We start from the raw sequence: 1030618 nt of genomic DNA, 5'->3' as shown, positions 1-1030618 counted from the left end.
ATACATAGTGATGGCAGCGGGAACTATCAAAGCTGTGACTTGTCTTTACCAGCGGATTACTCGGGACTTGCGCCAACCCCTGACAGCATTACGACTCAAATGGGAAGCAGACTTGGGGGACCCCATTGAGGAGAAGCCTTGGGGGGAGGTTGTCGAGAGAGCATGGAAGAGCTCTCGGAATGCGTGCTTTTAGCTGATTCAATTCTATAATTTACATAGGGCGTACCTAACTCCCGGCAAAATCAACGACTATTTTGGGGTATCGTCCGCTTGTCCCCGTTGTACTTTGGAAGGGGTGGGGTTTCTTCACATGTTCTGGGACTGCCCACAATTAGAGGACTACTGGCGAGGGGTGATGACTACCTTGGCAACTGTGACGGAGAGGGAGATAGCCATGGCACCAGGGTTTTGTTTGTTGCACTGGTTCCCGCACACTACTAAGACCAAAATCACCAGCAAGTTCATTGATTTGGGGTTGGTCCTAGCAAAAAGGGAACTTACTACCCATTGGAAGGCGCAAAAGGGGCCTACTCTTATGCGCTGGCGCAGGGAGTTCGTGAAATGGGCAGAGAGTGAAGGCAGCTGCAGACTACGCCTGGCTACGTGTAATGGGAGCGAGAACTCCATGGAAATGGCTCGGGCGTGGGTTGCGCTCGTGGAACTGGTTAAGCACCCGATTAAAGATGAGGAGGGAGTGCCTTGTGAGATGGAAGGCGTACAGGCATGATTGAAGCAGCTAGCACTTGATAGAGGTAGAACAGGATGGGTCCTGAGAGGGCCTGGCAAGGAATCTCCCCCAGTGTTTCCGGGCCTCTCTAGGTTGGGATCTCTGAGGTGGGGATTCTGCAAGTGTTTTCGGCGACTGCCTGAGTATTTTACTGGACCAACGGCATGCCTGGATGGGGTGGGGGACCTCTGTTGGGGTGTTTGAAGATTGAGTTTCCTACTTGAGTTTTTCTATTGGACTGTAATATATGTAGAGAAGAGCCGACCTGTATGCTGAATTGCCTACGGGGGGGGAGGAGTGGGGTCCAACAGACTGCTACTGGGGGCTCCTTGATGGGAATCCTTGATTGCAGCCGGCTCTGAGAGGTCCTCAGGAATGCTAATGTCTGTAATTTTATTGCATGTTACCTTCTCAACTGCTTCTCTGTACTGTCCATAGGGCTCTTCATATGGCTTCTTTCGAAAATCAATAAAAATGTGTTTTAAAAAAATCAAAAATGTTACATTCATAGCAAATCAGAAAATAATCTCCTAAAACATCACAGGATATTGCGGCATAAATTGGCAAATTTAGCAGCACAATAACGAGAATTTAACGGCATAAAAATCTAAATTTAGTGGCATTTTAGCTTTAATTTATTTGCTACAGTTATTTCAAGTATCGTACTGTTAACACCAAATGCAGGCAACATAATGTCGTATGGTCAACCAAAACATTAAAGTCTGTGCCAGACATAATTTAAAGTATTTGTGCAGCCAGGTCTTCATCTTGGTGGTTTTAATCAAGTTCTTCAACACAGTGAGCAGCAGGCCCCAATTCATTTAAAAAAAAATATCTTACCTTCCCTAAGTCCTGACACATATACCATGTGCAGCAGACCTGAACTCTACTCCTCTGGTCTCTACCCATCACCCCGCGGTACTTCCTCTCACCCCTCTTCCCCCCAAATCCACAGGGAAACAGGGAAACTCCACCACTTTGCAGCTGGGACAAAATGTACCTGCTCTTTGGTGTCCCAGTCTGAGCAGCATCAGTTTTCTCTTTTCCTTCTTTTTTCTTCTTCTTTCTTCCCTTCTGAATTCTCACTTCTCTACTGTCTTCCTCTCTGTCAGGCCGGCAGCAACAGCAGAGCAGCCAAGGAGCTCCAGGAGGATGCCACGCAACAGCAGGCAGGTGAGTTAATAAACAAACCCCTCACCTGCCTGCTGACCCTCCTTTTATCTTGCTCAGTAGTCAACGCTAGGCCAATAAAAGGAGGGATCGCATTCTTTCAATTTCACTGGCACAAAAAAGTGCGGGCTTTTTACAAAACTGCTAATCTGGTGATTTTTTTGTAAATCGCTAAATTGCCAAATCCTGTAGGGTCTAAGTAGAAGTAGTACCCATGGCCAGTGGAATTATCTGACAGGAGAGGACCAAAGTTTGTGGCACAGTTGACTAAATTACACAGCAAGAAATGGTAAACTGTGCAGTATACTATGGCACATTTGTGTGCCGTAATATACTGACATGTTAACAGGGTTCGATTGGGATTAAAAATCGGCCAGGGCACGCAAAAAAAAGTGGCCCATATTTGCATATTGCCTTTCCGCAAAACACTACTTTGGTAAAGTTTCAAAAAAAGAAGGGGGGGGGGTCTCTGACAGAGGCATATTTTCTTAACTTTACTTAGATAAAAAATAAATGCACAGATTAGTTCATACTGGTGAAACACACCTGAAAACAAGTGAGGCCACTTTTGCTCAGGCCCTCTGCCCGCGCTCAATATGCATATGGGCCGGCCCAGGGAGAGAAAGGGAGTGACATCTCAGCACGTTGATAAAAGGGAGGTAATGGACGCCTATCTGCCTCCAGAAAGGCCACTTAGGCACCCACTGGGCCGCTGGCGGTATCCGAACAACATAGACAATGCCCAAACCAGCCCTCAGGCTGCCCAAAAAAGCAGCCCACAACTGCAACTGGGATACCGCCCCTCGGCCATTGCCCGAATGCCCGCCTTACCAATCTGACCTTGCATGTTAACCCTGTCTAGGCAAAATGTTTCACCTCATTAGCATCAGTTTAACTCCTAAATACAGCAATCTCCATCAGAAAGGTGACCTGCCCCTTTTACAGCAAAGGACCTGTCACTGCCCAGCAACGTGTGTCCTTGTTTTAGTAGCTTTCGATCCATTCAAGCTAGAAATAATGTTTTACTAAAAACTGCAATTTATGGAGAAGAAGGATTATGTGTCAAATGTGGCAAAACTATATGCAGAGAACACTGAGTAGCAGAAATCCAGTGGCCCTGGAACTACCTATTAACTTCCGGTGCCAGGTCAGGTTGGCCTACCGGGCAATCAGGCAGTGTCTGTTGGAATGTTCTGACAGATCAGTGTGTTGGTCGGCTTTGTAACAATTTGTGAGCCGGTTTTATGGTCAGATGGTCCGGGTTTTTTTTTCTTCCAAAACATAATTTTATTGTCAACATCCAATATAGCACAAGCGCCTCAGCGGGCACCCAATGGAAATACACATGGGAACAGATATAGGGGTCAACATTTCCAGTATTAATATAGGATTGATTCCACAAAAGATACATTGCAAGATAAACTAAAAATACTGAAGAAAAAAAGAAAGAAGAAAAAAATCAACTGCGCCACATTTCTTCCCTTCAACAAATATATGAACCCTGAATGAAGAGAAAGATGCTGCCATCCATAATCAGATCGATTACAAGTACTACATATATGCCAATGAACCAAGATCATTATATAAGTTTGCCAACATCAGGTGGGGACGAGGCTCTAGATATAGTCCCCTATAGTGATGGTCCGGGTTTTACTGTTGATTTCACTCATATTACTACAAACAAAATGCATGCAGTCTCACATACTTTCCAAAATACCCTTGGAGCATGTTGTTACAAGTTCAAAACTGACCTGATTTGCCGAGGTGGGTCTCTTTTTGTAGCTATCTGGTTTGCTAATAGGGGCTACTATTATTTTAGTGCCTTCTGCCTATTTTCTTGTCCCAGCATGACCCTAAGTGGCGCTTTGAAGCTGCAAGATCGACCCACTAAACACTACACACAAAAAAAGATAATGTCACGATTTTTGTCATCTTCTGTGGGACAACAAACGGCTGTTGCAAGATAGTGAAGAGGGCAACTTTTTTTTAATTAGAAAAAGACATCTACACATATAAATAACCTTTACTGTTTTGAAATGCTTTTACGAGTGCTACTGGGAGAGCTCTCTTTTCGAAAACGTTTTTCAATTTCCATTTTAAAGAATTTGAAGTTGAGCTCAGACTGACTACCTGAAAACAGGTATTTCAATTCAAAGACAGTTGACGGTTGAGCAAAATCCAAAAGTGGCAATTGTACAAGTGTTGAGGTGTCAGTCACATCAGTATGATATGTCCTGTGGTGACACTTTGCCATTGTTTACTGTATAAGACTGACCTTTTCGCCCTTTTTATCGATGAATTATCTGTCCTGCACATATTTCTGGCGCCTATTCATTAGGGTCGAGCTGTGCATCACAAGTAACCATGATAAAAGAAGCCTGAGATGAGACCAAGCAGGTGCCACACTTAACTTTCTACAACTCTCTGTTCCCTGCTCTGCCTTCAGCGGCCCGTATATTCAAGGAAAGTGGTATTTTTTAAGCCTTGGGGGAGTTCACGGAACCCTGCGAAGTGCAAAAAAAACTCCTCCACGCTACATGGAGCTCTGCAAGCGGCGGAGTGTGTTAGTTAAATGCCGTTCGCAGTGATTTTTAGCACGAGGTGTTTGTCCACACGGTGCAATCATCGCGAATGGCACCATGCACAGCGCAAGCTCGAGTAGATTTTTCACTCAAGCGGCAGCTTTCTCAACGCGAACGGACAGTTTCTCAACGCGAGCAGTCGCTAGCATACACGACCACTCACAATAAGAAATCAGACCTCCTGCTTTGAGAAATGTCGCCACGAGGTTGATTTTCCACGCTCGCGCTCACCAACTTGACGTTTACGATCGAGGAAAAATCACGCCGGGAGGTGGATTTTCCTCACTTGCGCTCGCCAACTTGACATTGATGACCACGAGCGAGGAAAAAACTCTGCTCCACTATGTTTTTTCGGAGCACCGCGAGCTCCACGTAACACGGAGTGCAGAAAACGCCGCAAACTCAGACAGTGGAGAGGAGTTCAATACCTAGGGTTAGTATTTTTGTGCAGTCTGCCCATCACAAATCGACAAAGTGCTAGAGTGACTCACTACAATTTCGACATATGTTTAACCGCCCTACCAAATCTCCACCAAGAATTATGTTGTATCTTCTGAGAAACAGTGTAACCCCGCCCCAGGATGACAATACAACACATTGTCCAAGCGGTTGAACGTGATGCTAGACTTTTAAAAAATATATATTTATTGTCTTTAAAAATCCGCAATCTGAGCTGCCCTCACAGTGTGAGAACATGGTGTGTGGAAACTGTCTTCTCTGCCTTGAACCTGGGAAGCTGCTAGAAGCAACTGACTGCCTCCAATGGAAATTCGATGCAGCAACAGGTAGGTGATAAAATAAATACCTCACCTGCCTGATTACCCTTCTTTAATTTTACTCAGTGGTCAACCCTGGGCCAATAAAAGGAGGGCTCACATTATGTGGATTTCGCTGGCACTTTTGTAAAAAGCACATGCTTTTTACAAAACTGCCAATTTAGTGTTTGTTTTTGCAAATCACTAAATCCTGGAGGGTCTGCATATTTATTGCCTTAGCACCAAAACCCTATCCCACTACATGAATAAGTATTCTGCCCTATGTTATGTCTCTATGCTAATGTCATCCGGAGATGGTTGAAGAAAAAAGGCACATGAACAACACCATGTTACATGAGTTAATAGGGCACAGTGAAGTAATAGTTTTCGGACTGAGATGTGGAAGGTTCATTGGGAACAGCATGACAACGACAATGGAAATGGAATGACAAGATAGTAACAATGGAAATAAACAAATGATATAGCATGACAATGGAATGGACTGACAATACAATGACAATGAAAATAAATAATATCCTGTTTGACTATGCGCTGCAGAAATGATAAACAGTGACATGTGCAAGAGAAAGACAGGAGGAAGACAAAGATGACATCCATTTTGGAAAATATGGCTGCTACGCCCAAATTGAGGCCTAGCTGACAAGAGTCAGGAAAACAAACTTCTACACAACATAGTAGATTTGTTCCGAAGACAATAGTACTAGCATATGTCAGTGTATACACGTGTGATCAAGTGTAAAACCAGCTTGTGCACATTGTTAATATTGCACAAAAACATAAAGGAAGACAAATCGTTAATAACATCCCCTTCTGATTATTCTATAATCACTAAAAACACAAACAAATTAGTCAGAAATTATGACACACCAGCATCACTTTCTGCTTCTTTTGACTCAATTATTCCATCAATTCAAGCTGACTGTAAAGAAGATTCTTGCCATTCTCTATCTCAAATTATTCTCTCTTTCTCTTTAATGATGTTTCTTTGTCCTCACACCCACATTTTAGAAACAAATTTGAACAAGAGAAGAGGCACAAATCAATACAATTATTACAGGTGTTAGGATTAGCCTAAACATACTTCCCTGGCAAACTGTCAAACCATTCACCAACCTTGCTAAACTCCTGTCCTATTTAACTGACCCAGGAACCTACTGCCATGCTCTTCGAAAGCATTGAGTTCACGTGAAATGTTAATTAAGTTATTTACATATGTATGAATAACCCTACCATTATCAGGTATGCAGGTGCAGACAGCATTCCCTAACCTACAATAGCCTGAATAGCTTACCCTCCTTCAGCAGAATGATATCTAGCTCAAGGCAGTTTTGCATTATCATTGCATGTATAACAATTAACTCACAATTCATTTGCTTTAATGTGCCAGCAGTGTTAGAAGCTAGGCGGTCCACAATCGTAGACAAATTTCTAATATTGACATCATTCATGGCCACACCTATTGATGGAATCATAGCTCCTAATATATCTAATACTATCTGTCCAAACACAACTTTCACTCTCTCCACTCCACTCATGTAGTGCTAGGAAACACTAAAACAAGATAACACAAACTCCCCCAAATAAGTAGTCTTACCACATACACAATAAATCCTTCTCAAAATTGGTTCTTCACCAATCAGGAAATCACTATTTACAACATAACTTCTTTTCACGCTCACTCTCACCCACATGTTCAATTGACCTAACACTTGTAGATCATACATAATTCTATCTTTCTCTCATGTTTTTTCGATGTAGGATGCAAATTTGAAAATCTGAATTCCTCTTCAGCCTTAGTCTGCTCTTGCATTCCCTTTTGATCTTGCCATACTTTCTTATTACACTCTTCTCTCACTATATTCTCACACAGTCACTCAACAGTTTAGTACAAATATTTTCATGAAATTCACTAAGTAAACTTTACCTATTTGTCCATGTATTTGATTTAGTATCATGTTGTACTGCAGTTAAATCAACTTCTGTGGAGGCATATCCCAACAAAGAAAGAAGGCGCAGCAGTATATCAACTATGATTGCTATTGTCACAGTCAAGGAGAGGCAAATCATTTTGCAACAGTTTTTATATGCCATTTTCTAAAACAACAAGGAACGTGGAACTTAAAAATCCACAGAAAATATATTTAACACAATAGACTTTTTATTCTTTTCTTTGAAAGCAATATTCAAAAATAGAAATCAAAATAGACTTCAAATGTTCTTTTTTTAGTTCTTCTGGTTTAGTTCATAGAATTAAATTTTGATTTTCTTAAACTTGTTTCTTGATCTTGTGTCTTTTCAAAGTTTGAGCATTCAAGGTGGTTCATCTTCCAGTTTACATTCAGAAAAGAATTGGCAGCAGGTTATTGGACTGTAGATCTCTGTATCTGACTCTTCTTTTTCAGACACTGATGCTAGAGATGTCCATTCAGGTGAAGCATCCCTTCTTCTTGGAGTTCTATTTCTTGCTGTTCTTTTAGCAACTGGAGACTAACTTTCACTGAACTCTAAGTCAATTTCAAATACTTCGGGTTCTTCATTTATTGGCTTTAGTCTTTCATTCTTTCATTCTGCCAGTGTTTTCTTTTACAGGTTCTCTTTAGTGTCTTTGTTGTTTTTACTCTTGCATCTTCATTTGTGGCTACTGTTGAATCTTCTACACTTACTGATGGACTTAAATATTGATCAGGCGGCGTCCGGAGACTCTACGAAACGCGGTGTTCCGAGAAGACATTCGGGAGGCCATTGCAGGATTTTTTTTACAATAATTGATCATCCACTGCCAGTAAGGGAGCGGAGTGGGACACGCTAAAGTTGGTGACCCGATGAGCATGTTTGTCTAAAGTTGGGGGTACAAGATGACGTCTGGAACGGGAGCTTACCGAGGCAGAGGACATGTTAGCCAGGCTGCAGCATGGGGGACAAGAGCCGGAGCCGCACAATGAATCCCTTCTGTGGGTACAATGTCGAGTTGAGGAGGTGTGGGACAGGCTAGACTGCTTCACTAGGCAAGAATACCGCCAGCTATTGCGTAGGGAAGTTGACAAATTGGGGAGACTGTTGGCGTGGCTGCTGAGGCGGGAACGGCCTCCCCGGCTCATACTGATGCTTAGGCATTCGGGTGGACCACTGCCATTACACAGGCCGGAGTTAGCTCCTTGTTGCGAGACCATCTGGTTGCTAAGTGGGGAGATCCAAAGCATCCCCCGTGCTCGTGTCACCAGTAAAATATGACTGCCTTTTGGCGGTTAACATGTAAGCCCGATGCTGACCCTAAAGAAGCTAATATGTCCAGAGGTGCAGGTACTGCTTCCTCCGGTTGGCAAATGTAGAACAGCGCACCATCTGTATTCAATGAAATGACATGGGTGCGACCATCAATGGTGATACCCCACTAGACCATGTAATAAAAACAAGTTAAAAAAAAAAAACATTGACTAGGAGCTCGATTCACTGAGAATTTTTTCTTCCTCTGGGGGTTCTTGTAGCTTGAATTTCCAACTGGAGTTTTCCACTGGCCGGATCAGAGACTACTTCTTCTTGCTGGCACTTATGACTTTGTAACAGCGTTTCACTCTGACCCTGAACTTGAAACTGGCCAATGCTACTGGTACCTTCACCAGGATCTTCATTCTTGTCAGCAGCAACTTCTATAACTTCATCTTTATATGTTTCATTTTCAGATTTTACACCCCATTCTGGATTCACACTGCAAATTTGAGCTTGATTCTGTGAATCAGTGGTTGTTGTCATCACTTCTTCATCCACCTCCTTCGCTCTTCTCGTTTGAGGAGCGTGGATCCACTGTGGAACTCCAGGACTCTTAACAGCAGTCTTAGTCAGGAGAATAACTTAAAACGGGCCTCTGCAATGTTCCTCCAGGCAATTTATGCAGATGTGTTTCTTGATGACCACCCAATCTCAAGGATTCATTGAGTGACAATGAGTTTCTTTGGTTGGTCCCATTGTCAAATTCACCTCATTGGAAACTGATGTCTCCATATAAGCTAGGCATCTGCAGTAATCTAAAATGATTTTGTCAGTTATTGAAACAAATGTAACTGAAGGAGCATAGGTGAATCTTATTGCTCTGTCCATTAACACTTCATCGGTGAGAGACCAGTCTTTTTAGCTGCTGTATTTCTAATACTCATCACAGCAAGAGGAAGGGCATCAGGCTATTTCAATGTAGTGGATGCAAGTACTTTGACAAGCTTGTTGATGGTTCCATTCATCATCTCAACTATTCTAGAAGATTTGGAAAAATGGTTGCAATGGACCCTTTGATCAATTTGGAGAGCAGTGCAAATCAATTTCAAAATAAATGTTTCAAAATGGAAGCCATGTTCTGTCTCAATAAAGGTTGGCAGGCCAAAATGGGATATTTATTCCATTAACAAAAGCTTAGCAACTGTGAGTGCTATCCAATCGCCGGGTGGAGTAGGTCTCAACTCATTTAGAATATAAATAGACAATCACAAGAATGTACTTAAGGGCGTGGTAAGCTGGCATCTCAAAGAAATTGGCTTGAAGTCTTGTAAATGGGCCCTCTGATTTGCCAATATGATTCATGAGTGCATCAGTCCTCTTCCCTTGAATATTTCTCAGAAAAATTAAGCATCAATGGTAAAAATCTTCTGCAACACTTCTGAATTTAGAACATGGCCAGTATTTATTAAATTAATTTCTTCCTACATATGACTAGTTAAGACAACACCTATCCATACAATTCAACATTGTGCCAGTTAATACAAATGTATAATCAGGAATTATGTAAATATCTTGACAATTGTTTTTGTAATCCATCATTTCCTATTTCCTTTCCTCATCCTGTAAGGTTTTTCTACTGGAGGTCCCTCAATTCCCTTAAAGAAGTCTGAAATGGATTCAATAAGAATTGTTTTTGCACTTTTTGCTTTTATCACAAATGTTTTATTTGATCCATTTTGTTTTGTCCTTCGAATTCTAATCTGTTCATTTGATCTTACCATTTCATTCTGAGTTGCACAATAGCTGGCTACCTGGTCTGCTTATTTATTTCTAAGGGTGACCAGATCTTTTCCAGTCTAATGGGTAGCGCACTTTACCACTGCTAGTTCTTTTGGTTGCTGTATTGCTTTCAAATATATCAAGCATGTAGGAATTGTTCCTGTTGGGATTTCTAGAGGATGTCTTAAAACCCCCTTTATGGCCATAATTGTCGAAAGTCATGGACCACTCGAAAACTATATTGGATATCTGTATATATTGTCACAAACAAACTTTCTGACAGGTAACATGCTTCAGGCAATGCGATCATCTCTGACAAGTGTGCTGAAGTTACATTGGGCAGGTATGATACTGCAAGAATTTTAGAAAAGGAACATACTACATAAGTAACCTGCAGTGCTCCATGATGGTCTCTTAAACAAGAACAATCAATATACACAATCAGATCTGCAATTTCAAGAGTAATTTCTTTACCGTCTGGTCTTGGCTTGGTAAGTAACTTTCTGACACTGATGCAATCGTGTGCTGGCTTGTCGTGATCATCGTCATCACTCCTATTTTAGTGCTAATTATTGTTTGGAACAGGAAGCAGTATTGCAGGATATAGGAAATTACACCTTTTAATAGATATATTTTCAGCTGAAAGTATGACTTGTTCACATCTGGTCATGAAAAGTGTACATGTACAGGTAAGCAAAATGGAACAAACACAATTAATGTATGTCCCATTACAATTCCTTCCCTTTGTTCAATTGCAATGCAAATAACTGCAACCACTTTCAGACTACCAGGAAGATTTACAGATATTGGATGCAAAACAGCTGATAGGTAAGCTTTAAGCCTCACAGTCCCACCATTTATATGGGTCAAAACTTACAAAGCACGCCGGCATCTTTTGTGACAAAAAAGATAAAGTTCTTTGCTATAATCAGGCATTCAAAGGGCAGTTGCTGGAGATAGGTTCTCCCTCAGTTCTAAGATTTGGATTTGGGTTCACATTTATCCTGACAGGCTTTGCACTTTTTATTAATCCTATCTCTTTTCCTGTGAAATCTCATACCTCTTCTTTAACATTATATCTTAAATCTAGAGGCAAATAGTGTTGGTAAGGACTGGAAAAGAATTTACTCTTGAATCATGTGATTCTATTTTACACTGTAAATCTTCATCTTGGATTTTAAATGTAACATCATTGAGTGTGCAATAAATCACGCAGTTCATCTTGCAATGACAGTCTCTGCCTAATAAATTAACAGGACTAGAATATGACATAATATGAACTGATGATTACTCTCCAATGATCCTATTTTAACAAGAACGTCTGCTGAAACCTGCTTTAACCATCTGTATATGACGCCAACAACTTGGACTTCTCTTCACAAGAGTGGTATGTTTGAAACGTCTACAGAATCTAGCACAGGTAGCTCCCGTATCTCCCAAGAAAACGGAAGGCCATTGACTTTAGCATCAATGTATTTGCCACTATGGTATACCTCCATGACTGTTCCAAGTAAGCAGTCCCCCTCTCCCCTCAGGCATAATCATTTGTGAATTATTTTCTGGGGAAAACTGTGGAAAATCATTAATAGAAATCAAGGGATTCTGTTGGTACCCTGGATTACATGGAATTTTGTTTTCCACACTTTCATGCAAAACTGTCCCCAATTTTGCATATTCTACACAGCAGCTATTTAGTCTGGGGCTAATTACTGTATCCGCATCTGATGCACATTCTGTTGCATCTGGGGAGCAAATTCACTCTGGATTCATTCTGGATTCTGTCTGCATTCCCGCTTCAAGTGGCTGATTTTATAGCAGAAATGACAAGCAGTGTTTTTCAATAACAGGTCAATATTTGCATTTATTCTGGAATTATTCACAACCCTCTTCCACGCCCTTACATCTGCACCATCTCATTTCCCATTCTCTTGAATTGATGACATTACATTAATTGCAGTATTTTCACACAACACAAAACCCAAATAAGAACTCATCATTTGACTCATGCAATTTCTCTGGAACTGATTTGCCTAGGCAACCATCAATTTCTCCTTGATCTTCTTCTGCCTTACATCAAACCAATCAGTACCATACTTGGCATACTTTAGGATCTGATCTATACCGTTGGACCTGGCCCTTTTTTTTAGGGTTTTCCCCAGATTTATTTTTGCCTTGTGTTGCTGAACCCATTTTTGTTGGCATTAGGACTTTGTACACATTTTCTCTGCTAACCAGTGGCAAAGTGCTTGTGCTCTCGCCCTAAAATATGGTACAAATGGCAACTACCAGAATGGTACATTTAATTTACAAATAAATCCCTAGTAAATGTTACTGCATGTACCCTAGACATGTAAATGAAATGCTAATAGTAGGACAGCAGCACTCATCGCACCCCCCACTAAAGTAGCCTTTTAAAACATGTCTCATTCCTGCCATTAGTGCAGTTTTAAACTGCCATTCAAACCTGGCATAATAAAGCTTTTTTATTTAAAAATTAGGACCTGTATACCTACGTTTTACATGTCTTGGCAGTGAACAACTCCTAATGTTGTTTTTCACTACTGTGAAGCCTATTTCTCCCATAGGTTAACAGTGGGTTACCGTATTTGACTTAATAAGAGCTAACTTTATAGTGGGTGCAGATAGATATTCTGTTTACACTCAAATGAATTGTAATTTAAACTTTCCAGAACCAAATGTGGGAGTAGGACAGGGAGTCCCCACACAGAAAGGCTGGCACCAGGTATAAATATTGAGCTTTCGAAAGCCACTCTTCAGAACACTCCTGGACCTGTGGAAGTTACAAAAGAAGGACTGCCCTTCTTCCAGAGGATTGTCCTGCTGCTTGAGGGACTGCTTTGCTGTCCGAGAAGAAAGACTTGACCTCCTTGTCTTCATGTCGGTGCTAACCTTGGTGACTCCAAGACTCAGTTTGCTCACCTCCACAACAAGCTTCAGAGGCCTCACTGCAACTGACCTTCCTGGACCTGCAACTGGACCTTCCTGAGCCCTGCTGGCCTATGCTGGAGTGAGTCCCTGATCCCCAAGAGGTGCCTCTCCAGGTCCCGGACCCTTGGTAGGCATCAGAGTGTACTCTTATTACAGAAAAGGTTGAAATCATAAAGTTTAGGCTCCTTATGCCCACGACTGGGCTCGATTGCACCAAGACTCTGCACCACGCGATGACCACCAATTCAAAGCTCTGGTGAGACCTGCTTTTCACATCGACAGCGATCACCAGCAACGACCAGCAATGCAGCATCTGCACCTCATGCTACAGCATCGACAGCCTGCCACGACCGGCAATACAAAGCTACATTAACAACCATACGCAAATCTCAGCCTGCTCCTCACGGCCTCCTGCAACGGAACTCTTCAGGCTGAACTTTGAAGGTAACTCTTTTTTTGGGGGGGGAGGGGGATGTGTTTATTTGCATTTTCTTATTTGCATTACAGAAACAGGTCAGACCTTCAAAGCATATTATTTCTTCCACCATTACATTCAGAGCAGATTTCAGCGATATTGACACATAAGTAGCCAATAATAGAAAAATAATTCTTATCAACAAGACCCCCTCTCCCTCCCATCCCCCCCACATACCCCCCTCTACTACCAATTCACTGTGAGTCTGTGAGCGTGAGACCATAATATGCCAACCATGGCTTCCATATTTTCCAGAACTTTTTTGGACACCCCCTTGCTTTGTAAGTCGTTTTCTCCCCTAGCATGTACATGTCCATTCCCCTTCGCCATTCGGCCAGTGTTGGATTGGATGCAACCTCCCACGCCCTTGTCAAGTCTCTTTTGGCTTCTACCAATCCCAATTGTAGCAACGTTCATTTTGTTCTAGGGAAGTCAATCTCCGTAGGTATGCCGAGCAAAATGAACATGGGGTTCGGGGGTATCGACAACTTCAAAATGAGCTCTAGCTCCTTCAGCAGCATTCCCCAGTATATCTGTATCCGCGGACACCCCCAAATCGTGTGGAGAAATGTCCTTTCCATGGTTTTACATTTCAAGCCGTTGGGTGACTCTGCTCTACTTATCCGATGCAGTCAGGCTCTATCATAGTATATTCTGTGTAGATACTTAAATTGAATCAGTCGAAGTCGTGACCTAATAGCGACTTACCTGGGATGCATCAGCGCCATTTCCCAATCCAGGTCTTCTATCTTCCCCAGATCTGCCTCCCACCTTAACCTGAGCTTCCGTAAGGGGTCTGGTGCATTGTTTATGATTGTCCTATACGTCCAGGATACTGCCTTTTCCTCTATTTCATCCATCAGTAACCGTCCTTCAAATGGGGCATACTCAGGGAGACCCTCTATGTCGATATGCTGTGCCCGCCATGCATGCGACAGCTGCAGATATTTAAAGTATTGCGTTTGATTCATGTCATATTCTTTCTGGAGGTATGAAAACGTCACTAGCTCTTTACGATATACTATGGGCCCGATTCACAGAACTAACTTAAGACAAAATCCTAAACTTACTACCATTTTGGTATTCACAGAAGGCACTTACTCATTTCGGTATTCACAGAAGTTAGGAGTCCTAACTTTAGGACTCCTAAATGCCTTCTGTGAAAACCGAAAGTCTTAAAATTAGGATTTTTCTCAGTTTAGTAGTAGTATAGTTAGGACTCCTAACTTTAGGACTCCTAAATGCCTTCTGTGAATACCGAACGTCTTAAAATTAGGATTTTTCTCAATTTAGTAGTCCTAAATTTAGGACTCCTAACTTTAGGACTCCTAAATGCCTTCTGTGAATACCGAAAGTCTTAAAATTAGGATTTTTCTCAGTTTAGTAGTAGTATAGTTAGGACTCCTAACTTTAGGACTCCTAAATGCCTTCTGTGAATGCCGAAAGTCTTAAAATTAGGTTTTTTCTCAATTTAGTAGTCCTAAATTGAGAAAAATCCTAATTTTAAGACTTTCGGTATTCACAGAAGGCATTTAGGAGTCCTAAAGTTAGGAGTCCTAACTATACTACTACTGAACTGAGAAAAATCCTAATTTTAAGACTTTCGGTATTCACAGAAGGCATTTAGGAGTCCTAAAGTTAGGACTCCTAACTTCTGTGAATACCGAAATGAGTAAGTGCCTTCTGTGAATACCAAAATGAGTAAGTGCCTTCTGTGAATACCAAAATGGTAGTAAGTTTAGGATTTTGTCTTAAGTTAGTTCTGTGAATCGGGCCCTATATCTTTAAGTTGAGAAATGCCCACCAAATCCCACTTCCGAAAGCCTGTCAGCTTAGCAAATTCTTTAAGTGGTGTTCCCACCCAAAGCGGGGTTTCCCTAGTCACCCGGCCATCCCATTTAATGCATCTCTCTGCCCTCTCGAGCAGCGTCAGTGGCAGGGATGCCCATCTCTTCGCATCTGAGCGAAATTTCCCAAGCACTTTATAAAGGTTACGCTCCAGCGCCAGTGTCTTATCTATTGTAACGTATATTCCTAAATACTTTATTCTGCTGGGCGCGACCTGTAACTGGCTTGGGTAGACAGTATGCTCGGCATTCCGCCTCTCTGGATAAATACATGACTTTTCCCAATTGATTTTGTATCCCGCGTGTGCGCCATGTTTCTCGCAGCTTGTCATAATATTAGGGAGTGTCGTTTCGGGGTTTGTGACATACAATAGTATGTCATTGGCATACAGGGAAATACGTTCGTCGAGTTCGTCATTGTCACCTACCCGAAAATCAGTTATGAATGAGTGCGCTCAGATGACACAGGCAAGGGGCTCTAAAACCATAGCGGAAAGCAGAGGGGACGGGGCACCCCTGTCGAGTGCCCCTTTCTATTGAGAATTCCCGAGATGTCACCCCGTTGACCCTAACCCTTGCCAATGGTCCCTCGTACAGGGTAGCTATCCACCTCCTTAAAGCGGGGCCAAATCCAAGTCTTTCCAGGACAGCCATGAGAAACGGCCAGTGAACTGTGTTGAATGCTTTTTCAGCATCCAAGGACAATATGAAATGTGGGTCAGTTCTATGCTTTACAATCTCCAGCCAGTACATACTCTTCTGAGGTTAAGTCTCATCGACCTCTTTGGCATGAAGCCTGACTGGTCCCAGTGAACAAGCTGGTAATGGCCTTGGTAAGACTATTGGCCAGAGTTCTGGCTAATATTTTGGTCTCTATGTTTATAAGAGAAATGGGTAGATACGAACCACATCTCTGTAACGGTCGACCTTCCTTGGGTATCACCACAATGGTGCTGTCCGCAGGTCCCCAGGGAGATTGTCCAAATCCTGCGCCTCTAGGAACAACTGAAGGAGATGTGGGCTAAAAAGTGCCCCCTTTGTTTGAAAAATTCCAGGGGAGCCCATTGGGACCCGAGACCTTCCCTGTTTTCATCTGGCCTTCAGCGTTGTATATGCTCTGCGGCCCAGAAAGCCACATCTCGTGCCTTTTAGGTGTGTTTCTTGTAGAAGAATCACATCAGGCTTCAACCTTCTACAATACGCCGCCACCAGCCCTCGTTTGACCATATTCCCCATCCCGTTTACATTCCACGATAAAACTGAATATGGGGCCTGATTAAACGTCATCCTTACTGTGTCTTGTCAAGCTTTTCCCTCCGCTCTGGCCCGTCCCCATCCTCGCTTTCTCTGTGTTTTTGTAACAAATACATTCCTACCATTTTGCCAAGTAACTGCAGTAACACCCCGTTCCCATCCCTCCGAAACCCACCCCCCACGCTCACCCGTCCTCCAATCGACTCTCCCTTGGGTCAACATGACCAACTTTGTCATATATGGATCAGGAGAGGTCTGTCGCCCACCCCCCCAACTGTTAGACACTCAAACTCCTCCACCTACCCCTATCCCCCCCGCTAGGAACTATATGTCTACCTCACACCAGGCCAGAGTCCCAGACTGCTGGCGTCTCAGACTGTCTTTGAGGCAAGGAGGTTCTCCGCCAAATAAACCAATGCGAAAGAAAAGTCAAGCAAAAAAGAAAAAAGACAACCAACAAAGGAAAGAAGGGAAGTGGGGGTGGGGAAGAAGGGGGGAGGGGGAAAAATACGTAGGGGGAGCGTGACTAAATACTCTCAAACACACCAAAGAAAAGGACTACACACGTGGGGTGGCATACAAGCTTCTCATTTTGCTTACTGCCGTTTCCGATCTCCATGCCCAGCACTGTTCAGCATTCAGTAATGTCCTCCTGTCGGGTCTGCGTGTCTGCACCATTTACAGTGGCCGTCTCTCCCGTGTTCTCTAGGAGATTAATGTTCTGCAGAAGGGGAGGATCTTCTTACGAATCCGTAGTAATGTCCTGGTCCGTACAGTCTGCCGATTTCTGCAGTGCCGCTTCATCCCTCCTGGGTTGGCCGCTAGGACGATCCCTCTGGTGAATGCTTTCTGAGTCCGAGGCCCTGGGTGTCCGCCCCGCCGCCCCGCCGCCCCTCTGCCACGATATGGTGTCGCCCTGTTGTGCCCACTCTGCGTTGTCTCACCGTTCCTCCAGTTAAACCGTTGTGTTCTGGGTCTATTGCTGCGTCTGATCGGTGCTTTTCCACTGACGGGCCGCTGGGTGTCCGTGGCCCGAGCAGAGGGCGTTCCTCTTTCCAGTGCCAGGCCTCCTCTGGTGTGTTAGAGAACATGGTCTTGGCTTGATATGTCACCTTAAGCTTAGCTGGGAAGTGGAGCATATAGGTGAGCTGCATCTGCCTCAATTTGTCTTTTACAAAGTCAAACTTTTTGCGTTGCTTCTGCACCTCACATGAGTAATCTGGGAATACCATAATTTTAGTGTTGTTCATCCGAATTTTCCCCTTCTGTCGAATTCCATGGAGGACAAGATCTCGGTCCTGATATTTGAGGAGCTTCGCTATCAGCGGACGGGGTGTCGCCCCCACCGGAGGCCGAGCCCCCGGTATGCGGTGTGCCCTTTCAATGATAAAGCACGGCGAGAAGCGTACCTCTGGGAGTGAATCCAGCAGCCACTGTCGCAGGTAAGCACCAGCATCTGTTCCCTCAATGGCCTCCGGAAAGCCGAGAAAGAGGAGGTTATTTCTGCGTGTCCGATTTTCAGCATCATCAACTCTCCATAGCACGTCTTTCTTGGCCACCGTCAACTCAGTGACCTACCCCGGAGTGTATGCGTGGTGTCTTCCACCTCTGATAAACGTTGCTCTGCCTGCGTGACTTTTTTGGAGACATTCCGCAGGTCTTGACGGAGCAAGTTAATGTCTATTTTAATTCCGTCAATTATACCCTCAAGTGCCTCTTTGGAGGACTGAATTGCTTGAAGGAGGACGTTATTGTCCGGCACATCCATGGAGGCCGACGTGGGGGGGTCCACCCCTTGCAGGGGGTTGGTGAATTTGTCTAGCTTCCCCTGTCACTGCGGTTTAGGGTCTTTGTCTCGCGCCATCTGTGCCCTCCCCTCTGAGTGCCTCCGGTGTGTTGAGGGCACCACAGGCTAAGCGTTGCATACTCTTCCACCAGTCTGGCCACAATAGGGATCGCGACTCCGGCCGAGGGTTCAGGGGCCTGTCCCTCCTTGTGGCACTGCTCCCCACCTTGCTGTGCTCCTCCACAAGACCGGCCAACTTAAACTTCTGATCCTACCTCCGCTCTCAACCCAGGGGGCGCCCCCCTTTGAAGGTAACTCTTCAGCTGGATTAACTTTGCCCCTGTATCTGACCCGCGCTCCAATGCAGTCAGCCTGAACTTGTTTCTTTCCCTCGGTCTAGCGCAACCAGATGACCGCAAGTGGCTCTTTGTGTTCTTAGGTGCTTTTTTTGCAAAGACCTTTAAAATTAAATGTATACAGCTCTACTGATTGGATAGTTGTCATTATGGTATCATTTTATTTATTAAAATTTACTATGTTTTTACTATATTACTGTGGGTGTGCTGCATAAATACTTTACACATTGTCCCTAAGTTAAACTTGACTGCTTTTGTGCTAAGCTACTAGAGAGATAAACTCAGGTTAATTTAGGGACTTTTTGAGACAATCCACAGTGGGAGGACCAGTGAATCAAGGGTTAACCGCTCTGAGATAGCAGAGCACCCCAAGACTGACCCTGGTGAGGCCCTTTCTAACCTGTAGGGGCTGCTGGTCCTGCACAGATTCCTGTACGAGGCAAAACTCTGCATGGCACAGACGGAGTGTGTCACCATTGGTGGGGGGGGGGGTCCCATCAGAAGACTTGGCTTGCCAGGCACCTGTTCAGCCTCAGGGTACACACTCTGGACCGAGATGCCAGCCTCAGGCTACCACCCTTGGACTGGTGAGAAGGAGAGTGGACGTAGGTAGGATGCCTTACACCAGCGCTGTTTCCCCCCACACTGTGTAAGCACAAAGGTCTGGGAAACCTCAGGCACATGTAGGGAACTCCTTGCGGATCCCAAGGCTAGATGTGAGGCCTACCCAAGGCACTGCTTGGAGCCTCCACCTGGCAGTGGGTGGTCTGTGCTTAGATCTTGATCCTGGCAGCTGTGGGTGGCCTCTGTTGGTTGTTATCTTTATGGATAGAGTTTTCCCTGGGTCAGGGACAAGAAGTGGAACGGGCCACATCATTTCTTAGCCAGAGTGATACTGTCTGCCTAATGGGATGCATCTGTGAGCAGGAGCTTCACAGATGGAGTCCACAGATGAGGAGAAGGGTTCCCCATGGGCTAGTGTAGGGACCCCAGAGGGCAATGCCAGGTGGATACAGTTTGGTATGGATGGGCATAGAACTAACAAGTGCCACTGCAAAAGAGGGCCACTGTCCATGTCCTATTCCCTAAACAGGAAAGTCCATCAAGGTATTGATTAGTCTACTCTAGCTTTTGGCCACTTTCTTACATATACCCTTAGTTTCCCAGCACATCACAGTCTGTTGTATATGTAAACTGAGATTAGGATGCAAACCCAGATAAGAAACCATCATTCTCTGGATCTTGAACTCCACTGTGCTTCTTAAAAATCTGCATAAGCCTTTCATAATAGGCATGCATTGACTTTTTCAGCTCTTCCGTAGATCTGGACTTTCTGACCAGTTAATTATGGTTTATTTTTCAAATGTTCTATCACTTCTCTGTCCTTATCAACAATCACTTCAGTTGGAGCATTATTAGGTGCAACTGCAGCTGGTCCCTTAGTCGGCCAGGCAATAGCAACCTTGCACTCGGACCACAGGTCACTAGGAACAACAATCTCAAACAGTACATTCAATCAATCCAATACATTTTAAAAATCATTGTCAGTCTCTGAACCTCTTTGTAACACTTCCCTGGTTGCTCTCGTAATGTGGGAACATTTGCCTTGAAAGCATAAAGATCACGTCTCTCCCAAGGCACATGCAGATAGTTCCCTGAAACTGGTTCTAACTGAATCCCTTAAAGACCACTTAACTTTCTTTCCCACTTCTGATGCTTTTGTTTTATTGGTAACCCTCATCTTCCACCTTACCTTTGTCTTTTTTCTACTAAATCCTAATGTGGGCTTGCAAAGTTATTAAACCCAATTCTTTCATTTCATTGTTAGTCAAATCCGTTTTGTAATTTCTCTGCACATTACTCATCAGCCAATTCCTCAAGCTTATCATGTGCGTCATTTGCACGCCTTGTTGCTTCTTTGATCAGGTATCTCATTTCATCCACATTGTATGACGATATCCTGTCTGTGTCAATGGTTCCTTGCAAAATTCCACCACATTCACTTTTTAAAAGTGCAAAATCTGTATCCCTCTCCTTTGTAGATTAAGTAGTAACAATAGCAACAGGCATGTCATTTAAAGCTGAAGAGACAACAATAGTATCTCTACTGTTACTCTGCAAAGCTGTCAATGTATTATGGTAGGGCACTCGCTGGTTCACTCAGAAGTGTAAGCGCGGACAATCTCTGGGATTGTACATCTGTACGATCTCCCGTTGCACCCATATCAGGCCCAGTGGAACCATGCTCCTGTCTCTGAGTTTCATCAGTATACAGATGCAGCCTGAAATTCGAAAGACCATTTAAAAAGTTATCCTCCTCATCCAAGTCTCTCGGTTCTGTTTCTCCCGGTCTACCCCATCTATTTTCTTTTTATCTGTCATCTCTTTGACTATTGTGGGGAAAACTCTCACTCCTTCCATCATATCCTCCCTCCAGCATTTCTCACCGATCCCACTTGCATTTTGATACTGGGCCCAACCTGGGTATGTCCCTCTAGCAGAGTCCACTTTGATAATAACTTCAAGTCAATAGTGTTCCAGCAATACTGCACTAATTTAACAGCAAGCTCTCCGGGGATATAAAAGCCGAAAATCAGTCTTACCTGCACAGGTAGGTGTGAAGCATTCGGAATTCTTGAGTGGTTCCTGTCTGCAATCGCTTGCAGCCGCTACAGCTGAGTTCAGGTGAGTGGGCCACACACAGCCCAGGTGGCTGCACTCAGTGGGTGCAAAGTCTCTCACTCATGGGCTTGCTCCTTTAGCAAACTAAGGCTCTCTGCTGCTACTCCCATGGGGTAAGTGTTCAGTTTGTCTCCCGGTGAGCCTTTTCCAAAGGGGCCCCTTCTGGCATATGGGGTAGCAACCTCGGCACTAAGCACGGACTCTGGCTTGATCAGCGCAGCACTATACACATCTCAAGTCACAGCAGCCCTCTTCTGGCATACGGGGTCACTGACTGTGTGCTGCACAAGGGCAACAACCCAATTGGTGCAGCATCTATTTCCTCACCTTACACAGGGAGTCCATGCCACAGGGCTCCCCCTCTAGTCTGGAACTCTTATTGCCAACGCTATCCTCATCTTGGAAAGCAGGCAGGCGCTTGTGCCCTAGGCTTTCGGGGTGGTGGTCTATAATTCCTTGGGTGATGTCACCTCACCCAGCAGGGAGACTAGCAGTCCTTGCTCCCCAGTCCTGGTCACAGGCAGAAGTCTTGAGGAGTTTCCCTTCTCATAGAGCCTGTCCAGCTCTTTGACAGATGACACTCTTTGGAGTCTCAAACTCCCCTGCTTATAGTCCATTTCCATAATAACAGAAAGGTGAAAGCTTGAATGACTCATCTAGAACCTAGGCATTTACCGATATTGCAAAAAAAGGGTTCTCTGTAGGGATAGATCAAACATTTAATTTGTCAACAATAATCATATTGTATTACTGGACTGTTCTATTTTTTTAGCCACAAGTATAATCAATCTGTTTCAAGTGCATACACCCTTACACTACCAGGACACAGTGACACTCAAAACAATTCATACGGTAGTTCTGTAGTATTAATAAATCAATTTATCATATAAACATTTAATTACCTATGAGTCCAATAGCACTTTATCCTTGTTTTTCGATAACTGAATGTACGGGCGTCCACATAATAGCTTTCCAGTATGGTACACCCTTATTGGTAGCACGAATATCAGTCCTGAAGGACTCCCATCAGTCCTGAAGGACTCCCAATGTCCATAAAAAAGGGAAAAAACTGTCTCCTCCAGGTGCATATCCTTGTGCTGTTTTTTAGTAATGTTCATGCTCCTATTGGTATGTGTTGAAGCATTTTGGCCTATGTGTAATGGCCTCCTCTGGCCCAACAGTCACTAAGTACAGGTAAATATAAAAAAGTTAAAACACTACCTATGTACAAATCTACAATGAATCCCAAAACTACCAACTATGTCTTCTGTGTGCTCTGTAACCAAAATGCCATGTTGCATCCCGTCAACACCCAAAATGCAAGTAGAAACAAATATCACACTGTATTGAAAAGAGAACACACAACAAAAACTATGCATGCGCTAAGACCTACATTGTTATACACCGGGCTGAATGGATGCAAGCATGCCGGTGAAAATTGACTGACACATGCTCACAAGTGATTATCTTAATATCGAGCAAGTCCCCGGGTTTGAAAAGGACAAGACCGTCTCATTTGAGACTGACACATGACTATAGCAAATGAAACATGTATGGTCACCAAATACCCACCACAGGAAAAGGGCATGTAGGTGCATAATAAAGTAAGTTACTTAGACTATTTCCAGACACCAAATGTGATTTAGGGTCTGAGAATTTTGTTTTATGTTGGGCTTCTGTTTTTTAAGTGTCCGCTCCTCTGCCCTCTCATCCTCTTTTTGTTGAAAAGCCGTTTGTCTCAGCAGGAGTGTCTCCAAAGGTGATGGTCCCACTACACAATTCATGGGAGTGACTAGTGTTCACACGTGGATGTCAGCTACAGTGATAGGTGTATCAGAAGGTTAGTCCAGTGCCCCCAGCCCTACTCTTTATGATTCTCTTATTAGCCCCATCTCTTTCTGGAGATGTGAACAGGCCCCTTCCTTTAGACCTCTCACTGAATCAAAGAGCACCCTTTGAAGTGCACAGGATAAGCCTTGCTCTCCCCTCCCCAGGATGTGTCCCAGCCAGCTTACAGGAATGCAGCAATAAACAAATCTGTCAAGGGGGATTTCTCTACCTTCTCTCCATGTTTCACCATGCATTCCTGGGTCTCCCAAAATGGAACCCAAAGCCCTCCGTGTATTGTACCATCCACAGGCAAACATACAGCCAGTATATATATTCAGCATACACACATTGCACAATACTGTATCCTTCCCATACTGTACCACTGACAGACACACATACATCCAACACTTGCATTAACATGCATGCACTGCCCAGCACCGTATCCTTCATATACTGTACCACTCATAGGCACACATCCATCCAGCATATGCATTTAATGAGCATAAACTGCATTCTTTTTTTTTTTTAACAACACTTTTTATTGATCAAGAAGGCAAGGGCTGCAGGCCCCTGTAAACCCAGGGGATCTGCCACATAGTAAATAGCAACAACTCTTGACATTTTTACCATATAGAGGAACAATGGAGAGCTATTCATACAACATCTATCAAGAAAACCCCCCCTCCCCCCCCAACGCCCACCCCCCTCCTCCAGACCACACCACCAGAACCATCTTTATACAATTAGAGCTCAGCACTACGCTTGACATTCAAATAGGCCCCAAGTCTCCATCCGCAGGAACCGGTGCAAGGAAAATGCCCCTGTAATCAGCCCACCGCTTCCAGATCTTGAAGTGTTTCCGAGGACACCCACGCGCCCTAAAGATAAACTGCATTCTTCATGTGTTCTACCACTCACATGTACACATATACCCAGCACATGCATTCCCCATGTACACACTGCTCGGTACTGCATTATATCTGTACTGTACCCTTCCCAGGCACACATACAAACCAATGCAGATGCACCACCTCTGCGCTGCGTAGCTTTTCACTCCAACCCAATTTAAGCCAAGGTTGAGTTAAGCACACAGCAGTGAAACCTTAAAAAGGAGTGATCCTATAGGGCTCACTCCAATGACACAGGTTAGAGAGGACCTGTTCAATCCTACTGATCATTTCATGGTATGCTGCCACCATCGCGCTTGTGCTGCTTAACTCGTGGTGAAGGCAGTAGCCTTCGACCACTATGAGGGTAGCGCTTTGGTCACCCCTCCCAGTCCAACAAGACCACAATCCATGATAAATACCTATGTCATGACGCACACACATGACCTATGTTTGTCAATGACAACAAAAACAGTATTAGGGATCCAGACATCAGTACAGTTGGGAACTCTGGGCAGGGGTGCAAATCCATTACCATGCAGGGGACTGTTCAGTCCTAACACCTTCCAAACATTGTTTAGATGAACCCTTCACCTGCTTCTTCATTTTCTTCCTCTCCTTTTTTGCACCCAACCAATCCCATTTGTTCAATGCCTCAAAATGCTAGGTAACAGCTTTCTATCATTCATAGCTTGTCTCAAGAAATCTAACTTTCTAATGTTGAAAGGATCCTCTAAAGGAAACTGCTAGTCCTTGTCACAAGACGTGTATTCAAACAGGATTTCAATCAAATAGGATTTATAAAGCGTGGCTAATCACCGGTGAGGGTATCCAGGCGCAGAGGTTCTTGCCGCTTTGCATGTTCAGTTGAACAGCCAGGTCTTGAGTCCTTTACGGATTTCTAGAAGGGAGGAGGTAGTCTGGAGGGAAAGAGGGAGGTTGTTCCAGGATTTTGCCGCGAGTTAGGAGAAGGAGCTTTGGTGTACACAGGGGGGGTGTGAGAGGGAGAGGGAGGTGTAGTGCAGAAGTCTGTAGGGTTAGAGGAAGTTTAGGTGGTGGTTGATGTCGGCTGTTCCCTAGTTGTGTAGCTGTGGATAAGGATCTTGAATTTGCACCTCTTTTGTATGTGGAACAATGGAGTTTGTTGAGGTGAGGGGTTATGTGGGTTGGTTTGGGGGGGCCAAGGCTGAGGCAGGCCACTGAGTTCTGTATGGTCCGCAGTCTCTTGAGGGGGTGAATGTTGATTCTGACGTTTGGCTGATGACTACCGCTTAAGTGACGGTTCAGAAATCTAAGTACACATATAAAAACTAACGTCTGCCATCATTTGATATGGAGGCATACTTTCTGTAGGTAATTTCTCTCCCTGAATAGCAGGTACATTAAGAGCTTCAGACTTTTTCAATACAACACCCAATATTTTCACTTAATATAATACAAAAACACACAAAACAAGCTAACAAGCAATAACCAGTCAGAATGCTGCTAAGCCAAAGGTCAACCTATCACAGTGTGGCTTTGAAAACAATCAACCAATTACAGCGTGACTCTGTAGTGATTTCTCACCAATCCCAGCGCAACTCCTTGGCTGCTTAACCAATTGAAGCACAATCTCTTTGTGAGCGAGGAAATAATTGCACAGCCGTTTTCAATGAACACACACTAAATAAATCAAACTAATGCTTGTCTGCTCAATCTAAATAGGAGAAAACTAACAGGTTAGAATAAGACACATCTAGCAAACAACAGAAACAAGACTAACACCTTCACACCACTGGTCAATCTCAATTCACACTAAGCAGACTCCCATCCAGCAGCTAATGTATTTACTCTAGTGCATTGAGTAGCAAAAGAACACCATCCTCGATTAGGCATTCAAACTAGGCAGGAAAATTTGTTAATTCAGAATACCCTATGTGTGTACATGCTGCGCCTCGCAAAACACACTAACTTTTTGAAGACAAGTTAACAATATCTCGAGATATTCGATTTAGAAGATTCTGATAACCAAATCAATCAATAATAAAAAAAAAATCTTTTTGAGCAAATCACTAATAAGAATAGCACATTAAAATCACAGTAATCAAACCACCAATTAAACCTAGAATCAACATTACGTAACCAAAAGCCTTAGACACAGAATAACAATCCTTCACGCATCACAAGACTCAACACCTCAATAACACACCAAAAGCACTCTGAAGCACCGGATTTATCTTGCCCTATTTATATTTAACAATCTAAATCTTTCCGAAACAAGAACAGCACTGCAAGTTGGAAACTCACCTGAATCCACCAGGAAAATCCACACTGAAAACACAGTGAAACTAGAGATATGTAGACTGGAACAAAATAGTATAAAATCTTCAAAACAGGAAGGAGGTGCTCTTCAACTCACAACCATCCTCTACTATCACTAACTTGTGAGCGCTAGAACCCCACAAGTTTTGACTCCCCAAAAATGTACATTTATGGAATATCCACTATTTGATGAATCAGAGACTGCGTTAAACCCCAATTTCATGAGAGACTATGTCCCTGAGTTAAGGCATCTCCAAACATATAAAAATATCAGAAATACAGTCAATTAAGTTAAACGGCCCACTCAATAAGTGAGTTCTAGATCAGTGGAATAGTTTAAAGGTGTATTACAAAATTAAAAATAAGGTGGTACAGAGTCAATAACATAACGGCTCCCAGCTAATAGATCAGTATATTATTTTCACATATGAAATTAACAGAACTGCGTATTAATTGTGGTATGAAAAATTTACATTCATAGCAAAACAGAGCAGTCTCCTAAAATGTCACACTGCCTTAGCACCTAAGCACTATCCCCCCACATGAATATTGAATCTGCCCCCTCTATGCTAATGTTATCTGGAGATGGTGAAAAAACTAGATACATGACCAACAGTGTGCTATTTGAATGAATACATTGAGTACACGATATTGGTTCCATCGGTTATTTCACTGTGATTATTTGTGTGACACAGCGTCCTAGTTTTGGTTTTTCACGAGCACGTTCGCCCTGCCGGACATTAAGGGTTGGTTCACAGAGACTATGTATGTTGTATAATATGTGATTTAAACATGGTATCCCCACCCACTTTTGTCCTACATACAGGTCAACAACCAGAGAACTGGGTATGTAGATTCCACTTACCTTTTTAGTTTAGATAGTGTTCCTTTGATCCTGAGGAAGTGTCCGGATCGTAATGACATCAGAGACACGAAACATGCCGATCACCTGAGGGCAGGGCATACACCACTAGACACATCGCGACTAGTTTTTTGCCCCTCTCTATTTTTTATATTAGGCAAGTTACCTTCAGAATAAAATGTTGGTTAGGACTAACTGACCTATTTTAATTCACATATTGTCCTACATCTATACACACTAAGGCACCTCACCCCCACTGCACCCACTGGCAGGAACAAAAGATCCCCGATAAAGAGCCCCGGTTATGGGTGCCCGTCAGGTATTGCAGCGCCGACCTGATGAGGGGCAGGCTCAAATGATGAAGCATGACACCTAGCTTGCTGGGTGTGTGAGAGCCCTAGTTCCAACAAGGATAATTCCCTCTCCTACACATACACAATAGTGGTCCCCTGTGATTCACTTGTCTCTACCAGCTCCAACCCTCCTTACCGACTTCCACAGAGGAACTCCGTACTCTCTTTGTACACAGCCTTATTGGGGCATGTACGCTGGACCTCGGTAAACTAGCCCCTAGTCCCTCCTTTGTTTGATATTTGAATGAATAGGGCACATTGAACTAGCGGAAAAGACTTGAAGTAATAGTTGCAGTTTTGTGAATGAGCCGGGAAGGCTCACTGTGAATAGCAATAACAATGACAGTGGAAATAAACAAATAATATTCTGATTGACTATGTGCTGCAGAAATGACGAACAGTGAGATGTGCAGGGGGAAGTCAATGCTGAAATCCATTTTGAAAAATATGATTGGCCGGCATAAATTCAGGCCGAACCGACAAGAGTCAGGAAAACACACTCCCACACAATATAGGATAAGTACTTCAAAGTCAATAGCACTATACCAGTGTATATACAAGTGTAAGAGAGTGTAAAATCAGATTTTGCACATTGTTAATATTGCATGAAAATGTAAATGCAGAATATAGTTCAGATTAATCTCCAAAGTAGCTTTGTTATGTTTTGCGGAAAGGTTTATTATTAACGCATCTTTGCCAATCTCTTCCTCACAAATGATATCGTCTCCTGTTCCTTACTGTTGTGTTGAACTTGAGTTAAACATGTCATCTATTCTAGAACAGATGAAATGTTGACTATTCCACACGAGAACCTGTCATCCTGGAATGCTGAGTATAAGGGATTCCAGGATGACAGTTGAAGCTGGGAGCTGAAGGTGTTGACTGCTGCTCTGGATTGGTGCTGATTGGATCAATGAACTACAGAAAGCACTTCTTCAATGGACAACTTAACACTAGCAAAAATGGAGCCTGGAAGGAGAAGGGCATCTTTGATCACACCAAGCCCTCTTGAACTCACGTAGTGGACAACCGGAGTAGCACGTGAGGTTAGCCACCCCTTTGAGGTACATCCTAAGCAAAGAGCTGCCATTTGTAGGGTCGAGCTCCGTTCTGAAGTCTGACACCGAGTGAACTGCGGCATTGTGGAGCGCTTGTGCACGCCGCGCTGTGTAATGACGGGCGGACACAGGGATCGTTTGGTGGCAGCTGTGGCTGTATGTGAACTAACTGTCACGTCCGGCCGGATGACTTTTTATTAATTAACATCATGTGGGCCATGCGGACCACCCTCCATGAAGCACAAGGAGGGGGTGAGCACACCCACTAACTTTCCCTGGTTCGGGAAGCCAACAGGGTCACACAAGTCACCTCCGTTACATCACAGGGGCGACATTACATTCCTCCCTGAAACAGATCGCAAAACCCACAAGATAGTAACAGATAACAAGAACGTGCAGGCTATCGGATGGACTCACCATCTCAGGGGCCAGGGCAATTCAGTCCCAGCAGCAGTACACACAATATGGACATAGCCAGACAACAACAAGGAAAAGTCTTACATGAAATGGTCCCTCAGTCTGCAGGACAGCTCAGGATTCGGATGGAGCCCATATCTGGTACAGGAACGGCGCCCCACCACAGGTCGGGAAGGTCCTTCTGCAGAGTCTCCCTCCGCTGTAGTAGGGGCCTCCGGGATCTCTGGTTCAAGGAGAGGCATCGCTGGAGAAACACATACAGAGCAGTCTCCCTCTCCAGGATCCAGACGGCCATTCAACACAGGTCGACCGATGCCCCCATCCGGGGACGGCTCCCTTGGAGGTTGAAACTTCTTGAAGGACACAATCCAGGTGACAGTCGATTGAACTCACTGAACAGTGAGTCTTATACCTTTTTGATGAGTGATGATCCACGACTCTAGTTCAAACGGCAGGTGGAACTTGCTGCTCGCATGACGATTCTGCATCAATACTGCGTCACCCACTTGGAGACTGGAGAGTCGCGCTCCGCGACGGTGACTGGCCTGATCATTTTGGTGCAAACGACGAGCATGAACTCTGCTTTCATCCACCCCATCTGGTTGCCATAGCGGGTGATGAGGGATAGAATCCACGACTACGCGACCAATGAATAGGTGTCCGGTTGTGGAGTGGAGAGTCTGGCAATATGTTCTGAGGAAGGAGAATGTAGCCAGTTCTAGTGAGTGCTGGCGAGCATGTGCAATGGGAATGACTTTGTTTAAGGTGCGGATAAACCTCTCAGCCTCACCATTGGCTTGAGGCCATCGGGTGTGTTTTTTTTGTAAGTGGTGTTGAGGGAAGACAAATAGGTAGCAAGTTCCTAACTTTGGAAGGGGGGCCCATTGTCCGTTCTTATTTTCTCTATCAGTCTGTGGGTGGCCATTACTTTCTCCAGCTTTGGGATTATTTCCCCAGCACACAGTGACGGGATGATCTCTACTTCCCGATATTTTGAGTGGCCATCTATTAATACAAATATGTATTTTCCGTCAGGGAGGCTCCCAAAGTCAAGGCTGGTGCACGCCCATGGGCGGCGCGGTGGGGGTTCCCTTATCACTGGTGCTGGTGGGCTGATCTCCCCGGTGGCTTGGCACCACTCGCATGACCTCCCCACTTCATCAACTTTCTCATCCATGAGAGGAAACCACACCTTGGTCCTCAAGTGGCTCTTGGTCTTCATCATCCCCTGGTGTCCCATGTGGGCAAGTTGAATTACTCGGGATGTTAAAGCAGTGGGAATGAACAGGTGATGGCCTTTAAGGAGACATCCTGTGGCATCCCCATTCAACTCTTGTCTAATGTGATATAAGCCTTCCATTGTCCTCCACGCCCCCGGCGTGAGGTTGTTCCATCCTTTCCTGACCATTTGCCATTGGTTGTGTCTCATCTGGGTCACGGCCTGCTGGAGACATTCGTCTTGTTTCGTTTCTTCTCGCAAGATATCCAGGGACAGTGGAAGAGGACATGATCGAGCCATTACATAGCGGACATAGGGTTCAGTGTCTTTCGCATCCTCTTTTTCCTCTGGTGTGGCTGCGCGGTGATGCCGTGATAAGTAACCCGCTGGATTTTGCGACCCAGGATAATACTCCACCTGACAGTTGTACTCTTGCAACTGGAGCATCCATTTTTCAATCCTCAGGCGGTTTACTGGTGGTTGCGGCAAACAGTGGGAGAAGGGGCTTGTGGTCAGTTGCTACGACAAAAGGATGTCTATACACATACAGATGGTAATGTCTGCAACCCCAATGGATAGCAATGGCCTCTTTTTCAATCTGTGTGTACCTCTGCTCGGTATCCGTTAGAGAGCGACTAGCAAATAACACTGGGGTCCAGTCGGCCTCTCCTTCTCCTTTCTGCATTAAGACAGCACCTAATTAATCCCTTTGGTCCAGCATCTACGGCAATCATGGTGGTTTTCAGGGGGTCAAAATGAGCCAATGTGGTGTTGGAGGATAGGGCGTCTTTGATCGCCTAAAAAGCTGCTTCTTGTTCGGGGCCCCAGGACCAAGGGACTGACCCCTTGGTGAGCTCTTGTGGGGGCTGGGTGAGGGTGGTGAGGTCACGGATAAATCGGCCACAGTAGTTGACCATTCCTAAGAAACTTCGAACTTCGGTCACCGTGGTGGGAGTAGGCACTTCTTTAATATCTTGCATTTTTTCAGGGTCAGGGGTTACCCCTGATACCGAGAAGACATATCTAAAAAACTGGAGCCTCTGTTTGAGGAATTTGCATTTGTTTCGGTGTAGGGCGAGTCCCGCCTCTTGAATACACTGGAGCACCTTGGTCAGTCGTGAATTATGCTCAGCAATGTTATTCGCATGAATGAATATGTTGTCACTGACGTTGACCACTCCTGGCAGGTCTGTCAGCAGTTCCTGAATGGTGTTTTGGAACACCTCGGCAGCACTCGATACCCCGAAGCTGAGACAGGTGTATCTTTGCAGACCCACATGGATGGGAAAGGCTGTGATGTATCTCGACCAAAGGTCGAGTTTCGAGATCCAGCACGCTCCGCTCAGCTCCCCTATAAGATCGTCTATCGTGGGCATTATGTGTCTTTCCCTCTTTATGGCAGCGTTGGGCAGCTGCATATCGACACAGATTCTCACCTCTCCGGGTTGCTTCGGTTTTCGGGTGACGACGATGGGGGAAACCCACGGTGTTGGTCCTGTCACCTTCTCGATTATCCCTGCGGCCTCCAGGTTGGCCAGTTCCTTCTCCACTAAATACCTCAGATGGAAGGCGATTAACCAGTGTTGTAAGGCGACTGGTTGCACTGTGGGGTCAATGTGCAGGTGTATTTCCTTTCCTCTCAGCTTTCCGATGCCCTCAAAGACCGTGGGGAATTCAGCCCGGATGTGCTGCACCATTTCTTGGTGTATTCCGAAGGAGAAGGTTATGATCCTGAGATCCTCCGCCACTCGACAACCCAACAGCATGACATGACATAGATCTGTGACTTTATGGAGTTGGAACCAAACGAGATGTGTTTTTTAAACTTCCCTCTCATGGCTAACGGCTGATTTTTGTCGTATGCAAATACATTGATGGTTGCGGCGTTCGGGGGGAGCCGGCTTCAAGTTCTCATAGGTTTTTGCTGACATAATGTTCATAGTTGCTCCAGTGCCCACGACAGCCGTGGTATCTTGTTCCCCCATGCGCACCTGGCATTGCTGAAGGTGACGATCTGATCGGGCAGCTGTGCCTATGGTGAAGGCCGAATGGACCGTGTGCTGTTCTGCTTCATCATCTTCCATGTCGCTGTTTCCGCTCCTGACTTCGGGGATCATGTTGACTGTGGGCCGGGAGCCCCGATTTCTCCTGGATCTGCATACCTGCACAAAGTGGTTTATCTTGCTACATCCTGTGCACTTCTCACCTCGCGCTGGGCATTCTGCTGGGCCATGAGGGCTTCCTCCACATCACCCACACATCCCGGTGTTCCTGTTGTCGTTCCTGTGGGTCTTGGTCCCTGACTTTGTGGTAACAGCATTGACCGGCTTCCATGTGGGCTGCCCGAGCCCTCGATAACTCCTTTGTGCAACCCAGCGTCAGGATGTTTGCAAGGGGCTTCACTGACTCTTCTAGAATTCTCTCCCGGAACTTGGCAGAGGCGCACCCTTGTATAATCTGTCCCCGTATCACCTCGTTTTCATCATGAAACCCACAGCTGCTCGCGCGGTCCTTGAGGCGACCATGGAACGCATCTATTGACTCCTTCGCTTGTTGGCGTGCTTGGTGAAATATGAAGCGTTCGTAGTCTTGGTTCGCCATGGGCTCAAAGTAGGCGGAGAGCGTGGCGATTAAGGTAAAATGGGTCTTGGGGGCTGCTTCCGTGACAGATTTCAAAATCTTATAGCTGTCTTTCCCTCCTAGGTGTAGGAGCATTGCTCTCTTCTGATCATTGGCTACTTTGGTGGCTTCGAACAACAGAATGAGCCTTTCCACCCATTCCTTCTATCTGGGCACTTGCGATGCGGGGGGCTCCTTCCACTATAACTGGCTCAATGGGAGGTATGGTGGCCATGTTTTACCTTCAGTGCACCTCGAGTGCCCTTGGTGTCCGACAGTGCTGTCCTCCAGGTGTTAGGTCTCAGCTGTAAGCTTGTTTTATGGTGGTGTTTTGCTGGTCCCCCTCTTGTGTCCCCCGGTGGCTGCTACAGGCTGTAGGCGTCTCCCTTTGGTGCAGCAGTGGGCCTTATGGGGCAGGTGTTTCTCTCCAGGATATGAGAAGTGGTGAGGCGCAGCACGTGCAGAGCTGGCACTCGCCTCTTCTTCCTACAGTGCTGTGCTCCCTGACGTGTCCTGGAGATGGCCCACCTGCAGCATCTGCTGGGCGGGGTGGTGTCCCGTCACGTGGGAGCGTGGGTGCTCTCATAGGCCCCATGGCACGAGCACTGCATGCAGGAAACACGCACCTGCGGCGGCCACGGAGCTGACGTGATGACTTCATGCGCCGCCTCTCATTGACAATGTACTGTCGGGCTCCGCTCCTGAATCTGACACCTAGTGAACTGCTGCCTTGCGGAGCACTCGTGCATGCCGCGCTGTGTAATGACGGGCGGACACAGGGATCGTTTGGTGGCAGCGTTTACTAACTGTCCCATCCGGCCGGATGCCTTTTTATTAATTAACATCACCTGGGTCATGCAGACCACCCTCCATACTACTCAAGGAGGGGGTGAGCACGCCCACTAACTTTCCCTGCAACGGGAAGCCAACAGGGTCACACACATCGCTCCTGTTACGCCAAGGGGCGATATTACCCCATTATTGAGGGATTAAAGCGCCTATATTATCAAGGGATTTGTGACTTTTGGAAATCTGGGTGTTTTGGCATGGGCAAGTCTTGCATTTTGTGATTTTGGCCCAACTGTGTACTTTGGCATGGGCATGTCACACACGCAGCATACCCCAGAATTTAACTCAATAGCTTTATACGCAATCAGAGATGCACGCAATGACGCATGCATAACATGCACAAGGAAGGGCCAATTTTTAATTGTGGTTTTTGTCGATCCAAATAAGCAGTAATTTTGGCGATCCAAAGCAACAGTGTAGACACGTTGACTCGTCGTGTCAGGAAGATTTCGACAGAATGGCTATTTTGCATTGGGAAGATTGGCGATCTATGATCTGAAGCACTGAAGGAGCACTGTGTTTCAGAACACCAGCCAGTAAGCATTGATTCACCATAATTGTCACAACAAAGCAGCAATTTTATTGAAACAAAAGCAAAGCATTATTAAAGGAGCAGAGTGTTATTATTTGCCTGGTTCCTTGTACAACATTACAGTAATCATTTAGAAGTGGGGATGGTAATTGTTTTGAATTTTGAAAACTTTTTCACTTTCTTACACTGAAAGATAGCATCTCTATTTAAAATATTTGGAAGTGATTTTCTCACGACATTCATATAATGTGGTTTCCTGATTGTTTATTTATATTTCAAGTAATAATGTTATTATATTGTCATACCCTGTTTCCCACTGTTACATCACTTCATAATGGCTACAGCTAGCATGCCTTCTCCTCCGAAGGTGAGCTACTGATACCGTAGGAGAGGTGGAAGAAGATTTTTGATTCATACCTTGTGACCGTAGGAGATGTTACACAATTTAGCGGTGCAAGGTCTCAACATTAATGACCATCTTGAAATCATCCCTCGTGGAAATTCAGGAGAACCGAGAGATGCCTATGAAATGTTTGCGTTAAAGCTATAGACATATTTTGAAACACAAATTAATGTGGTGCCACAAATTGTTCTCAAGAATGCAAGGAAAATATGAGAGTGTAGGGAAGTATGTAGCCTGCTTACGAACTTTGGCACGCACTTGTAAATTTGATCTTTTGACTGATTTGCTTATTAGGGATCAGTTGGTGCAGTGCATTAACAATATCAGGGTTCAGGAGAAGTTGTTAGCAAAGAACTCAGATCTGATCTCAGATAGGCTATCATCATTGTGGAAAGTATAAAAAGCACCAAGCACTTGGGTGCGTGTAATGTGACTCACGCCTCCTTCGCAGAATGACTTCAATAATGTAGGTGTAAAGGAAACTACTGGAGATGTTATTAAAAAGATCACAATAGAAGGGAAACAAAGTGGTAACAACAAGGAATCAAAGAATGGTAAAATTAAATGTCATTGCTGTGGTATTCCTGGTCACTGTGCAAATAGCATTCAGTGCTATGCCAGGAAATGTGGGAAGAAGGGTCATTATGCTGGGGTCTGTAAGTGTAATAAAGGTACATCTGTCAATACAGTGTGTGAAGATCTAACCAGTATGGTTTTGACCATTAAACCCAGTCCAAGTGAAGTTGATGTAGGTCCTCCAATAATGCGTGAGTCATGCATCAAACTTGATGATAAGGAACTTGTTGTCTTGGCTGATTCGTGTGTGCCTTATACCCTGTTGGGTGGAAAAAAATGGGACTGGGAATTTGAACACATTCCTCTTTGTTCACCTGGTATAAATCCTCTGAGCTATGAAGGCTCCAAGATTGATGTCTTGGGGTAGTCTGTTATGTGAATTACATTCATGAACATAAAAACTGTAGAAAAAGTGTATGTGGCTAAGAAGGGAGATAAATTGCTGGGATGGCACCACCAACATGATATGGGTATTATGTTGAATCCAAATGCAATAAAACCTGTTATGTCTGTGTCTGCAGAACAAGAACATAGAGACTTAGTTTCACAGTTTTCTAGGTGGTTTTAGGGGGTTCAGTGGAAAGTTGGGCCTTCTTAAGGGTTCAGAACATAGGATAATCTTGAAGAAAAATGCTATTTCTTGGGTTCACAAGGTCAGAAAAGCGCCCAATCTTATGATGGAACCTTTGAAAAGAGAAAGCTGCAGATTGATCAAAGATGGCATAATTGAGGAGATTGAATCCTCAGAGTGGATTGCCCTAATAGTGTTTGCACCTAAAGAGGGGGGTAAACAGACCAGATGTGTGTTGTTGACCTTAGAGGTTTATGCAAGCACATTTGGGTTGATCGCCAGCCTCTTCGCAACATCTCTGAGGCTTTGACCACGCTAAGAGGTGCCAAAGTGTTCAGTGTCGTAGATCTCTCATCTGCATATCATCAGGTTAAGTTACATGATGAGTCCAAGCCTTTGAAATTGTTTGTCACACCTTTGGGTGCTTACTGCTTCGTTAGAATGCCCTTTGGATTGGCATCTGCAGGGATGTAGGCATTCTAGCTGGGATCCCCAAGACTCACATTGCCCCCGTGAAAACCTCACTTCATGCCTCTATTCGCCTAGCCTTAGGTGCAAACCAATCTGTCCGCATTAAAGTAAACTACCTGACCATTGAAGGGAGATCCATGTTTTACATTGCCTGTTTAATCCACAAGATCATACATTCTGAATAATTGCATTACCTTGCCAAGAAATGTACATGCTTTGGTAGCTTGTGCCTGTTGAGATGCACAGACTCCCTTCTACTCTAAATTTTACCTTCAGGAAAAAATGGACCTTGAATTAGTTATTTTCTGGACATGTTCCCAGAATTTGGAATGTGATTCCCCCTGAAATTCAGACTCCATCTTTCTTAACAGTGTTCAAAAAACAACTGAATGTCTTTCTTCTCAATAAGCTTCTACCAAACCACTCCTCTGACAGAACTGGCCTGAGGGTCTAACATACTGGGTATGTAGGTTTATCCATGTGCTCTTCCCTCTCCACACCTCAGAATGCAGGCAGACATCAAATAAGACAGCAACTATTGGACCATGGCTACCCTGGGAATCTAGGATGGGTTGGAGGGCCGTCTCCTTCTCGTTTCCCAAGTGCTAATCTGCTGGTAAATAACTTGCTGTGCCATTGTCGACTATGCCGTCTTGATATATCTGAGAATGCACACATCTTAATACATAGGCTTTCACGATATGCTCACAGGTCTTAAGTTTCCCCTTCCTAGACCCTCCATGTGCTTTATTCTGGATACCATTGCTCTCACTCTACACCTTTCCCTTTGACTGCAGTTTCTTGCATATGTTGTGTTGCTGTTTTATGTAAAGTGCTAGGACCTAGTAAAGGTGGGTGAGCCAACAAATTAACAGGAAGCGCCAAGCCAGAGCCTAGCCAAGGACTCTGGCTCTAAGAACTTATGCGTGAGCCGAGCGGAGCCTAGTATTTGTCATGTAAATCATGCAACAAAGATCATGTTAGAATACGATAATTTATCATCAGCATTTTAAAAAAAAACCTTCTAACATCTGATTATTAGAGAAATATTTATTAAAAGTGAGAATTTTTAAAAATGAACTGGGACACATTCCTGCCCCGATGACCAAGCTGTTAGTGTACTCAGCAGCAACTCATTGGTTATGTATACCCTATAAATGACCGAGGGCCAGATGTACAACCATTTTTAGTAGCCGCAAATAGGGTTGTAGCATGCACCAAACCTATTTTGTGAGTCGGTAATCCGTTACCGACTCGCCTAATTCTTTCTGTATGACGCTATGAGGAAGGGGCGTGCAAAGGGCGTACCTACCTAATAGCAAATCGCAGGGAGATGTAAGATCGTAAACAATCACATTTACCACCAATTTCAAAATGGAGATAAGCTAGTCGCAAATGGGAAGGGGTCCCTAATGGCAGCGAAAATATTTTTTAAGAGCAGGCAGTGGTCTGACGGACTACTGCCTGCCATAAAAAATGAAACTGAAACATTTCATTTTTATTTTTTAAATGCATCCTGCTTTCCTTTAAAGAAAACGGGCTGCAGCTCAAAAACATAAAACCTGCTCTATTGAAAAAGCAGTCAGACATGGTGGTCTGCTGACCCCAGCAGGCCACCATCCCTGTGAGTGCCAGCCATTCCCAATAGGTCGCAAAATACGGCCTGTCTCATGAATATTAATGAGGCAGGTCCTTTATGATCCATTTGGGCATCGCAAACAGTGTCTCAGACACTGCTGTACATCAGTGTTTGCGACTCACCATTTGCGACTCACAAAACAAAATGCAAAGGATTGCAAAGAACAAAATGCAAAGGATTGATCCCAGATTTTTCAGTTTTACAATATGCATTTCAACCACTAGGGGCCAGATGTACAACCTGTTTTTGCATGCCTCATGTCTGAGACCCATTTGAGCACACAAAAACCCTACAGGGCCATGTACAAACGCTATTTATTGAGTCGTAATTTATTTGCGACTCGCTAAATAGCGTTTGCTACTCGCAATTAGGAAGGGGCGTTTCAAGGGCGTCCCTTCCTAATTGCGACTCTGAGCCCTATGTATGACTGTTTGCGACCGTAATTGCGTTTGCAAAACTGTCGCTATTTACCCCCTACTTCAAGTAGGTGGTAATGCAGTTGCAAATGCATGTGAAAATATGTTTTAAGGGCAGGCATTGGTCCCAGGGAACACTGCCTGCCCTTAAAAAATGAAACGAAAACGTTTACATTTTTTTCTTCAAATTCATCCCGTTTTCCGTTAAAGAAAACGGGCTGCATTTAAGAAAAAAAAGCTGCTTTATTTAAAAGCAGTCCCAGACATGGTGGTCTGCTGAGCCCAGCAGGCCACCATCCCTGGGAGGGGCAGCCATTCTCAATGGGGTCGCAAAATGTGAGTGCCTCATGAATATTGATGAGCCTCGCATTTTGCGACCCCATTGGGAATCGCTAACAGTGTCTCTGACACTGTTGTACATTTGGAATTGCGACTCGCTATTTTTCGCAATTTGCGAGTCGCAATTCCAAATGGTCGTACATCTGGCCCTAGATACATTCCTCTTTTTGACATCAAAGGTTAATATTTTGCCCTTAATTCTTAAATGATGAGATGAGGGTGTGGGTGAAAGGCAAAATCCACATTTTATTTTTGGTAGTTTTAAGTAGGCGAACTTTGCCCATGGATATAGGAACACTTTACATCAGAGACAAACAATACGTTTTTTATTTAAGATTTGCCAGCATTCACAGGATGATGAGCAAGCCCCGGATTTGAACCAGGTTCTCCACGTTGTATGGTTGTCACTGGGCCACATGGTCTCCCATGAAAGATCGGCTTGTTTTGGGCTTGGGGTTCAAAGAAGACCTCAAGCTGAGCAAGAGCCAGGTGTCAGGCTCGAGCCTGGCTCGTGCTTTCAGTAGCTCACTCACCTAGTAAGTGCTATATAAAAATATATAAATAAAAAGTATATTAATTGTGGAAAGAGTGGAGTCGATTTACTTCACAGACTATGAAATAATGCTAGCTAAACTATAGTTTAAACCAGTGGGATCTAATAGGGAATAGGGATGGTGGGGTGGAGTGGGGGGGGGGTAGTTTGAATATATTTTTTTAAACGCACTTAGCTGTTCCACCTTCCGCATCTCTCCTCCACTTCTTTGCTCTTCCTGATTCCAGTCTGGAAGAAGCTGCAGGAAGCACCCGGGCACATAGGCTCCCCAGAGCCAATCACAATGCTGCAATGCAGCACTGTGATCGGTCTGAGCACCATGGATTGGACTCAGATCAGGACAGTGAGCCTGTGCATATTCCCTAACAGGCTATCCATTACAGCCTGGAGGGCAATATGCAAAGTGCGCATGACTCATTGGCTGGAGGAGCCGCCACTGGATTAAACCAACACGAAACAGTTTTGTAGCTTTATACCAGGCATAACTACATTTAACATCACTAAAACTTCTTTGGAGAAAATGGAGACTGTTCAGCCTAATTGTACAAATTAAATGGAAAAAATATATACTTCTCAATTTATCCTCCCTTGGTGTGTATCACAAGCTTTTCAACTATATTTGCTAAAAACCAACGTTCCTCTATAGACATCAATACAACTTTTCAAACCTGCATCATCGCCAGTAAATGTTTTTCTGTCACTTTAGTAGGATCACAGTCAGAGCTCGAAGTAGGCGGTATCTGTGGGGAATGACATACACACACTTTTTTAATATCACGAAAACAGTTTCCGAACTTTTTGTTAATAAATAACTGCCATGGAATGTTAATCAAGACGGCTGAGATGCCTCGGCGAAAGGGAGGGAGTCCCCTGTGTAAAGGGCCATGCCTGGCCCTTTATAGGCTCGAGTAGGCCTCCTAAATGCACACTCACTGACAGGACATACGGACAATAGGCTCTCTGTGTCACCAAAGAACCACAAGCAATTCTCGGATGTTTATTTTTACCCGGGGGACGAGCCTGGCCCTCTGGGTGAGTGAGGGATACAATATATAGTAGAGGCTGGGTGGCACTCTACATCCCTTCCAACCTTTAATTGTGAAAAACAAAAAAAAATACAAACAAGAAATTAACATAACAACACCCATGGCAGACACCAGATATGGGTCTCTTCTCATTTCTTCATGACACTGCTTGCATAGTCTCTGAGTCGTTGACTTGGAGCAGGGTTGGGACGAAGGTGATACCTTTCACTGCCATGTTCACTGCCATGACTAGGTGAGTCATTCTCCGAATCGCCTTCACGCCCGAGTTGTGAGGGTCCCGGGCTAGCAAATCCACCAGGGCTCTGGACATTCGAACTCACCAGCATCCTCCTGCTGGCAACCTCTTCGGGGTATTGGCTTGGCCTCTGATCAGTTGGCTGGGATCTGACCTTCTTGAACCATGAGAATTTCCTTGACACAGTCACTTCCCCTCTCTTTACTGTCACCATGGTTCATTGTACCGCCATCACCTTCCACACCTCCCTTTCAAAGGGAGTCCTGTACTTCTATATAGGATGGCGATCATGCATGAAGACCCTGTCGCCTACCTGTGTTTCTGGGACCTCAGTTACAAAGTCTTTACTTGCCCTGTCGTTGGTGGTTTTCTGTTTACGCTGGGTGGCGTGCATGTTGATTAATGCCAGCGTCCACTTGGGGCACACCGGGTCATGCTGTGGGGGGGTCTGCCGGTACGCCCCGGGAAATTGGTACAGGCAGAACCAAAGGTCATCGCTCTGATCCACTCCAATCTGAAGAGCTTGATTCAAAGTCCTCATGAAGCACTTCACTTCGCCATTGGCCTGTGGCCACTGTGGAGTTATCTTGCAGTGTTTTACACTGAGTCAGTGAAAACAGTCCTGAAACTATTGACCCTCGAAGGTAGGACCATTGTCTGTTTTGATCTAATCTGGGATGCGAAATGTCACAAAAATCTTTTCTAGTGCTTGTCTGATGTTTACAAATGTTGTGGACTTGACTAACTCCCCAGCAAGGTATTTTGAATGACTGTCCATGACGACTACCGTCAGTCCTTCATTCTGGAAACTCCCAAAATCCATGCTGACAGATGACCATGGGTGCACTGATGCTTCTTCCGTGATTACTGGTTCTACTGGGGATCCCCTCCGGTAATGGCGCTGGAGTGACAATTTCTTACTCTTTCATCAACCAGATGATCCATGCCACGGAACCATACATTACTCCTGAGGCGGGCCTTGGTTTTGCCTATCCCTTGATGGCCCTGGTGTGCAAGGTCCACTGTCTGTCTCATAACTTCTGGGGGACCACTGTCTGTTGACCTCTCAGCAATGGACCTTCGGTGCTCACACATAGCTCGTCACGCACCCTCCACATCTGTGCTCGGGCGACTGTTCTTCAGTGGTCATCGTCCTAGAGCCTTCCAGCAAGTTCTTCCATTGTCGATTTTTGAGTGCTTCATTTGCCCTCTGTAAATACCCATCTTCAGCCGTTGCTTCCAGGATCTCCGTTAAAAAGAGCGCGCAGGGGCACGCCTCAGCCACAATCATCTTGCTGAAGGTCTCCACCTCTTCACTGTCTGCTTCAGACTTAGCAACATCCGATCCCCGTTTATTTATTTATAAAGTTTTATATAGCTCGAACAAGATCCTGAGGGATATCAGAGCGCTTTACAATAAGATGGAAGGAAGGACATAAATGCAATATCGACATCACATAAGAATAGGAAACAAGAATGATCGCATAATTACAGGACAATTGAGTTGAGGAGAGTAATACAATAACAAGGTATATGACGGGCTACAAAGGGGAGTATGCGGTAAAGAAGAGCAGTATCAAATGATGGTACAATGGTTGTAGGATAAAGGACTTCGAGCAGGTGAACCTAGCCCAATTAAGGTAAGAATGTATTCATTAGGAATCGTTTGGCTTCCAGTTTGAAAGCAGTCATTGAGGAGATTCTGCATACTTCCAGTGGAAGAGAGTTCCATATCTTTGGGGCAGCGCCGAAGAAGGCTCGGTGACAAGTTCTCTTTTTGCTAAGGATAATTCAAGCTTTTGCGCTAGGTACCTGGGAGTTTTGAAATGAAGGGCTTTGTGCGCCAGAACAGCAATTTTTAACTGAATTAGAGATTCGTAGGGCAACCTGTGCTCATCTCGTTTGGTGCCTGTAACCAGTCTGGCAGCAGCATTCAGTGATGCCCTTAGTGGAGCCAGGGTGTATTAGGGAAGGCCACAGAGCGTAGCGTTGCCGTAGTCAAGCCTCGGCAAGACAAGCACTTGGACCACCTGCTTGAAGTCAGTTTGTGGAAGGAATGGTTTGATGTTTCTAAGTGTCCTCATCAAGGGGTTAGCTCCCTTACACACATTGCTGATATGATTTGTTTCATATTCAGGTGCTTGTCCAGGGTGATTCCGAGAGATTTGGCTGAGTCTATGATGAGAGGGGTGCAGTTGAAAGCAGTGAGGTGTTCCGCCAAAGGTCTAGCTTGGGGATGTGGTTCGGAGGAGAGATGAGCAGGAATTCAGTTTTGGAGGTGTTGAGCAGGAGATGGTTCTCAGTTAACCAATTTTGAGTAGACGTTAGGGTAGTGTTGAGTGAGATGATCCGGGGATGAGATTTTCAAATAGAGTTGCGTATCGTCCGCATACATATAGAAGAGAATGCTCGAGGAATTTAGTGAATAAGCTAATGGTTCCAAGAAAAGGTTGAAGAGGATAAGAGATAGGGCGGACCCTTGGGGGACACCCATGAGGACTGGAGAGGGCTGGGAGAGAAAGTGGTTTGCCTTGACTCTTTGTGATCTGTGGTGGAGGAAGGACGAGAACCATTGTAACACCTGACCAGAGAAACCCATCCTGTTCTTCAGAATGGATAGGAGGTTGTCGTGGTTAACCGCGTCGAAGGCGGAGGAGAGGTCCAGGAGGATCAGTAGGCAGGATTCATTTTGGTGAAGCATGTTTAAAATGTCATCGTGAGTGAGAGACGATTCGGTGCTGTGCTCCTTCCGAAAGCCGGATTGATGCTGGTCTAGGAGTTGGAAATTCTCTTTGTGAGCACAAAGTTGGGATTGTACGCATTTTTCTAGAAGTTTGGCTAGGGTGGGGATGTTGGAGATAGGGCAGATGTTATTGAGGTCAGCTTTGTCTGCGTTAGTTTTTTTTAGTATTGCTATTAGGCAGTCAGGGATCGTGCCTTGTGATAGAGAAGCCTTTACAATCCTAGTCCAGGTGGAGATGAGTACATTCTTGATTTCTTTGAAGATGGCCGGGGGCAACGGGTCGCTGAAGTGGTTAGATAGGTTGATATTCTGAAGAATCTTGTTGATGTCTTTTCCACTGAGTGGGGTAAACGTGCCCCAAGACGCATTGTTCTTGGTGTTCAGGCTGAGAGGATTGCGCTTTTCTAAGAGGTTAAGGGGTGCTGCAGACCCGGAGAATGGCAGGAGAGCCTTCATAGAGGCAAGGTCAATGGTGATGAGTCTTGATTTGTCAATGAAGAAAGCAGCAAGTTTGTTGCATGAGGATGCGCTGCCTCCAGAGTCAGGGTGGTTCGGACCTAATACTGATTGCTGTTTGACCAATTCGAAGAGTTTTGTGGGGCGGTTAGCAGCTTGATCAAGTTAGTGTCTGACGTAGTCTGCTTTAGCGCTCTTGATTTGTTTGTTGTAGAGGCTCCTAACAGCTCTAAGGAGTTTTAGTTGGTCTGAGGAGGGATTGGATCTCCAGGAACGTTCAACTGCCCTAAGGTTGCGGCGTTCCGTGTTTAAACTGTCATTGTACCATGGTTTAGATCGTTTTTTTGAGGCATTGGTTTTGTTGGAGTGGTGCAATGTCATCCATGATGTGGGAGATGGTCGAGTTGTAGGAGTCGGTGAGTGACTGAACCTCAACCAAGTCAGCGTGGGAGGAGAGGGCATATTTACAGTGGGTAGCTAGTTCATCTGAGTTTATTGATCTGAGGTCCCTTTTCCAGATCTTCGTTAGTTGAACCTTCCTCATTGACACTTCCCTGTTAATATAAAGGAGGATGCAGTGGTGGTCGGACCCATCGCAAGGGGTAATGGTATCCAATGTGATGGTCTGCCCTTTCGAGATAATGAGGTCTAGAGTTTCTCCTTTATTATGAGTTGGTTGGTCACAGTGCTGAATCAGTTCTTGATCATTTAAGAATGATTTAAGTCAAGAAATGATTTCCATTAGTTGCTCGATGAAGTGGAGATTGTCTCCCTGGGGGTGATAGAAAGTGTGAAGTTTGCATCGGCAGGTTATTACTTGAGACACTGAGACAAAGATACAGGGGCGGTGGGTGAGATTTTAAAGTGGTGGGGCGCAAACGAATTAGCATACAGCACCGTAGCGAGCGAGCGCAGCGAGCGAGCCCGAACCCCAAAAGGGGGGTTTGGGGGGGTTACCCCCCCCTAGAAAATATTGAAAAAAAAGAAGAAAAATCAGGCATTTTCAAGCAAATTTGAGAAAGCAGGAAGGTTAATAAAGCAATTGTGAAAGTGCAGTTATTACATTAATAGATGGCATAACATAGGTAGCTGCTTATTCAGTATTACCACAGAGCTTCATACATTCTGTCCTATTATGCTCAGGTGCTGAATTCAGACTATAAGACTCATGGAAATCTCAGCTCTAAGAGTAGAAGAAGTTGCACAGCAGTGTAATTGGAGTAAGTGGGGTAGATTGGAGTAAGTGGGGTAGATTGGAGTAAGTGGGGTAGATTGGAGTAAGTGGGGTAGATTGGGGCGGAGTGGGGTAGATTGGGGCGGAGTGGGGTAGATTGTAGTAGACTGGAGTAGATTGGGGTACATGGGTGTGAAGTGGGCTAGAGTGGGGTGGGGTAGACTGGAGTTGAGCGGGGTAGACTGGTGTATTGGAAAGGGGTAGATTGGAGCGGGGCAGAAAGGGGTGGGGTACATTGGAGTGGAGTTGGGGTAGTCTTGAGAAGAGCGAGTGGAGTTGGGGTGAAGTGGAGTTGGGGTAGACTTGAGAAGACCAGAGCGGGGAAGGCATGGGGTGGGGTAGTTTGCTGTGGAGTAGACTGGAGTGCAAGATTGTGGGAGAGTGGAGTGGGGTAGATTGTAGTAGAGTGGAAAACATTGAGAGGATTGCAGTGAGGTAGATTGCAGTAGGGTAGATAGGCAGACTGGACTGGTGTAGATTGTGGTTGAGTGGATTGGAGTAGATTGTAGTGATGTAGATTGTAGTGGAATGAGGCAGGTTGGGGTGGATTGGCCAGGAGTGGAGAGGGGTAAAGTTGGGTAGACCCTAGTGGGGTAGACTGTAGTGAAGTGAGATAGAGTTGACTGAAATAGATTAGTAAAGAGTGGGGTGGGTAGAGTTAAGAGGGTCAAATGGTGTTGAGTGGCTTAGATTGGAGTGGCATAGAGTGGCATGTCAAAGTCGAGGGGCATGTCTCTGAATCAAAGGGCATAGACTGAAGGAGAGTGTTGCAGAGTGGAGCGGCGTAATGTGGAGTATCCATCGTGTGGTAGCACACTGCCTTTACAGACAACACATTTCCAATTGAAATGACCATAACATTGGTACAGACATGCAGATTTTTAGCGCATAAATGATAATGTGTGGAAATAGCATTGGCTAGTGTATTGTGTTTTCATTGTATTCAAATATTTGTTTCCAGACTCCAATACAAAAATTAACTTCATTATCTATTTATAATTCTAATATAGTGTGAAATATCAGCACTTTTCATATTTGTTGTGTGCTAGAAAAAACCCTTTCCATTTCATAGCAAGATTTCACATAACTCTCTCACTTCGAAGTCAGAGAAAGAAAAGTAAACACCAGGCTCCCAGAATGAAAGCGGCTGACATTTGACCTTTGTATTTCAATAACCAGCAAACGTGACAAGAAAACAAGTGCAAAAGGGTAATAGCTCAGTTCATCACCCAATGAGACAACTGCAAAGCAGAAGCTAAGGCAAACACAGGCAATCACAGATATTGAAGTGCAGTGTCTCACAGTATGCATAATATATCAGAAGCCCACTAGGAAAGGTGCAATAAAGCACACAATACTAGAGATTCATTGTCGACAATCCTAGAGTCACGGAGTAAGTCATTTTGATTACGCTGCCATCAGATTGACCCTAATCATAAAGTGTACATTTTGAATGAATCCCATTCAGCAGAGATTTAGAATATAACATATTTAACACATACCTAATCCAGTATAAAATATTCTCTCATTCGCAAATCTAAGAAAGGTACCTTAAGACATGGAAATACATAAATGCATGATATATGTATTGTATCACAACTAAAGCATTACCCTAAAGTGCTTAAGTGCAATCATGATTATGCGGTGTCAAAGTGTATTCTTCGCTTCTAGCCACACCTTCGCATGACTGCTCTCAGTTCACCAGTCTGTGTGTTTTAATTACTACAGGCCCCCCTGCTGTCCCTGCTCTTGTTAAGGACCCTTGATGCCACAGTGGAAGAATACATTTCAGGAACAATACAGAGCTAGGCAAGCAGAACATTAAAAGAGTGCCGAGCCAGAGTCCAGGCAGTGCTCTGTGTGGTGTATAATTTGCCATGTAAACCTATGCTAAAGGCTCAAATTTTAAAAAGGTAGATTTGTTTAACTTGGATGCGTTTTAGTTCAGAGACCTAGAATTAATTTCTGCATGGACTGGAATTTATGAGAAGTTATTGGTTCTAAATGTCAACTTTGAAACATTCATGCCTGCGAGGACGATGCTTTTAGTGAACCAAGAGGCAAGTCAGCCGTCATGTGAACACTGCATAGGTTTTTATAACATAGGGGGTATTATTAAAGTCTTTTAAACAAATGAGGTTGTTGATGACACATCCTTAATTGAGTTTTAAGGTAGGATGATAACAGAAAAGAAGGCACAGTGAAATAAGTTAATGGGCCAGGGAAACACACATTTTGCCAAGCAGATATACCATTTGAAACCAGGTTTCTTGGTTTTACGTTGCAACATTTAGCCTCTCGATGAGGCGGCGTAGTGACAAACATAAGTGTGTGGGTGACAGAAACCACAAGAAGACTTGGCGTGAAGTTCCAAGAACACTTCTTTCAGAGCCAGAGCTCAACATCTGGCTCTGGCCTTCAAAGGCTCACCTACCTCTACAAAAGTAACTTTGAAATATCCAAAATACTGACATTTTGTTGCAGGATCAGCTTCACAATCATTATAATTATAGTTCCAATTACACCTAAACTGTCAATGACGGTTTCTTCCTGTCGAGGGATGAATCCTCCTGCATGGACACAGCTCCACGAATGACCCTACACTCACACTGGTTCACGATTCCCCCAGCACTCGCACTGGTACTTCGGTTACGCATTTCTCACACAGCTCATCTTTCACGCTTCCCGTCCTGAGACAAGACCACACTGGTCACCCAGTTCTCACATGGGCACCCTATTCACCCTGCACTCACTACTCACCCTGTACTTCCACAGGCATACCTTTCACCCTGCACTCACACTGCTCACTCCGTGTCACCCAGCACTTACACAGGCACACCTAACACAGCATACATTTAATTACCCAACTCTCGTGAAAGTGTACATACTTTGAATATCTGTTCTTCCTGCATTAGTGCATGCCTACTCTCCGTAACTAAAATACCAGTGCAAGAGGGGAAGAGTGCGCTGAGGAATAGCACAGGAAAGAAGACTGAGTGGGAACCAGAGGTGGCTGAGTGGGAGGTGGGATTAGTCTTAGGCCCTGAGGAATCAGCCAAAAGGGAGTAGATAAAGCAGGCAAAGGCTGCTGGAGGGCAGCAGCACAACAGATGAGGTTCAAGCACTGCAACTGTGGCTGTGAGCTTGTGTGGGAATCGAGCAGGGACTGATCGCTAAGGGTATAGCGCAGGTGGGGTGGAAGAAATCCCATGCCCAACACTGAGCCCCAATGGATTTCATAACGACCACTATGAAGGAAGGAATAGGTCACCTACAGCCACAAGTGCTGTTTTGCAGCTTTTGAAGAAATGATGTAGACCGGCATCTAGGCTGGTTTTCATTCTTTTCCTTTAATGCCTTTAGTGCGGCATTTCTACCTGCACACACTGTGCCCTTGACTTCCAATGAAATGTAGAATTCAGTGAATAGTGATTAACGGACTATATAGACTTGGGTGGCACAACGAGTAAAGTTGGTCACTCTGAATACATAACCTTTCTGGTTGAAGGCATGTGCCAGACCCAGTTTAGGGGCTGAGCCACGGCCATAGGGCAGGGGTGGTTCACCTCAGATCTCCTGTAATCTGTCCTACTATGGCTTCGCAAACTAGGCCAAGTACAACCCCTTCAACACGAATTTCAGTGGTACCGCTGGTGAACAGCCACAGGCTTCTCAGGAAAGTAGGGCAGGGGTGTACAAACTGAACGCTCCGCAGCACAAAATTGTAGGTCCAACTCACTGCTTTAATTTGATACGAAAAGGACTTTAATAAACACTTAAAACGGTATATGACAGCAGTTACAAATCAGCCGGCCCAGCATTTCCCCATGTTTCCCCAACCGATCCTACCTGTGTGTCCTCAGTCCTCAGCCACCGTCCAGTCCACGAGTCACGACGACCACGAGGCTCAGGCGACGCGCACGAAGTGAACCCGACCGTTACCGGATCCAAGCAGCACGCTTACCTTACGTCAAGCTCGGCATCCAATCAGGATTGCCCCTGCTCATGCTGCGCGGTGACCGGCCAATCCTGGCGCAGTGGCGCTGCATGCAGCGCCAGGATTGGCTTGGAGGGCATAGTGACTGCTCGCCCTGTCGCCCTTTTGCTGCCAGCGCTGCCGCCAGCAGGTCCTGCACCCCCCCCCCCCCTACTAGCTAATGGGGCCGGCCTGGGTGCGCATGCTCGGGCAAGTTGCTGCCCGAAGTATACATGCGGGGAAAGGGGAAAAAAAAAGTTTTTAGACCTGTCAATCATCCGGCTTCAAATCAATGACCACACCAGCCAGCCCGCCCCCCTGCACACTCCCGATAAAGTCGGGTGCTGCCCGGCGCCGCCGGAATAATGTGCGCAGTAAATGGTAATTTGGACATTATATTTTAATTATTTAACGCGGGTATTATTTAACGCGGGTCCAATCAGCAGGGCTGGTGGGGCTACGCCCCTACGCCCCAATGGACGCACCGCGGCTGCAAAGATATTCACAGAAGGAAGGCATAGAGGACTCCAAGTGAGAAATCGAGATCGTGTTCCTATGAATACAGGCTAGGCCACCCCCCCCCCCGCCTTCCGAGCTCTGTCTAGTCTAATAATGTCATGAGAAGGAGGTACAAGGAGGTCTAAGATAGGAGTGGAGGCGGGATTTAGCCAAGTTTCAGTGAGGATGATAATGTCTAAATCATTGTGCTGGATGAGGTTGAAGATATCGGAGGCGTGTTTACTGGCTGACCTGCAATTGAGTAGTACACATTTAAGTCGTAACGGATTAAGGGGAGAAGGAGTCTGGATGACGTTCACTCTAGTGAGGTTGTCTTTATTGATGATTCTAGGATTGCGAGGAGGTTCTCTGTTCGGGTTAGAATGGATGGTTTGTATTTGTCTCGGTGGGATCGTGTTGGAGTTGGACCTAGTAGAGAAAGAGTTGCGAAGGTCATTGAGATCATTGGATGCCAGGTCGGTCTCAAATCTTCTGGGGCGGGAGGGAGCGTTAGGTAGGGGTATGGTTTTCGAGATGGAGGGGGCTAAATGCTTTCCCATGCGATCTATAACCCTAGGGGAGGCTCTGGGCAAATTCGCAGAGGTGAGGAAAGAGCTGATCACGGGGAAAATATCATTTTAGAGGGCTTTTAGGTCATGTAGTTCAGTAGTGGGAAGGTGCAACTGGAGAGATATGTCATCCAGGCGCGCAACCAGGTGTGAGTGTTGGGAGAGGGGTGAAGGGTGTATTGGGAAAGCGAGCGGGGAAGGGGGGCCTCGATGTAAGCTCGTGGGGTCCACGTGATTGTGAGTAGTTCCTGGGGAAGGAGTTGATCATTTGGGACTAGCGGAGTTCCATGATCTTTGCATATCGAACTTGGAACATTAGCGAGGGTGGTGTGATCATTGAGCTGAGGGTTAGGTACGGTCCAAACCGGAATGAGTGGGTTTGACCAATCAGGGTCGGTGGCGGGCATTTGCCCGGATTCCAGCATAATATGAGGCGTCGGGAGAGAGATGAGGGCAGAGGGATCGTTAGTTGAGGGCAATGATAGTAGGTCACACAGGGGTCTCTCCGATCGAGGAACGGATAGAATAGGACTGGCTAGCTGTGCGCCGAGTGAACCCGAAAAGACTCTCACCTTCTGAGTCGGGGTCTAGAGGGCTGGGGCACGTCGTCGGTGGAGGGCATTTGCCCGGCCTCCAGCATAGTATGAGGCGTGGGGAGAAGGATGAGGGAAGAGGGATCATTCGTTGAAGGCAATGACAGTAGGTCACACGGGATCTGTCCGATCTAGGAACGGATAGAATCGGACTGGCTAGCTGTGAGCCAAGTGAAACCGAAATGTCTGTCACCTTCTAAATCGGGGGTCGAGGGTTGGGGCATGATAACAGGGGACAGGGCCGCTCTGTGATCATCTAAGGGCGAAGAGTGATATAGAAAGAGTGAGGGCCTCCCCGAAGTGGTGAGGGGAGGACTGGTAATGTCCTGAATGATGGTAGGGTGAGTGTAGGCGTCAGTGGGTTTCGCCAAAACCGCGTTTTTGAGTAACGGGAAGATAGTGGCTATCTTAACTAGATTAACATCGTAAGCTTGTATTAGGATGATACCATTGTTATAGAGGGTGATGGTGGTATTGGCATTGAGCGTGGACGATGGTGCTGTTAGTTTGGGACCATGAGGTGTTGTTCTGGTACCTGATATTCGGAGCATAGACTTGAGGACTTTTCGCCAGCATGCTCTTTTCCTGGTGTAGAAAATAAGGTAATTAACTCTACACCTTTGTTTGTGCAAAAGTAGATGTCAGAGATTAAAATTTCGGGCTTAGCCCTGAGTATGTGATGCTTGTGTTTCTTTGCGGCATTTTTCGATAGGTTAGGTGGGTAGTTGATAACTAATGCGTTGGATCCTGGGGGAATCAAGACTTAACTCCATTTTGAAAGTGTGTCTATTGCCCGTTGGTAATGTCTTCTCAGTGGAGCATGGATGGTGTTAAAGGGAGAATTCCTGAACCTGGTGTCTGGGATGATGTCAACATGCCCATTTCAAGATGGCCCCTAAAAGCAGAGGGTGGAACCATCCCTTTTCTCTTTCGATGCCCAGCCCAGGTGTGTGGGATAATTTCAACATGCCCACTCCAAGATGGCCACCAGAAGCAGCGGGTGGAACCAGCCTATTTCTCTTTCTATGCCCAGCTGAGCATAGAGACCGGGGAGGGGGTCTTAATGCTAGGGAAAGCCACACCAACCAAGCACCAAAAGATCTATTATGCAATATTTGGCTTTGTAATGTTTTTTTCTTTTTATTTAGTTATTTTATTTTTTGCAATTACTGTTTCACTGCAGGGTCCTTGAGCATACTTCAGCTTTCCGATCCCACGACCCGTGCCATTTTAGGGTCAGGCAAAGGGGAAACTGGTGATGGAACGCAGGTAATTGCTGCCCTGCCCCGCATAAGGTTCCCAAAAACTCATCTGTTTCCAACAAGAAAACCAAGCAGGTACAGGACTACCAGGATCAGGATTACTTGGACCCTTACGCAACCCGCACCAGCGCCATTTTCAGGTCAGGCATATGGAGAATGGCATATCATCGCAGTCCTGCCGTGCACACCAACCTCGCAATCCAAGCCGGGTGAAGTCCAGCCGCAACGATGAGCAAGCCCTGGGTCCGGCCCCAATACCCAACAACACCCATGTCCCAGTGGAGCGCTCAGAGCAAGCAGCTACGAGGGTATGGCCCTGACTCGACCGTAGGAGGAATAGAAGAGGGCAACAAGCGCGAGTCCAGCCTGCTATCGCTGTGGGTACTGGGACAGGTATTTAGCTGGGTTGTTGGTACCCGGTTTGTATACTACCTCACATGAGTACAGCTGGAGTTGTACTCCCCACCGATCAATTCATGGGGGTTCAATCCGGGCAGTCCCATCAATAAGGGGAACTAACGGTTTGAGGACTGTAACCATCACAATTTTTTGTCCGCACACGTACAGGTGGAAATGTCTGCACACCCACCTGATGGCCAGAGCCTCCGGTTTTATCTGGGCATATCACATCCCCACTTCAGTGAGTGCCTGACTGTCATAGGCAATAGGCACCCATTGTACTGTGCTCTTTTCTTGTAGAAGGACAGCTCCAAGACCCACTGGGCTCACATCTACGACCAGTTCAGTCTTCTTCTGCAGGCTGAAATAGGCCATAGTAGCTTCATGTAGAAGTGCCTCCTTGACTGCTTTGAAGGCCTGTGCTGCTTTCACTGTCCATTTCCATTGGCGATCGTGCTTGGTCAGAGCCCTCAGTAGTTCAGACAAAGTCGATAACTTTGGGATGAATCGTCCACATTAATTTGCCATCCCCAGAAAACTGTGGACTTTCGAGACAATTCTAGGTGTGGTTGCAGACCTCATCGCTTCCACTTTTTGGGGATCAACCCGAAGACATTCGCCAGAGAATTGGTATCCGAAGAATTCTATGAAGTTGGTATAGAACTTGCACTTCTGGCGGTGCAGCGTCAAACCACTCTCTCCAAGCATTGGAGGGCGGCCCTCAGTTTTACATGGTGCTCTTCCAGAGTCCTCAAAAATATGAGAATGTCATCACTGATATTAATCACACAAACTAGGCATGAGAGGGTTTCCCAGATTGCCTTCTGGAAGACTTCTGCAGTGAAGGAGATACCAAAGCTAAGGCCTTGATATCACTGTAACCCTACGTGAGTTGAAAATGTCAGGATGTAGCGACTCTCTTTGTCAAGGAGTACCTGATGATATCCTGCATTCAGAACTATTTTTGAGAACCATTGGGCTCCATATGAGTCAGATCTGATTTCATCTATCGTGGGTGTGATATGACTTTCAAGTCAAATTGCTTTATTGGGTAGTCTCATGTCCACACATAGTCTTATGGCCCCAGGTTGTTTTGGATTAGGGGCAATCACAAGCAGAGATACCCATGGAGTGGGTCCTGATACCTTTTCAATCACTCACAATTGAGTTCCATCTTTACGAGTGGACGTAGGTGGAACGGCACCCTTCTGTGTTGCAGTGCCACAGGGCGAGCAGCCTTGTCAATGTGTAGTTTGACATTAACACCTTTTAAACATCCGAGGCCCTTGAACAGTTCAGGGAACTCCTCCAAGATGCTGTCGGCATGTGACTGATGCACCTGGTGAGCAAAAAACACCAGGCCCAAATCTTCGGCCGTGTGGCACCCTAGCAGCATTCCAGTCTCTCCTTTTGTCACTTAAAATTTAGTCAGAGCCATCATGTTTTCACTTTCCACAAGTACTTCGATCACCTCTCTTAGAGGAAGGGGGTAATTCCCACCATATGTGTAGACCTTCGCCTTGGTAGGCGCCAAAGTTGGGCAGGGAGATAGCTTGCGAAATTGGACATCATCCATTACGTTTAAAGATGCCCCTGTATCAGTCAAGGCGGTGATCTGGATACCCTCGACGGTAATGTGGCACATGAGAGGGGTGTCATTTCCGCTAGTTGTCTCGTCCAGCAAATTATATCATGAAGATTTCTTCATCTTCATCCTCTCCTGCCTCACTCCATGCCAGGATGTTGCACTCCGAATGCACCTCATCATCATTGCCCACAGACAAGCACCTGAGGGTGGGCCTGCCGCGCCCATGGGTCTTGGACCAGAACACTTAACTCGTACTGCGGCATGCTCTGGCAAAATGGCTCAGCCTGCCACACTTGTGACAGGGTTTCTCGTGTGCAGGGCACGTACTTGGTGCATGATGGACAGACCCCCAGTTTCCACACGCCTTCTCTCCCTACTTCAGGTTCCCGCTCTGCCTCGCAGGTGTCGGTTTGCACTGAATAGCCTCCGCTTTTTCCTCTTTGACCAACACCACTTTTGGATTCGGTGTCTTCCATGTCTTCCGCACGACTGTCCGCTAGTTAATGGGATCTGGACAGAATTAGTATCTCATCAAGTGAGATTCCGGGTTGTCTTAGAATCAGCTTTCTGAAGCTTGAGGATCTACACACCTGAATGATCTGGGCACGGATCTCAATTGCCCGGTCAATGGTGGTGCAGGTGCTGGCAAGCTGGTGAAGGCGCGCATACAAGACATCCACAGATTCGCCCTTATTCTGCTGGACCTGCCTTAGCTTAAACCTCTCATAGTCTGGGGTTCAGCTGAGGGGCAAAGTAGCAGTTGAGGGCAGTGACGGCCGCGTCAAAATCCATGGGGTCACCAGTGTTGGGGCGGTCTTGAAATAAGTCATATAGCTGAGCGCTTCCCATGTGAAGCATCATTGAGTGCTTGACTGCTCTGTCCTTTTCTCGGGTGGCGCAGAAATAATTATCCAGATGCCCTATTCACTGTCAGCACTGAGGTGCACCTGTTGCTGGGTCAGCTAGCTGGCTAAAAGGTGGGTGAACTGCTACAAGCTCATGCGCATCTTGTCGGGTGGTGCATCTTGTAGGTGCAACAAACTTGCGCCATCACTTGATGATGTGGACCTATTGACCTCCACTCAATGATGTATCTTCCTTCCCACAGCGATTGTTTGATTTGCAGGCACACCACCAGTTCTACAGGGTGAGTTTTTTGTCTGGCCTTGTGTCATCTCCCCAGCACAACCAGCCTTTCCTTCAGACACACAGGTGCCCTGCCCTTCTCAGTATACCCACAGCAGCATTAGCAGGTACCTGGCCGACATCACTGATAACCTCACGTGGAACTCTGTCTCTCTCCGCCAGCCCACTCACACACATGGCGGCCAGGGTAGGCCACGTCCACCGGAGCACATTGCTGTTGGTAGCCGGTGCTCAGCCACTTCTTCTGTGCCGCCTCTGGGAAAACCCATCTCACCGTCGCGCACTGCAATGGGCATCCCAGATGTCACACGGTGCTGCCTCTCCAACACAGCAGCCTCCTGAAGTCCAGAAGGACGGATGTGGCCTGGGCGCTCGAGTAGCGAGGTGGCACAGCAAGCCCTGCTGCAGTTGATCAGCACGTGGGGTCAAGGCTTCACACATGGCATCTTCCAGCAGCGCGGTGGAGTGCGAGTATACAGTGCTCTCACTCCGGCCAGCACAACAGAGCCAGCGGATCTCTTAAGATGGCTGGGAGGACTAGCGAGTCCACTTCCCTGCACCTCCCAGCTCACCTCCACAGACTAGGGTACCGCTCCCTGTGGCATCAGGACACAGTGATAAAACTATAACAGTGCGCTGCACCAAACTGTGTACAGCACAGACTAGAGGTGGGCACTCTCGCACGCAAAGGGAACTCCAGCCTCCTCGCCTGTTTGAAGGGCCGTGCGTGACCCTCTATAGGCCCGAGTAGGCCTCACTCAGCACACTCACTGACAAGACATACGGACACTTGGCTCTCTGTGTCGCCGAAGAACCACAAACGATTTTCGTCCTTTTATTTATACGAGGGGGACGATCCCAGCCCTATGGGTGAGTGGGGGATACAATGTATAGTAGACGTAGGATGGTACTCTACACCCTGTGTGCGGCTCCAAGAGTGGAAGCGAGAGCAAAAGAAGAAACAAGCATATTCAATGGGATGCCTCCTATCTGAAAGAAACGTAAATGTGTGCAACTGGTTAATCAGCAAATGTAAACGCTGCTTAGGAGCTTGTATAGTCTTTAAATTGAAGGGGGTCACTTGAAGCTTAGTGATGACAAAGAGTTATTCTTTTTGAGAGGTGTTACAAGCATTTGCATCTTAAACTAAAACACATTTGCACCTTTAGCCACAGCCTATGTTATACTGGGTGTAATGTAATTTTAAAATAATAGCTTACATATTCACTTTGCTTTCAGGCACAGGCTGGGACCTCGTAGGTTTAAAAAATGCACAAGTCACTATTATTTACTGCATCCACCAGGATTCAATTGTGTGGATCTCTGGTTACCCCTCAGACATCTGAACCATTCACATTTACCAAACGAGGTTTCATAACGTAAAATATTTAATTTCCCACTGATTAGTTGAGCTTGTATTTATTTTTCATCTTAGATGCCCTTTACTATATATGCAGTTAACTGAAAGTGAAAAACCAACTAACGACATAAATGTGTTCTTTTTAACCACGTCTTCGTCCTCGCTCCCAATGACCCTGTCTCGCTTAACTGCGGATCACAGTTCTCATACTTTTTGTATGTACTTAGACAGATGATCACAGTATACGTGCCGTGCACATGTATATTATATGCAATGCAATTGCATTGTCTTTCTGTATATATCCCTTTTCCCTTTTCATTGTGCTTCCAGTACTCTGAAGCAATTTGCACAAGTGTTCAAAAAAGTGTTTACGTGTGCCGTAAAGGATTTGGTAAATTGTAAAGTTGTGTTTTGATACTCCACACAGAATATACGCTGTCTCACGCAGAGCAGTGCTTAGGAGCCCCTCGTGCCCATGCTGTCAACAGCATATTCGCCACCTCCTAAAACTCTGCATTGTACACGTGTAGCGTGAGCGTCCATTTGAGCTCTCGCTGCAGATGCTGAGCACGTGCTCCGCATTGCTGTGCCTAACGAACGCGTACACACGCTCCGTACGCGCCCCATGCCGCTTCTGCCTCCAGTGTTTTGCGAGAGCAGTGTAGTGAGTGCGCAACACGCTTACGAGGTACTTGTCTCCGAGGCCGCACGCCGCCGCTTGCTCCTGTGGGCTCCGCTCCTGACTGAGCAGGATCCGCTCCGGGCTCTGGCTCCGCCCGGCGAAGGCTGAGCGTCTCCGGGAGCGGGAGAGCCAGAGCGTGTCAGCAGCAGCAACGGGGCTGGCCGAGCCGGGCGCAGAGCTTGTTTACAGACACGCTGCTTCCGAGCGGGACTCAGGCGACCACCGCAGCACCCGCGGCCTGTGCCTGGCAGCCCGAAGTAAGAAAGACGCCACCACCGAGAGAGCCAGTCGGGGAGGAGCAGTGACCTTCAGAGGCAGGTCTGCCTTTAAGAGGCGATGGGAACGAGAGGCAGGACGGGAGGGGGACCGGAGAGCAGAGACAAGGAAGGAAGAAACGGAGACAGCCTGAGGCAGCGGAGGGAGTAGGAGGAGACAGCCTGAGACAGAGGGGTGGTGGGCAGGGAAACACAGCAGGAAGAGGGATCTGTCAGCAGAGAAAGGCGGTAGTTAGAGGGGGTTTGTCAGTGGCAGTTGAAGCTGGGTCGACAGAATAGAGGTCCTGGGCTCTTAGCGGGGACAGCAAGAGTAGATCGAGACAGCAGTGGGCGGGCCACAGCCAGGGGAAGCAGGTAGATTGGTCAGTCTGAGAAAAGAGGGAGGAGGCAGGCAGGGACAGCTGGGAGGTGGGGCAGTCAAAGAGGGGACAGCAAGGGGCAGACAGTGAGAAAGACAACCAGAATCAAAAAGAGGTATTGGCCAGTTAGAGCCTGGAAGTAAAAGGCAATACAGAACTTTTAATAATTGGAGGGTTGGTCAGAGACAACAAGGGCATAGACGAGATGAGATAAGAGCTATAACTCCAGAGGCAGCTGGATAGAGAGAGAAGATGGGCAGGAGAGGTCAGAGATGCTTCAAGATAGGAATGCTTCAACCAGAGTAGTGGATTGGAGGGAAACTAAAGAGTATGGTGAGGGAAATGTCTCCCTTTGCTGGAAGGGGTTTCCAGAAGAGATATCCGGAGACCGCCAGGTGGAAAAAGGGATGCCAGAAAGCCAGGTATTGTGTTGACGGCAGCCAACTAGAGAGAGAGGGGCAGAGGAGGAGTTCTGCATGTTGATCGCGAGTGGGGAAAACTCAGTCTTAGTTATTACAGACACCGTCTCCATTCCTGAACTTTTTACCTACAAATCATTGATGTCAGTTGTGTTAGTCTAATTGGGTCAATGATGGAAAAACAAGACTACAACAACCATAATATGCATTACACTATCACACAAAAATCCATGACTGGAAATTGTCCTTGATGGCTTCGAGGGTGTTGGTTGTAGTAGGGAAAGCAGATGCAATCTACGAGCAATAACAGAGGTCCAGGGTGAAGTGAGATTTTCCTAGTCTTGGTGTCTGAAAGACTAGATTTTATTAAAGACACGTAGGTGAGTATTATGCTTAATACAGCAGCCAAATTAAAAATTTCATAACCCAGAAACCCTTGGAAAGAACAACTGCATTACATCACAATAGAGTCGCCAATTGGACGTCCAGTACAACAATAACTATCTTGACAGAGAGCAACAAGCCCTCTTTTCTTGCAAGAGACAATCAAGGTGAGATTCAGAAAACATATCCGTGAACATAAAGTTAAAGTCACAGTCATTAAATCCTTAAGGATGTCCATGAGATAAAGACCAGCCACGTCTGAAAATTCAGCAGTAGACAGGGAAATCCACCAGGAGGAGTCCAGAAGATACTTTAGTCTCATTAATTGGAATTATCCAAACCGCTTGAAAGCACTGGAAATGCAGACAAAAGAGACCAGGGAGGGTTAATCAAACTGTGGTGAGATAATTCTTGCCTCTGTGTTTTTAATAAATTCTAGCCTTTCATACATGAAGGCTAGGAAAATCTTTTTTATTACAAGACCGGTGGCTCATATTATGCTTGTTGAAAGAAGTGATATAATAGAGTCAGACGGATAAACAATTGGTTTAGAGTAAAAAATTCTAAACATATTAATGTTCGACCAATCTGCAGATCTGAGAATATCATGTGAATTTGCCCCTGCCCAGAAATCTCTAGAGGCCATAGCCCCTATGGCGAAATGGGTGCCAAAGGAAACAGTAGAAATGCCAGCCAAGGGCATGACCCATCCAACCCAACGGTACAAAGTTGAGGCAGATACTGTTTTATGGGGTTTTTGAAAGGATATTGAGTTGAGAAGAGGACCTTCTGAGATCTGTAGTTCGTGAAACGTATGTTTTTAAACAATCTCTAACACATAATTTCGGTTGAGAGTGGAAAAAAGGATAAGGAACTGACGATAAATTAGTTTTGGTACATCTTTTAATTTATAAATAAACTCCTAAGGAAGGATAATGGAAAGAGGATACATCCAGAGCTCTAACATATGCGACATGTTTGATAGACACCAAACACAGAAGCATAGTCACCTTTGCAGATAGATGTTTGAGAGATAAATCAGCATTGTCTGGCCATGAAATAAACTAATAAAATACCTAATTAACATCCCACATGAAGTTATATTTGGGCACAGGTGGTTTAGCAAAACGTACTCCCTTTAACAGGTGACAAACAAGCATAGCTCTTCCATCCACTCTGACATGCTCTGCAGAGATTGCCGATCTGCAAGTGCTAATGGTGCAATAGGCTTTCGCTTGGGAGGCCAAAGAGGCTAAGAAATTAATCACTAAGGTCCCATTTGCTGAAAGGGGATTGGCATCTCTGTCCATTCACCAGCAACACTAGACCAACTAAGCTGATTTGTATACTTTAGCTGTGCCTGGAGCCCAGGATTGTTTAATGAACTGGACAGCTTCCTCCAAAATTCCAGGGGTTCTCCGGGAAGACCCGAAATCTTCCACGGTAAGAGGTAAAGGAAGCCCTTTAGAATGAGATTGTGCCGAAGACCCTAATGGTTGAGAAGTAAATCAGAAAAAGGGGATCCACACAGGCAGGTTCAACAATAGTTCTAGCAGCATTGGATACCAAGCTCGAGACTGCCAATCAGGGGTGATCAGAACCGGGGACTACTGCTGTCTGCGTGCTCGAGGAAGGACTTGGGCAATGAAAAAGAATAGAGGGAAGGCATAAAGGAGGAACTGGGGACATGACTGCAGAAACACGTTCCTAGCCAGAGCTAGTGGATCTGGTCTCCAACTGAAAAAGGAAGGCAGATGAGAATTGAGACTGAAAGCAAAGAGGTCTACGAACATGTTGCCGAGGATCAAAGAAAAGATGATTGAACACTGAAGTATGAAGTCTCCAATCGCTCGATGTCTGGAAAACCAATCTGTTACCATGTTCAATTTTCCTGGAAGATACTCTGCTTTGAAACAAAATGTTCCTTTGAAGGCAAAATTCCGAAAGACTCTTGGCCAGAGCTGCCTGAGGTTTGGACCTTGTACCTCCAAGACGATTTATGTACCTGACCGCAGACAGGTTGTCCTTTTGCAGAAGAACTGTTCATTTTGCTATGTCTTTTATAAAGGACTGGATGGCAAAGGAACCTGCAAGCATCTCTAAACAATTGATGTGCTACATTAAACTTTATCAATACATAGATAAAATGTGCAGTGGTTACTCTTGAAGAGACCATGAAGCTCCAGTCGAGAGTTGACTACGTCTTGCTTCCCATCCTGTCTGACTTGCATCTGACTCTAAAACAAGATCTGGGGTTCTCACATTCTAGACGTCTAACTGCCCCAGCCAATAGAGTTTTTCCCTAGACTCTGAATCTAGAGTAATCGGATTTGAGTTAGCTAACCGTTTGCGTAGATTATTCTTTAGTCTTTAAAGAGCCCTGTAATGCAGCGGGTCTGGAAAAATGGCTTGAATGGAAGAAGCCAGAAGACCTACCAGATGAGCTAGCGATGTGAGAGAACAAAGAGAAAAAGACAAAGCATGGTGTAACCCCCTTCTTTAATAAATCTACTTTCTGTTGAGGGAGTTGAAGCATTGACTGGGCAGTGTCTATGACAAAACCCAGAAATTCCAGACGTTGTGACAGAACCAGAGAGGACTTCTGAATATTTATTAGGAACCATAGCCTTGATAAATATCTTGACAGAGCAGCAGTGGAGCAAGAAAACAAAACTTGGCTTGAGCCATGATTAAGAAATTGTCTAGATAGAGGATGAGCCTCACACCTTGACCCCTGAGGAAGGCTATTACTCTTCGTCAAACACGTAGGGGCTGAAGAGAGACTGAAACGTAGAGTCTTGAAGCAGAAAAATAATTGTCCCCATTGAAACTGAAGGAACTTCCTGTAGGATGGATCAACCAGAACCATCAAATAAGCATCTTGGCGATCTAGACGCATCAACCAATCGTCTTGAAGAAGTAGATCTCTGAGATGAAGGATGATCTCCCTCTTGAAGCGATGGCATACTACGAAATTGTTGAGTAGGACCAGAAAAATGGTTGTGAGGAAATATGATGAAAGCAGTCTCTTCTGTCGCCTGTTTTGAGAGAAGGGATTGCACCTCCTCCTGAATAAGGAGAAATTGATCCTGTGAAAAGCGAAGGGGCTGGGGTAGACAACACTGCTTTAGAACTTGATAAAGATCTATGCAATAACCCTGTACGGTCTGAATGATCCAAGGATCTGAAGTTAGAGACAACCAAGTATCTAGACAAAACACCAATCTGCCTCCTACGGTAGGAAGGCTAAAATTGAAGGTTCTTACCTGAGAATTGTTCTCCTTTGGTTCTGTATCCCCTGTTCTGGTATCCACTGGAATGGCGGGGTAAAGGAGCCTCTGTGGGGGGATTGACGCCTGGTGGAATAACGGCTAGCAAAGCGACTCCTACCTTTGTCAGCCCTGCCAAAAACCTGAGACGAAAAGATCATCTCCATAGAAAACTGGGCCTTGTCTATGATAGTAAAAGCAGACCAGTATTTTCCCATTTTCTTTGAGGTAATCCCCAAACAAAAGGCTATTGGCCTGAGGCCCTTCCTCTTTGGTTGCCAGGCTACTCAGCTTTGGGTCTATCTTCAGTAAAAAGGCTCTTACTTCTCTGTAAGCGTTTGTATTGCCCAACATACATATGGCGTGCTGAGCCCAGTTGCAAAGGGTGTCAGGATCTACCTGTTTCTCCTCCATCTTAGTCTCCTCGGCCAAATCCAGAATCCTTGTCAGTGGACCCACCAGGTCCAAAATGTAGTCCTACCAATTAGACCAGGCCCAATTGACCCCTTTCTTAGGATCTTTCCCGAATTTTGTAAAAACATAATATTTTCGGGTCAATGGAAAGGGTATCAGCCACTTTATTGGGAAGGGATGGGAGAGGACATTCAGATTTTAATTTGTTTTTGGAGGACTTGTCCCAGAAGTGCCTTAAATGAAAAGAAACATAATCTGACACTTGGTCAGAAGGAAGCCACTCTTTGGAATTTGGGTGGTGTATCAGGACAGGGTCGAACATAGAGTTTCCTAAATGATCTGTGAGGTTATTGGACAATAGGTGGGATGTGCCCTCAGAAGGAGAAATCTTGCGCCTTTTCTCCGAAGGCCCATTGTCAGAAAAGTCATCAATGACATTAAAACCGGCCCTGTTGTAATCTAAGACGCCATTATAATCTTACCAGGGTCTGTAAGTTAGTAATGTTAAGTAGAGAGGAAGGTAGCCCCGAAAAAGCAACCTCTTGGGTGGGAGGACCAATCTTAATAGAAATGCCTTTTGAAAAAATCCTCTGAGGTGCGACACGTTTCTTTCCTTTTTGAGAAGGAATTTCATTAGAGCCATGCAACATTATAGAAATGGATGCCTCCAAATTTTTTGACACATTTAACATTGAAACAGAGACGGACAGTCACGATAGCTATGGCCAGCATAAACAAAGAAATATAAACTTTTGCAAGCAGAATACTTATCTTGACTGTAAACAGCAAGAAAAGAGGGCTTGTTGCTCTCAGTCAAGATATTGTTGTACCTGACGTCCTATTGGCTACACTATTGTGATATAATGCAGTTGTTCTTTCCCAGGGTTTCTGGGTAGTTACATTTTTCTTTTGGCTGCTGTATTAATTGGAGCAAGAAAAGAAAGCATAATGTGAGCCTCCGGTCTTGTTATAAAATTGGCCATATTAGCACATCATCCCAGTGGGCTGTAGACCATGTGGGGTTGCTTTCAGACAGGATATGCTGCCATACCGCGACCATGAAAGGTGCCATGTTCACATTTTCGTTGTGACTTGGTCTATGGGTCTGGTTTGAACACTTTTGCCAGGGCTGATTTTGGTTTCCAGTCTGCCCCTCGTTGAGCCTCATGAAATAGACTTGAGAGAGGGACAACAGAGGTAGGGGAAGTTATGGACGTTCATGTGGAGAGAATCAGTAGATGGCAACAGATGAAGGATATTCATATAGCAGAATAACCAGACTTCAAATGGAAATACATGAGCAATAGCAGATTCTCAATGTTACAGAGAATATCATGAGACTCTCAGTGGGATAGATGTACAGAGTGACAGCAGAAGAGACAAGTACTGTAGGGGAAGAAATAAAGTGGCACACTGAGGGCCAGTGGCCTGAAGATAATGAGAGCAGCATGTGGGTCAGTAAGGAGAAGCCATCAGAGTGAGGTAGAACATGGTCAAAGCAACCAACAACAAAGGAGCGGCTGACTCGTAGCAGCTGCAGAGAGGGATACTGAAAGCAATGGGGGGATTCTGAGGTAACAGTGAGTACAGTGGTGAACAAGAAAAGAAGTGATATGAGAGCAGGGAATAGGGCTAGTAGACTAAGGAAATACTGAAAGCAGCAATTGATGGATATATGTTTAACATGTAGGCTACCAGGAATGCAGAAGGTGGAGATAGAGTGGATATATCAAGTGTAGGGTAGTGGATAGAGAAATAGTGAACAGTGTTGAATCTGTCAGTAGAGAGATAGTCTTGTGCAGAGTTGGCTCTAGGAAGTAGAGGAACATAGTACAGAACTACTTCCAGTGGCAGGAAGCGACAAGACTGTAAGAGTGCAGCAATATAGATAATTGCAACTAAAGGAGGAGTACTGATCGCAGAGCTAGAGCCAGTGGCAGACAGGGTATGAGTGCATTGTCTGCCGAGCTCTGGCCTGGCAGCAAGAGAGGGATATAGTGAGTGCAGGTTGGGATTTGTGGCAGGCTGCTGAGGGGTGTACTGAGTGCAGAGTTGGGTCCAATGGTGGATAGTGCAGGGTTATAGTGAATGGAGTTAATACCAGTGGCTGGCATTGGAGAGATGTACTGAATGCATAGTTGGAGACAATGGCAGATAATAGGGATATAGGGAGTCCAGAGTTTGGGCTCTTGGGAGGCAGCTGAAGGACAGTGTGTGTGCAGAGATGGAGCAAGTGCTAATCAAGAGAGCGATGTACAGAGTTTGGGTTACTGAAAGGCCCTAAAGAGGGGTATCCTGAGAGCAGAGATGGCGCCTGAGTCTGGCAGTGGAGTGATTTTCTACTTGTAGAGCTTGTTCCATTGGTATGCCGCAGACAGATATGAGTGTAAAGTTAGGACTAGCAGCAGGCAGCTGTGGGGTATGTGTGGAGAGTCACATTGAATGAACGGCTCCAGCAGAAATATGTGCAATGGTGGAACTTGTGGCAGCCGCTGATGGACATAGTGAGTGCAGAGTTGGAGACAGTGGCTGGTGGTGTAGGGATAAAACGAGTGCACAGCTGACACCAGTGAGACATGGACAGGCAGCAGAGATGTATACTGAATGCAGAGTTGTGACCCGTTACAGGCAGCAGAGATGTATACCGAATGGCGAGTTGTAACCAGTCACAGGGGGCACAACTGTATAACAAATGCATAGTTATCATCAGTCACAGACGGCACAGCTGTATACTGAATGCAGAGTAGTGATCAGTGACAGGCAGCAGAGCTCTATACTGAATGCATAATTGGAGACAGTGACAGGCAGCAGATGTGCATACTGAATGCAGAGCTGGGACCAGTGACAGACAGTAGAGCTGTATATTTAATGCAGAGCAGGGACCAGTGACAGACAGCAGAGCTGTGTACTAAATGCAGAGTTGCAATCTTTGACGGGCAGAAGAGTGGATACTGAATGCAAAATTGGAGCCAGTGACAGCAGAGGTGTATATAGAATGTATAGTTGGGGCCAGTGACAGGCGGCAGGGCTGTATACTGAAGTCAGAGTTTGGGACAGTGACTGCAGCAGAGATATATACTGAATGCCGATATGGAGCCAGTGAAGGGCAGCAGAGCTGTATACTGAATGCAGAGTTGGGAACTGTGACAGGACGCGGAGCTACATGCAGAGTTGTGATCAGTCACAGGCTGCAGAGCTGTATATGGAATGTAGAGTTGGGAACAGTGACAGGCAGCAGAGCTATGTACTAAATGCAGAGTTGGGGCCAGTGACTGGCAGCAGAGATGTATACTGAATTCAGAGTTGGAACCACTGACAGGCAGCAGAGCTGTATACTGAATGCAGAGTTGGGGACAGTAACAGCGGAGGTGTATACAGAGTTGGGGCCAAGGAAAAGTAGCAGAGGTTTCTACTGACTGCAGGGTTGGGTCCAGTTAAAGGCAGCAGAGCTCTATACTGAATGCATAATTGGAGACAGTGACAGGCAGCAGATGTGCATACTGAATGCAGAGCTGGGACCAGTGACAGGCAGTAGAGCTGTATATTTAATGCAGAGCAGGGACCAGTGACAGACAGCAGAGCTGTGTACTAAATGCAGAGTTGCAATCTTTGACGGGCAGAAGAGTGGATACTGAATGCAAAATTGGAGCCAGTGACAGCAGAGGTGTATATAGAATGTTTAGTTGGGGCCAGTGACAGGCGGCAGGGCTGTATACTGAAGTCAGAGTTTGGGACAGTGACTGCAGCAGAGATATATACTGAATGCCGATATGGAGCCAGTGAAGGGCAGCAGAGCTGTATACTGAATGCAGAGTTGGGAACTGTGACAGGACGCGGAGCTACATGCAGAGTTGTGATCAGTCACAGGCTGCAGAGCTGTATATGGAATGTAGAGTTGGGAACAGTGACAGGCAGCAGAGCTATGTACTAAATGCAGAGTTGGGGCCAGTGACTGGCAGCAGAGATGTATACTGAATTCAGAGTTGGAACCACTGACAGGCAGCAGAGCTGTATACTGAATGCAGAGTTGGGGACAGTAACAGCGGAGGTGTATACAGAGTTGGGGCCAAGGAAAAGTAGCAGAGGTTTCTACTGACTGCAGGGTTGGGTCCAGTTAAAGGCAGCAGGCCTATATACTGAAGTTATAATTTGGGACAGTGACAGGTAGCAGTGATGTATACTGAATACAAAGTAGTGACCAGTCATAGGCAGCAGAGATGTATACTTAATGCAGAGTTGGGGGCCAGCGTCAGGCAGCAGAATGAGTTGGGGCCACTAACACACAGCAGAGGTTTATACTGAATATAGAGTTGTGACCAGTGACAGGCAGCAGAGGTGTATACTGAATGCAGAGTTGGGGCCAGTGACAAGTAGCAGCGGTTTGTACTGAGTGCAGAATTGTGGCCAGTTTAAGTCAGCAGGCCTGTATACTGAAGTCATAATTTGGGACAGGGTCAGGCAGCAGAGAGGTGTATACTGAATGCAGAGTTGGAGCCAGTGACAGGCAGCAGAGCTGCTATATACTGAATGCAGGGTTGAGGTCAGTGACAAGTAGCAGAGGGCTGCACTGCATGCAGAGTTGGGGCCAGTGACGGGCAGCAGGGCTGTATAATAAAGTCATACTTTGGGATAGTGACAGGCAGCAGAGATCTATGCTAAATGCAAAGTAGTGACCAGTCATAGACAGCAGAGATGTATACTTAATGCAGAGTTGGGGCCAGTGATAGACAGCAGAGGTGTATAATGCATACAGAGTTGGGGCAAGTGACAGACAGCAGAAGTTTATACTGAATATAGAGTTGTGACCAGTGACAGGCAGCAGAGAGGTGTATACTGAATGCAGAGTTGGAGCCAGTGACAGGCAGCAGAGCTGCTGTATACTGAATGCAGGGTTGAGGTCAGTGACAAGTAGCAGAGGGCTGCACTACATGCAGAGTTGGGGCCAGTGACGGGCAGCAGGGCTGTATAATAAAGTCATACTTTGGGATAGTGACAGGCAGCAGAGATCTATGCTAAATACAAAGTAGTGACCAGTCATAGACAGCAGAGATGTACACTTAATGCAGAGTTGGGGCCAGTGATAGACAGCAGAGGTGTATAATGCATACAGAGTTGGGGCAAATGGCAGACAGCAGAGGTTTATACTGAATATAGAGTTGTGACCAGTGACAGGCAGCAGAGAGGTGTATACTGAATGCAGCGTTGGAGCCAGTGACAGGCAGCAGAGCTGCTGTATACTGAATGCAGAGCTGGGACCATTGATAGACAGCAGAGGTTTATACTGAATGCAGAGTTGGAGCCAGTCATGGGGGTACAACTGTATACCGAAAGCTTAGTTGTGACCAGTCACAGATGGCACAGCTGTATACTGAATGCAGATCTGGAGACAGTGATAGGCAGCAGGGCTGTATACTGAAGTAAATGTTTGGGACAGTGACAGGTGGCAGTGCTGTATACTGAATATAGAGTACTGTCCTGTCACAGACAGCGGAGCTGTATACTGAATGCAGAGTTGGGGCAAGTGACAGGCAGCAGAGCTGTATACTGAATGCAGAGTTTGGGCCAGTGACAGGCAGCAGAGGTGTATACTGAATGCAGAGTTGGGGCCAGTGACCGTCAGCAGAGCTGTATACTGAATGCAGAGTTGGGGCCAGTGACAGGTAACAGAGCAATATACTGAATGCAGAGTTGGGGCCAGTGACAAGTAGCATAGGGTTGCACTGAATGCAGAGTTGAGGCCCGGGACAGGCAGCAGGGTTGAATATTGAAGTCATAATTTGGGACAGTGACAGGCAGCAGAGACGTAAACTGAATACAGAATAGTGATCAGTGACAGGCAGCAGAGATGTTTACCGAATGCAGAGCTGGGACCAGCGACAGGCAGCAGAGCTGTATACTGAATGCCGAGTTGTGACCAGTGACAAGCAGCAGAGCTGTATACCGAATGCAGAGTTGTGATCAGTCACAGGGGGCACAGCTGTATAGTGAATGCCTAGTTCTGACCAGTGACAAGCAGCAGAGGTGTATACCGAATGCAGCGCTAGGACCAGTGACAAGCAGCAGAGCTGTATACTGAATGCCGAGTTGTGACTAGTCACAGGGGGCACAGCTGTATAGTGAATGCAGAGTTAGGGGCAGTGACAGGCTGTAGATCTGTACACTGAACGCATAGTTCGGGACCATGACAGGTGGTGGAGCTATAAACTAAATGTGGAGTTCGGGACAGTGACAGGCTGCAGAGCTGTATACTAAATGCAAAGTTGTGAATAGTCACAGCCTGCAGAGGTGTATACTGCATGCAGTGTTGGGGACAGTGGCAGGCTGCAGAACTATGTACTGAATGTACAGTTGGGGTTAGTGACAGGTTGCCGAGCTATGTACTGAATGTACAGTTGGGGACTGTGACAGGCTGCTGAGCTGTATACTGAATGCAGGGTTGAGGTCAGTGACAAGTAGCAGAGGGCTGCACTGCAGGCAGAGTGGTGGCCAGTGACGGGCAGCAGGGCTGTATAATAGACATAATTTGGGACAGTGGCAGGCAGCAGAGATCTTTACTGATTACAAAGTAGTGACCAGTCATAGGCAGCAGAGATGTATACTTAACGCAGAGTTAGGGCCCAGTGGCAGGCAGCAGAGGAGTATACTGAATGCAGAGTTGGGGCCAGTGACAGGCTGCAAAGTTATGTACTGAATGCAGAGTTGGGGCCAGTGACAGACAGCAGAGGTGTATACTGAATGAGGAGTAGGGGCCAGTGACAGTCAGCATAGCTGTATACTGAATGCAGAGTTGGGGCCAGTGACAGGTAACAGAGCAGTATACTGAATGCAGAGTTTGGGCCAGTGAAAAGTAGCATAGGGTTGCACTGAATGCAGAGTTGGGGCCAGTGACAAGCAGCAGAGAGGTGTATACTGAATGCAGAGTTGGAGCCAGTGACCGGCAGCAGAGCTTTATAATAAAGTCATAATTTGGGAGAGTGACTGGCAGCAGAGATGTTTACTAAATACAAAGTAATGACCAGTCATACACAGCAGAGATGTATACTTAATGCAGAGTTGGGGCCAGTGACGGGTAGCAGAGGAGTATACTGAATGCAGAGTTTGGGCAAATAAAGCAAAAACCAAAGGAAATGATGGACGGAGTGTTGAACATTGCAAGCACTCACCCCCAGTCAACTGATCTGGGTTTAATCCATCACCGTTCTTTAGCCCACTCTGCCACCCCAGTTCAGACATGGCCATATGCAAATCAGTCTGACCCTGTGCCTCATGGGAACAGTCCAGCCCGAACTGCCAAGCCATGTCTTCCCTGGACTGGAAACTAGCTTCCTAGGACCGGTTTCTGGCATTTCAGCCGTCTTCAGCCAGGCTTGCTTGAATCCAGTGGCAAAGTGAGCAAGGGACTCGCGTCTGAGCATACCCTGCCAACTTATGGCAAACAAAGCAAAAACCAAAGGAAATGATGGACGGAGTGTTGAACATTGCAAGCACTCACCCCCAGTCAACTGATCTGGGTTTAATCCATCACCGTTCTTTAGCCCACTCTGCCACCCCAGTTCAGACATGGCCATACGCAAATCAGTCTGACCCTGTGCCTCATGGGAACAGTCCAGCCCGAACTGCCAAGCCATGTCTTCCCTGGACCGGAAACAAGCTTCCTAGGACCGGTTACTGGCAAGTGACAGACAGCAGAGGTTTATACTGAATATAGAGTTGTGACCAGTGACAGGCAGCAGGGGTGTATACTGAACACATAGTTGGGGACAGTGAAAAGTAGCAGAAGTTTGTACTGAGTGCAGAGTTGTGGCCAGTTTAAGGCAGAAGGCCTGTATACTGAAGTCATAATTTGGGACAGGGACAGTCAGCAGAGAGGTGTATACTGAGTGCAGAGTTGAAGCCAGTGACAGGCAGCAGAGCTGCTGTGCACAGAATGCAGGGTTGAGGTCCGTGACAAGTAGAATAGAGCTTCACTGCATGCAGAGTTGGGGCCAGTGACAGGCAGCAGTGATGTATAATAAATGCAGAGTTGGGGCCAGTGACAAGTAGCAGAGGCTTGTACTGAGTGCAGAGTTGTGGCCAGTTTAAGGCAGCAGGCCTGTATACTGAAGTCATAATTTGGGACCGGGACAGGCAGCCAAGAGGTGTATACTGAATGCAGAGTTGGAGCCAGTGACAGGTAGCAGAGCTGCTGTATACAGAATGCAGGGTTGAGGTCAGTGACAAGTAGCAGAGGGCTGCACTACATGCAGAGTTGGGGCCAGTGACGGGCAGCAGAGCTGTACAATACAGCCATAATTTGGGACAGTGACAGGCAGCAGAGATCTATGCTAAATGCAAAGTAGTGACCAGTCATAGACAGCAGAGATGTACACTTAATGCAGAGTTGAGGCCAGTGATAGACAGCAGAGGTGTATAATGCATACAGAGTTGGGGCAAATGACAGACAGCAGAGGTTTATACTGAATATAGAGTTGTGACCAGTGACAGGCAGCAGAGAGGTGTATACTGAATGCAGAGTTGGAGCCAGTGACAGGCAGCAGAGCTGCTGTATACTGAATGCAGAGCTGGGACCATTGATAGACAGCAGAGGTTTATACTGAATGCAGAGTTGGAGCCACTGACAGGCAGCAGAAGAGAATACTGAATGCAGAGCTGGGACCAGTGACAGACAACAGAGGTTTATAATGAATATAGAGTTGTGACCAGTGACAGGCAGCAGAGGTATAGACTGAATACAGAGTTGTGACCAATTACGGGTAGCAAAGATGTATATTGAATGCAGAGTTGTGACCAGTCATGGGGGCACAACTGTATACTGTCGGCATATCTGGAGCTAGTGACAGACAGCAGAGCTGCATAGTGAATGGAGAGTACTGTCTAGTCATAGGCAGCAGAGCTGTATACTGAATGCAGAGTTGGGGCCAGTGGCAGGCAGCAGATGAGTGTAATGAATGCAGAGTTGGAGCCAGTGACAGGATACAGAGCGGTATACTGAATGCAGAGTTTGGGCCAGTGACCGGCAGCAGAGATGTATACTGAATGCAGAGTTGGAGCCAGCGACAGGTAACAGAGCGGTATACTGAATGCAGAGTTGAGGCCATTGACAAGTGGCATAGGGTTGCACTGAATGCAAAGTAGAGTCCGGAGACAGACAGCAGGGCTGAATACTGAAGTCTTAATTTGGGACAGTGACGGGCAGCAGAGATGTATACTGAATACAGAATAGTGACCGGTGAGAAGCAGCAGAGATGTATACTGAATAAAGAGCTTAAACCAGTGGCAGGCAGCAGGGCTGTCTACTGAATGCCGAGTTGTGATCAGCCACAGGCTGTATAGCTGTATACTGAATGCAGAGTTGGGGCCAGTGACAGTCAGCTGGGCACATACCGACGTCACAATTTGGGTCAGTGGCAGGCAGCAGAGGTGTAGACTGAATGCAGGGGTGGGATCCGTGACAGGCAGCAGAGCTGCTGTATACTGAATGAGGGTTGTGGCCAGTGACAGGCAACAGAGGGCTGCACTCCAATGACAGGCAGCATGACTGTATACTGAAGTCATAATTTGGGACAGTGACAGGCAGCAGAGATTTATACTGAATACAGAGTAGTGACCAGTGACAGGCAGCAGAGCTGCTGGATACTGAATGCAGAGTTGGAACAAGTGACAGGCAGCAGAGGGCTGCATTGAATGCAGTGTTGCGGCCAGTGACAAGCAGTTGGACTGTGTACTGAAGTCTTAATTTGGGACGGTGACAGGCAGCAGAGATGTATATTGAATGCAGGGTTAGGATCAGTGACAGACAGCAGAGCTAATGTATACTGAATGAGAGTTGGGGCCAGACTGAGAGTTGGGGGCAGTATCAGAGGGCTGCACTGCATGCAGAGTTGGGGCAAGTGACAGGCAGCTGAGGTGTATACTGAATGCAGAGCTGGGACCAGTGACAGGCAGCAGAGATGTACACTGAATGCATAATTGTCACCAGTCACAGGGGGCACAGCTGTATATTGAATGCAGAACGGGTGCCACTGACAGGTAGAGCTGTGTACTGAATGCATAGTTCAGGACTGTGACAGCTGGCGGATCTATACACTAAATGTGGAGTTGGGGACAGTGACAGGCTGCAGAGTATATACTAAATGCAAAGTTGTGAATAGTCACAGCTTGCAGAGGTGTATCCTGAATGCAGTGTTGGGGACAGTGGCAGGCTGCTGAATTATGTACTGAATGTACAGTTGGGGACAGTGACAGGCTGCAGAGCTATGTACTGAATGTAGAGTTGGGGACAGTGACAGGCTGCAGAGCTATGTACTGAATGTAGAGTTGGGGACAGTGACAGGCTGCTGAGCTGTATACTGAATGCAGAGTTGGGGGAAAGTGACAGGCTGCAGAGCTGTATACTGAATGCAGAGTTGGGGCCAGTGGCAAGTAGCAGAGCTGTATACTGAATGCAAAGCTGGAGGCAGTGACAGGCAGCAGAGCTGTATCTGAATGGAGAGTTGGGGCAATGACAGCCAACAGGGCTGTACACTGAAGTCAGAGTTTGGGCCAGTGGCAGATAGCAGAGCTGGAGATAGTGACAGGCAGCAGAGCTGTATACTGAATGGAGATATGGAGCCGGAGACAGGCAGCGAAGCTGTGTACTGAATGCAGCGTTCGGACCCATGACAGGCAGCACGCCTATAAGCTGAATGTGGAATTGAGGCCAGTGACAGGCTGTAGAGCTGTATACCGAATGTAGAGTTCGGGACAGGGACAGGTGGCAGGGGTATGTACTAAATGCAGAGTTGGAGCCAGCTGTAACTGAACGTGGAGTTGGGGAGGGTGATAGGCAGCATGTCTGTATACTGAATGCCGAGTTGTGACCAGTGACAAGCAGCAGAGGTGTATATCGAATGCAGAGTTGTGACCTGTCACAGACGGCACAGCTATATACTGAATGCAGAGTTGGGACCAGTGACAGGCAGAAGAGCTCTATACTGAATGCAGAGTTGGGGCCAGTGTCTGGTGGTGTAGGGATAAAAACGAGTGCACAGCTGGCACCAGTGAGACAGGCAGCAGATATGTATACTGAATGCAGAGTTGGAGCCACTGACATGCAGCAGAGCTGTATACTGAATGCAGAGTTGGGGCCACTGGCAGACAGCAGAGGTTTATACTGAATATTTAGTTGTGACCAGTGACAAGCAGCAGAGGTGTATTCTGAATATAGAGTTGTGACCAGTTACAGGCAGCAGAGATGTATACCAAATGCAGATTGTGACCAGTCACAGACGGCACAGCTGTATACTGAATGCAGAGTTGTGACCAGTTACAGACGGCACAGCTGTATAGTGAATGCAGAATCGGGACCAGTGACAGAGAGCAGAGCTGTATATTGAATGTCTAGTTGGGGCCAGTGACCGACAGCAGAGTTGTATGATGAATGCAGAGTTTGGTACTGTGACATGTGATAGAGCTATACACTAAATGTCGAGTTTGGGACAGTGACAGGCTACAAAGGTGTATACTGAATGTAGATTTGGGGGCAGCGACAGCGTGCCGAGCTCTGTACTAAAAACAGAGTTGGTGTATAGTGACAGGCAGCAAAGGTGTGTAATGAATGCAGAGTAGTGACCAGTGACAGGCATTAGTGGTGCATACCGAATGCAGAGTTGGGGCTAGTGAGAGGCAGCAGAGCTGTAAACTGAATGCAGAGTTGTGGCAAGTGACAGGCAGCAGAGGGCTGCACTGCTTGCAGCGTTGGGGCCAGTGACTGGCAGCAGAGCTGATATATACTGATGAGAGTTGGGGCCAGAATGAGAGTTGGGGGCATTGAGCAGTAGTAGAGGGCTGCACTGCATGCAGAGTTGGGGCCAGTGACAGGCAGCTGAGGTTATACTGAATGCCGAGTTGTGACAAGCAGCACAAATGTACACCGAATGCAGAGTTGTGACCAGTGATGGGGGTACAACTGTATACCGAATGCATACTTTTGACCAGTTACAGACGGCACAGCAGTATGCTGAATGCAGATCTGGTGCCAGTGACAGGCTGCAGAGCTGTATAGTGAATGCCTAGTTAGGGCAAGTGACAGGCAGCAGAGGTGTATACTGAATGCAGAGTTGGAACCAGCAACAGGCAGCAGAGCTGTATACTGAATGCAGAGTTGGGACCAGCGACAGGCAGCAGAGCTGTAAACTGAATGCAGAGTTGGGGCCAGTGACAAGCAGCAGAGCTGCATACTGAATGTAGAGTTCGGGCCAGTGACAGGCGCGGAGCTATGCTCTGAATGAGGGGTTTGGGCCAGTGACAGGCTGCAGAACTGTATACTGAATGTAGAGTTATGATCAAGTCGCAGGCTGCAGAGGTGTATGTGGAATGCAGAGTTAGGGCCAGTTTAAGACAGCAGAGCTGTAGTCTGACGTCATAATTTGGGACAGTGACAGGCAGCAGAGCTATATACTAAATGCAGAGTTGAAGCAAGTGGCAGGTAGGAGAGCTGTATACTGAATGCAGATCTAGGGCCAGTGGCAGATAGCAGAGCTGTATAGTGAATGGAAAGCTGGAGCCGGTGATGGGCAGCAGGGCTGTATACTGAAGTCAGTGTTTGGGACAGTGACAGAGCTGTATGCTGGATACAGAATACTGTCCAGTCACAGGCAGCAGAGCTGCATATTTAATGCAGAGATGTGACCAGTGACAGACAGCCAGAGCAGTATACTGAATGCCGAGTTGGGGACAGAGGCAGGCAGCAGAGGGATGCGCAGAGCTGGAACCAGTGGCAGGTAGCGGAGGGATGCACTGGATGCAGAGCTGGAACCAGCAGGTAGCGGAGGGATGCACTGGATGCAGAGCTGGAACCAGTGGCAGGTAGCGGAGGGATGCACTGGATGCAGAGCTGGAACCAGCAGGTAGCGGAGGGATGCACTGGATGCAGAGCTGGAACCAGTGGCAGGTAGCGAAAGGATGCACTGGATGCAGAGCTGGAACCAGTGGCAGGTAGCGAAAGGATGCACTGGATGCAGAGCTGGAACCAGTGGCAGGTAGCGGAGAGATGCACTGGATGCAGAGCTGGAACCAGTGGCAGACCGCGGGAGGTTTATCCATGGGGAAGCAGTGCTAGCAAGTGGCTGCAGAACAGATACACTGAGTGCGGAGTAAGGGCAGGCCACGGCTGTGAACCGCCCCCATTTCCTCCCTCGCCCCGCCTCTTGCACAGAGCCTGGCAGGCCGTGGCGCTGAGAGGGAGGGAAGCGGCGGCGCACACAGCGACTTCCATTCATTCCTACACCCCGGGGCGGGAACCCCCTTCCGGCGGCACCCTTCCGGACCTGTGATAGAACCCCACTGCGGAGTACCCTGCCCTCACCTTTACCCCTTCCGGTGGAGCTCGACGTTATCGGTCCAGTCACCCTGCTGCTCGTGCCCCCACCCCCTCGATAAAGCCTTCTGGAATCTGTGTTTACATGCCCCCACCCTCCAGCAGAACCCGCTGGGATCCGCGAAACCCAGTCCCCTGGGATTTGTAAACACCCACGACGGCCCGCTACCCAGACTGTCTGGAAATGGAGACGGAGGATGCGGACTCCGGGGCCCGATTCCTTCGCAGTGCATCGTGTGTCTGGTAGAGCTCAAGAGCAGCACCCTTCACTGCGGCCCCTTCATTGCCCAGGGGACCCCTCTGTGTGTCTGGCGAGGCCGAGCAGCAGCCACCAGGGCTCGAGGGGCCTCTTTGAGGGGAGCAGCGGCAGCCCCCTGCACGCCTGTGTTACTGCTTCGTGGACTCTGTCCATTCGAGTGCAGAGAAGCAGCGAGCGCCATGCACTACTGACTGGTCGTGCTTCACTTCTGTAAGGGGGACCCGAGCCGCGTCCTCAGCTGCCCTCTTGCTTTAGGGAGGGGGCTCCGTGTCCTATACAGTGCCGGGAAGCATCCCACAAATCCCTGACCTCTGCCCCATGGATTGCTTCCCGTGTGTAAATGGGGGCTCGTCTTAGCTGTTCTGAGTTTAGCTAATTCTTAGACACATTTTGGTGGAACACGTTGCCATATCATTTTTTTTCTTCCTTTTTTGCTTCTGGTAATTGTTTTGTCTGGACAAGAGGAATGACGCCTGGAGCTGGAAGGAGGTCTCGGACCTTACGATGTGGTTTCACGCTTCTCGTCTGCATCGTCCACCTCTGGCCGGCCAATGGAGAAAGTGAGTATTGCCTCTTTGTTATGATTGTACCTGCCGGGGGGGGGGGGGGGGGTCAGACCGCGCTGTTGGAATTAGTTCTTCCTTGGATGTATTCTATCTAAACTAGCGCCTAAGCACATTTGCAGTTTTTGCCGTCCTTGTTACTGTGCTGCTCTGTTTGGGGGTCTTGTTTACAGATATAGTTGCATACATATATGCTTCAATTTTCTTTATTGGTCAGACTGTAAATGCCTAGAAACATGCTTTCTTACACCAAATGCTGTACAGAAAAGTGGATATTTGCATATATTAACATTGTATCCGCAGCGCTGTTGTTCTTAATTGTGCCTGGTCCTCCCAGACCCCTTCATAGAATTTGTGAGAGAGGTTAGTTACGTCCTGCAAAAATATATTTGTTCCTGGGAAAGGAGCACGTGTGGACTAATGCACCGTGCAGTGTGTCGTGTTTTGAATATATCCGTAGGATGTGCATTCCTCGGTGGTGGTTCTTGTTGCCATTCACCACTGCGAGAGGTTACAGTCCAATACAACATTTCTTTGGAGGTGGGCTCGTGTTGTCGCCGTATACACAATATTTTTGGGTGGGGAGTGGTATGCGCGCGCCTGTGTGTGTACGCAGTTCGCCTGGATGCGTCTGTTTTTGGGGGTGTGAACGTTGTTGTAGTGGACGTGTTTGTCGCGCATGCTTTTTGGCCTCCTGCACCGCACCCTGTTGACCACCTATTGAGACACGTCTTCCTGATTTGTTTATTTATATTTCCATATGTACGTTAAAACCGTTCACGCGCCTTGGCCACAAATGTGCCAATTTAGAAGGCTGTTTTCACAGCACGTTATAAGAATAACCAGAACTTACTCGATGTATTTCCTGCCGGTAGTCTGAGGCACACTCCCGCTGGCAGGCATTATCTTCAGGGAAACAGGGACGCGGATAGCGCCTTGTTCACGCACCCTGATTGGATCTGTTAGACGCTATACGATCCCTTAATATAGAAGTACACCGTGGGTGCACATTCCTGCCCCTGGGGGTGAGTTAGTTTATTTAAAGAAATAGTATCTTTTTGACTTCCCATATGTTCTCCCCATTGGTGCTTATGGGGTGCTGATAAGGCCTACCGAGTCTTATTGCCAGCGTTGTTTATTATAATGTACAATCTAAAGTTTTTCGGACCATGCTTTCGCGAGTAGCAATCGGATTTCGTGGTCCTGCGCGAATTGTATGTATGTGTGTAGATATATATATATATATCCCCCCCCACATGGGCGCCCTGGCTCAGAAATTGGGAAACCACGCGGTGAAAATTCATTAATTGGGAATCAGCTTGAAAATCGTGTGCTCTCTGCCGAGGCGTGTTTTTCTGTTCTCGAAGGTAGTTTCCTGTCAGGAGGAGGCGACGGCTTCCCTTGCTTTGTCGCGTTCATTGCAGGTGAATCATGGCTCTGTTTTGATAAGTCTACCATCAGCGGCGAGGAAGAGAGGCGAGCGAGCTCGTCTCGACATCTTGGTGTTTACATCGCGGAGTGCCATTCGCTGCGCAGCCTCCATGCTCTCCCCTTACGTTTTCCATGGCAGGAGCCCCCTCCTTCCCCCTCCCACACTTTGTTTTGAACGGAAGAGTAAGGAAGGTTGTGTGCACGCCCCCTTTAATGCCTGGTGGGTGGGGGTGGCCGAGGGAAGCCGTGGCGCCGCTGCTGTCGACATAAAACAAAAGCCCCTTTCCTTAGCCCCTTCAAAACACCGTTCCGCCATGCATGGATAAGGGAACTTATTGTAAAAGCTGGCCATTAATTCTAGCGACCTATTAGAATTGTTTACGCCACATCATAACTGTCTTTAGAGGGAACATCTAACGTGCTACCTGCAAAACTGTTCACATCTCCTTGGAACCAGCACTGTGTTGTCACCGTTGTCCTTCGTGTAGTACATGATTTTGGATTGCTTTTCTTCTGTTTGTTTATAAATGTGCTTTGTAGTAACTGGGCCGACGTGGGTTGCTGTTTAGGAGTATCATGTACAATGATTTCGACTTTTTGTCACAGACATTTAAATTGAAATGTAAAATCTCCATTTTGGTACAATATTGGACTTTGTAACATGAGTCGATGGCTCTCTCTACAGTTGTCTGGGGGGGGGGGGGGTGTTGATTTCCTTCCGCAGGGCCAGTAGTATCGGCTTTGTTTATACTTGGGGGGGCCAGTGCAGCATTTCGCCATCCAAGGGGTGTTCTTGTCTGCTGTACTACTACGAAACTGCCCTATCTCCGCAGAGGTAAAACCGTAAATGTGATACCGCGAGGCCTAGTAGTCTAGGACAACCTCCCACCTTACCAGAAGAGACAGAGGCAGTTTTAAGGTTTTTGTTGCTGTTAAGTGTGAAGGACCTCTTTTCTTTTATATTTCTTCTCCTTCCTTCAGAGCCGTTGTCACTCCAATACGTCCAGAGCGCGCGTATTTTCTTTGTCATCAGCCCTTCCATACCACTCTTGTCATTTTTGTATCAGACAAGTAAATGTAGGCCTCTTTGTGCCCACCTGCTTTACTGACCGGTTCCGGGGGTAATTTCCCTGCCATCTTTTGTGCCCACTAACAAAGGAACCTGGAGAAAGCTTGAAGCAGTCGAAGATACGTTTTTTCCAACTTATGAATGTTTAAGTCGTTGGTTTTGTGGCTATGCCCCTTTTCAGCTGTTAGTCATTTATAAGTCAGGAAATAAAATTTTTAATCCTTTGAAGTCAGTCATGCTAACGTCGGCCAGAGTGTACAGAAATGTTTCGTCAAGCCTCTCACGTTGCAGTGTGTCACTCTGCTTTGCACCCACAAAGAAAGAAATGGAACCCAGCCTGCGACTCCCCCAGCGCTCCCCCAGCCCCAAATGTATGAGTCAGTGCAGGAAATGAATTTGTTTTAAATGCATATGCTGCTACGTCTAGATGCACAGTACTTTTGTGTTAAGTGAATTGGGTTGATGGAGAAACGAAAGCCTGCAATCTTTAGGTTTGTCATTCGTGGGGCTGTTTTCAGATTATTATTATTTTATTTTTTTGCATTTAAATGTCTTTCACTTCCTCTACAGCTCACTTATTTCTATTGAACACGTGACTTCTGTAAATTAAATTACCGTTGTTTCTCATCTTTTTTTTGTCTGTAACAGTTTGATATCAGAACTGACACGTGAAACAGGTGAACAAATACAGTTTAAAAAAAAATTGGAAATAAATTGCATTCTTTGAGCTGGGTAATGTGTTTTTTTTAATCCTAATACATTGCAGCGTTTGTTTTTTAAACGGTCATCAATACAGCACGATTACTAAAGTAAAAAGGTCTAGCAAGTTTGAATGTTTAATTTTCGTTGATTTGAATATTGAGTGTTAGGGCTCTTGAAAGGTGCGACGTGTGAATGTATATATATAGCCTATACACACATGATATGTTGAGAGTTGAAATAGCTGCTGGTATGCAGAATGCCCATTGGGCATGGGTTAGTGACTAGCACGATAGTTTCTGGTCGCTGGGCACCCTTGAACAAGAAAGATGAGTATACGCGATAACCTCCCTCCCCCCCCCCCCCCCCCTTCACCCCTTCATTAACAGGAAGGAGAGGGTGGCACGTGAGGAAGGTTGTATATTCTATCAGTTACATCAGTTTTTTTAATTTATTTTTTATAACTGAAGCAGTTAAGCTGATAAATTAAACCTTTAAAGCGACATCGAGAGTTGTCACTAAACCAACTATTCGTTGTTTAACTAATCACTGGCCCAAAATGTAGTTTTGACAGATTTAGTTTCAAGAGTGGATAGAATGTTCTTGTCACATTTTTGTAGGTGAGAACTGCCTGTCTATTTTCAGGTCTCTTACCTCTGGTGATTTGTCAAGGTGTCGTTTTTGTTGTTGTTGCTAGAAACCTACAGTTGTATTAATTATCATTGAACTTAAAGAAAGGAAGATATGATGTATGGCTGATTTAAAACCTTTTTAGAGTATTCGATCAAATTGATATAGATAAGTATAACCTTTTGTTTTCAGCTGTTAAGTTACTTGTAAACCAGGCTGAGCTTGTTTTCAAGCAGATTTTGTGCGGTCAAATGTTACATCTATATCTGGAGAGCTGTGAGAAATATGGATTAGAAATATTAAAGATGCATGACATTTTGAAATTTCTATTTTCTGAGTGTTTTTCCCTTTTCGTTCACTTCACTTAATTGTTGTTGTCCCTGGTGAACATTAGGGATTTTTACACTTGTCTAGCCAACATAAGGTATTTCAGTATTTCACTTTACCTATTAACATTATTTTGTACTTAATGTTTCATTTTTTCTTTAAGTGCGTTAGGGTTTCTTGAATTTGTCAGCACGAGTTCAGTGACTTTTCTGCATGTTCAGATTCTTTTGGTTGAATTTATTTAACTGGTTTGGTGAGCAGCCACTAATGCAAATAATACGTAGTGAACCACAGTGTACATCCACCGACTATAGTAAAAACACACAGTGATAATAGAAATTAAGGTGATGCTTAGAAGCAGCTTTCTAGTTGAAATGTTGCAAATATCAGTGGAACATTTCACAAGCTAACCGAGTTTCTAGCTGATCAAATGCAAAGACCTTGATGTTTTTTTCCCCTCGAAAGTGTTCCTAATTGCTGAATGGATGCAGTTTGTTTTACAAACTGAAATGTGCTTTAGTTTGCAGTATGTGTGTGTGGTCGTAAAGTATTTGGTAGGGCAAAGTATGAGTTCTTTGTGCCATAGGTACAAATTCCAATTTAAGTTCCTGCAGCTAGTGATGAAATATCTAGCACGATTATTTTGTAACTGTTGAAATATTTGAGCTGCATAGTTAATCTACCGTTGCTGCCATGATACGGAAATATAGCATCTTATTATACAAACTAGTCAAGTTTTTCTCCTTTTTCCTTGTTACTGGACTTCAGAAAACTCGTTATATTTTCAAACATCATTTTAAATATGTAGGCACACAGATATAGATGTGTGCTTTTCTAGTATTTTTGTGTAGTACCATGTTATTGACAATATACTTAATATGGAAGGTAAATGGCGTTGGTATTTGTGCTTAAAGGAACATTTAAGAAACAGTCATGTGCTAATTATCCCTCTTTTGAAACCAGGTCAGGAAGGGTGCATGAGAAACCCATTACATTTTCAACTGCAGTACACATCCATGTTCTTTTCGTTTGATTAGCACAGCTATAGAAGCTACTGCCCTCGAAATGTAACCATTTAACTTTATTTTCTGCTTTCAGAGATGACACATACCTTGCAGTTTGATCCATTCTTAACATTCCCATGGTATCTTCATTGTACTTTTGATAATTGTGTTAATGTCACTGATGTGAAATGTAAGCACTTTGAAGGGCTATTGATGGATGTTTGAGGCAGGGTTATTTTATACCCAAAATGTGTACCTCGAGGATAAATTTCAGCTCAGAAGAATAACGATGTGTATGTAATTAGTGCAGGTTTGAGAAACTCTACACATCCACAATTATCTTTCCCCCCGAATTATTCACCTAAATGTGAAATATGTTATAATTACCTATACCGAAATACAGTTCAGAACCCTAAACTAATCACAGATGTTGCACTATGAGTACTTGCATGGCTGAGAAAGCACTAGTGTGCCTTTTGCATTGAACATGGGCCACCAAAACTGCTAGGTTAAAAAAACCATGCTTTGCTAAATCCTAGTTTTCCAGTTTTGTGAATCATAAATCCCTTATATTGTCAGCCGAGGTACATTCAGCCATAAATGTCCTATTTGGATTGCAGACCATCCTTCTACCCTATATTTATATGATTTGTTTAATCATAGATCACATCAGTAAAAGCGACAATTTGTGACAAATAAGAATCCAATAACTATATTCTCATCCTTTTTGTGATGTTTCTGCCATCATAAAAGCTACACATGTCGCTGATAAAAATAAACCATGGGCTACATAAGAACCAGTTGGGTGGTTTAGTCCTCCAATAGTGCACGCAAGGGCAGTAGCACACTCCTGTCAAGATACTTTGTGGATTCCCGCATGATGCTACAGAATCCACAAACAAATGCTGTATAGTTGTGCATAATTTGGGTATGTGTCCATGGTTGCTCTTTTCAGGATGCATTTTCCAGCGTTGTGCCACTGCGTCATCACACTATAAATTGATGCTTCAGTGCCATTAGTGGACTTTACTAAGAGTATGAACGGAATATTTCTCGAATACTCATAATTTCCATACCTGCTTTTGTGCCCGTAAACCCGGAAAATCATGAAATTGATGGTCATTTATTGTAGAACATTTCAAACTCACTATTCAACACTCTTCCAGAACACTCTTGAAATCTCGTCAGAGCCCCTCTTTTCATTTCTGGTAAAACGTGTTTGTGACCACTTTTGTTTTCCATCTGTCCCTCTTGGAATGATTGTTCTTATAATGCACTGTCTATAAAAATAGTATGACTAGAAGAAGACAGAAGATCCTTCTGGTGCCATTGGTCTTCAGGTTGCCAACATTTCTGTGATTTGCCAGTGGGTGATCTAAATGTACATGCAGGTCTTGCCAGTGTTGTTTCCATGGATAAATATAACCCTCCCCCCCCCCCCCCCGATACCTTGCATAGGAGCTATCCCTGCGTTACAAGGAAACAGTTTAAATACCAACCAATGCATGACTAAAAGTCAGTCAACATCAACTTACATTGATATAGGTTGGTATTGCCACTATATTGAGACGTTATTCCATCGATTCAGTGTAAGAAAACATGTTTTATTTGCTGGGGATTGTACTTCTTATTTAGTGAATGGACTCAGTCTATGTGCCTACTCAACAGGACAGTAAAGACTGACTGTTAACTGTCTACTAGAATATTTCTTACGTAATTTGTATTGCTAAGGACATACTTATGGCAATAGATTTATCGACGCAGATCTGGTTTGATTTTCAATGCATGTTTGAAAGAACAGCTAAAGATAACAAATTGTAATGGGAATTTGGTTTTGCAATATCGGGGATCGTGGCATTGTAGAAAATAATTCTACCTAACATAAGAATACACGAGATGGACATGTTTCCTGTTTGTGTTGGTTTCCTGCCTTGGTGTTCATTCGTAAGGTATACATTGGCATGGGACTGTCGTTTTCGGAAGAACAGTGTGTGGGAATGCCTACAGCAATGAAAGAATGAATTGTGTTTTTGTGTCTTTATTTTACTGCCAAGTGTAAAGGTGGGGGCGAACAGTGGGGAATAAAAATGCAACGTTTTTATACTTTCTGTGGTACTTTTGAGCCTGTTCCGCCCTATGAGTAGCATTTTTTGTGCCCCTAAGATCAACTTAGTTGCAAAAACTCCTCTGCTGCTGCAAATCGTAGACCCTGCTTGACAGAATCTGGATCTACAGATGGTTACTTCCTCAGCATGGAACTTGTTGCGATGGTGCATTATCTACAGTTTAAGGGACCAGCAATGTTCACACTGGAGGGGCAGGGCATGGACACTGAAAGTTAGTGACCAAACAAAAAGTAATAATTTACAGGTCAGGTTTTCGTAAATCTTTAGTGTCCTTTTTCTCCACCCCCATTTTCCATAGGTACACTTGTTCTTCAAGTATGGCATAAGTATTTTCTCCGAATTCGTACTGCATGTTTGTGCTATTTGTATTGTGCAAACAAGATGTGCATAAAAAGTTTGATGTATTAATCGATATTTATTTTCAAGCCTCTGTGTACCTGTGCCAACTTTTAGGTTGCGAAAAGAAAGTAAAAGAACCCGTTGGTTCAACTGCTCTCTCTTTCAGGGGGTATACATATTGGACAGACACAAATCTTTACTGCAGCAAGACAATATGACTATTGTGCCTCGTTCCACCTAGAGATCTGTTGGATGTGACTGCTGCTCTCCAATGCCCTTAAGCACCCAATGTTAATGCTGACCTCAAAATTGTATGATGCTTTTTGCATAAGTTTTCTTACTTGAATGAATATATAAGTTTTGGTCTTGCAATGTATTTCCTCTGGTAGGATGCTGCATTTTCACCAGGTCAGTGGATTGTCAGTATAGATGATGGCCTACGGGAGCAAGTTTGGGCAGCAGCCATAGTGCTTATAACTCTACAGATTCCACAGATGTACTCTCAGATCTCATGAAAATCTTTGGGAACTGCAGAAAAGGAGAAATCTAGTATAGCTGTAGTAGCAAACCTACTGCTAATGCCTGTCCGGGGATTAAAATACTCTTTCTGAATTACTCATATTTGAAACGAGAACCTCGACCCATCCATTTCTATTTTTCAATTAAGCTACATTATGAAACAAAACAGACCTGAACAGAGTGTATGACCATGCAGTGTCGGGGAGCATATGAAATGTAGTGTCCAAGACTTTTCAATAAAACGTTTTGTCCATTCCTGTCGCCAGGAGGGCTGGGTTCAAGCCAAAGTTACTGGTTGTTGTCTGAGTAACAATGTGTAGTGGGCTGGCCCCACATGTTCAGGTGATGAAGTACACGTAGCCGAGATGATTTTATGTAATTTATTAAGTCCATAAGTAGAAGTTACAGCAAGCTAGAACAAGCCCAGAACAGGCCCCACCAGGAGCAGCCTCCTAGCTGCTCAGCCTATCTTCCCAACTGTCTCACACACACACACAGGCACCCAAGCATTCCACTCACACTAACATTCTACGCAGAACACTCACACTGGCTGAGCAGCTTGGTACAGAATGAAAGGGAACATATTAACATGACCTGAGGATACTACACCATGTATTATGTATTTTTTTAAATGTGAATTCCTTGAAACCCGGGATTGGATCTGGCCCACCTGATCCTATGTTGAACACCCCATATTTAGTTTAGAAGGTTGGCTCTAGTGCCACTGTCTTGTGCATGCAGATTTGAAAGGATAAGGTAGCCATGTTTCACCTTGTCAGTAGGCACGACATATTTTGGTCATCGGATTACTTGTAAACGCCAAATGCATTATATTTATTTATTTAAGAAGTTTTATATAGCGCTGGCCTGACCTGAGGGTATCGGAGCGCTTTACAACAGATACATTGCAGAGAATCACATAAAACCTTAACAGTGTGCAGGGCTGGTTCACATCAGTTGACAAAATGCCTAGATTGCATGTAATTTGTGGTTTGAAAACTGAATTCTAATTTGGTGTCTCCAATGACGTGGGGGTACTTGGGAATCCTAGGAAATGGGTACATAGTTGACCCTTTTGTTGCAGCGTTCGTTTAGCACTTCATATCCCTCTCGTGGTCGCAAAATGCTTTTATAGTGCCCGGGAAGCCCTTTCGATCGAGGGGCATGGTTGGAGGGGAGAGTTTGTCGGGTGACCCTTTGTGGGACGCTTTGGCTATGGTGCGTGAGGTTCAAAAACATGCTGCAAACACCGCTTACCCACAAAGTGGCATACTGGCCTCATCACAGGAAATATCGTCACGCAATATGTGGCATGACGGTGACCATGCGTACAAAGCCAACTTGATCCACATCACAGCAATTGACTTCTGACATAGATGACATCACGAAGTACAAATGACAGGACATAAAAGATGGAGTGCTGTTTACTGTAGCTGGTTATTAACTCCAGCAGCTGCGGCAAAGCTTGCCATCCCAAAACCGCTACCCAGGCTTCACGGGGTTGTTGTTCATTAATACATGCTAACACACCCGATTTCGGCGAGGAGACTCGAATTTTAAAGACAAAAGTGAATTTATTGTAGTTGCCTTCTGTCTGAATTTGCATTCACTTAGTGGAAGTTAGTGGGGAAAACGAAATACTTCGATTTCTTTTTTTAACTGCTCACCCCCCCCCCCCCAGTCGTCGGCAAGCATGTCCTCCTGCTCAGGAAGGTGTATGACGGCAGATGGCGCTGACGAAAAAACCGTGGAGTTGTTAACCTCTCAAACCTGCAGGGTGGCAAGTACACCTCTATTGATCGACAGGACTATCCTGGACCTGCCCCCTTCATCCTCGCCACGACTCCGCTGTCCTCTGCCACTGCTTTTAAAGACCCCCGCCGCCTGTGTGCTTTACTGCTCGCCTCCGTCCCCTCTACAGAGGGTCTTGAATATGTTACCACTCCCGCTGTTTTTTTTGTGTTAAACATCGTCCTGTCCCCGTCTTTACAACTCCATGGATAGCTCGGTTTAAAGGAGTGCCTTTTGGCGGTAGCACAGAGCTGTTGTCGCCCCCTTGGCTCGGCAGCTCTCTGTGAGAGCCGGGCGGGCGGGCGGCGAGCAGTGTGGTAGCGCCCGGCCCTCGCGTCTGCCTGACTCGCCGTATGGCGCCTTTACTACTGCGCTCGCAGTCCCCCCCCCCCCCCCCCCCTCGTCGGGGCACTTGTTTGTGAATGAATCTGTTTGAACCGCGTGACCTCATCGCACACATGACTCCGGCAGAGGCATGTGTTTTTTGTTTTCTTTCTCTTAAGCGAAGCCGTTCTCTCGCCAAGAAGGAAGAGGTTATCGTGTGTAAACCTGTTCTCGGTGCACTTGTGCGCTGTAGAGATAGTTGTGTTTACCTTAAAGCGCGGGCGCGCACTGGTGTTCTGGAACTGCATCGAGCCTAACTTGGCGGCTCTCAAAGGGGGCCTGCTGGAAACAACCGTGTCTCCGAAATAGCCTCTGAAGGGGGAGGGGGCGCCTACGTAATGGTGCGTATTGAGAGTCGCTTTAGGTCTTCGCTGAGGAAAAGAGTTTTTTTTCCCTCCGCATCTCAGCTAATAATGCCTTTAAAAACTGCTCAGTCGCATCAGTGTTTGACGTGAATGAAAACTCAATTATGTTGAGTTCAGTGTAGGCCCCAGCGGTGTGTGGGACGCAGAACTGCGACCAAGTATTTTTTATTTATGTATTTATTTCTTTAATGCGATTTTATATAGCGCGAACATTACCTCGGAGCGCTTTACAAAAGAACCAGTTACGTTACATGAGGACTTTGGATTACATAAGATACATAAGAGATACAAACAGAAAACATTTTTGCAAATGTACAAGGTGTAAAGTCACTCAATGAAGAGATATAAACAGGAAAAAATTGCACGTGTACAAGTTGTAAAGTCACTCAAGGAAGAGATACAAACGGATAAACTAAAGTCACAGGAATGGTAGTAATTACAAAGGTCTACTACATATACTAGTGGTTAGAGTAGTAAATTCATACATGATTACATTTTAACAGCTATGAGGCTAATCGCTGTTAAAATGTAATCATGTATGAATTTACTATAAGAACTCTAACCACTAGTATATGTAGTAGACCTTTGTAATTACTACCATTCCTGTGACTTTAGTTTATCCGTTTGTATCTCTTCCTTGAGTGACTTTACACCTTGTACATTTGCAAAAAAATTTTCTGTTTGTATCTCTTATGTATCTTATGTAATCCAAAGTCCTCATGTAACGTAATAACGTATATATATTTTAAGGTAGTCCAGCAAAAAAAGAAAAACGATCGACGGTCTTCAGGAGGAGTCCGGAGGGAAGAAGGAACGGAACAAAGGTCAAGCAAAATGGCAGGTTCGGGTCGTGGGTATAGATGGAGACCATCTCCAAAAATGGCGGGATGCATAAAAGTCACCAAAGTCAAGAATCCAGAAGAGGAACCCAGAGAGTAGGGTTTCATTGAGTAGCGACGCAGCCACAAAACCAAAGGTGAATGGAAGGCTGTAAGACGCGTGCAAAGGCTCTGGCCGGGGGATGATCAGGAGGGGTGAGCCTGGGGAAGTCTGCCTGGGTGCCAGGGGCAGCGGTCCTGGACTGAAGGAGGCAGAAACACAGTCCAGGAGGGTGCACCCCCCAGACTCAATCTCCCCGCAACTGCACCCCCATACCTGGCAACAAGACTCCTGAGTCCCGGTCGTCCCATGGGAGGCAAAGCAAGAGGGCAGGCCGTGGGGGAAGCGGCAGAAGTTGAACCCGGAAGGCATCGGGCGGAGAGAACTCATCTCAAGGCCTCAACAGCCAGCCAGAGAAACGCCACCAGGCACCAGCACCGCCGAGAAGCCTCGGCAGGCAGGGGGAGGAAAAGCACCGGCAGTGGAGAAGACGCAGAGCAACCATGCCTGATGCCCAGCTGAGTAGGTGACAGCCAGGGCGGTCAACCAGACATCGGCCACGCTGCTCGGGCTCCGTCGGTCCGGGAAATGCTCCATATTCAATCCGAAGAGCTCAAATCCAAAGGAGGAGACCGGAGAGATGAAGACATCAGTATAAAGTTTAAATAGCATTGCAAATAAACAAAGAGTGGAAAACACATAAAAGTCGGCTCTGTCTAATGTTGAAGTCTGAGCGTGAACAGTGAGCAGCGAGGTGAAGTAAACAAGCAAGAAATCTACTGATATTACACGAAATCTCAATCAAGCAATTCAGTTAAATTTGTCTCAGTTACAAACTCGCAGTTTGGCTTATCGTTGCAATGTGAGTGCACCTGCTTTCACACGTGGCCTGGGCAGTGTATTTTCACACGCAGGTAACATAACCTCTTGAAAAGAAATGGAATTTGTAGTCCGTCAATGAGTCACCCTCACAGGGCAAAGAGGAGCAATTTAGTCGCAAACTGACTCCAGATCCATTGTTATGTTGCTGCGGACGCTCAGGGGCACAGTATTGTCATCGGTATTTTGGATGTTGTAAAGCGAAGAGTATCATCCGTTATGTATTGGACCTACAAGTGTCACTGGTCCTACAACCCAATGCATCTTTTAAGGACTAGTTTTTTTTTTTTTTAACTAACAGCCCCATAAAGCCACTTCACATTGTCTCCATGGTGTCACTTGAATCGTCTGGTACCCTCCCAAAATGCCACCAAAAGCCCAGTTTTCTGTGTAGGTGAACGGTGTGGGGCCAGGGACACATTCCCACGAGAGTGAACTTCAGTTTGGGGTCTTCTAAATACAAATGCCCCGACGTAGAGTATGGTCAGTGCACAAGAGCTGCAGGCAAGGGTGGCTGTGGTGATTTGTGGGGACTGAGCTCATGCTTGGCCTTTAAGGTGACTTGTGTATAAACCAGTGCTTTTCACCACTGCTTGTGCTGCAGTTAGTACTATCTGGTAAGGGTGTTTTGATCTTATTCTGGGCCCTGGCTAACGTGTAATGTGGAGCTGGAATTAAAATAAGTTCAGCCGAATTGAAGTATGGAGAGTAATAAGTGTTAGAATCCACCTTCTAGGTCGAAGTGAGCGTTGTGCATCATGTTTGTGTACTGGTAGGAAATGTTCTCTGCCGCGTGGTAATCCGAACAGTCCAGGTGACACCCAAAGGATCCTAAATGGCCCTGTTTGTATGCAGGTTACCTGCATGAGACAAGCGGCATGTTCAGAGAAGGATGAACTTCATGCTGATGGTCCTCTGTGAGCACAAATGATCAGGCACGGAGTCTGGCCAGTTGACACGTTCTGCAAACGGCCTTTAATGGTGCTGGGCCAATTATGAGGACTGTACTTATCTTCGGCTGGAGTTAAGCGCTTACAGAATATATTTTCCTGAGCCAACTTTCTCCCTATTAAGCAGAAGCCAGGGCCACTTAAGAGGGCCCTTTGTGACCTCAGAGTGTACATATTGTACCTCAGTTTAGGGTCCAATATATATACTTCTCACTGTGGTACACAAAGTCAACACAGATCGATTCTTGCCTGCCTTTCGCACGTGGTTTCGTGCTGCATAGCTGCTGATACCTACTTTATCCGAACCCCAGCATCTCACAGTGCACAAGGCCTCCCTGTCCTCTCCTAACTGTAATTATGTCTATTTCTTTTTAATGCCGCTGCCGAACTTTGTATGGAAATAGTTGGATCACTGTATGCTCTGTAATGTACGTATAATTGACTGACCATTCTGAACCCATAGCAGTTTCACTCAACTGGAAGTGATTCTATGTACAGTACTTCTTTATAAAGTTGGTGCGTGGTTCCGCTCTTTTTTTCCTTCAATCTGGCCAAATATGACAAAGTTATTGGTCTTTTGTTTGATGGTAATAATCACTTTGATACAGAATGTCCTAGATTGACATTCTATAAAAGTGGAACTTGGTTTAAACATAAGTGGTGTTTCTTAAATAGTTTGCATGCATCTTCCATGTGGACACCATTGTATAACAGTGCTGCAGTAGTACAACCACAAGCAATGCTCTATTAACTCAGTGTAAAGCCCTAGCTGTTACAGAACATAACATAGAACAATGAACAATGAACTTCTTTTCAACTACCAGGCCTCCACTTGAGTAACAGCATCCTGTTCACACTGTTGTGCTCCTCGGTACTTTCAGGATACGAGTCAAGCCAAGTCAGTATCCCAACAGAAGACGACCTAAATATCCTGTCAGCAGTTCAAAAACTTTGTCTGTCTTGATGGGGCTGGTGACTCCAGGCGTTACTATGGCTGAAGTCAGTGTCACCCAAGTCCTAGGTCAAATTTCCGGCTTCTTCCATCTCCTAACCCAAAATCCAGTACACCTGGGTCTTTGTGATGATTGGATAAGAACTTTATATAGATTCCTTGAAGTACTCTAATTCTCAAACTTTATACATTCCCTCATTCCATCCACAATGAAGAGGCACATTTAACACTAAATATTCAAGACACCGCTTCTCAGATCCACATTTAACAGGGCTTTTTGCAAACTCATTAGTCATTTACACTGCCTGTACCATTGCAGCATACTTCCTTGTATTACTGCTAAGATCATAGAACACTGATAGCTATCTGAACAAATGTTTGATAATGTCTTAAATTCTGCAGTTGATCTTATCCAGATGGATACCTGTTATGGACATCAAGATTTGCTGTATGGACTGCAAAATTGATTTGTGCTTGCGGACAGCGATTTCAGCTCCGATGGAATTCCTGAATCCTGACTTTGCTGTGACTTAGCATGGGAGCTGTTAAGCATTGGATAAGCTTGATCTTCAACCTAATCACTTGTCACTATGTAGTGGCCTCAGAGGCCTGGCTTTATGTCCTCGCATGTCCATGCACATTCATAAGCCATAGTCTGAGAGAGAGCGCTGCTTATTTACCTTGTCTCTGAGAGACCTGAAAGTGGAAGCTCAGTCCACTGACAAACTGATCCGCTCAACCCATTTCTCGTCTGTCTGATGGAACCTTGCTGGGAACATTAACTAGATGGCCCTTTTCTGTTCACTCATTGCTTGTATCTCAGTCAGACTTGGTTTGAAAGGTGTCACTGTCATTTCTCTAGGCTCATGTACCAGAGGACACCTTCTCGGCTGCTAATTTGGCCAGGGAAGAACTTTTTGGTGACCGCAGACTGCTATACAGTTTCCAGCTCAAGCAAGGGGACATGAACCTATCGTTTTTGCTAGTTGAACAAAGACATTTATGAGCAAGGACCTAACCACATATTATTCACTGTGACTGTGTGTTTTGGTGACAGTTTGAAGATGTTACCAATGCGAAAATTGAATAGCAATGTTTTATCCTTGTGCTCTATTTCAATGATAAGTCTGGAGATTTGGAGTGCGGGCTAGCAAACGATCTTGAATGAAGTAAGCATTATTATCTATTGTAAAACTAGGATTATTGTAAGTAAGCTCCACATTTGTGTTTAATGCAAAAGCATGTAAAATATGTCAGAATTAGACCCAGTCTATGTGCAGCAGTTGAACATTAGCAGTGAGGGAGACCTTAACTGAGACTTGTTTCCATGGTCCTTCTACAATGGTCCATGCTTTGGTCCTGGGTTATGCAGCAGGTTCCATAGGGAGCTAATCCCAAGCTTCTTCGTCACAGCTCCCGCTATTATTATTAACCTTTAATTAGTTGCGCTCTGAACCGCTTGGGAACACAGAGTACCTTCTCGGAGAAACCATCCAGAACAATCTTCCAAGAATCAGACTGGAGACATTGTGATCACATCATTTCTCACAGTGCAAGAATAAATTGCTGTTCCCTCAGTAATCTGGTCACGTTTTCAGCCGACACCTTTAAAGTGCACCACCACATGCCTAAGAACATTTCACGCTATCAAGTACCTCGCCAGGTGGTGCATACCTTAAAATGTTGTTCAACTTGTGGTCGTGCTTAATAGGGTTCAGCAGGAGACTTGGAAGATTGAGTTCAAATTGTGGATTTTTTTCATGTTGCACTGTGCAAAGTATGTCCGGCGACCTTATGCGTGCCGTTCCGGGAGCCACATTGCTTGCTATACGCAAGATTAGCAAACATGTTTTTTCCTTTGTTAATAAACAATTAAACGAGCACACCTTTGCTCGGCAGTATAATTGAAATGATTCTAAAGGATCAGTGCAACACAAAAAAATCACTTAAAGCTACACAGTGGACAACTGCACATCCAGCCGAATGAAACACACTGCAATCCCCTCTGTTACGCACAGCCATGTACATAATGGGCCACGTAGAACCAGAAAAGGATCAAGACCGCCACTATTCAATGTATATTATCGCTAAACAATGCATAATCTTTTCCAACCTTCCCAAATATAACTCGGACTTAAATAATAGAAAGCAACCAAATAAATTGTCAGACCAACCTGACAAATCAACGAGAATCCCAGAACCAAGAAGGGTTCCCGGATTCAGGAACACTTCGGCCTTTCTAAATAATAGGAAGGTGCTATCCAGTTGCCCCTAGCAGACAATAACAAGCATTTGCAATGCAATAGGTCTCGCATTAGTTAAATGCAGAGGTATTGGCTATTGGCGACCGTTTACCTTTTCAGGGGGAGCACTAGGCTGGATACTCTATGTGCAGTGCATTAACATGTAGGTCAGTGCGAGTAAAACCTATGTTTACGCAAGTCTACATCTTTAAATACCTGGAATGCTGAAAAGACTTGTAGGTTACGGAAACATCACCAGATTTAATGCTATACACGCCATTTTTTGTACGGGAGCCATTTAAAGGGACTAAAACACGAGGAAGACACTATGCAAAGTGCAGACTGTAAACAGAAACAAAAATCAAACCTTATGATCGGGTCCCAGAAAGCACAGCTCGCTGCATGGCGGTAAAGCGGGTAGAGAGTGTCTTTAGAAGACAAAACTTATACAGATGCCGGATGTGGGGAGGGGAGAGAGCCCTGCTCACTTTGTCACATATGAAGGAGCCGACGCTACTGCCATTGTTAACTCTGATTCGTGTCGCGCTGATTTTAAAAACAATTGTTTGGTGCACGGATCCACGCATTCCTAATTGCCCTTAGAGACGGCTGATACTAGAAACTTTAAAGTGAAAATCAGCCTAATGAGCAGCACGCTGGCAGAGGAAATCACGTCAGAACAGTTTGCAGATGTCTGACACGCGGGCGCCTTTGTAAAAGTTAAAGTGCAAACAGGATGTTTTCTCTGCGGTCTTGCCAGCATTGGTGAAAGTGACCTGTTCTGTGGCCACTGGCCATTAGTAAATGCTGTGCTTTATTCCGTGGAAGAATCAATGCAACAATGCAATACATTTTTATGAATGGGACCTTAAACTCTGATTAATTGTGGCCTCTGTTGCAGGAAAAACCTAAATTAACTATCACTTACTGTACTATGTATTTAAACAAAAAAGATGTGTAGAATCCTGACACAGCATGTAAATTAATTTGGGAAAAAGAAACCGGTCCCTGGAAGCTTGTTTCCTTCCCAGTATAAGAATTGGCTTGGTAGTTTGGTTTGCCCTGTTCCCATCATGCACTGGGACAGGTACAGACTAATTTGCATGTAGCCAGGTTCTGAGCTGGGATGGTGCAGTGAGCTAAAAAACGGTGATGGATTAAAACCATGATCTCTTGACTTGGTAAGAGTATTCTGCATCATTCAGAAACTCTGTCCATCACCACCCCCTTTTTCCCAAATCGATTTTATCCACACTCAGTGTGGGAGGGTATGCTCAGACGTGAGTCCCTTGCTCATTGCACCATCAGGATTCAGGCAAGCCGGGCTGACGAAGGCTGTGATGCCAGAAACCGGTCCCTGGAAGCTTGTTTCCTTCCCAGTATAAGAATTGGCTTGGTAGTTTGGTTTGCCCTGTTCCCATCATGCACTGGGACAGGTACAGACTAATTTACATGTAGCCAGATTCTGAGCTGGGATGGTGCAGTGAGCTAAAAAACGGTGATGGATTAAAACCATGATCTCTTGACTTGGTAAGAGTATTCTGCATCATTCAGAAACTCTGTCCATCACCACCCCCTTTTTCCCAAACAGCATGTAAATTATACATCAAGATATTCCTGCAATTACTTGAATTGTCTCTGTTGAGGCCCTATCATTTTTTGTTTTGTTTAGCAGTTTCATATAGCAGGAACTCGACCCGAGGGTATCTGAGCGCTTTACGTGTGCACCGGATGCATTAGAGACGGACACATTCTTTTTTTTAGGCATGGGGAGATTAAGTGATTTGCCCCGATGCTTGATGAGCCTGCCTCCAGACTATAACCTGGTTCCATGCGTCAAAGTCGGCCCCCTCGTTCAAGAATTCCGTTGTCGGCATCCATTAACTACACTGGCATACACAAAAAATAGAAAAAATAACAGTTAAATCGGGGTATTTTGTATAGATTCTGTCCAATAGATTGTAAACGTTAGAACTTGTACGCTATTCAGAATGATTCAAAACGAGTAGTTTTTGGACTGAACAACTATCATCTCAACATGTACTGGTGAGCAAATTTATTTTTCTGTAATATGATGCTGATAACAGCAGTGTCCTGTGTACATAAATTGCACCCAGGAGCTTGTTTACAGCAGAAGAAACACCTTTGCAGCAGTTTTAAATCCGCTCGTAAATTTTGAAAGATGCAGTTAACAGTTTTATATAGCATGAACTCGACCCGAGGGTATTGGAACGCTTTACGTGTGCACCAGATGCATTAGAGACGGACACATTCTATTTTTTAGGCACGTGGAAATTAAGTGATTTGCCCAGATGCTTGAGCCTCCTGCCAGACTCGAACCTGGTTCCATGCGTCAAAGTCGGCTGCTCTGGCCGTTAAGCCACACCTCCCCCTCGTTCAAGAATTCCATTATCAGCATCCATTAACTACACTGGCATACACAAACAAGCAATTAACTTAGAGCCACAATAATAACAAACAACAGGGGGAGCGATCGCGAAAGTGAAAGCGATCGCTATGGGAAAACAAACACGCCCGCGAGTGGTGCGCGCGCCACAGCGAGCCATGTGGTTTCAATTATCGCGCCCGTGTCTGTGCACGATATTTGAAACCACATGGCCGGCGGTGCGTGTAATAGACACCAATAGGCCATGGGCAGAGCAATGCGCCCGCCTTTGGCCAATTGCGTGCTGTCTTTAATAAAAAAGATGCAGGCAAAGGCCAATTGATTCCTAGGGCGATTTTGAAGCCCCGTACAAGAGGTCTCTCGCTGCGCGAGCAACGCTGCGCACTGCAACGCTAGGCGCGAGACCTAAAAACGAGAAAAATATACAAAAGGATATAAAGAATATACTATTGTCCTGTTTGTTGTGAATAGATGTGCTTAGCATTATCCTGAGTTAATGTTGCTGGGATGACTTTTATTATGTACAGAGGTTTAGACCGGATGTCCGCAGACACAATTGATTTCAGTTACTTTTAAAACTTAAGTTCAGCTTGCGTATTTCTCAAAGGCATTAGGAACATCATGCTCATGGAGTTAGTACTACAATGCAGGCCAGATGTTTCGGATGAAGGAGTCAAGCGGGGTCACAATGATCCTAGTGAAGTTCTCACAATATCACATAATCTGGCTTTCCCGGTGCCGTAGATCCTTCTGGAAGCGGGCCTCCACAGCCCTAGCAATAGTGGGTAAAATACCTTAGATTTACTTTTACGGAAAAACATTTTGGGGCAACTGTGCAGAACAACAGGGAGACAGATGTTCTGACATTTGATCATCAGTTTGGGATAGCCATAATTCCTAGCAAAAAATATGGTTGAAAAATCGATGGTTTTGCATTCTTTGCATCAATGCTATCCATCAGTCAATAATTTGTTACAAATTAGGTGTACTTGACTATGTTTTCAGATTCTGAGCACAGTCAATCAAAATCGACAAATAACCTTGAAGGCTGGCAATGCAGACAAAACATGCAGTCAAACCTTTTATAGCCATGAGGAAACATAAGCTCTTGTTGAAGGCTAAAGATGCGGGGACATTCGTAATAAGAAGCTCTAGTACATTGTAAGCAATGCCCTGCTCTGCTGATGGACCAGCGACATCCCAACCCCGATCTCTTTCGCTACTAAAGATCTCCTTTTCTTGTCACACATGTGAAGTCGTGGGAAGACACTTCGCTCGTACTGTCTCTCACCTGTTTTCGTCTTCAATTCTTCTGGTGTGTCTTTCACTCTCTTTGTGCAGTGCTTCAGCGCCATGATGCCCATTTATCGGTATGAGGGTGCTTTGAGTTTCATACCATGTTCTTTGGCACCACGCTGACAAAACTGTACTTCTTTTTTGTACCGGACATCATTCTCTGATCTCTTGGAGGGGGGTGTAGTAGCATCTCGATCCTCTTCAAACCCTCAGTCACACACTAGACTAAGATGGCAAGTGATGTAGTGTCCAAAATGTGTAGAGCGTTGTGTCGCTTTAACGGGCACACATACATAAGAAGTAAAAGGCCTCAACCCCCAGGGTTGGACCCAGTAGCTTCTGCTTGCCCCGTGGCACTCTGAAAGGGGTTCTGATAGTAGGACTTTCGTTGAATCCTTGATCTAAGAAACAAGACCCCCTTTTACATTGATATTGGAGAAATAAAGAAATTGTGAAAATAATATGCATTCACTTGCATGTTTGTCCTTATCTAACCTGAAGACAGAGTAAAGAATTAATATATTTCAGTAACTAACGCTGTTTGTCACTTTACCCTGTAAAAAAGAAGTTTGTTCACCTATATTTCTCACTAGATAGTATCTGCTTTTAGGCCTTTGCCTCTAGCCCTGCACCCTCTGATGTCTTTCACATACCCCAGACACTTTATCCAAAATAAAACTGATACCATTAAGTACTTGCATAGGTCGGAGAGGTATCAGTTAAGTCGCCAAGTTCTTTCGTCAAGTTCGTTCTTAATAGTCCAAAGAGTCTCAGAACAAAGCTCCTGATGCTTCATTCTAAATAAATTAGTTCTTTATTTTCATAATCGATTCTTGAACAAAACGTCAAAACAACTGTCGGTCAAAGAAAACTTTAAAGCAACTGTTGTTTTAACATTGTGTTCAAGAATCCAATATGAAAACATTTACATAAATTGAAGCACCAGGTGCTTTGTTTTGAGTCTCTTTGGATTATTACGAAAGAACTTGACAAAATAAATTTGTGAGTGTTAATTGCTGCCTTCCCGTACTATATAATTTCTGATTTTTGTGCTGAGGAAAACCAGCACTTAGGGGTGGGTACTACAACGATCAATTACAGAGGGAATATTTTGGATAGTGTAGTAGATAGGGCTGTAGTTGTCCATCCCTGTCTGCTTACCATTGCGTACGTCGATTGCAGAGGAGTAGGGCCCATTCTTTTCTTTTGCCCTGGTTTTCCCTTAAGGGAGACAACCGTCTCCACAGGCATAATGATAGTTTGTGGCTCTATTTGTCACTCGAGAATGGCACTTCCTATTTTATTGTTTATTTTATAATGGAGGGTGAAACGTGATCCCAGATTATCTGCGTTTGTATGCATGACTGATATAACCATTCCCACTCTCATCATCACTCATTATATTCTCCTGGAAATATGGACCTAGAAAATCAGCGTATTGACCCTGCTTGATAATAAAGAATCACAGTCATAGGCCTGGGCGATGCACTCAGATCTTTATTTGTAATTGTATGGGATTTCCTGAGGGTTCATGAGGTCTTTCGCGCACTGCTAGGAAAATGTGATCGAACTTAAATGCATTTCCCACACGGCTATTCCGGATTGTGAATTGTCTCTCATCCATGCCCTTATGGCTTTCTCAGACTTTGCAATAGCTTACTTGTGTCTCTGTTGCCTTTTTATGGATTGGGGAAACATGTACCCTTCATAATGGTACCCAAGCAGCATCTCTCACTTTCGCTGGGGCAGGAACAGTAAGCAGTGCTCTACAGAAATTGGGCACATGAGCTGATACAAGAGTCTTTCCCGCCTGAATCCAATGAAAGTCTGGTGTCTCTAGAATCCTTGGTAGGTAAGCCGAAGAAAATGGCTAAACATACCCAGTCTCATTCATCAGAGTTGGTGTGCCTAAAGTGTCAAGTGTGGCATGTTGTGCACTTACTGTCATTTACAGTCGTTGGGATCTGGGTTCCCTCCAACTCTTGTTAGTCACTTGAATATCTATTCATCTAGGGGAATGGGCTGGAGACCAGGTTTGTCCTAAGGAATAGTCCTGGCTGTGGTTTGATGCTAGCCTAGTACTAGCCCATCCAGCTGATGGGATGCCGGAGTCTTTTCTGTCCTATAGGTGAAACCATCTCCCCACCTTCCCCGAAGGAGCGCTAACTGTCCATTCCCCTCATGATTACGACAATAAGGCTGTAGATTCCCAACGCTTCTTTGCTGGCCCCACACCTGCAGTCTCACCCTCTGACTTAGCTGATTTAATAATCCAGAACATTTTGCGCCTCTCTCATGCTCAGACGCTCTCCCAAAGGCCTTGGAAAAACATGTCTGCAGGTAGAATCACTTACTCAGCCATAACTTTGGTGTCCTCTTCCTTCCTCCACGACAAGTAAGATACACCCCTCACCCACCCCCCAAGCAGTGCTGGCTTTAGTGATGTTGGCGCCTGGTGCGACACACATTTTTGGCGTCTCCACCATGACCTCTTCCTAGGATTTCCTCATGATCACCAGGCAAAAGTGCCCCTCATCTCTCCATAGACACTCTCTCACATACATTTAATTTGTTTTTAAGCACTGGTAAAGCCTGACTTTACTATTAAGAATATATATCTAGCCAAACAAACCCTTTTCAGCAATATTAGGACTAGATAATAAAAGACTGTGGGGAAAAACATAATGTCCTAACCTATTTTAGGCAGTTTGCATGCAGCTCTTTGATTACCGTTTGTAACAGTCACTGTTCTAATCAGGGTTGTATCTTATGAACTGCGGTGACAAAAAGATCTCTGTGACAAAAGCAGTAATCCACTAAGCCTAAAAAAATACAAATCTGTGATCTGCATGATAAGAGTTCTTTGCAGCAGGCAACCCTCCGCGCTACTTTATTGCAAATGAAAAGTGCCACTAGACAAAACTAGGTAGCTAGCTAGCTAGCAGGAACATTGATCACTAGTTATCTTGACATTTTTATTGCTGCCTGGAAGCTGGACGCACAAGTAACTCTGCAGCAGGTGTTTTTAAATCACAAGTTATTGCTAAACACAGTGCTTCCCCTGAGGTTAGCACCCCCTCCCCAGGTCAGCTCAGCTCCCAGTGCATCTGCACCAGTCGTACTGCCCTAAGCCCAGCCCACCCCCTAGGTTTGTAGTCACCCTCGCGGTAGTAGGCATGAAGAAATCTGCAGAATCAGTACACAAACACCCCCAATCATGAACTCTAGTCACCATGCCTGCTTCATACTTACTGTTTCCTACTGTAGATAAGAGGTCCCTGCAGTAGTTTATCCAGTGGTGTCTACAGCTAGAATGTGTGCAGGCGTCAGCCTTGCCTTTGGAGAGAGAGGAAACCTCTGCTTTACTCGATGGCCCTATCTCCGCATCACTTTAAAGCATCCCCTGGTCTGCTTAAAGTATAGCTAGAACCCTACCTGTCACATGGCGAAATGCAGCTTGATGTAAGCGGTATTGCATGTAATTCCTCATCTAATTTGCAGTTGCAGAATGTTTACTCATTCATACTTGATGATGAGCTTAGTTGAAGGCATGGTTGAGGAGCTGCATAGAAGGCAGTTCGTCCACCTGGCTTGCTCTACTTTGTACCTATATTATTTTTAAGGGAAAAACACTTTTCCAGCACATGCACCGTATTATGTCGTGTTCTTGAAAATGGCCCAGTGGTGAATCCTGCTTGGAGGCTCCTGCTAAGATGCTTGAAGCTCATCTCAATTTCCATCTATCCACCTTTCTTGACTCCTCTGAGTTTCTTGATAGTTCTCAGCATGGATTCAGGAAATTCCACAGCACTGAATCTGCTCTGACGATGGTGGTAAATAACATTCGCTGCAAGGTTGATGGGGGTCAGACAACTAATTTAGTTCTTTTGGACCTTACCGCAGCGTTTGATACCCTGTCTCCCTCTATCTTAACCTCTCGGTTAAGGGAGGCAGGGGTGGCTGGGTCGGCTCTAGGTCTCCTTGACTCTTTTTTACATCTTAGAGAGCAAAGAGTCATGCTTGGAGACTTCCTCTCCCCTGTTAAATCTTTGCAATGTGGGGTGCCTCAAGGGTCTGCTTTAAGCCCAACTTTATTCAACTTCTACGTTGCCCCCCTTGCTAGGTTAGTAAGATCTCAGGGGATGGAGGTAGTCTCGTATGCCGACGACACACAAATCATGGTGTCCCTAGCCCACCCTGTCAGTGTCTCGGCGTCCAGTTTTAGGTCCTGTATGCAGTTGGTTGCGGACTGGATGGTATTAAACTCCTTAAAACTGAATGCCGACAAAACTGAGGTCCTTGTCTTCGGTAAAGACCAGGATATTTGGTATAGTGATTGGTGGCCTACATCCTTAGGAACTTGCCCTTCCCCTGTCAAGTCTGCTAGGAACCTTGGAGTCATCTTTGACACTTCATTGACTATGAATCTCCAGGTCAGCAGGACGGTATCCACATGTTGGGGAGTCATTATGACCCTAAAAAAAATTCTTCATTATCTCTCACCACTGGCACGCAAGCAAACTGTGACTGCTCTTGTTGGCTCGAGGTTGGATTACTGTAATGCACTTTATGCGGAGACCAATAAATATCTCATCCAGCGCCTTCAGGTGGTGCAGAATGCTGCTGCTAAATTCGTTCTGGCTCTCCCAAAAGACTCCTCCGCAACAGCTGCTAGGAAGCACCTACATTGGCTCCCCATCCATTTCAGGATTTCTTTTAAACTTCTTTGTCTCACATACAGAGCCCTCTCTGCTGGCCCTTCGGATGCTCTGGGGTCTCTTCTGACACGTTATATTCCCAGTAGATGTCTCCGCTCTTCAGAGGCTAATCAATTGGTAGTCCCCCGAAGCAAGAAGGTGAGATGGGGTAGCAGAGCGTTTTCCATCGTTGCTCCGCGACTTTGGAATTCTCTCCCTTTAGAGATTAAGTCCCAACCCTCCTTGGTCCTTTTCAGGAAAGCACTTAAGACCTGGTATTTTATGAAGGCTTACCAGTAAGTTCCGCTTATTTGCGAGTCAGTACTGTGTGGTTAGGCGCCTTGACGCCCATTGGGCTTAGCTGCGCTATACAAATCCGCTTCATTCATTCATTCACACATGTCATTGCACATGGAACACATTTACTGAACAGGGAAACTCTCTGACAGCTCTTCCAGAAAATTGTGTTACTGCTTATTTTGTATACCCTTCTGCTCTCCACTGCGCACTATTGCGTACTGTGCTCATATGCTCAGTGCTAAAAAATGGGCGCTATTAAGTGCTCAGCACAAAATAGTGTCAAGTTCCAAACCAGATTCTTCTCATGAGTTTCCGACTAACAAGTGCTGACGTTGAACGCTGTACTTAGGTTGGAACCCTGTAATCATCAGCAATATTCCTTTTTTATTATTGATTTGTTTTATAGAATACACATTCTGGCGTTAATCCATTATAATTAAAATTGAAGATTATCAATTAATAATTTTTATACTTTGGCTGTATGTAATATTCGCTAGGTCGTGGTTTTATTTTTTAAATTTGTTTCTAGTTTGCCGACATTTTTTTCTCGAACCGATCGCGAAGCTCGGTTAATCTGTTTCAGTGAAGTTAATTGGTTGCTGTCAAAACAGAAGGAGAAAAAACATAATACCGTCCATCCCACAAAATAGTCTACCCCCATCCAGCAAACTGCTCACTGTCTCACTCTTCATGATTGTATTTTGGAATTTCACAGAAGGAATATTGAGTGGCCACAGTATCTAGGCCAAAATTTAAAAAAACAAAATATCCAAGCGTTAAGTGCAGTGAGGGAGGTATACTTTGCTAGTCTTAAATCCACATCTATTTACACACACACTGACTCACTCACTCACACTCACTCTCTCTCTCAAAAAGACAAAGGTTACTGGGACCTTAGTTAGGAAATGGAGTGAAAAAACCTTAGAAAGTCGCTAAAAAAACAAAGTTTATGGGGTCGTTGCAGTTGGGTTAAGATTTTACACACACTAAACTATAGAAATTCAGCATTTATAGTTGTCTCAGTAAAGTGTAACACGCGTCCTAAGGTAACTATAACCCGCGCTCCTGCCATGCACAGTTTTCTTAACAGTAATTTTATTGCAAATGTTGCACTATCAGTGATGTCTTAGAAAATGTCATGAATTATGTCATATTTGAGGTAATTAGCAGTGCTTGGTGAGGGCATGGGCTATAGTTTCTGGAGCTAACTAGAACTGCTGAGTTTCTATGGTTTTATATGTGTAAAATCTGAACTAAACTATAACATCCCAGTAACCTTTGTTTTTTTTAGTGAATTTCAATTTTTTTAATGTAAAGTATTATTTAATTAGCATACGCTAATCTAACAGCCACTGCCCATGAGGAGTGGGGGATTGTCTGCAGTCCCTGCGCCCTCCGCATGCAGCCAACCCCATGCTGAGCTTAGCATTTGGGTTTGCCCCTGTGAGCATAGTCGAATGTGCTAATCTAGTTATGAGTTTTCATACCATCCCACTAATATTGCTGAAGCTATTTCAGATTACTGGTATATTCATTGCCAAGTATAAAATAATTCATCCCCCGAATTAAATTTACATTGAAATAAGCTCAAGTGAGCCTACTCTGGGGTCTTCTCTACATGTACCTTCTTTCTATGTGTCTTGACATTCTTTAGTTTGCATGTGACATCTTTCCCCACTGATACTGCATGCTGAGTTACAACTTGGTTGATTAGGGTATTATATACTGAATTAAATAGAATCAAAACAGCTGCAGCCTATCATGCTTGAAATTATAAGAATGTATACAATTCTTCCTCAAGATTCAGGCCAATAGGTTATTTTGAATCCAAATTAATTCTGGATCTGATCTCTTTGTATCTGAGCAAACCCTCCCGGTCACCACCCCATATCAGCCTAGAAATTACGTCAATAACAATAGTTTAAAGGCATTTTGTGTCACTGTTGTGGGAATTACTAAAATGCCTAGCAACCAATAGTGCCTAAATAGATTTATAACAACTTACAAAAGGTACTGTTTCTGGTACAAGATCTAGCTTTCTGCCAAATTTGGTGTAATTTCTGTTCAGTGGGTCGGGCTGTAGTAGTGTCCTACATCCCCCTGAGAAATTGCACGGGGAAAATGTGTTTTGGGACCCGCCTTTTTTCTTGGCCCACGCTTGACGAATCTCCCCAAAACTTTCCATACACACTCTAAAGTGACTGGGCCACTAGCTTTGACAATTTTGTGAAGATTCCTCAAATGACGCCAAAGTTATTAGCAAAACAAAATATGCTTTTCTTATGGAATCTAGGTCCTAACTAGAACTACCTACTGGGGACCGCTAGTAGGTACATTTCCCTTTCATGCGTAGCGTACCACATCAATTGTGCAAAAACTGAAGTAAGGAACCATGGGTAGTTCCCAAGTTTTAGGTTTAGTTTTAATGTGGAAAGCTCTCAAACACAACCAACACTCTTAAATCTCCATTTTTAAGTCTCGGCTCGAAGGCTGCGCTTGCGCAGTCTCGGTCCGAGATTTAATGACTTGGAGAAGAGGGGCTTGAACCCGCCCCTCTTCTCCCCTGTTCTCCATTGGCTGGCCTCTTGAACGCTGGCCAGCCATTGGAGAAGAGGTCCGTCACTCCGAACAGGCCCCGTCCTTTTCGGATTCGGGGGCGTGTTTTTTCCAACTTTTCTAATTATCTCCTCCAGCCAATGGCAAGAGGAGAACACGCCCCCGAATCCGAAATCGCCGCTGCCTTTCTCCGAGGCATTTCTGCTTCGCCTCGGAGAAAGGCGGTGGTTAAACTGAGTCAGTTTCCCAAATTAAATAACAGGATCAATACGTGCAGCCAGGAAATGCAGAGGGCGGTTCCGTTTCGCTTGTAGGGTAATTGTATCTGGCCCACACAAATTATATAACCATTTGCTATGCGTTTTCTGCTTCCGGTAGACGGTTAAGGTGGCTGTACTTCGACTGTACACCAATGTTCCCGCGATACCAATTCCCGGTATGTCCCTGTTCCGGATTTTTTTGCTCGCTCGTCACTCGTTACTGTCAGCCACGTACCGAGAATCACACCACAAGCTCTGTCAGCTGAGCCTACGCGTTCCGTTAAAAACAAGTAGAGGCCGCCTCCCGTCGACGAAGAAAGGGGACTACCAATGTATTCCGTCCCCAGCGATACATGTGTATTTTTGAGTTTTTCCAAACACCTAGAAAGTTGTTACTGTGAACACATCTCAAAGCATGAACCCGCTCTTTTTATATAAATAACTGCGCTTTTGCTGCACACGAGCGTCAGATGTCGTTCTTTCTCTCATATTACTGTCATTGAAAGGTGAATTTTACCATGACAGTCGCGTTACTTTACACCACACAGCGTTTTCTTTCAGAGGCATCAAAAATCGATTGATAATAAAGTAGTTGACACGCCCATGAATTACGCTGGACGGGTCTCAAGTGCAGCAAATACAAGCTGTGAGCCCAGGGACAGAAACGAGTACAGCCAACAAACTCATAAAGTCTGTAGCGCCACAACCAGAACTGTCCACTCTGGGACTGGGGAGCTGGGTTCAAGCCTCTTCTCAATATCCTGGGGGTTGGGGCAATTCACTTAATATACTAGTGCCTGTAAAAATGAACTGTCCTTGTGTAATGTAACTTGTGCGCAGATAAAGCGTTCCAATATCTTCGGGTCGAGTGAGCACTGTATAGAACTGCACTAAAAAATAAATGCCGAGTCGACAACGAACCCTCAAGTCATACTAAGATGGCTGCCACTTTTACCGTATGGGGCAGTAGACAGGCTTTTGTGAAAACACTAACGACGGCCAGCGAATTCAACCATTCCTAGTGACCGAAAGTCTATGTTGTGTTGGGAGGCGACTTGGTGTTGTGTGTGACCACACTGGTCACTGGGGTTCTTTAGACTTGTCTCGGGTCTAGCCAGTCAGTCAGTCAAAGCACTTTATTTCGATTAATTAAAATCATAAAAGCAATGGGCATCACACAAAATTACAAACAGACAAATACAATTAATTAAAGTGTGTATGAGACTTTTGTTAAAACAAGTGTAATAAAAACAATGATAAAAGGAATAATAAAAAGTAAGAAGACATTCTATGTGCAAAGAGCAAGTTCATACGGAGCCACAGAATACAGTTGGGAGAAACTCTAAGACCCCAATTGTGCAAATTAGCAATCAAGCTCCCCAGAGAGAGGCAGTTTTTTATTCTTGAGCCTCATAGCTGCCACCAAAAAGCTCGCCACTTAAAAGATGTCACGAGTACTACTCAGCATCTGTAAATGTATTAGGGCTGGTCTGACTTGAATGAAACCTTTCTCTTTTAAAAGTGGGAGCAAAACTGTTTTCCTCATTTCAGAGTAAAACCTACAAAACATGATAAAATGCAGGGTATCTTGGGTTGAGAAATTGTCGCACCTGCAGGGCGTACTACATTCAGGTTTGGCCCACACAGGGTAACTCCCCAGAGAGTAGTGGATTAGGTTAAATCTAAACCTGGTCAGTAAGAATCTATGAAAAGGTTTGGTTACAAGCTGTAAGTATGGCTCCAGGGAGGGCGAGGTGACTAGAACATAGTTCTGTCTCACAACTGGTTTTTTAAGCTCCAACTCCTCCCGGGTCAGCCTTGCCTCTTCTAAAAAAGTAGCCCTGATCCAATGGACGTCCTTCTTAACAATATTTTCCGGGGAGGTAAAGAGCTCTGGGCGTCCTAGGTCAGCAAAAGCCTTTCTCACATACTCAACCCAGGGGATCCTTATAGCATTTTCCATGGCAATAATATCTGTGAGAATGGCATGGTTCAACGTGATTTCCTTATTTAACCATGTTTTTGCCCAACAAACCAGGGGGGCCACCCTCAACTTGTCCGTAACATATCCAATCCCCACCTCTGTGTGAGTACTAAATGTGGGGGTGGATTGAGGGACAGACAGGAGGGATCTCAGAAACCTATTTTCAACTCTTTGAATTTGGACTTGGGCTATATGGCCCCACAACGGGGCACCATACAAGACAATGGACATACATGTAGCGTTGTATACTTTTTTATCATTGCCTCCATGGGTCTCGCCCCCAACCTTTTTGAGAAGCCCAAAAGAGCACTGGTGGACCTTGCCATCGAAATGCTTTTTAGCTTAATTTGTGGGCCCCAAGAACCCTTATAATCGAAAAGGACGCCTAGGTATGGGAAGGTACGTACCCTTGACACCTCCGCCCCCTTATTTTAGAAAGTTTTTAGTTTACAGCTGCGGCTACTTCTGCCCACGACCATGGCATGAGATTTATTAATGTTCACCTTCAAATCAAGCTGGTCCATAAAAGAGGCAAAAGAATCCAGCATCCTTTGCAGGCCAACCCCCGTACGAGCCAGTAAGACAGCGTCATCCGCGTATAGGAGAACAGGGATTGCTAAAGCTCCTACACGCGGAAGGTCTGCCCTAGTGGTGCCTAGAGAGCTATCCAAGGCGTCAAGCGTGGGCCAAGAAAAAAGGCGGGTCCCAAAACACATTTTCCCCGTGCAATTTCTCAGGGGGATGTAGGACACTACTACAGCCCGACCCACTGAACAGAAATTACACCAAATTTGGCAGAAAGCTAGATCTTGTACCAGAAACAGTACCTTTTGTAAGTTGTTATAAATCTATTTAGGCACTATTGGTGGTTAGTAAAAAGGAGGGGGGCCAAAATACAACCTTGTCTAACCCCCCTCTCTGAACTAAAGTGTCGAGTGCATCTTCCCTCTTGATTTACCCTAATGGTGGCAAAAAGCTTTTCATGTAGGGCCGCTAAAAAATTAATCAGTGGAGGACTGGGGAGCTGGGTTCAAGCCTCTTCTCAATATCCTGGGGGTTGGGGCAATTCACTTAATATACCCGTGCCTGTAAAAATGAACTGTCCTTGTTTAATGTAACTTGTGCGCAGATAAAGCGTTCCAATATCTTCGGGTCGAGTGAGCACTGTATAAAACTGCACTAAAAAATAAATGCCGAGTCGACAACGAACCCTCAGGTCATACTAAGATGGCTGCCACTTTTACCGTATGGGGCAGTAGACAGGCTTTTGTGAAAACACTAACGACGGCCAGCGAATTCAACCATTCCTAGTGACCGAAAGTCTATGTTGTGTTGGGAGGCGACATGGTGTCGTGTGTGACCACACTGGTCACTGGGGTTCTTTAGACTTGTCTCGGGTCTAGCGTTTTAGCTGGCTGCTACGGGTCACTCTGCGGGTCGCGTGTAGGGGTTTTGGTGGTTACAGAAAACTTTCAATCCAACTTCTAATAACTTTTTATTCCACGGCGAAGGTTACGGAGTTTTGCAACAAAGCAGTCACAGTCCAACAGCCGCAGTTCATGGGTGTGCTGGCACTAAAACATACATGCCATTGCCAACCCTCCCGATTCAGGCGGGAGACTACCGATTTCAAGGCTAGTCTCCCGCCTCCCGACTCCTGCAAGCAAAAACCCGATTCCTCGGGGGTTTCAGCTGATAGGGCTTGGTATTGTGTAACGTGCAATTCTTCCAGCAATAGTCAGAGTGGCGATGCAGGGACTCCAGAAGGGGTGAAAAACCAACAAAGCCTCTTTAACAAGCGAATGGGCTTTTAAAGACCTGAAGTACTCGGGGACGGCTGTGTGTGTACCGGGAAGCTGTTTCAGCCCCGGCTGCCACAGGGGAAAGGATGGGGGGGGGGAGGGCACAACACTTGCATCGCCCTCTCGCTGCCTGCTATTGCGCTCCATGCTTCTGAAAGGTATGACAACAAGCATTTACAATGCAACGGTCTCGGCATTGTTAATGGTAGAGCTATTGGCATTGCTCATGACAATGCCGTTTCTTTAAATGTTTTAAAAACAAAAACATAAACAAAAATAATGTCATGAGCATTGCCAATAGCTCTAACTTTACCAATGCCGAGACCATTGCATTGTAAATGCTTGTTATTAAGTGGTATCATTTTGAGGCCTCTGGACTTATTACTCAAACAAATTGACCAATCACACCTTTAACACAGCAAGATCAGAAAACGGTATAGCATAACTTCTTATTGTACTGTAAAGATTGCTCATTGGAAAGGCTTCTCAGCAATACATTGTCTCAAATAAAAGTTAAGACATTAATTTATTTATTTTTTGCTTCCAAACATTGGAACTGATATCAGGACAAAATATATTGTTTAAAATTTTGGGAGCAGTTCTGCTGTTGGAGCAGCTGCTCGGTATTCTCAGATCAATTAAAAAAAAAATGGGCCAAAGAGAATAGTTTTATTGTCTTGGGTACCAAATAAATCCCAGTGGAGGTTGATGCATCCTGCACCAGAGGGGCGAAGTGCGAAACATGGGTCGGTCTGACGCAGAAGGAAAGAATGTTTACAAGGCACGTGGCTGTATTATTTTGCGAGCCAGCATTAAATCGGTAGTAACTTTTTAAAGGTGCTGCTAGTGGCTCATTTGATACCCATACCTTTTATTCCTTCCGTATTCGTTCTCTTGCTCCTTTTTTCCCCCCTCACATTCCACTGTTTTTCTTTTGCCTTTTCGGTAATGGCAGATAAATCTATGTCTATGTATTCATGGAAGGTAGATAACAATTCCTATTTGTTACCTTCCTTTAAAAGCAATGAATCAAGTGTCACAATTTTTTTTTTAATGGCCACTTGCGTATTTTTTTTGCTCTATAATAAGCCACGCCTACAAGCTAGAGTAGCATGTGAGTGGTGCCCTATTGAAATAATTCTGTTGCATCAGAGGCAGTATGCGCTATCTCTCCAGCTACCTGTCCGCAATATCATGGAGATTTTCTTGTCGGGGCTAGGGATAGTTTAGTTTCCCAGCCTTTTGTAATGAAAACAATAGAAATTACAAAAACAATGTGTGTGAATACATGGACCGCCTAACTTTACAAAACTCATAGTTCTCACTATCCCTCACTGAATTACTCTTTCATTGTTTCATTATAGGTGTCCCCCATTTCAAGGTCCTAATGAGACCTCCTATTGTTTAACGGGTTGAAACATTGTCGACCCACACTATAACAAACCATATCTGACCTTTCTAATTCGAAAGGAAGCTGTTGTAGTACATTGTTCATTTAAAAACGGTCGCTTATATGTATTAAGAAACCCTGCTTTATGTTGTCATTTGTCAAACCTGTCATGTTGGTTCTTTTTCACATATAACACCGAGCACAGTCTGCACATTTCCAATACAGACAATCATTTTTTTGCAAAACAGTATTTGGTCTCTTTATTGTTTTCTGTATAAAGATTCTCCTTTGGAATCCTATTTCAGTTTTATTTTGCCATTGTGCTTACATACTAGTGAGTATTCTTACATTGTCCACGAGAATCATGGTTTTCTGAAACATACATTGCAGCTGTCTTCAGCCATTGGTCTATTGAGCTGTCATTTAGATTTTGCGTCTCCTAATCACAGCATACAGCAAGAGGCAATGGGGTCAGCCTTTGACTCTCTTTAGGGTCTATGTATTTTTCCTGAGAACATTTTCATGCCAGAATTTAAAAAAGAAAAAAAAAAAAAGGAGGGGGCTACCTAAGTGCCAGGGCTTATGGGTTAGTACTTTACTTTGAAGATGCTTTTCTTCTTCCCATGCTTTACATTTTGATACATTCTTGTTTAAAACTGTCTTCAAGTTACAGGAATTCAAGCCCAGCCTTACCCTTTCTTTGCACCAATAATAATAAGAATCATATTTTTCTGTGGTGTGCATTAAATTGTAAAGCGTTCTTTCTATACTTGTTCCAAATATACCCGACTTTGGAAAAATCCCTGCATGTTTTTAAAAAAAATGTGTGGCATATGCCTGCAATTAGCAATTGTTAACATTGTAACAATGTATCATGTTGTCAAGACCGGCCATGTTTGTTTTTCGATCTTTTGTTTTACCATTGAGTTTCCGTAGATGTTGGTAGTGGCAGATCTTTAGACACACAATTCAGTCTCTATTAGCGCTGCTGTCACCTGCAAGAAGTACATAATAAAGTTGAGGTCTCAAAATTGTCGATTCCATGCTGTATATAGCAGAATGCAAGGTAAAAATCAGACCTGGGCTGAATGACTCCGCATGGAATCTGGAAACTTGAGAACTGTGGAACCAGCTCTCACATGTAGTCATGACATATATCTGGCCTGACATCACTTGTAGCCTGGCGTGTACAATTTTAGCAGATAATTACTAGTGAATTGTATTTGTAGAGACATGCTTTTATGAACAGGTCGTTTCCTTTTGCTTGGGCAAAGGGCCAGATTTATTTTTACACTAAAATGGTCATGGTTTACTTCAGTTACAATAATTTTTGTTATTTCACCGGAATCTAAATTCCTTGACTAGCTCTAGTGTTTAGGCGCTTTGTGTGCACACCCTCGTTGGCAAGGCTATTCCAAGCCCTATAAAATTAAACCCTATAAAATTAAATAAACATATGCCTTGACCTTAGATAGAGGCTCATTGTTTTCAATTATTGGCCTGTTGTGAATTATTTGTTCTGCTACTCCAGGGTGCGGTGCAGTCTTGAATGAGGAGCAGCCCAGTTAACACCCCGAGTCAGTAATTCACCCTGAGTCATAGATAGATGTTGTGGGACGTTCTTACTGTGATATATTTTTTTCAAGCCAGGTAGAAACACCTGTTGAGGTGAGATTTGGATTATGATCTAGAATTGTTGCTTAGGAGAACCATAGATTGCTCCTGTGATTCTGTAGTCTTCCGTACTCCAACACAATGGATGCACAATCACATGCAGTGTATTTCACTTCCTTTGCGAGATGGAGGTGGTTACTTGATGCTCATTAGTCTATGCGGTTGCCACCTTTGGTGTTGGAACCTCATGATGATTGAAGGGTAGAACATTATACTCAGAGTTGCGTTCAAATAAAGCTTTATAAAATGCTTGTCATTCAAATAAAATCTATTTTTACAAATACAGAGATCTAGTAGAACATGAAATGTAGTTTGAATGCGTTTCTCCTGACAGTTTGCTAGCACATTCCTGAGGGGGGGATATTGCCATGTTGAAGTTGAGAATTAAAGACCACTCTGCCATCTTGTGTTGGTCTTCATGGTGTGTCTAATTTTAAGCCTGCTGTTTTATGAATAGCAGCCCATTCTAAAGATCATTGCCATAGTTTACCAATGATGAGGCTGAGTATTTATGACCATCCTTCTAGCTTTGATTTTTTTTATTGAATAGAACTTATGTGATTCACTGACTTTTAAGTAAACCTGATGAAAGGGGCACGCTTTTGATTGGCGTCTAAGAACCGAGATTTAGTGACTAATTATTCTGTGATCTGAATAGCAGTTTCAAGGAGTAAGACTTCTTTCATTTGTTAAAATTTTTTTTTTTTTTTTTTTTTTTTTAAAAACCTTTATTTGTGCATAGTAAAAGAACAAATACGGGCCTACAACCATCAGGCCGGCCACAATACGGTTGAGCACAGAGACAAACAATACATCCCCTGTGCGTCAAGGTCAAGATTAGCAACGATTCAGGATTCATACACTGGAGGGAGCCTTGACACCGGGGGAAGGAGAAGTGAAGGTTAATTTTAAGGTTTTCAAAAAAAAATTTTATCGGGAAAAAAGTCAGTAAAGGATAGAAACAAGGAGATTCGAGTCCGCAAGTCGGCTTCATACACTGGAGAGCAGCAGCATCATTAAAACAGCCATAGAAAATCTCATACAGTAAGGCGATGCAATTAGATAACAGGATCATCACAGTAGTAAATACGCACCCCCTAAAAGCCGCCCCCACTCAATCCACCCCACACCCGGACCCCGAATCGAAACAAGTATAGCGCAGAGACATGAAAGAAAGAGGCCCATAGAACTAAAAAAGAAACAGTAAATTACCCCCCCACCCTACACCAATGCGGAGGCTATGGCCTACCCCCCCCCAGCATAGTGCCTGTCGCCCAATGAACCCGAAATATAGACGAGAGAGAAAGTAGGAATAGAGTAAAGAAACTAAGAGAAGAAAGAAGAAAGGAGGCGGGGAGGAGCCCACGTATCCTCAGGAGCGTCCGACACCACCGGCCAACCAAGCCTCCACACACTGAAACCCCACTACACCCAAAGGCGGTCGTGGGAAGATAGCATGTAACACCACGGAAATGAAGGCAGACAGATCGCGACGAGTGCGCACAACATAAGTAGACAATTCCAGTCCCAGTCCAGCCCGGCCGTGAAGCCATGATGATAGAAAGTAATCTAGCCCTGGCCCGATCGCGGGCGTACGATTAGACCCGCCCCCTCGTGAATGCCCCGCATCCCGAACAGACAAAGACAATATGGCCACTTGGGAGAAGATGGAGAAGTAGAGTCACAAAATGGCCGCCGATCATCTATTGAGGTCCCCTTGCACACCATATAAAATCCAGACCTGGCTTGTAAAGTACATGAGTTCCACATAAAAGGAGTCGTAGGCCACCGTGAACAGTTCCTCGAGGTCGCCAGGTGTAGTTCAGCTGGAAACTCCTGCGGGCACGGTGAGGCAGGCAACAACAAAGCAGGCGGCAATGACCGGGGAAACAAAGTATCTGCCATTGAGCAGGAGAGCGATTGATCCTGAGCGCCGGGAAAGCCAAATGCAGACACCAGTGTAGCACCGTTATACCCAGTCGTTGCTTCCCCGCAGGAGGACCACAGCACTGGCAGACTCACGTCTTGTTGATCACAAACGGGGCGCTCACGGCCCGCAGCAGACAGTGTAGAGTCGAACCGCTCACTCAGCGTTTGCAAGCCGACACACAATTGCAGACGAAAGTCCCGCAGGGCAGCCAGAACGGAGCCGTATGTCAGCGGAAGCTGCGTCCCCCCAACGGCAGCAATCCGGGACGGCACTGGGGAGCTGGAGTCTGGTAGAGGGAGGGCGAAGCGGGCAGCGGGCGAGACCGGAGCATCACCCCCCCGCAGCGAGCAGGCAATCAGCGCCATGTTTTACCGTTGAACGGTACCGTGGCCAGGGGGGGGATCGTGACAAGGAGGCAATTCCCAACAGGTCTGCGCCGCAACAGGTGAAAGCCAGCAGTCTCTTCCCCTCCCTCAGGCTCTCTTTGCAGCCGACTAGACCATAGAAGAAGGGGGTCTGCAGCCTTCTACAGCGTGGTCCACAGAGCGGGGTAGGAGACCCGCCACACCGGGGCTTACCCTCTGGCTCCAGCCCATCAGATGCAGGGTACAGGAGGTGTCCGGGCGTCTCTCTCCCGGCTCTTCTGGCGACCGTGCGTGGCGTGAGGCGGGATCGGGACCTCGGGCTCAGATTTGCACCAGCGGGTCCGGTGACTGCAACGATTCCAGGGGGTCGGCCGAGGCCACAGTAGAGCAAGGGTCCAGGGCGGGGAACAAAGGCACCAAAAACTCCGGCATCCGGGCGGGCTAAGACTTCGGGAAAGCGGCGGCGCAGTCAGCGCGTCGTCGCACGCGTTGCACCTCGAAAATCGGCAAGGATAGGAATCAGGATGATAGTCCGAGGCCAAGGGCCGACGGAGCCGGGCGCTCAAGCGACTGCTCCGGTCGCCATCTTGGCTCCTCCACTCATTTGTTAAAATTATGTTGCTACCTTTCGAAGGCAAAACTTCTGTGGAATGTAAAAGAAGATAATTGATTGTGTTTTGTGAAAAAATAAAGTGAATGGAGTTGACAGGGTATTAGACATATTTCCCTGTATCTAGTGTCATGGTGAAGCAAGCTAGACATGTGTATCTGAGGAATGCCATGATTGTTGAAATGCTTACCAGGGGCAGACTTGGAGCTGGTTGAAACATGGTGACTATCATGAAGAAGTCATCTTTTCAACTATCTCCTTTCAGTTTCCTCTGAGCCCAAAGTAAACCGGTCGAGAATATTGCTATATTTGTCATTGACAGTAGTTTATTTTAATAGTCCTGGGATGCCAACAAGTTTTGTCATTGGCTATATTCCATGTATGTCTAAGATGTTGTCCACACAGTTGATTCCTGCCAGGGCACCTGCAAGATGAGGAAAGTGAAGTTTGGCAGGTCAATCATTTGCTGAGTCCAGCTACTGTTGGTACTGGTAGAGCATGGAAAATTTGAAGAATGAAGCTGGTGGTGAGTTAAATCCTAAACTTTATGCTTCAAACTGGATTATTAAGTTGGGAGGGATGCCTTAAATTCAAGCCAATGCAGAGGCACTAATAGCAGGACTTGTGGTGGTGTAACCTTTACACCGCACTGCATTTACATGACCAGTAGAGCAATCTTTTGCCACAGGTTGTACAAAAATATCAACACATGCAGCCCTGGAGAAGGAAATGTGTTAATTCGCGAATTCGTGTATCCATTCTCAAATGATTTCCCAGCAGCATTTTGAGAAAGGGTCTTGCAAATCGGTGCCCAAATGCCATGGGAGCATAAGCGTTAAATCCGATTTTGCTGTCAACACATCTTTTACTTTAAGATACATGAAAAACCCCTCAATAAGTCCAGATTCCTTTACTGATGTAAGAAATTTAATTAAGACACCGTGGGGAGAGTAGATGGCTTGATAAACATGAATAGACTTGAAAGTACCATAAGAAGAAGATGTCCTTGAAAGTGGAAATCCCTTGTGTAACCCCTTGTTGAAAAACAAAATCTCTCCCGCAAGCACTAGAACCACTGAGCAGTCAATAACCAATGTAGGTAACTGCTGATAACCTTAGTGTCAAATTTTGGCTATTCTAAGTTGTTGTCTCTGGTTATCAAATAAGCAGTTTTCATAAAGGACAACACTACCAGTCAAGACACAGGCATGGTAGATGGCTGTAAGACCCGAATCACTGCTACCCTTTGCCGAGCACTCTGCAGAAATAACACACTACCTGATCCTCACTGGTTCGATTGGATGGTTGCAAGACCCTATGAAATACTCCCTTATGGAAACCCGTCTCAATAAGCATCTTCTCTCAGATTTACTCAGGCAGAGAATTTAAAGTGAGTGCCAAGAGGTCAAGGAATTGGACATGCTTGTTTCTAAACCATAATTCTCGAGGGTATTGCATTTTGCTATTAGAAGTGGTAATACCAGAAGCGTTGGAATTACAACATTTGCACGGAGTTTAGTATTCTGTGGTAAGTGGCCATCCAGTAAAAAAAACTTTTCCTAATACCAAACCATCAGGAATTAGCAACAATAATGGTTCTGCATTTTATTTCTATTTGAGTTGTAAAACGCCATTTACCACAAGTCCCCTTTTAAGTTTTTACCGTATTTTGATTCTTAAAGAACCTAGTGTAATTTAGAGGTATGACGAGCGAACCATTTTTTTCTGTTTTTTAACTTGGATAAGACTATTACCGTTTTTTCGATTGTTTGGCTAGTAACTTCATCTGCTACTCCACGTATATTCAATCTGGTTTATTTAGTATGCAAAAGGCTGCCTTTTAAAGTGTATTCATGTAGTGTAACCGTAACCTGCAGCTCTGTTAGGTTAATTTCTACAAGACAACTGCTGTAGATTTGCTACTGATGGAGTATTTTTGGTGTGTACATTGTGTAAGTTGGTGTCACAAACTTATGTTTTAAACCTTAGCTGCACATTATTCGTGCGCCACTGTAATGATCAGGTACCCATCCAGCTGTTGGCATCTCCCTTTGCCTATACATTAAATCCTTCATCTCTGTCGATGGCCTTGCTAGGAAGATTCAGGGTCTTTAAGTAGACCTGTCTGCATTTCAGGAACTGTTGATGGGTCTTAACTACACAGAAGTTTTTTCTTTAGTACTGAAGAATTTTTAATTTTTTTTATAAACGCATAAAGTTTGTAGCCCTAACTTTTTAATTGTGAAAGCAGCTTACTTTAGGCTTGGATATTGAATTTTATAAGTTTTTAGCAAACACTCAACCTGTCCTCCATTCAGAGTCGTTTGGTCTAGGCTGACTCCCCTGATATCTGTCTCTTCTTTCTACAAATCTTGGACCAAAGAAAAAAATTCTCTGTATCATAAAAAGCTAATTTATGGAACTCTGTCCAAGAGCAAATCACAACCAGGCCACTGAAACCGTCCATTGCCAAGCCTATAACTACCATCTTATAATTAACACCAAATGGGTAGGTATCCACTTGCACAGATGTCTGTTCTCCGATTTTTTTCCTCAACAAATCATACTTAAGTGCTGTGATGCTGATGCAGTTTGTTTAAAACATGTCACCAAACCTCATGCATCCTACATAACGCTTCCACTTATAGGTTAGCCTACAACCAGATTAGCCAAGACCTACTGATTTCATCAAAATGATAGATGTAATGAAGTTATTTATATTGGCTATCAGCCAGTGCTCTTCATTCATTAGTCTGTTCATCCTTTGGTCTGTTGTATTATCTACATTTTTCTTCTGCCCACCACAGTATACAGTAGAACCGCCTACTTCAGGTAATAGCTAACTTCACTGTGCGTGACAGCATTCTGCCCTATCACAATGAGCACATCGACACAAAAAGTAATTCTGTTCAGTGTGAGGGACTACTATTGGCAATGTGTGCTTTTTAAGACCAAAACTATATATTCTTGCTTTTAGATAACGTTTTTTAATTTTGTATTGGAAAGAGGGCCTGACAGGTCTCCCAGCAACTAAGTTTTTTAAAAAACACGAGAAGACAAAGCAACCATTGACAAAGTCAAACGATAGACCGTTTGACTTTGCCAGTGCTTGTTTTTAATTGTCTGTTTACGATTGTTCATTTTTATTTACTTTTTTTTCAAAGTTCTAAACGCCACCTTTTGACATATCTACATTTTTACTTCTTACTTTTTAACTTCTAATTGCTATTAAATATGTTTGCAAATAAAAAATAATTATCGCAGGCTTGCCAAGGCTAGACCTGTTGGCCTTGCTAATGCTTCTTTAAACTTGTTTAGAACGTAATGTTTACGACGTCATTGATCGGTTTGGCAGTTCCTGAGGCATATGGGAGCACTTTGTGACCCTGTCCGGAGTCAGCGAAGATGAAGATACTGCAGTGCAGTATGGGTTTTAGTCTGTTTTTTTGCTGCTATTTTTGCCACCCCGTGATCTTAAGCTTCCTGATTGGAAAAGTGTTATATCAACATGGAGGTGGAAACATTAACAGAAACATGTTTTTAATGTCTCCATTCTCCGCTATGAGTCTTGCGATGTTTTTAAAACATGCGAAAAATGAGACGTCCGCTCCGCCGTTTATAGCATGCCTGTATAACCAACCCGGACATTGTCGATGAGACCTAAAGCAGTTTAGTTGGGGAAATTCGGAATGTAGACGTGATTTTCTTTTTTTAGCTTTGTGCGTAAAAAATGTGCGTATAACAGAACGGAACTACCCGGACAGAGTTTCCTCTAGAATGTGACATACTAGTCAGCATTTACTGTAAGTTTAAGTATGTAAATACAGCCGCATACGCCATTCACGACTATAACTCCAGGCGGTTAAGGTGAGTTTGTCTGCCCAAAAATATGTGATGCGCCTCCCCCCGTTTCCCAAGCCAGTGTGTTGAAGAGTCTTGAGTTACATGTAGGCAGCCTGCCCCCCTTCCCCCCCCCCCCCCCCCCCCCCCCCCCCCCCCCCCGTTTGATAGCCTGCAGCAAAAGGCAGTGTGCCTCCCCCACCCCTTTCGCATTTGCCCAATTCTCGCTTTTAGAGTATCACATTCCTGGAGTGACTGACATTCCTGGGGGCGGGTGAAGGCCGTGGATAATAGAGCGGGCTTCCAAGCTGACCCTTCTTTTCGGGTAAGCCCCCACCTCTGCCTTTCGAAAATACTCCACTTCCTGGAGTTTACACGGGTCGAACGTCAATTGGTATTTTTATTTGAAAGCATCCATTGAAAGACAGGAATATACATTTCCTGCGCTCCCCCCTCGCGCTCCTCCCCCAACTGGACCACCAGGGGCACAGTTTAAAGCTGAGCTTTTTGGCAAATGTGGGTAAAATCTGAAGAGGAAGTGATCCCTCGGTGGGCTTCGGCACGTGTTGCATTTGTGTCTGTGCGCCAGAGGAGTTGTCGATTACCTCTAAGAACGCACTACAAAAGTCTCAGCAGGAGAGGCTGCGTTTGCAAGTTTTATAAAGACGAACTATACATTTGTCCGTGGACCATTAGTGACTCGTCATGTTAGGCTGATGACTGATTTGAGGAGCTGGGTATATTTCGTATTTTTGAATTTAAAACCCTGAAAGTAAGTAATTATTGTATTTTGTGACTTTGATGTCGTGAGTGATGCAGCATAAAAGCTTTTTACACAACACACAAACCAATCTAGACGATGAAAAGCACAAATGTGCACTCTGCGCAGCTCTGGAAAAGCAACACCGAAATTGAGAAAAGTTGAAATACCAGCACCATAAAATAGTTCTGAATAGGTAAAACTATTAGGATTAGTAAAATAATGAATTTAACATGTTTATTAATTGGCTAATTTATAATCTTATGGAAATCAGCATGAAAAATGAATAATGAAAATTAGCATTTCTATTAACTTCATCGTACAGCGCCATAACAAATTAGAAATTGGTTCAATTAATGTGTGCAATGTGCTATATGACTGAAATTTTCAGTATAAGTGCCTAACATTATAAAGATCTTATATCCATAGAAACAATTTTATTTTAATGATTTTCAGAAATAGTTTACATCTAGATACTTTCTGAAATTTTTGGTAGAATGCCATATTTGGAGTTGAACATTTCTGTATAATAATCATTGACAACACTACAAATACGCTCAGATATAATACGTTTGATTAATTTTTTTATGCTTGAACTTAATTAGCAGTTTATTTTACTAAATAAGAAATGCTAACTTAAAAATGCATTAATTGCCTTTTCTCCTTGGGTTGCATTATTTCACAGCCTGGTGTAATTGATCTTTGTTATGTTTCCTCAACTGTTGCTTTATTTGTTCTGTTCACGCGACATTCTTTTAGCAACAATACTTTTTTTAAATTATTTTTTATTTTTTAGTATTTCTTTATGTGGGAATTGATAGGAACATGACCTTTGGACTATATCTGTGGAGAGCAACAAAGTAAATATGCTCTTTGTCCATTCCATCCTTACAGGTTAGTTGATAGTCATTTCGCATTGCCAGCATGGGATAGTATGCGGGAGTATCCCTTGGTACCTGGAAAAAGGAAGAATGGTCACATGATGATAAGATCATCCTATGGTGTCTACTGACGTCATAACGAACAATTTGGAGTATTAAAAGTGACTCTCCTAGAAAAAGGGAGCGATCTTGAGCGATTTGTGCGAATCAGAGTTGCCCCTTTACTTCCCTGGTCTCCAGCCTGCCTGATAGACTTATCTTTACATGCTCCTTGCCTTTTTCCCCTTGCTAATGAACTTGCATGCTGGACAATTTGGATCTGTCTGGTGAGAGACCAGACTTGAATTTTCCTGAGTAATGCTCCATTCCCCTGCCCCATGGACTTTTCCCTAGTGGACTCTAACTTAATCCCTTTACCCAGGCAAAGAGAAGCATTTGAACCATCTTCCTGCCTTTGTTGGTGGTAGGAATCCCTAACGATTGGAACCATCCTCTTATGGATGCCGTTATACAGAAATAGATTTAATGTGGCTACATGTGTGATTTTATATTTTGCGCTGTTAAACTCATGACAGAGTTTCTTAAAATGTCACTTATATGCATTGATTTTGGATCTTTAATATAATAACCAAATTATCTAAATGTGTCTTGTCTTTTATTGTCGCATAATGTTGTTTCTACAGAAACAGTGCCTACAATTATCTGATTTCTAAATGTATGATCGAGAAAGACACAGATTATTTTATTTTATTTTTAGAATCTCCTGTTCTTTTGCTCTTGTTCTGTGTAGCCACAACAGAGCTATTGGTTTGTATGATTGTCTGACTAAATTTTTTAGTAGGTTGCGTCTTCCAGTTGTAGTATTCTATTTGCATAGTTTGGTTTTGAGAGTAATATATTAGAACTGATTTCCAATTTGGGAATTGGCGGCCAATTATGGGTCCTCATTGGGTGGCCGACAGCTTGAAATACTGATTTCTCACCCCTCACTACGACGAAAAAAGGTCCATCTGAGGACCATTGCCTCTGAGGGTGAAGTATAAAATAAGAGCAAAAAGTTACTCGTATGGGTCCAGCAGTATAAAAAGCCAGAGTTAGCTTTGGCTGCAACATGAGTAACGGATTTGCTACCCACATTTAGGTAGTTTGCGTTCTATTGTTGGTAAGGGCTTGTTGTTTCTTCAGGAAGCAACTTTAGAACTGCTGTTCAAGCCTTCCTCTTGTTGCATCTGTTTGGTGTAATGCTCGACTCCATATAGACACCTGCTAGCGGCATCCTACATGTTGCAACACGTCGCATTTCAAGGTCTGAAAAAAATAGCATCGCATCACCCTCATCCTGATGGATCTTTCAAACCAGCTGCATTATTTACAAAGCCATCACAAACGCGACATTCTTTTAGCAACAATACTTTTTTGAAATTATTTTTTATTTTTTAGTATTTCTTTATGTGGGAATTGATAGGAACATGACCTTTGGACTATATCTGTGGAGAGCAACAAAGTAAATATGCTCTTTGTCCATTCCATCCTTACAGGTTAGTTGATAGTCATTTCGCATTGCCAGCATGGGATAGTATGCAGGAGTTTCCCTTGGTACCTGGAAAAAGGAAGAATGGTCACATGATGATAAGATCATCCTATGGTGTCTACTGACGTCATAACGAACAATTTGGAGTATTAAAAGTGACTCTCCTAGAAAAAGGGAGCGATCTTGAGCGATTTGTGCGAATCAGAGTTGCCCCTTTACTTCCCTGGTCTCCAGCCTGCCCGATAGACTTATCTTTACATGCTCCTTGCCTTTTTCCCCTTGCTAATGAACTTGCCTGCTGGACAATTTGGATCTGTCTGGTGAGAGACCAGACTTGAATTTTCCTGAGTAATGCTCCATTCCCCTGCCCCATGGACTTTTCCCTAGTGGACTCTAACTTAATCCCTTTACCCAGGCAAAGAGAAGCATTTGAACCATCTTCCTGCCTTTGTTGGTGGTAGGAATCCCTAACGATTGGAACCATCCTCTTATGGATGCCGTTATACAGAAATAGATTTAATGTGGCTACATGTGTGATTTTATATTTTGCGCTGTTAAACTCATGACAGAGTTTCTTAAAATGTCACTTATATGCATTGATTTTGGATCTTTAATATAATAACCAAATTATCTAAATGTGTCTTGTCTTTTATTGTCGCATAATGTTGTTTCTACAGAAACAGTGCCTACAATTATCTGATTTCTAAATGTATGATCGAGAAAGACATGTTTTTATTGGCATTTGTAATGTACAAAAACATGGAGTGTTAGGATACATTTGAATTACTTGCGTTCTTTGCATTTTATAGCATTATACATTGGTAATTACACAATAAATGGACATGTACTCTGCCATTATTAAGGTCTAGCATCAAACAATTTCTACGGAGAATTGGGATGCGGAACTGGGGGGGGGGGGGGTGTTCATGGAATCCTGGGAACTAATGTTAAGTGGGGTATCGGGGCGATATGTGTTTCGCTAGGTAGTGTGTCTGTATGTCTCCGGGAGTGGGGGGGAGATCAGGTCGGCCGTGCTCCCGTGTCTGGCCTTCGAGTGTCATGTGGTGCGTGTTAAGAATCGCGAGCGACGTTACGTGTGTGCTGCAGGAGGAGATCTAGTGCACATGTTTGCGATTTAGGCTTGTGGTTGTGTGTCCGTTGTGTGGGTGGTCATCTGGGTCGTCGTGAGTAGGTGGCTGTTTGAATTGGTGTAACAGCATGGCCCACTCCATAGAAATGGGGTGTTTGCGTGTCCCCTTCAACTCCTCCTCCCTTAATATTTCTTCCTCTGCCGTTGCCCATTTGCATGCTTCTCCCACTCATGCCATGATCGGTGGGCCTGTGGGGGATCGCCAGTGCATGACTATACTCCTTTTGGCTAACAAAATTGCTACCCAGCGCACAGGCCTCCCACGTGTTCAGATGTGTAAGCCCTGTAAGATCTCCGAGTGATTTATGAATATTGTGCCAATATGGTTGCAATGTAGGGCAGCTCCAAAACATCTGATGAAAATCTGCTACCTGTGAGTGACATCTAGGACAAAGGAACTGGGTGTCGGGGTAAAATCTTTGGAGACGTGCTGGTGTTAGGTATGCCCTGTGTAGGATACAGAATTTGTATATTTTTAAAACGTGCATTTCTAGACACCTTCTTGGGGTATTCAAGGACAATCTCCCATTCTTTCTCATGCAGTGGGCGCCCTAATTTGTCCTCCCAGGTGGCTCGTGGGGATCTGTTTGTACGTTCTCGAATGGCTTAATAGAGCCACGTGGTCGGTCAAGTGTCGTAGTTAGTGAATGTTAATGATGCAAGATTGGGTAAGTGGGCCATTTTTTCTTCTTTTCAGAGAATGGTTCCTTTGAACAAGAATTCGGAAAGTCAATAGGTCTCGCCTTTATAATGCAAGTGTCGAGCTGTTGGCTTTGCCAATATTTGAAATGTATTGTTTAAAAAGTAAAAGAAAAAAACATTTCAAAATACGGCAGACAAAAAAGAACAAACTTCTCTTATGGTATCTCAAAACTACATTAAATTCAATGTTTTCAATCTTTATAAATGGCTGGGTTGTTTTTCAAATACTTTTTTTTTCAGGAGACACCGAACAGAATTAAAAAAAGTGTAAGTTAGTGTCATGAATGTACAACACACTAATTTAGTTTCCACATAATTCAGCCATTTGCTCCTCTGTGGTAGCTCAGAAAGCAGATTTATGAGCCTCTGGGAGATGTCTCATGCTAAGTACATCTTTTGACTCGTACACCATAACGGCTTTTGTGTGTCGGAGCTTGTGCTTTCTTGCAAGATGTGGTATGCAGGAGATAAAACAAAAACAACCCTAAAAGTTTGCACTTCGGCCTTACTCCAGCAAGAATATCTATGTTGCTGTTCTTTCTGAGATAAACTGGCGAAGGTGGGGAGCAACGCACTGTGGGGGGGGGGGGGGGGGGTTGTAGCGCTAAAGAACAAATGCAGTCTTATTGAGTGCTGGATGAAAAATGAAATGTAGTTCTTAAATGTAAGCAGTGAAATGGGTATAAGCCAGCTAATGAAAAGAATTGTAAAGAGGCTAGAGACTCAGGGGAGAGACAGACACAAGAAGAGTGTATCTTCATGTTGCGTAGCTAATGATATTACAGAGAGCGAAGTCTTTCAGTGTTGTGCTCTGTATCGGTCTTTTCAGCTTGTTTCCAGTTCTCCTTTTCACTGGTGCCAGTAGTTCTGAACAGCAGATTCCTTTTGATGAGAAGGAATGGTATTTAACTATCCTTTTTAGGTCAAGCCTAGCGCAGCGCGCATGCGCTCCTCTATGGGGAGGCTTCTTATAAGCACTCCAAACTTCCCACAGACTTCTCCCCGGGTTTTAGTTAACTCCCACAGATGCAAACAAAGGTTCCGTGCACACGTCAGGTAAACTGGTTCGAAGTAATGTGAATCAACAATAAATATTTTGTGTTAAAGCAAAATTGAAGACAGGGTCGAAAAACAATAGTTGATTTGTACGTTTTATATAAAGTGAATCTCCTTGAAGAGGAAAACACCAAGAAGAAACCAGCCGACACGTGTTTCGTCAAACGGGTAGTCACCCGTGACTCTTCAGGGCAGAAAAGTGTCAAAATATGCGGGATCGGTGAACCAGTGTTAATTCTAACCCGGTTCGAAAACGGGTAACTGGCGTAGGAGAGCGGCCAGTAATGGCATATAAGCAGAATGTCGAGACTCCCATAAATATCAGGAGCAGTCAAAGACGGGCGGATACAGCCGTCTGAAAGGAAAACTGCAGAAGCAGTACGAGGGAATGTTCCTTCGGTCGTTACGGATGCGGAACGACCTTTGTTTGTATTGAATAGGATGAGGCCCTCGCCCACTCTTTTTCAAGGGTTTTGGGTTCCCCCTGACCTGCTAGCACCGTTTCATTTTGTACCGATTCCCTATTTCACCGCTACCTGTAAAGTGCGCCATTCTTCCTATATACTGAAAACCCCACGCAGAAACCTTAACTCCCACAGATTTCATTGGCCATAGCATGTCTTTAAAAAAAGAAAGCATGCAAATGGCCGAAGGCGTGTGTTTGTCCCACCTTTTTGTTGAAATGTTTCCTCCTATGGGTCTCGGGAGCGAGCAGCTGCGCGCATTGTCGCAGCTGAATTCCTTACATTCTTTGTAGTGCGCGCGCACCGCTCGCGGTCTTCTAATGCCGGGCGGTGCTTTTCTCCTGGCTGCTGTTGCAAGTATCTGCTGTTGCAGGCAGAAATATTTGTTTACCAGCACCGCATATGCTTGCCATTCTCCCCTACTCATTCCTTGTTTGCTCTGTGCACCCATCTTCAGCCCCCCTCAAGTGAAGCATCCAAAGGGCCCGGCTCCTGCCGCCTGTTCTCTGTTCTCCAGGAGGGGGCGCTGCGCCGATCAGTCTTTAATTATACATTCAGATGCCCCCGCTAAGCAGCACCGGGCGCTCCCCCTGACATTCAGACCACTTTTGGAAGCTGTCTGTTTCTTGTTGCCACAACATGTATAGCGCTCTTTACCTTGAGTATGATGACATCGTAGCGCTTTCTTCATCTGAGCGTTCTGTTGGTACGCTTCTGGGGTGTCTGCAGACAGCTGTGTATGGTTGCTGGGTTCGTTAGTAGAGATTTCTTAAGTCTCTGGAGACTTCTGGGGATTGCTGGGGGGTGTAGAGGGAGGAAAGATGTGTGGCGCGGAGTGTAGGGGCGCCTCCCTACACCCCTTCATCCTCATCTTGGCCTTCATTTGCATTTCCAGGTTTGTGTCCCTCCCCCGCAGAGACAATCTGTGGCAGCCGCTGCCCGCCTCCCTCTGACGTCATCCTTTGCAGTGCCTTCTGAATCCCCTTTCTCAAGCGCGTGCATTCCCAAGGTGCAGACACGCCCTCCTGTCCTGGCCCATTGACTACAGCAGTGCACTACAAGGGTTCAACAAGCACAGCCTTTGACATCGACTCAGGCAGGCCCTGCAGTGATGGGAGTGACTTCCCAGTCTAGGTTCACCATGTAATGGTGGTAATGGTGGCAGTGCACCGATTGAGTATGGCTGACCATGCAGTGTTGGGGCACACACTCATTGCTTAAGAGTCACTGCAGTATTAGAAGCACACTCATTGGCTAACATGAACCGTTCAGTACTGCAGTGGCCACTGCAACAGCCAAATTCCCGGCAATACCCACCAGTTAGTTGTTCACCCCCTTCTGCCAATAAAATAATTGTCAATGAGTTATTAGAAGCACTTAATATCAAGCGCACAAAGCAAGCTGTATTCCTGGCATGCGTTGTATTAATGTTGGGTTTTACTGAAGCAAATCACCGCCAAGGTGGCTCTGGGCGATAGGAACAGAGATACGCAGCATTTCTCTGTTAGTGTTATCAACCGCCTATATTCTGGGTTGGGCCTGTTTGGTCTGGATCACCCTTCTAGGGAGTTCTATCCTCCCTGCTGCTGGCTGGAATAAGCTTCTGTTGCCTGCACCCATTTAAATAGTTGGTTGTATTCCATTGACCCCCACTTCATTTCCCCCCCTCCTCGTTTGCCCATCTTTTCCACCTCCTCCCCTCTCCCCGCTTTACCACCCCAATTGTTTGTCCCCACCCCCTCCTCCGCTGCTCTTTGGCTCCTGTTTGAGAAGTTATTCCTCCTGCCCTGCTCCACCGTACGTGCCAATCCCTGCAAATAAACGTGTGCCTCTCTCTTCACTTCTTGTAACGTGCTGCATGTCTAAATATTTACAAGGTCCCAAAGGCGAGACCTATTGGCTATGCCAATGCTTTTTTATAGATTTGTAGGCGGTGCAGTGTCTGACCGCATTCTGACCTGTAATACAAAATCTAACCTCATGAGAACTCTTTATAGAAAGCAATATTTGACTTGGTCAGCCATTTTTATGGAGCTCAAGAAGAAATCCAATAATTAAATCTCTGCGCTTTATGAATTAAAGGGTTTCTTTTGATGAGAACTATTATCTGACTACTTTCTCTTTCATTAAGCCCCTAGGCTTGATTGATCATATAGTGACTACTTTGCCAATACTCTCTAGTTCTCCTTTGGTAGCGGGCACCCTCTCAACTTGTGTGTTCAGGAAATAGCTCCACTATAAATGCCATGCTCCCAACCTGCATGTTGGTTCCCAACCTGGGCATTATTGCTATAGTCTCGTTCAGCGTCAACATTTTGTATTGCGCAGGAGATGGAGAGGGGCCTTGGACTTTGGCAAACCCATAGGTATCTTTACTCAGTGAATTTTAGAAAATGTATCCCTGAGTATGTCTGTCTCAATATGCATTAGTGAAGATGTTCTCTGAATGTAAGACCAGCACCTTTGCTAGAATACCAGCATTTATTTGATGAAAGGAAGATTTTGTATGTAGATCAGACTGTAGTGTTTCGTGCACTTCCTGGATTATAAATATTTGTGCTTGCATTTTAGCTGGAGACAGGTTTTTGTGTTTTTTTTATACTGTGACACACAGGCTTTTTGTTTTTTTGAGCCTAAAACGTTTCTCTATTATAGTAAAGTACTGTGTAGCTGTCCTCCACAGACACCTTACCAGCTGCATGAATTTAATAGATTTTGAGGATCCCGTGCAATTCTATATATAACGAGGCGTGTAAGATTTTTTTGTTGGGTTGAGTCAACTATATCCTCAAGTCATTTAAAAAATCACTAACCATTCTGTCCTGGATCTAAACTAGTTTGAAAGCAGTTCATTGTACTCTGTCCTACTCATAATAGCAGAGATATTCCAGGTGTGAGGATTGTTTATTTGGTATGACTGCGGCATTACCATGGAATACACTCTCAAAAACTGTCTTGGGTCCAGTCAGGCTCGTTTGCACAACCTTAAGCTCAACCCTGGGTCGCTATGACTTCGAGCAACAAGGCTTGAACAAAGGAACTAGTGTAAAGCATTGAACAGCCAAAAACAATGAAACGAGAAAGCCACGCAATACAAAAGAAATACAACACCGTTTATAAAAACAGATTATATTTTATGAATTTTTGGAGTCCAAGATGAGCAAAACCCCACTGAGATGCAGATTTTTAAAGAAATCTTAATATTTAATTCAACTTCAAACAAGCATCTGCAGCCATAAAGTTTATAAACTTAAAAAATGTTTGTAAGAGTTAGTTTAGCTATTCCTGCCCGGCTTGTATGGCCAAATCCGACCGGGGGAAGGTCTGGGTGGGCAAGGGGGTAGGCCTGGACAGTTACCTGGCCACCAGAGCATTTTCCTGTCCAGTTCCAAACTTAACAGCACGACCGCCATAGCCTTCAATGGAGTGGTCCTGATGCTGCGGATGCAGGAGATGAAGATGCTGAAGAATGCTCTGGGTGTTGTGCAGTCGACTGGGGTTATTCCTCGGTTCACAAGTCAGGTGGGGTGACTTTCACCTCAGAGGTAGGGCTTTCTCAAAGTCCTCTTTGAGACCGTAGAAGGCCAACAGCAGCTGGGCTACCGGTCTTGGTCCACAGCTGTCCCAGCAATATACCTTGGTGGGGGCTGGTGTCCCTCTTGGGTGACTAATCTGAACTCATATATAGCACTCCTGGATCCTGCTGACTTGGGCACAACTTTTGGCCAGCCAGGATCGGTTTCTTGAGATGCCCAGCGGCAGCAGGTAGTGAATCTTCCTTAGTGATTGTCAACATGCTGATGTGGGCTACTTCATTTGTTCTGACCCTGGTGCTGGTTCCAAAGGCTCAGTCCACTGTTCTTTTGAGTCACTCCTTTGTCTGGTCCTGGGGAACAACTTTTCCCCAAGCCAAGAGCCACAGGTGCAGCAGCAGATGGTGTAGCCTATCTTTGTGCAGTCCAGGGGGCAGCAGGGCAGTCTTTCTTTGGTCATTATTCTAGTTACGATGTGATCTGAGAGCAACAGTGCCATATTTATTCCCATAAAGTGCCTTAGGGGGATGATGCGGTCTGTAGCCAATGGGCTACCAGGTCTCCTCCCTCCTGGTGACGACTTTCTGGCTATGTTTGGCATCTAGCAATCCCAGAGTGCACTATTCAATCCCCTCTTAAGATGTCTGGCCCATCCTTGCATGCCAGGAGCTTGGCATCCCACCCAGAGGTATGGCTACCTGCTACCTACACGTCCGCTGGAAAACTAATTTGGGCACTTGTTTCCCAGTCTGTGTCCAGGTCTAGCTGAACAAAGGACAACCCCTCAGGAGCTTGAACGCCATTGGCCCAATAAAGATGGCTTTGCTTTTGAAGCCCTCCTTTTGGACTAACACCCTGAGTGGCTTCCTGCAAAGGGGAGGTAACACCTTGTCGCGAATCAGGCTGCTATTGTTCCTACGCTGAGCCATTCACATTACTCCCCAGGAGGATGGAAGAATGCTGCCTGTTTGCTGGTGACCATGTGAGGCCACTGGACAGACTGTCACAGAGTGCGATCTTTCTAAAAGTTGGGTTTAAATTTGATACCTTACAGTACAGTACTCCGCTAATTAGTCCCATTCAGAAGTTAGCTGGGCTAAGGGGTCAGCCAGTAAACCTGTGTTAATGGGGCTACTAGCCCTTCCGCAGCAAATCGACAATTTAGAAGTGTTGCTGTTAAGACATGTATAAAAATACATGTCCTACTTATTAATATACAGCTCTCTGCCTTAGGGCTTTATAGACTTTCCTTAGGGGAGACTTACTAATATTGCTAAGGGAGGTGCGGTCTTTGCCATTAGTTTGAATGGCAAAGTCATCTAGCAGAGTTACCACTGCGTTTCCAGTCTGCAGTGACAGGCTTGGAGCTATTTTGTACATTATCTCAGGGTTGCACGCGCAGTGCTGTATCCCTGGGTGGACACTCTGCCCTACATGTCCTGTGTACCGTATGTTAGGGACTTGTAAATGTAAGTCAATCCTTGCAAATTGGAGATAACCAATATGACATACATTTTGTAATGGGTTAGAACACTAGCATTGAAGTTTGATTAGTAGGCCTCAATGCACTCTCAGAGTCAAAAAATAAGCAGTTCGTTGTCCAAATAGAGGCAATTGGATTGGGTGGGAGTGGGTCTACAAAAGCCTGTTTCCTTACACCAGGGAGTGTTTTGTATGGCCTATATTCTTTTAAAATCTTTTTATTAACAGAGACAATATCATGAGAACATTAGTTGTCCGATACAGAAAATCATGGCCAACGCGTTCTCGGGTGGAGCCGGCCTACGGCCTATATTCTTCGTGGTATTTTGTTAATTATCGTATATTTACAGAGTTAGGCATGGACAGGTAAACGTACAAGCCCCAAAATGTATGTAAAGGAAGAACATTGATTCCACTCTACCTACTTAGAAACCACTCAATTAACACTGCAAGAGTCTTTGTCAGAGATACAATTAGGGTTTCGTTAAAAAAAGGGTTATCCTTGGGGAAAGTGTTTAAGCTCATATGATGGGTAGACTTTGACCTTGAGGAATGGGGTTAACTTTATGGCAAGGTTTAATGTTAATCCTCTGGTTGGAGTTGGGGTTAGGATTAGTGGCTGAGGTATGAATTAGTGAAGGATATTGTATGAAGTGGGGGTTAGAGTATGGGTTAGTTTATAACCAAGGGTGCTTTTGTGTTGTGGCTAAGGATATATACATTTATAGTAATTGTATTGGTACACCTCTGAAGTGGCATTTTAGGTGGAACCATAAAGCAATGCTCACACCGTGCAAGGGACGGATTGAGAACCTTGTAAAGAATTTAGCTGGAGAATTAATTTTCTTTTTCAGAAGTCAGAAATTAAGTATCAAAAATTAAAAATAAATAAAGAGAGGAGCCTAGCGCGCAACCAAGATGGCCGCGTAGGTGCGAGGCTCCCGAGGACCTCCGCGACCTCCTGAATAAATCCTGGAAATATCCTGTCCTTGTTAAGGGGACTGTGTCGGGGAACCCGAGCTGAGGCACTACCCGTTTTTTGGGCTCGAATCGGACCCCGAACACCGGTGGGAACATCGACTGAAGGTTGCGGCCTTCTCCTCGCCGGCCCCCCGGATTGGAGTAGTGGCGCGATCCGGGGACAAGGTGAATAACAGCGGCGAGCGGGGCTGGGCGACTCGCGCACCCCGCACTTTCACTTTCGCTTTTGCGCCCTCCTTGCTCTCTGGCGAGGTTGGGCTGCGGAGCGAGGTGCGGTGGTGTGGCCTTGTCCAGGTACCCAGCTGGCCCGCCGGCGGTGGGTCGACCCGCGGCTCTGTGGTCGCCCCCTTGACACCCGTGATCTGGTGTGACGGCCCGTTTGGAGATCTTGGCGCGACGGTGGAAGGGCCAGCATGGCCACCAAACAAGATGGCGACCGGGCGAAGGTGAAGACGACCCGCCGTGGCACGGCGCACCAGGCCAATAGTATGGACCGCTACACGCTCCAAAAGGGTTCTCCGGAGACAACGCGGTCATCCCCGGTGGGACCGACGGAGACACCTGCCCATCCAGTGGATCTAACCCTCCGGGACGTCATGGGCGCCATCGCTGAACTGAAGGCCTCAGTGGACCAGCGTTTTGATACCTTGTCGCAAAAAATTGACTCGGTCCTGGTGGATGTGGGCCTTGTGAGGGCGGACTTGTCAAAGACGAACGACCGAGTCGATTCCCTGACCCACACCACAACGAGCCTCACGACTGACGTGGTGGCCCTCCAGAAGGAGGTGCGCCGGCTTGGCCAGGCGAGCGCCCTGATGGACCGGCGACTGGAGGATTCCGAGGGACGCGCCCGGAGGAATAATATCCGCATTATTGGTGTGCCGGAGGGACGTGAGGCGGAGGCGGCGGATCTCTTCGTGGAAGACTTGATCCTGACCCATCTCCAGCCCCGGGGGCTGAGTAGGTTTTTTGCGGTGGAACGTGCCCACCGGGTCCCCGGGGGCCGCCCTAAGACCGGTGCCCCGCCGCGGCCCCTTATTGCCCGAATCTTTAATTTTCGGGACCGAGATGCCATCCTCCAGACCTCCAGGCAACAGGGACCGGTCAGGTTGGACAACATGGACGTAAACTTCTACCCAGACTTTACCCCGGCAGTCCAGAAGCAGCGGCAGAGCTTTATTGGCATCAAACGTCGTTTAAGGGACCTAAATCTTAAGTACTCAATGCTCTTCCCGGCTAAGCTGCGGGTGGAGGTGGATGGTCGCACGCACTTCTTCGACCGGCCCGAGGCGGCTGGGGACTGGTTGGACACCTTGCCTGGGGATCGGGGCCGGGGGGGTGGGGGGAGCGCAGCTGGCGAGGAGGGCCCGCTGGATCAGAATTGAGGGGTGACTGTATTGCCTTACTCGGGACATTGTTCCTTCACCACATACTGCTTCTGTAGGTTCCCCTCCCATGGAGGTCATGTGGGGTCTGCTGGGGGCTTCCCTCCTCCTCTGGGGGACTAGTTAGTATTTAGCTATGGGGCGACAGGCACACTGCACTTTGGGGGGGCTGTCTGGGCTCATGCAGGGGTGCAGGGAGGGGGGAGTTTTGTTGGGACCGGGGGGTGGGGGGGGTGTGTTGTTTGTTCGTACCGCAAGGCAATCCTGCAACTGTTTTGTTGTCTTTAGACTGCTCGGTGGGGGACGACCGATTGTTTCGACGTATGATGGGGGGTAGGGACTTGACTGTGTTGTCATGGAATGTTAACGGCCTGGGGGATAGGATTAAGCGTGGTGTGGTCCTGCAGTATTTAAAACGTATTTCCCCAGATGTTGTCTTTCTGCAAGAGACGCACCTTATAGGTAACACCTTTCATGCAATGAATCGGAGGGGATACCGTTTGGCGGCCCACTCTGGCTTCACCTCAGGCTCGCGGGGGGTGGGTATTATGGTTAGGAACTCGCTCCCGTTGGAGATTGATGAGGTGCACCACGATGAGAGGGGACGTTACACTGCTCTGGCGGGACGTATGGAGGGTAGAGTGTTCAGTTTTGTGTCGGTGTACGTCCCGCCTGGGCTACAGGCCACTACATTTGCGGACCTGGGGCGCCTCCTTCTGGAACTTCCGAGTGGCCTATTGGTGGTTGGAGGGGACTTTAATGCGGTTGTTTCTGGATCTATGGATCGCCATCCCCCTAGGGACCTCCCCCGGGCACAGGCGTGGCTGCCTGGCCTTTTAGACACACTGGGCCTGGTGGATTGTTGGCGCTTAAAGCATCCCGTATTGCAACAATACACCTTCCACTCGGGGGCCCATGGTAGTCTTTCGCGGCTTGATTACATCCTTGTCCCAGCGGCCCATGCGGGGAGGGTGGGAGAGGTGCGCCATCTGGCACGGGGTATTTCAGACCACTCCCCATTGTTGTTGCATTTCGATGTCTTCCCGAGGGGGGATGGCAGGGTGGCCCCGATTAACGCCTGGTATCTGCGCGACCCCACCATTCGTGCCGACTTGATCACATCCTTGCAGCGCTATTTTGAGGAGAATGTGGGGTCGGTCCCATCTGCCATCTCCCTATGGGAGGCTTTCAAAGTGGTTCTTAGAGGGGAGGCCCTCTCCTTTATTGCCAGTGCCCGGCGGCGTGAGCGGGAGGAGGTGACCCGGGTGGAGGCCGAGATTGCGGAATTAGAGGGTGACCTGGGGAACGGGGTAACAGACGCCAGGTTACATGTTCTGCAGTTAAAGCAGGCGGCCTACCGGGCCCTCGTCACGGAGGCGGCCAGGGGCCTTGGTAGAGAGCAGCAGGGGCGCTTGTATGATGTGGGTGATAAGGCCGGTAAATTGATTGCGTGGTTGGATAAGAGAGAGAGAGCGAGCCGAGTGGTGCCTTTGATTGAGAGTGTGGATGGTGCGTGTGCCACGGAGCCGGAAGCCATTGTCTCCTGTTTCGCGGATTATTTCCGCGGAGTCTACTCCCCTGCTTCTCCCTGTTCGGAGGCGGACTCCCGTGCCCTGCTTCGGGATATTGCACTCCCCTCCCTTACGGCGGAAGACAGAGATTCGCTGGACGTCCCTCCCACCTCGGACGAAATTGCCTCGGCTATTCGCTCGATTTCATCCGGCAAGGCCATGGGCCCGAATGGCATTCCCATTGAGCTATATAAGTTACGCCCGGATGTGCTGGCACCCCACCTGCGAGCGATGTTCCTCGCGGCCCACTCGCAGGGCTCCCTCCCGCCGGACCAGCGTCTGGCCACAATTGTGGTAATCCACAAGGAGGGGAAGCCCCGTGAACGGGTCACATCCTATCGGCCGATTTCGCTTTTGAACGCGGAGCCCAAAATCCTCGCCAAGGTGTTGGCTAACCGGTTGGTTGGCGTGGTGGGCGATTTGGTCCATCAAGACCAATCGGGCTTTATCCCACACCGCAATACGGCTCTTAATCTACGGCGCTTGCACGGCGTGCTCGCGCGTGTCCCATTTGTGCGGGAGCCAGCCATCTTGGCGTCCTTGGACGCCACCATGGCGTTTGATACGCTCGAATGGCCATATCTCTGGGCGATGCTCGCGAAGTTTGGGTTTGGCCCGGGTTTCATCAGCTGGGTCAAACTACTATATTCGGGCCCGATGGCGCAGGTGGTGGTGAACGGGCGTGTGTCGACCCCGTTCGCGCTGGGGCGGGGCACGCGACAGGGTTGTCCCCTGTCGCCTCTTCTGTTCGCCCTGGCCCTGGAGCCCCTGGCGGAGTGGCTGCGGTGGCACCCTTCCATCCGTGGTCTCCGCTGGACCCCCGAGCACGAGGACCGCGTGTCCCTCTACGCGGACGATATCCTTTTGTATCTCGCCTCCCCGCGCAAGTCCCTGATCGTCCTAGTTGATGTTTTGCGCTCCTTCGGTCGCAACTCAGGCCTAGTCATTAACTGGGCGAAATCCTGCGTCTACGTGCTTTCCGGGGAGGCTCCGGTCCTGCCGCGGGACTGCCCGATCCAGATTGCCTCCCAGGGTTTCCGGTACTTGGGTATATATATTACTCTTGACCCGGAGGCCCGCTATGAGCGGAATCTGCTGCCCCCTCTCCAGCGTTTGAAGGAGGATGTGGTGCGCTGGCGGCGTCTCCCGCTCTCGCCGCTCGGTCGAGCGGCCTTGTTTAAAATGATGTCCCTGCCGCGCTTCCTCTACGCCCTCCAGAACACTATGGATATGGTCCCGGCACGCTACTTTCGTGAGGTGGAGGGCCTTCAGCGGCGCCTGTTCTGGGACGGGAGGCCGCGTATTGCTCTGGCTAAACTGACGCTCCCGTGGTACGATGGAGGGGTCGCCCTCCCGGACATTAAACGGTATTACTGGGCCTCCCAGCTAGCTGCAATTAATCATGGCCTTTACGGACCCGCCCTGAACCCGGCATTCGAGATGGACAAGATGCTCCTGCCCGGTGGCGATTACAATCGAGCGCTGTACTCTGGCGCGCCTGACTCCCGTCTGACGGGACCGACGCGTGTAATGGTGCGGGTTTGGCACGCGGCTAATGCAGCTATGGGGTGGAAGGACCGTTTGACCCGGGCGTCTCCACTGTATGCCTCTGAGAGACTGGGCTCCCTGTGGACATCGAAGGGCTTCGCGAAGTGGGACACGATCGGAATCAGCACAGTGGGGGATCTCTGGACGAGGGGGGGATTCAAAACTTTTGAGACGCTGCAGGCGGAGTTCCAGCTGCAGGGCAGTGAGTACTTTCGGTACCTGCAGGTCCGCCATGCGCTGGGCTCCGTCTTCCCGGATGTTGCATCCATTCCGGAGTCTTCCCCCCTGGAGGACAGAGTGCTGGATGGCCATGTCCCGGACAGCACGATCTCCCTCATATACAAGAAGCTGATTAATGATAGATCGTGCCTGTTAACTAGTCTACGCGAGGCTTGGGTGGCCGACGGGCTGGAGCTGGACGACGAGGATTGGATGTCCGCGGTGGCCTCTCCGAAAGAGGTGGCCATCCCGGCTCGCCTTCGTTTCGTCCAGCTCAAGATTCTTCACCGGGTCTACGTGACGGGGCCGAGGCTTCTACGTATGGGTTTTTCCATGGACGGACTGTGTAAGCGTGGCTGTGGTGCGTTGGCGACTTTTATGCATATACTGTGGGAGTGCCCGAAGGTGGAGCGATTCTGGCGTGGTGTGCATGAGGTCCTGCATGTGGTCACGCGTGTAGCGCTGCTGCCCGAAGCGAGGAGGTGCTTGTTGAATGTATGGGAACCGAATGACTACTCGGTTCCGCAGACGCGGTGGGTGACTCTGGGATACATGATAGCGAAACGTGATATTGCTCAATTGTGGGGATCCCAGAGGCCCCCTGCGGTGTCGGCCTGGAAAGAGCACATGGATTGGTGTATGTTCCGTGAAAGGGTGGTGTATGTGGCGAGGGGCAAGCCTGGGGCGTGGGTGAAAATCTGGGGCCCCTGGAACGCCTACCGTGGGGGCATTTGTGAGCCACCACAGCTGCCGGCTGCCTCGCCTGCTCCGTCTCCCTAGCTGGACCCTCTTGCTCGGCCGCGGGCACGCGGCCCCCCAGTCCTTGATCTCCTCCCATCCCCCTCTTCAGATCTTTCCTGCCAGTCTGGATCCCCCACTATGGAGCAAGTGTTGTCATCTTGAATCTCGGGTTGCCTTGCGGTTGTGGTTTTTTGTTGATGTTGTTAGTCCTTAAAATGAAACCGTACTCTGTGGCAGGACGCCGTGAGGCCTGCACCGTTGATTACTCCTGTGTTTCTACTGTACACCGCTGAGAGACCTTTACTGTCTGTATGTACTATATTTGTGATGCTTTAGCGGCCGGCCGTGCGGTTGTAGGCCCATACCTGTAACCTTTTTATGGATGCAATAAACGGTTTCAAAAAAAAAAAAAAAAAAAAAAAAAAAAAATAAATAAAGAGTTCAGTGATGATCTCTTGTTCTCTTGTTTTTAGGAAGACACCATGACTTTAGTTTCACCTTGCAGGAAATTTGATAGGACCATTGAAAATAAGTGGATATCTTTCTTCAGTGAGAAAGTTTGAAGCTTTGTTCAACTGAAAATGACTGCTTGTTTTTATGACATTTTATGGCATTTGCTACAGACATCCTTTTTCATCTTGAAAACACTAATTCCACATATTCATCTAGTAGCTGCAAATTCAATCTGATTCTTTATTTTGTCCTGTTATATTATGTTATTGTCTTCTGTATGGCACACGATCTGCCTCTACTATGGCGTTGCAGCCCTTTAGGTAGTCTGAAGGTTACTTTATCCCAGGCCAGAGTCTGATTCTGCAAATGAAAATGTGCTTTCAATAGTATAAATGATTATATTCTTATAATTAATGAATGTGTTTCCTTCATTGAGTGGGGGATGAATATTTGTGGTGTTTGATGGATGACACCAAGGACTTTGCCAAATAATTTAAACATGTAAAATAGAAAAGTTGGCATGGCCATTACCTGGTAAAATTACTCGCCTGCAAGGTGGACAACAATAAGCTGACATGTTGGGCTGGATTGGATGCATGTTTGGGACACTTTCTTAGGCCCTTATCGTGAGTATGGCAATATTATGAGTGCGGTGGTTGGACCTCAACCAGCCTGCGACGACACCACCGGCACTGCCAGGATCCTGGAACTCGCAGTGCTGATGGTGTTCAGAGTGGGGAGGAATGGAGGTGGTGCTGAGCTTGGCACAGCCGTCCATAGTACAACTTACCCTTCCCCGAGCCTTATTGCCATGAAAACGCTGGCAGAAAGGCAAGGAGGGGGCTCCAAACAAGGCCCCAAGGTGTCGTATGCCATTTAGTAAAGTGACTGGGGGCAAAATGATGCATGCCAACAGTGCGTGCACAACAGTACAGGCGCTGCTGAGCTACTGCATTGGCTTCAGGCTCACTCAGCAACACTGCAGTCGGCACACCGCCAGCACAGAGGTCTTGCAGCATACGTGGCTTTGACGGTCGGACACCGAAATTGTAATAAGACCCTTAATGTGCTCGGATATATGATGATGCCTGGTGTGTTCTGATGGAGATTTGTGTCCTGATTGAGATTGCTGCTGAGAACACCTGTTTACTGACATTGCTGGGTCCAGGAACAGAAGAGTATTGAGTTTTGCTTGGAAAGACTTTGCCTTGAAGTTCTACCAGAGTCTAGAAAAATTAGTTGCAATGGAATTTGTGAGTGATTTTTTTCTTCAGGAGAGCATCAAAGTATAGCCTGGCTAATAGTTCGTCCTAGGGACTATTTGATGAAGTTAGAGTGCTTCAGGGTGATTGAGGTAGCAGTAGATCTGGCATTGTGCTGATTGGTATGATGAAGTGTTGAGATTTGCCAAGATTCAGCGTTTTGGACTGTAATGCTGGATATTAAGGTCAAAAAATCGTACGGGGAAGCTTGGATGCATCAGGAAGATCAATCGATCAATAGATGATTTGATAAATGACATAGGAAGGTGGGGATGGTGGGTAGCAAACAATTCAAGATTGACATTTCAAGAGGGGGTATCTCTTTGTGGTGAAGGTTGGTGAAGTGATTTTGTGTGCCATTACTAGCTTACCACTGCTATTATTTAAATGGTGTCTGAATAGAGGTAGCAAATCCATCAATGACTGCCTCGTGTAGTATAGATGCAGTATCCTTTTCTAGCCAGGTTTCAGTGGCGAAGAATAGTTCCTGGTTAAGATCAGGCAAGAGGTAATAAATATGTATCTTTTTTTAGCTAAGTTATTTGGCATTTGTTAGCATGCCAGGCAAGTGTCCACTGTAATGCTGGGTAGAAGCATGATCTCTGGTTTGTTATGTACAGTGATTATTTGAGCCAGTATTTCTAGGTCGATTCCACCGGCACTCATTTTTGGGTACTAGCACTTATTTTTCCTTTTAAGATTTTGACCTAGAGCAACATAGAGAATAATAGGAAAAGGAGACAGAAGGAACAAGAGAAAAACAGTTACAAATAAAGAAAGCAGGGCGAAAGAAGATCCTGCAACAGTGAGACACCAGGGTTAAGGAGTATATGGTGGTGAAATCAAGACAACACAGTCTTGGTATTCGGAAACGTGTTGTTTTTTTTTAACTTTATCATTTTGCAGCATACATTATCAAAAAACATGATTGCTCACTGTCACAGTTATGTCGGCATGAAAGTAATCCAATTCGGAAACAAAATATGATCAAAACCATTGCCCAGCATGTACAGTCATCTCCGATGTATACCAAACTCTATCTGGTATTTGGAAACTTAGACATTTGACAGTACTGACTGTAAGCTGCTGAGAAATCGTTATATGCTGGTTTTTATTATTCTACAAATTAAGGCCGGATAATGTAATAAGGATCGTTATTGTAGCTGGTATAACGAACGATTTAGATTACATACTGTTTGATGATGTACATTTGGCGGGTCAGTTGAGATGTGGTAAAAATTAGGACCTTTTGGTAATTAATAACATATACCTGCATTTTTATTATTAATTTTACTGGTTTTAGGAAGATAAGCTTTGAGTTTAGTCCTTACAGAATGTAATTCATAATGAATTGGGAAGCATTCCCTAAAATGAATTGAGTACGTTGTAATCGGCCTTCATACAGTTAGATTCTGGGCAAGGACAGCTTGACGTTTTTTTCTTTTGTTCTATTTTATGTGTATAAGTATGTTGATAATTTGAGTCTATTTGGATCTATTTAATACAGTCCTCGACAAACTATTAAACAAGTTCCCTAAGCTACTTTCTCCCAACCTGTGTCTATTGCAAAATCCTTCTACAAATTAGCACTTCATTTTTGTGATGCCTTTGCTTGATGTAAAGCTGAGGAATGTTGTTTTTTCTTAATGGCATTAATAATAATGGGGTATCCCAGTATCTCACAGAACTTTGGGAATTATGACAGCATATGCTAACAGTGGGTTCAGCCGAGAAGTGTGTATGTTGTGTAACAGTCCTGTGTCTTCAAGATAATACGTTCATGTATTATTTCGCACGACATATGAATACTAATGTATTGTGCACAGTTTAATACTTAGTGTCAGTCTCATTATTATTGTCTCCGTGGGTGTAATTGTTGGTTATGCACCATTTATTCGTTTTCTGAGGTTCCCAGGATAAATGTAAACTCTGTGCAAAAATTTAACACTTCTCAGCAGAACCCTCTGTTAGTATATACTTTTCTTGATGTCAATTATACTAAATTGATTCGGAAGTCTGTGGATGCTGTACTTTCGCCTGCAACCTGGACCACTTAAAGGTAAAATGATGCAAGTTTGCACAGCCTAAAAAAACAGGCATAAAGATGTTCTTTAAAAAAACCTCTTAGTAGTAGATCAATCAAATCAGATTTTATCACTAGATATTAAACACATTGCAAATTTAAAATGTTAGACAAGAACTTTTTGCATGCCTGCTAGTCTTCTACATATCTAAGGCATTTTAGATTGTGAGCTGGGTAGACTCTGTAAGAAAAATCTGTACACCCTAAAATGATTTAGTCCAAAACCCTAACACAAGTGGATAGTAAAAATTAAATAAAAAAAACTAGTGTAAAGTAGTCTGTAAACCCATTTCTTTTTGTCATATATACATGCTATTGAAGAGTGTTTAAATCTGAGTTTTTCTTCTTTCTGCAGAATACTTTTTCAATAGTTTGGTTCTTTTTAGGTCTTGCTTAGGCAGCACTTACGCTGTCTTTTCGAGACCTGCTGTATTCAGGTATGGACTTAAGGTTCGCCCATTTTCTACTCATCTTTGCAATTAGCTCCTGTTACTGTCCTTTCTAAATGGTTGCTTTGATTCGTGAATAGGCTTAGTAGTCCCTCCTTAGTTCCGCCTTTTCTCCTTTTGTAACCTCCCATGAGGACTTATGTTTTATTTACAGTTAGTGAGCACTATTTTCTTAAACGATTTTCTCCTATTGCTGGCACAACATGCTTTCCTGCAACGTGCAACGGCGCCGCTTTTCCGCTCTCTGCTCCTCATTGCTGCCCCCCTCCCCCCGGCCGCCACTCTAAATGTTCAGCATTAACCTCAACAAGGGTGCCACGCTTAATATTTTAGCGGACGCACTCTTTTATAATAGTTTTTTGTCAGTTGCTACAATTTTTTTTTTTTTATAACCGTTTCGCAAACCTGTATGTAATTACGGCTGACCAGGAAACTAAGCAAACCATGACGGCCGCACAACACGCTCAACTCTATTTCAACATCTCAGCTTTTATATTAACACGGGTGCCACGCTTTAGGTTGCAGCACGCGGACATCCAGTCTGCTGTGTTTTTCATCTGTAGGTGCAGGGAGATTCCACTTGTGCTGTAGTGAAGTCTGCACCAATGGCTTACGCTCTGAGCCTTACCATACCGCCAGGTGTGCCCCAGGGCCACTCCTGGGCTCTTCCTGCAGTGGAGTTTGCCAACGTAGGCCTCCGCAGGCTGCAGTAGCAATTCCCCGCCAGTCTCCCGGCCTGCCTTTCAACCGGCCACGGAGTGCAGGGTCCATGCCACCTCTGCAGCACCGTCTTCTACCCCCCACACTGCGGGCCCACGGCCTCCGACCCCCAGCAGCATGCTTGTCCCAGCCCACAGCCCCTCCTTTGGAGCACGGTGTTACCTGCAGCAGCACCAGTGGTGAGTGGAGGGGGGTGTAAGCTTATTCACTCAAGAGAATTTAAAAAGTGGGACAATAGATTCAGAAATGTTGCCATTTGTTTTTAGTGTGTATTTGGTTGACTGCTAGTGCACAGATTTTTTTGGGACTGTTTTTTTCCCTCCCATTCCCCTCTTTCTTTCCTTCGATTTCTAATTTTTCTTATTAGTGATTTTACATTTTTCGTGTTCTTCCTATTTTCTCTTTCATACCCCTTTTATTGTAAAATGTATGGCTTTCTCCTTCCAGTTGTCTGGTTTCCTAATGCTCGAATGTGTGAATGTATCTTCTCATACAATGGGAGTTTGGAGTCCTCTTTTCTTGCCACTATATTTTGAAAGTTGTATTCTGAAATTTAGAAAACTCTTAAATCGTTTTTATTTCTGAGTAGGACTGTTTGCTTTCTTCCACTTTGGGCTCAGAGCTGGGATGCACTCTACCTGGCTAATGGTGTGCTTTGTATATCACTATCATATTATATTGTGATTTAAAGCTTATTATGTATCTTATTATAATTTTTACAACTTTATTCAAGACCGTTTGTTAATAGCTATTCATACATGAAATCCAATGCCTCCGTGCATCCGACTACTGAGGCCTTATTTGGCGATGCAATATGTTGCCTCACTAGTCATGTCATTGTTGATAGCACAGTGAACAAAACCAGCCTTGACAAAACCACTAGAACTCGCCTTTGAGACCCATTAGCAAACCTAGTTTTGCTAAAGTGCTTAAATAAACAAGTATTTGCAATGCAATATGTCTCGCATTACTGAAAGTTTGAGCTATTGGCGTTGCATTATTATTTGCAATGCCAATAGGTCAAACTTTTCATTTTTTTTTCCAGCCACCATATTACCCTTGTTTCTCCTCCTTCATAACGTATTTCCCATGTTCTGGTTCTCCAGCATCACGAGGTCATACAAATGGAAATAGTGCTATGCAAATATCATCATGCCACTGCATACAAAAAACTAAAGTAAAGAACATTGTCCTTTTCAACACCAAGAGGTATAGCTTTCACAGAAGGAGATACCTATTGCATTGCAAATGCTTGTTGTCTGCAGCTGTCAAAACTAATGTTTTCCTGCTGTTGGCTCTTTGTACCGATAACATAAGTGTGCCCAGTATAAGAATGCTGTACAAGTGCTGCTCGAGTCCCCATTTTTTTTTCCAGCCACCATATTACCCTTGTTTCTCCTCCTTCAAAACGTATTTCCCATGTTCTGGTTCTCCAGCATCACGAGGTCATACAAATGGAAATAGTGCTATGCAAATATCATCATTCCACTGCATACAAAAAACAAAAGTAAAGAACACTGTCCTTTTCAACACCAAGAGGTATAGCTTTCACAGAAGGAGATACCTATTGCATTGCAAATGCTTGTTGTCTGCAGCTGTCAAAACTAATGTTTTCCTGCTGTTGGCTCTTTGTACCGATCACATAAGTGTGCCCAGTATAAGAATGCTGTACAAGTGCTGCTCGAGTCCCCTTTCGTACCCAAAGGACCAACATTTTCATGAACTTGTTTCTCAGTAAATCTATCCATGTCAGAAGTTTCTGAAAAAAGAAAAATGATAAAATAATGATGTTTTATGGGCTAGAGGACTTCGTACTCTGGAAAACAATGTAAACCCTCTTCTTGTTTTTAAGTTGGTGTAATGTGAGTTATGGCTACTCTGCGCGTGTATAAACCTTGTCCCATTATGTGCTGCCTCCAGTGAACCTGAGACATCCATCTTTCCAAACACGTGCTGGACTTAGCACCTTCGCTAACTTAAAAACGAAACACTATTTAGCATTACCATTCCCTCCCTGTACTTTAATTAATATCATGACTTGCGCTCTTCATCTGTAAATGTGCACGTGGAAACAATTATCTTTGGACAACTTTTGGGATATTGCGGTCTTTTGAACTAGTGAACTTCAATGTAGAAAAATGTTCTGATATATTGAGGTCACTAAATGTTTGGGTATATTGAGGTCCCAAAAAATCATTTTACTTTTTCTAAGTGGCGTGTTGGTAATTTGGACCCTAGGATATTCTAAAGTGGCTGGAGGTGTACATGAGAGTAGTTAACTTCAGATGTTTGCTTTGGGTTTTCTAATGAGCTTGCACATGCTTACATGTCCTTGCTAATGCTGAAATGCTTCTTTGTGGCAGCCTTTTATCTTCTAGAAAGCTGCGAACACAGCAGATCAATCGGTGTTTTGCTGTTGGAAGGTGCTATCCCCTCTCCTTGTCTTTGGTTTGGTAGGTGTCTGAGTATTCCTGTTGCTCTGAAGTCTGCCATCTCTCTACTCATACAATGTTAGAGTCGTTGGTATTTCAAGTTAATGCCTAAAGCAGGATCATATGAGGGTTATATACATGCTTGCACTACCTCTTCAGACACGCAGATAATGGATGGAATGCAGAGCAAATAAGACATTTACCCTCAGTCAAAAGATCTGGGTTAAATCCATTGTTCTTTTCCTCACCACTCCACCCCAGTTTAGACCCAACCATATGCAAATCAGTCTTGACCGTGTGCCTCATGGAAACAGTCCAGCCCGAACAAGCCAGGTCCTCTCTGGACCGGAAACGAGCATCCTGGGACTGGGTTTAGGGTTTCATCCCACTCCAATCAAATCCACCCCACTCCAAGGTACCTCAATCCACCCCACTCCAGTCCACCCCACCCACTCTATCCAATCCATTCAGCCCACCACACTCTTAACCCACCCCACTTCAGTACAATCCACCTCAGCCCAACCCGCTCCCCTCCCGTCCGATCCACACTCCCTTCACTCCACTCTAATTCACCCCACTCCAGACCACCCTACTCTAATCCAATCTACCTCACACCAGTCCAATCCACTCCACTCAATCCAACCCTAGTCTAATCCACCTCAGTCCAATACAACCCACCCCACCCTATTTCACCCCACCTTGCCACTCAACGCCACTCCACTCAACAACACTACATGCTACGACACAGCACTCTACAACACTCTGCCACTGAACTCTACTCCCCTCTACAACACTACTCCCGCCTACTCCACTCTACGATACTCTACTGCAACAAATCTAGAGTACGAGGCTCCCCCCCCACTAAAATCTAGGGCACTCCACGCCACAAACATTTAGACATGCTGAACAGCAGCCACACTTATGTACAACAAGGCAAAAACACATTGCCAATGACTCTTGTGTAGGCGAGACCGATTGGCTTTGCCAATGCTTGTTTGGGATGCTCTCATTATTAGAGGGTGTAGAAGAAGGAATCCAGGAGATCCAAAGAAGTTTGAAGAAGGAGTTTATTAAAAGATTACTCCACCCAGCGTATGGAGCATCCCTTCAGTGGAAGGCATGAACGGTGACTGAGCAGCATCGTTCGCACCTCCACCAAACGGATCCACCATGCGTGAGCCACATATTTAAAACACAACAAGATACATTGCGTGTTGCGCGTGAACAATTGAAATACAATAAAACATCGCACGCTACTCGCGCGATGCACTCTTAACACTACACCACCTTCTCCTTTACAATAAAAAATAGAGAAAAATGTGATACATGTTGCTTAATATCTGACAAAACCATCAAATCTTTTTGGGGTCTTAATTGTACGACCTCGAGAAGAACATGCATAAACATTCTGAGAATTTGAACAAGTAGAGGAAGAAAATGAAGGTAGAGAGGACTGAGATGGAATTTCATCCTTTCTTGACGAATCTAACCAGTAACTCCAATCAAGATTCTCTTCAACTCTCCCTCGCCTATTTCGCATAATCTCCACCTGTCGGGGAGACACTTTTACCAGATGTCTCTTGTTCCACCACCCTTTCCTATCAATAAAAGCAGCCCCCTTGCTAACTTTAAGGACTTGGACTGGATCAAAAAATGTCGATTCTCCTTTTCTAACTTTGTTTGGTTTTTTAATTAAAACCCAGTCACCTACCAGAACATCCTCATTGGAGGAACTGCTTTTTTTAAATCAAAATTAACTTTCATTTGAGCTCGTTTCTCATTCACTCTCTTACATACTTCCTTCAAGTTAATCTTCTTCTCTCCAGCAATATCCTGCAACCATGTTGGAAACAAAACAGAATTTGCCTCCCTGCCTCTTAATAAATTAAAAGGTGAGATACCAGTGGTGCAGTGAGGCGCGGTGTTGTAACTCCAAACTTTCTGTTTAATGAAATCTTCAACGTTAAGGTTGGAGGACAAAGTTGTTTGTACCCCTTCTTTGATCACTTTATTTCCTCTCTCCACCAAACCGTTTGATGAGGGAGAATACAAAGCGACTTTAAGTTGTTTAATATCTAATTCCTTCAAAAATTTGCACGTCTTTTCGGACACAAAATGGGTAATGTTATCAGTAACGATGACTTTGGGGGAACCTTCTAAAAGGAAAACCTTACTTAAAAATGAAATTGTTGAGTCAGTATCAGGAGCTTTTACAAAATCATGGTACATCCACTTTGAGAAATAGTCAACCATTAAAATAACATATTTCTTCTCTTGATTTAAAATGGAATAATGGCCAGAAAGACCAACCTTTTCCCAAGACGTGCGTGAAAATTCAGTGGGGTGCAAAGGAACTTTTAGAGTCTGCCAGTTTTTATCTGATAAAAGGCATTCAGGGCAATCATCAATCAATCAATCAATGTACTTGTAAAGCGCACTACTTACCCGTGAGGGTCTTAAGGCGGGGGGGGGGGGTGGGGGTGGGGGGGGGGGGTGCCGCTACTGCTCGAAGAGCCAGGTCTTGAGGAGTCTTCTGAAGGCGAGTAGGTCTTGGGTCTGTCGTAGGTGGGTTGGGAGGGTGTTCCAGGTTTTGGTGGCGAGGTAAGAGAAGGATCTGCCGCCGGCGGTCATACGTTGGATGCGGGGGACATCTGCGAGGCTGGCGGAGCGGAGCTGGCGGGTGGGGGTGTAGAAGCTGAGTCTGCTGTTCAGGTAGGCTGGTCCGGCGTTGTGGAGTGCTTTGTGTGCGTGGGTGAGGAGCTTGAAGGTGATCCTCTTGTTGATGGGGAGCCAGTGCAGGTCTCTCAGGAGGGGGGGGATGTGGCTGCGGCGGGGGGTGTTGACGATCAGTCGGGCGGAGGCGTTTTGGATGCGTTGTAGCCGCTGTTGGTGTTTGGCTGGGATTCCTGCGTAGAGTGCGTTGCCGTAGTCCAGTCTGCTGCTGACGAGGGCCTGTGTCACTGTTCTTGTTTTGGTCGGGATCCATTTGTAGATCCGGCGGAGCAAGCGTAGGGTGTTGTAGCAGGAGGAGGAGACGGCGTTGACTTGCTTGGACATAGAGAGGGAGGAGTCGAGGATGAATCCTAAGTTGCGTGCGTGGTCGGTTGGTGTTGGTGCTGTCCCTAGAGCGGTCGGCCACCAGGAGTCGTCCCAGGCTGAGGGGGTGGGTCCGAGGATGAGGACCTCCGTCTTGTCCGAGTTCAGTTTCAGACGGCTGCTCCTCATCCAGTCGGCGATGGCCTTCATGCCCTCGTAAATGTTGGTTTTGGCGGTGTGGGGGTCCTTGGTGAAGGAGAGGATGAGCTGGGTGTCGTCGGCGTAGGAGATGATGTTGAGGTTGTGGTGGCGGGCCACTTGTGCGAGGGGGGGCCATGTAGATGTTGAACAGCGTCGGGCTGAGGGATGAGCCCTGGGGGATGCCGCAGATGATGTCAGTGGCTTCTGACCGGAAAGGTGGGAGGCGGACACTCTGGGTTCTGCCGGAGAGGAAGGACGTGGTCCAGTCAAGGGCCTTCTCTTGGATTCCGGCTTCTTGGAGGCGTGTCTTTAGGGTGCGGTGGCAGACCGTGACGAATGCGGCTGACAGGTCCAGGAGGATGAGGTCTGATGTTTCGCCGTTGTCCAGTTGGTGTCTGATGTCGTCTGTGGCGGCGATGAGGACTGTCTTGGTGCTGTTGTTTCGTCTGAATCCGGATTGGGACGGGTCCAGGATGTTGTTGTCTTCGAGGTGGCGGGTCAGTTGAATGTTGACGATTTTCTCAATGACCTTTGCCGGGAACGGGAGCAGGGAGATGGGTCGGAAGTTCTTGAGGTCCTTGGGGTCCGCCTTAGGCTTTTTGAGGAGGGCGTTGATTTCGGCGTGCTTCCAGCTTTCCGGAAATGCCGCTTTTTCGAAGGAGATGTTGATGACCTTCCGTATTTGGGGTGCGATGGCCGCGTCTGCTTTGTTGAATACGTGGTGTTGGCATGGGTTCGACGGAGATCCTGAGTGGATGGAGTTCATGATCTTGCATGTCTCGTTGTTGTTGGTGTTGGCCCAGGAGGTCAGGCGGTTGGCGCTGCTGGTGATTGCGAGGGGGGGGGGTGGAGTCGTGCATCGTTTGAGCGGTCGTGGAGTTGAAGCTGTCGTGATGTCAGCGATCTTGCGGTGGAAGAAGATGGCCAGTGAGTCGCACAGTTCTTGTGAGGGCGGGATGTCGTTGGCGCTGGCGTCGGGATTGGAGAGTTCTTTCACGATGCGGAAGAGCTCTTTGCTGTTGTGTGTGTTGTTCTCCAGGCGGTCTTTGAAGGAGGATCTCTTGGCTAGTCTGATGAGGTGGTGATGTCTGCGGGTGGCGTCCTTGTGGGCTGCGTGGACAATCATCAATTGTCTTTCTCACCTGAGTAGCTAAGGAAGGCCACCAGTAATGTTGTTTTATTTTCATAATGGTTTTAGTGACCCCTAAATGTCCCTGGTGAGCCTTGTTCACAATTAAAGGACGTAAATTAGACGGAGGAACAAACTTGTCTCCCCTTCGAACAATACCGTTCTATACTGAAAGTTCTTCAGAAACTTGGGCTAATACACGTAAATCACCTTCTAAACACCTAGACTCAGGCCAACAATGAGTGGAATAATCAATGACTTTCTGGAGAACTACATCTTTCTCACAAGCCGAATTCCAACCTTTTTCTGACAAAACTGAATCATATTCACAAATTACATCCACTACCGCAACACACTCGATGTCCTCAGTAGAGATATCCTCATCGTCATCTTTGAGCATTGACAATCTTGAAAGGCAGTCCGCTCGGAAATTCTTTCCGCCCTGGATATGTTTAATATTTGAAATGAAACTCTTGTAATCTGGACACTAACTTCATCAACCTGACTGACATACAAATTTCCGACCCCAAATGTACATCTTAAATTTCTGCACTGCCCACACGCATGCCAATGCTTCCCTTTCGATAGTATTGTACTGTTGTTCAAATGACTTGAGTGATCTTGATGCGAAAGCTACAGTTTGCTTGTGACCTTTTACTCTTTGTGTAAGCACTGCCCCAAGACCTGAAATACTAGCATCTACAGTTATGATAGATGTACAATCGTCCCTGAAAACAGGTAAGGCTTGTGCAGACACAATCAATTTCTTAACATCACTGAAAACTTTTTCTAGGTCAGTCGACCAGCTAAAACTTTTACCCTTCCTCAGAAGCATGCATAAAGGCTCAACTACCTGAGCGTATGAGGGAACAAACCTGACGTAATACTCTGCTATCCTAAGAAAGATCGTAAAGAGTCTTTATCAGTGGGGTGTTTGGCATCCTCAATGGCCCTAATGACTGAAAGCTTAGGTTTGATCCCTTGTTTGGAAACTGTGTGACCTAAATACTCCAGTTCCTGGACTGCGAACTTACACTTATCAGTACGTACAGTCATGTTTTTTTACATCAAAATTGAAAGAACTTGTTTTAAAATCGTATTATGTTCCTCAATTGATTTTGCATAAATCAAAATATCATCTAAATAAGCCTGTACGCCACTGATTTCACGAAACAGAGTATTTATGAGTTTCTGAAAAACGCTCCCAGCCGACGCTAGGCCAAATGGAAGTCGTAAAAATGTGTATGCCCCGAAGGGGCTACCGAAAGTTGTCAACTCTTGAGATTCTTTTGATAAAGAAACTTGATGGTAAGCCTATCTCAAGTCGATAAGAGAAAACCATTTAGCACCCCCCAGATTTGCTAAGAACTCATGGATTTTAGGTAGAGGGTGACAGTCTACGATAATATTTTTGTTTAAAGCGCGCAAGTCTGCACAAAGCCAAATTTCACCAGACTTTTTGCGCACGACTACGATGGGTGCAACCCATTGTGAGGAATCGGTAGGTTCTAGAACACCTTGATCACACAAATTCTTTAAAGTTTCTTTCAATTCATTCCTCACACTTGAAGGGACAGAGCGTACTTTATGCGAGATAGGTTGAGCCCCAGGAATTAATCTAATGCGGTGCTCAAAGCCCTTAACAGTACCCACTGTGTCGCTAAACGCTGGTTTGAACTCCAAAATAATCTCTTTTAGTAGTTTAGAATCTGTATCTGACATGCTACATTCGAAGTTACATACCGGAAGTTCTCCAACCTTGATTGGGTTCTCATCACCAGGATCCAAATATAAGCCCATGCGAGCAAGATCTTTCCATCCGATGATATTCTTACCTTTCTCTGCAACATACATTTTTGTCATAGTTTCTCTACCAAGGCATTGTACCAAACCAGAGAAATACCCAAACATATTTGTCTTTTTTCCCCAAATGCTTTTGGGTTTACATCAGAGGGAAGGAGATCTACCTTCCTGTTCCATAAATCATAAAAAGTAGTATCTCTCAGGATCGTAATAGGCGACCCTGAGTCAGCTATCACCTGTAAAGGAACATTGTCAATTATAGCAGAACATAAAGGGCCTTTTATGGAAATCTTTTCACCATCACAGTCTAACGTTACGATTACGTTTTTAAGCGAATTACTACAAGCTTCAACATCTGAATCAACACAGCTTACGTTAAATGACCGTCTAACGTTTCTACATACCCCCTGAAAGTGTCCCTTTTTTTTTTTACAAATAACACATCGTTTGTTGATGGCGGGGCAATTTGGGGAATTGCCAATGTGGTTTTGGATCCGCATCTGTAGCAAAACAATGAATGTTTCTTTTGAACAAATTTAACAGTCTTGTTTTTAACATTTACTGCACATAACCAATTGTCTTGGTCAGTTTCTGATGATGAAATGAGATTAACTCCGCTTTTAGAGTTATTTATTACTTTACTGGAGAGAGTGGAACTTTCAATCCTTAAAGCTAGGTCAATTACCTCGAATAGAAAAGGGTTTTTGCATCCTAAAATGTTCTCTTTAATTTTACGTGAAGCGCAATTAAAAACGAACTGATCCCTGATATAATTATCAGACAGTGGTCCGAAATCACATGTGGTTGACAAAACTCTGAGTGCAGATATATACTCTTCCACTTTCTCTTCCCCTCTTTGCTTTCTGCTATAAAAATTATGTTGTTCTAGCATGATGTTTGGTTCTTCTGAAATTTGTTTAAGGCGTGCAACTGCTTCCAGATAGAAATTCCACTGTCCATCACCTGCATGAGATGCTGGTGGTGGGATAGGTACAATACCATCAAAAATCCTTTGTGCAGCTTGACCAAGACATCCAAATAGCAATGCAAACTTACGAGCAGGAGAATAACCAACAGCGTCAATAGCAACTAAATGGTTTTCAAAGAGCCTAAACCATTCTGACCAAATGATTTCAGGGCTACCAGGTTTGCTGAGGAATGAAGGGGGTTGGGTAATTTGTTGAACATTAGCCATCACAGTTCCAATAATAAAAAAAAATTACAAATGAAACGTGAAAGAAAAACATTGAATTATGTAAAATGAAGGCAAAGCAATTCAGATGTTCAATTAAAAGAAGCGCGCGTGTCGCTGTTGAAGATTTTGACACACGGCAGTTAAAGTGTGTGGATCGCTGAAAGTATATGTATGCTTGTTACTGAAGACATTTCTGATAAATTGCTCATAAAGCGTGCGCGTCGCTGTTGAAGTTCCTGACGCGCTGTAAATTGTGTAAATTCTAATGATTATTAAGTGAAGTGTGCGCGTCGCTGTTAAAATTATTGATGCGCTGAAAATGCTTCTTTAAACGAGAAAGAACAATTAAGCGTGCACGTCGCTGAAAGTAAATCCAACGCGCTGTCAAAATTCCTGACTTGAAATGATACAATGTATTGAGTATGGACTAAGAACGGCAAGGTGGTGCAGTTGAACGTCGGCGCATGCAGCGTTCTTCAAAAGATAACATGCCGTGATTAGCCACTTATGCGCTTAAATAAATGCGCCCTATCCAGTCACAGCGGTAACGCAGAGGCGTAAATACTTGTCTGACGGTCCACTGGCCAATTAGGAAGTGTCTCTCATAAGATGCGTAACCGCTTACAGTCTATGCACTTGCTATATCCGAATTTATCCGAATTATGGAAAAAGAGTGTGGGCCAATGGGAGCTCCGTAAAGTCAAATTTTCACGTACCTTTTCCGGGTCAAACCCTTTGACGGACAGCAATACCAGAATCCCACCGGGAGACGTCGAGAAACAGGACGTCGAGGGCAACCGGACTTAAGGAGACAGTAAGTGGATAAAGGTTGACGAAGGTGGTGAAAATAAGTAAATCCTCTGCATGGGTGTGGGTGGAGTCACTCCTCGATCATCGCCAAATGTAGAAGAAGGAATCCAGGAGATCCAAAGAAGTTTGAAGAAGAAGTTTATTAAAAGATTACTCCACCCAGTGTACGGAGCATCCCTTCAGTGGAAAGCACGAACGGTGACTGAGAAGCATTGTTTGATCCTCCACCAAACGGACCCACCATGCATGAGCCAGATATTCAAAACACAACAAGATACATCGCAATACATCGCGTGTTGCCCGCGAACAATTGAAATACAATAAAACACTGCGCGCTACTCACACAATGCACGCTTACCACTACAGAGGGGGTTCTTTATGTTCTTTTTTTACTTAGTGTTGGTGCAAGCGGTGGGGGTATGTTTTCCATATTCTTGGGGCATAGATGGAGAAGTCTTAATCTTTGTCTTTCATTATCCTTCTTCCTTTATCTCTGCTCTTCCTGTCTTTTTTGGACTGTGCAAGAGAACACAGACCGGGAACCCTAACAAAGTGAAGCTTTTCTAATTCCTGTAGTTCCCATCTGCTTGTTATTTTTGCTCGTCTGACCCTTGCTGTGATTCTTTGAACTGCCGAGGCTCATTTAATCTGCTGTTGGGACTCTGCCTTCTTTTAATATCAGTAGTTCTTTTAATGAAGTCATTTTCTCTATTTCAGTATATTGCTGATCTGTAAATACCTCCTTCACTCAACACCACTTTTACAGGTGTCTTTGTCTTCTGCTATTCGATTACAGGACACGCAAGGCAAACTATCCTTGGCGAAAGCAAAAAATTGCTTGCCAGGCCTGACCCTGCTTCAACTCAAATCATGCTGTCCACTCGGCAATGTCAAAATGTAATCTCATCTGCACATTCTTTAACTTCACTATATCACATTGTTGTTTCCCATATGGACGAGTCATGTCGATTTACTGCAAAGATCCTACCTTGATTAGAAATGTGGAACATAATGATCCATGTTGCAGATTATAAAAAGTTAATAAAAATCGTTTAAAAAAACATTCTGACTTTCACTTTCAGCCGGCATACTCTAGAAACCATTGTTGGAGACCACACGTTACACGGCCTGAGCTCTGCCCTAGACAGGATCGCCAAATGCAAATCGGTTATAAAGATTGTGTTTTGACCATACACCTAAGTCTGGAATAGTTTCTGACCTGGGTGGGCTCCTTGGAGCCACCACTCCACTTCTTGAAAAGCTCTCCTGCCCAATATCTTACATTAGCAGTCTTTGAAGACCCGAAGACCCTTCTCCCACTGATGGATGTTCCCTCTTTTTGGTAATCCAGATTCATGAAATTGATAAAGCTGAAAACTTTTACGCAAATTCCACTACCCAATAATATAGAATTGTGCTAATTATTAGACTTGAAAATAAATAATAAGTTAAACGTTAGGAAATTATGCCTTTATTTAGCATACAAACGTGGAAATGTTTGTCTGTAGAAAGCTTTTATTTCTATCGTTCTACACTTGCTAGGCCGCACTGCTCATTTATTCAGCACTGTCTCTTTAAGAAAAACCATGCTTCTCAATACACTAGTGACTCAATGTTAGAAATGAACTCTAGGGGCTTGACTTTTTGTGTCACTAGAAAATGTAATCTTTCTTTACTCACAGCATATGACTTCATAGTTCTAAGATTTTCTTTGTCATATATGCATAACGAACAAGTAATAATGAAAGTAAATGCTTGCTGCAGCTTACATTTCGTGATCTAACTACGACATAGCAGAATTTAAATGTTTCATTTCATTAAACAGCTCATTGTTGAAAGGTGGGAAACCAGACAGCTAACATAGTAGGCTTGCTAAAGGTTCTCATGAGAACCTTCGTAGATCTAACTTCTTGTAATATGTTATAGCCATTTGTACTTCAGGCTGGGCATGAACATTTTTCGTGGGAATTGAGGGTGAAGACGACAGAACATCGGAAGCCTTTTAACATCTGATGACGACACTGATAAATGCTCTTGTTTTTAGGTCTCGCCTGACCCAGCGCATGCGCTGGTCTGGCCATACTTATTGAGAGGGCTCCAAAAAGTGCTACCAGGCCAGCCTAGAGCTACAAGGCATGTGCGCGCGCGCCGCGTTTTACCGCGATTAACATCACTTTCGCGGCCGTAAGGCCGCTTTGATGTTTGATCGCAATCGCGATCACTTTTACTTTCGCGGCCGCAAGGCCGCTTGGCATAGCCAATAGGTCTCGCTTTTGGGACCTTATAAGTATTTAGTTATGCAACTGTTGCATGGCCTAAACACTTATAAGGTCCCAAAGGCGAGACCTATTGGCTATGCCAATGCTTGTTACAATATGTTCTATATAGTACGTGTTCCTAGCTAGAGAGCTCAAGACTCTTTCCATGTATCCCTATCTTGCCATGCCCCTTTGCTGTGCTTGCCCGACTTGCCTTGAGCTACAGCTTACAGTGATTCCTTTGTTTTTATTACACATTGTAAGAAGAATTTGATTTATGCTGATCATAGCTACTGTTGTGATGTCTTCCTTCTCCTTCCCTTTATAGACAGTTGCTACTGCAATTGTTAGGAGAACTCAGCTGAGTCTTCAGAGCAGCCCTTTATGGGGAGTTTGTTCTTCCATTTATGTTTTTGATTCTGCACCAAAATCTGCCTGCTCTTTTCCAGAAAGAACTGTTTATGGATTCTTGTGAGGCTAGAATAGGTCCTTTAGTTTAGAATAGGGACAATACTCTGAATGGAACACACTGTTTTATTTTTCTATGCTTGTTCTAATCAATGTTATCTCTTATTGTTTCTGTAATCCGTTTGTCACTAATTTGAATAAAAGAACAAACATATCGACTAATCTTAATGATAGAATAAACGTTTAAAACTTCATCAAAACTCTCTTTATTGACTGAACATCAAATGTAATTATTGATGTATTTTGATATGTAATGCACTGTTTGAAAACGGTGGCAAAGATCCATTGGACAATGAAGGTTCTCTAAGTAAGTTTAAGGAAACCTCATTAGGATTCAGAATAGGGCCTTGGACTGGATCTCTTTGTTCCTCTTAGAACAAGTCTAGTCCTTTGCTCTTCACTTTACCCATGCTTTGTTTTCTGGGGGTACATATGGCCTCAATATAGCCTTTTTACTGTTTAAATGTATATGCCCCTCCCTCCAAAGCAACGTCATCAAGACCTTTGGCCTTTTGTGTTTCAACTATTCATCTTCAAATGGGAGCAGTCACTTGACTGCGCCTCCTTAGAAGAACCCTTCCGATCAATAACTAGCTGATCTAGAAGCATCTAAAATAAAGGCCACCATGACTGAACTCTTGATTAGTGGCAGCTACTTCCATTGCCAGCTGACCCTCCATCTGCAGCATAGCTGGATACTCCACCTAATCCTTCCAGCACTGTGAGGGAGCTCTAGTCACATTTGTTGCAGTCATCAACTCACGCCTAAAGTTCAGCTCAATCAAGTTTTCCTTCCATCTCCTTAGACTTTTTAGGCAGATTTTTCATTTTCTGAGATTGCGAATTTATTAACCATCTACCATAAACTTGTACATTCCCGCCTGGACTACTCTAACAGACTTTTGTGCACCATACTGGTTTACTATCGTTTAGATCCCTCTCATGGCACACCAAGCTCTTAAAAGAATCAATCCAACATTCCTGCAACGAAAGATGCATTGTCATCAGCCTAGATAATACTTTCACTCAACATCCTAGATCCAGATTGAGACTCTGAATTCCACAAATTGTGCTTGGGAGGCATCCGTCTAATTTTCGGTCCAAAGTAGAAAGCTGTGGAATTCCTTACCAGTTCACATCCTGAATATATGGCCACCTCTGGAGAGCCTTAAAAGCCTGGTTGTTGATTTTCCCCACTACAGCATCTGATAGGACAGTGTTTTTCTGTATACTTGTAATCACATAATAAGGCACAGTAATGTTTTAATGAAATGCAACACCTACATGCTGCCTTACACACCACCTTCTCTAGCAGCAGCGTCATCCACTGCTATTCGATTGGACAATATGACTATCCCTCATCTAGGCAACCAACTCTCGCCACATAGGACATCCTCAAACCTTGAACCTTCTGGCACCACTTAAATGTTCCAGTTGACAAGGCAATAGTTTGACGAGGCCACACTTAGTGGTATTTATCTTATGTACAAATATCAACTCACAGTAACATGCCACCCATAGCACAGTAACAATTTAGAACCAAGCCTATCATTGAGCCACAATGCAAGCTGTTCCCCATTGGTTGTTCTTGATTCATGAAGGTTATTGGGAATTGGCCATCTATACTTATTTCTGTCATAATGGTCTATTAGGTAGAGCTAACACATGTTATTCTGCCTTTGCCCCTGACTTTGTAGAAATAATGTCTTTCTGTGTGTGCCTACAACATCCTCTTTGAGTTTTATGATGGGGGGTTTGCAGTTTTGATTTCTACTATACTGGCTACCCACTCATAACCAAACCCCGTACTGTTCGTTCAGCTTGCATAATTTTTGCAGCTGGCATCATATGGCAGTTACCTTAATTGTTACTGGCTCTTAATGCATTGCACCGGCCCAACATGCCTATTGCGCAGCTGTGTGTGGATCTTTCCAGTTACTTTTCGGAACCCTGGCATGTGACACATTCTTGTGAGGTTGCATAAGACAAGTATTATTGAGTTCGCTATAAGTAAAGTTTAATTCTTAAAGTAATGTGAAGTTTTCAGCTTTAACGAGTGATACATGGAAATTCTGTTACGTGTAGGTACTATTTTTTTCCGGTGAATAGAACTTTGTGTTGTTGCATATCTTCATCATTGTTTAGTTTCAACATATTGCCTCTCCTATACTCACCAAAACCTTAACTACTTGTGCAAGCTACCCGAACCAAGATCCATTCTGAGTCCTGTAATAAGATTTTAAGTATGATCATCAATAATGTATTCCATATTTGGGTATATGTTATCCAATTAAAAAAATCCATCTTGAGTTGAATTCTAATTTGGCGTGAAGCAGAGTCTATGCTTGCCTCTGAGGCTGATAACTGGCATTAATCCTTGATGACTTGGCATCCCAGCCATGGAGAACCTGCGTGGAGAGGTGAGAATGAATGTTGGCTCCAGCACACATTCAGATCCAAAAATTGAAATTGTTGAGTTTCCTAATCTACTGTTTCTCATGCTCTTTAACTTATTGCTCCGCTGATCATTGTTTTTTGTGTGAAACCTAACCCTTTAAAATAAAATATTGTATTGGTAGCCATGTAAATGCCTTGTTGGGGCTGCAGTAGGTGTGAAATGCTGCTTTTCATCGAACAGGAAAGACACCTTGCTTTGCACGTGGTCTTTCTGCTTGCTTCTTGTTTGGGAGATCATTCGGCATAAATTTAACGAGGACCTTGATACTTGGAGTCTATGGCCTTAATACATTTTGGGTTGTTTGAGCCTGCTGGAGACCTGTTCAAACTGTTCAAAAGAGGCCTACAGGATGGCCCTGTGGGGATAGGTGACAAGATATTCTTATGCTGCATGGCTTCTGCCATGATGATTTTAGAAATATAAATTCTTGGTCTGTAATTAAACAGAATGGGTCTTCTGCAGAGTATTTTGGCATCACATCATGCAGAATGGAAGTAGAGAGGGACTGAGCTGCCTTTAATGCCAGCCAGAGCCTATAGTTGTGACACTAGGTCTTCTGTTCAGCATAATGCTCGGAGAGGGTTAATTTGTAACTGGTCCACTATGTCTCTTTTCCCTTCTTCTCTCTCATGAGGGAGAATCGCTGCTTTTGCAGGCGTGATCAGGCATACTAGCTGGGAGAGCCAAGCAGGATGTAAAAGGGCTTACTGGCTCTTGGCATCCTTCTGTGAAATTTAGTAGATGATGCCTGGATGAGAATGTAATGAGATCAGTGATGAAATACACCTTAAGTTATAACCTACTATACGCGGCCTAGACGTTAAGGTAGTCTGTCTACTTTTAAAAGGATGGTGCCTCTTAGCGTAACAGAAATGGGTAGCAGTCATCTTAGAACTGTCAAAAATGTATCTTTAGCCTGGGCTGACACAAATGAACTCCATGTTATCGTGTACTGGAGAGCTGCAATACATGACTTCTCTAGAAACATAGCTTCCTTCAGGGGCAGTTTATCATCTACTTAGGCAGACCAAAAGTTCTAAAAGCAATCAAATGACAAAAAAGAGGGCACTGATATCTGCCCACCGCACCGGGATCTAAGAGTTTTTACCAGTGCACAATTTCCAGCGCTTAGTGCCATCAAACCCAACCATTTTCTTGATAGTTTTAGACATCAAGGGATCGTAAACATCAGAAATGAGTGGGGATTTCACTACTGTATTATTTCATATGTTTTTACATATAAAATCAATTTGATGTAATTGATGCATGTGAACGTACAGAGCTTTCACGCCATTTATTTAGGTCATGGGTGTGTCCAAATCTATTCAGGGCAATGGTGTGACCTCCACTTGCAGTCGGCGAGACAAGGCTTGTGTCCTCCTCAGGTAGCTGATGACCCACAGGGATTAAGAGAGCAAGCAATTATTTCTCCCAATTTCTTCCCCTCTTGCAGATACAGTGAGTTTCCTCGGTGAGCAAGTTTATGGGGCCATTTTGGAAACAGGCAAGAATGTGTTGTCATGCTTGACTCATTGAGGACGCCCAGACAGTGAAAGTACGTTGTGTTAGTTAACACACTTTGGCAAGCTTTCATTGTGGTAGTGTTTTACCGGGTTTTATTGGTAAAATCCAGAAACCGTAATCTGAAAGACGATTAAAGCTATGGTATTTATTTTATAAATGTAATCTGTGTGTTTGTAACTCACTTTTGCACCTTATTACGAGGTCTCTCTGTTGAAACTTAACTCCCATTATCCCACTCAATTCTTCTTATTGTCTTAGCTGCTGCTTGATTTGGCTTTTCACCTCATCTTCTGTTATCAAAACGTTCTGTTTTTAGGACGTGCGGTCTAAGCAGGCACCATAGCATAATAGATATTATACTTATTTGTATTTCTGTACCTGCCCACCTTTGTTAAAAGAAAGTTGCTACTGATTTTTTAGGTCTCGCCTGAGCCAGCGCATGCGTTACTCTGGCGAGACTTTTTAGTAAGGGCTTCAGAAAATGCTACCACTGTGGCTTAGAGCTTGCGTTTACGCGCACGGGCGCACGCTTACGAGCAGAGGCGCCATATGGCTTTCCTTTCGCGTCATGGGTCATCAGCTTTCAAGATACGAGAGCTTTCTTTCACATTCCTGAAGTCGATAGCTTCCTTGTCATTTGCTTTACTAAGCAATCCTGGGCGGAGCCAACTGTTAAATTAAATGAATCCGGTTATTCGTGTTTACAAGCATCTCCTGAGAAACGCGGCAAAACATCACAGCGTTTCTCAGGAGATGCTTGTAATCAGCTTTCAAGATAGGAGAGCTTTCTTTCACATTCCTGAAGTGGATAGCTTCCTTTTCATTTGCCTATATATCCCTACCTCTCTTCTACCCGTCTACCTCTACTCTACCTCTCTTCTACCGCTCTACCCCTCTACTCCACTCTCACAGACACTCTCTCACACTCTCACAGACACTCTCTCACACTCTCACAGACACTGACACTCTGACTCTCACAGTCACTCTCACACTCACAGACACTCTCTCACAGACTCACACAGACTCACTCTCACAGACACTCTCAGACACTCACACTCTCAAACTCTCACACTCTCTCACAATCACTCACAGACACTCTCACAGACACTCTCACCGACACTCTCACCGACACTCTCACACACTCTCACAGACACTCACAGACACTCACATTCTCTCACAATCACTCACAGACCCTCTCTCACAGACCCTCTCTCACAGACCCTCTCTCACAGACCCTCTCTCACATACCCTCTCTCACATACCCTCTCTCACAGACCCTCTCTCACAGACCCTCTCTCACAGACCCTCTCTCACAGACCCTCTCTCACAGACCCTCTCTCACAGACCCTCTCTCACAGACCCTCTCTCACAGACCCTCTCTCACATTCTCTCACATTCTCTCAGACACTCTCTCACAGACACTCTCTCACAGACACTCTCTCACAGACACTCTCTCACAGACACTCTCTCACAGACACTCTCTCACAGACACTCTCTCACAGACACTCTCTCACAGACACTCTCTCACAGACACTCTCTCACAGACACTCACTCACACACAGACACACTCTCACAGACCCTCTCACAGACACACTCACACTCTCTCTCACAGACTCTCTCTCACAGACTCTCTCACAGACTCTCTCTCACAGACTCTCTCTCACAGACACTCTCACAGACACTCTCACAGACACTCTCACAGACACTCTCACAGACACTCTCACAGACACTCTCACAGACACTCTCACAGACACTCTCACAGACACTCTCACAGACACTCTCACAGACACTCTCTCACAGACACTCTCTCACAGACACTCTCTCACAGACACTCTCTCACAGACACTCTCTCACAGACTCTCACAGACTCTCAGACACTCTCTCACAGACTCTCAGACACTCTCAGACACTCTCTCAAAGACTCACAGACACTCTCTCACAGACACTCTCTCACAGACACTCTCTCACAGACTCTCACAGACTCTCTCAGACTCTCAGACACTCTCTCACAGACTCTCAGACACTCTCAGACACTCTCTCAAAGACTCACAGACACTCTCTCACAGACTCAGACTCTCACAGACTCAGACTCTCACAGACTCAGACTCTCACAGACTCAGATTCTCACAGACTCAGACTCTCTCTCACAGACTCTCTCTCTCAGACACTCACACTCTCTGACACTCACACTCTCTGACACTCACAGACTCACATTCTCTCACACTCTCTCACACTCTCTCACACTCTCTCACACTCTCTCACAGACACTCTCTCACAGACACTCTCTCACAGACACTCTCTCACAGACACTCTCTCACAGACACTCTCTCACAGACACTCTCTCACAGACACTCTCTCACAGACACTCTCTCACAGACACTCTCTCACAGACACTCACTCACACACAGACACACTCTCACAGACCCTCTCACAGACACACTCACACTCTCTCTCACAGACTCTCTCTCACAGACTCTCTCTCACAGACTCTCTCTCACAGACTCTCTCTCACAGACTCTCTCACAGACTCTCTCTCACAGACTCTCTCACAGACACTCTCACAGACACTCTCACAGACACTCTCACAGACACTCTCACAGACACTCTCACAGACACTCTCACAGACACTCTCACAGACACTCTCACAGACACTCTCACAGACACTCTCACAGACACTCTCACAGACACTCTCTCACAGACACTCTCTCACAGACACTCTCTCACAGACACTCTCTCACAGACACTCTCTCACATACTCTCACAGACTCTCTCAGACTCTCAGACACTCTCTCAAAGACTCACAGACACTCTCTCACAGACTCAGACTCTCACAGACTCAGACTCTCACAGACTCAGACTCTCACAGACTCAGATTCTCACAGACTCAGACTCTCTCTCACAGACTCTCTCTCTCAGACACTCACACTCTCTGACACTCACACTCTCTGACACTCACACTCTCTGACACTCACAGACTCACATTCTCTCACACTCACAGACTCACATTCTCTCACAGACACTCTCTCACAGACACTCTCTCACAGACACTCTCTCACAGACACTCTCACAGACACTCTCTCACAGACACTCTCTCACAGACACTCTCTCACAGACACTCTCTCACAGACACTCTCTCACAGACACTCTCACACTCCCTCACAGACACTCGCAGACACTCAGACACTCGCAGACACTCAGACACTCGCAGACACTCACAGACTCTCACAGACTCTCGCAGACACTCTCACAGACTCTCGCAGACACTCTCACAGACTCTCGCAGACACTCTCACAGACTCTCGCAGACACTCTCACAGACTCTCGCAGACACTCTCACAGACTCTCGCAGACACTCTCACAGACTCTCGCAGACACTCTCACAGACTCTCGCAGACACTCTCACAGACTCTCGCAGACACTCTCACAGACTCTCGCAGACACTCTCACAGACTCTCGCAGACACTCTCACAGACTCTCGCAGACACTCTCACAGACTCTCGCAGACACTCTCACAGACTCTCGCAGACACTCTCACAGACACACTCACACTCTCTCTCACAGACTCTCTCTCACAGACTCTCTCACAGACTCTCTCTCACAGACACTCTCACAGACACTCTCACAGACACTCTCTCACATACTCTCACAGACTCTCACAGACTCTCACAGACTCTCTCAGACTCTCAGACACTCTCTCACAGACTCTCAGACACTCTCTCAAAGACTCACAGACACTCTCTCACAGACTCAGACTCTCACAGACTCAGACTCTCACAGACTCAGATTCTCACAGACTCAGACTCTCTCTCACAGACTCTCTCTCTCAGACACTCACACTCTCTGACACTCACACTCTCTGACACTCACAGACTCACATTCTCTCACACTCTCTCACACTCTCTCACAGACACTCTCTCACAGACACTCTCTCACAGACACTCTCTCACAGACACTCTCTCACAGACACTCTCTCACAGACACTCTCTCACAGACACTCACTCACAGACACTCACTCACACACAGACACACTCTCACAGACCCTCTCACAGACCCTCTCACAGACACACTCACACTCTCTCACAGACTCTCTCTCACAGACTCTCTCACAGACTCTCTCTCACAGACTCTCTCTCACAGACTCTCTCTCACAGACTCTCTCTCACAGACTCTCTCAGACTCTCTCACAGACACTCTCACAGACACTCTCACAGACACTCTCACAGACACTCTCACAGACACTCACAGACACTCTCACAGACTCTCTCACAGACACTCTCACAGACTCTCTCACAGACTCTCTCACAGACTCTCTCACAGACACTCTCTCACAGACACTCTCTCACAGACACTCTCTCACAGACACTCTCTCACATACTCTCACAGACTCTCTCAGACTCTCAGACACTCTCTCAAAGACTCACAGACACTCTCACAGACTCAGACTCTCACAGACTCAGATTCTCACAGACTCAGACTCTCTCTCACAGACTCTCTCTCTCAGACACTCACACTCTCTGACACTCACACTCTCTGACACTCACACTCTCTGACACTCACACTCTCTGACACTCACAGACTCACATTCTCTCACACTCACAGACTCACATTCTCTCACATTCTCTCACACTCTCTCACAGACACTCTCTCACAGACACTCTCACAGACACTCTCACAGACACTCTCACAGACACTCTCTCACAGACACTCTCACAGACACTCTCTCACAGACACTCTCTCACAGACACTCTCTCACAGACACTCTCTCACAGACACTCTCTCACAGACACTCTCTCACAGACACTCTCTCACAGACACTCTCTCACAGACACTCTCTCACAGACACTCTCTCACAGACACTCTCTCACAGACACTCTCTCACAGACACTCTCTCACAGACACTCTCTCACAGACACTCTCTCACAGACACTCTCTCACAGACACTCTCTCACAGACACTCTCTCACAGACACTCACTCACACACAGACACACTCTCACAGACCCTCTCACAGACCCTCTCACAGACACACTCACACTCTCTCTCACAGACTCTCTCTCACAGACTCTCTCTCACAGACTCTCTCTCACAGACTCTCTCACAGACACTCTCTCACAGACACTCTCTCACAGACACTCTCTCACAGACACTCTCTCACAGACACTCTCACAGACACTCTCTCAGACACTCTCTCAGACACTCTCACAGACACTCTCACAGACACTCTCACAGACACTCTCACAGACACTCTCACAGACACTCTCACAGACACTCTCACAGACACTCTCACAGACACTCTCACAGACACTCTCACAGACACTCTCACAGACACTCTCACACACTCTCACAGACACTCTCACAGACACTCTCACATACTCTCTCACAGACACTCTCTCACAGACACTCTCTCACAGACACTCTCTCACAGACACTCTCTCACAGACACTCTCTCACAGACACTCTCTCACAGACACTCTCTCACACACAGACACACTCTCACAGACCCTCTCACAGACCCTCTCACAGACACACTCACACTCTCTCTCACAGACTCTCTCTCACAGACTCTCTCTCACAGACTCTCTCACAGACTCTCTCACAGACATTCTCACAGACACACTCACACTCTCTCTCAGACTCTCTCTCACAGACTCTCTCTCACAGACTCTCTCTCACAGACTCTCTCACAGACACTCTCACAGACACTCTCACAGACACTCTCACAGACACTCACTCACACACAGACACACTCTCACAGACCCTCTCACAGACCCTCTCACAGACACACTCACACTCTCTCTCAGACTCTCTCTCACAGACTCTCTCTCACAGACTCTCTCACAGACACTCTCACAGACACTCTCACAGACACTCTCACAGACACTCTCACAGACACTCTCACAGACACTCTCACAGACACTCTCACAGACACTCTCACAGACACTCTCACAGACACTCTCACAGACACTCTCACAGACACTCTCACAGACACTCTCACATACTCTCACAGACACTCTCTCACAGACACTCTCTCACAGACACTCTCTCACAGACACTCTCTCACAGACACTCTCTCACAGACACTCTCTCACAGACACTCTCTCACAGACACTCTCTCACAGACTCTCACAGACTCTCACAGACTCTCAGACACTCTCTCACAGACTCTCAGACACTCTCAGACACTCTCTCAAAGACTCACAGACACTCTCTCACAGACTCAGACTCTCACAGACTCAGACTCTCACAGACTCAGACTCTCACAGACTCAGACTCAGACTCTCACAGACTCAGACTCTCACAGACTCAGACTCTCACAGACTCAGATTCTCACAGACTCAGACTCTCTCTCACAGACTCTCTCTCTCAGACACTCTCTCTCAGACACTCACACTCTCTGACACTCACACTCTCTGACACTCACAGACTCACACTCTCTGACACTCACAGACTCACATTCTCTCACACTCACAGACTCACATTCTCTCACATTCTCTCACATTCTCTCACACTCTCTCACAGACACTCTCTCACAGACACTCTCTCACAGACACTCTCTCACAGACACTCTCTCACAGACACTCTCTCACAGACACTCTCTCACAGACACTCTCTCACAGACACTCTCTCACAGACACTCTCACAGACACTCTCTCACAGACACTCTCTCACAGACACTCTCTCACAGACACTCTCTCACAGACACTCTCTCACAGACACTCTCTCACAGACACTCTCTCACAGACACTCTCTCACAGACACTCTCACAGACACTCTCTCACAGACACTCTCACACTCCCTCACAGACACTCGCAGACACTCAGACACTCGCAGACACTCAGACACTCGCAGACACTCAGACACTCGCAGACACTCTCACAGACTCTCGCAGACACTCTCACAGACTCTCGCAGACACTCACAGACTCTCGCAGACACTCTCACAGACTCTCGCAGACACTCTCACAGACTCTCGCAGACACTCTCACAGACTCTCGCAGACACTCTCACAGACTCTCGCAGACACTCTCACAGACTCTCGCAGACACTCTCACAGACTCTCGCAGACACTCTCACAGACTCTCGCAGACACTCTCACAGACTCTCGCAGACACTCTCACAGACTCTCGCAGACACTCTCACAGACTCTCGCAGACACTCTCACAGACTCTCGCAGACACTCTCACAGACTCGCAGACACTTTCACAGACTCTCGCAGACACTCTCACAGACTCTCGCAGACACTCTCACAGACTCTCGCAGACACTCACAGACTCTCGCAGACACTCTCGCAGACTCTCGCAGACACTCTCGCAGACTCTCGCAGACACTCTCGCAGACTCTCGCAGACACTCTCGCAGACTCTCTCACAGACACTCTCACAGACTCTCGCAGACACTCTCACAGACTCTCGCAGACACTCTCACAGACTCTCGCAGACACTCTCACAGACTCTCGCAGACACTCTCACAGACGCTCGCAGACGCTCGCAGACACTCTCACAGACTCTCGCAGACACTCTCACAGACTCTCGCAGACACTCTCACAGACACTCGCAGACACTCTCACAGACTCTCGCAGACACTCTCACAGACTCTCGCAGACACTCTCACAGACTCTCGCAGACACTCTCACAGACTCTCGCAGACACTCTCACAGATTCTCGCAGACACTCTCACAGACTCTCGCAGACACTCTCACAGACTCTCGCAGACACTCTCACAGACTCTCGCAGACACTCTCACAGACTCTCGCAGACACTCTCGCAGACTCTCGCAGACACTCTCGCAGACACTCTCACAGACTCTCGCAGACACTCTCACAGACTCTCGCAGACACTCTCACAGACTCTCGCAGACACTCTCACAGACTCTCGCAGACACTCTCACAGACTCTCGCAGACACTCTCACAGACTCTCGCAGACACTCTCACAGACTCTCGCAGACACTCTCACAGACTCTCGCAGACACTCTCACAGACTCTCGCAGACACTCTCACAGACTCTCGCAGACACTCTCACAGACTCTCGCAGACACTCTCACAGACTCTCGCAGACACTCTCACAGACTCTCGCAGACACTCTCACAGACTCTCGCAGACACTCTCACAGACTCTCGCAGACACTCTCACAGACTCTCGCAGACACTCTCACAGACTCTCGCAGACACTCTCACAGACTCTCGCAGACACTCTCACAGACTCTCGCAGACACTCTCACAGACTCTCGCAGACACTCTCACAGACTCTCGCAGACACTCTGTAGGAGAGTAAGATCTGCACTTACGTTGCCCCCACTTTTTTTCTGATGTATACACTGGTTTCTGGCTATAGTTTGGGTGGGTCCTTGCTAATCAGGGCCCCAGTCTCTCTGTTCTCTCTAAACGACTTGGTGTGCATATTAGATGCACTAGCGATTGGATACTGTGGTACCTTATGAGCCCCTAGTATATGGTATGGTACCTTAGGTACCTAGGGCATAGGTACTTCACAGGCCTACCAGGGGCTGAAGCATGTTTTATGCCACCCCTGGGAAGCAGACTGAATCTGACACCACAGACCTGCTACAGCAGCCTGTGTGAGGTAGTGTTAGCACTCCTCACTGAGGTATAGGTTTCTATATCTTACCATACACACACATATAAACCTATCAGCCACCCCTATGGCAGGCCCTATCAATCCTGAGGGCAGGGTGCTTGGTTTACAATGTGAGGGGGTGCCTCTGCATGAGCAGGGCCCCTCTGCAGCTGGCAGAGTCTGTTCTCTGTGGCTGTTTGTGGATGCGGTTAAACCATATACTCTGAAGTGCATTATAACCTCGCGGTAAATGCTAACTTTGGAATGACTGCATCAAAACATGTCGTGTTTGGTGTCAAACAACTTGGAATCATACCCCCACATCTGTCCATGATGTGGGAGCATGACCCTACCCTTCTAGAGGGGACGACATGTGCCCACTGTGGTAACACGGTAGAAATCTGAAAGAGCCTTGGCATCACAAAATGGATGCCACCAGCACAGACACTGGGCTGCCCTCCTGCTGCCGACTGAAACTCGCAGTGGAGGAAGCCCAACAATAGGCATCCTGTCACAGGGAGGTGTCACCACCTTCCAGACAGGATTTAGTGTATTGGAGCTGGGTGGGTGCACTTCTAGGGTGCTTTGAAGTCCTGCACTGGGGGAGCAGTAGGCTCCTCTGTGCATATGCCAGCTCAAATCGGTTCAGGGGCTACCTGTCCCAGCTCTGGCACGAAACTGGACAAAGGGAAGTGGGTGTAACCACCCTCTACCCTGACCCTCCCAGAGGAGTGGTCATAGAGCTAGTCCCTCCCCTATCTTCAGTATAAGATAGCAAACTTTGCCATTGCAAAACAGATAACCCTGGACGACGTTCTACAAAGAAGAATCCTGGTCCTTCGATGTTCCACTACCTTTGGAAGACAGAAGAATCTCCCTTGGAGTCAATGAGTGACTCCCCTGCTTGGCAGGCACCAGAAACTCTAATCAACGGTCACAAACTTTCCTGCTCCCGCCGGAGTTCGAAGTCCCTGCAGCCCCGGAAGTGAATTTCCTGACTTCTCGACGGCCATTGTGAGTCCCCAGCAAAGCTGAGGCGAGTGGACCACACGAGTGACGAGGAACTGCAATACCCGAGTACTGTGCACTATTGTCAAGTGCAACCCCTTCACGACGTTCTACGAACTTGTGCATTGGACCATTTGTGGCCCAAGCCTCCAGCAGGTTTTGCAGCGAAAATCAGAGGCCTACCCCGTCCCAAGTGACAGTGGGCTCCTGTGAAGCATTTCCTCAAGAGGCGACTTCGCTATCCCTTGCCCGTTGGCTTGTGGGTCCCTCGAAGACTTTCTTATCGACTCAAAGGGCTCCCCTGGTTGCTCCAGGCCTGCCCTCACTCACCCTCGCTGGGTGAGTCCCTCAGACCTTGCTGGTCTGCAACGCTGACCTTCTTCGATTTCCACGAGACTTGCTGTTGCCAAGGCTTGTTGGCTCCAATCCGTTTGCCGACACCGCAGTCAGTTGCAGACGTCATGGGACACTCCCAATCCAGCTGCTGGTCATCGTCGATCCTTCCTGGACCTCGTGAGAGAAGAGTCAAAACACCCTTGATCACCTGAAATCACCCGACTACCGTGGGCAACCAGCTCCCTGGCCCCCGGTCACTGGCAAGTGACTGTGAACACTGTCCCTTCAATTTTCAGGTCCTCTGCATCTCGAATCCACCTTTTGGATTCCACCAGACACTTCTTCAGTCGACGCAAGCAGCAAGTGTTCTTTGTTCTCCATAGAAAACAGCAACGCGACACCAAAAGACACCTATGCACCCGGCTTCCCTGGGTGAGGTAACTCGTGCACTCCGGTGCCCTAGTGTGTGTAGGCCCTCGAATTACTTACCTTGTAAGTGGCTTGCTTGTAGACTTCCTCGAAGTGCCCTAAAACTTTAAAAATCAAACCGCGACTTGCTCCATTATAATCAATAGGGAACCCGCGGCTGTGTTCACACACTGCATGCGTCTCCCGTGGGTCTGTTACTTACCTGCTTTCACTGCAGTAGTGAAGCCCCAGCGATTCTACAGGCCCTAGGCCTTGTCATTTTGCAAGTCGACTTTCCTAACCCTCTTCTTTAGTATATGGTCTGGTACGCCCCTAGGGCCCCAGCCATATTTGTGCTTAACTTATTGTGAAACATTGATATTTGAATGTGTTCCTGACTTCTAATCTCATAAAGAGATTAGTAGAGTGTGTCTAGAAATAAATACATATATACTTGATATATAATACCTGTGTGGTGTCCTTTCATTTGGTAATTCAAGAGATTATAAGGTAAAACAAGCTGCTTTACATTCCTCTGAGACTTAGCCTGAAGGCTGCTCTCCACAGCTATCACTAGGATAGCTTTCTTTAAAAGGTTGTCTTAAACCTATCTACCATAAGAGTCGAATTAGACTGGTGCAAGGTGGCCATTATAACTAGTGACCAGCATATGCCAGGCCAACTTCTCACACACTCTCTCACAGACTCTCGCAGACACTCTCTCAGACTCTCACAGACACTCTCTCAGACTTTCGCAGACACTCTCTCACAGACACTCTCTTACAGACTCTCACAGACTCTCACTCTCAACTCTCTGACTGTCACACACACACACACACACACACACACTCTCTCTCTCACACTCTCTCACAGACACTCTCACGCCCTTTCACAGACTCCCTCTCACTCCCACAGACTCCCTCTCACAGACTCCCTCTCCCTCACTGACTGACTCACCCTCTCTCACTGACTGACTCACCCTCTCTCACTGACTGACTCACCCTCTCTCACTGACTGACTCACCCTCTCTCACTGACTGACTCACCCTCTCTCACTGACTGACTCACTCTCTCACTGACTGACTCTCTCTCACTGACTGACTCACTCTCTCTCACTGACTGACTGACTCACTCTCTCTCACTGACTGACTGACACTCTCTCTCTCACTGACTGACTGACACTCTCTCTCTCACTGACTGACTGACACTCTCTCTCTCACTGACTGACACTCTCTCTCTCACTGACTGACACTCTCTCTCTCTCTCTCACTGACTGACTCTCTCTCTCTCACGGACTGACTCTCTCTCTCTCACGGACTGACTCTCTCTCCCGGACTGACTCTCTCTCACTGACTCAGCGCCACCACAGTATCACTCAGCAACACCACAGTATCACTCAGCAACACCACAGCATCACTCAGCAACACCACAGCATCACTCAGCAACACCACAGCATCACTCAGCAACACCACAGCATCACTCAGCAACACCACAGCATCACTACAGCATCACTCACGGCAGCATCACTCACGGCCAACACAGCATCACTCACGGCCAACACAGCATCACTCACGGCCAACACAGCATCACGCAACACCAACACAGCATCACTCAGCACCACATCAGTATCACTCAGCATCGCCTTTGCAATAGTACACCACCACCTCATCATCACTCAGCAAGACCTAAGTATCATTCAGCATAGTCTCAGCACCAGTCACCACCACCACCACCGCCTCCACCACAACCACATCAACATCACTCAACACCACCTCAGCCTGCTCTAGGAATCTATCTGTTGATTCTGCCCTAGCGTCTGGCCGCTCCTAGTGTTATAATACAGGTACTAGTTCACAACCTTCAACCTCCAATTGTTTATGTCCCCTCAAAAAAAACTTTAACAAGCATTGCAAGAACAAAAGAAAAATGAGGAATGTTTTTATTGTGCATACATTTTTTAATATGGTCGTTATGTTAGACATAATGCCTTCTTGGTCATATATAAGGTAACAAAAAGCCCCCAAAGGCGAGACCTATTGTCTATGCCAATGCTTGTCCATGTTTGCTTGCAGTTTTAGTACAGGAAGGCTCGTTTACCCAAACAATCGTATTCATTATTATCATAAGGATTTAATGGATAATATGATTATCTGCAAATTACATGTCCTTCTGTACTCTATGTAGCCATTCGTCTTGCTGAAACATTACTGTCCATGTAAAATTATTAATTGAAAAGCACGGTCACTGAATGATTGGCTTTTTGTTTTCAATATGCAACATGAATCGCTTTGAAGTACGATGGGTCGAGTTGTTACTATATAAGACAGTTCATAAATGAACTTTGCAGCGGTCTGTGTGCTGAAATGCTACTTTGCTGACTAGAAGTGGAATAGATTCCACAAGCACAGTTTTGCTCACTGGCCATGTTGTGCCAGTAATTATATTACCATCAAATAATAATTGTACTAGTAATAAATTCCTGTCAGCATCAGGAACAGGCTGCCAATCCCTAACCTTTTATCCTGTAAACTATGTTTTAAATTACTAAAGATAGCGTAGCGACTTGTTTCAGTCTATATTTTTGCATGCATCCATGATGACCTCTGGATACATAATTTAATATGGTCTTTTCTCCATCCTTGTATGTAGAGTACAGGGAGTGTGCTTCAAAGTCTAGCGAAAGTGGGAAGCGAGTGATTCCCCCAGCCAGAGAGGTTATGTTTAACGAAAAGTGTTTCCTATCATAGACCGAGACACGAAAATTGTGTACAAAACAGCTTGTAATTTTGTACGAGCGAGTCTCCACTTTGCATCAGCAGGCAACAAAGACACCAACATCCAGACAGCAGATTTTAAACATTATTATCACAGCTAGAAAAGTGTTCCACTGTCATCTTTACTGATCACAACATGCCATCTTTTTGTGCCGTTAAGGCGTTTTTTGCTTTCTTTTTGTGTTCGAGACTGGTAGAGTGATTCTGTGGGATAGAGTGGAGGTAAACTGTTTTAACTCGCATTACTCTAATCGTATCGTTTTTTAAAGTAAGATAATAATTGAAGATGATGCCACCCAGTTTCTTTGCCTCTTCTATTTTTCGTCGCATTTAGAACGGGAATGTGTATTCCAAAGTTTGCCACATGTAAGCAGTCCACAATTGCAGGATAGCACAATGGGCTAGAAGAGCACGCACCACTCAGAAATTCTGTTTCTGGGAGGTCACGAGTTTAAATCTTGGCACAGGGGAGTCATCCTTCAATCCGTCAGAGGTGAGCCCATTGAAAAGCGAAAGTTTGGTTGTAGTAATTTCTGTTATTTTCAGCACTTAGTGACAGCAGTATTGTGGTGTATAGCGACTTGTAGTACCCGAGTTAACAGTAGCATAAGATGGGCGAGGTGGCCTAGCTGTAAGAACGTCAGGCTGCGACATGTGAAAATCACAATAGCTTTATTTTCGTTTCTACTGGGCGTCTACACTCATACACAGGCTTACTAGCGTGTTTATATTTGTTGTTGCATTTTGTGCTTTCGCCATCTGTGTGAACTCTAAAGTGCTGTTGGGTGTGTCCTTTGTTATGGTTCTGTGGTTTCTTGTTGACGGTAGCTAGACTATTACATGCAAACATGACTCTCTTTGAAGATGTGTTTAGTGCTGCCTCCTTTGTGTTTAAGGAATAGTCCTGCCAAGTGTGAATGGTTTCAAAATGTGTGTTTGAATAAAACTTTGCGCGTCTAAACACCTTGAGATTTACCTCCCATGAGGATGAACAGTTGTCCTTAGCCAACTGGTTGCCGCAGAGTGATCTGGCCTACTTCTTAAAGTTGGCAGTGTGGACATATTTGTGTTTGAACTGCAGCATCCTGTTGATGTGTGCAGGAAGCCTGAATGCCACATGGGACAAACTCTTCCACTGCTATGCAAACCCAACTCCTAGTCAGGCAAACAGTTTTTCTCGAAGACAACCTCGAGTACCCCATAGTAGGGCAGGACCGAGACAGAAGGTAACTTCAGGGAATGTTTGTTACAGGCTAACGTTACTAGCACAACACTTGTATCAAGACACCTTTTGGAAAAACTCTCAGAGCAATTTAGTTAAATCAAAACGTATTTTAAAGATTAAAATAAGGATAAAACCACAAAAGTTAGGTCAGTCTTTGGAAAGTTATAGCTTCCTATCGTGATAGTTCCATTCCGCCTGGCTTCTCCATTCTGCTTAAAAGTTCATGCGCAGTACTCACAAGCAGGACTATTAATCCCGTCATTTGCACAGCCTTAACTCCCAACTCCAGGTTGTCACTAGCGTTGTCAGGCTGCAGGGGCTGGGCCAAAGTCACCTTTTTGAGGCAGGCACACTTAACAGATTCCAGACGTGACCGAGCTCCTGTGTGAGCCTTTCTGTTTTGTGTCTCCCTGGCAGACGGAGCCTTTTTGATTTTTCAGAGTCTGACATGATAGGTAGCAGTAGTATACCTGTTTGCAATCCAATTCTTCTCTGTGATACCCAAAGATATAGCACTTAGCAGACATTGGTTGGGAGAATCCCTTATTGTAATCCGTCCACATCCACAATGTGCAACAGCTTTTCCTTTATGGCAAGCAGACCGCTAAATTGGTGACTAGTTCAAGCTTTTTAAAGGGTTAGATTAATAAAGTTCAAAACCGGGTTCCCCTTGACATTGTTTCCCTCCCATTGAATACCAAGGCTGGACTCTCCGCTACTGGTTTGGTAACCCTCATTTTAGGCTGCAGCAATGGAATACCAGCTGAAAATATATATTTCCCCGTTCTCACACCCTATTAAGGTTTTGATGGTTCACTAGACTAGGGGGTAGCTCCCCATACATTCCTCTCTTATCTTTTCTCTGGGCTATGATACCCCTCCCCTCTTCGTCCTTAGCACTTCAAGAACAATCCGCCCTCCAGCAACTCTATCCTGCAAAGAGCAGACGTGCGACTGAAGCACCAAACATAATACCTATACATCCATTAATAGCCACTCCTTCAATGAGCTTTACAATTTCTATTCATATTTTAAAGGTGAAGAACCCGAGCAACATTCTGCGACGCCATCTCCAACCTAATCGTTCTCTAGCAATCAACTCACCACTATGTTCTACTCTGTGACCTCAAATTCCACATCAACGACGTCAACTCCATCGCCCTCCTGGAGGACTTGAAAAACATCAGCTTCACCCAAATAATCACCAACCCACGCACAAAGCCAGACACACTCGACTCCATTTTCACCAATAGAAAATTCAGCATCACAACAAAACACACTTAGACTGACCATACCATAACTGATGCCCAGCACACCATCAGGCGTCGGGTGTCCTCACACCACAACTGGAGCAAGGACACCGAAACACAGTGGTCACAAGCCCTCACCACCTCCCAAACCGAGGCCTCAACAGACGTCGGCCAGGCTGTCCAGAACTTCGCCGCCTGGATCATCAACCGTGCCAACAGTCACCCCACTGAAACTTACAAAATCCAACAAGACCTCCAAACATGCCAGCTTGTACACCCCAGAACTCAGGACCACCATGCGCCTTTGCCACCAACTGGAAAAACTTTGTCAAGTCCCCAAGAATCCAGTCGACAGAGCAGCTCACAAAACAGCCCTCAGCAACCATCACCGGCACATCAAAGAAGCCAAGAAAGCACCCATCAACACCAGCATCAACTCCACGGCCAACCACACAAAGGAACTCTTCAAAATAGTCAAAGAATTCTCCCACCCGTCAGCCATAGAGAACACCATCCACCCCTCCCAAGAACTCTTAGACACCCTCTCGGACTACTTCCACAGCAAGATTCCCAACATCTACAACAATTTCAACCTGCTACTCAACCCCAACGACCTCAACAAACCAGTGAACACCAGCCAAACCATTACCAACCTGGTCTCCGCTCACCACAGTCAGCACATAACTCATCGGCATCCTCAACACCTCAATCTCCACAGCAACCTTCCCAGAAAGATGGAAACACGCCTCTCCAGACCTCTCCTAGAGAAAGCCTCTGCCGACCCCAACGATCTCAAAAATAATTGTCCTGATCTCCCTGCTCCCCTACCCTGCCAAAGTACTAAAAACAAACCACCCATCAACCAGCACCTCACTAAATTCCTGGAACAAAATGACCTACTGGACGCCTCACATTTAGGTTTCTTTGCCACAGCACTGAGGCTGCACTGATTGCAGCCACAGACCACATCAGAACACTCCGTGACCGTGGAGAAACTATGAACCTGATCCTCCTCGACATCTCTGCGGTGTTCGACACAGTTTCTCACTACACCCTCCTCAACAGACTCTACAACATAGGCATACAGCATGACACCCTCAAGTGGATCGCCTCCTTCCTTACAGGATGCACACAAAGCATCCGACTGTCTCCCTTCACCTCCGCACCCAAAGATGACATATGCCGCATTCTACAAGGATCATCCCTCGGCCCCACCCTGTCCAACATCTTCATAACCCTCCTTGCAGACGTTGTCTGATCCCACGGACTCAACATAATCTCCTACGATGATATCACTCAACTGATCCTCTTGCTGACCGAGGACCCATCCAATGCCAAAACCAACTTCTGCAACTCCATGGCCAGGGTAGCCAAATGGATGTGAGACAATTGCTTCAGGATCAACTTAGACAAAACTGAAGTACTGATCTTCTGGGAGAACACCTCTGCATGGGTTTACAGATGGTGGCCTGCAGAACTTGGACCCACACCGACCGACCATGCACACAACCTCAGTATCCTCCTCAACAGCCAACTGACCATGAAATGACAAATCAACGCAGTCACCTCCTCCCTTTCCCACACATTTCGCATGCTCCCCAGAATCTTCAGATGGATCCCAACCAACACCAGAAAGACTGTCACTCAGGCCCTCGTGACCAGCCGCCTCGACTAAGGCAGCACCCTCTACGCCAACATCTCCACCCAGCTCCTCAGAAGACTCCAGACCATACAGAACGTGGCAGCCAGACTCATCCTGGACCTTAGCAAACATACCCACTTCGCCACCCACCTGAGAGACCGCCACAGAAGAGATGCCAGTTGAAGATCCTCACACACACCTACAAAGCCCTCAAAGACCTAGGACTGGCCTACCTCAGCAATCGACTGAACTTCAACCAACCGTTCAGACACCTGTGCTCCTCTTCACTTGTCCTCGCACACACCCCCACATCCATTGCAGCCGCAGCAGTGGCCGCTCCTCCTCCTACATCGATGCCAAGACCTGGACGACCTTCCCCATCTGCTCTGTACAGCCCCATTGTTGGCAGACTTCTGAAAGAGATTAAAGACCTGGCCCTTTGACTGAGACACAGCGCCCTGATACCCAAGGGTTTACATCGCTTTACAACTGCGATTTGATTTTGATAGAGCTTTCCAGGCCCTCACATGCACAGCCATTTCACTAAAGCCATTTAATTGGAAAAGCACTGCCAAACCAACAGTACATCCCACTTCTCATACAACCATCACTCACAAAACCAGCAGCAAAACAGAACCAAGTCCGAGAACCGGGAAATGAATGTTTCTCAATTGTACCACAAGCTCCTCACACATGCATACAAGATCTATAACAGCAGTTCACATTAGGAAGCCCACCTTCATGTGCCCAACACCGCGCTGAAACTATGGAATGGACAAAGGGCTGCAAACCTTACAGTATAACCTCAAGTATACCAACATGTGAAACAGAAGAGCACATTGGACAGTTCACTCCCCTCCCCCCATGCAGCCAACATGACAATGGCTATTAAGTTGTTGCAGCAATGCAAATACGTTTTAATTCTCACGTAGTTCCTGCCCTTTTTCTCAGCTGGACACTGCTAGCATTTTAATTCTGGGCAATGGGAAACCAGTAAAAGTTTTCAGTGCACGAGTTACCTTTCAAATCAAATCAACATTTTTGGTTGTTGATTGGGGTATACACATATGCACCTTGACTGCAGAATCACAAGAGGTTTAACAGGTTGATGTTATGTTGGATGCTGCAATCATCTAATCTTTTGAAATTAAATATATCTAAGAACATAGTAACCATGAAAGTACTGATGTATGTGTTATGTTATGTTAGATTATATTTGTAGAGCGCCAATCACCAAAGGTCTGTAGGCGCTTGCAGCATGGACCAGGAGCCAGGAAATCCCTTAATCCCGAGGATACTCAGCATAGAGGAAGGTGTGTTTATCCAAATGCCTCAGTAAACCGGATGGTCTTGAGTTTCCTCCTAAACGGAAGTAGAGTGGTTTCCCTGCGCAGGCTATCCGGGAGCTTGTTCCAGATCTGGGGAATCACAAATGAGAAAGCACACCCCCTAATGTTGCTCTGGTAAAGCGCGGGCAGGCCAGCAAGCTAGCCTCAGATGACCGGAGATAACGTCCAGGCACGTAGGGCTTCAGGCGATCCTTGATGTATTTGGGTGCTACTCCATACTGTGCTATATGTGCAATGCACAGACCCTTGAACCTGACCCTCTGCTTGATAGCCAGTGTAACGGTTGTAGCAGGGGTTGGCATGTGCCCTTCTTAGCAGTGTAAAGATCAGCCTTGCCGCATCATTTAAAACCACCTGAAGTTTCCTCAGGAGTTTGTCAGGAAGCCCTGTGTATACTGCGTTACCGTAATCCAGCCGTGACAGGATTAGGGCTGTCACAACGGTACGCATGGTGGAAAATGACAGCAGGGCCCTGAGCTTCCGAAGTTGCCGAATCAGGCCTGTGCAGCTCTCCACTACAGCAGACACCTGATTGTTTAACATTAGCTTGGTGTCCAGCTTGATACCCAGACTCTTCACGGCTGGCACTGGTGTCAGGTGGTGCTAAACTCTTGGGGCCAGAAGAGGCTGGACCAGGGTGAGGCCCCTGTAGTGAGAGCAAGCACCTCTGTCTTATCCGGGTTTACCTTGAGTGTATTAGAGGTCATCCAGTTCATAGTGAGCCGGAGGATATTCTGGACATTGAGCTGTGCCTGGGGAAAATGATCAACTTGAATAATTAACTGGGTGTCATCAGCGTAGTTGAACACCTGACAATCTAATTTTGCTATTGCTTCTACCAACGGCTGGAGGTAGATATTGAATAGCAGGGGGGACAATGCAGAGTCCTGTGGAACCCCCCAACACAAAACACCCTGCCTGGACCTACATTCTCCTAGTTGGACCTTTTGAGACCTATTCTCCAGGAAGGAGGTAATCCATTGGAGGACCGTCCTGGTGACTCCCAGCCGTCGGACACGGGCTAACAGCTGTGCGTGGTTCTCCGTGTCAAACGTGGCTGAGGAATGTGCTGTTGAAGTGGCATAGTCTTGTCGCAGGAAGGTGCAATGTTGTGCCCATGAGAGTACTGGAAGGTGTGGATAATGTATCTTATTATGGATTTGAATTAAGTATAGAGGTCCTGTCTATTGGAGAGTATGTGGGTCATTATCTATCTGTAACTTAATGTTCCACCCTCTGTGCTAGAACACACCCACAAGCTTGCTTACACATGACTTGAGTACGACTCTGAACCTCAAGAACAACATCCAAACCTTTTCCATATTTGCCACTGTTGTGCTTGAGCGTGAGATATATATAAAATAGTATTTAATGCTTTAAGGTGTATGCTTGTTGGTACTGTGCTGGCCTTTTTTATAGGATTGTTCAAATTGGTGAAGTCTTGGCAGTAGACCTCCCAAGTCTATGGCCCCAAACAATTCCAGGCAAGTGGCATTGTACTTGCCAAGGAAATAAATGTATTCCATTTGGTGTAATACAAGCTGAGGAGAGGACTTACAACAGAGCCTGGGGTAACATCAATAGGTAGTGAAGTGGAAGTTGATTTGATGAATTGGCAATCAACTGAGCGGACAAGCGAGAGACATAGGAGGAAAACACCCCAATGATTCTTAGGATTCAAGGAGTATGATGCTTTTATGAGAGTGCTGAGTGTAGGCGGTGAAGCTAGCTACTTCTGTGAGGGCTGTTTCACAGAAACCTGATTGGAAGAAGTTCTGTCGAGCTCATATCCAGCCTGTATTAATGTATTCCAGGAAATGGGCAATTGAAAGACTGATACACTCTGCCCATCTCTGGTTAACCACGGTTTTGTACATATTGGACAGGCATTTTTGAAAATGATAAGATTTATGTTACAAGGGTTAGATTATTTTCCTTTTGATGCACTGCAAGAACACTATTTTTCACTGATCGCCACTGGAGCACCTATTTGTTGAACTTAATTGTTTCACTTGTCTGATTGTTTGATACTTCACATTGAGATCCATTCTGTACTCATTAAATTCATTTTAATTTTAATGTTTGTATTGTTCACACCTCCATGTTTTTCCTCATCCCGAAGGAGAAACTGAGTTGTGAATTTGAATTTGGTACAAACGGAAAAATTCATTCTTTACCTAGCTGACAGAACCAATTGTGTTTGTAGTGCACTCCCCAAACCCGCCACAGAGATGTGGGACTTGCTGCATTACCACAACTTCTCACGGAAACCTGGCTGAATCCTGTGTCAGCACCTGTTAGCGCCATAGCCCCACTCCCGCGACTACAAGATTGTCGCTGTACACCTCATCGACTCTATTTTCACCAACATCTGCAGCATCCTATTTGGCAAGCCCATACCAGTCCGGTGCAGAAACCACACCCTCGTCTAATTTAGCATCTCAGTCCCAGTCCAATGCACATGCACCCCCACTGGACCAGCGACTCAAAACTGGAACAGCGTTAATGACAAGGACTGGAAACCCGATCTCAACACCCACCGACCCAACACAACAGCAGCCTCCCCAAAGCCATTAAGAATTTCAACAGTTGGATCACCTCCTTCATCAACTCCCTGGCCCCACTCAAACACAGCAATACAATAAGATCCAGACCCCAGGCTAGTTGATACACTGAAGAACTTGGACTGATGAAACTTCAGTGCAAGCAATTGGAGCACAAACCGAGAATGAGCCAGGACAATGGAGACAGGTGCATGTTCAAATCTGCCCTAAGATGCTGCCACCAAATGATCCGAGCCACCAAATGCTCCGCTCTGGGGGACTTCATTGATGCTAGCACCAACAGAAACGAAAACAGCTTAACCATTGAAAAAGATATCACCTCCCTATCAGCCGCCTCCAACCTTAGCAACCCCTAACAGGACCTCTGCAACAATCTCACAATTCTTCAGCAACAAAATAGCCACAATTTACAGTAACTTCATCCTGATACCAGATCTGACAGACCTCGTCAAATACTTCCCGATCTTATAATGAACCAACCATATGAGCCGTCATCACCACAGAAGAAACTGTCGCCACCATGAAGTACATCTGCTCATGGGCAACATCTGCCCCCTGCCTCCACCACTCATACTCCAGAGGACAGCAACCCATCAGCACCATGCTCATACCCATTCTGAATGCCTCCATCTCTTCTGCGACCTTCCCAGATTCTGGGAAACACGTAACTGTCTTTGCATTGCTGAAGAAACTTTATGCGGACCCTTCAATGCTTGCCACCTAGAGATCGCTCTTCCCCGCTACTATTCCCAACCTAGGTGTTGGAGAAAATCATTAATAGACACTTCACCAAATATCTCAACAACCACCCACTCCTCAACACCACTCATACTCAACCACAGCCTGAAACTGTCCTCATTGCTGCCACAAAGGATATTTGCATGACTGGACAGAGGAGACACCGCGACCCTCATCCTCCTGGTCCTCTCAGCAGCATATAACAGAGTCTCCCACCCCATCCTTTTCCAGCTCCTACATGATATCGGAATTTGAAGATATACCCTCCAAAGGATCTGCTCTTTCCTGACCGGTATGACCCAGTCAGTCAGCCTGGTACTGTACACCTTGGATGCCTGCTGCACCATCTGCAGAGTTCCGCAAGGATCCTCATTGAGCCCGTTCCTCTTCAATGTCCTCTCCTACACAGATGACACATAACTCATTCTCTCCCTCATGGACAAAATACCCAGTACGCGGGTCTAGTTCAATGTTATGAGAAATTGCCCGCTAGATGACGACAAACGGTCTAAAGCCAAACACAGACTAGACTGAAATCGTAGTCCTCTGGAAGTACACATCACGCACCATGGGACTCCATCTGGTGACAAACAGAACTAGGACCCACATACACCCCCACCGGCCATGCCAAGAACCTCTGAAACATCATTGACAGCAAACTTGACATGACCACCCAAGCCAATACCGTTGCTGCTCATGCTTCCATACTCTGAAGATGCTGAGGAAGATTTTCAAATGGCTCCCGATCAGCATCTGGAAAACCATCATGTATACCCTGGTCACAAGTAAGCTCGACTACAGGCACACCTCTATGCTAGGATCAACAAAAAACAGCTGCACACCATTCAGAACTCGGCTGCTAGAGTCACTCTCAACCTCCTGCTCCTCAATCGCATCACACCACACCCGAAGGAGCTCCACCAGTTCCCCGTTCACTAATGAGTACAATTCAAACACCTCACCTTCACTTTCAAGGCACTACATAACTCTGGTACAGCGTACCTCAACAATCTCATCTGCTTTCCTAAACCTTCCAGACACCTCTGCTCGTCAGGAGGAGTCCTTGCACAGATCCCACGCATTCGAAAAACCAGATCTGGCGTATGAGCCTTCTCCTACATTGCTCCTAAAGCATGGAATGACCTGCTGCTTCATATTAGAGCCTTCTCCTCACTTCTTGAATTCCACAAGAAGCTGAAGAACTAACTTTTTGAGTAGTCCCACTAGGCGCGCTTAGGCTCACACCTGCTCAGCTCCAAAATAGTGCGCTCTACAAATCTGCATAACATAACAACATACACGAGGGGACAGGGTCTGCTGTTTTAAAAAAAAACTATGAGTAGAATCTGTTCAGTCTCTATAACTGATAATAAACTCAAGTCACACAACAGAGCTTGTACATTCCATTAGCACTGCACACTTGTCAACTTTGTACATGGATTGTGCTTTACAAATTGGCATATCATAGTTCACGTATGTCTGCATTTCGCTTGTGATCAGCTGGGTAACATCCATCCGATTTTCAGGGCCATTGATGAATTTTAGAGTAGCATTTGTGACTTCATCTGTCCTTTTTTTGTTGAATGGCCATGTGTATGAATTGTGTGGCTACATTTGGAGTATCTGTAAATGAGGAGGGTGGCTTAAATTGAGGTCTTAGTTGAGCCTGAATGCCTAGGCATAGGGGTCCTTTGATCATCAATGGAGATTTTTTTCCCTCTATTATTGGCGTTTACTTTAGTTGTTTACAGTTGAATAGTTAGAATGTGGTAAGTTTCATGTATTTGCAGTTTTAACGAGGCACTCCTCTATTATTTACTGCAGCTCCTTTGGGTTAACTGTTTTGCTTATCTTCTGCCCATTGTGGAAAATACCAATTAGGTTGGCTTGCACAGTAAGATTCTTGAAGCTTTGGGACATCTTAAGGATTAGGTGGTTTGAGAAATGCATTTGATGCTGTATCTTGATGGTTGATTAATGAATGTGTTTCCTATGGATCTAGTCTTGGAGTTTACTCCTATGTTGTGGTATTGGGATTTTATTATGGTAGTCATAAATGATTTGTGATTATGTTTCTTGTGGTCTTAAGTCTATAAAGTTTGGTTGGAGTCTTGCATTATGTGTGCTGTGTGAATGCCGAGGTTTTATTAGGTCTCGCGCCTAGCGTTGCAGTGCGTAGCATTGCTCGCGCAGCGAGAGACCTCTTGTACGTGGTTTCAAAATCGCCCTAGGAATCGCACACGCTTGTGCGTGTGCTTTTCCTTTTGGGCCACTCTATTGGCCTTTGCCTGCGTCTTTTTATTAAAGACAGCACGCAATTGGCCAAAGGCGGGCGCATTGCTCCGCCCATGGCCTATTGGTGTCTATTACACGCACCGCCGGCCATGTGGTTTCAATTATCGTGCCCAGACATGGGCGCGATAATTTAAACCACATGTTTCGCTGTGGCGCGCGCGTTATCACCACTCGCGGGATTGTTCTTTTTTTGGATCCATTTCACAGGGAAGCAACTAAAGGAAAGAACCGCTGACGTCTTGATGCTCCTTGTAATGCAGTGAAATGTTCCTCAAAGCACTCAGTACACGTCTAAAAGCTTGACAATCTGTGTCCGCCACACTTTCTGAATGCCCCGGCTCTGTTACAGTGCTCATTGTTTTTCTTGGAAATGTGTGGTTTATATTGATGAGCTAACAGTTTGCATTCGCGCACACACTTCATAAACGCGACTTTGAAATCGTTGAATAGCAACTCTGGGTCAAGTCACGTGAAACGAAATCTTAAAATAACTAAGTTGCAGGCTGCCTGACAGTGCCAGCGGGCGCGCTGTGCAGGAAGTTGTCGGTGCCGGAATGTGGGGCTGGCCCTTTAAGCAGGAAGTAAGTGTGTTTGTGCTGCTTCAGCTGTACTAGAGTGTACTCTGAGTAATAGACAGGCTGTCATGTGCTGAGCACGGAACTCTGCGACACCTGAGGCTGACAGAATCCTTCTAGGAGGTGGGGACACTCCAGGCACACAAAAATCCTTCCTCCTAAAAGATCCCGTGAAAGAACAACTGCGGCTGGCACAGAGCACCCCTGGGTCATTGGGACACTTGAAGCTGGCGAAACCCTCTCCCTCCAAACAGAGAAGGTGAGCACACCTGACGGAACTGATGCCTGAGCATGGGTAAGAGCGAAACCCTGTTCTCTATCCTCTTTCTTTGGGACTTGCTCAAAGCTATAGAGAGGATTCATTGCGTGACAGTTATCATTCTGGGAATTGTAGGCATGTGCGTATACTAGGCAAGTGAGGCTATAAGTCTCAGCATGCCTCATTATTTAATGAAAACTATCACTAGACTGTCAAAAAATCACCCCAGTTAAATGCAGCCGTCGGTCGTTATGCCGGAGTGTTGTTCTCCCAAGTATTTGTCTTTTATTGTGTCGCACCGCTCACCCAGTTCATTCTCCCAGGAGGGAGACTAGAGGGTGACTCCCCAGAAGTGAAGGATGCCGAATCATGTTGTGTAAAATGCAAGAGGCTTGTGGCAGTCTAATGAAGATTTTGGTTTTTAGACAAGTGAAATGGTTCCATGGAAGGTGAGCTGTGATTTTTTTAAATCTGCTGCAAAGCACTAGCTTCCACGTTTTGTAGTGAGCACAGAAGAGTGAGGTAACCGTGTCTTCGGGGTGTGTTCCTCACATCAGACTTGCATTGGAAGTGAGGGTGCGGCAGGTGCAGCATCCAAGGGCGTAGAAGGGACTACATTTGTTGGGGGACACTGACAGCCGTGAAGAGAGCTGAACCTGGGTCTGGCCTGGCTCTAAGAGACCGATCACGACCCAAGCCATAAAATATGCAACTCAGGCGACAAATGTCATTAAAATGATAGACTGTAAAATGGAAAAACATGGATTTTTCATCTTATTAAAGTGTTTCTATGACGTGTATACAATTATTTCACTGAACTGTGACGTTTATTGAAAGTGATATTTTTTTGAACATGAAACATTCGAGAATACCGCCATGGGCTTCCAATTTTGCCATAAATTATCCAAAACGTGTCGGCTTTCCATGTTCTCTATTCAGGGTTGACTTTAGCGCTGGTGGCGTATGGTGCGACAATCTTTTTTTGCCCCCTCCAACCAATTCTCTCATGACCTCCTCGTATTCCCTCACCACCAGGAAAAAAAGTGCCCCTCTTCTCTTCATAGCCCCTCTCTCACATACATTTCATTTGTTTTAAGGCGCTGGTTTAAGCTGGCTTTACTAATCCACTCAGCTATCCACAGAAAATACAGACCTATTCTTTGCAGCAGGCATATGAACCCTCTGTGCTACTTTATGTCGAGTCAAAACTGCCACTAGGTAAAACTTTGAACTCTCTCTCTCTCATACATGTTTTTATAAAAATGTGGTCAAATAAATATTACTAATATATTACAACCCATACATCCATTAAGTGATCTTACCAGATTACCATTACTTAGAAAAACATTTACTGCCTAGGGGCAACAGGACAATACACATACATGATCATCCACATCATGATAAACATCATAGCATTGCCACACCAGACCATAACCCAGCTGGTGAATGGCATTTATTTTAAATTTGTTTTCACTTGAGATTGCAGTATACATATTGGTATAAAGTGGTTGAACCTATTAATGTACGGATAATGCCAGAATAGTTGTGGTTTGTAAATGAAAGTGTGACAATTTTGGTATTTCATAAAATGGAGTACACATTGAATCTGTGGTGCTGGGTCCAAAGACTTTATTCCTGTCAGATTTACATTCACATAACAATATTCTATTTACTTTATATGGAACATCCGACATATTATTTGCCACCAGGCACTGTTAAACGTGGACTTGGATAGAGTAGTTTCATATCTGCCCCGATAGGTAAAGTTAAAGTCTATTCTGTTAGTATGTTGCCTCAACCACTAGTACTTGTGCAACAGCGGAAAGAGACTGTCCTCTGGTCTGGCAGAACGTCTTATTATGGGGACGTGAAGCCTGTCAGTGTATTTGGGTTTGTGAGCTGCGGTAGGCTACATAAAGGCAATGTCACATCAGCTGTCAGGGCACAGCTCTAAGGGGAATCATCATCATTGTTGTGGTGTGACGGCATATCCAGATCTCTGGGCCTTTCAAGGACCTGAAACTGTTTCCTTGAGAACTTACAAAGATATCTAGAACAGGTACTGAAATAAATAAACTATCGACCAACCTAACATACCAAGCTTTAAGACCTAAGATTAGGGCTTCCACCCTTCACTCCTGACTAATTGGTCATGAAGTACCAATTCTCTCTACGTAGCCACAGCGAGGAGAAGCTCTGTCTATGACAATGTTGAAGGGCCGAAACAGTCGCTGGATGAGTATGCGCCATGTATAGCACAGCACAGCCTTACCCTCTACCCAGTAAGGCTACAACAGCTTCAAGAGATTATTTGAGCAGCTACAGCATAAGTTACTTGAAAGCCATGATTGTTTTCTTTCAAGGAGTGTTGCAGGGTTTGATTCCGCTGAGGAAGTACACCGATGCTGCCCTGCTACTAACTTTATGCACAGGCTCATTAAAGTGTCCTTGTGTAACGTAACTAGTGCTCATGTAAAGCACACAAACTTTACAGTATTGAACACAACCGCTACATTGCTCTACAACATACCTTAAAAACATTGGCAATAGCTCTGGCTAAACACTAGTCCTAGTCCCCGTTTATGTATATTACAACATGAAGGCAACGTGAACAAGCATTTGCAATGCAACAGGTCTCGCATTACTAAAAGTTTAAGCTATTGGTGTTGCATGATTTTGCAACGCCAATAGCTCAAACTTTCAGTAATGCGAGACCTATTGCACTGCAAATGCTTGTGTATTTTGCAGGAGAAATGCTTATTGAAGTCAGAAATATGTGTGGCACAGTAGTCGCCTAAAGGTGTGCTTTATTGACAGGGGGTTGAAGGAGAAAATGTTCTGAGATTGAATTCAGGAGATGGCTTCGATAGTAAATGAACATTTTGGTTGGTAAGGATTTAAAGAAATCCCTCATACAAGTGAATAGTGTTTAGTTGAGCTACAACACTTCTTTAGGAATACACAGGGATGCACTGTAGGTGGCCTGAAGGCGACCTACAAATTCAAGTTTCTTTCTCTGCTAAATATGATGGTGAATGTCTATCTGAAATAATCCTGCAGGAATAAATAAAAGCGTATGGAGATAAAATGATTTATGCAATGTTCGAACCCTAGTCTGCAGGATCAATTAAGCAGTAGCCTGGTCATGTGTGTGTGTCTCTTCTCACCAGTGCCTGACATAGGGAAATCTGTCTGAAATATATTTTGTAAGGGGAGGCATACTGCGGAACCAAACCTGTGAATTATTTTGGACACATTATACATATGTGTCATTATCTTCTTTGAAGTGCCAGGAGTTTTTTTTTATTTTTACAACTGGCAATAGGAAGCTATACATAAAACCCAAAGGTTCTCTCTGATATGTGCACTTTGTAGTGGGTAAATAATGCTGATGTAAAGATTTTGTTAGTGGATGCCCAGGTTTTTTTTTACCTCATTAGTAAATTCGAAGGACTTGCCATCTTGCCAGAGTAACTTCTATTTCTTTACATGGCCTGTCCTAGATCAGTCTTGTTTACTTTGAATGGATGTAACGCAGAAGTCAACCTTTAAGCCCAAGTTTTAACTAGTTTATAATTTTTGGATCGCGCAGGTGAACATTTAATTTTCTTCATTTTTTGTTAATTCTTAAATAATCAGATTCCAGGATTTTTTCTTTCCTATCTATATCAATTTAAAATGTGCTACAGTGTTGACATGACTTCTAGAGTTGAGAGCTTCAAGCAAGCAGTTACCAAAAGTTTGCCATGTAGGAAAAGCAGCATTTTTACATCTATTTTGAATCGCCAATGCCCCCCTTTCCCTATATCCAGGTTTGATTGGTGTCAGATTGGTGTCTATTTAATCCTCCGATTGTATTAAAGCTTTTCCAGGAATTGTTGAATATTGTGTTCCCCTAAACACCCAGAGATGTGCTTGCTCAATAAATCACACAAAGGGCCTGATTATGATAAGTGTGGTCCGACTGCTGTCCACTGTTGTGGCGGTCAGGAGATCGCCCAACTAGCAGATCCGACGGCGCGATTACGATATGACCACCGTAGTGGCGGTCGGAAAGTGTTCCTTTACGCTGCGGCTTATGCTGCGGGCCAGGAAAAGGGCTGCAGCACTAGCTGCCATGTTAAGAAGCACTTGGTGCATTGCACACGGTACATGGATGTGCACTGACAGGTGCATGGATGTGAGAGGCGGCACTACATGTGCCCCTAGGGCCACCTTGCAGTGGCCCACAAAGGACGGGTGCCCTGTTGGGGCCCTCAAAGTCCATTTCCGACACCCTTTTCATGGCGGTCCGACCGTCATGAAAAGGCTGTCAGAATGGGACATTGTAATCCTGATGGCGGTGCTTGCCTAGCACTGCCGCCGTTCAAGGGATATAATTCCGATCGCCGCCCTGTTGGGATTGTATATCATATCGGAGGTGGTGGGCTCCCTCTAAACACCCCCAATGATTTTGGTCCGACCGCCTGCATTATAATACGGTGGTTGGACCGAAGGGCTGTCTGTTGGTGGGACCGCCACCGACGGCCTGTCAGGGTGGTCCCACTGACATCGTAACGAGACCCTTAGTTCAAACAGTACAACATGATTGTTTTCTCTTTTCAGCAACCCCAGCAACTATGAACCAGTACCAACCCTACTCACCATCCATGATTCTTACTTAAGAACCGATTATCTTTAGCAGCACACAGCCTCTTCTCTTCTCTCTAGTGTTTTTCATTCCATATGAATGCACATGTTCTTCAACCATAGGTTTTGACTATCTTTCCACCAACTGAATGAAGAGCAAAGTATCATCTAATTCACCATTGCTGCAAGTAGCATCTTCTTCACTTTCTCTACGACTCCTGCCCTAATATTCTAGATCTTTATTGGCATGGTGACTGTCAAGAACAGACTGAGCTCACGACCAAGAGGGGCTATATTCCATGCTGCTCTTGGTCGCATGCACTTTGAGAGTGGAGACGATGTAAACGGTCATTAAAAGCCAAAGAGTGGCTCCGTAATTCTGCTATTTAAGTAAGGAAGGTTGCGTTTTGAGTGCTTCTTTCAATTTTTCATCTGGTCTTGGCCTGTTTTGCTGTGAGGCAAGCATCATTCACATCACTAGTATCCTTGCCAATGGGAGAGTTTTGGCAGACAGACGGTAGTCCGATCAGCAGCGCTAACTGCACCTGCAAGAGTGATTTAGCCACTGACATGTATTATTTGTTTTTAGGACGTGACTTGTGAAAGACCGCTTGTGGACAATACCAAAACTTTCAGTTAACTTTGTGCCTGCTCTTTGCTTACCATTTATGGGCTTTCCTGAACCTCTCATTTGCTTGCTTCTCAATTAATGGCTTCTCTTCCTCTTATTCTGTTTGCCCCTCCTGTGGAGCATGGATTCATTTCCATCCTTTTAGCTGGATGACTTGTATCTTTCCTCTGCTCACATTCAGGAAAAACGTTTTTTCTTTTTCTATTGCATTCCGTGTTGAGCGCATGTGTTTTTTCTCTCTGCACTGTCTCTTCTTTTTGGTTAAGGATAAATCTAATAATGAGGCACAAAACTTGGTCAACTCCTGTGCAGCAGTAGTCATGGAACTACTTCCCACTGACTCCACTCACTCAGTGGGATGAATGAATGAAACAGGATTTGTAAAGCACTCAGCTACTCCTAGTAGTGTCCTGGCGCTCAACTAATAGGTAGAACAACAACACTTGACAAGACCTCTAATCTTGTACAAACAGAAATGTATTCAGACTTTTAACATGGTAATTGATTCCAAAGAGCGGAGCTCAAGAGGGAGCTAAACTTGATCTTTGGTCCTCAAATCTTAGTTTAAAAGTAAGGTACCTCTTATCTGCTCAGACAACACACTAATCTTACTCCATATCTGTCTCAAGAACAAAATCTCCTATAGTAAATCCCAATTCCCAGTGCAGTGTCGCTTCTGGGCCAAACTGAATACAGAATCCTGGTGTTAGGTCGTAACCCTACCCAATTTCAGTCTCCGACTTGCTATCTCAGATCCTGAAGCTAATTCTGACAGGGTTAAAAACGGTATTGGTTTCTCTGGATACCATTATCTCTATTAAACCCATTAACTCTGCACACCATGGGCCACAGGCATATTCCATCTAGAGATATCAAAATTAGTGAAGAGAGTAGGCAAAGAACTATAGCAATATTCTTACATTCTTTCCCTCTTGCTCCAAGAAACATCTGATTTAAGCTTTATTTCCAGCAAAGATTACTGTAATTCTTTGCGAATGAGTCTCCAAAAATACCTATTATGAAGATTACAATTTATACAAAATACAGCAGTTCGGACAGCTGTGGGTACTCAAGAGAAATAAGTCCATTTCGGGACATTTCCATCAACTTCATTGGCTCTCTATCATGAAATGAAGCCCCTAAGCTATCTATAAGATTTATCCAGACACATATGTGTTCTTTTTGTTTCCCTGGTACTCCTCTTTGTGCATTGTGCTCACTACCGCTCAATATCTGACAGTTCCAGAATATTTTAAAAGCGGGGATCTTTGTCAGTTTTGGGCAACTAAAGCAAGAAATATCATGCCCCACGTGATGATTTATATGCGCCATCCCCAATCGAATCACTGTTATAAGAAACAAATCTCTACCTGTTCAACGTCATAATCTAAAGGGTGTTTTAGAGCGGTTTCATCTGGTTTGCCAATAATTGCCAGCACTTATTTTTGAGGTATCAATGCACTTTTTAATCATTCACTCATTCACGAATAGCCTCCTCAAATGCACGCCACTCCACCCCACACACACTGTGCAGCTTCCTCCTCCCTGTACCCCGACCATTGGCTCCCACACCTGACTTATTTTTTTGTCTTCTTCATCCTCAAGCTAGTCTGTTGCTCCCCTGCCCACTCCCTTCTTGTTTCCTCCAAACCCACAAGCTCCTCCGCATCTTACCCTCTCCTTGCAGTCCTTAAAAAACATATTCATTTCTTTTTTTTTAATGTTTATTGAAGGCTTGGCAGCTGCCATTTTCTGTCTAGCTGCTCGGTTTAAATAAAAAAACTTAAAGTATTGTGTTTACTGCTCCCAATTACGGCTTCATCATGAAACAACAGTAAATAAAATAAATATATACAATGGTGCCAGCATAATTCTGCAGGGGCATGCATGTGGTGATGTATGCGCCTGTGTATGTTGTCATATGTACACGTACCTGTGGAATGACTCTGCCACTAGCAGTATCATGATGTGTATACACATGTTCATGTCATCACACTTTTTTTTGTAAATGCAATACAGCATTGATAAAAATATATATATAACGGTTTTTTTTGCCAAAGCTGCATGGACAATGGGTCAAAAACGCGAGATGTGTTGACGCTGCAAGTACTTTGTTTTATAGGTGATATTTACTAGCAGTGGGTGTAAACTTTGTTTTCTTTCCATAATGGTCTTCACTTAAAAACTTCACACTGGCGTCAAGTTTAATATTTAATTTACACAAACATTTCTATTTCTGTCCATTTATGTCAAAAACTGCCATTATTAAATATATCACTTTATCCCATGGGTCTCCTATGGAAGAGTGCACAAAAGAGCATTAAACAAGGGTCACGATTTTACTTAGTCAAAGTACCTTTGCTCTGCAACTACTAGCTCTGTGCACTGGTCTGTACGATAACAAAGTACATGAACTTTGTACGTTCCTGTCCTTTGAAGCTGTTTAACATTTTCCATCATTAAATACATGAGAAAAACATCAGCAGTTTTGAATTAGCTTTTTATTGCTTCTTACTCCTAGGGTGTTTTTCCTTTACAATTGGTGGGATAACTTTGTCCTTGCAAAGTGCCATCTTTCCCACAGCTACTTGATTGCTTCAAGTGATTGTCATGGGCTACTTAACATTCGTTGCTGAATCCGAGCATTTCACTGTTTTCCATCAGGGCTTGATGCTGGTGTAAATTGTCCCGTTTTCATTTTTGTGGCTGTAGGCACCCATGAGGCGAGGATTTTGAATTCTGATCCACTAGTGACTGTTGAAAGAATATATGCTGCTGTTTCTATGCAGATGACTTGGTGTGTAGTCGTAAAGGCCGTCCTACAACCAAGATTGGTACCCCTGACATTTTCTGCAGGTTGGTTAGCTTAAAGAAAGTGTGTGCAAGAGCTTTAGGCCGCCAGGGGTGCTGTTGTATTCTATTGTTAGAATAGAAATGTTGCAGATATTTATGTATTAAAGATGTTAGTCATAGTCTTTGTGGCCAGACAACATCGTGTCTCAGTAGCCATGTTTTCTTAGAGTGAAGATTAGTGTGTAGGCAACAATGCAGTTTTGAGCCCCTCCTAGAGACAGAGACCCTAGTAGTCACATGCCACGTACCACAAGTCTGCAGACATAGAAATGTAGCCACTGGTAGCTGCACGTACCCCTAAGTGGAATATGTGCCACAGAGCAGGGCGTCGTTCCTAGTGCTTGCAGGATAGCACTCAGAGTAGAAGTGTAACCTATGATGACCCAGTAAGACAGGTACGTGCAGTGTATGTCTCCAACACCCCCCACCCCACAGCATGCTTTCATAATATGGGAATGTATTACTAATGCTGTACAGAGCCTAAGCCACTCTTGATTCTGTTCATAAAAGCACTTTAAAAAATCTTTACTTCATGACCTTAAAGCTAAAGGACATAGGAAATGGATTTTCGAAAAGGAGCAAAATAACATTAATTTACTGAGGTATTACTATGAACATTGGCGATGGCCTGCCATTCGGAGCCGTAGATAACTTTTCATACTGGCAAACCATTGTGCCACAGTCAAAAAATAAAACGGTGACTGTAAATGGCTGGTGTTATCTCACCCCCCCCCCCCCCCACATCCCCACCGTTACTAATTGAATTCATTCACATGCAAACTATACCTTACAAGTGTTTAGACAGCCCCTCTGTGCCTGTTCAAGTGCATTTCTCAGAGGTTATAGGCTTACGGCCCCTCCTTATCAAGATTGCTTGCACAATATTCTCTTTTCTCTGACCTCCTTCCGTCTTCTCCAATCACACCAACATCAAAAACATCTCAACCCAATCATCATCCAAACTGCCCCATGAGAGTTTCACCTGCACGTTTCCAAGGAGCACATTATACAGAGCAACCCTACTAGATGCAGAGTACTACCTTAACTTTCCTGCAGTCAAATAACATGGAATCTCCATTCATTTAGCTACTTAGAGACCCATCAAAATGCGTACAGATTGGCCTCCTTAATCGTGGAATATCCACACATTTTTGTAGGTGAAAGGTGTCCTACACTGGCCTTGTGTTAGCCCCATCTTTCAGATCAATAGAGGCCAGCCACACCTTTCCGAATTTCCTCATCCTCAAGTAACTCTACTCCACGTGATATTGTAGCTTAATTTGCCATTTGTACATGTGTGTTCGTCCTTTTGGGCCCCAAACATCTTGATAAGATTGCACTTTCAACACAACTGTCCATCCATTTTCAACTGCTCGTTATTCCCTATCACACTTATACTACACCTGCAGTAGGAAAAGAGATTAATCTGTGTTTAATTCTCATATTTGATCCTAACTACATTCTTTCCTAGCTCAGCTGTACCGTGTTATTACATACGAGGGACCTTCTCACAGCTGAACATTTCAACTAAAAATGTTAATGATTCTGTTTTGTTCTCTGACTTTGAACAACAAGCATTGTGTGCCAGGTGCTGAATAATTCATTAACACAGTCACAAGTTTGTAACTGCTGTTTCCTACTTGAACAGGCCTCATGACATCTATAGCAACTTATTCCTGAGACTTACGTGGACAATCAGAAAGAACCATCAGAGGACTGAGCATACCCAAGGATATGTCTGCGTTTTCTCTAAAAACTAATTCTCACAACATCCAGAATCCATTCGACACACTCTTAGTTTTGCATATGTCCAAATGGACATCATGGAGCAATGGAATCACTTTTCCCTTTAGATTTGCGAGGCGTTATGGTCGTATCCTTTCTCGCCAGTAATGTTGCGCCATCACAGAGTTTATTCACCACTTCCCACAAAAGCATTTCTTCGCTACAAGGCTAGAATTGTTAGCTCACTGACCTGCATTGACCTCCTTCATTGTTCTTCATAGATCAACCTCCAGGTATCATGTTTTCCACACTTCTTTCTTGATGTTCTTCTCTTGCTGACTTGTAGCCACAAAACAATTGTCTTATTCATCATGTACCACATCCATTCTTCGAGGCATTTGTGAATGGAAAACTAAAATCATGATCCTTGCATCAGGCATGTATGAATCTCTAATAATGTCTTCTTGTAGCTCTTATGAAAGCCTAGCTTTGTGTGCTGAATGAAGCCTTTAGTGTTCCCCTGTAATGAGTAAGGTGGTAAATGTTGTACCATTGCTCCTAAGACTAACCTTACGCTGCACGAAAATGAATCTGAAAGCCTCAACTCTTCTTTTTATGATGACATACAGCCTCTCGTTTGCTAGCTTTGAAGACCATGAACAAAAGAAATGTTCTCTTTTTTTTAAAGAAAGGGAGGCGCCGGATCACTGCTATTATGCAAATATTTTTTTGCTATTCAAAATCCTCTTAGCACTCTTTGTCCAACTTAAATTTAAACAGAAGTTGTACTAAGTATGTTCTTTCCTGGTAGAATTTAGAACTGTTATGTACAATATAGAGTTGTAGAACCTTTACACATTAGTTCCATGTTCTCTGTATTTTACTGCGTGAATAGAATATCTTGGATCAGAAGTTGTGCTCTCTCTGAGAGTTATGCCGCTGTCCTGCGGGTTGACATTAAAGAAGAAGCTACCACTAAGTATGCTGTTCGAGTGATTATTGGCTCACTGATGCTACAATGAGTCTTCAGCTTTCACTCTCATCCTGCCTACCTGCTGCTGTTCCACTACTGACATACCAGTAGTGCATCTGTATTTTGAATGTTTGACTATCATACCTTTAAACTACAGAATATTTAGAACCCTAGTTTATGAAAGTGCACCTCTTTCTTTGGACCCAATATCACAATAATGTCCTGAAATGTAGCATGCCTTTAACACCATTCAGCAGCTCATACTCCCCATCCATTGCATAGACTACTTGGTTTGTGAAGAACCCCATGTCCGAATCCAGTCCGTGTTAGCGTGGCTGACATTTACTTGTGTATTCTCCTACGACTCCATCTAGGTTGGTGTGCGAGGTATGAATTGCAAACCTAACCATAACTGGCATATTTCAGTGGTTTTCGGTTGGAGTACGATAATTGTACTTAAATATTTTTAAGTGGCATCCATAGTTTTTATGAGCATGTTAAGCTGTTCCAACCTATCCTATTCATAGCTTCTCTATAACTGCAGCTTTATCTGTGATTTAAAAAAAAATTGTATTACATCCAATTGCTATGAAATGTTTCTCTTACTTGCTGAGCACAGCCCAAGCAGTGGTTGAGAGCAGGGCTTCAAGCCTTCAGCTTGACCCTGCAACCGATCTGCCTTGATTCAGCCAGCCAATCTGTAGGGCATGTTCACCACCAGTGGCAGGCCGAATGGAGGATGACTAAAGAGCTCTCAAATAGTAGAGCTATTGGTGCTCTTCTCGGGTTTCACAAGTGCACACAACCTGTTACATCAGATGAAGAGAATGGTTCTGAAATCTTACTGTAGTTCCCTGCTTGGCCAGAGCAGAAAACAGCAGTCACTTCAAATCACAGTTCTTGGGTCTCCTGCTCTTCACAAAATGGTGGATGTGAACTTTCAGCCAGTGAAAACTCCGAATGCACTTTAACGTGTCAAATAGACTGCAGACTGGATCGTAAATTTGCCCATGTTTATATGCATGTAGAGTAAGTGGTCTTGATATCCAATCTGCAGCCTTGGATTGGTTTTTAAAACCTTCATTTCAGAATGAATGACCTCCCAGAAATTTAGTCTAATGGCAGTCCCAACCTAATAGGACAGTTTTATAGTGACACGAGTTAGATTTAGCATCTTAAATGTCTTCTAAATTTGTGGATATTCCACAACTGACAAGAAGGGACTAAAAGCAGCAATGGGAAAGATGTAGAAGAAGTTAATAATGAAGCTAATTCTACAGGAACCTTAGGAAGGTTGTAGTTCCTTCTCTGCGATTGGCATCCAACTGCAAGAGTTAATGGCTGTAAGGATAGCGCTCCCCTAATGAGAGATGATATGACCAAAGTGACAATGTTTCAGGATCACTTCAAGGCAGCCATGCCTAAGTGGGTGTGGAATCTTTTTGCTCTGGGTACGAAATCTCTGTCTAGCAAAATGTAGCTGTAGGCTCTCTGAGTAAAAAAAACATCCTTGTAGAGGAAGTAGCTACTGCATAATACTGAAGAGCCAGAAGTTCCTTTGAGCAAAGGTTTCTCTAGTATGTGTACACTAAAGATTGGAGTTGACATGCTATCATTTTTCTAGAGCTCTAAAGACTCGAACAAATCTGTAACCGCTGCAGTCTTGGTATACCAATGGCTGTCGAGTTCAGAGGGATGTAAGAGTGTTCAGAGACACAAACCCATGATGGGAAGAGTTTGCAAGTCCATATCTTTTGGAAGAAAGCACATTTATAGACTGTTAAGAAAGGGTGGGCTAATTTTCTCCCGTTTCCTCCACTTATGAAAAACATATGGGAGGAAGGGGTGGAGATTGCCTACATTGCTGTCTCTTGTTAGGTGACAGGATTTTTATTGGAGTTTTAAACTTGTAATTCCATTCTAAAGTCACAGGTTCTGAGTTGGAGGGTCTTCTAGCTTGGTAGCCATCATATAAGAGATCATTCTTCTCTAAGTCTTGTGACACCTTCCACCACAGCTTTTGTACTCTGCCATTGGGAAGCACCCAATTTACTATTCGTTTTCTATGTGAAATCTTTTTCTTGGTTGTCTTTTTTTTTCTCCTCTTGAATATGTTCTGAAGTCCTTTTATGAGGTAAGATCTTGTCGTACAATGAGAGATGATTATACTCATTACTTGACCTCTTACTATTTTTCCATGCAGCTCCAGTAGTGGATTTTTTGACAGGAAGTGTGGGATCTTGCGTAGGAGGAATGTCGATTCTCAGATGTATACTGTATAGAGAATCGTGATTTTATTAGACTAGGAGGCTAGCATTATGCATAACCTCTTATTAACCACTACTGGGCAGCATCCTAAAGGCAACCAAGAACAACATGAAGTCATAATAAACCAGAACTCCAAACACAACATAACCCTTCAACATTCCAGGCTCATACTCTTTTGTTTCTGTTTCCTCTTTGATGTCTTCTTTCTTTTCCTTCCACTCCTACTGTCCTCCTTTTAAACTCGCTGTCCATCTAAATTAAAAAATAAGATTATCAGAGAACACTATACAAGCAATGCCAAACCTTTAAATAATTACAATCCATCTGTAGCAAACTAAAACATTAGAATAAATATTAACCCTTCCTCCACTTAACGGGTTGGAGGTAGGGATAATGCTAGCCTCCTCGTCTTTAATAAAATCACGATTCTCTATACAGTATACCTTTGAAAATCGACATTTTATGGCAAGACAGGAGGCTAGCATTATGCATGTTTAAAGTTCTTCAAAACTCCTTGTGAAACATGCTCTACTGGTAGACAAGGGGGATATAGAAGATATGAAAGAGGGAGTAACACATAAATTGCTTGGAGTTAAAAGCAGGAGAGTTGGGGGTTCGAAGTTTTCAGACAACAAATAAAGGGAAGTTCGCTATTGCTGAAAATGGACCATAGGACTGCGGTAATATACATAAACAAGCTAGGAGGAAGCAGATCGAAGAAGTTATCAGAGTTGGCAAAGGATTTCTGGAGGTTTTGCATGGAATTGAAGGTAAATATGACAGCGCAATATTTACCAGGGAAGTAGAATTTGGTAGCGGACTGAAATTCAAGGTACTTAAAAGATTTCAGCAATTAGAAGCTGGACCTGAGGGTCTTTCAGATGATAGAAAAGGAATTGGGTCCATTGGAGGAAGATTTATTTACATACCTCTACCTGTTCTAACCTTTTTTCTTTTTTTTTTTCCTCCTCTTGAGTTTCCTGTTCCAAACTTCCATTTTCACTCATCTTTCTCTTTTAAAATAATATTTCCTTGTAAATTAATTCTTTTAACTCTTCTCTGCATCAGCCAGTAATCAACTGTCACCGTCTGCCGCATCTACCGCGCGTTGCTAAGCAACCTTCTATGCCTGCAATGTGCTTTGCCACACGTCCGAGCTACAAGATCAATCTCCTTCCGAGAGCAACGCGTCTGAATCACGTTTCCTTGAGAAAACTGAGCTTGCTTCAGGCTGCCCGGTGGACCGCGAGATGGTCACGCGTTCTCAATTCTTCTCAAGACGCATGCTGACACTGCGCAACAGATAAGACACAGCGAGCAGGATTCCTGCTTGCGCACTTACAGCAAAAGTGTATGTTCGAAGCCTATGAGCTGCAGATTACACACTGTGCATAGATCGCCATCTGGTGTTGGGCCCGGATGTTTGCAGTTGTTTTTCCTCTTGGAAAGTCTTTGGAAGTCACGAGGTCTGTGACTCCTCCTTTGGATCGTATTGCGCATGGGCTTCGGCTCCATCCTCAGATAGTTTTTTTTCTGCCATCGGGCTCGGATGTGATCTTCGCGCTCCGGTTCTGAACAGTTTCCAGTTCTTCAATCGACGCGCAATCCTCCCCCATTTTCGCGGTATTGTTTGCGATCGCGATCTCCACACTCATCGATCCAGATCTTCGATTCCGGTCATTGACAACGGCCTTCGGGCCTACCCAAGCTCTGGTCCTGGCTAATGGAAAGGACTCCATTCAAAAAGTACCCTCGATGTGGGTCCAAATTCCCCCACACCGATCTCCACGAGGTATGCAACCTTTGCGTCTCCCCTGAACACGAGGCTCGAGACTGTCCGGCGTGTAAATCCTTCCGGTCCAAGGAATCCATTCGAGACCGAAGGAAGAGAAGAACCAAGGCACACTCGTCGACAGCGATCCCAGACGACATCTTCGGAGAAGGCGTCGACGCTCCAGAAGGACAGCACACCGAAGAGGGCCTCGTCAGCGCCTCCGAGGCCGACAACTCAGATGTTGAGGACATCACTCCGGCACAGAGGGTAGTGAGTACCAACATCCACCCCCACCCTCGACGGCATTCAAAAAGGGTTCGGTCACGCCTTAGCCCCCGGGCCCAGGCATGATCAAGGACATTGCTTCCCACACCGCGCCTTCGGGACCGGTAAAGAAGCCTATCAAGCCTTCAGGTGGCTCGGGCTCGAGCCAGCCCACCGTCGGTGCCGAGAAACACTCCTACGCACCGACGCCGAAAAAGAAAATGCCCTCCTCCTCGGCACCGAGCTCCACACAGAAGCACTCGCGCCGAAAACCAGCACCCGCTCCTCGGTGCCGACACTGTCCTCGGAGCCGAGCAAAAAACACAAAGCCATCGACACCCACACCTCAAAGCCGAAAGGCATCTCGGAACCGAGTGACCAACCAGCCCTTCCAAAGCCGCACAGTTCAAAACAACGAACTGGTGCAGACTCCAAAGCAAAAAAACCTACGGCCCCGATGCCTTCGGCACCGACGGAGCGGGTACTCTCTGAAGAACTATTTAGGCCTGATCCATTACAAAAAACACTGGTGAAGGACCCTAAGACTGGACATTTGATGCTCAGCATCAAAAAGACAGCTGGACAAGCCTGCCTCGCCTCCACCTCCAAAGAGGAAAGACTTTGCTACCTCCCCTTTGAGAATACCTTCACCCCCTCCTCCTCCTCCTCCTCCTCCTCCTTCTCCACCCCATCATTCCCCCACACCCTCTCCGGATGATGATGATGCCTATGATGACACAGGGGACGAGCCCCATGACCAACCTACAGGGGACCCCACTCCTACAGGCTCCCCAGACCCATGGGACGACTATAGCATTCCAGACATCCCTAACGTCCCACAGGATGACCCCTACCCTTCAAGACCATCCCCAACAGAAGACTCAATGGGGTTCAACCAACTACTCCAAAGGGCTGCACATAACCACGGATTGGATCTCCATACTGACCCCGTGGAGGAGGACTTCCTCCTTGATACCTTTGATACAACACACAGGGCCACTTCCATTCTGCCCATGCTCAAAGGCGTTATCAAACATGCGCCGGAGGTCTTTAAAGACCTGGTCAGAGCCAGGGTCATCAACCCTCGCATCGACAAAAAATATAAGGCCGCTCCTACAAATCCCACCTACTTCAGAGGGCCAGCACCAATAGATTCCCTAGTAGTGTCTACTGCAAGAAAGCGGGCAAACTCGCAGGCATCAGGCGAGGCACCACCACCTGACAGAGTCCAAACTCTTGGACGCATCGGGCAAGCGCACTGCATCCCAGGCTGCCAACATATGGCGCATCGCCAACACACAAGCGCTTCTGGCAAGATATGACCGGGCACATTATGACGAACTAGAAGCCATAATGCAACACCTCCCTGACAAATATAAAAATAGAGCCAATGAGCTAATCCAGGAGGGAAAAACCATCACCAACTCCTCCATCCGCTGTGCCCTAGATGCAGCTGACACCGCCTCTAGGGCAATTAACACCAGCGTCCTCCTCCGTCGCCATGCCTGGCAACGGATTTCAGGTTTCAATCCGGAGGTCCAAGCTTCCATTCTGAACCACCCCTTTGACCAGGAACATCTGTTCGGCCCAAAAGTGGATGAGGCCCTAGAAAAAATGAAGTAAGACACAGATACGGCTAAGTCTATGGGGGCCTTACAATCGCATCCTCCCAGACGCTCCTTTCGCCGCTCTTCCTTTCGAAGCACATCCAGAGGCTACTCCTCCGACACCGCTTCCACTTCCTATAAAGCCCCTACTCAATCCACCTTTACAAGGGGTTACCAAAGAGGCGGCTACAGGGGCTACAATAACAAAGGTAGAGGCAAGACAAACACCTCCCGCTCTGCCTCCACCCCTACCCAATGACTTCCCTCCACTCTCCCCAGACCATCCCACTCCGGTCGGGGGCAGACTCCACAATTTCCTTCCTGTCTGGACTACAATCACCTCAGACAAATGGGTAATCCAAATAATTCGGTCAGGATACTGCCTCGAACTAACATCTACCCCCAAATATTTCCACCCAAACAACGCCCGATGTCACGGGAACATTTAACATTACTAAAGCAGGAGGTAAACTCCCTCCTACAAAAGGGTGCGATAGAACCAGTGCCTACCAATCAACAAAATATGGGAGTTTACTCCCTATATTTTCTCATACCAAAAAGGGACGACACTCTAAGGCCCATCCTAGACCTCAGACCTCTAAATCAATATATACACTCAGACCATTTCCACATGGTCACACTCCAGCAGGTACTTCCACTGCTCTCACAAAACAACTTCCTGGCCACTTTACACCTCAAAGACGCCTACTTCCACATTCCTGTTCACAACGCTCACTGAAAGTTTCTCAGATTTGTGGTGGACGGCCAACACTATCAATTCAAAGTGCTCCCCTTCGGAGTCACCACAGCACCACGGGTGTTTACCAAGTGCCTAGCAGTAGTGGCAGCACACCTGCGACGGCAACACATTCATGTCTTCCCATACCTAGACGACTGGCTCATAAAAGCCAGCTCATACAACCAATGTGTACAACACACCCACACCACTATCCAATTACTTCACGACCTGGGCTTCACAATAAATCACATGAAGTCCCATCTGCAACCATCCCACGTAAAGCTATACCTCGGTGCCACCATAGACACCGCAAAAGTGCTAGCCTACCCTAGTCCGGCCAGGATAGCAAGCATTCAGGCTCTCCGTGCAAAATTTCAGCCAGAACACTCTCTTCCAGCTCGAGTGTTCATGCAACTAATAGGAATGATGGCCTCTTGCATATTCATAGTACCCCACGCAAGACTCCAGATGCGTCTTCTCCAAGAGTGCTTAGCGTGCCAATGGAACCAGGCCCAGAGTCAATTGACAGATCTGGTGTTGGAAGACGGTCGGGCCCATCTCTCTCTGCAGTGGTGGACCACCACAAACCTTTCCAAAGGGCAACCGTTCCTGGACGCGGTTCCTTAGATAGTACTGACAGCAGATGCATCGCTCTCCGGCTGGGGAGCTCACCTATTACATCACACCATGCAGGGCAGGTGGACACCTCAACAAAAGTTACTCCACATCAACTATCTGGAGTTACTAGCCATATTCTTAGCACTAAAAGCTTTTCAAACTCATGTCTCAGGCAAGGCCGTCTTAGTCCGCACCGACAACATGACAGCCATGTACTATATACAGAAACAAGGCAGCACACACTCTCCGCAGCTCTTTCAGCTAGCACAGAGCATATGGAGATGGGCCATACCCCCAAAAATCTTTCTCCTAGCCCAACATGTCCCAGGAGTCCAAAACACTTTGGCAGATCTGCTGAGCAGACAAACACAACAAATTCACGAGTGGGAACTCCATCCACAAGTTCTTCACCCATACTTTCAAATGTGGGGGCATCCACATATAGACCTCTTCGCCACCCACGAAAACACCAAATGTCCAAGCTTCGCTGCCAGATATCCACACCCATTGTCCAAAGGCAATGCGATATGGATGAATTGGTCAGGCAGATTTGCGTACGCTTTTCCGCCTCTCTCACTCATTCCATTAGTGGTGCGCAAACTACAACAGCACTCCCTCACTCTCATACTAGTAGTTCCAACTTAGGCCAGACAACCATGGTACACCACACTGCTGGAACTATCTGTAGTACCGCACCAAAAGCCACACCTCTCTCCACGCCTCTTAACCCAGAACCATGGAGAGATCAGGCACCCGGACCCAGCTCAGCTCAACCTTGCGATCTGGCTCCTGAAATCCTAGAACTCGGTTATCTAAATCTTCCCCCTGACTGCATGAACGTCATTAGAGAAGCTAGGTGACCCACCACTAGAGCTTGCTACGCAGCCAAGTGGAAACGTTTTGTGGTCTATTGTCACAACAATAACTTCAATCCCCTACATGTGTCCATTCAACACATCATAGGCTATTTACTACACCTACAAAGATGCAATCTAGCCTACACGTCTATTAGACTGCACCTTGCAGCCATAGCAGCTTATCTACAAAACAGGCAACATCTATCACTCTTTAGAGTACCTGCCATAAAAGCCTTCATGGAAGGCCTCAAAAGAATAATTGCCACCAGAGTGCCACCCTCACCTGTGAGGAACCTAAACATCGTTCTCACCAGACTAATGGGGCCTCCCTATGAACCTCTACACAAATGTGAACTTCAATTCCTAAAATGGAAAACTGCCTTTCTTGTAGCCATCACTTCCCTCAGAAGGGTCCGTGAGATACAAGCACTTACCCTTCAAGAACCTTATCTCCAAATGCACCATAACAAGGTTGTTCTCCGTACTAATCCAAAATTCCTCCCTAAAGTCATTTCTCCTTTTCACCTAAACCAATCTGTGGAACTCCCAGTATTCTTCTCGCAACCACAAACCATTGCAGAAAGAGCTCTCTACACATTAGATGTCAAACGAGCCTTACTCTACTACATCGAGAGAACACAACCCTTTTGTAAGACCAAACAACTGTTTGTGTCTTTCTCACCACCACACAAAGGCAACCCCATCTCCAAGTCGGGGATAGTTAGGTGAATTGTCAAATGCATTCAGATTTGCTACCACAAAGCAAAACAAACACTATCTGTTCCCCCTAAAGCCCACTCTACACGCAAGATAGGGGCTTCCATGGCATTTTTATCGAACATTCCCTTAGATGATATCTGCAGAGCAGCTACATGGTCAATACCGCACACTTTCACTAAACACTATTGTGTAGATGTGCAAACTAAGCAACAGGCTAGTGTGGGCCAGTCTGTACTCAAGACATTGTTTCAAACCACTGCAACAGATACTAGTGGTCGTCGCTAAGGATGGGTACTGCTGTATAATCTATGCACAGTGTGTAATCTGCAGCTCATATGCCTCGAACGGCAAATGCTACTTACCAGTATGCATCTGTTCTTGGCATGTAGAGCTGTAGATCTACACACGCCCACCCGCCTCCCCGGCTACCTTAATCTTATTTAGACACAACACACATGGGCATCTTCACTGTTATAATACTCCTATTCCTAACTCACTTGAACTTCTAATCACGTAAATTCACTTCCGTACAACATAAACAAACATTCCAATACACCCGTAAATTGGGTTTAATCTAACAAACATAAAAAGCCATCACTCTTGCAACATAATTATATACATTTTTTCATTATTTTTAAAAATAAAATAACTTTAAGCTAAAGACTGTTAAAAACATTAATAAGTCAACTGGATACTTATCTGCTCAGAAGCAGCAAACAAAAGAGGATGAGCCTGAAAGGTTGAAGGATTATATGGTGTTTGGAGTTCTGGTTTATTGTGACTTCATGTTGTTCTTGGAAGCTTTTAAGATGCTGCTCAGAAGTGATTAATAAAAGTTTTTTTTTTTACTTGTTTTTGTTAAAACCGCTTACAAGGGACATGCATATACAATTTAGGATCTTATGAGCAATATACAGTCTGTGGTGTCCACATATCCTATCCTGTTCACATACAATCTTACCATTACGGTTAATAAAAGGTTATGCATAATGCTAACCTCCTTCTTGCCATAATATCTATAGACCATTCTTGAGAGGGCTGTAGTTGTTGCTATGCATCCTCTTCATAGTTACCAGCTCCCTGCTGTTCAGCCAGTTTGACTATGATACAATTGAATGGAATGTTGATGAAGGCCTGGTTGGTATGAATGTCAATTGGAGAGAGTGGGCTGAGGAGCAAGGATGCTGCTCCTGGTGGGGCGTTTACTTTTAACCTGTATCTAAGATTTACTTCTACAATAAATCTACATCCTTAATCTACAAGACTTGGCTACCTGACTGATATCTAAAAATAAGCTTTCTTTTATTGATTACAACACTGATAATGACTGGAGAACTAATCCATGTGAAAAGGAGATTAATGATAAAGTTTACTCCTGAAGGAAACATTGAACTTTTAATTGATAAAAAGGGATGCCCAAAAACCCCACCAATGTCTTTCTCACCAGACAGCCTGCATTAGAAATCGTGGGTGTTTAACTTGTTTAAGTGTTTAAGATACAGTGATTTGTAAGCCAACAAGTTGAAGTTGGTATATAAGGAATTTCTTCACATGGCCAAGACATATTGGTGGGAGTGAACCGGCAGTGCTGATTAACATGGAATTCAGCATTTGTGATGTGAAGAGTACAGGCAGTGAGTTGAATCTGCCACTTGAAGCACTGAAGTGCAAGTTTAAGGTACACTGTGAGTAACAGCAACATTTGGGAGCGCGAGCTTGTAGTTGTCAGTGGCTTGCTAGCATCAGGATTTTAGAACCAACCGGGCTGAGACTGTTTAATCTAGCGCTTAAAGTGCTGTGCTGTAACTGAGCACGTGGCTAAAATGGAACGGCCGCAAGACTGAAGTGCCTTATGCAGTGGGAGTGTGCAAAACACCTCAGCATTGCCTTGGGAAGGTGTCACACGCACACACAAAGATGGAGCAGCCAGTGCGTAAATTCATGCCAGATGTGTGTGTGTTTTCAGTGCAAGTCCAAGTCATTGTGATGGATCAAATGACGTTCGGGGCTGACGCTTGCCTGCCCTCGCGGCCAAAGGTTGAAATGACAGCGTGTGAGAAATGCTGTGCATGCTCACACCATGACAGCCAGGCATGTGGGTGTTGTCATGTTCGTAACCAGTCAGTCTGGCCTGGCTTGCCAAAGTTGTTGTGATAACGGTACTGGGTGAAAAATCTTTGTGTGCCCATGAACGGTATCGTAACAGCAGGACAGTGAAGGAGGCACCGCACCCGTGCACTGTTATGCCGGAACTAGTCTGAAGGAACGTGCAGAGCTGCTGCGTTCAAGACGCTCAAGTCTGTCAGAGCAAGTGACATCTTTGTGGCCACCTTGCAATATAAACTTACCGTTTCCCAACATGCAGCCCTCGCACCACCAGTGACTCGCGCTGATATCTCCCGGCCCTGGCAACCATTACGAGACTCCGATGACATCTCTTTTCTGCTCAGCGCATGCTCCCCAAGGCACGTCACGTGAATTGCCTGCCTAGCAACAAATGACGTGACGCTGCCAGGCAACGGAGGACGCTTTCAAGCCTCTCCCTCCAGTGCGCGTTGTCGAGCAACCAAGGATGCAGCGACAAGCCTATTTCTTCAGAGCGTGTTGCCGAGCAACCTAGGACGCCGCAACTCGGTTTTTTTCCCCCTACTCAGCCCGCTTACATTGACGGACTCAGCGCTTCTTCGCATTGCCAACGACTCCTTCGCCTTGCCTGTCTCCTGTTGTTTCTTGTTGGCAGGCACAGCTTGGCATACCGCCTACTTGCTCTTTCGCTGGTAGGCACAGCTGTTTGTTGCTGCGCATACTACTTCAAAGCTCTGCATTTGTTAAAATCAGCCCGCTTACGCTGACAGGCACAGCACTTCCTCGCATTGCCAGCCTCCTGTTGTTTCTCGTTGGCAGGCACAGCTTGGCATACTGCCTACTTGCTCTTTCGCTGGTAGGCACAGCTGTTTGTTGCTGCACATACTACTTCAAAGCTCTGCATTTGTTAAAATCAGCCCGCTGACGTGCACAGCACTTCCTCGCATTGCCAACAACTCCTTCGCCTCGCCTGCTTCCTGTTGTTTCTCGCTGGCAGGCACAGCTTGGCATACCACCTACTTGCTCTTTCGCTGGTAGGCACAGCTGTTTATTACTGCGCATACTAGTTCAAAGCCCTGCATTTGTTCAAATCAGCCCGCTTACGGGCACAGCACTTCTTCGTTTTGCTAATGTCTTCGTCACCTCGCCTGCCTCCTGTTGTTTCTCGCTGGAAGACACAGCTTGCCATATTGCCTGCTTGCTGTTTCACTGGTAGGCACAGCTGTTGTGTGTTCCTATTCATTTTCTACTTTGTCTCCCTCTGACGTATTTCCTGACAAGCACTTCTGGTCAATCTGCCTGCTCTGCCTTCGCTGTCAGGCACAGCTATTATTTGTTATACTTTTTGACCACTACTTCCTGCTTTGCTGACAGGCACACTTCTTTGTGCTTTCACTACTTTCTTCGGTGACAGGCACACCTCAAAATGCAAAACGTCACCCTGCCACCCTTCTTTTTATCGAATCCAGGCGAGCCCTCCATCCTCTGGTCGAAATGGAAGAAGGTTTTTCTCCATTACGCTAGGGTGTGCGGAGTGTCACGGAGCGCGGAGAGGAAGTCGGCCTTACTCTTACACTGTCTAGGCTCTGAAGGGCAAGAAGTTTTTGAACACCTACCAGACCTCAACGACACTGAAACGGACAGCCTCAACGAATTCGAAATCTGCTTAAAAAAACTGGATAAACACTACCTTCCCAAAGTCAGCACCATCTTAGAACGTTACCACTTTGGGAAGCGTGTACAACAACCTAAAGAGTCCGTTGAGATGTATGTGACCCACTTACGCAAACTGTCCTCCACTTGCAAATTTGAAGGCGCACTTGAGGAACGTATACGTAACCAATTTATGCTAGGTTGCTCCATAGAGAAGGTGAAGGACGAACTGTGGCAAAAAGACGACCCCAAGATTGATTAAGTTATCTTGATTGCCAAACGTATTGAACACTCCCTCGCTTGTGTAGAAGTGATTGAAAAAGAAAACGGCACTCTTAACACAACTAATGACAAAGTACAAGTTGTATTTAAGACTAAGCCGTTTTCGCAAATCGAACCTCCGTCTTCAAACTCTAAAAAAAACTACCTCCGGAAGATGCTACCGCTGTGACATGGTTGGTCACATGGCCAATGACAAGTCCTATCCTGCTCTAGATGCAAAAAGCCTCAATTGTGGGAAAGTTGGCCAAGTAGCGAAAGCCTGCAGAGTTTCAAAATTAAAAAATTAAAAAACAAGTGAGTGAAGGAAGTTTGGGTTCGAAATGAATCCGACTCTGATCCTGACGAGCTGCATTGTGGTGAAGTCTTGACTCAATTCTGTCAGAGCAAGTGCACAAATCCCATTGACCAAGTCCGAATAAATGATCATCCAGTCAAGATGCTCTTTGACTCCAGGGCGAAAATCACTTAAGTTCCAAAGAGTTATGTTCGAGGCATATGAGCTGCAGATCTACACACTTTTGCATACATCGCCATCTGGTGTTGGGCCCGGATGTTTGCAGTTGGTTTTTCCTCTTGGAAAGTCTTTGGAAGTCACGAGGTCGGTGACTCCTCCCTTGGTTCGTATTGCGCATGGGCTTCGGCTCCATCCTCAGATTGCTTTTTTCCGCCATCGGGCTCGGATGTAATACTTCACGCTCCGGTTCCGAACATTCCAGTTCGACGATCGAAGCGGAATCCTCGCTCTCCGCGGTATTGTTTAGATACTGATCTCCTCAATCACCTTCTTCTTCGACGCACCTTCGATTCCAGTCATCGACGGCGGCCTTCGGGCCTATCCAGGCTCCGGTCCCGGCTGATGGAAAGAACTCCATTCAAGAAGTGCCCTCGATGTGGGTCCAAATTCCCCCACACCGATCTTCATGAGGTGTGCAACCTCTGCCTCTCCCCTGAACAGGAGGCTCGAGACTGTCCCGCCTACAAGTCTTTTAGATCCAAAAAGACTATTCGAAACCGAAGGGCCAGACGGAAAATGGCGCACTCCTCGACCTCCGTTCCAGTCGACATCTTCGGGGACGACGTCGAAGCTCCGGGACACCAGCATACCGAAGAGGACCTCATCAGTGCTTCCGAAGCCGACGACTCGGATGTGGAGGACATCACCCCGGCGCAGAGGGTCGTGAGTAAAATACCCTCTCCCACACCCGCGCCGACACCCAAAAAGGCTTCGGTCACGCCTTCGCCTTCGGGCCTAGGCAAGACCAAAGACACTGCTTAGAACACCCCACCTTCGGGCCCGGTGACGAAGCCAAGTAAGCCTTCCGGCGGCTCGGGCTCGAGCCAGCCTGCCAGCGGTGCCGAAAAACACCCTGCGGCACCGAAGAAAAGGTCGGCCTCTACCTCGACACCGAGCTCCACACCAAAGCCCTCGGTGTCGAAACCCAGCCTCTCGGTGCCGACCAAACATCATAAGGCCCTCGGCACCGACACTCCCGCGCCGAAGCCTGTATCGGCACCGAACAAAAAATCGGAGGTTCCCAAAAAGCACGGCACAGACAAGCCTAAGAAGCCGTCGGCCCCGAAAACGTCTGCGCCGACCGAACAACCAGTGTTGCAAGAACTTTTTACACCGGATCCTTTGCAAAAGACACTTACCAAGGATACAAAAACTGGACATTTGGCACTGTCTTCTAAAAAGAGACAATTAGACAAACCAGCTCCACCTCCAAAGAGGAAGGACTGTGCTACCTCCCCTTTCAGAGTGCCTCCTCCACCTCTTCCACCCTCTCCACCCCTGCCTCATCGCTCTCCGACCCAGTCTCCAGACCATGATGATCAGGGGGACCCATACTACGACCCAGCAGATGTGCCACAAGACCCCACCCCTACAGGATCCCCAGACCCCTGGGATGATTATAATAATCCAGACATTCCAGATGTCCCACAAGATGACCTATATCCATCCAGGCCATCGCCACCAGAAGACTCACTAGGTTTTCACCACCTACTTCAGAGGGCGGCACATTATCACGGGGTAGAGCTACACACTGACCCAGTAGAGGAAGATTTCCTCCTAGATACCTTTGATACAGCACATAGGTCTACTGCTATACTACCTATGCTCAAAGGGGTAATAAAACATGCGCCAGAGATTTTTAAAGACCCAGTCAGGGCTAGGGTCCTAAACCCACGCATAGAAAAGAAGTATAAAGCTGCCCCTACAGATCCTGCCTACATCAAAGGGCCAGCGCCACTGGATTCCCTAGTGGTATCCACCGCAAGAAAAAGATCAAATTCCCAGGCGTCGGGCGAAGCACCACCACCTGACAACGAATCAAAGCTCCTGGACGCATCAGGAAAACGCACTACGTCACAGGCAGCTAATATATGGCGTATCGCCAACACTCAAGCGCTATTGGCCAGATACGACAGAGCGCATTATGATGAACTAGAAACCATCATGCACCATCTCCCAGAAAAATATAAAAATAGGGCCAATGAATTAATCCAAGAGGGTAAGACCATAACCAATACCTCTATACGCTGTGCCTTAGACACAGCAGACACAGCTTCCAGGGCCATTAACACCAGTGTCCTACTCCGTCGACACGCTTGGCTGAGAGTTTCAGGCTTTAAACCCGAGGTACAAGCCTCCATATTAAACCATCCGTTCGATCAGGAACATTTATTCGGTCCAAAGATAGATGAGGCCCTCGAGAAAATGAAAAAAGACACAGATACGGCAAAATCTATGGGAGCCCTACAGTCACACCCTCCTAGACGCTCCTTTCGCCGCTCTTCCTTTCGGGGCACGGGCAGAGGCTACTCTTCAGATAGCGCGTCCACGTCCTACAAATCCCCTCCTCAGTCCACCTTCACAAAAGGTTATCAAAGAGGCGGAAATAGAGGCAACAACAATAAGGGCAGAGGCAAAACAAATACCGCCCGCTCTGCCACACCGCCTACCCAATGACTTCCCCCTGCTCCCCCCAGACCATCCCACTCCGGTCGGGGGCAGACTAAAAAATGTCCTTCACGTCTGGGAGTCCATCACATCAGACAAGTGGGTGACCCAAATTATTCGTTCAGGGTACTGCCTGGAACTCACATCTACCCCCCCCCCCCAACATTCCACCCAGGCAACGCCCAATGTCACAAGAACATTCTGCGTTACTAAAACAGGAGGTGATCTCCCTCCTACAAAAACACGCAATAGAACAGGTCCCCCACAATCAGCAAAATGTAGGGGTCTACTCCCTATATTTTCTGATACCAAAAAGAGATGTGACTCTACGACCTATCTTAGATCTCCGGCCTCTAAACACATACATACATTCGGACCATTTTCACATGGTAACACTTCAGCAGGTACTTCCGCTCCTCTCCCAGAACGACTTTCTCACCACACTGGACTTGAAAGACGCGTACTTTCACATTCCGGTACACCATGCCCACAGAAAGTACCTCAGATTTGTAGTGGACGGGCAACACTACCAGTTCAAGGTGCTCCCATTTGGGGTCACAACAGCACCACGGGTATTTACCAAGTGCCTAGCGGTAGTGGCGGCACACCTCAGAAGACAGCACATTCACGTCTTCCCGTATCTGGACGACTGCCTCATAAAAGCCGCGTCCTACAACCAATGTGTACACCACACCGCCACTACAATCCAGCTACTTCACCAACTAGGCTTCACGGTGAACCACCAAAAGTCCCGACTAACCCCATCCCACATAAAGCAATATCTCGGTGCCACCATAGACACCTCAAAAGCCATCGCCTACCCCAATCCGGCAAGGATCGCAAGCATTCAGGCTTTGCATCAAAAATTCATACTTCAACACTCCCTCCCAGCAAGAGTGTTTATGCAACTGATATGGATGATGGCCTCTTGCATTTTATAGTGCCTCATGCAAGACTCCAGATGCGTCCACTCCAGGAGTGCTTAGCGCGCCAATGGAACCAGGCCCAGGGACAACTGACAGATCTGGTGTTGGTAGACGGTCGCACCCATCGCTCTCTGCAGTGGTGGAACACCACAAATCTTTCCAGAGGTCGACCGTTCCTGGACCCGGTTCCACAAATAATCCTGACAACAGACTCATCGCTCTCCGGCTGGGGAGCTCATCTACTACACCTCACAGTGCAGGGCACATGGACGCCGCAACAAAAGTTACTCCACATCAATCATCTGGAGCTACTGGCAATCTTTCTAGCCCTAAAATCCTTTCACACACAGATTTTAGGCAAGGCAGTCCTTATCCGCACGGACAACATGACCGCCATGTACTACATCCAAAAACAAGGTGGCACACACTCTCCACAGCTCTCTCAACTAGCACAGAGCATTTGGAGATGGGCAATTCCACACAAAATCTTTCTCCTAGCCCAACATGTCCCAGGAGTCCAGAACACCATGGCAGATCTGCTCAGCAGACAGACGCAGCAGATCCACGAGTGGGAACTTCACCCGCAAGTTCTTCACCCGTTCTTTCAAATGTGGGGGCATCCACAAATAGACCTATTCGCCACCCACGAAAACAAAAAATGCTCAAACTTCGCCGCCAGATACCCACACCCATTGTCCAAAGGCAATGCGATATGGATGAACTGGTCAGGCAAATTTGCATACGCCTTTCCACCTCTCCCACTAATTCCATTAGTGGTGCGAAAGCTACAACAGCACTCCCTCACACTCATTCTAGAAGCTCCAACATGGGCCAGACAACCATGGTACACCACGTTGCTGGAACTCTCAGTAGTGCCACACCAAAAATTACACCTCTCACCATGCCTCCTAACCCAGAACCATGGAGAGATCAGACACCCGGACCCAGCTCAGCTCAACCTTGCGATCTGGCTCCTGAAATCCTAGAGTTCGGATACCTTAACCTTCCCCCCGACTGTATGAATGTTATCAGAGAAGCTAGACGTGCTACCACTAGAGCCTGCTATGCTGCCAAGTGGAAATTATTTGTTGTTTATTGCCATAACAACACAATCAACCCTCTAGATGCAACCATACAGCACATCATATGCTACTTACTACACCTACAAAGATGTAACCTAGCATATATATCCATTCGGCTACACCTCGCAGCAATTGTAGCTTACTTACAAAACAGACAGCACCTATCACTTTTCAGAGTGCCTGCCATTAAAGCCTTCATGGAAGGCCTAAAACGAATAATTCCCCCCAGGGTGCCACCCTTACCTGTGTGGAACTTAAATATAGTGCTCACAAAGCTAATGGGACCGCCTTTTGAACCCTTGCATAAATGCGAACTGCAATTCCTCACATGGAAAACAGCTTTCCTGGTAGCCATCACCTCCCTTAGAAGGGTCAGTGAAATACAAGCACTTACTATACAAGAACCTTTTCTCCAAATGCACCCGAACAAGGTTGTCCTCTGTACCAACCCAAAATTCCTACCCAAAGTCATCTCACCCTTTCATCTAAACCAATCGGTAGAATTACCGTTTTTTTTCTCGCAACCTAAAACTGTTGCAGAAAGGGCTCTACACACACTGGATGTTAAAAGGGCCTTGCTTTACTATATCCAGAGAACACAACCTTTAAGAAAGACAAAGCAACTGTTTGTCTCTTTCTCTCCACCTCATAAAGGCAACCCCATCTCTAAATCAGGGATAGCTAGGTGGATTGTAAAATGCATACAGATTTGCTACCACAAAGCAAAACGCACGCTATCTGTTCCCCCTAAAGCCCACTCTATAAGAAAGATAGGGGCTTCTATGGCTTTTCTAGGGAACATCCCATTAGATGATATCTGCAAGGCAGCTACATGGTCAACACCGCACACTTTCACTAAACATTACTGTGTAGATGTGCAAACCAAGCAACAAGCTAGTGTGGGCCAGGCTGTACTGAAAACACTATTTCAAACCACTGCAGCAGATACCGGTGGTCGCCGCTAAGGTTGGGAACTGCTATATAGTCTATGCAAAAGTGTGTAATCTGCAGCTCATATGCCTCGAACGGAATATGCTACTTACCACTATGCATCTGTTCTTGGCATGTAGAGCTGCAGATCTACACACGCCCACCCGCCTCCCTGGCTACCTGTATCTGTTCCAGTCTATCTTATTTAGATACAACACACATGGGTTTCTTCACTGTTATTACTACGCTCCATCTTTCCCTGTTGGCGAAAAACAATCTGAGGATGGAGCCGAAGCCCATGCGCAATACGAACCAAGGGAGGAGTCACCGACCTCGTGACTTCCAAAGACTTTCCAAGAGGAAAAACAAACTGCAAACATCCGGGCCCAACACCAGATGGCGATCTATGCAAAAGTGTGTAGATCTGCAGCTCTACATGCCAAGAACAGATGCATACTAGTAAGTAGCATATTCTCTATGACACATCTTTATTGGGTAAGGTGAAGGTGTTCAAGCCTGACATCAGGCCTCTTGCTTATGGTGGCCAACCCATCAAGTTGTTCGGCTATTTTGAGGGTGACAAAGAGTACAAGAATAATCTACATCTCCTCCAAGGGTGACAGTATAATAAGTTGGATTCATCAGGCCGATCTCCGAGTCATGCTAATTCATGGTGGGGATCTATGTATAGTCTTGAAGGAGGACCTACCTCTATCACCTCCTGATCCTGCTGGTGCACCCAAGCCTGCCAAGGTCGATCAAGTAGACTATCTACGCATTGAATTCGAGCAAGTCGTCAGTGAAAAATTGGGTTGTTTGTCTGATTATACGCATACAATTATTCTAAAGCCAGATGCCGTCCTGGTCACATGCAAGATGCGTAGTGTACCGTTAGCCCTGAGGGAGTCCATGCAGAAAGAACTACAGAAGCTGCTAAAAGAAGGAATTATTGTTGAAACTGAGGCGAGTGATTGGCTAGCCCCCGTAGTGCTCGCCCGCAAAGCCTCTGGCGAGGTGAGGCTATGCGTGGACTTGCGCGCGCTCAATCGTGCGGTCACAGCCGACAAGTATCCTCTTCCCAATATTGCAGAGATGCTGACACAATTAGGTGGGGCTGAGGTCTTCTCCACATTAGACCTCAGGGCCGCGTACCACCAGATTAAGATTGACCCTGACTCCATGGACCTCACGTCGTTTATTACACGTTTGGCATATATAAATTTACGAGGCTTCCTCTCGGACTGAATTCTGCAGCCTCTGTCTTCCAGAGAGCTATGGAAGATGTTATGCATGGGTTACCTGGTGTCAAGATTTACCAGGATGATGTACTGGTACATGGTCCTTCGCAGAAGTTACATGATGAGGGACTCTGGACGGTTCTGAAACGATTCAAGTCGCGTGGTTTGACTCTAGGCGAGAACAAATGTAAACTTAACCTCACTGAGATTGACTATTTGGGGCATAATTTGTCTAAGGAGGGTGGCAAACCTAAAGATCATTTAAGTGAAGATCATAGAGAACCTTCCCGTGCCTCAATCCAGGGACGAGTTTAGTCACTTTTCTCTGCATGGCTGAATATTACAGTAAGTTTGTCCCACAATTTGCTTCTCATACTTTTACCCTTAGGGCCCTTCTCAAGAAGGGTGTGAGATTTTTCTGGTCACCACAGTGCCAAGCAGAATTCGATGACATAAAAGCGGTTTTGAGTAAGGCGCCCTCTCTCCAGAGTTTTGACACTTCTGCACATTCCAACTTCATCACCGATGCCAGCTCCAAAGGTCTCGGTGCTGTTCTTAAACAGGTGAAGGAAGGGCAGGTATCTACAGAGGTAACGTCCTACCCACACAGCGCCAGCAGGAACGACCAGTGGGAGTTCTAATCATACTCAAACACAATGAAGGCTCTAGAATGGAGAAACCCATTCTGAGTGTGGTACACAGAACATGATGACACACAGGTCATTACTCTGAGAGTGGAGTACAGAACGTAATGACACGCAGGTCATTACAGTTGTGCTGTAGCATGTATGAGGAAACACGCACAGCTCGGTCCCCGAGTGTACTTTGGAGCATTAATCAGTAGCACAACTTCCAGTGCCTGAGGAACGCAGGGACCAATTTATAGTGAATTCATCAGTGCATGGCACTGTGAAGCGCTGATTGGAAAAGGAAAACAGGTGATTCCTTACTGAGTGGTGTGCTCTCTTGGAGAGGAGTGTAGATCTTGCCTACTACCTGGGAGGAACTGCAGGAATAGTTGAGATGAAGAAGAGTGGCTGTATACAGAAAGAGAGGCGGATAATTTGGCGGCCATGATGAATTGGGGAGCCTTCTGAATAGAGACAGGACTTGTACATTGAGTTCATGCTGGAGTTTTGACAATGTGTTTGGTTGAAAGGTCACTCACTGTGGACTCCAAGTGTTATTGGATATTTTTCAATACATTGCTGTAACTGTAAATCGTGATGGGTATGACGGGCAGAATTTTCAATGCCATGCTGAAGTTTAGAATTTTTTTTTTTTTTTTTTTTTTAAACCTTTATTACAAATTTCAATAGATATACAAGTATGGGCCTACAACCTTCAGGCCGGCCGCTAGTAGACAATAAGACCGTAAAACATATTTATAAACACAAGCGGCAAGCAGTAAAAGTCCCACAGATCAGAAATATCATTTGCGGCTACAATGCCTGAACATCCCAAATGGCGGTTTCATATTAAATGAAAAACGAGAAACAAACCCACAAGGCGGCAAAAGTCTAGACAACATTATGTGCTCCCCTCGGGAGGGCCCTACCAACCCACAAGAATAGGAGGGGGGGAAGGGCAGGGGGCAGAGACAAAGTAATCACGATAACACAGAATCAAGAGAATGCGCAGACTAGGGAGACAGGGCTGCAGCCAAGTCGCGCGTCAGTGGCGGGGTACAAATCCCGCCGCGATAGGAGTTCCAGGGGCCCCACACCTTTACCCATTTACCAGGCCTACCTCTCGCCACATACACAACCTTTTCTCGGAACATACACCAATCCATATTTTCCTTCCATGCCGAAATCGTGGGTGACCTCTGGGAGCCCCACAATTGTGCTATGTCACGCTTGGCCACCATATATCCCAATGTCACCCACCACGTTTGCGTCACCGTGTAATCAGTCGGCTCCCAAACATTCAACAAACACCTCCTCTCCTCGGGGAACAACGCAACATGCGTGACCGCTTGCAACACCGCATGCACACCGCGCCAGAATCGAGTCACCTCCGGACATTCCCACAAAATATGGAAGAAGGTCCCTAACATACCACACCCACGCTTACACATCCCATCCACCGCAAATCCCATACGCATCAGGCCCGGTCCCGTAACATAGACCCTGTGGAGTATCTTGAGCTAGACGAAACGAAGGCGGGCCGGTATGGCCACCTCTTTCGGGGAGGCCACCGCAGACACCCAATCCTCGTCGTCCAGCTCCAATCCATCAGCGACCCATGCCCCACGAAGGGCGGCCAGCAGTCCCGATCGATCGTTGATGAGCTTTTTATAGATCAATGAGATAGTGCCATCCGGTACATACCCGTCTAGCACTCTATCTTCCAATGGGGAGCACTCCGGGATGGACGCGACCTCCGGGAATACGGAACACAACGCGTGACGGACCTGCACATACCGGAAGTACTCCCTGTCATGCAACTGGTATTCCGCTTTCAGCACATCAAACGTTTTAAATCCCCCTTTCGTCCAAAGATCCCCCACCCTGCTGATGCCAATCGTGTCCCACTTCTCAAAGCCTTTCGTCGTCCACAAACAACCCAGTCGCTCAGAAGCATACAATGGCGTTGCCCGGGTCAACCGATCCTTCCACCCCATCGCCGAGTTTGCCGCATGCCACACCCGTACCGCAACCCGTGTCGGACCCGTCAATAGAAATGTTTTTATGAGGTTGTATGCTAGAGTCTTGTGTGCTGAGTTTGGTGGAGAGTGGATTTTCATGATAGCCTTTACCCCCGGTCCTATTGTTTATTTAGCAGGGGGGTGGGTGGCTATGTACCCCTGGTCCTGCTAGGAGTGTGCGGTAATGAAGTAGGCCTTGTAGCCTGTTGTTAATGCCTTGGAGCCTGCATATTTTATGCAGTATAAAGTAGATGTATGTATTTTGCACGCTGACAGTAGGGGGTGATGTATCCCTGGTCCTGTTAGGTTTACGGCATGTGTGGCGCAATATATGTTGAGTGTGTGGGCTGCACCCTAGTGTTTTAGGGGGGTATGCCTTGTAGCCTTAATTTGTTAATGCCTTTTTCCTGCATCTGTGGTGAAGTATAAGGTGTGTATTTTGCCACGCTGACAAGGGGGGTCATGTGTTTATGTAGCCCTGGTCCTGTGAGGTGTGTGACATGTGTGATGCAGTAAAGGGTGAGGGTGTGGGTTGCACCCTAGTGCTGCAGAGTGTCCTACCTAAGGGGATGAGGAGAAGTGTAGAGGAGAATTGTAGAGTTTCTGTGTTGTGCCCTATTGTTACTAGTGTCTTTCCTAAAGGATTAAGGCTAATTATAGGGGTTGTGTATTCTCGTATTACAAAGTGTCCTTCCTAAGAGGTTAAGGAGAAATTGCAGGGGAATGTGGGTTGCAACCTAATGTGGCTAGTGTTGCAGTATAGGGTGAGTGTGTGTGTTGCACCCTAATGTGTTACTGTGTTGCAGTATAGGGTGAAAGTGGGTGTTGCAACCTAGTTGTGCTGCAAGTGTCCTTCCTAAGGGGTTAAGGATTAACTGTGTGTAGTAGGGAGGCGTTATTAGTTCCCTAAGTCCTTCCATTTACCTGTTTCGATTATTTACGAGTCTCATGTTTATAGGACTGAGTGTTCATTTACTTCCATCTTTTTTCCTTTTGTAATTGATGATTTACGAGTGCAAATATTGAGGCCTCTGATTCATTGTTTATTTCCATCTTACATCTGTTATTTTCAATTGGTTCTCTGAGGGGATGAGATGTGTTGTAACTTGTGGTTGTTGCTATGCATCCTCTCCATAGTTCCCACTTCCCTGCTGCTCAGCCAGTGTGAGTGTAATGGAATGGAATGTTGATAAATGCCTGGTTGGTATTAATGCCAGTTGGAGAGTGAGCTGAGCAGCAAGGATGCTGCTCCTGGTGGGTCGTTTACTCTTAACCTGTAACTAAGATATTACTTCTACAAAACATCTACATTGTTAACCTACAAAAGACTTGGTTACCTGACTGATACCTACAGAAGAGCTTTCTTTCATTTATTAATTGCAACACATGATATGGAGTTGGTTTGAATTTTTCCTGCAGTTGAGTTCTTTAGAGAGATGGATCTTTCAGACAACCATCCACACCCATGTGGGCTTTGTCTGTTAGAGATGTTTTTAGGTCTCGCCTGGCGTTAGTAGCGCGCATGCGCTGCTCTCGCCATGCAAGGGCTTCTTGGAATCAATACGGATTCCAAAGCTTTCAGAGGCAAACTTGAAGTCCCGCCCATCTTTTTCATTCGCTGGCGTCATCCTCCATGCTAAACGCTGGCTCACGATTGAGAAGGAGGCTTCCTAGTCCCTCCCTGTTACTGCCCTGTACAATTTTGGCCCCACCCACCGGGATTGGAACTCTCACTTGCGGCGTTACACACACTCCTTCATTAGCTTCTACGCACTATATTTTTTGCACAACACCGACAGAATGCGCCTCGGCGTGCTCCTGTTGCCACCTCCCTCGGGCCAAGCCTCGTCATTCAGTGCGCTTTTTGTTTGACAGTGGCGGCCCGGCGGCGCCGCATCCCTCTGGCCAAGCCTCGTTATTCAGTACAACCATTGAGTACAGACCTCTCGAAAGCAGCACAACATGAAAATACAGTGGCAGGGGTCGAACAATGAAGCCAATCAACAGCCAACCAGTGCTGTGCCTGACAGGTTTCTGTTCACAGGCTCTGCCGGCGGTGGCCGTGCAGTCACAACTCACCACCTGGCTGCAACACCCGCACTACATTTCACACTCCGTAAAATGAAGGTCACTGACAATCCCAGTGTATGTCCTGTGATTATCCGATTTTAGAGGTCCCAATTTCTGCTGTGGATTGGGGTTGGCGCTTTGTTACCCAAAACGTGCAATCGTTTTAACTATGATATGTGTATATTATTGACATAGTAGTGAACTAAAGTTCAGTGGTCGCACAATTTCTAGATGCGCCTCGTGATTTTCGGAACTGCTCTGCGCGTGACTTAACCACTGCCATCCGTGCAAAGTTGTGCTTTTTCACTATGCTTCGGTTGTGCAAACACCCTGCAGCCTGTTGCAACATCCTCAAAACAGGAAAAGAAAAAAAATGACACAGGTTTATGAGCTTAAAGCGAATGCACAAGTATGTTTCCTCATAAGTGTGTCACGGGGGTGGGGGAAGAGCACTTCTTTGTTCCACTGTAACACACCGCTTGGATTCTTTTTTTTTTTTGCTAAACAACTTTAGTCTGCTCTCCCCCACGTTTTTAAGAGAAGCAGCCAACCGTCAATGGGAAAACATGTGGGGACGGTGGGGGAGAGAGAGAGAGCTCTATTTTCTTTTCTTTTTTTTTTTTTTTAGTACCTGGGTCAAATATATATATATTTTTTTTTCCCTGTTCAGAAAGTAGCCAAAAAAACAAGTGGGAATGGTTGTCCAGAGTAGACGTAATGCAGCGGTCTGATGCTTTATTTTCACTTAGACCTTTCTGCAGTGGCATTCCCCGTCTCCTAACCCCGTTCCGCTCTCCCTCCCTCCAGATAGCGGTGGGGGCTTAACCCCTCCCCCGTTGCACACTTGTTACTTTTTGATGCAAATTAAGGCGATCCAGGGGATTTGTATTCAAACCAAACAACAGACCCACTGGCACGTTTCCACTCCATGTGTCCCAGGGAGTCGTTACCCTAGCTTCAAATCCCACCAAAAAGAGGAAAGGGGGGACAGAGCGAGCATGTATCAAAAAAAAGAAAAATCTTAATAGGTTTACAGAAAAAAGACATCTGCTGCAATCTTGGGCGGAGGCTGTAAGAGAGTGCCACAAGTTGTACAGAAACAAGTTAAGGGTTTCTTTACTTTTTTTTTTTTAAATGTAAATTAATGGGGGGGGGCGTATAGGGTTGCAACAAGGAGTGAAAATAATATAAAAAGATTAGGGAAGGAGATGTACATGGCCTTTGCTGAAAACAGGAAAGTAGGAGACCAGCTCTAAAAGTGTGCACCCCACGCAAGGAAATAACAAGCATTAAAAATGCAACAGGTCTCGCCTTTCATTAAGTTAAAGCCATTTGCTTTGCTATACAATACCATTAGCCAAGCAAAGGGCTTTAACTTAATCAAAGGCGAGACCTATTACATTATCAATGCTTGTTTTCACTTTGCAGTGGAAGTGCTGATCATCTGCCAATCTGAGGTATCTGTGGAGACGTATTCCTTTGTTTGGGTGCAAATTTGCCCCCTAGTACCATGTCTGAAAGGAGCTCAGTTTTACCACATTTTGCATGTTTCATCCATGGAAAGCTTCCTTAGTTGATATCCTACTTGTAGTTGTGCTTTGATTTTTTTTTTTTTTAAAGGAGCCTTCACTGTACAAAACTACTTGCCTGCCTGCTGTTTTTCCTGCTGTGTTGATACTTCTTAGTTAAGAAAAGAACGCAAGCATGGTGTTGAAAGAACATGTTATTCACTATGACATATGCTCCATTATACATGACAAGGTGAGACGGCGCCCAACCAGCATGAGGCGCACGTCTCACCCTGTTACCTTTACCACTTTCCTTCGAGTCAGGAAAAGCGAAAGATTGGGTATTTTGGAAATGTATTTTTCTTGAGTGTTCTCCCTCTCTGCCTGTTACTGATATGATTATGTGCAAGGTATTCAGAGTTATGGAGCGTTTGCCAGCAGGATAAACACAGATGGCACACTTCTGCACACAATGAGATTCTTTGGTTTACAAGCAAACTTGAAGACCCTATCGCCTTCACTGGCTTTCCTGTAACCTTTTGTTTTAGTGTAAGCCTAAGAATTTTGTGTTCATTTTTGGATTATGCTGCAAGCATTGACAAAATAATTGTACATACCTTTTAAGGGTCAGCTCAATTTGAGCAGGCGGTGGACATAGCCTTTCAAAAGATTGAAGAGCGAGTACTGAGAGCATAACTTCGGGTGGGGAGGAGAAGCGAAGGCAAAGAGAGCGGTAATTAATGTCAGGGGAACACATATAATTGTTATATATGTTAGAGGGGTGGATTGAAGATAGGGTTGTGATTGATTGAAGAGAGGTCGGGTGGGTGTGTTTCAGGAGAGCATTTTTTTCAGTTGAGTGGTAGGGATGACTAAATGCAGAAGGTGGTGTTAGGGTACCAGCTGCTTTTTTTTGGCAGGGTAATGCTCAAGGTGGTGTGGTGGGAGTGTGGCAAGATGCAGGATAACCGTTTTTAAAATTTGGGTCAGTGGAGTGGAGAAATGGTCAGAGGATGCTAAGGGTGAGTGGCATCACAGATTTCTTCACGCTGTACCTGTTTAAACCACAGTGAAAACTTAATTAAGGTCACCTGACACAGACCACAACACTGTGCCAGATTACAGAAAATGTGCAGTGATCAGTGCAGGCCTGAGCACAAGTCTTCACTGTCAATAGCATGTTCGTGAAAGCTGTATCAACTTTTACAAGTTGATGGTCTGCAGTGGGTGGACCCAGTTTCATGTTTAGGAGTTGGCGGGTGTTAGAACCCCCACCCACGTGACTGCTCCTACCTCGGTATATCTGGGGGTGTTGCTGGGACCCTCCTTACCGAAGCTCTGCGCCACCATGTGTATGGTTCACAATCTGAGTACCTCATGGTAGTGCAATACCAAAAATGGGAGACCACAGTTCTGGAAGCAAGGAAACAAAAGATTTATTTAGTACAAAGATTTGACAATCTCTAGAGATGGGAGAGTGTCCGAGACCCACTGTTTGCGTAGGTGTCAGGAGACTGTTCGACGTGTCATTGGCATGCCGCATCTCTTATAAGATGTGGACACTCCCCTTGTGTGCAGGGGGACGACAGAAAGTCCATTGGTATGCAGGAATTCAAGTGTTTGGAGCAGAAATTCAGGTGTTGGAGGCAGCTGAAAGTCCGGGGTATGCAGAAGTTCAGGAGGGCGCTGGACATATTCCTGTTTGGAGGCAGCTTTCATGCCCTGCGGGTAAGAAGGGTTTCGTGATTTGACCAGGTGTTAGGCCGTTGGCAGAGACAGACCAGTTAGGGACAGACCTGTTCTGCTGTCCATACAGGTTCCTGAGACAATGCGTGGGTGCAGTAGAAACCGGCCCAGGGCACCGACACGGGGTAATGTAGAAGACAATTTTGTGAGAGGTCAAGAAAGGGTTTTGTGAGCAAGATGGAGTTTATACACGGCAACATTTAGAAGTTCAGTTATTACAGTCCCTCCTCTTGCCGTGTGCAACATCATTAGTGAATGTCAATATTACAGAGGTCTTCAAATGCCTGATGATATAGTACTTTGCTGTTTTCAGCCTGATGTGTCATAGGGGTGGATCTGCAAGTGGAAGCACACAGAGAACAAAGTGCTGGGCCACAATGAATGCACAGGCAGCAAAAGAAGACGGTACCCAAGGGGATCGTGAAGAACACCAGTATCTTCCATCCCCAAGTGATCAGAATGTTCCAAAAACCAGTTGTCCAGGTCCAAGGGGTCCCATTGTCTGGGCGTATTTCAGTGGCAATCCGGTGTAGTTTAGAAATTGCTTAATAGACAGAGGGTGATGAATCAGGAATATACACACAGCAACTGGCCCCGATGATGCGACAGGCTCCCCCCCGATCTGCCAGGATGACGTCGAGCCCCATGCGATTCTGAAGGGAAACCATTCGTGTAGCATCTATCTCGGCTGTGTGTTGGGTCAGAATTCCTGCAGTGATATTGGCAGTAGCTTCCAGGACCCTGGTGAGTCGTCTGGTGTTGAGACTGTTGGACATGGGACCCTAAAAAGGTAGACGGCCCTTCAGGGCATCGCTGAATTGCTGGTGTCGGTCTGGTCTATATCTGGTACTAGTCTCCTCTGTCTGTGGTACAAGTTGTTTCTGTTAAATGTAGGTGGCAGCAGGAATGCAATATAGCATGTGCCACTCCAATCAGAAGGCAGCCAGGTGTAAGCTTTGTTTCCACATACAAAGTGCAGTCCTGATGGAAGGCTGTGGTATGGGGTGAAGTTATTGTAAGTTATGGTAGTATTGCATAGACTGGTTCCTATAGGTATTTTCCCTTGACCTTGCAGGCACAGTATACCAGGACGTGGTGTAATTGAAATGGCGACTTTTTTTTCTTGGGTAGGAAAGAAAGTGTAACCCCAGGTGTCCTGCATAGGGGTGAAGTTAATAGCACGCATTTGTGGCGGGTCAGAGGCATTACAGATAGTGTTATTTTTTTCATGGAGAGTCCAAAGAAAGGGTTGGAATGTGGTAAGGTTGCCTTTGTCATAACGTGATGGAAAAACGTTCGTCAAGTTGTACATCAGAGCACAAGTGTAGGCTGGAGTAGCGGGAAACACTAAGAATGAGATGGTGTGCTGAACTGCGTGAGGTAGGAGACAACAAACATAACAGTCTGTTGCATTGGAAACCTGATTGAACTGGTGCAACATTTGAATAAAAGTATTATTATGAAACTCCAGGTGTCTGTCGAAGTGTGTGTCTGGAAAAAGGTACGTGAGAATGTTCAGGTGGCGTTGGTGGAACTGTTGCTTGTGGTAATACAGTATGTTTGGCGGGGGCTGTTTCTTCGAGGATCCAAAATGATATACCAGCAATTATTGCAAGTATGGTCAGAATGAACAGTATTATGGTATGGGTACTGTAAACTCTCATTCTAGCTTTCTTCAGCGTTAGGGTAGTATCACAGGTGCATGTGACCTCTGGATTCATACCGTTTCCGTGTCGTTGATGGTTTTCTTCATTGGGGGGAACATTGGCAGACCTGGATGATGGCCCTTGTTGGCAATCATTGTTCAAGGGGGTGCGTAGTCTTTGGCACTCATGAATAGGACGGATCGCGACATATCCAGGTTTTGGGGAGATTGGTCCCACATTATCGTGACCTCCAGCCATAATAGCTCTACAAGTATTCCGAGAGTACTGCAATGTCCCTAATAGCTGCCGATAGTTGCTGGTGGCTTCACTGGCCAATATCTGCCCCGGTAAACCACTATTAGGGGTACCTAGGACCCTCGGCCAGATTTTACTACCGCCCTGCAGCAACGGACAATGGAGTACTAACGGCCCTTGGAACTGGGCTTGTTCTTCAGCTTAGCCTTGGATCGGAGGTAGTATCAGTCTGTTCCCTCGTCACAGAGTTCCAACTCAGTGTCTGACTCAAGGTGTGGCGATGCAGGCTTTTCGTGCCCTAGGGCTTCCTTTTGGGCTTGTAGCTGTTCCTTGGTGACAGGGTCCACTTTCCTGCAGTGGGAAGCATGCACCCACGATTTTCTCCCTTCCACTCTGACGGCTGTCCTTGTGGCCAGGAGCACCTGCAGAGGGCCCTTCCAGCGTGGTTGTAGGGATTGGGTGCGGGCGAAGTTTTTCACCAGGACAACGTCGCCAGGGAGGATATGATGGCCTGGACCCTGGGATCTGTCCTCAGTAGTGGCCCGCACCTGTTCATGGATTAAAGACATGGTTTCTGTAAGTTCATACAAATAGTCAGTCAAAACTTCCTGCAGTAGGTGAGAAATGGACTTTGGAGAGGGTGCATTCCAAATGTTCATGGGTCGGCCAAAGACTACCTCGTATGGGGTGAGGTGGGATTTAGAATGTGGGACTGATCTAATAGATAGTAGTGCCAATGGAAGAGCATTGACCCAATTCAGTCCGGTTTCGGTTGCTATCTTAGCCAGTTTTTCTTTAAGGATCCCATTGTACCTCTCCACCAGCCCTGCTGCCTCGGGGTGAAAAGCTGCATTAAACTTTTGCTTCACCCCAAGCCCTCCCAAGATGTTCTTAACTGTTTGTCCAATAAAATGGGACCCTCTGTCACTTTGCATTAATCTACAAAGGCCATATCTAGGGAAAAATTCTTTCAATAACACCTTAGCTGTAGTGATGGCCGTGTTATCCTTTGTGGGGTATGCCTCCACCCATTTGCTAAAGGCACAGACTACCACTAATGCATATTTGTAGTTATTGACTCTGTTTAACTGTATATAGTCCATCTGAAGGACTTCAAACGGTGCAGTAGGCAGAGCGAACCCTGCCATTGGAACTTTAGTTACCTTACCTATGTTGTGTCGGAGACATGTGAGGCACTGCTTGACAAACCACTCTGCTGACGGGCGGAGCCGGTGGTAGTCCCATACTTCCTTGAGCATGGTACACATGGCCTGGGAACCAATATGTGCGGGTAAGTGAGTCATAGTGAGTAATGGAATTACATAAGCCTGTGGTAATTTCCATTTTAGCATATCTTGGGACCTCCAGCACCCCTCTTCATCTATCTTTCCATCTGTTTCCCACTGGGCCTTTTCTTCAGGAGTGGCTGAACGCTGTATGTCAATTATCTGCTGTCTAGCGTCATGCCATTTCTCAGTGTGTGACTTAAGGACGTATACTCGAGCTGGTACTTTCCCCAATGCTGTTTGTCTCGCTATCTTATCTGCTATGGCATTTCCTTGCCCTACTTCATCTGTCACCCTTTTGTGAGCTGCACATTTGATTACTGTCAATTTGGTTGGTAAAGTGATCGCTTCCAAAACGGCATTGATAAGGTCACCATGTTGAATAGGGGTGCCATGGGAAGTAAGAAAACCTTGTTCTTTCCATAGCAGGGCAAAATTATGTACCACGCCAAAAGCATATTGGCTGTCGGTATATATATTTACTGTCATATTGGTACTAAGGATGCATGCTCGTGTAAGGGCTGTTATTTCCGCTGCCTGGGCTGATTTCTGAAGAATTCTAGCTGTTTCTGTAAGGGCTGTAGTGACTGCATAGGCAGCGGAAGTAGTACCGTCCGGTATTTTTAGACAAGACCCATCCACCCATAAGTGGCCTTCTGCCTCTGGGAAAGCTGTATCTTTCAGATCCACCCGACTTTTTGTTTCAGCTTCAGTATGGAATACGCAGTCATGGTGGAGTGGCTGTGTGTGTGAGGGGATCAGTAGTTGGTAGGGTTAAGAGTGTGGCTGGGTTAAAGTTGGTACAACGTTGTATTGTGATATGGGGGTTAAGAAGGGTGAGTTCATATCCATGTAATCGGGCACTGGTGAGATGTTGTGTCTTGGTTTTGTTGAGCAATATGTCCACCGATTGGGGGACAAGAACCGTCAAGGGGGATCCCAAAACAATGCCCTCCGTCTGTCGCACTGCCACTGCCGTGGCCGCTACAGCACGTAGACAGGTGGGCAAAGCAGAAGCAACAGGATCCAAGACTGCAGAAAAGTACGCACATGGTCGCTTGTGGGTGCCATGTGTCTGACAGAGGAGTGAAAGGCTGCATCCAGATCGATCGTGTGCAAAAAGGAAAAATTGTTTTTGATAGTCAGGAGTACCTAGCACAGGAGCAGAGCACAGGGCCTGGCGTAGTGTCATGAATGCTTCTGTGTGCTGGGTGGTCCAGGGGATGGGGTCAGATACATCTCTGGTGACTAGAGAAAGAAGTGGTTTAATGATGAGGGAGAAATTAGGGACCCATTGTCTACAAAAGGAGGTCAGTCCTATGAGTGCTCTGACATCTCGTTGGGTGACAGGAGTTGGAAAATTTAGAATAGTTTGAATCCTATCTGGTGTAAGAGTGCGTCCCTCCTCAGACAATAAGTGACCCAAATAGGTCACTTGTTGTTTACAATACTGTAGTTTGTCTTTAGAAACCTTGTGTCCCTTAGCAGCAAGAAACTGGAGGTTGAGCATGGATGCTTTGCGGGCAAGTTGTGTTGTGTCTGCTGCTAAAAGAATGTCGTCTACGTATTGAATTAACGCCACTCCCTGCGGAAGCTGAATCTGATCCAGTTGTGTTTTTAAAGCCTGGCCATAGATGCTGGGACTTTCAGTGTAGCCTTGAGGAGCTCTACATGAGACATTCAATAATGTAAATCCAAAAAGAAAACGGGAGTCCTTGTGTATAGGAATAGAGAAGAATGCGTTTTTAAGGTCTATAACTGTAAATACTCTAGCTGTTGGTGGGATCATGGTGAGAATGGTGGTAATGTCAGAAACTACAGGGAATTGAGGCTGCACTATTTTGTTAATAGCTCGCAAATCAATCACAAATCTATATATCTTTTGTCCTGTAGAGGAATGTTTAAGAACTGGGAGAATAGGGCTGTTACAGACATTTCCTGGTACCTGTTCCACTACACCACCGAGTATGAGGTCCTGAACAATGGTTTGGAGGTTAACCTCTCCCTCTTTAGATATTTTATACTGTGGGATCCTTGGTAGAGTTACTCCTGGTTTTACGGTGATCTGCACTGGAGGCATTTGGATGGACCCAACGTCCGTGTCGGAGGTTGCCCATAGACAGGGGGAAATAGTCGCCAAATCATCTTGCATGTGTGATAACTGTAAAAGCTGGGCAGAAGGTGCAATGTTATCGTACAATATTAGCCTAACGTTGTTCGGTGAACACCGAATGGTAGCTCTGTAGTGTTTCAACAGATCCAATCCTAGCAGGTTCTCTGGGCATTGGGAAGACAGTAAAAAGGTAGCTGATGTTTGTTCACCCTGCATTGAGAATGGTGTTGGGTAGGACAAGGAATTGACAGAGGGCTGACCATCGAATCCAGTCGATGTAATGAGTTTGCCGGATGGAGGAGCACTCTGGATCAGTGGTGTGGTTAGAGTGCTACGGGATGCTCCTGTGTCTATTAGAAAAGGTCCCGCTGACCCTGCAACTGACGCTGCAGGGTCCCTTTTGATCTACAGGTACTTCCACTGGTTCCTTCCCCCATCCTAGACTGTCCTATGCTGCCCAATACAGGGATGACATTTCAATATTATCCTCAGTATAGTCCTGAACAGTAGCTTGAAGTTCCTGCTGTCTTGGGCCCTTATCGAATCTATTCTCCCTGTAAAGTGGTGTAGTTTGTGTCGGGGTATTATGTTTTCTGGGTTGAGTTTTCCCTGAAGCGATGTTGGCTGCTAGAATCCTACAATCACCTTTCCAGTGCCCTGGTCTTTTACAATAAGCGCAGATGTCAGTAGGTTGAGGGCCTAGTGTGGGTAGTTGATGTGGGGTACCTGAGGTATGTTGTTTAGGTTGGGGGTATGAGACCGTTGGTCTGGACATGTTGCTGTTGGTGCGACACGTATCTAATTGACTAAGTAACACTTGTTCTTTTAATTTCTTCTTTTTGTTCTCTTTCTCATCTTCCGCTGTCTTATTCTGTGTCTCGTAATATTGAGCCATAGTCAGAGTAGTGGCCGGAGTGGCCGCTGGCCAACTACTTTCACTAGATGTTAGTCTGTTCCCCACTGAAGGTAGCAGACCCTTTACAAAAGTTTGAATTAAGAGATGTCTGCCAGTTTCAGTGGTCACATTCTGACCACTGAAGTCAGCGTATGCATTTCCCAGCCTTGTGAAATAGTCAGAGACTGACTCATCCTGGTTCTGTTTACAGGCAGCAAGTAATGTCCTGTCTATTTTCCTCTCAGGTGCCATTGTTTTCAATTTTGTCAACAATCTTTGGGGCAATTTTAAAATATTATCGTGTGGCTTTTCGCCTGGTTTCCTATTCGTATCTTTGAGTGCCAACTCTTCCCATGTATCCCCAAGGGCTACCTGATCATCTGTAAACCGTAGGGGTTTCCACAGTTCGGCTGGAAGTATAAGTCCGAAAAACTGTATTACGTCTGTTAAAGTCAGTGTATATGAGCTTAGAATCTGTTGGACGCTTTCATAGAATCCTGTGGGATTCTTTCGGATATCAGGGATGTCCTTCCGCAGCTGCAACATTTCTGCTTTGGTCCAGGGGGTGTGTACAAAATTGAACAACCATCTAGAACACGCATTGGGATCATTAGGGTTAGTAACATTAGACCCATCGCCCGAGGTGGGACAAAAACGGGTGCTGCTTCTTTAACAGGCATTTGTTGTATCTTTTCAATAGGTTCTACCTCGTTGGAATGGCTTTCTCTATGTAAAGCGGTTTTAATCATTGTCAATAAAGTATCTCTTTCATCTTTTGTTGACCCACCACTTTCTACCGCACGATAGAGTTTGCGAAACGCCGTAGGTGTATCTATATCTGTATCATCATGTTTAGCCATTAGGTGATAAGCCATTCTCTCTAGTAGGTAGCTTTTCCCTACCACATGTATCTGCTCATCGGTTGCACTGTGTATGTCTGTTGGGGTGGCACCTTTGTATATTAGCTGCTGGGCTCTGTGATTTATTCTTTTCCTGTCGTGGCTTCTTAATCGTGGGGGATGGTTTTGTCTATATTCACTAGTATCGGAATCATGACCTAGTACCAGAGATTCCGACTCGAAGAGTCTGAATCTTTAGCAGACGGGGGTCGCTTCTTTTGTTTTTTTACTTTTAATTTTACCACTGGTTCAGCAACAGTGAGAGGCACGTATCTGATTCGCTAACCGGAGGAATCGGGGCAGTGGCTTCAAATGGCTGAACAGGTTGATTTTTTGCATTTGGGAGTACATTAGAAATGACGGGTGGGAGCTGTAGCGGTTGTATTAACGATTGTGGTTAATAAGCGGGGGGTCTAGAATACAATAGTGCATCCTCTTCGTCTTGTTTAGTACCGGATATTGACCTGTTATATTTAACCTATATTCTCTGTCATGTCTCTCTTTATTGAGCTCTATTTCCTTCCTCCTAAGGGCTGCTATGTCTGATTGGGGTGTTCTCTTTTTCTGGTTATTCTCTTTAGCCTGGGATTTCCTAATTCTCTCGTGTATTTCTTTCCTCCAAAGCCCAAAAGAATCAAACATACTTGCTCTAACCTTACGCCGGTGAAGTTGTTCTTCTAGGTACGTTATTTGCGGAATTTCAAATGACCCAAACTCTGGCCATTGTAAATCTACATTTGATTTTGTGTATTTCCGCCACGATTTTGTGTAAATAATGCCGGAATTAAAATACTTTATGTACATTTCCTTATTAGGGGTTCCTTCCGGAGGAGCCGGCTGACTGTCTTCGAGAGTATCTTGGCCACAGCAACATAATTTCCTTCATCTGTTAGAGACAGGCATGTCTATGATATAGGTATCGACAAGGATATTATTTTATGACTGCAGTTTGTTCAAAATTGAGAACACATTACCTGTCCTTCGGTGTTTGCAAAGACCGAATAATTAATCCGAAATCAGAATAGTCAAAGGCATGCTCAATATGACTTTTAGAACAGAAAAAGCATGTCGCTCAAGGCGACCCTACCAGAATACTGACGTGTCCTGCTCCCAGCGGGTTCTCCTCTTTTTCCAAAACAAATCAGGTGGACCAAAAAAGGATCCCAGTCAGGACCGGGGCTACTGTTGCAGAGGAAACCGTTGAGGTAAGGAGATACTGGCGACGTCGGCTACGGGGACTTGAATCTGCTTTTCCGTAGGTGCACTCCTTAGTTACCGATATTCGCCTCCTCTCCGGGTCCTCAAGCCTAGACCACCGGATCTCTGATGGGTCCCACGTTGATGCGCCAATTTGCAATACCAAAAATGGGAGACCACAGTTCTGGAACCAAGGAAACAAAAGATTTATTTAGTACAAAGATTTGACAATCTCTAGAGATGGAAGAGTGTCCGAGACCCACTATTTGCGTAGGTGTCAGGAGACTGTTCGACGTGTCATTGGCATGCCGCATCTCTTATAGGATGTGGACACTCCCCTCGTGTGCAGGGGGACGACAGAAAGTCCGTTGGTATGCAGGAATTCAGGTGTTTGGAGCAGAAATTCAGGTGTTGGAGGCAACGGAAAGTCCGGGGTATGCAGAAGTTCAGGAGGGCGCTGGACATATTCCTGTTTGGAGGCAGCTTTCATGCCCTGCGGGTAAAAAGGGTTTCGTGATCTGACCAGGTGTTAGGCCGTTGGCAGAGACAGACCGGTTAGGGACAGACCTGTTCTGCTGTCCATACAGGTTCCTGAGACAATGCGTGGGTGCAGTAGAAACCGGCCCAGGGCACCGACACGGGGTAATGTAGAAGACAATTTTGTGAGAGGTCAAGAAAGGATTTTTTGAGCAAGATGGAGTTTATACACGGCAACATTTAGAAGTTCAGTTATTACAGTAGCTTTCTTGCTCCGGCTCCTGTTATACGGTGAGGGTGCAAAGATTACTCTGATTTGCATGGGCCACACCACTTGCAAGTGAGGGGAAGAGCCCGTTATCACGCTGGCATATTTTACGCCAGCGTGATCGTATATAAAATGTGGTTGCAGTTGCTTGTTTCCACTTCTGTAAAGCGAACGTGCTCCAGGGGTTCAAAAAGTGGAAACAAACTCCTGTTGCGTCTCACAGCACTTCATATAATAGGACCCCAGGTTTATTAAGATGCAGATGATGCACAGGTGTAGCCATCTATGTATGGCTCCTCCATGACTCCTCTGTTCTTGCACTATTGATGAAAACAGTGGGAGATCAAATTGATCAGCCATACATAAGATAAAATTAAAGAGGTTTTTTGTCACCTTGTGGCTCTAAGTGCCGACATGACAACTTGAGCTTTGTTCTCAGTTATCTATTTGATGTCACTCAGAATCCCATGATAAAAAAAAAAATCCCCTTATTCACAGTTGTTGCTTGAGCATAAAATACCTTAAAAAAAACAAGAGACGTTTGGCAAAATAGGAACAGTTTTTAATTAAGCAATGCGGCCGGGGGCACAGGCATAGGGTCTGAGGACTGACTCGATTTGCAATCGGTCTTACATAGACTTTTATACAGTTCATTGAATGTAATAAAATGTTTCTGCTGATGCTCTTTTAATAAGGAATGCCTTAAAAGCCATAAATTAAGGTATTGGATGAGGAATACAGGTGGGCCTCAACCTTGTGTGAACACAATGGAGCAAGTGGGTAACATGTCCAGATGTCCTCCTTGGGGTGCAGGTGATCACAGCATGTACTGTGTGTGCTGTCTCCTGATTGGCTAAATGTTCCTAACTTCATGTGACATCTGACTTTACGGTGTTTTGGGAACACGCTCACCCCTCCGGCCATGTGTGCTTTATTGGGGCCGATCTCCCTGGATGATTGTGGTGTTGCTGCACCTATCTGTGGGATCAATCTGGAATTTCCTGTTTGCACATTTGTCTTCTGGCTATGTGCCACCCCACCAGGGATCTTTCAATCAGTGACCTTGTGTCTGGGTCTCGGGACCTGCCTAACGACGTATTTGAGTCGGAGTTGATGTGGAGTTCACCACGGGCAAATTTGTCAATAGAGATACGATTTTTGTATAGTTATTCATATTGACAATATTAACACAGTTGCCCATCTATAACTTTTCTGTACATCAAATGGTCCCCTTTCAAGATCGACACTGATAACAGCTTTACAGCTGTAGAAGACCCCCACTTGTCAGGGTCATCTTCAGCTAAATGATGGTGTTCAAATAGACCTCAAGCAGAAACAAAAGGTTTGATACCCAGTATTTCCTTTACTGGCATGGACGAATCAGAAGTAAGATAAAACAAAGCCACAAATGTATTTTTATATGCAAGATTATGTTTTTTATGACATTTATATAGTGGCTGCCAAATATCTCTGTGCTGTTTTGCCACCACTTCAGTGGAAAATAGTATTGCCTCTGTCTGCTCTGGAAGTTAGTTGCTTGGGGCTATTAAACCTATGTGCGTCGAACCTGATACTAAGTTGATACGGACGCTTCTTTTACATAACATGCTACTTGAGGTTTTATGAATGTGAGGAGCCTTGATGATCCAAAAAGAAAAAATATTATACCTTGACCAAATTCCCTAATATTCATGCGAGTAAGAATGACTATTGTGTGCTTTTCATGTTTAGAGTAGTAGAGCAGAGGCCAGATGCACTAAGAATAAAAGTGGTCATAATGTGTGTGCTGACTTTAGGTCGCTTCACAAAAAACGGAATCATCGTAGGTTGCAATTCGACATACGTAATTATTATTAGTGAAGAAGGCCACAAGATGGGCCACAATACAATTCATTGCCAACACATGGATGGTGGCCTGCTAGGGTCAGCAGACCCCCTTGTCTGTGATTGCTTTTAAATAAAGCAATCATTTTGTTTTAAATGCAGCTATTTTTCCTTGAAGGAAAACTGGATGCGTTGGAAATAGAATAATACATTTTGCACTTTATGAGTAAGCTTTGGTCCTAGGGATCAGTGCATACTCCTAAAAAAGTTTTTTTTCAACATTCATAAATGGATCCTTTTCTGTTAGCGAATGGGTTACCCCCTCCTTTCAGGTTGCGGTAAAATATTCATGTTTTGAAAGCGATTTACGGTTGCAAAACATTAATACATATCTTAAGGAATCGGTCTTTGAAAAGGGTACCCTCAATACCCCTTCTAAATACCAATTCAGTGTACTTTTCAGAATTGGCAAATGTGCTTAATACATTTGGAAAAGGGTTTTAGCGTTCGCAACCCCTCTGCTCTACCAAACCACAGGGTTTAGGAGCGCTAAAAAACTTTGTACATCTGACTGATAGTCCTCTATAAAGGCAGCATTCACAAGGATTGAAATTGTGCTCATTGGCAAATTTTCTCACGAGATAATCCAGCAAACTATAGACCTGTCCCCTTGACTGATCAAATGTCGATGTTCTTCAGAACACTGTTTCTAGACCATGTACAACATTTACCCCTCTGAGAATTTTTATTTATTGACGATTCAGGCTGGGTTCTGTTCCTTGGGTGGAGCTTTCAAACAGAGCTTACACTTGTTAGTTGCAATTATGATATTTGTAAATTTTCTTCATTCTGTGAGTTAAGATGCAGATTAGATACAGCTCCAAAGTGTTCAAGCAAGAATCGCCGTTTTCCGTACAGCAAGAATTGTGGTTACCAAAGTATTAAGCGAGTGTGTGCCTCTGTTTCAGTTATATTAAATTAGTTTTGCAGCGTGAATCTTTCTGGATTCACTATGCTGTGCATTATTCCGCGATCTTGTGGTTGGGTCCGGATTCGTAGTCTTTTCTTTGTTTTTTTTTTTTTTTTTTTTTTTGTAGCCCAGGTGGGCGTCGACGTCCACCATTTGGTGCACCTCCCGTGACGTCGTCGTGCTTCCTGCGGAAGTCCCACCTTTGGGGCGCCATCTTCAGATTCTTTTTTCCGCCGTTGGGTCTGGATCGACATCGGGAAGCTCCAGAAATTCACTCGGAGGAAGAAGGAAGAAAAGCGAGTTTCATCGATAGAATCAAGAGAAGACATCAGGAATAGAACAGATTTCATCAGGAGCGCGAAGAAAGAGGACCAGCAAGCTTTTTCTTCGACAGCCTTGGAGAATGCACGCTCAGAGACCCTGAGCGAAATGGACAAGACGCCATTCAAGTTCTGCCCAAACTGCCACCACAAGTTCGCGCAGAAAGACCAGCATCCGGTCTGCAACCTCTGCCTACCGGTGGATCACCAGAGTATCGACTGCAACGCCTGCTCAGCCTTCGCGCCGAAGACACTCAGGGTGAGAGAGAGGCAGAGAAGAGCCAACGCCAACATGGATGGCAAAGGGAAACCCCCGACACTCTACGAGCTGGGCCTCGACACGGACGACGAGGACAACGTCGCCGAGACAGCCGAAAACTTCACGGTCGTAGAGACCGACAAGAAAAAAGAAGACGAGGTAAGAGAATCGTCGAGCGCAAGTCAAAAAACACCTCGAAAACACGAGGGGGACTCGAAGAAAACCGAGTCAAGGTCCACGAAGGGAGCCCCGGCGCCGAAAACTTCGACGTCCAAAGGGGGAACTTCGGACAAAAGGCCCAGCGGATCCTTACAAAAGGACTCCCTGGTGCAGAAAGACGCCGAAAGGCAAGGGTCGTCGAAATCATCCCATGAAACGGGCCGATCGACGCAGAAAGAACGTTCGACGTCGACGCAAGTTTCATCGAAAAGACCCGCGGTCGACGCCGAAAGCATCTCCGAAATGGAGAAAAAGAAGAGGCGGCTCGAGGCCGAAATGGAGAACATCCTTCAAAGGAAGAAGGAGTTCGACGCCAGGATGAAGGAATTCAAGATTCCAACGGTTTCATCGGCGGACGTCGTCGAGGTCGAAGAGGAGTTCGACGCCGAAGGGCTGACAAGGGATCTCGAAGAAGAAGAGGAGCCCTATTATGAGGAAGAAGCCGAGGAAGAAGACCAACAGTCGTTCTTCGAATCGGCGGCATCTACCAGCAACGACGTCGAATGGCACGATCTCGACACCGAAAACCCGGAGGAGCCCGTGGACACGTACCCCTCGAGGCCTTCGCCACCCGACGACATCGGGGTATACAATATGGTGGTGAAGAGCGCAGCACTGGCCTTCGGCGTCAAACTCGACGAGGAGAGGCCGAAAGCCGATTTTCTCGTCGAAACACTGCTCCCCATCCAGACTAGGAGTCAGTTCCTCCCCATGCTACAAAGCGTGATGAACCAGGGGAGAGAAGCCTTCAAGGAGCCTGCCACCTGCCGGTCGATCACACCCAGGACAGAGAAGAAATATAAGCACTCCTCCCTGGACCCACCTTACATCAAGGGTAGCGTCACCGCAGACTCCATCATAGCCTCCACGGCCAGGAGAAGGGCCAACGTTCCAGCAACTTCGGGCCCACCTCCGGATAAAGAGAGCAGGAGGATCGACCTCACAGGCAGAAAGGTCGAGAGGAACGCCGCAATGCACTGGCGCATGGCGAATTCGAATGCACTCCTCAATAGACACCAATACCAACACTGGGATGAGATGGGGGAGCTAGTAAAGCACCTCCCCGAAGAATACCGCCAGAGAGCCTCTCACCTGGTGGATGAAGGAAAGAACATCGCCAACTCCTGTATAAAGACGGCGTTGGATGGGGCAGAGACTTCAGCAAGACTCATGGCCATAGGGGTCACAGAGAGGAGGCATGCATGGCTAAGAATCTCGGGATTCAAACCGGAAGTGCAGAACAACATCCTTGGCACCCCCTTCAACGGAGAGACACTGTTCGGAGCAACGGTGGACGAAAAGCTCACCCAGCTCAAGAAGGAAAACGAGACAGCAAGGTCCATGGGGGCCCTACAGCTGAGGGGAATGAGACGAGGTAATCCCTCGAGGAGACCCTACGGTAGGGGTGCAAGCCAACAAGGGACATCGCACCAGGCGTTCCAACAAGGACAGCAGGGCGAAGGTCACGGTCAAGGCCAGCAGAAGCAAAGCTGGCAATATCAACCTCGGGGCCAGTCCTTTCGCGGGAGAGGGAACGGACGGGGCCAAAGGAGGAGAGGGGGCGATCAGCCCTCCTCGAAGTGACTCAGCACGCAAGAAGACGCCTACCCTCGTCAGGTCCCCAAGGGTGAGGCGCAAAAAAGTGTCATCAGGGGGAAGAGAAGATTCAAGAGCCTACGAGCATACGTCACCAGTAGGCGGAAGGCTGAGGTTCTACCTTCAGGAGTGGCGGCGTATAACCACAGACAAGTGGATACGGAACATCGTGCAGTACGGATACTGCGTAGACTTGGAGAAAAGACCTCCAAACAGGAAACCGAAGGGAAGACAGAGATCTGCCCAAGAACTGGCAATACTCAGAGAAGAAACGCGGAAACTCCTACAAAAGGGAGCCATAGAGGCAGTGCCGTTCGGGGAACGCAACAAAGGGGTCTACTCAAACTACTTCGTGGTTCCGAAGGTAGACGGAGACCTCAGGCCCATACTGGACCTCCGTTACCTAAACAAGTTCATAAGAACGCAAAGGTTCAAAATGACTTCACTGCAGGAGGTACTGCCACAGATAAGAGAAGGGGACTTCATGGTCACCGTGGACCTCAAGGATGCCTACCTTCACATCCCAATAAACAGAAGGCACAAGGGCCTTCTAAGATTCAACATCGAACAGGAACACTACCAGTTCACAACCCTGGCCTTCGGATTAAAATCAGCGCCAAGGGTCTTTACAAAATGCCTGTCGGCGGTAGCGGCACACCTACGAAAGCAGGGCATACACGTATACCCATACTTGGACGACTGGCTGGTCAAGGCAAACTCACGCGAGAAGTGCGAGAGGCACGCAAAACGCGTAACAGACACCCTCACAAATCTGGGATTTTCCATCCACTGGGGAAAATCATCGCTGGAACCGGAACAGGTAAAGATTTTCCTGGGGGCAAAGATCAACTCCCTCAACAGTACAGTAGTGCCCAGCGACAGGAGGACAGATGCCCTACTGAAGGAGACGCAGCTCTACCAGAAGGGGCGAGCTCTGACAGTGAGGGCGGTGAGCAAGATGATGGGGATGATGGCGTCCTGTATCCAGCTGGTGCCGAATGTACGCCTGCACATGAGACCATTCCAGGAATGGCTGCAACAGCAATGGTCACAAGCAAACGGAAGTTGGGAGGATCTAGTGGTTGTTACGCACGCAGTGCAGGAGGAGATAACTTGGTGGAACAGAGACAACATGACAACAGGGAGAAGCCTGACACCACCAAGCCCAACAGTGACCATTACCACGGACGCATCGCAGTTGGGATGGGGAGCGCACATGGACAACCTCAGAGTGAGGGGTCTATGGGCTCCGGCAGACGCAGTCCGCCACATCAACTACCTCGAGTTGAAAACGATACTGCTAGCCCTGAAGGCATTCCAGAGACACCTGTGCGGCCAGAGGGTGTTGGTACAGACAGACAACACCACGGCGATGTTCTACATCAACAAACAAGGGGGGACACAGTCGTTTCCCCTCTCATCCCTAGCTCAGGAGATTTGGAGATGGGCCATACCTCTCAAGATAGATCTACTGGCAATTCACCTACCAGGGAAGGACAATGTGGAGGCAGACTGGCTGAGCAGGCAGACGTCAGCATCGCACGAGTGGGAGCTCAATGGCCAGGAAACGGAGAAAATCTTCCGGAGATGGGGGACTCCCACAATAGACCTATTTGCAACACGCCACAATGCAAAATGCCAAAGCTTCGCGTCCAGGCAACCAGATCAGCAATCCAAAGGAAATGCCCTATGGATAAGCTGGTGGAGGACATTTGCCTACGCCTTTCCACCGATACCCCTGTTGCACAGAGTGCTCGACAAGTGCAGAACCAGCAACATGACTCTGATCCTGGTGGCCCCACAGTGGGCGAGGCAGACATGGTTCTCACAGATTCAAGAAATGGCGCAAGGCAATCCGTACAAGTTCGAGAGGAGAAAAGACCTGCTCTCAATGCAAAACGGGGAGGTCCTGCACCCAGAGCCAGAGACCCTCAACCTAGCAGCATGGCTCCTGAAGACCTAGAGTTCGCACACCTAAGGTTACCTCAGAGCACTATGCGAGTGCTACGGGAGGCAAGGAAACCTACTACAAGAAAGTGCTACAGCGCAAAGTGGAAGAGATTCACGGTGTGGTGCAGGAAGAAGGGCCTGCACAACAGAATGACAAGAGACTCAACTGTGCTGAGGTACCTCACACACCTTCTAAAGAGTAACCTCTGCTCGAGCTCCCTAAGGGTGCACCTAGCAGCGATCGTTGCCTACACCAGAGGTGAGAAGGGTGGAAGTTTCTTCAGCTCGCAGGTGGTGAAGAGATTCATGGAGGGAGCCAAAAGAATGGCACCCCCGAAAAGGTTGCCGCCGCCGGCATGGAATTTAAACGTGGTTCTGACGGAGCTCATGAAGGCGCCGTTTGAACCCATTCACAAGGCCAATCTACAAATGTTGACGATGAAAACTGCCTTTCTAGTGGCCATAACCTCACTACGCAGGGTGAGCGAGCTTCAAGCACTAACGCTACAGGAGCCCTACATTCAAATTCACAAGGACAGGGTAGTCCTGAGGACGGACCCACACTTCATGCCCAAGGTAGTGTCGGCGTTCCACATGAATCAGAGTATCCAGATACCGAGTTTCTTCCAAAACCCGACTACAAACGCAGAAAAGGCCCTGCACACCCTCGATGCCAGAAGAGCGGTGATGCACTACATTGAAAGAACCAAGGAACTCAGGAAGTCGAAGCAGCTGTTTGTGTCCTTTGCTACTAGCTTCATGGGTAGACCAGTGACCAAGGGCACCATCGCTAGGTGGATTGCCCTCACTATTCAATTCTGTCACAAACAGGCTGGACAGGAGCTAACGGAGGGGCCTCAAGCTCACTCCACAAGGAAGAAGGGGGCCACAGTTGCCTTCCTGGCAAACACGCCCATCCAAGACATTTGTCTCGCAGCAACTTGGGCATCTGTGCACACGTTCACAAAGCACTACTGCGTGGACATTCAAATGAATAAGGAAGCACAGGTCGGACAGAAGGTGCTACAACACATTTTCAACGACCAGCGATCATCTTCCACCCAGCCACCACAAAAATAGGAAAACCGCTACAAAGTCTATGCACAGCATAGTGAATCCAGAAAGATTCATGCTGCAAAACGAAAAGTTTCTTACCTGTCGGTGTAGTTTTGCAGCTTGAAGATCTTTCTGGATTCACTAGCGAACCCACCCACCTCCGCCAGGAAGATGAGGCTGGAGGAAGAGGGGGTGAAATGGATAGGATCAAATAGGTGGAGACGTACAGAAATATGGACAAAAAGATTAATCAATCGCCTAGGGTTAAAAAAAAAAAAAAAAAAAAGAACAGGGAAAAAAGAACCCGAAGATGGCGCCCCAAAGGTGGGACTTCCGCAGGAAGCACGACGACGTCACGGGAGGTGCACCAAATGGTGGACGTCGACGCCCACCTGGGCTACAAAAAAAACAACAAAAAAAAACAAAGAAAAGACTACGAATCCGGACCCAACCACAAGATCGCGGAATAATGCACAGCATAGTGAATCCAGAAAGATCTTCAAGCTGCAAAACTACACCGACAGGTAAGAAACTTTTCGTTATTCATGATCAATACCTATGCATGTAGCAAGTATTTAATTGTGCTCATCCTCTCATTTGCAGCCAGTTTGTGTTATTTAAGCAGACCGAAAAAAGTCTTTTGAGTTTGTTCATCACTTAGTCACACTGCGAGTTCAACATAATAGTTAATAAAACTGTGAAAGTCCACTTCAACAAGATAGGCAGCAGCTGATCTTTTAAAATATATCCCCTTCTTGTGAATAACATTGTGCCTCAGGAGAGTCCATGTGAAAAAAAAGGATTGTCAGCGTGGTTCCTCTGCCAGTCTTTCTTGAATTAAATTTCTTTTGGGTGGTTACTTAGTTGTCGCGTCATTGGATGTTTAGAAGGCCAAAGTGCCACGTGCTGCCCTTCGCAATGCTGAACGTTGTGTTTCGTGAGTTCTTTTGGTACCCCGTAAAATGAGTATTTGAGATCACTGTTAGACTAGTCCAGCCTTACAGCTACCATTACATTGAGTTTCAAATTGAACATGCAGGGAATTTATCATATTGTTACATTAAATCCACTCATTTTCTGAGCAAGGATCGTTATACTTGCCAAATGCTACACAATTTTGAGATACTATTAGAGACTCGGTTTGATCTTGGTTTAACCATGATCTATGAGCCCGACCTCCCCAGCCCATTCCCAAACTAGAATTACTTTTCACTTGTAGAATTTCTTAAAACGTGGTTCAGGATATGTAGGCTCATTTGAAGGTCTATTTATGGTGATCAACATATGATAAAACTCATTGCTAAAAAATGTAAGTGCCAGATTCCTGTGGAATATAAGAACCTGAATGGTAGGTCCCAACCTCAAATTTAGAGTATCTATTCCTTTTTGAATTCATGTAGGTTTCTGGAAGAGAGAAATAAAGCCGTCTAGTGTACTCTGTCCCCAAGACATTTCAGAAAGAACCACGATTCATTCTTGTACTTCTCTACCTAGGTAGCTTCCTGTAATTCATTGTATATTGATACACTAGCAGTAATTTGGTTGTGCAGTCTACTTATTTCAGTAGAACTGGAAAACAAAGGAATACATTCAATTTATCTACTTTTTACAAGCATAGACAATTGCCAGCTTGCAGAAGGCAGTTCTTGTCCTTATATATCTATTCTCATGTAAGTTTTAATACTTTCATTTTGAATTTATCAAACATTTTATATCGTTCTTATGGTAATGGCAAATAGCCAAAAAGTAACTGTTATCATTATTGCCAATGCCCTGGCCTAGAGGTAGACGCCTTTGTATTCGAAAAAGAATTGCGCTGAGTTGTAATAAAATCAGAATTCAAAAGTATGATAGCTCCAAGGATATGGTAACGGCCAACCACCATATACCAGAGGGTCTAGACAAGCTCTACACCCTTCAAACAAAAGAAAGAAGGTATATCCTGAGCATATTCCACTTTAATCATTTAGAGTCCTTAATGAATCAACAGCAAAGGGTCTTCTTTTATTTCTTGATTCTCCAAGAGCAGTCCTCGCCACCAACACATGTTTCGTCTCTTTGTGGTGTATACCACAGACTTCCTCAGGGCTAGAATTTATAACAGTCAAGAAACCTGTATTACAATTCTATGTTCTTTCAATTTTCGTATTTACAACAAGCACAACACAAAATTATAAAGCCCTTAACTAGAAAATGAAGAAAAGAGGCAAAGGCTTTAGTCACTGAAACGTGAGTGATACAAGCAATCAATTGATAATATATATCATATATCAACCATGAATTCGTACTGTGAAACACCAAGATGACCATAGATCAAAGTTCCAGAGTGTAGACATAACAGACCATTCAGGACATAGTCTGATTGGTAATAGAAAAAGCGTGAAGCCAAAAAACACAACACCAAGGGAGAAAAAAGGGGGGCGGGGGGGGGAGAGGAGAAAACAACCGAAGAATGGAACTCTTAGGTCACAATAAGTGAAAACATGTACTAGCTATCAAACGCCCGGACACAAGAATTCAGTAACACCAGCATGCACCAAAATTAATTGATGGTACATCTGAACAAACTGGGAATCACTCTTTTTTAAAGGAGGTGCAGAGGATACGAATGGGGAATATGAGACAGAGAGATCAGAGTGGATTTAGCAGGAAGACCAAGAGAGGAAAAAGGGGTGGATGGAAATGTAGGCGAAAGGGAGCTGTACCATACACGCTCATGGAAAGCCAATCAGTAGAGATAGATCCCAATAATGATATCCAAATTATTAATCTATCTAGTAGGGGTTTGACTAATGAATGTTCTTACGAAAGGAATGAATTTTTGCCCTACTATGAATTGTGATATTAATAATGTGAGGATCGATGTCTATAAATTTGTAAGACAACTAAAGATTAAAAAGTTTTTTGCCATGAATAATGTCAATAAAGACCGGATTCAGGATACAGTGTGTGGTGATCTAACGATACAAGACATATATGATACCAAAATGTTACTCTCTATTACAGAGAGTGAAAGTGATCCTATAACGTTGCACCAGGTGTTGCAAGATTTAGACTGCTGCACGGACAAAAGTGAAAGTAGTGGACTCAAGGATAATTCCGAATGGACACCTCTGTTATCTTGTGGCAACAATATAGATGCCTTTTACAAGAGTGTAAATAGAGAGTTGGATATCTTGGAAGATAAGTTGAAGGGAACCAAGCCATCACATTACAAGAACAACTTGATCTATAAAGAAAGGATTGCACTTAAGACTCTGGGGGAAGATAACACCCTTATCATTAAAGAGGCTGATAAGGGTGGGAATGTTGTTTTAATGAATAAAGTCAAGTATGATGCTGAAATCTTGGGTCAATTGAGCAATACGGTTTGGTATACAGAACTGTCATTTAATCCAATTTTTGAAATCTCGAACAATATTAATCGACATCTTAAAAAATGGCATGTATAAAGTATCATTAGTGATGATGAATACAAAATTTGACAGTGGACAGGCCTCGTTTTCCTTGCCTTTATACCTTACCAAAGGTTGATAAGGATGCCACATCACCCCCTGGTAGACCTATTGTATCGGGGATAGGGGGTCTCACAGAGAAACTGGCAGAATTTGTAGATGTATTTCTACAGCCATATGTCATGAATCTACCTTCAAGTATAAAGGACACTAAACATGTTCTTAATATTCTAAATGATTTAATCTGGGAACCTGAAATGATGTTAGTAACAATGGACGTTGTGTCATTGTATACAAACATTAGCCATGAGCATGGGTTGAATGCCTTACGACACTTCCTTTACAAAAGACCAGTTGAACTCCTGGGGCACACGGAGATGTTGCTCACTATGTCTAAGCTGATTCTAGAGCATAATGTTTTTTCATTCAACGGTCACTGGTACAGACAGACATGCGGGACTGCCATGGGTTCCAGATTTGCGCCGTCTTTTGCCTGCCTCTTTATGGGGCGGTTTGAAGCAGTGCAGATCTGGGGCCCTGGCGGGGCACAATGGCATGAATATATTTGCTATTATGGAAGATACATTGATGATCTCTTGTTCAGTTGAACAGGTGGGGAGGCTGAATTGTTAAAGTAATTTGCTCATCTGAACAATAAGGCCTTTAATATGTCCTTTACGATCACCTACAGTCAAGAAAGCATTGTATTCCTGGACTTGGTATTGTCAAGGGAGACTGTTGCAAATTATACAGGAAAGGGACATCTTGTAATTCCGTTTTACACTCAAATAGTGCCCATCCAAGACCACAAGTAAATGCAGTTCCGTTTGGAGAGCTTTATAGGGCACACCGTAACTGCAGTGAGGAGTATGATTTTGTTCCATGTGTGAAAGACCTTGAGAACAGATTCTTAACAAGAGGTTATGCAAGAGAAGTTGTTACTAGAGCTAGGGAGAGAGTGTTTAAACTGGCGAGGAAGGATACTCTACAATCGAGGAATAGGACTTTTCAGGAACCAAAAAACCCTGTAAGAATGATTACTGCTGATCACCCTTGGTCCTCAAAGATATACCAAATTTTGAAAAAATATTGGTTTATGCTTACTGCTGATTCTACGTTACAACCATATGTAGAAAAACATCCTTCGATTACATATCGTAGGGTAAAACAATAAGAAACATGGTTAGCCCTAGTTACCCTAGGTCGCAGACACAAAATCTTACGTGGCTACACAGGCTCAACACTGGATTTTTCAGATGTGGTATTTGTGGCCTGTGTAGGTTGACAAAACATGGGATACAGAATTTCAGTTATAATGGCTGCAAGACATTTCAGATAACTACTCATATAGATTGTAATACAACTTATGTAATTTATGCTGTTATCTGTAAATGCAATAAAATATACATTGGGAGTACGATCAGGAAACTCAAGGAACGTATCTCTGAACACTTCAGGGCTCTGAAGAATAGAAATACTAGATATCCCATTGCGACACATGCAATAGAATGCACTGCACAAGGGGAACGTCTGTCCTTTACTTTCCATGGTATTAAAGCTATTTTGCTGGAAACAAGAGGTGGCAACCATGAATTGAAACTGAGGCAGAAGGAAGCACGTTGGATCATGCAATTACGTGCAGTTGATAAAGGTTTGAATATCGATAACGGGCTTCAGTACTTCCTAGGGAGCTAGTTAATCAGTAATTTTGTCTCAGTTATTGTGTTTTCATAACTTATATACTGGTGATCCTCACTGTGTACGAGTTGTGATGCTGTATTTGCTTACTAAATACATTTATTTAGAGAGATATTATGAACTAGGTATTATATTCGTTCAATGTTGCAAGGACAAAGTCTTGAATAGCACTAGGTGCTGGAAAACACTTATCTTGTAATTTCTTGATATGTGGGCTATAGATGAAGACATGTTAACAACTATTTTTGTCCTTTTGATTTTACAATGTCAATGCTCTTACTGCTCAACAATCAATTATTTTCTATGTTCACTCAACATGATGGATGTGTTATTGTATATAGCAAAAATGTTGAACTATTTACTAAGCTAAAAAAAGCCAAAAAGATATAGAGATACAGATATAGAGGCTTGCTGATATTGTACCAATGTTGCTTATTTATTATGCCCACATTTGACCTGATATTGTTGAATTATGTAGTGAATAATTAGTACTGCTGTAATCTGCTCGAGTGGTTTAGATGGTATACGTTCTGTTTAAACCCTTCCTTGCTCAATAGCCAATTATGTCTCATGGTTAATAGACATGATTGTCTTGCAGTTCTAATTGAGATAATGTCAAGTTACCTATATCTCTCAAAGCTTGGATGTTTTAGAATTAGGGTGGAAAGATATAAACAATGTTTATGTGTCAGGCTGATATGAGACTTAGTATAGTTAAGTTGCTAATATTTTGTTACTCTGAATAATGTTGATAGATGTTGGAATTGTACGAGTTAGGTTGCAGTACCAGCAGATATGCCCTAGAGCAAGCTTATTCAAGATGGTTGTGAATAACTAACTCTGTACTAATCTGTCTCTATTTTAAACTCAATTTTTCTTGTATTTTTTTTCTGCACTGGTTGCTATTTACTGTAGAGGCACTCCTTTTTAGGTCTCGCCTGACCCAGCGCATGCGCTGGGCTGGCGAGACTTATTGAGAGGGCTCCAAAAAGTGCTACCAGGCCAGCCTAGAGCTACAGTGCATGTGCGCGGGCGCGCGCCGCGTTGCCGCGATTACTTTCACTTTGATGTTTGATCGCGATCACTTTCACGGCCCGCTTAGCATAGCCAATAGGTCTCGCTTTTGGGAACTTATAAGTATTTAGTTATGCAACTGTTGCATAGCTAAACACTTATAAGGTCCCAAAGGTGAGACCTATTGGCTATGCCAATGCTTGTTTATGATTGATCGTTAGCCTATGGACACTAATATGTTTAAAGAGTCTGGAGACATGTCAGCTTTTATTCGGTTTACTGTATTTTTTAGCTTGTTTTGTTTTATTTATGTACGTTGCCCGTCGGCTTGTCGTTTTCAGATCGGCGTAGTTTAACGCTTTAAGATGGCGGCCGATCTCGTTACGTCTACAGCACTAATAGCGGAGTCCGTTTTCACTTATGCAGGACTCTCGGACTATTTATAGTTGAAGTCAAAATGGCGCCGATGCTAGACGCCGTGCTCCAGAACTTTACGGTGAGGTGTGCTGATTTTTAGTGGTTTTATGACCTTTGTAATTCGTTTTCTGCAAGACTGTAGTCATGTCGCTCTATATAAATATTCAATGCTACCATTAGCAAGTTTTCCCTTTTCTTAGCCCCAGTTTTTTCATGTTCCTCTGTTTAGAACGCTTGCTTATTTTTGCTATCCTCGGTTCGCAATTATGTTTTTGTTGAGCTAATCTTAATAACATATATATTGTAATCTTAGCACATATTATCCATGCTGCTTAACAACCGATATTGGTTGAGTGCACACATTATGATTACCGAATATCTAATGTTGCTATTTGTTTTTATCAAGAGTGCATTTTAAACGAACTTTTAGAATCATTTGAGATAGGAGTAATTAAGTATAAGTAGACCAAAAACAGTTGTGGTTACACGCTGTATCACTTATTTTATATTAGGGTACCTGATGGTTTCTTGATACACAAGGGAAACTGGAGAGACTAAATTTTTTGTCTCATGGATCGGGACTCTGATAAGTGAGTACCATTGATTAACGTGTGTTGTATCATTCGGATACCTCCATATAGATATATAATTGGCCTCGGGTTTTCCTGTTCATTTTCAGAACCTTGGAAATATGATATATATATTTGTTGATAATTTGGAATTTGCTGTTTACTTTGGAACATTGTGAAATATTAGGTGAGTTGCTAGAATGAATATAATTTCTGATATACACTTAACTTTTTTCAATTCATTTTGGTGCATGCTGGTGTTACTGACTTCTTGTGTCCGGGCGTGTTCATTCTTCGGTTGTATTCTCCTTTTTTTTTCTCCCCTTTTTTTTTCCCCCTTTTTAGGTCGAGGCGTACCGGTCTGCCGAAGGCAGAACCGGAAGTCGGAGATTTAATGTTTAATGTTCTAGAGTGGCTATTTAGCCCGCCTCTCTTTTAGCTTCTCCTCCATTGGCTGGCTTCCTAAACGGAGGCCAGCCGTTGGAGGAGAGAGCCGTCCCTCCAAATAGGCTCCGTCTTTTTCAGATTCGGGGGCGTGTTCCTTGCTGTTCTTTCCACTTTTTAGCCACGCCCCCGAATCTGAAACCGCTGCTGCGTTTCTCCGAGGCATTTCTGCTTCGCCTGGGAGAAAGGCAGTGGTGTGCTAGGCAGTGGTGTGCTTGTTTAATGATTCAATCTCAGGGTAAAATGCAGACGCGAAGAGTTGACTTTTACTAGGCACTGTAACTTCTCTTGGTCGTAAACCCGGCTGCTCGATTGCTGCTGAAATATAGCATATAGGAAAAGCTTTGATTCCGCACTGCCGGAGGGTTTTGCTAATAGCACGCGTCAGCAATTTCCTACTGAAACAGAAAAAAATTTACACCTCGTATTCAATTTCTTATCCAGCTGTGAAGGTTTGCTCTTAGGTTTGCTCTTAAGAGCCCCCGGCCTCTTTCACGAGGGTGGAGGTCTCCTCCTTCTGCCCAGCCCAGCCCCCATCCACTCTCTTGTTTGCCCAGAGCGGAAGAAGCGGTGTGTGGTGCTTACTGGCCCGACCCCCGCCGGATCTCGACTCCTCTCCCCTCAGCAGATCGGAGGCGCCGGCGGGAGATGTCTGCTCGGGGTTCGGATGAGGTAGGGTCACGTTCGTCACCTGTTTTTGTTTTCCCCGGGCACTGGAGGCAAGATAAACATGCGAAATGCGCTTCTATATTAAATGCGGGGATACATTGCTGGGCCGGGAGCCTCCAGTCCCCTGAAGTTGTTGTATCTGAGAGCAGACTTTCCTTAGCAAAACCTAATTTTTCAACTCTATCAAAACTGCACCGATGGTGTCATATAAACATGCTGGTCATGGTTGTGCTCCGGTTTATACTTTGAAACGGCCTGGGCCAGTTATATGTTTGTTTTGACATGGGTAGAAAATGTCCAGTTTTACGGTAGAAAACCTGGCTAAAACGAGAAAGAAACGTGAGTTTTTGCACGCGGTGGCTCGGTGTCCTTTGTTTTGCATGGAGGAAGCTGCTGATTTTGCAAATGACCCGAGGCGCCCGGGCCCTCGGCATTGTCTAGTCCGCCCATGTTGCAGCCGATGGTAGCCTTCCTCAGTCACCACACCCCTTTCTGTCCTTTAGGTGTTTGTGCTCTGCGGGCTGCGGCCCCTGCCCACAAGTAACACCTGCAGGGCCATATATCTTTGCAGGCGGGAAGCTGCTACCAATTAGGATCCTGCAAAACCAGCAGCGACTTCCCGACCTGCCCCCAAGAGTGTGCTGACCTGCCCTGGGGTTTCTGTGACCCAATCGTGGGTCAGATTATTTATTAGGTTCTGTGGTGGGCGCGTGACGCGTCAGGTACAGTACTGCCCCGCCCCATACCTTTGCCCTTTATCGTTGGGATCCCCCACCCCCTCCTTTTCCACTTCCGAGCTGAGCCTGCGACTACGAGGGAGAGTGACCAGTACCACTGACCGACCATCTTGATTACGACGGCGAGGCCTCTGCGTGGCTCCTCGTCTTCGGCCTTCGATTTGAAGCAGCCTCAGCCTGCCCTGCAGTCAGCTGTTCCTCCCGGCTCCAGCCCCTCCTCTCCTGTGAACTCTGCAGATTGCACCGGCGGCCGTCCCCAGCAAGTTTAAAGGTGAGGCAGGTGTGTAATTTGAAATGCATGCGTGCCAGTGGTCGAAGTGGGCGGGATCAGGGCCGGCTTTAGGGCGGTGCGACCGGTGCCACCACACCGGGTGCTGGCTTCATGGCGGCGCCGTGTTTGCAAGTTTATTAAACTTTTGAAGCACCTGCTGCAGCGTTTCTTTCCGCCGGCATTTACCAGGCCTCACATAAATGTCGAAAAAACTCGTGTGATTAATTATCTTCTGGGAGAGTGAGCAGCATTTTGTATAGTTGAGGTTTTGACTCATATGAAGTTAGTGCAGAGGGTTAATAGAACGTGTACTAAGTAGATTACAGGGTGCATATGATGTAAACAGATTACTGCTTTCAAAAGAGACATCCTTCTGTTACTTACCATTTATAACTTAAAGTCCTAATATAGAATGGTGAGCTATTAACTTTCATCCCAGAACTGCATATACACTGCAAAGTATACATTATTAGAACATTGATTAATGTTGCAAAAAGGGTTAATTTGGCTAGAAATCAATTCGTATTATTAAAGAGAACTCCCAACTATGCTGTTTCTTTTTCGACTCTGAGTTTGTGCTTCTCCACACCAAGCACTCCTAAACTATACTGCCTACCAGTATGGATGACATGTGACTCCTACACTTTCAGTCCTTTGGCTTAAGTAACATTTCCTATACACTGATTTACACACGTATGATTGATTGTCTCTGTATAATGTGTGTGTGATGCAAAGTGCTCGGACACCCTACACTGGTATGAGTGGCGCTATATAACTAATTCAATGCATCTGAGAGTGTGGTTATGGTGACTCGGTGACTGTTAAAGGGTGCTAGTGAGGGAATCCGTGGCAGAGGTGGTCATTGGGGGGCGTCAACAAACATTGTCGCACAGGGCACCACCACTCTCTCACTACCTCACTCTCTCTCTGCTAATGCAATAGGTATCACATATGCAAAAAAAAAAGCTAATGCCAATAGAAATGACAATGCCATTTATTTAGGGATACAATAATGATAAAAAAAATTATGAGCAATACCAATAGCTCTACCTATAATATTGCCGAGACCATTGCATTGTAAATGCTTGTTTTCCCTTGGTGTTGTGTTTTTTGGCTTCACGCTTTTTCTATTACCAATCAGACTGTATGGCCTGAATGGTCTGTTAGGTCTACACTCTGGAACTTTGATCTATGGCCATCTTGGTGTTTCACAGTACGAATTCGTGGTTGATATATGATATATATTATCAATTGATTGCTTGTATTACTCACTTTTCGGTGACTAAAGCTTTTGCCTCTTCTTCACTTTCTTGTTAAGGGCTTTATAATTGTGTGTTGTGCTTGTTGTAAATACGAAAATTGAAAGAACACAGTAATACAGGTTTCTTGTGTGTTATAAATTCTAGCCCTGAGGAAGTCTGTGGTATACACCACAAAGAGATGAAACATGTGTTGGCGGCTAGGACTGCTCTTGGAGAATAAAGAAATAAAAGAAGACTGAGAAGAACCTTTGTTGTTGATTCATTAAGGACTCTAAATGATTAATGTGGAATATGCTCAGGATAGATCTTCTTTCTTTTGCCTTTGTATTCGAGTCATGCCTCTTGGGTGGGGGGGGACGGTTGTCGCAGATATCTGTTAGAGTTGTTGAGTTCCTAGGTTTTAGTGACTTTTTTCCCAGTAGTCTTGTTTTCCTTCCTTCCTTTTCACATTTTAAGATGTTTAGTTGAGATGGTGCCCTAGAGTACTACATGATTCATTGAGTCCAAAAAGCTGTTTCACAGTTCCTATTTATTTTATATTGCCACAGCAACTACAGACAGACTGTGGAAATGTAACTTGTGATTCTGAAACACCTTCACACTTTATCAACCCTGATATTTCAATTGCATTTTAACTTTAATACACTTTGGAGAGGTTTAAGTGCTTTTCAGGGACTGTTGTTGAAATACTAACTTGGGAACGACCACAAAGGTCGGTTGCTGTTTCACTGAAGCTTGTGTTTCAGTGAGTCTTTCAGCTCCAAAAATACTGTGAGCATTTCTATTGGCTGTGAGGTTTGAGATGTCTATGCATATGTAACTCGAATGTGTGTGCTTAAAACAAGCATTTGCAAAGCTAATAGTTCTTGCTATGTGACCCTAGTGGCTGATGTTCAGCATGGCTAAAGGTTAGTGGTATGTGGTTGTGGTGTACAGTAGAGTGTCAAAGTGGAGCGGGGTAGAGTGCAGTGACGTAGAGTAGTACAGTTATGGGTGTACGTAACTAAAGGCTCAATAGAGATGGCAGATAGGGTGATTGGAACATAATTAAGAGGTTGTATTCCTGTGATAAAAGTAGAAAAGCACATTCCATATCATGTCCAATATTAATAATGACACGCTTATAAAATAAAAAAAATAGTATGTTGCAAAAAGATGATGAAAAACATGTACTCGGGCTGTGCTCCAGGGAGGAGCTAGCACAAGAAAGAAAAGAAAGCATACGAGAGCTAAGCAATCAAAACATTGCAAAAAAGAGTGACAATGTAATCAACTAATGGTATGCTATGGCGGGTTGTAAACCTACTGAATATAGTAAGCAATACGTCTCGTAGCACAGGGCATGTGCTATATAGGTGAGACCTAAAAGGTTTCAAGCTGTACTAATGGCTACCTACAAAGTTCTTCAGTGGATATTCAGTGAAATGTCATGTCTGGGCCTGCTGCTGGCAGGTGTAAGACATGCCATTGTGATTTAACTCTTGCAGGCCCACAGTTTCACTCAGTGTCTTTGTCCTTGACAGGATTATTCGAGCCATGCTGAGGGTACTGGATACTAAGAACACGGTTGCAGGCCTGAATGAAGGCGTAAGCCTGTACATGCTATAGCCTGCAACTTACACTTTGCTTAGAGTTGATGCGTGTTGGTTGTGTGTTTTTTAGTTGTGGTCAAAAATGTCTTTGATTTGGAGGGGTGTGTTTTTTTTAAAGGCACAATCTCCAAAATTGTCTTCCCTTGTTTCTGTGGGCTCAGAAAGACAGAGGTATAGGTTTAGGAATTTTCTTCAGTCTGTAATTTGGAGATCCCACATGGCATTATCAGTCATCACGTACTGATATTGTTCTAAGATGAGCACATGGAGACATACCAGTTGAGTATGTTTACAATATCCTTTTATTTATTACCATCTGCACCTCCTTGATTGAGTACAGGAAATTGAATTTCAGTACTTGAAACTTTGAGATTTCTTTACACGGAGAGTGCATGACTCATTGCAAGTTTTTCCACTACCTTTAATTTTATTTTTTGGGGGGAATTAGACTTCCACAGAGATGTTTTTAGGTCTCGCCTAGCGACGCAGCGCAAAGTGCTGCTTGCTATCTGCGAGATCTGTTATTGCCGACTTGAAGTCAGAAGTGGGACAGGACCTGTGAACGCGCGTATTGCAAGACATGAGCTGTGCACGCGTACGGCTCGCGGCGTTATTACAACTCCTGCTGGCACCATACGCATGCACATCTCCTGTCTGTGCGCGCCGCACTTACGTGAACATGTGTGGCCAGCGTGTAATTAAATCTACAATCCCCAGCTGTCCTTGCACCCCCTCCAGTGTCAGCCAGCCATGCGCCATCTGCCAACCCCCACCATATTCCTCCACGACTACACACTGACGCCCTCTCCATACAGCTACTCTCTCCCCGCATTCCTTACCATCGTTCCGCCATGCTTCAGCACGATGCCCTGCAGTGTGCCCTCAGAGCTCACAGGGTGCTCGGTGTACCTCTCAGCCCATGCGGCCGCCGTCATGCTGGCCCTGCTGCGAGCGTGCCAGGCTCAAGGACCGTTCAGCTTCCGATTCAGACTCGGAGCCTCAGCGCAGATAAACAGCATGTCTTCTCCGGCGATCCTCAGCTTACGCCGAGACAGCCGATGTGCACGCTCACGGCGTCTCGTGCGCTCCTGACAGCTCCGTGGGCTGAATATTTTACAGTCCCAGGAGGGAAGGGCTGCGAAAGTAGGCACCAGCGGATCCATACGTAGATGTACATTAGCCAAGCAGTGTTAAGGTTTGATCCCTGGGTTTCCTTTTGTTAACTTTACTCTAAGCGCCCTTTCTGTTGCTGTCCTGTTCTCGCCCCCCTCCCATGTCCGCGTTTCTTTTCTATTGAGCGCAAGCAGTATTAGGGTTTGATCCTTCTGGGTTTTTTTTTTTTTTTGCTTTATAACTTTAATCTAAGCGCCGCACCGCTTGCTGCCGAGGGACACTGAAGGACAGGTGCTGTTGAGGCGGCTTTATAAATATCTGGGAATCAGTGGCATAACGAGCTCCGGGGGTCCCCACTGGCACTGTGCACAGGTGGCACGCCGAGAATTCGTATCTGGGTCTGGAGGGTGCGGGCCCCCTCCATGGCCTTTGCAGGGTGGGCCTCCAAGTTTTGGAATGCGACTGATTGATATTGTGCTGCCGCGCCCCAGCCCCGACAGCGGAGGTACCTTTAGTTCGTCCTGTGAAATGATGCTTCTGAATAACCTCCCACTGGCCTCTTTCCGCAATGCAGAATACATTTTGGGGGACCGACTGTTGTACATATGCAATCTTTTGCATTGCCAAAGTTTGTTCATTAGTTTGACTCCAGTGTCCAATTAGTTAAGTCCACATTATGATGAATTAACATCATGGAATCTGTGTTTGTATTTACATGATGTAATGGAATGTAGATTTATTATTCATATGCACTTCTGTCAGGACCAGCACGACTGGCTTTCACCCGCCGGTGGGCCTTCTGGTATTTATTACTTGAAATACATATCTTTGTTTCTACAGCTTCCTGTCTTAATAATTTGGCTACGATCTTAGTAAGGAAGGCCCAACGCAGTATTACGACCCTACCTAAAGACAATTTTGCATAGACGTCAAAACTTCTAAAAGGATTCAAGAATATTTTCACAACACAACGGATTCACATAAAACGCCAGTACTGTCTGCAACTGGTTACGAGATCGGAAATACTTAAATTAGCTTACGCGTTATCAAAAAAAGCTTTGAAATAGGACTGTTAACTTTGTTTCTCCGCATATTTTCTCGTGGCATGTTCGGAGATGGGCTCTTAATAGACTTCAGCCCAGGAGCCCTTCAACTCGTGGGAATCGGCACAGTAAACCAGGATTCCACGTATTTTCCGCAAAACCTTCTAATACCTAATAATTCTTCATTTGTTGAGTTAGCGGCACACTCAGAAATAGTAAATCTGTGGGAGGGACACTACTGGCAGCATTTCACACCAAAGAGGGCCCTAGGGTCGTAATCTGCAGGGCTACAAGATTCAGTGGCGTAATGCACTAGTTGGCTACCAAGACGCATAAAAAAATGTTAATTTGAAACTAGGTTGCTTATACTGCAGTTTGTAGTGGACTTTACTTTAGTTTCGACTTTAGATTCTCCCCTTTCTATATTTTCAGTGGCCTTCGCTGTAGACATGTTCTCTTTCTGTGGTCAACCTGATGATGCCACTTCCACTTGACTTGACTGTAAACAACTGCCTGATTTTTCTCTCACTTGCTGAGGCTACACGCCCTAAGTTGCAGATCTTTGTGTTTTTTAAATTCAAAAGACCTTTTTTTTAAAATTAGAATTTACCATGTTTCGCAGTCTAATACACAGGGGCATTACTTAATTGGTGAGAATCAAAGGGGTGTGAATCTCGAAGCTTCCTTTGAAGAACCGGTGGAACTTGAGCAGAGATGGAAATTCATGTAAGAATTTCTGGATCGTGCAGTCTGGCCCGATCATTCTAGTGGCGGGGACATAGATAGCCTTGCGGTTGCGCCCCCTCGTGGACCACTTTCAAAGTGCTGGCTTGCACGGCCGGAGGTTCTAGCCATATGTTAAGAAAATAGTCTGCTTCAACTATGAGATTAACTGCCTTCTATTAGTAAAAACAAGCCTTGGCATAACCACTTGATCTGGCTTTACTGTGGTGAACACGGTGCATGTAATCACGGTGATGTTCAATCTGGACTGCTTATGTCTTGTGTCTGTGCAGTCTCCCTGTTTTGCTGACTGCTATGTCTGTGCCCGTTTTTTATTCCCCCAAGCTTTCACTGCTGCACAGTACCAGTTCTGTAGGGGCAAGTCTTTAACAAAGATGGAGCCTCGGGGCATGACCATTTGTGCTCGAGAGAGAATGTACTATAGTACAAATGAAATGCAATAGATTTCACAATTACAACAAAGTGAGCTATAGCCATTTTGCATTGCACCATTTGATGAATGCTTCACGAAGGGGAAAAAAACCCAATAACATTTACAATGCCAATAGCTCGAAACAATGTCATTGCGAGACCTATTCCATTGTAAATGCTTATTTTTTACCCTCACTGTAATAAAAGACGAAATAATCCAGATCTATTTTTTCGATATTTATAGGATGACTTACGCCTCACCTGGTACAGGTGAATACTTACTAGAGTAGAAGCAGCCTCTTCAAGAAAGTTCTCCTCGCATGCAGATTTGCATAAACATTTCACCGAGGAAAGTCATTTTACGTATCACTCACTACTACTGGAAATGCCATTTGATAGATTAAAAAGTGTAGCGGATTTAATTTGGGGGAAATGAATGTGTGACTGTGAGTTGAGTGTGTATGAAAGGAGGGCAAAGCAAACTCACTAGCCAGTTTCCTATGAATGCCAGTTTCTGCAACTTTCTTCCAATCTTGGACCTATATCTGTCTTCTTCATTTTTTTAAATTCAATTTACTTGAGTACATTTCCAAAAAGTTTGCTTTAAAATTAAAAGTAGTGTTAATGTTATGCATGCATCCCCCATATGCACATTTCCTATCAGTCTTTTTACGTTTAATATGAGCACTGTGTACAGTTTTCAGGAGGAATGTGTTGGGGTGAAATGCTTATGTGGCCCACTTTTGGATACTATGTGGCTGTAACATACACCATTTGTCCGAAATATCTTTGCGGTATGTGACCATATTGTATTCTTCTGTGGTACATATGCCCATGCTGTTATCCATTAGACAGAGCTGGCCAAGTATCTACATATGTTACTGCCCCATCGCATGTGTGTTGGTTTTGGAACAGTTAGATTTGAGTAATCCTTTATACAGTAGTTAAACACAAGGTTTCATTTTCTGGTGCCAAGGATCTAAACGGGCTTTCTCAATGTAATTGATTTAGCCATTTTAATGGTGTATGAATGATTTTACTAATTGTTTTGTATACTTCTGCGCCATTTTGCCATTGCTCTATGAGGAAGTGATGCATGTCAGTTCTGCTCTTTAAACAGTGTTGCTTTGAGAAAGAGAATGAATATGTCAATATTTTAGTCTTTCCAAGTTTCATCACTGAAGCCTTCTCTCAGTGGCCGTTCGTTCACCGTGGTTGGTACTTTACAAGGCGGGTAGATTTTCATCAGTCTGTCTTACTGTGAAAGTACGTTGTAATGTAGCACTTAATAGACCGCTTCTGTTTTGGTTTTTATGGGAATTATGGCATGAGATGAAGTGCACAGGACAACAGTTTGGTCAAGTGTGAAAGCTTGATCTAACAACTCTTCTGATTCACAACTAGCAACTTATTTTGCCAAAAGTAACTGGCATTTCCAGACTACCTCATTTTCCTAAGGAATATGCTTTAATTATAGAAGAACACGGGGTAGCTCAGCGTTATAGTTCGGGATGGGCTGTACACGTTTCTTACACCTGATCCATGACGAGTTTTGCTTGTTCTAAACTGCACTTTTATTTTCGGAAGCATCAGATAATATGGCAGGCGTACTATATACACATAAAAAGACATACACCTAAAAACGTTCTCCCATTTTCATCCCACTATTGCTCACAAAGCTGGCATAGTTTCACTTAAGTAATGAACAGTCCACATTCTTGTAGTTTAAGTGAAATTAGTGCCGAAGATTCGTCTTCTTACCTGACGTTCTTCCTTACGCTTACGGTTTCAGAAGTTGTGGTTTCATCTGGTGAGTCTTCGAAAGGAGTGCCTTACGATCTTCATGGTGAGCTGATTAGGCTGTGGATTCATTAGGCACTATTGTTTTAGGTGTATCATTTCCTCCTACGCAATAAGGCTGATAGGTTTGGGTATAGCCGACAGAAGGTTCCTAGTAGCTAAGCAATTCTCTTTCGGTTGAAGCCTATGCTGTCTGGTTTGCAAAGATTTCTTGGGGACATTCTGAAAGCTTCCCTGGGAATGCATTCTGCCCATTGCTTACCATTGGCTTTGTGTTTTGAAACTCAGTTGCTTGCTTTCTATTTGCTGGCTTTATTTGTTTTAGGCTGTCTAGTATGCCTTTGTCCCTCCTGTGGATCATAGCCTGTTTACTTTATTCTTCACAAGTGCTCGCTTTCTGTAAACACATCTTTAAATGTTATTATCTTCCCACATTGCTGTGCATTCAAAGACAGAGATCAAATGTCATGATCTGTCTTCTGAGAGAGCTTGGTGTCTACTTTTCTTTCTCTGACTTCAAAGTGAGAGGATTTCTGACACTCTTGCTGAGGTTGTGGAAGGAAAGGCTTTTTTCTAGCACACAACAACATTTAGATGTCTGTAAATGAACTGTGCTGATATTTGAGAATATATCAATTAGGAAAGCACAAGAGAAGCCCTTTTTTTATAATTTTGAAATGTTGAAACAAATATTTTAATATGATCATAACAAATCTGTACACTAGGTGATGCCATTTCCAACACGTTATCGTTTATACGCTGTATGGTTTAATCAGTAAAACTGTATGTCTGTACAAATCTAATATTCATTTCAGTTAAAAATGTGTTGTCTGTCATGTCAGTGCACTACCACACCATGCATATTCCACACTACGCCACTTCACTCTACATCACTCAACTTTACAGCACTCTACTCCACCCTATGCCATTCTGCACCCCTCTAATCTATGCCACACCATGCCCTGCCAGGCCACATCCCTCCACTCTACCACACGCCCCTCCTCTCTTCCACACACCCCTCCACTCTACAGCATGCCCCTCTAGGCCACACCTTGCCCTTTTGGCCATGCAACACCCCTTTAGACCAGCCCACCCCTCTACAACACACCCCTCTAGGCCACACCCACCCCTCTACAACACACCCCTCCACGCTTCTTCACTCTACGACATGCCGCTCCACTCTGACATGCCCCTGCACTCTACCACGCCACTCCACTATACCACACTACTCCATTCTACTCTACCACGGCAATCTTCTCTGACACAGCACTCCACTCTGACACTTCACTACACTTGGTGCCACTCCCCTCCACCCCACAACACTCTAGATCACAACACTTTAGCAAACTCCCTCTACATCACTCCACCACACTGTCCTGCACTCCACTCTACCACACACTACTCTACTCCACTATGACAACCTACTCCACTCTGCCACTCCACTCTATGCCAATCTAGTCTACTCTGTCACTCCACTCTACGACATTCTGCTCCCCTCTGTGCCACTCCATTCTGACACTCTATTCCACTTCACTCTGATGATCTACTCTGTTATCTGCCCGCCACCCTGTGCCATTCCACTCTACGACAACCTACTCTGCTACACTCTATGCTACTCCACTATACGACTATCCACTCCACTCTGTGCCACTCCACGCCGCTCCATTCTTTGGCAATCTACTCCGCTCTATGACCATCTACTCCACTGCACGACACTCTACTCCACTCTATACCACTCTACTCTATGACAATCTCCTCCACTCTATGGCACGCCACTGTATGCCACTCTACTCCATTGTATGCTACTCCACAACATTACTCCACTCTATGCCACTCTACTTTTTACACTCTACACAATTCTCTCTATGCCAATCCACTCTGACAATCGACACTCCTCCACTCCATGACACTCTGCTCCCTCCACGACACTGTACTCTACGACAGTCTACTCTTCTCCAGGACACTGCACTCTACGACACTCTACTCTACTCCAGGACACTCTACTCTATGACATTCTACTGTACACCATGACACTTCATTCTACGACATTCTACTCCCCTCTATGCCACTCCACTTTACATTAATCTACTCCGCTCTGCCACTCTACAGCACTCCGCACAACTTCATGCCACTTTACTCCACTCTGTGACTCTCTACTCCAGTCTACGCCCCACCACTGTACTCCACGCCACTCCATTATGACATTTTACTACACTATACTCCCTCCACGACACTCAACACCACTCCACTGTACGATATGCCACTCCATTCTGCACCACTCTATTCCACTCTGCGACACTCTATACCCCTCCACTCCATACCACTCCACTCTACAACATTCTTCTCCACTCTGTGCCACTCTACAACACTCTATGCAACTCCCTCTGCAACACTCCATGCCACTTTGCTCCACTCTGACATACTACTCAAATATACGCCGTACCACTGCACACCACACCACTCTGACACTCTACACCATTCCACAACACTCTACACCATTCCACAAAACTCTATACCATTCCACAACACACTATACCACACCACTCTATGCAACTCCACTCTATGCCACAATATGATACGCTTGTCCACTCCTCGCCACTCTACAACAATATAACACTCTACAACATTCTGCTCCACTCTGAAAATCTACACACTCTATGGCACTCTACTCTAGAACACTCCACGCACCTCCATTTGCGAGTTACTTATGTTTTAGCATTCTTTGAAAGATGTGGATAACGTGTATTTTAAAGGCTTGGTAGTAAGTTTTGAGAAAAGAGACTTATTCCGAATTTAAAGAGGTGACGGCTTCGAGTTGCCTATTCCGAGTAATCCCTGTTAATTAGCCAGTTCAGTGTAGTAGCATTTCTGCTCCACTGAAGGAAAGAATTCTGTACTTTAAGTACTGGCTGTAATGACAATGAAGTGGAATAGCGATTTCCCCATCGTAGTCCTCAGCTCTGTTCTGCTGCTTCTTGTATCATCTAATTGTTTTGAGTTGGTATTGAAAAGGATTGTTTTTTTTGTTCATAGAATGTTTTGTATCACATTTAGGCTTTAATAACCGAAATGCTTATTCTTCTTTGCAGTGCTGCAATATTACTGTCTTTTTAAAATACGTTTTGTTGTCCTCGTATAATATTTAGCATCTTTTTACTTCCTTCTGCAGTTTGTTGGCCAGGCTATGACATCCGCAACAGTGTTGATGAGCTGAAGCGTTTGGAGAACTGCACTGTGATCGAGGGGTATCTACAAATCCTGCTCATCTCCAATGCGAAACCAGACGATTTCCGCAACATCCGCTTCCCCAAACTCACCGTCATCACAGACTACCTACTTCTTTTTCGCGTCTCCGGCCTGGAGAGTCTCAGCGACCTCTTCCCGAACCTCACAGTCATTCGTGGGCGGAACCTCTTCTACAACTATGCCCTGGTGATCTTTGAGATGACGAATCTCAAGGAGATAGGACTGCATAGTCTTCAGAGCATCCCCCGTGGAGGTCTCCGGATAGAGAAGAACTCCGATCTCTGTTACCTTTCCACAGTGGACTGGACTTTGATTTTGGATGCTGTCTACAACAACTACATAGTTGGGAATAAGCCACCAAAAGAATGCGGGGACCTGTGTCCTGGGGCAATGGAAGACAAGCCTCTGTGTGAGAAAACCTCCATTAACTATGAGTACAGCAGGCGCTGCTGGTCTGCCAACCACTGCCAGAAAGGTAAGTGTGATTGAAAATGTACAGAATATCGAGCGTCTGCTCTGTCACTTTTCGTTCACCTATATTCTTTTGCGAATTGTCTGGTCTTCCTTGTTTGTGGACTTTCCCGCACAATGTCCTAGTTTGGTACCATAAAGCCAATCAATATGAACCTGTGTGTTATTCCATGTATTCTGTAGTTAGAACATGGTGATATTGTTGAAGTATTAACTAGCCACACTATACAGCTGTGCATGCATTGGTCTCTCCTGTTTGTATCTATACTTATTTCTGAGAAAGCCTGGGTAACAGTGAGACTTTTCATAAACTGTTCAGAGTTGGTGTAGCATAGGAAACCAAAGGTTCAAATCTCATAGCCGTCTTAAAAGGTTGCTTAGGCCTTTAATGCATCAGAGAAGATGGCTGATACTTACCAATTATGTTTTTGTTTGTCGATATGGATTTTCCTTATAAGCAAATGTGTATTCCGCTAGATCTCATGAAATTATTGACCAATGTTACATGAGATGCTTGGAAGTGGATTATGCATTAATTGGTTGCGCTTGTAAACCGGCATCTTTCATCTTTTGCTATTACACTGCCTGTGAACTATAAATGCTACTCCGCTCTAGGAAGTGCATGTGTTTCAGACACTAAACCGAATCTTTGAGGCTAGTGTATTGGTCCTTCCTATGTGTCGTGTCTACAGCTCTGCGTTGTGCTGTGTAGGCCAACACAGATAAAACTCAGTGACATGTGTTGGGGCTTATCCACTGTTAGTTGGAGTTTTAATTGGTCGTTTGGAAATGAAGATTACAAAATGTTTGTGTCTCTCCGGTGCTAGTGTTTCAGAAGTATTATGGTAAATGCAGTAACGTTCTACTGCCTCGATGCTCCTCTCCAAGCTGGTACACCCCATCCCACAAGTTTCCCCAACAAGCACAACTGCATCTTGCCTAACTGGCTGTGCCTAATGGTAACTTTACAGGTAGATAGTGGTTTGCTTTGGTGATGGAAATGTGCATACTGTTGGAAGGAGTGCAGTGTCCTAGATGAAGAATGGATAATAATATATATCGCATACAATAGATGATAGGCTTTGTGAAACTGGATTTCTGGGACTCCCAGTCCTGTGGCAGTTTTCTTGCTTCATTTCTTTCTTATGTGCTTGTTCCTCAGCGAATGCCTCTTGATCGGTCTGTCCTTGTCCAGACCTTCATCTGAAGGACATCCAGTTTGATGGGAAAGTGTTGTGTGGGCCTTGTGTTTGTCAGTGTGCGCCAGTCTATTTTTGTTTTCCCTTCTTGATTATGGACAGAGGAGGAGCCTGTGCTGCCGTAAATTTAACAAGGGAAACAATGCGCGTTGTTGTGCGTGGAAAGGGAACGGCAGAAGGTCGATCCCACACTTTGCGAATGGAATAAAGAGACTTGTGGTGGCCCTTCACACTGCAATGAAGTGTTTAGCCCTACTTTTGTGCCTGCTACATGGTTTACAGCTGCATTGTTGCAGAACAAGAAGCTTTTCTACTGTAGGTTAGCGCATGGAACAATCAAAAACATTGATTGTCCTTTTGTTGTTCTCTGTTTTTTTATTTCTTGTGTCCCAGGCACGAAATACACATTAAAAAATATCTGCTAGTGTTCAGTCAATTTCTACCCGAAGTCTCATTTGCGTCAGACAGTTCATTTGTTTTTATTATTATTACACTGTGTTGTTTACTGACCCCTAGAGGGAAACCCCACAAGTAGAAGCTTGTTTCTGCTGTAAGGAAGCAAATGGGGAGGTGGAGGCTAGGCTATTTTGATATTTTTTTTTTTAGCACATCAATCAGAAAGACTGCCACATTACAGCGAACTGCATGGTCGCAGTCCAACCTCGCCATCACAAGAGGGCGATGGAGGCAAATACTTCTGGTCGCTAAGAAGGTCTTGAATTTCTTAAAAACAGCATTTTGTTTATTTTACGGCACCAAATCATACTAACGTAGTTCAAGCGTGTCGTTTTCATTTAGGTTTTTGAAGCTTGGTGTCACTGAAGCTTTGTATTGAGATCTTCTAATTGACACTGAATGTGCTTTCAGCATCATAGTAGCTGCCAAAAAGGTTGCATAAGGGTATTTGAGCCAGCCACGCTATTGAGGAGGGCAATTAAAGTCTACTCTGGTTTGAAATACGTTTTGAGGTGTTTTTGAGCAGTGAGGAGCAGGCCTTGTTTTTTGTTAAGGATGGGGCTTAACAAGGAACAATCGCCAATTAGATTTCCTCAGAATTGGTAATCTTCTGAAACAGAGTCTAGACAGATTGTAGTGCACAGCTTGGAATATAACACTAAAATGTATTTATCAAGTCTTATGGTCGATCTCCCAAGACTTGCTGGGCCGTGCAGTGATGTCATCAGTGAGACTCCGTCTACTGTTGAGTCTTTGGCCTAGGACATACATGGGCTCTATCTATCATGTCAAAGAAGCTGCATTTAGAAATGCTGCTTGTGTTTCAAAGAGGATGGCGGCCTGAGGTAGAGACTATTCCTTTAGCCTAGACGATACAAGATCACTGCGTTGGCAGATAGACTGAAGTCTTTCTTTGGGAGTACTCCTAGCATGGATGAGTCTCTTTTTTTCGAATCTGGCAGTTAATGGGAACCTTACATAATCACCAGAGACACAGGCAGGGTGGGCACAGAAGGTGGGAGACTGGAGATTAGAGACCGATCGGGGGCCAAAAATTAACACAATATTCCTAAATGAAGGTCACTACTGACTTGCTACCTATGAGCTTTGGTCTAAGAAGAGGTCTGCTTTGTATAATGTCTGAATGGCATAGTCCTAGCTTGGCAGTACTGTAAACATTGTTTCAAGATTGGACTATACTTTTTGCTGATGCAATGTCTGCTCCTCCCTGGAGTACTTAGTGCTAGGTACGAGTATTGAAAGTGCAAGGTTTCCAGTTTCATTATTTGCATGTATACGACGAGCGTATGCATTTAATGTGTAAACTCAGTCAAAGGACAGTAGGGAAAATACAGGGTGCATGCCTCCCACTGCTCTGAACTGTACCCAAGTCCATATTCAGCAGGCCCCTCTTGGAAGAAATAGGACAATTCAGATCTTTAGATGCATGCTGCCCTTAGCCTCCCAATTAAGATTGTAGATTAAGCACCAGTGAACATTGAAATGCAGTGGTTGACTTTGTGCTAAGGGTGGTCAAACGCTGTGAATGACCCAAGAGCTTTCAAAAGAGAGAAACTTTTGGTCATCATTGACTTCAGCCATTCACAAACCAAATTTGTACAGGTAAGAAAAAGCTCTCTGGACTCATGCCAGACATTTATATCAATCCAGTCATTTGACCTTACAAACTCAGTAAGCAAGCTGCCATTTGAACATAAATCCAAAGTATGTCATTGAATGAAACAACACAGAGGTGAATCTGCGAGTTAACAGCCCACAGCAGGTCTGCAGCGATGGATAATCTATATGTGAGGCAGTGGGCTTATTTTTCCCCCAGAGCTAACTTATATCTGCCCAGAGCCAACGTGGAAAGAGCTATCGAAAATCCAGCTCGGAGCCAGTCAGTACACTCTCTACGTTTTGGTTAACATTTGTTTGCTGATTAAATCACGCAGAGCGTTGAATGATTTTTTGTCATCTCTTGCTCCTACAAAAACAAGCCGCTCTGCGTTGCTAAAGGTTTTCCCAAAATTCTATGGTTTTATTGTGGTAATGGTAAACAATTGAGTTAGCAGGTAAGATTAGCTGCAGAGCCACCAAGAAGCTCATTATTCCATCAGGGAGTGTATAGACTTAGAAAACTGGCCAAATGAAATTGTCTGATCACTTTTGCTTCTTCTCAACATCGCTTATGCCCTAAATTGTAAACTCTTGCACAATTTTTGTTAAATATATTATTCCTGCTCAATTTTTACTATGGATAGGCGGAGTTTGCTTAGTTGTACTAGGTGGAATTATGTGGAGTTCCGCTCCGTCCTACTCTGGACTCGAGAATGAATACTATGCTATAAGAATCATAGGCAGCGCTCAATAAAAAGTATCTGAAAGTTGTTCCTGGTTCATTAAAAGTTTTAGACTGTCAGATGTGTGAATTACGCCTATTCTGAAATGCAATGTGTTGGAAAGAGGAACAGTGGACGCACCCATTTCAGCTTTTCATGACACTCATAAATCGTGTGGGTGACAGTCTGGATTCGTGCAAATACTTCTGCAACAGTATTGTGCTCTGTTGCCTGTCTACCGCCGTCCATAACTACCAGCCTAATCAGGACAACCCTACTCTGTCGGCATTGCAAAGACCTCCCTCAACCCACCTACATGTTCTTGCGTCGTTTACTTCTATCCGTGCTTTCCGGTGTGAGCCAGTGGTAGCACAGGTCCAGCGGCGTGGTTCTTTCCCAGGGCATTCAAGCATAGTCTCAGCAGTAAGCAAACAGCATGCAGTGATTCCAGTGGACCTTTTACCATGTGTCTGCAGCAGCTTTGCAAATCAGAGGCCCGTCTGACACAGGGCCTGCTGCCTAGTAGTATACTGGTCCAATCGGAATTGAGGAAAGCAGAGTGAGGCTCTTACTTGGCAGTGGTCACATGACCTGACAATAGCCAGTTACAGGAATGTGGGAGGGCAGTCGCTTGTGGGAGCTGCTTGCAAAAACACAGGTTTCGGTATGTGGAAAAATAAAGGGGACAATGTGCATGTCTTCATAATATCCAGGCGATTGAATTAACCGTTAGGACACAGCGACGCAGCCCGCATAATTCGTTTTTATTTATTTATTTTTTAATTAGTGTTCACGATTCCGACCGCCTCAACTAGTACTGGGGTATTGTTTGAGGAGTTTCTGAAAGGGGTAGCATCAGCTTTGATGCACGTTAGCTTTTGCTTGTTGATTGTAGGGGTGGGCGGCGGGGGCAAACTCCGCCATGCGGCAGAATCTGAGTTTTTTGCTGAACTCTGTGCTCAAGTTGGCAAAACTCAGCAAAACTACGCCCACCCTTAATTTTTACCCATTTGTCAAACTGTGTTTAACTTTAACTAAATGAAGCCACGTGCTACATTTCAATTTGAGAACTAGTTCAAATTATTTTCGCTCAAAATCGGTTTTATTGCAAAATTGGAATGTGGTTTCCAAACATATTGTAGTAAAATGAGAAAAATAAAATCACATTTGATCCATGTAGTGAGGCAAGGAGTGTCAGTAGATTTGTGAGTGTTTCACCCCTTGTTGCGCACTGGAAAAAAAGCAGGTAGGTCTTTCGTAAAATAATCAGAAAAATGGCTGTAACTGGTCAGGGCCACCCAGTGACGGTGGGTTTGCTTTCAGATCTTCCGACAGTATAAACTATTCCCAAAGACCTCCTGTGGACAGTCTAAAATTGACCTGTCTTACCCATTAGCCACGTAATGTGGCAAATTCTACCAATTTCCATTAACCTTTTAGTTTTTGAGAATAAAGCCATGATATTAGTGGTGTTTTTTTTTAATACTCCCTAATTCTTAGATCCTTACACAGGGTACGGTTTTGGATGGAGCCAATCTGGCGTAAAAAATGACATCTTTGCCCTGTGCCATTGTGGGGTTCTGGACGAAGTCATCATGCTTTACGTGTACTTCTTCTGTCTTACTAGAAGTCACTGTTAAAATGTTATATGCAACAACAGTATTAAAATAGACAGTGTTTGTAGCTCATCACCTTAGCATTGAGCTAAGTGAGACTGAGCGACTTGGGATGTAATGTTTTGTGGAGTGCGTCCCTCTGAATTTCTGCCTCAGGTAGGGTGATGTGAATTGTGTTATTTACATTTTTTAAAACTACTTCTTACAACTTTGGATGAGGGGATTGTGTTAACCTTTCTCTCAGGATTTTATCACTCCGATGTGAAACTGTTCTGGTTTGTATCATTGTGTGCGTAGTTGAGCCAGGAAAACTAGTTTTAGTATTAGTGTCACTGTTGGTGAAGAAACTCTTTTCAGTCGGATATCATATGAGGTCTCATATTTTTAAGAATGCTTCAGTCAGTCAAACCACCATTCTTTATTCAGCTCCCTGGCATGAGTTGGTTTAGTCACTTGGGGGCATATTATCAAGCACGGCGTTAAAATTATCGCCGCTTTAGCGGCAGAAAACTGCCTCTAAAGCGGCGATAATGGGCTTGACAATATGTCGCAGAGAATTCCAACAGAAGCCCATGTTGACACCAGAACATGGGCTACTATGGAAAATCTCCAGGGCATATTATCAAGCCCATTATCGCCGCTTTAGCGGCAGTTTTCTGCCGCTAAAGCGGCGATAATTGTAACGCCGTTTCTTGATAATATGCCCCATAGTAATTTAAATCTGAATGGTACTCCTCTCGGATAAGTGCACTCCTACTTTAAAGTATGCAATATCTTGGATGCGGCCATCTTAGTGGTATGTGTCCTATATATAAATATAATAAAATATATCCGTGGCTTTCTAAAAGTGTCCTTTCCTAGGAACTGTGTACGGCAGGCTGTTGGTTTCCACCTGCATTCTGTAAACATTCGTCTTTGGAGGCCAGAATCCGAGCTCATGCTCAGCATGCAACTTTGACACAACCCTTGCGTTCTTTTTCGCTCTCTAAAAAACATTCTCACTTGTTGGTAATGGCCATAAACTAGCACCAGAGTCTCAAGTGGGAAATCTTCATTATTATTTAAAAAAAAAATGGTGTGCATTCTCGTATACAATGTCGCCAAATGATTCTACACACAAATACACGTGTGTACGCGCTCAACGTCTGGGTAGCCTTATAGGAGAGGGAGGGGGGCGGCGGCCTCCCTGCAATCAAACCCGCTCATTGACAGCTCCTGTGTTAATTTTACCCGGCAGTGAATATGCTCCGGCTGGGAGGTGTAAATGGGATTTTCCTTGCCTTTCCCTAAAAGCGTGTTGTGTGTGCAGTGAAAGAGAACACAGTGTGATGTAGGGCCGCGTCCCAGCGGGCCCGGGCGCTCCGCAGCAGGAACTTCCCGATCAATGCCCTGTCTGTGCTCCATTATGTTGCCTCTGCTACAGGACACGTTTTTGTCACAATTGCAGCACAAATGTTTACTTTTCTAACAGGCAACACATAGAAGAATTATAAGGAATGCAGGGGAGACCCACACATGCTGTTTTTAAAATATTGTTTAAAGGTCTTGTTTCTGAAACCTCATCTTCCCTGGTATTTCCTATTAGTTCAAATAAGTTATCAGAACCCCTCTTTTATTCATGAGGGGGTCCAATCTGGAATTCAAGATTTTGTTTGAGCTTGACCTGTGTGATCCAAACCTGTTAATAAATTGGATCTTTGACAGGGTGACATTCTAGGCATTCATGTAAAATCTTTTCTGCAGGCTGTGGGGTCTGACCATGAGCAGCTTTGCACGTACTTTATCGTTTGTTTTAGATTTTTGGCCGCCACTTTGTCCAACTCCTAAGCATACCCGATGTGATGTTCCTTGCCACAGAAGGTGGTTTTGGGGGTAAGTTAAAGGGCTGGTGGGGCTGTAGAGAGAACGTCAATTTTAGACAAATGTACCCTTTCAGTAGGGGGTGTTTCCTTGGGTGCGTTTGTTAGTTTTACTGCTTTAAGGCGTCTTTTGTTCCTGTTTTGCCTAACACGTATTTTGATGCCCCTCTGCCTAGTAATACAACAATCCAGGTGAAGGGCGGCTTTACTTGCTTTTTGATCATCTGTACTACATTCTTATTTCTGAAATAGTTTGAAGATGAACTGGGGTGCTTGCAGCAACCTTGTGTTCTTTGCCATTCACGGAGTCTGGTGGTTGTAGCGCATGGGCAGCAGCTGCTTCTGTTACCAGAGTATAGGACATTAATGGAGGTTAGCTATTGATGGAAGATGATGCGGTTTTAATAGAAGTCTGCTGCTTATGTTGTATGTATTGCATTATTTCATTTTAATTTGTTGGTTGAATGTTGGATGTCAATTAATATATTTCGCACATACAATGAAACATTTGAATATCATTTGAAGTTGTGAGTATTGCACATTATAGACGTTTCTTTTAATTTTGTGGTGAATTTGTTAAAAACAGATAGAACAAAGAGTGTCCTTGGGATTTAAGAAGAAAATGTCATTAAAATGTCAGTTGTAAAACCAGTTGAGGGGCTTGTTTTTTTAACCGCTGCAGGACAAACACTGCTGAGACTGACATCTGAGTCTTCCATGATTAAATTATGTCTGTGGTACCCATTCCTTAAAAAAAAAAAAGTTGAAAATAACGAGCTTGATGAAAGGCTTGATCTTGCACGTGTGTCCTTTCTCGTATTTGCTTATGATTAGTTGTCACATGAATCTCATAAAATGTTACTTCAGAACGATTACAAGTAAACCAACCTACTCTGGCCTAGATGTGACTACTGCTTTTTTACTACAATATCTTTCAGTCTTGAATGTTGGAGAACGGAGTAGTGAGTTAAAAAACAAGTTTATTCTTAAGCTAGTAGCATTCTGAAAAATGGGATGGGAGTTTATTAGAGAGCTAGGGTGGGAATCGCTAAGTCCCAGATTATGTTTCGATATGGAGTGTTTGGACTGCGCTAGTTCACTGATCAACCCTCTTGGTTTGACCTCCTTAGGACGAACTATGCATAACCAACATTTGGTCTTATTATTTCACAGCTAGAATGGAAATAACATTTCAATAAACCTTCTGAAGCAGGTGTGTTTCTCAAGTGCGCTGCATTGCTTTTATAGACAACTCTTGAGGGACGTGGCAAGGAGTGAAAGGGTGCCACCACCCTTTTGTTTCTTAAACATTCTAGATATAAACATGTGAAGTGTTGTTGCAGATCACCAAGATTCTGATGGGGAAAATTACAGCTTGTTCATATCACAGTTCTGTGCACGGTGTGTATGAGGCTTTGAATGGGCTGGCATCGGCAGAACATTATTTAATCTTCTTCGAAAATTAGATGGGCTGTGACTTTATCAAGAGAGGCATGTCTGGTGTGGGTTTCTAAACGAGTAGGACAAATCCAGATGTTAAGGAGGGCTTCAAAGAAGTTAAAAGGAGTAGTGACCATTTCAGGTGGACTGAAGGCCGTTTGTAATAACTCGTACTCCACAAGTGACGCACTCCTTAAGATTGGCTGCTATTTTCAGTTCCAAAAGAAGTGCCTCTATGGCTTTTTCCAAAGGCTGATTGCACGGAGTGGAGGGTGGAGAAACCAGCATGACCCCTGATGTACACTCGTTGTATTGGCAGTGCCTTACTTTCAAAACCACCAGAGGAGTCTGTGGAGCCCAAGAAAAATGCTATATCCATATGAATTATTGCTGTTTCCTTTTTGAAAATACTGAGTCCTGAAAGGGATGTGTACACGGTGTGGGTTTTTTATTTACAAAAGTGTTTCTGGCTTCATGCAGGAATAACGGACGTGTTTTCAAGGCCTGGACATCTTATATAAAATTTAGACCATGTTTTTACCTTAAGATATTGTTGATATTGAGCATTGTATCTCCTCAAAATTACATAGTCTCACAATCTAAGCTTTCCTCAGATTTCTCTTTTTTTGTTATTTTGGCAATTGTCAACTCTCCTGTTTGCATTTTTTTCTTTGCTTTTAATCTTACCTTCAGGATACCTAGAATATATGATTCGTTTCTTCCTGCATGAACTTGTTTTTATTTCGGTGCCCCATTTGAATGTTTTTTTTTAAATTTACTCCTTGTGCTTGTGTTGCTCCAGGAAGACTACTTCACCCATGTATTTTTGTAAGACACTTTGACTCTTTACTGCAGTTAGTCTTTGAGCACATTTGCTGATCTGTTTTAGGATCGTTTACATACAGCGATGAGTACATTGACATTATTACCCTTTTTAACCCTAAAAATAAACAATTATGTACTTTGCATTTCTATCGAAAGTTATGCGTATGTTTTGATTTTCAAACAGAATTGTTTCATCTGCACGTGATTCACCAGTACACTTTGCATTTTAGTTAAAATGTACCAGTAGTGTGTCACACACTGGGGTTCACTTATGTTTGTTTTGTAGCCACATTTTCTTGATTCCACCTACCCTCCACTTCTATCAAACACACATAACTCTTTTGTATGGCGATTTATAGACTTCCACATTTCGTATTGTATTTATTTTAATATATGCCCATATCACATTTTGGATAACATCAATCCTAGCTTTCCTCCCTAGACATGTTTCTTATGGGGTCAACAACGCAATGTGTGTATGTGATATGAGGATTTATGTTGAATTGGTCTTTGCCATTCATTGTAGAAAGTACAAGTTGGGAAACATCCCTAGTTCCTCATTTCCAGTTGGCTTCTGTCTTGTTGCTCATTGGCACAGCTTGCAGGCAACCGCCCTCCCTGATGAGATAATACTAGCTGCACATGAGCAATGGACATTTCTGTGGTCTCTTGGACAAATAATCCTTTTCCTGATTATCTCCAGAGCAGCTACTTGGTACACAGCTTAACGTGCTGTAAATGCACACTCGATGGCATATACACATTGAACTCTTCGTTATTTATATACTTGTTGCCAAATTTTGCTTGAGCCTTCACTTTCCTCTTAAAAGTATTCTATTTCTAATATTTCTGAAGTGAAGGACACCAGTGGTCATTTCTGCTCAATTGCTCCGTAAACTTAAACCTGTTTATAACACTGGCTATTTAAATGTCACATGTTCAGGTTTTGAGGATGTCATGCTTCAAGATGAAGATGCAACTTGCATCCATGACCGCGCGGTGTTCTTATTTGTGTAGATATAACTTTGCGCACTGCCGTAAGCCGAACCACTGATCTCTAAAATTACTAAAGAGGGGGAAACACATGGACTATATATAGCTCTGGAATTAGTGTAGCTGGCTAGATTGTTTTGGGGGGTTATCTCACCTTAGACCTGTACTTTTTGCATTAACGTATTCCTTCTACCATGTTTCAGCATGGTGGTTGCCATAGTCGTAAACTATACCTGCAACAAATGAATGCTGGAGTGCTCATGCAAACAGTTATTTGGACAAAACAAATGGGTTGCATTATTATAGAAGCGGTATCTCCATAATTCCAGATTTACAACTACAAAGATTTTAGTTATTAGGCGAAAAACATGGGTTTGAAAATTGACTTTTTAAGATTTCTGCCAAAGTGTTTGGTTTTCCAGCGCCATCTTTAAGGCAGGCTTAACTGATTTTATTTATAGTTTTGCAACAGGTACTTTTACACCATTTTAATCCTTTTTCATCTATTCTTTTTTTTTTCTATTTTATAAAACTTATGTACAGCAAACATAGGATTCTCTTATGAAGTAGTCCATGCCAGAAGGGTAATGTGTGTGTGACGTGGTAGAACTGTAACCCACACAAACACCCCTCACACAAACCTTCTCTTCTTGTTGCTCTTGTGAGTGTGCCACACTCTGAAACTTTTTTGTAAAGTGCTCAGAATCCCAGGAAAGGTGCTGAAGTAACACCTCCTGAGGAATGCAGAGGCACTCAGTTTTGTTTTGCCAATCCACCAAACTATGAGTAATGGAGCAGACTTTTTAAAAACTCTTTTATTGACATTTTCAAAGTTTTATCGTTTGCATCAACTTGCATAACAATTACAGATTTCTACTCGCATTTCACAAGGAAACCTAAAGATTCACATCTTAACTCAGGGCTAATAAGGTCTACCCGTGAAGCATTGTACGACAAATAAGTTGTCTTTACATCGGCCATAGTGCATTTTGTAACAGTACCCCTTTCAAAACAATAAACCCACCGAGAACGGAAGCTCTTGCATCCTGGTGAGTACTCATTATGCATGGTATCGAAAATATTTTGTACTTGTAGATTGTGAAGTAGTTGAGTTTGTACCAGTGTATCGTTTCCTAATATGTTGTTCGAGCAAGCCATTCACTAGCTTCTGTCCTCTGACATGTCCATGAATGATTGGATTTGTAAAATCTATAGACTGTGTGGTTTCTTTCGGTTTCCTTCCCGTAACGAATTTAGGAAAATGTTTCATATTTTGGCCAGTACTTTGCCGAAAGTTCTGTACTAAATATAAGCACATTTTAAAATATTTGTCTGGCTTGGTCGTTAAGTGCACATGAACAGCTTTCATTGACTTATTTTATAGGTTATTATTAAACAGTCCAGCTGAAGCGTAATGCATATTCTGCTCTTAATGTCCTAAGTTATTCTGCTTATATCGATGCTCCTGTGTCAGTATTATGCTATGCAGTGCAGAGCACAGGCAGTAGTTTATTAGCACTCTACCAGCTGTACTATACTTCTGCACTACACTGTGATGATTATGAAACGGTAAATATACATCCAAAATAGCAAATGTACAGCCAGGGTGCCAAAACCTTGGTCTCTGTATACATTTATCATGCTTATGAATGGTGCCTAGACGGGTGCAAGGCAGTTCTTGAAAATAGGGCAATTGCTGGTACCAGTGGCTGTTGCCAAAGGCTGAAATGGAGCAGTTCTAAAATGGATAGAAAGGCATGCGTTCTAAAAATTGTCTGTTTTTGAGACTGAAGCATCCTAACCATTTCCAAGTCTCACAGGTCTGGAGTGCTTTCCTTCATTTTCTTTCTCATTAATTTCTCCCGGGGGTTTGTCAATTTTGCACAGTGCCCATAGTAAGTCAACTCTGATATACTTTGGTTTATTAAAAGAATGGCATCTTGTCTGCCGACTGATACTCGCTGCAGAGAGCAAAAACGGATATTAGAACATTGGAATGTTGAGAGATCCATTGAAAACACTGGGGTGCTCCAGTCTTCTAATGGGGGCCTTTAATGGCCGGTAGAGCTCGCTTTGGCGGGCTCTAAGGCTATATTAAAAAACCCTGAACCAGAATATGTCTTGGGCTGATAATGAGGACGAGGGCCATTAACACCCTTTTTAGGTCTCGTCTGAGCCAGCATATGCGCTGTTCTGCGAGACATTTAGTAAGTGTGCTTTTCAAAGTGCTGCCAGAGGCTTTTGCTGGCCTTAAGCTTGCGTTCACGCGAGTGTGCACGCTCGCAGCCGCCAACTGCTCATCATGACTCATTAACTCTCAACACACAGCCTGTCCGGGAGGTCCAATATTGCTTTAACCGTTTTTTTACCAGGGTTCCGCTGTTTATCTAGTGTGTTGAGTTGTTCCCAGGTATGACCAAGCAGTTCGGTATGGTCTATTTTCCTAATCTGTTTCCACACATCTGCTGGCAAACATAACCCGAAGAACAAGTCTATGTCGGCAAGTGTCATTATTGTTGATCCCAGAGCGGTACCTAGCTCGGTGTAAAAGGCGGTGTTTTTTTCCCCGTAAATCTGGTAAAGATTTACGGAACGTCAAAATGTCCTGTCTGTCCCATGGCTGATACACCCAATGGTAGACCACCCTTCCTCTAGCGTCTTGATGGTTCATATCGTCATGAGTCCCTTGTCCTCTAGGAGGTACCCAATAAGGGGCAGCCTCTTTTATCGGCATCATGCTATCTGGTTTTTCCACCGGGGGTCCTGCTATCTTAGATGTCCTGTCCTTATCTATCCGTCCTTGTTCCACGAGGTGACGGCATACTTCCAGTGTGGATGAAAAGAGTTCTGTAACATCGTTGTCACCTTCATCTCCGGTGTCTACTTTCCTATAGAGTGCCACTAGTCGCTCAGGCTCTACATCTTGGTACTTCTCTTCATATGCAGTAAGAGTGTGGTAACAGAGACGTACTATAAAGTATTGTTTGTGATTTTCAACATAGGAGTTGCATATGTCAGTTACATGCTCTTCTGTCTCCTTCCTATCTATGAGGGATTTAACTATTTTATCAATGCCTGCTCGCTCATTTGTACTTAATCGCTGGACCCTGGGCGCTCCTTTTTCTTTTGATCCTAACTCTACGAGTCATTTGGTGTGTGTGACTCGGTGGGAGCAGAGGCGGTGGAGACTGAGGCGATCGTGTCACCGGCTATACTTTGTGGGTCCTGGCGTTGTACTGCGTGATGAGTAGGGGCGTAAGGGGGTGGTATGTATATGATTGGGGGACATAACAATAAATCATCATTTACCCTTTGTTTTGCTGGTAACTCGGGGTAAAGAGTCTAGGGTGTTCTAACAGGGTATTGACCTGATATTTTAAATTCCTGTTCCTTTTTATCGATTTCCTTTTCTTTTAGTTTTTCTTCTAACCTTTTGCAGGCTTGGTTAGCTGATTTTCGCGTTTCTTTATCTTGTCTAGCTTCGTCTCTTTTCTTTCTTTGGGCTGCCTCTTTTCGCCATCAACCAAAACTGTCAAACATGGCTGGTCTAGTTTTCTTTTTGTGGAGAGCTAATTCTAAAGTTTATAATTTAGCTGGATCAAAAGATCCTGTCAGTGGCCACTGATTTACCCGGTCCTTCCTAGTGTAATTATGCCATTGTTTGCTATAAGCTACGGAGGCTAATCCATACTTTACGTACATGTCCTTGTTAGGGGTGCCTTCTGGCGGTGCCGGCTGACTGACCTCTAACAAACGGTCCGGTCCAAAACAATTGCAATCAAACAATCTAGAGAAAACAGGCATGACGTATTTATCGGTCAAAATTAATATCTCAATCAATCAATTTAGACAAAAAGTCTGCACTAACTGTCCTTCGCTGTCTGCAAAGATAGAGAATATTCCTATTCTTCGTTGTTTGCAAGCAGGGAATGTCTCAAATAACTCAATAAAAAAGGAATACTAGTATTTCAATCAAACTATTCAATCAATCAATTTAAGTCATTTTTTCACGACCATACCCGGACCGTGTGGACAGTTCTTCGTCTTCCCCTTCCAGCGCCTGGTTGTCCTCTCACTCCAACAATCAATGCGGCGTTCCTCTAAGGTCCCAGTCAGGACCGCAGGTCACTCGAGAGAGGTCAGTTCGGAACCGGTGCAGTTCAGTCGATCGGCAGCCAGACAAGGGTCTTCTCAGGCAGGTATACCCCAATCGTTTAGTCGTTCACTCCGTCGTTAGGACCTCTCTACCGGACCCACGTGTCGCTGATGGGCCCTCACGTTGGAGCGCCAATTGTGAAAGACAGCGAGTCTTCTAAGAGCCTCAATGCTGCCTGGTGCAGGGTTCCACCTCTAATTCACTTTGGGTTCGCTATCAAAATAATGAGGCAAGCGCTGGAAACTGGAAGACAAGAAAAAGGTTTATTTCTCATGAGGAGATCACATCAACTACAGACACCGGGATGTCTGAGGGATGTTTTCTGCTGATAACTCCTTTGGCTCTTCCTTTTATACAGGTTTGACACAATGCATTTGTTTCATCAACGTGGTTACACAAGCTTGGAGTCCCCGCCCCGGGCAGATTGTCACACAAGCCCAACAGTATTTCTCTTCCCACCCAGGTCAAACAGTCAATCTTATCTTACAGCTGGACCTTGCTTCAGGGTCTAAAACATGCGAGACCGGCCAGATCTAAGAGTCCATTCTGTTGATAAAAACAGGTCCCATTGTTGGTAAAACAAGTCTTGCTGTTTGCAGTGCAATAAATCATGTTGCAAGAGTCTTTTTGGTGTTTGGAACCTGTTTGTGTAACTAGGTGTAGTGAGGGGTAGAGTGTCCAAAGGTTTGCCTGTAAACAGAGATGAGAGGAAAAACGAATTTGTGGCAGCAAGTGGCGCTGAGGTTTGTTGCGGCAATAGAGTTTATAGCCCCCAGCACACATACCAGGTCGGTCAGAGGGTCAGAGGGATGCTAGTAAGGGCAGGGTGAAACAAAGGTGGCCAACAGAGTACAAAATGGCTGTGATAGATTAAAATGACTGTAGCTTATGTGCACATAGAAATTTCCACCAGACAAGATGGCGCAGGCAATGTTCACGATTGTCGTTTTGCTTTTAACAAGGGGCTAAAGAAACACTGTGGATCAATCGGACATGAGGGGGGCTGCCCCTCTGCAGCCAGCTGCTGCCAAAACTACTCAAAGGTTCTATCAGCAAAATCAAATGCACAGCCCTTGCCTTGCAGGTACACACTTACTTACCTTCTCGCAGGCACTGTCAACCACACCAGGTTCTGTCCAGGCACATCACAAACGCCTCCTTTCATTCAAGCAGGATAGTGCCAATAGATCACACTAATTGTGACAACTCCTATAGTACTTGCCTAGGCACTGCCATACCACAACACACACACAAGCAATACCCGATGTTCAGACTCACTTCTGTAGGAAAATGCCGCTATGCTTAGCTAATAAATGTTTTGTTCTGTTTAACGTGAAAGCTAGATTTCAAATGGTTCAATAGAAAATACTAGCTGTGTTGTTCTTGTGCATTGCAAACTAGCTAAACTGTGTTTAAAATAAGTCATTTTTTAGCGGTGCGAGCCAGGAATCAACTTGATTTTCACTTGTTGACAGAGTGTTGAGTGGTCAAGGATCTGAAGGTAAATATCTTCCTTCTTAGGTCGAGCCTGGGCAGCACATTCGCTGCTCTGCAAGGCATGCTGTTTTCGATAATGGAATTGAAGCTCCGCCTACTCTACACCCATATTTTTCATTTGCTTGTTTCTTTGTCCTTTTGTAAATGTTGGCTTCTGATTGGTTAGTATGCATGTTAGTCCCTCCTTAGTACTGCCTTTTCTTCATTTGTAACCTCCTGTGAGGACTGGCCCTTTTACTTCATTTGTTACACAGTACGTCTGTAAGCACTATTTTCTTTAATGAGTTTCTCCCATTGCAGACAGGACATGCTTTCCTGCAACATTCAGCGCGCCATGCGTGCTCTCACTTTCCAAGCGGCGTGGGACAATGGCGGCCGCTTCTTTGAAGTGAAATAGGTCTCGCATTTACAAGAGTCTGAGCTATTAGCATTGTAAATGACAATGCCTTTCATTTATGAGTTAATTATAAGTATCAAAACAGATAAATAAAAGGCATTGTTATTTACAATGGCAATAGCTTCAACTCTCAAAAATTCGAGACCTATTGCGTTGCAAATGCTTGTTAGTAATATGGGCTTTGGAAAGGACTTGGCAGTGAATCCGAGTATACTACTTTTGAGAAGTTTGATGATAGATTATCAGTATTGAAGACCTGAAAGGCTATAGTGCATTCAAACTGTGGCTAGATGAGATGGTGAATTTCCTGGTCTGATGACACCGAAGGGTTATTTCAGAATTGTCATCCAAATCTCCTCCAGACTCCGCAGGGCAAGCCGATATTCCATTACATAGCAGTTCATCGACCAACATCACACAAACATGAAATAATACTCAGTGCTATGCATAGTGTACAGCACCTGACATCTATCAAAAGTTTCCAGTAGCTACATTACTAAGCCCTTAAACTGACTGATAATGGTATAACTCTTTGAGGAAAAACGTGTATTTACATCTTGAAACAAATACCTTTCACCTAGTTGCTTTGACCACAAGCATCGAAGCCACCGGTACTTTTGGATTTATTTAGATTCATAGCGCTGACATTTGAGCTTAAATGCAAGGCGCGGTGTTGGAGAGCAAGCAGAGGACAGGCCTGTAATCTGTTTTTATTAATATGTTCATGTTTTGCCATGTTCTGCACCCGGGCGGGCGCCTAAGGATAGGTTTGCGGCGTGGGCGGGGGCCTGGGGCAGTGCAGCACTCAAAGGGTGGGCCTTTTCTCTTTCTTTCAGTGGGTTTGTAATTGGCTAGGAATTTTTGTCCGCTTAGTCACTGTACTGCAGAGCGGAAGAGAGGGGGGAAAGAGGAGCGAAGCCCACAGGGCCCAACCGTCACCGGGACCCGTGGATAAGCTCCGTCATCCGAAAGGAATGCATGTGAACGAGCCACTGTGCGGTGCAACCAACCGCTTGGGCAGCAGTGCGTTTTTACAGCAGGGTCACGTGCCGCAGCAGATGGGTTGTGTCGGCAAAATGGAAGTTTTGTATTACGCGACGCCCGTGATTGAGACCCCCAGTGTCGCGCTCAGAGGCTACAGGTGCTAGAGGAGAGAGGGACGTCGAATACCAGCACGCGCTTTTTTTCTTCCAGTAGCTTTAAGTTTAAATCCAAATGCCTTTGTTGGAAAGTACTCAAAAATGTTTTGTAACTGTCGACAAGACAGCAGAATCCTGATTATGAATTAGTGATGGGTTGTAGCAACTCTTATAATGAGTTATGGTGCGTGTGTGTGTGTGAGAGAGTTGTGGCATATTTTATCAAGCACCGGCAAATCCAATTGTGCTGCCCTTGCTTGACGTGCATTTTGCATTTTTTTCTTGGCAATCATTAACCGTAGCCAATAGGCCTGATATTGCTTGATAATCGTGCTACATCATTTTATTTTTTGCTCTCATGCAATGTGCCAAAATGAAGTCAAAAATATGAAAGGAGTGGAACCAGCAGACTGGACCCTTCATGCCCAACACGGAAGCGAACCCGTTTTCAGGGGGCTATTCACATGTAATGAGAGAGAGAGAGAGAGACAGAGAGAGAGAGATAGATATATATATATATATATATATATATATATATATATATATATATATAATATATTCATTCATTCAAGCCCAGGTCCAAAATACTAATGTTGTTTATTTTCCGAGTATATATATATTTTTAGCCTACCAGCTAAAACTTCAAGCCCAGGTCCAAAATACTAATGTTGTTTATTTTCCGAGCCTATTTCTTTAATTTATCAAAGCTACAGATGGCAGTTTGGGATGGTGAAACCTTGCATAGGCAGGTCTCAGTTTGTATCTGCCTGTCCTGTAAGCAGAATATTTGTGGCCATTAAAATCTATAGGAGGCATTTATAAATGAATGCTCAGAGATGTCAGACTTCAATCTACAAATTGAGGAGATGAGTCAACGTTTCTTACAACGTGGTTACCCCCTGGAAGTGATTCAAACAGCAGTAAATAGAGTCCAGAACAAAAATAGAGCAGAATTACTCCAAGTGGGTCGGCACAAAGATGATACTGCTAATATCACGAGACTCATTATTGATTTTAACAATCAAAGCAATGCACTACAAAAAATGATCTCTAAACATTGGGGAGTATTACTGCTTGATGAAACCTTAAAGAAAATCTTGCCTCCCACACCCAGAATTACCTATCGGAAGACAGCCTCTTTGGGAGATATACTAACACAAAGCCACTTTGAAGTTAAATTACCAATCACCAAGTCCTGGTTAACCACACCTGGATTTTGGAAATGCCCAAAATGCAAGGCATGTGAACATGGCAAGAACATCACTTCTTATCAACTACAGAATGGCCATTATGAAATGATCAAAGACCATATCACTTGTGAATCAAAATACGTAGTCTACCGACTGGAATGCCCTTGCCAGAAATATTATATAGGTAGCACGATCAATAAACTCAAACTTCGCATCCTACAGCATCTGCGTGCGATCAAGAATAAGGACTTTACATACCCTATGGCAAAACATTTCTATGACTTCCACTCGGGTGATAACAGTCAGCTTAAATATTCTGGCATCAAAATTGTCAAGTTGAAGGAAAGGGGTGGAAATCGCATGCTTGCCTTGAGAAGAGCAGAGTCAAGAATGATACTACTAATGGGTACTGAAAACCCATTGGGACATAACTTGGATGCTGAGTTATATGTGCACCTTTAATGGCTCTCAAACTGAAAATTCATGTGGGGCATTTTTCAGTCTCTCCTTGGTCTTTTTTGCCCTTTTGCACTTGTACATATTTCCACGCTTGATCAATAATTGTCAGTTGTCCATTATTCTGATTGCATCTCTTCCAAAACCATCTACTTTTTGTTGGCATATGAAACTTACCTTAAATTAATTCAGCATAATCTCTTCTTGATTCAAGATTGGGAACGTAATGAACTTTGACAACAATGCGTACTTTATTCATGAATTTACATACTCGATGTAAATGTCTACCTCCAATGGTACTTTACCTTGATTGTCATTCATCAATTTACAACTCCCTGAGATTAATTGTAATGAATTTTGTAAAACTTTATTCATTTCAACAAATAACCACCATGGTGGCTTGAACTACTGTGATTCTAAATTGATTTATAATTTTATTTACTTGTAATTTATATATTTTGATTGACTTTGCGATGCATGTCTAGTATGTCTTCAGTTTTTACTACTTAATTTGAAAATGTTGCTTTAAAAGAGACATTCTGGACATTAGGACTCTATGGTCCAGTTGAAGGCTGAGTGCCGAAACGCGTCGACCGTCCTTTTTTGCGTGTCCTTGAAGATTTTGATTGAATAAATACTTAAGGTGAACTCTCTGTGGTGCCGTGCTTTCCTTTGCTGCGACGAACCCTGGGACTCGGGGTGAAGCCTGAGAGAAGTTTCTGTTCCATATATATATATATATATATATATATATATATATATATATATATTACCTACTGGCGGTCGCCAGTAGGTAGTTATAGTTAGGACCCCTTTTCCATAGGAAATCCGCAACATTCTATTTTGAATAACTTTGGCGCCGGTCGATGAATCCTCGCGAATTTCTCAAAATAGGTGGGGCGCTACGCTCCGCTCCTACCCTGAAAGTCTCGGGCGGATTCGTCAAGCGGGGGCTGAGATAAAAGGGGGGTCCCAAAACGCGTTTTTCCCATGCATTTTTCCATAGGACCTTTAGAACGAGCTACAGCCCGAACGGCTGAACAGAATTACTAGAAATTTGGCAGAGAGGTAGCCATAAGGTCAAGGAAGTGCCTTTTGCAGGTCTGGTGTAAATCTGTTCAGTATTTCCTGAGTAAATAGCATTTAAAAGCATATATATATGTGGGCGGAGCCTAACCACACATCTCATCCTGAGATCTGATTGGCTGTCAGCACTTCATCCAAGAAGTGTTGGCAGCCATCTTGGGACAAATATACATGATAGCACCTCATTAAAAAGCATTGCAGTTAATAGAAGGTTTTAAGACTTTAGTTACATTATAAATCATTTGTTGATGGTACCATACTCATTTTAGGAATTGTGGTATGTTCTAAGGTGATTTCACCATGTGAAAAAGCCTTCTGCTGGGATATCATGATTGAGAGAAAAATATTTTCTCATGCTTTTACCACAGAGGTTTGGAAGGTGATCTATAGGCTAAACTGAGAGCTTATTTTCTGTAAATTCACATTATCTTTCTCAGTCATGTGAGAATGAAGTCTGATATTCTCAGTAAAACATGTACATCCAACAAGGGCAGAGACTGTCAGTTGATTCCTTTGTGTTCTACTGCAGCTTCCCAGAGTGTTCCAAAGAACTACTAGAGCGCTAACAGTCCTACTTATGATAAACGTATGGCACACCTGAAGCCATCTTGCTTGGATTAAAGTGGTAACTCTTAAAACATTTAATTTAAAAAGGAACAAAATGAGGGGGTTCATTTTTCCATAAAAAGTATGATTAGTGCTGCAGAAAGAAAAATTAGGGCACATTTTGAGTGACTTCTCAAATCCTCTTCTATTTCATTAAAAAATTCTGACATGCAGACTGAAACATGCCCTTTCAATACCAGCAGCAGTTTCCCTGGTGAGCAGTAGCTTTACTACAGTGATCTAATGAGCAAAAAGAGTGCTAACATTCTGAATTTATGGCAAATGTGTGACACATCTGAATGCCTTCTTGATGGAATCAAAGTAAAAAACTGAAAGTATTTCCTACTGAGGGGACTGCAGTAAATGAGGAAATTAGGAAACTTCATAACAAATAACTCTCCCAAGATGGCCACCAGAGACAAAAGAGCCCAAATGTAGCCCAAATATCACCCAGATGTAGCCCAAGTATAGCCCAATGACAGAATGTCCCAGAATGTTCTTAAAAACAACTAGAGCGCTTACTGTCTTCATTATGACAAAAGTATGGCACACCTGAAGCCATCTTGATTGGAATAAACTGGTAACACTTAAAACATTTAATTTAAAAAGGAACACAATGAGGAGGTTCATTTTGCCATAGAAATTATGATTAATAATGAAGAAAGAAAATGAGGGCACATTTTGAGTGACTTCTCAAATCCTCTTCTATTTCATTAAAAAATTCTGACATGCAGACTGAAACATGCACTTTTAATACCAGGAGCAGACTTCCATGGTGGAGTAGTTTTACTACAGTGATCTAATGAGCAACTAGAGTGCTAACATTCAGAATTTATGGCAAATGTGTGACATATCTGAATACCTTCATGATGGAATCAAAGTAAAAAACTGAAAGCATTTCCTACTGAGGAGACTGCAGTACATGAGGAAATTAGGAAACTTCATAACAAATAAATCTCCCAAGATGGCCACCGGAGACAAAAGAGCCCAAATGTAGCCCAAAATCAACCAGATGTAGCCCAAATATAGCCCAATGACAGAAGTGTGCAAAACACTTATTATTTTGTGTTTTTGCAGTGTTATATAGTGCAGACTTGTCAGGTATTGGAGTGCTTTACATGAGCATTGGTTACATCACACAAGAACAAATTCATTTTGGTTGTAGACATGGGGAGACTAAGTGATTTGACCAGAATCACAGAATGTCGAGCTGAAGCAGAAACTTCAACCTGGTTCCCCAGTTGCAAAGTCTGCAGTTCTGGAAGTAACACCACATCCTCTCCCCTAAGTGCAACATTTAATCAAGTGGTCAACTGGATAAAAAAACATAAAGATAACAAATAATTTAAAAGTGCTTTGTCGCTATTTGAAAACTCAGAAAATATGTCCTTATTTTAGTCTTTTAGAGCACTAACCATAATTTTGATGCCAATAAGACCCTCTCATATATGTAATTTCTAAAGGAAATGCTCTAGGTATTACAGTTTTGATTACATCAAGATGATGTCAGGCGTTCCACACTTTTGTAATAAATATAGAATGTTAGCAATCTAGTTGTTCATTAGGATACTGTTGAGAGGCAGAGGCCAGGGGCACGGACTCTGAAAATTGAAGGCAGGTAGGAGGGTGCAAAGGCAACAATTTAACCACACTGAGCAGGCAGGAAGGGCCGTGGAAGCACAACAGACTATGGAGGGCAGTGGAAAGGGGGGCAGGGGCAACAAACCAACAATACAGGATTTGCAAGAGAGGCTGTTGGAGGGAAGATCTATTACGGGTCAAGGAAGCTAGGGGCGGTCCCCAGATCCCCGGGAGCCACCACAGAACTGAGCAGGAGAGTGAGTCAGGGACAAAAGGGGCACCTTAATTTGAGCCGGGGTGCCTAGGAACGCTTGCTCCAAAAATGAAGAAAACAGACATATGAGACATGGAATTGGAGGCAGAATACAATGGCAGTTTAATGAGAAGATGCAACTTCAAAGAAACCGCAGAATAGAGACATAAAGTACAAAAAACAGAATCCAGATAATCATACAGCTGTCATAATATTCTCTGTATCTCAATTAATGTACTGACAGAGAGAGAGAGAAAACACATCTATAAATGCATCATGAGAAACAAGTTACACCAAGGAAAATGTTACCTAGGAACACTCACGTTTACTCTTAGAGCAAGCATTCCTGCAATTACAATACAAAATCTTTTAAATGCAAAAGTAAAGAGAACAATGGTTAAACATAACATGACATTTCATATAGGTAAAATAGAATAAGATACTTCAAGCAAAGCAGAGCAAGGCATTTTAAGCAAAGGAAGACAAGAGCTCCCAGCTCTTGGGGAAAACCTGCACTGCCTGTTAACCTACATACAGACGGCGAGGTAGTCCGTCGATATCTGTGGGTGCTCCCTTTTTATATCATTTTGTGGGCTCCTTTGCACGCTACATCTACCTACGTATGCTACCCAAAAGCTTCGACTGCAGATTTTACCAGACATTTCGTCATTTACCCACTTAATGCTGACAATGGACTGGGTGAAAAGGTCAGTCTCTCAGGCCAATCGCTTATCGTAAGTTCCATAGAGCAAGCAGAAAATAATGGGTATTGTACGGGAATTCAATATATTCATGTATAAAATCTCCTCAGTTCTCCTAACTTGACGCTCTGCGGTTGCCACTTCCTTAAAAGCGGGAAACCTGCCCAGGAAGCAAGTACCAGTCCAGGATGCAGCCTACTGTATGTCGACAGCTTCAGGGGGATGTTGAACTTTGATACCGAGCACGGAGCACTCGGGTAGGGTGGGGGCTACTAGTTTGGATCAGAAGGCCTCGCAGACCTGCCTTCAGACTGCTATACACTAAAATTGCAGAGCTATGGTCAATTTAACAAAGAGGCCTACATATTGAACAGAAGGGCCTACACAGGGGTTTTATGCTGGCTGAGTGGTAAGGATGTCTCAGGATAATTATATAGCAATACAGGACCCGCTGGTCAATTTAATACGGCCTACAAATGCAGCTGGCAGGGCAAGGACAAGGGTCTCATACTTCAGGTGTGGACAGAACGGGCCAGGGGCCCCCTGTGATACAAAATCTACCCTCCTTCAAGGCTGTGGCAATGTAATAGACCATTGTGGGCAGAAGGAAGAGGCAATGGTAGTACAACCATACATGCCAACAGACCCGATTCAGCCAGGAAACGTCCAATGTTTTTAAGCTCAAATGGGCTTTATTTGATCTGTCTCCTGTCTACAATATCCTCTTTTTCAATGTAACTCAAAGGGGAAAATCAATACCCCAGTTTTTTTTCAAAATCTCCCTCTTACCAAGTTCAAAATGTTCGCAAGTATGGTACATTGGATCATGGAAGGAAATGGGATAGGGACATGGACTTGGATAACAGAGGACAGGAGGGACATGGAGAGGTGCACCAAACTGACCCTGCAGGGCAGGCATCAGGGTTTGCAGCAGCACAATACACCACACAGGGCATGCAGGACGGGAGTGCAGCACAACAATCCATAGAAAGCAAGAGGGAGGGGACAGGACCATGCACATGGACAACAGAGAACAGAGGGGCAAGAGGCAATGGTAGCTAGCTGACCATAATGGACAGACAGGAGAGAAAGCTGCAGCATAACAGACCATAAAGGGCAGGAGGGACGGATCAGGGGCATTACAATGGAACAGACAAGCCAGGAGGGAGGGAGTAGGGCTGGGGGCAAGGGGGCAGGGCAGGAGCAGCAAGATAGTCATGGAGGTCAGGCAGGATGGGCACTAGAAGCGAGACACACCATGAAGAGCAACAGTGAGACTGTGATGGCATACACACAGACCATGGAGGGAAGGTGGGAGGGGGTCAGGGGCAGCTAACTGACCACACAGGGAAGGTGGGAGGGGCCATGGCAGCACAGAAGACCATGCATGGCAAGTGGGAGGGTTAGTGGCAGCACAATGGCTATGATGGGCAAGAAGGAGGGTGGAGGGGCATGCACAAAGGACAATGGAGGATAGAAGGGAGGGTCAGGACCTGTGCACAGACAAGAAAGTTCAGGGGAAGGGACCTCACAACAGACCACACGGGGCAGGCAGGAGGAGCAGTTGCAGCACAACAGACCAGGGAGGGCAGAAGGGTGTGGCAGTACAATGGACCATGTAGGACAGGAGGAAGAGGATAGGGGCATGGCATGTGGACAGGCAGGGTGGAGGTGGCAGGGACAGGTTACAGTCATCTGACAATGCTAGGCAGGTGGGAGGGGAGTGGCAGCTCAACAGAACACTCAGAGTAGATAGGAGTGGCAGGTCCATGGGACATGGTGGGCAAAAAGGATGGAGCAGGGGCATGCACAAAGACATCGGAGGGCAGGGGGAAGGAGAATAGGGGCAGCAAGCTAAGCACAGAGTTTAAGCAGGAGGTCAATGATGGGGCATAGAATTGGGCAATGGAGGGCAGGAGGACTGGACTGGTACATCATACTAAATTGAGGGCAGTGGCAGCACATCAGACCATGCATGGCAGGAGGGAGGAGGCTAGTCCATGGATTCACACAACAGAGGATAGGGAGGAAGGGGATGGGGCAGCAAGCTAACTGTTCAGAGAAGGCGGGTATTAGGAACTTTATTGTTTTTAAAACATTGTGTCTGTGCGAACTACTTAAAATATGAACAAGTATGCAGCATAATCTCACTTTTATTCAGGAAGAAGAGGACGTTTGTGACTGTGACTCCGGGCTCACTTGGCAGAAACACCCCCTGACCCTCCACCCCCTATCGCAAAATGTAATGCCCGTGAAAAGGGTAGGTGAACACAGTGTTATATAGAACATAGTCCTGAGAGCACGATTGAAAATGAAAACTAGATATAGTGTATGGTATAAACTATGCACCAAAAAGTGTGATATAAGATGAACCGGGCGTGAAATATAATTTGCAATACATTGTGCGCAATGACAGATTCATTGGAGAGCGCGAGATAGCACAGGCACTAGCGCGTGCTATGCGATAAGCGCCTTGGAGTGTAATATGCACAGGGCAGTGTTGTGTAACCTAACTAGTCTCTAAAGTTGTAATATAAAATATGTGCTGGGGAGTGTAACGTTGCATATGCACTGTGACAAATATATGGATCCCAGATTGTAATATGTATGGCATAGCACTGTGCGTTATAACATAGGCATCGAGAAAGGCACGTTAGATGGGGCAATATAACCCGTGCGAAGACAAGTGTGGCATGACATATTCACGGGGTGGTGTTACAGTGCACATGGGCTAGAGAGTGTCATAGCATATGCAATAGCTAGTGGAATACAACACAGAGGTGTGTGGCACTCGGCAGGCAATGGTGGGTGTAACACAGCATTGGGCTCTGTCAGGAGCACGCTGTGACTCTCAAGTGATGTTCGTCCCCTTTCCAGAGAGTAAAATAAAAAGTATTACACATCCGGCAGTGGATGTGTGTTTTATTAACCGTGAGGGGGGTTTCTTGCATAGTTTTGGTCGAATTTTTGTCGAATCCCCTTTCAATGGCTTGGTGTGCATGTGTATTAAATGTGCCCGTCAATAGCTACCCATGTTTGTATAAATAAACGACAAGGGTGTCTACCAGGATTAGGCACGGTAGGGCATCAGACATGTCAGAGCTTCACTAGTGGTGTAAATACATTCCACGTGGATTCATTGCATGCATAGTCGCCTTTTAATGAATATCACGCAAATCGTCATGGTGATAGGTACGTACGGTTTGTCCAGCATGTCCTAGGTGTGTCTATAAATATATATTTTTTAAAAATAATAAAAAACAGTGGCCGGCCCTGGGGATTGGGGTCAAAAAAATATAATTAGGAGACTGGCCCTGGGGGATGGGGTCATCAGGGCCAATAAATTAGAATAAGAAGGGGAACCAAACAGCCCCCCTTCTTAAAAAACTAAAATAAATAAAAGACTGGCATCGTGCCGGAGGCCATGCCCCCTCCGTGCAGCACTCTGCAAACGCGCCCCCAACAGGCATCTCCAGTATGCGCCAGGGAGCTGCGCTGCAGCCAGGTGTTCTGAGGCCAAGCCCCTTTTTACACCTCTCTGCAACGCAGCTCTGTGGCGCTTACTGGAGGTACCTAGTGGTCTAGTTTGACCCTAGGGACCCTTAGGATTCAGGGGGACTCTCAACTTAGAACAGCCACAGGGCGCGTTTACACAGTGGTGAAGGGAGGGGACGGGGCCTGAGGTGACGTGTGCAAACACGCACTATGGCATGTTTTAAATTGGGGATATAATTTCCCTTCAATACTGAGGGCCCCTGGGGGCTAACTAGCCCACCAAGTGCTTCCAGTAAGCGCCACTGAGCTGCATTGCAGAGAGGTGGTCCAGGCCGTGCCACTTTTTACACCTCTCTGCAACGCAGCTCTGTGGCACTTACTGGAGGTACCTAGTGGGCTAGTTGGACCCTAGGGACCCTCAGGATTCAAATGAACTTAATCTCCCAACTAAAAATGGACACAGGGCGTGTTTACACAGTGGTGAAGGGAGGGGACGGGGCCTGAGTTAATGTGTGCAAAAACGCCCTGTGGCCTGTTTTAAGAGGTAGTTTTAATCCCCATGCCCTATTATACACTAGGGGCTTACAGAGGAGGTCATGCTAATCACAGGGGGACCCCAACGCATAATGTTCCCTAGTGTATGTAGGTGTTTTCACTGTATTCTAAGTGTCTTTTAACATAGCACTGGCTCTAGGACTGGTTAGTCAGACTCAGTTACCACCAGTATCCGTCTGAAAAAGTTGAGGGTACAGGATGATTTTGCAACAAGGCTTCTTTCTGCTCTTCTTTTTGTTCTTTCTGCACGTTATCCTTCTTCCTGCACTTATCTTCGTATTTGAGGACTTCTGTTGCTTCTTTCTGCACTTCTTTTGTTTCTTTCTGTGCATTTTTTCTTCTTTCTTCACATGTCCTATCTCTGTAGGCATAGTTAGAAATTAGCATTTAAAAAACCTTTGAAATTCACTGAAAAAACCATGGGTTTCACACACGTTATAGTTAGGAATTAGCATTTAAAAAACCTTAGAAATTCAATGAAAAAACCAAAGGTTTCACACATGTTATAGTTAGCTGGACATTTCACTCGTAAAAAACCATTGAAATTCCCCCGTTATAGTTAGTTCAGCTAACTATAACTCGCGCGCCCGCAATGCACTACTGATGACGTCACATATTACATCACTCATGACATGGTCACTGACATCACTCATGACATCACTGATGACATCTCAAATGACATCACTGATGACATCACTGATGACATCATCCAGTGATTGTGTGTTTTTATGAAAATTATATATTTTTTATATTTATGTATATCTCAAGGTCAAAGGAAGAATAAATGGGTATATAAGTGTCTAAATGGATACTTTTTTTTGGAATTTTTTTTGTGTAACTGACTGTTTAAGTGTATCATAGTGAATACATGGCTTACTGAGTAATCTTTAAATATTTAAATATCTGTATCAGTTTCTTACTTTGTGTATAAGTGGCTGCATGGGTTGGTGAGTAGCTACATGAGTGTCTATATAGGTTATTAGTTGGTTTTTTATCACTATGAGTGTCTGAGTTTCTGTATGGTTCGGTGGGGGGTATTACTTAGTGCATAGGTGCATGAATGAGTGACTCACTGTTTGTATGTGTTGAATACAGCATGTGTGCAGGACTGTATGGGTGGATGAGTGTGTGCATGGGTGTGTTAGTGAGTGAATGACTGTCTCAATAGTGTCTTTATGAGTAACTACATATGTTTTAAACTAGTATATGTGACTATTGGTGTATATAAGTGAGTATATGTGAGAGTGAGAGATTGGAAGAGTTCCTGTATGAATAAGTATGTGTTTCTATAAGTGATTGTTTAAAAGAGTAAGTATATGTAAGTTTCTGTAGAAGTAAGTGTGGTGGTGTGTGTATAACTGTATATGCAAGTAAATGGATGATTGATTCTTTATTAGCATGAGTGACTATGTGTGTGAGTTACTCTATGGATGAGTGGCATTGTGTAACGGGATGTACAGGTGTATGAGTACATATGATGAGTGAGTACATGTATGAGTGACTGTAGAGGGCTGTTGGTGAATTACTGTATGTGTATGTGGTTCTTAGAATTACTGAATAGGTTGTTGTAACTGATATTGATATGTTCATTATTTTGAACATTTTAGTTTCTATTTTTGAATGTGTGTTTCAATGGTTATATTAGGGGGAGAGGAGGTCTGCCACTCTATCACAAGGATGATGTCATCAGTGATGTCATTTGAGATGTCATCATAAGATAAAACAGCCTTTACACCAACGCTTTTTATGCATTCAGTATTTCTGATATGAATGACGAAACAGTTTAAATGATGCAAATCTTTGGCAAGCGTTTCCAGTGATTTACAGATCTTACTTTCCTTCTGCAGTGATTTAATTGGTACGCACTTTTCTCCTTCACATGAGAGTAAAATTATTTCAGAATAAGTTAGTGAGCTGCATACGTGAACCATGGCAAGGTAGACTCCCCATTGCCAAAAAGTGAATGCAAGACATTCAGAAGGCTTCCCTGTAGGTAGTGTGCGAGGGCCAGATGGATCTAATAGTGGATAAATGAACATTTTAAAAAATCTGGCTCATAATATCTTGCAAGCCCCACTAGCAGAGTGCAGCTCCATGTGTGCATCAGTTCTTACTGGATCTTTGTTGCTCAGGCACACGCTTAATTCTACAACCGTGCTAAAGAATACATGAAAATGTCCAGATTGAGACCAGTCTTTGTTCCTAAGAGTTGCCCTGGGTGCCTCAATGCCTAACATCCACAGACCGCCTGATGCTTCTGAAATAAGTTGCCCAGTGATCGAAAGCACTTCAATAGGTAACTTGCTTTCTTTTTTAACGTTCCTTTTATTACTGGAGCTATACAACATCACACTGAGTTTGTCCAGTACCTATAATCCAGGCCCTGGAATTATGTGGCAGGAGAGGGCCAAATCATGCAGCAGGGTTAAGTGAATTATGCCACGAGAAAAGGCAAATTATGTGGCACAATGCGGCACATTCTGTAGTAGTATTACTTCACTATTTCCTCCTTTTTGTAACTTAGCAACACTGTCTGGGCATTGGTTGCACCTCATTAATACCAATGTAATACCCAAATGTATCAATAAGCAACAGAAAGGTGACCAGTCCAGATTTTCAGAGGGGCTTACACTGCACTGCAACACGTGTTGCTGCATTTTCAGAAACATTTGAACCGTTTGAGCTAGAAAGAAATGTATTTTTTTTTTTTAATCTACATATTATGCGGCAGATGATGGATTATGTGGCAAATCTGGTAAATCTATAATTATATGAAAATCGCAGCAGCCACACAATCACATAATTCCAGTGGTCCTGCCTGTGAGTAAGAAGACATTGTTATTTTGTTCACCATGTCGTCCTCCGTTTCAATCCAGCCATTTGCAAATCAGTCTTGATCCTGCTCCATTGGGAACAACCCAGGCAGAACTGCAAGGCCAGTTCCTCCCCGAACCAGAACACAAGCAACCCAATACCGATTTTGCCATTATTAGGGCTCATCAGTCGACTATAGCTTGGTACCGGTGGCACAGTGCTAACTAAGGTGACATGGTGTGCGAAATAGGGATGGATTGGGATGCAGCTCGAGTCATTACCAGTGGCTGAGATTAATTCAATCATTCCATCCCTCATTGTTTTGTATACTAATTTTGTTGTCCTAAGTGGGGCGGTACACCTAGACGTGGCTCCCGGCACACTGTGTCAGTGCAAAAAGCTGTGCCCGTCTGATGAGCCAATAACTAGGACGAAACCGGTCCTGGGTTGCTTGTTTTCCAGTTCAGGGAGGACCTGGCTTGGCCGTTCAAGCTTGATGGTTCCCACTGGGGCAGGCTCAAGACTGATTTGCATATAGGTGGGTCCAAACTGAGGTGACATTGTGTGCAAAATAACGATGGATTGGGATGTAACCCGAGTGATTACTAGTGGTTGAGATGAATTCAAACATTCCATCCTTCACTGTTTTGTATACTAGAATTGGTTACAGCACATAAACATATGTTAAAAAAGAATGACACAAAACAGTTAAAGTGCACTTTAGGTTGCCTGTTACTGCAAAAAAAAAAAAGACATTTGCAAGCTAAGGCCAGCTACTCAATCCTTAATGCACCAAAAAGCCATGCAAACCATAACCCAGGCACCATGTGTAATCCTTATGACCTCACCGTAAGTATACAGTAAGAGCATCTCAAAGCAAAATTCAATTAAATAGCAACACTTACTCAAACCACTAAATAATACATTCTTAAGCATCTCTTTCATAGTGCTTATGTTGATATGACTGGTTGTCATCTGTAAGATTATTTATCACATTTCGAATTACACTGGTCAAATTAAGGGTGATGTAATGCCCATTGTATGGGTGTGCGAGTTATGCATTGTGTAGCTATTCATAACTTAAGGATTCCGTAGCTCTCCATAACTTGCAGATTTCAGTAGTTTTTCAGTTTTAATTAGTAAACATAGCTGTACTTTTACACAGGCGGCAATAGCACTTACGGTTAAGCCAGAGTTTGCTATTAAAAAGGGGGGATTAAACCTGGCAGATTTTAAAACCTTCCAAACGGCCTTTTTGGCAAAACAAGGTAGCTACTGGATTCTACCCGACCAGGAGTACACACCAGCTTGGCTGAGACTAGAGAGCTATACTAAACAACGTGGAACCATTAGCCCTACTAACAGCCAATAAACATAATCTGATAGTAAATCCAATACTTAAAAATACCAGAAGCGCACTACTGAAGGTAGATCAAAACATGGAACAAAGCATAAAAAACTCGAAATGAGAATCACTATGGGCTAATAACAAGATAAAATATAAAGGCAAACCGCTCTCTATGAATATGTGGAGTAGAACAGGGATCTCCCACCCTGTTCAACTCGAAGAGGGAGGGAATCCCACCACTTTCAGGATACTAAAAACCAAGCACAACTTACCAGACATAGAACTATATAATTTCCTAAAAATCAAAACAGCACTGTCTAAAGCGAGGCTTCACACATCTATAGACTCCTACGGCCCAGCACATCCAAACTTAAAGAAAAGTCAAGTAAATACTGGGAGGCGCAGTTAGGAGATACACTGAGCGAGGAAGAAATCCAGGTACTATGGTCCTCCCCCACACAAAGTAAGATAACCCCGGTACTAGCTCAGACAAAGTTCTGAACGCTACATAAACTACACTGGACCCAGCGCGCCTGACGAACCTAAGTTTGAACACCAATGACCAGTGCTAGAATTGTAATAACAGAAGGGGTGATCTGGCCCATCTCTTATATCACTGTCCCAAAGTCAAATCATACTGGGAGAAGATCTTTGCCTTTTTAAACGACATGTTAGGATGTACACTTAAAACGGAGTTTGCCACCCTGGTGACGGCCTCTGTTAGAACAGAGGCAGTCTCACAACAAGATAGCGACTTACTTGATCTCCTACTAACAGCAGGTGTAACAAGCATTGGCATAGCCAATAGGTCTCGCCTTTGGGACCTTATAAGTGTTTAGCCATGCAACAGTTGCATAACTAAATACTTATAAGGTCCCATAAGCGAGACCTATTGGCTATGCCAAGTGGCCGTGTGGCCGCGAAAGTGAAAGTGATCGCGATCAAACATCAGTGCGGCCGCACAAGTGAAAGTAATTGCGGTCAAACGCGGCGCGCGCGCGCCCGCGCACATGCACTGTAGCTCTAGGCTGGCCTGGTAGCACTTTTTGGAGCCCTCTCAATAAGTCTCGCCAGACCAGCGCATGCGCTGGGTCAGGCGAGACCTAAAAATGGTTCTCAATAAATGAAAGGCACCTCCAAGGCATCGTTTAAGGGATGGCTCAATTGGGTGACGTACCTTAGAGGTGCAGATACGTTGACATTACGAGACTCACCGTGGAGACAGCCCACCAGAAAAATGTGGGAATCCCTGGACAAGTATTTAGACCCCTACGACCCACCTTGAAGGTGCATAGCACAACGACCCGGACTCCAACCCTTTTTAGACAATGGCGAGCAGAACTCTTGCTCCGCTCTGGTCCCTTCTTCCCTGTCCCTATCTGTGCTTTCTGTGACCCTTACGAGAACAGAGGGTGGGGGGGCAGCCAAAAAGGAAACAAAATATGTACCTCAATCAGCACAGCCAACGTGGGCTGCCCTGTAACATCATGCGAGACTAACTGCTTGTTTTTGTTTTATGTTATATGTATCTGTTTTTATGTTTTTTATGTTTTTTACGTTATATGGCTTTTGTATATGTCAAATATCAATAAAATAAACAAAAAAAAGAAATTTCTTGTTTTATAAATAACTTCACCGCCATTCTGGGAATCTGCATGAAACTTTCCATCCTTATGGCAAATTTTGTGCAGATCTGTCAAGTAGTCTAAAAATTGGGGCGTAGGACCCCGAAAGTGACATTTCTTATTTTAGCTGCTATAGAATTCTTTGCTCCTTGATGGAGGAAAAACGGCCTAACAGAATTACATCAAACCTGGCAGTAATTAGCACATTACCGAATAATGTGTCTTTGCTTGGTTTGGTGTAAATCTGTTCAGTAGTTAGAGAAATTAGTATTTTAAAAAAATGTTCCGTTCTGGATATCAAGAGGTTTAAACTTAAGGTTATCTGGACTGTTAATTCAGGATCTTTTGTGGAGTCACAAAAGTATTTAAAAAAAATAGTCGCTCCATTGGCCAAGAGTGCGTTTATTCCCATCATGCGTTGCTGCAAATGTATATTTATATTGCAAGATTGTAAATGCAATGCTGAATTAATTTATGGCCCATTGTATTCATGGATCCTGATTGTACAGGAACCCTGCATAGGATTCATAAATTCTGTATAAAAAAATATTCAATGCACTACTGCTTCACTTTACTAAAGGCCACATGTAAGCAGGGCCGGACTGGGAACCAAAACCGGCCCTGGCAAAGTGCTCGGCCGCCCCCCCCCACGGGGGGTCGGTGGTGCCGCCGAGCTCTGTGCCAGTGCCGGTTTTAGGCCGATTTTCTTACAGTGCCGATTTTGCAGCTATACTGCAAAAACGGCCGTGTAACAAAACCGGCACCCAACCGTGTGGTGCACCAGGAAATTGCCCGGTGCCCGCAACGGCCAGTCCGGCCCTGCATGTAAGGATTGGCACCACACAACAGGTTAGGAGCAGGGCCGGATCGTTGTCCAGTCCCAGTGCCGTAACCAAAGTTTAAGGGGCCCCCCTGCAATGTACTGGGAGGGACCCGTGCTCCGGATTTTATCCAGAGCGCTCAGACCTGATTACAGTCCTGAGGGACCCCCTGCAGCTGGTGGGCCCTCCCCCCCCGCACCGTGGGGGATGCGGGGGGTCTGTTACGCCCCTGTCCAGTCCTATGCTGCCCAACCCCTGCTACATACAGCTGAAGGCTGTTCTTAGCTGGGGCTGCCTGCCTGTGGTGTAACAGGGTCCAGTGGGTAATCCCTACTGCACAAACCCAAAGGCCTTGCCTGAAAAAACAAAGTTCTGGTTAGCTTTAGTTATAAGCCACTACCATATGTTTAAAAAATGTGGAAATGTACTTAAAAGCCACAGTTAAAGTGCAGTTGTGGTTACGATTTAAAACAAAAAAACTACGGAAATTCTCAATTTAGGACAATCCATAACTGCACAACAGCCATACAAACCATAATCTGCACATCCAGAGCAATGCTTATGTACTCACAATATTTATACCTAGAAATAAATACACCTAAAAGCAAAATGTAATTAAACCACAACTTCTGCCCAAACCAATAAAAGATGGTACCCTCATAGTTGTTTTTATCAAAGTGGTAAGGGTAATATGATATGTAATCTCAACATCTGTGATTTACAACATTTGTGATTGAATATCTTTTATTAAGGGTGAGATTATGATCACTACATGTTGTGTGCACTTTATATGTGCTTTTTAAAGTATGTGTGTGTGCACATATATATATGTATGTACATAGATCATCAACTTATGTGCTCGTTTTCGCTTTCATTGGTGTTCACATGAATGAGCTGGAGCTTTTTTGAACCACAAGGAATGTTTGCTGTCTCCCGGTGTGTGCCGCTGAAAAGCTACTGAGAGGAAGAAGACTAATAGCGGTGGAGGGATGGAGAGACAGACATACACACACACATTCTCTCTCTCATATCATCCAGCTAAATAAAGCAATCATATGATACACTAATTGGGCTAGTAAATGCATTTACTGTCAAGCTCCCACAATTTTAATTCTTTGTTACTGTTTGTGAATGCAACTGTTATCTTCATTCCCCCCGCCCCTGTCATTTATGTTGAAGGTGTGCCAGCCCGAAAGGCGCAGTTTAATGTTAGTTTCAGATCACACTAGGAAAAATTGAGCAACGAGGCATTAAACATTTTATACACGCTGAATCCTAAGAAAATGAAATCATCTAGGTCTGCGGCATGGTGTGAGTTTTTATGTTCACTATTAAAGCCCATTGATGAAAAGGTATGCACAGCATACATTGGAACGTAATGTGATGTGCAGGAATAAAAGTGAGGCACTTTTGGCTCTCCTCTTAAAGTCTAGTGGTCTTGAGCAGAGTTGTCTACATGCCATGATCTCCTTTAGACAGCCACATGCTGGTTATAGATATGAAGCCATATAAAGTCTGGTGTAGAATTAATCATATGCAAGTTTAACCTTTGAGAAATCCAAATGAATTGGGCAGGGCAGGTCATATACCTTGTAGTATGATATTTATCAATCGGAATTGTTAGGTGTGCGAAAAGGCAAGAATTTATAGAAAGCAAAACCATGAGTGGATCATGATGGCTTCCAAAATCTTAAAAGCACTTTTCAGTGTCCCCAGTTTACAGGTACGAAATTGCAGTGTCCCTGTTAGCACAAATTAGTAAACCCAATAGGGCTGGCTTTTATTATGAGTCCTGACTAAAGGATCGTAGAAATAAAGATTAATATGAAGTAAAACATTTAATGTGACACGATTCTGTGTGTTGTAAAACATTGCAAAGTAGGGACTCCATAGGTGGCGCGAGGGATGTATCAAACAGCTATCAGAATGAGGTGAGGTGTTCCCTTTAGGTGGAGCCAATGCCCATGCTATTTGTATTTTGAAAGAATTGGTAACAATGGATCTGGCTGACAGCTACTCTTTCCAACCTGACCTAAAGAACAGACTTACTTTTCTGAATGCTGAAATGCAGTCTTAAGTGTGATGTTGCTTTATGTTTGTTCTCCTTGTTAACCATGCACTCATGCAAAACTTCTGCAGTGACTGGCTTAATTTCGAGAATTTTGCATACTTGTAACACAGTGAAATTATGTAAGATTACGCAAGTGTAAGAGAACTTTTGCCTTGGTATAGACCTAACGTCCGTTAACAGCTGAGGAAAAGGAGGGATAACAAGATCTGAGCGAGAAGGGAGGGCTTTCGTCAATCATTCTTGTTACGGTCACTGAGCTAGAACTGCTCTTCGGGGAGTCTAGGATGACGGTCTTCGGCCTCTCACACGAAGTGAATAGAGGGTAAAGGAGAGCAGCCTGATAGTGATGGAAGGCCAGGGTGTTTGTGCATCCAAATATACAACATGGACTTCTGTGCAGGGCAGGCGAGGACTCTCCTCTTCATCTTGCTCATCTCCTGCTACTTTTACATCAAGAAGGCAACGTCTGGCTCCTAATTGCATGGCGCTAGTCTCACTGTGCCCAACTAGCAAAGGAAATTCCACACCAAAGATATATTTATGTTCATTTGCATTCATCTGAGGTGTGTATCCTGCACGGTGCATGCATCCGCTTATTGCCTCCCGGAACTCACAAAGAAGGCGACGCATATGATAAGGTAACCCAACCACAGGCGGTGGTGGAGCGCCTAGTGATTGAGGATGTCTGACCGGACGTGTGTAGCAACTCAAGCCGCATTAATTATACCGCCCTGGCGATGGTGGAAACAAAATCCCTGTTTGTTTAGCCGGAAACGTAAAGGCGTTTCATAAACCGTGTTGTTGACTTGCAGGTGAACAGTGGAAAGTATCAGCTCTGCCCTCGGGGGAAACAAATGTAATTTCAGATTTTGGTAGCCAGCCTCCAGTCTTTATCTTTGCGTGAATTTCTTTCTGTGTGCAACTCATCTGAATGTATATCCACAATCCCTGCAAAGAGATGTGAAGATGGGCACCTTTTCTCGTTCATCCACCATACTACTTCAAACAAATGGTGTCTGCATTTGCTTGCCGGTTGTTTGCAGTATGATCACACAGCAGCAGCTTCCCCAAGCCAATTGTTTTTTTAGCATTATGTAGCGTTTACGTAATAATGGGATTTGGCCCGATGAAGTGAGCTTATTCTGAAACATGAAAATGGCTTTTTTTATTCGTGGATTTTAGAAAATTAAGGTGTTGGTCACTGTTTTAGAAAAAGAGGCACAGAGCATTGAAGAATGTAATAAATCTAGCCATTCTTGGGTCTGGCGTGACAACGAATCTGTCTGCATGACTGAATGTTACTAATGTTTTAAAATATACATAGAGTGGGCTGTGGCTCAGCCCAGAGGAGTATTTCTATCTAATTTCATGCTGTTGGCTGTTTTGTGTATCGTTTTTTCTTCTACGGAGTTGCTGTATTGCAGTGCACAAAAATGTTTACTTCTCTCAAGTACACGTAATCATCACATACATTCTTTACTTAATAGATGGACCTAAAACAGAAAGCAAACTTTTTTGTTTTATTGTTATCTGCGCAGCACTTTTTAAAACCAATATTTTAGTCCGGTCCCAAAATAAAAACCAGATCTATCGGTTTTGCGAAGGCTTTTTTTAAATTGGAAACTACCCTCCCCTGCACCAGGAGAATACAGAGTATTTTAGAGACCGTGGTGTTACTGGTGTAGGATACTGCCATCTGAAAACATAAGATCGCTGTGGTCAAGTCCATGTGGAACCATTAGGGATACTAGTCTGACCATTACACTCAGTTTTTTTAAAAACATTATATGTTCATGATAGGAGTTGCAATTTTTACTTGGACAGTAGGCCAATCCAGTGTGTTCCTGAACTCTTATGGTTAGAACAGGTTGTTAGGAGCAACCTACGCTTGCTTGAGCTGCACTGTGGGTGATGTCTACAGGCGTAGATGTGTAGACCTGCAAGGGCTTTTTTCAGTGAATATGCCTACATGTAACAGCATTTCAAGTCTCCACATATTTTGCCAGAGCCTCACTGAGGAAGGCTTCCCATTTGTTTTCTTGTAGTGAAATCTGTAGCACTTATTTCACTCGCTCCTAGTGTGAGCTTGTTCATGCCATGCATCTGGAGCCTATCAGTAGAGTAGTATCTGCAACTTGGATATGTGTAAAGTTGCACTTACTTCCCTGTACTCTCCCTCTCCTCATTGCAGAATGAACCCCTTTCAGAGCTTGAAGTTAATTGCAAGACTTTGATGGATCGAACATGTGGTAACTAGTGCATCATCCTTAATGGAAGCATTCAGCTGTACATGTTCATGAATTTCGTGCAACAGTCTGCTGTCAGTAGCTGGCCCTTGCAATTCTTTGCTGAAATGTATAATAAATTACTGGACTTAACCTTATTTTCAGGTTTCAGATGTATCGGAAATAACAGCGAGTCACTGAACAGATGGTGGGGCTGAGTCTTCTACACAATTCAGAATCTAAGGAGATGAGAGCTATTGTGTTTGCTTTCAGCCACAGCCTGAAACTCTGGTATCCAACTTTCCCACATATGTGACTCACGAAAATCAGTCAATTGTCTGGAAACTTTCAGCTCAAGCTTGCTTGGCAGCCTTCGGTTTTGTGCATTATTTTTGATTTTGTGTGATTAAAAAAAAAAAGATCGAGGGACGTCTAGTTAAATCTCGTAGTCCTTTTGAGAGTGTCTGTAGCTTGAGTTAATAAGTGACCCGGTTTGTGAAGTGAATGATCAAAATTTGACCTGGTATTCTTAAGCTTTTCGACCCAGGAAATCAGAGTGAGGAGGAGTAAGATTGACACATTCAAGCTTCTCCTGATGAGGACAATATCACATCGTAGCCTAACGTAATGCTTTCATCAGTCCTCTGCTGCATAACTAGAAATGTTGATGACCATTTCTAATTCCTGTGCCTTTGTATCCAGTAGTTAGGTTTACAAGAATTGGGAACCAAAGATTAACGTCAGTCTTCACTATCAGTATTACTAGCCCTGTGATCAAGAGAGCTTTGACTATATTCTTCACCTGATGTTGCATTGAGTGAAGCATTAATAAAGCACAGGAGTTCGGTGGGTGCACTGCAAACTAGGCCCATGCCATATTTGTAGGATATCCACATAAAATAGCTAACAGACTGGAAGACTGAAGGGAAAATATTTACATTATCAGCGGTTACTGTGAAAATCTTGAATGAATGCGGACCTCTGGATTCACCTTGTTTAGATCGCCAGTTGCTTTGCTTTTTCATAGAGCGATGCATTGGGTATATGAATATTCATTAGGTTGTTGAGATGCTGCTGTTTTGCTGCAGAGCTAATGTGAAGAATATATTGAGTTCTCGGAATTCCAGGTTCTCAATGAACCTTGTCCAGAATATGGAGCACCTTTTCTGAGGGCTTTCCTGGCTGCTGCTGTTTAAATTTACTCACAGAAACTATTTTAATTGATAAAGCCTTCAGGTTGTGTCATCTTGCTGCTTGTAAGATAACAACACCAGACCCCTTCTTGCATTGAAGAAGAGAAAGAACACAATGACACATTGCGTAACCTGAGTCGGAGTGTTGTGGAGCAAAAACAGCAAATATGACTTCAGAGAAAAATCTGTGTTTTCATTGTCCTCACACGAGCATGCTGAACTTAATTGCTTCAAAGGGAAGAGAGAAACAAGCAAAATAAATAGAGGCAGCAACAGTTTTTATGGTCTTTCTGTATAGGTCTCAGCACTTTTTTCAGGGTAAAGTAAGATGGCATACTGCAGATTGCAGGTTCATGGCTAAATGTATCAATGTCTGTGCAGCTGCAAGATGAGTCCCATTGAGGTGGGTACTATCCCTTTTCATTTACTCACTACAAGGTGACAGTTTGTGTTGAGTGCTATATAAGTAGTATTGTTTATCGTTTGCGATATTATTGGTGTTCAGTGTGGCTTTAATTACAGTGGATTAAAAGTGTGTGCCCATAGTGGAGATTATATGTACCACATATTGCTGGGCAGACAATGGTCTGTCATAAAAGTGCTGACCGTGGCCAAGTCCATATGTATAAACATTTGTGAGGCAAAGAACATTCTGCTTATTTATGTTAAGAAAGGAATAGCAATCAGGAGACCAACGTTATTGGGTACATTTGGTTCTGTTACCGCGAGCAATTTCATTACTAATACATTTACCTTGCTTAAGTGCTTTGGCAAAATCCGATGGTCCTATGCTTTTAGCCTATGCTTGAAGATGTCACGAGCAACCACATATAGAAACAAATAGCGTAACTTGTATGTTTCCTTGACACATATATATCATCCAAGTCTCATGCACTTACCCAGTTGCACCACCAGACTCTAGTCGCTTTTGAAATTTGTTTTTATAACACTGCCTCTTTAAGCAGCAGAGATCAAGCATTCTCGACACTTAACCTCAACTCTGTAGCCAAAAAACTGGATTTCCTCCTCCAAAAATGTAGTTGCTTGCAACAACCTTGCTTCATTGATAGCAACTTTAATTGACACCTGCTGTCCTGCTCTCCTCTTCTAATCCCTCGATGCATGAGTAATAGAGAACACGCATGCTATGCAATGATATCCATAAAAAGATTTTAATTTACAAACCGAGTTGGATTAGGAAAGCAACCAAAAGCCTTTTCTAATATTTCAGTCATCACAAACATCTCAAGACCTGAATCTCGACCTAGAAATAAAATTATTTTCCCCAGAAGCCCCACAGATATTCAGATTAGCTCCATTGGTACTACTACAAACACCATTCAGATGCTTGCTTAACAACTCCAGGTCAGCAGCCGAACACCAAGTTGAAATGGCAGAAATGATCTGGACTAATACTCTAGCCCTGTTTTTCTTGACAGACACTTGGCTAACTGTTGCCTCCCAGCTCTCTTTATTCCACCAGGATTCTCAATCAATTGATTGGATGGAGCGATATTGCTATTATTATCAGTCTAAGTCTGTTGGTTGAACCGAAAATTTTATAAATAAAACCTACAACATTCCCTTTCAAATATCATCCTCTGGATAATTAATCATTATTCAAACAATTTATAGAACTCGTGGTAGCAAAATCTGGTCCTCCCCAAATAACCTCTAACAAACGTACTTCGGCCTTCTCTGTGACAACACTAGTATTATTGCAGTATCTCAGTTGACCATCGTTTGGCTTAACAACCAACCATTTTGCTCTTAATCCAAGTGAATGGTTCAGGCCTTGACGTTCTGGACACCAACAAAGACAATGTGAAGATCAAACCACCCAAACCATTCCACTGGTTGAACCACCCTCCTGAACCTTTCTCTGATATAAATCTCTGTCTCTCTCTTAGTCTGCAAAACGTCTCCTGGAACACACAAAATACCTAAGTTGTGGGTTAGATACTACAAGGATATCAGTCTTATTTGAAAATGACAATCTCATCCCATGTATGGATGCCTTGGCTGAGTAAACATTAAGTACGCTCATATTTCAGTCATGGCTGAGATTACTGATAAACCTGCCCCATTAAATCTTGAACTTGCTGTAGAGGGGTTGGAGCTCCCTGCTACAGAAGTTGGAATTTCTTATGTAAGAAGATATATATATATATATATATTTATCTACTGGCGGTCGCCAGTAGATAGTTATAGTTAGGACCATGTTTCCATAGGAAATCCGCAACATTCTATTTGGAATAACTTTGGCGCCGGTCGACGAATCCTCGCGAAATTTTCAAAATAGGTGGGGCGCTATGCTCCGCTCCTACCCTGAAAGTCTCGGTGGGGTTCGTCAAGCGGGGGCTGAGAAAAAAGAGGGGTCCCAAAACGCGTTTTTCCCATGCATTTTTCCATAGGACCTTTAGACACAGCTACAGACCGAACGGCTGAACAGAGTTACTTGAAATTTGGCAGAGAGGTAGTCTACAGGTCAAGGAAGTGCCTTTTGTAGGTTTGGTGTAAATCTGTTCAGTAGATCCTGAGAAAATAGCCTTTAAATCAATATATATATCTGAGCCAGCTTACGGTGCGCTTACGGTAAGCTTACCGTACGCGTACGGTGACGTGCGCGAGCGCGATTCTGATTGGCTGTTGCGCGCACGAGATGAACTGCGTTAAGTGGGTTTCACACACGTTATAGTTAGGAATTAGCATTTAAAAAACCTTGCAAATTCACTGAAAAAACCATAGGTTTCACACATGTTATAGTTAGCTGGACATTTTACTGATAAAAAACCAATGAAATTCCCCCGTTATAGTTAGTGCAGGCAACTATAACTCACGCGACCGCAATCCTCTGCTGATGACATATGTGTCTTTATGAAAATTTTTTTTGTAATATATGTATAGCTAAAATTTAATGGAAGAAGACATGGGCAAATAAGTGTCTAAATACAGTATTAGCATCAGCAGAGGATTGCGGTCGCGTGAGTTATAGTTGCCTGCACTAACTATAACGGGGGAATTTCATTGGTTTTTTATCAGTAAAATGTCCAGCTAACTATAACATGTGTGAAACCTATGGTTTTTTCAGTGAATATATATATATATATATATATATATATATATATATATATATATATATAATTTTTTTTAAATATTATCTACTGGCGGTCGCCAGTAGATAGTTATAGTTAGGACCGTGTTTCCTAACTTTGGCGCCGGTTGACGAATCCTCGCGAAATTTTCAAAACTAATGGGGCGCTCCGCTCGGCTCCTACCCTGAAAGTCTCGGGGTGATTCGTCAAGCGGGGGCCGAGAAAAATGGGGGGGTCCCAAAACGCATTTTCCCCATGCATTTTCCCATAGGATCTTTAGTCGAAGGTACAGCCCGAACGGCTGAACAGAATTACTTGAAATTTGGCAGAGAGGTAGTCCTCAGGTCATGGATGTGCCTTTTGCATATATGGTGTCAATCTGTTCAGTAGTTCCTGAGAAAATTGCAGTTAAAGCACATAAATATCTATAGCCGCGCACCCTAACGTGCGCGAGGGTAATTCTGATTGGTGGTTACATGTCAGTCAACGTTCGAATCGGTCGAAATCAGGAAGTGTCGGCCGCCATTTTGTTTGTTTTGGGTGCGAGAGTGAAAAAGAGAGGTGGTGAACGTGAAAAGGGGGCAGGGTAGAGAGTTCCTGACCCCCTAGCCTTTGTCAGGGGGTCCCTAAAGGACCCCGAATGGTGAAAAAAAAAATGTATTTTTATTTTTTTTTAAACGCGGGGTGCGCGCACGCACGGTGAAAAACCTTTAAAAAAATAAATAAAAATAATACATACATAACTTAGCATTTAAAAAACCGTACAAATTCACATAAAAAACCGTAGGTTTCACAAACGTTATAGTTAGGAATTAGCATTTAAAAAACCTTGCAAATTCACTTAAAAAACCATAGGTTTCACACATGTTATAGTTAGGTGGACATTTCACTCGTAAAAAACCAATGAAGTTCCCCCGTTATAGTTAGTTCACATAACTATAACTCGCACGACCGCCACTCTATCATAAGGATGATGTCATCAGTGATGTCATGAGTGATGCCACTGACCATGTCATGAGTGATGTAATATGTGACGTCATGAGCAGTGGATTGCGGGCGCGCAAGTTATAGTTATGTGAACTAACTATAACGGGGGAATTTCATTGGTTTTTTACGAGTGAAATGTCCACCTAACTATAACGTGTGAAACCTATGGTTTTTTTAAGTGAATTGGCAAGGTTTTTTAAATGCTAATTCCTAACCATAATGTTTGTGAAACCTATGGTTTTTTATGTATATATATATATATATATATATATATATATACACACACACACAAACATATCTTTAGAAGAGATAATTCAAATTGAAAATACACACCTTGGTGCTTCCCTTAATACTTCTTTAACAAAAAACAAACGTGAGCAGCACCTCCCTGGCACAAAAACAGTCCTCGGCATGCTTAAAAATAGAGCAGATTTAATAACAACAAGAGCACCCAAAGAAAGGTCAACCAGGGACTCTGGTAATTATGTATTTGCGAACAACAATAGTCCCTAGAAAAGGAAGGAGTAAAGGTATCGATAAATAAGGACCCAATCCGTACTTATTTTTTTGAGACTTGTCCAGCCGGACAGAGGTCAAGAATTTTACTAGTATATTGATAATGTGAAAATCTCAAAAATTCAAAAAGTGGGACACAAGCCTGTGCCCAGTACATACAACAAAACAAGGAAACAGTAAACAAGAGGTTCAGGCATGAAGCAAGGTTTGTTACAAGTAGCATAAAAAATGGGAAAACAAACAATTCATTCAACACCCTTATGTATCACAGTTAGTGTATTACAGCATATAGGGTGTTTGTAAGTGTCGACGGCGTTTCGATCCTATTAAAGAAATGCAAGGATCATCATCAGGACAACAACAATAATGCCTGTAAAGTATAACCTGAATAACATTGAAGGAAAAGGGGAAGGAAGAGGGAGAAGGTATTATAGTTAGGACAATAGAGACTTAAGCGAGTCAAGAGTTAAAAAAGGTTCTGACAACTAAAAACCTATACGTTACATTATGTACAATGAGCTAATAGCAATATCAAATAAAAGAAGGAGGCCAGTGCAGAAAGATAAAACATCTGTGAAGCTGTCAACCTACGGCATGTGCAAAATTATAGGCATATCGATTATGAATTATTTAACATAGAGGAGTAATAATTGGTTGCACAAAGTTTTTTATAAACCATGGATTAAGCTCTAAACACTATGTCATTTGATAAAAAGTAGCTATTTGCAACGGAGGGTGTGTCAATCTCAAGCATACGGCCGTTGTAATCAATGTAAACCTTGAGGTGTGCTAGGGAGCACATGTCATTCTATGAGGAGGTGCCTATACATAGCGTGTGACAATTAGTGACTAATATCAACCAAGGAGTGTGCTAGTGGACACATGCTGGTCATCGAAGAAGAGGTTTAATATATCGAGTGATATGACTATACCGAGTGAGTGACAGCCTTGAATTGGATGCTGAAAAGGAGGAGAACAACGTGAAAATTGAAAACGGGAAAAGCGGGTGAAACAATGTGCTTACCGCGGCAGCGATTGGATCAACGACGTTATCTGGAAGTGAACCGAGGAGACGAAGATTAAGTTTTAACCAAGGCGTGTTATGCGTTAATGGAACTTGAGCGTGAAGGGGAATTAGTGAAGCTTACCGTTATTTGGAAACGAGTTCCGTTACAGGTGGGCGAAGGCGTGTTGTGCCTCGTCTTAAGTCCTTGACAGTTAGGTAGGCAGAGGTCGATTGGGGCTCATGAGATAATCTATAGAAATGCGGGGATAGGTGATTAAGTAACAAGCGGCGTATGAGTAGTTAGCGCGACGGTGAACGAAAGTGGACAGAAACTCACCAATGTTGTTTGGGTATTGTGGAAATCCGGCAATGCGGGGAGCAGTATTCCGTCAGTGTGGCAGCTAACGAGAAAAGGGTGCAAAAGTGTCTTAAGAAGTAGGAAGGCGCCTGGGTGGGCCGAACGCGGGCTGGTTCATGAAAAGAGTAGAAGGACATTGATACAACCTGGTGGCCATCTTGGAACGGTGAATTATGCATTACATTAATGAAGTAACAGCAAAACTTGTACAATAATGGATATATACGGACAGCTAGATGAATAAGAGCAGTAACAGAGATAATTGAAGCAGAAGTAAATTTCAATAAAAGTAGTGGACAGTTGTATGTGCGTATGTACAATAATGGAAACAAAAGGACAGCCAATTGAATAAGAGAAGTGACGGAGATAGAGGAACCAGAAGCAGTACTCAATAAAAGTGGTAGACAGAAAAGATAATTAGGATGGGATATCCAACTTGAATTAATGACAAAAAAATGTGTATTAACCCAATGAGACTATTGAACCCAGAGGCGTACAGGAATTAATAGACAGAAAGACGTCATAAGTTGAGTTAGGACCAATTGGAATAGCAATTAACTCTAGAATTAGGGTGAATGAGGAAAGGATAGGATAGAAGAAAATCATATGAGGGAGGTGAGGTTCACAATATGGAACAGGAGGAAATAAGGACAATAAGGGATACATTAGAGTAGATTCAGCAGAAAATAAGGAGTTAAAAATTACATTAGCATACGATTGTACAAAACGGTAGGCAAGGTGGAATCACGCATAACAAGGAGCGATTGGAGAAGGAAATATTAATTTAAGAATCAGATAGTGGTAGTCCAATCCTCAAGTCGATTCAGTCCCGTGTTAAGGCTATCAGTTTTCAAAATCCATTTGAGCTCTTCTTTGTTTAGAATTTTCGTGATGTCACCGCCCCTAGGTGGTAGCTTTACGACAGAGATCACAGTCCAGCGGATTTGATCCTCAGTGTGTTTCTTTTCTACAAAATGTTCAACAAGGTGGGCTGTGAGAATTTTGCATCTAATTCTGCTCCGGTGTTGAGAAATTCGCAGGCGGATCTTTTGTGTAGTCTGACCGATGTAGATTTTATTACATGGGCAAAAGATCGCATAGATGACATTTGTAGAATTGCAATTAGTAAACATTTTTAATTCGTGTCTGATATTACCAAAAACAAAAGTTTTACATTCAATAGTCAATGCACAAATAACACAGTTACCACATTTCGCATGACCTGTTAATGGTGGAAGTGCCCAAATATCATTCAGAGTGTTAATAGTGTTCTTTTTAGCAGTTATAGGTAGAGCTGCACGAACCAGGTGGTCCTTAATGTTTTTGTTTTTCTTGCATGCAAACAGAGGACGTTCTAGACAAAGGGTACCTGCATTCAAAATTGGCCAATTATTTAGAATACTTTTCCGTATAGCATTGGATACTGTGGAGAATGTTGTGACACAGACCAAACGATTGGAATCAGGTTTGGATTTGGGTTCTAAGAGAGTTTCACGGGGACAATACCATGCACGTTTCATAGAATTACGTACTAGTCTACGTGGATAGCCCCTTTTAGACAGTTTTTGGCAGAGTATTTTAGCTTCATGAAAGTAGTCTGCCTTTAAGTAGCAGTTTCTACGAATTCTCAAAAATTGTGAGAAAGGAAGGGAATCTCTTAAAGCACGAGGGTGGCTGCTGTTGTAGCTAAGTAAAGTATTCCGTTCAGTAGGCTCATGAAAAAGACTAGTTATCAAGTAGCCATCCATGTGCTTAATTGTGAGATCAAGGTAGGGAATTGATTCCTTATCATGTGTCATGGTAAATTTAAGACCACCGCAGTTATTATTTAACCAGTGGAGAAAGGGGACAAGTAGATTTTCATTGGCCTGCCATATCATGAATATATCGTCAATGTATCTCTTCCACTTAAAGATACACGACGAAAAAGGGTTGTCAGTAGTAAGAATGTGCCCCATTTCCAGTGCGTCCATGTAAAGAATTGCCAGAATAGGTGCAAAAATTGCACCCATGGACGTGCCTTTGACCTGTTGGTAAAACTGATCTTTGAAGATGAAAAAGTTCCTAGTAAGGCATACTTCCAGTAGTTACAATATAAAATTGGTCGGAACTGTATGGGGGCGAGGTCTCTGGTTAAGGATGGTTTCAATCACGAGTAGGGAATCCCTTTGGGGTATATTAGTATAAAGGGATTCGACATCCAAGGTGCACAGAATGTTAGATTCAGGGTCAAATGGATGGTTCTCAATCATGTTTATCATAGACATGCTGTCACGGATATAGCCGTTGGTGTTCGGAACAAAATCTTTAATGAAATGGTTAACATAGTGACCATGGGGCTCTAAGATAGAACCACATCCAGAAACAATAGGACGTCCAGGAGGTTTCTCAAGGCTCTTGTGGATCTTAGGGAGCGTATAAATTACTGGCAACCTGGGGTTTTTTGTGTTCAGGAATTGGTATTCAGACTTACTAAGAAAGCCCTGGTGTAGGCCTTCATCAGTGATCTGTCTAATCAGGGTTTGGAGTTCCTTCGTAGGATTAGTACAGAGTTTACAATAGTGGTCTGTATTAGCCAATTGGCGATTTACTTCAGCTTTATAACCATTTATCTCTTGTAGTACTATCCCACCACCCTTATCAGCCGGTTTAATTACTAAACTAGTATTGTCACGAAGAGATAGTATGGCTGCCTTTTCTTCCCTGGTAATGTTGTAGGGAATATAGTGGTGTGCTGCAGAGATGTTCGTTACCTCTTTAAGTACCAATTTCTCAAATGTAATGATCTCACTGGGGATCATATTAGAGTGTGGTGAGAATGTAGATGGGGGTCTTAGTGGAGTGTTTGATAGTTTGGGGATCAAAGGGTTCTCTAGGAAATAGCGGTGAAGTCTTATTTTCCGAAAAAACCGAGGAGTTCCGTTTGTAGATCCAGGAAATTGGGGTAAGTCGTTGGAACAAACGAGAGCCCTTTGCTGAGTAGTGAGATGTCATGTCTAGAGAGTACATGTGCAGAGAGATTAAAAAGAGGAATTGTTAAACTTTCGTCAGTCATGTTGGTTACCAGTGTAGAATTTACCAGCGGTAGAACTTCTGTCGTGTTTGACGTTCTCCTGGAGGGTTGTACCAGCGAGAACGTTGTCTCCCCCTTCCTCTCCTTGGAAGGTCTTGCTGGTCCCGACCTAAAAAAAGGGGATTGGGGGTTTGTGTAGAGTTACTTGTGCCCTCTCCTGGGTCTGAGCTATCAGAAGACTCTGCAGAGGTATCCGAGAACCCTACTAAATTGTGGCGTTCATTAAAGCGACCCCAAGTTCTGGAATTCTGAGGGTTATTGTAAGAACGATTAGCATAGAAATCTTTATTCAGATAAGGATATGCCCGTTCTGGGGCAAATGATTTTATATCCCTTTTGACCTTATTGGATTTTTTATTTTGTTCTATCCGATGGAACTCCTCTGATGTTTTTTCAACCTTTTCCAGAAGTTTTTTGGCGTCAGGAACTGTATTATTATCTTTAATATTTTTCTCTATATCATTGATAATTTGAGTTAATTCCTTGAGTTCTTCAGAGGCACTATCTATTCCGAGTACCAGCCAATGCCTGGAGCATGTGGTACCAATATAACTAAAGTTATTTATGTATTTTGGATTGTCTGTGAAGACACCAGGGATATTCCTCACTATTAGGCCTTGTGGGATCGTATTGGATTTCAGATACTCGGTTAGCATGCGTATCATTAATTGCAAACTGATAAATTTCTTCTTTTGTTTTTCTAGTTCTTCGGAGTAGTCAGTCGTATTGCTGCTAACACCAGGCGTCTCATCTAGGTTGGAAAAGAGCGAGGGACCTTCTAAAACCTTTTTGATATAGTCATCCGAGTATAGCGGTGTATTGTCAGACATAACACTGGAGTTACAAGTGTAGAATAAGGTAGGGAAAGGGTAAAAAAGGGGGAGTATAGAAAAGTGACTAGAAGGATAACAAGGACAAAAGGAAGGACCCACTTTGGAAAAGGGGTAAAATGGAACAAGCCCTTGCAATCAAGCGATTGCGCTAAACATATTTAATAACAACAAGAGCACCCAAAGAAAGGTCAACCAGGGACCCTGGGAATTATGGATTTGCGAACAACAATAGTCCCTAGAAAGGAAGGAGTAAAGGTATCGATAAATAAGGACCCAATCAGTACTTTTTTTTTTTTAGACTTGTCCAGCCCATCAGAGGTCAAGAATTTTACTAGTATATTGATAATGTGAAAATCTCAAAAATTCAAAAAGTGGGACACAAGCCTGTGTCCAGTACATACAACAAAACAAGGAAACAGAAAACAAGAGGTTCAGGCATGAAGCAAGGTTTGTTACAAGTAGCATAAAAAATGGGAAAACAAACAATTCATTCAACACCCTTATGTATCACAGTTAGTGTATTACAGCATATAGGGTGTTTGTAAGTGTCGACGGCGTTTCGATCCTATTAAAGAAATGCAAGGATCATCATCAGGACAACAACAATAATGCCTGTAAAGTATAACCTGAATAACCTTGAAGGAAAAGGGGAAGGAAGAGGGAGAAGGTATTATAGTTAGGACAATAGAGACTTAAGCGAGTCAAGAGTTAAAAAAGGTTCTGACAACTAAAAACCTATACGTTACATTATGTACAATGAGCTAATAGCAATATCAAATAAACGAAGGAGGCCAGTGCAGAAAGATAAAACATCTGTGAAGCTGTCAAAAATAGAGCAGGTCACACATTTAGTGAACAATCCGAGTATATTGGTTTGTGAAGCAGCAAAAACTATTTATCTGAGAGACTAATCTCCACAGTAAATGTGTATCGCTCTTCAAGTCTGGATGCAGCACCCAGAATGTTGTTTTAGAAATGGTGGGGGCTGTGTATTTTATATACATGTGAATCCTGCCTACTTTTGGTGCGCAGTGCCTCTTCAAAGAATTCTGGTAGGAGGGCTCGGGATCACTGGCAGCTTTCTGGATTTATCTCTTAAGTTTCCGATTGAAAACGTGTTTTTAGCTAGTCATTGTCAAGCTATACTTCCCCGTTGAATATTACACTTCCTTACCTATACCGCCTTCGTTCACTAACATAGGTTGTAAAAGTTTACATGTACGAGATATTTTGCCTACATCAAAGCATGTGCAAATGCTGAATTTTCAGACCACTTTCTTCTCCTTACACTTTCTCAGAATCCTCCGCCTCTGCGCCACCAATAACTAGATAAAGGCGGGATTCTCCGGTTCAGAATGTTGACCTGACAGCAGCTCTTGGCGAGAACAGTCTCTTCTCTTGTAAAGTATTAGATCTCTTAGAAGTTCAGCAGTCTGCTGTTGGAATGTAGCCCACAGGAATCGGAAGTGCAACTGGACCAATATACTGTACGCTCCATTAAGAGTGCCTTCTGATTACATCAATCCATATCCTGCTTCTGCACATTGCCTCTATCATTGCTGCACAACTAACCTAATGCAAACTAATTACATTTCTTCTGGGAAGGCAGACTTTTTAATGCATCATCGCAGCTATAAAGGTTAATATTATCAATTTAACAGCATGAATGAAACATGGTATATATTGAACTATAACGGTCCTAAAAGGCTGATAATAAAAATAAAAGTACAGTAGCCTCTGGCTTTATACAACTCATTCTTGGAACATTGATGGGCCAGACGATTTTAGTGTGCAGCCTAAAGCGTGAGTGTGGGGATGACAGCTGGGGGTGGAGGGGTGCAACTCAGGGTGGCCTGAGGTGAGGCTGAGCAGAGGCAATCGTGGAATATTCTTGGGTCTCTAAATTGTCAGACTCAGAACGTCCTGTATTAGGCTAAGAAAACGTACTCTTCCATGTTGTGTTAGTAAAGCACACATGGTTTCATTAGCTGATGGTCCGTTTCTAAGATGGGGCAGTAACATAAGGCAGTTCAAGTGAATCTTGATCACATTGATTCAGGAGTGTCCATCGCTGGTCCAAGAGGGCCTAATTCATTTCAGGCTTTCAGACCTCTGGCATTTAGTTCCAATTAATTTAAACGTATGTAAATCTAACTTGTGTGGCTATCCAGAAAATCTGGCATAGATCTAGCCTTCCAGGACTTGTGCCTCTGGCCTGAATCATGTATCTGCTCCTTGTGTTTGCAATATCTACATTTTTTCTCTTCTATGCTGGTCTTTTGGGATGCCTTATGCCTCCTATTAACCTCTCATTTTCATTCAAACACAATCTTTTTTACTTAGAAATGTCATGGTATTATTACTGAACGTTGCTCTTCTATTTTCCTGTTTGTGCTGAGTTCCTCTAGGCCTCCAGACCTACTAGATAGTAAAGTCCTGTTGTTATTCCGAGATAGTCGCATTGATTATTACGCAAATGTATACAATCTGGCTGTCATTGCAATTTTTTGTTGATTTTACAATTCTGACTAGATGTTCGTATTGAGTATCTTGCCAGCCCACTCTTTTTTGGGGGGGATTATTTAATACTTACGTAAATTGTATTTTAATGTTGCCTCTAAGTCATGTTTAAATGTCACACGTGAAGACACAGGCTCCAGGGACATGGAACTCTTTTGATATGGCTTGATAGTGTAGCTTGTTTACATTAAGTATTTTTACCAGTTCTTGACAATATACGTAGAGTATGCTGTGCTTTCCAAGAGGACTATTAGCCTCTCACCACATGCTGTTGGCTATTTGGTGTATCATTCAGCCTTCCTGGTAATGCTTCTACTGGAATGCACAGGGACTGTTTTACCTCTGGAAATTACATTGGATCCTTCTGCTGTTTGTTACGTTCAAGTTTTTAGCGCTTACCACATATATGCCTTTGATACAGAAAGTAGTCCTTTTGTGCTACTGTTTTCTAGTGTTGGCAAAGCCAAATTGGGATAACTTTAACGTGATTAACATCTGTTGTGCATGCAATATCTATAAACAGCATTTGTGAATGCTTGTGTTTAAACCCATTAAAAAAAGACACTTTGGCTATGCCAATGCCAATCAGCTCAAGGCACTTTGGAATACTCTTTCTGACCCAAATGGAGGTATTAGAGGTGTGGCAAGGAAACCTTGTAAATGAATGTTCGTTTTGCCTCTGAGCAGTTTCTGATATACATTTTGCGGCATCACAGGTGATTAAGACGATGGAATGAATGTTTTGTTGTATGCTGAGCTTATCAGAATTTTCACCAGAGTTTATAGTTTGGCCTAAACGGTTCAGTGTATCATTGATTACCCACCCTTGGCCTTGTCTAGTCAACTTGCGTTCCCTTGATGGTCTGCTTAACAAGCATTGGCAAAGCCTATAGGCCTTAGCTTTAAAAATGGTCACGCAATTACCTTTGCCAGTGCTTGTCTGCATTGGCATACAAACATATGGGCCAAGACTCTTGCACACAGATGGCCAACAGACTTGATATTAAAGAAAGCCCATTTCAAGATGGCTGCAATGCATAAAACTGCATGCCATTTTTTTAGATTGAGCCTGGGCAGCGTATGCGTTGTTCTGTGAGCCATGCTGTATTGGAGTATGTACTTGAAGCCCCACCCACTCTCCGCCCATATTGGTCATTGGCGTGGGTCATTGTCCTTTGTAAATGCTGGCTTCCGATTCGTTTTTAGGCTTGTTAGTCCCTCCATAGTACTGCCTTGTCTTAGTTTGTAACCTCCCATGAGGACTGGCTCTCTCCCTTAGATTGTTACACAGTACATGTTCTTTTGCCTGTAAGCACTATTTTCTTTAATGAGCTTCTCTTACTGCAGGAGGACAGGAGGGTCTTCATGCGCAGTTGTGACCACTGGCTTGTGTTTCTTTTAGCTAGCGTTGCAGCTTGCCCCTCATTGCCGCCCCGGGTGCACACTACACTTTCAGCATTGGCAACAACACGGGCCCCATGCTTAATATTTCAGCAGGTGCCCGCTTAACTTGCGGACCTTGCCAATCCTTGTTTCACATTTCATGCGTACACTTCGCTCAGGCATGGCCACGGCGTTGGTCAAGTAACGTTCATTTTCCAAATTTCAAGTTTTTTTCCAGCCCTGCATCCATTTCACGGTCTCCGCGCTGTTCAGTTAGTTTTTTCCCACTCTTTTCAGGCGTGTATTTCTGCAGCGCATCACCCAGCTAATGGTCGCTGCGCTGCTCAGCTGAAGCTGAGTTTTAATGTAGCTTCTGGTTTTTCCCTGCCGCAGCAGCACACCATTGAGACGCCTTCAGGACAATTGTGTGCGACTCAATTGTAGTTGCATTTACTTTCTTTATCATTAAATGTGTGTTGTCACCCAGGTGGAATTGTATCAACAAACATATAATGTAACGTTTTTCTTGACTCCTGTCATTGACACAGCACGCATCCAATGACGGGAATAAGTTGCTACTTTGGGTATTAGGTGCTGTGAGGTCTGTGGTTTAAATAGTACACATGTATAAATATTTCCACACCATGCAAACACAACACACACAAACCTCTTGTCCTCACGCAATTCTCCTCATAGCACACACACCAAATCACTCTCCAGCCCAACTACCCACAAGCAACCTCTGTCCACGCATGTATAGGCCACTCCACAGAGACAATACCACAAAAACAGAAGGAAGACCTTAACAGAGTGCTCTGCTTCTCTCCCACTTCTGAGGAGTGCAGTAAAATAGCTCACACTACATGTGTAAGAGATGGGAGCTTTATATTTTTCCACACAACCACATTCATGAGAGGGGGTGTGTGTTTGTTTTTTTCAGGCGCGTTCGTTCAGAGTTCTGGCAGGAGCTCAGTTGAGCCCCCAGGTTATTGCCTCCTTTTCTAATTGTCTGAAAAAAGGAAGCCTCAACATGGATGCATGTATGAGTGGGTATGACTGTGTGCGTTAATTCATGTGTGTGTGTGTACATGTACTCATCAGTGTCTCTCTATTAGTGGGTATGTCTGTGATGGGTTTCCTGTGGAATAATGGTAGCTTTTTGTTATTCCTGGTGGCATTATGATGGCCACCACAGACAGAGTGATGTTCCTTGCATATTATACAAAAATCAAAAGGGGGGGAGAATGGACCACTTGTCCTGTGTCACCAGGGTCTTAGTTAACGTGTGATACCATCGTTGTAAAAAACCCTCATATACGTACACAGGCGATGGTCGGTATATGTTGATTCTCCGCCTCAGTGTACCGTAACAGCATGATCATTGGGTCTTTTCCTTTGTCAGTATGCTGACTTCCACATGGAGGTAGACCAACTGGGTTGACAGTAGTGGCCAGGAATAAAAAACAAGGGTGTGTCCGTGCTCAAAAAATGTGAAATAAAATTCCTTAGATCAAATCTCGTGTAGTTTTATTCCTTAGATCTGCGATGTGGGAAACTAAAAACAATATCGTGCGTAGATAGACCCAGTTACTGGTCTATCGCACTGGTGTTGGTGGTCAACATGTTTCAGCCTCGTGGGACCTCTAGAGACTTTCGTCAGGACCAATAGGTTAAGAGCACATTTGTGGCTCTTAATATAAAGGGAAGGTGTTTACTCACCACCCTAGTAATCAAGGTCAGATCTGTAGTATCTGTACCTGAAAGGAAAATAATTAAATTAAAAAGCATGTAAATAATGTCACTAGTTTTGTAACATGATTTAAGTAGTATTCTGCTGTGACGGTTAAGTTTATTCGCTGTCCCTGAGTGTCCATATTGGGATCCGGAGCGAAAAGGAGTGGACGTATCTTAACGCATTTGCTTTGCCTCGTATTAGATATGAATACAGAGGAGAATGGAAGGCAGAATCTTCACATACGTGTTAATTAGTGTAGTGAGGAAGAGGTAGACTCTGCACAAATGTATCAAGAAAATAAGCTGGTAAAGTTGCCAAGGTATAGTTTACAATTCGGTAAGAGTTAAATATATTTCTTGGTAGTAGGGATAGTGGTGCTATGATGATATGCATCGTTATGGAATTAGAAGTTAGTCGAAGTTACAAAGAAACTTTGAGACAACAGGCTTTTGAAAGTGCTCCAAGAACGGGGCGTGCGTTTTTATAGTATTGTCTAATGTTTGGCGATTACTGTCACATAGTAGGCCACCCGTTATTGCCGTAAATGAGTTCGAAGGTAGAAAAGGCCTCAAGTGCGGCAGTTAATGAAGACAGCGGTTCATCAGAAGGTGTTTTTCCGTGCTAATTGCCTGCCTAAACGGCTGGTCTCTGCCAGTACCGTTGTTTATTTAAACGAACATGTTAATAGAGATCGATTACTGCAGCATTTCTAATCTTATCACAAAGAAAGTGCCCACAACAACTTTGAGTACATGAAAATTTGAGTACATTAAGATTTTAAAATTATATACATAGTTTATTACCTCCGACCTCCCCGGATATTGCTTCCTCGGAATACCAGCGAGCCGGGAATACCTATTGCTGTTTGGAAAAAGGGATCGGGTTAGTTACCGTCTACTCACGGTTGGTTGAATAGAGTTTGAATAGAGTTTACCTCCGCGAGGCTTACCGGTTCCCCATAGGCAACACTTGTGCTGGCTCTGAAAGTGATTATCCGGATGACGCGGGCCCTTCGTGGTTCGCTTTTTACATCGTCTGAGTTAGTGGAAATAGACAGAGGATTGTAGTCTGCTCGTGGTTGGCAGACTTGGTTGGCATACAGGTCCATGTTGTAAAAAAGAAGAAAAAGGAAAAAAGACTATGCTGCGGCTTGTAGAGGAAATTATTGCGTGTTCGGTTGTTATTATATGTATTACCACACGAGAAGTGTTGGTATTATTGTGTTTATTGATTAGGCTCTGTAATTAGAAATTGTGGTGCTCATCTGGAAAAGTCCTCAGTCTGGGGCAGAGGCGGGCAATATGAGGCTACATTGTGTATGTCATCAAATGTGTGGTACCTATAATAGGGTTGGTCTTAAGGAAGAGACCGTGTATGTATCTTCGTTTAAATTGTTAGACAGCCTGCTTATGACCAAGGTGTCGGGACAGAGTTGGTATTATGTGTCTAGGCTAGTGAGTACCAGGGGATATTATCATTCAGCCCTTCCTGGTCAGTCTTGAGGCAACGAACCCATCGTTGTTCTTTCTCATACAGAATTCTTTCAGCGTTGTTGTTTTTTGTCAATAGGGTTTCTAGTACCACCCAATCAATGTCTTCTGGAAGATGGCTTGTCTCAATAAAGTGTCTGCTCATTTTTGTGGTTGCTTTCCTGCATGTGATATTACTCCTATGTTCAATAATGCGTTGCTTGATCTTTCGGCAAGTCATTCCTATATATTTTAGGCCGCAGGGGCAGACAATGATATACACTACATGTGTGGTGTTACAGTTCGCATGATTACGTAATTCCCATTTCAGATGAGAGAGGAGTTGCAGGTTCTTTGTCTAAATTCCATATTGAGGTTATTGTATCTCTTTTTGTCGTCATGCTTGGTCATGTGTGTACCAAGATGTCTTTTATGTTCCTAGTCCTCTTGTTGGCAAACCTCGGTCTTGGCCATTTTAAAGTGTTTGAAGTGAGGATTCTCCAATTCTTATTAATGATCTTTTTTACTGTATTTGATGATGTATTGTACATGGTGACGCAAGTCAGTAGATCTTCATGTTCATCACGTTGCGTAGTCTGTAACAGGTTTTCTCTTGGTTGATTGCGAGCTCTTTTCTGGCACTTCTTTATTGTCCTGACTGGATAGTCTCTTTTTACAAGTTTGTTTTTTTGTAATCTTCCAAATTGCTGTAGTTTAGTTTCAAACGCAAAAACTGGCTATAAGGTAGATTGTCTCTCAGGGTGCGAGGGTGAAAGCTACTATATGAAAGTAAACTATTCCTTGCTGTTGGTTTGTAGTACGTTTTGGATTGTAGTGTGTCATTACCTGTGAAAATTGTGATATCTAGGAAATCAAGTTGTTTCTTGTCTGCAATATACGTAAACTTAAGACATTCGTCTCTCGTGTTTATCCAGGATACGAACTCTTTAAGTACCTCCAGTGTGTCCTCCCAAATCATAATCACGTCATCTATGTAACGTCACCAGAGTTTAATGCCTCTCTGGAAAGGGTTGTTTGAAGTCTGTATATAGTCCTGTTCAAAGGTACTTACATACAGCCCTGCCACACTTTGGGCGAATGTACTGCCCATAGAGGTACCGTGGCATTTTCCAAAAAGGGTACCATCGTATTCAAGCTAGTCTGCAACATTCCAACACAAAGTGTCGTGGTGTCTTGTAGTTCCAAACTTCTGCAAACAGAATGTCTTACAAAGTGTCTAAGGTCTTCTGTTGGGGGAGACTCGTATAGAGGCTTTCTACGTCCAAACCTACTAGGAGCATGTTGGTTTCATCATAGGGTTGACCATCTAGTAGGATCAGAAGGTCACGTGTGTCCTTGAGATATGTAGGCAGAACATACGGCCCAGTCCTGTAAGGGAATGCTGGCCATACTCGTGAGATTTGCATGGAGTAATCGGGATAAAGCATTGGTAATAATCAAGGAATTGGAGGATGACTTACTAAAAGAACCAGATCAAATAAAGGTGGAAGAGAAAAGAGAATCGATGAAAAAACGATAAAAAATGTATAAACAAAAAATTTAAAAACCTAAAGAAGAGAAATTTGAACGTGATGAGCGTGATTACAATCTTGGACTAGTATTGACCTTTGCCCAAAAATATGATAATTCAAGAAAGGAGCTAAAGAAGAAACCGACAGTTACCAACAGACTCGTGATACTACTGAATCAGACATCACAGGAGGTGAGACATCAAGCGAAGACATTGAGAGAGGCCATGATGTTGAGGCCACCCCTTTTCACGAAGAGCTCAAATTGATCCGCAAACAACAACAAAAGAGGGGCAAGGGCAAACCACCGGAATCCTCGGCAAGAGGAAGATGGAAGACGAGGCGGGGGGGCAGGGGCTGTAAGAAACGATCACTCACCGCCGGTAACCCGCAGCAAGAAGAGCTTCAACAAGTGGAGGTAGATGAAAATAATCTAACAATCATCAATTTGACACCCAAGATCTTAACAGAAACTGAAAAATCGGTTTTGAAACTAGGCCTTTCTTTTTGCCCCCAACGTAAAATGGAATTCGCACAAACTAGAATTGACTTGTATAAGTCTATTCGCAAGTTGAAACTACACAAATATTTCAAGTTATAACCAGTTGCGAATAACAGTAAATCCATAGTCATTGGTGGAATAGAGAATCCTGTTGGAGATTTAACAGGCATGGACCTTGGGATACTACGAACTATGGACCGCATGCTAGAAGTTAATGTGGAGGCTGGTGAAACAACCATTAGCCAAACGCAACTATTGGCTGATCTTGATATCCCACAGATAGGTGGACATAGTCCATTCAAACCCACGTCTGTTTTTCTTCCACAAATGCCCACGGATGCGGTGGATATATTTTCAGATCTGGTTATGAAGGACTTGATACGCCTTCAGAGCGAAGGAGAATATCGTAGGGGTAACAACAATTTCTCTAAAAAACAACAATTGGCATTAGAAAAACTGTGCAAGGATGGTACGTTGATTTGTAAACCCTCGGACAAAGGAGGGAACATTGTTCTACTTACCCAAGAGCAATATCATCATTAAGTCTGTCGTCAACTAACTGACATTTCCTATTATGAAAAAACTAATGTGAAACTTTACGATCAGGGTGTCACTGATTACCATCTTATGATATCTACATGGACGTGGAAGAACATTTATTTTTGGATGTTTGAATCCAACGATTCTGACGTTTTATTATTTACCAAAGGTTCACAAGGACATAACAAACCCTCCTGTAAGGCCCATTGTGGCATCAATGGGCAGTTTAACTGATGAACATTAGTCTATATACATAGATCACTTTTTATTCCAACAGGTGGTACAATTGAAATCGTATCTGATCGATACAAAATATTTTCTTGTGCACATAGAAAAAGTGAAATGGGAAGAAGGATTTTGTCTGATGGTACTGGATATTGCCAGTCTTTATACTTGCATAGCTCACACTGATGGGTTGAAAGCAGTAAATTTTTTCCTAGCCAATCGCCCATTATGTTTTATTGATCATAATGCCATGCTTATCGAGTTCATTGATTTTTGCTTGACTCATAATACATTTATCTATCAGAAACAGCTATACAGACAGGTCTCTGGGACTGCGATGGGCACCTGCTTCGCCCCCAGCTACGCAAATCTTTTCGTGGGCTGGTGGGAGGAGCAGGTGGCCTGGGCCGAACCCAATAAGATTTGGACAGACAGAATAGTGGTTTGGCATCGATATATCGATTAACTCTTTGTCATTTTCAAGGGCTCTCCTGAACAAGCATTCAAGTATATAGAAGTTCTGAATGCCAATAATGTTAACTTGAAATTCACAGGGGAAGTCAGTACAGAAACAGTGCATTATCTAGATCTCAGTGTATTTATAGTAGATGGCAAACTGCATACTAAATTGTATCGTAAACCTACAGCAGGTAATGCCATCTTACACTCTTCAAGTAGTCATCCCAAAAAATTGATTGATAGTATCCCCTATGGTGAACTATTACGCATAAGGAGAAATAATACCAGAGATCTTGATTTTGAACTATCAGCTCATGAAAGTATGCATTGTTTCAGACAGAGAGGTTACAGTGAGGAAGTACTGATTAAAGCTATGAATAAGGTCAAATGTATGAACAGAAGAGACCTCTTGAGTGATCACAGTAAGCCCAAGGAAGAGGACAATAAAGGAAAATTTAGGATGATTACCACATTCTCTAAAGATACGGGTCATCTTAAACGTATTCTGAAAAAGAACTGGTCGACTCTCCTATCAGATACCGTTTTAGGAAGAGATTTACCTCCTAACCCTTTGGTCACATTTAAGAAAGCAAGATCTCTTCGGGATACCTTGGTCCACAGTTACCAAAACATTGTAGATTTAAAATCACCTTTTGGGGGTACCCAATGGATTTTATCCTTGTGGTAAATGCAAGGCATGTAAGAGAAGTAAACGGGTCTTGTCATATAGCATCCCAGGCCTTACAGTACCTAAGAAAATAACGAAGTTTCTCACCTGCACCACTCCATATACGGTATACTGTCTGACATGTCCGTGTGGGCTCCGATATATTGGGAGTACCATACATCCCGCTAATATTCGGATTCTCGAACATTTGCTGGCAATTTCAAATGTAGATTAGTCTTATCCTGTTGCGCGACATTTTAATCAATGTCATAAACGTGACAGAGATTTATTGACATACTTCTGTTTAGATCATGTACCCATTAACCCAAGGTGGGGGGGGGGGGGGTAGAATTCAAAGACTTAGACGTCTTGAGTCATGCTATATTATTGATCTAAAGAGTAAGAATCCTCAAGGTCTAAACAGCAGAAGGAATTGGCTGTACATCTGGGGGATTAATGAGTCAATTATGCATATACATTTTACGTCCTTGTATATACATTATTTGAAGTCTGTATCAGGAGAATGATTCTTTTATGTACTCATCTATTGAATTACCATGAATACTCTGCACTAATTTGAATGTTGCGTTATATATGATTATACATCAAGTGGCTGCTGCCTATCGCCATAAGAATTTTTGAATGATTTAACATTGCGCTATGCTTATTTTTGCAATTGAAGTTATGCCCATTCAGGGCTCAATTATGGGTTACAACAATTATGAATTGTAATGATGAAAGCATTTCCTTTCAAATAACGTTGTTGTCAGGATTTTATACATGATATATGTAATTTTTCACAGTGATTCGATATTCTTTGGATATTCAAAGATGGCGGAATTCTGGCACTCAGATTGTGGGGATCTGCCGGATTAGTCCTTTCACTGTGTTAGTTGCACTTTGCTAGCGCTGAGAATAAATTTAAAGTAATGGCGATACCGGTGTTTCGTGCTAAAACATCGAGAAAGGCGACCTGCCGAAATGCGTCTGTTGTGCGCCCAGAGTTCGCGAAATAAATATACTATCGGAACTCTCCCCCGTGAGTGCTGTCTTCTGTGAAAATAGGGTACGATTACCGATTGACAGTTTGGAGTGGAGCTGATATTGAAGGCGGGAGCACCCCCGCCGAGACAAGCACCGTTCATGTGTGCGCTGGGTTGGTGCAACTAAGGAGCGAGAAATATATATACATACATACATGTGTATATATACATATCCTCCAAAAGCGCTCTGCATTCAGGAAGCACTCCAACAATTGGTGATTTTTCCAAACCTTTTATTTAAAGGAAACAGAACTTCCATTCCGATCATTAAAATCCTTCTGCCTTACGCGTTTCAGAGATTCTTTCTCCTTTGTCAGAGGCAGTTTGAAACACACACACATATTAAGGCTCCCACAGTTCCCTGCGCAATACTTCAATTTATAGGCCTCCGTTGTTTCCTTTAAATATATGGTTTGGAAAAATCACCAGCTGTTGGAGTGCGTCCTGAATGCAGAGCGCTTTTGGAGGATATATATATATATATATATCTCCTACTGGCGGTCGCCAGTAGGTAGTTATAGTTAGGACCACGTTTCCATAGGAAATCCGCAACATTCTATTTTGAATAACTTTGGCGCCGGTTGATGAATTCTCGCGAATTTTTCAAAATAGGTGGGGCGCTACGCTCCGCTCCTACCCTGAAAGTCTCGGGGGGATTCGTCAAGCGGGGGCTGAGATAAAAGGGGGGTCCCAAAACGCGTTTTTCCCATGCATTTTTCCATAGGACCTTTAGACACAGCTACAGCCCGAACGGCTGAACAGAATTACTTGAAATTTGGCAGAGAGGTAGTCCTCAGGTCAAGGAAGTGCCTTTTGTAGGTTTGGTGTAAATCTGTTCAGTAGATTCTGAGAAAATAGCCTTTAAATCAATATATATATCTGAGCCAGCTTACGGTGCGCTTACCGTACGCGTACGGTGGCGTGCGCGAGCGCGATTCTGATTGGCCCTTAGATCTTAGTAAACATTCGAATCGGTCGAAACCAGGAAGCGGCGGCCGCCATTTTCTCTCTCGCACTCTGACAGGGGGTTGAAAAACAAAGTGCAAATCATGTAAAGGGGCTGTTTACACAGCTCCCAAGCACCTAGCCATGTCGAGGGAGTCCCCAACGATCCCCCAAGTGAAAAAAGGCAATTTTAATTTTTTCGAAAATTTCGCCGATTATGCTTACCGTACGCGTACGGTAAGAAATAATAATAATAAAAAAAAAAAATCCACATTCTCCCCACCCCGTGTGCAAAAGGTGCCGGAAGGGCACCTTTTGTGCATGGCTTATCAGAGATAAACAAAACCTATATTTTACCTGTCACAACGATGCTCATCATATGACCTCCATGTGCGCACGGTGCGCGAAGCGCATCGTGCGTTCATGGCCCATCTAGCGTAACGTGGGCACGCGGTGCGCGAAGCGCACCGCGTGCTCACTGTGCGCGCATGGAACGAACTGCGTTAAGTGGGCGCGCACGCCACAAATGGCGTAAAGTAACTTAGCATTTTAAAAACCGTACAAATTCACTGAAAAAACCATAGGTTTCACACACGTTATAGTTAGGAATTAGCATTTAAAAAACCTTGCAAATTCACTGAAAAAACCATAGGTTTCACACATGTTATAGTTAGCTGGACATTTTACTGATAAAAAACCAATGAAATTCCCCCGTTATAGTTACTGTAGGCAACTATAACTCACGCGACCGTGATCCACTGCTGATGACATATGTGTCTTTATGAAAAAAAAATATTTGTAATATATGTATAGCTAAAATTTAATGGAAGAAGACATGGGCAAATAAGTGTCTAAATACAGTATTCGCATCAGCAGAGGATTACGGTCGCGTGAGTTATAGTTGCCTACAGTAACTATAACGGGGGAATTTCATTGGTTTTTTATCAGTAAAATGTCCAGCTAACTATAACATGTGTGAAACCTATGGTTTTTTCAGTGAATATATATATATATATATATATATACACATTCACTCACACACTCACTAACTTTTGCACCGTTTGACAAATCTTCGCAAAATAAACAAAGGATGTCAAGCTGACGCCGAAACTCGAACCTTGTTCCCCAGTTGCAAAGTCTGCAACTCTAGCTTTAACACCACTGTTCTGCTTGGGTTTTTGGATCGGGTGGAACCCGCCCTACAGAGCCCTTCTGACCCAAAACAGAACGTTACCCCCTCCCTAGGGTCTTTTTACACCCAAATAACCACATATATACGTACCACCTAAGGACAGGGAATTCCTATTATATACCTCACAGCCTCGCAATCTCAGCAACCACAGTCTCGCGGCCTTAGGCAGACCCAGAATCTCCTACCCATTCGGCAGCGACACACACACACGATCTCGCGACCTCAGTCAGGTCCAGAATCTCCTACCCATTCGGCAGCGACACACAAAGTCTCGCGGTCTCAGTCAGACCCAGAATCTCCTACCCATTCGGCAGCGACACACACACACGATCTCGCGACCTCAGTCAGGTCCAGAATCTCCTACCCATTCGGCAGCGACACACAAAGTCTCGCGGTCTCAGTCAGACCCAGAATCTCCTACCCATTCGGCAGCGACACACAAAGTCTCGCGGTCTCAGTCAGACCCAGAATCTCCTACCCATTCGGCAGCGACACATACACACGATCTCGCGACCTCAGTCAGGTCCAGAATCTCCTACCCATTCGGCAGCGACACACAAAGTCTCGCGGTCTCAGTCAGACCCAGAATCTCCTACCCATTCGGCAGCGACACACAAAGTCTCGCGGTCTCAGTCAGACCCAGAATCTCCTACCCATTCGGCAGCGACACACAAAGTCTCGCGGTCTCAGTCAGACCCAGAATCTCCTACCCATTCGGCAGCGACACATACACACGATCTCGCGACCTCAGTCAGGTCCAGAATCTCCTACCCATTCGGCAGCGACACACAAAGTCTCGCGGTCTCAGTCAGACCCAGAATCTCCTACCTACACGGCAGCCTTAGCACGAGCTCATCCTATTGTTACTGCGGTACACAACAGGGGAATCGGGGTTACCATATATCAGATCACACAAAGACTATTAGTTGAGCACAACCTGTTCTCTAGTTCGAGGGGCTTGTTTTCCCCCTCATCCAGTTACCACTTACCTGACCAGGATTAACCTCTGTTCATTTTAAGGAAACTCTGACTAAAGAATAGGCTATCATCCTATACAAAAGTACACAACACATGCTAACGTACAATAAGCTAAATACTTTATTTAAATGCCACATGCACATTTACGGAACACATCATACATATATAACCTGCAAGGAAAGTAAAAGATTAAGTTATACACTTCAAAGAAAAAGGGATCGACTTCACCTTGAGGGTACGTCGCCTGTACTCAATGGTCATCTAGGTTCCCTTCTCGTCTATGCCTCGGCTTAGCCTGGAAGTCACCCCTCTGCAGTTGTGGGTCTGCTCCCTTCTCCCTCTCCGAGTCACTGGAACCTCGTCCTTATCGGCTACCCTCTCCTCTTTGGATTCAAGTTCATCATCAGTCTTCCCTGGAATAAGTAATAGCTCTTCTGCTAACGGCCAGATGCCGCCTATGGTCTAGAAGCAAGTGCTCTTATCTCACTCAGACTTTCACTAATATAGAAGTGCATTCCCTCATGGAAATTTCCAGCTCGAAACCTGCCGCCCACCAAATTCCTGTACCTCCCCGTACCAAGGACACTTTCCCAGCCGGCCGGCCTGATGTAGTGTCTTCGGCATGAAGAAAAATACAATCCTTCGATAAGGGCCGGCCTGAACCGGTTCTCTCCAAGCGAATAACACCTCATAACTAAAACATCCCCCTCCCTCTGGAAAGGTCCCGGGCTGCCGGAGCAGAAAGAAAGATGGAGTCTCTCCCGTTTGAGGCCTACCAGGCCTGAATTCAACACAGCTCCATGAAACAACCTCACTATAGGGCAAATTATCCTCAAGGCTAACAAATCTATTCCCTAGGCTATGTATATAGGCCCTGAGCTAAGGGTAGGAGCACGGGATGGTGTCACAAGTGTCTAATAGATAGGCCCTACTCACTACTCCAGTCCTTAGACTCGGATGGAAAGAGACTGAAGTCATATGGATTGCTCTGCAACACCGGAAGGCCGGGAAAATCGAGCAGTACACACCACATGGTGGAATCTGATTGACTACCAACACTTCAACCAGGATGTGCTAGCAACCATTATGGGACCAATATGCATGAAAGTACCCAATGAAATGCATTGTAGTGACTGATAGGTTTTGAGTGTCTCAAAAAGGAGTGTATAAAGGCTGATAACAGTTTTTAGTTATAATATAAATCATTTGTTTATGGTTCCATACTCATTTTAGTCATTGTGGTGTGCTGTAAAGTTATTTTACCCTGTAAAAAATCTTTCTGATGGGATTTAATTAATCACGTTTGAGAGAAAGCGGTTTTCTCATGATTTTCCCATAGAGGTTATGGAAGGTGCTTCAGAAGCTAACATAAGAGCATATTATCTGTAAATTTACACTATCTTTCTCAACCATATGAAAATGAAGTCTGACATTCTCATTAAAAGGATACATTTAAAGTGAGTCCTCAAATATCTTTCCTCTTCTATTAAATTAAAACATTCTGACATGCAGGCTGAAACGTGAACTTTCAACACTAGCAGCAGACTGCCAGTTAACTTTCTGGTGATCAGCAGCTTTACGACCGTGCTCTAATGAGCAACTAGAGTGCTAACATTCTGAATGTATGGCAAAAGTGTGGCACATCGAATTCCATCTTGATAGAATCGAATTGGAAAACTGAAGGTATTTTCTATTGAGGATACTGCAGTAAATGAGGAATTAGGGAGCTTCATAACAAATAAGTCTCCCAAGATATCCACCAAAGGAAAAAGAGCACAAATATAGCACAAATATCACCTAAGTATAGCCCAATGGCAGACGTTTGCAAGACACTTAATTATTTTGTAGTTTCATATAGCGTAGACTTGATCTTCACATGAGCATCAGTTACAGTACACAAGGACACATTCATTTTGGTTATTGGCATGGGGGAGATTAAGTGATTTGTCCAGAATGTCAAGCTGACTCCAAAACTCGAACCTTGTTCCCCAGTTGCAAAGTCTGCAACTCTATCTTTAACGCCACATCCTCTCCCTTAAGTGTAACATATAATCAAGTGATCAACTGGATAAAAAAAATAAAGATAACAAATTATTTAAAAGTGCATTGTCACTATGTGAGAACTCAGAAAATATGTCCTCATTTTAGTTGTTTAGAGCATAGAGCACTAACCATAATTTCTATGGGAATAACACCTTCTCATGGAGGAGGATGCAGAGGCAACAAGGTGATTACGCTGGGCAGGCGGGAGAGGCAGTGGCAGCACAAGGGACCATGGAGAGCAGGGAAAAGGGGGGCAAGGGCAACAAAACAACCATAGAGTACAGGCAAGCCTGTGGCAATATCAAAGACCACTGAGAGCAGAAGGAAGAGGCAGTGGCAGTACAACCATACATGCCAATGCACCAGATTCAGGCAGGGCTTTATTTTATCTGGTCCTGCCTAAAATCTCCTATTTTTCAATGCAAGTCAATGGGGAAAATCAATTTCCCAGGATTTCTTTTTTCAAAATCTCCCTCTTACCAAGTTCAAAATGTTGGCAAGTAAGGTACATTGGATCACGGAGGGCAGGAGGAATGGAGTAGGGACATGGACTCTGATGACAGAGGACAGGACGAAGATGGGCAGGGGCGCCTAACTGATCTTACATGGCATGCATCAGGGGTTGCAGCAGCACAATGCACCACACAGGGAAAGCGGGACGGCAGTGCAGCCCAATGGACCATGGAGAGCAATAGGGAAGGGATAGGGCCATCAGAGAGCAGAAGAGAAATAGGCAAGGGCAGCAAGCCAACCATACCGAACAGGCAGGAGGGACAGTTGCAGCATAAGGGATCATGAAGGTTGGAGGCATGGGGCAGAGGCACGACAATAGACCAGACAATGCAGAAGGGAGGGGATGAGCGTCTGCACATGGAAAACGGGGCAAGGGGGCAGTGCAGGAGCAGCAAGCTGACCATGGAGTGCAGGTGGAATGGTCACAGGAATCCGAACACACCAAGGAGGACTTCAGTGAGATCATAATGGCATACACACAGACAGTGGAGGGAAGGGAGGAGGGGGTCAGGGGCAGCAAGCTGACAACACAGTTCAGGTGGGAGGGGCTGTGGCAGCATAGAAGACCATGCATGGCAAGCAGGATGGTTAGTAGCAGCACATCGGCCATGGTGGGCAAGAGGGAGGGGGCAGAGGCATGCACAAAGGACCCTGTGGACGGAGGGGAGGGGTACGGGCTAGATGCAGAAAAAATAAGTCAGGGGAAGGGGCTTCACAACTGACCACACAGAGCAGGCAGGAGGACCAGTTGCAGTACAACAGAGCATGGAGGGCAGAAGGGAGTGGCAGTAAAATTGCCCATGGAGGACATGAGGGAGAGGATCAGGGCATTGAACTTTGACAGGCAGGGTGGAGGTGTTGGGGGCAGGTGGCAGCCATCTGACCATGTAGGCAGGTGGGAGAGACATTAGCAGCTCAACAGAACACTCAGACTAGATAGGAGGGTGTCAGGTCCATGGAAAATGGTGGGAAAAAAGTAGGGTGCAGTGGCATGTATACAGACATCGGAAGGCAGGGGGAAGAAGAGTAGGGGCAGCAAGCTAAGCACAGAATAGAATAGAATAGACTAACAGAGGCTAGGAGGAGTGGTCAGGGACAGGAGGAAAAATAGATGGCAGTGGCAGCACATACGACAGTGTAGAAGTGAGGAGGCTGGTGCATTGACTCGGACAACAGAGGTAGGGAGGAGGTGGATAGAGCAGCCGTCAGCAAGCTAACTGTTAAGGGTAGGCAGGAAGGGCAGTGGCAGTGGCAGAACAACGGCCACACATTGCTGTAATGAGGGAGTAGGGTTGGACAGTGGATGCAAAGGAGGGGAGACAGGAGCAGCCAGCTTGGATGGGAACAGCACAATGCCAGGCTGGGCCCTGCATTCAAACATCCCCACCCCCTACTGTGCATTGGGATGGGCATCTTACTTAACATTAAAAAAAACCATAGAAATTAACTGGAAAAAAAATAAAAAAGTTACAGGGATGTTCTAGTTGGGCTCAGATTTCACTCGTACAAAACCAGTGAAATTCACCAGTTCTAGTTACCTGAGCTAACTTTAACTTACGCCACCGCAATGCAATGCTTATGACCTCACATATTACATTACTCATGACATGGTCAGTAAAATCACTCATGACATCACTGATTACATCATCCAGTGATTTTGTTTTCTCAAAGTTTGTGTTAAACATATATATACTATGGGACCATAAAAGTTAAATTACTCTGCTTTGTGTACTACTAATGACTATTTCTAACATATGTTATGTGAGTGGATGCGTGACAGTGTGTATCCATGAGTGAGTGGATGTCTGAATGGCTGTATAGGTGTGTGAGTGGCTGTATGGGTCAATAAGTGGTTGTGTGAGTAACTGTATGGTGTGGAAGTGGCTGTGACTGGCTTCCTTTGTGAGTGAGTGGGTGTGTGAGTGGTTGTGTTAGTAGTACAGGAACAAGATTATGCTCTTGAGTTCGTTGACGCATACCCAGTTCATGTGTCTCTGCACTTGTAATTACGATTATGCTCTTTGAACTGGAACTTTTTTCGCGATTGGCGAATCACAAGTGTAACGAGCTGAGCTTTCTGAACTGGAGGTCCTAGTTAACAGTATCTATTAAATGTTTTTTTTAAAATGTGACTCACCTATCTCCTGGATGTAGATAACTAATCAAAAGACCTGGCAGAGTTCTGGAGAAAGTCACAGTACTTTCTTCCAGACTCACTAGCATAGCAATTGAAGTGTTCATCGCGTCGTGCTTGGTTGGTAAGTTGGAGGCAAGCCAGTGGCAATTCAATACAGGATAATGTATTTCTAGGAAATATATACCAGTTTAGTTTATCATCTGTGCTATTCAGTTCACTTGTCGTGATCCGTTTTGTTAGGATTTTGTATGCAAAGTGGTTGTCTGGTTTGAGGAAACAAGTAGTTTTGGTCTCAGATAATAGTCATTTGCTTGGTTTCTGATTTCATTCTCTAAACACAGTTGTTAACAATTAGAGTTTAAAACTGGTAGCTCTTCATAAAGGGGTGGTTCTTATAAACTTCTTCTAAACACAGTTGTTAACAATTAGAATTAGAAACTGGTAGCTGTTAATAAAGGGGTTTTTCTTCACTCTGGGGTTCAAATGATGATATGGACATGAGCAAAGCCCGTGTTATCCTTCATGCCATTCAGAAGACTTGTGCAGAAATCTTCTTGTCATTCACATCTGCCATATGTCATTTTTTGTATAAGCAGAGGGAAGACATGAGTGATTGGGCAGTCATGTTAACATAGCTGCCTTTGCAAAGTTGTTCGTCCCCCAAACTACCCTTCTTTAAAAACACCTGTCACAATTCTCAGTATCCTCCCTAAAACAAAGGGCAAGGAGGTTCCTCCGGCCACCCTCTCCCACTGGTCTGACCTCCGTCCTTACATTTGTTTTAAATTATACACTTTAACACCTGCCCATGCCTACTAACCACCAGTGTCATATAAAAAGAAAAACATACCTGGTGTCCTATCCCCTCCTTCTTCACTTTCATTAATACTCTTTCACCCCCCCCCTAGTTTTTGAGGCAAAACCCCTTTGTGTCCTGCCACTATCATACTGCATTTCGTGACCTTCTTCGCCCACCCAGTCCTAATATTGAGTATGCTTCTGCCCCCAACCACCACCTCTGAACCTTCCCTCCCAATGCGGTGCTCTGCGCTTAGTGCTTGCAGGATTAGCTGGAATTAGGTGTTAGAGATGCTACCTACAGGGATTGAGTGGTGTGCAGGGACCCCTTGCTGAAACAGGAGATTGTGATTTGTAGTACCGAAGCCCCACCCACATTCTTTTGTCTCCTTTTGGTCTGTGTGGAGTAAGGCACTTGGAGATAACGGACCATCATCTACTGCTCAATTGCTTTCACTGAGTCTCTGGAGAGCCCGAGAAGGGGGCAGACCAGCATCTACCCAAATAGTGAATTCAAACCAAGTTTTCTCAGCTCAGCCTTAGAAAAGTGAAAAACGAAAACGTTTTTTGCTCTGGTTTTGTCATATCAGGGAACAACGCTTTGTTAAGCCCAGGTCTCGTGATGATAGCTTTTGTGCATGCCATAAAAATGTTAATGTTTATAGGCAATTGAAAATGAATTTAGGGAGAAAAAAGCAGGCCTGATTGTTGATCGTCCACGTAAGTGATTTTGTTTATGAAAGGAGATTCATTCATGCGTCTCTGCTTTATTGGCTGTTGCTCTTTAAAATCAAACTTAATTTTCACATTTTTTTTCTCGCATGCCAGACCTCCGCTTCTGATCTCTTTTGGAAGAGAACAGCGGTTGTTGCGTACAATCTTATTGTATGTGAAAAGTCGTGGATAAGTGATATTGCAGGGTTTACAAACTCACTTAAAAGATACAACGGCGCACGCTTTCTTGATGATGTGTCTCACTGGTCTGCTGTGGGGAGAGTGTGAACCGAGAGCGAAAGCTGTTTCCTTAGTGATCATTCTGTCATGGCCTAACTACTGACTCGCTTTACAAGTTTACTTTTTGATTAACATCTTTGTTAAAAGTACTTTGAAAATGTTGTCTGTGGGATGCTTCTGCTGTTAAGCTCATTTAAAAAGCCCCTATCACTCGTTGGAAGCATTGCTAGTATTAACAGGTTTAACGAAAGGAGGAAACGGCAAAAATGTAGCTTGCACCAGAAAGCACACTTACATGTTTTGCCTGTTAGGATTGGGGAAATTGCAATTCAAAGGTTTTTTTTCTTTCTTTAAATGGCACTAGGACACTTATTTTTTGAGAGTCCTGCAAGCTTACCTACCTAGTGTGAATTGAGAATTGTATTCTTTTGTTGTTGCTTGGATATCAATTTTGAAAATGGTGGTTAATTTGTAGTATTCTATGACTTTTACGTGGAAATAAGCCATGAATTAAAGTGAATTTAAAACGCAGAAAAAAGTCATTCTAAAATATTTCCTATTTGAAATGTATGCAATCAATATGTTTATAAATATAATTTATCTGTATGTAACAGGAAGTCTTCTTGCAGCAATGCGTGTGCAACACAAAGCAAGGCCTTTCATTAGTTATCCAAGGTCTAATCAACTACTTTGATTTTCATGGTATAAGAAAGTGCATTTTTTTACATTTTTCACTGAATAAAATGTAAACGATAAACTAGAACAGTCATACGTAAACAGCAGTCATAGTCATAAAACTTTATTCAATCAAATACAAAATGATCATAAAAGTACAAGATAAAATTATGAAATATAATGGAGCCTATTTACAATATTCATTTTACTTTTAGGCAAGAATAGAATTCATTTCATCTATAGTTAAAAAATTAAAAACAATCAAGGCTTTAAATAATATAAACTCCGTTATTGCACTATCAGACCCCAAAAAGTTTCAAACAATTTTGAAGCTGCAAACCCATTGATTGTTAAGATCTCCCTCTTTTTTCTTTTTTTCATACAGGCCATAGAAACGAAGCTAATGAGAAACATGTCAAGGGATCAAATAGGCCTTTTAAGAAATATAATGACACCCGGCATTGATTGAAATTCATTTTCATTAGTAACGGCTTTAGGTAGTCATTCCTTTCCTTCTTGTAAAGACTGCAGAATAAGACTAGGTGCAAATCAGTTTGTCTAGACCATTTCAAAATTAAATCTGCGTGATTATAAGTTTTATCAGGGTAACCTAACATGAGCGGAATCGTGTTCAGTCGGAACCTCAACAATATAAATCTATGTTGTGGGTTGGTAACGTCTGCCAAATAAAAAAAACCTCTCTTAGTCACTGGGGGGTTTGAACTAAAGGTTACGACTGCCTGATTCTTTCTGTAGTACTCCATTCTCTCATGCTCCATCATTTTCTGAAACATTCTTTTAATCTTTTGCTTTGAGACTTTATTATATGAAGATGGATCCTTAAACAGTTGGGAAAGGCCAATTTTCTTCAAGCGTGTTTCCACATAACCCAATCATCTCGACATCCTAGAGTTATCCATGTTTAAACAATTCTTTATTATAGTTTGTGTCAGCGACACTGTATCCCTTCTCCATATTGAGTGTCACAAAAGAATATGGGCCAGTTGTAATGTATCTGAAATGTGAGGGAGGCCCAATTCTATGTATAAAATATAATTGGAAGCGGAGACAGGGAGGTCCACTAAAGATTTAAAAAACTTATTTTCAATAGTTTGGAGTGCGCTCGTGTTTACAATACCCCACACCCCATCCCCATATGTTACTACTGCCTTAACTTTAGCCTGATAAATATTTCTCATCGGTAAGAGTGGTCTAGCCCCTAGTTTTTTGGCAAATGATTTTACAGCAGAAAGGCTTCTTTCCATTACCCCCTTTCTTCCTTCCACTAACCTTGACCACGATGAGTCCTTATCAAAGAGTACCCCCAAATAGGGGAAGGAGTCAACCACCTCTATTCTCTCCTTCTCCACATGTAAATAGGGAGTTCTATCTCTTTTTCTTGCTCCCACTATTACTGCAAAGGACTTAGTGTGGTTTACACTTAGGTCTATTGAATCCATGAAGGATACATATGAGGATATCAGGTGTTGTAGACCGCGGCCTGTCCTGGCGATCAACACCGCATCATCTGCATATGCCAGGATTGGTAGGAGTTGTGAATTAAACATGGGAACGTGTCTTGTAGCCTTGATGAGAGCATTTTCTACTCCGTTTTTGTAAATGGAGAAGAGGAATGGAGCAAGGACGCATTCCTGCCTTACTCCTCTAGAAATTCTAAATAAGCGTGTGCAGTCCCCATTTTTAGTATATCGGACCGAGGCCGTCGCATTGGAGTACAGTTGTCTGATAAAATTTAATATGGCTGGGTCAACCCACATTTCCCTCATTATAGTCCATAGCTTTTCATGGACCACGCAGTCGAACGCTGCCGACAGGTCCATGAAAGCCATATATATTTCCCCCTCCTTCATTCTGGTATATTTTTCTGTTATAAGTGCCAGATTTAAGCACTGGTCTGTGGTGCCCCTTCCCTGCTGGAATCCGTTTGGGCCTGGATTAAGATGTTATTTTCCTTGGCCCAGCCCTCTAACTTAGAAAGGAGGAGTCGGCCCACAAGTTTTGCTGTCGTGTCCAGCAGAGATTGGCCTATAGTTTTTTGGATCAGCCCTGTCTCCTTTTTTATATATTGGGACGATGACACCTACTGACCAGGACTGTGGGGGACCTAATCGGGCTATACTATTCATAACATTAGTTAATAGGGGTGCCCATAGCTCTGGTACTCCTTGAAAAAAATCTATTGGGACACCATTCGGTCCTGGGGCCTTACCTGCACTGCATGACATTAAGCTTTCTTTTACTTCCATGAGTGAGACTGAGAGGGCAGCTTCATTGCTTGTTTCCGTTTTAACAGATGGTATTTGGGGATCTGTAATTACAGCAAAAATGTTCTCAAAATAGGCAACCCATGCTTCCTCATCTACGTTATCTAGTGTAGGGTCTGCAGGATTTGTTTTTTAAATGCGGTGAGTTTACAATCCTCCAGAAGTCACGGCTTTTACCCATTGTTGCTGCTGTAGTAAGATCCTCCCACATTTCTTCTTTTATAGCCTTTGCTCTCTTTTTTCTACTAAGTTTATATGTAATCCACAGTTTCCTGATTTCGTCCGAGATCCTGGGTTTTCTTTTCCGGGCATTCAGCAAAGCTCTCCTTGCTTTTGTGCAGGGGGAGTCAAACCAGCCCCTATCAGGTCTCTTGTTCGTTTTTTTGTACATGTAAGAGCCCTTTTTACTTTCTCTAGGAGATCACCAAAGGCCTTCACAGTTTCTCCTGCTTCCGCCTCTGAGTCTAGGCAAATTTCTATCTTGCTCAGTGTAGTTGATATAATTTCTGCAGTTAGTTTCGGTTGGTCAACACAAGCCCATTTTAATTGTATGCCATTCCTCCTTGCCACTACTGGGGTATCAACATTTAGAATATGTACAGACTGCCCTATGGATACTTTTATCCGTAGTGATAAAATAGCATGATCGCTAAAAGTTGTAAATTGATTTGGCACTCTACTGGCTATAGAGCTAATAGGGGTAGTAACCAGCATATAATCAAGGATTGACTCTAGGCCGTTTCTTTGGAAGGTTCCTGCCTTATTACCTGATGCTAGCGCTAAATTGCCCGTCATTACCCTACTTCGCGCTGTTAGCATCTTATTTAAACAGTTACCATATTCATTGTGTGCAAAGTGGTTTTTGTTGTTGCCCCCCAAATCCTCTAATCCACATATAGGGGCTGTATTGTATTTACACGGATGTATATTAAAGTGTCCCAACCAAACGACATTAAAATCATAATTCCTCTTATTACCTACAGAGTGGTCTAGAACCTTGTCAACTTCACCAACAATAGCATGTCTATTTGGATCAAACTCGCTGTTATAGGTATTAATTGGAAGCCATCTGCCTTCTTGGTGTATTTCCAGCGTAAGAATGTGAAATTTTGCGTTTGGGGATTCAAATTTTATTACCTTCCCTGAGAAGTAATTTGAATTCAGAGTTAAAATTCCCCCCTTAGCCCTTCCTGAAGATGAAGGTTTAGCTGGGTTTTGGTAAGTGCAGTATCCATTTACAAAAATTGGGTCAATAGACCATGTCTCCTGAAAGCATGCAAAGTCATGGCCTTGCCATGATTTCAACCAATTTTCATCACTTAGTTTTTGAGAAATACCAGCCACATTCCATGAGGCTATCGTAAAGACCGTTTTGGTTTCCCCCCTTTGAGGATCGAGTGAGTAAGAAGTCACTTCAGTTCGACAACCGAAATAAGTCTGGTTTTCACAATTACCTTGAGGATTTGGGGGGGATGGGTGCAGTCAATCGCATGCTTCCAGTTCAGTCAGTGGGGCGAAACGATACTCAAGAGTGAAGCTTTGCATCCAGGAGTCACCCCCTGGGGTCTTCCAAACCTGATTCCCCTTCTCTGGGAAATAATTCTTTTGAGGTAACAAGGAATTTGGTTTATAAAAATAACCTAACGGTAATACCACAATTTCAGAATTGTTTAAAATACTATCCAAAATATACCTGACTATGAATTCATTATTATAATTTAGTACCACACAGTCTCCCACCATTCCTTTCCTCACTGGGCCCACCCATGCTGCTCTTCTGGCCATAATCAACTGGTTTGAGAGATTTCTGGCTCCCCTCCCCCCCCCCCACACTCAGTTTTTCTGTCAACCAGTGTAATTTTATACATCAATTGTCTTGTAGACTCTGATTGGCCCTCCCACATCAAAGGTGTATTCCCTAATACCAGTACCAATGGTGCAGCTGCCGCGGGGAGATGTAATGTCTGTGTTCCAGTCAATAATGGACGGAGTTTCGCCCTTTCCTCCATTGGAAGATTTAATTGATTATCAGGCATCATTCCTCCTCAAGCGTTCGTAACTATGTTCAAGGGTGGGGTTGGGTGATTTGTTGCAGCATCCATGCCATTTAACTAATGCCGATAAGATTGGGTATTGCTAGGTTTGTTCAGGTCAGCTCACCCATACCGCTTTGGAATCCCTGCTGGGCCATTACTGGGGTTATTAGGTGGGGGCTCAGTGTTTCGAATAATCCCCCTCTCCTCTGTGCCATTAAAAGAGCTTTGGGTTTGGGTCTCTTGTTCCGACCTTTTCCTTCTACTTAATTCAGTCCCAAGTGGCCCTAAATTCGGTGCGAGAACTAATGTCCCTAGTGCCTGTCCGTTTCTTTCCATCTGTGACTCCAGGGCCACTAGCTTTCCTTCCATTCGAGTCAATGTAGCAATAATGGGGTTCAACATTGTGGCTACTACGATCTCCAGTCTCTGCCACATATCCTCATTGGTCAAGGGACTGACAGTTACTTTAGGGTTTGCCAAAATACTCTCTTCTTCTTGATTATCTTGCGCAGGCTCCCCCTCCTCACAGTTCCCACTTGCTTTGGCTTGTCTGGGTGCCTTTGCCAGTTTTTGTTTTTGTGGGCCACCCCCTCTTTTTCTTTTCCCAAGTTGTTTCCAGTGGCCCTTTTACCCCCTACACCTCTGGCAGATGTTCCAGGTTTTATTGTTAATGCAGGTTGATTAGGCAATGCTCTCCTTTCTGACTTGAGTTTGGAATGAGGGTTGATTTATAGTAGGGAGAAGTGTCTCAGCCGTCAAAGCAGAAGTAGTTTGAAGGACCGGTTCCAGGGATAGTTGGTGTTCTGTGACTTCGATTTCGTGGGCTAAAACCGATGTTGCTCTGGTTAGGAACGAATCGAGTGATCCCACGATCCCCTCTCCCAGATGGTCATTGCAACCCCTACGCTTATTTATCATAACACTAACAATTGTTAACTGGCTGTACACTTTAGTCTTTTAAACACCAATGATATGGCAGTAGCAGTAATCCTAAAGAAAAAACGATGGATATCGCTGGTACCTTATATGTTTGCCGCTTCTCAGAGGGTGGGCCCAGCCCAGCCTCCGACGAGCGTGGATGGGGCCCGCCCTTGGCCCGTGCTTCGCCCGTGTGCGTCACGCGGGACTGCGTTGGCGCTTTATGCACGTTGAAAGACCCAGGGGCGGCTGGGAGTTGGAGTCCTCTATCCTGCCGTGTCGCTCCCTGTTGGCTGCTCCTCCGAGGGGGGACTGCGTTGGCACTTTATGCGCGTTGAAGACCCAGGGGCGGCTGGGAGTTGGAGTCCTCTCTCCTGCCGTGTCGCTCCCTGTTGTCTGCTCCTCCGAGGGGGGTCGTGTGCAGCAGTCATTATTCTATAAAATGGGAGGCCTCAATGTTTCTCATCCTATTTCCATACTTTCTCTTCCCATCAAAATTCTAGAAAAAGAAGGTACTCTCCACCTTTATTCATTTATTGAATAAAACTCCATCCTTGACCCTGTTCACTCTGCATTCCATCCATTCTGTAGAACAGTGACCACCTTAATTTCAGATAGACCAAGGCCCTGATCTTGCTAAATATTTGGAGGCCTTTGACACAGTACCGTACAACATTCTAATGGCCCTTTTACGTCTGATCGGTGTCCGTACAAAGGCATCGACTTAGATTTCTTCTGTATATATACGAGATTGTACCCATGCACTTTATCTTTCTCTTTTTCAGTCTATGTTCCAGAGATTTACCCAAGACGAATGTCTAGGTTCATTATGGAGTCCTACCTTTTTTTAAAAGTTAGTTTACCCTTTTGCACAGCTTATTCAGTCTTTTGGCCTTTTAAAAAAAAGATGTCTCAGTGATGCTTCTCCTAGCATCTGTTCAAACTTCTAGAAGTGCCTCATTGAGGTTGTATCTTAGATAAACAAGAACACTCTCAAAATCAATGATGAAACAAAAGTTGCAGTAGTTGGAAAACAGCCCTCACTTTAGTCAACAAGTGGATTGATTGCCTTGGGAATTCAGTGGCACTCCCCCATCAATTCCAGAAGTTCGGAATCTGTGGTTTTGATTTGACCAAAAGATCTATTCTTCTTGCTTCTGTCAGCTTCCCCTTTTGTGAACCATTTTACTTTTTCTCTCTTTTACTTCCTAACGAGTAGCGGTGCTATCTGTGATTTTGTCCAGTGGTAACTACTACAAATCACTGTATTTGGGACTTTCTATCTTCCTGCTCTCCCAAATTCTGAGAGTTGAAAAAGCAGCTGTGCGTCTCATTTTTAATCTCTCACGTCAGACACATGTAAATGTATCTTCCTTATGGCCACCTTCCTTGGCCTCCTACTCTGAAAATTGGATTCTGTTCAGAACTCTTCCTTTTCATCATTCATAAAGCCTTTTGCAAAAATGGCCATTTCTACTTTTGCTCCAAATTTGGTAACTGCGTCCCACTCATGCTCTGAGATCCTCCTCCAGTTTATCTCCCTCTCTAAAGTTCAGTAATGTAGGACAGGAGACCGTTCCTTCTCTTTCTTGGTTTTCAAACACTGCAGTAGAAAACACTTCAGCAAAGTCATCAAACAAGGGTTTTCTCCTCTTAAACGTATTCATAGTGACTCTTCCCATCCCAACGGAAATTATCTAGCACAAGGATACCTTTATGGGTGACTGACGATTCATGCTCTACAAATTCTTAGCATAGAATTTTCTGTCTCACAGTTTCTGGGCTCCTAAAGTACTGTCTTCCTGTTATGACCAGTTTCTTTCCCGGCTATGTGGGTGATTTGTTTCTGAACCCCTTGTAGGACTGATTTTGACCCTGATATGGCCTTACGGGGAAGAAAGTTAATTTTAGTGTCTAGTTGTTGTGGTCAAATTCCTTAACCCCTTCAGCGCTGCGCGGATTCCCCCGCGGTGCTGAAGGGTTCGAGCGCGGGCGGGGCCATGACGGAACGGTTCCGTCATGAGCACAGCTCAACCGATGCTCATGACGGAACCGTTCCGTCATGAGCATGGAAGGGGTTAAAGCACCTGATGAGACCAACGTAAGATGCCTCTTAGTGATGCCAGTGTGGAGTTTGGTAGGCCTTTCAGTAGAATGTTGTCTCCATCTAGGTGGGATACTACCCTTTAAATCGACACTACTGAGTTGCATTCTGTACATCAGTTAGTCTTACTCGTCCTACAGGTGCATATTCCTTTAGCTAGATGTTGTTACATTTACTTGTTACTGTGTGTGTACAAATGTGTAACTAATTCTACAGACACTACCCACAAGGTTATGGCCAAGAGAAGTACTCTGAAGAATGCAGTGCAGGACTGAACTTTAACTTGTCAAAAGTAGGCCTTCCACAGATATCAACGATAACCACATTTGTATTTCTGGAATACATTATTTAAAAAGCTTCCAGACACAAATAACAAATCCACTGTAGTAGTGCAGGACAGAGTGCAGTAAGTAACAGAGGAGGGCGCACTGGGACCTCCTCTGTAGATTCATGTGTTGGAAACCTCTACTACAGCTTACAGTGTCCTGGAACCTAAATTCAAACCGCAGCGAGTTGTGAAATAATGATTGAAGCTGTGATTAAATTACGACTTTAAAAGATTTTCCTGAAATTCTATGTCTGACTTGAGTCCCTATGTCACGTCGTTCAGTTTAATTAAGTACAATATGGTAATAGAGCAAAAACAGTTATTGACAGGCTCTCTTCAAGCCTTCAAGTCACAGGTAGTTGCCCTGAGGCTTCGAGTTTCTCTTTCGATTGGTAAAACAGCAGTCCGAGGCACTCGTGTAACGCAAAGATTGCAGCCTGAACCCCGGGATTGCAGCCTGTACTCCGTTCTCAACAAAGGAAAACCGAGAATGACCGGTTATCCTGAAAATCCATAACCACACCAAGAAAGAACGACTCTAAACATCAGCTTATCTGTGCGAAAGGATGTAATTGCATGTTTACTGGTAAAGAGCATGTATTTCACAGACCCTCGGGGCAGGCTGTTTTCCAAAAGCAGAACATGAGGGAACAAGAGTAGGCCAAGTTAAGTACACAACATGTCAAAACGATTCTTTGAGAACACGGGAGCAGCAGTTCTCCTCTCGGCATTCCTGAGATCTCAGGCACATTCTAAGGTACTAAAATGTTCAACAGGCACTGGTTCCTGTTTGGCACTGACTACCATTTAGAATCTCTTCTAGCTTTATAGAAGTGAACTTCTATAAGACTGTCACCTGGGTGCTATTGGAAGATGTGTGGCTTGCTCACTCTGCATCTTGGGTGTCTTTTCTTTCTGAAAAGTCATGTCTTGCTGTAGAATTGGTGCCATTTCCTCTCTAAATGACCGTATGTGTGAATACTGGATTCATTTATTCAGTGGTACCCGTATGAATTCGTCAAAATATCGCAGCATGTAAAGAGCTTGTGAGGACATTGGTTACATCTGTGTTTACTGGAAATCGGAAAATTGTTAGTTTCTAAAACTTGCAGTGACTTAGTCATCTACACATCTCGATAGAGGCACAAATAGAGAATAATAGGGTGGTTTCTATTATGAAATAAGAGTGCCAGTACGCCGTCAAAAAGAACAGATGATGGACGGAATGCTGAACAATGCAAACTTTCACCTCCAGTTACAGATCTGGGTTTAGTCCATCGTTTTTTTGCTCACCACCCCAGTTTGGACACATCCATATTCAAATCAGTCTTCACTCTGCACCGCATGGGAATAACCCAGCCCAAACTGGAGAGCCAGGTCCTCCTTGGACCAGAAACAAGCATCCTGGGAACGGTTTCAGGGCATCACCCCTCAACATCCAGGCAAGCTTGAATCCAGTGGCACTGTGAGCACGGGACCCACGTCAGGGCATACCCTTCCCACATAGGGCGACTAAAGCAAAAAGAGCAGATGATGGACGAAATGCTGAACAATGCAAACATTCACCCCTGTCACAGATCAGGGTTTAGTCCATATTTTTTTTGTCCACCACGCCAGCCCAGTTTGGACCCAGCATATGCAAATAAGTCTTGACTGTACTGCTCATGGGAACAGCCCAGCCCGAACTGGCAATCCAGGTCCTCCCAGCCAGACTAGCTTGAATCCAGTGGCACTGTAAGCATGGGTCCCACGTCTGGGCATACCCACGTGGGGCGACTTCCCACTTAGGACGACTAAAGCAAAAAGAGCAGATGGACAGAATGCTGAACAATGAAAACATTTACCCCCCCAGTCCCATATCCGAGTATGCCATTTCTGTGTTTTTTTGGTTGTCTATTTACCGGAGTTTCTGGCCCGGGTCAGATCAGTTCAGCCTGACTGAAAGGAATTGGCTACAGTGCAGGGCTGAAGGTAGAAATCAGTCTGGAAATAATCATAGCTTTTGCTAGTGGAACACATTACCTGCTTCAAGCCACGGAAAACATTATAATTTCAAAGATTTGTTATTCTCAGGAATACTGTTAGGAATAGTTAGTCAATGAACTTATTTTTCTATGCACTCCATGAACCCGTTCTTCTGGACTACTTGAAAGCAGTGTAAATCAGGGGTTGTGAAGGGCTGATTAATAATGACGAAGCATACGCCTCCCTTTAGATGCCAAGCCAAATGCTTCCGCTCTGAAAATTCCAGGAGCTAAATGGTTCAAACCTATAGCTTCATTTTGAACAGGCGTATCCTGTTCACCTGCCTCTCACTGGTTCAACATTTGCCGAGTGTGTCTACCTTCCTCCCCAACAGGCCTACTTTCTGTGAACCCTCCCTTTGACCTAATGGGAAAAGAATCCTTTTGCTTTAAAGAACTCTCACCCACCAGGTGGCATGTTTCATCATAGAGTTCCTTCCCATTCCGTTGCGAAATGGGGTGTGATACAACCTTTTAGATGCACAGGAACACTTTGCTGAAAAATGAATGACATAGTGAGTGGGGGTAGGGTTGCTCCTTAAAAATACCTGCCCCCGGACTTACTAACTTTTCCCATTTTTAATCATACTGGCTGCCGTCCATATTAAAACATTATGGCTACCAGGCAGTTATTTTTAAAGAGTAACCCTACCCCCACTCACTATCCTATTCTTTCCTACAAAGTGCTCTTGTGCATCTCACAGCTTGTAGCATGCTCTGTTCCGCAGTGTAACGGGAAGGTTGTTGAGAGTTCTTTAAGGGAAGGTTCATAGATTGATCCAATGGAGTTGGGCTCTATAGTTAGTGTTAAGTTCTGTGTCAGAGGAGGGTTAGCCCATGCTCTACTGCACTTCTGCGCTCCCCTTAATTTGTTTATGGGCACCCTCTTCTTAACCCATCTGACCACTCTTTTCAGCTAAGGAGGCCCTCTGTATATCTCTCCTTCCTCCCCACGTGCCCACTATCCTTCTAACCTGGACTTACTTTCCTCAAATCCTTTCTTCACCCTGTCGTCCAGGTTCTTCCTCCCTCTTACGTGTCCGCTCACACTTCACCACTTGTCCACCCTCACTTCACCTCTTCACTTGCTTGCTTGCTCTGCCTCTCGTTCATGCACGTCTCACTGTGCCCACTCTCACTTTCCGCATACTGCAAATCATCCCTTGTACATTGCACTTCTATAAAGCCTGCCCCTGGGAAAGAGATTCCGGAAATGAAGTGTGCCCTGTGCTTGAGCTGTGGGGTATCTTTGCTGGGTGACGAAACCTGGTCAGGTAGGCAGAGGAGCACGGTGCCAAGCTTGTCAAGGATGCTTGGAGTTGCACGGTGGAATTACAACTCCCGTTCTCCGGCATGCGTTTTAAAGCCAAGAGTAGTTCAAAGGCTTCCAACATATATATATTTTTTCAATTCAGACTCTATTTTCGTTAATTTAAATCCAAAATGTAGGGTGCTTTTGTCTATGTGAATGGAAGATTCTGTCTGAAAACCCTGCGTTTCAGGACAGAGTGGCTCTTTGCAGACAGTGAAATATGACTACAGGGCACTCTAGCTTTGTTTGTTTGCATCTTAGTTTTCCTTCACAGCCTGTACTTGCCCTCTTTCATTGCCATCTTGTTATTGTACTTCGCTATGTTACAGGGTTTCCACCTCGTCATTAATGAAAGCCTGTTTCTCGAGAAGAAGAGGGTGCAGGGCATTATGAAGTTATTTATTCTTTAGTTTGACGTCATCGGCTTCACCAAGTACGTGGGGACTAGCAAACGTAATTCATTTTAACTGTATTTGCTTTTCACATTTTTCACGTGTAAGTTGTTGTCCGCTTTATTTGCTCCTCCTAAAAGGTTTATTTTCCCGCAAGTAGCAAAACAAAGCAGGCACATCTCTTTAAATTTCAAGTCAAGCAGCATGCATTTGTTTGGCAGCATCTGTTCCTAGGGGCAGGCATGAACCACTTCTGTTTTGAAAGTATCATCCTTCCGCCATGCTTGACGATCTTCACCGTAACAGTACTGAAAGCGCAAGGACATAAGGGGAACGGATGTCTGGTTGCTGTGCAGGTCTAGAGAAAAAGCAACCGGCGAATTACCAGACAAGAATACGATGGCAGGAAACTCTATGTGAAATCTGAGCACGATTAAATGCATCTTAATTTTGACTGATAATGAAACACTGAACATGTGAGATTCTGGAAACCTGGGAGTTTGTTTTACTATCTTTAAATAAAGGTCTTAATGACCATAATTCCCAAATTTAACACTTGCTCCTCAGTAGCTGCACGTGCTCCTCAGTAGCTCCCCAGTATCATTCTCGATAGAGAGGTTGGTCAAGGTCTTGGTGTCTGTATGTTTATAGTCATATTAGATTTTCCATTGAGAGCACATTTTTAGGTAGAGTCTACCGGAGAGCGCAAGCTGTCTGGTTGCAAAAGAACTATTCTGGGTTTACCAATTAATTAAAGCGCTTACATCCCTCCCTTTGCTTACCATTGGTTGGCTTTATTATCACTCTAATTTGCTTACTCCTTACACAATTCCTTTCCTTGTTTACTTCATGTTTGTCAGTCCCCTGGAGCATAGCCTCTTTACCATTCTGTTGACTGACTGTCTTGTGCCCTTCCACTGCTCACTTTTCGGGTGCTACTGCCTTCTTTTTGGTTAACCCTCCATCAGAGTAAATGTGTTTTCCAGCCTCTGTGTGTTTCTCTCCTTCTTCCCTGCCAAATACCCAATGCCCTGTTTTTGCTCTTCTCTATGGCTACTCACTGACTGACTATAATTCTACCCCTACCCCAGAGGTCTGTGTTGAACTCCTTCTTATGCTTTGCTTGGTTTGATGTGAATCCATCTAATCGTTTTCAAGAAATTAGTGTTTAAAAAGTGTTTGGTCCGGAAAGAAAGAAGTTCAATTTTAGAGTTCTCTAGAACGTTAATTCATGGATCCTCAATGGATTTGTTAATCTGTAGGGTTTTTGTGAGTCAGATGAAAAAAAGCCTAAAGGCGCACTATTGGACTTTGGGTGTTTTATTCCCATCATCCATTGAGGACCTTATCAGGGTTTTCAATGTTTGTGAATCCGACAAAAGATTAGCGAATTCTGGGGGGGAAATGGTGCATTACAGTTGCACTCATGCCTGCGATGTTGGCAGGATGGAACTGTTGGGTGTTAGGGTGTTAGCCACTTCATGGAATAGGTCTTCAATAGTCGGTTGATTGCAGGGCTTGTCTAAAGACCAGGCGCTGCAGCCAACCCCCTCTGCCCACAGCTGAAGTCCATGTGCTGTGGGGGCTGTCTGTCTGTGACTGAGAGTGCACTATCCCTGCTGCCAGCCTCGGCTGTACATGGCTGATGGTTGTGCACTCTGGAGGTTGACCACCCGCTAGGTGCTGGCTTTAAGGACTGTGGGCATCAGCTAGCCGGCGGGGAGGGTGCCTGTGGCAGATTGAGTGCCGAACTTGGTGATAGGCAAAGTCCATATGCCAATCCTCCGAAGCTCATGTGCAGAAGGAGTTGGGCACAGGGTTTAGCCAAAGGCTAGACCATTCGGCCAAAATCCTCTGCTCAAAGTTGAAGGCTGTACTTTCACAAAGATTGGCTGTAAATAGTGGTTAGGTGCAAGGTATAGTTGAATCTGGTAAAAATTCAAAAACCTGAGAAATTCACTGACAAAAACAAAGATAAATATGAAGATATGGTTATCTTCGGGTTACAAGACCTGGACATGTGTTTGAAAAAAAACTCAGAAATTCACTGCAAAAAAACAGTTGAAGTGCAGCTTTGGTTACAAAACAAGATCTAAAAACAGCTAAAATTCACCAGTTATGGTTCGGTAAACTAAACATTATTTGTGCCTCCATCATACACTGCGTTAGACATCACTTATGACGGTTTACATTTCTTTATTAATGGATTCACTTTAATTTATATTAGTTCTGCTGAAAATGGAATGTGAATCATAAAGAACAAGCATTGGCATAGCCAATAGGTCTTGCCTTTGGGACCTTATAAGTGTTTAGTCATGCAACAGTTAATGTTGTTGCACAAAGGATATTGTGCTGCATAACTAAATACTTACAAGGTCCCAAAAGCGAGACCCACTGGCTATGCTAATGCTTTTTTTTTAAGGCACGGAAGATTAAGTGAATTGCCCAGAACCACTGGCTGTTTTGCCTAGCGAAGACTCGAACCTCATTCCTCCAGTTCCAAAGTCGACAGCTCTGCCAATAGTGCCACATCACCTGCTGTGATCTAGGGCGGCACAAGTAAGATACAGGGGTATATAAAGGGAATGAAGGGCGGCACAAGTAAGATACATGGGTATATAGTGGGAATGAAGGGCGGCACAAGTAAAATACGGGCATATAATGGGAATAAAGGGTGACGAGATGGGCATATAGTGGGAATGAAGGGTGGCACAAGTAAGATACAGGGGTATATAGTGGGAATAAAGGGTGGCACAAGTAAGATACAGGGGTATATGGTGGGAATGAAGGGCGGCACAAGTAAAAGACAGGCATATAATGGGAAGGAAGGGTGGCACAAGAGACGGGCATATAGTGGGAATGAAAGGTGGCACAAGAGAAGGGCATATAGTGGGAATGAACGGTGGCACAAGTAAGAGACTGGGGTTCATAAAGGGAATGAAGTCTTGAACAAGCACTATGGGGTGGAGTTACTGCGAGGAGGGTGGTAAAGAGAATATAAATGGCACAGACTGGAAGGAGGCTGGTGGTACTGGAGTGAGGGTGGCAGCGTGAAATGGGCACGGAGGTGGTATCGACCATCAGGAGGGTGCTACAGGAAGCTGGCCATGTACAGGGAGTGAAGCCGGAGGGGTGATGGTGTAGCCAGGAAGGTGAACAGCACAGAGAGATGATAGATGCAGAGGGACACAGAAGCAGGGTGATATGGAAAGGGAGGGCCGTATAGACAGAGTGAGGGTGGTACAAAGACAGCACCGTAGATAGGAGGACACGAAGCAATGCGGTTTGTGGGGATCGGACAGGCAAGAAGGGGCAGTGATCCGGGAAGAAAAGCGAAGGGAAAGGTGGAGCAGAGCAGAAAGTCAAGAGGAAAAAAGTTGGAGAGGCCAAATGGAGAGTAAGGGACAATGCAGGATGGTGCTGGGTGGTGGGTAGTTTGTAGTACAGAATTGCTAACTGTAGTATGGTTAGTAGTGAGTAGTACAAAAGCGCTGGCTCTGGGAGGGTTGGTAGTGAGTCGTGCCAGAGCGCTGGCTGTGAAGTCCCGCATGGGATTGTGAAGGATTGCAGACAGAGTAGAAGCTTGCTTCGCAGTGAGTCTCACTTCCGATTGCAGTGATATCAGGGTGCTGAAGGAAGGTTGGTTTTTGGGTTGGTGGGCCCAGCACTTGAGCATGACATTGTACATAGCTGTGGAGCAGTCCTTCGTGTGCTGAAGTAAACAGCATGGAGATTCCATGTTTTGCAGCTGCTGGTGATGCTCTAAGAGGAAGGTAGGGGGGAGGGAGTGTGTCGGTGCTGCAGACACAGCCACCGGTGTTGCGAATGCACACATTGACAGCAGTGTATGTTCCGAGCATTACCATTACAATTACCGCCTGCTGCGGTGCGAAAGAGCAATGTGTATCCCCTGTCTCAGCAGACCAGGCTGTGGTGGCCAGACCATGTGTCTCCTTGTTTCCTTCGTTATATATACAAGTTCAATGCCTTTTACTTCCAGGCGACTCAGGCGACGATGTGCAGCGTTACAGTAATCAGGGCAGATAAGGCGCTATGTGACATGCATGTTACTCCTATGAAGTCAAAAAGTTTGCTGGCCAAAGTTTAGAAGTAAGTTTTCTGGGCCTTATTCAGAAAGTTATTTTTCTGCAACCCCCTGCGACTGATGTACGGGAGTACAGTGAAGAACAGACCGGCGGCCGGTGTAAACAGTGTGGTGTAAACACTTGTCCCTAATCGCACAAAGCGAGCGAGCCTAAGTTGCCCACGAAGGGCTCCAGCTGGTTCCACAGACGAGAACATATTTAAGGACAGCACGTAATCTCCGGGGCATGTGGACAAGTTCCGCACCAAGAAGTCGTTCGCCAAATGCAGGTTTAAATGCTGGACACCTACACAAGTCTTACTTTAATTGGTTGGGACAAAACATTTTTATGGAGACACAAATAAACTCCTATTTTCTCCCAGTCCTGCTGTTTTTGCAATTCTGTCACTATATATTTGCAAATCAGAAGAACAATAATTTCAAATGGAGATTTTTTTATTTTTATTTGAGATTGTTCTCTTTTTTTTAATTCGCACATTTTTGAATGTTGTATTTTATCATTCCCAAGCGCTCGTGGGAGAAATTGATCAACTACAACAAAAGAAATGGTTTAACCGTTAAAATTAGAGGCGCTACATGCTGTTGTGAAGGCGCTACGGCTAGATATAGTGATTATATTATTAGTAATAATAATATTGGTGTAAGTATTATTGCTAGAGTGTGACTGAGATGCGGTGAGACATGCTGGGCTTTGCACCAGATTGCACAGCTGTTCCTTCCCTTTGCAGCCAGATTTTCTTTTTGAAAGGTCTGGAATGTCCTTTTCGTATCCTCTGCATTGTATTGGCCGCTTCATCTCATACACCATACCCCTATCAAACCTGCATCACGTATTGCTTTATTGCAGGCGGGTGCGTAGCGCTAAATAGCTGCACCGTCTCCCAAAAATGCGCTTTGTTGTTTGAAGCGCTTGCGACCTGCAGTGTGCCCCGACTGTCACGTGAAGGAAGGGTTGGGGGCACAATCTGCCCCCGCTCAGGCGCGCGCCTCCGGACCTATTGCATTGCAAATGCTTGTTGATAGTCATTAGTCACCTGTGTTACAAGTAGGGCTTCTCACTATTGGCTGATGTATGCTTCCGTGACATCAACTGCCACTGCCTTCGGATTTTCAAGCACATTTGACAATTGTCCACTAACTGAATTTTTGTTAATGAAGTTTATGTAGTAATTACATTCAGTGACGTCCACATGCTTTTGCGATGGGAAGAGAGAGAAATTGCACAAAATTATGCAAAATATCTGTTGCTGGTATTTCGTGTGGAAATCTCATGTGATGGGATACCTCACATAAAACAATTCATGTGAGATACTGGCACGCCAATGGTTCAAGAAGACTATATCCCTTGAGGAAGACATATCCTTAGTGAACCAGTCTTCTGTGGCTTTTAATTGCACAACATTGTGTAAGCGCAAAGTGTGAGAACATTTCACAGATTTGATGTAACAACAAATTTCATGTACTTTGTTAAAATTTACGCAGATGAAACTACTCACAAGGGAGTCCTCACTTTTGGGAAATGTAAACAGAATTACACGACTTGTAATGGGGTGAATGGAGTTGTATATCCAACTATCAGAGTGGTCCCACTTTAAAAAAAAAAAAAAGAGCGCACGTTGAAAGTTAAACAAGCACTGCAGGCTTTAAACAGCGAGTACGTCATGGAACTGCAATAAATAAAGGTGCCCACGAGAGAGGCGCTTAATTACCCATGACAACAAAGGAAAGGCAGATAGCGGCTGCGCGCGTGCAGGCGCACGCGCACTCAAGCTTGAGGTCAGCAAAAGCCTGGGTAGCACTTTGAAAATCCACTAACTAAATGTCTCGCCAGAGCAGCGCATACGCTGACTCTAGCGAGACCTAAAAAAGGGCCGGAGATTACTGTCTGAGTAATGGATGGAGGGCCAGGCCTACGGCCAAACCTATTTGCACGCCCTTGCTGCACATGACCGAAGCCATAAGCATTGTGGGGTGGTTGCCTGCAAAGAGTTGGATGTAGTCCTCATCATAGGCCAAGCCCTGTTTCTAATTTCTAGCTTGTAGGGCTGAGGTCTGTGCGCAGAGGGGAGTGATTGCTCACAAATAATTTGGATGCAGGTTCTGGCCAGGGGCCAGATTCCTCCTCCACTACACATCGGTGTAGGTTGTGCGCAGCTGTGATTAGCCACCAATGGAGAGTTGGGCACAGGCTCTGCAGCTAACCCTTATTGTTCTTGGCTAAAGGGCATGTGTAGTAGTGGTTGACCAGCCATGAATGGCTACAAATCATGCCCTGCATCCAGCCCCTGTTGTGCACAGTGGAAGGCCATGAACAGCACTGTTTCGCCGCATGTGGAGGGTTGTTCGTAGGGCCTGACTGATAGTAACACTTTGCCCAGCTGAATACCAATGTCAGTGAGGGTTGGTTGCTTGGAGACGCGTGGGCACAGGGTCTGGTCCTGCAGGCCAAATATAGATAATTGATTCCTCTGGATGCTGTCATCAGTGATGTCCTCAATGATGTCATTGAGACCTAATTAGTACTGTCATTAGTGGTGTCATTTAACATGTCAAGAGTGATTTCATATGTTAACGTCCTAAGCAGTAAATGACGCAGGTGGGAGTTCTGTTTAATTTACTAAATCATAACTTGCATTTTTAGGTGCTGTTTATAAGTGCTTTAACTGTTTGCTTAGTGTATGTGTATAGATAAATGGACTGATAGATATCAGTTCTTTTATAAATGCATGGAACTCCGAGGTGACTTGCAATATTCTTTAAATGCGTGGTGGGGGTACTTTATTCCTTATAATACATGGCCACACACTCACCCTTCCCAAAAAAAAACTTACACCTGTGGTATGATGCTCTTTCCTGGAAAAAAAGTAAAAATATATTTTTAAACATGAAGAATAAAATTTGATTTTCTAGTGCACAATTGAAAGCACCAAAAAAGTTAGACATTTATTGCAAAAAGATATTAGAATCAGTTTAATATAAGTGAGAATGCTTTAGCTCAGAATGAGAAAAGGCATGAAGAGTGATTGTAACTTTCCTATACGTATCTACCTAAGTGGTTGAAAACATGTTGCCATAAATATATCCTTTCTGCTTATCACTGTTTAGCCAGAAAAAAACACGTATGTATTCATTTTAAAAACTGCAGCTTATAATATCCGGTATGACCTGCCTTTCCCATGGCTGCTGGTCCTTGCAGCAGGCATTGTGACACCAGAATTCAACTGAAATAAGTTATTACAGTTGAGCATTTCATTATTACGGGCAAGTAGGTGCGTCACAAGTTGCCTGTAATAAGGAAATTAGTGGTGTGCTTCTATACAGGGATTACAGGCTACAATGTAATGCATGTGTATTTGAGCTGGAGGTGCCATTGTTCTAAGTGATAATAACCTGCAACTTTCACATTTAAGAACAACTTAATAACCAGTGGCATTTCATAATCAAAATACATGTAAGTAAGGTACAGACAACTGTAGTTTCTTACAACACTACTATCCGTTCCTTAGATAAGGAAAACCTGATCCCACCGCCCTCATCCTTCTAAATCAGTGCAGGAAATGAGGGGGACCCAGGTGGATCCCGGTCTGCCACCTATTATTGAGCCAGATCTGGGATCCAGGCTGAACCCAGTCAAATGTGCTGAATTTGTCCAGGTGTAATTTTCCGACACATTCATCAGGGTCATACCTTGTCCACTTTCTCTACTGAGAAGCAACCTGCGGACAATGAGAGGGCTTTCTTCTTTTCAATTCCAGCTTGGCCCAAAACAAAAGCTGAATTAACTGGCCATCAGCCCTCCTTTTGTTCAAGTATCCTGACTGGGAGATATTGGAGCCTATCCCCTAAATGCCAGTGCAGTGGAAGCGAAACAAAGTTACACAGCTTGTTATCATTTCACAGGTACTTAAGAGAAACTGCGATTTGGAGACCGGTTTCAACCCTGTGTACAGAGATACGCATGCACTAGCAGAATGTCGGATGTATCGGTCTGTATGAGTAGCTATACAAGTGACAATATAAGTAGAACTTTCTAATTATTTTTTTTATTTAATTCTTTTATAGCACTATGCATCCCAATATGGGGTCTCGGAGCTCTGAACTGGCATCAAGGAGCTGCATGCGAACTGCAAAATATGGGTTTCGAACCTTTTTGCTCTTATTCAATCTGTTACAAGCTGTTAAAAGAGTTTTTTTTGGATCATAATAAAGTCATATTAGTACAGACCACTTCAAGCACTGTTACGTTTTAAATCCTGACTGTGTTCCTCCCGACCCTGCACTCTTAAAATATAATGCCTGCTAGAAAGGATGATATGTGACTCCTCCACATTTTAATCATTATTGGCATGTGTAACACAGCCTATACAATGATTTACACACATGTATGAATTATTGTCAATGTAGAATGTGTGCATATGATGTAAATAGCCCACTTTGCTATATTAGGGATGTGGTTTATGAACTGCAAATAACAAAGGGATCTCTCTATCTAAAGCAGTAACCCACTTCCCTATCAACATAAAATTAAAATTTGTATGGTATGGGTAAGCTACTTAAGGAGTCAAAATGGTGTCTAGCTGAAACACAACACAGATCTTTCCAGCAAGTCCATTAACTACCTGAGTTATCTTGCCATTATTATTGTCCCCTGAGATTTGCTGGACACACCAAGATCTCTGCAGCAGGTGCCTTAACCCTAGAAGATATTGTAAAATACATACTTTGAGACCAATAGAACAAACTTACTGTACTAATTATTTTCCGCAGAGTTAAAAGGAATCTATAGGTTAACGGTCAGACTCTACTTTTAATGACTACGCTCAGTGCGGCGACTCGATTTTTCTGTTGCCACACCTTGATCCCCATTTTATGGGTTCCCAGGAGTAATTTCCAATAACAGCACTGCCTTAAATCTTGGTCACAATCGTCCGATTGGTCCACATCAGCAGAACATCTACCATCCCGCTGCATTTGACTTTTGATTATGTTTTTGTTATATATTTTAATGGTGGGGAATTGTTTCCATTCTACTGTGTGTACAATTTTCTTGAACGTTAAATAGCAACAGTTCCATGCCCTCCCCTGAGAAGCGTGTGTGTTTCTTGATCCCAGTGGGCCGTGCATGAATGTTTAATGTGCTTCCGAGGACCCATCAATTAAGGTGCTTTTAAATCCAGCATTTTTTCCCCTCCAGAACACCGTCTCCTATATGGCTTTGTTGTTTACGTGTTTCGCATTCCCGGCCTCTCCCAGTCAACTGACTGAGTGGTTAATCCCCTATTAATCGCTGCGCTGCGCATGCACTGGAGTCAAGGGTTTTAACGGGAGCTTTGAAATTTCAACACGTCCTGGGGCGTCTTTACTTGCAGTTTTATGTCTTTAAACCTGCAGATGTGGATAGATTTTCACAACGGATTCCTGCTCTTTTATGACCTCTGGTTGATTGAAGATTGGGTTTGTTGAGTGAAGTTGGACTCTTTTTCGCGCCATAAACATGCCGACGTTTTTTGAGAGCGTGTACGGTACATAAAACAGTAAACCAAAGCTGAAATTCCAAGTTTTCTATTGGAGCTAGTAGTTTAAAAGAGGTAGTTTTTCCTCATAACGTAAACTTTTAATTTTGCTGTATGAGTAGCAACATTCAAAATCTACATAAAAATGTGAACAGAAGGAGAATATTTCTCAAATGTCTGTGGAGATATTTTGTAACAGCTGCCTGGAAACCTGAAAATCTGTAAAAGTTGAGGCGAGAATGTACATTCATATTTATCATGTTTCTATAAATAACCTAGCAACGTTAAACTGCACTCTTGGTATGTCATATGTATTTTGTCTCAACGCCTTTAGGTAAATCTCCCTGCAGCCTTTCTACGTGTGGCGTTACGTGGGGCTTCTGTCTTCCTCATACACACCTTATTTGAGTCTGTGTCCTGACCCGATAATCTGTCTACTTTTGCACATCTTCTCATCATTCTCTTGTATATGTGTGTGATTATCTGTGTTTACATGTGAACCATAATGTCAAGTGATTGCCAGTTGGTGCTCTTTTTAGCTTTACTGGGTAGGAAAGCAGCTTAGCTGGGTCACCAGTTGATTTAGAGTGGTCAGATTCCCGCAACCACTCGCTGTGCAGATGCCTTTTTTTCTCTGTCCAGCCTACGGGTGTTTGTCCAAGCCAGCAATGTGCCTAGCATATGAGGATGACAGTTGCTGTTTCTCCTAGTCATTGGTTAGTCACTCCTTCATTTTTTTTTAAGCCTTTGCCATTGTATATTTCTCTGCTAGTATGGGTAGACATTGAATGTAAATACCATGGGCACTTGGAGAATAATTTCAGGTAAGTTCCACTATTTTCTGTTGGCATAATTGCATAAACATAAATAGGATGTAAAAGGTCTATAAAAAGTCTCAAAATACATATATAGTTGAAAACCCGTGTTTGGAAAAGCTTAGTGATAATGAGGGCAGCTAATCACTGAAGCGATATCAGCCACAAGGGGAAGGTCGATTTATGTGTTAGATAGGAAAACAATGCCTGAGTGAGAGTTCACAGGTAGTCGGAGTTCCAGACAGCATGGCTCCGTCAAACTAAAAAATATCGCACTTTTCTTTTTTTGGGTCTTGCCTACAGACTGTTAAAAGCTAATAATGCTTGGTGTTGAAAGACCTCCTGTAGACCATACAAACATATACATTGCTTACCATTGGTTGCCTTTTTTGTCACTCATTTGCTTGCTTCTTGATCAATGTCTTTGCTTTCACTTCTTGAGTTTCTCCCTCTCCTGGAGCATAGCTTCTTTACGGTCTTTTTGACTGAATGGCCTGTATTCTTCCATTGCTTGCATTCAGGGAACTACAGGTTTCTTTTTCTTTAAGCACTCTGTCCCGCTTGTGTGCTGCTCCCTCTCAAATACCTTTCATGCGTGCTCTGTTGCTCCTACTCACTCTGCTCCAGCTACTCTACTCAATTCTCCAGTTGCTCTTGAGTTCTTCTTACCCACAGCCCAAATACTCCATGTTGCTCCCTCCCCCCCCCCCCCTCGTCCACTGCTTCCCCACCCTGGATTTTTATTTAATTTCTATGTTCCTTCCTCTGCATTTATGGTCCTTACATTTTTTTTTTTAATTAAAAATGTTTTTTGGGGGGTTGGCTTTGCTGCTGAGCCACTCCACTTTCAACAATACCTCTTTCGCTCAAGAAAACTTTCAAGTGGTGTCTGCGGTCTTAGAACAGTAATTAAAAAATTAAATAACGCCATCACGCATGTAAATGCATACAGAATGTTATGGCTGTGTCATGGCACCTTTTCCTTTTTAAACAGGTGATGCACAGCATTGGCAAAAAGTATTGCCAACGCTAGTTGTCAACAAGGCACGACCTGTTGGATTTGCCAATCCTTGTTGTATAGTGAGTGTTTACTACGGTTCTTTTGAGAGTGCTTGCGTTTCCCTATTTAACCCCTTCGCTGCGGCGGGAATTCCGCCGCAGCGCTGGGGGGTGCGGGGGGCAGCGCGGTGGCGCTGTGCTCATGACGGAGCCACTCCGTCATGAGCCACGGTTGAGCTGTGCTCATGACGGAGCGGTTCCGTCATGACTCCGCCCAGTTGCGTTGTCCCCCCGCACAGGCGGGGAAACAGCGCCGCGTGGGCGGAGCGGCCGCCAACGGTCGTGGCATGACGGAACCGCTCCGTCATGAGCACACAGCAACCGTGGCTCATGACGGAGCGGTTCCGTCATGAGCGGGGAAGGGGTTAAAGGAATATATTGATCCAGTGGCCCTAAACATCACCATTGACTGGTTAACATTTGTACTGCTTTGGATTCAAAATGAAACCTCGAGATGTGCAGATCGAAATTCACAAAATGGCAGTGAATTTCAATATCTCGAAAAAAAAAAAGCAAATAATGCTTATTGAATACTGTAGAATGTGCTCTGTCCATTGGGACTTCTGGTACCAAACACAACTGAGCATTGTCATGGATAAATATGACCCCGTCACATTTTGCTTGCAGTGTGACCAGGCTCCCTCTCTTCCTGTTATGCAGGATTTTCAACCTTTTTTTGTCTTTCACTTTATTCCTCTATAAACAAAAAGTATTTTGGCCTTGCTTTCAACCTCCTGTGTGCACGTTTCAGGTTGGTCAGATATCTAGAGATCTCCCAGTGTTTGCCATTTTGATCTTGTACCCTGCTTGCAGTTGTTGCTGAGACGAGAGGTCTTGAATGCCTAAGGCCATTTAGGAATGCTCACGCATCCTTTACGGAATGTATTTGTGTGGTATATGTGCTTTCTATGACCTCAACACTATTAAAGTGACATTTGAGTTACTCCAGAATGCCAGAAGCATTGTAGGAGACTAAGAAAATGTGAGGCTAGCCTTGACGTTGCAGTCTTGGGAGCCACCGCAGGTTAAATCCTTCGAGCCGGGAATCGGGTTTCCTGAAGCTAAGCACTTGATGGATTTAGCATTCCCGCTCAGAAGCTGTAATCCTAGATCCCGGCGCCATGGGGGTTAAACGCTGTACAATTTGTCTGTTGTACAACTCCGGGAGTAAGACCTAACGTCAGTGTCTGTGCTGGACCCCGATTCCGCATTCCCTCAGCTGTCACATGATAGTTCCCTTTAAAACCCGGGCCCAAAATAATCCAAAATGTGAAGGCCATGGTTTTGCTGCGATTTTTTTTTGGGGGGGGGGGGGGGGGGGGGGGGTAATTTTTGTTGCCTCTTAAATGCATAAACCACAATGCCGCAAAATGCAAGTAGTTTGAGTGGATTTGTGGTTTTTCAACATATCCGAGTTGTTTTGTCATATGCTGTTAAAGGTTCAGCTCAAAACAGACTCCAGTATGCAGCGTCGTTTTCATATTTTGGGTGAGCTGCTGAGACATAGTGTGTCTGTAATTTTGTTTTTTCCTTAGGGAGGAGTCAGTCATGGGGGGCCTGGTAAAAGTTGGGTGCAGAGGAAGTCTGAAGGTGAATTAATATGTTGGGGGTAGAGGGAGTATTGAAGCCATCAAGTGGTGAGCTGAGATGTGGGGCTGATACTCTAGGTCTATGGACACTTGAAATGTATGCACAATGATACTCGATTTTAATGCCAGTTGTGCCGTGCTGCTCTTAATTAAGAATTGCAGTGGGGTAGGCCCCGTCAACATTTCTGGTAATGGACGGTTACCCTGAGGCTCATTCGCTAAGCAGGAATATCAATTCATTTGTCTGATGACCTTTTGTGTCAAGAAATGTTCAGACAGCAAGTCTCGTGTGCATATGATCAACATTAGTCAGAGTTGCAGTAATACGGTCATTAAACAGTGCCCTTAATGTTAGTGGAATCAGGTTATTTACCTGCAACAGTAGTTGTGGAGGTTAAGGGTATTCTATAGTCATATGCTGTGCATTATTTCTCCACCTAGCGGTATGCTTAGAAAATGTAAGTAAAAGTCTTTTAAGAAACCACTTAAGACGTTTCAGCCAAAGAGATTTTCTGCCAGAGAAGCAGGCGGAGTGTTATCTTACAAAATGCAAGTTTTAGCTTGAGTTGGGCAGACACTGATTTGGATGCTCTGAAGAAAAAGTGCTCTCTGGAGGCTTAGAATTAGTCAATGCCTATGACAGCACATGAAGGCGCTGTGAACAGGTCGGTGTCGTAGGTGTGCCTCCCTGAAGAGACCGTAGGCTTGACATAGGTCTAAGCACTTCACTTTGGATCCGTTCCTTATACGTACATTAGTTCAGGTGCATAGTGGCTTCAACGATTAACTTTTATTCTGCTGGTTTTTGTTGAGCTGTTGTGTCCCCGCGGTGCTATGTTTTTTTTTCTTTATTCTGTTAAACGGTCTCCGGATTTGGTTCTGGGAGGGACACACGGGCAAAGCCGCCTTCTTGGAAAAAAATTGGGAAATGTCAAACTTGACGGAACGCTTTAAAGATTCGTAAGGGGAGCGGGCCTTCTGCCCTCCTTTGTGTTCTGGCGCGGATGGACCCTTTACTGATGCGATGCCCGAGTCTTCCAGGAACCTGTTACTGTGCCCTTTTCTGCGAGCTCGCCTTGTACCTGGCAAAATAGAACATTAAACACAGCGGGCGTAACACGCATGCTCTCCCTCCTCGCGGGGTGCTGAGAGGGGAGGCTCGTGGGGCTCGAATCGTTCCTTTAGTGCCACAAATCATTGGTTAAGGAGGGTGAGCCCTGTTCAGTTAGAAACAAACAACTCCGGCACCTGGGAGAGGAGAAGTGAAAGAACCTCTTAAAGCTTGTTTACGTTTTCTTTTGCCCCGTGAAAGTGCTCCAGTGACAAGTGGGCTCGTGGAGAAACTCCGGGGGGACTTTTTAACGTTGCGCCATATCGTCCATCATCTAGGTACACTACATTCGTGGTCTTACAAAGGTTTCACTTGCCGTGATAGAAGTAAGTCAAATGAGGCCCCGCCCCCCGCTGGATAGTTAAAGACAGCCGTAATTGGGGCGTGTCGAGCCTCTTACACTCAGCTATCACTGCAGCTGCTGCCCCAATGACAACTATGCCCCTGCATTACACAGTTCATTTTCCCGGCAAAAATTTACTTTTTAGTCTGTCATCTGGTTAAAAAATGACGTACCCAATTGTTTAACTGAAAATAATAGATGCTCGAAATCGTGCACAATTTGAAACGACATGCCTAGTGCATACATAGTGATAAACAAAAGCATATCCTGCAGTTATGGCCAGGTTTGGATTGGGTCTGCAAATAGTCCCTGCAGTCCCAAAAATGTGGGCTGCATTCGCGGGTCGTGCCCTTTCAGAAAACATCATTTGATTGAAGACTCATTTTTAGAGAAATGTTTGGTAACCAAAGCATTTTAAAGCCTATAGAATTAGTAAGATTGGTGAAAACTAGAAGCACTGCATTTTGGCCAGGTGGACGAGGTGAAATAATTGTCCCAATCGCTGATCTGGCTAAGGTTGCCTGGCTGTTTTTTTTTAACAACATGACCTGCATTCTAATATCATGGCCAGTGCCAAATATGAAAAATGCATAAGTATCTATTGTATTCCTCTGATCAGTATGTAAACGGTCAACCTAAGTTGAAAGTACTTTAAAATATGTTCTCAAGCTGCTTTACTCAAGCTTGACTAATAGTTAAACTAAAAAGAGTCAGAAAAGCCATGCTCATGTTAAAAACTATTATGGATATTTTCATATAAAGAGTGATCTCTAATTGTCCTGCTCTGTCCCTTGCTGAATCTTATAACTTAAATAAATTTCCGTTTTATTTTCTTATTGCTTTTTTATAGTTGTACATAAGGTGAACTCAGCGCTAGGGCATCGGAGCCGTTTACATGAGCAACAGTTACACTACACAAGATCAATTTTTTTTTTACTTTATGGGCGATTAAGTGATTTGCCGAGAATCACAGGGTGTTTAGCTGACGCTGGGACTGGAACCTGCTCGCAGACTACCAAAGTAGGCAGCTTTTGCCACAACGCCACATTCTCTCAAGTTAAATAAATGCACACACTCTCCAGGACCGCTTCTCCCTCCCTAGCCCTCCGTAGCCTCTGATTTTGCAGGGGAGGGATCAAGAAAAAGTACACAGCTACTGCTGCTCCAGTGGGGCTGGAGGTGTAGATGGCCTATATCCCAAAATCCTGCTTCCCCAGTGAGACCCCTCCATACTCTCACCCGCCCCCACCCACCATTGCCTGAATGTGATGGCCTGGTAGGGGAGGGGTCAGGGGCATGACACTGCTCTGCAGCCCCACTGGGGGCCTGAGGTAAGAATGACTCAATAAATAGAGCAACACCTGGCCACCATTAAGGCAGATTGTCACACTTAAAACTTTTGTTTGCCCACCATAGCCTGAAGTGTGATGGCCTGGGAGGGTGAAGCAGAGGCCTTTTGAAAACTGGCCCACATGTCACCCTTAGGCACTGGCCCATCGGCCAATGCCCGACTGCCTGCCTTCCCAATCCAAACCTAGTTATGGCCAGTGCTCAATGCATTTATTTAACTACTTCCGTCGTGGAGTGAGCTAGACCATCAATGCCATCACAGGTGTTTTTCTGCTGCTGTGTGAACCTCGTGTTTTTAGGTCTCGCTGAGCCAGCACACATGCGCTGCTCTCAAGACTTTTAGTAAGCGGGCTTCAGAAAATGCTGCCATGAGCCTAGAGCCTAAGTGCATGTGCGCAAGCGCGTGCACGCTTTACAGCGCCATCTGGCTTTCAACCCTTACACGCGCAGCAGCTTTCACTTTTGCTGTCGCACGTGCGCGCGCACACCACTCGTGCTTCTACCCCTCCCCCACCACATATCGCGGCCAATGCTTGTTCTGTCACAACTCACGCTGTGCAACAATGGCAAGGAAATAACACGTTTCTAAAAACAACTTCAAATCATCCACATCCAACTTAGGCCCCACTAGATCCCAGCGGTCGGTAACCGATACAATGAGAGGATCCTCCCCCTTTAAATGGACTTGGCAAAAAATAAACTGTAGAATCGGCCGAGTTTCCAAGTATAAGACCTCTCCATCAGACTCGCTCTGATGCAGGTCTCTCACAGACCGCACTCAGCTAGGGACGTTTCCTGACAGTCGGGAAACTATAGTGGAGACAAGCCGGTTACCTTTACTGAGCACGGCCGATGAAGAAAAAGTAGGAAAAAAAAAGCAAAGGTGTCTGTAGTTTAACTTCACCACACAGTTCGAAAGTCACAGATAAATTACTTCACATCTTTAGTAGTCCACAACCACATTTGAATCGACCTTATAGCTTTACAGCAGCACATCAACAATAACACTACAGCTTTACAACAGCACCGCTAAAACATTAGTGGTACATCTACAACAACACAACAAACGAATAACTCTTTAACTACAACTCTGCTACCCCATCACAACTACACTGGCACACCCCACTGGTATTTCACAGCCGTCTCTCCTGTCTCCTTGTCATCCTGTCGCAGCTTTCACCAGAGGCTATCTGTTTCTCACCCGTCACTCATTTCATCGCAATCTTTCAGTCTCTCCTTGTGGCACACCCTACCGGTCCTTCAGGGCTGTCTCTCCTGCCTCCTTTTCACCATTGCTCCTTTCATCAGTCTTTCTTATCCGATCACTCATTTAATCTGTCATTCATGCTGTCCTTGTGGCACTCCCCAACAGTACTTCATGGCTGTCTCTCCACTCTCTTGGTCATCCTGCCCCTTCCTTCACCGGATTCTCTGCTTCTTGCCGGACTCCTCCTTTCACCTCAGCCTTTCAGTCTCTCCTAATGGCACTCCCCACGGGCTGTCTCTCCACCTCTGTGTCATTCTGTCCCTCCTTTCACTACAGGTTCTCTGTTTTTCACCTGGTCCATCTTTTCATTCTAGCCTTTTCACTCTCCATCTCATCCATTCTGTTTCTTCATTGCTCTCCCATCGGTACTTCCCTGCTGTTCCTCCTTTCACCTTGTCGCGCTGTTCCTCCTTTCACCTTGTTCCTCCTTTCTCCAGAGGCTCTCTGCTTCTTAGTGGACTCCTCCTTTCACCTCAGCCTGTCGCTGTCTTCTAATCTTCTAATAGCACTTCTTTCCGATATTTCACAGGCTATCTCTCCCCTCATTCTGTCCCTCCTTTCGCCAGAGGTTCTCCATTTCTCACCCAGTCACCTATTTCATCACAATCGTTCAGTCTCTCATTGTGGCACTCCCCACCGGCACTTCACAGGCTCTACCATTTTATCCTACCCCTTCCTTCACCACAGTCTCGGCTTCATACCAGATTCCACCTTTCACCTCAGCTTTTCATCTCTCATAATGGCACACCCAACTCTCCCCTCTCCATGTCATTCTGTCCCTCCTTTCACCAGAGGCTCTTTGTTTTTCAGCTGGTCCTTTTCATCCTAGCCTTTTAGTCTCTCCTTCATCTCATCCATTTTGTCTCTCTTTACGGCTCTCCCATCAGTACTTCATGGCTGTCTCTCCGCTCTCCTTGTCATACTGTCCCTCATTTCACCTTGTTTTATTTTTGCAGGGAACCAAGTAGTTCAGACCCTGAGCCACTGGTCTTGTGAGCTGGCGATAGGGCTCTGCGACCCCGCCATATCTGCCTCTCCAAGTGTTTTCACCCCTCGGCTTTCCTTTTACAAAACATAGGCCAGGTGTGGTAATCCGGTTGGCTCTGTTTAAGCAGAGGTGTCCAACTTGGGTCTAGAGGGCTGGGTCCATGCCAGATTTTAAGTATAATTACCTACTAAAAATAGGTTTCATCTCGGTTTGTTGTATTGACATGAATCTCATGAGGCTATCTTGGAAACCTGGCATGAGTCCAGCCCTCCTGGTCTTTTTTTGGACACCTTGAGTCAAATCAAACCACTCCCTGTTTAGAGCCTACTGTGTCCCATATTAAGTGTGAGTCACACATGCACATCCTCTCATGTTTTCCTTGAATTCTGACACTTGTATGTAGTCTTGCATTTTTAAAGATGAAAGGAAACAGTCCATGTCCCCTCCGCACCCACCACAGATCGGTTGTTAATGCTCTTGCTTAATCCTGCGCAGAGGGTATGCAGGGCGGAACTATTCGGTTCCTGCCATTGTTACATAATTTGTGATCGGCTGCTCTGTCTACTTTCTGATGTTTGTAAACTCGCAGCTTGTGTGCTGCATGGCTAAACAATTATAAGGTCCCAAAGGCGAGACCTATTGGCTATGCCAATGCTTGTTTGTTAAGTCTTAGGTGTGTGGACAGAAAGGTTCCTTGGTGTAGTCTGTAGCCCTGGTACGGAGGGTCCTCTCATCCACTGACTGGAAGGAATCTCGCTCGGTGTCTTATTTTCTGGTGCTTTTGACCTGAGCAAGTGCTGGAAGAGGGTTTGAAAGTGGCTAGGGTTTGAAAGTGGCTAGGGTCGTCTTTAAAATAGGCTTTTAACAAAGCATCGTATTGAAGCCAGCGTGTGTTCAACCAGCGGTTACTGATGGCTTCCATGGTTTGTGTGGCATAGGTGTCTTTTACGACTTGACATATCGACACGGTCTCATAGCTGGAGGGGGTATCACCTGTTGTTTACAATGCTAGGCAAGCACAGGAACATGCTCGTTAGCACTCGCTCTATAATACATGGATGGCTGCAATCCCTATATAAAACCTGTGAATTCTTGCATTAGAGTTCGGAGGGCACCCTTACCAGCAGGTACCATCAATTCCACTAATTAATTTAAAATTCATATTTTGCTTATTCCACTTTATTGGTGTAGTTGGATATTTTGAATGTTAGGGGAAGGTGGCAGGACATCAAGGTGTGCAATGGGGCTGTCAGGTCCCCTATGAATCATAACAAAGTGCCTTAACACCATCTATAGACAGAATATGTCAATTTGCCTTCAAGAGTGAGCGCACTGCGCTTATTATGGCCCTTTGGCACACCTCAGTGGCTTGCAATGTCCCCAGCTGTCTGGGTGCAAGCACCTTGCCCTATTTAAATATGTATAGCAAGCATTGGCAAAAACAGTATGTCTGAGTTTAATTTGCTAAACCATGCAGCATATTAGAGCAAGACACACAGAAGGGAGCTAGCAGTAGCAGACAGTGAGGGCGATAGTTGTAAAGTAGTCCCGTCATGCAGTGCAAGTCCTGGAGTGTATGGAGAAGTGTACACCCTAAATGCTAGTAGAATGAAGTGAGAGATAATTATTTCACTGGGCTGAGCCAAGTCTTGATTGACACATTTTTAAGCCAATAACTGATGGAGGCGGGATGAAGAAAGCTGGTGGTTGGAAAGGGGTGGACCCTACATCCATTTTATGTATATTGTAGGCAGAAGGTGTTCTTGAGATTGTGAAGTGTAAACCCACACCAAAAAAAAAAAATCATTGTCTCAGTGGTGTGTTCATGAAGAGTATATAGGGCTCGATTCATCAAGTATTTTCCCATGAGCTGGTATATGTTGTGCCTGAACATTCAGGATTAAGTCACAATTTAGTGGCTGTTATTCACAGAAAGATCTTTTTGACATCCACTTAAAAGCTTCACTGTCCCCTCTAAACAAAAAAATAATTGTTTCTCCTTTTCTGACTAACGCCCTCTACCCTCCTTTTTTCAACACATAGCATCCCCTCGTACTCTAAGTTTTTCTGCTTTCCTCATTCTCTGCTATTTTTTTCCTCTAGCCTACCTCCTCACTCCCCCTGCTTGTTGTTTTTGATGCTTTCAAAAGTTACATGCTGGCTTATTTTACTTCTAGTATTTTTTTTTAGAATACTAACTGTTTGTCAAGTGCTCTACGTCCTTTGGGGGTAGAGAAGAACTATATTATTTTAAAAAAATATACCTTTGCGAATTGGGACCTCCTTTCTGGATGTCATCATCATTTTTTTGTTGGTGGGCCAGCTCTAAATGTGGTTTGCAACACTGGTGTGACTCTCTGGGTATTGGAACAGGCTCTGTAATGTTTCTGCATCTTAATGAGGCAATGGGTAAAGTTTACAGAGTGTTAAACATAATAGTTGTTGCAGTGCTGGCTCTGTGTCGGATCAGCCAGAAAACTGACATTATTTCATGTGGCTTTTTCTTTAAGGCTTTGAAATGTGTTTCTCCGAAGTGCTGCGAACGGTGTAACTGTATCTGTGATAAATAATGCACCTTGTTTTTGCCCCCATCGACGGCTTGTGTGCACACAAACGGAACGCGATAACTTCATCTGCGGCCACCCGAGAGCCATTTCTCGTATCGTGGGAATGTTGTAGCCGAAGATGTGGAGATGTGAAGACGTGGAAATATGTCAGTGGTTAATCTGCTGTAACATGATTTAAATAGGACAATGTTTAGAACGTACACATCACTGGGAACATGAGCGTGCCTATCCGCTGGCGTCATGTTGCATTTACTTTGTAAACAAAGTGTTTTAAAATGTGGAAACAAGGGCACTTATTTATTTGCGTAGCTTGTTTTGTTGCTAATTTATTGAAGATGCAGATTCTACAGATCAAAGTTATGTGGCTATGAAGATGTAGATTTTGGGGCGGGAGTGTCATGTTTGCGTATATCAGCAAAACTGAGGATTCAGGCACACAACGTTGGTCGGAATAGTTCAGGTCTATAATTTGGAATACATCAATCTGTTCTTTGATCTCTTTGAGAGGCCTTTGTCTTGCACCTCTAAAAGGTTAGGGTGTTCGTGAGGGATAACATTTATTTCCCATGCTGAGACGGCAGCTAAATGCGTGGAGGAATCTTCAATCTGGACAGACTTGGATCCACTTGCCGACGCATCTTATTAAGGATATTGGGCGGTAAACTTTCGACCTCTATTATGGGGCATCTTCCCGAACGGCGACGTGCGAAAAACAGATATATTCTCGTACCTGTGACTCCAGGAGTTTGGATGGATTTTTGTCGACCTTTTTGAGAGATCTTTTACTTTGAGCTACTGTATGTGAGCACAGATATGCTACTCTTCTCGGTACAATTTAAGCCCTGATGAAGTTCCTTCAGAACAACGAAATGCGTTGGCTGATGTCCACCTTTTATGATCCACAATAATAAAGAACATTTTGGGATTAACTTGCAGGAAATTGACTCTACTCTTGGTGCACCATCCCTCTCCTACAAGAGGGTCGTAAGCATGATGGCAATGAAGAGTGTTGTGTTGAAGTTTGACCAAAGAGGTTCTAGCCCTGTTTTCCGTTTGTGGCGGTTATACTTTTGGGGTCTACATCGATTTGGAGCATTTTGAAAGGAGCTTCGATTTTGAGGTTTTTGTAGTGTTCAAGCTACAAATTGTATAGGCCGATGTTCTCCCGTCTGCTCTTTCTAAGGAATCTATCATTAAGAGTTAAAACAGATGCAGTGTCCCAAGTGTGGTAACCCTGCTACACTGGGTGTGAATTGTGAATTCTGTTCTTTTTACCGTTATATTGAACATGTGGTCTTATATTGTGATTTCCATTTATGTATGCAATAAAAAGATAACTTGTAACGTATAAACAGCAAGTAAATGAAGGAAACGGAGCGAGGTGCGTAATTCTGGCTCATGAAAACATTCACCGAAAGACACCAAGCCTCCACGAGATTACATTATTTTTATTGTTTAATAGGGAGCTTAATCTGAATGCATCTCAGAGCTTTACAATGTAAATATACTTTTGGGCACTATGATATGTTTGTAATAGATCTCACAACTGTAATTTGTGAAAAGCTGAACTTGTTTGGTGAAGACGCATGTATAATTTTCATTGACCATGCCCGTTTCATTGAACTTCTATTGTTCTCAATCGGATGCCAAAGACCATGCGTCATCCATTTTTTCTAATCTCAAAAGTGTTGCATCACAATAAAGATATTGACTCCAACGCTTACATGCACCCAGGTTTTCTGCCAAGCTACTGCCCCAAAAAAGGTTATTTCATATCTGGTCTTCCTTTGTACATTACTGAGCCCTTTAGATATCTCATTGCTGTGTCAATTAGTAACTGATCACAAAGAGTGTCAAAAATGTATCATACTAGGCAAGGCCTATGTTCCAGGAAACATCAGATTTCTCCTTGTTCCCAATACATGGTGAAAATAATAATCCCATCTGCTTGCGTTGCACCACGTGGCATGGAATGGAACATAACTCTTTCTGGAAAGAAAAGGTTTGTGGGATGGGCTGGTTGAAATAGCATGCATGGATCATAATGGAAATTAGATGAACGGTTGCCATACTGTAATATTAGCATACTGTATGCACGCAGCATGTGGATCGAGCCTTGCACATGCTAACGTGATTTCTTTCATTGTGGCTGAGTAAACTGCTTTCTGTAGATCCAGGCTTCCGGCCTACTGGAAGAGGTGCTGGGTTTGAAACTATAGGAGACTTGTGGGTTGGCAATGCTTGTGTTTAGATCACTGGAATGCACAGAGTAGCTGCTGTGCGAGCATAGTGTTCACAGTGGCATTATGATTCAAGGAGAGGGCGCACATACGGCGGATTAATACTGATTGCATTGGCACATGGGCAGTAAAATGTCAGCCATTTCTTAATTCGATTTTATTCCACCATTGCTGGGAATGCGCTGTTACTGTTCCTCGAGATGGAAAGGATTGTTTCCAGTCGCGAGCATCAGAACATCCCCATATTGAAAATGTGCTTGTGCCGTGTTGTACAGCATGTCCCTTTTTTAGTTATCTTGAATGCACTTTGTTTAGGCCCTGTTTATGCAGGTGAGATCCCGTGCCCATCGCCATACACCTAACCCCCCTCCCTCTTACACTTTTAGCAAGTCCTTTGCTGGTCAGAAAGCACTTATAACGCATTGAGTAAACCACATAATTTTAATTGTGTGTAAAAGGAACCTCTTCGAAACCTCTCAATTCTACAAGTCTTTCAGTCCTGTACGTTTTATATCGCTCAGCCTGCTAACCCTTCCCCAGTCCTCGCTTTGTTTTCCGCCTCGACTCAGTACAGTGTACACCTTTATATACGTATAACGCTGGTCCTGCGCCTAAGGCAATTTTAATGTTGTGGGTGATTCAGATGAACGTACGAGGGCACGTCCAATGGAAGACATCCTTGTTCTGTGGTGTTTGAGGGACCTTGCAGCCCTACACCTCCTACCTCCTCTAGTTTCCTTTTGTTTGCTGTGTGAGTCACGCACTTCTTTACTAACATTTGCCTTCATGTGGCTTTAAGCATTCCTTTTCCCAGAAGGGCCCTCGGGCCACCTCGCCCACCTGCAGCTTTTATTATAGTTCAGGCCTCCTACCTGAGGCTCTGTTCCCATGCGCAACGGATTTACATCCTCTGCTGCGGAGCGAGCCCAGGCTCGGCAGCCATTTTGTCGGCCTGTTTGGAAGGCACCGGATTAGGCTGCCTTTCTGCTTAGATTGTTTACATGTTACTTACCTTTAAATGCAGGTCGCTCGCTCATCTGCTGTATCATAGCAAGCCCGTAATTTCTTTTTAGGTAATCATTGTTACAAAAGCACAGAGAAGAGAATCTTTGAGAAACACGCAGCACATTATAACAAGGGCTAAAAACAAGTTTTTTTAAATTATGGTGGGGGGAATGTTTGCTTTAGTGACTGCTAATTTTGTGCCACTTAGCATCTCCCTCCTCTCTCTTCATACAAGGTCTTATATTTAATGTATTGTCCTAGTCGGGACACAAACCGAGCCGAGCGTACACGTGGGTAGACGGCGTCTACCCTGCGAAAAGAGGTTGGGCCCCACAGAAATATGCAAAACTTGTATCCAGGACACATTCAGCAGCGCCTGCACGTTGTCTGCTTTCCTGTTGTTTTGGTTTTTAAAACAAATAAAAGGCATTGTTATTTGCAATGCAATAGGTCTCGCATTTGCGAGAGTTTAAGCTACTAGCATTGCAAATAGCAATGCCTTTTATTTGTTTTAAAAACCCAAAACATAAACAAAAGACATTATAATTTACAATGCGAATAGCTCGAACTCGCGTAAATGCGAGACCTGTTGCATTGCAAATGCTTGTTTTTCCTTGGGATCAGCTTGTGCCTCAGGGATGACGGTGGCCTCCATGCCTGCGACACTACCGATCCTTGAGAGAGATTATGTATGCGGGTTTTGCGTACATTATCTGCACCTTTGCAAGGAAGAGCGAACAGAGTGAATACCAGGCACAGTAACTTAATAACAGTTGAGCCTCTTAAAGATACCAAGTACGGTAACATTGCGTCAAGCATCTATGTAAATGTTAGTGCTGTGTTGTGTAATACTGAGACAGTATATGTACTGTGACTTAGCCATAGGTTAGGCCACCTGTTGTGATGTTGGGCATTTTCCCCTCATTGTTTGGCAATTGATTGTCGTTGGTTTGCATGCCACTGTTTAGGCTGTTTGGTTCAATCTCTTCTTTTTGATCATTTGCTTTCCAGCATGTCTTTTAGGGCCAAGTACCATTTGCATTTCACTAGCCCAGTACCCAAAATTGAGCTGTCTATGACGACTGTCCATGCGATGCCTGTCAGAGCTTGCGGAAAACTCAGAAGTGCAAATCAGATCCTAAATCTGGTCTCCCCAAAATGCTCTTAGCCTGCCCAGCAGGGGACATAAAAGGGCCAGGATATTATCTCGCCACCCCCCTCCAGGCTCCAGTAGGGTATGCAGATTCATCCCCAAGTGTTGCAAGGATCCGCCCCGTCCTCCAATCTCCTCCTGGTACAGGGAACCCGCCCACACCCTTCAGGCACTCAAATTTGAGGAAATAAGATGTTTAGGCCCCTGAACCTTCTTCTCTGTTCCAGAGATGCAGTCCTCGTTGTGATTAACTGACTGAGGCGTGGCTACCAAAAAGTGGACGGCTACCCGACACACTTGATTAACTGGAGGAAATTAAATATGGTCTATGTGTGATTGTGACAGTTGAAATATGGCGACTGGCCACCTGGTGTGTTGAACTCCCTGAGATTCAGCTATCAGCAGTGGACAGCCACTCGGTATTCCTAATTAACAGCACAGTATGGTTAGGGATGAATTTTCACTGGGTGTGAAAACAATATAAAAACTGTCACATTGAATGTAGAGCACGCAGTAAAATATGAAGGCTCACTTGTAGGTAAAAGCAGCCCATCAACTGCCGTCTTTACTCTTCCAAACTGAAAAGTGTGGTCTCAATTACTGGGATTTGGGATAAGACCAGATAGGGGTGGCACCAATATGCGCCTGGCTTAAATGCCCGTCGAGTCTGCCAAGTTACCTGAAGGATGTTGTGTCAGAGAAGCGAAGGAGTGGACTACCATGCATGCAAGTGTCTCGCTCAGCATTCCAGATCTGCCAGGCATTCCTAAAAGTCTTAAGGAATGAATGTCAAGATTGATGTCAGTCTCGTTGGTGTGGTCCAGGTCAAAAGGGAAGATGCAGGAATTTCATTGAAGTCTTGGCTGATGAGAGACGCTGCGAGGAGAAGGCTGTTGTGTTAATTGTTTGCCCTGGCAGCCAAAAAGTCAGTTCATCTCCACTCTTCAAATTGAACATTTAAACAATAAGTCACGTAGACTCTAAATCATTGTAATAAGGAGGAAAGGCAGGCTTGGCCTGCAGAGAGGACTTATGATTTCACTGTCCATGAAAGCTGTACAGGAACACTGGACGTTTAAAACAACTTTGCCTTTTTTTCTAAGTTATAAAGATGAAAATGTTTTTGGAATGCATACTCTGCCTAATGGTAAATAAATAAATAAATGCAATACAGTGTTTCAAGGGGACAAGGTCTCTTACCTCCAGAGTTGCACTTCAAGAGGTGGAATGATTTCAAGAAGTTAAGCTGATAGAATTAATATTAACTTATTTTTCACGTAGTAGTGCATAACCCACTAATTCTCTTTATAAGCGCTGTAAATGACAAGTGTTCTTGTTACGGTTTTAAATGGGGTAAAAATATATACTTTGCTGGGTTTTGATGCCGTGGCCTACAGATTTCAGCCGGGCAGCTTTAACTCACTGAGGATTCTTGATGGCCTAACTGTTTTGGGAATTCGATTACAGAACTTTAACAATTTTATTCAACTCCATAGTGGCCAAAATTATTTAACTTCTTGTTTCTTATTCAGTGACCTGTTCAAATACATTTTTTCATCCCAGATCCCTGTGGACTGGGTATTAGAGTAGCGTGCAAACAATTTTATAGATCGACTATGTGCAGCAAATAGCCAGTGCGCAACAACCGCATCCTATCTGCCCCTAAAAAAACCGCCCAAAACATTCTGTACAGTACACATTACTATACACATAATACATGTTTAATGAATAAAACTGTGGAAAAAAAATGATAAAAACAGTTAAGAGTTAGAGACTGAGTAGAAGTAAAAAACATAGGATTGATGACAAAAGAAGTGTAAATTTTAACTGAGTTGGACCTCCAATCCAGGGCGAAAACAAGATGTTACAGACGCAGAAACCAACTGTAAATTATCAGACGGGGAGCAGTTCCTCAGACTGGAGGAAAATCCTAGCAAAATAGTCGGGGTCTGGTCTGAAGGATCCCGGGGAAGGTGGGATCTGAATTATCAGATCAAAGTGCCCTCACACACCCGTTGATTGTGATAACTCATGCTACATTGTTAATTATTATTTATTTTGTTCCTTGGTAAATCTGGAAGCTGGCTACCCTGGTTTTCTCAAGGTTGAACATCCAGTACTTCGCTTTGAGCATAATGGCACAAGGCATGTATCCAGTGCATGCCAGTGAGTTGTTTCTCTGCTTTAAAAAAATAACTTTATCAAGCATTTAACATGGCTGGCTGTGAGCAGTGCTTTCCAATGGAACTCCCCTGCAGCTCCTCAATGTACTCTGTACAGCATTTGCCCTGACTGCTTGTATCCAGGTCATCCCTGTGGGTTGCTCCTCTACTACTCAATTCCACCCCAGAAGCAGAATCTATTTCCTCAATAGTATGGTAAGCAAGACCACATATGCATCTATCTCTCACTGTACTTCATTCTACCCTAGACATAAGCGCAGCTACAAGATTGCAGTGACAAGTGTAGTGCATTCCACCACACTTGGCATATGACACCAAAACACTTACTACATATGCCAAACTCATAACCTACAGCCTTCCAAACAGACTCCAAAGTGCATTAATTGTATTCCTTACTCCTTTTTAGGTCTCGCCTGCGTTGCAGCGCATGCGGTGCTTCGCCTTGGCGAGAACTATTGCTTCTGTGTCCGGCTTCTCTGGAAGTGGGGTTGGTGTCAGCCCTGTTGCCCTTAGGCCCAGCCCACACGGACTGGATATTTGGTTCTCGCACGCTCGCGCACAGCGTTTCTTCCGACACACGTGTTTATTTAAGCGGCTGTCACGAGGAGCCCGGCCTTAGAGGGGGTGATGGCCTACCTATACTAACTGTCCGTGTGAATCCCCTCCTCTCCCCTCTTTGTCCCCAGCAACCCGAAGTACGAGCCAGAGAGGACAGCTCGCTGCATGCGAGCAGACCAGAGGACGCGTGTTTCTTTAATTGGGCTGAGCTGGACACGCACCCCGCCCACACGGATGACGAGGTTAAAAGGAGGAGTCCTGAACCAGGAAGAGGTCAGCAACCGGGAGTGGAGAGAGCGGACGGAGCAGACGAAGAGTGGAGAGCGTACGTAGAGGAAAGAAGAGACCGAGAAGAAGACGAGAGAACAGAGACCGGGACGACGGAGCCTGGAGGCCAACGACCCCACGACTCGCCCCGCCACGTTTCCGGAGAAGCGTGGCACCTACAGGTACGGGATCGTATCTATGGTTGGGCGGGACGACGGAGACTAAAGAAACCTTAGTAATCGCACTTCCCAGTTCCCCTACCCTCACCTCACCGCCACCTGAGGGACCTAAAGAGCACTGTGTGTATTCCTCACTCCCGACCCTTCACCGTAGTTGTTCCCCAGCACACCTGCCTGACATCGGTGTTTCTTGTTTTCTTTTGGGGACGCCGACAACGGGGAGCGGAGAAAGCCGCACCGGCCCGAAGAAGCCGACATCCTGGACGGGAGCCGATACAGAGCGAAGAGTCCACATCAGCGACCAACCCTTAAGCAGGAAGCCGAAGTCCCCCTTCCCTATTATAGGCCCAGGACTCACAGGAAAAAGGTGTTACGACCAATAAACCCTACCGTAACTGCACCCTCTGACTCCGTGTCTCCTTTGCACCCGCGACAGCGGCAGACACGCGCGATGATGTGCACGCACACGGCGTCTGTTGTGCACGGCGCCTCGTCATCTGGCCATTTTGAACGCACTCCTCCCTCACCACCCGCCTCCAAAGCAACAGGATACTAAGCAGCCCGTCCCCTTTTATCATCCCAGAGAAATAACGATCCTAATGGGAGGCGCCCAAAACGCCACTCAACTGCAAATGGACTGACAAGCCCTACTTGAAGAACGGACGTTATGAAACCAAACCAACACAGTGGCCACGTTTGACTCTGAGCTAAAGCCCCGGGCTGTTGAATGCTGCAGGATGAAACTAATCTCCAGGCCTGGCTTCTTTGCGCCGCACCCGTCTGTTGAGAGTTGGTCTGCGCCCAAAGGTGCTGCTCCCTGTCATAAATCACAGTCCATGCCGCCCGGAGCCTGTCCCCATAAGCGACCGGCCTGATCTAAATTTTCCAATTTCAATGTTGTCCTGGGCATGTCCGTACTCAACTGCTCGAGTCCTCTGGCGCCTGTCACTGGCAGCTGCAAGCAGGCTTCGGGTGGAGCTCTCTTGGATTGCCCCAAGCATGCAATTGCAGTGCTTAAGTTGCCTTGGTCTTGTCGTTGCACAGACCCACAGAGCCGGAAATTCGCATCTTGAAAGCAGAGTCACCAAAGCGTACTGGGCAATGAAAGTTACATCATGCACACTTTGTCCCCACAGGTTGCATGATTGCATCAAATGGTAATGGTTGACCTCTTGTGTCCCTCGAACATTAACAGGCTCATATTAGCTTGGTGGAAACTGCAGAATGTAAACGGGGGTCCTTTCACTCCATTTAATTATTCTTGGTGCCGATTTTTGAACTCTATCAACTATGGGTAGCCAGGGCAATATCAATAGTCGTAAGGAGTTTAGTAAGCGTTCGCTCTTGCTGCCCCGTCTACCTCTAATTAAACGGGCATTCTTGCCTGCCAGTTAGTGACTGTGATCAACAAACGCCATGGATGTATAGGCAAAAAGTGCTACTGTGATCAATATTTTAGGTGACCTCAATACTTTCAAAAGTACCGTCCCTTCTGTAAAGGAGTCTCAACTGTGTTTACCAACTTACCAACTGCTAAGTGCTGTGTATGCACAACGACTTCTGGCACTGTTTCTCACTGATGCACATCATATCCACCCATTTCGGCCTGTACAAAGGGAGCCTACAATAAACCACTATTTCCTGGAGTCACCATTGACCAAGAGGTACCGTTGATACCAGGAAGATATGAACCTAAAATAACAGATATTGAGTGTATGAAACAGTAGCTCCTGCTTTTCGTACACGACGACTTCTGGCACTGTTTCTTACTGATGCACATCATATCCACCCATTTCGACCTGTACAAAGAGAGCCTAAAAATAAACCACTATTTTCTGGAGTCACCATTGACCAAGAGGTACTGTTGATACCAGGAAGATATGAACCTAAAATAACAGATATTGAGTGTATGAAACAATAGCTCCTGCTTTTCGTACATCACAAATTACCTTGAACCAGGAGGCATTATTCCGCTGTGCGGCTAGCATGAGTTCACCTGTTGAGACCAGTATTTGCAATGCAATAGGTCTCGCATTTACGCAAGTTTAAGCTATTGGCATTGTAAATGACAATGCCTTTTATTTATGTTTTAAAAACAAAAATAAAAGGCCTATTTATTTATAATGTCAATAGCTCAAACTCGCATAAATGCGAGACCTATTGCATTGCAAATGCTTGTTTGATCACTAGATGAATTGATGCAGCGACCCATGTCAGCATAAGAGCACCACTGTAGCCGAAGAGACACCACCACCAAAACATTTACTGCATAAGCCACACTGTGACTCAATGCTCGTCCAAGCAACCACACCACGTAGTAATACTCTACCGGTCTGCCACTGTGTTTTGGCACCTTGTCAGAGGCGTAACGTGCTACATGAATGCAACTCCATAATAATACAGTGCAATGGATTCTCAGTAAATATGGTGTGCCAGCCAGTAGAAAAAAAGGGCACATAATTGTCAAATATATAATTGATAGGGACGCTGTTGCAATTCTTGCTCATGGCTTAATATTCAGCATTTAATGTAGCATGCATCTTGAGGGGAGTTTTTTCATCCATAAAACATACATGCCCTGTCTCCTTCAGAGTGCTAAGGAAACTAAAGAACACCCCTCTCCCACATTAGATGTTGAGGCATTCGAATGTTGTGTTCACTCTTTTTTTGTTTTCTCTACTAATATTAGCCTGAATCTGCTGTGTGACTGACACTAAATGATCATATTTGGAGCTGTTTTTGATAAGACTGCGAACATTATCAAGTTCGAATTGCCAGGATGAAATACCACAAAATGAATAATCATTACCTCATGTCTGTTATGTATAGCTATATAATGGCACACTGTTGTGATGCATAACTTGCAAACTGTATTGCCTGTGTAATGTCATTTGCAGGACAGGTGTGTGGTTACAGATGGTGAAAATGTGTATTGACAATGGATTATTCGCAGTGATTTGTGTGGCGTTTTGTTCCAGGCATAGATCACTTTACAATAACCACGTTTGTGGAATACAACCTGCTTAGGTGGCAAGAAGGTGCTACTGTTAGAATTTTGCACTAGAAGCCTCTTTATGACTGATTGACAGATTGTGTTTTGAAAGAGTGCTTTCTATTATTAGTATTAGCTTTACGTCTGAACCGTTTTAACTACTGACGTGTAACCACGGTCTAAACCTTTTTGGATTATCTTCGTAGCTTTAAATGTTGAGTCTTGCTGCACTGTAAACTTACTATTAATATGTAGAAATACATAATATGACACACTACTCTCCTGATTTCTATAATAGAAACTGCATGTGATGCAGGATGTCTAATATGTATGCTTACTGTATAAAGTATGTGGAGGTCCGCTTACCTCAGTTTTAAGTACAGAAATTCCATTGTTGTAATATTTATCAAAAAGTTAACTTTATAGTTCCGAGATTATTAGGGTTGTCCTCATATACAATATGTCAGCAGGGCGGGCGCGTGCAATTAATAAATTATTAATCGAGCAGACACTGAGCATTGCATATAAATGTAAAGATTTCAGCTCGCTACTGCACGAGGTTGTTTTGCGTGCGATCGCTCACTGCACGGACTGGGTATTCATTACAGAGTGGTGGGCCAATGATGCCTCAGGTCCTGAGTTAGTTGACGCTATCCTTTCAGGGTATTCAATCTTCAGATTAGAAAGGGTAGGCAGACCGTGAGGAGGACTGGCTATTGTATACGAAGTACAGTATCATTGTCATTTGGAGCCGAATCAATGTAGTAGCTCTTGCGAGGTGCCATATTTCAATATCAAAATATCACCTACTATCTCTTTTGCTGGAATGCTATTCTGTAGGCCCCCAGGACGTTGTTTCCGACTGAAATGGCAAACCTTCTAGAACTCCACTTATGGAAAAGTAACTTCACTTCAATTTTCATTTGGAGGACACCGCAAATAGAGACTCCACAGTATTTGGAGACTCTGGCCTGCCTCAGGCTCCCACGGTTGGTCATGGCAACTACCCATGTAACAGGACAGACTGTCGGGGTGGGTTAGGGGGGGGTAAAAATGTTAAAATGATCAGGTCGGAGGGGAAGGTATTTTGTTATTATAATTTTTTTCTGCAACATTATACGAAAAATCAAAAATGGGCAAAGGGTCTAAACATGTCGATATGACGCACAGAATTAGATGTCTGGCTTGGAATGTTGCGGGACTTAATGCCAGGAATAAAAGACGGCTTGTTTCTGAAGAGCTCAATCTTTATAAGCCCCAGATAGCCTTGCTCACCGAAACACATATCACCTATAAAGACCGTAAACTTCTTGGGCAGTTCGGATACGATGTGACAGTGCGTTCAGAATGCAGTATCCCAACTAGAGGTGTTGCTATTTTAACACAGAAAAGATTAAATATAGCATTAATCAAAACTAAGGTGGATAAAGCCGGCCGTTGGGCTATTGCTCAAATACTTTGGCATGATAATATTTTTACTTTCTGTGTATTTTATGGGTCGAATATTGACGATCCTTTCATTATAGACAGGCTAAATATAGAACTCTTGGACAGCAGCGGAGAACTTATCATAATGGAGGATTTTAACCTCATTATGGATTATAATATTGACACTACGAGACATGGAGCATTTCAGAGGATGCGGCGTTCCCGAGCCGCTCTTATTGAACTCGGTCGTATTCATAACCTAAAAGATGTCTGGCGAACAATATACCCCTCTATTCCTGGTTTCACATATTATTCTGCACCCCACCAACTCTGCTCAAGAATTGATATGGCTTGGGCCTCAGATAATATCATAAAGAACAGCTTCATGGAGCTATGCCCAAGAGTGGCTTCGGAACATAATCCAATTATATTAACATTCAGTATGCCACAGATTAGTCGGAAACCTAGGACATTTACATTTCCCAGACACTTATTGTCCAATAAGGACTATATCTCACAATTGAAAGCACACTTAGGCGAATTTATTGCAATAAATATAAATTCAGCTTCACCCAGCATAGTTTGGGATACGGTTAAAGCTAGCATACGCGGGTTTACACAGCAGTTCGTTCTAAAACAGAACTCTCTATATAAACGTGGCTGGGCTGCTTTGAGTAACACTATAACTATGCTTGAAAAACAGCTGTCACAGGCTCTGACACAGGGTCTATCAAATGTATCTGATATTTGCCAAAAACTAGCTCGCTCTAAGCTCAACATCAAAACCAGACTCTTGGAGAAAAATATGAATAGTTTACATAAATTTAACTTATCTCACTATGAGAGTGGTGACAAGATTAGTAAAATTTTAGCATACAAAATCGCCGGTGATAAGTCTAGAACATCTATAAAAGAAATTAAGGGTCCAAATAACATGGTTTATACCCAACCTGAGCAGATTCTCCAGCAATTCGTAGCTTTCTATAGTGCACTATATACCCCAGACGAGCAGCCTGCTTTGAACAAGATTCAAGAATATTTGGATACCTATTTAATTAAGGGTAAACAGACTGGAAACATGGCGCTGCTCTCTGAAAATATCACTGAGCTAGAGATTAGAAAAGCGATAGCTACATTACCCTCAGGCAAAGCCGCTGGAGAGGATACTATCCCATTAGATATCTACAAAATATGCTCTGAGGAAATGATGCCATTATTTACTGATGTGATCAGTAATGTTGGGATCACTGGGAAGGCTCCTAAATCCTGGAACACCACCAGGATTGGTTTTTTTCTAAAAAAGGGTAAACCTGGGGACCAATGTGGGTCATACAGACCCATTTCACTTATCGACATAGATGCTAAAATTTTTGCCAAGGTACTTGCTATTCGATTAGCTCCACTTATCCCTCATCTGGTATCTCCTCATCAACACGGCTTTGTCATGGGAAGAGATACTACTGCCCATATTAATATGGCTATCACCGCATTCGACGTAGCCAGGGTTGGACCCACCCCACTCGGTATGATTCTCTTGGATGCCGAAAAGGCCTTTGATCGAGTGGGATGGGAATATCTCTGGTCAACGTTGACTACTATGGGCTTTCACGGCAAATTTCTTAAATGGCTACAGGCTCTCTACGACTACCCCACGGCTAGGCTCTGTTATGCTGGGCTAACTTATATTAGCTTTTCAATCTTTCGCGGCACCCGGCAAGGGTGTCCATTATCACCCTTGTTATTTGCGTTGTCGCTGGAACCTTTTCTTGTCGCCTTACAAGCCAATTCCAATATTACTCCCTTCACACACGGTCAGAAATCGCTAAAAATTACGGCATACGCCGATGACATTGCGGTCTATTCAACCAATATACCGACAGCTATACTGGGAATCACTGAGGAGTCTAACAAATTCGGTTCAGTTTCCGGCTACAAACTTAACTCACATAAAACACAAGTCATTGTGAATCATAAACCCCCGACTCAGATAGTAGGTACCTGTAGAACTGCCACTTATCTTGGCATTAAAATCTCTTCTGATATTAGCGAGATAATTAAACTTAACTATGAGACTCTCCTTAAAGAAACTGCTACAACTCTTAAAAAGTGGCATAAGGTCCCCCTCAGTATGGTCGGTAGGATCAATTTAATTAAAATGAATATATTACCTAAATTTCTATATTTATTTAGGTCCATACCTCTCCTCGTCAACAATACATATTTCAAACGGCTGGATGGGATCTTTAGCAGCTTTATATGTTACAAGAAGGCTCGTAGGTCAATCAATCTTCTCAAATTAACTTTTAATCAAGGGGGTCTGACCTTTCCCGACTTCAGATTATATTTTTTCTCTGCTTTCCTCAGTCGTCTTCGCTGCCTGCTCATCCGTGACAAGCAAGCGCCTTTTTGCTATCAATTTGCTTTAGGCGAGGATTCTAATATGTTTTTAGCCAAAGCTAATGACCCAAATTATTTCAAACGGGTAAAATTCAAGACTATCAGAGACACTGTCAAAATTTGGCAACTTATCCTGGTCAAATGTAATACGTCTCTGTTTCATTTTCAATTATCTCTATGGGCCAATCCTGGCCTTCCAGGGATATTTCATGATAGGATATTTTATATGTGGACATTCGCTGGAATAGAAACACTCGGGGACCTCTATGGCAACGACGGTCTTCTGGCCTTCGAGACACTAAGAACAATCTATAAACTACCTCTAACTGCACAGTTTAAATATATTCAAATACACGACTATCTAATACGTAAAATAAAGTTATTAAATATCTTAGATTCAGATATTTGGAACTGTTTCTACTCTAACCAGGTTAGATCACTTATTAGTCTTGGCTATAAAGCTTTAACCTCGTTTAAACCGGACTGTGGGAATATTGCGGCAAAATGGAGCTCTCGCTTGGGCTTGAATATTTCTGCTAATCAGATATCATCTTCACTAAGCAGTTTCAACCGTTCGGTCCAGTCTTCAAGTCTGAGATTACAACAATATAAAACGATATTCCAGCTATACCATACTCCAGAAAAAATTTCAAAATGGTCCAGCAATCGCTCCAACAGCGAACGGACAAGGTGTCCCAAATGTGACCTATCAGCTGCCAATCTTGAACATATGATGTTTACGTGTCCTCGACTTACTGAATTCTGGTCTAAAATCAGTCAGGGTATGGCTCAGATTCTGTCACAACCAATCGCACTAAGTCTGGCTAATGTACTGCTAGGCATTCCTCTGTTAAATTTCTCAACTGTAGCCTCACAAACTGACCGTATCAATATTCTGATTGGCTGTGCCAGACTGACCATTGCTAGGACATGGATCTCAAGAAACCCACCACACGTGATGGAGTGGTGGCTTCTTGTCAAAGAAATTCATACTATGGAAACTTCTCTAGCTAAGATTAGAGGTCACAAATCTCTCCAAAAAATAGGTAGAATTTGGGGCTCCTCAACTTTATGTTTAGATTGATGTACCTAAATTTGTTTGTAATTTGGTCGACTTGGACAATGCTGGCAGGAATACCAATATGTATCTTTATGCCCTTTTTGATTTGTCTGTATGATTTGTTTGATTTGTTTGATTGTCTGATACTTTAAATCTTTATATTTTTTTTTTTGTTTTTTTTTTTTGTTCCGATCTCCTGTCCTGATCTCAATAAAAATTTAAAAAAAAAAAAAAAAAAAAAAACAGGACAGACCCTAGGTGGAATTTGTTCCAATTAGCCCCAACTGTCAGTTCATGATGTGCTTCCCTCACACATGGACGCAGTTTCCTTCTTACTTACCCTACCACCTTTCCAAAATAAGGATACTCTCCCTAATTTCAAGACCTCCTGAAGGGGTTTCAGCAGAATCTTTTGCTAGGCGTATAAGCAAGCCTCATACTGAGCGTGAGGACGTGCACAGAGGGGCAGAGAATTTCTCAGCCTGTTTGCCTCGACGGCTGATAATGTAGCACTCTTACGGGAAGTCGATCTTATGAGAAAATTGCCTATGGCTCTCTGGTTCACAGAACAATTAAGGTTCCTCAGACCGGCTTGTCACCAGGAATGGGCCTGGTTGAAACACTCTGAGGTGCAGCAGAGGTCCTCTTATAAGATAGCGATTAGAGACTACAAACTAGCTATCAGAGAAGAAAAACCTATCTACTGTATTAACAAAATTGAGTCGACTAATTCCGCAAAAGAACTTTTCAATATCATTCAATAGTTATATACGTCTCCAGCCCACCCACAGCAGAGAGCTCACGAGATCTGCAATAAGTTAGCAGATTTCTTCCACCTGAAAATTTCAAATGTCTATAAAGAGTGCGAGGCCCTTAATGCAGAGGTCAACGCTGTGTCGTGTCCTCGCACACCTCAGAATCCATAGAGGATAAGGAAGAATCTGTGAGGAGGCTCACTGGTTTCCCTCCTCTTGCATCTGAACTTGTTTAGTCACATCTCCTAAACATTAAATCAGGGTCCCCTCTTGAACCATGTGCCCTGAAAATTCTACAAATGGTAGCTTGACCGCTATAATCTATTATAAACAAAGCTATACTTTTAGGGTGCTACCCTCGTCTGTGGAAGGAGGCAGTAGTAAAGTCCTATTTCTCTGCTTCTGATCTCAGCTAATATCCTGGAGAAACACCTTGATGGCTTATATGGAGGAACAGAGTCTGTTGGATACATTGCAGTTCATGATTTTAGACGAAATCATGGAACAGAAACAGCATTGGTATCTGTTGCGTATAGTAACAGATGCTTAGTTAATGCAGGGCAGACCACAGCCTTGATTCTTTTAGATCTCTCTGCAGCCTGTGATACTATTTAATCAAACCTGCTGACCGAATGCCTATAGGAATTGGGAATTAAAGACTGGACTCTGAAACTGCTGACCTCATTTCTTGCTGATAGATTCCAGAGGGTATCCATGAATCAGTTTCATTTTGATCCATTCTCCCTGCCATGTGGGGAGGCGCAGGGGTCATTTTTGAGCCCCACACAGTTTAATCTTTACGTCTCCCCACTTGCTAAACTTATACACTAATTCGGCTACAAGTTGTGTCGGATGCCGACGACACTCAAATAATTGTGTCGAATCCAAAAGATACGTATACCACTGCAGCCATTTAAAATGATTGCATGACGGCAGTGGCCAGGTGGATGGGCAAAAACTATTTGAAGCTAAACGGTGAAAAGACTGAGGTGGTGCTCTTTGGAAGCCAATCCACCATTTGGAACAATAATTAGTGGCCCAATACGTTGGGTACCATACCTACTTCAACAGACACGGCGAAGAATCTAGGTGTCATCCTGGATAGAGAGCAGCCATTGGACTGACAGGGCAATCTTACTGTGACATCATTAGAATGCTGAGGAAAATCTTTCAGCTTATTTCTTTCCTGCCACATAAACAAGTAGCCCTTGCACTTGTCTTATCCAGGATTAACTACTGCAAAATGCTTTACCTGTAGACCAACAAGATGATTCAAGCAAAGGTGCAGCTGGTGCAGAAAACGGTGGCAAGGCTTACGTTGGATAGCCCTAAACGTCAGTCGGTGTCTAAAAGACTACATGAACTACACTTGCCTCTGGTAAAAAAAGCACATTCTGTTCACGGCCCTTTGTATTGTGCTTTAGACCTGTACCACGTCAGTCCATATGAAATCAAAGTATGTTTCATTGGTATACTCCTACGAGAAATCTCCACTCAGCACAACATAACTCGGTAACTGTACCCAGAGTTCGAAAGAAGTGATGGGCATGCAGAGCATTTTTGGTCCGCAAGCAAGGCTCTGGAGTGCGCTTCCTCGTCATCTCAGGTGTATGAAGCTGCATGATCCCTTCAAGAAAGCCTTGAATATCTGGCTCTTCACCTTGTAGAGAGAACAAGTTCCTTTAGCATCTTTTGGAACCAGCATATGCCGAGCGGGATAGCTGGACTTTAGCGCCTTGACGTCTATGTGGGCAACTGTTGCGCTCCTATAAATCTTGCTCACATCATATCATTGCACCAACTTGCATGAAAGCATGAGATCTGAAAAGTAAGTGCATGCCAGAGCTTTCTGTGCCATTTTCAATCGTGGTCATTCCAGAAAAGGAAAAAATTAATGTTTAGGCTGAACCATGCCCCCAAATTTACATCTTTGTTTCGTTTTTCCTTATATTTGAAAACATGTTTAACGTTGTTTAAGGACGCTGGGAAACAAAAGAATCTTCCTATAAATAATAAAAAAAAATTCAATAGCTGAAAGTCGATGTTAAGTGGATTTTCTTTTCCTCTGACATTACAGTCTACTTGTAAAGTGCTTTTCTCTTTCCTATTCAGCTTAATGCCTTTACTAGTGTAGTACTCTACAGACAAAGACTGTTGTCTGTCTCCAAGTGTGCTGCTTGTGTTAGCATTGCTACTATCAGTTTTTTTTGCTCAATCACATTTGTATCTCTTTGTTCATTAATTTTTCCCTGCAGTATCCATTCTTTGAAGGCCACTTTGAAACAGTTATGTGAATTGTAAAAGGGAAGTAGGGAAGGGTCATCTGACTTAGTTCATGGTCTCTGCATTTTAAGGAGATTGGCACCACTGGGTTAGATATCCCTAGGCGAGTTGTAGACTGAGACAGTTGCAATGAAAATGTGCCCCAGGACTTCTAAAATATTGATGAGTTTCAATAGAGCTGGGAGCGGATAGTGCTTAGGGTACCCTGCGTTTCAAAGCTTCAGCTGTCAGTGTATTTAAAGCAGCAGTATTACCCATAAGAGTGAAGAAAACAAGCATTGGCAAAGCCAATAGATCTGATGTTGTCTGTCACACTTAGGCTTTCTTAATGCTTGGTTGTTTATTCATGCTTTTTCAAAACTTTATTGTTGAATAAGCTTGTGGGCCATTCTCAATCTAAAAATAAAAATTAACTGAAGGCAAAACTGTTTTGCATCTCAAAAAGCATACATGCGATGGTAGTCCGTGGCACTGATGGGAACTATGTTTGGTGTAGAAACGCAACTTGTAAATGGGCTGATTGACGTCACTCACAGTGAAGTTATTCAGTATCTGAAGTGGGCTTTCCTATTGCCCCATTCTGTATGCTGAATTGGGCGTAAGAAAATGTGAATGCCACTGTAACAGAAAGATGGATGACTTGCTGAAAGCTACTGTAAGAATATTTTACATTTAATTTCAGAAAAAATAAAAGGCCTTGACTAATGCCAGACCGCAAAACACTGCTTATTTCTTGCTATATTTGGGTTTTTAAAAAAAATTGGTGCGCTCTTATGTGTGGGTATTGCTATAGTGCAAACTTAGCAAAGAAGCATTGGAGCGTTGTACAGGATCTGTTTGAAAATTCAATTTCTACCGTCTCCACATATTCAGGGACAGGTTAGCCTTAAATACCATGGTGCCTACAGTTCATGGAAATTTCCAGAATAACACTGAAAACAAGATGTGAGACTTAAATAAAAAGTGCAGATATGAAGAAGAAGAGGATTGAGGGAAATGGTGAGCAAAGAGAACACGTTTTAGTTATCTTTAAAAACAGATAAAGAGGTAGCGGATTTGGAGAAAGGTATGTTTTGTGTTTAAGAGAAAGTTTTCAAGAAGGAGTGGCCGGGCTGCGAAGTTGGTCATCGCCTCCTAAAATTGTTCCACTCTGGGCCACGTAGTGGGCGTGATCAGAGTGTGAAAGTTCATGCACAAGGCAACCATGTTTGTGAGTAAATCTATCATCAACATATAGACTTTCTCAGGGTTTTTTTTCCACCTCAGATTTTGCCATCTGTATTTTGTGGATCTATTTGCTGCTTGATGGGACAAAATAACTGAGTAAGCACATATATTCATTTATTTATTTTGTGCTGCCTTGAGTAGGGCAGTTTAAGTGTTGCATTTTGGCCTGTATTGTTAGTTTAGAGAGCGCTTGTAGTCGGACCCATTGCCATAAGTATGGTTCTTTCAAACAGTGCCCTTTAACATAAACATATGTTGCTCAGGCAGGATAGTTCATAAATGTATGTACATTTTTTATAAAACAAAATTTGCAAGTTTAACAACTCCTGATTTTATTTTGTGACATATTGTGAGCGGAAGGAAAGGGCATAAGTTTTGATCCTTCAAAAAATATATATATATTCGGTTCAGCCACGCGTTTATCTAATCCAATAGAATAGACAAGTGGAATATAAGCTAGCAGAATCTAACTTGTAGCTTTCTGTACAATTTTGACCTACAAAAAGTCTGCTCTTGCATTAGTATAATTTTAAAATGCTATTCTTTTCAGGGGAATTACAAAATTTGCTCCACCGGGCTGGTGTCTCAGTGTTCTGGTAGATTGACCTTCCCTGCCACTGTGTTCAATGCATCGCCTATGAGGCCTTTTTCGGATAACATTATGTGCTCAGCGTGATGCTTGTGTTTGGGGAGTCTGGGGTGTGATGTGTGCTGTTCTGTACAGGCCAGGTCTGTGTTGAGCTTGGAGCGGATTTATGTGCCCCTGCTCGGACCCACCCTCTGGTGGGCCTGGAAGCTTGTCAGTTTTAGGGAAGGTGCTGCGCTCTGAGTCATGTGCATTAATGGGGCAGAGAAAGCATTCCATTGACTAGCATGGCACAAACTCTGCCCACAAACAAACCGTAGGCGCATGTTTTCCAGCCTTGCTTGTCTGACTTTGCCAGATGTATCTGCATGCAATTATTTTTTAAGTGTGTTTGTTGAACGGGGGCCGGGGCGGGTGGGCAAATGAGATTTCTCGGTGCTGCGCACCATGCGGTCTTTGTTTCTGAGTAGCGACCCAAGGCCCTCCGGCACACAAGCCAAAGATGGGCTGGGGCAGCAACGTGCTGCTTTCGGACGAACAAAATGTACAACTTCAGCTGAGCAGGAGCAAGTGTTCCTGCGTCTCCGAACCGGAATGGCCCATGTTGTTTGTGGCCGGTTGTGTTTTCAAGTGAGCGCACGCGCCTCATAGGGAACAAGCTATGTTTCATGAATGTGCGGCTTTTTGCCTTTTTTCATAGTTGAAGTAAATTGTACAATTGGTAAATTGGTACGTTATTGTTGCTTGAGATTTGTGTAGGCACAATTGGCCATAAGTATGGCTTTGGAGCGCTTTAGGACTCCGAGTTCCGCGGCTGCCTTCGCAGACTAGAATATGAATAGGTTCGTGGTGTTATGGACATGTGCTGTTTTAGGCATAGGCGTCGAAGGGTGATAACGAGGTCCTCGTGTATTTGCCCATTAAATGTGCCATGTGCTGCTCCGCCCCCTCCTTAGTTCTGTTTATGGGAAGTGTGGGGTGCGCGGTTAGAGTTTTGTCTTTGTGTTCTGTTTAGGACGTGCGTGCGGCGGGCATGGCCTTGGGTGGACCACAATACTGCCCTCTCTGGTATGCCTGTACTTTGGTGGATGTCTGTGTGGTGTTAGTTGAATGTGCACTGTGACAAGATATCCTCGTAGGTGTTTGATCATACACATGAGGCAAACCGCATCTTTGCTTCCCTTCTGGTGGAATTGAAAGATTGTGGGTGCGAGTATCGCGGTTCTTGGGCCTTGAGGAGAATGGAGGATGCAGGGTGTTTGAAGAGGTAGGTCAGAGATGGACTCCAAGGGCACTGGGTCCGGGAAAGCTCAGAGATCGAGCTCAAAGGGGCTTCGTAAGCTGAAGCCTCTCCGGCTGTGGGCTTCTCTGCGGTGCTCTGAGGGCATGAAGGCGCACCTGTAAAAATCTGCTTGGCTATGAGATTTGCGCTCCGATATCTGGAGACGTTTTGTTCCCAGACATGAGGAAGTGTAGCTCCTCATTGTGGATTATAAACTTTACCTAAAAAACAGGGACACGGCTGCGTCAGCACCTCCGCCTGGCCCGCAGTGTTTGTTGGGAAAACATAACATGTCAAAATTATATCTTGTGTGTTAGGACCTTTACGCCCTGGAAGAAATGAGAAGATCCTTGATCCCTAGAGTATTGAAAGTAACACATCTTTTTGTTTCGTGGTAAACAAAGTTTCCTTTTTTCTCATCCGTTTCTTTTACAAAAACAAGGAAAACACTTAAATCTGACTAACTGTGCATCTCATAAATCCAGTCAGCCCCCTGTGCAGCTGCTTTGAACTGCTGCATGAGTTTATTTTATAGGGGACTGTTATAAAGCACTTCTCCTTAACAGCAGTATGAAGTTAACTTTTACATGAGAACTCTACCCAAAGCAAACATATTTTTACAATAAGGGAATTACCTTCTATTGTGTAAAGACGGGTTTGTGAATCATGTTCTGTGTCACCGTGCATCCAAACTAAGGATGAATCCTTTTTTGTCATTCAGGGTGGCTGCTTCATCTTGCTGCTCAGACAGAATTTCTCAACAAAACTCCGCTTGGATAGTGACAACTGCCGAGTCAGGAAAAGCTACATACTGCCTACGATGATACTACAACTCATTGATGCACACCTCCAGCTCAGGTTACCCTAATTCTGATACGGCAATAGTGATTAAATTGTGCTATCACCTGAGCCCATATCCCTTACAATGGATTTGCCTGCCTTCAGTAAAGAAGTTGGGTCAGCCTGCATAGGTACTGTATTCCTCAATGCAGCTAAATTAAATTCTATTCAGATGTTTTTATATAGTGCGAAGTTACCCGACCCTGCCTCCAAGCACTTTTTGAAACATCACCATCTGGTACCTGCATGACCTTAGACTAGAGGTTGAGCTTCAGAAGAGATGGGTTTTAAGCAGTTCTCTGAAGCAGATTTCGACAGTTGAAATCTGAGGGCAGCTGGAAGGGCGTTCCAGAGTTTAGGAGCCAGATACGCAAAAGATTGGCCGCTGCTTCTTGCTCTGTTCACATTGCGTACCATCAAAAGCCTTTGCTTACTGTATCTTAGGGGCCTACCTGGTGCATAGAGAGTAAGTAGCTTCTGCATAATGAATGGGACTTTCCAATGGACGGCCTGATGAGCAATGCATAGCGCCTTAAACTGAATTCTTTTTTGAACTGTAGCCAATGCAGGGACTGGCTGATTGATGCGTAGGCCTATTGTGGAGAATCTATCTGCCACGTTCTGGACCTCATGAAGTCTTTTATCACGTATTTTGGACTCCCTAGATATAGGGAGTTTCCATAATCTAAGCCCTGCACTACCACCTTCCTTGCGGATGGTTGTAACATATATAAGAATTTTCTGAGGGCTCTCGAAATGCAAAACAGGATCCACCTAATTTCTGAGCCTGCTTTATCGTAGTGAGTTTATCATCTATTCAGAAACCAAGGCTTTTTACTGCCTGTGCGAGATTGGGTATTTCTCCTAGTTGTTCTACCCATGACGATTCCACCCATCTGGACCTAAAGAACTGCAGTTATCTTATGCATCTTGGCCTCATGCCCCCCTGCTTTCACTGCATATTTGACTTGCTCTTCTCGGCCTCTCCTGTGAGCTTGCCCTGCTCCTCCAGAGATGACCTTCATATGACTTGGCATCTCATTTATTTAGCTCAGCTCACCCTTGCTTCCCCGTTCTGTCATTCTTTTCATGCTGGCACTGCCCCTCATGACATCATGCGTGGGCCTGCCCGCATGCTGGCATCATTCTTTCTGCAATATGCTTTATTGCCCTACCTGTCCAGTCGTCCTTGATGTTTTGATGTTTACCACTCAATCAATGGCATAATTTGTAACCACTGGGGTCTTTGTATTGCCTGCATGCCGTACCCACGTTTCCGTTCTTAATCTCTATGCCGGCCCCATAATTCCCCAGCTGTTCTGGGAGCTGTCCTTCTGTCCCTGATAATCCCTCTGGAACATTCAAGCAGTGAGGTTGGGAAGAACCTGAGCCTGAGATAGAGAAGGTTCATGGCCTGTACCAGTGGTAGAACTATAGAATGATCTGTGCCAAATGTAGGATTTGAGAATGTAGTAAGTACCTATTTATGGTTCTAGAAGGCTACCTGTATATAGGAGCATATTAAAGGATGACCTCCATGTAGGTTTCTAGTTGGTGTTATGCTTACAATTACTGAGCTTGAGTGTTTTGGAGACCCCTCTGCCCATTTACGGACCTTCATCCCATTTGGAAGTGTGTTGACCCCTGGCAATATTTTTTGTGATTGCTTTACAGAATCTTCTTCATACCCATCCAGATGCTTGTCATCCATCTATTCATGCATTTTCGTAATGCTTTTTGTACAACTAAATGATTTTGGGACACAGAATAGTGTACCTGGGAATTAAAGTTAGCATAAGTAACATTTTGATTACAGTTTATCCAGTGAAATCCTATTTTGTGTGATAAAGCGGTGTGTAGAACCAGAGGGATGTTGAGGTGCATAGTGAGAGAAATAATCAGCAACAACTAGGAGGTGCGGTGATACTGCTTCATAAATCAATCATTAGGACTTGCCTGTTGTTAGTTGTGCCAACATTGTTGTAACTAAAGGGAAAGTGGAAACAAGCATTGGCATAGCCAATAGGTCTCGCCTTATAAGTGTTTAGCCATACAACAGTTGCATAACTAAATACTTATAAGGTCCCAAAAGCGAGACCTATTGGCTATGCAAAGCGACCGTGCGGCCGCGAAAGTGAAAGTGGTCGCGATCAAACATCAACGTGGCCGTGCGGCCGCGAAAGTAATCGCGGTAAAGCGCGGCGCCCGCGCACATGCACTGTAGCTCTAGGCTGGCCTGGTAGCACTTTTTGGAGCCCTCTCCATAAGTCTCGCCAGACCAGCGCGTGCGCAGCGAGATCTAAAAATGGGAGGACTTCACAGTTCTTATTTCACATCAGTTTCTTTCAGTTGTATATCCCAACACTACCCCATGTAATAAAATATAAAAGCAAATGAAAGGAGAGAAAGGCAATAAAGTGGCAGCACCATGTTAACTTAAACTTGGCATTAATACACTGGGATACAAGCCGGGATGCCACTCCTCACCAAACTCCAGTAGCCAAGGCATACAAAACTCAGAAATATTATGTCTTCCAAAACGTTTAGAATAAAGTGTGCGTTAGTGTGATGGCAATCCTCCTATCAGTTGCTTAGAGTCTCATTTAGACACTGGCGATGATTTTATAGCAGTGGCAAAATATTTCTGCATTATCACTGCTTGCAGCTTGAGTGTTAAATATTGTTGCTGGACATGTGCCCTCACGTTTACCACGGGCTGGTGGGAAGCCTTAGCACAGGACTAACAAAAACAGGCAAAAACTATGCTTGTACCTATTTCCATGTTTTTGTGTGAAAGGCTTTATCGGATGGCAAAACCACCTTACTTTCAGTTTCATGCTGAAGAAGCCCTTCTCATGTTAGGTCCCATTTCAGGTACTCACTTTTTGCCACTTAAGTTAGATTATGCCTTTCCCGCCCATACTGAAGCGATTGTGCTTAATTGCAGAACACCAACTGATCCCATTCAGGCTCGTTTCGCGAAATTAAGAGATAAATGCTGAATTCAGCACCTGCGCATTTAAAGGAAACGCATATGGTTCTTGCTCACCTAATATTGAGGAGAGCCTGCATGCCCCACCTGCCTTTCGGTAGCCTCTAATGTCCTAAACTTAACCCCTTCAGTGCCCCGCCCTTTCCCCCTCCTGTGCCGGGCATTGTATTAGCGGGCGGGGTCCATGACGAGATAGTCTCGTCATGGGCACAGCGCAACCGCGCTCCATGACGAGACTATCTCGTCATGGGCATAGAAGAGGTTAATGCAACTGGGAAGGCATCTCACCTGCCTTGTAGCGCTGTTTCCATTATAGTCAGAGCCACTACAGGTTTATGCCCAGTTCAGTATATTGTGGTAGTGACAAGAGCGGGTTGGTGGTCCTCAAGGCTGTCAATACTAACTTTTGTAAAATTTCCAATAAACCACTGGTTGAGTTACCTGATGGTGTTCTTTGAGGGCGAGCCTGAGTCGACTTACCACATCAGAATACAGGCTTATCACTTGTAACTCAAACAGGTTTGGCCTAGAGCTTGTATGCACTGTTGATGTTGTTAATATGCAACCTAAATGAACAGACAACAGGCAAGTGGGCCACAACATGTATACCGAATATGTTCAGTTCAGGACCAAGAGTTGTGTTTGTGAGTTGGGAAGCAATAGAACAAATAAGAGAGCCTTCAGATTTGGCAAGGCTTGTAGAGCTGTGCAAACCTTCCCCGACCTCACGCCGCATTTTTCTCTCCATTGCGAGAACTTTTTCACCACGCCGTGAGAAAATTTTTCTTGAATCGAACTCAGCCAAGCTACAAAATGTATGCAAGCCTTTTCTGTACAAGGCTCTTTTGTAGTGTCTTGATATGCCCAACGGCAATTGTTTGGAGAGTTTCTCTGCGAGATAACCTCTTGCAGAGCGTTTTCGTGCTCAGTGACCTTGAGCAGAAGAGCACTACTTTCTGTGAAATATATCTTATGCAGAACCATTTTGCTGGCGTTAGATGATGTCTGAAAGATTGCCGCAAAATACACGACTTTTATTCAAATGTGGCACAGCGAAAAGCTCTACAAATTGAGGAAAGGTGCATATCTTTACACTCCCCTAGAGAGGTCTAGCAGTAGCTCTCGCCTCGACGATCACCTTGAATTTTAGTTGATGGGAAACTCTTTCTTAATTCCTTCTATGAAATTACTCACGAGTGAAAGAAAGGTCGGCCTGTTAAAATGTTCTATTTCCTTTCCTGGAGACGTAGTTATTTTAAAGTTTAATTCTCAAAAAGAAATCAATGACCCAGACTTGCAGCAGGCCCATTGATACAGAGTGTTGACAATATCCCCCACGGCCTTGGTCCCTAAGCACAGGAAACAGGAGCTCCCTTCACACTTGGAGGTAACCAAAAACACTCGCTCTCCTGGCTTCTCGTGTTTAAAAAAAAAAAAAAAAAAATTAATGCACCGGTTGTGGGCTGGTGGGTGGGTGTTGCTTTGGCCCACTGTCTAGACTGTTGTCAGCTGCGACAATGCCTTTGTAAGGATTTATTGGTAAGTAATGGGACTTGACCTCCTCCTTCCCCTGAAACTAAACTTCCAAATGCTCATTTCTTTATTGTTCTGCACATCAACGCCGGTGCAGTTAAAAACCATGAAATAAAGTACAGCAGGTCACTCACAGCACGCAGATATATTTCATCAACCTTCCCGGCTTTATTTGGTCAAGTGACACTTTTTCTTCCAGTTTAGAAAGCAGATACTATTTCTGAGTTTTCTTTTGTATGTATCAAACGTAATAGACTCGCTGTTGTATCAATAAATGCTTCGGATGTGGGCATTGCTGCTGTCAGAGTGTTTTAAACATATAGAATTATAGATGGGTAAGAGAGAATTCTGCAGATGTTTTTATTCGAGGGATTGTGAGTGACATCAGATAGACAACAAAGGTCAATCAGTATAACCCCTCGCTGAAAAACATTCCCTTAATTCACTTCTTACCCATAATTACTTTCACATTTCACTATACTAATTCACCACTAATCCTTTATGGGTTCCAGAGTAGCGTGCTACTCGTCAAAAGAAAAGCGCTTCGTAGTAAGCGCTATATAAATGCAATTACAATACAATACAAAACAATATAATGTTATGTTATGTATGGCTCCCAAAATCATCTGCCTTTACTTGCATCTGCTACACAATGGCATTGGAGTAATGGGGAGCCATACATAACATACACACTGTTATGTATCCTTGTCCCACAGGTTACATTTTTAGGTCGAGCCTGTGCAGCGCCTGCGCTGCTCTACAAGGCATGTTGTATTAGAGTATGGACATGAAGCCCCACTCACTCTCCGCCCATATTTTTCATTGGCTTGTGTCATTGTCCTTAGTAAAAGCTGGCTTATGATTCGTTATTAGGCTTGTTAGTCCCTCTTAAGTACCGTCTTGTCTTTGTAACCTTCCATGATGACACCCCCTTTTACATGTGTTGTTGCTCTGTAGGTTTTAATTATAGCTTTCAAGCACTATTTCGTTTAATGGTTTTCTCCTGCCTGCAGCATGCAGGAAGCTCCCACGCAACACTTTTTTTTTTACATAGCATGACACGCCACACTGATTGTGGCAACCGTGCCTTTGCTTTCCGTCCTGCACCAAGTGCGGCCTTATGGTTTTTTTTTACTATTCTTGCTTTTAATTGCCCCATGCCGCACTTACACTTTAATGTCGGCTGCGCCCCTTTCCTTAGATGAGCTGTGTCTAATGAAAGGGGCGTGGCCGCCATTAAAGTGCAAGCGCGGTATATGGGGCGCTTTTACAAAATTTTTTTGTCAACTTAGCAAACAAATGCTTTTTTTGTGAAAACGTCCATACCGCGCTTTCACTTTAATGGCGGCCATGCCCCTTCAGCTAAAGAAAGGGGCGCGGCCGGCATTAAAGTTAAAGTGCCACATGGGCATTTTTACAAACTAGCATTTGTAATGGAATAGGTGTTGCCTTTACAAAACTCTAGTAAATGCAGGACCTATTGCATTGCAAATGCTTGTTTTTACCTGCCATCCTTGGCTAACCTCCCCACCACCACCTTCGTGCCTTCCTTCCCCCACTCCTGCAGCTGTGCTTTCAGCTTTCAAAGCAGACAAGCAGCACTGTACTTAAAGGCTCCCAAGGAGTCCCATCAGCCTGGCCTGGAAGGCCTTTACGACTTCACAACAGTGGGTAACCAGATTTGTTATCAACTCTGGCTATGTCACAGCAGTGGGTTATGAGATTCAGAAACTGAAAAAAATGACAGAGGCTCCCTATAAGAGCCATACATCACAGCAATCTTCATATTGCCTCCAAAACAGCGCAAGACAGTTCGACTCCACTCGCTCTCATATCTTAATCTGAGAAATCTCTCTTGTGGCCTTTTTCATGGACAGGATTATATCTATGTTAAGTGATCTGCCCCGCTGTCCACTCGCTAAATATTCCGATTTTCTGGCATGTGCAACTCTCAGAAACATGCTGTTCTTTGTCTGAAAGGTGCTGCTGAAACACTCAATAGTGATTGAGTTTAGGTGGGTGAGGCACTGAAAGCTCAAGCCAGATAGATGGCTGGCTGTGGCTCAGCTCAAAGTCCTCTTGGAACCTGGCGCCCAAGGCAAGCTGAGTTTTTACAGGAAAGATGTCGCTTAATGTCTGCTACAGCTGTGGACCATGGAACATGGGGAACCAAGTTTGAATCCCAGCCTCTGCTCAGTAATCCAGGCAGATCTCCCTGTGCCAAAAAATACATGCAAGCTAGTCTGTCTGTTATTTCGTAGGGGAAGACTGTGTAAAACGTTCAAAATAAGATGTGGCTTCTGCCTGTCACACTCTGATGTCATCCCCCAGGGATTAAGGACAAAGCATGAATATTTGTCGTCAAAAAGAGATGCCCATCTAGTGCCAGAATTGCTGCATTTCCAAATTGTGTGACCCTAGGCAAATGCTTTATTTCATCCAGCCTTCTTTTTGTGAATTATCCACATATAAGAACACCTTTAAATATGTGAATAAGGGCTCTAGGTATTCTCCATCACTGTCTCTGGAGCCGAAGTCCCGCAGCATAGCGTCCTCCCGAATCCTAGGTTTGCTGCACCTTTGGGATCAGACCCCACCCAGGTTCAAATGGCAGTATTTATTGAGAATAGGGACATGGGTAGGTAGTTCAGAGATAAAAAATAAAAACCTACGTCAACTAATATACGGGGTATATTTTCAGGATATTTTCTCAGGCTTCACAAAGGAAGGGAAGGTCAGACACTAGCTGGTCCAGTAAATGAGGATTCCTGGGGTGTCAGTGCAGACTCCCTAATCGAGTGTCTCCGATTTATAGACAATACTTAGCAGATCACAAACGGCCAATATCCTACATGGCCACACAATGTTGATTAGGTTCCAACAATTTAGATCCTTTGAGTGGGTGGGAAAGAGGGTCAAGTAGGGTGAACATATTGGTGGGCAGATGTGATAAGCGTCAGGCGAGTAGGGAGGGGCTGATTGGATTTTACCTGGAAGGGAAAGGAGACTCCTGTCTCAGTGGTACTGGTAAAAAACACATGTGCCCTTCAATAGGATAGCATTTGACTCGGACTGTATCCCCAGAACCAGGTCGGGGGCAGTAGCGTCCTTGTACAATGGGTGTGTCTCTCTCACTCGTCCAGAAATCCTGGTGTTTTCCTGATGCAGCACGTGGAGTGGGCTTTGAGATGTTGAGTCCACTTGTATAAAAAGCATGATCAGCCTGAGAGCTGAGCAAAAAGATGGGATGGAAAAGCTGTTGGCACAATACGAAGACAAAATCCTGTATAATATGTCATTTTGGTCTGCTATTTTGTTTACAGGGCTTTAATTTGGTGGCATCAAGCAAGATGTTGTTGATATATTTTAATTGAAGTCCTTGGGTTGAGCCGATGATGTTCCCTTAAAGATTTTTTTTACATCACCTTAGTTGTCTTAAGAGGTTACAAATGACAAACCACCCAGCACACATTGTACTTCCTTATTCGTAAGAGAGCCCCATTCCAATCCTCCTGCCCAGATTTCCTGCTGCTTCCATAAACACAAGTTTGAGCGATGGCCCTGCTTGCTCTTCGCAGCTGCTGCAATCTGAGATGCCTTTCATGGAAGGCCCTAAATGTAGGTGGCGGAGGGTCCCCTAGCCCAGCAGGTCGAGTCGCCCTGTGCTTTCTTTATGAAAGCGATGGCCTCTGTGTGCTGACAGGCGTGATTTAAGAGCTGTGAAACCCGAAACAAAGCAGTCTATAGTGAAAGCGAGGTGGAGTGGAAGCGGCTCACTTTGAAGGTAGGTTCATCCCCTAATATGCATGCTTCAGTGTATCGTACATGCCTTGGAACCTTCTAACCACATGTGCTCAGCCTAGTGTTCCCTCCCCTCTCCTCTATGACCCCTGGCTTCTTTCCCCATCAGTTTAATTGTTTGATTCCCCCTTAAACCTATGGGCGTCTCTTAAGCCCTTTTTCATGTCACCCACAGGAACACCATTCTTTTGACAATTTTTATTATAGCACCTTTCTTTACTCTGTGTGTGGACCTTTTCTGGAATGGCCTGGCCTTGCCTCATCTGCCCAGCATTAAAGAAGGTACAGTGGCTCCCTCTGATTGTTGAATACCTGGTGGCATCTTCTCAAGTCTCGTCATTCAGCAAGCAGCTTAGATTGCACTGGAATTACTGGGTGGTTAATTTGGATTAAAGCGGATACCGAAATAAGGACTACTCCTTGAGGTGACAGACTTTCTCCCCGGTTGCCATAGACCTAGCTTGTCAATAAGAAAGATGCTACCAAGCAACGAAATGCAGATGGTGTTGGAAAAGGACATCATCTCTACTTCTGTCTTTCTCACAGCTTTTAAGGGAAGCCTTTTTGACCTGGGCAAAGTACGTTTTTTTTACTTCTTCTCCCCAATAACATCTTCTCCTGTCCAAAGTGCTATTCTTAGTACCACATACCACCTTCTGCTATAGCAATATTTAGAAGTCTCCGGCAATGTAAAAAGGCGCTCACACAGCATGGCACGATAATCCTCTGGTTGATCAAATTTCAGCAATTTATGAGACCGAAAAGAACCCTGTACCAAGGCACACTCTTTTGTGTGTTCTTAACTGTGATGAAAGTATTGAACTCTTCTCACTTCCAGTTTATGCATTACAACTTCCTGTGCCGTCACATAAGACTATCCTGGATGTGTGTCTCTACGTTTACCCGGCCATTGTGAATTGGATTATTTAATAGATTTTTCAACAATGGCATCTCTCTGACTGCCTTTGTATCAATGGACATTATAATATTGTATTTTGCTCCTTATTGTGTGTAGGCAAATGTCTGGGGAATAGGGGCAGTCCAAGGGCACATGTCGCTTTAGCCAGAAGTGGGGACGGGGGAAATATATCATAAACAAAAATGGTGTTCTCCTCACCTCATACCTTACATAAAATAAAATGTTACAAGATTTTTTTACTTTTGATTTCACCTTTTTGCTATATTCCTGACATGATGCAAATTGTACATCGCGTAGGTGCTTGTATTCTGTATTTATTTCTTCATTGAACCTCTACCAACAGTTCTTAATGGAGACCTTGCTTAGAGATAGCTGGTTGCAAGACATGCCCCTCCAGGTTCCTGAAAATTCCATCCTCTTAAAAGTAATTCAGAGGTGAATGAACCTCAGCTGTGCCCCCAAACCCCTCCACTACACCACCCCCCCCCTCCCAGTACCGCCTCAGAAACACTCCCCGATGCCATGTTGCCCATGGGTGTTTAAGGTGGGCATGCTGTCCAGTTGACGCTGCTCCTTATTTTCTTGTCATTGATGTTCAAAATCTTGCTTAACTACATCAATATTCCAGACATCACCACCAAAAGGCTCAAAAGTCCATAATATTTTAATGCTGTGGGACCATACACGTCAAAGGGAAGCTCTATGTGAATCTTCCTAACATAACAAAGTGGCTGATTTCACTAACCTCATAGAGGCCTGTGAGTGCTCGCAATTTCGAACGCTTTTCGAAAAATGTATAGTTATGCCTACCAGTGTTATGGATTGGTAAATGGTTATGTCCAGTGTTGTAAAAATGTACAGTACATTGTATTTGTAGTATGAAACTTCAGATTTAATGTTCCAACAGCAGGTTCTTCACAAGGATGTCAAAACTTCCATTCCTCATCTCCAACTGTCATCATCAATGCTCCAACATTCTAAACAGGAGCATTCCATAGTTCATATACAGAGGGTGGGGAAATCCGCTGGAACCATTAAGGGTAAACAGAAAAACAATTCATAACAACTGGTATTTTCAATCAACCAATCAGCATTTGTAGAGTGCAGCCCTCTTACCCCTGGGAGTATCTGGGTGCCGGGGTGCGAAGTCTGTCGAATAGCCAAGTCTTAAGGAAACTGCAGAAAGAGTGAAGAAACGAGCAGAAAATACAAAACAGAATGTAAGAAAGGCAAAACGGCAGAAAAACAAGCAGAAAAGGCAAAATAGAGGGTAGAAAAAAGAACAGAAAAGGCAAAACAGAGCAGAAATGGGTAGAAAACAGAGTAAAAATGGCCAAACGGGGCAGAAAAACCAGCAGAAAAGTCAAAACAGGGTAGAAAAGGCCAAGCGGGCTACAAAAACAAACCGAAAAGGCTAAATAGAGGTCAGAACAATGAGCAGGAAGGACAAAACATGGGGCAGAAAAATGAGCCGAAATGGCAAAACAGATGTCCGAAAACAAGCAGAAAAGCAAAAAAGAACAGAAGAGGGAAAAACAGGGGGCAGAAAAACTAGCAGCACAGGCAAAACGGGGCAGAAAAAAACAAACAGAAAAGGCAAAACAGAGCAATAAACGAGCAGAGGAGGCACAAACAGAGGGCAGTAGGTAGACAAGCAGTGGAGGGCTGCAGGCAAACTGGACAGGACAACTGTCCCAGGGGAAACTGGCACGAGGACCTGCTGACTGGTTTTGTAATGTAAAGCTCACCACTGACAACTGTGGTTGGTGATCTACGTGTGCAGTAGCTGAGTCCTAGCAAGTGATGCTCTACCTTACACACTTATGGGTTCGATAAACTGAGTATTAATAAATTGGATAACCACAATAGCTCTTTCCTCACAGCACACACACACAGCAGAATTGTGATGTAAGAAAAACATCAAGTTGTGATTATTCCTCTTATCATATGAGTGTCATCTGCCTGGGATTGTAAATTGCTTTGTTTTTTTATGTTGTGCTATAAGTGCTTTTATCCGTTAGTAATGGCGAGGAGTTTAGCATTGGCGGATGTGAAAGAATGCGGACTTTGAATAGGATGTTTACTACGCTTTGAGGACTATCGCCTCTTCTTTTAATCTTTAAAGCTCTTTGCAGATAGCACTCAAGGTTGGATGATTGAAGGATTCTCACTGCCTCGGCAGGCATGAAGTCCTTCTGGTGTCTGCTATCTGGGATCTACTATTTCTGATTTGTGATTGGACCCTTTTCTCCTTGTTTTGATTCGGTGCTGAGGACAGGTGTTTTTTTTTATCACAATGTTGAAATGTTCTAATTTGTTTAGTGCGGAAATCAAGCAGTTGGTACCCTGAGGGATTGGAGCTAGTTCCAAACACAGGTAATCAAGGAAAGTGTGTTCTTATTTATTAAAATCTGCTGTTTTTTTTCGTTGGCCACTGTCCAACTTTGTGCCTGTTTACAGAGTGCCCAGGGTAAGCAAGAGCCTTGGGAGCGCCCCGTTGGCCTCCCAACTCTTCTCACAATGAACGCTTTACCTCTTGCGTAAATTAATGAGCTAAACAGAAGCTGTGTATAGTAAAGGAGAATTCAAAATTGTGTAAAAGGTGTGGTGCAAAGCTTAGAAATTTAAAACAGCTGATAACCAACAGTCCTTGAGATACCCATTTCAAACCCTGTGCGGCTGCAGTCATTTGTGGCCCTCTAACACGCAGTGGACAGAAGATACTCCTTTAAATGAAGGCCTTAGTTTGGAATCTTGCACCAAAAGTGGATGTTCTTGTGCCTTACCACGCTGTATGTTTGGTACATTACATGCTTTTTGTCTCACTCACATCTCAGCTGGGATGCCCATAGTTTGTCCCGCCGTTCCCCATATGGTATGCCGCTGTTTACCACGATCATGATAGATATTGGTATATGCATATACACAGAATCACAAAATAAGGTCTCATGGGATAACTAGTTTGAGTCACGAGTCTTGAGAAGTTGACTTTTGAAATGGGGATGTTACTGGTCTACAAAGTACCTGTCCAACCGAGGACCGCCAGCTGGTCTGTGTTGCTGAGACGTATCTACGAGTGGGTTACAAATGATGAGGGATTTGTTTAACTCAGCCTTCCATTCTTTTGAAGCCGCAAAGACTCTACGTGTAATAGGGTTAATAGTAGGGCCACTGGAATTATGCAGCAGGGGAGGACCTAATACTGCAACAGGTATGACTAAATTATGTTGCAATAAAAAAAGACAAATTATGTGGCATTATGCAGCAATTTTGTAATAGTTTTACTTCATAATTTTAACTTTTTTTTTACACATGTAAATATTGTCTGGGTAAAGCTTTTACCTCAATAGTACCAGTGTAATCCGGCAATAAGCAACATAAAAGTGACCAGTAAACATTTGCGAAGGATCTTCTTCTGCTTATAAACGCATGTCGCTGTATTTTGAGCAATTGTTTAGTTAAAAACAAAATATTTTTTTGTTAACATCTGCAGATTATGGATTATGTAGTAACGGTGGCAGATCGATAATTATGCAGAAATCGCGTGATTCCAGTGGCCCTTGTTAATATAAACACCTGTTATTGAGAGTACTTAGAGACAGCATAACATTTACAGGCATCCAGACATTAAAAAAAAAAAAAAAAAAACAAGTTCTTGAGTTTGTTTTGACTTGATTGTACTGAAGGAAAATACAGGTGCATTGGTCAATAGTTCAAACTTTTCACATGCAACATATCTAATTTTGAACTTATTTTAAGTTTATTTATTTTTCAATTCCTCCCCACCTCCAAGCTTTACCATCTAGATTTGTTGGAAGGTGTGACTATTTTACCATACGTTTACATCATATGTTATTTTTTAATATCCTTCAGCCAAGTAACACTGTCTCCTGATTGGTTGTTTTATGCTCTTAAAACATTCTCCATTGTGATTTATTAATGTTTTCAACTAAAAAATGTAGTTGTTTGTGGTTGTCTTATCACTTTTTCATGTAATAAATATATTTTACCTTTTGCTCAGCACACGGAATGCTTGTGCACATCATATGAGTGATAAACAAAATGATTATCTAGGAAATTGTGCTATTATATTGTATTCAAAGCAACAGGACTATTTTAGCCTTACTTTGTCAATAAGTGTCATTGGTTGTCATATGTATTGTTGGTAGTGTGACTCTGTTCCTAATTGTGAGAAAGTCAGCAGCTCTTTCAAAAGCAATCACCCTTTGTAGATGAAATTCTGGCCACAAGCTCCCAATGAGACGGGCCAGCGGGTCGTTTCCTATTTCTATAGTGCCCATATTTATGCACGTTCTTAATGGAACATAATACATATAGAGTTATAGAGCTGATAATCCCAGAATTTGGCACATTTGTATTTTTAAAGAAGAAATCCTGGGGGAAAATCTGAATAATTTGTATTTTTCCCCATTATGAAATCCTGTAAAATTGTGGGATTATTGGGGAGCATCACAAACAATTCTGTTCACAAACTTGGAATCTCACCCTGTCCTTTTGGTTGCCATCACAGGCTACACTGGCGCATCCTTCTCCAAGACCTCTTACCTTTGGAAAGTAAAGACCTTCATCTGTTCTCAGGACTACAAGGATCTGTCCCCTTTAAGAGATTTCCTGGACTATATTATGGTATAGGAGTTTTACTGCAATTTATAACCCTTATTCCATTGTAGAAAAGCAAGTACACATCTTTAGAAATAGTAATAATGTGGAACTGCCCATCACAGGAAAGTGTGGCTGTCTTCCGAATTAATCACTTTATTCAAAATGTGTAGTAGAACGAGATGGGCCAAGGAGGACTTTCAAACTAGTCACATTTTTATTTGTAACATCTAATAAACGGACTACTTACAGAAACAACTCTGACGTTAGACACACTCTATGGCAGCCCTAATAATTCACCATCTGGACATGATGCTATTTAAACACTTATTATTTTTGTATTTTTGAAAACAGTTTGGCAGTTGAAAGGCACCTCCCCACCTGTCTGTACCTCTCACTTAGGTTTTTTTTTGGAGCCCCTAACCTTTATCTCCACAAGTCAAGATTGATGGGGTTTTATCTGTTTAATTGATTAACTATAGGAACCACCGCTTACGAAGAGTAGATATGCGGACTCCCTGGTAATAGAAAAATGTGCTCTGATGTATTTTTTAAACCCGATACAAAAACACAATGGACAGAGTTCAGGCGTTGATGCAGGTTGGATTGTAATTTGCAGCAATGGACTAAGAAACTTGCATTATTCATTCTCAAGATGGCCGACTCCATTACCCTTGCCGAGAACCTAAATCACAGGTATCTTCAAAGTCTGTGAAATAAACGGCAACTGAGTTTGAAGGCATAGAACATTATTACGTTGAATGTTTATAACGGTGTTAACCATGTGGTATGTGGGAGTGTCATTGACTGCAGTACATTGAATTCACCCCCGTGGCACCTCTTTCTTTGTTCCATTTGGACTCGTAAATATCTCGGTAGAGCGAGCGCGCTGCAGTGATCTGTGAGTAACTTGCAGGGCACAAGTTCAGATCTCAGCGGAGCCCACTCTGAGCCTTTGATTCTTCCGGTCTATCAAACTGCGGCATCATTCCGTCGCTTGATGTGTGTCGGCGCGCAAATAAACTCTTCAGCTTCTGGTGACGTTATCCGCCAAACCGTTGTTCCCTCAATACTTAGAGATTTTCACGTCAACGTGGCGAGCACGCTGCATGTTTTCTGCAGGCCCCCTTCTTTTGTACGAGGGAGAAGTTACATTGGTAGTTCAGTGCCTCTGTTGACATCACTTTTGATGGCTTAAAGTTGAAATGCAGTTGGCAGAAAAGCCCCAATTTGTCACCCAATGCTCAATGCTCTAGATACATTGACATTTCTTTTCAATGGGGGCAATGTGTGCTTGCACTGTCTACTTGCATTTATACAGATGTTTAGCGGTTAAGATACAATTTCAACTTTGCCAGACGTGTTTGGCTCCGATATCATTCCTTCACAGTGCCAGTCATTAATTTGTAAATGTGCTGCAGGTAGGAGGTAAACCGCCATACCCAATAGACAGTGCCACACACCTTTGACTTTGCATGTCAAGATCTTGTAGAGGACTTGAGCAGCTGTTGACCCCTTGACCTATATTTCGATTCATAAATGAGTGCTCACAAGTTGTTTGCCCTACTCTAGAGCGGTGCACTGTTCCTACTATTTTCTGTCCCTAAGAAGGCCTAAACACGCCTTCAAGTTTAGTGAGTAAGCAGCTACTCAGCTGGTTATTGTTGGTAGTGTGTGTGGGTTTTGTAGTGTGGTTTATTCAGGAAGGTATCGTATGTAAGGTTCAGAAGTGTGTCCCAAGTAAGAGTGTTTCGAGAATTGGAAAAGTCTGGGAGAGATTGATGCGTTTGTCTATAGCTAGCATCCTTACAATCATATCATTATTTCTTCGTGGTTTTTCTGGGAGCTGTATACGTGATTGTGCTTAGTAAGTAATTGTCGGTGTGTAACGTTGTTAACATCCTTTCCAAAACAAAAAACATGAAAATGAAAAATTCTGCTGCCTCAGCCTGCCTCTGGATACTGTGATGCTGCTGACATGCTATTCATGAAATAGCCAAGGTGTGAGAGGAGTGATGAACAATGCATCTATTGGGGAGAATGCATAACCCCCCTCTGCTTCAAAATTCATCCAATAATCTTATTTAAAAAGGTGAAAGCTTAAATGGTTCAACGTTACTTATTTCCCTTACAATCGTCACCCCTCTATCACTTTGCGTTCTGTTTTACCATTAATAAAAAAAAACAGATATACAGACTATGTTGGACAGACTGCCTTGGGAGAGTGTTTGCAAACCCTCTAAATTAAAAACCATAACAGTGCCGACGGTTTAGACAATTTTTGGGCAAAATATTGAAAGCTCAACATAAAATGCTGTCTCCAAGGCATGTGTACTTTCTTAAAAAAATAAACACTCATTCACACATTTATCACTACAGTACAAAGATCAAATTAGATTTTTTATTTTGTAGAACAATACAGCAACAATGACGTTAGGAAAACGAGCTCATAGATTGCATATTACAATTACTTTACACAGGGAAATAACCCTCCAAATGATCAGTTTCTTCAGAGTGATTTTACTATATTGCACAAATCTAACTCCTTGCATCCTGCTTTTGGTTCAGTTTCCTTTGTCCAAAACGTGCACATGAAAAAAATATCACTACATAAACCGTACATGCAGATGGGTGGAGAATAATATGCTATTTCTTACCATTGTTGATGGAGTGGAGGGGCATCACCCACTCAAGGCATTGCCTCTTGTGAGTCATGACTCCTACACTTAACAGTGGTAAAGCACAGCATATGAGAGAAGAGAGAAAGAGAGACTGAGACTGAGACTGAGACTCCTCCAGTAAAGAAAAGTATGAGGCCACTCAGGGGAGTCCAAGGAAAGCCTTTATTGGACAATTCGGGCATAATGCATTTCGGCTGTACAACCTTCGTCAGATGCCGCTGTACAACAGGATGCTGCTCCACCTGCTCCTTTGTAAGACCTGCTCCACTCCTATTTGTCGGAGTGCACCTTGCCCCAGATCACATGACCGTGTACTGACTGCAGAGCGGTAAGAACTACAGTTCCCAGAAGACATCTTTTTCAGGTGAGTACTGCGTGTGGGGAAGCAAGCAAAATCCAGCCCAAATGGCTAGTGATGTTAAAATCAAGTGGCCGGTTGGAAGCGCCTGGGATGAATTGCAGTCCGAAGGCTTCCTTGGGCCCCCTATGACGTTCAAACCCCCCATGCAGGTGTCCATCGGACTGCGAGCCACTGTACAATGAGAGTGGTTCCACGTGAAGTCACGAGCTGCGCCTGGCAGCAGGCACTGGAGGCGGGCCGGAGTTTTCCGATCCCTCGGAGCAAACAAATGCTGAAAACAGCTGATACCAGTGGACTCCAGCCGCTTGAAGAACGGGGCCTCATTAGCGCCTCTGGCTAGCGCTAAAAATATATATAAATATATATATATATATATATATATACATACACTTAAAAAACCATAGGTTTCACACATGTTATAGTTAGCTGGACATTTCACTCGTAAAAAACCAATGAAATTCCCCCGTTATAGTTAGTGCAGGCAACTATAACTCACGCGACCGCAATCCTCTGCTGATGACGTAAGATATTACATCACTGTATTTAGACACTTATTTACCCATGTCTTCTTCCATTAATCTTTAGCTATACATATATTACAAATATTTATTTTTCATAAAGACACATATGTCATCAGTGATGTAATATCTGACGTCATCAGCAGAGGATTGCGGTCGCGTGAGTTATAGTTGCCTGCACTAACTATAACGGGGGAATTTCATTGGTTTTTTACGAGTGAAATGTCCAGCTAACTATAACATGTGTGAAACCTATGGTTTTTTAAGTTAATTTGCAAGGTTTTTTAAATGCTAATTCGTAACTATAACGTGTGTGAAACCTATGGTTTTTTCAGTGAATTTGTACGGTTTTTTAAATGCTAAGTTATTTATTTATTAATTTTCCCCCCCAGGTTTTTCACCATGCGCGCACCTCGCGTTTAAAAAAAAAACAAATTGTTTTTTTTCTCCCTTGGGGGTCCTTCTGTGACCCCCTGACCAAGGCTAGGGGGTCAGGAACTGTCCACTCTGCCCCTTTTTCACGTTCTCCACCTTTTTTTTTCACCCCCTCAGACTGCGAGAGACAAAATGGCGGCCGACACTTCCTGGTTTCGACCGATTCGAATGTTTACCGACATCTAACAACCAATCAGAATTGCGCTCGCGCACGGCAGGGTGCGCGCACTGTGCGCGCACATAGATATTGGTATGCTTTTAAATGCTATTTTCTCAGGAAATACTGAACAGATTTACACCAGACCTGCAAAAGGCACTTCCTTCACCTTATGGCTACCTCTCTGCCAAATTTCACGTAATTCTGTTCAGCCGTTCGGGCTGTAGCTGCGACTAAAGGTCCTATGGAAAAATGCATGGGGAAAACGCGTTTTGGGACCTCCCCTTTTTCTCGGCCCCCGCTTGACGAATCACCCCGAGACTTTCAGGGTAGGAGCTGAGCGGAGCGCCCCATTAGTTTTGAAAATTTCGCGAGGATTCGTCAACCGGCGCCAAAGGTTTTCAAAATAGAATTTTGAGATTTCCTATGGAAACTAGGTTGTAACTATAACTATCTACTGGCGACCGCCAGTAGATAATATAAATATATAAATATATATATATATATATATATATATTACCTACTGGCGGTCGCCAGTAGGTAGTTATAGTTAGGACCCCTTTTCCATAGGAAATCCGCAACATTCTATTTTGAATAACTTTGGCGCCGGTCGACGAATCCTCGCGAATGTTTCAAAATAGGTGGGGCGCTACGCTCCGCTCCCACCCTAAAAGTCTCGGGGGGATTCGTCAAGCGGGGGCTGAGATAAAAGGGGGGTCCCAAAACGCGTTTTTCCCATGCATTTTTCCATAGGACCTTTAGACAGGGCTACAGCCCGAACGGCTGAACAGATTTACTTGAAATTTGGCAGCGAGGTAGTCCTCAGGTCAAGGAAGTGCCTTTTGTAGGTTTGGTGTAAATCTGTTCAGTATTTCCTGAGAAAATAGCATTTAAAAGCATATATATATGTGGGCGGAGCCTAACCACACATCTCATCCTGAGATCTGATTGGCTGTCAGCACTTCATCCAAGAAGTGTTGGCAGCCATCTTGGGACCAATATACATGATAGCACCTCATTAAAAAGCATTGCAGTTAATCGAAGGTTTTAAGACTTTAGTTACATTATAAATCATTTGTTGATGGTACCATACTCATTTTAGGAATTGTGGTATGTTCTAAGGTGATTTCACCATGTGAAAAAGCCTTCTGCTGGGATATCATGATTGAGAGAAAAATATTTTCTCATGCTTTTACCACAGAGGTTTGGAAGGTGATCTATAAGCTAAACTGAGAGCTTATTTTCTGTAAATTCACATTATCTTTCTCAGTCATGTGAGAATGAAGTCTGACATTCTCAGTAAAACATGTACATCCAACAAGGGCAGAGACTGTCAGTTGATTCCTTTGTGTTCTACTGCAGCTTCCCAGAGTGTTCCAAAGAACTACTAGAGCGCTAACAGTCCTACCTATGATAAACGTATGGCACACCTGAAGCCATCTTGCTTGGAATAAAGTGGTAACTCTTAAAACATTTAATTTCAAAAGGAACAAAATGAGGGGGTTCATTTTTCCATAAAAAGTATGATTAGTGCTGCAGAAATAAAAATTAGGGCACATTTTGAGTGACTTCTCAAATCCTCTTCTATTTCATTAAAAAATTCTGACATGCAGACTGAAACATGAACTTTCAATACCAGCAGCAGTTTTCCCTGGTGAGCAGTAGCTTTACTACAGTGATCTAATGAGCAAAAAGAGTGCTAACATTCTGAATTTATGGCAAATGTGTGACACATCTGAATGCCTTCTTGATGGAATCAAAGTAAAAAACTGAAAGTATTTCCTACTGAGGAGACTGCAGTAAATGAGGAAATTAGGAAACTTCATAACAAATAAGTCTCCCAAGATGGCCACCAGAGACAAAAGAGCCCAAATGTAGCCCAAATATCACCCAGATGTAGCCCAAGTATAGCCCAATGACAGAATGTCCCAGAATGTTCTTAAAAACAACTAGAGCGCTTACTGTCTTCATTATGACAAAAGTATGGCACACCTGAAGCCATCTTGATTGGAATAAACTGGTAACACTTAAAACATTTAATTTAAAAAGGAACACAATGAGGGGGTTCATTTTGCCATAGAAATTATCATTAATGCTGAAGAAAGAAAATGAGGGCACATTTTGAGTGACTTCTCAAATCCTCTTCTATTTCATTAAAAAATTCTGACATGCAGACTGAAACATGCACTTTTAATACCAGTAGCAGACTTCCATGGTGAACAGTAGTTTTACTACAGTGATCTAATGAGCAACTAGAGTGCTAACATTCAGAATTTATGGCAAATGTGTGACATATCTGAATACCTTCATGATGGAATCAACGTAAAAAACTGAAAGCATTTCCTACTGAGGAGACTGCAGTACATGAGGAAATTAGGAAACTTCATAACAAATAAATCTCCCAAGATGGCCACCGGAGCTAAAAGAGCCCAAATGTAGCCCAAAATCACCCAGATGTAGCCCAAATATAGCCCAATGACAGAAGTGTGCAAAACACTTATTATTTAGTGTTTTTGCAGTGTTATATAGTGCAGACTTGTCAGGTATTGGAGTGCTTTACATGAGCATTGGTTACATCACACAAGCACATATTCATTTTGGTTGTAGACATGGGGAGACTAAGTGATTTGACCAGAATCACAGAATGTCGAGCTGAAGCAGAAACTTCAACCTGGTTCCCCAGTTGCAAAGTCTGCAGTTCTGGAAGTAACACCACATCCTCTCCCCTAAGTGCAACATTTAATCAAGTGGTCAACTGGATAAAAAAACATAAAGGTAACAAATTATTTAAAAGTGCTTTGTCGCTATTTGAAAACTCAGACAAAATGTCCTTATTTTAGTCTTTTAGAGCACTAACCATAATTTTGATGCCAATAAGACCCTCTCATATATGTAATTTCTAAAGGAAATGCTCTAGGTATTACAGTTTTGATTACATCAAGATGATGTCAGGCGTTCCACACTTTTGTAATAAATATAGAATGTTAGCAATCTAGTTGTTCATTGGGATACTGTTGAGAGGCAAAGGCCAGGGGCACGGACTCTGAAAATTGAAGGCAGGTAGGAGAGTGCAAAGGCAACAATTTAACCACAATGAGCAGGCAGGAAGGGCCGTGGAAGCACAACAGACTATGGAGGGCAGTGGAAAGGGGGGCAGGGGCAACAAACCAACAATACAGGACTTGCAAGAGAGGCTGTTGGAGGGAAGATCTATTACGGGTCAAGGAAGCTAGAGGCGGTCCCCAGAGCCCCGGGAGCCACCACAGAACTGAGCAGGAGAGTGAGTCAGGGACAAAAGGGGCACCTTAATTTGAGCCGGGGTGCCTAGGAACGCTTGCTCCAAAAATGAAGAAAACAGACATATGAGACATGGAATTGGTGGCAGAATACAATGGCAGTTTAATGAGAAGATACAACTTCAAAGAAACCGCAGAATAGAGACATAAAGTACAAAATACAGAATCCAGATAATCATACAGCTGTCATGATATTCTCTGTATCTCAATTAATGTACTGACAGAGAGAGAGAGAAAACACATCTATAAATGCATCATGAGAAACAAGTTACACCAAGGAAAATGTTACCTAGGAACACTCACGTTTACTCTTAGAGCAAGCATTCCTGCAATTACAATACAAAATCTTTTAAATGCAAAAGTAAAGAGAACAATGGTTAAACATAACATGACATTTCATATAGGTAAAATAGAATAAGATACTTCAAGCAAAGCAGAGCAAGACATTTTAAGCAAAGGAAGACAAGAGCTCCCAGCTCTTGGGGAAAACCTGCACAGCCTGTTAACCTACATACAGACGGCGAGGTAGTCCGTCGATACCTGTGGGTGCTCCCTTTTTATATCATTTTGTGGGCTCCTTTGCACGCTACATCTACCTACGTATGCTACCCAAAAGCTTCGTCTGCAGATTTTACCAGACATTTCGTCATTTACCCACTTAATGCTGACAATGGACTGGGTGAAAAGGTCAGTCTCTCAGGCCAATCGCTTATCGTAAGTTCCATAGAGCAAGCAGAAAATAATGGGTATTGTACGGGAATTCAATATATTCATGTACAAAATCTCCTCAGTTCTCCTAACTTGACGCTCTGCGGTTGCCACTTCCTTAAAAGCGGGAAACCTGCCCAGGAAGCAAGTACCAGTCCAGGATGCAGCCTACTGTATGTCGACAGCTTCAGTGGGATGTTGAACTTTGATACCGAGCACGGAGCACTCAGGTAGGGTGGGGGCTACTAGTTTGGAGCAGAAGGCCTCGCAGACCTGCCTTCAGACTGCTATACACTAAAATTGCAGAGCTATGGTCAATTTAACAAAGAGGCCTACATATTGAACAGAAGGGCCTACACAGGGGTTTTATGCTGGCTGAGTGGTAAGGATGTCTCAGGATAATTATATAGCAACACAGGACCCGCTGGTCAATTTAATACGGCCTACAAATGCGGCTGGCAGGGCAAGGACAAGGGTCTCATACTTCAGGTGTGGACAGAACGGGCCAGGGGCCCCCTGTGATACAAAATCTACCCTCCTTCAAGGCTGTGGCAATGTAATAGACCATTGTGGGCAGAAGGAAGAGGCAATGGTAGTACAACCATACATGCCAACAGACCCGATTCAGCCAGGAAACGTCCAATGTTTTTAAGCTCAAATGGGCTTTATTTGATCTGTCTCCTGTCTACAATATCCTCTTTTTCAATGTAACTCAAAGGGGAAAATCAATACCCCAGTTTTTTTTCAAAATCTCCCTCTTACCAAGTTCAAAATGTTCGCAAGTATGGTACATTGGATCATGGAAGGAAATGGGATAGGGACATGGACTTGGATAACAGAGGACAAGAGGGACATGGAGAGGTGCACCAAACTGACCCTGCAGGGCAGGCATCAGGGTTTGCAGCAGCACAATACACCACACAGGGCATGCAGGACGGGAGTGCAGCACAACAATCCATAGAAAGCAAGAGGGAGGGGACAGGACCATGCACATGGACAACAGAGAACAGAGGGGCAAGAGGCAATGGTAGCTAGCTGACCATAATGGACAGACAGGAGAGAAAGCTGCAGCAGTACAGACCATAAAGGGCAGTAGGGACGGATCAGGGGCATTACAATGGAACAGACAAGCCAGGAGGGAGGGAGTAGGGGTCTTCACATGTAAACAGAGGGCCGGGGGCAAGGGGGCAGGGCAGGAGCAGCAAGATAGCCATGGAGGTCAGGCAGGATGGGCACTAGAAGCAAGACACACCATGAAGAGCAACAGTGAGACTGTGATGGCATACACACAGACCACACAGGGAAGGTGGGAGGGGCCATGGCAGCACAGAAGACCAATGGCTATGATGGGCAAGAAGGAGGGTGCAGGGGCATGCACAAAGGACGATGGAGGATAGAAGGGAGGGTCAGGACCTGTGCACAGACAAGAAAGTTCAGGGGAAGGGACCTCACAACAGACCACACGGGGCAGGCAGGAGGAGCAGTTGCAGCACAACAGACCAGGGAGGGCAGAAGGGTGTGGCAGTACAATGGAACATGTAGGACAGGAGGAAGAGGATAGGGGCATGGCATGTGGACAGGCAGGGTGGAGGTGGCAGGGACAGGTTACAGTCATCTGACAATGCTAGGCAGGTGGGAGGGGAGTGGCAGCTCAACAGAACACTCAGAGTAGATAGGAGTGGCAGGTCCATGGGACATGGTGGGCAAAAAGGATGGAGCAGGGGCATGCACAAAGACATCGGAGGGCAGGGGGAAGGAGAATAGGGGCAGCAAGCTAAGCACAGAGTTTAAGCAGGAGGTCAATGATGGGGCATAGAATTGGGCAATGGAGGGCAGGAGGAGTGGACTGGTACATCATACTAAATTGAGGGCAGTGGCAGCACATCAGACCATGCATGGCAGGAGGGAGGAGGCTATTCCATGGATTCACACAACAGAGGATAGGGAGGAGGGGGATGGGGCAGCAAGCTAACTGTTCAGAGAAGGCGGGTATTAGGAACTTTATTGTTTTTAAAACATTGAGTCTGTGCGAACTACTTAAAATATGAACAAGTATGCAGCATAATCTCACTTTTATTCAGGAAGAAGAGGACGTTTGTGACTGTGACTCCGGGCTCACTTTGCAGAAACACCCTCTGACCCTCCACCCCCTATCGCAAAATGTAATGCCCGTGAAAAGGGTAGGTGAACACAGTGTTATATAGAACATAGTCCTGAGAGCACGATTGAAAATGAAAACTAGATATAGTGTATGGTATAAACTATGCACCAAAAAGTGTGATATAAGATGAACCGGGCGTGAAATATAATATGCAATACATTGTGCGCAATGACAGATTCATTGGAGAGCGCGAGATAGCACAGGCACTAGCGCGTGCTATGCGATATGCGCCTTGGAGTGTAATATGCACAGGGCAGTGTTGTGTAACCTAACTAGTCTCTAAAGTTGTAATATAAAATATGTGCTGGGGAGTGTAACGTTGCATATGCACTGTGACACAGATATGGATCGCAGATTGTAATATGTATGGCATAGCACTGTGCGTTATAACATAGGCATCGAGGAAGGCACGTTAGATGGGGCAATATAACCCATGCGAAGACAAGTGTGGCATGACATATTCACGGGGTGGTGTTACAGTGCACATGGGCTAGAGAGTGTCATAGCATATGCACTAGCTAGTGGAATACAACACAGAGGTGTGTGGCACTCGGCAGGCAATGGTGGGTGTAACACAGCATTGGGCTCTGTCAGGAGCACGCTGTGACTCTCAAGTGATGTTCGTCCCCTTTCCAGAGAGTAAAATAAAAAGTATTACACATCCGGCAGTGGATGTGTGTTTTATTAACCGTGAGGGGGGTTTCTTGCATAGTTTTGGTCGAATTTTTGTCGAATCCCCTTTGAATGGCTTGGTGTGCATGTGTATTAAATGTGCCCGTCAATAGCTACCCATGTTTGTATAAATAAACGACAAGGGTGTCTACCGGGATTAGGCACGGTAGGGCATCAGACATGTCAGAGCTTCACTAGTAGTGTAAATACATTCCACGTGGATTCATTGCATGCATAGTCGCCTTTTAATGAATATCCCGCAAATCGTCATGGTGATAGGTACGTACGGTTTGTCCAGCATGTCCTAGGTGTGTCTATAAATAAATATTTTTTTAAAATAATAAAAAACAGTGGCCGGCCCTAGGGATTGGGGTCAAAAAATATAATTAGGAGACAGGCCCTGGGGGATGGGGTCATCAGGGCCAATAAATTAGAATAAGAAGGGGAACCACACAGCCCCCCTTCTTAAAAAATTAAAATAAATAAAAGACTGGCATCGTGCCGGAGGCCATGCCCCCTCCGTGCAGCACTCTGCAAACGCGCCCCCAACAGGCATCTCCAGTATGCGCCAGGGAGCTGCGCTGCAGACAGGTGTTCTGAGGCCAAGCCCCTTTTTACACCTCTCTGCAACGCAGCTTTGTGGCGCTTACTGGAGGTACCTAGTGGTCTAGTTTGACCCTAGGGACCCTTAGGATTCAAGGGGACTTAATCTCTCAACTTAGAACAGCCACAGGGCGCGTTTACACAGTGGTGAAGGGAGGGGACGGGGCCTGAGGTGACGTGTGCAAACACGCACTATGGCACGTTTTAAATTGGGGATATAATTTCTCTTCAATACTGAGGGCCCCTGGGGGCTAACTAGCCCACCAAGTGCTTCCAGTAAGCGCCACTGAGCTGCATTGCAAGGAGGTGGTCCAGGCCGTGCCGCTTTTTACACCTCTCTGCAACACAGCTCTGTGGCATTTACTGGAGGTACCTAGTGGGCTAGTTGGACCCTAGGGACCCTCAGGATTCAAATGAACTTAATCTCCCAACTAAAAATGGACACAGGGCGTGTTTACACAGTGGTGAAGGGAGGGGACGGGGCCTGAGTTAACGTGTGCAAAAACGCCCTGTGGCCTGTTTTAAGAGGTAGTTTTAATCCCCATGCCCTATTATGTACTAGGGGCTTACAGAGGAGGTCATGCTAATCACAGGGGGACCCCAACGCATAATGTTCCCTAGTGTATGTAGGTGTTTTCACTGTATTCTAAGTGTCTTTTAACATAGCACTGGCTCTAGGACTGGCTAGTCAGACTCAGTTACCACCAGTATCTGTCTGAAAAAGTTGAGGGTACAGGATGATTTTGCAACAAGGCTTCTTTCTGCTCTTCTTTTTGTTCTTTCTGCACGTTATCCTTCTTCCTGCACTTATCTTCGTATTTGAGGACTTCTGTTGGTCCTTTCTGCACTTCTTTTGTTTCTTTCTGTGCATTTTTTCTTCTTTCTTCACATGTCCTATCTCTGTAGGCATAGTTAGAAATTAGCATTTAAAAAACCTTTGAAATTCACAGAAAAAACCATAGGTTTCAGGGGTGTTATAGTTAGCTGGACTTTTCACTTGTACAAAACCATTGAAATTCCCCCGTTATAGTTAGTTCAGCTAACTATAACTCGCGCGCCCGCAATGCACTGCTGATGACGTCACATATTACATCACTCATGACATGGTCAGTGACATCACTCATGACATCACTGATGACATCTCAAATGACATCACTGATGACATCACTGATGACATCATCCTTGTGATAGAGTGGCAGACCTCCTCTCACCCTAATATAACCTTTGATACACACATTCAAAAATAGAGACTAAAATTTTCAAAACAATGGACATACCAATACCAGTTACAACAACCTCTTCAGTAATTCTAAGATCCACATACACATCCACTCATTCACCAACAGTCCTATACAGTCACTCATACATGTACTCACTCATCATATGTACTCATGCACCTATACATCCTGTTACACAATGCCACTCATCCATAGAGTTACTCACACACATAGTCACTCATGCTAATAAAGAATCAAACATACATTTACTTGCATATACAGTTATACACACACCACCACACTTACTTCTACGGAAACTTACACATACTTAGTCTTTTAAACAATCACTTATAGAAACACATACTTATTCATACAGGAACTCTTTCAATCTCTCACTCTCACATATACTCACATATATACACCAATAGTCACATATACTAGTTTAAAACATATGTAGTTACTCATAAAGACACTATTGAGACAGTCATTCACTCACTAACACACCCATACACACACTCATCCACCCATACAGTCCTGCACACATGCTGTGTTCAACACATACAAACAGTGAGTCACTCATTCATGCACCTATGCACTACGTAATACCCCCCACCGAACCATGCAGACACTCAGACTGATACTCAAAAAACCAACTAATAACCTATATAGACACCCATGTAGCTACTCACCAACCCATGCAGCCACTTATACACAAAGTGAGAGACTGATACAGATATTTACATATTTAAACATTACTCACTAAGCCATGTATTCACTATGATACACTTAATCAGTCAGTTACACAATCAATTTTTCAAAAACAAATCATCCATTTAGACACTTATATACCCATTTATTCTTCCATCGACCTTGAGATATACATATATAAAACATATTTAATTTTCAGAAAAACACACATTCACTGGATGATGTCATCAGTGATGTCATCAGTGATGTCATTTGAGATGTCATCAGTGATGTCATGAGTGATGTCACTGACCATGTCATGAGTGATGTAATATGTGACGTCATCAGCAGTGCATTGCGGGCGCGCGAGTTATAGTTAGCTGAACTAACTATAACGGGGGAATTTCAATGGTTTTGTACAAGTGAAAAGTCCAGCTAACTATAACACCCCTGAAACCTATGGTTTTTTCTGTGAATATATATATATATATATATATATATATATATATATATATATATATATATATATATATATATATATATATATATATACATACATACACATATTTGACCAACAAAAGGATACTCGCACTCCAGGAGACATATAATCCAGGCTATTTTATTTCATTGATGCCATCACCATAAACCACCAACTAGTTTCGACCTCAACCGTCTTTATCACGGTTAGTTTAGTCCCTCTACAGTTTCACTTTATATACAATTACCCACCTGGCCCATATTGAGGCATTGTGGGATATGCAGGCCAAATGTTTGTTCATATACTAGGTTGTAAAATACATCTTAGTATTTACTTGTTTAGTAACAATAGTATATCAGACCAATGTAAATTGAAGAAGTGTCAAAATAAATGCTTTAGTGGGTCTCAGTTCGAACTGGTTTGGCTCTTCCAACCCTGGTTGTTTATGGTGATGGCATTAATGGAATAACCTGGATTATATGTCTCCTGGAGTGCAAGTATCCTTTGTTGGTAAATTCATTGCGAAATTGATTCAGTTTTGCTACTTGCATCAGTCGAGCTGCGCGCTGCCAAAGGAATCAATTGTTGGCAACAAAATATATATATATATATATATATATATATATATATATATATATATATATATATATATATATATATATATATAATCTTGTGGTGTGTAAGAAAGTTCAAAATGATATACGTAGTTGTGACAAAAAAATAATTTGATGCAGTGTTTGTGAGAAATTAAAAAAACCTGTATAAGTAAGCTTGAGTTTCAGTCTAACAGAGGAACGCCTATACATTTAAATATGTATATAATGAAATAGTAAAAAGGTCACTACATCAGAAACCGAATCCTTCACTGGCATGTAATCTAGATCGTTAAAAGACTAATTTATGCACTGTTCTAAGGTCAGCAAAGAAGACTTTGTGTGCTTTCTGTCTGTTTTTCTTGTAAAGTTATGATCAGAGTGGGTAACTGTGTGCCTCTTTAACTCCCAGCTTATCCCATAACTCCTGACTTGTCTCATACATAAGGCCCTTTTGTCACTGCCACGTGTTTGAGAGAGCAAAGCATTAAGAGACGCATGGGGGTGTATTTCCCAATTCCACTTCAGGGTTAGGCAGTGGGCAGTATCAGGAGGAGATGGAAGGCAGACACACGACCTCAAGACACTCTGCCTAGGTCTCGCCTGAGTACTGGTGTTACGGTGTGAGATGGAAATAAATACTAACCATTGAGTTGGCAATTCTGTACTGGTTGTGAGTCTGTAATTGTCTCCCAGAGGAGATTAGCACCACTTCTAGCTATGAATGTATTCATGACCTGGTAAATTTCCCTGTAGAGCTGTGTGCTAAAAATAGCTATAGTGAGGAAAACACTCCCTTATTAGCAGAATTTTTCTGATGGAACATTATGTACATGGGGAATTAGGCTTTGTTGGTGTGCTCCGCGGTTTAATCCTGTCTCCTCTTAGGTACTGAGACTTTGGTCACCTAATTGCAGGGATGCAAACTGAGTCTTTATCTTTGGAAAAGATTGAGGTGGACCAAGCATTTCTGCTACCTCACTGCCAACTACCTCCAATGTACCTGTTGGAGACCACTCAAATGTAGTACCTCTACAACGCTCTTCAGGTCAGACATTTTTTTCTGTGCTTTATTCAGTGCACCCTTTTTCTCGCAACATCCTCATAGTCTTTGCCACTCAAGTTGAGCATCAGCGACTGCAGAGTTTGTTGGAGTCAACTGTCTTAACATGATGCCCAATCTCGTATCTTGGACCTAGACCTTTAATTATCCCCTTCCACTTCCTTTCTCCAGTAGTTGGATGCCCTCTTTTGAGTTTTCTCCATTGCAGAAGACCCTTCTGTATTCTCTGTTTCTGGTGAATGGCAACAGTACACAAAGAGAGGGTATGTATAATTAGTGTACTGTACCTGGGGTTGACAAAGCTAACGTCAAATACATTTAAAAGCGTGATGGTCCATCTTTTGACTGTTTCAAGAAAGAAATGCTTTGACTTCCAGTTCCGAAAGCAAAATGTAGAAACTGTGTAGTAAGAACTATAATTTGCAGCCATGTCCTCTGTTATCCAAATCTTCGGAGCACTCCATGCCACTGACTACCGCAAACATTTGTGAGAAAGGGTCATGAAATTATAACCTTTTCTGAACAATCCAACTAATATGATATATGATGTATTTATATGGAAGTTGCTTCTACTTAATGACATCTTTGGTAAATGACTACTCTGGGCCAAAACCCTTGCCTGCTGTGACTATCTCGCCAGCCCTCTTTGTCCTATCCATACTGACAGGGCCCTCATGGCCCACGAAATAAGTAATCGATTTTTCGTCTCCCTTTGTAAAATACACGCATCTCTCAGGTGCCCTCTTGGGCTTGGTGCATGCAAACATAAGCAAATAATATTGTGTGCCTAAAAGCCCTCGTCTTCTGACACCAATTACCTCAGTGTGTTGAGGGCTGAGTGGAAGAAAATGTTCCTCTTGTTTGAAATAGCTTTAAGTTGAACTGGGGCTGCACCTCTCCAGTATTTATGTGGTACTCTCTTACATTCTTGACTGTTCGTGTCCCCCTGCCAGAGGTCTGAGGACCTTGCTGTGGTTTCCTGAGAAATAGACTGTCTTTGGGCCAACTGTATTTTTAAAGCAATGTTCAAAGCTGTCTTGCAAAATAAATCTGAGTCCCTCTCTCTGCTCTTGCCTTGTTTGAACCAGGACTGGGAGAAATTTTTCTGAACTGAAATGAACTTCAGAGTCGATTGATGTAAACCGGGGCTCTGAATTTTAGATGGGCGTGTAAAAGATATAAAGATAGGTTATATTAATGCTCATGGCTCAGTCAAAGGAATTAAGCACCTGTTATGGCACATTCATAATATACCTCTGAAAAGTCTACTTTTTTGGGCACAATTCCACAACACTCCAACCCCTTCCAAAAAAACAATTCTGGGTATATAACGAATGGAACAAAATCCAGTTCCTGTGCACGCAGTTAGTTTATTTTTTAAAGGGGGGTAGGGTTGCACACATTTGCTGACATAGTGGACCAATGATGAATGTAGATCAAACTCCAAAAACCGTACTAAAGTCCTCTGGCCATGTTAATAAACATCCCATTTCAAAATCCAGTCCCTGAATGTCCCAAGGTTTCAGATGGCACAGCCTTACTGATGAGTATCAGTCAGCTTTTCCCACATCAAACATAGAAATCGACATTCTGTAGAAATGGTACTCCCAGCTTCATCTTAGCTACCTTACTTAATGTTCCCTCTGTGCTCTCTGCATAACCGAGCTTGTGTAAATTGCCCATTGTGATATTTGGTGGTTGTTTCTTTTGTACCTTTGGTAATGTGGGAGAATAGCCTATTTTTGCGTGTCCCTTTATAATTAGCAGGTGGATACTGCGTGAGATCTTGGTCTCATCACCAGCTAGTAATACTGTGAGGGCTCGAGCGCAGTATAGCAACTTTTATGTATTCGACTTAATATAGCCACGTTTTTGTGGGTTCCTTTGAAAAGCCTTCTGTAGAATGCTATCAGATTGATACTTGTTTATTGTTCAGTGTTTAAAAGCCTCTGTCACTTCATGCATTGTTTGTTTTTTCATTCTCTGGTAATATATTAGAATTTGGTTGTTTCTCTTCAAAAAAACTCTTGAGTCCTATTGCATGTGTGCCTCTTCCATCACTGTACAACTCATACTTAAGGGAGCCCACAATATATAGATTGAAACCAGGACACCACCCTCTGGTGCCCAAGTGGGGGGTATTGCATTGTTATCTTGTTTTTGTACCATTGTTCTAGAACAATACCTGTTGCTTCTCATTAAAACCTTGTATGATGATGTATTTCATGCCTGGTGGCCGCCATTGGATGTAACCAGTGGGCCTCTGAATCTCTCTGCGTTGATTGCATGGCCTCTATGGGAGTGGGACCGAGTTTCCCAGCCAGATGTGGCTCTGTAAACAGATGTGGCTTTGTGCTCCACATGTGCAGCAAGGCCTTTTCATCCTTTCGCCCTCTCTGCTTTCTGGAACAGCCCCCCCCCCCCCCTCCTCACTCTGCTTCGGACCTGGATTTAATTCTCCCACCCACACGTATACAAACTGCAGGCCGCTTGCCGCAGGCTTCCGGAAACACGCAGACTGCACGGCTACTTGTAAAATCCGGAGTTGGTTGGGTCCTAGATTACGGACTATGCCAAGCTACGCTGAGGGGGGAGTTTTTATATATTTATTTATTTTTACTTTTAACCCACGGCACCTGAACTAATTATCCACATATAATTGGCCATTTGATGTCCCCCTGGTTGACTGGTGCAGAGTTCTTTTGCCGAACATAACACAGTAATACAAATCAATAACATTTGGAAAAGCATTCTGGTTTTTGTTTTCTCCATTCCTCATTGCTTTTCTTGCTGTTAAAAATATACATTTTATGCTTGAGAAAGCTCATTATCATATTCTCCCTTGCATGAAGAACATTTACCATACCAATCTATAATGCCTACATTGCTGTGCACTGGACCATTGCAGACCACACTTGGATATCAGCTTTGTGGCTGGTCCTCCAACCGCTAAGATCACCTTGTGCCTTGTTCCACTGCCTTTGTTTCTCACACCAGTTGCCTTACTGGGAGGCTTCTCCGTTACTTGCCTAACCATCTGTCTGAGAAATAATTCTGTTTCTTCTTGCACTGCACCATTCGTGGTCAACGAAGGCCAGTGATGGTCATCTCACAGCACCACTCTTTGTTTGGTGAGGACCACGCCAGGCTTGAGAGATGGCTTGAAAACCCAGTCGTCATTTCACTAGTGTTTTTTGGGCCATACCTATGCAACACGTTTGCCAAATGTTCCATTTACATTTGTCCCTTCAGCATTTCTTGACAGTTTCTCTTTTACACAGGAAATGTTCGTTTCTTGCACTTTCATAGATGGTTTCCATCCTGTGACACATGGGGTGCATTTGAAAGGTTGCATCTTGCAGCACATGCATTTAGTTGATAGTTTTCAAACTTCTGCTTAAGTGCATATCTTCATGGTAGAAATGTACTCCAGAGTTAGGTCTTATGGAACAACGTGCGTGTGTTCTCCGCATCCACTGAGAGCATTGTAAAGCAGCATCCACTGAAGGCATTGCTGTCACGCTGAGGGGTAAAAGCCGAGCTATCCTGCCCAGGGCGTAGGCGCCTCCACATCATGCTGCCGTGGACTGGCTCTGACATTCACCGAGGGCTTTCAGGCAGACAGCCACTATCTTGTCATTCGGAATCACAGCTTGATCTTATCCCCGTTTTGGGTAGTAGGCCAATATGTTAAAACGCTTGCTCCTTGTAAAGCGCCTTCAAGAAAATAAAACTGCTCAGAGCAACAGCTGGCTTCCCCTGACTGGCAAGAGCCAAAAGTCAGCTTCAGCTGTCGTAGATCCAACTAGCGCTTGTGTCCATTTGTGAATCATGATGGAATTTGTGAAACAATCGCCCAACTACAAAATAATGATCGTGCCTCGGTTCCTTGATGACATGGATCTGTTTGGCAGCTGTTCCACTGGAAGTCTTTTTAATACTTCGGTGATGACCTGAAATGGCCACGTTGTGCTTTGATCTGTTGAAATATTAGTTAAACTACAGCTGCGTCTCTATTGGGTTATATTAGTCTTTTCATCTTTCACTGCAGTGTTTTCGTCTCTCATTCAAGCAGGTGGTGATCTCTGTTGTGCCTCCCCTGCGCTATTCGCAGCCCCATGTTGTATTGTGTGCACAGGAAATATGCAGGTCTCTCCCTAAAATAACGACTGCTTCTCTTCTCGCTCTTGGAGTTTCGTTAAGATTGTGCTGCTGTACAGCCCAGGTGTGTGTTTAGCTCATGCAGAGGATTGATCTCCCTCCAGAAAGCACTGGTTTACAAAAACTTTTCAAACTATACTGTTATTTCCTCATGATCTACCTGTCTGATTATGCATCCTGGTTTTTGGTACTACCATTAAGACCGTTTCTTTTGGACGTATTGCAGGTCTTGATTTTGTCCATATATTCATGGCTCTTGTAATCACTTTTTTCAATTATTATTATTCCAGAACTTGTAGGGCGTACAGCTACCCTAAGGGGTTTCCCGGCGCTGGATGTGCGTAGGGAGAGAAAGAGGGAAAACAAGAATAGCTTAATTAAAACAATCCGATATTTAAACCCTTACGGAAAACGAGAAGAGGTCTCATCTCTCAAGGAAGCTGGGAGGAAATTCCATAAAGTCAGCCCAGACCGGCCTCTCATACGGACCTGTCTGATTTTAGAAGCCACAAACAGGATCTGTTGAGTGGAACGCAAGGGGCGGGATGGGTGGTATAGCTGGACCAGATCCTTCAAGTATTTAGGGGTCGATCTGGTTTTGATTTTAAACATATAACACAGAGCTTTGAAGCTGACCCGATTCAACACTGTCAACCATTGTAAGTCTCGTAGAATCCCTGAGAGAGAGGCAGACTTAGGTATGCGATTAAGAAGCCTTGCTGCTGCGTTTTACACCATCTACAGCAGAGGTCTTCAAACTTTTGTAGGTTGAGCCCCCCCAGCTGAATTTTTTTAGATGTTGGGCCCCCCCACCACGTGACAGAAATTTCTGGAATCTGGTACACTACTTAATCGACCGCCACCCGCATATCCCGGGCCATATCCGGCAAATAATGTTCAACACAATAAGAGTGTTTAGTAAACTGTAGGTTTGTGAGTGGGTGTGGTTAAATGACATAGGCTTTCTACACAGCTCAAAAACAATAAAGATAAAATGGGCGCAAATTGTTTTACTAGGATGCTTTACTTTGCACAAGTCATAGATTGATAATAACACCACCAACATTAATGTGACAGGTGTGCCTATTTTTCGCCACAGAGACTGTCAATCTGTGGTTGGATTTTTGCTACTGCCATCCTCAGGCTGTGCTCCACATCCACTAATTTTACAGCATATAATATCTGTGAAATGCTCTAAATTTCTCATATGTGAGGGCCCGTTTTGATCTAAAAAAACTTCATGGTTGTTGCATGAAACAAACGCATTTCTCTGCAAATAGTAATAGTCTCTCCCACATCAATCACATTCAAAAGAAATGAAAAAAAATGGTATTCACAAGAAACTGTTTAGGAATTATTCCAGGCCATCAGGGCAAAAACAGAGCTGTCTCTATCAAGGGGCCCCCTGAAAGGCTGGATTACAGTGCATGTAAATGTGTACTTTTGTACTTCAGGACGAAAACGTGATGGGGCACGACATGCCCATACTTGTTTACAGGGGGCGCAACTAGACCCGAACTTCGGGGGGAGGGGTCTAGTTGCGCCCCAAGTGCGCAAGGGCTGGCCATAGCACTGGTCGCACACAGTGCAACAGTATTTTTGGCACCCCCTCCCCCATTTCATCCTTCTCCATGAATTCCCTCACTACCACTCACCTACAGTGCTACTCATTATCTATAGCACCTTTCTGACAAACATTTCATTTTTTTATAGCACTACTCATAGTTTACAGACTCAGTTCTTTGATCTGCATGGTACACATTCTTTGTAGCAGGCACATTATCCCTCTGCGCTGTGTGGGTAGCTGGAGTGCCCATGTGAGTGCACAGTGAGCGATGCATCAGTGTGAGAGTGAGGTGAGAGGAGTGACAAGGTGAGTGAGGTGACCATATGAATTTGAGTGCGGATGTAAGTGCAGAGTGGGGCGGATGAATGTATGGCTAGTGATGGGCTTATTTGAGTGAGATTGCAGATTGAGCCGTGAGGGGGACAGGTGAGCGAAGTGTCACATGAGTGCAGGGTGAGTAGTGTGCTCGTGGGAATGCAGGGTGAGGTACAGGGCGAACAGCGCAAGTGCATTGTGAGTGCAGAGCGATCACTATGAGTGAAGGTTGAGCAGGTGAATGCTGAGTGCATGGGGATCAGTGTGAGGGCATTGTGATCGCTGTGAGTGCAGGGTGAGCATGAAAGTGAAGGGTGACAATGAGGAGAGTTGTCTGAATGCAGGGTGGATTCCCAGACACTTGAGGTAACTCAGCATGTTATTGATAGCGGCGTAGGGTTTCAGATATGTTAAACTACTGCTATTATGGCATTAACCAGGTTTTGAGGGTGGAGGAAATTAATGTGCTGATTTTGCAACAAACTTCCAGTTTTATGATTAGGGTTGCCAGCTCATTATTTTGATGTCCCATGCGGTACACAAATAAGCAGTCACCTAAAGCTGTATTCTCAGTACTTATCTGTGCGTACTTTGAACAGCAAATTTTGTTCTAGGGCTGCCTGAATGATCCTTGACTGATAACTAAAGGGAACAACGACAGAAAAGTCACATTACAAATTAATACAAACTTCTTTATTTATAACCTGTATTTAGTGTCAAGACAAGCAACTTGCAGGCTCTTTAAACCACACATGGCATTTTCTTTTGGCAACTTGAAGCCATTGTAGCCATGTGGACGTTGAGCGCCTGCCTGTGTAATTTTTAAAGAAACGTGGTCTCCTTTCTGGGAAGAGGAGGGGGTTCAATTCCTAGGGCTGAAATGATTCCGCTGCAGTGGGAGGCAAGGAGTCTCCTCTGCTCTGAAACCAAATGCAAAGGAACAGACAGTCCACAGTGGACTGTCTGTTTGTTCGCTTTTGGTTTTAGCAGAGGAGACTCCTTGCCTCCCACTGCCGCTAAAGCATTTCCACTGTAGGAATTAGCCAGCTGATTTGAAAAGAGATTTTTAGGGCAGTTTGAGCAAGGGCTCTGTTCTGGAAGTTCATTTCTCCTTCTGTGACTTTGATAGTTTTATCAGAATCAAGGTTTGCTGTGCTTAGAGAACAACAGAGGCACCTCCTGCGATTGTCTTTTTTTATGAATTTGTCAAATGCTTCCTGCATGCTATCGACAAATTGTTCTGCTGTGCTCAGCCAGTGATAAGTTGTTGCTGTTTTTATATGTTCTTCAGTAAAAAACATCTCTAAAGCTTGTGTCTCATTGCAGATTACTATGCAGAGGCAATATACCGGACTGTATATCATTTACACATATCTGGTGTTTGAAATTACTTATGGGTGTACATTCAGTGCCATGATTGCTTTTGTTGTGCCCCTATGTTTTGAAGTTTTACAACGTTACTTTGCTAGTCTGAGTGATAAAATCTGAAAGATGATTAGACTGCTCTAGGACAGTTAGCTCGTGAAATTAAAAAGATTGAGCACGTCGTGCCCCATCGATTTCCCCTCCCTCCCCCTCCCCTTCCCTCCAACCCTCTGTTTCTGCCGAACACCAATTCCTCCCCAACCCGCCCCCTGCCCCCTTCGAAAAAGCTCTTACCTTTTGTAAATTTCATTTCACCAAAGTCCTTCATAACCAGGCGACGGGAAAACCCAGGAAACAAAGAAGAAAAGGCAGCAAGCGGTGGAATGCAGGAACTTTATCCACGCAAATTTCGCGGCACTTCCTGCAATCTCTGCCGCTGTCCCATTATTGATGGAACGTCAGTGATGACTATTGATGGAACGTCAGTGATGACGTTCCTACCTGCTGATTAGCTGCTGCTCCGGAGTTCTCCTATCAAAAATCCCCATTTGAAGTGGGTGACAACTTGCGATCGTAGCACAGTACAGGTTAAACAAAGAAAAGATTTAGCAGTGCGCGCCCCCCCTGGGAAGGTGTCGCGCCCCCCCCAGGGGGGCGCGCCCCACAGATTGAAGAACTCTGATCTACAGCCTCTGCAGGGTCGATTCATCAGCTCCCAGATACAGGGCGTTACCATAATCCAGTTTTGAGATTACAAGAGCCTGGATCACAGTTCTTTGTGCTGGGAGGGGCATCACCCATGGATTCTTCTTTAACCTTTTTAGGACTGCAAAGCAGGTGGATGACACCCTGGCTACTTGTCGTTTCATAGACAGAAATTCATCCACAATGAATCCCATATTCTTAACACTATTCTCAGGTGCAGGTAGAGATCCCAATTCGGGGGACCAGTGCTGAGGCCCCCCAAGATCATGTCTTTGGCCTAAGATCATAACTTCGGTCTTATCTCCATTTAATTTGAGCAGGTTGTTGTGCATCCAAAGGGCAACTTTGCTTAGTCCCAAGTTTAGGTCTGAGAGCTTGTGTTCTTGTGGCGAAGAGAGGGAAAACACAATCTGTGTGTCTTCAGCATAGGAGAAGAGAGACATTCCCGCACTTTCAACCACCTCCGCTAGACGGTGCCGGCGGACATATATTTTGAATAACAGCGGACTCAGCAACGAGCCCTGTGGGACTCCATAGGGGAAGCGATGGGAGTTGGAACTAGTCATAGCGGAAGAGACCTGAAAAGTCCGGTTCTTGAGAAAGGAGCAAAACCGTTCTAAGGCCATTCCGTCCAGGCCCCGTGTCTGTAGAGCTCTCAGCAGGATATGATGGGACACGTATCAAAAGCGGCGCTGAGATCCAACAGGATGTGTGCTGTAGTTTCGCCTTCATCTAAACGGTGTCTTAGTATTTCTGTAACCCCAAAAGGGTGGATTCAGTAAAGAAACCAACTCTGAAACCTGATTGAGAGGTATGAAGAAAGCTCTGGGTTTCAACAAGGGAGGCCAGCTGTCCATTAACGTGTTTCTCCAGAATTTTGGGAAAAAATGGGGAGCAGCAAGATAGGGAGGAAGTTGGACGGAATGGAGGGATCGGAATTTGCTTTCTTTAAGATGGGGAGGACCATGTTGTAGACTTGTAAAGCGCACAGCTGCCCCAGCAACGGGGCGTCCCGGCGCAGTAGACCACTGGGGAACCCGTCCTGGCTATCCCTGTGAGATGGTCCCTTTCTGGGTATCTCCAAGGTGAAACCAGGCATCCCCGGCGTCTGTTGGGGGCCGTTGTAGAGATGAGGCAAGCTTAATGCCCAGAGTTGCCGAGTGTGTTCCTGGTTAGAGTAGGTACCGAGGCGAGAATTATCAAGTCCGTTTTGACCCTGGTCCATGACCCTGCCGCGTCGGGAATTGAACCCTGGTCTCTGGCCGATTCTCTGCTTACGGATCTGCCACCTCTAACCAGTGAGCCACACCTCTCCACACCTCTCTGGCATGTGTCCATCTTTGGGGAACTAGACCCTCCGTCAGAGAGGCATTTAAAAGCTCCATTACCATTGATAGTGTCGGAGGATCCAGCTGCCCCAACACATGTGGAGGTAGGGGATTAGGGGGCAACCTGATTTGATGTTGTGGAGAATGCGATTGAAGGAGGTAAAGTCCAGGGGGGGGCCAGGTGTCCAGTTTAAGAGAGTCTCATCCTAACTATGGGGTTGGTTACATAGGGATTCCATCTAATGTTTGAGTCCACTACCTCTAGCAAGGCATCCTGTGAGTTTTTGCTTAGCAACAGGAATTGTATGTGTTCGACTTTGTCAATAAAGAAAAGAGCGAATTTTTCACATTGACTGTGGGAGAGGGCAGGAGAAGTCATCGATTTCCTTGTCCCCGTTAGTTCCTTTACTACTTTGAAGAGAGTTTTGACACAATTTTGAGCCTGTAAGATCTTTTGGGAGTACAACCCTCCGTGCGGGTGGCTTTACAAAGACTATAGTATTTACTTAAGGTTTTTTTTAATGCACATTTAGTTTCTTCAGAGTAGTGTTTCCTCAGGCGCCTTTATAAAGTTTTGCACTTAGTTTTCAATGTTTTTTTTTTCTTTTTGGGAGTTTTATACAACGAGAACTTGACCTGAAGTATCAGAGCTTTACATGAGCGCCAGTTGCGTTACAGAAAGACACATTCATTTTGTAAGGCATGGGGAGATTAAGTGATTTGCCCAGACTCACAGGATATTGAGCGTCCGTTCCGAGACTCGAACCCGGTTCCCCAGCTTGGAGGTCGACCACACTAACCGTTAAGCCACATCAGCGTTGCAGTTGTTTAGTTAGCCCTTTGAAAAATGCAATCAAATATATGATTACCAGCATGCTATAGGCAGCCTGGTTTCCCTAAAGTGTACAGGTGTCCACGGTGATCCTTTATCAAAAATTGATTTGGGGGGGGGAGGGGTCCCACTGAGATCCCTACTCTGTCAGTGTGTTAAAAACAGCTAGGTAATAGTGCCACACAATTTTCCACATAATCTACCTCTCATAGAGAACGCAAAAAGAGGAACCCTCTTACCATCTACAACGTAAAATCTGTAATATGCACTCTTTCGGCAGTAGAAGAACAAATTATGACCGAAGATTGACTAAGTTATAAAGTATAGGAATGGCAACTTGTGCAGCATGTTGTGCAATGATAGGTGGATCGTGTCACACTATTATTACCTAGCAATTTTTAAAACACTGACAGAGTACGTATCTCAATAATATGGCCCACAATGACATCAAGTAACGGAGGGGGACAAAAATCACTCAAAGTCCCTAACCCCCAAATTTCTGATAAAGGATCACTCGGTGGACACTGGTACAATTTAGGGAGACCAGGCTGCCTATAGCATGCTAACAATCATGTATTTGATTGCATTTTTCAAAGGGCTATCTGAACATAACTGCAATGCGTTAACTTTTAAATTTATTTAGAATTGTGAATTTTATAGAATAACTGTGAAAAAAATGTTTGTTGTTCTGGAGGCCCTGGTGGAATTTTTTTTACTCAAGAGTGGTGTGGCATTAAACAGGTTTAAAGCCACTGGACTACAGGGCCTGGAGAGAGGAGGTTCACATCTTTCACTGGCAGCTCAGCAGAAAAGTACGGTGAGTGCAGTTCTCACTTCTAGTGTACCTGTCTGACTAAGATCTAATGTAAAGTGTTCAGGCTTCTTCCGAAGTCGGGATGGACTCCTGATAAAATTGCTGCTGTAAAATGCGTCTGTGATATAAACATGAATTTCTATGAATGGTTAATGTAGATTTTGTTGATGGCTGCAGACAAAAATCAACATCACTTAATGCGCAATTACAGCAACCAGCAGCTGAAAGGCGACTCTCGAGTCAGCCTCTGGAAAGTGCTATGTGCTGTCTTGCACGGTTCACTTTACTCAGTGTTGTTTTTTAGATCTCGCCTATGCAGCGCGCATGCGCTGCATAGGAGGACCTTTAGCCGTCATTCTGCTCTTTTAAGAAGCACATACTCGTGCTTATGGTGGCATACACCTTGCGGGAGCGAGCAAAGGTGCGCCACAAGCACGAGTATGTGCTTAGAAAAAGAGCAGACTGTGCGTGCACGCACCGCTCCCGGGCCCGCAAACACATGATTGCAGCTCTTCCGGCCTTCAATTTACGTCCGCGCTTTCACTTTTGCTTTTGTCACAGACTGCCCCGCTCTCACTCACTTCCTTACACGGCAGCCTCGGATCCCGGCCCGGTTCTTCCGGTCTTCTCCGTCTCCAATTTAAATCCGCTGCACTGTCGTGGGCTCTGACGTGAAGACTGCTCTCGCTTTCACTTTTTTTTCACACCATCCGTAGGACGCGGGTCACAGGCTGCCCCGCTCTCACTCACTTCCTTACGCGGCAGCCTTGCATCCCGGCCCGGCTCTTCCAGCCTCATCCGGCTCCAATTTGGGTGGGCTCTGACGCCGTAGCTCTCTTCCCTGATGCCAGCTCAGTGCTTTATTGTGCGCCGACCCCCTTCTGTTCACGGAGTTCTCCAGCTGCCTTGATAATCGCCAAACTAGCTGCGTTCCGCTCCTGAGGTCGGACTCTGCTGGCTGCACACTCAGCGTTGCTCCCTGTGACTCGATGCCCCCGAATTACAGGATATATCCCGGATATTTTGGGGCATGGACAGGAGCTGTTTTACTTAGCGGCCATCTTGGTCCTCGACCAAGACACCACCCCTCCCCATCTCTGATTATTTAACTCAATATCAGTACTCCAAGGGCTTGTGCACTCTGTGCTGCAGGCCAATCTTATTACAGCTGAATTTTAACTCGGGTGCTTCAGGAGACCACCCCTATCCCCAGAGTATGAGCACAGTGTACTGCAGATGAATATCCTACCCTCATGGCATAAACACCAGGTGCTACAGTTGAATGTCCCAACAGACTATGTGCGTAAGATGCTGCAGGTCAGTATTGGCATCCACACAAAGAGCATGACCACAGAATGCTGCTTGTGAATACACCCATCGTTGCAGCACAAATGCTAGGTGCGACAAGCCAGTCTAATTACCCCAAAAGACTGAACACATTTTCTACAGATGAATACAGCAGCCACGCTGCTCTTGAACATAGCTTACAGACATTGCCAAAGCCAATAGCTCTGGCAAACAACTTACAAACAACTTACAACGTCCCAAAGGCGAGACCTATTGGCTATGCCAATAGGTCTCGCTTTTGGGACCTTATAAGTGTTTAGTTATCCAGCACAATATCCTTGGTGCAACAACATCAACTGTTGCATGGCTAAACACTTATAAGGTCCCAAAGGCGAGACCTATTGGCTATGCCAATACTTGGTTACTTTGCAATTATTAGCCACAGATAATCGAGGAAAATATCGTTATTTGTGCAGTGAACGAAACGTACTAAACAAAATTGTACATAGCAAACATAGTACATTTCGAGAAAATGAATATGTGAAGCTTACGAAGTTTGATCAAAAGAGTTAAAATAAAATGTAACATTCAGCGAACGAAGGCTGCCAGAAAAGTCTGGGTGTTTAAATCACGGGGAGCCAACCGTACACAATACATTAATGTTGCTGCGTTGTGTATGTTGCCTTTTTGTATTGAATGTGTTGCCCGACCGTTATGCATGCGTGATTTTATTTTAGTTCCGCTTATGATTGATATTATAAGAAATCGTGTTGCTGAATACAAGAAAATCACATCTATCAAATGATCCTACCCAGTAAATGAGAAAAAAATAAGACTTTCCGTGTGTCCTCTGTTACTTCTCGGGATTCGGTTGCGCTTTGTGTAGGAATGTCTCCTGCCTGGAGACGAGAGCTCTGCAGTTGGCGTTTACGAGAAGGCCGACATGAATGCTTTATGGCACCTGGGTGTAGCATAGCTCGTGGGCACCGTTATCCCCGAGGCATCCGGTGCGAGCGGCTGCGCTGGCGTTTATTAAAAGGCACAATTAACCCCACGCCTAGGAATGCGAGCTTTGCCATCTGGGTTGGCTTGGGTGAGGCCTGCACCCCACCTGATGTAGGACAGAGCTCCCCTATCCTAACCACTTACCCTCTTATCAAGGGTGCATGAAGCACGGGTTCGCCCCCAAAGCGCTTCGAAGGCCCAGCAAGACTGTCACTACTCGCTTTATAAAACACCAAAATAGATGATGCCGGACAAAGCAAAGCGATGCTTTTGTTTTCAATGCGAGGGTAAAGAAAAGCATTTGACGTCTGGCAAGGGAACCTGACTTTAAGCGCCATTGCTAGGGTGTTGTGTGCGATTCCGAGCATTCTTTTTTCCTGGAAATATTTCTAATTATTAACTTGCTCGATTGTTTCTGTTGGAAATGCTCGGAGCACGACCGATTCTGTGTCTTCTGCGAATGGTTCTTTCGAGTTTTAAGTCATTGGAAGGTTGCTTGTCCATTACCTCTGTTCTGAAAAGTCGATGGCAGTCAAACAAAATATTCAATTACGCTTTTTTTTCTCCAGACGTTTTCTGACTTTCACTTTGTAGACAGCAAATCTGGCAAAGATTAGTATATTTTCCGGAACCGAAGAATACACAGACACTACTGTTTAGATAAATATATGGGCGTATTTATTAATTATGTAGCCTGACCAAGTAATTACTGTAATCTACAATTAAGGTCCAAGTTTGCATTGTATAGGGCCTATGGTACAGACATCACACTTTTATGGTTAGCATTGACATATTTTTTACTCAGGATTGCATATCATTTAAGGTGCAAGACCAAAGCGCCTGATTTCATTGAAGACAACTGCATCCAAAGCATTTGTGCTCAAGTTTTAACATCCTGCGCCTTCCCACCCACTCAGTTCTAACCCGGAAGCAGATGCTGCTGACGGAAGTGAACAATCAACCAGCATCTGCCTGTATTACCAAACAAACAGTGGCCCCTTGCTGGGTCGCTGCTTAACTATTTGGTGGGCGTGTTCCCTATTGCATCCGATAAACATTCCCAGGTACTTTCACGAGGAACTCGGCTCCCGTGCTCCCTACCGCCGCCCTTCTACCCAGCAAGGATGTGCACCTGCCTACACTAGCTTCCTGATAACATTTGGGATAATCCCCACACACTCTGGACTACTAAATCTCCGAAGTGCCCTCATACTTGATGCTCGTCTTTTACCTACTAAGGTCGTGATTGCAAGTTCAAACAACATTGAAGTACTCTTTGGCTATACAAAGATTGTCGCCACAAGTTTTGAGGGATTCACCACTTGAATATCAGTTGAAACCTTTTTTTGCCCTGACGAAGTTCCCAAGGCACAAGGGAACAAAACGCGTTGGCTGTGTGCCTTTCTTGTACCAATCACCTTCGAATAAAAAGAAAACAGAAAAAGACTTTGTGAAATACAACATTTTTTGCAGCCTACGACTATTGATAGAGTGCACCTTCCTTTTCTCTTTTTATCAGGCCTAGGTTAACTTGGCAGAAGCAGCGATGGGCTCATGTAGTTTCCCAATGATTGGTTGAAATGTGCGCTAAATGAGATTCCACAGATAGCCACTATTTACGTTAATTTAGAGAAATGCAGCAATACCGCTGACATTATGGAAATACTGTGGATGTTTCGAACACCAAAAGGCTGACAGAAAAAAATTGTAAATCGGTATTGTATGTTGCTCAGAAAATTACGTCTTTTATAGTGCATATTTTAGCACTTGGGTATGGCGTTAGCCAAGACCTTTTTGTGTGTGTGAGTCTGTCTGTCTTCTGTAAGCCCTCTTCATCCATTGGTCTGGTGTTGTGACATTCATATTTTTCCATCCACTACAGCATGGGGCAAAGGGTCAGCCATCGAGTAAGTTTACTGTGAGTGACAGTACTCTTTCAAAAGGAGCGCTTCCACACACACAGTAGTTCTCAGTGCACAAAACTACTACAATGCATGCGTTGTGAAACCCCCCAAAATTGCTTTTAGTTAACGTTTTCATATTTTTTATAGTGGTGAAGGGCCCAGCAAGTCCCCGAACAACAAAACAAGCATTAACTAAGCCAAAAGGCTGGCACAAAGTTCAGACCTTTTAGTTGTGTCAATATTTGTATCTGAACTCTAAAACTAAGGGTAGTACCTTTGCTCCATATTGCATATTGTTATCATACTGGGGGGGGGATTTAAAGGAGTTAAACACCCACCGGTCGATAAGCACCTAAAGTTTGCACCCAAGTAGGCCTGTAAAAGTAAATTAAAGAGATTAACGCCAGCCACAGCTCGACTTATGCCTTCATCTCACCTAGGTGTTTTACTCCAACACTGGGATTTGTTTCTGTCTCAGAAAGCTTATGAAGCCTGTACTCGGATTAAAGGCTTTCAGTGTGGCATAGTTCGCCTCTACTCTGGTGGCCAGATATTTTCACTTTCTTATTCTTTTTTTAAAACTGCAATATCAATCAAAGCAGATAAACTTTGATTTGTGCCAGTTCTGCAGTATACCCACTTGCAGCACCTTTCATTTAAAAGAAGTATGCAAGTGTTTTCTTTCTCTACCAAACTACATTGGAAACTTTGCAAAAGGTTATGTTCCCTGGTTGTGCTTGTGTGAACCTTTTTCTGACTCGATTACTAGATACCTTTTCACTGTAGTTGCGAAAGACCATAACAAAAACATATAGTGAACTTAGACCCCACTCTTTGCTTACCATTAGTTGGCTTTATTGGCCCTCTCATTTTCTTGCTTCTTATTTGATGACTTGCCATCCTAGTCTTGTTTGTCCCTCTCCTGGAGCATAGCCACTTTAACATCCTTTTGATTGGATGGCCGGTATACTTTCACTAGTTACTTTTTTTGTTTTCTTTACGCGCTCGGAGTGGGCATGTGTTTTCTAGCTCGTTCTTTCATGTGCTGCTTCTCTCTTCAAAGCCCCCCTGAAGACTTTGTTGCTTTCCAACCTTCCCAGTTTGCATGGTAAAGTACAAGAAGTTTATTTTTTCCAGGGTATGACTTAAAAGCAGATGTTAATGAATTTTTTGTTTTATCTCCTCCATTTCAATTATTGCATGTGAGCAAAGTCTTGGCACACAAGTGCTTTTTGGTGCTGGGGGATGGGCTGACTGCTGCACTCACTCAATTGGAGTTTCAAGCAGAAGGTGTACTTAGCATGATTGAATAAAGGATACCCATGAATGTAAATTAGGCCTTAGCAAGCTTTTTACTTTAAATTCAGACATTTCCGTAATATTTTTAACTCTGTTCAGTTTCCCCAAGTGAAAGGCATTTGAAATCAATGTATAAAGATTGAAAATATTGAATTGATAAATGTTCTTGCTTTTCCTCAAGTATTTTGTAAATATTTTGTATCTTTTCCCTTGTTAAAACCATGCTTTACAAACAAGCATTGGCAAATCCGTAAGTTGGCACTCATTAATAAGACGAGATCTATTGGCTTTGCCAATGCTAATTTCAAAGTAGGCCTAGTGTGTAAATATTTGACTTGGACCTTCCTTGGCTCACCCACCTGTACTTATGTAGCTGCTTTAATGTTTGTCAGTATATGTGTTCACTTTCAGTTTCCGGAAACCTCAATGCACTGTACAGTTTAGCACTTGGGAGCTGTATTGTGCAGTGTTTTTACAATGAAGCCCCTACGATGGAAACTGGTGGAAATTGATGGCAACTGATCTGCATTCCATTTTTCTGAAGGCAGTTGCATGCACCGTCCATCCTCTGCCTTATTTGGCACTTCATCACAGCTACTGAAAAGCAGTGCATGTGCACCCCCAAATGACAGGATGCTCTTCTCCGAAGAATGGCAAGTACTACTGTTGGACGATTTTCTGCAGAACAGTTGTAATATGAGTAAAGTAAACTAGTGGAACTGCAACTAACATAATGTTTTGCAGGAAATTTAGGAGGATTAGACCAAAATGTTCAGTGGTGCGCCCCACACTTTTGAAATATTAAAGCCCAGCATCTCCCATTGTGTAGATTGGACAAGCCAAACAGTGCAGGAGAATGAACCCTTTTTTTGTTTGTGCCTCTCCAGTGGTGCCTTGGCGTTTACTGGTCTGGCTGTAGTTTTGAAGTATGCATCCATCAGCCTAGGGAGGCAGGGAAGCAATCTACTAACAGTTCTGTCGGATAAAACACTTGCTTTGAACCTGTGCAGTATTGATCATGCAGAAAATGAGTCTAAAACATTTTTTTATAGACTTCCAAATGGAACACGCATAGATGAAATTACATTTTTGATATAAAACCAGTTTTTTACACTTTGAGTCATGTAAGGCTGTCAAATTCAATGGTCATCAAATGGCATCAGTGACATAGAAATAAAGTGCAACAAGGTGACATAAGTGAACAGGTGAAATTATGCATGTGTGATAAGAGACATACAAGAATGCACACAATATACAAAAACAACTGAGGGGGGGTCTGTCCTATTCAATTTAACACATGGTATCTGATGTCCCCTATAGAACTTTTTAATTCTTGGGGCCAAGAGACCCTGTGGACATAGACTAAAGTGAACGTCGACGTTTAGACCCTGGAGTATGCGCAAATGGGTAAACGTCACAGCGGGTCTTCCTCAGGATGAGCAGAAAACAAAGAAGGACAGCAGATTCAGAATGAAGTTAAACACTCCCACAAAGGGGTGAGTGTTAGAGTATAGATATGAATTAAAAGCATGGAACAATAACCAAGAAATCTCCAATGATGAGATTTAAACAGGAGACACATTTATTGTGACGCTTACCCATTTGCGCATTCTCCAGGGTCGAAACTTTAGTCTGTCCACTGGGTCTCCTGGCCCCAAGTTTTGAAAAGTTCTGTTCGGGTCATCAGATGCCATGTGTTAAATTGAATTGGACAGATCCCCTCTGATCTGTTTTTGTATATTGGTTTCTTATTTGTATGTCTCTTATCATGTGCATAATTTCACTTAGTCACTTATGTCACCTTGTTGCACTTTATTTCTATGTAACTGACGCCATTTGATGATCACTGAATTTAACAGCCTTACATGACTCAGAGTAAAAAACGGTTTTTATATCAAAAATTTAATTTCATCGATGCGTGTTCAATTCGGAAGTCTATAAAGAAATGTTTTAGACTCATCATTTTTTTGCATGATCAATACGGCACGGTTTCAAAGCAAGTGTTTTACCCGACAGAACCGTTTGTAGTTTGCTTTATGACTGCCCAGGTTCTGAGGGACACAGGGTAACCCCATTGACTTTACTAGTAGGAAGGCAGGGAAGTCACCTGGAGCAATCAATGGATTTATATTATAGGAAGTCTTCATTTAGAATAGTATACAATTCAAATACTTGTTTGATTGTTTACTCTTCAGAACTACGTAAAAGCCTCTCATCACCCAGGCTAGAAAAATATTGGTATGTGTATTCCTGGCCTCTCCATGAAAACCAGTACCAAGACGCATTTGTCTTGGTGTGCACAAATTCCCTCAATTCAGCCTCCCTCGTCTAATGAGCTCTTGTCCAACTTGCAAGTATGGTTCCTGAATCTGAAAAGGAGACTGTGTCCATTGATGAACTCTTGAGTTTGTTGACCTGAAGTACATACCTGACACTCGTCCCTGAACCGCATCATATATCTGAGAACTGTAGGTCATCCCATGGGTAGTCAAGAGTGTGGATTGTTTCCTTATTGAACCACTTAGCGGATGCTAGTACTGAAGAGTAGGAAAGTGGACTTGGTGGAGACAGCAAATTCTGTTTCATCTACTGCAAGAAAGGCACATTTAGAAACAAATCCACTTGTTCTAGCTAATCATAGGCTTAATGAAGATACTGTATTCCTCAGCTGCCAGGAATGCCACTATTGTTCTCACTGCCCCAGTCAATACAGCATTACACTCTGCTATGTGTTCCAAGTAAGAAGATGTTTATTAACAGATGATGCAAAAATGCCAATTTCTTCAAAGAAAGAGGCCTCTCTTAATCTTCTACTCTGGCCTTCTTTTGCCACTGGATATTTCTGTCCCTTTGCCTTCGTGGAATTCAAATCCAGGCTCCCCTCAAAATGAATAAAAGATACATATTTGTGACTTATTGTCATAAAAAGGGCATATCTAACAAAAATCTCTTTATCTTCACCTTTTGTGATCACCTTGAGGAACTCTGACTGATGTTGGGATTTCTAAGAGAATCACCCCATGCTTCACGTTCTTCCCTAAACCCCTGCCCTGAAGTAAGCAGAACTGTTCAACACCAGTCCCCACTACAGATGTTCCCTTTTGTGACTCATACAACTCACTCCATAACATGTAATATTTAAATGAAGTCACGTGTTTTGGAGATTGACCCACTTGCCCCAAGTGACTGATGTCAGGTCACTGTCTATCCTACGGACTGTTTCAAAAGGCGATACTGTGGCTACCTTCTGAAGTTGCTATTCAGGGTCTTTTCTCTCGACTGCCTTGTTCCCTAGGCTCAACTCAACTCTGGCTTCTGCCTCACCTAGGACCCCTTATGTAATTGTCAGAGATAGGCTTCCTTGAGCTTCCACACCCAGGTGGTCTGGGTCTCTCCTCACTGGCATGCCATCACTGCTCTGTTATTGCTTCTGTGATCTTACATCAATCGCCTGCAACATGCTGCTATTTCACCCACTTCGCCCTAGGTCTCTTTGTTGTTACTTTTTTATTATTAACTTTCTGGATAGGTTTCCTAAAGGTTTGGATTCAGATATGTCCAGACCCCCCTCCTTACCTTAGGAAGATGCATCCTGCTCGAGAAGAATAATCAGGATGTGGAAAAGTGTACATTTTAAGGGGTTGAACTGCATCTTTATCCTTTGGCTTCCCAGCTTTGATTATTTGGTCCGATGAGATTTAGGGTACATAGATCCTGCTCTCTTTGCCTTTCGTGATTCCTTTGTTGACCTTAGAAACTGAATCAGGAAAATCTGGAAGGTGAATGGCCTCTTTAAATATCTTCTTTTTGCAAGCAATTTCCCATGGGAACTAGCCTATTTGTCACTAATTACCATATACCCCTAGTTTAAGTGCTGCTTCGTGTACACCTAGGCTCCTATAACAAAGATGTGCATGCCCCTCCAGTGTCTCCGCAGTCCTTTAAGCAACTGGTGCACACACACCCTTCCACCATCCCACTCTATTCTCCATAGCCTGCAACAGTTGTGTGCCAGCCTAATATCAACACCTGTTACTCCATATGCATACCTGCCATTTGAATATTACCAAAAACGATTCAGATTGACTGCACCCCTTTCTTCCTGCAATTACAGTTTTCGTCCCATCAGGTAGGCCCTGACACCATACACCTCGGGACTGGCTATGATGTGCCCACGTTAGGACTTGGTCCTAGATGTATGGTGATGTAGAGGAAAGTCCATAGTGCCCCCTTTCTAAACATGGGAGTCAGCCAGTCTCCTGTGTCAAGGAGAAGCTTTTGAGATGAATGAATCATGCCATAGCTGGAGTATTTATGTGCAGGCCAGCCAGGTGGTAGGTGCTTGATTTGGATATTTTATTGCAGCAGTAGGGGATTGTGTGTCTTGGACGCGCCTCCATCCCCCCCATCTCATTGGTAAACACTAGGAGGGGCAGGTACCCTTTGAGCGTTGCTCATTTTAGAGCATTTTTGCAGTGCGGACTATGATCATTTTCTGAATGTGGAAGCAACGCCCCACGCAACAGTATCTTTGCTTCCTGAAAATGTAAGGATGGAGACCTATCTGAGACTTGAACTTCCAAGCGCAGTGTAAGGCCTGGTGGGTTAATTTTTTTAAGTCAGACTATATAAATTAAAAAAGGAAGGAACAAACCTTGTGAACTAGCTCGTGACTACTGTTTATTATAATTAAGTGTCAATTAATTTTATAAAACCAGCACCTCGCTGTCAAATTAAATGAAAGTAAATGCAACGTAGCATTGAAGGAACCGAGAAAAGAAATCAATATAGACACGGTGGTGTTTTACATATATTGAGAGCCTAGTGGAGTAATGCGTTTTTTGCAGACACGTCTATGTAGCCAGCTAGCTCTTGATTTGAACCACGTTATGTCTCGCTCAGAATTTCGTCCCTCTTTGGCGATAAAATTGAAGACTGGCCGCGAGCGCTATTTGCAAAAAGGTGGTCATTCGTTTGGAAAATTTGAGAAGTGTGGGAAGCATGGAGGAGAGTGAGATTAATGAAAATGTTTGCTTGTGCCGTTCCTATGTGTCGAGTGAATAATGTAGGGGGGACGTTCTGATTTAATTACATATGCCCGTGTGTATTGATTATATTTGTATACCAATTCAAAATTTACAATTTTAAACTTTTAATAAACCTTTGAAATTAACAAATAACTTTAAAAGAACGTAAGGTCCAAGCGAAGTTCAAAGCTGATTAAAACGAGGCAAGTCACGCTCCATGGAAAAATTCGTAGAAAGAAGTCGTAAAAGTTTGAAAAATAAGAAAAAAATACCCAAAAAGGGTTTTGAATATCTATATTCTCATAAATCTCGTAGAATATACATTCCATATGAAATACCTCACGCTGTGCATGTCCGCAGGCTTTGTCAGTTGATTTTACTAAAGAACGGGACTACATGCAAGCAGGAGCTGCTTTACTAACGTTCTTACAGGGAAGCGCCCGCTATCTGTGCCGCACCGTTTCGAAGGAAGAGTTGTCATAATCTATTGAAAGGTTCCGGTTAGAGTCAAGCGTGACTCTGGCATCCGCAGGCATCCCTTCGAAGTGTACGCCGATCCCAGGCGAAGTCTTCCATGTTTAGGGCTCTTTGGGAAGTAGACGGAATGGGCGATTTCCGTTCTGCCTTAAACATACTGATTTGTAGAATTGCTCCCCATAGACTAGGTAAAGAAACGCCGCCGAGCCGCTCTGTGCGTCTGCTCTAATGTAAGCAAGAGACGCAGAGTGTTGCGTGACGCACGCCGCGGGGCAAGAGCTATCAGACTTTCTCGTTGCCTTTTGGTAAACACACGCGAGTGACTGCTCTCCTAATCGAAATACTAAGCTGGTTAACGTAGGGGAGGAGCCTGTGGAAGGCGGGGCCAACCGTGTGGTGGGATAGCAGGTCAGGGGATAAAAGAACAGAGTGAAAAATTAGCCTCGTCGGGTATGGCTGCTTGCAAGTCGCCCCCACCCCTCCTCTCAAAAAGACAAGCATTGTGTGCCTGGCTCCCTGGCTGTGGCTGCTGGGCGGACATTTTATGAATGGGGCCCAGTTGAGGAGAAGGGGGGCGGAGGGCTCAGGGCGCGAGCGCGCCTGTGCCAATTTCGCACCGTGCTAAAAGTCTAATTGGTGTTATCTTTTCAAAAACTAAGCGCCTAATATCCAAAATCAGCATTTTCTGCCCCTTTTTTTGCTGCGTAAAAAGTATTTTTGGGTCCTCGGGGAAGCAAATGTTTTTTACACAGTACCGTTGTTGACGGTTGACTGCCTTTCGCTATCATCCAGACTTGGTTTCCTGCAGAGCTGTTGACAGTTGGATTCCCGGCGCACACGATGCTTTTATCATTTCAGAGAGTTGTTTTTGGATAGATGTGTAGCTTTTAAAACTAAGATTTAGTTCTCATCTGTGTAGTGTCCTGCTGGACACGTTCTAGTGTTCTATATCTGTTTGCACACTACCCTGCATATCCACCCATCACAGACGTCACTGGTCAGGTGACACTGCTAATAAAAGGGGCCAGGCTCACGTGGCTAGTTACTAGTACTCCAACTATGTGTCTGTGTTGTTAATTTAGCTGCATGTGAGCCTAAGGCCCAAGACACCACAATCTGCTGAGCTCTAGGTTCGTAGGCCCAACCAATTTATTGCACGAATAGCTCATCTAATCCATATTTTCCCTTTCTTCATTCTGGAATTTGTAGTCTTGGTTTTATAATGAGGTAAACCAAACTGGACATACAATAATGGACTACATCAGCTGCTTGGTTAACTGTGAGCCGTGCAGCTGTTGAAGTGTAAACGGAAATAATATTCCTGCTGTAGAGGAAGGGCTGTATACAGCCCGGAGCCCACAGATTACAAACGCGTGTGATCCACCTTTCATCCAAAGGTAAGACTGTTTTGTTCATCAGAGATTAGAGTCTTCTGATGCATACAACCAATAGGATCTGGCACCCTAAATATTTGGTGGGGCAACCACTGATCAGCATTGCCTAGTCAATGCCAAAGCTGTCAGTCATGGCTCCTTATAAACGGAGTTTATAATGAACCACGACTGAGAACTCTGTCATTGAGGCTGAAGGCAGAGCGAGCCTTACAGTGCATCAGTGTGTTGAGAATAATAAAATAAAAATGTACTCACTCAGTGTATGCAATGTCTTGCCTCCTGTCCTCCTGCTTCAGTCACTCAGCGCTGGTCTGGGCTGCAGCTGTTCTCCACACCAATCCAAAAGCTGCTCTCATGCTGCGGATAATGTTAGCAGAATGAGAGCAGTGGTAGAATTGTTTGGAGCGGGCTACCTAGACGCTCCCACAAGCACTGGGGGACCTGTGCCTGCTCTCCACCTTGCTTTCTTAGACAGCTGGGTGGAGAGGTTTACACTACACATGTCAGGCTGGCCGTCGCAAGACAGTCGGCCAAAATAAAATGCACACTATAAACTGGTGGAGTGAGTACCACTCCACTGCCGCCAATTAGGAGCAGTGGTCCGCCCACAAACACGGCTCATGCCGAAGAAAGGGTAAAATAAAATGGTGGTAAATTCATTTTATTACTATTTATTTTTCACCTTTTGCGGTGCTGGAAGCAAGGGGGTGACGCTCCTCTGTCCTAATGGTGTGCCACCGCTGCATACAACACCAGGAAGCATTTTGTGTGAACATAAAGTAGGAGGAGGTGTGTACTGTTGATCAGTAGCACAATTTATTTACAACTCTTAGCATTAAGAATAGCAACTAAAGTTACATTTATACATGTAGGAAATCCACCTTTTCTACATTTTTTGCCTTTTGTTGGACCCTATATTTTTGCTAGCTTTAGATCTCTGAGGACTTCACTACTGCTAACCAGTAGTAAATTGTCTGTGCCCTCCCTTTAACCATGGTTGAATTAGCATATTCCTAATTGGTTAATTTAAGTGTCCTACAAGTCCATAGTATATGGAGCAAGATATACACAGTGCCTGGAAATCGAATGCCACTAGTGGACTGCAGCACCTATTTGCCATCCACTACAGTGGCAGTGCAAACAAGGCTTTGTGCCCACCATTGTAGCCTGACTAATATTGTAAAAGCTGTAATTCGACCTGTTGAAATAAACCCTTTGCCAAGTCAAACCTCCCATTTAAATATTAAGTCACCCGTAGTAGCCTTTATAGTCCACAAGGCAGGCTGTATGGCATTTAAAAGTAGGACATGTAGAAATGTAATGTTAGAATGTTCTTGCAACGACTAGCACCCAAAAGTTATTTTTCACTGCAGCAGGTCTAGCAGTCCTAGGTAGAAAACCAGAGTACACATTAAAATCCTAATACTCTGTCTAGAATGGGGCAAGCTTTAAAAAAAAAAAATATATATATATATTTCCACTCACCCACCCACCACCAAATGCCACTAATCTACCAAAAAACGTCATGGGTGGGTGCGTCCAAAAATGACTGTGGTCGTCATTGAACTATTTACCAACAAAAGACTCCCACTAGGGAGTCACTGGAGCACTCTCGGTTTTTTGTTCTCCGATTTAAAACAACAGATGCATTTCGGCGATTCCGCCTTTTTCAATGCTTTTATGGATAGCAGGAAGTTTGCCCCATTTTTAAAACACTCCTGCCCTCTTGCCATTGGACAGAAAAAGTGCAGTGATATACGAGCCTACATGAATACTCACTTATAGATTGATCAGAGTGCAGGATGTGACGGCGGATCTGAAGACAAATATCGGACTGTCCAGCTAGTAGTCCGCTTTCCCTCACAGCACTTTTTCTGTCCAATGGCAAGAGGGCAGGAGTGTTTTAAATATAGAACCTGGTTGGTGTTTCTGACCCACCCTCCATCGCAGTCAGGCTCCAATTGTTCCTGGGTCCAAGTCAACCGGGATCGACTATCATTGGCACTTCGTAATTCTTGGCACTATTGCTTCCTAACGCTTTAAAAAATCATATCTCTGGTTGCCCTTATTGGATTTTTGTTCCATTGTGTTATTTTGTTTATTCAATTTTACTGTATTTTTTCCAATTTGGTTTGGGATTTTTATTGTTTTGCATTTTTACTTTATTACAGTTTTGGTACTGCATAAATAAGGTACGCATTGTCCTAAGTTAAGCCTGTCTGTGTTGTGCCATTGTTACCAGATAGTTGAGCTGAGGTTAGTTTTGTGAATTTGAAGGTTCACCATGACAAGGGTTATGATAGTTCCTTGAGGCGGGTAGTCTCACACCCTAATTAATCATTTAATTTCTTACAGTACATAAAGCTATAAATTGTGCCTGCCGCTTGGAGTACATTCTCCTCCCCAGGATAGATGTAGGACCATTTGATTTTGCAAGTCGCAAATTGCTATGTTTTGCGACTCGCAAAATAGAATGTAAAACTGTGTCTGAGACACTGTTTGCCATTCCCAAATGGGTCGCAAATGACCTGCCTCATTAATATTCATGAGGCAGATCGCAATTTGCGACCCATTGGGAATGGCCAGCACTCAGAGTGATGGTGGCCTGCTGGGGACAGTGGAACACCATGTCTGTAACTGCTTTTTAAATAAAGCAGTTTTATGTATTTTTTAAATGCAGTCCGTTTTCTAATGGAAAGAAAAATCAAACTTTTCTGTTTCAATTTTTAAGAGCAGGCAGTAGTCCGTGGGACCACTGCCTGCTCTTAAATATTTTTGCTGCCCAATACAATCTTTGCAGCTGGCTCATCACCTGCTTGAAGTATGTGGTAACTGTGATTGTTTTGCAACCGCATTTGCAGTCAAAAACAATCGTACACACTAGTGCGACTCGCTATTAGGAAAGGATGCACATGACACTCATGCCCTTTCCTAAAAGCGAGTCGCAAACCCTATTTTGCGAGTCGGTAATAGATTACAGACTCGCATTTCTTAATCAACCATCAATGCTTATCGTAATATTGAAACATCTATTCATCAATTGCTATTGAACAATGTTAACAATTATGTTGTCATACAACGTTTTGTGCCACAATGAGCCAAAGCGTTGCACTGGCATTTCAGCTGAGGTGGGACCTGTGAGCAGCAGGTAATGCACCAGTTTCTGCAGCAGGTGAATTCATCTACTGAGCTGTTTAGCCGCCAACTAATAGAATTGTGAATCCACCGAAGAGTCGATCTTTATATAGCCCAAAAAAGGCCCCTTGGCACTAAGAGTGCTAGCTCAGGTTGAGTCTCTGGCACGGAAATGCACAGGTGTGGCCTTCATCTCTGGCGTGACTTCCACTTTGATTGCTGGTGGTACGCCATTACTGACACTTCGGAACACTTTTGTCATTGACACTGAACTAGAGGCCGATGACAGCGTCTTCTTCTCGCTTCCTATTCACAGCACAATGAAGAGACTCGCCATTGTCCCGGGCATAAATGAGCCTCTGTCGAAACCTGGATACAAAGCGACTCGCGTCCTGCCTACAGCTGCTTGTGTGATCTGGGGCAGCAGCAGCAGCTGCTGCAGTCCAGGAACATAATTACCTACTCTCGCCGTTTTATCTCCCGCCCAGCATTTGTTCATCAGCGAAGAATCAACAGTTTACCGTTTGCTATGTTCATTGTTTTGTTGCTGTTTGTGTACTCCGAATATTAACGAATACCACCATTTTTTTGTATCACCCTGATGAGTCAGCCTGATACTCCTGCCGTCGAGTGTCATCACTGCCTGGGCGTAGCCTCTTCATCCAATAAATAGCATCACAGCCTTAAATAATAGTTACCGCCATTCAAGTCCCTTTGGCATTCCTCCGAGTCGGTGGAGGACGAAGAAACTCAGAATTCCAGCCAGGTGTCAATGTACACCGAGGGAACTTGCGCATTAAAGTATTATGGACATGTCACCGAGGAAACTTTAAAGACAACATTCCGCGAATTAGCAGGCTAATCCTTTATGTAGCACCGTATTGCAGAAGATGCATAGTGTATTATCAAAAACCTAGCAATGGGAGAACTAACATACGTACATTTTCTGTTTGTATTACTTAATTTGGACTATACTTAAATGTTCTGTTTGTATTTCGGACGTTTCCTGATTATAATTACTTATTTTACTACGTATCCACGTTGCCTATAGTGTTTGTGCTTTATATAGCAGTGTTTTATGTCACTCTATTTTGTAGCGTAGTGTTGCAAAAAGTACATTGCATAAGCATGCACACAACTGAGATTAGGAAGCTGTTACGTTTACAACGTTCACTTAACGCAACATAGAATTATGCAAGTTACATTTCATAAAGTGTACTTCTAAAAGGTGTATTGATTTAGTTATTTTGTAGAGCGTTGGCCGGTTGTCTTCTAGTCACTTTGTAGCATTGGACACAGGTATTTCTTCCAGTTTAATGACAGGTTCTACTTGCATATGCTGCTCTTTCTGCACTATTTAATATTCCTAAACCATTCCAAACTGTGTGACTCGGGAGCTTTTCCATCTGTGTTTAGTATTACTTTTTGCAACCACAAGGCCAATATTCAGAAATAATGTCTGATATCTTGAGAGGTCTTTATCACCCCATGTACCCAAGAGTTTCATTATCAGCTCTACCTACAGTGGCATCTCTCAGTCCCTGCTTCACTCTGACCCAAAATTGTTGGTTCTTTCCGCATTGGGACTGTGTGTGGTGTTACTTGGTATCCTCAACCCCTGAGGCAGGTGCCACTCTTTGTTCTTCCAAATATCGTTTTAACTGATTGGATGCATAGACGATGGTCTGGTACTGAATGTTTGATGTAGTCATATACTCCAGTATACATATACAATTTTGACAAAGGGGAAGTACTACCATTATCATGAGTAACCAGATGCATAATTACCTATGTAATCTATTTTGTTTTGCTAAGCAAGAGACATTAGAACATTGGAATGTGGAGCACTCCATTGTAGACAATGGAGTGCTCCATGCTTCTACGGGCCGGTAAAGGTCCGCAGAGCAACATTCCAATGTTTTACAAAAGCCTCTCAAAGCTCGAGGGGCTTTAAATCTCCTTGAGCTTCGAGAAGCCTTTGTTTAATTTGTTAGAACATTCTGCCCTCTAGTGGCAGAATGTTCTAATAGCCTTATAGCCCTTCGTAGCAGGGCTATACCGCTATTAAAGTCCCGCTGCTTTTGTTAAAGTCCCTCGCCTTCGGCTCGGGCCTTTAACGCTGCAGCGGGCCTTTAATAGCCGGTATTGCCCGCTACGGCGGGCTATAAGGCTATATTAGAACATTGGAATGTTGGGAGCTCCTCTGAACACAATGAGTGGCTCCGGGCTTATAATGGCTGGTATAAGCCCACATTCCAATGTTTGTCTTCCTGTTTCTCCCTTTTTAATGCAGTACATTCTACATTCTGTGGGTGAAATATTCTAATAGCCTTACAGTCTTTGTGCCTTAGACTGTACAGGTTGTTTAAGGCCCTCACCCTTGTTATAGGCGTGAGCTGCAAACTCAGGTTCAGGGCCTTTAACAACCGGTATAGCCTTCTGCAGCGGGCTATAAGGGTGGATTACATTTTCAATCTGTTTATATTTATGGCAAATAAACTAAATAATTTCTGTTCGTATTATTTTTCTAATGTATGCTCTGCATTGGAGCTAATGGCAGTTTCGTGGGTCAAACTCTTAAGAACCCCACCAACATTTTATCTTGTAGAGTCAGATGTTGACTTGGATTTGAACTAGACTGTGAAAAAAGAGGAGGAAAAATAGAAACTTGAGATACGTATAACAAAGTAGCCTGTGAATTGCTTGTTTCCTGGTTCAGAAAGGACCTGGGTTGGCAGTTCGGGCTGGACTGTTCCTATTGGAGCAAAATCAATGCTGATTTGCATTTTGCTGGGTCCAATCTGAGGTGGCATCGTGGGTAACAGAACAATGGTTTGGAATGCTACCCGCGTGATTGCCAGTTGTTAGTCTTGTTGCACGCATCTTCCCATCACATATTGTCTGTTTAACAAAGTTTTCCTCGATGAACAATCTGTGTGGGTTATGAAAACTATTACAATTTGGGAATCAAGAAAAGAACATTAAGCCTTGAGAAAGCGATTTCCATGAAACACGCCTTGGCTGATGATATTAGAAGAATACGGCTGATCAGATGTTAATTAATCATTTTGAATCTTGGAGATCTGGGCTGTTGTCAGGAGGGGATCAAAATAAATAAGTCAGAAGAAAAAAAAACAAAGTGTCACTTATAGAAATGCATTCATTTATATGACATAAATTTGAACTGATTAGAGTTGTAACATCTCTTGCATGGCAAACAAAATTGAGAGGAGGTGCTTCCCAAGGGCAAAAAAATATTAATGTTATGTAGGTTAGTTTGTTTTATATTAGGCATTGGAATTTGTGCAGAGTCTGTGCTGAAAATGGTCTGATAGCACTGTTGGCTGTCAAGGAATGATTCCTTGACACACACATCTGGTGTTTCCATTGCAGACCGGAGTTTGAGTCGTCCTTTGGTGATTGATGTGTTTTAGATTTTGCGTTCAGGCCCATCCTAAATGGGGTAGGAATATTGATGTCACTGAGATGTGGATGTCTGATCTTCTTGTGGTTGGTTGGAGAACTGACAACAATTATTTAATGTTATTTATTATTTTATTACACATAGCTATACGAATGAAATAAAACTAGGTTAATATGACTGAGTAAAAAGGAGAGTTTTCGGGGTCGTGACAAAACAGGCAAAGAGACTGGAACAGAGAGGCTGGAAGTTTGAGCCATTCTCTTGCAGCAGCTTTTGATCTCTTTGTCACCAGACCTTACTGTGCTGGTTTTATGGGTACATAACAGAAACTGGCTGGTAGATCATATGCAACGCTAAAGGGGATGCAGATGGGTTTGAGGGGTACATAACAGAAACTGGCTGGTAGATCATATGCAACGCTAAAGGGGATGCAGATGGGTTTGAGGGGTACATAACAGAAACTGGCTGGTTGATCATATGCAACGCTAAAGGTGATGCAGATGGGTTTGAGGGGTGCATAACAGAAACTGGCTGGTAGATCATATGCAACGCTAAAGGTGATGCAGAAGGGTTTTAGGGGTACATAACAGAAACTGGCTGGTAGATCATATGCAACGCTAAAGGTGATGCAGATGGGTTTTAGGGGTACATAACAGAAACTGGCTGGTTGATCATATGCAACGCTAAAGGTGATGCAGATGGGTTTACGGGTTACATAACAGAAACTGGCTGGTTGATCATATGCAACGCTAAAGGTGATGCAGATGGGTTTGAGGGGTACATAACAGAAACTGGCTGGTAGATCATATGCAACGCTAAAGGTGATGCAGATGGGTTTGAGGGGTACATAACAGAAACTGGCTGGTAGATCATATGCAACGCTAAAGGTGATGCAGATGGGTTTTAGGGGTACATAACAGAAACTGGCTGGTAGATCATATGCAACGCTAAAGGTGATGCAGATGGGTTTTAGGGGTACATAACAAACTGGCTGGTTGATCATATGCAACGCTAAAGGTGATGCAGATGGGTTTGAGGGGTACATAACAGAAACTGGCTGGTTGATCATATGCAACGCTAAAGGTGATGCAGATGGGTTTGAGGGGTACATAACAGAAACTGGCTGGTTGCAACGCTAAAGGTGATGCAGATGGGTTTTAGGGTACATAACAGAAACTGGCTGGTTGATTATATGCAACGCTAAAGGGGATGCAGATGGGTTTTAGGGGTACATAACAGAAACTGGCCGGTAGATCATATGCAACGCTAAAGGGGAGGCAGATGGATTTTAACAGGCACAAAGTAGGGTAATTATCATTAGTAACCAGATGCATGATTACCAAAGCTTTAAAAATCACTCTTTTCTTAATTCTCAGTGTGAGAATAGATGAGAGATGGTAGCGACAGGGAGTACCAGTGGTGAGCTGTGCTGCTGTAGGCTGGTAACATGCAATTTTCCCGGCTGTTAGAAATGGTCAAGGCCTGATGTTGCGGGCGATGTGCAATCCCCGAACTATCTGGATGTTAAAGAGATGTACTGTCTTCTGTTGGATGTGGGAGGTGTAACCTGCTTACCAGAACCGATGTGAGCAAGCGCATATCTGTCCGTTGTTGATTTTATTCGGGCTGTTAATTACTGTTGGATGTTTGTGTGTGCCATTTTATTGAGGGAGGTTGTTTGTATTTAATGCTCGCTTAGAGAGATCTACATAGTGAGCAGCCTAGCTAGAGGGGCAATGGAGTGCTGTGCATGTTAACTGCAAAAGAGTTTAATCAAAGTAGGGCCAGTATGTCAGCAGTAGGGTGTAGGGCCCCCCTTTCTGGTCATCTGCTGCAGCGACGGGACACTCGTAAGTGCCGCTTGCCAAACCTTCATTCATTTGTTTCGAAAGTGATTAGTCGTTTCGTAGTGCATTATTGAGAAGGTTTCAGTGGACATGTATACTGAGCACAGTATTGTGGATATTGGGGTAAAAATAACGTCATAGTCCAGAACTGCTTACTGTACATAGAGCACAGTTGAAGGTCAGTTGTCTCTTGGTATGTGCTTGTCGCTAGCTCACTGGTCTGTCTTTGCCGGGGAGTGGTTCTGCTTATCTGGATGAGGACCCCGTGTCTTTCGATGGGCGTCCCCTAAGGAGGCATGAACCAGGTGGCCTATTCTCTTTAGTATGATACAGAGTAGGCTACCTTGAGCTTATTGACGTAACACTGCGGTGATGGCTAGAACATGCCCATATTTGTTGTGCACAGTTACTGTGCAGCTTTAAGAAGGCATTAGAAGTGTGCCTAGGTCACACTTGAGTGCATTCGACATGGTACTTTGGAAAGTACATTAAATGTGCTTAGAAGAAAGGTGTTCTTGGATTACTATTTTAGGCGATACATTAAGTGTACCAGGAGTGGCAGCAAGAGAATTTGGGTGAGCCAGCTAGCAGAGTGTTTAGTAAAGACACGGGTGTTACTGTGTTTTGCACAATGTTGAGAAAGCACACCTGGTGCGTTTAACGTAACGTGTAACACGAGGCGTTGTTGCTGCTGTCCCAGTAATGCCGACGACACCCCGAACGTCAGCACAAGGTATGGAGTTTTTTTGGCAGATGCAGCTGAAAGTATGCACCGTATTTTGAAAGTCGACGTGAATGTACTTGGACCGGAACAGATGGAATTGGAAGGGTGTGAGCACCTGCTTTCATCCACCTCATACTTTAAAGAACAAGACCATGTTATGCGCATTTAGGGTCAGGTCTTCTCGTGCCTAGCCGCAGAGGCCCGCTGGGTCTGTACACCGACAGGGGAAGGAGGCCCCCTCTGGGCCCGGTGGGGGCACGACGGACTGCCAGCAGCTTGTAGGCCCCATAGTCCCTACCACGGCTTGCACGCGCCGTTCGTGGGTGGATGTAAAAACAAGCACGAGAAAGGATTGAGTTGCAGCCAGTGCAACACAAGAGGCCTTTGGCGGCGGTCGCCATGAAAACTGATGTCTCGACTTGAGTTATTCTACATTCTGAATGTAGCCCGTCATTGGCCCGCTTTTAGCCGTGGGCACAGCACAGAGAAGCATTGGTGCCAGGGCTCTGCCGCGTGACCCGAATGGGACACGAGTGGAGAGGTACACCCAGGGCCTCCCACACCGGCCTTTGATGTCTGCCGTTTTATCGACTGAGCTGTGATACAAGACGACACCAAAGCAAATTACGGAACCTTTCGTAATGTGCAGTGTGCCGTACATAACATAATTAAATGCTTTAGATTTCACAGGAGTGTCTCCATCAGCCGGCCAATTAATCAATGTACTGGTACACTGCTTCTTCCCAGTGGCGATAGATGCAAAGTGGAAGCGTGCATGGGATTTATTGAGGCTTAACAGCAGGGCAAGGTATAACTCGGACCGACCGTCTAGAGGGAGCAGGGAGTCTGGAAGCACATGCTTCAGAATAGGAGCATAAACTGTGTGATCCTGAGAGCTGAGAATATTACTATCTGCCCCTCCCGCCCTCCCCCACCCGCAAACAACAATCTTATTGCACTTTACAGTCTGTGCGTCCTTTGAGTGGGCAGTCTAAATGAAAATGTTCTTGAAATGTTGATTTCTAAAATACATGCATGTTTTTTGTGTGTGCTGTGATGCTGATAGGGCTTCAGACTGCTCTTAAACACACATTACATTTGTGAATCAAATTACGTCTTGTCTCAGTATCAGTAAGGCAAGAGATATTTTTATGTGCACTTCCTGGTGACATGAATTGTGTTTCCGAGCACTATGTCCGCCATGTCCCACTCCTCGAAATTAAACCCACTTGATGCACTGGACGCCCTGCTCTTGAAACCACAACTGTCCGCCTTTACTCACACACTGGCCAAAATCTTTCACGTCAAACTGTCCCCAGGTCTGAGCAGAGATGTACAGTAACAAACTCACCAGTCCTGCGACCACTTAAAAACGTTGAAGAGCTCATGTACGGCTTTTAGTTTTCATTCGACAATATGTACTTGTGAATTTGCTTTGTAGACAGCACAGAAGAGTAAAGTTTATATATATATATATATATATGCTTCTTACAGCCGTTCAAAACAAGACAATGTACATGAAAAAGATTCACATTTCATGAAGGATAGGAATTCAATACATAGCTGTGCAAAACCAAATCTTAAAATGTGACGTCTTATTTATGAAAAGGTGCAGGAGGAAAGGCAAACACTTACCAAAATCGACAAACCATCACTCGGTTTAAACATACCAGTCGCTAAAGTTATTTTAGCAAACTTATTTTTGACTTACGAGGCCACAGGGAGGAGTAAAACAATTGGTTGTTAACTGTTTCTGAATCTGTTGTTTGTCATGTGCACGTGCTGAGGTCTTTCAGCACTGAGTCGGCGTCCGAGTCTTTCCTAATAAATGACGTTTAACACCACGTTCCCTATTGCACCCGAGATTTCACACTCGTGCAGATATGGACTTTTTCGCAAAAATGCATCATCTTTTTTTGTAATTAAATCGGTCCGATCAGAAGTTCATAATGTCTTGACCTGAAGCAGATCTTTCTCCTGTTTTGTGTAGTTGAATGAATATGCAGGGGACCGGTCGAGCACTACTCTTCAGCAGAACAAGCCAGCCTGAGTCCCTACCGACTAAAGAAACGAACCTCGGGCCGTATTTATTATCAAATCACTTTTTAACACACGGGTACTACAACAATTAATTTAAAAGTACAAAGAGTTCAGAATTAGTCAAAAATTATTTATGAATTGAAATCATAAAGAGTATGCTATGTGGAAAATCCCTTACCATCCAACCTTCCCTATGCAGAGTTAATGTGAGCTCATGGTCTCTATTCGTCTGCAGGCTCTCCCTGCATTTTAGAAATGATTCAGATACTCCACCTGGTAGTGTGCGAGGACACTGGAAGAGGGCAGTTATAATTTTCCATTGATAAAGCAAAACATGTTATTCAATCAAATTCACGTTGCCCAGAATGGAATTTTTTTTGTACTCTTGTGTATTAAATTTGTGATAAGGTGGTAGTTAGTTCCCCATTGTGTTAAACCTCAGAATGATAATGCCTTCCAGTGCTTAATTTGAGCCAGTGGTTTTCGGTGCTCAACACCAGCACTTAATTGTCAACACCACACTTATGACAGTTTGCCTCATAGTGGCGCTGCTCGTCTAATTTAGAAAGGAGCAGAACAACGGTTGTTTATGAATACAATATACATAAAAAATTACTAATACCTGCCTCCACAGCCATTCCTTTAGCTTTGGGGACCTGGAATATTATTAACTGTGACACTTGCAGGTGAGAGAGATGGTTAGCAGTTATTTTGGTACCGCCATCGGCAGCGATGTCAGGGGCAATGGGTGGTGCAAGCTGCCGTGATCTCCTGGTCAGGGCCCTGCCACTTAATATTTTACAAACCAAGCACTGCCTTCCATGCTTCCATGTAAAAAACCTTGTTCATCTTACCAAAAGTGGCCTAAGTAGTTTCTGTCTGTTTGTTAGAACTCATTTGGTATGCACCTAATAGTAAGAAGTAAGTGGCATTGAATCACTACATTGTATTTAAACGTGCTAGTTTAATCCGATTTCATAACCTCAACTTAGCTGGTTTAACTTGCTCTCTCATTGCAGAACGTGTATGCTTGAAGAAGGGCCACCTGCGAACAACCTACCATTGCAGTATCATAGGTATTAATTGCACACAAACAGAAGCAAAACAACTGGTTACAGGAGGAGGGTGAATAGGAAAACCTTGAGAGTATGTATGTGTACATACACACATCAACACGAGTTTTAGTCAATAGTAAAAGTAAGTTAGGGTGCTATACCAAATAGATGTAATTAGGGAGAGATTCTTAAGCGACGTCCACTATGACAGTGTGTGAGGGTCATCACAGTGAACTCGCAGCCATGGTCCAGATTCATAGAGTAGCATGCTGCCTGTCCGCCTAGTGTCCGCCTAGTGTCTCGTCTGGGGTATGAGGTATTTCACAAGGGTAGTACAATACAATGTAGTTTGTGGTTGAGATGTAGTTGCCGAAAAGGGTTCTTGGAGGGTGAAAGGGGGTAGAGAAAGTTGAGGGATCTGTGAAGTAGCGTATACTGACAGAGAGACTGGCGTAAAGAGTTAAGAGAAGATAAAAAAAGAGCAGCCTATGGGGTTTACAGAGGCAGTTTGGGGGGGGTGAGGGGGGTAGACTAGAGAAGTGAGGAGAATCACCGATGAGAGATAAAGGATATATAACGGGAATTAGAGTGAAACTGGTAGGAAGTGGCGATTGAAAAAATGAGTTCAAAATCTTTCCTCAATGCCAGTAAAAAATGTGGGTTCAGAGCTCAATGTTACACTCCTTATCACATACGGGATGGTGGAAGCCATGTCACTCATTCCAAAAGCGCGTCTGATTTTGTAAACACTTGTTACGTGATACCGGTTATGCCTTCCCCGCGTATCATTCTGTTTTACTGTAGCAAACCTTTCAAGACCCTGTGTAGATCTTTGCACCCAGCATACTCCTATAATCTTATTACACTTGTAAACATGCTATCTACAGTATTGAACGCTTATGTAGGCCGGCCCCTTCAATACTGCCTTTCATCTATGTTGTTGATAGTGTGCTTTCATTTGGTGCAATACTTCACACTGCTGGTCAACCTTGAGCACGTATACCAAACACAAGTACAAATAGAGGTGATGGAAGGGCAGAAGACTGTCGAGGAGAACCTTGGGGCCTCCTCTGTAGCAAAACCGGAAGCTGTGCATTTATAGAGCGCTGCTTCTGCTGAACAGTGGTCATGCCAAACCGGCACATGCGAAGTGGCTAACCAGCACAGGCCAGTCGAGATGAGCACAGAGGATCTCCCAAATCTGCTTCTGCTCTCGCGATCTTCCTCTCAAGAGTATTAAACTCATCATCTCGTTTCCGTTCGAAAATAGCAAAGGCCGCCCCCGAAGGGGGCTCGAGGGCCGGCGCCATAATGGCCGCCAGAGCCCAACAAGGAACGGAGCTGGTTCTTGCCAGCGAGAAGCGCCGCAGGGCGAAACGCCCTGAGGCCCCGCCCCCCCCCCCTTCCAGGAACAACAGGAAAAGAGGAAGGGGGGATACAAGACGTCGCTCCCCCTGGTGCAGCCCACTGGCACATCAGGGGAGCTGGGGGAGCGGCGCCATTCAGAGTCGCTATACGCGGCGTCAGGTAGCAAGCATTAATATGGTTTTGGGTACCCGCCCAAGTCATATAAAGGCGGAAGGAGGAATGAGGACCACTCAGTGGAACCATCTTTATCTTATGTGACAATTCTTTCACAACGATTACAGTCAGATAATCCATGGTCTCTGAATGATGCATGTGCATAGAGGAGGGCCCTGGCAATCCACAGTGTTATAAGTAGCACAACAAATCAGACTAAATACTTGGAAGAGTGACTCCTCAGAGCGTCGAAATGCTGGGATCCCCCTAGCTATGGGAAAAGTAGCGGTACATTCATATCGATTTGTCATGCATTGCACACCCACTTCTTTCTCTAAGCTTCAAGCGGCTAAAGGGCAAAAAATGGGTCAACGCTGGAAGGGGAAACAGGTGTATGTTTGGCGGGAAGCTCATACATCCTGTGCCCCCAGACAAATCACTTAATCCAATTTGCCCGCCTGGAATGCAACTGGTGCTCATGTAAAGGGGCTGACACCGCAGTTTGATATGCCAGTTTGTCATTCTGGGAATGTCGCAAAAGGGGTCAATTGGTGTCAAAGTAGTGCTGATTCAAAGAGCACCTCAATCCATTGCATGACATTGTAAATTCAGAGTTTGTGCTGGTCCAGAACAAGTACGCTTCAACTAAACTGCCTACCTGTAAGGTGCAGCAGATTGTGGGATGACAGAGCTCTCAAAAGGGGGAAGGTTCCAAATAAGCGATAGTTAAACACAGTCTGGCAACATCAGAATAATACAAGCTCCTGAGCATGACTGACCAGTAAGAAGACAGAGGTCATCTCACCTGCCATATTAGGACAGTAATCTAACTGGTAGTCCGAAAATAGCAGTACCATGTATGCGGGTAACAGTAAACATCGGTTATTCATCACCAAGTTTCTCTTGGGTGCAAGGTGCCTGCATAAGATGGCGGCTCTGAGGGATTTAAAAAAAAAAAAAAAGGGTCAAGGGCCCACAAGGGGTGCCCATTCAGAGGGCAGGAACAAATCCATCATCGTTACATATACACGGGCATGTGCCCTGCGCTCCCGACAGCGCTAACTTGGGTTTTCACTCCCCAGAGTATGAAATAAATACCGTGGAGTGGGTAGTACAGCCTGGCGGATACTAATCAGGGTTACTGGTTGCACGGCGGTACTTACCGGGGGGAGCCTTCCAGGGGCATTGGCGAAGTAGAGGATGTTATTTAATTAATGTGTGCTGTATCACGCCTCCACAAGAGGTATCTGACTGTCTCTCAATTTTGATTTCATGTATGACCCATGGCGAGAGGAGACAGTACTGTAAGACACCGAAGAAGGACACAGGTGTGCCAGGGCATAAGGGCAAAGATGGAGCAGAGCACATCATTGCGTTTGTGGGAAGATTGCCGTCAGAGCTGACCAGATGTGGGGGGAGCCGCAGGAAGACGTAGGCCTCCCTGGCGGCGTGGCGGAAACAACAAGTGTATTGGTTTTGTATGGGAGCACACCGACAGGGCGGTGTGTAGAAGGAGGGCCACTCACTTTGGAATGCCGCACGGCAGGGTGAGTACACCTGACAAAATCGGGGTAGCAAACGGAGACGGCGCTCGCAGCCCAGCCCCCGCCAGAAGGTGGGGCACAAAAGAGACTAACAAGGTAGCGAGTTGGGGCCTAACTCCAGGGAAAGGCTACCCCCCACAGGGAAAGGCTACCCCCCACACGCAAAGGGGCGTGGTAAACAACAAAGAACAATCTACGAGCTGTCAGGGTGATTTACGACCCTAGGAGTTGCAAATGAGCAAAACGACAAACCAGTGATTTATGGCCAGCCAATGATTTATGGCTGATGATTTATGATGCTCATGCAGAATGATTTATGACAGCGGAATGATGACAGATTGTGACAGAATGATTTATGACATACCGATGATTTATGATCCCATGATTTGTGGCTAATGATTTATGATGCTCATGTAGAAGGATTTATGACAACGAAATTATGATAGCTTGTGACAGCATGATTTATGACATACCGATGATTTATGACCCATGATTTATGGCTGCTGATTTATGGTGATCAGGCAGAGGGATTTATGGCAACAAAGTAAGGACCAATTGTGGCAGAATGATTTATGACGCACAATGATTTATGACCCATGATTTATGATGTCCAGCTGACAATGCGTGACATCCAATTTGTAATAATGTGTGACAATGATTTATGACCCCGGCCCCCAATTGGGTGTCCAGGGCAGTTGTACAAGTGTGACTATGTAATAAGTAATAAAAACTGCGGCCAACAATGACCACCAAATACGACGACTGTTGGCTGTGTTTAGTAGTGCAGATGCACAAGTATGGTACCGTTCCTGGAATGGGCGCAGTGTGGCCGTTACAGCAAAGGCTGCCCCCGAAGGGGGCTCGAGGGCCGGCGCCATAATGGCCGCCAGAGCCCAACAAGGAACGGAACTGGTTCTCGCAAGCGAGAAGCGCCGCAGGGCGAAACGCCCTGAGGCCCCGCACCCTCCTTCCAGGAACAACAGGGAAAGAGGAAGGGGGGATATAAGACGTCGCTCCCCCTGGGGCAGCCCACTGGCACATCAGGGGAGCTGGGGGAGCGGCGCCAACGAGTTTCAAATCCCACCCACCCACACCTAGGGAGCAGCAGCGTCGCAGTGCTGACGAAGACCAAAGGAACTACGGGGACAAGGGTTGGATATGGAGACACACCGACGGACGGTCTGTGGGAGTAGGGCCACTCACTTTGGGATGCCGCACGGCAGGTTGAGTTGCCCAAAAAAGGGGGTAGGTAACGGAGACGGCGCTCGCAGCCCAGCCCCCGCCAGTCGGCAGGGCACAAAACAGTCTTAACAAGGTAGCGAGTTGAGGCCTAACTCCGGGTGGAAACTGCCCCCGCGCAACGAGAGCGCACAGAGAGTGCAAATCCAACGGCGGAAACAACAAGTGTATTGGTTTTGTATGGGAGCACACCGACAGGGCGGTGTGTAAAAGGAGGGCCACTCACTTTGGGATGCCGCACGGCAGGGTGAGTATGCCTGACAAAATCGGGGTAGAAAACGGAGACGGCGCTCGCAGCCCAGCCCCAGCCAGAAGGTGGGGCACAAAAGAGACTAACAAGGTAGCGAGTTGGGGCCTAACTCCAGGGAAAGGCTACCCCCACACGCAAAGGGGCGTGGTAAACAACAAAGAACAATCTACGAGCTGTCAGGGTGATTTACGACCCTAGGAGTTGCAAATGAGCAAAAAGACAAACCAGTGATTTATGGCCAGCCAATGATTTATGGCTGATGATTTATGATGCTCATGCAGAATGATTTATGACAGCCGAATGATGACAGATTGTGACAGAATGATTTATGACATACCGATGATTTATGACCCATGATTTATGGCTGATGATTTATGATGCTCATGCAGAAGGATTTATGACAACAAAATTATGATAGCTTGTGACAGCATGATTTATGACATACCAATGATTTATGACCCATGATTTATGGCTGCTGATTTATGGTGATCAGGCAGAGTGATTTATGGCAACAAAGTAAGGACCAATTGTGGCAGAATGATTTATGACGCACAATGATTTATGACCCATGATTTATGATGTCCTGCTGACAATGCGTGACATCCAATTTGTAATAATGTGTGACAACGATTTATGACCCCGGCCCCCAAGGGGGTGTCCAGGGCAGTTGTACAAGTGTGACTATGTAATAAGTAATAAAAACTGCAGCCAGCAATGACCACCAAATACGACGACTGTTGGCTGTGTTTAGTAGTGCAGATGCACAAGTATGGTACGGTTCCTGGAATGGGCGCAGTGCGGCCGTTATATTTTCTCAGGGATGGGACAGGTTTGCGAGTTTTCCCACACCTGTATGATATGAGGAGCAGGGCAGAGGGTGCATCATGCTTCTTTTCCTTGTTTTTAGTTCTGGCGTTAGCCAATACCATTTGATTTAAAAAAAAAAAAATGATATGCCCAATATACTTATACGAAGGGCTGCTGGAATTTTGTTATTGTGCGGCCGCTGCAGTTTTTGCATGATTATGGATTTGCCCATTTGCCACGTAATCATCTGTTGCATAATCTGCAGATATTAACAAAAATATTTTGTTTCTACCTCAAATTGTTCAAAAGTTACTACAAATGCATCGATATGTGTTACTGCGTTGTGTAAGGCCGTTTGCAATGGTTGACTGGTCACCTTTATGCTGCTTATTGCTATTCGTGGGTGCTAAATTGGTACTAATGAGGTGCCCAGACAGTGTTAACAAGCATCAAAAGTGAGAAAATAACGAAGTTATACCAACACAGAATGTGCAGCAAAACGCTGCATAATTTGTTTTTTCTTGCTGCTTCATTTATTTAACCCTTCTGCATAATTTGGCCTTCCCCTTCCATATAATTACAGGGACTCTACTGATAAGTTCTCGTTGTTCATGGGTCTGTTTTTGTGTCATTCACTTTTTTTCGACCCTCTACAGCATGGAGCATGGGACAGCAGTGCATTGGCTAACTTCACTGTGAGTGATGGCGTTTTGCTCTTTCACAAGGAGCACATTCTCACACAAATTAGCTCCCTTCAGTGCAAGAGTGCAAGAGCAATTGGTGCTTTTTGAGACCAAAAAGAATTTTAATTTTTTTGGCCAATTTAAAAAGAAATTTGTTGACAAGGATCCAGCAACCCAAAAAAACAAGCATTGGCATAGTCAATAGGTCTCGCCTTTGGGACCTTATAAGTGTTTAGCCATGCAACAGTTGCATAACTAAATACTTATAAGGTCCCAAAAGCGAGACCTACTGGCTATGCAAAGCGGCCGCTAAAGTGAAAGTAATCGCGGTAAAGCACGGCGCCCGCGCACATGCACTGTAGCTCTAGGCTGGCCTGGTAGCACTTTTTGGAGCCCTCTCAATAAGTCTTGCCAGACCAGCGCATGCGCTGGGTCAGCTGAGACCTAAAACAATATACAAGTTTACAAAAAAGGACAGCATTGACAAAGGAAAACATCTGGCAGACATTACTTGTATCCACGTTATAGTAGTATTTTTTCTTATTCGCCACAACGCCCCCCAACTTTGCTTTTATGCATGGGCTTCAGTTTTATGTTTCACTTATTGCAAGTCACCCAATGCAGAACATATTGATCTTGCCCTCCCAACCCGTTGCATGGTTGATATGCCATGGGGGCCACTGAACTCTTAACACGAAAGCGGACACGCTACAGCTGAGCATTGTGACCTAGAAAGTACACGTTTGCATAGTGATGTAATAACCCCCGGAACTAATAGTTGTGAGTTGAACAGTAAATGAGCCATCACCTGGAAAGTATAAATGTTTGAAAGTTAGAGGAAGTGCGTTGTCCCCAGAAAGATAGGAATGTTGTTTAGTGGTTAACAGAAGCAAACAATCGAAAACTATTTGCTTTTCTCAGAGCTAAATGATTGCGGGCTGTTTACTGTCTGTATCAAGGTAAAGTTTGCATTGTTTGCACTATTTTTTATTGTTCCCGTTGGAGATTCCAAAATCCATCAGATGACTTTAGACTTATTTAGATCACATTACATGCATCTAGTTCAACACATAATAGATATGCATCATTTTTGCTTTATTTATAGTTACTATAAATTATTTTACTTTTTTCTTTTTTTAACTGGTTCGTTTTTTACAATAACTCAATGAATCGGTCACAGAAGTCTGTCTCACATACCTCATTAAAGTAGTCCCATCTTTTCTAAATCAGACCTTCATTTGATATGGAAACATCTGAACCGCTGGAGAAGTCTTCCGGATAGCCCATGGTGGCTCCGGAAGGTCGCAACGCCACATTGTTTCACATACTGATGTCTAAAACAAGATAAAGAAGTGGGGATGCCACTGATTTGAATTCCAGGGGATGTCTTAAAGTAATATGGTAAGAGGTAGGTGGCCATGGCGCCTGTGAGCGTGCCCGCCTGTCTGTCTGGCGTGCCACAGGAAGACAAATTACCCTTTGCAGTGAGGCGCTTTAGAGTTCAGGCCATGTATTGCTCCTGACACACGCCCACCCATCTAGTGAGTACTCTCATCGTTTTGGTCCCTAGTGGTAACAGTGGTGCGGTTGTCTTTCAGTTTTTCCTAAAATGGCTGCCGTGGGGGGATGAACTGTTTTGCAACGTGTTTTTTTGTTTGGCGAGTCGTTCCGCCATTGCCTTTAATGTTCCAGTTCCTGTCCTCAGGGAAATAGTTACGTTTTTTCCGACCCTGTAGCTGTATTTAAGTTTTGATTGTGCTTAGTGAGGAGAGAAGCACATTAGTCACTTTCGGCCCTTAAAAAGCTTTAGGGAGCTGAACAACTGTTGCCCTTCAAGGGACCTGGAGCGCAGGGCTGTTAAGTGGTCAGCCTTCACATGTCGCTGCCTGTCACCGAGCTCCGCGTCCAGGGGAAGTGCTTGCGGGAGACCTTACAGCTGTTTGTGTTTTCAATGGGATGAGCATTCCAGGAAATAATCAAGTGCCGGAGAGAGGCGGCAGTACTTAAACAGGGGAGGGCAGGAAGGCGGTGGGCATGAAAGGGGCCCACAGATGTTGCAGATGGTGCAGCACGTGACTTTGATCCTGAGTGCTCGAAGCGAGAGACCTGTACCAGTGAACTGTGCGAAGGGCGGGAACTGTAGTGTCTCTGCGGACAGTTAGAAGACGGTGAATTACCTGAAATAAACCGCACCATGCCCGTGTTGGAAGTGAAGGTGTTACTGTTTGAGTTAACATTGAGTTGTTCCAGGCCCTCTCGCGGATGGCCCCGCCAGTGATGATGCTGAGAGGGAATAGCGCCTGGAGGTGGGCGAGCCAACAAATTAACAGAGCTGAAGCAAGTCTGTCTCGGCTTTTAAGAGCCTGTGCACGAGGCCAACCCTGAAAATATATTTGCAGTGAACGGCCTGCAAAACTGATATTTACACACGCACTTTAAGAAGTTGTTGATCCCGTGGTGTGTGAAACTTAATTAGGCATTTAATAAAAACCACCCAAAACGATAAAAGCGCTTCAAATGTAGAATAAAAAATAGCATTGGGGGGTATTTATTGCAAATGATAGTTTTAATCAAGAACTTGGAAGCGCTTTCCTGTTTTAAATTGGAGATACATGTTTTGTCTTCCATTCTTGGTGCAGCACATTACACCGTGGGTGGTAGGCAGAAGCCACATCAAGGCTCAGCTTGTTTAGGGTTGGGGGGGTCCAAGTGGACCTCGAACTCATCCAGAGCTAAGCATCTGGCTCGAGCTTTCATTGGCTCGCCAACTGCTAATAGTGACTTATTCCATACACAACCCTGACTCGAGTTCCACCCTGCCATTCATATTCAGAGGGTGGGTGAGTCACTGGGACCTGAGCAGCAGTCTTTAATGTCAGTGGCCATCTTGCTTCTGTTACCACACCCTGCGCCGTCCTCTAGATCCAGCTTGTCAGACCCAGTTCACTTCTGTGCTGTAATGTTATGATAGAATTACTATTAACCCACATCCTCAGGGTACCGCACGATTAACAGACACTAGTGGACCAGTGTGAAAAGACCACCTCCACTACACTTCTCCTGAGCAGGGTTTGCGATAAACACTTCCTACTCGCTGCGTAAGTACGTTTGTTGTGTTTGTGTAGTGATGATGTCTAACTACCACCACATAAACCCTACTACACACCGATGAACTACCATTCATGTAAACTCTACAGATTTGCAACGATACGTGGCAAATTAATGATTGCAAATCTTAGAGCACGTTTATGAACACGTTTCTGGCGTATCTTTTACAAATACAGGGACCACAAAGATATGCAAGTGCAAATTTGATGTGTATAAAACACGGATTGCAGATAGGAGTGCACTCCTATCTGCAATCCGATAACTCCCACCCACGATTTTGAAATCCCTGGAGATGTGCACTGGACATTTCTATCCCTTGACAAATCAGTTCATGGTATGTGTGTAATGGTAACTAACATAACATTAGCTACTTGTGGATAGGTCCAGACAATTTTTTTTTATGTGAATGAAATCTTGCGTAAGACTAGATTATTTTATTTTGCGTTGTTTTTTGTTTTGTCTCCCAGTTATGTTCTTTTGTGTAATTTTTTAACATAGGCAAAAAATGTCTTGCAGAAACTTTGCTACTGGATGTTTGCCACGTCGTCAAGCCCTGCACTAAACGTGTTCACTGAACAGGTATCTCGAAAAAAATTACGACGCTAGGGCATACTTGGTGTATAATTTCAGGCATATAACTCTTCCAAGATATTTTGTTTAATTTTGATAATTTTCACAAAAGTCATAATTGTTACGCATAGAAAAATACTAGTGTCATCCACACCTAATCTCGGCTTCCAAAAGACTGGAAGAACTTCCAACATACCGCTAGTAAACATCACGACATCTTTAGGAAACATCTTCAGTACCCCTTCACAGAACCTCACACGGCTCTCAACAGACTATTAAAGGCACCTTCCACAGACTCTTGAACTATCTGTACCCTACCCACCCTGAATGAACCGTGTGCCCATGTTTAGGCGTAACCTTCCCACCATAACCTTGCAATAGTCTGTCCCACTTTGCTTCAAATTACAAAGGGTCACTTTAACAACAGTCTTTGGGCAGCATAGGCACTAAGCAAACCTCATATGAAATAACATATGACAATGGGATAAGGCACACCCTTATTTGTGCCTCTACGTAAGCTTTACATTTTTGTATTGCTCTGTGATAGTTTGGGAAGATCATCTAATTGCTGTGATGCTGCAGACAAATATTTTATTTATTCACATTTTCATATCATTGTCCAGTTTGATTGGTGAACTCCTTTGGCTACCACACAACCTTTGTCGACCAAAATTTCCAAGTGTATCTTCAATGCCTAGCAGAAATATCAGCGATGCAGTTAATACATTAAAGTTATGTATACTACAGATTCTCAGGTGAAACAACCCTTTTGCTATGCGATTTTTCTTTTTTCTGAGGGGTGGTCTCAAACCATAAGAAATTCAAGAACCTACTATGATGCATCCATGGATAAACTAAAACATTTAAAACCCCTCTTAACCTCAAATTGTATATCTGTGCAAAGCCCCCTGTTATTTTATGGATTGGAAGGTAGGAAGTCTCCTCTTCTCGGTGCTCATTATTAATTTACTCCTCCTTGTGCTACAACACCCTCTTGTCTTCCTGATAAACCTAGTTTTTCGAGTGGCTTTGAGGTCTCAAGGTTATTCCGTTTCTGCTGTAATTGGTTCAGTGGGATTCACTGGAGACCATTTTCCTAACTACCTTGTCAGGATTTTAGTTTCCCTCTGTTTGTCTTAGTGTCAGTTGTAACTTTGTCTCTTTTTATTTTAGTGTGTTTTTTTTTTAACTCCAACCCAACACATTCCTTTTTATTATGAAACCCTTTTATTGAAAAGCGAGCAGTATTTGTAACAAGTTACAACATCGAATTGATTGCAAAGTTAGCTACATAGCATTTGTCAACAAACATTAGCAACACTAATAGTTCTGGCCTTCTCTGGTTTAATAGCATTTTTTAAAATACAGGCATATGCCACAAAATAAAATGGCAAAAATACACACTGATACCTAAATGTGGCTGCCTTTATGCTCACTATAGAAAAAAATCACAGAGGGGAGATTTTTTTAAATATCAAGCCTAAAAGTTGTGCTACTCACGTTCTCATTTGTGAAGGAGACCAAAATAAATCGCCACCACACCAGGCAGTAAAGGTGCACGCAGTTACAATGTCACTTAAACCCTTTATCACACCAATTTTAAAATGGAGACAGAAAATGGACCGCCATCTAAATGGGCGTCCAGAGTGTAGACAAAATAAAAAGACAGTATTTAAGGTTAAGTAAAAAAAGAAATTAAATAAAACACACTTTAAACGAACTATGTCACTAAAGAGACTACTTGGCTTCTGCAGCTGCCATACCTATACTTAAAATAACATTACAAATTCACTCATAATGGCCTAACACTCATTGGAACTTTGAGATATTGCAAAAATGTTCATACAAAAACTATTATAATAATTGGTAAACACAGTTGCTCCATTTGATTAGATTAAGAACATCCAGGTAGTGAAGTACAAAGCTGCACACGTATCACACCAAACACATCATTGCTGTAATAAAATGTCTCTAAAGAAAAAGGCCTTGGTTTTTCCCAAAGACCGTGGACCCTGCATGTGTGCACAGATCCAAATTATTCTGAGAATACATTTTGTACATTCAGACAGCAGACCCAGTTAGGAATACTTTTTGAGGGGATGAGGTTGACTAAACATATTCGGACAATGGTTAGTGTCAATATGCTTGAGGTGTGTGGTAGTCGAATTAGCAGATTTCTGTCTAGGGAAGCTCTAACCCTGGTTATCTCAGCCTTGGTTATCTCCCGATTGGACTATGCCAATTCGCTGTACTATGGCATCCCCGCTTATCAACTGAGACGTCTTCAGTTGGTTCAGAACCAAGCTGCCAGACTCCTCTTTCACCAACCTAAGTGGCAGCATGTGACACCTATTATAAAAAAACTACACTGGCTCCCTGTGGCCAAGAGGTGTGTGTTCAAGCTGGGTTGCACCATCTTTAAAGCACGTCACGGCAACAGGCCCTGCTTTTATTTCTTCTAGGGTTCAACATTATTTTCCCTACCGGGACTTGTGCGCCTCCTCCTCAAATTTATTAGTCATTCCTTCTTTTAAACGTAAGAAGCATGGAGGCTCTAGATTTACTGTTTTGGCCCCACAATTCTGGAACTCTCTCCCTGTGGAGATGAGATTGGTTACGTCCTATGCACAGTTCAGAAAATCGCTTAAGACTCGATTGTTTGCCCAATCATACGACATCTAACCTCAGTTTCCCGCCAGCACCTCTCTGCCCTGTCAGCACCATGGCACCGTTTGGTGTACATGCGCTGTATAAAAGTTTTTAACGTAACCGTATCATACCCACACTAATTTGAGGAAACCTTCACAGTCTCACTCAGCCCTAATGGCTGCAACATGCTTGAGGTGTGCGGTAGTTGGAGTAGTTTCTCGAGGCAAATAATTAAATCATGCCACTCTGCCCTTGCTAGGGGATCCTGATGAGTTCTTACTCCCTTTAGCCCTGCAGTGTCCCCTAAATGGGCCAACGGAAGCATATGGTAATAATAACAATATACATCTTCATACTCCAAAGTACACTTTTTCGAAGCGTTGCTGATATTAAAAGGTATTTCACAGCATAATAATTTTGAATTTGCCACCCTCAGAAAGGTGGAAGGGCTATAGTTAGTCAAGGTTCCAACTCATTACCAGAAGGTCACTGAAGAAGTTAACGCTGAGGGATTCACTGGCTTGCCACCTTGACGAATGAAACCAGTGCACCCCCTGATGATGGCGTTTATGCCAGTCACCGCGTCACTGTAGTCACTCGCTCAGGATGGAGGCACCACAGTGCTTGTTGTTATTGCACTTGAACACTTTACCAGAATTGGCATATGCACATATCTTTATATGCATTGTTGAACCCAGATATTAGTCTTTTTGAATTATTCCTGCTTTTAAAACTGAGAACACAGGAGCTGAGCTTTTTAATTTAGTTGTGAAAAACATGAGCAGTTTTCAGTATCCTGAGGCACGAATCTTCCTGTAGCTTTTCATGATATTTTAGGCTTATAAAACACAAACCCCTTTCACATAGTACTTCTTTGGATTCTTTTTTAGTTGTGAAATAGTTTGTTAGTTTTACAAGAGTTGGCTCTGGGAGATACTAAAACGTTCATTTCAATCGCTCATTTAAAGAGTGTATCATGTGACCGACTAAAACACGCTGGTCCTCATATATGCTGATTGAATCTTGACTCCCTGCTATTGATTAGTTTTCTACTGTAAAATATAACCTCTTTACATCCAACAGCAGTGTTCGAGTACGCATTGCAGCATTTAAAAAAATGAAGTGTTATAAAATCCAATAGTTTTTTAATTTTTTACACAGAGTAGCAATGATTACTGTCAACTACAGTAAACAGGAATGTTGCAAATATTAGAATTAAACATATCTGCATCCATAGAATTGCACAGAGTATTACATGTGAGCTTTCAGCCTAGGCCTTTTGTGGGATGTTGTTAAGCCTGCTCCATGTACACTTAATCAGGGTAGCCCCAGGCCTGTGGGCTGGCTTTTAACAAAAATTAACCACACTTCTTGGGAGTAGTCCTAGCCCTTCCTTTATTCTCACTGTGATCCCTAAAATTAGACAAAGGACTGCTAATGTGCTTAATTGACAATTCTAGTGCTTTGGCAGCCTTCTTTCATAGTGCCACTTGCCACTGCGAAAATGGGTCTTTTTATTTGAACTATTTTAGCAATTCCCAACAGTGTTGTAAATGTGCTCTTTAAATCATTATATTCCCTTACCTGTGAGTAGTTTATTTTATTTCTTCAGTGCTGCTTAAGGGAGATGGCTTGAGCCATCTTACATGCTGTGCCTGCTACAGGACATTGGAGGCTCATGTGCTGTCTGATCCCTGAATGTAATTCTGTAAGGCGTGAGGCGTTTGTCTTTCTAGCTAAAAATTGTGTGATTAAGAATGTCAATGAATTATCTAGGACAGCATTGAAGGCTTTGTGATATGATCCTCAAAGGAGTCCCTCACTGAAGCCGTTGCTTTCATCTACTTATGGTAAAATTCATTTAAACTCTTTAAGTTCAGCTACCTGGCTAAATTCAAACCAGGACACAACTCATCTAACAGACTAAAATATGTTCTCTGTGCAGTCTAGTGACTGCACAGAGTGAGTGTGAATTCACCCTCTAGATTCAACCTAGAAGCCTGAGCATTAATAGCCTAGGAATCCATATAATCGGTCCCTGCCCATCTCCTTGTCTCAACCTGAAGGGGTTCTTGAAAGCTTGCATTTACCTCCTGACAGCACTCCCTAGACCATGGTCCTTGTGGGAGTTCCACTTCTATCCAAATGCACATATGTGAACTGTCAAAGTCTTACGACAAAAGCTGTACATTGATGCTCGAGGAATATGGACTGCCACCCTGCAGTGTCACTGACAAATTAATTATGGTCCTACAGCGAAATCTCTAGAGGGGGATTGTGTAGTCCTAACTTGTAAAGACCGTGAGTGTGTCCATTTTCTATTAACACGCCTGGGTATGGTGAGCTCAAGTTTTTATAAAATGAAGGCACTCCGGTTAGTCTATTTTTATCTTCCTCCAAAAGGTAACCCTCCCTAGTGCTTTTCATAGTCGAGCACAGAGATCCTTTCAAAAAGTGCCATCCCCAGCATCATTTACTCACACCATCCGATTTGAAGTGTTGTCAGGGCTCACAGAAAACGATTGATGCCTGGAGCCACACCCACAGATGATGGGACCGGCCAATTAATGCAGGCAAAACTATTACTAGCCTTGCCTTTCCTGCTCAGCCATCACATAATTTAAATGAGGATAATACCAATGTCGATCTTGGGCAGGGTATGCAGTTCCTTTCCTGGAACATTGCGCGGGCCTGGGACCAACTGAATAATCAAGATTGGCTGGCTTATTCCACAAAGTTTGACATATGCTGTCAGAAAACCTGGGCCATTAATTCTATTGCATTAACTCGTTTTAAATCGTATTGCTCTAACGTAATACCATCATCTACAGGGAGACAAAAGGGGTGTTTGGCTAGCTTTGTGTCTTGTACTATTGGTAATTTGAAGGTGAAGGTTGTAGCATCTACCCCATGATACCAACTCCCATATCTACGACTAACTAAGGTGTTAAATGTGGTTTTAAAAATTGTTCACGAATTGGTGAAGACACTCCTAGACTTTGAGAATAGACAGGGGAATAAAAACACCTCAGTTTTATGGGCAGGTGATTTTAATATCACCAAATGCATTCGTAGTGGGGATTGTATTTGTGGGCTTACAAACATACAGGGGGCTACCATCAGTCACTTCATACACTCAACTTATGGAGAAGTATTAAATCCCTTAATATTAACATATGATTTTACCTTTTCATCGGATTCCTAAGTGCAGGGCAATCCGAATCCTCCTACATTTATAGGAAGGGGAGCACAGTAGACTTCGTGCTCTTGGCAACTGATCTTGTAGGGAATCTCATGCACTATTAGGTGTGTCCTCTCCCCTACAGTGATCATAACCCCATCCTTTTCTCCCTTGCGATTAATCTACACCCAGAGATATCAGATGCTATTAAGTTATCCGTCAGTTTGACAGGGGGGGGGGGTAGAGAGGGAGGCAGGGGATGGGGTTAGGGTAGTAAAAGTTGAAGAATGGTTTCTCCTGATATGTGCATTGCCGATTGGGCATCATACACGATGTTACTGTGTGTACCTGTGAATTATTGATGAGACGGTTGGAAAAATCAATAAAATACTTTAACAAAAAAAAAATAAGTTATCCGTCAATTATTCCGTAAACAAAGGGGTCTGAATTAACTGGAGTAATGTTGAACCAAAGACGTTTTTTAGTAATTGATTACTGAAGTTTATTCATGGCTTCACTTGCGGTTTTTCACTGCATATGGGCCAAGAGAATGTTCTGGAGAGTTTTAATAAAATTAGCCGGACTATGGTAAGTAATTTATATACTACTAAACCAGCAAAAGAACTTCCTGCTAAGACATGGTTTAGTCCTGAATGTAAAGCTATGCTTAAGGCGCTAAAAAATGGCCACAAATAAGACTCCACATAACCTAGAGGATATTAGGGCAGCTAGAAATACCTAAAAGTATGCTCGCGAGCACAGGAGGCAAGGAACTAGAAGTAAGGTCTAGGAGGACTTAAAAAAAGCTGCCCAACTCCGAGACAACAGCCATTAAAAAAAATAGTACACCAGCCTTTCTTCGTGGGCAACCGAGTTACTGGCATTGAGTGCCACATTCCTGAACAAGATTGTATCGACCATTCTTTCCTCATCTTTAACTAGGACCAGTAGGGGGAAAGTCGAGGACATGGCCCTGTCCCTATGCCAGGTCATCCTGTAGCCAAAGTGGATTTTTTAGTAGTCCTCATAGATTTAGCAGCTTTTACTAAAGCAATCTAGTGTACAGCTAGTGGCAATTTAAAGATGGTCTGGTATATTTGCAATGTCTAGCTTTTCTGAAAGTCAGTTTTTCTGTACTTAGTTAGATTATTGCTGCTATAAAGTTGAGAAAAATTAAGAGTCTTAATTTTACAATTGTATTGTCCTAAAAGGCTGCATTTGTCACGCGTTTTTTGTTTGTTTTACTGATGGTTTTATTCCTTCTGTGAATGTGAAGATTGCGTTTATTTTTGTACTTGTATGGCCTTTAATTAGGCTGAATAAAGATCTTTTCTTTGCTAGTTTGTTTGAATTCGCCCTCATTAAAAATGTGTGGGACTTTTGAAATGAGTGTTTTTCATTTTCAGCTTCTTATATCAAGACTCTACAGAGGGAGACTCTTTTCTAGAGCGAGTCAGTTGCCATTCTCTACACTTTTGTCTGTCCCTGACAGTGTAGCTGGTGAAGAAGAATTTGACCTATGATACTAGCCTGGGCAGGAAAGATTTGAGTTCCCCTTTGTTAACTAATATCTTGTGTGAAACCTGACCTCTCCTCCCAGAGGTTCTACCATGTCCTACATGACAGCCTATTATTTGGACCTTTCAGTTTTCCTCCAAGGTTCATAAAAATAAAAAAAATCCTAGTTTTCTAAGGACAATAACTCACATGCTTTGAGCCAGGCTTTCTTATATGGTTTCGCCGAACTACTGCAAGAAAGAACAGGTGGTACGTTTATTTTTTAGTATGAGTGGTTGACCTGCTGCACTTAGGTCAGCTAAAACCTGCTTCTTATATAAAGTCAATGACGAGTCACACAACCTATTATTTATTTACTCTCTTCTGTAGGGACTCAAACATCAGGTTAGTGGCATGTGTTAATTATGTAAATTAATATGTTTTTGGTATAGTGACCTCATCTTGACCTCAGCCAAGAGCAGTGCCTTTTCAAAGTTTCTACTTGGCATTTAATTTTTAGCAGCAGTGCTAGGAAAAACATTTTTTGACAGCTTTTTAAAAATAATTTTGTTTATGATGAACTGGACATGGGAAGTATAACTCCTTTTATTCAGGATCAGACAGGAGAGCCAAGAGCAATGTCGTGTTGGTTAAACAGTAGGGTATTGTTGTCTGAGACTTTGTTGGCATACAGCAGAAGTTGGGAGCTATTGACAGCTGCAAAGTAGCTCTTTAGCGATACTGGGGTGAGGGCCTTAGAACGATCTTTAGTAACTTCTGTGGAGATTGATTGTTGGATGTGGGCATGTCTCATCTCCACCAGAATTGGCCAGGGAAATTGTAGTAGGCTATCTATCTACCAAAGAACAGCGCATCAGAATTTCGATTAATTTGTGGTTAGTCATCAAAACTTTAGGTAGGCATATTTTTCTATTGCTTTGTTGTTAAGCGTATATCAGATTTGACCAAAGCTAACCATGAACACTTCCTGTGGATACTACAACTTTCTTATGCTTTGGTTACTACAAAAAAACGACTTTGCAAGTGACTTTGAAAAATTTCACATGCAAAGCAAAAACATGTTTTTTTCCCTTTTGAACCCTAAACTTGTGATCACCTTCACTTTATGATTGCCTTATCGGACTTTTGATGTAGAAAGTGATAAAGGATCATTTAGTCTTAAACTGTACAGTGGCTATCATATGCCCATCCATGCTTCAAACTGTAGCTGTGCTCATTCCTACACAAAAAGGCAAGTGCCGAGGTATCTCTATGTAGCCTAGTATAGATACATAAAAATTAGTTTTAGCAACATGGACTGCATCAGCCCACGTCTCATTTACACCTAGTACTTTCCTCCTTTAAAATTAATGTAATAGACCTGTACAGAAACCTTCTTTACCAACGTTTTGCAGCAAATACATGTATATAGCTCCTCAAAATACACAGTAACTCTAACTAGTTTATACTCATCACACATTCTTGTAAAACATTTGGCTGGTTGCAAGCCTGTCTGTCCATTAGATTTCATTTAAACAGTAAATGTACAAGGTTTTGACATACAGTAAATAGCAATTGTCATAAGAACCATCCTCGACCAAGGAGAAACCGGGACCTTGATCCTCCTCCACCACAGCTGCATTTGACACTGTGTCCGACTACACCCTCCTCAAGAGAATCCACCATATCAGGATCCAGTGAGAGGCCCTCAAATGAATTGCATCTTTCCTCACAGGATGGACTCGGAGAATCCGCCTTCCAACCCTTCACCTCGTAACTCGGGAGTCTCAACTGTGGCGTCCTTCAAAGTTCATCCTTCAGCCCCACCCTGTTCAACACATACATGACACCCACGGCATCAACATCGTATCCTAGGTAGACAACACCCAGCTCATCCTCTCGCTCTCAAAAGACCCCTCTTCTACCAGGACCAACTTCCACAACTGCATGACTGGTGTTGAACACTGGATGAAGACCAACTGCTGAGGCTCAACACGGACGAGACTGTGGTCTCGATTTTTAGAAACAGCACCTCCCCATGGAACGACACCTGGTGGCCTACTGATGAGACTCAAATCCTACACCAACAGAATGCGCACGCAACCATGGCATCATCCTGGACAGGCCATATCAAGGCTGTCTCCTCAGCCTGCTTGTAGATCCTCTGTATACATAGAAAGATCTTCAGATGGCTCCCTGTCAACATCAGGAAAACAGTCACTCAAGCCCTAGTCACCAGTCAGCTGGACTATGGCAAGGCACTCTATGCAGGAATAACCACCCAACTCTGGAAGAGGCTCCAGGCGATACAGTACTAAAGTGCCAGATTCATACTCAACCTCCCCAAATGGACCCAAATCACCGCTTAGCTCAGGAACCTCCACTGGCTCCCCATCCAAGAAAGATGCGCACATGCCTACAAAGCCCTCACATGACGAAGGAGTATCGTACATCAACTACTGCCTGAACTTCCACCAACCCTCCAGACACCTGCGCTTCGCCTCTCTCGCACACACGCCTCACATCCGCCGAAGCTACAGTGGAGGACGCTCACATTCTCCTACCTCTGCCATGTATTGGAATTACCTTCCCCTCTACCTTTAAGCATCATCCTCGCTCCCAGAATTCAGAACGGGAACTCAAGACCTGGATCTCAACCGATCCCAGCAAGAACCTAGTGCCTGGGTACTCTTGTGGGTGATTAGCTGCACTATACAATCCCGATTATTGATTGATTACCTGTTCTGAGTTTTAAATATAACCGTGTAATGTTGCGCACACGAAAATAATATCTTTTTAACCTTCCTCTGTTTTTAAATGCAACACACTTTTGTCTGTGCTCATTATGCAGAAACAATTCAGCCTGAGGCTGTCAAGTTAGGCAGTTATGTATATTACGCCAGTTTAAGAGATCCATCTTTGACTAGCTTATTTATATTCCTTGTGTTAGCATAAGCACTGACTGTCATGGCTAACTCCTCTTTCTTCAACTTGCAGTGACGACTCGCTTTAATAATGACAGCTATTTAGACATGTCTTTTCTACTGCCCTTAGTTTAAATATTTTCTTTATTCACAAAAGTGAAAAATCTTCATGAAACCAAACTGAAGCACATCAAACCAGACCTATTGTCTTTGCCAGGACTTGTTTGAATATGATTTTGAGGGGATGGGGCGGCATTGAAAACCTCAGCTTTATGATGTTCCCTTGTTAGAAGCAGTTAGCCGATATTTTAGTTTCATTATTTTGGCTTAAGATTTGTAAATAGTCTAGAAATAAAAAACATATAGACGGCAGGTGAGATATATAGTATGCATGTATGGACCCAGAGCGAGGTTGACCGTGTTTATATAGCTTGGGGACACAAGGACTATCTTGAGTACAGTGACCTCACAAGGGTTCATAGACGTATACTTAACAGATCCCTGTCACCATCCCTGTGCTGGCAACATTTGTGGCGAAAAGAGCTAAATTTGCGGCCCAAAAGCTCCTAAATTTGTGGTATTTTTGAAGTAAGCAGAAGATATGCCTGTCAAAAAAGTAGTGCTTGGCTGGTGGGCTGCCACTGTTGGGGACTCTGCCAAGTGACTAACTGTGACCTGACACACTCCCCAGCAGCACCACGCCGTATAATAGGAGGATGTCTGTTACCAGAGAGTGCAGATTTTAGTTTGGAAGCTCTGCTGTCTCCATCACCAAACAATCCAGCATTACCACGCCTTGGAATAGGAGGATGTCTGTTGCCAGAGAGTGCAGATTTTAGTTTGGAACCTCTGCTCTCTCCATCACCAAACAACCTGGATTCCAGTGGTGCACAAGTGAATCAGAGAGTGTGGGTGACACAGGAGATACAGGGTGAGGGGGCCAGAAGAGTCTAAGTGGGGCCGGTAGATGATTGATTGGAGGAGGGCGGCATAGTAGACCGAATAGGGGAATAGTAAAATCACAGAGCAGCAGAAGGGTGCCAGGAGACATCGTAGATGGACACGGGAGATATAGGGCAGCAGAGAGGGGAGCGGGCACAGGAGGAGAGGGGCAAGCAGAGGTGTTACGGGCAAATAGGATAAAGGACACATAGAAGAGTAGGGTCACAGGAGACAAAGGGCAATGGGAGTGGCGCAAGGGCAGCCATGGAAATATCAAGGGGAGGTTCAGAAGTGGGTCAGAGTTGACACTGTGTAGGTGGGGGAGGTGTGACGGGAGGCTGCTTCAAGAGTACGGGAAACAATTGATAGGTCAAGAGACACCCGATTGTGCACATACCTGCAGGTCTCAGTCTCTGGGTGATATTTCCTCTCATAAAGATTGAGGGTGACCTGGGCATTTTATAGTTAGATCACAGGGAAGTTAACTGCTCTGCTGCCTTCTCGTTGTTGCTCACCATCCTTTTATTAGCTCAGGAGTAGCACACATCTATAAAAGGAAGCAGCCTTATTACCTTTTTTAAATTACACAATTTTTGCTGGAACTTTTGTGATGATACAAAATCACATCGATTTCAATTGTTTTGTTTTTGTGATTCCCCACCTCTACCCCCACCCCACTCCCACCCAACTGAATCGCAAAATTAGGAAATATTGGTGTCCTCGGTGAGGGTGGGTAGAGACGAAAAGGCCTGTATATTCCACAAACATATTTCTGTATTTCTTATCTGAAACCACAAAATGTATAGCCTTTATAAGTGAGAATTTAAATTTCTTAATGGTAGTTGGCATTAATTAAATATATTTGATTATATTGTATGCCACTTATGAACTGAGTCATAAAAGGTATATTACGTGATATAACTTTGAAAAAAGGGAAAAAGTATAAGGTTTGAGAATTAATTTTTACATTGGTTACAATATGCATTGATTTAAAAGAAAGAAAAGCAATTTTGCTTTTCTGGAGGTCCTAGTTTGTTTTACAATTTTGAAAGTCGAAACACTGGTGTAGGGAAGGCCTACTTCTTTCCAAAACTAGAGGCAGGAAACTGAGTAGAAAGAAATCCACATGTGAGCGCTAATTTGTTTACAATTATTTTCTTGCATTAGTTAAGAAGGGACTGTGGTGCATTGAAACACTCCTGAGTTTTCTTGAACACCTGTGACTTCTTTCAGGCCAAGTCCATGAGAGGCCATAGGTAAGTTATCAAATATAGGTTACTTCAGAGTCTAACTCTGAAAAGGTTTCTACCCAGGTTACCACAGAACATCATGTGGCTCCTAGCCTCTGCGCCTTCTCGATCACACCTGCACTCCCATCTCAGTCACACCTGCCCTTTCATCGCAAAAAGAACAATTGATGGACCCCTCATGATCCAGGCGAGCCCGACTCCAGTGGCATAGTGAGCACGGGACCCACATCAGGGCATACCCGTCCCAATCGGGGTCCAAATGCAAAAAGAACAATTGATGAACGGAATGCGGACAATGTCAAGCATTCACCCAGAGTACACAGATCTGGGCCGAAATCCATTGTTTTCTTGCTCACCATACCATTCAATTTTGGACCCAGCCATATACATCTTAGTCTTGAGCCTGCTCCCCATGGGAACAGTCCAGCCCAAACTGCCATGCCAGATCGTCTCTGGACTGGAAACAAGCATCTTAGGACTGGTTTCGGGGTATCACCCCTCGTCAGCCAGGCTAGCCTAGCCTGACTCCAGTGGCACGGTTTTCTGGCGGCTCCACGCGTGGGTGGTGAACCGGCGCACGTCCTAAGTGGACAGGACACCACGACTTTGGTGTCTGAAGCCCCCATTAATACCGAATGGAGTGAGTAGTTTCCTATAGCTAGGTTACCACTGGGATAGACGGGATTTCGCGCTCGCATCCAAGGAGTTTGGGTAGGTAGGAGCCTCAATGCCCACCACCACCACGTGTAGATAGTATGAATACACTAGGTCCTGAAGAAATGCGATGGATCAGTATTCACCGCTACGCATGAAACATGTTGACCATATCACATGAGATGAGCTAAGCTCAACTGGGCAATGGAGCCAGAGAGCAGCCACTCACTTTATTTTTAAGAAGGTGGATTACCAGCCTAATAAAGAGTTTATATGGAGGATCCAACCTTTTTTAACATCACTCACTTGCACCACATCTACACTGATTTTTATGGCCCTCACACCCACGCATCATATGGCAGGAACAAAAGATCTCCGCTAAAGAGCCCATTTTAGGGTATTGCAGTGCCGACCCGACGAGGAGCAAGTTCATATGATGAAGCATGACACCTAGCTTGCTGGGTGTGTGAGGACTTTAGTTCCGACAAGGAGGCCTTCCCTCCTTTTACCCTTTGTCTTGTTGTCCGCCTTTGGGAACAGCATACCTTTCTTGTTTAGTACTGTTTGGGCACGTATGCTGGACCCCGTACCAAGCCCTTGAGTCCCCCCTTTTTGTTAGAGGTGAGCACGGGACCCACGTCTAGGCATACCTGTCCCACTTGGGGTGACAAGTGCAAAAAGAACAAATGATGGACGGACGACGATCTTCCTGCTATCTCCCTACTATCCCACTCTTCAACTAACTTCTCACCAATAAGCATCAACAGTCTATAGATTACATCAAGGAGCTCAGAAGTTGTTGACTTGAGCATCTTTTGCACAGTGTCATAAAACAAATAAATCAATTGAGTTACAGGGAAAATCCTGAGAGTGGGAACCTCCCGCCCACACTTAGCAAACAGAATTGCATTTCAGAAAATGGTATAGATGTAAATAATACTAGTATATTGTATGAACTAGCATTAACCCTCCTAATTCAGTCTACACATATCTACATGTAAAAGGGCATCAGGTAGTCAATTATAACCATCTGGGTATCGCCTGACCAATTGAATGCATTATTAATTTAAATGAAAAGTATGCAGGAGCTACGCTATTCTTCTGTGGCACAGAAGAGAAGGCTTGCTTGAGTTTTGAAGCGGGCGAATCTGTTTGGATAGTCCATTTTATACGTGTCCAATGTGTGTGTTCCCAGAGGATGAACAGGCTCCCCATCCGGTAACTGGCCTTTCAGTTGCTGGTTTATTGACAGACTGACTATTGCAATGTGTTGAGATAAGGCAGGTCAATAAACATTGCTGTCCTAGTGCCCTTTGCCTCCATTTTCTGATCGGTATCTAGAAGAAATGTTAGCCTGCCAGGCAACATGCTAGATTCTCATGCACAGGAATGATCGCTGCTACTTACAGGAACAGAAAAACGAATACAAGCAGGATCACTGCTACTTACAGGAATAACAAGCATTGGCATAGCCAATAGGTCTCGCCATTTGGACCTTATAAGTGTTTAGCCAGACATATTGACTTTGCCTATGTCTTTAAGCTGTGCTGTACAAAAGTCTGCTGCATGCTGACAAGTTATAATAAAGAAGTGTCAGAAGCATTTTTGTTATCTTATATATGACCAAGGAAGCATTATGTACAACTGAACGAATATATTAAAGTATTAACAATAAATGTCTTGAGTTTTTTTGTCCTTTCAATGCTGGCAACTTTTATCTGCCTGAGAAAGGATGTGAAACGCCTTAGGAAGGGAACGATGGAAATGTAAGAGGGAAACAGTATAGACGAAAAGTAGTGTGAGGGGAAGGCGAGAAATGTTTTGGGGTTTGGAGAGAAGGCGTGCAAGGGTGTCAGGGGAACTGAATCAGGGAAAAGGTGGGAAGTGCAGGAGGACAAAGGTAGATAAGAGAATAGGGGGCACGTGAATGAAAAGGGAGGCTGAAGCTGCAAAGGGAAATGAGGGTAAGTGAGTGAGAAAAAAGAACGAGGAACATGACACTGCACTAAGGAGCATGGCACTGCACGGAACCCTGCACTGCTGCATCTGGGGGCTGCTGGCCCTGCTGCACGGCTGCTCTGGCGGAACGGAAGTTGAATGTGAGCCGGAGGGGGTGCATGTCAGTTCAGCCAAGTACTTTGATTTGCAGGGGAGGGATGTGTAGGAGGAGGGAGAGGGGCCAGAAGGGTGAAAGGGAGGGATGGGGAAGAGGAGTGTTAGGCAGAAAGTGTGTGTGGGCCAGGGAATGTGGGAGAGTAATTTTTACAAGTCAAAGGATGAGTATTGGGGCAGAAAAACAAAAGGGAAATGAAGCGGGAGTGAAGTGTGAGTGAAAATGAGAAGGCTAATCGTGCAAGAAGTGCGCTGCTAGGGCTTGTATGAGAAGCAGGAGGTGTGAGAAAAGTTGTGAGGGGGAAAGTGAATGCCTGGGCTCCGCGAAGGCTTTGTGTGAAAGGGAACTGTTGACATAAATCACAGGAGGATTTACCAGTGCCTGCTTGGGGAGTGAGTGAGTGATCTGGTAAGTGGACAGTGTGAATGAATGTGAAGGATCTGGTATGAACATGAGGGTGAAGTAAGTCTCTAATGATGGGACACTGAATGATGGTACAGTGAGTGATCTGGTACAGCGGCAGTAGGAATCTGGTAACCGGACTGTGAGGGTAAATGTGAGGTTCCCAGTGAGAGGAAAGCGAGTTTGAGTGTTTTTTTATGAACGGGTGGAGAGAGTGAGTCATGGTGACGAGACAGGGAGCGAGTGAGGAATCTGGCGATTGGCTGGGAAGATGTGAGGGATCTGGTAAGAGGACAACGAGAGCTACTGCAAGGGTTCTGTTTTAGGGGCAGTAAATCCGAGTGATCTTCTATCTTGACATTGAAAGTTCGAGTTCGGGTGAGTGGGCACGAGTGCTTATTGTGATGTAAAAAATACAGTGAAAATGAGGGATCTCAGAGTACACTGAGTGAGAGATGTGGGAGTTGTGACGCAAGAACATTGAGCTATTTGGCAAACACAGTGACAGTGCTGAATTTAAACAAGCCCCGCTAAGGGCGCTCAGCATCCTGTGGTTCTGGGCAAATAACTTCATCTGCCCGCATCTAACAAATATGAATGTGCTTGTGTAAAGCGCTATAAAACCTTCGGGTCGAGCTCGCGCTGTATAAATCTGCACCAACACAGAAAAAGTGTGGGCGACTTACATGAAAAATACAATAAAAATGAGGGATCTCAAGAGTACACTGAGTGAGAGATGTGGTAGTTGTGACGCGAGAACATTGAGCTATTTAGCAAACACAGTGACAGTGCTGAATTTAAATAAGCCCCGCTATGGGCGCTCAGCATCCCGTGGTTCTGGGAAAATCAAGATACCGACATGCGAGCTGCGTGGTGCGCGCGAACTCGTGTGACAAGCTGTTTTCAAGCACACTCGTGCTTGTGGCACCATCCGCCTTACGGGAGCGAGCAACAGCCAATTAGCATGCGCGCCGCTGCTCGTTCCTGCAAGATGGATGCCGCCACAAGCACGAGTATGTGCTTCAAAAAAGAGCAGAGCGACGGCTAAAGGTCCTCCAAATCAGCGCATGCGCGACCTAAAAATATCTAACAAGCAGTATCACTACTACCTACAGGAACAAAAACAGTAATAAAAACATCGAACAAGCAGGATTACTACTACTTACAGGAACAACAAGCTTTACAAGCAGGATCACTGCTACTTACAGTAACAGAAAGCATCTACAAGCAGGGCCACTGCTATTTACAGGAACAAAAACCTCTACAATCAGGATCACTGCTACTTGCAGTAACAAAAACTTCTACAAGCAGGATCACTGCTACTTGCAGGAACAAAAAATATCCACAAAGCGGGCCACTGCTATTTACAGGAACAAAAACTTCTACAAGCAGGATCACTGCTATTTACTGGAACAAAATAAACGTATACAAGCAGGATCACCTCTACTTACAGGAATACAAACATCTAACAAGCAGGATCACTGCTACTTCCGGGAACAAAAAACTTCCACAAGTTGGGTCACTGTTATGTACAGGAACAGAATTCATCCATAAGCTAAATCACTGCTACTTACAAAAACAGAAAACATCCACAAGCAGGATCTCTGCTACTTACAAGAACAGAAAGCATCCACATGCAGGATCACCTCTCCTTACAGGAACATAAAACATCCACAAGCAGGATCACTGCTACTTCCGGGAACAAAAAACTTCCACAAGCAAAATCGCTGCTATTTACAGGAACAAAAAACATCCACAAGTTGGGTCACTGTTATGTACAGGAACAGAATTCATCCATAAGCTAAATCACTGCTACTTACAAAAACAGAAAACATCCACAAGCAGGATCTCTGCTACTTACAAGAACAGAAAGCATCCACATGCAGGATCACCTCTCCTTACAGGAACATAAAACATCCACAAGCAGGATCACTGCTACTTATAGGAACAGGAAACATCCATAAGCAGGATCACTGCTATTTAGAGGAACAAAATACACCCAGAAGCAAGGTCACTGCTATTTACAGGAACAAAAAACACCCAGAAGCAGGGTCACTGCTATGTACAGAAACAAAAAACACCAACATGCAGGACCACTGCTAGTTACAGTAGCAGAAAACACCCACAAGCAGGATCACTGCTATTTACAGGAACAAAAAAACATCCACAAGCAGGATCGCTGCTACTTACAGGAACAGAAAACATCCACAAGCAGGGTCAATGCTATTAACAGGAACAGAAAACATCGAACAAGTAGGATCGCTGCTACTTACATGAGAAGAAAACATCCACAAGCAGGATCACTGCTACTTACAGGAGCAGAAAACAGCTGCAAGCAGCATCACTGCTACTTACAGGAACAGAAAACATGTGCAGGCATGAACAATGTTACTTACAGGAACAGACCATATCCCATGTAAGGGCTCTGTTACTTTAAGAAACTGAAAACATCCCTGCGCCAGATTCATAGACCGTGCGAACACTGCTGCTTTTAGGACCCGAAAGCACTTGAAAGTAAATGTAGCTAATTCTAAAAACAGAAAACAGTCCGAGCAAGAGTTCCAGCCCACAGTCACTGATGTCTACAGGGTCAGAAATGCAGTTCTTACCATAATGATAATTAGCTACTGAAATGATAATTGATGGAACAAAAACGGCACAATTCAAAGAGAAGTTGTGTGACCAGGGCACAAGTCCTAAACATCAGAAGTGGGGGGACTAACCTAGTTAAGCAGAATGCAAGTGGCATCGCGGTGCGTGACATCACAGCACTTGACATCACAGGAAGTGGCATCATGAGAAATGACATCAGATCTTAAGCCCCTACATATGTGTTTAACATGTCCATCATGAGTACATTGGAGCATATTTCGAGTAGGGAAACCCTCCTGATTTGGGCAGAAGATGCTCACTTTTGTGAGCTACACATAAAACAGTGTTGCCTTTTGTCAGCGTAAAGCTTCCTCTACCCATAGTGCTTTAAAAAGAAAAAATAGTGGTACTTAAATTATTTCAACGCCTCCTTAGGGGTAGTAAGCACTAAATAAATTGCATTTATTTTGTGTAAATACAGGGAAAGACCAACACATCTGACATTCTTCCAGTGAATGCATATCTCCTAAACAGAGCCTGAACAAAAAGCTGCCTCTCTTAATTATGTGTGAAGTGCTAACAAGGTGTGAGCCTTTGTTTCCCATCTGCCGCATTTGCTTCAAGGTATTATTTATTTATTTATAACATGTTATATAGCGCTAGCTAGACCCATGGGTATCAGAGCGCTTTACATACACAAAGGGAAAGAAAAATTGCACTACATCGCAGGACATGAGGATACATAAAGATATAAGCAAAGACTTCATACTTATGTATACAGTGAAGAGGAGAAGACGGAGGTGGTTGAAAGAGTCAGATAACCACCATCCTTGCAGAACAGAGTGAGAGGGGAGTCCATTGGTTTATTGATGCCTATGTTGGTTGACTTGGTCAGTAAAGTGTTGATCAAGGAACAGGAGTTTCAGGTCCGCTTTGAAGCAAGAGAAGGAGGGGTTGCATCTGAGGTCAATAGTGAGTGCGTTCCACATTTTGAGAACGTTACCAGAGAAGGATCGGCATTGGATCGTTTTCCTTTTCAGTTTCGGGGGGATGGGAAGAAGTGAGTTAGTGCTTCTCAGAGTTCTGGATTTTTCTGCTTTTACCAGTTTGCTGTTTAGGTAGTTGGAGGATTGGGATTGACGGGCCTTGTGTGTGATGCAGGCCAGTTTGTAAATGCATCTACCTTCCATGGGAAGCCAGTTGAGTGAGTTGAGGGTAGGTGTGATGTGTTCAAATCTTTTTACACCAGTTAGGAGTCGAGCTGCCATGTTAAGGACTGACCTTAGTGGGGCTAGGTGGCCCTCCTGTAATCCAGTTTAGAAAGGACTAGGGATTGTACAATTATCTTGAGATCATCCTGGGGAATGAAAGGTTTAATTTTCTTGAGGTGTTTTACAGAGTAAAGTGCACCATTTGCAGAGTTCTTGATGTGGTCTTTCATTGACAGGTACTTATCCAGGGTAATGCCTAGTGACTATACCGAGTCGGATAGTACGAGGGAGCAGTTTAGAGCATCAAGATTCTTGAGCCAGGCTTGAATAGGTCGGTGGTTACTTTTCGGAGAGAACAGTATTCATTCCGTTTTGTCCGGGTTCAGCTTTAAGTGGTGTGCGTTAAATCAGGTTTGGATCTTGGTTAGCGTGACATTGAGGTGTTGGACGTTACTGGGTGATTTGATTTTGTAGTATATTTGTGTGTCATCTGCATAAAGGTGGTATTGAACCCCTGCTTGTTTCAGAATAATTGCAAGGGGTTCCATGAAGATATTGAAGAGGGATGGTGAGAGGATCGATCCTTGCGGGACTCCAAGTTTGACTCGTGTTGGTACCGAGAGGCAGGAGTTAATTTTAATTTGTTGCGAACGGTGCTGAAGGAAGGAAGTGAACCATTCTAGTACTGTACCATTAATGCCAGAGCGCCTCTTTAGAGTCTCAAGTAGAGCTGGGTGCTTTATTGTGTCAAATGCCGCTGATAAGTCAATAAGGATGAGGAGACAGGCCTCACCTTCATCTAAGGCTCTGTGGATATCATCTGAAATATTGAGCATCGCTGTTTATAGTGCTACAACCTTTCCTGAAACCCAATTGAAAGGTGTCAAGGAGGTTGAAGTCATCAATATGTTTGTTGAGTTGTTGGAGAAAGCAATTCTCTAATGTTTTAGCTAGGAACGGAAGGTTGGAGATAGGTCTGGGGTTGCGGAGCTCGTTTGGGTCGGCTCCTGGTTTCTTGAGTATAGGGGTGATTTGTCCTAGTTGTAGGGAGTCTGGGACACAACCTGATGTGAGAGAGGCGTTGATGATTTTTGTTCAGAAAGGGGCAATGATGTGGTTGAGTTTTTGTTTACTATTGTGGATGGGAGGGGGCCCATAGTGTGGGAAGTAGGCTTTAAGCTGGCAGTTATATTGAAGACTTCGATTTCTGACATGAGTTTGAAGCTCGACCAATAAGCGCCATTTTTCAGTTGGAAGCGGGCCTGGTTGTCCGTGGTATGATTTCGATCTGTTTGGTCAGGAGTGGTTAAAGTGGGGCAGGTTGCGAGGGAGGGGGGATTTGAGGTTTAGATGAAGGATTGCTCAATTTATGTGACTTTATCTGTGAAGAAGTTGGCAATTTCTTCGCATCGATCCTTGGTGGCTAATATTTCTTGTGGGGGTGTGCCGTTTGTTTGACTTTTAACAATGTTGAAGAGTTCTCTAGGTCTATTCTTCGCATGGTCTAGTTGGCTGCGGAAGAACGTGGCCTTTTCTCTAAAAATTTGTTTTTTATATGCCAGCCGGGTTGACCGAAGTTGCGCTAGATGGAGAGTCGAAAGGTTTAGTCTCCAAGTCCTTTCCGATTGTCTGAGTTGTCGTCTTTCGTTATTAAGATCTACGTTGAACCATGATTTAGATTTGGTAAACCTCAAATTTTTGAGTTTGAGTGGCGCTACTTGATCTAACACCTCTGTCATTGTGGAATTAAAGTGGGCTGTGAGGTAATCGGCCATCATATTGGAATGCTGGGGTTGTAGGTGGGCGTGAATCCTGGATTTTAGTTTGGTTATAGGGACTCCTTTGATGTTCCTGGTCCAGTGCTTTGGTTTGTCAGATTGTATTGGTTGGTTTCTGCCATGTGAGTCAATATTAAACAGTATGAGGTGATGGTCAGACCAGTCAATGGGAGAAATCGATCTCAGAGAGACCAGCTCATTTTTGGTGATGATCGTATCCAGTGTTGCTCCTTTGATGTGTGTTGGTTCATTGCAGAGTTGTTAGAGGTTGGTAATTAAAAGCAGGTTGGAGAGGTTCTGGGCTGTGGTGTCTCCTGGATTGTTCCAGTGGATATTGAAGTCACCCAGGAACACGTCTTCCGTGTCTGTTAGGGAGAAGTGAGTTATTAGGTCGGTTAGTTCTTCCGTGAAGATGGTACATTCACCAGGAGGATGGTAAATGCTGTGAAATTTGAAGGGCATGGTGCCTTTTTTTAAATTCAACGCCTAGGTACTCAAGAGTCCAGTATTCTGTGGATTTTAATCTGGTAAGCTGGATTCCTTCTTTGTGGATGATCGCTAGGCCGCCACCTGTTTTGATCGGTCTGTCGTGTCCGATGATGTAGCCTGGAGGGGTGTGAAGGTCTAGGATGGGGGTAGAATGGTCATTGATCCAGGATTCTGTGAGGAATGCTATGTCTATTTCTTCCGTGAGTATAACTTCAGCAATATCTGTGGAGTGTTGTACTGCTAATCTATAGTTGAGGAGCATGCACGATAGAGGACAGGGGGCCTCAGTGTTGCTATGTGCTGTATGTATAGAAGTGTATAGAGCAGGGGGTCTAGGTGAGAGGGCAGGTCAAGGGATTCTATTTGTGCTCACTATAACAGGGATTGCAAAGGTGGCGGTGTTCTGGTTTATTGCAAGGTATGTTGATCTCCTCTGCTTCTCCTTCTGAGATGGGGCAGAGAGTTCGGCTAGGTCGATGAGCCTGATTCCTCATAGGGTTGGTGGGCCATGTTGTACCAAGTGGGGGTATGGAAGAGGCTGTATGGGGGGGTGTGGGGGAAGGTGTGTAGCTACCCGGGGTATGTGAGAAAGGTGGCTTAATCCGGTTGGGGAGGTCTTGTTGTAGGTGTAGGATATCTGCCGCTAGGGAGTCTATTTTCTGCTCCATTCGGGTCAGTAGCTGGGTAAGAGCGCTGAAAGGGTGTAATGCCTTCATCTGGGGCAGTGTATGACTAGGGTAGGTGGAAGGAGAGAGTATTAGGTTGTGAGATTGAGTGGCATCATTGGGATTAGGAGTGGGGATAGATTGGACGTGAGGAGTCGGGTCGTTGTTGCTTCTGGTCAAGAGGTTGGGAGGAGGTGTTGTGGGTCTTGGATCCAGGGGAGGGGGAGGGGATCGAGCAATGGTTAGGAGGAAGTCCATGTCCAGGGGATTGGTGGTGGGATTGGAAGAGGGGGCTGTTTGGGCATGTGGCGGTGGGTCGGGGGAGGGCGAGTGTGTCGCGGTTTGAGGGGAGTCGGTGTCCAAGGGCTGGTGACGATGGATATGGAGATGGTTTGGGCAGGTGGAGTAGTGGAGTTGAGGATAGTTTGCGAGGGTAGAGACGGGTCTCCTGAAGTCAAAGGGGGGGGGGTGTCTGTAGTGAGTTCAATAACAGAAAGGTTGTCTTTTGAGTCTGATCTGCCTAGCTCAGGATCCACCTTGTGGTGTTTCTTAACTGTGAGTTTGCAGGACCTGGTGGTATCGGTTGGAGCCATTGTAGTGGGTGTTTGACTGCGGAGTGTGATGATAGGGGTAGTGGGATTATAATTAGTGATGGTGGATGTCCATGAGTTGTAGCGTGGGTCGTCCGGGGAGGGAGATTGGGTCGGTTCAGGGTTTGTTGTCAGTGTGCGGGGGGTAGGGGAGATTGGGTTTGATGGTCCTGAAGAGTTAGAGAGGATAGTAATGTTGGGAAGTGCCGATCAAAAGTGGTGAGGTGTGGGTCCGTGGCCTGTATGAGAATGTTTCCTGTTCTGAAGATGGAAATTGTGAGTTCCCATTTAAAGAAAGGGGTGGCGGTTGTGGAGATGTTTTCACCATAGGGAATATTTGGTGACTTGAAAGTGAAGATGGAAAGGGTTTTTCCACTTAGTTGGGCGATTTGTGTAAAAGATTGTTAGTTTTCGTCTTGCCATTAGTCGCGGTGTGGTAGTTGTCTACTATAAGTGTTTCTGGGTGCGGTTTGAAGGTTCTGTGCTTTAGGTTCTTTTTACCATTGCTGGTCAGGTTTTCTGCGTAATTTATGGACCATGAGTTGGGTCCGTAGCGTGCGAATTTAGAGTTCCGGGTGGGGTTTGGCGGAGGCATAGTTAATGACTGAAGGTTCTGGCTCTGTACAAATCGGTGGGAGGAGATTTAGTTGCGCATATGCGTCTTGTTGCGGTGTATGGTTGGTCTAAATAATGAGGGAAAAGCCAATTACTGATTTAGGCTCTTTTCTAGTAGCGCTGCTGGTTACAAAAGGCAATGCTACTAAAATTAATCAGTTAAGCCAGTTACATCAGTAGGTTGGGTGTTGTTCTAAAGTGGCTGCCACTTTGTAAGATCAAGCCTGTGTAGTTTTATTTGTTCTGGGTGGAAAGACCTCTTTACAAATCCTACAGAAGAAATTGATAGAGATTCTTAAGAGGAATCTTAAGGAATGCTTTACTTAATTGTCAGTTGGACCAAGTACAGTAGTAGGATGGGTGTTGTTACAAGATGGCTGCCACTTTGTAGGCAGCAGCAGAGGGCGCCGTGTTGGCTTTTCGATTCATAGATGAGTAGTCCTCTTTTAGTTTTTAAGGTCTCTGCCATTTTGGACTCTGGGCATCTCGATGTGGAATGAGCAAGGGGAAATGACCATCAGAGATCCTTTCCCCTGATGCAAGACAAAACTGCAATCCCCTTCTGCCAGGTGGCCGCAGCAGCAACGCCAGTCTCAATATACCAAGGTACGAGTCTCCTGACTGCTCCCAGCCAGGAGACTCGAACAAAAGGAGGCCTGATGACTCCTCAGAATCGGCCTCTCTAATGGGCCCAGCAGGAGTCTGAACTAAGAAAGCTCCTTGCCCGCCTGCACATTGTTGCATATCGAAAGCAGACAACAACGTGCAGGCGCTGCTGAAAGTGTCCCAGTGTTTTCAAATTACACCGGGAGGAATTCAGCATATTTGTCAGTGGGGCCCAACTTCTTGACAGGGTGGACGGTGTCCATCCTGTGAAAATAGTGGGTGGATGCCGTCCACCTGCGTGTACCCCCGACTCGTGCCCTGGTTGTGACCTTACGGCCAGAGCTGCCAACTTTGGAGCTGGGGAACCAGGTTCGAGCCTCGGCATCGGCACAGCTTCCTGTGATTCTGGGCAAATCACTTAATCTCCCCATGCCTACCAAAAAATGAATGTGTCCTTGTGTAATGTAACTGGTGCTCATGTAAAAGCGCTCCAATACCTTCGGGTCGAGTTCGCGCTATATAAATATGCAACAAAAAAAATAAGACCCTAGTATCCCAACACTTCGCTGGGACATTAGTCCTTAGCCCCTCTGGCGTTAACTTGAAAAGGGCCAGCACTTTTATACTTGACTATAGTACTTTAAGAGGGACAAAGTGGTTTTGAAGATGCCGCATGAGCACTTCTCAAAACAACCCAGCTACTGTCTTTGCACCAGTTCCTTTCCATTTCAAAGAAGGCCTTTTGAATAAATAATGTTGTTTACATGTTTTGTTTAAAAGGTGATCATGTGATGCTGCCTGTCTTTAAAAAATTGCAGCCGAATCAAAACTTGGAGTCCAAAGTCTGAATGAAATAAGAAACCTTGTAAAAGATCATTTGTAAAAAAGGCTTTGGGGGCTAGGACGCTCTAACAAGCTTGGCTGTGAACACAATATACAAAATAGAATGTTAGGGTGGGCTACAATTATTTCCGACCGAGAAATAGAAGCTGATGGCTGCGGAGGGGTCAGGTAAGGATAGTGGAGTTAGTGCTGCACAAATGAAACATTTACTAACACAGACAGAATGAGAGGATGTGGCCTAACGGGCTGGGGTGGGTGATCTCAAATCTAGGGAACCCGGTTCGAGTCTTTGGCAATGACACTCAACATCCTTTGATTCAGGGCAAATCACTTAATCTCTCCGTGCCTAACAAAAATTAACGTGTCCTTGTGTAACATAACTGGTGCTCATGTAAAGCACTCTGATTAAGTTCGTGCTATAAAAAACTCCGGGAAAAAAGAAAAACTACCCATAACGGGTAGGTTTGGGTATGGTACCACCCACGTGCTGCAAGAGTACGGGCTCTGGAATCCATGATTTGCCACCACTTTCTGTTGGCACTTATGATGCTATGCAGGGTTGTGCTCAGTTAGTTATTACTTTTTGTTGTGATACTGCCAATATTTGTCTGACATCATTGCAACACAGGCAGGCCTTAGTAACCAGCCATCCACAGCTCCACTGGTTAGTTTGTGGTGTTACAGCAGCACCATACTAGGTTTCTTGGCTGGTGTAAAACGTGGCCGTGCAGCTGGAGGAAATTAGGCATTTGAAATATTTCTTGCTCTTTGGAATAATGTGTATATTTTTTGAACCAACAAAGCCGCTCTTAGGACATCAAGCATTATTGATAAGGAGTTGAACACTTTTGATAGTTTTTATTATAGTATAGCATTTGCGTGGTAGAATGCTTCATAAATTTCTTAATGCACCAGTAGAGGGGTTATAGTCCAGGGCAGTTCTGCAAGCCATCTGTCCCAAACACTACAAAAAGTAGAAATGTTATGCAAAAGGCTGCAATTCCTTAACGTGCAAATACTATCTGGATGCACATGTTCTTACGGTGTCAGCTAGGTAGTGGCAGTGGCAGTTTATAGCTATGTTAAAAGCTATTGCACTAAAGGAGTTGCTAACAAAGGATGCCAGGTTTTGATTTTCACTTTCCTTCTCCGAGTCCAACATTTCCATTGACGTTGGTTAGCAGGAGTCGTGCTTGGAAATTGCTTGTGATCCAGTGCCTATGGCTAGAGTCAAGGAAAACGTGATTCCCATCAGTTTTGGATCAGGAGGCAGTAATCCTTGTGCTTCCTTGGGGTCTGTCCCCCTTTTAAGTAAAAAGACCCATCTCTTCGATGTTGGAAGTGTGTGAAAGGAATGCACTAAAGGAGCAAAGAAACTGAGTTAGCCGTCATTGCTTGAAGTATACTGGGCACAATTTACAGATATCTTAAGGGAGTGGTGAGCATCTGGTAGTTCATTGTTTTGTTGTAAAGGATACCCCTTTGTAAACTGACACGCATGGTAGATACACATGTTGCTCATTGCTAAGGGGTATGTGTGCCTCTGGTAGTAGTGGAGAATGGTCGTAGTGGGGAGGGAGGCTGATTACAAATACAGTTTCTTTGTGATTCAGCATCCTGAGCTGTGGATGCTGAAGATGGAAGACTGCAGTACTTCAACTGTGCCTATTATCAGAAGGTACTGTGACTGGACAAACAGCTGTCCCCGAGTTATTACTTCAAGTTATTGAAAGGGGATGAACTACTGTAATTTACTGAACTTGCTAATGTTAACCAAAGTGAGGGGCTTTGGTGGGGGTTGCCTTCAGTGATTTTCGTCATGCACGTACTACCTGTTGTGCCCCTTTGATGAGGGAGTGACTTTCTTCATACAGGGACTGCAGTGGTGCCCCTCCTGCAAGCAGGGGAGGGATGTTAAGCTTTGGAGGAGCTTCTTTGGTGGGCTTCATTGAGTGAGGGAATTTGTTGTTGCACGCGGGTTCTTCAGTATTGGACTCGGTGGGATGAGACAGGGGTTTTAGGAATTTAGGTGCTTCAGTAGTGGTGCCCTGTGTGAATAAGTGATTTTATGTGTGATGGCAGTCTCCTTTGAATGTGGTGGTGGATGACTACCTATAAGGTAGAGCGTAGTGGTTCATCTTGAATGAGGTGTTGTGCTACATGAAGGATCTGTGTAGGTTTTCCTTAAGTGAAGTGTTGATCTGAACTAGCTGGAGTGATGGTGTGCTTTGAGGGACAACGTTAGCTGTTTCTCAAAGGTGCTTGGGTGTTGGCCCCCCAGAAATATCTTGGGGGTGCTGCTAGATGGCGCAGAGCCATTTTGTATGATGTACAGTATACAGGTGCTGATTGAGTGAGCCAGCATTCTAATTAACAAACTCTTGGTCACCCATTTTATTTTTCTTCAGTGCTGGCATTTTTAATACAGAGCCATGCATGTAATAGCTCCTCTCTTTTGAGCTCTAAGCCTTAGATGGGGACAGGGCCGGGGAGTTCGGTCGGTATTGTGGAGTGTAACCAACACCTCACTCTGTTCAATGGAGTAAGGAAAAATACGTCTCCCATATTCATTGACCTTGGGCAAACGGTGCCCCCTCACGCCTCACCCAAGGGTTGAGGTGCCACTGAAGGGTCAGGTCAGCCCCCCCCTCGCCAAAGGGCTTTGCATTCTCTCCCCTTTCGGGGGGATGTTGGTGGTGTTGAGTCCCACACACCTGCCTCTCTCGTGTCTCATTGACTGTTGTGGCGAGGCAGGTAGGAAGTGAGTGATGAAAAGTTCTGGGAGGGTCTTGGCCTGATGCTTTTTGTTCAGTAAGGACAGGCTTTAAACTCCATGCTCATGCTCTGAAAGCAACCCTTTGTGTCCCCAGGCTTGTGCCTTTGGTTGAAATATAGCACAATTAGCCCATTGTTACTTCGGCTGGAGACCCAGCTTCCTATTACAATTATTTATGCAATAAAGTATTTTATGTATTTTTTCTAGTTGGGGTGGAAAGGGACATCGAAGGAACAGCGCGTGTGCTGTGGAATGTTAACGTCCTGTTCTCGTTGTTCTTGCTACAATCCTTTTGGAAGTTATGCAGCTGTTTTTTTCTCAATGACAACCAGTGTGATTGGACATTTATATATATATTTGTTTTCATCATTCATCTGAGAGTGTGAACAAGCTTTGAATGCAGGTTGGTTGTGCGAGGAAGCAGATAACAGAGCAATGTTCCTGTGAAAGTGTGACTGCATCATGAGGCAGTCTCCTCTCCTCCCTCCTCCTGGCTCCCAGCACGTTCTTCTCAAGAGACAAGGGCATGTGTGGTGGTGTGGGGGTGGGGGGAGGGGTGTCCTTAAAGGTGTCGGCGTTCGTAATTTGATGAGGTGCTCCTTTTACTATATTATTCTATATATTATAGCTCGGCAAGGATGGCTCTAGCTAATCCTGTGTTTATAAGACTGCTACAAAAATGAACATTTGATGTGAGCAGATTGAGAGTGTCGCTGGTATTGTAGGGTGCTCTATACAGGGGGGCTGCTCTCCACCTAAACATGGGAACTACATAGAGTTCATTTGCTGCTTTTTTTTCTATTTTTTTTTACATAAAAAGAAAGGTTACAGAGACGTTATAGTTGGGCTCAAATTTCACTTGTACAAACCATAGAAATTCTGCATTTCTAGTTACCTGAGCTAACTATAACTTAGGCCCCTGCAGTGCACTGCTTATGACTGCATGTTACATCACGCATGACATGGTCAGTGTTATCACTGATAACATCTCAAACGACTTCCTTATGACATCATCCACAGAACCACCCACACCCCCTACAACGTCTCAAATGCCTATGCCTACACCCATCAATACCCTCACATACCCATTCACAGACCCATACCAGTGCTCACACAACCCATTCACAGACCCATACCAGTACTCACACAACCAATCACTCATCCACTCACACACCTACAAACTCACCCATGCAGCCATTCATGCACCCACCCACTTGTTCACCAGTACAGCCACTCATACATTAGTCATACCGACATTTAAACACCCACTCATACACCCTTACAGCCACTCACACACCCTTACAGCCACTCACACACCCACTCATACACCCTTAAAGCCACTCACACACCCACTCAATCATCAGTACAGAAACACACCACCACTCACGCGTACAGGTACTCACTCACACAGCCACTCACACTGCCCCTCTGTCCAGTGCAGCTGCTCACACACCCACTTACCCATAGCGACACTGACACAGCCACTCACTCGTACAACCACTCACATACCTACAGAACCACTTACATACCAATTCACATATCCATACAATCACTCACACCGACTCACCGATACACACACTCAAACAGCTGCTCACTCACCAATGCAGTCACTCACACACCCATTCAGCTACTCACATACTCACAACACACCCACTCACGCACCCACTCACAAACCCTCTCACAAACCCATAGAGCCACTCAGGCATCCACTCACGCACTGATACAGACAGTTGCACAGCCACTCTGATGAGATATGTTAGAAATAGTATGACTAATTACTAATACAGAAAGAATAGTATTTTAACTTATGCTGTAGCTTAGTATATATCTTTAAGGTCCAAATGTTTACGAAACACACTTGCGGGAGGATGTCATCAGTGATGTCACTTACCATGTCATGAGTAATGTAATATGTCAGATCATAAGCAGTGCATTGCGGGGGCGTACGTTAAAGTTAGCTCAGATTACTATAACTGCTGAATTTCTATGGTTTTGTGTGACTAAAATTTAAACCTAGTATTCACTGAAAAAACCAAAGGTCACGGACATTATAGTAAGTTAGATATTACACACACAAAACCATAGAAATTCTGCAGTTATAATTATCTCAAGTAACAATAATTTGTGCCCTAAGGTAACTGTAACTCAGGCCCCTGCCATGCGGGCACCAGCGGGGCCCAGCAAGGTGCGGTCTCGAACCCTGCCTGGGTGGGACCCTCGGTCAGAGACCAGCTCTTCCCCAGTAGTTCCACCTTGCTGTACTCTCCCTACGGTCCCACCCAGGCAGGGTTCGAGACCGTACCTTGCTGGCTCCCGCTGGAACCTGCTGCCCCGCCTCGCTGCCTATGCCGGTATTGTCATTTTTCCCAACATCCCCCTACTGTAGCCAGTTAACGCTGTTCCCCCTTTTTATTTTTATTTTGTATTCCTCAGTTGTGTGAGAGCATTCCGCTGTTCCCCCTTTTATTGTATTACTGTTTGTATTGTATTGTATTACTGTGTGCTCCATTTTTTTATCGCTGTATTCCCTGCTGCTGCTCTATTTCCTCCACTGTTAATTTTCCCGCCGCAACCCGCCCCGCCTCCCAGCTGCATGTCCCTCCCCTACTTAATGGCGACCACTGCGCGGTCGTGCAGCGGACACGTGCAGCGGGAGGCAAGCCCATCTGCGCCTGTCCGCTACCCGACCAGCACCAGGAACCCTGGATCTCTGAGGCCCTGCTTATACGACTCCGCCGCCCTCAACCCCGGAAGACACACCGACTGCCAAAGATCCGCACCTACCACCACCCACGACCTATTCTCCTGCAGACACTGCCAATGAACCTTCACCATCAACGGCGTCCCCACGACCGCCAAAGGCTCACTACCACCGAAGGCCGGACCTGCATCCTCCTCAACGTGCGTTCCCTACAGACATGCCGTCGAGATCTGGGACCTGATCAACACCCTCTCGCCCAACGTCGCCTTCTTCGCGGAAACCTGGACCAACGCCACCTCCGGCACCGACATCGCCACCGCCATCCCCGACGGTTACAAGATCCAGAGAAAGGACGGCCCCCACTGCCTAGGAGGTGGACTAGCCATTGCACACAAGACCTCCCTCTGACTCTCCACCTCCAACACGAGCGACCCCCACTCCAACAAAAAACACCTCCACTTCCAGATCAGCCCCAGGACCACGCTGCGCGGCACCCTCGCCTGCAGACCCCCGAGACCTCGCACCCAGTCCGCCACAACCATCGCCGACCTCGTCTCACCCCACGCCATCACCTCCACGGACTACATCCTACTCGGAAACTTGAATTTCCACCTCCACAATCGCTGCGACCCCGACTCTACCACCCTCCTTGACAACCTCTCCAACCTTGGACTGAAGCAGCTAGTCACCACCCCCATTCACAGAGCAGGACACACCATCAACCCCATCTTTGCAGGAGGAACAAACATCCGCTTCAGCCACACCACGCAGCCCGTCTGGATGGACCACCACTGCGTACACTTCACCTTCAACACCACCACCGCACCCAAACCACCCCACGCCGGCCACAAAGGAACTGGGGCAAGATCACAGAGGAACACCTCAACACCACCCTCCTAGACCCCCCAGCGCCATGACCGATGTCAACTCCACAGCCAAAGAACTCCACCGATGGGTCTCCAGCTGCCCTGATAAGCTCGCACCCCTCCACCACACTGCCACACAACGCCCCCTGAAGGCCGCCTGGTTCACCACCGAACTCCAAGAAGCCAGGCGTTCCTGCAGACGCCTCTAGAAAACCTGGCGAAACCGTAAACCACAGAAGACCTGAACAAACCAAAAGAACGCCCTGAAGGAATACCACCGGCAAATAAGGGACACCAAGAGGACTTTCATCAAGAACAAGATCCACACCAACACAACCAACACCAAAGAACTTTTCAACGTCATACAGCAATTCGCCACAGATGTCACTGTATCCCAGGAACTCTGCAACAAGCTCAGCTCCTACTTCCATCTGAAAATCAAGGCCCTCTATGACAATTTCAGCAGAAAGATGCCGGGCACCTCCCCACTCCCCACCACCGACAACAAGCCGACCCTCACTACCTGTCATCCCGCCACTGGTGAACACATCTCCGCGACCATGAACAACACCCACTCTGGAGCCCTCACGGACCCCTTCCTCGGCACATCTACTACAGGACCGCCGCCATCGCACCCGAATGGACCATCAACGCCTCCCTCAAATCCGGCGTCTTCCCAGATGACTGGATCGGCGGAAGTCAAGCCCCTCTTCAAGAAACACACGGCGACCCGACAGACCTGAAAAACTACCGGCCCATCTCCCTGCTCCCCTTCGCTGCCAAAGTCACTGAGAGGCTCGTAAATGCACAGCTGACCGCCTTAATCGAAGAGCACTCCATCCTAGACTCCTCCCAGTCCAGATTCCGCAGCAACCACAGCACCGAAACCGCCCTCCTCGCCGCCACTGATGATATCCGCATGCTACTCGACCACAGACACACTGCGGCCCTCATCCTACTAGACCTCTCCGCAGCCTTCGACACCATCTCACATCGCACTCTTGCAGCCAGACTTCACAAAGCTGGTATACGAGGATCCGCCCTCAACTGGATCCGATCCATCCTCTCCGGCAGAACCCAGAGGATCAGACTCCCTCCCTTCCTCTCCGAACCCATAGATATCAACTGCGGAGTACCCCAAGGATCATCACTCAGCCCCATGCTCTTCAACATCTACATGGCCCCTCTCGCTGCCATCGTCAGACAGCATGGGCTCAGCATAATCTCATACGCCGACGACATCCAGCTCATCCTCTCCCTCACGAAGAACCCCGAAGACACCAGACTCTGCTTCCGGGAAGGAAGGAAGGACATTGCGTCCTGGATGAAAGATAGCTGCCTGAAGCTCAACTCCGAGAAGGCCGAGGTCCTCATCCTAGGACCCTCCTACTCCGCCTGGGACAACACCTGGTGGCCCTCTTCCCTCTGGAGTCTATGCACCCATGAAGAACACGCAAGGAACCTCGGCATCATCCTGGACTCCTACCTGACCATGACCCGCCAGATCAACTCCGTTGCCTCCACCAGCTTTAACTGTCTTCGCATCCTCCGAAAGACCTTCAAATGGATGCCCCCCGACTGCAGAAAGACAGTCACCCATGCACTCATAGCCAGCAGATTGGACTACAGCAACCCCCTCTACGCCGGAATCAACAGAACTCTGCTACACAAGCTCCAAACCATCCAGAACACCGCAGCCAGACTCATCCTCAGACACCACAACACAAAACACATGACCCAACACCTACAAGATCTCCACTGGCTCTCCGTTGAGAGTAACCTCAAACTTATCACCCATGCCTACAAATCCCTCCACAACATCGGACCCAAATACCTCAACAAGAGACTCTCCTTCCACGTACCCAAAAGGAACCTCTGCTCCGCCGACCTCGCCCTGGCAGAGACCCACCGCATCCGCAGAAACAGAGCTGGCAGACGTGCCTTCTCCTACATCGCAGCCAAGACCTGGAATGAGCTCCCACCAAACATCAGACGCTCCCCGAACCTGCACACCGTCAGGAAGAACCTCAAGACCTGGCTCTTCGACTGAACCGGAGCTTTCATATACATCAACCTCAACTAGGGTGGAGACCACCTTTATGCCACCATACACCTGGCCAAGATCTAGGTTACTTAAGACTTTATTCAGCATTCTAAACGAACCCAGGAGCTGAAAGTCGCCTGGTACTAGTTCATGGATTTCTGCTGTACTTCACCATCTCTCTCCCAGCAGAAGTATGATAGTTTCCTAAACCTCACTTTCGCCCATTTTTGGACAATTTCTGGAGCAATATTAACGCTGGATTCTGTGACTAGTTCAGACAGGGCTGTTGCCCTATTGATATAGTGAATGGAATTTCTCCTATCTAGGTCTCTACGCCTCCGAAGAAACCACTTCAGACTCCTGTATCTGACTTTTTCAGGTGACTTTACAGACTTTATCCCATCCCATATATGGTACTCTTATGGAGCTTTGTATTAAACCTGGTCATATGCTATGCAAAATAGTAATCCTTTAAATTAGGAAGTGCCAACCTTCCAACCCCCCCCTCCCCCCCCATTCATATATAGTGCTTAATGCTATTCTGGCAATCTTTTTTTGCCACATAAACGATGTAAACATAGACTCTACTGTTTTAAAAAAGAAGGCAGTTAAAACACATGAAATAGTAGAGTATAAATAATTGAACAATGGAACAATCGACATTTTGACCAGGGCAACTCTACCTAAAATAATCAACGGGCGAGGATTCCACCGTGGAAATAAATCTTGTACTTTTCAAAGAAGAGGGGAAAAGTTGAGAACATATAGATCCTCAATCCGTGATAAAAATCTGACACCATGCCATTGCCAAGTTTTGTCACACGTCTAGGCTGTGAAGTAGATGGTTGCAGGGCAGCAAGTGTTTTATCCTTTTCATTACAGGTAGTTCTATCCTTAACTATTTCTCTAGTGTCAGAAGTGGGCTCAAACTCACTTCAGTAAGATGTGGACCAGTAGATATAATAAGTTAACAGATTTTCCATTAAGGTGGCCTTGCAGTGCTTAGTAGGGCCATAGAGTAAGTGACCTAGTTATAGTGTCACACATTGTCAAGTGTGCCTTTAACATGCAAGTGATAGTTTCCAATACTGTACTCTTTCTGAGGTTGGTGGTATTATCTGTGCTACCAGTCTGGTGTATTACACTTTTGAGCCCCAGACAGAGCTTAGCATATCTCTGATACATAATTTTTTTATAAAACGTGCTTATATGCTTTTGTTTATTTTCTTATTTGAAACGATACCTCTTTTAGATTAACTTGGCCATCCGTGTTTATCAGAAACCTCTGAAGCTAGAGAATGCCTGAGCTTCAGTTTAAATGTACATATCCCCAAATTCCATGGTTGGTCGATAGAAAAACAAATCCTAAATGGAGAGCACTTAGAATTACGCTTAAACTAGCAGCATTTTGATTAGCAACTAATAAACATTTTATGCGGTATACTCAACCAGAATTCGAGATTTAAAAGTGAAAATAACCGGTATGGAAGTCATTCCAAGTCTGTGTGTGTTCTCTTTCTTTTTCTGTAAAGAATTGAACTTGTATACAGTTATTGGTGTTTAAAAAGTCCCATTATAATCCATTTTATTTTAGAGTCAACTCATTGACTCAGTTATTTAGATATTTTTAATATCAATATAGAATGTCTGCATTTGCCTTGATAAGTGTTTGAATTCCTGAAAGGTTTCTGGTGTGTACCTGTGTAGATTGTTACAAGGAACCAGTATTTTCTACTGTTCGTGTGTTTTGGAAGCACTCATGTAAAGCAGCAATTCTCTATGAAAATTGGTAGTTTTTGCAATTTATTAATCATGGTTTAATCCAACTTTTAACCATATGAAAGATTTTTTTTATTTTTATTTAACCACGGAATCTGCCTGTTTGGCGCCTTTTGTTCAGCCATCCCTCTCCTCCCACTGTCTTTTTAGGTCTCACCTGAGCCAGCGCTCATGCGTTGCTCTGCGAGACATCAAGTAAGGGCTTTTGAGCGCTGAACACATGCCCATGCGTGTGCTTTTTTAAAATTAACCCGCGATTGGCCTTAGCGTGCGTCTTTCTAAGAAAGACAGCACGCAATTGGCTCAAGGCGGGTGCATGGTCCCGCCTTCTCTGGTCCTTGGCCTAGGGTCCTCGGGAGCGCGCGCGACCACTGTCTGTTTCCAATTATCTTAATTGGAAACTGACGGGGGTCGCGCTGGCCCTGGTGCGAATTCCTTTACTTATTAACCCAGCACGATCAGTTTCACTTTCGCGACCGCGCTTGTTCTTTAACAGGTTCGCATTTTGCAGTAATCAAGTCCTAAGATAAAAATCTTAGACGTGCAAGCAGGGACCTTTTCATATGCATTTTGGATGGAATGAATAAATGGTGGTGCACGTTGTTAAAAAATGAATAGAAATAGGCGAAGCCCTGAACTTCAGGGTAAGTGTAAATGAAAGCATAATGTTGCTCCCTCAGTAGCACTCCGTGCACATTTTCCTGTCGTTCACTTTTCTCTGGCTTTTGTTATATTTTTATCAATCTTTTGGGACACAGTGAAACTGCAGAATGTAAGGACCATGTTGACTTAATTGACGTCTAATACTTAATAGGCCGAGCTCAGTTCGAATAGTTATCTTGCTGTTTTGAACCCCCTCTCCCCCCAAATTCCGCACCACCTTCCAAACGACCTGCAGACCCAGGCTGCAGCAAACCTCGCCAGCCCCCCCTTTCCTGTCCAAGGACTGCCACCCCACCCGGTTTTATTTTTCTCTCCTTCTCCTGCCTTCACTGCCCGCCCCCCGCCCGTAGGACAGCGTTCACTCAGAGCGGCTGCAACGGCACTCGCCACCCCATGAAATTGAAATACTCCCATTCAACCATTCCCAAACCTTGGCGGCTCTTTCCCTGTCTTAACCTGACCTACGATGCCCGGGTAGAGAGGTGAACTCAATTCCCTCCCGGCCCAGACTTCACTACTCCGCATGTCCCCCCTGCTGGTAGTGTCCCAGACCGCGCCCGACCCCGCCTGTGTGCCCAAATCCCACCGGCCTCAGAAGGATAAAAGGCCGAGGGCATGACGACCGAGCCCCAAACACCCACCCATGACTCGAGCAGCTTCCTACATCCTCTCCCTAAGCATGAGGGCTACACCAAAACCGGCAATCCTGGAGGGCAGAGGACTGACGACTACCCCACCCCCACCCTCCCATCGTTCCACCGGCCTGACCCACCGTGATCCGGGCTGCCCCTATCCTAAGTGCGCACCTTCCCTCAACTCCAGGACACGTCTGACTGCTCCCAGAAGCCTGCCTCGGGCGAGCACAGTGTATCCACCGCAAGGAGGCCGTGGCAGCCTCAAAGTGCCTCCCTTCCAGGTGAGTGCAATGGGTTAGCGCCTAGAAGCCACAAGGCTTTGCAAGCGCTGCTCCATCGGGGCGATGACCGAGCAAACACAGTGCTATTGTTTCTGGTTAATGAACCCAGGACCGGAGGCTATCAGAGTGCTATTCGTGGTGTCAACCGAGACCCTCCCCAGAGAGAGCCTCTATGTGCTGCCCCTTCAGGTGAGGGCCGGGGAGCACCACCAACACGCCGCGGTGCCTGTTGGAGCAACCCCTCCCCCACACAGACCAGATTGAGGAACTGGCCCACTCGCTGATAGCCAGCCCCCGTGTCCTCCTTATCTACAAATTCCTTCTCCTGGCCGGCCACGCCCCCTCCCCGTCTCACCCCCCAACTTGTAACTAAACCTCAATGCTGCCCCTTCACCCGCTGTGGCGCTCTTACGTCTCCCTCTAACCCTCGCCACCCGCACCCTTCCCCGTGAGCCTCCAGCCGTCCGAGAAACCGTCTCCCTTCACAATCGGCGGGAGGGTGCTACTTCTACCCGACATAAGCACTGATGAGGGGTGAAAAAACACAACAAAGCCCCGGTCAGTGGTAATGGGTCTTTTAGAGGTCTGTTGAGTACTCAGTTTCCGCTGCCTTAAGACGGTTGCCCACACATGATTGTCTTAGCCCGGGCCCTCACATTCGGGGGGCAATGACGGTCTATACCACTACAATGCCAGTCACTGCCTGAATTTTTAACACCGCCCCCACCCTAAATCAGCCATTAAGCCGCTCCAGCTGACCTCTACAGACCTTCGTCCCTTGGTGGCTTTATCACCAATGCACCCATCGGTACAAATGCGCGTCGAGGAGAAACTTGATTTAGAGTCAGGTGGTGATGAATACACCTTGAAGTTGAAGAATTCCTTTCCAATGGTTTTTAAAGATGAATTAGGTTGTTTGAACGATTATGTTCATAAGATAAAACTAAAGTCTGGAGCGGTTTCTTTTGCCAGCAAGGTACGGGGTGTCCCTTTGTCTGTTAGAAAGGAGATGAAAGATCAATTGGAGAAACTCAAATTAGAAGGAATAATTGAGGAAGTAGAAGGAACTCAATGGTTGGCTCCGGTGGTAGCTGCCCGAAAATCGGACAGAAGTCTTGGTCTGTGCATTGATCTCAGAGAACTTAACAAACAAGTGGTGGTTGACAAATATCCCCTCCCAAAAATTGCAGACATGCTCATGTTTCTTAAAGGAGCAAAAGTATTTTCCACGGTTGACCACAAATCAGCTTACCACCATATCAAATTAGAAGAGGGATCTAAGGACTACACTGCGTTCATTGCACCTTTTGGTACATTTAGATTCAAGCGTCTACCATTTGGGCTTGTTTCTGCAGCCTCGGTCTTTCAGATGGCCCTTGAGAGTTTTAAAAGGTCAGAAGGGCGTTAAGATTTACCAAGATGATGTCTTGATTTATGGAGAAAATGAGTCCGAGCATGATTTAAGAGTTAAAGAAGTTTTGGAGAGGTTCAGTTTACTCAATCTAACGGTCAGGATTGATAAATGCAAGTTTAGGAAAACTTCTATTGATTACTTAGGACACACAATATCTGGTAAGGGAATTGAACCAAAAAGTGACTTAGTTAAATCAATAGAAAATTTGGCGTCACCCAAGACTAAAGAAGACCTAATGAAAATGTTTGGGCATGGCTGAATATTACAGCAAATTTGTTAAAGGTTTTGCTGAAAAATGTGTTCACATGCGCACTCTTCTTTGCAAAGGTGTAGAGTTTAAATGGAGCAAGGAATGTCAAGCAGAATTTGTCAAGATAAAGGAATATCTAAAAGAGACACCCAGATTAGGGAGCTTTGATCCTGATGCTAAGTCGGTGTTAGTTTCTGATGCGAACATGAAAGGATTGAGTGCTGTTTTACAACAGGAGAGTAAAGGAAAAACTGATGTCATTCTTTTCCTTTCTAGGAGTCTTAGGGGAGCTGAATCTCTTTACTCAGTGATAGAAAAGGAGGCGTTAGCCGTCCATTGGGCTACGAAGAAGTTAAAAAATGTATTGTGGGGTACCAAATTCGTGGTTCGAACTGATCACAAACCATTACTTGAAGTTTTTAATAGGAAAGGCACTGATGCCATTTCGAGCAGAACATCAAGATGGGTGGTTGACCTACAAGGTTATGATTTCCATGTAGAATACTTACCTGGTGTACGTAATTATACAGCTGATGCTTTGTCCAGATTGGTCACACAAGATGATGGTTGCTTTGACCAAGATGAAGAGGAGGAGCTTGAATGGGTCTGTGCTATTGAGTGTGGTGGCATTAAGGAGGAGAGATGGAGAGAAGAGTGTAAAAATGATGAAGAATTGGTAGAGTTATCTTCTCTTCTCAATAATGGATGGGTTAAGAAAAGGGAAGGTGTTTCTGAAAAATATTGGAATGTGAGGGGTGAGTTATCCGTGTCTGATGGTTTGATGTTTCGTGGTACCAGATTAAACCCTCCTAGATGTCTTCGTGAAGAGTTGATCACCTTAGCGCATCCAGGCATTTCCAAAACCAAAGAAAGCGATAGACTTAACTATTGGTGGGCTGGAATGGATTTAGACATTGAAAGATTGGTCCGTGAGTGTATTCCCTGCACGCTAAGCGAGAAATGCTTTAAACCAAGAGTCCAACCTATGGTCATTAGAGACAGACCGAATACACCTTGGGAGGAATTAGCTCTTGATATTTTAGGCCCTGTCAAATGCAAGGATGGTCAGTTATTTCTGTTTGTTCTTATAGATCTGTACTCAAGGTGGCCCGAAATTAAGATCATAAAATGTATTGACTCTAAACATGTTATTTCATTCCTTATGGAAGTTTTCACTAGAGAAGGCTTCCCTGGATATCTGCTTACAGATAATGGTTTACAATTTGTTTCTAAAGAAATGGAGGACTTTTTAGAAAGGTGCTCTATTAAACATAAACGTTGTGCTTTATACCATCCGGAAAGTAATGGCATGGTAGAAAGGTTTGTCAGAGTTCTTAAAGAATCAATTTCACTTTCCAAACAAAATAATCTGGATTGGAAGGAGGGTCTTAATAAGACCGTGGAAATGTATAAAGTCACCCCACACACAACCACTGGGTGTACACCTTTTCTGCTTCTCAAAAACAGACATCCCAATACTTTTGTCACCCCTTTCTGGGTTAATCAAAAAGTGGTTAAGAAAGATACTGGTAAATCTTTCCTTGGGTCATGGAGGGAAAGAGAGGCAGATAAGGTTGTTGATCGCAAAATGAGATTTGACAAAAAGAAAGCTGTAAAAAAAACACTTGTGAATGTAGGAGATTTAGTTATGATTAGGGCTCCACCTGGAAGGAAGTCTTGAGAGTTATTCAAAATGATTCATAAAGTAAAAAAGGTTTTTACTAATGCAATAAAAACTGAAGATTCTGGGATTTGGAATCTTAACAGGGTGGTTGTTGTTAATAAATCATTGCCAAACAGTGAATTGTATGAAACTACTGTCAAGTCTGGTAACAATGGTACTTCAAGTTCGGTGAGAGAGAGAAGTAAAAGAATTACAAAACTTCCAGCAAAATTCAATGACTATGTTAGAGAAAAATCCTGTTAATATTTTGCATCTTTTCTCCCAATCTTTTTCTTTCTTTATATGGGAGGAAGATGTGTAGCAATGTGCATGTTATTCTTATCTATCTTGTACATAGTAGTAGTTCACCTTTAAGAGTTAGTTATTAGGGAGTTTGCTATTTATTGAAGCAGCTCCAAGGTGATGGAATACTGTGATGTTGAGTTGAGTCAGTTGCACCTGACAGATTGAATATGATGGATGGGATCTTATTTCCTCTTCAATAAACTTCCAATATCTTCATCTCAACCTGTACCAGTTCCCTTCCTTTTGGATGATTTTACACTACTCTTGAGTGGGGACCTCTGCTAGATGAGCCACTGTGCCCCCTTGGTGAAACATCCGTTACCCGAATATCCCTAAATATAAAAATTTCCCTTCACCCTTTATTACTGCCCATAACCTTCTTGCCGTTTTTTTAACCATTTCCGTTATACTCTTAACCCCGCCGGCTGACCCACACCTCTCTCATACCCTCTCCCCTGTGGTTAGAAGCCCCTGATTGATGGTTCATGGAGCATTGGGTGCCTAGCATGGATATAGCCCTCCAGGCGTTGCTATGTCTTCTGTTCTACAGGATTCCCGTATAACGTATGATTAACAAGGCTAGATGAGCCCCAAAACTCATGGACGACCTTCCTCATTGGGGCTCCCAGGTCTTGCATCTCTGCACGAGGAGGCTTTTCTCTCCACCTTGTAACCTCCTATCAGAAGTCTTCTCTTGGACCTGCATCCTTGCTGTGCTTTCCCCCAACTTTTTGCCTCCCCATTTCCTGTTTTTGGTGATATTATTTTTGCTGGCTTTAGGACTCTGCGCACTTTATCTCTGCTAGCTAGTAAAAAAGTGCTTGTGCTCTCTCCTTTAAATATGGTAACCTTGGCTGTCACCCAATTGGCACAGTTAATTTACTTGTATGTCTCGAGTAACGTGAGTAACACTCCACATAATACCACTCAGTACCACATAATTACACGTCACATATTTACACTCTATTCAATGCAACATAAATACACTCCACATAATAACACTGTGCCACATAAATACATGCCACATAATTACACTGTACTCAATGCAACATAAATGCACTCCAATTAATACCACTCAGTATGACCTAGTTAAACGCCACATAATTACACTCATCTCAATGCAACATAAATACACGCCACATACAACTCAGTACCACATAATTACACTCTACTCAATGCAACTTAAATACACTCCACATATTACCACTCAGTGCCACATAATTACACGCCACATATTTACTCTCCTCAATGCAACATAAATACACAACATAATACCACTCAGTGCCACATAATTACACGTCACATAATTACGTTCTATTCAATGCACTCCACATAAAACCACTATGGCACATAATTAGACACCACATAATTACAATATACTCAATGCAACATAAATACAATACACAAAATACCACTCAGTGCGACAAAGTTACATGCTACATAATTACACTCTACTCAATGCAACATAAATATACTCCACATTCCACTCAGTACCACATAATTACAAGTACAAAAAAACTAGAAGACATTTATGTTAAAATCTTTTTTTTTTATCAGGTTTTTCAGTTATATATAATGTCATCCTCGTTCGTATAAAGGTAACAAAAATGCTTAACACTTTTTATTATAACTTCTCAACATAATGCACAGCATCCACAATGTTCTACGACATATCCAAAAGTTCTGGCTAAACAAATAAGGTTCCAAAGGCGAGACCTATTGGCTATGCCAATGCTTGTTCTAGATGTTGCCGATATATTCATACAACTGACGTGATGAGATGGCGTAGTAATATTTCACACTGAGAAAGGATGTATTTGAAGTAGATTATGAAGAGTGATGAGCAAAGTGTTTGGATGCTTAAAATGCCTGATCCTCGTTAGAAATTATTTAGCAATTATGAATATCAGTGTTGCTACAGCAGTGAAGAAATGTGTTAGTTGATATTCTGTCTGAGTTGAACATGGCTTGGTTTTTTGGTCTATTCTAGACAGTTCATGCACTCCACTGCCTGGAAGACATGCTATACTCAGTATGTGGGCTTTTTTTCTGCCCCTCGCTGCTGATTGGTTAAGGAGATCTTCATTCGCAAAAGCTTGCATCTCAATGGTGTTTTTGCCTTCTATGGCCCACCTTCTTGTGTCTTGCTCCTTCCCTGGAGTATTAGCATATTAATGGTATCCTTTAACAAAAGGGGTTTTCCCTTTTTGTTTGAGCACTCTTTGTGGCACAGTGCGTTGATTTTCCTGGGTCAACACGGCACCCTCTTAATGGACATATCCTTTGCTCGGTTGCTTGTTGCCACTGTGTTTGCTGCTCTCATCCCTTCCGTCCGTTGCATTTTGCCCGTCTATCCTTTACGCCCCCATTCCTAGTCTTAGTGAGCACTGCACACAAGGGCTGGAGTTACCACCGCATTGCTACTTGCGGTATCCGTCATCCCCCGTGCTCTCGTCATTGTCTTGTTCATAGTTTAGCAGTTCTAAGCAACGTTTGAGTCCACTTCCACGAGCAACCCCATATTAATTACCAGCAAGGGCACGCATATCACGTTTTGTAATGTGAGTCGTCTTTGTATTTTGTTTTGGTTGCTTATCTGCTCTGGTGTGCTGCTCAGTAAGAGTGCATGCATGCTGAGCACCTGTCCCTCCTCCTTTCCCTTTTTTGAGCGCGTGAACGCAGCCATTTTATATAGGCGCAACTCTGGGTGCAAATGGTGCTTTATAAAAGTCCACCCCACTCGCACCATAACTGCGGGGGACCGCTATTCTGAATATATAGAGGCCGCAGAGGGCATTACGAATTTCTGAGGCGCAGGTAAGGCCCCGACTCCCCTGTCTGCAAAGTTATAATGGGTGATTGTTGTACTCTAGTATCACCATCATTTGAATTAGATGTTCATAAGGATTTTGAGAAAACTCTTGATAAGGTGAAAGACAGTTTAGATGAGGCTGCATCTAAAAATAAGGTTCATCATGATGAAATACACAGGACCAAGTACAAGGACGTTAGTGTTGGTGATTGGGTACGCATAATTAATTCTGGTCTGCCACGCAAAGGTTTGTCTAGATTTTCTGCTCCTGTGCAAGTAATTAAAGTCTCTGAAACTGCTGTTCTTTTACACGAAAGAGGGTGGTGGAATAAGAGTTCTATAATTCTTCTTAAACCTGGGCAAGAAAAGTTGTTTAATGCACCTGACGCAGATGAGTCTTTTTGGGATGTAGGATCTTCCAATGATAAAGGTGCATGTGATCCTAATCTTACATACTCTGTTGATAGTACACATGTAGCTAGTACTTCTTCTGATAATATTTCCAAGTCATGTTTTGATGTGTCTGTTTCTGATTCTGATGCTCACAATATCTCTTCTTCTGAGGAGTTGATTCCCGAGGGGGCTTCTTTTGAGGTTCCTGTAAAAAGGATTGTGAAATTACCTAAAAAATTCGAAGATTTTGTTTTAAAATGATTTGTTTTTTTTTTGTTTTGTTTATTTGTTTTATTGGGATTTATTTGTAAAAAAAAAAAAGAGGGGACATGTTGTGTGGTGTCCTTTTAATTAGAAGTTAGTTTATTGGAATGCCCTGATGTCAGTAGCATGATGTAGGTCTGTTCCAGGTTGCTTAGTTACTGTGAAGAATGTTTGTACTTCACTTCGTGTTCTGTGCTGACCGGTGCTGGAGGGTCTCTGTTATCCGCACTGGTGGGTTTATTTATCTGCAACTTAAGAATAAAACTACTTTATTCAACCACGGTCTGGGACCCATCTTTACAGTGATGCTCTCCTATCAAGCATATGCTGTTATCTCTTTGAGGCTCTCACTGGGAAAGGGGTGTGTGGGTAAACACAAACCACAGCCTAGCCATTTACAATGCCAATAGCTCTAACTCAAAAAAATTTGAGAACTATTGCATGTTCAATACTTGTTCTTCCAGTTGTCAGGACTGATGCACTAATTATGATGGGCAGTGTTACATTTTATGATAGATTGCACCAGAAATGTGTTGTTATACTTCACTCATGTTCAACGATAAACGTAAACTTTAATTCAGGGTCCGGCTCCCACGTGTTTCTTTTCTAGTGTTGGTAATTTGTGCCTTTCTTGACTCAAGAGGTAGTTTCAAAGTTGTTGAAACAGGACGACAGCTCTCTCCTCTGACCCCCTCCCTGAAATACTTTGTGGTGTTTACTCTGCACTATGATGCCAACTCTTACCCATGGTACAGGTTCCTGCCTTTAAAAGGTGGGTATTAGCAATACAGACTTTCTTTAAAACAATATATTTATCCAGCGCACTGAAATCCCTTGATGTCCCCTTGCTCGTCAATGATCGTATGGTTATTCACAAAACATCTGCAGGGTGCATCCCTTGGGCTTTCCATCTCAGTGTGGCACAGTGTAGGCCTCAGGAGGCCACATACCTTACTTCAGCTCTCACCATAGGCTAGTTTCCACTGACAGAACATTTTGCACAGAGAGACAGTGTGTGACCATAACAAGTAGAAGCTGCTTGTGTAACCTGGTGTCACCCTGCGTGACCGACTGCCTGCAGAATGCAAGAAAGTGTTGAAGACAGCAGAAACGGCAGTCCCCTTGGCAGCCATTCCATGTTCCATATTAAATATTTTAAAAAGAAATGCAAGACGCCGAGGTGGCTCGACTGGAGTGGACAGAGGTGATGACAACGCAGGATAGTTTGGAACCAGTAAACACATCGCTCCACTGCCTTTCACAGCTCTTAAGGCTTGTTAAGTTACTGCTGCTCCCTCCATCTTCTGGTTAGCGATGTACCTTATGAATGAGAGCCCATCACAGCTCAGGTGGCTGTTTATGAGTCCAGCCTTGCTCGGACTGAGGAAAGCTGTGCTTCAGGAACAAGAGCCTGGTCTGGTCCAATAGAATAATCTCTGCAGGTGGTCCTATTGATGGATTGGTAAAGTGCCTATCTGCTCATGCAGTACCTTGTTCAGCGATCGCTGAGAAAGTCTCTTGTGCTGTGTAAATGGACACCTGGCGTTTGAGCCTTTTCCTGTTGGTGCTGTCTGGTGACCCAGTATCATGTCCAACTCCAGCTGACCTTTCATAGTCATTGATCAGATCATCGACTTTGCCTTCAGAATGCTTGAAACAGCGATCCTGTCACCATGCACTTTGTCATTGCTCTGTTTGGTGGCACTATCATTAACGTTGTTGTTGTTTGCATGTGCTTGTAGCAGTTAGGGTAATAACTGCTGAATCAAGCATACTTGTGCTATTGTCTGACCAGCACTAGTGCAATCATCTTCATAACCAACATTCTGTTAGGTGAGGTGCACTATTCCTGGGCCCTGCCAGACTCTGTAATATTACCACCCATCTCCTGTGTCAGCCAGAATCAGTTCTTTCTTTGCCCCGGATGAGCCAGACACTAAACTGCATTTTCTAGTACTGATCTGTGACAGCACGTTCTGTTTCTGGCATTTAGAGCAGGAGTTGGACCATACATCTTTGAAAGAGTCTGGTGCCGCTATAGGGAGGAGGAGTTGTGGAACAGAGTCTCTCCATTCAAAACCCGGCCCCTCTCCTCCAAGCACGCTGAAATGACCTCACAGTGGCCTAAAGAGCGATACAATAAGAAAGATAATACAAAAGAAAGGTGTGGTGGTGTTGGGCGGTGGGTCCCGTGCTCACTACGCCACTGGAGTCAAGCTATCCTGGCTGAAGAGGGGTGAAACCCCGAAACCGGTCCTAGGATGCTTGATTCCGGTCCAGGGAAGACATGGCTTGGCAGTTCGGGCTGGACTGTTCCCATGAGGCACAGGGTCAAGACTGATTTGCATATGGCCATGTCCGAACTGGGGTGGCGTGGTGAGCAAAATAACGATGGATTAAACCCAGGTCTGTGACTGGGGGTGAATGTTTTGCCAATGTGCAACATTCCGTCCATCATGTTGTGTGTTTTGCTGTTCGACCTATGTGGAAAGGGTATGCCCAGACGTGGGTCCCGTGCTCACTACGCCACTGGAGTCCAGCTATCCTGGCTGAAGAGGGGTGAAACCCCGAAACCGGTCCTAGGATGCTTGATTCTGGTCCAGGGAAGACATGGCTTGGCAGTTCAGGCTGGACTGTTCCCATGAGGCACAGGGTCAAGACTGATTTGCATATGGCCATGTCTGAACTGGGTTGGCATGGTGAGCAAAATAATGATGGATTAAACCCAGATCTGTGACTGGGGGTGAATGTTTTGCCAATGTGCAACATTCCGTCCATCATCTTGTGTGTTTTGTTGAGTGTTGTAACGGCATGTTTTAAATGCGACCATCCGTTTCACTTCTATTTCGACACCTCTTACTCGGGGTAGAGTTCTCTCCCAAATAGCCACTCAACACTCACAATGGATTCTGGCAGCAACACCATCAGAGGCGACAAAGAAGATGATGACAAGCAGGTTATCCTAGTGGCATCCAAGTCCTATATTTGGAGTCGGAGGTGAGTACCGTGCCCCCCACCAACACCTTTAGTCACTGGAGTTATTCTAGTGCCTGTTTACATTTATGTGCAGATTGAGACTCGTACCCTTGTGTGCCTCATAGGGACACTGCGGTGCCAAATGGGCTGTAGGTGGTACTCAACATAGCCATCTCTCGCCTGCTTGAAGAGAGGCTCTCCATATCCTTGTGGTTCAAGGGCGCTGATTCCAAGGACATAAGCGTGGTCCCTGCGAACCTCCCTTTGTGCGCTTTTCCAGTATCACTTCATACTTGTAGTTAGACTGCCACTCGTCACTTTGGTGGGCTACCCCGCTACATGGTGCACGGCAGGCCCCCATGTGTTTGTCTTGTCTTCCTTGCGAGGAACAAAATGCTTGTTAAAATACTGCACCTGGCTTCTGTTGCTGAAGGGAAAGTTTGCTTTAAAATATTTTGTATTGGCAAGTTAAGAAAGGATACAGTCCTAAAGACTGTCCTGTTAGTGCTTCACCATGCAGTGACCCGCACATGAGCAGTACCTGGGCCCAGCAACGCATAGAATGTGCGCCACCGTCTCAAATCCAGGGTCACAACTGGGACAGGACATTGTACTGTATTGTTATTGCATTTACATAGCGCTTACTACTCCATACGAGGTATCAAAGCGTTTTTTTCGACCAGTAGCACGATACTACGGAACCCATAAAGGATTAGTGGTGAATTAGTGTAGTGAAATATGAAAGTAATCTGAGTGGTAGATATGTTAGTCAGTTATTTGGATTGGGAAGGATAGTGAAGGAATAGAAGGGGGAAAAAGATTTGCATTTATATAGCGATTGTTACCCCTGAAGGGGGTGTTGAAGCGCTTTTTTGGCGAGTAGCATGCTACTCCGGAACCCATAAAGAATTAGTGGCGAATTAGTATAGTGAAATATGAGAAGAATAGCTGGAAATAGAAAACCAGGGGAAGCCACATCTTTTAAACAGGTCATCCTTTGCACCAGAACTCCAGAGATTTTATAGAATACATGTAATTTACAAAAGTTAAGAAAATGTTGATAAGCTTGAATAGCACAAAAAGCAGTGCGTAAAATGATTTCTTCGAACTCATTCCTTCTCTATCCCTTTGTGTTCACCTCTTCCATGCTTGTGTCGGCCGGGAGCCGTCACGCGTCGTGGTGGGCGTGTGCGCACGACGGCTCCCAGCCGTACGAATCCCTGCCCACTAATGGAAACGCCCACATAGCGCGGAAATTCCGCGCGCATGGAGGGGGTTATGTGCCTCCGAGTAAAATAGGATGGGTACAGTGACGTAACGAAACTTGAGGGGGTCCCCCTGCAAGGTTTGTGGAGGGGCCCCCGAGGGGCTCAATCAGGAGCTCCCCGACCAGAGCATTGTGCTGAGGGGGCCCCCTGGAGCTGTGGGCCCCCCCGCACCGCGGGGGATGCAGGGGCCTGTGTTACGCCCCTGGATGGGTAGGAGCTGTAGCTTCATGGGCAAGAGTTTCTATCTACCCACATTTGCGTGCCTCTTAAGCCTGCATCTCCTGCCTCCATCAGCTTCTCTACCCTAGTTTGCCTCATCCCATGATATATTTTTTAAGCTTTATGTCTTACTTTGTGCTTCATAGTTTTCATTTAATCTACTTCTGATTTGTATGCCAAAGGACCACGTGTATCATTTTCGAGCATACACTTTAAATAGTTGTAAGATAATTCACATTTCTGTGGGTGCTGTAGTAAGATCAGCGAGCTGGGTCTGTGCTAAATGCCATGTGACTTAAGTGATAAGCACTTCTTGACCAGAGAGCCGACAAGCGAAGGGGTCTCTTGGCCCTCGGGATGGTGCAGCTGAGGAGGTGTCTTAAGGAAGTGGCTCAGCTGATCAAGTAAAGCTTCTGCATTCCTCCTGATGGAATTATGATGAGAAGGTTTGGAAAATAAAAGTATTCAGACCAACGCAAATAAACCCGGGGAGGGGTGTTGTTTGCAGAATCAAGTATGCTTCTTGGTACTGTAAGAAGTGGAGTAGCTTTAAATATTGATATTTCCTTTTTAAAGTCAAATGTACCTGAAGAAAATGTGGTCAGTAGAGCCAACTAAGAAATCTGAAGACCTGAATTATAATCCAAGCCCCAAATTTAACCAGTTTGTGTTAATCTGAGAAAAGCCTTTTGCCCTCCCCAGTTATTCTATCTGTCACAATTGGGCGCACTCCGAAGCAGATACAAGAGCTGATACCAATCATTACCTGTAAAAAAGAAAATAAAGTCCTGCTGATGCAGTAAGAGTATGCTGGGCGAAGCTATTCAGGAAGAATGAAACACCACAAAGGGTACTTCTGAAACCCGATATAGTGGCTGCTTCCAACTCAACAAGATAACCGAGGTTTATATGTTTTGGTATTATGATTCACAGACATTAGTTGTGGATCTAAAAATCGCACACTGATCATTTCATAAGACGTACGTGCCCCCAGATGCAATACCTCCAGGGATGAGTCAGCTGCAGAGCTGGTTACCTGGTGATGTAACAAACAGCCCATGTGGTACAGCACAGACTATTTAAATGAGGTATTTGCTCGGAGAATCAGTGGTAACTATCCCTAACCATGTGTACACAAGAATCTAAGGGAGTTAATGTTCTCATTCTCCTGGTGTTAATATACTTATAAGAAACGAATGCTCTTTTTTCTCACATGAATGAAATACTTCATGGTGGCCCTTTTCTTTGGGTCAGTAACACCTAAGCAAAAATAAATATTTGAACTTCAGTGCGCTTCAACATTGAATATTTCTTATTGTTCACAGTAAGAACACATTACATGCCGAATTGTTTAATCCATATACATTGTTTACTTCTTCGGGGCTGAGATATGATACATACTATACAAAAATAATAATTAGAATTATAGACAATTAGAAAAGTTAGTGCAAGATTTTAAAGTACAATCTATTAATGAACAACCCAAAGGAACAACCAAGTTCTCGAACCATAATGTTTTCATCCATGAAGAGTGTAGTCCATATGGCATATTGATCACTAATATTAGTTTAAAAGGCAGTCATCACATCATCAGGAAGGCATTTGCTGATTTCACGCTTTTATCTCGCTACTTCAGTGGGTGTATTTAATACTATAATAAGGTGACCTGAAAAAATACCCTATGGGCTCCTGACAATTTGCCAGAGTGCCTAAATATACCATGAACACCCTGCTTGGCAAGGCTCTTTGCTTCCTAACAAGCCCACAGGGCATCAATGAGCCACCCGTCCATCAGCTGGGAGAACCCCAGCACTTTATGAAGCCACTTTGGGCGAGTGCACATATGCAACAAAAAAACCCATATATACCGCAGAGTCGACCCGAAGGTATCAGAACGCTTTACTTGAGCACCAGTTATATTACATACGGACATATATATATATATTTTTGGCACTGAGAGATTGTGATTTGCCCAGAATCACAGGGTGCTTGAGCCTCTCGCCCGACTCGAACCTGGTTACTCAGCTTCAAAGTTGGCCGCTCTGGCCATTAAGCCACATCATAGGAAGACTACATATCCCATAAGCATCCTGAAAAGCGTGGCTCACCCTCCAACATTCCCACAGAGCACCAGGTCTTCTGCCTATTCGCGACTTAGTGGAGCTCCTAAAATAGAAAGCTGCCGCTCTCGCCACCTGTACCAGACGTCTGGAGTGGTTACACGTAGGTGACCCAGAGCGATGCACATTTTGGCAAAGTAAGTGGGGCAAGAACCTTTCCCAACTCCACCCGTACAGGCGCTGTTTTCACCGCCTAGGGCAGTTTACATGTCTCTGTGTATCTGCACAGACAGTCAAATGGTGAACTGCCGCATATCAGGTGACATGTTTGCAAGTGTGTCCTAGCTTGGATTAACACGATGTGGGTTTTCATGCTGTGATGTGTGTTTGAAAGTGGCATTGAATCACTCAGGAGCATAGTATTACACTATACAGTACATCAGCACATCTGCGTACTACTTAACGTGACTATGAACAGAGGTTTTTGCATATCTTTGGCGTGTGAATTCTTATTACCTAATTTGACGGGGGTTACGGTATTCTATCCATGGCCCACTATTTATGTGCATTAAATGTGAAGCATGTATTGACGGGGATTCAAGAGTTGATCATGAGGACCACTCTGTGCTCCCCTCCCCCCCCCCCTCCTCCGGCCTGCTGCTTAGCGCACCTCTCATGTGGCCCAGCTGCACCCCACTTGGCAGCTGCTGTCCCCTCCAATTCTAACGCAGAATGATCTCCTCCTCCCCCCTCCCCCCTTACCCTTTCCCCCACCCGAGTTTACGACCCTAATCCTGAACCCCCCCATAGCACTACACACACCGGGAGCAGTCTGGTTGTTGGTTACGCTCCCTAACCGAACCCCTATCTAACCAAAGAAAACAACTGTTGGAAGTGTTATCCGGCGCCCCCGAGGCGTGGCCCTACCTAGCGTGCCCTGAAGAGTACTGATGAGGCAGCAATGACGCATACTACGCGCAGGAGGCGGTTACGCCCGGAAAACACGGAACGATCCCACTCGAAGCGCATAGCGTTGCATACCAGACATACTCAGGCACTCGACGGCTTGGGGAACACACCGCTGGGGGGACGATAGCGCGCTGAGTACCGCGCTTATAGAGCTGAACTGCGAAGCTACACACTGGGCTCGTCGGATATAAACGCTGACATATATGTCTTTGTGAGCTATACTGCGACCTCCTTGTCGCGCTCCAGCCAACACCACAAACAGGACACCAGTGCTCCGCTGCCCTGGAGACCTTGGCATTTGGGGGCAAACTCGATGCCTTGCGCGACTCCCCCTACGGGCCTGGGTGCCAACCGCAGACGCCGCATTGTGGACTGGAACACAGCACCATCTTCCATTGCAGGTACTGCGCTTCAGATGCACCACAACAAAACACAGAAAAGCACCATAGATCCACTTTTACACAATGTACGCGCCTGATTTCTATACAAATGATCACCTGTGTATCGCCGCCGGACCTCCGGGTTGCCGGCTGAATGGCTGTGTCTTACCACCCGGACATGTGTATCTTTGTCTAGCTGACCCGACACTTTGATTAGTGAACGTACATTGTAAAAATGATGCAACTGCGGTTAATAAAGGTTTTAAAAAAAAATAAAAAATGAGGACCACTCTGTGGACTGTAACTCATGGCAGCAGTTGAGCAGCCTAATGATTACTATTGTAATACATTTGCTTAGACACTTTTTAACAAATGAATGCGGTGAGCACTTCCCAGAAGATGAATTGTGGTACCACAAGATATGAATCAGTGCAGGGGGGACATATATACCACATTCATTCATTGAATGAACATGTGTGTGTGTGTGTGTTGTGGGCTTTTGTTCCCCCAGCATAGTATGAATCATAGGTAGACTCAGGCCCCTGAAGTTGTGTTAGGGGAGCTAGTAGCTCCCCTCCATATATAGTGAACTAGTGCCCCACTAACCTTTCTTTACTCTATCATTTGTTTGTGACTACAAAATACATTACTCCCTTCTGGACAAGGAAGCCGGTATCCCCTAAAGTCTAGGGTAAGGATGAGTTTAGTTATTTGACTGCTTTAATTTTCGCAAAAAAATATTGTTAGTACCATATGTCAATGCTGCATGTGTGCCTATGAGGCTTTCACGCTCTCCCACTCATCGCATGTGGGAATTTGCAGTGACAGTGCTCTTGCAAGTGTATGGTATTGTAACCTTCTCTGTTTTTCCAAAATTTTAAATGTGATATATCTCTTGTCAATCCCTTCTGAATAGGTGATGTACTTGCATAGATCAGGTAGGATTCACCTGGGATATTGGTAGCCTAGACATAATACCAGTAATTGTCTATGTGGCTATTAGAGCCACTCAAGCCAGGTGTGGGATCCTTATGTCCCGAAGAATGCCCCAACATGTTCGGCTATAATTCTTGAGCAGAAACATGTTGGCAGATCACAGATGGGTCTGAGCCATTGTCTTCTTTGTACCCGCTCGTCTTTGTTTTTAGATATACTTGGGGTCCTCACAAATAAAGGTGAAATACAGTGGAACACCAACTTATTTTGTTAGTCAGGATCCCGCCTTGTCCAGTAGTTTTTATCTAAGAACCCCCTCCTTTCATAAAATCTTCAAGGAGTTTGAGTTTACCCTGGTGGCACTGACCTACCAGGGTGGGGAGAGGATGCCGATGATGAAGAATGACACTATTATGCGTGTGAGGTTTCCTTTTCCATAAAGGATGACTTTCCTCATAAGCTTGGCAGAAGTCCTGTGATGACCAAACTTTGGACTCTATTGTTCTGTAAGATTGGAAATAATCTATCTCTCTTTTGTCAACCTTGTGCTGCTGTACTCATTTTTGTGATTACATTGTTATTTTGGGGGGACGTACGGTGGTCTACCTCTCTGCTTAGTTGTTAAAGGGTATATTTGATTTATGTCTTGATTTTATTTTCAAGTTTAAGCAAGGGCGCTGAGCTACCAAAAACTACCCTGTAAGGCCAGAAGAAATGTCCTTTGGACTAAAGTCAAGACGGACACCTCTTATAAAAATATAGCACCAAAGATTTCAAAACCACAGAATGTTCCAAAACATCTACGGAAAACGAGTTCATATGAGTCTCTCCGTCCCATAGCCATCTGAAGCCCAATCTACCTATGATCTGCCTTCCGCATTAGGGAAATCGCCTAACACTTATCAGACTTGTCGGCGGGTGATAATTTGTTAGATTGTCTGCCACTTTGATACTGAATTATTCATTGCATGGTTACCATCTCAAAACATCTCCGGTTGAAGAAATAAATGGTGAGCTTTCTGTAGTGAAACCCTTATTTATTTATTTATTTTTATAACACTTTTTAACTGTTACTTTTGGCCTAGGCTTGCCCCAGCCCTGATTTCTTGCGAGGCCGTCTTCATAGTACTGTGCAGGGATTCAGTGTTCCTGTGCTAGGCAGCTAGAGGTCTTGATTGGGAACAGGGCACAGATATCCCATTTCTTACTCATGGCTCTTGGACCCCTTCCTTGCCACTTCTGCCTTATTTCATCTGCTCCTATCTTTGTGTGTAAAGTAGAACAATGGTTCGCTCAGACAGGCTAAGTTACATCAATTTCCAAATTAATGGAGATTTGGCAATGACTTGTACTTAACAATCAGAAATGTAATGTTGAGGTAATAGAAATGCATAAACAAATAGGTGCTCCATAAGCGGGCATATTGCTTAGTGACAAATGTGAAAAAGGTACACATTGGTGAGATAGATGTCAAGTTGTCTTGTAACGCAATTGATTACTTAGTATAAATCATTGTCAGACATCCATTAATTCTTTTAATGAATTTATCTAGGGCTATCTGGGGGAACTCCTTTTTGACTTTACTTTAGTTGCTTAGATTTCTAGGAGTACCAGGTTTCCCGATATATATTTGTCCCATCTTTGTGTGTAGCAGGCAAGACTCCCAAGGTTGGCTTCTCCATTAGTTGCTTGGTATGCACGTTTAGGATAGCTATTCATATTTACAAGGCTCCACTCTTTTCATTTCCCTTTCCCTCCCTCCCTTAGCAAATTCCCCTCCCCCTCTTTAATCTGACCTTTCCCTTCTCTTACTTTGCTCTCCCCGATTCTTTATTTTCTCTCCCCCTCACAGCACTTTCAGCCAGCCTCAGGGCTACATGAGGTTCTGTACAAGGAACAATCATTAACATGGTATACTTTCAAAAACAGCCAGAAATTGACATTTATGAAATGTAGTTAACGCTGTAGAGGTAGATGTACGTGAGACAGCTGTGCATCCGTTGACATGACTACCCGGGAAGTGACAAAGCACTAAAGTGAAAGGAATGTGTGTTTTTTAAGAAATAGCTATCACCACCACATTTGTTGACCTTGGAAGTGTGAAGACCACGCAGTTGATGTGCCCTTATTCCTCCTAACAAGGACACGTGCACAGATGGATGTTAGCTCTGTGTATTGCCAGTTCAATTATGCACGTACGCACATTATGCATTGCGCTGCTGCAAGATTTAGGGCATGTAGCCTGTTAGGAAAGCAACAGCAAACAGCGTAAGATTTTAAATAATAAAGCTCAAATTGTATATTTTTTTGAAAACCCGTACAAACGCATTTCACTTGACCTGATTTTTGGGTGAAACTCCAGGCAAACAGTTAAGGCGATTTGGATGAGTTTCTCCTCCAGTTCTCAACTATAATTTAAATTCCTCCCACGCTGTCCTGGAAGGAAACAACAAGTTGATCTCCCCTGAGAAGAAGTGTGCAGAGTTAAATAGGTTAATTATTATTCAGTTTCCCTTAAATGAACTCTGCTCGTTTTGCCCCATTTTGTGACATGCAGTAATTGCATTTTATTACCACAGAGTGGACTAGCAGAACACCACTTCCCTTTCCAAGCGACACCACACCATACCTGTCAACTGCTAAAAGATATCTCATTATCTGCCAGGGATGCTTTGCTATGAGTGTCCTGCATACCAGTTAAGGACAGCTTTTTATATACGTTAACATTTTCAAAGAGATGAAACACTTTATCAATGATCACACAATGTAATGTTTGGACCCTGTGATCTGACCTGTGGTCTAGTGTTCTCCACATCTAGTAAACCTAGATTTGGTCATCCACTTTGTTTTATCTCTGTGGATCTTCTGAATAGTTTTCACCATCAGAATTCCTTTTATATATATATGGTCAAGCCAGGGGCCTTCTGGCCATCCAACAGGCAGCAGCAGTAGAGCTATGCTGCTTACAGAAGTACCTTCATTCTCTAAAAGGAAAGCAACCCTTACCTACTGCAAGCCCTCCACCTTGGAAGAAACAACAGCGGAGGGGAAGGACGTGGTTGTATCCTTAATGTCATTGTTGTGAATCTCTATACTGCTTTAATCGATGTGTTATTTATTTCAATTTTGGACTTTAAAATGTGTGCAGTATAGTTGTAAAGCAGTGTATTGTTGGGAATTTTTGACCAACTGTATTCTCTTGATCCAGGCTATCAAATTCGGCAAGGCGGGCTGGATCCATGCCAGATTTTCAGGATATGCACATAGAATTGATTTTCAGAGAATTCATCTAAGTGTGTTTCATATACTCTGTTAGTAGTGATCCTTAAAATATCTGGCATTGAAGTGGCCCTCCCGGACCTATGCAGCCATATCGGTCTCAAATTGATGAAGCAATTTCCTCTGTATTTAAGAGTTTTAAAAGTCCCGCCCCTCTTTTTAATTTTATTTCACAGGTAGTTAGCTAGGTCTGACAGACCAATATACACAGCTGCCTACAACCTGTAAACGTAATTTGTTAAATGCAGAAAGCATTTTTTAATAAGGGTAAAGGAATGGGCATATATGTACCAGTCCACAAAAGAATCTCATGGTGAGTGCCCAAAACATGATTTACACACTGCTTACCGTGAGGGTAATTTATTTAGCCCTGCAGTCAAGTTCTTCAGAGAACAAAAAGGCAGCTGGGAAGCTCTATTCAAACCTTACTAAGACCTAGAAAGATATATGTTCAAATCTGAGTAGTCCGTTTAAGCCATTCCCTAAACTTTCCATTTTAGGTTCACTCCCACCCTAAGCAATTAAAAGCAGTCGTTTGCTTCATCTTCATCACCTCTCAACCTCGCGCTTCTTCTTTCTCTGCACCTGTTGCATCTGATTTTCTTTATAATGGTCCTACGCCGACTATTGAAAGTCTGTATCAGGGTTTGCTGTTTCTGTGGAGAGTAAAATTACGTGACATAGGAACCTGCTACTACCAGCTGCAAAGTAGGCTTTTAAGTCTGGATAAAGAACCTTACAAGGAGGCACCTTCGCTGTAATATATATTTAGCCTTTTGGAGCATTATGGAATAGCAGGTTTTTGGAGAGATGGGATATTGTGCTGTGAGTGCATCCTCTAAGAAGTCTTCCCTATTTAATGCACATTTTATCTCTCATCCCCTACCACTGTTCCCCACTCTCACAGAACCACAACAGCACCGTGCTACTACCCCCACAACCGGACTACCATCAGATTACTATCCCAGCCCAAACTATTGCTAACTCAAACCTCATTTCCTCGACAGCATCACATTATAGCACCATCACTCCACTGCCAACCCCCAGCACCACATTACCAGTTGAGAGCACTGCACCACACCATTTGCATGACTACCACCTCTTAACCCTCCTTTTAATCCCACAGCATTGCATTACGACTTTCCGGTGTCATACTTCAGGGCCCAATACTTCATTGTCACATCCTCTACCGAATAACCGCCACATGTCCACTGGATTATCAACTTCATTACAACCCCTACCGTTACACTTCTAAACCTGATCAGTGCACTTCCGCCTCTAGGCTGCCACATTGAACTCTGGCATTCACACCATCTTACTACACTGCCACTGTGTCACACCACCACTAGGCCACCAGCATTGCAGTTATGCTTACATATCAATGGCCTATGCTTCCACACCTGTACACACAACACACATTCATACTCGCCACACAAAGTTTTACCCTCTATGAACTTTTTTCTTTACCTATTTCAAACGACCCACGACGAGGATTATGAAATTAGGCCACACCATTGTTCACTGTATTTTAACAAAAGGGGAAAAATAGTGCTTTGGAATAAAACATTTCACTAGACTGTCCCTTGAAGGACATTTACATCAAGATGTTCGACCTAGCAGCAAATATTTTCTAGGTGCTTCTTGCCATCATTCAGCAGTCTGAATCCCAAATGTAGGTTTTAATACCATGTTGTACCCAGGTCAAATGGATAAGATGGGTAGAAATAGAGGAATCTCTGATATTTACAAGCACTTGAAAATTCAATAGGTGTCGCTTTAATGTGCCAATGCTTGTAAAAACAGGCATGCACAAATGCTCTTTACATAATTTCATGCACAAGTGCTGTTTATCACATTATAGTATCTATCTATCTATCTATCTATCTATCTATCTATCTATCTATCTATCTATATATCACATTCCTTATGTTTCACAACAATAAGTTAAAGACGCACTCAGGATTTACTTTAGAGAAAAAAGTTTATTTGACTGATGCGTTTCAACCTCACGGTCTTTGTCAAAGTCACTCCTTGACCCGGAAGTGGCTGTACTTAAATGTTTTCAAAATCAATGTATAAACATAAAGGAAATACACACATGTTGGAATCTTGTCCCAGAGTGAAGACAGACTCTGCTCACGTTTTAAATAAATAAAAATGCATCACAGTTGATATAAAGACATAATATTCATATATATATACACAACGTGAAACAACAAAAGTAAGACATTTTGTTTGTTAAGCGTGGGGATTTACTAGGTCTATATGTGCCGCCTCACCAGAGTAAATGAATATATATGCCGGCATGGTGTTATGGACTCTGAGGCATTATAATGCGCACACGCATCTCTCCTATTTCAGACCTTGTGGCGCTGTGTCATAGCATGGGCCGACTGTTCCACACGCAATAGCTGTTCTATCTCATTGCAGCTAACAGTGAAAAGTTGCATTTTAAACTATAGTCCATAACTGTGTATTCACAGGATGTGTGCCTGAAAATGGGAGAAGCAGTTGGGGTGTTTTGTATATCCCCAGTAATTGCCAAGTGGCAGTCTGGATCCAAAATAAAGAGGAAAATACTACTAATAAATTAGGTAAATAAACAAACACCCAAACGTAATGCCAAGTGGCATAATTTGCCGTCGTAGCAGATTACCATAATAAACCAAGTGATTCTGGCTGGCAAAGATGAAAAACTCTGAGACCCCACTGCTAATAAAGAAACAAATAACAAACGAAATTATAAAACACACAAACAATACCCCACCCTAGGTGCTATTTATCAAGTGCGAGGAACATGGTCACTAGTAGTCCCTGCAGCCGCTTAGAATGGATGACAGTCCTCTTATAATAATAGAGATGCAGAATAGAAAGAAAGGAGGATAGTGGTCAAAGGGGTTATAGAGGAGATGTTTCAGACCGAGAGAGAGAGAGAGACACTATCCTAGATGGACATAAAGGTCTTCCTCACGATTGAGACCTCCAGGAATCTTGCTCTGAAGTTGGATAATATAGTCAGATTCCAAACGTCGCATAAGCCACAAAAGCAAATCAGGACATAGACAACATATTCAGTGTTGCAATTGATAAATGGACGTATTTTTTCACTTCTACCTGTTGGCAATTTGTAGCTTTTCACATTGCAACTATTGCTACAGGCCTTACACCAGCCACACTTCTGAAACCCGGGGAGTTCCCTCAACCATGTTCCTTGTGTTCTGCTGTTTTGTGTCAGGTGACTATGTACCAGTGTGTCCTGTAAAGACTGGCATTTCTGGTATGTGATGTGAGGTTTTGGACTAACCAGCCTACCTATAATCATGTCCTGCCTTACTAGGCGCCAGTGTTTACATACAATCCTGTGGAAAGCCTGCGAGGCATTTGTAAAGGTAGTAATTAGTCTCACTTCTTGCTTGTTCTTACTCTGCATCTTGGGGATCAAGAGACTATCCCTATCCCTCGTGGAGGCCTTTTCTACTGCTATTCTGATGGTTTTTCCTGAGTAGCCTCGTGCCTTGAAGCGGCCCACCATGTTCTCTTGTTCCCTGGTGAAAGCCACTATTGAACTTCAATTTCGTTTGGCCCTGAGGAGTTCTCCGAAAGGGGTACTCCTCTTCAGTCCATCTGGGTGGTGGCTTCGGGCATGTAACAGGCTGTTCCCGGCAGTGGCCTTTCTGAACAGACTAGTATGTAAACTGTCATTCCGAACCTCAACCAGGATATCCAGGAATTCGATTGTGGTGGCATGAATCTTGTTGGTAAATCTTAGATTTAAATCGTTATAACCCCGCTATGAAATTGCGAAGTGCATCCTGTGGACCATCCCAAATCAGAAAAATATCATCAATGTTGTGGGTCCACAGGATAAGGTTATCCATGTAGCAGTCATTACCTTGGTGCCAAAGGTGCTCCGCCTCCCACCACCCCATAAACATACAGGCGTAGCTGGGAGCGAATCAACTTCCCATCGCAGTCCCTGTGTATTGTTTGTACCATGTGTCTTCAAAGAGGAAACAGTTATTATATAAACAGAATTGCAGCATGTCTAGTAGTAACATGGTATGGTCATACAAAGAGAGCGGCCTGTCTCGGAAAAAGTATTTGCATGCCTCCAAAACCTAAGTCGTGTTTGATGCAGGTGTACAGAGACACCACATGAACTGTAGCAAAAACATACGAGTCTTTCCATGGAATACCCTGTATTTTGGAAAGAAAATCCATGGTGTCTCTGCAGTAAGAAGGCAAGTTAAATACATATTCACACAGGAAGTAGTCTAGATAGATGGAAGAGTTTTCCAACAGGCTTTAGTTGGCAGCAATGATCGGTCTGCCTGGTGGTTCAGTGGCGTTCTTGTGCACCTTGGGGAGCATGTAGAACACAGAGATAACCGGTTTCTTCACCATCAGAAACAGGAACTCGTTACGTCTTAGTGTACCCTGCCCATGCCATGTCTCATGGAGTGTGTGATATCCTTGGATGGTCTTGTTATACTCTGCTTGGTTAGACCTCAGATAACTCCCTGAGTACTCCAACTGACGTCTGGCTTCTGCCCTGTATTTATTAATATCCCACAAGACAACGTTGCCCCCTTTGTCCTAGGTCTTTATGACAAACATGTCGGCCTTTTGGAGAGACTGTAATCCCACCCTCTGTGCAGGTGTCAAGTTGCTGGCAAATTGATTGTTTTGTTTCTTCCACAGTTCCATCAACTCAAAGTACTGTCTCATGATACGTGTCTATGCCATCATGTAAAGTCACAGGATTAAACCTGGAGATATATATATATATATATATATATATATATATAAATATCATAGTGGCATTCACTTCTAGGTAATTATAGTTAGGTCTGCTTTTCCATAGATGGAGCGTTTTTTAGTTTGCTAATAACTTTGGCCACCGTTTGACAAAACGTACCCCCCAAAAAAGTTCATCCATTGCAGCTACTTCCTGGTATGTTTCTGGATGATCCATGAAGCGGGGGTCGTGAAAAAAGGGAGGTCCCAAATCACTAAATCCCGATGCATTTCCATAAACGACTTTAAACATGGCTGCAGCCAAAACTGCTGAACGGAATTGCACCAAATCCAGCAGAAAGCTAGATCTTAGTCCACAGATTGTGGTTTTTGTGATTTTTTTTTTGTAAATCTGTTGAATAGTTTTTGAGATATTAAGGGTAAAAAATATATAGATATTTGGACAGTTGCACTAGGCAGTTTAAAAATAGAGCATTCTGACAGGCCAAGGGAGCTTAATTTCCTTTAGACCTTCTCTTTCCTGCAATAGTCAGACTCCAGCAAGAGCAAATACTCTGATTAGCTGCCAGTGACATAAGAAAAATGTAGCTGGCTTCCATTACAGGACTTAGGGGTCGATTATGTTGGCGGGCGGATCGCCAACATTCACCACCCGCCTCCCATTACCCCCCGCCACATTACGATGGCGGGGGGACCCCAGCGGACGGAAAGACCATCCGCCGGTCGACTCGTCGACCGGGCGGAAAAAGTGTTTAATATGGAGGCGGTAGGTCTGCAAAACACCGCCATCCATATTAAGATGACTGCGGAAATCAGCCTTTCCATGGCAGCAACGCCACCATGGAAAGGCATGCGGATCCTGCATTTGGGGGCCCGTTGCGGGCCCCCAGGGTGTTGGGGGAGTGGGGGTGCACATGGTAGGTATTTATGGTACCCCCCAACATTTGCATGCACAAGGTGGCAGGCACCACGCGGTGCCTGTCACGTTGTGCATTCAAATGCACAACATGCATTTTTTACCTTGCGGCGGGTGCTGCTTGCAGCACCACCCGCCGCAATGTAAAAAATACGGGCACTGGCGTGAGCATCCTAATGCCAACGGCGGGACCGCCGCACCTATGACGGCGGTCCCTTTAGCTGTTGCGGTGGCAATAGACCCCTTAGTCCCCTGTCCTGAAGTTGTTAAAAAAAAAAATTAAAAAGAGTCAATGGGGGCAGAGTAGGCATACTCAGGCGCCCTAGATCCCATGTGGAATATAAGGCAAAAAATGCTGCGATCCCAGGGCAAAAAACTGAAAAACTACAAAAAATGGCAGCCGAGCCACAATTATTCTATATAACCCCCGGGGAGCCTACCCCTGGGGCTGTGTTTATAACGATGAGGGGGCTGTGTGGTCCCCCTCCCCGAGCCTTAAGAGGCCTAGGGGAGCCCACCCCCGGGACTGAAAATTCACAAAAAGGGGAGGGAGCCATGCCTCTTTATTTAAATGTGTTTCCAGAGGATGGGATTCCCCGGTGCTGATAAAGGCTTGGGGAGGAGCCCGCGCTCCCCACTCCCCTTTAAAAAAATAAAAAAATGTGCCCTGCGGGATGGTGTCCCCAGGGCTAGGCCCTATGGCCAACGTGTGCGCAGCGTGCAGTTGGCTGTATGGAAAGTGTTTGCTGCAGTGCCTGGCCACAAGCCAATGGGCGTGCGCTGCAGGGGGTTGCATCTACATATGGCAATTAAGTATTGCTTTATATTTTTTAAAAAGACTAGGAGCCCACTGAGAAAAAAAAATATTACAGAGATTCACCATTCAAAATTAGCTACGCTAGCTGTATCTTGCGCCCATGCCATGCACTGCTTATGACCTCACTCATGACATGTTCTGTGTCATAATTTATGACATCACTGGTGACATCATCCAAGCTTTGTTTTCCTGCATATTGCTGTATAAATTACTATGGCATTAGGGGTCTGACAGTAAGTATAAAATAGCTCAGAAGAAGATCAAGCATTATTACCAACACCGAAACAACTCCCTTGGGTGTTTTAAAGCAAGCATTACCCTATAGCATGCACTTTACAGGTAGCATAGTTTATATTAACAATCAACCACAGATGTATGAGAAAACCTCATTGTGTACGTTGCTCAGTCAATATACCGCTGTTCACAGAAAGCCAAATAGTAAATACTAAATCCAAAACAATTGCCCTTCTATGGGCAGCTTTTAACCTCTTCAGTGCCCAGCCCTTTCCCCGCCCTGTGCCGGGCGTTGAATTAGCGGGCGGGGTTCATGACGAGATAGTCTCGTCATGGGCACAGCGCAACCGTGCTCCATGACGAGACTATCTCGTCATGGGCACTGAAGGGGTTAACTATATCAATCCCCTGATACACGCTGAACCTATATTAAGAAATGAAGCTGATATCAGTAGAGAACTGAGTACTATAAACAGGGTTCACTCTGTGGAGAAAGTTCATTCTATTCCACACTTATTTGCAAACACTGAAATTCTCATGAGAAATACACCACAGAGTATTCGAAAGAATCTACTAATAACAGTATACATTTTATGCAACTGTTGTCAAAAAACACTGTAAATAACCATGATCTAAAGGTGCGAAAGTTAATACTACCTGCACCCTTCATACTGTGGTTAAGATTTTACATATAGCCATTTTCTGAAGCAAAGCAAGCACACATACATAGGTTAGGACCTGGTGCACACACTCTTCGATGTTAAGTATAAATTATCTTGCTGACACGATTCTCTCTAATAACTCAAGGCTGCTTACAGATGTTAGGATCTACTACATAGAATGTTTCTCCTGCTGGAAACGTTTTCTGCAGAACCAAAAAGTTGGGTGGAGCATAATGAATACAAGTCAACTGTCACTTGCACACTCATTGAATGAAGTCATCAGTGATGTCATAAACGATATCCTAGAACATCATGAGTGATGTCATATGTGAGATCATAAGCAGTGCATGGCAGAGGGTGCAAGTTATAGTTTCTGTGTTTCTCTAAGTTCAAAACGGTAATAATGTCACTGACAAATTCACCTACCTATAACGTCCCTGTAACCTATGTACACTTTTTACCCACACAAAACCATTGAATTTCAGCAGTTGTAGGTATACTTATAATTACACTTATGAGAAGAAACTGAAACTAGTGGCCTAAAATTATTTAATGGCATGAGTTGTTTCTTCAAATAAGCATACCTATAACTGCTGAATTTCTATGGTTTTGTGTATGCAAAATGTGAACCTAACTATGATGTCCGTGTAACTTTTGGTTTTTGTTGTGACTTTCTAAGGGGTTTTTAACATAATATATATTTATTGTACGTTAATACAACCACCATCCTGCGTGGCCTTTAGCCATGTGCGGCGCGGTTGGTCTGCGGCCAACTCCCCTGCTTACACCCAACCCCACAATGCGTACGTCCTTTGGCCATGCGGTGTGTGGTTATGGTGTGTGTGTGAGGTCGTTTTGTTTTTTCATTGGGCTATGGATTCGCACCCCAAGATATACAAATTATTTCTTTAATGATGCCAAAACAATCAAACAGACTTGCATCAAATTACACAAAAAGGACACTTTCTGGACCAAGATCTAGGTTTCTGCTAAGTTTGGTGTTATTACGTTCAGCAGTTCGGGCTGTAGCCTTGTTCAAAAACTGCAAAATCCCCATAGACATTGCATAGGGAAAAAACGATTTGGGACCCCTCTTTTTCTTGGCCCCCGCGTGACAAATCACCTTGAAACTTTTCCACAGAGCACTTAAAGTAAGTGACAAACTATTTTTCTAAATTCTGTAAAGATTTGTCAAAGGGCGCCAAAGTTGATAACAAAACAAAAAAATGTTTGTCGATAGGAAAAGATGGTTCTAACTATGACAACTTACTGGCTATCGTTAGTAGGTAGTGTTTGTGTGTGTATATATATGTGTATATATTATCTACTGGCGGCCGCCAGTAGATAGTTATAGTTAGGACCGAGTTCCCATAGGAAATCTGAAAATTCTATTTTGAATAACTTTGGCGCCGGTTGACTAATCTTCGTGAAATTTTCAAAACTAATGGGGCGCTCTGCTCCGCTCCTGCCCTGAAAGTCTCGGGGTGATTCGTCAAGCGGGGGCTGAGAAAATATGGGGGTCCCAAAACGCGTTTTCCCCATGCATTTTCACATAGGACCTTTAGTCGAAGGTACAGCCTGAACGGCTGAACAGAATTACTTGCAATTTGGCAAAGAGGTAGTCCTCAGGTCAGGGATGTGCCTTTTGCATACATGGTGTCAATCTGTTCAGTAGTTCCTGAGAAAATTGCAGTTAAAAGTACATAAATATCTATATGCGCGCACGGTGCCGTGCGCAAGCGTAATTCTGATTGGTGGTTAGATGTCAGTCAACATTCGAATCGGTCGAAATCAGGAAGTGTCAGACGCCATTTTGTGTGTGGCAGTGAAAAACAAAGGTGGAGAACGTGAAAAGGGGGCAGGGTAGAGAGTTCCTGACCCCCTAGCCTTTGTCAGGGGGTCCCTGAAGGACCCCGAAGGGTGAAAAAAACATTTATTTTTTTTCCAAAAAATCGCGGGGTGCGCGCACGGTGAAAAACCCCTAAAAAAAAAAAACACATTTTAAACGAGCCATTCCATATTACAGGATACAGTCAATCTATAACTATATACATAGGTAGTTTATTGTAAAATAAATATATAAAAAATATAATACATACATAAATTAGCATTTAAAAAACCTTACAAATTCACTAAAAAAACCATAGGTTTCACACACGTTATAGTTAGAAATTAGCATTTAAAAAACCTTGCAAATTCACTTAAAAAACCATAGGTTTCACACACGTTATAGTTCGGAATTAGCATTTTAAAAACCTTGCAAATTCACTGAAAAAACCATAGGTTTCACACACGTTATAGTTAGAAATTAGCATTTAAAAAACCTTGCAAATTCACTTAAAAAACCATAGGTTTCACACACGTTATAGTTCGGAATTAGCATTTTAAAAACCTTGCAAATTCACTGAAAAAACCATAGGTTTCACATATGTTATAGTTAGCTGGACATTTCACTCGTAAAAAACCATTGAAATTCCCCCGTTCTAGTTAGTTCAGCTAAATATAACTCGCGCGACCGCAATCCACTGCTGATAATGTCACATATTACATCACTGTATTCACTAAGATACTGTTAATAAGTCAGTTATGTAGTATAGTAATGCAAGGAGAGGGACAAGGCAGATGGGCTTCTTTAATGAGGTCCAGTGTACAAGCCCCAGTAATCAAGAACAAAAAAGGGTACAAAGTTCCTCTGGTACATAGAAGAGTTGGTTCAGAAAGACAATGCCATCAGAAACGGCCTAGTGATAACTTGGGGAATTCCCTTAGTTTGAACTAGAGCTCTCACACACCCAGCAAGCTGGGTGTCATGCTTCATCATATGAGCTCTGCCCCTCGTCAAGGCGGCGCTGCAATCCTTGACGGGCACCCGAACCGGGGCTCTTTATCGGGGATCTTCTGTTCCTGCCGGTTGGTGCATGGGGGTAAGGGGGCCTGAAATGTGTAGATGTGTGAGATAGTGAGGTTAAAAAGGGTCAGTTAGTCCTTGTCAATAATTTATTCGGAAGGTAAACTACCCGGTTAAAAAAGGTGTAGAGTGGCTGGTGTATTAGAAAAAGTGTCTAATCATGAAGCTCTACTCTATAGATCGACATGTTTCGTGCCTCGTGTGTCAGGAGGATCTTGGCACTTCTTCAGGATCATGAGCGACTATCTACACTACGTGGAGATGTGTGTGCTACCTACCACGTCTTCAGGTGCATTGCCTAGTAGGCTGCTAGAATATGCTAGCAACAGTCCTGGCGGTGACTAGAGGACACCGATTGGGTCCCGCGTCGAATCACGCTATGCTGTGGACCTACCCAAACCGCCAGGAACCCCCTCAGGCCCCCTTACCCCCATGCACCAACCGGCAGGAACAGAAGATCCCCGATAAAGAGCCCCGGTTCGGGTGCCCGTCAAGGATTGCAGCGCCGCCTTGACGAGGGGCAGAGCTCATATGATGAAGCATGACACCCAGCTTGCTGGGTGTGTGAGAGCTCTAGTTCAAACTAAGGGAATTCCCCAAGTTATCACTAGGCCGTTTCTGATGGCATTGTCTTTCTGAACCAACTCTTCTATGTACCAGAGGAACTTTGTACCCTTTTTTGTTCTTGAATAAGTCAGTTATACAATTAATTTTACAAAAAAAAACATCCATTTAGACACTTATTTACCCATTTATTCTTCCATTAACCTTTAGATATACATATATAAAAAATATTTATTTTTCAGAAAAACACATATTCACTGGATGATGTCATCAGTGATGTCACTGACCATGTCATGAGTGATGTAATATGTGACGTCATCAGCAGTGGTTTGCGGTCGCGCGAGTTATATTTAGCTGAACTAACTATAACGGGGGAATTTCAATGGTTTTTTACGAGTGAAATGTCCAGCTAACTATAACATGTGTGAAACCTATGGTTTTTTCAGTTAATTTGCAAGGTTTTTAAAATGCTAATTCCTAACTATAACGTGTGTGAAACCTATGGTTTTTTAAGTGAATATATATATATATGTGTATATATATATGTATACTCGAAAAATTGTCTTCCTCCATCAAAGTAGACAAGGGGGCACGGCGGGGTATAAAAGGGTCATTTATTTAAAGGTTTGCATGACACGTTTCGGCTTTCACCTTCATCCGATGCTGCTCCTTTTCAAATGCCACTGACGAGATATATATATATATATATATATATATATATATATATATATATATATATTCACTTAAAAAACCATAGGTTTCACACATGTTATAGTTAGCTGGACATTTCACTCGTGAAAAACCATTGAAATTCCCCCGTTATAGTTAGTGCAGGCAACTATAACTCACGCGACCGCAATGTATGTATGTATGTATGTGCGGTCTTGTATAGCGCACAAATTACCCTTGGGCATCTCGGCGCTTGCATTGGGAACCCGTCCTGGCTTTTCCCTGTGAGATAACCCGTACTGGGCATCCCCAAGGTGAAAGCCAGGCATCCCGCAGCGGGGGGCCGTTGTGGAGATTAAGCAAGCTTGTTGCCCAGAGCTGCATAGTGTGAACTCGTGCTTAGAGTAGGCACCGAAGCGAGAATTATCGAGTCCGTAGACAATTGGGCTCCAGACCCTGCCGCGTCGGGAATCGAACCCTGGTCCCGGGTCTGACCTCTGCTTCAGGGTATGACTCCTCTAACCAGTGAGCTACACTTCTCCTCTGCTGATGACGTCAGATATTACATCACTGTATTTAGACACTTATTTACCCATGTCTTCTTCCATTAATTTTTAGCTATACATATATTACAAATATTTTTATTTCAGAAAGACACATATGTCATCAGTGATGTAATATCTGACGTCATCAGCAGAGGATTGCGGTCGCGTGAGTTATAGTTGCCTGCACTAACTATAACGGGGGAATTTCAATGGTTTTTCACGAGTGAAATGTCCAGCTAACTATAACATGTGTGAAACCTATGGTTTTTTAAGTGAATTTGCAAAGTTTTTTAAATGCTAATTCCTAACTATAACGTGTGTGAAACGTATGGTTTTTTCAGTGAATTTGTACGTTTTTTTAAATGCTAAGTTATGTATTTTTTTTTTTTTGAAGCTTTTTCACCGTGCGCGTACCGTACGCGCACCATGCGCGCGCTTTGGGCGCACGGTGCGCTTTGCGCACCGCGCGCCCACATTACGCAGTTCGCGGAATGTTCCCGTTTTCTACCGTACGCGCACGCTACGCCTACTCCGCGATTTTTCGCAAAAAAATTAAAGGAAATTTTGGCCCTTAGGGGTCCTTCTGGGACCCCCTGACAAAGGCTAGGGGGTCAGGAACTGTCCACCCTGCCCCCTTTTCACGTTCTCCACCTTTGTTTTTCACCCCCTCAGACTGCGAGAGACAAAATGGCGGCCGATACTTCCTGGTTTCGACCGATTCGAATGTTTACTAAGATCTAACAACCAATCAGAATCGCGCTCGCGCACGGCAGCGTGCGCGTACGGTAAGTTTTACCGTACGCGCACGGTGCGCGCTTATAGATATATATATTGATTTAAATGCTATTTTCTCAGGAACTACCGAACATATTTACACCAGACCTGCAAAAGGCACATCCCTGACCTGAGGACTTCCTCTCTGCCAAATTTCAAGTAATTTTGTTCAGCCGTTCGGGCTGTAGCTTGGACTAAAGGTCCTATGGAAAAATGCATGGGGAAAACGCGTTTTGGGACCCCCCTTTTTCTCAGCCCCCGCTTGACGAATCCCCCGAGACTTTCAGGGTAGGAGCGGAGCGGAGCGCCCCACCTATTTTGAAAATTTCGTGAGGATTCGTCAATCGGCGCCAAAGTTATTCCAAATAGAATGTTGCGGATTTCCTATGGAAACAGGATCCTAACTATAACTATCTACAGGCGACCGCCAGTAGATAATATATATATATCTCCCACCTCCAATCCCCCACTAATGACAGAAAATATTCCTGTTTGTTTTAAAGGACTCTCACCCACATATTTCTATGTGGCAAGGTTCATCTGTTTCCATTTTCTCACAAAGTTCACATCATCAATAGCTTTGTTTCATTATGTCTTGATAATTGTAATTTGATCTACCCTAGACACCCAGATCATTTAATTCACAAACAGCAACTCCTTTAAAATAATGAGTTATATGAGGGTGGAAGCAAAATGAGGGGCTGAGTGGGGGGCACAGGGGTAAAAAGGTGAAAGATGGCATAATGAAGGTGGCAGCGAAAAAGTGTATACAGTGAGAAGGCAATACTTGACAGTGGTGGAGAAGCACACAGAGGAGCACACAGGGGTGACTTGAAAACACGTACTCTCGTACAGTATTTTAAAAAAGTAGCGCCTGAAAAAACTAGGAGGAAGGAAAGCCCATATAGCTAATGAATAAGAAGCAAGCAAATGAGAGTGACTATGAAGGCAGCAAATAGTTAGCACTGGGCAGGCTATGAGCCCACTGTTAGATAACAATGGGCTACATGCATCAAAATTGTAAATTGTGAATACCTAATTGCAAATTCCTGAGAATCTTAATTAGGTAATCGCAATTTACAATGCATGAAACTCAGAGTTTCTCATTGGAATTCTTAGCGGGTCGCAGATCGCTCTACCTCATTAATATTAATGAGGTACATCGCAATTTGCGACCCGCTAAATCGCAAAAATCATGGGGATGGCGGCCGGCTGAGGTCAGCAGACCACCATGTCCGTGATTATTTTTAAATAAAGCAATCTTTTATTGGGGGAAAGCAGCCTATTTTCATTAAAGGAAAACGAGATGCTTTACCAAAAGTACATTGAAAAGGTTTCTTTTCATTTTTTAAGACCACTGCCTGCTCTTAAAAATGCTTTTATAACCATTCACAAAGCGAAAGGGGTCCCTTTGGGGCCCCTTCCCATTTGCGAATGGGTTACCACGTACTTTAAGTAGGTGGTAGTATGCGAATGTTTTGCGACCGCATTCACGGTCACAAAACATTCATTCATACCGTTAGTATTCAGTTTTTGGAAGGGACGCCCAAAACACGCCCCTTCCAAATAGCGAATCACAAACCAAATTTAGCGATTCGGTAACAGGTTACGAATTGCAAATTGGGGTTTGCTGCATCTGAAAAGCATTTTTTGCGTTCGCAAACAGGCCGAATCAGCCCGTTTGCGAAGGCAAAAATGGTTGATGCATGTGCCCCAGTATGTCTTGGGACAGACATCACATTATGCCTTATGCGAGACCTGAAAGACTTGCTTTAAATATCTCAGTTAGACCTTTCAGGCTTTTTCTTTTGTACCCTTTGTACTGCGAACGGATCCAGTCCATTCCTTGCTGAAGTATGTCCTCTTGTTCGAGTGGGGATATCTTCTTAATCAATATTTGATGAATTCAGAAAAATGAATGAAAAGGCTGTGGCTCTGATATTTGATATTCCCGCTACACCATCTCTGGAATGTATTTCCAAAACAACAGCATTTCATTCACGCCTCTGGCAGCTTGTCGTTTGGAGGGCGTTAACAGAATAAGGGCCTTATTTTACTCATGGCAGACGAGGACATTTGAGGGCAGGCATTTTACCAACCGTCCTTCATGGCACTTCTCTTTCCCCTCGCAGTCACCCGAAGGTAGTCTCCGGCTGGCAGTACAGTCCCCCAACAAAAGAGTACATAAACTGCAGTTAGAAGAGACTGGGGCTGTGACCAGTAAGTAATTCATTTGGCACACTAAATGCGCGTTTTGAACATGTACGTTATGCTGTCGAGATTTCTATAGCATTATTTTCCTCTTAGTATAGCCATAACATGCGGCAGGGGAGGGCCAAATTACACAGCAGGGTTCACTAAAACGTGGTACAAGGAAAAGGCAAATAAATGCTGCATAGCGCGGTACATTTTGTGGCAGTTTTACTTCAATATTTTGTCTTTTTTCACACTTCATAACACTGCCTAGACAAAGGTGAATCCGAATTTTGAGGACCTTGTCCCATTTACGATTACTAATGAAGTTATTTATTGTTGTAAAGCGCTCTGATACCTTCGGGTCTAGTTAGTGCTATATAAAACTCTCAAATAAATAAATAAAGGTTCCGCCTCACTAGTTAAGCTCACTATCTAAACACAGCAGTCAGAAACCGAAAGGTGACCAGATGACCTTTACAAAGAGCCTGCCACGGCGCCGCAACACACGTGGCAGCATTTAAGTATATTGACCAGTGTGCAATAGAAAACATTTTTTTTTTAATCCATGGATTGTGATCAGCAGGGCTAAAACACAAATATGCGTAAACCACCATGGCCGCAGAATCAATCACATAGTTTCAGTGGCCTTGAGTACGTTTGGTCACTGATTCAGCTGCCTTCTTCTCTTAGTTAGCAGGATTCCATCACACCGTGAAATCTGTTTGAGTAGGACCGTCATTAGTGTGTTCGTGGTTATTGTTTCATTAGCTGTTTGTGTGTTACAATGGCTAGTTTGTTCTTTGTTGCTAACTGCTGTACAAATTCAGGTATGCGCCATCCGAAAGACAGATTTTGTATTGTAAGGATTGTGGAATGTGAGAAAATCTTAATTGCATCTTGTATCCTTTGCAAAATCTCTATAAATCACGCATATGTATCCACCCCTTCCCCACTCATAGATAAACATTCGTCGTAACCTTTCCACGATAAAATGAAACAGCCTTGCCCATTATTTTTGTGCCTATGTTGATGTGCATGGGTGAGGTTTGTACGGGTCAGGCACTACTTTGCTCGCGACAGCTGCCCCTCCACTGCCATCCTTGTACATCTAGCCCTCCGAATGCGATTTCTTTCGGGGTATTGCCTAAATGTTACACAAAAAGTTCCGAGGTCAGTCTACCGCCTGGCTTCGACACTGCGCATGCTTAGCCAGCGGTTCATCCCTCCCCCTCCAAACAGAGGGACAGGTGGAACCTCTTATGACAGGAAGTGCCCGGATGTTGTTTATGAACTACCTCTTTGGGAAATGCCACACATGCCTGTCTGCATACCTCCGCTCGGATCTCCACGCCCGAGGGAGGCAATTTAGGGGAAAACAACACAGGACTTCTTCATGCAGAGGGCGTGCTGAATGGCCTTCCTAAATAAATTGTTTGTATCATTGTTTAACAAGGCCGTGAGAGCGGGAATAGGCGAGGGTGGGATTGTTGCTAATCTCCAATTCGTTTTTTTTCTTTTTTCGTCCAAAGTGTGAAAACGTTCGACTCCGCGCTGTGGCCTCTTAAAACTCTAATCTTAAAATATGCTTTTCCTGCACACAAAACCTTTCTGTCAGAATATTCAAAAGATGAGCCATTCCTCTTCGGTTATGCACTCTGCTTTTGATTAACAAGCATTGACATAGCCAATAGGTCTCGCCTTTGGGACCTTATAAGTGTTTTGCCTGAGCTGTTGTCTTTGTTAATGTGTTTAAGCTATGTTGAGTATGAGTTACGTTGATGTTAAAGCAATAAATTGCCAATGCAAACCACTGAACGAATATACTGGCATAGTTAATTATAAATAAATAATCAGTAGTGGTTTGGCATAGTCATGAGGGAAGACATTTTATTCTCATTTTCCAAAAACCCGAGGGAGAAACAGGTTTGTAAATAATAGGCAAAAACAGCTGGCAACAAAAACTTTATGCAATTCCCAAGACGTATTTTCTTTACTGCATAGACCTGCTACTCAACTGACAAGCACAGATATACATTGGTCAGCAAAACAAATATTTACAAAGTTCTTGAGTGAGATGTATGCAGTGGCAAGCCCTGAAAAAATCATTGTCATGTAAGGCGTGAATAAGTTGCCTGTACGATGGAGTGGCCCAGACAGGCAGGCAAGGATGGGGAAGTGGGGTTTGGTATTGGCAAGCAACAAGGGCTGGGATGAGTGGGGACAGGGTGAAGCAACTTGGAGAAGTAGTGGGTGGGTGAGGAAAGAAGCACCACGCACAAAGAGGGAGGGAGAAGAAATAGTATCTTAATCACAGCGCCACTGGCAGATAGGCACTAATTAAGCTGAATCACTCTGTGCTTGGTCCATGCACCACAGAAAGGAAAGTAAGTGACGCTTGGCATATTCTGTCCTATTAGGAGGCAGCAAATAAAGTGGTAATGAAGCCAACAATCAATAAGCAGTGGGTTGGCTACAATCCCTTTTTGTAAACAAGCATGCGGGGTTGCAGGCTCGACCTAAAAAGGTGGTGAGGATGTCAGAAGTAGATGAAATGTGATCCGCAGGATAGGAGGGATCAGGAATACAGCGATGCATGGAGGCAACAGAGACCAAAGACATAGCTTACCCCAGGAGGTATTGGTACATCGCAAAAGGAATTTCGAATTGCACAATGGTAACTTTTGTGTTTAGGACCATCTTCTGACGTCCATCTTGTGCCTTAAGCTTACCCTTCAAGGTTGGCAAAATCTATCAATGCAATTCCACGTATACACTTCCATCGAGCCCTTAAAAGGTACTCAGGAAATTCGTTTGAGGCATTCTAATAAAACCTTCTAATATAGCCATCAAATTAACGGTGATTTATAACCTGTGAAAAAAACTGTTTGAGGCTTTTCTGATTTTTGGTGCACTTTTTAAATAAATAACTTGATTTAGAAATGTGTTAAATGCAGATTTGTTTTGCACTAATTGCACAGACGATCAAGCAACCCTCCTGGTACCACAGATATGTTTTTAGCTGTCTCTAAATGAAGCGGTCTGAAAGACGAGAGCCTGAGGTGCACATTAATAGACTTTTCAAAGCATGCCAACAAACTCTAAGGACGTAGGTGTAGTGTCAAACAAAATAATTTACCTTAATCTGCCCCGCTGAAAACGGAGTTTTTCTGACCTGACCCTTCAGATGACCTTCACTCATCACGTTTCAGTGGGTCTTAGGCTCTGAAAAGCATAGGCATGTTGGAGAGCTAATTCCACCCCTCACGTGTAGCAACAGCTTCATATAGTCGTCTTCAAACTTTGTCAGGGCTTAGGAACCAAATGTTGTACTGAGTTCAATTTCAGACATTTACTTCTCCAATTAAAAAGAGCGTTTGAAGGCAGTGAAAATGTATCCTCAAACTTCACTGATGCATAGCTGCCAAGGTTTCTTATTGCCATGTGTGACATTTTCATAATTTCAGTCTTATTATGAGTGACATTTCAACAAGTATGAGTGACACACTTTCTCGCGAGCTAAATAAAGCAACAAAGACAAGGGAAATATATAATTATCACAAATTAAAACCATTTGCGGAAGAAACTCTACTACAACTTAATGCAGACACAGGGTAGAAAGGCACAGGGAACTCACACTAAAAGGTAGGGACACATAAATGGGGCATAAAGGTATAGGTGAATTGGCACTGACCATTACAAACGTGGGACAGAAAGACTGAAACCTGGAGAGAAGGAAAACGGGGTAAATAGCTTAAAAAATGAATGTATTGTGCTCGTGTAGAATTACCCCGTCAATGCATTGTTGATGTCACTGCCCACCTAATCGCACGCTGCCGTTTCACTCGTGGTGGCAGCACATTGCTGGCTCAGGGGTCCACATGTGGTGGGTGCGATGCCCCCCAGCTGAGCTCTCTGCAAACGCCAACCACGCCGGTACTTGCCAAAGCTGTGCCAGTCACTCCTCTCTGATTGTCAGCGAGCAGCAATTGATGGTAAAGGAAGATAAAGGACGGCCCAGCCGCGACGTGCAGTGGTAGTAAGGCCCAAGTGGAGAGTACTCGAGTAAATTGCACGGCTGCATTCTCACTTGGCTGCACTCTATAATTGCAGGGCTGCCAGGTTGCTGAGGTACCTGGCACCACTCCACAGCGGCAGCGGGCCCCATTGACGTCACATAGTGGTGCGCAGTAGAGAAGGAGACTCCTGGTGCGCGTGTAGACGCAATTACCGCCACACTTGGAATGGCAGATATGCAGATCTTTGTCAGGTGGCACCGTGGTGTGCTCGGTGAAGTGACCCCCACTTAGTAGGGTCAGGGGCAGGTGAACGACAGTCCAGACAGTCTCCGAATAATTACACCGCCGGGCCGGCCTTAGTCACTCGGCACAACGCGCTGCAAACTACAGCGGCGGACTCCCGCCTGCGACAGCTCAAGCAGGCTCACTCTATACTTAAACGTATTGCGCCCGCCCGATTGTGTCCCTATGGGCTGTTGTGATTGGCTGCAGGCCTGCCAAGTTTTTACCACGCATCATTATTGGGTGGCAACTATCATCATCTTCCAAGACTCTCGTGAGCAACCGGTGTTGAGTGAAACACTGTAGCCAGCCTAGCCCAGAGCGAGCTCAGCCAGCCCCCAAACTTAGCTTACTGGCTGCAAAGCAGCGCAGACGTGCGTTCTCATCGTAAGGCTAGGAGCTTTGCTTATACTTCGGTGTTAATTACCAGCGCTCCGGCGCTTGATGAAGAGGCGCTATAAATGCGTGACCATGCATTTCAGTGCGGTGATGCGGACCACCACACTGAAATGCGTTGGTCTAATGCCTGATGCGTGATACTTGACAGGCCTGCTGATGCAGCCTATGCACAAGGTCTGCTCGCAGAGAACAGGTTCCGCTGTGTGGGCAGCAGCAGAGCGAGTGTCTGGCACCCAGAACGCAAGGACCGTGCCGGCAGCAGAATGGCGCTGCTCTCTTGCACCTGCAGGCTGCTCTAACACAGACACAAAGGTGCTTTTAAAGGACATGCCATAGGCTGAGATGGAGGGTGGGTGGTGGGTAGGAGGTGCTGGTGATGGTGGTGCAGTGAAATGGGTTATTGGTATAGTGGGTAATGTACATGCTAGTGGGGGGCTTGAATACGTATTAGGCAGTGTAGAATGTACAAGTGTGAGGTACTTAGGCGGTGTAGATTGACTGGGTGGGGTAAATCAACGAGGGGGAAGATGGGATGCGCTGCCACTAGCTTCCGTTGCTATACGGGATGCAAGCTGCTTGAGGGGTGGGAAAAAACTATATGTGCTTGGGGTGTAGGTTATGGTGTAGGTGAGGTAGCCCAGCATATATCGCAGTATAAATGTGGTGTAAGATGTTTCAGTGCATGTGTTTGGGTACAGTGGGTGTAGGGATGAGTGGGATTGTTGATGTAGCACACAGGTGTTGGTATAGGCAGTAAAAAGTGTAGGGCATATTTTAAGTTATGCTATCACTGTTTTTATAGCGCACTAATCACCCGTGAGGGTATCCTGGCGCTCTGTAGCCTGTGAATTGGTCAGCGCTGGAGCGCTTGATCGAAGAGCCACATCTTGCTGAAGTCAAAAAGAGATGAGGGGGCATTGATGGGTTGTGGGAGGACGTGCTAGGCTTTAGGGATCACGTATGACAAGGCACGATCCCCTACTTTTCTTTTATGTATGCATCAGGTCTGAGCGATCGGCAGAGAGGAGGTGTCTGGAAAGTTAGTGGAAGTGAATGCGACTGTTCAGGTAGGCAGGGCTAGTGTTGCGAAAAGCTTTGTAGGTGTAGGTGAGGAGTTCGAAGTTTGTGCGCTTGTGTATCGAAATTCCCTAAGTTGTGGTGTGATGTGTGAGGTTGAGGACTAGTCTGGCTGCTGCGCCTTCGATGGTTTGCAGTCTTCTTGTGAACTTTTTGGTTATCCCTGCATACTGGGTGTTCAGGTAATCTAGTCTACGGGTGATGGGGAGCTTGCATGATTGTTTTCTTAGCATGGTTTGGTAGCCATAATGTAAGCCCTTTAAACTTAAGGTGGTGGAGGTGGTGCTGCTAAAGGGTGTGGGTGAAAATGTGTGTGCGCACACACAGGCAAGACCCTCCCCACATATCAGCCTGGATGCTCCTATAAATAAATGCATGTTCCATTTGCCAAGATTCCATCAGTGTGCACAGTGCCAATCAAAGAATGCATCTGTTGCAGAGGCATGGAGAGTTGGACATCCTGTAACTTCTTGCCTCGTGCACCACTAGCATCAGTGCAGTAGTTCACCTTAGAGCCATATAGAGTAGATGTTTGTAGAACATGAAGGTCACAGGGTTGAATCCAAGGGCGTCCACTCTGGACTAGTTTAAGAATATGAGGTGCCTGGAGCTGGGTGACAATAACACCTATTAATGCCATCTGGGGCAGTTCTCTACGTACAACGTGCTGTTCAGTCATTAAGTATTAAGTAATGTTCCCTTGTTCAGTGGGTCAGTGCCCTGTAGCTGAGTTTTGTATGCAGCCCTTTAGTTATATCTTCGAAGCCTTTCACTCTCCTGAGGTCATGAAATGACCGCGACAACAAAAGTTGTTCCTTATAGGGCGTAGCAGCTGCAACTCTGTGTCAGTAAACACTATACAAACCATGCTGTTATTTCAGAAGTATCTCTGTTTTAAAAATTAAGGAAAAGCGCCAGAAATTACTTCATTTAAAAGATGATTTGGCTTGAACATTATCATGTGCTCTTGATAAAGAGTGAAATATTCACCAGATGTGGAGGGAGCCAAGTCAATGTTGTTGTGGTGGTTGTTAGTGACAGTGCTATCTTGTGGTGGTTGTTAGTGACAGTGCTATCTTGTGATGGTTGTTACTGACAGTGTTATGTTGTGGTGGTTGTTAGTGGCAGTGTTATGTTGTGATGGTTGTTAGTGACAGCGCTTTGTTATGATGGTTGTTAGTGACAGTGCTATCTTGTGATGGTTGTTAGAGACAGTGCTATCTTGTGATGGTTGTTGCTAACAGTGTTATGTTGTGATGGTTGTTACTGACAGTGTTATGTTGTGGTGGTTGTTAGTGGCAGTGGTATGTTGTGATGGTTGTTAGTGGCCGTGCTTTGTTGTGGTGGTTGTTAGTGACAGTGCTATCTTGTGATGGTTGTTGCTAACAGTGTTATGTTATGGTGGTTGTTAGTGGCAGTGGTATGTTGTGATGGTTGTTCATGACAGTGCTATGTTGTGATGGTGGTTAGTGGCAGTGTTGTGTTGTGGTGGTTGGTCATGACAGTATTATGTTGTGATGGTTGTTAGTGGCAGTGTGTTATGCTCTGATGGTTGTTAGTGACATGCACGGTCCAGATTGTATTGTGCCCAGGAGTGTCTCTGAAAGGGCAAGTGTGAGGGCTGAGAATGAAAGCAGAACCCTGAAGCCGATCAATATTCATTCATCTATGAGCTCATTCAGTCATCTTGAACGTATGAGGGGTGGGCGCCGTGCGCGTCACTCATTGATCCGGCTCGGCTACTGCCCACTCATCGCTGCCCTCTAGTTTATTCTGTGTTGGCGGGAGGGACCGGCTCTTCTCATTACTAAACATTAAATCTGTCCTGTAAGGCTGCTGAGTGCCTCATTAGCAGCCAAGTGACATCATGGGCGCAAGATCTACGCTCAATGGAGCCCTGTAAATAAATGGCAGGCTTCAGTGTAAAGGAGACCTTCGTAAACATCAGTCAATAAGCAGGCCAGTGCAGATAGAACTACCATGATTCTTTATTGAGGCAACTCTGTGAAGCAAAAGTGAAAAACAGAAGTGCTGCTTGTGTCATAGCATGGCACTGCAGACCAGTACACTGGTGGGCACAGGTACTCAGACGTACATCATCGCAAACATAGTACAAAACTTCATCCCCATATTACAAGCATTGGCCGCGCAACACAATATGTGGTGGGCGGTGGAGTTGTGTGTGGGCGTGCACGCGCTAACTCCGGCTCACATACAATTTTTTTTAAAAAACAAGCCCGGGAGTTGTGTGCGCACGCACGCGCTACAAGGCAAAAGTGAAAGCAGGCTGGCAAATGGTGTGCGATGTGCGCGCACCATGACGAGAGAGGAAAGCCAGATGGCGCCTCTGCTCGTCATTGTGCACGTAACCGCACACTCGATGCCAGCCTAAAAGCTGTGGTAGCGCTTTTAAAAGCCCACAGACAAAATGTCTCGCCAGCGCAGCGCATGCGCTGGCTCAGGCGAGACCTAAAAAGGACAACTAGATTGAGAAATAACGCCATTAGAGACTTTGTCATTCACTTAAAAGAACATAACTAAATCATAGCTGTAGTAACACACAAAGTGTGGAAATTCATTCATTACCTTGCTACGAGGCACGGCACAGTTCCAGGGATGAATAGTGGCATATCCGAAGAGACACAGTTTGTGGCAGCTCCTCCGTTAAGGCAGAGGAGAGTCGCCCCACTGCTCTTGCAGAAGTGAAAACATAAAAAATTAAATTATAATAACACAGGTTATCATAATTTTTATTTTTCCCCGCTTACTTCAGCTGAGCCGAGGGCGGGGTAATCCATTCTGACAACGTCAACACCAGGCAGCTGCAAGGAGGAGGAGAAGTGGTGTCACTACTGCAAGTGCGCATGAATGTTTAGCCGGCCGTCTTAGTGTGACCAAACCAGCATGTTCACTTAGATCTCTCAACCCGAGCTGTGCTGTACAGTCGGCTGGAGAACAGGCTCGGGGTCATAGTCCCTTAGTGAGCACCGAACCAGGGTGCTTAGACCAATCCCACTCTGCTCTCATGATGGGTAACCGCCAAATCAACACAGTATCCTCATCCTGTTTCCACATGTCAGGTCTGGTCAAGATAATTCCTGTAGCGCCCCTAAGGTAGGCCTGTTGGGTGAAGTTGTGCTCAGGAGCTGCCTTGTTAAACCTCAGAGGGTTATGTCTTTGCGAGAGGTGTCCTGTTGGCTTTGTAGTTTATTTAATTCCCTTCGGCGGGAATTCAAGATGGCCGCCTGCAACACCAGCCAGGATTCTACAAGCTGCCGGTCTAGTTGGTTAACTGTGGTTCCTGCTCAGCTGTGCTCGCGCGCACTCGCGCTGAGCTCTACGCACTTCAACGGTGATTTTAGAGGAAAACGGTTACAACTGTTTTTCATCCGACAGAAGAAGACTTCACGAGTAACTTCGTAGTATCCAGTTTCAAAGGGTCACAGTAGGTACACTGTGACAGAAGGTGAGTCTTGTCGCGGGTTTCTCCCGTGGTAGGATTCCTTCATTTTTTTGGTCATTGAGAAGTCTTCAGTCATTCAGAGGAATAAGGAAACTATCTTCAGGAGTTTGGCATAGAACTAGTATTCCTATTATGCCTATTTTATTTTGATTCAGAAACAGCCATATTCTTATAAAGTGAGTTCTTGTTCATAGACTCCAGTGGTGCACATTTAAGTTTGGAGACATTTGCTTTGGACAATAGAAGTAAAGAGTAGTTAGAAGACCGTATGTGTCAACTGAGTTCAGCCTGAGAATATCGAATAAGGAAAATACTTTGGTAGCTAATATCTGCATGGAAACAGTTGCAGTGAGAAACCCGCAGTAGATATGGTTTTATATATATATATATATATATATATATATATATATATATATATATATATATATATATATATATATATATATACCTACTAACCTCGGAAGTTCAGCACAGTCATTCCTGCAAAAAGAACAAGAGACAATAAGGGTATTACATCTAAATTTCTACAGAGGCAAATACAGGTAACAGAGTAGAGTAAATAAGAAATTGTTCAGTAAATCAATTCACCAGAGAGTTACATTGTATTTCTCTTCCACAGAATTCTATTGAGTGGACCAATACTAAATAGGAACTTGTAGAATTCTAGCCTTAAATTCAATCCTTTGAAGAGAGCAGCAAGCCAATTAAAAAGGACAGGTATTCATGATGGTTACAGTGTAGGAGTGGGAAGTATAGGTTAAGATTGATGTGACCTTCTTTGTTTCAGGAGACCATCGTTACCAAGCAAGAGTCCCAGTCCTGCAGAAGAGAAGTAGTGGCAGTCTCTCTTTCTAATCCCAATCCCCTTTCCCCCTCTTTGCTAGTTGTGAACTTAGTTTGCGGTAGCAGAGTAGGGGACTGAGGAACATTCGTTTGCAGCTGCGGAAACCCACAGTTCTGGTAAAGGTACTTGACACTACACACTCCGCCTGCTTCGAAAGGTATTCAGATGACTCCCCACAGAATCCAGAAAGGAGGTCACCCACACACTCATCACAGTAGCCTTGACTATGGCAACGCACTCTACGCCAACATCACCCAGAAGCAGCTCAGGAAACTGCAGAACGTCTAAAACTCCACAGCCGGACCATTCCTCGATTTCCCCTGCCGCAGCTACATGACGGAACACCTCCGACAGCTCCACTAGCTCCCTATCAACAAGAGAATCCCCATCAAACTTCTCACACATGCCTACCAGGCCCTCCGCGATGCAGGATCAGAATAACTGAACCACCTCCTCGCTTTACATACTACTCTACTCCGCTCAACTTTCCCTGGATTCCATCCCACGGATCCACAAGACCAGAACTGGAGGAAGATCCTTCGCTTACCTCACCGGCAAGACCTGGAACACCCTACCCCTCCACCTTAGGCAATCCATGTCAATGACCCAGTTGGAAGGACCTCAAGAACTGGCTCTTCGACTGAACCGCCTCACCCAGACAGATCAGCACCCCCCTATCGAGCCTTGAGACCCTCATGGGTGAGTAGCCATACTTTACAATCCTCTTATTGATTGATTGGTAATACCAGCATGGGAGCAGCATCTGGGTAGGAGTAGGGGAGCCTGTGGAATGCCGGGAGTAGAGGAGCAGAGGCGGAGAATAACACAGAGGCTGCAGACAGCAGGTAAGAACAATTAAAAAAAAATTCGCCCCCGCACTGCCTCACCACTTTAATGGCATAGCAGCCTCCACTGTTGGAACCACAAGATTGGTTTTCTGACGATGTATGAATACACTTTACTTGGTGAAAGTAAGGGAGCTTATTACGTCAGTGCATTTAGACTGCACAGTGAACAGCTTTATTTATACCTGTTACTTTGTGTACCTATTGAGCAGCAACTAGAAGGCGCTCAACTTTTGTCATCCTTTTTGCATTTCTATGTTTAAGGAAATCTCTTACCAATTGACCAATGGTTGTTGAACAACGGATTAATGATGCCCTTATGCCCTTTTTAAGATGTACCATGAACACCGGTAACATCTAACTCAGCTGGATTGCTTGTGTGGAGCTATATGTCATAAATGGTAGAATTGATGCTTACTTTTAATGAGCCCCGATAATGTGTGATTTAGATTAAGCATCATTGACCTACCTAAAGAGGACTTGCCTGTCCAACAGGCGTGGTTGCTTCATACTTAATCTGTAGTTGCTACACAATGCCAATCAAGGATGTGTAGAGCGTAGCTTATCAACCATGAGGGTATCCAGGCCCTGTCGATGGGGTGGGGGGAGCTGCTGTTGGGAGTGGTCAGTCGAACATCCAGGTTTTTAGGCCATCTTCAAACTTCTGTAGGGTGGATGCAGTCCAGAGGTGGGGTGGGAGGGCATTCCAGGTCTTGGTGGTCAGGTAGGAGAAGGTGCGGCTGACCCTTCTTCTTTTGTGGAAGAAGGGCGTGTGGGTGAGGGAGGCAGAGCGTAGTTGTCTGCCAGGTTGGTGGAAGTTCATTCTGTGGTTGAGGTAGGCTGTTCCTTTGTTTTACAGGGCCTTATAGGTGTGGGTCAGTAGCTTGAACTGGCATGTGGACGGGGAGACACTGGAGTGCTCTGAGGTGGAGGTGAAGTGGGCTCTTCTCGAGAGGTAGAGAATGAGCCTGGCTGTAGCGTTTTGGATGGTTTGCGGTCTGCTCAGCAGTTTTGAGGTGATGTCCACGTAGAGGGAGTTTTCGTAGTCCAGGCAGCTGGTTATGAGGGCTTGGGTGAGGGTGCATCTGGTATTGATGCGGAGCCATTTGAATATTTTCCAGGAGCATGCAGACCGTGAGGAACCAGGCCGAGACTGCACTAATCTGCTTCTTCATGGTGAGCTTATTGTCAAGTATGATGCAGAGGTTTCTGGTCTGAGGGAGTGGCCACCAGTAGTTGTCCCATGGGCAGGTGTTTTGCTCCCGAAGATGACTACCTCTGTTTTGTCGGTGTCGAGTTTGAGGCATTTGTTTTGCATCCAGCTTGCTATACTGCTTATGCATCTGTGGAAATTGATTTGGATGTTAGTGGGGATTGAAGATAGGGAGAGGATGAGAGGAGTGTAGTCAGCATATAATATGATGTTCATACCATAAAACTTGACCTGCGTTGCCAGGGGGGCCATTTATGTTTTGAACAGGCTTGGACTCTGACGATCCTTGGGGAGCATCGCAGATGATGATGATTGGGCCTGAGGTGTAAGGCGGGAGGCGGACACTCTGGGTTTTACCGGTAAGGAAGGAAGCAAATATCCTAGTGCTGTTGTTTTGTCGAGAGTAGTTTATATGTTTGTCCCCCCTGGTATTCAAAAATGTTTTGGTGGCTCTGGAAGTATGTTGCCAGTGAGTGCGAGGTTGGGCCCACATACTTAAGCTTGCCCATGTATATGTCATTACAATTCAGTGTGAAAATCTTTCATCTATGGTTTTGTTTAGTTTAATCTAGTTTTTAGGTTTGTAGAAAAAAAAGTGAACCCCAATGCAGCATGATTATAAAAATCACAAACCACGGCATATGTGCGAACTAAAGGACGAAAAGTTGAAAGTACACATTGTGCAGGTTAGACACTGACACATGAGAATGAGACAAGTGCAGTAAGAGTAATGTTTCAAGTATCTCAGTTGGCATTACCTGATTTCAATCATATGATGATCTTTCGATGGTAGTATGATGCCGCTTCACTGGGACCATCTTAAAAACTCTATAAAAGAAGAAACCCTGAAAAAGAAGCAACTATCGCCTTTCTGATTTTTCTACTTGAGACCCGGATGCTATGCTCAAAGATTTTGAACTTTCTTTTACTTCTGAACTGCCTTGCTGATGCCACAATCTGTTGCTGAGGGACTGAACCTTCTTTGTCTAATCATTTCCTTATTTTCCTTATTTTATTTCTTTGTTCATGCTAATGGACTCGCCTTTAAAGGACTATAATTTTGAATCCTTCCCCCCCCATCCTCATAGGATTTAAGCTGTTAGACAACTAACATTCTTTCCACCTTAATGGTGGTTGGACTCTGTAACTCTGTGATACTGATTTTAAATAATAACCATCCAATAGAGCCTGCTTAAAAGTTTGGAATTTTTATACAATTTTTATACAAGTGCTGATATCTGTTCTGACTCTTATTAAGAAACCCTCTCTGGATCCACTTAATACCAGCAGCTACTATCCCATATCACCTACCCCTGCCAGCTAAGGTAATAGAGAAAGCGATGAATGAACAACTGAAGTCTCATGTACATGCCAATAACCTCTTAGATATGTACACTTGGTGCAAAATTTGCGTTTATGTTAATATTTTGAATGATTAAACTTCGTTTCGATAGTTCATACACTTTGAAGTGAAACTACATTTCAGATATGAATTAGTTGGATGAGTTTTGCCTTGTTGCATGGGTGAGCTAGGGGCTGTTGATGGGTAAATTCATCTCTGGTGGGGTGAGCTGGATTGTTTTGGATTCGGTCTGCTTGGCAATGTTGGTTGGGATGAGCTAGGCTGTGTTGACTGACTCATCTCAGTTATGTTGGTGGGGCAGCTCTGCTGTATCACTTGACCAGATCAACTGTTGTTTGGGTCTTTTGGTTGAGTTGGCTTCGCTCTGTTGGGTCGTTAGGTCCGGTTTGTCAGGATTTGAAAGGAGTACCTTAATCCCCTTGCTCTGATCATTACCACACTGACCAGCCGCTCCTTTTTGGCAAGTGCAGTGCAGACATAAAGATGAAATGGATTATATATTTTTTGGGGAGAACTTTGATGGAATTGTGGACTCCAGTACATTCATCCCTGTTGATAGCAATATCCTTATTGGATAGCTTGCATTAAAACACCCAAGGTGGCACCGACCACCATTGCTTGGTTTTGTTCCTTTCTCATTGATACCACATAAAAAGTCAAACATTTTTGCCAGCTCCTAATAACTATCTGGCTGCTCAATTTAAGATCTTGGGGGGAATTGCAGGTGTGTTATAAGTAAGACTCCCTGTTTTCAGTTTTTACTGATTTTTACAGATAAATACAGACCGAAAACCATTTATTTTGTTACCTGTATATATTTTTTAACGTGGATAAAAACAGAAATTGGGTGCTTTTTGAGTGATTCTAATTACACTTTGCCATGGCTGCCAGGCCAATAACTGTGTGGATTGATAGGTACGGGGGTTAAAAAAAGGAATTTTAGTAAAGAGACTTAAACAGCAGTAGATGTGCACAAGGCTGATACTGAAATGTGCATATTTTCATATAAGTGCCTTGGTTTATTTTCTGTAGGTGTTCATATCCCTGAAACCTGGCAGGCATTCAAGCATAAGTTCATATTTATAGGTAAAATAAATGTGGAAATATACCAGTTTCAGCTTTATTTTTTCCACAAAACCCTTAATAAATATGGATAAATATAGAAAAGTTTGGCAAAAAATAAATATGGATAAATACAGACTGAAATGTCAAAAAACATAAATACCATAATACCGGGAGCCCTAGTTATATTGCCTTTTCAATTTCCATGAACCCGACACACATCTACTGTTGCTGACTCGCATGCCTCTGTAAATTAGTATGTTCTTTAAATATTTTAAGTGTATACCCTGATGCTTGTCACACCACACTTACCTGCCATCAATTATCAATTCTCTAACCATTCTCTAAACATACTCTTTATGTCCACAATCATATCTGTCTGTAATGCATGTTTGGCAGCAACCTCCCTACTGTCAAAAAAACATATATCAGTTTATATATATATGAGCAAGGGATCCTGTCGTGTCGTAGTCTAGCCTTCCAACCACCACAAGAGGCAGCGCAATGCCTCATGGGATTGGCACGCGCCAGTGTGTACGGGGCAACTGAGAGTTGCGTTTGCCCCACGCTTTCCCTCCAAGAAATAAAGGATCCTACAACCTGCTACACGTGTCTGCAGTTCATTTATGTGGCGGAAGACACCTCTACAAATTGGCGACGAGGTGAAAGAACCTCGACTGCATGCCGCCTACGCTCCAGAACCGGGTCCTGAGCACAGCGTCTACGCCGACCACAGACATTCCTTCAGGTCAGTCGGAGGGGGAGTGCAGTGCATGGCAACCTGCTGCAGGGGACGACTCTTCCTTCCCTCCTGCTTGCGCCTACCGGCCCCACAGTCGGCAACATTCAGCCCTCACTTTGCAATTCTTTGCACAATTTTAAATTTTGATAATCTCGATTGTTTTTACCCGCATTTGGTCTCAGTTCCTGAGCCTTCTTTTTAATTAACCCAGGTTTTAGCCACAGCGCCCACTTTTATATTTGCTCTGACCTTGTATTTTGCACATTTGTTCAGTGTTCATTTACTGTGTTTCTACCTGCATTGTTAGTCTCCGCTTCCCCGGTCCAACGCCGGCATCTCCCCATTTGATTGGAGGGAGGCGGACACACCCCCACTCCGGCCCGGCTTGAACTTTGGATTTTGACTTCGGGGGAGGTGGGCGGAGCTTAGAACTTTTATGCGCCCGGCCAGCTACTTAATCTCATGCTGGGTCGGATGCCTAAGGCAAGCCCATCCGCACCAAGGCCGGGACAAGGGCTGGAAATGCTGCCCAAATTCTCACAAAAATAGCGTACACAGCTGAGGCACTCAAGCACCTCAATAGCAGGGGACACTGTAAGTGTTTAATACCTCCAGACAAAATAAGGGGGGCCTGCTCCTGCTACTATTGCAGGACCAACCTTCCCATCGATTTTTTCCACCCCGGATAACAAACCCGGCTCAACCATTCCTACTTGCAATGCTCAACTTAAAGGATGCCTAAGTAATGCCAGATCAATGAGCAAGCATGGTCAAGATGTTAGGGACCTAATTATAGATCAACAGCTAGACTTGTTATTTGTCACGAGACATGGCTGAAAGATTGGTGTAGCCCAGACGTTGCCGTCGACCTCCCACCCGGTTATACGATCTATAGGAAAGATAGAAGGGTTGGCAGAGGAGGGGGTCTGGCCATTATCCTACGGGACACGATTCATTTTACTTATTTCGATCTAGATACAATCAAAGGAGCAGAAAGCCTTGGCTTGGCTTGTCGATGGATTAAACCCAGATCAGTTGACTGGGGTGAGTGTTTGATTTGCTCAAACGCTCCGTCCATCATCCCCTTTGGTATCACAGCTGTAGCAGGGACATGCTTTAGCCTTATTAAATCGCAAAAAAATGTTTTTGATTTCATCCCGCTTGCCGCAAGGAAATCAGTGGCAGTGGCCCTGATTCTCTCGTGTTTAGATTATTGCAACAGCTTTCTGGCTGGAGCCAACAAAGCAATACTAAAGAAGCTACAAGTGGTTCAACACGCTGTGGCACGTCTTGTGCTCAAACTCCCACGAAGATCCTCAGCCTCTGCAGCACTAAAAAGTCTTCACTGGCTTCCGTTGCACAAGAGGATTCTTTTAAAAATCCTCTTAATCACCTATAGAGCCAGGCTTAACTTGGGTCCTAAGTACCTCGCGGCACGGTGCACTCCATACAGCACAACTAGGTCTCTCAGGTCATCATCTACTAATCTTCTCAAACCCCCCACTTTCAGATATAAAACGAAAGGAGGAAAGACAGTGGCCGTTCTTGGGACCAAAGCCTGGAACCTACTGCCACCTCATCTAAGGCTACTGAAATCAGAAATTCAATTCAGGAAGGCTTTGAAGACTTGGGTATTTATTGCCCCAGACGAATTATGCCTCTTGCTTATTTAGTATCTTTAAGGCCCACTCTCGCCTCCAATCAACCAGCGCCAGGATGCTCCTCGCGGAGTGGCAGTTGCGCTTTACAAATACCAAATTACATTACATTATATTCGGCAAAGGTTTTGCGCTCCAGTGCGGGAGCGTGCTCATCTTCCTGGCACCACGTGGCAGCGGCCTGAATTGAAATGCTGGCGGTGCATCCAGACTGAGGCGATACTCAAGTGCCCTAACCACCATCCTAATGGACGCATCGCATGCCCGTGCTACCCCGCCTTGCTTCTTCCAGCTGCAACTCTCTATACTGGCTCATTGCAGTGTGGCTGGTATCCCTCCCTGTTAAACACACACTCCCTGCATTTACAAGGCCCTCCAGACCAGATGCCCAGCTTGTTCTGTGTGGGACTCGTGGGCACACAACTGTTTCTCCTGGCAACACCACGCCTGGGGGTAGAGTGAGACGTTGCTCCTGCACATAGGGCCACTCCTGCCCACGGGGGGCAATTGGCTCTGCTCCTCCTCCTCCTTTCAGGTGTTTCCCACTTCTACTTCCACCTGTCAGCCACGATGTGTGCCCAGACCTTCTCGCTTACAAACGCCGTCCCTTTCCTGCTAAAGCCAGGCGAGCCAGCCATGAAATGGGCTGATTGGAAGGGATATTTCCTCAATTAGCTGTCTGCCCTGGAGGATGATGGGGAAGAGGCCTTCTCAAGTAAGCGCAGGAAAAAAGAAAAAAAATATTTTGCACAATCTAGGGCCAGAAGGCTTAAGGGTATACGAGAACATGGTAAAAAAAAGCCTAGGGGTCCTAATGATACAGATGTGTTCCGGCACGCGTTGGAAGACTTGGACAGTCCTTACCAACCAGTCGTCTGCACGGCCATAGACCGATACAATTTTTTTCAGAGAAAGCAAAATGACACAGAGTCAATGGAAGACTATGTGGCTGCGCTAAAAAGACTGGCAAAATTAAATTGAAGTAGATTGCAAATTTGGCCACCTTCATGACGTTCTAGTACGAGATCACATCATAATGCACACCGTTAAAACCAATGTACAGGAGAAGTTGTGGGTGAGCGTGGATGCACCCCTGAATGAAATCATCGCTATGGTGAAGAAAGCAGAACTGTCCAAACGCTGTGCAGTGGCTGCCAAGAGAGACAGCGAGAGCAAACCTATAGTGTGCAAAGGGAGTGACGTGAAAGCGCAAGTGACAAACCCCCTCCCAGCGCTGGCACCAGAAAAAGTAGGAAGCCGGCGAAGAAATTTACAGGTCCCAACAAACCCCCTGGTGACCAGAGAGGTAGTTGCTACAGATGTGGGAGTCAAGCTCACATGGCAAATGACGGTGTCCTGCTTTCCAAGTTAAATGTTCATTTTGTGGGGTGATGGGACACTTTGGAAAAGTCTGCAGATGGAAACCCAGCACTGCCACAGTCAAATGTGTTCTGTATGAGTCAGAAACTGAGGGGGTGGAGGTTGATGGTGATGATGACTGTATTTTATGGATTGACGACCAAGTCATGGGTATTGATTGCAATACCAATAGAAAGCCCTCCTGTATGTTGACCATTGGGGATGTCCATGGTACCGGACTCAGGGTCCTATACACCATAATTCAATGCAATGTCTGGGAAAGAGACTTTGTTTACATTATAGGGAGTCATTTACACCCCACTGATGTACACCCAGTCACCTTCACGGGAGAGAAAATTCCCATGGTAGGCTTCCGCCAACTTAGATTTAACTTCAAAGGGAGGGACTCCTTAGGCAAGCTGTACGTTGCGGACAAGGGGCCTTCTGTCCTGGGGTGGGCCGACCAAGGGGCGTTGGGCATCCAGCTCATTCCCAGCGGAGAGACACTAGTTCTTATTACTGATAACCCACCCGCATCTGAAGAGGTCAAACTGAAAGAAGAATTCCCATCTGTATTTGGCAGGACCATTAGGAAGCTTTCCAAATTCACACACAGAATAATACTGAAAGACGGAGGTGTACCAGTCTGCCATAAAGTCCAGAATATTCCGTTCTACTGCAGAGAAGCAGTACAGATGGAACTGAAGTGCCTTGAGGACAACGGCATAATCGAAAGCGCAGAATAGCTGGCGCCCTAGGTCATTGCACGAAAACCAAGTGGGAAGGTGTGTCTCTGCATAGACCTCAGGGAACTGAACAAAAACATCATCGTGGATACATTTTCGTTACCAAGAATCAACTAAATGCTAGCTCAGACCAAAAGGGCTCACTGTTTCTCCACGATAGACCTCACAGCGGCGTACCACCAAATCTCGCTCCACCCTTTCTGCAGGAAGTTAACATCATTCATTACTTCATTTGGATGCTACAGATTTCGGCGAATGCCATTTGGCCTGGCGTGGTCTTTCAAAAGTTAATGCACAAATTGTTCAATGACATTAGTGGAGTCCTATATTTCCAAGACGACCTCCTCATCATGGGGAAAACCAAACCGGAGCACGACTAAAAACTGACAGCGGTACTACGGACCCTGGTGACCAACGGCCTCACAGCGGAACTGGAGAAGTGCAGATTTGGTCTACGCTCCGTCACATATTTGGGGCACGAAATAAGTGACAGAGGAATATCTCTGAAGAAAGCCAACATAGAGGCCATCCGGTCTGCACCCATTCCTTGTAACAAGGACGAGGTCCACTCATTCCTTGTGTTGGCAGAGTTCTACAGCAAATACGTCTGTAACTTTGCCACTAAAATGCACCACTTGCGTCAAATCTTGAAGGAGAAGAATGCTTTCAGCTGGACGTCCGAATCCAGTGAAGAATTCGAGAATGTCAAGAGGGACATTTGCGATGCCATTCCCCTGGCATCGCTCACAGCGTATTGACCACGGACGCCAGTGAGAAGGGCTTAGGGGCTGTCCTGTCCCAGATGTCCCCAGATGGCACAGAAACCACTATAAGTTTCGCCTCTCGTTCCCTCGCCCCCAACGTGGAAAAGTTCAGCGTCATAGAGAAGGAGATGCTAGCATCAATTTGGTCCATGAAGAAATTTCACCAGTATCTATGGGGCTCCTGGTTCACCTTCAGAACGGATCACAAACCGTTGGTTGAAGTCCTCACGTCCAGCGGCCATGCCAGTGCTACTCCGCGCATCGCCAAGATGACCCTCAGACTGTTAGATTTTGTCTACGATGTTGAGTACCTACCTGGGAAGAACAACAAATTGTTAGATTACCTCAGCAGGTTAGCTGACATGGAAGGGGCACCGACGCCCACGGAATGGGACGAGTACACAATAGCATTCACGACGGACCAGGAAAACGTCATCAGTGCACAGGATTGGGAGACAGCCTACAAAAATGATCCAGAACTCATGTGCGTGAAACAGCTGGTTGCACAAGGATGGCCCGAGAAGAGGCATGTGAGCGACGACCTCAGGAAGATTTAGGAGGTGCAAGATGAGCTATCCATCAGTGATGATGCTCTATTTTTGCTTCGTGGAGACAGTCATTCCCCCGAAACTGCTACTAGATCGCCTCCTCCACATCATGCACGAAGGTCACTTGGGAATTGTGAAGTCGAAAAGGAGAATTAAACAATCGTACTGGTGACCCGCCATTGAAAACCAGGCGGAGAAGAACGTGCCATCATGCGAGCATTGCAGCAATGCGGACAAGTCCATGACCCTACTAAGACCGCCTCTAGGAAAGTTCGCCACACCCAATAATCCCTGGGAAGAATTGTCGATCGACATTTTGGGCCCTATTCTAGACTCGTGGGGTATACCCAAATACGCCATTGCCCTGGTCGACAGATACTCCAAGTGGCCGGAGGTAGAAGTGTGCGAGAAAGTGGACACGGATGCTGTCATTGCCTTTCTCACTAATGCATTCTTGAGAGAAGGGACTCCTAAAGTCATCACGTGTGACAATGGTCCCCAATTTACTTCGGAGAAGTGGAATGCCTTTATCAGGAGAAACTGAGTCACGACCAAACACACTCCAGTATACCACCCAGCAGGTAACGGCATAGCAGAACGTTCAACAGGGTGCTCATAGGTTCCGTTCAAGCAGCCATCAGTGCGGTTAAGAACTGGGAGACGGAATTCAGAAACACGGTATGGGCATACCGTATCATGCCCACTATGACTGGCTACAGCCCATTCAAGATCCTACGAGGACGTGAACTGTTCACACGGGACAACACTGTTTGGAAGAACCTCAAGCTACAGAGCAAATGGTCCCCAGCAGTAGTCAGAAGCAACTTGGAGAAGGCACAGAAAATTTACACGGACCACTATAACAAGAAGCACGGAGTGCGAGAGATCTCCTTAGCAACGGGGGATTGGGTCAGGGTGCGACTTGGCACCTAGGCAAGAAAGGAGACAGCAAGTTCAGCAGGCCTTTACAAGTCAGAGAAACTTACTCGCGTTCCGCCTTGCTGAGTGACGGCAAGATATGGTCACAAAGTAGAATGTGAACCAGAATTGGTATGCAGTTCCTACGATGTGGCAGGTAATGGTAAGTAAACAGGTGGTGCCAGGGTGTGGGTAAAGGGGAAAGCAGGAGAAAGAATTCCTCCTTATGGAAAGGAGACCATCACACACCCAACAAGCGGGTGTCTTGCTTCATCATCGGGTCTAGCTCCTTAGCGGGTCGGCGGTGCAATACCCGATCAGGCGCCCGGAAGGGGCCTTCTTTGCGGAGATCTTTTTTCCAATGCCGATGGGTGTAGTGCGTGTGAGGGCCCTATAGTAACTAGTGTAGGTGACAGTGATGTGTGGGATAAGTGAGATATAAAACAGGAGATAGTGATCCACTCAGAACAATTTTAATGAGTTGTGGTCACTACCCTGATTAAAACCATAGTGAAACGCACATTCTCACTCTAAGGTTTGTGAGGGTATGTGCTGAAACGTTCAACATGTTTCTTGCCTGTTATCTATTGATTGGCAATTCTTCAGGACCAGGATAAATACTACCTACACTTTGTTTGGTGGTGATCACGACCTCATGGAGGTGTTAGAGTTGACCACACGTACATCACCCTAAAAAAATGTGTGGTACCAGTTGATTTACACCACAACCTGCAAAATATAATAATGTGAAAATATTAAAACAACATATCAAGGACAATGCGAAGTACATGGAGTTCCTTCAACAGTCATAGTATATCAATTGCGTGCTCGACATAGGTGAGCCGTGACATGCATCAACTGTGTGTAGTATCAATGAAGCGCACGCAAATACATAAAACCAGCAGTGAAAAATACACAGATGAACATATTACAGGGAAATGTCACACTTAGTGGCAACACAAAGTAACTCACCCTCATTGGGTTAGTGGTGAGTGGCATCGGATACCAGTAGAGGAGAGCACTATAATATAGTGTCCTAGTAAATGAGAATAAAATAAAATAAACATTGTAGAGCAAGGTCCAACAGCCGCTAGATCACCAGGCAGCGTAACGCCAAGGGGCCAGCGTGTAGCGGTCCTCAATGGTGTTGAGTTAAGGATGAGTGCGCGGGCAATTAGTGAGGACCGAGATGTCAAAGTTGTGGGAGATGCCTCCGTGCTGTAGTCGTTGAAGGCATCAGCCCACTGAATGAGGTCAATGCCGGCAAGCGTAACATGAGGTTGTCCCGCAAACCAAAAACACCTCTCTGCCCTAGCTAGACCGGTTTCTAAAGTCACACACTTTATTGATCTCCGAAATGTCAATACGTGAAAAGCCAAATGAAGCTTGCCAAAGATCAAACATACTGACAGGGGCGCCCGTGGTTTTAGATTCGGGCATGCCCTAAACGACAATAACCATGGACTTGACGGAAGCGCTGCAGTGTGGAATCGATCCTAGAAACCAACAAGCGCGCCTCACGCCAAGCATCGGCACAGACTACCAAGGAGGCATCAAGTGCTGCATTCAGTACTCACGGTTCTGTAATGAGGAACCATCCGTATTCCTACCCCCTCTCTCTACCGGACCGGGCTGCTTCCGTGAACACTCGCATCGTCGGCCGGCAGAGTGCGGGAGGCGGGACCAACAAACAGTGTTTACAAAGGCTGCACTGCTAACCTCCTGGTGAGGAAGCGCACACTCTGCTTATTAGCGGAAGCGACCGTAACGATGCAGACAACTAGAAGGCACAGATCCCAATGTTTCTTTAATAGCATTGATCAGAGAGTCAGAATTAATCCAGAAAAGGGGGGGATTAAAGAGTGTGAAGTGAACCTGTGTGAGATATTCTACTCCCTACATGAAAACGTGTGTATTATGCAACACTTCATAATTATGTACACAAGGATGTAAAGTAAATGGACCACGGTGAGGAGTAGGGTCATATCTCCTGCGGTGAAACTGGGGAGAGAAAGAAACCTCGTGTAGAGATCAAGTGAGGAGACTCCATGGTATATCCTCCTTGAGACCATTTTTATCAGTAGTTAGCCGCAGGACCCAGCGTGTTTCTAGGCGAAATAGCGCCTGTTTTGACTTGCCAGGGTGTGATTCTAGAACAGCCCATTGGAAGGAGTCGGGGGCATGTCGTTCTACGTGGTAATGTGTTGTCATCTTGGTGTTTGTTTTGTCACATCTGAAGTTACTTTTGTGCTCCAAAATCCGTGTCTTCACTAGTCTAGTGGTCATTCCTATGTAGAGGAGTCCACAGGGACAGGTCATCATGTAGATACAATTAGATGAGTTACAATTAGTGTGTTTTGAGATTTTCCAGGTTGTCCCATTGTGGAATGTCAGTTCTTTTTTTACTTTAGTTTGGGGGCACACGGAGCAAGAACCGCAGGGGTAATGGCCCTTCACAGGTGGAAGATCCCATAACACCCTTTGTGGTCTGTTGTGTTGTCTCTTTGGTCTAGTGTGTATGAGTAAATCCTTGAGATTGCTTGTTCGTTTGAACGCAAACCTAGGTGTTGGTAGATTCAGATCCCCAGTGTTGAGGATGTTCCAATTTTTGCGAATGATATTCCTGATTCGGTTAGAATCAGGGGTGAACGTGGTGACGCAAGTGATGGACTGTTCAGGTTCTTTAGTTATATTCTCCAGTAGGCTGTCCCTGTTATTGTGTCTTGCTCGTTTGCGGGCAAGGGAGACCACTTGTCTGGGATATTCTCGTTTGATCAAGTCATTCATAAGAGTGGAAGACTCTCTCTGATATTCTGCCAGTGAGCTGCAGTTCCTTCTAATGCGTAAAAATTGTCCAAAGGGCAAGTTTTGTCTTAATGCCTTTAGATGATGACTGCTAAAAAGCAAAAGGCTGTTCCTGTCTTTCGGATTGCGATATAGACTGGTGGTGGATACGGTCTCCATCTAGACGAATGAGGAGATCTAGAAAAGGGACTTCTTTCTCAGAGATTGTGTGGGTGAATTTCAAAAAAGGATTCAAAGTGTTAATCCATGTGCAGAATTCAACACATCTCATGCGGTCTCCTTTCCATAGGATCAGTATATCATCAATGAACCTCCTCCAGAGCAGCACGTTTGCTTGGTATGGATTGATTGGATTATTGATTTCTCTAGCCTCAAAGGCTGACGTACATACATGCTAGACTCGGTGCGAACGTGCTGCCCATCGAAGTACCCTGCGTTCGGTGGTATAGTTGTGTGTCATATTCAAAGAAGTTCTCGGTTAGTGCCAAACTAGCGCACTCCATTATGAAGGGTACTGGGGTGTTGGAGGTCCACTCGCTATTGCCGAGTGCATCCTCGATCACTTCAAGTGTCGCTCCCTATGGTATGTTGGTGTAGAGGGCCTCAACATCCAAAGTGACCAATAGATCTACTTCTTCTGGATGTTGGGCCCCCTCCAAAAGGCGGAGAATGTCAGTCGTGTCCTTCACAAAGGAGTGCGTGGTTTTGACCAAGGGTTGGATGATATGATCGACAAATTGTGAAAGCGGTTCCAAGATGGACACGATCCCTGACACTATGGGGCGTCCAGGCACCGGGTTGGTCCCTTTGTGAATCTTCGGTAAGCAGTAAAAGTAGGGAATTTTTGGTTCTTTTGCTATTAGGAAGTTGGCTTCTTTCTTGGTAATCCAGCCTTCTACTTCAGCAGAAAAGACCATTGAACAAATTATCCAGTTCAATCTAGAAGTGGGATCTTCCTTGATGGGTGTATAGTATCTCCTGTCACTCAACTGTCTACTGCATTCAGTATCGTAATCTGTTGAGGACATGATCACTGTTGCGCCGCCCTTATCTGCTTGTTTGATGACGATGTTGTCATCATTAGTCAGGTCTCTAATGCCTACTGACTCACTGGTTGATAAGTTATGGTATGGGGCTGGAGTTGTCTCGATATCTAGTTCTTTGAGTACTGCCTGTTCAAATGTAAGTACTTCATGGGGGACCATACTGCTATTTGGAGTAAACGCAGAAGGTCTGTGTAAACCGGAGTCATCCACAATTGGTGATGGACGATCCTGAAAAAAGGCCTGTAGTCTAATCTTGCGGAAAAAACTCTGGACCTCGCACATGGCCAAGTGCAACAAAGTCATCAGATGGAACAAGGACGATTCGGCTACAATCACCGGATATACGGGATGGGAGCCCGACAATGATATAGATGGGTGGGCCACAAACACACCGAGAAATGGCACGATGAGGGAGACTGGGGGTGATGCTGGTACCACAGGGGAGGAGAATGACTCTGGGACCACATACCACACTACACCCCAAGATCGAAATGACATTTGCAACCCAGTCACCACGCAGGGACTGCCACTGTACACGGCAGGGACGCAGAGGGGAGTACCGGGGAGGTCAGTCCCCACACAAGAGAAGTACACGAGTCACAGGTACCCCTCACACGCACTCGCATTAGTTATTGTTTGTGCGCAGCTCTTGCTGAGGCGCCACTTACATCGTGTAAGTGTATACGCATTGCTGAGTTACGTTTTTTGGGTGTTGTTAAGGGGGAAGATATGTGGTGTCGCGGTCTAGCCTTCCAACCACCACGTGAGGCAGCGCAATGCCTCATGGGACAGGCGCGCACCAGTGTGTAAGGGGCCACTAAGAGTTGCGTTTGCCCGAGAAATAAAGGATCCTACAACCTGCTGCACGTGTCTGCAGTTCATTTATGTGGCGGAAGACACCTTTACAGATCCCTCATTCTGTTGCTGGTACCATCTCCTGAGGTTCATAAATCTGTTAAAGTTCTGTCTGCTTTTTAATACTTTATTTTCTACGGCATGTTTAATGGTTTACAATATGTAGCACACCCCCGCTGTTATCTCGTGGAGTGCTTGCTTTCACATCTCTGCTACTGCTAATATTCATATGAATGCACTCCCATGGCGCCCTGAAGCCACTGGACGTTGTTTCGTAGTGTGTTTTTTTCAACCCCCTAATGAATCGGTAAATAAATATTTCATAGTCTGGCCCCTATGTGTGATACTTGGGCAGTCCATACCTCTGTTAGATAAGGTTCAGGGCGTGTTGTCAAGGGCTTTGCTGTGTTGGTTTGATCCGTGATAGACTGCTTCGGCGCTCTTGTTAATAATATTAAAGTGCTTTCTATTTCCTTATTACTAGTTATACAGGGTGAAGAAACGCCATTTTCTTTAATGCTGCCTTAGATTTTCGAAAATAGAAGGGCAGGCTGTGTTGTCTGCTAAATTCACCCTCCCCTCCTTTTTAACCTAGATTATCATTTGGTAACAATGGCGTTTGTTGCACGAGGATTCCAGTGTGCAGGCAAAAGAAGGGATAGAAAAGGTAAAAATAAGAACTTTGCTTTTAGAAAAAATGACTTGTTTACCTGTTACTGCACAGTATGCAATGCGAGTTCATCCGGAAGAACAATGAATTGCAGTGTTAGCACCGAGAAAAAGATAACATGCGCATTGAAGGGCGGTTTGAGGGAGAGAGGGCATGGGTTGTTGGTGTTTGGTTTCGGACAAGTAGTTGTTTTTTTGCAGTTGCTCCACCAGGTGCATCTCACAAGTTGATAGTGCACTTTGTCGGTAATTATTTACCTTATCTATATCGAGCTTTTTTTTAGTCTCCCCTCCATAACTTAGTATACTTGAAAAAAATGAAAAAAACATCACTACATTTAGTCTCAGAGTTATTTTGGAACTACAGAGAGGCAGGCAGTCTAAAATAGCTATAAAATCTGTCCAGACTTGGCTTTCGAAATAACTTTCGATCAATTAAAGCAATAGTTGGAGAATGTCTCCTGTTTTATTTTAGACATGGAGGTTAGCACATTGTGGGTCATCTGTTTTTAGGTCAAGGCTGGGCAGCGCATGCGCTGCTCTGTGAGGCATGTTGTATTCAAGTAGGGACTTGAAGCTGCGCCCACTCTCCGCCCATATTTTTCATTGGCTTATGTCATTGTCCACTGTAAACTGTGGCTGTTCATTGGTCAAAGGGCTTCGTTGGCCCTCGTCTCATTTTGTAACCTCCCATGGTGACACCCCCTGTTTCATGTGTTGTTACTCGGTAGGCTTTAATTACAGCCTCTGAACACGATTTTCTCAATTAGCATTGTCCTGCCTGCTGTTGGAGGCAGGACACGCTCCCTTCTAACGCTTTGAAAAAAAATTATAGCACGGGCGCCAATCGCATTTGCAATGCAATAGGTCTCTTATTTGCGAGAGTTTAAGCTGTTGGCATTGTAAATGACAATGCCTTTTATTTAATTGTTTTAAAAGCAGCTCATAAATAAAAGGCATTGTCATTTGCAATGCCAATAGCTCAAACTCTTGTAAATGTGAGACCTATTGCATTGCAAATGTTTGTTTTCCTTGTAGACTTGGTCTGAATAGTGGCCTTAAGACCAAAACTATAGTAATAGTAGGGCCATGTTGTGCATCAGTGATTGAAAACTCTTGCCAGTACAACATTAATTTCCTTTAATATGTTGTTATTGCGTGCCTTCTCACATGTGCTTTTGTTTTCTTAATAAATGCTGGAGGTGGCATTGGTGTCTCCTATGTTTTCCTCTGTGTTTCCTTGGCTTCAGGGTTGGCATGGCCCATAAGCTGCTAGGTATGTAGAGTCAGACCCAGAAGTGCATCTGTGTCATTCGTCTTGACTAGTTATCATGTTGGGGAGAGTATAGGCAGAAGAGTTTGTTTTGTAGTTTACGTTTTTATTGAGGGATTACAAATAACATTAAAAGTGCATCAGCAATACAGATCATTCCAGGGTACTGGTTGGTATACAACTTACGACTGACAAATAATGAAGATTAGGGCTCTTCTACTAAATAGACCTGTCCAGAGAGGCTAAAAACCATGAAACAGTATGACAGATTGCTCCATCGCCTCCAGTATAGCCTTAAAAAAATATTTTTTTTAAAGAGCATGAAAGATAAAGTGACCGACAGTGCAAGGATGAAACTGGTGTGGACTACGGTGGGATACAACTAATGCGATACAACGCATTCCATTACAACGTGGTCATTACAGTGACCGCGTTGTTACATCGCAAACCATTACAACGCAAGTCGTTACAATGACTTGCTGTAGGGGTCGTTACAACGACTTGCTGTAGGGGGCAGAAGGTGTTAGATTTAAAATCCAACACCTTCCCTACTATTGCACACACTGGAGTTGGAATAGTAAATTATACTATTCTAACATCAAGCGCACCCTACAGCAAGTCTTTGTAATGGTATGCGATGAAACAACGCGTTGTATCGCTTTTGTTGTAACGTCGCAAATTCACTACAGTGGGTGCCAGTAGATGCTAGTCCACATTCGTGAAGGCACAGGTTCAAGGCCACTGTAAAAAGAGAAAACATCTCCTATTTTCTACCTAGTAGTGGGGTAAAAATTAAACAGAGGCAAAATATAACCAACTTGAGGTTGATGAAACTGTCCAAAAGATTACATAGAATCTTTCCCATGACAGGTTGTCATCTGGATCGAAATTCCTTCTGTTCTGACAGCACATTAAGATAGAATTCTTTCCCAAAGACCGTAGTCTGTCTTGTGTGGACGCTTTGGTGTAATTCAGTAGTCCACGAGGATGAGCTATAAGGTGAATTAGCAAGTTAAATTTTTTCTAACTTTTATCAAGAGTTTTGACGTCACTCAACTTCATAGTCTGTGTAGAGAGTATGCAGCAGGTCTGCACCTACATTGTCTCACATTTTTCTTTGTAATTCATGTACCACTGGGCACCCCCAAGTGATTTTTGGTCTTAATACCTTTTTGAGTCGCACGTGGGGCTGCTCTTCCATGGGTTCATTAAAAAGCCTTTAGGTAGAATTATAATTGGAAGATAACGTTTTTGTGATCATGCAGACCTCCAAGCTCAAGCCCATAGACAGTGTGTGTTTAGCACCTGTAAACCAATCTTACGCCAATGAAGGCATTAATGACTGGTACTTGCCTCCATTCCGTTGCTGCAAATGCTCTTGGGAGTTCTTACGTGGTAGTGTCACTTTAGACCTGGTTATGTAGCTTCGAGTAATCTCATACAAAGTATTTTGACCTTCCTGTTTTATCTCTTGCCTGGGTGGAGGTGGGACTTTCATAGACATTAGTAAGTAGGCTACTTTCATCGACTGCGCATGAAAAGTTAATTTATTTCATGAAATGGACAAAATTGCAAACTAGGGCTGAAACATTAAGGTTATGACTTGGGGTAGACAAGGTTAACATTGAATTTTCTGCTTTGAAAGCATATTATGTAGCCCAATAAGCAAGTGCTTTGCTGCACGTAATTCTTTGTCGATCAGACACCTCACCTGTACTGCTATGTTTAATAGCGCTCGCATTGAGTTCCTGGGACTTCTGTTATAAGATACTGCGGCCTGAAACCAGCAGTTGACGGAAGCAGCAATGGAATAGTTGAGTGTTGAGTCAACACTGTGGGATTGTTGTAGTAGGAAGGCGCCTGGTTATCAGCATGGAAAAGCCAACAGCGACCACATTCCCACAAACTGTTTCCCGCAGTTTTAATCTTTGGCAGATGGCTCTGTTTGGTCATGATTAAACATTAATGAGGAATCAATCTAAGGCTGAGTAAATGACTCTGGATAGTGCTCTTTCAAACCATGGTAAAGCGCGGTGTGTCTCAAACGCGAACAAACAGACGCCTTGCCTGGTGATTAATGAACGAAAGAGCGTGTACCTCTCTGTTGAGTTAATCAGGTTGTTTACTCACCTCTTATGGCACAGAGGGAGTACAGAGAGACTCGAAGCTAGATGCTGTTCAGAGTACAACTACTTAGTTTGTTGTTATTCTAGTATAACCCATGGAAGAATGCCGTGGTAGACATACCAAAGGTGGGGCCCTAATCAATAGCCCTTTATTTCCACCGCTGCCTTTCAGTCAGGAAAAGGAAAGACTGTCCGCCTTTTAGGAGCCAGCCCTGTCTGTAGAATGAGGTGCCTTTATTTCGAGTGACCCGGTCAAAGGTGTGCATCTGTGGCCTGGGCACATAAATGGCCGTGGTATTGGTTAAGTCAACAGAGAATGATTTTCACAAACGGTATCTAAGCCACTTCATCCATTCAGCACCCCAAGGGACTTATCCATATTTATTTTTTGCATTGACCCTAAATATGAATTCGCTTAATTTAACAGTACTGCTTTGCCTGTAGAAGTGCCTGCAACGGTAATTACTCAAAATGGGGTTCGAAAACATTCCTGGGTTGTTTATATGATATAGGACAGATTCACGCCATTAAAATATTGCAGGCCTTTTCTGCAATGCCTCTTACCTGGCTGTAGCCAAAAGAAACAAACCTGGTTGTCGGTTACATTTATTTGACTTTATTTTAGGAAAGTGTGTTTTTAATTAAGGTATTAAATAGATTTCATAATGAGTCTTCATAAATTTCTTATAGAACGTGTTCTCCTTTATTAGTGTTCAATAAACTTCTAAAGAAGAAAGGTGGCCCTTTACCAATTTTCCTTTTTTAAGATCAGTACAATGTACTATCTCAAGCAAAGTTATTGTGGTGAATAAAGAAAAAATATATATATAAAAAAAAGCTGGCTTCCACATATTGGCTGAGAATTCATGGACATGAAAAGGGGGCATTCATTAGGCCCAGCTCCTGCATGTGCCTTTATTACATTGATGCAAAAAGGAGCATCCAGCGGTTCAGGTTTCTTCCAGGTTTTTAGGTATTTCCCGAAGAGACGAAAAGTTAGCAATCTGGTTTTATTACATCAGCCCTTCCCATATCAACCATAGTGAATACAATAAAAAACAAGTACCTTAAGCTCGTAAACATAATGAAATCATCTTGCATCATAGCCGTTCACAACATCTCATATTTGTCATGGAAATGTTAATACCCTACAGATAAATCTGCTGCTGCTCAAAGTATGAATGAAGATTGTTTTAGTGTACTGTGTTATGTTTTTTGGCTCGTTTTGGCTACAGAGTAGAGGGAGGAAATTCCAGATGCTCGACTGGCATCCTCAAAGATATTTCCAAGTCCCTTCTACTTCTATGGGGGAGATGACCTTTCTGCATGGATACTGCTAAGGCAACAAGATGTAGGAGTAGCCATGGTGCTGCTAGTGAATGGTTGTGGCTTTTGCTGTAGCATTGCGTGTTGTATTTTGGCTTCAGAAATTGCTTCACTGTGCATAGCAGCCCACTCCACTATTAGGAGTAGTTCATTCGGGGAAGCCCAGTAGTAATGAGTTATGTGGTGCTAGTGGTTCCAGGGCTTCCTCTGGAACAGATTGGTAATGAAATCGAGGTAAAGGGCTTTAAATTACAACAGATTATTGCTGATGTATAATTTGCAAAGGTCACAATATTGAGAATGGCTAGACTCCATTAACATGTTTCACACATGTGTTTAGTCTGGATCTTCGGAATCGTTCTCTTTATGTAATTGACCTGTTTTCTGAAGATCCAGGGACTGCTATAACCTAGTGTCCAAGGGAGAGACTTCCTAGAGGACTTCTCCCTATTGGATTCCAAAAGGAAGTCATTGCTTCTCCTTCTGGTCTTCGAAGAGTTGTTAGAAAGACGAGGCAGAGCAGTGGTGATTGATCTTCAATTTCGAGATTTTGGCAGAAGTCAAGATGAGACCGCAATATCAAGAGCAAGCTGTGGTTTTATTAGCAAATGCTCTTAGTTAAGTTCAGATAGTTTTCGGTTATTTTTGCCAGCATTCCCGTCTGCCATGTATTTCACTGCCTCCTCCTAACAAGCATATGATTTTTTTTATCAAGCCATTTGTAGGCCTCTCCTATCATTGTTTTAATGTGAGAACCCCAAGTACACTCCTCTGTGAATGAAAAGATGCATAGATTTTTCAGTTACTCTGAGGTCACGTTGTCAATTGCACTTGGTGTGTGATTGCATTGGAAACCTACACTGGAAAACATTGCACTACCACGCGTCTTACAGGCAGCTTTCATGATTTTACAGGTGGAGAAAAGTCGTCGTCCTCAACATCACGGGCCTCATGTAGGTAGCCAAATACCGGTTGGTAACGGCCGATTTTCGGTAATTATACCGTTACTGACCGGTATTTTGGCTTTTGAGATGTAGGGGGAGAATTTCTGTATTCGGAATTTACCGAATCGATAAAATTACCGATTCGGTAATTTTACCTATTCGGTAAATTCCGAATACAGAAATGAGATGTAGGGGGACTGTGTGGTGTGTGTGGGGATTCGTTATTTACCACCAACTAATAGTTGGTGGTAAATGACGAATATGTGTGTAAATGCAATATTTTGCCCGTAGATATGTGCAATGTGGCAGACACACATGCCCTCAGGGCATGTATGTGTGCCACATGTGCACACATGGCCGAATCAGGGGTGCAACAGGGTGTCAATGTGACACCCTGCCACCCTTGCATGTGCTCCCCCATTACCGAATCGGTATTTACCGATTCGGTAATGAGGCATACCTTCCCATCAATGGGAAGGTATGCCTCATTACCGAATCGGTAAATACCGAATTTTTCCGAATCGGTAATATTTACCGACCAATTACCTACATAGCATTTACCACTTCATAAATACCGAATCGGTATGATTCGGTATTTATGAAGTGGTAAATGCCAGCCCACCTACATAAGGCCCCACATGCGAGGGGCTCCAGATGATTTTATGTGATGAGACAACAAATAGAAAGCTGTTGCCACGCTCATTCAAGGACAACAGGCATGCAGTTTTCAGAGATGTGGACGCCCAGGACATATATTGTTTGGGGTCAAGGGCAACAAGTTTTCATGTGCCTTTTGTCCTTGGAACAAGTAGGCCCCATCCCCTGCAGCACAAACCCTTTGGCTGCCAGTTTGCACTACCACATTATGGACCAGGGAAGGGCACGGTCTGCAGTTAAGGTAATATTTTTGTTCATATGTTAATGCTGTTCAAACTTGTATTTATGGTTCATTAATTGACAGCCTTATTATTAGGGTGAGCGCCCTAAGTAAATGTTGTAAGCTCTGACTGCACTACTGACAGTGGTTCCAGTATAAAAATGTGTACACACGTTTTCAAAGTTTAGCAATATGAGGCTTTGTATAATGCTCCCTGAATGCTCTCTGATTTTATGCAAATATTTTCAGAAGCTTGAAAGCAAAATTGATGATTCTTTGCTTTCAAAATAAAATGTTCATATAAAATGAAAGCAAGAAAAAAACATTTAGCTAAACTACTGTCAAATTTCAGGTACCATTTCTTTGCAGCATCATTTAGTAACATGTGTTGATGCATGCTAGTATTTCCCAAAAATATTGATAATGGAAAATCAGTGGAACCAGTTTCTATAAGGTTATAGGAAACAAAACTAAACAAGCATTGGAAATGCCAGTAGGTCTGAAATTGATGGTCAACTTTAAGTTTTGTCAATGTGTGACTTGTTTTGGCATCGTGTTTGTAAAACCTTATTGGTGTGGGAGTTGCGGGGCCTTCAACATTATAACAAACATTGGCAAAATCAAAAATTGTTTTTGGTCTCTAAAAACACACACTGCCACAGTAGTTACTGGCACTGAACAAAACTACTTTGTGTGCCGATATGCTTCTTGAGAAAGAGCAGAATGCTGTCACTCACAGTGAAGCCAGCCAATACAGAGAGCGAGAGACAGAATTTTAATAAACAAAAAGGTCACGATCAACACCAAACCAAATTAGAGGTCCAATTAAAAAAGAAAGTCTCAAAAGTGCACTCATGATATATATCCTTGCATTAAGTGCAGCTATACAGCTTTCATGAATTCAGAAACATGTACAGAAGTAGGACAAGAAATAGCACTCTTAAAAAATATTTGTGAACTGCATTTTAGCATGAGCAAATTTGCATGTGTAGATTTGCTCATGTGAAAATCTGAGTGCTTGCAAGTTCACTTTCCCGCCAATCACTTTTTCCCCAACTCTGGAAGAAGGTTTACGTCTGCCATTGTCAGGAGTAAATTTCCAAAATTTCTCAGTATGAGAAAAGATAAGAGAAGAGTTGTTGAAAACCCTTAAAGCATGCAAGTTATTGGGTTTGCACAGACTCAAACGGACATCCTAACCCTGAAACTATTGCTTACCACTACCTTCAGCCCCGGTATGTAGTCCTGCGGAAACATGGTAACATAAAGGGATTGCAAGTATTCAAACACTGCTATGGTATGAGCCCTGGTATACAGAGAGGCTATATCAGAGCTCTTATATAGTGAGAATGCTGCCATTATTTGTCCCTGCACTACATGGTACCAAAGGGACAAGTGGATTTTGTTTCAGGACAAGTAGATTTATGAAGCAACCTGCCCCGTGGCCAATTCAATATTTTATTCAATTCCACACCCCTGAGTTTTATTCAATCAGGCATCGTGACCATCGTAGCATAACTACATTGTTTCTTCAACACCTCATGTGCCCTTATCATAATTGTGCGTCTCACCAAGGCCTTAAATGGCCGTTTTAGCCTTTGGGGGTGTCTCGCCAACACCTCACTCTCACTTGGCCATTTTCTCATAAATGAGTGTCACACCAACATTCTCAACAAATAAATAAGTAAATTGAATAAATAGAGTAAAGGGCGTGCCAAGAAAGGGGCTTCAAAGCAAGTGATTTGGTTTGAATAAATTTGCTAAACTTTCACTTTCCTTTCTTGGCTCAGAATTAACAATAAATGCTGTAGGTAGAAACGGAATCTCTGCACACATCAGTCACACTAATATTGCTAATGAAATCCTTAGACACCCTACAGTGTTTTGGAACCTGGTAAAACTCACTTATGCAACTGAGCGATGCATTTAAGTATGCTAACGTATTTTCAAGAAAAAAAATGCTTGAAATATCGGGCAAATTAGCTAGCTTGGCTTAAGGCAGTAAAAGTTGTTCACCTAACATGATGCACATTGTAATATTTAAATCTACTGATACACAAAATACATTTTTAGATTGTGTATTTCAGTTTAGGTATGTATAAGTTAAACTTTCATTCTTATATAGATAATATATATTGGTTAAAATGCAAACTCCAGTCCACCCCACCTTGTTGACTATTGGCTTGAGCTCACCTGCTATATGACCGCACCCCACCCCTTGCCTTTTTTCCTTCTCCTAGTCAAGCAGATATAGTTGTGAAAAAACACTAATGACCTTGGGTGGGATTACCTCTGACATTAAAGACCTATTGTGCCATAAAATCTTTTGCTTACGTCCAACCTTACTTATGGGATGGAATTAGGCTGGGGCTGACTGGGACTGCCTCATGGGAGGAAGTCCCACCATAATAAGCGTGGCAGTTACCAATGGTATTTCCTGGGGCTGGGGCACAAAGGGCATACAGTATGCGATGCAGCTAGTACACATAATGTCATCAGACACGTTTTCAGATTCAGGTGCATGTCCAAACAACCAAAGGCCCTTTCTTAGGTCTCACCTGAGCCAGCGCGCATGTACTGCTCTGCGAGGCTTTTAGTAAGGGCTTTTAAACTCTAAACACACTCTTGTGCGTGTGCCTTTTGTTTTATCACCCGCAATTGGCCTTTGCATGCGTCTTTCTAAGAAAGACAGCATGCAATTGGTCCAAGGCGTGTGCATGTCCCGCCTTCTCTGTCCCCTGTCGTAGGGTGCCCAGGGGGCGAGCATCAATGCCATCTGTTTCCAATTATCGCGTTTAAGTTAATTGGAAACAGATGGCGCTCAAATTTTTTCTTGTTCTTTAAAGTGCACAATGCCACGCTTTCACTTTGAGAATGTCTGCTGCACTTTATTTGTATCACTAACCCAGACTTGTTTAACCTGCTGCAATCGCCTCGCATCCTTGCCGGGCTGCTGCTCGCCCCGGGGGGGAGGGGGGGTAGGGGGGGGATGCTTTGCTCCCTCGCCCCCCTGCTGCTGTCCTATATTGTTCCACTGCTGCCGGCCCAATCCCTCCTGCCTTTTGGTGGCCGCACCCTGTATTATGCACTGAGATGGTGCAGCAGGAGAGCTCAAAGGGCTTCAGGCAGGTGAAGCCACAAATCGGGTAATACATGAAATAGCTCGTTCCTCCGCTTGCTGTATGTGAGAAACATCGGAAGAGGGAGGGACACTGCCTTGAAGGAGTTGCTCTACTCACGCACAACCTCCCTATCTTCAGAGCGTTTGCACTATGGTAGTGACGCGGCTCCCACCCTTATGCTGGGGGGCAACCCTCATGCCCCTAGTATCAGCAGCCTCCAGGGCTCCTGTATGTACGAAACCCTGTGCCCTGCACTTTGTGTGGGTATGCCAGAGCCCCCGTGTGCCTTTAATTTGCCGATGCCTGAGATGTGTGGGCGCGAGCACCCCCCACGTCATTGGATTCAGTAGTTCCGCTCCCCACCTGTCTTTGGAGCACATCTTTGGGATACGTCTCCAGGTCAGAGTCAGCCCTATGGGTCTTCAACTGCACTCCTTTACAGCAGGCTACACAGCCAAGTGCTCGCAATAGCCAGTTCGTTTCGAAATACCACCCTTTTAATCTCAGTACTCCCACTTCATCTGGGGGCAGTCAGTGGGTCACTTCTCGAGCCCTAGCTTTCCCAAGAACCATGGGACAGACAGGCCATCGTGCGGCTGCTGCCTCGAGTGGACGCCATGGAGTCCGACACTATTACCAGAGCACAAGGGGGTCTGGAGATTCCCAACACCAACGCCAGATAGTGTATCTACGCAGTGACACACTGAGCACCCCCTGTGCCGAGATGAGCGCCATGGCACGCGCAGAGGTCGGAAACGACGCCTTTGTGGAAGATCCAACTGTAAATGGTGAGGGTCCTCGGCAGCCATACATGATTCTCCACACACTTGCTTTGCTACAACTACATTTTAATGCACGGATTGGTTAAATCAGTATTCTGAATGTATTTGTTCTCATTTCATTATAAAACTGTTCTCAATATGGGAAAGCAGTCTTCAGAGTAGAGGCCCCCAAAGAATTGCTCAAATTCCTCCTTAATGATTGTTTCATCCAAGGTTTTTGTAGGGGGGTTCCCTGCTACGAGCTCTTTGATTTTGTTTCTAGCTTGGTCCGATTTTATTTTCCATGCGAGTATCTTACCACAACCTTCACCATATTCGTGATGGGCAAGCTTACTTGTCTCCCATTTTTCTTTTACCCTTGCCTCCAAAGAATCTCTTAAAGAAGTTTCTTTATCTTTCCTCTCCTGACTAAGAGATCTGGTTGTTAAATCTGAATTGGACCTTTGGAGCTGTATATCGATCAGTCTTATTTCTTCTTCTAATCTGTTTAGCAGTTGTCTCTCAGTTTTCTTTTTAAAAACAGCAAAGCTCTTGACAATACCCCTCACCACTGCTTTGTATGTATCCCAGACTAGCTGACTGCTCATTCCTTCACAATTCTGCTAAAAAAACTGGGTAGTTTCTACCTTTAGGTGGTTTATGAAGGATTGATCTAAGAAGAGGGATTTGTCGACCGTCCATCTCCTATGGATGGGAGACTGTTCTAATTTCAAGACTATTTTGACTGCTGAATGATCCGAAAGATGTGCCGGGAGATGCTCCACTTTTTCTACCCTTGCCACTAAGGTACTATCTAGTAGGAAGAAGTCGATTCTAGAAGAATGGCCCAATCTTTTATTCTGAAAAGTGAACCTTAATGATTGGTCTCCTTTAAGACTCCACACATCCCTAAGTCCTAGATCTTTCATTGCAATTCTGAGCCATTCCCTCATTTTTGGGAGGGAAATGCCCTTTTTAACTGGAAATCTATCAGTTTTTGGATCAATGGTAATATTAAAGTCCCCCCCCCCAGATTATGGGAGATGAGAAATCGAGTAAATGAGTATATAGGCTCTGGAGGGGCTCCGGATCATCTAAGTTGGGGCCATAATATCCCACTATAGTGAGCTGTTTTTGGTGTAGAATTACCTCTACTATAGCCCATCTTCCCTTGTTATCTATCCTGGAGGAAATTACTCTGAGATTCAAGGATTTTTTAAAAATAATTGCTACGCCTTTTATATTGCATGTCTGGTTTGTGCAAACTGAAGTATCTATCCATCTTAGATTTTTAGTGAAATCTTCCCATTCTTGTTTTAACAGATGAGTCTCTTGTAGAATTAAGATTTCACATGCCGAATTTTTTAGATACTCGAATATGGTTTTTCTCCGCTTTTGTGTTCTTAAACCGTTAACATTCCACGTTAAGATACTAGACTTTACATAATTATCCATTTTGGGTTTTTTCGACCTTGGCTGTTAGAACAGTCTGAATGCAATACTGGTTCTCTCCACTTCTCCTAATTACTGCAACTTGAGGACATTTTTTTTGTAGTTTTTTCCCTAAAAGCACAGATAGATAGGTATTTACAGAACATGAATCTCCCGAGCATCTCTTCGGCCCAGAGCATAGAACTAAATGATGAAATCTCTGTAGAAGAAGTTACTCAGGTATTAAAAGAACTTAAAAAAGCAAAAGCGGCAGGCCCAGATTCCATCCCAAATGAATTATATATAGCTCTTCAGGAAACCTTATCACCTTACTTAACATCCCTCTTTAATGATATTTTTCTGGAAAAAAAGGGACAACCAACCTCATGGAATGAAGCAACAATAACACTAATCTTAAAACCAGAAAAAAATCCAGCCAAATGTGAATCTTACAGACCTATATCACTTTTAAATTGTGATTATAAAATCTATACACAGATTCTCACAAAGAGGCTGAGTAAATGTGTAGAGAATATCATCCATGAAGATCAAAAAGGCTTCATAAAGGGCAGGCAGCTACAAGACCTCACTCATCAACTCATAGGAGCAATAGACATTTCAGTCCATCAAAAGGCGCCCCTTTCTGTCATAACATTAGACGCGGCCAAAGCTTTCGACAGAGTCAACTGGGTCTTCTTACATGCCGTCTTAGAGAAATTCAAGTTAGGGGTCAATTTCTTGGAGGCCATAAGAAACATCTATAGCTTCCCTTCAGCTAAAATCTTAGTGAATGATAACCTGTCGGAAAAAATAGCTATTAAAAGAGGCACCAGACAAGGCTGTCCGCTCTCTCCCCTACTTTTTAACCTATATATAGAACCCCTTGCTCATTCTATCAGAAATAATCCAAGGATAAAACCATTCTGCCACAAAAACTGGATCAAAAAGGTTGCTTTATACGCCGACGATCTAATGATCTTCACTAACAACTCCGCTGAATCAATCCCTGAAATTGAGCTAATGATACAAGACTTTGGTAACATCTCAGGTTACCAGATAAATCAATCAAAATCAGAAATCCTGGAGTGGAACACTACAAGCAATCTGCAGCTAGTGAAATCAAAGATTAGATACCTTGGGTTGGACATAGTCAAGGATATTGATGTGTTACCACAAATAAACTTTAACAGAGTCCTAACGGAAGTAAGGAAACTTTTGAAAACCTGGAGTGGGCTCCCCTTAACTTTCTTAGGCAGATCTAACATCATCAAGATGGCCATTCTCCCAAAATTCACCTTTATTTTTAGCGCAATTCCCCTGGAATTTAATAAGGCTTCTATACTTAAACTACAGGGAGAACTAAACGGTTTTATATGGAACTCTAAATGTCCGAGAATAGCCTGGAAAAAACTAAGAAGAACAAAGATCCAAGGTGGTATAGCAAGTCCAGACATACTAGAGTATTGTAAGGCCTTTCAATTTAAACACACTAGGATACTCTTGCAAAACTATGAGGTATATCCACCACACCTACAAGCGATGGTAGACACAGGAGGCCATTTCCTATTTAAATTTGGTCATCAAAAATTCTTTAAAAAGATTAAACTGAAAGTTCTTCTGTCGGCAGCTAAGCTATGGTTGCAAATCAGGAAAACTCTAAAGATCCCCTATTATAGTAAATACTCTCCAGTCTGGGATTCCCCCGGAACTCCGGACTGCCTTAAAGATCAACTGGCCTTACCGTTAAGGAGAGCTGGATTCCTGAACTGGGGGGAACTTATTCCAAATAACACATTGATTGGTTGGGATCTGTTAACATCTGCCACAGAAGATCGCCTATCAAAGTTTAAATATTACCAACTTTTGAGCTGGATAAACTCAATAACAGAACCATTTAAGGGCAACCAGCAACTGGAACTCAAGATGCTTGGAGTCGGTCTCCAGAAAAAAGAAGTATCATTGTGGTACTGGTCTCTAATAACAGCCAGAGAAGATCACTTTACGATTCCTGACTCAACCTGGGGGATCTCGCTGCCTACTACAGATCTTCAAGACATATGGCAAGTATCAATGGGGAAATGCTGGGGTATCATTCAGTCTGCCGCACTAAGGAGAAATCACATCTTCACTATTCACAGAGCCTACTGGACCCCAAAAAAACTTTCAAAGTTCCAAAGCCATCAACAAGTGAATAAATGTCCAAAATGCGGTGAAGATAAGGCAGATGATTTACATATGTTCTGGCAGTGCCCCCATCTCGAAGAATTCTGGCTAAAAGTTGGTAAGACGCTGACGGACCTTCTTGGTCAACAAATAATTGTAAGTATGGAATTGGTAATCTTTGGGATCTTCAAATCATTTGTAAATACAAATAATTTAGGTTTAAGACAGGAGAACCTACTTTTTGTATTAATTCTTTTAGCACGCAGAGAAATATGTATTAACTGGGTTTGCACCACACCACCTAAACACTTGGATTGGTGGAAATCTATTGGTAGAGTGAACAGATTAGATAGAAGCGGAAAGCCCAGGAAAAAATACAACTTCTGGGGAATTTGGGAGCATTTCTCTAATCCTTGTGACTAAAGTCCAATGATTTAACCCAGGCAATACACTAAATAATTAAGGGTGGATGGCCCCTTCCGTTGTGTCTAGGTGATAATTGGCTTCCAGCTGCAAGGAAAATCTTTCCTTTGAAGGTTTTCGGAGTTGCCAAGGACAGTTGAAATAGCAGCTCTGGTCCCCAAACATCAAAACCTGCACAAGTATTGCAAAATGAGGACTAATAAAAAAAAATAAAAAAAAACTGTTCTCAATAGAAAGACTGAAAATTAAGCCCATAGTAAAATTAAAGTGCTGGCTAGGAGAAGTACGCTGAGCAGTGTGGTGCCCCCCTCTGGGGACTTTTCTCTGTGTCAGTGAGGTTGTCGTGGATACTGTAGTGGGCAGGGCTCATGGTTAGAGCGTTCCTTAATAGACTTTCTAAAACTCATATCAATTAAAACAAGCATTGGCATAGCCAATAGGTCTCGCCTTTGGTAACTTATAAGTATTTAGTTATGCAGCACAATATCCTTGGTGCAACAACATCAACTGTTGCATAGCCAAACACTTATAAGGTCCCAAAGGCAAAACCTATTGGCTATGCCAATGCTTGTTTTTTTAATTTCTCCCCTTCTTTTGCCAAAAGACCTTTTGGGTACAGTACCAGTAGTTAAAGTGGGCTTTAGACCATCACTGTTTGGCTTTTTTATCAACCTCATTTACTTGCTGCTTATTCAATACCTTTCGTTTCTCTTTATCCCTCCTCTAGAACATAGCATTTTTATCACCTTTTTGACTGAATAGCCTGTATCTTTCCACTGCTGATACTTTGAGAAGTAAGTTATTCTTTTGCGTTCAACACTCTATAGAAGTGCATGTAATTTACTCTCCCACTTCACCTTAGAGTGCTGCTTTACATCTGTGCCCCCGCGTGCTCTGTGTTGCTGCCCTTCTGCCATCTCACTTGCTTTCCCCTCTCTGCCCTGGCTTCTTTTCTTATTTTTAATTTTTGAAAATAAATTTAAGGACCATCCCAGCAATTTTGTTTTGATACTGTGCTGCTTCTGTCGGTAGATATGCTTTCTCAAACTTTATATTTTTTTATTTCTTTCTTCAAGTTTGGTGTCTGTCGTATTGGAACATTAAACTAAAGTAAAAATGGCTACCACATCATGATATGCGCACATGCATTCAGAGTGATACATGTGCCCATACATCATTCATTGCACTACGGTCAAAATTGTTGCTGCATCCTGGCGTATACCTGCATTTGCATTATAGCATATTTACGTGCTTATCGCATCACGCTGAGGCCCACTTTTTTGATTTTTTTTCAACAGCCAATGTTGTTTAGCAACGACAACAACCATTTTTTTCTATCTGCCTAGCAAAGCTAAAAGAGTAGGCTAATTTAAAGGCTATTGTGCTTGTTTTTATTAAAACAAAGTAAACACAAGGAGAGGATGAACGGAGCGTTGAAACCTTTTAGACACTCACCCCCAGTCACAGATCTGGGTTTAATCCATCATTGTTCTTTAGCTCACTTCGCCACCCCAGTTCAGACCCAGCCATAGGCAAATCAGTTGTGACCTTGTTACTCATGGGAACAGTCCACCCCGAACTATCAAGCCAGGTCTACCCTGGACCAGAAACAAGCATCCTGGGACCGATTTCAGAAGAGGGTCAAGACTGATTTGCATATGGCTGGGTCTGAGCTGGGGTGGTGAAGTGAGCTTAAGAACAATGATGGATTCAGCCCAGATATATTGTGTTTGCTTGTACGCCCTACGTTGGCGGGGTATGCCCAGACGTGACTGCCTCGCTCACTTTGCTACTGGATTCAAGCTAGCTTAGCTGATATGGGGTGTTACCCCGAAACCAGTCCCTGGATGATTTTTTCGGTACAGGGAAGACATGGCTTGGCAGTTTGGGCTGTGCTGTTTCCATTAGGAACAGGGTCCAGAATGATTTGCATATGGCTGGGTCTGAACTCGGGAGGCGGAGAGAGCTAAAGAACGATTCAACCCAGATCTAATAGTGACTGGGGGTGAGTGTCTGAAAAGTTTCAGCGCTCCGTTCATCATCCTATTTTGTTTGCTTTGATTGTTATTAGTCCACTTCCTACTCCCAACGCTGCATGTGTCTGCTAATTTATATGCCTATAAAAATTGGACTTCATAAAAGGGCCATGTATATTTACATTTAGTTTAGAACAATCCTTCCTATGAAAGCCCATTATATGTGACAAGTCTGACTATTAATTTTGTCAGCAGAACATCAGTATAATTCATACCACATATTCATTCATTATAACTGCTTGTCAGGGATCAGGTAGAAGATTCTATTTCGACTTTGAGCCATGATTTGGTTTTGCTTTCTCCCAGGTGTCCTATAACCGTAAGACGCTTTCTCCCAGGTCTGAGTCTGTCTCACGAGTGAGTGTTGTATTTATGGTAGGTAAGCTGGACATGGACCTTTAGAGTTTGCTCACAACACTAATATATTGTTGATCTTCATCTACCTAGTGGTTGACATTTTTTGGCCCACATGACGTTAGATAGATATAATTCAAATTAGAGGTGGGTAAGCCAGCAAATTAATACAAAGAACGGAGCCAAGCCCCTGGCTTAACTCTGCCAGCGCATTTTTAATTAATAGAAAATAATGCTTGATTTAAATGTGTTTAGAATGCATAACTAGGTTTCAGTTCAAAATCAGCCTGCATTTTCATTCCTTTTTCAGTGACAGAAAGAAATGTGCTTTAAAAATTACATGAAAAAGTTTCCTACATGCATATTTCTTCTGTGTTTTCCAATCAATCAATCATAGCATTTGTAAAGTGCACTACATACCCGTTAGGGTCTCAAGGCGCTAGAGGGGGGATTCTGCTACTGTTCGAAGAGCCAGGTCTTGAGGAGTCTCCTGAAGGATAGAAGGTCTTCGGTCTGCCGTAGGCGGATGGGGAGGGTGTTCCACGTCTTGGCGGCGAGGTGGGAGAATAATCTGCCACCGGCGGTCACTCTTCGGATGCGGGGGATGGTGGCGAGGGCATGGTCCGCGGAGCTGGCGGGCGGAGGTGTAGAGGCTGAGTCGTCTGTTGAGGTACGCTGGTCCAGTGTCGTGGATTGCCGTGGAGTTTCCTTTTTAGAAAATAAAAGCAATAGAATTAATTTTGTGGTTGTTTTTTTGCTGAGCTGTGATGGGTTCAATTGTGTTCCTTGAAAGGAAGTCATTGCAAAATGTTCTGTATTTGCAATATACTCACAGATCAGTGACAGGCTTGCTTTAACCCCTTGGCTGCGGCAGGAATTCCGCCGCAGCGCTGGGGGGGGGTTTGGAGGCAGCGCGGTGGCGCTGTGCTCATGACGGAGCCACTCCGTCATGAGTCACGGTTGAGCTGTGCTCATGACGGAGTGGTTCCGTCACGACTCCGCCCACTGCGCTAATCGCCCGCACAGGCGGGGAATTAGCGCTGCGTGGGCGGGGCGGCGGCCAACGGCCGCAGCATGACGGAACCACTCCGTCATGAGCACACGGCACCCGTGGCTCATGACGGAGTGGTTCCGTCATGAGCGGGGAAGGGGTTAAGCAGTTGCACTGTGTATTGTTTTCACTTACTGCACAAATGCCACTTTATTTTCTTATGCCTTAGTAAGTGCATGAGGGAAGGTGTTCCTACATGTTTCTTATTTGATTTATCATATTTTCTTGTTTTACTGTTGGTATGTATGCGCTCTAATAGTGCAGCCCTAGGATGTAAGATTGCATCAAGTAGCAAGTGTGCATTTCACTGTCTGAAAACTATAAAATGTGCCCTTTTCTTGCCGCTTGTACTGTTCAGACTTTCCAGTAGTCTGCCTCATGCTTTATACTTAGACTTTCTGCTTACTTTCTCAAAGGCAGGCTCCACGTTGGTCTGCCTGCTGATTTTTACCTAAACGTTCTGTGACTTTTGAACTTGGCAAATTTCTGCCTCTCCTTTTGATATTCTATTCTTTAATTCTGGATATTTATTTGCTTTGGTGGTAGAACTTACGTTGACACCTCTCCCATTTGCATTTGTTGGTGCATTTGGATGCTGTTTTGAGTTTGATTAACTTCTTTTGTGCCTTCTGTAATGATTTTAAAATTTTAAGAAACCTTTATCGTTTTGACTTTTGTCCTGTGAAGGTTTTCTTTATTAGCATGCATATTCTCAGACTCAATTGCCCCAATCCTGCATCTCAACACTTTAAATTTAATAATTAAAAATGCTTGCAGCTCTAAGAGCCATAGCAAGAGGTTGCACATAAATTGTGCAAAAAACATGTTTAATATTCTAAAAAGTTGATTTCTATAACATGCAGAAAGTACATTACAATGGATCACTACATTGAGAGGCATCTATTAAGCAATAGTTTCCAAACACAAAGTCAAAAACGTTTGTGCCCCCTTACACCGATGCCTTTAGTCAAACAATATCAAGTGATTTGTCATGTACACCCTATATGTGGCCTCAGTTGTTTTTTTATAAAAAGGTAATATATGCTATTAATCCAAATGCAAAGGTGTTTTTGTACATCAATGGATGTTATAAAATGTGCTTTCAAACGGGATGATGAGCGAAGAGAAGGCCCTGTGCAGTAAAGTAATTGCCTAGGTTTACACTTGTTTGTCATGCTGGGAACTGGGATTGATTCCATGTTTTCTGGATTCACATTGTGCAATCCAGCTACTTTTCTCTCTCCCGTTTTTGACCAGACGGTAATGATATGTGCGTGCCAAATTCTGTGAGGAGCTTCATCAGTACACTGTGTTAAATATGCGTATTAAGCATTAAATGAAGTTAAATTAAGAAGTCTTTCTAGGTGGAAAATACAAAGTTATGGGAATGCAAGGTAGTATATTTTGCTCTTGATAGCACCTGCTTTCCCTGACTTAACATAGAGACCGATTTGAGGAGAGGCTCTACACCCCCAGAGAAGGCAATTACACACATTAACTAAACAAAAATCTTGGTTAACTCAGTGAGTTACATCTCTTCAAATGACACGAGCACAGAGCTGAACTGCAGGCAGACTTTGACCCAGAGCCCACACCCGCCGGCCTTCTTACATTTTTCATTGATTCCCTAGGTGGGGGTGGCAATACAAATGGGTTGACCAGCAAGACCCCTGTAGATTGCTCTGAACGTGCTTAAATAGTAACTTAATGATTTTTCAAATCTAAATCATCTGCTCTCTCACTATGAGCTGTTTGAAAGTTATTGCCACAACATCCCTCGCCAAGCACGTTCACAGTACTCTGGAGTCACTTCACTATTAACTCGTCTGCAAAAGGACCACATACCAGCTCTGGACAGCTCTTGTTTATCTGCCAGACGGGTAGGGAAGTTGAGGGCTTGGTTAAATGACATGGGTCAGAAGCCCCTAAAAGGCTTACCTCACTTTTTTGCTACAGGGCCTAAGAGGACCTTGAGCAGAGCCAGGCATCTGGCTCGAGCCTTCAAGTGCCTTGCCTGCTCCCAATGCCTCTGGCCCTGCCCTCTGACAGCTGGCTACATTGAGCATTGCCATCCGTGGTGGTGGAGTCTTTTGTTCCATCTATGCCTTCATTTTTACTGCAACAGTCAGTTTTGGTTGCTTTGAAGCTTACCCATGCTGTGGTATCTTTGATATTCGAAGTATCTGACATTTCTAGTTTCTTTAGTTTTGTCTCGACTTTGAAGTGATTGTGTATTAAAATCTAACGTTATTGTAGAGCAACAAACTACATCATTTTGATGTGCTATTTTCTTGTACAACACGCAGTCAGTCTTCGGAAGTGTCCCTTGTGAATTCAAAGCCATTCTAGAGAAACACATCTGTAGGCATTCCTGCTTTCAGTTTCTATTTTTGGTAAATTCTGGTGGGGTTTTTTTGTTGTTTCAATACCTTAAAAAACAGTGGTTATCAGTGGTTACACAGTTTGTGCGCCATTAAAAACAGAAAGTGTTTTTCCGGTGTTTATACAGTTTTAATTTAATTTTAATTATTGCTTAATTTCTGCACTGATAGTGCATCTGAATAAATAGCGTGTGCACAGGGTATATAAGGTCTAAATACATTTTTACTGCACCAGAATGGACTACAAAGTCAATAGCATTCTTCATTAACTCTGAAGATTGTAAAGATGCTTTCAGCATACCATCTAGCAAATGACAAGGATCTCTTACAGGGAAGCACCTCAGCTCAGGTATCGATTTTGACAGACCATCATACAACTTTTTCATGTACGTAGCTGAATTACTGCAAATACAAACAATATTCCTCCAATCTTTATTGAACTTGGTAGGGACTTTTTTTTGCAGCATTTCAAGTGACTCTGCGTTCCATGTCTACCAAACATCTGGTGTCATGTTTTCACCAATATCTCAGATGCTTAGTGACAACATTCTTTTCTCATATACCTGTCACTGCATCTTGCAGTGAATGTTTAAAGCTTGGGGAATTTGACAATTCACATACAATCAATATTGACTCACTAGAAAAGGGGGCTGATGTATCAAAGGATTTCACCCATTCTCTGTCTGTGGGTAAATGTAATGGTACATATTAGGAAAGATTCTTATGAAACCAGCTATTTTACCTATCGGTGAAATCAAATGTAGCCAAAATATCAAATATGATTTTGATATTTCCTGATTCTCTACAGTTTATACAATAACTAAATAAGACCTAAAACATGCTTCTAAACACTGCATTTTTAGGCCAAAGACCACAAACCTGAAAAAAGTAGAAGGAAAAAGAGACAATGTTTTAGTGACATCCCTAAACAACAAAACTCAAGCAGAATAACGTTAGCCCAATCTTTCTTGATGCTACCTTGTATTACAAAGTTACATTCTATTGGCCCCTTCAGGAAGAAATAAAAATGTATCTTTCATTCATCATTTCCTTTCTTTGAATGGCTCTTAGTTTGTGGTTGCCAAAGTGTTTTTTCAGTGTTCATATGTTTATACCGGTGATAGCTGTTTTCCTTTTGGTGGGGTTTTATCAGTTATTATAGGTTAAAACATAAAACCAGATAGCCTACGCATCTGCAAACATTTAGTGCACAAGTGATTATCTGCAATCTTCTCCGGTACTATAACTAAGGAGTGTGCCGACTTCAGTTGAGAAGATGTTTGCTTTCACCTCTTTCTCTCCACGTCACACCGGGCTCCATAGGATGCTTTTCCTTACGGATAGATCCGTGTTATGTTGCACTTGCGTTGACACCTGTCTTTCAACTTGGTGAACGGCTTTGATGACCAGATGTTAACAGTGCTCTGGAATATATGAATGTCCTCACAGAATAGTCCTCACATTTCACTTGGAGTGGATTTACATGTTGAGCTCTTTTCTTGTACAGGATGATTATGAATATTTGCTCTGACTTCTGTCACTTACATCACAGTGAGTTTGTGTAGATAATCTTAATCAGTGACGTTGGGTTAGTATTTCATTTTGCTGTGTCCTGGATTGGCCCTTTACTGGTGAGTATACCATGCAATGACCACACCATCGTTTGGCTTTACACTCACCTCACTTTCTTTTTGAACCTTCATGTGCCTTCTGTGGTACGACTTTTCCGCATCATTTTGGACTTCCTATGGGTGAGATGGTACAGCTTGGCAGGGTCACCTAGAGCCACACTTAATCTTTTGGTTTCAGTTTTGTGGTAGTGTCTGCCATTTTCCGTAGCTGCCCATTTAAACAGTCAACCAACTTCTCTCACACCTTCTTCACTTGGTGTGGCACACATTGTTCATAGCCTTCCTTTACCAGGGGCTCAAATGTGCAGCAATGGCCTCCACTGCTGTGCCACAGTTCGCCGCACTGGCAGGGGTGTAACACAGGCCCCCGCAGCCCCTGCGGTGCGGGGTTCCCCAACCTCCAGGGGGCCCCCTCAGCACTGCACCTCAGCCAGAGAGCTCCAGATAGAGTCCAGATGGGGCCCCTCCCCGTACCCTGCAAGGGGGCCCACTCAAGTTTTGTTACGCTTGTGTGCACTGGTGTTAAATGTGTTGGCACCTATTCACCATCAAATTGCGGGGTCGGGAGTAATTTGCCGTCATGTTCATATCCTGAGTCGCCACAATGTCGTTTGTTAGTTGAACCATCTACAACTCCCAATATGCATTAAGACACAAGTTAGCTTACATATTTTGGTTTTATATTGTAGTGCTCTGTTACTTAGCATTTATATAATGTGCACCCTTCACTAGTTAATCACACTAGTGCATAATGACTTAGGTTAGTATTGCTGCAGTTGATAAGAAGAGATATATTTTGGTGTGAGATAAGTTTATTACAATCGTAGATCTATATTTTGTTGAATTTGAGAAGGAAATATATGTTAATTCCCATGAAGATTAGGTTTGACTGCTCAGTTTGGTGAGGTCGTTTTACCACTTGTGAGCTTTATTTTGGCAGTGTGGTTTTTGACTAGTGAAGGAGCTTCAACTGCTGCTGCAGCAGAGCAGAGGATATCTGAAGCTATTACGACTCGAAACCTAGTTGTGGAATTAAAAAAGTGAATTTCTGTTAAGCTGCGAAGATCCTGCAGCGTTGTTTTCTTAATGTGTTAAGCTGTTTTAGGACAAAAGGCAGTGAAATAATTCCAGATTGGTAGACACCATTGTTTCCGTGTAGTAGTGTTTAAAAAAAGAAAAAAATTATTGGACTTTTCCTGTGCATTAAAAGTTTTGCGAAATGCCTTCAGATGAAATACCGATTTAAATGAATACTTTAATTCCACGTGCTAACATTTCAATTTTTTTGTATATGATGCGCACACGTTTCTTTTACAATACTGTATAATGTGCTCCCAATACATGCTTAATTTTTTCTTCTGAAAGTACTCGCGTGTGCTACGCGCATAGTGGTGTACGTTTTATATTGTAGTTCTTTTTATCAGTAGTTATGGAAAATATATTTTCATTGGAGGTTAATGGTGGTTTGTTACTCTGAAGGGTGCGAGTACAAGCATACTGCAAGTTGCATTCTGCTCTCTACGCAGGATAAGCAAGAAGCCTGTTATAAAAGACTTGAGCAAGTGGTCTGTTTTAGTGTTCTTTGTGGGGACAAAGCTGAAGGACCGTGTAGAGGGGGGATGTTGACAACCTACAGTTCGAAAGACACTGCCTATCTCCTGTTCTAATATCTGGTTGAGGCCCAAGGTGCGTGATTAAATAGATTGTGAAAGGTGCCTTCATGTCATCGAGGCACTGTTTTAGTATTTTGTTTTGGTAGGACTGCTGATAGTCTGAGGCAAGAATATTCAGTGAGGGAGAGACACCAGAGGGAAGGGCATACATTGGGAGTTGGTGAAGAGGACCCTGTGGGAGGTTGAAGGTAGTGATCTTGAGATGTGACTAGGTCTCTAGACGGTAATTGTCTGTATTAGGTTGGTATCTTGAACACTCAGACAGGCAGCCGGTCAGATTTAGGTTAGTGAAGGATGGTAACAAAGGGAAGTTGGTGTTTTAGTTATCATGGCTCCTGGTTGACCCAGTCAAGGTCTTGCTTTAAGTGGTGCAAAGAGTAGAGGAGAATTGAACAGGATACAAGGGTGCTGCGGTATTCTAGGTTGCTGTGCACCAAAACTTTGAAGATAGTTTGACTGCAAGAATCGCCATAGGTGACTGGGTTTTGTGGGTATTGAGTAGTTGTGAGGCAGCAGTTGAACATTTATGTATTATGGATGGTGTTGAAGTAACATGGGCTCATAGACTCGTGGTACGTGTCTGATTGACGTTCACAACGAAATCTAAGCAGGTTGTTTTCTTCTTCCTGATTTTATTTAAGTTAAATCACTTTGCAAACAGTTAATTATCTTAAAATATTTAAAGTAAATAGTTTCACAAGCAATATGACTACAGTTGTCTCACATTTTCAGTACCACCAAAACCTTTCGAAAGCAACTTAACCAACACTGTCCTAGGCCAAATATTGACTTATACCTTTCTTAACAAAAGTGCAATATATTCGGTCGTAGAATCTACCACAACTATATCTGATAAACGGTGCTGTCATGATTCCTTTACTGTAATACGCCCGGAGTGTGAAAGGGCAACTTCAAGTGAAATGTGTTTATGTTGGAGGGTCCCGCGTTTGCATAAGTTTCCACAGAAAGAAATGTAAACATGGAAAATCCTCCCAAAGCTGATTCTGTCACTGAACTATAGCCTGTGTCTTACAGTTCCTACCTCCTGTCGTCTAAACCCCCAATTGTTCTGTTTATGCTAAATGCAAAAAGTATGTTATCTGCATTTGTTACATTGGTGCACTTTGTAGGGTTCTGGCATTTCCATTGTTATAATTTTAGGTATTTGTTTATTAGAAACGTGTCTTTTAAATGCCTGGTTCAGTGATAGCTTGAGTTGCTTAATGTGGAAAATAAGATGTGCTTGAACCAGGTAAAGAGCTGTGGAGTGTGGTATGTGTATACATATTTGTACCAAATTAATTTGCCATGGCCAAGCCCATGGTGATTGTTTTCTAGTTGGGCAACATTAGCCAGGTATTTAGTTATGATGCAGTGCTGTGCGAATGAGGGGGTGGTATGTTTAAGATCGCTTTATCTAAATGCTTTGAATACATGTATTGGTGTGGTGAGTGAGAAGTCAACTTCATTTGTCAGCACTTTTCCAACTATGGTTTTGGTGCTAAGTTGTGTGCATGAGGATCCAAGGTTTCTCGCTGATGTGCTTTGTGAAAGGCAAATTGTAGATTTAATGGGAAGACTTTGTGTTACGGCTATTGGGTAGAAAGTTCTTTTGGATGTTTGATAATGGCAATTGCGGTATATCAGAGGGATGTTGGGTGCGAATGGGGAGGTCTGTCTACTGTGTACTGATTGGATGATTGGTGCATGCTCAGTATAGATACTGCCTATATACGACTGTGCCATGGTGCATGGTTTTGGTGTCACGTCATTTTAGGCCTTTTGATAGTTGGAAGTCTTGTGGATGAAAGTCACAGCAGAAGGTACGTGACCGTGCAGGTTATAAAGTTATCAGAGCGTAGCTCATAATTAGGCAACCCAAACAGTACGATAGGCCCTCAGAACACTTACTTTGAAAAGGACATCAAGTTACATTAAGATATGATTGACATAAAGTTCTGCATATAAACGCCATCCCTTTACTATTTTAGCTGTGATAAAAACTGCCTCTTCACCATCCGTATTTGGATGTCTAAAACTTACCTCAAACTCAACTCCACAAAAAACAAATGTAATGTATCTTTATTGCACCTGAAACTAAGCAACAGCAAATATTCGACTGGCTCTGAATACGGAGGGCTTTGAATCCGGTGTGATCAACCAGTGCCGAGCTGTTTGGTTGCTGCATTGCAATTGCTCAAATGTAAGACCCACATTGCTCACAAGATGCAAACTGCATGGCACCAGCCTTTGGAAAGGAAAGGCCTTTCTTTTGGAAGCAAATTATGGAACTGATTTACAAACTCTGGCTCTTGTGCCACAGTTATTGAACAGTGCTGGCTTCACCTGTCATGTTTAGGCCTCACTTAGAAATATTAACCCTTACTCTCCCACCAGCCATTGCGACCCTCACCCCTGATTCAACCGCCCACCATCCACCTAGTATGGACTCAATAGCCGCAGACTTCCCCGTTGTTAACAAACAAAAAAGTAAACATTCATCAACTGAGCAAGCCCATCATGCTGGTCCACGTGCAAGTGTCTTATCGACGAGGTAATTCATCGCATGGAACAGGGTCATCAGACCTGTGTTCCCCCTTAATCTGTCCACTCAGACTTGACTATGTCCTCTCTGTCCCGAATTGCCACGCATTTAGTGGACTGGTTAATCTCGTACTCTTTTCCAGCCATATGAACATACTTGTATGAGTCATACATGGTCAGTTTTTTCTCTAGTCTTGACAATGCACGCATCGGTATTTCAGTGAGAAACGCCAGTGAAGTTATTGTAATTCATGAACTAGAATTGTGTCATTGTAGTTTCAAGTCTCTGCATTGAAGCACAGCAGTGACATTGCAGTGAAAGGAGCCTTGTTAATCCAGAACAGGACAAATGTTAACAACATTCTTGGCAGATCCACAAACTCTAGAGCACCTTGTTTTCATGTAATCTCTTGAGGTTCCGCGGGATGCAATTATGTTGGTGTAGATGTCTGTTTGAGTTTGTTTTGGTGAAGGTTTGGTTAGTGTTCTCAATCCATGTTAGTTTCTGTTCTATGGTTGCATGCAAGAGTTATACCTTGACATTTTCAATAATAATTTGTAGGCCCTAAGAATCTCAGTGTTATTTTAACAATGCTTTCCACCTCATGTTACATATACATATTAATACTGTGGTCATTACCTCTAAGTATCTACTTCTTTTTCATTTAATAATATGCTTGTCACTTAATATCTTCATACTCAAAGGTGAACACACTTATGTGAACGAATAATAATAAGAAGTAGAGCTCAGACAAAGAGATGAAAGGATTTTTTGGGGTGTACCCTTCGGTATTATTCTAATATAATTAAGTGCAGAGGCGGCTATTGCCTTCGTTAATTTTTTATGGTTTTTCTCTTGCCACCGTTTTCTTTGAAAGTTAAACAACAGCTGCTGGCCTGCAGGGGACCAGAGTGAGAATTACATTTCAGTAGCCTATATTGACATCTCACTATCCAAGGCTAAGAGCAGGCAGTTCCTAAGTGCTATGGGATTTGTTTGGTCCATACACCTTTAAGGGATGCTGTGGAGCTGCTGTTGCGTAGGGCGGAGATGCACTCAAGCGCCTTTGTAGTTGGTCAATGTTCTCCTGGTGTTCTTAATCGAGGAAAAACGTTGTGCTCAGCAGACTACTGATCTGGCTGGTTCGAGGTGTTTTTTTTTATCGGTGCGTATTTCAACAGATAGTGAAATACGATACCATCCTTATTATTTCAACATAATATGCTTTCAGTCAGAGGATTGTCACGAAGATTTGACATGGCTGACAGCTCAGCTGCTACAGATCCCTAAGATGGGTCCGTGGTTCAGGCAGAGAACAAAGATCTGCTTACTTACCTTCATAATGAGGGTTGGGAAATTATGGGTCAACCTCCATTTTATAAATTGTAATAGAAGTATTAATGTGTTGTAGCAAAGCTCGTTAATACAGGACTAAAATGTCGGCAGACACTATATTAGCATGCATTCTACTCATTTGGGAAATATTTGAGATATACTCATGATACATACAGTAACTATACACACATATATTACATCCGTTGGTGGATTTCATATCAAGGAATGTGCTATATTTATTTCATTATTTTATTTATAAAGTTTTATGTAGCGCGAACATGATCCCAAAGGATATCAGAGCTATTTACAATTTGAGGGAGTGGAAGGTAATATTTGCAGTACAATCATCAAAAGGAATATCAACCGAAACAAATCAAATATGCATATCAAACAAAAGGTTACGAACAAAAGGGACAACAAAGAGTAAGATAATAATAAGACCATAGAGAACTGGAAGGGGAGCAAGTGACTAGTAAAGCAGAATAACACCAAAGGCCGGACTTAGGGTGTAAGTGCAGAGCATTAGAGCAGACGATCCAAGACCCTTTTAAGGTAGGAACCTGTTCATGAGGAATATTTTTACTTCCAATTTGAAGGCAGCCTTGGAGGAGATTCTGTGTATTTCTGGTGGGAGAGAGTTCCATATCTTCGGCGCAGAGCCGGAGAAAGCTCGTTAACACGTTCTCTTTTTGCGAAAGGATGGATGGTAAGAGATTTTCCAGATAGCATACTTTTTATGATTTCAATTTATAAATGATTTTTGACCAATTTTGAACTCGTCATACTTCTAAATTAAAACTGATTTGATAATAAATACGATGAAAACACTACCGGTGTATTACATGCAAGTTCGATCCGCAGATATCATGATTGTAACTCCTTCAGCAGCTGTCCTTTTTTAGGTCGAGGACTACCGGTCTGCCGAAAGGCAGAACCGGAAGTCGGAGATTTAATGACTTGGAGAAGAGGGGCTTGAACCCGCCCCTCATCTCCCCTGTTCTCCATTGGCTGGCCTCGTAAATGCTGGCCAGCCACTGGAGAAGAGGTCAGTCACTCCGATTAGGCCCCGTCCTTTTCGGATCGGGGGCCGTGTTTTTTAAAGAAAGTCTCATTCTCTCCTCCAGCCCATGGCTGGAGGAGAGAACAGACAAACGCCCCCGAATCCGAAACGGACACTGCGTTTCTCCGAGGCATTTCTGCTCTGCCTCGGAGAAAGGCGGTGGTGTGCCTTTTGCTCTGCCTTGTTCCTGTATGACTCTTTATTCCCTACACACTGAACGTACCTTCCCCTACCCACTTCGCTTACACAGTCCCTCTACACAAGGTCCACCGGGATACCGTCTCCAACCCAATGAGAGACCCTGCACCTAGATGACGCTGGCCTCCTCGTTCAACAGACTCAATGATTCACCTACAGGGCGACGCTCCTCTAAAGTCTGCTGGTCATTCTCTCACCCATCAAATGCACCCATTCCCTAACGGTGCTCGGCCATGACTAGGAAGCATATCTGCCCCACAGGCTCCGAGTCTGCAGCCTATGCCCTGGGCCCCTCACCTCGTAGCAAGCAGTAGAGGTTGCACACCAGCAGGCTCCTCAGCAAGGCGCCCATGGCTCCCCGCGTACTCTAGCGGCCCCGTGACATGGCCACAGTGCTCTGAACGCTCTAGGCGCTGCTCTCCCACCGAAGCGCGGATCCTGTGGTGGTGGTGGTGGTTGTCGGTGGGGCCCGGTCCTGCTGTCTGCTTTCCTCCATGGCGCTGGTGGATCGGCCGCTATGGCTCCACCTCCCCCTCCTGCAGGGCCGACCGTGCGCACGGACACCAGGGGACTTCAAAGGCTGTAAAGGATGGAACTGCAGACTAGAGTTAAGATTTATTTTTCTCCCTGATGGTGAGGGCAAAAACGGAGAGCCCGATAGAGAACCGTTTCAACGCTTGCTTTTTCACCGGCAGGACCCTGCCCACTTAAAGCCCTGGTGGTCATAGAAACGCGACAGCCCTGGAAAGGCGCAGGGATTGTTACCAAACAGAGACCTGGGAAGGGAGGTGAAAAGCTAACCTCCTTGTCCGGTTATTTACAACAAACACAAAGAACACCTGGCTTTAAATTTGGGCACGCTTGGCCGGCCGTTCAAAAATCACAACTCTATACTCCCGAGGAACTAGGCGGATAATGCTCGACCTTGCGCAAAACTGGTTTTTTTTTTCCCACTCGTCATTTTTGCCCCCTGGCTGAAATTAAGAGGACAAGTAAACTGTTATTAAAATCCGTGGAGCAATCGGTCGGTGCGTTTATTTCAGTCACGTTCTTTCTGCCTAGACTATGGCGTTAAGTAAATAATGCGAGATAGCACTACATATCCCACCATGCAATGGTGCGTTTTATAGTCAAGCTGAACAATAGGGGAACAAGCATTTACAATGCAATGGTCTCGGCATTGGTAAAGTTAGAGCTATTGGCATTGCTCATGACATTATTTTTGTTTATGTTTTTGTTTTGTTTTTTAAAACATTTAAAGAAACGGCATTGTCATGAGCAATGCCAATAGCTCTAACTTTAACAATGCCGAGACCGTTGCATTGTAAATGCTTGTCTGTATATTCACCAGAACAGTTGCTTATAACTATTGCAGTCTAAAAATAGTTTGAATGTTGTAAGTAGGAGTACCTTTTATTGGACTAAGATAATGTGTACAGAGATGGTATGCATTTTTTATACCATTCGGGTCCCCTTCGACAAAGGAGATTTTAAAACTAACCTTGTATATCATCTTCGTGGTATTTTTTAGATCAAATAAAATATCATTTTTTATATTAACACCTAAATCCAGATGCTGATACTTGCCAAGCAGTTTTGTCGTTCTCTCTATCCTAGACCTGTTGTTTACGTTGTTCTCCTTCCTCCATTGCCCCAGCTGTCCCCAACTAACATGCAGCTGTCAAGTATAAGTGTGCAACCAGATCTGGCTGACACCACTATTGCCACATGGCTCGAATGTAACAGGAGGCACGAGGCTGCACTCTGCCCAGTGTTTTTCAGTTCCTCTAGGCAGTGGGTTTTGCAGTGGGTTTGTTTCATGCCATGGCACTGCAATGCAAGGCAAGAAGTGCTGGGATGCTATTAGATTTCTGTGTAAGTAAAATAAAAACACGCGTCACAATTTTAAACAATTTACTGATTGCTCCAACTGCACATGCTGGTGGATTCATTTTTACACGTGTGAGACATATAGATACACAGGCTATATACACTCCCGGCTGACGGCCACACCATGGATGGATAAATAGGACCTCTACAATGCCTTTTTAAGCCTGGTGGTAAAAGATAGGTTGAAAGTGTGTATGTATGTCTAGTATGAATGACGGTAGAATGGAGTGAGAGGTGCGGTATGATTTGATTTCTCTTTACAAATGTTTATTTTTCTCTCTTGATGGGGATAAGACAGAATTATTATATCAGTAAAAGCATATTCATGTACACTGAAATTTGAACCATGAAATGTGTTGTTCACATGTCTTTTATGTTTTAATTGTATATATGTAAAAATATTGCTTTTTCACCTTACTTACAAAAATGATGCTTTATCATGTCATATTCATTAAAAAAGTGCACTATAAAGTAAAAATATTTATCTGATTAAAAAAGAAAAATATGTTCTGAACAAAATATTTAAATGGAAAAAAAATATGTTTTGAATAAAATGTTCAAATGAAACTTGGTAGTAGGCCTTGATCTGTACAGTATAGGAAGCCCATTAGAGCTTGTGATAGCCGCAATGAAACCACTATAGGTCGTGTGGGAGTATTTTGTTATATTATTGTTGGTTTTCCCCTTCTCCCAGACCTAGAATTACGTACAGGGGGCACCTTATCATAGATAGACATATAGATATACATACACACATATATATTTATTCCATAGAAAAAATGTGATCTACTAACATGTTATTTAGAGCAACTCTGACAATAAATGCAAATACATTACAACAGTGCGTAAGTCAAATTTGTATTTATTACCATAGTACAGCAAAATGGGCATGAGAAAACTATTCTGCTGTCTTCAGGGTTGCACGAAACAATTATCTCACACTGGAAACAAGTCAACAAATAATTAGATTTCAATTCAATGTCGTGATAACAACAGTAATTTATCCTTATAGTTCCTTGTTAAAACAAATGCACATCACAAATGCCATTGCTGATTTAGGGAAGGGGCATCATGACTCGTTCCAGGCTTTGCCTTTAATGAGTTATGGCCCTTCCCCACACACAAGGGTGATATATAGAATGTGTCATACTGTAATTCTTCAGTTCTATTGATAAACTACAAGGCCTTACGTTGTGTGGGCTTTAAATGTCACCAGAACCCATAGGTGATATTGTATGACCTTAACATGCATTGGCAATTCTGGATTTATTTTAGGATGTACCTGTGTGTGCACATTAGTGTACAGAGCAATTTCGTGTTATTTCCAGTGCTTAGTGAGTTCTGAGTCATTTCCATCTTTCTGTTCCCATATATAATTATCTAGGCCAGACTGTTGCTCCAACAGCGTCGGCATACATTTCTCTTCCTGCAAAGTACCGCAGGATAAAACTAAGTGGCATTGCAGATGCCAATGGGGAAAGTAAAAAAGAAAAGTCCACGAGAGAAACAAAACGTGTCGCCGTCCAAGAATTGCTGTGTGAATTGCAGTTCAAAGACCAAGTTAAATAAACATAGACCCTCACTAAATAAAGTCAATAAAATATCATGAAAGCAAGAAAAAATGTCAAAATAACGATGCTAAAAACAAAGCAAAAATAATAGCTATGTAGCCTTTTGGTGTTATTTTCAGTTCCCTAGGACCATGGATGACCAGTGTATAGTAAAAAAAAAAGATATTACAATGAACACGTGTTGTAAACTGTAGAGACTTATCTATCAATGTTATTAATCAAGGTAAGAAAAGTCTCTTGTGCATCCGAAACCATACAGCATATGAAGTGAAGGGACAGGGACTTTAGGTGTACATTGACCTCAGTTTGAATTTATACAGCTCAGCCAGATAAACCACTTCATTTGTCCCTCTGCCAAAGTGGTGTCTATTGCAAAAGGCCATCATAGAACTTGTGTGAATAAACTTCATATAGTATGGTTCACTCAAAATGACAGCTGGATGATGGAGCAGCATGGGCATGTAGTTTGATGAGACTATATTCCAATCACTCATATTTTTTTTATAAATGTTATCGTTATAGCTCTGTGCCCAGTACCATTTCACCTGGAGGTCAGCCACTATTCATTTAATGGTTTAGCTCCCATCTGAATTGCATTTTATCTTGGGTTTTGCTATTGCTACAATAACTCCCTTGACCAGGTTTTTCTTTTTATCTCTTAGGTGTTTGGCAGTCTGTTAGCAATGTTGACCTGAATGCACCCTTAATTGGAAGACATATGGGGTCTGTTACACAAGATTATACTGGTCTCCACTGCAGCCATCTTGTAATAGAATTAAAAAAACATAAAAACTATTACAAGATTGCAGCAGTGTGTGCGCGCCTACATGCATGGCAGCCATTTTATAGTTACGTTTTTTTCTTACATGATTGCTTGTGTGGATGCACATGCATTTACCCCATCATCTGAGGCCAAACAAAACTGCCAAAGCCATTGGGAAGGTGTCCAGTAGCAAAGGCTAGACAAATTGGCTTTGCTTGGGCTGGTTTCGCATTTGCCAGTGTTCTATTTTTGTGACTGAGTCTTGAAGCAGTGTGCTGACTTAAGTCTGTAAGACCTTCTCTATTCTCTCTTTTTTTGTACTGTAATCAGGCAGCTATTTCTCACGTCTGGTTAAGCACAGCGTGTAAGCTAATTGTGGTTTCAATCCTGCAGGTGGGCATTTACCATACCAAAGCTTACCTAACTAACTAATGTTAAGGAGTGGTGCCAGTACTGGTTTTAGCTCTGACCGTCATGCGAGTGTACTGCGAGTGCGGGAAAGCAGACGAGCGGGAGGACGCGGGGAGAATCACGGCTCCCGGCACCTGGTACCTTGGCGTTCGGCCAGCTTCAGCTTTTTTGCCGGGGCGTCCAGCGCACCTCACCAAGTCCAGTGCAGCTGACCGTGCACAGGTGCGTGCAGGCGTGTGCAGGCCTCCTGGTGTTCCTCCCCGGTGCTCGCGTTGGCTGGCCTCGAGGGTCTCTTGCCGGCAGGGAGGGTGATGCGATTCCCCTCGGTCACTCTCCAGTGTGGTCTCCAAAGCAAGACTGGACCAGATACTAGAGGCAAGAAAGGAGGCAGACAGGATAGAGCCCTTGCTGCCCTCGCGAGCGGAGAGCCATTGCTAGTCAGCCACTGCCAGTTAGCCAGCCCCATGATTCTGATGCGACTATTACTGACTGCTGACTTCGCGAGTGGTGAGAAAGGATTGAGTGCCCTGGGGGGCGTTGGAAACAGCCGACAAAGGTGGTGCGGCGGAGAAACGCTGTGCAGCAGCAGTGAAAAGACTGAAAACTGAAGGGCTGAACAGTGAAGCCAGGCAGTAGCAGACACAGCACGCCGTCCACCGGAGTCAATACTGAGAGGTGAGGCCGGGGCCTGGAGCAGTATCAGTAGCAGTCTGACAAACCTGATAACCCTGACTATAGTTGGTTAGAGCCGAGTCAGAAAGCCTTAACGCGTGGGGTGGTTGGAGAGTGGCCCGGGCATCTCTAGCTGCGTATTACCCTGGCAGCCTCGCTCCATTCGGGCTGGTGGTGTTTGGCTGTATTACCCTGATTATACCACAGTTAATAAAATTTAGCTTCCAGCTAAACAACTAACAACTCATTCATCGGAGTCTGAGAACTGGTTAACAGGTTATCAGGATAACAGGATAACCTAGTTTATATACACGTACATGCACACAGAGGAAACAGCAAAAATACACTAAAAGTCAGTCTTTGTGAGCAACCCAAGAGCCTTTAGACACTTAATATTCAACAGAAATCATAAAACTATCAGGATCTACAAAGAGGAAACTACTGAGTGGAGAGAAATTAGATCGGGCAGACTCCAGCCCAGAAGGCCAAAAGCGTAAAGCAAAGCATAAAAAAAGAATATAAAACAAACAACTAAATCAGAAGGCCCGGATTTCACTCAAAAGAGCCCATTAATTTCTCTAATACTCACAATGTTCAGAAATATAGAGAAAGATAGAAAAAGGAATTTAACTTTGAATTCAAGATTCTCCTTCCTCAAAGACCATGGAACCCTAATCTACTCAACTCCTGTAGAGGTACCAGGCCTCTTTTAGCTCCTCAGAAGTCCGCTACATTTACTATAAAAAAAAAGATATACAAAAGGACCCTATACAAGTCACAATGAATTTAAACAGCCTAAAGAGTCCACTAAACCTGCATCAGGATCCGGACCAGGCAGGAATACATTTGGCAGTCCTAGAGGAGGTGTTTAAGGAAGACAGCATTGACAGGACAAACAACGGGAAAACATTCTTAAATAAGGAGCAGTTCTTAGACGAAAGGAAAAACAGCTCAGATAACATTATAGAAAAAAAAGAAGAAATACCAGACAACAAGACCAAATCGGTTGGTCCATTACAGTATGGGTTAAAAGAGTTTGTTGGAGAAAAAAAAAATAGATTCACCGACAAAGTTTAAAATACTTCAAATAAATCTGACATCTTCCAACCCCTAAGTTCGTAACAAACAATGGGACAACAAGGTTAAAAAAATAGCAGCACAGGTCCATCAGGAGGATCAAGACGACCCCAAAGGTCTGAATGACTCATGGAAGAATATTCCCAGGCTTTCATCGAACAAAGACTCCTTACAAATGTCTGTCACCAAACCAAATACACCGACTGGAGAAACGCACAATGTTAATATACAAAATAATACAGTCATACAAGGCTAAAAAATTTCACAAAATAACAACTCCTCCTCCCGGTCCTCTCATGATACTAGCTATTTATTTAACCAAAATCAATTCACCAAACAAGAATCAAGATCACAGTTAATACAAGGGGAGATACTGAATGATCGAAGTAACCTTCTAGAGCTTTTCAAATCTTCACTACAAACATTACAGACAACAACAAAGGCTCTCAATATGCAATCAGACAAAATGGATATTCAAATAGAATTAATGAATAGTACAGCATTTGAAATTGCAGGAATAAATACAAAACTGGACAATATGAACAATCTAATTGCAAGAGTCCTATCCAAATATTCAGCCCAGCGTGCTTGTAGCACGATTATCGACAAACTGAGCCTCCTACCAATGTTATTAGAACAGATAATATTGTTAAATAAACTAAACCTGGTAGCGACAGAACATAATGCTGAAGCGCATGATAAACATGTAGTTAACACTTTGCAACTTTGGAAGGGTTTACCAAAAGAGGAACATAAGCAAACGGAAATACCATCTAAATCACAAGACATGCTAGTTCAACTAAGCCAGGTTCACCTAAATGCCACAAAACAAGAGCCAAAATTAGAAAATGTAGGTGTAACAAACCTGAAGGGAAACATAGCATTGAAGCAGACCTGAAAACAAAAACAAAAAAGTGATAGGAAAGCAAGAAACAAATTGGCATTACAAAGAAAACAGCAAACCACCAAGGTATTTCCAATATTTAGCTCAACCAGGGTGAATAAGGCAGCCACGGATCTGACTAATTCTCCAGCAAGTACAGACGACAACTCAAGTAGCTATCATAAGGCAGAAGAGGCGGACTATGAAAGCCTGGCTGAAGTCAATCGGATCACAGAAAGAGGAGCAGACACAATCCCAGTAACGGGCGCAGAACGTGTGGGAATCTAGGTGACAACAAATAAAAAAGGAGAAAAATTGTTTGGTCCTTAGGAAAAACATACAGTAGCTAGGCATAAAATGGTAAACCAGCGACTGACTCAGTCAAATGACGCAAGCAGGTCACAGCAACAGAATATAATTAGGCAAGGCACTGACCCCGACGGAGAAGACTGGAAGAACAACGATCAGCCAGAAAAAACAGTGAGGAAACCACAGGGCTCCAATGCCCTCGCTCCAAAGGGCGCTGATAATAAGGACTCAACAAGACAAGAAGGTCCAAAAAAAGTTTATAACGAAACAAATGAGAACCAAAGGCCTCAGTCACATAAACTTAGTAACAGTACTAGGGTAGGGCCGCCACTGGAAAATCTTACACCCCAAGTTCTCAGAGAAGAAGGAGAAAGCCTAAATGAGGGCATGCAATTGAAACCTTTATGGGTATACAGACGGGAGAGCGATCAAGGACACCCTGGGCAGGAAACAGCAACTAAAAACAAAAAGGAGGTTAACCAGGAGAATTTGTCATTGTCAGAAATCCCAGCTCATAATACCGGAAAGGGTAGCATGATCCAATACGGAAATCTAAGAGTCCAAATAAAAAAAGAAAAGAAGCAAACTATAGCTGACGATAAGAACGAAGATCCTATGTTGCAGATAGAACAAGTGCATCAACTACCGAAGCAGCAAATACTTTTAACACCGAATACGAATCGAAAGGGCGGCATGATATATTAAACATAGGGAATATACTGAAATTAACAGCAGAAATTCCAGTCTTAAAACACTTGAATTCATTGAGCTTATTGGCCGTAGAATTTATCTCAAAAGAAAAACATACAGATATTGAACAAACATTGACTACATGGCAGTCAGAAGAAGAAGTCCAGCTCATTATGAACTCTAATCTGCAATTCAAAGCTTGGGGAATTAAGCTGTCAAGACCGATCATACCACGCTATACTGGTCCTTTGACTGCAAACTCTAACTATAATGTGAGTCACGGATCAGGCCAAAGAAAAAAAAACAGCAGGTGTTAACAGTTCTGCAGGGTGCAAAAGGTAGCAGCCTAACGACCTCACAGAGGAGAGAAGTGCAGAACGAATAGATGGCAGCGATTGAACCAGTTCAAGACAGATGGAGCTGGCTGCTAGGAGCGCTAAGAGTAGACAAGGGCGACTGACCAACGGAAAAACTAGCCGATAAGCTTGACTCTGAAAATATACACCTGCTCTCATGGAACATCGTTGGAGCAAAAAATTTTTTGAAAAAGGCTGCCACCCTCAAAACTGGGAAAGGTGACATAATAGCGCTTCAGGAGACATCTGCACTGGATGATTTACCCCTGGCTGGGTACATACATTATATCTTACCTGCAGTAAAAACAAAGATTTATGGACGGCCGAAAGGGGGATTGGCAGTCTACATATCTACTGCATTAAACATCGAATCAGAGCAAATAGTCTCTCCGGGACCAAATATACAACTGATTGAACTAACCTCATGCATCGTCGGCAGAACAAAAACAGTCCTGCTGATCAATACGTATGCACATCCGATAGTAAGGGGAAAAAAAGCCCACAACGCCCAGTTAATTGCTATAATTACAGATATAAGGAGCACGTATCCCGTATGGTACTGACAGGGGACTTTAACTCCAATTTAATATACACCCCGGATGAAGATGAGAAGCTAGTAGCTGACAACATATACTGGAACGTCCCACTACAATACCAGCTAAAGAGAACATCTCCGGACCCCGTAGGTCAACGCCTGGTAAAAGCTTTAGAGTTTCTTGGATTGAGAGTAATAAACGGCAGAACAACGGACAACTTCCCACCAAAATATACATTCCATGGAGGAAAGACACGATCTAGACTGGATTATACAGTCATCTCATTATCATTGATGCCATTACTCTCTCATTTTTCCATAGAGTACACAACTAGGAGTGATCATTCTTATCCGCATATACATTTCAGCTTAAAACTAGCCAAACATCAGGCTAATTCTACTATAGAAGGAAGCATCTACACAATTGACCTAAAACGTCTAAAATGGTCAAATGAAATGATAGAAGCACTTCAAAATAAATTAAAGAGGCTGATAATGGATAGTGAAATCGAGGCCCCAAATAAAATCCAGGCATTGGGTAAAATTCACTTCAGATCTTACAACATTAATGCCCAGGAAACAAAACCAGACTAAAAATAAAAAATAAAAATATGAAATTAAACAAAAGGGGTGGGTGCCTTGAAACGTGAACTCAAAAGAGCCATCAGGAGGCTAAAACTAACATACTTCGACCAAGCAGCCTGGGGCAATGTACGTCAGCTGAGGAAAACTTATTAAAAAAAAGTTATGGGAAGAAAATAGAAACAAAAATGATAAATGTTGGGCAGAATTACTCTGTAGTGCAAAGAAAACCAACTTGAATACATTCTGGGAAATAATAAATAAATTGCACAGGCCGGTGAACATGCTATCGTCAAACATACAAGAACACGAGTGGGCTAAATTCCTAATTACAAAGTTTACAGAAATCACAATTCTTGTTAAGCCAACATTGAGCAACCAAGAATTAATTGAGGTAAAAAATATATCGGAAAACATCGCACATTGATTTGGTGATAGAAGCAATCTAGGTGAGGACAGCATGAGCAATTCAATAGTAAAGAAGGATTCTGGTGCTAAATCAATGGAGGAAAACACTAAACTGCATGGCAAACACGGCACCAGTTCCCTCAAAGCAAAGATAGACCGGTCCTCCATGTCGGCTGATGGAATAATGCGCACAATACAGAAAGGCAGAGGAGATGGTGCTCCAGGACCTAATGGCATTCCTCAAACCATTTTTAAGAACGATCCATCTTTCTTGGGCGAGCATCTATTAATGTTATTTAAAGAAATAGAGCTACTAAACTGTATTCCACCTAATTGGCAAGGCTCGATAATAACACCTATTTTTAAAGGAGATCAAACAAATCCATCGAACTACAGGCTAATCGCCCTTTTAGATGTCGAAGCGAAATATCATGCCACACTTATTTTGGAAAATCTGAAGGAATGGTCTAACAAGATGAATCTGATTCCAGTCAACGAAACAGGTTTCAGGCAAGGCATAAGATCGATCACGAACATCTTAGCTCTATCACTAATAGGAAACAAATGCAAGCGGAGGAAACAACAACTTCACCTCTGTTTCATAGACCTAAAGGCAGCGTTTGATAGTGTAGACCGTCACCTCCTATGGAAAAAACTGCGAGCCTGGAACATCCCGGAGAGGTTGCTACAAGGAATACTGCAATTGTATTATAAAACATGAATAAGAATCGGTATAGGAGACGGTTCTAGACTATCCAGAAAGCTGCCCACAACTAAAGGCCTTAAATAAGATTGCTTATTGGCGCCACACCTTTTCAATCTGTTTGTCAGATCTTGCACCAAGGCTAGATCATATTAATTCCCATCCTCCACAAATAGGTAAATTTTTACTTACACATCTCTCGTACGCCGACGATGTGGTGTTAATGAGTTTAACTAAGATCGGTCTTCAAAGAGCTTTGAATGAAATGTCAGAATATATTTTATTTAACAAATTAGAAATAAATACATCAAAAACCAAAACAATGTTGATTAGCAAGCAGAACATCTGGCTCAATGGCAACCAGATAGAGGAAGTAAAAAGCTACAAATATCTGGGGTTCTACATAGATAATAGACAAAATCATCTAGGGCAAAAACATGAATGGCACAGAGAACCAGTGCACTTAGAATTGCATTCAGAATACTGGCAAAAAAATAGAAAGGACCATCATACAAACCTCTGCTTGCGGTGATGGTGGCCAAAATGCTGCCAACTCTAACGTATGCAAGTACTGCTCTTCATGGCAAAGACTCAGACCTTTTAAACCGACTAATAGTCTCTACTTATAAAAATGTTTTCCAGATACATCGGTCGGCTTCACCAGCCCAGGTTCGTCTTTAATTTGGTCTCTTAAACGAAACTATAGGGAGAATGCATACTACAATAAAGCTTTGGTATCGATTGAAACAGAACGCGGCTACCTCACGAATTAACAATGCCCTCTGGACAGAAGTGGACGAGGACAAAAAAAATCACCATACAGCCAATATCTATATAAATCCTTGCTAACAACCTGCACGAACGAGTTATGGAATAAAAACTTGCCATATCAGTCCTTCAAACAAGCAATAAACAAATGAGAAAAAATCCATTCATTACTGTTCGACAAAAATATCTTCAGGTCAAGGTCGCATGCCTGGATGGTGATTAATAAATATAAGACTCTTGCACCAGCACCTTACTTGAACATAACATTCTCAATCTACCTGAAGAAACAATGGCAAAACGTCTTGGGAAGCTACCGTCGACAGCGGATCAGCCTACCTGGGAGCACACAGGGCCTAAATCATGTTGACTTTGCGGCAACTATAAAGAGGATTTTATCCATATAATCTGTATATGCACTAAATTCACAATGCACGAGTCACTTTACTTAGAAAAACGTTTAACGCCAAAGGTATCAGGACCTGAAGAGCAGCAATAATTTTGGGGCTAAATCCATCTGGCCCACAACTGAATTGCAAATTGATTAAATTCCTTAATGTCTTTGAACAGGCCCTGAAAACTAATTTTTTAAAAAGCCAGCTCGAAGGTGGTAATGTTTGACTCCTCCGAAGTAAAGCACGTGACTGAAACTTTAAAAAAAAAATCAAGTCCATTGAAAGGGTTGGAATTTCGCCAGTGCAAATGGACAAGAAACTGGAATAATAATTAGAGTAGGTTTAATTAACAGTGTGTAATATTTTATCAGCTACATATTGATGTAAAGTGCTAAAGTCTAGCAAATTGTATTGATATTTTAAACGTCTTTTATATTGTTACGGTTTTAATTGACCAAACAATAAAACTTACTTTGGCTTTGACATACCAAAGGTGCTAGGGGTCAAAGGAAGGGGTGAACCATCGTCACTTTAAAATGTCTGCAGGTATCCAAAAAGATATGGATAAGTCAAGTCACCTCACCCACTGGTTACTGTGGCATGCTTTATCATTGGTGACCTATCCACACCAAGGTAGGTAAGTACCACCTTGGCAGACTGCTGAGCTGGTGTTCAGATAAATTATATTAATAATAGCAGGGATCTAGATCTTTAAAGTAAAAATATCTTGTGATATACCCCTCAGGTTTTTCCCTTTCAATGGTGGGGTACCAAATATATGATTAAAAAACATATGACGTGGATGTCTGATGAATTAGAATACTGAATCATCCATCCACTTTTATGTGTTGGCCTTCATCCATGTCCTAACGGGTTGTCGGCCTTCATCAAGGCTTTACTTGGTTTAGTATCCCTGCCTATTTTACATTCATTCCATGCATCACACTAAGTAATGCAAAATCGTTGTTCAATCTGCTTTGGTGCAATTTGGCACCCTTGCTTTGGGTTACTCTTGGTTCCAGGACATGATGAGGGTGTAGTCACACACCCGTCAAGGGCTCTAAGCCACAATTCAACTACTGGTCCGTCGTCAGTTGGCTCGTGCAGGTGGGCATTTACATTCCCTATGCAACTCCTCGTTCTTGTTGCTGCTTTTTATTTTACTTCAGTGACTTTAGTATTATTGTGTATTGCTATAAGCACAGCGTACTGGCCCTGTTTTATGACGATCGGTGTTTTCCAAACCAGCTTTGGGACATATTGGTTTGCCAATGTTTTTTTTTTTGGCAATGCTGTGCAGCGTGGCCAAATGTACAAAAAAAAAAATGCAACGACGCTGCTGTGTCATTTTGTAGGCGCACCTGTGCCTGATGGCATGCGCCGACTCCTCTAAAATGTTGCGGGCGGTATTTTATATATCGATCCAAGATGAATCGGTAAATACATTACCAAAAACAAAATTAAAGTAGTACAGTGAAAACACTTATTTGTAAGGCAGATTTGCTGCCTGTTCTTCCCTTACCAAATACAAAGACAGCTGGTGTTCGGGGAGCAGCGAAGGAGCAGGTTGGGAGAAGCAACGGGGAGTGGGCACTGGTAGGGGAAAGCAGCACAAGGGTGTGGACGAAAAGCATACAAGCATGAAAGCAACACAGAGTGGGGAGGCAGGGAGTTTGGCATGGGAAATAGCAACACGGAGAGCGGAGGAGCAAGCATTTGAGTGAGGGGGAGAGGCACTCGAGGAGTGAGACCTGGAAAACACCTGCATTTTCATGGAGCACTTAAGCAAAAGGAAAAAAGTAGTTCCTTAAAAATGAACAGTGAAATTGTAGTTGCTACGGAAAGTACCATGCTTTAGGTGAGGGACAAAGAAGATGGACAAGCGGGGACAAGGAAAGCCATGGAACAAGAAGCAAGCCAATGCAAATAAGAGTGATACTAAAGCTAACTAATGGTAAGCAGTGGTTGGGCTATAAACTACTATAAGTACTTGGTAAGCCCGCAATAGGTGTTTTTCAGCCCGAAAGCATGCACTGTCTGAGAGACTCAACCTAAAAATGAAAAGTTTTGCTTAGTCGGAGTTGTAGCTTAAAAATAAAATAACAAAGAAATAAAAGGAAAATTACATATTGCATATGTTATTATTGTTTCGCAAACACGTCTGTACCTGGCATATTTTATTATATTCTATGTCCCTGTGACATAGCCAGAACCATATAAATTTAGATATGTGTCCCTGTGTAATAGAGGTATCATCATAATGACAGCCCCAAACTACTCTGTAAAGCTTTGTAAATAGTCTATTGTTTATTCAACATTCTGTTGATAACTGTTAACAAAACCTTAACATTTTAATTCCAAATGGGGCCTATTATTAACTAATTTAGAAAACAACAGCTTCATCAGTCTAATGTTTACGGACTGCATGTGTATTTTAACTACGTAAACTGTTATTTCTAAAATACTCAATTTTAACGGTGTGATTTAATATAGTTCTTGTCTTTTTCGACGGACAGCCAAATCGTATAATCCAATATTCCACGTACTGTTTTCAGTAATTCTCTGCTAGAAATAAAACACCTTATTGACCCCTTCACTGCTAAGCCTCCCCACGTGCAAAGCCTTTTTTGGATACTTGGGGTAGTTTGCGCTTTGGCCCCTGTTACTTGGTGCATATAAGGTATCCATGCAAAATTTGCACCCTTTTCTTCCAACATCTTGAGGATTCTAAAGGTACCCAGGCTTTATGGATTCCCCTGGAGGAAACTGAAAAATTGGGCAAAATACAGCAGATTTCAGTTTTTGGGGGGTAAAATAGGGAAAAAGTGCTGCAGAAGAAAGCGTCTGTTTTATTCCATGCAAAAGGTATCAACAAAGGGGTTGTGGTTCTAAAATCGCCATCTTCCCAGCTTTCAGGAACAGGTAGACTTTTGTCAGAAAATAAACATTTTCCACACAGTTTTGGTATTTTACTGGGACATAGCCTATTTTTCCTATTTTTTGTGCTTTTTAACCTCCTTCCAGTTAGTGGTATTAATGGGTGTGAAAGCAATAATGGATCCCAGAAAACTATACATTTCTCAAAAGTAGACAGAATTCTGAATTCAACGAGAGGTCATTTCTGTAGATCCTTCAAGGTTTTCTATAGAAACTAACAATTGAAATACAAAAATATTGAAATTGAGTTGATACAAAAAAAGCCATTTGTGCAAACATTTTCACTTGTAACTAGTATGGCAGATTTTTCGAAGCAATATACAGTTGTCTGCTGGACCCTTTTGTAGGTTCACCAAAAGCCTGAGGTACCCAGAGCCAATAACTGAAATGCGCCTTGCAATGGTTTTTCATTCTGTACCGGGTATATAGCAATTAATTTGGTTAAATATAAAGAGTAAAAATAGTTACCAAGGAAACCTATATATTTTTTAAATGGGAGCAAAATATAGAGTTTAGAAGCAGTGGTTATTTGCACATCTCTGCAAGCATGTGAATTAGAGGACATTTCTCAAAATCACTTCTTTTTTACACATTGCATTTCTACCTTCCAAATGTAAAACAATGAAAGTCAATTGGTAATAATACTTGTTCTACTATTCTGTGTTCCCCTACGTCTCATGATAAAAATGGTACCTCACTTGTGTGTGTAGGCTCGGTGCCAGTGACAGGAAATGGTCCAACAGGCAACGTGGACACACACATATTTTCAGTGAAAACTGACCTTTTCTTTGCAATGTGCCTAGTGGGGATTTTGGACTCTTATCTCAGCCGGCACATAGGGAAACCTAGCAACCCTATACATTTTTGTAAACTAGACATCTAGGGGGAATCCAGGATGGGATGACTTGTGTGGCTCTCACCAGGTTCTGTTAGCCTGAATCCCGTGCAAACCTCAAACTTTGTAAAAAAAAAAAAGAAGAAAAGAAAAAAAAAATACATTTCTGTGATGGAAAGTTATGGAATCTGTGTGGATCCACAAACTTCCACCCACCCAGCATTCCCAGCAAAACGCAAAATGGACACATCACATTTTTCCAGTGAAAACGGACTTCCTTTTTGCAGTGTGCCTACTTGTGGATTTTGGAACTTAGCTCTGCTGGCACCTAAGGAAACCTAGCAAACCTATACATATTTGAAAACTAGCTATCCAGAGAAATCTAGGATGGGGTGACTGGTTTGGCTCTCACCAGGTTCTGTTACCCAGAATCCCTTGCAAACAAACATTTCTGTGATGAAAAGTACTGGAATCTAAGGTGAGCAACAAACTTCCACCAACCCAGCATTCGCCCAACTCTCCAGATAAAAATGGTAGCTCACTTGTGTGGGTAGGCCTTGTGCCCGCGACAGGAAATGACCCAAAACATACTGTGGAGACTTCAAAATTGTCGATTACAAAAATACCTTTTTTTGCGAGGAAGTCGCCTGTGTTTTTAAACCCAGACTCGGTGGGCATCTAAAAAAAACTACCAATCCCAGAAATTTCTGAAAACTAGACACCAGGGAAGTGTGGTGTGCGTGGAGCCCCCAACGTTTTTCTACTCCGAATCTTCTGCAAACCTCAAATTCAGTTGAAAAAAATCACATCTTTCTCACATTTCTGTGTGGGAAAGTTGTGGGATCACGGGCGGACACTAATTTCCTACCACCCAGCATTCCCCCGGGTCTCCCGATAAAAAGGGTACCTCACTTGTGTGTGGGTGGGCCAAGTACACGCGACAATCAAGGGCCCAAAACTTATTGTGGAGGCATCAAAATCATCTATCCCAAAACAACCTGGTTTTGCAAGGGGGCACATGTGTTTTTGGTCCTGGGCTCGGCGGCTGTCTAGTGAAACCTACCAAACCCACACATTTCTGAAAACGACACACTCGGGGATGAGGGGGCATGCAGGGATGTGTATCTTGAGTGTACCCCCAACCTTTTCCTACTCAGTATTCACTGTAAACTTCAAATTTAGCTTTAAAAAAGTGTGAGATCACCGTGCCAGCACAAATGTCCTACCACCCAGTGTTCCCCTTGGGCTCCTCATAAAAATGATTCCTCACTTGTGAAGGTGTCCAATGCAGAATTGCCTATAAATGTATTATAAAACAAAATAGCACTTACCTGTGCTACCCCCTCAATCCCTATGTTTTTGTCCTTTCCCAGTCGCAGGCAGAGTCCTTTCCCAGTCGCAGGCCGAGGAACACTGAATGGTATGACATTTGTGCCGGGTTCGGTGATTCCATACAGAAATGTCAGGAAAATGTGATTTTTTTTTTTAAAGCTAAATTGGAGGTTTGCAGGGGATTCTGGGTAGGAATACCTTGTGGGATCCACGCAAGTCATACCTCGCTCAACTCCCCTGGGTGTCTAGTTTTCAGACATTTCTGGGTTTGGCAGGTTTCCCTAGATGGCTGTCAAGCCCGGGACCAAAAATGCAGATGCCCCCTATCTATCACAAAACAACCTGGTTTTGCTGGTGGGGCTGAGAGAGCCTCACGAGCACCGAAACAGTTGAACTGGGACTAAGTTTGTTTCATTTTCAATGTAATGATGTCATCGCACCTTGCATATGATCGTCCTTACATTGAAAGCAGAAAAATACCTCGAGAGGTTGGGGAAGCTCTTCCCCACCTCCAGAGGCAAAAAAAGGAAATCCCTCTGCTGTATACAGCAGAGGGACTATGTGCCAGTGTGCACATGACTGATGGTTCTGTCATGAGCACACAAGCACTGGTGCTTATGACTGAACCATTACATCATGAACACCGAATGGCTTAAGCCATCTGCCACAAAATAAGCATGCAATATTAAAACCAATACACACATTGTGTAACATTTGTAATATGTTTATTTGACATTGAGGGATAAAGGTGATGTTTGCAAACCACCTGGCCTTCAGCCTTGTTATATGTATTAACAAAATCTCTCATTACCAATTTAGGACCATACACGTGTGTGCATTATACAGTTCACCAAATGGAGACCTCATTAAAACACATGAAACTATTCTGGTTAAAGTATTGCTGTAATTGTCATTTACTTGTGTATTTACTGTAGTTCTATGCCTCCATTAATACCTTTTCAAAGTGTTTCCAGTTTTACAGTTTAATAAATTGAGGTGCAGAAAGGTAAGTTGATTTGCCCAGGGCTGAAAGATGTGCTTGAGTGGGTACCAGGATAACAACACAGATCACATCAGATGATTCACTAGCTTAGCCCCTAAACTACATCGCCTCCAAGGTTGAGATGTGCTGATATAGCAAATTGAGTGCTTACTTTATTTAAGTATTTTTATTGAATTTTGCAAGATACACAACAAGGTTACCACGGTACGGGGTCAATAGTAAATAAAAAGCATTCATGGTTGCAATGCGACAAGAGGTCTTACTAGCAATTCACAAGTTATGGTACAATGAAGGCAACATTGTAGAGCTAGCTGGCTGCTGGAATCCTCAACTAAGCATATCATCAAAATTAGGTATAAGTCCGCATGACGAAGTAACAAAAAAAACTACTCCGCAAGTGGCGGAATTGGGCAAGTTGCGCTGCTCGTGCTGATTTTTAATGCTGGGCATTTGTCCCGCGCTGTAAGATCAGCACAAACAGCACCACAGACAGCACAAGACGGTGCAACTTATTTCTGTCGCTCAAGTAGATATTCTGCTTGAGCAGCAGCTTCTTCAATGTGAGCGGCAGGTTTCTCAACACGAGCGGTAGGGACCTGTCCTAACCGCGCTCGTTGATAAATCTCACCCTACGACTGTTGAGCGTTGTATTTTCTTTGCTCGTCAACTTAGCGTTGGTGAGCCGCGAGAGAGGAAAAACTGCTCCATGCCACTCTGCGGGGTTTTCGGAACCCCACGCTGTGGGAAAAACTCTGCGAGTAGAGCTGCGTTTACCTCTTAGGCCTAACGAGGATGAAAGCAGGGCTCCAGAAAAAACCTCATTATCCCTTCTCGTAGAGGTGACATTATGCTGCCTAGATATGGTGCAATAGGAGAGTACATGGTCATGTTATCTTCATGGGCAGTATTGTTAGAGATAGTGCTGGACAAGTGGGGCAAAGCAAGAAAAATCAAAACCGATTATGGTTCCTCAGTCCTAAAGAAAGCATTCCATGAGCAGCTGGAAATCCCTAGAATAACATACTGTTGTTCCACTCGTTAATCGACCCCAGTCAAAGAAATGTGAACGTTCTTGAGGACCAGCAACCCAACTCAATGCATGTGCTGGGAGAGTAAAGGGCAGGCATTCATATAGCCATCTTCATTGTCCTGGTTAAGTACTGAGAGCAGTGCTATGTCTCAACATTATATTTCTACCAAGTGATATTTTATCACAACCTGATATCATTGGCATTAGTAGCTTGGCACTTGAACTCCTTCACTTAAGATACTGAGGCCTCCCTCCAGTTGTGTGTGGATTCTAAAGGAAGCAAACAACCCTTTCATAATGAAGTGCTACACTGTCAAGAGAAATGTTTACCTTTGTCACTCGTACATAATTCCACCCTCAAAGTACGATCCTTTATGATCTGCATAGCACTGTCTGCCATTAGCAACAGGATTACCATGTGGCCATATGACAAGAGGGCAACCTTGAGGACCATGCTCTTTTTCATTTCTTTTGTGACATAATTGAGGAAGCGTAAAAGCTTATCTTTCCTTTACACAACACGCACTCTGAATTATGACAATGAGAATAAATGTGCACCTTTCACATGTCGGGAGAAACAACACAAACTTAGAAAAAGTGGTGAGCCAGCACAGTAAAAGTGTGCTTGACTAGGTAGAAACAGTAGACTTAAAAAATTTGTGAATTTAAGATGTTTAACTAACCAATTACCTTATGTTATTAACAAGAAACATTATGAAAGTTGATGATTACTTGGCATTGCTATTAGACTTCATTGCAGGGTGTCCTAACAAACTCTACCTTGGTGCAATTTCGAATTGAAAAACAGTAGATGCCTGAAATGTTCAGTATAAGTGCTTAACAGTATATAGATCATTTGTTTTCAGAAACAATTTCATTTTAATGGCTTTTTTAATTAATTTACATGTTCCTATTTTCCTGAAATAGTGGTATTAGGCCATACTTGAAGTTGAACGTTTCTGTGTACAATTACTGACATTACAAAAAGTTTATATATGATATGTGTGATTTATTTCATTATGCCAACATTTAATTAGGAGTTTTGCTGTACTAAAAGATGTAATGTTGAATTTAAAAACGCCTAGTTTTTTTAGGTCTCGCCTGGTGTTAGCAGCGCGCATGCGTTGCTCTCGCCGTGCGAGGGTTTCTTGGAATCAGTACGGTTCCAGAAGTCGTGTCTCCGCTCCGCCTTCAATTTTCATTCGTGCACGTCATTTATCGTCATGGATTATGCTAAACATAGTGTAATGATTGCACCGGAGACATTTTAATCCCTCCTGGTTGCCACCCTTTCCTCTTTTGGCCCCGCCCACCGGAATTGGATCTTTTACTTGCAGCGTTAGACGCTTTCCTTCAAATTAGTTGGTAGGCACTTTCTTTTTCTCATTTGTCCATGAAGCGCGATGCTGCAGCGCTAGGCCCTTTAAATTGTATGTTTTTTTCTTTTCTTTATTTCCTTAATGAGCGCCGCGCCTGCTAGGGACAACGCTCTCACTTTTTTATTTATATTTTCGCGGCGTCCACTTCAGGGACACGGTGCTCTGTTTTTTGGTGTTGTTAAACTTTAACACTGAGCCCGCATAAATGACACCGTGCTCAGTGTTAAAGTTTGTAAAAAAACGAGCGCGGTATCCTTCAAGTGGCGCTGCGCTCCGTTTTAAACTGAAGCACTTGCAATGCAATTGGACCTATTGCATTACAAATGCTTGTTATAGGACTTGTGCCCTGATCCTACCCTCAACATCTTCGTATTTGCAGATGAGGGGATTAGCGAAGGACGAGCATAAACTTGAAACCTTGGACATAGACAGAGCATTTTGCTTGGCTTTCTGGGTGTTCCGGCTGCCCTCGTGTCTTCTGAGATGCCAAGGGAAGTGCCATGGGTGGAAAAATAAACAAGCATTAAAAATTCAATAGGTCTTGCCTTTCATTAAGTTAAAGCCATTTGCTTTGCTATACAATACCATTAGCAAAGCAAATGGCTTTAACTTAATCAAAGGCGAGACCTATTGCAATTTAAATGCTTGTTCTCTTTAGGCTGCATTATTTCATAGCCTTGTGCAATGGACTGGATACATTCTGAAACGTTGCTTTATTTGTTCTTGGTTCATGCAACGTTTCTTATGATAACAAAGATGGGTCTTTTCTCTTTGTTTGTGTGTGAATGGTGAGAAGCCGACTTTTCCCCCATATCCATAAAGAGTAAGAAGCTGAACAAGCTTTTTATATATTAACTTATGAGGCTGGAAGAACATTATTTTTTCATAACTTATGTGGGGAAATTATGTTGGAGTAACAATTTGTACCTGCAAAGATGGACGGAACGATCACATGACAATCATTTTGGGCCGACCATTAATTGCATGATGACAAATATGAACTATAAAACTTTACTGTTCAGGAGGAGGGAAGGCGAGAGGCTTTTTACCCTTTTGAGGAGAGCTTACGTCTATGCTCAAGCTACCCCTTGAAATTTTCCTTTGCCTCCTACCTGTCTTCCGAAACTATCTTTTGTTATGCCCCTTTGCTTTTTGCCCTTGCTGATGAACTTGCCTGTTAGACAATTTGGAGCAGTTTGGTGAGATACCAAACTTGGAACTTTCCTGATTTATGCTCCGTTCCCCTTTGCAACTTACCAATGGTCTTTGCCCCTAGTAGACTTTAATTTGATACATTTGCCAATGCTTAGAGAAGCTGCGAGAACCAACTTTTTGCCTTGTTGGTTATAGAAATTGTATTGCTGATCAAAAACCATCTTATGGATTCTTTTATTTAGGAATAGATTACTTTAAGTAGATGTGTGAGTTTATATTTCGAATTGTTAGATTTATGACTGAACTTCTTAAAATGTTACTTGTATGCTTTGACTTTGGATCTTTAATACAAAAAACAAATTCTACAAAGTCGTCTGAGTCTTATTGTATCTAATGTTATTTTACAAAAACTGTGCTAAATTTCTAAATGTTATATAGTGACAGTCACAGATTATTTTTAACATCAGGTTCTTGGCTCTTGTTCTGTGTAGCCACTGCAGAGCTTTTAGTTTGCATGGTTCTTCTTGGACGAAACAATTGAGGCGGTTCGGTCTACCAATTGCCTTACTGTATTTCTGTAGCATGGTCTTGAAAGTAATTTACTTGAACCGGATTACCAGTTTTTGAGTTGGCTACTAATTAATGGTCCTCATTGGGTAGCTGACAGTTGGGCATCCTGTTCCTCACTTCTCATTATGACAGAGAATGGTCCATCGGAGGACCATCGCCTCAGAGGTGAAGTATTGATTCTGAATAAAATCCTACTATATGGGCCCAGTAAGTGTGTTGATCTTAAGATCATCAGAGCAAAAGCTTCCAGCGGTAACATAGGCCTGCACTTTTAATCTGAAACTTATGAATGCAAAGAAGGATCTGAGAAGATACTTTTGTGGAAAATCAATAATCATGTCGTAGGATACCAAAAAAGCTTGATTAGATTGGGTTTTACCTCCACATAAATAAGGGCTGAATGAAGGTAGATTGATTATTCAGCGGGTATGTGACTGTTCACCAGGGCCTTAGGGTACAATCGAACGTGTTTCTTGAGTATCCTCTTCTGGGCAGAACACACTATGATTACCCCTGCAAATTTAAACTTCAATGGACCAATTCAGAAACACTGTTAGCACCCTTTATTATGACACACCCTATATACGCCTGACATCATAATCTGGTGGTACCTCTTGCACATTTTCCCATCCCTGGCCGCATGTGGCTCACTAGCAATAAATATTCCTGCGCATCGCATCTCAGTCACGGATATAAATAGTGCCTATACGAGTTATTTCATATAACACATTTAGAATTTCCTGAATAGCTGTTCTGTTTGCCAGCAAGATCTGAAAATACATGGGAACTGCAGAAGATGGGTTTGATATGCTAATTTTGTGCGTTCCAAATTGAAATCCATACTTTGTCACGCTGCTGTAGTGTCCTCAGATGGCCCTCGGCAGGAAGATGCCTATTTGAAGACCAGGCTTTCAGCCTCGTGGACCAGGCAGCGTTTTAAGTAAACCATTAGATTTAGTGCAAAGCTATTTCGCTTTACCATAGAATAATATTTTCACAGACAGACTTAAAAATGCGCAATGACAGTTTTAGGCTAAGTAGATAAAATCTGTGGCCCCTGGATGTGGATTAACTGGCAGCACCTGAGTGCGCAAGCATGCCATTCCAGAAGAGGTGAACTTAAATTTACAGCCTACACTTGGCACTGCATCAAAAGGATGTCTCCAGCTCAACAGCCACCCCAAGTCGATCAGTAGACAACAGTGCTGACCCACCTTGGAAGACATAGCCATCGATTCAAGGTATTTCTATGAAGAGGTAAATGCCTCCAAACTCTGTCCGACCAGCAGAGCTGTTTAAGAGACGCTATTGTATATAAAAAGGAGGATTTGTGGTCGCCTATAAAATAACATTGTGCATGGCTCACAGTAACACCTTGTGGCCAATATAGAGTTGAAAAAACAAGGTTCTGTTTTTGTGCAGTGTGTGACTGCTGTGTTCTAGAATACATTATAAGAGTCTATCCCTGACTCTCGGCAGAGCAGTATTAGATGAACACACAATTCTGCATGTTCTGGATGACTTCCAAGCCCATTTCAAAGGCGAGTTCGCTGCCTCTCTGTTCGGCTTCCGAGCTATGGCCGAGACACCCGCACTCCCTCTGTCTTGTAAAACAGGCAGGAGGTGTAATCTTGGTTACAGTCTTTGATAATCCCCGTATCTGAAATGGTGTTTACATGTCATAATAAAAAGGACGCTCTGGGCTGTTTAAAGCAGCTTGAAACCATTGTCTTGTGACGATGTGTATACCAATATTTTACTTGTTTTCATTTTTTATTTTCGATTGACCTGGGTTGTAGGGATAACTGTGTCTGTTTCTGTGAACACCATTTTGGGCAAGGCGTTTCTGGCCATAAGGAGGCCTCCTGGTAAATGATGTCACAGTAAGTATTAAAGCCTAACCAGCATTCATTATACAGAGACATTTTGAAACCCTTAATGTTTCTGATTATTTATAATTTAAGATTGGGTGAGATGGCATGCTTTTTACTTTCCACCAATGGGTCCTTAGCAAGAGCTCCCATTGACCTTGGTTTGATCCAATCCTGTTGTGGGCATTAGGTCCAGGCACACAAGTGGCTCAGTGTTTTTATCAGCACAAATGTGGCAATGCTGGGTGATAGGAATTTGTCGCAGTACTGCTGATTCCGAAAGTTTCCATCACAAAAATGTTATGAAAATGTGTTATTTCAGGCTAAGTTTGTGGTGTACAGAGCATTGGATCCATGCAAGAGACACTACCCTGGAATCCCCTGGTTGTCTTGTTTTAAAAAATGACTGTGATTCGTATGTTTGCAAGGGTGGCACCGCAACACAGCCCCAAATACTGCTGCTACCCCTATTGCTTATCTAGCAACGTAGCGCTGTAGGGGCTGTTGTGTCATGGTCATGTGGTCCACCCACTCAAGGAACTCTGTATGGTAGGATATTTATGGCTTCCTGCAGATTCCAGAACATTCCATCACAGAAATGTGTGTTTTTATCAAAGTTGACATTTGCAAGGGCTTCTGGGTAAAATTGCCTAGTGAAAGCCACACAAGGCATGCACCCCTGGATTCCCCTGGGTGTCCAATTTTCAAAAATGTGCAGGTTCGCTAGGTTTCCCTTGGTGCAGGCTGAGCTAGGGCCCAAAATCCACAGCTACCCACTTTGCACAAAAAAAGGGGTCAGTTTTGAGTGGAAAAAAATGATGCGTTCATGTTGTGTTTTGGGCTGTTTCTTGTCGCGGGCGGTAGGCCTAACCACACAAGTGAAGTACCACTGTGTGGATGAGGCTCTTCCACTTTGAGGAGAAAGCATTGAAATGCGAGGTACCACAGGGCTTTTCATTGAGCCCTACCCTTTTTAATATCTAAATGGCACCACTGGTATTTCTAGTAGTCGTTCTACATCAAAATTACCTCGTATGTGGATGATGCACAACTGTTGTTGACCTACTAGGGCGACTCGTCCTCTGCTAAATTAACATTTGCATCGTGTCTGGTTGGAATGATGCAAAGGCTTAGATCCAGTCTCCTTCAGTGCAACCCGAATAAAACCGCAATACTGCTGTTTGTTTTTTAGAGCATTGATTTTGTCTAGATTAGACTATGTCTAAGTGCTTTACCTCTGGATTCCAGAATGTCTTTTGGACCACTTGCAGATGGCGCAGAATACGGCAATCCGACTGCTGTCCAAATTGCATTAACAGTCTTCCATGTCCCAATTTAGGGAACAACTGCACTAGCTGCTGGCCCAAAAGAGAGTAACGTTCAAAGCATAACAATGGCGTAGCGCGCCTTTTATAATTCTGGATCCAGATATGGGAATGAGAAGATCACTGAATATTGCCCAGATAGAGACCTGCACTCCCGGCATGCACGGCTGATTGCTGTCCCTCGTTTTACAGGAAAGCACTGTGGGGGAGTGCCTCATTCATAGTACTGGTGAATAAGCTGTGGAACTAACTTCCGCTATAGCTAAGAACACTTTCACGTGAAGGGTATTTACAAAAGGTCCTGAAGACCCATCTGTTTAGGCAGTAGGTCTGCTCACAGTCTATAGTTTCTGCTGTAGTGCCGTAACACTCTAAGTAGCTGTGCGCTTTATAAATCAAATCATTCATTCATGTGAATGGCTTGGCTTTCCTGGCCTCAGAGGTTCGTCAATGGTAAGAAATATACAACGTAACAGTCTGTGGTATCAGGTTGGAGTTGACTTTCCTACTGAGCCATATCATACCGAACTTCGATAAAATGTCCTTTGTATGTAAAAATGATATGCACAGAACAAATAATGCAACACTTGCAGAAATGCCAATTATTTGGCATGCTAAGGGAAAATTGTAGCTCAAGAAAGAATATTTTAAAAGCTTAAAATGCATACATCAGGTTTAAATTAATCAAACTTAATTAGAATCAAATATATTGCATAGAATTGTTATTCCATAATAAGTGAAGAATAATAAATGTTTCACCAATGTATTGTTACTCAAAGTTGATTAGCGTAAGCTATGGCCGATTACTACAATTTTTTGAACATCCATACATATAAATTATTCTTAAAAACAATTTACTAAAATTGTTTCCTAATTTTCCATAATCATTAGGGTCTCTACTATCACATCCGTAATTGTCAATTTCCTAACTAATTTTATCGCATAGCTGCAAGACAATCTTTTCCTAATGCATTTGCGTTGAAAGACTATAGAATTGTTAGGCCTAATCATTAGATTCATTAGTTAACATCATTACCTGAACAGTAAAACATCATTTCATGAGTGATCTTGTTATTAAAAATCTACTAATAAGCCTTATAACTATTTAGCAATGTCTTTTCTCCTTTTCTAACGCTTTCAAGCATGCTTTTACGTGTTGTTACTTCACTTGTTGGAAAACGAGCTAAGTGCATGTTCCTATACTATTCTAGGGGATTTTAACTTTCATTTAGAAGCAGAAAATGATCCCGATACGTTAAAACTACGAGTCCTAATGAGTACCATTGACTTAAAACAACTGGTCACTGGAACCACTCATAATGCAGGGCACACACTCTATGGTATATTTTCCAACAATGGGCAGCTAGCCGTCACTTCCACTCTCCCGGTGGTCTGGTTGGATCGCAGGGCAGTGCTTTTTGAGATGACGCTTCCTGCCCGAGGTACCAAGAAACTGGCCAAAAAACAGACTATCTGTAGAGAATAGAATAGGGTGAAAGCCAAGGAATTACATGACCAGTTGACCGCTACCTTTCCCTCTCTTACGGTAGATTTAGATGAGTCTACGTCTGTCTATAAAAACTGTCTGGAAGTAGCTAGTAATAGGTTAGCTCCAATGAAAACCCTCCATCATAACAGGGAACGTCCAACGTCACTTTGGTATACCCAGGACCTTAGAGGAAAAAAACTGGCTTGTAAGCGCCTGGAAAGATTGTGGAGGAGGGAATACAATGATAATGGAAAAAACAAATACAAACAAAGCCTAGCACAATATAAGCAGCTACTTCATAAAACAAAACAAGAGTTCTTTGCAAATAAAATAAACTCTGCAAAAAACTCAACCAAAGAGCTATTCAAAACCGTTACGGCGCTAGCACACCCAGCCTCCACCTCCATTACAGCGAGTCAAGAATTGTGTGATAAGATAGCCAATTCTTTTTTCAACAAAGTTGATGATATTTTCTTTACATTTGTAGAATCTACAAATAGGACGTCCTTGGGAGATACAGTAGACCCAAAGGTTGGAGATAGTACTGTACTTCAGTTCCATAACTTTACACCAGTCACACCCTCTGACATCCACACACTTCTGATGAAAGCAAATTCAGGATCACCAATAGATCCGTGTCCTCCATCTATTCTAAAACTTGCACCTGAACCAGTTACAATAAATCTGACGGCCATCATTAATGCAATGTTTTTAGAAGGCTATTTTCCCATAGCCTGGAAATTAGCATCTATACTTCCTCTGCTTAAAAAAGCCAATCTGGACCCGCATGACTCCAACAATTTTAGACCCATATCTAGGCTCCCAGTCCCTGCAAAAATCTCGGAAAAAATAATGAACACCCAACTCAGTTGGTTTTTGGAAGAGGGACAGGTGCTTGACCCTTCCCAGTATGGATTTTGGGTGGGACACAGCACGGAGTCCGCTCTCCTCAAATTCACTGAAGAAATCAGGACCAGGAAGGAAATGCTGCCATGATTATGCTGGATCTCTCTGCGGTCTTTGATACGGTCCATCATGTCTTACTGATGGACCGGCTGCATGAGATTGGAGTAAATGGAGTGGCCTGGAAACTGATTAAGTCATTCCTAGCCAACAGAGTTCAGACAGTCACACTTGGAGATTTTACTGCAAAATCCTACTCCCTCCCTTGCGGAGTCCCTCAGGGGTCGTCCATGAGTCCTACTCTTTTTAATGTATATGTCTTGCAGCTTGCCCCCCTTATTGAATCCTTTGGGCTTAATCTGACTTCCTATGCAGATTATACTCAGATTGTAGTATCACTGCTTCCAGATGGAACTCCGGAGTTAGCACCCCACTTTCATAACTGTATGACAGCGGTGGGCAGTTGGATGGCCCAAAACTGCCTCAAACTAAAATCTAATAAAACGAAGGTGATACTTTTTGGCAATGATCCTAATTTCTGGACCCCGGCATGGTGGCTGGACTCACTTGGTCCTCTTCCAACTCCTAATAGGAAGGTAAAAAACCTAGGAGTTTTAATAGATAACAAACTTTATTTTAAGGATCAAGGTAATGCCGTGGTGTCGGCCACATCATACACACGGAAATCATGCAAAAACTAAATGTGCCTTTCCTTCCTAAAGACAGCCAAAAAACAGATCTTACTGCCTTAGCCATGTCAAGACTTGATTATTGTAACAGCTTATATCTAAATATCCAATATGGTCTTATGAAAAAACTCCAACTCTTGCAGAATGCAGCTGCTAGACTGCTTTCTGGTATCTCAAAATATGCTTCAATCTCGGTGGAGATTAAAAGGCTCCACTGGCTACCTGTCATTAAGTGAGTTTTGTTGAAGGCTCTGTGTGTGGTCCATAAGTCACTTCGTGGAAACAGGCCTTATCACCTGATTCAGCGCTTCCGTTGGTATGTACCCAGAAGATCTTTGCGTTCTTCTGAAGCAAAATTAGTTTCTGTACCCTTCGTAAAAAAAGCTAATTGGGGTGGCAGAACCTTTTTGGTTGGTGCAGCCAAAACTTGGAATGACCTTCCTCTGTCTCTCAGATCCATGACAAAACTACTGGACTTTAGGAAGGCCTTGAAAACATGGTTGTTCAAAGCGTAATGACTAACTGGATCCTCTCCGCGCTCAGGCCTGCAGTATGACATCAGTCATAGCACCAGGACACCTTCGGGTAGCAGTGCGCTCTATAAATGTCATTAACATTAACTTGTCTCTACTTCTGTATCACTTCTTTCATCTTATGCAACGTACACATTCAGTTTTTTGTGTTTAAATCGATAAAAGTGTGATGTAAAGTGTTTTTGATATTTTAATGCTCTCAGGTTTAACTTGGGAGGGATTGTGTGTTAAAGTTGGATGAAAAGTGGTTCTGCGTTGGGGACTATTATGGAGATGGGTTTGGTAACATCCATCAGGCCCTAGATTTTGTAATTTGGGCTAGAGTGCGTTCCTCCTTCCAGTTCAAGGTTGGGAGCTGTTATTGCGCTGAAAAGCAAGAGTGACATTGGCTTTCTTGCAGGTAAGGAAATTGGATTTCTCTGCCCACCTATTTGCCAGTAACTTGCATCAGTAATCAGGGTTCAGTGGCTTCTCGGGCACCTGGGTGGCAATGCACCTGGTGCATCATTGATATTTAAGCCCCTGACCCCTGTTGCAGCCCCTCTAGATCTATATTGGTTAGAATTGCTACTTTGTCAGTGTTTTACAGGCGTGGCCTGTATTTATATGTACATGGACTTACAAAAACATAATTGGCAAAAGAAGTGAAAGCTGGTATTTTTCCATTTTGAAATATAAATCTACAACAGCAATCAAAAGAAGAAAACACCTAAAAAAGCATTTTTGAGCTACGTAAATATTTTAAATGATTTGAAAAAAAACAAGGGATAACTGCCGTGCTGCAAACATTTTTAGGTCTCGCCTGAGACAGCGCTTTAGTGCTGCTCTGGCGAGACTTATAGTAAGCGAGTTTTGGAAGTGCAAACGAGTGCTTTCAGGCCTCCAAATACAGTGCATGTGCGCCGGGCGCGCGCACCATTTGGAGGCCTGAAAGCACTCGTTTGCTTTCACTTTCGCGGGCCGCACGGAGATCGCGATTGCGATCAGTTTCACACAGCGCGCTCACCATTTGGAAGCCTGCGTGTACATTTCGCTGGCGCTTTGATGTTCTCAGTGATCCGGGCGGCCACGGCGAACATCAAAGCGCCCGCGAAATGTACACGCCATTTGCCACCCCATAGTTTTGACTCATTCAGGCATTTCCATCCATCACTGTTTTGCTTTCCTGCTAATGGAAATATGTCATATATGCGTGGTTACTAATGTGCTGATCTTTATATTTATTGCACTTTTTTTAAATAAAACATGCCCAGAATAATTTTTTCTTGCCGAGAGAACTATGAGGCTGTAAAATGCAAACAATAAAGTTAATTTGGATTGGATTATATGGTGCACTTTTAACACACTCCATGGCTAGGTTAATCGCGTCTGTCCTCTTGAAAGATCTGTCCTGCGGGTTAGAGCAGGGTCTGCCTAGCAGTCATTACAGAAGGGAGTGAATAATTGACAGAACAGGAGGCCACTCCAGAGAGTGCTGCAATGTGAACAGAACCCGCCCTCACTCGGGCGCTTGACTACAAAATAAAAGATTGGGAAATGTATGTTAATTCGAGAGTGCGTCGATGTCCAGCTGCTTTCCTCAGCGCAGGATGAAAGTGAGCCATATTTAATTTGCGGTCTCTCAGTGTTTCGATTTACGATCAGCTAAATAGACTCCTTCTTTGTTTGATTAACCGAGAGTTGCACGGGCCCTCCTCACAGCTTCTGCTCCCTAAGCCCTGTAGTGCAGTACACTGCCGGATAATGAAGCAAGTGAGAAGGTCCAAAATTAGCGGACCTTTGCTCATTGGAGGTTTTTTTGACTTAGAAGCAAGTCTAAGAGCATCTAGAGAAACAAGCATTTGCAATGTTCAGCTGTCTGCGGTTCATTGTTGGTTGTTGTCTATGATTTGAAGTACATAAAAACATGAGACAATTAGTACTTGCGTGTATATTAATTTTAAAGGTATCTTCACGCACAATGCACGTGGTCTAGGCAGCTACATTTACTTGATGTTTCGTAGTGACCTTTGTTGCCTTAAGAACTTTAGCGTCCTGCTGTCATTAATTTGCATCCCACAGTGGCTGCAGACAAATAGATTCCAATCTTTCTCGGTCGGCTTGTTTACGCTTAATTAGCCTGGCCTGGTTTCCTTTCTAAAGTGTCGGAAAATTCACAGCAACGCACACTTCATCAGACCTTTATTCACAAAACATACATAGATCTATTACATTATTTTAACCCCATTACAAAAGTAACGTGCAAGGTATTTTCTAAATATTTGTAGCGTATTTTTACAATTTTGTTTGCTAATATTTAACGCTACTAATTTTGGTTGTGTGTAGTTGCAAACATGTGGCTACAGTTGTTCTATTCGCACGTATCTCCTACCGATAATTAACGGAATTTTTTATTCTTTTGTTTGTTGAGTGTGATTAATTTAGCACAAAACAAGTCCATCTGAGCGCGTTATTTACTTTTTAAATGTCAATCAATCAATCAATCAGTGATACTTGTAAAGCGCGCTACATACCCGTAGGGTCTCAAGGCGGTGGGGGGGGGGGTGCCGCTACTGCTCGACCAGCCAGGTCTTCAGCTTCTTCCTGAAGGAGAGGTGGTCTTGGGTCAGGCGCAGGTCGGTCGGGAGGGAGTTCCAGGTCTTGGCGGCCAGGTAGGAGAAGGACCTTCCTCCTGTAGTCGCTCTTAGGATGTGGGGGACGGCGGCGAGGGCGTGGTTGGCTGATCGGAGGTGGCGTTTGGGAGCGTAGAAGTTGACTCGGCTGTTGAGGTAGCTCGGGCCTTGGTCGTGTAGGGCCTTGTGTGCGTGGGTGAGGAGGCGGAAGGTGATTCTTTTGTCCCTTATCGTACATTTTGTGGCCAGGGTTTTTATTAGGAGGCTGCTTTCTAAATACAATTTTGGGTGTTAGCCTGCCTAAAAAACAAAATAGAAACTGTATTATTGGGGAGGGCACGTTTAAATGCAAACAATGAGAAATTCAGCACTTGCGGTTAACTAAATTTCAAAAGCAACTTCTTTCTTAACCCTTTCACCGTGGCGGGAATTCCGCCGCGGTGCTGGGGGGTGCGTGGGGGCAGCGCGGTGGCGCTGTGCTCATGACGGAGCCGCTCCGTCATGAGGCACGGTTGAGCTGTGCTCATGACGGAACGGTTCCGTCATGACTCCGCCCATTTGCGTTGTCCCCCCGCACAGGCGGGGAAACAGCGCCGCGTAGGCGGAGCGGCCGCCAACGGCCGTAACATGACGGAACCGTTCCGTTATGAGCACACGGCAACCGTGGCTCATGACGGAGCGGCTCCGTCATGAGCAGGGAAGGGGTTAATGTACGTGTAGTTAGCCAGCTGCAGTTCCTTGTTTTTTTGGGCTTAGCTACAGCCGCTTTTACAGTGCTGGTTACAGCTGCTTTTATACAGCTTAATTTGTGACAGGATACGTGCCGGGGCTCTTATTAGGTGGCAGATTTTAAAGGATTTTTTTTGTGTTAGCCTGCCTAAGAAACATCCTAGAAACTGTACAATTCTGGAGGGCATGTTCCTTAAAGGCAAAAAAATGAGACACTCAGCACTCGTGTTTATTTTACTGTAAGAGGCAACTTCACTTACAATGCACCTATGTCCAGCCAGCTGCAGTTCCTTGTTGTTTGTGGCTTAGCTACAACCGCATTCACAGTGCTGGTTACAGCCGCTTTCCAACAGCTTAATTTGTGATGAAAGAGGTGCTGGGGCTCTTATTAGGCGGCACAGCCGCATTCACAGTGTTGTTACAGCTGCTTTTCCACAGCCTAATTTGTGATGAAAGAGGTGCCGGGTCTCTTATTAGGCAGCACTTTTTCTATTTAAACAAGCATTTGCAATGCAATAGGTCTCGCATTTACAAAAGTTTAAGCTATTGGCATTGTTCATGACAATGCCTTTTTTATCTATTTTATAAAACAAACACATAAATAAATGCCATTATCATTTAAAATGCCAATAGCTAGTGTTGCATTATTATTAGCAATGCCAACTGCTCACACTTTTATAATGCGAGACCTATTGCATTGCAAATGCTTGTTTTTAAATGTACACGTTATCCACTGACCATCTCTTCGCCCTTCCAGAATAGTAAAAGGTAAACACATGGCCCGTATCTTTCCTGAGAACGGTGACAACCTTAACAGGCTTATTTGGTAGGGTTGGCTCTCCCTCTCTTTTTAAGTTGGCCGCAGCTACTGTGCTGGATTTGCTTCTGCCTTCCCCTCATTCCAGACCCCGTTTAGCCAGGCTAAATGCTGTATTGTTTCCTCTCGTTCACCTGAATCTCGGAATGGCTGTAAAGAGGAGTTCAGCTTGGCTCTCGGTTTGGTCCACCCCCCCCCCCCCCCCCCCCCGTTGCTCTTTGTTTTGATGGTGGTGCAGCCCTGCTCTGGGAACGGTAAGCCGTCTGCAGCGGCAGGGCTTGTTTACTACTTTCTACTCCGAATAACATGTCAATCACTCGGTTCCTCCCCTCGCACCTTCCTGTTGGCTGGTTGTGGAATTCCACCTTTATGTCTGTCTGGACCACGGGATTGGTTGTGCTGGCCTGTCTGTCTGCAGGAGCATCCCACAAAGATGCAGTAGTATAGTAGTACCAGCAGCTGCAGAGGTGCCGTGCTGCATGCACAACGCACTTTTTTCAGGACCTTTAAAGAGTGTTAATGCTGCAGACCTCCCCCGGCTTTCAAGTCCTCCCTGTGATAAAGTAAAGCTACTTGTAATTATTTCGGTTAAGAACGGAGAAGGCGACCTTGCCGTGAGCCTCAGCCCCGCCCCTTTGGAGACCACGCCACACCGCACGCAGACATGGCATGTTTAATTACTTATGTCTGCAGTAAAGCAGGAGAGACTTCGTGCTCCGCACACACGTGACGTGGTTGCTCTGCTGCTGTGTTTAGGATGATGCGTTATTGTGTATGAGGGGCCACAGAGAAGAGCAGTTTAACATGGCTCATTTTTGCGTATTTTACATGTTTATTGCATGATAGCTGACTCTCCCACCCCTCCTTCTTCGGAATAAATATAGAAAAACATAACACTGAAACCCAAAAACAGCAGTCCGCCGCCATTGTTGGATTGCACCGCCGATGGCGCACTGCATCTTATGCGTTGCACCTCACCTTCCCTCAGGCATAGGTATAGCCCCCTTGCACCGTAGGCACCCCGTTTTGGCACTGCGTTACCCACCCTCTCAGGTGGTCCGTCGGCTAGACTGCTGACTTTGGTGCTGGAAACCAGGGTTCGAGTCTCGGGGTCGCGTCCACATCCTTATGGGCAAATCACTTTAATCTCCCCGTGCCTGAATGTGTTCATGTAAAGCGCGCTAATACCTTCGGGTCGAGTTGGCGCTATATAAAACCTGCAACAAAAAAAAACACCAAAAACATTTCTACACCCTAGTCTACGTTTGCGAAAGTCAGTGGCGGTGCAGGGCGCTTCTGACCTCTCTCCGTTAATTTTTTTTTGGCGTGTTTATGGCTGCAATAAGTCCGTTACAGTATCTGAGATATGCTCAAAAACGGATGGAAAATGCTAGCACGCTCTGGTATTGGACGGCCTCTAGCTAAAAAAAAAAAAACCCACAAGGGGTTAAATCCATACAGTGAGCTACAATTTCGTCACGCAAACGTGAAGGTGGGCGTGTTATTACAGACCCTTAACGTGATCGCCAAGGAGGAGCGCATTCTATGCATACATTGAGTACGTGGTTTTAAAAGGCGCATCTCTTTTTGCGATCAAGGGGCCCCATGGCATATCGTCGATGGCTTTGCGTGTATATTTTGGCCTCGTTCATGTATTGTGCGGTGTGTCTGAAATTTGAATCGGGTGTCTCGTTTCCAGCCTCACAACGAGCCTACAAATCCGTGTGATACGCCTGTAGTGGCCATGAATTATTTGACGGCTGATCACAATAGCCGGCCTGGAGCCCGCGCCGGATCGGATGCAAAACATTGTAGTTTCTGGGCCTTTTTGGGAATTTGGCGTGTGTGCGAAGGAATGGAATTTCCCCAGCAGCCGCCGTAAATGCCAAAGCGCAGCTATTATATGGCGCGCGATATTGGGCAGTTTCTGAAAATTACCTATTTTGGCTTAGAAGTAACCGTGACACAGGTAACAACTGCGCTCATGCGGTCATTTATAGTTTGTTCTCAGGCTCCGCAGGGGACAGCCTTAAAAAGACAAGATGGTAAAAAAGCACATTATGAGCATGTTAGGACGTCAGTCTGAAAAATAATGAGAAATATAACGAGTCCTTCGGAATCAGATACGATATGACCAGGGCCACAGGAATTATGCGGCAGGGGAGAACCAAATTATGTGTCAGGAAAAGGCAAATTATGCGGCGTAATCCGGCACATTTTGTGATTGTATTACTTTTATTAGTCTGTCGTTCTTACCCTTCTTAACAACGTCTGGCCAAACGTTTCGCCTCAATAATACTAGTTCAACACCCAAATATAGCAATAAGCAACAGAAAGGTGACTTTACAGCCCTTGCGAAGGGCCACCTACTGTGTGGCAGCAGTTGTAACCATGTTTCAGTAACTTTTGACTTGCTTGTGCTAGAAATATTTTTTGTTGTTAAAATCTGCTGATTATACAACCGATTTAGATCATGGAGCAGATGCATAGTTATGCGGAAAATGCATCAGTATCAAAATCACATAATTCCAGTTACCCTTGCTATGACTGCATTATGTAATTAGGTGGGACCTTGGGGCTTTAAATTGTAGTGTACGTTTTATGGGGTGGCGGAAAACTTTACAACACGGAGAAAGTTTTCTTCTTTCATAGCTATGGGTGTAAGCTATTTATATAATCTATGAAGTGTGTGTTATGGAGTAATCTAAAAGGCAGTTTTTACGTCTCACAGACAACAGCGCATGCTCTATCGCATGCACAAGATATATTGTAGGAGCCTGCCCATTGCTTACCATTTGTGGGCTTTATTGTCACTCTTGCTGCTTTACATTTGGCCAGCGCGTGCTGGCTTCACTTCTTTTGTGTGGCGCATGGACCAAGTACTGATTGCTTTGTCTTGATTAGTATCCTTTCACTGGCCTGGGACTTTTTACTTTCATCTTGCTGTCTTGTTGTTTCTTTTTTCTTCTTTTCATCATGTTGATTTTTTTTTCTTTCCGTCATGGTGCTTCTTATGGTCAGTGTTGCCTCCTCCCTCCCATTGTCCATGCGGCTGCTTCCCTCCCACCCTCCAGTGGTCCATGCTGCTGCTTCCCTCCCATTGCCCATGCTGCTGGTTCCCTCCCACCCTCCCGTTGCCCATGCTGCTGCTTCCCTCCCACCGTCCCGTTGCCCATGCTGCTGCTTCCCTCCCACCGTCCCGTTGCCCATGCTGCTGCTTCCCTCCCACCCTTCCGTTGGCCATGCTGCTGCTTATTGTCCAGGCTACTCCCATCACTCCCATTGTCCGTGTCGTTGGCCGCTGCTGTAGAACTTGGCTAAAAGACATTGGCAAAGCCAATAGCTATGGCATAGGCAAGACCTATTGGCTTTGCCATTGCTTGTTGTTATTGGAGTAAAGTGGCTGCATTTTTGCTTGGTGTGGTTTACTGTCTACTGTGAAAAGCAATCCTGCTAACTTCAATGATAGGGCGTGGGGCAGAGTGCAAACATGTTTCATGAACATGTTGTTTAAAGTATTGAAAATGCGGGCATAGTTGCTAGCTTTTTCTGCTGGCTCCCTTTCAGAGGGATAACATGGTTGTGGCATGGTGTATAGCTCCCATACCAATATTTTTGAGGATCCTCTACAAATGAAATCCTGGTCAAACTTGAAGTTTAAAAAAAGTGCTTCAGGCTGAATGGAGTAGTTTAGTGGGTGTACTGCTAAATGCAAGTCTAACCTCCCAGTTGAGGTCACTTGAGGCCTTATTGTGTGTAGGCAATTATGGGTAATATTTCGTTTCTACTGCATGCTAACCTGGAGTTCTCCGTATTTTTTCAGCTATTACATTACAAATGTCCCCTTCTTCCCTTTTTCTGATTCATTGATGTTGTTCAGTAATCAAGAAGAAAGGTTGATAGCAAGCTGTATTTCTGCAAGCCTTGGTTTACGGAAATAAACAGACCCAGCTACATTTCTTCCTCTGTGTCTTTAGTTTATATCAAAATATAAAGAACTTTTCCAGTGGGGCCATATATTTGCAAGATGCCTATTTCTCTGGGTGTTTGTTTTCTTCACACAGATATTGTTTTTTTGTGTAAGGAATGTTTACCCTAGTATATTGTACCCAGTGTTCTTTATCTAAGCTCTCAACTGTTTTCCCTCCACTGACCTGGAATTGGACAAAAAAAGTGATGGAACCAACTTTAGAGTGTGATTTCGTCATCCGCAGCAGAATCCTGGATACTCTATTTCAGAATTTCACCAGTGGGTTTTGCATAGAGCATATTGACTGATGCAATATGAGTTTAACGGTGTTTTTAGATAATGTTTCGAAATATATTTTGAAAATGTTCCTTCAGGTAGATGGTAGCAGATATCTGTAGACAAAAGTTTGTTACATCTGTCCTGTTCATGGTATCAGCAACATAAGTGCAACCATCGTCTAGGATTCTCAAGGTCAAGCCCAACTTGACTTGCAGCGGCTTGGTTGGTTGGAACACTTTTCGTCCCTTTTGTGCCCCTTCATCATCTGTGAACAGTAAAAGCTTGGTCCCCCGATAGACAGCGCCCTGACTGCAGAGAAAGAGGTTCAGGGTCGGGGAGGTACTTGATAGGAAGGGTGGGTTGGTGGAGGGGGCATTATGAGAGTGAGCGCTTCAAGAGAGACCCTGAGGGAGGAGCAAGGACCAGACAGAGAGGACAATACTCGGTGGCAAGGCTGGAATTGGGACAACAGTGCCGAGGAGTCTTGGGGTGGGTTCGGATTCAGATTGAGATGGGGCAGCTGTTCGAGGGGAAGAGGGTTAGACGATAATGATGGAATGAAATTAAAGGAAAGCAGAAGACTGACAGCATTGATAGTACTATAAAGCGACACCGATTTTTCTCTACAGCTGAAACTATGGATTTGTGTTTACAATATTTATGAAATATGTATTGATTCTGAGATTGACAATAAGACTTTATTTAGTCCTTAATTATGACGTCTTTGATTATTGCACAGAAGTCACATTTCTCGTGCAGGCGCCTAATGTTGCGTAGCCGGGTCTAGTGGCCTGTGTTTGGCTTCATGGTCACAGGTTCAAATCCTGGTGGGTCCACTCAGCTTTTCATCCTTCTGAGGTAGATAAAATGAGTACCATAGAGCTCGGTTAACAATAAATATCTGTTATTCAGCACTAAGATACCTTTCTGGGTGGAAGTGTGCTTTACAAATACAGGTTAGGTTATGCCCCATCAGAACCGTTAAGATTTGTTTCCTGGTTAAAGGAGTGCTCACGCAGCAATCCAAAAAGAATAAGAGTGAAAATTTGGAATCCCCTATCAAACAAAGACCAGACATTAACAGCACGCTGGACATGATTTAAAAAAATTTTGGCAGAAGTACATGATCTAGCGAACTCGACCAAGCAAACCACGGATGCTATACAGCTGGAACTGGCTGCAGTTAGAGCGGGCATACACGAAGCAAATAATAGACTAACGGAAGTAGAACAGAGGGTGAGCGATGTGGAAGACAACAAACAAAAATCTAACAAGGCATTGCAAGAACTCTCCAAAACAACAGCAATACTCCTAAAACAAACAGCCGAGCTAGATGACCGCAACAGAAGAGGGAACACCAGAATTCTAGGGGTCGCTGAAGAAGAAGAGGAGAAAAATGGTTCATGCATGGCCTTCGTATAGGATATGATCCCTAAACTCACCAACCTGAAGTTCGACATGCCTCTGGAGCTAGACATGGCCTACAGAGTTCCGGCCTATAGATCAGCGAATATGTCTGCGCCGCGCCCCATAATATGCAAGCCGCTGAGACTACAACATACAGAAGCCATATTTGCAGTGGCCAGGAAAAAACTGAATTTGCTGTGGAACGGTCAAAAGATAATTCTCACCCAAGACTACTCTAAACACACAGTGGACATAAGAAACCGGTTTCTGGCCCAGAGAGATAAGTTGAGGAAGGAAAACATCGTCTTTTCATTCATAGGACCTACGAAATTCAAAATCACAGATAAGGGCAGAATGCACATCTTCGAAGACCCCAACGATCTATCCAACTACTTAATCTATCCAACTACTTACAAGGGCGACTACACAAGAAATGGAGTTCTCCCACGCAAACGCGAACAAGAGAAGAGCCTCACCAGAACTAGGAGGGAACGTGTAAAGCTACTTCACATTATAACCTCTGGCACTACTATGCAAACAACCATCTACCTCATCCTCACTATCTACCTCAATCAGCTTATTATTTCTGATCACTCTGCTACCTCAGGAGCCAAACGTCCTGAATCGAGCTCAGGAAAGGCTACGAACGCGGACCACCAAAAAAGGAAAAAAGTACCGGGTTCTGGGAACTGTTTGGACCTCGAAGGAACACACCTGCGAACCAATCTTCGCAGACAATCGTGTTAATAAACTAGAAGCGAGCATCGGAGAAATAATATCCTTTTAAAGACAATGTTATGGTACAGATCTGCAGGCCAAATAGGTTGCAAATAAGGACAAATAAGTTGCAATTAACTGCTGATGCGAAGGTGATAAGTACCATAGATGTACCATCCCAGGGGAAATGGAGCTGGAGCTTTGCTGTCACACGTCCAGAATTCCAGATGTAGGACGCGGGGGGAGGGAGGGAGGGTTTTTGTGGGGGGGCTTTTAATTTTTTGTATGTCATGTTAGTATTAGCATTGTTTGTCTGGCACTCGACTGTAGCATCTACCCTCTGTACCCTCTTGTCTCCCAGTCTTTCCACCTACACAACTACACACACTGTGGAGATTGAGACCAGAGCACGGGTAAAAGCGGACATATTCACACAAAGAGATCTGAGACAGGGACAACATTCACGAAGCCCTAGTGAACAACTTGATTATTATCATAAGAAAAAGGAACAGGGCCCGGTCTTTAAAACCACATACTAGCTTCACATAATGACTTCTAAGCAAAAGAATTCACTATCACTTTCATCCAACCTGAAGATAGTCTTCTTAATTGTTAAAGGCCTCAACCACCCAGTCAAAAGGAAAAAAGTAGCTAAAACTGAAGCGGACGTCTTTCTCCTACAGGAAACTAGGCTATCCCTGGATGATGTAGAACGGATTAGGGCAAGATGGGTTGGTCAAATGGCGTGCTCTCAGGCTGTAGGGAAAAAACGAGGAGTGATCACCTTGATAAATAGGAACTCCAAGATAAGCATAGAAGACCACCAATGCGACTTAGAGGGGAGAATCCTTTTGACACACCTGAAAAGGGGAGATGAAAAATTTAATGTACTCAACATATACGTTCCTAACACGGATGATACCACCTTCTGGGATAACATCTCAGATAGGATGGAAGCACTCCCACAAAATGAGCTAACAGTGCTGGCAGGCGACTTCAATATGGCACTAGACTACACCATAGACAGACAATCACATTGCCACACATTACCTCCGGGGGACACAAAGTACTCAAAAATGTATGTACCAAATACAACCTGAAAGGCACTTGGGGGCATATCAACAACAACCGGCGATAATTATCTCTAAGCGCACTTAGCGCTAGGATAATTATCGCCGGCTAGCGTGAATTTTTATCGCTGAGATAGCGTGCTATTAGCAACGCTTATCTCAATAGCGATAAAAATCCTCACGCTAACAGGCTAACGTGAGATTATCGCTGGAAACCCAGCGATAATCTCACGTTACCTTGTTGATAGGGACAGGCAAACTTAGCCATGATATCCTCCTTCCATAGGATATCATGGCTAAGTCAGAAAAATACCAGACGTAAAAAAGCAGCGTTAACCGCGGTTAGCGCTGCTTTTTTTGTCTCCAACAGGGTTAGCGACATTCTTGATAATAGGAGAAATGTCGCTTAGCGACATTTCTCCTATTATTTTACTCTGAAACGCCCCCTTTGCATCTCATTAGAGATGCAAGGGGAAGCGTAGAGTAAAAGGGTGCTAACATGCAAATTTGCCTGTTAGCACCCTGTTGTTGATAGGGCGCTAGTTTTATCTCTCCTTTTTTGGCTTTTAAAGCCAAAAAAGCAGAGATAAAGCCCTTGTTGATATGCCCCTTGGAGACTTCAACACCCGGACACGAGAGATTACACCTTCTACTCAAACCCCCACAACTCATATAGCAGAATTGATTACATACTGATCTCTGGCTCACACACCCACCTAATTGAGAACACGGACATAGCCACGAGAACTATCTCGGACCATTCCTTTATCAGCCTCCTACTAAATGGCCGCCATAACGAAGATCACCCTCGTAGATGGAGATTCAACAGTGATGTTTTAAAAGAGCAAAGCAATAGAACCAAAATAGAGCAGGCCATAAAGGACTACATTAACTTTAACGACACAGCAGATTCGGACCCCAAAATCATATGGGACTCCCTGAAAGCCACAATTAGGGGAACAATTATGGACATCAAAGGCAAGATGAACAGGATTGCCAAGACCCAATTAGACCAACTAGAGCTAGATATTCAAAATCTAGAATCATCACACATCTCAGACTCAAAGAACGTAGGGGTCCTTACAGAACTCACAAGGAAGAAATACGAATTCAACAGAATTCTAAGTGAGAGAGCAGGTCTGTGGATAAACAAATGCAAGGCAATAAACCTATGCGAGGCCAACAAAGCGAGAAAAATCCTGGCATCCTATCTAAAACACAAACAAAGACAACACACTATCTCCGCGATCACAGACCCCCATAACATTACACACACACACAACATAAAGAAATCCTACGCACATTTAGTGGATTCTACCAGGAGCTCTATAATAAGGACCAAACATTAGACGAAGAGGGCTGCTCCGAATACCTCAACAGCTTAAACCTCCCAAAAATAACTTCGGAAGACGCATTCAGTTTAGGGAAAGAGATTAGCTCACCCGAAATTGAGATGGCAGTTAAGTCTCTTAAAGCTAATAAGGCTCCCGGACCGTATGGCTATACAGCCACCTTCTATAAAACATTTATAGCTCTACTACAACCAATGTTGAAAAAAGTTTTCAACCATTGCGAAGGGACAGGGATGGTCTCACAAACAATGTCCGAAGCGAATATTATAGTTATACCCAAGGAGGGCAAAAACACCCAGTTCCCACAAAATTACAGGCCTATATCCCTAATTAACGTGGACTGCAAGATATATGCAAAAATCCTGGCAGTGAGGCTTGATAGGATACTCCCACACCTTATAAGGAACACACAAGTGGGCTTGCTCAAGACACGCATGTCACACGACAACACCAGACTCTTATGCCACATTATCCACAGAGCAACCAAGCAAACTAACCCAGCAGTGGCTATAGCACTCGACGCTGAGATGGCCGTCGACAGGGTATCGTGGCATTTTCTAGAACAATGCAAGCGGTCTTTCAACTTAGGTAGTGCATTCATAAAGAAAGTTATGGCACTATATGACAAACCTATGGCTCGCATAGTGGTCAACGGGGCCATCTCCGAGCCTTTCAGACTCAATAGAGGTACAAGACAAGGTTGCCCACTATCCCCTTCGCTATTCCTACTTGCACTAGAACCGCTAATCAAGGACATCGAGACCAACAATTTGATGAAGAGTTTCGCCATCAATGATATAACAACAAAACTATCAGCATATGCGGATGACATTATTGTTGTCACTGAAAGCCCTAAAACCTCCATCATGGCCCTTATGGACTCCATCAACAAATATGCGGCCTATTCCGGCTATAAACTCAACAAGGATAAGTCTGAATGTAAATCTCTCGACTTGCATACCACTAGAGACATATTGGGAGACTCGGGCCTCACTTGGCAAACCGGTTTCATCAAATACCTAGGCGTCTATTTTGACAAAGATCTTAAAAATACACTAGAATACAATGAGAAAATGCTTTTGAACAAGATAAAGAAGCTGCTTGAGGGATGGTCACCGAAATTCATCACATGTTGGGGGAGGATTGAAACAATCAATATGATGGTGACACCTATGATCAACTACCTTACTAATATGCTCCCTCTAACCCTCACTGTCGATTTCCACCGCAAAATAGGTAAGATGTTAAATAACTTTATCTGGCAAGACAAAAAAGCAAGGATTAGCCTTAAAAAACTAAGATTGACGAAAACTCTGGGGGGCTTAAACCTGGCAGACTTCAAGACTTTTCAAACTGCCTTCCTGGCAAAACAGGGTAGCTACTGGATTCTACCAGACCAGGAGTACACACCGGCTTGGCTGAAAGTAGAAAGAGCCATGCTAAACAACCTTGAACCACTAGCACTTCTAACAACCAGCAGACACAATACTTTAATGAACCCTATACTTGCAAACACCAGAAACGCCCTACTGAAGGTCGAACAGAAGTTAGAACATAGAATAACAAACTCGAGATGGGAATCAATATGGACAAATAATAAAATAAAATACAAAGGCAAAACACTCTATATGAAGACATGGGTGGAAACATGGATTTCCCTTCCCGTCCAGCTCGAGAATGAAGGGAGACCTACCACATTCAGCTCGCTTAAAACCAAACACACCCTGCCAGATATTGAATTTTATAACTTCCTAAAAATCAAAGCGGCACTGTCCAAAGCGAGACTGTCTAATATCATGCCTTCAATCTTCCAGTACATGTTCAACCTCAACAAAACAGGTCACCAAGTGTCACACATCTATAGACTTCTGCGTCCAAACACTTAGAAATTCAATGTGAAAGCACAAACTTACTGGGAGTCACAGCTAGGCAGCACTCTAAGCAAAAAGGAAAGCCAAATACTATGGTCCTCCCCCACCCATAGTAAGGTAACCCCGGTACTAGCTCAGACAAAATTCTGGATCTTACACAAACTACACTGGAATCCAGCGCGCCTGGCAAAATTAGGCATGAACACAAATTACCTATGCTGGAACTGTAATAGCGGGAGCGGGGACCTGGCTCACCTCATCTATCACTGCCCTAAAGTTAAAGTCTACTGGGGAAATATCTTTGCCTTTCTAACAGACATGTTAGGGTGTTCCCTTAAACCAGAGTTTGCAACCCTGGTAACAACCCCTATTACGATAGAACCACTCACACAACGAGATAGCGACCTACTCGACCTCTTACTAACTGCTGGTGTTAAAATGATTCTAAATAAGTGGAAAGACACATCCAAGGCATCGTTTAAAGGATGGCTCAACGCGATGTCCCTACGAGACTCACAGTGGAGACTGCCCAACAGAGGGATGTGGGCATCTATGGACACCTAGGCCCGTATGAACCTCCATGGAGAAGGCGAGATCACCACCTGCCTCCTACCTTTCCGAACAAAAGTGAGCAAGTTCTCTCTCTCTCTCTGCTCCTGATCCATTGCCGCCGCTCAGGCCCTTTTTCCTCCTTCATACCCGTGACCCCTTACTAGAATAGAGGGGTAGGGCAGCCTATAAAGAAACAGAGGGAAGTGGAAGGTACCTCAGACTGTATACTTTACAGACATTGTGCATGTTCGATGTTTCTTCATGTCTACTTGTTTAGTTTTGTGTGTTTCTGTTTTGTTTTTATATAAAATCTTATTGAAAGTTAAAGGAGTGCTCCTGTATTCTTGAATTTAAAAACTAAATGGTGTAATTGTTCTCCTGGTGGTGATTAGCTAGCTAGCAGTCTGTTTAATGCGGAAGTTTTGAAGTATGTGTTTTTGTGTGCATCATCAAGACTGTCAAAAAATGAAAAGCTCAAGCTGTGCAGTGCACTGCTGCGGCCTCGGACACGCGGTGCAAGAGGCACCTCTGCAGGAGTGAAAATCAAGAACCTTCCAGTGGAACCGTTTGTATCTTTGTTGTCATTTAAAATAGATAATTGCCGGGATGACGGGGCCTGTATTTTGCTGTAACTTGCACAACCCTCACAGTAGACCCTCCACAGGACTTAATTTGTGCCGGAGCTTTCCGGTGCTTAGCACCGGCACTTATTTGACAGGGTCTACAGTACGCATCGGCTGTGCAAGTCACATTTATTTTTTAATATAACTTACTACTGTACTCTCGTGCAGCTGCTGCGTGTTTTTCACATCTCCTGAGTGGGTCACAGCGCCGGTGGTTAAAAGTGTTGCTGTGGGACTTAGACACTTAGCCTGCTGCAGAGGAAATTCATTATTCAGAAATACATTTAAATATATAACTGTTTTGATGGCGGCACACTCTGCGCACCAGGGCGGTCTTAGCCACTTGCCTGTGGGCGGGCCGCAGCGCCGGAGGACACTGGTTTGGGCTGGATTTCGGTTATATTGGGGTAGGGGCTGTGAGGCAATGTGCGCAGATTTCTTTCACATTGCCCCGCCCCAGCACAACCACTGCAGCGCGCAGCAGCTCACCAAGAGTCATCTCATTCAAGTCGGCCCGACCCCGACGACCGTGGCGTTGTGGGCATCAATCAGCCAGTAAGTAGCAGTGCTGTGTCTGGTAGTAGTAAGCAGCTCAAGGCCTAGACTGAGACTTCTTTGTGGGGAAAAAATGAATAAATTAAGCATGCTATGTAAAGCGCTCCAATACCTTCGGGTCGAGTACGCGCTATATAAATATGCAACCAAAGAGGGATTTACGGGAGAGAGTGTTCTCTGGCTAGCGCTTTCAAATTTCTATTGTTGGGCTTCACGAAAAACCTTGCAAACGATTTGGGTAGTTCGCAAAAACTCCGACAGGCTGCAGCCACAAATGTGAAAACTGTACGAAGAAGCCTTCACTGAGTGGAAAGAGTTGCCGGGATCGGGTTACGAGTCTCGTGGTCGACTATCCTGAGATTCTGGGCAAATCACTTAATCTCCCCGCGCCTTCCAAAAAATGAATCTTTTCTGGTGAAATGTAACTGGTGCTAATGTAAAGCACTACAATAACTTCGGGTCAAGTTTGCACTATACAAAACCGCAAAAAAAGGGCCACTTGGCCACACGAAGTCTGAGAGCATCCAGCAGTAGTCTATGGGTTTTCAAATTTAGCACCCCTACGAAATATAGAGCAAAACCAAACCTATATGTGCCGTGACAGGAGAAAAAAGTTTTTATTCAAATTGGGCCAGCTTACATCTGCAGAAAAAAGTGAAAAAATATACATAGAGAGATATCATGGCGGATATAGAAGAGGGTGGTGGGAAGCTACGCATTTCTACTGATGGTGGTAAACTCTGCTTGCCCATATATGGGCAAGGGAAGCTATGCATTTCTATTGGTGGTGGCAAGCTCGGCTTTAGTGTTCTTGCTCATGTATGGGTTAGGGGAATTTCAGGTGTCACCAGAGTTACCTTGGATCAATAATTGTAGTTCCTGCTAGACTGGTGAATGTTACTAGAATATGTTAGCTTGGGTTTGGTTCTTGGGTGTCCCACCCAACTCCCCTTCTAGGGTGAATATTGCAAGAATTAATTCTGGAATATTTCCTTCTATCACTTCTTCTGTTGATCTCTTTTTGAGAACACAAGGTGGCTGAAAGTCTCTTCGGTGTATTGGGGAGCGTAGGTATGTATGGACGTTTTTGGGAGAAACTTTGAAGGAGCTATAGACATGCCCTGATGTCTTTACATTTGGTTAAAGGATGTTTTTGTCGAGGCACGACAAACTCTCAAAATCAAATCCTCTGACCCATAGCCCTACACAATAATATAATCCCAAAGTAATAAACAAATGCATCAATGTCTTTCTTATCTCCCCATCCTGAAACACATCAGCCGCCCGGACCTCTCCTGACTCTAATGCTCCCTCTCCTGTCCAGCAACACATCTCATGCACCTTCACACACCTCTGGACCATCCTGCTCCTGACAGTCTCCTGGCCTTGTATATCTTCACTGCCCTTGTCAGTGTTTACCTTCCTTGGCTAACCAGCCTGCGACCACACGTGACTGCTGAAAGGACAGGGCTGTTTTCCGATCTACTGGTCTATACCTCCTGAACCTCCATGTAACTCTATTTAGCCTGAGGGTTTAAAACAGGCTGCAGCGGTCTTGGTGCTTTTGAGTTAATTCCTTGTGTTTGAGATGGAAGGCATGTTGGATGTGAGTGAAGTTAGCTGTGCAGAGCTGGTACAGTGCTATGTGGCCCAGCTTCCCTGGATGGCAAGGAGGTGCCATCACAGTAGGGCCTTCAGGGCAGTGAAAACTGGCTCCCTATGAGGGGGCCTTGAGGTTTGAAGTGGATGGAGTAGAATGACTAGTTCTACTGTCCCATCTGAGGTCTGCACAAGGATCCTACCTTCAGGAAAATGCCAGGGTAGTTCCTGTTTCAACCCTCAACCCCCCATCCCCCCACCCCCCCACCCCCTCTGAGGGTGCCCATGCTCATGGGGTTGAGTAGGACCCGGTTGAGCCCTCTGCTTACAGCTGCAAATTGTTGCTGGCTTGAGTGAGCTGCCAGGATCTTTCTATGCTCTAGAGTTGTAAAGCCACCCTCCCCCCTCCCCCCCCCCCCCATAGCTATGCTGGTGACTGGCTGCAGGTAGTATATTTAAATGTAGGGTGCCTGGAACCTTAGTGCCAGTGCTTAATTTGAGCCGGTTGTTTCCAGTGCTCAGCACTGCAGTTAATCACCAACACCGGCACTTTTCCTGAGCACCAGTCAATTCTGAAGTCGGTAGCTCTGGCCAATGTGCCACATCCTCTCCCCACTTTCATGGTTAGCAGTTGAATCTGTTTTTAGCAGCGCTAACAGGAGAAATGAGCTGGAGCAAGCTACCTCCTAATGAGAGCCCCTGCATTATGGAGTTAAGTTGTTTACAAATTAACCACTGATTACATCTGACTTTTAGCAGTGCCAGTTGAGGATGTGGGAGGAGCTAATAGACTGGGTGGAGCCAGTGGAGGAAATGGGTGGAGCCGAAGAAAAGTAGGTGTGGCCTCCCAAAAACATTTAAGCACCTGCACTTCATATTTTACAAATTAAGCACTGACCCTCCAGAACAGTTCGGGAAGGAACGGGATCCTCGCTGGGCCAGCACCGACAGGGTGCGGCTACTCTGGTTGGCTAGAGGCTCGCTCGCCAGCCGAACGGGCTACCTGCAGGAGTTCGGCTGGGTTCTTTTCTTCTTGTGTTTTGCGAATTTATTCACCGTATACTGACAGATGTTCGTTCTGATAGAAAAGATTGATCTATCAAGTAGTTCTTTGGGACTGATTGATTTTGAAAGCGTCTATGCATGTTTTTCTTGCGCTATATAGGATCCACGTGCCTTCTGCAGGTCATTTCAGAGCTCCTCCGCAGTAAACCGAACCAGCCGAAAGGAAAGTGAATGATGTGGGAGATAAAAGATTAAAATTAACAACTCCTGCACCCCATCTCTTGTTTTCGATAGGAAGTATGTGATACATGTATGCTGCTTAGTGTGCGGGTTGGAAGATGAATCGTGAAAAAATCGCAAAGGGGTGCTGCTGACTTGTTAAAATCAATAATCCCGCCCTATTGGCTGTCACTGCGTTTGTTGAAGGGCTTTTTGTAGAGTGCAATGCCTTCTGCATGTTTTCGGCACGCGCACACACACGTCGCGAAAGCAACACCTTAATTTATTTAGCATCGGGGAACACGTAGGACTTGACAGCCTGGTGCATTCAAATGTGGCTGTTTATTCATTCGGATTTTTGTACATTTTGTAAAAGCTGTTTCGCTCTGTTTTCTCTTGGCCTGGAGTTACCTCTTCCAGCGTGTACTTTTAGCAGTTAGACGTCTGGAAGAATGACGTAGAGCTCAGGAGCAGGAGTGGGCGACATCGTAATTCTTCCGCCCCATTGAGTTGTCAGTGTTTCTTCCATGGCGAATGCAGAATGCTAAACCACGTAAAACGAGATAAAATGAAAGCTTCCACATTCGAAGGGCGGAAACAACAACGACGTTCTTGGTGTACTCGGAGCAAAACAGCCTTCAGAGAACAATGGGGCACTTTCAGAGGAATATCTGTGAATGGAGCGCATTCTTGCCCGGCATGTAGGCCGAGGGCAGCTCCCGCCATAGCTTAACTGCCCTATCCAGCGTTCATTTCCCCACAGGATAACCATTATTGTAGCCGGGCCGCCCCAGGAATGCTGGCGTTTGCTGCATGCCTGTGTAATGGGGCGAAAAGTAAGCACGGGTCTTTTTGAAGTCGTCGTCTTCCTCCCAGTTTGTTTGTTTTGCCCTGAAGCGGTGGCATTGCCTGGCGCCTTCAGGGTAAGATAAACCTGGTCAAATAGTCTGGTAGCCAGCCATAGATAGAGTTTGCCCGTGAACCCAAGTTACCGTAGTGACAATTTATTCTAATACTGGGCAGTAGAAGCAGCGGTTTTACCTTCCTTTTTAGTCCGCTTGCTGTCTGTTGACGTATTGTTACTTGTTCTTTAAAATATACGTGGCGTGGGATTTGGGTCCACCCAGAAGATACACTCTGATCTCATGCCTTTTGGTGCATCATTTCACCTCCCAGGAAGTTCTTACATTGGAATGCGGGAGGGGCTATTCTACATCTGAAAAGTAAACAATGATCATGTTGTTTGTCGCATTCAGTTATTTATCTTCTATGTGAATTTTATACCGAAAAAAATCGCGTTTTGTCAACTTTTCCCCAGTATTGAGAATTCTAATACTGTGCGTTTTTATGTGGTGAACCACATTTATGAATGGCTGTTTACATGCGTTTTCCGCATTACAGCCAGACCTGTTGGATTTACAATGCTTTTTGTCCGACAGCGCTCCAGCCATATTTAGGGTGACCAGATTTTGAGAAGGAAATCTGGGACAGACCAGCATAAAAGTATGACTAAAGCCTCTCGCCTTACTTTTATGTCTGGCCTGTCCTGATTTTGTGTAGCCTTGTTAAAAAAAACTCTCTCTCTCTCTCTCTCTCTCTCTCTCTCTCTCTCTCTCTCTCTCTCTCTCTCCTCTCTCTCTATATCTATCTCTCTCTCTCTCTCTCTCTCTCTCTATATATATATATATATGTATGTATGTATGCTACACATGAATAAGATTAGCTATGGCAAGACCTCTACCATGAGCACCACTGCCCTTCATCTCCTTTCTGTCACCATATCTGTTGTAGCATGCATGCAGCCCAGGACTGGACTGGCCGTAGTGGGCATCAGGCATTTGCCCAGGAGACTGGAAGTTTTGGGGCCGGTTTTGCTAGTGAGGGCCGGTTTTGCAGCGATGCTGTAATATTGGCCACCAGTAACAAAAGCAGCAGTGCTGTGGGTCGGTTTTGTTAAGCAGCACTGCTACACGCCTGAAATTCCCCAGAGTGTGGGCTGGTGCGACAAAATTTCCAGGGCTGCTTTGGATTCCTTGTCCAGCCCTGTTGCAGCCGAACTCCTGCGCTGCCTGGAAGAAAGAAACAAATTAATTAAGGAGAGCATACCTTTCAGGATGAACTGACCTTTGTTCCAAAAACTGGGACATGTGTTTAAAATTAAGGAAAGCGTCGGAACACTGGAACAGTCCTTTGAAAACCGTTACTGTCTGGGGAAAAACTGGGACATCTGGTCATCCTAGCCAAAGCTCCTTGGCCATGAAATCTCAGAGGTCTGATCGGACAATACTGGTGCTTCAAAGCTCCATACAGAGTTGAAAAGCTCTTAAGAGACTACATTATCAGAGTGTCCATACCCTAGTAATTGTCTAGGCTCTTTGTGCTGCAAAAATCTACGGTCACTGCATGATGTGGGATACAAACTTATTGGGATAATATCCAGCTCTAACCAAAGCTCCAAACTTTGGAACAATCTGCCTCAGATGTTCATCTGGAACCTGCCCTCATGGAACTCTGGAGTGCACTAAAAGCTTTTGCATATCTGTTGTATGCTTACTGCCACTTACATTTCAACTCCTTCTGGCTTCTGCTTGTCAATCTACTTTTGATCCAACCAGACACCTCAATACACTTTAGTCTATAAGGAGAAGATCCACTGAAGTGAATGATCCCCTCTGTCCTCCAAAGAGTGCATTAAAGTGTATGGTTTCCAGATGACTCGTTGGCAAAAAGACACCTAAAGTATCTGGAGGTCACATCTATCTGCTCAGCCTCCAAGTTTTGCAGGCAGCGACATCACTCCGTGTCTTTACTGGTAAAACAAAAAGTCACTGATAAAACCTTAAATCGGAAACTTGCCCATCTGGAGCAGTCAACAGTGGTACTGAACTGGAGGCCCAGCATTGTGTTATCACCTTACTGAGTCTCCAGCCAATTAATTCCTTTGATGTTTTTATGATCTTAATGTGCATTAACAATGGTTGATTGAGTTGCACAAGCTTGTCGGACATGGCAGTCTGGCATCTGTTGCTATGAGCTTCAAAGTCTCCCCTGGATGTTTTTCTGCCTAGGTGCCACCTGTGTAGAGATCAGGTGGGCAGGGGTGAACTGTCTCAAACTTATTCTTGTAGTTGGTTGTATCAATTTACCTTTTTCTAGTCTGACAAATTCCAACGATATGGATTAGCAACGATATGGATAGGAAATATTTGAATCCCTTAGATTGTGTACTTCTACAAGAAATACCTCCATGAGGGCATTTAAAAAAGGATGCATATTCAGTTACATAACGGTGCCAATGTAAATCTTGAAGGTAGGGAAGAAGGCAGAGACAGGTAAGGGAGTGCTGAGCAAAGCAATCAACATCTAGTGGTCCAGGATAGTCAACATCCATGCTGAAGCAAATCTCAAATCGGAAACACTGGCATCACGTGCCAATGATGTGCTTGACGCTACGGTGATTACATAGTCCTCTAGCTTTTTGCTTGATTTTGAGCAAAACGCACGAACTCAAGGGTCTGGCCTAGTTGCAGCTTTTATACTCTCCTACCACACAACGTCTGCTCAGTTTGATTTCTCCAAACTCTATCTTCCCATGGGGCCCAAAAACAAAATTTTGTGTTAGTGATTCCACAGAATTATTGTAGGAGCCAGCATGCCCCCGTACTCTGCTGGATCACAAAAACAAAAAAAGTGAGGTGGATAACCCCCTAGGGCAGATCTCATCCTGCGGCTGACTCCTCGCTGAGCATTTTGAAAGGCCTTGCTCAGTGGGGGTTGGCTGATTGTGGGTGCAGACCTTACTGCCATCCCTACACTGAGAACGGCTGAAGGCAAAGTCAGTATAGTAATAAAATCTTACTTTTCCATTAAATACCATCCTAGAAATTTGCTGAAAATGCTAAAGTATAAAGTAACACTATAGTTAGGTATGCAAATAATATCTCATTTTACATTACATTTTTTATTTAAACCTCAGTAATAAACTGAAAAAAACAAATGTTAAAGTCACAATATATTTAAATGGAAATTTTAGTTCAAACACAGCATTTTAAACTCGAATGAATGAAAATGTAATTGCATGATTGCTTAAAATCATTGCAATTTCCCAAATTTATATAATCTCGTGGAGTAAAAAGATACCTGCATATTTTGACTTAAACTTCTCGATTGCGCTCAATTTGGTCACAGTATTGACGATAGAGTGTATAAATAAAAGCAAAGTGGCAATACATTTCTCTGCAGTTTGTCATTCGAACCTGCATAGTTGGTTACAGTGCCCATCAATTGAGGACGCATACATTCCTAGCTAAAAATGCCTATCCTCTAAAGTTACGATGTGCTTATTGTACCTATCTCTGTTAAAAAGATCCTATGTTTAATCCCCTAAAAACATAAGTATCTTACAAACCCACTCACCCTGATATACATTTGTCTTTTGATCATGCATAGTTGATTACAGTGCCTATCATTGTGTAGGTGCATATGTTCCTAGTTAAAAATGCCTGTCCTCTAAAGTGACGATGTGCTTGTTATACCTAGAACTTTTAAAAATATCTTTTGCTTAACATCAAAAAAATATATATTTCCCCAAAAAATTATATTTCTCAAACTCACTCCCTCCTGGTATAAGGATACTTGAGATAACTCCTTCACTGTACTAGTTGTGCAATTTGCTGGTATTTAAGGTGCTAAGGAACCTATATTTGTCGATGCACCAATTTAAAGACCATTTAATAGCCTAACACGCCCCCTCCTGGTTAGGCGTTGCTCTTATTGTGCTCTAGCGGCCCATATGTTTGAATGGTTGTACGAGCAGTGTACAGTGTTATATAATGAAGTACAAAGAAAGTCTGCTCTGGTCATTGGAGAGTGTTCAACTGTCTCTGGCGGCTGTCTGAGGCAAGTGCATCTTTCTTTTCTTTATTGTCGCCGGGTTCCTTTACTTCACTCAATCAAGATTGTACCTCTGTCATGTATTTCCCGAATTTGGCCATCTTTGGAGTTGAGGTACTGGAAAAAAAGTGCGGATACTACATTTTAAACTTAGAAAAAAAACCACTGAAATTTCCCACTTACAGTAAACTCAAGTAACTATAACTTGAACCCTCACCGTGCATCACTGATTACCTTACTCATTACATCACTAATGACATGAATGATGACATTGATAACATCACTGATGACATCTGAAATCGCATAATTGATGACATCATTCTGCACGGTGGGGGCGCAAGTTATAGTCACCTAACTATAACATCACTATAACCTTCGTTTTTGTAGTTTAAAAAAGTATATAAAAAATATATATGTGTATGTATGTATGTGTGTTGAACCACACCGAAGTGATTTGAGGGGGGTTATGCTCTTCAGCTCACAGATGTTGATTTTTCCTTCAAATCCGGCCATTGTTTGCGAGCCTAGAAGCCTCCAAGTAGAGTTTGTGGGCTTTGGATAAAGTAGAATTTCCGGAACCAATAGAATGCTTTGGTTTTGCTATTTCAGATATTATTGAAGAAGACAGGCCAGTCTGTAATGACAGACGTCACTGGAGTGAACATCTTGGTAAAAGTTGACAATCGCTATTTTTGTGCCACTGCAGGTTAAAATCTTGTGCTCTTAGACCTGAAAAACGAGTCTTTGTTCAGTCACACCTCAGGCAGTGTCTGTGATTACACGTCACAGGGTCTTTCCTTTAGGCCTCTTGTCCACGACGAGATCAGTCTGAGATCATGGCAACCACATTGGAACAAGATAAATTGTAAATGTAGGAATAGTTTGCCTGTGTGTTTGTGGAAGGGGGGAGGGGGGTTCTAATCAGGAAGAAGACTTATTCTCTGGGTAGCTAAATTTGGAGGGTATGACTGGTCCCTTTTATTAAATCATGTGTAATCTTTTGAAATTTCCTCGCATATGCAAATATTGACAAAGAATACCACTTGCAAAGGAAACCTATTCCAAGATGTGAAGATTTTATCACTCAATGTGTGAATTTCAGTAAAGCAGAGATAAAACTCTTAAGGAGATGACAGACACCATCATTGGTGGTTTCAACCAAGCAAGAACCAAGCCCAGTGAGAACTGAATTCGGGCCATCTCTTACACCCAGGGCCTGAAAACTTTGCAATTCATTAACGTTTTGACTTTGAACTTAATAAATAGCTCATTACGTCTGTTTATCTATTCTAGTGGGGTTTCCCACTATTAATCAACCTGAACTACAATCTTGGAAGACTGGTTTTTGGCCCTCTCTATTTTCTTTATTTAATTTTAAACCCCCACCCACCAAAGGCCTGCATTTCTCCCTGCCGCGTGCTGCTGCCTCTACTCACTCCACTAAACCCCCCTACCTCCTTATCTCACTTAAATAAAAAATCTTTTAAGTGGGCCCGACATCTGCAATTAGCTGTTGGACCGCTCCTTTGTACAAAAAGTAAATTTTGATGTTTTTCTATGTTTTCTTGTATATACTGTTTCAAGATGGGTGTCACGCTTGGTGATTCATGCATGCTCATGTGTAGTGAACCTGGGGCTGCCGAGCATCATGATGCATATGTGCGCATGGGTTATGATGCATGCATGAGTATGCAGTCTCGTGGTTTTTTTTTTTTGTGGTTTTTTTTTAACCAATGCTGAATGTCCGCGGGGAATAAACTTTGACAATGAAAGTAGGCCTGCAAAGGCACGATATATTAGCTTTACAAACGCTTATTTATTTAACTTTTTAAAATTAGTACATCACCTAAAATGCCTCTTCTCAGCACTGTAAGATGACCAACAGATGAAGAAATTGGAAAAGTAGGTTAATAGTGACTACTTTGACAGTCAAAGGCTTTTTTTTAGTAGAGTTTTCTTGAATGTGGGGTGTCCCACCATACCTATTAAGTGATTGACATCATCGTACATATGATCTGTACATTGTGCCAAAATATATTCTCATTGAATTATATGTATATTATTTACCAATAGAAATCTAGATTTAATGAAAATATATTCAGTTGGTTTATGAGTGGGAGAAGATGTTCATATTGAAATGTGGTTTAGGTATAGTTTCAAGTTTCAAATAAGCTTTATTTGGCTGTTTCTTAAAGCAGTCATAAAAGCACATCAAATCGATTACATTTCATGTTAATTTTACAATAAAGAATTAACTGAACATTTTAAAACTCTTTTCAATGAGTATAGAAAACAAGGTATCAATAATTCCTATTAATTTCCTATTATAAAATCACACACTCACAGGAAGACATGCACAAGTTACGACTCCGTGATTGTGGTGCGTTTCCTAAGATAAAACGCCTTCTTTAAAAACATAGCTACTCTCCATGCTGTGTGCTCATTTTCCAGTAGCTGGAGTAAAATCAGGGCTGGGCGACACTGTCTTAACCCTGAGTTTCTTAAAAAATTGAATTATCCAAATTTTCCTTGGGTCAGTATAAAATTTACCAAACAGGACTAGGTGAATTGTAGATTGTTCGCAGGTGTTATCACATGGACATAAAGGCAATACCTGGGACCAATCATTCATTTGCGGCCAAGATAATAATCTGTGAACGTTACCCAGTCTGAATCTTGTTAAAAGAAATCTGTCAAATGACCCGGGTACAAAGATAAGGTACGGCTCCAATACCGGGGCTGTGATTAGCGACTGGTGTTGCCTCAAGCTGATTTTGGGAACTTCCCCTGCCATTCTGCTGGATCCCACAAATTGGAGACCCTCTTTTCTTAAGGTCTTAATTGGAAATGCCAGTAAAGTGGTTGGATCAGGGAAAAACGCTGGATGTCCCAAATCGTTCATAAAATCGTGTACGAACTTGATCAAGGGAATCATTAGTGCCCCTTCCAGCCTCAAGCTATCTCGCAGGATCTCTCTATTTAACTTTGTCTGATCTTTACACCAAACTCTGTGCCACAGAAGTATTGGCTCAAATTTTATAAGATCAGCGATATATGGGAGACCCAACTCCTCATGGCAAATGTAGGAGGATGTACTCGGGGGGTGCTGAGAGAATGTTCTACAATTTGTAGTGGGAGAGTGTTTGCGAAGCCCCACACCCCTGCCCCATAAGATGCCATTGTAATACACTTGGCCTTGTATATTTTCAGGAGTTCTGGGGGTGGTTTCCTGCTTAGCTTTTTAGCAAAGGTTACTAGGGCTGAAGTTGCTCTGCTAAATGCCAATTTTTTGGCAGAAATGGTTTGAGCCCATGTGTCTTTATGGTTAAGTAAAATACCTAGGTAGGAATTTTTTTTAGTTAAAACTAACTTCTTCCCAGCAATAAATATTTCACGTGTCCTCTGGGTCCCTTGCCTACATCTCATAACAAAGATCTTTGAGATGACCACTGTCCGTCATAAACTCGCTAAAACTATCCAAGACCCCCTGGAGGCCGTTTTGGGTGCGAGCCATTAGCACAGCATCATCCGCATAAAGGAGTGCCGGTATGGGACGGCCTCCAACTTGGGGGAAATCTTTGCCCTTCAATACAAGTGCTTCACCTAGTCCATTAATGTAAAGGTTAAAAAGGAAGGGGGCCAGAACACAGCTTTGTCTGACCCCTCTCCTAATAGGAAAAGCCTTAGAGCACTCGCCACCCAAACCATACCGCACACTTGCAACAGCCCCACTGTACAAGTGTCTTAAAAAAACAATTATATGAGGTCAACCCCTGTTGCCTCAAGGACCTCCCACAGCCTTTCATGTCTTACAGAATCAAAGGCCGCGGTGAGGGCCAAAAACAGGCCACCCTGTTTGGCTCTAGTATATTTGCCCACCAGGATGGCTATGTTGAGACTCTGTTCTATTGTGCCTAGTCCGGCGCGAAAGCCATACTGTAGGTCAGATAAAATCTGGGTGTCCGCAGCCCAATCTTGCAGACGCTCTAATATAACCCGCCCGGCCACTTTCACCATAGAGTCCAATAGGGAAATTGGTCTGTAGAACCCCGGGTCATGGTGGTCCCCCTTTTTAAAAATGGGAATGATGGTGGACTCCACCCAGTTCTTGGGGAAAGTAGACTTGATGCTGGCGTTAATAACTTGGGTCAATAGGGGTCCCCAAAAAGGCACGTTAAATGTAAACAAATCAACTGGTACCCCATCAGGACCCGGTGCCTTACCTCCCAAACTAAGGGCCAGGGCCCTATTCACTTCTTCCAAGGTAATTTTAAGATCGACCCGGTCATAAATATCACTGGCGGTGTCAGCCAGTGTCAATCCCTGGTTTCCTTGGACGCTATACAACCCAGAAAAGTGGGTAATCCAAGTTTCTTCAGAAATAGCTATTTCTACGGATGGGCCATCATTAGAAGATAGAAAAGGGTCTCTCAGGACTTTCCAAAATGCTGCACTATCCTTCAATTGCGCCGCACTATGGAGATAGTCCCATGCTGCATTACGTAGAGTACGCTTCCTCTCTAAGACCGCCCCTCTATATTCCAATCTAGCCTGTCTGACTCTGAGTAACGATCTGGGCTGCTTATGCAATTCTTTTTTCATCGTAGAATAAGCTTTGTTGCATTTCTTGTCGAACCACCAGTGATTTTTCTTAATCTTACACAGGTTGCTCCAATAAAGAGATCGAACACTCAGCACCTTCTCCCATCCCCCCCACAAACCTTTTTACATGTCAGCGGGACGACCCTTCCTGTCAATTCCCTTAGGGGAACTCCCATGACCATTGGCCTGGTTGTGGGGCTCTTAGTACTTCCCTCTCCCGGCCTTCCATCCCTAAAAGTTGGAGAAGCCAGTCAGTCAACCTCATCCAAAAAGTAAAGAGGGTCAAAGGGGTTATGAACTGGGACACTATATCTATGCTGTGTGAAGCCCATAGCATTTCCTTCCTCTAGAGGGCACTGTGGTGTTCTAGGGGGTCGATAAAAGAAGCCAAGGGCAACTACACTTATCCCCCTGCTTCCAACCGGCCCAGCCTGTCCAGTATATTCTTCACCAGACTTGGGGACCTAAAAGAAAGCACAACGCAAACTCCAGGCAACGACTTGCTTGAACTTCCAACCCACGGTATTCGGCGCACCATTGTAAACTCGGAGAACAATATATTGATTAGACCTGTCTTCGTACTCAGGAAGTGTAATGCTTTGTTTTTTAAGGTAGACCAATGCTCAAGCTCTCCACGAGGAAGTGTAGGAACATTGGTCAGCACCAGTGTATAAGGAGTGGCATCCGGGGGGAGATGCAACTGTCTAGGTTCAAGCGAAAAAACCCTGGCCAGATTAGAGGAAACTATCCTTTGAGGTGTCACCCCCCCCAGTACCAGGTTTGTAACTTGTCCCATCTAGTATTGCCTGTCTCGAGGAACGGTCATCAGTGTCCTCCTATCTACTCTCATTCTGTCTACAAGGGGAGGGGACGGACTGGCGCTGATGGCGTGCTAGGGAAGTGTCGCTGGGTAATTTGGATCCCACCGTCTGATTAGCTGTAATTGATGGTTTACGTGAAAGCGAATCAGTCGATGTTCCAGTATTAGAATTCCCCTGGATGGCGTTTAATGTAGGGACCCCTCTCATACATGTGGTACATGTATTACTAGTTAATCCAACCTCACCTCTATTTTGAGCTATAGTTTGCAAAGTGGCTGTTGGGCTGTTAGCAGTCCTTTCCAAATTTGCTAGCCTATCCTCTATGGCGCATAGAGTGGTTATCAGTGGCCTTAAAAGGATTGATAAGGTGTCCTCTAGTTTATCCCAAAAGCCCACATATTCCATTTCCATAGCCCCCCTGGTTGGTAAAATATCAGCTGGGGCCGGAGAGGGTTCTCCATTTGGCTCACTTTCCCTATTTTCGCGCACAAATACTATGGGTTTATTTCTGGGATGTACATGCTTATTGGTGCTATTGCCCTGCCCCTTACTCTTTTTGGCTGGTGGGGTAAACCCTTTTTCCTGGCTAATCTTGGCTTTCTTCCTCCGTGTGACGACAGTCGGTTTACTGGTTGTCGCACATTGTTCCTGTATGTCCAATAAGGTCGAAGTTGGGGCACCCACGGGAGGCATAACTACAGAAACGCCTGTATCAGGTGGGAAAGTTATAACAGTCTCCATACTTCTGCTTGAATGGACAAAAGGGGCAATTTGCAGCTGGGACAAGATGGGTAGGGGCTTCTCTCTGTTAAGGCAATTTCGTGTATCAGGGATGATTGCGCCCTCGTTAAAAATGCATATAAAGTCCCAACAACCCCATGCCCCGTTAGCGACTTTCGTTTGCTCTTCCTAATAGCCCTCAGCAGCACTGTCTCAACCCTTGATGACCACCGTATTCCTGTTTATAATTTAAACAGAATAACATGCGCAAGGACTTAGAATTCAGAAGTCAATGTTCACATATAAAGGTGATAAAATGTTCATACCGTGGCCCAGCCTAGCCTCCTCCGGGCTTTGATGGGCGCAGATGGGCCCGCGCTTGGTCCGGGAGCCGTCAACGCGCGCGTCCCGCGTGTCTGCAACGCTTCTTGTAGCGCTGCTGCCCAAATTGGCTTCAGCTGTGTCCCCCAAGCGGTGAGGCAGGCTGGATGGCGTAGTCCTCTGGGACCACACGGGAGAGATCGGTAACAGCGGAAGAGGAACCCGCGCTGCCGGAGTCTGCGCTGGTTCTTGAAGCGCTGCTGCCCAAATTGGCTTCAGCTGTGTCCCCCAAACGTGAGGCAGGCTGGATGGTGTAGTCCTCCGGGACCACACGGGAGAGATTGGTAACAGCGGAAAAGGAACCCACGCTGCGAGAGTCTGCGCTGGTTCTTGAAGCGCTGCTGCCCAAATTGGCTTCGGCGGTGTCCCCCAAGCATGAGGCAGGCTGGATGGTGTAGTCCTCCGGGACCACAGGGAGAGATCGGTAACAGCGGAAGAGGAATTGTTTAGGTATATTCTAATATATTCATGATTCTTGGTTGTGTTTGACAATATGTGTGGGTAATGTATGTATCCAGACCCTTGGCTACAGTATTTTGTGTAGGGTAGAGAGAGAGTTGACTTTGTTGAAATAACGTATTCTGCGCGACTGTGGGCAGAGTGCAGTGCTTGAGTATTCTAACTACGGGTTTCAGTAAGTGATCTTGGTGTTGTATGTGTCAGGTGGGAGATCTGTCATAGTCGTTTCTTCTGTGTCAAAAAATGAGTTTCACCTTTATGATCTTGTGACACCATTTGTATTGAATTAAATGCCATTGCAGCCTCCAATGTCCAGCTGTTGTGGCTGTAAGACAACCTTTAGTGGGGGTTTAGGAGCTCCATGTCTCACAAGGGAGTCTTTGTTTTCTGCTGAGGTTTATCGCTACGTATGAGGCACAAACAGGTCATCCATCTGCCACAGACCATATTCTCCTATTTTTTCAGGTTTGTAATGCAAACAAATGGTGCATCAGTGTTCTTGCAAGCTGCTAGAAAGGTGCATATAGGAAGATGGCTGTTTAAGTTCGTGTTTTCCCATTGTACTGCTTTATATATGTGAATGTCTTGTTAAGTGAACTAGGATCCTGGGCAGCCTGAACAAAAGTTTATTTCCTGAAAGTACGTTTTTGATTAGTGTGTGCCTGGGGCGTATTTCTAAAATACTCTGCGTGATAGAATTTTAGCATTGTTTATGCTATTCCACAAATCCTCCACAAGGTTCGATAGGTTTTCTACAACGGAGCAAACCACTTTGCAGTTAGGAAAGAATCTGGCTTCTTCGAGAAGGAAGTAACTTCCATTTATATCGCCCAAACCACCTTCGATTTATTTTCAATAGCAGTTGAAAAAGTGGAGTAGGAATAATTACTGAGTGGTAAAAGTTTGACGTTTAAAAAGCAAGGCACATGAGAGGTTTGGAAATCTAATGTCCCTTGATACTCGGATGTACGTCTATGCTAGTGGCTGATACCATGAGTGTAGATTATGCTCAGGGCCTCTGAAATGTTGAATCCGTGGTGGAAGTGGGATTTTGGCTAGGCCTGGGCGGTCAATTTTGTTCTGCTCGCGGAATTTGCGGCATTTGGGAGAACACGGAATTGCCAAAAATTCCACTGCTTCGCTGAATTTTTTGCTTGTTCGTGCTTTCAAAATGCGTGCTCGCGAGATTTTTCCCCCGATCACGCAAACAGCGTACACAAACAGTAAAAAAAGCATCGCGAACGGGTGAAACAAGCAATTACGCGTGTTCACAGAATTTCTGCGTGCTCGTGGAGATTTTTTACTGTTTCGCGGAGCTTTGCGTAGCGCGACTACGCAAATTCCGCCCAACCCTAATTTTGGCACACTTGCCTCATAATCAGCCATCTTCTGCAGAACTCGCAGATTTTTACAAAAAATTGTTTGTACCCCAAACGACTTTTAAAATGCACAGTTGCAGCACAGTCACACGACTTTAGTTGTGCAGATGCTGGCCACCTTTCAGTTGCGGATTTCTGTATTTAGGTGTTACACTGATAATAATGAGGTGAAACCCTGGCTCACACAATGTTAGCATGTGTACAATTCAAAACAAATAAATAATACTGCTCAAAACCTGCTACATTTCGGTGTATATTTTGCCCTTTTTTGCTGCATAATAATTTAGTCGCCCCTGCCGCATTATTTGGTGGTCCTCTACCACTTGATTCCAGTGGGCCTTGTTGTTGGTGCACGCCAATAAAATGATGGAAGTGGAAGCGCAGCAATGAATATTGTAGTACATAGTGTGACTATTATCTATATTCACATACACTTTGAGATTAACAAACAGAAAAGAACAAATATTTCAGACTTGCTAAAAGCTGTAATGCTTGATATTTAAAGCACAGGTTTTCTAATTGCTTTGTGACAGTAATGAGGACATTGTCAAAACAAAAGTAATTCACAGTATTCATTTTCTGCTGAATTTATGCATCTGAGACATAGTTTATTGTCTGTGTGTTGAAAGAGGAAAAGACAAGACAGTAAAACCTTTTTAACTATGGAGGCCAAACAGAAGTGTTTTGTTCAGGCTGATTTATACAGTTTAGGCCGTGCAAATACCATGAGTGGCAAAACTAGTATCCTCGCCAAGGTTCCACCGACAGGAATGACAAATCAGCCAAGGTTTGCCTATGGAATAAAGAAGTTAACTGCTATGCAGAATTCAGCCTTTAATAGAAGCACGTATGCAAATTCTCTTACGGTAACATTGCATATTTGAGGGACTCTCTTCCGCCGTTGGGTGTTTTTTTCAAGTTACGTTCATGTAATGGTGTGGGCAGTATGTTCTGTCTGTTTATAAGGAAATATGCAGAAAATGAAAATAAAAATGGTTATGCGCTGGAAAGCATGCAGTGTAGGTAGGATCTATTTAAAAAAACATGAGCTACAGTCTTTTTTTTATTTGAGATTTACAGGTTATATGTTTTTACAAATGTCGAGCAAGATTGTGACTAGAAATCTATCCAGGGTATCCTAGCCGCCTTAAAAGAAATTATTTTGTGGACCCAATTGCTACCTTTATTTTAAATAATCCACTTTATGCTCATCAGATGCTTATGCTCTGCTTGTACTTTAGAAGTATCCTCATCTTCAATGTTTTCCATATTTAGTTAAAAAAATTGTATCAACAAAAATATCTTTACATAAAGTCACAGAAGAGCAAATTATGCATTGCCACAATATGTAAGTGATTTTTCAATATCACTTTTTATTTTAAAATCCAACTAGAAAGAAAATTCAGATCACAGCTATTAAAATCATCCTTGTAAAAAAAAAACTTCATGTCAAAAATGTAACAAAATTGTCAACATAACAAATGATGTTTAAAGGATTCAGTACCACTCTTGCATACCTGGTTCCTGTGTGGCAAATGCCACCATGTGCCTAATATCTCTAAAACAGGAAAATTATTAGATCTAATCTTCACTCTCTGTCATTGTTTTCTTCAGATATTTGCTTATCTCAAGCTGTCTCAAATTGTTGCCACACAAATGATTAGAGGACTACTAGTGGTATTTGATTGACTTAATACTAAGATGTCTGAGGTTAACCTAGCCTGTTTTAAAATCGGGATTTAGTGGTACATACTTCACAAATGTAGTATACTAAGCCATGTTATACAAAATGTAAAATGAGAACAAGGGCTTCTAGTTGGTGGGGAATATCTTGCTAAATATGTTATCTGCAGTGATTTGGTAATTCCACTAATCCAAAACAGTAAGTTCGGCAGCATGTTGAAATTCGATCAGCTGTGCAGCTGTATTGACACAACTGTTAGGAACTAAGATTGAATTGATTAGTATACGTTTAAAATAAATTAATTTATACCAGATTAATAATTGTCATTCGAGGATGGAAAACAGGGTTGATTAAAATGAATTTTGAGAAGTATTCTGGAGGGTTGTTTAATGATTGAATAGTTTGGATTGAAATGATTCCATTTTATGTTAATTATACGCAGGTAGTACAAAATGTGTACATAAGCATGTTTAAACGTGTGGTAATAAACTATATTATAAAACTTTATTCTCTCCGGAGAATTTAACTAGAATTTGCCAGCTTATAAATATGTATTTGTAAATAACTTTATCCATTATCCGCACCTTAACAAATATTTTTTGGGGAGTATTTTTTACATTCCATCAAATTACTTTCGATCTGCCTACCAACTGAATATGGGAACAAGTTGTAGAAGAATAAAATAATGATAAAATTTGAGTTTCAAAGATTTTTTCTGCACATAAACCATTGAATGGTAATTTATTTTTAGAGCATACTAGTGTGTGTTAACGTATTTGTGTTCATGCATCTGAAGTGAGATACTAAGAACGGTTTCCTTAAAAAGGAGAGGTATATCTATTCACATTAAAACTATAGTGGGCACAAATGTTTTCTGGTGTGTGCAAGCTGCTCTGTGGCTGTCCTTCATTCAGTTTAGTATCCAATCCAGATTGAAGCTTCTTTGTACTGAGTGCTGAATTTTAATTCTGCATTTCACCAAAAAACTGAATTTTCTGTGGAAAGTATTTTAGAAACAAAAATAAAATCATATATTTTACTTTTTAAATGAAAATGTACTTTTGCTAATTTCTTTTCATTATAAATAGTGGCTGATCTTCACTTTCTAAATGAGATATTATAACATATTTGGTAATTTGACATTGCAGTGATTAAAGAAGTGTAAGGGTATTTTGCTTAAAGATTTCCAAAGGATTAATGCACTAGATACTTAAATTGGTACCATACTTGTTAGATCGATTGGGTTTGAAAGTAGTAACATTTGTTGAAATTAACTCTCGTTTAAGGCAAAATTGAATCATTTGCCTCACTATAAAAATAGTTGTGTGGAAAGGAAAGGTGTGAGCAAGCAATTTGTGATTTGACGTATCAGTTTGGGAATTAGTAATCAAAACTCATATTTGTTATAATATATTTAAAATTCAGTAATACAAATCAGTTTGTTCCAACTGGTCTGTAATTCCAAAAGTGTTATTTGTGGCAATTATCAGTGTAACTATTCATAGTTGATGACATTTCACCGTGTCATTTCAAATATTTTGATTCAAAATAAACTATTGATTGGTGAACTAAAGGAGAAAGGCAAAGAGAGGCCACCCAACAGTTGCTGCAGTTGGTAACGAGTTTGGGGTGATACGGCTTTCACATCTTTTAGAGTGGAGAATGCTGACCGTTCATCATACAATTTTAGAATTGAGCTTGTTGAAGTGTAAAGGGGAGAGATCTTGGTTAATGCCAAACAAGATGTGGAGATAGTGGCAGAGGCAGCAAGCAGTTGTAAGATGGATTCTGTGGCAAGAACAATAATCAGCGCCACTTGAATAATGGGATTGTGCGGCTGCAGCGTTTTTCTCATAAATATAGAGTTGCCACATGTGTCCCATGGACGAATAATCATCTGCTTCATAATCTGCAAATTTTAACAAAAAATGATTATTTCTAGCTTACACGGTTCAAAAGTTAATAAAAATGCAGTGGCACGTGCTACAGTGCAGTAGAAGGCTCTTTGCAAAGGTTGACAGGTCAACTTTCTGTTGCTTATTGTTGTATTTGGGTGTTAAACTGGTGCTAATGGGGTGTAACCAAGGCCCAGACAGTGTTAACAGTGTAAAAATGCAAAATAATGAAGTATTACTATCTTTAAATCTGCTGCATTACGCCGCATAATTTGGCTTTTCTTGCGACCTAATTTGGTACTTCCTTGAGCATAATTCAAGGGGCCATGACAATTATGCCATTACGAAAATGGGGTGACCCAATGATGGTTGTGGACATGGGATCAATGTGGTACAAAAGACCATGATCCTAGACCTTTTCTTGTAAACGATATGTATCAAACCTACAATAATTGTTGAAAAACAGTTTCTTGAGCATGCACACTGTTGGCTCACAGTAATCAATACAATCAATTTACTAAAGTGCAACAACCAATTTTTTTTCAAAATTAACAAGGATTTATTCCATCATGATTAGAACAGTAGATTATTTACTGCAAGGGACAAAAAAGAGAAAGGGTGGGAGGAAGGTTGCTCCAGTGGAACTTGCGGAAAGAAAGAGTGCTCTAGTGTTGAAGGGGTGAAAAAGGATTTCAGACGGTGTGACAAGAAGAATTTAAAATTATTGATATGTTGGACTGATAAACAAATCTCAGTCTTTTGTAGCCTGGCCACATTTAGACAATCAAAGTTCCTTTACATTCAATTTTGAAATACACAGATATATCTTTGTGTGGCACGTTGGGTTTGGGGCTTGTGATCCAGGCTAATTAAGTATGGGCGTCGACATTTCGACCCGACTTGGGGCTCAGTGGGTGAATTTGGGCCTCGGCCTATGGGTCTTCCTCAGGACAGTGAGGGGCAACCTGAGTAGCAGTTTGTTGTCCGTGTTGCACACCTACGGGGTTAGAAGGACGGGGATCAGGGTTGTGCACAATGATACTTAAACAGATTCTAAGTTAGCCATTTGTGATGGTTGCTTACCCTCAGGGTCTTGCAGGGTCTAGTTTATAAGGTAGATGTCCTCATCTAGAATTAGAGGCGCTAGTTAGTACATGTCTACTCGCTATGTTAAGTCACAATCCATACGGGATAGCAATGGTGGTGCACTTACCTGTTAATGAAGGGTAACGCACTGGCTCGATTTCAAGGGCAGTCAATGCTGGAGCTGTGGAGAATATTAATTAAAAGCGGGGTTAGGAATGTAGCCTGCTCTGTAGAGAGTATGGCATTCTAGAATTAAAGGATGTTGCAAGCATCCCTGGGTTTTACCTTGTGAGTCATACAAACGGCGTCCGTGGTCCGCAGGAAGCTAACGGGACCGCTGCGAGGACGTTATTTAAATGTCCCGCTTGCGTGAGCATCACGCTGGTGGAGCGATCGCTTGTGGTGGAAGACAGACTGTCTCCGGAAGTAGTTTAAGTGATGGTATATTTACATAATTTACGTTGTGAAATTATTTACAGTGACATAAATAACACAATTACTAATTACATGAAAGGGCGCTCGTCCGGGGTCAAATTATATACAGTGACATAAAGAACACAATTACTAATTCCGTGAAATGGCGCTTGTCCAGGGTGGATGGAAGAGATCCCCTGGTCGGTACTGACTTGAGACCCCTGGGAGGGGAGGGTTTTGGGCTCTACTGGAATCGTTAGCACTATTTACAAGAGGTGTGTGCCAATGATACAGTGACATGAATAATTAAAAACATTTAAAAATTATGTGACTTTGACAGTGAACAAGGAATTAAACATTAATGGTGTGTAAGTGCTCATAGCGCGATATCAGTTCAAATCCTATATATCGATCAACCAGGTAAATAAGGACATCTAAGGGACACGATCGCCTGGTGATTGCGACTGTGCCGAAATCATTTGCATTATCTACAAAGGGTGTGCCACTAATGCAGAAACATGATTGAACACATTAAACACAGTTACAACATTATTTGTGAATTTGAGACTAAAGACAGTGAACAGTTGAATTAAAATAACAATGACATGTTGGTGCCCATGAGGCGACATCCATCAGAGCCTATATATCAATTCACACAATGGGTGAAGGGTCTAAGGGACACCTTCTGATGGTGCAGTGGGGCATACTGAGGACTAAAAGCGGTCACTATACTGTTATGCTGTGACTAAGGTAGATCAGTGGATGGTCAAGGGAGATTTAGGTTTAGCCATTATTCAGTACTGCCACTTGTCTGCTAATTTCCTCGTACTCGTTGAGGCCCTGTGCTATGGTATCAAATAGATGTATCCACCTACATTCACGTGTGCTCAGTATATTGGTAAAATCTCCTACTCTGGGGTTGGGTTTGACTTTCTCTATAACCCACCATTTGAGACTTTCTGGTGTGTGTCCAAATGTAGTAAAGTGGTCAACTAAAGGTTCGCCCTGTACTTGACATCGTATGCGGCTACAGTGTTGTAAGATGTGACATTTAACTTTTTGGATGGTCTGGCCTATGTTCATGAAATTGCAGCAGTTGCTATGGTCTTGCAGTATGTGGGTGTGACTGTTATGGGTGAATTGTTTGACTTCTTGTGTCAGGAGGCAGGCTTTACATTGACCACATTTCCTGTGACCTTTTATAGGGGGGATCCCCCACAGTGTCGTTTGGCGGTGGGGGGGGGGGGTACCTAGAGTGGGTAACAGAGATTTCACGACATGGACCCTCACGTTCTTGCCTTTTTCGAAGGTGTGCAAGGGTGGTGGCTTGTTACCTAATTCGTCTGAAATCAGATGCCAGTGCTGATTAATGATCTTTTTCACTGCATTACTCTTGGTGGAGAAGGTAGTGGCACATACTATGCTTTCCTCATTCTCATTGTTCCTTTGTCTGGGTACGAGGAGGAACTCTCTGTGATTATGCCATGCACATTTACGTGCTTTTTTAAGGAGTCTTATGGGGTATCCTCTCTCAATTAGTCTTGACATTAGGCCTGATTCCTCGAAGTAGTCCTCTTTCTTTGAGCAATTCCGGCGCAACCTCAGGAATTGCCCAAATGGTAGGTTATCCCCGAGATTGCGGGGGTGGTGACTAGAGTAGCGTAATATGGTGTTACGTTCGCTGCTCTTTCTGAAAAGACTGGTGTACAATGTGTCTAACTCTGCTCTAATAGTGATGTCCAAAACGTTGATTGAAGACCTGCCAAATTCCAGTGTAAATTGGATATCGTTTGAGCATGTATTTAGCCAGGTGTGGAAGGACTTAAGTTGTTCCTCGCTACCTTTCCATATAATGAGCACATCATCTATGTAGCGGCGCCACAATTCTATACATTCAGTATATGGGTTGTGCTCATTCAAAACATATCTTTGTTCAAATTCGTCCATGTAAATGATTGCTAGATTGGGGGCAAAATTAGCCCCCATCGCCACGCCCTTCGTTTGCAAATAGTGTTGGCCCTGGAAGTAGAAGTAATTTCTGGTCATAGCAATCTCCAGAAGTTCAACAATGAATTCTGTGGGGACCTTGTGTGGTGCAGGTCGCTTGTTCAATGCTGATTCTATGCAAGTTAGTGCGGTGGCCTGGGCTATGTTGGTATATAGTACAGTGATAACCATGGTAGCTAGCAGGTTGGTTGTGGAGTTGTGTGGACGTTCATCCACCAATTGAATTGTCTGCATCATATCTCTAAGGTACGTTGCGGTGTTCGCTGCGATGGGTTTTAGGAACACATCAATGTATTTCCATAACGGTTCTAGTACAGACCCACATCCCGAAATTAATGGTCTCCCTGGTGGGTCCTGCATCCGTTTATGTATTTTTGGGAGGGTATAGATGGTAGGCATCCTTGGGTGTTTATTATTGAGGTAATCGTATTCGTGTTTACTGAGATAGCCTTTCTCAAGGCCTTTAAGCGTGGCATTTTCTATGATGTCGCTGATTTCTTTAGCTGGATCTGCTCTCAGTTTCTCATAGTTACTTCTTACGTCTAACTGTGAGAGAATTTCCTTTTTGTAATCCTCAGAGTTTTGAATGACTATCACCCCGCCTTTATCGGCGGGTTTGATGACTATACTCGTGTTGCTCTTGAGTGATTCTTAGGCTTGGCGTTCAGGTTTTGTGATGTTGTACTTGACATACTGTCTGTTTCAAAGAGTTTTATTTACATCCCGCATCACTACTTGTTCGTATGCCAAGATTTTGTGTGGCATTAAATGTGTCGGCGGGTTGAAATTTGAAGGAGGTCTAAGGCTACTACCTGAAAAGGTGGGGTTGGGCGGAATCTTTTGAAAGTAGTGTTTCAGCCTTATTTTACAGAAGAACTGGTGAAGTTCCACCTTGAAATTAAAGTTGTTGGGCATAGAGGAAGGGACAAAAGATAACCGGGTTTCAGTGTATAGTCAGATAGGTTAACCACGGGATTTTCAGGTGTGTACACTACCATCTGTAAAGTTGCTGCTGTGTCTGTATGTCCTTGTGTGTCTTCTGTTGGAAGTGCGCCTGTCTCTTGGCTTCCCCTCTGCCTCGGTTCCAAATTGGTTCCCTTGTGCCCCTGGGCCTCCCCGGGGGCGACCCCTCCCTCGGTGCTCCCACCATGGTCCTTCTACTAAAAAAGGTTGCTGGTCTGTGAAGGTGTGTCCCAGGTTGGGTGTGGTGGTGCTTGGACCTGGGCGTTCAGTGTCACTTTCTGAGCTACTTCCTAATGAGGATCCTGAGAAAGTCATGTACCTTCTGAAGCCACTCCTGCCTCTACTAGAGCAAGTGCCCTGTTGTTCTCTTACATAGTATCCTTCCTGTAGGTATGGGTAGGTGACCTTTTTATCATAGAATTTTATATCTTTGGACACTTTATCTAGGTTAGTGGTCTGTGTATGTAGGTCAAAGTCACAAAATGTTCTTTCCAATATTTCTAATGCTTCCTTAGCATTGCTAAGTGCTTTGTCATCAATAATTTCTGTTTTTCAAATCTGCTATTTCCTTAATCAAGCGTTTTACCCCTTCCACAGCAGTCTCAACCCCAAGCACCATCTAGTGCCTGGAACAATTGTTGGAGACGAAGCTAAAGTTCTCCTTAAATTTAGGATTATCTACAAAGATTGCGGGTTCGTTTCTGACTTGTAGCCCTACAGGGATTACATTAGATTGTAGGTATTTAGCCAAAGTATGTCCGTGCAACCTTGTTCTGATTAGCTTCTTTCTAAACGCTCCAATTTAGATATTTTTTTCATTTAACGTGAGGTCAATGCTGGAAGTGGTCACTCCTAGGAAACTACCGTCACCTTGGGCTTGTAGTAGCAGGTCGATATAGTCTTCACTATAAGACAATTATGCAGCATAAGTTTTATGCATGTATTTGATTATCCCATAAGGTGTTTGAGACAACTATCATTTTTGCGTTCCTCACACTGTTAATTTTGTCTTAGAGGTTGAAAGAGTATAACGTGTAAAGGTAAAGAAGTTATTGAGTTTCACTCAGATCTCCTTCAGGGGTGAAAGAAAGCGGAGTTTGAGGATAAGTAGTGGTTGTTGGTATCAGTTGTGTGCAAAGGAGATGGGATGACAATGGGCTATGCTAAGCAGAGTGACACATGGATGCAGGTACATTTGTTTAAAGGGGTGTGGCAGTAAGAGTATTGGAAATTGGATATTTCATTAGAACTGAATCAAAAATAGGGATGTGCAAAATTGTGAGTAATTTTCTTTAGTAAGATATTCAACTCCATCATTTTGGGCTGCACTTTAGCGTGAGATGCGTTGTCAACTTTTGTCACGAGGCCACATTTAACAAAAGAACTGAGAACAGCCGCTTGCGCTCTAGTGTTGCATGTATGCCCCAAATGGCACATTTTGCAATATTTTTTTTCTGCAAATGTACATTTTTACTGTGAATGGCGCTTAATCACACAAAGTGTTGTAATGTGTAATTTCGCGTAACATAAAATTCCCAAAATACTCGCATAATTTAAATTTTGACCCAAAAAATCAGGTGTTTTAAATTGGATTTATTTATACCCACTAATGTGCCCAGAATGCACTTTGGTGTCTCATTTGCACCATCGCCGAGACAGAAGGTTGCTCATGCTTCTCAATTTGAGTGTGCAGTGGGTGCTATATTGACAACTGATGAAGGGCTGGTGGTGCAACAGGATTTTTCTTGCTTCTTCATCCCTTTTTAGTGAGATTTACATCAAGCTTTCTTTGTGGCGTTACTTATTACGCATAGTACCTATATTGTCAGGTGGCATTCGGCGATTTGGTTACTTTGTGATTTAGTACGCACTCATGCAGTTGTGATTGGAATCCTTTAGTGGCATAAACAATTCATATGTTACTGTGTTAACTATGATTGAATTGTTGTTCAAAGGAAGCGGTTGTTATATTGTCTCTTTGGCTCATATATAGCAATTACCATAAAGATTCAAATGCACCTGTTTTGAAAGCTTCGAAATGAAACTGACCACTTAACGTGTGGCGCGCTGTGTTCTTGCACACATGATGATTCTTCAGTTGATCTCCATGTTACCTTATCTTTGTTATGCACGTTTAGTTTGTTTTGCAGTAGATTTCTTATCACCATCCTCTGTCTCTAACAAAGCTTTTCCACATTCTGTTTTCCTCTGGCAGAGTTGTACGAATGCACATCGTCGGTGCATTTGAAATGGTGAAAACAAACCTGTGTTCTCATCAGTGTCGAGTGTCGACTGTTGCAACTGCACACCGACTCCTCTGCGTCCTCCTGTGTGACATTCCTGACTCAAGTACCCTTAATTATTCGCCAAAAATGCGGCCTAGTCAGTGATATAATTTCGGGACTTTGCTTGGAATACTTTAGACTGTAAAGTGATCATGTCGCCTTGAATATCTCACAGTTTCTCGCTTTGAGAATGGCCCCAAGTCCTTGTAGGTCTGACCCCTTTGATTGCTCAAGCCTGGATTCTGCAGGGCCAAATTGGGGGAAGGCAAGTAGCATACAGAGCATGCTTTATCCCCCACCACACAACATATCTCTCCGCTTGGTACTACCTTTATTTTTTCAATTGTACACTAATGCGTTGGCTTAACGCACACCTCCTCTTGGTAAGTGGTCCAACACGCTATATGTCGTGAGCCTTAAACAATCGATTTGAAATCGGTCCACTTTCTTGGTCCTGGCTTGACGAAAAAGCCGTCTGCCGGGCATATTGTTGCTAATGATTGAAAAAACGGTGGGCTTTTGTCTCGCCGTGACATAAATTGTATGCAGAAAGCAATCCATTTTCTTTTTTTCCCAAAGGCAGCTGACTTGTTAGATGTCCGGAATTTGGTGCGCATCACACATACACGTGCAGGTCTACCGAGGCATGCATGCATTAATCGGCTACTTAAAACAAAACAAGCACTATTGGTAAGGTCCGTAGGTCCGCCTATAATGTAATAACTCAGGCATGTACACATGCTGTTGATTGACAGTTGTACATTGAAGCCAGACCTCAGTCTAAGAGCTGTGCGGAACTTGGATCATTTTCCTGGCACTTTTATTATTCTGAAAATGATCTGCAGGTTATGCCTTTTGTTCGCTGGAGCTACCCGTACTTTGGTGTGTAAAAAGAGCAGCGAGAGAAGGGAGGGAATGGCTGTGAATGAAAGCCCTTAGTTGCGCAGAGCCGGGTCCGTGGCCGCAGCCTCCACTGATTGGTTTCTTCAGCAGGTCAGTGTTGTTTTGTCTGAGGTAGAGCAGCCCTTGTGGCGGAGGGAAGGGTGGGGAGGTTTGGGATGCAAGGACGGAGGAGGAGGGCGGGCTCACGCGATGTCACGTGACTGCACTCCAGACTCATAAACAACCGTCACATGGTGCCCCCAGACCTGCAGAACCACTGTTTGCGAAAACAGCATCCCCCTCGGAAGTACTCTCTTTTCCGGTCACCAAGCGAGGCTGCCGTCATCCGGAGACGCAGCCAGGGTAATGAATTGTGCTCCCCAGTGCCCTCCCTGCCCAGACTTCTCGTGTTTTCTCCGAGACGTGTGCTTCTCTCTCTCAAACCCCGCACTGTCTGGCAGGAGACGGCTTATCTGCTTAGATATGGGCAAGCCGAGCCCTATTCACAGCTGCTTTCCTTGCTTGTATTTTTTTTTTTGTGTGTGTGCACGCGCCGCCTTTTTCTTGTTTACTGCAGTTTAGGAAGAGCTCAGGTGTGTACACAGAAAAGCTTTTAAGAAGCTCTGACTCGCGATCAGAAAGAAACCAGAGCGCGCTTGATCGGGTGTCACACGAGGATGGACGGAGAAACTGACGAATGTTATCCAATCTAAAAATTGCCTACGAATTGAAAAAAAGTAATACGAGCAGAAGTGAAAATAGTGTCGTCAGTTGAATATTAAACTCACTCTATTCGCCATTGAAAAGCGTCTAGCTACTATTAAATTGTGTAACGATGTATCTGTATTACACCGTTCACCAATTACTTCTCCTTTTGGCTATTTTTTCAGACGTCATCCTGCAGTTGTAATCCATTCAGCAAAGATTCTCGCACAATGCATTTCCTTCACAGATGTCTTTTGTAAAGGCAGTGCCTGGGTAGAACCTTCCAACCTGCCCTGTCATTGTCAGGTGTGTCTCATGCTGCTTTACAGTGGCAGTCCGGATCTGGAGGCCGTCAATCTAATGTCTTCGGTGTCAATATTGATGTGAACCGCAGTAACTGTAGCCTCTTTCAAACGACCTCGGTTATTATCTTCTTTTTACAGCAGTTGGTGGATCTTGGGTTTCTCATCTGTGGTGTGCTGTTGTTGCACAGTGCCATGGTGTGGAGTGAAAACATTTTTAAAACCCCAAACCAGGATATTTAGCAATAAATGGAAGGAGGACTACAATTGTACATCAAACGAGCGCTTATCAGCAGAGAACTATGGAAGAGGCACTAAGAAAATAAAATAAACTGCAATTTTTAAAGCCAATCTCATACCGGTCAATTAAATTGCTTTGTTAGGACGGCTGCTAACTTTTCCTGCTCTGGAAATAAAAACGCACCTCACACAGTTTTCAGTCGACCATCTCTAAAAACCGGGATTTAAGTTCCATTTCCCGAAATCAGTCAGGACAGCTGGTGGAAAAACAGCGACTGTCCCGGTAAATCCAGCATGCCTGGTCAGCGTACTCTAGTGAAAACATGCCAGCCAGGAATCTTGTGTTCCTGTGGTCTTGTAGTTTGAACAGATTGGACCCAACCCTTTACTTTATCTTTTCTACAATTTTTTTTTTGTGGGTGCACCGTCCCTGTATTGTCTGTGTTTTTCCGCCACCCATTGTTGCTCTGTTGTAAGTGTCCCTTTGTCCTGGTGCCACCGTAGCCCCTTGTTATCCCTGTCCCACGAGTGTCCCCTCTCTTACCGTGAGACACATGGTCCCTGGTTCCCTCACTCATAATCATCGATGCTACAAGTCTAAGCCCTCTTTGTGAAGATGGATGGTTGGATGTAGATGGAATAGCCATTAGTCAAACAGTGGGGCCTTTTCAGTGATAGTTCAGTAGAGCAGCGGAACTGTGTTGGAAAAGAAAGCTCAATCTGATGTTTTCCCAGTACCAGTTTTCAGTCCATGCCAGCCAGTTGTAGAGGTGTGCTTAAAATGACCCTACCCTTGTCAGTCCTGCTACTCTGGGCACAGCAACAGGTATTATCCTGGTTATGTCCGATTTATTTTCAGGAGCCCAAACCAAGCCTGGACTTTACCTATGAAGTACACGAACATATCTTCATTAGCACATTGTGATTTTGGACAACTTTATCAGTAACGCTTATAAGGGAGAAAGCGATGTCATAGTGTGTGTCTGTGTATCAGGCTTACACTCTGGTTGTGCAGTTGACTGTGCAGTGCACATTGCTGTTTCTGATCCTCCGTGGCACAAATACATTTGTGTAATTAATGTTTGTGAAATTATAATAACATTTTTTTTCTTTAAGAAAAAGGGCTGGTTCATGGTACATGCCTGACTATTCGACAAAGGCTATATGGTGAAAAAATAGCACAAACCTTCCTGCCGTTACAGATGATGATGCTTCAATAATCTTTGAGGTAGAGATATGGTTTGAACTAGTGCCATGTCTAATTGCGAAGTTAACGACTGGAATTAAAAAACACATTTAATTGCAAATGATCAGTTAAACAATTTGTGATAAAGCCTGCATTCCAACCTTAGTTCCATATATAATTGGGCCGCTGTATGCTTGTGCATACTCCTTGCAAGCTACTCCTTTCGTATGGGGAATCCGTGCTATTATGAAGTTTGAAACCATGCACATTCTTATGAAGATATCTTTTGGCTCACTCTGTGATTTGTGCCCATCATGAAGCAATAGAGGTGTCTGATCCTGAATGAAGATGTGGTGCTCTTCTCGCCCAGGCTTCAGTATGTTTATGATTCAGTCCCTAGTCATGAACGCCACAACGCCGTTTTTGGCTCAGTTGTGTGGATATCCCAGACCACACTTTCTGTAGAATCAGTCTTTCATTCTCTGCTCAGTTGACAAACCCAGGTTCTGAGTGGCTGCTCGAAATGCAGAAAATGGCTCATCTGTTTTACACAGATATTCATAGTGATGGTGGAACTGCGGATAGTTGTTAAAAAAATAGATAGTCCGCAGAGAGATGTGAACACTGAGGTGAGAAGAAAACCCCTGTGGGGATTTGAGGTAGGATGAGAAGAGGCTCTTTGTGAAAGCGCCAAGTACTGTGACACTAGCTGCCCTAACCAGCTCACTGTGAAGCAGAATCTGATGCAAAAAGTGCCCCGGGCGTTAATGGGTTGCAGCAGTGCTAGTAACCTGTTTTTTTTTGCACTTTGATTCAGGGCACCTGAGACTTGTTTTTTCGTGGGTTATTATGGGCAGTTAGTATTTATTCTGTCAATGAATCGGGTTAGTCTGTGTCGGCTGTGGCAGGGCCTTGAAGCTACTCTTATAAGTCAGGAGGTTGTTAAAAGTCCTGTAATATTGTTTAGATGCACGTTCTCCTTGAGCCGGTCTTCCGGCGTTCTCTGGTATTTTTCTGCTTTCATTTTTGCTCCGTTAGACTGGCTTCTTCACAAGTTGCTTCCTCCAGAGTTGGTGGGAGAAGTGCTGCAGAACACGCCTACCAGGACTAGGGACAGGATACAGCTTGCATGAACGCTGGGCGTCTAATCAAAGAGGAAATTCGAACAGGGAAATTGGTGTTTACGAAAACATTCCTATAATCATAATTGTATTTGAACATGTCTGCCCAAAGTTTCCTGACCCAAGCTAGTCTGAGAAAGTATGAACATTCCTTGCTCGCTTAAACCTAACCCAACATTAGTTAAACTCATGCACGTAGTCTGGGGAATTTATCAAATAGTTACACCATGCAGGGATCTGCTTCAACGTGTTGCTTCGTGGAGTATAAACCGTCTTTACCGTGAAATGCTGAGAACGAGTAAACTATACACAAAAAGGTGTAAAGTTATTGCGGCGCTGCGCTTTAAAGGGGCAGAATGGACCTGTTCTCTTTGGAAATTTACACTTCCTAATTTGTAGGGACACATACAGAATCTGTGGCGTCTACGTGTTTTCACGGATTGCTTGTGTTTTTTTTCTGTAAGAGGGCTAGTTTGGCCAATTCGGCAAATCTTGGCGCAGTCCATGGTAAATGCTGAATGCCAACAGGGTTGCCTCTGTCCTTCCTCCTTCTGAAGATGATACAAGTGCAATTGAGATGGGGAATTCAGTTTAACAGCTCTAAAACGGCAAAATCGGTTATAGTAAGGGCTATATTAACATAACAAAATAAGTAATTCTGTTGCATCTATGACAACCGTTTTGAGAGAGAAACTTTTGACAGACATGTTGACTTGGTACTGTTTTAAAAAATATTTTGTCAGTTGCTTTTTTCGACAAACAGCTCATTGCCTGGGTCAGATATATATAAAAAAAAAAGGCAAGTACAACTGCTTTTTGCACTATTTCGCGTGAATAATCGGAGTTGTGTGGTGTACACATAGCAAGGTCCATCTAGGTAATGCACAGTCTGCTTAGTGATCTCTACAATTTTTTTTAATCTTTTTAATTTTTTTTAGATATTTGACTCGGGTGGTGCATCAAGGGTTCAACTGCCTTGCATGTCCCTTTGATGACCAAAGATCTTCTTTGTCCGTTCACCACCCCCTCTCTTGTACACATACGCGCACACACCTCGCTCAAGCACTCTTTTCCTTTTGAATATTACTATCCCATATGTCTTCATACTCTGCTTTTGTCTCGCTCTACCCACATTGGCTACTCATATTAAGGTACGGCCTATCACTGTTATCGAGGTTTGTGTGGCAATAAATCGTATTTGGTTACAATTACATGGAGCGCCAACAGAGGGATACAACTCAAACCAGTGAGTGCATGGATGGATGATGAAAAATATTTATTAAGTACCCACTACAGAGGTCAAACACCATGCACACACCATTAAACCCATCCTTCCGTTTTGCACCTCTGAATGCTGTGAATGATTGACCAACTAGGAAACAAATAGTTGCCCAACCCCATACAGTAAATTTGTTACAAATTTATTACATTTCCTCTAGATTCGGGAGTGTTTCAATAAATTCATTCAATGCTTACCTTTTATTTTTTCAGTGTTTTCCTTGGATAAATACATTTAATTTCAGTGCTTTTTCTATATCTTCTGTATAAGTGCAGCGAGATATGAGGACATCGAGGGATGGGGAGAAGAAAGAACATGACTGACCACTGTATTTTGTCTTGGGCTTCAGGGATGTTAAACATAGATCTAAAAATGCTGGGTCCGAGGCAGATTTGAAAGATAACCACTTTGTATATATTGTCTTCCATTTTGATTAACTGTATGTAAATTTTATGTTAGGTGGATATCCTGAAAATCTCCAATTGACCTGGCCATCCTGCACCTACATTGGACACTTTGTCCTTAAAGGGTACTTCCTATTTTCACCTTGAATGTTGGAGTCATATATAAATTGTTACCTTCGGCGTTGCACTGTTGTCACTGTGAAGATCCTAAAAACAAGCCGTTTGTCCTTGGCTCTAAGGAAGATAGTACAATAACGAGTCACTTACACAGGCATGCTGTTTACTAATCTTAATCGTGGAAGGAAAAAGGGAGTTTCCTTCTACTCCATATTTTCATGATGAGGTGAGGCCGACGATGTGGAACAGTTTACTAAAGGCAGCTATGATGATCCTCAATTACTTTTTTCCTTCAGGATGTCCCAAATTGCTTCAAAACAGGTTTGTGTTTATCACTTCCCCTTGCGCCCCCACCCACAGAAGGAGTCACTTGCCAGTACTTGTCCCAGGTTCTTGGGAAAACAAATAAGAAGACAAACAAGATGTTAAATGCCAAGAAGTTTCACAGGCTACTCATTGAGATAATGGGAAGGTTGTGCTGGCTGTGAGAAGCAGCGCAGTGCACCTTTGACTGTATGTGATAGACTATGCCCTTTTTATGTCTCGCCTAGGCAGCGGTTTCGCTGTCACTTCGAGACATGTTGTATTGAGGATATGGGCATAAATCTCCACCCACTTTCCATCCATGTTTTTATTGGCCCCTGTCCTTTGTAAATGGTGGCTTTTTATTGGTCAATAGGCTTAATAGTCCCTCCGTAGTACTGTCTTGTCTCTTGTTGCAACCTCCCATGAGGACACACCCCTGTTACATATGTTGTTAATCCCATGGTTTTAATTACAGCCCCAGAGCACTATTTTCTTAAAGGCTTCAGGCAGGACACAAGCTTGGTCCTAAGCAAGGCTGGCAGTTGTTACTTTACTCACTAGCACATCTCACATGTATTTGAGATCTTCTATAAATGTCCCTTCATCAGCTCCACACAGAGTACAACCTAATCCGGACTTACTATAATAATTTTTTTGTCACATTTCAAAGCCACTAATTGTATATATGGACATAGCTACTGAATGTACATGTGGTACTGTCTTGCATGCAATTCATTATGGATAGGGTGGTTTTACCATATCTTCTGCAGGGTGCAGTACCATATGAGGCCAAAAGAGGTCCCATGGGACCTCTTTTGGCCACATATGGTAATGCACCATGGCTAGGTAAAAGAAAAGGGCATTTATAATGCCAATAACTCCAACTCATGCAAGACCGATTGCATTTCCAACGCAATAGGTCGCGCATTTGTTAGAGTTGTTGGTGTTGAAAATCACAGTTTTTGACTTTTTTTTTTTTATACCATTAGCAATAGTGCTATGCAAATATAATAACTCCACCACAAATTAAAAACAAAAGTAAAAAACATTGTTATTTTCAACACCAACAGCTCTAACTTTAACAAATGCAAGACCTATTGCAATGCAAATCCTTTTTTAAATCTGGCCTAGAGGCAGCTTTAGTTTTTTTTCACCCAACTCTATGCAATAAACGCACAAAAAAAACTGTGTGTATATGCACCATGACCATGGAAATACGTGTGGCACAATTTTATTTAGAGTGACCATATTAATACACACGCCTTCACACTTCTATTACTAATGTGCAAATGTAAAATCCAAGTTTTATTAACACAGAGAGAGACTGAGCTGAAAAACACTATTTGCTGACTTGCAGATTGTATGTTACAATTACTTTACTCATGGAGTAGCTCTTCTAATAAGTACAAGGTGTCTTTTTTGTGCTTGTGTATCTGACTGCATACATTTAGCCCCTTGTATTCTGGTTTGGTTAAATATCAAACTCATTAACATGAAAAATGGAGTAGTATAAATCATACATCCAGATGCTCACAGGGTAATATGCTGTTTATTATCATTGTTGAGGGAAGGGAGGGGTATTGTGATCTGGTTGTATCTTCACCTTTCCTGAGTCATGGGCCCTTCAACACTATCTGACTTGCTTTGAGAGGGACAATTTGCCTGATCACGTGTACATTTACCTAAAAAGAAGTGCACCTTCATATACAAATCAACCTAAAAAGAAGGACACTTGGTGGGCCAACACTTTACTACGCCAATGCTTCGTTCTTGCCTTATTTTAGTCAGCTTTGGGTTTTTCCAACTAGGTCTTCAGGTTATAGTAATTAAGAGTCAAATGTACCTTTTCGTTGACCAATAAGAATAACATATTTCTGTGATGTACATTCAAACTAAAAGGATTTCTGTATTCTAAATAGACCTGCCTGTTGGGAATCACATTGGCCGTTTGCATTCAAATAAAATACAAAGATGGATTAATTTTTTGGGGTTTTTTTGTGGCATGTGCTTGCAAAAATCATATTGCAGAAGATTGCCAAAGCCAGACTAATTTGCTTTTTCAATGGTTGGCTTTACTGTGTGCGCATGTTTTTTATCTGACCCTTAAAGGAACGTTTTCTGGGAACTTAAGTGACTTCCTCAGTCAAATTATGGACGGAAAACACACAAAGTTATTGCAAGTGCCAGCGGTAAGATCTGGAGTATAAAAAAGCCGTGGATATCCCTTGACCACATGGTGCCAGACTGCTTTTGCACTCAATTGCGAGTGTCGAACTTGGTGATGAGAAATATGCTGTAGACATTTTCTTTGCAACTGATTTAGCACATGGTATTCACCCTACTACACTGTTTTTGCCACACAAATCCCTCCAGGTATTACTGGGGTGAATTAGCTGTTTCTTGAATCTGGGACCTGTACCAATTGTATAGTAATTATGATTTGAAGCTGGGCATAATAATTGTTTATCACAAAATGTAAATACACTGCTGCTTCAGAAAAAGGATGTGTAATGGAATCTATGTTACTTTTATGTTGTAATGCGCAAGGCTATTAGGCCAAGGGTACAGTTTATCTGACATTCCTAATGAGAAACTTCAAGCCAGTCCTACGCCATTCATTCGACTTCTGAGAGCTTTATAGTTTTACCGTCGTGTTTTCCTGAAAATTCATTTAATTGAATGAGTAAATTGATATGCTATTCCCAGGCGAGACTACTGTACTCGCAGATCAAATAGGGAATAACTATATTTAAGAATCCCCAAGGCTTCATTTGAGGCTAGAACACGTTTTATGGGTTATAGGCAATTTTCTGTGGACTAGTCATACTTTCATCTTATCCGCCTTGTACTTACCTGTGAGGTTCTAATTTTTAGGTTGGTTATAAGTCTGCCTTAGAATCGCTGGCAATATCAAATGTATTTTGCGATTCTCTAACCATGTGCTAGATAAGATCCAGCACCATGGCCTACTGTATATTTCATAAATCATAGACAGGAGCATGAGTATAGCATAATGAAAACCATTTGATTCTTCCCGTTATTGGACTGAGCTATCTGCAGGCTGTTCAAACCAAGATGATAAGAATTAGTTCATGATGGAATGGTTGTCACGTATTTGCCTGGCTCTGAGGGAGCTTTCAGGCTTCTTTTCTTGCAAGGCAGTCCCTTTAAAGTTATCCTGAATTTTGTGTTTTAGGTGAGTTAAACCCAACTTAAACAGCATGTTGCTGCACAGGTGATTAATGGCTCCTCCTGTAGTGACCATATCTCCCCTGTTCTTAACCGGCTGGTTTGGCTTCTCATTAAAGAGAGAGTTGGGATTAAAACACTTACTGTTCATTGGGTTATCCACAGCTCAGCTTTTTCTTTTATGATGTCCAGATTTCATAGTCATGCACTGCAACGTATTACTAAGGGTGGGCGGAGTTCACAGAGTAGCACTATGTGGGATTCTGCGAAGTTGCATATAAACTTTGTTGAATTCCATGTAGTTTCGCGAGGGAGCTGAGTTGCTCCACTCGCCCATCCATAAGCACAATACATCCTCCTCAAATGATCCGAGCACCTTCCAACCTCACAGGAGGTAGCCCACCCCTTCCCAGAAAGGCAGGAGAGACGAGAAGCCTTCTTTCCCCGTAGCATCACTGACTCATCGCCAGTGTTGGTCCTTTTGGTGCTGGAGGCATCGGTGGGGGTCTCCAAGGGCCTGTTCCTGGAGTCTGGGCGCTCAGAGTCCATGTATGGGAGCTGCTGCTGCTGGTGGTGGCTGCCACCGGAGGAAGGGAAGATGCCATTCTGGACGGTGCAAAGGATCCTACCGTGTGCCGGGCTGCGTACCGCAGGGACTAATATCTAGTGGGGATGTTGGGAGAGGAAGGGAGCAATGAAAGGCAGAGCCCAGCAAGCAGTAAGAGGATGTAGCTGGAGTCTGCTGCTGCCTGGGATAGGTGCCGCCCTTGGAAGCACCTGAAAGAGAGAACTTGCCTGCAGTCCTTCATAGCAGGGCAGACCTCTAGGGTCAGAGGGCCCATCTATACCTCCCGACTGCTGCACCGACAGCACTGGTAAGGGCAGCTGCCTCGAGGGCCGTGCGACACTGCAGGGCAAAAAGGGAGGCGTATAACGGTTGTCAGGCTGCGCCCTCCGTTGCTCCATACCTTAGGCTCATAGCCTGTCATCTGCACAGCCCAATTACACAGCGCTGTGGCAGCCGAACAAGCAGCCTCCACTTCCGGCTCCTAAGGCTCCTCATGACCATGTCAGCTCAGCCCCTGTGGCTCCTACTCTCGCATCTAATGCGCAGCAGTAGGACGCCGGCCGCGCTGTTTTTGCACTGTCTGGGCATGCTCTTGTGAATAAATCTCCCCTTCTGTCATGTGCAGTACTATACAGTGTGGCCGCGTTCTCTTCATAGCAGTCTCTGAGGCCACTTGGGTGCCGGTAAACTGTGCTATGTGGCATAGGCGGAGGTGCGTAGTCACAAAAACTCCGTGAACTCCGCTGGCGTAGTGAAGTTTACCGCACATACTTACTTATTGCACCTTCTGTTGACCTGTTTCTGCTCGATATCACCAAGGCTAAGACACCCTCTTTTGAGGCCAGGCCTTTTGTATGGCAGCAGCCAGACCTTTTCTGCGGCAGCATCCAGAGAAAGGAATAAACTATCTTAAGAACTGTGTACGCTCTAGTCCCCCTCTGGGGTTAGAAAAAAAGCTAGAATCTGGACTTTTTAAAAATAGCTTTTATTTGTTTTCAGAAATAAATATTTGGCATAATTTTTTGTTGAACTAGTAGTGTATGTTGTCTTGTGTTATCCCTATGGTGTCATGAAAATTTGGTGTATGTGCGCTTTAGAAATACATAATGACATAACAAATTGTAGGTGGCTTAAGTTGTGGTTCACTTCACTGTTCCACCATTACGTTCTTCTGTCCGGTCCCACAGTTTTTCACATGAAAAAGCTGATCCCTCAAAATTCAGGGATCTTTGTTACGAATATTTTTAGACCGCCCTTTATTTACACAAAGTGGCATGTCTTTCTCCCTAACTAAGATGCCGAAAGGCTGGTCAATACTTATTTCAGCGGATCTCAGTTGTATCATTGCATTGACAAAGTTATAATGTTGTGACACTCCCATCAGTTTCCTATAAATGCAACACACTATCAGACCTCACAAGTCTACCCAAGGCATGCAGGCATGACAAGTATGAACCATGCCCTGTCCTCTAGACCAACTACAGCAGGGACTCACTGCTCAGAAGAATGCCATGGCTGAATGATGAGTGAGTTTGTATTTGATCATGTGTGGGGCAGTTTGTGACCCTATCTCGAAGTGTCCAGAAGTTCAGTGGTTTTAAGTCTGTCTTTTCAGATCTTTTCCCGGGCGCTGCCTTACACATTCTCGTGGTATGTAAAGTATGCTGACTCATGGAGAACGTTGCTGGAACTTGAGCGTAACTGGACTTTATTGAATTGGTAAACTTGCATCTGTGTGTGTTTGTGTTAGCAGGAAAGCCCATTTCAAACATGTATAATTCTGCAGCGCTAGGCCTACATGTCGTTTTGTCTCAAGGAAGCGAGTTGCGTGCTGCTTCCAAGGAACTCATATTTGGGGAATGCATGAAAGGGCGAAGTTTTCTTTGATTTATAGTCGTTTTAGAATTTACTGGACAATTTAGAGAAGTGTGCATTGGGGCGCATCGATCATGATTACGATATAGAGAATAATAAAATTAATTAACATTTCCTTGTCTTAATTCGCAGTGCATTATTGAGACGCCTTCTTTCTTAGGCCGACCATTTTTAGGCTAATGCTGCACAGCATCAGGGAAAAAAACTCAATCTGTACGGCATCACCAAAAGGCATTGGTGATGCTGGTGAGTATGTCCTAGAGGTGCGACCTATTGGCTTTGTCAATGCTTATTTAATTCTGTATATTAGTTTCTCAAAGTGCCATGAAGCAAAAAAAAGGTGAAATGTTAGAACTACATGAACCTGACGGTTTTGGTGTGAACATGTGCACCAGGAAACTCCTGGTACTGGGAAATGGATCTTGGCAGGCTTCTGCAATAACTCCAGATTTTGCAGGACATTGAAGAGCAACCTTTTCTGATTCTTTTATGTCAAGCACCTTCCCATCCGACCTGCCTTTTCAAAATCTTCTTCAGTTCTATATGTACAGTCGGACTTGCTATTGAATGGTGTATCAGAATAATCAGTGGGGGGTATTCCCATCGTTCCAGCACAGCAAGCGATTTTATGAAAACAGACTCTTGCACATGTGTAACACATTATCTTCCCCAAATTTCTTTGCAGGGTCCCATTAGCGGCATCCAACACCCTACACGAGCTCTACGTAAATACATTTCATTAACCTCTGTGGTGGTTCTGTTAGTTAAAGCTCTTATGTGCTCGGATCACAGACTTTACTACTATCAAAGGTAACTGTGCCTCAGTCCTGATGTCGCTTATAGAAATATCATTTTGAACTGAAGTACAGTAGCTAAGAAAAAAAGCAGAATATTCTAAACAAATGTGTAAAAAGTAAAATACAAATACCTGACCCAAAATATGACTGTCTCTGTACATGTATATGTTAATCTCAATTATTTGATATAAAAATAACACTTGTCAATCCTCTTCAACCTTTATCCTAATCCCTCCTCTCTGATACATTCCAAACCTTTCTGACTACTATCAACTCCCATACATCATTTTCAACTCCTCCCTCCTTTTTATTCAGTTCACCCAAATAACAGGCGCTTGTGTCTACTACTCCCAGGAACAACTTCCAACTTCCCCTATTCTAGTCCCCTTCTGTTACTCCATTCCTACTCAAAACACTACTAAACGCATGGGAACCCGAAAGCAAAAACTTAGTACAACTAACGTACAAGGAAAAAGAAAGCAGGTGTTAATCTGCTATTTAACTCTAATCTTGGCTTCTAGGGTAGTGTTCTACTCTCAGCAAAGTGCTTCGGCGCCTTATCTGGGTTAGTTAGGACTCCATACATACTTTTTACACTTTGTATACATGTAATAATTTATTTTTTTACGGGGCATTCCCAGAGGAGAACCCTGGCATCGTTTCTTTTTTGTGAACTACCATTGTGGCAACTGGTATCTGACCTTTTTTAATAAGTGGCACGCATTGGTCATGCCAGTCTTAAGAAGTACTTACTCTAAAACCATCACTACATATCCGGGTTTTCCCCTTTTAACAAAAAACATCTGGATCAGTAGTTCAGTCCATTATAACTCCATCTTTCAGGGAGAAATTGAGACCAGAAAAAACAAATTCATAATTTTTCTGGTAGATCACCCCCCTCTGGCGATCTTGCGTTTCCTATGTTTTTTAAACTCACAAGTATGTTCTTTCTCTACACGCTCCAGTTTTCTATTCCTTCTTTCCTTGGGTACTACCGCACCACACCAATGCCTGCTAAACACTGAGGAAAGTAGGACGATGAACATGCTCTCTAGTCATAGGCACCAATGAGTGGCTCTTCTAGGTGCGTTGACTAAATATGATACCAACAGCATGATTAAGTTCACTACATTAGAATGTTCCAGGTATTTTGTTAAGTATTGTGCTGGAGAACCCTATATGCAATTTAAGAATTGAGACCCTGTTTCTAAAATCAAGTGAAGAAAAAAATGGCCTACCGAACAAGACTATAATTAGTTGAACACTACAAAAAGCAGCCACTCCTTTACAGGTCCGGGTAGTAGACCCGCAGCCCAGCGGTGGTGGTGATGTATCAGCAGCATTGATACACAAGTCCAATAACTCCAGTTAGGGGTTGTAATTGCCCAGAAATGGTCGCTTAAAGCCAGTTTTAAGAGGAGCTGCCAAAACCACAAGGCTCACGGCCTCTCCCTCTGAATTTGGCCTCCTCTCCACACCTCCCCCCGGACCAAACAACCCCCAGTTTGTTCCTCCGGGACACAGGCCTGCCTTGTTAGGAAATCAGGGAAGATTGAGCGGCCACAATACCTCACATAGCTCTGTGTACAGTAACAGAGAGTGGAAATAGGCCCATGGGCACGAGCAGAGCAGACGAGGTATAAATATAGAAGACTCGCTCAATTCCTCGTCCGTTAGTCATGGAGGGACACTGCAGGGTTTATAAACTTATAAGGAATATGCAAACAGTGCTGAACTTAGAATAACGCCGGGCAATTTTGGTGCGCGCCTGACGAGAAGAGCATCAGTCTCGACCCTATGTGTGAGCATCTTCATGGTGATCACAGTAATAGGTGTTTTATTTTTCTTTCTGGTGATTGTGTGGTGTCGCCAGCGGAAAGAAATGGGCCTCTTGAAACCAGCAAAAAATCAGGAGAGAGAGTGATGGTAGCCGCGTAAACAAAATGTGGATGGTTGAACTGTGAAGCAGTATGTTGGTCCCCTCGTTATTCTTGTTTTTTCATTAATAGCTATGATTTTGGGCAGTCCCGATGAGCGTCGGGACTCAATTGTTTGTGGAAGCACCAGTTTGTGGCTATAAGCTGCTTGTGCGTCTACTGGCTGGAAGAAGGAAGCCTTCGCGCCCTGTGTTGAACCCCAGTGTCCCTCTGGCTCTGTACATTGATCGTGGACTTGTCTGCTAGGCCTACAGGGAAAAGAAAACACCAGCGCACGCAACAAAATATTATCCCAGCAACGCTGCATCACTTGAATTCTTTTTTTTTTTTTTTTTTTGGGTGTGGAAAATGATAGGTTTGTTCCAGCCTCATGGCTGCACATGACGCTGCCAAGTTTACCCTGGTGCAGAAAAGACTTAATGTGAGAAAAAACGTATGCTGTTCACCTCAGTTGTCCTTGCTTTTCTTTTCTTTCTTTTTTCATTTTAAAAGCCCGTCTGGCTCGCTGTGATCTTACTGCTGTACTAGCCACTGGCTGCCGCAGACAGCAGTGTTCTATTTAAAAGTACTGCTTATGTTCCTTTGATGTTTTGTTTTCTCCCTCTTTTTTTATATTTTTGTGAACGCTTTGCCTTCCTCTTTGCGCACGCCCATTCCCTCCTCCTCCGATTTTGCCTTCAGAACACCACAAAAACATTATGATGTGACTGCTCAGAATCATTTTCTCCCCACCCATCTTGACTGATCTTTAGAGACCCTAAAATCGTGGTCCTATCCCCGGCAGTCAGCAGTGGTACATTCCAAACCTTTGTGACTGCTTCCGAGGTCCAGGCAACCTACAAGTACTCCATCTTGCTTACCGAGCAAAGGTGGATCCAGCTCATCTTCTTGTCATTACATTTGCCACAGGCCTGGTGAAATGTTATTTACGCTGGTGTAATCTCGTGCAATTTCCAGAATTTCACTTTACGATTATTAACGGAAATGCCTTGCATTATCCCTAGGCCAATTCTCGTTATTTAGACTTAATTTAGAGGGTCATAAATGTATACCTTCCCTAGCTGCATAAGCATTTTTTGTTTGTTTTAGGATACACTTCTTGCAGTTAATTCAGATTTCTACCTGCAGGTCTGAGGTTACATGGACCTCATGTCCAGTCTTGCTGTTCTAGGCTTCTGCTTCACTGGCAGCCATGACAACAGCTGGATAAAGAGCAGAATACATAGATGCATTGAACTGTGGAATTGGGTGAGGAAATGGTTCCTTTTAACTGCTGCCTTCGGAGTCTCCTCATGTAGGCGGCTCTTAGGCTCTTCCTTTATTTATTGTAACTCATCAGTGTTTGGTTTTAAATCTCAGGGTTTTCTTTTGTGTTAGATGTTCATCCGCACAGAGATTTCTTTTATTTTGCCTCTTGACTCCCAGAACGCTATGCCTGGAATTCAGTCAGGCTGTTTACCTTCTTCTCTGAGGGCAGCAGAGCTTTGCATACTATTTCCCTCCTCTACCCTGTCAGTGCCTGGCTTACATTTCTAGTCACTCATTTTCATATGGAAATGTCCCGGGCTCACCCTTAACTTTGCTTCTGGCTGAAATGTGGACCCTCATTGATGTAGTAATTTCAGGTGCGGTGGGAACCATGATAGGGCTCAACACTTGAAAATTCGAAACAAGGGAAAGCCTTGATGAGCAGAAGACCTCCATTTACAGAAATAGTTCATGGAGGTAGATTTGAGTACCTCAGATGACTTCCTTTAAAAAATAAAATAAAAAAAATCTCTTCCCTGGCCCTGCCCACTACCTCCCCCCACACACACTTTTCATGATGCAAACAATGCAGATGATAAGGCTAATAATTGCCTAAGATTAGCAGAGACAAGTGATTCATTTAGAGCCTGTAAGCACATACAGAAGGGCGCGGTCATTTACATTTTAATGCAAATGCACAGGCTTAATCTTAAAGAAAAGAAAAAAAGGAGAATCCTGTCAAAATATACTTGAGAGGATGAGAATCCTGGCAACAGAAAAACAAACTTTTGAAGCATTGAGTGATTTAAAAAAATATATGCATCTTAAATAAAAGAGTTTATTATTTATCTGCAGCATAGTCTCGGTTACTTTACACCAAACCCTCCTCTTCCTTCTTTTATCTGAAAGCACTCTAGGCCTCGCAAGTGGTATGGAAAGTACTATATAAATACCAATACAGTATAAGAAAGTAAGTATTGTCCAAGGAAAATAAAGTATACTACTGCTTTGTACATCTTTAGACCACCACCTTGCCTTAGGGACATAAATATCTGAGCTTTATCCTAATGGACTGCTTCTTAATACCAAGCATACTAAGCAAAGGCACAGAATGTGCATGCAGGAGGTTGGGATGGGTTGGAGGACTGTGACAATGAAGAGTAGGACGTTGTGTCTTGAGTTTTACCGGCAATTAATCATAGCATTACTACTTAGTGGTCACTTAGTGGTCACATCCCAGTAGCATGGGAAGCAGTGACAAGCTTTGTACTTGACTCAAGTGTCCCTTAATACCCTGCTGCTGATCCCAAAACATTGTTCTTGCACGAAAGAGACCGTTTTCTGAACTGTTAAATCAATGATAACAGACTGTCGCAGTAAGGTGTATTACAGGGTCACCTGACCAACCAACATTTGGAGGGTAGCAACACTAATAGGTGGACAAATAGCAACGTATCTATATATGAGTTGAAGTTAACAAATCTAGAGAGAGAGTGTACAGTATCAGAAGTTTAGCTGTACAACCTCTAAAAATCATGGAGTTCACAGGACTGTGAGCGGAGCCCTCTCCAACAAGGAAATATACATGTGGACCACAGAAAGATTGCTAACAACGCAGGTCTTGCCGGTTGAGAATAACTCATTTTACGTGTATGTCATTGATCCGCATCCTAATAGAACTGTCTAATGTGTTTGACAACGTGGCTTTCCACTATAGTAGATGTGTCTAGAGGAAGTTGGTTGCCTTCTTGCTCAAGACTAGACATTAGATCGAATTTGCTCTGGTATGCACAGCGGTTGATTTTCTTATGGCCATGGACAGAGGCTATATCTGAGTCATTGTGTTGTACCCGTCCGTGGATGTTGAAGGAGGTCACCCAGCAGGTGTTATTTGGGAATATATACATAGCAACTACAGGTAGCTAGAATGTATCAGTTGTTGGAGCCACTGTCTGTGACATGATTTGCTGCCTGTGCTACTGCTCTAGTGCACATGCTTGTTATGTTCGTGAACTTAACCACACACACAATTTTCAAGAGCTAGTTCTTTATTTGTATCGTACCCTCAGGCTACTGAAAGTAGGGAAACTTATCTGGCAACGCAATTTTTTCCTATTTAGTGTCTTATATACGCACCTTATAGCAAAAGGTCCACTCTAGTAGCACAAATAAACATGACTGAACGGTAGTAAAGTCTGAATTTGTGTACATGTGAAACTTGACTGTATTCTGTTTAGTGGTGTTTTAGCTATCGTTTAGCAAAAAAAAATATGAATATGGGGATTTTGTATATACACCACGCAATTGGACAGTTAAAGTTCTTTTAAAGTTTCTTTCAAATTGGTTAAATAGTGAAAAAGGTGAATATATGTCAAAAGTATTATTTGGAATATAACCGTAATTACATAAAATCTACTGCTACACCTTCTCTTTACAGTATCTGAAACGGTTTCTCAACTGCTTCCTTACTACACGCCAGAGCTTTGATGACCCATATATAATGTATTATAAAACTAAACTTTTCGCGGAAACGATACTTATCTGCCAGAAAATGACAGGCTTGTTTCTTTGAGAGAGGTTTGATAATCTGTATGCTTTATGAATTTCCATGTTCTTTGACAATTTGGTTTAACTGCTCAATCCGACAAGGCATCTAATGAGGTGCTAGTTTCATGTTGGGAGTTTTGCAATGGCATACAGTATTGCTATTTCTTTAATCTGTCTTCTTTCGAAGAACCATACTGGCAAGGAATATTAATTCAGCGATTGTTCAACTTTTGAATAAAAAGAAATCTACTACCAGAAGTTAGCTTAGCTCCAATACCAGCAACTAGCATCAGATAGACAGTGCACCCTAAGGATAGGTACATTGTATATTATAAAAGTTTTTTGCTCATACTTTGGCACCAGAGCAAGAAGCTGTTGTATAAAATCCATATTTTAATAACCTCATTTTCAATGAACACATGAGGTGTAGATTTTCTTTCATTTAATTTTATTCCGGTATACTGTGTGCCTTTAGTAGTATTCCAATACAATAAATCATTCAGACGTACCAGCCCAAATGTACATTGAGTAACTTGGCTGAATTTCTCTAGCTTGCCTTTGCTGGGACAACACATTAGTGATATCTGCTTTATGGCCCCATGTCAAGTGTTGAACCCGAAGCCAGTTCTAGCTCAATAGCAAATAGCACTTTGCACTCAGAGAGGCAAAAAAGCCAAAATATAAGTCCCAGAAGGCAGTGTACTGTTAGCTAAAAAGACTGGCCAAAGGTGTCACATAAGGTAAACCACACACACACAGATAGCCAAGAAAGATACACAGGCACACAATTTAGGATATACTGCTCAAAACATGTGTACAGTACTATGGTCCTTCGGGAGGAGAAGGATTGGCTACCCAATTTTCTACAAACCCACAAATGTTCCATAAACAACTGATTCCCTCGAGTACACAATTATATACTGTAAATAAGTGGTCCCATCATTTCCAAAGTACAGTATTTAATCCAAATCTTTATTTGGTGGCCTTGTCCTTAGCCATGCAGTTGTTCCTATTTTAGGCAATCATGTTCAAGCCAACACAAGTTTCGTCCGTCAACTTCATCAGGGCTCCACAATATCCAACATAAGTCTTACAAATTTCAAGGCATCCAAAATCATCATATATACAAATCTAATTTTCCAAGTCGAAGTTCCAAATTTACAGTGAGTATTCTCCTCAAGTCTGAACAGTCATAAATTCAGAGTGAGCTTGAATTTGACTCCACTCCCGGGTTAACCCGTCTTCCTGTCTTGGAGGTCCAACCCTTCCCTGAACATATGTGGTTACCTTTTAAGTCAAGGTTATGTTAGCTTGTGGTACTTAAGGTTGGCCATCTTGAGTGACAGTATTCCTCCAAAATACAGTATGTTTAACGCAATGTTGAAGACTTGTGTGATTAGTATAGATCAATTTTCCTTATATCTAATTGAGCGTGGTTCTCATTTAAGTTATGTAAATTCTATAGCTTAATATTATTTTTGAAAACAAGTGACGTAAATATACCTATGAGCCTGTTTTACGTAGCTAAAAAGACAATGATTTTTCAGTAAATATATTAAGTATTTTTACATATTCTCATTGTGTGAAAAAATTCAGAATTACTCAATATGGGTAAAAGAAAACGTGCTGCAGTGTAGGAAAACATATTCCATCGGGCTTTGAGATAAACAAGAGAAGAGAAAGACTGCCATTATAAAGTAGACATAATTAGTATTGCAAGATATCATATTCACAGTGCACAGTCAAAATTAAATAATGTTTCACATTAGCAATCTTTATATTCTTGTCAGTGCAATTGATACAAGCTTAACATTGATGTTGTCTCGCTCTTAGCCATTTACTTGACCCTTGATCCTGATAAAAATATATATATGAATTATAGTGTTTGGACTATCTCCAAATGTCATCGAAATTCGAATTCTTATGCAAGTACAGGATGTGCTGGTATAAATGTTTGTACACATAAGAGTGGGTGTTGGATTAAACCCATTGTGTCGGGCATTTATGCATTTGGTGACATGGAAATGAGGCCAAGTGAAAGGAAATCTTTTTAAACAGGTTCTGTCTTGGGAGGTTTATGTGCTGTAGCTTGAAAAGGAATATCATACAGTGGACTCGAACAGAGGTGTCTAAGCACTCTTACCTGTCGCTTCTCTACTTCTTGATATGAATAAAGGTAGAAGCAGGTGTAAGGGGAAGCCATAAATACAGTACGGTCGTCCTTGGTAGGATTGCAAGTTAAAAGGAGCACGGAAACAAGGAATCACAATGGAGAGATCATTCCTGAGAAGTTGCATGCTGTGAAGTTGGTTATGATGAAAGAGGTCACGTGTGTATGGTTAGATTAATGACAGGCTGTTTATGACGAACTGAAAGACGTGTTACATACATGTACAACATTGTGCACATTCGAAGTTGGTTGCAATGAGCTTTGGTTGGTAAATGAAACTTCTAATTGATAGATGCAGGGAAGAAAGGCAGTGACAACACCTTGTGTGTCCTGAGCACTTTCATTTACAAAGAAGATATTGAGTTATCAAGAGAGAGGTTTTCAATTGCTCTTGAGAACCGCATGAACCGGAGTGCTAGCTTACACAATCTGTACTGATAATGAGGAAAGATTGGGGGAAGAATATGCCACACTTTGTGCGCTGGATGGTGGATCTGTTGCCATTTTCCTTCCCTGTGGTATCAGTGCCTGGTTGCGGGCTGACACTGGTATCTGCTGTTAACACTAGATATTTATGTGGTGTCTGAGAATTCGGTCTCAGAAGCATGGGTTGCAGCTGTAGGTGTCATCGCTTAGTAATGAGGAGTGAACATCAGTGTCTGGTAATGATGATGAACTAAGTGTCATGCTCGGACCTGATTGGAAGAGATCAGATGAACATGTGAATCATCTGACCTTGTTGGCAGTGAGGTAACTGTGGCCCATTGCAAGCGCAAAGATGCGAGAGTTTGATACCTCTCTGTGTTCTTTTGGAGCAGGGTTATAACCTGAGTCTGGCTATCTTAAACAAAGCTGGCGGACTAGGAAAGGTTTCTGCTAGCCATATTTATATAGAGAAGTTAAGAGTGGGTAGATCGACAAATTAAGGGTGACATCCAATTAGAATTGTTTATTGTACTGAATTGTTAGGCAGTTGTGAAGGATAGTGCCCTGCAAAGTTTGATTGCCTGGTCTTGTGTTCACAAGTCTCTTGCTTTTTTGTGCTAATGCACAATAAGGTTCTAGGGATGATGTTGCCGCCAACCTCATTAGCAGTGGGTTGCACTTAACAGTATAATGTGAATTATGATGATGTTTTTAGAAGATTGCATTTATGTTCAAGCCCTATTTTTACAAAACTAGGATCTGATCAGGAAGTAGCTAGTGAAGAGGTGGCAAAGGTTAACATTCAAGATCTCTTTCTAAAGAGTTGCCTTTGTTCACGGTAGCCAATATAGCAGTGTTGGTAAGGCAAACCTACATTGCCTTAGAGCATGGGTACTCACAAACTTTCTCTCGGGGCCAAATTTACAGTGTGGTTTGTGGCCGAGGGGCGGGGCTAAAGCAAAAAAAAATGGTGACCATGAGGTTGAACACAGGTCCCTGCAGCAGACGCCTTCGTCCACTGAGCCACCAGACCCAGCATACACAGATCTCTCTCCCTCTCCTCCTCTCTCCCTCCCTCTGTCTCTCTCCCCTGTCTCTCCCCCCTGTCTCTCTCCCCCTGTCTCTCTCCCCTGTCTCTCTCCTCCCTCTGTCTCCCTCCCTCTGTCTCCCTCCCTCTGTCTCCCTCCCTCTGTCTCCCTCCCTCTCCCTCCGTCTCCCTCCCTGTCTCCCTCTCTCTCCCTCCGTATGTCTCCCTCCCTCCGTCTCCCTCCCTGTCTCCCTCTCTCTCCCTCCGTATGTCTCCCTCCTTCTGTCTCCCTCCCTCTCTCTCCCTCCGTATGTCTCCCTCCCTCCGTCTCCCTCCCTGTCTCTCTCCCTCTGTCTCCCTCCGTCTCCCTCCCACTCCCTCCGTCTCCCTCTCCCTCCCTCCGTCTCCCTCTCCCTCCTTCCGTCCCCCTCCCTCCGTCTCCCTTCCTCTCCCTCCCTCCCTCCCTCTCTCTCCCTCTGTCTCTCTCCCTCTGTCTCCGTCTCCCCTCCGTCTCCCTCCCTCCCTCTGTCTCCCTCCCTCTGTCTCCCTCCATCTCCCTCCCTCCGTTTCCCTGCTTCCGTCGCCCTTCCTCCGTCTCCCTGTCCCCGTCTCTCTCCCTCCCGGTCTCCCTCTGTCTCCCTCCGTCTCCCTCCCTGTCTCCACCCGTCTCCCTCCCTCTCTCCCTCTATCTCCCTCCCTCCGTCTCCCTCTCCCTCCCTCCGTCTCCCTCTCCCTCCTTCCGTCCCCCTCCCTCCGTCTCCCTTCCTCTCCCTCCCTCCCTCCCTCTCTCTCCCTCTGTCTCTCTCCCTCTGTCTCTCTCCCTCTGTCTCCGTCTCCCCTCCGTCTCCCTCCCTCCCTCTGTCTCCCTCCCTCTGTCTCCCTCTGTTTCCCTGCTTCCGTCGCCCTTCCTCCGTCTCCCTGTCCCCGTCTCTCTCCCTCCCGGTCTCCCTCTGTCTCCCTCCGTCTCCCTCCCTGTCTCCACCCGTCTCCCTCCCTCTCTCCCTCTATCTCCCTCCCTTCCTGTCTCCCTCCGTCTCCCTCCCTCCCTCTCTCTCTCTCTCCCTCCCTCTCTCTCTCTCTCTCTCCCTCCCTCTCTCTCTCTCCCTCCCTCTCTCTCCCTCCCTCTCTCTCCCTCCCTCCCCCTCCTTCCGTCCCCCTCCGTCTCCCTCCCTCCGTCTGTCTCCCTCCCTCTCCCTCCCTCTCGCTCCCTCTATCTCTCCCTGTCTCTCTGCCTCCCTCTATCTCTCCCTGTCTCTCTCCCTCCCCCTCCCTCTCCCTCTGTCTCCCTCGCCCTCTCTCCGTCACCCTCTGTCATCTCACCCGTGTGTGTGTCAGCCCTCAGCCTGGGCTGAGACAGCTTCCCAGCGCACACACACAGCCGCCCTGAGACAGCTTCCCAGCACTCACACACAGCCACACCCGAGTACTTCACAGGTCTTTAAAAGACCATTTACATGTTAATAAAGCTTTGTTGTATTTCACCTCCCCTGCATCTCCACTTTGACAATCACTGGAATCCCCCGGCCCCCGGGCTGCTGCAACCGGCAGTGTTTACACTATTTAATTTTTTTTAAAATCACATGTAGTATGTCTGCAAGGTCCGCGGGCCGCCGAGGAAGGCTTGCCGGGCCGCTGGCGGTCCGCGGGCTGTACTATGAGTAACCCAGCCTTAGAGGATGGTAGTAGAAGGAGTAGGTGCTAAAGTAAAATCGATCTGAGCAAAGTTTTATACATTTCTTTGGGTATCATAAAATGTTTCTGTTGATTATTTTTTGGAAAAGGGTGTGGTCTCGTCTTTGGAGTCATAAATAAGGCCCATGATAACAAAAGCAGGTGGGCCTTGATCTTGCGTGGACATAATGGGGGCCAGTGGGTAGCGTGTCCAGAAGTGTGGAATGAGGGCTGCTTTATCACTGTGTGTGCTGTCTTGATTGGCTGTGTCTTCCTTACTTTGTCTGGCATCTGACTTTATGGAGTTTGGGAATGCATGCACCCCTTTGACCATGTGTGCTTTATTGGGGCCATCTTTCCTGGACCATTGTGGTGTCGCTGTGCCTACCTGTGGGATTGATTTTAGTTTCCTGTTCATGTGGTTTGTCTGCGGGCTGCTTGCCCACCCCACCTGAGACCTGTCAATCAGTAACCTCAGGCCTAAGTCTCAGAGCCTGCCTGACCATGTATTTCTGAGTCGGGTTGACCGAGAGTACGTGGTGGGAGAATTTGATAATAGAGATGCGAATTTGTTCTTACATAGGAACGTATCATTATTAACTTTGACATTGACCTTTTCAATTTAAGCAGATGTAACAGTGTGGAATCGTTGGTGTGTATGGGTGTCCCAAGCTACACTCTTTGCATAGGATACGTGATGTCATTCCAAAATGTTGCTGACAGTTGGTCACTTGGCTTTGGAGCACCTGAGTGTCCAGATGGCTTTGGAGCACCTGAGTGTCCAGATGTCCTGTTCAGGGTGTAAGGAATAATCTGCATTATTCATCTACCACTTAAATGCTGTTGGAGAGCCAAGCTTGGAAATACTGCTTTCTCTTACCGTTCACTGAAAGAGTTAAACCGCAGAAACGCTCCCAGTTGGTTTATTTGTGACCTTAGTAGTGATCTGATGGCAATCCAATGTGCTCATTAAAGGAAGCACATTTCATCGGTTTATTCTGCCCATCCTCTCCATTCTTTGCTAACACCGCCCCTATCATTTGCATAAACGCTATGGAAGATATGAATGTTTTGCAGGGAAATGGAGCATTGTGGAAAACTTGGCAAAACGTGGGCTTGCCCCAGGAGTGACCGACGTGGCATCAGTCCTGGCGCTGCCTGTGAGCGCACCTGCCAGGCATCTTCTTCCGCTGGCTAAATTTCCTTTCATTTTCTGTTTGTATCGTCGCTGCCTGTCAGTTCCCGTGGGCCTTGGAAACGCGGAACTAACGGGGTCCTACCTGACTGAAGCTGCTGTCGGAGACAGTCTTGCTTAACTGTGCCAAGGCCATGTTCTCTCTTCACATGAGTGAATAGTATTGCTGTAGAGCGCCACGATATGGGCTTACTGACTTACTGACGTAGTCTTATAGCCCACCGCACTTTATTGGCCATTAAAGGACAAGTTTTGCCTCGGGCCGTTTTGTTTCATCCATCTTAATTATCACGTTCTGCTTCAGCTAGTAGTCTTGGATTTTAATCAACCATTCTTTTCAACTCTCTCAATAAATCTGAGTCCTCATCTTTGAAATATTCGGAGATTGGGTTTACTATAAAGCGTATTACTGTCTGCCCTCTTTCAGGCCAGTTAGAATTTGTTCGGATGTTACTTGCTCTCCCATATTCTTTTGATATATCTGCATCTATTACTGCTTTGTTGGCGAGCTGATCATTGTTTTAATTTCCACTTTTTTGTGTTTATGTATCCACTTTTAGTCCCCTCTTTTGTGCGCTCCGGATATCGGGTTTCTCTCATCCCCGGTCTCCCCAATCTGCTGCTATGTCTCATCCCCAATCAGCTGCTATGTCCTCTCCCCGTTCACATTGCACATCTTCCTGCTTTCGCTTATTCACACCAGTACATCCACCGTTTGAATACATTGCCAGTGTTTATTACTAAAACTCTGGTGTTGCCTAGTTTTGAGAAGAAACAAAAGGATATTCCTCCTGATGCTTAAACTTATCTTCTGGGTGAATTCCATTGCATCATTGCTGTTACCTGGATCCTTTCATGATGTATTTGGATCAATATTTCCTTTTCGGGTAAATACACACTACTAAATATCGTAGAACTCTTGTCATTTCAGTAATGAGCACTAGTGGTTTTTTGAGACTTCTCTAAAATTGGAATCTTGGAAAAAGGCTTGTACTGCTTCAGCACTATCTGAATCTGAGAAGACTCGAAGAAAAGACCCTTACCTACAGAAGCTCAGTAAATATAATCTTGCAAACAAATTCTGATTTGTAAGCTGCACTTTTACCCGGACCAGCACAACCTGACAGACGGAGAAAAATTATTTTATGCAATGTGGTCTCGGCCACATAGCATGCCTAGTATACACACACTAAAGTGGAGGAGAAGGGACCAGGGTTATGGGTGACTGAACAGAATTTACCGAGGCTAAAGGTAGAAAAGGCTGTGCTCCTCAGCCAATAGTAGCCTGCCACCAACTGATCCTCGCCCCATAACCTCGCTGAGGAGCCAGCAACTAACAGATTCTCAGAAAGAGGCTACACTTTTGACGCAACCCGTGCCCAGGAGCGCCTAGTGTGCTGTGCTGGGAACATCATCGTACCCAGGGCACAAGTCCTAAAAAAAGAAGTGGGGGGACTAACCTAATTAATCAGTATGCAAGTGGCATCACGGCGTGTGACATTACATCGCGTGACATCACTGGAAGTGACCTCGCAAGAAGTGGCATCAGATCTTAAGCCCTCACATATATGTTTAGCAGGTCTATCATGAGTACATTTGAGCACATTTTGAGTATACTTGCAAACCCTCCTGATTTAGGCAGAAGATTCACACTTTAGTAAGCTTCACGTAAGCCAATGTTGTCCTTTGTCAGCTTAAAGCTTCCTCTACCCATAGTGCGTTAAAAGAAGAAATTGTGATATTTAAAGTATTACAACGCCTTCTCAAGGGTAGTAAGCGTATATAAATGCTATTTATTTTGTGCAAATACTGGGAAAGATCAACATATCTGAGGTTCTTACAGTGCATGTATATCTCCTAAACAGGGACTGAACAAAGTGAAAAGCTGCCTCTCTTAAGTATGTGTGAAGTGCTAACAAGGTGTTAGCCTTTTTTTCTCCTCTGCAGCATTTGCTTTTAGGTGGGAGGCTCCTGACTCCTGTCAGCCAGGAGACTTGAACAAAAGGAGGCCCGATGACCCCTCAGATTCGGCCTTTGTAATGGGGCCAGCAGGAGTCTGAAATAAGAGAGCCTCAACCGGTCCCCTCCTGTTCGTTGTTGCCGATCGAAAGCAGACAATAACGTGCAGGTGCTGCTGAATGTGTCCAGGTGTTTTAAAATTACACCGGGACAAATTCAGCATTTTTTTAGTGGCGCCCAATTTCCTGGCAGGATGGACGGCGTCCACCCTCTGAAAAAAGTGGATGGACACCGTCCACCCGCGTGTACCCCCAACTCGTGCCCTGATCGTACCATTGAGCTGGACCAGTGGCCTCGCACATTATCGACAAACATTGCAAGCTATTGCTTGAAAAATTCAAGCGTGGCAAGGGATCACAGACGTCCTAGCGATCCAAGGCCTTTGGACATCCCACTTAGGAGTGTTTCTGTTTTGTTTTCTGTGAAGTGCCGGTTGTCATGTTTGTCCACTTTGAAAAGAACTAAAGGTGATGGAAATACACAGGCATGTGGGGAGGGGGTGGTCTTCGATATAGACATACTGAGCACAGAAGCACAAGCACCTTGGTTGAGTTTGAGGAAGTTAAAAATATGGAGAGAGGAGAAACAGACTGGTAGCTTGTGTAATCTGTTAAGTCGAAATGTGCATCAATGGAGTCTACCCCAATAGGTTTTATTTAGCAATTTATGACGTTACAACGCATACATTTACAACGCAGTTTTTACATCGCAACATCCTTTACAATGCATTCCATTACATTGCATGCCACTACATCGCATTTTTAGAAACTACCTTTACAACGCATACCATTACATTGCATTTAAGGTAAGTATTGGATAGTATAGGGGTAAAAATTACTAATCTAACTCCAGGGGGTGCAACAGTAGGGTAAGTGTTGGATAGTGTAGGGGTAAAAATTACTATCCTAACTCCAGGGGGTGCAACAGTAGGGTAAGTGTTGGATAGTGTAGGGTTACTATGCATTGTAATGGTATGCGTTGTAATGACATGCGATGTAATGACGGCGTAGTGACATGCAATGTAATGACTGCGTTGTAGTGACATGCGTTGTAAAGCATGTTGCGATGTAATGACTGCGTTGTAAATGTAGTGCGATGTAATGACTGCGTTGTAAAGGTTGTTTCCCTTTATTTTGGCATTTGATATAGCGCCTTTGTTTCCGCTTACCTTTCTCACAATTACTTAGGTTCTGAAGTGTATGCCCTGTGGGTAATCATTACCCACTCCATACACTAGAGATTTATTGTCAAAGATACCCCTTTTTTCAGTCGCAACTTTGGAGAAGTATGTAGTCAGCAGCTCCTGGTTTAAAAAAACCACGCTTCCTTATGTCAAAAAACGTATTACAGTTTTTGATTTGCAAGTGTTTTTGGTAACGCCGGGCATCAGTTTAGTTGTGATCTGTTTCAATTCTGAAGGCAAGTGGCCAGATGGGAGTTTGCTTGGGGAGGACCAGGTTCTACGGTAGGACTCTTAATTGGAACCCTCTTCTCCTGGTGAGAAAGGCATCTCTGACACTCATGCAGAGATCTAGCAGCCCATGTGCTAACATATTGCAGCCAGGGTCCCTGCTCCCTCCACACCCCAACCGAAGAAAGCAGCTTGTGTGCGAACACAGCACCTTCCGTTGCTTTCTTGAGGTTAACTAGATCACGGGATAAGTCATATCCCTTTTTTAATATCTTTACAGAAATTTTTACCTAACATTGACTATTTTTTACATGTTTGGTAGTGGTGTGCGGATGGCTTGCTTTTTGTAGACTGCACTTTTGTTCTCTACATAAGACAGTATACTGCTCCATGACACAACAAAGCAACAGTCACAGTCAGCCTCGTTTAAAAGAATATTGTGGATCCTAAGAAGACGCCATGCTCTCAGTTACCTCAGACACAAGCTGGGCATTGGGCATTGAGCATAACCAAACCATGTGGTTTGTTCCGAAAAAGACCTCAGGTTACACACACTAATCATTGAAGCGCCCATACAACCAAACAAATGCACGAAAGCAGCTTTTTAACGACACTCACATCACTCGTTCAGACTGCAGATGCCAGTCTGTGATTAAATCCTCAGTACCATTGAAAGTACCCAAAATCTGACAGTGCTGCAAGGCCACACTAATCTCAAAATACTGCTATGCAAGTTTTTATTACATAACATCAGGGCTTTTTTATGTGGGCCTGTCCCTCCAGGTCTCAGACCTGGTAGCGCTTAAGAACAGAGATTGAAACGGGTCTGTAGGTCCTTATATTCATGTCTTTGACTTTACTGATAAAAATATTATTGATTTCTGAAAAATCAATGCAAAAAACGAAAAGGGAATCTGTCAGCGGTTTAGCTCCAGTTTATATTTCACATGTTTTATTTAATCTTGCATTCCCTAAGAGGGTTAGCTATTTCCAGGAGGATGCATTTTTTAAATTTTTTGTGTGTAGCATATTGCTTATGTATAGTGCATACTATGAACTGAGTTGCCTCCAGATGCTTGTAATGGGCTTCAGTAGTGTTTACAGCATAGTCTCTCAATTTCAAAATTGAAACCTTTTCAATATTAATTATTTGCAACAAAACCATTGTTGTTACTCATTTAGCTTAAAAAGTTAAAGCCAATAGCCCTGACAGGTTTTAGATGTATGTCAGTTGTTCTGTTATATATCAGGATGAATTAATGGAAAGCTCGGAGAGGCACTAAACTATCGGTCAGTGGTACACTAAAGCAATCACAGAAATGCAGTTACATACTTAAGCCATGCCTTTAATTACAGACCCCACACTTATTTTATCCCACTTAAAGCCCTGCAGAACATTGTTATTATGATAATTGCTTACTATATGAATGAAATTCCTTATTGTAACATAATACCAATCCTTTAACTTGTGCCCCCAAAAAATCTTGGTCTGGCAAATACTACCATCAGATTGCTTTAACCTTCTGCTATCTTTATTTCAATTTCTAAAGCAGTGGTCTTCAAACCTTTTAATGCCACACCCCTACTCTTGTAAAAGTATTTATAGGGACCTCCAGGACAAAAACAAATTCACAGTAAAATCGGCTACTCTTAACCTATTTAACAAGTCAGACATAGCAGTTTTGTTTACTTGTCCTGTTTGAAAATGCAATCAAAAACATGATTGCCAATATGCTATTAGCAAACTGATCTCCCAAAAAGTGTGAAAGTATCCATACTCTGATGGACCTAGAATGTAATTTGGATCTGCCTCCCCTTCTACCCCCCACCCCCCTTCCCTTCCCCAACCTTTTCTTCTATGGGCAGGGCCACTGGAATTACATGGCAGGAGAGGACCTAATTATGAATCAGACTTGAGCAAATTATGCAACAAGAAAAGGCAAATTATGCATCTTAATACGGCACAATTTGTAAACGTATTACTTCAATATTTCGTCATTTTTTACACTTGGTAACACTGTCTAGGCATTGGTTGCACCTCATTAATTAGCAGATAAAGCAGCAATAAGCAACAGAAAGGTGACCAATCCAGCTTTGCAGAGGGCCTCCCACTGCATGGCAACACGTTTGCTGAATTTTTAGTAACTTGTGAATCGTTTGAGTTAGAAACACACATTGTTTTTTGTTGTTAATCCATCATCTGTGCATGATTTGAAAATGATATATGACAAATTTCGAATTGTGCGGCCATGGCGATTTTTTCATATTTCCAGTGGCCCGACAAAAACATTACAGATAAAATGGCCTGTTACAGAGTAGCTCACTGCCACTGTTTTAATTCTTTAAAAACACAGCGCCGTTTTCAGCATGTTTGTCTTGGTCCCTCAAGGGCATCGTCAGTGCTCCTCTTGGCGAGAGCCTGGTTTGCCTTCTGAGATCAATTCGATCCCCTCCGCATGGCCTGCCCCATAGTTTGGAGATCCCTGGAACAGAGGAGGAGTGGAATCACGCGACGGCATAGCGTGCAGAGTGGTTTCACTGGATTAATGGTACTTTGGGTGCCGCATGGTTTCTCGACTGCGTCTCCTTGGCTCATTTCATAAAATGTGTGCACATTTTTTTCTGAATGTCAATTCTTTTATAATACGGTTGTAGTGAAGAACACTGGTTTCTACAACTATGTTTATTTCATGTTCAAGTGTCATATGTAATAAAATGCATATATATCATTCTGCATGGAATTTGTATTTTCAGTTTCTTTCCATTGCGCTCTGATGTTTCAGTGGCCTGTGCTAACCAAAACGACACAAAAACTATTGTTCATGTGTTTATAATATTTCAGAGGGGTATTTACACAGTGGCAAGAGTAGTGAGTATAGGGCACCTCTCCTTTCCGCTATCAGTAATCATTTGTGAATATTAATACACCGTGATCATTTCTTTATGAATTTCTGGGTTGTCTGATACTCCTTGGTCTAGGCTACTCTGAGGATGACTGTTCTCGTCAAATAGGATGTTCGCACTTGGGTTCAGTTGCTTGCGGACTCCCTGCTTGTCTGTCCTCGTAGTGACATTCCTGTTCTTTCTGATGGTTTTCACCACTGACCCGTCCTTGACTACGGTGCTTTAGACACTCTTGGCTGAATTGTCGTTTGATTTACGACCTCTGACACACTTAGAATGAGGCCTTTTTAGGTCTCGCCTGAGCCAGCGCTTTAGCGCTGCTCTCGCGAGAGCTTTTGTAAACGGGGGATTTGAAAGTGCAAACTAGTGCTTTCAGGCCACCAACTACAGTGCATGTGCGCCGGGCGCGCGCACCATTTGGCAGCCTGCGTGATCATTTCGCGGCCGCTTTGATGTTCTCAATGAGCCGCGCGGCCACTGAGAACATCAAAGCGGCCGCGAAAGTGCTCACCATTTGCCACCCCATCCCTTATCCCATTTCCTGCTTGTTTCACAATGGCCACAGCTTGTTTACGTACCCCATGCGCGGTGCCGCGTCCTCCTGTCGCCATCTCCCTCAGTTGCTGCCGGGGCCGTCCAACGTGTCGATAACGCAACTAGTGCTCATATAAGCACACAGATCCTTCAGGTGTAGTTTGCGCTATATAAAACTAGTTTCTCGCTTACCCGCTGTTGCTCATTCCCTTTATAAATATCATTAATGTGCTCCGTGTGCGAGCAGTACCCGTCCGTCTTACCTTTGCTCCCGCCCACTCCCCCGTCCCTCCTCTCTCCTTCGTCCCTCCTCTCTCCCTTTTCTGGGCACATTATAATTTTTTGTTTGTTTGTTAAATATTTTTTTCAATCAAAAATGCACCAGCATACAAGCTGATCTCCTATTTCCACTGCGCGTCTCCTATCTTCACACTATAAGGACAGCATCTGCCTGAGGTCTCTCGCGCTCCTCCTCTCAGCACGCTGTCGTAGCTTTATTTCCTCCAGCAGGCCCACTTGGCTTTTCTTCAATCGCTGCACGGGCCGGTCGTTCTTCCTTCTGGCATATTTAATACTTCCTCCCTCTGCCTTTCCGTTTCGTTCTTACTCTCCCTTTTCTCTTAATTTAACTCCATACATATTGAATTATGAAAAAAATTCCATCCTGTCCTGTTTCTTCAGTGCCGGGGGCTCCAGTGTTGTGTTAATTTTACATTTCACGTATTTTTTTTTTTTCGTTCCACCCTCTGTGCTTGATTTATCTCGGCAATTCAAGGCCAGCCTTCGCAGTTCCCAAGGGGAAAAGAAAATCAGCTCAACTGAAGAGCGACATTCCTGCTTTGAAGTCGGCTCTCAGGGTGAAACAGTAAATCAACCCAAAGGCACTGCAGTCAGAGACTTTGCATTAACATCGGGGCTTTAAGTGGGATGAAAAAGCTGGCGGGTCTCTCATAGGGGCGTGGCCGATATAATTCCGGGCGGGTTTAACAATCATTTGCAATACAATAGGTCTCGCATTTACGCGAGTTTGGCATTATAAATGACAATGCCTTTTATTTATGTTTTAAAAACCAAAACATAAATAAAACGCATTGTCATTTACAATGCTAATAGCTCAAATGCGCGTAAATTCGAGACCTATTGCATTGCAAATGCTTGTTTTTAAATTTCACCGGTCCTCGTGATGGCCCTGTTATTAAATCGAAATGCTGTTGAACGAAATGGTGATATGTCCATAGCTGTCTCTATAATCTTCAAACATTCGGTACAAAACTAAATTTTTATTTATTTTATTTTTCGTCATCTGGATTTTCTCGTGTCTTAGAGCATCAATTGTATTTCTCCCATTCAATCACAATGTATCTGACAAGTTGTTTCCTTGACACATCAAGTCTGTTTTTATCCACCTATATAAAGTTATTGCCATAATGGCACGCGTTTTCTTCATAATAAAGAATTTTCTAAGCAGGTCCAGTAACCACTGTTTAAATCATTCATTGTATTTTATAGTCATCCTTTTCTAAAGTGGGGGGTCCCAAACAAGAATACCTTTTTATTAGGCGGTGGTCGACTAACACTTACTATTGAAACTAGCAACAGTTGTTGAACAATATCTGACCATGCAGGAACAGCCTCTGTAAGGTTTTGCTGCAACTAGACTGCTTTGAAAATAGTCTACTCTTGCTAGAACTGGACTCTGAATTATTGGTGCATGCCTGACGATAAATATGGCTTGACTAAGTACCATGCTATGGAAAACACTCTATCGTGATGGTGAGGAGGCTTTATCTAGTTCTTCTCTTCCTCTCGATCACAGACTTACCGAACAACACCCGCCATTTAGTAACCATTTCCAGATCTTGCTCTGCGCCTAAGCTAAATCCATCCTCTTCTAAATAGTCTTCTGTTGCCTCTTTTTTGGCAAGCAAATGGGAATTGATCTCCCTCTCTGTATTCTGCAATATTCATGTTTATTCACACATTAAGTAATGTCTCCCCCCTGCCACATTAAGATTTGCGGTAAGTTTCTATTGTAAAAACGTCTCATGGCAAAACTACTATTAGAAACATCCTTTGACAGTTCGGACACAAGTTTTTGTATGACATGTAAGTGCACATGAACCTTGTAATGTCTGTTGCAAAACAAGATGTAACAAAATGTGAACATAGGAGATGCATTAAATGCCATAGGCGTAGCAAAAATGTCACTCATCGGATACTTTCCAAAGCCTCTCTTATTGGTACATTGTAATCTTGACCTTCCCTTGGAAGATCGTAGTGTGGCAGAGGTTGAATATGGCCTGTATTTTGCTTGTGTTATTATTCTAAGGTTTCTTTCTGGTTCTGTGTTACGCTCTTAGATTGGAAGTCTGCCCTCATTTATTGGACTGTTCTTAGAGCATGATAACCTTTATAGGTCTCGCCTACGAGGCACACTCCTCTCTACTCTGTCACTCCACTCTACTCTAAGGTATGTTCTGTTTTCCCTTTTCCATTATAGGCACTTTCCTGCAGCTTGGGCTTAGAACTCAAATAGCTGGCATTGGATTGGTAGAGCCCTCAACAGGATACTGTCCTGTTGTACTCCTTGTTATTCGTCGCTAGATCCACCTATCAGTTAATAGACTCATTCACCCTCAGCCATCAGTCCATAAATCTATTGTTGTATTTACCCCCACACGTATGCTTCTACCTACCTGTTTGTGCATGTATGCTTCTGTCCCATGTATGTTTTCTGTGTGCCTGTGTTTTTTGTGTGTTCACAATATTGGCTTGTGTTACTGTTTGGTTTTGTGCATTTCACCGATGCATGTATGTGTGCTGCTCTGTTGGGATTAATTTATATATTTGATGTGTGTGTGAGCGCATTTGTTGCCCTGTGTTTCACTGCTGTTTGTCCCTGTTTGTAGGCTTCACAACGAAGCCACATCTGCTGGCTTTCTCAATGTGTGTTCCATTTGGCTGCCTTTTAAGTAGTCTTTCTCATTCAATTTTTAATGCTTTTATTGGAAAAGGTGTAGTGTGAGAGCCTTTGTAGTTATCATTATCTAGAATACACACGTAGATTATATTGGATGATTATTACATTAAAGGATTCGAAAGTGTTCTGTACGCTTCCTTACACTGATCAAGTTAGGAGAGCAGTCATCTCTCTCGTAAATGTGAAAGCAGTCGATGGTTAGTTGAACTTCAATAAAGCAACTTGTTTTTCAAGGAAAAGTACACTGAGCAACATAGCTACTGGATTCCCTGTAGATCCACCTTCCAAACTTGTTACTAACATCAATCATATTTCAACAAAAAAATTAAGGAGTGGAAGAAGCAGAGCATTAGAGTGTCTTTTACAGGAATAGAACTGCCACTTTTGTTATTAACTAATAAAATACAAGCTGTTAAATATACCATTATTCTTATTTTAACTAACTGCCGAAAACTTTGCAAAATGTGATTCTTCTGTTCAGCAGTCGTAGAATTTGTAGCTGCAAGCATATATTTTTTTAAAAGAGGGGTCACTGAGGTCAAGTATCTTCTCTTCATGGGGATAGCTATGTTTCGTCTTGTTTGAGTGTGTCTTACCTGCAGATTGGGACCTCAGACTGGTCCATCAGCCTTGACTACAATACTCTAGCACAGGCTTTGCTGCTCGCCTTCGTCTTGAGCCACAGTGAAACCAGATCTATTTTTATGAGTCTACTGTTGTGCAGCGGAGCTAGAAAACAAACACTTAAGGAATTTAAAAGCATGTTTCATAAGTATGTTTTTACAATTAAAAGCATTTTTCCTATGTATGTTTTTACATAGCTCCTGGTCCGTTGGTAGACTAGGCCACCAGGCCATTGGAAGATAAGCAGAAAAAAATCATATCACTGTTACAAATAAATTGGGTTGCAAGTTGGAAATTAGATTGAAGGTGGAAAATTGTAATATACTGTTATTTGGCATTTTTGGGTAGCATACTACTCTGTGTGTGCCCCCTTACCCTGTGTCTGTACCACGACCCCAGCTGATCATGAGTGTGCATGTTCTACAGCTTTCTGTGGCTACCATGTTAGGCGTATAATGTGTCAAAGTCAGTTACGCAATCTCCACAGTCCACAACCTCCATCTTGTGAGTCACCTCAGTATCCATGTCCTACTGCAAAGGCCGTGAATGGTGGTTGTGTGATTCTCTGTGATCCTCTGCACAGCCCACAACCAAGATAGTATATTCCAATATAATGTTTAAAATTTTACTTTATTTTTGTGGTATTGTTTTCAGCAATTAATAATTGAACAAATACATGGACGTGCTGATGTGCAATATTGCCAGGTAATTTGTTTGTACTTGCCATTGTAGGTTGAGTGAGGTCTACTCGCCTAAGACTTACAGTATCTGTTTTGGCATTTCCAATTCGTAATTTGTTTTTGATTAAAAAGTAAGCGCCCTGTCGTCGTCGTATATTAAAGAAGGGGGACGTTCTCATTTTGCTTCTTCAGTCCTGTTTTCTTTTCCTTTTCAGTTTGCCCTCCGGAATGCGGGAAGGGTGCATGCACGGACCAGAAGCAGTGCTGCCATGCGGAGTGCCTGGGAAGCTGCAGCATGCCCGACAACGACACGGCCTGCGTGGCTTGCCGCCATTTTTTCTATGAAGGACGCTGCTTGGCCACCTGCCCACCCAACACATACATGTTTGAAGGATGGCGCTGCGTGTCGCGAGAGTTTTGCGCCAGAGTCCCCTCCTCGGACACGGACTATGAGCCGTATGTGATTCACAAGGGTGAATGTATGCCGGAGTGCCCATCAGGATTCACTCGCAATGGAAGCCAAAGGTAATATATGCTTTCTTTAAGTTCTGCAGTGCCTGAGGGGGTGCAAGTGGCTGAAAGGAAGGGTTTGGGTGCTATTACCTCCATTCTAGTACTTCAAATGGAAATACAAAGATGCAGGTACTTCACATACCAGAGCACCTGCTTGCTACTGAAAAATGCCGGTACTCCTCAATTATAAGTATTGCATCCAATATCCTCTGTAATCAAGCAATGACATCAAGGAAAGAAGTTAATATATATTCCTTTTAACATGTATGCCAGCAATCTAAAAACTTTTGTGCCAAAACGCAAATTAAAAACGGATATGCATATAAGGTGCTAGTGCCTCAATACATTGACAAGAACTCACTCGACAGGCTCAGTCCTGAACAATAAAAATAGCACATTTGAATATATACAACTATTGACCCATGTGCGCAGAATCAATAGGAGGTACTCTATTCCTTAAATAACTTTTTCCATTGTCTAAGGACTCCTGAAAGGAAGCTTGCCACTCCAAAGCAAATCATGGTGGGAAGATTGCATTTGTAAATACAACAACGCAGGCCTTACTTGTGCAAATTGGTTGTTTCTTAACAGGATAATACATTTACGCCTCAAAGTACAATAAGAATCACAAAAAATATATAAAGTGCGAAGTGCCCTGCTCCAAAAAATTGTCAGAGGCAGGGCATTAAGGTCCCTGGCTTCGAAAATCCATTGGGAACTGCTAAAACCCTATTAATGGAATTAAGTCTGAATCTAGTCAGTAAAAATTATGATGGGTGTTGTTAACAAACGACAAGTAGGGTTCTCCCCGTAAACTTGTTTTCAGCAATATGTTGTCACACAGTGGGTTTAGCAAGTTCCTTGTCATCCCTTTCACCAAGCCGCCTGGCCAAAAACATGTTTTTGATGACCCACAAATCACTAGGGTTTAATGGTCTTGGGTTAATAAACAGACCTAAACAACCTAACCTCCTTAGCTGCTCCTTAACATATCCTATCCATGGGATACGCAAAGCCCCCTCACGGGCACTACAATCCTGTATTACTAGCTGATTCAGGGTGGAAACAGGACTTATCCACTTTCTCAACCAGCATGTTATGGGTGCCACAGCGATATGGTCAAATATGTAGCCCACTCCAAGCTCTTTATGAATCCTAAAAGTGAGGGTGCTAGTCGTAACAGCGAGAAGTCTGCACAGAAATGTATTCTGAACTACCCACCTGCAGTTTTCTGGCATCTTTGTACCCCCACATATTACACCCATAGCTTTCCATAGAAATCCATTTAGTAGTGCGGGCACAGGTTTGACCCTTAGTATCTTGGCCATGGTAGCACCTCCGGCCTTCGCTAATATATTCTTTTTAAGGGCTCTTTGAGTAACTCATGATCCTCTGTTGTCAAACAACACCCGCAACTAGGAGATGGTAGAAACTTTAGTAAGCTCTAACCCCCCTACAGAAAAACTTGCACACAGTGGCCTTCTGACTACCAATAGTCATAGTATGAGATTTAGTAAAATTGGTAGACAGATCTAAGGAATCAATAAAAGCAATTCAAATGTTTTGGAGAGCCACAGCAGTCTGTGCAAGCAGCACCGCATTGTCTGCATATAACAATGTGGGTATTCATTTGGTGCACCCCCCAGAAACATCTCTACAGCTCGCTGTCAATACATCCCCTTACTTGTTAATATATAGGGTAAACAGCGGGGGAGCCAAAATACACCCATGCCTTACCCCATCTCTTAACCCCCTAGGAAGCAGACAAGCTACCATTCTAATTATACCTTACCAAAGCTGTGAGATTAGAATGGGAGGTATGTAAGAAAGCCACCAAATCTGCATCCATACGCAGGCCCAAGAGGACTGGCCAGAGCTTGGATCTATTAACACGGACAAAAGCCGATGTTAAATCCATAAAAGCCATGTGCAGGCAACCCCTCTTGGCTGTAGTATATTTTCCCACAATCAAATGTAAATTGGATCCAGTGTCCCTCTTCCGTGCCTAATACCATACTGGAGATCCAAAATAAACGTATAATTGTCAAGCCAGGAGGTTAAGCGCTCGAGGACAACCTTCCCCAAAATTTTTGCAGCAAAATCGAGAAGGGAAATGGGGCGGTAACAGGCTGGATCATCCCTTGCCCCTTTTAAAAAAATTAGTAAGATCATAGCTTTAGACCAGGAAGAGGGGGAACCACACATTCAGGCCGCGTCGAAGAGACATGTCAAAACTTTAGCCCAGGTCGAACGATCAGCTTTATAAAGATCTGGGGAACCCCATCCTGACCTGGCGCATCTCCCCCTGCCGAGTCCAGGATGGATTTATGCACCCTTCCAGCGTTAAAAATCAGAGGTGAGGTTGCAGTCCCTGGTTCCCACTGGGTATCAGGCTCTCTCATGACCTCCTCGCTATAAATCCCTTCAAAATGTAGGACCCATCTCTCTGAGGCAATAGTACAGTCCACACTAGAGCTTGCTGAGCCAAAAAAGTAAGTGTTATTTACTATTTCCCAAAATTTAAAACTGTTAGCTAACATGCTGGCCTGGCACAGGTTTTCCCATGCCTGCCCCCTAATGATCTTTTTCCTCTGCTGGGTTGCAGATTTGTAAGCTTTCATGCATGCCCTAATCTTGTCCTCGTCCCTATGCTGCTACCTGAGTGCAGCCATTAGGTACCTATGGTTCTTGGAACAGTTACCATCAAACCATCCTTCTTTATTTCCATTAATCTTTTGCCTTTCCTATGTTCCGCTATCAAAAATAATGCAATGTCACCCGCATTTGCTAAATATAAATTCTCTAAAAAAGCCTCTGGGATCACCATGTCCCACTTCAGCCTACAGACTTGGTCCCTTCTACTGACACTATTAAGAATATTACCCTCCTTCCTATTTATATCTAGATTCCAGGCCATTTCCAGCTTTATGGGGTTATGATCACTAAAGTTGTTCTAGGAGACCCTCACTGCATTAACTGCAGGAACCAGAGGGACAGATAACATAATAAAATCAATAGTTGAGGAACAACCCCTACCAGAAAAAGAAATGGGGCTATTTCACCCTCCCCCAACTGTTCCTGGCAGTGCAAGTTGTTGACCGCTAGGAGCTCCTCCAAATGAAGACCTCGTTTGGTATGTTCAAAATGGTTGACCGGAAAAATTGCATCCAAAGGGACCTTTCACAAAGTTACCTAAGATTATAGGTTGAAAATAAGAGGCCCTCGTCTCCCCGTAATGTTCCAAAAAACACTCTAATGTGGCAATATGTTCAATATCTGCACTAATACAAAAGGAATTATAAAAATGTACTACCAACAAAGGGGGATTGTTTTTGAACATCAACTCTACTGTCAGCAAGTTGGGTGAATCACTTTCCACCACGCTTGTGGTGCATGAAATTTTGAGAGAAACCGGGACATGAAGGCCTCCCTAAGCATGCCCTGCCAGAGAAGGGGACGCAACCTTAAAAATCGTTAAAAAGAGGAAAATCCACCCATATACAAGGATTTTCCAGTGTCCCGTGTTTCCTGCAGAGCAACTATATGATAACCCACAAGAGTTTCGAACCATTTTATGGCATCTCTTTTGGCCCTCTTACCTGCAATATTCCATGTCATAACCCTCATAAAAGAAGGAATTAGAGGAATAGGGGCTGCATGATGGGACGGAATGGGTACTGTATCTGTCGGACCTGGGGTCTGGCAGCCCATCCTGTTGTGACATCTGTCAATCGTTGTCATCTAGCCCTATCAAGGGTGTGAAGCTATTGCCAAGAGAAATATCTGTCCTGGCTCACTCACTTTGAAACATCTTGAAGGGCCTGGGGGCAGACTGACCACTGCTGCCCAGGAAAAAAGGTGTGGCATGAAAATATTGCAGAGGAACAGTCTTGATCTTTGTACTCGCGTCCGGGGAAGAGTTACTCTGGACCAGGACTATTGTATATCTAGGATGACTTAGATTGACTACATCGCAATTCCCCTCAGTGTCACCTTAAAACCACTCTTCTTGTGTGGTGAAAGAAGAAGCCCTTTGATTATGGCACTATCGCACCAGTGTTTGACCTGTGCATATGGTCTACAGTGGAATATCTAATGCCTTGATTAATAGGTGGAACTCCCTTCAAAATAGCAACCAAAGGTTCTGACTGGAGATGGCTGCAGGGAGGTAGTGTCACCCATTCGTGCCATACGAGACCTACTCAATATGGGTGTAGTAACTAACGGACTGAAGTGTGCCTCTAGGGATATCTTCCTGACTGGGAACAGTTACAGCATGCTTAACAAATTTTAACCCTGAACCATAAACGCTCCCTTGAGTGATTGACATAACACTCCGGGCCCCAGGTGCTAGGCGACTATGCTTACTAGAGACACCCACCCCCCGACCCCAAAATCAGAACAATACTCAAAATGAGGGCCCAGCCTGACAACTGAATCCCACGACCGCTGTCATGGCTTTCCTATTAGGAGCACTTAAATCAGAAAGGGACAACAAACTGAGCTTGGCCTCTATCCCTTCAAGCCGCAACAAAGTAGGGGACGGCATGCTTTTAAACATTCTTTCAAGCCTAGGAAGTATCTTGTCTATTACATGATCTGAGTCCGAGTTGGCCCACATAACTGAAGAAACCACCATCTTGTGCAACTGGGATGCTCTCTTCCCCTGGCCCTCTTCCTTTGAACTGGGGGTTCAACTAGCATGGTGTCAACATCTGATAAAATCTCTGTGGCCTCAGCATCTGTAGTTGCAGGGGGTAACATGTCTTCTAGCAAGGTACCAGGTGCTCCCTCTGAGTCAACAAGGGGGAGGTAATCACTGAGTACTTCTCTCCTTCTTCAGAGAAGGTCTCCTTTCAGTCAGGGCTATTTCCTTGGAGATGACACTTGCTGCTCTGACCAAAAACGAGTCTCTAGTAGTAATAGTGTCTTCCCCCAGATGTGCCTACATTCATCTTTCTTTTGACTATAATCACTTATGTTTGGCAGTATGGATGCCAACGGGTACACCTGATAATGACCAATAAACCACATTAACCACTGACGGGCACGACCTATGTTGGCCATAACAGGCCCCCTCCAGTGGACACCAAACCCCTTATAAGCTCCTTGGGGAATAGTCAGTAGAAGCAGGCAAAATAAAAATATCAGTAGCTCAATATTGATGAGCCAAAGAGAGGAACCAAGAGGGGTGGCTCAGCCCATCCTCGACCGGACGCGGACGGGCCTGGTCTTGGCCCGGACACCTCCCTCGCGACGGGAGCCCCAGTGGATTTTTGTAGAGCGCCTACGGGCTCCGGTCACCTCCAGCTGGCGGTGTCATCGGTTTCCTGACGCAAAGTCACCTGGGGCTTCTAGTCTGCCCTGGCCAATCCTCTGGCCTGTGCAGACAAAGCACCGACAGATTTTTGTAGAGCGCTTCCAGACGCAAGCTGACGGTGTCAGCGGCTTCCTGCCAAGCGCAGCAGATTTTTGTAGAGCACCTCTGGGCGGGCAGTGTCGGCTGCTTTCTGCCGCAAAGTTATCTGGGGCTTGTAGTCTACCCCCCCGGCCTCTCCTCAGTATGCAGTGAGTTTGCTGAAATAGTTGACCAGACCTTGAGTGTATACTGCTTCATCCATGACCTTCGCAATTTTCAAAACAGACTTAAAATCCTATTTTCTCTTACTTGTCCGTTAGTTTGCTGCTGTGCTGAACATAGTGCATGCAGAGCAAAGCTTCAGTGCTTTCAGTGAATCAGCGGTGGCATGGTTTCTCTAAAGAGAAAGGGATATTAGCTCTCCTAGTATGTCACTCTGTAGTCTACCAAGGTAGCGAATAACATCCATTTGCTGCCATAGTGTAGTACAGTCAATTTCTACTATGAAAGGGTTTTCATTTTTCTACCCTGTCGCTGTGTGCTCAGACTTACATAGGGCAGATGAAAGAGAGACCTGGTGAGAGAGGAAGACAGAGACAAAGAGAGATGCATACAGACAAAGAGAAAGACTTAAGGTACAGAGAGAGCAAGAGGAACCCAATATTCCTTTTTAAGCAAATTATATTGTATTTCAAAGGGATTTTAGTTGGCAAGATACTTATTTGTATGCTTCCTTCTAGCACCATAATGCTGCCTCAAAGCACTGAGGGAAAGGGACATGGTGAAAGGACGGAAGAGCACAAGAATGAGGGATCGAGGATTAGCTTTGTTTTTTGGAGTAGATCTTTGCAAGCCATTCGTATGTCACTGGGCAGAGTAACTGCCACCTCTGGTCAAAAGGTAGGAAGTTAAGGAAAGAAGTAGTGATAAGAGCAAAAGGGATCAGACGATGCTGGAAATGTTATAATTTGGGAGTGGGTGACTACCCACCACAAGGAATAATCACAACCCTTGTCAGGGTGACCCCTCAAAGTCACTAAATTAACCTAACCTCAACACCCTGGTAGCTAAGGCACAGAGCAGCCAGGCTTAACCTACAGCAATGTGCAAAGTATTTATGCAGTACTAAAACAAGAATAACGTCCAAAAGCAAAACTATAAAAATCCCAAACAGAATTAGAAAAACGTGAGTAAAATGTAATAAACAAAATGACACCAACATGACAAAAACCCCAAAAGGGAAACAGAAGACATTATTTTTTTACGTTTTAAAATATGACTTGAGCCAAGAAGTAGAAAGTTGAATGATAGTCAATGGGACCGAGGTGCAATTTTGACACTGGCCATGATAGAGCGTGGTTCGGATACACCAACCAGGTTCATCTTGGTCAAAAATGTTACCTTTTGATTTATCCTTTAAGCCTCAATCAGCCACAGAAGTAATCTTCTAAAGCCCCCAGGACCTCAGCAGAGGCAATTTCAGGCTCACAGGGTGTCATGGAGAGGCCAACAGCAGGGTCCAGTCATGGTCCTGGTGCCAATGCCTAGTGTGGCAGTTGCTGGAAAGGCCTCCTGTAGCCTGTTTCATCCCCGTAGCTTGAACAGGTCAGCCCTATGACCCCTGGAGTCCATTTCCTGGTCCTGGGTGCAAGAGGGAGCAGGTCCAGTCCTTTAGGGCTCCTTCCAGGTCACAGACAGCAGGCCCAGTCCTATTCTGTTCTTCCTTAGATCCAGGGGTATTAAGCGGTAGCCTGGGGATGGCACATTTATGCTTGACACAAGACAGCACGCCCTAACCAATAGAGTAAAAGTTCCCATGGCCAACTCTACCCACTTTGGCCATTTTCAAGATGGCAAAAATCTTCGACAATGCTAAACGTGGGCTCTGAGGGCTGGGTGTGTGTGTGTGGAGAGTGTACTATAATAAGCCTGGTATCACTCCACATCTAGCACTAACATTTAGTTTGGGGCCGCCACTGTACCCACAATAAACCCAGATACAGAAGTCTGTTAGAACAAAAATATAGCTTTCCAGAAACCAGATAATGATACACAATAATTGTTTTGGCATGCTGTACCCTTCCTTTCAAGTGCATCCCAGGGTTATATGTAAAACCGAGTTACAGAAGTCTGATAGGATAAAGCAGGTCCTTCAGCAACCAGACGGTGAATATTCAAAAAATATTTTTTGCATCCTGTGCTCTGCCTTTCAAGTGTGCCCCAAAGTGTTTTATGCACGTGCTGCAGATCTCTCAAGCAGGATTTGACACTGTAATGTCAAAGGATGCTCACAGCCCCCACTGTGCATATTCGGTGATGTTCAGAGGCGTCATCTCTGTCCATTCAGGTCAGCCTATTGTTTGTTCTGGGCGTGCATTACATGCCTTTTCACACCTATTCAAATGCTATTCCCTCACTGGAAGTTGACAAAGGATTAGGCTCGGTAATCTTCAGACTGTAAAGGCAGGTAAAGGGTAGCTTTCTAAAAGTCTCTTCTCCTTAATAGTTATTAAAATCTGACTTCACTATTGAATTGCATTTTTAATAATTAAACAATCATGTGTAATAAGGTTTCTAGTTATTCACATTCCTGAGATATAGTATTAGGATTTTAATCTGTACTCTGATTTTCTACATAGGACAGCTAGGCCTTCTACAGTAAAAACAAAAAAAATAGCTTTTGGGTGCTAGCCACTGTAAGGTCATGTTAACATTCAATTTCTACATGTCTTGCTTTTAAATACCATGCACCCTGCCTTGACAACTACAAGGCCTACACAGGAGTGACTTATTCATATTTAAAAGGGAGATTTTGACCTGTCAAAAGGGTTTAGTTTTACAAGTTGAATTAAAGATGTTACGCTGCTACAGTCTGACTACTTGACTAGGCCTGAATCCATGTTTTACCATGCCACTACAGTGGATGGCACAAAATCGGTGCCACAGTCCACAAGTGACATTTAACTTACAGTGCCTTGGTACACGTTGTACCATATTCTAGGTAGTTATAGGTAAGTTTTTTTTTTTTTTTTTTTTTTTTTTTAAACTTTTTTTATTGAGTTTTGAAAAACAGAACAATGCAAGAATATCGGCTGTACAGATCTGTAGGCACAAGTGCGGAGATACATCATTACACTCTTCCCTCATATATAAGCAGCAGTTCGATTGTATGACAGCAGACCATAGATAGACCCCCCATCCAGAGCCCACCCTTCTCCGCCCGTGCCCATCGAAGGGAAATGATTCAGTCAGGACTCCCCAACCATCTGCAGTGGGCACCCCCATGGTCGGCACATCTCCACCTATGCAGCCCGCGCAGCGTGCACTCATTCCCCCCAATTCCCCACAGGGAGGACCATCAGAGCTACCCCACCCCTGTGGGTACTATTCCAGAGCTGGCACGCGGTGGGGAAGCGCTCGGGAGGTTAGCGATATAGGTCTTGTAGGGGCCCCAGATATCCTTGGGACGCGCAACTGCAGGGAGGAGACTAGCATATATCTCGCTGTTTGTGCTGCAATAAGCCATTGACGTGAGCCACGTCTCGGCAGTGGGGGCCGACCTACCGCCCCAATGCTTTGCCACCTCCCTCTTGGCGAGCAGCAGGCCCAGGGAGGCAAGCCTGCGGACGCCCTTGGGGAAGTTCACTGTATAGCCCAGTAATGCAACCTCAGGAGTGGGAACCAGCGTGAGTTCCAACATAGCGCCAAGGATCTCGTGGACCTGCGTCCAGTATGGTTGCAGTCTGGGGCACGTCCAGGACAGGTGTGCAAAGTCAGCGTGTGGTGCAGCGCATTTCCAACATGTGTGCGGGCGCGCCGGGTCAATGGCGTGGAGCCTAGCTGGGGTCATGTAGCAGCGGCGAAGAAATTTATAATGGAGGAGCTTATGCCGACTATTTAGCGAGATCGCATTAGTGACTCTGCAGCAAGCGGTCCATTGTTCATCTGTGATCGGCCTACCCAAGTCCGCCTCCCAGGCCGCTCTCAACCGGCCATCCTCACATGGAACCAGCGCCGCGCATGCCCTGTACAGCTTAGATACCATATGGGCACCCGAGTCGTCGTCAATGAGGAGAGTCAGAGGCTCGAAGGATGTTGGCTCGAGAGGGAATCCCGCAATGTCTGAACGAGCCGCACAGTAAAGCCGGCGCAGGACAAATTTGTCCATGAACGTGGCGTAGTTATAGGTAAGTTAATTGTGCCAATTAAGAGTATGCCAATTGCATCCTGTTGAAAGGAGCAGCACAACACTTTGCCACTGGTTAGCAGGGTGTAAATACTCAGAGATCCAATGCCAGCAAAAATATAGGTTCCATCAAAAGACAGAAAATATGGATGACCTTGCATAAAATCAGATGCTAGAGTGAATGATATCCATGAGAGCTATGTAGATTACAGAGAATTAGAAATATGAGTGCAGTGCTCAAGATATATTCGGGTAGGCTGGAGAGAGTCACTGCAAGGAATGAGACTCCCCATCTCCTTCAAAGTGTCTAAAGGCAACCCTCTTATAAGTCTCCATTTAGCTGAAAATGAAACGGGGTGGACTATGAGAGGGTATCTTTCCTCTCTTTAATCCAATCTCTCCGTCAGGGTTAGACATGTAATGGCTTTAACAATAGCATAAGGGGTGGAAGTGAGAACAGGAGGTATGGCGCTTACAATGTATAGTAGGTATTTTCTGTCTTGGAGTAATTGCTTGCTTCTCATCCCAGTGCCTGCAGCAGCACAATAGATAGATTATAGTTTGTCTGCTACACAATCCATTTGCCCCGAGTTCTATTTTATGCCTTGCCAAAGAATTTATAATAACACAATCAGGTTATCCCCTGTGTTATTATGCCGTTAGTGGTCCAACCACTCCTGGAAAAAAGGATCACCCCTTTCCCCAGGGATTATCACCCAAGAATTTGAAGTAAATATACTCCCCATGCTGTCTGTGAAAACATTCCATAAGCGGAAGTTCTTATAACTGCATGCACTGTTGCCAGATATTTTTCCCAAAGGGTATTACTATTCATTAACCTGCTACCACTGGTGTTCAAGTATTTGTTTCAGGTCTAGGTATCGGTTCCTTGCTGCCATTGATATTCCTGCGCTAATATGTCAGAAGTAATCTAAGTGGCATCACAACTCTTTGACCACCAACAGCATCACAGATTGACTTAATTTCCTACTCGCTGCGCTATTACTGTCACTTATTACCTTCCTTGGGCCAAGTGGAGGGGAAGAAGTGTCCGCTAAAGAAAAAAATATTTTTGATCCTGCCGCTGCTCATGATCCATGAATCTAGGAGTTGCTGTGGCAGTCAGAGTCTGTTGTACCTAGTGCAATCCAAAGGTTAACACCTGCTACCCCTGGCGGCCCCAAATCGATATCCATATGTGAAATAGGTATACCATGACTAATAATGCTTGAGTACTCAGTTTGTTCTCTTCATATATGTTATTCCAACAGATCTTTCAAAACATGGGTTGGGTTTTAGGCTGTATGACTAACTAAGCATTTCAAAGGCAAGAATATTTGATGGGAGTTGAACATTAAAGTACCACAGAATACAGGATTATATGTGTTATAGAGATTTAATATGAGGAACCCTCACCGTGGTAGTAAGGGATATGTCAATTATACTAACATCTTATTCCGTAAATAATAGAAGAATAATAGGTGCAATCAAATATAGCATGTGCGGAGCAATAAACATAGCAATTTGCTTAAACTGCATGATTTGCTATAAATGTTCTAAAACGTCCTTTGACTAAAGAATGCACAAATAACTTGTATACTTTACCTTCTATGCTAACACCTTCTTCTGAAAATAAAATAAAACATTTGTGTGCTGGTAAAAGCAGCATGGGCAGAGCAATACCTAAATAAATGTGCTGAACGTGCATGGTTTGGTACAAATATTCTAAAATTTCATACGGAGTGAAGATGCTCATTAGTATGTACATGTTTTTTTCTTGAGGTTTATCAGACTTGGAATATTCAATCCCTTAGGGAAAGAAAGAAGATTGCAGAAGGAGCCAGTTCTACATGTTGTCATGAACCATTTGTCGTAGATTAATATGACAAGTGGAAAATAGGTTTCGATGCCATGCTTATTTTTTAATGTAACAATGTTTATTACTGCCTGTTTGTTAACTTCCTGAGTTTCTCCAGTTAATACGGAGTGACATGCAACCTTTTATTTAAATCCACAACTTTACTTTCCCAGTAATAAGCGGGAATTGTAAAAATAATTTCTGCCCAGGTTCTCACATGATTTCTTCAAAAACTTTAACCAAGGTATCTTTAAAAACTTCTCCGTCTTCAAACAGTCAGAGGTAACTTTCCAGCTACTTATGGACACAGATTTGGTCCAGACTGAAGTCTAGAGCAAAAGTGGGACTATGCTACGTCTATCTCCTAACTAGGTCAGCCGAAGATCTTTGTGACATGCCTAATTAGGAGTTTCTTGCAGAACCTGTGTTCTAGTAGCTGCAAAGGTGATGATTCAAGAAGATACATCATACTGGCATCACTAATAACTTTGGAAATGCACCTGCGCCTATAAATGTCCATAATACATGGGACAGGTTTATGACCCATTTTGGTTGCAAACTTAAACAGTGTACCCAACGATGACGAAAGTTGGAATTTCAAGGACTGCTAAAGGTGTGTTCTAGAGATTGTGTCACCAATTGTGATTCCTGGATATTTAAAAATTCTAACTTTTCCCTTCTCACAGCCTTTAAAATTAGGGAGAACTGGTATGTATATCCCCTTTAGACACTTTGTGTCTTGGTGAGGTTAGTTTTCAAATCTAAATTATCCAAAACTCCTAACCCTCTTAACCCCTTCTGTGCCACGCCCTTTCCCCCTCCTGTGCCGGGCGTTTAATTAGTGGGTGGGGTTCATGATGAGATAGTCTCGTCATGGGCACAGCGCGACCGTGCTCCATGACGAGACTATCTCGTCATGGGCACAGAAGAGGTTAAAGAAACTGTAAACCAATGGCTGTACAAGCCATGATCACTGGATCATCGGTATACATTTAAACAAAGACCACAAATCACCATCCTTGACAAAATCTTGATTTAGAGATTTCAGATAACTCAAACCCTTTGGTATATAAAATAGAATGGCACCAAAACATAGCCCTGTCGCACTCCTGTAACTAACGGGGTTCACTCACTCTCCTGTGGACCAATAGCTAACCTTTGTAGACCGACTTTATTCATCAATACCCAGTGTAGTCAAGATTGACCAGAGCTTGGGTGTATTGACGCAACCAAATGCCGTGCTAAGGTACATGAAGGCCAGACGGAGGGTCCCGCTAGAGAGTCAACTTTGTTTGTCAATCAGAAGCTTGAGATTCAAGCTTGGTGGGACTGTACCCAGCCCCCTGCTAAAACCATATTGAGTTTCAACAAGGATATTATTGGTTGACGCATGGCAAACAATTCTTTCCAGTATTATTCTATATGATACTTTTACCAGGCAGTTGATGAGGGAAGTCGGGTGATAACAACACAAGTGGTCACAATTGTCTTTTTGAAAGCATGGGGCGATAATAGAATCCATACAGGAATTGGGAATAGTGCCGTTACATAGAAGCATTTGAAACATTCATTACGATCAGAGCCCACAGGTCGAAGTTATGTTTTCAGAAGTAGAGAGGTAATCCATCGGGCCTGATCCTTTCCTACAGGGACTATCCTGAATTGCTTTAGTGGCTTCACTTAAGTCAAAAGCCATGTGTTTACCAGGAGATTGAATAGTGTCATCTGAGCAGTTTTAGGAAGAACCAAAGATGGTACTTCTGTCAGACATCCCATGGGATGTGGGAATCAAGTGCACGGCTGACCCTTGGCGAAAGGAAATGTTGACAACTTGCCAGAATAAGCTGTGACCATTAGTAGCACTGGCTAAATCCAGATTCTCCTGGGTCTTGTCGCGAATAGCACGTTTTGTGTTTTGGGTAGCTATCTTATAGTCTATCCTTAGCTTCGTAATCTCATCTTTATCTCTGTGATCACGCTTTAGGGTGAGATTCAGATTACAGCGTAACTTCGAACAGATATAATCGAACCATCTATGGCTCTTGCCAGATAGATGACAAGCCTTGCTACAGGACAACAAGGTAGCAATTGAACTAGAGATGCATTGAAAAGCTTTGAACATGCTTATAGCTATGGGAACCTCAGCTAGACAATGTAAAACCTAATCGTAAATCTAGTTAACTAGCTTGTTGAGCAGGATGTCTGGATTGACTGAATCCCATTTAATATACCTACCTTGGTTGGCAGCCCTCAGTGTAGGCAGATAGAGCTGTATTTTTAAGCTGAAAGGTAATATAGTGTTTTGGTGGTTTAAGGGGATTGCTTCGACATGACAGCTACTGATGAGTTCACAAAGGTTACATGACATAAATATATATATTCTCCTTAAGGTCCCCAGAAGCATTTAATCTAGAAATATAGGTGCTTCCACAATGCCAGACAAACATGAAAATGTTAGACTAGTCAAGGCATTCTGTAAGCAGGAAAGGCAAATCAGGTCCAGCATCAACAAGCAATGGCGCATCATAATGACAAGCATCACATTGTGTCGGGTCCTCCCTGAAAAACCCTCCCTGACTTTTAGACGAGCACCATCTATTGTAAATTCTTTGGTAAGTAGCAGCCCTAAAGTCAGTTCTAGACAGAACTGGTTTTCCCCTAAGAATGGGTTTTATAAATGTAGTTCATGTCGGGCCTGCAAGTTCAGTGTCAACATGAAAAGTTATAGAACAGCATTTTGTGAAAAGCAAGTCGGTATCAGAGGGCATTATACATGTAGGACTGAATTCGCTGTGTATGTGCTTGAATGCCCATGAGGTTTAAGATACGTGGGGAGCACTAAGTTACATGTGCACAGCAGAAACTTACAACACATCAGGGCGATAGTAACCAGTAGCGAGACATTTCAAGTTGGTTCATCACAACAATTTGAATGATCTGAATTTTTTTGTTATTGGGGCAGTTCTAATATTAAGGAGAGGCGGCATCAGGGAAAAGCTTTTACGGCAATTGGAATCTAAGTTTATTTTAGAGCTCGATACGCAGATACCAAATGGGTTCAATATGAGTGAGGACCTTCATAACTTTTTATCATCATAACCAAATGTGACCATCTCCCAATAGGTCATGAATTGATAAAACTATAGTTTAAGAATGATGTTTCTCAGAAATGTGCTATATCCAATTAAGTATATCATTAATTTTTTAGTTTACGGGCCATTACTATGATATTGGAACTGAAGGAGCAAATGTCACTTTATCTGTATATTTATAAACATGATATATGCACTTTACATTGAACTCTATTAGTGGGTGACAATTCATTTAGGACTAATATTATTGTTTAGAGTGAGGTTATGTCACCCCATACAAAATTGGAGTTTGTTATTCCACTTGAATATGAGGATATACCTCTAAGTAACTGATGGACTTATGTAACACCATTATAAAATTTGATGTTATGAATAATGCTGCTATGAAGCTTCATAAAATGGAGAGAACAATATAATTAGTACTTTAGTATGTAGTGAGCACTTTATCAGCACATTGCACTTTAACATAAGTGGTTAGGCATAAGGACACAGAGAATATTTATTTTTTATTTTCATGATTATAAATGGATAATTACAGCTATTTAATATGGTATGATAAACAATATTACCAACATTAATGTAAAATATTTCTAGACCGTGCAGTAAATGAATTTTGATACACCATATTTGTTGAAAAAGCATCCATCCCTGAATTTGTGTAAATAAGCATTAGCTTGGGTATCGCCAAATGTTTATATTGACCACTGTGTAAGTTTGTGGATATTGCAATAATACAGGGGTAGAAGGTGAACAAATCCAAAATGGAAGTTGATATGCGTAATTTCAAGACACAGATGAAATTAAATGTGGTTTTTAGATTGAATCCTGTTATATGACTATTGAGCATTGTAATATGTATAGTGAGTCTTTTGTCTACACCTATGTGGGAAAGCATGCACATGGTGGCGTTGGGTTGTTTAAAAGGCTGAGTTATGGCGCAGCGCGGTCATGTGATCAAGACCGCAAACCAGCAGTCGAAACGCGCCATGGACGATGGCATGAAGCCTGTGATATAGATAGAACACCAATCAGGCAATTATTATTCACACTGTAATGGAGTCTGAACCTGCTTTGCTTGTTGAAGAATGATGAATTAATATATATATAACCAGTTGTGCTGTGGGCACGTACGTGGGTATATGGCAAAGGCCAATAAATAGTGACGTTCTTATAGAGATTATTAATGTATAGTACTTCCATCAGAAACTCTTCTTGCTTTGTCTTAACCATGGAAGGCTGTGTGATTCTATAGTATCAGACCATAGTTGGGGTTTAAGGACTATGGTACTCGGTTTTAAATTAAAATCACCCTCAAGGGTAACAAAAGCATCCTTGCCATAAGGAGATCTAATTGAAGGAGGTTGTTTCAATAGCAAGTTAGATTGAATAGTAACCTAGAACATTACTTACTATTACAATTACTGTTTAATAAAAATTGATCAAGAAAATAGAGCCCTTGTGGTCAAAAGAAAAAGCTTGCAAGTTTCCCAACCCGTATCATGTTCCTGCTCAATACAAAGTAGAACATGGGAGATCCAGTCCACCTTTGTTTCTAACGCAACTGGAAGGTTTTGCAGAAACAGCAATGAAATCATACCTTTTGTGGAAAAACTTTCAGTTGTTCAGGTTTTTTTTTAAATATAAGGATGTGGTGTGAATAAATTTAAGTTTACCACTCTGAATTGTGCAATTTGTAGGTAATCTCTGTCACGTACTAAGATCAAATACATAGCCCAAAGACAAGAAAAATCTGACCTATACATGCCTGTACTGGGAGCTATACATTGATGTTGCAAAAGTAGACCTCGCATAAAAATATTTCTAATAAACCATGTGGGTTAAAGATTGTTCACATGGGCGTCAATCAAGTAGTAGGGGTCGGAGAAATATTCCGTTCAGCCAGCTCCAGGACGGTAAGTTGGCAAACGACATTTGGCGTTCCCTACTACGATTTGCGGTCACTAGAAGGACTTCTTTTGAGATTATTCTAACGTGGGTGGTTGCAACCGTTTGCGGTCAAAAAGTTGCCGCTTGAGTAGAAAATGTACTTGAGCAGCAGCAAAATCAACTTGAGTAGCTCCGACCTCTGGCACACCGCGTGGTTATGTTTGCCCTGATTTTTCAGCATGGAATGCACTGATGGCGCTAAATCACAGCGTGAGCTGCGCGCCTTTCCTATTTCTGCCTATTGTTGGAACTCTGCAGAATCTCGCAGAGTTTTTATGTAACTCCCCAGAATTCCGCTGAGTCAAATTCCATAGTTCCGCCCACCCCTAATTAATAGCATCCAACGATTGAGGCGAAAATAGATACTGTGTTGGACCATTAAGTGTGCGGGGTAAACAAACGTTCAAGGGGTGAGGGGTATCAACTGCATGCATTTTGTCAGGTTTGTAAAAATGGTCAAGTGAGACAACACATAAATCCCTGATCTCAAAACTTATCCAAAGGCCTCAAAGGGGAATTGCTCTGCAGAAGCATATTTCTGAAGTTAACTATAGTATAGTCCTCTTTCCAACTCCTGATGCTGGTAACCTTGTTAAAAGAAAGAAAGAGGCATAGAAAGCAGATGTAAAGCCAATGCACTGTTTTGCATCTGCCCGCAATTGTCAGACTGGGTACAAAATAAAACAGGAATAATTTTAAAGACCATTTTCGTAAGGTGTGGCTTGTGAAGGCAAATTGCCTTTTGTAGCAGTAATTGTTGATGGGAAGGTGCTCGAATCAGCTGGGGTTACTCGATGTACAGATCTTTGGTCATAATTAGAATGATTAGAGACTGTGCTGAAATTGTGCACTGGTCAAATTCAGTTACAGAACGTAATATCTAGAGGTTGTTCCCTAATGAAGTCTGTCTGTATAGCGAGATCAGTGAGGACATTACCTCTGAGACTGTGAGGAGAGATCATGGTAGAGGCGTTACAAGTGTTGGCGGGATGATTAAATGAAGCCATTGCTCAGTTGAGGAGAGCCCAGTGGTGGTGCCTCCATATTAATTGAGGAGTGTCGCTCCCCCCACATTGTTGTATCGAAACCTGGAAAAATAAATGGTAATAGAAATTATTTTATTACCATTTTACTTTTCCGGCTTTCTGCCGAGTTGAGATGGTAGGGCGGGGCAAGTGCGCCATTCCTGCTGATTGACAGCAATGGTGAGTGGCCCCTTCACTTTGAAGTGTGCATGTCGGTTTGGCTGGCTATCTTGCTATGGCCAAACCAACATGAGCAGTTCAAACTCTCCAACCCAGCTGTCTAACACAGCTGGGTTGGAGAGCTGGGACAGGGTTCCAGTGCATTTTGGACTGCTGAGCCAGCCTGCTCCAGCCAATCCAAATGCTGCTCTGAGCAGCGTCTGGATTGGATAAGGCGTAGTTTGCTTTCCTACCTCATTTCGTGCTTGGAGGAGTCAGAGCAACAGACTGGAGAGGTGAGGACGTGCTGCAAGGTAAATAAAATGTTTGTTTTTGTGCCTTCCTGGCTCGCTGTGTGATTGATTGTGTGGGTGTGTTTGATTGTGACTGTATTTGTGTGTGAGTGTGTGTGCCACACCATTTTTCTGTCTCACCAACCGCCGCTGGGAGACCCTTTCTTGAATAGAAGTTATTCTTGGTAAAAAAGAGTGTATGATTTCAGCAATCAGTTTGCCCACCAGCGTGACATTAGACCCCTCCAAGGGACGAGGCAGCGCAACAGTATCTACTGTCTACAAAGGTGGGGGTGCACAGCAGAGGTTAATAAGGGGGTGGCACAAATAGTGCCTGATAGTGTTCCTCAGTAGTTAGTAAATTGGCGCTGCTGCCAATTACGGGAACATTAGATTAATTAGGGGAACATTAGATGAATTAGAGAGCCGTTGTTATTTCTTCATTCAAGATGCTAGAAAGCAACTGTAGTAAAAACTGTTTCTTACCATGGTCAGCTGTGGGTGGAGTAACAGCAGCTTTACCTTTACCCTTGATGGTCTTTGGTCCTGGTGCAAGAGGTGCCTTGCCTCTGACGGGCTGTGGAATTTACCCAAGCATGCCTGTGCAGCAGGATGTCTCCAGAAAGGAGGGGTGGGGCACCAGGCAGATTTACCACACCCCCTCCTTCTCCTCCCTGTGCAGCAGGATGTCTCCAGAAAGGAGGGGTGGGGCACCAGGCAGATTTACCACACCCCCTCCTCCTCCTCCCTGTGCAGCAGGATGTCTCCAGAAAGGAGGGGTGGGGCACCAGGCAGATTTACCACACCCCCTCCTCCTCCTCCTCCCAACTGCAAAGGACACCGTGTCTTGTAGCCCCCCTACTTCACCATCCGCAACAAGCACTCTAGTGTGTGCCATACATTCGAACCTGACATTCTACATAGTACTAGATCTTCTGGCCTACTGTGTATTAAAAAAGAATAGTTGCCATTCATTTTACCAAAATTCCTTTTTGGTTGAAATCTCCAACCCCCTGTAAATTGTTTAATTCTGTCATGCTGAGAATAATTTTACTGACCTTGTGCTCTTTAAATTGTACGATTCACCAGATATAGCCTGAGAGGAATGACTGCCTGTTATCTATTGCACCAGGACAGCGAAGGGATCCCCTCACTATCAATGTTGAATTGGCTATGATGATGTGTTCTCCCTCACTGTTCAGCACGTCCGCTTCTCCCCTCTGACCCCGCTGCAGTTCGACTCTAGTTGTGCCTCTGAAGAGTTTTCACACGTTACCTTAAATATGCCTCAGTTGGAAATCCCGATAAAGCCCCAGACCCAGTGTCAGCCGTGCCCAGATCCAGTGCCTGCTGTCCCCACCCAGCACAATCTGAACCACTGTGCAGAGGTACTGTGTGTGTCAGATAAAAGCTTTTGACATGTTTTCTGTGGCTGTCGATAGTTTGTGGTGTATTGCACTTGTAGCATTTTAAACAGGAACTGACTCCGAAGTCAAGGATGCTCCATGCTTTCATCGCCTCTGAGAGTAAGTACAACTGTTGTATCGATTTACGCGGCCGTGTAAAAATGCAGGGGAGCAGGGCTCAGTTACTTTAGGCCACCAGGGCTCTTGCAATTTTCTAGGCTCCTTTCAATAGTAGACAAGCAATTAGAACTTAAGTATGCTTTCCTCCAGCTTCTCTATCAACAGCATATTGAAACCTTTGCACCTCGCCGAAAACTCCTGTGCAACATCTGAAGAAATGTGTAATCTCATGCACAATGTACTTCCTCCATCCTGTACAAGCCTTGCCCTCTCCCTCTCACCCCGTAGGCATGCATCATACGACAACACTAAATATCAAATGTTCTGTGTAATTTCTCTCCGCATTTGGCATGTAGGCCTAGTTGTTTGTACTTTGTAAATTATGCGGGGTGTTTTATTTGGCACTCTAAATACCTGTTTTGGTCTTTTACATTTCTAAAAAGGGGCTGGTAATCTACCTGGTGGCAGGAAAGCTAATCAAAGCTCATGAGTCTGCTGAGGGCAGGTATTGACACAGGTATTTATTTTCGAATATTTGTATTGGGTTTGAATAGGTATTCCCACATTTTTTTGTCTTAAGAGCATTACCAACATTTCTAGAAATTAGTGGGAGGTGTGCTGGTAATACGGCACATCTTAAAACTGATTTCTACAAATCTTTCTGTCAGCCTTTTAGTTGCCGGGACCAGTTTTATGGCAACAACTCCGCAAACCATGTTTACATTAATTATTTCCCAAAACCTCTGAAGAAGTTAAAAACATGGCATAATTGGCTGGCTGAAATGTTAGTTTTGGACCTGTCATATAAGTCATAATTTCTGGAAAGTTTCAGGCCTGGTATTTTACGAGCTCAGACAACCCTGGCATCCGCTATATGGTGGTCAAAGTAAAAAAGGTTGGTGATCTTTAACATCCACACGGAGCAGTAGTGCGGTTACATAAAGTTTTGCACACCTTAATCCTTAAAATCTGAGTTACTCAGATGTCATTCCGCTGCAGGAACGTCCTCTTCCTAACTTTTACAGTGTGCACTGTATGATCCTAATCCACCCTGATCCTCTTAGTTTGATATTAACTAATTGCCTTCTTCCAACAGCATGTTCTGTAGTCCTTGTGAAGGGCCATGCCCAAAAATCTGTGAAGAAGAGAAAACCATCGACTCGGTTACATCTGCACAAAACCTTCAAGGCTGCACTGTACTCAAGGGCAATCTACTTATCAACATCCGGAAAGGCAGTAAGTACACGTGTCGAAGCCACTGCATGAATGAAAACCATTGTTGTACTTATTGGTGTCAAGGAATCTGCTCCATGCATTCCCAAGAGTTGCCATTTTGTGTTTGATACCCTGAGCACACATGGCCCGCTGTGTGGGCCAGCATGAAACTAGGCTAAAGGCCCAAAGTGATAATAAATCTTAGTTGTACCAAGAGTGTTTTGCCTATTAATGTGATGGTTTAATTTACATTTAGAATGTTATGATATAAATAAATATAAAAGTGCATAAGAATCTAAAAACACACAATGGAAGTGTGTATTATCCCAAATAAATGCCGCAGTGTAACAGCTTCCAGCTAAGCTGCTTCATGTGTTATTTGTCTCCATGTTGTGCAATCATTCTGTCCCGTGTGAAAGTTTAGAAACGGTGTCTTCTCCCTACTGGGCCGTAGAGCAGTGAACTGAACATATTAGAAATAGAACATGCTTTCCAGAAATGAAAAGTGAAATACGGGATAAACACAATCTGGAAATGCAAACCCGGAAAATGCAAAATGTTGGTAAAATGTTTGCTTTAAAGCCGACCTTTGATAAGGGATTCTTTTATCTAAACACCCTCCCCTCCCCCCCCCCCCCCCCGCCCCCCCCCAAAAAACAAAAAATCAGATGGAAGACGTGTCTAGGAAGTACACTCTGCTTTCTGACCTGTCTCTCTAGTTTGTTTGATTTTTAGGTCTCGCCTAGCGATGCAGCGCATGCAGTGCTAGCCATGGCGAGATCTATTGTCGTCGATTTCTTGGCCGAAGGGGGACAGGAGATGTGCACAAGTACGGACAGGAGATGTGCACGCGTACGGGTCATGTGTATGCGTGCACATCTCCTGTGCCGTATGGGTCATGTCCATCTCCTGTCCATCCCTGTCTCCTGCTCGCTGTGCCTGCGCGGACAGGAGATGTGCACGCGGCCACAGCTTGTTGCATCATGTCACTGCATTTGGCCTTTACCGCCGCTCTCGTGTTGGCTTGTTTGCGCCACCTCGCAGAGAGATGCACAGAAGCCCGCTCTCTCTCCCCGGAGCTGGCGGGACGGCCCTCTCTCACCTTGCCAGTGGAAATCCCGAGCTCCCACTCCCTCGGAGGCCTGAAGTAACAGCCTGTTTCCATGCAAGCCATAACCTCATTTTCGTCTTCGAGAGGTGCATATTTTAAGCCTGGTCTGTAGTGGTTTTGGAAAGGGGAGCCCTGATCAATAAATTGCACTGGTACAGAGCGATTCTGCACAGCATTTGAGCACTTTTGTACCGTGCTGGGTAATTTTGCACTAGTTCTCAGTACTTTTGCATTAGTTCTGTGCAGTTTTGTACCGGTGCAGGGTAATTGTGCACTAGTTTTGTGCAGTTTTGTACCGGTGCAGGATCATTTTGCACTAGTTCTGTGCAGAAAGTGTTGTACCCAGCCGGGCAATTTGTTAGTAAGCGATGGCAAATTGTGCACTGGTGCCGGTTAATTTTGTACCACTTTCAGGGCATTTTTAAGTGACGTTTGCACTAATGACTCGTGCAAAAATAATATGCGCACCAATCGAACGCTAAAAAGAGAACATTTTCGGCAGTCCGTCGTTGCAACCGTCAGTTTACGACTGGTACAAAATTGCCGGCATTTAACTTTCTAGCGATGCGGGGGGGAGGGGGGACATTTTGCCAATTTCCACCATAGTACCCCTGCGAATTGCACCCATTTGCATTTTTCGGAGTTTGTTTTGGGAACGGGCTTTTTACCAGATATCGCAATTTTTCTGGAAGCAAAGTGACTCTTGTGAATTTCACAGTGCAACACAAGGTGCTCCTAGAACCGGCGATTTGCGACTGGGAGCTAAGTCCCTCGAAGGGGTGTAGATCTTTCTATTTCTAACCGGTGAGTATGAAGCAGCCCCCTCCCCTCAAGAGAAGGGTGTGATAAAAGAGGTACCTCCACTCAGCCCCATCCTCAACCCATTTTGGCAAAGGAAAGCTGACAGACGCTTTGCAGAACAAATGACAAGATAATTCATGTAGCTATTCTAGAATAACTAAACAATATATACTTCTTTGTGAACTAAGCGAGTATGGCTTTTGGAAACGCAAGAAAATCTTTACTAGGATCATGCGGGGTAATGTGCCTCAAAATCCAACCTTCCTGCGAGCAGAAGTTTTCAGTCAGGCGTCAACGCAGCTTTTCAAATAATTCACGAGAATCCTGACAATTCTCTTCCTATGTATTTTTCAGACCGAAATATAAGGAGTCTTGGGCACTCGCGTTCTCATTCCAGCGGCAATAACGCAAGACACACACACTGCAGCTTTCGTGACAAGAAGGCACGTGAACAGGATCCACTCCCTTACTCAGGCTCTCTCTCTTATCCTCACATCCACACACACTCACATCCATGTGCATCCTCACACTCCCCACACGCAAATACACACAGACTCACTCATAAAGGCACACTCACTCACCCTCACTCACACACTCCCAGACACTAGCACACAGGTACAGGCACAGTCATTCACAGACATGCAGATACTCACCCACACACAGGTACACTCACTCACTTAATGCTCTTTCTGAGTAGCGCGTTTTAGGCGCCAGTACCTTTGCGATTGGGTCTGCAGCGTTTGTTAGCTGAGGTGTGGCATTAGTTAGGAATAGAGTCTCACTGTACAGTGATGCCTTCCTCGTACTGTCTTCTCTGTGCCTTATTTCCCCATCTCACATGTCTCGTCATTTCTTCTTCTCTCTCTTCCCCAACACACTCTTTTAAAAAAAAAAAAATTTTTTTTTACTTTAATAAGCGTGACACCACACTATGCAATGCAATCAGTGTTGCTTTTGGTATTGTAAACAACAATGCCTTTTAATTTTTTTTAAGACATTGCCATTTACAATGTCAATAGCTCAAAATAATGTCATTGCGAGACCTATTGCAATGTAAATGCTTGTTGTTCAGTAGTTGTTGATACTAGAGCTTAAAATTTCCCTGCAGCGTTTAAAAATGTGAGTCTCCCACCATGGTCGAGGCATTCATAGCTCTGCACCATCATGTCTTGTTTTTCGACTGGATGCAAACATGTAATTCCTCCGACCATGTGCAAGTTAAAATTACAGGAGCGCCCAAGCTACAACAGAAATCCTGCAAACAGATGCGTCCTCTTGTACACTGCCACCGCACTCAACCCCCTCCCTCCACCCGGGCCTGCAGCTCCTACCAGCTTGTGTTTCTAAGTGGAGGTCCTCCGACACATTCACCATCATAGCACAGCACCGTTATACAAGAAAGAAGTATAGGAGCAGCACTCCTGGAAATCTTGATAGGTCCACAGTGATAAACTCAGCAGTGGTGTTCTAGCTCCTCCCGTGGTAAGGATTATTTGGAAAGTAGATCCCTCTGGGAGCTTGGGAAGTGAATTTTGTGGTGGCATAGAGGTTAAAGATTGATTGTGAAAGCACTCAGTCCATGTAAGCTTCTTGCGTTGCAAGCACACAGTTCTAATAAACTTCTGTATCATGCGTTGCGCTGGAGTTGATTCAAGCACAAGAGTCCAGGAATTGGAAATGGTGGAGATAAATAATCTGCATATGGTCGATGAATCAAGGAAGGAATCAGTCTGTGTCATGAAGCTTTAATCGTCTTTCACCCATAGAATAGTGCAAGTGTGTTATGTGTCTTATAGAAAGCTAAGCCTGACTTAAAGAGGCAGCAAACATTCGAAGGTTGTGCTGTGTAACTATCTTTTGTATGCTGAAAAGAACTAAGGGTGAGTTGTTGGGTCAATATCAGTGCATGCAAAGCTAAAATTGTGCAAACTATCAAAAAGTGCCATCCAGTGTACAGTAAAATAACAGTTTTCATAGCCCAGACCTGGGTTGCTAACAATCACCAACAATAGACATTCTAGAATGTTGATTTGTTTGGTGACAAATGGCAAATAATTTTATTTGATTCAGACCTCAACTGAGGTCAACAAATACATAAAATAAAAGTGTTAGATTATGTTATTAACCCCTTCGGCGCTCATGACGGAACGGTTCCGTCATGAGCGTCGGTTGGGCTGTGCTCATGACGGAACCGTTCCGTCATGAGCCCGCCCGCGCAACGAACCTTCAGCGTGGCGCGGGTATCCGCGCCGCGCTGAAGGGGTTAAAATAATTTTTAAAAAACCTCTTTATAAGGAGAGACAAGTAATAGTTTGTGGTCCGCACGGACAGCTTACAATAGTTAAAACTATTAGATTTGAGCACTTTTTAGGTCTCGCCTTGCTATCGCGTAAGCGATCGCAAAGCGAGACTATTGAAAGCGGGTTTGAAAAGTGCTCCCAAAAAGCGGATTGCATTGCTAGCACGCGCACAATCACGCGCATCGTGCCGCCATGCAATCCGCTTTTTGGGAGCACTTCAAAGGGTCCGCTCCCCCGCCTGGAATGCGCTCCCCCGCCCCCAAGCGCGCGCGCGCCACGCTCCTCCGGGCTTGTCTTTTTTTTGTGTTGTTTTTTTAACTTTAAGCGCGAGACGCGCGTGCGGCAAATGCTTGTCATTTGGTGGATTTGTTTCTGTTAGTCAGTTACCCTCACACCATGCACCCACCCTTAACCCCTTCCTCTATTTTACTTCCCTGGGTAATAGCGCCTGGGAAGGGCATTCTCTTGATTACACTGAAGTGTGCTTTTAGGAGGTGGACGCAGGCGATCATGAGTATGGCGCTTTATTCCATTTCAAGGCCCCAAAGTGAGGAGAGCAGTGCCCTAAATACAGAGTGTATCATTAAGGTAAGAACGTCATAAATACAGCTTTGTGTACAATGATTCCAAAGACTATAGCACATCTATTAACGTTGCAAATGGCATCGCAACAGCAACAGGACAAGCGCATACACTTAAAACTTGCAGAGCTTCGCACCCGCAGTCTCTCTTCCGGGACCCCTCCCTGCCAGCTCTCACAACATCCACACACCACTTATAGCTTATCTCCCTCATCAGCCCATAAATCTCAGGCTGCTTGTTTCCTTCGCTCTCACATCCTAGCCCAACCATTGCAGACCCGTCTGAAAAAATTACTTTAAATATGTCTCATGATTTTCTCTCCCCGGCAGTCAGCAGCCAGTCTGTGCCACCCCCTCCCTCACAACACCACCTGCTGTCACTGCTTGTTTACCATCTTAGCCGCGGAAAATCGAACCGTATGTATTTATCTAGCGATTCGATGTTAGTGATGCCATTCCATTGGACTACTATATTTTCTTTCCATGCGCTTACTTATTTTCATTATTTTTGCATCTGTTTTTAATGTCATTATATTTTATTTGTTTATATTATTTACAGTTAATAACATTACTGCTGGGTTTATTTACTCTTTTTTAACTCCTACTGTTTCTTTTCTGAGTACTTATTATTTTATTTATGGTATCACACGTGCATTGTTGTAGTTTAGCATTCTGCGTTAGGCTTTTAATATGCACTCTTTCATCTGTAACCGCCTCCCACTGCTAATCACCTCTCAGGACTGTAGTCTAGCAATAGCCAAACTTTGCTGGTAAGTAGCACATGTTGTCTACAGTGCCACAAACCCCCAAAATGGTGGTGGTAAGCGCTATAAAGAACAAGTATTATTCAATGTTTACTCCCAAAGAAACCCAAGCGGTGACGCCACCGTGTTAGTAGCAAAGCGCTATAGATGGAGAAATCAAGGAGGTATTTGAAAGGGGGTGGGGTGGTGAGTTCACCTTTGTACCCCTTGCGTGTAGCACTGCTGCTCCCTACTACAGATCTTAAGGGTGAACTGACCCGTTTGAGCAGAAATTAAACCGCAAAGTGCTAAAAGAGAGTATTCTGAACATGGTTCACTGGCGTTGTGTAAAATGTAACTCAAAACTAATTATGTGACACAGGATCCCCACAGCAAAGGCTATCATTTTGTCTGTATGCAGGGTGTTTTAGAAAACCGCATAATCTCCACAAATACACAAAACAATTACTAGTACAGATCCACGCTGTTGTCACGTGATGTTTACAGAGCGGTGCTTGGGTTTAAGAAGAACGAACACAAATGCACTCTCTCACACACACTCTCTCCCACGGGCTTGGCAGCTGCTGACAATTGCTCCCCCTGTTTCACTTCACATAGCGCCAAGATAACGGCCTGGGTGAGGGTTGCGCTCTATAGTAAGTAACATAACTCGTGACTTGATTCCTCACTACACTTATCTGCTGTGCCTTATTGTTTATAAAACAGGCAGTGGCAAGATGTTATTCAGTTCGCGGTTGGCGCTGTAATCTCAAAAATACGGGTGATTTATTTTGGAAAATAGGCTTCACGCCCAGCTGCACCGACAAACACCTTTCATATTACAAACCAGCTACAAATACGCGCCCTCGTCCTTTCACATTGTGGAATCCATGCACGGGTGCAGGAAGAGTCACTTCACATTATTTTTCCTTTCTACAACCCCCGCCCCCACCCCTCCCGAAGGGACATTTTTCAGGATTCTGGGGGCCCGGAGACAAGTGTATTTTGGAGGGCCCCTGTTCAGAGCAGCTTTGAATTTATGATCCAATTTCAGCCCTTTCATGCCCTCTATGGCCAGGTCACTTTGGGTGTGCAATGCAGTAGGTCTCGTTTTTGCAACAATTTGTGCTCTTGGCATTGTAAATGACAATGCCTTTTATTTATGTGTTGGTTTTTAAAACCTTATTAAAAGGCATTATCATTTACAATGCCAATAGCTTAAACTCTCACAAATGCGAGACCTATTGCATTGTAAATGCTTGTTCTTTAAAGTAAGTTTAAGAAACTCTTTAAAAACTTGAACAAGTTGTAACAAACACATTCATTAGGGAGAGACTTACACACCATGATTAGATCTTGAGCTAAAGTAGCATTATTTCTTAAATGGATTGGCTTTATATATCGACGCCGAGCCTCTACTAATATCGAGTTAGGTCAAATTAGTAATACATGATACAGATCTTGTGGTCCGCCATTGCACAAGTCACATTTTCCTAGAGAATTGTTAGTGGTGTCTTATCTAGCTGTATGTTTTTAAAGGGAGAATTCCCAACTGCAAAAGAAGGATACACGCCTTACACTGTGCTCTAACTGAAACTGTAAATATTGTTCGGGGGTTTTAAATACTATGTTTTCCGCGAAAGTTTTGTAATTCATTAGTTGGATAGAGTATTCTTTGTTCATTTCATAGCTTATTCTCGGCGTCATATGTTTTAAAAAGAGATTCAGGTGCGCTGGAGAACAGGCCTGCAGAAGTGCGACAGTGCATTGTGACACCTCAAGGTCTTTTAAAAGGTTCTCTATTGAAGGTGACCGGGCTGCTTCATCTCTTAAAGTCTCCAATTTTAATATATGTCTTAATGTGTCTGGAGCTGTGTGAAAGAGATCATAGGCCCACCCTATAATATTGGAGACAACTCGAGCAAATATGCTCGTTTGAGAGAGAGCCAAGGCGTAAAGCTTGTACAGGGACTGATTGGGATACTTTTAACAGACTCCGCAGGATAATCCCTTCCTTTACTTTTATTGATTGCCATGTTTTATTTTGTGTATGTTCCATGGCGTAAGATAACATTGGTGGGATTTTCATGCCATAAACCCCCAGCAAAGATTTGTAATGTCTATTGCCCGTTGAGCAATAAAATCTCAATAGTGCCCCCACATGGGAATCTGCTTTTCACCCTAAATGTTGGAGATGGGAAGTGTCTTGTAAGTTATGCGTAAAGATACAACCCAGGTAGATCTACTCTTTCCCTGTCTCAATTGGGTTACCTCCCAATGACCATGTGAAAGGTAGAGATTCCCTTCTTCCACTGAAAGGTAAAATGTTGGTTTTAGATATATTTGGGACCAAGAAGTTTTCTTTTGCATATTGGTTTAGTTTGTTTAATTTTGTTTGCAAGCCAATTGGGTACTATATAATATGACTATATCGTCAGCATACATTAAGCAATGGATAGCGAGCTGTGCTAATTTTTGGGGAGAGTTCTTAATTAATGAAAAGCGCCCCTGGAGGTCACTTATGTAAATGGAAAATAATATGGGTGCTAGTAGGCATCTGTTTCAAGCCATTCATTAATTTATTTTTTTATATATTTTTATTAATCCCAAAACAAACATATTCAGACATAATTAGGATACAAAGTCTCACAGGTGCTCATCTGTCAGCAACATACTCTGGTCGCACCCAAGTACAAATTACACATCCATAGCCAACAGTTTTTGTATACCGTTCCTCAAGATAATAGAACCAAGTGGCACCCAGATTGCTGAGAAATAAACATAATAGGAACGGCCAGTTAGTAATGAGGGACATAGGAGCGATACTCTGTAAGAAAACAAAACAAACCTAACCCCTCACCCTTTTACCCCTCCCCCGTCCCCTGAGTGTCACACAGAGCAAATTGTATGAGAGCATCAGGGTGTATTTAGCTCACCAGTCCACAATACAGATATCATACAGTGTATACCAGGAAGTTCTGCAGCGACAAAGAGTGTTGCAATCAGGGATACAATAGGTATAGCTAGCGAGGTATGGAACATATATTCATCAGGGCAAAACAGCCGGGTCTCCAGCCGTGGAGTCCACATCTAGATCAGCATCTGGAGCTTTCAATAAAACTACCAATGCTTCCCAAGCCCTCGCAGCCTTCAAAGCTTTTTCACTTTTCGCGCGGCTAGCAAGCTGTAGTCTAATAGCGCCCTCACATTCCGCCCATTTAAGGAGGTCAGCTCTCCATCTCTGAACACTGGGGCCCGCTTGGATTTCCAATGCACTGTAATGTCCCTTTTGGCCAATAGGAGACCCAAATCCAAACATTTGCTAGTGATCTTGTTCTTAGAGGTGTGGGGGAACCAGTGCAGCAGGCAAGGGCCTATAGCGGGTTCTATCTCTCTCTCTCTCGGTGATGTCGCACAATAGTGTAACCACCTCCTCCCAATACGTCCCAAGCTGGGGGCAGTCCCATATCATGTGGCGGAAATCCGCACCCTCCGTGTTGCAGCGGGTGCACAGCGCAGTATCCATGCTGAAGTATGTGTTGATCTTTGCCGGGATGAGGTACGCCCTATGCAATATAAAAAAATGCACCAGCTGGAAATGGGCATTTCTAGAGCTTTTCCATGCCCGCTCAACCTGTTTCAAGCCATTAATCGTAGGGATTGGATTGGTTAAACCCTTTTCTTCCCCCATTTGAACTCTACACCATGTTGCCGTGTGCAGGGAGATAATTACTGTAAGAAGATCTGTAGGAATCCCTAAACATTCTAGTTTTCTCCATAATGTTGGTCTGTCCACGCTATCAGAAGCGGTTGAAAAGTCGATAAAAGCACAGTATATTATTTGTGAATTTAAAATAACATATTTATCTAGGATTGTCTCAAGAACGGCAATATTATCCAAAGTTGAGTGCTTTGGGCAGAATCTGTCCTGTGTCATGGGAATCACATTATTCGAAAATGCCCAGTCTTTTAGATGCCCCAGAACCTACGCTGGGCAGATCTTCCCGGTGGCATCAAGGAGGGCTATTTGTCTATAGTTGGATGGATTCGATCTTGAGCCTTTTTTAGGGTAGGAACCACTATGCTCCCCTGTTAAGATGTTGGTATTTTTCCACACTCAAAATAGTGTTGGAAGAGTGGGGCTAGGAATTTACTCCAGTCGTCGGTATTTTTCTGTAGGACTTTGATTGGAATATTATCCCGGTCCATTGCTGCAGATGACCTAGCTGAGTTTATGAAAGCGGAGACCTGTGAAGTTGAGATTATCAACAAGTCCTGCTCAAATTGGCCCTTCTGTACGTAACATTGGCCAGGAGAAACCTGGTTTTGGGGATTCGATTTATAAAGTCTGTGGATATGCTTTTCCCGTTCTGATGATGATGATACTGGAGTTGCTTGGACTGACTTTCTTATCCTCATTTGTGCTGCAATTATGTTCCAGAATGTTTTATTGTTTCTGTATTATACTGCGATTTGAATGTCAACCCAGATTCTATCTATTTGCTCTTGCTTATCTTTCTCTTTTTTTCGTTGGTGGAGTTTTTCAGCTTTCTTATTTCTCCTTGTCTTGCAGCACAGAAAGATCGAAATTGCGTTCTGGTCAATGTATTTAATTGTCGAGTAAGATGATCAGTTTGTTTTCCTTTTTGACGAATTTTGCCGTTTTCTCATCTTGTATTTACCTGAAGGAAAGCTAATACGAATGTATTGTATCTTCGTATCTGGAGATGGGATTGCCTTCTCTGTTTGTGGAGGCAGGCAGAAGAAGAGAAATTGTGGAGTTTATTTTATTAATTGCTTTGGAGTTCCAATGAATTCTTCCTGTTTTTTGATTTATAACTGTTCGTCCTTCTAAGGTGCGTAAAGACCACAGGGACGTGGACTGTGTAAAAATGTCAATTCCTGTGGTTTAAATATGCATGATCACTTTCATGTGTGCACTGAATGGGTAATATTTGAACTTTGTCAAACAAATCTAAATTACAAATGAGATAATCTAGAATAGAGGAATTAAAGGAACCTAATCTAGTGTATGCAGCCGGCATATCTCCGTCAATTCTCCCGTTTAAGATGACGCTGTTAAGCTTTGATGAATGACAGAAGCAGTTTCCCTCGTTTATCTGCTTTTATCTTATCCAGAAAAACGGGGAATGGAATTGAACATGCTATTTCTTGAGGAAATTTCCCCTGTTGTTAAATAAGGCTTTGGAGATTTTTCCGTTGAAGTCCCCGGCTATTATCATTGGGGAATACCCCCTTGCTTCTAGGGTTAGGTCAATTTTCATGAAGGCTTTTGCCAAGAGGAGGTCATTTGAGGATCCAGCCGGAAAGTAGATATTAAAAAGTAATAGTTCTGAAATAGGCTCCGTTCTTTCTTTCTGGCACTTGATACTGATGCATTGCACATTTGGGAGCAAAAGCTCAATTTCTTCTGGGTCCCAATCGATTTCTTCTTTTAATAGGATTGCTAGACCCTTTAGAGTGTCCTCTTCCTGAGGCCTCTGCTGCAGTGACAAACACAAAATAATCTTTTTGTGAGAAAGACACCAAGGACCAAGTTGCTTGCAGTAACATGATAGATGGTGAATTTTCCAATATAAAAGACAACTTTTCAGGAGTTTTCCCCGCTATATTCCACAACACTATTTTTAAGTTGCTTTTAAAAAGGCAGTTTTAAATCTTTGCCCGACTTATTAGTGTATAATGAGCCAGCGATTCACGCCCAGGAATTTTCATCCGGGTGCGACGTTTGTCTTGCATCAGAACAGACGGGGCACTCCGTTTTTAAAGGAGATCATCAGATGGCTGTCCTGCTTGTGCGTCGATGTTTTACAGCCCATGTACTGCTAGTCGTTGTTATTAGAAGGGACCACAACTACTTCTAACTCTTTTAATTGATTAAAGGCAGGACTAATTTGTTTGGTGATGTCATCTTGGGTTTTGAGATCAATTGTGGCATTCTTCATCGAATAGGCCCTTTAAATTGCTATAAAGCTAAGGTTACTATAAGCGAAACTTAAACTAGGATACGTATAGCATGGTCTTTGCCCACCCTCATGGATAGCTGCGGTCCCCAACCTTTTCATGTTCTTCTAGCTAAGAAATTCAGATGGCGATTTTACTTTTACCACTCCTGTGCATGTATTGTGCTTTTTGTGTCTTTTATTCTCGTTACTTTGTAATCCTCACTCCTTTCGCCCTCCCCAACATGTTATTTAAAGGGATCCAAGTTGCAACAACGCTTTTACCAGCTCCAGAAATATTTTGTTGTCCAACAGGGTGTGCTTGTTAATTTCGTGCTTGGTATCCATTCCAATTTTAGATTTCAGCTTTGGTAAATTAACACTCCCTACCTCGGCTTACCTCAGTGATGAAGGAAGTTGTGTTGCACATGTGCCCAAATTTACAACTGTACACGAGTCTTGACGGTGTTTTGCCAAAACAGCGACTGTTGAAAGCTCAGAACGTGTTCCTGGCAGGAGACTGCAGTATTCTTGGAAAGGCTTTCATATCCCTGCATAAGTTATGAATAGAGCTATAACCGTATCTCATTTCACTCTTTACCTGTCTGGAGCTTTTGTTTTGAAATGGAATCAATGTTTCTGAACACTGCTTTACCTCCTACTGGAGTTTATAAGTTGGCTCAAGTAAAGTTTCTAAACATCTGTGAGTTTTGAAATTAATTAAATACATGTTTGAATTGTTCTCTTGAAGATATTAATGTTTCTTCTATTGGACAAAAAGATCTTCTGAATTGTAGTTTATGGATGCTGTTAGACGTCTCCATGTTAAAAGCATCTTCCCACTTCAGTAAGGAACCGATACTTTATTTTTAGGCCTTGCGTCTAGACCGATTTAGATGTGTGTTGTTGAAGACCTTTTGTCTCCAAACATTGAAACATGCACATTCAGTGCAGCCCCTCGTTCATGATTAGATTACTTTATTTACCTCATTTCCATGCTTTCTATTTTTTTTGTTTGTCCTGCCTCTGGAGCATTTCTTCACCATGTTTTGATTGGATGAATTTTCCTTTCATTGCTTAAATTCAGGGAACAACTTTTTTTTTCTTTTGTTTTTACCAGTTCCTGTTTTCTAACCTTTTCTACCTCTCCCATTTGTATTGCTTCCCGCTGCGCTCTGTGTTGAACTCCCACCCCCAGCTTGTCCGTTGTGTTTCCCACACCTCCCCATCATGCTCTGCTTTTTTTTTTTAAAGAAAAAAGTACTCGCCTTTATTCTGTTGCTCTTTTCCATCCACGCTTGCTGCCCCTCACACACTCCCTGCCCCTCTACTGCTATCAAGCCCGTCATATGTGTGTGTGTGTGTTTAAAAAAAATGTTTTGGAGAGCTTGGCAGCTCTAATTTTTTTGCTGGGCTTCTCCTTTTTAAAAATGCAATTTTGTGCACCTTTTTTTATGTATGTATTTATTTTAATTTAGTGCACAAAAGGTGACCGCCATCTTAGAACAGTAAATTCAAATAAAAGAAAATTGGCAGTGCATCATGACTTATGATTGTATGCTGATGCATAGTAGCATAAACATCATCACTTGGCCACTGTCATAGTGTCATGACGCATACTGTGCATGCGTGTTGACACTTATACATCATTGCGCATTTACTTATTCATACCGTTTTTTCACTTTTTCCTGATGGTAAACCGCATCAGCACAGTAGATCTGCATTGGCAAAGACAAAAGCCAAAACCAATTTGCTCAGTCAATGCTTGTTTATTGCTCAATCTGTAGACTTACATTACAGTTGCATGTACTTCCCCTGTACCCTCCCTGCAAAAGTCTAGTAAAGTATATTTTTCTTTCTCAAAGATCTTTAGTCAAGTCTTTATCAGTATTTTATCACTGATTAACAAGTGTGACCTAATCTCTCAGCCTTTGCAGTGCTTAGCTTATTGGCTTGAGAAGGACTGGGACCTGAGATAGGGGTCTCGGATCAGAGTTACCTTAAGCACCAGATCATTTCCCCACCGCATCCCATTTCAGTGACCACCAACAAGCAGAGGCACCCCTGGTATTTCAGATTATTTGCTCTGACTTCCTAGTAGATATAATTTCTGTGCTTGTCATAATAGAGCCTTATAGCCTGCCATAGTGTGCTATATCTGCCATTAAAGGCCCGATCGGGGACTAATACGTTTCTGCAGGCAAGGCACAATTTCATTACCCACCAAGTCCCTTCACGCTGGGTTAAGGTAATTCCAAATTATACAAAACTTACAAAAATTCTATTTGTATCTTCATTTGTGAATACTAATTATGGCACTGCGATCTTTTATAGTTGATAGGCTTTGGCAAACTTTAAATAAACTCATAATCTAAATATATACACCTCTAAATAAAGACAGACTCATATGTATATTTATAATGTTTATCTAAATAGTGTGAAATAATGCACATCAGTACTAACATACAGCACAAATCACGGATCGTCACAGAGCAAACTGCATTAGAAGAGAAAATGACACTCATATCAATGACAATGCATAAAGGAGTGGATAGGCGAAGAGACAAAAGTATCAAAGGGAAAATACATTTGCAAAAGATTATGCAAATTCAGGTTTCTGTCTACAGCAAGGCCTCTCAAGAATATTTGAAGAGGCAAAGACTAAGTCATGAATCAGCAGACAGGAACAGGACAGCAAACCATAAACAGCGACGATCTCCCAAACAGACTGCCCAGCAGTCTAACCCCACACGAGTCTCACAAACCCCTCCCACTAGGAACCTCAATTATACCCTAAAACCCAAATGTCCAACCCACACTTGTATCTAATGAAGGGTTATTCTACACTTGATTGGTTAAGGAAGGGGGTGTTCTATCACACCACTATCTGCATGATCAACTCACTAATTGTCCCTTTGTTTTATTTATTCATCGCAACAACTTCCACCCCAGGAAACATGATTCAATCCATTATCAAATGTTCTCTTCCTTCATTCGGGATATGTAGCAAACTTTGTATAACATTTGTACTGCTCGTACCTCTCCAGAGGAAGCGTTTCCTCCGCTCGAAGAATCAAATCATGTTTTCATGCAAAGTTCTTGGCAGGCACTCGGGATTCTTTGAAGGATAAACTCTGTCCACCGTCCCTCCACTTTCTGATTTTAATTTTCATGCATTTTCCTTTAACTCTATTAACCCCATAACTTCATGCAGAGCAGAAAATCATGTTTCTATGGGAAACAAACACAGGCATTATTATTTACTTGTAATGTTTTTTCACTATGCACCAACCCAATTGCTGCACCTATCCATGCGCAAACAGGGTTAAAATTATTCTCCTAGCAAACGTTAATAACATGCTCTAAAGCAGCGTTAGTCTTTTACTTTTGTTTTATCCAAAGCAATTTGCGGCCTAGTTCAGTATTTTAGTACGCGCTTGCGCAGTAGCATTTCTCTCTCATGTTAGACACTTTTCCGCATAAATTTCACACAACACTGTTAGTAAATGTTACTGAGGGTTCAATCCGAGCAGGTTTTATTTCACGAAAACCCTGTTCTATCAGCCCGCTGCATAGTTAAAGACCCGAGCTGAGGGCACGGACTTTAACAAGAGAGTGGGCCTTTAATGGCAGGTATAGCCCAGCTATGGAGGGCTACCAGGATATTAGACTATTCCGCCACTAGAGGGCAGAACATTCTAACAAAGAAAACAAGAACCCTAAGTGAGCTCCATGAAGCCTTTTTTCACAGCAACACCTGTGAATGACAAACATTGGAATGTTGGCGTTCCGTGCTTTTGCCAGTACTCCATTGTCTTCAATGGAGCTCTCAACATTCAAATGTTCTAATATAGCCTTATAACCGGACGTAGTAGGCTCTACTGGCCATTAAAAGGCCCACTCCAGCATTTAACAAGGCAGCGGGCCAATAATGGCTAGTAGAGCCCGCTACACCAGCCTCTAAGGCTGTTAGAACATTCTACCCTAGAGGGCAGTACCCACCATTGTAATGTTGAGTTTTATGTTTACCAGATATTTACTGTACTACAAATATCTGCTTTGCCCTGAACCCACCAAATCACAGATATCATAAATTATTTCATTTCCTACACAATCTATTATCATTGTTGATACCTTGAGCATTTTGGGAGATACAATTTAAAATTTACCTCTGAGAGTTGCCCGTTTTACTGGAAGTAGTGTCCGTTTTTTATCTTAATCTTCAGGGTTTCTACTTTGAGCCCATTCTCATGTTACCTTGCTTTATTGTATAGTGCTTTCAGCATCCTTAAACGATCTTAAAGTTTTGCAGGAAGATGTAATTCAGATGTGAGTTAGATGTGCTACTTTATTTAATGTCCATGTCTATTTTGAAACAATATAGAAGTGTTGGCTCTTGCGTAAGGTGAAGCGATTGATAGTCTAAAAGGAAAATGTTCTACATTGAAACTATTTCCAGTGAGGAACATTAGTGCAAGGATTGCTCAAGCTGTGGTTTTGCCAACACAGGTTTTTAGATACTTGTTGATACTAGATGGCCTGAGTAGGGCTTGAAGGAATTGGAGATTGCCATGGAACATCTATTTGAAGAGTTGTAGTTTGTGCCACACTTTCCCCTTTATTTTGGTTTTAATAACTTGCAATGCTCAAAACAAATTCTATTGGACCAGATTTAGGAAAATTACTCAAAGTTCACTCATACAACCACTTCAGTACTTCACAGTGGTCACACACATATATGAACCTAGAAAACAATTGCAAAAATACACAAAAAGAACCTATAACTTATAAGTGCAAAAACATTCTATTTTTATAATGAAATATATATTTTTTTTGATAATTCATCATCATGTAAAATATCTCATTGGTAGACGAAATGCAAAATCACAATCACAAAAAACAATTTTATACAGCAAATAAAAACAATGTTTAAAAACCAAGAGAGTCACATAACGTGAGACATTAAACACATCATAAAGTGGTTATCCCAACAAGAATCAATCACACTTATAGATGTCCACTATTCAATAGTTAATTGGGACCACAAAAGTTCCTTGGGTATAACTCTCAACATACAAAGCGTCGACGCGTTTCGGTGGTAAAAAGACAGTTTATACGACCACCTTATACTGGATAGTGGGGTCACTCCCTTTTTTCTCTATATATTTAATAACTTGCAGCCATGAAACTTGATAAAAGTGCATTCATGATACGTGCTAGCTTATCAATTGTTGCTTTTGTTTTACAGACAGAGTAAAGTGTCATGTCTTTTGTGTTCCGCCTTGATCTATTGGCCGCATTCAATACTGTATACCATGAAGTTCTGCTCTCCAGCATCTTCCCAAACTGAGAGTCAAAAACCTTAACCACTTGGGCAGAAATGATGCTCAGCTTGCATCTCTTCAGACGCACATATCCAGCTCTCAGCACTAAATGAATGTAGATCTTTTTTGTCACTGATATTACAGTGTGTTAAGCTGGGTCCATATCTTGTTAGGGCAGTTTGAGAGTCGCTCAAGGGTCCCCATTGTCACCTTGACATTATAACATGTTCAGGCTGCCACTTCCTTACCCCTGAAGAAGATAAACTTACTATCATTCCTATGATGGTGATACGTCACATACGTGTGTGAGCCAAAGAACCACAAGATGACTTGGACACCTGAAATCTACATTGGAATGAAGTCGAATATGGATGAGTTCGAACAGGCTGAAGTTTAATTGAAGTGCTCCTGGGGCTCAGTTACATTAACTTGGAGCACTCTGGAATGTTCCGTCAGCCCCCTGAACTGTTTAACTAAAGCACAATTTACCAAAGTGACAAAAATCTGGGTGTCATTTAGGAAGCCCAATTTAACTAGAATGCACATATTGGTTTCATAGTTAAGTCCATGTTGTTCTGTGCTATACAGATTCAATGATCCATCCATTATATTGACAAACATCATACAATTATTGTAAAGACAATCGTCAATTCAAATGTAAAACTTGTGTACCAATTGCCTTATTAGAAGGTCCTCCCATCTGTTAAATTTCCTGAACTTCAGGATGCACAGAATGCAGCCTCTGGGCACATTCTGAATATCTGCAAGGGTGAGAACATTGCCAGAGGAATTAGATTGTTCCATTGGCTACCAGAACAAAAAATCGATCCCACTTAAAATTCCCTGGCTTACCTGTAGAGCCATTCACGCTCAAAGCCCCTGTATCTCAAGGGAGGAATCAGTAAATACTGTACTGGGTGGGATTGTTTATATCTTGAGATCTCGGATTGGCGACCACCTTTAGAATATGCCTGTGCTTGTAAGACACCAGAGGTTTCCTGCGTTATCTGGGCCTCGCCAGAACTGCAATCCTATCAAGCTAGCCTCAAGGAAGTGCTAGGGTTCCCTGGGTCGGCTAGCAAACCTTGGATAAACTACATAAAAGATACTTTGACTAAGGTAGGGTGTGTGGCTCTGTGGACAGAACTGGAGGGCGCTCTGACAGTTAGTAAAATTCTGTTAAAGAGGAGGTACCGGCAACACAAAATGTATCAACTGCCGGAATTCTCCTCATGGCAACCTGACCGACTCTTTTCTTAAGATCAAGGTAGACTATAGATAACTTGAAGCAGCTTTTAGACGAAATAGAGCCTCCTTTGCCTCCATAGTTGTACATGCAGTTCAGATACCCCTACCAATAGCCTCTTTTACTGGCAAATGGGCAAGTAAACAGATACACCTGCTCTAGCTGTGGGGCAAATTGGGAGTTGGAAGTGCATGTTTTGTTTTTCTGCACAGCTTATGTTAAAAGCAGGAAAAAGTGAATCATTCTTGTTTGTCGGCTTTTGGGTGTTAGAGATTATCAGATTGCTTTTCACAGTTTAAAAACTGAGGTTAGGCAAAGTCTGTTTTTTTCTGTATCTCGCTTTTTAATTGATATATGGAGGATTAGGCAAAAGATGTGCCTCCTAATGGCTATTTATTTTAACTAGTGTTATCTTTTCATATATATACCGGATCTATTTGCTTTTTAATAGTCTATGGGGTTTAATTCATGCTATGTAATTTTATTGGTTTCACTTTTATGGTACATAGTTGAAATCAAGTTAATAAAGTAAAGGTTTAGTGCGATAGGGCCAAACAAGTGGAAAGCACTGCATTTGGAAGTAAAGAAATTAATTCTAACTTGTAAGTTTTACATAGGCCATTTAAACTCAAGCTTGTGATGCTTGTCTGTTTCATTAGTCAAATATTTCTTGGTTGTTTTCTTTAGGATAGGTTCTCAGCAAGCGCCTTGAGACATTTTGTGATTTGGTGCGTTGTATATGAATTATTAAATACAAAATATCAGAGTGTAAGTGCTTGAAAAAAATTTTGTTTGCACATATATCATTTTTTTTTCTTTTTTTTTAAATATTTTTTTTAAGTTGCTGTTGGACTTGGCCCTTTTTGCAGGGTCATCCCTAAACTTTTTGCCTTCCTCCTGTATTTTTTCTGACCCGTGTTGGCTGTTTTATGACTCTGGGCACCTTACCACTGCTGACCAGTGCTAAGGTGCATATGCTCTCCCTATGGTAAAATGCATTATGTGAATTGACTTCCATGTTTGGCTTATTTGGTTTACTATCAGTCCCTAGTAGAGTGCACCAGGGGTGCCAAGGGCTTGTATACCCAAATGCTGCTAGTGGGCTTGCAGCACTGGTTGTGCCACCCACAGAAGCAGCCTGGTAAAATGTGTCTAAGGTCTGCCATTGCAGAACCTGCATGCAGTCTGGTACTGTCATGCTGACTGGGCAAGTGTCCCCACTTGCCAGTCCCTAAACCTTCATATTAGTCACCCCTATGGTAGGCCCTAGGGCAGGGTGCATTGTAAGGATAAGGTAGGACATGCCCTGAAGTGTGTGGCATGTCCTAATAGTGAATTACAGCCATTTTCGTTTTTCAATATTGCAAGGCTACCCGCTCTCCATAGGCCATAATGGGCTGTTAGATTATAACACCTTATAATCCTAGCAGGCTCAGGAAGCACGTTAGAAATTCATGTTTAGTATGCCTGAACTCAGAATAATAAAATACATCTTTTACCAAAGGTTATTTTAATATCCTGGGTTTGCAAATGCTACTTTTAGAAAGTTAGCCTTTGTGTGCCTAACCATTTCAGTCCGCCTCTGCTGGGAGGGGTTATCTTCTTTGTGTGTAGCTTGAGTGACAAGGCTGGGAAGTTCCAGGAGACAGGCTGGGGCTGCCAGGTGGTGAATAGAGAGATTACACCAGGATGGGTGGGAGGAGGGCACCTTGACTCTGAATAGGGCAGTGCTCTGCCACCACAATGCTGGCTCCACCCCCTGGGGAGCGTCTGATGTCTCTGCCCTGCCTGCTGAAAGAAGAAGCCAGAGTCCCAACAACAAAGTGCTCCTCACTGAAAAGAACTGGACTGGGATTATGCAAAGGCCCCCCTGGCCTGTAAAGACAAAAGAAACTTGGTATAAATGTAGGAGCCCTGCTCCTAAGAAATCAAATCCTGATTGAACCACGAAGGAACTCTGCCTGACCAGAAGGACCTGGAAGAAGCTGAAGGAGGAGTAACTTTCCCTGACCTGGGGGATTGGCCTGCAGTTGGTGCCTTGCTGAGAAAGGAGAGGAAAAGACTGAAAGAGATTTTGCACTTTGTTTTTCAACTATCTCCAAGGGCTTGGAAGAAGAGCTTGCCCCCTGAACTGAGTCCCAGGACCATTGGACTCATCTGCCTTCCAAAATTGAGTTGCCTGGACGATTTGTGCTTGTTTCCCGCTGGATTTGGCCCCAGTACGCCTCCTACCCCATCCGCCGCGAAGCCGTGTCTTTGCCGCCCAGTACCGTGCGTCTACGCTGATCCAAAAGCGTTAGTACGCGCCGTATCCCTCCCGGCCGCATTGCACCTAACCTTCCACGCAGATTCGAGACGTACAACCCTGGCTGCCGAACCCTGTACGCCGGAGCCAAGCTCCATCGTCCTGCAGGTACGGTCCGTACGCTGCTAACGTACTACAACGTGCCGTACTCAGAGCCGAGAAGCCGCAGTACCCTGATCCTCCCCGTACGCTGTACGGTGCTGAGAAGTGTCGCCACCCATCTGCACCGAAGGTACGGCTCGAACGCCACAGACTCTGCAAGCTGATCCGGGCCATCCGCACGTATCCCTGAAGGTCCCGTACCAACGCCGGGTCCCGACGCCGCGACCCGACCAGCATCTGAATACGCTGCCGAACTACGACCCGGACCCATCAACTTGTCCCGCACTGTCCGTCGCGGACCCCACGAACTTAAGGTACTTTGTTCTGTTCGCACCGCAGCGTGCGTGTTACGGACCCCGGAGTCCGCACCGATTGTTTGACTCGTACTTTCCTTGTTTTTAATGCGGACGAGTCGCACTCCCAGGTACGAACCGTACAAAGCCTGAAAAGAAGCAGAATTGACTAAAAGAAGCCTATTTTTGCATTTGAAGCCTTTTTACAAGAACCTTGAACTTTAAAATAACACTGTGGTCATTTTAATCGTTATTCTGGTCTTGTGCTAAGCCTTATATAAAGAAACCTATTTTTGATACAACCTTGACTGGTGTCCATTTGTGGTGTGTCATTGTATTACTGTATGTGTTCACAAATACTTAACCTATGACGCCCTGAGAATAGCCTTGACTGCTTGCGCCACACTACCTAAAGGGTGAGCAGGGGTTATTTGAAAGGGTGATCCCCTTATCCTGACTTAGAATTGAGAGTCCCTGCTTGTCGCAAGTGCATACCTGTGCCAACTAGATATTCCCAATTCTAACAGTTCCCAATGAGCTTTGTGGGTCAACCTTAAAAATGATGCGTCCCAGAAAAAAAAGTCTGTGGCCTCATACAGGGAATCTGATAAAAGTTAAGTCTTTACTATCAAAATGCCACCTCTCTGATCTACTGCAACTTTTTTTTGTCTAGACAACATAGCATCGGAGCTGGAACATTTCATGGGCTTGATTGAGACAGTGACTGGATATGTTAAGATTCGCCACTCGCACGCATTGGTCTCGCTGTCGTTTTTGAAAAGTCTGCGAAGGATTATGGGAGAGAAGCAACTGGATGGGTAAGTGTGGCCAGATGGGTGTTGGACCAGTTTTGTTGGGACCGTTTTCTGAGCGAAAGTCTTAAAATTATTACAAATGTCACCTGTCAACCAGCAACAACAGCCTTCAGGGTGAAGCTGTGGGTCCATCTCATAAGACTTCTTACAGGCAGGTTCTTGCCTGACATGTTCCTGCTCACGCGTCTTACACCACAACCTCGTCTGTCACCTTATACACATTGTACCAAACGGTCCGTGCCTTCCTACTTAGTTGTCTGTAACTCTGGCTTTTAATGTGCTTAATGTCAAAGTTCAGCATTGAAATTGTAAACACTTTCTCCAAATCACTGCAATTTTTAAGTACTGCTGAATTTTTAAAATAATAATAAAGAAAGCACAGTGGGGCAAAGCTTCTCCAACAAACCTGCTGCCTAATGTTCAGGGAGCCAAGTACAAAGGATGGATAGTCATGGTTCCTTCCACCTTATCTTTTTTTCTTTCACCATCCAACACGTTGTTTATCTCCCTTTTGCAGTTTCTTTTCGTCCCTGCTTTCTTCCTCTTATCTACCCTTTTTACCTTTCTCTTTCTAGCTCTGAGTCGATGTCTGATAAAGAAAGAAAGTTGTGTCTCCAAAAACATAGTGCTGATACCCACACCCTGCCATCACCAGCACAAATTAAGCAGTGCGTTTGGGGTCGGTTGAGATGTTAAGAAATATGACTAATCTATTAGACCCTCGTCAGAAGGCAGCAAAAACTAGCGAAAGAGTAAAATGAAGTAATCTGACAGCTAATGCAATATTTGAACATCGTCATCGTTTCTTTGTGAATAAAATGGGACAACCTCTAAGTGAGCATCAAAAGACTTTTCTGTAAGAAGTATGTAGGAAATTCTGAGTAGTTTTACGAGTTCGAGGCATGTGGGCTGCTGAATTCATATCTGTGCATAGATCGCCGCCTAGTGTTGGGTCCGGATGATTGCACATTGTTGTCCTGGAAGAGTCTTCGAAGTATCACGAGATAGGTGGCTCCTCCCCTGGACTACAGTGCGCATGGGCATCCTCTCCATCCTCAGATTGTTTTTTTCCGCCATTGGGTTCGGATGTGCTTATCTTAGCTCAAGTTAGGAAAACTATATTTAGACTTCGTCGGTATCGTTCGCGTTCGGTATCGATAACTTTCTTCTTTCACCTCATCGGATCGAGTTCGGACCGAACTTCAATCGACGATCGAACATGGAATCGAGGACTCCCTTCAAGAGATGTCCTCTATGTCACGCCAAATATCCCCACATCGACGTCCACCCGGTGTGTAACAAATGTTTGTCACCGGATCACGATGAATCCAAGTGTATGGCCTGCGCCCGATTCCGGTCAAAGAAGACACTTCGGAATCGACGTGCAGCTCGCTTGGAGGCCAAAAAATCGGCGCCTACCCCGGTAAACATATTCGGGACCGAGGATGAAGATGTCGAGAGCGTCGAGGAAGTGGAATCTGATTCTGCTTCGGAACCTGACTGCAACTATGAAGCCGAAGACGAGGGGATATTCCAGGACGAAGAAGTCGTCGACGAGGTAGGAGACAATGGGGCCCTTGGGGCCGAAGAAGATAGCTCAGGCGAGGAGCTAGGCCAATCCGTCGATACGGAGGCCCAGGGACAGAATGTCCATATGGCTCGGGTCGCGGGGTCGCCTGCGGGCCTCACCCAAGACCTGTCACTGCGTTCTACAGCCCCGCCTCCGGGCTCGGCTTCGAACATTTCCAATGAGCCGGAACTTTGTAAAACCTCTCGAGTCGATCCCTCAAAATCGAAACTGAAAGCTGCACAGGTGAAACCGAAACTAAAAGTGCAACTCGTCCTCGTCGGATCGAAGGCTTCCAACCCTTCACATCCGCAAACACAAAAGAAGGACATCGGAACCGAACAGCCTAAAGGCACTGTCGGTACCGAGGAAACACACGGGGTTTTCGGCACCGAGAAACACGAAAAGGCCCTCGGTCCCCCGAAGCCGCAGATGCCTTTAACAACCAAAGTTGGGGCGCGAACACCTACAGCCCAGATGACCGATCGTGCATCGACTGCAAAGGGTGCCGACGGTGCGAGGATCCCCACTCCACAAGGCGTCGACCCGAAAATTCGAATCGAAAAGCCTAAGTTGGGAAAGGGACCTGGGACGGCCTCCAAGCCGGTCCCCGAAGAGCACGTCGGTTCCAGTGCACCATCGCCATCCCTGGTGAAGCAGGTGTCTGAGTCCCTGACGCGCATCAGGGAACGGGACACACCCGACCCGAAACAGGGCCCCGAGCCGAAGAAGGTCGCGAAGGCTACATCGACGCCGATCACTTTTGGATTGCCGCCGTCGGGGACACCTAAAATGTTCGCACTCCGGAAAGGCTTCGCACCCGCAAAACCTGCACCTGCAGATCCACCTGTCGACGACTCACAGGAGCGGGTCATCGACCTCGAAACCGGTAAACTGGTGTTTCGGAAGAGAAAAATTGTCCTGGTGAACACTTTGCAGTCCTATAAAATCCCGCTCAAGAAGAAAATGGATTCCGGCTCCACTCCACTGCCTGTGGAACCTTATCAAACTTATCCCCACCACACACTTGATTTTTCTCCAACACCTTCGGAGACGGATGCAGGTGACACCTATTATGAGGATACCAATTATCCTCTACATCATGACCAGGATGAACCACAGGACCAGGATCACTCATGGGGAGACCCAAATGACCCAGGTGACATCCACAATGCTCCTGACACCCCTATCTACAATATAAAACCATCCCCTGCTGAGGACACTGCTGCTTTTAACGCCCTCATTGAACGGGCGGCTGCCAATCACGGGGTTGAACTTCATTCAGACTCTGTTGAAGAGGATTTCTTAGTGGACACGTTCTCCACATCAGAAAAAACGGTTAAGACACTTCCAATGCTAAAAGGCGTTCTTAAACATGCTAAGGACATCTTTAAGGAGCCAACAAGAACACGAGTGTTAAACCCCAGGATTGAGAAAAAGTATAGACCAGCCCCAGGAAACCCTACGTACATTAAGGGTCAATTGCCATTGGACTCCCTGGTTGTTTCTAACGCCCGCAAAAGAGCGAACTCTCAAACTACTGGTGATGCTCCTCCTCCGGACAAAGAGTCCAAGGTGTTCGAAAACTCTAGGAAACGGGTGGCAGCGCAAGCATCAAACATCTGGCGCATTGCCAACACCCAGGCACTTCTAGCCAGGTACAACAGGTCCCACTACGATACCCTGGAACCCCTAATACAACACCTACCAGATGAGTACAAGGAGGGGGCGGAGCTCCTCATTAGAGAGGGGCAACTCGTTACCAATGCGTCCATCAAATGCGCACTGGATGCAGCAGGCACAGCAGCCAGGGCCATCAACACAAGTGTGATGTTACGGAGACATGCATGGTTAAGAATATCGGGCTTTAAACCAGACATTTAAACAAATATCTTGCATCAGCCAGTCAACCCAGACTTCTTATTTGGCCCTGAAGTTGACACCACACTCGAAAAGATTAAAAAAGACACTGAGACTGCTAATCTATGGGGGCTCTACAATCCCAGCAGTTTAGTAGTGGCTCCTTTCGTCGCCCCAGAAGTTCAGGAGCAGCTAGAGGTCAGGGCTCACAGCAGCAGTACAATAAAGGAGGGTCCCAAAGTCCTTATAATAAAAACAATAGGGGTGGATACCGTGGCTCCAGCACCAAGGGCAGAGGCAAAGGAAACAACAATACCAGATCCTCTGCCAATAACAAACAGTGACATCTTGTCACTGCCCCCCGTCCACATAACACCGGTCGGGGGGAGATTACAACAGTTCCTGCCAGTCTGGAGTTCCATCACCACAGACAGGTGGGTCTTAGACATTGTCCAGTACGGTTATTGTCTAGAATTAACATCCATTCCACCCAACATACCACCAAGACGACGTCCTATGTCCGTAGAGCACTTGACATTATTGCAGCAGGAAGTACTGAGTATGCTGCAAAAAGGAGCCATAGAGCCCGTGCCTATCCAACAGAACGGTTTAGGGGTGTACTCTCTGTACTTCTTAATCCCCAAAAAGGACGGCTCTCTCAGGCCTATACTGGAACTAAGACCTCTCAACATGTACATTCTGTCGGAACATTTTCATATGATCACCCTCCAGCAGGTTCTGCCGTTACTCAGTCAGGGAGACTTCCTAGCAACACTAGATTTAAAGGATGCGTATTTCCACGTTCCCATACACCCATCCCACAGAAAATATCTCAGGTTCACTATTCAAAATCAACATTATCAGTTCAAGGTACTCCCTTTCGGAGTAACAACAGCTCCCAGGGTCTTTACCAAATGCCTAGCGACGGTGGCTGCTCACTTGGGAAGACAACATATTCACGTCTTCCCTTACCTGGACGACTGGCTTGTTCAGGCAAAGTCAGCCCAGCAATGCGCCAGCCACATGTCCCACACCATTCACCTTCTTCACAGTCTGGGATTCTCACTAAATTATCCCAAATCACACCTTCAACCAGCCCACGTACAACAGTACCTAGGCGCGACCATAGACACTCTGGCTGCCAAAGCTCAGCCAAGCTTAGTGAGAATCAACAGCATACAACTGCTTATAGCAAAGTTCAGACCTTAACACTCCCTTCCAGCGCGAGTGTTCATGCAGTTGATAGGCATGATGGCCTCCTGCATCTTCATAGTCCCGCACGCGAGACTACATATGCGCCCGCTTCAAGAGTGCTTAGCACGTCAATGGAATCAGGCTCAAGGACAGTTAAAAGACCTAGTGTTGGTGAGCGGTCGGGCATACAACTCTCTGCATTGGTGGAATCCACAAAACCTTTGCAAGGGCCGACCGTTCCAAGAGCCTGTTCCACAAATAATACTGACGGCGGACGCGTCTCTCCAGGGATGGGGAGCTCATGTACTCAATTATACAGTGCAGGGACTATGGACGACACAGCAGAAAAAGATGCACATCAACATTCTGGAACTGATGGCAATCTTCCTAGCCATGAAGGCGTTCAAAGTACACTTGTGCAACAAAGTCGTGTTGATCCGGACGGACAACATGACTGCCATGTACTACATTCAGAAGCAGGGAGGAACACACTCTCCGCAGTTGTCTCATCTGGCTCAGAGCATGTGGAAGTGGGCCATTCAAAGGAACATGTTCCTCATGGCGGAACACCTCCCGGGCAAGGACAACCAGATGGCAGATCTGCTCAGCAGACACAGCCACCAAATGCACGAGTGGGAGCTGCATCCATCAGTACTCCAACCGTTTTTCCAAAAGTGGGGTCATCCAGAAATAGACCTATTCGCCACAAGGGAAAACGCAAAATGCCAAAGCTTTGCCGCCAGGTTCCCACATCCACAGTCGCAGGGCAATGCGATATGGATGAACTGGTCAGGCAGATTTGCCTACGCTTTTCCCCCAGCGCCATTAATACCGCTAGTGGCACGCAAACTGAGGCAACACTCAATGACACTCATCCTGGTTGCTCCAACGTGGGCACGCCAACCATGGTACACCACGTTTCGAGAACTTTCCGTGGTGCCACATCAAACGCTGCGACTAACGCCCAAACTTTTAACGCAGAACCATGGCGCAATTCAGCACCCAGATCCGCAACAGCTGCACCTGGCGATCTGGCTCCTGAAGTCTTAGAGTTTGGATACTTAAACCTGCCTCCAGAATGTATGAACATCATCAAAGAGGCCAGGAGACCCACCACCAGAGCTTGCTATGCGGCGAAATGGAAAAGGTTTGTCATCTACTGTCAACACAATGACATCAACCCGCTAGATGCATCTACTCAGAATATCATCTGTTACCTGCTACACTTATACCAATGCAGTCTAGCATACAGTTCCATACGCATACATCTCACCGCAATAGCAGCCTATCTTCAAAACAGGCAACACCTCTCATTATTCAGAGTGCCTGCCATCAAAGCATTCTTGGAGGGACTTAAACGAGTAATTCCTCCACGGCACCCACCGGCGCCGGTGTGGAACCTAAATGTGGTCCTCACCAGATTGATGGGTCCACCTTTTGAACCTCTACGTTCATGTGAGATTCAATTCCTCACCTGGAAAGTAGCCTTCCTGGTGGCAATCACTTCGTTGAGACGAGTTAGTGAACTCCAGGCACTAACCATTCAAGAGCCATTCATACAGGTTCATGCGAACAGAGTTGTACTACGTACCAACCCCACCTTCATGCCTAAAGTAATATCACAGTTCCACATGAATCAAACTATTGAACTGCCTGTTTTCTTTCAAAATCCGGAAACTGTCGCAGAGAGAATGCTCCACACACTAGGCGTAAAGAGAGCCCTCATGTACTATATAGACTCGACCAAGGATTTTAGGAAAACAAAACAACTATTCGTTGCCTTGCCTTTTCTCCACAACATAAGGGCAACGCCATTTCCAAAGCAGGGATAGCCAGATGGATAGTTAAATGTATTCAAATTTGTTATGAAAAAGCTAAACGCACGTTAACTATTCCTCCGAGAGCCCACTCAACACGAAAGTTAGGGGCGTCCATGGCTTTCCTGGGAAACATTCCGTTAGAAGCAATATGTAGAGCAGCCACATGGTCCACTATACATACATTTACCAAACACTACTGTGTAGATGTACACTCAAAACAGCAGGCAGCTGTAGGGCAGGCTGTTCTCAAGACTCTTTTTCAGACTGCTGCAGCTGGCACGGGCAGCCGCCGCTAATCGAGGGACTGCTATATATTCTATGCACAGATATGAATTCAGCAGCCCACATGCCTCGAACCGAATATTCTACTTACCAGTATGCATCTGTTCTTAGCATGTAGGGCTACTGACATTCATATCGCCCACCCTCCTCCCCGGCGCCTGTAGCAGCTGCAGCACTCAGAATTACTGTATAGCATGGTCATCACTTACTGTATCTACTCCATCACTGCCACAATGGCTAAAAACAATCTGAGGATGGAGAGGATGCCCATGCGCACTGTAGTCCAGGGGAGGAGCCACCTATCTCGTGATACTTCGAAGACTCTTCCAGGACAACAATGTGCAATCATCCGGACCCAACACTAGGCGGCGATCTATGCACAGATATGAATGTCAGCAGCCCTACATGCCAAGAACAGATGCATACTGGTAAGTAGCATATTCGATAGTTACTTGAATTGCTGATGGTTGGCGCAGCACCTGAATACTGGCAAAATGGAACTTGAATACAGTGGGTAATGTTTGTGAGGTGGCAAGTGAGGCAAGATTTAGGGTGTTTGATAGGCGCACACACTCGACTTGCGCCTCAGCACTCCATGCAACATAGCTGTCAATGCGTGGTTGTTAAAATGATGAAATGAAAGGAAATTATGAAAAAATCATCTGATACTTTTCTGCTATTCGCTTAAGTAGAGTTCATTCTCTGTTTGTGCCTTCCGAATTCAAGTGCATTTGTAACTATTTTTGACTCATCATGAGCAAGTGTATTGAAGAGAGAAAAAAATGTATATGTTGAGTGCAGTTATAGCTTAAAGTTTGCTGGTGTATTCTCCCTATGCCAGCATGTGTCAACCTCTAAACTAGTCTAAACTAATGCTCTTTTCTTCCTTGTTAGTTTTTGACATTCTGTTATTGATAAACGAGCAAGTAATCTTTTAACTTTTTTTTTTAATAAAAAAAAAAAGTATTGTGGGTGAGACCGTTGCTTGGTGAGGCGAGAGGGGTGATGGGAAAAGGCAAAGCGCCTCAAATGTGTCTCTAGCTGTACCCCAGCATGCCCTTCATTGAGTGGGGTATCCTAACCCCCTCGGGTTATTTACAACCTCTGCGGTTTCCGGACAGCCAGGCTTCCGATACGCAGTTCTCAGGGCTGCCGTAGCCAATCTGTTTTCCTCATTTGCCGTTCATTGTTTCTAAATTTTACTTAATCGGGATATGCAGACTGAAGGCTCCAACTGTATATCTCATTGGTATGTCTCTTACTGGACTTTTTAAAAACGCTCTTCAACGAGGTAGCTTTATGTATTATCTCGAGGAGTGACCGGCCATCGTTACTGCTACTGACGACCCTGGAGTTAAAACGGCCTTCCTTCCTTGTAGTAGCCAAGTAACCTCCAGGCTCGCGTAGAGCTCCCTTGCTCAACACATTAATTTACTTCAGTTCGATGGACCAGGGACCCCGTGTGAAGGGTTGAGCGCGGTCAGCCTCTAGTTGACTTGTCTATCCTTGGGCCATCTGCAGTGTAACCCTGACAAGGGCTTTAAAGCAGACACATGTATGTGACTTTCGTGAATTGCGGTAAAATCATGCGTCATACTATTAGCCACGTCCTGTTGAGCTCCTGCTTCCATAACAACAATAACCCAAGATGTTAACCTGTCGTAAGCCTTGTTCTAAGTATCTTATGATCAGATGACGGCACAGTCATAGCCAAATCACTTTTGGCTTACGTGGGTTCGTGTTTGCGTTACCCAGTGTTTGCGTTCCTGCAGCACGCTGTTCCTGCTTCAGTATTTTTTTGTTTAAACTCACCACATTGAATCAAATGTCAATCGGATGGCCAGCCTGGGGATTTTAATTGAAAGGCCCTTCACGGTCTCTTCACATTTCCATTGCTTGCTTGCTTACTTACTTTAATCTTTTCTAGTAACTCTGCTTTTAGTACTATCTGATTATTTGATTCTCCTTTCTTGCATTTTACTGCACCTGATTATGGTTGTCTCCCGAGCTGTGAGACTTATGTTCTAATTCGAGTAATTGGGCAGCTTAACTCCAGCGCCATTGGAGTTATGCAATGATACCGCATTTTCTGCACGATTATGGATTTGCAGCATAAACTAGCCGTCTGCATAGCTTGCAGATCTTAACAAAAAGTTTTGTTGCTCAAACTGATCAAAAGTTTCATAAAACGGTACTACAGTAGGATGTTAAAACAAGCACTGGCATAGCCAATAGGTCTCGCCTTTGGGACCTTATAAGTGTTTAGTTATCCAGCACAATATCCTTGGTGCAACAACATCAACTGTTGCATGGCTAAACACACATAGGGTCTCAAAGGTGAGACCTATTGGCTATGCCAATGCTTGTTTAGGTTGCAGCCTACCAGACAGTGCAGCTTTGTGAAATGCAAAATACATTTTGGGGAGTTTCTGCCTGTTGGCTTTTTGGTTTGTAACTAGCATTTTCTGGCTTTCCAATTGGTTACTGTATTTGCTTAAGGCTGTTCAGCTCGAGTTAGTACCTCCCCATGTCAAAACCGTGTTTATAGTATTCTTCCACAAACTCGTTTTCTGTAATATACAGGCCCGTAATTATTATTATCTTGTCACATTTGTTGGAAATTCAAATATCAAGGTCAAATGTCCAGCTCTGTCTTTTTTTTTTTTTTTTTTTTTTAAGTTGGTGTTTGTGGGAGCCGGCCTCGTGGCGTGGTCCTGTTTCCCCCCGCTAAGCCGCACGAGGTCCCATGCACATCGGGACTCCTCCATCTTGGATTGCACGTCACTCCCCGTGACCATCTGTATGACCCTGCTCTACCCGGCGTCGGTCCCAGCGAGGCCCGACATCGAGACGCCAACCCCTGGCCCGGGGGATACCACGTGAGCCCTTCCCACTCCCGGCGGAGGGCAGTATCGATGGGACCCCCAACCGTCTCTCCACACCTGGGTGTGACCGCCCCACAGCTCTCTGGGGCCTGGCGCCTCTCCTGCTGGGTGTCTGGCCGCTCCCTACCCGGCCTCTCCGCCCCCTCCGGGCGCAAGGGTCCGGACATCAAAGGGCTCCCGTCCTATATCTGGGGCGACCCGACAACAGGGCAGTAGTTGTATCCTGGAGTCAAGAGCCCTGCTGATCGGATCGCGGCTGACCCTACGGAAGAAGACTCACCCTGAACCACCACTTGAGCCCTGCTGACGACGTCGCGGCTCCACCGTGCTTAAAGACCTACACGAACCTTTGGGGCCCTGCTGACGCTGTCGGGGCCCGACCTTGTTGAACCTTACCACCTGAGCCCAGCTGACCTCGTCGCGGCTCGACCGAAGCGGACCTACCACCAGAGCCCTGCTGACCGTGTCGCGGCTCGACCTAAGCGGAACTACCATCTGAGCCCTGCAGACGCCGTCGCGGCTCTCCACGTCCGAGCCGCTCTGAGACCAGCATCCCAGGTCTGGCACAGAGCCCTCCCGTACCTGGTTGGTACTAAGACTGTCCCGCTACCCTATCCTCTTAACGAACATTGAGACTCTGATAGGATCCCTCGATCCCTCTGTAAATATTGCCCGTATTACTGCCGATAAAGAATCTAATCTTGCAACTGCTATTGAGTCCTGTGTGGTGGTGTTACTGGGCCTAGTACGATCATAGGAGAAAGACCTCCCCGAGGGGGCTTCTCAGCGGCGCTCGGCTATACCTTTGCGGTAGGAAGGTGCCCGGAATAGTCTCCCCGACTACCCGGTGGCCCTCCCTCCAACATTTGGTGGCCAGCGACGGGATCCGAGCCACACGCAATCGTACAAGCAAGTAACGCAACCACTGCCGGACCAGACGGGAAAAGAAAACCATGGATGGCCAAGAAGCAACCGTGGCCGCAACCTTCCAGGTGGAGAAACTGGAGGAATACACCCACAAAGAACTCAAATAGTTCTGCAAGGACAAAGTGATCCCAACCACAGGATTGGGCACCAAGGAAGAGATGCAGAGAGCCCTGAAAGCCTGGGCAGAACTCGAGACCCCGAGCCGAAGGGACCTCGGCCCGGGACGGAAACCTGCCGACCACGACCCCGACAAACGGGGAGCGAACCGTCCCGGACACCAGCCTTTCCCACGAAGAGATACGAGAACGGGAAAGGGCACGGACACACGAAATGGACCTTGCCCGACTCCGGCTGGACGGTGAGCTCCTACTGGCGGAGAAAAAGATAGCCCTGGAGCAACTACGGCTGCAAGAAGAAATCGAGGAGAAGAAAAGGCATCGGGAGCTAGAGGAGAGACGGCTAACCCTCGAGCACGAGAGGAGCCTTAAAGAACTTGAACTAAAAGCTAAAACTGGGGAGACCAGCAACCCCGGGGCCCGGGACGCTCTGCCCCTTGTGGAAATATGGATTTTTCTGGTCAGTTATGTCCCCTATCTTGGACCCCAACGGTTCTATGTGCATGTTACAAGTACAAGTATGTTCCCTCCAGTTCCAGTTATGAAGACGCAAACCCATGTGCGTCCACCGTCAACATGTCCTCTGTCAGATCCGCCATGAATAGGCCGGATATTCCATTCCTAAGTATGAAAAGCCACCGGCTTTATATGGTTCACTTATGCCATTTTACAGTCCAGGCAAGTAGGCCCTGATTCTGTCATCAAACTCTTCTTGCCTTCTGCCTCTGAAAGCTCCAGTCTGAGCCTGCATCTGTGACCATGAACTTTGTCTCATTCTCTGCGCGGCTCACGAAGCCTGACATCAGCCTATTCTCTGCCAAGAACTGTATTTCACCTTCGAGTTATCTGCTTCACCCCTCAGCCAATGCATTCCTGCCTAGTAGTTTAAGTAAACATTCTTTCCAGCTACCGAGCAAAAGGCCCGGCTTCTCTGTCTTTATGCAAGTAATTCATAGCCTTGTTACTATGGAATATTCCTACCCCCTCGCATTTAGTGTAGACACTTAGACGCTTGTACACGCACGCACAGTCAGTATAGAATAGATTCTGTCCGAGAGTCCTTCTTTTGTGGATAACATAGTTCTTTAAACATAGGATGTTAGATATGATTTGGGATTAGGTTGACTTGACCCCCCAGACTTTTCGTCTCCACATGTAGAGCTAAACGTCAAGTCCCCTTCACCCCCTAGTTGCACGTCAATCACACGTCATGCTGCTGCGCGCGCATCTATGCCAAGTATTATCTTATGGATCCACCTATATGTGACATCATAACCAATTACGTTCCTTTTTACTCCTTATTACACCCATTTTTGGTTACGCAGATAAATCGTCATTTTCCTTATCAATTGTTACGCCTATTGCATTCGCTTCATTGTAATGTATGATCTATAAAAGTCATTTCATGTCAATAATGTATGTACTTCACTTCCTGAACCTCCGTGGTGATGGAACTTGGAGCAACCGATTATAATCGTTCATTGGAATAAAGCCCATTCCGAACCTCTAATACCACGGATTCTGCCTCTCATTTTACTGAGCTGTTTTATTATGTTTCCGTATCAAATTAAGTCCCGGTAAAGGAAAATTATTTACCACATGAATGGCGCCCGAACAGGGACACTTTCTCATCTCACGCGCCGGCGGTGAGTTGCAGGCCCGGTCTCCTGCCACAGCTGGACGGACAATAACGCGTACCAGCAGGATTTCCTGTGTCTCCCTCCGGTCAAGCGGGGGCGACTGAGGCTGCGATCAACACCCAGACGAGGCGGTGAGAAGTGCGAAGTATCCCGACCAGAGCCTAGCTGAGAGAGCAAGATCCGAGGTATACAGAGGCCCACCAGTTCGAAGTCGAGTCCAGTTTCCGACGAGTCGAGTCGAGTCCAGTCCGGTTTCAAGTTCAAGTTACCGAGGCCTTCCGTTTCCGAAGCTACCCGGTGAGTACCATTACTGGGGAGGCATTTCTGACGTGCACATAGGTTGTGCCGGTCAAGATGGGTTTGGGTACACAAATCCGGTCTGCACTGTTTTAGCAGTGTGTATGTACTGTTTAGCAGTATATCAAGTATTCCGAAGTATCTAGTTATTGTCAAAGAATTATGCTTGGTGATTAGTCATACAGACGATCATCATTGTTGGTTATTTTAAAGGTTAAAGAAATGTTTAATGTTTAATGTTTAATGTGTTAAACGTCCTGCATATTGTGGTATGAATGGTTGTTCATTATTGTGCTTTTGTACTAAGTGTGTTCAAGATTAAGTATCAGATCAGTTCTCAACATGCCGCTCTTTTCGAAACTAAGACAGATCACTACAAGAAAAGGGGTACTCGAAGAAGCCGTTCCTATTCCTCCTAGGGACACTCCAGGGTACTTCATGTATCATAAACATGGCTTAGACGCTATATTATTTCTTGATTTATGGGTAGACTACACCAAGGAATTACTAGAAAGTCAGAGGTGGCCCACAGCGGGAACCTGGGATGCAGAGTGCATCATGAAAGTAGAAGAAGAGTTATGGAAAAGGAAAGTCAGACAGTCACAGAAAGATGCCATTGAATTATGGCGTAAAGAATCACATAGACGAACAGAAAAAGCACGTAGACAGGAAGAGAAGAGTAAAGAGAGTTCAAATAAAGTTCGAGAAAATCTATTAATTGAGGAAGGTATCCGAGTGAAATCAGAACAAGTAGATAGGCAAAGAAATGCCCTTATGAATGGTATGTATCCCCTTCTGGCCGAAGGATTACCTAAGGCTACTCCAGAGATACCGAAAGACTTGCCAACCCCATTATTTCCAATAAAGGTACATCCTAAGGGGCATCCTAGAACCGCAGAAGATGTTTTTCTTTCCTCATATTTAGATGACGCAGCTCCCGAGTATGCTAATTCCGCCCCACATAGACCGCCTGTCAGGGAGGTCCAACGCCAAGATCCAGTACCCGTATCCCTACAGCAACAAATCGAGTCACAAGTTCCGACAAGCACATCTGTTTCTACATCTGTTCCTACAGCTACTTCTATAGCTGTGTCCACACCTGTAGTTGCTGTGTCACGTTCGACGAATCCTTTCACGTCCGACACCCCAGATGGGGCTACGGGAGGTGCTAGTAACATTTTTTCTACGCCACCCAGAATAAATAAACTTACTTTTCAAGAGTCAGGACATTCACGTACACCCAAACTCATTAATGCCCGTACGCTTAAGGAACTTCTTATAGATTGCAGATATGACCCTGTGCCCGGCAAAGAGGACGAAATGACCCTGGCATCATTGCGTATCAGACGAGCCGCAGTGTATTTAGGGAAATTACCAGGAATGACTGCGCATCTAGATAAAATATACCATTTTGTCCAAACAGGGCGAGATCCAGAATGTATTAACAGAGCTATGGAATACCAGAAAGTGGAGATACAGGGGGAACTGTTACGTTTCCTCATAAATTGTGTGATCAGAAATGAAGACCGACCGGGGGTAGACCCGGAAGCAATGCAAATTCTTACCCGATGGAGCCAGAATATATCAGAAGGTAGACATGATAAACAAAATTGTATAATAGCCATGTGCCGAAAGATCCGTAAAGAAATAGAACGCCTACACGAAGAAAGATTAGCGGTAGATCAGTTCGAACAAAGCGAGGAAGAAGCATCAGGACTGCCCACAGGACAGTCAGAAACTATAGCCTATGTAGGTAGAAGAAGATCTTGTAATAGTACTAGACGTCTTACTGATCCGATACGTCCGATGTGTCTAGAAAATAACAGAAAATTTCAAACACCCATAGTCCATATAAGGTCTAACGAGCATTCGTTCCAAACAGCTGACAAATTACTCCGAGAACGAAGGGGTTATCATTTCCTCGATTCTATGGATGAACAAGAATTAGCCAGGTCAGCTGTCCATTGGGTTGACAGTCCCGGAAAATATAGTGATGATATAGTAGCACGCACATTTTTGAATCTCACCCCAGATGAACAGCGTTTAGCTGGGATTTATATGATTCAACAACTCATTATCCTATATCAGAGTCAACATTCAGATCCTGGTCCCTTACCTGACATATTGACTGAATTACTCATGAATAGATGGAGAGGTTCAGGTACTAAATTAATTAAAGAAATTCTAGAATCAAGAAAGCAGTATATTCTTTTTGTATGTTCAGACCGTGTCTCATTACCCGTCAAGGAAAGAACCACGTATTACATGGATAGACAGAATCCCTTACGAGAAGTGCACCCAATAAAGGGCGAGGACAACGAGTTTAAGCGCGTATTTGTATATACGCCCATATCAAAAATAGAATTGTTAGAAATGAAGAAAGTGGTACCCAGTCATGACAAAGACCCAGCGGGTTTTCACCGAGAAATTAAAGACATGTTACTCATGGGAGAGTATACCTATCCCGACATTATGACAATATTAAAGGTATTGATGCCTGCTGGTATTTATGAGAAACTCAAGGAAAAAGAGTGGGAGGTAGGAGACCAAAAGATAGAATGGTCAGTGTTAGAAGCGGAAGAAAAGGCCCGAACTGCAGGAGCAGGACTCGGGGATAAAACTAAAGCACTACCAGGTTTATTAGTACAGGTACTGCCACGTTTATTAACTACGAAAAAGGAAGATTGGGGTACAATTTCAGCCTGTAAACAGAAGCAAGATGAAGACACTAGTGATTACTATGCCCGATTTGAAAAATGTTTTGGTATAAATAGTGGCCTAAAGGCAAGTAGCGAATCCTACCCACATCTGTTCGTAACAAAATTAGTAGAAAATGCCCTGCCCCAAGTAAAGAATAGAGTATTAAAATTTGTAACAAATGTTACAAATGTTACAGTACCATCACAATAGAATTAGAGAGGAACAAGAACATGAACACAGACGCATGAAAGACACGAAAATGAAAATGCTAGTTTCCCAGACAGTTCCAGCTGAAGGACATAAAAAGGGTATGACACATTCCGATTCAGCAGGACCTGTAAAAGGGACATGTAATTATTGTAAAAAGCCAGGTCATTACGTACACGACTGTCCAGTTTTAAAACATAATATCGCCATAGGTAAAACACAAGAAAGATCACGGCCACTCAGACAAGATCAGAATGAACAAGGAGCTCTGCAGCATGCCCAGGCCATGCCAGCCGCACAACAACCAATACAGTTTGTGCCAGCTGCACCACCGTTGCCTGTTGCTGCCACACAAACCACGACACGACAAATGTATCAGACCGCACAGTATGAATATCCTGAGTACCAGCGTTACGCATGAACCAGCCTAGAGAGGGAAGTTGACTTACCCCTTATCGAGATCCCTGTAGATCAAGAAGGACCTTATGTACATAGTGAATTGTTAGGCCAAGACAGAAAATTTTTACTCGATACAGGGGCAAGTCGAACAACCATAAAACGTAGTGAAGTTCCAGGGGCACCCCTCTCAGGCTCACAGAATATTTCCCTTGGTTTTTCAGGAAAACCTATTGTTAATGAAGTGTCACAACCTCTGCCACTTACGATAGGACCTCTGACCCGAACTACAGATTTATTGCTTACTAAATCATGTCCAGAAAACCTGTTAGGAATAAAAACATTGAAAGCTCTAGGAGCTATAATATGTTGTTCTCCGGAAGGAGTAAGATTGTTTTTACGTGATTTTAAAGGTCATTATGTGTCTAGAGACATGGATCCCCGATTGCAGACTTTACCTACACATCTATGGGCACAAGGCCCTACTGATGTTGGATGCATGAATATTACACCATATCGAGTCACATTAAAGGCAGGAGTGGTGCTACCACGAATGCGACAATACAAGTTACCACCAGATGCTGTAGTGGCTTTACTACAAATCATTGACGAGCTCATTGCCCAAGGAGTGGTTGTAGAAACCGACTCCAATATATGTAATTCATCAATAATTCCGATTCTTAAACAAACAGATCCAAAGGCCCCGCCAGTATATCGATTGGTTATTGATCTGCGCGAATTAAACAAATGCATTGTGCCACAATTTCCTGTGGTCCCAGATATCTCGTCATTACTGACAGCTATTGATTCCGAAGCGACATTCTTTACTGTAATCGATCTCAAGAATGCCTTTTTCAGCGTCCCAATAGATCCGGAAAGTCAATATTTATTCGGATTTAGTTTAAATGGACGTAGCTTTAAATTCTCACGCGCACCTCAAGGATTTACAGAAAGCCCCAGCATCTATAGCCAAGCACTGAAACGAGAACTTGACAGTATCCACATGCCAGTTAACACTGCTTTGCTTCAATACGTCGATGATCTGTTGATCACTGCGAGAAGTGAACCGGAATGTGAAAAAGCATCACTGACAGTTTTACAATTTCTAGCCGAAAAGGGGCACAAGGTGTCCCCTTCTAAGCTGCAATTCTGTGTCCAGCGAGTTGTTTATCTTGGACACTCGCTGTCCAAGGAGGGAAGGCAGCTTACACCCGACCGCATTCAGTTAATAGCTAACATGCAAATACCCAAGACACAAAAGGAGGTGCGGGCTTTCATAGGCCTCACTTCATACTGTAGACAGTGGATCCCTCAGTACGCATTTCTAGCAAAACCATTCATTCAGTTAACCACACAGGAGGCAGCCACATCGACTGTTCTCCCTTGGACTCAGGAACATACACAAGCTTTTGAAAGCCTAAAGAAAGCTTTATGTCAAGCACCTGTTTTAGCAACGCCATGTTACAGAAAACAGTTTACACTCTTTGTTACAGAACGCGAAGGTACTGCCTTGTCAGTACTCACACAGGAACAAGCAGGAGCACACAAACCATGTGCTTATTTTTCTAGTACATTAGATCCCGTAGCTCAGGCTCTGCCTGCGTGCCTGAAATCAGTGGCAGCGACAGCATTAGCAATCAGACAAAGCGATGCCATAGTGTTAGGACATCCATTGACAGTTCAAGTACCACATGCAGTAGAGGTTCTTGTAAATAGAACGCAAACACAACACTTGACTATAGCGCGACTTACAGGGTACGAACTTACATTGTTTCAGCCACACATAGAAATCAGACGCTGTAACACATTGAATCCTGCCACACTTTTGCCAGTAACCGGAACAGACCCACTAGCCCATGACTGTATTGAAGTTATTACTATAACGACGAAACCCAGACAAGACTTAACCGATGTCCCATTGTCAGATCCAGACCTGACATTGTATGTAGATGGTTCATGTATGAGAACAAGTACAGGAGAGTTAGTGGCCGCTTACGCAGTCACAACAGATACTGAAGTCATCGAAACTAATCGTATAAATACTTTGTCAGCTCAAGCCGCAGAGCTCATCGCTCTGACACAAGCCTGTATTCTAGCCACAAATAAAAAAATCAACATATACACTGATTCACGTTATGCATTCGGAGTTGTACATGACTTCGGCGTGCTGTGGCGAGAGAGAGGTTATTTAACTTCCCACGGTGCCCACATTCAGCACGGACCCCTCATTCATGCCTTATTAGATGCAATACATCTACCGATTGCAATATCAATTATGAAATGTAAAGCTCATACGAAAGTTACTGATATCATTTCTCAAGGCAATGATTTAGCTGACAGAACAGCTAAACAGACAGCTCAAACTCAAAAATCCGACATGACAAAGACAATAGTTCCGACGCTGACACATTGTATGACAGTTAAAGATCCTACTTTTGACGTAATTGACATCCAGACACATGCTACACCAGACGAAATAAAGAAATGGACTGAATTAGGAGGGATCCAAACGGACCAAGGATGGATTGTGAAGGAAAAATCTGTGTGGTTCCTTCCGGATTCAATGGTCCAAGTTATAGTTAACACTATACATAGTCCAGCGCATCTAGGAGAAAAAGCTATGCTAGACAGCATTCAACATATTTGGTTCAATAAACATTTACGAGCAGCAGCCAAACAAAAGGTCCGTACCTGTATGATCTGTTGCCAGTTCAACCCAGGAAAAAGCGTTCCCGTAGAGCAGGGTGGATTTCATCCTCCTAATCACCCTTTTGAAGTCCTCCAGATGGATTATATCCAGATGGAACGATGTCGAGGATTCAAATATGTTCTCGTAGTTGTCTGCGCTCTGTCCCGCTGGACGGAGGCATACCCGGTTTCAGATTACACTGCCCCGACTACTGCCAAACAGTTAGTTCGAGAATTCTTCCCACGCTACGGTTTACCACGTGTTGTTCACTCAGATAACGGCCAGCCGTTCTCATCCGAATTAATGAAACATGTTTCACTTTTGTTAGGTTATCAGTGGAAATTCCACTGTGTCCGACACCCCGAAGCAGCAGGTCTCGTAGAAAGACATAATCAGACCCTGAAAATTAGATTGTCCAAAATATGCAGGGAGAAAGGTGTTGACTGGATAGTAGCACTACCAGTTGCACTCTTTTTCACAAGAATGGTAGCACACTCTCGAACAGGGCTATCCCCGTATGAGGTGATCTTCGGCAGACCACCAAATATGTGGGGGACGCCCATACCACGCAAAATAACTGATGTTGACTGTAATATGCTGACAGATTACTTGGCTTCCTTGATGTCTGCACTACAATCTTGTCGTTCACAGGTAGCTGCAGCCTTTCCCGACAACACTGAGGTGAAACCCCATGACGTAGTTCCGGGTGATCTCGTATTTGTGAGAAATTTCGACCGAAAGACTCAGCTGGAGCCCAGGTGGAAGACACCCAAGTTGGTTCTGCTCACTACAAGGACAGCCGTGAAGATCGAGGGCCGCAAGGGCTGGATTCATTCAAGTCATATCAAGAAATTTCATGGACTATCCTCGGATATAGACATTGTGCCCTGCACTCCCTCACAGACTGATTCAAAACTTCCTTTGGTTGAAAAGACTAAAACCGAACTCTATAAAGTAAAATTGAGGCCTAGAACGTCAGACAATTTGATTGTTTAAGTCCTCTCCAAGGTGAAGCGGTTGAATTTGTCTCTGACATGTATCCTCTAGACCTGAATCATGGACAGTCGCGGAAAATGTTGAAACGACAGGCGTATTGTAAATCACTGCGTAGCCATTGCATAGTGACATTAATAATCTTGTTTTCCTTAAGTCTTTTAATAATTACTGCAAGTATATTGTTGCACATATATTACCCTATTGCCAGAAACGTTTACAATGTTACCGCAGAACATTCTTTTAGTGACTTACCCCCGCATGAATTGTCTTATAGACTTGCGCTGCGCAATAACACTTTCATTAGTATGTTACATCATTCCCATCAGACTAGTAATGCAACTAATTGTTGGGTGTGTGGTCGGCTCCCTCCCTATCAGAATTATGAAGGAGTCCTGCCATTCTTTCCACACCCATTTACACATAATGGCTCCTGTGGAGCATGGTTTAGTTTAATCAATTCCATAGACTCAGACACAGCAGTTTACCAAGATCAGTGGGTATGGGGAAACCTGAACCTAGTTTTACTCAAGGTCTGCTACCCTGACAAGGAGGGTCGCCCCAAAAGAACAGGAACTGATCTAGAAAATGAAGTATATGGATTAGGTAATTTTACACCTAATCTCATGATTCTAAATGTCGTATCCGAAGTTGAACTAGTTTTACCAACCATGTCAGTATTCCCAGCGAAAGGTGAATTGTGTGTAAGAAAAGTTGGTTCCATACATATGGGCCATAGTAAATGCACTACTACAGTAGAATTCAGTGATCAAGGCAAATCCTCATTCAGAGCTTATCGCCACTCCTACTTTATATGTGGTCAGACTGCATATATGCGTCTACCTCTAGATTGGGATGGTACCTGCTACATTGCATTTCTTTTGCCACCTGTTTTCCTAGCTCCTCCTGATTATTATAGAAATATTCATTTAGTACACAACAGAGAGTGGAGAGATCTCCCAATTGTCGATTACACTGAAACAGCATGGGAAAAATACACAGATTTCAATAAAGGCATCTTTCCCTATATAGGTACTGTTACTAATAGTAAGCTGATACGTAGATTAACTAGAACCCTTGAAGCAGTAGTGAATGAAACTATTTCCGCCTTAGGCAATTTAACAGAAGAGCAGTCTGCTATGCGGATTGTTGTGCTTCAAAATCGTCTTGTCCTTGACGTCATCCTGGCTGATAGGGGCGGAGCTTGTAGGGTCATCGGATCAAGCTGCTGCGTATTCATACCAGAAAATTCGCCATCCGTATATAAAGCTATAACTCGCCTTCATAAGATTGTAAGCCAGATACACCAGAACCCAGGCACTTGGACTTGGTCCGGTTGGTTTTGGAGTGTATTATCTACCTTTGGATGGAAGGTCCTATCTTTCCTAGGTATTGGCCTTCTCATACTATTCAGTTGCTGTCTATGTCTACAATGTGGACCAGCGATCTGTGGTCTGTGTGCCACATCGTGTATTCCACCACCAAGATCTCATTCGTCACGGAAGAAGAAAGAAGAACAAATGATGTTATATGAACAGATCAATGGATTACTGAAGATTGATATCTCTTGACGGGCAAGTAGGGGACAAGGAGGGAATGTGGAAATATGGATTTTTCTGGTCAGTTATGTCCCCTATCTTGGACCCCAACGGTTCTATGTGCATGTTACAAGTACATGTATGTTCCCTCCAGTTCCAGTTATGAAGACGCAAACCCATGTGCGTCCACCGTCAACATGTCCTCTGTCAGATCCGCCATGAATAGGCCGGATATTCCATTCCTAAGTATGAAAAGCCACCGGCTTTATATGGTTCACTTATGCCATTTTACAGTCCAGGCAAGTAGGCCCTGATTCTGTCATCAAACTCTTCTTGCCTTCTGCCTCTGAAAGCTCCAGTCTGAGCCTGCATCTGTGACCATGAACTTTGTCTCATTCTCTGCGCGGCTCACGAAGCCTGACATCAGCCTATTCTCTGCCAAGAACTGTATTTCACCTTCGAGTTATCTGCTTCACCCCTCAGCCAATGCATTCCTGCCTAGTAGTTTAAGTAAACATTCTTTCCAGCTACCGAGCAAAAGGCCCGGCTTCTCTGTCTTTATGCAAGTAATTCATAGCCTTGTTACTATGGAATATTCCTACCCCCTCGCATTTAGTGTAGACACTTAGACGCTTGTACACGCACGCACAGTCAGTATAGAATAGATTCTGTCCGAGAGTCCTTCTTTTGTGGATAACATAGTTCTTTAAACATAGGATGTTAGATATGATTTGGGATTAGGTTGACTTGACCCCCCAGACTTTTCGTCTCCACATGTAGAGCTAAACGTCAAGTCCCCTTCACCCCCTAGTTGCACGTCAATCACACGTCATGCTGCTGCGCGCGCATCTATGCCAAGTATTATCTTATGGATCCACCTATATGTGACATCATAACCAATTACGTTCCTTTTTACTCCTTATTACACCCATTTTTGGTTACGCAGATAAATCGTCATTTTCCTTATCAATTGTTACGCCTATTGCATTCGCTTCATTGTAATGTATGATCTATAAAAGTCATTTCATGTCAATAATGTATGTACTTCACTTCCTGAACCTCCGTGGTGATGGAACTTGGAGCAACCGATTATAATCGTTCATTGGAATAAAGCCCATTCCGAACCTCTAATACCACGGATTCTGCCTCTCATTTTACTGAGCTGTTTTATTATGTTTCCGTATCAAATTAAGTCCCGGTAAAGGAAAATTATTTACCACACCCTGACCGAGCCAAAGGTTCACATCCCCAAGGATGTCGTCAAGGAGTACTATAAAAATGACGACATCCAGCAATGGTTCCGAGCGTACGAGGTAGCCATGACCTCCCATCGGGTACCCCGGAAGGATTGGGGCGCCGGCCTATGGGGGAGGTTCCTCAGCGAGGGGCGGGATACCCTGCTGCAACTCCCCGACGCCGTGATGACCTCGTACGACCACATGAAGGAAGCCCTACTCACACGCTACGGACTATCGGCCGAGATGTACCGGCAACGCTTCCGGGACTGCAAGAAGATCCCCGGTACCACATGGGTCGAATACGTGGACTTCTTCAGCCGAGCGTTGGAAGGATGGATAAAAGGGAGCAAGGTCACCTCATATAATGAACTGTTCGACCTCATTGTCTGGGAGCACCTCGCCAACAACTGCTTTGTGGAACTAAGGCAACACCTCCTGGACAGTAAACTGACCGAGCCCCGGAAGCTCGCCGCCGAAGCGGACCGATGGGTCAACACCCGGGTCCCCCGGAACCCTGTGGGGGACTACACCCGGAGTACCACGGGACCTCCCCGCCAGCGAGGCGGAGGAGGGGGGTCCCACCGCAGTCGAGAATTCCCAGCCGGGCAGCCCAGAAGTCCGCCACGAGGGCAAGCAACCAACCCCGCTTCCCCGACCCAGGGCCGAAGAGGGACCCCTATCGCCCGGTCTGGACCACGACCGACAGTGACCTGCTTCGGATGTCAGCAGACCGGCCATTATGCAAGCGATCCGGCTTGCCCCGTGAACCGACGGAACGGGACCACGGGGCCACCTCCCCGACACATAGCCGCCGCAGCCCTGGGGGAGAGAGAGGACGAGGAGGAAAACCACGACGACGGATCCCCCGAGTGGGAACCAGCCGCCATGTCGCTTGTATGCCTAGGCTTCCGAGAAATGGTGCCCCGAGCCACCATCCCAAGCAACACCCAGAAGTACCAACAGTGGGTCACCATCAACGGGCGACGGGCCGAGGCACTCCGGGACACTGGGGCCAGTGTGACCGCTGTCTGCTGCCATCTGGTGACCCCCGAACCGATCCTGCCACATGTCCTCTGCCCTGTCCGGACCGCAGACAACACCGAGAGCATGTGCCGGATGGCCCGAATCCCGTTCGAGTGGGGAGGAGTGTCCGGCACCCTAAAAGTAACTGTCCGCGACGACGCCCCGGTGGACTGCCTCCTGGGGAACGACCTAGAGAGCTCCCCCTGGGCCCAGGTGGAGCGCCGAGAGCATCTGGGGATGCTAGGACTACCTGAGTGGGCCTGCGCCACCACTCGGTCCATGACCACCCAGCCGGCCGCGGCCCCGGCCCCCGACAAGCCGGCGGGCCCCGAACAATCCACCTCCTCCGGCCCGGAGGAACCTGACGAGGAGGCCGGGCCGTCCGAACTTTCTTCCAACGAGGCCGCTCCCCTCAGCGAGATCCCCGAGCTGGCCCAGTGGCGCCACGATGGGGGCCCCACCCGCAAACAATTCCAGCAAGAGCAGAAGGGCTGCCCGTCCCTCGAGGGGGCCCGACAGCAGGCGGCCGCGCAGGCTGCGGGGGACCCCACGGGAACCCACTGGGTCTATTGGGACGAACTAGGGGCCGGCCGGGTGCTGGTGGTCCCCCTCCGATTTCGAGAGTTCCTCTTGAACCTGGCACATGACGTGCCCCTCGCTGGACATCTAGGGCGGGACAAGACTTACAGCCGCCTCGTGACCCATTTCTATTGGCCCCGAATGAGACGAGACATGGACCAGCACTGCCGGTCCTGCCCGACCTGCCAAGCTAGCGGGAAGACTGGGAGACGAGTGAAAGCCCCCCTGCAACCATTTCCAGCCGTCCACACCCCGTTCGAACGAGTGGGGATCGACATCGTGGGGCCCCTCAACCCCTGAACCGCCCTGGGCCACCGCTTCATCCTGGTACTGGTCGACCACGCCACCCGATACCCAGAAGCTGTCCCCCTCCGAACTGTGACAGCTCCAGTGGTGGGCCGGGCCCTGATGGGCATCTTCTCCAGGGTGGGGTTCCCCCGAGAAGTAGTGAGCGACAGGGGGACGAACTTTATCTCGAAGTACATGAGATCCCTCTGGCAACAATGTGGGGTCACCTATAAATTCACTACCCCTTACCACCCCCAGGGGAACGGACTGGTCGAGCGGTTCAACCGAACCCTGAAGGGGATGATCAAGGGCCTGGAAGAGCCCCTCCGGAGGAGATGGGATGTCCTGTTGCCCTGCCTCCTGTTCGCCTACCGGGAGGTACCACAGAAGTCCCTGGGCTTCAGCCCCTTCGAACTGTTGTATGGGCACCCCGTCCGAGGGCCCCTCAGCCTGGTCAAGGAGGGTTGGGAGGCGAACGTCCAAAGTGCCCCGCCCGACGTCTACAGGTACCTCCTGACCCTGCGGAACCAGACTCGGAAGTTCCGGGCCCTGGCAGAAGCCAACCTTGAAGCCAGCCAAGAAGACATGAAACGCTGGTATGACGAGAATGTCTCCGCCGTCGAGTTTGAGCCGGGACAGCAGGTCTGGGTCATGTCACCCGTGGACCCCTGCGCCCTGCAGGACAAGTGGACCGGGCCCTTCAAGGTAGTTGAGAGGAAGAGCCCCGTCACGTACCTGGTCGACATGGAGTCTCCGAGGAACCCCCTCCGGGTCCTGCACGCCAACCGGCTCAAGCCCCACTTTGCCCGAACTGAACTAAGCTTACTGCTGGCTACTGACGATGGGGGTGAAAGTGACTCCGAGCCCCTACCAGACCTCCTGGGGTCCTCGAGCCAAGACGGCTCCTTGGAGGGCGTCCGCCTCTCCGCCACCCTGACACCAGAACAGCGCCATGACTGCCAGAAGCTGCTGCAACCCTTCGCTGCCCTCTTCTCTCTCACGCCCGGGGTGACCCCCTGGTGCGTCCACGACGTGGACACGGGGGATAGCCCCCCTGTACGACACCGCACTTATAGAGTGCCTGACCGAGTCCGAGCCTGCATAAAGACCGAGGTCGCCAAGATGCTCGCCCTCGGAGTCATCGAGCCTTCCGACAGCCCGTGGGCCAGCCCGGTAGTCTTGGTACCAAAGGCCGCCGCCCCCGGCACGGCCCCCGAACTCAGATTTTGTGTCGACTACCGGGGCCTGAACGCAGTTACCAAGACCGATGCCCACCCTTTGCCACGAGCCGATGAGCTGATTGATCGTTTAGGGGCCGCCCGCTACCTAAGCACCTTTGATCTCACCGCTGGGTACTGGCAGATCAGCTCACTCCCGGCGCACAAGAACGATCAGCTTTCTCTTCCCCCGATGGCCACTACCACTCCGGGTGAGGCCCTTCGGCATGAAGAACGCCCCAGCGACCTTTCAGAGGCTGGTAAACAAGGTCCTGGCCGGTCTCGAAGCCTTCAGCGCGGCCTACCTCGATGACATTGCTATCTTCAGCGACCACTGGGCCGCGCACCTAGGACACCTTGGGGAAGTCCTGGCCGCTCTCCAAAGAGCCGGGCTCACCATTAAAGCCAGTAAATGCCAGATCGGTCAAGGCTCTGTGACCTATCTGGGCCACCAGGTGGGGAGTGGCCAGGTGGCCCCCCTCCAGTTAAAAGTCGACGCCATCCAGGCGTGGGAGCCTCCCGCCACCCAAACCGCTGTCTGGGCCTTCTTAGGCCTCACAGGTTACTACCGACGCCTCATAAAGGATTATGGCAGCATTGTGGGCCCCCTTACGGAACTCACTTCGAAGAAGCGGCCCAAGACGGTGCACTGGACGCCCCGCTGCCAGACCGCGTTTGATGCTCTCAAGGCGGCCATGTGCGCTGCCCCTGTGCTACAGGCCCCCGACTACAGCAAGGAATTTGTGGTCCAGACCGATGCATCGGAGTACGGGGTCGGGGCAGTCCTCTCCCAGCTGGACGCCAAGGGCCTCGACCGACCGGTGGCCTTTATCAGCCGCCGACTGCTGCCGCGAGAACAGAGGTGGAGCACCATCGAGCGAGAGGCCTTCGCTGTGGTATGGGCTCTCAAGAAGCTCCGGCCCTACCTTTTCGGTACCCACTTCAGGGTCCAGACTGACCACCGGCCCTTGCGGTGGCTCATGCAAATGCGGGGCGAGAACCCCAAGCTGTTGCGCTGGTCCATCTCACTGCAAGGGATGGACTTCACTGTAGAACACCGGCCCGGCAACGACCACGCCAATGCTGACGGCCTGTCCCGATTCTTCCGCCTCGGCGAGGAGAACCCCCAAGAAGATGGGTGACTCTCCCTGCCTTCAGCTGGGGGGGGACGCGTGTGGGAGCCGGCCTCGTGGCGTGGTCCTGTTTCCCCGCGCTAAGCCGCACGAGGTCCCATGCACATCGGGACTCCTCCATCTTGGATTGCACGTCACTCCCCGTGACCATCTGTATGACCCTGCTCTACCCGGCCTCGGTCCCAGCCTGGCCCGACATCGAGACGCCAACCCCTGGCCCGGGGGATACCACGTGAGCCCTTCCCACTCCCGGCGGAGGGCAGTATCGATGGGACCCCCAACCGTCTCTCCACACCTGGGTGTGACCGCCCCACAGCTCTCTGGGGCCTGGCGCCTCTCCTGCTGGGCGTCTGGCCGCTCCCTACCCGGCCTCTCCGCCCCCTCCGGGCGCAAGGGTCCGGACATCAAAGGGCTCCCGTCCTATATCTGGGGCGACCCGACAACAGGGCAGTAGTTGTATCCTGGAGTCAAGAGCCCTGCTGATCGGATCGCGGCTGACCCTACGGAAGAAGACTCACCCTGAACCACCACTTGAGCCCTGCTGACGACGTCGCGGCTCCACCGTGCTTAAAGACCTACACGAACCTTTGGGGCCCTGCTGATGCTGTCGGGGCCCGACCTTGTTGAACCTTACCACCTGAGCCCAGCTGACCTATTCGCGGCTCGACCGAAGCGGACCTACCACCAGAGCCCTGCTGACCGTGTCGCGGCTCGACCTAAGCGGAACTACCATCTGAGCCCTGCAGACGCCGTCGCGGCTCTCCACGTCCGAGCCGCTCTGAGACCAGCATCCCAGGTCTGGCACAGAGCCCTCCCGTACCTGGTTGGTACTAAGACTGTCCCGCTACCCTATCCTCTTAACGAACATTGAGACTCTGATAGGATCCCTCGATCCCTCTGTAAATATTGCCCGTATTACTGCCGATAAAGAATCTAATCTTGCAACTGCTATTGAGTCCTGTGTGGTGGTGTTACTGGGCCTAGTACAATCATAGGAGAAGGACCTCCCCGAGGGGGCTTCTCAGCGGCGCTCGGCTATACCTTTGCGGTAGGAAGGTGCCCGGAATAGTCTCCCCGACTACCCGGTGGCCCTCCCTCCAACAGTGTTTATTTTGCTTTCGGCTGACTTCAAAGGGAGAGCGTTTAGAGGAAAGAGGAATGAAGCGTACTTTCTCCATGGAGCCTGCTTGTGTCCTTTTTTTAATTTATTTTTTATTTTAGACAGCCCCATCTCAAAAGGTATCTCGTTCTTCAGCTGCAGAAAACATTTGCCTTTCATTAGTGGGGCATGAAGTTCACTATTGGCATTGTCAGGGTGGATGGAAGCATGAACGTTTCTAAAATCATGTTTGAAAACTATTTCTTACCAAAAAAACCTTGCACTTATTTAGTCTGATGTACTACTTACTTGCTTTCTTTTACATCGATTAACTTGTAAATAAATGCTTGCCCGTTTTCAACGGGGGTCCGCATGCAAAGTTTAGGGGGGCTCTTGTGGACCGCACTGATGTATTCTGATGTACTAGTACTACTAAGATGAAACAGTTCTGCATGTGATTGAAATCCATTTTGGGAATTTTTGCAGAGACTTATTCATATTTAATACGCTTTTTTCTAAAACTCTTCTTTGGTGAGTCCATTTAATTTGTGAAACTGCCTTTTTAGGAACAAAGTACAAAACCACATTTCATTCTCAGCGTCAGCCTAACATCTGGTGATCTTGAGCAATTTACACTGTAAATGGCCCATCAAGCACAGGATAAGATCTTTTCACAGGAAAGAGCCTGCAACAATGTGATAATTTAACAATGCTTGGTTTTCACGTTGACATGTAAATCATATGCCTTATTTATGACATATGTGGCAACTCATTTTGGCAAGCTGGAGAAGTTTAAAGGCAGCAGGTGCAGTGGCACAGTGGACCAAAAGGTTTGGGAAACTCACTGAGCATTGATTGCTATATTGTACTACAAAAAAGTAGTCATAAGTGCAATTAACTTGCAAGCACTTGGGTCATGATTTGAATGGTGCAGCAAGTGCATTGGTGCAGGGTCCATAAGGTCTAGGAAAACCACTGAGCACTGATTATTGCTATATACTACTACTTGCAAGAAGTCAAAGGTGCAGTTACCTTGCAGGCAGTAGAGTCATGATTTGAATAGTGCAACAGGTGCAGTGGCACAGGGGCCAAAAGCTCTTGGAAACCCAATGAATACTGATTATTGCTATATTTCAGTGCGGGCAGCTTTTATTAAAAGCACTTAAAAATCCTATAAAGTATTTCAGTGCTTTATAAGAGCACCAGTTATATTTCACAAAGGTACTTTTTAATGGCACTGGGGAGATTACCTGATTTGGCCATGATCACAGGACGTTGAACCGACGCAGAGACTTGAATCTGGTTCTCCATGTCGGCAGCTCTTTCAGTTATTTCACATCTTGATTATAGTAATCTGCAAAAACATTGGCATCTTGAAATGCATACTATCAGAATGTGCGCTGCATGAAAACGTCTACAACATTTGATTTTACTGAAATGTCCAAATAGAATAGCAACCCTGGGGACGTGGCCGAGCAACATGGCTGACAGAACACATCCTTGAGCAGCTCCCCACCAGCCCTCAGTCATCCTGCAGAATCCTGCGCTATTCTGACTCCCGATCCCGTGGTCGACATCACTTCTCTGAGAGGGCACCATTGCTGAGGCCGGAGGGGGGTCATGCTGAACTGGTGGGGGCTCCTGGGGAACGTGGTGATCGAGCCGCACTGGGGTCGGCTGGCCATGAGGACTGGGCAGAGTCAGATGGCTGCCCGTGACGGAGACCCTGGAGTGGGTGTGTCGACCCCTGAAAATCTGGGGCCTGGCCGCCTGGATGACATCGATGGGCCCCTGTGTGGCCTTGCTGGCCTTTTGGTTGCACCGATCATGGTGGGGCGATGCTTGGTTAGGAGAACACATGGCGCAGCCTTCTTTGAGTTGATGCGGCTGGTGTCAGTGTAACACTTCGGACCACTCCTGCCTGCAGATCCACACTCCTAATGGCAGCATAGACCCAACCGCCTGATTGCGGGCAGCGGCAGTGAATACAGCCTGCCCTGGGACTGGTGACCTTCCTCCTCTAGTGGGCCCCCGGGTTGCGGTTGCGGTAACCCTTGGAGGGTTAGAAGGACACTCGGGGCAGTACATACAAGTCTCCTTTTGCGTACCTCTTCACCAACAGACTCTACATATCCTACTGGGAAAGTCTTTGTGGGCATGGGAGGAATGTGATCAGGAAAGTGGCGATCCTTCAATCTAGCCACATCCTCCACTACTCCAACTCTAGGAACACTTGCCTGTTCCACTACAACAAGACTGCCTATCACAGACTCCTGAAACCTAACAAAAGTCATTGTTGACTCAGGAGAACAATCCTTAAATACAACAAAGGCCTTAAAGGGTGACAAGTGGAAAAGATGGATGGCCAACTTCTTATACCAAATATAAGCCTTACGAAGAGCAGTGTAAGGTTCCAACCTCTGATCTACTCTATCAACACCACCCATGTGCCTATTGTAGTCTAAAATGCACACAGGTTTGTGCATTTCAGCAGCCTGAACCCCAACAGTCACAGGGAAAGTATTTCATTATGGATGGTAGTTAACATGTAGACATCTCTCCTGTCTGCAAACTTCACAGCTGGAAGTTCCTCACTACACAACTCAATGCACTGTCCCCGCTCAAGCTTTTGATGAACGAGTTCTTTTGGGAAACCTTAACGGTTAGAGCGGAGTTTGCCGGGAGTAACAGTGTCCACTTAGACCAATACCCTGAACAACTGCACACCAGTGTAGAAGGTATCTACAAATAAATGGTGACCTTTGTTAAAAAGTCCTCTACCAAGTTCCCACACATTTTTCTAACTCACTCCAAAAGTGGACGGACAACCAGGGGGGTCAATCCTGGAATCCCTACCTGAAATTAAAGACATATCCAGTCCTACTGTCACTCAGCTTATACATCTTAATTCCATAGCATGCCTTCTTGCTAGGAATGTACTGCCTAAAAACCAAGCGGCCCATGAACAAGACCAAAGACGCATCCACAGATGTGTCTTTGCCTGGAGCATAGATCTCAGAAAATCAATCTACAAAGTGATCAATGACAGACCGAATCTTAAAAAGATGGTCACAATCAGGGTGATCTTGTGGCAACACAAAACCATTATCAACAAAATTCAGCAGCAGAAGCAAATACCGATCGCGACTCTTGATTGCCGGAAATATTGCCATTGCCATCAAGGGACTAGTATACCAATATGAAGACATTGATGGCATCCTTATCAAGCCCATAAACAAGGTAAACCCAAGAACTTCTTCAACTCTTCCAGATTTGTAGGAGTCCACCCGGTAGTTCTAGAGTGGGGCCCAAGTCTGGCACTGTTGTCCCTCAAATACTGTTCGGCATGCAAATTAGTCTGCTCAACAATGTCCACAAAAATACATCGTCCATAAACAACAGAAAAAATTGTATAGGCAAATAAATTTCAGTATCCACTCTACACCCTGGGACACCAGTAAGGTCAGGCAATGCCGGCTGCACCATGCCCGGGGCAACCCAGATGTCAGCTCTTCCAATGGGAAGCCTTGCAGCCCCAGGCTGCAGTCCAGATGCCTCTTGCTGCATTATCGGTACATCAGCGTCCTCCTCTAAAACAGGCATTTCATCTGCACTAAGAGTGGCTTCATCATAATTCCTCTCAAGCAGAAAATTCACTGCCAGAATCTTCCACTTCCTCCTCTGCCTCAGATGCAGAGTCAGTCTCATAGTCCTGGTCAGAGTAAGACTCGAAAAGCATACCAACATATTACGGCTAGCCATAATCCTTACTAAGAAAGGAGACACACCGGGAGGTGTTACCAAGCGCTCTACAAACTCCTTTAAACTAAACTAAACTAAACTTCACAAACAAGTCAACAACAACCAACACTGTGCAAAATAAGTAATAAAGTGTGGCTTTATCACAAAGATCTATATACTCAAAAACTATACGACTCACTTGCCAGAGACAGCTACACTCACCATTGCCTACTATGCAGAGACACAGCAAAAACCCCAACCATGTCCCACTAGAAAGAAAAAAAAAACAAATTACTCACAAGACAACAAAATACACATCAAGCAGAAATGCAAAAATATTTTCACACTCGATAAAACAGAAGCTAAACATACTGCTATTATTACACCATTTACAAAAACACATTCATGCAGGGGAAGGATACTCATTTAGTGTAAATAGTACAAAAAACGTTTTCTTACCAAACATATGCAACTACACAAACTGCAGAACTACTAGTGACGAAACGGCAACCTGGAACATCAGTCAAAAGTGCAAGTCCCCCGACCTACAATTAAAAGGAGAAATAAAACATTACAATCCCAATTGACAAGAAATAAAACAATTAACATTATACCACGCTATGTCACTACTCAAATGCCACCAAGAGAGGCAGATAAACAGCTAAAAGTAAATAATAACTCATGCCCGTCCCATTGGGACACCCCTTAACCAAGGGGCCACGAAACATAAATCAGGGGTAGAAGGGCCTTCAAATAGGCCTGAATTAGGGGGCGGTCTTTGCCCAAGGGATCGCCCCCATGCACGACAAACAGAAATCCCTGCTCCCTAGTGAGGGCATTCCTGCTGCATGATCGCTACCCATGCAGCAGGAATGCCCTGCAAAGATAACTCAGGGGAGAGAAAAAACTAGTTCCTCTCCCCCGATGCCTCTATGCACAAGGAAACACCCCCTCCCGGAGCAGGAAGCGCCTACCTGCTTCTCCGGACAACTGAAAGCAAATGGATTTCAGCGCGTCCGGGAGCTCCTGATGACGTTGGCGCACGCTGACATCAGATTGCCGAGGGGGTTGGGGTGGCAGGGTAAACTCTTCTGCTGCCAGCCCTGATTGTGGGGGGTAGATGGGCTGCCCATGGGAGGAGCTCCAGCGCTTCCCCCATGGGTGGGTGCCATGACGGAACCGTTCCTTGGCTCATGAGCATGGAAGGGGTTAAAAAAGTGAGTCAGTAGTTGAATATAGACTTTTTCAAACAGTGTGTTGACAACCATTCTTTCTATCAGTAATGTGTCTTTATTTTGGGGCCATATCCATTGAACATGAAATTCATCCATTGAGCATGGAATTCATCCCCCATAGACAAGCAAAATTGGTGCATGTAACCCCAGGAAATTGAAAGTACTTGGTCCCACAATATTTTTTGTCCTTGTAACAGCAACGTGTTTGAGCAGGGAAGTGATGTCAAATGTCCAAAATCCAACAACCATTCAGGAACAGAATCTTCCCTTGTTCAGGAGACCTTGTTGGACTGTCCAGTCCAACTCTCCTTACTGGGGGAGGGGGTTTAGTATGGACATTTGTGGCATGTCAGTTTCTCATTTTGCACACTGCAGTAATGACTCTCTGTATGCTGATTATCTCATATGGCCGTCCTTGGTCACAGAACCATCCTGTTGCGGCTTCACAGTGACAAACATTTAGTGCCTGTAAAGGACGCCTTTTGCAAGAATGTAGCCCTCCACCACCACCCCTGCCCAATTCTTTTCCAGGATCATGCTGCTGCAAAAGGTCTACTGTTATCCCTAAATTGCCTAATCAATACTTTATAAAGCTTCCACACTGGTCCTTGTCCTCAGGACTGTATTCCATCAGGGCTTTTCAATTAATTTTTCGTAGGAGGATCCAGTTTATTCCGATTCTTGTAGAATTCCATACTTGTACAGGTCTTTCCTCCCTTAAGAAATTGACCCTCAGTCAGACCATGGTTCACTTCCATGAGAACAGTGCTGTCAGCGTGATAGTACAATAGGTTTGTTGGATCATAATCATTCTACAATGAGGGGCAGAGCTGTTCTCCAAAACAAGCTTCACATGTGCTTCCCACACTGGTCAGAGCACTGGGATAAGTTGACAAACAGCCTATCCAACCCTGTGCCTGTCCCTTTCACTCCCATCTATAACCAGCAGGTGCAAACATGGTCAGAACCTGGTGCAGTGCCCTTCCCAACCGTATGGCTGCAAACCACATCCAACTTGTCAGAGTTCAGTTGGGGTTCTCTCCATCATTACGTTGCTGCACAAATTAGATTGTTCCCTATGCTGGCTTTAAAAGCTTTCTTTCAAGTAGTCATGCCTGTAGTGCTAATTGTGCATGTTGATAATACCACAGCTATTCTGCGTTCAAAAGTAAGGGAACACTCACAAGAAACCGGTCAGATTCCAGTAAAAATGTGATGGAGTTCTCGTACCTACAGGATGTTTATGCTGATGTCCTATTGTGTGTGTGTACGGCTCGATGGGATCAACAGCCACAGAGTGAACAACCTGAGCAGGTGATCCCTGCTCTCCCACAAGTAGAAAATACCCCCTACGAGGAGGCAGGGTTTCAGATATCAACGGAACCTGACCAACAAAAAAGATTTACGAAGCACTACTGAAAGCGGGGATTTTGTTCCATACACATGTGATTAACTTGAGTACGGATTTTGACTTGGCTGAATTTGTGTGCTTCCTCTGAAATTGTGCTTGTATTGCACTTTTTGCCATGTGAGAAAGCTTATTTTCAATACAGGAGGAATGAGTTGATTATGGTGATAAGTTAGTGGGCAAGGCTGTAGACCTGAGCTGTCCATAATGAAAAGGTATGATAAAGGCAATAAGCTTTGATTTAATTATTCTGAAAAACATATGTTAAAGCCAAGGCCTTTAACGGAGGGGTTGCCATTATACTGTGTTATTTATACCTTACAGACTGGTATTTTGGTCCATGATATGGTGCTGGGAACCCCCATGACAATGCGTTGGGCTATAAGATTTTCTCTTTGAGAATCCTTATTGTGCCTATTTCGAAGGGTTGTTTTTTATTTTGCTAACTGTAATTTTGTACATATTTGTAATTTTGACTGCATACGTATAATTGCCTTGTCGGAATGCTTATGTGGAATACAGAAGGCCAGAGCTGATTATTGGAGGAAACCAATAATAAAGACCATGTGACTGATAGGTTCATTGCAGAGGCGTAGCTAGAGCTTGTGGCGCCCGGGGCTATCCCTCAATTTGCCGCCCATGGCAAACCGTAGCGCGCCACTGCAAACAGTGTGGCAGGTGGCAGTGCGCCTCTGTGGCCAGCGTGGGCTGCTCCAGAGTCCCATAGGCTTGGGATGCTCCCAGCAGCTGAGCAGGCTCACAGTCAGATACAATGTGTGTCTATTGCTGATTGATTTCCCTCTGCGCTCTGTAAGTCAGACAGCCTGACGTCATGGCCCAGTCAGTGGTAGGGCCCAATTAGCTACTACAGACACAGCCTGTCGGGCCTGCCCCAGTCAGGTTGTGCAACACACTTTGTGACCCTAACGCAGCGAGTGGAAGTGACGTCACGTCCTGCTGCAGAAGCGCGCAGGTGGGGCAGTTAGCCGGCTGCTGATTGCTTGGCGGCATTAATCATGGTCCTCGGGGGGGGCCCCGGGGCTGGCTTGCACCTGGCCTTCCCCAACCGGGCCACCTGCACTGAGGAGCTTAATAATATCCTGTCTGACTAGACCGCCCGCACTGTGGGGCGTAATAATATCTATAATGGCCTGCAACCAGCAGCAAATTATCCAAGTCTGTTGGCCGGGAGAGTGACAGGCACGGGCTATTCTTCACGACAAGTCAGGTCCGGTGTTTTGCAGCGGCAGAAATAGAGGACAGAAAGCTGAAATTGCCGTGGGGGTCACTGGCTGTAGCGGCCAGCTAGAGCTGCCTTGTTGTTGCCAATGACCCAGTCACGTTGCCCAGCCTGGCTCAGGCTGAAAGAACAGAAAGAGTAAGTAAAAATAACAACAAGCCACTTCAAGTTGTCAGTGAGTGTCACAATGTCAAACACAATCAAATTAAGTTAATGTGAGCGCACGATCTCTAGAACATATAAAATGGGTGTAATTGCTGGTATTTGTTTCCCTTGGCTTCGTTGCTATATTTTACTGAAGAGAAAGTGTCACTCATAGTCATTGAAATGTCACTCCTAACTACACTGAAGTAATGGAAATGTCACACACAGGAATCTGAAACCTTGGCAGCTATGTAGGACTTGTCTTGTGTCCACTGCCCTGCCACTCACCAAAGATCCTTTCCTCCCCTCGTATCTCTTACCGTCCTCAGGCTCCAGTACTCCAGGGTCTCTATCATAGGGGTGGTTGGTTCTGCCGCACTCTGCAGCAAATCGCCCAGCCACTGCCCCAGTAGTGTTTCCAGATTTTGAAACCCATACCAAGCCCAAAGACACTCAAGTATAAGCCCAAATTCAGCCCAACGCAGACCAGTGTCAGCCCAAAAACCAGCCCAAAGTTTAAACTCTCAAATTTTGCAAAAGAAGTCTTTAGAAGACATTTTAAGGATGTATCAGTCTGACACATGGGGGTAATTCTGAAGGAAAGGAATCTATAACTAACATATGTCTAACATATGTACAGATACATCATTACCGAAGGTAAGTAACTTTTTCTTCGCTACCACACTATGCTTTAGTTACATTAAAAAAAATCACCCGTCTCCTTTAAAGTATGGTGGCTTATGAAAGTTTGTTGTAAAAATTGAGTTATGGTTCTAAAACGTTTAGGAAGAATGCTGTGGAGAATTTGAAGGAATTAGAGACAATCTGGTACATCAGATGGAGCCTGGACTGAGCTGGTCCTGTGTGGAAAGCATGGTTTATTTTCTTCTATCTAGTTGCTAGATCCAGATTTGTCCTCCACTTTACAGGTAGGGAACCTCAAATAGGTCCTATTTTTGTTGAAACAGACTTGAATAGCATCCTACTTTCCCATATTATGTTGAATCTCCCCCGCATGTTTTGTATGCCACAGTCTTTTGTGTTTTTGGCTTTATCATCATGTGGAGAGTCAACTGTAAATAGACAGAAATGAATCTAGATTTTACTATGGATGATTGTGTATTCTAGACCGTCAAGCCTGGGAGCAGGCTTTATAATTGTTTTTTTTAATTGATTTTCCAGCTTAGCGGAGTTATAGTGCAGTAAGCTTTTTAGTTTTTCCCAGGTTGTAGTAAATCGATCTGTGCAACTGCTGTCGTCCTTAAAAACATCAGGCTAACCTGTATACAGATATCCTCCAAAACACGTGCATGTAGGCTGGTGGAGGGCTAGACAGGATGTCAGAAGCACCGTACAACTTGGATGTCAGTGTTTCGGACCTACCTAGATAATACTTTGACCACTGGACTAGCCTTGTGACTCCTAAATATTGGACTGGGTATAAAGGGTTTGATTAAGGGGGAAAAATCCTAGCTATTTACTTTCATCCCTGGAAACACTTTTCAGTCGGTCAGCCTCTTAAAACATTATGCCTGGGGCCTCAAAGTAGACTGCCATCATCTACTCCTGCTGTCTGTAAATCACTTACAACTTTGACAAATATCCGTCTTGGGGTCAAAGACCATTCTGCATCGATAATAACTCTTGACTAAAACCTGCTTATGCCAAACGCCCTTTGAATTTGAGGCACGAACTTCAACTCGATAACGTTTATTCATTCAGAACAACATTATTGTGCACTGATATGAGATGGAGGGTCCGGTATTTAAAAAAAAAAAGGGTATGTTTACTCGCCAAAGAACACTGGATCTGTCATGAATGATGGTGACCATTACACTGCCCCAAATATTGCATGATGACATTGAGCAATTCTAGTAATGTGACTAACCAGACCCGGAGAGTAAAGGACACAAGACGATCAATGGAAAGCTTTGCTGCTGTTCATGGTTGTGGATGCTAAGTGAGAAGATGGATGAATGGATGAATAAATGAATGGCATAAGTGGATGGCAGACGTTTCTGATGAGGATAATATAAATTCACTAGTTGAATGCCAGAAGCAGTGTACATCGATCTGGTCCCATGAGACCAGATAACAGGAATGGAGCGGTTTGCGGTTGAACTCAGTCTGAAGTCCAAATGCGTCCCATAGTCTGTGTTTTTATTTTTATTTTGTTTAATGAGATAAAGGGGTGCAGGTGGAGGAAAACCTGCATGAAGTTTAAAAACGTGACGGTTCACTGAAGCACTGGATCGCTTTTGCAGCAGGAGCAGACACAGAAGTAACACATGCCCTCAAGTTGTAGTGTAATTGGACCTTTCAATTCATCCAAAATATTGAAATCTATTATTCCAAGCGCTCCGATTTGAAGTCTAAAGAGTTACATTTGGAATAAAACTGGCACTACGGATGGATAGAGTCAGCAGCTGTGTCTGTTGGCAACCTCTCAAATGTAATACTCTGGTAAAGGAGGACATTACCACAGTTCCATACGGTTGGAGGTAGTAGCGTTTGTGGAGAAACTTGGTTTGTCAAATGTTGGATGCGGTAATAACGTAAAAGATTATAATAGCCTTTTCCTCTTGGCGGACCTGTTACTGGCCTTGTAAGGAGTAAGTTAACTGACTGGATTACTTGCACAGTCTTACTGATGGGTACTGACCTAAGTAGTGCACTCCTTTGGTCACACCACCCTGGTTACATTTCTAAAGGTGTATTTCTTTTTGCAAAAGTTTGAGTTTTGCCCCTATGTACTGATGTGAGAGCCAGGAGACCCCAAACACGGAAGGTTACAAATGCCACATACTTAGTACATAAACTCACCTTAAAACACCTGCTGGTCACCAAGGGACACCCACGCGCAAGAGAAGCAGGCTGCAGGATAGGCAAAATGACCCAGCCTTGACACTCGTGACTCCTCCTCTCTTGAGCTCCAGTCAGACTCAGCAATCCAAGTACCTGCGCGCCCACGCCAACAGAAGCAAATGGAAACGTTTGGCCTGCCCCTCGCAAGATGATTGTTCGATTCTCTGTGGGGGCAGGCCTGTCAACAAGAAGTAGTGCCGTCATAAGTAGCACGTTCGCGCTATGAATGATTGATGGCTCTGATTATAATTATAACAGCTTCTCTGTGGGCACCGCAGGAGCCACTACTTGTGCGCACACAACTGCGGCCTTTAAAATGTATTTGGGGACACTGACACTACTGTAGTGACTGACAGTAGTGTCAGTGAGTGTCCAAATAAATTATAAAGGCCGCCGCCACGGGCCACCAGTGGCGCGCGGCTGCTGCCCACAAAATAGCGCCGCCCGGGGCGGACGGACCCCCTCCCCCCCCCAGCTACGCCGCTGGTTCATTGGCAAAGGTTATTTCAGAGGCACAAAGGTTTTGTTATGAAAACTTACGATAAATGCAGCAGGCATGTTAATTTCTTTTCGTGTGCATCGCACTATTTTGCCATATTGCAAGTTACATCCCTCTAACCCCCTTTAATGAAATCATAGATAACCATGAAGCAGCAGTAAGAAATCTAAAGTTTGGTTGTAGACTGAACAAGTAACAACAACTGTCATTCTTAATACTCACTTCTAAGAATGGGGTGGAACAGTTTTTGTGCAGGAAGCTAAATGCCTGACATAAAAACTGAAAGTGAACTTCAGTTTCCTTTACATCAGTAGCATTGATTTGCTGAAGTTCAAGTAATGTTGCTCATTTCACGATTTTGGCAAAAGCTATGAACGTTTGCACTGTTCTTTGTCTTCAAAGAACCCCCCTCCAATGTAACAGATGCACACCTAGCTTCAGATCTACATACTCTAAACATACCCCCTCTCACTTTCTGTCCCTCCAATAAAGTACTTTTTGAATTTACCTTGAAGTGCAGTATGTATGGCTTGTTGAAAATGCAGAGGGTAAAGTAATGCAACGATCTTTCTCATCTTTACCAATTATGTAGCAATTATTCCTTTTATGCTGTGGATAATCAAAACCTGCAGCAGCTTTGGGACTGGAATTACCACAACTTGACGATTGATGAGGGGAAGATGTACTTTGCTGTGAATCCCAAACTTTGCTTGTCAGAGATCACCCGCATGGAGGAGGTGACAGGAACCAAAGGGCGCCAGAGCACCGGCGACATAAACCCGAAGAATAATGGCGAGCGCGCTTCTTGTAAGTAACAGAGCAGTCGTTTGGGGGGACTGGGTGGTTTGATTTCATACTCTTTCTTGTAGCATTTGGGAATAGAAATATTTGTCGAATAAAACTTATGGCTGGCCTTACCCATTGGAACATAAGTTTACAGATAACATAAGTATTTTTAACAACATGGTTAAGAATTTATGTAGCATTAGTTTTGAATCTGTGGTTAAATACACTGCAAATAGGTGTTTCTAGATTTCTTTTCTAATGCGATTGAAGTCAGGGGTGAGGCACAGCTTTTCCAGAAAAAGTTCTAGTATTGGAGGGATGTAGCCCAAAAAGTTTAAGTATTAGATGTTTGCCTAGCCATTTCGGGACATTTCTCCTTGTATAATGTGACAAACCTGCCAAATATTGTGATTGACGAGCTTTATGCTATCTGCCGAATGATTGGTGAGGCGTTAAATGAATGTTTGAGTACTCGTGTGTTCAGTGGGTATGTCTTCACAATTACTAAAGCTAGCATGAAGCATTCTAAAATAACTTTCTTTTCGATTTTTCACATCAAAGTCCTTGGTTTAATTTGTTAATATTTTGTAAGCACAGTCAGTAGAGCATAAAGGGCCTATTTACAATGTTGGTTGGAAAGCCTCTGACCAACATTGTAGGTTTAAAGTCCGACTGCTGTATAATGATAATGGCGGTCGGAGTTTAAACCGGCTGGGGAATCAGGCATGCTCAAGAAGCAAGTCGGACAGGCCTCATAATCCCTTCAGGACGGCATTTCCCTGACGGGTTTATGATGTCGGTTTCCGACAGCCTATCCTTTTCGGCCTTTCTAACATGGATTGGCTGTCGGAAACGGACTTTGGGAGCGACTAGCAGGGCCCCTTTAACCTCTGGCCCTCTGCATTTGGCCCTGGGGGGGGCACATATGGTGTCTCCCTAAACATCCCTGCACCATGTTGCAGGCACCGTGAGGTTAATCAAAGAAACCTTATTGTTCAAGTCACATTAGCCTAAATAACAGTCAATCAGAATAACTCTACATCACGTTACTATTGAATAAGCGGAGTCTTTTGTGGTCTGATGCGAATATCATCATGGAGATGGCCTCTTAAAGGTGTGAACTCAATAGTTCTGCCGTTGCAGTTTTAACATCAACTCGCAAGTCAAACATGGTTTGGAGACGTTGTCGAGGTCTCTACTTCGGTCCGACAGATTTGCTAATACAACTCTGATAGATTTGCAACATTGAATGCTTAGGATTCTTATTTTTAAATAGAATAAGGACTAGTGCCTAGTGTGCCCAAAAAACTATTTGCTTTGTCTCTGCATCGGTGTACAAAGGGTCTGATAAGAAGCCTAGTGTTAATTAATGTTCGAGGCATATGAGCTGCAGATCACACACTGAGGATAAGATCGCCATCTGGTGTTGGGCTCGGATGATTGCAGGTTGTTGTTGTCTTCGGAAGAAGCCTTTGGTCACGAGGTTGGTGACTCCTTCCCTGGACAACAGTGCGCATGGGCATCCACTCCATCGTCAGATTGTTTTTTTCCGCCATTGGGTTCGGATGAACTTTTTTCCGCTCCAGCAGAAAACTTTTAGCAATCGATTTAACTCTTTAATCTTCATTCCATCGACGTCGAAATCAACTCGGACCGGTTCCGGAAGCGGCTGATGGACAGGACACCCTTCAAAAAATGCCCCCAGTGTGGAGCGAAGTTCCCCCACAGTGACCACCACGAGGTTTGTAACCTCTGCCTGTCGCCGGAACACAACGAGTCCACCTGTCCGAGGCCGACGATTCCGATGACCTCATCACTCCAGGGCAGCGTGTGAGTACCACCCCCCCTGCCCCATCCAAAAAGACATTGGTCAAGACTCCGCCAGCTGGGCCCAGTCGCGACCGAAAATCCTCTTCAGAAGCCCCGCCCTCGGGCCCGGCTCCGAAGACATCTAAGCCTGTAGGTGGCTCGGGCTCGAGCAAACCTCATGTGATTGTGCCTTTAACACCCTCGGCACCGAAAAAACCACTATCGGCACCGAAACAGGCTTCAAGACCGAAATCTCCTTCGGCACCGAAACGTTCCTCGGCACCGAAGTCTCCACCGGCGCCGAAACGTTCTTCGACATCGATGCCTAAAAGTCCCTCGGCACCGAAGCTATCGACACCGAAACATACATCGGCACTGAAAACTCCATCGGCTCCGAAAAATCCATCGGACCCGAAACATCCTTCGGCACCGAAAACATCATCGGCACCGAAAACTACGTCCACACCGAAAAAAGCTCATAAAGACCCGAAGCGGCCGTCGCCGCCACCACCTTCGGAGCCAGATGAACTTGTTCGGCCAGATCCTACTCAAAAGCGGATCTACATCAATCCCGACACTGGACATGTGACTGCCGTCCCATATAAAAAGCGGAAGCTGGACATCACACCTCCTCCAGCTCCCATACGGAAAAAGGACTGTGCCACTTCACCACTTCGTCCTTCCTCTCCTGTATTACCTCCTAACCCGTCCCCCCCTCCTCCTCCTCCTTCTCCTTTACCTTTACCATCTCCCTATCATTCACCTCCTCTACAGGATGATAATGATGACTTAGGGGGAGGGGCGGACCCTGATTTATTTAATGATCCTGTTGATCCAAACGACCCTTTTACATTTCCAGACACAGCACCAGTAGATGACTGGTCTTATCCAATGCCTGACATGCCTGACCCCACTACCTACCCCTCCAAGCCCTCCCCTCCTGATGACCATTTGGGGTTTGGCCAACTAATAAATAGGGCAGCAACATTCCATGGTGTCACTATGCACACGGACCACCTTGAAGAGGATTTTCTCCTCGATACTTTTGAGCAGTCACAAAAAACTGTTCACATACTGCCCATGATTAAAGGGGTTATAAAGCATGCCACTGAGGTCTTTAAAGACCCTGTTCGAGCGAGGGTTCTCAACCCCCGCATCGAAAAAATGTACCGACCAGCCCCGCAGGACCCTGCATACATTAAAGCCCAGCTCCCTTTAGACTCCTTGGTCGTATCAAATGCCAGGAAGCGCGTTAACTCACAGACAACTGGAGAAACGCCCCCCCCCAGACAAGGAGTCTAAGCTTTTAGAGGCCTCAGGCAAACGAGTCGCCGCACAGGCGGCGAACCACTGGCGTATTGCCAATACCCAGGCCCTGTTAGCCCGGTATGACAGGGCGCATTATGACCAACTTGGGGACCTTATGCAACACCTGCCTGATCCCTTCAAATCCCAGGCCGCTGACCTCATTCAAGAAGGCAAGTTAATATCTAATGCCTCCATTAAATGCGCCTTAGATGCGGCAGACACTGCTTCTCGGGCAGTCAATACTAGCGTCTTACTCAGACGACATGCCTGGCTCCGTATTTCCGGTTTTAAACCAGAGGTTCAAACCGCAATTCTAGCTCAACCTTTCAACCAAGAGCAGTTATTTGGCCCTGCAGTGGACACTGCATTAGAAAAAATGAAAAAGGATAATGAGACTGCCAAGTCCATGGGAGCACTGCAGTCTCCTCAAAACCGGGGTTCCTTTCGTCGCTCCTTTTATAGAGGAGGCTCCAAAAACACGGGAACTGAGACCACATCCACCTTTAAAAATTCTGGACAAACATCCCCTAACAGAGGATATTTCCGGGGAGGTTATAGGGGAAACAATAACAAAGGTCGAGGGCGGGGCAACAACAACAATTCCCGCACCTCCCCAGCCACCAAACAGTGACTTGCCACCACTCCCCCCAGACCATTCCACTCCGGTCGGGGGGCGACTCCAACAATTCCTACCTGTCTGGACTTCCATCACCACAGACAGATGGGTAAGACAAATTATCCAGTCTGGCTACTGCCTAGAACTCATACAATCCCCCCCAAACATACCACCCAAACAACGTCCAATGTCCTCACATCATTTCTCTCTCCTCAAACAAGAAATTCAATCCCTGTTACAAAAACATGCGATAGAACCAGTCCCTCTTCAACATCAGGGAACAGGGGTGTATTCTCTATACTTCCTCATTCCCAAAAAGGACAAAACATTAGGGCCCATACTGGATCTCAGAATGCTAAACCAGTATATACATTCAGATCATTTTCATATGACCACCCTCCAACAAGTCCTCCCACTGTTACAACAGGGAGACTTCCTTGCCACATTGGACCTCAAGGACGTGTACTTTCACATCCCTATGCATCCCGCTCACAGAAAATATCTACGATTTGTGGTAGATGGGCAACACTATCAATTTACAGTTCTCCCATTCGGAGTAACAACAGCACCCAGAGTGTTCACCAAGTGCTTAGCAGTCGTGGCAGCGCACCTCAGAAGACAACAGATCCACGTCTTCCCCTACCTGGACGATTGGCTCATAAAAGCCAATACTTACCAAAAATGCGTTCTCCACACTCATCGCACGATTCAAACTCTCCACAATTTGGGGTTCACTATCAACTACCCTAAATCCCATCTACAACCTTCCCACTTACATCAGTATCTAGGAGCAACCATAGATACATCCAAAGCCATTGCTTATCCCAGCACTGCCAGGATAACCAGTATACAAAATCTCATCTCTCAATTTCAAACTCATCCATCTCTTCCAGCAAGAGTGTTCATGCAGCTCCTAGGCATGATGGCGTCCTGCATCTCCATAGTCCCACACGCACGACTTCAGATGCGTCCCTTACAGGAATGTCTAGCACAACAGTGGAACAAAGCTCACGGACAACTTACCGATCTGGTGTTGGTGGACAGTCGCTCGCTTCGCTCACTGAAATGGTGGAACACCATCAACCTGTCCAAAGGGCGACCGTTCTTAGAGCCTCTTCCACAAGTTGTGCTAACTACCGACGCATCTCTCACAGGGTGGGGAGCCCACCTCCTTCACCATACCACTCAGGGCAGATGGACCAGTCAACAGAAACTGCTCCACAATCAAGTGGCCGACCTCCTAAGTCGCCACACACAGCAGATCCACAAATGGGAACTACACCCCAAGGTTCTACTCCCCTTCTTCCAAAAATGGGGACAACCAGACATAGACCTGTTCGCCACTCCCGAAAACACAAAATGCCCAACCTTCGCCGCCAGGTTTCCACACCCACAGTCGAAGGGCAATGCCCTATGGATGAACTGGTCAGGCAGATTTGCGTACGCTTTTCCGCCTCTCCCACTAGTTCCATTTGTGGTACGCAAACTGAAACAACAGTCACTAACACTAATACTAGTGGCTCCCACTTGGGCACGTCAACCGTGGTTCACCACACTTCTGGAACTATCTTTAGTTCCACATCAAAGGCTACGCCTCTCCCCGGATCTATTAACCCAGAACCATGGAGAAATCAGACACCCAGATCCTCAAACACTGAACCTAGCGATCTGGCTCCTGAGGTCTTAGAGTTCGGATACCTCAATCTCCCTCCAGACTGTATGAATATCATAAAGGAAGCCAGACGACCTACTACTAGAGCGTGTTATGCCGCTAAATGGAAACGATTTGCCATCTACTGCGCTAATAATGACATACATCCATTGGATGCTTCCATCCAAAACATCATTTGCTATCTACTACACTTGCAAAGATGCAATCTAGCGTATTCCTCTATACGTTTACACCTAGCAGCCTTGGCAGCCTACTTGCAAAATAGGCAACACCTGTCCCTTTTTAAGGTACCAGCCATCAAAGCGTTTATGGAAGGTCTCAAAAGAATTCTTCCCCCAAGATTGCCACCTGCCCCAGTGTGGAATCTCAATGTGGTTCTAACAAGACTCATGGGTCCCCCATTTGAACCTATGCACAAATGTGAATTACAATTCCTTACATGGAAGGTAGCTTTCCTTATCGCAATCACTTCCCTACGCAGAGTAAGTGAAATACAAGCCCTTACACTAGAGGAACCTTTCTTACAACTACACCGTAACAAAGTGGTTCTTAGGACAAACCCTAAATTTCTTCCAAAAGTGATTTCCCCTTTCCACCTTAACCAATCAGTAGAGCTACCAGTCTTTTTCCCAAACCCAGACTCCGTAGCTGAAAGGGCCCTACACACCTTAGATGTCAAATGAGCCTTACTTTATTACATCGACAGAACAAAACCTTTTCGAAAGACAAAACAACTCTTTGTTGCTTTCGCACCACCACATAAAGGCAATCCGATCTCCAAATCAGGTATAGCCCGGTGGATAGTTAAATGCATCCAAATATGCTACCTAAAGGCTAAACGTACACTTACAGTTCCCCCTAGGGCGCACTCCACGCGTAATATAGGGGCTTCTATGGCCTTCTTAGGTAACATTCCCTTAGAAGACATTTGCAAGGCAGCCACGTGGTCTACAACGCATACCTTCACTAAACACTATTGTGTTGACGTGCAGGCCAAACAACAGGCCTCAGTGGGCCAGGCTGTCCTAAAAACTTTATTTCAAGCTGCTGCAACGGATACAGGCGACCACCGCTAAGGGGAAGCACTGCTGTATAATCTATCCTCAGTGTGTGATCTGCAGCTCATATGCCTCGAACGGAATATGCTACTTACCAGTATGCATCTGTTCTTGGCATGTAGAGCTGCAGAGTCACACACGCCCGCCCGCCTCCCCGGGACCTGTATCTGTTCCAGCATCCGTCTTACTTAGACATTACACATGGACATCCTTTCTTTCATTCCTATACACTCCATCTTTTCCCATCATGGCGAAAAAACAATCTGACGATGGAGTGGATGCCCATGCGCACTGTTGTCCAGGGGAGGAGTCACCAACCTCGTGACCAAAGGCTTCTTCCGAAGACAACAACAACCTGCAATCATCCGAGCCCAACACCAGATGGCGATCTTATCCTCAGTGTGTGACTCTGCAGCTCTACATGCCAAGAACAGATGCATACTGGTAAGTAGCATATTCCTTGTGGATATTACAGACCATCCATAGCATTCTTTTTAAGCTCATGTACTGCTGGATAGAAGTACAATTTGATGTTATGGACATCCAGTCTACTTTGTGATGGTAAACTAGGCGCAGGTTGACCTGGCAGAGGAATATTGCTTTCACACACGTAGAGAGCCCAAGCATTTCTGGATAATGCCAAACCAGTAGGTTGATCCATGTTAAATATGGTTCTAAGTGTTGAATAAAAACCCTTATTCCAGCCGAAAGCGCATATATAGCTCCTGGATATGGGCAATCTTGCGGACTAGACGCTTTCTGTGGGTTAGATCTATGTTCCTGTGTCTCCTGTCTCCTTCTGTGCTCCCAGTCTCCCCTTCCCTTCTTCTTCCTATGGGTGGAGAATGGGAAGTATAAATGCATATTGTGGTTTGGAGCTACAAAAACTTCTTAATGAAAATGTTGTTGAAAAGTAATTGGCGGAATTATTTGAAGTGAAAGAAATATGTCTAAATTATACTGTTAACCTCTTCAGTGCCCCGCCCTTTCCCCGCCCTGTGCCGGGCGTTGAATTAGCGGGCGGGGTTCATGACGAGATAGTCTCGTCATGGGCACAGTGCAACCGCGCTCCATGACGAGACTATCTCGTCATGGGCACTGAAGGGGTTAAGATGTTTGTTTTACTAGGATGTACTTTTGAATTAAACATTTCCAGTTATTTGTTACCTCTTAGATCCGCACATCATTGTTTTCTGTTCGATTGGTGGACACGCCTGTAGTCGTATCTGGAAAAGTACTAAATTGATTTTAATCTTGGTGTGAATTTGAAGAGGTCAACATAAAAGTTCTCCAAAGTGCAGCCTTAAGATGACAAGACGTTTGTTTTGTCCTTCATGCACATTTGGATAAACTTCAAATATTTGATAATTTGCAACAGAATGTACTTTCCTACAGGTTTTCGGGAGGAGGAGGAGAGCCTACGCCTTCTACCTTGTGGTATTCCCACTTAAGCTTTTGTGGCATAATCTTTTGTTAGAACTGCTTCTTTTTTTAGTTCTTTGTTTACTTATTTGTTTAGGATGTAGTCTGTTGCTGGTTCAGAGTCTGCATTAGTGTTCTATCAATCTTGAATTCGATCCCTGAGCTCTCGCCCACTGCTCAGCCCTCCATTGCTTCCCAGCAAGATTCATGCTACAGAAATAACATTGCTAAACAGTTTTTTTTGTCAAAACAGTACTTCTATACCTCGATGAGAATGAGAGAAGTAATGTCTTTGGTTATTGGAACTTTTGTTTACAAGTCTTGATAAAAACTTAACACAGGGAGGGTGGATAGAAATTGGACAAACTTTGTTTGCTGAGTCTTGTTTTGCAGTCTTTGGTCCAGCCCATACATTTCTCATTGTCTTGTCCCGCGCATAGAGTGAGGCCCCTTACCAAGCAATATTTTCTACACCAATGTGAGGACTCCTAAAGGGAATGGGAGGGGCACCTGCCATTGGCACATGGGAGCCCATCTTGAATGTGGTAGCATTTTTGAAAGCTTGACAATAAATGTTTTCTGTTTTCTAGGCAGACTGGCTGTTGTGCATACTTTTTGTAATCTACATTGTTTTCCTTGTAGGTAAAACATATAAATTGAAGTTCATCTCTAACACAACAATGAAGAACCGGATTAAGTTGACATGGGAGTGGTACCGTCCCCAAGACTTCAGAGATCTCATCAGCTTCACAGTTTACTACAAAGAAGCGTAAGTATCTTCTCTTCAGTGGCTGGTAATGTCATTCAGGACCAACCACAGGATCGTGTTGGGTTTCCCTGCCAAACATTGTTTCCTTTGGCAGACATTACTTTAAAGTGAGTTTGGACTCTCCTGCGAGGCACTGCTTGCTTGCTTCCTAGACTGATATATGCCTGCCCAGTTTTGTTTGTCCTTCATCATTGTATTCAATAACATTTATGCCCTGGAAACATGAAAACATGAAATTCTGTGAGGTTTGCAGCTGTAAGCTGTCTGTTATTCTTGACCGCTAAAGAGTTCTCGAGCAGTTTCTTAAATTTCTGCAGAAAGATTGCACTTACACCGTTAAAACAGAGACAATGGAACAAAGTTCATATGCTTCCTAAGCAAGAACACAATAATTTAAAGACGAGTATAGTTTGGTATTAAAGGCAGTATAGAGTAATAAGGTTTCCTTTATGCAGGAATCCATCAGTGATCAATAAATATAACTAGTGATGACATTTGAAATTAATAATTCGTCCTTTATAAGGAATAGCTAAATTCTTATCTGAAAAGCAGGCTTTAAAGATCACATTTTGTTTTTTGGCATGTGACAATTAAGACTACTCCATCTCACTGAGTCTCAGTGATGTTTCTGGTTGAGTGACCTTCAAAAATACGTAGCATATCTGCCCCAGTACTGTCCTCAAAGCGTGGTTTATGAAGGGATGCTTTTTAGTTGAGCCACAGTTGGTTGTAAGTTAAATGAATCTTCAAAATGTATACCAACTTACTGCAGTTTACTGGAAACACCTGGAAGAGAGCCCTAATTGTCATATGTGAGACTGCCATACGTCTGTGCAATTTGGCTTAAAAATAAAAACGGTTCACCTCCAGACCAGCCCACCAAAACTGAAACGGCATCACTGACAAGGTTCAGGGCATCACTGACAAGGTTCAGAACACCACTCTCAACATCCACCGACCATAATTCAGCAGCAACCTCCCTGAAACCATCAAAATTTCAACAGTTAGCTCATCTCCTACGCTGACTCAATGTTCCCCCTCAAGCACAGCAATACAATAAGATCTAAACTCCAGGTCACTTGGTACATGGAGAGAAAAAGACTGATGAAACCCCAGTGCACACAATTGGATAGCAAATGGAGAATGAACCAGGAAAATGCAGACTGGAGCAGGTTCAAATCTGTCCTAAGACGTTATCGCCAAATGACCCGGAATGCCAAACGCGCCACTCTGGCATACTATATCAATGCCAGCACCAACAGAAGCAAATAAATCCTTCCAAATTGTGAAAGATTTCATCTCACCTTCAGCCACCTTCAATTTGATCAACTACTCGCAGGACAGCTCCAATAATCTCTCTCAATTCTTCTGCAATAAAATTACCGCAATTTACAGGAACTGCGGCCTGCAACCGGACCCGAAACGCCTCGCTAAATGCTTTCTGATCTTATCCAAAGAGCCAACAACATGGCCAGTCATCACCCAAGAAGGAACCGACACAACCATGAAGTCAATCTACTCACTGGTCCCATCCGGACCTCTGCTGCCACCGCCCCTTCTCCAGAAGACTACAAACCATCAGTGCCATGCTCACACTCATTATGAATGCCTTCACTGCTTGGAAACACTTAACTGTCCTCCCATTGATAAGAACACCTTCTGTGGAGCCTTCAAGGTTTGCCACCTATGGTCCAATTTCCCTGCTACCATTCCCGGCCAAAGTCTTAAAGAGAAAATCATCAACAGACACCTCACTGAATACCTCAACGACCTCTAACTACTTGACGCCACTCAGTCTGGTTTCAGATCAAACAACAGCACGGAAACTGCTCTCTTTGTTTCCACAGATGTAATCCTCATGCTGGACAGAGGAGGCAACGGCATACCTCATCCTCCTGGACCTCTCAGCAGCATTTGACACAGTCTCCCACCCTATTCTCATCCAACACCTAGACGACATCGAAATCCAAGGACATGCATTCCGATGGGTCTGCTCCTTCCTGACTGGAAGGACTCAATTAGTCAGCCTGGTACAATACAACTCTGACGCCTATGTCCTCATCTGAGTTCTGCACAGATCCTCCCAGAGTCTGACCCTCCCTGAACCTCCGTCACAGTTTTGGTGATACGTTTCCTATTCTCACAGTTTAGTGACAATATCTCATAGAAAGTGATAGAGCTTCTGGATGTGAAGTGTCACTGCTAAAGAGAATATTATACGGCAGAGTATGGCTACATTGCTCAATTTGTACTTTTAATCTTGAGCAAGACCAAAGACCAATTAAAAAGGGTAATCCAAATATCCTACAGAAACACAGTAAATGGCATCAGATTTGGCTGCCGATGAATTTGGATAACATTCGAAATTGCCCATTTTTGTGACATCGGCACCTTTGCAATTTCTGATTTTGACGTACCAGAAATATTCTTTTGCTTGACCTTTTGAAAATGGGTGACCATGTCCTGAGCAAGACTACTCCCAGGGTCTCTACACCCAATTTGGGATGTCAGGATACAGACCATTCAGTGGACCTTAGTTGAGAGGTAATGCCCGATCTCTGCTGCAATCTATAGCAAAATTATTACTAACAAAGGCAAAGAATTACAATAAATGCTATTAATGGGCTGCTGCGGGGTCCAGGGATTAATATTACACCATACACCTTTCAACTGAACCATCAACTTTCAGCTTGCATTGATGTACCAGCCAAGCTCTTAAAAGTAATGTGTTTTTTCTTACAAACAGTTGACTACTATGAGAGCCAGAAAGTGGCATTGTGGAATCCTGCAGGTATCTTAAAAGGAGATGAATTCTGCAAGTGAGATTTCCTTTTACTACCTAGTAGAAACACATTTCATATTTTCTTGACCTTTATTAATCCTATTAAACTCAATTTGATCCCTGTATTTTTTGTCAACAGGCACAATCACCAAGTGAGAGACCATCTTGAAATTAAGTTGAATGCTTAATGTCTGGTGCTGCCAAAATTTTGTCTCTCACACCATGTAGCAGAGACGCATACTGTTTGTAGCTATCTATTGAGCTTTAATCTAGACACATATTTTAAGGTCATGGGACACTCAATGCTTTTAGAAATCTGCTGTAGGTAGAAAACATTTAGATTAAAATAACATATTTGTGCATTTCTACTTGCCCTTAAGGGAAAATTCCAGAGGTTCCTAGTGCATTTGTATGACTGTCTCACCTCACTCATGTCGCAACACTGCTCATTGCTGCTGAAATTGTACAAGAAAAGCTCCTTTCTGTGCAGGTGAAGATGGGTGTACAGTGGAAGAGACAGGTGGTGATTATATTTCTTTGACCTGAGTAGTTATGGTGCTTTAAGTTCAGGTGATCATAATACCAGAGTTTTAATATCTACAGCTCTGGATTTCGTCCAACCTCAATGAAAGAGCACAGTAGAAGAGGATGAGTCCAGTTCATAAACCAGGTGCATCTGTATTTGCCAGCACATGAAGTTTAATAGCCTATTTATAATGTTTCCAGCCAAGAGTTGAGATGGCAGATACCTGAAGGAAACTACTTTTGTCAAGTTTTTGTAAATCCTAACCCTGAACTTGTGATTTGCTAGAAATGGGTTGAGTGGCACCATTTATCTCAGTGCCTAAGTATGCAGGGTCGCAAGTAAAGGCATGATAATGAGGTGAGGATGACCAGTTGCACTTGGTATCAGTTGGAAAAGATTTAAAAGATTTGGTGGTGCTGAAGAATATTCAAGTCTCATTTACTGCATTTCACCCAGGAGTGTGTAGGAAACGGCACAGAATTTTAGAGTAGTTGTGCACTATTTGATGATGCTCTCAGTAAGAGCCATTCCTACAGAAATGCATTAAAGCTTTACAATTTATTGGAGGAATCCTAACCTCAAATAGATGGTAGTGTATCTCCCCCTTGAGGAAAGTACCTTTTTAGGTCTTGCCTGACCCAGCGCATGCGCTGGTCTGGCGAGACTTATTGAGAGGGCTCCAAAAAGTGCTACCAGGCCAGCCTAGAGCTACAGTGCATGGGCGCGCGCGCCACGCTTGACCACGATTACTTTCACGGCCGCTTGACATAGCCAATAGGTCTCGCTTTTGGGACCTTATAAGGGTTTAGTTATGCAACGGCGAGACCTATTGGCTATGCCAATGCTTGTTTTAATTGAGATTAGATTTAAAAAATCGTACTTCACTATCTTTTGTAAGTAGTTAATTGTTTAGTAAAAGAAGTCCTTTACAACTGCAGCCTACATTCCGGGGATGTTACTACCAATGGATAGAAACCCATATGTTTTTATTGGAGTCTGTACATATACACTTGAAGTATTAGGCCGCATTAGTGCCAAGCAACTCACAGCTGGCTCCTAGTACCACTGAGGTTAGCTATGATAGGTCTTTTTACTTCATTGTTTTTCAAGGGGTGGAGACGCTTATCCTTTAGTAGTGGGTGACCATCAAATTAGGCTGCTGTGTCTTGGAAGTTTTGGCAACATGATTTGTATTCCCTATATATATGCGACAGTTCGTAGCAATTCATTGTTGATTTGAAAGAAATTACATTTATTTTCTCATTTGTTATGTAGTTGCAATAAGGTTGGTGTGCAGGCATATTATTATTTTATGTCTTCTATAGTCTAGACGGACTCGTCACAACAACACAATGAGCATTATAAGCAGTCACATAAAGGATCTCCAAAGCTCCATCCATCACAAGTACAAGAATAGTAAAAGTGCCCTGACAAAGCAAAAGCTGTGTTGGCTTATTGAAAATCATTGATTATAGAAATAAGCTACAAACCTAAGAATGTATAAATCCTACACAGTCGATTTGCTAAATTGAGAAGGGACGTATGACAGATTTGAACAATGTTTACATTCTCCTGATTAGTTCATAAAAGATTCTGGAAGTTATTATAGGTAAAAACACTACAATTTAGAATAATGGTATTCAGATTTAATTCCTGTTAAATCGAGATATTTTATCACATGATGTTGACAGTCTTTCCTCCACTTTCATTTTGCTGTATTTGTTTTCCATAGAGCAGAAGGACCAACAGAGATTTAATTGGTCCGCTTTCCGTTTATAATGCGAGGCAATGCCTGATGCAGCCAAAACAGGGATGGAGCAATCCCCACATCTTGTTCCAGCTACAGCATCCATAAAGCGTCAAGCTGCCGTTAGTGGACAACAAACTCCACTATCAACCTTTTTTCCGATTACAGGCGTTCAAGAGCAGTTCCTGTGGTGGGATTGGGAGAAGAGATAGTATAAGTTCTTATTGTTAGATTGGCCAGTCAGGTGAAATTCTGGTGTGCAAAGGTCAGAGTCCGACAGAGATCAGAGAGTTGGGTCTACAGGAAGCTAGCTGGATGTTGCCAGTGGGTGAGCCCTAAATGAACTATTCCCTAGAGACCCTGAAATTCCTTAACTTCATCCAAGGGTACAACAAGATTCTAGCAATTTGTGATCATGTCACTAAATGGACTCAATGTATAAAAGCCTCCAAAGACTGTGCCCAACCATTTAAGAATAGTTAAGATTTGTCCTTTTTCTTGGAGTGAAAACGTTAATTGTTGCTCCTGACAGGGTACATGGCTCAATTATTTGAAAAAATGTAATCCTTGATCTTTTGGACAGGATCTCCAGGGGTGATGCAATTGTCAGCAAGCAGGTCTCCTGAACGCCTATGTTTGACTAGTAGAGTATTACAGTTTTTTGCATGTGTACAATGAATATTGTCCACTTATTCTGACTATCCAAAACCAGTATTTTCTTTCACTTTCTTTTAAATCAATCCAATTAGAATGAAAATTATGCTGGAGAAGCACCATGGCAGAAACACCTTTTTCTGTTTCTTTTTAAAATGAAAGCAAGGCAGGCCATGAGGTCATTTAGGCTGCGTTCTGATCACAAAGCCCATTTGATACTGTTACTTTAAGCAGCAGGTTGTTACATTGTTTCAGAATGCATATCCCTGTCTATCAGAGCCCCTTAATTTTTTTCCTCTCTGTGGAACAAGAATCCCTTAGCATACGCAGTTGACATCAGAGGAAATGTGGGCTTCCCTTTTAAATGAATTGCACATCCTCTGTACCAGAAAGACATAGTTAATGGAGGTTTCATGCAGCAGGGTCACTCACTTTCACTATCGGTTACCCGTAGCATACCTTAAAGAGCCGGAGGTCCCTTGAACAAATAACGTGCGCTGATTGCACCCCAAGCAGGGGAGGCAGATGGCAGCACAAACACCAATTTGAAAAGTGAAAGACTAACTTCAACTTTACCGCAAATTAATTTCATCATCTTTTCAGCGAGACCCTGGTATTCTTGTGTCAACCATGTGAAGGCTGACCTTGGCTGGCCTACTGTGGGGCACACTGTTCTCTGAGGGGCACGAAAATGCATATGATTTAACTTAATAGCCATCAGAGGGAAATTGTACAGTGTGTTTATCCTTGATTGAGTTAGACTACTGTATGCCTTATGTGAAATTTGGTGATAAAAGATGAACACTTCCACACCGGATAAACCACTCTGAATCAAATTTAGGACGCTGCTTTGGCTATCGTCCTTCATTTATCCACGCTGCACTTGTGATATTATCTTTACAGGAGATCCTGGATATACTGCCAACCTTTACAGGGATTAGAATGAATCAAAGTTTCCTCTTTGCTATCTGACTCTTCACTGATTGTTTTCTCGAAATACATAGTGAGAGTTCGGTCTTGCTGAGCTGGAGCTCTTATGGTGACATTTTAGGGGCACAATTAAAGTTCTTTTAACTCTTTTCAACAGTGTCCTAACTGGATGTGGACGTCCGCAAACAGCTAGTGTTTATGTGACTGGATATCCAAACTGCCCTTACCTGTTATAGTGCTGGGATGCCTGCGGATAGCCATGCACTTTATAAATCCCTAAAATGGGATAGCTGGGAGAACCTATTGGTAAAGGGGAAGTGATAAGTGTTTCACTGACTGTAGCCATAGCAGTTTACAGTGGGGCATAACGGAGGCCCCCGTGGCCCCCAGGGTTTCTTGTTTTGGAGACGGCCTCCACCCTCTAAGATATGCCACTGCATATCTTGCAGAATGTGTGCAGTGGTGTAAAATATTAGTTAAACGCTCGGGAAAGCCACTTGGCTTTCCTGAGCACACCCCTGCAGCATAGGGGGACCAACCATTCAGGGGCCTTCCATTGAGCCCAAAACCAATGAATATCTATGCGATGTGGGAGCCACTGGGGTCCCTCATCACATACTGGGGGTGTGGAGGAGGGAGAGGAGGGGGTCATCTTGTGTTATGCTACTGCTGTTTATTTCGAGTTAAATAATTTGGATTTTAATATATTTAAATAAATGTTTTAAGAAGCTGTTTAAGATGGAGACTCAGGTGAACAATTATTTATCAGACTCCCTTAGACACTTTTAAAGCCATAACATTAACCTATGTATGCGACAGCGGTTATCGAAGTTCAAGTTTAAAAAAAAGATGCCAATAACAGATGTTCAGTCTTTAGTGTTTAGTAGTGAATATGACTCCTAGAGCTTGCTAAAATGCTCAGAGCTACATAAATGAATATATTGCCGTGAAAAATTGGTTAATGTGCAAGAACATTTTGCTCTTGAAACTAGGTTCAGGAGAAAATTTTAAAAAGCAAGGCCACTGTGGTTAAAAATCCACAGAACATCCGAGTTCAGTAACTCCTCAAATCTAGCTGCAAAGTTCTAACTCCTACTCACCTCACCTTCTTCTTTTATAGACCAATTCAGAATGTCACTGAGTTTGATGGCCAAGACGCCTGCGGTTCCAACAGCTGGAACATGGTGGATGTGGATCTCCCTCAAAACAAGGAAATCAACCCTGGTGTTCTGCTGCAGGGACTGAAACCCTGGACACAGTACGCTATATATGTCAAAGCGGTCACTCTAACGCTTATGGAGAGTAATGACATTCATGGAGCAAAGAGCGAGGTTGTCTACATACGCACAAGTGCAGCAGGTACGTACTGCTACAATTTGAGATCACAGAGCCATTCTCAATGAATGATCCTAACAAATTAAAAAGCAATAAAACTACAATAGAGATGTGCTCCTAAAATTACTAGCTCAAAGTAGGAGACTTGAATTCGTCTAATTCATACCGTTGCACTGCATTGTTTACATTTTTTGCCATCTTAACTTGCTCTATCTATATAAAAATGTATTGTCAGTTGGTTTTAGTGAGGTTTGACTTTGTCCTTTAGCATCGCCTTATTCATAGTGACATTGATGGTTGTTTAAATATTTCAAAACACTGTTCTATTTTCAAATCGTTTAGTTGATTAAAGTATAGTAAACTTCCCAAATTGCCTTTTCTATGCAAATCCAGCCATTAGAGAAACATTATTCTGCTGTGAATTGATGTTCTTTAGGCACAAAGCAGTTTGTTCATTTTTTTTTTTTTTTGCAGTCAATCATTTTTCACAATTTTGTGTTTTTTCAAATCTCACACATTCTTTCGCTTTTTAATTGGTTTTTGAAAGTGCTTTTGTTTGAAGGTCACTTATTTATTTCTGCTACATAACAGTAGATTAAAGGTACAGGTCATAGATATGTCTATTCTCTCTTCATGAGGAAAGCCTTCAATGCCTTAAGCTTTGCCATTCCTCGAACCTCCGCGTAGTACTCTCCCTCCCATGCCTTTTATAAGTCACTAACTGAGGCAAAAATCTCCACAGCCCCTCATTGTTTCCTTAGACCCAAATAAAATATTTTGTTTAAATGCTACCAATTCATGGCCAAAAATGTCCAATAATCTTGTGAAGATATTATAGCAGCAAATGGCCAGGAATGGGCACCTAGCAAACATGCAGCATTTAATGCCCTATCCACAAATATTGAGGGCTCCCTTTTCCCATCTAGGGATGTTTGAAAGATGAAAGCTAGAGGTCACAGATTTCTTTTGTAATGCTGTAAACATATTCTAGCTGAATATAGCCTTTACAAAATAAAGTTCAAGATATCGCACTCCACTGACTTTCCTGTCTGACTTAAATCTGATGGGGACCTGCATTAACAAACTAAATCAAATATGGATAATTGTGCCTTATAGTCGAAAAACGCTTAAAATATAAGTAGTTGTTTGATATTGATAGTCCTGTAACACATGTCCTTTTTAGGTCTCGCCTAGCGTTGCAGCGCGCATGCGCTACTCACTCTGGCGAGAAATATTGTAGATGAGGAGTTTTCAGACGGGGACTTAAAGCCCCACCCCTCATTTTCATTGGATGGTGTCATCGTTTATGATAAACGGTGGACTTCCATTGAAAATGAGGCTTCTTTGTTACCGCCCTTTCGCCTTTTGGGACGGCGCATCCGGACTGGATTGTTTGCTTCACGGCTGTCGTGAAGCAATTTCTTATCTAAAGAAGGCTTGTGATCTAAATAAGCCGTGAAGCAAAGGATCCAGTCCAGATGGGCCGTCCCAAAAGGAAAAAGGGCTGCAGACAGGCACAATCTAGCCTTTTTGCCTATCAGATGGGTGTGCTACCTAGCCCTTTGTATAGCACTTCAGAAGGTCCGAATATTAACCCTTTAAAATTGAATATCTTCTCTTGTCGCTGCCCCCTATTTTTGCTTGTCCCAAATGGAAGGTAGGCGCTTGATTTTCTAGGCAGCCAAAATTCGGTAGGCCTTCCCCCTCCATTTCTTCTAGGTCACTAACTCTACACTCCTGTTGAAAAGCGACAGCACTGTTGCTGCTGATAGAAAATAGAACGCTGCGGCCTGGTTACGGTGGAGACGCAGCCTAGAGGAGAGCGGTGGACTCGGGGCTTGTCCCAGCCCCTGCTGGTGGGTGCTTTGAGTGCTTGTCCCCGTGGGCTGACTCTGGAGCAGAAGGCAGCTGTGCCCCTGCGGACCGGGTTAGGAGCCGACTGGCAGCCTACGGGGGGTTGCGCGGCCCTTCCTGGATTCTATCCTGCTGACCGCATCCCCGGAGCTGCGTCCTCGCTCCGCATGGTGTAGTTGACAGCACCACTTATCTGCTCCTCATACGTCTTTACTTTACACGCCCACGATCTAATGCCCGAGCTTTCCAAGTCCCAGAGAGCCCTTCTTCAGATAGAATGCAATGTTCGGGACACAATGCTACTTTAAAACATATGTACTTACATACACACAAACAATTTATACACTTTGACTTGTTGCACTCGAAGGCAAGAGGCAAGTCACAGAAGCTGGCATGTGGGTGGCTTGGGAGTTCGAGCTTTTGGTTGTGATTCATTTCTTCGCAGAACAAATTACAATATAATTCATGTAGGTATTCCAGAATAACTAAACAATATATCCTTACTTGTAAACTTGGGGAGTGTAGCTTTTGGAAACGCAAGAAAAGCTTTACTAGGATCATGCGGGGTAATGTGCCTCGAAATCCAACCTTCCTGTGAGCAGGAGTTTTCAGTCGAGCGTCAGCACGGCTTTTCAAATAAATTCACGGGAATCCTGACAACTCTCTTCCTATGTATTTTTCCGACCGGAATATAAGGGGTCTTGGGCACTCGCGTTCTCATTCCAGCGGCAATAACGCAAGATGCACACACGGCAGCTTTCGTGACAAGAAGACACGTGAACAGGATCCACTCCCTTACGCAGGCTCTTTCTCTTACTCTCACATCCACACACTCACGTAGACACCCACAAACCCACACACAGACATACACTCCCACTGGCACACTCACACACCAGCTTATTCGCAACCACACACATGTGCCTCCTCACACTCCCCACACGCATGCGCACTCACAGACATTTACACAAATACACACAGACTCACTCATTCAGACAGGCAACACTAACACACTCACCCTCACTCACACACTCCCAGACATTAGCACACAGGTACAGGCAGACTCACTCGCTGACATGCAGATACTCACCCACACAGAGGTACACTCACTCACTTAATGCTCTTTCTGAGTAGAGCGTTTTAGGTGCCAGTACCTTCGCGATTGGGTCTGCAGTGTTAGCTGAGGTGTGCCCTTAGTTAAGAATAGAGTCTCACTGCACAGTGACGCCTTCCTCGTACTGTCTTCTCCGTGCCTTATTTCCCCATCTCACATGTCTTGTCATTTCTTCTTCTCTCTCGGCCCCCAACACCATTGTTTTTTTTTTTTTTTACATTAAGAAGCGTGGCGCCGTCTTCACGGACACCGCGCTATACAATAGGTGTTGCTTTTGGTATTGTAAATAACAATGCCATATAATTTTTTGAAAGGCATTGCCATTTACAATGTCAATAGCTCAAAATAATATCATTGCGAGACCTATTGCATTGTAAATGCTTGTTTGTTGATAAAAAAAACCCACTGCTTTTATGTGTTTCAAAAACTGGTGCACCCTATTCAACTTAATATCCTCTGTGAGAATTCCTGGTCCAAAATTCCTTGATAGATTCACTGCTCAGGCACTACCATTGAAGTGCCTCATAATCTCGAAATTATCTTGGGTAGATATTCATTTTCTGCAAGTAACTCAAAACGTTCATTTCAGGATGGTAATTTTTTTAGATGTATTAAGCAATACAGCCAATATCTTAAAATAGACCTAAAAGAAAGTTTGAGTTTCTTTATGTAAGCCAATATCCTAGCTATGCCATTAGCTAAAGTATTTTACTAAATATGCATCTAGTAGAACAATACCCATGACAAGTCTATTAGCCTCTTCCCAGTACAGGCCCATTAATGACGTTGGAAACCAGGAAGTAGTAAGCACCACCTGTGTTTTTTACCATGGCCTTCCTAGAGTCGTCAACTTGGTCGCAGGATTCTGTTGCACTTGTGACTGCTTGAAACAGCCCCCTACCCATGGACATTATTGCTTAAATAATACTAATTAACCTCGTATAAGAGTGTTCTGATGCCCAGGGTGTTTTCTGATGTTTTCAGTGTTGACTCTTATTCCACAATATTTACTTTTCCTAGCACATTTCATTAATTTGACACTATGGTTGGCTGGGGGTTATGTTGAATCTTTTGGTAGTTGTAATCTTCGGTGAGCTACTTATTTATACCGTGCATGCATACCATTTCAAACTGACTTGTGCCACAATTAATCTTATGCATCCATTTTATTTTAATTCCTATTTCAGTTGTTACTGTTTTTTTTTAAATTCAGGAATGAGTTTCTTATGTTGACTGTAGAGCTTGAAATAAGCCAGAATGTGGTAACTTGAACCTATGATTTTCTCTGGTTTAAATGTCTAGAACATCATGTTGAGATTATTTATTTTGTGTTTTTCTAGTGCCTTCTACCCCTTTAGATGTTTTATCTGCATCAAATTCCTCAACTCAACTGATTGTGAAGTGGAAGCCCCCATCTCTACCAAATGGCAACCTGTCCTACTACATTGTGCGCTGGCAGCAACAACCCCAGGATAGTTATCTGTACTTACACAATTACTGCTCCAAAGGTAGGCGGAAGTTTAGGTTGGACAAACGTGGAGTCATTTAGACTCTTGTTGTGCATTCTGAGACTATTTGGTGGATTTTGTTGCTTTAGCACCGTGGTCCATCAGGTGAGTGTGGTCACTGTGGGATAATATTGAATAAAATATAATTTGTCTGTCTTGTGGTAAGGAATGGTTACAGATGCATCCACAAAGGTGAAAGTACCAGAGTAGTTTCATTTGTGTTGCGCTTTCACTGAATAATCTTGAGTCGACGGATCTTGTCTCGAATTTTGCATCTTTTTAGCGTGGGGTTAAAGTGAGTAGTAAATTGGATTGTGACGCAGCCTTACAATTTTGACTTTTTGTTTTCTAAAGATAAGATTCCAGTTCGTAAGTATTCAAATCAATCCATTGACGCGGATGACTCTTCTGAATCCTCAAAAACTGACAGTGGGGGCACAGAAAGAGGGCAGTGCTGTGCCTGCCCAAAGACAGAGGCAGAGAAGCAAGCTGAAAAAGAGGAAGCAGAATACCGAAAGGTTTTTGAGAACTTTCTCCACAACTCCATTTTTGTGCCCAGGTAATGTCTGTTGCATAGTAGTATATTCTCTAAAACTGTTATGTACTTAATAAAATGTAAAACATGCACATATAGGAGGGCCACTATCTATTACAACTTCTTGGCTAACTGCTCTTATTCTGTCCACAGGTTTTAGTAAAACATTGTTTTAGGGGGATTTTTAACACGCAGAGGTTGACATTTTATCTTCTTATGTATTATTTATTATTTTAGATATAATAATGATTACCAATATTTGGTTTTAAGACAGTGAATTTTTATGATCTATTTTTGGATTTACATATTAAGATACAACTAATGAAAGCGTGATATTTTCTATACCCTGGCACATTTGCACACTTTGCACTTTAATTCCTGGTGTACTTTAATCCAATTGGACCTCATGACTGATAGAGTATCTGTTTACACAAATAGCGACAATTGATTACATGTTATTATATGAAATGAAGCCTCAAAAACCCACCATATTCACTAGTGAGTCATTTACTGATGGCTCATACATATATATTGTTGGTATGACTGGGCTCAGTCTACCCACTATATTTATTTATTTGTTACAACAAGTAACTGCTGCTATTCTGATTTTAAATTTTTAGTATTGTATGAAAAGCAATATCACTAGGCACTTTATTAAACCCTTTTTAGGCTGACATAGCTGCAGGAATCAGGAGAATGATGTTGATGCTGATGAAATTGGTGTAACATAGGGGGATTTAACCCGTTAGATTTGCAATATTTTGGTGGTATCAAATTTATTGTTTGGAAGTACCAACACGAATGGCATACTCAATATTCACTGTAATATTGTGATTATAGTTGAAAGCAGTTAATGTATATAATAAGATTGTATTTACATACTGGTGATTTAGATTTAACTTTTTACGGACTGCTCAAAAATGCAACAATTAGTGCTTTCGTGTTGTATCTCTTTACATCCACCATATTGTATTAGCATTGCTTAATGGAGTGATGTGCCACTCGTAATCTTTCTACCATGTCTATGAACATTTACCAGCATCACGTGCAGAGTGAAATACGCCTACAAAAGGGTGGTTCTTTGTTTTACACGTTGTCATGTGAACAAGGCTCAGGTGGAGCCGAAACGTTATGGCGACTAGCACGCGAGATTTGTAAATAAAAATTGCACCAAAACCGAGGTCCGTGTCTGTACTGTTGGGGACCGGCACCAGAAGCGGGCGGACTTGACGAAACTACGGAAAGTAGCGGATATTATTGGCCGGGTGGCGACGTACGGCCTTCTCACGAGACCCTCTCCATAACGGACAACGCCTGAAACGGAGCCAATTCCCGGTTTCCGGGTTATTTAAATCCTTGGAAGAGGAATGGCGTTTGACCCCCCCCCCCCCCCCCCGAAGTGACGGAATTGTTGGCCTGAACAAGAATTAAGAAGAAGGATACCTTGGGGAGTGCCGCGTCGGAGGACACGCCACACCGAAGGTAATTACCTGATCAGTTCTGTTTTTGGCCGTAACGTTCCGATTAACGGGGAAGGAGAGTTTGAGTGCAGTCGGGGTGTATTGAACGTTGACCTGTATAAGTAACAGAGTTAACCCCCAGACGATAAACCTTTAATACTTGCATTAAGTGCAACAAGGATAATGTCGACCGACAACGTGGATGAACGAGAGGCTGCGGCATTGAAGATGTTTTCTGACAGTCTCCCCACAGCAATGACACGGGATAAAAGCAGCAGTGAACTTGCTACAAGCCACTACTATGAAAGACAAATTAAAAATTTTGGAGAAAAAACTTCGTAATGAACAGAGTAAATGGGGGGGATCAAAGTCTTTAAAGAGCTATCTTGATGTAAACAGGATACCGAGAGGTCTACGTATCTTAATAGCGCCGAGCTATGAAAACCCAGAGCTAATGAGAGAGTGGGCTGAGAGCAATCTAGAGGCTTCACGAAGATTGGTACAAATTTTAGTAAAATATGCTGATATCGACAGGGCGCAATTATTGAAGGAAATAGCCACGATACAGGATGAATTAGAAGGAATGGAAGACAATGAGGAAAAGAGGAAATTAACAGCAGAAATGAAGGACAGACTTAAAAAAGAACAAGCAAAAATTATGGACAGGAAAGCATATAAATTTCAAAGAGATCGCAGTGATTATGAGCTGGGACAGATCTTTACTTTCTCTAAAAAATATGATGCTTTCCGGGGCAATAAAAATAAAACCCAGAACCAACACAAATCTGGACCAAGGAACAAGGAGAGTCATCGAGGTCTGATATGAGTTCAGTGACTGGCAGTGAATCGGATTCAGACCAGAGGGAACCAGCTACCAATGATATGGCCAAACCACAACTGAGAGATGAGATTCATTTTTTATGCCAGGAACGGATGCAAACTTTGCGGCCCCGCGTCCAAAGGAACTACGGAGGAAATACGCAAACTAGCGGCGCAGGCAGAGGTACAGGACAAGGAGGCGGCATGTCATACAAGAGGAGAGGCAGAGGTCAATGGAGAGGCAACAAGTAATCACTGATGAAACCTCAATAATTAATCTGACCACGACAATACTCACTGAGGAAGAGGAGAATATTTTAAAATTGGGCCTTTCCTATGCCCCACCAACAAACATGAACTATATCAATACAAGATTCGATATATACAAAGCTGTACGTAAATTAAAACTCCGTAAATTCCATCTTATGAAAAATAAAACCATGGCTGAGATAGCAGCACCTCAGACTTCTGACGATATCACAGTATCGGGGACGGTAATACCCAGTGGCATTGTTGATCTTTGGATGAGTGAAGGATTGGATTCTATGGTGACCCAAACTGGGGGAACGGATGATCCAAGTGGTGTGGGTCCCATAAAACAAATAGCACCAGTCACTCCATTCAAACCCACCTCAACTTTCACCCCAATTATGGCAAGGGATTCCATCGATTTATTCAATGAGAATGTTATCTCGCAAATCAAAGAGATACATAAGAAGAATAATCACAGGAAACCCAAATTTGACATTAGAAAAAAACAATATGAGTCCTTAATTCATAAACTTGGTAAGGATATGAAAACTGTGGTACGGGCAAGTGACAAAGGAGGAAATATTGTACTAATGACGAAGACAATGTATGATCGTGAGGCTTATTCCCAGCTTAACACCAGGGATCACTACGAACGGATCAATGCATCTAAGATGAAACAGTTGCAAGTCGAATACCATAAGAAGTTGTCCAGATGGAGAAACAAGGCATTGCTGACAGATGATGAATATAAGTTTTTAAGGAATGAGCATCCAATAACTCCATTTATCTATTTTATCCCTAAAGTACATAAAGACATGGAAAACCCCCGGGCAGGCCTATCATCTCTGCTAGGGGTGGACTATTGGAAAAGACATCTATCTACATAGACTATTTTTTACAAGGAGCTGTGAAGTCATTGGACTCTTATGTTCAGGACACAGGGGACTTTTTGTTTAAATTACAAGCGGTCCAGTGGAAGAAAGATTTCTGGATGTTAGCATTGGATGTCTCATCACTTTATACCAGTATAGTACATGAGGATGGTATAGCTGCTGTGGTGTACTACCTATCTAGACGAGAGAAACAGTTTAAAGACCACACTGCTATGCTATTGGAAATGCTCAAAATCTGTTTGAATAATAATGTATTCATGTACAATAACTTGTTATACCGTCAGCTACAGGGAGTAGCTATGGGGGCCAGTTTTTCTCCAAGCTACGCATGTTTGCACATGGGAGCTTGGGAGGAACTGGTCCTCAAATTACAATTTGAAGAGGTCATTACAACTAACATTATTGCTTGGTACCGCTTTATTGATGATTTATTTGTAGTCTGGCAGGGTGACAAGGAATCAGTTGAAACATTTGTCAATGCCATCAACATCAATACATTGAACCTTAGCTTTACTGTTACCATGAGCCAAACAAATGTTACGTTTTTAGATACAGAGGTTTACATTGAGAATGGAGCAATTGAAACTAGACTATTCAGGAAAGCAATGGCCGGCAACACTATTTTGCATGCGGCCAGTGCCCATCCACAACACCTGATTGCAAGCATACAATTTGGGGAGATGCTGCGCCTCCGTAGAGTTTGCAGTAATGAGGAGGAATTGAATAAAGCTCAGGCATTAAGTAAGGTCAGATTTTTACAACGCGGCTACTCAGAGTCAGTGATTGATAAGGCCATAACCAAATCTCGGGCAAGAGAGAGACAGGGGTTATTGGTGAAATATGGTCAACCTGTTACCAGTGACTCTGACCCTGTAAACACAGCTAATTCACTCAATGAATTTAGATTCATCACAGGGTACAACAAACAACATCGGGAATTGTACCGTATTTTAAATAGGAATTGGCCCACGTTAAAAAGTGATCCGGTCCTAGGACCTACTCTACCTCGAAGGGCCACTCTCACCTTCAGTCGGGCCCCCTCAATGAGGGATAGTCTTGTTAACACTAACCCTGAGACCATTGAAAAATCAACGTGGTTGCAAACCCACGGGGGATTTTACAAATGTAAGGTATGCCACACGGGGTCAATTCTAAAACCTATAAGGATGGATTCAGTGAAAGGAAACATAAAATTGAAAAGGTATTAACCTGTAAAACAGAGTTCGCTGTATATGTGCTTCAGTGCCCGTGTGCACTTAGATATGTGGGCAGTACGAAGTTAGAAGTGCATAAACGCATTCTACAACACCTTAGGGCCATTACTAATCAAGACAATACGTATCCGGTGGCCCGTCATTTTAAGGAGGCACACAGCAGTAACAACAAAGAATTATCATTCTATGTCATTGATGCAATACCAGCTAGCAGGCGTGGAGGTAATAGGGAAGTGTTGCTTCGCAGGTTAGAAACCAAGTATATACTCCGCCTTGATACCAAATGGCCGACTGGTTTGAATGTTACTGAGGATCTGTATACTGGCCTTTACTAGTTTCAGATACCTATTTGTATTTTGCACATATAGGAGGGCCACTATCTATTACAACTTCTTGGCTAACTGCTCTTATTCTGTCCACAGGTTTTAGTAAAACATTGTTTTAGGGGGATTTTTAACACGCAGAGGTTGACATTTTATCTTCTTATGTATTATTTATTATTTTAGATATAATAATGATTACCAATATTTGGTTTTAAGAGTGAATTTTTTTGATCTATTTTTGGATTTACATATTAAGATACAACTAATGAAAGCGTGATATTTTCTATACCCTGGCACATTTGCACACTTTGCACTTTAATTCCTGGTGTACTTTAATCCAATTGGACCTCATGACTGATAGAGTATCTGTTTACACAAATAGCGACAATTGATTACATGTTATTACATGAAATGAAGCCTCAAAAACCCACCATATTCACTAGTGAGTCATTTACTGATGGCTCATACATATATATTGTTGGTATGACTGGGCTCAGTCTACCCACTATATTTATTTATTTGTTACAACAAGTAACTGCTGCTATTCTGATTTTAAATTTTTAGTATTGTATGAAAAGCAATATCACTAGGCACTTTATTAAACCATTTTTAGGCTGACATAGCTGCAGGAATCAGGAGAATGATGTTGATGCTGATGAAATTGGTGTAACATAGGGGGATTTAACCCGTTAGATTTGCAATATTTTGGTGGTATCAAATTTATTGTTTGGAAGTACCAACACGAATGGCATACTCAATATTCACTGTAATATTGTGATTATAGTTGAAAGCAGTTAATGTATATAATAAGATTGTATTTACATACTGGTGATTTAGATTTAACTTTTTACGGACTGCTCAAAAATGCAACAATTAGTGCTTTCGTGTTGTATCTCTTTACATCCACCATATTGTATTAGCATTGCCTAATGGAGTGATGTGCCACTCGTAATCTTTCTACCATGTCTATGAACATTTACCAGCATCACGTGCAGAGTGAAATACGCCTACAAAAGGGTGGTTCTTTGTTTTACACGTTGTCATGTGAACAAGGCTCAGGTGGAGCCGAAACGTTATGGCGACTAGCACGCGAGATTTGTAAATAAAAATTGCACCAAAACCGAGGTCCGTGTCTGTACTGTTGGGGACAGGCACCAGAAGCGGGCGGACTTGACGAAACTACGGAAAGTAGCGGATATATATATATATATATATATATATATGTATATATAATGATAATCAGTCACTGTAAGACCCGATTTATCTATCATTGCACCCACTATGCTCTGCTTGATCATATGACTGTGAGCCTCCACCAAAAAGTTAATTCTGGGTCGTTTATAGTTCTGTCTCATCCTAACATAAGTTTAATTATCATGTTCCTTTGGGGTCCTCTAAAACAGCAATAGATGATATTGTCATTAACTTTATTTAAGCATCAGGTTGGGACCACCGCATCATAATCTATTTTAAAGTTGGGGGGGATTCCTCGAACAACAAGCCCGCTACTAAGTAGCTCCTCTTTATTACTTTATTGCAGCAGTTCCTGTACATTTACTAGGCTCATCACACCTATTGGCGTGTCTGGTTGCAAAAAGCAATGTTATTGCTGCATGTGAAATTATCACTCTTTAAATGAATCCAGAATCCTCTGCTTCATTAAAGGAGGACATCGCTTTCACAGCTGTTTACTGCTGGTCAGAAAGCACTGACCTTCTTCCACAGTACTATTGCAAGGTTTTTATGTGTTCCAAGAAGTGATGAGGTGGTAGGCTTCGCTTCTCTGTCATAGTTTTGCCCGTCATCGCTCTATCATCAATCTAGTATTTGTTTTAGCAGAACTTAAATCAAAATGCAGAGGTTATGACTGTGAATCTTTAATGCATAGATAGAGAGCCAAATACTTCCAAAGCAGTAGCTTACATCAACGATTTGTTTTTATTGGTCCTCGCATTTCTTTATGAAATTTGCAGATGAACGCACTGATCAAAATTGTAGCTTTTTTTAAATTTTAAGTAGAACTGATGACAAAACAGTGACAAATAACTGCCATCCTTTTACTTAACAACAAAAGCGCCTTAAACGTAGCTGAATTCTTTTTTGCACTTCTCAGCCAGGCCTTGCGCTGCCCAGAAAAATTAATGGTTTACCACGCAAAAGATATTTGTGAAGGAGTAGTGATAGAAGCATTCCCTGTCACTTAAACACCCATATTGTGCCGTGAGAAACATAGGTGTGAAAACTAGAGCAAACCTGGATAGCACCCCCTTTGAAGAGGTTACAGGTAATAACTGACTAGCAAGTCCATCTGGGTTTTGAAATACCTCAGATGATTTATTTCCCAGTAGGGTTGGGAGCAAGTCCAACGTTGTGTAGCTTAAATGATTTTTTTGTTTAATTAAACCTGAGAACAACAAAGAGTTGCATTTGTAGGACTTGGCTTACCTTCTAGCTTTTATGAACAGACAGACGGCAAAACATTTCGAAGTATGCCATTTTATTCCAGGTATGACTACCACCAAAGGTACCATTAATAGATAAATGCAGTGGCGGCTGAACACGATGCGAAGTGGTAGGGCGTCAAGGAAGGGAGCCAGGGTACATAAATACATTAAAAACAAATATGAAAAAATAAGTTGCGACTTACCTGACACTGTTTATTCCTCCTTTCCCAATGCCCGACTGGCGCACACTGCTCAGGCTCCCAGACACTAATACCAGCGCTGCTCTCATTCCCAGCATGAGAGCAGCACTGGCATTGGTCTAAGTAGCTTACTTCGCCTTTCATACAGTGCTTGGGGTCTGGGCTTTTCTCCACCTGGCTGCGCAATACAGCCGGGTGGAGAAATGCTAAGTGTGCATGATGGTATGAAACAGTCATGCACACTTAGTTGTGCCCACAACTCCTCCTCCTGAAGCTCAGGAGGATGTCCCTGCAACTCTGCTACCCAGCAGAGGCAACGGTAAAAAAGAAAATTATGATAAAATCATTATTTTGTTTTTTCACTATTGCCGCTGCTGGGTAGTAGCACTGGAGCGACACTCCTCCGCCATAACAGAGTCGTCGCCCCTGGATAAATACCTCAGAATGATCTTAAACTACAGTCAGACACATCTTCAATATACTCATGCACCGTGTTTTTCTACAAAGTTATTATTCCAATCAGGAGAAAAACATTTTCAATTTCTGAAACCTCTCACGTTAGTCTGCTAATGCTTGCAATTATTGAAAGCTTGTATTGTTGTCAAGTCTTTAACTTTTAGGTATTGTTATCATTTTTATTTATTTGACCAGTTATGCATAACTAGAAACGACTTTTTGATAAACTCCTCACAAATTCATTTAAGAAGGAAATCTTTAAGGACACGTAGGAAAGGGAAAAAGCTTTTTCTGCCATAAAAAGATCTATATTAAGGAACTATACTCGAGTTTGCAACGACTTTTATGAGGATCTATCTTAGATTGAGTTCAGAAGGTGGATACTTTAGATTCTTGGCGTCATGAAAAAAAGTCTAAATGTTTTGTTAATAGCAGGTAGAGAAATAAGTTTAAACGTATACATGGAACGTATAAAGTCAAGTTGCCTTTTTTCCAATCCCTGTAAAGACTTATGGTATTTTTAGTAGCATTAGATCCTAAGACAGGAGCGTATTATAGCCCATTACGAAAGTGACCAACAATTTTCAAAGCGGAGAAAGTTAATCCCTGCCTGCATCCATTCACCACCATACCTACACGCCCACCTTTTTACACACAAACTTCTCTTCTGTTCACGATCATAAATTTGTATGTTTTTCCTCCTGCTGTTCATTTGTCAGTCCTCACAAAAATGGCTCAAATAAATATCAGACCCAGAGTTAGCATTTTTTGTTTGCCGACCTTCATAACTTTAACCTGGGATGCTTGGGTCTCCTGAAATGGATATTGCTGTGTGCTTTTTTGAGTCTCATCCACTTTGCGACAATGCCTCTCTGGAAGTTTCGCGATTTGAACAAAAGCAAGCAGCAGAAGCAGAGGGTAAATAAATGTGTTTTTTAAACAACCCCACATAAGAGATTTTCTCTTAACAGGAGAGACAGACTGGGGTCAGACAGTGGTGCCTATTATTCCACCGCTCTGTGAGCACTCCTGAAGGCCCAACAAGCATGGGTTTGTTTGCCATCCTCATCGCTAAACTGACGTGGCACACATGCACATGATGATGGCTATTCTGAGGTTTACTTGTAATAAACTCAGCTATGTGGTGAGCCCTGTTCCTTGCTGGCGGTAGCTGATTTGCAGTCTTTCAAGTCAGTGAAACGCAGAAACTCTGACACGGGTCTTCTCACATTCTACTGTGAAACTTATGACATGGTGCAATAAAACATTTGACTAACAGTTAACTGGTGTTTACTCAGAGGTGCCCCATATGCATAATCTGAATCTTCAGGTGATAGTATTTGTGTACTTTATACCCTGCCTTTTATGGCATACTTGTTTTCTGTTGTAAAATTCTAAAGCGCTTGGAAATCTTATAAAAATTTGAGACATATTACATAAGAAATTGTAAGTAACACAAATTACTAACTAGGCCATTCCTCAGATTTACCTGCATGTCCTAAAGCTTGCAGAGAATGAAATAAGTTGCCTTATTATCCACACTAATTTGCCTCAAGAATCCGATATCTATTTTGGCATAATCTAATAATCCTGTATTTTAAATCCCAAATTGCCATTTTGAGGAGCTAATTATATTTTTTTCTCCCTTGAAAACAAATTATACCATCTTCCTTGGTAAATTTAGGCTGGGAATCATTGAAAATTGCAAACACAAGGAGATGATGGACGAAATGCTGAAACTTTTCAGACCCTCACCCCCAGTCACAGATCTGGGTCGAACTGCACTTGATTCAAGCTAGCCTGGCTGATTAGGGGTGGTACCCCGAAACCAGTCCCAGGATGCTTGTTTCCGGTCCTGGGAAGACCTGGCTTGACAGTTCAGGCTGGACTGCTCCCATGAGGCACAGGGTCCAGACTGATTTGCATATAGCTGCGTCTGAACTGTGGTGGAGAAGTGAGCTAAAGAACGATGATGGATTCAACCCAGATCTGTGACCGGGGGTGAGTATCTGAAAAGTTTCAGCACTCCATCTATTATCTCCTTGTGTTTGCTTTGTTCGCCCTAAGTTGGCAGGGTATGCCCAGATGTGGGTCCCTTGCTCACTTTGCCACTTGATTCAAGCTAGCCTGGCTGATATGGGGTGTTACCCTGAAACTGGTCCCAGGATGCTTGTTTCCGGTCCCAGGATGCTTGTTTCCGTTCCCGGGTAGGCCTGGCTTGGCAGTTCGGGCTGGACTGTTCCCATGAGGCACACTGTCGAGACTGATTTGCATATAGCTGGGTCTGAACTGGGGTGGCAAAGTGAGCTAAAGAATGATGATGGATTCAACCCAGATCTGTGACCGGGGGTGAGTGTCTGAAAAGTTTCAGCGCTCCGTCCATTATATCCTTGTGTTTGCTTTAATCATTACAAATTATCACTTGTAGAAGTTACTTGAAAATATTTGCTTTTCACAAATGAAATCTAGTAACTCTTTAATGTCTGGCAGAAAAGTTCTACTCTCCCCAGTTATGTTGTGGGAAAGAGGTTGCCCAATTCCATGAACCCCCCTTCAAGAACACCTGTAAACGTGACGGCAAAATATTGTGTTTTAGTCCAATTTGCCTAAAAATTGTTTAACCCCTTCAGTGCCCCGCCCTTTCCCCGCCCTGTGCCGGGCGTTGCATTAGCGGGGGGGGGTTCATGACGAGATAGTCTCGTCATGGGCACAGCGCAACCGCGCTCCATGACGAGACCATCTCGTCATGGGCACTGAAGGAGTTAATAAGCAACGGGCATGCAATATGTTTGGCCAAAATATATTTACATTTAGACAAATTTACATTTATTCACCAACAATCAATTATAATAGCACACTATCTTTGTTGAGTTTATGCTATTTATAAAATAATGGGGACTGTCCACATATTGTGCCCTTCTACCACTGTAGCACACTAGAAAATAACATGGCATATTTTTTCTTTTCTGCTCACCATAATCTGTACACACTTTATGTCCATGGGATCCTGTCCAACCCTCCTATGTGTCACATATAGAGAGTCGTATTTGGAATTTCATTGACATATTGAGATCAGCATGATACGGTATATTCCTCTAGATATCGCTAAATTTCCATTGTTTGAGAATCTTGAGTCTACTTTTGCCTACCCACCTTTGCAGTTAACACTTGTAACAGAGTTGTTAGCCTCTGCTCTCGCTCTGTATTTACCAGTGCTTAATTTGTGCCGGTACTTAGCACCGGCACTTATTTATCAGGGCCGGGTCTACATAATACCACGCGTCTGCAACTATGACTCTGCACGACACGTCATATGTCAGGCAATGTAAATGTGGGTAGACATTCAGTATCTAAAACTAATTTACCTCTGGCTCAGACTCGCGCGCACAGACCGCCCGACTCATTTTATTTATTTCAATGACGATCATGCGATGCACATTTCAAATGTGTTGCAGGTGGCGGGCTGCGGCCGTAGGCGTTGCTGCCAATGGGAGGGCTGGGAGGAGACACTCATTGGGCAGGGAGCTGTATTGCGAGTGGAGAGCTGTGCGTGCGTAGATTTTTTTCAAAGTGCCCCGCCCCAGGCGCACACGCACGCACCGTCCCCACCGTCGAGTTTAATTTTTTTGCATATTTATATAGCGCGAACTCGACCCGAAGGTATTGGAGCGCTGTACTACATGAGCACCGTATTTACATTACATATTCAGGCACGGGAGATGAAGTGATTTGCCCCGAATCACAGGATGTGGACGTGACCCCGAGGCTCGAACCCTGGTTTCCTGCACCCAGGATGTGGACGCGACCCCGAAGCTCGAACCCTGGTTTCCTGCACCAGAGGCAGCAGCTCTAGCCGACGGACCACAGCCTCTCCCCAGTCGAGTGCAGGCAGTAGCAGGCCTAGGCCGCCTATTGAATAAAGGCAGGCAGGCCAGTGACCGGCTGCCCACCACCACCAGCAGTATCTGTAAGTAGCAACGCTGCTTTTTTGGAGGGTGAGAGCGTGAAGGGTGGTGTCATACTGTCTGCAAAGGTCAGGTGGTAGGCTAGCTCCGGCTCGGCAATGAAGTCCGGTGTAATGGGGTTAATCTTTAGGACATAAGACCATGGCGGAAGGCGACAAATCCTTTCTTTGACAAAGGTAACCTTTGCCTACTGTCCTGCTGCGTGGATATTTCTTTTTCTATGCAGCGCAGGAGAAAAGAAGTTTGTTTATTCCTATTCACCTTTCCAGACCCCTGCAGCTGCTTATCACATCAGGCTGTGACACAAAGTTTGACTCATTGAGTAGGTAAGAGAGTGTGCTACTAGTTGTTTTTCTTTTTAATATCTGCACAGGCCCAGCAGAACACATACTTCGTGGGCGCTTCATTTAAACAGTAACAGTTTTTATCATTATCGTGGCCGATGCAGGACAACAATAAGACAATACAAAATGCCCAGATAACGCTGGTGGTTAATGATCCTGCTGGAGAGCAATCATTTGTCTGTTGGTAGTTTTTAAATGCAGATGAACTGTATTTTATGTGGAAGCTCAGTGGCTTACTGCTTTTGTTACAGAGATCCTTGTGTTACTTGCAGTTCAGAAGTTACAATCCTAACATAGTACTCAATGAATTGTCACCAAAGAGCTGCAAACAAACATGAATGGGATAGTTACAACTTCGCTTTTTGTGTTTTGTGATATAGTTAGAACTTCCCCAGTCTTTCATTATTCTAATGTTGCTAAAAAGAGTATGTTTGAGCAGATCTATATTTTTATCAGTAAAGCTGACCCCCATGGAATACTCTTTAAATCCTAAGGTTGTGTTTCCCCAGACCAAACCCTCTCAAAATATCCAGCTCACCAGTATGGATGACATGTGATTCATACACCTTGTAATCCTCAATGGCTTATGTGACATTCCCTGTAGACAGATTTACATACTTGTATGATTCATTGTCTCTGTATAAAGTGTGCATGGTGTAAAGTACTGACACACACTACACTGATATGAGTAACGCTATACAACAAATGAAATGCATATGAGAAAGGGGCTACGTAAAGATATGGGGCACTGGTGGAGGGTGGCAGTGAGGGAATCCGAGGAGGTCAATGTCGGGGCACTGTTGGAAGGTGTTAGTAAAGGTTATTGGTGTGGCGCCAAAAAAGACTTTCGCATCAGCGCAGAAGCCGGCCGTATCATGGCCTTTCTGTTTTTGTTTATTTAATTAGCAGTCGGGTCATAAGGGCTACTGTGGAACATACTTTAAAGTGCATGCTAATTATATTTACTGCTATATTCAATGTTTTAAGTTTGAAGGTGATTTTACCAATGTTTTTACCGGGAGAAATGAAAGTGAATCCCGATGGTGCCTGATATGTGGCTGGGGCCCAAGGTCAGCTGTGAGATAAGGTGCACTGGAGAGGAGTAGTGGATAATCAAGCCTGTAAGGGAGTGTGTTGCAGAGTCAGGGGTCAGGTGGAGGTAGCAATGAAGAGGGATTCTCACTTCTCACTGAAGGCTCGCACAGAGGGAGCCCGAGAAGTGTCACTTGCCCGATGCACCTCAGAAACCTCCTCTTCCCATCAAAGGGACATTACATGGAAAAAACACTTTTTGAGAGTGATAACATTGAGAAAGAGACTTGGAAAAGAGTGCGTTTTACTGGGCCTTGTAAGACTAAGAAGAGATAAAGGAGGGCCCTGAAGCAAGCCTGCCCAGACATATATGCGACAAATCGAGCCTACAGTGGCCCACCCAAATGCACCCTTGGCCCACCCAAATAAAAATTCCTGGAGCCGGGCCTGTTGCCCTTCATCCAGCCTTCTCCTGTCCCTGGCCGGGTAGTGGCAGACTACGTTAAGGTTTAATAGTTTTTCTGACTCCGCACTTGCATTTACTTTGTCACGCTGTTTGCACCTTCTTGCATACACGAGAGAGATTATCACTCTGTCAGCAACTTAATTCTTAGAATCTGTGCAGCAACCTCCGACCCATCGGCCGCACATGCGCAAGCACCTTGGCTCGTGGGCACTTAGTTCCTTGTGGGGGCTGCTCACACAAAGTCCAATTTTGTGATTGAGAGGACAAAAGGTGACAGAATGTGGTGGTGCCCCAGACCCACACATTTAGGAAATTCTCCCTTGATAATTCTAGTTTCACAGTGCCCTAGTTTGTGATGTCTGGGAAAAAAAAAGTGAAACCAGCTTGATAGATTTATTGAAGCTGGAAGAGACCGCTTTACTCAGTGGCCCAGGGGCTTCCAAAACATCGCCACGAGCCCCATGCCTTTGACAGCGTCCCCTTAAGCAGGGTGCTATTTTAACACCAGGCCATGTGCGTGTTTCTCTGACAGAAACGTACTTATTATTCCGGGGTCTCAAGACATGGATGAATTGGGTGGGGGGCTCACTGAAAGCTTGTAAAAGTTGATTACACTTCCTCTTGGAAACAGAACAAAAATAAATATATAGCGATGAAGAGGCCAAAGTTCACACAGGAGAGGCTGAGCTTTGCAAAAGGGGAGGGAGCACCTTTTCACAGGCTCCCTTTCCAATGTGTCACGTTTGTTAGAAAATGCTAATGCCATCATGCAAGAAGGGGTTAGAGAAGCATGCCCTCGTGAGAAGATGCAGTGATCTCATTCTTTCCCTGCTCATTTCACTTCCTAAAATTCAGGGACAAAAAAAACACACAACTGTTATCTGTAGCACTGTTTTAGTTTGGATTTTCAGAAAAGACAGGGTCAGCTGCTGTGCAACTTAAGCAGGCTGTGTGCCTCTGACCTTTGTATGTTCATGGATCTTTGTGGGAAAATTTAGGATTTTAAACTGTTTTGCACCTGGCAAATATGTTTTAACTTAGCAGTATTTTGTTACTGTTTATGATTGACTACCTTTAAAGCAAACAAAATCAACCAAGTGAAAAAAGATCTATGAATCAAATACACTAAGTTTAAAAAAATGGCATGGTTAGGACAAAAATGTAATTTGCATGACTGCCCATGTGCCCTGCCAGACCTGCATTCCTGGGTTTCTGACTTTTGTCATGACACACACTAATCCCATGTGTGTAAATTGCCTGAGGAACAATATTTTGACAATAATAAGTTCTGGACCCGGTCCTGAACCGGGAGGGGTGCACCAAGCATACTGTCCCTATCGTGGGTTTACTAGTTTCATGCCTCAAGCGAGTGCGGAAATGGCAGCATACCATGATTGGTGAATTACAGTAGCAGGTCTGTACCTGTGAGGGGTGAATACACACTTGAAGCTCAGTCGTGTGAAGTTCTGCTGCTCACGATGACTCTGGAGTCCTGAAAACGACATTCTATGCTTTGTGCATGTTTTTATATGTGTGTGGGTTGTTGTGCATCTGTTGTTTTCAATGTTATAGGATGCCATGCACAAGTGATACAAGACCACAAGTTAGGGTGCCCAGAGCATCGAGACACGCTTCTTGCACTCCCAATGTTATTTATGGCCCTGGAGAGCCCTACTGGGTGTATGTCAATTCGCGCTCACGCTGTCCCGATGCCTTAAAAGTATACACCTCGGCTCGATCAGACCGCTGACGTGCGTTCTGTCACTGAAAAATCCAAAAAACAGACCAGTTTGTAGGCACAACATTAACATAACGCAAAGCTAGACGGATAAGCACAAATATGAACAGTACGTCTGCAGGATAAGTTAACTAAGAGACTCTTGTGTCTCATCTGTGCTCTTCTGGGGCAAGAAAGTGGAGCATCGATGAGAGACAAGGACTATTATGGCACATTATGTGTTCTGATTAGTTGAAACTGTGTTTGACTTCAATTCCTGGTGGTTCATGGGAAAGATAGTTTTCTGTTAAATGTTGAAGCTGCTGTAGTCAAAATAAAGGGAGAAAGATGAGCACAATCCTCGCCTCCAGTCCTGACATAAGACCGGCTGGGAGCAGCTATATGATGGTTTACATACACATATATGATCTCAGCTCATGGCTAGTATAGGAGTCCTCTCAGTCACTGAGATGCATGACGTGAAATGTGAGATGCCTTAGAAATCCTGAGATGATCATACTGGTTCTGACACACCTGGACAGGCACAGACATTACTCTCACTTCTCATGAGTAATCCAGTGCTTGAAGATAAAGCCCCCTAATGATCGCAGGAAGTGATGACAGACCGCGTAAACAGCTTGTGCATGACATCCTGAGAAAAGAAAGGCGAGAGAGTGGGAGACTCTGACCCTTTGCTCAGCAGCACAGGAGTTGAGTAAATGGAGTGAGGCAGTTGTGAATGAAAGCCTGAGTTTCATTCATCCCATATGCCTATATGTACCTGGGAAGAGAAAGGACGGGAGGAACAGAGAGCTGAGCAGGTTATTTTGGTCTCTTACGGCCTCAATCCTGAGGTGCTGAGGTGCATTCTACAGTAGTAGGGAGTATTCCTGCCTTTTATAAGGGGCCGGCCTGGCTTCTGGTCATGTCATCAAGTCCAATTCCTGCCCATTTGGCATCACTGTTTCATTTCACAGCATATCTCTGTCTTGCACATTTTCCCCTGTGGCACACTGGGCATTCTCCGTCCGGTGTTAGATGTGATAATCCAGACATCCAATAAAATCCGGCCGCGAGGTGTTCGAATTTATCAGAGGTGAAAATTATCACCTATGCTAGTAAACTGACTTTTGCGGTAACATGTAAATGTTGGTGCTTGCTTAGTTACTGCACGAGCACCAGCATTTCCCATAGACTCAGTCCCAGTAAACACCAGACCTTTTATGAAAGGTACTATCTTTATTGCACATGGTAATGTAGGTTGTCAGGAAGGCAGAGCACCAGTGCAGCAAGCAATGATTTATTTAACAGCAACTGACTGTTGCTAACTTGCTTCCCTCTTGTCAAAAGAATGAAAGGAATCTCTTAAAAGTCAGATAATATTTTGACATGGTAATGATGGAGTGCCAGCATCACTGTTGTTACGAAAAGGCTATCTTTAGCCAACCATCACACTCACAAAGATGGTGTCTTGAATTTGTTGCGGTGAAAGATAACTGGTTGACCAAAGTGTAGGGATGGTTGTCTGTGTGATACAGAACTACATTTGGCAACGCCAGTTAAGGTCCATGTGTTTTTACTATTCTGAATTTCTAATAAATGCACATATATTGCTCCAGGGGAGTAAGTTATAATAACAAGCCCAATTGGTAATCATCTTTATTGACTTGTTTCTCTAAAATTGTTTACTTTAACGGAATACTCTACCATTTATGAATCAAACCCCCTTCGGCCACTGGAAGTGACAAAGTGGCTCATTCAAGTGTATTGCATGTTTTTATTCAATTTTTCTGTTTAGAGTGTTTCCAGAACATTTTGATTTATTTTGACGCATAAGATATGTAATAGTTGTATCTTCAAACTCATGATACAATTAGTCTCTGTTAAAAATGGCTTATCCCAGTAATGTTCTTTCCCCAAATCGGCACATAGAGCACTAGAATTTTTCAAGTGTCTCTTTCCAATGCATTAGTCGTTTTAGCTAATGTATTCCAAAATTGTGCTTTAAATGCACTTTTGATTTAATCTTTTTCAAAATGTTCAGAGGGCAGGGGAACCTCCTATCAAATCCTTACTTGCGGGATGGCTCCCTTGCTTAAATTAAGATCGGGTATTACATCTGACTTTCAGCAGTGCCAGTTGAGGATGTGGGCGGAGCCGATCGTTTTTGGGTGGAGCCAGTAGAGAAAGTGGGTGGAGCCAGGGAGGAAGTGGGTGTGGCCTCCCGAAAAATTTTGAGTACCTGGACTTCATATTTTACAAATTAAGCACTGGTATTTACACTCTAACTACACCTGAATTTGACTTTAACTTTTGTCCTATATTATTGGCAACTTTATCCTCCGTATCTCCTGCATCATTTGCCTGTTCACTAATGCGCTTTTCAAAGTCTACTCTTGTTTTCTGTTCCATTTCTTTATTCAAAAGGCCTGATAGTTTTCTGATTCTGCCATGACTGTTTCATAGCACAAATCTGATAAATGTTGTACCCTTAAATGTCAAAAGACTACGTTTTCTAATAGCTTCCACTTGTACAGGCCACCGTAAGGCATGGGCTGGTATCTAAATAACCCAGAACCCTTCCTAGGAGAAAACATTTAGCTGCATTATATCAAACCGATGTGTCAAACATTAGAGCTGGGCTATTCTGGGTTTATTAGGCTTCAGAAGCAGTAACAATAACCCCCTAAATTGAATGTTAATTTTGCAAGGTACATCCCTCGCACCATTGTGGCATGTAGTTCTGTTTAAGAAAACAAAAGCATTTTTCCTGTATTCATTCCCAATAAGTTTCCTCTTTGTATTACCAACAATTTGCCACAACCAATTTCTCTACGTTGCTCTACAGTCTGTATTTTTTTGTTTTATTTAATGTATTCCAATGTTGTTGTCATGTGTGAATGAGTCCTGACAAATGAGGGCGTTCAGTAGCTCCTTGGATATGAGCCACCAGGGTCATATAATCTGCAAAAAGTAACATTGGAACGTACTCACGATCTAGCTACATTATCCAGATCTTCCTTGAAAGATTTCTAGTTTGACTAATTCTGACTCATGCCCACATACCTGATCGAAATTTCTGAATGAGGATTGGTAGAAGAGTTATACCCCACTTGCTAACTTAGTCCATAGCTCAGTCCACCGTATTGAGTACTTTTACGTAATGAATTAATGTTAAATCTGATGGGTAGTTATCAGCCTTTCTGACTTGGCTTAGTCACAAAAGCGTAGTCAACAATTTGCATGTGTAGATGCTTTATTTTTTTATCTAAACTGCACCTCTCGTTTTGCTCCCAAAAACCAAGTACATTAACGAAATACCCTTCAAACAAAAGCTTGCCATGTTCTATTTATGCCTCCCCTTAAATATAAACTTTTCATTATAGTAAATAATTAAATTGGGTCCCCAAATATTACCTTCATTTCTATCGCAGTGAGGGCTGTGGAAAGCTGGAAGGATTCTATATGGGTGGTAAATAAACTCCATTCTTGGTGATAAAGGCAAAAAAAAGTCTGTCTCCCTTTTTAGGTTTCACCTGAACAGCACGCACGCGCTGTCCGCTAAATCTATTGTTAACCACAAAAAAAAGCTTAAATGGGCTTAGAGCCCGCCCCTTACGTACCATTACGTACTGTTGGTTGGCTTCAGCATCTCTTTAGTTTCCTTGCTTCTTCTTGGTCAGATCATCCTCGCCTGCCTCCTGGGGCTTAGGGCCTGCCCCTTACTCACCAATATGTACCATTGGTTGGCTTCAACGTCACTCTCGTTTCCTTGCTTATTATTGGTCAGGTTCTCCTCACCTCGCCTTCCTCCTGGGGCTTTGTATGTCCCTGTCGTGGAGCATTTGCCCAGTACAGCTATCTGTCTGCAGCCAGTGTTCTGCTGGCTCCTGCAGGTATTCTCTGCAGTCACTCTCCTTCACCCCACCCTCCTACTGCTGATGCTGCTCCATACCTCCTGTTGCTTTTCCCCCTGTCCCCCTGTCCTCCTGCAGTACGTTGTTTCTTTCCCACCCTGCCTTTCTCCCTCTGTCCGTTGCTGCTTTCCCATCCCGCCTTCCTCCTGCTGTGCATTGTTACTTTCCTTCCTCTGCCCTCTCCCCCCTGTTTGTGCTTGATTTCCTACCTCCCACCCTCCTCCCGTTGTCCAATGATTGATTTACCACCCACTGCCCCTCCTTCCGCTGTCTGTGCTCGAATCTCCCTTCCTCCTCCCTCGTACCTACTTCATGGTGCTTGCCCTCAGGCCTGTTTTTGCACATATTGCACAGCCACGTGGAGTCCTGTGCAACATGGCTTTTAGAAAAAAAAGTGCTATGATGCGGTTAACACTCGCCAAGTCATAGCGATTTTTGGTTTTTTACCAGCAACACAGCCAATAAATGTTTCATAGTCGAAACCTATTGGCTTTGCCAGTACTTGTTAGTTCAACTAATCTGAGGGAATCATCAGTATCTCAATTACGTAGTTAGTTGTCATATTCTGCTATAGATGAACATGCCCTTTGGGATACCTCGTTCAACAAAGTCTAACACTCTACAGGGAAGCAACAGAAATATGTGGAGCGTCCCACAGTCTCAAGCAGGATTTCACAGCAAATCAAACGTTGTTTTAGATGACCTCTGAAATGTTTTATAAAGGTTGTGGTTGTAGGTTCCCAAATTCTCTTACTACATTTACAAGAAGATCTAATGTGAAAAAACGCTTCATGTTAACTGTTTATTATTGTGTTACTTTTGGTTCCACATTTGTGGAATTTCAGATTCAGGGCAAAGTTTTATCACCATTGATTGCTGCCATGGAACCAAATGTGCAGATGCTGTACATTTGTGTGCAGACCTGACTTGAGTATGAACAGATTCTAGCTACAAGCCATGGGCCCCCGTGGGCGGCATCGAACGATCAATGAAAGCGGTGGGGTGTAGCACCTGCCCCAAATTTCTAAGTGTGAGCTAGCGAAATCAACGTGCTCCACAGCCTCTCAAAGGTGTGGAGGGGTTTTCTGTGCCCCAGTAAATTTTTAAAAGATGGGGTCAAATTGTGAATTTTACAGCCTTTGTATCAAACAAAGATTCTTAAAAGCAAGGGCTCTGAAAGGTCAGCGATTAAATATTCCAGTACTCTCGGGGAGGAGGGCCAGCTGAACATGATCGGTCCCAAAAGTGTTGCAGGTTCACCCTCCCTAAGATAGTCCACCGATTTTCTGTTTGTGGTCCCAAATGCTAAGAATTGCTACCAGCATTCCAGGGCCATTTGTTTGTCCTGTGTGGAAATCATCCTTTGAAGGGTGCCTCCATAATGTCAGTCAGTCAGTAAATCACTTTATTCCATTCTTAAGAATAACATCATAAAAGCACAAAATACACGTGAACTGCGGCCTTCATAGTACAAATATTAGCGATAAATACTAGCCAAAAGTATATAAAAACATCAGTTCAAAACAGATAAGAAAATAAAAATACACAGGTCAATTGGCGTTATTACACGATCATCTACACTTCCATGAAAGAATTTAAAAGGAAGCCACAGAGTAACATACCAGGTGATCGGACAGCGACTGTAAAAAGTACATTCCTAGACGGCATTGAGTAAAATTATATCTGCACATAAGTGGCCGAATAAATCTATTGCAGTGTTGTTTGCCAAATCTCCACTGGACTTGCATTGAGGGTTGTTTTCTTTCTTTCTCTTCCTGAAACAATATCTGTTGTAAAAGGTCAGACAGGGTGTGCAAGAGTTTAAGGCGTGACTTCTTTAGTGTAAGAGATTGAATCATACTGGAAAGAATTCTTTCATTGCATTGTTGTGTTGCACAACCTCTTTGCTTCTCATGTCTCCGTGGCACACAGCTCAGAGTGCAGTCTGGTCATTCTGAGAAATATAAACATGTGGTTGCCAGGTGAGAGTTGAGGTAATAGGGTTTCATAGTTTACCAGCAGTTGATGGAGACTGCAGTGTGGTATGGTGCACCTTTAGAGTGTATGCATACAAAGTGCATAGAACAGTGAATATGGAAGTATGTTTATTTAATTGCATTCCAGTTTAAGGCAAATTTCTTCATATTTGTAGCTAACTTTTCAGTTTACGTACCCTCAGCTGTAGCATGCATGGCTGAAAACGATCCATTTACTTACGTTTATTTTTCATTGCAGTAAGTCTTAACTTTTCCATATCATGTTACCTATAAGGATTTCCCAGCTTCAGAGAAATATTCATTCTTATGTATTTAACAAATGTCATTTATTGAAGACCTTTCAACTCGTCATATTTGAGGGAGTCTGTACAACGGGGACCTCACAGTAGAATGTCTTAACTCAAAAAATATAACAAGCACCAATTTCCAGTTTCATTGGTCAGGTACTCATTGCACTAATATGGTGAATTGTCACAGCACTGTATCTTACCTACTCATTTTAATCCAGTCTTTTAGGACACAGCAAGGAGGAGAACCTGAGTTATCAAAGATTACACAAATTATGTAGTGATGAACCACTGCGCTTGAATGTATGCAAACAAATGCCATATTGCCATACAGAGGACAACTGTCTCTAAACAGACTCAAGACATTTGAACATGGATTATGTACTGTATCACAAGTGTCTGGAGAAGCCCAGGTGGCTGCCAAACAGATATGCATCTTGTTCGTAGTTATTTACTGGATGTCGTGGAGGCAGCATTTTCTCTGATTGAGCAGTCAAGAATCAAAGTAAGAAGGGCCATCAGAGTTTTTGTTTGTTTGGCTACTCAATAAATAAGGGATCCACCTTCAGAGGATTGTGGTGAGAAGAATTAAAGTCTCTTCATCTAATACTGTGTTTTGAAACAAATACATGAAAGTGAGACGCATACTAGAAGAGTCTTGACCTCTTTACCCACATTCCGAGAATGTAGAGGAGTCTACATGTTCAGGACTGTTCCCCAAACAGTGATTGCAGGCCAAATCGATGATTTAGACAAAACTACCACTCAGCGCTCTTAGTTGTTTGGCAGAAGTGATTGCCAGTAAAAATTCCACTTTTGCCATCATCATCTAACTTTAAAGGCATGACTTGTAGTTTCCAAATAACCAAATGTTTGTTCCAAGAAGGAACAAATGGCTGAACACAAGGCCTGGAAAGTTAAACGCTCTAGAGCAGTCTTCTGCATCACCAGAACCAGTAATACCTGTAGAGTTCTTGATAACTGCCAACTAGCCCTTCAGTGATGACACCTCTAGTACAGGAATAAACCGTTCATTCAAGAGGTCTAACATCTAATACCCTGAGAGAACTGGAGGTGGATGACCACCAAGAGCAGAGACACTTGCTGCCTAGAGAGTTTTGAGAGTCACAACCCACTGTGACTTTGCACTGCAATTGCTGCCTCTTTAGAAAATAGCCTCCTCTGAAAACGGAATAATTCAAGTGTCAGGAAACCAATGCAATCATAAGTTAAGATGCATCAGCTTCTGAAGATTGGTCTCCTCACAAGAGGTTGTGTTAGGAGGGGTGACTACTTGGACATTGTGAACATCTGGTAAGGAAGAATGAACCATGGTTTAGAACCTAAAAATGGACCAGCAGGGTGACCAGTGCTGCTTCTTGCTTGACTACGGAAGGTGGCAAGCGTCAGGACTATGACACTTGTGACTAATTTGCAAGGTGAGTGACCTTTCTTAGCATATATCAAGCTTGGCATGGGTATTGTAGCATCATGAGTGGATCATCTGGTCCCACACCGCCACAAAGGTTCTTTATGGGTCGGTCAGAACAGGGGTACAGAACACACATTTACATCTGATATTATCCAAATGGATCACATTCCGTACAGGAGGTGAAGTAACAGTTAGAGCTGGCATAAATGGTGGGCCACACAGTTGCTTGCTATCTGGCCACAGTGTGCTTGTGCAAGGTGGGTCGCGTTTCAGCAATCACTTGGCCTTCAATTTCTATACCTTTAATATTTGTGTCCTTTGGGTTTCCTTTGTGCTTCTTGACTCTTCCGTTATTGAGCTGTAATAACCAAAGAACAGGCAGTAAGGACATGGGACAAGACCCCAGGACCAGACCATGTAAACATGAACAGATAGGGTCTGCCACAAGTGAAGTGATTGGGAAAAACACTTTAGTGGTTCTTAGACTACTTACTTTCATTTGCTCTTTTTCTTCTTGTACCTTAATAGAGGATGGAAGTGAATGATCAAGAACTGTGATGTCCCTTTTTTTTTTTTTTTACAAAATTAAACCAGTAACTCAAACAGCACACACAGCAGTTAGAGTAAAATCAAACTTGGCAACATTGAACCACACTTGACTCCTTAAATACCTGCCAGTATGGACATGGCAGCAAAAAGGGCACTTGTGTCTACCAGGCAACCCCAACAGCCACTGGTAATCAGGAATACAGAACACCGAAAGGTTGCTGCTTCATAACCATCCACCTCTAAATTGTTTTTAAAGTTGGTCTTTTGTCAGCATTGATGAGTGTTCTCTCTACACCTCACAGCTGGTTGGAGAGCCTTTCCTCGCCTTGGTAAGGAAGTCCCACTTCAGTACCTAGACAGAGAGTAACATGCACTTTGCCGCAGTAAACTATGCAACACAGGGTTTTAGCAAGCCTCCAAACCTCTCAGCCATTTTTGCCATTGAAGGCTGATATAAAGAGGGAGTAAACATTGTTGAAGCACTTACCTAAAATCAAAAGGCAAGTGATAACACAGCCACTGGAGTACCCTGTCTGAGGAAGAACTTGATGGGTATTCATTTGGTATGTGCTCGTTGCGTAACCTTCCTCAGGGGCGAGGATAGCATCGTTGTCAATACATATCCCAGCGAGGAAGAGGAACAAATTGGAAATGTGTTGCCCATTAGTGTGAAGGTGTTGAATCGGGCAATATGTCTCCTGTCAGAGATCAGTGCCAAGACCAAGTAGCCATGTTTCCCTAAAGGCACCGTGCAAACCCTGTGGCTCCTTTTGCAAAGCTTTTTCCTGTGTGCTTAAGGTTAGAAGTGTAAAGGGAAGGAACGATTAAGCTGCAGTGTGAGGGAGACATTTTGATATTGTTTATAATGTTTATCCCTCAACAGCTGTTTTGCAGCTACATAACCAGCACTGTTTACACAGGACAAGCTTTTCAAATGTCAGACCGTGTTAAGACCCAACTATTTGAAATTTCAGTTAAAGATGTTACTGTTTCGGCATGGAGCTTTAAAACAAAAGTCGGTGTATGCATTTATTTTGTGGGTCAACACAGATGTCCCAAGACTGGCATAACATATTAGAAGCTATGCTTGGCCGTCTCAAGAGCCTGCCGTGACTTTTTGGAAAGTTCTTAGCACGAGGAGGAGGCAGATGTCAAGTTCCATGCAGTCATATGACCCAAGTTAGTCCTAGGCTCTTTAATGGTGATTATATTTGCCTTTCTATACTCTGTATCAGGCAGCAAATACTTCTGCAGCAAGAACCCCCTCTAATACATGTTTGGTTTGGGAATCCTGTGCTCTGCACAGGAGGACGAATGACACTTTTGTTACCTCAGTACGCGATACTATAAAAACAAACAAGAGACAAAAAGCGTTTGGCAAAACAGAAACAGTTTGTTTAATTAAACGTAGAGGCCGGGAGAACAGTTGCAGGCACACGGTCTGAGAATTGTCTTAATTTACATTCAGTTGGCATCCTTCTTAATTGCAATTCTCATCAGGTTGTAAAGTTCTCCGGCGAATCATATAGGAGGAGGAATGTTTGGTTGCTGCCTTAGAGTCATAAATTAATGGTCAAATGGATGCGACAGGTGGGCCTGGCCCTTGCGTGGACACAATGTGACCAGTGGATAACGTGTCCAGGTGTCCAGCATGAGGAGTGCATGATCACTGTTTCATCAACGCTTTATATGTTTTTACATGACAAGCCTTTATTGCGAAGGCACCACGTTTTGTTATATAGGTCGTTGCCCTTTTACAGAGTTTAAAATCCCTCCTGTTCATGAACAGCTCTCTAAGTGCTATTGCAGCTTGTTAGTTTACGCATTTTTTTTTATATCTCCCGTCTTGTACTGAAAGGTGTTCTCTGCCCAGTTTTTCAGTTATTTCGATGTTTCATGTTTTTCCAATTAAACATTTTTTTTTACCTGAGTGAGACAATTTTATTAACTTCCTTTATTCTTGTTGTGAAAGGTATCTAAAATAAATAATTTCTTAATTACCGAAGCACTGCTTTGTACTAGTTTTACCTCTCCCCCCCATCCTAGATACACATTGAAGCCTGATAAACATCACCTCCCCCATATCATGCCAACTTGAAAATATGAATATCCTCAGTAATTTCAGAAACTAAAGATATTTTTCAGTCGATGTGATGCATTTGTATTTTCTTGCCTGTGATACTAGACTGAATATTGTCTTCCTGCGTTCTCACATTCCTCAATTCCTAAACATTGCAATATGGTTGTCTAAACGGTTAAGTGGGACTCTATTTTGAGCAAGAGGTGTGTGGTATCTTCCTGTAGTGGTGTTTCTCACCTGCCCTCCTATGGTGCTTTTCATTACATTCCCTACCTTTTAATCCCATTGTACAATCCCTGTTGGATAATGGATTGGTGATTGTTGCATTTTAAATGGTAGAGGCTGTTGCTAATTAGTTGAGATGTCCACTTACCATCAGGAACCTTCTGCTTATTTGACAGTAGTCACTGGATAAGCAAATCCAAAAATTTAAGTCGGAGAGTGGCAGGTATGTGTTGTTGGCAGTGAGGAATATATTCAGAGGCTGTTTTAAAGACTCTTAAAGCTGAAGCAGTTCCCAGTGCCGCCTGTTCAGGCTCTGCAGTGGCCACTTTACAAGGTAGAGTGACACAGTAGTAGCAGTTGTGGAGCCCTTTGCTAAAAGGCAACATCTCCGCTTAGCACCTTCAGCTGTTTCAAGGAGAGATGGTTGTGTTGCTGTGCAAACATGCCGTAAAATCTGTACCATAGAAAGAAATTAGCATCACGCATTTAATAGCTTCAGGTATTTTCTTTTGAAAAAAAGGACCATGCACTTAATCAAGAACCTAAGATACTTCACATTTCAAAAGAGACCTTCAAGATTGCACTGCTGTAAAATATCTCATTCTGGTGAAGAGGAGCTTATATGTTTTTTTCTGAAACAGGAAGATGCACATATTCACATTTCAATCTTCTCGGGTTTGGGGTGGAAAACCTTTTTATCCTTACATTTGACTCGATATCACCACCAAGATCATATACTGTTTGGCTGGCATTGGTGGCAGCCCACCTGAGAAGGAAGAACATTGTGATGTTTTGCTTCCAGTCAGCCGCCCTGAAGGAATCTGAGAAGAATTGGTGACCTTTCCTCAGCAAGGAATGCATTGGCCAAAGGAAGCTCTTACATGCTGCAGCGGGTTTCCTCACCACATGGTCACAGATAAGTAGATCTTTAGACCAGAAAGAGTTTGTCTTAGTACATTGTTATATAAACTCTCTCTTAAGGCCTCTTACTTTAACTCAAGAATACCATAGTATTAGTTAGCAGAGACAATTACATCTTTTACCTGTGGAAACAGGGCGGAACACAGTTCCACGATCTTTCACAAATAGAGTTGGTAAGTTGAGATCTGAGCTGTTCAAAACAGGGTTTGGATTTAAGTGGATCCTGTGACAGCTCACCTGAACCGTGGATGAACGAACTCAGCAAATGCATTTTAGAGGGTCCCACATGAGAGATGTATAAAGATGTTTTGACTTCTTTTCCACTTGTGGATTGTGTGGACCAAAGTATATGACAGTGCTGTTCCCCTCCTTTAAATTATTTTTACAAAAAACTAAAATCTTAAAAAAGGGCATTCGTCTATAAACTGTTTTTTAAATTTTTTTGTTAAACTTAGTGTTGATGAACACCACATTGAAGGGAGCCTATTAAGAGTACAACACGAAGAAGCCCAGGACTTTAGCATTAGCCAGCATAGATTTGCAGGCTCAGGTGACTATCACAGTGTAAGACGCCATGTACCACGGGACATCCTGCGCAGAATGCGTCTGCGCAGCCAGGAGATGCTCCAAACATCCGGTCAATAGTCTCCAGCTGGTGCTCTGGACGAGACCATTGTGTTAGAACCAGGCTACATGATGAGCCTTGCTTTAAGACACTGTAAGGCTTGACTGTTGCTCTGCCACTCTAGTTAGTCTTGTAAAGGGCCTTAAGAATCGCACAGCAAATATGGCATCTCATGTCTACAGCGCTTTTTAGGTTTCAGGGATAGGCAGGAATAAAGGAAGTAATCTGTTTTAGGGTTTAGGGATGGAAGGGGGGGGGCGGTGTTACCATAAAAGATATATATGTTAAGGAGACATGGGAGTTCCCACATTTATAAACAAATATATATATTTTTGTTTTCTTAAAAAGACTGGGGTTGGGGTTCCCCTAAAGGGTGTGTGTGTGTGTGTGTGTGTGTGTGTATATATATATATATATATATCAGCAGTTTGTGGTAAAGTACAATCCTGTAACATGATGAGTTGTAAAAGTCAACGCATTGTAATACATTTATTGTAAACTACTCCACGGTAAAAGCCTCCATGAGAACCCACAGTCAGTAAATACATCATAACGGTAGGGGACTGAAGTATATAGTTTCTGTTCAATCGTGAAGATTTGTTCAGGGATAGCGGGAAATTCAAAATGGTGGCTATCGTTTTATAGAGAAAGCAGAATCTTCCTTTAGTGTCTCGCACACTGTTAGTAGAGAAGTATGTGTAGTGATTAAAGTACAGGGATATTAAAATACAAAATGTAGTAAAATGCTTTAGAGGTTGATGAAACCTGTGGGTCCTGTGAGTATTGTTTTTCTTAATTATTTAATACCTAGGGGTAGGGAGAAAGATGTGATAATCAGCATTTTGGTCTCCAAGCTTTTGTGTAAAAAGTGCTATTCATGATTAACAAAAATCATCCCAAGCTACTAATATTATTAGTGTTTTAATAATGACCACCTCAGACAAGATTACATTAGTGTCTTACCCCATACAACAATATCATCAATGATCACCTCAGTGGATCACGCAGGCTACCATCACTAATGTAAAAAGGCTTTTTCAATTTGGAATTCCCCTATAAGTGTAATATGTGACAGCCACAGCTGCGATGACCCTTGCACCAAGGTGATAATATTAGTAATGTGGCATGATTTTTCATTTAAATATTATCAGCTTTAAATATATTTTGGAAATCCATATTTCTCCAAACTTAAGCTTATGAAGTCTGAAAACACGCTGTTTTGTCTAGTGTATGCACTATATAATTTTGTGATATATGTATTCTTTCATCCATACAAAAGCTTCTAATTTAGTAGCCTGGCCTGCACACGGGATAGCTGCCAGTAGCTCCTGAACTACTTGTTGGAGAAGCCTCCTCCAGGCCATCATCTGTTCAGAGTCAGCAAGATTTTGACTGTTACTGTTTGATAGATTTCTTCTCATTTGCTTTATTAAATGAAAGGCAGCATCCAAGAAACATAATTCACTCATGTGTAGTAGACTTTAACAAATACAGTCCACTACCATTCGATTGTATAAATGACTGTTTGTGGAAGGGAAGGGAGAGTTAAGATGCATCTGCCTTCATCCAAGACCTACCAATTTAACACCTACTTCACTTCCTTCTTAAAAAAAGAAAACACACATACGTGCATCAGTGAGTGCAAAAGATAAGTGGCCAGGTTATATCGGCTTCACTCCAAACCCTATCATAAAACACCATCTGTTTCTCTCGCTTCTGAGAATTTACTATGCTTGCTACTGAAATAGAAGGATGGTTGTGCAGGTACTTCCACCTGCTGCCTTGACCAACCCCAGCCTAATTACAGTAGTTCTCTTTTAAAGTCTGTCCCCCTTCTAACATTCACCCCTCATCCTACCCCACTCTTCTGTATATGGTGGGAAACCTATGGAGTTGACCAGTCCTTATTAGAGAACCTGTGAAGGAGAGGTCAGGTTCCTGCCCCTTGAACGAAACTCCTTAGCAAATTCCAGTGCTTCATTTGCAGGCACTGTTTTCCCTGTGCTTATCCATTCCTCATGTGCCTTTCCTGGGACTTTGCACTAGGGGAAGTGTAACATGGTAATAGAACTGTGAGGGTCGAACATATGGCCGTGTTAATGGGAAGACAACCCTGGATTCTTTCAAAAAACCATGCGGTGTAGCCATCAAGTGCTTTACAAGGTATGTATTTTCTGCAGCTCGGGTGGTGCCCACACCATCACACACAGGCAATAATAGGAATTCTCTGAAGCGGTGAAGCTTATTTGGTCTCTGCAACGTGGCCCAGGAGGAGTGCTTTTGCAGTTTACTCCACTGACCCTGTGACCCTGAGGAACGCACTTCAAAGCTGTCCCGATCTTAGTTCCAAAACCCGAGATCTGACCTCCCTCAGCCCACAATGACTCTTATCCATTTGGAATCCATTCATGCTTTTTCATTCAGGTAATATAATGTTACCAAAAATAGTAATTCTTGACTGTTTCAGATTTTTTGTTAAGTCAAGCTGTAAATCTTCCCATTGTCTTTCAGGAACCGGAAACCGCTACAAAGGCTGTGCATCCTTTAAATTTAAGAGAACATTTAAACATTTCTTAAACAAGTACTAATTCTTTTGAAAGGCAATAAAACATTCTAAAAAGCATGTATCCACTGATATTACTAGTAAGCATATAGGTGTTTTTTTAGTTATTTAATGTGTGCTTTATTGAATTTACCACAAATAATAAAGGATTGCGAGCACACTTATTACTAGTAGATCTTCAAGTGCCACAGCCTGAGCTGGCACTTAAGGAGAAGAAAGTACCACAAAGGTGTATATTTTTTAGTTAAACTATTTGTTTTTGTACAAGGAGTAAAATAGTGACGTTGGCTATCAATGGCTTTCCAGGAATTTTAAGCAACACCCTCCCTCCTTATCCTGACATGGTGTTCTTTATCTGGTAGCAAAAAGACACAATTATAAATCAAAACTGAAACAATTGGTTTGTGCATTGTATTGAGAGACATCTTAATGGGCAGTGCCCGTTAAGCACATTGTAATGCGTTATACTCATAGACTTGTTTTTGTTTGGCAGTTCTATAAAATTTAAAGTAAAAAAGTATTGAAAATGGGTATCAGGACCCACTCCATTTGCTGTGAAGTAATCTAAAGGCGTATTTTTAGAGGATATTGGAGGTGGAGAATCATTTTTGCAGTAAATAGCAGCTTTTTAATTCCAGACACAGTTTTTTTTTTTTCTTCACTTTTACAGATGGCGATTGCCAACAAGTATATAAACCCCTCCAGACTTCTGTGGCACCTGTGTGGTGCGCAGCAGTATTAAAATCTATTAAAAAAAATGTTTTTCATAATCACCTGTCTTTAACAATACTGCTTTCTGTGCAGTCTGATCCAAACTTTTTCATGTCTGTCTCCAAATTGTCCACTATGTTATTTTCAAAGGAGCTAGAGATATTAGAAATTCTGCATCCGTTTTTAGAATTGTACTTCAGTCTAGCATTCGCTCAACCCGCAACCCAAATAAACAGATGTTGGAAATGTTTAAATTAGATTGGACATAATGATTTAGATTCAAACAAGAATATAGGCTTTGTAACTATGTACGCCAACATACATGGCCATTGAAACTAAAACGGACTCCTCATAGCCAGTTAGGTATGTGATAGATTTTTGGATGTCAAATGCTTTGGCACCCTTGTGGAGCTTTATACAGTCTTTTGCATTTGTTTTTAGAGATGAGATTGCCTTTGAGGACTTATGTAACAGATGTTTTAAAATTTAGAGATGAAATTTAGACAGTATCATTGCTGTTCTAAATCATTCCATGTAAAAAATGCAGAATTTATTGTTTTGTTGTCAGCATTAGAGCTGCTGCCTCTTAAGTGATTTCTCATCTTCAGGTAGTGGGTCTGGTTAACATACCCAATGAAGATGTTCTCTCTAAGTGTATTTTTATCCCTTAAATCTGCTTTTTAGGCCTTGCCTTGTATGAGCTACACCAAGAACTTAGAGTGGGCTTATATCCCTTCCACTGCTTCCATTGGTTGGCATTGTCATCACTCTGTTCTTCTTCCTTTCTCCTTATATGTTGTCCCTCCCTCGAAGCATAGCCCTTTTACCATCCTTTAGACTGACTGTCCTGTATCTTTCCACTGCTCAATTTAGGGAACTACTTTTTTTCTTTGTTAAGCACGCCAGAAGAATACATGGGTTTTCTAGCACGTTCCATTGTGTGCTTTTACACGATGTTCTATGTGCTTCTACACCATGGTCCTCTCTTCCTCACGTGTTGCTTTTCCCAACTACCTGTTGTCAGAGCATCACCAGAAAGCACTCCCAAGGTGAATAGGTCCCAAAGGTGAAACCTGTTGGCTTTGCCAGTTGTTATGTATTTGCCTTTGCGTAACTTTCATAGCATCTTATCAAGAGAACGAATGGACCAAAATCATGTTTCCCCTTTAGATGTCTAACCTTTCACTCTAGTTCTTAATCTGCTCAGAATTAATGTTCCTGTAACCATTGCCCTTCGATGATGCCTAATTACCCAGCCGTCTGTTTGCTTGGTCAAATCTGCAAGTCTTCACTTGTCAGAAGCTTCGACTTCCTTTTTCTTTCCCAAACCATACATTTTGTCTTTATATTTTAAGTTATTTTTTCACTTTTTCATGTTAAATGTGGAGACTGCCACAGAGTAAATCTATATATGATCTTTACAGGTGGTGGTAGGTAAGGACACATCTTATGGCTCTGTAGCCACTGTAATGTGCTCTCTCGCTCCCACACTAATATTTGTGGTTGCCCTTGTGCTGCTTTATTGTGAAAAAATTCCTTAATGTTTTTTTTCTGATATAGGAGTTGGCTTTTTTATTTTCATTTCAGATGATTTACTAGTGTAGTTATAACACTCCTTACCTCTTATTCACAGTTTTGCATTTGATCCTTGTATCTGGGGGCAAGTCTTTTAAAAAAAAATTATTATAATTAGACGGGCTTCTTAGTAAACCTTGCCCAAATCAAGTGACAGGTATAGCCTGATTTAGTCTCAAAGGCTGCTCTTAAACAATATCCATGATCCTCTTGCCTGTGTTACCTGTCAATCTTTTGACCAGCTAGTAACAAGTATTTTCTGTGTAAGACAAGACACAATTCTTGATAACAACGTAACATATTATGTGTACCCTTGTGAACATAGTTTGCTCAGCTCATAACTAAATGAACGCTGATGTCCATTAGAAATCAACAGTATAAGTATTTCCTATCACACAGTGTGACAACTCATTTATAAGTGACCAGAGCTCACCTTTCTCTTGAAAGAACACATGTCATGTTCCCTGTATAGATAGTTTTAGCCTGCAGGTCCTTTTATGAGGAATGTGTTGAAATCTTAACAGGATTGTCATACTGGATTCATTCAGCACCAAAGTTGTTCCTTGTACCAGTAGACAATTGCTGTGAAGGGTCCTTCGTTGTAAGTTTTTTATTTTGTTGTTGACCATATTTTATAGACTTCTGCATTAGAAAAGGAACAAGTAGGCCAACAGGGCCTATAACAATGTGTACGATGATTGCCACAAGTGATACATATAGCACATATGTGACATATATTAAACACATCTGCCCCATTACATCCTCCCACCCACTACCCACCTACCTGCAAATATAGAAACGGATGTTTTGTTCAGATCCCCCTCTACCGTCCTAATCTCCACCACCTCGCCCATTATACTCTCTAACTTCTTCATCTAGCAACGAGTGAGCACTGGCTCAGTTATATATTCCGATAATCATCCCGTTGTTTCCAAATCTTAGGGTGTCTTTAAGGGCAGCCCCATGCTTTATATTCAATGATTTACATTCCCGTGCAGTGATCCATACCCTGCTTCCATGCCTTAAGCGAGCGGGGGACCGTTGCTTTCCATTCTCTCACTATATCTCACTTAGCAATTGTCCGACCCAGATAGAGAAGTGACTGCTTATATCTACCCGCCCCCCCATATTGGCCATGACACGTAGGAGAATTAGCGTTTTGTCAAGTGGTACTTACCATGACAGGACTCGGCCTAGGCATGTGGTCACTCCCCTCCAGAAACTAACCAGACCCGTACAACTCTACACTGTGTGTAGGAGTGAATCATCCTGCGCTCTACACAGGAGGCAGGCCGGGGAGTCTATCACCCCGATGCGCCAGAGCCTGTGCACATATTTGAATTGTATCATTGTGAGACTGGTCACTATTGCCGCCTCCTTTGGTGTGCCCTGGGTTTATGTCCTTTGTTTGTTCTCCATCACTCCCACATCCACCTCCCAGACAGCCCGAATGGTTCCAAACTCATCTGGCTTGTTAGATATAAGTGAGCGCTAAATTTGTGTCACCTTGTGATCACCCATTAGTAGTTTTCCCTCTAGGGTATTAAAGTCTAGGAGTTCTGACAGTGCATCTATGTATGAGGTGAGAGCGTGATGGAGCCAGAGATATCTGTGGAACTGGCTTTTATGCCAGTTGTATTCATCTTGTAGCACTGAGAATAATTTCAGAACTGCACTGCATCACGTCACCCAATGTAGAGATCCCTATGCCATCCCATTTCCGAAAACCTGTCAGGGCCGCCACCTGTGGAAGTATATCCACGCACCACAGCGGCGTCTGTTCTGTCAACTTGCCTTACCACTCAAAATAAAACCACCCTCGTTGCTGGGGGTAAGTCTCCATTTATTTTATTACTGTATAGGCAGGTCGTTAGCTGGTGAACCCAGAAGCCCATTTGTCAAGCACATATGCTAAATCGCCCTGTGTGTCACTCCTCCAGTCATTTATGATCAGGAGGTGGGCAGCGGTGTAATAAGACTCAAAATCCAGTGCTGCAATCCGCCACCCCCCCCCCACCCCCCCTCCCCCCACAATAGTTCAATTGAAAGCATTTAGTAAGGGCCATCTTGGGTGGTACCCCATCCCAAAGAAATGAGTAAAGGGGTGAGTGTAATTGGCTCAGGACATCATATGGAAAGTTTTGGAGTTGATACAGCAGTTTGGGTAATCGTACCAATTTAAAGACAGCTGATTGGCCCAGTAAGGATAGTGGAATTGCCACCCAAACGTTGACATAATTTTTTATGCAACTATGAAGTGGGTTAAGATTTACATGCCAGGCTTTTTTGCAACTTCATTGACAACTAGGCTAAACAAAGTTTATTAATGTTCAAGACCTCCTTTTCGGGAAGTAAAATCGAGACCATTTATCACCCTCTCAAAGGCATCTCCCAACTACAACTCTTCCAGAAGTAAAAGCACATTTCATGCACATACAGTGGGGTCCAAAGTGTCTAAAGAAACTCTTGACTCCTCACAGGTCAGCTTTGGAGCCCATCCTATATTAAATAGCATATTTATTTCTCAGAGTCTACTCTATCCTCTTACCACCAAGTGACTCACATTTTTCCCTCCAGCCGCCTCATCCTTTGTTCTTCAAGCATATCACCCTCTTGGCTCTTAGTGACTCCTCTTGTTATTTACAGCGTGACGCATCCAGTCAGGTCAGAGTGACTCATCATTGCTCCTGGCATCCCACGAGGTGTTCATGAGACTTCCCTTCTATTCTGTATAGGATCCGGCTCATTTCAATCGGTCATGGGGTGCACAGTTACTTTTCTAGTCATCTGAGCTCATTGTTCCTGTAATTCCCCCAACATGCCATCAATATGTGTTGTAGTGTTCCAATATCTTACCTGCCCTAAATATACCTGAAAGGTACAGTAAGTGCCACTTTCCCTTGCACCCACTTTTGATTTCAAAACTTGGATACTTTTACTTGTCCATTGAATCCCAGAAATGAGTAGCATCTCTTAAACATGAATGTCCTCTTGCTGAACATTATTTTTGTTGGATTTTGTGGACACTAGTCCAGTCTCTTTTGTTCTCCTTTTTCTTTCAGCCTAATGCCGGCCTGGACAAAACCCTTTTTTCTGTGCGACAAGCCTACAGAAACAAACAAGCTTGTAGAACAAATAAGAAATAATGTTTTTATTATAAGCATTGCTAATTACCGGTGTAATAACCCAATTTGCTTAAATTCAGGGAGGGTTTAAAGACCTGGCTATATTAGTGCACCCCCACAGTAGTACCTTTGCCTGTGTGCTCATTAAGCACCTAGACACCTCCGGGTATATGTAGCGCTATACAAATTCTTCATTTCATGTTCATTTGTTAAATATTCTTTGACAAAAGCTTCTACTCAGTTACTTTCATTGATATGGAGAAAAGTATTTTAGCCCCATAAATACATATAACCTTGTAATTACTTAAAAAATCTGTTCGTAGGACCTTATATTGGCCAGTCTAGATATGATAGAGTTTTAGAAATGCACTGCACATGCCGATCTCCTGCACTGGCACTATTTTTTGTTCAGTAAGGAAGTTTAATTGGTTGCCAAAAGCTTATATAGAACCTTTTAACCGAGCTCTCTGCAGACCTTGCAAGAGATTTGATGTTGTGCAGTAGTTGCCCCGGAGTTGTAGAATATCTATTTACATATGTAAACCGATTTGTATACTTAACGCTTTTTGGGATTTCAGTAAAGGTGACAAACGATACTATAAGGATTAGGGCGAACATGTACGTGTTTCCTAATTGACCAAAAGGCACATTTGCAGGAAACAAAGGCACCCACGGCCTGATGAACATGACCACATAACCCCTATTCTGATGGATTTCCAGTGGCCCCCCTTGCTGGCCCAAATCATCTTCAAAGCCAGCTGCAGCATTTACAAAGCCAACGCACCTGACACCACTGCCTAGCTGGCTGACAAGCTCGCCATCGTCTCCAGCCGCACCCGCAGCCTGGTTACTATTAGACTACATGCAAAGAATTGTAAAATAAAAAATGTGGTAACAGGCCTTCTACATATATGCACCTGGAATCGAGAAGAAGATCCCAATATCCTGAAAGGCTGCCGCAACGCTAATTCAAAAAAGAAATAAATCCGCACCTCTTTAAGGAACAGTTATCATAATGCATTGAGTCCTCTTCTGCCCCCAGAACCGAATGCCTCTCCTTTCACTCGCCGCTACCTTTTGACTTGGCTTGTCCTATACAAACACAACATGCATACATGGTGTGTTAGACCTTTCCAAAATTCATAGAGCACCTTAAAAAATGCAGAGAGCCAAACTGTCTGTTCTTGGTGTATGTTGCAACTGCAACGTATAACCCATCTTTTGAACAGTACATGCCCCAATAAATACATGTCGTGATTTCTGAAGCCAGTCGTTCCTGTTATGTTCTGTCCTTTCATCTGAGGAAGATTAGTGTGAGATAAATAGTTTCAGGTGCAGACCTTTCTCTTTCTTTGCATTGATTATTTTTGCTCACATCTGTCTCGTCCTATCCCATTTTGTCTGCCAGTTATTCTTTTCAGTTGATTTCCACATATGTAAGCAAGCACTCATAATACATGGTGCTGTTTAGCAAACCTAGTTTTTCTATCGTTGGTTAATCCCACATTCATTGCCTACGCCAAGGTTTTTTGCTGCACCTAGTTTATATTCTGTCCTCGTTAGTTGTAACCAGTCTTTTCATTGTAATCTAGACAGTACAAAACAAGCTGCTGCAACACACAGATTCATAAACTTTCTCTCTCTGACAGGCCCGACCGAAAACGCAGGGATGTGTTCAGCATCGCCAACTCTACGGCTCCAAGCAGCAGCAGAAACACAACAATGCCTGACCATTATGCCAACATGTCGGACTACACTGAAATAGATTATCCTTTCTATGAAACTAAAGTTGAAAACGGCGAGAGGACTCTAATCTCACACCTTCAGCCCTTCACGCTTTACAGAATTGATATACACAGCTGTAACCACGAAGCAGATGCGCATGGCTGTAGTGCCTCCAACTTCGTGTTTGCTAGGACCATGCCTGCGAGTAAGTGATAACCTTTTACTAACTTCCTCTCTTTTTCTGTTATCTGTTTTATCATAGGTGGTTATCTGATAGACAAGGTCCTCACGGCGTTGTCTGACATGTAAATAATGTTGGTAATCATTTTATAATGTACAAGTAGCCGTTGGTATTCGCATGTGCTGCTCTGGAAAATTATGTTTTGTCATTTCAGTCTGGGATCAGATACCCTTTAAGTCTTTCTTCCATTTACTACCCTCACATTCACTTGTTTAGTATTTCATTGGTTTTACTCTATAGCAGATTAGCCTTTGAGTGCCTATTTTTGAAAAATAATTTGACTATTTATTTTGACGGTTTTTATAGCGCGAACAAGACCCTTGCGGGTATCGGAGCGCTTTACAAGGCAAAATATATCAATATATACATAAAAGTAAAATGAATTCTGTGAATACAGTCGTGGTAAAATTAGAGACTAGCAAATATTTACAAGTGTATCAAAAAGTTCAGGTGAATTTGGCCAAGAGAATCGTTTTCACTTCTTTTTAAAAAAAGCTACAGACGGGTTAAGTCTCGTTTCTGGGGGCAAGGAGTTCCAAATCCTGGGAGCCATTCCTGAGAAGGTATGGTTATACGTTTTCTTCTTGGAGAAACGTTGTGGTTTGAGTAGCAGATTGTTAGAGCTCCTAGTAGATCTGTTGCCACCCGATAGTACTAGTTTCGCCGCAAGGTATCTCTGGGTTTTTTGGTGCAATGCCTTATGTGTCATACAGGCAATTTTCAAATGGATTCTGACCTCAAAAGGTAGCCAGTTGAGGGCACGAAGGTCAGGGGAAATGTGGCAGGTTTTTTTTGGAGCCTGTGATGAGTCTAGCGGTTGTATTGATTGAGGCTCTTAGAGGAGCGGTCGTTGATCTGGGCAGGCCGCAGAGAGCAACACTCCCATAGTCCACTCTGGGAATTACTAGGGTTTGAACTGCCTGTTTAAAGTCATTTGCGGGTATGAAGGGTTTCAGTTTTCTCAGGGTGTTCAGCTGAAAGTTTGCTCCTTTAGTTGCAGCGCTGATGTGCTTCTGCATATTTAGCTTATTGTCCAGGGTTATTCCTAGTGATTTAGTGGAATCAATGATGAGAGGTCAACCAGCTAGTGCTGTTAGGTGCTTCATCCACTCGCGGATGATGGTTGTTTGGTTGGGGGGAGCGATTAAGAGAAATTCTGATTTTAGGGTGTCTAGTTTTAAATGGTTCTTTGCCACCCAAGTCTGTGTTTTTTGGAGCGTTGCATTCAGGGACTTGATGTCTTCAAGTGAGTGGACCTTAATGTAGAGTTGTGTGTCGTCGGCATACATGTGATATTGGATAGTTGAGAAGCTCAGTGAGTGGTTCCATAAACAGATCGATGAGTGTTGGGGAGTGGGAGAATCCCTGGGGTACTCCTAAAGTGACTGGGGAGGGGTTAGATAGAGATTGGTTGATCTTGAATCTTTGTGTTCTGTTTTGGAGGAAGGAAGTGAACCAGTTGAACACCATGCCAGATAGACCCATTCTATGTTTCAAGAGGTCTAGTAGGTTGTCGTGTTTGAAGGCTGAGGATAGATCAAGCAGGATTAGCAGACCGGTTTTGTTTTGGTCCAAAATTTGTAATGCGTCATCTATTTTGTGGGTCATGGCTGATTCAGTACTGTGTCATGATCGAAAGCCTGATGGGAATTGATCGAGCAGGTCGAAGTGGTCTATGCGGTTACTAAGCTGCGTGTGGACAAATTTTTCTAGCAGTTTGGCCAGGGTCGAGGTGTTGGAAATTGAGCGATAGTTATTCAGGTCTGACGGGTCCGCCGATGGTTTCTTTAAGATGGGGGATACCTGACCAGCTTTGAGGATGTCTGGGATGGTTCCTTGCAGAAGAGAGGTATTTATAATCGTAGTCCATAAGGGTACTAGCAGTGGCGTAAAGCATTTAAGTGGGTTGCTGGGAGAGGGTCTGTGAAGTGATTGGAGGGATTCAGAGCCAAAAGCGTTTTTAAGATAGATTCTTCGCTGTAGAGGTTGAAGGCGGTCCAGGAGGCGTTGTTCTTGAGGTCGAGCTTTGCAGTGCAGTTAATCGGGGTCCCTGGTGTGGTCAGTGAGGAGTTCATGTGTGGGTTTGTATGGGATAATAGATCGTTTAGTAGGTCTGTTTTTAAGTTTTAAGTCTTTGTTGTGAAAAAGGAGGCAAGTTTCTTCGCAATTGGGGAATGTTTCAGGATTAGCTTGTGGAGAGTGATAATTTTAAATAGTCTTTTGTGCCGATTCTTGGCTTTGTCTAATTGTTTACATATGTAGTCAGCTTTTGAGCGTCTAATCTTTCTGTAATTGGAATTTGTTTGTAATAGTTCTTTTGCTTCGACAACACAAAAAGGTAGCAACTATTGTCACTTTGTTTGTGGTAGACACTGTGTGAGACACTGTACTAAAGGATTGTAAAGAGGCAGCTCGGAGTATATACTTTTAACCACAGCAATTATGGTTAATGCCCCTATTTAGGTGTGCCGTAAAATATTCTGTGCAGTGTGCCTTCTAGGAACAACCTTATACATGCAATGACTAGTGTCCAGTAGTATGATTGCAAGATTTCAAATGTCCTGCAAGAATTCTAAATATGCCATGTACCATTGTCACATTTAAAACCGGATAGGGAGGAGTTGCAGCAGTTTATTGAAAGTATTTATAAAATATGTTTGTAGCATGTTCAGCTGTAGATCACATGATTTGCAAACTCCTGCCATCTAGTGTCGGACATGGACATTGCAAGTTGTTTTTCTCCCGAGTATGTTTGTGACCTGGTGACTTGTGATTACTCCTCCGTGACAGTGACTCTACTCAGACTCCAGCCCTGCCAAGTACCACACATCAAGGGTTAGACTAACGCATTTTAGTGCTGGTGTCCGCATAACCACACTAAAATGCATTAGTCATGCATCCTGATAACTTTGGGAGTCATGAGGTGCTCTAAAAAGCAGCCTCGCGCACAGCATTTTTTGCCTGTGAAGTAACTTAGAAACCAGATGTTATGTTGACTGGCACAGTTGGATACCTTGTTTCAGTCAACAACAAATTGTGCTGCCTGTGGTGGCCACGCCCGGCCTCTCTGAGACACACGTGGATCATCATCAGGCGCGCATGGGTGATTAAAGTTGAGAGTCTATGAGGGGCGGTTCTGCCTCTGCCAGGCCCACACACAGAAATGAAAGGACTTTCTCATATTCTGGGGGTCCTGTGAGCCTGGAAGCGACATGAGGGAGATGTATTTGTGATGTGACTCGAATCTGAGTATGCAGCTATTTAGTTCCACTGACTGCAAGCGTCCAGCCAGAGTGAGACACTCCTGAGCGATGAGAGTAGAGCTGCTTGTGACAAAGGGAAGAGATGTGGCACCGCGGCAAGGGCAACTGATGCTGGAATCTGGGGCTCACGGTTCGATCCCCGGCACCGGCGGCAGGTCAGCCCTGCACCATGTGACTCTGGGCAATAGCTTGCTTAATCTTCCCAACGGCCCCAAGCGCCGGGATGCCTTCGGGTAACTGTTTGCGCTTTACAAATACTGGATTTACATTTACATTTTACTCTGTCCTCGCGGACTAAGTGTTGAACTGCTGCTGCAGCCTATCGCCCCCCCCCCTACCCAGTCCGACCAATGGCCCAATACGTCGCCCACTCAGGCAATTTGTGCAGCAGTCAAGTGAATCACGTACTCCCTGCCCTGTGTTTATTTGGTCTCTAGACTCTGCAGCATGTGCCTAACATTATTATGGTACAATAAAGAAAATTTTTATGAAGTACTATGATTTCTTTACTTTTTATATTTTAGGCACTCAAAATCCTTTGTGCTGCATGCTTAATGATGCACTCGCTTTCTTAGACTCTTTCCTGTCTTTGTTTTGGTTTACTCGTGTAATTTTAATCTTGCACTACTCTGGAGACATACGAAGATATCTGTGTTTGGTAAACCTAAATTAAGTGGATTTAATGGCATTGTTCAGAGGGACATGACCTGTGTTTTGCTGGTAAAAATTTTTTTAATCCATGCTCTTGTGGATATAAGTAGACTGCATATGCGTGTTCACTGAGGGCTTCTGCTGTTCTTGGCCTCCCATTCCACTCATGGAAGTGCCTGTATGTCGTTAATATCACCCCACTCTATCCTTGAGCTTAGGGGCACAGGCCCTACCCGATGCTGTGGTCTCCACAATTGTATCACATGCACAAGCTTCTGGTTGTACAAACATGATTTCTCCTTTACATGTCAAGTACCAGAAGTCAGTTTTCTTCTCTCTTGTGTTCTCGTGTTTTCACTTTCACAGTTAGCATTAAAAGGATCAATTCTGTTTATGCTCTGGGGAATAGTGACTTAGGCATTCTAGTGCTACGAGTCGCAGCCTGCAACTGAAAGCACTGTTGAGTATGCACATATTTTTTAAATTGTATTACACACAATATAAAATAGGCTGCTGCAAAATGTGCAGACATTTATTGGTCATTCTAAAGCAAGTGTTAACTTCCATTTCAGCAGTTTTGAAGCACTTTAAAGATATTTGAGAGCTTCTCATAAATCTAAAAGGGTGTAATTTCGAATATTCCATGCACTTCATGGCTTGGCTTTACTTGTGGCAAAGTGTCACTCAAAGTGTTACACATTTGGCAATTGAATCTCACTCACAAGTGCACTGAAGCCATGGAAATGCCACACATAAGTGATCTGAAAACTTGGCAACTATGAGATTGTTTTTTCCACCATCAAGTTTGGATGTATTTTTGGAGCACTGTCACAGTCGAAGAGCAGAGAAACGCCGTTTAACTTCAGACACAGGAATCGCCTACAAAAGCCAAAGGAGAAAGTGTGGGTAATGGACAGCAGGAGCTTCTAGTTTTGCCCAAGGTGCAACAGTAAGTTCCTGTAGTCAGACCATCACAGTATCTGCAAGCTTTGCTTGTCTACAGAGGAGGGGAGAGGATGTAGCCTTGCGGCTAGAGCGGTCGCCCTCGAAGCTGGGGAACCAGGTTTGAGCCTTGGCAATGACGCTCAACATCCTGTGATTCTGGGCAAATCACTTAATCTCCCCGTGCCTAACAAAAATGAATGTGTCCTTCTGTCACAAAACTGGTGCTCATGTAAAGCGCTTTGATACCCGATGTCTCGAGTCTAGTTTGCGCTATGTAAAACCCTAAAAAAATAAAACCAAGAGACACTGGCGAATCAAGCTATTTGGAGACTGCCGGTGCTTTAATAATTGGATACAGAAGAGAACATCGCTGGGTACATTACAAAATTACAAAATGCAGTGCCCAGGCCCTACTGAGCTACCAACCGCTCTCGGTTCGGATGACAAAGAGGAAATCTACTCCGAGTGGGGAGATCCGTCCAGTGGCCCAAACAGAGGGGAACCTGGACACCCTGTTGTCAGATGTCTCAGACTATAAAGAGGAAGTGTCTTCAGGGGCCCCAGAGAAATCTGCACCCAAGACACAGAGTGCACCAAAGACTTTTGTTTATCAAGGTATGACCTCTACAAGAGTTTTAGTCTGGGCAAGCACTGGCCTAGCGAGATACACCCTTTGATCCCCAAGAATGTACCAAAGAGGCCTTGATCGATGCACCTTGCCATTGCCCCTGAGCTAACTCGGCACCAAAGGCATATCTCTGCTGCAAAGAGCCTTGTGCAATGGTCTCGGAACGTTGAAGCCAGACAAGGCCTGCTTCGTCTGAGGTGCTTAACCTCCACTTTTGGTGCTGAAGTTGATTCCGAAGTTGGCTCTGAGACCTGTTTTGAAACTAGCCACAACACTGAGTGATCCTACTACCATCATTACGCTTCTTGAACAACCTAATGGAACTGCAAAGGAAAATCTACATTCACCCTCAGCGAGGGAAGATGCTGGTTCGTTTTCCAACCCAAGAGGCAGATGTAATCTCTATAGAAAATATAATTAACATTTGAGGATGTTGTTTTTGTGGAGCTACTCTTTTTCCCCATAGCAACTAGAGAGGACACCAGCCCTGTTCCTCACCCTCCATCTAGGCCCATGCTTCAAGTGCCCAATTCATTACTATCTTTACTGCAGCACTCAATGCAGACTAACTCAATTCAAGACATTGAGTTTTACCCACAGGACCCATACTATGAGCCTGTCCATGCATATCACACAGTCATTCAAGGGTGGCGTATGACCATAAGGTGAAACTCTGTCATTGACAAAGAGGACGACGTCCTAGTAGAGACTAACTATGATAGCGCACTCTTTCCAGTTTCTTCCCATGCTCAAAAGCCTGATTAAGTGTACGGCAAAGCTGTCAAAGTGAGGTGGAAAAGCCAGTACCGGATGTCCCAGAGTAAATCGGGGGGCCTGTACCAGCTCATTCCGTAGTAGTGCACACTTCTACGAAGAGAGCCTTTACCTCGCCTCCAGATAAGGAGATCCACAAGATTAAACAGACAGGAATAAATGTTGTGGTAAGTACCACTGGGAGGAGAGGGAGCAGCTTGTGAAAGATCTTCCCTGCGCCTTATCGCAACCATGTCAAGCAGTTGGTACAAGAGAGAAATAGTTAGATAAAACTAGATTCATCCTGAAAATACGCATGATTATGGGTGTCTGCATTCCATACTGAATTCCAGCAGCACACCATCAATGTCATTTTAAAACAGGAATACTTGTTTGGCCCACTAGCAGACACTATGATAGAAAACTTAAAGGGCACTGATGCAGCCAAAGCCATGGCGGCACTCAAAACGCTAAACGTTTTTTTTGTGTTGGATTTTTTGCGTCAGGAAGTGAGACAGTGTGCCAAGGTTAGAACAACAGCCCAGTGTTCTGTCTTTGAACGACAGGATGCACATCCTCAAAGAACCTACTTCAGGGGATGCGGAGGCTTTAGCTGCAACAACAGAGGAAAGGGTAGAAGTGGCCAATGAAAAGGCACATCGGTCTCTAAGCAAGCACTTTGCCTATCATCCCCTGAAAACGTAAAACCTGTTGGTCGAAGGATCGGGTTATCCTTTTCATAGTGGAAGGAAAAATGCTGGGATAAGTGGGTCCTGTTGGTTGTCCATCAAGGGTGCTCCATTGAGTTTATAATGGCTAGTTTCAACTGCAGTTTACTTGGAGAGCTCCAGATCAACATTGAAGGTCATAGAAAGAAAGATGCAGACATCAGCTTGCAGAGGGCATTTATATTTGTCTCTGCTCTGTCACTTCGGGGATGGTGTGGAGTTTACCCTGTGCCACATGGTGCCACCTGCCAGAACAGAGGAGCTTTATTGAAGAATCCAGTGGAATCCAGTCCGATATTTAGAGATATTTTAAGAGTGAGAAATCTGCAGTTAGGTAGTGTATATACAAAACAAAAACACTACAGAAGGTAATTAACTTGTTCATTTCACCACACCATCAGTCCTACCACCTTGCAGTCACACAATCATTTGGGAACATCAGAGACTGCTTCAAGAGGTGAAAAAACGTCTCAACAAGGGTACTATGGAGCCTGTTGCTCTGCACCAAAGAAGTCAAGGGCTATACTCCCTTGTCCCAAAGAAAGACAAGACAGTAAGGCCTGTCATAGACCTCAGGTTGTTTAATTGTTACATGCTGTCAGAGCATTTCAAGGGAACCAACCTGCATGACGTCATTCCTCTGTTCCTCACAGGAAATCATATGTTGACTCTTGATCTCAAGAACACCTACTTTAACATCCCCAACCATTCAGTGCATCATCGCTACCTCAGATTCATGGTAAGAGGACAGTGCTACCAATTTAAAGTGTTACCTTTCGAGGTCACATCAGCCCTGAGGATAGGTCAGCAAATGTCTAGTGGTGGTTGTAGCACATCAGCACTGCAAAGCCACTCATGTTTTCCTGTATCTAGACAACTGGCTGTTAAAGAGCATCAGCTATGCCAAGCGCTCATTTAGAGAGTAGCGTCATGCCTTCCCCGATAAGCATTCACAGTCTGTTCCAAAAAGTCAGATTTCTGCCCTCAACAGATGGAACCATTTTTAGGAGCAGGCTTAAACCAAGTGACAGGCAATGCTCTGTGGATGAACTGTTGAGGGCTATTTGTCCGCAGTTTTCTTCTTCTATCTCTAATTTCTTATGTAGTGAGAAAGTTGAGACAAACATCCATGACACTCCTTCTTATTGACCTAATTTGCCTGCACACCCACACAATAAGTAACCCTTTAGGGCACACATAGATCCACATCTGGGTCAATTGAGACATCCAAATCTCAAGGAAATGAATCTTGATATTTGGTACCCTAAGTCTTAGGAATTGGTTACCTTCAACTTCAGAGAAGTATATTCTCATTTTATAAGAAGATTGCTATTTAGCAAAATGGAAATGCTTTGTTCATTACTGCATTAGTAGGCATTAACAACCTCTGCAAACATAAGTTATCAGTTGCATTTACAGAAATCAGTGTTAGTAAACAGCAATAGCAGCTTACATGCAGAACAGACAACATATATTTCTGTTAGGATCCCAGTAATTAAAGCATTTATGGAAGGGCTTAAAATAATTATTCCTTCAAGAGCACCACCTTTGCTGCTCTGGACCTTCATGTTGCCCACGTGACCCATGGGGGACCACCTTTGAGCCGTTACACTCTTGCCAAATGCAATACTGTCATGGAAAGTAGCCTTTCTAGTAGCAATGACTTCTTTTCCCAGAATGAGTGAACTACAGGTTTTAACGGCGCAGAAGCCTTCCACACAGTTACTTAAAGATCAGGTTGGCATGAGGAGAAAGGTGCATTTCCTGTCAAATGGTGTTTCCCATTCCATGTGCATCAGACTATTAATTTGCATATTTTCTTTCCACACTCTGTCTAAAGCAGAAATAGCATTTCACACATTAAATGTGAAAAGTGCTCTAGTTTATACATTGACCGTACAAATTCATTTGCAAGACAAAGCTTCTCTATTGCATTTGCAAAGCCCCACTTGGGAACCCAGTGTCCATGTCAGCCCGAGCATGATGGATAGTGCTATGTATTCATGTATGTTATGGTAGCAAAACTTACTCTTCATATTGTACCGATACCACATTCTAATTGCAAGAAGGGAGCCACAATGGCCTGAGGAAGCATAGGACTTGGAGGCATCTATAAGCCTGCTATGTGGGTCACCCCACACATTTTAAAAGATTCTGCTGTGGACAAACATGCACAACAAGAGGCACAAGTCGGTGCAAACTGTCCTTAAAACATTGTTCCAAACATCTCCTCATCTGTTCACAAGCCGCCCCTTGAAGGGGAGAGCAAAGATTTTCAGTCTGGGCAAAGCATATGATCTACAGCTACAAAGGCTACAAACAGAAAAATGTGTTCGAGGCATATGAGCTGCAGATTATACACTGTGCATAGATCGCCATCTGATGTTGGGCCCGGATGTTTGCAGTTTGTTTTTCTTCTTAGACAATGTTTGGAAGTCACGAGTTCGGTGACTCCTCCTTCGGTCCGTACTGCGCATGGGCTTCGGCTCCATCCTCAGATTGTTTTTTTCCGCCATCGGGCTCGGATGTAATACTTCGTGCTCCGGCTTCGAACCTTTCCAGTTCGACCTTCGACGAAAAATCCTCGTCCATCGAGATTCTTCAGACAAAATCATCTTCTTTATCTCTCTCTTCGGCACTTCCTCGATTCCAGGCATCGGCAGCGGCCTTCGGGCCTATCTCGACTTCGGTCTCAGCCGATGGAAAGGACTCCCTTTAAGAAGTGCCCAAAATGTGGGTCTAAATTTCCCCACACCGATCTACATCAGGTGTGCAACCTCTGCCTCTCTCCCAAACACGAGGCCCGAGACTGCCCTGCCTGCAAGTCTTTTCGATCGAAAAAGACTATTCGGGATCGACGAGCTCGACGCACCATGGCGCACTCATCGACCTCGGCTCCACCTGACATCTTCGGAGAAGACATCGGAGCTTCGGGACAGCAGCACACCGAACAGGAAGACTACCTCGTCAGCGCTTCTGAGGCCGACGACTCCGACGTGGAAGACATCACACCGGCGCAGAGGGTCGTGAGTACTCTACCCCCTCCCACTCCCGCGCCCATACCGAAAGAGACTCCGGTTACACCTTTGCCTCCGGGCCTAGGCAAAACCAAACATACCGCTTCCATCACCCCACCTCCGGGCCCGGTGAAGAGGCATCACAAGTCTCCCGGCGGCTCGGGCTCAAGCCAGCCTGCTAGCGGCGCCGAAAAACACCCTTCGGCACCGAAGAAAACCACGCCAAGCTCCGTTCCGAAGCCATCGGTGTCGAAACCTGGCCTCTCGGTGCCGACCAAACATAAATCCCTCGGCATCGACGCTTCCGTGTCGAAGCCTGCCTCGGCACCGAACAAAAAATCGGAGGCCCTGAAAAAGCATGGCACAGATAAACCGAAGAAGCCGTCGGCCCGAAAACATCGGCACCGACAGATGAATCGGTGCCGGAGGAGCTCTTCACGCCTGATCCTCTACAAAAGACTTTAACAAAGGATCCAAAGACTGGACATTTGACTTTGTCTTCAAAGAAAAGACATTTAGACAAGCCAGCTCCTCCTCCACCGCCAAAACGGAAGGACTCGGCCACATCTCCTTTAAGAGTGCCCTCCCCACCGCCTCCACCTCCTCCACCTCCCCCACCTCCGCCTCCACCTTCTCCACCCTTGCCTCATCGCTCTCCAACCCCGTCTCCAGACCCTGATGACCAAGGGGATCCCTACTATGATCCAACAGATGCCCCACAGGACCCCACTCCTCGGGGCACACCAGACCCATGGGAGGATTATCATAATCCAGACGTCCCAGATGTGCCTCAGGATGATCTTTATCCATCCAGGCCATCTCCACCAGAGGACTCCCTGGGGTTCCACCACTTGTTACAACGGGCGGCACATTATCATGGGGTGGAGTTACACAGTGATCCAGTTGAGGAAGACTTCCTACTTGACACGTTTGACTTCGCAGATAAATCTACTGCCATATTACCCATGCTTAAAGGGGTGACCAAACATGCGGTAGAGGTTTTCAAAGACCCCTTCAGGGCTAGGGTCTTAAACCCCAGAATAGAGAAGAAATATAAGGCAGCCCCCACAGATCCTGCCTATATTAAAGGACCTGCGCCCTTAGACTCATTAGTGGTGTCCACAGCTAGGAAGCGATCCAATTCTCAGTCATCGGGTGAGGCTCCACCACCCGATAAGGAGTCCAAGCTCTTAGATGCGTCAGGCAAACGCACTGCCTCGCAAGCTGCCAATATGTGGCGCATCACCAACACGCAAGCGCTGCTGGCGCGGTACGACAGAGCGCACTATGATGAGCTGGAGGCTCTCATGCAACATCTCCCAGAGAAATATAAAAATAAGGCTCATGAACTGATACAAGAGGGAAAGATCATTACCAACACCTCTATTAAATGTGCACTTGACGCAGCCGACACAGCCTCCAGGGCTATAAACACCAGTGTTCTGCTTCGCCGCCACTCCTGGCTCAGAATCTCAGGCTTTAAGCCGGAGGTCCAAGCATCTATATTGAACCACCCTTTTGACCAACAACACTTATTTGGCCCAAAAGTAGACGAAGCCCTGGAAAAAATGAAGAAGGATACCGATACGGCGAAGTCTATGGGAGCATTACAATCCCACTCTCCTAGACGCTCCTTTCGCCGTTCCTCCTTTCAAGGCACTGGCAGGGGTTACTCTACCGATAACGCCTCTACGTCCTACAAGTCCCCTCCTCAGACTACCTTCACAAAGGGCTATCAAAGAGGTGGATATAGAGGGAACAATAATAAAGGCAGGGGCAAAACCAACACCGCCCGTTCTGCCACACAGCCCACACAATGACTTTCCCCCACTCCCCCCAGACCATTCGACTCCAGTCGGGGGCAGACTACAAGACTTTTTTCAAACCTGGGAGACCATAACATCAGACAAATGGGTGACCCAAATTATTCGGTCAGGGTACTGTCTCGAACTAACATCTATCCCCCCAAATATTCCACCCAGGCACCGTGCAATGTCACAAGAACATACCACACTGCTGAAACAGGAGGTAATCTCCCTCCTGCAAAAACAGGCTATAGAGCAGGTCCCCATCAATCAGCAAAATTTAGGGGTCTACTCTCTGTACTTTCTAATACCAAAGAGAGACGAGACCCTACGGCCCATTCTAGACCTCCGGCCTCTAAATGCATGCATCCATTCAGACCATTTTCACATGGTAACTCTCCAACAAGTTCTCCCACTCCTCTGCCAGGACGACTTTCTCACCACACTGGACTTGAAAGACGCATACTTTCATATTCCAATACACCCTTCTCACAGAAAGTACCTCAGATTTGTGGTGGACGGCCAACATTATCAGTTCAAGGTTCTCCCCTTCGGGGTCACAACCGCACCAAGAGTGTTTACCAAATGCCTAGCAGTAGTGGCGGCACACCTCAGAAGACAACACATTCACGTCTTCCCTTACTTGGACGACTGGCTAATAAAAGCCGCGTCCTACAACCAGTGTGTGCAACATACAAACACTACCATCCAACTACTCCACCAGCTAGGCTTCACGGTGAACCACCAAAAGTCCCAGTTGATACCGTCTCACACAAAGCAATACCTCGGTGCCACCATAGACACCTCAAAAGCTATAGCCTATCCCAATTCAGCCAGAATCGCATGCATACAAGCCTTGTGCCAAAGATTCATTCTTCAGCACTCTCTCCCAGCAAGAGTGTTTATGAAGCTAATAGGGATGATGGCATCTTGCATCTTCATAGTGCCTCATGCAAGACTCAACATGCGTCCACTCCAAGAGTGCCTAGCACGCCAGTGGAACCAGGCCCAGGGACAGCTGACGGATCTGGTGTTGGTGGACGGTCGCACCCATCGCTCTCTGCAGTGGTGGAACACCACAAACCTTTACAAAGGGCGACCGTTCCTGGACCCGGTTCCTCAGGTGATTCTAACAACGGACGCATCGCTCTCCGGCTGGGGAGCGCACCTATTGCACCTCACAGTGCAAGGTGTATGGACGCCACAACAAAGGTTACTCCACATCAACCATCTGAAGTTATTGGCGATCTTTCTCGCCCTGAAATCGTTTCAGAAACACATCTCAGCCAAAGCAGTCCTCATTCGCACAGACAATATGACTGCAATGTATTATATTCAAAAACAGGGGGGGACACACTCTGCCCAGCTCTCTCTGTTAGCACAGAGCATATGGAGATGGGCAATCCCACAAAAAATCTTTCTCCTGGCACAACACGTCCCAGGGATACAAAACACCATGGCAGATCTGCTCAGCAGACAAACGCAGCAAAGGCACGAATGGGAACTGCATCCACAAGTTCTTCACCCATTCTTTCACAAGTGGGGGCATCCTCAGATAGACCTCTTCGCCACCCACGAAAACAAAAAATGCCCAAGCTTCGCCGCCAGATACCCACACCCATTGTCCAAAGGCAATGCGATATGGATGAACTGGTCAGGCAAATTTGCATACGCCTTTCCACCTCTCCCGCTAATTCCATTAGTGGTAAGGAAGCTACAACAGCACTCCCTCACGCTCATTCTGGTAGCTCCAACATGGGCCAGGCAGCCGTGGTACACCACACTACTACAGCTCTCAGTGGTACCACACCAAAAACTGCACCTGTCCCCATGCCTCCTAACCCAGAACCATGGAGAAATCAGGCACCCGGACCCAGCTCAGCTCAACCTTGCGATCTGGCTCCTGAAATCTTAGAATTTGGATACCTTAACCTTCCCCCTGATTGCATGAACATTATCAGGGAAGCCAGACGTCCTACCACTCGAGCATGCTATGCCGCAAAGTGGAAGAGATTTGTTGTTTACTGCTGTAACAATACAATCAACCCTTTAGATGTATCCATACAGCACATCATATGCTACCTGCTCCATCTACAAAGGTGTAACCTGGCATACTCATCCATCTGTCTACACCTAGCAGCAATTGCTGCTTACCTGCAAAACAGAGAGCATTTATCACTTTTCAGAGTGCCTGCTATTAAAGCCTTAATGGAAGGCCTTAAAAGAGTAATTCCGCCCAGGGCACCACCCTCACCTGTGTGGAATCTAAACGTAGTTCTTACAAGGCTGATGGGTCCGCCTTTCGAACCAATGCATAAATGTGAACTGCAGTTCCTTACTTGGAAAACAGCTTTCCTCGTAGCTATCTCTTCCCTTAGAAGGGTTAGTGAAATACAAGCGTTCACTATACAAGAACCCTTTCTACAGATAAATCACAGCAAGGTGATACTTCGCACAAATCCAAAATTTCTGCCTAAGGTCATTTCCCCCTTCCATCTCAATCAATCGGTGGAATTACCGTTTTTTTTGTCGCAACCTCAATCTGTTGCGGAAAGGGCTCTACATACACTTGATGTTAAAAGGGCTTTACTTTACTACATACAAAGAACGCAATCTTTCAGAAAAACTAAACAGTTGTTTGTCTCGTTCTCTCCACCGCATAAAGGCACCCCCATCTCAAAATCAGGGATAGCTGGGTGGATTGTAAAGTGCATACAAATTTGCTATCACAAAGAAAAAAGAACATTATCTGTTCCACCTAAAGCCCACTCTACAAGAAAGATAGGGGCTCCTATGGCTTTTCTAGGGATCATACCCTTGGATGACATCTGCAAAGCAGCCACATGGTCAACACCGCACACCTTCACAAAACATTACTGTGTAGACGTGCACTCCAAACAACAAGCTAGTGTGGGCCAAGCTGTACTAAAGACACTGTTTCAAACCACTGCAACGGATACCGGTGGTCGCCGCTAGGGTTGGGTACTGCTATATAATCTATGCACAGTGTATAATCTGCAGCTCATATGCCTCGAACGGAATATGCTACTTACCAGTATGCATCTGTTCTTGGCATGTAAAGCTGCAGATCTATACACGCCCACCCGCCTCCCCGGCTACCTGTATCCGTTCCAGTCTATCTTATTTAGATACAACACACATGGGTTTCTTTACTATTATCACTACGCTCCATCTTTTCCCTGCTGGCGAAAAACAATCTGAGGATGGAGCCGAAGCCCATGCGCAGTACGGACCGAAGGAGGAGTCACCGAACTCGTGACTTCCAAACATTGTCCAAGAAGAAAAACAAACTGCAAACATCCGGGCCCAACACCAGATGGCGATCTATGCACAGTGTATAGATCTGCAGCTCTACATGCCAAGAACAGATGCATACTGGTAAGTAGCATATTCCTTTTGCCTTTTAACTATCGGTTTGAAGCTTATGGTGCTGTAAATTCATTTGACCACGCCTCAGCTGTTTTATATTACTTACATTACAAGTTACTCCACAATGCACCTATATACAGTTACTCTCTTCATTCGCCTAACTCCACTTACTTTCATTCACCCTTTTTATGAAAAATATAGTTTAGGCGGAATATTTCTCTTGGTGCTTCGTGGGTTGGGATCACATAAAGTGACCTATAAACTGAAACTTTTACTTCGAAGTAATACAACTTGCAGCGTCCGCGCCCAGTCCTAGAAGGTAGTATAGTGTAAAGCATGTGAATCTGCATCATTACAAACTACATAGGTACAAGGTGAATAACTTTTTTCCTTTTATAAATTATTGCAAGTTTGCTTTGCCTGGTTAGGTTTGGGTTTCCTTTCACAGGCATGCATCTATATAAAATTACTCATGTCAATACAAAGATCTTTTCCTTAACGTTCCTCTGGAAGTGGCCAAAATGTATGTTCTATTTTTATGTGCAAGCCCTGAAGCCAAAGGTGTTGTGTTCCTGTCAAGAGGCTGGGAGTCCCACACGTTCTATTCTTGGGTAGTGAACTCAGGGCTGAAAGAATGCTTCCCAGTGGGGAGAAAAGAGATAACAGTATTGATTGCTGTGCACATTCATTTAGATGCATGTTCTGTTTAAAAGCTGCACTAAGTGTTGTGTGGTTTTGTGGAATACGAAGCAGTCAGTTACTCAGCAGTGTAAAACTAATAGCAGCTAGGTATCAACATTTTAAACCATCTCATCAAAACAACGTTCATTTCCTCCAAACAACGTTCTACTAAATCCGTGGCTGCTAGTCTTTCAAGGCATTTGTTGCAGTGCATTTCGAACGGTCATAGTTGGGAGAGACTGATTGTAAAGGTGTGCAATTAATGGAATGAAAACTTGCCCTGCATCAGCTTCCTACTGACCAGCTCTACCCTCTTAATTAGAAATTGCAAACTTGGCAGCTCTGCTATTCAATAGTTACTTTGTGCGGTGGCGGCTGCCTTGGAATGCAGGTGGTGGCAGCGGGTGGAAATGGATAAAAAATTAAATAAAAAAATAAACATACCTTTTCCTTTGCTGCCGCCCCACCGCTGCCTCTCCTCCGTCCTCTTTAAGTCTGCTACAGCACCGGAAGCATTCAGGCTTGCATGTTCTCCCAGCCAATCACGACACTGCAGAAGCAGGACCTGATTGGTCTGAGCGACCTGTTTGGACGCTCAGGCAGTGCCTGGGAGGCTGGGCATGTTCTCCACGCAACACAGCCCAATCGAGAACATGCCAAGTGTGCTTGGCGGTTTGGCAGGCTGCAGAGGGATGGCCAAACAATCATGTGCACTTAAAGGAGTGCAAATCACTCCTCACTCTGCTTGACGTCACGGAGCCCAAACCCGCCCCCCACCTGGCTCTCAGTGCCGTATAGAAAAGTAAAATGATAATAACATCATGTTGTTATCCTTCTTTTTTCTTTTGTGCACTGCTTAAATAGCAGTGGGGCGACGCTCCTCTGCCTTAGCAGAGGAGCCGCCACTGACTGATTCCTCACCTGTTGTTTTTCCTTCATTAAATATTTTACAGCATCCTTTTCTGATGTTTTATTAGTTAGGAATTACATATCGTGTTGGCCTTTTCTCTGTCATTAAAAGTAAGTGTTAAAATATAAGGGTTTCTAAACAGAATTTGCCTGATTGCCACTAAACTGTTCTTGCTATGCAATACAGCTACTGCCCCCATTCACTGAAAAAAAAATATTTTACCAAGGGTGCCGGCTCAATGCTGAATATCTCTTCTGAACCACTTGCTGTCTTTGTCGTTTGTGGTGTACCTTAGCTTTCCTCACTGTCACCACATCTGGTTAATAATCTTTGGAAGATGTCTCATGGCACTGCTCAAGGAATCTATACCCAGTTTCACGCCTATGGTGATGATGCACAGATATCTATATGTTTGTCTGTGTCAGCGGATCTCAATATGGACAAATGGGACAAATACTGGTCTCTTATGAACTGCTTTCAGTAACCCAGAGAGACTCAATAGAGGAACCGGATAGAGAGACATTTGGAAGCGCTCTATTAGCTTTCGAAACCCTTGCCAATGACTTGGGTTGCTTCTCCTGGTTTTCAGTTTTTTTTTAAAATATTCGCAGCAGCCTAAAGATAATTGATTGTGCTACTGTTGCTTGTGCTGACAGCTGTGAAGTCAGCGCTGGGACACTCAGTGGAGTATCCGAGTGCTTTATAACTCTCTATATCATGTTATATGTGAAATATTTTGGCAGATTCACAGTGAACAAATCCACTAAGTTGTCTCTCCTTTCATCCAAAGGCAGCGGAGGATCTAGGGTTAAGATCCAATGTATCACAGCAATCCTGATATTCTGACTGGTGCTAACCACCAGTCTTTGTTGGCTTGAATGGTCTTCTTTTTTGTTGACCAGGGCAAGGACATCGTTGTGAAACTTCATTATTTCATATCAGAAGTTTTAATCCTGTTTCTCTCTCTATTGGGATACTTATCTCCAGTGGCGGATGGTGACATTTGAAAGTGGTGGGGCGTAAACTTTCTGTCGGAGTGCACCGTGGCGAGCGAGCGCAGCGAGCGAGCTCGACCACCTTAGAGGGGGTTCGGGGGGGTTTTTCCCCCCGAGAAAATTTTGAAAAAAAAGTGGGTAAAGGGTGCATTTTCAAGCAAATTTCAGAAGCACAGAGACTAGAGCTGCAAACACACATAGAGCCCACTGCAGAGGGTATGTTCTTAGGTGAAGTCCTGCTGAAACTAAAATGCATTAACATTATAATCTCAGTTTCCCCACTTAACAAAGAGAGTCTGACTAACGTTATGCCCACTTCGCCGGGCAATTATTAATACTGTCACTGGCTGCCCGCTCTCCTGTCCTTTGCTCATTAATTCTTTCACTGGCTGTTATTCCCCCTTTCCTCTATCCTAATGTTGGCTTGTATGTTAAAAACTACAAACCAACAGGTACATGGTACAGCATGAGGTATCTGCATCACAGTGCACCTGTACTGCTAATCACATCTAACAAATTCAAAGAAAATGGAAATGGAAAAGAGGAAATGCATTTTTATTCCAAATACCACATTTCTAAAAATAGCCATCAAGTTTATGAAAGCAATGCAGCATTCTCAGAATGACAATCAATGGCTGCCCCGTGTTTCTATTGGTGAATGCTCTCCTGAGCAGGATGTGTCACCACGCTCCCAGCAGCGTGGTAGCAGTTCCCGCTGGGTTCTGTATACAAACATGGATGTCATTGGCTGTAAACTGCCCCTGGCAGCCATTTTGTTTACAGTAAACACCAGGACCTCTCCATTATTGGTCAGTAAATGTCACATGCGCTAGGCCTGTTTGGAAAACTTCCTCTCTCTGATTGGAAAAAAATAAAACAACTATATTTCCGGATTGAGCATCAGTTTTGCCCTATAATTCTCACCACTATTTTGAGGGAGAGATGAGGACAGGGTTAAATCATAGACAGCAAATCCGCCCTTACAATGCCAATGAAAATTAGAATTTAGCAAGCCCTACTTTAATATTAGTCATTCCTCGATACAGTTCAATGAGTGAATAATGTTTGTATTGTTCGCCTCACAAAGAAGCCAAATAGAATAATAAAGTGATAAAAATAGCACACAAACGTGGTGCCAACGCCGAGAAATAAAAAAAAAGTGAGCGCCTCTTAGGACGTTGCAGTCCTTCTCCAAACATTGCATGAAACCAACCAGCGTTATAATTGCTTCGAGTTGTAGCCAATTAAAGCGTAGGAACCGGACATTTAAAGGACAAAACACGACAACGGCTCCAGGTAAACAAGACACCGTAGCAAGGCTTCTGCCTCGAGGCATTTCAAAGTGCACGCAATGACACCGAACTAGTGGTCACAAGTGCGGCGACAGAATTTAAATGCCCACTTACACTTCAGGGCAAGTACGAAAACAGTGGGGCAAATCTGCGCACTTCTAGCCCCTCCTCTAGGCTTGTTCTACGGACGGGGTATGACAAAAAGGCATTCATTCATATAGTATCGGTCACTGTACACGCATTCATTTATGAATGCACGAAAGGGGGGCTGTTGCGAAACACATGAAGCCACACGTATCTGTCAAAAAACTCTCCCCGACTCCCGGGTGAGCACACGCAGATATAGTTATAAAGTAGTCAAAAACTAAGACGAGTACACACAAAGTAAACACTCTCTTTCAGGCACACCTCCCCAGTGAGCGCCATATGAATGCAATTTAGAAAGCGATCCACACACTATGTATGATCTACTCCTGTGAAGATTTGTCCACACTTTATAAACAAACTGTTTCTCTCTCACACACACACAAATATCGAGTGTGACATACAGTGACACAACTTGCTTTAAATAGGATACAAAAACAAAAAGGTAACAACTAAATCAAACATCAAGAGAGCCATAGGGCAGAGATTAGAGATTCTGATGTGTAGTTCATAAGACATATATACATATTAAAGGTGATCAAAAACAAAAAGACTAAATCAAGGGCCAATATGTATACTTTAAAAATTACTGATGTTTATTGGTCCATTTGTATTTATACATTGTCCGTTTAAATGCAAAATGTGCATTGCCTAGTCAGGAGGTGGTAGTGGGACGGGGAGGGAGGAAGGAGGGGGTTAAAAAAAAGTTCACTTACCTGTCGGCTGCCTCCGTCCTCTCCCTGGTTCTCGGCCATCATTCATTCCCTATGAGGGCTCCTTAAACACACTCCGCTCGTGCTGCCAATTCTTACATTACTCGCTTTTCTTCATGTCCAGGCCCGCGTTGGCGCCTCTCTGCAACTGCCCCTTCAAACGATCCAGAACACCACGTCCCCGTGACGCAACCCGGCCCTCAGCCAATCCTGGCGCTGCAGCAGCGCCACTGATTGGCTGACGGCACAGCCTACTCCTCGCCCGCCGCCTGCCCATTTAGGAGACCGAGGGGCTCCTAATGGGCATGCGCAAGGCAGCAAAAATACAAGTACGCATGACTGGGCACGGAGTAAAAAATTAAGCTCCATGCCCACTCATGCGCACTTGTGCTGCCTTTCCCAAAGGCGTCCGACAATGATGTCAGTCAACATGACACCGGACCGCCCACGGTCCGACGTCATGCTGACTGACATTCACAGAGGGAGGACTCGGGAGCTGCGGTTGCGGACAGTCACAGAGGAGGGAGCTGCAGCTGCGGGCGCGGCGCGGGCGGGGGGGCTACGCCCCCACGCCCCAATGGACGCACCGCGCCTGCTTATCTCCATGATCTAAATCTGACACACCCAAAACATCTTCCTCTTAGTTTGGTCAGCAGTGAGGTCAGGATTGCAACACTTTTTTGCTGTATGAATTAGGAACGTCCCTAGAGACCATTGAATTGATAGTGTGTGATGTAACCCACATTGATAAAATATTTTTCGGAATCTTTATGTTGCTGAGCCTTCAGCATAGTAGGGCTGGTGAAGGTTGTCCAAGCCTGCAGACCTTCACATTCTCATTTTCTCTCTTTATCCCAATGTTAAGTGTCAATTTATCAGTTCTGTGGAAAACTACTGCGTGTAGAAAATGTATTGATTTTAATACACATTTTCTCTATCAGTAATCTGGCTTCTTCATAGCAGCAGATGTTGTGTATCAACTAAATTGGAGTCTGTGCTTTGACAACGGTAATAATTCTGGTGCCACGTTTGACCAAATTGTACGATCCTGAGAAGATACATTTACATTAGTGCCTCAGTTTTTTTTAGTCACGACTACCAGAAGACTTTAGCAGTGAGCTAAAGCACTATATAAAAATAGATATTCACTTCCATTGATTTTTGTGCTGCCCTTAAGTTTTCATCCCTTGACTCAACAGAGGTGCATCTTGGTGTCCATAAACACACGACAAGATGACAGAGTAGCGCATAAACAAGTATTTTACAAAATAGAAGAGCAACATCCTAAAACTGCACATTTTCAAGTGACTTTGGTCTCACGTAGAAAGTGTATCCTGCATTGTAAATGCATTAATGAAACATCCCACATAGGGGAAAATAAAGGCAGCCATATGCTAGCTAGGCTGCCACCCTTTGTCTGGTGTTTTGTAGGCAATGGGCACGTTAGAGAAAAGACAGCAGCTCCCTTCGAGCATCGAAATTGAAAAAATAACTCCTTTTTCTCCTGTTCGAAGTTTCAGGTTTTTTCACAGACAGTTTCCAGTTGTTAATTTTGTTGCATTATTGCAATAAAACATGTAACGTACCTTCATGCAGGAGATTAGTTACGAGTTTTTTAAAATAAGAATTTGTTTTTCTTCTTTAGCCACATTGGCTTAACCAGTAAAAGTATGATTAACCAAACCATTAACATATCTCTTTTTGAGAACCTGGTGAATGCCTTCTGAGAAAATTAGGAGGTCCTTCTTGAAACCATGAAAATTAGGGAACCGTCCAGAGTAGCATGGGTCAGAAGAACTGCCTGTCATTGACGATACAGTATACTTAGTAGCACAGTATCTGCAGCTACACATGCCATGAACAGAATATGTTACTTCTTCTGTAAGAATCTGTTTGTGGCATGCAGTGCTGTAGATTCACATACACTCAGCCTCCTCTCGGCAAACCTCAGGTTGTTGCACACGCTTATCTTTCTCTTTTTTTCCTTTCTCACTTTCTTTCTTTCCTTCTCTTCTTTACTTTCCTTCCTTCTCTTCTTTCCTTCTTCTTTCTTCCTTCCTATCTCTCTTTTTTGCATAATTTTTTTCTGCTTCTTTAGGCCCTATATTCATTCTCACCCACTATGCAGAAAAATAATCATAACAATGAAGCCAATTCTCATGCGCATTCTCAATCATATGTCTATACTATACCTGGGCGGTAAGCTCCTCTTGCAGAGTTTTCAGTTTTGCCTGCTCCGTGTAGAGAGCGGAGTTACGAAAAACTACGCTGAGTGGAGTTTTGACTCTCTCGCGGCTCGCCAACCAACCTAGACCACCCCCCTGCGAGATTTCTCAAATCTGGCAGTCACGTCAGGTCGCTACTGCTCACGTTGAGAAACCTGCTGCTCTCTTTGAAAAGCTGCCGCTTGAGTAGAAGAGCTACTTGAGCGCCAGAAAGAAACTGCGCCCTCTTGTGCTGTGCATGGTGCCGTACGCAATTTTTTTGGAGAGCGGGACAAACTCCAGGGGATTGAAATGAAAGTGAGCAGCGTAACTTACCTCATTTCACCACCTGCAGAACTCCACCGAGCATGGTGGAGTATTTTTTATCACTACGCTACCCAGGCCTAGTCTATACCTCTTGACTCTAAAAACATCTTCAAAGAAAAACAAGTTGCGCAAGTCTGATCCCAGCTGTAGCTTGCAGGAGTATGCCAAGCATGTAGATCTACAGCACTACGTGCCACGAACAGGTGCATACACAATTATATTTTCCTTTCATATCGCCCCTTGGAATGTTCAGTCACAGTGCAATAGCTCGAATTATCTCTTAATATTTTAGTAACATTGGACTTTCTTGAGAATTTGAAGTCTAAGAAAAAAGATAATTGTGAGAGGTCTGGTATTTGGGTTGTTTGTTAAAGTTCTATCTTTCCATTGCCTTACAGTGGGGGCTGATGATATTCCTGGACCAGTCACATGGGAAGGTGGTGAAGATAATGCAGTTATCATGAAGTGGAATGAGCCTGTATCCCCAAATGGTCTTATCTTGATGTATTACGTAGAATTCAAACTACAAGGAGAAGGAGAGGTGAGTGCTGTTAAAAACCCAAGTGTTCACAATCAGTCTTTGTGCTGTGCAGTTCATTATTAATTCTGCCTGGCTGGACCTGCACAGTGTATTGTTAGACCTAACCTCACAGACCTGAAAATCCAGAGGAGTCCAAGTCTTAACCCTCTGTGACTACAGCAATGTCAGACAGAAGCTTTGCAAATTCATTTCCAACAGTGTTCCTTTATTATCTTGTCCTGAGTTACCTTGAATGTATTAAGTGGGTTTATCTCCTACAGATGATTCTTATTTGTACTAATTCTATTATGTGGAAAAGGCTGCTGTTATAAAATACTCAATGTTAAAAAAAAAAAAAACAGGTACCCAACAGTCCTGGTGGAGAAGAAACATGACTGAAATCTGGGACAGGCATCTGTCTGTCTGAGTAGTGATCTTCCATGGCGGTTTCTGACCTTTATGCCACATTTGTACACTGTGCCGCCAATTCACTGTGGCACCTAAATTAGTGTCAATGTTTGCTCAAAAGACTTACTTAATATATTTTTCTTTCTCAAGAGACATGAGGTGGATTGGTATTCAGTGCATTGACATTTCATAGCATTGGGGGCTGTACAGGGTCAGCTTAATGTTTATTAAGTGTTTAGTCAATAAAAACCATATAGGGGCAGCTTTCAAGCAGGGTTTTTGGCACTGGCATGCATTCTTTTACAAATTAAGTAGTGGTGCCTCTATGCTGCTATCAGATGTCTGAACTGATTGGTGGCAGGATACTCAATCAACAGCTGACGACTTCCCTGACAGCGGACATTTTTGCTGTCACAAATTCTGCTGCAGAGGACAACAATTCTAATCACTACCAGAAAGAAGTCAAACAGACAAAAACCAATGCACAAAACGACACCAGGCAAGGTTAGCAGCAGAAATGAAAACAAATGAAATACATTTAATCGCACATATATTAGCTTAAATGTTCATATATTGCGGGCCTCCAAACATATGTTCATTTTTATTTTTAGGTTGTGAGCAAGAAAGGTGGTGACACTGCTGTAAAATAATTACCATTTTTACAAATAATAATTGTATCAAGAAGTCAAGTTATCTAGTTGTTTTTCCAAGTTATCCAAGGTTGAGCGTGATAGAACTGAAATGCAGTCTAAAAAAAAAATAGGAATCCAATAAACAATGGTATGGCACTTCGGCTGAATTACTGCAGCGATTACTAGACCTCAAATTCCCGTCAATGACCGCCATATTGACAGAGCATCCTAAACACATTTTTCCAAGCGATTCGTTTCTAAAATACATGTTTGAAGAATCATTTCTACCAACTCTCCATAGTAAGTTGTCAACGCCACGTTTCATGTGTTAGTGTTCATTTATAAACTTTGTATGAACAGTGAAAAGCTTTGGTCTGTTTTCCACACATTATTTTCCCACCCTTTCCTCTTTTTGGTAGGTTTATTTTAAAATTAATGTTTCTTAAAAAGAACCTACCCTTCTCCTTTGCTTCTTTACATTTCAGTAACAAAACCACTATAATCTATTTTTGCTGTTGATTTATACCAATTTTGTCCCAAATATGTAACCATTGAAAATAGCTGCCAAATGTATTTTTTATATCAGTATATTATCAGCTTGGTTATTTTGTGCCAAGGAGAGGTTTCCAAGAACTCATTCAATATACGTAAGTAGTCCGTCAATAAAAACTTGAAATCAATGTGCTTATATCACTAGATTTAATAGTACCACAGTGCATCTCGTTCCAGTACAGGGGTATGCATTTGCGTAATGCAAACCATATTCGGATGATGCAAGTAATGGACCTGCAAACTGACATGGTGTCTGCTCCCTTCACATAGTCACTCTCTGGCGAGTCGATTTAACACAGTGGAACACTATGTGAGCTGGAAACTCCTGCATAGAGTGGTCTGCTAGCTCATGCATGAAAGCTCCAAACAGCTGATGTCCTTTGGGGTTTTTGCCACCCTGCCAGGAGACTGGCGACAGCCACTTTTGCTTTTTTTGGAGGGGGAGGGCAGTGCTTGCCACAATGCCATGCACCCTCACCATGGCTCTGCCCCTCCCCCCCCCCCCCCCCCTCCCTCCCACCGGACTCCACCCGTCCTTTCACAAGAAAAACTGTTTTTCTAAGGTGGGAGGTATACAATAGCAGTCATTATTTTGCAGCTTGGGGCAGGTTTCCTAGAGGCTACAAGGTGAGGAAGGGCAAATGCCTTGCTTTGTGTCACTTCAATGCTGAAGACCCTTCTGAACATAAACACATGGTTACAATGTCTAGTGGCTGCCTGTGTAGACACCAACATGTGTAGAACAGAAAATACAGTTTAGAACAGTGGTTCTTAACCTGTGGTCCAAAGACCAGTGGGGTTCGCGAGGCCTTCTCGGAGGTGCTGCAACTGTTTGATAAAATAAAATATGTTCAAAGTTTATTAAAATGAACAAAGTATATACAAACAAAGAAGCAAAATTGAAAATGTTAAAACTTTTTCTGTTTGCTTGTGAATTAAACAATTTCTTTCAATATTTGAATATTTGTATAGTGTATACTTGTTTTTTAGGTCTCGCCTGAGCCAGCGCGCATGCACTGCTCTGCGAGGCATTTAGTAAGGGCTTTTAAATTCGAAACACACGCTCGTGCGTGTGCTTGGAATTTATCACTTGCTCTTGGGCTTTACGTGCTGTGCTGTCAGCATGCAATTGGCCCAAGGGCGGCGCATGTCCCGCCTTCTCTGTTCTGTGGCCTACGGTCTGCGGGAGCGAGCATGAGCGCCATATGTTTTCAATTATCACACCGCGTCTCGCGGTCGCGTTAATTGGAAACAGATGGGCAAACTCGGTGCTTTCACTTTCGCCGCGGCAGGCACAAGCATGGTCGCACGCGCACCACCTCCAGGCTTGTTGTATCCTGTTCTGGAGACGTGCCCCGAGGACCGTCAGCTCCTGGATGATGAAGCCCTGATCCCTACATACTGCCCCAAATCCCCCCCACCAATCCATTATTCAGCATAAACCCTCACCACCTGTCCCCAGCATTTTGTGAACACTAAGGAACGTGCCCAGTCCCTGCTAGCTTCCGTAGTCTCGTGTGGCACAAGCACCTGCAAGTTGATGGGACGCTTACAAGTCCTCTCTGCACACACAAATGGATGCACTGTGATCTATCCGAAGCTCTCCTACTGAGCTTAGAAAGACCTTTGAAGGAATGTAAAGTAACCAACTCCTGGCAACCCCGTGCAGGAATCAACCAGTCACCAGAATCAAGATTACCTATACCAGCTTCAAAGAGCAAGGTTCTGAAGCAGGGAATATCAACCAACGCGGCTCTCTACTGCCATCTTGTGGTGTTTACAGGCAATGAAAAGCTTTGTACAAAGGCCACGAGCAAATGCAGTAATGTGCAAAATGCATTTCGATGATTTGGCCTCAATTCAGGTAATTAAGTCACTGGTCAGCAGATAATGAGCTCCTCAGTGGATAAGGCACCATTTTAGGTCTTAAGCATAAGCTGGAGGTTACCGAGTGATGTCTCAAGAGAGGAGAGGTGGGTCGGAATATTATAGGCCGACTACCAAAATCTTGGATTGAGTAATACTGCGTAGTCTAACACAGACAACTCAGTGGGCTGTAATGGGGCTTGGTGTGAGTTTCGGGGCTCTCCCTACACGAACGTTTGGATGCATGTGTGCCAAATACTGCACTTGGAAGCATTAATGAAAAATGTTTGTGGTTAAGAGAAAGGTATAAACACATTGGGGCCCAGAAATGTGTAAGCACAGGCAGGAGCCGTGTCGGACTGGGACAGAAAACAGGCCCGGGAACTAAAATAAAAGCTGACCTCGTTAGTGAATTAGAAATCAAAAAAAGTGTCTCATGTCTGTAAATGGGGGCAGTTTTGAAGCACGTGTGTTATAGAAGTTTTGCAGCGTGAATCTTTCTGGATTCACTATGCTGTGCATTATTCCGCGATCTGGTGGTTGGGTCCGGATTCGTAGTCTTTCTTTCCTTTTTTTTTTGTAGCCCAGGTGGGCGTCGACGTCCCACCATTTGGTGTACCTCTCGTGATGTCGGCGTGCTTCCTGCAGAAGTCCCACCTTTGGGGCACCATCTTTAGATTCTTTTTTCCGCCGTTGGGTCTGGATCGTCATCGAGAAGCTCCAGAGTTTTAAACGAAGGAAGAAGGAAAATACGCGAGTTTCATCGAAGGAGAATTTACAGAAGACTACAGAGAGGAAGGAATTACAGCCGGGACGGCGAAGAAGGAGGAGATCCTCGAAATTCTTCGACGCCCATAGGAAAATGCGCATTCAGGGACTCTGAGCGCAATGGACAAGACACCATTTAAATTCTGCCCTAACTGCCACCACAAGTACGCGCAGAAAGACCAACATCCGGTGTGCAACCTTTGCCTGCCGATCGACCACGAGAGCAAGGACTGCAACGCCTGTTCCGCATTCACGCCGAAGACTCTCCGGGTGAGAGATAGACAGAGGAGAGCCAATTTCAACATGGAAGGCAAGGGTAAGGCCCCGTCGCTGTACGATCTGGGCCTCTCCACCGACGATGAGGACAACATCACCGAGGGACCTGATGTCTTCACGGTCGCAGAGACCGATAAGAAAACGCCTGACGAGGTAAGAGGCACGTCGAGTGCGAAACCCCCGAAAGGGCCCCGAAAATCTGAAAGTGACTCTCGAAAAACAGAGTCAAAGTCCTCAAAAGGAACACCGGCGCCGAAAAGCTCGACGACTGCGAGTGGATCCAAGGACAGAAGGCCGAGCGGATGCTTCGAGAAGGACTCCCGGGTGCCGAAGTCCGCCGAAAGACAGAGTTCGTCGAAGCAGGCCTACGAGGTGGGGCGCTCGGCGACGAAAGACAAGGCCGCGTCGATGCAAGCTCCGTCGAAGAGACCTGCGGTCGACGCCGAACAAGTCTCCAAAATGGAGAAGAAAAAGAGATGGCTCGAGGCGGAGATGGAGAGCATCCTTCAGAGGAAGAAGGAGTTCGACGAAAAAATGAAGAAATTCAAGATCCCACCGACGGAGGTCGTCGAGATCGAGGAACAGGAAGAATTCGACGCTGAAGAGCTGTCGAAGGATCCGGAAGAGGAGGAAGAAGGCCCCTACTATGAGGGAGAAGATGAAGAAGAGGATTAGCAGTCGTTCTACGGCTCGGCGCCGTCGACGACTCAGGAGCTGGAATGGCAGGACATCGACACCGAAAATCCCGAAGAGCCCGTGGAGACTTATCCTTCGAGGCCTTTGCCGCCAGACAACATCGGAGCATACAACATGGTCGTCAAGAGCGCTGCAGCGGCTTTTGGAGTGAAATTAGACGAGGAAAAGGCGAAAGCTGATTTCCTACTCGACTCTGCTCCCCATCCAGACGAGGAGCCAGTTCCTCCCCATGCTCCAAAGAGTGATGAACCAAGGGAAGGAGGCGTTTAAGGACCCAGCAACATGCCGGTCCATCACGCCCAGAACGGAAAAGAAGTACAAGCACTCCTCGCAGGATCCTCCTTACATCAAGGGATCAGTCACTGCCGACTCCATCATTGCTTCCACGGCCAGGAGAAGAGCCAATGTGCCGGCGACCTCGGGACCACCTCCTGATAAGGAGAGCAGAAGGATGGACCTCACTGTCACTCAACGGTGAAACGCTGTTCGGGGCACCGGTGGACGAGAAGCTCTCCCAACTGAAGAAGGATAATGAGACGGCAAGGTCCATGGGGGCCCTGCAGTTCAGAGGGATGAGAAGAGGCACCCCAGCTCCGAGATCCTACGGAAGGGGATGTAACCAACAGGGAACGTCACACCAAGCATTCCAGCAAGGACAGCAGGGTGACAGTCACAGCCAACAAGGACAGCAGAAGCAGAACTGGCAGTACCAACCTCGAGGCCAGTCCTTTCGCGGGAGGGGAAACTGACGTGGCCAAAGAAGAAGAGAGGGGGAGACCAACCCTCTTCTAAGTGACTTTGCAAGCAAGTATACGCTCACTCCCAGTATACCCCGAGGGGTGAAGCGCTAAATGAACACAGTGAGGGGGGTACACGAAACAAGCGCCTACAAGCATACGACACCGGTAGGCGGAAGACTGGGACTTTTCCTTCAACAATGGCAAAAAATAACCACAGACAAATGGATACTCAACGTCATACAGCACGGATACTGCATAGAGTTGGAGAAAAGGCCTCCAAACAGGAAACCAAAGAGAAGACAACGCTCTGGTCAAGAGCTTGCTCAATTCGGGGAAGAGGCACAGCAACTACTCCAAAAGGAGCCCATAGAACCAGTGCCATGCAGAGAAAGGAACAAGGGAGTGTACTCAAACTACTTCCTGGTCCCAAAGGTGGACGAAACACTAAGACCCATCCTGGATCTACGATTCCTAAACAAATTCATACAGACACAAAAATTCAAAATGACATCGCTACAAGAAGTGCTACCTCAAATACAAAGCGGAGACTACATGCCCACCGTGGATCTCAAAGATGCCTACCTGCACATCCCGATGAACAGGCGCCACAAGAACCTGTTAAGGTTCAACATCAACCAGGACCATTACCAATTCACAACCCTGGCATTCGGTCTAAAGTCCGCACCAAGGGTTTTCACGAAATGCCTTGCAGCAGTAGCAGCGTACCTAAGGAGAGAAGGGATTCATGTGTATCCTTACCTAGACGACTGGCTGATCAAAGCAAGTACTCGCGACAAGTGCGAGGAACATGTAGAGCGGGTGACAAGAACACTAACAAGCCTTGGGTTCTCGATACACTGGGGAAAGTCATCAATGGAACCAGAACAGGTGAAGATCTTCCTGGGAGCGCAGATCAACACCTTAGACAAAACAGTCATGCCCAGCGACAGGAGAACGATAGCCCTGCTGAAGGAGATGCGTCTCTACCAGAAGGGGTGAGCTCTGACAGTGAGAACAGCGAGCAAGATCATGGGCATGATGGCGTCATGCATTCACCTAGTCCCCAATGTACGGCTTCACATGAGACCGTTCCAGGAATGGCTGCAACAACAATGGTCACAAGCGAACGGAAGTTGGGAGGACCTAGTGGTTGTTACGCACGCAGTGCAAGAGGAGATAGCATGGTGGAACAGGGAGAACATAACTGTAGGAAAGCCCTTGACACCACCAAGCCCAACTGTGACCATTACCACAGACGCATCCCAGATAGGATGGGGGGCGCACATGAACAAGCTCAGAGTGAGGTGTCTGTGGACTCCAGCAGATGCGGTCAGACACATCAACTACAATCATTCCCCCTTTCAACTCTGGCACAAGAGATTTGGAGATGGGCCATCCCACTCAAAATAGACCTGCTGGCGATACACCTACCAGGGAAAGACAATGTGGAAGCCGATTGGCTCAGCAGGCAGACCTCGGCATCCCACGAGTGGGAGCTCAATGGACAGGAAACGCAAAGGCTATTCAAAAGGTGGGGTACACCGACAATAGACCTGTTTGCAACACGCCTGAATGCAAAATGCCGAAACTTCGCATCCAGACAACCAGAAAAACAATCCCAGGGGAATGCCCTATGGATAAGTTGGTCAAGGACATTGGCATACGCTTTTCCACCAATACCACTGATGCACAGGGTACTCAACAAGTGCAAGACCAGCAACATGACAATGATCCTGGTGGCACCACAGTGGGCGAGACAGACATGGTACTCACAAATAGTAGAAATGGCACAGGGACCTCCACACAAATTTGCAAAAAGAAAGGACTTGCTCTCCATGCAGAACGGAGAGGTTCTACACCCAGAGCGCCTCGGACTGGCAGCTTGGCTCCTGAAGACATAGAGTTCGCACACCTTAAACTACCTCCAAGCACTATGCGGGTGCTGCGGGAGGCAAGGAGACCAACAACACAGAAATGTTATGGGGAAAAGTGGAAAAGGTTCACAATGTGGTGCAGCAAAAATAAACTGCAAGGAAAAATGACAAAGCAATCAACGGTGCTTAGATACCTACACACCTTCTAAAGGCGAAACTTTGCTCATCGTCACTGAGGGTACACCTAGCGGCGATCGTAGCTTATACACGAGGTGAGACAGGAGGAAGCTTCTTCACGTCATGGGTAGTAAAGATATTCCTGGAAGGGGCGAAAAGAATAGCGCCACCAAAGAGGATGCCGCCTCCGGCATGGAACCTCATCATAGTCCTGACGGAACTTATGAAAGCGCCCTTTGAGCCCATGCACAAGGCCTCCCTCCAAATGCTGACAATGAAGACAGCCTTTCTGGTGGCAATAACCTCACTGCGCAGAGTAAGCGAGTTGCAAGCGCTAACGCTGCAAGAGCCCTACATCCAGATACACAAGGACAGGGTCGTAATGAGAACGGGCCCACACTTCATGCCAAAGGTGGTGTCAGCATTCCATTTAAATCAAACAATTCAAATACCAGGTTTCTTTCAGGACCCAGCAACAAGCACAGAAAGGGCACTGCACACTCTAGACGCTAGAAGGGCGGTGATGCACTACATCGAGAGGACAAAAGAACACAGGAAAACCAAACAGTTTTTTGTGTCCTTCGTAACAAGCTTCCTGGGTAGACCAGTGACAAAAAGCACCATCGCACGATGGATTGCGCTAACAATACAATTCTGCCACAAACAGGTGGGACAAGAACTATCCGAGGGGCCACGGGCCCAATCCACAAGGAAGAAGGGAGCAACAATTGCCTTTCTGGCAAATAAACCCATTCAAGACATATGCCTGGCGGCAACATGGGCCTCGGTGCACACGTTCACCAAGCACTACTGCGTGGATATACAGATGAACAAGGAAGCACAAGTAGGACAGAAGGTGCTTCAACATATATTCAACGAACAACGCTCATCTTCCACCCAGCCGCCACAGAGATAACAAACCGCTACAAAATCTATGCACAGCATAGTGAATCCAGAAAGATTCACGCTGCAAAACGAATAGTTTCTTACCTGTTGGTGTAGTTTTGCAGCTTAAAGATCTTTCTGGATTCACTAGGAGGAGAAAAAAGGGTGGAAGGACAAAGACTGAAATAACAGGATAAAACTGAGAGGAGATATAAGGAAGATACTTAACGCCTAGGGTTAAAAAAATAAAAAAGAGAGAAAGGAAGGGAAAAAAAACCCCGAAGATGGCGCCCCAAAGGTGGGACTTCCGCAGGAAGCACGCCGACGTCACGAGAGGTACACCAAATGGTGGGACGTCGACGCCCACCTGGGCTACAAAAAAAAAGAAAGACTACGAATCCGGACCCAACCTCCAGATCGCGGAATAATGCACAGCATAGTGAATCCAGAAAGATCTTCAAGCTGCAAAACTACACCGACAGGTAAGAAACTATTCGTTATGGAACGGAAGACTGCATGAAATTGCGCTTGCTACAGGCAATCTGTGTTTTAAAATTAGGGAAATCAACAGTAAAAGCAGGCTAAGCAGACCATGAAACAGGATCACAAACAGCCCAAAAAAGCAGACCACATATTGACCTGTCAGAAAGGCTGTTGGGCACTGCCTGATTGCCCTATAGGTCAGCCCGACCGTGGACAAGAACATAATAAACACGCATTGGCATAGCCAATAGGTCTCGCCTTGGGGACCTTATAAGTATTTAATTATGCAGCACAATATCCTTGGTGCAACATCAACTGTTGCATGGCTAAACACTTATAATGTCCCAAAGGTGAGACCTATTGGCTATGCCATTGCTTGTTTGCTTTGTTTTGAGGTTCAACTCCTAGAAGTACTTAGGCGGGGGGGTCCCTGGCTACCAATAATGACTAAGTGGTGGTATCCGAATTCCAGTAATGATTCAGTTGTGATCCACGGAAGTCAAAAGGTTAAGAACCACTGGTTTAGAACCTTCAGCAGTTCACTGTACCAGCATCTTACTCAAACACAACAAACACATGGAATGATAGACGGAGCGCTGAAACTTTTCAGACACTCACCCCCAGTCAGTCACAGATCTGGGTTGAATCCATCATTGCTCTTTAGCTCACCTGGTCACCCCAGTTCAGACCCAGCCATATGCAAATCAGTCTTGACCCTGTTCCTCATGGGAACAGTCCAGCCCGAACTTCCATGCCAGGTCTTCCATTGACCAGAACAAGCATCCTGGGACTGGTCTCAGGTTAACACCCCTCATCAGCCAGGCTAGCTTGCATCCAGTGGCAAAGTGAGGGAAGGACCCACGTCTGGGCATACCCTGCCAACTTAGGACAAACATAGCAAACACAAGGAGAAGATCTTTCTCAAGCAGCAAGACAGCGGCCTTTAGACAACTTTGAGTACATTTATTGCAAAAGCATCAACACTGGGTGGGATATACAGTGCACAATTATCTTGATTCCAAAGAACAGTCCTGTTCCATACATCTCATACATACAAATTATTAATGTCATTTACCTAATTTGCAGCACGACCTTTACAGCAAGGTTGGTTTTTTACACAAAAATAGATACCAAACCAAAATCGGCATTGTCGAATATTTCACGTTCTTCTGTGTTTTCTGAGGCAAACCGTGCCAAGACTGGTTCTGAGCATTGCTTAGATAATTAACATATTCTTTACCTTTCTATGTTCTCTCTAGATGCAGAGAGAGTGTGTTTCGCGTCAGGCTTACCGCGAAGTTGGAGGGGCCAAACTCATCCGTCTGAATCCTGGAAACTACTCCTCACAAGTCCAAGCAATTTCTTTGTCAGGGACTGGAGCATTGACAGAGCCGATTTTCTTCTATGTCCAGGCAAAACGTAAGTACAGGGCAAGATTATTTTTCTGCTGCTACCAAACTGATATTGTTCTTTGCCGAATAGAACATTGACGTGCAATTTGTTCTTACCACCAGATCTTGAGACAACTGTAGCATGTGAATACTCTGTTATTTGTTTACTACTTTTACGTAGCTGTGATATGAACACCTATAGCAACTTCTTATCTGACACTTTATACTCATAGAGAGATACAAACGCTCCCTAGCGTGATATGCAGATTCATCTGCAGTATTCCAAAGGAACAAAATACAGGAAAGGGAAGGGGCCATAGGGAGATGGGTGAAGGCCATATGTTTGAGAGTGCCTAGAAGCGCTCCTGGTTGAAAGAATACATTTCTTTCTTTGCAATTCACCTACAAATATGTAGGTTTTTTCAAATATGTGTCTTTACTAGAAAGTAGGAATACTGCAGTGGAGCTACAATCTCTTGCTCTTTGCTGTTTCTTCTGTGTCATGTAGAGTGTAGTGAAAACGAGAATAAGCAAGCCATTGCATCTCACTTTTAAATATAGCATGTCTTAAATTAGCAGTTTTTTGCAATAACTTATCTTGCGCTGTAGCCTCATCACCATTTGCATTGGCAGTAATTTGATTTCTCAGCTTGCTTGCCTCCATTATCTGAAATGGAACAGCGATGTTGAGCTTTTTGTCTCTTTCCTCTGCATTGCTTCACAATGCTATGGTATTGTATTTAGAAGTTTTTTCCTATGCTGCATTTTGCTTTAGAGAGAACCCAGTGCATAAGTTCATTCACAAAGCTGATTCCCCGTTACTGACCCATTTTATTATACACTTCAAGATACAGCAAACAAAACATGAATGTAAGGAGCAATTTGTAATCAATACACAATAAGTATGATGGATGGAGTTCTGTGCAGAACTTCAAACCAACAGTTAAAGGCTTGTATACTTGGAAAATAAAGTTTACTACAATTTATCATGAAAATAAAGTATCTCAGCTTAAGTGAGCTTCAAAGCAATATGCTATGTCTTAGTTTAACTTTATCGTCAGCCATTTGCAATGTGATTATGGCCACTGCCAGATTGTCTCAATAGTATTTGTGATTTTCTTGCAATAGAAAGCTTTTCCAAGGTACATATTTTCTTGTCCAGAGACCTTGGGTTAAGGAAACCCTACATACAACACATAAAGATCAATTTTACCGAAGGTTTGCTGCAGCCCTACATTCCTTACCTTCACCTATCTACATCAAAACTTTATGTGAAGAGTACAAAACTTTGTGGCCCTTGTTTGAGGGATTTAACCCATATGCATAAGAACTGCCTAAATGCATTTTTGTGATCAATGCGCAAGTTAGTCTAATTTTAATTCATAGAATCTGCTCAGAGATTCCCAGCAGCTCTGTTTCTATTGTGGTTCAATGGTGTTTCATTGGCTACAGTTGCCCTTTGACGCTTTGCACTGGAAGGAGTAAGTTGCTTTCTACTTCACACTTTCATCTGAACATTGTGTTTTAGCTGCCTACCCTCCAGCACTTTATAATATGTTTTACTAATTAAAATGTAGAAAGTAAATATAGCAGTTTATTCGGATGCTCTACCTTTGCATTTTTACGTAGTAAAGTCTCATCTAGGGGATCTTCAGTCTACCTTTTCTTAGCTGAAAAACACATAGCTATGGCACCCATGTGAAATTTCACATAATACAGGTACGAGAGCCTGATTTATTATTAGCAGTATTACTATTAGCACCATGAAATGCTTAAGTAGCATATTAGTTTACCCATGTCTATTTGTGAAACACTAAGAAATAGTTTAGAATTAAAGTGGCACATGCTGACATCACCAAGTATATAATAGCATCACATTTTATGACATGTATTTGTGGTACAGCAACATTGTCTGACATTTTGTCTTCGGTTAGTATTTAACAGCATTATTTCTTCTGACACATAACGTTCAGTAACCATTTTCCCGTGGACAGTATTTACTACAACTGATCCCTGTTATTACTAATTGTAGCACTTGTGGAGATAAATGTATTTATTTAGATAATTCTGAACAGCCACTTACCATAAAATAACTGCTATGAAGATGGTTTCCTTTGAAGTACGGGATATTTTTTTAAAGATTCCGAAGCTCTCAATACTCTGTATTTTACAAATATTCATTTACCCTAGACTTGAACACCACATTAAAGAAACTGTACTAAAATGAATTCCTAGAAGAATAGTATTTCCCTATTCAAAATTCTTCTTTTGCCTAAATTATCATTACCCCATGTGTTGACTTCACTCATCTGTGGGGAATAACAATAAGGCTAACAATAAGGATGATATGTAGAGTACCCATGGACTTCTCAGTCTCAATCTGTATTTGTCCCCGCTGATAGGTCAAAATTAATGTAGAAAAATAGCAGTTCTCCAGTGTTAGGGTATCTTTCATAGATTCACATGCTTGAATCATTCCCTGTCGTCGAAGTGGTAGTCCCACGGTACATAGAATAGCAATATAGCAATAGCATAGCTAAAAGAGCAATAAGAAGTATTGTAAAATAGAGGTTAATAGGAAAAAACCTGTCACTTTAATAACTTGTCCAAGTCATTAGATAAAGTCCAAACTCCAGCTAATCAGGCGACAGCACCCTCTGGAACCTTCTCCCCAGAGGCTCAGGCTCTCAGAATTTCTACCGCACGTCGTGTGAAAGGAGTCTCCCTGAGCTCTGCTCAGTACTTCAACTTTTTATTCAGGAACTCTTCAGAATATCTTCACTACAATGTCTACTACAAAGAGATCACTCTTCAGACACTGTGAGTCTTGTGGGAAACTTCGGCTTCATTCGGACGACCCACTCAAAAAGTGTATCTACTGCCTCCACCCTGACCATCAGGTGAGAGATTGTAAAATATTTCCTCAAAAGACCTTAAGAGACAGAGGGACGTCTTCTTCTGTGGCTACAGAAGCTGAAGACAAAGGATAACCCCCTGTCCGATGTTTTGAGTGATTCCTCTCTCAAGACTGTTGCCTCTAAGAAAAGGGCTTGTGAGTCAGAGATGGCATCTCCTAAGGCTAAGGTGCTGAAGAAACACCACACTCCTAAGCATGAAGACCAGCCTTCCTCCTCAAAAGGGGCTCCTGCTCTTCCTAAGGGCCAGTCTCTACCCTCTATGCCTCCGAGATCTAAGTCTCAAGCATCTAAATCTCTTCCTGAGGTACTTTTGCCTCAGAAATTTGGTATCTCGTCGACCAGCTCGTCGTCGATTTTTCCGTTGACGAAGTCTTACGTCGTCACAACTACGACGACAACTTCCACCTTCCCTTCTCCTCAACATACAATGCTGATGTCATCGGCGTCTTCTCCGTCGACGCTTGTGTTGGTGACGGTGAGGCCTCATTTATCTACCGCCTCCCTCTCTCCGGTGTCGACGAAAAATAAGAAACATGCCACGTCGTCGACTGCCTCGTCGACGGATTCCTCGTCGACGGCACTGAAACCTTTGCATAAAGAGCTTCAACTACGTATCTCGTGGACGGCTGCAGCTTAATCGGCGGAATCTTTGGTTCCACCTCCAGGTTTGATGCCTCTAGTCCCTTTGAAGCATTCAGCAGCTCTTTTGCCACCATCAGAACTGAAAAATGTTCCCCTGCTTCAGCGTAGACAGTCTTCCATGGACCTTTTATTACCAGTTCAAGCATCTCCTAATCTTCCAGCAGAACTGTTTGATTATGGAGTTGATGAGGAGGATTCAGAGGAGGATGACCGGTTTCGAGCTGCTCGTAGTCCTTCGGAGCTTCTCATCAAGTGCCAGTATATAGAGGTGACCAAGAATATGATTATTACTCAGAGCCTAATATTCAACCACTACTTGAAAACCCAACTGCTCAAATGCCCATGTCATCCTTTTCCAATTTGCAAAATATGCTTGATGACTACTACCACCGTTTTCCTCCCTCGGAGCCGGCCTAATCGGTTCCTCAGGCGCCTATTCCTCCGCCTTCATCGATCATTGGGCCGCCCCCTCCAGTTTCTCTGGTGGCATCAAGATCTTACAACCTAGAGGACACACGTACCACAGACGAAGACAGAGAAGAAGAGGAGTTAGATGATAGATCCCTACTTATCGAGTGGGACAATTATCAGATCCAGACTCTGTCGCCTACCACTCCAACTCCTGTTGACTCCATCAGTTGATATAGGTGGATTTCATGTTCTCATGGACAGAGCGGCCAAAAAATTCCATCTCCCTGTGGTCACCAAGGACGAAGACTGTGTTCGAGGTATATGAGCTGCAGATCACACACTAGAATAGTAGATCGCCATCTGGTGTTGGGCTCGGATGCTTGCAGGTTGTTGTTGTCTTTGGAAGAAGTCTTCGTGGTCATGAGATAGGTGACTCCTCCCTTGGACGACAGTGCGCCTGGGCATCAACTCCATCGTTGGATTGTTTTTTTCCGCCATTGGGTTTGGATGCAACTTTTCCGCTCCGGTTGGAAATCCCAATTCCAAGCTTCTCGAAGCGTAAAATTTCCACAAAAACCATTGAAGCACCTTCATCTTCAACATCAATTTCATCGGCTCAATTCCAGATGTCGACGCGGGCCGCTGGGCCTATCCACGTCGTAAGGCCTACGGCTCATGGAAAGGACGCCTTTCAAAAAATGCCCCCAGTGTGGAGCAAAATGTCCACACAGTGACCATCACAAAGTCTGCAACCTGTGCCTATCACCTGAACGCGACGAGTCCAGCTGTCCAGCCTGCGCATCCTTTCGATCCAAAAAGACCATTCGAGATCGAAGGGCTCGAAGACGCATCATGGCACAGAGACCAGCTCCGGAACCAGAGGACATCTTTGATGAAGGCCCCGATGTCCCAGAAGAAGATTCCGAGGATCTCCAAATAGTCTCCGAAGCAGAGGACTCAGACGACCCCATCACTCCTGGGCAACGTGTGAGTACTACTGCCCCTGCCCCAACCCCAACCCCTCCAAAACCAAAGGCATTGGTCAAGACTTCGCCTGTTGGCCCCAGTCGAAACTGAAAACATCCTTCAGAAGCCCCGCCTCCGGACTCGGCTTCGAAGAAACACATGCCTTCCAGTAGCTCGGAACCAAGCAAACCGCATGTCATTGTCCCACCGACACCTTCGGCACCGAAGCCAAAAGACCACTCAGCACCAAAATCGGCTTCGACGCCTTCGGCCCCGAAAACACCAAGGCCAATAGATAAACCGGCACCGAAGGTTCCCAAGCCTAAAGATCCAGCTTCGGCTCCGAAACCATCATCTGCACCGAAACAAACGGCTAAGGACTCTGATACACCTCCTAAAGCCAAAACCTACACGGATCAGCCAAAACCTCACTCGGAACCGAAAAAATCGGCACCAAAAACTGTTCCCGAAGAACAAGAACTTTTTCACCCAGATCCCATCAATCCAAGGCAGAAAAAGATTTATATTAACCCAAAGACTGGACATGTCACGGCTGTGCCATGTAAAAAAACGGAAACTGGACACACCACCTGCCCCAGTTCCAGTACACGGGAAGGACTCTGCAACATCGCCAATGCCCCCTTCCTCTCCTATACTGCCTTCTAACCCACCTCCTCTGCCTAAACCACCCTTACCTATACCTTCTCCATCACATACACCACCTCCAGATGATGATGATGATGATGACCTAGGGGGTGGGGGTGATCCTAATGACCCGTTCACGGATCGAGATACCTCACCACTTGATGGTTGGGCATTCCCTCTCCCAACAGACATGCCAGAACCACAGCCATATCCCTCCAAACCATCTCCTCCAGATGATCACCTAGAGTTTGGCCAATTGTTAAATAGAGCGGCACTTTACCACGGCGTCACAATGCACTCCGACGCACCAGAGGAAGACTTCCTCTTAGATACTTTTGAACAATCTCAAAAGTCAGTACAAATCCTGCCTATGATCAAAGAAGTCATTAAGCACGTCCCCGAGGTATTTAAAGACCCCGTCCGTGCTAGGGTTCTTAATCCTAGAATAGAAAAGAAATATAGGCCTGCCACTGAAGATCCTAATTACATCAAAGGACAGCTCCCTTTGGATTCTTTGGTCGTTTCCAATGCTAGGAAACGCGCCAACTCCCAAACCACAGGAGATACACCACTCCCCGACAAAGAATCCAAACTGCTAGAGGCCTCTGGCAAAAAAGTAGCAGCACAAGCCGCTAATCATTGGCGTATTGCCAACACCCAAGCCCTACTAGCACGATATGACAGGGCACTCTACGACCCGTTAGAGAATCTCTTACAACATCTGCCTGAACAGTATAAAACCCAGGCAAATGACCTTATCCAGGAGGGAAAGCTTATTTCAAATGCTTCAATTAAATGTGCGCTTGACGCCGCAGACACACCGCCTCTAGAGCAATTAACACCAGTGTGCTTCTTAGACGACATGCCTGGCTACGCATTTCATGCTTTAAGCCAGAGGTACAAACTACACATTCAACCAGGAACAGCTATTTGGACCGGCAGTAAACACTGCCCTTAAAAAAATGAAAAAAGACACCGAGACTGCTAAGTCCATGGGAGCATTACAGTCTCCACAACCACGTGGCTCCTTTCGGCGCTCCTTCTACAGAGGAGCCTCCAAAAATATGGGCACAGAAACCTCATCTACATTCAAAGCCACTACACAAACATCCCCCAGTAGAGGATATTTTAGAGGCGGAGACAGAGGAGAAAACAACAAGGGACGAGGTCGAGGTAATAACACTCGCACCTCCCCTGCCACAAAACAGTGACTTTCCTCCGCTCCCCCCAGACCATTCCACTCCAGTCGGGGGAAGACTTAACACAGTTCCTACCTGTCTGGAACTCCATCACAACAGACAAGTGGGTAAGACAAATTATCCAGTATGGGTACTGCCTGGAACTCACAACTATCCCCCCCCCCCCCCCCCACATATACCACCCAAACAGCGTTAAATGTCACCATACCATCTTACACTCCTCAAACAAGAGGTTCTCTCATTGCTCCAAAAACACACAATAGAACCAGTTCCCTTAGAACATCAAGGGACAGGGGTATACTCACTCTACTTCCTAATCCCCAAAAAGGACGGGACTCTAAGACCAATACTCGACCTCAGACCCCTAAATCTGTATTTACACTCAGATCATTTCCATATGATCACTCTTCAACAAGTGCTCCCACTGCTGCAACAAGGCGATTTCCTTGCCACACTAGATCTGAAGGACGCCTACTTCCACATTCCCATCCATCCTGCTCACAGGAAGTATGTAAGGTTTGTGGGGGACAGACAACACTACCAGTTCACAGTCCTTCCATTCGGGGTAACCACCGCGCCCAGAGTATTAACAAAATGTCTGGCAGTAGTAGCAGCACATCTCAGAAGACAACAAATTCATGTTTTCCGGTATCTAGACTACTGGCTAATAAAAGCCAAGTCGTTCAACAAATGTGTTCTACACACTCCCCAAACCATCCAATTCTTACACAACTTGGGGTTCACAATCAACTATCCCAAGTCTCATCTCCAACCCTCTCATATACACCAGTATCTAGGAGCCACCATAAACCCCTCCACAGCCCTAGCATATCCCAGCCCAGCCAGGATAGCCAATATACAGGCTCTTATCACAAAATTTCAAATCCAACACTCTCTTCCAGCAAGAGTGTTCATGCAACTCATAGGCATGATGGTGTCATGCATCTTCATTGTGCCTTATGCAAGACTTCAAATGCGTCACTTGCAAGAATGTCTAGCACGTCAGTGGAACCAGGCTCACGGACAACTCACAGATCTGGTGTTGGTGGACAGCCGCACACATTGCTCTCTAAAATGGTGGAACATAACAAACTTGTCCAAAGGGCGGCCGTTCCTAGAGCCTCTTCCACAGATAGTGCTGACAACAGACGCATCACTCACAGGATGGGGAGCTCATCTCCTCGGACACACCACTCAGGGCAAATGGACCACTCAACAGAAAGTTCTCCATATCAATTACCTGGAACTGCTAGCAGTATTCCTAGCACTAAAATCATTCCAACTACATGTCCAGAACAAAACTGTCCTCATTCGGACGGACAACCTGACAGCCATGTATTACATACAAAAACAAGGAGGCACACATTTTATGCAGCTGTCCCAGCTCGCACAGAACATTTGGAGATGGGCCATTCCTCAGAACATATACCTACTTGCAGAACACCTTCCAGGGGTTCACAATCAAATTGCCGATCTGTTAAGTCGACAAACACAACAGATCCACGAATGGGAACTACTTCCCCAAGTCATACTGCCCTTTTTCAAACAATGGGGACAACCAGACATAGATCTGTTCGCCACACACGAAAACGCAAACTGCCCAACCTTCGCCGCCAGGTTTCCCCACCCGGAGTCAAAGGGCAATACGATATGGATGAACTGGTCAGGCAGATTTGCGTACGCTTTTCCGCCTCTCCCACTCATTCCATTAGTGGTACGCAAGCTCAGGCAGCAGTCTCTCAAACTGATCCTAGTAGCTCCCACATGGGCACGCCAGCCGTGGTTCACAATACTACTGAAACTCTCTCTAGTTCCACACCAAAAACTGCATCTCTCCCCATCCTTAATAACCCAGAACCATGGAGAGATCAGACACCCAGATCCAGGTCAACTGAATATGGCAATCTGGCTCCTGAATTCCTAGAGTTCGGTTACCTCAACCTGCCACCAGACTGCATGAACATTATAAAAGAAGCCAGAAGACCTACCACTAGAGCTTGCTACGCTGCAAAATGGAAAAGATTTGTCATTTACTGCACTAACAATGATATACACCCACTGGATGCATCCATCCAGAACATCATTTGCTACTTACTACACTTGCAAAGATGTAATTTGGCATACTCCTCCATACATCTCCACCTAGCAGCATTAGCAGCCTACTTACAAAATCGACAGCACTTGTCACTCTTTAGAGTCCCGGCGATCAAAGCCTTCATGGAAGGACTTAAAAGGATTATTCCTCGCAGATTACCACCCTCTCCAGTGTGGAATCTAAACATTGTTCTTACTAGGCTCATGGGACCCCCATTTGAACCTCTCCATAAATGCGAACCACAGTTCCTCACATGGAAAGTAGCTTTCCTTATCGCTGTCACATCCCTCAGAAGAGTAAGTGAAATCCAGGCTTTAACCATACAAGAACCATTCTTACAATTACACCGTAATAAAGTGGTTCTTAGGACAAATCTGAAATTCCTTCCAAAAGTCATATCTCCTTTTCATCTTAACCAATCAGTAGAGTTACCAGTGTTCTTCCCAAACCCAGACTCAGGAGCTGGCAGAGCTCTTCATACCTTAGATGTTAAAAAAGCCCTTCTTTCTACATTAACAGAACCAAATCATTCCGCAAAACAAAACAATTGTTTGTAGCTTTCTCTCCACCACATAAGGGCAACCCCATTTACAAATCTGGGATAGCTAGGTGGATAGTTAAATGTATCCAAATATGCTACCACAAAGCTAAACGCACACTAACAGTTCCCCCTAGAGCGCATTCCACATGCAAAATAGGGGCTTCCATGGCATTCTTAGGAAACATTCCCTTAGAAGACATTTGTAAGGCAGCCACATGGTCTACAACACACACCTTCACTAAACACTATTGTGTTGACGTGTAAGCAGAGCAACAAGCTTCTGTGGGCCAAGTTGTCCTTAAACCTTTATTTCAAACTGCTGCAACTGATACAGGTGACCACCTCTAGGGGAGATACTGCTATATAGTCTATCCTAGTGTGTGATCTGCAGCTCATATGCCTCGAACGGAATATGCTACTTACCAGTATGCATCTGCTCTTAGCATGTAGAGCTGCAGATCCACACACGCCCACCCACCTCCCCGGGACCTGTATCTGTTCCAGCATTGTCTTACTTAGACATCACACATGGACATCTCTCTCTCTTCTACAAACTCCATCATTTCCCATCATGGCGAAAAACAATCTAACGATGGAGTTGATGCCCATGCGCACTGTTGTCCAAGGGAGGAGTCACCTATCTTGTGACCACGAAGACTTCTTCCAAAGACAACAACAACCTGCAAGCATCCGAGCCCAACACCAGATGGCGATCTACTATCCTAGTGTGTGGATCTGCAGCTCTACATGCCAAGAACAGATGCATACTGGTAAGTAGCATATTCCTTCCTATATGATTTCAAAGATCAGCCCCAGAAACAGGTACGGGCTATACCGATAATCGACTTCATCTGGCAGGAGGGTTTGAAGGTCATGAAGACCCCTCCCTCCATTCCTGCAGTCCTGCCCATGCCTGGATAAGAAATACAAGGCCCCGGACAATTCACCAACCTGTCTCATTAGTCATCTGAAGCCGGACTCGGTTATTTCTCAGGCGGCACAACGTTGTGCCAGGATTCCCTAGTCTCAATTGTCGGCTCCTCCTGATCGAGAGGGCAGATGCCTTGATTCCATTGGGAAGAAGTTTTCCACCATGGCTGCAACTACTGTCCGGGCGGCTAATTCTCTTGCTATCCTAGGCCGCTATGACAGGCAAATGTGGGCGGACATTTCCCCCTTTATCAACATGTTGCCTGGAGCCTCTAAAGCAGAAGCTTTAAAGATTCTCCAAGAGGGAGAACGGATCTCTGCCGAGACCATTGATTGTGCAGTCGACTTCTCTTCCACTGGCTTTTGCCAACTGGCAGGGGCGGCAGTCCTCTGACGTCGGGCTGGTTAAAGGCTACTTTTTTTCGGCAGGAAGTACAAACAAAGATTATTGACATACCTTATGACGGCAAATCACTTTTTGGCCAGCACATTGATGACGCCCTCCAGGCAACTAAAAAAAGATACTGACACCGCACGTGCTCTTGGCACTCTACAATTTAAGAAGCAGCCTTTCATGGTGCAAAGGGTTGTGGTTCCTCCTATTCTTTTTGAGGAGGCTACAATCAATACCGGCAGTACCAACCCTATCAGGGTCAACAGCATTACTCCTCCCCCCAGCAACAGCAGTCTTTTTGTCAACCGCCGGCTGCCTCTTATAAGCAGTACAGAGGGAAATAATCCTGTAGAGGCAGAGATTCCTCAAAAAAGCAGTGACAGTTGCCACCTGCCAACCACTCTACCCATCAACCCGACAAAAGTTGGAGGACAAATCTCTGCCATAACTACAGATCGATGGGTTTTGGACATAGTGTCCTGAGGAAACACTCTACAATTTGTGAAATTTCCCCCAAATTCTCCTCCCAGTGGTCCTCCTCCTGCCCATCTGAAGAAACTTTTATACCAAATCAAGGTCATTGTAACATCCAATAAATGAAAGATGACTCCTTAATTGCTGTGTCAGGATGTATGTTTATTCTTGGTAATAACTAATCGGGTACAGCATATAGATAGGGTAGTAATCCAGGTTCCAGCAAAGGTTAAAGTAAAGGCCCCACCGGGAGCAGCCACTCTGCTGCTCAGCCTCAGGAATAACTGACCGAACACTTAAACATACACAAATAGATCAGTGGATGACCTCACAGAGACTGGCTGAGCAGCAGAGTACAAGACACTAAGAAAGGACAAGGACGGAGGAAGAGCAGGATACAACAGTCATGTTAAAGAAAGGAGCGATCGAAGTGGTACCAAATCTACAAAGGGGTGCAGGCTTCTATTCAAGATTCTTCCTCATAAAGAAAAAATTGGGGAGTGGCGCCCCATTTTGGACCTTCGTTCCCTCAACAAATTCCTCAATAAAAAAACTTTCCGGATGTTGTCTCTCCAAGAAGTGCTTGAATTACTGTCTCAAGGGGATTACATGACAACACTGGACCTTCAAGGTGCCTATTTTCATGTCCCTATCCTACCCAGACTTAGGAAATTCCTGCGCTTCAGAGTGGCTGGCAGAGACTTCCAATTTAAGGTCCTTCCCTTTGGCCTCCGCTCTGCGCCACGAGTGTTCACCAAGGTCTTGGCACCGGTGACAGCACACCTTCGTCAAGCTGGTGGCCAAATATTTCCCTATCTCGACGGCTGCCTTATAAAGGCGCAGTCGTTCACAGTCGCAACCAGACACACTCTAATATGCCAGTCTCTGTTTCAGTCGCTGGGCCTTTCCATAAATCTGAAGAAGTCTCACTTCACCCCCTCTCAAGTGCAGACTTTCTTGGGAGCCATCATAAACACCCAGCAAGCAAGGGCATTTGTATCAAATGAAAGACAACAACGAATTTGCAAACTAGTAACTCGCCTCCGCACAAAAAAGTCAATTTCTGTTCGACAGTTCAAATCACTTCTGGGATGCTGTCTTCCTGCATTCCCCTATTTCCCAACGGTCACCACAAAATGAGACCCTTACAGAAGGAACTCGACAAATAATGGTAACAGGTCTCAGGGTCCTTCGACGATGTCGTCAACATCACAACTTGGATGCAGAGCGTTGTTATGGTGGACTCACGTACCAAACGTCTCAGCAGGCTGCTCGTTTGTAGTGGACGCTCCAAATTTCATCCTCCCGAAAGACGCCTTCCTCGAGGGGTGTGGGGCGCATCTTCAGGGCTTCACAGTCAAGGGAAAATGAGACACACAGCAACAAACTTGACACATAAACCTCTTGGAGTTACTGGCGATATTCCTGGCATTGAAATCGTTTCGCACCTTCATTCACGGAGCTTCAGTGTTGATCCAGACGGACAACACAACAAACATGCATTATGTAAACATACACGGGGGCACGAGGTCCACTTTGCTATTTGGGATTGGGCGATTCAGCATCAAATAACTTTAACAGCAGTTCATGTTCCAGGAGTGTCCAACTTTCTAGCGGACTCCCTGAGCAGGTTGATCTCATCCAACCACAAATGGGAACTACATCAACCGACGCTGGACCGCATCTTTCAGCTTTGCGGACGCCCCAATCTGTATTTGTTTGCAACCAACCTGAACCGCAAATGCCCATTCTACTCGAGTTGGCTTCCCCAACCAGGATCGTACGGGAATGCTTTTTTGATGAACTGGTCAAAGATTAATGCTTCCGCTTTTCCACCGATTCCTCTAGTCCCAAGGGTGCTTTGGAAAACGCAGAGAGAACCCTGCCACATTCTACTTAAAGCACCCAGATGGCCTCGCCAGATCTGGTTTACAGAGCTCCTCCTTCTTTCGGAGTGTGATCCAATTGTGCTCCGTCCAATTCCGGATCTTCTTACTATGAACCAAGGACAGGTCTGCCATCCAGATCCAACATCTCTTCAATTGGCAGCCTGGCGCCTGAACACTATGAGTTTGGCAACTTAGTTATCCCTTCAGAGAGGTCCTTGCTAACACCAGAGCATCCTCCACTATCAAAATCTACAAACGTAAGTGGAAACGGTTTTGTCTTGGGTGTGAAGCTTCAAATGTTCACCCTGTTCATTCTACACCAGAGCAACTTTTGCCTTTTTTCTTGCAATTAGCGTAATCGGGACTCTCTCACTCTACCCCTAAAGTTTTTCTGGCCGCAATTTCCAGATTCCGTCAGGATGGTTCCAATCCTCTTTATTCTTCAAGAATAATCCAACAATTTTTCAAAGGCTTATTTCGGATGTTTCCGCCAATTCGACGCCCGCCTACGCCTTGGCATCTGAACATTGTGTCGGCACAACTCGTGAAGCCCCCATTTGAGGCCATTCATAAGGCCGATCTCAAATTTATCTCCTGGAAGACATCACTACTTTTAGCTCTTACCTCTGCTCGACGAGTCAGTGACATACAGGCTTTTACTGTTAAACCGCCTTTTCTTCAATTCACCAAAGAGACTGTGGTGCTCCGCACTAATCCGGCCTTTATCCCTAAAGTACCATCTGATTTCCCCCTGAATGAGCCGGTCATCTTAAAGACTTGTTTCCCTAATCCACAGTCGCCAGCGGAAAAGACTGTACATTCTTTAGATGTTTGAAACTTTATCTTCAAAAGACAGCCAGTATCCGTAAAACTGAACAACTTTTTTTAGCCTACGGCAGGATGTGTAAAGGACATGCAGTCACTAAACAGACTATTGCACGTTGGATATCTATATCTAGTACAATTTCCTTTTGCCATCAGCAAGCGGACAAGACACTTCATACAACGGTTAAAGCGCATTCTACTAGAACAGTCTCTCTTTGCTGGTGTGCCTCTTCACCAGATTTGCAGAGCTGCAACATGGTCCAGCAGACACACCGTTTCCAAGCACTACTGTCTGGAAGCTGCCAATAATGCCGACACAGCGGTGGGGCAAGCGGTGCTACGTAATCTTTTTAAATAAGGCGAGCCTCTGTTTACTTCCCTCCTCCTGCACAGAATGTATGTGTATATATATATATTTGCAGATATGCTCATATTTACTGCTATCCTATAATATATGTTTATGTCTTCTTTCGTACTCTGTTTACGATTGACTTATGGTTTACCATGCACAATTCTGGAATTAATGCTATCTACTCTGATTCAAGCATGTGAATCTATGAAAGATACTCTAATTCCGGAGAAGAACATAAGTTATTTACCTGTAAACTGTGGTTCTCCAGTATTGGTATCCTTCATAGATTCACATGCGACCCACCCACCTCTCCTCAGAGGCTCCCCTCTTCTACTTGACTCTTATGTCACTCTTGTGCTCGAAAATCTGAGTGCCCGAGCCTCTGGGTAGAAGGTTCCAGAGGGTGCTGTTGCCTGATTGGCTGGAGTTTGGACTATATCTAATGACTTGGACAAGTTACTAAAGTGGCAGGTTTTTTCCCATTAACCTCTATGTTACAATGCTTTCTATTGCTCTTTTAGCTATGCTATTGCTATATTGCTATTCTATGTACCGTGGGACTCCCACTTCGACAACAGGGAATGATTCAAGCATGTGAATCTATGAAAGATACCAATACTGGAGAACCACAGTTTACAGGTAAGTAACTTATGTTTGTACTCATTAATAGAGCAATGGTTCGTGGATAGCATTGAATATTGGGATTACAATAATGAGATGCATAGCAGTCCATGATAGTACTTGTGGGACTTAGTGGCAAATAGTGAAAATACTGAGCCACAATATATCATTTTTCTATGAATTGTTGGAGGTGGTGCACCACTAGAAAGGACTTTCTGATGCATACTTTTTTCGAACCTCTTTTTATCTTTTTATTATTATAACAAATAGAAAGGCACATACAGTTCCTACAAATCTCGGTATAAGTGCATTCCAGCGACATACAGTTATGCAGCATTTTGCCCGCCATCACTATTTTTACCACAACCCTTGACAATATCTCACATATGAATCTTACATTACCCCATCATTCTCTTCCTCAGAAGCCTCGTCCGCCAGTTCCCTTGGAGGTTCACATATGTATCCCTGAAATTTATTCCAAGCCCCTCACACTTTGTTCCATTTCCGAGGACAGCTTTGGTTAATGTATTCTGCTTTTTCGGGTCACCATGGCTGTGTCCATGTCTGTACACCATGCTTTGAGTGTTGGTATCTCCTCCGAGCCCCACTTTTGTGCGATGTTACGCTTTGCCACCATTATTCCTAAAGTAGACCATTCCTGTGCCGGGCATGTTAGATCGTTTGGCTCCCACACATTCAACAATCACCTCTTGGGTTCCGGCACCAGTGACACTTCCTCTACTTGTGATATTGTCCTCATTACCTTAACCCAGTATTCTGCGATTCTCGGACACTGCTTTAGTGAATGATAGAATGTCCCCTCCTCCCCACAGCGCCTCAAGCAATACAGTTGTAAAGCTTTCCCTATCCTGCAGAGGGTGAGTCTGATATAATAAGTGCGGTGTAATATTTTGAGCTGCACCAACCTAAGTCTTGAGGGTATGCCCACCTCCCGCGGGGATGACATTGCTTCCTGCCAGTCGGTATCATCGAGTTCTCTAACATCTCTAGACCACTTTCCCCTGGGTGCCCTAGTAGGGTCTGGTAAATTATTGACCAGTTTTCAGAAGGTGAAGAAAGTGGCTCGCTTTTGCATGTGATCTGTAAGTAATCTATCCTCCAAGGGGGTGGCTTCCGGAACTTCGATACCCGCTGGCAAGGCCGCTCGTAGCGCATGTTTTACCTGCAGATATCGAAACATTTCCGAGGGCGCCAGCTCGTATTGTTCCCTGAGACGTTCAAACGTGATTATCTCCCCTTTGCACCACATGTCACCCACCGTGGAGATGCCGATTGCATCCCATTGGGCAAACCCCTTACTGTTCCTGAGCCGTCCCAACCTTTTGGTATCCCATAGTGGAGTAAGTTGGGTTATGACTCCCCGCCATCCCAATCTCGCGTGCGCCTTGTGCCACAAACTGATTGTGTGTTTTGTAGGTCCTAGTAATTTGGGGGGTCGTCTCTCATTATACAGTGCTGACATCATACTGTCCGCTCCTAGTTCATGTCTGTCTGCCTTAAATTCGGAGTCCGTTTGTGGGGCATGTATCCACTTATTGATAATCTTTAATTGTGCTGCCCAGTAGTATAACTGTATATTTGGAAGCTCTATTCCCCCGTCATACCACCCTCTAACCAGTTTGCGCTGTGCAATACATGCCGGTTTGTTCCCCCATAGCAGGCCGGACACCCTTGCCTCTATCGCTTTGAAATAGCTTGGGGGTACCATGAAAGGTGTATTCTCCAGTGCGTATAGGAATCAAGGGAGCGCCATCATTTTAAAAAGCGCCGCCTTTCCTAGGAGTGTCAGCGGCAATGTGCCCCAGTGTAACGCATCCCGTCTGAGCCTTTCAAAAGGAGGCAGGAGGTTCCGCGTATAAAATTCATCTGGGCTTGCGGTTATATAGGTACCCAGATACTTAAATGTGTCAACCACCACTTTCAGTGGACAGTCTCTGGGGAGCCGGGGGGGCACATACTATAAATAAGACCAATTTGGACCAATTTATGGTGTATCCAGATGCCGACCAAAAAGTTCGCATATGTTGAGCACCGCAATCGAGCGACCGGGGGAAGCCATATATAACAACACATCATCCGCATATAGGGAGATGCGGTCTTCCCAGTCTTCCGTCCATCTGATGCCCCGAATCATCGGTTCCCATCTAATCCATGCCGCCAGTGGCTCCACTACTAGTGCAAATAGCAGTGGCGACAGCGGGCATCCTTGGCGCGTGCCACGCGAGAGCGGGAAGTCATTAGAAATGTGACCTTTGGCCGTCACATGTGCCACCGGGTTGGTGTACAGCAAACGTACCCATGCGCAAAATTTAGGACCAAAGCCCAAGTGATTAAGCACAGCAAAAAGGAAGGGCCACGCCACCATATCAAACGCCATCCGAGCGTCCAGGGAGAGGATAACTGCAGACTCTTTTATATATGTCCTGCGGGCCATCACACTGTGTATGCATCTTACGTTTAATGCCAGACTTCTGCCCGGCATGAAGCCGGACTGGTCTGGGTGTATCAGGGTCCCCAAGTGTTGTGTCAGCTGTAACGCCAGGAGTTTCGCAAGGATTTTTGCCTCGGCATTAATTAAAGATATGGGGCGATACGAGGTACAATATTCGGGGGGTTTACCAGGTTTTGGGATCGCTACTATAGTAACCAACCGTTGATCCCATGGGAGTTCGCCAACCTTTAGACTATCACAATACATCTGCAATAGGCGTGGGGCAATTGTTTCAGCTGTTTTTTTATACAACTCAACTGGTATACCGTTAGGTCCCACCACCTTCCCCGATTGCAGTGAACCGATCGCCAATTGCAGCTCATCGATCGTAAGATCAGCCTCGAGCGCATAAGCCGCCTCTGGTGTGAGTGTGGGCATAGCAATGTCTTTAATATAAGACTGCGCCTCTTCCACGGTCATAGTGGATGGCGATGTGTATACTTGTTGGAAATGTCGCGCCAACGTGTGTATTATAGTACGTGAGTCAGTAACCATCTGACCATCCAACGTACGGAGCCTAGCTATACATTTTTTCCCTAGCTCCCGTTTATCGAGCCATGCCAGGAGTTTCCCGGCCTTATCGCCGGATTCGTAAATCCTATAGTGCATGGCTGACATACGTGACCTAACCACATCTTTAAGATATTCCCTGTGTTCTAGTTGTTTATGGCGCAAGCGCTGGGTCGTAGCTGGGGTGGGGTCGCGGGTGCATTGGGCTTCTGCCTCGTGTAACTCTAGTTCCAATTCATTTAGCTCCCGTTGTTGTTCGCGCTTGTGACCTATGATAGCTGCAATGGCCTGTCCTCTTAGCACGGTTTTGTAGGCTTCCCACAAAATGGTCGGGGAGTTAACCAAGGAAGTATTTTCCTGAAAGTAATGTTGCGTGGTAGTAGTGATAGCTTTCTTGATCTTAGGAACATGTAGATATACAGGGTGTATAGGGTAGATACGCTGCCGTATTTTGTGGCTGCTCGTGTATGTTAAGAGCACTGGGGAGTGATCAGAAATACCTCTCGGTCTAATCTCAACAGCCGCTACGTTTCTCAAACACTCAGCTGAGGAAAAGAAATAGTCTATCCTGGAGAGACTATTGTGGACCCCGGAATGAAAAGTGAATTGTCGTGTGTCGGGGTGTCGGTACCTCCATGTATCAGTGAGTCCCAGTGCCTCTACAAAGCTCCCGATATAGGAAGCGCCACTTGTGCGTGGCCTACCTGGGTATCGGTCAAGGGCCCCATCAATGGTTTTATTAAAGTCCCCCCTAATCAATAGTTCCCCCTCTGGAATATTGAGCAGGAAGTCAACAAGCGCTGGGAGCGTTATCTTATGGAGGAATGTAAACCAACACTATATTGATAGGTCTCCCCTCCCATTTACCAGCTATTGCCGCAAAGCGACCGTATTTGTCTGTTTTTGTTTGATGTACTATTAATTTCTACTGTTTTCTAACTAGGATACCTACCCCTCTTGAACCAGAGGTGAACTCTGAGTGCAAGACCATTTTAAACCCCCAGCGGTCGAGCGCTTTGCAAGTGGTACCTGTTAGATGCGTCTCCTGCAGTAAATCCACCATTGGCGCACACCGTTTTAAATATTGCAAGACCAAGCCTCGTTTTATTTTGTCCCCCAGGCCGTGGACGTTCCATGTAACTAGCGTTAAGGGAGCCACCTGCGACATAGGGTGCGTCTGCGGCTCCGAGTTGGTTGGGCTATGTGTAGTCATAGTAGACATGATAGTTAAGCGTTTTCATGGTGTCGCATCCATAATGCACTTTTTGGCTAAAGTGTATAATTATCTCAGATGTAAGCGCCTGACTAAGAACAACAAACCAAAAAAAACCTAACCATAGGAACATTCCCACTCCCTGCCACCTCCCTGCCTCCCTGCTATACGGACTCAAAACTGCCCACCACCCCAACTGTGCAGAGCGCTTGGTACCCTTCCCCGTTACCATAACTTGGGGAGAGAGTGAGCCTCCACTGTCCGATAGAACCCCCCTAGAACGTCTTCAACCTGTGCGGCACTTCTTGACAATCCGGTGCACTGGGCCTAGTTTCACAGTTACCTCTGCAAGAGTCTGGAAGCATTCGATATATTCCGTCTGTATTGTACGACAACCCCCTTCGGTGCAAAGCGAAGTTCCGGTCAGCAGACCACAGGGCGCCCCATGCAGTGGAGAGTCAGGAGGGATCCGTTAAGTGTCTGTCCTGAGAACATAGCGCCGCTGTTGAACTGTAATTTCCAACTTTAACCAACCGGGTCTCCTACTCTTGTTCTTCATTTCCCACTTGGGCTCTGCAGTGTGTGCCATTTGCTCCTGACCTTCCGGATCATGGGGCCTTGTTCCATTCTTCAAAAAAGAGGAGGAACCAAGAGCTTTTTAATGAGGTCCTGCACCGTGCTCCGAGGAATAGAGAACAAAACCAAGGGATGCAGTTCCTCTAGGATAGAAGGGGGGGTGGGGAGAGCGATTAGTCTCTATAGAATGCCCTCACACACCTAGCAAGGTGTCATGCTTCATCATAGGGCTGTGCTCCTCGTCGGGCCGGCGCTGCAATGCCCGACGGGCTCCCGCGAAGGGGCTCTTTTTCGGAGATCTTTTATAGAGACAGCCGTATGGGTGCGTGGGGGTCAGTGCAACAAGTGTAGTGAGTGGTGGTGTAGTGAGTTAAAATAGGTATGGTATTGCCAGACAGTGAACCATTTTATTCTGATTGTATACCAGCCTAAGTAAAAATAGGTGATCCCAAGGGATTATAATGATCCCTAGGGAGATCAGAAGGTCGACATGTTTCTTGCTCTATGCCCAAACGGGTCGGTGGCAATTCATCAGGACCAGGTGAGAAAGTGCTCAAAAGTATATATAATAAATGAACTCTACTACATAATTGGTGATGCCTTGTTCCATCCCTCCAGCCAATCCTGAACGTCTTCTGGTGACAGAAAAAAACATGTTTTCCCTTCTGCTTCCACCCGTAACTTTGTCGGAAACATCATTGAATATTTGAACCCACGATCTCGCAAAGTTTTCTTGACATCGAGGAATCTGCGACGCTGTCGTGACACTGTTGCCGTAAAGTCCGGGAAGATGGCGATTGTGGCATTATAGATCCGTATCGGAGGCGCTGCGCGTGCAGCCTGAAGTATGACGTCCCTGTCCCTAAAGTTAAATATACGGGCTGGGACGGGACGCGGTGGTGCGCCCGGCTTCGGCCTCCCCGAGTGACTCGGTGTGCTCTCTCAACTGAAAAGTAGTTGGATAGACCACGTGGTTGAAGGTTGTGCGGTGATAAGCTCTTCAACGAAGAGGTCCAGGGATGGGCCACCCGTCCATTCTGGTACGCCAATAAGGCGTATATTGTTTCTCCGCGAACGCCCTTCCTGGTCCGCCAGCTTTGCTGCCATTTGTTTATTATCTGCCATGAGTTGACTCACTTGCTTCTTAAGAGCAGCCGTGTCAGTCACCAGATTTGTTGTTGTTCCTTCTACTTCCGTAATTCTGGTGGACAATTTGTTAAAGTCAGCTCGGATCAGGGAGACCTCTACCGACATCGCCCCAATGCGTGTGTCCACTTTATTCAGTGCAGCTATAATGTCTTGCAGAGTTATTTCTTGCGGCGCTGCAGGGTGCTCACTGGAGGCTGCCTGCGTCTCCTTTTCTGCAGGGTCCGTCTGTGGTTTGGTGTATGCGTACTTGTCCAGCTTCGCCTGGTTCATTCCTTTTGTGTTCCTGGCACTCATCCTGACCGTCTAAGCTGGTGCGGTCCCCTCCAGGGATCAGGGGCAGAATTCGCCACCGCCAGCCAAAGGAAGAGCTAACTCCTTGCGGCCTGTCGACTTTCCCACCCCTTCACCACTCGACCGGGGACCATCCCGTCACATCTGGAGCACCGGAGGCCCTTCGTCCGCAGCCCTCTAGTCCTTAATTAAACGTAGCGCGACGCAGAGAGAAATAGGCATCGTAATGAGGTAACTTCCGCCGTTATATGCAGGATTGTCACCATTCAGGCACTGTCTCCCCGCCTTCCTACACCTTGGGGGCCTCTGCGTTGTAATCGTGTCCCAGTGAGAACTGTCCCACTGCTGCTTCCTCCACACAGTTTCCCACAATTGCACCAGCACCACTGTTCTGGGCGTCAAGGGGGGGACCTCTGAGGTGTAATCTCGCCACTCACTGCCGATTTACCGGTATTCAGGGGCTCCGTGCTGTGCCTGACAGTGGTGCTCGTCCGTTTTATTGAGACGGAGATCTATCAGGGCCGAGTTAGCGTCCCGGTATGGGTCCAGTGCCTCTTCACTCTGTGCGAGCTTTCCTACCCAGCCGGGGCGGTGGGGGGAGTCCTCACCTTCGCACCCCCAGCCGCTCGGGGTGACAAGCCAGGTCTGGTCCCAGCCTCAGGTGGCATGCGCATCGCTGCGAGCTGTGCACCTCCACCTTCTGATGCTGTGCGGATCTTGCGGCGTTGACTTCCCCAAGTGATCGGCCACCGCGTCACTGTGGCTCCCGGCGGTGCAGGCCTTCGATGATACTCCTGCCGCTGCGAGAAGTTAGTCCTACGCCCCCAGAGCGGATCACCCGGCGTCCCAAGTCCCTCGCTGCCGCTTCCTACAATCTGGAGTGATTGGGCCGCCGGATTATGTGCGGATAGACGGTGCCAGTTCCAGGACCCTCGGAGCCTCTCTAGGCTGCGGCCATTGTTGTCGGCAGCTAGCCACGCCCCCTCCTGATGCATACTTTTAACCACAGATTCATCACCCTGTAGTACTCCCCCCAGTGACAGACTAGATCCAGAAACTTTCTTAAACAATGCTATATGGCACCATGTGGTTCGGTAGTGGCTCTGTACCATCCCAGACCAGAAGTGACGGAGTTTAGCTACATATATGCACCACTTCTGCGCAGTGACATAGGTTTCTTTAAAGGCGGGGATTCGGAGGTCCCAAATTTGTCTGCCTCAGACAACTCTTTAAAAATTAAATCCAGTGTGCTAAGGAACGATGGCCCCTCCTACAATTTCAGGCTCAAGGAGAGCCTGGATTGTAATAAACAGATATCTGTCACGGACCCGCATGAGGTTTGTCTCAGGTGTTTGGGCTCCAGACACAGCTCGAAGTCCTATAACAAGTGTGCTCTTACGCACCAAAGTTGATTTGGGATCAAGAAGCGTAGCTGTATGTCTCTGAATGAAAAAAGAATTCAAAGCACTCACTTAAATCATGCTCCAGGTACAGGTGCGGACCTGTTCTCATTCCTGGGGCTTTACCTGTTTAAGGCCAACCTCATGGTTGAAGTCCTCTGGTGAATCCAAATCAAAGCCCAAGAGGTAGCATAAAAAAATCAAAGTATGATTCAACCTTATTCCGCCACTCTATATCCAAGGAGATGGCGCAGGGTGATCATGATGTTAGTCAGTCTTCCTTGGTGTTCCCAGTTATGGAGCTAATTTCCAGACTGATCCCAGTGCATCCTGTGTTTCCCAGGCAATCTGCAACACAACAACAGTTTGAGGACTTCAAGGAGGCCATGCTACAGATTTCCGTCTCACTTTAGGCTCAATCTAGCATGCATTCGAGCCCTGAAGAACCACCTAGGTTCCATACCTGGTGCTCTGTGACCCATTCCAAGTCCTGCACTGAGTCTGATAGATAACGTTTATGGCTCCAGGATCCAAGCAGCCAAATAATAACTTGTTGGCACATATTCTTTAAATGCACTGTTACATCTGTCAATATTTTAATTCAATTAGTTGTTCGCGGTTACGACCTTAAGGCCTTTTAATAATATTCTTTTAAAATGTACACTTAAAGTACTGTGTTTCATGATGGTTCTCCATCCTTTAATGATTTTTAACGAATCAAATAAAAGTATACTTGACTTGACTATGGCTCCAGGACCAGTACAGAGCCATTTTTGTTGATGTCGGAACCATACGACTGACACCGCAAGAGGATTCAGTGCTGATTCCGATGTCTGACTCGGAACCAAATTCAGACTGATGTCAACTGATCTCGTACTATTACGAGTCCAGTGGGCTTGATATTGTTCCTGAGTCATGGTCGGACTGGCCACTTAGACCACCAAAGGAAGGAAGAGAGTGCATAATTTGCAGTACTGAAGGACAGATTAGGTCCTAGAATTGCAACTGTCTTCAGTCGAGACCAAGACTAAAGTCCTTACGGAAAATTTGCAGCCTTGACCAGGCACCTCTGAGCTCTTGGTCCCCTTTAATAAGGCCTTCGCTGATACCTTAATGGGCAGTTGGTCAAAGTCCTTTTTCTAACCCAGTGTTAAAAATGTAGGTGGCCAGGGTTCGCAGACTGGTGCCTGAGGATCCTGTAATTTTCACTAAACCCCTTTCCCTAAAGAGCCTGGTGGTTCAGGCTTCAACCAGCAAGGAAGGCCAAGAGGTTTGAGACATTTGGTTAAGAAAGGTTCTCCTCTGCTTGCCAGGCATTGAGATCGGTCAGTACGTTCTATTTGCTGGGTCAGTACACGCATGGCCTCTGGGACATGGCTAGCAAGATCTTGCTGGCGGTCCCGGAAGACTTAGGTGCCTCTCTTGCTCAAACAATTCGTGAAGGTCAGAATTCGGCCAAATGTGATTCATGCTAGCCTGAATGATACTGATATCCTAGGAAAGAGAGTTGGCACCACTCTTGTGCTGGAGATGTCAGGCGCCTCTAATGGATATGCCCTTTGATTGGTCACGTCTTTTGGTGAAAAAAGTGGATTCTGCAAGGTTTCATTTTGATGGTCAATAGAGCCACTGCACGCTCCATGGGTGCTTTGAGCCCTGCGTAGCAGCTTCCACATCAGTCCGGAAAATTCAGACATTACTCCAGGGGGCTGGCATATAGACAGTGACAGTCGCCCCAACCACTACAGCAGTTACCACCGTCTTTTTGAGATGGGGATGTGGGTCTAGCAGGCAACGCACAAGCAGTTGGAACACCAGTTCTTCCAGGCCCCTTTTCCTGCGGCACTAGCCACTTTGGTTTGACCCTAGCAGCGCACACTCATCCTGTGGGGTGCAGTGTTATATCCTGTTGTCTCTTAGTTCTGTGCTGCTTAGCCAGTGTGTTTGTTATGTAATAGAATGTTGATGAGTGCCTGGTTTGTATGAGTGTCCGTTGGAAAGAGTGGGGCTGAGCAGCAGGATGCTGCTCCTGGTGGGGCATATACCATCCTACCAGTTACCTGGAACTCATGTAACTGAGACTGAATAAACCTGTTTGTATGACCTATTCTACTGGCTACTGGACTCATTACCTAAAAAGGCCTTACTTCATTTACAAGATGCAGGATTCAGTATTTCCTCCCAGGGTTGCGATCTGTCGCATCCAACAGATGGGTAATTACAAATCTTTGCGCCTGGCTATTGCCTATCCTTTCTTTTTGCTCTGTAAATTTCCCCCCCATAAGCGAATGAATTTCAGTTGCCCTCCAAGTGTGTTATAGAGAGGGTCTTGTACTCTCTCTATTCCTTGTGCCGAAAAAGGTCCTCTGCCTCTGGCCTGTATTAGAACTTCAACCTCCGAATTCCTTCCTATGGAAGGACAAATTCAAAATGCTCAGTTCGAGGCATATGAGCTGCAGATTACACACTATGCATAGATCGCCATCTGGTGTTGGGCCCGGATGTTTGCACTTTCTTTTGTCATGGAAAGTGTTTGGAAGACACAAGATAGTTGACTCCTCCTTTGGATCATAGTGCGCATGGGCATCGGCTCCATTCTCAGATTGTTTTTTTCTGCCATCGGGCTCGGATGTGTTTCTCGCACTCCAGTTCGGAACCGTTACCGGTTTTCTCTTTCGATGCGCAATCCTTCCCTTTTCGACGGCATTGTCTCGATCGCGTTTTCCCAATCCATGCGACTCTCAACAACTTTGAAGTCTTCGATTCCGGTCGTTGACGAAGGCTTTCGGGCCTACCTGGGCCTTAGCTTCTGGCTCATGTAAAGGACGCCATTCAAAAAGTGTCCTCAATGTGGGTCGAAGTTTCCCCACACCGACCTGCATGAGGTGCGCAACCTCTGCCTCTCACCGGAGCACGAGGCCAGAAACTGTCCAGCTTGCGCCTCTTTCCCCTCCAAGAAGACGATTCGGGACTGACTAGCTAGAAGAACCATGGCTCGCTCGTCTTAGATTCCCGACGACATCTTCCAAGAGGGCGTCGATGTGCCAGAGCAGGGGCGGGTCGAAGAAGGCCTCGTCAGCGCCTCCGAAGCCGATGACTCCGATGTCGAGGACATCACTCCAGCACAGAGGGTCGTGAGTACAGACGTCGCCCCCGACCCCAACCTCCCCTCGACACCATCTAAAAAGGCTTCGGTCACACCTTCACCTTCTGGCCCAGGGGCACACCGAGAGACTGCTTCCCATGCCCCGCCTCCGGGCCCAGTAAAGAAGCCTACTAAGCCTTCAGGTGACTCTGGCTCGAGTCAACCTACCCTCGGTGCCGAACAATTTCCACAGGCACCGAAGAAGAAGTCGTCCTCTTCCTCATCCACGCCGACCGCTGCTTCGACATTCAAGCACTCGGCGTCGAAGACTGACACCAGCTCCTCGACACCGACAACACACTCGGAGCAGACCAAAAAATTGCCACCGAAGGGCCCCGACTTCCATGCTTCAAAGTCGAAAAAGACCTCGGAACCGAGGAAACAGGTTCCATCGGCTAAAGACACTGCAAAACCGCACGGTTCCAGACCCAGAACCGCTACCGAGTCGGCTCTTAAAAAGTCTACGGTACCAACACCATCGGCACTGAAGGATATGCCTTCCACAGAAGAACTGTTTCACCCAGATCCTACCCAAAAAACTCTTGTAACTGGTCACTTGATACTTAGCTTCAAGAAGCGACCACTAGATACGCCTGCACCGGCTCCACCACCTAAAAAGAGAGACTTTGCTACCTCTCCATTAAGGATCCCTTCTCCTCTTCCCCCCCCCCCCACCGCACCGCTCTCCTACACCATCCCCTACTCCAGTATATGATGATGATGATAACACCTCAGATGATGCAGGGAGAGGTGCGGACGATCAACCACTAGGGGACCCTACTCCTACTGGCTCCCCAGACCCCTGGAATGATTATAGTATCCCAGATGTCCCTTACACCCCACAAGAGGACATCTATCCCTCCAGGCCTTCCCCTCCAGAGGACACTATCGGCTTTAACCAGCTCCTCCACAGAGCTGCCCAGTACCACGGGGTTGGCCTACACACAGACCCCGTGGAGGAAGATTTCCTCATGGACACTTTTGACACCACACAAAAGTCCACCTCAATTTTACCCATGCTTAAGCATGCACCAGAGGTCTTTAAAGACCCTGTCAGGGCTCAAGTCATCAACCCTAGAATCGAGAAAAAGTATAAGGCCGCCCCTACTGATACAGCCTACATTAAAGGCCCCGCACCACTAGACTCCCTTGTAGTTTCTAATGCGAGAAAAAGAGCCAATCCCCAATCATCAGGTGACGCAACACCACCAGATAAAGAGTCTAAACTCGTGGACGCCTCTGGCAAACGAACGGCGTCACAGGCGGCAAACATATGGCGCATTGCTAATACTCAAGTGCTGTTAGCTAAGTATGACAGGGCACATTATAATGAGCTTGAGTCCATAATGCAGCACCTCCCAGACAGATACAAAAATAGGGCCAATGAACTCGTACAAGAAGGTAAAACCATTACTAACACTTCCATCCGTTATGCCTTGGATGTAGCAGATACCACCTCTAGGGCAATAAACACCAGTGTCCTTCTGTGTAGGCATGCCTGGCTACGCATTTCAGGTTTCAAACCTGAAGTCCAGAGTTCCATTCTCAATCAACCATTTGATGAGCAACACCTATTTGGCCGGAATGTTGACGTATGCCTTGAAAAAATGAAGAAGGATACCGACACAGCTAAATCTATGGGAGCCTTGCAGTCGCAAGCTCCCAGACGTTCTTTTTGTCGCTCATCCTTCAGGAGCACCCCTAGAGGCTACTCCTCGGATAGCCCCTCCACTTCTTACAAGGCTCCCACCCAATCCACCTTTACTAGAGGTTACCAAAGAGGTGGTTACAGGGGGAACAACAACAAAGGCAGAGGCAAGACCAACAACTCCTGCTCTGCCTCCACCCCCATCCAATGGCTTCCCTCCACTTCCCCCAGACCATTCCACTCCAGTCGGGGTAAGACTCCAACAATTCTTTCCTGGCTGGACCAACATCACCTCAGACAGGTGGGTGCAACAGATAATTCAATCAGGATACTGCCTCGAACTAACATCTACCCCCCAAACATACCACCCAAACAGCGTCCAATGTCACAAGAACATTTGTTACTGCTAAAGCAGGGGGTAATCTCCCTCCTACAATAAAGTGCAATAGAACCAGTTCCCCTGCACCAACAAAACAAGGGAGTTTACTCCTTGTATTTTCTCATACCAAAGAAGGACGACTCTCTAAGGCCTATTCTAGACCTCAGACCCCTAAACATATACATACACTCAGACCATTTCCACATGGTCACACTCCAACAGGTCCTTCCTCTGCTTTCACAGGGCGACTTCCTTGCTATCCTAGACCTCAAGGACGCCTATTTTCACATTCCCATTCACGCCGCTCACAGGAAGTATCTCAGATTCGTAGTGGACGGTCAGCACTATCAGTTCAAAGTACTCCCATTTGGAGTTACAACAGCACCACAAGTGTTTACCAAGTGCCTAGCAGTGGTCGCAGCACACCTAAGAAGACAGCACATACACGTCTTCCCATATTTGGACGACTGGCTCATAAAAGCCAGCTCATACAGCCAGTGTGTACAACACACTCACGCAACTATCCAACTACTCTACGACCTAGGGTTCACAGTAAACCACACCAAGTCCCATCTGCAACCGTTCCACACACAACAATACCTCGGTGCCACAATAGACACCTCAAAAGCATTAGCCCGCCCCAGTCCCGCCAGGATAGCAAGCATACAGGCTCTCCTCACCAAATTCCAACCGCAACACTCTCTTCCAGCTCGAGTGTTCATGCAACTCATAGGGATGATGGCCTCTTGCATATTCATAGTGCCACATGCAAGACTCCAGATGTGTCCTCTCCAAGAGGGCTTAGCACGCCAATGGAACCAGGCTCAAGGTCAGCTAACAGATCTGGTGTTGGTCGACAGTCGTACTCATCGCTCTGCAGTGGTGGAACACCAAGAACCTTTCCAGAGGACGAACGTTCCTAGAGCCAGTTCCTCAAATAGTCATGACAACGGACGCATCGCACTCCGGCTGGGGAGCTCACCTACTACATCACACCATGCAGGGCAGGTGGACACCTCAACAAAAGTTACTCCACATCAACCACCTGGAGTTACTAGCCGTATTCCTAGCCTTAAAAGTATTTCAACAACAATTATCAGGCAAGACTGTCTTAGTCCGCACAGACAACATGACAGCCATGTACTACATACAAAAACAAGGCAGGACACTCTCTCTGCAGCTCTCTCAGCTAGTACAGAACATATGGAGGTGGGCTATACCTCAGAACATTTTTCTCCTAGCCCAACATGTCCCAGGAGTCCAAAACACCATAGCCGATCTGTTGAGCCGTCAAACACAACAGATCCATGAGTGGGAACTTCATCCACAAGTTCTTCAACCGTTTTTTCAAATGTGGGGGCAACCACAGATAGACCTCTTCGCCACCCACGAAAACGCCAAATGCCCGACATTCGCCGCCAGATATGCACATCCATTGTCCAAAGACAATGCGATATGGATGAACTGGTCAGGCAGATTTGCGTACGCTTTTCTGCCTCTCCCACTCATTCCACTAGTGGTGCGCAAACTACAGCAACATTCCTTGACTCTCATCCTAATTGCTCCAACTTGGGCCAGACAACCGTGGTACACCACATTGCTGGAACTCTCCGTAGTTCCGCACCAGAATTTACACCTCTCTCCACACCTCTTAACCCAGAACCATGGAGAGATCAGACACCCAGACCCAGCTCAGCTCAACCTTGTGATCTGGCTCCTGAGGTCCTAGAATTCGGTTACCTTAACCTTCCCCCTGACTGTATGAACATCATTAAAGAAGCTAGACGGCCTACCACTAGAGCATGCTATGCAGCCAAGTAGAAACGTTTTGTGATATATTGTCATAACAACAACACCAATCCCCTAGATGTGTCTATCCAACACATCATCGGCTATTCACTACACCTCCAAAGAGGCAACTTAGCTTAAACGTCAATTAGACCATCTTGCTGCCATAGCAGCATATCTACAAAATAGACTACATCTATAACTTTTCAGCGTACCTGCCATAAAAGCCTTTATGGGGGGCCTCAAAAGAATAATTCCCCCCAGAGTGGAATTTAAACATCGTTCTCACAAGACTAATGGGTCCTCCATTTGAACCTCTACATAAATGTGAGCTACAATTCTTAACATGGAAAGTTGCTTTCCCTAGTAGCCATTACTTCTTTACGAAGAGTTAGCGAACTACAAGCACTAACCATTCAGGAACCCTTTCTGCAGATGCATCATAATAAGGTTGTTCTCCGAACTAATCCTAAATTCCTTCCTAAAGTCATTTCTCCCTTCCACCTCAATCAATCTGTGGAGCTGCCTGTATTTTTCTCGCAGCCACAAACAGTCGCAGAAAGAGCTCTTCATACCTTAGATGTCAAAAGAGCATAGCTTTACTACATCGAGAGAACACAACCCTTTCGTAAGACCAAACAACTTTTCATGTCTTTCTCACCTCCACACAAGGTCAACTCCATATCAAAATCTGGGATAGGTAGGTGGATTGTCAAATGCATACAAATTTGCTACCACAAAGCAAAACGTACAGTATCTGTTCCTCCTAAAGCCCACTCTACACGAAAGATAGGGGCTTCAATGGCATTTTTAGGGAACATTCCCTTAAATGATATCTGCAGAGCAGCTACATGGTCTACACCGCACACATTCACAAAATACTATTGTATAGATGTGCAAATTAAACAACAAGCTAGTGTGGGCCAGGCTGTACTCAAAACACTATTTCAAACTACTGCAACAGATACTGGTAGTCGCTGCCAGGAGGGTATACTGCTATACAATTTATGCATAATGTGTAATCTGCAGCTCATATGCCTCGAACGGAATATGCTACTTACCAGTATGCATCTGTTCTTGGCATGTAGAGCTGCAGATCTACACACGGCCACCCGCCTCCCCGGCTACCTTTATCTGTTCCAGTATTATCTTATTTAGATACAGCATACATGGGCATCTTTCCTGTTTCTTAAAAAGCTTCATCATTTCCCTGCTGGCGAAAAACAATCTGAGGATGGAGCCGATGCCCATGCGCACTATGATCCAAAGGAGGAGTCACCTATATTGTGACTTCCAAAGACTTTCCAGGACAAAAACAAGTGCAAACATCTTGGCCCAGCACCAGATGGCGATCTATGCATAGTGTGTAGATCTGCAGCTCTACATGCCAAGAACAGATGCATACTGGTAAGTAGTATATTCCTTCTAGCTCAGATCTTGGTTCCTCTGGGCTTAGGGGACTGCTCTCTTAGAACACAAAAACCTTATTTTCATATAGCTATCCTGCAGTCCCACAGATGTTACCTGTGGTTCAAGGTCGGCTAGGAGCATTTTCATTTTGTAGTGCTCCCCAACGGCCTAACCAGCGGCCCTCTAATGTTCACAAAATTGATGACATTGTTTACGGCACAGCTTTGGCGGTTGGAGATGCCACAAAGCTCTCTATAACAAAGCTCTCTATAAAAGGGTATTTGTCTGACCTTTCTACATTTGACAGACCAACCACTTTTGTTTAAATCACCTGTTGTGATGAGGTTTACAAATGGTTTGACATACGTTTTCTCCCACACCGTTTGGGATGACACAGTGGGACCATAATTTGATCTTAATTTTTCTTTTACACGCCCTTAGAGCTGATGAATTGCTGCTCACTGTTTCTCCTGACTTTGAAGACAATCTTCCTCATTGCGATTACTCTAGGATGTCTTGGTGAGCTTCAGACACTGTCAGTTAAACTGCTCTACATCACATTTTTTTCGAGATAAATTAGTGTTGAAAACACGGACAGCCTAATTGCCTAATGTTGTGACTCATTTCCACGTTGGGCAATCTTCTCACCCTGCCTGTATTGTTGGTCCCCACTTCACCCCTTAAAAGAGAAGGAATGACTTCTTTAGTTGGACCCCAAAATGGCTTTGAGCTTTTACAGTTATTGTATCAAGGAACACCCTTTGGACGATCAGCTTATTGTGGGGTTCTCCTGAGCAAAGAAAGTGAAAGCTTTGCAGAAGAGGTCCTTGCTGAGGTGGCTAGTCCTCTGCATTAAGATCTGCTACGGAGTGTCCATGAAGCAACCTTTAAAAAGTCTGAAAGCCCATTCCACCGGGCCCGGGCTAGTATCACTGAGTTGACATGCAAGTGTGTGTCCTTGACACCTTCCAGCTTGCAACATGGGTGTCAGCGTACACGTTCATAAAGCACTGCTGCTTTGACAGCCAGGGCGGTACAAAAGGGGGTGGTGATGGACAGAGCATCAGAACCAATCAAACACTCACACCCAGTCAACAGATCTGGGTTTGATCCATCACTGTTCTTTAGCCCACTCTGCCACCCCAGTTCAGACATGGCCATATGCAAATCAGTCTGACCCTGTGCCTCATGGGAACAGTCCAGCCCGAACTGCCAAGCCATGCCTTCCCTGGACCGGAAACAAGCTTCCTAGGACCGTTTTTTGGCATTTCAGCCGTCTTCAGCCAGGCTTGCTTGAATCCAGCGGCAAAGTGAGCAAGGGACTCACGTCTGAGCATACCCTGCCAACCTATGGCGAACAAAGCGGTACAAAAGGGGGTGGTGATGGACGGAGCATCAGAACCAATCAAACACTCACACCCAGTCAACAGATCTGGGTTTGATCCATCACCGTTCTTTAGCCCACTCTGCCACCCCAGTTCAGACATGGCCATATGCAAATCAGTCTGACCCTGTGCCTCATGGGAACAGTCCAGCCCGAACTGCCAAGCCATGCCTTCCCTGGACCGGAAACAAGCTTCCTAGGACCGGTTTCTGGCATTTCAGCCGTCTTCAGCCAGGCTTGCTTGAATCCAGTGATAAAGTGAGCAAGGGACTCACGTCTGAGCATACCCTGCCAACTTATGGCGAACAAAGCGGTACAGCCAGGTCCTGCGTAAATGGCATTTCGTCCATCCGATTATGCGACACTTTAAGGTCCAAACCCACTCCACCGAACCTCCACCTAGGGAGTTTCTGCTTTCATATCTATTCCAAGATGAGGAATTCATCAGGAGAGCAAGGTACTTACCTTTTGGTAACACTCTTTCTTGTGCACATTGACACTGGGGTTTTTCTGCCTCAGACAATGAGAAAAATTTCTAAATTATGTAACTTGCTATAGCATTAACCATAATCGGATTTCGTTCGCCCTTTTTAAAATGCTGGGTAAATGTGAACTACTCTTCACTTTTTTTTATGGGTGACTCATTGGATTCTCGAGGAGGTCAGCTGTGCATGAATGCACAGGAGGCCACCAAAGCAAAAAGACTAGGTTAGAGCCTAAACTTGAACACTCCTTGTGGGAATTGTTTCGTTCTTGTTGCATGTTTCCAGACTTCTGGGTGATAATTGAGTTCCCTTTAGCCAAAGTCATAGGTATGTGTTCTTACACAATCTATACAGCTAATGGTTTCTATTGCACACTGTGATATTGCTGAGGTAGCTGGCCATATGGCAAGATATTTTGACTGCAGCAGGAGTTGCATCTTCTACTGTTTAAATGAATGAACAATTACATATTTGTGAAGCAAATTCCAGATAGAGCATTAACAGCTGATGTTGAGGAAAGGCCATTTTCGGCCTAAATATATCCCTCAAGATGACTTTGAAATGAGGTACTGAGCCATTTGTCTGTAAACCATATGCAGCATTGACCACGGTATTTCCTCAGGGCTTTTCTTTGTTCTTTTGTGAAGCACTGCTGAGTAAAGAAAGGCTTAGAGGTAAGTTGTTCATCACCACAGCGAGTATTAAGAATGCGCTGACGACCTCCGCATCCTCAACATACTGCCTCCAGAGTTGTGCATAAACTGTCCGTGGTGATTTTCAGTGAGGTATTCACCGGGGCTTGTTTTACCTTTCTTAACTCCTGCCGTTGTTATTGTGTGGAGGGCAGGTGGGTATGCCACTGAAAGACTCTTCTCTTGTTTTCCCTTCAGCACCGGACTACGGGAAGTACCTGTATACGGCGATAATGGTGCCACTGCTGGCCCTGCTGCTGCTGTCAGCAGCCATTTTGACCGTATGTTACTTAAACAAGAAGCGGTAAGAATAATATCTGCAGAGGTCGCTCAGAACACTTTCCTTCTTGCTCTATTATGCCATTATTATGATTAGTTTGGAATGTTATGCATAGATGTTTCAGAAGACAGTTCTGTACTGGCTTCTTATTTATGTAGGAGAGATGTTGATAGTGATGCTTCAAACTTGCAGAAGTTCATAAATAAAGTCCTTCAGAGATACCTATCAGATTGCGTCTCTCGCACGTAGTTACTCTGTCATTTTGCTCTTTATGCTAGTTGTGAAGAAAAGAGTGCCCGAATTTCCTTGAAGGTTGGGGTTGGTGCAAACTTATTTGGAGGGAGGATGGTGAGCTCCTACAGCAGCTCAGGGCTGATTCGTTTGCCAGGGCCAAAGAAGCAATCTGATGCTTCATGCTCGTACTGTTCATTAGCACATGTGGGATGGGAGAAGATGGGGAGGTGGGTACTTGACAGTCTATATATCAGGCAGTGTGTTGCAGAACAGTCCAGAAAAAAATGCTTCATAGCCTGTACGACTTTCCAACTTCTATGAACCCATGGGATAAGGCGCAATAATACAATACAATGCATCAATTAAGGAATGGCAGAATGAGTGAAAGGAGAGACTGTGTTCTTGTGTCTGTACTTTCGATTGTGTAATAAATGATTTTATCCTGTCACTGATTGCTCATATTCTGCCCTAATTACCAGAAACAGTGACAGACTTGGAAATGGAGTGCTGTACGCCTCGGTGAACCCGGAATACTTCAGTGCTGCTGAAAGTGAGTATGTGGCAAAGCAGTGCCTTCCTATGCACAACTACCCTTCATGTCAGCAGGGTGACCTAATGCCCTCCCTGAGTTACTTCCTAGACTGATACGTATTGCTTTCCATTGAATGCATAAGCATTGTATGTGTGCTCTATGATCCTCCTATTCAGATGATCTCATCACTAATAATGTGCCTTAAAAGTAGTGCTGTTGAGCTGGTTCCTGTGATTCATGCAAGTTACTACACAACAAGTAAAAACATGAGAAGTAGTATGAAGAACAGAATGTATATCCAGATGGTGCACCCTTTCCAAAACATTTGGTGATGTAGATCTTAATAAACATGACCCAGATACAGAACAAATGTGCTATAAATTCACGAGGAAACTGGAAATGGGCAGTGTTTTGCAGGTACAGTAATTCTGGTTGAGTGTATATTTTTTATAAAACTGAGATGGCCATAGAGTCTTTGCAGTGGCTATTATTGCGCATAGTGCTTTGGTTTTTCACAAGTCAGTAGAGCACCGTACTAGAGCCGTCATTTCTCATAGTGAACCTAAACTTCAAAAAATTGACTTTGTATTTTTTTTCCCAAACTACTCGTTTTATAATAGATTTTGATAGTTCATTTTCACTGAATGTCTATTTTCTTGGGTCATGTTTACTCACCAGTTTCCATATAGATCTGTGCAAACCAGATAAAATGCTAGTCTATTGCAATGTACAATCATCATATCCTCAAACCAATCGTGGTGCAATCATCCCAAATTGACCATCTTCTTTTCTGTACATTTTATTGTGTTATGATACCATATTGATTTGAATGACATAAGCTTACGTCACATGGTAGCACTAACTAATCCTATCTAGAGGCATTGGTGGTGTTTTGAGTTTTTGTTGGATCTGTAGGAGGGTTTATCTGTACATTGCCCCAACCATCAGAATCTCTTGAAGCACAACATTTAACATCATTAATTGCTTCCTGGGCCGTATGAAGTTTTTCTGAAGAAAGACGCGTTTGTGTGTTTTAGTGACTGTGCCTTTTAGATGTACTTTAAATATGAGAGTTTCTTTGCTCATGTTTGGACTTGCAAGCCAACTCAACTGCTTTTTATTCCGCTTGCCCACGTTTGCAAAAGAAGACCATGCCACTGTTAAAATGTTGATGGAGAAGAACCATCTAGCTTCGGGCTCATGCTATTACAAGTTGCTTTTCTTTGACGTCTTTTGGGTTATGGTTTTATGCATGTGACATATTTCTTTTGTTCAAGTCCTCTGAAATCCCCAATGCACAAGCACACAAATTAGATATTTTTTTCACTATTGCCTTCGAACCTGTTTGTTACAGCTTCAAAGACAGTTGGGGATTAACACTGAAGACCAAGACTCTGCAAGTTTTAGCGTGAAAACTTAACACTCTGTACAGGACTGTGTTTTAACACTTCACACACATGGCCTTTGAGAAAAGGCAGTATGAGAATGACACAGGGAAGGCTTGGTTAGGTTATGTTAAATACAGCTCGAAAATTCGGCCCCTCTTCCAACAGCACTTTACTTTGGTCTGTCATTCATCAATAGTGTCTACAGTCATTACATTCCAAGGCATCACTAAGAAAGGAACTGTCTTCTATGTCATGCATTTTACTGCAAAATTACAATAAAACAAGGAAGTGATAAAAGGTGGGCACCTTACTTCCAAATAGATGACAAAGTCTCAGTCGGATCTCTACAGGGACATTTGAAGAATTGGAAGAGGGCACTGAAAAGAGGGTGTTGAAGATGACTGACCCTAATCCATAGTTGATCTGGTTGAGGAGCAGACGACAATTCTGGATACCTGTTGAAAACTTGCCACAGTGCTCAGACCAGACTCTACATCCAGTTGACACAACTTAGGACACCATCCCATCCTTCACCTGAAGACAAGGAGCCACCTTTTCTGTGCCAGCTTTGAAAAGAGGATCAAGTTCATGAAGCTCTCAGATCTCGAAAAGAGGATCATAAAGAAGACATGGGTCAGCTTAAAAGGTGGATCAAGCCCCAAAATATCAATTATCCGTCAAATGAGTCTTACACAGGGCAAAACAGTCCCTGGTTAGTGGGGAACAACCTCTTCGTCCTACCTCCATTTCAAAATCAAATCAGTCACAAATTCCATGCTGCAATGAAGAATCTAAACAAAGTCTTGAACCCAAAAACATCAAGATAATTTCTCGAGTTTGATAAGAGTTGACTTTTTCCATTCTGGACACTTTTGACAACAACCCAAGTGTCACCATCAAACAGCATTGTATAGATATTGACCTGAAAATAGTCACATGGTTGCCCAATCTTGAACGATTGGTCCTACATGAAAAAAGAGAAAGCTGATGCTTGAAGAGGCTATTTGAGAGGAAGTACACTAATTGCCAATCCAAAAACATTATCAAGATAAGCTTTCTGAACCATCACCTCCACCAACAAAAGACACCAACGTCAAGGATGTGTCATGATTAGATGCGAGCTATTACGAAAATGGGGTAACCCAAAAGTCAAGGACCTGGGTGTAAACTTGATACAAAAAACAATGGTCCCAAACCAATTATTAACACAAAACAATAATTCCATTAAGTTATATCATTATGCCAATCTGAGCCAGATAAATAGAATTATTTTGGATAGCTCATGGTATTCAATACAACATTACAACATGAGAAACAGCAGCAACATCCAATTTCTAAATCACCATACGTTTATTTACGCAATTTCATAAGATCTATAGTATTTGACACATGGTTGCTCCAGAGGGAACGTGCATATAGCAAGAGTGCTAAATGGTGAGTGAGTGAGAAGAAAATAGTATGGAACACAGTAATACAGATATTAATTAACTTCGCAAAGGGAACGGTTGTCAATCACCGTCCAAACGAACCTGGTCACTTTTAAAGATATCACAAAACAATTATATATTTAGCAGACAGAATCTAATTCCTGATATGGCACGTAAAAGAATTGCCTGTCCCAGGCTTTTCAAAAGGAGCGTCCCTTTTGAAAAGCCTGGGACACGCCGTTCCCATACTATTTTCTTCTCACTCACTCACCCTTTAGCACTCTTGCTATATGCACGTTCCCTCTGGAGCAACCATGTGTCAAATACTATAGAACTTATGAAATTGCGTAAATAAACATATGGTGATTTAGAAATTGGATGTTGCTGCTGTTTCTCATGTTGTAATGTTGTATTGAATACCATGAGCTGTCCAAAATAATTCTGTTTATCTGGCTCAGATTCGCATAATGATATAACTTAATGGAATTATTGTTTTGTGTTAATAATTGGTTTGGGACCATTGTTTTTTGTATCATAATTAGATGCGAGTTCCCCTTCAGGAGAAGCTTAGCGTGATGCATTGTACATATATGAATTCAGAACCTACAGTAAGGCCTCAGAGACATACCCCATTAAAGCTCCCCTCGATGAAATTGCCTCATTCAGGGAGCTACTTTTCATCATGGAGTCGAAATGCAAACGGAGGTCGAAAATGATTTTTTAATTGAGAATATTTCTAGTACTGAAAAAAACAAATCCGTACTTTACCATACAGAAAACAGTTCTATTATCCACCACTGAGAACTTCAAGGACCCTCAAAAGACTAATACGTTAACTAGAATAGAGTTAAAAGGAAATGCAAGGCTACACCAGAGGAGCCCATTTGCAGTAGAGACCATGTAGCTTGTGACATAGTAGTGGTGCACTTAGCAAATAAAAGTTTACTGTTCCAAGTCACTGGGGAACGTCTAACACCAGACAAGGATAGTAAATTCATTGAGGCTGCCAGGAACCATTGTAGCAGTAGAGGCTGCTATAACGAGGCATATTGCTAGCTCTCAGAATCTGCTCAGCTGCTGCAGTAGACAGCGGGGAGAATTAAAGGAGCCAGCGCAGAATGTTCAAGAACACCACCAAAAGAGCACTCAGGAAATGCTATAAGAGGAGGAAATTGTATTGTATGCAGGTATAAAATGTGCCTCCAATAGTGTGGATACCTCTTGCCTTCTAATCGAGAACACTTGTAATCGTATGGTGATATCCGTGGCAATGAATCTCATGTTTTAGATTTTTGGTTCTTTTGAATATCCTATCGATGGAGAGCATCCTTCAGTCCAAAGTTTGAAATGCTGGAAAAATTAAAGACACAAAAGCTGTGAAGGCTATTGGGGCTTTTCAATTAAGCTGGCTCTTTTGTTTTTTTATGGAAATTTCCAACTTCAAAAGTAAATTAACATAGTCTTTCCACAGACATCCGACAGCAGTACACAAATAGAAGTTCATCTCAGCCTGCAGTACAGACACGCATTTTCTGAGACAAAGAGACAAAGGTCCCCAAACATTCATGCCTCTGCCAACAAACAGGTAGCAGAAAATAACCTGCTTTCCACTGCGCAGAACGAATATGGCATCAAGTTTGAGACCATGCCACTCGCTCATTTCCTGTGGAACAGCAACACCTAAAAAGATTGACTGCCACTGCTAATGGAGAAGGTGCTCTCTCTACTTCAAAGTGGCAAGAGAGGAAATGTTTTTTTGAGAAAGGGGCAAGATATATTCTGGATACTTTCTCAAGCCAAAGAACAATGGTATGTTTTGACTCATAGAAGATTGATAACGCCTTTAGAAATACATTAGGACTATAAATTTCAAGATGACCACATTCCAAAGCCATTCCAGTACTACATGGGACATGAGAAAGGATAGGACTTCCTATTGATGCTAGAGCTCAAACGTTTTATATTTTCTTATATATTGATGCATCCAGCTCATATCACCGGTATTTCAGAGTGTGGTAAGTGGAAATCATTATGAGCTCAAACTTCACCCATTCACCATAAAATCTACGTCCATGGATGGCCCCCAAGTTCCATGTTAGAATATTAGTGGGAGCCATAAGTTTATTGGAAGAGTGGCACCGTTGACAGTCTCACGGCGGCCAGAAGCACACCATATAAACAGTGTCCAATGTGCGTGTGTGGGTTCTGGCTCAGAACACATTTGAACAGTCATTAACCAAAAAGCAAAACCGGTAAATACCAGCAGAGCAGAGGGACAACGTGTGTCCTCCCAAACTACAGAGCTGTATAGTTTGGTTCAACTATTGAAAAGGAAGAAAGTACCTACGGGGGGAGGTGGGGCACAGGAAGCCTATTAGAAGGTGCCACGAACATGTTGAGTGAAAAGGCATTAGCAGGATATATAACGCAGCAACATTTGTGACACAGCAGTTTAATGCATGTTCAGCGCAACATCATATTCATTCAAAACAGGTAAGGAGATTGCAGTACATGGCTTTTACTTTGTACATACATCAATGTAATGCAATGTGGTCCATAAAACAGTGAGTATTGTTAGTAAGCATCAGCAAGGGTTCCTAAATGCAGCACATGAGCGGAGTTCACTTTAAATTATGTTATCCGCCATCTGCGCTGTCGCATCAGGAGGTGCAGCAGAATCGATTTCAGAGGGCCATTTACTTGAAAAACTTCACTGTCACATCTGGTGGGACCATTGTCCAGGTCCGAGGTCTGTGTTGTTTCTCAGATGGCCGCCGCTGTTTATAAGGCTTTATCTTGTATAATCTGTTCCATATCAGGGACGTGTTCTGGGTGCAGAGGGCGGCTCATCGATGTTGCTTGAGAGACACTCGGGCCTGCATGGATTGGGGAAAGCGAGCTACATCTGCATATTCCAGCCACTCCTAGGCAACTTTAGGGGTATCAAAGTATCACCTTTTCCCCTTTGTACAAACTTGCATCTGACATTTCACGGCCAAGAAGGAGTTTCTCTGTGCATCGTTATAGTCTGGAAAAAGCATTATACAGGCATATTTGACTGTAATGTCCGAGAGTACTCATGCTTCACGCAATATAGAGTCTCCATCACCGTAGTGTAGCAGCCGGAACAGCAGAGGCCGCGGATTTGAGCCAGGTGGGGGAGGCCGCACTGAGACCCAGTGAGCACACTCTAGGGAGAAGAACGGTGATAAAGCCTCTGGTAGGATCAGTTCACGTATCCAGTACTCTGTGTATGCAACAGCATCTTTCCCTTCCAATCCCTACAGCAACCCCACCACATGGATGTTGTTCCTTCTGGAACGTCCCTCTGCATTCTATAACTTGCACTCGGAAAACCAACGTCTATATGGAGGTCTCTATCTCACGGGTTTTAGGAGCAAGTTCATCTAGGTTTCGCTCCACTGAGCGGGCTTTGTCGGCTAGGTTGCGGTGACCTGCATGCAATAATATGAGGCCAGCCACCACATTGTTAATCTTATTTTCTAGGGACGTTCTCGTCTGATCCAGGGGGGTTCCAATTTGTTCCACTGCCTCAAGGACTGCGTCCAGCTTGCTCCCCGTGGACATAGAAGAGTTTGAATTTCCTGGCATACCCAGCCAGCCCTTCAAAGTAGCAGTTGAGACTGAAATGGCGCGTAGGGACGATTTTTTTTGCGAGGTTGCCTAGATGGCCAGCACTTACTAATTGGCTCGGTATATGCACAGAACTCGAAACAAACTCTTTTCCTCAATAAACTGTCTGACACGCTTTCCCGCTGAATCTGGCTTTCATGGCTCATTGGAGGCAACTTCAACAGTGTCTTCGAGCCAGGCCTTTATCGCTCGTCTCCCCCCACCCCCACCACACAGCCCAGTGCACCCACAGTCTCATCCCCGTGAGCGTTATGCGACTGGCTCCATCAGTGGTAGTGGATCGACATTTGACGCCAATGCAATGCCACGGCTAGGGTGTACTAGTTCTTCGCTGCCCCACATCAATTGCATGTCCGACTTGACAGGATACTAAGCACAACAAATCTATTGCAATCAGTTCTACAGACCAACTATTTGGGTCGTACCCATTCTGACCGCAACCCACAATACTTAGTTGTCATGGGATACCAGTATGCCCGCCATTCCCACTTGGTGACTGAAACCGGGAACACTAGAAAACCCTTCTTTCCGAGCTTCCTTGGCTATCACCATAACCGAATATTTTGACCTTATTAATTGCACTGCATCCACACGACCTCTCGAATGGCACGCGTTAAAGTTCACTATACGTGAACACTGCAAGGGTATGCAGTGGAATATGCGTAAGCTCCTTGAAGGCGACCCTTGTAACGCCCTGAACGTCTCAGGATCGTTTAACAGACACGATAATGAGAACGCAACCACTTGTGAAGGTTTAGTTATTTTAATGAAGGCAAAAATAATACAAGGAATAAACAAAGGTTATAGTCACTGGAATCCTCCAGGCTAAGTACGTTACCAGCCCACAGCACGGATGGTCCTAACCGTCCTCTGCATATACGCCGATCCCGGCGTATGCCAACAGAGGGCAGAAATGAAATGGCCGACCATGCCAATCGGTAGGCTGCGAGGGGCACGAAGAGTGTTGGGGAGAATCGAGGAGTCAGGGAAACACCCAGCCGGGGTCTCTACCTGAAGGGAGGAGCCGCTCAACCTCTTCCTCAGACTGCACCGGGACGCGGAGTCACCTCCTGGTGATGCGTCACCGATACCCCAATCACAAGCAAAGAAGAATGAACCGAGAGCAGCCGCTCGATCGATCCGGTGGACTTCCGAGTCTGTAACGCGGCAAACACCTCCTGGTGTGCGTTACAGCTGGCAGTCCCTGTATCTCTGGTCGGGCTGGGAGTTACGACTCCAACCAGCAAAAGCGCCACTGCGCTTTGACTCAGCCGAGTCAAAAGGCGAAGCTCAATGGTTATCCGGTAGAGCTTCCGGGTCCTTCACAGGTGACGATGGGGCAAGACACGGCCCAGGGAGTAACGACTCGACCTACCTCCGTTCTTGCCTTACTGGAGCACCACTCCGGAACACTGCTCTTCACTAAGCAGGTACGTTGGTGTAAACACAATATCCGACAGCGTTGTACCTCCCGGTTCCTCCCTTTATAGGGCGTGTTTTCCTTGAGTTATGTAACAGCTCTCCTGTTTACATAAGGGCGTGTTTTCCTTGAGTTATGTAACAGCTCTCCTGTTTACATAAGGGCGTGTTTTCCTTGAGTTATGTAACAGCTCTCCTGTTTACATAAGGGCGTGTTTTCCTTGAGTTATGTAACAGCTCTCCTGTTTACATAAGGGCGTGTTTTCCTTGAGTTATGTAACAGCTCTCCTGTTTACATAACCTCTCAACCGCTAAGCATCCTGGGAGATGTAGTCCGTTTTCGCTGGTTACCGTTTTCCTCCCCTCGCATGACAGGAATTCTTGACAACCCTACTCGCAATGAACCCACACTTGCGCTGCAAAGACAGATCCCTACTAGAGAGACTACGTTATCTTAATTACTCAGCCCGTACGCATGCCACCGCCTATCGCTCCGGCCGATTGCTAGCTTGGCTCATTCACCCGTACCAATCTCATTCCCCTTTCAGAACATTTTGCTCTAGCACCCGAGCCTCACTTTATACCCAACACAAAATACCAATGAGCTCACACGGCATTTCACATCCTTCTATCAGTCTATCACTGCGGCTGACCCTTACAAACTTAGTACATGCTTGTCCACGATCTTGCTACCTCGTATCACACCTGAACACCGGACATAACTGGTTGGCCATATCACACAGTTCGAAATACAAGAAACCATTTGTGCGCTTGTCACTTGCAGGACCCCCGGGTCATGCCTGCTTACCTGCCGAATTCTGTAACGCTTAAGCCCCACTAGTTGCTCCCCAGCTAAAACTCTTGTATGAGGAGGCCCTCTCTGCTTCTACCTTATCTTCCTCTCAGCGGGAGGCACTACTTGTCTCCCTCCCCAACCCTGACAAGGATCCCATGGAGCTGGGATTGTGTGGGCCTCTGTCATTGCTTAATAAGGACTGGTCCTTGCTAAAATCCTCGCTAACCGATTAGCACCTCTGGTCCCAAAACTAGTCCACTCAGACCAAAACAAATTTATACCATTGTGTTACACTTCCTTGAATCTTAGGCATTTCTTCCGTGTCATGACATATTCAACACAGCATTGGCCCCCAAGCAGGATGCCTTGTGTTGGACCTCGAAAAGGCCTTTAACTCTTTAGAGTGGCCCTTTATGTTTGAGGCACTGCGACATTCTGGCATCGGATCCCGTTTCTTGCGCCTTGTGCAATTATTATATTCTGCAGCAACAAATGATGGACGGAATGCTGAATAAATCATACTTTCATCCCCCAGCCAAGTGATCTGGGTTATAACCATCATTATTTTGCTCACGACGCCACCCCAGCTTCGACCCAGCCATATGCAAATCAGTCTTGACCCTGCTCCTCCTGGAAACAGTCCAGCCTGAACTACCAAGCTGGGTCCTTCCTGAACCGGAAACAAGCATCCTGGAACCTGTCCCAGGGTATCACCCCTCATCAGCCAGGCTATCTTGAATTCAGTGGCACACCGCTGCTACCGACGGAGCCTCTACCTTACACGTTCAGTGACCCAGCGCTAACTCTGCTAGGCATACCTAGAAACGCCACCCTTCCTCCGTGGAGCTCATTACTTGGAATGCTGTAGGAACACATACTCTGGGAGATCTCTACTGTGATGGTGCCCTCACCTCCTACAAGACACTTATGGGTGATTCCAAACTACCACCAGGACAGCGCTTTTATACAACTCCCTTCTGGTGACATTGACTCATGTTTGGGGTGACTTAACTAATGAGCCATCAACCCACTTAATAGTGCAATATCTGCAGGTTATGGGACCGGGTAGGCATTTAATATACTGGCTGGCTGAATCACTGCAAACTCACAGTGCACCTTCACATGCAGCCCTGTGTGCCAGCTGGGAGGGCGAAGTTACCCACCCCTGCGCAGACTGGGAATGGGTTGTAGTTCTCGGAACCCCCACTAATACACTGCGCAATACGAGATTCCTCCTGATAAAAGTTTTATATTGTACACAAGGCCTGCCTCACCCCTGCCAAAATCAACAGCTGTTTCTACCGTGTGGATGCTGCCTGCCTCTGATGTGGGCTGGTAGATGCAGACCTTCTCCATATGCTGTGGTCTTGCCCCTCTCTTCAAACTTACTGGCAGTGTATCACGACCCGGCTATCGTCTTGCGCGGAGCACCCAGCATTACATAAATGGGAAACATGCATAATGGGTCTGTTCCTCCAGGTCCCTCAATTTGGGCTTCATGACACAAAACTCCTAATCACCCTTGAGTCCAAGTCGGCCAAGCCTCCTTCACTTGAGGCCTGGGTGCCTTCCTTTCTTGGTGGGCGCGGGCAGAAAGTGTGCCGTTGCACAGGCAGGATGCCCTGGAGTAGCGCAAATATCCTATAGCCTCCAACTGGGACACCATACTGACAGATCTCCAGACTCCCGACCAGGAGAATGATGGGAGCGGCCCCAGCCTATAGGAAAACGGAGATTGTATTTCCGCTTCCATATTTACTGGCGTAGTTAGATACTTTATTGGTCAGTGTGAGTTGGGTGAGGGGGTACGCGACGGGATCTGAAGTTACAGGCTCCTATTGTTCCTACTGTTTTCTTCTCATATAATGGAATCTTTTCTCCTCTATTGCAAAGGTATGGGCATCTGACCCCTCATGGTATTCACATGAACCACTTGATACTTAAGCTTTCTAACTTTGTTAGACACGTGCAATTTGCCATTTGTGATCAGTTGACTGCACTACCCTCTGTACTTGGTGAAAGTTGTATGCATCAACTCTGAGATGTCACTTAAAAGCATTACTTTGGCTGTAAATGTGATTACAATCTCGCTATTCTTCATTGAAAATGTTGTACACCGAATGCATAAAAACTTGAATAAAAAGATTGAAACAAAAAAAAAAGTATCTAAATTATGCAAACTAATGTTGCCTTTTCTTGCAGCACACTAGGTTCATATAAAGCTAATAGGGTAGCTGCGGTTGTTAGTTCTTATCATGCTCAGTCCACTTGTAAAAAGGAGAAGCTATGGCTTTTATAGGGAATGTTGCATTAGCAGAAATTTGTGAAGCTGTCAGATCTTCTTGCCACGCATTTACAAAGCATAACTATGTGAACAGTCAGGTAGGAAAGGAAGAACAGGGTTGTCAAACTATATTAAAGCCTCTACAGATGCTTCCCACTTAACCACTACTTCAGATTTTTAGGAGTATAGCTTTACAGTCAATGCACAATATGCGATCTTCAATAACAAATGCAAACACAAAATGTCACTTACCAGTAACACTTAGTTTGCAGCTTGTATCATTGTACAACTCCCCCACTTTCCTAAGATGGTAAAGTAGCAACTATTAGACATTTCTTCAAGAGTCACTCAACAGCTAGCAGCAGCACACAGAGACAGCTTCTTTATAATCTAAGGATAACACATCACAAGCATTAAACTGAAGCATAGGCTTCACAGAAAACGTTTGTAATGGTCAAAGCCCAGCAGGAGATGTGAGAACTACATCACTACAATCTGTAAACTGAGTGTTCTAGTTGAGAAATGTTTTCCTTATAATATACTGAAGTGCGCTCAGTATGGGTTATTTCAGTTTAATCAAAAGCCCAGATAAGTTGCTTATTAGCTCACAGGAAATCATGAGGTTACTCCTGATTAACTTGTTTTATAAAAGGGAGAGGGTGCGCAGAAACCTGTGCATTTAATATGCAGAATAATTACCTTGTATGTTTTCGTAAGATTTGTGTTGACTGTTTGCCATATACTTTTGCAAACCTATTTCTCTTTGTCCTGCTTGTGGTTTGGATTTTGTTTACATGAATCTGTGACTTCTAAGGGTTCTTGAAAGATGTGCGTTCTGAGTGGAAGTCTTTCAATGGAATTAATTAAAAACTGATGTATTACGTGTTCTTAAACAGTGCACTCGGCACATGCATACATTCATCACTGCTCCCATATCATGGAAGGGACAACTCAAGCTGTTTTTAAATATTATGCAATAAGTTTCTCTTTTCTGTTATTTTTCAGTGTATGTTCCTGATGAGTGGGAAGTCGCTCGGGAGAAAATAACTATGAATCGGGAACTTGGCCAAGGCTCCTTTGGAATGGTTTACGAAGGAATTGCCAAGGGTGTTGTGAAGGATGAACCTGAAACGAGGGTGGCCATCAAAACAGTTAATGAGTCTGCAAGCATGCGTGAGAGGATAGAGTTTCTGAACGAGGCCTCGGTGATGAAGGAATTCAACTGTCATCATGTGGTGAGTTGAAGAATAGTGTCTTATTGAAAGGTGATGCTTTCATGGTAATCCTCCAGGCACAAAGCATGTTTTTTTTATTATCATAGGCATTTAAAATAACTGTCATTGCTGGGATGGGAAAAGCAACAACCAGTGTGTTATAATGAATGTTTGAAGCTGCCCTACACATTGTGAGCTAAGTGCTGTTAAGGGAAACTATGCATGTCATTGATCAGACATAGAAAATGGAATGCAGAATTCAGCACCCAATTCGCTTGCTTCCACAATCCACAACTTCAACAAAAAACACATATTTTCCTTAGTTTTAAAAGGTACCGGGGTATTAAATGTGTTGGTTATAGAATATTATCTTCTTGAACCTTGTATTGCTAACAATTGTTTTGTGTATTTTCAATTTAAAGAAGGAAACATTAAATGTTTACAATTGTCCAGAGCTTTTTGCAGTTTTCCTTTGTGTTTGCTACCTTTCTGCTTGGCTTGTGGTACCCAAGTTAAAGGTGAATGAGGACAATGTGACAAATGCCCCAGATAATTAGAGAGGCATGGGTGACAAGTGAGGTTCAGAGCTCTAAAGGTGGGTGGAAGTTCATTAACCATTTCATTCATCTGTACAATGAAGAATATTAAAGAATTTGGATTTGTAGAAAATCCCTTTTGATACATCCCAGGTTTTTCAATAAGCAAATCTTCTTATACACACATGGCGCCTGGTCTTCGATGTGTCTTTTCATTGTAACATTTGATAATATTTGTCAAGACCAAATTAAAAGAATCTTGATATTTATGATTGTCAGCCTTGCATGCATTTCTTCTGAGATGTTCCCACATTGTTCATGTTGTCAGTTTTTCAATTTGTCCCTTGTCTAGGTACGCCTTCTTGGCGTTGTATCCCAGGGCCAACCAACCCTAGTTATCATGGAGCTGATGACCCGTGGTGATCTCAAAAGTTATCTTCGATCTTTACGGACCGATGCTGAGGTTAGTTATGGGAAAATATCATGTCTGTCAAAGAAAAAAAAAGCAGTTTTTTGATTTGATTCAGTTAGTACTAAGTGGTTGGAGACTTGTGTGGCCTAAAGAAACATGTGGGCCCGAAATTTGAGTAATTTGACTGGCGTTTTTGGCCCATGCTGCACAAGTAAACCCTTATCATTGCTGGACAACTTATATTTGAATAGATGTTCTCTTGCCATCTCAGTAACATAACAAAATCAGATCTTACAGTCTTGATCAGTGGAACATATTATTCATGTTGTCACAAGTTCCTGTACACTTTTTCTTTTCAATATTCACACTTTCTTTCCTTCCATTGGAACACTCCAAACAGTCCTCTGGCATGTTATATTCCATTGAAGGAATTTCACATGGGCTGCCCTTTGGCTGTTTGTGCTTGAGAGACTGCCTAGCTGTCTGTTACACGTCTGCACTCGATCTTACAGCACTAGAGCTGCTGAAATGCATTTGTGACTGGATTACAAAGTGCATTGTGCAGATCGAAGTATGTCTCTTTTAACAAATTGCAAACAAAATGTTTGTACTTTGGTAAAATGGACACTTTTACTTTTTATTGTTGGTGCAGTTTGATTTAGCAGCTGTAAATGTGTAGAATAGATAATAGAGCATTAGAGTATGAAGTGCAGAATTCCATCCTTGGAGTGTTCCATACTTGCAGTGGTCCTCCAATGTCCATTGATGTAATCTGCCTCTTGATGTTTTTAGTACAATTGTAGGAAAGCAGCATGTTTTGATTTCTGATGGCCTCTTGCCGGATTGATTCTGGGAAATGACCATTCCCTCACAGGATACTCAATCCCGCTATTGCCCCAGGAGGGAAAGGGGCCAGATGTGGAACTGGTGGAGCTAAAGCCTCCAGTGACACCTGATGCCCAAGAGGAAGAACTCTTCTACAAACAGATATGGACAGTTCCTACATGGCCCAGAGTTGAAAAGGATGGCTGAACATAGAAAATGACTCCCCCGAAAAATGGGTGGACACATTGCATTGTGCAGTGCCTGGTCAAAAGGGTTGCAGACAATAAGACAATATGGGGTGCTGCTAAAGAAGGAAAAGACACATTTGTGTTTCCTACTGGAAACCCTTATACCAACACATAAGAACAACCAGTTCCACCACATCTTGCAGAATGTCCTGGATCAAAAAAGAGAGGCCTTTGAAGGACCCTGGGACGCAAAAGCTGTGACATCAAGGGTGGGGAAGAATGCAAGCATTCCTCAATTGACACATCAGAGGCAGTGTGAGGGGCAGCCTCCATTATTGTGGCCACTGCAGACAAGAGGGCCAGTGCTCCCAATACCATGGGGCCCCACTGAACAGAGAGAGCAAAAAATGGAGATGACAGATTGACAGATGAAGAGGTTGACAGCCACCCAAAGGTGCATCATAACGTTAATGCCCTCCTTAATAGATATGATATCCAGCAGTGGGAGGAAATTAGGTCGTTGATTCAGTATCTCCCAGAACAATACCAGACCAGAGCAAGGTTCATCAAGGAAGGCAAGGCTATCTCAAATACATGTCTCGAGTCAAGACTAATTGTGCCAGATACGGCAAGCAGGCAGTTGTGTGAGGGCACCACCTTAAGAAAATCTACATAGCTAGGTATCTCAGAGGTACCAGCAGCATTGCTTAATATTCTATTAATTGGTGAAAATCTGTTTAATCTGGCAGAGAGCGACTTAACTTGCTGTAGAAAATGAAACAGGACAGCAATACTGCCAAAGTCATGGGAGCTCTCCAATTCCGGGAACCTTTCTGATAAGGTTCAGCACAAAGAAGACGACCAATAATAAGGGGAGGCTCACAGCCAGATAGCTTCAAGCCAGCTCAGTGGCAATACCCCAGCACAGCAAGGTAACCCTTTCAGGGCAGAGATGGACAAAGAGGTGTCCCTTTGCAAGAAGCAGGGCCTCTCCCCACATTTAAATCCTTTACGGGGCAGAATCAGAGGTTTCCTCAAAGAGTGGAAAAAGATTACCTCCAATATATGAACTCTAAACATAATGCACTATGGATATTGTATTAATAGAACTTTTAAGATCTCCACCAAACATGAGGCCAAAAGCAAGGTACTGCACTAAGACTACAGCAAGAGGTCAATAGCCCCCTAAGTAAACATGTAAGAGAAAGGGTCCCTAAAGGACAGGAAACCTAAGCAGTCTGCTCTTTTTGCTTCATAGTATCAAAGCCATACAACACCCTCAGACCCATTTTGGACTTGTGTGCCTCAAACAAATTTAAAATAGCAAATGTTCAAAATGGTTACTCTGCCCAGGTCCTCCTGTGCTTGGAGAAGGCAGACTATACGGAAACAATTGATCCCGAGGACGCCTACCTTCATGTGCCAATGGACAACAAACACAAGAAGTCCATGAGGGTGGTTGTGGACAAGGTGCGTTACCAGATCAGGGTTCTACTCTTTGGAATAAAGTCTGCACTAAGGGTTTCACAAAGTGCCTTGCTGTAGATGGATCTCACTTGAGAAGACAGGGAATACATATCTACCTTTACTTAGATGATTGGCTAGTAAAGGCAGGTTCATTCAAACAGTAGCTGGAGAGCATAAAACTGTCATACAGACACTTCAGAGATTGTAGTTCTCCTTAAACTTGACTACGTTCTCACCAATGCTACAAAGAGAAAATATGTTCATGGCACCAAGACTGAACTCGATCAAGGCAAAGCCTTTCCAGTTTGCAAAAGAACCAGACAATCTAGAAACGCTACCAAACAGCTCACATTGCACTAGGACAGAGTCCAAGAGCACACTCAGCAAACAAGGAGGGGATCACTCAAAAATTCATAGTGAATGTTTCAATTAACAATCTGCCAATCAGCATTTATAAAAGAAGGGAACACAAGACAATAGAAGGCCCGCAGAAAGGCAAGCTTTTTAAATGTTCTTCAATAAACACGAGGTCTTAGTAAAGCACAAACTTGAATTTGTGCTCTATGCTGATACTTACAAAACAGATATAATATTTATTACAGAAACATGGGGAGACAAAGCTTTAGGCCCAGATCTAATTGAAGCTATTCCCTCAGGTTACAATATGGTGCACGCCGACAGGAAGTTAAAGAGAGGAGGGGGATTAGCCATTGTTTGCAGGGACTAAATGGTAAAAACAACATACTTCAGGCACGAATGTCGCAAATTACAAAAAAGTTTCCTTTCAAATTGAATTAACCAAAAACTACTCACTGAATGGAACATTATTTTTTCGCCCCGCGGGGCCAAAGGAAACATTTCTTTCTAACGTAAGCACATTGATAGAGCACAGTGTTACCAGCTTGGATTATCTAGTATTGGTCGACTTTAACTTCCATCTTGAAAACACAAAGGACAGTGATACCATCCAACTGGTAGAGCTCATGGATGCCCTAGGTCTGGACCAGAAAATTGAGGGCCCCTCTCACACAGCGGGTCACACACTATATGGGATTTTTTTACAAACAATTCGCATCTGGAAGTAACAAATACTCTTCCCTTGTTATGGTCAGACCATAATAATGTGTTTTTTTCAATCGGCCACCACACCCGCAAAAAGCAGCTTTGGCAACACCTTTAGGGACCCAAAAATTAAGAGCATGGGGGAAAATTAACACAGCAGAACTAGAAAAGACCTTGCAAAACACGTTACTTATAATAAGTGTAGATCCTAATCAAGATGTTGAAACAGCTACACAACCTGGGTAAAAAAGGCCATGGATATCTTGGCACCTGAAAAAGTGCTAAATAACCGTTGCAGTACCACCTCTGAACCCTGGTTTTCTGAGTGCCTGAGGCACTCGGAAAATCAGGGTTCAGAGGTGGTACTGCAGCAGTTAACTCTGGAACGATTATGTAGGAAACTAGAGCGAGCATGGAGATCCAAGTATGATCCTCGTGACAGGGAGATCTACAAAAAAATCCATTTCTGAATACAAAACTCTCAACCAAAGAGAGAAAATAAAACACTTCACTGAGAAAATTCACCAAGCCAAAAATTCGCCCAAAGATCTTTTCAGTAGGGTAACAAAATTATCAAAAATGCTCGCAAAAAAAGATGCCATGGCAAATAGGACCTCCTGTGATACTCTTGCAAGCTTCTTTCAAAGTAAAGTTACTTTACACATCACACAGAACCCAGGTCTCCAATGAACAACTCCCTAACATCACACATAATTCTGGCTAGATACTCGCCCCTAAACAAAGAGCAGACTTCCTTTCTAAGCTAAACTACTAGAAAAAGCCCTGAATAACAAACTTACGGCATGTATTGACAGTAATAATGTGCTGGATCAGAAGGGCGCACAGTACAGAAACAGCCTTGCTCACTGCATCAGAAGAACTCGGAGAGATCATGGATAATGGAGGCCAAGCCGTCCTAATATTACTCGATCTCTCCGCGGCTTTTGATACGGTCAAGCACATCATTCTGTTCAACCACTTAATGGAGTTAGGAATAAGAGGCGCAGCTTTGACTCTACTTTAGGACTTTCTAACAGACCGAATAAACCACGTAGCCAATCATCTAAGTAAAGGTAGACATGTATTCCTTGTCTTCTCAAGTGAGATCCATCTACAGCAAGGCACTTTGTGAAACCCTTGGATCTTTTTTTATTTCTTCGACCCCCCCACCCCACAAACCCTGTTCCGTAGCAGCCTCCACTGCAATCTATATTCCTCAGTACAGTTCTCAAGTGATATAGAACACCATGTGTGAAACAGGCCATTGACCGTCACTCCAGTTGACGTCAATTGATGGGTACAAAATTCCACCCGCTCAAGCCTACGTGATTTCCCAGACGCCACTTTTTGATCTTCACCTTGCAGCTCCTGAACAGCAGTGCTTGAGCAAGTCTACAGAATCAGCTGTGTCAGTGGATCAGTTTATACTGTGGACCTCCAGACGTCTTGTTGATGCTTTTCTCGCAAATTAGCTCCATGGTGCAGCGTGCGCTACCTCACCAGCTCTTGAAATAGTCAGAGCAGGTCGGGCTATCATGAAAGACACCAGTATTTTACCCCCTTACATTTGCTTTTGGGTGCAATACTCTAAAGCAAAGTGAAAATTCGTAGGTGATGATTTGGCAGTGCCTCAAAGTTCCCCTGCTTGTCTCTAAATAGCGTAATATTGACTGAAAATGACGATTCTCCAATTATCATACAGAGAGAATCTTGATTTCATTGAAGACAACCAAGGCTAACATTATGCAATATACTTTTATTGCTGCCCCAACATGCAGCCCTTTACATCATGAATGCATTACATAATGAATAACAAAATTCCAAACAAAAGTATATAGCGCCATGGCAATAAGTCAACATCCTCTTAGAGCTGCAACGGACAATCTTAAATGTATAGGCGATGAGATTGGTAGTTCTGTTTCAAACGGATTAAAAAGTCTGTAAACAAGGAAAGAAAAAAGTAAGGGGTTAAAGTTCAATGTGAAATACATACAATTTCTTAACCTGAAACCTGTAAAGAAGGTTAGATCACAACAACCAATGCAAATTTGATAAAATGCTGAAAAAACAAATAGTTAGACTTCCACCAGGGTTTGCTGGGTGGTATAATGTTAGCCTCCGTTGTCTTTAATGAAATCAAAATTCTCACTGTATGATAATTGGACCGGAGGCTACCATTATGCATGTTTAAAGCTTTTTAACGCTGAATTGCTCACATGTTCCACAGGTCTAAGGTAAAATTGTGAAAAAGTGGAAACACTTGACCAATCAGCAGCTTTTAAGATATCAGTAAGTGAACCTCCAGCCCAGAACACTTAACTGGCCATAGCTCCACGAGAAGAGTGAGCCCCAAACTTAGATAAATCTATTACTGCTTCTGACATTATAAACTTGACCCATCTAGCAATGGTAGCTGTGGAAACTGCTTTGAAAGGTTTTACAAATGAAATTAAGAGTTGGTTTTCAACAATAGGTCTAAGTATTTGCATCAAAGTATCATAAGATTTCATGCAGTCAACTACCCATAATTTCTTGCAATCCGGGAATCGGGGATAAAAAATGTTTTCCTTCATAGTTTTAGTTCTTTTCCAAACTTCAAAATGTACCCCGTCTGGGGAATAAAATCTACTAGATATATCTAAAGCCTTAACATCTGAAACCCTTTTAAATGATATCAAACAGAGTACGGTTGCTATTTTAGCCGTCAATTGCTTTCTTGAAAGGGAAAGATTATCTGTCCATTTAGAGAAAAGATCAAAAACGAGGTTAACATTCCATAAGGAATCATACCTTGTCTTTGGGGGACGTTTGAGTCTAATTCCTTTCATTACTTTACGGATCAGAGGGTCTGAACCAATTGAACAGTCATTAATTAAGGAATGTCCTGCAGATATGCTCGATCTATAACAGTTGATTGTTCTATAGCATAGGCCTGAATTAAATAAACCAGCAAGGAAGTTTGCCAAATCCACTATTGGAGCTTCCACGGGATCCAGATTCCGTTCCAGGCACCAACTACACCATTTTTTTCCAAACTCCGATGTATCTTCTCCTTGCTCATGGTGCCCATGACTCATAGAGAAGGTCTTTAGCCTCTCGTGAAAGGCCTGAGTATCTCTTGGATTTCCTGAAATCTTCCAGGCAAGAAGGTTCAAATTGCCTTCTAGGAGGAGAGGATGTTCTTCTCCACCCTGTCCCTGAAGAAGACCACTGTTCTCGGGGATAAAACGTGGAACATCTATTGCTAGTTCCATCGCTCCGGGGAACCAAACTTGTGTATTCCAAAAGGGAGTAACTAGTACTAGTGTGCACTGTTCTGTTCCGACTTTTAGGAGAACTCTCTGAATTAGGGCAAAGGGGGGGAAAGGCATAACAATTCAGATTGTTCCAAGACTGGGCTAGGGCATCCACTGCTTGGGCGTTGGCATCTGGTCTCCAACTGTAATAAGTTTTGATCTGAAAGGTAAGTCTGCTGGCAAACAGGTCTACCTGAAAAGGACCCCACAGGTTCTGGATCTTTCTGAAGACAAATGGAAGCAATTTCCAATCGCTCGAGTCTTTGAGGAACCTTGAGTTCCAGTCGGCTCTTGTATTCTGATGACCAGGGATAAAATCTGCTTTTAAAATAATGTTCTGGTTCCAACAGAAGAACCAAATCCTTTTGGCTAGATCCGCAAGAATCTTTGACCTTGCAACCCCCAAGCGGTTGATATAGGAAACTGCTGTGAAGTTGTCTAATTTGATCAGAACAACACTGTTCCTCAGGGTGGATTTGAAACTCATAAGAGCGTTTAAGCAAGCTAATATCTCCAAACAGTTTATGTGGAGAGGGAGTTCTTCTCGGGACCACTTCCCACCTGTTTCTAACATACCTATCCTGGCACCCCATCCTAGGTTGCTCACGTCTGATTCCACCGTGCGCTCGGGGGTGTTCCCGAATATTGCCTTTCCATTCCAGCTGTCTATGTTGTTCCACCACCATTGAAGATCTTCTCGGGCCTCCTCCGAAAGAGGGAGTGTTTCTGAAAACCATAGGCCCTTCCTTAACTCTAAGGATTTCAGTCTTTGTAAGGCTCTATAATATAATGGGCCTGGTGAAACTGCTTGAATAGAAGAGGATTGGAGTCCAACTACTCTCGCTAAGTCGCGTAAGCTGACTATCTTCTTGGACATAGCGTAAGAAACCTCTTTCTTTATCTTGGAGAGTTCCTTGGAAGGGAGTTGTAATTGGCTTGTAGTTGTATCTACCTGGAATCCCAAGAATTCTGAGAAGGTGTTAGAATAGATTTTTCCATATTTATGATGAAGCCCAAACTCTCCAAGAGATCTACTTTCATGTATTTCAATAAGTCTTCCTGGTTTTGTGACATCAAGAGGATATCGTCGAGGTAGATTTTTAAACGGACACCCTTTCTTCTTAAGGCTGCGACTACTGGTCTTAAGATCTTGGTGAAACACCAAGGTGCTGAGGAGAGTCCAAAAGGAAGGCTTTGAAATTGGTATGTTATACCTTTCCAAGAGAATCTTAGAAACCTCGGAGAGTCTTTGTGCATAGAAATTGTGAAAAAGACGTCCTCTAGGTCCAGTTTGCACAAGCCAGTCCTTCTCTTATAGGATGTCTCTTAGGAGGGGAATACCCTCCATTTTGAAGTGTCTGTAAACTAGGAAAGAATTTGGGTCTTTTAAGTTTATAACTGGTCGCCAACCTTGTATTTCTTTTTCACTAAGAAAATCGTGCTCATGAAACCCTGTTTTGAGTCTGACACCCTGCAAATAGCATTCTTTAACAACATCTGGCTCACTTCCGTGTCTACTAGGGTGTATTGTTGTTGATTCAAAATTAACTCCCTGGGTTGATGTGATTGGAAGGGTATTGAAATAAAATCTATTTTGAACCCCGTTACGGTTTCTAGTACCCAAGGATCGTTTGTTATTGAAAACCATTTGTGATAGAAAAGTCGGAGGCTTCCCCCTTCCTTTATATGGGAAAAAACAGGAGGAAGATTTTGAGATCTTACCTTGTTCTCCAAAGCTTTGCGATCGGTTTCTGCCACCACCATGGGTATGGAAGATTCTGCCTCTTTGTGGGAAGAAGGAGGAATTGTGACTTCTGAAGGGTCTTCCATATCCACGTTGGTTTTGGTAATACGGGGATCAGTATTGCCCGCGGCTGGCAGCCAGTCCCCTCCGGCCAGCCCGTCCAAAAAACTATTGCCTCCGAACATCCTTCTCATATTGAATTGTGCCTTACTAAAGGCCGAAAAGGTGGCAACATATTTCCGTAGGAGTTTAAATTTTCGCCAAATAGGAGGCCTTTGGGGTCGCCTTGGACTTTTTCGAGGCGAGGTTCCCCAACTTGGGATTAATTCTCATAAGAATTGCTCATCTACTTTCTGACGTTAGGCCGGCGTTAGCATTACCAAGCAAGTATCGTGCACGTTGGCTCCAACCCCTCAGTAGTTCTATATCTACTGGGGTGTCGTTCAGGGATGCCTCCTCTGCCAAATCCAGTATTTTGGCTAAAGGGCCAGGAATGTCGAGTACCTTATCTTGGCCCTGCTTCAGACAATGTTCGAGAACTTTTCTAGAGTCACGTCCTGCTTTGAAGAGAAAGGTTAGGAGTTTAGGATCCAGGTTCGGGGTTAAGGCACATTTATTGTCTAGAAAAGGCCCAGGGCACTCGGCCCTCATGAGATTTCTGGTTTCACTTTCAAGGGGTTTACGGGTCCAGAACTTGATCAAATTGGATACGTGGTCCATTAGCCACCAGTCAGATCCCCTTGGGCGAGTAATACGAGTAGGGTTACACATCTCTACTCCTAAGGGGGTCAAAAATTTACTCGTCTTCGTCCCCATCAAAAGTACAGGGTAAATCAACGTTATCAGTATGCAGACTGAGGTCATTTGTGCCAAAAGGGTCACTGTGTCTTCTTGTGTCGCGAGAGACACCTCTACTTGTGGCGCCAATAAGGCTGCTCTTTCTAGTTGTGTTGCTTTGGGCACCTGGTCTGAGAGTAGTCCGATCTTTCGTAGCGCGTAGGCTACCTTGTGGTAAAGTACGGTCTTTTGTAGCGCTTAGGTTACCTAGTGAGACGGCTCAGTCCTTTGTAGCACATAGGCTACCATGGGGTTCAAGGTGTTTAGATTCTTTTTTAAGCCTTTCCTACTTTTTTAGGTGAGGGTTCATCTTCTTCAGAGAGGATCACGGAGTCCTCTTCGGTAACAAAATCCCTTCTTCTTTTGTTCTGTTCATAATAGAATCAACAGCCTCTTTTAATGAGGACTGAAGATGTTTTTCCAGATAATTCATTAAAATGGCTTCATTAGGGAAGGTATTGTCATCTTCCTTGTGTGATTCATTGTCATTTTCTTCTTTTTTTATTTTATTTTATTGTACAAGTAAGAAGAGTTTGTTATGAAAAATAATCCTATAGCGAGTGATAAGGTGGCGGTCTTATTTATTTTATTTATTATTTATTTAGCAATTTGTAAAGCGCCTGGTGACCCGAGGGCATCCCCGCGCATCCCCACTGCTTTGAAAGTCTTGCGAGAGGCCGTTAACTGCTCGCGCTGTGTGTTGCTATTGGAAACACAGCGCGAGCATATTGCTATTTCTCTCCTCCGTCGTAATTTGATGGGAAATTGGTGTAAAGATACTGGGGGGGTGGGGAGGGGGGTGAGTCACGAACGTAACGTGACCTCCGTCGTGCACGTCCTGGTCCGGGGAGAGTCTGGTGGTTTTATGGACCGCTCTCCCCGAAAAAGTAAAGCCTCTCAGCTCTCGCTGCACAGGGAGGAAAAAAGACTCCCAGGGCGGATCAGTCAGGGCGTCTGAGGCCCGGTAGTAGAAAGCTCTCATCGTGGCTCCGTTCAGCGCACGGAGAGAGCTTGCAGCCCAACTCGCCTCAGCGCATGGTAGCGCGTATGACCGGAGCAAGGTAAACGGTCATGTTATGAGTAATCGATGGGCATTTAAAGGAAAGGAGGAGAGGGGATAACCCAACCATAAATTGGAGGGGTTGATAAATGTAATAAAGTTAGGAAATAACTTACCTGAGAAAAGGTCATAAGAAAAAAATTACAAATATGAAAAAAATAACTGTAACTAGTTAAATTCTGTAGGGCTACTTACCTTGGTAGCAAATTAAGTTAAGCGAAACAATGAATATGAATAAAGGTTTCATAATGACATTAAGTAAGAGAGTAAGGAAGAGTATACTTAACTGTCCAGGAGCAGCGGATAAAAGAGGATGTTGACTTGTTGCCATGGCGCTATATACTTTTGTTTGGAATTTTGTTATTCATGATGTAATACATTCATGATGTAATGTGTTCTTTAAAGGCCTGCTTGTTGGGGCAGCAATAAAAGTATGTTGCATAATGGTAGCCTCCGTTGTCTTTAATTAAATCAAGATTCTCTCTGTATGATAATTGGAGAATCGTCATTTTCAGTCGAAAACTCTGTTTGAGAGCAGGATGGTTCAACTTCTATGCATCCTCACCATATGTTAAAATGCATATTTTACTTTTGGGAGTGATTAGCATATGTTGGAAGAGAGGTTAGTATGGAAGCTCATGTGGCGTAAGTTGGCCCTTACTGTTTTGTTACAGGCTGAAAATGAGATTTGTTTCTGCTAAACCAGTGTGTGACTGGAATCCTAGATCCCTTCCACGCAAGTAAAATGTGAATGTATTTTTCATTTATTGCTTCTGAAATCATTTTACAGTTTTGGTGTCCGAGAAAGAGAAAATCTTGTTTTCCACTGACAGTATCTTTTCACAATTATTATTCCCACGGTTCAATAGACTAGACAGTATGTCAACTTGTATATTAAACAGTGATTTATTTTGTTTGCAGTATAATAAGAAAAATGCAAATGTTTGTTTGATACAAGTGATGCTAACTTTTAACCACATGCAAATAAAATTCAAAGGTCCCTTTCTTAAAGCAACCCGCCGCCCTCCAAATAACTGGTGGAATAATCAGCAGGAAGCATATGGTATCACGTGCATAGTGGTTTGTGTAACAATTTTTGGAAGAATCGGCCTAATTTTATGAGGAAACATATTTTAGAAGAAACACGACACATAGTTCTTTCAAATGCAACTTGTTAGTCTCCTTAATAACTGTTCTCAATTGATTCTTTCTCCCTCACATAGCAGCGAGCGCTTGTGGTGGCACCAAGCAGTGAGACTCATGACATACTACATAGTACATAACACATAAGTACATATATTTTTTATTTGCATACGCAGTAAGTTATGGAAGCTTCTTAAATACACCATCTTTGGTTGTAGTATGGTGTTTTTAACTTAAATTCCCTTTTTTGGTGCTTACATACAAACACTTTAGAAGTGTTTCCCTTGAGCTTTATTTACTTTGATTAGCATAACTTAATCTTTGTTATATGTATGTGTCTGGAAACAAAGTGAGAAACCAAGTTCAAGGAACTATGTTTTGGGTTGTAAATAGGGCTGGAAACAAATCAATTTTAAGCACTAGGCCTTAAGACTCAGTTTTAAGCATGTGGTACAAACAGAACACAGAGAAAAACCTTGTGCAGAATGCAAAGTTTGGCTGACAGTGTATCTTGAGTCACTTAAATGGCTTGTTTTGATTTTAACATTTTTTCACTGTCCCCAAATAGAAGTCTTGAGATTTCATTGGGGATTGCTTGTGTAGCCACATCAAATGTGGCTGCAAAAAACGGTATGATATTACCACTAAACAGATGCTCTGGTATTCGTAATGATATGTTCTTGTACAACTGGGTGGCAGACCTCGAATCATTTCCTCAAACTGAATAGGAGAATGAAAGCTCAGGCCTATTTCTCACATTCACCCTCTTTTTCGGCTGTCTCAATATAGAGTCGTCCTGGACAGAGCCCGCCCACTCTCAAGAAGATGATTCAGATGGCTGGGGAGATTGCTGACGGCATGTCGTACTTAAATGCCAACAAGTTTGTTCATAGGGACCTTGCTGCAAGAAACTGCATGGTGACAGAAGATTTCACTGTGAAAATTGGAGGTTGGTTTTAGATTCGTTTTGCCTTTATTTACATTTTGGGGTAATCTAACAATATGCAAATAGCAGATGGCAAATTACTGTCCCTTGGTGTCCTGCTAAGTTTAAAACTTCAGGGGTCCAAATGGGTAGTTAATCTGCCTCACATCCAGATAGAAGGTAACTGCTCAAGTCTCCACGATTGGCTGTTTTATGATTTCAGAATGATATGAGGCCCTCTCCGGAGTGCCATTTTAGAATTGTCCATTACAGTCTTACCTGTAAAGGTGTTGTGGTTAGTCAGGACACATTTCAGTGCACGCTTTCTACCAGTTGGTCAGACTAGGCCAGCCATTGTCAAAAGAAAATGAAAGAAATTAAGCTTTCCAGCATGAATTAATAAGGTAATTGTTGGAACTAATTATCTGTCTGTCAAAGTGTGAGTGTTGCCATTTTGATGGAGCCAGAGATAGGATCCTCCAATGCCATCTCTGAATCCTGGCAGTTAATAATGACAACAGAGGCACCTTTGATGGAGCTCTATTTTGTATTGCGGTGCCTTTCATTATCTTGATGTGTGTTGGAGCAAGTTGGAGCTTGATTGGAATGGTGTCTAACATCCATGGTATTTGATAGAGACAGACCTTCAAAATACCCTTCTGTAGAACTCTAAAGTTTTTGCTTGTTGCTATTGTAGTCAGCTGATGCTCTGCAAATTAACGACTAGATATCCCACTGAACAGAGTCTCAGTTTCTTTAATTTGTCTTATCTTTGCTCTTTACAAAGAAGTTGCAATAACTTAGGTGGGAACTGAGCCAACCATAATTTTGGTCACAGGATTTGCAGTGTCTCGTTAGTAATTAGAGAAGTCAATCAGGTGGAGTTTAAAGTTTTAAAGAGCGAACATTCCTTAGATCGCTAGAAGTTACATTTTATATCTTTGCTACTCTCACAATGAGCCACCGCATAATACATTTCAATTAATTACTCCAATATCCATTGCATGAATACACCCCTTTTTACCTTAGCTGTCAGACAATCCTGTCCCAGAGACAGCAGATCTTAGATGTTTCTTAGTCCTGCCGGGCAGATGCTTAAGATCTGCTGTCTTGATATGCAGGCTGTGGAATTCTACATGCCTAAGGCTATGACTTCAGTGTGAACTCTTTAGTGGCACTATTATAAGACTTCCTACCAAAAGGCCTACTTGATGCACATTACTGTAGCTGGTGCCTCCCACCCACCCATTTGCATCAACTCCTTGAGCACTCTGAGACCATAAATCAGGTGTTTAGTAGCACCTGACAAAAACTTGAAACAAAATAATTACGTTTGATGCATTGTTGCCAAGAGTAAAAAAAAATGCAATAGGTTATAGTGGTATTAGGTGACAAACGTGAAAATGGGCATTCGGAAGTGTGTGCTGACATGAGTATCCAGACAGGTTGTTTTCCTCTGGTCTTCAGTGTCCTTCAGGAGGCGAGGGCTTTAAGTTAAAGCATGAATAGTCTCTACATTGGTCCTGCATATGCCTAACTTCCTAGGTCCGGCTACTGCTGCAGTTCAGGAGGCCGACGATGTAGGGCTACAGGTCAATGTGAGAGCCTCCCCCAATGATAAATTTCCATTTTGCTTTTCCACTCCATACTCCCAGTCTCAACGGTAGAATTCCTCCTTACGAGTCTTGCTGCTAGAATTCCTGTTTACTCCACTCATCCCATGATTTTTGCTGCAGATTCCAGTAACCTAAATTAGGGAGAAACATTGTGTCTCTGTGCTGTCAAATTCTACCACGTTTAGCAACATTTTTTCAAGTTTTCAAATTCAATTCAGCATAATTAAGTCTGAGTTCATATCTTACTTTTTAAATAAAAATGTTATACAAATATTTTTACAATTTCTAATGCATGCATAAATCGTCTGTCTGCCAAACCTGTGACTGATAACCACACAGGTATTTGAAACTTTACATTAAATAAACACTGACCGGAACAGAATCTTTCTCACTTCAGGCACTACTTTGTAAATTAATGATACATAGAAAGACAGGAGTTACCCTGTAATCACTAGGGATCTGGGGTATAACCTATTAATCAGTGGTCCCTAATGAGACAATTGAATAAAAAATGTGGAAGTATAACTAGGTTTAATAACTAATTATAGAAATTACAAACACAATTATTTTTTGAGGATTAAAATTAAAAAGGTGCTATGAAGAACAAGCATGTTTGATGCTCATGAAATGTTGTGCAAAAATATGAATAAAGCATCTTATGTATGGTTAATTGGTATATGTACGGCCCTCACATACATTAATATAATCATTAATGTGGTTACTAAAGGAAAGCAACGGTGATTCCATCCCTTAAGTTTATAATATCATCATCAGAACTATAGTAAGAAGAGCCCAAAAGCAAAATTAATCCATAAAGTTATTAAAATGCTATTGCTGGGTGAAGTGACTCAGTGTAGACTGGGTAGAACTGAAGAGAGCTGTGGAGAAAGGTTATTGGTTCCAGAAGTGGGCTCAGCGTGAAAAGACTGATGGTATTCAGGAAATAGCTGGTCTCGAGAAAGATATTGCATATCAGTTCAATAAAACGGTATACCTAGCAGATTCTCCTCGTTAGGACAGCCACCAGATACACTGTTCTTTTTTGTCTCAAGTGTTCCCACCAAAATGCAGAGATTACTTGCGGGTTTATTTCCATTTCCGTTCGATTACCGTAATTGCCATGAGGACCCCTCAATATGGCCTTCTAGCCTAACAAGGAGGAAGAACTGATACGCAAGATCTTTCTCCAGACTCGCTTCTTCGTGAATATTATAATTTCCACTGTGGATTCACCTATAGACTTCCTCCATGGCTTTTTGAGAAATACTTTTATTCTAAATATCTGCAATTAGGATTTGTTAATATATCCTGTTACACAAGCGCATATTTTTATTTAATTCTCTAATTAGGGGTGTAGTAGATATGTCAACATTGTTCTCAGTGATTGTGATGCTGTCTCCTAGGTTACAGCATGTGACTGTTTGAATGTAAAAGTTGGTTACAGCATTCTCTCTAGAAGCTGTGGAGATGTACAGTCAATAAACGTAGTGTCTCCATACTTACCTGCCACGGAGTGACCACTACAAGGGGCCACTGTTCTTTAATTAATAATGTAAACATCTCTTCGCACAGTCTGCATATCCTTTTATCAGAATTTTCCCAATCCAAAATTCACCTGCTACTCTTAATGATAGGTAGTTCAAGTTCATTACGAATAGCCATACTTCCTTATCCACAATCACATCAAGATATTTGGGGCATTACACGGTTTGGAGCCAGACTGATGACCAGAATAAAACAGTTTTTTTCTTTCTATGACACATGCTTTAAGTTCAATACGCTGTAAATGCACAGCTTTTTTCTAACTTTATTAATTGACCATTACATTCAACTCAAGTGTTGTTGCTATTACTGTTCAACAGTGAGATTTAGCTAAATGAAGCCCAAACCAAATTCAAGCCTCTACTTGCACCACTATTCCTACAAAACATGTTAATGACTCAGGAGACCAGTTTTATAGATAGCAACAAAAGGCTGACAAATGGTCATATCCCTTGGTTCCTTTGAATCAACATAAGTATTATTGGGTCTATTTCAGTTGCTTTCAGTAGTTAGTTATTATCATAGATGCATTTGATTTGTGATCTGGGAAGCTGTTCTGAATAATCGTAACTCACTTTATCAGGGTGTACATTGTTCAGTATTGTGTGAATGGCATTTACCCCTTCCTCTCAGTCCCCCAAAAATCTCACCAACTTGAAGCCTACATTAAGATAGTTATGAAGCTGATTCAGCCAGGGGCATTCCCACCTCAGTGCAATAACATCCAGACACATCTCTGCCAGATATATTGTCTATAGAGACTTTGTCCAGCTACTGGATCACAGAACATTATTAAATGTTAATTTTTGACTTTTAAATCCATTCCTAAAATATTTAGGTGGCATTTTAGGTTCCCCAAGTGCTTGTCAAGTACTTGATTTGCTGGTGAATAAATGCTTCTGGTGGAATCTACTTGGGAACTTTGTTCGTCTGTGTTAAGAGAATGAAGCCTGCTGAGAAACCTTGCCCTCAGTTAATGATGACACATTGTAAATGTAGAACAATCCCACTGTAATTGTGAGCATTGCAATATTTTGCATTTTATTTATGCATGCACATTGACATGACTGATGTTCCTATGCGGTGTTTTAACTTGTCATACAGATTTTGGGATGACACGAGATATCTACGAAACGGATTACTACCGAAAGGGAGGTAAAGGTTTGCTGCCTGTCCGCTGGATGTCCCCAGAATCTCTGAAAGACGGCGTGTTCACAACGCACTCAGATGTCTGGTAACTGATCTCTTTCTATTAGTTTATTTATATATGTATATATTAGTGTAACTATTGTCGGTTTTCTTTTTGGGATTCCCATGCTGTGCATTATTTTTCCATCTAGTAGTTGAGTCTAGGATTTTCTTTTTCTTTGCATCGTTTTCTTCTCTTTTTTTGTTTGTTGCGGGTATTGCCATCGACCACCATTTGGTGGTATGTCCATCCCCTTGTGACATCAGACATGCAACCCAGAAGTTTCTGTGCTTGGAAGATTCACTTGTGAAATCTTTGAGGGAAATTCGGCGAAGGAGAAAAGTGAACTGAGGAACCATCAGATCATGAGGGGATACCAAGAAGTTGGGATTGGGAATGACCTAACCTGTTTTCAGTGAAAATGCACGACCAAGAGGAAGACCACCTGGTTGGAGAATTTGCAGACTTAGCGCCACGGGGGGACATGGAGAACACACCCTTTAAGTTCTGCCATAAGTGTTACCACACATTCGCCAAAAAAGAAGCACATTGGATCTGCAACCTCTGCTTTCCAAAGGAACAAAGTGCTGACTGGTATGTGATCTGTGCGGAGCTCCAGTCAAAGACTAAAGGTGAGTGAGAAACAGAGTTGGGCACATTATGCCATGATGGAATGTGAGAAGAAAAAGACTTTGGCCTCGCTAGCAACGAGTAGGAAAACACTGAAGAATCTGAGCTGGCTCAAGAAGAGGGATCAGACGTGTAAAGGGGGGTCATCTGTGTCGACACACTTGAGGCCTTGAGGAAGGCCTCGAGAGCAGCCAACTCTAGGAAGCGTCAAATGATGGTAACAGAGCCAAAGGGCTCAGACTTGAAATATGTTAAAAGCACCTCAACATCAAAACACTTGGCGATCAAAGGACGCAGAGGCACAAAGTACCACACAGGTCCAAACCCAAGGACACAGAGGATGGGAGGCAAACAGGACTAGGCAATGGAGAAGGAGTCTAGGAACAAGTAGCCACCAACGATGAAAAGGAAAATATAGCCGACACTGAGCAGCAAGCTCTCGAGGTCAACCCAAGAAATGATGGCTAGGAGCCCAAATGGCAGCACTCCTGCAGAAGAAGCATAGCAATGAGGTGCTTAGGAGTTTTAGAGCCCAAAACGTCATGTGGCCAGGTCTGACAGTGACTACCACCACAGATGAACATCAAACGGGATCAGGGGCACAGATGCACATCAAACGGGATCGGGGGCTCAGCATCAGGGGCCTGTGGAGCCCAACAGAGGTGGTAAAGCACATAAAGACTGTTTTCCTAGCACTGAAGGCTTTTCATACCCAAGCAAGTGGAAAAAATGTTGCAGATCCAAACGCACTACACAAAACAAGCAGAGAGGAACACAATCTTAACCGATGTCCCTGGACAATTGGATACAGTTAGCATACATTGACTAACTTTGTTGTGAGTGACGGCATTCTGTTCTCACAAGGAGCACATCCACACACAAAGTATTTTCCTTCAGTGCCAGAGACTACAATGAGAATGTGTGCTTTATGAGAGAAAGGAATTTTTTGTTCAGCATGTGAGCTGTAGATCACATGCCTTGCACACTCCTGCCATCTAGTGTCGGGTCTGGATGTTTTCAAGTTGTTTTTCTTCGAAGAAGTCTTTGCAGTCACGAGGTATGTGACTTCTCCTTTTGGTGATATTGCACATGTGCATCGACTCCATTGTTAGATTGTTTTTTTCGGCCATCGGGTTCGGACATGTATTACTGCGCTCCGCTTCGAAACCGTTTCTCCGGGTTCCCCTCGGTGCGCAATCCACTCTACGCGCATCGGTATTGTTTTGAACGCGTATCCGAATTCTCCGCATATCAGATCAGTCGAGGAAAACATCTATTTCGATCGATCGAAGATTTTGAAAAGGCCATCCAGCCTAACTGCTCGGTCCACTTCGCAGTTGATTGAACGGACTCCATTTAAAGACTGCTCTCTGTGTCGGGCCAAGTATACGCGCACCAACTTGTGCGAAGTGTGCAACTCGTGGTTTTCTCTGGAGGACCACTAAGAAGACTGACGCGTGCAAATCATTCCAATCGAAAAAAACGCTGCATGATCGTCGGGCTCAACGTCGCGAGATGCAGAGTCAAAATGTTGAATACGTGCCGGACATCTTCGGTGAAGAATCAGAGCAAGAATTCGATGCACAAGAGGCCGACTAAGAACAAGAGGAACTTGTCTCCATCCAGGAACTGGACTCTGAGTCGGGAGAAGACTTGCCACAAGGTCAACGTACTGTGAGTCCCGAACGCCCCTTAATCCAAAATCCAACTCAGCCGAAACAAAAGGCTTTGGTCCCCGCTCTCAGGCTCGGCACCGAAACATGTCTCTAAGCCTTCTGGCTCTGGATCGAGTCGGAAAAAGACTGGCCTGGAGCCAAAATCTTCAGACTCAAAGCCGAAAACCTCTATGGAGCAAAAATCCTTGATGCCGGAGACAAAGCCTCCTTCGCCACCAAAACCTTTGGGGCCCAAAAATGATTCCTCCCCAGCGCCGATACCTAAAACTGTGCCTCCGAAGCGGCAGGATCCGATTATCGGCACCCCAACTTCCAAATCTGACCCAAAACAAAAGGAACTCTACATAAATCCTGTTCTTACTAAGTCACCTCAGAAACGCAAACATGAGTCAGAAGCAGAACCTTTCTTTATTCTTTTCAAGAGGAAGAATGTGGGTACTAACCCTCCCCCTCCTCCTCTTCTACCATGTTCCCCTACACCAGCCTCTCCACCTTTGCGTCATTTACTAATTACACCAACTAACTCTCCACCACCACCTGATGAGAATGATGGGAACAATATTGTACCGATAGATCCCTGGAAGGATTATCACCTACAGATAACGACCCAGATCTTTACCCTGCAAAGCCTTCCCTCTTGACCACAATGTAGGACATCTAGAATTACTTGCTAGAGTTGCAGAATATCATGGGGTGCAGTTAAACAAGGAATCTTTAGAGGAAGTTTTATTTGAAACGCTCAGTACCACACATAGGGCTAGTCACACTCTGCCTAAGCTTAAAGGCATGATGAGACATGCTGATGACATCTTTAAAGATCCAGTGAAGGCTCAAATTCTCACCCCCAGGATTGATAAAAAAAATATAAAGCTGCTCCCTCAGATCCAATCTTCATTAACGGCCAGCTAGACTCTTTGGTAGTCTCTAATGTCCGTAAAGGGCCAATTCACAGACTACAGGTAATGCTCCCCCTCCAGACAAAGAGTCAAAACTATTAGACGCCTCTGGTAAACGAGTAGCTGCCCAAGCAGCAAATCAGTGGCACATTGCCAACACTCAGGCCACCATTAGCAATTCAAAGTGCTACCGTTTTCAGTCACCACTGCTTCCAGGGTATTTACCAAATGCTTGGCAGTAGTCGCAGCACATCTGAGAAGACAACACATCCATGTCTTCCCATACCTGGACGACTGGCTCATCAAAGCCAGTACTAACTAAATGTGTCTCCAACAGACTCAAACCACTATTCACTTACTTCACTAGCTAGGGTTTACAGTGAATGCGCTGAAGTCTTATCTACAGCCTTCCAACACGCAAACTTATCTGGAAGCCACAATAAACGCTCACAAAGCTCTAGCCTCTCCCAGTACAGCCAGGATTCACAGTATTCAGTCCCTTCTCACTCAATTTCAGCCCAACCAATCATAGCCAGCAAGTGTCTTCATGCAACTGCTAGGCATGATGACGTCTTGCATTACAATTGTTCCCCACGTAAGACTTCACATGTTCCGCTTCAAGAATGCTTAGCAAGTCAGTGAAACCAGTCGCAGGGTGGATTAACCAATGGTAGACGGACGCCCCCAACGCTCTCCGCAGTGGTGGAACCCTCAAAATGTATCCAAAGCGCCCGCCCTTTCTCGACTCTGCTCCACAGACAGTGCTAACAGCAGACGCATCGCTCACTGATTGGGGTGCTCACCTACAAAGTCACACAATCCAAGGACTCTAAAGTACAGGAGCCTTCATATCAATCGCCTAGAGCTACTGGCAGTGTTTCCAGCGCTCAAAGCCTTTCAAACTCACCTAATCGGCAAAACTGTCCTAGTCCGCACAGACAACATGACAGCTATGTATTGTAGTGTAGTTCCTACAGTACCCCTGCAGGACCTGCACTTTTGGACAACATACACTGTGGGTCGGGTGGTAGACTGACCCCCACCGCGTATGTTAGCCTAGTTTGCATTAGCTAGCTCACAGTGCCACTAGAATCTCCTTTAAGCAGAGGGATTCGTTTTTGGCAACCTCAGAACACAACAAACCCTGGTTCCTCAGACTCGTGGAAACAATATACTACTTTTTACCCAGTCACTCGTGCTTGCTCATTTTTTGTCTCCGATAGATACATGGAAGAAACAGTTGAGCGTGTTTACAATAAGAGTTTATTGTACTGTTGTTCTTCTAGTGTAAAATATATGCGCTGCTACAACTGTTACACAGTAGCAGAGAGTTAGAATCAGCAGTATATTGAATAAAAAGGAATTGTACAGTTTTACCATTTTGTCATAGTAATGAACATATACATGAATATAAAATGTATTTATAAAATAAAGCGCATACTCCTAAGATGCCTGTCTAGATGTACCTAAGTGTACCTATCATGCGAGTAGGTGTGAAAGAGCTAATAAGCCTAAGAGCCAAGACTCCCGCTAGGATTTAGTCGAGAGTGTGGGACCTCGTCCTGGTGTCAATTTGGACACCCCGCAAGGGATGTTCAGACCACTGTCAGCTGGAGCGACTGCATGCAGGAGTCTCAGAGTCTCAGCGTCTCTGGTTAGTGTGTCAGCCTTGAAGTCTGTGTTCCCTCCTGCCAACTGATAGCAAGAGGTGCTGTATTTATACAGTCCTTGTGCGTGTGTTAGCCATTGTTCCGTATGAGGATGACGTTGGGGATTAAACCTTGTGCGTAGATAGCAGAGGTGAAGTTTACCCCCTGGGTAGTATTCTCATAAATTATTCATATGTGCCAAGGATGGCGTATTAGCAATATTGATTGGGAAAAACCCTCCCTCTGCATGGAACTAGGTGAAAGGTTTAGTCCATAAAAGGCGTCCGCCTATATAAGGCGTTATGTCCCTAAAAGAGTTATGTCCTTATAATGCTCGTTCATATGAAATGAAAGGGAGAGGATGTTGGGAAAGTGTACGATGTTCCCTGGACCTATATTAGGGTACCGATATGAAATATAATAGTATTACATACAAAAACATGGGGTGGGGGACACACTCAACTGTCACCCCTAGCACAAGCCATTTGGAAATGGGCCATACATCACAAAATGTATCTCCTAGCAGAACACCTTCCAGGAGTAAACCGTCAAATTGCAGACCTTCTCAGCAGACAGAGGCAGCAAATCCACAAGAGGGAACTTCATTCCCAAAACCTTCTTCCCTACTATCAGGAATGGGGGTTTCCTCACAAAGACCTGTTCATCACAGATCAAAATGCCTAAGCTTTGCCTCCAGGTTCCCACACCATCTCTCCAAAGGCAATGCCCTAAAGTTGAACTGATCAGGGATATCTGCCTACGATTTTCCGCCTCTCTCACTCATTCCGTTAATAATTCGGAAGCTCAGACAATCATCCCTCAAACTCATTCTCATAGCTCCCACATGGGCACGTCAACCTTGGTTTACCACCCTGTTAGAGCTCTCAGTAGTTCCACACGAAAAGCTGCATCTCAACTCCAGTCTCCTCACTGGAGAAATCAGGCATTTAAATCCCAAGGAACTCAACCTGGTGATGTGGCTCCTGAAGTCATAGAGTCTGGTTATTTACAATTACCACCAGACTTTATGAACATCCTAAAGGAAGCTAGGAGACCTACTACTAGGGCGTGTTATGCAGCAAAGTGGAAATGTTTTGTTATATACTGTAGCATTAACAATATCAATTCCCTTGATGCTTCAGTACAAAACATATGTTATATTTTACAATTGCAGCAATCTGGATTAGTTTATACATCCATTAGAGTGCATATAGCAGCAGTAGCTGCATACTTACAAAACAGACAACACTTATCTCTATTCAGAGTACCAGTGATTAAAGCCTTTATGGAGGGACTAGAAGAGTAATACCACCAAGAGTTCCACCTGCACCAGTATGGGACTTGAACATAGTCCTCATAAGGCTAATGGGTCCACCTTTTGAATCAATGCACAGGTGTCGATTACAATTCCTCTCATGGAAGGTTGCTTTTTTTTATTGCAATCACTTCCCTAAAGAGAGTTGGCGAACTCCAGGCACTAACTATCCAAGAGCCTTTCTTTCAACTTCCCAAAGACAAGGTGGTTCCTCGAACCATTCCCAAATTTCTACCTAAATTGGTTTCTGCTTTTCACATCAATGATTCTGTAGCAGAACGAGCGCTACACACACTAAATGTTAGAAGAGCTCTGCTATATTATGTAGAAAGAACAAAAGATTTCATAAAACAGAACAGCCTTTTTCTGTTTTTTCGCCACCACACAAAGGCAATCTCATCTCTGAATCAGGCATTGCAAGATGGATCCTGAAATGTATCCAAACATGTTATGTGAAAGCAAAAAGAACCTTGACGATACCCCCTGGAGCGCATTCCACACACGAAATAGGGGCTACTATGACCTTCAGGAATATTTCCTTAGCTGACTTCTGGAAGGTAGCAACATGGTCTACACCTCACATATTCACCAAACACTATTGTGTAGATGTGTTAGTGAGGCAACAACCTAATATAGGCCAGGCAGTACTTAAAACAGTTTTCGCTTTTGGAGAATACTGCTGTATAGTCTATGAAAAGCATGTGATCTACAGCTCACATGCCTCAAACGGAAAATGTTACTTACCCAGTAAGCATCTGTTCATGGCATGTAGGGCTGTAGATTCACATGCGCCCACCAGCCTCCCTGGGTACCTAAACCTGTTGTAGTTCTTTCTTATCTGATATATATATACGCATGGACATCTTTATTCTACCTTTACTAACCCCAGTCTCACCGAGAAAACAATCTAACAATGGAGTCGATGCCCATGCGCAATATCACTGAAAGGAGAAGTCACTTACCTCGTGACTGGAAAGTCTTCTTCGAAGAAAAACAACTTGCAAACATCCGGACCCAACACTAGATGACAGGAGTATGCAAAGCATGTGAATCTACAGCTCTACATGCCAATAACAGATGCTATCTGGGTAAGTAACATTTTCCTTTTTTGTTGCTGTCAGCTCTTTGTTTTCAAGATTGACAAGCATCTGGCAACTTCTCCAACAATAAATTTACCCATTTAGTCTGGTGTTCTCTGCCAGCTTTTTGTTTTGTGTCAATGCTCGCTTTGCCCTAGTTTTTGGGTAAATTTATAGGGAGAGGGGGAGATTATTTTAGTCATTCATGCCTCCAATGAAAATAGGCGTGAATGTGAGAGCGACCGATTAATGTATTGTTTGTTATATTTTGCTTCAACTCTCCAAATTTTCCCTTGATAGGTGCATGGTTCTTCTCTTTACACACATTTCCTACAACCTCAGTACCTAATGACATTGGCATGGTTTTACCATTTCTTGCGGCACTGCTACTTTCCTCCTCTCTCCCATCCTTCAATAGTATTGCTACATTTAGTACATGTTTTCCTTTGTTTTGGGAAGGGCAATCGAATTTATATTGCTGTTTTTAAATAGGTATGTGGCTGAGATCAACCTCCTCACATAAGTTACTATTGGATATTCTGCATAAAAACGCAAATATCAGTCATCTTGCCCTTTTGATGGTTGAACTTTGTTGAGGCTCTCACATCCATGGTAGGAGGTGACCCTTCCCTCTTGTCACCTCTTCTTGTTACTTCAGTATTCCCACACTGTTCAACTAAACTACAAAACCTTTAGATAGTTCACTAATTTATGTAGGACAATATCGTAGTAGTGTCTGCCAGACTATTATCACCTAAGGAAAGCTAAACTCTGATTTGCTTTGATCTGTTGTGTTGCTGGGATTCCGAGAGTGATGAGCGACAAGGAGAAACATGACGAGAACAATTTCATTATATTTAAAAAAAAGAAATGTACTTTGAAAATATTGTCATATTCTTTCAACTAGTGAGTTTACCAATCTCTTGTTAAGCCACTGGTATTGGGAACATATTCCAGTATTGCAACAGACTAGGGCCATGGTATTCTTAAAAACACACCGTCTTATAAAATAGGCTTGGATTCAAGTTTTGCTGTTTTGAGAGTTTGCTCTTCTCTTTTTCTCTCTAGGTCATTTGGCGTTGTCCTTTGGGAGATAGCAACATTAGCAGAACAGCCATACCAGGGCATGACAAACGAACAGGTTCTGCGCTTCGTCATGGAGGGAGGACTTCTGGAGAAACCAGATAACTGTCCAGACATGTTGTATGTATATCACAGTGCTCGTTTCTTACCTTATTTATTCATCAAATGCACAATTAAGCATCTGTGTCTGCATTTCTCTTTTGTGCAAATGTCTTGCCGAAACCAACCATCCGTTTGATTTAGGTTGAAAATGATTGTCGCACTCTTTTTTAGGTTGAGCCTGGGCAGCGCATGCTCTGCGAGCCATGCTGTATTGCAACATGTACTTGGAGCCCGGCCCACTTTCCGTCCATATTTATATAAAAGGCATTGTCATTTACAATGCCAATAGCTCAAACTCGCGTAAATGCGAGACCTATTGCATTGCAGATACTTGTTTTGTTTTGCCTCTAAGCACCTATTGAGAACACACATCTTGTGTCTTTGAAGAAGAGTCAGGTAAAGCATTCAGCCTGGAAAAGACCATTGAAATTTGTCAGTTCACGAGTAATTTTGCACATCTGCTTTTAAGGTCTTTGTTTATTGCTGAGGCATTTGTCCTGATTGTTACCGTTGAGCACCAGAAATCTGAAGGTGCATGGTATCAGTGTAGTGCGTCTAACGAAATGGTTTGGTGTAGTATTTGAGGAAACAATCATTCCAGAGAAAGAAGATGATGGAGAGGAGGGGCCCGGGTTAAAGAAGATTCTGTGTTCAGAGCCCTTGAAGTGGCATGATGTGGTGCACATGGGAAGAGGGGAACAGAGATGACTGGGACTTAGTTAAGACAGTAAGGCTAGAATATAGTAGAAAACCAAAAACAAAACTAAAATGTCTCAAAATTGTGAACATCTCAAAATGTTCTTGAGAAATATCAGTTCCAAATGATTGACTACAGTTTTCTTATGCGGAGTATTCACAAGATGACCAAACTGCAGTTATGTTTAAATTCAGTGTGGCGATCTTGGTGAATGAACTCTGCAGCGATTTATTTTTTAGCCGGGGTCATTATTGTCTTGAGCATTCCTGTCTCTTGCATGGACCCTCAAAAATGTTTCTTGGATACTTAAATTACCTGATTTTAAGCGGACAGATTTGTCTTCCTGTATTTGCTGATTGGTAAATAGTACATTAGATGTAAGTTTGGAGGACATTGACCTTTCTATCCACCCTGTAACATACATAATAGAAATGTGATCTTACAATCGTAATGATCTTTTATAACATTTGCTATCTGAAGCAGTACCAAAGGGATATCTGGGCTTATAATATGTCGTTTATGTACAGTCTTTAATAAGATACTATGGTGGCTGTTTAAAATCATTGTTAACTATATTCAAAACTTAAAACATTATACTTTATACACAAAATGCCTAATGAAGGTGTAACATGACTCTAGTTACATTAGCGTTCCTGAACCTCTATATACACATATTATTGTTAATTACTTTGTAAATGTCACTAGCGTGCCCTAGCAGATCACCTGCATGTATTTATGTGTGCAACTAGAAAATGTGTATTGAAATAAGTACTACAGAATGGTGTTGCATGTTGAACCACGCTATACTGATGCCTAGCCTGTAACCTGTAAAACATAAAGATAAAGGAATTACTGCTGAACCACGCTATACTGATGCCTAGCCTGTAACTTGTAAAACATAAAGATAAAGGAATTACTGCTAACTATGGAAAATAAAACATTCATGGAAGTGTTGTCACTACCTTCAAATAAGATTTTTTAAATGACTACCGTTTGTGCAATAACAATTGAAGGAGGTGGTGATGTGTGTGTCCACTACTCCAGGAAAGGCCCTAGGATGAGGGTGCACTCTGACTAGCATCCAATACCTAAAGGAAAAGAGGCTTAATATTGTTCCATTACAATTAGCTTTGCAACTTTAAGAACCCCTTCAATTCATTACTAATGCACTACAAAAAAGCTCTGACGTATGTGTGGTACCTGCCTGGTAAGGGTGAGCACAGGGCATGACCCATGGTTATGAGAAAGGAAAATTATTTCGTTTTAATCCTATTTCTAATAGATTCTATTCCACGTGCAGATTCCTTTTTCTTAGAAACGAATACAGCCACACTATTAAATTCCAGAAATAGTTTTTAAATGGTGTCCAGTGTATGGCATCAGTAACATGTAAAGAGATTGGCACTTGGGACCGTATTAAAGGAGTGCCCGGGGGGTGCAAAGAGCATTTGCTCCCGCTTTACTAAACCCGGGCCACTTTGGTATTACAGAAGGCGGCACAGACACTTGTGCATCCCCTTCTGTAATGCTGATAGCACTGGCGCATATAAAGTGGCAGCGCTATCTTTAGAGGGTGTTCCGTCATTTGCATGGGGGTATGGCCCCACGCAAATGAGGGAATCCCTTTGCTTCTGCACCGTATCACGGGCGCAGAGGCAAAGAAGCTATGATGTGGCACACAATCAGTACGCCCCCTGATTGCAGCCCTCTGGGCCCCCAGAAATCCTCTTACAGGTGGGTGCAGTCAGTCACTGCACTGTCTGCAAGGGGATCTCCAAACCCCCCACAAAGTGCATGCGTGTTTCCGCCTGCACTGTGAAAACACAGAGCGGCCTCAAAGCAGCCACTCTATTTTTATTAGAAATGCACTGCCCCCAAGGCAGCTCGAGTTTGTGGCTGCCCTGGGGGCAGAGCATTCACCATAATGCACATTTTTGCATAATATGGGCTCTGATATTAAAGGGGGTGGGGGTTAGCTGGGTGATGTCTGTGGTACCACTTGAGTTTTTCAAACTGTAGATCTTTATTTGATGTCTCAAGTTAGAGAATGATGGTCTTCTATGACCCCCAAGCCTATTCCTCTTTAGTGCTGTAGCATTGCAGCAAGCAAGCGTTAGGAACATTGAGGGCCATTTTAGACCTCAAAGCTCACAAGTTCAGAGTGCTTTCAATGGTGCAAAAATGGCTGTGTGAAGAGAAGTTTAGCTGTGCCCTGAGTGCTAACAAAGATCCTTCTGGTCACAAATTTTTAGATTTGACTCAATAATATCAGAAAAACATGTCATCATAGTGGTTGCTACTAAGAAGTATATGGGAAGAGAGTGGATCAGTAACTGTTGTAGGAGAGTTGAGGGAGTAAACAAATCGACGCTCACATGAAGGCCAACAGTAGGTGTCGAAAATAAGTAGACATTTAGATTGCCTGAAATGGTGCACGGTCTCTTCATAGGGGCAGAGGGTTGGTCCTGTCAAATCCTGCTCATGAGCTGCATGTCTCTTTGAAGAGGATGGTTTTCAACAGTTCTTCTGAATGATGCAGAAGTGGGCATAATCTCAGTTTCAAAGAACTCCTGTGCCCCTATTATGCATATAGACCATTTTCATTGACATTATGGTGAATGCGCTGCCACAAGGGCAGCTGTGAACTCGCATTCCTGTGAAAAATGGAGTGGATGATCTGAAGCTGCTACGTGTTTTCACAGTGAAGACAGCAACCCGCATACACTTTTAAAGGGAATTAGAGATCCCCTTGCTGGTGGGTGCAGTGAGTGACTGCACCTGTCTACAGGGTAATGTCTGGGGTAGGGGGGTTCCACGGGACCCCCTTTATCCCCTCCAGAGGGCTACAGCAGTCAGGGGGCACATTGACAGTGCATCACTTTTAGGTGGCGAACTGTCAGTGAACCTCCTGAGAGCTTCATTGCCTCTACTCCTGTGTCTGTAATACAGCGGGGTGTAGGGGCAGAGGAATTCCTTCTTTTACATGGGGGCAAGCTCCTATGCAAATGAGGATCTAAAGATAGCGATGGCGCTTTATGTGCGCCAGAACTATCAGTATTACGGTAGGGGGGGCACAAGTGTCTGCTACCCCTTATGTAATACCAGAGTGCCCCGGGGGGACCCAAAGTGGGCTCAACCGTGCGCCCCTGGGGCACTTCTGTAATATGGCCCCTGGAGTCTTTTTTCTGCCATGTTTGTTTCACTTCCATTTCGAGGGTTGATCAGATTTGTGCTCCTGTATTTGCAATATCACCCATAGACATTGTAGGTACTTGGGACATTCTTCCTTGAAGATGGTACACAGAACATTTAAATTGTATCTTTTGTTCCATAACGTACCAATGAGTCATATGTACAAGAGGTACATGTGTTTCATTCCATGGATGAATATAGCTCTTGAAGGAAAGTTAGAAGGCACTACTACGCAGTCAGATATTTTCTCTTCATATTCCGTAACCAAGACTCACACCTACAAGGACACCCCCCACTTATTGCAGGAGTACTGAATCCTTCTCTAATCGAAGAAAAGCCCACCAACAATTGAGGGTTGACCAAATAGAGGAGACAATTGCTTTATTTGCAATTGATCTGACTGTTCAATAATTTTTGAGGTTATATTATGCTAGTTACGCACATTAAATTAAGGATAAGCTTGTGTCATTGCTTGTTGAGAACCTAGTGATCACAGCATTCCAGCAGTTTGGTCAAGAAGAGTTTTTACCAGGATCCAACTTGATCCTTTTAAACTGTCAATGCAAGTGGCGGCAGAAGTATCTCGGACATATTTGGGCTTCATGGGGAGCCTCTGGTCCTGTTCCAAATAACGTCTCCATATCAGTTTTCTGAACTACCAGTGGGCAAGTAGGTTCTGTCAGCTTTTCTTCCCTGAGTGCAAAGTAGGCAGATGCTGATGTTGACAGTCTCAACAAGTGCTGGGTAGAGTGGTCCTTGATGTCATACAGGTACATTGGGTACTCTACAGGGACAGCCACAGTTAGACTGTTTTTTGAAAGGAATAACTATATTCATGTGAATGCACTTAGCAGGTGTTACACATATTCACACTAACAGAGTCTTCATCCTCATCTCTTGTGTCACTGTCATATGTTGGAAGGAGCCACAAGTAGAACTCGTCAGCAAAGGTTTATTTCTACATTAAATGTCATAAAAGCAATATAAAATATAAATATTTAAAAGTATAAAATATCATGCAAACATATATATACATATGAATAATGCTCCGACATAACAAACCTAGCTCTATGTTCACAGTACGGCCAGCTAGATGCCATTTCAAATTCCTAATGATACAAGGGACAATGCATTAATCTTTGTTCTTCTAATCCACATCCATCCCAGAAACTTAGCAACAGAAATAGCGTAGTGCAAGGATGGATCAGATTTCAGCAATCTCCAAGCAACTCTGCAATCTTTGGTGCCCAGGTTTCTACAGGTCTGTTTGAGCCATTTATTTCGTGGCTCTGCATAACCAGGGCAAACAAACAGGACCTGAGAGAACGTTTCAGTTTGATCTTGACAGATGGGACATATATTTTAATCATACCCACCTTCAGACAAAAACACAGATTCCGTACACACTATGAATCACTTTTTCTGATGGAAGGGTGGGACATTTATTTCCTTCTTGTTCTTGAAAATGCAGCTACTTTCCACTGAGCAAGTGAACCAATCAATCAGTAAACTTTATTTCGGTCAGCAGACCTTGAAAGTGCTAAGTGCATATACTTGGATTTATAAAGTTTATGTATACAATATTAATTGATTTAATTTTGTTAAAACAATGCATAAAACATATTCACATTTTACGAATCAAATACAATAAATAAGAACTATACCAATTGAAATTCATTATTTTAATAAAAGAGATTAAAATACTATAAAAAAGTGGAATGATGGGCCCCGAACCTTCCACTATTAAAAAGCCATACATTGTCTGCTTTGCAAGGGTAATATGGTTTGATGTTCATTGGCCAGAATTAGGGGAATCACATTATTTCAAATCAACAAAAATAGGAGATTCAAATTGTACTTTCCTGATTCTCGATACGTGGCCTAGTAATTTAGCAATTGCACAAGCAAATGAAGGTCTTGCATCAGATCTTAAGATGCGCAGTGCCACACTATGATTTCTAGTTCCCAGCGATTTGCATATAGGAGTAAGCAATCTGCTTCTAGGGACTGAGTATGCTGGACAGCCAAAGAAAGCATGGCCTATAGTTTCTGTTGGGGTGAAACATCAGGGACAAACCTTGTTACTAGCAGCATTGCATAACCATGAACTAGTGAACACATTCAGAGGGCTTGTGCCATGTCTGAATTGGATTTATAACTTTCTATCTGCCAGCCCCTGTATGAGATCAAGGAACCCTCCAAGGATCGCAGTAGTTTAAAATCTAGGAATTCCCGTTAATCTTCCTAATTTGCTATTTATGGACTCATTCTCAAGTACCCAATCCCAATACATAGTTTTAGTTGATTTTTGGTGGGGAGGTCCAAAGGAGAAGCACAGCCCCCTCTTTACCCAATGTTCTTAAGTAGAATATAGATGTTTCTTATCCAGCCTATCTTATTAGATGGATCTAGAGTGCAAACAACTTCTAGGGCTGTGGCATACGGGGACAATGTAATTTGGCTAAATATTTTAGTGATTAAACCCCCATATCTAGTTTAAGAGGGAGTAGTGGAGTACTAGGTGGGAGGGAAACTAATTTCCCACGGCACCTATGCTCGGTTGCTGTGAGGTAATCCACTTTAGATCTCTTTAAAATGCAGCAGAAGACAAAATGGCTGTTCTACATGGCACCTGGGGACTGTGGGTGATGTGATGCAAGTCCCAAGTAACTGCAGTTTAGTGTACGCTTACCTACCTTTTTCAAAATATTCGGGAACTTTAAATGACTGACTGCTAGTCTTTCCATTACTTCTGTCACAACAGGTAAGTTTATTGCACCTGAACATCCGAGCATTGCATGTTTCAGTCCTGGGACGCTGCAATTTGTTTATCATGGTCTTTCTTTGGGTGTGCTGGATTTCATTATGGATATGGAAGGAAAGAGCACTATAGAAGAAGGTGGTTGATATTCAGCATATAGTACGATTAGAGACATTTGGAGCCACTTAGATCTTCATAAGCTGAAGCATGGGATATGTTTTGCAACAGGCTAATGAGAATTTTCATGTGTCAGCCTTTAGAAGCTATTTTGCAGTGGTTTCCATCCTCTCGAGAAAGCCTGATGTTTAACATCCAGATGTCATGCTTCCTTCTTGTGCTGCACAGTGTTCCGTTGGACCTTAAATTTGTGTTGGCTCTGCCGGTTGTATAGTTGTATGGTCAATACCTTCTTCTTACAACTGTTTTCCTTGAAGTCATAACTTCAGACAGGAAGTGGAGAGAGTTAGTTTTGGTAGGTTTGCCATAGAGTTACGGTTTTCCAGGACATTGACTTTGCGAGTGAAGCTGTCACTTCATCCTGAGACATTATACAAATTCCAGCTTAATCAGCCTATTCCGTTGATGCTTTTCTTTCAGCTATGTAAAAAGGAGCTGAGTATTCACAAGTTACATCAGAAAAGCGCTTGGCAACACTGCTGTTCCATATCTGACAGCTACATGAGGGACACACAGTTATTTGTCACCTGTAGGAGTGCTGCCAAAGACATTGCGATAATGACACATTCACAATGGATAGTGACATGCATTGAAGAGTGATAGAAGTCTGTTTGAGGATATGCTTGTGCACTATACCAGGGGCATTTTGGCCTTTGAAGGACTCCGTATTTTATCCATAGTTCTGAAAATGTGAGTTCATTCAGATGTCATGTTTAGAAGCCTTGTTTGCATGATCAGTATTTTTCGCAAATTTTGGAGTTACTTTTCTTTTGCTTATCAAGGAAGATTATTTGCGGAGGGTATTTTATGTGTTCGACGTGAAAATGATGCATTCTGGTAGCTTTGGTTTTACTGGTTTCCCAGCTGCAGAATATTAAGTTAAGTTTATAATCTGGGGCCATTGGCCTCTCTATGTGGATGATAGTCTAGTTTCTCCAGTACTACCCTTCGCCTCTTGTCGTTCCTTATAAGTTCCATTAGCATTTCATTTGTCTTCCTGAACAGTTGTGGTATTAGTAGTGCAGGTAAGTTTGAAGAGACATACAATAGTCATGGTAGAACCACTGCTTTTTGGACCATCACCGTCAAGGAGAGAGTTCAACAAAATCCTACCCTACCTCTAAGTGACACTATTAACTTCATAACGATACTGTGAATTACCTCAGGCTTTGTTGTGTACACCAATGCAAACCGGTATTTAAAAGCTGTAATTTTCCATTTAGTTTTATTTGGGATCCTCAGTTGTCCATCCCCCATGTCATCGGGCATATTGAAAACATGCGCACGTTCCCCCTTAATCCTAAGGCATTCTCAGAATCAGCCACACTAATTACAGTGGTTTCAAGCCCCATGTTTACAACACTTAAATATAACAATAAGTTGTCCACAAATGTTGAAATGTGTTGTATACCCCTGTACAGCAATGCCTCAATCTGCGCTACTGTTATGAATAGTGTTGGTGAACAACTCCATTAATATAGCAAATTTCAGTGGAGAAAGCAAGCTCCTGTGTCTATGCTAGAGGAGTTCATACAGCCTCTGATATTTTCTCCTCCTGTGTGCAGCCTTGCCATTGGGTTAGATTATACAGCAGAACTACCCAGCGGCTAATGGCCACCAATCAACTACATAAGCTAGAGTACTGCCTTTAGCTATCTCCACCCAACAGAGTCAAAGGAATTTTCCAAATTGGTTGACACCGCCACTGGTCATGGTGCGTCTGCCAGTATTGTTTGGAGTTTGTAGAAAGGTCTTCTAATATTCAATGATGTATTGTGGTGTATAATAAAGCCACACATATTTGGGTGAATAAGGTGAGGTAGGTGGTGTGGTATGTGGTCAGTAATGACTTTACGCTGTACTTTGTAATCTACGTTCTACAGCTCGAGTGGGCAGAAAGAGACCGCGTCCCTTCCCTATTTGGGGATAGGAACTATCAGCGCCTGACTTGCAGTAGGAAGTAGTCTCCGTAGTTGAAGGCCCGTTGACCATCGGACAGCCAGTCAGCATATGTTGTGTAAAATTCAGCTGGCAGTCCATCAGTGCCTGACATCTCAAAATTAGCTGATTCGAACACATCACTGTATCCTGCTATAGCTTGCTATCTTAAAGCTACACTGTCAAATTCGTCTTGACTGTATTCGTTATGTAGCTATGTTGTGCACTCTCTTAAGGCTGAAAATTTAAATAGAGCTGTTCAGCCAAGTTGCTTCTTCAAACATCACAGTAATAAACAAAATAACAGAAAAGTATGAGTTTATCTAGCCTGCCTTCTTAAAAAAATATTGGATTTTTTTTTAGAGAAATTTTAGTATACTACGTATGTGATAACTGCGTATGTGAGTATGAATCTATTGAGGGGTTATGGGGACACAAACTAAGACAGAGACTAACGATCTAGCGATTTCAAATGTAAACAGAACCCCAAGAAGTCAATATTTATTGACTAGGGCATCGGTCAGTAATGCTTGTTATTTGCCATTGACTTCTAAACCTGAGCTGAAGTTTAGGACACCTAGGGATGATAATAAATAATTAACCATCTACAATGTCAGTTAATACTTTTAACACCTGAGTGTACCACCACTATCAACCCCATCTCACATTCCCATGTGTAACGCACAGCCAGGTAGCTGTCTGTTGTAAGACTGATTCATCTGAGGGTCTAGACTAAGCAGAATGCATTCCAAGCAAAGGGATTAGTTGCCCCACTCTAAATATTTCAAGCAATGCTTTAGTGCTTGTAATTCACAGAAACTGGACTTTTCTTTTATAATGCATGGTTTGGCTGGGCAGAAAAACATTCTTTTAATGAAAATGTTTATCAGTAAGCCAAATGCTTTGATATGTGATATGCCTGTCTGCAGTTTTTGTGAGTTCAGTATGTTGGTAGGGTTTTAGTGAAGACTACTCCTTCTTTAGGTTGCCCTGCTGAAATTATTTTTAGGTCGAGCTTGGGCAATGCATGCGCTGCTCTGCGAGCCATGCTGTATTGGAGTATGCACTTGAAGCCCCGCCCATATTTGTCATTGGCTTGTGTCATTGTCCTTCGCAACTGCTGGCTTCTGATTCATTATTAGGTTTCTTAGTCCCTCCTTAGTACGGCCTTGTCTTCATTTGTAATCTCCCATGAGGACTGGCCCTTTTACTGTGGTTGTTACACAGTACGTATATCTTCTTTGGTCTGTAAGCACTCATTTCTTTAATGAGTTTCTATTACTGCAAGAGGGTCTGTAAGCACTCATTTCTTTAATGAGTTTCTATTACTGCAAGAGGGTCTCTCGTGCGCATTTGTGACCACCGGCTTACTTATTTAACTCATAGCAAACGGGGAGCTCTTCAAAGGCCATGGGAGACCGAAAAGGGCAACTCATCAATGCCTTCAAACATTTGGAATGCAATAGGTGTTGCATTTGCGAGAGTTTAAGCTATTGGCATTGTAAATGACAATGTCTTTTATTTATGTTTTAAAAACCAAAACCTAAATAAAAGGCTATCATTTACAATGCCAATAGCTCAAACTCGCGTAAATGCGAGACCTATTACATTGCAGGTGCTTGTTTTAATAGTAGTTGTATTTTTGCCCACTAGGTGGTTAGCTAACAAAGGTTAGACAATGGCAAAGGGTTTGTGCTTTGCTTACACTTCAGAATAGAGCTGAGGGAAGAAATAATTGATTTCTGGTAATTCATGGTCAGCTATTTCATCAATGGTTTGTCCATTGAATTTTGGAGAAATAAGTGCTTGTTTTTTAACGTTGAAAAACATTCAACAATAGGTGTGCAGATATTACTCTTGAAAGTGTTAGGTTTGAAATGTTCTTTCTGGGAAACTCGTACTGCATCTCAACTCACTGCTCCTTGAAAATCATTTTTTTCCCCCCAATGCTCATCTTTCCTTCTCAAGTCGTCAGGACGATCGGTACCAAAGATTAGATGTAGTTCCTTATGCCATAGATGACTACACCAGTGTGGTTAATCTTTCATTCAGCCGGAGTATGTAATTGTCCCTCAGGCATATTGAGACCTTGTATGTTCCATAGTTAAGTACTTTACTAATTTGGGTTTTTTGATATTTCAGGTTCGAGTTGATGCGAATGTGCTGGCAGTACAATCCAAAAATGAGACCTTCCTTCTTGGAAATCATCAACAGCATCAAGGACGAGTTGGATCCGTCATTCAAAGAGGTTTCTTTTTTCTACAGTGATGAGAATAAGCCCCCGGACATGGAGGAGCTTGACCTGGAGGCAGAGAACATGGAGAGCATTCCATTAGATCCTTCCTCCACACTCCAACATACGGACAAGCACTCTGGGCACACAACTGAGAATGGCCCAGGAGTTGTTGTCCTCAGGGCCAGCTTTGACGAGAGACAGTCATACGCACACATGAACGGAGGGCGAAAGAATGAGAGGTCCCTGCCGTTGCCACAGTCTTCGGCCTGCTGATCCTCTACCAGAATGATATACTTATACCCACAAAAACAATACTAAACAACAAACAATAAATTAAAATGCCTACCGTACCTCAGTGGATTTTCAGAACTGCCATTGCTGTAACTGCAGAATCCTCTTTTCAGTAAAAAAAATAAAAGAAATATAAACAAAAAAAATGTTTTTCCTCCCCCTACCTGTCAATATGCAAGCAGATGTTTGTTTCATCATGGACAGCATCAAAGAGGCAACACGTGCAAACTCTCAAAATGGTTAACTCAATTTCTTCTGTCCCTGCTTTCCTACGTTGAATTGACTGACGTCGGGCACTTTCTTCAGACCAGAAGGAATGCAGGGCTTCTACACACTACAGATCTTCATGCAAAATACATATTATAATATGACTGGATTTTTTAATATTGCTCTATATCTTTTTAGAAACAAGAGAAACAATAAAAAATGGGCCATTACTCGTCAAACTTTACAACCATTTTCAAACGCTGCCAAATTTTGCCAAAAAGGAAAAGCTGAACTGTTTTTCATTAATTTGTTTTTTTGTGGGCCTTCACGGAGGCGCTATCAGGGTTTATTCTCCTCTTTCAGTAACCAAGATTACTGACCAATACACTCCATACCATGGTACACTGGTTTTCATTTTACTATTTCACTTCGATTATCATTTTTTGTCTCAGCAATTGTTTTTGATGCCGTAATTTGGGCACTTTTATTTTTTTTCCTCATCCACGGGTCACATGGGAGGGGAAACCAAGCAAAGCGATAACTCTGAAGAACCTGTTAATGGTGCATCAAAACTTTAAAAAACAAAGAAAGAAACAAGAAGATGGGACAAAAATTGAAACACTCCACATAGACAGTAACCCACAAGTCATTGAAAGATGCAAGGAGCCAGATCCTCAAGACACGTAGTCTGCCTCATCTGTAGGTTTGTGGGAAAGTAGATATTAAAGAAGAGGCAGTTAGAAAAAATGTAAGCATATTACGCTTTGTTGACGTTTTCTCTCTGTTAAGACTCTCAGAACGGTCAAGCAGTTGTGTTAGACCATGGATCACTTGCGTAAGTCAAGCATCATTTTGTGTCACTTTTATAACTTTTTTACGGTTCAATTATTCATCTATGTACAGAAAAAAAGCTGCTATTTTTTTGTTCTTTATCTTTGTGGATTTAATCTATGAAAAATCTTCAGGTCTGAATTCCCGTTCCCTTTTCTTTCTCTCCAAACTGCCTCCTTTCCCAAATCCTAGTGCCGCTCCCAAATTCCAACTAAATTTCTTATGCTTTGTATTATAGTATGTTATCTATTTTTTCCTCCCAGTATCAAATACCTGTAACATGATTTGCCATGAACTGTTGGATGCCTTGGTATATGAATATTTGTGTTCCACTTTCTCATTCAATCCTTTATCGACCTCCACTCCCTCCTCCTCAGTCCAGGAACACTTACTATATTGACATTGTATTTTGTGGGTAGAATGGACTTTGGAGGGCTAACAGTGTGTGAGGCAAAGAAAGCAGCTTTGCCGGACATGTTTCGGGGTACGTGCACTGTTGCACCATATCATCCCTACTCCACCCTCAACCCATCCCATGTTCAAGTCTGTTACAATGCAAGGCGTGATACAAACTCAGGTCTAAAAAATGGGGAAAATTAAAAAAAAAAATGTATGTGCTTTCTTGCTCCATATTCATTTGTTTGTTGTGCAAGTCTTTCGCCCTCGCCTCTTACTTTGATTGCAACACATGGTATATTTTTATAATTGTTAAACACAATATCAGTTTAGCTGCAGACACTCGGTTTTTGGGTCACTGTTTTTGTTACAATTATTTTTAGCCGTTCCATCCCAGGAGCAATCTCTGTTAGGTTTGCTTGGCATGAGGGGACTTTTTTCTCCTTGAAATTCATATAAGTACTAGTGACCAACTTTCTAAGAAAATTGACATGTGAGGAAAGTAGCAATGATCGGAGAGGCATCCTGGAGCTGTGACGTCTATGACATGGCATATTAGACTAGAGGAGGACTTGTTAAGAACATTTTACAAGTTGACAGTTTTCAAGGATTAATGATGCTTCCTAAAATAATTTAAGCAAGCAAATTATGTGATCCATATTTAAAATGTGTTTCCCTTGTTCTCCGACTAGTGATGTTGTGGTGAGAGTGCATTTCTTTACACATGCCTACTATGTGATTGTACCCAAATGTGGACCACAGTCACTGTTTAGTTTTCTTCCTGTTTCACACCACACCACCAATACTGCTTTGAGTGTGCACTTGTTTTTCCAATCCCCGCTGATAAAAACGTTTTTACATTGGAAGCAATTGCAAAGAGAGCAAACCCCACCAGTAATAACAGGCAAATATGCCATTACTCTCATTAAAACACATATTGCAGTAAATATTCATAAAGACTTCCTGTTTTATGGTCTTTGGTTACTACCTTAAAATTATTGGACTGCCCTGTAAATGCGTGCTCGTCTTTAACTTCTGTTGCTGAAGATTTTATTGAAAGAATGGCCACTTATCCAAGTCATGCATTGTTTCCTTCAATAAACATCCATTGAGGCAAAGAAGCAAGATGTCTCCTGCTATATGCGGAAGGGGAAATGAAGAACCCTGCCAGAAAGCCTGATGCTCTGCTAACCAGCTGTGGTTGATCTATGTTCTTTCCTATGAAATAGCCATAAAATACCTGAGGTTATTATGTCTTATCAGTGGTCAAGAAGTACTATGCTCCAAAACCTTATTCCATAATGTCCCAAAGAGATCATTCTATGTGGGGTCTAGTGCTCCATATATTACCAAGCAGACTCACCATGTTTTCTTTGCAACCAAAAGCAGACAGAACTTTTTAGTGAGTATTTCATCTCATGTTTTGTTTGTGCTTAAAATAAGATACAGGGGTACATCGAATATTACAATTGATCACTATAGTAACTTCAGTCACGTTACAATGTGTTTTTTCTTTGTTGTTAAAGGGAGTCGAAAAGGATGCATTCGCACCTCCCAGAGTAAGTACCTTTCCAAGTTTAATCCCGGGCTTGCATTTTAAAGTTCTGCCATTGACCTTCATGGATCTTTGAACATGGATATGGTGTCAGCTGTAAGGCACAGTCAAAAGAACTCTCATCTCTGACACAATCGGTTTCCTTGCTGTAACTTATATTAAGTCATCATTTTCAATCTCTCAGTTTGATATACTTGGTTTTTCTGTACATTCTGCCTTGTTGGGTTTTATTTCCCCTATCTGTAACCTGCGTTGCTAGCTATCTTGAATATTGAAATGTTGTTTCTACAAGATGCCCCTAATCTCAACTTGGTGGTGTCACAAAGTTCTGGTACAGATAGCATCCATCAGCTTCTTTTTAGCATGAGCCAACATTGTATGAGACCGGTTGCTAGCATTCTAAAATGAAGAGAAAACAAGAAGTCTAACTTTCTTCCGCTCTCCTCTAGTGAGATGTTCTAAACAGGGGATTTGACTATCACACAAAGATCTGTCACACAAAGATCACTCTTAAAGGCGTGCAATAGACAGGTGTCTGAAGCACCTCAGTGTCTATACGTGAGAGAGGTCAAGTCCTAGATACTAATATATTTCATTTCATGACATATCAGCCTTGGATCTACTCGCATGAGGAAAACCGTGTTTTCAGTGTGCATCACAAGTAGAGTAATAGGTCTTGAATCCTGCACTGTAGTACAGAATTGTAACAACTTTCCTGCTATCAGTTATACCTCATCTTGGCTTCTGCTATACCTCATCTTGATAAACCATTGTTGGCCACTTTGGGATGCGCTGAATCAAGGCCAGTACTTAAAGCTTTCTCAGGATTCAGACTAGCCTCTACTATTCTGGTCATCAGTAACCGTTGTTTTTATTTCTATTATTCTTTTATTTTAAAAAAATACATTTAAGGAGAACTAACATGTAGGCAGTTACTTTCGAGGATAGGATTCCATTTTCAAATTTCAGAAGTTTTGAAAGGACCATGATACATGGACTCTTCTCGAAGCAATCAACATTTTTTATACTTTAGTGATATGAAATTGCATGCCTAAAATGAGTTATGGAAACTTGTACAGACAACAGCCTAAGTAGAAAGAAGAACATTGCCTTACAACATCTTATTCACCCTCCCCATCCTGGACACTGTCTTGTCCTTAATCCTGTCTGCTCTCCATAAATTTATAAATTAACTTTTCTTGTGCCCTATTCCATTTTTTAGCAAATCCTGCTTCTGAAAACCTGAATGGACTGCCAGTGGGGAAAGGAACTGAATTTACTATTGCGCTTGGTGGTTTACACCTCTACTTACTTCTCATCCATACCAGACATTTGGTTGGACCACGCGAGTCAGAAGCTTTCTTACTTGCCCTTTGATTTGGGAATCAGAACTAGAGTTTGTCAATTAACAATACCTGTAGTGCTAAAACATAGTCTTTACCACATTACTATTGGCCTCAGTTCTCATACTGTTATACACCTGTCTCCATCTATAAGTATCAGAAGATGTGTTCTTCTCAATTATCCCTTAATATTGAATAAAACAATTGCCATCAAGTTCTTACCCAGCTTTCCTTGGCAGACTTGGTAGCGTTTACAAGTCCATCTGATATCATTGTTCTGTGTCTCACAAATTCCAATTGACCTGTTGCGAACATATCAGGTAATACTACCTTGGGGGCCTTACCTGAGCGTGTATTTTGATTGAAGGAAGAATAACGCAAAGCTGAACAGACATATTATTGAATCAATATAAGCGGTAGGTTGAAAGATACTTATTATGGCCCTTAAAAAAATGCCTCTCCTGATCCAAGTTAGTTACCTCCTACACCTATACCTGTGCACATTTTCTTGTCTGTTAAAAAATGTCAAAACAAAAAAAGGTGCACTGCCCTTCCTCATGCTTCAGACATAAGGCAGTGGATGCAGTGGTGCATTTGTTTGTTTTTGGAACTTGGGCTCCTCCATAGGAAGCCTCCTCATAACATCGGCATTACCAATAGAATAATGTGTGGCGATTGGGGGAAGGGGATAGTGCATCTTGATGTGTGAAATTGAAACCAAAACTCTTTCATACCACTGCTCACAAAGGATTCTGTGAAACCAAGGGCTTCTTCTGGGATGGAACAGTTATTTTTATTATTATTTTGTATTATTATTATTATTATTATTAAGAACAAAACCTTTAAAATATACCGATTGCTAATTGTGACTGGAGATTAAAGAATGTTTGTGGTGTGCCTTTTTTTGCGTGTATGCTTAGTTTTCACAATATTTTCTTGCTTCTGTCCCGTAGTCATTTACCTTCTAAAATGATAATTAAGAAGGTATTCTATGTAGGATTTTTTTTTATTTATTGTTATATCAGTTTAAATCACTGTAGAGAGATGCCCCACCACAAATTTAGTACTGAGAAGTGTTTTGTGTTTGACAGGGGGACAGTTGATATTGATTATTTTGTTTATTTTTTTCAAACATTTATCTACCTCACTCATTTTTTATATGTATATAAAAACCATCTCTCACTACTCAGCAGTTGACAATATGCCGTTGAAACAGGTAACCTCATTCACAAGACAACCACAAACACAAGGTTTTTGAGAGGTGAGCACTGTGCTTTTCCCATGGGTTTCTTTCAAGACAATTTTTTCTCGCACAAAATATCTTTCTGAGCTGAGCCAAGAACCTTAAACAAGCAAACGGGGAACACTTTCAGAGACTTTCAAAAGTGCTTGTGTTGTAGTGGCAGAGAACGCATACTCCGACAGTAATATGGACAGCATGAGAAAGTTTGTTGAGGAAGACCCATCCACTGTGTAGCTTCAAGTAAAACTAAAACTTGGCCAAGTTGCACATCAGCGAATGGTGACCTCACCTTAGTAGACAGTATGCTTTCTATACCTCCTGATGTCAGATGAAAAGGCTTGAGGTCTGGTCTGTGTGGATGATCCATAAGGCGGTATTATGAACATCGAATACCTAGACCAGTCGGGTTGCTTTGTAACAGTCCTAACAGAATTAGCATGTGCCATATTTGGCTGTGAAAGGAGATTTTCTTGCAATTAGTGAGCAGTGATACCTGATAGCATTATACTTATGGGGTGACTTGGAAGTACACAGCATTCGGTGTACTCCACCTCGTAAATCGTAATGTATTTTTATAACCATTAACTTACAACGAATGAATAAAGAGCCTTCATGCCTAAAAACATACGGTTAACTCAAACACCTGGATCTTAGTCCCTGCTTGTGGCAAGTATTGTAACTGAAAAACAAAGGCATCTGAATAACGTAAAACGCATAATATCGCTTTACTTCCAGGGCCACAGTTTTTTACATCTATCTATCTTGTTATAGAGTTACAAACAGTGGTTAGATCAAAGTGAATCTTTTTTTTATTTTTATTCTGTTTATTGATATTTTCAAAACATATGCATAGTCCCTGCTTCAAAGAACAGAGTAACAATTACAGAATGTACAACGGTGCTGTGATCCATTAAGTATAGAATGGTGCAGTAGTGACAGACGTCTTATCTCCAACATAACACACCTTGGTAGTCAAGTGGCACTATTGTTATAGCAATATCACCCTATTCAGTCCGTGAGGTGTCGGTAGTTTGAAGAAGAAGATATTTCCTGAGCGATTCCCATATGTCTCTTGGTCTAGATGTCACAGGCAGCTCTTCTGCGTACAACTCAAGGTTTTCATTACAATACACCATGTCTTTGATCCAGGATTTGGTGTTTGGGGCTATAACACTTTCCCAATATATTGCCACATGGCGTTTGGCCAGCAATAGTGCAATGCACACGAACTTTCCCAACGCTTCCTTAAACTGTGGTACAAAACATAGTAAACAAATTGTAGGCGTACATTTCAAGACAGTCCCCGTCATTTCTTGTAATTGTTGCAATACCCCCTCCCAAGACAACAATTCACGTCTACACTCCCATGCCAGGTGTAGAAAGTCCGCGTCTGGATGGCCACACCGTTTACAGTTACTTGTGTCCCTAAGGCCATATCTATGCAGCTTGGCCGGAGTGTGGTAAATCTGGTGGATGTATTTAAAATGGATTATGCGCAGATTACTGTTAGGCGTAAGGGAACCGGTCAATCTACAAACATGCTCCCAGTCTTTGTCTAGAAGTGGAGGAGTCAAGCTTCGGTTCCATCAAGCTAGGCTTCTGTCCGGTGCGGGGACCCTCTCCTCCCTTACCTCCCTGTATAATTTTGTAACCAACTTACGTCGAGATGGCACTATCAACAACATCTGCAATGCTCGTAGTGTTGGTGGGTTATCTGGATATGTGTGATAGTGATCCCTAACCACGCGCCTTAGTCTGTAGATGGTAAAATTAAACAATAGCGAAGGATTTGTTATGTAGGATAAATGTTCCTCCGTAAGGAAGCATCCATCTGGGTAGATATCCCGCATGTACACGAGACCCACTTCCCTAATGGCCTTTATTGGGCCTTCATCAAAGTGAATCTTTGCTACTGGAACCTTCTTATCTCAAGAAAGGTAACGCATCTTTTGCCTCTTGACCTAATATAATGTTGACCTTAGATTATCCCTCTAAGCGTCACGTTGAAACAGGTGAATTTCTACACGAAAAAAATGATTGTCATTGTGAATAGTGAACTTCTTTAATCTGCAAGAAACTGAAGCGTTGTGTTATTTAACTACTTGTAAAACAGTGAAGCAGCATGGTCTAGAACACAGCTCTTCCGTCTGCTCCAAGTTTTTAAAGATATCTGAAAACTACTTTGGTGAATACCACTGTGCAGAATTTAATACAAGTACAAAAAATTGCTGCACTGATTCTGTCAGACTGAAACTTGTTGAAAAGAAATACTGCCAATTCTGCCAAATCCAGCAACTTTTGACAGATAAAAAGTAAAATACATCCATGGAATAGAGTTGGACATCTAGAAACTATATCTCTTTTGTCTATGGCACCAAAACAATTTGACATTTACAACTGTGACAGTCTGCCCCAATCATGTTCTGCTCTCTGGCTTATGAATTCCCTATACCATTTTGCGCTGACCATTTTGTGTTTATTGGTAAAGTGCTAAAAAGGCTAATGAGTTTTAACAATCTTTGATAGTGGATGCTGTTTCTGTGTATAACTTTGAGTCGGCCACGTTATTAAATATTATTAAATATGGCACATGGTCTGGAAGGGACAGGTCTCCCTTGCTATCTTAAAATGTAAACCATGTTTGGAGATCACTGACCACTAATGCTGGCAGCGCAAAGGTTCCATTCAGATTGCTACAGCAAATTTGGCAGAGTATAACGTAAAAATATTTAAGTGCAAATAGAATGATAATTTTGGCCTTTTTGTGTCCATGTAATTTCTGTGTGCTATTTTGTCACTTGATCACAAACATGCACTGCAAGGCGAAGGATAAAAATGATTTTAGGAGGTGAAAGTACCTGTTTTCTGTAACGAATATCACTACAGACTAAATTTGAATCTAGTAGCAAAGGGGAAGGCCTTTTGAGCTGAATTCGAAAAAAAGGAATTTAACCAGGTTTCAAAATATTCCTGTGCTTTAATTTGGTAATGAAGTGAAGTTGCCATATTTATATGGGCTGTTGGTGTACTATAAAAATACAGATAATAATTCATACCTAAAGTCACCATTTTGCTTGACATAGTTTTCATAGTAAAAATGCCTCTGCCTTGATGACACAGCACTGTGCTTAAAAGCCTCAATTTGTCTCTTAGACTAGAGTTTCCGGAGTGCTCATGTATCGCATACTCCATAATGCCATGGTTTGTACATAACCTCTTGGGAAAGTATGCTCCTCACCTCTCTTTTACACACACAAAGATCTCCACAAAAGGAGATCTTCTGGTCATTCAGCTGGCTGTACAAGGGTTTTGTTGAAACTGTCCAAGGTTTTTGTTTGTTTTTGTATGTAGATGGTTAAAGAGTAGGAAAAAACACTAACAATGTAGTGCCCATCATAAACCTTTCAGAAGCACTTACGATACTGTCATATAAATAAATACACAGAGCAGATGGCGTGTGTTTGGTGATGCCACAGTCTGATTTCTTGTACCAAACCACCTTAACTACACATTGTTCCACACAAATAGTGCTAACATGATCCCTTTTGTTGTATGTGCTCCTTGTTTTGCAATAGTATTTCACTTTTTGTTAAAAATCATTCTTGAACTGTTGTACCCGTTGGATGTTAGAACACAGTTATTTATGTATACAAATCTTTTATTATATTGGCTTAATTTGTACATTAGGTACATTGTATGATGCCTTTTTAAGAAACATGTGTTGAGAACTGCATACACTACAGTCTGGGTTAGTACATGGAATTTGGTCTAGTTCAATTCAAGTTATTGTTCTAAAGCAGTTGTTATATTCACATGTACAATATTGTATCTTAAGTGTGTCAAGATTTGATCACAAATTAGATACTTACGATTATGTGATATGTATGCGAATACAGCGGCTGCCCTCAGCAAAGGGGTATTTGAATGCAATGATACACCGGGACAATCTGCTTGCCCCTGAGGCCAATTATTCACTTCAAATAGTATATAGAAGGTGGTTTGGTTCAAGGACGAATGATTGTTATATTAATACAGAAGTGTGTCATGCTTGGTTATAAATTAGATGTTATTTTTCTTGGAATGATAGAGTAGAATTAAAAGCCAAGTACAAGAAACAGTGGAAGCAAGCTCATGTTTAACCAAACTGCTTTTCACTGTGATAAAACTCTATTTGGCTTGTTTTGCTTAACTTGCGCTGCCTTGTTCTTCTCCTGTTGTGAAAATACAGTGTATCCATGGATAGTGCCTCAATCAACTGATCCAAACGTTTTCTGGGAGCAGTTTAAGTTGGTAATTGACTCGGGTTTCCAGTTAGACTGGATACACGCTTGTTATTAAGATGTGATCCCGACACTCTGTTCATTCGAGTATATTACATAATAGGTTTTGGTGTTGACACAGCAGTGAGCTTAAGCATCAAGAACACTTAAGTCAATAGAAGTCACCAGTGACAAACTACAGGGCTGTTATGTTCTCTCAACTTCCTCCATTGAATTTAAAAGAATCCCTGTAAAAAATACATATTTGGGTCATTCTCATTGGGGCATCCCACAGAATGATCGGCCACCCCAAGTCAAGTCGAACATTGTGACATAGATTGAAATATGGTACATAAGAGCAGCGTGAACTAATCTTTTGAAAAATAATTTATAGCATTTTGTTTGGATTAGTACACTTATTGCCAGGAACGCTGAAGATACAGAACGAATGGGAGGGAATAAGAGAGCTATGGAAAACAGATTTTGTGTGTAATCTCAGTTTAGATGGCCTGGTCGTTCTTAGCAAAAGGCACTTAAAATTACTCTATAATTAAGAACACATCCAGGACAATTTGAGCTGAGATCAGAAGTTGCAAGGGTACAATGTTGAGCCTAAAACTGTGATAATTGTTGGGCTTTTGTCCTAATAAAGTTTCAGATAACTTCATGCTCAGTTTAGCTCACAGGTTCTCTCTCTTTGTAGGGGCAGAATGGGAATCCTGCTCCTAAGTAAGGCCAGATGTGGTGCTGACATGTTAATGGACACACACACACTCTAAACATATGGTCTTAAGACCCACTCTTGCGACTATGGACTACAGTTCTAGAACTGTTTAGCATCTCACAGCGACCAGTTACAACTGCTACAGATTGGTTCTGACCTGTTGCAACCTCTTGCTCTCTCTTTTGTCTTGTATCCTTGGCGTTAAATAAGAAAAATCATTTGCATTTCCAATAGGGCTCTTACGTCCAGTAGATTACGGGTAGTCAGTTGACAAAGATCTGGTTTACAACTACTTATTCAGTGTTTTCATTGCATTTTTGTAATTGCATAAAATAATTTTATAGTGTGTTTGTAGTTTATAAATGCCTGTGATTAATATTTGAAGGGCACTCCTGTATTAAATGTTGATGTGCATGGCTATATGTCAAGCCATTCACACAGAAAATGTGTGTGTTTGTGAGTGGACAGTCTCTTTGCGGGCAACAGTTTCCCTGCTAGCTTTACAAATGCCAAAAAGGACCTTTTACTTCTCCATGTCATACAGTTCATACCTTTTTCCTCAAGCTTTGTGTCATAATAATAATAAAAAAATTGTTTTTTTAAAAAGTTTGAGGACAAAAGTTCTGTATCTTCAGTGTATCATTTTCCCATAGCCCCTGGTTGAGGTGGGATCATTTGAAGTTGTCATTTCACTTTTACAAAACAGTGTGGTCAACTTATTGTATTTAGAGAGCCGCATTGGGGATATAAGCAAGATAGGGGTTGTCTGTCCAGAAGTCCTAGCAGTCTTATTTCTTAGATTATTATTATTGTCATTGTTATTTTCGTCAAACGTGTGGAAAGGATATGAATGCATTTCAGACAGTAAAAGTCATCAGTGTCATTTAAGTAAAGAAAACTATGTTTACAGATTTCTTATCACTTGATAACGTTTTATATGCATCAATTTATATACTGTCGTCGACTTTGCATTACAAAATCCTTGTTGGGTCGAACAAGGAAAAATCCTTATTTATTCTTTATCTATAAGGGAACGCTGAAGTTCGTTCCTACGTACAAATGACCCAACAGATAATAATTACAATAATAATCATCAGAAAATCACGGACTGATAGGCTCTGAGATGATTCCATTCCCCCTTCCAAATGCAGCACGTTTCCTTGACTTGCTGTTTGTTTGTGAACTAATGAGGTTTTAAGATCAAAAGCATTGGCCAGAGGTTGACTGCCTCTGGAGCAAAATAAACAGCACCATGAAACCGATGCATTGCTGATATAAACAAATCCAAGTTTTCTGGTTTTGAAAAAAATATATATATACATTTTCAAAAAAGCAGTGATAACATGGCCAATCTGTTACATGCAAAAATTACTTGCTACTTGTAAATTATTCATAATGAAATTCCTGTGTTTATATTGAAAAAAATGAATCAGTAGATGACAAAAAAATTCAAAATGTTTTTGTATATTCTGTTGTAAGAATTTATTCCTGTTATTGCGATATACTCTGGATTCTTTACATTATGTAAAATAAACTTTTGTCTATTTTGAATGGCTGAAGCTAAGGCAATTTTAGTTTCTCTTACTCTGCTTTTTTCTAGTAGTTAAAGTACTACAAGATTTAAGTTAAATAAAAGAATTCTGTATGCATCAGTGTCTGCTATTCATTTTAATGTTGTCTGCCTTTCTGACTCCAAAGGATGCTGCCTCCCACAGCTCGAAGCGCCTACATTTCCAAGTATTGCATTTTCATATGTAAATTGGTTACTAACTTGCCTTCCTTAAGTTTGTAGGACTACTGAAGCATTGCTACTACACCATACCAGTACTTAAATCATCTGAGCTGCATGTCTGGGTGCATTAATAATTAGATGAAAGCTATTTTACTTGGAACTTGGAGACTGCTTTCCTTTCTGATGGTTGAGTGGAGATAGTGTCATTTAATAGAAAATTGGCTTCATAATTCCTCCATGTTAAAATAGCAGAATCGTAGCATCACTGATTCAGATTCCTTTACCTCTTTAAATTCATATACTGAAAGCACTGAAAACATGCTTGCAGGACCCCTTGTCTAGTTCCAGCACATACAAACCCATTATTTGAACAATGTACTTCAATCAATCAATCAATCAAGCAGTATTTGTATAGCGAGGGTAATTACCACGGTAGGGTGTCCAGGTGCTGTGCTGCATGTATCAGTTGAAAAGCCAGGTCTTCAGTCCATTCCTGAAGTGGTTCAGCAAGGTTGATTTGCAGAGGTGGAGGGTGTTCCAGACTTTGGTGGCGAGGTGGGGAAGGAAAGTCCTCTGGAGCGGATGCGGCAGATGCTTCATGTGTGGGCGAGGTAAGTTGAGTTTTCTGGTCGGCTGGTGGAAGATCATGTGGCGGCTCAAGTAGTCAGGTACTTTGTTGTGGAGGGCTTTGTACGCATGTGTGAGAAGTTTGAACTGGCATCTCTTCTGTAAGGGAAGTCAGTGGAGGTCTTTCAGATGCTGGGTGATATGTGCCCTCTTGTGGAGATTGAGGATCAGTATTGCTGCTGCGTTTTGGATGGTCTGTCGTTTTTGCTGGAGTTCGGTGGTGGTGGCGGTATAGAGTGCATTGCCGTAGTCGAGCTGGCTGGTGATGAGGGCCTGCTTCACAGTTTTCCTTATGCTGATGGGGAGGCATCTGAAAATCTTGCAGGGCATACGGATCGTGTGGAAGCAAGCTGAGGTGACAGCGTTGACTTGATGTTTCATGGAGAGTTTGCTATCTAGTATGATGCTGATATTGCGGGCATGGTCTTTCGGGATGGGGGGGGGGCAGGTCTGAACTCCACTGCCCACCAGTAGTAGTTCTACAAGGTGGTGTGTCGGTCGAAGTTCAAAACTTCAGTTTTGTCTGTGTTGAGTTTAAGGCTGTTGTCTCTCATCCATGTCACAACATTCATCATGCAGTTGTGGAAGTTAGTCTTCATCATGGTGGGGTTTCCTGAGAGTTAGAGGGTAAGCTGAGTGTCTGTGTAGGAGATGTTGATGTCGTGGGATCTGACGATGTCTGCGAGGGGTGTCATGTAGCTGTTGTAGAGGGTAGGACTGAGGGACGAGCCCTGGGGTACTCCGCAGATGGTGTGCTTGGGTTGCGAGGTGAAGTGAGGGATGCGGACTCTCTAGGTGTGGCCCATGAGGAAAGATGCCATCCATCTGAGCACATAGGCAGTGAATCTGATGTGGCCTAGTCATCCCTGTTCTAGAGAATGAGACAGACCCAATGCAACATTGGGGGAAGAGGTGTGGTCGCCGCGGCCAGGACGACTGACCCTGGAATCTGGGGATCACGGTTCGATCCCCGGCGTCGGTGCCAGATTAGCCCAGCACCATGTGACTCTGGGCAATAGCTTGCTTAATCTTCCCGACGGCCCCCAGCGCCTACAGACCCTTACGGGTGATTGTTCGCGCTTTACAAATGTGGATTATTATTATTATAACAAGTGTTTATCTTATGGGGTTAGTTTTTGTGTGTCTTTTGGGAACTGTAGTGAGGCCACAACCTCTTTACACTTCACAGTACGCATGCGCCTTTTTCCCATGCTAGTTTCGTTAGTAGCTGTGGTTTAAAGTGTGCTTACTAACTTAGCCAGCAACCTCAATATATCACTACACCTTCAATTGAACAAATACAGCTGTTTTGGCAGTGTTGAGTTTCAGGTATTTGTTGCTCATCCAATTGGCACGCTCATCATGCATCTGTGGAAGTTGGCTCTTGTGGTGGAGGGGTCTTCTAATAACGAGAAGGTGAGCTTAATGTCGTCTGCATAGGATATGATGTCCAGCCCATGGGTTCTGATGATGTTGGCTGGGGGAGGGGGGGGGGGGTGATGTAGGTGTTGTAGAATGTGGGGCTAAGGGTTGAGCCTCGAGGGACGCCACAGATGATGCTCTAGGGTTTCGAGGTGAAAGGAGGTAGGCAGAGACTTTGGGTTCTTCCAGTGAGAAAGGACACAATCCATTTGAGAGTGTTGCCTTGGATTCTGCCGTGATGAAGCCTCTTGATTAGGGTGTGGTGGGATATGGTGTTGAATGCTGCTGAGAGTTCGAGGAGGATCAGAGCTGCCAGTTCTCCCTAGTGGAGGAGGACTCTGATGTTGTCTGTAGCGGCAATCAGGGTGGTTTTGGTGCTGTGCTTAGTGCAGAATCCGAATTGGGAGGTGTCCAGCAGGGTTTGGTTCTCCAGGTGTTCGTTAAGTTGTTGGTTGATGGCTTTTTCAAAACTTTTTTCAGAAAAATGCAGCAGAGAGATATGACAGTAGTTCTTGAGTTCGTTGGGGTTAGTGAACTGTTTCTTGAGAAGGGGTTTTACCTCTGTGTGCTTCCATTCTTTGAGGAAGGTGGCAGTGGTTATGGATGCGTTGAGAATAGATGTGTGCTCGCTGCTGATCTTCTTGTTTCTGAGGTTAAACATATGGCGGGGACAGGGGTCCATGGGAGATCCTGAGTGGACAGAGTTCATGATGACCTTGGTGGTCTCTGTGGTGAGCTGGTCTCAGGCAGTGAGTAGATGGTTGAGGTTCGTGTCAGTGGGAGCAAGGAGGGCAGTTGGTTAGGGGTTCAGAGTTTTTGTAGATGGAGATCTTGTCTTGGAAGAAGTCCACCAGCGTGTTGCAAAGTTCCTGGGAAGGGGTGATGGTATTTTCTGTGGCAGAGGGGTGGCAGAATTCTCTGACTATGTTGAAGAGCTCTTTGCTGTGGATGGAACTTTCTCTGATGTGGTTGGATAGGACGCTCTTTTTTGTGCCTTTCAAGAGTAGGTGGTGTTGGTTGAGGGATGTCTTGAAGGAGGTTTGGTGTGTGGGATCCCTGCTGGTGTGCCATCTTCTTTCTAGTCGCTTGCAGTTGCGCTTTAAGGTTTTCAGTTCCATACTGTAACAGATGGCATGTGTGGAGGATCTTTTGGGTTTGGAGGGTTTGACTAGGTTGACACCTGTCGGCGCAGTTGGTGATCCAGGCAGAGATGTTCTTGACGCCTGTTCTAAGTTGGTTGCGGTGTCTGGATGGGAGTTGCAGAGGGTGTCTGTCCACTGGTTTTCTGACACTGTGCTCCAGCTCTGGTGTGAGGTTTGGAGTGTCTTAGTAGTGGTGCTGGGGTGTCCTGCGATGGTGAAGTGGACGATGGCGAAGTGGACGATGGCATGGTCGGTCCAGGTGAGCCCGGTGATGTGGCTGTACTTAACTCTGTCACTGGCTGTGAAGATGGGGTTCAGTGTGTATCCGGCATTGAGTGGGGTTGGTGACGAGTTTGGTAAGGCAGATCGAGGAGGTTGGCGGTGTTGATGTAGTTGACGTCGTTGAAATGGAAATGGAAATTGAGGTCTCGGAGGAAGATGATGTGTTTGGAGTGGATGGCAAGCGAGGCAATGAACTCTGGAATGGTGTAGCAGAAACTGGGGCATGTTCCTGGAGGTCTGGAGGTGAGGGTGCCTCTGATGGTGGTTCTGGTGTCAGTGTGGGGTTGGAAGTTGAGGTGTTCCATGATCGGGGGGATGATTGTGTTGTCCAAGGTGGTGGTGTAGTGGATGGTTTCTTTGTGAATGATGGTGATTCCGCCTCCATGTTTGTTGGTGTGGTTCCGGTGTTCTATCTTGTAGCCGTTAGGGGTAGCTGCGGTGATGTCGGGAGCAGACACAGAGTTAAGCCAGGTCTCTGTGAAGAAGACGACATTGGGTGTGAGGGAGGTAATTTCGGTGGCATGCTTGCAAAGGGAAAGGCAGTGCAGTAGCTTCGGGGTGGGCGTGGCAGGCATGAAGGTGGTCTTAGTGCATGTGGGAGGTCCGATGTTGCAGTAGAAGAGGCAGTGCCAGCAGTGAAAGGTCCAACTGTAGAGTGTGGAGCGATGCAAGAGCAGTTGTGGAGACTGGGGTCCATGCCTCGTAGCTCGGCAGCAGAGTATCTTGGGTTGATGGGGGAGCCAGGGTTCCTGGTGCTGGGAGCGGTCCAGGCCCTGACAGGCACAGACAGGCTTGCCTTTGGCACGCCAGTTTTAGGCATCGGCTGTGCGGCCACGCTGCGGCCTCTATCAAGTAGGTCCTGGGTGGAGGAAAGGGTGTAGGAAGGCAGGAGTGATGAAATTGGGTGGGAAAGGGCGAGCGGTGAGGTGAGCCAGCTGACGCAGCAAGCTTTACAACAGAGCAAACAAATGTTTAAACAAAAACTAAAAACACAGATACAGTGTGGACAGGGACATATAATTACCAACAGCAGTGAGACAGCAATACAGCAGCCAAAAGGCTGAAAAGGAGGAAGAAATGGTTACAATACATGCGAGAGCTGAAGGCTAATCCCCAGGGAATATAGATAGAAGAGAGAGGGAAAGCAGCTGGACCACTCTTGGTCCCCCTGAACAATATAAATTCAACAACAAAAGAGTGCAACCAACAAAGGAAGAGCTAGCAAGAGGAATCACTCTGATTTAAAAGAACCCTCACTCACCAACCTAGTTGGTGACATGCTTCATCATTGGGTTCCCACCAGAGAGGCCGAGTGCCTCTCTGGTGTGCTATGATGCCTGATTACAGCGGAGCAGGTTTTTTAATATGTAGCGTGAGTGCAATAAGTGAAAAAAGGGGGGTTAAAAAATTCCTTTGTTTTATCGAAAATAATTTTTAATGGTGGAAAACTAGGCACCGTTAAAAACAAGTGCGTCGGATGTTTCTAACTGGTTTTAATTGACCAGATACATCCTAATGTGAAAAACAATTGGTAAACATGTTTCTGCTTCTAAGTGTATTTAGTGAAGCATTAGTCAGGACCAGCACACCACGGCGGTATGCGCACGCTAAGGCGCAGCCTAACCTGTGGTGGACTAAACCGAATAAACTCACGGTTAACGTGCAGCTTTCAGGATTTCTGAAAGCCGTAGATATCTGTTGAAACAAAGAAACATACCGACAACACAAGACAAGGCACATAATACATTGAAATTTGCGTGCTTGGAAATGTTTCCTGAGTAATCACACTCATGCCGTTGTTTGTAGTGCTCTTCAAAGTGCAGCAATATCAATCGTTGCTAGCTAGCTATAGTGAAACATTTGTGGCGATGACTTGTTGCTTTAGCACTACCACGTCGTGCTATTCAAGTGCTCAGATGGCGTGCTCATTTATTTGTATGGCACCAAACCATTGATTAAAAAAAGCAGGCATCAATTCCTGCATATATGCACGGGCGTTACCGGCAGAAGACTATTAAAAACCAAAGAACATGACGACCCACACGCAACACGAGAAAAGGTGAAACTCGTGGAGTTGGTGGATGAGGCAGACTGCGCATGATAGGAGAAACACAGGTTAAAATTATGGTTAAAAAGTAGGGCTCACGTGAAGTATTGAGTAATATCACTACATGAGTCCTGGTGGGGGGCGGGACTTATAGTCACACTCTGTAGGGGTTAGAAAAAGTGTAACGTTTAGTTAAACACATAGTCATAGCGTTACCCTGATCCGTTGAACTGTTCAAAATAACACTCACTTCGTCAAAGTCAGCCGCCTGTATTACACCTGCATACTCCCTTCCATGGACCCCAAAGATGCCAAGGGGTCTGTGTCTGGAGCATTTAAAGGAAGTGTCTGACCGGGAAGCTGGTTCTGCGCGTCGCGCATACTTGTCACGTGACATGCTGACACTCAGATCACATGTTTATGTGCATTAGCGCTCTCTTGAAAGACTGCAATGCTCCCTTTTTGGCTGTCTACAGTTGAGTCACATTCAGCCAAACTTTGAGACATTGGCACGCCTTAAAGCCAATGTCAAATTTTACAAAAATCATTCTTCAGAAGGAATTGTGGGCTAAGTTATAGAAAATCATCCTGTCAAATTAGCTGTGGGGTTAACTGCAAAAAGAGGGCAGAAATAAATCAAGACTTTTAAGAAACCCTTTTGAAAAACGTAAAGCCCCGTACAGGCAGCTGCCAGAATTTCAAACTGTAGTGTTCATGCCAAACTACTAGGGTGTGATGGAAACGTCACCTTTTTAGGTTATATTCGGCAAAAAATGAGGAAAGGAACCTCCCTATCAACACCCGGTGTCATGCTTCAAAAGTGATGCATGAGTCTAGTGTAAGCTCCTTTGAGGATGGTCCCCCTGGTAAATGTTAACCTAAGTATTTTAGGGGGAAAAAATTATTATATACACATATCCGGTCCCTACCTGGCTCAACTGGAGATTAGGTTAAGTGAGGAGCAGTGGAACAATGTTATTCCTATTGGAAGTGGATGGACCTGGACTTCCTACGTGAAACAATGGAGTTGTAAGGCAGTAACCCAAAGGAAATGGATATTTTTTGGGTTTTTGAGTATCAGCGCCTCATCACTGAACCCCAGGGAATATTATCATTAAGTCCATGCACATGTGTAGAGAGGCGATAGATCCATTGTTGTTCCTTCTCGAACAGCATTTGTGATGATTTGTTCCCAGGTCTGATTTGCTCTATAACTGTCCAGCGTAAATCGTTGGTAGTGTGGTTTGCCTGCAAAAAATGTTCAGTCAACTTGGTGGTGTTCTTTTTACACCGGATATTACTCCGGTGTTCGCAGACCCGTTGTTTTATTTTTCGAGTTGTCATGCCCACGTATCTTGAGCCACTTGGGCATGTGATTAAGTACACTACATTCATCGAATTACAATTCGTGTGCGAACGTTGTGTCCATGTTTTGCCGTTCTCCAATTCCAGTGTTTTTGTAGGTGCGGTCAGATGGCAAATGCTACACGACCCGCAGGGAAAGAGACCTGTAACTCTGGGTAGACCCCAGGCATTAAGCACTGAAGGGTCATCGTCACTTTGTTTTCATGGATCGTGTATGCACTAAAGCGCCCTTAATACTCCTTGCCTTCTTAAGAGAACAGAGGTTTTTCCCATTTTATTTTGTTGCTTTCAAGGATCCGCCAGTGTTTCCTGATGCAACACTATACGTAGTCACACATGTAAGTGGAATATCTTCAGTATGTTTGGGTGTATCCTCCAGGAGGGCCTCCCTGGGTTGATTTCTTGCTCTTTTACAACTCCTCTTTATGATCCTCTCTGGGTAGCCTCGCTTTTGTAGTTTATTTGTTACTTCACCAGACTGTGAGCGATAATCCTCCACCTTACTGCAGTTACGCCTTATGCGAAGATATTGCCCGTAAGGGAGATTTTCCCACAGAGGTCTCGGGTGGAAGCTGGAGAAGGCCAACAGGTTATTCTTAGCTGTGGGCTTATCATGGGTTTTTTATGAGTAATCTTCCTTTTGACTTCATTATAACCACATCTAGAAAGATCATCTCTTCTCTATGGAAAGAATTCGTGAACCTCAGGTTGGGATCACAGGTGTTAATCCAATCAAAGAATTCCAACAGTGTGCATTCAGGTCCTTGCCAGATGACAAAGACGTCATCTATATATCCCTTCCAAGGAGGGGGCGTGGCTTAGCCGGCTGCAAGATGGCCGCACTTTAAGTGGGCTCTACTGGCCAAGCTCAACATCTGCCAGAATCCTGCAGACTACAACACTGAAACCGCCTGGCTCTGGTGTATATACTCTCTCCTCGTCCTGGGGCATCGCCTGTTCCCATTTGCGGCCCCCCACGCTGTTCCCGAGCTGCGCTCCACTACTGTGCCTGATCCGTGAGGTCGGGCCTTCCTGCTGGTGCTCCGGGGCCTACCTGCTTCTCTGCTGCTGCGACGACCTGCCTTTGGAGCGCCAGCCTGTGATCCGTCCTGCTTTGCCGTCTGGTTGTGGCGATGAATGCTGCGGTAGCCGGGGGCTCGTCCCGGGGCATCGTCGGTTACCATTAGCGGCCCCCCACGCTGCTCCCGTGCTGCGCTCCACTACTGTGCCTGATCCATGAGGTCGGGCCTTCCTGCTGGTGCTACGGGGCCTACCTGCTTCTCTGCTGCTGCGACGACCCGCCTTTGGAGCGCCAGCCTGTGATCCGTCCTTCTTTGCTGCCTGGTTGTGGCGATGAATGCTGCGGTAGCCGGGGGCTCGTCCCGGGGCATCGTCGGTTACCATTAGCGGCCCCCCACGCTGCTCCCGAGCTGCGCTCCACTGCTGTGCCTGCTCCGCGAGGTCGGGACTTCCTGCTGGTGTTACGGGGCCTACCTGCTTCTCTGCAGCTGCGACGACCCGCCTTTGGAGCGCCAGCCTGTGATCCGTCCTTCTCTGCCGCCTGGTTGTGCCAGTGAGTGCTGCGGTAGCCGGGGGCTCTCGGTGGCGGGGCTGGGGGCGTGCGTGCTGCACCGTCTGGCTGGAGCTGTATTACCGCGTGGGCGGCGTTCGTATATGCGCCGGCGCCTGCCGCGACTGCTCTCCCTCACCATGCCGGGCGGTGCGCCTCCCATGACTCCTCGCTGCTGCCCATCTCCCGGTCCAGCAGCACCCGGCCTTCTGCACTGCTCAGATGCGGTCTTCGTGACCGGCTCCTGCTGTGCACCAGACCTGGCCTGCCTGCGGCCTTCTTCTCCTCGCTGACCTGTGGCCTGCTCACCAGGGCCGTTCCTTTGCCCAGAACGCCGCCTACGCGCTGGTTCTAGTGGCACCTGCTCAGCATGCCTGCCATCGAATCCTGCCTTGATCTCCTTCCTGGCCCAACGCCAACCGGTATCAGCTACTGATAGGGGCCCTGCATCCGGCGGCTGGATCTTGGCTGGTCTCCTCCACCTCCTCCTGCACGCTGCTCTCCTGCTGTCTGTCGTGGCTGGGCTGAGGGCGTGCGTCATACCACGGGGCCTCACTCCTAACTGCCAGTACTTCCTTTGACATACTGCCCTCTGGCTGTGGTCCTGGCCCCGTTTGGGAGGCCGTGTGCCCTTGTGTATACCCGCTGCCCCGTCTCCGCGGCTGCACCCCCACTGATTGGGCCTCTCCGGACTGCCATCGCTGCGATCGCCCCCGTGGGGAGACTCCAGGCTATGCCAGCAGTTTACCTCTACCAGCCCGGTCTGCCGACATGAGGGCGCACTTCTCTGGATCACACGTCCCACTAAGAGTCTGCAGTGGCGGGCAGTTGACAGATTTGCAGCCCATCATCGCACACTGGCTCCCAGTGCCTTGCCTTGCGTCGCCATCCTGATCCATCTCTTCTCTACCTGGGAGGGCCCCCTCACACCCCAGGGCACTGCCACCTCACTGCCCAGTCGCATTCTCCTCCCGCTCTTCACCGCATGTGTCTGCCATGGGTAAGACTGACCCCAAACAAGCCAAGATTGCATTTGATCAGTGCAGACAAATGCGCCAGGACGGCGCGGTCACCGATGGGGTCAACTCGGCTGCCCCTGTGGAGGTGGCCTCCTCCCGGGAGGACGACCTCAAGTCCATCATGCTGGAGGTCAAGTCTGCGGTCTCAGGCATAGCAGCCCAGCTGGAGCAGTTGACGTCCCGCCTGGATGTGGTCAAGTCACGGGTGGACTCGCATGACACTCGCTTGCTGCACGTTGAGTCAAGGGCCTCGGACGTTGAGGATGCTGCCAACCAGGATAGACAAAAACTCCTCCAAATGGACAAAATATTGGAACTTATACGCAATAAGAACGAGGATTTGAGGCACGTTCCCGCAGGACCAACCTCCGCATCACGGGTGGGCCCAAGTCCACTAATATCTCGCGGATGGAGGACTTTGTGGAGCAACTTGTGCGTGAACTGTTTGGCGAAGTGCTCTCTCTGGTCTTTATTGTGGAGCGCGCCCACTGCTCACTCGGCCCTCGCCCGGGCCTGGGATTTCCGGCTCGCCCTATCATCGCCAAAATCCTCAATTTTAGGGACCGACACGCAATTCTCCGAGCGGCCAGGGAAAAAGGTGAAATCCGTCACCAGGGCAACTCACTGTCGTTCTACCCCGATTATACCCTGGCGGTACAGGCTACCCGCCGCGATTTCCTGCCTGCGAAACGTATCCTCCAGAAACAGGAGATCCCATACTCTCTGGCATACTCGGCCAAGCTACGGGTCCGGCAGGGCTCCAAGACGCTTATCTTTCCTGATCCTAAGGATGCCCTCGTCTTTGTCAAGAAACTTGATCGCACACATCATTCCACCCCTGCTAATTCTCAAGACTTTGCCACAGGCAACCTGAGTGACAATGACTGACTCTGCAACCTCGCATGACTTTATCAGTTTGTTCTTTCTTAGTTGCCCATCCACTGACATAGTCTGGGCCCTATCTACACCTTCTGCCTCCACGCTGGCTTGCCCCCTCCCTGCATTGCTTGGGGCTAGGCAATTCTAATTTTTGGACATTCTCTACCCCCGTTGTCTGCTATTGCACCATGCTTGGCCACCCTGCCTCGTCGGCCGGGGTGTATGCCGAGCAAGGCCTTGTCTCTGCGGGATGATTCCCACATTGGTTACAAACCTTCCCTTTCCAAGTTGTGGTTCCCGTGGGTGGTCGTAGGTGGTTTCTCAGCCTGTTTGGGTGGTTGGTGTGGGCGGCGGGTGGGGGGTATTTGGGTGTTCGCTGCCTCCTTCAGAGGCGCTTTTGACCTGGTTTGTATGCATTTTGCTGTTTTCTCGCAAGTCCTACGATGCTATACCATTCCTGCTGTTCAATCTCAGGTTGGGGGGATCGTATCGTCTGATCTGTTGCCTCCTTATGAGATCCTTGTTGTTTTTTCAATTGAACTATTTTAATGTGATTCCACAGTTATCGCACTGCTGCTCGTCCTCATTATCCACTGTACTGCTCACTGTATTTGCACACAGCCTCTGCCTTCACCCCTTTTTGTCACTTCGTTCCTTCATAATGCGCCATGACTGACACTACACTTTGGACCTGGAATGTCCATGGGCTTAATGACCACCTCAAGGCACGACTGGTCCACGCCCATCTACTTCGACATAAGGTGGACATTTGTTTTTTACAAGAGACTCACTTATTACCTGCCACCTCCTCCAGACTTCTCTCCCGACACTAGGGTGAAATTCCTTTCTACTCCAACTATTCACGGGGGGTATCTATACTGCTGCGGAGAGGGCTCCCATGGCAGACCTCGCAGGTGTTTATTGACTCTGGGGGGCGTTTAGTGATTTTTCATGGCACACTTCGGGCCCAGCCCCTGACGCTTGTTGCGCTGTACGGCCCGAACTGCGACAACCCGGACTTCTTCTCGCAAGTCTGGCACCACATCTCCTCCTTTGACCCTGCTGCGCTCCTCTTGGGGGGCGATTTCAATGTAACACTGTCCGCTGCTACGGACCGTTCCGGCTCTCATGCCTCTCACTCACGCGCGGCTTCCCTTCTTAGTTCCCTGTTCCTGGACAAATCCCTGTTCGACGTGTGGCGACATGCTCACCCCGCTGCGCGGGAGGGCACCTGTGTCACTGATACCCGCGGCTGCTGGTCTTGTCTTGATTTGTGGATCACTACTCCAGATGCCTTGGTCTGGCTTACATCCGTTGATCATATGACGCGCACCCTCTCAGATCATGCTCCTGTTTGCCTTTGCCTTCGTCTTCAACATTCTCCCTCCAGTGCCTTCTCCTGGCGGTTTCCCCCAAATGCGCTCCGCGACTCGGTTTTTTGTGACGAAATTCAAACCGCCATTACAAACTATTTTGAGGTTAACGAGGGTTCGGTGGATTGGGAAGGGTTTAAAACAGTAATTCGTGGGGAATGCATCTCCAAGCAGTCCGGTGTTCTCCGCTCCATCTGCAGCACTCTCGACACACTGGAGGGGGGAGATTAAGGCACTCGACGCCTCTCATGCCAGAGACCCGGACACGCTTGCCCAGTTACACGTGAAGCTCACTGAATTCGCCAACAAGGCCAGCAAGGAACTTGCATTTCTCGGTAGGGAGACACGGGCGTGCCGCTTCGGTTAGGGGGATCGCCCTGGCAAAACCCTCGCCAGCCTCCTCTGCCAGCCTCGGGCTGCATCCTACATCACCGCCCTTCAGGATGGTGGCCCTTCCCGTACTACCTCCCCTGAGGAAATTAAGGCGAGCTTCACCACAATTTACACATAACTCTACACGGCCGGATCTGTACCTTCGTATGAAATACTCGATCAATATTTCGACACCCTCCAGCTCCAGGCTTGGAAATGCCCATCGGGAGTTCCTTGATGAGCCCTTCTCAAAAGAAGACATTCTAGCGGCAATAAACAGTATACCCAGTGAAAAAGCACCAGGTTCGGATGGCCTGCCGGCCTCCTTCTACAAAGCTTTTGCCCGGCTTTTGATTCCTCATCTTGCCTCTATGTATAATGAATCTTTCGAAATGGGTCAGTTTCCCCCATCGTTGCGCGAGGCTTTATTAACACTACTCCTGAAGCGGGACAAACTACCCGAGCTGCGAGACTCCTATCGCCCCCTATCCCTCATCAATACAGACAATAAAATATTTGCCAAATTACTTGCTTCCCGTGTCCTTCCTCTCATCGCCCGCCCGGACCAATCCGGTTTATTCCTGGTTGTGCGACCTCTCACAATCTCCGGACCATTTTCTCCGTTCTTCATCAAATTAATCCTGCGCTCCCGGCAGTGGCTGCCCTGCTTGATGCCACCAAGGTCTTCGATACCTTGGAGTGGCCCTTCCTGTTTTATCTTCTTCCCCGGTTGGGTTTTAGCCAGGTCTTCTTGGGCAAAGTGCAGCTCCTTTACACTCTGCCTACTGCCCGTCTCTGGGTAAATGAACAGATTTCGGAGCCCATCCCCATTGGGCGCGGTACTCGGCAGGGCTGTCCGCTATCCTCCATGCTTTTCACTTTGGCAATGGAACCCCTCGCGACTCGGCTCCACCATCATCATACCTAGAGAGGCATTGGTTTTGCGGCTTGCGCTCTGCTGGTCTCTATGTACGTGGATGACGTTACCCTGTACGTCTGCAATCCCCAGGAAAACCTCAGCCCTGTGGTCCTTGAGGTGATACGTTTTGGTGGCTACTCCGGAATATAGGTCAACTGGAATAAGTCAGTACTTTTCCCCCTTATAGACGCCACAACGCCCTTCGTTCCCAACTATCCCTTTGTGTGGGCTTCGGAGCCCACCAGATATTTGGCCATCTGGTTGAGCAGGGACGTGGATGAACTTTGGAAAGTTAACTTCGGCCGTGCAGCGGACAGGTTTGAGTCCAAAATCCCTCTTTGGAACCGGCTGCCTTTTGGCTCTTCTGCAAGATCTCAGAGTGGACAATGACTCGATTATACTGGTCTCTCTGGATATTGAGTCTTTGTATTCCCCAGGATGATACTGTTCGAGTCCTCAGCGAGGCCTTTAATGCCGCGACTTGGGATTTCCAGACACCAAAGCAGATTGTCATTGAATGTGCCACCTTAGCACTCAAGCAAAATTTCTTCGGGTACAAGGATGACCTGTACCTTCAGTCCACAGGGACATCAGTGGCCAGTACATTCGCCCAGAGTGTAGCTGGACTTTATGTTCACAACTTTGAGTGCCAGCACATCCTGATTACAGACAATCCGTACACGTCCTATATATCCTTTTGGAAGAGATATATAGATGGCGTCTTTGTCATCTGGCAAGAACCTGAATGCACACTGTTGGAATTCTTTGATTGGATTAACACCTGTGATCCCAACCTGAGGTTCACGAATTCTTTCCGAAGAGATGATCTTTCAAGATGTGGTTATAATGAAGTCAGAAGGAAGACTACTCACAAAAACCCATTATAAGCCCACAGCTAAGAACAAGCTGTTGGCCTTCTCCAGCTTCCACCCGAGACCTCTGCGGAAAAATCTCCCTTACGTGCAATATCTTCGCATAAGACGTAACTGCAGTAAGGTGAAGGATTATCGCTCACAGTCTGGTGAACTGACAAAAAAACTACAAAAGCGAGGCTACCCAGAGAGGATCCTAAAGAGGAGTTGTAAAAGAGCAAGAAATCAACCCAGGGAGGCCCTCCTTGAGAATACACCCAAACATACTGAAGATATTCCACTTACATGTGTGACTACGTATAGTGTTGCATCTAACGCTATTACAAAATCCATCAGGAAACACTGGCGGATCCTTGAACGCAACAACATAAAATGGGAAAAACCTCTGTTTTCTTAAGACGTATAGTGTTGCATCTAACGCTATTACAAAATCCATCAGGAAACACTGGCGGATCCTTGAACGCAACAACATAAAATGGGAAAAACCTCTGTTTTCTTAAGAAGGCAAGGAGTATTAAGGATGCTTCAGTGCATACACGATCCAGGAAAACAAACAGTGACGATGACCCTTCAGTGCTTAATGCTTGGGGTCTACCCAGAGTCACAGGTCACTTTCCCTGCGGGTCGTGTAGCGTTTGCCATCTGACCGCACCTACAAAAACACTGGAAATGGAGAACGGCAAAACATGGACACAACGTTCGCACACGAATTGTAATTCGATGAATGTAATGTACTTAATCACATGCCCATGTGGCTCAAGATACGTGGACATGACCACTCGAAAAGTAAAACAACAGGTCTGCAAACACCGGAATAATATCCAGTGTAAAAAGAGCACCACCAAGCTGACTGACCATTTTTTGCAGGCAAACTACACTACCAAAGATTTGCACTGGACAGTTATAGAGCAAATCAGACCTGGGAACAAATCATCACGCATGCTGTTCGAGAAGGAACAACGATGGATCTATTGCCTCCCTACACATGTGCATGGACTTAATGATAATATTCTCTGGGGTTCAGTGATGAGGCACTGATACTCAAAAACCCTAAAAATATCCATTTCCTTTGGGTTACTGCCTTACAAGTCCATTGTTTCACGTAGGAAGTCCAGCTTCATCCACTTCCAATAAGAATAACATTGTTCCACTGCTCCTCACTTAACCTAATTTCCTGTTGAGCCAGGGAGGGACCGGATATGTGTATATAATAATCTTTTTCCCCTAAAATACTATGATTAAAATTTACCAGGGGGACCATCCTCATAGGAGCTTACACTAGACTCATGCATCACTTCTGAAGCATGACACCTGACGTTGATAGGAAGGTTCCTTTCCTAATTTTTTGCCGAATATAACCTAAAAAGGTGACGTTTCCATCACACCCTAGTAGTTTGGCATGAACACTACAGTTTGAAATTTTGGCAGCTGCCTGTACGGGGCTCAACGTTTTTCAAAAGGGTTTCTTAAAAAGGCTTGATTTATTTCTGCCCTATTTTTGCAGTTAACCCCACAGATAATTAGACAGGATGACTTTCTATGAATTAGCCCACAATTCCTTCTGAAGAATGATTTTTGTAAAATTTGACCTTGGCTTTAAGGCGCGCCAATGTCTCAATAAAGTTTGGCTGAATTTGACTCCACTCATTAATGTTGTTTGTCTTTTTGTACAACTCACAATTAGGAAAAGCAAAGCCTATTCACATTTGGACGTATTGTTATATGAAAATCATGATGAATAAGCTTAGCCCTCTTTTTAGGCTCCGAGTCAGAATGTGGAATCTGCACTTTATGTATCATTACGCACTTTCATGCATTAGCACTTTATATTTTATGTATGTATGTCTTGCAACCTGATGAGTCTGAAGTGTTTAACTGATTTATCTCCAATTCTCTATGACTTTCAAATAATAGCATTTTGCACTCTGCACTTTTGATTCTTTTTCATGTACTAGTATCTGTCTTACTTTATACATTTTTAATTGATGAATGTTTAAATTTTTAAACTGTATAAACTTTAATTATGATGTAATGTAGGAATGCTTTTTGACTAGTATGCTTTTATTGTGGTATTTATTGCACCGAATAAAGCAGATTTTGACTTTGACTCCACTGTAGACAGCCAAAAAGTGAGCGTTGCAGTCTTTCACTACAGTGCTAACGCACGTGATCTGAGTGTCAGCATGTCACGTGACACGTATGCGCGACGCGCAGAACCAGCCTCCCGGTCAGACACTTCCTTTAAATGCTTCTGACACAGACCCCTATTCATCTCCGGGGTCCATGGAAGGGAGTATGCAGGTGTCATACGGGCGGCTGACTTTGACGGAGTGTTATTTTGAACAGTTCAACGGATCAAGGTAACGCTATGACTATGATGTGTTTAACTAAACGTTACACTTTTTCTAATCCCTACAGTGTGAGACTATCAGTCTCGCCCCCCACCAGGACTCATGTAGTGATATTACTCAATACTTCACGTAAGCCCTACTTTTTAACCACGATTTTAACCTGCGTTTCTCCAACCATGGGCCCAGTCTGCCTCATCCACCAACTCCACGAGTTTCACCTTTTCTCGTGTTGCGTGTGGGTAGTCATGTTCTTTGGTTTTTAATAGTCTTCTGCCGGTAACGCCCATGCATATATGCAGGATTTGATGCCTGCCTTTTTTAATCAATGGTTTGGTGTCATACAAATAAATGTGCACGCCATCTGAGCACTTGAATAGCACAACGTGGTAGTGCTAAAGCAACACATGTCCCCGCCACAAATGTTTCACTATAGCTAGCTAGCATTGATTGATATTACTGCAATTCGAAGAGCACTACAAACAACGGCATGAGTTTGATCACTCAGAAAACATTTCCAAGCACGCAAATTTCAATGTATTATGTGCTTTCAGACTTGTTTTGTATTGTCTGTATGTTTTTTTTGTGTCGACAGATATCTACGGCTTTCAGAAATCTTGAAGGCTGCACGTTAACCGTGAGTTTATTTGGTTTATTCCACCACAGGTTAGGGAGCGCCTTAGCGTGCGCATACCGCCGTGGTGTGCTGGTCCTGACGAATGCTTCACTAAATACACTTAAAGGCAGAAACATGTTGACCAATTGTTTCTTTTCACATTAGGATGTATCTGGTCAATTAAAGCTAGTAAGAAACATCCGACGCACTTGTTTTTAATGGTGCCTAGTTTTCCACCATTAAAAATATTTTGGATAAAAGGAAGGCATTTTTTAACCCCCCTTTTTTCACTTATTGCACTCATGCTACATATTCATAAAACCTGCTCTGCTGTAAGTGGGCATCATAGCACACCAGTGAGGCCCTGGGCCTCTCTGGTGGGAACCCAATGATGAAGCATGTCACCAACTAGGTTGGTGAGTGAGTGTTCCTTTAAATCAGAGTGATTCCTCTTGCTAGCTCGTCCTTTGTTGGTTGCACTCTTTTGTTGTTGAATTTATAATCCCCAGAGAAACCACAATACTGACGCGGCTTGCAGGCAGCAAGGGTACAGGAGACCTGCATAGCAGGGTCAGGAGATCTAAGCTTGTGTTATAAATTATTTTTAAAACATGGAAATTGGATTGTAGTGGGCACTCCATTTATTGGTATTACCCTGATCATGCAAAAGATACCTTTAATATGTGTGCTTTTCTCCACAAACACTGTGCAGACTAGAGCTGGACTACATGCTAGTGCATGTTAGACTTGTGCATCTTCAGGTGAAGTGGCACAAGGTATTTTTCCCCTGCCATCAGTTTGGTCCTGTTGTCTCATCTGATCCTCAAAACCCCAACAAATGGTCTAAAAGTTATAAAAGTGTGATGGGATCTACGATTGTAAAAACCTATCCACTGGCCTTGCCGTTACAAGCATAGGCCGTCAAGCATTGTAGAATCTGGGGCATCCTTCTTACAGTCCCTTAGCATCACACACCTAACTTTTCACTTCTAATAGACCAATGAAAGAGCAGATTCTGAACAGATATTATAACAAGGTTTTCAGTGACCATGATTCCTTTCACCTGTATTGAACATCTCTTCAGAAACTCTGTAATTGTCAATGACAGTCTTGACCAGGATGACCACTCTTTTCAAGGACCTTACCATTATCAAAAGTTCAACGGTTAGAACCATGGCCTTGATGTTGATGACAAAAAGCATAACTTCATTGAAAAGGGCCTTACATATGTTGATAAAGGAGCACAAAAGGGCATTATTACGGTCTTTTTAGAAATGGTCTCTGACATCTTTGATGACAGAGGGCCTGCAGGGCAACGAGGATCAACAACCTCTGGTCAACTCCTTAAAAGTTCAGCTTTACTAGAGGGAGTTGCCATTGGTTTGGTGAAGGGCAAAGTAGGGTTGCCCTGGTGACAAACCACCTATTCTGCAATTTATTGATAAGGTGTTATGTCCTCTGACTGTGAGTCACTACTTTTGCCACTGCTACTCACCTCTCCTCTTCACCCTCCCGTTTCCTTGTTTACGGCTGTTGTTTTCTCCACCATCTAGGGGTATAATGCTAAATGTTTCCATTTCACTTCTTTTGGTGCAGGATGATTCTAGTTGAGAGATAGATTTCAGTTGCCAAAGACGAAGGGCTCAACTAGGTGTGTTTCTGCTGAAGGATATTACCAGCTTTTCGGGGTTGGCAGACATCAAAATAATATTGAATGCACTTGATATTCTGCATGAAGAAGAGAATGCCGTGGCTTGTCTCTATGATGGTATGCAAAATGAGAACATGTTCGAAGCATATGAGCTGCAGATTGTACACTGTGCATAGATCGCCATCTGGTGTTGGGTTCGGATGCTTGCACTTTATTGTTGTCTTGGAAGAGTATTTTGTAGTCACGAGATAGATGACTCCTCCCTTGGACAATAGTGCGCATGGGCATCGACTCCATCCTCAGATTGTTTTTTTCCGCCATTGGGTTCGAATGTAACTTTTGCGCTTTGGCTCGGCACCTTATTTTCCAAACCTTTTCGACTCGCAAACAATCTACAACACAACGGTATTGTTTCGATCGCGTGATCTTCGAAGTGCATCTCAGCTACTCGATTCCAGTCGTCGACGCGGGCCGCTGGACCTATCGACGCCGTTCGGGTCTACAGCTCATGGAAAGGACTCCATTCAAAAAATGCCCCCAGTGTGGAGCGAAATTCCCACACAGTGACCATCACAAGGTCTGTAACCTGTGTCTCTTGCCGGGCCCAACGACACATCATGGTGCAGCGAGCAGCTCCGGCACCAGGGGACATCTTCGACGAAGGCCCCGATGTCCCATAGAAGGATTCTGAGGACCTGGAAATCGTGTCCGAAGCAGACGACTTAGACTCCGACGACCACATCACTCCTGGTCAACGAGTGAGTACAACTGCCCCTACCCCAACTCCACCCGAAAAAAAGAAGGCCCTGGTCAAGACTTCGCCTGCTGGCCCCAGTCGCGACCAAACACAAGCTTCAGAAGCCCCGCCCCGGGCCCAGCTCCGAAGATAAAGGACAAGCCTTCCGGTAGCTCGGGACCGAGCAAACCGCATATTGGTGTGTGGTACTGTAAATTTCGGAACCACGTATCTGGCATGATTCTAACATGACGATTTCTTTATCAACAGACCGAGAATGTTTAGGATACTATGCACAAGCATTTGCGTCACATTCGAGTGACGAGATCGCCTGAAATCAGAGTTTCTGTCCTAATACCTCGAGCTCCATTTTAGGACGACAGCCATTTTGTGATTGCCCTCTCATAGGCAACAGGACTACGGCCAAGCATGGGTCTGTCAGTTCCCTTCCCGCGGCCGAATGAGATTAGTATCAGGGCCCAGCATATCACGAAACCTTTCATCACACACGAACCATGCCTAATCTTCTACGCACCTGCCCCTGTTTCCCTCTTTATGACCCGTTTTACGAGGAGGAGGTGCCCGTTTTTATTGGGTGTCCGTCGATATCTGATGAAGGCGCTAAACTTTGCCGGGTAATTGATTAAGGGCTGAACGAACTGAAATATGTACTTGCCATTATGACTCTGTCTTTTCCTTTGTAATGAATGCATGTGAATGATCATACCGTAAAACAAGGAATGTTTGCCTAAAGCATAATATTTGGTATATAAGGAGAAGGCTGGTTTTCGTAAGTGAGCAGTCTCCTGAGAATATACACGTGTTGTACTTCTAGGACACCTGTTACTGGCTGCAGCCAATAAATACGATCTTTGACTTCACCAAGAAGACTCTGTGTTTCTGTAAGTCTGAAACAGGAAGAACTCGAAGTCTTCGGGTGTGTTCCCTGGCACCGCTGGGTTCCGAAAAACCCAGTACTTCAGTTGGCGCCCAACAGTGGGGCGATTTCAGCGATACCGGTCCAAGCCAGAGGTTCGTGAGGAGCTTCGTGTGAAAATTCTGAAGGAAGGCCGCCACTTCATCGACCCCTGTATGTCGACGTGGTCCGAAAGTCTTTGCTGCGAGGTTCTCCGCGTCCCAACGGCTACAAAGGACTGCTGCCCTGACTATCGCCCTGTTTTGGACCCTTGATGAATTGGTAGAGCGAAACGATAAACGAGTCTTCTGGTGACGTCATCGATACCTCAGTTAAGTATAAGTGGAGCGTCTCCCAGTCCTTAGTTTGATTACTTGGTTTGATATCCCCTTTGGGATCTTTTGATTTGGAACTTGCAAGCGCCAAAACCAAGGGACTCGTGTATTCACGAGACTATCGTACTCGATAATCCTTTGAAGTTTGAAACTAGACTAGAGAGCGAAGATGCCTGGTTCTAGTATACTTGGAAATTTGTTTTGTCTTGGTTATAATAGGGATTCCAGATTGGAGGACTCGTGTCCGGTTCCTCCGATTGGAACTCCAACTTATGAATTATATGTAAAACATGGCATAGGCCCACTCACATATAATGAAGTATGGATCCGTTGCACCAGAAAAGATGGTGACTTAAAGTGTCCCCAATACCGTAGTTTCGACACAGAGATTCTGGATAATCTAGAGGTTAAACTCTTTAAGAAGAAAGCCCGGCCGGCAATGTTTGACTCTTTCCGCCTATGGCGTAAGGAAGCCAAACAGAAGGAAATTAAATTGGCAAAAAGAAATAAAAAAGAAAAGGGTATCTCGATAATGCAAGCTGCTTTGCAGTTTCAAGATAATGAAGAAGAACAGATGAGTGAGCAGTTGCACAGACAATGTAAACTAGTGATAGATAAATGTTATCCAGTTTTGCCGCTTCTTCAGCAAGATGCGTCAAAAGAAATAGAGAAAGGTACTTTGATGTCACACTTGTTAAGTTCACCACCCCCTTATGCGCAGAGTGCTACAACGCCTCCGCAACACCAAGTTGTGCAACATCCAGTTATTTTACATCAAGCTCCTCTGCCACCAGTTCCTCCTCAGTTGGCCCCTGCTCCTATGGTGCAGCCCCCTCAGGGGCCGCCGACTTTGCTGCCTGTCCCCCCTTTACCTTCTACGACTTTGCCTACTACGTCTACTGCCTCTCTTGGCGCTCTTCCTGATACTGTCTCTACACCTACGTCTACACCTACTGTGCTTCCCTCTGTTTTTTCCCCTGTTCTTTTGTCAGCTTTTCCTTCTGTCCGACAGAGAGTGACGGATACAGTTGCTAGTTTTATATTACCTTTCTTCGGGTCGTCTGGTGTGACCCCTGATCCAAAGCGTAAGCAGACGCGTAGTCAACTGCCTAATTCTCACGAGATAGAGATGTTTGACCGTATGGCGCGCAAATGGATTGTTCACCCATCAAGGTATAATTTGGAGTCTGTTATGGAGGTCTTTTGTCAATGGGAAGCACCGAAACAGAGATACGTTTTTGAACAGATGTGTGTTTTCCTTTGTGGGGAATTGGAGGATAATGATTTGGAAGCAAATCCGCAGGATTTGTGCCGTGTACGGTTTGAGTTTGAAAAAGGTACGATTGTGGGTCCCGAAGTCGAAAAAGCAGTTGCGACATTGTTATCTTTTAGGATTGAGGATCCTTCCCAGTCACTGTTTAAACATCACTCCTCTGGTAAAAAGGTGCGGCAGTACCCTATGAGGGAAGTCCCTCCGGTATGGAAGGACGCTGTTGTGGCCGATGCCGCTCAAGGTATTGCTGCTGCTCCAGCTCATTTTCAGCGTGTTTGGGTACACGTCCCTTGGAAACGATCTGAAGTGTTAGCCCTTAAACAAACTTTACCCGACCCTCGTAAGAACCCTGCAGGATATTATAAGGAGTTATCGCAGACTGCGGAATCATGTGTTATGAATTTGGCTGACATAGACATGTTATATGGGAATGTAGTTCCGCAGCCTTTGTGGGGATTGATTCGCAATACAGATCACGTGCAAGAGTTAGACGCCACATGGGCTAATATTAGAGCTGCTAACGATGGGCAAGTTGGTGGTGCCAAGCCTGATCCCGTAGTAGCAGATCTCCCTGCTAGGATCATCACTTACATGAAAACTTTAATGCCTGCGATGCGTGTTAATTGGGATAAGTTATCTGCGTGTAAGCAGAAGAAAGATGAAACAGTGTCTGATTTCTTCACTAGGTTTGAGGAAACGTTTATCGACCAGAGTGGTCAAGATATGAGTACAGAAGGTGGTCAACGGTTGTTCGTTGACAAATTTGTGCATAATTTGCTTCCAGAGTTGTGTAAGAAATTGAAAGATTCAGAAAGCTCTTGGGCTGTTTCCTCTTCAGCACAAATATTAGCTACTGCACAGTATTACGAAAACAGGGATAAAGATGAGAAAGATAGAGCAGACAAGAAAAATAAGGAATTAAAAACGAAAGTTCTTTTACAACAGGCTTACCCGCCACGTGGTGGTCAGTGTAATTATCAGCAACCTCAACAGTTTCAGAAAAACATGCAAAGGTATGAGTTTACTCGACCGCGTGCCCCTGTAGGTCCCAATCAGTGTTCATATTGTAAAGAAGAGGGTCATTTCAAGTATAGTTGTCCTATTTTGTTGCAGCGTGCTAATGGTGCATTTAGCGCAAGAGGTCGAGGTGTTCAACAAGCTCCCAGAGGTAGAGGACGCGGAAGTCTCACCCAGAACGCGCGTCACCTTCCACCTCAAAATACACTGAATAGTTTTGACCAACAAACTAATGCATCTGGTAGGACGGCTCAGTACTATAATGATGATTATTATGTGGAAGATGAGAATATGGAAGGTAATGATTGCTAGGACAGCCATAGACAAAGAGAGGGAGTTGTTTCAGTTCCAGTAGATCAAAGTGGACCGTATGTTAAGGTGACTACATCAGGTGTGTCAGAGCCTTTTCTGTTGGATACTGGTGCTGCAAAGAGTTCTATTATGCACTAAAAACTCCCTGGCGCGCCTTTGTCTGTCAAGATGAATGTTTCGGTAGGTTTTTCTGGTGCCCCGGTTAGGAATCCGATTTCTTGCCCTATGTCCCTTTCTGTTGGACCTTGTGAATTGGAAGCACCCCTAATTTTGACAACAGGTTGTGGTGAAAACTTGTTGGGATTGGATTTGTTGAAAAGATTGTATGCTACATTATATTGTTCTCCTTCGGGAGTACAACTTACACTGGGTAGGAAAGTGGTTTCTCCAATGTATTTATCAAAGGATAAACTTCCGACAGAATTGTCGTTTCTTCCTGATGCCATTTGGGCTACTGGTCCTAATGATGTGGGCCTTTTGGAAATACCGCCATATGTTGTAACATTTTTTTTTATTTTTTTTTTATTTTAGCGATTTCTAAAGCGCCTGGTGACCCAAGGGCATCCCCGCGCTATGTAACTTGAATCTTATTGAGAGGGGAGGAAACCGAAGGGTGTTAGTTGGGAAACAGAAGGGTCTTTAGTTTTTTGCGGAAAGCAAGGAAGTTGGATTCCAAAGCCAATGTTAAATTGCCACGCATTCCCCAATTTAAGATCTCTAGTGAAGGTGAAAAAGCGTTGCTTGCGATCATTTATGATTTGATTGGAAAAGATGTGATCGAAGAGACCAGAGGCAACGTTTGCAAAAGTCCTGTTCTGCCTGTTTCGAAACGTACTGACCCTTCTCAGCCACCTGTTTACAGGTTCGTGATTGATCTTAGAGAGGTCAATAAAATAGTTGTGCCACAGTTTCCAGTCGTTCCTGATATTACTGCCTTATTGACTATGATTCCAGCCTCCGCCGCCTGGTTCTCGGTGATTGACTTAAAGAATGCTTTCTTCAGCATCCCGAATTGCCGAGGAGAGCAGAGATATTTTTGGTTTCAGCCTAGGAGGTCAAAGCTTTCGCTTCAAACGCGCTCCTCAGGGCTACTGTGAAAGTCCATCAATATACAGCCAAGCTTTAAAAACTCAGCTCGATGCGATTGTTTTACCTGATGGTGCGACCCTTATTCAGTACGTTGACGATTTACTAATCGCCGCAGATACTGAAGACATTTGTAAAGAAGCAACATTGTCGTTGTTGCGTCATTTGTCTAATCTACATCACAAAGTGTTGCTTTCAAAACTGCAATATTGTCGACAAGAAGTGACCTACTTAGGTAATCTCTTATCGAAGGTGGGAAGGAAACTGACCCCAGAAAGAATTCAGGCAATAGCAAAATTGAGTGTGCCTAGGACACAGAGAGAAGTACGTGCTTTCTTGGGCATTACATCCTACTGTAGACAATGGATACCTGGGTTTTCTCTGCTGGCCAAACCTTTGATAGCATTAACATGTAAAGATACACCGAATCCCGTCCCATGGTCTGAAGATTGTCAGAAAAGTTTTTCCGAATTGCGTGAAGCATTATGTTCGGCTCCTGTGCTGGGTACTCCTGACTACAGCAAGCCTTTTACGCTGTATGTGTACGAGAGGGAAGGTTGTGCATTGTCGGTGTTGACACAGTCTTTTGGAGGCAAGCAGCGTCCATGCGCGTATTTTTCATCAATTTTGGATCCGGTAGCTAAAGCATTGCCGAGTTGCTTGAGAGCCACAGCGGCAGCCGCTGTTTCTATTCGACAGTCTGCTGGGTTAGTAATGAACAACACGTTGTATGTGATGGTTCCACATGCAGTGGACACGTTGTTAAACAGAACCAAAACACAGCACTTAACTAGTGCTCGATTGTCAGGTTACGAGTTAACACTGCTAGCGAGTCATGTTCACATACAAAGGTGCAATACGTTGAATCCAGCCACGTTATTGCCGATTTCAGTGGAGACAGATGATGTTGAGCAGCATGATTGTCTTTTTAGAACAGAAGAAGAAACAAAAGGGAGAGTGGATCTCAAAGATAGTCCCCATGTAGAGTGTGATGGTACCTTATGGGTGGATGGTTCATGTTTCAAGCTTTCGAATGGTGATACGACTGCAGCATATGCTGTCACGACTTTGCATACGATTGTTGAAACTGCATGTATACCACATAATTCAGCCCAAGCAGCAGAGTTAATTGCACTTACAAGAGCGTGTGTGCTATCAAAAGGAATGAAAGTGACCATATATACCGACAGTCAGTATGCTTTCGGTGTGGCCCATAGTTTTGGGCGATTATGGAAGGAACGTGGGTTCCTGACTTCACATGGAGCTAAAATACAAAATGGTCAGTTGGTGAATGAGCTCCTTGAGTCACTGACATTGCCGCTACAAGTTGCGATTGTGAAATGCAGTGCACACAAGAAGGTTACTGATGATGTTGATCGTGGTAATGCATTTGCGGATGAAATCGCAAAAGAAACAGCAAAGAATGTGAAGAATCGGATGTATGTTGCAGGCCCTGCAAGATGGGTTGGTGATGTTGGAATGTGTGAAGACACGATAGAGAGTGTGAAGTCATTTCAAGCCGAAGCTTCAGAGAAAGAATTAAGTATGTGGAGAGAAAGTACGGGTAAACTGGATGAAAATGGTTGTTGGATTGACTTGTCAGAACATCGGCGATGGTTGGTACCCGATGCGTACGTGCTTGCAGTGGTGACAATGGCTCATGGAATGGCCCATATCAGTGTGAAAGGGATTTGTAAGTTGTTGGCTCCAGTATGGCAAAATACTGGAATTCCTAAATGTGCAGAGAATGTGGTCAAAAACTGCATGGTGTGTCTGAAATACAATCCTGGTAGGGGAACCCCAACTCCAGCTGGTCATTTTGCACCTCCAACGTATCCGTTTGAGGTTTTGCAACTAGATTTCATCCACATGGAAAGATGCAACAATTTGAAATATGTACTCGTTGTTGTTTGTGCCTTTTCAAGGTGGATAGAAGCATACCCTTTAAAAGACAACACTGCTCTGTCCACAGCTAAAGCCCTTGTCAAAGAATTTTTCCCTAGATTTGGAATGCCGAGAATGGTCTGGAGTGACAATGGGAGTGAATTTGTGGGTCGAGTGATGAAAACAGTATGTGATGGACTGGGTATCCGGCAAAAATTTCACGCTGCAAATCATCCCCAATCAGCTGGATTAGTAGAGTGCTATAATGGCACATTAAAATTGAAGTTGGCCAAGATTCAAGCAAGCTCTGGTCTTAAATGGCCTGACGCTCTGCCTTTAGCACTCCTGTCAACAAGAATGACTGCGCATTTACGAGTGGGACTTAGTCCCTATGAAATCGTGTTTGGCCGCCCGGCCAATATATGGGGAGTGCCAAGGCCTACAAAATTCAGTGAGATCAAGCATCCAGTACTGCTTGATTATTTGTATGAATTGAGGGCTAAATTGCGTGTTTTACACCAACAGGTGCATGATACTCTGCCTCAGGTCTCTGAAACTCCAGGACATCCTATCAATCCTGGATCATGGGTGCTGGTCAAAAACTTTCAACGGACAAAGAATGATGAGCCCCGTTGGACCGGCCCCCATCTCGTCCTTCTCTCAACGAGATCAGCTGTTCGAGTGAAAGGGAAAAAGAACTGGATCCACGGCGTCCATTGCAAGAGGGTCCCTTTGCCTCTGCCATATGACCGGTGGGTCCAGGAGGGGATCGCTGATTCTGAGACTGAAACCGTGCCTCGTTTTCTGCCGTTTAGCGATGCACGTGTAAAAGGAACAAGCTCTGAGCAGGAAAGCGATGACATTTTGCAAGAGGCTGTGCCACCGTCAATTCGATTGGACACTACAAAGCCTGAACTCTTGTTTCAAGACCAGACAGTACCTGGGAGAAATCGCTACAATTTGAGGCCAAGGACTATGGACAAATAAAATTCTTTTCCTTTCCCTTGCTATTTTTAATAATTTTGGGAAGTGCAGCTCTCTCTTTCATCTGAGAAACTTGCTTATTTTTGCTTTTTCGAACCGCCATCCGGGTTCAGCTGCAGGGTCGCGGTTGCTCAAGTCTTTGGAGTGCAACTGAAGACGTTAGGTCAGCAGTTCTGGTCGGTCCAAGGAGTTGCCCTGGACTGACAGAAGCATTTCCTTAGCATAGAACACCCTACCACCGCGAGCAGCACTCAGAGAGGATGGAGTTTTTCGAGAATGAGAGACCTGCTAAACCAATGGACTGCAAAGACAGAACATGTATAATGATGACAAGAAAATGATTTTTGATGTTATGTATTTCCATGTTACTGAGTGTGATGACGATCTTCATAGGATATGTCTTATTCTCTTTCCAAGTAACATTCGCACCAACTGCACAGCCCATACCTCCTCCTACTGTTTCCTCGCATTCCCTTCATCCCCTGCCTGAACACAAGTCCGCTAGAAGATTGGAATTTGTCAATAATTCGTTCATTCAGCTCCTACACCAACACCAACTAGTAGTAAACACAACTAACTGTTGGGTGTGTGGCCTTATGCCCCATACTACTGATAAAGGTATCCCGTACCTACTCCTACCTTTCAGCCATAATGGTTCTGTGTGGGCATATAGAACAATGTTCATGTATGCTCATGAAGCCAACCCCCTACGTTCTGTGAAAAATAATCCCAAGAATAGTGCTCTAGTTAAGGGGATCGTGGATATGATTAGGGAAGAGATTTCCTATGAAACCATCCCAAGAGATGAGACACTAGCATATATTGGCTGGAATATGACAGGATATGAAGTTACTCTGAGTGAGAACCAGCGAGCAAAGAAATCCTCACCGATCTGGATTGTACCCCATCAGGGTCACCTATGTTTGCAAGGTTATGGCAAGAATCCCAGAGCTCAGTTAGGGAAAAGTATCTGCGCTGAAACTTACGTTTTTGCATCTCAGACTTCCCCTTCGTTCTTAGCAGCCAAGGGTACCTATTTCATCTGCCATGATAGAGCCTATACATGGTTGCCCCCGGACTTTTCGGGCACATGTTTTGTTTCGTTCCTGCTGCCTCCCACCTACACGACCGCGGCAGATTACCATAAGACAAGGATGGTTAGAGGCGTCATCAGTCAAGATGACACTGCAGGACAAGAATTTGGAGATTTCATAAAGGGTTCTCTGCCGTTTTGGGGTCCAATGGTTAACAGCAGGAACATAAGGCAATTGACAAGAGTGGTTGAATCCACGGTAGTTGAAACAGCCGGTGCCCTTGGTAATTTGACTGCTGAGCTCCAGTCGGATCATCTTATGACTCTTCAGAACAGGGTCGCGTTAGACGTCATACTTGCAGATCGGGGTGGGGTATGTAGAGTGATCCAATCTAGCTGCTGTGTTTTTATTCCAGATAACGCTCCAACAGTTTTCCAGGCCATTTCCAAACTGCATAGAATCTCCGAATCTATCCACGTAGATAATGGGGAATGGTCATTGGCGGGGTGGTTCTGGGAACTGATATCCGCTTGGGGTTGGAAGATCCTGATAGTCAGTGGAATGATCTTAGCCATTCTTTTCCTGCTCTGTCTATGTGTACAGTGTGCTCCTGTAATTTGTGGAATCTGCGCTACATCATGTATAGGGAAACCTGTAACACGAGACGAGCTAAGCAATAGGATGATGCTACAGCAACATCTCCGCGACTTCATGGCCATAGACCTGGATTCAGACTAGCGGGAGTATAGGTTATTGCCTATGTAAGGGCATAAGGAGGGTCTGTGGTACTGTAAATTTTGGAACCACGTATCTGGCATGATTCTAACATGATGATTTCTTTATCAACAGACCGAGAATGTTTAGGATACTATGCACAAGCATTTGCGTCACATTCGAGTGACGAGATCGCCTGAAATCAGAGTTTCTGTCCTAATACCTCGAGCTCCATTTTAGGACGACAGCCATTTTGTGATTGCCCTCTCATAGGCAACAGGACTACGGCCAAGCATGGGTCTGAAGGACACACACACCTTCGCTGACTCCTCGGTGACCTGGGTGAACTGACTCCGCTGCCTAAGGCCAAACCTGTTCGGTCAGTTCCATTCCCGCGGCCGAATGAGATTAGTATCAGGGCCCAGCATATCACGAAACCTTTCATCACACACGAACCATGCCTAATCTTCTACACACCTGCCCCTGTTTCCCTCTTTATGACCCGTTTTACGAGGAGGAGGTGCCCGTTTTTATTGGGTGTCCGTCGATATCTGATGAAGGCGCTAAGCTTTGCCAGGTAATTGATTAAGGGCTGAACGAACTGAAATATGTACTTGCCATTATGACTCTGTCTTTTCCTTTGTAATGAATGCATGTGAATGATCATACCGTAAAACGAGGAATGTTTGCCTAAAGCATAATATTTGGTATATAAGGAGAAGGCTGGTTTTCGTAAGTGAGCAGTCTCCTGAGAATATACACGTATTGTACTTCTAGGACACCTGTTACTGGCTGCAGCCAATAAATACGATCTTTGACTTCACCAAGAAGACTCTGTGTTTCTGTAAGTCTGAAACAGGAAGAACTCAAAGTCTTCAGGTGTGTTCCCTGGCACCGCTGGGTTCCGAAAAACCCAGTACTTCAGGTGTCCTGCAGGCGCCTTCGGCACCGAAGACGGGAGAGCTACCTACTCCCAAAAAGAAGTTGGCGCCGACTACCTCGACACCGAAAGAAAAACCATTGGATCCGAAACCAAAGCTTTCAGAACCGAAAAAGATTTCCTTCTCCATAGCCAAGCCAATGGACCCCAAACCAACTCCTAAGGCCTCGGAGCAGAAATCCAAACCCCACTCGGACCTAAAGAAGTCGGCGCCGAATGCGGTTACCGAAGAGGAAGAACTTTTTAAACCGGATCCTGCCGATCCCAAGCAGAATAAACTCCAAACCAGAACATGTGGCCCCTGTTCCACACAAGAAGAGAAAGCTGGACACACCAGACACTCCTGCAGTGCCTGTGAAGAAAAAAGACTGTGCCACTTCACCTTCAAGACCCTCTTCTTCTCTTCTTCCTCCTGAGCCTGTTCTTCCTCCTAAGCCTGTCTCTCCTCCACAGCCTCCAAAACTTCCACCCCATTTACCACCACCACAGGATAATGATGATGATTTAGGGGGTGGGGTAGGCAACAATGACCCTTTCACTGACCCTGATGACAACACGGACACACCACAGGATGATTGGGACGATTATGATGACTCAATAGATCCCCCAGTCCTCCCTGATCCCCAGCCATATCCAACAAAACCATCTCCCCCAGATGACACTATTGGCTTTGGTCAGCTTGTAAATAGAGCTGCTGTCTACCATGGTGTTCAGATGCATTCAGACCCTGCACACGAGGACTTCCTTCTAGACACCTTCGAACAGTCACAGAAGACTGTCCAAATCCTGCCAATGCTAAAAGGGGTCATTAAACATGCACCCGACATATTCAAAGACCCGGTGACAGCTAGAATTCTGAATCCCAGGATTGACATAAAATATAAACTCTCCCCCGATGATCCCACCTACATCAAGGCACAGCTACCCTTAGACTCACTAGTGGTAACTAACGCTGGGAAATGCGCCAACTCTCAAACCTCCGGTGACGCACCACCTCCGGATAAAGAATTTAAGTTGTTAGATGCCTCTGGCAAGAGAGTTGCTGTCCAAGCAGCTAATCACTGGCGCATAGCCAACACCCAAGCATTACTTGCTAGGTACGATAGGGCTCACTATGACCAACTAGAAACCCTATTACAACATTTATCTGATCAATAAAGAATCCAGGCAAATGATTTAATTCAAGAGGGAAAATTAATAACCAACGCATCAATCAAGTGTGCCCTTGATGCAGCTGACACACCCTCTAGGTCCATTAACACTAGTGTGCTACTCCGACGACATGCCTGGTTACGCATCTCAGGTTTTAAACAAGAGGTACAAACAACTATCCTCAACCAGCCGTTCAATCAAGAAGAACTTTTTGGACCGGCTGTAGACACCACTCTAGAGAAGATGAAAAAGGACACAGAGACTGCTAAATCCATGGGAGCATTGCAGTCTCCATCCACACATGATTCCTTTAGTCACTCCTTCTATAGAGCAGCATCCAAAAACATTGAAACAGAGACCGCCTCCTCTTCCTACAAAAATACCACGCAAACATCCCCCAACAGAGGATATTTTAGAGGTGGATACAGGGGAAATAACACAGGCAGAGGCCGAGGTAACAACAGCACTCGCGCCTCCCCCACTAATAAGCAGTGACTTCCCTCTACTCCCTCCAGACCATTCCATTCAGGTCGGAGGGAGACTCTCACAGGTCCTACCTGTCTGGAATTCCATCCCTACAGACAAGTGGGTAAGACAAATTATCCAGTATGGTTACTGCCTGGAACTTACAGCAACCCGCCCACCATACCACCCAAACAGCGTCCAATGTCCACGGAACACCTCACGCTCTTAAAACAAGAGGTTCTCTCACTGCTTCAAAAGCAGGAAATAGAACTCGTTCTCTTACAGCATCAAGGAACAGGGATTTACTCGCTGTATTTCCTAATACCCAAGAAGGACGGGACCCTAATGCCAATACTCTACCTCAGACCCCTCAATCTCTATATACAGTCAGATAAACTTTACATGATCACTCTCCAACAGGTCCTCCCAAGGCGACTTCCTTGCCACACTAGATCACATTCCCATACATCCTGCTTCAGAAAGTGGAACCACCGAACCCAGAGTGTTTACAAAGTGCCTTGCGGTAGTAGCAGCACACTGGAGAAGACAACAAATCCATGTCTTTCCATATCTCGACGACTGGCTAATAAAAGCTAAGTCATTCAACCAGTGTGTTCATCACACTCATCAAACCATCCAGCTGCTACACGACTTGGGATTCACAGTAAACTACCCCAAGTCAAATCTTCAGCCCTCCCACATTCATCAGTATCTAGGGGCCACAATAGACTGCTCTAGAGCTCTAGCATATCCCAATCCAGCCAGAATAGCCAGTATGCAAACACTAATCGCCAGATTTCAACCCTCCCCTTTCCCTCCCAGCAAGGGTATTCATGCAACTCATAGGAATGATGGCCTCTTGCATCTTTATCGTACCTCATGCAAGACTTCAGATGCGCCCCTTACAGGAATGCCTAGCACGTCAGTGGAACCAGGCTCAAGGACAACTTGCAGATCTGGTGTTGGTGGACAGCCGCACACATCGCTCTCTGCAGTGGTGGAACACATGAAACCTGTCCAAAGGGTGGTCCTTCCTCGAACCGTTTTCACAAATAGTGCTAACAGCAGAAGCATCACTCACCGGTTGGGGAGCCCACCTCCTAAACCACACAATTCAAGGCAAATGTACCACTCGACAGAAAGTGCTCCATATCGATCACCTAGAATTACTGGCAATATTTCTAGCATTAAAATAATTCCAAGTACATCTACAGCACAAGACTGTCCTAGTCCGGACGGACAACATGACAGCCATGTATTACATATAGAAACAAGGAGGCACATTCTTTGTAGCTGTCCCAGCTCGCACAAAATATTTGGAGATGGGCCATTCCACAAAACATATACCTGCTGGCAGAACATCTTCCAGGAGTTCACAATCAGATTGTGGATCTGCTAAGTCTACAGACACAGCAGATACATGAATGGGAACTTCATCCCCAAGTTCTTCAACCATTTTTCCAAATGTGGGGTCAACCAGACATAGATCTGTTCGCCACACACGCAAATGCAAAATGAGTTCTGAGTAGGTGCAAAATAAGATAGGGCATTGAAGAGGAAGTGGGGGCCATGCCATTCATCGCATTAAAACTCGTGAAAGTGTCTTACACAAAGCCATGTTTTGGCAGAGACAGATAACTTGGTGATGGCACGTTGAAGTGGATGTATGCTTAGAAAGAGTGTGTCTAATGTGCAAATTATATCATTTGTTGCTCCGGAGAACTTCTATTCACAAACTTTCACTCTCCCATGTGGGGGGTCTCGTGGAGCCCTGCGCTTTTAATGTGTATGTGTAGAAGCAACAGGAGTAAACCCATAAACCTGGTTGAGATCTGGGTGAAGTAGTATACACAAACAACAATGTCTCAACCGGTAGCCCTCCACAGAACTGGTCCGGAGTTCCTTAGCCATAACTTTCTATGGTATACTCATTCTAGACCACTGCAGTCTGCCGCAGCAAATAATCTAGTAGTGCCCAGATACAAAAAAGCCGGCTGGGGCAGCAGAAGCTTTTTAGTAAACACCACCAGACTTTGGAATTCCCTCCCTCTGAAACTGAAATGCAAAACTGATCTGTTAGCTTTTAGGTAAGCGCTCAAAACTTGGCTTTGTAACCAATAACATTTTTTCTATGCTGCCCTCTCGTTTTCCAAGCACACATAGTAAGGAAAACAGTATTAATTCAAAGGGACAGCACTACGACTGCCGGGAAAGGACAACACAGAAGCGGATCAACGCAGCAGACAGAACAGCTTGAGTGGGAAATAAAAGAAAGGACCCTGCAACAAATCTTCAACGTCTGGGGAACCCCAAAAATAGACCTATTCGCAACAATGGAGAAGAAGAAATGCCAATCCTTTGCCTCGAGGTTTCATCACCACCTATCAAAAGGGAATGCCCAGTCACTAAACTGGTCAGGGATATGTACATATGCTTTTCCTCAGATCCTCTAATACAAAGAGTCCTAGGGAAAGCCGGACAACCAGGAATAAATCTGATACTCATAGCCCCTCAATGGGCAAGACAAATCTGGTACTCAAGTCTAAGCTCGAGGCAGACAAGGCACTCCTCACAATGCAACAGGGCCAAATCTTTCACCCAGAACCAGTGACACTAAGCTTAGTAGCAGACACCTGAATACATAGAGTTCGTACATTTGAACTTACCTCAAAGAACAATGGAAATACTAAAAGAGGCAAGGAAACAAACCACAAGACAATGCTATGCAGCAAAATGTAAACCGTACACCATATGGTGCCCAATAAAAAATACCCTAAGCTCAATTTCCATGTAGGAAACTGCTCATATATCTGACACACCTGCTTGACAGTAACATCAACTATTCAAGCCTCAAGGTGCACCTGGCAGCAATTGTAGTCTAAACCAAGGGGAAATCATGTAAAAGTTTCTTCACAGCACTAGTCATCAAAAGATTCCTTTAGGTATAAAAAAGAAATGCACCGCCAAGAAAGTCTCCACCACCAATGTGGAGCTTAAACACAGTCCTAACACAACTAATGACGGGCCATTCAAGCCCATACACAAAGCAGAACTTAAACACATCACAGTAAAAACAGCCTTTTTAATAGCCATAACATATTTACGAGTAAGTGAACTAAAAGCGTTGACTATTGAGGAGCAATACATGCAAATCCACAAGAAAAAAGTCATCTTAAGAACAAACCCTCAATTCCTACCTAAGGTAGTAAGCAGATTCCATTTGAACCAAAGCATACAGCTAGCAGTTTTCTTCAAAGATCCACAAACATGACTGGAAAGAAGCCTATATACCCTAGACCGAAGGAGGGCTTTATTGTACAATCTACAAGAGACAAAAAAAAATCCGTAAAAACAATCAATTGTTTGTCTCTTACTCAAACTCCAATAAAGGACAATTGCACGTTGAATTGTAGAAGCAATCCAAATATGCTATGCCTCAGCAGGTCAAACTCAACACACAGCCAAAGGCACATTCAACAAGGAAAAAGGGAGCAACCCTAGCTTACTTGGCCAATGTGCCATTAGACACTATAAGTGCTGCAACAACATGGGCATCTCCACACACATTCACCAAGCATACAAATTACTAAGGAAGCTCAAGTAGGACATAAGGTACATCAACACCTGCTCGCAAAGGCTCACAGCCACCCCAAAGAGGGGGAAACAGCTACACAATCTAATGCACAGCATGTGAATCCAGAAAAGGATTTGCGCTGAAAAACTAAAGGATTACTTACTAGTAGTAGTAGTTTTGCAGCTTGAAGAGTATTCTGGATTCACATGCAACCCACCCACCTCCCCTATAAGGACGAATACTAACATGTGGGACAGAATATCACTGAAACCAAAGAACTAACATCTAGAGACAACAGAATTTAAGACATTCCCTACAGGAAAAGAAGGAAAAAAGAATCCGAAGATGGCTACCACGCACAGGAATTTCTGGGGCACTGTCTGACGTCCCACTGTTGATGGTGACCTCAGCTAGGCCTACCAGTGCAAGGGGTTCGCTCTTCTCTGCATAGAGTCCTCAGACCAATAGGAAGAAGTTGGCACAGAAACTGGAATAGAAAATACAGAGTTTAATAAACCTCATGAGGTGGAACCACATTCATACAGCACCCTGTGGTGCTGAATGAATGTAGCACACAGAGTAGAAGAACCATGGGTCTTTTATACCCACACAGGGGCTCAAAAAAGAGGGCGCTACAAGCACACATAGGAGAATTACATACATAGATGGTCATACAGAAATGCACAGTCAACAGTAAAGGAGGAGCTAGCAGTTGCTGACTGGTAGAAACAACCTGACAGCTACAGGTTAAAAACAGATGTATGGACAGTTAGATTCTTCTGCACATGTGCAGAGTAGCAGAGTCTAAGTATAGCCAGTCATTTAACCCCTTGCATGCCCGCCCCTTTCCCCGCCCAGTGCCGCGCCTTGCATTAGTGGGCGGAGTTCATGACGAGCTGGACTCGTCATGGGCACAGCGCCACCGCAGCCCATGACGAGTCCAGCTCGTCATGGGCACTGAAGGGGTTAAACAGAGCACAAGGGTAAACAACAGTGAAGAAGGAAACAGCCCTTGGTGAGCACATGACAAAATGGCAGCCAAAAATACAAAATGGATTCCAGAAAATTGTCAAGATAGCCTCTAAATACCAGATGGATTCCGCTAATGCTAATCCAATCGCAGCCAACTTACAACAGACGACCCTTTTAGCATTAGCTGAAGACATCTCCCATAATCCAGTAGGAAAACAAAAAATATGCACATTAATTATTTTTTTTTTTCTTTTTCCATAAATTTATCAATATCCTAATTCATTGCTAGGTGGGCATTTCTCATTCTAAATATTGTTAAGCTGGTATGTATAAGGGATAAGCAGGAGTACAAAGAAAACAGAGCATTGGGTCATACAGATAGCAGGAGAGAGTAATTACTATTATCAGAAACTGAACTATTAGCTTTCTAGTCCTAAGCAAATCCTAGAACCATCCAGTAAAAACATTTTCAAGGCTCCTATGCATTTCAGTGACCATCAATTTCAATATCAAAATAGCCAACAGTACATATCTAATAAAAACATTTTCACTAGACTTTTCAAGGGTTTCCTTTATGAGGGCTAGAGTATTAATCATTATTAAGGAAATGTAATATTTTTCAACTGCTCAGATGAACTTTTCTCTCATAGAATACACATTATTCCCAATACAAACATTAAAGCAGTCAGACATATTATTACAAAAATGATCCTGGATCCAGGGGGCCAGGAGGACCACACAGGACCATGAGAATTAGGACGAAGAGCTGCAAAGGGTTGCTCCTCTTCAAAAATGGGACGACCAATGGGGTACATTTTCAACAAAAAAGAAAAAGAAGTCCTTGGGAAATTAAATCCGCTGTACAACCAACTAGAGGGGAGTCTTCTCCCTGTGTCCGTTTGAGCCTCACAGCCAGGCTCTTGTTGTTCCCACGGTGGAGCTGCACGACTCACAACTCAGGAAGCATGGCCTAGTTTCAAGGGAAAAGTTTCTTCTTTCAGGATAGGGCAATCACCCACCAGGGCAAATGCTCTCAGCGATCCTGTCCAGTGTCTAAGGCAGTGCACCAGTTTTCTTCATTTCAATCTAACAGGCACCAGAGACACAGCACCTGTACCCTGAACTCAAGTCCTTCCCTAACTCCTGTATTGCTCTGCTGGCACACTGCTCTTTCGTTGGGGCCATAGATTGCATTCAGTGTGCCCGGGTATCTCTTGACCAACAAAGGTGAAAACTTTAGAGCCACTTTGGGACCAGGTTTCAGAGGCCTGATGCTAGGATCTCTGAAGCAACCCTTGTTTCAAAGGGGGTTACCTCAAGCAAAAACTTTCTCGCCTTCCTGGTCGGTCTGTGACTCTCGGCTGGGCATCAAAAACTTGATCCACAATTTTTCCTTTCTGATTTGTGACCCCGTCTTTCGCCCAAGACAGTGGCAGGGGTACACACTTCACATCCCAGTGCTTCCGGCCTTCTACCTTCACTGACGTCCTGGTTGCCAGCAATGCCTGTGCTGGTTACCTTCACTTTGACTTCAAGATGGACTGGTGCTGACTCTCCAAGCTGGATCTGATGTCCGCGCCCCTCTGGCAATGGTTGTAAGGCAGCAGATATCTATTGGTGGACAGAACAAAAGGTCTTTAGACAAGGCACAGAAATAATCTATCAACAGAGAGGATAGTCTCAGAATACTTCCTAGTCTAGGGATGCCCCATATATTAGCAAGGCACCCAAGAACCACTTTCATCTATGAGAGAGTAAAAGAAACAACAGCCTGGACGTATTGGCAAGTATAAAAGGAACTCTTTGGTGAACTGACAAGAGTAATACGTCACCCAATCCCAAGAAGCCAAGGAAGTTTGTATTCATTTACTAAATTCTGAGGAAAAGAGAAAAACAATACAGACATACTCCAAATCCTTACATCTGTATATTCCTATCTTAATCATCTAAAGACCCTCAAGAAAAAAGGAAATGTTCTACACTTTTACTCATAGACTTTGCATTACTTGTACAGGACTGCAGACACTTCTAAAATGATTTCTCTTAATAAAAGCACCTACATTGTATGGTTAGGACCATGCTCTCATGTTATAGGAGCAACAGGAAAATCTAAAACTGCTACTTTAACAGGGATTCCTATTACATAAAGAACTAAAAACTTCAATATAATGGGTACATTTTCTCCAGCAGAACATCTTGTGACACACAGACTCCTATAAAACAATATTTTCCTCAAAAATGTTTGCTAAGGATCACAAAGGCATCTTCCCTGCATTCTACTTTTCACAATCCAAACTATGCAACATCAGCTCTAGTAAGGACTGTCAGTTTATTTACACAGACTAGCTAATAAAAACTAGCAATGCCCTTGCAAAACTGTATGTAGCATGAGAATAACAAACAATAGTGGTGTTATCACCTGAGAATTTTAGAACAAAAACTACCCACAGCTAGTTCCCCTTAAAGATCAAATAAGGAAACCACAATCTAGACTACTCATCCTTTCATAATTTCATCAGACAGGATGGGCAGTAACACAGCAAATTTATTTATTCATTTTATTAATGCTAATAATGTTTAAAACAGTATTACTGAATAGCCAACTAAATGCCTCATGGCTATTTCACAGACAGTTTAGACAGGCTCAAAAGAAATTGAGAAAAAGAGAGAGAAAACATAAATTTGCCTACCCTTAATTTGCAGAGGAGCTAGCCTCCTCCCCCATTTTTGACAGTAGGAAACCTGTAACAGGTTTCATTCTGTCAACACTATCAACCCCAATTTGTAGCAACTGGGCATAAACAACCTCTGAAGAGCTAAATAGCACATTCAGCTAGCTAAAGAACATATTCCTTTAGCAAATGTACAAGTGTAACACGAGGGTACATGAATTCAAACTAAATCCCATTGCTTCCTTAATTCAGCCCTAAAAGCATTAGTGCTATACATATGACAGAGCCATTGTCTTAATAAAAGCTGACATGTACCATTATTATTATGCAATCTATTCATGTGAGTGAACAAAAACTTGCTTTTGCCAAAAAAAGTAAGCAAAACCTCTTCCTGTCCCTGCCCTGCCATTTCGTCTTTCAAATGTCGAAATGTCAAAGCAAACGTTGCGCTGAGCCCTGCAGGCTTCTAAATGTAGGACTTCGGCCTTTAACCTATGCAGCTGTCCCATCGTGCGTGCAAGGTTTTCATGGGGGTGTCCCATTTCAAAATGACCCTGGAAACGGAAAGAGCAACAGCAAACCCACTTCATTCCTGCCTACCAGCAATTCAGAGGTAAGCTGAATAACTTCTGCCAGGTTTTTTTGTACATATTGATATTTGTAAGCAGTGTGGCGAGTGCTTGTCTAGCAGTATAGATGTCAGCTATTCATTTTATGCGTACATATGTGCATTTACTGTAGCCTAAGGCAGTTTAAAAGCTGCTCTGACTGGAGAAATCTCATTTAAATAGTGAATTTTACTCAATTTCGACTTTGATGTTTGGGGCACTTAAAAATGAATATCCTACAATGTTTTTGCATAATAGTCATCCCCAGAATGTCCCCTACATATCCCAGAGATGTGGCATCAGAAATGTATAATGTATACCCTTATAAAAATGAGTTTTGTACGCCTGGGTTAAGTGACATTTCACACGTAAGTGACCCCCTATTGCTGTATAGCATGGCTTAAATTCAATTTGGATGCTAGGAGGTCACAGTATCATTATTAGGCATTATAAATATTAAAAAACGAATTTAATGCACCTATTTTAAATAACATTTTTTATATAATCAAAATATATATATATTTTTTTATAAATCTAATCATTTTGATGAGTCCACATATGGAAAGCGAGCTGCATCCCTTGCCTATCATATTTAAACGCATTCATTCACAGCCCTAAGAACAGAAACTTAACTTGAAAGTCTGTGCCACTTTTAAAAGACAGTCATTATAATTTAACATCAAAAACCACTCTTATCCTTATTTAAAAAGGCATTAAGAAAATAAATCCCTACTGTCAATCTGTCCTCTGTTTATCAAAAATAATGAAACTATATTTCTAACTTTTAAAACAGCAGTCTGAAATGCAGGATTTTACACCGTGTTTGACTTCAGCTGTTTTTTGTGGCCGGTGTCAGAAATACCCACTTGCTGACACAGCTGCTTGACACGTAAAGGCGTCGAATGCACACGCCTTTCAAGTCAGCCTTGCCAGCCAGCACAAATCTGTCGTTCTGTACTGTGTATTTTGGGTCAACAACAACCAATTCACTCGGATAATGTAAATGCCTTTTAATAGCTAACACAGAAGGATAAATACTGTGACATTTTGTATCTTAATTTATCTATTGCAAAACACACAATTTCGTTTTTTGAAGCTTTTTTATTCCTATTAAATGTGGATTCTAATTTTATCTTTAACATTGTGGCAATTTGCACACATGTATAGTGTCTTACTCTGTCAATTTAATGATAGCGTGCAGCTATTTAGCATATATTATATAATTCATTGCTGGATTATTTTTAAATGTATTTCATTTTAATGATATTTGGCATAACAGAATGATGACAAAAAAAAACCATTGAGCTCATTCCAGACATTTTCAAAACGGTGTCATATACTCAGAACACATAATACAGGGCACTTAAGGCTAGCCATTCTTGCACCAAGAGCGCAATTGCTACTTACAAGTACCACTAATGACAAAACACAGACATTTAACGCACATTTAACCCACAGATCAACACTTAGGACAGAGACAAAAGACTGCCCACAGACTGAACTTAAACCAAACCATTTGTAAATACTAGTTGTAAATCATATTCACTAGATTTGGCTGGCAGAACACCAAGAAAAAAAACGCTCTGCATATCACCACTTATGAATGTTACTAAGTGCACAGACCAGGATGCTTTCTATGTACATATTTAGTTCCTCGGGATACTAGTCACCAAAGAATAAATACTTTTTTATACCTAAACCTAGTTAAGTATCCCCTCTAGGGGAGCTGGCTAATTATATACAAGTTTAAAAATGGTACATCCAAGAAACCACCACATTCATAAACTCACCTGGGGGAAAACAAAAAGACCATCACACATTTGCTTACAATTAACTGCTTTGTTCTTCAGCTCTAATGCTTTCACAGAAATGTTCTTTCGCTGTTCTTTTTCAATCAAGGCTTGAGCACGCTCCATTCGCTCACGCACTTATTTCTCCCACATTCGTACGTAATCAAACATCTCTTGCCTAGTCTTTCGCTTAAACATACATTGTTCCACATACTCAATCTTTCGTAAATCAAATGACCCATACATAGGCCAACGCAACTCAGGATCCTTATGAGTGTATTTACTCCATAATGCGCTGTACATCATAGAAGAAAGACCATACTTAATATACATATTAAGTATTAGGCGTCCCCTCTGGGGGGGGGGGGGCGGTTGTGCTTCATCTAGTTTCAAATTCAAATTGGTACCACAAAAGCAACACATCCTATGAAGTGTGCTAAAAACAGGCATGCCAAAAATAGTGCTGAATATGCAGTATTATAATTAGAGTAGCACTTACGGTACCTTTAGTACGATGTGCCGTTCAAATCAATTCAGATAGAGAAAATTCTCCTCATTACCTGCCTATATAGATTGCATTCCATATATAAATATCATGACAAACCAAGTTGGCCAACACAAATCTCCAAATCCAAAAGCCACAGTAAGCGTTACTAAACTACCTTACCAATCCCAGGCATCAAAACCAACAGCAAGCGCCACAGAAGGACACCTACCAATCACTTGGTGTCCAGGTTCCAACTGCCAAGTTCTAAAATCGACCAAATGGTCACTGCACGGCGAATCAACAGAAGAGATCTCAGTCGAGGACCGGCACCACCTGGATGGTCAGATAAGAAGGAAAGGAAAAACGCCGTGGTTGCCAAGACTCTGGTCTCATCGGGCAGCGATCGCGTCCAGAGCGAGATTCCAATCCTTCGTGGCGACCAATCCTTTGTGCATCCGAGTCACCGATGAGCCCCAGTAGTTGGGCGCCAATTTGTTGATGGTGACCTCAGCTAGGCCTACCAGTGCAAGGGGTTCGCCCTTCTCTGCATAGAGTCCTCAGACCAATAGGAAGAAGTTGGCACAGAAACTGGAATAGAAAATACAGAGTTTAATAAACCTCATGAGGTGGAACCACATTCATACAGCACCCTGTGGTGCTGAATGAATGTAGCACACAGAGTAGAAGAACCATGGGTCTTTTATACCCACATAGGGGCTCAAAAAAGAGGGCGGTACAAGCACACATAGGAGAATTACATACATAGATGGTCATACAGAAATGCACAGTCAACAGTAAAGGAGGAGCTAGCAGTTGCTGACTCTGGTAGAAACAACTTGACAGCTACAGGTTAAAAACAGATGTATGGACAGTTAGATTCTTCTGCACATGTGCAGAGTAGCAGAGTCTAAGTATAGCCAGTCCTTTAAACAGAGCACAAGGGTAAACAACAGTGAAGAAGGAAACAGCCCTTGGTGAGCACATGGCAGACAAAATGGCTGCCAGAAATACAAAAAGGATTCCACAAAATTGTCAAGATAGCCTAAAATACCAGATGGATTCCGCTAATGCTAATCCAATCGCAGCCAATTTACAACACCACAAGGGATGGACCTAGCACCAAATGGTGGTTGACGACAGCCCAAACAGAAAAAAACAACAAAAAACAAAGACTATTCAGAAGACAACCACTAGATGGCAGAATAATGCACAGCATGTGCATCCAGAAAACAATTCAAGCTGCAAAACTACTGGTAAGTACCCATTTTGTTTCCATGGGGAGCAGGGTCAAGACTGATTTGCATATGGCTGTGTCCAAACTGGAATCGCTTGGGATTTAGGCCCAGATCTCTGTACCGAGGGTGAGTGTTTGACATTGTTCAGCACTCCGCCCATCATTTGTTCTTTTTGAATTACCTGGACTGACAATCCAAATGGTTTGATTTTTTTGGGGCAAACAGATGTTCTCTTCTGCCAGCTTGGTATGGCAGTTCATTAACGCAGACTACCTGTTGGACCACTCTACACATGCCTTATAGGACATTACCAGCAAGATCTTGCCAGCGGTCTCAGAAGACCTTAAAGACACGTAGCCTCAGGAAATCCATGATTGGCAAGATGTGGAAGACTAAGTTATCCGCACAGATCTAGACACTATGGACTGCATTGGCAGACCAGTTGGCACCAGTGTCGTGCTTTGAAGGCACACCCGGATGAGGTTGATAGGGTTGCTTGGCAATGTACAATCGGTGCTAATGGATATGTCCTTCAAAGGGTCTAGACTCTTTAGAAGAAGGCTAACTCCATGCTGGAAAGGTTTAAAGCCAGTAGAGTCTTAGCCCGTTCCTTGGGTCTACTAACTCCTGTGACACCATTCCCCCATCAGTTCCATACATTTAGGGGTTATCCCAGTTGAGTAACATATAGGTAACAGCAGACTGTATAGCCAGTAATGCAGCAGACCACTCTACCCTTTCAGGGCTACACACATGGCACCAGCAGACATAGCACAGGACAGCCTGGGCACCAGTCCTTTATCTTCTCATTCCCCACTGCTATGGCTACCATGCTGATTTAGTTTGTCCTCAGTGGCTCGTGTCTAATTGCTGCGAGGCAGGATTAATTATTTCCTGTTGTGTAAACTAGGGCTCTGGCCTAGCTCTAAAATGTTGGCTTTCCCACACACAGATGCTTTGACTGAGTTCAGAGGGCAAACGCTTGACCAGGAAGTTCAGGTTATTGAAGCCCCCTATACCCCCACTTGACATACTTGCCAGTGTGGTGTCCATGTTTTCTGGTTTCTAACACTCCCATAAATGGGTCAGAAACCCAGTGGTAATTCAATCCCAATTTTATTCTGTAGAATAGCACACACAATTACTGTGCTTGGAAAAGACACTATATATGTTTATTTCAACAGTCTCATCCTGTTACTTACAACATGAGTAATAACCACACAGAATATAACTTAAACAGCACTAATGCATGTTAATCGCAGCAAGAATAATATGAACATTTCTAATGTTATTGGCATGATTCTATCAGCTTGACACCCTAAAGACTACTTCTGTGTGCTAATCTATGAGAGCATGGATCAACTAACTTGCCTCTAGAGTTTCGTGGGACTCGGCGCACTACATACCTGTTCACAGCATAGAAGTTGTGATTATCAGACTTCAGCAGGGAGCACTATCATCTACCCATTGGAGTTTCCTCAAGAGCACTTGACGTGTTTTGGCTGGAATGGGACAAAGGACTCCTGTGCACCACTCTTCCACTACCTCTTAGCACGAGTTCTGAAGAAGATCAAGAACGACTGGGCCTACATCATTCTGATTGCCTCCGACTGAGCGAGGAGAGTTTGTTATCCATAATTCCTGACCAAGGGCATCTGTCCTCCGATCAGGCTATCCCTTTGGGAGGACCTCCTGTCTCAGCAACTGTCGAGGGTTCCCCATCCAGACCTTTGCAACTTACACCCCCATGCGTGGAGACTGAGTGGCAGCAATTGACTGCATTTGAGTTGCCAACCAAAGTAGTAGATGTGTTCCTTGCTGGCAGGTTTCCTTTCACGCAAATCTAGGTAGGTGCTGGGACAAGTTCTTTGCAGGGTGTGGTACCCGAAACACAGACACTCTACACCCCATTCAAGCCAAGCTGTCTGACTTCGTATTACTCATTCTTTTGTCCAGTATGGCATTGGAATGGGCACTGTAAAAGTTTATTTGTCTATCTTTTTGGCCTTTCTGGTTCTGCCGGATGTTGTCTCATAAACAGTCTATGATACCTCTTTGGGACCTTAATTTAAATGAACATTTCTTATGTGTATGCCATTTAAGCCTATGCATTGCATCTTGCTGTGTCTCTTGACCCTGAAAACTCTTGCAATTTTGCCAGATTGTAGTGTGAGTGAACTTCATGTACTCTCAGTGCAACCACACCACCACCTTTCTAGACAGATTTGTGCTGATGACACAGGTGGCCTTACCAACGTTTATAACTCCCTTTCATGTTGGGCAATCAATCACTGTACCATGGTTCTTTGACCCCCCTCACTCCTCAAAAGCATAGAGGCTCTCTCTGTTGTACCCCAAGAGGGATTTGAGCTATTTATCACTCGTAACAAGGCCCATCAAGAGGATGTTCTACTTTCTGTGGGGTTTCCGGAGTGAACAAAGTTAAGACTTTGCGTAAGAAGACCCTGTTGAGGTGGACAGTTTTCTGTGTCCAGACCTGCTTTTCATGAGGGTCTACGAGTCCATTCTTAACCGGACCACTACAACGGTTGCACATGCTGCCTGTCCTTAACACCTGCCAGGCTGCAATGTGGATGTCCGTGCAAAAGTTCACAAAACACTATTTCCTTGACAGGTACTTCGCTGGGAATGGCACTGGGCCTATATGATTCTGAAGACTTTTTGAACTGAGCTAATTCCACGGACCCTCCATCTTTGCAAGGTTTTGCTTTGGTATCTATTCAAAAAGTGAGAAATCTACAGTTAGAGGTACCCATAAGAAGAACAAGATATTTATTTACCTTTGGTAGCCTTATTTCTGAATATATTATTTCTACCACATGTTTCCTACGGCCCTCCCAGCTTCCTGTTCTGTGGAGTGGCCTCAGCAACATCTAAAACAGTCACAGGTTAGAGCTCGGCACACTTACTAACAATTGTTTGTGTTCCACGTCTGAGGGTGCAAAAAGGGAAAAGACAAACAGTTGTCAGCTTGTATGCTGATTAAAAAAAGTTCAACAAATCTCCAGATCCACTCTGGTGTCTGGGGCATATTAATGTGACGAATATTCGCATAGAGTATCCCATAAATCCAGAGCCCAGGGGTATTGTATTTAGCCAATAAATATCTAAATTCCTTCAAAGGCACTCATAATCAGGGCATAAGTGCCCTCTCCGTCCCAATTTGGAAGCTAACCCTCATCAGCAAATGCATCATGTGGAGGGGAATGCAGACTGGTAATCAGTGACTTGTTCCAGCCAGTGGTCAAGGTCCAGGAAAGGGGCATTCAGAACACAGGATGTTGTTTGGGGACAAAATCATCTGCTGCTCTGGAGACAGTGTGCATGGTTGGATCAGTTGAGCACAGCAATTCTGATCATCCGTTTCACTGCGTTACCAAGATGGTCTCTGAACATGCTTGCATCATCCTCATCGTAATCCTCAGAGTTTTGGGACTCTAAAAAGCTCAAACAGGACATCCATATGGCTTTCTTAAATGTAAGCGAGAGCTTATTTTGTTATTTAAACTTCGCTGTAGAACAGGCAAACGAGAACTGCCTAGGGTCCTTTTAATTTTGCGCAGTCAGGATCACTTTATTCCATAACCACTGGGCTCCATTCAGAGTGTACTTTTAGTCCGTCAGTCATTTTATGTTTATTTAGGCCGCAGCCTTTAAACAATCCACTTTTCCTCCTTCGACAATTACTAAGGAAATAAATATTCGTCGGCCATACCATAATATACAGTAACATATAACATTTTAAAACCTAAACTCACATTTAAAATTATCCATTATAAACACAAACACAGCCACTCTGTTACAATAAATCACCCTTCTTTACAACTCTAAGATTGGAAATAGTCCCCCTATAGGGTTCCCTCATACTAAAAGGTTATCCCACTCACTAAAATTGACCTTTTAAAATATCCTTGACTGCTATCCAATTGCGCAGGCAACATCCAAATATTTCACATTCAATAAAAAGTCAAGTGCTTGTTTACGATCCGAGATTCCATGCTTCAGAAAGACTGGTGTTTTAAAAATGTTTTACGTATCGATAAGAACCTATAGAAATTTAATAAAACATGTACCCCTAAACACTTTCTTCCCAGCCCGCATGTACATTTCCCTTTGTCACCTATGATCACAGATTTTATCATTTTATTTTCATAACACGGGTTTATTCCAGCTCTAAATTTCAGATCTGTATGCAGAGTGAACCTTTAACTTATTTTTAATATACAGTTATTTGAACCAATGTTCATACCTTACAATGCACTGGGCATGGACTGACAACCACTAAATTCTTAGCAACATAGGTCTTATATGATCTCTCTTGGATAGATCAACCACAGCTCTTGGCCCTGCTTAGTGGACTGCTTTTATTTGTTAATATTCTTTCTGATGGTTACTTCTGGCCTCCAATTCCTCACCTTGGGAATCCACCCAGGTACCAGACTGGTTCTGGAAACTCTTGCAATAGCTCCTGCATGTCAGCATATGCACCATCATCCTTCTTGCTGCTTATTGCAGTACTATATAAGGGTCAAATTGTCTGACAGTACCTGAATCGACCTGACCTGAAAGAAGGTAGAAAGGCCTTTGGGGCCAGTGGGATAGCTCACTGCTCCAGAACATTGAGCTACTGAAAGGACTGCCAATAAAGGCTGGGTAGACTGTCAGAAGTTATTCTCTATAGCCTTTAAATATATTAGAAAGGCAAGCATCTCCCTGCATAATGAGTGCGATTTTGTTCTTTAAATGATACCATTGACTTCTGGATGACTTTAATTTCTTAAGCAAGAAGATAACAGGGAATTCAAAATTACTAGTGATTCATCGTCTTCCCTATCTTATCTATAACAATTAATGAATGTTCAAGCACCAGTGAGGACGTGAGATGCTATGGAACTTGGTTGTCTGCCTCATTTAGTACAATTGACTACTCTGTCCTAATTCAGAGTCTTGGAGAGGCAGTTATTTAGGATACTCGGCCAACTGGATCATATATTGTTTAGCCTACCATACTCCTCTGATATTACCACCCTTCATGCTTCAGACCTATACAGTAACATGGAGTAGTACAGGGCTCCCACTGTTGACCGCTGTTAAATTAGGTGCATCATCCGATCCTGCATTGTCTGCTGTCCTTGAACGAGGGATGGATGCAATATTACCCGTTCTTTGCGATTTACTCAACAGCTCCTTTGAGCTGGGCTGGGTTCACCCAAGTTGGAAACATACCACCACAGTTCCACTCTCAAACAAGCATTTACAATGCAATGGTCTCGGCAATATTATAGGTAGAGCTATTGGTATTGCTCATTATTTTTTTATCATTTTTGTATCCCTAAATAAATGGCATTGTCATTTCTATTGGCATTAGCTTTTTTTTGCATATGTGATACCTATTGCATTAGCAGAGAGAGAGTGAGGTTGTGAGATAGAGAGAGAGAGAGTGAGGTATTGAAATAGAGAGTGAGGTAGTGAGAGAGAGTGAGGTAGATAGAGAGTGAGGTAGTGAGATAGAGAGTGAGGTAGATAGAGAGTGAGGTAGTGAGATAGAGAGTGAGGTAGATAGAGAGTGAGGTAGTGAGATAGAGAGAGTGAGGTAGTGAAAGAGTGAGGTAGTGATATATGAGCATAGAGTGATGTTGTGACGTAGTGAGATAGAGAGAGAGGTAGTGAAAGAGAGAGTGAAAGTGAGTTAGTGAGATAGAAAGAGTGAGGTAGTGAGATAGAGTGTGATTGAGGTAGTGAGTGAGAGAGAGTGAAGTTGTGAGGTTGTGAGCTAGAGAGTGAGGTAGTGATGTTTTGAGAGAGAGAAGTTGTGAGATAGTGAGGTAGTGAGATAGAGTGGAGTAGTGAGGTAGAGAGAGTTATGTAGTGAGAGAGAGTGAGGTAGTGAAACAGTGATGTAGTGAGGGAGAGGGATGTTGTGAGGTAGTGAGATGTAAGCAGAGTGGTGTTGTGATGTAGTGAGATAGAGGTAGTGAAAGAGACAGTGAAAGTGAGTTAGTGAAATAGAAAGAGTGAGGTAGAGAGATAGAGAGTGAGTGATGTAGTGAGTTAGAGAGAGAGTGAAGTTGTGATATAGAGAGTGAGGTAGTGATCTTTTTAGAGAGAGAAGTAGTGAGGTAGTGATATAGAGGGGAGTAGTGATGTATAGAGAGTTATGTAGTGAGAGAGAGTGAGGTAGATAGAGAGTGAGGTAGTGAAAGAGTGAGTTAGTGAGTGAGAGGTATTTTCTGACGTAGTGAGATAGAAACAGTGAGTGATGTTGTGAGGTAGCGAGATAGAGAAATATTGAGGTAGTGAAAGAGAGAGTGAGGTAGTTAGGGATGTTGTGAGGTATTAAGATAGAAACAGAGAGTGATGTAGTGAGATAGAGTGAGGTAGTGAAAGAGTGAGTGTAAGTGACTTAGTGTATTTGAGAGAGAGGGTGAGGTAGTGAGATAGAGAGAGTGAATTAGTGAGTTAGAAAGAGAGAGTGAAGTTATGAGGTAGTGAGAGAGTGATGTAGTGAAGTTTTGAGAGAGTGTGTTGTGATATAGTGAGGTAGTGAGAGTGAGATAGACATAGATAGTGATGTAGTGATAGAGAGTGAGGTAGTGAGATAGAGAGAGAGTGAAGTTTTTAAGTAGTGAGTTAGAGTGAGAGATAGTTACTGTGGTAGTGATATTGTGTTGCTGTGAGAAAGAGAGAGTTGAGTAGTGAGTTAGAGAGTGAGGTAGAGAGTTAGTGAGAGAGAGTGTAGTATAGTGAGAGATAGTGAGGTAGTGAGAGAGAGAGAGAGTTAGGGAGAGAGAGTGACGTAGTGAGAGAGCCAACTCCACACACATACAGAACCACCCACACAGAGCCACATACATACAAAGTGTATCACCCAGACATACATACAGAGCCACACATACAGAGTCAGCCAGACACAGATAGAGAACTATCCACACAAATATTCAGAGCTACAGACATCCACATACAGAGCAACTGACTTACACATACAGAGCTAGCCAGAGACATAGTCACTTAACACACATACCGAGCTAGCCACATAAAGATACTGAGCCATCTATACACACACAGAGGCACCTATGCACTTATTGAGCTACACATACACTGAGCCACACACACGCACAGCTACACACATAGAACCACACAGACATACACAGACTTACACATACTGAGCCACACACACACAGAGCCACCAACACATACAGAGCCACACACACAGAGTGCCACAAACACAGTTACACACAGAGCCACACACATATATCCAGCCTAAACTTAGGTACACACAGACAGAGCTACTTCTAAATAGCTACACTTAGCCATAAAGCAATCTACACAGACACATGTGTACACACAGATCTATATACATTCACACAGTGCAATATAGAGTGACAAATATAAAGCTACACTTTTACACACACACAGAGCTATAGACTCACATACAGAGCTATTCATACACCCACAGCTAAGCAGTAAGAAGTAGATAGTTAGCAGTAGAGTGTGTAATATTTGTTAGTTTGTTTTTAAGGTCTGATTTTTGCACGTAATGTATACATATTTGGTAATATGTATTTATACTGTTTGAGTTTATGCATATATATGTATATATGCATTTATAGTTTTGAAGAAGAAATACATTTTTATTGCTTGTAAATAATGAGTAATGAAAAGTGTTTAACATCTTTTATTAATTAGAATTATTATATACATTGGTAAACATTATTTAAAGTTTACATTTGTGTTATGTTCTAATGACGTTTTTGTAAGATTAAGCGATTATTTCTAGAATGCATCCATTTCTAAATATAACATGTAAAGTTTTTGGCAAGTGCTGCATGAGAGCTTCTGCAAAGTCTTCTACGTCTGTTGGTATATTGAGGTAGTCCATTACAATAGTATTTTCGATGTCCATGGATTTAAAAAGTTCAGTGTCTTGTATTTGTACCATTATGGTACTTTTTTCCTGCGTGGTATTATTCAATTCCATATATTGTAATAGTAATTTTTTCCAAATGTGGTTCTATTATCTGCAAAGTAAAACATAATTGTTAATAGAAGCATATAGTGTGCATTTTCATTATATTTAGTTATTGGAGTAGTATAGATGTTAAGTGACATAGAAAGTGATAGATATAAAGAGAGAGAGTGAGATAGAGAGAGAGTGAGGTACTTTTTAGAGGGAGATAGTGAAGTTGTGAGGTATTGAGATAGAGAGTGAGGTAGTGATAGAGTGATGTAGTGATGTTTTGAGAGAGAAATGTTGTAAGATAGTGAGGTAGTGAGATAAATAGAGTGGAGTATTGAGTTAGAGATATTTATTGAGAGAGAGAGTGAGTTAGAGAGAGTGAGTGATGTATATTTCGAGTGAGGTAGTGAAAGTGAGAGAGTGAAGGAGTGAGATAGAAAGAAATAGTGAGGTAGTGAGATAGAGAGAGAGTGAGGTAGTGAGATAGATAGAGAGTGAAGTTGTGACGTAGTGACATAGAGAGTGAGGTAGTGAGAGATAGTGATGTAATGATGTATTGAGAGAGAGAGAGTTAGTGAAGTAGTGAGATAGTGATGTTGTGATATAGAGATAGTGGTGTAGTGATGTAGATAGAGTTAGGTAGAGAGAGAGAGTGAGTTAGTGAGAGAGAGTGATTGAGATAGTGAGAGAGAGAGAGAGAGAGAGAGAGAGAGAGAGAGAGGTAGTGAGGTAGTGAGAGAGTGAGATAGTGAGAGAGAGAGGTAGAGAGATAGTGATGTAGTTTTAGAGAGAGAATCAACTACATAGACATATAGACCTAGTCACATAGATGTAGACATACACTATGTCATTGACCCATACATACAGAGCCACCCATATACACATACAGAGCTACTCACACACATATACAGAGCCATACAGATACAGAGCCACACACATACACAGTCACCCACATACACATACAGAGCCACCCAACATACATACTGAGGCATTCACATATACATAGAGAGTTACCCATACACATATAGAGACACCGAAAAACACACACAGAGGCACCCATGCACCCATTGAGCTACGCATACATTGAGCTACACACACACAAAGCCGCACATGCACATAGAGCCACACAGGTACACAAATAATTTTTTTTTGTACTTACTTCTATATGTGTATTCCGAGTAGTATTTAACATTTTTTCATTATTAAATTCGTGGACGGTCAAGTGTGTCATTTTGACATAAGTTCCAAGTGTGATTGGGAATTCCGTCGCATTTCTCCACAATGTTATTTTAACAGAGTCTGTCGTGTCAATAACTGTAATAGATTTTAATTTTGTTTCTTGTCCTGCCACAAAACTGTTTTTAGTTTCTTCTTCCTGTAAAATATAAAGCAAATATTAGTATTATTTTTTTTTGTATATATAGTGTCAGTATAGCAGACAGAGTGCGGTGCAGACAGAGTGCGGTGCAGACAGAGTGCGGTGCAGACAGAGTGCGGTACAGAGAGAATGTGTTGAAGACAGTGTGGTGTAGAGAGAGTGTGGGGAATAGAGAGTTGTGAAGAAAGAGTGTGGTGCAGAGAGAGTGTTTGAAGAGAGAGTGTTTAAGAGAGTTTTGTGATGCGAGAGTGTGGTGCATAGAGTGTTTTTGTAAGAGTGTGTTGGAGAGCGAGTGTGTTGGAGAGCGAGTGTGTTGGAGAGCGATTGTGTGGGGAAGAGAGTTGTGTGGGGAAGAGAGTGGTGTGGGGAAGAGAGTGGTGTGGGGAAGAGAGTGGTGTGGGGAAGAGAGTTTGGGGAAGAGAGTGTGGGGAAGAGAGTGTGGGAGAAGAGAGTGTTGTGCATAGAGTGTGTTGTCCTGAGATATTTTTTTGCTGAGAGAGTGTTTTGAAGAGTGTGCGAGTATTGAATAGTTTCTGTGAAATCTTTATTAACTTTGTAACTCTATATTGTACTTATAAAAATACCTCGGATATTGTCCCCGATATGGTCATTAATGTCCGTAATTTGGCTTCTCTTATTGCTTTAATAGGTGATACTGGTGGAGCTGGTGGCTCTAGTATGTTTTTTGCTTCTTGTAGGATTTCACTTGGAAGCGTTAAAGGTAGCATCCTTGATATTTTTGTATGTTTGGTTAATAGAACAACATTGTTCTTGGCCAGGAAATTCCTTATAATAATTCCATGTCCTTGTTTGGTTTGATTGTAAAAATCGTCGTTATAGCATGTGGCTTTAATAGAACCACTTTCATCTGCTAGTGCAAGGTGGTACAAGATTTTGTTTTCTTGCTTAGCATTTCGGTACTGTGTTTTTTGAGAACATGTTACAATATTTGCTCTTATAGCCCTCTGAAAAGGTTTTCTCTCCTCTTGTTTTCCCATCTTAATTTCTTGTATAGAAATCATCTGAAATGAGAACAAATTGTGAGTATACATTTTGGATATAACTGTTGAAAAATTTTACTTTATCCCAAACTAACATATTAAATTATACAACATGCTTATTAAATAGAGAGAGTTATGTAGTGAGAGAGAGTGAGGTAGATACGAGAGTGAGGTAGTGAGAGACAGAGAGAGTGAGGTATTGAAAGAGTGATGTAGTGAGGGTGAGTAATGTTGTGAGGTAGTGAGATAGAAACAGAGTGGTGATGTGAGGTAGTGAGAGAGTGAGTTAGTGAGAGTGTAAGTTATTTAGTGTGATAGAGAGATTGAGTGAGGTAGTGAGATACAGAGAGAGTGATGTAGTGTGTTAGAGAGAGTGAAGTTGTGAGGTAGTGAGATAGTGTGTTAGTGAGTGAGTGATGTACTGTACGTTTCAGAGAGTGAGTCGTGATATAGTGAGGTAGTGAGAGTGAGATAGTGAGTTAGAAATAGTGATGTCGTGAGATAGAGAGATAGGGCCTCATGTAGGAAGCCAAATACCGGTCGGTAACGGCCGATTTTCGGTAATTATACCGTTACCGACCGGTATTTTGGCCATTGGTATGTAGGGGGACAAACTTTGCTTTCGGAATTTACCGAATCGGTAAAATTACCGATTCGGTAATAATACCGAATCGGTAATGTTACCGAATCGGTAACTTTTCCGAATCGGTAATTTTACCGATTCGGTAAATTCCGAAAGCAAAATCGAGATGTAGGGGGAGTGTGTGTGTGTGTTTAAGAGTCGGTATTTACCACCAACTTATAGTTGGTGGTAAATAATGAATGTATGTGTAAATGCATTTTTACGCGCGTAGCAGTGTGCAATGTGGCATACATACATGCCCTTAGGGCATGTATGTGTGCCACATGTGCACACATGGCCGAATCAGGGGTGCAACAGGGTGTCAATGTGACACCCTGCCACCCTTGTATGTGTTCCCCCCATTACCGAATCGGTATTTACCGATTCGGTAATGAGGCATACCTTCCCATCAATGGGAAGGTATGCCTCATTACCGAATCGGTAAATACCGATTCGGTAATTACCGACTAGTAACGATTCGGTAAAAAATACCGACTCATTACCTACATACCAGTTACCACTTCTAAAATACCGATTCGGTATCGTTCGGTATTTTAGAAGTGGTAACTGGTATGCTACCTACATGAGGCCCCTAGTGAGGTATTGAGTTAGAGAGTGAAGTTGTGAGGTATTGTGTTAGAGAGTGATGTAGTGAGAGAGTGAGGTATGTAGAGATATTGAGGTATTGAGTGAGATAGTTAGTGATGTAGTGTTATTGTGATGCTGTGATATAGAGAGAGTTGAGTAGTGAGGTAGAGTGAGGTAGAGAGAGTGATTGAGTTAGTGAGAGAGAGTGAAGTAGTGTGAGAGATAGTGAGGTAGTGAGAGTGAGTTAGTGAGAGAGAGAGTGAGTGAGTGAGGTAGTGAGAGAGAGTTAGGGAGAGAGAGAGTGAGGTAGTGATAGAGAGAGAGAGAGAGAGAGAGAGAGAGCCAACCACAGACACAGACAGAGCCACACGCACACACAAAGTGTATCACTCAGACACACATACAGAGCCACACATACTGAGACAGCCATACACACAGAGAGCTATCAACACACATATACAGAGCTACAGACATACACATACAGAGCCACTGACTTACACACGTACAGAGTAACCTAACACACATACTGAGCCAGCCACATAAAGATACTGAGCCACCTATACACACATATATACAACATGCTTATTAAATTGCTACCCATAAGGCTTTGTGATCACTATAATATGACTCTAATATGCCATAGTTCGTTAAGTGTACATTAGTATAGATATGATCTAATGTTGACTTGTAGTCTGTTGTATATTGTGTTATTTTTTGTTGACATTGAAAATCGTTTAGCATATATTGTAATAGTAGTGCTGTGTTTTGTGTTTCTTGTGTTAAATCTATGTTGAAGTCACCCATTATTATGTAGTTATAATCAGGGTAAAAGTTTAATATGCTACTTAAAATTTGGAAAAGTGTTTGTATATGTACATGTGGAGGCTTGAATAGCATTACAACTAAGTAGTTGCAATTCTTAAGGTGTAGAGTAAAATGGAGAATATCAATTTCGTGTTGTGTTTCATATATTGGCAGTAAGTCAATATTTTTACGGTAGTAAATTGCTATTCCATGCTTAGTTATGTGATGGTGGAATTTATCAAATATTAAAAGATGGTACTGTTCTATCAAGAAAGTATTGCTATCTGATGTTCTAGTAGTGTTTATTTCAGTTAAGCATAGTAGCCCAGTGGTCAGACCTTGGTACTAAGTCACAGCAAACACACATAACATTTTACCCTCTCTGGGTTGGTTTAGATTTATGGGTACGGTTCCCCTACACAGGGTGTATCTTTTATGTTATATGGTCCCATATTCATTGTTATAGTCTTATACCCTTACATTAGGGTGGACTTTAGGGTCATAATTCCGAGTATCTGTACCTCACAAGAGGAGTGAAGGTTTGGTTTTAATCATCTTCACAACGTAGGTAAGTTTCTTTTTGCTAGGAACTGTGCTTTTCATTTGTTCCCTTTCTTTAGGGATTGTACTGTAGAGTTGGTATGTGTCGGATGGGTCCCATGTTTTTCGAGGTCAATCCTACTCAGGATGTGCATGCATGGGAGTTAGACTCGAATACAGTGGAAAGGTGGTTACCTTTTGTCTAACACGATGACACTTTCTCATTTTTGTTTTTGGGAGAGGATGGGTTGTTGTACTCAATTTTTACAATTGTTGTATTTTATCCGTTCTCTACTTTGAATGGTTCATTATCTCTTGTGATGTTCTTAGTTGAACATCCCTGGTTTTGATTCATTCTTTTCTTGGGTAATTTTGCTTTGTTTGAGACTTGGCAATATGTGCTTTATGCGGGTTTGTTCCCCTTTTGCTATTTGCTACCTATTGTCTCAATCTATTGTATTTATTTAATTACTAGTGTATTTTCTTTTGTGTATGGCTTGCTCATATTGCATGGTTGCATTTCCATAGTACAAATGTCACTTATGTTTTTCATTTTAAAAGAAGGGGGATATGTTATGCCCTGCATAGTATTTTCATATCTTGCAGTTTCCCAGTTCTCCTGCTATTCAGCCACAGCGTGTGTTTGGAGTAGAATGTTGAGAATGCTGTGATGCATAGAACGTTGGGAGTCTGTCTGGGTGACAGATGACAGTTACAGATGGGCTGAGCAGCAGGCAGGCTGCTCCTGGTGGGGTTTAGATACTACCAAGGGGGTTTGATACATCAAAGGTGTTAGCTGTGACAATGTACCAAGGACTGACCACTGGGCTAACCTACTTACCTTATCCAGTTACTTGTTCTAGCTGTTTGATGTACCTGTGAACCAACTTGCTGTACAACTGGAATAAAGGTACTGAAGATCTTACATGGCTGACAGCGTCTACTTCATGTGAGAGTACAACACATAGAATATCAGCATTCATTATATTTGTGTCTGATTTCAGTGCTGTGTAATTTTTTTGCAGTGATCGTATATTATGTACAATTATATTACACAGTTTGTTATAGGTACATAATTGAGGGACTGATATTTGCAATTGCATATCTGTCCTTAATCTGGCCATATCTTCATGTACTTTTGAATGTACAACTATTTTGTCTTGCTGAAAGTTTTTAATATAGATGTTTGCTAATGATTTGGCTCTGCTTAAAGCTACATAATGCATATGATTTACTTTGCTATTGTTAAAATGTATGTAAAGTGGTTCAATTGTTTCTCCTTGTGTTCTGTGTATAGTACGTGCAGATGATTGGCGTAGGGGGAATTGTTTGCGTATAATTGTTATAAATTTTTGTGTAAATTGAAAGTGCCGTGTTATAGCATGTATTGGTGTCCAAGAGGCAAAATGTTAGTTTTATACATGTGTTTATTTTCTAGCCTCATACTTTTACCAACATTTTCTTTATCAAAATTAATCCATATTACAGTAGGGGTGTTATTTATTGTTTCTACAAATTCAACTATACCTGTAGCACCATTTATTGAACCGTCATTAACATTAATATTGGAAGTTATATCATATCTTAATTTTAAGGCAATATGTACTATAAATGGCAGGCTCATTGTTTTAGTCGCGTTTGTAGGTAACTGAGCTAGTATTTTCTTTTTAACTATTTCACTCAAGTCAGCTGCTACTGTATCTATGGCTGTTGCTGTGTAGACAGGATAGTTCATTATGTGTTGTAATAAAACTTCACTATTAATGTTATCAACTTCTTTGTTTGTTGGCATAATATAAGGTATAGTTTTGCTAATGCTTATTGGTGGTTCTAATTCTTGTGTTTGTATCTGTATTATATCTGCATCATTTTGGTTCCCTTCTCTTAATCTGTTTAGCAGTTCAGCAAACGGCAAGTCATTTAGCTGTCTCATAATTTTTGTTAACTCAAATAACTTAAAATTTTCTTGCCATAGATTAGTACTTACTGGTCTGTATGAATGCCTAGGGTTTTCAAATATGTACGTGTCAAAAACTGGCTTTAATTGATTAAAATCTCCAATTGCTAATATAGATATTCCACCAAATGGGAGATTGGACATTTTTATTTCTTGTAATCTATTATGTATGAAATTAAATAAATTAGCTCCTACCATTGATATCTCATCAATTATTAGCAATTTAAGATGCATTAACTCGTTTTGTAGTGTACTCCTGTTCTCATGAGTTAGTGGTTTATGAGTTAGTGTTTGTGAAACTGGTATTTTAAACGTACTATGTAGCGTTTTACCATGAATGTTATGTGCTGCTTTGCCTGTAGGAGCTGTAAGCAGTACATATATGTTGTCAGGATTTTCTCCTGCTCTAGTATTGTAGTATCGTAGTAATGTTTGGTAAAGCGCTGTAATAAGGAAGCTTTTACCTACTCCTGCACCACCTGTACAAAATGTGTAGCAGGGTTCTTCTTTTGTTTTTATCCAATTTAAGTGATGATATATAAAGTTAAGTTGTTCATTTGTAAGATTTTGCATTATGTTGTCATACTGTTCATTTGGTATTAAATTATTGGTTAGTGCTTCTTCAATACTTGTACTTCTAATTCCTAAATCGAATGATAAGTCATATAGTAATTGTTCATTAACTGGAATTTGAGGATATATGTTGTCATATGTATCTATATCTGTTTGGGGTAGAATCAATGGTTCTAATGTAATGTTTTCTGTCTCATTGGTTTTTAGTGTTTTATTATATCTATTATGATGAAAGTCAACAGTGCTTTTAATTTCTAGATACCGTTCATAATATGTTTCTTCTTGTGGAGAACATGGCGGCAGACGGCTGATCTGCCGTGGCGCTCCGCAAGTCAGGCTCCCGTTTTCCCTGTCCGATTTACTGATGATGGATGCTAACTTAGTTTTCTAGGTCCTTACCTCTGTTTTCTTCTCCTGACCCTTCGATTTTCTGACGGCAGGTTGGATTTGTGTGGCCTGCCTGGGTCCTCGGTCCTTGGTTCTCTCGCTGCTGGCTGCAGACCTGCGGGCTGTTTGTCGTTCGAACGGCGGGTCCTCTTTCCTTGTCTACTCGTTTGGGTCCGTTTTTTTTTTCTCCATGCTTCACGGGCTCAGCGGTGACGGCAGCGGTGTTCATGCTGGAGACGCTTTCGGAGTTTCTCGAGGTGTGGCTGGTGCCCCGGTTCGCTTTAATTGTTCTGCCTCCATCAGTTCACCGACTCGGTGGTTTTGGTTCTCAGCCACCCTGGAGCTGCGGCAGGGTAGGAAGGCGCGCAGTTTGGTGCGTGCTGTCGGAGTTGGAGACGCCCTTACCCGCCATCTGGGAGAACCTATTCAGGCTATAGCTATAGCCGAGAATACAGAGACTGCCACTACGAAACTAGACAGTTACAATCACAACGGAAGCGGACATAACAGCACGAAGGCACAAGAGTCACTCCCGGAATTACTTCATTGCGGGGTTCTACAGGATCTAGAAGGTTTGCACCAATACCAACATTATAAAGTGCCCAAAGGTAAGAGGAGAGGTGGTAAATCCGTTCGTGGACGAGGTAAGGTACAAACTAAAGTGCCTACAAGGGCTTTTGTCACTGGACATAATCCATCTGCTGTAGATACGCCATCCCAAACAGATAAATCAGATAAAAGAACTTCCTCCTATTTATCTAAGGAAGTAAAATCTAAGGGAGCTAGAGGGAAAACACTACGTAACATTGTCAGTGCTGAGTCTGCATCTAAAATTACTCCATCCCTTCGGACATACTTTAAAGTCGTGCCCCAGGTTTTGCGCCTTGTAGAATCTAAGGCAATGGCCACATTAGAGGATTCTGTCCAATTGATTCCCCCTTCTCTAAGCTCGTCTCTTACAAACCCTCCTTCTTTGGCTGTCTTACCTGTCCTTACACCCCTTGCCGATCCTGTGATGTCTGCATCAGCCGTTTCAGTTGCTTCTGTAGATTCAGTTCCATCCCCATGTTCGATTTTACCCAAGATTGGAGTTTCTTCTGGGGTTGAGGCAGGAGGGGGGTTAATACATACTAGTTCTGATGAGAGGATCGATCTAGCAGAAGCAAGCGAGGGTGGCTCTGGTTATTCTGATGCCTGTGTCCATGACTGCACCACGCAGGATGTAGGGGTGGCTAGTATTATGGAATCATCAGGCGGCCAAACTATGGCAGTGCCTATCCCTGTTCCTATACCTTCCATTCTATCTTGCGAAGAGGTATCTTCGGGAAATATTTCGTCACCTACCTTACTAGCGATGCTTACTTCCTTATCTCAAGACATAAAAAAAGGGTTTGAGCAATCTTCAGGAATGCAGGAGGAGATTCGTGACTACTGCCAGTTATTGGATAATAAGATCGATGGGCTGTCAACAAGGACAGAAGTCCTGGAGGGAAAATTAACTATAATGTCAGAACATCTAGATAAGGTAGAGGAGGACATTACCAAACTTAAAAGAGACGACCAGGTCCTGTTAGATGGGATGGAGGTATTGGAAAACAATGCAAGAAGATGTAATATTCGCATTCTCAATGTTCCAGAGGGATCTGAAGGTGGGGATGTTAAGCAATTTGTTGTTCGCCTGTTGAAGGAGGGATTGTGTTTGGAACATTCCTTGAACCAACTATCAACTGATATTCAGAGGGTCCATAGGGAACCCTTTAGACAGAATCCACAAAGGCAAAAACCACGCAAAATTCTTGTTAATTTTCTTACCTATACTATCAAAGAGCAGATTTTGAATGCAGCTCTCAAACAGAAGTCCCTACCTGGTAAGGGCTTTACCTTCCTCGTCAGGTCTGATCTATCTAGGGTTACACTGGAGAGGCAATGGGAGTTTGGAAGGCGGCTGGAGGCTTTCAAGAAGTTGGGCGCTTCCGCTCAATTGGTGTTCCCAGCCTCTCTGAGGGTTATGTACAATAATAAGATGGTTAACATTAGAACAGTCCAAGCTGCTGATGAATTTCTTTCGAATATAGGCAGCAAGTCATCAGATAATAGCACTTAATTTTTTTTTGTTTTTTTTTTGGAGTTTTAGGTTTTATGGCCACATACAGCTATTGTAACACATTAAAATCTATTACTCTAGTGTTCTATAAAAAAGAAGGAAGGGAAAAAAAAAGGGGGGGTATAGAATAATAGGGAGGGTTAATTTCTCTTTTCAGCATTGGGTAGTGCGGTACTACTTTTTACCTCTATATTGTTTAGTTGTTGGTTTTGGGCGGGAGAATAACGAGAGCCTGAGGTTGGTGTGCCATTACTGGACTTGATCCGGTTAGGTACATCGTGGGTTCTCTATGGGGGAGTGAGGGTGGGGGGGGTGGGGTTCACGTGCAAACTTAAAAAATTCCTCATCAGTCATTTTGTTGTATTTTTTTTCCTTGCTGATTCTGTTGCTTTTTTATTTTGCTGCGAGTTTCTTTTCCTTGTGGAGGTGGGTCAATCTTTGATTGGTTCTGTTATAATGATAGGGCTGACAGTGTTTTGGTTTAGTGGAGATGGCTAGTTTAAAAATTATGTCTTGGAACATTAATGGGCTCCAAACCAAACCTCGGGCTAAGACATTGATGCAATATCTCCGGGATTCCGATGCCCAGTTCATCATTCTTCAGGAGACACATTTGATACAGTCTGAAATCGATACCCTGGTAAAAGGGAATAAATGGATTGATTTTATATTATCGACATCTCAGTCTATGACCTCCCGTGGTGTGTCTTTGATTTTTAAAAAGCAGCTTAGAGCCAGGGTATTAGATTTTAAAGCTGACCCTGCGGGAAGATGGGTTATTGCCTCTATGATAATTTTGGGTGCTCCGTTCACTGTGGTTGGATACTATGGCCCTAATGTGGATGACCCTACATCTTTGGAAGTGGTTTTTTCTCATCTTTTGTCCTTCCCGGAACCAGTTATATTAGCTGGAGATTTTAACATCGTTCTAGATCCAGTCCTGGATAAATCTAATAATAGTAGATCCCGTGTTCCTTCTAAATCAAGATCTTTTCTGTTGAATGAAATGAAACAATACGGTTATGTCGACATCTGGAGATTAAGGGCTGGGCAGCAACAGGGGGTGTCCTTTAGAAATTATAAATACAATCATCAATCTAGGATAGATTTTATATTAATTAGCCATAGTTTATCCGACGTAGTTAAGGATATTTACTATCTCCCGCTACATCTATCCGATCATTCTGCTGTGTTTTTGGAACTTATGGTTCCTACCTCTGATGTAGTAAGGACTTGGTCTTTTGACCGTTCTTTGCTCTCTCACCCTGAAGATGTTACTTTTTTAAAAACTGAAGTGGGATCTTTTTTAGAGGTGAATGTGGGTTCAGC

The 1030618-nt window shown here is 44.0% G+C and overlaps 2 protein-coding genes and 1 pseudogene across 4 annotated transcripts; 2 read left to right on the top strand and 1 right to left on the bottom strand.

Annotated features, from left to right (window-relative positions):
• The first annotated feature begins 57344 nt into the window (after positions 1-57344).
• Positions 57345-958027, top strand: IGF1R (insulin like growth factor 1 receptor). Of its 3 annotated transcripts, none has more exons than XM_085644514.1 (22): positions 57345-57590; positions 76471-76568; positions 259973-260524; positions 697046-697355; positions 717885-718024; positions 739446-739590; positions 779000-779214; positions 787721-787847; positions 795607-795845; positions 800127-800294; positions 800649-800853; positions 838071-838351; positions 861232-861374; positions 871970-872129; positions 905784-905889; positions 906579-906649; positions 918605-918834; positions 919702-919812; positions 932173-932332; positions 936571-936700; positions 944969-945103; positions 955993-958027. In XM_085644514.1, exons 2-22 carry the CDS (start codon positions 76475-76477, stop codon positions 956357-956359), a joined length of 4089 nt encoding a protein of 1362 aa, XP_085500640.1. In that variant the 5' UTR covers positions 57345-57590; positions 76471-76474; the 3' UTR covers positions 956360-958027. The 3 variants fall into 3 exon arrangements, with proteins under 3 accessions (XP_085500640.1, XP_085500638.1, XP_085500639.1); XM_085644512.1 differs by having other exon boundaries at positions 57389-57529; positions 76473-76568; XM_085644513.1 differs by having other exon boundaries at positions 57407-57586.
• A 37947-nt stretch (positions 958028-995974) lies between these two features.
• LOC146860614 (endogenous retrovirus group PABLB member 1 Env polyprotein-like) lies at positions 995975-997486 on the top strand (annotated as a pseudogene).
• A 21552-nt stretch (positions 997487-1019038) lies between these two features.
• LOC146860613 (uncharacterized) lies at positions 1019039-1022089 on the bottom strand. The gene is made up of 3 exons (XM_085646359.1): positions 1021298-1022089; positions 1020495-1020710; positions 1019039-1019396 (listed from the first exon to the last, which is right to left on the bottom strand). The coding sequence occupies exons 1-3, from the start codon at positions 1021763-1021765 to the stop codon at positions 1019343-1019345; spliced, it is 738 nt and encodes a 245-aa protein (XP_085502485.1). The 5' UTR covers positions 1021766-1022089; the 3' UTR covers positions 1019039-1019342.
• Positions 1022090-1030618: the final 8529 nt, after the last annotated feature.

Source organism: Triturus cristatus, chromosome 3_1 (genome assembly GCF_964204655.1).
Source record: "Triturus cristatus chromosome 3_1, aTriCri1.1, whole genome shotgun sequence".
NCBI classification, from domain to species: domain Eukaryota; kingdom Metazoa; phylum Chordata; class Amphibia; order Caudata; family Salamandridae; genus Triturus; species Triturus cristatus.
Note: the sequence above shows the minus strand (reverse complement) of the source record. Positions and strands in the feature narration are given on the sequence as shown.

Coding starts and splice junctions, on each gene's coding strand:
- LOC146860613 (XM_085646359.1), bottom strand. CDS start 1,021,765: ATGTATACTCACAATTTGTTCTCATTTCAGATGATTTCTATACAAGAA. Junction 1,020,711..1,021,297: donor TATCGGGGACAATATCCGAG/GTATTTTTATAA, acceptor TATATTTTACAG/GAAGAAGAAACTAAAAACAG. Junction 1,019,397..1,020,494: donor CTCGGAATACACATATAGAA/GTAAGTACAAAA, acceptor TTTACTTTGCAG/ATAATAGAACCACATTTGGA.
- IGF1R (XM_085644514.1), top strand. CDS start 76,475: ATGACGCCTGGAGCTGGAAGGAGGTCTCGGACCTTACGATGTGGTTTC. Junction 795,846..800,126: donor CATACGCACAAGTGCAGCAG/GTACGTACTGCT, acceptor GTGTTTTTCTAG/TGCCTTCTACCCCTTTAGAT. Junction 861,375..871,969: donor AACTACAAGGAGAAGGAGAG/GTGAGTGCTGTT, acceptor TGTTCTCTCTAG/ATGCAGAGAGAGTGTGTTTC.